Source organism: Pogona vitticeps, chromosome 4 (genome assembly GCF_051106095.1).
Source record: "Pogona vitticeps strain Pit_001003342236 chromosome 4, PviZW2.1, whole genome shotgun sequence".
NCBI classification, from domain to species: domain Eukaryota; kingdom Metazoa; phylum Chordata; class Lepidosauria; order Squamata; family Agamidae; genus Pogona; species Pogona vitticeps.
Window position 1 is genome coordinate 226,104,471 of NC_135786.1, and position 1,079,727 is coordinate 227,184,197.

Here is a 1,079,727-nt window from a genome sequence, read left to right on the forward strand (position 1 = left end):
AACCACTGCAGGAAGGGATAGAAAGGGAGCTGTGAAGAGCTGGTGTACGCGAGATTGATCATAGGAACACCGAGAGCTAATTTATATTGAGTCGGACCATTTGTACATCTTGCCCAATCTTCTCAACACTGACTGGCAACAGCTCTACGGGTTTTTTAGGAAGGAGTTTCTGAATTCCTTGCTAGAGAGTCTGGGAGTTGAAGTTAGGACCTTCTGAAAGCAAAGCATTAATAAGTTTCTTTGTTTGTTTATATACTGCCTTTCTCCCTATGTAAGGGAGTCAGGATGGTTTAAGAAACAGGGTTTAAAACAAGAGTATGACATAATATATAAATAACTTAAAGTGATTAAACAAGCAAGAATTAAATCCTATTAAAATATTGGCTGAAATCCATTAGTAAAGGCTTGTCTGTGTGGGCTAAACTGGGTTACTAAAGGTCAGGTAGAGGTGTGATATGCCATTCCATCCAAATGGCATATGTACCTCAAGCCACTCTGTTTGGTCCAGCTCTTCCTTCTTTCAATTCCTGTACCATGAAGTGGCTTAAGAAGATTGAAATTGAAAACTTCCACTCAGAAGTGAGAGAAAACAAGAAGATTTTATTTATTTATTTATTTATTTATTTATTTATTTATTTATTTATTTACCGCCCATTTAGACCACATCTACTCTGGGCGGCTTACAACAGGAATATCGTAAAACAATTGAAAACAACAATTTAAATCAGTTTTATTAGTATCCTTCAAGTTGATCAGTAATATTAGTATCATTCAAGATGGAAAAAGTATAGACGGAAATTAACACAGAAAAGTAAAAATCAAGTATTGATTTTTCAAGAAAAGAAATCAAGAAAAGAAATCAATGGTCATTGTGGGTTTTTCGGGCTCTTTGGCCGTGTTCTGAAGGTTGTTCTTCCTGATGTTTCACCAGTCTCTGTGGCCGTCATCTTCAGAGGACTGGAGTAGGAACCAGGAGAGATCTCTCTTAATTCTTTGTTATCAAATCTGTTTTTAGGAAAACACTTCATATATGCTGATTGCCAGTAAAACAGTTAGAATATTGTTAAAGGCTACAGAGCAACCCTTTCAATATGTGTGAATGTTCACACTATACAAGGATGTTCACAACAACTGAAACAGAGTGGGACTGTGCATGTGTTACAGAAGCCATATTATTCCATTGCAAACAAAATAATATGGAGCATTCTATGGTTGCTGTTGGATTTTGATGATGCAGAACAATTGATTTCCCATGGCATGATAAATACTAGACATTCCTACATAAACAAACCAGTGCATGTATTTTCAAATTTGAGCTTGACCATATTACCTGGATGATTTTGTAAACACACCAAACATGTTCTTTATGTGCAGTGTGGGTAGAATCTCCTCAGGGCTCCATAGCATAGTTTTGTTCTTTTTCCTTCCTTCGGGTGGTTCTTAACACATTAAAATCATTTAGGGGGAGAATTTTTATGACATTTCACATTTTCTCTGCATTTGAAACAATAAGCAAGTTCAAACATGTTTATAAGTAATCTGGCCGTTCTCACCAGATTACACATAAACATGTCCTAAACTCAAACATGGGTTGGGGGGAAAGGACATGTTGTGGAACTCCTCCCCCTAATTTGTTGTTTAGTCATTAAGTTGTGTCTGAATCTTCATGACTCCATGGACCAGAGCACGCCAGGCCCTCCTGTCTTCCACTGCCTCCCAGAGTTTGGCCAAATTTAGGTTGGTAACTTCAGTGACACTGTCCAACCATCTCGACCTCCCCCAATACTTTACAATAAATACCGGAAAATAGATAAAACCCTGTCCCTAGCTAAAACCAAATTTAAATCTGAACGAGAGGCCTTTTATGATTTATGAAGAGCATGTAACAAAGCTTTTAAATATCTTCTACCAATGTGTACTTTCAAATTACTTTTGTCCAGTAATAAACAGGTCACCACAACATGAAAACCTGGTATTTGAAGCGTTCAAATGCAAGACTGTAAGTAAGGTAATTTTAAAACTCAAACACAAGAAATTGTGAAATAAACCCCACTGAACTATATTCTTATAGGTTAAAGTCCATGGGGTATTTAAGCAATTTCAAAAGATAAGAAACATTGCTGTCAGCCTGCAGCTGAAATATAATGAATGCATTATTAGGTAAGTGGGATATAAAGCTAAACCCAATAATCACAACCATTTTCCAAGAGAAACCCAACTATATGGAATCAGGGATAACATTTTTAGGGTTAATCTATTTGGGTTAGTATTTTCTTACATATCAATTTTAACATCTGTAAAATATTTTGCAAATATTAAAAGTGGAATATAAATTCAACATCAATAAATTCTAGCATGTCCTTAGAATAATCTTTCCAGATAAACCATTTTTTTCCTAATTGATGGATAATTTGAGGCTGGTTGGTTATTTATTTAGACTGGCTGGACTGCTCAGTGGTTTAGGTGTGAGTTCAATTCCCCAGTGTGCCTCTTGCAAGTAGAGCCATCCTGTGTGGCCCTGGGCGAGCTGCACGCAGTCCGAGAAGCGGCCCTAGAAGAAGGGAATGGCAAACGGCTTCCGAGAACCGTCTACCTGGAAAACCCTGAAAAGTTTGCCATCAGTCAAAATTGACTTGACAGCACATGATTTATTGGTTTTTTATTTTTGAACTTTCTGTAGACTGGGAAATAAAAACCAATGCTTTCTTTTTTGAAATTCTGCTGTTTCTCTAGTGGCTTCGATCCACACTCTAGTTGCAAACAAGACCAATGCAATGTTCAACAGTCACAAAGCACATTTTTCAAAAGGGCTAGGACTGTGGTGGCGCTGTGAGGGATGTGGTGGCGCTGTGGGCTAAACCGCAGAAGCCTGTGCTGCAGGGTCAGAAGATCAAGCAGTTGTAAGATCGAATCCACGCGACGGAGTGAGCGCCTGTTGCTTGTCCCAGCTCCCGCCAACCTAGCGGTTCGAAAGCATGCAAATGCGAGTAGATAAATAGGTACCATCTCGGTGGGAAGGTAAACAGCGTTCCGTGTCTAAATCACATTGGCCATGTGACCACGGAAAGATTGTCTTCGGACAAAACGCTGGCTCTATGGCTTGAAGAGCGGGATGAGCGCCGCCCCCTAGAGTCGGACACGACTGGACAAAAATTGTCAAGGGGAACCTTTACCTTTACCTTTTTTAGGACTGTTGTAGAAAGAAAACATTACAAATGTTCCTCCATAGATTTAATGCATGCTGTTCAAATTTAAAGGGGAAATACAACATTAGCCCAGTGTGGTTTGTGACTAGCACAACCCCTTTAAAAGTTTGGGGTAAAATCTATTCCCCCAAAACTCCATCCACAACCTGGCTGTTATTGTTATTATGTGCCATCAATATTTTTCAAAGTTATGACTACCTTAATAGGGTTTCTTACGTGTGTAAGGTGTTTAGGGAGCCCTTGGTGTATTTCCGTGGCCAAGCAGACATTTGAATCCAGATCTTTGACTCCTAGTCCAGCTTTCACGACCCAGCTAATTGCAATAAATGTTGTATCTTCTCTCTTAAAAGCAGACCAAATTCCATTTTAAATAGAAAGTCGTGAGGCCCTGGCTATTTAGGTAATCTACACAAATATAAGTGTAGGTTTTGGCCTTTCTGCCGGGCAAACTGAATTGCACCAGGTGTAGCGCCTCATCGTCAGTTGTTGTTTAGTCATTTAGTCTGTCCGACTCTTCGTGACCCCATGGACCAGAGCACACCAGGCCCTCCTGTCTTCCACTGCGTTGCGTCAAATTCATGTTGGTTGCTTTGATGACCCTGTCCAACCATCTCATCCTCTGTCGTCCCCTTCTCCTCTTGCCTTCACACTTTCCCAACATCAAGGTCTTCTCCAAAGAGTCTTCTCTTCTCATGAGATGGCCAAAGTACTGGAGCCTCAGCTTCAGGATCTGTCCTTCCAGTGAGCCCTCAGGGTTGATTTCCTTCAAAATTGATAGGTTTGTTCTCCTTGCAGTCCAGGGGACTCTCAAGAATCTCCTCCAGCACCACAATTCAAAAGCATCAATTCTTTGGCAGCCAGCCTTCTTTATGGTCCAGCTTTCATAAAGAAGGTTGATCTTCTTGCATCAGACTGCTAAGAAAAGCTCTACCAGTTGATCTCCTGCCACAGAGACGAAGGAGAAGGAGGAAAAGGAAGGAAGAACAGGTCTTAGTGGGCAAGTGGTCAGATCCCCCTTAAGATGGAATCGTATAGGACAATAATGACCATTCCATAGAAGAAATGCCAGCGAATTCTCAGGCAAAGATGTAGCAACATATATTGTATACTCTCCAAATCATGTAGCTGGGAAGCCCACGAGTCATCCGATATGAATGCGAATTCCACATCGTTCCCAAGGCAGCAGACTGGAGATGGGCGTTCTGGGTCTTCCCACCTCCCATTCCTGCCTTTTTTAAACAAATGAGGCAGGCAGACGCGATCTCCACTTCAAGTAAGCCACGCAGGAGAGACTCCGAGCGCCCGGCAGTGTCGCGATCAAGAGCCCCGAGGTGATGCTTGGAAATCCACCGAGCGTTGCAACCTGCGCGCTGCGGCCGTCTCTCTACCCCATGGCGCCAGCCCAAGACAATTTGCCGCCTGAGGCAGAGCAGCAAGCGGTCCCCCTTCCCCCTCCCCCTTTACATTCATCTGAGCAAAGGAGAGCAGTACCCCAAAACCAGCTAAGCTTTTGGGGGACCGAGGAGGAGCCAGAAAATCCTCAACGTCCTTCCATTTCTGGCAGGAAACAATAAAGCGAAGAGCAACACATTAAATCGCTACCGATTTGCTGCTCTTTCGTGACACGCCGAATCTCTACCTAATGGTAGGGCCGGACAGTCGGCCGGCCCTCCCCTTTATCTTTTAGCGTCACGAAACCGGGAGAACGGAGAGCCATAAAATTACTCCCTGCAATTTGGTTCCAAGTTTGGGTATCAAACCGTATGATTAGATCAGAAGCAGCAAGGTAAACATACGCGTATCCAACAATGCAATTCTGGCCACTGCCGCTCAGAAACCGCTCCGCCCGGAGTTTACTCCCAGGTAAGTGGCACTGTAGTCGATTCTACGAGCCCCGATCCTGCTGCGCTTTCCTTATTATGGGTACGCACAGCTTTTCCCTTTCGCCACCAAAGAAACGCGCACTCCCGAAGCCTTTCTCAATTTAGAGCCCATCCCTCCCCGAACAGCTGGACTACAACTCCCATTAGCCTGCTGGGCAAAGTGTGGACGAGGGAATTGTTGTCCAGCCTCTGAGGAGGACTCCCGGTTGGTGAAGGCTTCGAGAGCATCCCACGGCCACAGGAAACACGGCTGGGTTAATTCGATTTCGCTCTTTTTCCTTTGGACTTCTCTGGTTCACTATTGTTCAGCACCTGGTCCCGGATCACAGTGGGTCGAACCCCATCTCTTGTGGGCCCTTCTCCGGCACTGTTTTTGGTCTCAACCCAATACGTGGGGCAGAGTACAGTATTTTTTTTCAGATCTCCTTCTGAACAGAAAGACCATCTTCAGTGGCATTTGGGAAGGCGAGGTCTTCACACTTGCAGCCAACTCCAAAAGACAATCGCCTCTACTCAGAAACAATCCTAGTGACTTCAAGTGGAAAGTGCCATTGAACGATTCGGGCTTCTGGATGAGGATCCAGTTTGTTATTCTAGGGGGCCAGATCCTGGCATCATCCAGTGCCCATAAAGTCCCGAGCTTCATATACTTTTACAGTTCATGCATCTGGGAATTCAGCGCCCAGATTTGGGGACCTCGTGTCTTTTTTCGTCCGTTACATTTAGGAAACAGGACGTAGAGGTTCTAATATAGCCGGGATACATTACGACCCACTAGATCTGATGCCGACCTTTAGAAGCACATAGTGAAGTTTTCCCGAGGGAAACAAATTGCTTAGTTGCATTGAGGTCCTACAAGCGCACACGATCCAAGGGAGAAGGGCTTCACTTTTCAGTATTTCTATGTAAGTAGCGTGATAAAACCTACACCGTGCGCGGGATCAGGCTGAAAAAATCGCTCCCATCCCACACGTTGTGACTCGGGAGTAAGCCCCACTGACCTACTTCCGAATTATACAAGCACACGAAGTCCCACATAACTCAAATGAGTTGTATCGCCAAGCAACGGGGGTGGAGCTCCATCCTATCCAAGCGGGAACGCGACTTGCTCCCGAGTAAAACCCCATCTCAGCCCCAGCATGTTTAAGTACAGTACTATAAAATCCAGGTGCATAGTTCAGAAGCAATCAATCGTAACTGAGCCATTGCCGCTGAATACCTGAGCTCCCTCTTTAACTCCTACCCGGGCAAAACTTAAAAACTCAGCCATTCCACGACGATAAAGTTAAACGCGTAAAAAAATGCAAGAAGGCGTCCAGACACACGAAGGAAAAAAAACACGCGTGGACAGCAGAAAAGCCCACCCGATTGTTTAAATAATAAATACAAGGTGGCTGTACTCTCAGGGAAGCCTCGGCTTCGGGCGTGGGGGGGGTGCGTGGGTGGAGACACTCGCAGCCGGATTTTCACGTCGGGAAAAACTTTCTCCCAAATCCAGGGTCCCTCGCAAAAAAGAGCTGCGGGTTGTATCGTATGCAAATACGCAAGCTGACGTAAGAGATCATGTGGGTTTTGGCGTAGATCGCCGCCACCGATCGGAGAGATTTCCCCCCACCACCACAATATTATTTTTTAAGGGGAAAAAAAACTGTTATTTATTTATTTTTTGGGGAGTGTTTTGGACCGGGGAGGGGGGGTTGTGCGGGGGGGGGAAAGTCCCGAAGCGTTCTAGAACGCGCGCCGAGAGTTCCATTCGGGGAGAAAGTTCTGCTACTCAACGTTCCAAAGCTTTTGATCCCAGGTAAGGAAAAAAAAAAAAAACTTCGCCCTCTCCCTTCCTCCGCTCCCCTTCCCCCCCCCGCCCTTCTTTTCAAAACACACACAATAAAATTTCGAGAAAGGGAAAAATAAATAAATAAATAAAAGGCAAGCCAGCAAGCACCAGCACCTTTGATCGGAAAAAGGAAGTGGGGATTGCTTCCCAAAACAAGCCTCGCTCTTCCGTTTTGCCACATGGACTTTCGGAGCTCTAGTAAGGCTTTTTTTAGGCGACCCGGGCAAGCCACTTCGACCTAAACTTTTAATTTCCCTCCCCAGAAAAAAAAATCTCCTTTAAAAAAAAATAATAATCCCTCGAGCTGAATTTTAGAGGGAGAGGACAGAAGGGAGAGCGGGGTAGGAGGGGCGTTTAAAGAGGGGGGGGGGAATCCCAAAGAAGGTGGTAAGCCAGAGGAATGTAATAAAAGCGGATTTTTTTAAAAAAAAAAACAAGCATTGGAGTAGATTTCTTTGGAGGGGGGGCGGTCAATGCATCCTTGCCGTCTTCAGATCGAACGGATCGAAGAGTTTGTTTGGGGGGGGTTGTGTGTGTGTGTGTGTGTGTGCTTTTTTGGAGGGGGGGAGAAAGAGGGCTGCATGCGGAGGCAAAAAAAGGAAGAGGCGATGGTCTCCTTATTTTTGAAAAAAAAAATGTCTACGTTTCTGTGTGTCGACATCAGCCACACAAAATATGGCGTCCGCTTTCGAGAGGGCGTTACGTAGAGGCGAGGAAGGCGATCGTGGAAAGCCGAGCTTGGAGTTGAAGGGGGGGGTCGAGAAGAACCCTCCCCCCCCCCATTTACGGTATATATATATTTCAAATACTGCAAAGTCGAGAGGGGTTACAGCGAAGAAGCGTGGGTCCCAACACCTCCTGGAACACGAGGCCAGAGTAAAAAAAAATAATAATGGGGGGGGCGCGAAAAAACAACAACAATCCTGTAGGCTTTTAAGTTGGCACGGATTTCGGCTTGGATCCCACCCCCAACCCACCAAGGATTTGTCCTTAATGTGGCATGCAGGCACCATGACGCGTTGGGTTGCAGTCTTACCCCCCCCCCAAACATACACACACGGCTGCAGAGAGCGAGCCACTAACGCCACTGAATAAGAAATAATACTCTAAAATAATCCTTTAGAGGAGCATCGTTTTTTTTAAAACTGCGCTTCATCCATTTCTCCCTTCCAATATCTATTCTGCACCCTCCCCTGAGGGATATTGGGGGGGGGGGGAGAGACTGCTGGAGACACAGTCCTTTCTCTTCTGGTGCATCTCCTTTAAAATTCGCATTTTAAAATATTGCCAAACTCTTGCTACACGCCCACACCCCCATTGGGAAAAAAAATTAAGAGGAGGTTACCCCTAAGCGTTGTTGGTTTCACTTCTGTTTTGATCCTGTTCCAAAGATCTCCATGATTGGAAAATTCTTAAAATATATGTTCTGGTCATTCCATCCTCTTTGGAAAGGACTTCCAGGTTAAGAGGTTTCCTCTCTCTTTTTTTTTGCAATCAGTGACATTTTAGTCGCCTTTCTCAGCTTCTCTTGCACTGGACTAGGGAGAGAGAGAGAGAAAGTAACAAGATTTAGAACACCACCAGCCCCAGTGATAAAGAGAGAGGAAGATTTGATTTTCGAGGAAGTGAAGTTGTGATTTGCTGAGCAGTTCCACCTGATTGATTGACTTCAAAGCCATGTGAGGTTCGGTGCCCTGTGCCGTTTCCTGATTGCCTTTTGTTTGGTTGGTGTGGGAATTCTATCTGCTGTACAGTTGGGTGGTTGGCAATTCTAGTTTTCATATTTTTTTTTAAAGGCACATCACCCTTTTTTCCCCCTTGCTTAAGATTTCCAAGAGATCTTGGTGTGATCTCATGCCTCCATTTGTCAGTGCATAAACTGTGTGTGAACAGCAGAAGGTATGTGGATTCTTGTGTGCAGTTGTGGGCATCCAACCCCTGAGCCCTTTTGCCATCTTAGAGGCATATTTCCTAAGTTTTGGTGGCCTCAGGTCCACTTACTTCATCAGATGCCTGGAATATTACTCTCAGTTCCAGCTTGGAAGTTGCAAGACACCAACCTCTGTTGGGCCACACTTTTTACATCTGTTTTCTAAGCAATGAAATATGCATGTTTTCCATAGCTGAAGGTACAAAACTATGAATGCTTATTGGTTTCTCTCCTTTAGAATGTTTACTGCTCATTAAGATGCTGCCTCTTAAGGACCTGCAATATGTTTAGGAGCAGGCTGAGATATGAGTGTGATAAACCCTCTGTTATTTAATTATTTTGAGAAGCATGAAATATGAACAAAGCATCGCCTGAATGAATAAAAATGAGGTTAGATTTTTTTAAAATTGCTAGTGGGAAAAGTGAAATATCTTTGTTTGGTATAGAAAGGGTAACATAGTAAGTGCTTGGTAAGCCTGCATGGGGAGGACATTCCACAGCCTGGGAGCCACCACTGAAAAGGCTTGATCTCCAGTATCATTTGTCTTGATTTCCAAAGAAGGAAACGTCCAAAGAAACAACTCGGATCTAGATTATAGCAGATGGCTGCTGAATGTCCTCCCTTCCAAAGGAAAATAGATTCTCACCCCACCCTGTTACCTTCTGCTTGCAGCTGAAAGACCTTTCTCTTCAGTCTGTCTTTTTATCAGTTGGCTGGCTGCAGAGAAAAGAGCATTTATTTTGGATTTTTGCATTTTTTTAATGTTGCATTCCCCCCCCCCCCAGTTATGTTATTGAATGGTCTTTAAATCACTGTAACTCCACTGTGGTTTTAATACGATGTTCTGTTTAATTGTGTTTTAGCATTCCAACTTAATTGTGTTTCTGCTGGTGCCTGGGGTATTTTTAAGTGATGCTGTGAGCTGTCTTGAGTCTCAGTATTGGGAGGAAGGCAGGATGAGGAGTAATTAAGAAATTTAAATGTGTACACATAGACACATACAGATATGGAAGAATGGAGATAGAATGACTCATGAAATATGAAAAGTGTTCTGTGTCTGTTTAATTGAAGCCTAGCAGATGTGAAATAAGTGTGGTGACTTTTTGGAAGAGTGGTCATTAAGGGAGGGCCCATCACCCTATGGTAAGAATGTGGTAGAATAGAAGGTGCTAGATTCAAACTCAGTTTTGACGGTATTGAAGTATGTAGATGGATCAAGAGTTTGACTTGGAAACAGGATTTCCTCCTTAGGTTCTTACATCAGGAACTAGTGATCATAAATCCTTATAAATTTGCGATGGTGATCAACACTAGTAGGCAAGTCAGAAGTGACGAAATAAGGGAGATAAAAAATCTATAAAGAAAATGGTGCAAGAGATAATACATGATGGACATACAGATGAGATGTAATAATTACCACCAACATAACTTTTGAGTGATCAAAACTCTGATGTCTGAATAAATAGCAGTTTTGCTGTTATTTTGAAAAACTATTAAATACATATTACATGCCGTCAGGTCAGAAGTGACTTGGGAGCCAGCCCCTCTCAATTTGGCCACAATAGAGCAAGCCACAACAAAAAGGCATTACAGCCTAATGATTTATCTCAATACATTTCCCCCGTTTTGTTCAGATGTGGGGTGGGCAAAGGGCAGCTTTCTCTGGTGATCTGCCTTTCCAGATGTTGTTAGATGGAAAACCCCAACATTCTACAGTATAGACTGTACTCGCCAGTGGCCAGCGTTGATGATAGTTGCACTGAGCAACATCTGGAAGGTTATGCTCTGCCCACCCCTGCTTTAGATATTGGTGCAAAGCAGCCATATTTCCTCCTGTCCATTTGGTGGTCTCACTGGGACAGTTAATTGACCCTCTCCCCAACTGTATCAGTGAAAATTACTGCTCCCTCCCCTGCACCCTGGCTGCACTTTTAAGCCCCATTGGAGAAAACATATGGATGCCGATACATTTTTTTTAATGGAACAAAAAAAAAAAAAAGAAACTTGAGAAGGGATGTGGCAACTAAATTGGGGAAATTTTAAATGCCTTGTTCCGTTCCTCCTGCACTGTAGTCTCAACCAGGAAACGCACGTGGTTTTGGTATTTTACCAATCTAATGCACTCTTGGTGTTAGATTTTGTACAAGACCAGTGGCTTTTCCTGTTTGCTTTTGCGAATTTGCCCTGCAGCCTCAATGACTACATTTGTCCCAAATTTCCTATGATTCAGCTGTTATATACACACCCATAAATTTGTTGTTGTCTAACGGCAACATTGGCAGATTAGGAATAGAGGACTAAAACTCCCGGAAGCCTTTTCACCACTAGCTGTGTTGGCGAAGATTTCTGGGAGTTGTAGTCTAAGAACATTTGAGAATCCAAGGCTGGGAACTTGTGTAACTAGAGGGTTGATCTGGAACCACTGTTCTATTACATACTATATGTCAGTTGGCTTATTTAGTACCTCGATGTTATTATGCAACTGCTTGGGAAACAGTCATTAATAATGTACTCTCATTAATTTTGATAATGCACTTACTAACATTATCAGAAGTATTTACGTCATTGTCAGTAGTTCCCAGGTTTCATTGATCTCAATCTCACGAGTTATAATTCCACCTAACCCTGTGTACTGCATATGTAGCTAAGATGTTAGATTAGACTTCATGGATCCAGTGAAATGGGGTATAGCTCACAACAGTTAATGCTATAATGACTAAAATGATATTGGACAGACTCCCTTGAAAAGGCCCTGATGTTGGGAAAGTGTGAAGGCAAGAGGAGAACGAGATGACTGGACTGTGTCATCAAAACGACCAACACAAATTTGACACAACTCCGGGAGGCAGTGGAAGGCAGGAGGGCCTGGCGTGCTCTGGTCCATGGGGTCACGAAGAGTCGGGTCACGAAGAGTCGGACACGACTTAACGACTAGACAAAAAACAACATATTGGGCATGCACAGCACAATCCCAAAATCACATAACTCATCTTCCAGCATCTTGTTGTTCTCCAGTTCTCTTTCTAACCAGTTGGCTCTTCTTTTTCATGTCAGCTCATATCAGTGTTTGTGTAAGGTATTCCATACCTAATTGTGGTTTATTCAGGTACCTGAGCATGTCTCAGCCAAGTAAACCCATGCTACGTTTATATATACAGTGTATGGATCACCTGAAGCATGAGTGGCTGATGGGCTTGTATATCCTGTTATTTGCAAGGTCCTGGGTTAACTCAATGGTCTCAGAGCATTCTCAGAAGGAAGGAATGGCAAAACCACTTCTGAGTATTCATACCTAATATGGGAGGGTTATCCTAAATTAGAAACAACATGGTAGCACATAGCTATTACCAATAAGTTGTAAATGAAACCTGTTCTATATTGCTAAATGAATAATACATTAAAACAAGTGTGGTTTTTAAAAAAATGTAAACTTCATATATTTCTAAAAATTCCTCTTTTTTCCCTGACAAGAGAACTTGTTTCTCTCTGCGACTTCAACGTTTCTGGAAATTTTACACGTCCAGTCAAATTCCAAGCAGATGTTTGTTTAAAGGGGGCAATTTCCAACAGAGGAATCTGTAATTTCGAGCAGGGATCTGACCACTGAGTTCAGTGGGCTGACTTCCAAATAACAGTGCAGAGGGGACAGATAATTGGGGGGGGGAATACATTTCGTCAAAGTTAGTTGACAGTTCTGAGTTGAATCAGGAAGGGGCCTTACTGTCGTTTTACGACATATGTAAAACTCCGGTTTCTAGAGGCCTAGCTGTCTCCATCTGTTGCAAATAAAAGCAGCAAAAGTCTTATGGACTGTAAATATCATTATGAGTCCACTTTGTCAGATACCTGAGGTGAGGTCCTAAATTTGCAAGCAGAGAGCAGTTCTTATAATAATATCTATGTATTTTAAGGGATGTTGGTGTCCAGTTCTTGCTTGATATGTGAAGATTTAGTAAACCTTGCTCTGGCCTAGTTAAGTTTGTGGGGTTTTTTTAAAAAAAGTTCTGCCAAGTTTGCAATTCGTTGTCTGTGTCTTCTTTGTGTGTGTGTGTGTGTCATTTTATCCAGTTTTGTGTTTTCTGCAAAAATCACAGAGCTCCCAGAAATCAATTAAAAATATAAAGCTGCTGGGTAAGGCAAAAATGCAATTTAGGTCAGCTGTATCCATTTGGGAAAAGCAACAGCTTTGCATGAAGCCCTGGAAGTTACATTTTAGTGAATTGAATCCTGGATCTGCCGGGCAGTATGTCTCCTATGACTGACTTGAGTCTCGCTTCATTCTTTGAAAGGAGATATTTTGCAGTTTGGAAATGTATTTTTAAGAAGAATCAACCTGATGAGATGCTGAAAGCTATGCATAAGTGAATACTGGTAAGAGAAGGCACTAGGTCTCAAAAACATCACCCTTCCATTGCTTTCTCATACTGTATTCACTCATCTTAAGAGTTTCTCTGCTTTGCTGCCTTTAATTGTAGGTTAAAGTGAATGGAACTTGGTGTAATTCTTCATGCAACATGTGTCCTGTATAACTAACTTATTGGGAGTCTAGACTAGCTTTTCCAAACCTGAGAACCTTTCAGATATTTGGACCACAGCTCCTGTCACTCACAACTAGAGATGGGGGTATTCCTATACGAATACCCTCCGCACAGCTAGACGTCCACTCATGTGTCCTCTGCTGCCTCCAGCTCCATTCACCCTTCCAATTGCTCTGGAGCTTACAATCGGCTAGCCACTCCTGGCAGGAGGAGGGAAGACCAGTCTCCATGCCAGGGTGACGAGTGGATAGCCACATCTAGAAATGTATGTGAAAATAATTTTTTCTGTTTTTTTTTACTTTTACCAGGCAATATGTGTGTGTGTGTGTGTGTGTGTGTGTGTGTGTGTGTTGATTTTTATCCATTCAGTTTACACACACACACACACACAAATCATGGATAATAGCAAACATATACAGTGGGGTCTGACTTGAGAACTTAATCCGTATTGGAAGGCGGTTCTCAAGTCAAAAAGTTCTCAAGTCAAATCTGCATTTCCCATAGGAATGCATTGAAAACCATTTGATCCGTATCTGCTCTTTTCCGTCCATAGAAACTAATGGGAAGCTGCTATTCCGCCTTCGACCACTAGAGGGGGATATTTTGTTTCTTTTTTTCTTAGGTCAAGAAAGGTTCAGGGAAGGCAGGGAAAATACAGTCCAGGCAGTACAGTACCAGGCAGCCTGAAGACTGTCTCCCAATCCACTCTCTAAACGCTGGGAGGAGTGAGGAAGCAGACAGGCACCCTTTTCACTGGCCAACAGTTAACTGAAAGTTCAAATTTTGCACTTTCCCTGCCTCCCACGTGGGTTTTTTTCAGTTCTTAACTCAAATCTAAGTACTTAAGTCAAGTCAATATTTTCCTATGAGAGCGGTTCTTAAGTCAAAATGTTCTTAACTCGAGCCGTTCTTAAGTCAAGACCCCACTGTATACATATATGTGTGTGCGTGCGTGCTTGCTTGCTTGTTTGCTTGCTATTATCCATGATTTTCAGTACCTGGCGGGACTTGGAACCAATCCTCAGCACATATGGGGGTCCTACTGTATTCTTTATTATTGATTGCTCCATCTTCCATTAATTTATTCATTTCCATCTCAAAAAACAATTTTTGCTGAAAGTTTTTTCTGTTTTAGACTACAACTCACTAGCATCAGTTATATGTTGTTGTTATTGTGTGTTGTCAAGTTGGAACTGACTTAGAGCAACCCTAATAGGGCTTATTACTCCACACTGGATATCCAAGCCTTTCCTGGCAATGGTGGGATACGAACTCACACACCCCAAAGAGACTGGAGATATAATCCAGTGCCTTTAGACAGTTTGGCCATTAGTTGTGTATGGCCGAATGTAATTACAGTACAAGACTTTGTGGGCTTGAAACCTTGATTTGTAGTCTTGCTGCAAAGTTACTAAAACTGGCATCCAATTGGTGTCTGAACTTGTTTGGTTCCAGGCCAGCAACATGATGATGCTGGGGTAGCTGTTGTTTTACAAGGAAACAGCTTAGATTTGTTTTTAGTGATTCCAGTGTAATGACCTCAGTAGGTACCCAGACCTCTACTATTACGTGTATATTTTTCCTTCTGCAAAAACCAACTTTCCAATCTGGTTTTTAAGGGCAGCACGGTTCGTAATCAGATTATTGGGTGGCATTTACCTTTTCTTGATGCTGTACCCTTGATGAAAATATGCAAACACATGGTCTGAAGTTAAAGAAGCTACGATTTGGAAATGCATTTCAGAGCTGGTTAGTTCTTTGCCAGGGCGAGCTAATTAGGTTGCTTAGTTTGTTTGCTTGTTTTACAACTTCACTCTTTCTTTCTTCCAACCCTAAAGCCACCAGCTTTTTGTTTGTTTCTAAATGGTTATTGCCTTCGACAGTCTTAAGATTACTTCTTGACCACTGGTATTTGTTAGTATCCAAATACAGAGGTTTATTCTGTTTCCCCGCCACTGCAGATTGCATGGTGTGGATCTAATAGAGATCAGCGGCATGCTTGGGAGCTGGAAGCTTAAACTGGGTTTCTCACCTGTGTTTTTAGAATGGTGAGGAATGAACAGGTGAGGCTGCTTGGTTGTATTGTGCTGTTTTGGCTCTTCATTTTCAAAGCTGAGTTAGAAATGCTGACCCAGGTGAAGCTGACTAAAAATTAATTTCATGTGCTAGAAAACTTCTTGTTCTCTTTTTAATACGGTGGAGCTGAGCTTTCAAAAAACTTGATAAAAATATGGCATTTCAGCAGGTTTTTAATACTGATGAGCCTGGAGAAAATATCATAAAAGGGAGAAAGCCACAGACCGTTTTCCCCCAGTGGTGCTCTTCTCCCTGATAGAAAGTTCTTTGATCCAGTGGAAGAAGAACAACGAAAGAGAGGGTTATTTTTTTTGTTCTCGATGGCTTTGTCCTCCCCCACCCTATATTCCTGAGGATTGTAGAATTCTTTGGAGCCCGCCTGTGTGACCTTGGGCAACCTGTACAGTCCCAGGGCACACCGGAATTGACTTGACAGCATGTAGGGTGGATTAAAAAAAATCAATGATTTCTAAAAGTCAAATTGATCTAAAACACAATTTAAATGTTTTTAAAAATGATTTTTAAAATTTAAATCACAAGCATCAAATCCATGCTCAGTTGCATAGAAGAAATAGATGTAACTGGGAGAAAAACATCCCCCTTTCATAAGATGGGAATTAGAAACATCAGACCCTAGAATTGATTCCAGCCCTCTGGGGAGTCTCCATGACGTTATCAGTTGATATTTTCCCATGTTCTACACAGGTGTTTCCACTCTAGAAGGGTAGAGTGTATCTCCTGGGGCCTAGCTGATGGCAGCAAGAGCATTAAGTAAAATATAAAATAAAGTTTTTTTCTTTCCTCCCATTTGTGCTTCACCCTGTCCACCACTAAGGCACATCCCTTAAACTTCTCAAAAATCAAATCCACTCCTATATCTGAAAAAAAGTTTATCCATAAAGAACTGCTGGATAGATCAGTGTTTTAGGTCTCCGGCTGTGGAGCCAGAGGTTGGGGGTTCAATTCCCCTTCGGTGCCTCCTTGACAGGGGCTTGGACCCGGTGGTCCATAAAGTCCCTTCCAACTCTGCAGTTCTGAGATTATTATCTTTGTCATAGACTAAAGGTTAAGGCTCCATGGCAGTGCATACGTACGCACCTGAGAGTCCGCTTCATTGAACATAGAGGGACCCACATTTCGTAAACATCCAGAAGGTTGTGGTGTAAGACCCAATTCATGTTTTAACTCTGCAGGCAAAGACCTTTGTATTTTCCCCATTAGAAAGGCAAGTGCTGAAGTCAGACAGTGACGGGTCTCGGTATAAGCTGAAGTTTCAGGGAATTGCAATGTTTTTTCCAGATCTACAGGCAGGAATGTAGATCGCAAGGTAAGCAATACTGAATGAAGAGAAAGTTTGATTTTTCAGGTGTGAGATGGCTTTAAAGCCTCGGCGCCTGCCTCTGTCCATTCCCAGCTGGTGAAGGGGTGTGTGTGTGTGTGTGTGTGTGTGTGTGTGTGTGTGTGTGTGTGTGTGTGTGTGTGTGTGTGTCATCGCAATGAGACAATAGGCCGAAGCACTTATGACCACCAGCCCTCTCCCACGTCCCCTCTGCTTGCTTCTGGGCCTTTGGTGCACCAGCGTTTGGTCTCCTGTGCCGTTTGGAGCAAGGTAAGAAATGGAGCACCAGCACTGCAGCTCAGGAGCCTTCTTGGTTACACGTGGCCTCTTCCTAACCCTTTCCTGTCTCGTCCTGAGTCATCATTACAAAGGTATTCTTCTGGTCTCCTCTTGAAATCTCGAAGAATGGAAAGCTGGTGGGTTAGTAACCTTAGCTGTGGGTGACTGCCTGTTTTATAGCAAACTCCTGGCGATCTGTTCCGTGCCGACATGAATAGCTCTTTGAGTATTGTGTGTAGTCAAATCATCTGTACCATTTTACAAGCTGCGGTTCTACCTGCATGTACCACGTGTGACCATACATAAACACTTCCTTGCGCATGAAAAAGCTATGTTGATGATGCAGGACAGCAGTATCCCCTTGTGGGTGAAAGAAGCCTGAGCTTGATGACGTGAGGCAACAAAGAGAAGGGATTTATTTTTTTCAAGTCAGTGCTCACAGCATTTGCTTTTCTGCATTCACAGCAAGTGGTGCTGTTTGTTTAGTAAGAAGTGGTTATGCTTATAGTTTAGACAAGCACAAGAATCAAGCAACACTTAAACAGACTTTGGGGACAGACAAGCTGCAGTGGCTTTTGTTTTGCTTTCTTTTCTGGTGGTCTCTTACTATTTATTTAGTGCTTTTATACACTTTATTTTTTTAAAAAAATCGTTATAGCAACCTTGTAAGATAGGTTGGGTTGAAAGATTGTAGGTAACACAAAGACACCTGTTGAGCATCAGGGCCAGGAGAGGGATTTGATCCCAGGTCTCTCCTGAGTCCTATTCCAGCGTTCTAACCATGATGCTAATCTGACTTCTTTAAAAATCCTCATCCAGTTTTCAAGATAGAGAGGCAACTAAGCCAAAAAGGAGTATGAGACAGTTCACAGACCTAATTATAAGAAGCATGTCCATTTTATTGCACTGTCCAGTACCTGTTTTAGACGTACAGTGGTGCCTCGCAAGACAAAAGTAATTCGTCCTGCGAGTAGCGCTGTCTTGTGAAATTTTCGTCTTGCGAAAAGTGGTTTCCCATAGGAATGCATTGCAATGCATTCCTAGAGGAACCTCGCAAAACGAATGAATTATTTTCATCTTGCGAGGCATCAGTCTTGCGAAGCACGGCCATAGAAGAAGCCGTCTTGCGAGGCACCACAGCGATGGCAAAAACCATTCGTCTTGCGGGTTTTCTGTCCTGCAAGGCGTTTGTCTTGCGAGGCACCACTGTAAACCATTTGGTAGCTTTGTACCAGGTCAAGTGTGGATAGCAGTGTGGCCCCAACCTATTTCTTTAGGAGTGTATTGATCAAACATTGCCCATGCTCAGATATTGCCCTATACTTATTGATGACCAACACTGAAAGAGTGCTGATATATGAACCTCACCCCCTACCCCCCCCAAAAAAAACTCCACTTGACAGGAACTTTGCTTTCGTCTTATTTAATTTCCTGAAATGCTATTTTGTGTCTTCCTTTCAGTAATCTTTCTTCAAACCTTACCTATTTATCCAGGTTTTGGGACAGATAATAGAAGAGTATTTAATGTGGGCCTTCACAGCTTAGCTTGTCCCAGTGCGCTGTCATTGTCCCCTTCTGACATCATAAGAAGTGTGTGCTTCTCTTCTCCTGGTTCTTGAACCAAAGAGGAAGGGGGGCATGATCAGGAGGTTCATACATGTGCCCTGGAATTGATTTCGTGGATATGTGCTCAGAATCTGGCCCACAGCTGCCTCAGTACTCCCGACCTCCAACACGCACACACACACACACCCAGAGAGAGAGAGAGAGAGAGAGTTGGGGAATCTTCTGGAAATCACACTGGCTGAAATCCCACTCAGATTAGATCCCAGGAATCACAGGGGAACTTGCTAAAGTAATCCCTTTTCAGAGTTCCCATTCTTCCCCCAAAAATCAATCAACAGCTCTCAAACGACCTTTACCCAGAGCCCTGATTAAGACCTATGGGATGAGTTATTACATCCAAAAGGCCACGCATGGCAATGACTTTATTTCTGCATCAGTTTAGTTAAAAGTGACGAAAACTGTATCGTTTTGCAGCAAGCACTGCAGTTTTTGTTAATGTTTGCAGACAAAATACTGGGTGGACGGGGGTGAATCAGTTATTCTCTGTCTGTTTTTTGTTTTTTGTTCGTCTTCTGTCATCCTACCTCCTCCGCAGTCCTGAGAGCCCATTTTGCTTGCCCTGTTCTGATTATTGCTTTCATTATAACAGCTAGTCAGTTTGGGAGGACTTTGGAAAATAGAAGAACATTTATTTCTACTTCCCTTTGTAAGAGTGCAGTAACAATACCCCTCCCTCAGTTTTATTAAAGCTATTAAAATCCTCAGAGCGAGATGTCATTGTGTTGCATCAGGGCAGGCGTTAACTTACCAGTTGTCATAGCCACATCATTTGAAACACCCAAACAAAGCAGAAAGAAACTTTCTGATAGTGGAACGCTGTCATTTTATCCTTTACTGGTTAGCACACTCACTGGTGTGTATCTTCAGTTTTTTCAGAATGTTTACAACATTTAATTTCTTTGATTTTACGGGCTTGGGGGCATGAAATTGTACTTAATTAAAAATGTGGAACGGTTGTATAAGAAAGCATAGCTGTCATAACAGACTGGGGTACGCATGTTACCTACTGTGGGCTTTGGAGAACCCTCCAATATAGCTGAATAGGCAAATTGTGGCTCCCTGAAGCATATAGAACAGGGTGCAATTTGCTTTTTAAATACAGTATACAGTATTTTCCCATGTATAAGACTATACTTTTGTCTAAAAGCTTTAGACTAAAAATTGAGGGTCATCTTATGCATGGAAGTAAGCTGAGGAGAGAACGAAAACAAGTGGAGGGGAAAGCAGGGATCAAAGCCCCCTCCACTTGCTAAGCCCCACTTAGATTTCTTAATTTTGGGTTAGAAAGTGGGGGGGGTGTCTTATACATGGGGGCCTCTCATACACGGAAAAAATACGGTAATATCTCCGGCCCCTGAGCCTGTTTTAGGATTTAGAAAGCCTTTATTTAGAAACAGGGGCCGGCAGGAATGCACAGTTTTGTATCTCTGCAATAGATGTTTACTGCTTGAGGATATAAGAGAAAACATTCCATTGGTTAAGTCCTAAACTGTACAGTACTGTACTTCATGTTATATTAGCCGCAATCCTAGATGTCTCTCCTAGCATGTTTTAAGGCAAATCTGCATGGTCACTTGATATTTGCTTGGATAAGCACCTAATTAGAGGGTAGTACTGGACTAGGATAGTAATGTGCCGCTTGTATAGGATGTTATTCCTGCTGCCTTGAAAAGAGGCAATATCCTTAGACTGCCAAGGCCTAATTACTAAGCTTCTTTAGTGATTAGAAGTTGGCTTCAAATGTGTGATATTAGAACAGGTGGAAGGTGGATGATCTAGATCAGGAGAAGGGAGCTTGTTGGTACCAGGGGCCTATAGGATCAGCACCCAGCATCAGCCAGCGACAAAGTCTGCGCTGTCTTCAAGGTTTATGACGCTTTAGTTGCCACTGTGGTGGCTCTCTGTGGTGCATTAGTGTGCCAGAGTTACCCTCCTTACCATAGAGCAGATGTTCTTGGACTACAACTCCCAGAAACCCTGGCCAGCACAGCTAGTGGTGAAGGCTTCTGGGAGTTTTAGTCCAAGAATGTCTGGGGACTCAAAATGGGGAACCACTTTGTAGAGCCTCAAGAGACGTTGGAAAAGGTATACTGTATTTTTCTCTGTATAAGACGCCCCCCATGTATAAGACCCCCTCACTTTTCTAACCCAACATTTCTTTCTTTGTAAGAAAATAGAGGTGAAAAGCAATTCCTGCTTTCCCCCTACACTTTCTTTGCGAAAAGCAGCTTTCCCCCTCCATGTTTTGCAAAGAAAATGGAGGGGGAAAGCGATTCCTCCTTTAATTTCTTTCCCCCTCCATTTTGTTTGCAAAACGTGGAGGGGAAAAGCTGCTTTTTACAACAAAAATGTAGGGGGAGAGCAGGAATTGCTTACTTTGCAAAACGTGGTGGGGAAACGCTGGGATCAAAGCCCTTTGATCCCTCCCCCCCTTACATCTGTGTATAAAACGACGCTCAATTTTTCCTTTAATTATTTTAGGAAAAAGTGTTGTTTTACACACGGAAAAAATAGGTATATATTTTTGAACTGCCGCTATTTAATTCTGCAAGTTGGAATTAAAAATAATATTTCTACGTGACGATCCTCAACAGGGAGATAGCGAAAAAGGAAAAAGAAAGATGGTGTGCCATTTTTTCATTATGGAGGCCCTTTTCCACTGGTCTTTCTTGTTCTAGCTAAAGTAAATTTAAGCATAATGATATGCTTTTAATAAATAAGTAAATACCAAGTGTTATCTGTTATTCCTTGCTGTTTGTTTAGCCGTTGGCACCTGCGTAGTATGCCTTTCAGACTGCGCAGAATTTGGCTTGGGGGCAGTTGAATGACGTTTTGTGGCCATTTAGACATGCCATGAGTCAGCAGTCATGGCTGGCACAGCTCCTGGAGTACTGTCACTTTCCCCTGTTGCCACGGCAATGCTACTTTAACAAATAGCCTTTTAATATATAATGGAAACCCTGCATTTGGCAAGGCTGAGTCTTAAGTGCTGCGTTGCTGCTACACAGAATTGAGTGGCCAAGGAAGGGTCGAGAGCCAAGTTTTTTTGGCATTGAACTGTCCGCTCCCTTGACAGATCACAGTCATTCACTCCTCCTGCAGATCTGTGCATGCCTCCCGAGGCAGAAAGCAAAGGCATTGCAAATTCACATTTAGAAAAGAGGAGGAGCAGCAACTCCTCCGCTGAAGGGTTTTGCCTCTTTTACTGCATTTGCATTCTAGGCTGGGTATATGACTGTGATTGCATATTGCTAAAAGCTTACCACTTTCGCTTCGTGTTTTCTGCAGCCTGGCTCCATAGACGTAGGCTGGGTGCTGGTGGCTCCCTTATTCTGTGGATTGAGTTGGATAACTTGCACACGCATTTGGAATTGTACGCATTTAGGAAGAAGGGTAGTGGGAGGCGTGGTCCTGTGTAACTGATCAAGGTGATATTTCATAAAACAGGACTTTTGCAGGAGACATTGAATAATGCAAGGAAGGCTTTGCTCTTGTTTTGTTTTTAATAAATACTAACCACAGAAGCCTCTGTGCTGCAAGGTCAGAAGACCAGCAGTCGTAAGATCAAATCCACGTGACGGAGTGAGCGCCCGTCGCTTGTCCCAGCTCCTGCCAACCTAGCCGTTCGAAAGCATGTAAATGCAAGTAGATAAATAGGTACCACCTCGGTGGGAAGGTAACGGCGTTCCGTGTCTAGTCGTGCTGGCCACGTGACCACGGCAACGGTCTTTGGACAAAACACTCACTCTGTGGCTTGGAAACGGAGATGAGCACCGTGCCCTAGAGTCGGACATGACTGGACTAAATGTCAAGGGCAACCTTTACCTTTACCTTCATTGAATGTCGCTTAAATAGTTGACATAATTTTCAGATTTTAGTAGGGTATGTATTAAAGAACTATGCCCTATATTATATGTTGAACAGTGGTTTTGGAGTGGTGTGTTTATTTTTAGATAGGTTTTTTAATCTACTTCTGGAGTAGATTACATTACAACTATTATGTGTTTCTTTCTCCCTTTATCCTACATAAAACATGTGTGCAAGAGAGAGAAAAATTCCCCAGTACTGGTTTATAGGCTGTTGAGCACTTTCTAGAGGAGACTTAGGATATTGGTGGGACTTTTTGCAGGTGAACAAGTTTTTAAGCATTGTTTGCAATGGCTGGCATGCATCGTTACAAAGCTCCTGTGCATTTTACTTCTATCCATCCACCCATGCTTTGGGCCTCAGTTGCATCTTCGGTGACATTAAATAAACAGTAAATCTCTGAATGTGGTAATGGGTAGTATTCATGTAGAACACACGAGACATAATGAACTCCCACAACAGTTTATGTGAAATGTGAGACATTAGGGCAGAAATGATGTGGAGAAGATGGCGAACACCCAGGTGGGCAACCACAATAAGGTGTTGTTGTTACATGCTGTCAAATCAGAACCAAATTTCAGCCACCCTAATAGGGTGGTTTTCAGACTATGTGAGATATTTAAGGAGTGATTTTACCAGTTCCACCACAACCCTGTGTTTCCATGGCCAAGCAGAAATTCAAACCCAGATTGCCTGAGTTCCGGCCTATCAGTCTATCCACTATGCTGGGTACAGTATATCTTTTGGTATCATCCTCCTTATACTGTAATAGTATTGATAGCTTTACAAAGGCTTCCAGGAAAAGGGACTCTAAAATCTGTCTTGTAAACACTAATAAATGTGGTGTAAGAGGGCAGTGTGGTCGGTGGTCTGCATGGAATACCTTTGTCACAGGGGAGAGAAATGGCTACCCTTAATCACAGTTAGGGGTTGTAGAAGAGCATAACTATTTACCGTTACATCTCTTGAATTTTCACTGCCCAGATGTTCTTTTGGAACCAGTGATTTGCATGCGCGATCGTTTGGGAGAACAGGTTTAGCTGGATGTGCCTCTTGTGTTTTTGGTCATGTGCGGCCAAGTTGCCGCCATTATGAGACTACGAATTAATGATTTCCGGAAGGTCCTGTGGTTGACGAGCCTGGTCATGTCTGTCGGTGTATCTTAAAATAAATAAATAAGTTTAAGATTCTGATGAGGCAGTAGTCCTCTCTTTCCCTAGACACCCGCAGTAGGTACTCGTCCCTTGGTGTCATGTTGTTGATTGAAATAACAGTATAAATATGTGATCAAGTAGGGCTGTTGTCATGGTCTGAGATTTTTCCTAATTGGTGAATCTCCAGTAGAGCAGGTCTGAGATTAAATCACTCTTGATTAATAGACAAATCAGAAAAGGGTCTTTACTCCTCAATTTAGGGTTCAACAGCATTTCCAGGCTTAGAAACTATATTACGACACTTGGGTCACATACAGCCAAAACTAGCAAAGTGACGGCCGTCCTCTTTAGTCTACATTTCATTCTTGACCAGAGAATAGATGATGACATGCATGCTAGTTCTGAATCAGATAAATGCTTTAGGGCAATGCAGGGAGATCTTAGATCCCATGACAGTGTCTTAGGTGCCTTGCAGGAATGACCCCAGCTGTTAATGACACGACCTTTTGGAGGTCATTAATTCAAAGCATTGCCATATGTTGGTATTTACTTGATGACGTATTACAAATTAATAACCACGATTGCTCGAGAAACAGCAGAACCTCCCAGGGAGAATTTGGAGGAGGAGAAAGCAGGTTTGCTGCAGTTTGAGCATCAGTACCTGGAATGTTATGTTAACGAGTTTCTGTCATGAAGCAGCTATGGTTTTAATTGCTTAGGGAAACAGTTGCAAAGGAACTTTGATGAATGACAATATCTAGAATCTACAGATTTGTCCAGGAAGCATGAAGTACAGCTGCTAACCTAGATATTAGTGATGCAATTTTATTCATGAATGACTCTCATATGCTACCCTATAACACAAAGTTTTCTGGGTGGCTTGCAGTAAATGAGTATAATAATTGTAAATGCAAAGGAAGGCAAGAAGAAGGGAGATGGACATCTGAGGACAGCCCTCAAGGTGCCCTGTGGATATCCAAAATGGGCCTTTAACAAGGCAATGTCCCAATCCAGGAGGACAATGGAACAGTCTGAGACCCTGAGCCTATGGAAGAACCTGTCCATTTCTTACATGGCAGGTGTGTCTGAAAAGCTCAAAAGGATGTTTGGGAGACACCACATAAGTGTACACTTCAAACACACTAAGGCAGAGACTTGTCCACGCAAAAGACCGGACACCAAAACACAACAGGAGCAATATAATGTACCTGTTCCAATGCAAAGTGGAGTGTTTGGAGCTCTACGCTGGAGAAACCAAACAGCCACTAAACGGGAGAATGGCCCAGCACAGGAGGGGCAATAGCTCAGGTCCACCATCAGCAGTGTTCCTTCATTTGAAGGACAAAGGACACTCATTTGATGACAAAGATGTATTCATTATGGACCAAGAGGGTAGGTGGTTTGAAAGAGGGGTCAGGGAGGCCATAGTTCCGCATATAGAAAATCCCTTCCTCAACAGGGGTGGGGGTCTTAGATACAATCTCTCTCTTATTTATCATATTGCCCTTTCATCTGTCCCCAAAAAGATCAGGATGGCATACACCAGAAAGACCACAGTTAACTACCGTTAAAGACCCATGACAATGGGTGGAGAAGGACTGCAGAAGTGGAATTATCCCTCACCCTCAGTCTTTTGTCCTTCTAATGATCCTATTCAAATAAATTTTAAAAGCTGTGCCTTTTGGAAGCAAAGGGTGGCCAGAGAGTTCAGATAAAGCAGGGAAGGAGCTACCACCCCTCCTGAGACAACTGACTCACTTTGCCTAGCTGTAGGGCCGGCTGTGTGAACATATAAAGTCGTGCCCCGCTTAATGTTTGCCCCGCATTACAATGAATCTGCTTTACGACGATGTTTTTGCCATTACAAAATGATGGTCTAAATGGGGGGATTTCGCTTAGCGATGATCGGTTCCCTGCTTCAGGAACTGATTTTCGCTTTACTTACGATGATCAAAAACAGCTGATCATTGGGTTTTCAAAATGGCCACCAGGTGCTTAAAATGGCTCCCTGCTGTGCTTAGGGATAGATTCCTCGCTATACAGGCACCGAAAATGTCCACTGTATGGAGGATCTTCGCTGGACGGCGAGTTTTTAGCCCATTGGAACGCATTGAGGGGTTTTCAGTGCGTTTCAATGGGCTTTTTAATTTTGCTTTACGATGTTTTTGCTTAGCGATTTTCCTGGAACGGATTATCGTCGTTAGGCGAGGCACCACTGTACTTAGTGCCTTTATTTGAACACATGGGGCGAACATCTCTGCTCCTAACTTAGACAGGTCTCTTCTTCTGTTTTCTGTTAAGATCATTTTTATGGAGGTTGTCATATAGGACTTAGAAGCAACTGCTGATCTATGGGGAGTGGGAGAGGATGTTTTGTGAAGGCTGTACCCAGAGGCAGAAGGAGACTTACACTCTGTCAGAATCTATCAGCCGCTCTTCAAGTCCACCAGTTCAGACCATGGCCTAGTTTGGTAATTTGATTCTGCTTCATTACCTATGGCTTTTGTAGCCAGCTGAGTTGATCTTGGAATTGCTCTTCTATGCTTGTCGCTCAAAGATTTTATTGTTTTCTGGGTTTGCCACAGTGACTGTCCTTTGCTAAGTTAGACCTTTGGCATGTTGTTACCACTGTATTTCTTTATAATTTCTTTGTCTGGGTCAAACCACCCAGAAAAATAATACAGCAGAGTGTGTATATACAACACATTTGTTCTATAGCTGCGGTTGGTTTCTGGCTGAACTGAAATGCATTCAGGGAGCTAATAGCTGGAATCTGATTTGAGTGCCAAGATTATGGCATGTTGTGAAGCCGATTTTGATTACTCGAGCTTCAGACAATTTTCAAATGAAACCAAATTCAAGGCTGTGATCCAGTATATGTTTGCTTTGCAGTACACCTCCCTGAGTTCAGAGCCCTTTATCTGTGGATAAATATACAGAGGTTTGAGTACATCATTCATGAACTAGTTATGCTTCTAATGGGTGAGGCATATGTTTGGTTGTTGTTTGGTTACTCTTTACCAGAAATGATTAGAAAAATGGAACATCTGGAGATTAAACGTGGTACCTTCTGCATATAAAACATCACTGCTCCCTTCCTTCCACGCCCTCTGGTTTCCTGTACTTAGGATTGCACACCTTTTACCCCAACTTTATACTTTAAGCAGGGAGCTTGCAGCCCTCTGGATGTTACGGAACTGCAACTATCATTCCCCCACCCTTGGCTATACTGGGTAAGCCTGATGGGAGTTGTAATCCAGCAACATCTCAAGGGCTCCAGGCTCATCGTCACTTTTATACCTTAAAAGAAATGAAAGCAGAGTGCGACCTGAATTGCATATCCTGCAAAAAGCCCTGGAAATTCGCCCACCAAGCTTTTGTCATCTGGATCGGTGCCGACAGAATCATTTTCAGGCCTTCTTCTGTGTAGAATATGATTATGACCATCATGCTTAACATTAAAAGGGCAAACGTAGTGCATGCTGTCCAGTGCGGATAACCAGATTGTCCATCGTCGTCATGAAACCCAGTGCCAGGAAAAGTTGTTTTTTGAACTACAGATCCTAGAATCCCCAGTCAGCATCTGGGAAGCATAGTTATTCAGGGGATGGCATTCTGTGGGATTGTCTACACACAGAATGGAAGTTGTAGAAGTGGCTGTGACTTCATGGCACATTATCAGTTGCGTGACCAAACAGCATTCTGGGATTCCTGTTCCATGCACAGACATTCCAGCAGAATATGGACCGCAAAATATAACTTCTCGAAGCTCCAAAAACAACAGCTGCATTGTCCCCCGACTTACTTAACTTATATGCAGAATACATCATGCAGAAGGCTGGACTGGAGGAATCCCAAGACGGACTCAAGATTGCCGGAAGAAATATCAACAGCCTCTGATATGCAGATGATACCACTCTGATGGCAGAAAGTGAGGAGGAATTAAAGAACCTTGTAATGAGGGTGAAAGAGGAGAGTGCAAAAAACAGCCTGAAACTCAACATCAAAAAAACTAAGATCATGGCCTCTGGCCCCATCACCTCCTGGGAAATAGAAGGGGAAGATATGGAGGCAGTGACAGATTTTACTTTCTTGGGCTCCATGATGACTGCAGATGGAGACAGCAGCCATGAAATTAAAAGACGCCTGTTTCTTGGGAGGAAAGCGATGGCAAACCTTCACAGCATCTTAAAGAGCAGAGACATCACCTTGCCAACAAAAGTCCAAATAGTCAAAGCTATGGTTTTTCCTGTCGTGACGTATGGAAGTGAGAGCTGGACCATAAAGAAAGCTGACCGCCAAAGAACTGATGCCTTTGAATTGTGGTGCTGGAAGAGGCCTTTGGGAGTCCCTTGGACTGCAGGGAGATCAAACCTATCCATTGTGAAGGAAATCAACCCTGAGTGCTCACTGGAAGGACAGATCCTGAAGCTGAGGCTTCAGTACTTTGGCCGTCTCATGAGAAGAGAAAACTGCTTGGAAAAGACCTTGATGTTAGGAAAGTGTGACGGCAAGAGGAGAAGGGGACGACAGAGGATGAGATGGCTGGACAGTGTCTGCGAAGCAACCAACATGAAATTGACACAACTATGGGAGGCAGTGGAGGATAGGAGGGCCTGGTGTGCTCTGGTTCATAGGGTCACAAAGAGTCGGACACAACTAAACAACGACGATTCCCCCCCGGTCTTTTTTTTAAATCTCCCTGTAGAGTTAGATCATATGACTGTGGAGCCAGGAGCTGGGAGTTTGAATCCTCAGTGTGGCCTCCTGGGAGGGTAACCAGTTGAATTCACTGATACAGTGAAATGTGTGGCTGTTAGGATTCTGTACCCAGCCACTTGTATGGCCTTGGGCAAGCTGCATGGGAATCCCAGAGTGGGCATTATACCTAGAAAAACTTGGGAGGCTCAATTAAGATGAAAACATCTGGTGGCACTATTATTGTATTTTCCCCACTTAAAACTGCCGAGAACACAGGCGCCAGATAAGATAATCAGATCATCAGTGATCACAAAACAGTAGATGGTAGGGAGTTTAGAGGTCAGAAATCAAGAGTACTATGTATACATCACCTTCAGTGGAAATATGAAATTGGGAAAATAAAGGATGGTATGGAGCTGTTGATACTTTCTTTTTATATATATACCTTAGTCAGATATGCATATTTGTATGTGTGTTTGTGTGTGTGTAGATGGATGGGTGGATAGAAAGATAGATAGAAAATGAGGGATGATCCTTAAAATAAGGATATTTTGATACCCTTGACAGTAGAATGTGGGTTGTGTGCATGCTGCATTTTAAGAACAGTCTTTGCTGGATTAGATCAAGGTCTCTTTGATCCTAGGGTCTGTTCCCAAAAGTACACTGCAAGATATTCCTGGATCTTCTGCGTTTAAAGATATATAAAGGAGTTCTGATTCTTACAATTTGTTGCCAACAACCCACTGGCTAAAGAGCAAATGTCAGGACAAAAGCCATATCCATAGACACATTCTGCAACTCCAGTGTAGAGGAAATTTTAAAACATTTTGCTGAATAATTATTTATTACTTCTCAACCGATTTCCATTCCACTTGTAATCTGTGTCAGCAATGCAGAAAGAATAAAGAGTTGATTTCAGTTATTACGAAGATAGTTGTGCTTCTGTTGGCACATTGACAGCCTATCGGATAGACACTGCCTTGTTGTTTACACTCAGAAATGGAGAACTGATATGGGATCTGTTTTCATTTATCTCAGAGTGCAGGACACATAATAATGGGCCCAAGCTACAGAAAGCCAGATTTCAGGAATCTGAATATCAGGAAAATCATGTTAACTGTTAGAGCAGCATGACAATGGAACCAATGGACCTCGGCAGGTGGCAAACACTTCAATGTTGGAGGTATTCAGGAGAAAAATTGGACAATCATCTGTCAGATGTGCTCAGATTCGGGTTGGACTTTCTGCATTATAGGCCCATTCCAACTCAGCTATTCTGTAATTTTAAGAAAGTATGCCTTGAGCTTATTGGAATAAAAACAGGATAGACATTTTAGCAGTAAAGTCAGCTGGTAAGATTATGATATGTCTGTCTGTTTGTTTGTTTTATTATTATACGGTCATAGACCCGAAAATACTGTACAAAGATAAAAACATTATATAATATATACAGAATAAGTAAGTTGTTAGAACATATCAGCAGCATAAAACTTGAGTCATGCGGGTGTCTTAATATAACATTTTACAAATTCTTGAAACTGAGAATAAAAACTTAGCCACTGACTGTGTTATATCTTTCTGTATGGCCTGTGTTCGAGAATCCATTCCAAACATCTTGGCTGACCTTGATAGCCAGTTTAAATTTGTGCGGGCCACTTTCCTTGCCTTATCATCTCTGTCTTAAGAGTTCGGCACTTAACGGGTCGTCGTCCTCGCCAGACAAGAAACAGAGCTACATAACGGAGTCAGCATGACGTCCCCTTTGGGGACGCATGACAGAAATTTAAAAGAATCACCTGGTCAGCCATGATGAAAGGATAAAGATAAGCCACATGAATGGCATTTTTCTTTTTTTGCTAGAAAGAACTGTGCAAAAGTCGAAAAGAGGAGGATTTCTCTCTCTTAGGTTTAAACACTCTTCTGTTCCTCCTTTAATGTATTAAGATCTTTCCATCAGATCCCAATGCTTTTCATCCGTACCTTTTTTCCGCCTTTCCCTTCCTCTTAGCAAGCCTCAATTACGCACCATTGATTTTCGGCTGGCTTGCTCACTGAGAAGTATTGACCTGCCGCTGTGTATCTTCAGAGAGCAATCCTTTCTGGGTAGCTTTGGGGTCAGAAACAAAAGCAAAAGGCTTCACTGAAATAATTTTTCACTCCACACACACCCCTCCTCACAGGCTATGTTATCCTCAGCTTCTCTGATTTCTGGATATTTTGATCAGATGCGCTATTGTTAGAATCCATCACTAAATGTTCCATTTTAATAGCTAGGGGGGGAAGTGGAGAGCAATATCCTTTTGTTAAAGTTCCTTCTGATTTCTGAGCTTTGCCCTAGAAGACATCCCCTTCCTATTCACTAACCATCACCACCGCAAGAACCCAGTTTTCCTATTTCGCTCAAACAGGTCTCCTCCCTCCACATGCACTTTCATGAGGTAGAATGATGCTGGAGTTTATTTTAATTAGTTTTAATGATTTGTAGCCTACCAACGTTTAGTAGTAGAGATCGTTTGAGAAGAGGTAGTTGTGTTAGTCTGTGCTAGTGTATCAGGACGAAAACAAAAGGGAAATGAAAAATAAAGCAGACAAAAATGTTACGATACCTTAAAGACTAAATGCTTTGTTTTAATGTGAGTTTTCGTGGACATGTTTCATGGTGTCTGAGGAAGTGGACTTGTCCACAAAAAGCTCACAATAAAATATAGCAGTTAGTCTTAAACGTGCCACAACATTTCTGTCTTTTTTGGGGGGGGGGGGGCTGATATAATTTTAAGGAGTCTACTACATGGCGATGTTGTCTTTGAGTTGGGCATTAAGATGGCTGGGATCTTTAGGTGACATAAAATTACAGCAAAAATTAAAGGAAATTTCTTGTATATTGACATTTTGCAAGCCAAACTGCTTTCAGAAGAAAAATGTTGGATCCTCCTATTGCAGTAAAAACTTTTCTTTTCTTTTCTCTTCTTTTTTTGTGATCCTTTAAAACACCACAGTACTCTGAGATCAGACCTTGACTCATTATGGAAGCTAAGCAGGATCAAGCCTGGTTAATATTGCGGTGGGAGACACCTGGGAATACAGGATGCAACATTGGGATATGAACATTGTTCAGTAACAGAACACATGCTTTGTGATACAAGTAAAGGCTAGGAGGAATCCTGCCTGAAATAGTCATAGTTTCCCATGCGAGTCTAGATGGGACGTGGTTTGACTGACTAAGGGCATTGCAAAACAAATAAGGAATACTCTGCACCTTGCATGGCATTGCTGTACATCTTTTCAGAAAGCTTAAGTTGTTGCAGCCTGCAAACTCCTTGGTTTGTGCAGTTAAAACTCTGCTGACGACCTGCATTGGATCCCAATAGATTCAAGTAACCAGCTCAAGGTTCAGCCTTCCCTCCTTCTTAAAGTAAATCGAGCACCCACCTCACTGGAAGGCAGGCGCAATGTCTAGTCTGCATAATTCAGTTGTAAAGCACCCAGAGAGTGCTTTAAGCACTATGGGTCAGTATATAAGCAGCACACTTTGCTTTGCATTATGCTGAGTTTTCAGAGTCAACTTGATTCATTTTTAAAACCATGTTGAAGCTCAGGCTTGCTGTAGTGGTCCATCTCTCTTTTCTCCAGATTACAGTACTGTACTTGAAAATAATTGGTAAACTTAATGGATCAGTTAATATACTACAACTGCTATGCAGTAGTTTTTTTCTCCTTCTTCGTGGATGTACAACTCAAAGTGCATAGATACCTTTTATCAGTGGTTCTTAACCTTTGTTACTCGGATGCTTTTGAACTGCAACTCCCAGAAACCCCAGTCAGGACAGCTGGTGGTGAAGGCTTCTGGGAGTTGCAGTCCAAAACTTCTGAGTAACCCAAGGTTAAGAACCAGTGCCTTATATGATAAATCTCATACACTCTTCTATCCCACAGAATCATGCTTTATTGAAGAATCCACACAGAACTAAACCTGTAATGCAGACACCTGCATTCACAATCGGTCCTAGAAGTACAGATTGAATTATTCTAGCCTCTTAAGGGAAAATATATTCTTATTTTGCCATGGCCGCTGATATATTTTTCATAACAGTTATCAGTATCCAAGCTAATGAGGCCGTATCGAAAATGTAGGCCAGGCTGTGTGTTTATTGGTTTAGAATTTGGGGTGGGTGGAGATGGTACATTATAGTGTGAAAATTTAAACAAAAGTCCTGTCGTTTGGAGATTCCGGCCACAGAGACTGGCGAAACGTTAGGAAGAACAACCTTCAGAATGCGGCCAAAGAGCCCGAAAAACCCAGAACAACCAAAAGTCCTGTCGTTTGGAGATCTCTCTTTCTGCCAACATCTCAGGCCCACCAAGGCTGGAGCAGAGAGGTCAAAACAGGAGGCTGTGTTAGGTGAGCCACAAGGACTGTTTGAGGCGTAATTCCACAGGTGAGGATTTTACATCCCTAAAGGAAACTGAACCAGTGGTTTTTAATTGTTCTGTTTCAGTTCTTTGTTGGTGCGTTTGTATGTAGAGTGCAGTGAAGGCTGATCTTGTATGGAACAGAACAAGAGATTAATGATCTGCTAGAGAGAGCCTTGATGGGAATTGCAGGATTCCAAAGTAGAAGCATCAGAGCTGATGAAGAAAAAGACCGGGAAGCACGCCAGTAGTGCACATGAGGTTCTGACTCAAACTGGCCTGAAGGGTACCAGCATGTTCTGTTCTACAGCTTTTCCACGCCCTATGGACCGAATTCCCTTGGTCCTGGCCTTCATCTGTAAAATGTAGCCTCAAAGTCGGCTGAATAGTGACTTAAAGGGGTAAGACTAGCAACAGGAGAGGATGTCAAAACGGTTATTTCTAACTCTGTTTCCACCCCCAACCTATTAGTCAGAAGAAAGGCAACGAGGTATTTCACAAAAGGACAACTCAACACATTAAGAAATGTGGTCATTCAGAGTGCAGGCTTTCGACAGAACTGTTGGTTTAAAATATTTTTATCCTGCCTTTCTCTTCAAAAGGACCCATGGCAGTTGACATCATTAAAAGGACAATATGTCAAAGCTAAAAGTAATACAAGTGCTTTCAAAAGGGTTAAACAAGTATTACTTTAAAATGGTAAATAAATTCAGTCGTAAAAATACATTTTAAAACAACAGAGCACAAAAATCCAATTTGAAAACCCACTCAGACAGGCACTCACTAAAGAAAAGTCTATCTGAAGAGAAAGGTCTGAGCTGAGAAAAGATGCAGAAAGACTACTATTCCAGACAGGAATTGTCAAAGAGCTCAAACCTTGATAGTTAGATGCTTTAGATTTTCTTGTCACTTCTGGTAAGGGTGTTAAATCTATCTCATTATAAAAAGCCACTTGATGTACCTGCTCCTTTTTCATAGCAAAGTGAACATCTTTGAATGCTAATCTTAATAACACTTTAAAAGTTGGCCCTGTTTTTTTTTTTAAAAAAAAATAAACTTAATTCCAAATGGGTATTAAAGGCTTAACTGTGTTGCAGCTGGAGATGAGTGAGAATTTTGTTTTAGGTGTTTTTTTTTACAGAAATTTACCAAAAATTTGCTAATTTCTTCACATATGGAATCAAGCGCTCCTGAGTGTTTATAATGTTCAGATTTTGGGGAGAGAATCTGAAACCAAGAGATTCCTGTAACTAAGAATAGGGCTTGAATTGCTTGAGTCTTAAATATTTGTTTGATTCCTGTATATTGATCCATGTTAATGCTGAATTTGGGGGCCAGCTGGTTTGGTTTGTTTCTCTAAGGAGCTCCCCAGCTTTCATACTGATGTGGCAAGAAATATGTGGCATGGTCATATTTGTGCCAGGAATAGCTGTTGGATTTGGTTGGTACAATTAAGTGGCATTTCATTTCAGCATGTTTTTGAAAAATTTGACCAAAATTGGATCCCCCCCAAAAAAATATATTGGGAATGGAAAGAAATTGAGACGTTAAAAATGTGAATGTAGACATGAAACTGATAGATTGTTCCCATCCCTAATTGAAGCCATGTGGGTAGCCAGCCTGAAAAAATAAGAATCTGTATACATCTGTCTGCGTATACCTGCCCTTGTGTGTACAAACAAGTTGCAAAGCCATACTGAAATTCTCAGGAATTCTGGGAAATGTTGTGCAAAAAAGTAACTTTTCCAGCCTTTGCTATAAAGGCAAGAAACTGTTTAAATAAGCTTCCTTAGAAGTAGACTAGAAACAACACTTACAGAGAGTGGGGTGTGTGAAACTCAGACAGGGTGCAAAGAGATATTCAGTGGACTCTTTCAGGAATCACAGTATAGCCTCAGTTACAACTCGAAGTTTTCCTAGGTATTCCATTATTTTGATAATAAAAATATTGCAGGCAGTTTTCCCATTAGTAGGGTTGCCGGATACATGGGTACCAAAAGGAGGACATAGAAAGTCAAAAAAGAGGAGAGAGGAGGATCTATTGATTGTTTCATTTAACAAACAGGAAGGGGGCCTACCAAGAAACAGCTTCCGATGGGGAGCAAAGCAAATAAACCCGAACCCACCCTCGCCCAGCTGTGGGATCCCCGACCCTCAGAACTCTGCACAGGTTCAGAGGCAACCTTGCTAATCTGGTTGCCCAAATAAGGCTCCAGCATAGGCAGGGGGAAAGTGGCGACGGGCAGTACCGAACAAGGCAGCCTCCCCTCCCCCAAGCGTCATAAGTTCATGGCTGGGGAGGGTGGGAGTTGGAGTCCCCAAAAGGGACTTTGAACACACACAGTCTGGGCACTAGCTTTCCCATCGATACACTCGGGCACTGCTTGCTCCTGTCTGGCTCGGCGGGCGGTGCGCCGCTCGCACTGCCTTTCTGGGCTCCACGTGGCCATGGTGGATCGCCGAGCAGCCGCGCCCACCGCAGGAGGGGGCGAGACCTGTGCTCTGGTGCCGGTAGCAGGTAACGGGGGGCTGGTGGGTGGGGGCAGGGAAAGACAGGGGGAGGGGGGGTCCTTCCACCTCTCCCCCTCCCATCCAAAATTATAACATAAAATATACAAAAGCTGGACATTTTAAAGCTTTTTATCTTTGCCTGCTGGACAGAGGACATTAGGCTAAAAAGGAGGACATGTCCTCCTTTTGCCTGACGTCTGGCAACCCTATTCGTAAGGAAGTTGGATTCTGTAGAGTGGAACTTGACGGTTATGTTGAAAGCGGGATAAAAAGATGTCAATAAATACCTTGCAGAGTGCGCTATTCTCAGCTCCCGTACACATGCACTGCATAGCATGCTCACTGTTTACTTGCACAGGAAAGGGATTAACGCTGCCTTAGCCTGGATAAACTAAGGAAGCATTTAGCCTGAATAAACAAATATTCCTGTCCTTCTCCATGGGCAGCTCTATGCTTCATTTTCCCCTGTGCCTCTTCAGACTATGTCAGGGTTTATTAATGGGTGTTGGGGGGGCTTTCTTACTCATTTGGTTTTGCTTTGTTTGTAATTTTTATATCTTGAGCACCATCAGTAGTGGAAATGCAAAATATACATGTCATAGTCCAAACAAATCATATCAAGTGAGTCAGAATAGATGTGTTCTGTCTATGACATTTATTTCTTTTCTTTATTCTTTCTTTTCAGCTGGTGTACTCCTCAGGGCCTGGTTCCTCAACAGTTATTGCAAAGCATGAATTATAATTGCTAATATCCGCCCTCTTGCATAGACTGCCCATTGTTGTTATTTTTAAATGCCACTAAGTTATCCCAGACTTAGGTTGGCTCTCTATGAATGAACAATTTCGAAATGTCCTGCCCTCAACAGCCCGGCTGGGCTCTTGCAAACTCAAGCCTGTGGGTTCCTTTAGGGAATCAGTGCATCTTCTTTTTGGTCTTCCTCTTTTCCTTCTGCCTCCGCCACCATGCCAGGTCTCCTACCAATCAGAGGAGTCACCATTGCTCTCCCCAGTAATTCAAAGCCATGGTACAGAGAGATTTGCAGATCACTCTAGTCTCAGTATGGGACGCGGTGGCACTGCGGGTTAAACCGCAGAACTGTGCTGCAGGGTCAGAAGACCAGCGGTCGTAAGATCGAATCCACACAACGGAATGAGCGCCCAACGCTTGTCCCAGCTCCTGCCAACCTAGCAGTTCGAAAACATCTAAAAATGCAAGTAGATAAATAGGTACCACCTTGGTGGGAAGGTAACGGCGTTAAGTGTCTAGTCACGCTGGCCATGTGACCACAGAAACTGTCTTCGGACATACGCTGGCTCTATGGCTTGGATACGGGGATGAGCACTGCGCCGTAGGGTCGGACATGAGGGGGGAACCTTTACCTAGTCTCAAGAGGTCCCTTAGAGCCAGATGCATGGACAGTAGACAAGGGAGTGAGTTGGTGGCATTCAGTGAAGGCTAAGGACACTGATGCTATGGGATACTGAAGCTTCTCCAGGTTTTACTCCAGATTTTATGTGAGCTCCCCATGGTGCTAACCTTAAACCTCAAATAGGTTCAGAACTTCGTCATTTAGTTGTATCTGACTCTTCGTGTCCCCATGGACCAGAGCACACCAGGCCCTCCTGTCTTCCACTGCCTCCCGTAGTTGTCCCTATCAGAACTTCTGATAGCTGCTTTTCCCCACACCACCACCTCCACTGATCATGGTGCTTCCTATTCCAACTCAGGCAGCAAGAAAATGCCAATAAACATATCAATGTTGGGAGTGTGTTTTTAATTTCTACCATGGTGGAATCCAGATTCTTGGACAGAGCAGAGTTTAAAAAGAGCACATTGACATCGAGAGCACATTAACACATCGTCATTATCATCTTAAAAATGCAGAGTCCTAATGATAGAAGTGACCCTTTGGATCATCCAATCCAGCCCTGTCAAGGAGGCACCGTTGGGAATCAAACTCCCAACCTCTGCAGCCAGATAACTAAACCAGAATTAATGCTTTTATTGGGTGCATCTCTTCTATTTAAAATGAAAGTAACAATGCTCATATCAATGTTTTATATCTTAACATGCTATTTCTAAACTCTTGGTCAGAGTGATTGAAGGGTTGTCTGACATGAGACCCAGTGAATTACACCGCTGTACATTTAATCCAGCACAGTGCACTAGTACTATTAATAAATTTCCAGGGTCTCATGTAATATTCTGGCCTCATTCTGCTCCCACCAGCTTTTTAATTCACAATACCAATGGGAATCCCTTGGAACCGAATGTGGCTTTTTTCTGCACATGAAGTTCTGGTGTTGGACTACAACCAGTTTCCATAGATCATTGAAGGCTCGTGTACACCGGCAGTTTTGTAAAGTATTTTTCCATGAATCTCTTGTTTTGAAATTGGTGGAACTCAAAATGTGTTGCTTGGATCATGGCTTACATTTGGAAACAGCTCCCAAATACATCAAACTGTGGCAAAGTGAACCCTTGAATGATCCATCCTCACACATGACTATTTACGTGAGGGTTTGTTTGTCTTACAAGGATATCTGCATGTAGGATCTGAAGGCCTTAGGAATGGACCTCAACAGATGGGAAACCTTGACATCTAAGCGTTCAGCCTGGAGGCAGGCAGTGCATCATGACCTCTCCCAATTTGAAGAGTCCCTTGTCCAGCAGGCCGAGGCAAAGAGGCAGTCCCGAAAGCAGCAAAATCAGGGAGCTGGACAGGGGACAGATTGTATTTGTCTTCAATGTGGAAGGGATGGGTACTCTTGAATTGGCCTTCTCAGCCACACTAGACCCTGTTGCAAGACCTCTACAGCAGTACCTCGACTTAAGAACTTAATCCGTACTGGGACCCAGTTCTTAAGTGGAAATGTTCTTAAGTCGAAGCACTATTTCCCATAGGAATGCATTGAAAACCACTTAATTCGTATCTGCTGTTTTTTGTTCTTAAGTCGAGGCACTGTTCTTAAGTCGGTTAATCCGTATCTACCACTAGGTGTTTTTTTTGGTGTTTTTTGTTTGTTTGTTTTGTTTTGTTCTTAAGTCGAGGCTCCGTTCTCAAGTTGAAGCAACTTTTTGTGACTGGAGCTGTTCTTAACTTGAATCGTTCTTATGTACTGTAGGGACATTCTCAAGTCGAGGTACCACTGTATTCAGAGCACATTACTGTACCATAGTCTCTCGAGACTGAAGGATGCCTACATGTTTGTCCTTTCAATGTTGGGGGAAATCATGTCATTTGCAACAATAAAATAGGAAACCCGTAGATTATTAACAAGCATGGTCTTAAACCCAGAAAAATAATTATTTGTTTAAAATATTTTTATTCCACCTTTCCCCTTAAAAGGACCCAAGGGGACTTACAACAATTAAAATACAATAATTAAAAGCTAAAAACAAAAAGTATACAAAATATTAAATAATTAAGCTAGTATTGTATTTAAAACAGTCAATAAAATCAGTAATAAGAACACATTTGAAAACAGCAGAGCACAATAATATATTCTTTAAAAAAAACATTTCAGGCCACCAGTCAGTAAGGAAAAGCCTTCCTGAAGAGGCTTGTGGAAGGACAGCAAAGATGGGGCCAGCCTGGCCTCCTGTGGGAGGGAGTTCCAAAGTCTGGGAGCTGCGACAGAGAAGGGCTTCTCCTGTGTCCCCACCAAACACATCTGTGAGGGTGGTGGTACCAAGAAAAAGGCCTTCCCTGATCATCTTAATGCCCAGGCGGGCTTAAAGAGGGAGATGTGGACCTTTAGATAGCATTTCGGGCTTTTAAAGTGGTGGTAATTCAGACTTTTGAAAAATTGTGGGGGAGGAGGAACTACAGCAGGAAGAATGGCAAAAAGTACAGCAGTTGGGGGGGAAAAGCCACCAGCCACTTACCCATCTCCTGAGCTATTGCTGAGCACTTATTAAGGCAGAGACATCAAACAAAGCAAATTAGAAGGGCTTGCATTGTTTCAAAAACTGCTTTAGTTGAAAACACAATAGGTGGGAAACTGAAATCAGTCAAGGTTCAGAAATATTCTTTTTTTAAATGTCAAACAGGGGGATACTGGGAGTTGTAGTTCTCAAAAGTAACTTTCTGAGGTTTGCTTCAGATATTCGTTTAAGATAAGAACCTAAGAAGTGTCCTGCTGAATCAGGCCAAGGGCCCATCTAGTCCCGCTTCCTGTATCTCACAGCGGCCCCACCAGATGCCTCTGGGAGCACATGGGACAACTAGATAGCTGTCTCCTGATACCCCTGCCCTGCATCTGGCATTCTGAGGTACCTTCTTTTTAAGCCTGGAGATTTTACGTCCCCATCATGGCTTGTAACCTGCGATGGACTTTTCCTCCAGGAATCTGACCAATCCCTTTTTCAAGATCTCTAGGTCAGATGCCATCACCACATCCTGTGGCAAGGGGTTCCACAGATTAACACGCTGGGTCAAGAAATCTTTTATTTGGTCTGTTCTCACTCTCCCAGCACTCGATTGGAGTGGATGTCCTCTGGTTCTGATATTCATCATTTGAGGGGAAAGAGCTGTTTGGTGTCCATGTTCTCTAAAACCAGTCTCATTCCTTGCAGTGTATGTAGGGGCTGGATGAACCTCTTTGATTCTCCCCTGCCCCAACAAATATCTTTAAAGTTTTGGAGCTGATGCTTAATCCGCTATTGTCCTTGGCTATTGCGCTTGTTCCCTTTGGAATACATGAGAGGAGCCCTTTCCTCCAACAACATGGGTTAGTAGCTTTGTCAGGAGACACCATGAAGCTTCAAAGCTGTCATTCACAGGCTTTGGTGCCTTGTCATAATGCTTCTTTTTCAAAGCTGGAAGAAAGAGAAAGAGGCATGGAGCTGTGGCTTTCCCTGACAGCTCCAGCAAAGAACCGTCTAATTAAACGAGGCAGCATAAGCTGTGACACTTGCAGAGTTTAGCCATCAGCACCAACGGGCAGCTTTTTCGGGGCAGGCTGCAGGGGGGCTCACCTTTCCTCCTCATAAGATTCCTTTGGCCCTGATAAGAGGTGAAAGCTGGCACCTGAGTGCTATCAGCATTGTGATGTTTCCCTGCAGTCAGGGCAGATGTTTACTCTGAGGAGGTCAAGCATGAGGAAAACAATAACCAGAAGAAGGGGCTTTCCTTTCTCCACATGAGGCTGTTGATGACCAACAGCACTCAAGTGGGTTTGAAACATTTCTCCTAAGGTTGTGAAGAACGTCTGCCCAGTTTTCTGTCTTTCTCTTGTTAGCTGAAGGTGAAAGAGAGTTAAATCAAAGTGAGGATACCACCTTTGGATATCTTGGTGACCTTCTACGTTTTGAGCCAATAATAACTGGACCAAGTTAGAGGAAATATTTAGCAATTTTAGTTTCTTTGTATACTCTAGCCATTCTTCTCTAGTCATAATTTTTTTGTCTTCTAAGTGTTCAGCTGTAATCCTGATTTAGTATTTTCTCCTTAATTTTCTGCAGGAACCATTTCAGGTCAATGCCACTTGCTGCCAACAGTATCGTTTCATTGGCATATCTTAAAGGTAACCCTAAAATGTAGGAAGACTGAAGCCACTGAGGTAGGCTACTCAGTCTGAATTGAGCTCCAGCATGGGGTGGGTTGTTAAAATATAATTGTTCTTGTAAACAGGCTGTGGCTCATTTACAAAAAAACCCTGTGTGATCCATTTCAATGGAAGTCTGTTAGAAAGTGTTAGTCTTAACCTATAAAGCTCTAAATGGATTGGGTCCAAGCTATCTTAAGACCGTTTTTCCTTTTACGAGTCTACTAGGGTGTTATGATCATCAGGGAAAACTTTTCTCTCAGCCGCACCACCCTCATGGGGGCATTTGGCGGGGACACAGGAGAAGACCTCTGTCGCTGCTTTCATATTCTGGAACTCCCCTCCCATTGGAAGCTACGCTGTCCTTCTCTCTTCAAACAGACTTTCCCTTAGTGACTGTCTGTTGGAGAGGTTTTTAAATGGATTGTTGTGCCAGGATGCTTTGAATGTGTTTTTGGTGTTGATTTTGTTTACTGTTCTAGTGTGTTAATTATTATTATTTGTTTAATGTTTCTTCATAGAGAAGGGCACAAACCGCCATTTTGTTGTTTAGCACTTCAAAGCCCCCCCCAGTCTCCTCTGGCATGCATTCATTCAGAGGCAGTGCACAGAGGAGGCAGGGCAAGAAAGCCAGGCCGCTGCCTCCAAGTGGATGCCTGCCAGAGGAGGCAGGGCTTTGAAGCACCTGTTCAGCCAATAAACGAACCAGCACAAACCACGGAACCAGCAGTTTGTGCCCATCACTATTTGTATACGTACTGTTTTAGCTCTTAAATGTCATATTTTCCTGATGTAAGCCACTTTGGATCCTTTTCAAGGAGAAAGGCAGGGTAAAAATATTTTAAATAAATAAATGGCTTCATTACACATGATCCAGTGAAAGGGGGTGGGGGGGCCCTTTGGGAATGGATTAGCTCAGTCCTCAGCACACACAAAAAACTGCATAAGAGACACAGTAATTTTGTGCTCTCCAGTCTTCTCTAGGGATTTCGTCATTTCTCTTGGCATTTTAATATGCACAGTTAATTAATGCAAAATAGCCTTCATGTAAAAATGTTTGGCCAATTAGATTTCCTGGTGCAGTTTCTTTCCCGGCAGTGTACTAAATTATCTCCATAAAGAAAATTTTCTTAAGGGAGCTTTTGGCTCTTACACAGCATTTTCTTGATGGCACATTTAATACAAATGACTTCTGACAATCATATTTGCTTTGATTGTCTTAGGAGAGCATTATGTCATGGGTAGGTAGGGCAAGTCACAACATACTTGCTTTTGTTGAAGCAAATGTTAAAACAAATACCTAAAACTAGCTACCATCTGCTTTCATTGACAACAGATTCTCCTTGGAAGCAGAGAACTAACATTTGGGGTTGTGTGTATTGAAACCTTCGTGGTCTATGTGAATGCACACTGTCGGGTTCAATCTGTATCTATTGGTGATCTTCTGGAATGTGGGGCGACAGCAGTACAACAGCGGGGTGTGTGACAAAAAAGTCAGCTCTTTTCTGCATCTGCAGCAAGATCTACCTCTGGATCAGAAGTCTTCAGTCAATCAGCAAAGCTTCCAAAGACAAAAGAGTGAATTTAGATCCTAAGTAGGAATGAGGATCCAACTTGTACTCTCGATGCTTTGTAGACTTGTGTAGTCATGTTCTATTTGGAAATGAAAACAGTGTAACTGAAATCCAGGTTAAGTATCATCATCCCTGCTCTGGAAATATTATTGGTCTTAGCAGTTGCAAGGAAGAAGCTAAATTTGCTGCGTTAAAGGTAGACGGTTTTCCTCTCTCTCTCTCCATCTCTCTGTTTCCCAACAGAGAAAGTGGAACCCAGTGGAGGAAAAAGCACCACTAGAAAGAGGCAGTATATTCACAATTAGAGTATATTGTTAGCAAAATAGGTATGCACTTGAATGAGGATGGGTTTGATAGAAGAAGAAAAAAGAATAACAGGGATATATAGTCACTTGTTAGGTTTCAGTGTTTCCAAATTATATTCCTAGCGAATGTTATAATAAAATAGAAAGAAACATATTTAAGGATTTCATATTAAAATGATCAGGCTAAATCCAGTTTCAATCCCAACTATAGTAAACAGATTAAAATCAGTGGGCCTTATGTCAGTGTTAACTTACAAGTCTCAGTAAATTTCAGTAGATCTACAGTACTCTAGTTTGGACTGAAATTGAATTTAGTGAATTGTATCTCCAGTGTATACTTTGCCTGTGGTAGTTCTGAATATCCAGCTGTATTTCCAGGGGCCAAAATTAGACCAGCTGGAACAATGCAGAGAGAATCCTGAGCTTGAATTAATTATTTTGGTCCATGGATCTGTTCCAACATTGTTGTTGTTGTTTTTCCAGAGATGTAATGCCACCTGGATCATGTGGAGGCCAGAGATCAAGGCCATGCCTGACTCAAGACTTCTTTAGGACATACCCTGGATAACATTACTTTCTGGAAAGCGGAAGCCATCTGGGAGAACATCTTTAAGGATTGTCCCGGGTAAGAAGCTGTTGCTACCTAGGAAAGCTGCACACCTGCCATGGCTAGCAAAAGGAAGTCTACGACTCCATGTATGGTCCGAACATCTGACGCCACGGAGCAGGAAGTTCCGAAAGACTGTCGAGGAATAACAGCTGGCACTCCAGAGCAGGACTTGAGGGAGAGTTTGGCTGCCGGGAAAGAGAACTGCGAAAATGACTGTGAGGTCATTGAAGGGAAATCTTCCCCGGCCAATCCAGCACGGAAGGCCTTTGTTGGTTACGAATGTAAATACTGCCCCTACTCTACACAGATTCTGAATGAATTCACGGAGCACATAGATACGCAACACCCCAATGTGATCCTCAACCCCCTTTACGTATGCGCTGAATGTAACTTTACAACCAAAAAGTATGATTCTTTGTCTGAGCATAATACCAAGCTCCACCCAGGGGAAAACAACTTCAAACTGAAGTTGATTAAGCTCAATAACCAGACTGTCCTAGAGCAGTCCATCGAGGTAACGAACACTTCAGTTGCAGCCGAAACACCTGCGTTCGAGGTGGTTCCTGGTGAGACGAGCAGTACCAGCAAAGTGCCACCGCCTGTTAACATTGGGAAGCCAAACGTTGAGGCCAAGAAGATGGCGGTAGAGAACCATCTTGATGGAATTCCCCATCTTGTTACAGAAAACACTGAGCCAGTCACTTGTCTCAATGGGGCAGATCTCCTCCAGGATGCTCTGCCTCATGTGATGCCGTCCGTGCAGCTCCCACCAAATATCAACCTGGTCCCTAAAGTACCTGTGCCCCTGAATAGTACTAAATACAATTCTGCATTGGATACCAATGCAACCATGATCAATTCTTTCAACAAATTCCCATACCCAACACAGGCAGAATTGTCCTGGCTGACGGCGGCGTCAAAGCACCCGGAAGAACAGATCCGGATCTGGTTTGCTACTCAGCGCTTGAAACATGGCATCAGCTGGTCTCCAGAAGAGGTGGAAGAGGCGAGGAAGAAGATGTTCAACGGCACCATCCAGCCAGCATCTCAGACCATCACTGTTCTGCCAGCCCATGTCGCTGCCACAAAAATGCCGCAGCCGCTTATCCAGACAGCTATGCCGTGTCAGATTCTTAGTCAGACTGGCCTGGTTTTGACGCAAGTATCGAATGGATCAACTATCCCCCCAATAACTCTTGCTGTTGCTTCCAGTCAAGGGCAGAAACGGAGCACGCTGAACCAGCCGCTTGCCCCAGAAGCCAAGAGGCCGCACGTCGTCCCGGCAGACGTCTCGCCCAAACAGAACTCTCCTACCACTCCAACGAGTGTGACAACAACCACGGCATTGCCTCCTGCGCTGGGAGCAATGTCAAACGACCGTAAGAAGACCAAGGAACAGATAGCAGCCCTGAAAGCCAGTTTCGTCACAAGCCAGTTTCCTGACAATGCAGAAATATACAGGCTGATAGATATCACGGGCCTCTCTAGGAGTGAGATCAAGAAATGGTTCAGTGACTACCGGTACCGAAGTCAACGAGGAATTGTCAACATCACGACGGGATCGATAGCGAAGGACCAGATGGTTCTTGCGGCGGCTGCACGGCCGGGGCGGGTTTACAATTCGTACCCAGATCTCCCTGTTCAGAAGTGCAAAGGAAAAAACGAAGAACAGCTCACGATGCTCAAAGACAGTTTCCTTAACAGCCCTTTCCCAACACCAAGTGAGTTGGAAAGGCTCAGGAATGATGCCAAGATGAGCAGAAATGAGGTCGAGTCCTGGTTTACTGAGCAAAGGAAGCTCAGAGATCATTCGGAACAACCGGTTTTGGACTCGGTGGGATCCAAGAATAAGGATCAAGGGTCTTCCAATGGGGCCGTCAATCAAACAGAGCAGTTTCACAGCTCCCAGGCACTGACACCTTTGACCTTCTGCTCTTCGGACGTTGCGAAGACTACCCAAGAGCAAGTCCATTTACTGAAGAGTATGTTCATCAGAACTCAGTGGCCAACCCCAAAGGAGTATGACGAGTTGGCAGCTCAGACCGGACTCACAAGGACTGAAATAGTCCGCTGGTTCAAAGAGAATAGAAGCTCTCTAAGAACGGGGAAATTAAAATGGTTGGACCAGTACCAGCAGCAGTGTGCCATTGACGGACATCAGGAGACAAAGGGTTCCGTGCCCGTTGGGACTCTCAGGCACAGTAACGATGCCATTCAGCAGACTGACAAAACATATCAGACGCCAGGGAAGCAGAATACGGGAGGTACGGAAAAATCAGAATGCAGCAGCCAAGACAGTCAAGGGAACAGCAAGAACCGGGACTCTGGCAACGTGAGTTGGGTGGAAGTCACCATTGAGGACGACGATGCTGCTTCGGACTGTATGGATAACTGGAGTCAACCAGCAGCTGAAAATAAAGCAGATTTTGATTCTGAAAGTATATCTGGGGATAACTCTCACACCTAGACAGGTAATAATGCTGATTGAGTTTTTTTTGAAACCTAATTTCAACCCTCATTCTCCTTTTCTGTTGCCCAACCTATTGTTCTCATTTGAATTTCTTTAGTTAGATGGGTTTGTTGATTGCCCTCCTCCCCCCCCGCCCCAAAGTATTGTTAAGTAAAATTACAATTTAATAAAACAGAACAATGGCAAGACATTATTTTAATACAGACCAAAAAGAGGATTAAAAGCCCAAGGCCTGATGAAATAATAAAGCTTTCACTGCCTGTCAAAAAACTCAATAAAAATGAAGCCTACCTGCCCTTGGGGGGGAGTTCTGGTGTGCTGTCTATTCATTCATTCGTTTGTTCATTCATATTTTTGCTCTTCCTTCCTCCTTAAAAGGGACCCACCGTTTCTAGAGAAATAGTCCTGGGGTTCTTTCACCCCACATGGAACACATTACTAATCTAATCAAGAAGTGCTTTAAGACAGTGGTCCCCAACCTTGGGCCTCCAGATGTTCTTGGACTTAAACTCCCAGAAATCCTAGCCAACAGAGGTGGTGGTGAAGGCTTCTGGGAATTGTAGTCCAAGAACATCTGGAGGCCCAAGATGGGGACTGTGACAAACCCAGACCTACTGGGATATGCCACAGTTTCACTAAGCTGCCACCAACCATTCCCTATAAGAAGTCACACAGACCAGGGATGGATTTTTAACAAATAAAGGAATAAGGTTTATTAAATAACACACAGGGAAAAATAAAAGGATCAAGTGAATAAGATACAGTAACGTGGCTTAGTCTCAATCATACATACACCAGTTTGGTTCACACAGAACACTTAACTTGAAGCACAGACTCTGAACCTATCAGTTCTGGCTAACCATACAGACACCTGAACCTATCAGGTTGGTACTGACTGACACACAGTAGTACCCTGTCTGACACACAGACTCCCACTCAAGCTTCTTCTCTCAGCTCTTCTCCAGCTTCTCCTAACTTCTCCACACACGCTCCACATATATATACAGTACAGCCCCTCCTCCTGATGTCCCGCCTTCCACTCCCCATAGGATGGAACTTTCCCTCCAAACCCATGACAGACAGGTAACATCAGTGCTGTATGTAACACCTCCCCTCTTTATAAGTTGTTTTGTAGGGGGAAAGCTAAGGTGCTTTTCACAAAAAAACAACCTGGACCCAGAACAAACAAAAACAGTCATATAATAACATACAATACCATACTTACTTATACTTACACTCTATTAGGCATTTAAACATTTATCATTAACAATACATCAAGTTACCTTTATTCATACAAACCAACATGTTTAATAAACAGACACATTTGACTTTTTGTCATCAAAATATATACATAGTCCATGTTTCTTTCGCCGTCTTCATTCTTCAGGTCTTCTTGACAAGGCGTCAGCAACACAGTTCACTGACCCTCTGACCACCTTCACTTCAAAGTCATAGTCTTGCAGATTTAAAGCCCACCTCATAAGTTTACTATTGTGGGTTTTCATTGTCTTTAACCATTGCAGTGGTGAATGGTCAGTGCACAGAATAAAATGTCTTCCCCAGATGTAAGGCTTGGCCTTCTGGATCGCGTAGACTATGGCCAGGCACTCCTTCTCCACGGTTGCTAAATGTCTCTCACCTTTCTGGAGTTTCCTACTCAGGTAGGACACTGGATGCTGGTCACCATTCTCATCCTCCTGGCAAAGAACTGCTCCTACCCCGCTGTTAGACGCATCGGTGTAGATGATGAACTCCCGGTCGAAGTCTGGAGCACGCAGCACTGGATAGTTGATGAGCGCCTCCTTCAACCTCCGGAACGCCTCCTCACAGTCGCTGGTCCACGGGATGCGGTCATCAGTCTTCTTCCTCGTCAGATCGGTCAGCGGAGTCGCTATCTCGCTAAACCTCGGGATGAACTTTCTGTAGTAGCCCACCAACCCAAGAAATGATTTGACTTTTCTCTTGGTGTTGGGTCTGGGCCAATCACGAACTGCTTCTATCTTGGCCTCTAGGGGTTTTATCACTCCTCCCCCTACTATGTGACCCAAGTATTTTATTTCTGGGCTACCCAGCTGCAGTTTGTTCTCTTTGCAGGGCCTAGGCCAAAGCACTTCCTCCCCTGGGTTAAAGTGCCTCTCCCTGCCTTCCTGGTCATCCCAAGCTTTCTTTCTGACCTTTTGAGCTTGCAGGGTCTCTGCTGCTAGCTCTAGGTTTCTCTTTAGGTCATTCCTCAAAGAGTCTATATATGTCACACCGTCTTGTGGGTCATCCTGGGTGATCTGCTCCCAATTTTGTTTGATTAAATCAAGGGGCCCTTTCACCCTTCTCCCAAATAAAAGTTCAAACGGACCGAACCCGGTACTGGCTTGTGGCACTGATCGATAAGCAAACAAAAGGGATTGCAGCTTCTGGTCCCAATTGTTTGGATTCTCTGCCGAGTAAGCCCTAATCATGCGCATTAGAGTCCCATTGAACTTCTCCGTTAACCCATTACTTTCAGGGTGATAGGCAGTGGTTTCCTTGTGCTTAATTCCACAGATTTGCCATAACCGTTTCATGAGCTTCGATGTGAACGATGCGCCCAAATCTGTGATTATTTCTGAGGCAAATCCCATCCTGGACATATACCCCACCAAGGCATCTGCCACTGTGTTAGTTTCAATGTTAGTCAAGGGTATGGCTTCAGGGTACCTCGTGGCATGGTCCACAATGGTGAGAATGAATCTGTTCCCCCTCTTTGTGGCCTTGGGCAAAGGTCCCCCAATATCCACCCCTATGCATTTGAACGGAGTGTCAATCACAGGCAAAGGGCACAACTTCGCTTTGGTCCTGTCACGGCTATTCCCCTGCCTTTGACACACATCACATTGTTTACAGAACTCCCTGATCTGCTTCCCTATGTCAGGCCAGTAAAAATTTTGTGTGATTCTCTGCTGTGTTTTGTTCACCCCTAAGTGCGCAGCAAACATGTCAGAGTGCCCCCTTTGTAAGATCATGGGGCGATACTTTTCAGGTACCACTAGCTGACTTCGGATCCCATCTCCCCCTTTTGAGATATTCCTCAGGGTCTCTCTATACAAAATCCCCTTTTTCTCTAGAAATCTCACTGGGGTTTCAGGTGTTAGCTGGGCGTCAGTCACCTGTTCAAAACACTTTTGGAGAGTGGCGTCTGCCTTTTGCTCTTGGCCAAATCGGCTGTCTGTGGTTAAGGTTTCCACCACAGCTTCTGAACTCCCCTCTGCTTCCGTCTCTGGCTCATCAGTACCCCCCTGAACTGTCCCCGTGGTGGCTTGTGAACGTGTAATCACTAGCACCCGTTTCACATGTCCAGCCAGGTCATTTCCCACGAGCACGGCTGCTGGCAGAGTCGATGAAATCGCTAGCCGCCAAACTCCCCTCCAGCCTTGAAAGTTCACAGGTACCTCCGCTACTGGCAGTGAGATCACCTGCCCCTCAATCCCTGCCACCTTCATGCTCTCATTTGGGATTATATATTCCCTAGGAATAATATCTGGATGGCACAGGGTCACCTGGGAACAAGTGTTCCTCAACCCCCGATACTGATGGTCAAGTATTCCTACGTCCACCCCTGCTGTTTCAAACAACTGAGAATCTGTTCTCACGAGCAAGCAGCGCTTGACCTCCACAAGAGGACCATTTTCCTCAGCCTGATCAGCAGATGTAACTGTTCCAGATTGAGTAGCCATGGCAACAGGCTCCCTCAGTGACAAGGAGCTTTGCTCTTTCTGGACACAGAACACAGCTTTTGGCTTGGTTCCACTCGAATCCTGAGGCACAATTCCTTTTAGCTGCTTTAATTTCTCACACTCTGAGATTAGATGGCCCTTTCCCTGACAGAAATAACATTTTCTGCTATATTTTGAGTCTTTCTCATCTTGTTTTGGTTTTCCCTCCAAAATCTGAGGTCTTGGTTTCATGTCTGAGGGCTTCCCTTCACCATGGGCCCCTCCCCGTTGCTGGCTTTTGCCTGGTCCCTGAGAGTACTTGCTGTAGGTTTCTTTAGGTTTCCCCATCGATTTCCCCTCATCCAAGGGCTTTCTTATTTGGGAAATAAAATCTGCGATCTTGGCTGCTTCTGCCACAGATTTCGGTTTCCTTTCCCTCACCTGGAATTTCAGTTCCCCATGCAGGACTGAATAGAACTGTTCCAGCGCTATCAAGTCTTTGAGCTGCTGAAAGGTCTCTGTCCCCTCCTGAGATAGCCATTTCTCTAGCAGCCTCACCAATTGGGCCCCCACTTGGGTAAAAGTCTGCTCTGGTTTCTTGGTGATTGACCTGAATCTTTGCCTCAGCTGTTCCACATTTATCCCATGTCTGGCAAACACCAGTTTTTTAAACTCTGCAAAATCTTTCATCAGTTCCTCTGGCATCTCTGCATAGATTTCTGCAAGGCTGCCACTGATCGCATGATGGTCATCTTCTCAGTTTCCCTTACTGAGAAGTCCACAAACGCTCTTTCCACTAGGGAAAAGAACACTTCAGGACAATCTCCCTTGTGGTACACAGGGAATTTCTTCAGGTCAGTTTTAGACAATTGGCCTCCCTCAGAATCCCTATTGTTATTATTGTTCTGATTCATCAGTTCCAATTTTCTCAACTCAAACGCCATTTTCTCTCTCTCCAATCTTTCTGCTCTTTCCATTCTCTCTCTCTCTAATTCAAATTGTCTCTGTTTCTCTCTTTCCCTTTCCTCCACTTCAAATTGCCTCATCCTCAGTTCATGCTGTTGGGCTATGAGCATTTTCCTGAGTTCTGGGTTCTGTTCTCCCGTGCTGTCACCCTGCACTGAGCCAAATTCATCCTCAGAACCTTGGTCAACCTGGGGGTCTTTCACTTCACCCATTTCTGCCATTTGGCTTCGAGTCAAGGGCATAATCCCCCCCCCCAGAACAGGCTGCTTTCAAAAGTCAAGCCTCAAAATAAAGCGACCACTTTTTTTTTCTTTTGCCTCAGAACCAGCTTTCTATAGATTGCTGCTGTTCTTCAGCACTAACTTGCAACAGTTGCGAGCCAGAGTCTACCCCCCTCTGCTAGGCCTCTCAGCAAGGCAGGCTAGATCACTGCTACTACACAGTTTTGCCTCAGCTTTTTTCCCGCCAAAACAGGTTGCCTCAGAGCTCCCTAATCTAGTCCCCAATCTGAGGTTACACGTTCTTCTACTAGCGCACCTCCCCGTGAGGTACACCTAGAAGATTACCTACGTGCTCTCAGATTGTCCCTGACTAGACCCCCCCTTGCTCTGGGCACACTTGCCAAGGCTTTGCTGTACCACTGGACAACTGGACCAGTCGTATCCCACACGCTGGACACCAATCAATGTGACAAACCCAGACCTACTGGGATATGCCACAGTTTCACTAAGCTGCCACCAACCATTCCCTATAAGAAGTCACACAGACCAGGGATGGATTTTTAACAAATAAAGGAATAAGGTTTATTAAATAACACACACTTTCCCTCCAAACCCATGACAGACAGGTAACATCAGTGCTGTATGTAACAGGGACCACTGCTTTAAGGCATGGGTTGCTATGGCCCAATCTGCCTTCTATAGCAGTGATTCCCAACCTTGGGTCCCCGGATGTTCTTGGACTAAAACCCCCTGAACTCTTCAGCGCTAGCTCTGCTGACCAGGATTTCTAGGAGTTGTAGACCAAGACCATCTGGGGTTCCCAGGGTTGGGAACTACCTATATAAGAACGAACCCAGCTGGTGTACTGGTTGAAGCTAGGCAAAAGCACACCAGTCACCTAGTTTTTCAGGAGGAGAAAGGTTGGATACAAGAGCAGTTGTGAGTAAGCAAGACATTTTGAGCAAGGTGCTCCCTTTTAGAGAAAGTTGCCTATCAAATCACTAGAAGAAATTTAAAAAAAGGAAGATCAGACTTCTGAAGCTACCCTTACACACAATCAAGCTATTTATCCATGTCATCTAGGATTGCCTTCAGTGAGGGGAAGAGATTCCCAGGGCTTCTGAACTATGTTTTTAACACAAAATACTGTGTCCCTCTATTTAGAGGGACACTTTATCTTATGTACATGTTGCATTGTCATTGTTGTAATACAGCCATGGTAATGTATATAATACTTGCATGGGTGAGTGGAAGTATATAGCACTCGGATGGATGAGTGCCACCAGTTCGAGTAGACAGGGGGAAAAGAAGAAGCAACCATCGTATCCAGAGTTCCTCCAGGTTTATTCTAGTAGGGCAGAAAAGAAGGAGAAGGGTATCTTTGCTTTTATACACACAAACCCAACCTCTTTGGACAATTCCTTTACAACTCAATGAAGGGATTGCTGCTTTAGTGAAGAAAACCCTTTATTGTATTTTGTTCTTCCATCAGCCTTGGTTGAAGTAGAAATGTATGAAAAGCAGCTTGCCCAGTGTTTCAGGTGGAATGTGAACTTCAAATTTCAGCTGTGTATTTAACATATTTCTATTACAAAGGGAAAGCCCTAAAACTATTGGTCTGTTTTGTGCAATTAAGAGATCATGGGGTAATGGCCATGGAGATTCTATTTTATTTTATTTGGTGTTTTTTTAATTAAACAGGTCTACTGATTCCTCCATGTGGCTCACATCTTGGCAAAGCTTCGAAACTCCCAGAATCCTGAAGCTAGCAAGCCCCCTGCTCAGTTGATGTTAAATTTGATTTTTGCATTCCTTTATCTGCTGTTTCAAAGAACAGTCTCAAGAGAACTCAAAAATAGCAGTGATGGATGAGGCCAAAGACTTAAACTATCCCAGCATTCTGTTCACACAGTCACCACCCTGACATCTATAGGAACCTTATACAGTGGTGCCTTGCAGAACGAGCGCCCTGTAGAGCGATGAATTCGCTCTACGGTGACGCTTTTGCGATCGCTAATGCGATTGCAGAGCGATGCCCCCAATGGGCGAAAATCACAGAGCGAAGGTCAGTAAGTGGTTCGCTTACCGACCTTTGCTTTGCGACCCGCCGATCAGCTGTTCCGCAGCTTCAAAATGGCCGCCGGAACAACCAAAATGGCCGGGCGCAGCGTTTTTGCGCCCTTGGTGGGTGTGTGTGTGAAAACGCTGCCGGAACAGCCGAAAGGGCTGCGCACGGCGTTTTTGCGCCCTCCCCTCGCTTACCAAGGGCGTGAAAACGCTGCGGGCGGCCATTTCGGCTGTTCTGGCGGCCATTTTGGACCCACCGGATAGCTGATCGCAGCCATTTTCGCGCCCTCGTTCAGCGAGGGGAGGGCGCGAAAATGGCTGCCGGCCATTGGAGAAACATCGCTGAACGGTGAGTACAGCAGCCGATTGGAACGCATTAAACACTGTTTAATACGCTCCAGTGGGCTTTTCTGCCCCGCTCAGCAATGTTTCACACAGCGAGGGTTAATCCGGGACGGATTAACCTCGCTGTGCGAGGCACCACTGTACGTGAGCCAGACACAAATATAGTTCCATTCTGCTCATGTTGAGAAGCGCACTGTCTCTGGTATGTATAGGACATAGTATATAACTGTTGTGCCAAGTAGCCATTCATAGCCTGATCTTCCATATGGAAACTGAGGAGCCCTATTGACTTCCACAGGACTCACAGGTGAGTGTGCACAGGTTTATGTTAGGAGCCAAGAGACTTGCAACTATCCAACGTTTTGGACTTTGGGCTCCCAAAAAGCTCCAGCCAGGATGGAGAATGTTAAGGGTTTATGAGATCTCCAGCATGAAACATCTTGATAGTTTCCCACTAGAGATGGGGGTATTCAATCCCCACACAGGTGGCGATAATGAGGGTCCAGCCCCATGGGGCCAGATGGCCTACTCACCGATCCACCACTGCTGCGGATGCCGTGATTCTTCCAATGGCTCCGCAGATCGCGATCTGCAAGCCGCTCTTTGACCTTGCGGTGAGGCTTGGCCTGCCTCCTGCCAGGAGTGGCTAGTTGATTGCGATCTGCGGAGCCATTGGAAGAATCGCCAGTGGCAGATCGGTGAATGGACTGCCCAGCCCCATGGGGCTGAACCCTCATTATCACCACCTGTGCGGAGATATTTGTATTTGTATACAAATACCCCAGTCTCTATTTCCCACCCCTGGTTTACAGCCTCCTCTTTGGCAGAGAAGGCAGTAGCCCAGTGGAAGAACATGTGATCACTTTAGAGAGGCCAATATCATGCTTTGTTTGAAATGTGGGGATGGAGGAGAGCTTTGTGGACCGCTAGAAAGACAAACAAGTGGGCCCAGATAGATAAAATAAAGGCTGAAATATCCCTGGAGGCCAAAATGATGGAACTGAGCCCTGTCTTACTTTGGGCACATCATAAGGAATTGTCTCTGGAAAAGACCATCATGTTGAAAAAGGTGAAAGGCAGCAGAAGAGGAAGACCAAATACGAGAGGGAAGCCACAGGCTTCAGTTTGCAAGAGCTAAGCAGGGCTACTAAGGACATATTGGAGATCACTCATTCATGAGGTCACCATAATTTGAGGGCCACTTGACAGGACATAACATCATGTGTGTTTTTTCAGAGTGCAGTTGCACATGCTAGTGATGGCACCATTGCATAGAAATGGGCTTTCCCATTACACATGAGGTTAATGGAGTGCAGCTTGTGCAAGCAGTGGAAACCTACGTGGTTCTTCACTCATTGGATACTAGCCAAAGAATTGTGGGTTTCCATCTTAGACAGCTTCTAGATTAAAGGATGAGATGGCCAGTGAATGAAAAAAATCTCTCATGATCTCTGTTGCTGCCAGAGCAGAAGAAAATGGAAGAGTTGGATAAATTGACAGATCAACTGCTAGGATTCTCCCTGGACTTTACTTTTGCTGCAGCTCATGCCAGGTTTTTTTTTGGGGGGGGGGCACAAACTTAGTCAAGAGTTGCCCACCCTTATCTTAAAAATTTAACAGGGTCTCTGTGACGTACATTTTTGTGGGTTGCAGCCCCACCAAACATAACATATAAAATTAATAGTCTTCAGGATGCCATGAAACTCAATCTTGTTTTCATTTGCAAGAAAACAAGGTGTGTGTTTTTTAATCTGAGGAGTTGTTTGCTGTGTTCATTATGTATACAACTTTGGAAATACGTACAACTGTGAAATAATTATATATTTTTTTTCCTATTTCCTAGGCACATCCTTCTGCCTCCTAGAGAGGTCTTTCCAGTCTGGATTCTTGAGGATCTGTTGTCACTGACTCCGGGATCAAGCAAAGATTTTAAAAAGAGAGTATTCAGTTTAACTCCAGAATCAAAATCATGGTCAAGACAATCCTACGGAGCACTGCAAGGAGTTCCATGATGCCAAAGTCTCATTATGGGACTTTTTTAAAGGGCCCTTGTACATAGGTTCTCTCTATAATGTACTACTTGCTTGACTCCGATTGTAGACTAGTATTTACAATGCAGATTTTTTTATTTTTTTTTGCTACATTTTCTGATTGGAACATTCAATACAGGTCATGGCTCACTCAAGGATCATGGTTGACTTGATTATTTTTCTTTAAAATTAGTATCTGTTGTGTCTATTTCCAAGACCATTTGGAAATTTCTCAGCCTGCCTCATGGTTTCTAATGATGAGCATTTAGCCCTGGTGTTCATTATATCTCAACACACTTTATAGAATCCATCCAAAGCTGTGTTGATTGCCGTTTCCTTCATGGCTGTTTTATTTGTAGCAGGCTACATCTTGTTCTGCATACAGGAAAACTTCCGAAACAGTGGGAGAACAGATCTCTTTTAACACACCATTTGCCAAAACATCTGGACTGTGGACCTTTGGAGATGTTGACAGGACAATGCCTTTGCTTGTCCCAAGCACCTTTTTTATATCACCTGCAATCTTAAAAAGATGACTTTTCAATGGAGGGCTTAAGCTTTTTAAAAAATTGGTGAACTTCATTATTGTTTTTTGGTGCAAAGACGGAAACTGTTTAGGCAGCCTTAGATGCTGTAGTGCACAAGACGGTTTCGTAAACCCTCTCCGCTAAATTTTTAGCTTGTTTCTAGGTCCTCTGAGTGCACTTTTATTCTTCAAATGACTGCTGAAGTAAGGGAGGAAAATCGAGGGAGTCAGAGGAATGTTTTTAACAGTGACATTTAGAAGGTTTGAAAAGACTGACCCATTTCCCCTATACAAACCTAATATTAAGGAGTTGGAATTAAAACAAAAAACTTTTCTAACTGTTTGCTTCTTTGTTATAATTCACTAAAACAAAGTGCTGGAGGGAAGCGATTTTTTGCATCTTTTTTTTTTATTGTACCTTGTGCCAAATTGACCTCATTGCTAGATGGTTGCGGAGGGGAAGCAGAACACTTAAGCTTCTGTGTCAGCCAGCATGCATGTATTGGTCATCAGCATCAACAGAACAGGTGCCAAATATGGGGTAGGTCAAAAGACATGCACACGATCAAAACCAATTGTCATTCTCAGGCATTCAAACTTCAGTACAGTGGTGCCCCGCATAGCGCCGATAATCCGTTCCGAAAAAATCTTCGCTATGTGGATTCGTCGCTATGCAGGGCAAAAAAAGCCCATAGGAATGCATTAAAGCACGTTTAATGCATTCCTATGGGCAAAAAACTCACTGTTATGCGGAAATCCTCCATGCGGCCGCTATTTTCGCTGCCTGGTAAGTGAGGAAAGGGCACGAAAACACAGCAGGTAGCCATTTTTGAACAGCTGATCAGCTGTTTAAAAAAACATCGCTATGCGGAAATCGGTAAGCGAAACTCTTACTGATCATCACAAAATGATGTTTTACCATTAGAAACATCGCAATGCAATCGCTTTTGCGATCGTAAAAAACATCGCTATGCAGATTCGTTGTTAAACGAATTGCTCGCTATGCAGGGCACCACTGTATTAATTGTGTCAAAAGATGAGACTGCCAACAAAACAACTTTTAAGGACAGCATCCCAAAAAAACCTGAAAGGCTACTGCTGGTTCATACCATCTTTATTTCAAAACAACTGAAATTGTGCCACGGTTGCCATTTTCTGTGGACTAATATTTCTTTAACATGGGGGTAGGAATCTGTGGCTCACCAAAGGTTTCATACTATAATTACAGAAATTTCCAGCTAGCATGCTCAATATTAATAATCATCATCATGTGCCATCAAATCAATTTTGACTTATGGTGACTCTGCAAGGCTTTCCAAGCAGAGTCAGAAGTAATTGACTATTCCTTTCTTCAGGGGGCGCCCTGGGACTGTGCAGCTTGCCCAAAGCCACACAGGCTGGCTCATCTCCCTGGAGGCACAGTGGGGAATTGAACTCCCAGATACCCAACTCACTGTGATATCCAGAGAATTGGGAAAGTTGCAGTCCATAGCATCTGGAGACCATAAGATTGGGGAAAGCTGATCTAAGACAATTCTTGCCTCAGTACCTACAATTCTTTACTTGCCTCAGTACCTGGGAGGACTGTTGTCGAGATCCTTAGTATAATCTTAAATGTTGTTCTTATGGCTAGCAAATTGTTTCTGAGTTCTGCAATCCTAATAGAGTTTGGAGATAGGAAAGATGTTCAACAAATGGTTTATCACTGCCACCTCCCAATGGGTTTCAGAGGCTGAATAGGAATTTGAACCCATGTCTGCTGCATTCTAATCTAGCACTGCATCCACAACACCATGTCATTCTTAATGTCCAATGAGTCCTGTGAGTATTTATTGATAATCTACAAGCCTACACAAACTTATATTGAGTGTGGTGTACTGCAGAGGTCCGCAACACCCGGTCCATGGCACACTGCTGGGCCTGGCCTGAGCCAGACCAGGCCGTGGAGACATTCCCCCTCGCACAGCCTGTTTGTGCACGTGCACAAGCATGCACACTCCTTTGCGTATGTGCATGGTGCCCCGCCTTCCCCAGCCAGTCCATGGGGCTAAAAAGGTTGGGGACCACTGGTGTACTGGATAGAGTGATGGACCAAGAATCAGGACATGTAGGTTTGAATCCCCGCTCAAGCCATGGAAATTTGGGGGGCAGGAGGGGGTGGAACTAGTACTCTTTATTATCTCATACCTTGAAAGCTCGAGTAGGATTACTTTTAAGTTTATTCCAACTTGATTGTACGGAAACTATTTTCCTGGTACTTAGAAAGCAACCCCAACAACTTGGGAGTTGGTCTGAAGAAGATCCTTTGAAACTGAACACAATAACTCAAGGGTGTGTGAAGCCAAGGCAAACACCAAAGCGGAATACAGTTTTCCAACTTTAATTTAAAGTATCACCAATGAGAAAGAATTGTTACAAAAAGATGTTCTCTATACCAAAGAACAGAAGAGCTCATTTCATAATGAGACCAGCCATTGCCAGTGTGACCTGGAAAACTGGTAAAGCTAGGCAAGTGTTTCAGGTGAACAAATCAAAGTGATGCTAAGAGTTTTGGACATCCAGCAAGGTCACATGATATCATTATTGGACCAATGCAAAGTACTGGGTTAAACACACTTTTGTTGTTTAGTTGAGTTGTGTCCGACTCTTCATGACCCCATGGACCAGAGCAGGCCAGGCCCTCCTGTCTTCCACTGCCTCCCAGAGTTGGGTCAAATTCATGTTGGTTGCTTCAGTGACACTGTCCAACCATCTCGTCTTCTGCCGTCCCCTCCTCTTGCCTTCACACTTTCCCAACATCAGGGTCTTTTCCAGGGAGTCTCCTCTTCTCATGAGATGGCCAAAATACTGGAGCCTCAGCTTCAGGATCTGTCCTTCCAGTGAGCACTCAGGGTTGATTTCCTTCAGAACAGATAGCTTTGTTCTCCTTGCAGTCCAGGGGACTCTCAAGAGTCTCCCTCCAGCATCACAATTCAAAAGCATCAATTCTTCAGCAGTCAGCCTTCTTTACGGTCCAGCTCTCACTGATGGGTTACAGATTGACAAAAAAGTACCTCACACAATGTTGTATTGAATTTCTAGACTATACAACAAGCAGAATCCAGATTCTTGAAGTGGCTCTTTGCTTTCCAACAAGATCCTGCTTTTGTAGCCAATATCCTGACTTTGGACAAAGTTCACATACACAATTCTTGCAGATTCAGAAAATAAAATTAACCATGGGAAAGAATGGCACTGCATACAGATTTTGCTACAGTGGTTCCTGCTGCAAAAAGGCAGGCAAAATCCTGTTGTTTAGTTACACGTGAGGAAGGTAAGCAGTATTAATATGCAGCAGCATCTCACCAACTATCTTGATTTCCGGGCATGTGCCCAAAAGTGCAGGTGGGGATTCATGAACTGTCAGCAAGAAGCTACTACAAATCCTACCACTACATAACTGGGTTTTGGCCACAGAGTTCAAATTTATGAGGTGATCTCTGTCACTACAAAACTTAACCACAATAAGTGAGAAAGAACCCTTCCTGAAACTGGTGCACTCCAGATGTTAGTCGGCAGCAGAGATGGGCAACAGGCAACCATATAAATCATTTTTTTCCAGCCCTTGCAAGATGCATCACAAGTATTCATTTTAAAAATTCCTTAAAATCATTGGTACAAATGTTCCAACACTCAAAATCATCAACTTCGATGTCTCAGGTTACTTTCTCACCTTCATGGCAATGATTTAATGTTTAGTATCTTTTATTTAGTAACTCAGCACTGTTCTAACACTTCGGTGTTTTTTCTAAAATATTGCAGTTCCATGCCTTTATTAATTATATAAGGAAGTCTTCAATTGATGTATTTACTTCCTGGAATAACAGAGAAGGCCATGTCCAGAAAGAACAAAGAGAATTAAGACTTCCTTCCATGTTCATTGGAGACTGTCTTGTTTTTTCCCCCCTCACATTCCAAAGAGAAAATAAACCAATTACAGGCATCCTTATACAATTAGAGTACAATTCAGCCTCAGAAGTGCAATTTTAAACAAAAACTAACTGGCAAGCAACACTTCATTACCAAATGAGATGAGTAAGATCAACTCGGCTCTAAACTGCCAACATGAAACTAGGAAAGGGAGTGGGAAGCAACTGATATAATTCATGTAATGTGCAGCCTTTATTAATTAATGTCTTGCATTAATTATTAATTAGTATCTTGCATTACATTAATTACAGTACATATCAGTCAGAATCCCACTGACTGTTTCCAGATGCAAAAGTGCTATCACATACCTTATGGGGGACTGCCACTAATTAAGACGGCAATGTATCCCTGGTTGTGCACCTTAGAAAAGTAAAAAATGAGAAGAAAAAAATAACTCACCTAATCTGCCATAACTTTGCCTATATCAGCTTTGGAGAGCAGCCCCTGAGCTGTTGGCCTGTCTGAACTCTGGCCCTTGGCAATATCAATATTATCTACCCCTGGTCTAAAACGTACATCACCCCCAGCTGCTGCAGCCATACTGGTTAGAGATGATGGAAATTTCAGTCCAACCTTTAGGAAATGCCAATCTGTGGTAGGCTGTCCAATAAAAATTTGATTTTTATTCCTGCAGTCCACAGGCCAGAACTAATGAAACAATGACTATTCTGAGCTTTCGGGCCATCTGTCATGTTATTAAAAAATATAAATAAAAACTGAGGCAGGAACCATTATAAGATTTATTATCATAAAAACAGTTCTAATGATTTCTCATATGTACACCTTTTTAGAGATACCACTCCAAGATTTCTGCTTTCTTCAACCACCATGGGTTTATGTTTGGACTTCCTGGAACCAGTCAAAAACAGAATAAAATCAGGGGAGTATGCCACTCCCTCTTCCCAGCTCAGACCCACCACCAACTATAAACTCGAAGGACCCTGTGGGGTATCAGTACAAGTTACCTAAGGAGTATGTAAGGAGTACTTCCCATTTATGCAGTGCTATAGAAAGTAACATCTGTACGAGTATAACTGGATGAAGTCATCGGCCCCATTTTCCATATCGAACACTGAAGGAATGCAATCTTGGGGAAGGTGAGAATTAGACCAGAATTGCTGTGATGTTTTTGGGGTTGGTATGATAAACCACACTGCTCAATTGCTGTTAAGCTAAAGAAACAGCCACTTCTGAGGACAGAAGGACCCACCAGCTTAGCAAAATAAGGTATCTTCCCATCACCCAAGTATGCCAACCCAAGAGTATCAACACTGCCCCCATATAACAAGTCATCCACACCTCCATGTGCTGTGATACCACACTTACTTCTTACAATAAAATTGCACATCTGTTTCCAAAAGGAACATAAGTATACATCTATTCTTCTGGTATGAAAGACTGGTCAAGGAGAAAGGAAGACGCTATCTATTTTATTGAAACAAGCAACCCAATTCTAGCTGTGCCTCACTTTTTAGCAAAAGAAGAATTTGTTTTAATCACCCAACAGTTCTGCAGTCATTTTGCACTTTTGCTAGACCTGAACAACTTATCATTCTTTTCAATTTTACATGCGAGCCCCAAAGCTATTTTCTTACAGATTTCATCTGAATCCTGTGCATTCTGCTCAGAAGCAAGCCTTGCAAAGTTCAATAGGACTTGCTCCAATGTGAGCTGACAGATGCATGTAAGTAGCTGGAACAACTTTTCCAAATGAAAGCCAGCCTTCGTTCCCTTCTTCTGTTTCAGTCACTCAAATTAGTACAGGTATCTCTCCTAGCTTAGACAAATCTGAATTGATCAAGTAGTACTTATCTCCCCAAATTAAACAAAAATTGTTCCTGCTAAAGAAAAGATAGCATTATAGATCCTCTAAGGGCCTCTGAACTTGTAATTATCCCTTTTACACTGGAAAGAGAGGTCTTGGAGGTATCTGTGAGCAAAAATGTAGATACTTAAAAGGACTCTAAGCTTCTGACTAAGTGAGGCTTGCAAGGCAGACAGAATGGTGTTAATTCACTTGAGGAGAGAGCCAGAAGAGAAATTACACTGTACTAGAGAATATTAAAAATTAGTTTTCTTTTTAATGGCAGCATTGAGTGGAGCACTATTCAAGAGCCTGGAGTAAAATCTATCTTGTGCCTTCAGTTGTGTCATCTTCCACCAGGAGCAGATGAAATAAAAAAAAAAATGGGTCAGACCCAACAGTGCTAGAGCAAACCTGGTCCTTGAGCACACTCCACAGGAGGAGTCGTTCCCTTGTGGAAGAGGTTTCTTCTCACACACGCAACAAAGAAAAAAAGGAAAAGCAGCAGAACGTTTTTTTTCACTGATCGCCTAGCCGAAAGCCCTGACCCCAGTTGTGTCGTCCCTCGCCCTGGCGATTGTCTGCTGGCCTGCGCATACTCGCAGGCGGCACACCGAATCCTGACACTCCTCCTCTTCTGTTGGGCAGCCAGTTGTACCTAGAGGCAAAAGAGCTATTCAGAAACACACACCTGTGCAGCATCACCCTGATCAAGCAGCTTAGACACTCATTAACCTTTAACCACTGAAGAACAAGCAACTGACCACAAGGTGCAGTGAAATCTGTAACTAGAGATGGAAGCTTCATATTCATATCCCTGGGGTGCAGTACCACAGAAGCCACAGAGGTTCATTCCTTCCCCCCAGAACCATCCTGGTCCACTCACGGGCCTCCACACAGCGCGCACATCCATCAGTCCGACATTGTGCCTCTTGCAGAAGCCGTCCAACCAGCTCTGCCCCACCTTCCTGCACAGCCAACCACTCAGCAGCTGAGCAGGGATACTCATCGTCCCGCCTCCTCACTGGAGAGGTCAGAGACAGTTTGGCTATTTCCACAACTGGTGCAATGTTGCTGTTGATGGACATGCCCACTGCGTAGAGTCCAGTGAGTAAACCGGGTTGCTTCTTGGGAGAGGGAATGGATCTCCATGGCACCTGTGGTGCCACACTTCGTATTCATATTCCCAGGGATATGAATACGAAAGTCCCATCTCCAGCTGTAACATATTCAATGACCAAATTGGGGGGGGGGGGAAACAGCTGTATGAAGAAAGTTGCACAAATTAGTTTTCCCCTTTGGCTTGTCTTCTGTAATACTAGATGTGCCATCATTTTTGCTTATCAATCAATGTGGGGAGTGTGGGGGGACCACCTGCTAACAAGATAGGCCAGCTTGCATGATTGCCTTTACATGATTATGTATGGCAGGAGGATTCTGTGGAATATTCTGCCAGAGTTTCCTAACATTACAATCAAAAGCATCACCCCAAAAAAGCCCCACCACTAAATTTAATCCAGGGAGGCATTTTTTAGCTTCAATGCATTGCTCCTTTTGCCTGTCAAATGAATTTCTGGACAAGCCCAGATCCTGCATCAAGGATGCATTTCCAGTACAGTACTACATTTCCAACATCTGAGAGAGTTTGACAATCCCCTTCTTAAACGACCATTCTGGAGTCCAATGTCCATTAAAATTTTTGTTGGATCAATCTCATTTTTTAAATCTAGGGAAACATCCTGTATAAATCCTAATAAAGTTTTCCATTGTTTGTACTTCACTTTCTAATTCTCCACTGTCTATCTCTTTAAGTTCTTGAGTATCTCTCACATAACTCATATTGTATATTCATTGTTTTCAACTTTAAATAATGTCTTTCAATTATGTAAGCCACTTTGGATCCTTTTTAAGGAGAAAGGTGGGGTAAAAATATTTTGAATAAAATAAATAAAAATAAGTATTAGAGCCCAACAGGAATTGCAGAGGGGTTGTCCTTCCTAGTTTAGCAAAAAGAAAAAAATCCACTGCTTTTTACTAAATTACAGTCATGGCCAAAAATATTGGCACCCTGTACTTAATATTTGATAGCACCCGCTTTGGAAAAAAAAAACTGAAATCAATCGCTTCCTGTAACCACGAATGAGTTTCTTACACCTCTCTACTGGATTTTTGGACCACTCTTCTTTTGCAAACTGCTCCATGGCCTGCAGATTTGAAGGATGCCTTCTCCCAACTGCTGTTTTCTGATCTCTCCACAGGTGTTCTACAGGATTCAGGTCTGGACGTATTGCTGGCCATTTCAGAACTCTCCAGTGCTTTGTTTGTAACCATTTCTGACTGCTTTTTGAAGTGTGTTTCAGGTCATTGTCCTGCTGGAAGACCCATGACATCTGGTGGAGACGCAGCTTTCTGACACGGGCCACTACGTTGCGCCCCAAAACTCTTTGGTAATCATCAGATTTCATGATATCATTCACATGGTCAAGGCATCCAGTGCCAGAAGCAGCAAAGCAACCCCAGAACATCTGTGAACCTCCACTATGTTTGACTGTAGGGGCTGTGTTCTTTTCTTGGAATGCCTCATTTCTTTTTCTGTAAACAGTGCCATGATGTCCTTTTCTACAAGCTCTGCTTCTGTCTCATCTGTCCACAGTATGTTCTCTCAGGATTGTGGTTTTGTCACATAAGTTTTGGCATACTTCAGTCTTGCTTTTTTATGCTTTTGTGTCAGCAGTGGTGTCCTCCTGGGTCTCCCACCACAGTGTCTCTTTTCATTCAGATGGTGACGGACAGTGCGAGTTGACACTGTTGTATCCTGTGTCTGCAGATCAGCTTGAAATTGTTGGGAAGCTAATCTGGGTTCTGTATCCACCATTCGAACAATGTAATTTTTCAGTAGTTTTGTTCTTCCGTCCACGTCCGGGGAGGTTAGCTAAACCTCTTGATGATATTGCACAGTGGACACTGGAACATTAAGATCTCTGGAGATGGGCTTGCAGCCTTGAGATTGTCTATGTTTTTCCACAATTTTTTCTCTCAAATCCATAGACAACTCTTTACACTTCAACCTTTTCTCCATGCTCAGTGTCACACACAACACAAAGGCTGAGTTAACTTTTCTCCATCTTAACTGGTTGGAAGCGTCATTACTATATAGCTCACACCTCTTACAAATTAAAGGAACATCACATGCTTGAAAAGCAATTATTTCTTACAATTTAGACAGGATGCCAATAATTTTGGCCAGTGCATTTTTGGGTTTCTGTATGGGATTGTATCAGATTTGACTTCTTCTGTTTTTTTTTTTGTGTGTGTGTTGTTCCAAAGCAAACCAAAGAACTGAACACGTGAGTTCCAAAACATTTGCAACTGCAACAATTTTCTGAGAAAAGGGTTGCATTCTCTGACAGAATTGCAAGGGTGCCAATATTTTTGGCCATGACTGTAATAGGTGTTAACCTAGGGACCTTCCTATTGGTTACATATAAAACAAGCATCTTGATGGTTCTACGGCTCCTACAGCTCTCAAAGAATATTGCAACTCTCCATAATCAGAAAAACATGTGGATAAATCTTATCATTTGGCTTTGAACTGGGATAAAACAAGGATATAATCACATACTGAAAAATAACAGATGCACTCATTCACAATCCTTTCCGATTATGTTTCTTAGTTGAAATCTATGTGTAAACACCTCTCTCTCGCTGCTCTCACCCTGTCTTCTTCATATTCTTTACCTCTGAGAGTCTAAGTGCTTCATTTTCTTTGTGTAGTGCTCTTGTGCTTTCTAGCTCTTTTTCTGTTCTCTCGGTGTATGGATGAGCAGAGTACACACCATCCACTAATTTTATCTTCCTCCAAGGCCATTTATGGGGCTCCCATGAAGCTGCCCGACACAGTGAAGAAGAAAGTCCCAGCTCGGATAGCAATAGAGCCACAGCAACTCTGACAGGAAAGCATTCAATTGTACCAATGGACTAAGTATGGACTAACTATGAACCTGGGAAACACTGTGTATTCTTTTCAACTGATCAATTCCAGCTCAGTGTTTCCAAGTCAGCAAGATTGATCTTTTTCTTTTTTAATGGAAAAACTTCAGCCAACTTACAGAAACTGAGGTGTTGACAAGAAATGTCTTCCTCCTAAGTCCACTGGATATTTGAACATCAAGAAAAAGTACAGATGGCCAACCAAGTTGCCAACCAACTCATTGATGATACTGCAGGGGACAGGAAAAAAACATTATAGAAAACGGACAGTTACAAAACAAATAAGAGTCCTGCTGCAACTCAGTGGTCATGATAGATTTGGAGCTCCATAGGGCTACAGAAATTCCACCGAAGCAAAGGGGTGATGGACAACCCATGTGCCTTGTTTACAAGGCTATTAGTGTATCCAGGAGATCTCCTGGTGAGCAATTAACCATGCAGGGCAGGCAGCTGCCAACTTCTTATACAGCTCACTTTTTGGTTGAAGAACATGTTTTCAACAGCAGCACAACAGATTTAGTGACAACACTGGAGGAACAGAGACCTTTATTTAAAAAAGCCAACCCACTCACTCCCCCCCACAGTGTCAAGACATTATAGTACCAATTGCTCCCAAGTTGCTAGTAACAGATCAAGTTACATTCCAATCAGAGCCAATAGATGGCCAAACCCCTGTCAGTTAGTGTAGTAAACAGCAATAGAGTAGGCCCACTATGTCAGTAAGGATTTAGTGAGTCAACTCCTCCATGTGTTCAAATGGACCTACTGTGCCTTATTTTAGCATAATAAATTGCAATTAAGAGCAAGCCCATTGGAATCAATGGAACCTATAGAGGAATTGACTCACTAAATCCCCACTGATTCAGTGGGCCTCCTTTTGTGCAATTTACTACATGAATCAACAGGATCTCAGTCAGTGTCCAACAAGTAATACATGACTTTTCAAAAGTTACGTTTCCTAGTTCTGGACAGAATAAATGTTACACTTTGCTTTTAAGACTTGTTAATCATACAGTGTGAATGGTTCCAACTCAGCGATAATCCGGATTCTTTCAGTTGAGTATGTTCAGTACACAAATGTGAGCTCTTTAGCAACATAGTAAAAGTAATGTCAACATTTGTTACTTTTTTAAAAAAGTATCAATGGCCATGATCACTAATTTCAAGACTTCTGGCAAAAACAAACTATGGGGTTTTGTGCACAGCTGAGAACATTTGAAAACATTTTTATTTTTCATATGTTCTGTTTGTTTGTTTTTTAATCAATTGCAAAGTAAACCCCTGCTTGCAAACAATGCTACAGTGTTATTCACAAGTGATAACCTGCTTCTTTTTCCTATAACGTTTCCAAGCTCTGGATAAGATTAGGGAAGGCTGATGAGTGAGGTGCTTGCTTTAGGGATTCTCTTCATTTTTATACCTACCTTCTATTTGAAAATAGAAGGACCGGAACCTCACCCAGAGCAGGGTTTTCCCCAGTATAAAGTGCCCTTTATGAGCTCAGAGGAACCCACTGGTAATGCAACACAAAAATGTTTGTATGTCCATTCTAACCTACAGTACCAGGAAATACTTACGAGCCTCCAATGATATAGTTGAACCCCAGAATAACCCATGGTAGATAGCATGCCTAGGAAGACAAGAATGTGTATGGGTTTGTTATGCACAAGGAAATGAAAGTACGCTATTGGGTCGTAACCTGCTTCAGAATCCTTCAAAGGCAATTCCTTAGTTCACGTCGAAGGACATGGAACTAAATGGGATCCTTTACATTCAAGCTTGAATATTTTTTTTCTAGAATACAGGCAGCAGGGGTATAAAAACACATAACTCCTACCATGCATGGCGCATAAACATATTACATTCAGGGAGGATTGCCAGCAGCTAGCCCCTCCCCTCTCCGACATTACTTTCTATATGTGGAAAGTAGCATGTCTGTAAAGACATTTCTGCTCCTACACAGGCTTTCTGCAGGAAAAAGGATTCCTATTTTCCAGTCCCCTTGCTCATGTACAGGGCCTACATATAAGCAAGACCCTCTTTTCTGCGGAAAATAGCAAATGAAGGCCAAAGGGAAGTTCTAGGTACTCCTTTCTCAAAGTGTAGTACATCGATCCATAAACATAACGTGAACAAGCCTCAATTCCATCCTACTTAAAACTTGGAAAAACTTGCAGCAGGAAGATCACCAATGCCGGCATTCCTTCAGTAGTCTGGAGATTTGGCTGCAGGAGAGAATGTCTCCCTTCCCGTTCTCCTGTCGTGAGACAGGTGAACTCCACTGATTTCGGCAAAAAGCTCTGAAGAAGAAAAGTTCTGCCATTTAGCCTTACCTTAAACCGTGTCCCAAACCAAAATGACACCATCATGTCTCGGTTTAGCTGGGCCCAAACATAAAGCACAGACATAATCAAGGGAATCATCAGCAACTGCAGAAGAAGGAAAGAAAATTATTGAGAGGAGTGCAGAATTTTTCAATTTTCCTCTGAAATATGGCATTTCCATACATCTAGTTTTACCAATATAAACAAATAACCACAGATTTTAAAAAGAAAACAAAAAGGTGATTTTCCAACTCACTTCTGATTTAGCCAGGAGAGGCTAGGACAGTCCACGCAGGATAGAAAATAGGCACCATGCCTTCTAAAACAGCCCACTTCGGTCTCATGATAATTACATGAAACCTGGCTTGAAAGCAATGTCCTAGCACAGCCACAGATTCCCACGGCCATATAAATACAGGACTCATAGACTGCATTTGGATTTAACCATAAATAATAATCTATCATTATGTGAATGAGTCTCTGGCTTAACCATGCCCATTTCTTCAGGTCAACCACAACATCAGAATCTTTTGCTTCTGCTTTCAGTTTTCTAGTGTTACAAAGAGACCTTCAGCTCCTTAAAAACAAACCGGCTTCTTTAGTCAAGGCCTGAACGTTGGCTTGCTTTAGCAAATCACAGTTAACGCTACCCAGATTTTATGTTTCCGTTTGAATACTATACTAAAGAGCAGTGAGTTAAAAACAGAAGCAAACATTTCCAGTCGTCTCACAGTCATGCTGGAGAAAAAAGGGATTGAATTACACACGCCCAAGGCAACACTAAGACATAGTTTTATTGCTTTCAGGCAGTCATATTTTCTTAGGACTCTTTCTCACAGGACTTTCTGCTTCACTGCACATAGAGAAATACAAAATACACACAAATCATATTATAAATTGGAAAGCAGTCAAATTCAAATGACACATTAAATGTTTTCTTTGGCTATCCTTCCAAATATTTATCAACAGATACAGATCTTTTTCTCCTGCCACTATGTTGATTTAGATGGGAAAGTAGTGAACTGTGCACACACTTCCATATGTCATGGTCCATGAAAGTTTGATCCTGCCATTAAAGTACAAGTAGTACTGCAGGAAACCAGTTCCTCGTAAGCCAGGCCACTGTCACAATAGAAATTTACTTACCTGCATATTCATTGCCAAGCCAGTAATCTTTCATTGTTTGTTTAAGGAAAACCAAACATATACACACAATCCTATGCTAGATGAAAGGTCTGAAAGCCTGATGCACTGTGAATACAGTGGTGCCTCGCTTAACGATTACCTCGTTAAACGACGAAACCGCTTTACGATGAAGTTTTTGCGATCACTTAACGATGATCAGTTTCCTTATTCGGGAATCGATTTTTCCCTAGACGACAATTTTAAAACAGCAGATTGGAGGCTCTAAAATGGTTCCCCGCTGTGCTTTAGGACTGATTCCTCACTCTACAAGCACTGGAAAATGGCCACCCTATGGTGGATCTTCGCAAAATGAGCAGGTATTTCGCCCATTGGAACACACTGAACTGATTTTCAATGCATTTCAAGGGGTTTTTTTAATTTTGCTTGACGAGGATTTCGCTTAACAGCGATTTGAATGGAATGAATTATCCTCGTCAAGCGAGGCATCACTGTATAGTGGGAATGTTGACACAGGTATCCATGTAACGGGAAACTACAATTTAAAATGATGACTCAAAGCAATTATCAACTTCAATTGGGAAGTGGAATATGTCAAAATTTAATTTCACCTTAGCAGTTCTATGGGACTGCTTACATGCAACCCAGAAACTGCAGTTTAAAATAAATTCCTCTCAAATTCCAAACAAACCAAGTTCAAACTCAGAATTACCTTGACAGTTTATTTAAACAGCTAGAACTTATTCTAAATTAGTGCATATAATCACGGGCCGGGAATCTGCGACACAAGAAGTAAATTTTGGGTTATATTTCATCACAATATTTTCAGAGGAGAGGAAATCCCTAACCCTTATGCTTCCTGCAAGTTCATTGCGCTTATTGGCATAACCTTAAACAATGGCCTACCGTTACATGTTCCCATGCTCATATTATAAGACTCTGCATTTATAAGGCATTATTTTTATTTCATTTTCTGTCTTCACAGTTACTCCCTCCCACCCCCCCTAAAAGTTAGGCTACTATTATTACAAGGTCAAAAAGGAGGGTGGATTAATAGTAGCTAAGACCACTTAGCGAATTAAAGATTGAGCCAAGATTCAAAGTAAGCAAGCTGTGGCTTATAGGTATGATGCACAACACCTCTGGGGCTCCTCTCCCCACACTCTAATATCACAAAATGCTGGTGGTGGCAAATGAAAAGGATACAAGAATGCAGATCCAGTTAAAAAGCAGCATGAACATATAGTCGGCAGGCCTTCCATCAAAAGCACCTGTGAACAAAGCATGGCAGCAACATGAGCTGAAACCTAGGCAGTTGTTTTGCTATGTTTCCCCAAGGAGAACTGAACGACTATTCAGAGGTATTATTATATCACAGGGCGCAACCAAAACTCGCGTTTAAAGAGAGAAACAAGAGGCATCTTTGTTTCAAAAAACCTGCAAGAAGCAAGGCTTTCTTCAATGCATGTCTGAAAAACTATTTTTTTCCTAAACTATGAGACAAATTAGTACCTACTGCTACAAAAACAATCCAGAAGACAGGTAGATTAAAAATCAAGTTTTTTTAATTGATCTAAATCACAAATTGATTTTTTTTATTTAAGTTTTTAAAAATCCAGTTTTTAAAAATCAAATCTTGATAGAAATTAATTCTTACTTAAACCAAATCCACCTTGCCAGAAAAGCTAGTAAAAATTATTGTTGTTGAGTTTGAATTAATTAACATAGTTGCACCATAATGTTCACAAAATAATAAATATCTGACAGCTAGTTACCTGTTTCCAGTCGTGATGAATACTGATACAAAAAATATAAGTTCACCAGGTAAAGAAACCCTGTTCCTGGTCCAACAGGGAAATAGAACGTCGCAGTCAGTGGCCTCCATATCTGGTCATAAAGAAAAAAAAATCCCAGTGTGAGTTAAATGGTACAAAAGCTTACATAAGGCAATATCACAATGTGGGGCAGCCCCAAAATACCATCTGATACAGTGAAACAAAAGAAGACATGTCTGTTCTGAGCATTTGAAAAATATCACATCTGGGAGAGAGTCTGTGTATCTGGTAATTAAAATGGGTTATGTTTCTAGTTCCAGTGACAAAAGACGATCTGATCTGGGCAGCATGATGGATCATAAACCAGAGAGTGTTAAGGAGAATCTCCAACAGTCAGGAGAAGAAGCCAGTGGGTCAGTTCAGAGATCACAATAAAACCATGACATATTGTGAACATTTATGAAGGTGATGAGAGAAAAAGAGAACTGACTTTTGACCCCATGTTCTCTTTCAGTGCAGCTGCAAAAATGATTAGAAGTGTTTGCTTCCATGCTTTAACTTACAGCAGTGTCACACTTGATCTTGGCAAAATTGTGTTCCCTTTTAACAATGATTTGTTTGAAGTAAGAAAAATTAAACCTTTGTTTTAATAAACCATAATCCGGCATCACTGAATTGCAGACATATAAAAGGCTTTTCAAACAACTTCCAAATATTGAAAAGGCACCTAAACACCCTCAGTGATCGCAAAACACTACCCAACTGATAAGGAAAAAGAGGCACAAAATGGCATTGATGTTGTTGTTGTTGTTTATTCGTTTAGTTGTGTCCGACCCTTCATGACCCCATGGACCAGAGCACGCCAGGCCCTCCTGTCTTCCACTGCCTCCCAGACTCTGGTCAAATTCATGTTGGTCGCTTCGATGACAATGTTCAGCCATCTCGTCCTCTGCCATCCCCTTCTCCTCTTGCCCTCACACTTTCCTAACATCAGGGTCTTTTCCAGGGAGTCTTCTCTTCTCATGAGATGGCCAAAGTATTGGAGCCTCAGCTTCTGGATCTGTCCTTCCAGTAAGCACTCAGGGTTGATTTCCTTTAGAATGGATAGGTTTGCTCTCCTTGCAGTCCAGGGGACTCTCAAGAGTCTCCTCCAGCACCACAACTCAAAAGCATCAATTCTTCGGCGGTCAGCTTTTTTTTTAATGGCATACAGTAGGTAGAATCAAGAGCATGAACAGCAGGCAGAACGAACAGCAGGACTCTACATTACAGTGCTTTGTTGTAAACTCGGCTTGTTTAGATTAGCAGTATACAATTTATTCAAAGCACTGATTAATGTTTTCTTTGCATTGAGTCTGGAATCTGAATGTGTTAATGCCAGTAATCCAATTCTGTACACCACTTCTATCCATCTGGGGGCAAAAAATTGACTCAGATGTTGTAAACAAATTTATTTGCCTATTACGGCTGTTTTTGTAAACAGGTCACTATCTTTACCCACATTTTCCCACAAAAATACAACAAACAAACAGGACATAATGAAAACTCTAAAGCTATTTTTAGTGGCATCAAACCCTTTCCAAATCACACCTAATCATTCAGTCTATACCTGCCTGGGTTATTTTTCAGTGGGCTTCACCAACCCGCTTCAAGTCAGCCTCAGGGAAAAGCAGGCAGGCTATTTAGGTAGTTAACTTACAGAAAACCACTGGCAATTTATTACTTGAGGATTCCTTCTACAAGTGACACAGAAACTACAAACAACATATTGCCATGGGATTAGTTGACTTCCATATGCCATTTTGTATGAGTTGCCCCAACAGCCTGTCTCGTGCATGAACTTTCCTACCTCTCCACCTGCTCCACAGAAGCACCCATCAATCACATTTCAAGAGCAGCACTGCTAACTGAGCAAGCAGCAATAGCCACATAAATAGTCTTGCTTCTGACACACTAGCTATGTAATCAACAGAAAAGAGGACATTCACCCACATTACACCCATCTGTAGTTTACTTTTTAAAAAATGCCTTTGTTTCAGAATTGAGCCAACACATCTGAAGAAACTGTTATGTGTGTGTGAAAATTCTTGGACCGAACAGGCCTTTGCACATATGTTCCACTGTGTCTGATGGTGCTTACTCCAGGTAAGTGTGCACAGCATGAATTTATAACCTTTTCCCTGAAAATAAGAAAGGGTCTTATATTAATTTTTGCTCCAAAAATGCATTGGGGCTTATTTTCAGGGGATGTTTTATTTTTTTCATGTACAGTGGTGCCTCGCTTAACGATTGCCCCACATTACGACGAAATCGTTGTATTACGATCTTTTTGTGATCGTAATTGCGATCGCAAAACAATGGTCTAAATAGGGTTTTTTCGCTTTGCGATGATTGCTTTGGGAACCGATTCTTCGCAAAACGATGTTTTTTAACAGCTGATTGGTGGTTTCAAAATGGCCACCAGTGCTTAAAATGGCTCCCCGCTGTGTTTAGGGAGGGATTCCTAACTATACAGGCAGCGAAAAAGGCCGCCGTATGGAGGTTCTTCGTTGGACGGTGAGCTTTTACCCCACTGGAACGCATTGAACGGGTTTCAATGCGTTTCAATGGGGTTTTTAATTTCGTTTTACGATGTTTTCGCTTAACGGCAATTTTCCTGGAACGGATTATTGTTAAGCGAGGCACCGCTGTACAACAATCTATTTATTCAAATACAGTCATGTCATCTGGTTGCTGCACAGTGGTGGAGGGTGGGCTTTCCCTTAACTGGGACTTATTTTTGGGGTAGGGCTTATATTACTACCATCTTGAAAAATCATACTAGGGCTTATTTTCAGGTTAGGTCTTATTTTCAGGGAAACAGGGTATGGGCTAGGGGTGATTGGTTTACTGCCCCTTCCTGCAGCTTAACTTTTTCTTGCAGTGGAGGGGAAAAATTGCTACAGGAATCCAAACAGCTGTTGTGTGGCAGAGGAGGTCTGCTTAACAGCTAAGCAGAAAAAGTGGTTCTTCTCTTTAAACACTGGCCATCACCCCTTCAGTGTAAATCTCAAACTGTCACAAGCAAAGACACTGTTGTATTTAGGATCACATACCTGTCATGTGACTCAGCATGCAGCAAGAAATTCTCATGCTGATTTCTTAACTTGTAGTAAACCAGTGGTATAATTTTCCAAACAGAATACAGCTACTGATGAGAAACAATGCCTTTAAATCCACAGGGATTTAAATAACAAAATATGTAAACCTTAAATGCAAAAACTGTCATGCGTGTGGAATGCCCAAAACAAGGCAACAGGGCTCACACTGCAGGAGATATGCATAGAGCTAAGCTGCATTCCACATGCCCAAAAGCTGCTGTACATCAGAGCAAATGGGGTACAGAAATGAGCCTAGCTTTGGAGACTGGGCAAAGGAAAACGTCCAAAATGGTAAGAATTATGCATGCATTCATGCTTCCCACCCAGTATGTCTCAGATGTTGCCCTCGGTGGTGAAAAGGATTGTGAAACCTTGGTCCAGAGGATCACAGCCTTTAATTATGCAGAGAGGCGGATGGTAAAAACTGGTAAGCAACTGGTACCATGGTGCACTCAAGTTCACATGTTAGTTCTAATTCCGCCCTTCTATGTCAACCAAGCAGATGGTTCTACAGCTTTATGCACTGAACTTTCCCCGCACAGAAAAACAGTCAGTTCATCACACCTCCCCCTCCCTTATTCACAGTGGCACATATGGCTACACTGTGCAAGTCACCAAGTAACTTTCTAGTCAGAGTAGTAGCACTGGCACAGTACCTTTATCTTTTGTGCTGAGAAAAATACCCTTGTATTTGGCAATCTATGTTTTTATTGTAAGCAACAAGGAATTCCATGCAAGCAAGCAAAAGGGCATTCTGAACCCTCTTCCACTTACCTACTCAGAGGTTAGTAATTCGTGGTTTTATGCTAGCCATAGTCAATGGGGCTTCTCCTTTAACCTATCTAGTATCAAAACAAAGCAACTTTTTTTGCATGCTAGTAACTGTTCTGGATATATTTCCAAAGATGGAGGAAAATATCAGGGAGACCTTGCAACTGCATCTCTCCCAAATAAAAAGCCTGAGGCTTCCACGAAAAATGTTCAGGTGCAAACATATTGGATGGTGTAGTTTCTATCCTGACCTTCAGCCTCTGCTTCTTATACTACCAGTCCAGGTGGCATTTCAATTTGAAACAGAAAGGAACTCTTGCACATATAGGCAAGAAAGGCAGTTTGTCAAACAGGTGTCACGACTCTGCTGTCATGAATTGACAGACTTCCATGAAATAGAATGGTAAGTCATTGAAACACTTATTTAAACTCTTGTTCTACTTCTTGTAGTCACCAAGAAACACGCTTAGGTCAGTGAAAGAAAGAAAAATAATTGATTAGGCATGGTTTTTAAAATTGGTTTATGTGACACTATTCCTATCCCACTGTACTTTAACTGAAGATATATGGTTTCTGTCATTTACTGGTAAGGAAAAGTAATAACAAGACCAGGTAACTGATATAAAACCTACTGTATCATTCACTCCCAACTGCTTGTGTCAATGACCTCACGTTGCTCTGTTTTTGTAAAGATGTTACCAGTACATAATGCCATTTTTATTTCTTAAAAAAAGTAGACAGAGTTGGCATGAGGGGATTGTTACATAACAGCACTGATGTTACCTGTCTGTCATGGGTTTGGAGGGAAAGTTCCATCCTATGGGGAGTGGAAGGCGGGACATCAGGAGGAGGGGCTGTACTGTATAAATATGTGATGCCTGTGTGGTGAAGAGTAGATGCTGAGACAGACTGTGAGACACTGGGTTGGGACGAAGCAGCAGCTGGGGAAGAAGAAGCTGTTGTGGGAGTCTGGGTGTCTGACAGGGTACTACTGTGTGTCAGAGTACCAGCCTGAAAGGTTCAGGGGTCTGTTGGTTAGCCAGAACTGATGGGTTCAGGGTCTGTGCTTTAAGTTAAAGGTTCTAGGTGAACCAAACTGTATGCTTGTGTGTGTGAGAATAAGCCACGTTACTTTATTTTATTCACCTGATTGTTTTATTTACCCTGTTTGTATTTAAAATAAACCTTATTCTTTTATTGTTTAAAAATCCATCCCTGGTCTGTGTGACTTATTATAGGGAATGGTTGGTGGCAGCTTAGTAACTGTGTGATAGATCCCAGTAGGTCTGGGTTTGTCACATTGATTGGTGTCCAGCGTGTGGGATACGTCTGGTCCAGTTGTCCAGCGGTCCAGCAAAGCCTTGGCAAGTGTGCCCAGAGCAAGGGGGGTCTAGTCAGGAACAGTCTGAGGCGCGTAGGTAATCTTCTAGGTGTACCTCACGGGGAGGTGCACTAGTAGAAGAACGTGCCAACTGGGGAGACTTAGATTAAGGTGCTCTGAGGCAGCCTGATTTTGGCGGGAAAACGCTGAGGCAAAACTGCGTAGCAACAGCGAGCTAGCTTGCCAGCTGAGAGGCCCAGCAGAGGGGGGTAGGCTCTGACTCGATACTGTTGCAAATTTAGTGCTGAAGAACAGCAGCAATCTCTAGGAGAGCTGGTTCTGAGGCAAGAAGGAAAAAAGTGGTCGTTTTATTTTGAGGCTTGACTTTTAAAGCAGCCTGTTCTGAGGGGGGGGTTATGCCCTTGACTCGAAGCCAAGTAGCAGACATGAGTGAAGTGAAAGACCCCCAGATTGACCAGGGTTCTGAGGATGAATTTGGCTCAGTGCAAGGTGACAGCACAGGAGAGCAGAACCCAGAACTCAGAAAAATACTCCTAGCCCAACAGCATGAACTGAGGGTGAGGGAAATGGAAATCAGAAGAAAAGAAAGAGCTGAAATCTGTCAGGCAGAGGCAGATGCCAAGAAAAGGGGAATGGCCATGAGGATAAAAGAGATGGAACTGAAACACCAAATTAGACTGGTACAATTGGAATTGAAGTTCCTAAATAAGTTTATTAACAATTTATCAGGGGAAGAAATGTCAAAGAAGGAAAAGTATGAGGCTCAGGTCAGACAAAGTGAGCAAGATCTTGAAAAATATACTCAGCAAAAAGACATTAAATTAAAAGAAATCAGAGATAAGACTGAAGAGAAAGTAAAAGAGATAAAAGCTAGGGCTGAGGAAGAAATTTTACAGATCAGGGCTGAGTTTGAGGCCAAGCAAAAGGAGCTGGATTTGAGAATAAAAGGGAAAAGCCAGCAAGGGGGAGGGGCCCATGGTGAAGGGAAGCCCTCAGATATGAAACTAAGACCTCAGATTTTGGAGGGAAAACCAAAACAAGATGAGAGAGAATCAAAATACGCCAGAAAATGTTATTTCTGTCAGGGAAAGGGTCATCTAATCTCAGAGTGTCAGAAATTAAAGCAGCTAAAAGGAATGGTGCCTCAGAATTCTAGTGGGACCAAGCCAAAAGCTGTGTTCTGTGTCCAGAAAGAGCAAGGCTCAGTGTCACAGAGGGAGCCTGTTGCCATGGCTGCTCAGTCTGGGACAGCTGCCTCTGCTGATCAGGCTGAGGAAAATGGTCCTCTTCTGGAGGTAAAGCGCTGCTTGCTGATAAAAACAGATTCTCAGTTGTTTGAGACAGCAGGGGTGGACGTAGGAATACTTGACCGTCAGTATAGGGGGCTGCGGGACACTTGTTCCCAAGTAACCCTATGCCATCCAGATATCATCCCTAGGGAGTTTATAATCCCAAATGAGAGCATAAAGGTAGCAGGGATTGAGGGGCAGATAATCTCTCTGCCAGTAGCAGAGGTGCCTGTCAACTTTCAAGGCTGGAGGGGAGATTGGCGGCTAGCGATTTCATCGACTCTGCCAGCAGCCGTGCTCGTGGGAAATGACCTGGCTGAACATGTGAAACGGGTGCTAGTGATTACACGCTCACAAGCCACCACAGGGACAGTTCAGGGGGGTAATGATGAGCCAGAGACGGAAGCAGAGGGGAGTTCAGAAGCTGTGGTGGAAACCTTAACCACAGACAGCAGATTTGGACAGGAGCAAAAGGCAGACGCCACTCTCCAAAAGTGTTTTGAACAGGTGACTGACGCCCAGTTAACACCTGAAACCCCAGTGAGATTTCTGGAGGAAAAGGGGATTTTATATAGAGAAACCCTGAGGAATATCTCAAAAGGGGGAGATGGGATCAGAAGTCAGCTGGTGGTACCTGAAAAGTATCGCCCCATGAGCTTACAAAGGGGTCACTCTGACATGTCTGCTGCACACTTAGGGGTGAAAGGGCCCCTTGATTTGATCAAACAAAATTGGGAGCAGATCACCCAGGATGACCCACAAGACGTTGTGACATACATAGACACCTTGATGAATGACCTAAGGAGAAATCTAGAGCTGGCAGCAGAAAACCTGCAAGCTCAGAAGGTCAGACAGAAAACATGGTATGACCACAAAGCTAGAGAAAGGCACTTTGACCCAGGGGAGGAAGTGCTTTGGCTTAGGCCCTGCAGAGAGAATAAACTGCAGCTCAAATGGGCAGGACCATATAGGGTCATTTCCAAGATGTCAGACCTGAACTACCTTATAGAGCAGGAGGAGAACCAAGCAAGGAGGGTGGTTCATGTGAATGCCCTGAAACCCTACTACAGAGGGGAACAGAGGGTTTTATTCGCGATAAAAGCAGCTGAGAGTGAGGAAGCTGAATTACCCTTCTGGGAGGGTAGAGGGGAAGTAAAATACAACCCAGAGGAGGTAAAGATCAGTCCTGCACTCACCCAAGACCAGCAGCAAGAACTAAAAATGCTGCTTAGCAAATATCAACAGGTGTTTTCCAACAAGCCGGGGATAGTGAAGGGAGTGATGCATCGGATCCACACAGGGGATGCACCCCCGCAGGCAGTATCCCCATACCGAGTAACGGGACCCTATAGGGACAAGGTGCGGAAGGAGCTGGACGAAATGCTGAGGGAGAACATAATCGTCCCCTCTTCTAGCCCTTGGTCCTCTCCAATAGTCCTTGTGGACAAGCCTGATGGGAGCATTAGGTTTTGTGTTGATTACAGGAAGTTAAACCGTGTAACCACTCCTGATGCCTACCCAATGCCCAGGCTAGACAACCTGATTGAAACCATAGGGGGTTGTCGGTTCATCTCATCATTGGACCTGGTAAAGGGATATTGGCAATTAAGAATTGATCCCAGGGATCAAGAAAAGACTGCCTTTTGCAGCCCTTTTGGTCTCTATGAGTTTCGAGTCCTGAGCTTTGGTCTCAGAAATGCACCAGCCACATTCCAAAGGCTGATGGACCAGACCTTGGCAGGGCTCAGTGACTTTACAGTGGCCTACATTGATGACATAGGGATCTTCAGTAATACCTGGGAAGATCACCTGATACACCTGGAGTTAGTGCTGCAGAGGTTAAGTGCAGCAGGGCTAACGGTAAAGGCCAGCAAGTGTCAGCTGGGTAGCCCAGAAATAAAATACTTGGGTCACATGGTAGGGGGAGGAGTGATAAAACCCCTGGAGGCCAAAATAGAAGCTGTTCGAGATTGGCCTAGACCCACCACCAAGAGAAAAGTCAAATCATTTCTTGGGTTGGTGGGCTACTACAGAAAGTTCATCCCGAGGTTTAGCGAGATTGCGGCTCCGCTGACCGATCTGACGAGGAAGAAGGCTGATGACCGCATCCCGTGGACCAGCGACTGTGAGGCGGCGTTCCAGAGGTTGAAGGAGGCGCTAATCAACTATCCAGTCCTGCGTGCTCCAGACTTCGACCGGGAGTTCATCATCTACACCGATGCGTCTAACACCGGGGTAGGAGCAGTTCTGTGCCAGGAGGATGAGAATGGTGACCAGCATCCAGTGTCCTACCTGAGTAGGAAGCTTCAAAAAGGTGAGAGACATTTGGCAACCGTGGAGAAGGAGTGTTTGGCCATAGTCTACGCGATCCAGAAGGCCAAGCCTTACATCTGGGGAAGACATTTTATTCTGTGTACTGACCATTCACCATTGCAATGGTTAAAGACAATGAAAACCCACAATAGCAAACTTATGAGGTGGGCTTTGAACTTACAGGACTATGACTTTGAAGTGAAGGTGGTCAGAGGGTCAGTGAACTGTATTGCTGACGCCTTATCAAGAAGACCTGAAGACTGAAGACGGCGAAAGAACATGGACTATATGTATATAATGAGAACAAAAAGTTAAAATGTACCTGGTTTTAAATTGGTTTGTATTAATAAAGGTAAATGGATGTAATGTAAATGATAAATGTTTAAATGTCTATTTGCTATGTTTAACTTGGGGTATAAGTATATGTAAGTATAATATGGTAGGTATAATTGTTGTGGTGTGTTTTATACAGGTTGTTTTTTTTGGTGAAAAGCACCTTAGCTTTCCCCCTACAAAACAACTTATAAAGAGGGGAGGTGTTACATAACAGCACTGATGTTACCTGTCTGTCATGGGTTTGGAGGGAAAGTTCCATCCTATGGGGAGTGGAAGGCGGGACATCAGGAGGAGGGGCTGTACTGTATAAATATGTGATGCCTGTGTGGTGAAGAGTAGATGCTGAGACAGACTGTGAGACACTGGGTTGGGACGAAGCAGCAGCTGGGGAAGAAGAAGCTGTTGTGGGAGTCTGGGTGTCTGACAGGGTACTACTGTGTGTCAGAGTACCAGCCTGAAAGGTTCAGGGGTCTGTTGGTTAGCCAGAACTGATGGGTTCAGGGTCTGTGCTTTAAGTTAAAGGTTCTAGGTGAACCAAACTGTATGCTTGTGTGTGTGAGAATAAGCCACGTTACTTTATTTTATTCACCTGATTGTTTTATTTACCCTGTTTGTATTTAAAATAAACCTTATTCTTTTATTGTTTAAAAATCCATCCCTGGTCTGTGTGACTTATTATAGGGAATGGTTGGTGGCAGCTTAGTAACTGTGTGATAGATCCCAGTAGGTCTGGGTTTGTCACAGGGATATAAGCAGTTCTGAACAAGAAAACAGCTTATGGAGAATAAGGCAAAAAATAAACTGGCCCAGGTTCAGATAACATAAAAAACCTCTTCACTAAACTGGTGCCTATAAAAACATGAGCATCTACCTGACGGTTTAGAAAAATCTATTTACATCTTTTGCATGTAACAAAGAAACATTCTGCATGTCTGTTATTTTGCTAGTGACGAGACAGAAGATGTTATACACAGAAGTCAAATGCCTTTCTTACCAAAGATCTAGTTCAGAAGTACATGAAAAACACCCTCACTGCACACACCATTTCTATCATTACAGCAGACACCACCCACATGTTTTTATATATATCCTTGCACCTGCCACAAACAGAACTTGTTGGGGGCAGGGAAAAGTTGAAACCATACAACTGTAAATGTCCCCATGGAGTTTCAACATATCCCTCTCTCCGCTTGCAAGCTGAACACATCAGAATATGAAGCTTTAGCTAGTTTCCCAGTAAAATGCCTTCTCTTTAGAGTGCCTGTGCATTTTCAGCCCACCCTTTCGACAAGGAGCTCAGGGCAACATGCGTGAAGTACACCCATTTTACACTCACAAACATCCTGTAAAACACACTAGGCTGTTTCTGATCTTTTGGTCTAAAACCATCCAAGTGCTTCGTTCCTTTGATCTGATGATGCAGCCTGCAGCTATCGTGCTGAAGTCAAGCAGGCCAATATCTACTTACGTGGAAGACCACCTAGAAATCCCTCATATACTATTATCTATGGGGTCCCTTCCAGCTCTCATGGATGATGATGAATATATCTTTAAGAGGACACTGAAGATGTCTTTCAAGAGGCGTTCAGTGATATACTCCCCTGGGCCTACATTTCTGTTCCCACCATCTTTAGGGATTATTAATTTAAGACACACGTCTTATTTATTGATCCTTAATGTTGGTGTTCCCTAGATGTCATTGCAGAAGAAAGGCTAGGTATAAATGTCATACATTTAAGGAGCAGATAAACAGGTGCCCTCCCTACTCAGACTCCATCTTCTGCTTCTCCTTATACATTTGAGTCCTAAAATTTCTTATTAGCCTGGCAGGTGCCACACTTCCAGGAGAGGTAATGCAACTCTTGTTCCTAAGAAAAATTACTCCTGGTGGCCTTCCTTGCACAGATTTAGTCCCTTGGTGGCTTCATTTGTTCTCCAACCTTTTTTTATAAAGAATGACAAAAGTAGTAACTCATCCCTTGTAAGAGGGATTTTTTTAAAAAAAATCAAATTAGTGTAGGCATCCTTCAGTCTCGAGAAACTATGGTAACGTGCTCTGTATGGAGGTCTTGGAACAGCGTCTAGTGTGGCTGAGAAGGCCAATTCGAGAGTGACAATCTCTTCCACATTGAAGACAAATACAATCTGTCCCCTGTCCAGCTCCCTGATTTTGCTTGTTTCGGGACTGCCTCTTTGCCTGGGCCTGCTGGACAAGTGTCTCTTCAAATTGGGAGAGGCCATGATGCATCGCCTGCTTCAGACATCAAGGTTTCCCATCTGTTGAGGTCCATTCCTAAGGCCTTCAGATCCCGCTTGCAGATGTCCTTGTATCGCAGTTGTGGTCTCCCTCTGGGGCAGTTTCCCAGCATAATCCTCCATACAGGAGGTCTTTTGGAATTTGACCATGAGCCATTTTCACGACATGCCCGAGCCAGCGTAGACATCGCTGTTTCAGTAATGTATACATGCTAAAAATTCCAGCTCGTTCTAGGACTACTCTATTTGGAACTTTGTCCTGCCGGGTGATAGCAAAAATCCATCGGAGGCAATGCATATGGAAAGTGTTCAGCTTATTCTCCTGCCGGTGCATAAAGGGTCCAGGACTCACTGCAGTACATACAGGAGTGTACTCAGGGCACAGGCTCTCTAAACCTGGATTTTGGTGTAAGCCGTCAGCTTCTTATTCAGCCATACTCTCTTTGTGAGTCTAGAGCAGTGGTTCTTAACATTTGTCACTGAGATGCTTTTGAACTGCAACTCCCAGAAACACCAGTCAGCACAGCAGGTGGTGAAGGCTTCTGGGAGTTGCAGTCCAAAACTCCTGAGTAACCCAAGGTTAAGAACCAGTGGTCTAGAGAACATGGTAGCTGCTTTCCCAATACATTGATCCAGCTCAACATCTAGAGAGAGAGTGTCAGAGATTGCTGAGCCAAGGTACACAAAAGTCATGAACAACCTCCAACAACCTCCAATTCTTGCGTGGAGACAGTAACAGAGATTCGATTTAAAAAAATCTAATTAGGTTTCCTCTAATTCAGGGGACCACGTTGACACTTCCCTCTCCAGAATACTGTAAATAAGATAGCCACCAACGACGACTCCCAACCTGCCACGCGGCTCCAGCGATCTCAAAAAGCTATGTTTCCCCTCAAGACGAAAAGCGGGCGACGACGACCGGGCCTTTGAAACGGCTCTAGCGCGCGCGCTACGCATGCCGGGAGCGGTAGTCCCGGGGACCCCCCCCCCTACCTGGAAGCGATTGAGAAAGGCTTCGGGCCACAGGAAGAGGTAGACGGGGCTGACGAGGCCTAACTTGCCGACGAGGGGAACCGCGATGGAGCCCGCAAACCAGTACCGAGTGATGAGCGGGATACTCCGGAACCACTCCCCGAGGTCCGACATTTCGCTTCCCCTCCCCGAGGACCTGACGCGAGGCCTGGACGCCGGACCTTTCCACCACCACCCCCTCGCCTTCTTGCCGGCGCCGGAGTTGTTTCCACGGTGAAAGCTCCGAGGTTGGATAGCGGGCGAGGCCCGCCTGCCTCCGACGTGTCTGCCCCGAATTCGGCGAAGAGACGGCTACTTCCGGTTTCCGCCCTCTCCAGACATGGCAACGGGGACCAAAGAGTAGAGGGAAGAGGAAGGAGCGTCCCAGGAAGTGCCATTCTTTAAAGGGACAGCACGACTTTTTCCTGCGTGGTTCCTTTCTTAGAGAGGGTCACACGTTATGCGCCGCCCAGAGTGGATGCACGTCAGATGGGCGGTATACAAACTGAATAAATTTTTAAAAAACTGTTCAAATTTTCTTGCCAACACCTTTCCAGCGTTTTAGGTCCTGCTGATTTTTTAAAAAGCCAGTACCAAGTATACCTTTATCCTTATGCTATGTACAGCACTTTATATTTGTATAGGTATATAAGGTAATACCTTAATATTAAAGGACCACAGAGGTGTTAAAAGTGGACATCCACCATTATAGTGAATAGAATGAGGGACTAGGATTCAGGAGACCTGGGTTCAAATCACTAATTAGTCACAGAAGCTCACCAGGAGGTGGGCAGAACACCTTAAATATCTCACCTTGAAAGCCCTGTGAGGGTCACTATACCTCGTTTCCGACGCACGAGATATTAAAAGAGCTTTTCTGGACCCATAAAAAGACTACGGTTTTCAATAATTAGGACTGAGAGATAAGCTTGGGAGTTAAAAGGCGCCGTTTGATGCCATGTTTGTTTAGCAAGACTGGGATTGCTTCTCCCAGTCAACAGCCCCAGGGATGGAATCTGAAACCCACAAGAAAAAGGACCTGATTTGAAAGCTCCCATTTTGAAAGTTGGCGCACACACCTGGCTATGCTGTTTTTGAACAATCCCCCTTTTCAATTGACGCGCCTTATTCAACGTCCTCTAGCGCTGCTAAACCTGGGGGGGGGAAGCTATTTTAGAAACGAAAACCACAATTCCCAGAAGGCATTGCGTCGGATTGTTCCACGCTGAGAGAGGGGATATCCGGTGCCGCTGCGCTGCTGCGGACGCGGAAAGCTTCCCGCCTCGGTCCTTTCCCCCCTCCCCGTTTGGGCCGCTTGGCGTCTCCCGCAATAGTGGGCGGGTCCCAAAGGGAGAAGCGACGGTTGGGGCGGAGCCGGAGGGTTGCAGCTATTCAAGCAAAAAGTGGCGGCTGCGGCAACCAGGAGGATGCAGAGTTCGGACCTGGGCAACAAGGAGGAGGGCAAGATCTGGCATCGCAAGCCCTCCCCGGCTGCGCAACAGGGGTAACTCAGCCAGAGGATGGGGGCGGGAATCGGCTTTGATTTTGTTATTTTTTTTCCCCCTGTATTTGCTGAGCCAGCACGTTAAACAACAGCCATAAACATAGAGTGCATCTATACCCAAAGACAGTCTGTGTTAGAGGTTGCAGGCAGTATGGTGCAATGGTTAGAGAGGCACCGCAGACTTGAGAGATCAGTATTCACATCCACTAGCTAGATGTTAGTCGTACACTGTCAAGTCACCTCTATGAAGGAGTGACTTGAGAGTCACTTTTGGCTAATTTCTGGGTTTCGGACTAACCCACCTTGCAGGGTTGTTGTAAAGATGGAAAGGTGACATTCCAGAATCCATTGCATTCTCTTGAGCTTCCTGAAGGAAGGGAGCATACAACGATCATAAGTACACATGGTCTTGTAACACTTTATAGGCATTAGGTGAATTTGTGGAAGATGATTCTGTCGGTGAGAGCCTAACAAAGTTTCTGTGTAACATAAGAAAAATCATAGAATAGCGGGACTGAAGGGGCCTATAAGGGCATTGAGTCCAACCTTCTGCCCAATGTAGGAATCCAGATCAAAGTACACCTGACAGATGATTGTCTCGTTTTCTCTTGCATGCCTCCAGCACTGGAGCGCTTACCACCTCCCATGATAATCAGTTTCATTGCCATACTGAACTAACAGTTAAGAAGTTTTTTCTGATATTCAAACCTGGCTTCCTGTAACTTGAGCCCTTTGTTACATGTCATGTACTTTGAGATAATCAAGAACAGATCCTGCCCCTCCTCTATACGACAGCCTTTCAAGTATTTGAAAAGTGTTATCGTATCACCCCTTGGTCTCCTTTCTCAAGGCTAAACATGCCTGGTTCTTTCAGTCTTTCCTCATTGGGCTTGGTTTCCAGCTCCCTGATCATCCTTGTTGCCCTCCTTTGAACTTGTTCCTGTTTGCTAGCATCCTTCTTGAAGTGTGGTGTCCAGAACTGGACACAAGACTCAAGGTGAGGCCTAACCAGTGCTGAATAGAGGGTATCTAGTACTTCATGGGATTTGGAGGCTATACCTCTGTTAATGCGCCATGAAATAGCATTTACTTTTTTTGCAGCCGCGTTGCACTGTTGGCTCACATTAAGCTTGTGACCTATAACAATTCCAAGATCTTTCTCACTCATAGTACAGTTGAGCCAAGTATCCCCCATCTTATAACTGTGTGTTTAGGTCCCCCACCCCCAGTGTAGAACTTTGCACTTATCCCTGTTAAATTTCATTCTGTTGTTTTCAGCCAACTGCTCAAGATCTTTTTGAATTTTGTTTCTGTCTTCCAGAATATTAGCTATTCCTGCCAATTTTGTGTCATCTGCAAATTTAATAAGCATTCCTTGCACCTCATCATCCAAATCATTAGTAAAAATGTTGAAGAGCATCAGCCCGAAACTGAGCCTTCTGGTTCCCCTCTTATTACCTCCTCCCAGTTTGGGAAGGAACCATTGATAATCACTAAGTACAATTCTGTTACTATGTACCCACCTAATAGTTGTTCTGTCCAGCCCACACCTTGTTAATTTGCTAATCATAATATCATGGGGCACTTTGGCAAAAGCTTTGCTGAAGTCAACTTACATTGTGTCTACAGCATTCCCACCATCTACTAGGGAGGTTACCTGATCAAAAAATGAGCTTAAGATTAGTCTGGCAGGAGTTGTTCTTGACAAATCTATGTTGGTTTCTATTTATTACTGCATTCGTTTCAAGGTGCTTGCCAAGTGACTGCTTTATAATCCTTACTTTCTCCCCAGAGTCATCGTAAATATTATTCACAGTACCACAGGCTACCATTCCAAAACAATACGCTTCTTGAATGTGGCATTTGATAGCTCTGGAGATTCGTTACTTGCTGGTGATCACCAAGGCAACATCTATGTTTTTGACTTGGTGGGCAACAGGTAAGATCTGTGTATTTATTTTGTTCATGTTTTGGCTTGCTCTTATTTAAAACACATAAATTGTACTATATGGATAGAGGGATGCACAGATTTGCACAGTTCTAACCATGATGTGAAGGAATGAGTTTTCTCAGCACTCTTTGTCTGCTCCTGGTATATTCATGTCTCATTATTTACATACCTAGAACATTCATTTCTTGAGAATTTCTAATATCCTGATTCCTGGATATTTGAGAAATCTTCTAAGCCAGAGGTCCCCAACCCCTGGTCTGCAGCCCGGTGTCAGTCCATGGCCTGAGCCGGACCAGGCCGCGGAGACAGACCTCCCCCCCCGCACTCACCCCCACACAGCTGATTTGCACATGTGCTCCAGCACACCCATGCAAGCGCAACACAGCTGTTTGCACATGAGAGAGAGCGCCCACACAAGCACTGCACTACCATTTGCACATGCACACAAGCATGAGGCGTGCCCCGCCTTCCCCAGCTGGTCTGCGGGGTGAAAAAGGTTGGGGACCCCTGTTCTTAGCCACTGGCATCAACAAGGCTATTTTATATGACTGTCCTTTTTTATCACTTCATGAAGGGCCTGTAAAATGCTCACAGGGGTCAATCCTGGGACATTTACTTATTGGCAGTTGCCTTGTTTGGCTGTGTAGCTGTTATGCTTTCCTTGTACTCTGCCAGAATTATTCTGATTTGTACAAACAGGTTCAGCTTGGTTCAACGAACAGCACAGGCTAGCACCGCACTGGCATTTAATCTTCGCAGAAAAACAGAATTCCTTGTGGCTCTGGCTGATTATTCCATCAAATGCTTTGATACAGGTAATAGGCACTATTTATGCCACTGCTGGTCCGGTCATTAGTGTCTGTAGATCGCTACAGTGCCAAACATGTTTTGGGCTAGAAATCTCACAATCCCAGGGTGGGGATGGGGCTTCTGGGACTTGATGTCCAAAACATCTGGAGTCGCACAAGTTGCCCACCCTAGGCATAAAACATCCTTCCCTTGCCTCATAAGGAAAGCACTCTCCCTCCTGAGCAGACTTTCTAGATTTTATCCATTTTAATCCTGTCATTTAGGTGTTCTTACTCTCCCCTGCAGATACTAAAGAACTTGTTAGCTGGATGAGAGGGCATGACTCTTCAGTGTCCTCAGTCTCAGTTCATGGTTCTGGCCGATACGCCATCACGTCGTCTGCAGATACAGCCCAGCTTTGGGATCTTGACACGTTTCAGCGGAAAAGAAAGCTGAATGTTCGCCAGTCTGTGGGTATCCAGAAGGTCAGTTCCTTTACTCTCTTTGTTGAGTTTGTTCTAAAATCCATAACAGTTTGTATGGTCATCGGGCACTAAAGATGGTGAAGACAAAGCTGGCCCAACTGAAGTAGATTTCCCTTATTCCAACCTCCTCCAGATGTTGGCCTGCTACTGCCAGCATCCCTTACTATTGGCTAGAGAGCTGCTGAGAGTGTAGTCCAGCAACACCAGGAGGCCCAGATGTTCCTCACAGCTGCCTTTGAGCTGATCTCTTTACCTATCATTCTTTTCAAATATGAGTCCATATTTATTCCCAAAATTAGGGGGCATACTTCTTGAACTATAAATGGTCGTAGCACTGCTGGTTGGAGAGAGAGAGAGAGGAAAATAAAAAGATAGATAGTAGTGCTGATTGCAATGCATCTTGGATCAGGTTGGTGTCCAAGAGTGATATGTGATGTATTGATTAGAGATGGGTACAAAGTACTCCCTTCATTATAAGTCATCTGTGCAGCAGCACAGCTGCTGAGCATTCCTTTCCCCTAACCCCCTTGCTGGCATCTCCACTCAACAGGTGGCGTGCATGGCTTTGTCCCTCCCCATTGTGCCACTGTTCAGTACTAGCAGGAGTCCAGACTTCCCTTCTCCATCTCCTCCAGCAGCTGGCCACTCAAATGAGGAGGCGGGGCAAGGATTCCTGCAGCACTGCCTTTGAGAGGCCAGCTGCTGGAGGAGGCAGAGAAGGAAAGTCTGGGCTCTTGCCCGGACTGAAAATTGGATGATGGGGAGGGACAGCAATGCACACTGGCTGGTGAGTGGAGGTGCCAGCGAGGGGGTGGGGAAAGGAACACACGCAGCTGTGCTGCTGTGCAGATGACGTATGATGAAGGGTGTGTGTGAAGTACTTCATGCCCATCCCTAGTATTGAAAACTAAGATTGTATATCAGGGCTGGAGAACCTGCTGGTCACATAGGTTCTCCACCTAGCTTACAGTCTGCCCGCTTAGAGCCCCACAACAGGTAAGCTTGATGGAAAAACCTCTCTTCTGAGTTTTTTTCCAAATCTAATTATACTGCAGAGAGGGTTCAAATTGCAGAGGGAGAGTTTGTAGCAAGAGAGAGTGCACTCTGCCTTCTTGTCATCATACGGTGCCACTCATATGCCCATATCAAACCCTGCACAGTGATTAAACTTGAAAAAAAAGCACTGCAGTGGGAAAGCATTGTCCTATCTTAATTGCCGGGTGGGGGAAGGCATCCATGTGTATGACAGACTATATATCGCTTAGGCACAGTTTTTAAAAGTTACTTCTGAGGCAGCAAGTCCTCAGATGTCCTATACAGGATGATGACTGGGGGATTCGGAGATTTTATAATCCAAAGAACAACCCCTTTTCCCAAACTCTTTGCTTTAGCCCTGCGCACAGCTGTCATCAACCCCTGCAAGTTTTCAAATCTCCCTAATTTCCTGCAGTTCCTTTCTCTTAATGCAGATCTTGTTGTGATGCAGAGACCCAAGCTGTTCCCAGCCACCCTCATTTTTCAGATTCTCAAACTATCGTCTGGAATCCCCGTCTGTGTATCTTGCAGGTCATACAGCCTTATCAAAGGGTAGAAATGTAAGGGACTAGCTGTAGTTGTAATATGCAAGTTCAGCTTTTAAAAGTTCTAACCTCATCTTTGTCGTGATGTTGAAATGTGCCTGTTTTAAATGATCTTTTCTGTGTATTCTTCCTGTGTTTTTAAGGTCTTCTTCCTTCCCCTAAGTAACACCATTCTCAGCTGCTTTAAAGATAACTCTGTCTTTGCTTGGGAGTTTGACACTCTTCGCTGCAAGTATCAGCTGCCATCTCCCATAGAAGGTTCCGCATTGCGCTACAAAGTTTTTGCTGTTACACGGTAGGTGTGACCTTCAAGCATGCAAAGGTCTGGATAGGCGGTGCTGAGCCATGGTTAAATAAAGTGTTGTTTCTATCATCAGGCCTTACTTCTTTGTTTTGTTTTGTAGAGATGGCTGGATGAATGACAGTTCTGTCTTGTTCTTGTTCTTGGTACAGAGATGGCCGGGTCCTTGCAGCTGGCGGCAAATCAAACCACCTTCATTTGTGGTGTCTGGAATCTAAACAGCTACTGAGAATAATCCAGATGCCAACTAAAGTACGAACAATTCGCCATCTGGAATTCCTTCCAGATAGCTTTGATGGTGGCTCTAATCAAGTGAGTAGCAGAACTGACAGAAAAAAAGGCTACCAGGTTATTGGCTAGCTTCCCAAGAACTGGTTCTTGCTTTTGTTTTTATCTTTTTATTTTAATTTAAAGTTGAAGACAAACTTGCCACTTAAAAAGTGGAAAGGGTTACTTCACAAACATGTAAGAGTTGAGAACTGTTCACCCTCAGTGGAGCAAATCCTCTGAAGTAGATTTGGGTTTTTGTTTTGTTTTGTTTTGGGGTTTTTTGGTTTTTTGTTTTGTTTTGTTTTTTTGTCTTTCTGTATCCTCAGCCAATGGGAAAGGATTGTGGGAGTTGTAGTTCCAGTTGGGAAAAGCATAGTGTGCTGGTAATATACCACCCATTGCACTTAAAAGAACTCTTTGAGCAGTTTACAATTTAATTATGTATGCTACACATTCCTCCCCAGTGACCTGGGTACTCAATTTACCCATTTTGAAAGAATGGAAGGTTACCTGAGTCCATCAGGCTCAATCTTAGGTCATGAGCAGAGTCTTGACTGGAATATTGCAGTTTAACCATTGTGCCACAAGGCTCCTCAAAGGTTTTCCACCTTCAAGGCTGTTTTTTGTTTTGTTTTTATGGAAAGACCACCCAATTGCCACTTCGAAGAAAGAAAAAGAAAGAATCTTGTGGCGCTTTATAGACTAACATATTGTATTGGAATGAATTTTCATGGACTCCAGTTCACTTCTTTAGATACCAGAGTGGGCTGAAGAGAATGAAAGTTTGTCCCAATTAAACTTCCTAGTCTTCAAGGTGCCACAAAATTCTTTATGGCTTTTGTCACAAAAGACTAACAGGCCTATTCCCCTTAAAGCCTTTGCTTTCAAGATGGCTGGGACCACCCCTCTCTTAACAAGATATTCTCTTTTTTTCTTTTTTTGCACCTGCCAGTGTTTGGTTACCCTGGTGGGATGCTCTCCTGATGGGCTGCATTAGAACAGGCATAGATAAGATTCATAAAATAAATCAGTAATTTTATACCCTTACAATTGTCCTCCAGGTTCTTGGACTGCTGAGCCAAGATAATATCCTGAGATTTATCAATATCCAGACATGTAAACTTCTCTTTGATGTTGGCAGTCACGAAGAAGGAATCAGTACAGTTGCCTTCAGCCCGAATGGAAGATACATTGCAGCAGTCATGGAGAATGGTAGCCTTACCGTATACAGTGTCCAGGCACTGACACAAGAATTAAATAAGGTAGAACTGTGAAATGGGTTTTAATGGGAATTAAATAAGGTAGAACTGTCCTTCCTTCACTGGAAGGACAGATCCTGAAGCTGAGGCTCCAATACTTTGGCCATCTCATGAGAAGAGAAGACTCCCTGGAAAAGACTCTGAGGAGAAGGGGATGACAGAGATTGTTGGACAGTGTCACCGAAACGATCAAAATTAATTTGACCCAACTCCGGGAGGCAGTGGAAGACAGGAGGGCCTGGTGTGCTTTGGTCCATGGGGTCACAAAGAGTTGGACATGACTTAACGACTAAACAACAACAAAAATTGTGAAATAGTGTGAAAGGTGGAAGCTTACTTCAATCCATTGGGCCTAATATTTTCATGAAGTGGGAGGGTGGGACATACAGCCCTCCATAGACCAGCCCACCTAGAGGGCATCTCACTGGGGAAAGCGAATTCAGACTGTAGCGAAGACTAGTCAGACATTTCACATATAGGCTGGCTGTTTGGGAAACAGGTTATCCTATTAGTCATTTCCCAAATCTTGTCCTTTTCAGCCTCCCCCACCTTTGTTTAAAGCGATAGAAGACACGTCCAGAAGCAAGTTTGACACAGCCAAGCTTCCAATGAGAGTGACATCCAGAGTCCCGGAGAGGCCATGGAAATCAAAAGGGGGCAAAATTCAGACAAAGGTGCTAAGACCACAACCGGATATGTCACATGAGGATAAAGAGGTAAAAAAAGGGGCTAAGGCTAAAATCTGAAAGGGTATCTAGTTGGTTTGTCTGTAGAAACCTACAGAATTGCTGAGGTACTACTTCCCCCCGGTTACTGAAATCAAAATTAAAAAGAAGGCGTATGTAGTGTCTCAGTATCCAACAGTCTGCTGCCCCATCAGCAAACTCCTGTTATACTCAGCAAAGGTTCCCCAGAAATATTAATGAAAAGTTTCATCTTGTTTATCATCCTCCAAGCCTAGCTGGAGGATTAGAAGTTGAAATCATCTTAATTACTTTTCAAAGAATGTATTTCAATAGGTCCTCTGTTCATATCTGTTCACATAGGAGGGAAGGCTTTAATGATTGGTTTTATTTACATGCTTAGGCATGTCATTGTATTATATTGGGTTTTTAAAAATATTGAAACAATATTAGTTGTGTATAAAAACTGAAGAATGAAAAAGAGAGAAAATTCGATTTCTTAGGAACTCAAACGGAAGCAATGTATAGTGTGGCGAGGGCAACCTGTGGCCTATGGATTGCATTCTGCACCTCCCCCAGAGCCCATGCCCGAAATTTTTTAAAAAAAATATTTAAAAGGTGTTTTACTCAGAAAATTCCCTTGTGCAATACAGTGGGTGAGGGTATAATTTTTGCTATCTTCTGAGAAGCCCCACTCACCCCAAAATAAGAAAAAAATATTTTTTTTCCACCACTAGAAGGCACAGCAGAACATTTTCAGTCAAAACTCCAGTTTTTGTAAGGAAAAAAATGGGGCAAAGATCAGAGGAGAAGGTGCCACTCTCCAAAATTAAGGGATATGTATGTGGCTCCTGGACCTCTAGAAATAACTTATCTCTGAGGTACACACCACCATCTTGTCCTCACTTCATTACAAATCTCCCCTCCATATTTATGAAGAAGCAGCTGATCGTGGAAAACAGAAGCTTTCAGTTAAAGACACCAAAAGTTCTTAAAACCCTGTGGTTGGTTGGTTGGTTTTTGCCTGCCTGTACAAGATAGGTTGGTACCAGTGCTGTATTTTGTTAGTGCCAAAATGCACCTGCCCCACAAAAAATTAAAACTGAGCAGAAGAGTGATGTAATCATTGCAGGAAATAAACTTTTTTCTGTTCCAGAATGAGCTGCCTGAGGGACTGAACAAGAAACGGCTCCAGGCCTTGCTGAAAGGATTTGGGGAGTATCCGGCAAAATACAGGTTCGTAGGTGCAGACGTCAAACCTGATTTCCGCCATTTTGGCCAGGCAAGCAAACATGGGCTACCTCTCCCATTTCGTGTCCTAATTTCAGGATGTTCATTTGGCGGTCCCTGCTTCATCTCCCAGAAAATCACTTGGCCTTCAGCAGCTTGTTGGATAAAGGGACTCATTCAGCATTTGTGCACCTTCAGAGCGAATATCCTATTAAGAGCAGGAAACTCTTGAGAGTCTTGCAGAGGTAAATGTGGGAATGTCTCGGGGTGTTAAGGGGTTGGGTGGCGAAGGGGAGCCTTCCGGTATTTCAGTTCAATGACCAGTTGACTGTACATAGGGGGCAGCCTCATTTGGAGCCAGACCAATCCATCTGTCTTGAAAGTGCCACCATGAAGAGTTTTGGGTAGGATTTTCCCCCCTAAACCTACCGAGAAATGCCAGGAGTTGACCCTGAGATCTTCTGTATACAAATCATACACTCACATGACTGAGCTACTCCCCTGCTATTGTTCTGTTTATGTATGCATGATCTTTGCAACTGCTTGACTCATGATGCTATACAAGATTTGAATTCAGCTCCCCCTGAGGAGTCACCCGTTTTGGTATACTGTAGCATACATTTTGGAAAATGTGTGCAATGGAAAACAGTTTGTTGCAAGTTCTTGTTCGTTTCTTAGATTTGTATACCTCCCTTCAATATGAATATTCTTGAGGTTGCTCACCGTAATGAAGATAACACAGTAGAATTAAGCAGTTCAGTAGTAGAAGTTTAAAACAGCAACTTAAAATGGGGCTAGCCGAAGACCTGATCTGTATATGTGGTAAGAGTTATGGGTAAAACAGAATTCACCAGTTCAGATTGCAAGGGAAGAGATTACTGTATATTTTTGAAGGGTCCATTGTGTTAAACATCCCTTCAGACAGGAAAGCTGTTAGGTTTGGGGCCGTCAAACATTTGCTAAGCAACTGCTTCTCTCTGCATATAGGACACTGTCTGCACTAGCTCACTGGTCTACCATCTTTGGTGAGATGCCCTACATCCCTCTGCTGGCCTTTCCATTTGTCAAACTCTTTCAGAACAATCAGCTCATCTGCTTTGAGGTGGTTGCTACAGTAATAGGTAATGAAAATTTCAGAGTAATGGAATGTAATATCATGAAGGAGAAGGATATGGCTGGTTGGAATACTATCAGATCACTATGACAAAGAGCAGGCTGAAAACAAGAGTCAGCAACTAATTCACATGGTTCAAAGGCCACCAGTCCCTCTATCCAATCTTGCCTGAGCCAGAAGACTCTCGGACCTTACAGGATATTTCTGAGGCACTAAGAAATCAAAGCCAGAAACCTTCTGCTTTCTTACAGTCATAGGCAAAGACCAGTGTACGCTCTATAGCATGCATACTCTATAATGTGTGTAGCTAGTAGTCAAAGAGTAGGAGATTGGATTTATTGTCAAGGCAAGACCCCAGTAGTTCAAAAGACTTCACAGAAAGGCCCATATTGGAGGGGGGAGTTCAGTATTCTTTATCCCTATGGTTTGTCCACTAACATCTTGTGCCTGAATTTGCCATTTGTGGGATAAAGCACAAGATGTATAATTCACATGTTGTTGTTGAGTAATCAAATGAGATTTTGCTGGTTTCCTCCTTTCCTTCCTTTCAGTTAATTGGTGTCAACACTGGTTTGAATTTTTCCCCAACCCTCCAATCAATGTCCTCAGTATGGTGGAAAACATTTTGGCACATCATGACAAAGAACTGCTTCAGCATTTCATGAATTACAATATAACATCACAGGTAAAGAGATGGTCAACTTAGCTATGAGGACAGTGAGACCGGTACTCCACAGAGTGGTAGCAGAGAAGTTACCCAGAATAAGACGAGTAGAGCAGTGTCATCAGCTGAAGTTCAGTTTCACCGAAGGGACTTTTAAAATGGCTTTAATGTATTTCTCCCTTACCTTGGTCCAGCTCGTGCTGTAGGACAGAAATTATGCTTCATAGGAATTTGTATGTTGGTCATTTTTGCTCTGCTGCTGTGTTTATACTAATTTTCTCCATATAAATGTATCAAAATGTCCTGTGTCTTGGCTGCTTCTGGGATTTCAGTTTTTCCCCTTCCTCTTAGTGACCTATAATTCAAATGTACACAGTTTCTTAAACTTCCTCATGACATATAAAGGATTTTCGAGCAGATGGCCTGAAAAAAGTTCTCTCGGATGGGAGGTTGAATGTTATTCTACAACCCCAATCCTCAAACAGTTTTCTTCGAATAGTATCTTGGGCATTATCTGGAAGTAACAGAATACAGTGGTGCCTCGCTTAACAAGCGCACTGTTTAACGAAGAATCCGCATAGCAACCCATTTTTTGGGTTCGCTAATGCAATCGCATTGATGTTTAGATAGGCTAAACATCGCATTGCGATCATTTCTGCACCCGGCGGCCATTTTGGGAACAGCTGATTGGCGGTTCCAAAATGGCCGCCGGGTGCAGAAAATGGCCGCCCACCTGCTGCTTACCGAGGGCGCGAAAATGGCGGCACTATGGAGAAACTTCGCAGAACGGTGAGTTTAAGAGCCATAGGAACGCATTAAACTAAGTTTAATGCGTTTCTACGGCGTTTTTCGTTCCGTATAGCGATGTTTCCCTATAGCGACGGTTAATCCGTAACAGATTAACCTCGCTATGCGGGGCACCACTGTATAGCAAAATTTAACTCTGAGTGAACCAGGCTTGGGCTGTTCATTCCTTTGCTCAGACAACGCGTGGGAAAATGAGTCACTGTTTCTTTAAATCAAATGGCATTTGTATCCTACGTTTCTTTTAATGTACAGTATTTCCTGAACCTATTTTGGGAAATAAAGAATGTATTGATTCATGTGTTTAAACTATTTTTATCCTGCCGTTCAGCCAGAAAGACTCCCAGAGTGGCTTACAATACAGGGCAGTCCCTGCCTGCAGGCTTCCAATCCAAAATAAACCACAGGGAGTGAAAATGTTGAGGGAAGAAAAAAAACACAAGCTCGGGCACCAGTGTTAAATGCTGCGTGGTTGACGTTACACAGGAATCCAAATCCTTTTTGATTTCATTCATCAAGCCATTCACCGAATGATAATTTGGTCCTCAAGCCCAGTCATGAGCACAGTAGAAAAACCCAAACCCTAACTGCCGAATTAACAATCCCATAGCGGGTGGCAAAGCTGCTGACAGCACCGTGATCCCGGTTAATGTTAAACCGCTTGGAACAGTGCAGAGATCGGATCGGAGCTGTGCTTCCCACCTCTCTCGGTTGCAGATCTGCCCTGGTTTCTAGAGTTCTAGCTTCCCTTTGGTTATTCCTAATATTCAAACAAGCCTTTAATAAACATGAGCCATCAAGTCAGTCCTAACTTATGGGAACCCTTTTCAGAGCTTTCCAGGCAGAGAGTATTTAGAAGGGGTTTACCATCCCCTTCCTCCGGGAGCGCCCTAGGACTGTGCAGTTGGCCCAAGGCCACACAGGCTGGCTCTACTTGCAGGAAGCACAATGTGGATTTAAACCTCTGGCTCCATAGCCAGATACCTAAACCATTGACTAGTCAGCTAAACAGGGCTTTAGCGGCTGACTTTTCTTCTCATGCATCTTTGAATAAGTGTGCCATATATCTCTTAGACTGCTATATTTTTAAATTTCTCTTTTAATATTTTATGTTTATTATTATTGTTGTTGTTGTTGTTGATGTTGATGTTGTTGTTATTATTGTTGTTATTATTGTTATTATTATTACCTATTAGGTTTATGCTTGGCCACTTCTGGAAACCATGTTCTCTGAGGTTTTGACGAGGGAAGAATGGCTAAAAATGTTTGATAATGTCTTCTCTAACCACCCTGCCTACTTTCTGATGGTGGTTGCTGCGTACGTTATCTGTTCCAGGGCTCCTTTACTTCAGTGTAATCAGAAAGAGGACTTTGAGGTAAGGGCCATGCTGTTTGAGTTTGGCATGAACATTTATATCTGTGGGACCTAGTTCACTCTCAGGAAAGACAGAAATATGTTGCGTTGTAGCAACAGCCTCAAAGTAAAAGCAGTATGTTGTTTGCCACTGCCACAAGAAATCCGGGACTTGGAAGCGTGTGTGCAAAAGTAGTAAGTGGGACACCATATTTCTTATTTTTAGCATAAGGTAGGGTGGGCAGAGTTCAGAACTCCAGCGCCACACATAAAAAGGAAAGGGAAAATTCAACAACTACTGTATTTTATTCGCGAAGGCTTTCACGGCCAGGATCTAATGGTTGTTGTGGGCTTTTCGGGCTCTTTGGCCTGTTCTGAACGTTGTTATTCCTAACGTTTCGGCCACAGAGTGCTGTCCTCTGAAGATGCCGGCCACAGAGACTGGTGAAACGTTAGGAAGAACAACCTTCAGAACACGGCCAAAGAGCCCGAAAAACCCACAACAACCAACTACTGTATTTCTTGTACCCTCTAGTGCGGCAGCTGTGCTGTGTTTCTCCCACACAGGCTCCTGTTTCAGACCAAGAGATTCACAACTAGAAGTGACTTCTGATTATTTCCGGTTCTGTAAAAAGAGTGTTTATGCTGAAAACAGGTTGCAGGGCCAACAGTGTGGCAAAACTGTCCTTCCTGTGTGTCTACTGGAAACACCATGTTGTATGGTGAGAGACATGGGAGGCTTTAGAGCAGCAGTTCCCAACCTTTTTAACCCCATGGGGGGAAGGCAAGGCACTCCCTGCGCTCGTGCACATGCATGATGGAGCGGGCGTGCTCTCACATGGGCAGGCGCTCGCATGCGCAAAGAGCAGCATGGGGCAAAAGGGCACTCGTGTGCGTGAAGGGGTAGGGGAGTGCTTGTGCGGGCACAGGTGCGTGTGCATGCGCAAAGAGGCTGGGGGGGTCTGTCTCTGCAGCCCGGTCTGGCTCAGGCCACGGACCGGCACCAGGCCATTGGCCGGGGGTTGGGGACCTCTGCTTTAGAGGGTGCTAGAAGTGGGACAGCCCTCCAAGGTTCAGACCTTTGGAAATTGTCCAGTTTGATTTAGATGGTAGAAATCTTTGGAAAAAAGCTGTGTTCCTTGATTCAGGAGATTTTGGAGATTTTGAACAACATTCAATCAGATCACTTGTCACACATTTTATTCCTTTTCCTGTTTTCTCCCCCCAACTGTGATCCATCCTTCTTTCATGGCAGTATTTTTTCCATCATCGTAACAACCTGGACGTCAGTGTGGTGATTAAAGAAGCCTACCACCTCATGAACTGTACCCCGGCAGAGATCCACCCACGCCATATGCTGGAGGATTTTGTGCCGCTAACCAAGGGGCAATACCCGATATTTAACAAGTATCCCAAGTTCATTGTGGATTATCAGTCTCAGGAACGGGAACGAATCAGACAGGATGAAATTGAGTACCTGCGAGAAAGGTATTGATGGCAACCGAGCATTGGAGCATGTAGAGGAGAGGGCTGAGGCAGCCTGTTTCCATGGCAAGAGTAAAGAGTAACTCAGGTTATATCCTAAAATGGGATGTGAATTAAGAAACTAGAATTCCAGATAAATTGGATAAAATGATCTGATCCGGTCTTGCAAAGCAGAATCCGACTGCATACATGCCCACATACATTCGTAGGTCAAGATCCAAAATATTATATATTTATGTGTTGTGCATATTTATTGGCTAGTATTTTGTTGTCTAAATGCAGAGTGGAAAGGAAATCCTATAATTGTTCCGCCTGGCTCTGCATCATGGGGCCATTTTCACACTGGTTTACCACATCAGTGACACAGCTGGCCACCAAACTGTGAGCCTGTCAGAGCTGGAGAGGTGCTTAGGCTGTTTGCCCTCTGCTCTGCATTCAGGCAATGAGATACTAGCCACTGTCGTTTAAATGGTGCCGAAACTGTTTCGAGATTGTTTTTTTAACATTGTTTATACATGTATTTTAATGTAACCCAATTAGAGATGTTGTTCTACCAAGTGGAAGACAAACCCTATCAATAAATAGGGCAGCAGCAGAACCAAAGAGGCATATCTTGCTCCACACATCCAGCCTGGTCTGTTCAGGAGGTTCTTTGCAAATCTTATCTATGAACCAGTCCAGAGAGTTCAAGGAAAGCAACTACAAAGCATTCCAGAATTTAAATGCTCTGCCCATTTGGGTCATCCTCTCTCTGAATTACATATACAGCCTGGAAGCAGGTGGAATCATGATTACAGTCCACTGTAGCCAGAATCCTACCGGTTGTTTACAGAAGCACACAAGAGAATGCAGAAGTTGCCATCGTTAATGGCAGCGTACCGACAAGATGCTGCTATGTGTGGCCATGGCAGTGTCTGCATTTCCTCTTCATGTGCCAGAATCCTGTATCCTGCATGCAAATATACATTGCATAAATGGTTTTCACAATTTTCTGGCCATCTGTTGTGCACTCAGGCACACAATCAAGTGCATGAGCGGGGCGTGTCCATGCACAACAACCAGCCAGAACGATTGTTCATATCAGTCATGCCAATTTGATTTACAGTGTGTAAACCTAACATGACCGGAGCACATACTAACCAGTACTAGTAGCCAAAATGGTATTATCTAAAAGTGAAATCAAATGTTATTTCCTGCTTTGAGTGGGGACAGTAATGGGCTCGCTCAAAGATCTTCAAGCTGTATGGAATTTTTCTTTACAGACAGTTGGTTCATGAGATGGAAGCAAAAGCCATTGAACGAAGAGTGGAGGACGATGCTTGGTATCGGAATCAGGAGCTCCTACATGAGGCTGAGGAGCAAAGGCGGAAGATTTTGCTTAAGGAAGAGGAGAAACTAGCGGAACAAAGGCGGAGGTATGCTCTCTTGTGCGTTCTTTAGTCCTGCATGCAGACATCTTCAAGGAAGCTAACCTTTTTTTTCTGCATGGATTGGAATTAGCTTCGTGTTATGCAAAATGTAGATTGCCCATCTGGAATACAATTAGAAAGCATTCTCCCTTATTGGGTCACACAGTCCATGGTTAAGGAGCAGCAGATGCCAAAACCTTTCCATCATGTTTTGTCATGGCTCCGCTGCCAAAGGTTCATTTGTTCTTGCCTTTCTTCATTCAACTTGCGCCTTGGGGTTCGAAGGCTCGCGGCCGTGAAGCGGGAGCTGAAAGTGAAAGAGCTGCAGTTACTGGAAGCGGCAAGGAGGCGTTTCCTGAAATATCAGCAAGACCAGCGGGAAGTGGAGCTCAAGCGGCTTGATGATGAAATTGCAAGAAAGGTAACCTCTTAACTCTGAAGTAGTAAGCGCAGCGCTGCCGAGAGTGCCAGCGTTTCTGCGGGAGTCCGCTTAGTGAATTGTCGTCTTTCCCTGCTTATTATCCAATATGGAAACTTCTCATTTCTCTTCTGGTGGAGGTGTTGAGGCTTTGTCTTGCCAGCTGTGTGGCATTCTGATATCTAAAATTGGCTATACGGCTTCCCCCACTATGAACACTCTCAATATATGCTATACACTGGTGCCTCGCTTGACGACGTTAATTCGTTCCAGCGAAATTGCTGTAGAGTGAAAACGTCAAGCGAAATAAAAAGCCCATTGAAATGCATTGAAAACTGTTCAGTGCTTTCCAATGGGCTGAATACCTGCTTGTCCAGCAAAGCTCCTCCATATGGCGGCCATTTTCGGGTGCCTGTTAAGCGAAAAATGCCTCCTAAAAACAGCGGGGAGCCATTTTGAGCAGCCGGCGGCCATTTTGTAAGCCCGACAATCAGCTGTCTTGATCATCATAATGCGAAGAATTGGTTCCCAAAGCAGGGAACCGATCGTCGCAAAGCGAAAAAACCCCATTAAAACATTGTTTTGCGATTGCAATTGCGCTCACAAAAACATCATCGTGAAGCAGATTCGTCGTTATATGGGATAATCGTTAAGCAGAGCACGACTGTATTGATACAGTCTTTTGGCTACAAAAGTAAAAAATGCCCCTGGCTCTGTTGGCATGACTTTTACTCATCTGCTCTAGGCATTGATGAGAGAGGAGGAAACAGCAGCTACCGTTCAAGATGTGGAAGTGCGACAGATGGAGCTTGAATCCCAAAGGCGGCTTTTCGAACAGGTGCGGCACATGATGGGGTATTATCTAGGAAATGCAGTTTTAGGCTTTTCACCCCGGGTTATACCTTGCCCCTGCGCTGCACAGCTAGTTTAAAGGAGGACACCATGCCTGCCAAGAAGAGGTTTGATTCTGCTTGGGGAGAAAATGATCTTGGTGCCAGCAGGTTGCTTAAAGAAAGGATTTCCAAAGTGTTAGTCCTGCCCCTTGTCGCAAAAATAGGTGACTTTGGCCCGTTATAACCAGGGGTGAGCAACATAATGACTATAGATTACCTGCTGTGCCGCCAACCATTTTACCAGCACAAACACACACACCATTGAATTTGCTGCCACAGTGATGGTAGCAAAGGAAGTACAGTTTTTCCTTGAAATTTCTCACTGTGGCACCAACTTTCAGCAGCACCTTGCTAGCACAAGAGCATTTTAACATACACTGTCAGTTTTGTGAGGAGCACAAATTGATTTGTAAGCCAAACTGTGTTCCCACAAGCTTCCTGGAAATGCTGAGCAGGGCATTTGACTCAATGGTCTTATAGAGATCCCTTCCAACTCAATGATTCTGTGTTTCAGAACAAGACGTGCAGACCCCATGAATGTTCTTTTAAAGCAAAACAGTGTTTGTTTTAAAATTGGTTGGGGTTTTTTTATGACCATGGCGTGTTACGGGGTTTCAGCAAGACAGGATTGGTAACATGATACCCCCACCCTGGCAAGTTACCTGTCCTGCAACATATTTATAAGTTTGTTAAAGAAGGGAGTAGAGGAAAGGGTTTGCAAAGAGATTTAAATAGGAGAATCAGCCCAGCGATGCTGTGATTAACTAACATGCACCAACACCATGTAGATGAATATGTAGTTCCAATGCCCACTCTTTGGGTAACTTCAAACGTGCTATCAAAGAGAACCTATGACCGCATATCACATCAGATGGAAGCAAAGTCTTCCTAACCAGTCGTGTCATGTTGAATGACTACCTCTCCAGTTAGGGGCAGCTCGCCTCCATCTGATCTGATATTTGGGATCAGGAACCAGTAAATATTCCACACCGGTCTCTTCACCAGACTTGGTAAAGGTAAAGGTTCCCCTTGACAATTTTTGTCCAGTCGTGTCCGACTCTAGGGGGCGGTGCTCATCCCCGTTTCCAAGCCATAGAGCCAGCGTTTGTCCAAAGACAATCTTTCCGTGGTCACATGGCCAGTGCGACTTAGACACGGAACGCTGTTACCTTCCCACCGAGGTGGTCCCTATTTATCTACTCGCATTTGCAGGCTTTCGAACCGCTAGGTTGGCAGGAGCTGGGACAAGCAATGGGCGCTTACTCCGTCGCGTGGATTCGATCTTACGACTGCTGGTCTTTTGACCCTGCAGCACAGGCTTCTGCGGTTTAGCCTGCAGCGCCACCATACTTGATACCACAGTTATCTCTGTTTTTTTCCATTTGTCAGAAACTTGTCAAAGAGCAAGAAGCCACAACACGGGAAGTCAAAGAAGAGCTGGATACCAGCCGGAGGAAAGCTGATCTCGAGGAACGCTTGGTCCAGAGGCTCATTGAAGCTGATCAGGATGGGGAACAGAGAGCTCAGCAAGTAAGAACCTGCAACTCACAAGATACCCTTACTTGTTTTTCAGTTTTGTGCTGAGATGCTCTTAAGTTCTTCCTGTTGCTTTTTTTTAAAGTTTGCTGATGGAACATGGGCTTTTCCTTCTAAGATTAGAGAAAATTACTGATAATTGCAATTATACACAAAATAAACAAAAGTATTGGGGTCACTGGATCTACCCCGAATAAGTAGGTATAAGTCTGCAGCCTTAAATTCCAATGCCGTATGCCATAGACCTAGGGTGGGCAACCTGTAAATCATGGACTGTATGCAGCCCTTCTTGACACTCCAGAATAGGTTCTCATTGGTTTCGTTCTCCCTGTTCTGTTGGTTCCCATAGCAACAAGGGTCTTTGGGTTACTCTTTTCTTGTTTCATTAAAAAAGGGTTCTGAAGAGGCCATTCGGGAGGGTAGCTTGATGGCAGGGTAGAAACTTTGCAAACAGAAGATTCTAATTGCAGTCCCTGGCATCTGTCATTTAAAGGATCAGGTAGCACATGACTAAGCAGTTGCAGATCCCTCTCTGATATTCCTGAGGACTTCCTACCAGTCCAAGGTAGACAGTACTGTGAACTACAGGAAAAAACGACATGGTACATATTGATATTATTGATCTTGGAACTTTTCCAGGTTGAGCATTTGTTCTTCTAGAAATGATAGGCTTTCCACTGATCTTACCGATACTTTTCTTACCATCCATATGACGTTAGATTGTGTTGCATAGTACAGTGCTATTTCCTATGACTTTTTGCTCTTTCTAGTATTTGCTGAATATGCTTTATTTATAGTATGACCTTGTTTTAGGGTGAAGTTTGGAGCTATGATGCTACTGTTGAAGGTGATGTCTATAGTGAGAGCTTTCTGGTCAGAAACAATAGCTGCAGCAGAGAAACTCAAGCAAGGCAACCAGGCCACTCTGGGTGGCTAACAAGATAACACAATATCAAAACACAATAAAAATAAACTAAAACATACATTCATTCAAACAAATACAATAACCAACGGGATAAATTAAAACAGATGGCTATGAAAGTGGTAAAAAGGATGATGAAAGGGTGGTAAAAAGGATGGTAAGAGGGAGGCTAAGATCTCAAAAACATCCCTGATTGCTCTCTAGTTGGCAACTAAGGACGTGTTTTTTGATAAGTGGGTATTATTCGGTTTGTTTGTTTTTCTTTTTGTGCATGTAAAGATTTTAAATCTGAAAATTTTAATTATTTCAACTTTGGATTTTTGATGTTAATTTAGTTAACTCTTTTTTGGTTTCATTTATTTTTTAATTCATGCTGTGGGATACTTTGGGTCTTGCTCTAGAGGAAGACCCAATATAAGTGAAATATTATAAATAACTCAGTAGCCTATGAGGAGTTTTTACTGATCCAAAGGGACTGGGCAACTAGCTGTTTATGAGCCTGGGGCCTCCTGAAAAAGGAATGTGTGCAGAGTCCCACAAATCAATCTCTCCCTGACAAGCTCTGTCTGACCATAGATGGTTGAAGAATGTTTGGCCAAAGCCAGTCAAGAGCAGATCGACACAGATTGGCAAACTCAAGCTCTGCGAAAGCAAAGATTGGACGACATGGATCGTGAGGTACATTATCGAGAAATAGCAAAGCTCCTCCATGAGAGCAGAGCCACAGAGGCCGGACTCCTTGATGCAATGAAAGCAGAGGAAGCCAGAAAGGTGAGTGCCGAAAGGTAAATTTGAGCATCCATCTGCTTTAATCCATCCATGGCTGGACAAAAGGACGTGGAGTCTCTACGTGTTGGTTTGTTGCACTGATACCTTCCTACATGCGCATGGTAGTGTATGTTGCTGTTCTCCTCCCAACAATTCTCTAAAGCAGAAGATAGGCCTGGAAGGTGGATTGGTCTCTGACAGAGGGACTCAAGGAGAGGTTCATTGCTGTGTAGGACAGGAAGCTTCAATGTCCAGATGTTGGACTCCAGGTCTCATTATCCCCAGCCTGCCTTGCCAATGGCTTGGGCATTGTGTTTGTTAACAGCTAGAGAGTCAAGTTCCCCAGTCTTGCCTTAGACTAAGGTAATTTGCAGACACTTCTCAGGCTGTTAAATATATTTTGCAGTAGTCCCCCAAATTGTCAGTGTTTGTAAGAATCTAAAAGTTTGTTTAAGACACTTCAAAATACTGTCATGCTATGCTTTGTTATGATTTGTTATGGGATGGGATGAGATGACACTATGCCATTGAATTATTTTTAGTGGGGTTTAACCTGGGTCTCTTTCTTCCTCACCCCACCCACCACACCTTACTGGTCTTGTTAACAGGAGACTCCTGCTTTGTTTTTCTGTTGTCACAGAGGGAGGAAGTTCAGGAGAAGAGAGAGCAGCTGGCAGAAGCGAAGGCAGCTACTGCTGCTATGGATGCCAACCGGAAGCGCTTTCTAGAATGTGAAATGAATGATGCAATAGAACTAGCCTTAAAACTCCAGGACGAAGATGGCTATTTTGGTGAGCGGATAAGCCTTCTGCACGCGGTTAGCCTGTTTATTTAAGACACTAGTAATGTATAGATCTCAGTGTGGTGCGTACACAAAAATTAAAACCTGTAAATTTGACAGGGCAGAAAAATGCAAGCACAAACACACAAACCAACTTGAAAAGAGAAGGCTGCATCCAGCGTAGCACAAGTAGACCTTTCGCTTTCTCTTCCAGAGCAAATAAGGGGGTTGTACAAGTGGCTGCAGGGACATGGGAGACTGTTTGGCTGATGGTACTTATATTTCCTGTAGACAATGGAATGCAACCTAGAATAAGCTATAGAACAGAATTATCAATATGTAAAAGGTCCTGAAAGCATTGAAAAGATAACAGACCAGGCAGATCTTTTACCCTCTTAATCCAAAGGAGAGTTTCCTCCTTGTGGCTGGAACCGTCCCGAGTGTGTGGTGTCTCCAGGCTCAGGACCAGAGGACATCCACTCCAGTGGAGTGTTGGGAGAGTGAGAACAGACAAAAGAAAACATTTATTTACCTAGCGTGTGGTTAGTCTGTGGAACCCCTTGCCACAGGATGGTGTGGTGATGGCATCTGGCATAGAGGCCTTGAAAAGGGGATTGAGTAGATTCCTGGAGGAAAAGTCCATCGCAGCTGATGAGCCATGATGGGGATTATAATCTCCAGGTTTAAAAAGAAGGTACCTTAAAATGCCAGATTCAGGGGAAGAGGGGTATCAGGAGACAGCTATCTAGTGGTCTCGTGTGCTCCCAGAGGCATCTGGTGGGGCCACTGTGAGATACAGGGAGCTGGACTAGATGGGCCCTTGGCCTGATCCAGCAGGGCTCCTTTTATGTTTCAGTGTTCTAAATAACCACTTGCTGTACAGTTAGGAACTACTATGGAATAAAGGCCACAGTATTGATCTTTGGCTGGGCATATCAGAGTTTCAATCCTCAGTCAATCGTAAGGTCATTGAGTGGTTGAATCAGAATTTAGCAGAATTATTCTTAGAATAAAGTCAGATAACCTTCCCTTCACACCACTCTAAGTACGCTGGAGAAAGGGAGAACAAACCGGATAAATAACTAAAGATAATATACTGTGTATTTTGTGTGCCTGTTTATCTGTCTTGCCATCATTCCTTCCTTTGATCTAATGCAGGATTGGGGAACCTTTGGACATCCAGATACCGTTGCTGAATAACGGTAGGATTTTTAGCTCAGCAACATCTGGAGGGTCCCATGTTCCTCATCCCGTTTTGCAAGGTCTGTCAGCTGGATATAATTCTGTGACTGGCAAAGAGTTAGAAGGGAACAGTGTGTAACCTGCTCTAACCTTGTCATTACATTGGTGCCCCGCTTAATGATTACCCCGTATAACAACGAATCTGTTTCACGACGATGTTTTTGCGATTGCATTTGCGATTGCAAAACTATGTTTGAATGGGTTTTTTTCGCTTAGCGACGATTGGTTCCCTGCTTCGGGAAACGATTTTTCACTTTACAACGATTTTCCAACCGCTGATCGTCGGGTTTCAAAATGGCCGCCACTGTGCAAAATGGCCCCCCGTTGTTTTTACGACTGATTTTTTCCTCTACAAGCACTGGAAAATGGTCGTCCTATGGGGGATCTTCGCTGGACGATTAGGTATTTCGCCCATTGGAACGCATTAACCAGTTTTTAATGCGTTTCAATGGGTTTTTTTTAATTTCGTTTGACGACGATTTCGCTCTACAGCGATTTCGCTGGAACGAATTAACGTCGTCAAGCGAGGCACCACTGTATGTGAGTGTCAAGGTTAGGTTGAAGCAAGGCATCATCACTGGAGCTCCTCAGGGAGACATTCAAAAATCTTCACTAATGTAATCAACACGACACTCTGAACATTCCTGACATCATCTGATTTTGGAAGTTAAGCGTGGTCACACCTGAACAATTTTTGAATGAGAGACCACGAGGGAATATTATGCATTGCACTGAGGAGGAGAGCCAGCTCAGTGGAAGAGCAAGTATTTAAATCTAAAATCAATCCATGAGAGCTCTGAGTAGGGCTAAGGAAGAATCCTTCCTGAAACCCTGGAGAGCTGCTGCCAGTCATAGTTGACATCACTGGGCTAGGTAGGCCAATGGTCTGATTCAGTACAAATCAGTTTCTTGTGCTAATGTGGGAACAGATCAAGAAAGGGTGTGCTGAGAGTGTGTGAAACCCCTCCTCAGTGTCCTGCTAATATTCAAAGCATGACTCGGTATGAAGCTATTGTTTACTAACTGCTTTTTTAAAAGGTATGATTTTCGTTTTGACCCACAATAGGCAGTTTCGGTAGCCTTTTGGTTTAAACAGATCAAATTATTTCTTGGCCCTGACCTTGCTTGTGACCTAGGAAGACCCCTGTCTATTTTCTGCAGAAAGACTGCGTGATTTGAGAGCTTCACACCCTCAGCAGCGTTTGGAATCCCGTCAAGCGTCCGTTAAGGCTCCATCACACCCTGGCAACGTCTGCTTGAACGATTCATCAGGACGAGACTCTTCAAGCCGCTGTAAGCAAAGAACAGAGTCTTTGAAAGCAAATCTAGGTGTAATGTATATCACATAATTTGCTTAGGTGTAGCTTTCTTTATTATTAGAACCAATAAAAAGATGGTGTGAGTTTTTGAATTGGGCAGAACTCCTCATCAGGGAACAGAGTACAAAATTGTGGGGGGGGGGCAAGTTACAGGTTCAAAACTGGTCTGAGGCTTTAAGTACTCAAAAGTTTATGGCACCTTTGCAGATCTTTTAATAGTCTTAATAAAAAGTATTAACCAGCTGTGCATTTTGTTGGATCACAAGGTCTAAAGTATGAAGTAGACTTGTCTGTGAAAGCTCACATTAAAATATAGCGATTAGTCTTTAAAGTGCAATGATATGTCTTTATTTTTATTTTTTGTCTGACATGCTAGCACAGACTAACAGGGCTACCTCTTCTAAAACCCGATTTTTTTCCTCTTATTTTGCATACATAGTGGTCCCGTTTGATTTATTTGCTGTAGCCAGATTCGTAATATGAACTTTATCCTATTCTTTCCCACTTCAGTACATTAATACTAGTGGTGAGAGATGGGCCAGTCCAGTTAGTGAACACTGTCTCATGTGGTTCTGTTTTGCACTGACATTTCTCTGTAGGCATGTTGAGCACCATTTTTCAGTTGAAAGGGAGAATTCAAATATCAGAAGTAAAAGAAGCATTTTCTCAGTACAAGAGTATCAGGCTGCCTTAGTAAAGTACTCGTTGAAAATTTCTAAATCTGCGGAAAACCTACAACAACCATCTCTGGCAAAGATTTGCAAAAAGGCTTATTCAAAATTTGTAAATCTCAGAACTTTTCTCCTTTTTGCTTTGCTTCCAAAAATTCTAAAAATGAGTATGATATACTATAGAGATGAGTACAAATCGCTTCATGCCCCCCAAAAATCGTGCTGCTTATATACTGCCCCATAGTGCTTAAAGCACTCTCTGGGCAGTTTACAAGTTAATTACGCAGGCTAAACATTTTCCCCCACCCCCCTGCAAACTGAGTACTCATTTTACCAACCTCAGAAGGATAGACAGCTGAGTCAACCTTGAGCTGGCTACCTGGGATTGAAGCCCAGAGTCGGGAGCACAGTTTTGGCTGCAGTACAGCAGTTTAACCCCTGCACCACGAGGCTGGGTCATTGCGAGTTGTCAGCATGACACCACAGATGCCATACATTCCCTTTCCCCACCCTGGCTGGTTCCCCTTCTCACCAGCCAGCATGTGCTGCTCTTCTCCTCCTCTTTGAGCATTCGACCAGTCCCAGCGGGAGTGCATGCTTCTCTCCTCTGCCACCTCCAGCAGCCGCCCACTCAGATGAGGAGGCGGGGCAAGGATTCCTGCAGCACTGCTTTTGAGTAGCCGGTTGCTAGAGGAGGCAGAGGAGGGAAGCACACTTCTGCTGCAACCGGGTGGTTGCGTGAAAAAGGGAAGACGAGCAACATGCGTTGCCTAGTGAGTGGAGGAGCTGGGCGGGGTAGGGGAAGGGAACAACTCATGACAACCTGGCACGAAGCAATTTGTGCCCATCTCTAGTATGCCTTTTCTTTGCTGAATCCTTGCTGATCTGTGCATTAAAATACCCTGTGTGCAGTTGTGGTTTCCAATTAAACACATTTGCTACTTTGATCTTGAAAAGATGCCAGACCATGCTTTGAGCTTGTACCACCAGAGTTGTAATTAAGTTCTCTTCATTCCAGTTTCTTTAAACCGAGGACGGCAAGATCTGGAAAATCGGGAGCGGGAGCTGATGGCCGAAGTCAGGCAACTTAGGCAAAAGCTCATGTCACAAGCTCGAGCAAAACAGGCTCCACCTGTGGATGCTCAGTGGAGCAGCTGAAGTGACATGATCCAACGGCACATGGACTTTCCCACTGAGATTCTAATTAGGAAGCCACAGAACTGATTTTACACCATTTATTTGTACATGTATTTTTGTATGTAAGAATAAAAGGTTAAATGTTGCAACTTGATTTTTAAAATATATATATTAAATAAATGTACTTTTTTTTAAAAAAAGGACACTGATGTTTGTCTGCGAAAACTCTCACAGTATTGGTCATACTGCTGTATAGACCATCTCTCTACCTCAAAATAGGGGATCTCTCTTTAACAAAGTTTAAATATTCTTTATTCAGCCCCAGCGAAGGGGTAGTATTGTAGGACCTGGATGTTTGCTTTGAAGACAGGCTGGCAGAGCAGATACATTGCATGTACAGTGGTGCCTCACTTAACGATTAACTCGTTAAATGATGAAACCGCTTGACGATGAAGTTTTGCATTCGCAAAATTATGTTTTAATGGTAAAAATTCACTTAACGATCGGTTCCCTGCTTTGGGAACCAATTTTTTCGCTAAATAACAATTTTGAAACAGCTGATGGCAGCTGATGGCCGCTGATGGCTCTAAAATGGCCGCCCGCTGTGCAAAATGGCTCCTCGCTGTGTTTTCAGGACAGATTCCTAACTTTACAGGCACCGAAAATGGCCGCCCTATGGAGGATCTTCGCTGGACGCTGAGGTATTTAGCCCATTGGAACGCATTGAACCAGTTTCAATGCATTTCAATGGGCTTTTTCATTTTGCTTGACGAGGATTTCGCTTAACAGCGATTTCAACTGAACGAATTATCCTCGTCAATCGAGGCACCACTGGTATTTTATTTTATTTTTTTATATATTATTTATATGCTGCCTTTCTCCTCAAAAGGGACCCAGGTTCCCTCTATGACATTCTCAGGTCAGGTCCCAGCCTTGTAGGCGGGTCTTGAAAGAAACCAGCCTGCAATCCTTGAGGGTTGTTTTTGTTATCACTGTCAACAATATCAGACAGGGTGGAGCCAAGCCTCTGACTTGCTGGAGCCCCTATTGGTTATTCTAACCATCTTTAGCATGTTCAGTTTGGCTTATCCAGCTAGAGTATTTATTTGTACCTCTAAAAGTACTTCGTCCTGCACTGATTGTATTAGTATTTTCCCCATAATCTGTGCGATGTCATATTTTATTTGGTTTGGTGACAACAGTGACAATATCCATGCTTTCTTAAACTTTTGTGTCGCTGCCGCCTTTACGATTTATTTTGTTTTGGTACTCTGAGGGATGGAGTTTACTGCTGTGCTATGTTCAACACAGTTCGTGTCCATATCGGAGGTCTCTTCCAACTGGAAGCTTTTAATTGGCAGACCCAAGTTATTATTTTTTTAACCAAGTCCAGAGAAGACGCAGCAGCAGCAGCAGGAGGAGGATGGATTTCCAATAAGGATTACGAAGACCTGAAGAGAAACAGTTCTGGAGATGTGGCTTCCAAATGGGAATCCAGACAACCCTCAATTTCCTTTCAGACAAAATATCAAGTAAACATGACCATTTAGGTGGAAGGGGTGTCACAAAAGGAGAAGGCCTCTATAGGTGGCAACGTAATGGGCAAATGTTGCCCATTTGGTGCACCAATCTGCACCAAAAGGACCAGCGCAGAAATGCCTTGAGTTCCCACCCATGCTTTGAGGCTAAAAATGGGTCCTGGTCTGGAAAGTGTTGAGGACTAGACTTGTCCTAGCTCAAAAGCCTCCTACTGCCTAAGATTTCAGGGCCAATGGCTAAGACCATGGGGGAGCCCCTTGTGAATTCAAATGGGAAGCAGAGACTGGGAATCCAATCCCCCAGTGGTCCTCTTGAACAGGGGTTGGATTTGATGATCCATCAGGTCCCTTCCTGCTCTGCAGTTTTAAGATGATTATGGTGATTCCTGGTGTGGCGCCATGAACTGGAGCCTTCAGCAAGTAGGCTTGTGTGTAATGGACGATGCAGAGGGTGGCCAGAATGCTGTTTACAAGCAGGGAGCATAAGGGCTCTGCAAGGAAGTGATCCACTCCCCGGCTTGCAGTACCTCGAGCCCAAGATGATCCCATTGGCAGCAACAGGGTCTTCCTTTTGCTTCAAGGGTAAACAGCAGGGAAATGTGCCGGCTGTGCAGCGAGCAGTTCCACAGACCCTCAGAACAAACAGCTGATGGGCCCGTAGGATTAAGTGAAGCAGCAAGATCTCAACGCCAACAGCCGCTCTAAAGCAGGCCGGATCATGAAAAAGACAAGAGGCGTTTCTGAGCATGATAAATAGCACGCCTTGAAAACCATGAGAATTTGGGACTTACTAGCTTGGCAGTGCCCTCTTTCCTGAGATTTCAGATCAAATCCTGCAATCTAAGGCATGGATTAATTTTTTTTTCCCAATTGCAATCTCAAGTCCTTGTTGTTTACTGCCAGTCAAATGCTGTTCCCTGCATATCTTTTATGATTGATGATTTCCCACTAATTTTCACTCATCCTCTGGGATCTGATCCATTTTCTTTTCATGATAGGTACCTCTTACTGATCAAATGGATGGGGAGCTTCAAGGCATCTTTGTCTGAACTTTTGCTGATGGGAAACCATCCTGTATCTCCCTATTCTATCCAAACCACAGTTCCCTGTCCGATAGGTTAATCTTTAGGACAATCCAGGGTTTGCATAGGAGAACATCCTCAGGTTGCAATTTTAGGCACACTTAATGTGGGAGCCCGGGAAAACTCCCTGAGTTTTAATCTCCTAAGAAAAGTTCCTAAAATGGGAAGTGCGAATCGAAACCATGGTGGAATTAACTCTTTTCCACCCAAGTTTAACTGATTAAATGCCCATCTGAGAGGGTGGGTATCATTCCCCCTTCAGCAGCTGTTTGTTTTCCTTGCAGTTTGAAAATATCACAATCTCCCGTTTAGCAACAGGAGGGTGGATTCACAAACTCCCCTAACAATTTGGGATTTAGGCAATAGAGGCGCTGTAAATACATGAACTCTTGGCAACCTGAGGTTTGCCGTCCCAAAACCAAAAATATCCTGCTGCCCCGTGTGAGGCTCGAACTCACGACCTTCAGATTATGAGACTGACGCGCTGCCTACTGCGCTAACGAGGCGGCTGAAAAGTTGCCCCTCAAGTGCCCTCATGAAATGGAAAATCAAGGCGCGAGCGGCACTCCTGCCCCGCCCAGAATTCGGGGGAGTGCGTCACATCTGCCTTTGTTCTGCTATACGTTTTCAGTTAAGTGGGCGGAGCGATTGGGAGGCGGGACGGAGAACAGTCGTTGGCCCCTCCCCTCTCCGGCGCTGGCTGTGGATTAAGTGCAGTGACAGTGGTCTGAGGGGGAAAAGCGGATCGAAATCAGATTAATATTTTGCCGCCCCCGGTCCTTATCAAGACCCGCTCCGTTTGGCCCAGAAAGGAGTGCCCTGCAAAAGTTACTTTTTTGGACTACAAAAAAGGTGTCCAAAAAAGAACTTTGTCCAAGTTCTGCTTGAAACCTATGAATCCTGTTGACTTCGGGAGTTGTACTCCAAAGAGTAGCTTTGCCGAGCGCAGCCTGGAACTAATAAATGCCTGAGGGCGTAACTAGTTGTTGCACATATTAATAGAACCCAATTAATGATCAGACGTTTTTGGAGAATAATGCTTGGCTAGCCAGAAGAAAGAAAAGGCTCTGGGGTAGAAGAATATATTATAAACGAAGCTGAAGGGTCGTGCTTCTCTGCCCAGGGTCCTCTTTCCACAGAACATGTCCACAAGTCTAGTGTGGAAACCACCATTCAACTCCTTGCCTACGGCTTGTCCTGTCAGTGTGAATTTACAAAGGTTGTTGTTGTTAAGTCGTGTCCGACTCTTCGTGACCCCATGGACCAGAGCACGCCAGGCCCTCCTGCCTTCCACTGCCTCCCGGAGTTGGGTCAGATTCATGTTGGTGGCTTCAATGACACTGTCCAACCATCTTGTCCTCTGTCGTCCCCTTCTCCTCTTGCCTTCACACTTTCCCAACATGAGGATCTTTTCCTTCTCAAAAGATGGCCAAAGTATTTCTGCCATCAAAGTGGTATCATCTGCATATCGGAGGTTGTTGATATTTCTTCCGGCAATCTTAATTCCGGCTTGGGATTCCTCCAGTCCGACCTTTCGCATGATGTACTCTGCATATAAGTTAGATAAACTGGGGGACAATATACAGCCTAGTCGTACTCCTTTCCTAGTTTTGAACCAATCAGTTCTTCCCTATCTAATTCTAACAAAGTAGACTCTGTCTAAATGGGCGGGATAGAGATCAAATAAATAACTGTTGTTTCCTGTCCCACGTATAGGTTTCTTAGGAGATAGATAAGGTGGTCAGGCACTCCCATTTCTTTAAGGACTTGCCATAGTTTGCTGTGGTTTTGCGTAGTCAATGAAGCAGAAGTAGGTGTTTTTCTGGAACTCTCTGGCTTTCTCCATAATTCAGCGCATATTAGCAATTTGGTCTCTAGCTCCTCTGTCCCTTTGAAATCCAGCTTGTACTTCTGGGATTTCTCGGTCCACATACTGCTGAAGCCTACCTTGGAGGATTTTGAGTATAACCTTGCTAGCGTGTGAAATGAGTGCAATTGTATGGTAGTTGGAGCATTCTTTGGCACTGCCCTTCTTTGGAATTGGGATGTAGACTGATCTTTTCCAATCCTCTGGCCACTGCTGAGTTTTCCAAACTTGCTGAAGCCTGCCTTTACAAAGGCAGACCACCCCTTAAGTAGGAGGGTCCACTGTGCCAATATACATGGCAAGCCCCAACCTGCGAAGGGTTGCCCAGAGCTCCTTTTCAAGCCAACTGAAATAGCCATCAGCATCACCTTTTCATGTGACAGTTCTTGTTTACTCGTTTAGTCATGTCCAACTCTTCGTGACCCCATGGGCTAGAGCATGGCAGACCCTCCTGTCTTCCACTGCCTCACGGAGCTGGGTCAAATTGATTCTGGTAGCTTCAATGACACTGTCCAACCATCTTGTCCTCTGTCATCCCCTTCTCCTCTTGCCCTCAAACTTTCCCAACATCAGGGGCTTTTCCAGGGAGTCTTCTTATGAGATGGCCAAAGTATTGGAACCTCAGCTTCAGGATCTCTCTTTCCAGTGAGCACTCAGGGTTGATTTCCTTTAGAATGGATAGGTTTCTTCTCCTTGCAGGCCAGGGGACTCTCAAGAGCCTCCTCCACCACCACAAATCAATAGCATCAATTCTTCGGCGGTCAGCTTTCTTTATGGTCCAGCTCTCACTTCTATACATCACTACAGGAAAAACCATAGCTTTGACTCTGAGGACTTTTGTTGGCAAGGTGATGTCTCTGCCTTTTAAGATGTTGTCTAAGTTTGTCATTGTTTTCCTCCCAAGAAGCAGGCGTCTTTTAATTTCGTGGCTGCCATCACCATCTGCACCATCAGAGGCCAAAAAAGTAAAATCTGTCACAGCCTCCATCCTTCTATTTCCCAGTATTTCCCAGGAGGTGACCATGATCTTAGTTTTTTTGATGTTGAGCTTCAGACCATTTTTTGTGCTCTCCTCTTTCACCCTCATTAAGAGGTTCTTTAATTCCTCCTCACTTTCTGCCATCATCTGCATATTGGAGGTGACAGAATGCAATAAAAATTGTTTATACGTTGTAAAATGGCTGCTTTTTTGCAAGTCTTTTGTTCCTGAATGTACTACAAATTACCTTAACTGGGGTGTCTCAAGTTGTACTAGAGTATATGAGAAAGAGGCAGAGAAAGGGAGAGGAACATGTTGAACCATAGCAAATTCACTACCACAATCATCATTATCCTTTCATCATCAGCAGCCATAAGTGGCTGGCAATGTGAAAATTATCCATACGACAACTATCAGCAGCTTCCAGATGCACTGAAATGTGTTGGATATGGGTGATGGGACTTGTAGTCCATCAACACCTGGAGGGCTTTCAGTTCCTCATCTCTGCTTTAGAAGATCAAAATAAAACAGGCAGAGTACAGAGTAATTCAACCAGATGTGATCAATGTGTCAGATTTCAATTGGTATGATTGAAGCTGACAAGCCATTATTCACATGTCCACTTCATGAGTCCACCTGCCTCTCTCCTGTGTAACTGCAATGAATAAGTTGCTCCCAACATGCTTTTTTTCACCCTCTGAGCCTGTCGTGCAACTGACGGTTAATGCCAACGACCCGTTAAGGTTACATAACCAATTTGACTGGCTGGTGCATGAAGAGTGCCTGGAAGTGATCTTTTTATACTGTTCATAGGCTTCCATGCCTGGATTCTTTGCTTAGTACTTTGCTCTGGACTATGAAAGCTGCAATCACTGAATCTAAATATCTTTCTCAATTAGTATTGCTTTTACTCCACAGATCAGCAAGAAAAATGCCCAGACCTTAAGAAAATGATATTTCTGGACTACACCTCCCCCATAGTCCCTCAGCTAGCATGGTCCCTGGACTTGGTAGTTGGCAAATCTGGAAGGGTATTAATTAACAAAGATGTCATATTTAGCATAAATGCTCTTTACCAGAGAACATTTTGTTATATTTTGATCTTATTTTAATGCAACACGTGTCTTTCCCTGTGACCTTAAAAACACGATTTTAGATCGATTTTTATGCATTACTGCTTTGAATGGATTTTTCGTACTACTTGTGTTTTCCATTTTTTTTCTTTTCCATTTCTCAGAGTGACATTTTTAAAACTTTTGAATACTTATTGATCTTTGCCTTAATATTGCCTGTCAGTAATGTAAGATGCCCCCTTATTAATTGTTTGTAGTTTTTAAATATTGTCTTTTAATGATGTTAACCACCGTTGTATAGTCATTGTTTTCAACTTTAAGTACTCCTTTTTCATTGTTGTAAGCTGCCTTGGGTCCTTTTCAAGGAGAAGGGCGGAGTAAAATATTTTAAATAAATAAACAATACAAATAAAAGCAATGTAATATACAGTGTTGCTATTTTGTTGTTATGTGCCATCAAGTTGCTCATGGTGACCCACTGACCAAGAGATATCTGAAAGGTCCCGTCCTCAGCAACCCCGCTCAGCTTTTGCAAACTCAAGCTGTGGCTCCCTTTAGGGAGACAGTCCATCTCATATTTGGTCTTCCTCTTTTCCTGCTGCTTCCCACCTTTCCCAGCATTATTGTCTTTTTCTTGTGGGTGTGCCCAAAGTAGGACAGCCTCAGTTTCAGCATTTTTGCCTCCAGAGATAGTTATGGCTTGATTTGATCTAGGACCCACTTGTTCATCTTTCTGGCAGTCCAGGATACCTTCAAAATGCTGTCTTCCAACACCACATTTCGAATAAATCCATTTTTTTTTCAGTTTACTCAGTCTGAACTTTATCTTTGGAGTCATGAGAGACAGAGAGCCTTGAATCTATTTAAAAAGATAAGAACCCCAGGCTGTTGCTTTTTGCAGACAAAACCAAACATTGAGGCCATTTTCACCTGCCACAGCATTGCACAATGCAGACAAATTCTGCATGCAGTGATTATTATGGCTGAAGAAAAGGATGAGTTTTGTAGCAATGCATACAGCTGATTCCCAGCATTGTGTAGTGTATTAGGACTCTGGAGATCAGGGTTCAAATTCCTGTGCTGCCAGGGAAACTCAGTGGGGAAGTGGAACTGGTAAAACCCCTTAAATATCTCATTTATCTTGAAAGCCCTATTAGGGTTTCTATATGTCAGTTTTACACATGCACACACACACACACACACACACACACACACACACACACACAGAGTCCTTACACACACACACACACACACACACACACACACACACACACACACACACACACACACACAGAGTCCTTCAGCCCATTTCTAGTGATATTGATCTCTTATGTATAAATATGAATTTACTTTGCTCCTTGGTAGCTTTTGTAAAAGCATTGAGCTGCCTTAAAAATTGGTCCAACTCTATTCAGGAATGCTTTTGCATGTTCTCCCTGAGTACCACCTTCATTTCTTGCCCCGTCAGATTAAATGACAGAGAAAAGGAAGTCAGATGATGAAATCAAAGGTGGATAATGAGCAGCTGGGTCTCCTTTGTTCAGCCCCAGGGAGAAGGTGTGATTTTCTCAGTTCAGCAAACAAATCACTTTCAGACTTGATTGCCATCTGGAACGTGATTGTTGGAGAAGTGCATCTGCTAAGCTTGTATAATTATTTTTTTTTAAGTTCCAGAATGCACTCATACTATGAAATCTGGAGAGGGAAGGCTGAGACGTTTAGCCTTAGGTATGGAGGACTCTGTCTGCCTTTGAAAATCACAAGAAAAGAGAGTCTGGAAACTAGCATGTACAGGTGCTGAAGGTGTGTGGTTCAACCCACTGCTGCTTAAAATTGGGGTTGTTTGCTGTTTGTTTTGTCTAAATTTCGAGGCAGACCAGATCCAACTCTACATCTCAGGGAAAGAGTCTGGTGGAGAAACATGAACAGATCAAGGCACATGGGTAAGATTCGGCGCCGACTGGAAGAAGTCAAAAATTCCTCCTTCCGACTAGCAAAACTGGATTTTAATCATAATGAAAGTGTGCGTCTGGCCACGGATGCCCTCTTAGATGGCGGGGTTCAGTCCTACTTCAAGGCTTTGGAAGAAGAAGGAGAAGTTGATTTCCTGTCATCCGTGGAAACTCAATATATCGAGAAAAATGCAAGGGAGCCATACTATTCTAATGAGACTCATGCGGATGGAGAAACGGGACCCAGACAGAATAATGACACCAGGTCCCTCCCGTCGGGAACTTACTTCCCACTGGTATCTGAGGCCAGCGAACCAGCCCTTCTCCACACATGGAACGTGGCTAAAAAGCCCTACTTGGAAGAGAAGTCAAGTGCTACTGTGTATTTCCAAACAGAGAAAAACAGTAATATTCGGGACCTGATACGACGCTGCATCAACAAGACCTCCCAGGTATGGAAATGGGCTCTGGAACTTGAAAATTCTCTCTTTCTCTCTCACTCTCATTCTCTCTTGGAAATACAGGTCCCAGAATCTCCCAGTCAACTGGCCAAGAGATTCTAGGAGCGGCAGTCCAAGAAAAAAGAACTTCTTCAAGATCTGGAGATGGGAATTGGGTGAACAAAGCTAGCTCAAAGAAGCAGGCAGGCATGTTGGGTCAACTATGTGGTCATCACAGTCCTTCTACTGTACAAGTTGAGACCGCAGAACAGATCCGTTGTATCTTCCTGTCAGGGACAGCCCTACCGTTAGGCAGAGTGAGACGACGGCCCTCCAAACATTCCCCCTGGGTGGTCGCCTCCTGCTGTCGGAGGATGAAGGGTTGTGTGCCAGGAAGCTTATCCTGCACCCCCTAAAATAGTCTCCTTTTCTCAGGGATAATGATGGGTGTTGTCCTGTTGCTAGTGTTGAAGTACAATTCAGCTACCAAACCCACCGGTGTCTGCCTCAGGAATTACAGGAGGGGGTGCCATCTTGTCATGTGCTTCAGGCAGCAAAGTGTCTCGGGACACTGCGGTTTTCAGCTCGGTTAACCCTGGCAAAACCATCCCCCTCGAGCAGTGAAGGGCAAGGGTGTCCCTCTAGCACCAAGGAGGTTGCAAACTGTTTTTTTTTGGGGGGGGTCACCTTATATGTGTTGTAGCCCTTGTTAAATAATGTCTTCCTTGACCTTTCAGAGCGGGGTATTAAAGTTATTGTGTATGTGCATGGGTGAAAAAAACATGCCCTATGGGGGAGGAAAAAAAAAACCCGCTAACTTTCTGAGAGGGAATAACTTTAACCCATTAAAATGCCTTTTTAGGCCAACATAGCAGGAGGTGATTGCAAGTTACCTCGCTATTGTAAAAGGGGGTCACAACTTTTAAAAGGTTGGGAAACCACTGCTCTAGAGATGATGATGATGATGATGATGATGATGATGATGATGATGATGATGGTGATGGTGATGGTGATGGTGATGATGGTGATGGTGATGGTGATGGTGATGGTGATGATGATTACTGTAACTCCTATCATCCCTCTCCATTTTCTGTGCTGGCTTAGGATGCTGGGATTTATATGCCAACAGATACCTTGGCAGTTAGAATTACTTATCTAGGCTATGGAGACACCTGGAATTATGGTATTAACCCCCCCATAGTGGCCAGAATGAATGAGATAGTGAAGTTTTCAGAGTATTCTACAAGGTTTAGCTAAATGTTCCAGTCCATGGCATTGGTCGCCTGCTGAACAGGGCCAATGTCTTCAGATCCTTGTTATGTCTTTCTGCTTGGTTTACATCCATCTGTTCTCCACTGTAGGTACTGGCCATATTGATGGATGTCTTCACTGATGCTGAGATATTCTGTGATGTTTTAGAAGCAGCCAACAAGCGAAGGGTGTTTGTCTACCTGCTGCTTGACCACTGCCACCTAAAGCTCTTCCTGGAAATGTGTGACAAGCTGAAGGTTGCTGAAGAGCACTTCAAGGTATGGTTGAGTTCTCTTACAAAAATCCCCCTCCGGTGGACATGATTTGTTATCCTTACACAGGATCAGAGTTTGGGAAAAATTACTTTTATGAACTACCCCCCCCCCCCAGAAGGCTTCAGGCAGCAAAAAGTTTTTCTTGTCCAAGATCTAAACAAACTAAGGTTGGTTGTTGTGGGTTTTTCGGGCTCTTTGGCCATGTTCTGAAGGTTGTTCTTCCTAACGTTTCGCCAGTCTCTGTGGCCGGCATCTTCAGAGGACAGCACTCTGTGCTCTGGTGTAGTTGGCTTGGGAGTGCAGTATTTATAGCTGTGAGATAGGCTTTTGTCTTTTTCTGTAGATGGGTGATTAGTGTGTCTTGTTGTGGGTGGGTGTTGGCTTTGTTTCTCTGCATGCTTTTGAAAGAAAATAAAACATCAGAATAAGGGTCAGAATAAGCGGTGTCCAAAGCACGGGTATGACAGAACAAGTGGGGCTTGCTGCAAAACTTTGTAGCATGGAGTGGTCAACTGTTCAGGGTGCCAGTCATATTGTCTTCTTAGGGAACCCTCCGTTTCATCCCTTCTCCCACCTTGTTTTCTATTCCCTTCTTCAACAGTCAGTCAGTGCTCCACACCTACCGAGCATGGACTGTTTCCAGGGTCCTCCCTGGAGGATGCTTTTCCCCTCATACAACTGAAACAACTTCAGGGGATGATGGTGATGAACATGGAGGTTGCAGTGACTGGCAGGCCTAAATGCCTGTATATCCCTGCATGCCTAACTTTGTATATCCATGGGAACCTTCTGCCAGAAGACAGAAGCCTTTACCAAAAATCAAGAGTATATCAGAATTTAAATGGTATTATTTATATTTATATGAAGGCATGTCTACATATCTATATCTATATAATATATACTGTATGTGCACATGAACACACATATCATGGCACTGTTCCTCTGAGTAGGAAGATCAAGGCAACATTTAGTTTTATCCTTGCAACACCCTTGTGAGGTAAGCTAGGATGGGAGACGATGACTGACATATAATGTTCTTTGATAACTTACCAGAACATTTCTGTGCGAACCGTTACGGGGGAAATTTACTGTGCCAAATCAGGTCGGAAGTTCTCTGGTCAAATCCAAGAAAAATTCATCATCTCAGACTGGAGATATGTTCTGTCTGGATCCTACAGGTAAGATTACCCATCGTATTTTGTTTTCTAAGAGGGATGCATTCAACACTGTACCTTGTCTTATTTACTAGCTCCATGATATACATTCCGTTACAGAAAGAGAGCTATTTTGATGAATGTATGAAGTACCTTGGTGGATCAGACCAAAGATTTATGAAGTGCAGGATTCTTTTCGCACCATGGGCATCCATGTGCCTCAATGGCAAGTTTCCAACCAGAACATGAATGGAGTAACACCTTCCTGTTCATGATTCCCAGCAATTGGGAAGCTGATGGTCTCTGATGCTCAAGACCATATTGCATACATAATTAGTGAGCACTGCACATGTTTCTTTAGGCATCCTATTCTGAAAGAGACAGCAAAGATTGCTCTCTGCTGCCTGTCCCAGAATAAGCTATTTCTTTTATATTTATTTATTTGTTTGTTTGTTTGTTTGTTTGTTTGTTTGTTTGTTTGTTTGTTTGTTTGTTTATATCCCGCCTGTCTGGTCGGTTATATACAGTATTTTATTTATAGGCCGCCTTTTCCCCAATAAGGGGACCCAAGGCTATGCAGCTCTTTTCATTCCTGCGAGTTCATTTTTTTATGGCCCAGAAGGAGTAATTGGGAGAGCAGATTAGTCTATTTTCCAGCCAGTGGTGTAGTCAGATAATTTCTAAACCCCGGATTTAACTACCTTACACCTCTTCTGCCTTTATTTTATTTAAAATATTTTTATCCCCCCTTTCTCCTTTAAAAAGACCCAAGATGATTCGGTGTACTACTTGCTTACCTGAGAGGTGAGCAACTTGATATCTGTGGACTATATTACAGCTTCCCAGGAACCTAAATGTGACTCCCAGGTGTCTCAGCCTCCCTGCACACACAACCCTTCCAAATTTTAAATTAATTTTAGATGAAAGAACCTTTCGTCTTAGAAAATCCTGATGTGCTGTCTAGGCAGCAGGAGGCAAATCTGCCCCAGTTTGTGGGAGCAGAGCACACCTAGCCCATCCCCCACCCCAAAATAATTTAATTTTTTTTGAAAACTTGACCATTTTTCCATGTTCAAGGTTTTTCCATCGTTCCTGTTCTTGCTAACATTTTGAAAAAAACTAGTCTGGGTGGGTCGTCACCCCCCGAGGTCCAGGGATGGGCTGTACTGGCTCCTGGATCTCTGGAAGCTGCTTAACCCCTTTTTGTTGTTGTTGTTTAGTCGTTTAGTCGTGTCCGACTCTTCGTGATCCCATGGACCAGAGCACACCAGGCCCTCCTGTCTTCCACTGCCTACCGGATTTGGGTCAAATTCATGTTGGTTGCTTCGATGACACTGTCCAACCACCTTGTCCTCTGTCATTCCCTTCTCCTCTTGCCTTCACACTTTCCCAACATCAGGGTGTTTTCCAGGGAGTCTTCTCTTCTCATGAGATGGCCAAATTCCTGGACCCTCAGCTTCAGGATCTGTCCTTCCAGTGAGCACTCAGGGTTGATTTCCTTCCAAATGGATAGGTTTGTTCTCTTTGCAGTCCAGGGGACTCTCAAGAGTCTCCTCCAGCACCACAATTCAAAAGCATCAATTCTTCAGCGGTCAGCCTTCTTTATGGTCCAGCTCTCACTTCCATACATCACTACTGGAAAAAACCATAGCTTGGACTATGCGGACTTTTGTTGGCAAGGTGATGTCTCTGCTTTTTAAGATGCTGTCTAGGTTTGTCATCGGTTTCCTCCCAAGAAGCAAGCGTCTTTTAATTTCGTGGCTGCTGTCACCATCTGCAGTGATCACGGAGCTCAAGAAAGTAAAATCTGTCACTGTCTCCATATCTTCCCCTTCTATTTCCCAGGAAGTGATGTGACCAGTGGCCATGATCTTAGTTTTTTTGATGTTGAGCTTCAGACCATTTTTTTGAGCTCTCCTCTTTCACCCTCATCACAAAGTTCCTTAATTCCTCCTCACTTTCTGCCATCAGAGTGGTATCATCTGCATATCGGGGGCTGTTGATATTTCTTCCAGCAATCTTAATTCCAGCTTGGGATTCCTCCAGCCTTTCGTATTATGTATTCTGCATATAAGTTAAATAAGCTGGGGGACAATATACTGTACAGCCTTGTCGTACTCCTTTCCCAATTTTGAACCAATCAGTTGTTCCATATACACCCAAATGTGGTAGCCCAGCCGCATTTACACTCCTCCCCGCTGATTCTGTTGAGAGGGGCCTTGGCTTCTGGCCCCAAATCCCCTCCTGATGGACCCACTGTTTCCAGATGGCAGAAGGGCACTGAGTAGGAAGGAACGCATAAAGGAGGAGCAGGAGCAAGAAGGAAGGACTTTAGCACAAACTGCTGGAGAGCTCAGTGGTTAAGGAGAAGTTAGGAGTTCAATTCCGCACTGTGACTCCTTGACATTGGATAGATTCCGTAGGGTCCCTTCCACTTCTACAGTTCTAAGATGATGATGATACTGATGGGGAGGAAAAGGGCAAGTATTGGCACAGACATTCATAGCTTACTTTTAAAAAAATTAAGATTATGAGATTCCTGAGTACTGATCACAATTTGAGTGGGTATAATATTATGCATGGTTGCTTTCTCTGGTGATGTTTCCATTATCCCTGAAGAGTTAAGCTTATTCATGCCCTGTTGCTTTCAATTTGACTCTTATCTCTCCTGATTAGTTCTACAAGGTGAGCTGCAACAGCTTGTTGTAAACAGCCAACTTGCCCTACTCTTTGTAAAGTCAGGCAGATCCCTTTGACAGAGATTCTCAATCTAACTGAGGGCATCAAATCTGCAATTTCTTAAAATTTCCATTAGATTTGATGGCACGGTGGGGGAGGGGAAGAATATGGGATTTTTCAGCTCGGGTGTCAAAAATGGCTGAGGCTAGCTCCGCCAAACAAGATCACCTCAGAACTTGGAAAAATAACTTTCCCTGAAACCTGACTACAACACCCTCAGTCCCAACCCCCATACACACAACATTCATTTCTGGAATGATCTGACACTTTCGTGATTTTAATGTGGAGAATGGGCGAACGTGACTGGATGCGCTGCAGGACGTATTCTTTGAAACAAAATCCTGGATTTATTCCAGGTAAAATTTCCCCCCGAGAAACTGCCTTTGATGAAACGGGGTTGGATTTGGGCTGGAGAAAACATCCCACCTAGATTTTTTGTTTCTTTAAAAACGCCTCATAAATATGTTTCCTCTTGAAAATGTTTGCAGCATTAAGCAATCTTTGACCGCACCTTTGGATGTTTTCAGCAAACAAGGTGAAGTTATGCAGAAATCCTCCCTCAAACCCAGCTCTGTTATATGTTGAAAAAAATGGGCAATGGCCATGAACTTTTTTTAAAAAATAGGCTGAACAGGGATTTTCTTGTAGTTAAAGAAGAGCAGGGCTAGAACTGTTGGAGTAACTCAATGGTTTAGGTATGGTTGGGAGTTCAATTCCCCGCTGTGCTTCCCTGATAGGGATTGGACTCAATAATAGGGTCCCTTCCTGTTTGGCAGTTCTTAAGGTTATTATTCTTACTGCCATGGAGAAAGAACATCAAGGGAGAAAAAACTTCAAGGCCCCTTCAGATCCCTTAAGCTTCTAGTCTTTTTCCTTGCAGAGGTCTAAGGGATGGCGTAGCTATCTTGCATCCAGGGAGGAAGAAATTTCCTTCAAATTGGTTGACATTTAATTAAAGCTACTTTATTAACTAAAAGCTTGCACGCCCATTAACATTGCTTATATTTAGGGTGGGGGTTTTGTCGGTTTGTTTTGCTGTTTCCCATCACTTCATCCAACGTTATTGTTTATGGTGTTTCTACGTCACAGTACACATTTCTAGGTGAGGAAGTTTGTAGAAATTCTCTTCATCTAAAATGTTTACATGAACAAGCCTCTCACCTGACATTCAAAGGTGAAAACAACCTGGATGTTAACCACCCTGAAGAACATTATTCTTATCCCAATTTCAGAAGCAAAGCAGGATAAGTTGTGGTTTGTACTGTACTTTCAAAGACTAGCACAAAACACCAATCCAGGTTGTGCTAGGGAAGAATCTAGCCTGAAACTCTGGAGAGTAGCTGTTGACAGTCAGAGCTGACAATATTGGATTAGATGGGCCAACAGTCTCACTTAGGATAAGCCTGTCTTTGTTTTATAGGTGTGCGTGTGTGTGCATACGTATGTATGCTTAAGTATATATTTGATGTCAGGTGAACAACTGAGAAAGACAGATATTGTAGACTGGCGCCAATACCAGGAAGGCGCTCCTTCGTTTGGAGTACCAAAAGAAGACCCTTTGATCATGTCATTTGAGTACAGGCAGGCTGATAGGGTGGTAGGACCACCAACTAAGTACTCAGAGCAGCATAATGACTTCTCTTTTTTGGACTACAGTTCCCAGAATTCCCTAGCCAGCATGGCTGAATAGGTAACGTTTCCAAGATCTGCAGGTATGCTGCTCCCAAGCTGGTTATGGCCAACCGTCATCCTTTTCAGTTACGCTCAGCAACGTTTGCCCTTAAAACGTTCTAACACAGATACTTAACTCATCTTTTGCCCTTTGCCACTTACCCATCCCCTTCTCCTCCAGTTTCACCTGGTTGTGTGGCCAGGTCCATCGGAACATCCTCTGCAAGTTAACTGGCCAAGTGGTGGAGCTTTTTGATGAAGAATTTCGGCACCTCTATGCCTTGTCCAAGCCTGTGGCAGGGCTGAGACCTCCATCACACACCTCGCCCTTCTGGCTCAACAAAAGCACGGCAGCCACCCAAGGCAGCGTGAGCAACAGCAGTAACCGAGGAAGCATCCGGACCCCATCAGACCCCTTCAGCTCTCTGTCAAACGACAGTGCGTCACCAAACAGGCAGCCTCCGAGGACTCCTCTTTCTAACAGCCACCCCGTGTCACCCTCGCCTCTCCAGAGGGTCCACTCTTTCCATGGGTACACTACCTACATGACCAGTCCACCTCCACCAAATGGTATCCAGGTCAACTACTACCAGCGGCAGTACATCAAGGATTCACCCGCCGTTCTGTACAACAACATTAACATTTACAGGCCTATGAGAAGGAGACAAGAAGACTTCAACAGGGCACAGATGAATCCAGTCTGGAGATGTCTTCAGAAAGCCAACCTGATCGGATGATTGCGTCGAGGCTGCAAGAATTCAAAATCCAAGGATGAGGAGAAATCCTAAACAGAGAGATGTGTGGATAACTGGATTCATGATTTTGAGGTAAAGGTAAAGGTTCCCCTTGACAATTTTTGTCCAGTCGTGTTCGACTCTAGGGGGCGGTGCTCATTGCCATTTCCAAGCCATAGAGCCAGCGTTTGTCCGAAGACAATCTTCCGTGGTCACATGGACAGTGCAACTTAGACATGGAACGCTGTTACCTTCCCACCTAGGTGGTCCCTATTAATCTACTCGCATTTGCATGCTTTCGAACCGCTGGTTGGCGGGAGCTGGGACAAGCAACGGGAGCTCACTCCGTTGCGTGGATTCGATCTTACGACTGCTGGTCTTCTGACCCTGCAGCACAGGCTTCTGCAGTTTAGCCCGCAGCGCCACCACATCCCATGATTTTGAAGAGTCTGCTATTCCAGAGCTTTTTGCTAATCCAGGAGCAGATGTTTCATGACCTTCAACAAGAGTGGCACCCTTCTCTGAGTAGACCTTCCTTCCTTCTACAGCAGTGAGTGCCTCACACATCCTTCGGAATCTGGTACCCTCCAGATGAGTTGCACCTCCAGCTCTCACCACAGGAGAGTACAAAGTTAGGAGAATCTCCTCTAGTTCATCCATATATACATTCACATAAAGAATAGTGTGTGTCTTTGTAAGAAAGAGGGAATGAGAGAGAGTCCCTCGTAAGACTGCATTTGAAAACAGTATACAGTATATGACCATTTCTGGACTGTGCCATTTCAGACTAGAGGAGAATCGAAATAATAAATGTTTTTGGAGAAAAAAATCCCAGGACCTATAAAATCTGATACCAGGTTTTATTTGAATATGGTAATATGGGATATATTGACAAGTGTATACCCCCCTTGAGGGAAGGATTAAACTATGCTTCATCTATCCCAGTTTCCGTAACTCTGATGTGGGACGATGCAGACATATTTTAACCACCTGTTTGTATAAACTAGGGTAGATTACTGCATAGGCATATTAAGTCAGAAGAAGTTTCACAGTGTTTCGGGTGTGACCAAGGAGGAAGACTTTTTAAAAAGATATATATATATAGGAATACATGTAAAAGATCTTATCTAATATATCTATATACTGTATAACTACTCATTTATACTTGTTATTTCAGTACACAATAAATCTTTTCCAGAAACACTTGGCTATTGTGGCTTTCACATCAGCACATACCCTGATGTCTTAATTCATTATGATACCAATGTGACAGCGGTCAAACCACACTCTGCGTTAAAGGGAGACTCTTTAGAGGCCGTGAAGTGTTGTAAACCAGCACACCTCTACGACTGTACTGTACTGAGGTAAAAAATAAACACACGAATACCAAAATCCCTTAAAACTATTTTTAAAGAAGTGAGATGTATATTGGGGGAGACGGTGGAAGCATGGATAGCTCAGTGGGTATTTACTAGCTGGAAAATAATGAAAAATGTCACCCTAAGTCAACACTGACTTGACCGTATGTGATTATTTATGTATTAAGTGAAGGGGCCTTTTCCATCTCTCTTTGATGAAAAATACCTTCAAAATGAAAAGGCCTGCCTACAATTTTGCTGTATAAGTGTCACGGGGCATGGGTACGCTCTCTAAGAGTAACTGAAATATCCTTAAAGAAATGCAGTAGAATTTAATCTTCCAGAGATAAAATGGAACACAAGAGTCAATCGCCTCCGCTCCAGGTTCTTCAAAATTTAATTATACAGACTGGTGCTCACTGTAACATTTAAAGTGACTAAAAATCAATCCATAAATACTACAGGGAGGAACGAAACATTACAACCATACACTTATTTTTCTAGAATGTGTATTGTTCTGAAGTAAAAACAAAAGAAATACCTAAAGCTGCTTTCGCTGAATCTGGAACAGTCCTAAAGCTAATCACCGCCTATTATACTCAAAGCATATCATTCTAAGGAAGAAAATACCAACATGTGGGATACAAAACAGAAGACAGGCTGTCATTCGTCTTTGTCCTTTTAAGAAAACATTTTAAGTAAGTAAATAAATAAAGTCTTGCTTGAAAGATTTCACAGGAGTCTCATGTGCCACCAGAGGATATATTCCCCACTCTATTAAATACGACTCTTCAATCAGTGTTGTAAATGTTTATTTAAGTGTTTATAAGTAAATCATATAAAGTGAATCATGGATGGTCTTATTTTATTCATTCAATCTGTTGTGCTTTGGTAACATTTATATTTGCTTATATATCATCATGTTAATCAAGGTATTTATTCATTTCTTATCTTCTTCTCTATCTCTCTGTTCTTCTCTAACACAAGACTGGTCCTAACTGCCTAAACTGCTTTTCTCCAACTCATATCCCTAACTCATCCCTAACTGACTCCAAACTGAAACTCTAACTGACTTCCATTCTTCTTATACTTCCTTAGCCCCGCCTCTTCTGCACAACTATTGGCTCCCGAATCAGGGCTCCAGGGTGATGGACAGGAGTGGTTACTGACCTGTCCATCACAGCATTTCTCTTAAATGCCTCCCGCATTGGAACACTCACCATCTCTGGAGGTGATTGGTTCCATTGTTCTACTGCTCTAAGTTAGGAAGTTTTTTTCTGATATTCAACCAAAATCTGGCTTCCTATAACTTGAGCCCATTGTCGTGTGTCCTGCACTCTAGGTTGATTGAGAACAGATCTTGCCCGTCCTCTATGACAGCCTTTCAAATATTTGAAAAGTGCTATTATATCATAGAATCACAGAACCGTCCTAGGGTTGGAAGGGACCTTGGAGGTCTTCTAGTCCAACCCCCTACCCAAGGCAGGAGACCTCCTACTATCCCAGACAGATGGTGGTCCAATCTTTTCTTGAAAACCTCCAGCAATGGGGCATCCACAACATTGGGAAGCCAGCTGTTCCACTGCTTAATGGTTCTCACCGTCAGGAAATTCCTCTTTATTTCCAGGTTGGATCTCTGACGAGTTTCCATCCATCGGTTCTTGTCTTACCCTCAGGCACAACGGAGAATAAATTGATGCCCTCTTCCCTGTGACAACCCTTCAGATATTGGAAGACTGCTATCATGTATCCCCTCAGTCTTCTTTTCGTTAAGCTAAACATAACTAGTTATTTTAGCCTCCAGTTCCCTTAACATCTTTGTTGTTCTTCTCTGCACCCCTTCCAGGGCTTCATCATCTTTTTTGTATTGTGGTGACCAGACGTGGACATAGCACCCAAGTGTGGCCTCACTAGCACGGAATAGAGTGGTAATATCACTTCCCGTGATCTTGATGCTATTCCTGTTGATGCAGCCTAGGACTGTGTTGGCTTTCTTGGCAGTTGCATCACACTGCTCACTCATCCTTAGGCGATGGTCTACCAGGACATCTAAAACCCTCTCACAGGTACTACTGTCAAGCCAGGTACCGCTTATCCTGTACCTGTGCATCTGGTTTCTCCTGCCTAAGTGCAGGACCTTACTTTTCCCGCCACTTTTTTTCCTCAAGGCTAAATAAACATGCCCAGTTCTTTCAGTCTTTCCTCACCGGACTTGGTTTCCAGCTCCTGATCGTCCTTGTCATCCTCCTCTGAAGGTGTTCCAGTTTGTCTACATTCTTCTTACAGTGTGGTGTCCAAAACTGGACACCGTGCTGAAGATGAGGCCTAACCAGTGCTGAATAGAGGGGAACTAGCACCATGTGGGACTTGGAGACTATACTTCCGTTAATTTGGATTCTGCTCTGAGCAGGTGGTTGGACTCAATGGCCTTATAGGCCCCTTCCAACTTCATTATTCTATGAACCTAAAATAGCATTTGCCTCTAATAAATAAACTTAATTGAATGTATATCGAATAGAGCAACATATGCTTCCCAAGCTTCTTTTCCTGTCATTTTGGTATCTCCATATTGTGCATTTATCGCCCTTTTACACCGTTGATTGGACCCTAATTCTACCACCAAATCATAAACCTCTTCATTTAGCAATTATTTTTCATATTCCTTTCCCCCCATAATATTCTCTACATTTGGTTTCAGTGCAGTCACATATAAAGTGATCATGCTAACCATAGTTACGCCAAGAACAAAACAAAACCAAAAAAAACCCCAACCTTCTGACTGAGGAAAACTTTAGTGTAAAAAAGGACACATGCTCTTTATTCTACATATAGAATTTCTGATCCTTTCCAGGTGGGCAGTGTGAGTAGATCCAAAACAATAAAGAGCGGAACTATCCGTCACCCCCCTACTCTGGGCACGATGCGCCAATGACAGCAAAAATGAATAGGCCACCAGTCCCAAAGTGTGGGCAAGGGACACAATGTTGGCTAGTCCCTTCGGTCCATGCATTAACGAGCTCATCAACCTACCTAATAGACAAGGCACTTGTATGTAAACAGCACAGCCTGCCTTGGAGAAAGCTAAGTCATTCAGGCTCAGTTAATCAAACTGTGAGAGGGCTTGCTCCAGGTGTGTGATGCAACTTTCAGTCCTTCTCCGGTCAGAGTAAAACACAGGTAGTTTGGCTAAGCACATTCCTTGACCCACATCCATACAAGCCCTGTTAACAACCAGGATAAAATGAAAGACAGAAAAAGGAACTCCATGTTAGCCAAACTGCATTCAAGTCCAGCAGTCCAAGTGAGAAAAGTTCTCTTTGAGCTTGTGGAACCACTTTCTTTCAAACTCCTCAGTGGCTGCACTCAAGAGGGACGTCAAGGCTGAAGCCCCAATGCATTTCACCTCTCCCTGAGCATCTTCTTTCAGCTTTTCCGGGACAAGATCCTCTCCCATCATCTGCAAGGAAGAAGGTGAAAGGCAACCAATGAGCAAAGTCATAGATTTCTCTTTGAGAAAAGACATGGAGGTGTGGGAAGGTAAGGAGAGAAATTGGGACAATGGCTTAACATGCAGAAGGCCCCTGATATGGCCACTTAACAGATCAGGAACAAGTACAGTGGTGCCTCGCTTAACGGGCGCCCCGTTTAACGACGAATCTGCATAGCGACAATTTTTTGCGATCGCATTGCGATGTTTTTAATGGGAAAAAATTGCTTTGCGATGATCGGTACCCTGTTTCGCTTACTGATCATCGCATAGCGATGATTTTCTTACAGCTGATCGGCGATTCCAAAATGGCCGCTGGGTAAACAAGATGGCCGCCCAGTGTGTTTTCGCTAGGATTCCTTGCTTACCAGGCAGCAAAAATGGCCGCCGTATGGAGGATTTTCACTTAAAGGTGAGTGCACGCGCTCGTAATCTCAAGATTAGACCACTGCAACGCGCTCTACGTGGGGCTGCCTTTGAGGTTGATACGGAAACTTCAGATGGTGCAGAACGCAGCGGCCAGACTCCTTACGGGAGGGAGGAAATACCATCATATTACTCCTATACTGGCTAGATTGCATTGGCTGCCCATTCGTTTCCGTATCGAATTCAAAGTTTTAATGCTCACTTATAAGGCCCTAAACGGTTTGGGACCTCGATACTTGGCGGAACGCCTTCTCCCACCAAGATCTACCCGGATCACCCGCGCGAGCCAGGAGGTGAGGCTGAGGAGCCTCACGCCGAGGGAGGCCCGGAGGGAAAAGACTCGAAACCGGGCCTTCTCGGCGGTGGCTCCTCGCCTCTGGAACAATCTTCCTCCTGAGATTCGCGCGGCCCCTACGCTGGGTACATTCAAAATCCAACTAAAAACATGGCTTTATGTCCAGGCCTTCCCTCCTGCCAGCATTTAAGTTAATTTATTTATTTTATTTATTTATTTATTGGACTTATATACCGCCCCATAGCGCTACAAGCACTCTCCGGGCGGTTTACAATTTTTTAATTATACAGGCTACACATTGCCCCCCCCAGCAAGCTGGGTACTCATTTTACCGACCTCGGAAGGATGGAAGGCTGAGTCAACCTTGAGCCGGCTACCTGGGATTTGAACCCCAGGTCGTGAGCACAGTTTTAGCTGCAGTACAGCGTTTTAACCACTGCGCCACGAGGCTCTTTAATTTATTTAATTTAACTTTTTCTTTTTTATCTATCATTTATTATTTTTAGTATGTTTGTTAATAATGGATGTTCATGTTTTAATTGTATTTGTTCTGTTGTTAGCCACTCAGAGTGGTATAATTATACCAGATGAGTGGGATATAAATCAAATAAATAAATAAAATAAATAAATAAATAGGAACACATTGAAGGTGTTTCAATGCATTCCTATGGGCTTTTTAAAACCGTATAGCAACGAAATCGCTTTGCAGCAATTTTTGCTGCAAGGATTATCGTCGCTATGTGGAGCACCACTGTAATGGGAAAGCCCTCTCTCAGCCTAAGGCCCTTCAGAAGCTGCTGCCAGTTAGTGGGCAACACTGCATAGCTTGCTGAATAGCCTGCCATGATAAAAAGCAGTCTCTTATACTGCTGTGTGTGCCAATTCCACATGGTAGGTACAACTGTATATACGTTTGTTTGAGAATGCATGGTGAATGATTGCTAGTGGTAGGTTGCATGTGCATCAGTCCAGTCTAAGAGAGAAAGCTATTAGATAGTTTGCTATTAGAAAATATTAGAAAAAAGCTGAGGCATCTGACTTTGGGAGGAAGCTGTGGAATCTAATGTATGTTCTTGTTGTAACTTGTATGGCAACAAGCATCCACAAGGACAAACATACAGATAGAACAGAATGTGCTGAAACTGTAAAGAGACAAGTGAAAAGTTAATGAGATTATAAGCTATCCGATGAAAACCTTGACAGATTTTAACTCTGAAATATTTATTATGCACACCACTGACAAATGTTGGCATATAGGATGTGTGTGTTTCATCAAAAGTTTTTTTTTCTTTTTAAGGACAATGTAAACACCCCTTAGCTATGGCAGTACTTAAGCCGTAGTGGAAAGGGATCACTAATTGTGCAGGGTTAGAACTGAGGACCATTTAGGGTTAGAACCATTTCAAGGAAGCAGATTTGGCTAACTTTCCTTGACCGGAAATACTTAAGTCACCTGTCAGAAATGCTGTTGCTCTAAAACTCCTACACTGAGCAGAGGAAAGGACCAAATGTCCTCCAACTATACCATGTGACCGTCACATGAGTCCATTACCAATTCTGACCATTCCAGGCAGCAGCCTGCCATGCTTCCAGGTTGCTTCCTGAGTGGCTGATAAGAACAAAATGATAGGATGCAAATTTGCTGGACATGAATAGTTTTTCCAACCCTAACCCGGGGAACATGGGAACTGTAGTTCAATATATCTGAAGGGCTCTGGGTTAGGAAAGGAGGCAGTAATGCATAAAACCTCGACTTGCCTCAGTTACCACGGACAAAGCTTGTTCCTTCAGCTCCATAGATGCCAACCGGTCTTCAATTTCTCGCTGTGCTTGTAAGTTTCTTTCTAAAGCGAAGGAAGATTGGTTCGATTCCGTGAGCTGAAACAAGAGCCTGAGGATAGAAAACAAAAACTGAAACCTATATGGGCAGGTCATAACTGCTCTGACAGTCAAAACCAACGAGAGATAACATCAGTGAGTGAAAGTTTGGCTTGAACCATGGGGGGTTTCCATAGTTTCCACAGGATCATGTGCTAATGAAGCCATTCAAAACCTTTTTCTGGGCCAAATCAAGATCATGTAAGTCGAATAACGAATCTTATAAGGTGGGGTTTGAAGAACTGTTATCCTCTATGGCTGTGTTCAAATGGGCTAGGGTCCCCCAGGGGGCCACATGGCCCCTGTGGAGAATGCCTGTTCTAGTGGGACAGCACCCGTTTTTCCATGTGTCCTTTTATAAATATATGTGCTGATGTCAGCTTTAGGGATGGTTCACACGTAACACAGTTCGTTTTGCTATCCAAACCACCACCAATCAAACCATGGTTTCCAAGAAGCCGCAAGAACAGCCAGCAGCCACACTCATCACGTGACTACACTTAGACGAGAGCAACGTATTTTGGCTAGAATAAGTCCACTGACATGTTCTACCAACGTTAATTAAGAAACGGCAGGGGAGTCATGATCTCTGCCAGGTCTGTTTCGCTCCTAAGATGAGAAATGTAGAAAGGTATTGTACGTGACATATACTGCTTGTCTACTAGTGGGCAAAGTGTGACCCCAGGCCCACGTGTGGCTTCCAAAGCTGTTTTTTGTGAACTCTACTTTTTGTAGCAAAAGATAAAGATGAATTATAGGTCCTAAAAACCTCCGTAAGTGACAATGTACCTTTTAAATAACTGGCAGGCCCTCCCTGCACTGTTTAACACCCCCAAATACCCATTTTTAAAACCTTCTAGCTGCTTCTGGTTCTATTTTCTGTCTTGGGGGTCTTTTTCATCCTACGAGTGGCCCCTGGACAACGGGTAGCATGGAAACCTGGCCCACAGAGGAGCGGAACCTGTCCATCCTAGTACTGTAGTACCATACCTTGCTCTAACAAAAGAAGCACATGCGTATATCCAAATGTCTTGCGGCTGTTCCATGGAATCACAGTCAGCAGTCTTCATTTTGTGGTTTGCTTCTGATTTCCCCAAGGCACTGGGGAGTCCCACTCTTCTTTGGCCTTCCTCGCAAGACCCAAAGCTGCCATTTGTTTTGGGAGAAAACCACGAAGATGCATCATTCCCCAAACTGTGCTTCTTGCGACATTGGAAGTTGGCTGCAGCTGATGAAACGGGGAGAGAGTCCCCTGTAGCTGAGACACCACACTGATGGGGATCAGTTTCTGACCCTGGAAACAGGGCCGGGGGCTTCAAAAGTCTTCTATAAGCCTCAGCAAGCAGCTTCCAGTTCCCTGGGTGGAAAGGGTGTAATGCAATGAGTTGCTGCAGGCCCTCTATGATTTTCCCACTATGTTCCAGAGTGCGGAAAATAACAAGCTGCAAGTCTAGCACAGTGGTCATGTGGTCAGTATTGGTTGCCCCATTTTTCTAGAAATAAAGAAAAAAATCAAAATATAAGAAAAATAAATCAATAATATATAAAAGAATCTGCTGAAAAACAACAAAGTCTCCTCACAACAATAGTTACTATGGCATGAAACCGTGCAATGAAATGAACTGTGTCCATGAAAACTGATGCTGTGGCAACTCTGTTGGAACATAACATGCCACAAGAGACTGCGTTGTTTTTGCTGCAACAGATTTACAGAGACAGATATTTAGAAAATGGGCTGGTGGAATATCTTCCTAAACATGAAAAAAACACTCAACCACCTAAAAAGAAAATAAAGAACATTCATTAGGTGAAGCCAAACTATAAAACTAAAAAATACTGAGGTCAATTTAAATTGCACCCAACGACAGATCCTACCATAAGGTAAACGATATGATTTTATCCACATCTCTGCCCATGGCTATGTATTAGAGTTCCCAAGGTATCCCTAGATACCTCTCCCCCCCACCTCAATTTCCTCAATAATCAAGCACACCCAAGAAGTCTCCTGGAGGTACAGTTGTTGTTTTAAAGGCTATCTTCCACCCTCACCCCTGTTTTACACTCCAACAATGTTTAATCACTTCCAGTTTTAAAACAAGGGCCAAATGCAGTCTGCTGCAGTCCCAGGACGAAAAATAAGGCAGAGTCACCCCTGTAAATCCTCATCCTGCCAATACAGTGGATATAGCAGAAATGGGAGGATATTTTCTTGGAACAGATTAGAGATAAGCATGAACCACAGTCTGGCCCAGTTCAGCACACTTTTTCTGCAAGTGCCATGTGCTTCCCTCCCTGCCTACTCTGCACGATCGCCCATTCACCAGCAGCAATGCACACTTCCCTGCTCTGCCTCCTCTAGCAGCCGCCCACTCAGATGAGGAGGCAGGGCAGGGAAGCTCACAGCACTGCCAGTGAGTGGATGATCACACAGAGGAGACAGAGGAAGAAAGTGTGCTGCTGCCAGTGAATGGGCAATCGCGCAGGGGAGGGAAGCACGTGGCCCCCACAAACACCTGTGCAGGTGTGGCGCCAAACCGCAGTTCATGCTCATCCCTAGAAGTGATCATAAGAAATGTGGTTGGTAACCACATCCTTCAGAAAATGATTTTTTTCTGCATTGACAGTCCTGAAGAATTCTGATCAAGATAGCCTTTCAAGAGAAGGAAATGGGAAAACTACCAACCAGCTTTTCTGCAATCTCCAAAGCTTCCTTAGGCCTCCTCAGCTGAGCTAAGCAGCGAGCCTGGCTCTCCAGCACGTCTCTTCTCATGGCAAGATTGCTAGGAGGCAAGAGGGCAAGGCAGTCCGAATACTCGGCCAGGGCCTTCTGAAAGGAGAGATGAAAACACTAAGCTGAAATGTTGTATAGTTCTAGAAGACTAAGTCAACTACGGTCTGGTAATGTCTTCAAACGTAAAGCAAGATCAAGCTCCAAAATGGGTAACGATATGATTGCTTAAAAAACATGAGCAAGTTTAAGATTTCAGTCCTGTGCACCAGAGGTGGAGACCATTTGGGCATGGGAGGGATTTGATTTGGATCAGATATGATAACCTGCATGAAACCAAACCCCAAATGAAATCCATATTTGTTGTTCTTGTTTAGTCATTAAGTCGTGTCCAACTTTTCGTGACCCCATGGACCAGAACACGCCAGGCCCTCCTGTCTTCCACTGCCTCACGGAGCTGGGTAAAATTAATTCCAGTAGCTTCGATGACACTGTCCAACCATCTTGTCCTCTGTCGTCCCCTTCTCCTCTTGCCCTCACACTTTCCCAACATCAGGGTCTTTTCCAGGGAGTCTTCTCTTCTCATGAGATGGCCAAAGTATTGGAGCCTCAGCTTCAGGATCTGTCCTTCCAGTGAGCACTCGGGGTTGATTTCCTTTAGAGTTGATAGGTTTGTTCTCCTTGCGGTCCAGGGGACTCTCAAGAGTCTCCTCCAGCACCACAATTCAAAAGCATCCATATACAGGCTACCATTCTTGTCCAGACATTATGCTTGGCAGAAAGTAGAAACATACAAGGGTGGGGGAGAGAAAATACCTTAAATTCTTGGCGTTTATATGCCAGATCTCCTCTGAATTTTTTTAGGTTGACAGCTTCAGCATCATCCTCACACTCTGTTTCCTCGCAAAACCACTGGAAGGGAAAAGAAAGGCAAAGGAACAGTATCACAATTTTATTTATAAAGCAGTTGCAAGACCCAGAAGGTGTTAACATAAATCTGGGATAGATCAGCCTACTGATCTAATACCCTGAGGAGATTCTGCATCCTGCCCACAAAGATTCTCACTCCAGGTGCCATGAAAAAGCTTTAGTCCTGAAGCACCTTTTGCCAAAAGGTTGGAGAAAGAATGAGATGTGCAAAAGGATGGCAATTAATCTGGACTGCTTCCCCAAACCCCACAATGAAGCAGGGAAACTGCAGAGTTAAAAGCCTCATCTGGAAATATTGAGAAAATCCAACAAAGAGGAAAAATGAAATCGGCGAACTATTATTACTCAAAAATACCAAACACAGTCAATCAAAATTATTTAAATGTTGACTGGTATTATATAAGAGATAATTTTAACCTAAAACCGAAATACTGTATCTGTTAAATATTGACGCTGTATGCATATATGTATGTACACGTTATTATTATTATTATTATTATTATTATTATTATTATTATTATTATTATTATTATTATTATTATTATTATTATTATTATTATTATTATAGCATCAGGAGCTGTCTGTCTCCAGGCGACCTAACCTCTGAACATGTCAGGACAGGGTTAAAATCTTTTTCTATAAAGTAGACTATAAAGTCACCCATATGGTGCCAAAGTCAATGCATGGAGCTGGGACTCAGGAGAAGTGGGTTCAAATCCTCCCTCCATCACGAACCTCAAGAGTGTGAGAAGTGGAGAAAAGGCCAAGAACCCCGTGTGCTGACTTGAACTCGCTACTTAGAGGAAAAACAGGTTATAACGATCACAGATAATAAGGAGTGCCATACCACCCAAAGAATGCATGCAATTTGCCCTATTTGCGAAGTCTTCCCTTGCCTCCCCCCCCCGCTCCAAAAGGCTACCAAATAAGAGCTTGCCTCTGAGCATGTGCAGAGTTTATTACCCTTTTCTCTAAACCAAACGATGACACTAGAGTTTAAGGGACTGCAGCTCTCGGGACCCCGTTACTCAATTAAATATAAAGGGGGCAGAAGGCGTATCCTTCCACTCACCTCCGGCTCACAGCACCGGGCTCTGTATTCAAGGGAAGAGCGCCCTTCCCGCTGCCGGCCGCCTCCCTCGAAGACGGACTCCTCGAACTCGGAGCCCAGCGGCAGCTCCATCCCGGCAGCGAAGGCAGGGGAGAACGACTGCGCCGGAGGCTCGCTTGCTAGAGCGGCCCCCCTTCATGGGTCATTGAAGACAGCACCGTCTCCTGCCTAGAGCGGCTCTCGAGTACAAGCGTACTCTCATAGAGGTATGCACCCTACTTCCAAGGGTAGACTCACACGTTGCTTCGCACTTCCGGGTTGACTGTGGAAGAGGCTCTGTTGTCTTCCTCGAGGCGCGCCAGAAGTGGCAGAGAAAACGGCTTGGCATCCAGGATTGTAGGGTATCTCTCGTTGGGCAGCAGCCCTCCATGGCCAGTGGTGCCTGTTCTCACCCAGGCCTGATTTTGCACAAATATGTACATTTCCCCCCTCCTGTCTGAGTCAGTGGACTTGATCCACGAAAGCTCATATTAACATATAATGGCAGCCCAATAAATGGGATGAGCCACTGGTGCATTTGTAAAATATAGCTGTTACTTTTTAAGGTATCAATTCGTCCTTCTGTCTTTCTTAATCCTTGCACACACTTAACAGTATCTTGACTTTTCAGCAGGCAATATGCACATCTTCAACTCTCATTTTTAAATTCCTCTCCTAAGGACTAGAAACTTGGGTACTGGTAACAAAATCCAACCCAACTCATTGTTGCACAGCCACAGGGCAGTCTCTGCCTAAAGGTGTTGGTAGTGTGTGTGATTCTTTTTTCACATGTACAGCTTGTCTGATCCAAGCAAAGGTAGCGCATTCTTTGGCCTTTTAAAAGCAGGCACAGCTACATCTGAACATACTTACAAAGTTACTTGGGGGGGTGCCACAAGCAACATATTTTGATAACCGTTTTGTATTTTCAAGGGAATTAGAAAAGGCCAGGAGAGGAAACGAGTATGTTTCCCTGTATTTCTCTGGCTTGCAGAACACACTGATTATGCAAGTCACAAAATCTCTTTAGTGAATAGAGCAATTATAATAATAATAATCGCTGTTGCAATAAATAACTTGCCCCAGGTTCTGCCTGGGATTGGCTTCTTATGCATGTCCGTGGCTCCCTGCCCATCTAAGCCACAGGCAACTATGATCATGTGCCTCAAAGACCTGTAGAAGGAAAACTGGAGGAGGCTTGACTGGCAATGAAGCGAGCACTTTGGATATTTGCTCCAATAAAAATGCCTCCACTCTTAAAAATCAGTTGGCTTCCCGACTTTATACGCTTTGTGTATCTTAAAAGGATACGGAGGAAAAGCAGGGGTTTCTATTCAAATAAACATGTTTTATGACTCCTGCTTTCACAGAGTGGGGGAGAGCAGGACGAAACATGCAGCAAAAGGGCAAACAATGTTATTTCTACTCATTACAGTGGTGCCTCAATAGACGATGATAATCCGTTCTGCTGAAATCGCTGTTTAGCGAAATCATTGTCTAGCAAAAAGCATTTCACCATTGGAATGCATTGAAACCTGTTTAATGCGTTCCAATGGGGAAGAATCGTCGTTGTCTAGCGAATCGGCCATAGGAAAGCCGCTTTGCGAACCGCCGATCAGCTGTTTAAATCGCTGTCTTGCGAAGCTTAGGTCCCGAAAACACCTGTTTGTGAGTGCGGAGGGAGCTGTCAAAATCTTTGTCTAACGAAAATCGGTTCCCCATAGGAATCACTGTTTTGCAAATCGCTATAACGATCGCAAAAAGTCAATGTCTAGCGAAAAAACTGTCATGTGGGGTAACTGTCTAGCGAGGCACCACTGTATATTTTTGGTATCTGCAGGCTACTTTTACCACTTCTTCCATTTTTGGTATCTGCAGGCTACCTTTAGCAACCTCTTCCCTACCACATTTCTTCTTTCTTAAAAAAAATCTGAAATATTACAAAGCTTTCAATACAATAGTACAGTATCTGCTCTGAAAATCATCCACACCTACAGAATCCATAGAGCCATTCTATTCAGGAAGAACACTACACGTATGCATGCTATTCAGGAAGAATACATTTCCCGTGTGTGTTATGAGCAGCTGCAGAAATACGTGTGCAACATCCAATATTTGTACATATCCGGATAAATAAGACTCAGGCATACTGATTATTTTTCCTTGTTTCTAGGATCTTTTACTCTATAAAAGGTTTGGGTGCTCAAAGCTATACATTTAAATTGCATATTAAAGGACACAGGCAGTTAAGCCCATCTTCATACTAAGAACATACAGGACTGATGTAAACCAGACAAAAATCTAGTAGTTCCCATTTTAGATAAAGTTCTGGATACAAATCTGGAAGTCTCCTTTGTGTAACAGAAGCATTCCATTTAAAAATCTGACACACACATTCTGCTTCTTAAGAAACGGTCATTTAACCAGTCTTGTTTACTGTGTAATTCTGCCAATTTGAAGCCGTTTAAAAAAGGGGGGGGGGACTTTGGCACAATATAGACAGCCCAATCCTTGTGGTGCAGTACAATCCCAGGGGTCTGATTTATTTCTTGGTTCCACCAAAAGATCAGGAATTCCCCCACCCCACCTGTTCCCAGTTCACTAAAGCTCTTGAACTCGTATTCTCTCTCCCACTCCATGTTTTCCTTTAAACTGGCTTCTCCTTCAACACTTTTAAGCAGCTAGAGAAGAAGTAAACACTAAGTTGCTAAGTAATCAAAGGGGGAAAATGCTCACTGCCATGGCATCTAATAGCACTTGGCAGCTGAAATTATAATACACTAGGAAAACAGATTTAGTAGCATGCTACATGCTGATCTCAGATCTTGACTTGCACTTATAGCATCACCGTGCTCACGATCCAAAAACATCGCAGTTTTGTTATTGCAACTGCAAACTTGGACAAATAAGGTATTCATACATTAACTGAAAACCCTGTAGGAGCTTAACCAAAGTAAATTTTATTTGTTCTGTTCCTTTGTGGTATACTAATTCTTTTACTCTGCATTACACCTGCATTTTTCATCTCCAGAGCTAGCAATTAGGGCACTGTATTTTCCAGAATTTGAGAAGATAGCCGTGTTGGAAAACAGGCTCTGACAGGACGTCCTGGGGTTCAGCAGAGAATAATGCTAGTCATGGCTTCTCCGTGTTGTGCTTGTAACATTATCTCTTTTTCTACTGTTAGAAAATACGGTATGCAAACAAATACAGGTCAGAACAATATTCCACAGTGTACTGTCAAGCCAACAAAGCTTTGCAAAAACTTTAAAAACCGAAATACCAAATAGAAAGAACATTACTATAATGCAGAGCTAAAATGCTTTCCACTGCCAGAAAGCAAAATAATGTGCATCCTGAAAAGCATCATCTGAAGAAGACACAATGAGATCTCCAATTCAGCCACAGGCTGTGGACCATGAAATGCGGGAAGTCTTCCTAAATAAACCAAATTGATATCCGTGTGAGAAGTCCTCAGTGGCCTGTAAAGCTTCCTCAGGTCTTAACTGGTCTGCATGAACATAGCATGAACCACGCACTATACTTTGCATGTGGCAAGCCATTCAGCTGGTTAAGGGATTTGAATCAATCACTGGCTCCTTAGCTTAATCACAATTAAGATACAATCATCATATTTGCATACTGCTGATCTCTTTTATAAAAATATCTTTATGGAAAATATAATCAAGTGTTGTGGCAAGTTAAAATCCAATAAAAATATGCCATGAGATTTTATGAATTACAGACTATTAAGGCCTTAGAGACTGTATTTATTATAGGCGATACCATAATAAATGTGTTTGCCTTCAAGGTGTCATAGGACTCTTTGGTTAATATCCAGTGTTGGACTACTGCTGGCACTTTCCCGCACCAACGACATCCTCCATATCACCCTGATAACTTATTCTGGAGGGCCAGGAAACCCTCTGGAGTTGGTTTTGAGGCATCTTCAAGGTCTGAAGAGAAGGGGAAAAGGAGGTTCTCTCATACCATGTGGCAGCATCAGTGTAACACAGGATTATGATCTTTGTTGCTTCTGTTAACAAGAGATGAACAAGAGTTCCCTCTTGGGAAATGGTAATCTTTCCAGAAATATTACACGTGGAAAAACATACAATTTAACAAAAACCAAACTTTTAAAAGCAAACCTCATTCTTAAAAGAGAATACAGTATTAATCCCCAGAGCACATTAGAATCAAAACAGCCTCCAGATTAAACACATCTATTTCCAAACTCGGATGCAATTATCAAAACTGGCCACAATCAATGAAAGTATTAATAGGTTGATCAGATATTTAGACTTGTGGTTTCACTTTATTAAAATCCATGATGGGGGAGGGGGACTCTTTTTCACTCAAGTAAATTTTAGACTTCTTTAAAAGAATCTTTTGTACAAGTCATACCTCTGACAAAGAACAATCTTAAATGTGTTTGGGCTTTGGTTTTTTTTTTTTTTTTGGCACTACCTACCATACATATTGGGGACGTGGTGGCGCTGAAGGTTAAACCGCAGAAGCGTCTGTGCTCCAAGGTCAGAAGACCAGCCATTGTAAGATCGAATCCACACAATGGAGTGAGCTCCTGTCGCTTGTCCCAGCTCCTGCCAACCTAGCCATTCGAAACCATGTACAGTGGGGTCTCTACTTAAGAACGTCTCTACTTAAGAACAATCCAACTTAAGAACAGCTCCATTTGCTAAATTTTGCTTCTACTTGAGAACAGAAATCCAAGATAAGAACAGGAAAAAAACCTTTCCTGCTCTTTTTTTAACCTTAGGTCATCTTAGGTTAAAAAAAAATTCTCCCCCTAGTGGTAGAGTACGTATTAACCAGCTTTGCATTAGTTCCTATGGGAACTAATGCTTCAATGTACGAACACACCTCTACATAACAAAAAAACAGCCAGAACGGATTAATTGGTTTTCAGTCCATTCCTATGGGAAATGCAGATTCAACATAAGAACTTTTCAACTTGAGAACCACCTTCCAATACGGATTAAGTTCTTAAGTAGAGACCCCACTGTAAATGCAAGTAGATAAATAGGTATCACCACAGTGGGAAGGTAATGGTGTTCCGTGTCTAGTCGTGCTGGCCATGTGACCACGGAAACTGTCTTCGGACAAACGCTGGCTCTATGGCTTGGAAATGGGGATGAGCACTGCACCCACGAGTCGGACATGACTGGACAATTTGTCAAGGGGAACCTTTACCTTTTACCATACATATTAACTGGCAACTGCAGCTCTTTAAATCTGCAGAACATTCTCAAACTGATAATTCAAAGTTGGAAATGCCAGAAGCAGAGATTTGGAGCTTGGAATCTATACTACTGAACCTTATAGGTAGGCGTGACTTGGAAAATGGAGGAAAATTACCAAGGGGTATTCTGCCAGTAAATTTTCAGTTGTCTCCTACTCACTTCCATTTAAAGGATTGAAGATAAAATCCACACACACCCCTTTTTGTCACCTGGTTGCAAAAAAGCCTTGGGTTTATGATGATCTGTGCCCAAACATTCCTACTTGTCTTCTCTGTAAGGAAAAGAATCTCTTCAAGAAATCTTTAAAACCATTTCAAGAATATTTAAGAAATCTACTTCTCAGGTAGAGCTGATCTTCTGCTACCTGAACAACCGAAAGCTTCTGGGTAAGAGGCTCCAATCATGGGCACAACTGCCTTCACTGGGAAATGCTACCGCACAAAAACTTGGGGGGAAAAAAGCCACAGCAAGACTACCAAAAGGAAGGAGAAGGTATGGAAAGTAATGGGAAATGACACTGAAACCATCAATGGAGAACCCGATATTTTACATAAGTGGTGCTCTGCCTGAATAAGCCTTTGCTCCTGAAATGTGAGAGGATAACATTCTGCCTTGGTAACTCTGCATGTCATAGGCATCCTTCAGTCTCGAGAGACTATGGTAACGTGCTCTATATGGAGGACTTGGAACAGTGTCTAGTGTTTAGACGCTGTATGCAAAGCCGGAATGTCCTCTCCAGGGCACGAAACCTGGGTAAAATAATGTGGAGAATAGGCTGTTACCCAACCAACAAATCCCCCCTCTCCACGTCACTGAAATAGTCCAGTGGAAAGGCAAGAGCCAATCTCCCAATAAAGCAGGACTGGGCAACCTCTGGAGGTCCAGGGGTCATTTCTGCTTTTACCCAGACCTTACAAAAATCTTACAAAATGGCAAAGCACATTCTCTGGGCCTATGATTTGCCCTTTAAGCAAATTTAGCCACCTCCCAGAATTTTTATTTTTAAAGGAATATGAAAAATATTTTTTTTTCAAAAATAAAAATACTGTCTTAGTAACACGTTAGTAACACGCTACTCATAAAATAGTGAAAAACATAAACATGGTAAGCAGTTTTTGAAGTAATAATTAACACTCAAGAGAGTTAAACATTATTCCAAGTTCTGAATTCTACAGTGCTATCTTCATGACGAAAACTTGTTACCGGATGTATCGCGAGATAAGAATTTACCACACTGAGTGAAAAAGGCAACCTCAAAGGAGCTATTTTCAGTCTTCAGTGAGAAGTAACTGGTTCTTATGAAATATTACTAGGAAAGATTAAAGAAACACCATTTGCAATGACTTTGCTATATCAAACATAAAACATAGGAGTCAGTTTCCTTCCCTTAGCATTGTGTAAGTCAGCAAAGTGTGACAGGCTAAGTGAGTATGTTGTGAAGCATGTTGTATTTTTAAACACCTTTAAATCATGGGTAGAATCCTGTCAGGATTGTTTTCTGAAGTAAATGCGATTGCACCTCTGCTACCATGTATTTAATGTGGCCCTCCAAATATTCGAGAAAATGCCTCTCTCTGGACACTCACACTGAAGGAAGAGCATCTTCTCTAACAGGTTAAAGCACATTGGCAAATGAAGGCCAAATAAGAAAATGATCAACAGGGTGCAAAAGTAGTGGCTGGATGTATTATCACAACGCCTGGTTAAACTGCGTGTGTAAATTTATTCACTTTGAAACTACAAGAGCAAAGGAAGACAAATGAGGTAACTGTGAACTGTACAAATTATGTAGCAAGACCCAGAGCTGGAAAGGCAGGAAATGTTACTGCTTTAAATCTTTCTAGAACAAACACTGTTTCATTCCAAAAGTTTTTTTAAAAAGAAAATGTGAAACGTTTTTATGTGAATCTTTAAATGTCTTTCATCTCTAGACATCTTTAGCGTCTCCCACCAGGACAAGACTCTAGCTAGACATCACTTAATAGACTTCGAAGTGAAGTATAGGAAGATCAAAGAGCCATCAGATAAAATGGGGCTACTTGGATAAAGGACAAGTTTTCTGTGACTGCGGAGAAATTCAATCAATGCAGCACTTGTACGTGCTTGCAGTTCACACGCCACTGTGTGTAAAAAATATCTACAAAATGCCTGAGATGATGCTTTTGAAGTACCCACTTCTGGTCAAAAACAGCTTAATTATCTGAACATTAATTACCTTAATTTGTTTTTTAATTTTACTTATGTTTCATATATGTCCATAATTTGAAAAGTATGCAAAGCTCTGATATGAAGAAAGCCTGTAAACTGTTTCAAATCTCAAACTACACAGCTGGGAAGTCAACATCTTACAGAGTGCACCAGAGGGTTCTGTGTTTTCAATTTTCAGAATCTTCCAATGGACCACTGGCCATGTGGCTTTGATGGAGGCAGGGGAGTCGGCAGAATTTGCAATACCATCTTAGGCCACAAGGATGGCCAGTGAGCCAGAACGCCGCCCACTTGGTTACACCCCTTTGGCATTATGCTACTTAAAAAGTACCAGGCAGGGCAATATGCGTGTGAACTGCCCTTTTCCAGCGGGTTGTTTACCATTCACTTCTCTGTTCATCCACGCAAAGCACATACACTTAGATGAACTGTACCTTTTTTTTTGTCTTTAAGTAGGGGAGAGAAAAAGCATGGCCCTTCCTCTGTTCTTAACTGCTGTTCCCATCAGCTGCATTCAGAATAGTTGAAAGAGAAATGTGATGGGAACTGTACTTCAGTAAGATTGGGGGGGGGAAGGTTCACAGTATTTCAGCCCTGCTTTGCACTGCACTTGGGAAACTTCAAGGCATGGATCATTCCTGGGTAGAATTATTATAGAGATTTGACAACATTTCGGGACCACTCATCTTGTAAACTGGGGATGGCCAACCGGCAGGTCAATTTCAACCCCTACTGTCATTCCATGATTCAGCTCCTGCCATGCCTTCTTGAGCTAGGTACATAGCCTCAGGCAGTGGTCCCCAATCTTGGCCCTCCAGATGTTCTTGGACTTCAACTCCCAGAAATCCTGGCCAGCAGAGGTGGTGGTGTAGACTTCTGGGAGTTGTAGTCCAAGAACATCTGGAGGCCCAAGGTCAGGGACCACTGGCCTAAGGCATTCCTTCACTGTAAGCAGGCCCCCTTTCTATTGGGAAATGAGAGGTTGCTCCAGAATGGACAGCATAAAAAGCAATTTAAGTCACAGGCTGCTTTTTGGCTAGGGCGACATCCCTTTTCTGGGTAAGATGCAGAGACAGGAAGGGAAGTCAGTTTATTCATCATACGTGGCTCAACTCTCTGCTGCTGATCTATGTGTTTGGCAGGTGCAAGGAAGGCCAGAGAGAGGTGATGATGACACACCTAGGCCAGAGAGCATCTGACTCCCCAAGGAAGAAAGATTTGGCCATTATTATTTTAAACCAATCAACCTGTATGTGGTCTTTTAGCTTTGCTTCTTTCATTATGGGAACGTACTCCATAGAATTGGGATGTGGGTCAGGATTCAATCCTTTTATCTCAATAGTTTCAAAAGAACTACATAATCAAAGACAAGTTTTGGTATTGGCTGCATTCACTGTATCTAGTATTTAAATACGATACACGCAGATTAAGTTTAATATAAAAACATACTCCAGACCCAAATTCCCTGAACACAGCTAGAGATACACATTCAATAGGACTTCTGTAAACCTAAGCACACAGGCTCCATATGTAACAAAGATATTCTTTTCTTCTATTCCCCTTTTTTAAAAAAAACCCACAAAACCCTTCAAGCAATCCTCACCCTCTACTGGTTCTGTCCTTTGGTATCTTTTATCCCCAACCCATCTTGTTTTCCTCTGAACCTTTTTCCTTATGCTTGGAGCGAGGAAAAGGGGCATGCAGTTTTGCAACAGGTACAGTGTATGCACTTTCTTTTTCCATCTCATTTTGTTCTTATTTTCCTCTTGGAAACAGGAAGGAAACATTTTTTTAAATTTTTTCCCCTAAAAATTCATTTCCATCCTTAAGAGGATTTTTGGAATCAAAACATAAGGCAATTCAGCACAAGAGTCCCCTTGGATCACGCGCTCCGATCAGCACAGGTGTAAAGGACGGCTCATCCGTTTTGCGTGGGCTGGGTGCCTCCCGATTTTGGGAGTGGCTCGTCCGTCTCTGCGAACCGAGGAGCGAGTCCTCCCCCCCCTTTCCAGGCGGGCTGAATTCTAAAATGGCGGTCGCTAGAATCAAGAGGGTCAGCACCAGGCGTTTGGCACAGTGCAGCCAGATGGATGTTCCCACTATCCCTAAAACGGACAATTCAGTCTGATTTTGAGAGTTTACGCCTCACGTGGCGTGGAGGCTCCCAATTGTCGCTGTCATCCGTTTCATCTTCATCTTCATCGTCATCTTCATCACCCTGGTCCTCCAACGGCTCTTCTTCTTCCTCCTGTTCCTCAAACAACTCAAGGCCTAATTCATCTCTTCTCTGCTTATCCGCAAACCACTCTCTCACCTGCTCATACCCCATGTGCGATTTGGCAACGAGCTCATCAAGGTCCTGTTCATTGAGAAATTTGTGTTTTAGGTAATAATCCTTAAGGATGGCTTTTCCAGTTTTAAACTTGATGACGGGCGTTCTGTCCCAGTGTTTAACCCTCTTACTGGCCCTTGGCCGCCCACGAGGCCTCCCCCTCCCCCTCCCCTTTGGTCTTCCTCTTCCTCTTCTTCTAGAATGGCCTTGGCCATTCATGCTACTAGCCTTGGCCCCCTGGTAGTAATAGTACCATTTCAAGCCGCCATTTTTCCAAGCGTATCTAGTATCTCCAAACCAACTAACAATCTCTGACCGAGGAAGTCCAGTTTCTTCTGCCAACTTGTCATATTCCTCTCCTGATGGCCACTGAGTCCGGACGAACGACATTTTCAGCATATGTAACTGTTCAGGTGATTTTTTACCCAGTTTCCCTGGTTTCTGTACTCCAGCTCCTTCTCCCCCCAAGGATTCTGCAACGGATGTTTCCTTCAGGTTCCCCGTATTATTTTCACCGACTTCCTCATTCTCCTCATGTAGAGCACTGGACTTTTTCTGTTCTGCAAACCAGGCATCAATCTCTCGCCTGGTCAACTTTGTTTCCAACCTTATCCTATTGAGTTCATCATCTGTAAGGACGGGATTGTTGCTGAAACTATCTTGGAGGATCTTGAGTTGCTCAGCTGTCTTCTCTTTGAATTTCTGAGGGCTAAAATCAGAGGCACTCCATGAGTGTTTCTGCTGGGCCTGCATCGGGGGGTCGTTTGTTTCATCACTTGAATCAATGATAATAGTGCAAGAATCGTTGTTGAGATGATTATAATGGTTGTGCTTTGAGTTCCTCTGATTATATCGGGTGTCGCTGAACCACTTCTTGATCTCTCCTTTAGTCAGGCCTGTACTTTTCATGAGTCTCACGATCTCCGAATCAAGAGGAAAGTGACTCTTAAGATAGCTGATCTTTAATTCTGTCAGCTGTTCCTTGGTTTTCTTTGTACGGCCCCCAACCGTGTCCACATTGGCAGCGGCCGCCACCACCTCCGATTTGGTGAGCTGAGGAGCCGGGATCGCAGCAATCTGCTTGGTTTCAGTTGCCGGCTGAGTGGCTTGAACTTGTGCTTTCTGCAGCTGGGTTTGATTTGGGACTCCTGCCACGGCCAAAGCGATGGGGGCTGTCACTGGAAGTGCGCTGGCACCTGTGACCTGCGTAAGGACAAGGCCCGGCTGGCCAACTATTTGACAGGTCTGCAAAATGGAAGGCAGGCCGTTGCTAGCTGCCGAAATGTGTGCCGGAATCACAGTAATGGTCTGAGGGACCGTATGCACAGTGCCATTGAATTGCTTCCTCCTGGCTTCTTCTACCTCCTCTGGGGTCCAGCTGACCCCATGTTTCAGGCGCTGGGCAGAGAACCAGATTTTGATCTGTTCCTCAGTATATTTCGCTTGAGTCGCTAGAAGTGCAATTTCTGACACGGTCGGGTAAGGAAACTTGTTGTAGGTGTTCAGCAAAAGAGGGTTGTTATCCAGAGCAGTATTGTAGGTTGGAATGCTATTAATGGGAATCAAGACTTTAGAAATCAAGCTGGAGTTTGGCGGTGATGCGATCGTAGTAATCACTTGGGTCGGCTGAATCACTGTTGTTGGATTCACCACTGTGCCGACTGTTTCCGCAGCTGGTGTTTTATTTGCATTGCATTCAGACACTGCAGATGCTGGTTTTTCTGTTACTTCCTCACACTCTGGGTCCGTTTCAGCGTCGTTTTCTTCCGCAGGACCGTCCTCGGCCGCGTTGTGGAAAACAGCGATTCGCTTTGTTTCGTTCTTATTCTTCATCATTTTCATAATGGGGGTTTTGCTTATGGAGATGCTCGACAGAGGGCCCTCAGGCCCTTCCATTTCTTCCGCTTTCTCCTCCTGTACAAAACTTCCGTCGAAAGTGAGATCGTTCACCGTCTGCTCAAAGATGGTCTGGTTGTTTCGCTTCACCATGGTCAGTTTAAAATTGTCCTCTCCAGGGTGGTACTTGGTGTTGTGCTCCGAGAGAGCATCGTACCTCTTGGTAACAAACTTGCATTCCAGGCAAATGTAGGAGGAGCTTAATACAATATGTGGATGCTCGGAATCCACGTGGAAAGTAAACATGTTGAGATCGGTAGTCTGAAATGTGCAGTATTTGCATTCATAGCCACCTTCAATTTTTTTATCCAGCTGATTGTCCGAGTCCCCATTTTCCCGAGAATCCTCATCACTTGACAGGCTTCCCGCAGGCGTATTGGCAGGTGGCAGGTCTGCAAAATGTTCTTCAATGTCAGAGAGAGCTTCGACCTCTGGCTCCATCTCTCGTGCTAGGACCATGCAGGGTGTCGTGGATTTTCGCTTACTTGCCATTCTGTTGCGGTGAAAACACAAGAAGACACGGATCCTAAACCTTCTACTTTTCTGGAGGCTTGAATTACTTCCAAATCTACATCAATGCAGAGTGTTTAGTCCACCAGCAGCGTTCTCATAGTGCAACTTGGGAAAACAGTCACTTGCAACCCAACGGATAAAAGCAGCAGCAGCAGCAACTTCTTAACATCTGCACCCGCCACCTGTATTTGAAAAGAAAAGGAAAGGGTTTAAAGGATTTGCTTCCATTGCATGAAGTCAAATGCCTTTGTATATCCTGAGTGGCATATATTACACTGGGCCATTTCAATTGCAAAGAGGATTATAGCCTTCCCAAAATGGAGGCACTTCACAAGCGAAATGTAGCTCATCAACCATGCACTTGAAGCTCACTGGGGTCTTAATAAGCATCCTCCCCATTACTTTGACCTAGATGAGGGGTGGGCAACTGTGTTTCTAGCCTGCAACTCTCATAATCCCTCACCACTGAGATGCTAGTTAATGCTGCTAGGAGATATACATCAGAAACACCACAACTGCCCACCCCAAGCTGGAGCAACGGACATGACAAATGCTGTGGTTTCTGGACTGTATCCTCCATGGTGGGACAAAATCTCTATAGGGCTAGAATAAAATCCCGTGCTTCAAAGACATCAATCACATAGACTGGGAAAAAGGGATTCCCATAGAAATGAACCACTGGAAGCTCCCCTCTTTTATCAGATCTGTTGACTGTAATAAAGGAATTGAATTGCCCTCTACCAGGCCAGACTATCAGCAACTGCCTAGTGTCTCCTACAAAGAATATTTTCTTATCACCTGCTACCTGATCTTTTTAAACTGTAGACACTAAAGACTGAAGCTGAGACCTTCTGAATGCAAGATTTGTATGCTACCCATAAGCTATGGTCTTCTCCTTCAAGCAGAGGTGGGCAACCTGTGGATGTCCAGATGCTCTTGAACTGCAACTCACGTCAGTATCACAAAGCAGTTAATATACCAATAACATAAACACACTCCTACTAGTCACAATTTCTTCTTATGTAGCAGGGGCTTCCAATTACTTTTAGTCTGCAGCCATTTGTTATTATTAGGCACCATTTATTGGTGTCATTTTCACCTGCAGATGCTTTTGTACTGCTGTGTGTGAAACTAAGCTTTAACTTTTAAAATTTGGAATAGGAGAATAGTAAGCCATTTCTGAGTACTCTCTACCCAGAAAACCCTTAAAAAGGCCACATGTCAGAATTGCCTTGATGGCATCCGATTATTATTTGAAGAAGGACTAGATAGAAGTGATTTGCTATGTTGCTGGAAAACATAAATAAATCTGTCACCTTCATAGCTATACTGTATTCTTGCTAGTGACAGCAATCTCTGCAGACAAAACTGCTCTCTTCCCATATATAAATGTAGCAACTCAAAAGATCAACAGATTAAAAGGCAAGAATAATCATGCCTAGATCTTAAGGCCTGCACAATGAATCACCAGCATTTTATGAAAATATGATGTAAATCTCATCCATTCAAAAACAGGGAGCTATTTCTGTCCAGTTAACAGACAGCTGATTTCTTTTGACAATGCCATTTATCATTTTTTTCACACAAAAATATGTGTCAAGCAGCCTGTGATTCAGTATAGAACTTAATTAAGAGTCCACACCTGTCTTTGCTCTATGTGGTTTCTTTATTGTATTAATATCATTATATTAAGTGGTATGTATAAACATGTACTCTTTTTTCAGACAATAAGTGCTTGTAGGAAGCCTCATTCCTGGTTCAACTCCATACCTTTTTCAGGGAATTCTAACATTTCAAATTACTTTCTTTAAAATAGAACAATCTTAATTCATTTGAAAGGCATTTAAAAATAAACCGAGTCATGGGTCTTATGTCCTATCTTACACAGCCTGGGTAACTTGAAAGACCTTTTTCTAATGTACTTGTGGATGGCAGAGTTCTGAATAATACCAGAGGCCATGCTGGGTGTGGGAATTACAGCCCAAAAGAGAGACACAGATTTTCCCAAGCTTTTTTTGAAGAGAAAACCTTGAGGTCATTCCTAGGAACCTGCCTTACACCAAGTCAATTTCTAGTCTTGTCTAATCTAACTGGAAGCTTCCCTCCAGAATCTCAAGCAGGGAAAAATGTTAGTCCAACCTTCTTAGTAAGACCAGGGATGAATTTGAGACCTGCAGCATCTTACATTTATAATGTTACTGAGCTATGGTTTTATTCTGGCAGAACGAAAGTTTAAAGTGGTGCCAAAACTGTATTCATCTGGACCTGTAATGTGGAACATAAATTATTCCAACACTTTTTCCTTGTTTAATTTATTTTTCATAGATATTGCCCCCTGCCCCCAAATTACACTGTTCAAAATGTTTCAGACATCCATTAGAAAGGTACTTAATGTAGTTTTGAATAAGATACATTTCAAGTTAACACTAAACTAAGCCATATCCAGGTAATTCTGCCAATGAAAATGAACCTGGAATGAGAGAGTGTTAATTCTACTGGGAGTAAATGAAGGGGCAAGCACAACAGTTTGCTGACCATGCTAGAGGCAATAAATCATCCAGGATTCATACGACACAGGTCCTTTTAGCCTCGGAAGTGCTTAGTCCTTGCCCTATGGACAAGCTCGACCTGAAAAAGAAATCTTGCCTGCCTACAAGACAATAAATCATTGACTGTGGGCTTCCTTAGACAGCACAACAGACAGATCAGGTAGGACATCTCTGTTATAGTAGCAATTAGTGACCTTTCCAATCCATACTGGTGCAATCCTGTTGTTCAAAAGGTAAGTCCTGAGTTAATTATATTTGTTTTATTAAGAAAACAAGATAGTTCTATTAAAGTACAGTTGCAGCTTTAAAAGCATAAAGCATATACATATCCAAACAGTTACTATTATTAAATAAGCTTACTATTCTTAGGTTAAAATAGTAACAACTAAAAAACTATGCTAAGTAATCATCTTGATCAACATTCTACATATCATAATACTAGAAAAGCTGGGCGAATCTCTCTCTCCCTTTCTTTCTCTTTTTAAAAGACAAACCTCTCTCTTCTTCCATCAATCTGTCACATATATGAAACAACCATTTTTCTACTTGTCTCTAGACCACCTTCTTTCTGACACTTTCAAGCTGTTAACCAATTAGGATTGTGAGGCCGTAAGAAAGTTCACCGCCCCTATTTCACATGAGATCCTGCAGGTGGTTATCTCATCCCAATTAAGAGGAATGTGGTGTTTGGTCTTCCTCTGATCTTCTCAAACCTTGTTCCTTATCTTGGTGCAAGGCAGAGCAAACTTGAAATACAATCCCATGAGAACACTCAGTGGCTTAAATCCAAACTACACAGAAAACCTAACAGATGACAGCTTTGTATAACTACAAGTCCCATATGCCTTCTAATTCCTTACAGATAGTGGTGTGATTTCTGAGATCTGCAACTGCTTATAGTACTGCGTGAAATGTATTGATATTGTTCCCAAAGCCCCAATGACTACAGGGCCCACTAAAGTGTGTTTCTTCCAGAGGTGAGATGTTTTGATTGCCAGGTCTCTGTACTTTGTTAGTTTTTCAATTCTTTATTTTCAACTCTGACATCCCCTGGAATTACAATGTCAATGATCCGGACATTTCTTCATTCTTTTACTACTATCTCTGGTGTGTTATGTTCAACGTGTCTGTCTGTTTGAATTATTATTATTATTATTATTATTATTATTATTATTATTATTATTATTATTATTATTATTATTATTATTATTATTATTATTATTATTATTATTATTATTATTATTATTATTATTATTATTATTATTATTATACCCAGCATAGTCAATCAAAATTGTAAAAACATTGACTGGCATTATATAACAAATATTCTTATTCCTATTCCTCTCATCATCATTTTGCTGTTGGGAAACCGAATAGGCTTTCTGGGAATCATAGCAGGGATGAAAGAAGCACTGTGTTTGTGTTAAGGGAGGAATCTGAGGCAGAAGAAAGAGAAAGAGAAGATCCATTATGAGAGACAGATGAAAATTCAAGAGGAACTATTCTAAAGAACGGACTGACAGAGGAAGGAAAGAAGGCATGAGTCAGAAGGGGGAAATTGAGAGGTTTAAGCAAAAGGCAGTAGTGTTGGTCAGAGAAGAGGTCAAGAAAAGCAGAATAAAAGTTAAAGACTGGGGAAGTTACTTGCTTGCAATATAATTTCCAAAATTCTTCATCCTAAGCTTTGAAATTCTGAGAGCTGTTCTTGGAAACAGTCTTAAAAAAGGAAGCCAAACTGTGGGACTGACTCAAATGTTTTGAGGCACAGAGTGCTGAAGGACCAAAGTGAGGCTGGGGGCAGGTGGACAGGGAAGGCTGAGGAGAAGACAACGACAACGGTCAAGGTGAGAAGCAGCAACAGTCTTAGCTAACTGGGCAGTTAAGACTAACGAACATCAAAAGGCAAACCAGGCACAGTACAAAAGTACCTATCACCGTGGGCAGGTGTGTTCCTCCAGAGGTGCTGCATTTATGATCTCATTTTGGGTCCCCTCAGAGACTCCAGATCTTCATAGCCCTCAGTTCTTGGAGGCAGAAGGAGGAACATCATGTATATCACACAGTGACTGCAGGCGTTGCAGAAAACATTCTGGGAAAAAAAAGCAAAACCACAGGCACTCATAATAGAAATATTCCCACAGACTATTTTTGCATCCAGCTTTGAAGCCCAAAAGTGAGGGACCCACTTTCACTCTTGCAAAGGGCTGTGGCCTCCTCAGAAAAGTTATGAGGGAGGAGAGTGAAAAGTGAGGGGTACCAGCTCCGACACCTGGCAGGGGAGAGGCCAAAAGATTCATAGTTTACTGCACTTTGAGGCAGCATCTTTTCTTCTGCATCCCATTCCCTAAAGAAGTCAAGTTGCCAGCTGCCAAGTTCCTCACCTCAGGGGTAGTTTTGTACTCAGTTCCAGAACTGTCAGGCAATTCACAGAACAAGCGTGCCTCAGGGATCCTTAAGGATCTTAATACACTACCTATAATACTTTACAGCTTTCAATACACTTTGTCCCGTGGATTGAGACAAAAGGGGATCATTTGAGACAACATGCGTTGAGACAAAAGGGAATCAATGTTCCAATTGTTTCTCAACCATGATGTCATTAGAGATCTGGGCAAATTACTCAACCCAAATTAAGCTTGTTGTTATTAAAATAACTAAATTAATTGCTGGTGCCTCGCCTTTGGAGGAAAGGTACCACACAATTGTGACAAATTTTAATCCAGGCCACAGTTTCTAGCTCATACCTCCCCACCCCATGCAACATACACCCCCCTTAAAAAACTGCACCCCCTTTCAATCTACTTTGTAGGGTACGTACAAAATGGAGACAATAGCTCATGTATAGCTCAGTGACGGCAGATAGGAACTTTTTAGGGCTGTTATCTGTACCATTTCGGAAAGATAAAATAATTTTGCAGTACCCTTTTGCATAAGACAGAGGGAAACAAAATAACAACCAAAAAGGGTGTGTGTGTATGTTCAGGATCATAACACTTGTTTTTAAGTGAAGATCTTCCTCTATATCAGGGCCTAAATTTTAGCTGCTAACTCTTCTTGTTTTATAGTTTCTAGAATCCTCTCCAATCCTCCCAAGGAGGGAACACAACCTGCATCCATCAAACAATGAAAGCAATGAGCAGGGACGGGAAAGCTGAGACCTAACTGCCTCTTTTCCACCTCCAAAATTAGGTCTAAATTTGCGACTGGAGATCAAGGCTTCAATATGTCTTTTCTGGGGATGGGAGTTCGCCCTCTCGCCGTTTTCCTCGCCAGCTCTCCCCACAAACAGCACAAAGGAGCGGGTGGGGGGGGCACGGATAAGGGGGTTGCCCCCCCTTCCGCACCCCACAAACCCCTTTAAGAGTCGAGGGAGGAGAGGATACAACCAATTTCCCCCCTCCAAAAAAAAAAAAAAAAATCAGATCCATGGCTGCCAGTGCTCAATGGGAGGAGAAATGTTTGCTCCTGCGGGTTCTCACTGACACACATATATATGTAGTTTTCCTCCTTAATCCGGTGGACCACTTCACGCCTCCCGGGAAGCGCTCATTGTCTGCTGATCCCAACACCAAAGTTGCTGTTTCATTTGTTTTTAAATAAATCCCTACCTTGCAAATGCCTCCAGGCTGCTTCCCAGCCCTCTCTCCTTCTTCTGCCTGTTCAGTGCAAGTCCGCCATCTTGCATTAAAAAAAAAAATCCTACTGCACTTTTGGGGTGGGGGGGTGGGAGGAGGGGGGTAGTGATGCTTTGTGAACTTTGAACTAGAAACCACCAGCACTTTGGGGTGGAGTGTGTGTGTGGGGGGGAAACCCCATCTCTCCCACCCACTTCGGGTCGATCCGTGGGACAATCGGGGGGGGGGATGGATTCAATCCATCATCTTCCACTTCCTCCCCCCCCCCTCCGCCTCGAACTCAATGGAGATTATTTTTAAGCGGGCGGGGCGGAGGACGGCGACAACACATTGCCTCCCCCTCCCGACAACACACAAGAGAAAGAAGGCGGAACGGACGAGGGGGCGCGCGGGGGCGGGCGGGGCCAAAAGGCTCGCCTCCCTCCCCTTCCCCAAGAGTGTGAGAAAGCCAGGCGGTGGGTGGGGTCGCCGCCCCAATGGGAGGCGGCGGACCCAACAGAAAGCAAGCGCCTCATTGGCCCCAGGGAGATTTCACGCTGGCCAGAGGGGGCGGATAGTTGGGGGAGGGGGAGGGGATCTGGTGATTGTCACACGGGGGGGGGGGAAATGCCTGTTAGAGCCCTTCGAGCGGTTCTATCTCTTTCTCTCTGCGGAAAGAGGACATAGATAGGAGAGCACTTTTCAAATCTTTGGAAAGGCTGCCCTACAGAGGAGGGGTGGGTGGGCAGGATCTCTTCCCGATCATCCCAAGGGCTCAAGGTTCTTGGAAAGCCAGGTTTTGGGTGGATTTCAGGGGGAAAACTTCCTGTTACGAGCAGTACAGACAGTGGAATCAGCGACCTACCTTGAGAGGTAGTAAGTGCTCCCAAGGGTGGAGGCATTCAAGGGGAATTTAGATAAGGACCTGGCAGATCTTTGCTTTGGATTCCTGCATTGAGGGGGGGGGTTGTGTTTTCCCCCCTTCCTCCAAAAAGGGAGGGGAAGCAGTATAACTGAGTGAACAGCTGGGGTTTTTTAAAAATGGATTGTCCTACCTTACTGCATTGAATATGCGTTGCCTACGTTTTTGGTATTGTATTGCTTGATTCTTCGTCTAGTCAATCGTTACTAACTTAAATCCTGTCTTTTAATTGTTGTAAGATGCCCTGGGTCCTTTTTAAAAACAAGGGGAAAGGTAGGTTATGGTTAAAGTATGGCTAAAGATATTTTAAATGAACTGTTTTCTGAAGAATGCAGCTACAGTAGTAATAAATATTTTTCAAAACACTGCAATGGAAACAAATTATTTTTAAAAGCAATCTTCCAAACTCTGAGCAAGGTTCAGTAGGTAGTTTCAGTTAAGGGCAAGCCTGTCTGGATAGCAAGGGCACCGACTTCTTTAGCCTGTATCCCTAAGCTCACATCCTGATCAGTTTTCTTGGCAATGAGAAAAGCTCACCCCCTGTGCTCATTGGTATACAGGGTCCAATACCTTCTGCAGTGGAGATTATTTTAAGTGTCACAGGCTAGCCTTTTGTGAAATTCTGTCTTTAAGCATTAACTTGCCTTGGTAAGGAGGGAGAGCATTTTCCCAGGTACCCCTTAAGTGCTGTTTCTCCACAGTGGCTTGTGGTCTTGCCTGTGAACCAGGATACCTTCATAGGACCATCATGGCATCAGACATAACCTTTGAGGAATTTTTATCACCTTTTAAATCCATCTACATACACTGTATCCACAATCATGTAGCAGCAAATCCCATTAATATTTTGCCTCAACAATAAAAATAAACCTTCCAAGTCTATCCTGATTCTCCTCCTGGCAGTGAACTCAAACTCTTAACGTTTTAAAAGGGATGAACCAATATCTGCTTTCTTCATATCATTTCTGGGCTGAAACCTTGCCTGGCACAGTCACGCTAGAGTAAGCCCACTAAAACACTGGTGACTTTGTGAGTCAACTGCATAGGTTTCATTGATTCAAATGGGCCTAATCGAACTACAGTACTTTTTTTAGCAAATTGCCACAACTAGAGTAGCCCCTTTTGAATTGATGGAATTTTGGAGTTGACTTTCCAAACCTCTACAGATATAATAGACCTATGACTTGCTACACTAAGTACAGTAAGTAATACTACAAGTGTGGTAACCTTTTCAGAGCTTGGAAAATTAATTAAATATGCCACATATATTATTGCATAGCCCTCCAATGTAACTTGTTATTGTTACATTCCAAGGAATGTGACCTATCACATTATGTGCCAGGCCCTTTTTTGGTGGGATGGGAACCAGTTGGCAAGCCATTGGCACAAAGCCTGAAAAATTCTGCTTCTTAAAAATCACCTTTTTTTTTTTTTAAAAAAGGAGGTAATTAGAAGATTGTTTTATGGCAAAAAAAAAAAAAAAAAAAAACAGGCAAGGTCCTACTTGTTACATTACTTTTGAATGTTGGTTATGCTGCCCTGCTTAAAAAAGGTAACCTATTGCATCCAGTTAAGTTGCTTCCAAGCTCCAAGCCTTTCCACCCAGTGAAGATGTTTCTGCTTGTGGAACACACACATAATAGCTACATGGGTTCCCACTTAATTCCATTGAAACTGCTTTATACGTGGGAGTTGAAAGCAGGATACTTGAGGCAATATAATAATTCCATCTGACGGTTCATTCAAAGAGACAATCATCACAGGATGTTGCAGTCATATTCAGTAATAAACACGCACGAGCAAACCCACAGTACAGGCGGCTAGATTTCTTTAGCCTCTGGTAACCCCGTGGACAGAACATTCCCACATGGGTATGCTTATTAGCCCAGAGGATGCTCTAAGCAGTTAGAGCACACAGACACCCCCCCCCAAACCGGTCTGCGGTTCATTAAAGGCTGGGGACCACTGAATTAGAGGATTAGAAGTTCTAGCTGAGTGGCAGTAATTCTCCAGAATTTAGGCAGAACTATCCCTAAATCTACCTGGATATTCTGCAGGACAGTTTCTATAAACGGTACATTTGCTGGAGGAAAGATGAAATATATACAGTGGTGCCTCAATTTACAAACTTAATCCGTTCCGGAAGATGGTCATAACTTGAAATGGCTGTAAGTTGAAGCACCGGCCGCAAGTTGAAGCAAAATTTGGCGGCTGGAGCTGGTCATAACTCGAAATGGTCATAAGTTGGGACGTTCATAAGTCATACCTGTCTTGTGTCAGAGAAGGCAACTTGTAGTCCTCTGGATGTAGACTACAATTCTCATGACCCCTCACCTTTGGCAATGGTGCTACTTGCTGGTAGAAGTGGCACTTCCAAAAAACATCTAGGGGGCCACAAGTTGGACATCCTTGCCTTATATGCATCAAACTATGACATTTATTGCAAGAATATACTACAGAATTTACTGCAAGATGCTTTGGGCTTCCTTTATAAGGCAAAAGCAGAATACAGTGGTGCCTCACAAGACAAATGCCTTGCAGGATGAAAAACTCGCAAGACGAGTGGTTTTGGCGATGGGGTTGATGACTCGCAAGATGAATGTTCCTATGGCCTTGCTTCCCAAGACAAATGTTTTCCATTTTTTTGTTCCTGCCTCATGTTTGCTGATTTTTAAATGTTTTTCTAAGATGTTTAAAAAGATTTCTGATTAAAATTTTTTGAAATCATCTGCACAATATGTATGGCCTAAAAGAGCACTTAATAAATTCTTTGTAAACCAAATTTGACTTTGTTCTGACTTTTTTTTTTGCCCATAGGAACACATTAATTAGATTTCAATGCATTCCTATGGGAAAACGCATTTCACAAGACAATTTTTTCACAAGACATTAACCGCAGAACGAATTAAATTTGTCTTGCGAGGCACCACTGTACTGAAATTGATTAGAAGTTGCTACACTATGAGATAGTGGATGCCATCTAGACCAGTGGTTCCCAACATTGGGTCCCCAGATGTTCTTGGACAATTCCCAGAAACCCTGGCCAGCACAGCTAGTGGTAAAGGCTTCTGGAAGTTTTAATCCAAGAATATCTAGGGACCCATGGTTGGGAACCACTAATCTAGTCCCTGTGATTCGTTAATTTTTAGTTTTTTTAATGTCCAAAACTTAAGCTTATCAAGACTATTTGTTCTTTCGATTCCTGTCCAGCAAAACAAAACAGTTCAGATAATGGTATCTGCCTTGTTTCTTTACAGTGAAACCAGGTTTGAAGAAATCTTTAATTTCATCCTCATGTAGTATGCCTTTAACATCCTTGTTTTTCTGTCTCCAGGCCTCTTATTTCCTGTTACCTGCACAATGAAATAGTGTTTTGTTGATTTTGTATGTACTTCTAAAAATCCTATTATTTTTGCCAGTTCTTGGTCCTTTTATTCCTGAGTAAGGATTCTGTTTTCTGAATAAATCCCTCATTGGACCACCTTGACTTTCTCCTTTTGAAGAGGGAAATGTGATCATGTCAGATATACAGTTTACTTGGTCATGAGTTCTGTGGATTTTTTATATATATATACTGCAACTCATGCAAACCACATCAGCAGGTAACAAAGGAATACTACACAACCAGTGTTGAATACACACATTTATTTTGTCAATTAAAATTTAACACATTTACATTTTATATAATGCTTAGAGCACTGAAAAAGATGCTGCCAGTAACATGAACACTAGAAGAATTAATGTAGAGATAAAAAGGAGAGAATATTTCACTTAAGAAAGTGGAATAGTTAAATTTGTTCTAGCATTTGTTGAAAACCATGTTGGATGTTAAGATTACCAACTGTATTCTTTAAATACAGGTGCAACATATATACATGATTGGATTGGGATAAATTACCATGTATTTTCATTACATTTACAAAGAAAAAATGGTGCAATTAATATGTATTTTCAAAACTTCAATCCTCCCAGAACTAATTTGGGGGTATTGTATGTTTAAAACATATTTTAAGAAGGAAGTTTTTAAAAAATAGATTATGAATCAAAACGGTACAAAGACTGTCAGACATAATGGCAGAACCGCTTATTCATGTTATGTCTAGCTTCAAATTGCTTACATAGCTATGGCTTTTGTACCCATACTGGACAGAATTAAAAACATTAGCTTAGTTAATTTGGTCTGAAATTACTTCGTAGTAATATTTTAAATTAGGACTCTGCATTAGCGGAATTAATTGAATCCTACAATTTCTCTTGACATTTCCTGAAAAAAGAAAGAAAAACCAGTGACAAAAGTAGAACGTCATAGTATTTAAACATCCCTTCTGATGTGATGATTTTTGCATATTTACATTATAGTTTTCCAGTAAGAACAGCAATCTGACCTTCCCCGCCACCCCCAAGGGAGCTAAAACGGCAGGACAGTTCATTATTATCTCATATAAACACACTGCAGAAATAGTAACTGAAAAACTGAATCAGAGTTCAGCTAGAAAAGAATTGAGACTTTTCCCAATTTTTAATGAAGGACTGCAAAGAAAAGAACAAGCTAAAAAGCATTCTTGGGGGGGCTACAGTCACAGCTCCTTAAATCTTACCAATTTGGAATAGCAAAAAATCACCCACCATGGGTTTAAACACTCCTATCTGGAACTCTCTGTCACTGGCAAAAACTGGACTTTAGTAACTGAGCTCCAAATTTATATCTGAACTAATTCCTAATGGATTGTGGCCTGAATAATTTTGGGCATATTTTTGCCCATACAGACAAAAATAGAAGCTGTGTTTACAGGACTAAAGAAAACACAGATGATGCTTATTTAAAAGCAAGGGCACCTCCAATTGTATGTGTTTTCTTGATGTTTGGTGACAATGGGTGTCAAAATAAAGTTCATGTACCTATAAGGTCAGCTGAAATGTCATGGAGGAGCCCACCGCATGATATACTGATTTGGATCCAGGATTAGAGGTTACTCTGTCAATTCCTCCATAAGTTCTATTGATTCAAGTGTCCTACTTTACTTGTGACTTCCTATGCTAAGCAACAGGATTTCAGCAGGATGTATGGGATTTAAATACTCGCATGAAGTAATTTGTATGAAATATCTTACCTGGATCAATTTTGTTTTGTCATAGTCTTTGCGATGTCGATAAATACATTGGCTGAGCAAAGCATAAAGTTTTTCCAACTGAAGTATAGTATAGTTTCTACTTTTCTCAGTAACAGTTTCCAGTAATTCCTAGAAAAGATTTTTTTTAAAAAAAAAAGAGGTAAGTACAATTCTTTCTCCTTCAGTTCTTAGAAGCAGAGTATGAACAGTTGTACAAAATAAGTGAAACAAGACACAGAAGCTCACAAGGGTAAGTGTCCCCGTATTTTCTTCCCACCCCACTACACCCCAAAGCCTAGAAGTGTGGGTCTTTCAAGATATACTGTGATTTGAATACGTACAGATACATTTCAGTCCAATACAATGCCAACTTTTTCCACCTAAGATTGTAATATCTACCTAAACCTAAATATTCTGCCTATGATAAATAAAGGGAACTGTGAACTCAGTACAACATAATACTATTTAAGGAGATTATTTAAATTAATTGCTCTACGGTTCACTCAAAATAAGCATTTTTACTCTGTTCTTTCAAAATGTCTTGCAGAATGATTTACAGATCAATGTAACACAGTCCCAGCCCTTAGGCATACATTCTTTAATATATTTTAATAAACTTATTAAAGATATAATAGTACAACTGAGTAGCATGCATGCATGAACAGTACTGAAAAAGTCTTATTCTAGTTTTTAGATACATTTCCTTTAAGTAATTTTTTCCTGTTGTTTCTTATTACTTCAGCATTGTACAGGGTAAAAATTTACAAACCTCAAGCTTTTCACAGTCCACAATCAGGGGTGGTATTTGCTCTGAGAGGACCTCCATAGCTTTTTCGACACTGATGAGATGCTGCTGCTCCACCTGTGAGCGCCTAGCACGGGTCATGCGATGCATACATACATCTATAGTTAAAAAGAAAACAGAATTAACAGTAGTGGTAAGCAAAGGACGGAATGTTGCACCTTTTTACAGGTCATATTATGAATAGAAGATGGTTAACACTTCGTCAACTCAACATGGGATCATAAACTTACCTAACGGATGCTCTGTTAGGTCTCCATTAAATCCTTTGTTTTGTTCTGAACATTCAATATTGTCCTTCTCAGATCTGCATCTAGCACTATTATCAACAGCTTGCTCATTCTCAGTCTCTGTATCAGATTTATTTACACAGTCATTTGTCTGCTGGTCAGCAAGCACAACTTCAGATTCTTCTAATGAAGTATGTGTTATTTCTGTTTCAGTTTGTTCCATGCTGGATTCATTATTTTCAATACACTCTCCTCCATCACTCTCTGCTTCATCTTGTTCTTCTCCTGGTGCTTTATTCTCTTTATTGAAATGAGAAGTTTTCTTCCGTTTTGCTAGGTTTCCCAGGCACCATCGGCTCTTTCTTCGGAGTTTTCTCTTAGATAATGCTACATTAAAAAGTATATCAGAATGAAGCTTAGTTTCAGCTTTCCACAAAAAACAAAAAAGGCAGCTTACAGAAAGGGATCTGGCACAAGAAGTGTGAAAGGAGCCACATGAGTCCACTGGCTGGGCACCCGTGCATGCAAGGAAGTAGAACCCAGGCCTAAAGATTCTTTCCCCAAAAGTGGTCTCACAAGCATGAATGAAGGCATGACAGGAGCAGCACATATCCATGTGATGGGCTCTTCCTAAACATAAGAAAGGGCTCATCTGCTAGAGGAGGAGGAGGCAGCTAATTCCTCATAACAGCTACCCCTTTAAAAAAATCCTCCTGGGAAGGTTCCTTGTGACACCAAGCATCAAAAGTACCAAGGAAAGGAAAACCACTATGGAAACCAAACTGCACGAACAAGGATAAACAAAACAATTAGGAAAACAAAATCAGTTTGGTCTTTTTCCTCTGACCAAGAGCATTCCCTACTGTTCTGGACTGTGAAGCAAGGTCTCCTGCCCGCCCCCGAGTATTCAATCAGAGGGTATGCGAAGGGGTAGGATTCAGGGAATCGGGGCACAGAACTTATACAGTAGATTATAAACCACTTTTGGAATTATAAACATACACAAAAACTCACCAAGTGAGAAATACTACTAAAACAATACTTACGGTTAGAAAAAGGAGAACTAGTGTCCAAAGGCACTGGAAGGCTTTTCAGTTTCTCACTACATTCCGAATTCATTTTCTGAACAGCATCTAAGATAGTAGTCTGCTTTGGCATTACATAATAATAAGATGGAGCAAACTTGGAGGAGCTGCAACCTTTACAAGTAACAAACTACTGTTAGTTTTTTAAAAATCATTATTTTATTACACTTGCATATAAACAGATGTGAGATAAAGAGTGTCTAAGATACAAAGAACTGCATGAACAGTATGCATTGAAACTTTTTATCCCATCCTCAGAGAGTCAGTTCTGTCTGCATGTGTGGACACAGCATTGTTCTTAAAGGCTAGGGACCCTGTGAAGCAGCGTCTAACATAGGCCAAGACACTGCAGATAGATATAGATTCTGGAATGCTTGCTGGTGAATATACATCATGTATAACCACATTAACTGTAATATATTGCAGTTGCTTTTAAAGTATTACATTATTGGGACAGTGCATACCTCTTTTCTTGCGAGACTCTTTAATTTCTTCACAAAGTTGTTCAAACTCTTCATCCATTTCGTCTTTAATGATTGCATAAGCTGTGTCTTTAAGTGAACAAGCTCTGTGTCTGATGAGTCGATCTGAAAACGAGCACATGCATAACTTTGAAGCAACTAACCCAGTGGTACAAGTGGGAAGCCTACATTTATACAGAAGTTTTCAAACTCCCTGCTCTAGCATAGTTATTTATCCAAAAAATAATGAGTGAGTTCTATATAAGATAACTTGTCACTGTACATTTACAGCATCTATCTCAGGCCAGTACAGCTGACACTCACCTCCAGGATCTCTATCTGGATTGTATTCCAATGCATTGCTACAGATGAGATCAATATCTTTTAGATAGTCTTTGGCAGATAGATATTGATGAAGGTCAATTTTTGAAATAACTGTTGAAAGATCCATTGGCTGTTTAATAACTGTGTCGTAGTCTGGTACCTACAAGTGGAATACAAGAAGGAAGCCGAAAAATGTCTCATTTAAGATAGATACAAAAATCTTATGTCCTTGACATGTTTTAAGAATGCTTGACTTGCTGACCATTAACCTAAAAGTTACTGAAATTACATTTTTAAAAAGACAATACTTTGCATTAGAATTCAGAGCGGAAAAGCAAGAGGCAAAATCAATTGTCATTCAACTGTACTACACCAGACATAGGGCCATCTAATTTTTTAACAATAGCCAGTCATATAATTCTCTGAAGAAATGTGCACTACTCAGTAGCCCCAGGTTTAATTAGTGGGTATTTGGTACTAGAACAAAAATTCTGCAAGCGATACTATGCAACTGCTGCTAGTCGAAGACAGTAACAGGTTAAGACAGACCTGCAGTCTCACTCATTCAAGGATCATATACTGGTGGACCATCAAGGAGTCTACCACTAGAGCATGATATCAAGACCACAGTCTTTTCACACATGTATTGACATCTGGTATTTACAGTCATACACAAGCTGCCCTATATTTATATGTCAGTTTTATATAATACCGCTTCTTTTCCCTCTCTCTTAAAACCTTATTTGTCTGTCTACAGACTGCCCTACATAGTGGAACACTACTCCAGGCATTTTACATAATTGAGCGTTGCAAATAACAAGTTAAACTAATGAAGTAACAAAATACATAATATCACAAATTAAATGGAAAAGACAACCAAAGATTGACACCTGGTAACTTAAATCAAACCAAATGACATGAAACATAGCATAAATAAAATGTACATTAGTATAATAAAAATAATCAATGCCCATATTTGCAAATATAAAGAGGCTGTAACTTAATATTTGAAGAGGGCCGTACGCCCACAACAGCATTATGTTAACTTCCCATATTTATAGCACTAAATATTGAACCAGATGCCCTTTAATGCAACGAGAGTAAGAGGGGAGGAGTCAGGCATATGCAAGTTAGGCATGAGTGTTCCACAAACTAGGAGCTAGGGGCACCGAGGATGAGCATAGAAAGGAGCGCAAAGGAACAAGAGAGCAAGGATTCTTGTAATAGATGAACAAGAACGGGCCAAGCCTTCCATAAATAATTTATTTTTTGCATGCCCAGTCTATGGATCTACTTTTGCAGCAGGCAGGGATATTTTATGGGTTAGATTTCTAGAAGTCAGAAAAGATATAGTACAATCAATCCCCAATTTTGATCATTTCAAATGATGCTTAATTCCTTGGAAATGAATCACTTTGGATAGCAGTGATGTTGCAGTGTGTGAGGGTTTGTTTTTACTTTCTTCTTTTTCCGTTTAATTCGTTTTTTTTATTACTTCCATATTTCCGGCAATTTTCAAAGTGCAAATTGAAGATTATTATTACCTCATCCAAGTCTACTGGTTTTGTAAAGGCTCTGAAACGTTTATCAATGGCAAGCCTGTGAGTGACATTACGTAAGAAAATTCGAAGTTCACGTAAAGTGTCTTCCTCCTGTTCCTCAAGCTGTTTGACCTCCTCTTTGGTTAATTGCCGTGGTTCAGGTGGTGCTGCTACTGGCAAAACCTCTAACGCCTGCAAAACTAAAAACAAGACAGAATATTTAGAGACATTTTAAGAGTTGGTTTTTCAAAATCTGAGAAGTCCTACATCAAATTTATAGAATTGCTTTGCTGCATATCCTAACCTGCTTTCTTTTTTGATGCGGGAGATTTAATAGCCTGATGAAGAAGTAAATCCTTAAAGAATTCTCTCCTCTCTTCAGTAGTAGGCAAGTGGACATCAAAAACTTCTCCATACCCGTTGGCAAATAATTCTTGTACCTAAACAATGAATAAGTAATTGAGAAGTACAACTTATCAAGAAAAGAAAATATAATTGCAACTTTGTTAACAAAACTGAAGGAGTGATGGTCATGCAACAAGATACATGTCGCAGGATTAGAGAAATACTAATGCTTAGTCCTGAAGAACTGATAAAATGAAAGCATTAACACAGAAGCTGGTACAGTGGACCCTCTACTTAAGGAATTAATCCGTATTGGAATGGTGTCTGCAAGTCGAAAAGTCTGTAAATCGAATCTCCATTGACCTACAATGCATTGAAAACCGATTAATCCCATAACCAATGGTTTTTATTCTATTTTTATTCCATTTTGGGTTTTTTTGGTCTGTAAGTCGATTCTCTGGCTGCAAGTCGAATCTAAATTTTGCAGCCAGAGAAGTCTGTAACTCGAAAAGTCTGTAAGTCGAGCCGTCTGTAAGTCGAGGGTCCACTATAGATATAAATCATTCTAAACTACTGTATATCTTTTATCTGTCACCTTCCATCACATTAGAGTTGTGACAGAATACTTCAGTTATTTAGATGGTGATGGAACTATGGTTCTCTCTAAGCAGGTAACATTTAGGGCTTCATATATGGCAAAAATACAAAAAGCACAATTTGCTGTCCTCTGAAGATGCCGGCCAGAGACTGGTGAAACATTAGGAAGGACAACCTTCAGAACACGGCCAAAGAGCCCGAAAAACCCACAACAACCATACAAAAAAAATTCTAGAGAAGGATATTGCCCGTTAAAAGGAAAAACCAAAGAACTTTTTAGAAAGCTTTCCCTTAGTCATGAATACTGCATATACTCAGAGTATAAGCCTAGTTTTTCAGCATAATTTTTTTGCTGAAAAAACACCCCCCCTCTGCTTATACTCAAGTCAGTGTCAAAATTACATGTTCTCCCCTGCAGTGTGGGTGTTCTCCGGACTCCCCTGCTCATCTACGGGCGCCTGCAGCCTCTATGGGTGGTCCAATGACCTGGGTTAAGTACACTGCATTTCCACTTTCAGGACACCCCATCCTCCTTCTGCATACAGTGGTGCCTCACAAGACAAACGCCTCGCGGGACGAAAAACCCGCAAGACAAATGGTTTTTGCCATCGCTGTGGTGCCTCGCAAGACGGCTTCTTCTATGGCCGTGCTTTGCAAGACGATTCCCCCCCCCCCAAGACCAATGCCTCACAAGACGAAAATAATTCATTCGTCTTGTGAGGTTCCCATAGGAATGCACTGCAATTTTGCAAGACAGCACTGTTCGCGGAACGAATTACTTTCGGCTTGCGAGGCAACACTGTATTCTATGTACCCACCTTCCACCTCCCACTTTCCTCCTCCATCCTCCATCTCCCCCTTTTGTTACGCAGCAATAGAGCAGTAGATAAGTGCAGCATCCGGTATGAGTCCTCCCTCCGCAGGCAGTGAAGTGCCTCTCACAGCTCAGAAGGGCAGTATCTTCAATAACATTTAACCGACTGATGCCTCAATTAATGTACAGTGGTGCCTCGCTTAACGAGTGCACCACATAACGACGAAATCGCATAGCGATCCGTTTTTTCGGATCGCTAATGCGATCGCTTAACGTTTTTCTTATGGGGCACAATTCGCTTTGTGAAGACCGGTAAGCGTTTCGCTTACCGATCTTCGCAAAACGAAGCCCCGACGATCAGCTGTTCGGCGGCCAAAATGGCCGCCGGAAGCCCGGAAATGGCCCAAAATGGCCGCGCGCAGCGTTTTCGCGCCCTCGTTAAGCGAGGCGAGGGTGCGAAAATGGCTGCCGGCCATTACAAAGCTTCGTTGAACGGTGAGTATTTGGCTCATTTGGAACGCATTAAACCATGTTTAATGCGTTCCAATTGAAATCCCTGCCCCGTTCAACGATGCTTCAGCATAGCGAAGGTTAATCCGGAACGGATTAACCTCGCTATGCGAGGCACCACTGTAATTTTATTGGTATCTATTTTTATTTTTGAAATTTACCAGTAGTTGCTGCTTTTTCTACTCTCAGCGTATACTCGAGTCAATAAGTTTTCCCAGTTTTTTGTGGTAAAATTGGGTCCCTCGGCTCATATTCGGTTCTGCTTATACCTGAGTATATACGGTAAAAAGCTAAATAATTCAGCAATACTGAAGACAGCATTATAGACTAAAAAGATATCCTACAAAATCAGAGTGTAAGTACCTCATTTGGCAGAGCTGCATAATGTACATCTGATGTTGCAAGGAGCAAAACTGGAGCAAAAGATGGAATGTTCTGTAACAATGTAATAAATGTTGCTTGCAATGTCTGTCCTACTGTATCCCACCATATATGTATATTTGGAATGTATATTATACTTGGTGCTGTTCTCTTGGCTTCACAGATCAACTGGAAAAGAAGAGAATTTACCCACAGAGAGGAGATATATAACTGGCCCTTCACTTCATTTGCCAATCATTTAATTTTTGTTTGTTTTCTAAAGGTTGCCATGCCTTTAATACTCCTTAGAAATTCTGTGAACTAGACAATCACTTTGGTTTCACTGAGGAACATGCTGTATGTACAAGCAGACATGCATCTAGACACAGAGAACTGGTTGCTAGAGTGTGTATCCAAAGGTTGTTCTATCCTAGTCCTGACATTAACATGAGCACTATTAAGTTTATACATAAATTATTTTAATTTACTGTATTTTTCCATGAAAAAAATGACACATTTTCCTAAAATAATTAAAGGAAAAATTGAGAGGGGAGCATGTGCTTCATGGGAGATGATGCCATAAAATTGTTACTTTTAGCTCCAGAATGTCAGCGCAAGCACAGACAAAACCCATTTGTTTGCATTCACAGAGGCGAAGAAGAAATGGAGGGGGAAGGAGATTCCAACTTTCCCCTTACATTTTCGTTGTAAAAAGCAGCTTTCCCCCTCAACTTTCTTGCAAAGAAAGAAATTTTAGGTTAGAAAAGTGGGGGGGGGGGGAGGTTTCATCTTATACATGGTGGCATCTTACACACAGAAAAATACAGTATATAGCTCCTTTTTACATTAAGCTCTTAAAACAGCTAAAACGTATCTGTATAACACTATATAAAAAGGTAGATTCAGCGCAGTACAGCATGTTAAAAAAGCAAGAAACAATAATTTTCTGCGGAGCACTATCAGAAACTGAGAACTATACAGAAGTTGTGTGTTCACACTTTTTGCCTCTTTTGCTATCTGTACAAGTGATAAGTGGTACTGGAGAACTATCTGTGGGCACATGATAAAACAACATTGGGCTGATATGGAAAACCTCGTGGGAGCCTTATGTATGTTACTTGGAGTTCTATCATGTCAGAAAGGCAAGAGATATACCAAGGCAAAAAATGTACTTAAAAAACCAACACAACAATAACCCACTACTGGAGGAAAACAGAACTCATATAAGCCTCCCCAACAGCCTTCTCCAGATGTTCTGGTTTACATTTCCATCAGCTCCAGCTGGTTGACTCAGAAATGTGTCTTGCAGTCAAACTGTTCTGAAGCTGCTAGCTTGGAGCAGGCTGTTCTAGCATTAATGATAATCATAACTTAATTTTTCAAACCAAACTGCAGTCCAACATCTGGAGAGCCCAAGGTTCCCAACCCATTCTAAAATAAACAATTCCCATCCATGCATGGAAGGTGAAATATGCATATTTGCCTTATATATATATATATATTTGATCTGTAAAGCCTTGCTTTAGTACCTACACAAACAAGCTAAAATACCTGTGCACATGTTTCTTCGGGTGTTCTGGTACTAACACCAAAGAGAATGGAAAGGTCCAATGTATATACTGTAAACTTTTCTAAAGCATGTATAACTGCTGGAGCCAAATGAGAAGCTTGTCCAAATCCAGATTCTCCTGCTATTAAGAGCCTTGGTCGGTAAGATGTCGGCTGATTATAAGCATGTCTATTAAAAAAAGAAGAATCTTTGTGCAAAGATCACTAATGCAAGCCTTAAACATGAGGCTCTTTGTCCTCTTGCTTAGCAACTTCATGCATGCTATCCCATGCCAACCATAATACCCAATATCCCAATGTTCACAGGTGTTGTGTTTCCAAGCAAAGATGCTGAAATCTTGCTTGCCTAATAATTCATCTACCTGAAGGAATGTAAATTTAAACAATTGATAATTTGTATTCTTGAAGGCTTTCACGGCCAGGATCCAATGATTGTTATAGGTTTTTTGGGATGTCTGGCCGTGTTCTTGTTTTTCTTCCTAACGTTTTACCAGTCTCTGTGGCCGGCATCTTCAGAGGACAGGAATCAGAACCTACCAGAGTTCTGACTCCTGTCCTCTGAAGATGCCGGCCACAGAGACTGGTAAAACTTTAGGAAGAAAAACCTCAAGAACATGGCCAGACAGCCCAAAAAACCTACAACAACCAATTGGTAATTTGTAATATTTCCATGTTTTAAGATGCTACAACAGGAGATGCTATCAGCATCTTTGGAAAATGCAAAACAAATGTCATATGAGAGAAGTCTGTTTTCAGCTGGAAACAATGTACAGTGGTGCCCCGCATAGCGACGATAATCCGTTCCGGATAAATCGTCGCTATGCGAAATTAAAAAGCCCATAGGAATGCATTAAAACACGTTTAATGCGTTCCTATGAGGTTAAAAACTCATCTTATGCGAAAATCCTCCATGGGGCGGCCATTTTCGGTACCTCTAAAACGAGGCAACACAGCGGGCGGCCATTTTGGAACCGCTGATCAGCTATGCGAAAATGGGGCCTTTGGGAGAACTGCGGGGGAGCGCTCTCCCCCCATCCTCGTAAAGCCCCCGGCGGCATTTTCCCCCAGCTGAGCAGCGGGAGCTTTGGAAGGACCGCGGCTGTGGTCCTTCCGAAGCTCCCGCCGCTCAGCTAGGGGAAAATGGGGCGTATGGGGAAAAATCGCAAAGCGATTTTTCCCCATAGGCAACATCACAATGCGATCGCAAAATCTTCATCGCTATGGGGATTCGTCGTTAAATGGGGCGCCCGTTAAGCAAGGCACCACTGTACCCTCTAATTTTCAGCCCTGCTGGGCAGGGCTCTGCCTCTTTCTCTCTCGCCTTTGCCCCAACGTGCCCAGCTCCACTCCCCTTCGCATGCAGGATTCGGTTGCAACCAGAATCTAATGCAATTGTTGCGCGAAGGAAGAAGACAGGTGTGTGTAGGGAGGCAGAGACATTTTGCATGCGCACAAGCACCTAGCTTAAAGAAAATCCTGGCTTGAAAGTGGGGACCTATGCCATTCCCAATAGCTAATTTTCACACCTCATTCAACTTTTCCTCTTAGGAATCCAATGTATGTTTAGCCCCATAAGCATACATTTGCAATCAACAGATTAGAAAGCAAGTTTACTGCACTAGGAAAAAGAGAGGTCAGGGAAGGTAGCTTTGTGTACTGATATGCTATTGAAATAGCAGCTCAATATGCTTATTTAATGAGTAGGCCCAAAGACAGGCAAAAAACCCCCACTGTTCTGACCATCAGAATGAAGCAGCAAAATAAATAAAATAGAAATGCATGCAATAGAGCAAAAATATACCAGATGCATAAATAAACTGACACTTTTTCTTTGTCATAACTTTAATTTATCACTTACTTGTTAAAATTAAGGAAACTTTGCTTCTGTTTTTCAGAACTTTTCTGTGAATGCCCAGTTTCAAACAATGATGGTCCCTCTTCATCACTGTACAAGTCAGTGTCTAACATGTGCCTAGAAATATCTTTAGAGAACAAAAACAAAACATTGTTTTCATATGAATACTACATCTTATTTCAAAGGCTTAATAAAAATGCAGCATGTCTCTCATCCACCCTGATAATGGTCCAAATCACCTCTATGAATTGGTATGAAAATATTAACATAAAAATGCTCAAGGATGTTACATGATCAATACAAATTTATTAACTCCTAAAAAGTCAGATAAGAGTAGCAAGTTATAATGCAAGCACTGAAGCAGCAATGCAGTTCTGTAAGTGAAATAGCCTAGTACAAATTCTCAAATCATTTGCAGATGTAATAGCTACTTTTATTTCCAAAGGCAAAGAAAGAAAATTGTCCGCAGGCCACAGAAGTCCTACATCCACCCAAGGTCATCGTTTCTTCAAAAGCCTGCCTTCCCTAGTTGTGGATCCTTCTTTGTTAAGAGTAAGAAGGGCCAAGGGATACAGGGGAAATGGCTAGTATTACAATGGTTAAATACATCCATTCCTTCATCACTACAATTGATGCATCCAATTATTTTGTGGTGGGGTTTGATGGCAAGCAAATTTCCTAATCCTTAATCTGCAGCCAACATCTAGTTCAGTCTTCAGTCTGATTGTGGGAAAGTACTACAACTAAGATATGAAACAGGAACTCAAGGAAGCCGGATAGTTTTGAATGGCAGCAGAACTCTTAACTCCTCACCTGTGCTATCAAGCAACATAGAAGTCACTAACTGATTAGAAAATTTGGGACAACCAAATGAATGCCTATGTGATGACTGCAACAACAAAAATCCATCAAAATATTTAGTGCTGTTTAACTGGCTAAAACTGATCAGATGCCAAGTATCTAGAGCCATCCTAAAGAGGCTGACTATCTATTTGGGCTGTTGTTTGAAGATGTCATCATGGTATGCTCAGCCACCAGTGTTCCTGGAGCATGTCTGAGTTCAGCTTTTTCCAAAGTCCACTAAAAAAAAAATCATTTAATTCGACCTTCCAGAATGCCTGCCTGGCAGCTTTATTCTATCAATAGTCAGCATAGCTGTGTTATGTTGTGCTAATGCTAAACACTTTGGTCCCTAACAAAAATATTTCCATATTAATAAACAGCTACATTTTTTTCTTAACAGCAAGAAATAATCATTTCCAAACAAGCAAGAAGCAAGCTTTGGAAAACTGTGTGTCTCTGATGCCAGGTAACTAATACAAATACGTGTGAAAAGGCAGTATGAACAGCTTAGTGAACCTGTTTGCTGATCTAAACAAGCAATCCAGAAAAAATATAAGCAAACTTCAGATCTGGGTGGAAAAGATATTGGCTGGGTTGAATAACTCTGCCAGCAAAAGTAGCAATGATGTAATTAGCCAGCAATGAGAATCTTTAGTTTAAAATTTCCTGCCCCCATCCCCACCCCCCGATTTAGGTTCTGAGGGTTCCTAGGGATTCCTTCTGTTCTGGGAAGCCTTTTTGGGAACTTTGAGATGGGGAACAGCATTTAAAGCTAAAAATTTTCCTCCTCAAATCAGTAAATTCCAAGTACAATTACCTGACTTTCCTGTCCCTTTTTGTGCCAGTTCTGCATGTGGGAACACATTCTGTAAGACTTCCAAAATTCTTTGAAGTATGTTTTCAAGTAGTGGTTTTGAAATGGTAGAAAGTGCTTGGCCAGGTGCAGTCACTGCCCTTTGAGAAGCAGGTACGGTCTTCTGCATTGCCATCACAAAATCTTTTGCTGTTATATTGATAGAAGAAATATCCAGCTGCAACTTGGCACTGCTGGTATATATCTGAGGATAACGTCGACGCAAGGCACACAATGCTGCTTCAGCACATATAGACTTAATATCAGCACCACAATACCCTATAAAGGGAAATCAAATGGCCTCCAATTAGTTTAAAAGCCACACAACCCCATACATACATTTCCTCTTGACTGAAAGATCATAGCTACCAATAATCTACAAATGAATCTGCAAATAACTTTCTCGTCCAAATTCTATCAGGTAGATGTAGTTTTAGTTTTCAACACTCAATGTTTTAAAAAAAATGATCAATGTCTGCCTAGTGCTACCAAGAATTTTTTTTACATGTATGCGTATCAAAGCATGAATATATTTTATATTCACAGCTCGCACATTCCATCATAAAAACAGAAGCATTGTGGACTTCTAGCTTGACATTGCGACGGGACAGCAGCAGGAGGACAGAGCTCCATCCCCTGGGCTGAATTCCGACCTGTTTGGGACCCCCCAAGGGGTTAAAACCACCCCAAAGAAGTGGTGAATTGGGGGAGAAGCCTGTTGATCATGAGGGGGAGCAGTGGTTACCCCTGTTTTGATCCAGGAAACTCCCCAAACAAACCAGTGGGCAGAAACAAGCAGCTGAATAGCTCACTTGAAAGTTGTCAGCAGCTGGCAATAGAGAAGCGATAAATCAGCTAATTAACATCACCATTACCACTGGGTGAAATATATTTTATAACTATACTGCTTTATGACTACCTCTGGATGAGACAAACCCTACAACAGAAATAAGTGTCTTTTATTCTCCCCCCCCCCCCGCCCCTTATAGAGCAGCAGTGAATCTGGAGAGAGGGAAGGAGACGCAAAGAAAATAAATTGGACACTAATTAGACATTTAACTATAGTTCAAGGAAGGAAGTTTGGTATTACTTTGGCATTAGAATTTTAAGAAAACTTTCTCTTAAAGTCATTATCAGCTAAACAACTCTGGGACTTAAACTTGTTATGGCTATCTACGGTATTGACGGAAGGCCCAGAACAATGACTTTGAACACTCTATGGCAGTTCTAAATTTGGAATTTGTTTTGATTTCCCTTTTTTTCTGAGGACTGACTGAAGCATAGACAAATTAACCCTGGAAAATCTAATCCTGCCAAAGTGGAAAATTTAAATTGTACTTTGAGATCTAGGCTGACAACTGAGCTCTGATCAAAGCCAATTCATCTTGGAATATATATCTGGCTAATGTGGACTATTATGTGGTCCAATAAAAATATTTGGATGTATCCTGGGTCCTGAACCTGACTGTAGCAAAGACCAGGATAAAACTAATACTGGAATGGACTGCTTCTGGGGCTAGATTACAAAAGACTTCAGGCCACAAATACAAACAGCAAGTGAACTGGACTGTGATATTTGGTGAGCAAGTGTCCTGAGCGTGGAAAACCTTTCACGTCTGCGACTGGGCTCAAATGTAACACTAAAGATAATCAAGCTATTAAAGTGGATTTATTGAAGCAAGAATTGAACTTTAAGCAATTGGATTACTTTTACTTGGAATAAAATCACCTGATAATTCGGGACATAATGTTACAACAAGGAAAATTTTAGGATGAAACAAAATCTACTCTTCAAGCAATTTTAGAAATAGTGAGATCCCACAACGAAGAGGTGAAGGTGTTCAATGAACAGCTAAGGAAGGACTATATTCAATAGGAGACAGGGAATAATGAACAAGAAAATGTCAGGGTGGTGGGTGATGTATGCCAATCAAAGGAGGGGCTGGAGGAAATCGGAGGAGAAAATTAAGGAGATCTAATTCTAACCCTGGAGTTGAAGGGAGTCTTAGGTGTGCTAAGAGAAGATAAGGGGAAGAACCAGCAGATTTAGTTAAAAAGAGCCTAGAAGATCTAGTGGAGATAGATCAAGTGCATAGAATGATCTCAGACAGTACAAGGGAAGGCAGAATTTTTAGAAAGATAGGAATAAGAATTGGAAAAAGACAAACTAGAGAAGGACAGAAAGATATAAAGGAAAAATATATTAAGGGGTCCTCAAGGTTGAAAGCATGTACTGTATACACCTAACTTCTGGAATTGTAAGAGGACATATATATTAGAAAAGGGAATCAATCTGAAATAAGGGATCACTAATCAGAGTATGGGCATAACAAAGTGGCACTTAAGGTAAACTGAAGCTAGATATAAGGAAGGGATAAAACAAATAGTATTTAATTAACATATATCAGATATGATATTGTTATAGACATGACAGAAACTGTGGAGATAGAGATGGCTAAACAATTACATAAAGAAAATGTATATAAAATGATTTAGACAACACTGTGCGTTAGAAACCTATTTAGTTATTGGTACAAAATACAAATGTGGCCAGTTAAATTACATCAAATTGTATAGATCTGAAACCAGAATTGCTTTTATTAGGTATATTATTAGAGGATTTTGAGAACATTGTATATTATGAGAGCAATAGTATGATAGTAGTCAACATTATATACTAAAATACACACGACTGGTTCAAATGCTTTAAAAAGTAGATTTTGAAAAGACAACTAAGAAGACACCAAGACGCAAAAATAAATAATTATAAGCAACCCATGTAACACGATGTTTAACAAGCACAAACTGAATCGCTTGACGATTACCTCGTTAGACAAGGAAATGGCTTTACGATATTTTGCAATCACCATAGCGATCGCAAAACAATGTTTTAATAGGGAAAATGCGTTTTATGACAATCGGTTCCCTACTTCGGGTACCGATTTTTCACTTAAAGATGATCAAAACAGGTGATCGTCGGGCCTTCAAAATGGCTGCCCACTGTGCAAAATGGCTCCCGGCTGTGTTTTAGGAAGGATTCCTCGCATTACAGGCACCGGAAAATGGCCGCCCTATGGAGGATCTTCTCTGGATGCTGAGGTATTTCGCCCATTGGAACGCATTAACCGGGTTTTAATGCAATTCAATGGGCTTTTTACTTGCACTTGACAACAATTTCATTCTACAGCGATTTTGCTGGAACAGATTATCTTTGTCAAGCGAGGCACCACTGTATAGTGAAAACTAATAAAATTTTAATGAACAAAAACAGAAGCATTGTGACATCCTGAAGATTAGCACAGTGAGCATCACCAGATTACAATCCAATTCATCACATGCTGTAAAATAAATAGCCACTACTTCATATACAAGTATACATTGTGGAAATGTGGACACAAAAAATCGATACAACCACCAAAAAACAAACAAACAGAATTTCAAAGTCACAATAGTATTATCAACATAAGCCATGAACTTTGTGTTCATTACATAACCTGTCCACTACCAAAGTGACTGTCTACCAGATAAGTGCAAAATGGTGTTTGAAGTGCAAGGATGTTGATTCAGGAGTGGCTTTTCCCCCCGAATTCTGAACATTGTCAGCAACTTTGTTGACATACAAAATTATAAAGAACGCTACTTTTTAGTGAGCTAAGAAGCCCTGGGCTTTACTTAAGCCTTTTTGTATTCCTTGGTCATGGAGCAAGTTCAGTACTTCACTGTTTTCTGGTATTCTCTACCACCATGTTTGGATGGCGGAGTGGAGTACCATGTTCAACTTACGTAAACCTTACAATTTACCCAAGCATACTGATCCATCCCTCTATTATGTGGGCATTACCAATTTGCTATTACTTTATATATAATGCAAATTCCATCTAAAAGCAACATTTACAAACAAAACATAAACATACTGGCTGAAATCCAGTAGCAAGTAGCAACTTATTACTGGATCAGTAGCAATTTGTTAAGTAGTAAGTAGCAACCTTAAGCCCACTGAATCTGTAGTGATTCGTTCAGTCAACTCCTTCATAAGTTCCGCTGACTCAACGGGCCTAGTCTAACTGCAACTTGCTACTGGATTTCAACCACTGTACCAGAAGTCTATTTTTGAACTTTCAAAAATTTATCTTACCCACACATTTTTCAGCTAACTCTTCAAGAAATGGCTCTGATGGCTTTGGGGACCATTCTCGTGTTTGAATCTTAAGGATCTCTTTCCTTGCCTAGAAGTATACAAAAGTAATTTTTTTAAAAATCCCAGTAGCTTCAGTACTAATCTTTTATAGATATTTCCAGTTATATCATCCTTGTTTTTCAATATTATATTATTTATAAATGTGAGTGTTCTACATGCATAGTACTAAATTCTACTTTTTAACATGGTTGTAAGATAATGGTGAAGAGCTCCAGAAACACCTTGTCAAACTGGGGGGGGGGGGGGGGGGGAAGAGAAACCCTGAAATTCTGTTGTTCCACTACACAAAAGACATAATGAGTGGAAGCAAACTGCCTGCAGTTAAGCTTTGGAAGCAAACTGGCTTCAGCTATGAAGAGATTATGTGTTAACTGAATGACTCAGTATGCAACAGATGTCCACTGAGATTTTTTTTAACTTCAGGCAATGTGCTTCCAAAGGTTACACCTTTGGCATAGCAGTGCAACAGGATTTCAGCAAGCAAGTTTTAAAGTAAGTTTAAAATGACATAGATAGAAAATCTGTTTATGAGATATAAAATGGCGGTTACTATTTAGAAAAGGAGATTGTGAGACTACTGTGTCACAGAAATGTTGTCTCAGTAGCCAACAATTGTATGGAAAATGAAAAAGTAAGGAGGCCGAAGCAACTTGCTATATGGAAAGATAACGTGATAGATATTTTTTAAATACTATGCCTACAAGAAGAAATTATGAAGGTTTTATGAAATCATTCATGGAAAAACTGGATAAGAAGATTGTTTATTATGTATTCCACGTGTTAGTAAGATAAAGTAAGAAATATGGAATACAAAGATGATCTGCAAATGGTGAGATCTGACTAGTTTTAAAAGGGAATAGGAAAGTTAACAAAGAATAATCATGTTACCCGGATTTGATCAATAGGTTACATGTCACTTTCCTAACAGAAGCAGTACAACACTGAACACAAGTTCTTGAGGAGCAAAAGAGGAAGGGGGTATTGGTATTCATACTCAGGCATACCATGGCATGGTTGTCACTGTGAGAAGCCAAATATAGAACTAGATGGGACTATTGGGATGGTGCAATGGAGCTCTTATGTTACATTAATGGACTTCTTCAACCTAATCCTAACAATGCTCTTTCAGAAGTAAGATTTAACAGTTACTTGAGATAAAGACCATCCCACTGATTTTAACTGAGAAGAAAAGGAATACCATCCTCTATATAATTTCAATATTTCTTTGTCACAAGAGACTTAAATCTTCATTAGTTTAAACAAATGCTACACATTCCAGCTAAATGAAAAAATTATTTGCATTCAATTTGAGAAACTTGCCAGAAGTTTATTGCCCTAGAGATCATCACAGTCCATGAACAATGGGCAGGTCACAGCAATTATTCATAAGGAAAACCATGTTTCTTACATCTTTATCTGGCAAGGTGAAAAGGAATTCTCTGTCAAAACGCCCAGGTCTCCTCAAAGCAGGATCTATGGCATCCAATCTATTTGTTGCGCCAATCACCACTATCTCACCTCGGTTGTCTAAGCCGTCCATCAGTGCAAGTAACGTGGAAACAATTGAACTTAAAAACAAACAAATGCAAGTTTGTATTCATTATGAGGCTTGGAGCCAAAGATCTTGGTCTGTGCCTTGTGTAGAGTGTGCTGTACAAGTGGGAAAAAGTCACAGAATCATAGAATCGGTGTAGGGTGGAAGGGACCTTGGCCATCTTCTAGTCCAACCCCCTGCCCAAGGCAGGAGACCTCATACTATCCCAGATAGATGGCTGTCCAATCTTTTTTAAAACCTCCAGCAATCAGGCACCCACAACATTGGGAGGCAAGCTGTTCCATTGCTTAATGGCTCTCACCGTCAGGAAATTCTTCCTTATTTCCAGGTTGGATCTCCCTCCCATGAGTTTCCACCCATGTGTTCTTGTCCTACCCTCAGGCGCAATGGAGAATAAATCGATGCCCCCTTCCCTGTGGCAACCCTTCAGATATTGGAAGACTGCTATCATGTCTCCCCCTCAGTCTTCTCTTTGTTAAGCTAAGCATACCGTATTTTTCCGTTTATAAGACGATCCCCTCTTTTCTAACCCCAAATTAGAAAAAGCAGGGATCAAAGGGCTCCCTTTTTGCTAAGCTCTGTGCCTTTTCCAAGCTGCACATTAAAAAAAACACAAATATAGCTTTTAAATATGAAGCTCGTACCTGTGAATTTGATCTTGTCTACTGGACCGCACAGGAGCAAGACCATCTATCTCATCAAAGAATATAATTGAAGGACGCATCTGAAAGGCCTACAAGAGAAGTTCAAATGTATAAGTACTGATGAAGCTACACAGAACAAAACACAGAGAAAAAGAAAGCAAAATTACCTGATCAAATAATAGACGAAGTTGCCGTTCAGACTCTCCCACCCATTTACTAAGGCAATCAGCCCCCTTTCTCATGAAAAATGCTATTCTTCTGTCACCCTGGCTGCACTCATTAGCAAGTGCCCTGGCAACAAGGGTTTTTCCAGTTCCTGGTGGGCCATAGAAAAGACATCCCCTGTAAGAGTTGGGAATTGACAACATTGCAGTTAGCAGAATTTCTTTGATATACAAAAGTACATTGTCTGGATGTCATCATATGTTTTTAAGTGAAGTTCTTTAAACATTTTATGGACTCATTAAATATACTTTTATCCCCAAGTTCTCCACACTCTTCTTTTAGCATCACAGTTAATACTGATTTGCTTTTCCGTTATGAGAACTGTGCATTTATTTGCACTTTCATACTTCCTGTTCTTTAAACTAGATAACTGGTAAGTAGACTGGTCTTCTTATTTGCTGACTCCCAAGTTTACTTAGAAGTCTTTGGCAAATGGCCCCATCAAAACGTATCTGAACATCCAAATGCAAAGCTTCTACTAGCTCATCCCAATCCTTATACTTTCAACAGTCTAAAAGAATTTGAAGCTTAGGATTTGCAGACATCATGTTGCTATTAATATAGTTTATTACTTTGGAGGCTGAATTTTGAATCTCTCGAACACTTCTGGATAAAGCAATGGGAAAACCACCATCTCCTTTAGAGCTGAAATGTGACTAGAAAGTCCACCCACACAATCAAATCGTACCTAAAGTGAGGAAACAGAAATGCAAATCAAAAGTGAACATAATCAGTTAAATGCTCTCAATGATCATTCATTTCTGTAACCAAAAACAAATCAGCCACATTGCTTCCATTCAAATTAACTTTCAGAATTCTGAATGAAGAGATGTACAGTATTTATTTTAAGAAGCGTCAGATCTGTGTGAAGGGAAAGACCAGAAGTATCGAGTCTTTCTGGTAGAGCCGTCTCTCATAAAAACTTCCAAACAAACCCAGACTAGTCCACCGACTACCCTCAGTCGTAAAAGAGATCAAGGCTCAGATAATCGAGATTTAGAAGAGGCAAATCTGCAGGGAAAAGGGGTGTCAAAAGCAGTAGACACCCTAGAGCTGGAAAGGGTTAAAAATAACTAATCCTTTTAAGGAAGATTTGGCGGGAAGGAAAGAGGTTCAGGAGGTACTGGAGGAAGGGGGGCTGGGGGAAGTCAGTGGAGAACGAGACATCATCTCTGGAGGTTAGGAATGGATATGGTTGCAGGACCCGTGGACGGGAAAATGGGAACAAGTCCGGGTGCCTAAGATAGAAGCCAAGAATCGAAGGAAGAAAGGCTTACCCCAAAGACCGTCATATTGGGCTGAGTCTGAGACACGTGAATGGCGAAGAAAGATTAGGGAACAGAAAGAAGCCACTGCCAAGGAAAAGGAGGCTCGTCGGGAATGGCATTTAGAAGAACTGAGGAAGATGGGGTGTTTCCTGGACCTTGGGGTGACTAGACCAGAGAGAGAGACTCGTCCTGGGGATGGATGGGAGATGAAGAGACCCTCCCGCTTCTAAGTCCCCTTGACCCGGGTTTGGGAACTGAGGGTCAGGAAAGAGTTGGTGCCGGTCCATGGGACCAGACTTTGGGAAACGTTCTTCAATAAAGCTTTTTGTTACCCTTGCAAGAGCCGTTGCTCGAACAAGAGACTCAGTTAAAACAAACATGTTATGGTTGAAACCCCGTTGGGTGAAGTAATAAACGACGATAAGTTATTTGACCAAGCATCTGCTGGTGTTTTATTAAAGAAAAGTGAAGCCCAACCAAACGACCCTTCACAATCTGTAACAAGCACAATTTACTCAAGAAAGTGGAATATTGAACACTTACAGTAGAGTCTATTTGCATTGGATCAACATCAGCCAAACTTGCACCAATTTTCATCCGATCTTTGTGGATTCCCTTCAATTCATCTTTCCTGAAGTTCAGTGGAAGGCATCTAATTCAAAAGTAAAGAGTAAAGAGATGCAATACAATACAGTCACAAGATTAAACTCAATTTTGCTCTCAGCTAGCACAAACTCACTAAAAAGAATGAGACTTTTTAAAATCAACACTAATCTAAGTGTTCATTAGAGTTAAAACTGAATTTAGAATTTTCTTTAATTTGGTAGCCACTTAAAGATATAAAGCATCAGGTAATGCAACTTCAGTTTGGGAAGCTAACCTGTTTTGCCTCTAAGATACTGTGGTATCACCATTAGCTAAAACAAATGCATATACTAAATTATGAATATATTACTTCTTAACAAGATAAATTTAAATTAAAAAAAAACACAGAAATAATTCTCACCCACAGTATTTTAGGTACAACGCCAGTCCAATCCCTAGATAAGGAAATATCACATGTACATTACAATTTGAGTACAAAAGTTACAGGATACCTGCTTAATGCTTTGCTCCGACTTTGTTTTCTACGCCTCTCAAAACGCTGTTCATCATCAGATGATGAAGACGATGTGGAATCACTGTTATGCATTGCATGTTTTCGTCTGTTTTAATAGGAAACATTGTAAGCATATTATGTAGAGTACAATGTTACACAATTAACAGACAACCAAATAAGGTATCCAGAACTGATTTCATATAGTAGCAAAAAGAGAGGTTACTTATCCGTAACCATAGTTCTTTGAGTGGTCCTCTGTGAATCCACACATCCCCCCCATCCTCCCCGCTGTCCGTCTTAGTGTCTTGAGCTGTTTTGGTCAGAGCCTTCACAGCGGCGGACATTTTCAGAACTGAGGTATTACGCGCGGACGGAGCATGAGCACCATGGGGCAACATCTTACTAATCACATCTTTTTAAGCTCTAGAATATTCTGAGAAGCCCTGCACAAGCACAATAAAACCCATTTGTGTGCATTCACAGAGGCCACGAAGAAGGAATGTGCCATATATGGATGCATTTTGTAAGGAAAGAGGTGGAAGAAGAGAGAAGTTGTTCCTTACAGATAAGAATTTTGAATTGGTTCCAGACTTGTTCATGCATGAAAGTGCATAAAAATACAACTGAGCAGTACCAATGTTTCAATGAATTATAAATGATGGGGGGCACAAATATATACAGTGGTGCCTCGCACAACAAGTGCCTCACACAACGATAAATTCACACAACGATGGCTTTTTCTGAAAAATTTGCCGCCTCACACAACGATGTTTCCTATGGGGAATTTTCGCACAACGATGTCTCTTTTCACTCATTTAAAACTGCCTTAAACTGTTTGAAACCTGTTTTAAATGCTTGGCATCAATAGTCCAGCTTGTGAAACGTATGCAAACTTAATTTGGTGTTGTTCTGAGGCGTCGTTAATTTTTGGTGAATTTTTTTCTCTCTCATTGAGAAGCATTGGACAGTCTGTCCAATGCTTCTCAATGAGAGAGAAAAAAATTCACCAAAAATTAACGACGCCTCAGAACAACACCAAATTAAGTTTGAATAGGTTTCAGGAGGTGGGCTAACGATTGCAAGCATTTAAAATAGGTTTCAAACAGTATAAGACACTTTTACAGGAGCAAAAAGGGACATCGGAAAGGGCTCTTTGATCTCCGTTTCCCTGCTTTTGAAGCACTTTTTATTCTCCATTGAAAGCCATTGAACGGTCCCTCCAATGGCTTTCAATGGAGAATAAAAAAATTCACCAAAAATTAACGAAGACTCAGAACACCAAATTAAGTTTGCATAGGTTTCAGGAGGTGGGCTAACGATTGCAAGCATTTTAAAGAGGTTTCAAACAGTTTAAGACACTTTTACAGGAGCGAAAAGGGACTTCGCAAACCCATTCAAATGCATTGAGTCGGCTTCAAAGCATTTCAATTGGGGAACCGCGTTTCCCTCAATGATGTTTCCTATGCTGATTTTCACTTAAGGACGGCAATCCGTTCCAATTGGAACAGATTAACCGGTTTTCAATGTATTCTAATGGGAAATGGTGTTTCACAGAACGATGTTTTCACAGAACGGTTTTTTTTTTTGAACCAATTAACATCATTGTGCGAGACACCACTGTACAATAACTTGAACCTATTTAATTATAAATTTACATTTTGATTGTTCAGAAACTAAACATGTAAGCATCACTTCACTCTGAACAGATACAGATAATGCCTAGTGTTTTTTTTTAAGACTGGGAGGTTTTCACAACTTTTAAGCCTCTAACTGATAGATCAGTGGCTCCCCCATTAATATTCAAAGATACAGTACTTTAAGTTTAAAAAGCAAACATGCAGACCCACAAAGTAAGGGAGGTAAAGCTGAAAGAGTAACCAACTGAAACTTACAAGCTGAAACTCACAGAACGGGTATCTATTATCCCCGAGATTTAAAGAGTAGTGATGTAGTATTTGGTGAATCATGGAAGCCTGCCTACAATAGATGTCTTTCTTAACAGCTGGGTGTGAAGTATACAGCTGTGACCCTGTATGAGGCCACGGAGACCAGTGTAGATGACTTCAAAGGAAATTACAATCTTTTAAATACCGTTTTCCCAAAAATAACCTGAAAATAAGCCCTAGTATGATTTTTCAGGATGCGTAATATAAGCCCTACCACTAGTCCCAGTTAAGTGAAACCCCGCCCTCCACCATTGTGCAGCTACCAGACGACATGACTGTATTTGAATAAATGTAGGTTGTTGTACATGAAAAAATAGAACATGCCCTGAAAATAAGCCCTAATGCGTTTTTGGAGCAAAAAATTATAATAAGACCATGTCTTATTTTCGGGGAAACACAGTAAATAGAAGTAAATCAGGTTAAGGGATAGGAAACAAAGATTTTCACGCGCTGTCTCCCCACTTTGGTGATAGTTGGATGGAATGATATACAATCAGAATTCAGCATGTCTTTATTGAAGATTGATTCCAGTGTATTTGGTATATTTACATATTTCATTGAATTACTGCATTTCTATTTTATACTGATTTTCCTAGAAAAAAACCAACCACTAGTCACTTCAAATTTACCATGTGGTAACAATGAGTGACATCTGAACCCAGGTGTGAGACAAGGAGGCGAGTCGGAATTCCCACTCATTGGAGCGCAGTCCCTTCTCATCAAACAGAGGATAAAGAGAATGGAGAATCCCAATCGACTCCTGTGAAAATACCTGAGGAGTCTCTACAGAGTGCAGAAATAGACGAAGTAGAGAAAGAGTTAAGGGGAATGGAAATAAAGAAGGAGCCATTAGAAAAGGTGGGAGAACAAAGTAAAAAGAGGGAGGAGATTGAAGCAGGGATAGAAGTGAGAGGGAGGAGAGAGCAGTTACCTCCAGGTTGGGAATGGATCTGGTTGCAAGTGGAAGAGTTGGAGATTACCTAGAGAAGAGGCAGATTACAGACAACAGTCAGTGATACCCCCTCTACCCTCTTATTGGGGAGAGGCTGAAGCAAGAGAGTGGAGGAGGAAGTTGAGAGAGGAGAAAGAGCGTGTAGAAAGGGAAAGGAGAGAAAGAATTGAATGGACAGCATGGGAGATGAGGAGGCTGGCAGAGCAAGAACAGAGTGGGAGACCTTGGAACCCGAGAAAGGTACCCAGTGGGATGATCCCAATGAAGATGAGGCTGTGCCCTTGTTGCCTATATCGTTGGGGAAGACCCTGAAGGAATGGACATCACCCAAGTTACCAGGACCCTGGAATACTAGCTACAGCAACCCTTTTATACTTGACAGTTGGAAACTCCTTCTTGACCCATTGGAGGAAGGACACAAGAACACTTCATTTCATGGTTCAAAAATAAATGTTCTACAGTTTCCACTGCAAGCTGTGTCATGTGAAATTATTGATGCAAAGGATCTTACAGTTGAACACCAGGTCTCCTCAGTTCTAGTAAAACAGTCAAACCACTGTATCAGTTATTTCAGTTTAAATACTTACAAGCTGTTGGAATAGTTTAAAATTTGATTAGTGTGCATAAGTAAATCAAACGTGTTAAATCCAACTGTGCTCTATTTAGGGCATTGGAATACTTTCTGTAAAATTTTCCAGTTTAAATTTTTCTGGAAAAAAATACACATCATTACTTGGAGTTAGTCATTTAAGGCCTTTAGTAGAAAATAAAAATAATAAAAACCCGAGCACAGCAAATTCTGCTTCATACAAGATAGCATAGAACTGATGATACACTCCTACTATCTTGTTCCAACACGAGGAAGACCACCACATTCCAGATTAGTCTACATAGATTGGTACTCTAATTTCCTAAAAGTGACACTGAAAAATATAATATTTTCATTCTTCAGGGACGGAGGCACTTCTAGTCCAAAATGACAATAGCACCATATATCCCTTATGCTGACCAGTATCAGTCCTTACATTACTAGCAAAGCTTAGTAGGGGAATTTAGTACTGGACTGGCTTTTTCAACGTTTTGACCTATAACAATACCAAAAGATTCAGAAGGCATAGTCAATTATAATGGATTAAGGGAGATGATAGTCCAGAAGATCTGCCAGCCCTCATATTGGTGCTCTGCCATAGCAGAACCAACTGTAGCTGAATAATTCAGGAGTAGAGGACAGTTCAAACACTGGTAACACTAGAGTATTAACACAGACAACAAACCTGTTCATCTTTTTACAGTAAGGACTTCTTGGTCCTGCAGGACTAAAGGAAAACCTTCGTCTTACTGGTGAGGCAACATCAGGATAAAATAATTTGGGCTTCCTTTGATGCCTGGGCTCTATAAATAACAGAGATAAAATTACACATTTTTGTCTACATATCAGTCAACAAAAATACATATGTCAACTTACATATTATTTATTAAAAACCAAAATCTAGAAATATCATGCAGATATACTTAGTATAATGCTAATTTGAAGCAAATCCATTTGTTAATTTTCCACCAATATATTTTCATTCGTTAGTAAAAAGACTTAGAGGGAAAAAATAGATAGGTAGATAGATAGATATTAACTTTTGAAAATCATCTACCAAAAACCTATATAATTAAATGAAAAAATGTAAACTTTTGAAATATCAAGTAATTTGTGATACAGTGCAGTTTTCCAAAGTATTTCAATCAGAAACAAAGATAGCTTATTCCTCCAGAAAAACATGATATCAAGCAAACTTACTTTCTGGTGAAGCTTGATATCGCACGACAGTCTTTCTTTGTCTAAGATCATAACGCTTCTGATTATCTTCTACATCTTCTTGGTCTTCACCTTCTTCTGAAGACTCTAATTAATATAAAATAAGTTTATTTAGCTTGAAAAAATTACCCTTTTTTAAAAAAAATGGTCCACCAGATTCAAGCGCTAGACCATTTTAGTTCTAGATCAAGTAGGGCCTCTCAGCGGTTGCTCCTCAGCTGTGGAATGAACTCCCCCCTGCAATTCATTTGGCCCCTTCGCTTGTGACTTTTAAAAAGTCACTACAGTGGTGCCCCGCATAGCGACGTTAATCCGTTCCGGATTCATCGTCGCTATGCAGAAACATCGCTGAACAGATCAAAAAACCCCATAGGAACACATTAAACTTTGTTTAATGCGTTTCTCTGGGGCCCAAACTCACCGTTCAGCGACGATCCTCCATAGCGCCACCATTTTTGCGCCCTTGGTAAGCGAGGGCAGGGCGCAAAAACAATGCGGGCCGCCACTTTGTGCGTCCGGCCGCCATTTTGGAAACGCCGATCAGCTGTTTTGAAAACATCGTAATGCGAAGATCGGTAAGCGAAACGCTTAACGATCATTGCAATGCGATGTTTTGCCCATTAAAACATCACAATGCGATCGCATTAGCGACCTAAAAAAATAGATCGCTATGCGGATTCATCGTTAAACGGTGCGCTCATTATGCGAGGCACCACTGTACAAACCTGGTTATTTAGACAGGCATTACAATATACTATACCTAGAGATTCAGCTGAGCTTAGCTAGTCTACTTGATTAAGTCCGCCATTTTAAATGTTTTAAATTGTATTTCAATTATGTTTATATATGTTCTAAAAATGAAATAAATAAATAGTGTCTGTTATTGTTTGGCAACAGCATACTCAAACAAATAAGCATTACTATACATAAATGTGTTGGGAAATAACCTCAACCAAATTTAATGGAATATGTTTGAGTATGCAAGTACAAGATTGTGTTCTTACAATCCGTTACAGCATTTTACAGAATTTAATGAGTTACTCCCTGGTATGTGAGTTTCAGACTACAACCTGAACAGGTTAATGAGCAATTAAGAGCAATTATCACCGGCTCTGCATATCATTTTGTAAACATCCAATTTATGTAAACAAGATTCTGATTCCAACAGAACACACAGGTTCCTGTCCTACGGGAACAGGCTGCAGTAGTTTTGACGCTCACCCGGGACCACATGTGGTGTTGGGTTGGGGCTACAAATTTATACCCATACATTTTCCCATCTATATCTTTGGGTCAGTCAAGTGATGGGGAGGATTAAATATCCCTTCAAGGATCAGAGTTATCTAATGATGGGATTATTAAGGTGTGAGGAAATGCATTCATTTGATAGTGAGGAAGATACTTCATTTCCACAGGTAAACAAAATTCTATTGCACTGTACTGACATCATAAAGACTGTTCTAAAAACAAAACAACCTGCACTTCCATCCTGGTTATCAGTAGTTTCTTCATCAGTCCTCTGGATTACTCTTTTTTGTTTTCCTCTTGAGTACACATTAAGGTTTTCCTGCATATAAGAAGAAGCATCAGTTCAACTAATTACGTGCAATAAAGCCATCTGCGTACATTCATGAAAAATTAAAGTTCCAGGACTAACACTGATAAAGCAGCAGTGTAAAATGTAATAAAATGCTACAACCATCTGGCTTACTCATGCAGAGAGCAAAGGCAAAGTTAAACTACGTGTTTTAAAAATTATATTAATAAGTACTGTCCTTTATACAACATGAATATGCTCTTACCCCTTCTCTGTCATTGAATACTCCAAGATCTTCTAAATCCATCATTCGTTGCCGGCGCATCTTTTTCATATCATCCATTTTTTGAAGTACAGCTTCAGCAGTGCTGATAAGCATGCAAGGCAAAATTATGAGTATGAAAATGTTTTAAGTAGAATCTAGTTAAACAAAAATGTTGCAGGAGTGTGCTAAGCAGGCACAGAAATGTTTTTTAACTTGTCTCTCCTCCAAAATGCAAAAGGGTTTGCAATGCACTATACACTATTAATGCTCACCAACTTGAACTTCCTGTTGCATGTATTTAACACACCTCTTTTCTCCATACATAACTAGTAGTTGTAATTACAGAACTGAAACAGGCTGATTCACAAGCTACCCTTTATTATCTTTTATCTAGGGATACAATTGGTGAAGGAAGGGGAATGACTAAGATCTGAACAAAATGAAGTTAAGACTCTTTTGAAAAGAAACAAATCTGAATTCTCCTGAAGATTTGTTAGTTTCATTTAGAGGAAAACAGAGATAAGAGATAGTCTGCAATGGGAGCTGGAAGAGCAAAACTGAGTGTCTCTCTGGAAAATGCTGGCAGTTCTATTTCTTCTGTACCACATCAAATATGCACTCTAATGCTGTTGTATTTTATGTGACTTTGTGACAGAGGAAAACAGGAACTCCTCAAGTTCTGCAATTGTACTTCTGAAATTCTGCAAATTTCTTCCTACCATGGAAAAGATCAACACTCTCCAACTTAAACATTCCTTTTCTACCCAAAATTCATTACCGTGTTTCCCTGAAAATAAGACAGGGTCTTATATTAATTTTTGCTCCAAAAAACGCACTAGGGCTTATTTTCAGGGAATGTTTAATTTTTTTCATGTATAACAATCTACATTTATTCAAATACAGTCATGTCATCTTCTAATGGTTGCTGCACAATGGTGGAGGGCAGGGTTTCACTTAACTGGGGCTTATTTTTGGGGTAAGGCTTATATTAGGAGCATCCTGAAAAATCATACTAGGGCTTATTTGCATTGGTTGCCCATCCGTTTCCGCACTGATTTCAAAGTTTTAATGCTTACTTATAAAGCCCTAAACGGTTTAGGACCTCGATATTTGGCGAAACGCCTACTCCCACCAAGCTCTACCCGGATCACCCGTGCAAGTCAGGAGGTGAGGCTGAGGGGCCTGACGCCCAGAGAGGCCCGGAAGGAAAAAAACAGGAAATCGGGCCTTCTCGGCAGTGGCTCCTTGCCTCTGGAACAAACTTTCTCCGGAGATTCGTGCGGCCCCTATGCTGGGTATCTTTAAAAGCCAAGTAGAAACATGGATGTTTATTCAGGCCTTCCCTCTCTTCTCATTTCTCTTTAATTTACTTTACTGTTTTCTTGGTTTCCACATTTTCATTTGTAGATTTATGTATCTATGTGTTTTTATTAATTGTTTGTATTATATTAGAAGCCGCTCAGAGTGGGTGCATAGACCAGATGGGTGGGATACAAATAAAATCAAATAAATAAATAAATAAATAATTTCAGGTTAGGTCTTATTTTCAGGGAAACAGGGTACACAGAAGTGCATTTTCCAGCATAGACTTTACTTTCATAAAAACTAGTCATAAACTGAAAACAGCTTTATTAAAAAGCAAAATGGAGAGTATCAAGGCACGATTAGTTGGGAAGTAGAATTAGAACAGACCTATAAAGGGGAAATATATTTAGCAACAAGACTGAATTGTATTACTTTGGTAGTAGATTTCTCCTTTGAATTGCATGGACCTGAGCAGCAGTTTTGGTTATACACTTTTCAATATATATTTCAATATGTTTTTTAAAAATCAATAAATATTATGCTATTTGTCTCTGGGAAGTGACTTGAGAAAGGTGGGTCTCAGGCTGACCTGGGGCCTTGCTGTTCGCACTGCAGCAGCTCATCTGGCTGGCCCCCTCTACTGTCATAACCACTTCATGCAGTGTCCAGGGATGGTCCTGGGGCATGCCAGGATGCTGATTGGGGGAATGTGTGTATGTGTTTTTTCAATCAACTATGCCTGTAGCTACATTTTTGAAGGTATAAGAATTATACCCAGATTCTGAACTACACAGGGGTCTGGCTCCTCTAACTCCAATGCTATTGAAAGCAGAAGTGTAATAGGAAAGTACTCTAATAGCTAATATGCAAGCTACAGTGTGTTCCATATTCATTCATTACTAATTTTCAGTCAGCAAAGATTCATAAAACAGTTTCAGATAACTGTCGATACCTTTTAGAATGTGCACCAGTTTCTTCAAGTAAATGCCATTAACTTTTAACCAACATTTTGATGCTGTACTGGAAGAAAACTTACTTTGTAATAAGCTTGTCAAACAAAACTGACTGGTTCATCGTACTATAGCGACTGCGCCTAATTCTGCAGCTACGACGAACTTCAACATCCCTATTTTCTTCTGCAACAAGCTCAGAGGGCTTCACATTTATTCCATTTTTCAGTGATCTGGTGACAGGAACTACAACTCCTTGGGAAAAGAAATCAGAACATTTTAGGCAAAAAGTATCTTTCTCCACAGCAGATTCAGTCAGTCACAGGTTCTAGAAATCAGAACATTTTAGGCAAAAAGTATCTTTCTCCACAGCAGATTCAGTCAGTCACAGGTTCTTTAAGACCTTTTACAATTCTATATTGATATGACTTGTATAATTTTACAATGCTTACCTTCTTCACACTCTTCATTTTTTGTATCAGCCTGCAATCTAGCCAGCTGCCTACACAGAAGCAAATACATGGTAAGAGCTAGCATCTCATTCACCACCTTCGCTTAGATGTTTATTTAAAACACTCAGTAGCCAAGTATGGATTCAATATTCAGTTGACATGAGCAGAATCTGGAACAAACTGCTGGGTAGCTTGCTCCTATTTGGGTTTGCAGCCAACCAGCCCACCTCTATTCAGTCTCCCTTCCCCCTTGCCATTCCATTCTTCTACCCTAGGTAGCATTTATGCTGATGGGATTAGACACACTAAATAGGCTTTTGGTCTGAACCAGGAGGGTTTCCTTGTATTCTTCCATGCATTCTTCCATGCCCAGAGCAGCAGTTGTCAGATATTCAGCCAGAAACAATATTGGTATGTAGAACACTATGCTAGCCTTAGTTTTGGTCAGTGACATCACAGCTGCATTGCAGAATGAAGCTCATCACGGAGACAAATGAGATGAAATTGGTTTTTGGTTCACACATTCAGGGAGATGGTGTTCAGTCAGGCTGCACTGTTACTGAAAGTTGGGCTATCTACACATCTATCATTGCTACTGGAGCCTCAACTGGTGTCAGCAACAAGACAGAGCCTTTTGTCAGCTAGTTGACAGACCAACTATAGCCTCTCCTGGAAGAAGACAGTGTATATTCAGTTATCCCAACTCTAGTAAACTCCAGTTTGAATTATTACTAATCAGGCTACTGGCTTATAAATACAATTATTTGTCATGTCATTCATTCATTTAATGTCACGTAGTTCTGGAAATTCTGGGAACCAAGGTAGCTAACAAGATGACTAAAATACATATAAACAAAACATTTCGAAAGTTATGTTAAAATACAATTATCATATTAATCATGATTAAAGTAATTTACACTGTATTTAATGCCACATCCAGAAAATTGTTCCGCCTAATAAAAGGTCTTTTCTCAGCAGTTAGTCAACCGTCAAAAAACTGACTGAATAAGGACATCTTTTTCTGACAGCATGAAGACAACAGTGGGACAGGGGGCAATCTGGTCTTCTCTGGAAGGGAGCAGATGTGGTATTCAGGAAGTAAATCTAGTTCTCAGGCATTTCTTTGCGTGCCTCCCGTAACTAGAAGTAGAGCAAAGGATGGACAGCATGCCTTTTCAAAGGAGGCTTCCTGATTATGGAAAGCCAACCTCAGGCGGGTTTACTTGACAGCTACTTTGCTATCATTTCTGAATCAGAAAATACTTTTATTTTTTCAGACTTAACACTACCCTTTTGTATTTCTTTTAAGCTTGCTGTTAATCATTAACATTTGATTATTTCACTTGTTTTACAATATTCATACTGTATTCTTTTTAAAACAAATAAAAATCAGGGGATTCATAATGCTCACAGTCCAACTACCTGCTCACAGTACTAGAACTGCCATTAGCCCACACCAGCAAATCTCATAATGAAGCAGATTTAACAAGACAGAAATGAAATCGAAAACCCACTTCAGAAAAACTTCCTTTTATACTAGGATTCATTTCTGTTGAATGAGCTGGGGGTAAAATTGCTAGGCAAACCATTTCTAAAGCATGCAAATAGGATTCAGCACAATTAAGCCCAGAACTCTCAGTAAAAATACAATTTCCTCTGTATCAAGTCACCTCACTCAGATTTTTAACACTCATGTATAACATGTTGACCAGTGTAAAATGAAAACAAAAAACTAGTTAAAATACAGATTCTGTTGCATACACTGGATAACAAAACACTGAGGCAGAACATTAAAGGATCCTATCATCTGATTTTCAAAAACAAGAAAAATCAATTACCTTGTAAAATGTTTCCTGTTAATGCCATTTTCACTGAGCATTACCACGTCTTTGTCAAACCCAGAGTCTGAACATTGTTGATTACTCTTCCTCATAGAGTGTCTTGTGAAATGTTCACATTCCTGAAGAAGCACAAATAACAATTACAGTGGGGTCTTGACTTAAGAACGGCTTGAGTTAAGAACATTTTGACTTAAGAACCACTCTCATATGAAAATATTGACTTGACTTAAGTACTTAGATTTGAGTTAAGAACTGAAAAAAACCCACGTGGGAGGCAGGGAAAGTGCAAAATGTGAACTTTCAGTTAACTCTTGGCCAGTGGAAAGGGTGCCTGTCTGCTTCCTCACTCCTCCCAGCGTTTAGAGAGCGGATTGGGAGACAGTCTTCTGACTGCCTGGTACTGTACTGCCTGGACTGTATTTTCCCTGCCTTCCCTGAACCTTTCTTGACCTAAGAAAAAAAGAAACAAAATATCCCCCTCTAGTGGTCGAAGGCAGAATAGCAGCTTCCCATTAGTTTCTATGGACGGAAAAGAGCAGATACGGATCAAATGGTTTTCAATGCATTCCTATGGGAAATGCAGATTTGACTTGAGAACATTTTGACTTGAGAACCGCCTTCCAATACGGATTAAGTTCTCAAGTCAAGACCCCACTGTAGAAACATGTGCATATATTATTTTAAAAGTTACACTACAGATCTTCTGCATAATACATACATGTATCAAGGAAAAGATGAAGGCACGGATAAATATATTGATATGTATTTTAGCATGCCCAAATAGCTGTGCGTACATGGCCAAATACTAGAACCCAAAATATTTGGTGTTAACTGGCCCTAATAGATGCACAGTATTTGATGCTTGGGAGGAACAGCACTGTTCTTCCTGCTAGTGACAAGAGAATATACAGGGAACAGTTACTCAAGCAGCCATGGCATCACCCCCATTATTAGAGGAGCAAGTATAAGGCACAATTGGATGGTCCTGCTTTATCATTAGCTCTGCCATTAAATAACAAATCATCTAAAGTATTTATATTTTGTCTTTATATTTTTTTAAACGACATTATCAGGCCAGAATTTTTAATAAATATCCTCTGCCATCTCTGTTTTAAAAATAGCATTGAAATTGAAATCATTTTAATTGAAGACTTGAAATGAAGTCTATAATCTTTTTAGTGACTCTAGTCACTAGATACCATGTATGTGCTAAGTGTAAGAAAAAGAGACTCAGGCTAATAGACCAATTGTCGTTTACCCTTATCACTTTGGCCAAATCACAGGTCAAAATGTTCGAGAATCACGCCATTACACTGTAAACCTCCAGCATAACATGTTTTATTTAGTATTGGCACTGTTCCAACTTGTAAACTTGTTTTGGGAAGATAATGGTAATCCCACTCCTCAAAATATCTTATATTGGAACCACCACACCACTGAAGTCACATAAGTAAAAACACATTGAAAATCAACAAGTCTAGAATTCCTGCCTTTTAAATCACCTTCCTTGGTCTCCAGTAAGTCAGCCAACCTGGAGTGCTCAAAAGGACTGTCCCTGCCAGCATAGGAATTAGGGTGGGGGCCAACTTCAACTTCCTTGTAACCTGATGTAAAAGCCCATTGTAGGTTACAAACCATTATGGGGCTGTATAATCTGCAGGCTTAAAAAGAAGGTACCTCAGAATGCCAGATGCAGGGCAGGGGTATCAGGAGACAGCTATCTAGTTGTCCCATGTGTTCCCAGAGGCATCTGGTGGGGCCCCTGTGAAATACAGGAAGCAGGACTAGACAGGCCCTTGACCTGATCCAGCAGGGCTCTTCTTATGTTCCTTGGGAGGCAGTTCTGTATCTCTCACTTTAGCTTAGACCCTCTCATGTCCTCCCCAAGTATTCTTGTGAGGATGTGAAAGGACCAACTCCTTTCCAAAGATCTTATAACCCACATAGATTCATTGTGGATGATATGGCACTATTGATAGCATATCCAAATCGCTGAGGGATTTGCAGCTGTGATGTTGGGAAAGAGTAAAGGCAAGAGGAGAAGAGGACGACAGAGGACGAGATGGTTGGACAGTGTCATCAAAGAAAGCGACCAAGATGAATTTGATCCAACTCCGGGAGGCAGTGGATGACAGGAGGGCCTGTCTGCTCTGGTCCATGGGGTCATGAAGAGTCAGACACAACAATCAGTGAAAGGATTTTTTGCTCTTCCTGCAACACATTGGTCACCCAAACTAAGAAGATTTTCCCCAACCAGGATGTCAGATAAGAAATTGTGGCCAGCTTGAGTGAGCAGAGCTGTTTAAGAAAAGACAGCTATTGTTCCTTAATCATCACCTCAGGGGACAATTCAGTGCCCTGCAGAAGGTGCTTGAGAAACAGGAATTTTGCATAGAGACAATGAAGGAGAGCTTATCGTTGGAACCGGATAAAGCAAGGGGAGGAAGCTGCACAACTGGTTCTGCCAGGAATTTAAGTGGGGTCTGGTTCCTTTTTATCATGCAGAGCATATTTCAAAAGGCAGGGCAAAAACAGATCAGCCCAGCACTTTGCCCAAATACAAGCTCAACACTTGTGTGGACACTGGTGGTCTGGAAGCAACCATTGAAGGAAAGTGTGCATCATTTAATTTACGGGCAGAGAAAACCAGTGTAGCAGTCTTTAGTCAATGGCAATGCGATAATCCATGCAAAAGATCTTCACTCATCCCCCCTCCTCTTTACCGCGGTTAAATTAACTATCACGAGAGGCAGCGATGGCCCAACTCAAAGGGCTGCGAAGGGGATTGCATAAATGAAACGAAATTACCCTGAGCATTAATCATTAGAAACGGCGGTTGGGGAAATTGCTTTCTGGAGTGCCAAAAGCCCCCAGCCAGTATGGCCACGGGACACTGTTGGGGTTTTTTGTACAGAAATTAAACTTTTCCAAGCACGGCTTTCAAAAGTTACCAAAAAAAAGAGGACTTTTCCAAGTCCGGCTTTCCGATTCACCCCCAAGTTCAGGTGAAGCCAAGCCCTGGCTGTCCCTGAAACAGCTTCGGAACCCCTGCGGCCCTTCCTTTCTCGCCCCCCTCCGACTCACCGCCACCGCTCTCCGGTTCCCGGCAGGTCCCTGGCTAGAAGAGCCAGCAGCCTCGGCAGCGGCCGTGCTTGCCGAGCGGGTCCCGACTCTGCGTCTGCTGCTGCTCCGCGTCGACGGCAGCTCCAAGGAGAGGAACTCCGAACTCGACTCGATCGCCTCATAGAGGCACCGCGGCGGGACGACCCGCCGACGGCTCCCGGTGCTGGGCGTCGCGGCGCCGCTCTCTCCGTCGTGAGGGTCCGGGCGGCTAGAACCGCCCGAACTGCTCCGGAGCATCACCATGGCCGCCCTCCCCCGAGCGGTGGAGCGATAACGGCCGGCGCCGTTGAACGAAACTCAAGCCTGACTTTACCTCTCAAAACTCTCTCCTCAGCCCACTCCGAATTCTGGCGCCACGGCCCGCCCGCCGCAGCGTCACCAACCGCCCTCGGGATTCCTCCGCCCCTCTGGCTCCTCCTTTTTCCTCAGGGCGGGGGAGGGGGGAGCTGAAAAGTGCCAGGCCACCCTGGTTAAGGCGCACAAGCCTTGGGCCGCGCTTCCTTCCTTCGCTCCCTTTTTCGTGTGAGGTATCCCAGAGCTTAGTTTCTCTCGCGGGGCTGTTTTGTCTCTCGGCAAATAGTCCCACCTTCGCGAAGGGACACGGCGCGCGGGACTGCCTTTGACAACGTCCGTTTTGGCGCCAGCGGGGTTCGAAAGACGCTGGTTTTTGCCGCACCTTGATTGGCTCCGGGCGAGGCGGCAGGGCGGTGGGCGGGCGCGCTCGGCTTTGCCTGCAGAGCTTCCTAGTCCTTGCCCCGGGAGCGTTCGAAAACGAAAATATTCAGCAACCTGAATGTGTATTTACCCCCTTAAAAAGGAGTGCTTTCCCTCCCGTGCACTTACCTTCATTTTCTCAGGAAAAGCAAGCCCGGCGTGTGGTCGCCTCTTGGTTGGTGTCCCTGAAACTTACTGGCATGTATTAAGTGAAGAACAACAGGCGAAACCGACAGTTCTACGGTTTATTCCTTTGAATTCTTAACATACCACAATATCCCCGAAGGGTACTCTTGCAGCAAATTCCACTCTTCCCCCCCCCACAGTACATTATCAGTCAACATCTTAATAGTTTTACAAAGAGGCAACTATTTTAGATAAGAAATTTGGCATGTTTTTAGGTTAGGCATCCTTCAGTCTTGAGAGACTATAGTACTGTATCTTGCTCTCCACGAAGGACTTGGAACAGCGTCTAGTGTGGCTGAGAAGGCCAATTCGAGTGACAATCCCTTCCACACAGAAGGCAAATACAATCTGTCCCCTGTCCAGCTCCCTGATTTTGCTGGTTTTGGGACTGCCTCTTTGCTTCATCCGGCTGGACAAGGGTCTCTTCAAATTGGGAGAGGCTGTGATGCACCGCCTGCCTCCAGGCTGAACGCTCCAATGTCAGGGTTTCCCATCTGTTGAGGTCCATTTCCAAGGCCTTCATATCCCGCTTGCAAATGTCCTTGTATCGCAGCTATGGTCTCCCTCTGCATGTATCTACTCAAATACAGTATAACGCTCTCTCAGTTCCATGCAACTTCAATGTAAACTGGTTCGGGATTGCAGGCTTGAGGATGTCATAAAACTAGCAGAATTTCATTAATATCCTGCTTCCCCGAATATACGATACGACAGGGTCTTATATTTTTGCTCCAAAAAACACACTAGGGCTTATTTTCAGGGGATTTTTTTTTTCATGTAGAACGATACATTTATTCAAACACAGTCATCTTTTTCTGGTTGCTGCACAGTGGTGGAGGACGGAGTTTATCTTAACTGGGAATTATTTTGGGGGTCTCTTGTTGTTTATTCGTTAAGTCGTGTCTGACTCTTTGTGACCCCATGGACCAGACCACGCCAGGCCCTCCTGTCTTCCACTGCCTCCCAGAGTTGGGTCAAATTCATGTTGGTAACTTCAATGACACTGTCCAACCATCTCGTCCTCTGTCGTCCTCTTCTCCTCTTCACAAATATGTCTGGTAGAGGACAGCAGGAATCAGAAGGGGGAGGAACAAGTTTTGACCATGTAGGAGGAGAGAATAAGTAGTCAAGGCGAGCGGTGGTTTGAAGCAGGACTGCGGGACTATGAGAGAGCGAAAACAGGAGTATTGAGAGATTTCCCAAATCTAAATGAAGTTAGGGGGATTGCTACCAGATCCCCCACTTGAAGAGGGAAAAGAAGTACAGTGGAACCTCGATTTACGAACTTAATCCATACTGGAATGGTGTTTGTACGTCGAAACGTTTGTAAGTCGATTAAACTGAAAATCGTTTAATCCTTTCTGGCTGTTTTTCGTTCTTATCTAGAGGCACTGTTCGCAAGTACTGTAGAGGCATTAGTTCCCATAGGAACTAATGCAAAGCCAGTTAATCCGTACTCTACCATTACAGGGAGGATTTCTTTCTTTTGTCTTCTTTTGACCTAAAATGAACTTAAGTCAAAAAAAGGGCAGGAAAGGATGGAGTGGGGGAGAAAGTACTATTGGAGGGGGAGAAAGGACTGTTATTGAATCCCAATACCCCACCAGAATGGCCAGGACCTTGGAACATTCAAGAAGGGAATCCCTTCATGTTTGAAGAGTGGAAGCCCCCGACAGACCTGTTGTCTGAGCGGGAGAAGAGTTGGAACATGTTTATTGATACGGGACTATTGTTAAATAACGCAGTAAGTGTTACACCTATTTCAAAACCAAGGAAGTCCGCTAATATATTTTTGAGTTACCACAGAGCCCAACATTGAACCCGCACAGTTACCTAAGGTGACATTTAAGATCATTCTGCCTTTTCCCCGGCTTTGATCACAAAAACCACAGCCCAGACTTTCTGCCTGGACTTCCAAATTTTATACCATTTTTGCCAGATAAAGAGTTAATGCAGAACTTGAAATGTTGCCTTCTTTGTAATTTTTTAGTGATCCAATAAGTGTATTGTCTAACTCAGAACTTAGATTCTATTAATGCATCATATGGGTATTTTGTTTAACTGAAGAGTGTTACTGAGAGAGAAAAGGAACTGCAGGTTCCAGTGATATCTAGTACACCCCTAGACAAAACAATGCACTTTTTTGGATCTAAGCAAATCCCCTCAGGTCCTATCTAATAATGGTTCCCGAGTTACCTACTTCTTTCCTTTTTGCTTCATGCTCAACGATAGGTCAAGATCAAAGCAGTAATTAGGGTGGGATAACTCGGAGTTCCAAAATTTGCTGCTGGAAGACAGAAGACCCACCGATTGAGATTTGCTGCTGGAAGAACACAAAACTGCCCATTCTGAGTGTGTACACTCCTCCAGCTGCTCATCTCAAGGCAGAAGGAAAGACAAGAACATGAAGGATCATTTCAAAACTTCACCACTCTTCCATTCTTTCTCTTGATATTCCAATTCCAGGTCACTCACACTTCACTAATACCATTGCAAATCCCCAGGTACCAAGACTGCTTGTCATGGATCTGAGTTCTGGACAGGATCTTTTTGTGTAGGGCCTGGAAATGTGGATCTGCCACAAATTGCCCTGCTCAGCAGCAATATCAGCCCTATAATGCGAAGGCTAAAATCTTGCTGCACACTTACTTGCCAATATGCCCTATTAAACAAAGTGAGACTTGCTTAGGAGTAAATTTGTAGGGTCGGTTAAAATGGTTGCAGCTGCAGAAAGGAAAGACCTTTGGATCTGCTTGGTTAGCCTGCATTTCTCTTACCCTTATTACCCTAAAATGCTTAAGCAGCCCACCCCCGCAAAAGCACAGTACCATGAGGACAAGGGGAGAAGTCCTTTCTTACAGACAAAGCAACCTTGATGAGGGATGCTTCACAGCTGCCACAGAAGTTCAAATAGAGGACACTTCTTCCCTGGAAAAAAAATAAAAATAAAGCTCATTCCCAGGAAGTTCTGGTCACATCCCATCCAGTCCAAGACCACTGAAATTCTTCTTTCAATCTCCCCTTTCTCCTTAAAAGAAAAAGTGTCATTTGTTCAATTTCTGCAACCAACTTGCAGCAACTTCCCTCCGACTTACAGCAACTCTATGAATGATTGACTTTCAAAATGTCTCATTCTTAACCACCCTACTCAGCTCTTGTAAATGAATCATTCAACTGTGAATCCATCTCCCGTTTGGCCTTCCTCTTTTCCTGCTGCCTTCAAGTTTTCTTAGCATTGTCATCTTTTCCAGTAGTCTTATCTTCATAATGTGCCCAAAGTCTGACAAGCTATAATGATAGGAAAAAATAAATTGTCAGACCTTAACCGCAACATCCCAATGTAATTAGAACTGAGATATGCCTAGTTATTGACTTTTTCCAAGGCCGGTCTCACTTGCTTTGCATACAGCCTGGGAAATTCAAGCTCCCTTTTCAGCCTAGACTGCCATCTTAACCATCCTTCTAAACATGTGTCTTTTAATTAGATTTTCCTTTGCATATTGATAAAAACGTGTGCCATGCCTTTGCACAGGGTGGACCTTATGCATTAAAGTGGATTTTGGTGGTGCTTACAGCGAGATATTTGGGCACAGAATTGCAGCTTCAGGTAGGCTCCAACTGTAGCCACAGTTTCAAGAGACCTTAGGAAAACTACTTTTTCAAAAGACGGCTCCCAGAATCTCCCAAAAGCACGCTAGCTAGGCTATTCCTAGAGTTGTAGCCCCCCCCCCAAAAAAGGTAAAAAATTTAATTCCGCATTTATTTTAAAATGCCTTCTTTGCGCAAACCTCTCCTCCCCTTCTAAAAAAAAGCACACGCCCCTGCTTCTAGGTTGCCGCGGAACGCCAACTTTGCAGCCGTGTTTCCAGGGGAAGGAATTCTTCGCAACTCACCCCATGCTTTGTAGCACCAGCACTAGGAAGACATGCGTTCCAGACCTTTATAAATCTTAACGGCGGCGACGAGACCAGAATTATCATCATCATAACCGCCGCCGCCGCCTTTACAGGCTCTCTAGCTCAGGAAATGAGCCCCCTAAACCTGCCGCAGCCCCAGGATTGTGAGCGCCCGAATGGACGAACCGGCGGCACCAGGGCTTTCTGCAGCTGCACAAGCAGAGGCTACCTATCAGCCGGTGGTACGTGCTCGGTCCGATTGCGTTTACACCAGCTGCTACTGGTAAGGAACCCTCCCAGCACTTATGGGAAGGAGGGCTCAGAGCTCTGTTTATTAAAATAGAAGTGGGAGTTGCAGCACACGGTAGTGCTGCACAGGATAGGTGCAGAATACGGTAAGTTCCAGAATATCGTAAAATCTCTTAGTCTTAAAAATAGTAACCAACTAATATTCCCCATGAATCCCTTCCCCCAAACTTCTTCCATTCCTTTATACCAGTTGAATGACTCACTCTTATGCATCCTTTCTCAGAAGTAAGTCTTATTGAGTCCAGTGGGTTTGAGTCTTTGATTCGTGTGCAGTGGTGCAATGGTAAATTTGGATGTGACAGTATTCCTTGTGACAGGCCTCCTAGCCAGTCTTTCCCCAGAACAGCCCCAGTAGGCTAGCAGCTGGATCAGCCCATAACAAATATGGAGCAGGGTGTTTCGCAACGTTAATGGCTCTGAATTGCCCTTTTCAAGACCAAGCTCCCTTCAAATAACTGTGCTGCAATAGAGATAGCTTGCCATGTTGTGCTGTTCATGGGGAAACTGATGTTGTCTCTCAGCTGCTGAGAGATTGCATCTAAGATCAGAGGGAGCAAAGAAGCTCTAGCCTCCAGCATCAGTGGTGCCAAAGGAAATTGAGAAGTTGTGAAGGATAGGAAAAAGAGAGAAGGAACAGAGTGAGCCGTCCCCATGAACATCGGAGACAGGAGAGAGGGAAATAATAGAACGGGAAGAATTGATTGTAGAAGAAAGAGAAGAGAAAGTTGAAACCTGTCTGGTGGAGGAAGGAGAAAAGAAGGAGGAGTTAGTTATACCAGTATGGGAGGTGGATATAAAAGCTGAAAGGGAGAGGAGAGCTTTGAGTATATTAGGGAAAGAGGCAATGAGAAAGGAAGAGGGAGAAGAGAAAAGATTAATGCACATATGAGGAAACACACGGGTTGTGAAAGACTCCTGAAAGTGGATTACTGCCAGATCTGGAATTAAGAAAGGAAAAAGGATCTATAACAGAGGCATTAGAATGGATAGTTGTAGTCTTTCCATGAGGACAAGGTCACTGGAGGATGGTGATCAGACTGGATCAATTGTTCAACCAACCACCAAGTGAGGTAGATTGGGCCAGATACCCATGTTGTGGAATGATATGTGTGGTGTGGAGTGCTCCATTGAGGAAACCTACAGACTGGGAGTGTTTTGGTACAGCCCCCCAATGAGCTTTCCTCATCTACAAATGGAGTTTTTGTCATCCTGTTACGGACAGTTACCCAATCTGAGTTGTTTTGATCCCGTAGAAGTTGTTGTGGAATCGCCAAATGTTAAAGTAAATAAATCTGTTGATGTTCCAAAAGAGGCTCAGTTGTCGTTTCCTGCCAAAAAGGAGGAACTGCTTAAAATTTCAAACAAACCCAATCACAGAAGTATTGTCCAACCTGCCTGGAGAGCATTAATTTAGAGAAGGCTGAGGTATCTGATTGTATTCTTAATCTGTCAACATTCAGACTATGGGAAGTGTTGAGCAAAGCTATAACCTAGTAAGTAAGGTTTCCGATTCAGGCCATGGCTGATAAATGTGCTTCATATACCAGGATGGAAAAGGCTCTGAATTTGGTGTCTCTGTTAGAGTGGATTAAATGGCTTGGTAGACTGATTCATGATGAGACTGTCCAGATATATTCAAGAATATTCTGGAGTGTCATTTAACATAAGGATGCCCCCACAGTCAATATAATTAATTATATACCAGACTGTATATATTCTCAAGAATGTCTATTCTCTACCTGGAAAACCCTGAAAAGGATCGCTATAAATCAGAATTGACTTGATGGCACATGTTTATTATATCAGAGCTGTATGTGGTATGCGTGAATCGTGACAAAATTAAGAGTGCATTTGTACATGTGTGCTGCATGTGGAAAATTTTAAAAGAGATTTGACCAGACTGTTAGGGAAAAACATAACAGTGAGTGGTTACTTTTAAAATTTTTTTTTTTTAATTTGTTCAAATTAATATCAGTAAATGCATTCAATATTAAAATTTCATAACCAAATAAGAAGTGTGTGTATTTATTTTTTTCTTCGTAGTGAGGAGAACGTATGGAAGCTTTGTGAACACATTCGTAGCCAGAATCAGTACCCATTAGAGGAATTCTATGCTGTTTTCATTTCCAACGATAGAAGGATGGTAAGTGAGGGAGTGGAACTGAAGCACTGCATGCTTGTAATCTGAGGATCAGAAAGCTGGGTGCCGATATGTAAATTCTGCAAAAGGCTTGCTGTTTCTGTTCCTTGGTAGCTGGTTGCCATTTACTGTGCTAGGTTTGCTATTGTTGTTTTTCAATGGATCCCAAATCTAGAGATATGCTGGCTGTAGCGAAAGTTTGAAAAATGTTTCTTGATTCCAGTGCTCAGTAAAATAAAATAGAAAAACCCAACATTCACCCCAGTTTGACACAGAGAACCTCTGCATCAACTTTCTCCAACTAGTTGACTTTCGTCATTTTTTGGATGGTAGCTGCCATCAACTCTTGACTATTGGCCATGCTGCCTAAGGCAGATAGGCGTTGCTGTTCAAAACATCTGGAGGGCACTGATCCAAAGGAGAGATTTGCAGGTGGCTTGAAGGTCTTTATGCGAGAGGAACTCTCCATTATGAGAGAGACAGGAAAGTCTCAAAGGAAGAGTAAGAACCCCTGCCTTATTTTCAGCCGATTAAGCAAGTTACTTACTCCAGATGAGTGAACCTATGCTTCAGAACAGTCAGGTGGTAATGTGGATTGAAAGAGAACAATTCATGCAGTTTCCAACAAAATAGCAATGTTAGTCTCTTTCAGCTTGTCTAGCAAAAATGATGACATACATTATGATTAAGGAGGGTACGTGTCGTTCGTTTATTTATTTATTTATTTATTTATTTATTTAATTTATATGCCGCCCACTCTACCCAAAGGTCTCTGGGCGGCTTACAACAATTAAAATTCAATGGAATAAAATAAAATGATTAAAATACAATTAAAATGCAATTAAAATACAATTAAAATACAATTAAAATTGCCATCATTAAGACCCACAGTTAATGTTATTTCAATTAAAAGCCTTCCGGAACAGGAAGGTTTTGACCTGGCGCCGAAATATCATCAGTGTCGGCGCCAGGCGAATTTCAGTTGGGAGGGCGTTCCATAGTCTGGGGGCAGCTGCCGAGAAGGCCCTTTGTCTACAAGCCATCCCTCTTACCTCCTTGAGGGATGGCTCTTTCAAAAGGGCCCCCTGGCTAGATCTTAACAGCCGGGTAGGCTCATATGGAAGGAGGCGGTCCTTCAAGTATCCAGGGCCCAAGCCGTTTAGGGCTTTATATGTCAAAACAAGCACTTTGAATTGGGCCCGGACAGCAACTGGTAACCAGTGTAAATTATACAGAATCGGCTTGATGTGCTCTCTGGCGGCCCCACCACTCACCAGCCGCGCAGCTCGATTCTGAACCAGTTGCAGTCGCCGGACTGTCTTCAAAGGCAGCCCCACGTAGAGCGCATTGCAATAATCAATACGAGATGTTACCAGTGCATGTGTAACTGTCATGAGACTCCACTCGTCCAGGTAGGGCCGTAGCTGGTATAATTTCCGCAGCTGAAGGAAGGCACCCCTGGCCACCGAGTCCACCTGAGCTTCCAAAGTTAGACTGGGGTCCAGGAGCACCCCCAGGCTGCGGACCCTGTCCCTTAGGGGGAGTGTAACCCCATTCAGGACAGGGAAGTGGCCCTCCAACCTGTCCGGCGAAGCACCCACTAACAGCACTTCCGTCTTGTCTGGATTGAGTTTCAATTTATTAACCCTCATCCAGTCCATTATCAGGTCCAGACACGAGTTCAGCACAGAAACCGCCTCACCTGGATTGGTGGAAAACGAGAGGTAGAGCTGAGTGTCGTCAGCATATTGCTGACTCCTCAGCCCAAACCTCCTGATGACCTCTCCCAGCGGTTTCATGTAGATGTTAAACAGCATGGGGGACAGTATCGAGCCCTGAGGAACCCCATGACATAAATGCCATGGGGCAGAGCAACTGTCCCCCAGCACCACCCTCTGGATACGGTCAGCTAGGAAGGAGCGGAACCACCGTAAAACAGTGCCCCCAACTCCTAACCCAGCCAGCCTATCCAGAAGGACACCATGGTCGATGGTGTCGAAAGCCGCTGAGAGGTCCAGGAGTATCAACAGGGTCACACTCCCCCTGTCTCTCTCCCGGCAAAGGTCATCATACAGGGCGACCAAGGCTGTCTCTGTACCAAAACCCGGCCTGAAACCTGATTGAAATGGATCCAGAAAATCCGTTTCATCCAGCAGCGCCTGGTTTAGTCGTTCAGTCGTGTCCAACTCTTCGTGACGCCATGGACCAGAGCATGCCAGGCCCTCCTGTCTTCTGCTGCCTCCCGTAGTTGTGTCAAATTCATTCTGGTAGCTTCGATGACACTGTCCAACCATCTCATCTTCTGTCATCCCCTTCTCTTGCCTTCACACTTTCCCAACATCAGGGTCTTTTCCAGGGAGTCTCCTCTTCTCATGAGATGGCCAAAGTATTGGAGCCTCAGCTTCAAGATCTGTCCTTCCACTGAGCAGTCAGGGTTGATTTCCTTTAGAATTGATAGGTTTGTTCTCTCTGCAGTCCAGGTGACTCTCAAGAGTCTCCTCCAGCACCACAGTTCAGAAGCATCAATTCTTCGGCGGTCAGCTTTCTTTATGGTCCAGATCTCACTTCCATACGTCACTACAGGAAAAACCATAGCTTTGACTATGTGGACCTTTGTCGGCAAGGTGATGTCTCTGTTTTTTAAGATGCTGTCAAGGTTTGTCATTGCTTTCCTCCCAAGAAGCAGGCATCTTTTAATTTCGGGGCTGCTGTCTCCATCTGCAGTGATCATGGAGCCCAAGAAAGTAAAATCTGTCACTGCCTCCATATCTTCCCTTTCTATTTGCCAGGAGGTGATGGGACCAGTGATGGGACCAATAAGGAGGGTACACGTGAACATAAATAGATTAGTCTTTTAATCTGGTATCACACTTCTTTTGTTTTTATTTTTGCTACATTCAGTGCTCTTGCTACATTCAGCAAAAACAAGACCTGGGGCTGACTGCGGCTCTGATCATCAGCTTCTCATAGCAAAATTCAAGCTTAGACTGAAGAGATTAGGAAAAACCACTGGGCCACTCAGGTATAATCTAAACCAAATCCCTTATGAATACACAGTGGAAGTAAAGAACAGATTTAAGGAACTAGATTTGGTGGACAGAGTGCCTGAAGAACTTTGGATAGAGGCTCGTACCATTGTCCAGGAGGCAGCAACGAAAACCATCCCAAAGAAAAGGAAATGCAAGAAAGCAAAGTGGCTGTCCAACGAGGCCTTAGAAATAGCAGAGAGGAGAAGGGAAGCAAAATGCAAGGGAGATAGGGAAAGTTACAGAAACTTGAATGCAGACTTCCAAAGAATAGCAAGGAGAGACAAGAGGGCCTTCTTAAATGAACAATGCAAAGAAATAGAGGAAGATAACAGAAAAGGAAAGACCAGAGATCTGTTCAGGAAAATTGGACATATTAGAGCAGGGGTGTCCAACCTTTCACCTTCCCTGGGCCACATTAGAAGATGAAAATTTGGTTTGGGCCGCACATACATTTGGTTTGGGCCGCATGGGGGGGCAGCCCTAGCCATCCTCCGCAGCTCCGCTCCAAGTGCGCTTACTGGCAGCTGCGATCTCAGACAGCAGAGACTGCTAGCTTCAACTCCAGTGGCTTTATGGGGCTGGGAGGGGGTCCACCTATTGACGGGGACGGCACAATGCAGTCACACAGTCCCCTCTCCCCTCCCCTCCCACTCCTTCCTTCCTTCCCTCTTCCCCCCTACCGTTGTGACGTGCCCCAGCTGCATTCTGGCCGCAAGCGCCAGCAGTGTAACTTGAAACTTTGGAATTTCTTTAAAAATAAAAAATTGCACTGGGCCGCATTATGAGCCAACCTGGGCCGCATGCGGCCCTCAGGCCGCAGGTTGGACAAGCCTGTATTAGAGGAACATTTTGCGCAAAGATGAACATGATAAAAGACAAAAATGGGAAGGACCTAACAGAAGCAGAAGACGTCAAGACGAGGTGGCAAGAATACACAGAGGAATTATATCAGAAAGATTTGGATATCCCGGACAACCCAGACAATGTAGTTGCTGACCTTGAGCCAGACATCCTGGAGAGCGAAGTCAAGTGGGCCTTAGAAAGCCTGGCTAACAACAAGGCCAGTGGAGGTGATGGCATTCCAGTTGAACTATTTAAAATCTTGAAAGATGATGCTGTTAAGGTGCTACATTCAATATGCCAGCAAGTTTGGAAAACTCAACAGTGGCCAGAGGATTGGAAAAGATCAGTCTACATCCCAATCCCAAAGAAAGGCAGTGCCAAAGAATGCTCCAACTACCGTACAATTGCACTCATTTCGCACGCTAGCAAGGTTATGCTCAAAATCCTACAAGGTAGGCTTCAGCAGTATGTGGACCGAGAACTCCCAGAAGTACAAGCTGGATTCTGAAGAGGCAGAGGAACTCGAGACCAAATTGCTAACTTGCGCTGGATTATGGAGAAAGCCAGAGAGTTCCAGAAAAATATCTACTTCTGCTTCATTGACTATGCGAAAGCCTTTGACTGTGTGGACCACAGCAAACTATGGCAAGTTCTTAAAGAAATGGGAGTGCCTGACCACTTTATCTGTCTCCTGAGAAACCTATATGTGGGACAGGAAGCAACAGTTAGAACTGGTCATGGAACAACTGAGTGGTTCAAAATTGGGAAAGGAGTACGGCAAGGCTGTATATTGTCCCCCAGCTTATTTAACTTATATGCAGAATACATCATGCGGAAGGCTGGACTGGAAGAAACCCAAGCCGGAATTAAGATTGCCGGAAGAAATATCAACAACCTCCGATATGCAGATGATACCACTCTGATGGCAGAAAGTGAGGAGGAATTAAAGAACCTTGTAATGAGAGTGAAAGAGGAGAGTGCAAAAAACGGTCTGAAACTCAACATCAAAAAAACTAAGATCATGGCCACTGGTCCCATCACCTCCTGGGAAATAGAAGGGGAAGATATGGAGGCAGTGTCAAATTTTATCTTCCTGGGCTCCATGATCACTGCAGATGGAGACAGCAGCCCTGAAATTAAAAGGCGCCTTCTTCTTGGGAGGAAAGCGATGACAAATCTTGACAGCATCTTGAAAAGCAGAGACATCACCTTGCCAACAAAAGTCCGAATAGTCAAAGCTATGGTTTTTCCTGTCGTGATGTATGGAAGTGAGAGCTGGACCATAAAGAAAGCAGACCGCCGAAGAATTGATGCCTTTGAATTGTGGTGCTGGAGGAGGCTCTTGAGAATCCCCTGGACTGCAAGGAGAACAAACCTATCAGTTCTAAAGGAAATCAACCCTGAATGCTCACTTGAAGGACAGATCCTGAAGCTGAGGCTCCAGTACTTTGGCCATCTCATGAGAAGAAAAGAGTCCTTGGAAAAAACCTTGATGTTAGGAAGGTGTGATGGCAAGAGGAGAAGGGGACGACCGAGGATGAGATGGCTGGACAGTGTCTGCGAAGCAACCAACATGAACCTGACACAACTCCGGGAGGCAGTAGAAGACAGAAGGGCCTGGCGTGCTCTGGTCCATGGGGTCACGAAGAGTCGGACACGACTAAACGACTAAACACACACACACATTCAGTGCTCTTGTTGTAACTTGGTTTTGTGTCACCATTATGCATTATGTTTGTGACCTTTTGACTTGCAGCTTCTGACAGCTGTATTGAGCAGTTATGTGAACCTCAGCCACAAAACATCTGGAGAACCACAAGTTCCCCACTGCTGCTCACTGCCATTGAAACTGGTTTGTTTTCTTACAAAATTATAGAGGTTTGGGAGTGGAAGCTTTCTTATAAAGGTCCAAACTCTGAGATGTTGGTTTATTTTCATTCAATGTGCCCCACACATTCTTTCCAACCCACAGGTACCCCTTTGGAAACAACAGGCTGGATGTGGAGAACAACCTGTGATTTGGGTGAGGAAATCCATAACTGCTTCTCTTTGCTTAATATTCTGCCATTTTTCATTTTTGCTTTTCTTTGAAAACATATGTTTTTGATGTTTAAAGGGAAAAATAAAGTAGCCATGTGATTTATAAATGAAAACAAAATCCAGAACTCGGTAAAACCTTTATTCTTGTTATGTGCTCTCACGTTGGAATGGAGTTATAGCGACCCCAACAGGGCATTCAGAGTAAGTGAAATATTATTAGAGCTACAAAAAATGATAATATAGCGGTACCTCGCATAGCGAAGATAATCAGTGCAGCAAAAATCGCTGCAAAGCGATTTTGTCGCTATGCGATTTTAAAAAGCCCATAGGAATGTATTGAAACCCCTTCAATGCGTTCCTATGGGCTTCGGACTCACCTTTAAGCGAAAATCCTCCATAGGGCAGCCATTTTCACTGCCTGGTAAGCGAGGAATCCATCCCAAAAAACAGCGGGCGACCATTTTTTTTAACCCGGCAGCCATTTTTGAACCGCCGATCAGCTGTTAAAAAATAATCGCTTTGCGATGATCGGTAAGCAAAACAGGGTACCGATCATCGCAAAGCGATTTTTGCCCATTTAAAACATCGCAAAGCGATCGCTTTTGCGATTGCAAAATCTTCATCGCTATGCGATTTCATCGTTAAACGGGGTGCCCGTTAAGCGAGGCACCACTGTATTGGAAACAGCATATGTACTGCGTCAATATTTAACAGATTCGTAGGTTTCAGATTAAAACTTGTATCTGTTATATAATGATAGTAGATGTTTTTATAATATTGACATAAGACATAAGACATAAGAAATTTATTTGTCATTGCACTCACAAGTGGGTGCAACGAAATGAGGTGCTCTTCCCCAAGGTAAAACTGGACAACACCACTACAAAAAAAAGTTAAAAATATACACAACACTCACCATACAAATATAAATACCCCGTTTCTCCCAGCAATTAAAATTCCACCAAAAACTTATGACCCCGCATTTAAACTCAATACTGCACTTGGGTAAAAGCTGTTCTTGAATCTGCTTGTCCTTGCTTTCAATACCCTAAATCTCCTTCCCGATGGTAATTATTTAAAGAGCTGATGTCCCGGCTGAGAGGAGTCTTTCAGTATGTTAGATATCTTCCTCTTACATCTGTTCTTATACAATTCTTCCAAAGAGGGGAGTGAACAGCCAATGATGTTTTGGGCCATCTTAATCACCCTTTGAATTGCCTTTTTCTCTGCCACTGTGCAGCTCGTGAACCATACACAGAGACAGTAGGATAATATGCTCTCAATCGAACTCCGATAGAAGGTAGTTAACAAACTCTCAGTCAATTGCTGCTTTCTAAGAGTCCTTAGGAAATACAACCGTTGTTGCGCCTTCCTGATTAACGCAGCGGTGTTTGCACTCCAAGTCAGGTCATTTGTTATGATGGTCCCAAGAAACTTACATTCAACCACCTGTTCCACACAAACTCCATCTATATACAGTGGCTGAATGTCTGCTCTTTTTTTCCTATAGTCCACTATAAATTCCTTGGTTTTTTGGATGTTAAATAGAAGATTGGTTTTTTTGCACCAGCGGGATAGCTGTAATACCTCATCCCGATATGCAGACTCATCATATTGATTGACTGTGTTTGGTAATTTTTCATAGCAACAATAACAGCAATATCCTGTTTACTCCCCCAAATCTAACCTGAAAATAAGCCCTAGTATGATTTTTCAAGATGCTCGTAATATAAGCCCTGCCCCCAAAATAAGCCACAGTTAAGTGAAACCCTGCCCTCCACATTGTGCAGCAATCAGAAGAAGATCACATCACTGTATTTGACTAGATGTAGATTGTTGCATATTAAAAAAATAAAACATCCCCTGAAAATAAGCCCTAATGCATTTTCTGGAGCAAAAATTAATATAAGACCCTGTCATTTTCGGGGAATCACGGTTATAATCAGTATATCCAATAGTAAAGAATTTCAGAAATTGTTTTGTAGTAAAACATCGAGAAGATCAGACTCGCTCACCTTTGCTGTGTAAGAATAAATAAAGCCTGCTCAACTTGAATCTGAGCTATGAATGTTTAGTTATTATCCACATGTTAGGTAAAAGGATATTTAATTAATTTAATTCTGGCCCATTGTAAAGAACATTGCCCTCACTGTAGGTAGTTGGGTTTGAGTAAATCACTTTAATCTGTTTTCAGCTGGATTTAAACACAGACTAAATTGGCCATTTTGTCTGTTTTAAATGGAATTGCTTCAGCATTTCACTTACAACAGAGGTTGCCAGCTGTAGACTTCAAAAGTTTCTGGACTATAATTCTTATAGTTTCTCATAAGACTAGAAGGTGTACTGACTTGTGCTAATTGCAGTCAGAAACACTAGATTAGAAATACCTGGAAGGCTACACTGTCCCACCCTGATTTAGATGCAGGACTATTGTTTAACGTCTGTTTTAAATGTCTAAAATAAAATGCAAATAAAATTAAACATTTTAAATTATTGCTGATTTTCATAGTGTTGTCACTGATACTCACGTTTAAGAAACTTCTCATTTCTCTTACTTCCAGGATTACCATGTAATTTTGCTTCACGTGTCAAGTGGAGGCCAGAACTTCATTTATGACCTTGATACTGTGCTCTCTTTCCCCTGCCCCTTTGATACTTACATTGAAGAGGCTTTTAAGTCAGACAGCATTATTAATCCTGGATTTCGAAGGTGAGCGTGTAAGGCACACACCCCTTATCTCTCCCCCTTATCACAACAATACACCCACAACAAAAAACATGCTGATCACCATAATCACCCAATCTCTTGAAGAGGACAAAAACCTGATCCCACAACTATAAATACTCAATTATCCCACAAACTCCACCACAGCACAGACAGAGTTCTGACTCCTGTCCTCTGACCACAGAGACTGGCGAAACGTTAGGGAGAAAAACCTCAAGAACACGGCCAGGCAGCCCAAAAAACCTACAACAACTTATTGGATCCCAGCCATGAAATTCTTTGAGAATACAATGTTTGTGTAGCTTAAATAGCAACTAAGATGTGGGCATGTCACCTTACAGTCTAAGAGTTGCCTTCCGGCAGTTCTGCTCTTGAGGGAAATGATTGTATGAATGATCTGGAGCTTGTATTTTACCTTGGAACAACAACAGTTTTGCTGTGGCCTAGTCCTGTCCTTGTGCCGGGTCTAGTATAAAGGGCATCACTAAAACGGATTGCAGATTGCACCAAGAGCTATCAGATGAATAAGCTCCATTTTCCACCACTGTTTTTCAAAGATATCAGCTCAAGGAAGCACTCAGTCCTCTTTCTAGTATTAGGTGTAATATACAGTTCTCTTGTGAAGAGAAGATCAGGAGAGAAATGTGATACTGTTCATATTAGCTGCAGGGCTGGAGTCCACGTGACCTCCAAATGTTAAATCATTTTCAGACCATCTCATTTCATTTTCTTCCATTTTCTACCGTCCCTTGAAAGCGAAGTTTCCCATGAAGCAAGGTTTGCCAGAATGTATCTGTTTAGGTTGTAGAAGTAGAAGCAAAGAACTGTTAGATTTTTCTATTTTTATAAATGAAGTATGGGGAAGGCTGCAGGAAAGAATCAATGCAACTTTCTATAGTTTTAATGATCTTAGTGGTATGGCAACATAAGCACTGCAATCAGTCGGTTTTCTGAAAATATCATTTATAGAATTAAAATGTCAGTCTTATTAAAACATAGGATTGGTGTAGTTTTGCCTTCAGATAGTCATCATAATTCAGTTCAGTAAGCCTAGGTACCAACAGAGCGTTCTGCTTCGTGCAAGCCATGATTAAACCAGGAAGCTTTCTGTTAAACATAGTGACAAATTTCATCTGAATTGATTTGCAGCTTTAGAATGAACTGAGTCCTAAACCAGCTTCAAGCTACATTTTATTCTCTGGGTTCATTCAAAGCTGTTATTACCTGCAATTTCCTGATTCTGGTGGAACAGCAAACGTGGGTTCATTGAAAGCTTCCTCTGATTTATTTCATTACCTTGCGAAGGGAGGAGGGAAATGGGCTGCATAAACAGAAAAAAAGTTGATTTGTACTTTGATTTGTTAGGCTGAGGTATGTTGAACTAAACATGGTCAATCATTTAAAAAGAAAAAGGAAAACAGTAACAAGAACTACACCTGATTTAGGAGCAAAGAAACACACAAAACTCAGCAACTTTCCACCACAGAAAAGACCCAGAAAGAATGCTTGTTATACCTCAGATAGCAAGGAAACCCACAGCAGGGCTTCCAAAGAAGATCTGAATTTTTATATAACTAATTTCATCAGTACCTAAATTCCATAGAGTGTCTGTTATTCTGATGCAGCAGAAGCAATAAAGGGGTCTGGGGTTCTTTAATAAATTGACTGCATGCTTGTTAAAGAGAGCTTTTGACACACACACACACGCACGCGTATACATGTACCCTTGTGTTATGTTTGCCTGGAAGGTGCTGTGAAAATTCTTTATTGCCAAAATATCAAATAAGAGTGCAACTATTTTATTTCATTCATTACTTAGATTTACGTAGTGCCCATCTAACAAGAGGTCACTCTCGGCAGTTCATAACATGAAATAGCAAACAATAAGCAACACATCTAACGCTGCGCAAAACATCATTTGTGTAAAAACAAATAGAGCACAATAAAACAAAACAACAGCATATAAAGATTTAAAATTAATATTTTATTTATTTATTTATTTATTTATTTGATTTATATCCCGCTCATCTGGTAAATCTAATAATTTCCTGGGTTCTGTTGATGGAATGGAGTAAAGTACATGATATTTACTGAGAAGCATGGCTTAATCCCTTTTATTTGGAGTCCTCTTCCCACTTACATAGAATTAAGCTCCATTGAACTCAGTAGGATGTACTTCTGACTAGACGTGTGTCGGATTGCACCATTTATTTCAAACTGTGCCCCCCAAGAGTGACACTTGTAAAATGTGCATGTTGAACGCCTTTTTTGTTTTTTGTTTTTGTTTTTTGTTTTGGCCATTCCCCATGAATTTGACATGGATTTTGATGCTTAATGGAAATTTTATCTTTGGTTTAGCAATAACTGAAACTACTAGGAGCAAGAGTCTGCACGACTGTTTCCTGATGTTTCTGCCAAGGACTGTGCAACTCTCATGACTTAAAGTTTTTGGCTTATTTAGAAAAGTCAGATTGATCCGAGCCGATGTGTATCTGAAGACCTTTGCTTCTGACCGATCCCATATGAAAGACACCCGTGGGAACTGGCTGAAAGAGCCTCCTCGCTACCCATGCATTGAAACAGCTGGTAAGCATGGAAGTTGAATATTTTGCCCAAATTAGATCATATTAATCCCTTTATTTTAGGAGACTGGAAGTTTCAGTGTTTTATTTTTGGTTTGGTGTGCCGAAAGCTCTGTTAAGATAGAAGAACAGTATAGTCTTTCAGCAGAAATGTTCAGGTCAGCTGTCTGATTCCACGTAGAATATCCGAATGTCTTCACAGGGCTCCTGTCTTTCTACCTAGAGATCGACGTTTTACACACAACTGGCAAGAAATTTATTTGTAGTCTCAGATGATCTTGCATCCTTTTAAATTTACGTTTTGACTATGCTGAAAATGCAAGAGTATAAATAAGGATATCTGATTTTTATTACTTAACAGTTCAAAAAAAGAATCTTTTCCCCCCTAAGGGTTATTGAGCAAACAAGCAAGGATATAGAAAAATTCAAAGTACTGTAGCAGGTACACACTGGTATAAGATATATAAAAACGAACAAATATATGTATTTAAAAATCTTTAGTTTTCTAATACAAGATCTCAGTTCATATATGTTGACAGCATTCTTAATTTGTAGAAAATAGTATGATTTACTAAGTTTGTATCTCCTGTACTGCCGATATAAAGCTTACATTTATTGTTTCAGAAAACACAAGGCTAGAACTATTTTCTCAATGCATAAACTCATACAAGTTGCTTTTAAAAGTTATTCAAAATCTATTGAATATATATCTTTAGGTATTTTAAAAGCCAAAAAGGACATAGCATGGCATAATGCATCTAAATAAGTCACATCATATTACATCATTCTTACTCCTTTTGGCAGAGATTCTCTTCCCCTCTCAATGAAGAACAAAATCGGTGTGTCTTTTCTGAGTCTAAATAAGGCAAAATCTATTGCCTTATTTGTACTCTTGGATTTTCAGCATAGTCAAAACAATTTTCGCCAAGCCTCTGAATTCTCAGGAGGTTAGCATCGCAACAGCTTACTTCTCCAGTCCGAATGCATCCGAGGAGCCTGACTTTCAAGGGCCTGGGCATGATATCACCCCTCCCATGAGTTAACATCAGTTAATAGTTCAATGGAAGACAGGAGGGCCTGGCATGCTCTGGTCCATGGGGTCACGAAGTGTCGGACACAACCTAACAACTAAACAACAACAACAACAGCTCAATGAGCACAATGCAAAGTGGCTGTTTCGTATTCATTTCTACTATATTCATTCAATGAAATGTTTCTTCATTTAAATTTATTATTTTCTCATGTCATGTAACTATATAAAATTATAATTGACACAGCCACGTTATTCTGTGGCAGCAGCAGTTCACATACGACCACTTGGGGAACAACAGTTACCCAGAGCACCCCGTCGTTTTGTGGCACATTAAAGTCTAACAAGTTTTATTTGGCATTAGTTTTCATTGGCTGCAGCATCTGAAGAAGTGGTCTACAGTCCATTGAAGCTTCAGGGTGCCGCAATACTTTTTGTTTTCTTTTTCCAGGGGACTTAAAATTCAGTTTAGTAGATCAAGAATGAGAATCCCTCCTGTAAATGGCCTCCGTGGGTGTTCTTGGTATTGAAGGCCTCAGGGCGCAACCCCGTGAGCTACATTTCGTACACACACCCATATTGCTTTTGGCAAACAAAACAGGAGAACCATGCCTTCCGTAGCCTCCAGGCAACACAGTTCTGTGCTTAAGAACAAGACATACTGTTTTAAGCAAAAATTTAGTTACTTTAAAAGTGGAAATGACCTTCTCATCATTTTTTGGTTTCACTGGAATGAGATGGAGTAACCCATGACAAGTTGAGAGATGGTGGGAAATGGCCGTTGGGTCTTCCAGATTTTGCCGATCCATGGAACAGATTGTCCACGATCCAGATGCTTTGTTTCTCTGGCATCCAGGACCGCTACTCTGGAAAGAATATCCACTTGTAGTTTTTCTGTTTTGATCCAGAAGGGCACATAGTGTCGTGATATAAACGAGCCTATGCTGCACAAGATGCATCTCAGTGTAAACCGCCTCCACTGCCTTGGGATTCGTATGTTTCATTCAATCTCTCATAATATGGGTACTTCTGTGCATTTCAACTCACAATTGTTGGTTCCTGGGGGCTAAGACCGGTGCTAGTTTTACCTTGAATAGCTCCACAGAAATGAAGAGGGGCTCTGAATCACAACAAACTTAAATCCTATTGATTTCAGCAGGTCTTCTCTAGGTGGTACTAATGTTAGTTTTAGCCTTAAGTGGGTGTAGTGAAATACCTACCTGTTCCCAGGCCTGCTCCCTATAGAACAGGTTGTCAAGGCCCACGGGGTTAAAAAAGAGGAAGAAGAATCATTTTGGTTCTTCCGATAGGATCACTTCCATCAGGGGAGCAACTCTGTTGAATCCCACCAACTGAGTCTCAACAATTAAACACCCAAGAGATCTCTGGGTTGTTTAGCAGCATCTTCCCCCTTGATTGTTAATACAGTACTTTTTTTCCCTTTCATCTGTTTAGACTTCAAGATGAACTTGGATGACTTCATCAGTATGAACCCAGAAGTTGGATGGGGCTCCGTCTTCCCACTTCCTGAGTTTGTCCAGGCGTTCAGCAATCAGAATTGATTTTAGCTTCCGATGGAGGACAGTGAAGTACCTAAAGCCGAGGGATCTGTTTAATGACGTTTGACGTTCTATTTATTGATTCATATGTTTGAGGCTGGAATAACATTATTGATGTGTTTGGGAAAGTAAAAGGGGTGTCAATAATGAAATAAAACTTGTATATATGTTGCTTTTGGAGACCTCAGGAGAAATGAAATGAGTTTTGAGGGGCTATACTGAAAAATGTATAGATTTCCAAAGCTGTTAGATGTGTGAGAGGAAATTCCTTAGTCAAGATGAGATGCTGTAGTCTGTGGCTGCTTGGTTACATGGGTAACTTGCCAAAACAGAAGAAAAGGAAACCTCAGTTTGCATAGCATTTACCTGTGCCAACTTATGTGTGTTGATGCCCACTGATGAGACATCATTCATTCGATTTCCAGCTTACAATAACCTCTTCCAGAGTTTTTGAGCTATAAAGTAGTCAGAAATGGTTTACTCTTCCTTTCTTCTGGGGGCAGTCTGGGGCTCTGCAGCTTGCCCAAGGCTATGCAGGCTGGTTCTTCTGAGACCCACAGTGAGGAATTGAATTCCTGAATTCAGTAGCCATGTACTCAACTCAGTGAGGTGTCCAGATACCTTGGGACATCATTGCTACGTCTGAAATACAAATATATTATCTCTCACCACCGAAAGGTATAACCAGGTAACCTCTGTGTGTGTGCTCAGTTTGGCAAGTCTGTCCCCTTGTTTGGAGGACTTTCCAGTCCAGGTCCAGTTTAAGGGCAAAACACTGCAAGAAAGAAGGAGCCCAGGGATCTTCCGTTAAATATACTGTATTGAAGTTGGCCATTTGCCGGAGAGCAGACTGAGCAGCATCTTAATTTACCTGGTCCTAGTCATCCCCATTGTGTTAAAATATATTACTTCACTCATACTAATATTGTACATGGACAATATTGGCATCTTTTTGTCCTCTTTCTAGTGAACTAATTCATGTTCTGGGGCTAAGCGTGAGTGTCCTTTGGAACCGTTTTCTAAATCCTATTTAATCCAGTCCAGAGGTAGAAAATCAATGACCCTCCAGATGCTCTTATACTACAGCTCCCATCAGGCTCATCCGTCACAGCCAGTGTGTGGACAGAGGAGAGAGTCACACGACTCTGCCACAGTCTCTTAGGTAATAGACAAGTATGATTTCTAGAAAACAAATATCAGGAAAAACGTCTTAACTGTTAGAGCAGTACAACAGTGGAACTACTTATCTCGGGAGTTGGTGAGCACTCCAGCTCTGGAGACATTCAAGAGAAAATTGGACAACTGCTTTGGTCAGATTCACTTTGATTTGGATTCCTGCTTTGAGCAGGGGGCTGGACTCGTTAACATTATAGGCCCGTTCTGACTCAGCTATTCTTCGATTCCATGGTTCTAGGCCAGGCAGCCTTCCAGATGTTTTGGACTGCCCCATCCATCATCCCCGGCCAGCATGAACAGTGGAAAGGCAGCATTTCCCCATGGTCAAGTCTAAATCTTGTCTGAATGTTGGTGGAACATTACACGCTGATCTCATTGTTCTGCCCAGCCTCCAGCTTGTTACCAAACAAGCAGAGGTTGCCCTGTTAGAAACAGCAGCGCTTCTGGGTTTTTTTGCAAGCAATATGGGCCATTTACATAATGACCTATAAACAGTCTGGTCGTTAGGCAAATGGAAGGGATAAAAGAGGATTCTGCCCATAATTTCACGGCTAACGTGGAAATGATACTATTGGACTTTTTCTGTCTTGAACCTTTTTGTTGAATCTGGATTGAGTATTTTATCTGACTAATGCTTTCATTGCTGTTGTTAATTAGAATTATTAATACAAAACAGCTTATAAAACAGAGAATTTGTCTTCAGGTTCTACTGACACCATCCTCTTTGGATTTCCTGAAGTCTTTGACCTCTCTTCTTTTCCTAGGCTCCGCTGTTGGTTGGGATAAAAGCTCTTGAAAGGTCTTTTGATATAATATTAGAAAACCAGAGCTTGGGATAGTTAGCGTTTTGGACTACAACTCCCCAAATCCTCTGGGAGATTCCTGGGAATTGTAGTTCCGTCCATCAAAAACAAAAAAAAAAAACCCTGTTCCAAACTCCGTTAGAAATAAATTTGATTGAACTCTTAATGAGAGCCAGTGCAGTATAGTAAATAGTGTGTTGAACTAGAACTCGGGTGATTCAAACTCTGCTTGACCATAAAAATTCAGTGGAGGGTGGCACTGGTGGAACCACTCCTTAAATATCTCACATAACTTGAAGATTGTATTAGGATTGCTGTAAATCAGGATGCTACTTGATGGCACAAAGTCTTACTGCAGCGCCCCTTGACATGTAATAACCAGCACCTGGTTGTCCTTAAGTGTTATCAAGTCACCTCTGACATATGATGACCCTATGAATTAGTGCTCTCCAAAATGTCCTTTTCCTCAAGAGCCCTGTTCACCTCTTACCTGTGGCTTCCTTTAGGGAATCAATGCATCTAGTATTTGGTCTTCTTTTCCTGCTGCTTTCCACCTTTCTACAAATTGAGAAGACCAAATAGTACACTCTGAAGGTTCCGAAATGGGTAGCAAAATCATGGAGGCATTCCCATAAGGTAGGAGCAGGCTACAGACGATATATTCAGCTGAACTAGGTGATGAACTTGGTGACTGTGGATAGCAACACATTTTTGTCAGTTGATTGCAATTAATATATTTTGCCCTAAACTCAAGTTCAGCTTTAATTTTGACCAGCAGACGGTGCTATTAGTAGCATTTTAACAATATAGATCATACAACCCGTCTGTTCTGCACAGGATTATCCATACTGATCACCAGCAAACTTGCAAAGTGTTAGAAAGGGCCAAGATTTTTCCCACTACTGCCTTGAGATTCCTGTACTTGGACACAAGTTTTTTTTTCTATGCACAGCATGTGGTCTGTTGCTGAGCTATGTCCCATCATGTGGAAAATAGGGGTCCACTCTCTAATGTTTAATTGTAGGTCAAAGCAGCCGTTCTCAACATTTTTTTGGCCACGGCCGTATGGACAATATGAAAGAAATATAGGCTGAATCAGGATTGTATAAGACGCATAATGAACCTTACAAGATGGTGTCGAAAGAATTGTTTATAGTCTGTGGTGCCCTTCAAAATGTGCCAGGCTCCGCCCCCTGGCTGGATGAGATATGGTAAGTTTTTCAGATAATCCAAGTTAGTTTGGCAGAGGCAGACACTAATTTGCCTTTATTATGCACCCGTACTCTCCGGAGGAAAAAAGCCTGGCAGAGTTTTGAAATGGATTGAGAGCTAGTGAAATTGTGAATTGAAACAATAGCAGGAGTGGTTGGGAGGAGGAGAAAGGTATCTTTACATACCATAGATAAGGTTGGCAGCTTTTGAGTCTTCATTGATGGTTGGAATATGATTCTGAATGGCCCTAGCTAACAGACAGTGGTTAGGGATGATGAAAGTTGTGGTTCCACCCAACAAGCCATCCCTTCTCCCTCTCTTGTTTGCTCTTATTTTGGCCTTACCCTTCCTTCTCTGTCTCTCTCCCTCCCCCCCCTTCCCTGCTCTGGGATTTGGCAATGGAACAAATTGCTTTTGCAAGGGATCTGAACTGTATCATCAGCACAAGGCTTTTGAACTTCAGTCACGAGCTTCATTTAACTCGGCTGAGGCCCATGTGCAACCCTAGGGAAACATGTGGCCCACCTTGGTCTAGAGCCATGGTTCCCAGCCTTGAGTCACCCAGGTGCTGTTGGACTTCAGTTCCCAGAATCCTTCACTATCAGCTGTGCTGGCTGGGATTTCTGGGAGCTGCAGTCCAAGAACACCTGGGTTAGGTGTTTGTAGCCTTCATTAGAAAAGTTTTATTGCCCTCCAAAGAACTGTGTACGTATATTCTCTATTGGAATTCTATAGTTTTAAGCAGGTCTTTTTGTAAGTGTTTTTCCTACTTTTCCTACCATAGAGATGCTAATTTGGGTACATCATTGTGAAGGAGAGAGAACTAGTGTGCCGTCCTCCCAGGAGAAGAGCACAGAGGAAGGACCCGGATGCATAGAAATAGAGTAGAAATAGAGCAGTAGACAAGGGAAGAGAAGGAATCGTTAGAGGTGTGCCTGGCTGATGAAAAGGGGGAGCAGCTGGACTTAATTGTGTGGGAGGGAGATATAAAAGAGGAAAAGGGCACGCAGAGTTAGAATTGTAATGGGCGTGACACCAGAAAGGAGAGACCGCGGAGTACAGACTGAATGGAGTGCTGGGCAGGAAGGATTCGCCACCCTTCTCAAAGAGTTTCCTAACCTTCAAGCTGGAGGGGGATTGCTGCTGGACCCCAAAGACTCACGCGCACGAAGTGAAGACTAAGAACCTTTGGAATGGACGGTAGTGGTATATCTGCACAACCAGCGTGGGGGGAGGAGGGTGAACTATCCCAGTCCCTCTTTACTCCAGCCTCAGCGAGAGGGGGACTGGGCGAGACACCCTTGTTGCGGGACGGTGTGCACGGCAAGTAGCACACCGTTGAGGCCCATGACCAACCAGGAACGGTTTGGTCCGGCCGCTCAATAAGGAGTGATGTCAAGACACCTGAAATTAAAGTGCGGAGCTACCGTTTGTTACCTGAGCTCAGTTTGATGGACCCATTCGAGCCCATGAAGTTAAGTTTGTTTAGCAATAAATCAAGTTATATTAAGAATAAAGATCAGCCTCCGACTCGCCTTTCCGCGCCACCACAGGGGTCGCACATGTCAAACAATGAACCTGATCACAGTGGCGCCCAATGTGGGGCGACCCCTAGCACGGGAAGGGAGGAATTGTCGAGACTTCAGGAGGTCATTGATAGACAAGTGAGAATTCACAATCATGTTTTGCCATTTGGTTATGGAGTGAACCAGAACAGCACATAGTCATTTAAATGACTTTTGACACGTGCACAATAAGGTGGAATTTTGGCACTTAAGGCAAGCAGCATTTTCTGCAAACTGTCTTGAGGCATCATGCCCCAATGAAAAAGGAAGAGGATAATGTTTTTGTCCCCCACAAATGAAAGAGCAAGTTTATACAGTCCAGGAAAGGAACTGGATGGGAGGTACTGCCATGTCCCCCCCCCCCCCAGCATTCATCAATTGATTCACTTCTAAATTTTGATGCCTTCTAAATTTCAGTGCCCTCAATCCTTTAAGAGCCTTGTGGCGCAGTGGTTAAAACACTGTACTGCAGCTAAAACTGTGCTCACGACCTGGGGTTCAAATCCCAGGTAGCTGGCTCAAGGTTGACTCAGCCTTCCATCCTTCCGAGGTCGGTAAAATGAGTACCCAGCTTGCTGGGGGGGGGGCAATGTGTAGCCTGTATAATTAAAAAATTGTAAACCCCTCGAAGAATGCTTGTAGCGCTATGGGGCGGTATATAAGTCCAATAAATAAATAAATAAATAAATAAATAAATAAATAAATAAATAAATAAATAAATAAATAAATAACTATTACAGTCCTGGCTTCCTATGATTTAGAAACTGTGATTCTGTTAATGCAGATTAAAATTGTCTGGAAGTTGAGTCATGGCAACTGGACTTCTTTCTTGTTATATTGAAAAGTTTTGCTACTCGTCCAAGTAGCTTCTTCAGTAGTTTCTTTTTAACAAGAAAGAAGTCCAGTTGCCATAACTCAAATTCCAGATAGCCACACCTGGATGACTGAGAATTTTCACAAGCTTAAAATAATATTAGCCTTTTTTTGCAACCAGATCACACTGCTGATTCACATTCAGCTTATGAGAGCTTTTAACCCAACTTATTTCTTTAATAGAATCTACATGATGCAGACCAACATTGGAACACATTGTTTAAGGCTCATTTGGCCATGTGAAAATACCCCTTAATTCCGTTGGCTGCTTCGGTTACCAAAACATGATTAAAAATAGAACTTTTCAGCTCATCCAAAATAAGGGAATTAGCTCATGAACCTTCTCTCTCTCTCTCTCTCTCTCTCTCTCCCCCCCCCGTCTAAAATCCCTCAGTATTTTGTAGAAATGTAATATATATTGGCCACAAGAACCAACTTATTCCAATGCTACACTGTTCAGTGAGTCTTCTTTTTCGTAAAAACATCACAGCTTGCATTCTTTTGATTTTCTTTTTCATTTTTTCATTTTCTGCCACTTCCAAATAAAACTCAGAAGTAAACTCTGAGGGTTTTTTTTCCCCAGGCGGCTTCGTACTGAGCCACAGGAGGTCAACGACTCCACTCATTCTACAATGTGGATTATTTCCTGTTCTTCCTTACATCGGCCCCATACTTGAAATGTCTAGACGCCTCTCCAAACCAGTATTCACCCTGAATTCCACCATTGGGTTAAAAATAGAGGGTTTATAAATATGAGGCCGCTGGTGGAAGATTGTAGGTTGTGACTCAGCCCCACAAGCCCGCTATTTTGGGTAAAAGAAACATTTAATTTGCAAGGAAAGGGACTTGAGGAAATCCGGACGTTTCTGTAAAAGTTGTGGAGGATGTACAAGCATACATGGCATAGCAGTTGTGTTACTGAGATCTGCAATACTGCTGTGTGTCTGCAGGAGTTTTGTGGTGTTGGCCATTTGGTCATCAAAGTCTGGTTTTCTGTTAGTGCCTTGATTCAGGTCACAGGCTATGAGAAATGAGTTGCCCATCCATAATTCTGTTGTGAAGGCCACTGTACAACCAAGGCCATCAACTCTGGAGAACAGAGGGATTTTATTTATTTATTTATTAAATTTATTAAATTTATACCCCGCCCATCTAGACCGAAGTCTACTCTGGGCGGCTAACAATAATTGATATAATAAAACCACAATATTAATATAGCTCAAGATGGGGGGGGGGATATTTAACCTGACCACAAATGCCAGCAAAGAAGACAAAGGTAACAGAAGGAAACCTTGAGAACACTATGAAGACTGAAAATGTTGGAGCCAACAGAACACAATGAAAACTACTGGCATTCACAAATTTCTGAGCATTTTATTGATAATTCTGTGTCAAAAACAGTTTACAAAAAAATTTAAAATACATCACTGCTTGTACCAAACAGCTGTCAAAAGGTTGAACATGCAAGAATGTGCAAGACTTATATGGAAGAATTTTCAGTCACACATTATTACTCAACGCAGGTTTTCATACATAAAAAGGTATGTTTTCCACCTCAGAATCACCGCTGAGCTACAGAAACATTTTTAAACAATTGGTGCAAACAAGCCTCCTCTTTATACAAATATATAGGCATGTATATATAATTAATGCTGAAGTTCTAAAAAAGAAACACTTGTGGCTTATAAATAAAAAGAAGAAAAAGATTTATTCCAGAGCTGGCTCACTGGCATAATGCATAGCAAAATAATTGTATTTTCCCTCAACATGGTGTATGAAAGGACAAAGGGGCACCCCTTGGCTGTTGGACCAAATGGATGCCTCTCCATTCAACACAATTACTGAACAATGCATTCTTCCCCGTTTAGAATGGTATTAAGTCTTGTTCCTGTAAAGTAGTCAGGGAGAGCCCTATCCACCATTACCTTCACAGAAATATCAGCTATCAAACTGCCAACTAAAAGAAGCTCTGATGAAGCCGAATGCATGACTGCAGTATCTCCAGCATAAAGCCAAACCTGCAGTTTTACAGACATCAACAAAACTATTTTGGAGGAAAGGGTTCTGAAGGCATTTAAAATGTCCCCAGGATAATAATGGCTAATGCACAGCTTTACATCCCAGTTTTCCCAAAAAGGTCCTGGTAAAAATCAAGGAATGGCTTCCTCAGATCTTCAAAAAGTGGCCTTTGTGGTCTATAACTCTTAGAATCTCACAACCAGTACAGTAGCCATGTTGACTCTGAGAGCTATCCAAAAGAGCGAGTCTTTCAAAATCTTAACTGGTGCTATCTGTGGTGTAGCTTTAACAAGTTGCAAATTAAGAATATATTACATAAGGTGACTCTTAAGAAGCTAAGAAATGATGGAGAGCACTGACCAAATACTATGGGACTTCTTGGCTAGACAGGGCAACCAGCGTACATGTGGAGCAAAATGCCAATTCTGTTTGCCTTTGGAGATAGTTTGGTGTGCATTCCACAACAGTGAAGGAATTGGGCCTTTTTTGTACTCATTAAAGAGAACAAGTTATACCTATTGTCTTCAATAGATTCTCCCCACTGTATACTATCTTGTATTACTCCAGAAACTACTCTGTATCCAGAGTTATGGAGCTACTAGTGAAGATTATACAAACGTGGAAAATCCAGCGAAGTATTTGGATGCCTTAGACATCAAGCTTTTGCACAGAGCTAGAGTACCAAAGGCCTTGCTTGTCAATGAGTTCTCCACACTTCTAGTTAGAAAGGGGCTTTAAGACAACAATCTGGTTTGCTCTGAAGAGCCTTGTCAGTGCTTTGCATTGCAGACACCATAACCCAGAATGCCAAATCTCAAAAGAAATAAATCCAGCCTCATACACAGAAAGGAGCATGACTCTAATAGCCATAAAGGCATCGCATTTATAATAAGCCATGGTTGGGGCCAACAAGCCGGCTCGCAAGTGGTCTTGTATTAATCTGGGAGTCTTTTGGCCAGACTTCAAGGCTGTTAAAAGGGCCTGCGTAGCAGGTTGCTAGAAAATCCAAGCCAGGTCTATTCTATATGCTGTGAGCAGACCATGTTTCAAGCCCAGGAACATCCTGTCAGCCTTGCTACTTTACTGCCTTTGGAAAGTTCCTGGTGTTCTTCAGCCAAGACTTTCTGGGGTTAGACATTTAGTTAAGATGGAAAACTGGTTAACACTCCAGGTACCAAAGGAGGAGGCTTGGATGACAAAGCCATACAGAAATAGGTTGTACAGAAATGGATATCCTTTTTCAAGCACACTTACTTTAGCATCTTACCTTAAGAACACATACAGACAACCAGATTATTTTAAGGTAAGCTTTTTGTCACCATGTTTGTTTGGTTATCTGCACTGTCTCACCAACCTGGAAAGGCAGATTGTAACACACTCCCTCCCTCGCACACGCACCAAGAGTAGATGTGTAGCAAATGACATTCTCTCTGAGCCTGCATTCAGGTAGAACTATGTTTTGAAACATGTATTCGTGAGATCTACAGTAGACAAATTCAAAAGCTATGACATGTTTATAAACCTATACATCAGGTGAAGAGAAATCTTTTTTTTATTTTGCATCCAAACAGTATCTGTGGAACAATAAGTGTTTCTATCATTTAAAAAGTCACACATTTTATAAAACCAAGACAATAAAAACATCCCATATTAAACCAGAAGTACCAAACTAGGAAGCTGTCTGTCAAAGGCTGGTCAGGTGTAGGAAATGTTCAGGAGGGCTAGAAAAGAGGTCTGTGATTATTGCTACAGAGCAATTTTTGAAGTTATGTTCATAGATTGTATTAAAAAATTACTTCTATCTGAAACGCATGTGCATGAAAACGGCTTCTGAGTCACGCAGGCAGTTTATTCATAAAATATTTCTTGCTCTTTATACATGGAATCCTCTTCTGCCAAACAATATCGGTTACTAAATACACATCCCAAGAGGCCTTTCTACAGAACGACTCACTTTCATGTCCATAACTTTTCACAGCCTTCTTTTAAACAGAACACAAATAACATCAATTTAAAGTAAGTGCTAAAGATTTTCTTGTAAGGCTGTCTTTCCCCAGTTGAGCTGGACGACAAGGCCAAATACTTTTTCCTAATTTGTTTGTCTTAAACAAACCCAAGCTTCTGCCTCTCACAAAACGACAGTCCTCACGCTTGCTCAGAAAGAGAGAATGACTAATATCCAGAGTGCAGGCATGCTCCATGCTTTGCCAGTCCCAAGGGCTACTTATAAAACACTCCCTTTTATTTGCCAAGCAATTTTCCCGTATTATAGCAAGAATGTATAGTGGTGCCTCGCTTAACGACGATAATCCGTTCCAGGAAAATCGCCGCTAAGTGAAAACATGGTACAGTAATGCGAAAAAAAACCCCATTGAAACCCCTTCAATGCGATCCAATGGGGTCAAAACTCACCGTCCAGTGAAGATCCTCCATAGGGCAGTCATTTTCGCTGCCTGTCTTGCGAGGAATCTGTCCCAGAAAACAGCGGGGAGCCATTTTGTTTACCCGGCAGCCATTTTGAAACCGCCGACCAGCTGTTTAAAAACATCGTTTTGTGAAGAATCAGTTCCCGAAGCAGGGAACCGATCATTGCAAAGCGAAATTCCCCCATTTAGACCATCATTTTGCGATCACAACTGCGATCGCAAAAAGATTGTCATAAAGCGGATTCGTCATAATGCGGGGCAATCGTAAAGCGAGGCACCACTGTACAGCAAACTCCTCTAAGGGAAGGAACAATATTCCTGTGTGTCAAATCTAGGAGACAAACTTGTGTCTCTGAGTGAAATTAAATAATAACGATAACAATTTGTTACAGGAACCCTCTGTGGTAAAATACCTCACTTGTAATCATAATAAGTGCTATCAGCATTTTCCCGTTTCCCCACAAAATATACCCTTTCCGGTTCAGAGCAGCAATCAGAGCCATCCAAGCAAGACTGTATTTTCAGAAAACCTAACCCAAGTCTATGTTTAGTGCAACTATCACCACATGCAGATGGTTAATGGGTGAAGAAGCACCAAACTTCTCGTCTTGGCATCTTGCTGTCGCAAACTTGTTAAAAAGAAAAAAAGAGTGCCATGCCATCCAATGGGGAAAGGACATTCTGAAAAAAATCTATAAGCTCTCATCTTGACATGCCAGTACATTCACAAGTGGAGACCTCTTTTTAAAAAAGTATTGTAGGAGGGAGCACAGAAATATTTAACTTTTACTTGCTGAATTCCAATACATTACAGTCCGTCAAGAGATATCCCCTACATGCTTCATCTAACACAAGAAACCAGTGTTGAATTTCAACTCCCATTACCCTTCACTATTGGATATGCTAGAAATGACTGATGGGAGTTGTAGTCCAACAGCAGCTAGTGGGCTACAAACTGCCAATCCTTGGTCTAATACATCCTACATCAGAAGAACACACAAAATACATTTTCCTTCACTGGCTAATCTGAATCCTTGTGCTACATTCTTCTCTAACATACCTCTCTAGGCATGACTGCCTCCCCCACTCTTGGCTCTTCCTTGTGATATTTTTACTCTATGGAACACACAAGCACTTCCCAAGCTGGACAGTGTTGGCGTTTTGTCTTGGAACACTATCAGAAGGAGCCACATGAGTCGAAGTATTTAAACATACTGGAATCAGCATGGGGGCCACTGCAGACGTAGCATGAAAAAAACCATACTGAAACCTGTAAGGCATGTGTTATGCCTAGAACATGTGGCTTGGTGTTCAAAGCCGAGCTGAGCTGCCAACCAACCAGGCAGCCCTACTTTCTAGAGAAGGAAGCCATCAGATCAAACATCACCTGTGCTCTCGTCGACTTTCATTTTTCATTATTTCAACCCAAGTTCTACTTTCATGAGGGACGTGGTGGCGCTGTGGGCTAAACCGCAGAAGCCTGTGCTGCAGGGTTGGAAGACCAAGCAGTCGTAAGATTGAATCCACGCGACGGAGTGAGCGCCCGTCGCTTGTCCCAGCTCCCGCCAACCTAGCGGTTCGAAAGCATGCAAATGCAAGTAGATAAATAGGGACCACCTTGGTGGGAAGGTAACAGCGTTCCATGTCTAAGTCACACTGGCCATGTGACCACGGAAGATTGTCTTCGGACAAAACGCTGGCTCTATGGCTTGGAAACGGGGATGAGCACCGCCCCCTAGAGTCGAACACGACTGGACAAAAATTGTCAAGGGGAACCTTTACCTTTACCTTCTACTTTCATAACTTGCCTGGCTACCTTGAGATCTTGCAATCCTCAAAAATGACTGTGTGGAGGAGAATTTCTGCCCACTGTCAGATACTGGGGGGGAGACATCCCAAGGAGAAAAACATATTGTGATGAACTTGCTGTTGTGATCCGGCAAACAACATAGCCTTTTCAAGCTCAGATTGCAATTTGGGCAAGACAGCAGTGAAGAGTTTACGTAGTTTGATGTGGCAGGTAGATATTCTCAATAGAGGATGCTAGGAGACTGAAGAGCCTATAGGCTCAACCGGCCAAGAAAATAGCTAGTCAAGATGTCTACAAACATTTCAGAACCAACATCACCAAATTAGCAGACTGTTGCCAGCAAATACTCTTTTGAACAGCTTGCTGCAAACCTATGTTAAGTATCAACGTAATATATATGCTGTTCCTAATATTGCCATTTTCTGTAGCTCTCAATGTTATTTCTGGAATCTGCAAACTGCGTATCGTTTCTCGAAATTTCTTGATATGGTTCCCAAAGCCCCGATGATGATGGCATTTGACCTTTTACCAGTCACCAGAGAAGACCAAAAATTTTGCCAGACTTTTTCTCAGTTTCCTAGAATCCATAAGTTCAAATACCCCAGCAAAGGAAGCAGACTAAATTAGAACTTAAGCAATAACAAAAGGAACACATTTACTACTGCCATCAAAATTTCCTCTTTAAATCTCTGTATATAAAGTAAAAACACTTCACATTGCATATTGGGTTGGTTGGAAAGCTTTTCAGAGGTAGAAAATGGTGTGGTGTGTACATTTTATGCTGATCCTTTTTAAAAAAGGATTAACAGGCATGTCCTTTTAAGAATCGTTTCTCTAAAAAATGTCTTCGGTATAACTACCTTATGTAAACAAAACCCAGAGTGGGGAGTGGTTCAACAGTTTTAGCCTAATCATAGTGTTTAATTCTTCACGTTTTGAAACCAAAGAGACATTTCAAATAGATATAAAACAAATTCCATTTCAATTTCCTAAGCAGAGCTTGGATTTCTCCCTACAGCTTGCACTTCAATTCTTACAAAGCGTCATATTTACAAAGTCCAGCCTTTATGCAACTCAGCCCCATTAGAAGGCCACATTCTTAAACAAATTCAGTGCTGAATAATGTCTCCTTCTGCCTTCTAAAATCCTCTTGTCTTTGTGCCTCGGGAACGCCAAACAGAAATATTTACACACTATTTGCAGGTTGAGCAGGTCTGTAATAAGAGTGTCCAATCAGAATACTGAGAGGTGCAATGAAATTTTCCAGGAGTTCAAAATCTGAACAGGTTGATGAAGTCCTGGGGTGAAAGAGAGGTTGAACAGCTCTCTGGATTGTTGGCTGTACATGGATGATCAGTGCCCTAAAGAAAAGAAAGAACATCTGGATTTACAAAGCCTGCTTTATTGGGGGCGTGCTGTAAACAGGTTAATAATCTCAGATGCACAAGCAGGTACTTGCAGCGATAAAAGTTTAAGGTTTTGCCATTACTGGAAGGAAAACCCACAGGTTCAATCAATTGACCCAAAATATCATCAACATATCCAGAATGTATTCTCGAAGGCTTTCACAGCTGGGGTCCGATGGTTGTTGTAGGTTTTTCGGGCTGTTCGGCCGCGTTCTGAAGGTTTTTATTCCTAATGTTTCGCCAGTCTCTGTGGCCGGCATCTTCAGAGGACAGGAGCAGAAACTCTGTCTGTGTTCTGGCGTAGTGTGTGGGATAGTATCTAACTCCTGTCCTCTGAAGATGCCAGCCACAGAGACTGGCTTCATGCAACTCTGCATCACTCCACTGAAAGACTAAGGGCAGCCAGCATGGTGTGGTGGCTAGTGTGCTTAAGTAGGACTCAGGAGATCTGCGTTCAGATCCTCACCCAGCCATACTGGGCTCACTGGGTGGCCGTGGGCCAGCCACACACTCTCGGTCTAACCTGCCTCTCAAGGTTCTTATGAGGAAAAAGTATGGAGGCATGTGTGCTACCCCTTGAGCTCATTAGAGCAAAAGCAACACACCCCATTGCACAGGTTCATGTGTGAGATCTAAGTGCTGATGTATTAGCTAGTGACAGTTCATCACTACAACTTATACCAGTTTGTTTAATGCCAATGTCACTGATCAACCGGATTCTCATTACAGTGGTGCTTCGCTTAAAGAGCGCACCGTATAACGATGAATCCGCATAGCGATCCCGTTTTCGGGATCGCTAATGCGGAGGCATAGCGTCGGCCCCAATGGGCAAAACCGCATAGCGAAGATCGGTAAGCGTTTCGCTTACCGATCTTCGCTTTGCGACGCCCGCAGATCAGCTGTTCGGCGGTTTCAAAATGGCCGCCGGACGCCCAAAATGGCCACGCGGAGCGTTTTCGCGCCCTCCCCTCGCTTACCGACGGCGCGAAAATGGCTGCCGGACCCTGGAAACTTCGCTAAACGGTGAGTTTTGTGCCCATTTGGAACGCATTAAATGATGTTTAATGCGTTCCAATGGGCTTCCCCGTTCCGTTTAGCGAAGTTTTCACATAGCGAAGGTTAATCCGGAACGGATTAACCTCGCTATGCGGGGCACCACTGTATTCTGTTTCAAGAGGAAACCTCCCACCCTCAGGGATGCCCCTGAGTGGATTCTGGGGCTGAGCACCTACCTTCCAGGACAGGATATGGCAATGCCTGCAGAGCTGCAAGGTATCTCCATACTGCTCCTTCCTTGGGTAACATCTCACAAGCTTGAAATACATCTTTTTCCAATCCAAATTCCCTTTATCTGACAAAATCAGCCGCTTGCGTATCTGAAAAACAAAAAGACACGCCTGAAGATGTAGGTCTCAAAAATACTTTTAAGATTTAACAAGTATGAGGCACAGCACGATGAAAGTAGAAACCACCAAATCCCTGTCCTCTCAGAGGACTCTATAATCAGAGAAGTTCAAACTCAGGATGTGGAACCAATCAAGCAGAAACATGTAAAGCTCTTAATGAGTGTGAATGTTTTCTAGAGGTGTGTGCTAGATTAAAAATTTGGATATTATTTGCTGAAAACCTACTTACAAAATCATAACTTTTTGTCAAACCAAGTCAGAACTTTAAGCCCGTTCCTCCCTGGTAAACAAAGGATCCTTGCCGAAATTCTTGGGTTGGTGTGTGCATCCTCGTTTGGTGCATGAATCATGGCAGGGGTGTTCTGTTTACCAAGGAGGAATGCTTTGAAAGTTATAACTTGGTTTATGTTATGAACAGGATTTCAGCTATTGTTACATTATAAGCTTAGAAGACTGTATTTTATAAAGCTATAAATAAAGTTAGTTAAAGACATGAGTAAAAGTAGAACCCACGCTGGGTTCTAAAAAAAAGGGGTCACATATACTAGAGAAAATAATGCAGGAAGCTGGAACTTTTCATGCCCCCCACCTCCCAGTCTGGGCTTTCTAAAAACTGGATGGACTATGAGGCAAGTCTCCTCTGAAACTGAACAGAGGCGATACATATGTTTCTGCACTGAGTCCCTGAGAGAGGACAAAGAACGGTCCCAACTGTACTTGGTGGACAGCAAGTGTCCTACCTTCTGACCATCACGTAAATTTCACAGAGTCACGGGATAATCTGAATAGTGAAACTGAACAGGATGTAGGCCTGAATCTCAGCGAGTCCTTTGCTTCCCGAGTCCCCTTCCTGTTGCCTATTACCTGTCTGTCTGTGAAGTGATAATGGCAGAGCTTCTTCCACAGCAACCGGTCCTCACTGAGCACCTGAAGGCTGGGAGCCACCTGTCCAAGGCTCACCAGATCTCGCCCGTCTGTCAGGCGTTGCATGATGTTCAGTTGTAAACATAAAGGCAGGTCTGTGAAAGTCATCCCTTTAAAGGCAGGCTGGAAGAAAAGAGAAAACAAAAGTGAGGCTGCACAACAACAACAAACTCATTGGCACCCTGCACCACAAACATCAGAAACCACCTTGAACTCTGAACACACTAACAAATATTCTTGGAACATATCCCTTCTATCAGGAAGCTTACAGACGTCACCCTCAACTCCTCAGGAGAAAGATGGAATAAAAACGTTAGATTAATAATGTAGTTAAGTTCTTTGTTCATTGTGTGTGTGTGTGTGTGTGTGTGTGTGTGTGTGTGTGTGTGTGTGTTGTGTGTGTGTGTGTGTGTGTGTGTGGTGTGTGTGTGGTGTGTGTGTGGTGTGTGTGTGTGTGTGGTCATATCTACAGCTACATATATCCTCTATTAGAGATGGGGATGTTCATATTCATATACAAATACGAGTCTCTCTGCCACAGCTGGACTTAACAAGGGTCTGGCCCCCAGGACCGGATCCTCATGTGGGTGCCGGTCCCACTCATCCTGCCAATGGCACCTGCAGCTCTGCACTCTTCCCACTTGGCTGGCCATTCAGCGGCCATGCACAGAGACTCGTTCTCTGGGCAGCCATGCAGGGAGACTCGTCCACTCCGGAAGAGAGTAGAGCTGCGGGCTCCCACTGGCAGGACGAGCGGGACTGGCATGGCGGCCAGATCGTCCTTAGGTCCAGCTGCATTGGAGATACATATATGAATATCTCCACCTCTAACCTCTATATCAGAGGGCCCCAACCCCTGGTCTGTGGCCTAATGCCAGTTAGTGGCCTGAGCCGGACCGGGCCACAGAGAGACAGCCCACCCCCACACGCACTCCCCCCGCCCAGCCCGTTTGCGCCTGCACGTACCCCTACAAGTACTGTGCTGCCCTTTGCGCATGAGCGTGCGGGGGGGGGGGGTAACCCACCTTCCCCAGCTGGTCTGTGGGGCTAAAAAGGTTGGGGACCGCTGTTCTATATAAAACAGTAATAAAATTATTGTAATCAAAGTTGATACTTGCTTTTAAAAAGTTATTTAAATAATTCTCTTATCTCTTATTGAGCAAATTTCCAAAGCAAGCTTGTTGCTCTATCTGTCTAGAGAAATGGCTAGAGAAACAGACAGAACACCAAGCCTGTCTTGAAAATTTGCTCAAGAAGAGACATGGAAATAATTTAAATAACCAATTTAAAAATAAGTATCAAGCCTTAATAGGAATAATTTTACTACCATTTTGTTATATTTGTGGGGGAGATTTTTCGTTAAATGACAAACTGCCAAGAGTCTATTTCCTACTCAATACTTACACCAGACCCCTTGGCTGTCTAATTTGAAGCCAAGTTAAAATTTGGTTCTTCACAACAGGTTTTGGGCCTCAATGACCAGGACTTGGTTCAGACCTATTGAGACTCTGGATTGCTGTATTAATCGTGCTGAATTGTTTTCAACCTGTTTTTGAACTGTTTTATTGTCGGAGGTAGAGGTAGTTTGCCAAATAAATACTCTTTCTTGCAGATATGTGAATTCTACCTATGGAGGAGTCTATTAATACTAGTGCTAATGCATTTGAAAAAGTATTAAGTCTTCTGAAACCCCATCCACACTCTTAAACGGTGGCGATGATTATGTGCCGTCAAGTCGGAACCGACTTATAGCAACCTAAAACAGCTTTCGAGGTAAGTGAAATATCTAAGAAGTATTTTTACCAGTTCCACATCCCTAATGAGTCTTCATGACTGAGCAGGGATTAAAACCCAGATCTCCAGAGTCCTAGAATGTCACTCTATCCACTACACCACACTCAGTGTGTGTTACACATCATATAATGTTCATGTATGTACACACACATACACACGAGAATACATCAAACATATTATCATTCTCCATTTAACAATCCTTTTATACTGATGCTTTGCCTGTTTTATTTTTTACTGCAATATTTGTGATCTGTGATCATTCTACCAAAGACTCTTGCAGAGTGTGGGCGGCATACAAGTCAAATGGATAAATAAAATAAATAATAAATAAATCAATTTTACAAATCATCCTTGATTTTGTTTTTCTAAACCAGTGGTTCTTAACCTTTGTTACTCGGATGCTTTTGAACTGCAACTCCCAGAAGCTCCAGTCAGGACAGCTGGTGGTGAAGGCTTCTGGGAGTTGCAGTCCAAAACTCCTGAGTAACCCAAGGTTAAGAACCAGTGTTCTAAACCATTTCAAAGGTGCCATTAAGTTCAGACGCAGTTGGGCATTTCAAATAAAATATACCATAAGATTTGTAGAAACAGCAAATGTGTTAGGTTTCAGACCTGGAAGCCAAAAAGCAGGATTATTGCTTACCCTGGTGATTTGGATATTGTTCAGCTGCTGTTGCCAGTGAAGAATCGTCTCCATCCTGTGCACCCACATGTTAATGTTGCCCACCAGGACGGACTTGCCAACACCTTGGACCAGGGTGCAAAGTGACATGTACAGGGTCTGCAGGAGTTCCCGGATTAGCCTGATGTTCTGCTGGTCCTCCAGAACTTTGTATGGGAAAGTGGAAGAACAAAGTAGAAGTAAATAAACGAAATAAGCAGAAACAAAGAAATACACTTTCTAGTGTCAGCATCAATACAGTGCATAGACAATGGAGAGTGCAAAATTGGGCCATTTTTGTCTCCAAGGGTGGCCAAGATGAGCTACAGCTCCTTGGTAAACTGCAGAATCTCCTTCCATCAGATTTCATGATTCAGAAGTGGGGCACACTTGTTGAAGATGCTTTTGATACAGAGATGGGTTCTGATGCAGAACAAAGTTAACAGTTCTTAGGTAACATTGGAGTTAATGGGTCAGAATTTAATTGAAACCAGATGGCTTTATATGGACCAACAGACCACTGATTTCAACAGGAATTTGCCTGCAATAGACCTGCTTGTTTTAGAATTAATGGCTCATTAGACTCCAGAGCAAAATGGTCTGGTGTGCCAACCCTATTTTCACTGAGGTTGCCAATTTGTGTCTCCACTGTATGCCTTCATGACTGAATGTTTCTCTAACAATACATCCTCTAGCACCTTCCTAGCATCTCATCATCAACCAAGGAAGGAAGGAGTTGTCTTGAATAAGGTCATTGGTATATTTCATATCATTTTTCCCAGTTCAACCCCAAGAACATATGGAATTTGCAAATATGCCCCTCCATGGTTTCAACTGGAATTGTACAGGATCTGTGCACTCTGATACTCTATGCCTGCTTGCTGAGACATGTCACATGACTTCAGAGGGTCTTGCCTGAAAGCAAGCACAAATAAAATCTGCAGCCATGAAATCAATGGAATTTATTACACAATAAGCATTCTCAGCAGAATCTACCCCTTGTTAGTGCCTAGAACAGAGCCACTGAATCAACAGTCAAAATTCTGTTGTGCAGTTACACAAAAGGTGCAACTTTTAGCAGCAAATTGTCATAAATTAAGGAACTCCTGTAGGGACTATCTGTTGCATACTCCGTCATATAGTTTAGCATGGAACACAAAATTCCTATGGAGAGTTCTTATTTATGGCAATTCACCACTAAATATTATGCCTTTTGCATAACCACACAACAGGATTTTGATCAATTGGACCTATATACCTATTAACATAACAATGCCCATTTGTTCAAAAGGTCTAACTCGGGGTGGGATTAATTGGACTGAACTCTTGAAATCTACCCCATTTTTTCTTTCTTATTTGTGTATTTTTACCTTTCTGTACTACTTTTTCCAAGATATTCATGAAGTTCTTCTGGGCGATTCCACTCAGTGACGTTAGCTGGGACTTTGCTATCAGCTCCAACAGCTGTGGATAAAAATACGACATTCAGCCTTTAGCAACACAAAGACACTTTTCTAATCTTAGCCTTCTGGTCATATGGCCCCTTCACGGATTGCTGCCTTGTTGTGGTGAAGGGGCTTGAGTAATTAAGAGAAGCTCTGGGCTATGCCATGTAGGGACACCCAAGATGGACAAGTCATAGTGGAGAGTTGTGACTAAACGTGATCCACCTGGAGCAGGAACTGGCATGCCACTCCAGTGTCTTTGCCAAGAAAACTCCATGGACAGAAACAAAAGGCTAAAAGATATGACACTGGAAGATGGGCCCCTCACGTCCAACATGCTACTGAGGAAGAGTGGAGGACAAGTACAAGTAGCTCCAGAGCTAATGAAGTGGTTGGGCCAAAGCCAAAAGACACTCAGCTGCGGATGCGCCTGGAAATGAAATGAAAGTCCGATGCTTCAAAGAAAAATACTCCATTGGTACCTGGAATGTAAGATCTATGAACCTTGGTAAGCTGGGTGCAGTCAAACAGAAGAAGGCAAGAATAAACATTGACATCCTGGATGTCAGTGAACTAAAGTAGACGGGAATGGGTAAATTCAGTTCAGACGATTATCATATCTACTATTGTGGGTCAGAATCCTGTAGAGAAGAAATGGAGTAGCCTTCATAGTCAACAAAAGAATGGGAAAAGCTGTACTGGGATACAATCTCAAAAATGATAGAATGATTTCAATAGGAATCCAAGGCAGACCTTTCAACATCACAATAATCCAAGTTTATACACCAACCACCAATGCTGAAGATGCTAAAATTCACTAATTCTATGAAGAATTACAACACCTTCTAGAACTGACACCAAAGAAAGATGTTCTTGTCATTATGTGTGTGTGTGTTCAGTCGTTTAGTCGTGTCCGACTCTTCGTGACCCCATGGACCAGAGCACGCCAGGCCCTCCTGTCTTCTACTGCCTCCCGGAGTTGTGTCAGGTTCATGTTGGTTGCTTCGCAGACACTGTCCAGCCATCTCATCCTCGGTCGTCCCCTTCTCCTCTTGTCATCACACCTTCCTAACATCAAGGTTTTTTCCAAGGACTCTTTTCTTCTCATGAGATGGCCAAAGTACTGGAGCCTCAGCTTCAGGATCTGTCCTTCCAGTGAGCACTCAGGGTTGATTTCCTTTAGAACTGATAGGTTTGTTCTCCTTGCAGTCCAGGGGATTCTCAAGAGCCTCCTCCAGCACCACAATTCAAAGGCATCAATTCTTCGGCAGTCTGCTTTCTTTATGGTCCAGCTCTCACTTCCATACATCACGACAGGAAAAACCATAGCTTTGACTATTCGGACTTTTGTTGGCAAGGTGATGTCTCTGCTTTTCAAGATGCTGTCAAGATTTGTCATCGCTTTCCTCCCAAGAAGAAGGCATCTTTTAATTTCAGGGCTGCTGTCTCCATCTGCAGTGATCATGGAGCCCAGGAAGATAACATTTGACACTGCCTCCATATCTTCCCCTTCTATTTCCCAGGAGGTGATGGGACCAGTGGCCATGATCTTAGTTTTTTTGATGTTGAGTTTCAGACCGTTTTTTGCACTCTCCTCTTTCACTCTCATTACAAGGTTCTTTAATTCCTCCTCACTTTCTGCCATCAGAGTGGTATCATCTGCATATCGGAGGTTGTTGATATTTCTTCCGGCAATCTTAATTCCGGCTTGGGTTTCTTCCAGTCCAGCCTTCCGCATGATGTATTCTGCATATAAGTTAAATAAGCTGGGGGACAGTATACAGCCTTGCCGTACTCCTTTCCCAATTTTGAACCACTCAGTTGTTCCATGACCAGTTCTAACTGTTGCCTCCTGTCCCACATATAGGTTTCTCAGGAGACAGATAAAGTGGTCAGGCACTCCCATTTCTTTAAGAACTTGCCATAGTTTGCTGTGGTCCACACAGTCAAAGGCTTTCGCATAATCAATGAAGCAGAAGTAGATATTTTTCTGGAACTCTCTGGCTTTTTCCATAATCCAGCGCAAGTTAGCAATTTGGTCTCGAGTTCCTCTGCCTCTTCGGAATCCAGCTTGTACTTCTGGGAGTTCTCGGTCCACATACTGCTGAAGCCTACCTTGCAGGATTTTGAGCATAACCTTGCTAGCGTGTGAAATGAGTGCAATTGTACGGTAGTTGGAGCATTCTTTCGCACTGCCTTTCTTTGGGATTGGGATGTAGACTGATCTTTTCCAATCCTCTGGCCACTGTTGAGTTTTCCAAACTTGCTGGCATATTGAATGTAGCACCTTAACAGCATCATCTTTCAAGATTTTAAATAGTTCAACTGGAATGCCATCACCTCCACTGGCCTTGTTGTTAGCCAGGCTTTCTAAGGCCCACTTGACTTCGCTCTCCAGGATGTCTGGCTCAAGGTCAGCAACTACATTGTCTGGGTTGTCCGGGATATCCAAATCTTTCTGGTATAATTCCTCTGTGTATTCTTGCCACCTCTTCTTGACGTCTTCTGCTTCTGTTAGATCCCTCCCATTTTTGTCTTTTATCATGTTCATCTTTGCGCAAAATGTGCCTTTAATATCTCCAATTTTCCTGAACAGATCTCTGGTCTTTCCCTTTCTGTTATCTTCCTCTATTTCTTTGCATTGTTCATTTAAGAAGGCCCTCTTGTCTCTCCTTGCTATTCTTTGGAAGTCTGCATTCAATTTTCTGTAACTTACCCTATCTCCCTTGCATTTTGCTTCCCTTCTCCTCTCTGCTATTTCTAAGACCTCGTTGAACAGCCACTTTGCTTTCTTGCATTTCCTTTTCTTTGGGATGGTTTTCGTTGCTGTCTCCTGGACAATGTTACGAGCCTCTATCCAAAGTTCTTCAGGCACTCTGTCCACCAAATCTAGTTCCTTAAATCTGTTCTTTACTTCCACTGTGTATTCATAAGGGATTTGGTTTAGATTATACCTGAGTGGCCCAGTGGTTTTTCCTACTCTCTTCAGTCTAAGCTTGAATTTTGCTATGAGAAGCTGATGATCAGAACCGCAGTCAGCTCCAGGTCTTGTTTTTGCTGACTGTATAGAGCTTCTCCATCTTTGGCTGCAGAGAATATAATCAATCTGATTTCGATATTGCCCATCTGGTGATTTCCATGTATAGAGTCGCCTCTTGTGTTGTTGGAAAAGAGTGTTTGTGATGACCAGCTTATTCTCTTGACAAAACTCTATTAGCCTTTGTCCTGCTTCATTCTGAACTCCAAGGCCAAACTTCCCTGTTGTTCCTTTTATCTCTTGGCTCCCTACTTTAGCATTCCAGTCCCCTAGAATGAGAAGAACATCTTTCTTTGGTGTCAGTTCTAGAAGGTGTTGTAAATCTTCATAGAATTGTTCAATTTCAGTCTCCTCAGCAATGCTGGTCGGTGCATAAACTTGGATTATTGTGATGTTGAATGGTCTGCCTTGGATTCTTATTGACATCATTCTATCATTTTTGAGATTGTATCCCATTACAGCTTTTCCTTTTATCTCTTGACTCCCTACTTTAGCATTCCAATCTTGTCATTATAGGGGATTGGAATGCTAAAGTAGGGAGTCAAGAGATACCAACAACACAAGAGGCGACTCTACACATGGACATCACCAGATGGGCAATACAGAAATCAGATTGATTATGTTCTCTGCAGTCAAAGATGGAGAAGCTCTATACAGTCAGCAAAAACAAGACCTGGAGCTGACTGCGGCTCTGATCATCAGCTTCTGATAGCAAAATTCAAGCTTAGACTGAAGAGAGTAGGAAAAACCACTGGGCCACTCAGGTATAATCTAAACCAAATCCCCTATGAGTACACAGTGGAAGTAAAGAACAGATTTAAGGAACTCGATTTGGTGGACAGAGTGCCTGAAGAACTTTGGATAGAGGCTCGTAACATTGTACAGAAGGCAGCAATAAAAACCATTCCAAAGAAAAGGAAACACAAGAAAGCAAAGTAGCTGTCCAACAAGGCCTTACAAATAACAGAGAGGAGAAGGGAAACAAAATGCAAGGGAGACAGGGAAAGTTAGAGAAAATGGAAAGCAGACTTCCAAAGAATAGCAAGGAGGGACAAGAGGGCCTTCTTAAACAAATAGTGCAAATAAAGAGAGGAAAATAACAGAAAGGGAAAAACCAGAGATCTGTTCAAGAAAATTGGAGATATTAAAGGAACATTTCATGCAAAGATTGACACGATAAAGGACAAAAATGGTAGAGACCTAACAGACGCATAAGACATCAAGAAGAGGTGGCAAGAATACACAAAGGAATTATACCAGAAAGATCTGGATGTCCTGGAGAACCCAGATAGTGTGGTTGCTGACCTTGAGCCAGACATACTGGAGAGTGGGCCTTAGAAAGCTTGGCTAACAACAAGGGCAATGGAGGTGATGGCATTCCAGCTGAACTATTTAAAATCTTAAAAGATGATGCTGTTAAGGTGCTACATTCAATATGCCAGCAAGTTTGGAAAACCAAACAGTGGCCAGAGGATTGGAAAAGATCAGTCTACATCCCAATCCCAAAGAAGGGCAGTGCCAAAGAATACTCCAACTACCGTACAACTGAACTCATTGCACATGCTAGCAAGGTTGTGCTCAAAATCCTCAAAGGTAGGCTTCAGCAGTATGTGGACCGAGAAATCCCAGAAGTACAAGCTGGATTCCGAAGGGGCAGAGGAACTAGAGACCAAATTGCTAGCATGCACTGGATTATGGAGCAAGAGAGAGAGTTCCAGAAAAACGTCTACTTCTGCTTCATTGACTACGCAAAAGCCTTTGACTCTGTGGACCACAGCAAACTATGGCAAGTCCTTAAAGAAATGGGAGCATGAAAGAGGAGAGTGCAAAAAATGGTCTGAAGCTCAACGGCAGAAAAACTAAAATCATGGCCACTGGCCCAGTCAGCTCCTTGCAAATAGAAGGGAAAAATATGGAAGTGGTGACAGATTTTACTTTCCGGGGCTCCATGATCAATGCAGATGGAGACAGCAGCCATGAAATTAAAAGATGCCTGATTCTTGGGAGGAAGGCAATGACAAACCTAGACAGCATCTTAAAAAGCAGAGACATCATCTTGCCGACAAAAGTCCGCATAGTCAAAGCTATAGTTTTTCCAGTAGCATGTATGGAAGTGAGAGCTGGACCATAAAGAAGGTTGACTGCCGAAGAATTTATGCTTTCGAATTGTGGTGCTGGAGGAGGCTCTTGAGAGTCCCTTGGACTGCAAGGAGAACAAACCTATCCATTCTGAAGGAAATCAACACTGAGTGCTCACTGGAAGGACAGATCTTGAAGCTGAGGCTCCAGTACTTTGGCCATCTCATGAGAAGAGAAGACTCCCTGGAAAAGACCCTGATGTTGGGAAAATGTGAAGGCAAGAGGACAAGGGGACGACAGAGGGCAAGATGGTAGGACAGTGTCATCGAAGCTACCAACAGGAATTTGACCAAACGCCACTCCGGCAGGCAGTGGAAGACAGGAGGGCCTGGCGTGCTCTGGCCGATGGGGTCACGAAGAGTCGGAAATGACTTAAGGACTAAACAACAACAAAGAGGAAAAGACAGAAGAGTCAGAAAGGAAAGACAGATGCGAGAGCTTTAGTGATAGCCACCTCTCTGCCTCTTTTTCCCAGCTTAATTACTAAGCCAAGTCATCAAAACTGGCAACAGAGTAAAATAAACTGGGGTTATCTAAGAAGCTTTTCCTGACACAGCAAGAAATCTAGACTCCAGAGTGAAGGAGAACAGAGAGCTAACCTGAAAGGTTATCAGCAAGATAACCTACTCTTGTGCATGCATGTGAACTCATATGCTTCTTTAAAAAAAATATTGCGGGCAAAAAAAAAACAGAACAAGTATCACCTATATGTCTAGTTTCTAATTGTGGTCAGAGAGGATTAAATGTAACTATTACATGCATTCTAAATATGTTTTCAAGACCCACTGCTCAGAAGCACCCCAACAACATTTGATTTTACAACCCATCTTCACAAATTTAAAAACAGCTTTCCAAACTCTGAACAAATCTAAGAGTTGGATCCCATAAATTTGCCTACTTCTGCTGGTTGTCCGGCCCCCTTTTAGTACTGGCCACACCCACACTAGAATGGACACTCCCACCTCCTTCAAGGAAAGCAGCTCAGACCACACCAAGAAAATGGTTTCCTACCCTATATTAATAAACATGCAAAACTAAGAAAATTTGCCAAGTCATGGGTTGAACTGTTTTGCCCTGCTGGAATCTATGACAAGACTTAATTTAGAGTTATCAGCACTTTTACATAAATTAGGAGCACATGAAACAAGGAGGAGGAAGAGGAAACATGAGGGAATTTTTTCCCAAGCACTTGTCCATTTAACTCAACACTGTCATCACCGTGTGACTATCAGCTCCAGGCAGCAAAGTGGACCAGGATGACTGATCTACTCTTCTGTTTATCTTTCCGGCCAATCCTGAACACTGACAGATGGCTCTCCTACATTTGGCATTCTATTAATACCTCGCATGGCCACATGACTGGCATAAAGCAAGAGAGATGGAAAAAGGAGTCAATGCTAAGCTGTCCAACACTAGTTAATCAGCTTTATTTCTATGACTCACCATTTCAAGCAACTGAAACATAAAATAAGGTGTACACACACACACACAGAGGTGAGTATTTTTCACATAACCCTTGATGAGCAAGCAACACATGTGCGAAAAAAATTATGGTGCAAGGATGCTACCAAACATAAAACGCCGACCCCCTTCTTGCAAATCAGAAGTGGTGCAATTTGGAAAGGACATGCTGTTCTCTAGATGTGAATCCACCGAAGGCACAGATTTGGTTTTTAAATCAAGTTTCTACTCCTTACAGTTATGGAGAGATTTAACCTTTAAAGGCCTGCATGGTTAGGCTGCAGCGAAGTTGAAGCACAAGCATGCCTGGTTTGCAAGATATGCAAGGTCATTTGACATTCCTTCACCAGATGCTCAGACACCCCATCTTAAGCAGGTGGCCAAGTGCCTCTTTAACTATCCCATCTGGTCTTGGGCTTTTCTTCCAAGATAGATTCATATGGTATGAAATGTGTTGATTTTAGGCATCATGCAAAGGATTTATCTAGAGCAGCGATGGTGAACCTATGGCACGCGTGACACAGCTGGCACACAGAGCCCTCTCTGTGGGCACGCGACCCATAAGTCACGATTGAAAAATACTTACCTGTCCTCTGATCCCAGATTTTGTCACTCCCCTCTGCTGGTGCAGTGGTCCAGTGGAGGGGTGCAAAGCCGACCATTATTGGTCTAGCCCAATGGGGGATTGGAGGACCAGTAAGTATTTATTTGTTAATACCACCCATAGGGGAAAAATAAGCATTTAACCCTTGCAGTGCAGGAGCAGTTGTTTTTTTTCCTCAACTACGAGAAACCTTAGTATTCAGGTTTTAATTGCAGTGTTGGCACTTTGAAATAATAAGTTGATTTTGTGTTGCAGTTTGGGCACTCGGGCTCAAAAAGGTTCACCATCACTGAGCCATGTATTTTTGTTTCCTAGCTATTCTTGATTGACACTTTATTAGCAATTGTATCACTCATTGTTTTTAAGGTTTTGTTCAATCTTCCTTGGAGGTTCATTAAAGTCTAAGGCAAGCTAAAAATCTTGTAAAACAAAATCAGTATTTCTGCCCCAAGCTTATTCCATGTCATCTCAGGGTTCTTTACATTAACTTATGGGGTGGAGGATCATCTCAGCACAACTTCACAACCATCCTGCAAGATGGTTTAACACTGGAGGAAAAAAAAGCAGCTGGCCAAAGGTCACTTAAGGAGCTTCCCAGCTGGATAGTAATTCAAAGCTAGGGCTTCTCACTCCAACTCCAAATGCAATTTTCAGAGGCCACACTTTCAAAGCGGTGAAAAGCATATGAAGGCAGCATGTTTTAAAATAAATTTTGGTTGCTGTGGTCCAAAAGAACCAATTTTTCCAAGCTCAAGTTAAATGCTCCTGGTCCAAGCCTTCAACTCTCCCTGACTAATGATGTGAATTATGTTTATATCGTTTTTTTCCTTTTCCTTTAAAGCCAGGACCATCTAAAGTTGTGCTTCACTAGACTATTGCTTTGCATAACAATGAATTCGCTTTATGATGAGTTTTTCGGAGCGATCTTGCGCTTCGTATAACAATGTTTCCTATGGCCGATTTTCGCTTTACGATGTTAGGGATCTTGCCTCACAAGACGGTTAAATTTTAGGTCCCTGTTTTTCGCTTTACAATGTTTTGACAGCTTGGTCTTGCTTCGCTAGATGGGTCTTTTAATGGTCGCTGTTTCGTTAGAAAGCTGTCTTTGCTTGAGAAACGCATTTCGCTTAACGATGTTTCCTATGGCGATTTCCGCTTTACGATGACAATCCGTTCCCATTGGAACGGATTATCAGGTTTTCAATGCATTTCAATGGGAAAATGTGTTTCGCAAGACAATGTTTTCGCTTAACAGCGATTTTCGTGGAACGAATTAACATCGTCTTGCGAGGCACCACTGTATTTCTTTCTCCCCACCCCTCACCCCAGATCAGTTCTAGTTGGTGAAGAAATTCAGCCCTGCCACAGAAAATGCCCCTATTATATATGTGTAGCTAGTGTCAACTATGATCCAGAAGCCCAGCAAGAAGAACCCACAAGGAAGAATTTTAAAATTCATTCAAAAGAGCACAAGAGCTCTTAAATAGCACCAGGAATGTTTCTCAAATTGTTAGCGATTGACCTGCCTGAAAAATGTCAAGTGCTCATCTTTGAAAATAATCAGCTTTGTCCATGTATGCCAGCCCTATGTGCTGTAACACAATTCCCTTGGAATCAGTCTCTTTGAATTTCGGCATGTAAATTAATACACTCATTCTACCTTATGCCCCCTCCCCCGTGAGACCAAGCAATCTGTTGCAAAACATTGCCTAAAGGCGTATCACGTTGCAAATTCTTCTGGAGCAAGGCAAACATCATGGTCATCTGCCCTAGACAGAACACCTCAGACTATGAGTAAAGCTGACTCAAAAATCAGACAACTGGGCAAAAGGCAGGAAGAGAGAGAAAGAAAGCATATGTTTAAGCTTGTCTTCACCTAGCAGTCACACGCTAGCTAAGCGGCTTTATTCCCATTTTCAGGGAAAACACACACACATGGATTCACCAGACGTGCATTTATCAGATATGGTCAAGCCTTCTCCTTGATGTGCTAGTGATACATGTGCAGGACAAAAAATGTGCAACTGAATAGGTGCATGCCTGAAGTGGTATAGCTCTGAAAGGACCACATCACACAAGATCAGAGAAAGCACTGGCCCAAATGTCCTAGACATTCAGAAGCATTAATAGAAATTGATCAAAAAGCTTTCTGTTAGTGGTCACAGAATCATAAGAGTTGGAAGGGGCCGATAAGGCCATTTAATGAAACCCTCTGCTCAAGGCAGGAATCCGAATCAAAGCAGATCTGACAGAGGGTGGTCAGATCTGCTCTTGAATTTTCTCTTGAATGACTCCAGCACTGGAGTGCTCACCATCTCCTGAGGTAATTGATTCCACTGTCATACTGTTCTAACATTTGGAAAGTTTTTTCCGGATATTCAGCCTAAATCTGGCTTCCTATAGCTTGAGCTCATTATTACATGCCCTGCACTCTGGGATGAACAAGAACAGATCCTGCCCCTCCTCTGTAGAACTGCCATTCAAGTATTCGAAAAGTGCTCTCACATCTTGCCTCAATCTTTTTTCCCCTCAAAGCTAAATTTGCCAAGTTCTTTCAGTCTTTTCTCACAGGGCTTGGTTTCCAGTCCCCTGATCATCCCTGTTACCCTTTTCTTAACTTGCTCCAGTTTACTGGCATCCTTCTTAAAGTGTGTTGTCCAGAACTGGACACAGTACTCTAGATGAGGCCTAAGCAGTGCCGAGTAGAGGAGGACTAGTACCTCCCAGAGTTTGGAAACTATATTTATCTGTGTATTCTTGAAGGCTTTCACGGCCAGGATATAATGGTTGTTGTGGGTTTTTCAGGCTCTTTCGCCGTGTTCTGAAGGTTGTTCTTCCTAACGTTTCCCCAGTCTCTGTGGCTGGCATCTTCAGAGGACAGCACTCAAGAGGACAGATGTTTATCTGTCACTCTGAAGAGGAGGCAACAGGTTCTACTCTGCCAGCTGACAAACGGATGGGTCACTTTACTTATCCATATTCTGAGTATATATGCTTATGGTATTGTAAGAGTAGTCCTCGGTCTTTAGAAGAAATTGCCAGAATGTTTTCCAGGATCTTTTTTTTCCCACTCAACCATGAGAACTAGAAACTTAAAAACCAAACAAAGATGAACATTTTTCAGAGTTCTGCCTCAGCTATTTGATTCTATGTTAGCTGCCATAATCCAAACTGTAGTTGCCTAGTTCTTGTGTTAACGATGTCCTCATTCAGGTTTAAGAGGCCCTTCTCCAACATACACCAGCCATGCTTGCAAAGTGCCAGAACTCTATAATTACAAGTCTTTCCACAATTGCTGAAGCCAGCACAGTAGTGCCACAATTGTGGCACGAGCCAACATGGGGTTTTGGCAACATATGCATTTGTCCCTCTCTCTGGCTCTCCTCAGAAGAGATGACAGCCTTCAGTAAGAAAATTCCATGTATACTGAAGTCTTTCAGGAGCAAAATGCAGCTCAGCTGTTTATGTGGTGTTTTGTGATGTGAGCCATTATCCACCAGGGACTTGGCCGATAAGATCAATTGATTTAAAACAGCATGCTTTTATTTGAGCTCTAGTGGCTGGCTGAAACACGTTTTTCCTCACTGCCAAACCACCAGCCAGTTTGAATTAGGGAGTTCTGAACTTATAGCTAACACGCAATTTCTGAGGCTCCAGGAAATAGAGAAATGGTTGGAGAAAAACACAGTTATTAGTTCCTAAATGCTGCAGCCTTTGTATGTTTTAATGTCAGTGGGAAGAAAATAAAAAGTATGGTAACGGCTTCAACAAAGAAGCAGTCAAAGTAACAAAGTAACAGTCTCCTTCATGGATTGCTGCCTTGTCGTGGCGAAGGGACTTGAGTAACTCAGAGAAGCTATGGGCTATGCCGTGCAGGGACACCCAAGACAGACAGGACATAGTGGAGAGTTCCGACTAAACGCAATCCACCTGGAGTAGGAAATGGCAAGCCACTCCAGTATCTTTGCCAAGAACGCCCCATGATCAGAAACAAAAGGCTAAAAGATATGACGCTGGAAGATGGGCCCCTCAGGTCGGAAGGCGTCCAACATGCTACTGAGGAAGAGTGGAGGACAAGTACAAGTAGCTCCAGAGCTAATGAAGTGGTTGGGCCAAAGCCGAAAGGACGCTCAGCTGTGGACGTGCCTGGAAGTGAAAGGAAAATCCAATGCTGCAAAGAAGAATACTGCATAGGAACCTGGAATGTAAGATCTATGAACGTTGGGAAGCTGGAGGTGGTCAAACAGGAGATGGCAAGAATAAACATCGACATCCTGGGCATCAGTGAACTAAAATGGACAGGAATGGGCGAATTCAGCTCAGATGATTATCATATCTACTATTGTGGGCAAGAATCCCGTAGAAGGAATGGAGTAGCCCTCATAGTCAACAAAAGAGTGGGAAAAGCTGTAATGGGATACAATCTCAAAAATGATAGAATGATGTCAATACGAATCCAAGGCAGACCATTCAACATCACAATAATCCAAGTTTATGCACCAACCAGCATTGCTGAGGAGACTGAAATTGAACAATTCTATGAAGATTTACAACACCTTCTAGAACTGACACCAAAGAAAGATGTTCTTCTCATTCTAGGGGACTGGAATGCTAAAGTAGGGAGCCAAGAGATAAAAGGAACAACAGGGAAGTTTGGCCTTGGAGTTCAGAATGAAGCAGGACAAAGGCTAATAGAGTTTTGTCAAGAGAATAAGCTGGTCATCACAAACACTCTTTTCCAACAACACAAGAGGCGACTCTATACATGGAAATCACCAGATGGGCAATATCGAAATCAGATTGATTATATTCTCTGCAGCCAAAGATGGAGAAGCTCTATACAGTCAGCAAAAACAAGACCTGGAGCTGACTGCGGTCCTGATCATCAGCTTCTCATAGCAAAATTCAAGCTTAGACTGAAGAGATTAGGAAAAACCACTGGGCCACTCAGGTATAATCTAAACCAAATCCCTTATGAATACACAGTGGAAGTAAAGAACAGATTTAAGGAACTAGATTTGGTGGACAGAGTGCCTGAAGAACTTTGGATAGAGGCTTGTAACATTGTCCAGGAGGCAGCAACGAAAACCATCCCAAAGAAAAGGAAATGCAAGAAAGCAAAGTGGCTGTCCAACGAGGCCTTAGAAATAGCAGAGAGGAGAAGGGAAGCAAAATGCAAGGGAGATAGGGAAAGTTACAGAAACTTGAATGCAGACTTCCAAAGAATAGCAAGGAGAGACAAGAGGGCCTTCTTAAATGAACAATGCAAAGAAATAGAGGAAGATAACAGAAAAGGAAAGACCAGAGATCTGTTCAGGAAAATTGGACATATTAGAGGAACATTTTGCGCAAAGATGAACATGATAAAAGACAAAAATGGGAAGGACCTAACAGAAGCAGAAGACGTCAAGACGAGGTGGCAAGAATACACAGAGGAATTATATCAGAAAGATTTGGATATCCCGGACAACCCAGACAATGTAGTTGATGACCTTGAGCCAGACATCCTGGAGAGCGAAGTCAAGTGGGCCTTAGAAAGCCTGGCTAACAACAAGGCCAGTGGAGGTGATGGCATTCCAGTTGAACTATTTAAAATCTTGAAAGATGATGCTGTTAAGGTGCTACATTCAATATGCCAGCAAGTTTGGAAAACTCAACAGTGGCCAGAGGATTGGAAAAGATCAGTCTACATCCCAATCCCAAAGAAAGGCAGTGCCAAAGAATGCTCCAACTACCGTACAATTGCACTCATTTCGCACGCTAGCAAGGTTATGCTCAAAATCCTACAAGGTAGGCTTCAACAGTATGTGGACCGAGAACTCCCAGAAGTACAAGCTGGATTCCGAAGAGGCAGAGGAACTCGAGACCAAATTGCTAACTTGCGCTGGATTATGGAGAAAGCCAGAGAGTTCCAGAAAAATATCTACTTCTGCTTCATTGACTATGCGAAAGCCTTTGACTGTGTGGACCACAGCAAACTATGGCAAGTTCTTAAAGAAATGGGAGTGCCTGACCACTTTATCTGTCTCCTGAGAAACCTATATGTGGGACAGGAAGCAACAGTTAGAACTGGTCATGGAACAACTGAGTGGTTCAAAATTGGGAAAGGAGTACGGCAAGGCTGTATATTGTCCCCCAGCTTATTTAACTTATATGCAGAATACATCATGCGGAAGGCTGGACTGGAAGAAACCCAAGCCGGAATTAAGATTGCCGGAAGAAATATCAACAACCTCCGATATGCAGATGATACCACTCTGATGGCAGAAAGTGAGGAGGAATTAAAGAACCTTGTAATGAGAGTGAAAGAGGAGAGTGCAAAAAACGGTCTGAAACTCAACATCAAAAAAACTAAGATCATGGCCACTGGTCCCATCACCTCCTGGGAAATAGAAGGGGAAGATATGGAGGCACTGTCAAATTTTATCTTCCTGGGCTCCATGATCACTGCAGATGGAGACAGCAGCCCTGAAATTAAAAGGCGCCTTCTTCTTGGGAGGAAAGCGATGACAAATCTTGACAGCATCTTGAAAAGCAGAGACATCACCTTGCCAACAAAAGTCCGAATAGTCAAAGCTATGGTTTTTCCTGTCGTGATGTATGGAAGTGAGAGCTGGACCATAAAGAGGGCAGACCGCCGAAGAATTGATGCCTTTGAATTGTGGTGCTGGAGGAGGCTCTTGAGAATCCCCTGGACTGCAAGGAGAACAAACCTATCAGTTCTAAAGGAAATCAACCCTGAATGCTCACTTGAAGGACAGATCCTGAAGCTGAGGCTCCAGTACTTTGGCCATCTCATGAGAAGAAAAGAGTCCTTGGAAAAAACCTTGATGTTAGGAAGGTGTGATGGCAAGAGGAGAAGGGGACGACCGAGGATGAGATGGCTGGACAGTGTCTGCGAAGCAACCAACATGAACCTGACACAACTCCGGGAGGCAGTAGAAGACAGGAGGGCCTGGCGTGCTCTGGTCCATGGGGTCACGAAGAGCTGGACACGACTAAACGACTAAACACACACACACACACACAAAGTAACATGGACATTTAACTTGTTTTTGTGTTCTATTTCATGGTGCATTATTTTTTTTAAAAAAAAATCCTTTAGTTGTCTTCCTTATTGAATGTGTACTGTTAGTGTTCTGTAAACTGTTTTGAGGATTCTTTTGGGTGGAAAAACTAGTTTGGAGATTTAAATGCAGAGAAAGAAATTAATTCCATGTAATTTGAGGTAGAATAATTCTGGACTTTTAGATAGGAGAATTCAAAATAACTATCCTTCTCCAAATAGCTATAGTCTGAAGTGGTACAGTCCAGAAACTTACCACCTGAGATCACTGGCCACAGGGTAACTCCCCTTTTGCTTGTCTTTTGATAAAATCCTCAAGCCTGAAATTGTGTATGTGTGTTTATATTAAAATAAACCGGCCCTAATCAATAAGGCAAGGGCTAGAAACTTGGCTTGCTTGCGCAAACCATAGTTAATATTAACTATAGTCTAGGACTTTTATGACATGCTAAACTGTGGTTCACTCCAACTGGAAATTAACAAGAGAGGCTTGCTGTGAACTTTCATTATATTAAACAATGGCTTGCTATGACAGCAGAGTGTGACATATTAGCACATATTTAGGATTTGTGGGTGTATGTGTTTACTCTGTTGCTGCCAAGCAGATGGGGGGGGGGAAGAAATATATATTTCCCCTTGCTACTCTAATTACTATAATGTCAGCTGTGTTTTACTGAAGCCAATCATTTATCAAAATTTTGAAGACTATATGCATAAAACCAACCCTCTATAAGGACTTTTAAAAAAATACTGTGATAAAACTCCAAAGGGGGTACCCATATTAACCTGTCATACTAACCAAACATATAAAAAGAGTCATACAGAATGCCACAATAAGGTTGCAATCCTAGATATATAGGATTGGGAGAAGACCCACTGAATTCAACCAGGGTTATTCCCAACTAAGAAGTTTTCACATGGAAGCGTTACTCTTTGAAGGGTCACAAGACTCTCCCAGGTGCCTTTAAAAAAAATCAAGTCATCCAAGATATATTTTGTCCCAGCTAGAATTCTGGAGGCTTTAAGACCCCCAGCCCTCTCAGGAGTTTGATATGACTGGGTGTTGGGAAACAAGCCAACTTGCTATTATGGATTATGAAGCCGGCTTGTTTGAACAAACCATGGTTAACCGGAGTTTAAAGCAGAGATGGGTAGACCTGAGGTTTTGGTTTTCCCCACAGAAATGAGAGGTCTTACACGCAAAACAGGTGCAAGAGGCTTTCTTCAACTTAGAAGAATTCTAAGCCTGGAAATGTGAGCACCAGGATTGGATGGAGCTTAGAGTGCATTCCTCATATTATCAAGAGTTCTTCATTTCAGCAGTAGAATTTGAACTGCACATATCATTTTGTGGCTAGATACTTGAGAGTTAAAAATTCTAGCGGATCTCCTGCAAATCACTAAGAGACACAGCAGTACATACCAATCTTCTTCCCAACCCTGGTTGCAAGAAATATAAGATGGAGACCCGTTTGCATATTTAGCTTTGTTTTCATTAGTCTATGGATTTCCTGAAAGATGTATCTATACTTAATGCTCCACTGGGCTAAACCGTCCTGTTAAACTCACCCGCACAACATAGTTAAACCGTCTGGAGTCCAGAATGGCATTTGAGAAATCCAATCTGTTGAAAGCTTCTCCCAGGGTGCAGTAGCCATGGCGCTGAAATGGGATAAAGGAACAAAACATGGAATTCATCCACATGCAGAACTGAGAAAACTATTATGTTACATAGAGCCCATAATTAAAAGAAGAGATTCCTTAATTGTTTTTTAAAAAGTCATTATTACAGCAGGAACTTATCACACTTTCTATAGTTTGCAATAAAGGAACCAAATACCAGAAGCCATAAAGCTGGTAATAAAGCAACTCAATAAAGGAAAATATACATTTACATTTAATTCTATCTGCTATATGCTTGATATAGGTCCTATTTAATATCTGTAAAAATAAAGTGTCTACCAAACTTGGAAAAAACCCAGACCGACTTTTAACAGGAACAGCTCCAGAGGTGGGGAGCAGATAATCCCCTCTTAAAATGACATATTCTTTAGGCAATACTCTGCCAGACTGTAAGGGGAGAAACTGCACAATGAACAGTTCCTTCACCTTCAAGAAAAATATCCTTCACACAGACGGCTAACGTGTCAGAAAAAATACTAAGTGAAATTGCAACCCTTAGAAAATGTACATAGAGAGTGTCTGACAAAAGAAGAATTTAAGCCCTTTTTTCTTACTAACAGTCTGGAATGGTACACTCCTAAGAGGACCTTGTAATTCTATTACATGCATAATTCAGATGGTAGGCATGGAGAAATCAAGCTAACTTGAAATTTACCTGTGAAAGCCTGCACTTCCAATAGAACACATAGTAATGTTAGTCATTGCATAGCAATAACTTTACAGAGTTAGTTCGATTACCCTGTTTAAAAATAAGGCATACTCACTTCTTTTGTGCTTCCCTTGTGCACGTAAATCCACTTTTCTTGATGAACATCTGTTTAAACAAAAACAATTTTTATTCATTTAGACCATATACATTCTAATCACATCACGATTTGCTTAGTTCTGGTAGCTTTCTTCTGGATGACAGCTGGAATTTAACAGCTGACTTTTGCTTCCAAATTCTCCAAAATTGCTCCTTCTTTATTCGCATCAGAGCATTGCACAATTTAAAATTATGGATGTCTATGAAATGCAAGTAAAATTAAAGCAAATTAAAATGTTGAGATAATTAGACTGTTCTTCAAAACAGCAGCGGTATAATAGGAATTTTTGACCCAACTCCGGGAGGCAGTGGAAGACGAGAGGGCCTGGCGTGCTCTGATCCATGGGGTCACGAAGAGTCGGACCTGACTTAACGACTAAACAACAACAAATAACAGGAATTATAATTTATATTTCAGTGGAGGCTGCTGTAATTGTGTTACTATTGAAACCTAAGAAAACAATACTTGTCAGAGCCTAAGAGATACAGATGAATTTTAAAAATTGATAACTAGATTTGAGGTAACTATCTGATTTGAAGCAGAGAGGAGCTACTACAGTACCAAGCGTCTAGCACCAGTATGTCAAAGACAACATTAAGTGAATGTAGAAAAATAAATGCCATCTGTAGGTAAGGATTTATGGGTTGTTGTTTTCATCACTATAAAACAGCCTGTTAATCTTTAACTTTATCTTCATTGAACACTAGAAATTAGTTCTTCAGAGAAAGATAATGGGGGAAAGTAACAGTGAGGTTGGACTAACTCCTTGTGTACCTTCTAAGTCTATAATTCTACGATTTTATGATTCTCCAATTTAGATCCTCTTGAAAACAATGTGAAACACTGATCGTGACTAAAGCACCACTCACTACTACTGGAACCAAGTTCATCTAACTTAACTAACCAACCAATCTAACTACAGATCCATCATTTTTACTTTAATTTTCTCCCCCCCACACACAATTTTTCCAAACTAATCAAGCTTCTTTTCATGCTATACACTCTTTCTTTGGATTTAAAGGGCCTGGATCAGCCCCTTGAGGGGATTCATTTTAATTACTATACTTTCCCCTCCGTTTTTAGATGCTGGCAATTTTGAGCTTCCAGGGTATATTTTTAAAGAATCAAGTCTGGGCAAGAAAACCAACCAAAAAAACCCAAAAAGGCTGTAGGGATGCAGGCATGCGAGGGAGGGGCAAGGCCGGGAAGAGAAGAAATTGGAACCAGTTTACTTGGATGTACCACTGGGGTGGGGGGGAATATCCTTCCACTGCCAAACACAAACAACAAGAATTTGAACACAGCAAGCACAAGGCAAATGCTGTTATCCCAAACGTAAGGCTTCCCACTGCAGTGGACTCACATTCCCCGCACAAGGTCAAGGCAGTGGCCCAACAGCTCCCCAGAGACTTCTGGAAGAACTACAGAGGTCACTTAATTGTGTGAAAAGTGTGACCTCTCCAATCCAAACACAGTTGTTTATTGTTTTGTTATTTTATGCATTTCTCCTCTTACACTGAATCCTTGTTTTGCTGTTCAGCTGGTCCTTCTTTCTCTTCTTTGCGGCCACGTCACAGTTCATGCTGTTGAACATATTCTCCTTATTGTAGTCCTCTTTTCTGCAGTAACTGGGGATGACACAGAGAGGGGGGGAAATAATCTCTTTTTCAACTTGCATACCTCCCCCTTTAAGAGGGCATTTGAACACAACTGTCAACAGCTACATTTATACATGATGCAAAATTATAATAGGTGTCTGCTACCTTCTGGGCCTGCTTGAAAGGTATGGGTCTACAGGACAGTAAAGAAGGTTCTCTCCTAACAAGGACCACTGACCCACCAGAAAACTCCTTTGGGGGCCAGGACTCCCTGTGTCCACCTCCATGAGACCAGTATGACATTGTACCAAGAGCCACATATAACCTAGAGATTCCACATCCACATCTGAAGTTCAACATTTGAGTACACCTTCTCTCTTATGCACTTCCCACACCTTAAGATCTTCTAGTGGGGCTCTGATTCTGTCTCCATCACCTATGGAGGTGAGACCATCACAGGAAGTCAACAACAGTATTTAATCAGAAACGGCCGTTGCATTCAAGAATTCCCCAGAAGTAGAGTCCAGACTCTCTTCCTTCCTCCTTTTATGCCTGCTTTTCTCTGCCAGTTTCAGTTGCTGGGTTGGAACCGCATGACATTTATAGAACTTCGGTGCCACTGAAATCACTGGAGTAATTAAATATAAGTTAACTCAGTTTAATTTGCTGGGTCTATGTGGGTCTCATTTCTTTTATGAGTTTGTTAAAATGTTTTGATAATGTTTCTTATCTGGCTTGGGTTTATACAGTTCAGCTTTATCCCCGTGGGCATAGTTTACTATGGAAAAATGATTAACACAATTTCATTTATGTTATTTATCTCTTTATGGCATTTGATGTCTTCCTTATCTCTGTTCCTTTGAGTAAGGTGTCCTTGGGGGGGCAAGGGTCTTATTGTTTCCTCAGCTCCTTATTTCTACCACTCCTTCTAGAAACATCTACAGCAGTGGTTCCTTATGTTGGGTAGCCCAGGGTTTCTGGGAGTTGCAGTCCAAGAATGCCTGCACTTTTCCTCTCTTTGCTTCCATCCTCAAAACTCACTCTTTAAGCATGACATACGGATTATTCTCTTGACTTCTACTCCCAACAGTAACCAACTTTAAGTTCAAACAACGTTTAATAATAAAAACCCTTGAACTGCAAGGGAGACCCTATCAAGTCTAGCCTGTATCATGGAGGCCCAGCGGGGAATTGAACTCCCATTCTCTGGCTCCGCAGCCAGAGACCTAAGCCACTGAGCTATCCAGCAGTTCATTTGTTGACATTCCTTTCTCCATACTTGTTGCCTTCCTTCTTCTCACCTCCCACCATTTTTGGTTTTAGATCACAAGCCCTCTGAGGACAGGGACTTATCTATTTTTGCCAATGCAACTTTGTTGGAGTCCACTGGTGGCACTACCTACGTTTTGGAAAAATCCAGTACAAAACAAAAAAAAAAAAATCCAGTTTCCCAACAGCTAACTGAAAGGAAATCAGATTTAATTCTATACTGGAAGAAAAGGTAAAGAATCTTTCATTTACAACAATGGCTTTCATAGACAGGACCCCAGATGTTCTTGAACTGACCGTTGGCTGTGCTAGCTAAGGCTTCTGGGAACAGATGTCCAAGAGCATATGTAGGCCCAAGCTTGGGAAACCCTGCTCTAGCAGATCTGCAGGTGTGGGGCCCCTTCCAGGGGCCCAGCAGGCACTTCTCCCTGGCATTTCCATCTGGAAGATGGAACCTTTATGGCTCAGAGACAGAGCAGACATTTGACACGTTAAAAAGCTCCAGGGCAATTCCCAAGCATCTCCGAGCAGGCCCCGGACTTGTTAAAGGGAGCCCTGGAGTGCTTCTGCCAGTCCGAATGAATAACTCTGAGCTAGGCTTGTATGGGCCACATAGGGTTCAGTTGCACAGCGCTTTCCACAGAGTCCCTGACTGTCTGGGACAGCAGTGGTAAGACAAGGAGGACCCATAGAACAAGCTCCACCCTAATCCCAACCATTACTGCAGTAAGATGTGAAATACGGCAGTGGCACCTATATGTTTGCAGGAGTACTGGACACAGGATATCATCACTCAAACTCAGTTTAATCAGTGACCAAGCAAATACATGCATACAGTGGTGCCTCGCTTTACAATTGCCCTGCATTATGATGAAACCGCATTACGACGATCTTTTTGCGATCACAATTACAATCTCAAAACAATAGTCTGAATAGGGGTTTTTCACTTTGTGATGATCAGTTCCCTGCTTCGGGAACCGATTTTTCGCAAAACAACGATTTTCAGACAGGACTTATTGGACTTGGACTTATATACAACCCCATAGCGCTACAAGCACTCTCCGGGCGGTTTACAATTTTTAATTATACAGGCTACACATTGCCCCCCCAGCAAGCTGAGTACTCATTTTACCGACCTCGGAAGGATGGAAGGCTGAGTCAACCTTGAGCTGGCTACCTGGGATTTGAACCCCAGGTCATGAGCACAGTTTTAGCTGCAGTACAGCGTTTTAACCACTGCGCCACGAGGCTATCAGCGGTTTCAAAATGGCCACCAGGTAAATAAAATGGCTCCCCACTGTTTTCTGGGACGGATTCCTCGCAAGACAGCCACTGAAAATGGTTACCCTATGGAGGATTTTCACTGGAGGGTGCGTTTCCAGCCCATTGGAACGCACTGAAGGGGTTTCAATGCGTTTCAATGGGCTTTTTATTTTCGCATTATGACATTTTCTTTCTTCAGCGATTTCACTGGAACGAATTAACGTCGTAATGCAAGGCACCACTTTATGTCCCAATGTCTGGTTTCTTTTTCTTTTTTTTTAAAAAAATATGTGCTTCAAACATGTTTAGACCTTGGAATTGCACTGACACCTGTGCCAGGATGGAAAAAAGATAATGACCTGATTTTTTTTTAAATGCTAGTTACAAACAGAGAGGGCCATGGGGGGGTTTCCTTTCCTTTCCTGCATCTTGCAGATGCAGGAAACTCTATTATCCAGGGAAGGATAATTCTTGGAAGAAGAGAGGATAGCAATGTTTCCGAGCTGCCCTGGGAAAAATTCAGAGAAGCAGGCAAACCACTTTATTTGCAATCGCACCCATAATTAAACACCAGTTGCACCACGAGGTCTCATGACCTCTGCCTAACACCCTTGCCCTTCCTTTGGCTGCCTCCTCTTATGTCACAGCTTCCTGCTTGTGACGCTCCTCTAGTTTATACAGCACACTTCTTCAGGCATGAACACACTCAGGTTTCATGCATCTGCAAATTGTTACTCACACTCGTTAGGAGGACTATAAATAACCCAATGTTTGGAGCATGGCTTGAACAGCTCAATTTACAAGGCTGAAGACAAGGGTGAGCAATACCGGAATCAGAACTGTTCTCAGCATGCAAATGCATGATGTTCTTGGGACGGTAACATTTCAGGTGGCTGCATAGCTCCTTATTAACCCATACCAAAACCCTCTGAGGTAGAAGGATATTGCTTTCCCTCTGGCATCTGTAACAAAATTCTGTTCAAAGCCATTGTTAGGAAACAGACTTTAGCTCAAGCTCAGCTTCAGAGAAGGTTCCCAGCGAGATTCTAGTTTTATATTAAATCTCATTGATGATTGACTTCAAGTAAGGAAAGAAGCAGAGTGACATGCTCCTCTCCAACGAACAACACAGCAGAGTTAAGACGTGCATTATCTAGCATTAAGAGCAATAATGTAATATAAAATAAGGAATGTTCACTTTCAAGAAAAGCTAACTGGATATCATGTTTTTCAAATCTCAAAACTGGCAGATGGTGCTGCTGTTCCAAAGAGATGGAGCCAGCCCTGGGAAAACTTCCACAGCAGTCCTAGGAAAGCAGGCTATGTTTTAGACTGCTGAAGTCCTGAACCACTTGGACCAAAGATGGAATAGACAACACATCAGGCACAGCATCCAATTTATGGCTTCATCCAGCCGTAAATAATGCGGAGCTGACATTATGTTTCATGAACTGGTGAAATGCATAAGGTTCTCAGCCAAAGGACATATATTCTGTAACAGTACACTGTAAACTTTAAAAAAATGGATATACTGATCATAACATTCGACAACTTGAAAACCTCAACTTTTTTTTAAAGGTTCTAGTTCTTAGGGCTAAAATAAAAGGTCAAGAAATGCAGTGCAGAATGACATCCCAGACAGCAAGCTGGCTGAAGTACCACAACAGAGACTTTATAGGAGTTTAATGCTTCTGTGGTTTCTTTGTCCTACTGACTGATAAGTGGAAGCAAATAAATTATGCAAATTCAGAAACTATACTTAAATATACTTATTTGCATAATTTATACTGGCCACATTGTTCAGCTTTTCTTCTGGCATATATTTAATTCAGGCTATAGCTGAATGTTTCCTGGAAGACAGAATCCTTCACCTGTTTTTCTATAGCTTTCAATGCTGATCTTTTGTATGCATCCAGGTACTCCTACATAAAAGCACCCCCTCTGTTCTAAATTATAATTCACATGCACATCAGCCAAATATATTTGTGAATTCTTACTCTGGACTAAAGCCAGTACTGATCTCCACAAATATAAGAGCATGAGCATACTAATTTTAGGGTATCTTAATACAATCACAGTCAAATACCACTTATAACTGATTAATCTATCTTGTAAGTATTGTTTCAAGGATATCTAAAGTACTGAATTAACAGTACCTAACATGCATGTATATTTATTATGTCTCTTGTCCTAATTTTAACTGTTTTTACTGCCCGTCAGACTAATTGAAACTGTTTTATCTTGCCATGGTCTTTGACTGGTGCAATAAATATTACATATAAAAGAATTCTTACTCCACACAACATTCCATCTTTGTCATTTTTGCGGCAAGAATTCTGGCAATGCTATTTGTGAGTGTCGCATACACACATTCCAGATTAAAGCTTGTTTATTTCTAGCCCTTTGCCTTGGCAGCTGTAAAAGAAGCCAAATTATCTGGTCAAATGAAAAAAAAAACCAGAATACTGTATTGCTCACACTCCTGGTATAGTCTAGATGTTAACCAAAAGGTTCAGTCCAACAGGCCACCCTAACATGCATTATATTCAGCTAATCCTTCCATAAATGCCCAGATGGCACAGGAATGTCTAGAAATACACAGGAATATGCAGACGGATCCATGTTTGTGTTTTTAGCCATGGATCTGGTGTTGCAGCAACTGAGAACTGTGGAACAGAACAGCTGCTATATGAAACCTAAAGAAACTACAGTACTTGAGTGTTATCAAATGAGGAATCTCCTCTCCTCTCCCCCATCCCATCTCCAAGCATTTTCTCAGAGCAAAAGCCATCTAGCTCCTTATCTTCAATAGAAACTGTATCTTTGTTTACCCAGCTAAGTAACTAGGACGCAGAAATGTCACCGGATCAGATGATTCAATCGTGGTTCATTGCCTAATGCCATGTGACATGACTTGGATCTTGCTGGAATGCCATCTTGAGATGCCAACAGTAAACTCAGGCTGCCGAGATGAAGCTTTCGTAAAGACCAGTGTCAGGGGTTAGCATCACCGGCAGCACAGCTGCAGGACAACACTCCAGCAGAGGGCACGCCATGGATTCCCGGCACCACCTCTTTGCCCCTTAAGCTGCTGCTCTTTGCTACCACTGCCTGCTTTTTGCCATTTCTGAGCAAGTAAGCAAGCAATGGGCAAACAAGCAGTGATTTTGTGCAGACTGCTCCTAGAAATCTGTCAAGCTGATGGGAGGATTCTGGGAGTTGCCATCTAGAAAAGTAACTTTTTCCAACTCTCCTCTGCCTCGTCCTTTTAACACCTTTGCATTCTCCTGTCCTTCACTGCACATTTAGTCAGATTTCTTCACTATAAAGGACAGCGCCGCTATCTCCCTACAGAAGAGCTCTCATTCTTATCTATTTCTTCTGGACAGACTGTTGCTATTCCAGGACTTGTAGAACTCTACGAGAAGGACTAAAAACAGAGCATACACTGACACTACAGAGTCACCCCATGAGACATTCCAAGTGGATGACCAAGAAATTACTAACCAAAACCTATCCTATTTGGCTGCTTGAATGCAATGCAAACAAATGTGTTAAATCTTGTTTTTCTTTCATTCTGACCATGACATTGGTAATCCAAGAATCATCCACAATTTTTTTTCCATTCCAAAGTTTGTTTTAATTAAATGAATAGCTTGGGGGGGGGGGGCGGCACCAGCTTATCCAGTGTCAGCTAGCCACTCTTATAATGTATTCTATCTTATGGATAATTTTGCTATGAAAAGCTTTGCAAGACAATCAAGCAACCGAAGGGAAAAAAACATGGAAAGAAACAAGGAGTTGAACAAAAGCTGTTGTTTCTACCTGTCCCCAGCTGCTTCATGAGAGAAACACTGATTCAGACATCTTGATCTGTGACATTCAGTATCAGCCCCACCCAGAGATAGGATACTGGGGCTTGAATTAATCCTTGGTCTTTTATGCATGAAAGCTTTTCATATGCAAACACAGGTCCCTACTTAAGTGGCAAATTCTCTACTTGATGCCAAGCAAAATAAACCACGAGGCCATAGCCAAGACTTTTGTTAAGAAAACATATCAAGAGAACTCTGAGTTTAAAAACAGATTCTGCTCCTTTTTGTTTAATTCTGCATCTCAGCTACTTCATGTTCTGCATGTATCTGAACTGTCAATAATGACTCCTTGTAGTTAGACAAGTATTAGCACAAAATATTTTCCAAGCAAGATTCCTGTTGTCAAAAATGTAAACTTTAGCAAAATAACCACGCACTGATTACTTTGAATAACAAACACTTTGATTATCTAAACTGAAGTCTTCCTGGAAAGCAGCCCCACAAAATAAGCCATTAAAATAATCACACAGATGTTCTGCAGCCCAATAAGCACCAGGATAGTTCTTCCAGACGTAATGTATAATATTAGTCACGTGCCACCAAATAAATTCTCATTACCCTTTTCAGGGTTTTACGGGTAATGAACACTCAGAAGTGGTTTATCATTCCCTTCTTTTGGGGGCGCCCCAGGACTGTGCAGCTTGCCCAAGGCCACATAGGCTGGCTCTTCTCCCGGAAGGCACAGTGGGGAATCAAACTCCCAACTTCTGGCTCAGCAAACAGATACCTAAACCACTGAGCTAACCAGGCAACATGTATAGTCCAATTATAAATATGTTTATTCAGAAACAAGGCCCACTAAATTCAAGAAACCTTACCCTCAATAAATGTGAAGCACTGCAGCCCCGGCAATTCAATTCCATGAGTTTTTACTCCTATGTAAAAGCCATTGTATTCAATAGGCTGTGTTACTGGGCAGGTGTGGAAGGGATTGTAGCCAAATGTAACTTGCATCAACTTAAATCCAAATACTTTTCTCAAACCAAGCTGCAGACTGGGTTATTTCTCTCTCTCTAATCCTTGCATGTTTAGTGAGCTCGTCCAAGAAGCTTCAAAACTCTTAACAACTAGAATGCTGGCTCTCATACAGAAACCATCCATCTTAAACTATGTCCTGGTTTGTTGTGCATTCTAAGCAGACAGTGGAAAAAAATATTTGTATGGCAGGCACAGTTCTTGTTTGATTTTAAGTGCAGAATCCATCAGCAATTTCTTCTATGGAAAGAATCCCCATTCCGATAGCCTATGGATTCCCTTTTCTGTTTCTCTGACTACATAAATCAAACGTCATTCTGCCTGCTTTGTAATTCATGCACTCTCTCCAGTGCCAACCACCCCACTCTTCAGTATCAACACACTCCTTCTCAAAGTTTTCTTGGAAGAGTTAAAAGTATAGTACATTATATCTTTCCTATACACATGCCATGGCCAAGGGGACTTAGAAGGGGGATCAAGAACAGGCTGCATAGTTGTGAAAACAATGCAGATACAGGAACAGGCGATACCTTTAATCAACCATTAAGAATATAAAACAAACAAACAAAGCTTCCGATGATGAAAACGTCTTCTAGGCTGTGCATCAAGTTCTTGTGGGCAGTTCCAGCTTTTATGCTGTTATCAATGTCCCAAATTCACATGGCTGATGAGGTTGAAGCCAGGTTTGCCTTCAAAGTGCTAGCTAGGAAGGAGCTTGAAAACAACTCCCATACTGCACTCACCATCTAAGAAGTGAACTTGCCTACAACCTAGCTGGTTGAACCTGGCTTCAAGTACAAGAACTTGATGAAACATCATCTTCAAGGATGTGCATCATTGGAAGCTCACTGTTTATTTTCTGTTTTTTAAAAAAATATATTCTTAATAGTTGACTGAAGGTATCACCTGTTCCTATATTAGAGGGCTGATGCAGACCTGCAAAAATTGAGGAAGTAATACATCAATAACCTTTGAAGATACAGAGGCCAGAATCCTGCTTCAAAAACTGTGTGTGCAATGCTAACCCTGAAAGCAACGTGCCCTCTGGCAGAATATTCACCATGCAAACATTAGTCATGTGCAAAAGTCATGTGACAGACACCCCACTAAAGATTGCAAAGGGCTTGTGCTATTTACTACCACACCCTTTTGTGGCCAGAAGAGTTAAAGCACAGTCTTATCCAAAGGCTAGGGCAGTGGGGGTAGAGGAAACAGGAACTATGGAGCCTTAAACAACAGCCCTTTTGTATTCAATATTGAAAAAATTTGTTTTCTAGAGCTAGTTATCTTTTCAGAGATCAACAAACAGGACAAGCACAAAAGGAGACAAGTAACACAGCCATCTCCTGCCCACAGTCCCGACAACTGGTATTGACACCAACTCTCATATTAAACTCATTACACAACCTACTAGTAGCCACTGATATAGTTTTATCCTCCATGAATAGTTGTAATTGCCTTTTTAAGCTACACAAGGTGATGGCCATTGCTACATAATAGGGTAATAAATCTCATAGTTTAACTACTCACAGAACACAGCAGTACTTTCATTTATCTGTCCCGAATCTCCTGCTGGGTGACCCTTGCCCCCAAATTCTGCTTCTCTGAGAGAGGGGGAAATAACTCCCTTTTTTACACACCATGCAGAACTGTACACACCTATATCATGTACCCACATTTTTACTAAGCGGACAGCCTGAAATATTATAACATTTACTTTTGTACTACTAAGTGGTCTACTGCAGGGTGGGCTTGCCAGATAGTCTATATGGTTTACTAAAATTGCAAGATCACCAACAGCAGCCTGGAGCAAAATGTAAAGAACTCTAAATCCTGCATTTTATTCTCTGTGCGAGCATTGAACAGCACTTATTGTGCTTCTGCACAAAAATCTACTCCCAGTTAGCCCAAACTTTCACTTCAGTCGTCTAATTTAAAACAAAAGCGGAGTCATTTTGTTGCTCCTATTAGTAGACAGTTAGGAATCGGAAATCTTTGCCCCATTATTATGATCCACTTAGAAATCAAATAATATATCCCTTCTCCACTTCTGGTCTAGAGAACATGACTGCAAAGGGAGTTCGCAGGTTTTAGAGTAGCAGGATTGTCTGCGCAGCAACTGGAACAGCAGCAACACACACAACCTCTTAAATACATGCTGCAAAATGAAACCAACCAACCACATCCATCTTCATGTTATGGAGGGGTGGAGCTCAATCCAGCCAGTGGCACATTCACAGCACATCACAGACACAAACACACCAGTATCATGTCACCTTTGGCATAACATATGGCAGTACATCTATGAACACAAAGGACAAGAATTGTTCTAGCTCTAAGTCTATCTATTCTGGCCCTTCTCCAAGAGAATAAGGGGATTTCCAGATAGATGCTAACAGTATCTATTCCACATTTTTTTCTCCTTAGGGACTTCCCCCATCGATAAAAACAAGGAACGTCATATGTTTAAAGACATGTGCACACACAAATAAACACATTGCAATGTACAAATCCTCCTCTGGTGAGGTTCCCAGAGATTTCTGCAACTGTACACACCAGGCCAAACATCTGGGTTCTTAAAACCTGACATGTAGGGCTTCCTACGAATCGGTTACAAGGGCTGGATGAAGGAGATGCAAATATTTTGGTGGGTTTTTTTTAAAATTTCCGTCCTGGTACTCTGAAAATCATCTTCGTGTGTATATGCTGATTATATGCTGATATCCTTTTTTCTGTGGGGGTTCTCCCCCCCCCCCCCCCCGTTTGCTTTAATCAGATTCTCAAAAGCCTCCTTGCAAAGGTGAAGAACCATTCCTTTCAAGAGGCTGCCAGATGCTAAGAGATCGAGGAAAAGCGAAAGGCGAGGTTTCCACCAGATAAACCTGACCTCTGGAGCTAGCAAGAGCGACTGTTGTTTTTCTGCTCTGCTCGCTGTGGTTCCCCGGAGAGGTTTCGCACGTCCGAACCCGGCTACCCGCAATGACGCCACAACCCCCAAAATATCAACAAAGGCGTCACAGCCTCGTCCAAAGAGATGCGCGCTTGGAACAAAGCACAGCCTATAGATCCTTATGACCATCATCAACAGGGGGGGGGGGAGAATAATTTTTGTAAATATGAGGACTGGGATCGGGGTTGGGGGGGGGAGAAGACGATGATAGCCACCCTTCCTGCCCCCTCCATCGCCTTGACATTTCTCAGCCCCTCTTGCAAAAATTGCGATCAGGCCAGGCCCTCCCCACCCCAAACTTCCGAGGCCAGCCTCACCTGTTCCGTTCGCCGCCGCCGTAGCTGCTGCTGTGGTCCTTCTCGTCCACAAACCTGGCCCAGCCGTCGGCCGTCTTCACCCAGTTCTGCCCGGGGGATCGCCAGTCTTGCCCTAGGAAAGGCATGGTCGCCGGTCGGAAATATGGGCGGAGAATTAAAATAATAATAATAACAACAACAAGCAACCAGAGCGCACGGGGGGGGGCTTGGGGAGCGCTTCTCCTCCAAAGCCAAGGCGCCCAAGGAAGGCTCGCCCTGGAAGAAAGAGCGAGGGTCTGGTTTTCTCAAAGCAAGTCCTTCGTCTTGGCTCCCGAGAGCGACGGCTGGGCGAATAATAAGACTGGCGAGGTTACCCCCCCTTCCCCTCTTCAGCAGAGATAATCGGCTTTGCTTCCCGGCGCCCTCCCCCGCGATCGGTTTCTCCTGCCTCGGTCCAGCTGCCTCTCTATTTATCGGCGGTGGCTGCTGGTGGTGGTGATGATGATGGCTCTTTGTTGCCGGAAGAGCGGCTCTCGGCCCGCCCCCCTCGCCCGGGGAGGGAGGGGGGACACGTGGCTTTGTTTATGGCCCTTCCCCCCCGGTCTCCGAGGGAGGAGGGACAGAGTTCGGCCAAGACCGAGAGGGATCCGGGGTGGATGCGTCGTGCGCTCTTGCGCAATCGCTTGAAATGGAGAACTTTTGCCCTGGGTGGCACCCCCTTTGCCAGGCTCAGCTGCCCGGGCCTCGGTAGATGGAGGGGGCTCTTGAAATCAAAAGTTTCTTTTTTTCCCCTTGGGTAAAGGGAGGAAAAGATAAGGCTGCTGTAAGGGGCCCTCAAATGGGATAGTATTGATTGATTGATTGATTGATTGATTGATTGATTGATTGATTGCACCTGTCTAGTCGAAGGACCACTCTAGGCGGCTTCCAACACACAGAACAACAATCTAACAAAATTACACTGTAACAAGATTTTTAAACATCAGTAAACGAATTATCCAAGAAGAAAAAAGACAAACGGGAGAAAAAAAAAAGAAATCAAGTATTAACTGGAGGGAAGGCCTGCATAAACATCCAAGTTTTCAGGGGTTTTTTTTTAAAGATGCCCAGTGAAGGGGCCGCACATTGGGGTATCCAATGGTCATCAAAAGTAGTCATCCAGAAGAGGGGCAGGATCTGCTCTGGATCATCCCAGAGTACAGGATGCATAATAATAGCCTGAAGTTACAGGAAGCCAGCTTTAGGCTGCATGTCAGGAAAAACATCTTAACTGTTAGAGCAGTACGACAATGGAATTAATTATCTCTGGTGGTGGTGGTGGGCTTGGATGCTGGTGGCGTCCAAGAGACAATTCGACAATCCTCTGTCAGATCTGCTTTGATTTGGACTCCTGCATTGAGCAGAAGGTTGGCATTGATGGTCTTCTAACCCCTTCCAACTCAAGTATTCTATGATTCTAAATGCCTGGCAGGGGTTTGGAAAAGCTTGGTCCTAATCTGCACAGAGCAACGAAGCCCATAGTGTGGCCGATAGTGAGCACACACAGTGATCCCTCTGTTTGGCACCCTTGTTGGGTTGTTGTGAGGTAAAGAGGCTGGCCCGCCTTGATCTGATTGAAATCAAAAGGGGATATAAATGTAAGAAACGAAAAAAGAAATAAATTAGGGATTATGAGAATACAAAGTTCAGAGTTTTCCGATGCCTGTGTTAGAACTATCGAAATGACACAAGGCGAGTGAGCCAGCTTTCAGGAGTTTTCGTCAGGAGACGCAAAGAACAATGAAGAGAGAGTTTTTAAAAGGTTGACTGTTGAAGCCATAGAGTGTATCAAGGCACATGGAACTGAAGTGACAGATAATGAGTTCCTGAGACAGAACTGTTAGGAAGGGAACCGTTTCTTGTGCTCAATGCCTTCACTTTTGTTCTTAACAGAGTTCTGTCTGGAAACCTGTTGTGGGATGCAGTTATTCACAATGTAAACATAAGGTCTGCACATTGAGATCCAGAGTAAAATTCAAGATAGGAATTGCAGACTGAACAAATTTTACTCTGTTAGGTCCTCAGGTACTGTAAATTCTAGGATAAAGAAATAATATAGGAACATTTTGAAATTTAAGGGATTTGAAGCCGGGTCTTCTGAGTCCTTGTTCAACATTTTATCCACCATACTCTAATGGCTGTTTACCGGCCCTGTTCAAGCATAATTTCCTCAGATAATCAACTAGGCAGGATAGGGGCATTCCTTAGTGACCTCACATCCACAGGGGCTAGCCCTCCCTCACACATTAGGACAGAGATGCTCAACCTTGGGGCCCCAAATGTTCTTGGACCGGCCGTAGAAACTCACAGAGGGGTTTCCATTCCTTGAACGTCTGACATACCTGAGAAACACTGCTAGGGTTACCACTGAATAAGAAGCAACTTGAAAGTATTCGAGTTTTATTTCCTACTTCACATGCTGTCTGTAGTTTGAGTGACAGTAAAGGACTTTTCTAGGCTGGAGTAATAATTATCTATCTAGCATTCATTCTTTCCAACTTTTGAAATTCAAAGAGAGTCCTGCCTCTCTGCTAAGTGTTCTATTCTTCTCTTCCGTTGGTTGGTGGCAGTTGGTTGTTGTTGATCTGTTCAGTTGGTTGTTAGTATTTGTGTAGTAAGGAAAGGAGTATACACAAGTCTGTAATTTCAGACAATGATGAGTAAAGAAACATTTTTATATTTCCTCCTACAAATGTCTTGGAGTGAGTTTTTGAGACTTGAAGTGCCTGTTAATAAGAAAGGGGTGGACTCTGAGGAAGTTGCAGCTATTCTCCACTGTGGATTCTGTGTAAAAGGTAAAGGTAAAGATTCTCCTTGACAATTTGTCCAGTCGTGTCCGACTCTAGGCAGTGGTACTCATCTCCATTTCCAACTCATAGAGCTAGCGTTTCGTCCTCAGACAATCCTCTGTGGTCGCGTGGCCAGCGTGACTAGACACGAAACACCGTTTACCTTCCCACCAAGGTGGTACCTATTTATCTACTCGCATTTTTGCATTTTGCAGGCTTTCGAACCGCGAGGTTGGCAGGATCTGGGACAAGCGATGGCGGCTCATTCGGTCACGTGGATTCGATCTTACGACTGCAGGTCTTCTTACCTTGCAGCACAGAGGCTTCAGCGGTTTAACCCGGGCACCACCACGTCCCTGGTTGTGGATTCTGTGAAAAACAAAAACAAAGAGGAATTTTACCAGAAATTCAAAACTCTGCAACAAAAAGAATACAGCGGGGCTACTAGGAAGAGCAGTGATGATGTGAGCTTCCTAGAAAGATAGGTTGTCTTCCATTTGTGATTATTCTTTGCAATGCACAGATACCTAGAGCCCTAGGTATGTTCTAGGTCTTCTTTCAGTTCATGTGAGGTGACAGGCAATGGGCCACTGCCCTGTGTCTGCTTCCTTAAAAACATGCCTGTCTCCTATAGATAGATAATCTGGCGAACACCCAGTAAGCCTTGGCAGGCAAAGCCATATGGAAAGTATTTTCTGGAGAGAGAAAGTTTGAGACCTACTCTTCTAGGGCAGATGATCATGTAACAGACTTTATCCTCTCTCTCACATTAACCCACTTCATAGGACTGTTGGGAAGGTTAGGTAAGGTAAGGCTGATAAATCAGAAAGATGTTTAACAGTAATATCACAGTGACTTTTAAACTCTCCAGCTGCTCAGGAGCTTTTAATGTTCTGCCCCGAAACTTTATCATTTCTATTGCCTGTGTATTAAGCACGCAATAATGAATCCAATTTTTCCTTTTCACTGGTCTCAAAGATTGCACATCTTAGCTCCCAACCTCCCCACCTCTTATATTAATTTCTGAGCAGAAACTGCCGCCTTTTCATTTGATTTAGCTCTTAGAATTAAAATTGGTTTTGTGCATGATGTGGGAACATAATATATTCCCACAGTATGTGCAGGAATCTCTCTAAAGTTAATCTTTTTCAAAGAATAAGAAGCTACATACAGTGGTGCCTCGCTTAGGGAGGTTAATCCGTTCCGGATTAACCCTCGCTCAGCGAATCCATCGTTAAGTGAAATAAAAAAGCCCATAGGAACGTATTAGAACAGATTTAATACGTTCCTATGGACTTAAAACTCACCGTTCTCGTTAACAAGGCAAAACAGCGGTCGCCATTTTGTTTTAGCGGCGGCCATTTTGGAACTGCTGATCAGCTGTTCGCTATGCTTTGATCGCGTCCGCGCGATCATCGCATAGCGAAAAAAGTCCATAGGGGCCATCGCTGAGCGAATGCTCCAGCGATGGCCCGGGACCCCTCGTTGTGCGGTTTCATCGCATAGCGAAGCGTTCGCTATGCGAGGCACCACTGTATTTAACACATATGGGAAACCCTGACATCTGAGCATTCAGCCTGGAGGCAGGCGGTGCATCACAGCCTCTCCCAATTTGAAGAGATCCTTGTCCAGCAGGCCGAGGCAAAGAGGCAGTCCCAGAAGCAGCAAAATCAGGGAGCTGGACAGGGGACAGATTGGATTTGTCTTCAGTGTGGAAGGGATTGTCACTCTCGAATTGGCCTTCTCAGCCACACTAGACGCTGTTCCCAGTCCTCCATACACAGCACGTTACCATAGTCTCTTGAGACTGAAGGATGCATAATGTAAATGTCTAACAGAATCCTAATCAGAGACATGTTCTGTCTCATGGTGAAAGAGCAGCTGGGGGGTACAGTTTTGAGCAAAGAAGTATGTATGTATTTGCCACTTGAGAGAGCTAAGCAACTTTATCTTATCCACATAGCTTCTAGTTCAGTCTTTCTCCCATCCTTTCTAAGTCTGGAAATTTACTCCTTAAAAGTAATTTGTTACATTTGCAGGTTTTACAGTTACTGTTGGAAGTCACTCGTTCATAAGATTGCTATTAGGAAATGACCTGACAGCAAATAATAATGACACACTTACAGCTCCAAGCCCAACTACTCGCGTTACCATTTTAGTTACACTGTAATTATTATATTGCATTTCAATTACACAGAACTTGCACTTGAACTAATTATTTGCTGTTATGCAATAGTAACTAAGTTCATTCCTTTTAGTTACCTTTTATTATCTTAAATATTCTTTGCATGCAAAAGAGTAACAAGAACGAGCAGCAAAGATAAATATAATGGATTAAATGATCCAGCATCCCAGCAATCAAGATAAAGAGAAAACATTTGCTACGTTGACATCATCTGAAGCAAGACAGAAACGGTAAGGGTTTTAATGTGAGTAGTAGGAGGCTTAAAGAAATAACACTTTTCCCTTAAAAAGTGGGTATTGAACTACCACTGGATCTTTGTGACCCATGAAGTGTCATTAGGCCTACAGGTGATGAGGGCGGATGGGAGGTTATTACAAACCTAGTGTGATATGATTTAAAGTTCAGCCTTTGGAGCAGTAGGCAGGAATAGAGAAGAGCAGGAAGTTTGTTGTTGTTTAGTTGTTAAGTCATATCCGACTCTTTGTGACCCCATGGACCAGAGCACGCCAGGCCCTCCTATCTTCCACTGCCTCCCGGAGTTGGGTCAAATTCATGTTGGTAGCTTCAATGACACTGTCCAACCATCCTGTCCCCTGTCGTCCCCTTCTCCTCTTGCTTTCACACTTTCCCAACATCAGGGTCTTTTCCAGGGAGTCTTCTCTTCTCATGAGATGGCCAAAGTATTGGAGCCTGAGCTTCAATCTTTTCAGTGAGCACTCAGGGTTGATTTCCTTTAGAATGGATAGGTTTGTTCTCCTTGCAGTCCAGGGGACTCTCAAGAGTCTCCTCCAGCACCACAAGTAATTCCTGCTTAAAGACAGAAGTGACAAAGAAGTTGCTCTGAAAACATTCTCATAGCATTCAGTCCAAACATATTTTCTTCCTCTGGCTCAAACTACAGCACGCAGACTCACACACCACAGTTACACAGATTTGAATTGGCAACCTGCTGTGTGTGGTGTTGACTGGCTACCCTTCAGTGGTACAGTATTTGAAAACTTCCATGCCCAATGGACAGAGTAACTGTGCCCTTAGAAAAGCTTTTAAAAACAAGGAATAGATGTAGAATTCTGAAAAGCAAACAAGAAGCTCAGACCATCTAGCCAATGCCTGGGTCTTTTATCTTTTAAGATCATGGCTTTTATTTTGGAACTGTATATTCCTATTATTATCTGCTTCGGTTCAGACGGTCACTAGTATGGGGGAAAATGAGACAGTCACCTCGAACAGCCATTTCTTTACTCTTTTACTATAATAAGTTTTAATGCCAGAGATGAGGAGAGAGAGATATATGTATTAGATTTTCTTATATAATTTACCAAAATATAAAAAGACGGGTGGAAAATTGCTGCTTGGCCTCAGGCAGTCAAATTCTCTACTGGCATGGGGCACTTAATTGAGAACGGCAGGACACCAATTAAATACAAGTAGGATTGATGGAAGAGCTAGAATTCATTTTGCTATTATGTGTGTCCCATGTCCTATCCAATGACAGCTTAACCCACAGCTGCAGCAGATACAGAGAGAGGTTTCTTTAACTGCCATAGCACTTCTAGTTGTCCTTTTTTTGTAATCCACATTTCCTTTAAGGCTGCTGTTTGTTAAAGGTGAACGGTTCAAACAGACACGCTCCCCTTTTGCAATTGAGCGGGAAGGGAGGGGAAAGTGGCTTGGGTTTGCTTATATAAAAGTGCCTTGAGAGATAAACACTCTATACAGAAGTCTGTCATAATCCAAGTCACGCTGTCACCCCTTCTCCAGGGAGCGGATTGATCGGCTGACTTGCAGTGTTGCAACAACAGCTGGCACTGGCTGCCCAAGGTGTTATGTGTTCTTCAAAATAAAATCTCCAGGGCAAATTGCTCAAGGCTGTAAACATAAATCCGCAAGTTTGGGGGGGAGGAAGGAGACCTTCTGCAACCCGCAATATTAAATAATATTTCAAACTAAGCAGGCTTCCATCCCAAAGAAACCAAGTCCAGGGGAACTCTGAAACCTCCAACACTTGTAAGCATTTGCAAAACGGGTGCTTGCAATACAGAGACATTCCTGACTCAAATTCCACATGGGATACAATTTTGTATAGGAAATTTGATCAGCACTATGTTAGCGTTGTGCCAGCTTCACTACACCTGTTAACTGTTTAGTAATCATGATCTTGCTTGTCACCTCCTTCCCCATGTGGTTAGTTAATGTATATACCACTGGATGGCTTTCCCCTACATTTGCTGTCTGTGCTTTTCATCAGCGATATAATAATAATCTGCAGAGTGGGAAAGTGTCAGGATATTATGACCCACACTATAGAATGTACTCTTTTGTACATGAACCCAAGTTTGCTAACAGGCCTCCATCTTAAAACAGGTGTGCAGACACAAGAGTCAGCACAAGAAGCTGATGCAATCCATGCAATGTGTATTGGACATGAGGTAATGTCTAGGAGAAGACCTCAGGTGATGTGCCCACTTACTGCTTGTTCAAAATATAAGTGTGGCACACTATAGTGTTGTGTGGAGTGCTGTGTTGGAGAGTTGCTGCACAAAGGGCCATCCGTTTATTTGCTGAAAGTGTATTATTAAATCTGTTGACTTATCTACATGGTTCTATTGTACATGGTCTGCAAATATGTACAATATGCAGGCTCCTTCACCACTATGCTGGTGAAGGAACCTGCTGTCTCTGTGAATCTTTTGCTGTCAACCTGGAAGACTGACTTGTCTCAGAGCCATCTCCCACACCCCAAATCTTGACAGAAGAAACCCTATGGATCAAGTCCCTATGGATCAAGCCCATATCAAGGAGGCACGGTGGGGAATCGAACTCCCAACCTTTGGCTCAGCAGCCAGAGACCTAAACCACTGAGCTATCCAGCATGTCCTCTCCCCTAAGGTCACTGCAGCATCCACAGAATAAGTGTTTTTCTGCAAGTTAAGGAGAGGTGAAAAGAGACAGCACAAAGGTTTCAAATAACTGGGTAGAATTAAAATCCATGGCAGCGGGAAACAGCATCAAAAATAACCTTAAGTGAACTCTTTTGGAAATACTTGTGTGGTCATTTCGTCTGTCACTTGATACTGTAAAATCTGCTAGCACTTGTTGACCTCTATGTCTGAGTCATCGCAGGTGACTGCTTCCTACTCAGGATAACCTTTCCAACAGCCTGTTCAGTGCCCTTATTATCGTTTTCTTCCCATTTGATAGCTACTGTTCTTGGAGATTAGGAAACTCAACAGTGAGTCATTGTGTGATGAGTGGTTTTGGCAATTAGTCTATCATGTGATCACTCCCACCCTGTTGTCTGAACCCACCAACTCCCTCAAGCAACTACCTTTGGTGAGCTTGAAGATTATGAGACGGAGACTGATGGTGACACAGCATACTGTCAGATAGAAGGCAAAGATTTCTCCCTGTCCAGATGGCAGGGGCAGATGTAATAGGTTTAAGCCATGTGTATTTTGGTTAAATACTAAGAGACTGTCAGAGTCATTTCAAAATTATGAGTGTGGGTCCATGGATGTGCTCTCCACGTTCCCCAGAGCTTTTCAAGGGGAGAACGGATAGCTGTAGGCTGTAGTTTTGGATAGCAAGGAGGGAGTTTTCTTACATCAGGAATGACAAAAAGTGGGCTGTGGGCTATAGAAGATGCCTCGTTATAGAAGATGCCTATGTTAGACGTCTTCTAACCTTATTGTTTCTAGCTTTAAATATTGTCTTTTAATGATGTTAACCACCACTGCATAGTTGTTTTCAACTCTAATTGTAAGCTCCCTTGGTTCCTTTTCAAGGAGAAAGGTGGGGGGAATGAATGAATGAATGAATGAATGCCCCCAAGTATTTTCAGGGCCACCTGTGTGTGGCTGTAACACGCACATGCACACGCGCACACATACACGCATGCGTGCACGCGTGCGCGCACACACACACACACACACACACACACACACACACACACACACACACACACGTGAGTAAGAGGTATCTCAAGCTCCCCAAACAAAATAAAACAAAAAATCAAAACCGATGTGTTTCCACTTTTATGATTCCCCTCTCCTATGATCATGATTTTCAGCCATTTTTATGCCTGAAAAGGCCCATGGCAGGCATTGAGGGCGAAACTTTCACCCACTGAAGTTTCCTATCCCTCTCCCAAATGGACTCCAAGGCCCCATTCAGCTCTGGAATTCTCTGTTCCTGTCAAGACATGGCAGACGGGCAAGCAAGGGTGGTAGAGGAGATGGGCCCAAAATGCAGGGGAAATGGGCATGTTGCCCTCCAGGTGCTGACAGATGCCATTCTGCCATGAGCCCTAGCCTAGCTAATGATGAAGGATTAGGGCAGTTGCAGTGGGTGGCCATGTCTTCATCTCCCCTGCTTTCATGCTTACTCCCTGTACTTCATCATCTTAGAACTGCAGAGCTGGAAGAGACCCTATGGATCATTGGGTCCAGCCCCTGTGAAACAGGTATTTATTTATTTATTTATTTATTTATTTATTTATTTATTTATTTATTTATTTATTCAATTTTTACCCCGCCCCTCTAGACAACGTCTACTCAGTACAGAAGGGAATCGAACTCCCAACAGTTACCTAAATTACTGAGCTATATTTGTACTCTAAACTGTTGAGTCACCTATAACGATTGTTCTAGTGACCCAAACTGCAGTTTTAAAGTACAGTGGTGCCTTGCTAGACGATGATAATCCGTTCCACTGAAATTGCTGTTTAGTGAAATCATTGTCTAGCGAAAAGCATTTCCCCATTGGAATGCATTGAAACCTGTTTAGTGCATTCCAATGGGGAAGAATTGTCGAAGATCGGCCATAGGAAAGCCGCTTTGCGAACCGCCGATCAGCTGTTTAAATCGCTGTCTTGTGAAGCTTAGGTCCTGAAAACACCTGTTTTGCGAGCGCGGAGGGAGCTGTCAAAATCGTCGTCTAGCGAAAATCGGTTTGCGAAGCAGGGACCTAATTCCCCCATAGGAATCACTGTTTTGCGAATCGCTATAGCGATCACAAAAAGTCAATGTCTAGCGAAAAAACTCATGCGGGGTAACTGTCTAGTGAGGCACCACTGTAAATGTTTGGTTAAGAAAACGTCATAAAGCAAAAGGATTAATCCTTTTCATAGAGCCTTGTTTTGTCTTACACACACACACACACACACACACACACACACACACACACTTCATCCCTGAGGATTTCTTAGAGAAGCTAATGTTGACTTAAAGGGTTTATCTTACTGTGAGAGAGTTTCATACAGTGATTATGTTAATGAAGAGCATGGGAGTCATCCATTACATCTGTTGTTCCTTTGTTCATGGTCATTTAAATAGTTGTCTGCCCTGGGCTTTAGAGGCAGGACTCTTCTGCAAACATTTTCTTGTCTATGTTGACCTTTCTTGAGAAGGAAAAGGAGAAAACAATTTAGGCACGTCTGTTAAGCTTCTACACAAGCCTTCAGATTTTTTTTTTTTAAATTAAGTTTCTCACCCTTGTAATTGTGGAATCACTGATGTTAAAAATCAGACTACTGTCCTGGATTTAATTTTATCTCCCCCAAACTGGAAGAAAATAGAGGCACAGAAACGAGAGAAGGGTACTGAGAAAATATGGGAAATGCCAGAAATGGATATCTTTCCAGACAGGCTGAATGTATGTCCAAGGCAGAAGGAAAATGAAAGAGGGGATGTATTTTATAAATGGTCTCGATTTCTTGATAGAGTTGGAATAACTTAGACTTAAATTAAAATATGAATAGAAGCTGATATTTAGAGGATAATCAAATAGTATACAGATATATAAAAAAGAATACAAAGTTGTTTTTTGTATTGAAAAATGAATAGATCAGAGGCATGTATACTTAATATGAAGAGAGTGAATGATTGTATGTATTCTGTGTTCTCCTATCCTCAGAACCTTTTTCCCATCCCTTACACTCCCTTTTACCTTTTGTATTCCCTACCCCAGTGGTCCCCAACCTTGGGCCTCCAGATGTTCTTGGACTTCAACTCCCAGAAATCCTGGACAGCAGAGGTGCTGGTGAAGGCTTCTTGGAGTTGTGGTCCAAGAACATCTGGAGGCCCAAGGTTGGGGACCACTGCCCTACCCTATTCCTAGTAGTTTAAAAATAATTTTTTTAAAAAAAGTAATTGTGGAATCACATATGGCATAACATGGGCAATGGTGATACATCTCTAGTTGACATCTATCTGTTTGCCATGTCTCTAAAGGGACATGTATCCACCTCTCATTTGCTGTGCACCCCTGTTGTTCATCTGATCCATTAGTTTTCCCCATTATGCTTTAGTTTGCTAGATAAATTCCAGACTCTGCATACCGTTGTTATGTGTAGCATGCTCTGTGACCATGTTTACTGCAGGGGTGGATGGGTTCATTATTTTTTCTGCTGACCACACTAGGAACAGACCAATTTTGCCTCCAGGGCGCCCCAAACCGCATCTTTTTGAGCCTCTGTCATGAGCTTCCACCTTTTTTGGTGTAGGTTGGTGTGCTCTAGTTTATTTCGTTCCCAGCACATGCAATAGCTGAAGTGGCTTAATAAACAAGTTGCTTCAGGATAGCAGGAAACTAAATACTTATCCTGCCTCTGCAGAGGGGCAGGGAAAATTTATTATTAGTAGTAGTCGTCATGGTTGTGTGTTTGATAGCAACTTTTCAACTATAGGATCTGTGTACATAGGCATACCTTCCAGAAGTATTGAATGTCTCTTGTAAATAGCCACGGTTAAGGAAGCATCAGGTGACTTTTCTTTTCAAAGTGTTTATGGAGCCCTCTCCCTCCCCACCCGCTGTCACCCTTCCAAAACAAGCCCTTTCAGATTTGGAGTTCTGACCTGGGATGAAGCATTTCACGACAGAAACCTCTGGAGTCTCTAAGGGAGGCATCCATTGTCGGATCTCTACCTTCAAGATTTAAAATTCATAAACTCTTCTTGAAGACGACCAAGGAGAAAGTCAACTCTTTCCTAGACCCTTTGGGACACCTTCTGCCCACCACAGGATTTGCAGTCTTATCGGCTTAAATCTACAGCAGGAATGGAAAACATGTGGTTGGACTACAATCCCCATCATCCCTCCTCACTGACTATACTGACTAGGGTTGATGGGTGATGTAATCCAAAATCTGAAGAAACACATGCTTCTCAGTCGTGTTTTAGAGCTATGTGTCTTTAGTATGGTATGAATTACCCGGTTTCCCTGAAAATAAGACTTAACCTGAAATTATGCCCTAGTAGGATTTTTCAGGATGCTCGTAATATAAGCCCTACCCCAAAAATAAGCCTCAGTTAAGTGAAACCCTGACCTCTATCCTTGTGCAGCAACCAGAAGAAGATGACATGACTGTGTTTGAATCAATGTAGATTGTTGTACAAGAAAAAAAAAAAAACATCCCCTGAAAATAAGCCCTAATGCACTTTTTGGAGCAAACATTAATACAGTATCAGATCCTGTCTTATTTTGGGGGAATCATGGTACCTAGGACTGAAAGCTCTTGCTAAGAATAGACAGGGGCTGACACCTGCCTTGCTCAAAATAGCTTTCTTCCTTGGCAGCAGAGAAGATTGTCACCTTTGTGCCAAGTACTTGTAGAATTAAGCAGACAATAAGGATGGCGTTAGCATTCTTATGCCAGGAAATACGCGGGCAAACCTGTCTATACAGGATCTCAGGTATATACCTGGCTGTTCCAATAGCCCATCCCAGAAGGTGGATGAAGTCATCCTATTTCCTCACTGGATAATGTGACAATAATTGTACTGCAGTACATTCATCAACTACATGGCATGGGTAGCTAGCCATGAAGATGAAAGCAATGGTTCAGCCAACTTGGCTTGACTCTTTTTTGGGATGAAAGGGGAAACTGGTAATAAAATATTCTTCAGCCCACCCTAGCAAGGCTATCCCTGTATAATGGATGACTACAGAAAGAGTTCTCAGCATTTGTGGGTGTGTATTTTGGGTTGGCTCGGCGTATCTCCTGCTCCTCTTCATCCCTCCTTTGTTTGTGAACGTTCTCTTTATTTTGTATAGGAGAAAGATTGGTTACTAAAGAAGAAGAAAAACCTTCCAGCATGCCAGGAGATGACTAATTCTATGATAGAGGAAGTTTCGGCAGGTGCTGCCTTTAAGGTAAGCCACACCTGCAAAAATGTCTTGGTCCACACAACTATTAAAATTAAAGGACCCTTGTTGTCCTCTGGTGACACATATGCACACAGCTTACTTACGGGGAATCTCAGAATTCATTCGAGTCTCTGCAAGCTAGGGTTAATGATAGGATTTAAGGACTCAGGAAGAAGAGGGACTGTCCTCCAGGGAAGGCAAGTGAGACTATCAGCTGGCCTTCATATCTTCCCTGCCTTTTTACCATTTAATTTTTTTCCAGCTTTTTTGGAGGGACCAAACTGATCACTTATCTCAGACAGACAAGGCCCAAATTTCTTTTCTTTTGAGTCAGATGCAAGAAACGATCTGCCTTGCAGTGCTTAAAGTTACGCTAGACTTCTTTCACACACATGACAAGCAAATGGGTTTAATTTTAATGTGGCAGAGACAGAACTTTGTGGGAAGAGTTTTCAGGAAGAAAGAAATTTGAGTTCTTAACCAACATGTCCATGACCAGGAACCAAAAATAAATAAATGAGCTGAGAATTCTGTTGGCCACCTCTATCCTGAGATTGTGCTGGGATCTCTCCCTCTTTGTTTGATTTCTCTTTGTGAACTTCAGGGTCAACGCTTGGGTTGGCATGGTAGGGCACCAGCTAAGACCCCCTACCCTTATGTGGGGCATAATTAGCTCCAAGACGCCACTGATCCTAGTTCTCTCCCTTTTCTTTTGTTGCAAACTACCCACTTTCCATCTCTAAGTGTAAAGAGTATGAATGAGCAGGGGTCTCATAAATGGAAGAAAAGGCAAGAGAATAAATACAAGTCTTGGACCCCAGAGAGCTTGCAGATAACCAGATAAACAAGAGAACAGAGTTTCTGTACCTTTAACAGCTGCATGGCAGAGGAAATTTCAGCAGGCACAGCTTGCATTATAAAATTTCCTATACTAAGCAATTATTAAGGGAACACTGTCCTCTTTTTTCATCTGGTCACACTGCTTCCTGGAGCATGGCAGGGATGAATATCCAGAACCCTAAAAAGGAGGATTCCATACTGCAACCTTTTATTGCAGGTTCTCATACATTTCTTAACTCTCTCTCTCTCTCTCTCTCTTCAAGGTAAGCCAACCTGCAAAAACGTCTTGCTCCACACAACTGTTAAAATTAAAGGACCCTTGTATTCCTCTGGTGACCCTGAATACACTGTTTTGTTTTGTTTTTTTAATTGGAATGTCACAAGGAGATTCATCTCTAAAGTCACTTTGAAGAGGGAGAGCTGTTCTCTTTCTTCCGCAAGGTGAGAAAGAATAACAAATCACCTGCCCAGAATTGCTAAGCCATGATTCCATGTCAGAAAAATGACTAGAAGGTAGGAGATCCTAGTATCTTTAACTGCTGAGTGACCACATCGATTCACTATACAGTGGTGCCTCGCTAGACTATGATAATCCGTTCCACTGAAATAGCTGTTTAGCGAAATCATTGTCTAGCGAAAAGCATTTCCCCATTGGAATGCACTGAAACCTGTTTAATGCGTTCCAATGGGGAAAAATCGTCGTTGTCTAGTGAAGATCGGCCATAGGAAAGCCGCTTTGCGAACCATCGATCAGCTGTTTAAATAGCTGTCTTGCGAAGCTTAGGTCCCAAAAACACCCGTTTTGTGAGCATGGAGGGAGCTGTCAAAATCGTTGTCTAGCGAAAATTGGTTTGCAAAGCAGGGAGCAAACATTGTCCAGTGAAATTCCCCCATAGAAATCACTGTTTTGCGTATCGCTATAGCAATCACAAAAAGTCAATGTCTAGCGAAAAAACTGTCATGTGGAGTAACTGTCTAGCGAGGCACCACTGTATGATTTATTTCTTGGTGGTGGGCCAGTCTTACCATTAGGTAGAGTGGGAGAGTCACCTCAGGTGGCAGATGCTAGGGAAGGTGTCAACCAGGTGTTGAGATCACAGGTACAGTCGGCTCTTTACCTTTTACTGCTTTCAGGTACAGCAGAGGATGCTCTCCTGCTGCTAGTAATGCACAAAAGTTCACCTCCCAGGCCAAAGGGTTTTCATGAATGAAAAAGTCTTCAAAGAGCTCTGTAGGGCTTTGCTCAGTGGAATGTGCTTTCAGAAATTCTGTGACTGTAAATGCAAGGTTTATTTTTGATCGTAAGAGCTTTACACATGTGTTCATTGAAAAGGTCTCAGAGAATCCTTAAGAGATATTTGTACAGAATGTGAATGGTTTCTAACACATTCTGCCTGAATTAATAGCTTTCATCAGTAAATACAAAATGAGGAACAAGAAGACAATGGTAAATTGTTTCAAAATCCAGTTAGTGGGTTAGATGCTCAATAAGTGCTGCAGGTGCAGGAATCTTATTTGCACGTCCCACTGTCTCAGGCATGCCAATGTTCCATGTTTGGATAAATCTAAAATCTATTGCCAGTCATGTTTTCTAACCAAGGTACCCTGGGAAACAGTGTTCCATGAAAGGTCAAGAGATCTCAAAGAAAGAAATCTCAGAACTGTCCCCAAACTACAGTTCAAAGAGTTCATTGTGGATTTAGCTGTTTTGCAAGTGGCACATTATGGGCATTTCCACTTTGAGGAGATGGCACCGGCCTTTTGACACCAAACAGAATGTGAAACGTTCCTCAACTGGATGTGAAACATGCCCCAAGCCTTGGCTAATTAGTATTAGTGGTCTCCAGTTTTCAGTGTGGTTAGAATGCTTTGGCTTTTGCAAATATTTTCCAAGCCGTCTGTGTTCCTAAAATATACATTCTTCTGCTTGCATAGCTGACAAAAAGCTAGTCCAGGAATGTGACATCAAAGTGAAGTTTATGAGGCTCTTTCTCTGAACCAACCATCGCCTGCAAAGTTTGCAATTAAGTAAAAGAAAGAGAAACTTCAGTCGGGGTGACATTGCTTGAATTTTTGGGATTTTCTGAAGCTGGCGTTCATTCTTGATCTCTCGGTCTCTTCTCTGTTTCTTTAAATATTACTCAGCTGCTGACAGGTTCATGATTCCTGTGCTTTAAATATCAGCAACACATGTACACACACACACACATACTCAATGCATAAATGAATGAATGAATATGAATAACTGAATACCAAAACAATGTAACGATTCTTACAGCAGAATTTACTAATAAATTCAAATATATATTGTTGTCATGTGGCATTAAGTCAATTCTGACTTATGGCAACCATTTTTAAGGCTTTCCAACTAGAGAATACAGTACTCAGACATTGTTTGCTATTCCCTTCTTCTGGAGGTGCTCTGGGACTCTACAAAGTGGCCCAGGGCCACCCAGGCTGGCTCTACTTATGAAGGTACAGTCAGGAACCTCTGACTCTGTAGCCAGATACCTAAAATGATGAACTATCCAGCTAACTCAAATATATATAGATAGTAAAAATACAAATATGCATAGATATATCACTGTCTCCCACTGATGGAAACACATCCTTCCTAATCTGTAAGAAGGCAAGATCCTTAGTGATCAGGAGAAATTCCTTCTACATTTTCAAGAGCTGTTGCAACATGCAGTCAAATTGCTTTTAAGCTATAGCACAGTGAAATAATGACCTTCAAATAGTCCTTGTTATTGAGATAAGTGATCAAGTCTTGCAAACTAAAGGCTGTAGCTTAATTTATTAATTTATCCCATATTTGGTCTTTTTCTTTTCCTATGTCTTCAACTATTCCCAGCACTGTTGTCTTTTCCAGTAAGCCTAATCTTCTCATGATACACTAATAATATTTTTAAGGAAATGAACCTAATTTGGATTTCCAAGCCTAATATTTAGATTAGAAGACAGTTATCCTTCAGCATGCTCACTGCTCGCTCTCAATGTTCTCAGCTCAGAATCTGAATCTGAAAATAAGTATTTTAGGGACGGTGGTGTACAGATATTCATATATAAAGGGGAGGCCCATAAAAATGTCTGTATGAGAGGTTGTTGTATACAAGAGAGGTAAATTTGGGGAAGCTGCATATGAAAGCAAATTCAAATGTTAAGTTTTATTTTAATTTAATCACAGACTGATGCAGAATTTTACAGAGTGGACCTATAAGAAACCAGCATGGGCTTGAAAAAGACCAATGTCTTTGAGACAAGAGGCTAGGAGTTATAGTCTCCCCCCACCCCCCAAAAAAGGAGTAACATTTAGAAGCATTTTGTGCAACTATGGAAATTAATACGAGTAGGCATATTTTTCCATGTATAAGACTATACTTTTGTCTAGAATCTTTAGACTAAACATTGAGGGTTGTCTTATACATGGAAGTAAGCTGAGGAGAGAACAAAAACAAGTGGAGGGGAAAGCAGGGATCAAAGCGATCCTGCAGCACTTTCATCCCTTTCCCCCTACACTTGCTAAACCCCACTTAGATTTCTTAATTTTGGATTAGAAAAGTGGGTGGCGTCTTATACATGGAAAAATACGGTAAATACATGAAAAGGAAAAGGCTCTCTGGGAGATTAACACCGAAACAACTTTGTAAGAAACAATATTTCAAAGAGATCCATAGGAGGCTTCCTAATTGATATTCAGACAACCTGTCTATCTCAGTTCTGTCTATTCGGGATGGCAGCAGTCCAGCAAGGTCTCCAGCATGAGTCTTTCCCAACCTGCCCCTGTCAGGATTAGGCAGAGGTCTTTCGCATGTGAAGCACAGGTCCACCAAGCATGGGCCTTAAGAAATTTTCATACAAAGCATGGACCATGTCACTGAACTAGGAGCGTTTCTTTAAGGTGCTTAGGACCATGGGTTCTAGGAAGGTGCTCAGCTAGCTTAGGATAAGGATCTAAAATACATCTTTCAGGGCCATATTTTCCAAAACGGTGAACCTATGTATCTGGGAATTGGAGGTCTTGAGTTTCCATGTGCCGGGACTGAAATGTAACAGCAAGCAATAAAATGGGAAGAAGCCACAAAGCTGAATTAAAAGTAAGAGACAAGATACAAGCAATTGCCTGCCATAGGTCAGGACAGCTGTAAGTCACACTGCTGTATTGTGATACCTATTTGCTGTTACCATGAGCTTGGGAGCTTAACAATTCAGCTGTTCGCTCAGCTGTGATCTATTTGTGGTTTCATAATTCTCATGTGTTATGTTGGTCAAGAGTTTATTTTCCACAACCACATGTGCTTTGTTTAGGCCTCCCCTGATGGACAACATCAACCCCAGAGCTTTGAGCTGGCTTTCCTGGAAGAGACATCTCCCTCACCCCTATTTCTTCTTTTAAACTTTGCAGTGTCATACTAGAGGAGCTCCATTAATCTGGAATTAATTATCTTCCAAAGCAATTCACAACCTTTGCAGATGCTCTCAGATAAGAAAAACACCTGGAAATCACAAGTTTTGCAGATGTTCCTGCTTAGGAAAAACACCTGAATTTTAGAGTTGTGGGGTGTTGTGGTTGGTGGCACTTCAGTGGCAGGGAAAAAAGAAGTCTATAATTCTCTGTTGATTTTCAGCAAATTGAAATTCCAAACCCTCCAGTACTTTGCAAGGTGCAATCTGTGTCCGCATAACACCCCAAAATGCCATTTTTGCATCTTTTAGTATTTCCCCCCCAAGTTACTCTGCAGTAGTGTGTCCTGCACTGGCCTCTGAGAGTGGTATATTAATAAACCATTTTTTTAATTTACTGGCCTTAAATGTCACCTTTCCAAACAATTTTTTCCCTTAAGGCAGCCTAATATTATAAAGCTGTAGCATCCAAATTCTAAAACTATGAACCAAAGGCCATGGTATAAAACTGTTTCCATCAGTCTGATAAACACCAAATTCCCATCAAAAGGACCAAAATGCATTAAAAATTCTAAGACATTATTTAATTGTTTGGAGTACAAGTGGAAAATCCATAGTTTGGTGGTAGAGGCCACCAGGGTCATGCTTAAGGCCCGAGGGCCAGCTCTTGGCATCCTTAATTCGAATTCTTGCCACCATTTGGTACAGATAATACAGTGCAAGACTGATGGTCAGTTTCATATCTATGCATGGTAGAGAACACAGCCCTCTCCCAAAATGTCCAGTTAACTTGTCAATTCAGCTGCTTTTGTCTCTACAGCTTCTTTGGAATGTGTTTTGAATCACACTAACCTGTCAGAGCATGACGTGATGGGAATAAATCCCCACATGATAGGAATGCAAAACGCCTTTGTATTATTGCTGTTTTGATGGTTTGATGTTTTCACACATTTTTGTTATCTATCTGTTATTTTACTCGTTGCGAATCACCCAGAATATTGCATCACACTAATGGGGTGGTGTATAAAGCTAATGAAACAAACAAACAAAATATGGTTCTTCGGGAGGGGGGTTTAAAGCATGGGTCCCCACGGGCCATGTTCTCTGAGGCTCCAGGGAGTCAAGTTCAAACAACATTTGGGAACCCAACATTGGGAGCTGACAATTAATAACATTCATCTGGATTGGAGATGTGTGAAACCTGTCCCTTATTTTTTTTCTACAGATATTTCTGGCACAGCATTTCTGGAAGCATTATTCACCCAAAGCTGATGTGGTTTTTGCAGTATGGGTCTGAATCATTGTTGTGCTTTGCCTGCCTGCTACCTCCACACAATAAGTGTAAGAGTGCATCACAGCTTCCCATACATGAACACAGGCTCCAGTAGAATCATTACTGCAAATCACATGTGCAAAGCACAGCAAAATATGCTGCTTATATACTGCCCCATTAGATTAGGCATCCTTCAGTCTCAAAAGACTATGGTAACGTGCTCTGTATGGAGGACTTGGAACAGCATCTAGTGTGGCTGAGAAGGCCAATTCAAGAGCGACAATCCCTTCCACACTGAAGACTAATACAATCTGTCCCCTGTCCAGCTCCATGATTTTGCTGCTTCCGGGACTGCCTCTTTGTCTCAGCCTGCTGGACAAGGGTCTCTTCAAATTGGGAGAGGCCGTGATGCACTGCCTGCCTCCAGGCTGAACGCTCAGATGTCAGGTTTTCCCATTTGTTGGGGTCCATTCCTAAGGCCTTCAGGTCCCGCTTGCAGATATCCTTGTATCGCAGCTGTGGTCTCCCTCTGGGGCGATTTCCCTTCACTAATTCTCCAAAGAGGAGATCTTTTGGAATCCAACCGTCAGCCCCATAGCTGTTTACAATTTAATTATGCAAGCTACACATTGTCACTGAAGCAACCAACATGAATTTGACCCAACTCCGGGAGGCAGTGGAAGACAGGAGGTCCTACTGTGCTCTGGTCCATGGGGTCACGAAGAGTCAGACACGACTAAACGACTAAAGAACAACAACACATTGACCTCCCCACTCCAACTAGATGGGTACTCAATGGGAAGGATGGAACACTTGAGTCAACCTTAAGCTGGCCACCTGAGCACATTGAGACTCAGGTTGTGAACAGAGGCTTCACTGCAGTACCACTGCGCCATGAAGTTCTAGTGCAGTTAACTTAATGGCAGCTCCATTTGGGCTCTTAAATTATCCTCTTTTTTCTTTCCTTCACCGATCTGAGAATAACATCCACAAACGTTCTTCCTGTTCAGAATTATTTCTTTGCAACAGTAAAGCAAATGCATGGGTCTAAATCCAATTCTTTGTCCAACTAGAGTAGACCTGTTGAATCAATGGGATTTACACTGTGTTGCTTTCACCCATTCAGTGGGCCTAGTCTGGTTGGGACTTTCCATTCTGCTTCAGGATTTCCTCAGAAATCAGAGCCTGGCAATCTGCTTTGTAAATTAACTCCAGTCACAAAACAAAGCATACCGGTGTATTGTCTAGTTCAACCCCCTGAGAGGGTATTACCCATGAGTACAAAAAGGCCCACACTGTTAGATGGTGCGGTAATTTTGAGTGAACTGTTACTATAGTTATGGGTGGATTTGTGGGAGGTAAATGATTCTATGGGATATAAATGTAGATGGCTGAGCTTCTGGAATATAGCTCTTTGCTTTTCCATCCAGGCCGTCTGACCAGCTCACACAGAGTTTAAGGTTGTATGGGGCTGTGTCAATGGGGTTGATGATTAAATTTAAAAACATTTTTTGACATTGACACCTAAATAATAACTACAGCTGCTGCTTTCTTTGCCCAGCTCCTCTTGTGGTCCTCAAGAGTTATGCAAGAACAGTGTGTTCCAGACTCACAAAAGGCACCTGGCATGTGTGTCTTCCTTGGAGAAAGATAAGAAGAGTCCATTACAATTAGCAGTACAGCCAGACATCAAAGCTTGCATCTGAGCCGATCTGCCCCCAAATGTCAAGGATATTTGAATCTATGGTTATGATTCAGGACTGATTCTAAATGCTGTGTGCTTCTTTGGCCCAGCATATCCCATACATGATGTTCCAAGCACTGGAAAAGCATCTGAAGGGACATGCTTGATTCAGTGCCTGAATCTAAACAAAATATGGAGAAGAATGGGAATGATCTCTCACCCTCATTGCCGTTCCCTAAACAGCTGGCTCCTTGTTTTTGTTCTAAACCTTGGGACAATAGATAGATACATTTGGAAGAGTTAGAAGCATGGCTCTTCCCGTGCAGTTCACACATGCTCTTTTGGGACAACAGCTTTATCTGTCTGCTGTTCCAGTAAATGAAATTGGAGCATTTCCAATCCTAAAGGCAGTTCCTTGCTCTTTATTTTCCAACAAATGGCATTATGTGCCTATTTCACCTTTTCATCCTTAACAGACTTTCCTGCGGTTAAGATCAAAGAAGCACTGAAAAAACACAGGAGCATCATAAATGCAGAATATAATTACTGTACACCCTTTAAAATTTACCCTTGCAACTGCATAGTTGAATCCTCCTGTAGAAGTGGAGTTGAAGCTCAGAATTTGTTAACAGGAATGTGATATCATCTGCCTTGTAATTTAGCATGTGATTAGTTATTGGAAGGTAAACATGGGCTGAAAGGGTGAAAGAGGAGAGTGCAAAAAATGGTCTGAAGCTCAACATCAAAAAACTAAGATCGTGGCCACTGGTCCCATCACCTCCTGGCAAATAGAAGGGGAAGATATAGAGGCAGTGACAGATTTTACCTTCTTGGGCTCCATGATCACTGCAGATGGAGACAGCAGCCACAAAATGAATAGATGCCTGCTTCTTGGGAGGAAAGCGATGACAAACCTCAACAGTATCTTAAAAAGCAGAGACATCACCTTGCCAACAAAGGTGCGCATAGTCCAGGCTATGGTTTTTCCACCAGCAAATTATGGAAGTGAGAGCTAGACCATAAAGAAGGATGACCGCCAAAGAATTTGATGCTTTTGAATTGTGGTGCTGGAGGAGACTCTTGAGAGTCTCCTGGACTGCAAGGAGATTAAACCTATCAATTCTGAAGGAAACCAACCCTGCTCCCTGGAAGGACAGATCCTGAAGCTCAGGCTTCAATACTTTGGCCATCTCATGAGAAGAGAAGATTCCCTGGAAAAGACCCTGATGTTGGGAAAGTGTGAAGGCAAGAGGAGAAGGGGGAGACAGAGGATGAGATGGTGGGACAGGGTCATCGAAGCTACCAACATGAATGTGACCCAACTCTGGGAGGCAGTGGAAGACAGGATGGCCTGGCATGCTCTGGTCCATGGGGTCACAAAGAGTCGGACATGACTAAACGACTAAACAAAAAACATGGGCTTAATTTTCAATTCTGATTGCTTAGACATTTATCTCTGAGGGAATCACATTGTGGGAGAGCAAATGTATTCCCTGTAATATCTAGTTTTTGACCATGAGTTTAGCTGCCATCTTCACAGTAGTTGGAGAGAGAGGAATTGGAGGTAGCCATGCTCTAATACAAAGCATTTTATGCTGGCTTAGTCTTAAATGAGTAATTAATGCCCATCAGCTTGCAAAAGTCCTGATCCTAGTGGGGATAAAAATGGCAAGATCTGATTCACTGGTAGCATTGGTGCTAGGAGAAGCAATGCAAGAGAAAAATTGGACTTGAGGTCTTATGCTGTTTGAATATATCTTCTCCCCTACCCCCATCAATCACCTCATGGTATTTCAGGTGTTACCAGTTAAAGTCCAACATGTTAACAATTCCTTGGGATCACATATATGGGGACTCTTATGATGAGCAGCTGCCCATCGCTGATCAAAACACTAGACACAGACAACATGCCTTCAGGGTTGAAAAGCAGCCACCCACTCTTAATAATTTAGCCACCATTTATTTGATTTACATACTGCCCCTTTAGTACAAGCAGTACTATGGATAGTTTATAGAATAAAACTTAAAACCCCACAACCCTCACATAACAATGTATTCCACAATATGGTGATTCACCATATTTTGGTGATCTAAAATAAAAGAGAGAAAGAGAAAGAGAGAGAGAGAGAGAGAAAGAAAGAAAGAGAGAGAGAGAGAGAGAGAGAGAGAGAGAGAGAGAAATATTATCAGCATCTGGCAAATAAATTAGTGAAGGCAGCTTTGTATAATACCATTTTCAGTAATTTCCTGAACCTGAGAAGGTAAGGAGCCTGGCATATCTTAGTTGGTAGCTTATTCTGAAGAACAGAAGCCACCACCAAAAAGGTCCGATGTCTTGTTGTCACCTTTTTGGCCTCCCTTGGTGTGGACACTTTTAGCAATATGGATTAAGAAGAGTGGGTAAAATGGGTAGGTGATTTCTGAGAGAGACGATTCGACACATTTTAAGGTGTGAGCAAGGAGGCGAGAAGAAGACGTCTCTCCCGCCATCACTTCCAACAGGAGAAGGGGAAGAGAGAAGGAAATTCAGGACTGCCAGCTCTTCTATGGGTTCGCTCAAGGGGGACAGGGGAGAAAGAGCGCTTAAAGGTCTTGGGAGGATGGGAGAGCTGAGGGACCAGTTAGAAAAGGTCGGAAAGGAGGAGAGGGAGAGAAACCAATCAAAGATAGAAAAGGGGTAGAAAGGGAAAGGAGAGACGGAAACAACAGTGGTGAGGAGGTAGAGAAGGAAGAATACCTACCTCCGGGGGGGGGGGGATGGATCTGGCTGGAGAATCCATGGATCACAGGTGGGAGCGACTGAGAGTCCCAATAGAGGAGGCTGATCACAGGCGGAAAGTGGTGATTTCCCCAAAACCCTTGTATTGGGGAGAGACAGAGAGAGTGGAGATGGAAATTGAGAGTGGAGAAAGACAGAGTAGAGCAAGAAAGGAACGACAGAACAGAATGGCAAGCGTGGGAGATGAGGAGGAGGCAAGGGTCGGGGGAACCTTGGAATTCATGGAATCCAGGAAGAGGACAAAATGGGAAGAATATTTGGGAGATGTGTCCATACCCCTGTTACCAGTATTGACAGGGACAACAATAAAGGATTGGCAACCGGCTGAACAACCAGGCCTTTGGAACTTGAGATTTGGAAACCAGTTTGTTAAGGATGAATGGAAACCCTTTCCAACCCAGTTGGAAGGAAAGGAGAACATTTATGTTGAAATTGATATAAACAGTTTTATTGACAGTTTTAAAATAAATGTTGAAACGTTACAGCTGAGATCTGTGTCTGTGTTTGGAGATGTGGGAATCCCAGAGAAGGGAATACACCCTGAACTTCAAACCAAACCCTCACACAAGGTCATAAATGGTTCAGTCATAACCGTTTCTCACTGTTCTGTGGCAAATATTAACTAGATACAGAAAGGTCTGTAGCAAGAGGCAGCAAGAACGCATTCACACAGTTTGGGGATTTCTTATGTGTGTGCATGTGGGTCTGGTCTCTGGGTGTCTATGTGAATTTTGTTGTATGTGTACACTATGTATAGACTTACAATGACAATAAATTTGTTTGTTTGTTTTATGGGGGAAAGGGTATCTAGACCAGTGGTTCTTAACCTTGGGTTACTCAGGTGTTTTTAAACTACAACTCCCAGAAACCCCAGCCAGCACAGCTGGTGGTGAAGGCTTCTGGGAGTTGCAGTCCAAAAACACCGGAATAACCCAACATTAAGAACCACTGATCTAGACCACGTCACCTTCTTATTGCAGCTCGACATTTCCTCAACATTCCTCCACACATCACCAAAAAAAAAAGCTGTTAGAGGGAAAGATGAAATACTTGCATAATGCCTTTTGACTAGGAGCACCTTGTCTAAAAGTACCCTCAGAAATGGAAAACTCATCATATGACTAATTTTACCAAAGCACAGAAGTTATGACTTATAAGTTATTTTAGTAACTTGAAACTATTTACTTTTGAGGGCAATAATATAACAAAGTTACATTTCAAAAGGAAGGCAACAAGCAGGATCAACACTACTGTTGTAACATGAGCGGCATTTTCTTGTTACTTTCAGAAGTTACCCTTAAAGAACACAAAGTGTGTTGTGTTTTTTTTTTTTGGCTGTTTTCTCATCAATCCTAACAGCTTCCGAAAAGTAACAGGACATAATAAAAAAAGCAACAAGTGCCCAGAGAGTAACATAACAACTTCCATCTTCAACTTTGTGGGATGTGATGACAATGGATGGTTTTTACACATCATAAGGGTAATGAATTACTTTATAAAAATAACTTTCCCAGTTTCCTTTGTCATTTGTCCATCTAGCAGGGATAATTCTGATATGCAACTGAGCTCCAGGGTCTTGGTCAAAGGTCATTGTCAATTTCACTTTCTAAAAACCATGGGCTGAGGAAGAACCTGGGAATTTTGTATGCCAAATATTTCCCTAGCTTGTGCTAGAGAAACGTACAGTGTTTAACTCCAAGTTAAATTGTACATCCAAGGTGTAATGAAAATCTGTAACTAATCAAAGCATCTGAGTTTCACAGCAGGAGTTTCTCTCTCTCTCTCTCTCTCTCTCTCTCTCTCTCTCTCTCACACACACACACACACACACACACACACACACACACACACACATCCAAATTAGCAGGAGTTTCTCTCTCTCTCTCTCTCTCTCTCTCTCTCTCTCTCTCTCTCTCACACACACACACACACACACACACACACACACACACATTTCCAAATTAGCTTGGTATGCTTGGTGATTGATCTTCAGGACTAATGTATGAGATTCCTTTGAAGTCTTGCAAACTCAAGGGACTGATCAGTCACCTTTCTCCACTGCTAACAAGCTTTTGGCTCTGATAATGTCTGTTCCTGGGCTTAGTCATCTAATTATCCAGAGTGATCTGGTTCACCCTTAAAAGGTTCAGTATCGTCTATTTTATCTCTTGCTTGAGAGATCCTTGCATGCACACTGGAGATGTTTATTTTTCTCTGAGAAGGGTCCAGGCATGTCTTTGGATTGCTGGTTTACTTGTGTGTAATTTTACTCAGCTTACAGGTAAGGAGGCAACAGTAGAAGACAACGATGACTGGGCATGCTCATGGCAGCAGTACTGGCATGAGGGGGAAATGTTGGGAAACCCCCTTTTCTGTCCTTTCTCCTCAGCGAGGGCGGATTCTGCTGCCTTGTGGAGGATAGAGCCCATGGAGTCAAAAGAGACCCCTTCCCTGCCTTTTCTCGCAACTATCATTCAGTCGGTCACAGTGGCATCTTGTTGTTAATTAAAGAAGAACTCCAGGAGGCAGTGGAAGACAAGAGGGCCTGGCGTGCTCTGGTCCACGGGGTCACAAAGAGTCGGACACAACTAAACGACAACAAAGAAGTGGCATATTGAAGGAGCAATGCATCCACCTAGCGTGATATTAAAATTGCGCTATGTTGGTTAGGAAATATTTTTTTAAAAATAAAACAAAAATAGAGGCAGGGGTTTAATCCATCCATCCTTTTAATGCCACAATCCACCTATTACATTACAGGGTTGTCACCTCAGATAACAATATCCACAGCTCCATTTGGGTGCAAAATAACAGTCTGTACAGTGGAAGAATTAGAATCACACTGAATTATACCAGAAAGTTGCATGATAGGGGCAGGATGAATTGGTCTAATCAGAAACTCAGGTGGATGCTATCATTTGGTTTGAACCGTACCAGTGATCCATATATCAATCTATATGCCCATCTAGACAGGCCCTAAAACTGTTGTGTATATAAGGGAGGGATCTCACTCACCTCACTATTATGAATTTTACTTCTCAGCCAGAGGAAAAGAAAATTCTTACAGCAGCTAAAGTCAGTTCTCAGCTTTACTGATCTTATAGAAGAGCCTGTCTTTGAGTACAGCAAAGCTTTGTAATTTATGCCAGAGGTGATTTCTTAAAATAGAAAGGAAAAATGAGAAATCAGAGACTTGTTTTGCTTGCTTCTCCTTAAAGCTTTAGCGCGAGGGAAGCATGGGGAAGAGAGGGAAAAAAACCTCCACAACACTCCAAATCTCTCTTTTGGAGAGCTTTTCTTTCTGTTTTTTTTTAATGTGTTAAGTGTACTTCTAACTCCTCAAATCCTGGAATCACAAGGATTCTAAATGCCCGTATTAAAAAGCGACTCTCACATTTTGTTCAATGGAACTTTGCTTCAAGTACACATGGTTTAGATTGTAGCTCTTGCAAACTTGCCTAGGAGTTAACCCTGCAGTTTTTTTAAAAAGGCAATTTATACATTACAGGTGGTATGACTCTCATAGCAGTTTTCCACCCCTCAACAATCTTTAAATTAAGTTTTTTTTTCCTGTCGTTAGTTGTAACCTTTGAGCCAAATTACACTTCCTTCTAAGTAAAATTGCAGAGGACTAGGACGTTAAAGTATAAAAAGTTCAGAGAGCATTAATTTGTAATAGATATATGGCATAGGGCTTATAGCCCTACTGATGACATAGATTACAAGTCATTAAAAAAATTAATACATAGTAATTCCATCTATGTCTACTTAGAGGAACATTCTAGTTCAGCGGGGCTCATTGTTAGGTAAGTGGGTATAGGATTAGAGCTCAGATTTTAGCCCCCACTGAATACAATGGGAGTTTCTTATAAGTAGAAATGTATAGGTCTGCACTGTGAATGAAATATACTTCAATGATTTCCATGTTTCAAAACCTCAAGGAAGACCCATTTCTGAAGGCAGAGAAGAAAGCTATTTTAAACATGAAGTGATATAATCTTATAAATATTTTTTTAATTTGTTTTATTCTGAAAGGTCTCAGAAACTGTTGAAAGATGAAGACACTGCTGCACAGATACTACTGGTTTTCCCACTTAAATAAATGACTTGAAATTGGTTCACCCGGTGATAATTAACTTTTTGTGGTGCCTGATCTTAGGCATTTAGTGGTCTGTTGAAACTGTCATGTAGACAGTAACTATGCGAGAGCTCGTTTCCCTCTTGATATGAACTAAAATAGTTACAGTATATCACAGAAGTGAGTACACCCTCTCGCATTTCATACATATATTAGCATATCTTTTCATGTGACAACACTGAAGAAATGATACTTGGCTACAATGTAAAGCAGCGAGTATACAACATGTATAACAGTGTAAAGGTGCTGTCCCCTCAAAATAATGCAACACAGCCATTAATGTCTAAACCGCTGGCAACAAAAGTGAGTTGAAGAAGAAATCTTACAGACTGTACTGTCTGAAAAGACTGTTCTTTTAACTCTTCAACGATTGGAGATATGTAATTGTGAAATCAATATCCCCAAACTTCTAACTAGGAAACTTCATTTCTACATGAGTACTGTGCTGAGTACTAGACTATAGGTCCTGGGGCAGAAAGAGAAAACCAACCAACCAACTAGTGTGACCCATATAAAATATTGGTTCAGCTCAAGGGGTGGGACTAAGAAAGAGCATGATTGTGAGTAAAAGATTTGAATCAGAAAGAGCAGAGAACCAAAAAAGCCAGAGCTGTTGTTCCTGCTTAAACTGCTAAGGTCTTTACCAGCTTGGTCTAGGTATAACTCCTATATGTTCATGTTGGAGGGGTGAATCTATATAGTGAATTAATGGATCACATATAATTGAATCAATGTTTTGTTTTAAGGGTTTTGAAGATTCCACGTGTGCAGCTGATTCTTCTCTATGCTGGACATCTAACCCAGGTGAGGAAGATGTCTTGGATTTTTACCTGAATTTGAATTTAAAGGTACACTTGAACTTGGCAATTCTACAAGCACCCTCTATATTAATGCTGTTGCCTAGGACATGGGTGCACAAATTGTAGCATTTTGTTGTTGTTATAATTGTTCGTGTTGTGTGTTATATAACTGTGAATAAGAAAGGACTCATTTGGTGAAATTATGTTTGCAGGGCTCATTAACGGATATCCAAGTTAGCACATCGCCCCATAGATCTTAAAAGTGCTACACCAACATGAGGGGGAACTTTGTGAATGGAACAGAGCACTGGGTTGAAGATGGAAAGAAGAGGTTTCTAACCTGCTCAAAGCAAATAAAATTCCACAGTAGTAAATTTAAAAAAAAAAACTGTCACTCATTGCCTGAATTAAAAGCCCTCTCTCATTTTGCATTTGATATTAAATTTGGCAGTATTCCAAAGTACACTAACATATCAGCATTAAAAAGCTTTCATAGACAAACATAGCATTATGAAAGATTCAGGTCTGAGTGACACACTGACATTTATTTTACCTTTTGATGGCTGTGGCTCTTATTATTGGAGGGAATCCCACAGCAGTTTCACATTGCATGGCAATATATCTGCTAGCTTTGGAAACAATTTATCTTTGAATTCCGCCTTTACCAGCAATAGAAGCTGTGTGATTGCATCTGGAGTCAGTGTTTCTACATTAATAACCGATTCATGCCTGTGCAGGAAATAGTTACAGGATTGCAGGTAGTTTTTCCACTATCAGTACATTTTTATAAAATCAAAAATATATGAACTCTTCGCTGCATTTGAAGAATTATGGTCACGATTTTTCTACTGCATACTTTGGTTAAATTTCATCATACACCTGTTGAAATCCATTCAAGGTAAAATGGGACAGGGTCCAGGGCTTTTCCTGATGAAGAATTGCTCTGGTAAAAGTACCTGGTTCAGCAGAGATTGTGGAAGTAATTTCTTCACATTTTCCAGAGGATGCAAGAGTGCCAGGATTCTGCCCCCCCCCCCGAGGATGGCGTTTAGCATTACAGTGCCCGCCCCTCTGAAGAGCTCATTTCAGCATCGGCTGCTCCTAGCCAAAATACTTCAGTTATCTCTTAAAATGAGTTTAAAAATGGAGGGGGAAAGCTATGAACGGAAAATACATCTGTAAAAATTTAAAACAATTTCTTTCTTAAGTACTGTAGCTGATTTTGAAAAACATGGGTCTTTCAGTGCCATAGTATCTCTGGTTCTTTTTTGCAGGAACTATGATCAACCATGCTCATTTGGTAGGGAAACTTTGCCTGCCTGATCACGCTCTTAGACATGAATACCAAATCCCCTAGAACTGGCTTCTGTGTATACAAGTATGCTGAAGCCTGACACAGAAGTACCCTCACAGCTCATCTTCCTCGGCAGATGAGGGACAGCAAAAAAACAATCTACTTCCTTTAAGAAGAGAGGGATTACTAGCAGGAAGTGAGTTTAGGGCAACAATCTGCAAGTGCTCACTTCTCAAAAATCAAGAAATTGCAAATTGTCCAATCCCACCTGGCCATCTGTTTGTCTGTCCAGACCCCAATTATTTTAAATATAACATTGCTGCACTTATTCTAACTATACACACATGAGAGAGAGAGAGAGAGAGAGAGAGAGAGGATACAAAATTCAGCACCACTGAGTATGTTTTATACACATTCAAAGTGCATATTTGGCTGCAGTTCTCACACAAACATCCTGTAAGAATGTTGTGGAAATGTTCATGGAGTGGATTTCTCAGTTGTATTGATAGGCCAAAGCCCTACCATTAGGCAGAATGGAACAACTACCTTTCATGACAGAAATCTCCCATCTATTCCCTCCAATCCTGGGAGACCACTATGTGGCTAGAGCTCTGTGTTTTTGTCTTTTAATCGTGTGCTAACTCTGATCTGATCTGACTATAAGTTAGCCTATTCTGTGCCCCTAGATCTACGTCACTTCCCTCGGTAGAGTGTGCAGCTTTGTGGGCTGAATTCCAATTCAGTGTTTTGATGGGTCATCTTCATTTGATGGGTCAACTTCATGGCACATAACAAATTTTAATACTCTTGAGATATGAGGATCTTCTCTACTGATAGTGGGACAACTATATAATTGTAGATGCTGGATGTAATGGTTTTATAGCTGCTCCACTAATTTGGGTGGTAATGTATAATAATTCTCTTAACAAAAAAGTGATAAGCTTTTGCTGCTGCATTTGAGAGTCCTCCATTTAATTCTGGTGAACAAGAATCTGGATACCCCAAAGTACTGCTTTGATAGCACTGTATCCCACTGCTGGCACTAACAAAGGCAGATTCCTGATAATATAAAATCAGGCAAGTCATTAAGAATGAAGTTAAACACATATGTTGCTAGGGATTGAGGAGGAGGACGTGACTATTTGCAGGTGGAGTGCATGTATATGTGCATACATGCATCAGCACGACACACGAAGACATGTGCATGCATGAATACAACACACGTAGACATGGGCATGCAAATCTATGCTACTCGCCAGCTGATGCCAGATGCACCCCTTGGTGCCGAAAAACAGGGTTGCTGATTTTTTTTATGAGCAAGTTCCGTTGTCTAATAAGAACAGGTTTGATGAAAACATTTTGTTCCAGACTGTCCTGGATTTTGTGTTGTTTGAAATGAAGGCCTGCACCCTTTCCTTACTGTGACTGATGAGAGACTGATGTTTAATTCCATTCCACCTATAAAAGTGACCTCCTCCCCCACCCCTTTTCCGTACTTGTTCTCGTGTGCATTTTTCCGTCTCCAACTGCAGAGCCTGTTGCAGGCAGTTGCTGGATGCGTGCCATCATCTGCACTGCCCTTTGCTTGCTCGAGTCTCCAAAGTCACATGGTCTTTGTAACGTTCTGTACTTGAATGATGTTTGTGTACAAGCTGATTGCTTTCATGGCCTTTTGTTTTCAGATAGAGATGCAGAACAGAGGATCCTGGTATTGTAGCTGTTATGAAAAGACCTTTTTATCCTTGCTGGGTTGATACTAAGTAGACTCCAGATTTACCCTTTGGTATCTGATTCTAATGGCTGGCATTTAATACAGCTAATGCACTAGGCACTATAAAGGACACATGCGTGTTATAGTCCACATTCAAGGAATTCTAAGTTGCGTTTGAAGGCTAATGGATCTGGAGGAGACAAACAGCTGACAAGTATGTGACAAGGTTGATGTACAACAGGGACAGCTGAGTTGTCATGGACAAGGGTATCTGTGATTAGGTCACTGGGTGTAACTACCTCAAATACACAACAAAGCTTGGAGAAGTTAGTTTTCCAACCTGGCAAATTTGTGGTAAGTAAAGCACAATTATACAATTTTTCCTGAATGTCATGAACAGCTTAATGGGAACCACGGATATAGAAAGAAACTGCCCAGTTGAATATCAGACCTATTGTTCTAAGAGTAACTTGTCAAAGTGATAAACATGGTGACCTGGTCAAAGAAAGAGCTGTGCTACTTTTGGACAACACCAGCAATCATTACGTTAGACTGCACAGGGAAGCCATTGAAATCCACAAACATCAGCAGGACTTCAACAAAAAAGAAGAAAGTTTGAAACTCAACACAACTTGGCTCCCAGCACAGCATGCAAAAGTTAAACAAATTCTACCCAGCCACAAGGACCGGTGATCACTACACACAAAAAACCAGCTAACAACACCCATCAATCACAGTGACAGATAAGCTCTCATCATCATAACAATACACCCACAACAAAAACACCCTGATCACCATAATCACCCATCTCCTGAAAAGGACAAAAGCTGATCTCACAGCCAAAAATACTCAACTCCCAAACAAACTGCACCAGAGCAGAATGCTGTCCTCTGAAAATGCCGGCCACAGAGACTGGCAAAATGTTAGGAAGAACCTTCAGAACACAGCCAAAGAGCCCGAAAAACCCACAACAACCATTAGTTGTGCTACTCCTTACATAGCATTATCTCCCTCCCCCAAAAACTATTTTAGAAGAGGAGTGCCTTCAATTGCTCTCTGGCAGTTTCAGCATAAGGGAGATTGGGCTATAAACATCCTTCAGGTTGCCTATGTTAGGGTTGCCCATCTGCCATGGGAAGGAGGGCTGGCCATCCACGTGACACTGGCTTTAAAAGTGTACAACTGGACTTAGGAGAGAGCTGTCTGTTTCCTTTTTCCTGTATTGCTTCATGGTGCATCTCTGCTAGCCATCCATACCATAGTAAATAAATAAAAGATCCTCTTCTCACAGTCCTCCTCCTCCTCCCATTCTCATCTGTTTGCTCATTGTTTCCCTTTGTCCCCCCAAACCCAGTTTTCATTTACAATTACCCTTTTAAAACCACCCTTTCTCTCCTTTCCTCTCCTTCTACCTTGTTGTTTATTGTTCTTTGGCCCTTGTTGCCTTTCCTTCTTGCCAACATTACATTTTTGTCTGACTTGTTACTGACTGTAAATGTGAACTTGGTTTTATCCTGTATTGCATCTCCAACAGTATATGTATAGCTCAACATGTCTTTGGCTTTTGTGAAACGCATATTTTGATGAAAATTTTGGGAGTTCTCCCCATCTCTGGGGTTCCATCTCTGGGGCCTGGGAAAAGTTAGTTATTTGGATTACAATCCACAGAATCCTACAGCCACTGGCCATGCTGGATGGCAAATTATGGGTTTCGTAGTTCAAAATGTAATTTTGCCAAGCTTTGCCCATTCCAGCCCTCTCCATGCATTTGTTTGGGCTCCTAGTCTGTACAGGATATTCACCTGCTTTACGTACAGAGCAGGGACAGTTGATGTACTAGTATTTCTTTTGCACTGCCTTACTAATATTGGAATAGGTTCTAAAAGGACAGTTGTGCAAAATAACAGGACTCCTTTTTTTCTTGAGGCCATAAACATAAGACCTTACTTACTGTTTATCTCTGAGCAGTCAAATGTTTCCTGCCACGTCTACCATGCTGAACACTAGTAATGTTATACAGCATTTTTAAAAGGATTTATGTTTTGCTTACTTAAACATTTAATAGGAGAGGAAATACCCTTAAGATCAAGAACGCCATGGCTACACAGTAAAGGGGAAAAGCAGAACAATCCCACAAGCCAAAAACATCACGTACTCTAAGCAATTGAGGCAAGGCCTTGTCCACTTCCAAGTTGGTGTAAATCAGCAAAAGTGCACCTACCTCATCTGAAGTACATATGCTGATCACTCCACCCCCTCACTTCCTGGGCCTGTTATTTCTTTACAGAAACGCTCTTCTGCATTGGTTAAAATCTTTGAAGTTACTACACACTCTTGGAAGTTCCAGATGATCTCAAGTACATCCAGTGGCCAAAGCTGAGGATGAACATCCATGTTGACATAGCAAACGAAAACATCAATTCAATATATCTGACTTAGTGTTGGGAGATGGATGGTGCTGCATGAATAGTTTCTGCATATAAGTGTGTTAGGTTAGTGTGTTTTACTCCTTGGTTGATACTTCATGAATTAACTCGTTTTGAGCACTAGTATGGTGTGGTCAATAGACAGCTGGTTTAGGATGCAGGGGACTTCGGTCACATCCCTCTTTGGCTATGGAAACTAAACAACTGCAGAACAATGGTGAAGAAATCACTGAACATCCCACATGCCTCCACCGGAAGTCAGGAATTACTGGACAGCAGTTAAACACTGCAGAACCGGACTTGCAGAATCAAGGTGTGTGTTTTATAAGTAGAACATAAGATGTGTGTTTAAATGCTGAAAAATTAGGGTTTTCCTACAGCAGTGTGAGAATATCAGAAGAGCCTTATTGGATTAGATCAAAGACCTATTTATTTATTTATTTATTTATTTATTTATTTATTTATTTATTTATTTATTTATTTATTTATTTATTTATTTATTTGCTTGCTTGCTTGCTTGCTTGCTTGCTTGCTTGCTTGCTTGCTTGCTTGCTTGCTTGCTTGCTTACTGCCCATCTGGCTATTAAGGCCACACTGGGCAGTTCACAACAAAATAAACCACACTAACAGAATAAATAATAGCCACAAAACAGAACCACAGTATAAAAGCAAATAAACATATAAGTCAATTAACTAAAGCAACATGAGAACAATCGATCAATTAATGTAAAACTAAAGTACAGTATCTAGGCCAGGAACCGATTCCCACCATGAGCAGCCAGATGCCAATGGAAACGCAGACCCTGGAGATGGTGGCAACACTACGTCCCACTTTTTCTCCCTTTCCCCTCACCAGCAGATGGGATATAAAAATCAACTGCCTCTGATCCTGGAGGTAGTGCAGAGGAACCCTAAAACATGGCATTAACTGCATACATTCCGTTCATGTGCATATTGTGCCGTGTAAATAGAACCCTTGGGCGAATCTGAGAACCTCCGGATCATAGGACGTTGGAAGAATGTTTCTCTCTTTGACAGAGTAAAAAACATCCCCTCTAGAGAGTGTTATCTCTATTCTGCAGGAAGTCTCCAGTTGATAAGTGCATACTCTAAAATGCCAACATTTACTACTTTACTTTCATTGAACTTATACCCCACCCCTCTAGACAAAGTCTACTCGGGGCAGCTTGCATGAGTAATAAAACACAATAAAATAACAAACATAACAAAACCTACTAACTAACAAACTAACGTCTATATACATTGTCAAGACGGGATAGTTAAGAAACAGAAAATCAGTTAATTGACTGGAGGGGAAGCCTGCCTAAAGAGCCAGGTTTTTAAACGGCTTTTGAAAACGTCCAGCAAGGGAGCCAGACGGATTTCCGTTGGGAGGGTATTCCACAGCCGAGGGACCACCACCGAGAAGGCCAGGTTTCTTGTTCTTTCCTTCCAGGCCTCTCTTGGTGTAAGGCCCCTCAGCCGTCCCTGCTGGCTTTGTCGAGTGATTGGGGTAGACCTGGATGGGAGAATGCGATCTGCCAGGTAGCGAGGTCCCAAACCGTTAAGGGCTTTAATGGAAATACATCAAGTTCAAAAGGTGATAGAACTCTAGCAAAGAGATGAGTTAAGCTGCCTCTCTTCATCTGCCTGGGTTATATTTCACGTGGGGCTTTCAACATTGCCTTTTGGAATTATAATTCCCAGAATGTCCCAGCCAGGATGGTGACTTGCCATGCTGGCTGCAGCATTCTGGGAAATATAACTCCACCAAACTAACTACTCCAAACTATGGCATTAATGTAACAAAACTCCACATATTCACATTAATATTTTGGTCCTGAAAGCTCACTGCTATGAAAAAGTAAAACAAACTTGATTTCTGGCTGGCTGTGTCTTCAGAGCTTGGAATATTATTTTTAAGAAAGAACTCGTGGCTTTAATCATTACTTTGTGGCAGCCAGATAAGTATTTGTGTTCTATTCACAAAAGCAGTTATTGTTATGCTTTACCTCAGTGGTTCTTAACGTGGGCGATAATGCCCCCCAGGGGGCGATTTCATTTTTCAGGGGGGCGGTAGAATGAAAAGGGGCGGTGTGGGGGCGCTGGAGCAGAATGGGGGCGGTAGGGGGCACTGGAGCAAGCCAAACCTGTGAAGATGGCTACAGCCTTTTTACAGTGTGCATGAATATATATATTCCTCCAATTTTAATTTAGTTTCAGAATTTTTGTCTTGAAATTTTATGCCCTTTTAATATTTCTTTTTGCTTCTTAAAATTCATTTGCAACTAAATTATTAAATGTTACTTTTGGGGGGGCATTTCATTTTCTTGGAATTTAATTTTGTTTTCAGGGGTCATTGGATTTAAGTGTCTTAAATAAATAAATAAATAAATAAATAAATAAATAAATAAATAAATAAATAAATAAATAAATAATCACCGCGGGGAGGGGGGCGATGATAACTTCCTCAATGGCTCAAGGGGGCGTTTCTTTCAAAAAGGTTAAGAACCACTGCTTTACCTTGTTATCTGCTAGTGCTGACCTAGGAAAATGCTCTCTGGTTCCTTCTACAGGCCAATTCTGATATCACACAATGGAAATACTTAGCAAAATATTAAAGTAATACTTTTGACACTTAGGGTTGGGAAGAGGATTGCATAAAATGTGAAAATTCATGTAAAATGCCTATACAGTGCCTTCAAAAAGTAACTAGAAAAAGCTTGTTACACAAGACAAACTAATTTGTAAGTAACTGTTCCGTTTCAACACTGTTATACCCTTGTTATCTGAAAAGGCACTTAGTTACAGCAAGCGATGTTACGTGTAACTAGTTACTTCCAAGTTCTGGGAACGCAGAGACCTTTGTGTGCCTTTTTGGGAGTTCTGAGTACTCAGCTCCCTTGAGGTCTGCCAGAGCAAAGAGCTGGCAGTATGATTTATAACTGAGCAGATCATTTTCCATGCTGTTTACATTCCCCACTGCAACTTGTCTGCTTCCCCTGATGAACTACCATGATAATCATCCAACTCAAAACTCAGATCTTTCTTGCGGGTGTGACTGGGGACATGGACCACCAAGCCACCTGTTGCTGTAAGTCTGCTTGTGCTTCATAATATTTTCCATTTCTTTCCACACACTCTCTTCCTGTAGCTCTGTAACTACCTTCTGTCACTTTCCTCCCTTCCCACTTCCCTGCCAAATCTTGTGCTGTAACAGTTTCAACCATCACATGAGCGGCATAAAGTGTTGCCTGCGCTGCTTTGACCCTAAAAATATAAACAGATCAGTTTACTTCCAGAAAGTATGGATTACATATGGAAGAGTTACTATTAATTGCTAGAGACAAAAAAAATAATCCTTCACCCAGACATATGCCGTTCAGTGGAGAATAAAAACAGCTACAGCCTAAAGCTAGTTAATAAAATAATAATAATTCAATTAATGGAATAATGAATGTCAGGCAAAAACAAAATGAAAATGAAAATATAAAGAAGACCTTTGCATTGAGCAGGGCTTAAACTCAGTGGCCTTATAGGCCCCTTCCAACTCAGTTATTCTGATTCTATGAAAAACTTTGTTCATTATAAGAAATGGATTTCAACTGAAAATCAGGAATAACTTTCCAATAGGACATGATCTTCCGCAGAGAAACAGAGAGTTTCAAAAGTGGGAAGATGAATTTAAGCAGAGCTTGTTGGAGTTTTTGCAACCCTGCATGCTGCTTTTAGCAGGTTTGATTGGGAGGGACCTTTCTGGGCTGGCATGACTGTCAATTTATCAAGTCCTAACTAATTGTTCCTTCCTTGCCTGTGAATTCAAAGAGAGCTCCCCTTCTGCACTGTGTCTCTTTTCCTCTTGTCAGTCTGTTGAAGTATGTTGCCGAAAGCAGCCATGTTTGTCAGTTTGCTGTTTGAACTACTCAATTGTAGGTAATGAAATGTCTTACTCTTTCTCCATAGTAATATGTCACAGTGAGTTATTGAGACTGTAAATGCAGTGGAAGAGAAAAATGGGTGGATTGCTCTACGAAATTGGAAGCTACTCTCCCTATGAATCTCTGTACTTCTGCTGTGCATCTAGAGGAATTTAACCAAAAAAATTCAAAATTCTGCATAAAAATGTCCTTTTTGCTTTGAAAGAATAGGACATCAAAAGATTGTCTCCTAAAGTAGTAACAGCCTCACACATCAGATGAAGTGAACTCTAGCCCTTAGAAGCTTCTAATGATTTCTTTAAAAACAAAAAACATTTGCGGTTCAACGAAATTTTTCGGAGGCCTTCCCTCACGCTTTTGAAAAGGTTTTGGATTTTGTGATATCTCACAAGAGGAAATTTTGCTGTAATAAAACTGGTTCCTCTGCATACTTGATGCAAATTATGTCCACCATTTGGGTTTGCTTGTTGTTCTGTTTATATAGGCTTTATAGCAATATAATCTTCCTGTTCCCTCTTAAAATGGATGATTCATACACAGGACAGAAAAAAAACAGGCAGTAGACGCTAGTGGCATTAAAACTACATTCTTTTAATAAACCCATGTTTTAGGTCTCATCCTCCCTCAAAGATCAGATTTTCATTTATAATTAAACAGATTGCATTTACAGCCTTATGTTAAGAGTGAGTCAGATGAACTACCTTCTGCCACTATAATCAGAAATTTGCGCTTCTTGAGCTCAAAAAGTAACAAATTGATCTAAAACATAGCATTGTGAGACATGTCTGTTTAAAAATAGTCTGTAGAAAATGTATGCTGAAAATATATGAATTTGGGGTGTGCGGGTGGTGACAGGGGTTCAGAATTTCATGAATGATTTCAGCAGTCTTACAAATTCTCATATATGGCTTATGAGTAGGTACCCATCAGAATTGTGAGGGAGGCTCTCCGACTCAGATTATAAGCCACAGGTATTACCTTTTTTCTGCACTGTGTGTGCAGAAAACTTCTTTAGTCTCTCAGGTCTCCCAGATTGTTAGCTTACGTCAGGGAGAAGAAATGCTGGCCTTTCAGATACTTTCCCTATACTGTACCTCCTTATCATCGGTCCTTACCACTGGCTAGAAGACGAAACATCCATCGTGATCTTGTGACTTGCCCTAATCATATGTACAGTTTTGTGTTAAAAGATACAATTTTCCAGCCCACTGTAGGTTATGGGAAAACTCAGTCCCCCCCCCCCCAATTCAACTTTATGAGGAAATGCCAGAGGAAGGTGGTCCAGTGGGGGAGAATGGGGCTAACTATGGCTGTTACCAAGGAAACAGGAAGCAATGTGTAAAATAGGGCCTATTTTACTGTACCTTAGAAAGAGAAGAAATCTATGCCATCCTCAAAGGGCAGGAGAAAGCTCTTGAAAATAAAGCAGAAATGTTTCACTTGTGTAGTTCAAGTCATTGATGCTGCTTTTATACTGGGTGGTCTATGCGGTCTACATATTTCGATTAACTCTAAATATTTTGGTGCAGCTATCAGTAAAATAAACTCTGTTCCTGTGCTTGGGATAAGTCCAGAAGTGCATTTTTTAAAATGCGTATGTGTTTACTGAACTCTCAATAGCGGAGTCTGACCCCATCTCAAGATATAAAGTTATGATATATCTAAGTTTGTACTACTTCACTTGAGGAAACTGAATTGTAGAATTCTCTGCTATAGCACTCCTAAAGAGAAGTAACTTGATACCCTGACTACATTTTTTTTGTTGCTCCAGAGGGTAGGACCTGAATCAATAAGTTCATGGAAGGGGTTCAGACAAAGTATTGTAAAATACATTCTCTGTGGCATGTGGAGCACACTAGCTTGGCAAAAGGTTGAATGGAAGCAGTATGATACAGTGCTTGGCATGCTGGAGTGGGACTTGAGGGAACAACGCTGAGGTCCTGACAAAGCTGTGACAGCCATGGATCGGTCAGTCTCTCTCAGGCTTGACCTATTGGCCCTGTTATGGTGAAGATAAAATGGGTACAGTAAGAACTCCATGTGTATTACTTAGAGCTCACTGCAGGAAAAGCAGTAACAAAATAAGTAAACAAATTATTTTCAAGGCCTTTTCCAACAAAGAAAGGACATTAATTGCATCTTCAGTTTTGCATTTTTTGGATTATGACTCTCAGAATTCCCTAGGCTGCCTAAGGAATCTGGGAGTTGTAGCCAGGAAGCGCCACCCCCCAAGTCTGCACATCTCTACCAGGTGCAATCTTTTTACTTGTCACTTTGACTGCAACTTCAATTGTCCAAACTCTTTTCATCTATTTCAGTGAACAGACAAATCCATGAACATTAATCACTTAATCACTAATGAGAGCAGACTGGTAAACCTAGGTAATAATATGACCTAGTTAGTGTGTTGGCTAAGAGTATATTTAATTTTACTTATTTATTTAAAATATTTTTACCCCACCTTTCTCAAAAAGAATCCAAGGTGGTTTGCATCATTAAAAGGCAATATTTAAATCTAAAATAGTAAGTATACACATACTAAAAAGGATCAAACAAATGTCACACTAAAAATGGTAAACAAAAGCAACACCAAAACCACGTTAAAATCTGTAACATACAGCCATCCATTAAAAAACCCTACTCAGGCAGCCAGTCTATCAGGGAAAGCTTGCTTGAGGAGAAATGTATTTTCCTGCTTGCAGAAGGACAGCAAAGATGGGCCCAGCTTAGCTTCTTGTGGGAGGGAGTTCCAAAGTCTGGGACCAGCAACAGAGAAGGCCCTCTCATGTGTCCCCACCAAGCGCACCTTGTGAGGGTGGTGGGACTGAGAGGAAGGACTCTCCTGATGATCTTAACACCTAAGCAGGCTCATAACGAGAGACACAGTCCTCGAGATAGTTTTTACTCCTTAACAACCATATTTGCCTGCCATTTTGGAGGGGTTTTTGTATGTGTGTGCAAATAGAAAGCCTTTAGCATAATAGGGTAAACTGTGCAGTTGCTTTTATTAATGTAATATAGAAAATATATGGAATCCATATGGAATGTGGAGATATGCTTATATCTCATGTGGTTTCTGTCAGCTGAACATGGCACATCCACCATGAGTAATACCTTGAGAACATTTTTTAAAAATTGCCCAGAAGAATTTACAGTAGCTGTCATCTTAGGGGTACCACCGGGATGAGATGAGATGGGAACATGGTCAACTAAAAACATTTTGTTGCCTGAGCCAAAATTGGCAGGAGTTTAACATCTTCTGCCTTACTTGATGGCACACAGAAAAGAACAGGTGGGCCGGATACGTCTTCCACACTATCCATTATCTCCCTCCTTTGGCAACTTCCCCTCCACTCTTCCAAATGTTAAGGCTGACTGTGGATTAAGAATAAATCTGATTTTAAATTCTCCACTTTTGAAACAAGGCAAAATCTATTCATTTTTTGTGGACCTAAAACATAAGATGTTTACTGGATCAAGTAGACTTGCTTGACTAGGGAGTTTAATGTATAACACATAATCAGCCAATTGGAGTCTTTTGTTCCAACCAATACAGTACATACGTACTTGACACTGTCTTTCGCCCTTACTTGGATGTACCTCTTGTTCCACACAGGAATTTAAAACCCTATGGGTGTCCGTCGACACTGCCTCTAAGAGTGTGTTCAGTTTCCTTTGTCCTACACAACTAAATGGAAGCCCCTGAAGATTGAATCCATCTGTATTTGCACAATTCAGACATTAATTTCCATAAGCTATAGCCTATGGTCTTTTTCTTGGTGATTTCAGAATCCATCAGAAATTGAAATTCAGGAATGTGTATGTGTGCACACATGAATGAGTATTTGCATAAATGAAACTATTTCATCAGGAATATTATTCTTAAATTGTCTATACTTGGAGTGGCTTCTTGGACAGTGGGGAATTTTTCTTTTTCTGAGGAGAGAAGGAACAATATGGTCTTTCCCGATATGCGGTTTCCAATAGTCCTGGCCTACGATGTTTACTTTGTCTGTAGATATATGAATCACAGCTGAGAAACATCCATAGACTCAGTGGCACAGTACCCTCTGTGCTTTTACATGTTCTCAGGGGGCTGTATATATCTGTCATAACAACACAAAGCAGACACACACATTCTTGCCTCTTACAGTTTTTTGCCACCCAGTGAAGGTGGGTAAGAAAGAACTTTATCTAACTCAGCATTTGAGGAATATTCCATATGAGAGGGAAAGTTCCCATCTTCTCCCAGATTGTCCTTCTTTGTCGTGGCTGAGCAAGGGGCTTACAAGTTTTGTGTCTGCATTGACTTGGGCTTATGTGTAATGCACATACATGCTTCCCAAGCAAGCAGCCACTGCTGTTCCTGATTCACCTCCAGTAATCAGTAAGTACAAAATCTCATGCTTAGCACTGGCAGCTCCAGGATGAGCATGAGACTTTGTGGACATCACTACTCCAGGTTGTAGTGATGTCCGGAGCAGCGTCTTCAGCTGACCTCCACTGTAACCAGTGTGCTCTCAAGGGGGAATAAAAGAAGGAAGATTGGTTGAGGGAGCAAAGAGAAGAAGGATGGATTCTGCCATAGTGGTAAAGCAAACCAGCCGACCAACCACTTTCAGGAGGGAAAAAATAACGGATTTTGTCATTGAACTGTGACAAGTTTTACACCACATGTATGGTGGGGGGAAAAATACAAAATATAATCAGTGACTGATCAGGTACATTTTGGAGAACAGATGCTCTGTGAGACCCCAGCTTGACTTGATTGAGTTTGTTGCTTCCCCTGCAACAGCCACCTTTATCCAGGAGTTTTCTTCACCTACCAGTATAGTAGCCACTTATTCAGGCAATCATATTCCCATCTTTCATTCATGTGTATAGTCCCAGTACAACTGGCAGAGTAGATTATGAGACAATACAACTCTAATAAAGGTCTTCCATCCAAGATCAGGCATGTCACAAATATACCACCATTTTAATCTGTAAAATGTTGGACGATAGTCAAACATAAGAAATGTTATTTCAAAAAGCAGTACTGTTACTTTCGCAAAAAGTAATTCATTGACATTACAGGTTAGGTAAAGGTAAAGGTTCCCCTTGACATTTAGTCCAGTCGTGTCTGACTCTAGGGCGCGGTGCTCATCCCTGTCTCCAAGCTGTAGAGGCAGCATTTGTCCAAAGACAGTTTCCTTGGTCACGTGGCCAGCACGACTAGACATGGAATGCTGTTACCTTCCCACCAAGGTGATACCTATTTATCTACTTGCATTTATATGCTTTCAAACTGCCAGGTTGGCAGGAGCTGGGACAAGCGACGGGAGCTCACTCCATCATGTGGATTCGATCTTACGACGGCTAATCTTCTGACCTTGCAGCACAGAGGCTTCTGTGGTTTAAGGTCCTCCATCTATTGAAAAATAGAAGGCTGGCAATCTTCCAATGATGCATGGCTAACACTCAAAATAACAACACTGGCACTAAGAGAGATGTAGCAACTAATGTTTAGCATATTATGATATTTTTAATGCATTACTTCTATGTTCTGGCCTAGAAACTATAGTAGGACCCACACAGCTGTAGGGGAGCAGTTCCATGATCTACTGTGGATGCCTGAAACTGCAGATACAAGGGAACCCCACATACAATATACACATGGACAGGACAAAGGCTACAAGGAAATGCCCTTATGTTGTATATATAGGCCTGTGGCAAACAGTGGATGAGTAAAGTCGTGGATACCGATCCCGTGGTTACAGGGGTCCTACTGTATATTTTCACTGGGATTGGGACCCAAAGTCTTACCATAGGAAAGTAGCATTCTGAAAAGACTTTGGCAGAAGGATAGGCTAGACCTGACCAATCAAGAAGCATCATATTCCTGGTCAATAACAGAATTGCACTCCCCAGCTGATTGATTGCACTTTTACCCCACCTTTAATCTGCAAAAAGTCTCGCAGAACAGCTTAGAGTATAGCAGTAAAGTAGTCCCTGTCCTCAGACTTCCTACCTAAAATGCAAGACACCCCATAAGAGGAACCAGGGATGAAGAAGGAGGAAGGAAAGATAAGTTTGGTGCTTAGATGCCTGAGGGAAGGGAATGATTGATATGTACCTGGGTACTCTTCTTCTCCCCCTATGCTCAGAAAAATGACAATTTATCCCATGAGGGGTTGAAGACTGAGCACATACCATTTGTGGTTACTTCACCTACATCTGATTAGACTTGAAGCTCTGGAGTTGCTCCTTGATGTAAGGAAGTTGGTCATAGTTCAGCCCCTCACATCCAGACATTTATAATAAGAATTCCGTGAATTGAGCAAATGACTTTAAGCAGTCTTGTTCCTCAAATCCCTGTAGGAATTAAACGCTAAGCAAAAGAGGGAAATAACTCTTCTTTTCATACTTTCCTTCAGAAATGGTCATATGCAAGAATCCTGTTCCGCTCAAGCCACTGCGAATGCGGAGACGAGGGAACGAGAGAAAATAAGGCAGATGACAAAACTGGCATACTTGTTTATCTTTGCATCAATTTATTTCATAATTTTTGTCAGGTCTGTTTAGTCAAAAGGAAATGAGAAGTGCATTAAAATGATAAACACATTATGGCACTAAGGAAAACACTGCCCTTGGAACCATTCTAACATCTGAGGGAAGGCTTGAAGTTAAGAAAGACAGGCACCAAACTGCAACCCTCCCCCATGTCCTGGTGAGCATCAAAGTAAAAGTCTTTCACCTCACAAAGGGAGAGAAAGAGGTTGAGCAATGAGGAAAGAGATCTGAAGGAAGACTAACATGTTTTCTGTGAATCTAACTGGCCTTGATGGGAGAGCAGGGCAAGACCCTGCTAGCTTCTGACCTATACTACTCCCCTATTATCCTCTCTCTGCTCAGCTGATTTCCTTCCCTCCACTCCAAGCTACTTTTAAGCCGTTGCACATACACACACTACACACACTCATTCCTTCCAGGTCTTCCTTCCATAACAATGTTGGCCCATATAGTTCAAATGGCTGATTCGCTTTCAGTTGAGGGCCTGATATTCTGCCTGTCTCCTACTACTACCACTCTCTATGCCAGGCTCCACCATCATCTCTGTCTGCTTCAGAGCTGGGTCAGTGTCCACAGATGACTAAGTATAGTATGATTTCTGGGTAGTATGATCCATGATGAAGAAAACTGTGGAGCTGGGGTATAGGACGGTCTGTCTGTATCTTCCTCGGTGTTACTGATTCTCAAAATGGTCCTTCAGATTGTGAGGAAAGTTCACAGAAGGTTGGGTGGAGGGCACCATACATTTGGTTTTTGAGGCAGAAAGAACCATTGATATCCTTCATGTTAAAAATAAACATGATAAAATGAAATGATAGACCCTATGTTGTCCTTTAATCATATCCTGAATCTGCAACTTGAGGCAAAATACCTCACTTTCCCTCATGTTACTATGGGGCATGGAAATCAGAACAAGAAACCAACCAAAATCTCAGTTTCCACACTCCAGTCCTTTTTGCCTCCTTCCTTGGCAATAATTTACCGGTATTTTCCACACAATTTTCAATCTGGGTCTTTCCCTTTGGGAAAACATGACACATTTTCTCCTTAATTCTTCCTTCACAATAGGTTGGAACAAGGAACACCCTGGAGAGCAAGGCACCCATGATCAAACAGTTTGTATGGTAGATGCCCCTTTGAAACCCATGCGTCCATTTTAGGGTCATAGCATTCAAGTGAATCGGAATCTTCGATGGCATTATCAAAAGTAAGGCAACGACCTCCTGTCAAATATAGCTTTTCATTGATTACTGCAGCTCCGTGATGCATCCTCCTATCCTTCATGTCTGCACACTTCACAAATTTATTGGCCGTGGTGTCATAAGCAATCACTCGTCGGGTGTACCCTAGGGAAAAATAAAGTTACATAATTCTGAGTGAAATAAAAAATCCTTTACATTCAATGGCATAAGGAGAAGCACCAGTGATTAATATCTTTGAAATGAAGGCTGATTGCAACTATAATATATTGGTTGGAGTCCTGTTGCCAATTGACTCTCTCATTGAGGGAAATCACATTAAATCTTGGCAGCAAATTACTCCTCATTAACAGGCATTCAGTGCGTGCCCAGCAATGTATCCAGCACCCCATTAGTGAGTGTCAATTTGTCACCAAGACTTAAATGATTTCCCTTACGCAAACATACATTAGTAATAGAATTATGGCTGATAGTAATTTGGGCTTAGATCATAGCTGCAGGCTGTGGCATATCGATGTAACACTATGAAAACAGGCCCATGTGGCAAATAAGTCATGCGAATTGCACTGCTCATTTTTACCACATTATCATGCCTTCCTTTTTCACAGCTTGCGACTTTGTGAAGAAAACTGCCGGGCCAGATTGCAATGTGTCACATAAAGGCTTCCACATAGAACAACAGGCAGTGTATGACAGAAGTAAACAAAGTGTGACCCTCCAGATTTCATCACATGACAAATTCCACCAATCCTAACCAGCATGCCCATTAACGGGGGATTCTGAAAATTGCACTACAACAATAGCTTGAGGGTCATATGTTTCCCCTCCTGGTTTCGTATGGTTGGGGTTTTTGTGTGCAGTGAGCATCTTTCAACAGTCCAATCCAGTCTTCATAATTTTGTCACCTCAATGAGTATTCATTAGTTTCTGGACTACAACTAGAGCAGTCACAAGCCTAGTTCGGGAGCAGACCTCAGACAAGGCCAGCCCAAGATATTTTGCTGCCTGAAGTGGAATAAAAATCATGTCCCTAAATACTTAAGTTAAAATGCATAGTATCCACGCAAGCAAAAAAAATTTTTTTCCAGGAGACTAGCAATAAATATACAACAGTAATACTGTACTAAATTAAATAACCAATTGCCTGTTTGCTATATTCTTATTAGCAAGTATATTCTGTTTTGCAGTGGTTCAACTCAGAACTCATGTAGATTCATATAGACATAAGTGCAAAAGGTGATAGCTACAAAAAATGCCTATGTCTAATAGTACAAGGCATTCTAATTAACAGAAAGAATTCCATCACTGGGACCACTGAACTCTGGTTTCTTTTGATGCAAACTACCCAAGGAAGCCTGGAAATACATTGCATGATTTTTTTAAAAAAGCAGTGAAAAATTGTTTGTTATTATTGTGATTCTTCAGCTTTTGTCTCTGATAAGCCCGGAACAACTGAATAATGTTATGGCATACTAAACTTGGCAGATGAACACTTGCAGGCTGTAAATCTCATAACTTGAAAAGAGACTGAATTATGTTTGAAATTAGATGAAATGTTTGTGTGTTTTGTTAAGGAGACCAAAAGGCTTATGTCTTAAGCTTGTCAGCTAAACTGTTGGCACAAAAACTCAGACGGAGCACATCGAAAGATGGTTTGGAAGTCCTCCTTTGTCATATCTGCTGCCTTCTTAGTTTGAACTCTCTTTTTTTTTGTCCCTCATATCCATTTCATCCATTTTTATTTTCCAGCACAAAACTCACGCACAAGAAAGAATGTGAATCAGATAGATAGCCATAATGCATGTCAACCACACAGACAGACTTCTCAATATCTGCCTCTTGTAGCGAAGAGGTGGTCGTAGTTCTAGCTCAAGAAGACAAGGAGGTTAAAAATGTTAACTATTTCCAAAGATAGTTTCAGCGACCTCACTTGGCACAATGTTTTAGAACATTTTCATTGCAAAAACATTCTAAAATCCTTTATGAATATTACCTCCAACAATATAAATTCGGTCGCCAATCACAACTGCTGGTGCACAGACATTCTTCACCATCCTTGTCTCCATTCGGAACCACATGTTCCTAGACACATGGTATACCTGAAAAATAAATATAGATTGAGAATGAACCCTCAGATTGGATGATACATTTCCAACTGTATAACAGACATGACCATGACAATATAGGAAGGTGTACCATATTTTTCCGTGTATAAGACGCCCCATGTATAAGACGCCCCCCACTTTTCTAACCGAAAATAAAGAAATCTAAGTGGGGCTTAGCAAGTATAGGGGGAAAGGGATCAAAGCCCTGCAGGATCACTTTGATCTCTGCTTTCCCCTCCACTTGTTTTTTCCTCTCCTCAGCTTACTTCCGTGTATAAGATGACCCTCAATGTTTAGTCTAAAGATTTTAGACAAAAGTATAGTCTTATACATAGAAAAATACAATTTAGTTGCTCTGATCCACTTTTGGAGACCTATGTACATATGTAGGCTTAAGTATTTACATCACTTGATAGATTGGGAACAATGGGCGCATGAATGAGATCTATATTAAAATGGTTATTTGAAGATGCAGCCTTTCACATAGCAATGTTTTCATTGTTATGCACATTCTGGTTACATTTACAATTCACAGTGAGCTATGGTTTGTGTTTGCTATTGTTTACTATTTAAGCTGTGAGTTGCAAAGCAGGCCATACAAAACTGGACTGTCCTTCCTATTTTTGGTTTGCATGTATCATTCCTGTTTCAGCTGGGGAAACAAACCATCCTTTAAACATCATGATAAGGTGCTGTGATAAACAACTCAAGTTTAAGAAGCCAACAACTAGCCATGGGTTGAGATTGTGTTTTGTAGTTGGCTGTAGCAGAGGTGGATTGTCACGTTACAACAAACCAGATTTCAACCAATTGCACCACGGCTTGTCATTTGTAATGCAGTTGTTTTATATGTGCCTCCTCATCCACATTTTTGAACAACTTATGACATTTTAGCATTTTACTGATGCATTCTTAAAACTGGATTGATACTTGATTTAATAATCCCGGTATTTAGCAGCTGGAAAACAGGAAAGAGGCCAGTTGTGCTTACTAGCTCTTCTGAAACCATCGGCAGCTGCCCTATGAAGTATAATGTGAAAATGACAGGACGACATGGTTGGGAATGTTGCTTCTGTTCTCAGCAGGAACTTAATAATAGCTGTCAAGTTTGATAACGGTCTTAAAACACCTAATTTTTCAAGTTTTCTCTTAACTATATATATAGTTAAGAGAAAACTTTATTCTGGAGAGTACTATATATACAGTTAAGAGAAAACTTTATTCTGGAGAGTACTATATATATATAGTACTCTCCACAATAAAGGTATCTAGGACATGGTGGTGCTGCGGGTTAAACTGCTGAAGCCTCTGAGCTGCAAGGTCAAAAGACCTGCAGTCGTAAGATTGAATCCACGCGATGGAGTGAGCCCTCGTCACTTGTCCCAGCTCCTGCCAACCTAGCAGTTCGAAAGCCTGCAAAATGCAAAAATGCAGAAATTAGATAAATAGGTACCACCTCAGTGGGAAGGTAAACAGCGTTCCGTGTCTAGTCACACTGGCTATGTGACCACGGAGGATTGTCTGCGGACAAACGCTAGCTCTATGGGTTGGAAACGGAGATGAGCACTGCGCCCTAGAGTCGGACACGACTGGACAAATTGTCAAGGGGAACCTTTACCTTTTTAGCCTCACAATACTTTGCAAAATAGCTTGGTTCCATGAAACAGAATTTCTCCATGAATATTGTGCTGCTTAAGAGCAAAACATTCTGGGCTCTAAGGGCAAATCTCTGTTGCACTATGTGAGTACGGTTCTGTTGCTGCTCCCAGACTTTGGAATTCCTTCCTACAAGAGGCCAGGCTGGCTCCATCGTTGCAGTCCTTCTGCAAATGGGCAAAGATCATTTTCTTTATGCAAGCATTCTCTGAGTCACTGGCTGCCCGAGTACGGGTTTTAATTGGACTGTTGTGCCTTACTGCTTTGAATGTGTTTTGTTGACACGTATGTTTTTTATATGTTATTTGTTTGATCCTTTTTAGTATTGTTGTATTCACTATTTTTAGCTTTTGTATTATCTTTTAATCATGTAAGCTGCCTTGGTTTCGTTTAAGGAAAATGGTGGAGTAAAAATATCTTAAATAAATAAATAAACTCTAAAGTTGTGCACCCGCAGTAGTTATGATAGCACTGAGGTAGAAATGCTAGCCATGAAGCACCTCTGCAAGTGCTTTGCATAACTGGTCATGCTGGGAATGTGTGGCCAGTTGCACAACTGGCTCACACAATTTCTTGTTGCTAGGTGTAATGTCAGGCACATTTACATAGGCATAACTTTACACCATGCCTGTATGATCTGGATTTTCCTTAATCCTGCTATTTTTTTCTCAGACTTTGTCATTCTGTCTCAGAAAACTCCCTTTCCTGAAATTTAACCAGTCAGGAGGGTGGTTTCCTATTTTCATACCCAACACTGTGTTTTCTGAGATAAAAGTCATGGCCTTCTCTTGGAACTCTACAATGTATTGTCTAATTGCCTGATTTTGTGACCTTTGCTGAACTTTTTACATGCCTGTATCCTTGGTGAAGTTTTGAGTTGTCATTAAGAGTATTGCTGAAACTGTCTACCATAAACCAAGATTATGACAACAATCACAATTATTCAATAATTACAAAAATAATTTTGCACCTTCTTACTATGCCTTCAAACCAAACTAAAAGTCAAAACGGAACACTGTTCTTTCCCTTCACAGTCTTTTAAAAGCCTAGACTTATATTGTTGGTGCAATGCAGAGAGGACAGTGAGGATTAGAAATTACCTGAATTAATCGGACAGGGTTTTGCATCATGTCTTCCCCTCCAAAGAGGTAGATTCTTTGATCTTTGGCAGATACTGCAGGATGAAGAACAGCAACTGGCATATTTGCCACATGCTCCCAGACACTGTAGATGCTGTCATATCTTTCCATAGAATTTAAGATTTCCTGATTCTGTCCAATCCCTCCAATGGCAAAGATATAGTTTTTATAGGCAACACTCCTGTGGGAATGGCGTGCAACTAACATGGGCTCTTCCCGTCTCCACTGATTAAGTTTTAGTGAGAAGATATACACATTGTTACTGACTTGGTTCTTTCCATTGCCAATGGGAATGCCCCCAAGGAGATAAATGTTACTGTGCAAATTCACTGCCGAGGCCTTGTAGAGACGTGTTGGATATTTGGCAAGGTTCAACCATTGGTTTGTCTTCTCATCAAACAGCAAGACTTCCCTTGTTGTCTCTCGGTTGTCTTTGCGGCCACCAATCAGGAGGAGGAATTCCCGGTATGAGTATCGTCGAGGAACATGCCACATTGGTTTGACATCAGGAGCACTGACGCTATATAGAGAAAACATCTGCCTATTTGCCAGTTCGAGAATATTCCTGCAGGCTGGAGATGACTGGAGTAGAGAGTCATTGGCAATGAAGTGGAAGAAAAATGTTGGGTGGACATACTGAAGTCTTACCTTCTTAAATAAGTCTTGGATATAGTTTCGCCTGGCCTGGAGGTCATGCCGCACCCAGATCATGAGAGCCTCAAAAACCTGTTCCTCCTCTCCACAGAGCTCATCATCTCCAAGATAATCAATCAATTCCAAGGCGCAAAGATCTTTCAGATCTTCAGAAATGGCTACTTGAGGGAAACACTTTAGAGCTATTTCTTTAGCTTTCTTGTTCAGAGTCTCACAGTGCAAGATTTCTGAGAGCCTAAGCAGGCTGAGGCAGTTGTCTGGAGTAAGTTGGTCCTGGAGGTAGGCCGAACAGGCCTCAAATAGTTTTACGTACTGGAGCATGGATGCCGTCTCCATTAGATGCAAAATATTCTCCGCTGTCATGACAATTTCCCCCGTGTAGACATAAATGATAATACAATGGAGAATACCTGGGTCAATACCTTGGAGGCTGACTTTTTCCTGGTGGCTTTCTCTAAAGTTATTACAAAACATTGCCTTGAAGTACGGACTACTTGAAGCGAGAACATTCCTGTGGCAAGGAATTTCAACGTCACTTGTACATAGAACAACGTCAGTTAAGATTCTATCTTGCCGCAAAATATTTAGCTGCTTTAGCAGCTCAGAGCAGAAATCTTGGTCTCTGAAGGTCAGTTCTTGTGATGATTTCTCTTCCATTGCAGAACTAAGGAAATGTTCATAAAGAGTTCAAGTGGGAATTCTCAATGGACAGTTCCTCAGAATACTTGACGGGAAAGATGACAGAGCAATGTCTTTTTAATACATTGTCTCTTTTTATTACGGAAATGGGAAAACTAGCTACATATAATACTAAAAGGACAAGGGATGAAGGGGAAAAAAGGCACATAGCACCTTTTATAAAATAAAACAGATATTAGACTGGAATTCTGGAGTTACCCATTTAAGACATCAATTAAAGATAGAATTTTTAAAGAAAATTAATAACAAATTCAGCAAAATGATCATAGGGATTTCTGGCTTAAGCCTGAAGTACACACACCGGCTAACAACCAGTATGTGTATGCTAGCCTTTTATTCTGTTGAGGCACTTATAGTTTTATCTCAGTTCCCTCCTCCTCTCTGTTTAGTCATTCCCGAAGAATGTAATTCTGGCAGAGCAGCATGACAAACTTAAACTCCATGGGTCTAGCAATCTGGAGGGAAAATGATATATTTATTTACTCAGAATTGCTTTTGCTTTCACATCAACAAAGAGCAAAAGCTGTAGATTTGTTTTCTTTACTCAGTATAAAAGTCTGTCAGAACAGCGCTCCAAACTCCATGGCCCTTCAGATTCATTCCCCGCCAACACATGCATGATAAAATGGATTCTCCGCTTGTCATCTTTAAAAAGAGTGACTGTTTTAACGTCCGCTGATGTAAAATGAAGGGGAAAGTTTAAAATATCCGAAATCTTAATGAGATAGAAAGAGACAGCTGCTAGCTGGCTTTGTGTCCCTTCTTCCTTCAATTAAATACCAAATATATAAACGGTATACTTTTTTTTAGTTAGTTGCACTTTTTTATGGCTATTTACATACTTAAATAAAAAAAGCTTTTTTAAACAAAGAATCCCCACATAACCAGCAAAACTGTTTCCCATATCTAACTGCTCACATTTGTAGTGCAAATAGTGGGAGATAATGTTTACCTTATTCTTTCCCTGCCTTCGGTCCCTTTGGCTTGTTTATTCTCAGATGAAACTTTCCATGGCTAAGTCATAAATAAGGAGACTATGTTTTTTAAAGAAAAAAAAGCTATTAAATCTCCTGAGATTGTTCTTTCGCTGGTGAAAGATTCATTAGGGGCGATATTCTGGATTTGTTTAGCGTCAAGGTACTTGTCACGGATCTCTGAAGGTTGGTTAAGGAGGTAACACAACAAGGAACTGTATACATTCCTGGACTAAGAATAGTTATCCCTGTACTTTTCATGGTGTTGTCACATGTGACTTTCCACCGGCCGGCTGTAATGAACATTATGCTACTGAGCATGCCCAAAGGGTGTTTTCTGCTAAGGGTTTGCTTACAAAAATAGATGTGAAGATGAATGATGGGGCACTTACAAAAGCTTTGGCTCGGAATAGCTATGGGGCCCTGGAGTGTACTGGTAATTCTAGAAGCTTGTAAACAGCCTAAAACTTCTAGAAGTTTCTCTTCTTGTTCACTCAACCCAATGAAGTTATTAACTTTACTTTTATTCTTCCTTATAGAGGATATGAGTGTAAACATCCATACTTCTGAATTTGCTGGTGCTTCCACTCAGACGGGAATAAGGACCTAATAATGTTAGAATCTGCTGCAATGCTCATGAAAAGGAAACTGGAGGGCCATTATTTTCTCATTCCAGTGTACGTATCATTTATATAACAAGGAGTCGCATGGCCAATGTGGCTTATAAGTGAGACAAATAGGGACAGGGCTAAGAGAAGGTCCAACAATCCTTAGTCTGGTTTACACATGCCTGTGTATTTCTTGAATTCTCCATATGGCAACAAACAAACAACTGAACAGGTAAACAGCAGAGTGAGGTTACATTAGTAATAAGCCATGCAATATGGATCAGTGTTATGGAATTTGATTCTTAATCATGTGACGGTCATGTGACATTTGAACAGCTGTTTATGTATCATTGTGTTGTCAGCTACCCAGCTGATGGGCGGTGAAGCAGGCTGCTGCTCTGATAACACAAGAAATGCAAACAGAGACGGAAGAGCGATGGCCCAGGGAATGTTAAAACTAACAGCAACATTACTCAAAGTAAGAGCCCAGCTTCACTGCTCCTGATGAGCCGACCACTGGGGTGCCTGCTCAGCCACATCACCTCTGTTTCAGGACACAGCAGCCAAGTGACTGTGGCACCGCTTCTGGAGCCAGGTCTCTGCAGCTAAGCATTATGTTGTCCAGCAGATGAGCGGTGAAGCTGGGCTCTCACTGTGAGTAGCATTGCTGTTTAACATTTCCTGGGCAGTCTCTCTTCCTTTTCTGTTTGAGTTTCCTTCTGTTATCGCTAGGCAGCAGCCTGGCTTCCTCCCCCATCAACAGGGCGGGCAGCTGATAACACAAGGGATGGATTTTTTTTTTTAAAAAAAAATCCTGCTATCTGGCATAGCGCTATATCAGATAGCAGGAATTACCAAAAAATAAAAATAATGCAGACTGGGATGTTCACATGTGTGGAACTTGTTTCAATGAATCAATTCCACATTCATGGGAAAATAAACAGATTTCCGGCAGAGGAGTGAAAATACTTGCTGGTGCACAAAAGACTCTTTCAAATTAATCCATGCTTGCACATACCTCGTATAAACACCCTAATTTAAATTGCTCTAAAACATGCTAAACCCGGTTTAAATAGGGATGTGGGGTTTTTTGTTGTTTTTGTTTGCTTTTGTATAAGCAATGGGATTGGACTCTAAATTCATTGGGAAGTATTTCATATCCTGGAGACAACCAAGTCGGTACATCTGCAAGGTGCAACCTATCTTTGTATGACTTCTGTGCATTATTAAACATAGGATGATAAATAGTTGCTTTATGACTAACTTGCAGTGCCTGAGTATTCCCCAAGACAAGCAAGTAGGTCTATACTTGGAAAAGAAAGTGCATACTGCACTTGTACATCAAATAATTTCTACATCGAATAATAATACCATGTTTATCTGAAAATAAGACAGGGTCTTATACAGTATTAATTTTTGCTCCAAAAATGCATTAGGGCTTGTTTTCAGGGGATGTTTTATTTTACAGTCATGTCATATTCTTCTGGTTGCTGCACAATGGTGGAGGGCAGGGTTTCACTTAACTGGGGCTTATTTTTGGGATAGGGCTTATATTACGAGAATCCTGAAAAATTCTACTAGGGCTTATTTTCAGGTTAGGTCTTACTTTTGGGGAAACAGGGTAATAATGGCTCAAGAAGGTAAACACAGGTATCCAGAAGAGAAAGCTCTGAGCACATGGTTTTCAAAATTAGACCCTCGGTGTGTGTCTCACAGAAATGGGCTCTCCCCCTGCCCTACATTTTGGCTTCATAGCTGAATTTGGCATGACCATTTTGCTGTTGTTGTTATCACCATTATTAAACATTTTGTGAATCCGGTTATTCATGCTGATCTATTGCAGGTCACTCGGAAATCTACCAGTCCATCTACATCGACTGTCTGCCTATCTTTAGTGCATCATTTAAAGTATTTATATCATTATTGCACCAGATTTATTCAGGTGATGAAATACTACGGCATTTACTATCTCTTTTATTCAGTTAGTCTGCACAAACATTCAGGTCTGACATCTTGACTCAGGTTCGACCCCCGTGACCCCACCCGAACTCTGACCCATATACTTCAGTTTACTAGTACGTCTTGAGTAGCGCTGACTGCCTGCAACAGAATAGTCTTCCTAATTTTCCCTCTGACTCTAATGGAATGAACATACGGATGGACTCAGAGGATCCCAGCCCTGCCTTGGGAGAAGCTAGACTTTCTCCTGTGGATAGAGCATTCCACCAAATGATACTTTGCTATGGCACTAATTTTTTAAATAATGGATTTGCCAAAGATTAACAATACAGGCAGCAAAATGTGATCAACAATTGCTACACTCACTGGCACGTCTTCTAGTTTACTTCTGTTGAACACATGATATGTAAGGGATCTTTTTGAGCCCTACTCTGCTGCTGAGGATTGTGGAAGGCTCACCAACAGCCCACGGGTATCATTTCCCCCAGGTAACACAGTTACCAGGTTTTGGGCTACAAGAAAGCTCCTGAGTCATGATGTTGATGCTTCACGCCCTCCAAATGCCATGATAGGTTCAAGTATACAAACCCACATGGTTCTCCCCCCAGCCACTTCCGCTCACCTCTGCTTTTTTTTTTGGTTGCTGATATTGCACAGGCCTGACACAGATCGTACCCTTATGTGGTCGTAAGTCTTGCCACTAGGATAGGACTTTCAAGGGCTTTCACCTCCCACATCTTGTTAGTCTGGGGAACTCCTTGCCACAGGATGTGGTGATGGCATCTGGCCTAGATACCTTGAAAAGGAGATTGGGCGGATTCCTGGAAGAAAAGTCCATCGCAAGTGACAAGCCATGATGGGGATGTATAATCTCCAAGCTTAGAAGGAAGGTACTTCAAAATGTCAGATGCAGGGGAAAGGTCTCTAGTTGTCTCATGTGCTCCCAGAGGCATTTGGTGGGGCCATCATGAGATAGAGGAAGCTGAACTCGTTGGGCCCTTGGCCTGATCCAGCAGGGCTCTTCTGATGTTCTCCATAAATTGGTGAAAACTTCTCAGACCAAATTATGGGTGTGGAATCCCACAAACCAGCAAAAGGTAGAGCATCCCTCTCACCTCCCTGATGTTCCCATGCCATTTTTGAGGAGTAGGAAAAACAATCACCACTCTGCTGCAATGTGTAAGCCATGAGTATTCCCTGTGATATGCAAAGGTTCATGGGAAGATGCATTCAAAAGGAAGCTGCTTACATATGCTTTATAGGGAGGCTGCCTCTATCAGAACTTGCTGTCCCATTAATCTTTGTCTATAGCAGGGAATCCTCACAACTCACATGCTCCAGCAGGTTGCTTTTCTTTCCTTTCAACAGAGAAATGGCATGGGAATGGCAGGGAGGTGATGGTGTGACCCCACCTCCTGCCAGATTGAGGGCTTTCACTGCCATAATTCAGCCTGGGGAGATCTCACCAATTTATGAGGATGGAAGACCTTGAAACACAAAAGCCCCATCGCTACATACCACCAGTTTGCAGTGAGTAGAAATGGCTGTCCTGGCTTTAAAGCCAGTTCCCCTACACGAATCACACCTTGTCTTTCCAAGTTCCCACTTTTCCCGACATTTGCTTTTTCTTCCGAGTTAGTTTCTGGCAACTGTAAACATCCTCACTGATGGTATGAACCGGTGAGGAAGAACCAGGCGGCAGACATCAATATGCTGCTTGTAAATGACTGACACAACCCTGGACACGGTGATATTGCTTATTTTTGCCAATATTTATTTCATGTACAGATAGTCTTATGGAAGATTTAATGTCTGCTGGTCTTTCCACAGCATTTTGGATACAATCTTCGCTCGGCCATGAAACTCTTTGGGTGGCCGGGGAGAAAAAAAGGAAAAGAAAAAAGCCATTCTCAGCTGAGACCTTCTTTCAGGAATGTTGATAAATTAGGCAGAGCCTTTGGAACTTAATCAAGGAAGGAAATCTAAATAAATGACTAAAATAAATAAACCCACCTGGATATATTCATCTCCCATTTATCTTTTCGCAAATTAGGGTATTTCCAGATGACTTTTTTAAAACCCGTGGCCTAATCCAGTAAACATTGTACAGTTGAGGCACAAAGGTTTATCTTTTTTCAATTATTTCAATACGAAAGCATCAGAGAGTGATTTTGTGTCCAGGCCAGACCATGGACTGCAATCAAAGGTGCCCAAACAGCAACGCAATGGAGTCATGAGACAAGTTGGCAAGGCTGGCACCTTCGTTAGGCAGAGTAAGGCAGCCTTATGTAGCAGATGCTACATAAAAGGACAGTAACTTCTTGGTTATTGAACGTTGTCGTTTTACTGTCAGGGATTTTCTGTTCTATGTGACAAAATACCATATTTTTCCATGTATAAGACACCCCCATGTATAACACCCCCCCTTTCTAAGCCAAAATTAAGAAATCTGAGTGGAGCTTTGATGATTCCTTCTTTTCCCCTCTACTTTTTTATGAAGAAAGTGGAGGGGGAAGGCGAGGATCAAAGTACTTTGATCCCTTCACCCCTCCTTATTTCCATGTAGAAGAAGGCCCTTAATTTTTTATCTAAAGATTTTAGACAAAAGTATTGTCTTATAAACAGAAAAATACGGCAACTTGTCTGGCTTTGTGTACTAGATGCTGTAACTCTGGGCAGGGGGAATTTGCTGCTCTGTCTCAGGCAGGAAACAGTGTCAGGATGGCTCCGTTAATCAGGAATCAAGGCTGAAGAACCAGTCTGAACCAAAGGGTAAATTATTAGATGACAATACCGAGAAGGTAATTAGAAGAATATGCACTCCAAAGTTCAGGAAGACTACTCTGCTCTAGTAAATGACTTCGCTGGGATAGAAAACACTTGTTCCTTGCTGCTCTGAAGGATACAACTTGAGTGAAATGGAGTCACTCCAGGTCTGGAAAATTATTCATTCAGAACCTGGGAACTGCAGATCAATGTTTGACCACTTGGGGCAATATTTCACCACTAGGTCACATAGGCTGCCCAAGGTCACATAAGCTGGCTCTACTTGGAGGAGGCACTCTGAACTTCTGGATCTGCAGCCATCTATATCTAAACCACTCAGCTCTAAAGATCACCTTAAAAACAAAACAAACGCACAAGTCTGAAGGATATCAGAGGCCCAAAGTCAAGATATTGGTGAGAGGTCCCGACATAACAACATTCTGGAACTGTTTTCCCAGGAAGAACTGGCATTGCCATCATCCCAGAACACCAAATCCTATTCTGGCATGATGATCCAAAATAATACTATGGGCAATGATACCAAAGCCCCACTAGAACCATCAGGAATATGCTGTTCTATCCAATTATCACAACATAGATCATTTATACCTAGGCAAGATGTCCATCTCAAGCCAGACCTGAAGTCAGTGTTTCAAGCTTTGCATAGTTGTTAATAATTTAGCCGTTTATTAATAGGGCCTGTTCAGTTCCCTGGCTAAGTTCTTAACCTGAGCCTGACCATATTTTCATCAAGGCCAAGGAAAAACGGGAAGAAGACTAGGAACTGAGAGACAATGCATAATTAATTCACTATGTCTGAACAAAGCTCAGGAATCAAAGCCCTGCTGAACAGAGGGCACTTCAGACATGCCAGTGACATCCTTCTGAAAGGGATCCAGAGTATCGTTGGACTTCTTGAAAGTTCATAGAATCATAGAAAAGTTAAATTGGAAGGGGCCTACAAGGCCATCAAGTCCAACCCACTGCTCAAGGCAGGAATACAATTCAAAGCACATTTGCCAGGTGATTAAGGTTTTCTTGAATGTCTCCAGTGTTGGAGCACTCACCAACTCCTGAGGTAACTGTTTCCACTGTCGTACTGCTCTAACAGTTAGGAAGTTTTTCCTGATATTCCAAAGGTTTCCTTTAACTTGAGCCCATTGTTGTATGTCCTGCGCTCTGGAATGATCAAGAACAGATCTTGCCCCTCCTTTGTATGACAGCCTTTCAAATATTTGAAAAGTGCTATCATATTACCCCTCTACAGTGGTGCCTTGCTTAATGATTGCCTGGCTTAATGAGGAAATCGCTGTACGATTAGGTTTTTAAATGGGGTTTTTTCAATGTACGATGATCGGTTCCCTGTTTTGGGAACCGATTTTCGCTTTACAACTATCAGCAAACAGCTGATCATCGGGTTTCAAAATGGCCACCAGCTGAAGAAAATGGTCCCTCGCTATTTTCTAGGATGGATTCCTCACTTTACAGGCACCGAAAATGGCCACCGTATGGAGGATCTTCGCTGGATGAGCAAGTATTCTGCCCAATGGAACGCACTGAACGGTTTTCGATGTGTTTCAGTGGTTTTTTTATTTCGTTAGACGATGTTTTCACTCTACAGCGATTTCACTGGAATGAATTAACATCGTCAAGCGAGGCACCGCTGTATCTTCTTTTCTCGAGGCTAAACATGCCCAGTTTTTTCAGCCTTTCTTCATAAGGCTTGGTTTCCAGCCTCCTGATCATCCTTGTCGCCCTCCTCTGAACTTGTTCCAGTTTGTTAGCATGTTTCTTGAAGTGTGGTGTCCAGAACTGGACACAAGACTCAAGGTGAGGCCTAGTCCCACTAGCACCTAGTGGAATTTGGAAACTATACTTCTATTAATGCAGCCTAAAATAGCATTTGCCCTTTTTGTAGCCACATCACACTGTTGGCTCATATTTAGGTTGTGATCTACGACAGTTCCAAGTTCCTTCTCACTCGTTTTGCTGAGTCAGGTATCCCCCATCTTGTAACTGTGCAATTGGTTTCTTTTTCCGAGATGCAGGACTTTGCACTTATCCCAGTTGAATTTCCTCCTGTTGCTTTCGGCCCAGTTCTCCATCCTACGTGGCTCATTTTGAATTTTGTTTCTGTCTCCTCTAGGGTATTCATCTTGGGATTGCTACTCTGTATGGGTGAGAAAGCCCCCATTGGCACTCTGAACCTGAACTGCAAGTTTGCCAGTAAACCGGCTTGAATTACACTCTGCCACAGCAGGGTGTGAGAGGGCATGGAGTCAAATCATGTTGCTAATGAGCTACCAGTAAAAAAAAAAAAAAAAAAGAGCTTGTGTTTCTTTCTTCCGTGCACATTTAGGCCACGTCTGAGAACTTGAGTAAATGCGAAATATGGATCCGTTTCTCGTATCATGTGCCTGGATTCCATGTGCAGGCCAAAGAGGCTCTTAGGAGCTCTGGGATAAACGTTTCCTAGAACATTTCTTAAGTAAAGGATTTAATTTTTTTTTAAATTCCAGGTCCAGGCTGACTGCTGTAAATGTGATGCACATTGGCTTTTGTTCCTCCACTGAAAAACAAAACAAAATAAAATAAAAACAGTGAAAGGGTACCAGGCAGGCTGAGGGAGATTTTGATCTTTCTGGGTCAGTACTGTTTCAGAGATCTCATTTCCAAACGGATATTTTCAGGACAGTTTATTCTACTTTAAATTCCTGAGTTGCATTAGATGAACTTCGCTTTACGTGCTGGCTATACTGTTCTATGACTCCAAGCAGTTACTTGGCAGGGAATACAGAAGGAAGGATCATACAATCCCTGCCATAAGTTCACCGACTGTGGGACTGTGGGCTAACTCGAATGTTAGTAGGCCCACTGAAATCAATGGAATGTATGTTAGCATGCCATTGACTTCAGTGTGTCCACTGCTGAATAGATGTGGATTCAATCCTTCCCACACCAGTAATACTACTTAGTAGGAGAGTTTGGGAGAGTTACCTTTCTGGGCTACTTTGTTATGTGCCGTCAAGTCAGAAGGGACTTACAGCAACCCTAATAGGGCTTTCAGGGTAAGTGAGATATTTAAAGAGTGGTTTTTCCAGTTCCACTCCCCCAGTCAGTTTCCATGGCCAAGTGAGGATTCAGACCCAAGCCTCCTGACTCCTAGTCCATCACTCTGCCCACTACACCACACTGGATACGCCTTTTGGGTCTATAGCTTTCAAAATCCTTTAACTGGCCCTTGCTTAATATACATCTGGATTGCTATTCTCTTTCTAGAGCAACCGATTCTTAGCGTGCTTGCCTCTCTTGTGCATTCCCTGAGGACCTGTGCTGTTCTGTTTATTTTTAGGATGTAAATCCGATTTCAGCTTTCATGCTCGGTTTTTGCTTGTATAGTATTGCAGTCTAATCTGCGACAACTCCCTTCTCGGCAGTGGCCCCTCGCCTCTTGAACAATCTCTCCCCAGAAATTTGTCTGGCTCCCTCGCTGGGTGTTTTTAACAGCAAATTCAAGACCTGGCTCTTTAGGCAGGCCTTTCCTCCTGTCAATACCTAATCTATTTTGCCATCTTCAATTGTACTAATGTTGTTGTTTTATTTTATTTTATTATTACTTGGAGTGTTGTTAGCTGCCCAGAGTAGATTTTGATCTAGATGGGTGGGGTATAAACAAACAAACAAACAAACAAACAAACAAACAAACAAACAAACAAACAAACAAACAAACAAACAACTTTACTAGTATCTATACTTATTTTTCGAAGACCTGGCTGGTTAGCTTCAGACGGACAGTAGGTCCCAGTATGGATGTCTGGACACTTGCGTAATTTTATACATCTTTAGTATCATGCTCCTGTTACAGAAAAGCTGACGCAATAGGAGGCATTAAGGCATCTGAAGACTGTGTGTAAATGCATTTATACTGGACTGCTATATTTATGAATACCAAAAGCCCCCTCGAGAAATATTCCCTCACATGTTAAAACAACTGGAAAACATATGACTTTCTAGATGCTGTTGAACATCAATCTTCAGCCCTAGCCAGTCTGGTTGGAACTAAGGTATGATGGGCATAGCTGCTCATCAACATCTGGACGGCCGAAGCTTCCCCAATGCTGTGGTAAAATAGGTGCACATAAAAGGGGAAGTGGAGCCACACTTATTATTCCTTTCTCAACAACCCGCCCCCACTGCTTCCACCCACAGACTTTGGGTCATGGGTGGCTTGTAGACCGGGCTGTGGGGGCACCTCCCTGGGCCAGTTACAAGCTGTCACTGATATGGATGTTCTTTCCTTGCTTCAGTTCCTTATGCCAAAGCTGACCATGTCTAGGAACCTTGATTCAATTGTTGTCCCCACATAGAATTCTTCAGGAGTCTTAAGCCTCTTTGGCTACAGGATGTGAGCTTGCTCTTCAGATCTTCTGCTCAACATACATAAGCTAGAGCTGGAATTGGTTGGGCAGCTAGTGCCGTTGGAGACAGAACCAGAATGGGGATTCTCCTTGTCTGCCCATTCCTAAATATGTAGAAGAACAGCTCTTGATATGTGTGGGGGCGATTAGAGGTCAGATTCAGTAATATACAGCAGTGGTCCCCAACCTTGGGCCTCCAGATGTTCTTGGACTTCAATTCCCAGAAATCCTGGCCATCAGAAGTGGTGAAGATTTCTGGGAGTTGTAGTTCAAGAACACCTGGAGGCCCAAGGTTGGAGACCACTGATATACAGTATCTGTATTCTCATACATTCATAGCAGCTGTGAGGGAATCTAGTTTGGAACCATAGCACTGAAGTTCCCCTACTAGTGGGGAGGAAACCAGTCCAGCACAGATATCACTTGTAGCTTTCAGAAATGGTTCGGAGGGTCACGGGCCCACGGCTCATTCTTCTTGTCTCCAGCTTTGCTTGTAGAAGGTGTAGGAAGGAAGCCATCTTAGGATTCAGCTGGTGCATTTTCTCTTCCAGACACTGGTTGTTAAAACAAGTGCAGCAACCTTGTATTGGGGGTAGCAGACTGACAGGTGGGCTTGTCTGTCTTGAGTTCTATAGTTAATTACTAATTGATTTAGTTCTCCTTAGTTCTCTCCTCACTTTTTACCAAGGAAATAATTTTACTCTTTTTCCTCCATTGTCAGTGGTTGATGTCCATGAGGGAGCCACCTTGCTGACAATTGGTACACTGCCACCCTGGAAAGCCATACAGGAGTCTATATTCTTATCTTCGTTTTATCATGTTCATTCAAAATGGATTTGTTGAAAAAAAAGTTTTTCCTTTTGATTTATCACGAGAATTCTCAGTGATTGCTCCCAGTCTGTACCCCTAAATTCATCTTTGCTTCTGTTATGTGAAGCATAGTCTCTGATATATGTTGGTGCCATGAATTCGTAACCTCCAAAAGGTCATAACATTAACAACCTTGCTCAGCTCTTGCAGATTTAAGACCATGACTTAATTTCAATCCTCCTCTTCTTTGACCTTTCTCTTTTCCTGTTGACTTCAATTTTTCTCAGTCTTTTCCAGTGAGTCCTGCCTTCTCAATACTGTAGCTTCCATTTAGTCATATTTCCTTCTAGGGAGAATTCAGGCTTGATCTGATCTAGAACCCACTTATTTGTCTTTCTGGAGCCCCATAAAATCTGTAAAACTTTCTTCCAACACCACATTTCAAATGGATCTGTTTAATTACCAATAATTCTGACAGATTATGCTTGGAAGAAGAATGCAACTCAACAAACTAAATCCCTTTACCGAATGATACCGTTATTGTAGTGTTAGAAGTGGATATGATAAGCCATCCTGGCCAGTATTAGCTCATATTACAATCTCCAGAGCAGACTGTTTTCCAGCTGCTTTTTCTGAAGGCATCTCCTATGGTGGCATCTTGAACCTAGAACAACCTCCCCAATCAAACTCTTCGAATCTATTGCCAGAATGGAATTTTGTCATTTATCCATGCAATTTAAGTTGTTATGCTGCTTTATTTAGTTGATTTTCTGTTTTTCTGCTTTTAATTTGTTATGGGTTCCTTTTTTTTAAACTGTGATATCGTTGTGTAATTAAATTGTGTCATACTGTGGCATATTTTTAAACTGTGATCTCTTTTGTATAACTGTTTTGATATCCTAGAATAAAGGGTGGGATACATTCATTAATAAAATAAACTTTTCTAGACATTGGTAAGAGGACATAGGTTTAGTTATTCAAGACTGTATGATAGGGAAAGAGGGAACCTGAGACTAATTAAGTAAATAATATGGTGGACTGTTTCTGGCAGCAATCCCTTCGTTGTTGCTGTGGGATGTATGTGTGTTAGTGTGAGAAGTTGACTTCTGCTGAGTGACAGGTTTCAGCTTACAATATTTACTTGTGCTCTATGTTACATCTGCCCTTATCCTACTTTACGGTGCCAGAATAGAATGGAAAATGAGATGTTTTCCTCTGATGACCTCTGCTACAGCTGATCCCTTATGAAATCTGGCCACATGCATGTTTACATGGAAGTAAGCTCTACTGTAGTAAAGAGGTCTTCCTCCCCAGTCATTGCATAAACAGAGGTGAGCAACATGGATCTCATAAATGTGCCATCCCGGAACCTCCCTCCCAAATTAGTTCATTTCAGAAAAAAATATTAGGGAATTAAAAAGTCCCTTTTTGCTCCCAGGGACACTTGGGTATAACTTCCAATTTTTTTTAAATGGGTTCCCAGCACCTCTGAGACCCATACCCCAATTTTGTTGCAATATTTAAAATGGGCAATTAAAGGATGCAAGTGGGCTTTTTCATTAAAAAAAAAAGAATGCAAGTTTTTGGTATATTAAAAAATCCCTAACAAACCAAAACACCATTTTATGGTGGTGGTAGGGATTCAGGAGTGGTGTTGCTGTTTGAGATGACCTTATGAAACTCTTCACCCTCTGAAGATTATCCCAAGAGACCATGCTATGAATACTTCTTAGTGAAGGATACATAGCATGGTCTCCAGTGGCCATTTCTTGTAATGCACATGAATTATTTTCTGTCCCTCCCCTTTTACCATGCTGTGTATATAGCATTTGCTATTATCCACAGTTTACAGTATCCACAGAGGGGCTTGGAACCAATCCTCAGTGGATGTGGGGGCCCTTCTGTACGTAGCATGGTTTAGGACTCCCTCTAGTGGCCAGTTCTGCTAACTTCAGCTTTAGAAATGCGTATTTCTTGGATTTTTCTTTTAATATGTTCAATATTTTCAGATTGTGGATAAGTGAATCAGCCGATACTCATCCTGTGGATATGAGGGTCCTATTGTACTACTTTTCTTGAGTGTAAACAGCCAGAATATCCCAGCCAGCATGACCAAATCAGTCTGTGTATGAAAGAGGCCCAAAGGAAACCTGGGCACCACAGTGGTGAGATATACCATGTTATTATTGAAATGATAAATAATGCAGAAAGTGAACACCAATTAAGCATATGGAAACAGCGGCCATCTTGTTTGAAGGCTCAGTGTACTGGAAAAGGGGAATGGTGAAATTAAATATTTTGCTCACTTCATTCCTTGCTTTGGGTATCTTTTATAAGGTACACAATTTTCTGAAATAATAAGGAAGGAACCAAAAATGAGTGTCTGTGCACTCAGATTACTTTTTACAGAGCAAATTGCTGACTGTGAATTTCTTTTCAGGGTTTAAATCGTATCCTATCCAGGTTACACATAAAGAAATATGACAGCTTAAAAAAAAGGTAAAGAAAATGATGGAAGGACATGCAAGGTGATACCCTGTCATAAATCTGACACTCACAAAGTCCCCAAATTTGCTCATTAAATGATCCATGCCTGCAAAGAACAAGAAACCAGGGTCCTTTGAAAAGAAAAAAAAATGGAGAGAACACTTTTTATACAGGAATCAAGCAGGGTTGAGATTTAATGCAGCAATGCAACCAGCAGCTTCTTAAAATCTCCTGATGTGTCAGATTTGATGGCCTCAGCCAGGGACTTCTTATACATTTGCTGGAACTTTTCTTTAATTGACAGAAGGTCAACCTTGAAAGAAATAGAAATTAACAACCATGGAATTTTGCAGAATTCTCTTTGGCCTGATGGCGAAAAGATAGCATGAGGAGATAAGTAAGCTCCTTCCTATGACTGTCGCTGAATCTTTACTAGTAAGCTTTTGAAGCAAGCTGGGAAAACAATTGAAATGCAAGGTTCTTACAGAGGGTAAGATATGAAAGAATCCTGCTTTGATCTGATCTGATCAGGAGTAAGCTTCCCGACCCCTGGGGGACTCGGCAACTTCCAGATGACATTTGGCCCATGAGCATGATCTTGGAAATGGTTTCAGACTCATTTTGGAATCTATAGCTTTCATGCCGACATCTCTGTGAAAGAGATCTGGCCACCAACCAAGGGCATCAGCTACAGACGATACAAGATAATGAAAAAGACAAAAGTTCTTTTGAGCATATTTAAATAGGTTCTCATGTTCTGATGTCAGCTGCTAAACACAGGGCTGGCAGGTTGGCTGCATCACATCCTCAGAGATTTCAGGGCCAAAGCTAAACTCCTGGAGAGCAGATCTCTGGGCCAAAATGTGGCACCCCCACTTCTAGATGTTTTGGACTTCAACTCCTATGACTGTCCCTCCCCCCCACCCAATTGTCTGTGTTATCTGGGACTGATGGGAATTGCAGCCCACAAGTGAGAGACAAGAGTGAGAGACATGCTAAAAGGGTGATCTTTTTCCACCATTCTATCAATTTTTAAAGGGGCAATATACACCTCTTATAGATTAGATTAGGCATCCTTCAGTCTCGAGAGACTATGGTAACGTGCTCTGTATGGAGGACTTGGAATAGTGTCTAGTGTGGCTGAGAAGGCCAATTTGAGAGTGACAATCCCTTTCACACTGAAAACAAATACAATCTGTCCCCTGTCCAGCTCCCTGATTTTGCTGGTTTCAGGACTGCCTCTTTGCCTCGGCCTGCTGGACAAGGGTCCAGATGTCAACATTTCCGATCTGTTGAGGTCCATTCCAAAGGCCTTCATATCCCACTTGCAGATATCCTTGTATGGCAGCTGTGGTCTTGCTCTGGGGCGATTTTCCTCCACTAATTTTCCATACAGGAGATCTTTTGGAGGCTAACGACACTCTACACCTCACAGATATAAAAATATATAAAAATAGCAGACATCATTGTTGGTCAATTGTAAAGCATTTTTGGATAGATCTTTAAGACTATGATCTTAAATGACTCAACTCAGCCCTTGTCACCAGGATCTGAATTAAAGTCTCCTTGTCAGTTCCTGTTCCCTTCATGGATTTATGTATACAAGCAGCAAAATAAGCTTGGCAGTCCTTGACGCATCTCACTATAGAAGAACACATTGTGAAGACCCATATTTGTGCCAACAAAGTGGGAACCCAGGGTCGAATAGGAACATGGAGTCAACAAATCAGGGACACAATTGGAATTAGGGATTTACAGCTTTGAGGTTTTGGACTACAACTCCCAGAATTCTCCAAGGAGAAACGGAGAAGCACAAAGCTTCACAACAATATCATGAATTCTTACCTAAAGAAATAGGTTTAGACCAGCACTGTTGCAACAAGTCACATTGGAGAATGAGCAATACCAGATGTGGTTACATATTTCAGTTTTCATAAGAATTGAACACACACACATCTAGTGAGTATAACAGGGAATGGGACAGGGACAAAATGTTACACAGGAGTGGCTAAAGCAAAAGCGTGCTACTTATATACCACCCCATAGCGCTTCAAGCACTTTCCGGGGGGTTTACAAATTAATTATGCAGGCTACCCATTGCCGCCGCCCCCAGAAAGCAGCGTACTCGTTTTATCAACCTCAGAAGCATAGAAGGCTGAGTCAACCTTGAGCTGGCTACCTGGGATTGAACCCTGGGTCATCATGAGCACTTAACCACTGCAACACAAGGCTCTAAGGATAGAACTTACCCAAGGAGTTGCACTTATGCTACTTGGGAGTCCTAGGTCTTCCTGAGAGATGTAGTTCTGTGGAAGGTGCCTTCTATTGAGCCTCATGGGCAGCAAGACTAGACCTCCCAGAAAGATGTAGGACTCCCACATAGCATTTGACCAGCTTCCTTGTTTCTCAAAATAGAAATAGGCTGAAGAAAGGGGCTAATGGAGGTAAATACAGCTAGTTTGTAGACTTGTGTTTGTGGGCTTCACCTACCAGAATTCTGGGAAGGAGGGAGATCTGAGCAAGAGTGCCCTGTGATCTGAGCAGCCCCACCCCTTCCTCAGATCACAAGCTGTGTGTAGATGTACCTTGCTGGTGCATGTGGAAAGCTGCTTCGGTATCCAGCTCTCTCTTACTGGATGTAGCAGATGGTGACTGTCTTTGCAGATACAACTAAATTATGATGTACCACAGCCCACATGCCAACCTGCAGCATGGCCATGAGAATTTAGGAAGTTTTGACTTTGGTTTCAAACTAACAACAACTTGTTCAGATGTCCAAACTTAGATAAACTGCAATTAGTCTGTTTGAAGCCAAATCTGAATCATGGTTTATAAAGATGATTTACTTTAGTAAACTGTAGTTAAGATTAAGGACAGATTAGGGTGCACATATAATGCTATTCCAGTTACCTTTTAAGAAAGCAGCTATGCAGACAGAAAAGAACGAGGATTCTGCAAGTCTGAGGCCTGAACTGACATGTTCTTGTAATGCTACACCATACTATAGGGTTACGTGGTGTAATGCTACACCATACTATAGGGTTACTAATCCCAGGTAGCCAGCTCAAGGTTGACTCAGCCTTCTATGCTTCTGAGGTTGGTAAAATGAGTATGCAGCACACTTTGCTTTACATGAACACACACAACTGGTAATTCTATTGTATATGAATCTACTTCCATAACCCAATTTAAAGAGCAGGGAGTTAGACTTATGGCCTTCTAGCCCCCTTCCAACTACATTACTCTATGGTTCTATGAAAATGTTCGTACAAAGCAAAGGAACCACTTGAAATCAAGTGGGAAGATGCAGAGGGACTGAGAGTGGACAGGAGATAACCATGGGAATAACATAGATAAAGGCTGAGAAAGACGGGTGAGCTTTTCTCTTTTAGAAAATTTTCTCTCTCTCTGTGTGTTAATAAAATGCTTAGAGCTCAGTAATGGTTCTGATTTTGTATATTTTTACTTTTAAAAATTAAATACTTTTTCATGCCTGTCACTGAAAACTTATCCAGTTTCTTTGCTTTTTATGATTTTATTCTTAAGATCTTTGAAATGTTCTAAAGATGTGCAGTATTCTTTGCCTTATTAGGGTAGAAGTGCTTATTGTTCATGTTTATTCTTGAGAGAGTCTGTACTCTTAAAGAAGATGCTCCTGTATTTCAACAGCCCTGTGTTTTATATTCAAGTACAATTTAAGTTCTCCTTTTAAGCATGTCTTTTGCCTACAGCTTTGTTCATAGTTGTACGCATGATTTTGCAAGCTAAAGTAACATGCCTCTGAATTCTCAAATGTTACATATTTGTAATATTTTTGGACTTTATGTTTTTCATATGGAACCTAGAAATTAAGTAAACAAATAGAATTAACAAGTTCTGGATTTGCCTGGAATTATTGCAATGATGAAGAGATTTATAATGAGTGTGACGTTTGCCCCGTGTGGCCCCTGTTTGTCTTTCCCTCACAAAGGCTTGCGTCGTGTTTTCTTCTCGCTGCCACCAGTGGATTACCTCAATCCACAATATAAATGACGTTTGTCAGAACACTTGTCTTGTGAACAGAAACAGAACTTATTTATTGAAGTGAAGCAGATTGAATAATAACAGAACTTTCTCAGATACACATTATACATAAGCAAATCACCAACAGTTCTCTCAGTATATACTTCTTTTCTCTTGCTATATCATTACCAGCTTCTCTACCTATTTTTCTAACTAGCTCTCTATCTCTCAGTATCTGTTCCCTCTCTCTCTGACTAACCAGCCCTATCTGACGACTCCTTCTCCTGCCAAGCCTCATGTAGCTGCTGACTCTGCCTCTCCAGTCTTCTCATAGGTTCATGCAAATCAGCTCATGAATATGAATAGCATGAGTGACGTGGGCAATCGTCACAATGAGATACCCAGATGAGTTTACAAACAGCTTGTGACTGATTATTTGGTTTTGTTCTGCTATTAACCCTTTACTGGGGTGTCAGCTATGGCGAATCATAGAATCTGTTCTCTTTGCCCTGGAGGTCTGTAAATCTTTATAGGATTCCTGGGGGAGTCTGTTATCCAAATCAGGATCTGACATTCAGTCATCATATCTGGCTGGGTGATTCTTGGAACTGTAGTCCCAACAGATCTGGAAGGCACTAGGCTGGAAGGAATTGTGTTAGATGAAGCCTAAGTGAAAATATCAAGGCCAATTCTTATAATACAGTAGGGCCCTATTATCCTCGGGATCAGCATCCACTGATTCACTTATCCATGGTCTGGAAATATTAAAAATATTAAAAGAAAAATCCTCCAAAATATACAATGAAGTTACCATTGCTGGCTACTAGACGGAGTCAGAGACCATACTATGTGCAGCATTCACTATTAAATAGTATTCTGTGTTTTTCAACATCTGTGGGTTTTGGGTTTTTTAAAAGTAATGAATATTTGTTTCTTACCAAGAGTTAGATATACCATCTCGAGGTCCTCCGATGTTTTGCTCTTAATGACACCTATGTCTTTACCTGTCAGCTACAACATAAATACATACACACACCAACACATTTTGACATTGTTTGTACACTAGTTCAGTACGAAGATACTAGAGATGATTGCTTCTGTCCCCTGCCCTGCCCTTCGCTCTCACTCCTATGCCTTTAGTGGCAGTCTGAGGGTGGATCTACACAGTTACGGCAGTTTGATCCCACCTACCTGCCATGGCTGCATCCCTAGATCTGACACTTGGTGAGGTGCTTAGGATTCTCCTCTAGAGTGCTGTAGCACTCTCTCCTGAACGATGGGGCCAGAGAGCTCCAGCAGAGATTCTAAGCACCTCACCAAACAACAATTCCAAGGATTCCATAGGATAGCGCCATGGAGGTTAAAGTGAAATCAAACTGGTGTTGACCCTTTAATGTAGATGCACTCCTGGTTCCAAAAACATAAGAAAACAAAACAAAAACAAACACCCCCACACCTTCCTAAGAGGAAAATAAGTGGTAGAAAAAGCTGTAAATTTTCCACTCTATGTTGTTTTTAAAGGCACAAGAACAAGGGCAGAGAGACTGCTACCATATCATTGTTCTAATTACCTATAGAGATTAGTGCATCCAAATGACTTTTCTCTTTCCAGGTCAAAGCCAACGAATGAATGAATGACTCTCTGAATTTACTGGACCAACCATTCCGAGACAGATTGTGGATTAAGTGGCCAGCAAGGGTTGGTAGTTGATTTTTTTTTAGGGCAACCGGTTGTTAGGAAAGAGATGGAGGTGAGAGACCGTCTGGAAATCAAAATGATGTTGCTGGCTTTCATCTGAAAAAAATCCAAACTGACTAAAAATAATAACAACTCTTGGCAACTGGTTCCAAATTCTTGCTTTTATGCAGAACATGTTTTGTGTAAAAGCCAGACCATCTATTACTGGTCAGTTGGCAAACCTCCTGAATAATAATTAAAAAAAAAAACAAATAGCTTGTGAACTTGCTGCAATACTTATTTTTAAAGTGTAACATACTCAGTTCGGCACAACCTAGAACACCTTTTTGTTAATATCATTTTCTGAGCCTAAATTACACAAAGGTGGAACTGAGTTGAAACAATACCTATTAACATTATATTTTATTCCTTGTTTCTATAATGGCCTTGGGCATTTTGCTGCCTCAGGAGAAAAACTAGATGGTAACACTGCTCCTTCCACATACAACCCAGGTTAACAAGGTTATCTTTTCATAATCGGTGGTCAAAAGTACATTATCATAGTCTTAAACATTGCCACTTTAATAAATTGGCTCAAACGAGCAATTGGATGTACTAATTTCCTAGTTTCCCCCTTGATCTTCATTGCAGTTTTAATAACTTCAAGATAAAAAGTGGACCAACAGTTGTTGACCCTGCTGTCGAGCATCACAATCTGAAAGAGCAGTTGCCACAACAGAACAAGGGGACAGACCTGGTTGTAGGATTCAAAGATAGCCCTGAGCTACATGTAGTTCCTCTTTGCCAAGACATCATTGAAAGCTAGCTCATCTGTTCCCCAGTGGCCTTCACCTGCCTCAGAGATTGAGTCCTGTGCAATTCAAAGGTAAAGAGTACAGTGGTGCCTCGCATAACGAGCGCACCGTTTAACGACGAATTTGCATAGCAATCTGTTTTTTGGGATCGCTAATGTGATTGCATACCGATGGTTCCAATGGGCAAAATTTGCTTTGCGACGATCGGTAAGCGTTTCACTTACCGATCTTCACATTGCGATGTCGGGGGGAACAGCTGATCGGTGGTTCCAAAATGGCCACCAGAAGACCCAAAATGGCCACGCGCAGCGTTTTCGCATCCTGCCCTCGCTTACCGAGGGTGCGAAAATGCCTGCGCTATGGAGGAACATCGCTGAAAGGTGAGTTTGGGGCCCATTGGGTTTTTCTATTCCAATGGGTTTTTCTATTCCGTTTAGCGATGTTTCCAAATAGCAATGGTTAATCCGGAACGGATTAACCTCACTATGCAGGGCACCACTGTATAAGGTTTGTGCTACAAACTTGTTTGAATTGAAAAGGAATTGCTCAAGTTAAGACCCTAAACCAAAACTGGAGATAAGCAAAAAGGCATGGGAATGTAATGGTTAAAGAACAGTGTAGTCTAGATTAGGAATGGGTATATCTGGCCTGTCCAGATGTCACAGGACCACAACTCCCATGATTCCTCGCTTTTAACTACAGTGGACCCTTGACTTACAGACGGCTTGACTTACAGACTTTTTGAGTTACAGACTTCTCTGGCCACAAAATTTAGGTTTGACTTGCAGACTGAGATTTGACTTACAGACCAGAAGAAAACCAAAATGGAACAAAAACGGCCTGTTACGGGATTAATCGGTTTTCAATGCACTACTGTAGGTCAATGGAGACTTGACTTACAGACTTTTTGACTTGAGAACCACCTTCCAATACGGATTAAGTTCTCAAGTCAAGCCCCCACTGTATGCTGTCTAGGGATAAAGAAAGTTACAGTAACAGCAACATTGGAGGTCTGCAATTTACTAAACTAAATAAGCTTATGATGTCACCTCAGTAGCTAATAGGGAAACATATCCTGTTTTCTGCAAAATAAAGTTTGTAGCACAAAGTTGTGTGTTACCGCTGTGAACTACTGGTTCAGCCTAAAGAAAGAGCAGGGCTATGATTAAAAGGTTTGAATCTGAGAGAGAGCAGGAGAGCTGCAGTGGCCAGAGCTGTTGTTGCCAGTTGAACTATTAAGGCCCTTACCAACTTGGTTTAGGGTTTTGAAGATTCTTTGTGTTATGGACACGCAACCCATTTGAGGAAGATGTCTTGGATTTTTGCCAATCAAAAGATTATTTGAACTTTGCAAATGCTACAAGCAACTTTTGCATTGGTGCTGTTGCTAAGGACTTGAGCGCACAAATTGAAGCATTTTGTTGTCATAATTGCTCCTGCTTTCTGTTATATAAGTACAAATAAGAGATTCCTTTTGTGAAATTGTCTTTGCAAGATTCGTCAACAATAAGCAAATAGCTCCATAGAACTTAAAAGTGTTACAAAATTGGTGTCCACCATGAGATCAGCTGGAATTGCAACACAAAACTTCTGTAATGAATTTGTGCAGAAAGTTAGGTTTACATGTGCATTGCTTCGTGTGCTTCCCTCTAGTGTATTATATTAAACACTGCTTGAAAACAACCACATCATTCCAACACTGAAAGGTCTGAACTGCCTACTAGTTGTTTTTTCAGTTTCCCAAAATGTCACTGAAAGCTTCTAGTGTCCTAGAGGAAGGAGGGGGTTCAATGAAACCCTTAAATCCCAAAGCTTTTCTCCCCCATGCAGGAATCCTTTATGGGAGAAACGTGTGAGGAAGCGAGGAATAAGGATAAACTGCAACATTTTGTTGCAGGGTTCACTGGTACAGCCATCATAAAAAATTAGTCCAATGCTTCAGCAGACAAAGAACTACCTTCCTCAGTGATCCATTTGTATCCCTTTTGACATCAGATTCCAGATCCCTATCAAAGACTTTGTAGTTCTTGAAAGTTCTCACTTACTCCTTTGGTAGGTGTTCTTTATGGATACAATTTGCTGGAGCAGAGAAAACAAAAACAAACAAACAAACAAAAAAGAAGCAAAAGGTAATGTTATTTATTTTTTTTAAAAAAATACAAAAATGATTTATTTCCTACAACATGACAAACCATCACTTGCATCAGTCATAGTCTGAAGATTAATACATATGTGGTGAGCCAAGAAACCAAGTTTAGACTTCTTACTGGCTGTCTATCCAAAACCTCAATATGGATAATTCCCTACTGCTTGTCAAGTACAGGGTCAATATTATCTCCCATTGTTCTTTTCTGTGACTATTTATTTATTTATGTATTTAATTTATTTTCTATCCACCCATCTAGACCAAGCACACACAGTCTGAGGTAGTTCACTGGTATAATTCTTAAGTCATGAAACTTCTGCTTCAATCACTGGAATCCTTGACAGGGAGCTACTTAGCTTGCTATTAATTAGTCAGTTAATTACTTAATTAATACTTCACTTTTCCTCCACTAAGCTCAAGGTCGTGTATGTGACCCTCCTCATCCACATTTTGTCCTCAGAAAGAGTTGGAAAAGTAGGCTGGCCTGAGAGAGAAAATCACCTCAGCAGTGGTTATTTTCAGTAATTAAAAACTTCTTTCTCTTGTCCTACAGCTTCTTGACAATAAAAAGGATTACACAGGAGCCATGTAAGCAGAAGGAAGAAACGTTTAACTTCCAAAAAATTATCATAGAAGAACATAAGAAGAGCCCTGCTGGATCAGGCCAAGGGCCTGTCTAGTCCCGCTTCCTGTATCTCACAGCGGCCCCACCAGATGCCTCTGGGAGCACACGAGACAACTAGAGACCTGCCTCCTAATACCCCTCGCCTGCATCTGGCATTTGGAGTTAGCTTCCTTTTAAATCTGGAGATTATACATCCCCATCATGGCTTGTAACCTGTGACGAACTTTTCCTCTAGAAATCTGTCCTTTTAAAGGTCTCTAGGCCAGGTCTCTATGGCAAGGAGTTTCACAGACTAACAACACACTGGGTCAGGAAATCTTTTCTTTTGGCTGTTCTCACTCCCCCAACACTCAATTGGAGTGGATGTCCCCTGGGTCCGGTATTGCGGGCGCGAGAAAAGAGCTTCCCTCTATCCACTTTATCTGTTGATAACGTCATCAGCCTTACATAGGTATAAATTACAGAACAGGATTTTAGCTGGTGTGACTGACCCATGGTCACCCAATGAATATTAGGGCTCAAAGTGGACTAGAAACTAGATCCCACAAATTCTAGTCCAGCACTTGGATCTGACAACTACATACTGTTAGTTCTTTGTGAAAGGAAAAGATCATAAGTGGCCCGATACCTCATTGGCCCATGTGCAGAGGATCTTGATCATTACTGTTTCATTAGTCCCTGCCCCCTTCATTGCGTTCCGAAGCTCGCGGGCATCATATTCCCATGGCTGGTCCAGGAGGGCCAGTGCTGTCTTCTCAAAATTCCCACTCAGTTCTCCTTTTAGCACTTCTTCCAGATCCTAAGGAAGTCGTATTTCAAAAAGAAAGCTTGACTATCAGAGAGTCTTTCAAGTCACAGCTGGGATGATTTTTGAAACCAGTCAAGTGAGCGAGTAGAAGCCAACTATGCAGCTTATAGAGGACTGAATCCCTATTAGCTAGAAGCGATGAATGGTCAAATTAGGAAATTTCAAGGCTTAATGATCTTAATGCAGTTTGAACTTTGCAGATGGCTCACCTCCTCCCACCTTTATCCTCTTAACAACGCCATGAAGTATATTCAGCTGAGACAGAATGACTGCTCTTCATGGATTTCACAGCCTGTGGGCTTTTAAAACTTTGTGTGTAGTTTTTAAACAAGCTGCCTTGGGTTGCCACAAGGAGAGAAAGGCAGGATAGAAAGTAGTTAATCAAACAAACCCGAATCTCCTAAGCCAGAGTCCAGTGTTTCCACCACCATATCACCCCGACATTAGAACAACCTGGCCAGATTTGATGCACTCTGTACATGTTGGCTATGAACCATGTGGGCTGGAGATGACGAGAATTACAGTCCAGAACATGCGGCCAACAGCATCTTGGGGAACGCTGCTTTAGATAGTAATGTTATTTTTTCACTTAGTTTCAAAACACAATCATTCCTATAGCATTAGGGTGCCATCAATCTACGTATTCTGCTGAGGGGTGATTTCTTTCCCCAAGTCCTGCACTGATGGTAGTACCACGAACCTTCCCTTCTCTGCAGCTAACATCTGGATCAACCACTGTATTGTGATGTCCATCTGGGTCCCCACGAATCATCTGGATTCATGTCCTCCTCTGGTTATGAGGTACATGTCACTGTGGCTAGAGGGGGACTGAGAATTATTGGCATTGAGCATGGGCAGACAGCGTGCAACCCTTCAGGTGATACTGGATCAACCTGGACTCATACATCCCAATATAAAAAGGCTTGCAGTTCAGTTTTCAGTGGGGGCAAGTAGCTACTCCAAATGAGGGATTGCATTTTGCTTCTCTCCCAAGCTTTCTGTGAATGTTACAGGGTGCAAGAGAGGCTGTCGGTTGCAATCACAAGCCTCTGTGCTGCAAGGTCAGAAGACCTGCAGTTGTAAGATCGAATCCATGGGACCGAGTGAGCCCCCATCGCTTGTCCCAGCTTCCGCCAACCTAGCGGTTCGAAAGCCTGCAAAATGCAAAAATGCGAGTAAATAGGTACCACCCCAGTGGGAAGCTAAATGGCGTTCCATGTCTAGTCACGCTGGCCATGTGACCACAGAAGATTGTCTTCGGACAAATACTAGTTCTATGGGTTGGAAACACAGATGAGCACCACCCTCTAGAGTCGGACACGGCTGGACAAATTATCAAGGGGAACCTTTACCTTTACCTAGTAAACCAAGTAGACCTAGTGAACATCTTGACTAAAGAACCTTAGAGACAGGCTGGGTCAACAACACAATCCTGTTATTTAGAGCAGACTCATCCAGTGTCAGAACAGGCCTAATGATGTTCAACTTTCAGTAGGAGAGGAACAAGATGTACAGTAATAGTAAGTAAAGCCAAAAGTTGGGACTCTTGGATCTAATATTTATTTAAAGGCCTCCTCCTTCTCAGAGGTGACACTTTCCCTTTTCATTGGATTTCAGAAGCACCTTCAAAAGTGAGACAATCCGGTTCGTAGACTGGTTTATCCCAAGCGATATACCTTGCCATACACGGCCTTATACTTCTCCTTTTTTGTTGCCTCTGATCTGACGAATGACTGGACAGGATCTCAATAATTACCTTTTCATCTGTACTTGTGAAATAGTAATGGAAATAAAACATTTTGCTTTTCACTGAAGATTAATAAGAATATGGCATAAAATCTAAAAAACTCCAGACGAGACTACTTTAACAATATCCTTTTATAGTCACTTTGGAAAGTAACCAGGTGTTACTTGTTACATCCAACTAATTTAGATGTTATTCATTAGCCTTTTAAAAAGCAACTATGCAATTATAGGGTGGGGAGAGTGGGAATTGAATGCTTTCCCCTGAAGGGCCCCTGATGAAAACTGCTCTTGGAAGAGCTACTGGCATAGGATAGAAGACCATATGATTTAGCATCTAAAGCAATGGTTCTCAACCTTTGCACTCCAGATGTTTTTTAGACTTCAGCTCACATTAGCCCATGACAGCATGACTAATGGCTGGGGAGTCTGGGAGCTGAAGTCCAAAACCTATGGGGAGGAAAGTTGGAGAAACCCTGATTTAAGCAAACTTCATGCTCTCCAATTATTCCTGGACTGCAGGTCCTATCAGTCCTAGCTGGCACAATCAACAGTGAGAGATGTAGTTCTGGGAGGTGTAGTTCCCCCAAAAGCAAAAAATGTTGGAGCCAGGCAGATCTCTATAGGGTGTTCCAAAGTTGGGGGGTAACAGCCGAGAAAGCCCTGTTTCACCATGCAAGTCCCCCCTCACCTCTTTCAGGGAAGGCACCTTCAGAAGGGCCTCCTGGCCTGATCTTAGAGGACTGGCAGGATCGTATGGAAGAAAGCAGTCCTCTCTACTGCCTTCCCACTATCAGGTAGTGCTCAAGGTGAGTTAAAATCATAATAAAACATAATAAAACAACTATAAACCTATTTCTACCCCCCCCCCAATTGTTGAGATCAAATAAAAGCAAGCATGACCATAAAAACCTTTACGATCAGTTAAGTCTAAAAACAATTATGTTCATCAAAGTAAGGTAAACAGTATTCACAAAGTTAATTTAAAAGATGATCTGTCTGTCTAATTTCTACAGTGGCGTTTGTAGAAGCCTTCCCTTCTTATGAAAGCAGTGAGAGTGGAAACGGATTGCAACTCTGAGGGGGTGAACTTCTGTGTGCTTCGCCAGCAGGTCTGCGCAGGTAAGTGCATGAATGATGGCATGTGCTGCTAGGGCCCCCCAATTCCTATTGATGAGTTCAGTTTGTGTAAGGGAACGGCATAAATTTTGGAAGCAAATTTCCATGAATTCATGAGGCGCAGATTGTGTTCATGGATGCAGATACAGAATGCATCCCGGTCAGGAATGCAACCAGCACCTTATTAATGAGCAGCAGTTTGCTACCAAGAGTTATGTCATTTGTCTTACATAAATGCAAATCAGAAATAGCATTCTGGTCACTGTATCGAAATGTACAAGGTTTTGATGAACATACAATAATAATTGCAGACAATTAGCTTGGGTGAGTCAGAATTCATTGATTTGGGTTTAATTATTCATTGTAGCATGTGAGGTCAAGAGGAGAAGGGGATGACAGAGGATGAGATGGTTGGGCAGTGTCATTGAAGCAACCAACATGAATTTGACACAACTCTGGGAGGCAGTGGAAGATAGGAGAGCCTGGCGTGCTCTAGTCCATGGGGTCACGAAGAGTCGGACACGACTAAACGACTAAACACACACACACATTCATTGTAGCAGGACAGAGCCTTCTGGTGAGCAAAGATAACCTTGCCCTATATGCTCCTAAAAGCCAGATCAGATATGACAGTGATAAATGTGTTGGTTTTAACTTATACCATTAGCGTATACACTGCTTATAATGGGTGACTTATGGAACCTCCATCCTTTGGACAGCTAGTGTTGTGTAGCAGTGAGAATGTTGGATTGAGGCTCAAGAGATCCTGCTGAACCATGAATCTCATTAGATAACGCTAGGCTAGTCCGTGTCACGTTCCCGGGGGTTACAACAGCAGAGTCTGATAAGCCAGTCCTATGTCAGGAATTCAGGGAATGCAAAGCCAATATCCAAATACAGTGGTGCCTTGCTTTACGACATTAATTTGTTCCAGCGAAATCGCGGGAAACCCATTCAATGCATTTCAATGGGCTTTTTAATTTCGCTGGTTAATTTCCAATGGGCTGAAAACTCACTGTCCAGCTCTGCATTAAAGGTCTGTATGCTAATATAGAAATACAGTATTTGTTACATGTTAAATACATCATGCCAGAGTGTAAAAGACTGTAACCAAATGACTTGGGTTCCTGCTTTGTCTGCTCCCCAGATGCTAAATTGTACGTCCTTATTCAAGGACCATACTTTCCATTTTGGGCATTCTTTATACTTAAATTGTAAACTGGGTTTAATTGAAAAAACCCGTCAAACAGTTGATGCTTATTTCCTATAAAATAGAATACGTGATCACTAAAACGTCTACAGCTGATCCTTTGGCCTTTACAGGAATTTATCTTCACTTATTTTATTCTCACAAGTTGGAATGAAACATTTCAAGAACAACTCCCATTAGTATGAGCTTGCAAGAGGTTGCGTGTGTGGAATTGTTCCCTCCCCGCTTTTTTTTTTTGGTCTGTTTAAATGCAAATTATAGTTAGAAGAAAATATTCCCATTATCATCATCACTAATGTTGATGAGGATGGGAAAAAGTCATGCTCTTTTTGTTCACATGTGAATATGCTTGACTGCTTCTTCAATGGGCCGTCTGATATGACAAGGCACAATTTTTTAATTGAGGAGAAGACCATTTTTGAGTGTTCACTATGTCCTTATTATAGTTGTAGGCTTTGCAGGAACTGCCCAAAGTAGCAGACTATGAAACATCCCTGCTTCTTTTTTCTTATTTCTGTATGAAAGACTCTTTTGGCTGCACTGTAAATGTACACATCTTAATCAAAAGCCCTGCCCAGCCACTAAGGATCCCTTCCTTCAAGTTAAAGGAGGTGCTTGGAGTTTTACAGAGACACACCATCACCAAATGCAAGGAGAAGCTAAGTGTTAAGAAGTGCACTAGCTGTGAAAAAAGGATTAACTGACACAGAGAGAGGCTCTCCAAGGGGGAAAAAATCTGACACATTTTCCAGAAAGAGCTAAAGTTCTGGCCAAAACAATATAATAGCAGGGAGGGAAAAAAACTTTGAAGTAAAGGCCAAGAGGCAGATTTACTATGCTTTGTCCTAAATCACTAATCACCACTAATTCTGATGAAACACCAAGAGTGTGGACATCCAGTTTGGGTTGGAGGATAAAAGAAGAGAGATGCATTTCATGTGGAGAACCAGATTTAAATACCGTATTTTTCCATGTACAAGACGCCCCCATGTATAAGATGCTCCCCTCTTTTCTAATCCAAACTTAAGAAATCTAAATGGGGCTTAACAAGAGTGGGGGGAAAGGGATCAAAGCACTCCAGGATAGCATTGATCCCTGCTTTCCCCTCCACTTGTTTTTCTCTCCTCAGCTTACTTCCATGTATAAGACAACCCTCAATTTTTAGTTTAAAGATTTTAGACAAAAATATAGTCTTATACATGGAAAAATACAGTACTTGCATGCTGGAGCTGAAGAAATCCCAAGATTCTCCCATTTCCAGGATTTGGGAATGATAACCTTTATTGAAAGATGCTTAAGGCACACATTGGTAGCTGAAATTTCTGTCAGGATCAACTTGGACCCAGATTTATTCAGGAAACAGGCTCTTAAGTGGGCTCTGATAATTTATGTGAAGAATGCTAAGTTTCCGTTCAAAGGGTGAGCAACCTTAAACCCCCTTGGCCACCTGGATGAACCGCTGGCTGCTTGCATTGTGGCAAAACCTTGGCGAGAGTCAAGTTCCACAGTCCTGATTTAACTTCAACTTCTGAAAGCTGCCTTGATAAAAGGACTAAGGCCAATGGTGACAGACCCTTAGTCAATGATTTTGAACCTGATGCTTTTAAATTATAAACAGACTTGGTGTAAATGGTGGGTGGTAGTGTAAGAAAAGAGAGTAGGGACAGAGAATTCGGATGAGGCTGTTGCACTGGGAAGGGAAACTCCACAATTTCTATCTGTTCTCTTTCAATTTAAATGCCCGCCATCCCAAAAACTATTTGCACGGTGTGTTCTCTGCCCTCCCCACTTGCTCATGTACAAAAGCAGGGGTCACAATAGTTTTGTACAAGAAAGGCCATGTATAGGCTGCTATATTTATTGGACTTCATGCCCCCACCAAGGAATTCCCCTAGCTAGAATTTTGCAAGCGTTGACCAAAAAAGCAAAGTCCTTACAGCACTTTACAGTTTACCGGAGTTAAAGAATGAAGGGTCCAGCAGCAATTATGACTGGGGGGGGAGGAGGAAATAAATAAGAGGGACTAAACTCTATATGAGCAGCAAAGGATTAAGGGAGTGGTAGTTCTCTGAGAAACAGAGTCTAATGAGCAGAAGGACTACCAGTCCCTTAATCCTTGCAATTCTCATGGAGTTTAGTCTGTCCCACCCATTTCTTCCTCCTTCCTCACAGGCTTCATTCCTCATCCATAACTGAAAACTCCAGTGAGAGCTTTAATTTCTTGGCTGAAACACCCTGAATTCTGGCTGGGGTAATTCCTGGTGAATTTTGGGGACTGAAATTCAAGAAATATGAAAGTCCCAGATCTAGCAATTTGATTGTGGAAGAGACTCAAGAGGAAGGTTTCTTTCTTCTTTTCCAACATCACTGCCTTAAATCCAGTTCAGCCTTTTGCTGTTTTAACACAAATGACCTGTGTTTATCTCATAATGACTAGGCCAGGATAGATGGAGGTATTTCAGTCCTAGCTACAGTATCTCAACATCTCAAAAGTGAAGAAAAAGATAGTAAGTATATATTATCTCTAAAAGGAAAGAAACAAAAATATATAGATCCCTACTACTTGTATTTATCTATGTAGCCAATGGGGAACCAGTCGTTACAAGAGAGCTATCAGCAGAACTGGGGTTATCCTGAGACTTGCAAACATTATTTAGAATAAAGGACTCTGAGAAGAAAAACCTCAAATCCAGCCTGTAAAAACTGAGGAAAAAAGGGGGGGAATAGGAGGGGATGCTGGACAGGTTGGGATCCTTACATTGCAATATTTTGTTGTAGAGTGCCACCGCCAGGTCTTGATGGATCAGTAGCCTGATCTAGTACAAGATAAAATACAGCCATTACAGATCTTATGTCACTTACCTTTCCAGGTGGCTCCAAAACTGTAATTGGTCAAAAAATATATTTACAGCTTTTGACACTGGACATTATCACATTATACATGTGATCTGTATATATAGTGTGCAAAAATAATTAAGAGGAGTGTAAAAATGCAACCCATCGGTACCTCACCGAATTCATTCACCAGCAATTTATGCTCTGGGCAGCTTGCTGAAGTCACAGAACAACAATGCTGTGCTGTGACTGAAGTTTGCCATCATCATGATTTGCTAAGACAATGGGTTGCTAGGCTGGTAAAAGCAATGTAAATTCCCACAGAAATTTTAAGAGATGTGTTTCATAGGTTAACAATTTGCTATAACAAGCCGCAACTATGATTTTGTAAGCTGCCCCGAGTAGACGCTGTCTAGGGGGGCGGGGTATAAATCGAATGAATGAATGAATAAACTATTGACAGCTGAAGGGAAAAGTAAACGTATGGTAAAGGTAAACATTTAGTCCAGTCATGTCCGACTCTAGAGGGCAGTAAAAGGTAAAGGTTCCCCCTGACAATTTGTCCAGTCGTGTCTGACTCTAGGCGGCAGTGCTCATCCCCATTTCCAACCCATAGAGCTAGCGTTTGTCCACAGACAATCCTCAGTGGTCACGTGGCCAGAGTGACTAGACACGGAACACTGTTTACCTTCCCACCAAGGTGGTACCTATTTATATACAGTGGTGCCTCGCTTAACAAGTGCCTCGTTTAGCGATGAATTCGCATAACGATGTGTTTTTTTAGAAAATAATATGCACCGTATAACGATGTTTCTTATGGGCGATTTTCGCTTAGCGAAGTTTGGGACCATGCTTCGCATAACGAATGCGATTTTAGGTCCCCTGCTTCACTTAACGATGTTTCTTTTTTCAATTTAAAAAGTGTCTTAGAAGGGTCAAAAACGGTTCTAAATGCTTGTATTCGTTAGAGGACCCCCTAAGTCATGTGCAAACCTGATTTGGCTTTGATCTGACTTTTCGTTAATTTATGGTGAATTTTTTTTTGGCCCATAGGAACCAATGGACCTGTCAAAATCTGACAGCTCCATGCTTTCCTATGGGGGACAAAACAACTCACCATAAATTAACGAAAGTTCAGATCAAAGCCAAATCAGGTTTGCACATGACTTAGGGGGTCCTCTAACGAATCCAAGCATTTAGAACAGTTGCTGAGGCTTCGTTAATATTTTGTGAATTTTTTCTTCCCCCATAGGAAACAATGGAGCTGTCAGATTTTGACAGCTGTCACATGTTGGGGGGAAAAATTCACCATAAATTAACGAAAAGTCAGATCAAAGCCAAATTAACTTTTGCATCCATTTTAGAGGGTGCAGAAGCTAATCCAAGCATTTAAAACCATTTTTGACTCTTTTATGACACACTTAAATTTGCAAAAATTGACTTCGCAAAGCCATTGAAATGTATTGAGTCGGCTTCAATACATTCCAATGGAGGAAACATTGTATTGTTTAACGATATTTCCTATGGGTTTTTTTTTCGCTTAAGGACAGCAATCCGTGCCTATTGGAACGGATTAACCGGTTTCCAATGCATTCCTATGGGAAATGGTGTTTCACATAACGATGTTTCACATAATGTTTTTTTTTTGAACCAATTAAAATCGTTATGCGAGGCACCACTGTACTTCCATTTTTACATGCTTTCGAACCACTAGGAGCTGGGACAAGTGATGGGGGCTCACTCCATCGCGTGGATTCGATCTTACGACTGCAAGTTTTCTGACCTGCAGCACCACCACGTCCCTTGTATGAGACAAGTATAAATATAGGGAAGTAAGAGAAACACACAAGATACTACCACCGCTAGATACCAGACACCATCGGGCAACATAAGCAGTAGCTGCATAGAGACAGAACAGAGCAAATCATGGATTTACCTCCATAGAGTCACAATGGTTTTGCCGGGTGATCACTGAAAGTAATTTTCATGGGTCTAGATACACTACATGCTAAAGATGGTTCAAATTCATAATGTTTTTTTACTTTTTATGACACATTTTAGAGATGTATTCTTTGGTTTTGTATTGTACTTTTTGAGGCTATAAACACCTGCATTTTTACAATAGAATTAAAACATTATTTTCTCCGGTATTTCTATTATGTTTTTACAGTCCTATATTTCGGACTGAATTCCCACTTAAGTACTTACCTGCAACTTAAGTTCTTTTTTCTTTTCTTTTTGTATTTTAAGCATTTGTACATAGTTTTTAATAGATGCAAGTTTAATTTCTGTGTCATTGAAATGTGTCCATAAGTCTTCAAAAAGTTACATGTGTTTAGTAACTCTTGGATTTTTATGTATAGAAGCAATATAGATGAACAAAGCTTGTGGAAACAGTCCAGCATAGACATCGGAACTTTGTATTAGTCTCCCAGAGGAGATGAATATGAAGCCTTGCCAGCACAGGTGTCCGGGCAAGTCCTTCCCCACCTCCACCAGAACGAGCCCGGTCCACTGACTGGGCTTCTCAGCATGCACGAACATGCCTGGCAGCAGTAACATTGTGCCAATGGTAGACGTAGTCCCGCTGGCGCTTCCTTGCCTCTCCCTGCAGCCAACCACTCCACAGCTGCACATTCAGCTGAGGGAAAACAGGGAAGCATCAGTGAGACTACAGTATGTGCACAATTAGCATATCACACACACACACACAGAGGAGCTGGTTCTGGGGAGCAGGGAAGGACAACTGGAACACCTGCACTGGTGGGCTTTGTATTTGTTTCCCCCAGAAGATGAATACAAAGCTTCTATGTCTAGCCTGGAATAATTCCAACCTGGAATAATTCAACAACTTTTGCCTTCATATCCATATGAACTGATAGGATTGAAAGGATGATCTGATTTCACACTGGAAATTACCCTTTCAGGGATGTCAGCTGTCATGGGCCACCATAGATGCAAACTACCAAAGGGTGTTATAAAGATTTATAGTGTTCTGAGGCTATCGTTCCAGAGTCATACCTTTGAACTTGGTATGTGCTTTGGAAACGGCACTGGCTTTCATTTAGATTTTGAAACGGCTGGCTGCAACTTTCAGAGCCTTTCAAAGTTTTGGACTGGAATGCCTGAAGGACTCCTCCAACATCTGGAGGGAGGCTATGTTATTCATGTGTGTGAGATGCAGTGGTTGGCTGTGGGGGAAAGGCCTACTTTGGAGTGGCCCCATCTGTAAACTGCTTTCTACAAATCGCTTCACTTTCAAAGTGAAGTGATTTTTCCCCCTTTTCTGCTTAGTACAGAGATGTGTCCCAACCTTCTAAATCCTTAGTGTTTCTTTTCATTCCTTTGTTTTTATACTGCTTTTATATATATCAATATTCTAAAATTTTGTTTTGTCTTGTGAGCTGCTCTGTGACGCTGGCTTGCACCTTTACTTTCTGCAAATCACACTATGTTATTGTGATTAGTGCTCTTCAGTCGAGTGGGTTTCCATATTCCGGTTTTGGTGTCAAACTAGGTAATATATATGTGTGAACTCACTCACAGCAAGGATTCCCCGTTTATAGAATAAGCAAGCTGTTCTGCAAAAGGTCATGACCAGCAACACAGCTTTATTTTGTAAACATTTGTTATATGTTCCAATAATTTAATTGAATACCAGATTTTTGTACATTTCACCGTATACTATTAAAGTCAAACTAGAAACAAAGCAACTGGGTTGCTTTACAGTTGTCAAGACTCCTGCACTTTAAAACCTTCAAAATATACAACTGGTGTCAGAAACACTGGAGAAAGAAATACAGAGGAAAATAAGAGCACTATTGAAAAACTTCAAGTTGAGAGGAAGCTGGAAGAGAGAAAGTCAGTACGTACAAAGAAAGATACATATAAAGATATCCCAGTGAAACCAGTCTTGAAAAACTCAAGTCTTTCAAGGCGAGTCCAGTTAAAAATACTATTTCTGAGTGCCTCCTTTATTCCCAAATTCAAGCAGCAGAATAAATCTTATTCATGAAGCACATAGACAAAACTGTGAAATGATGAGGCCTAAAACATCACAAACTTGATTCTTAGAAAGTTAAAAGTTGTTGGGAAATAAAAAGAAAGGATTAAGAACCAACAAATTAAAAAATTTTTTTGGTTGAACACGGGTTGTGCCTTGATTCACAGTTGAATAATACATTTTTTCACATCTAAAATGTAACAAAAGTGTTGAGATGGATAAATGATGGAAAGATTAAGCAACTGTTTTGTATCTTAGGTTTCCACAATGAAGGGGTTTTCTCCCAAGAGTGAGACACAGTCATAGCTTGGAATGATTCTTACTCCTCTTCCACTCTCAAATCACCCATGGAATATAGCCACTACTGACCTTTAAGCACCCTGTGCCATACCCCATCTGGCCAAAATCCCTTTGCATAACTAGGCAAATAGTGTAACTTTTTGGAAGCAAACTGCTCCAAGAAATCATCAGAGACATTGTAAGTTGCATGCTAAGCCATACAGTTTGGTATACAACAGATAATGTCTATTCTGATTTCTTAACTTGAGGCAAATTGCCTCCAAACATCGCTCCATTTGTGTCATGCATAATGAAGCAAGGGGATTTGGGCCAATGTAAGGTTTGCAGCACTCTTTTAGTGGACTGTGGTAAGATCAGCAATAAAGGCAGGGCCACCTTGATTAAGCCACCTTGATTACACATTTACAACTGCTTCCAAATGACAGCATACTTGAAACTAGCTTTACTTGTGAACAGGTGTAACAATTAGAAAGCAGGGTAAGATGGCATCTTAGGGTTGAGGAGTAAAACAGCACATTGGACTCAAGCCGAGTTTTGTGGGAGTTTCCACCTCTCTACAGTCACTGTGGCAGGAGTACTAAAGTTGGGGGGGATTTCAAAATGAAACTTGACAGAGAAAGCCATTTTACCTTTTCCTTGATGTGACAAGGTTGTGCAGCTGAAAACACTTTCAGTAAGGCTCCTCTCCCCCTGCACTGAAAATTCTCCATAAAGGGTCCAGATATAGGAGATGAAATACAGCTGAGTAGTAACATTGTGGGTTAAACTTCCACCTGTCACTATATGTCCTGGTCTAATAAACTATCATGTTGCTGTTAGATATAAAGGGGCAGACAAAGGCAGGGCTTTATAATTCTTCTTATCAGCCCTAAAGTATTTCAGACTGCTGGTTGTGAACTGCACTCAGTTTCAATTCACATCACAACCTTACCTGATTAGGCCCTTGGCTTTCTTTCAACAGAAGAAACAAGCCGGCTAGTGATCTTACCATGCTCAGATTGCCCTGCTGGTCTACAGCTTTATTCCCTGGTGGAGGACATATAGCCTATTTAATAATGTATACACAAGTATCAAACCTCACCTGCTTCAATTAAATATGACAGCCACCTTCAATATACTCATGTCACAGCAATGCAAGGCTTCTCACTATTGGCCTGCTTACATTCTTATCTCCCACAAGAAAAAAAGACCTGAAATATTAATGTGCATATTGACTCCACCAGGTGAAGCGCTACGTCACATGCAGCATCAGAGTCCTGCTCATATTATAGGGGAAACAGAATGAAACAGAGAAGGGGGAGAGACAGACAGACAAATAACCATTCAGGTAAACCGTTGTTCATTCCTGCTTTTCAGTTGAAACTGAATCCTTCATTTGCAGAACTGGTACATATAAATAGGAAGGGGGAAAAAAGAGCGCACATATAAGAAGGAATAAGTTCAAATAGAATGAAAAACAATTGTACAATTTTCCAGACTTTTCAAAATATGCATAACAAATCTGTTATAAACACACAAGATCACACACACACTCACACACAGAGGATCCTGGAGCTGCTGCATCCTATTATCATATCTTTCAAAATGTTCTCTGGGTTCTTGGTCCCCAAAATATCCATCGAAGTCTGCTAATACACATTTTTAAAAAACCCTATACCGTCCACCCTCAAAGCCCGGTTACCTAACATTTCAGACCACACTGATTTGACATCAAAGGTTCTAATTTTTAACTTTTTTTCATCTGCATATCTACATATCACAGCTGCTGAGAAGACCCCCAAATTAGCAAAACTTGCAGTACAGAGTCTGTATAAACTATGTAAAGTTAACTGTTACCATAACAATGCGTACATTTCTCCTACCCTTCTAGGAAGGGAACATTAATAAAAATCTAGAAACAATCGAAACACAATTAACATTTTTGTGATAAACAAAGCTCCCAAGGTGGCGATGGGTTCAAACAACTGGCAGACTGTGGACAGACTTCTTTTTAAACAGTTCTCCCATAATGAGGTGGCCGTGTGAGCAGGCTCTAAATTTAACTTTGGACAAAAGATAATAATAATAATAATGGTACGAGCAAAAGACTGGAAGTTGCTTTTTTTTTTGTTTCTGGTATATTGCAGATTTGCAAATACGACAAAGCTCAAGAAAAACAGCCCATAAAAAAGGACTCCTATGCTCAGGCAGCACCACATTTAACTCTGGTGTAATTCTACCAGTGAGGTTTCACAAAGTTTTTTTTTTGGGGGGGGAATTGGCCCACTCACTACATATTTGCCCATGAAGTGGTTTTAAGGTTGAGATTAAAACTGTTTACAAAACATCAACACTACGATACCAATCTTTCCAAATTCTTAATATGTAGGGAAGCTCATCAGCCCTCGTTCTCTCCCCCAATAGCATCGCCAGAGTCACAGATATTTTTTGCTACACTATTTGAATACCATTTGTGCCTCTCTAATGCCTAAAATTGTTGCGTGTTATACAATTTTAAAATTTAAGGTCTGTATCACTTTGTGTATAAAAATTTCTCTTCTCTATCGTAATGGCATAGAAATGCATAGCATAGAAATTCAACAATCAGAAGGCCTAACGAAGGGTGCATTTACTTGCAAAAGAAAGGATTGATTGTCTTGAGATACAAAGAGAGACGGGCTGACAACTAAGAAGCTTTCGGTTGCAGCAGGACATGCAGTAAATGAACAGGTAAGGTAAGATAAGACATATCTCTCCCGAGTCGAGTGCAACACTACACACTTTAATAACACTATCATTGCAGAGGTCATGCTGCTGTAGATTTACACTTCGGAGAAGATTGGCACTGTTAAGTTGAATGCAACTTATTACCAAGGAATAAAAAGGCAAAATGTGAACAAGACATGGTGAGCCCTCAAACTATTTGGGGGTGTTCAGGTGGGATGGTTGCAATAAGAACAGAAGAGGGAGACCGTCCGTTCCATTCTGACAGCACCCCATCCTTGAACATGAGATTCTTTGCAGGAAGTGGGACGCCTGTGTCCGCAGCAGCTGGATGTGAAAGTAAACTTGAAGTAGAAGAGCAAGAGAAACTGACTTCTGAAAGTAATTCCACTGTTGAAATGCTTTCCTGAGGTGGGAAGAGAGAGCATACTTCAGTACATTTATAGATGGTTTTCATTTATGCTCAAAAAGTGACAGTCCAACGTTTGGGCCAGGTTAATTGTGTGTCTCAGCTACTGTTGCAAATGTGCAATCAAAAGGAACTGAACTACCCTGGATTTCCTAGCAATTTCGATTTGGGTGCACTAGGCACTTTGGTTGACCCAAATTCTCCCCTGCAGAGCCCAAAAGATACAACACAGCCACTGTTCTTTGTACCTCTCACAGTCCACCCTCTTGCCAGGTCCACAGCAGGCAACACAGCTGTGGCCATCTGGATTTACATCATGCCTTCTGCTGTGACAGAGGGCCTTTCGAAACCCTAGGACTCAGCAGCTGAGTCTTTGGTTAGCTAATTTACATGATGTTAGTATAGATGAATCAACAGCACGGGAGACGAATCAGGCAAGCCATCAAGACAGAAATAAAGGGAAACTAAAATTGTAGGAGCTGGTGAGTACAAAGGAATCAGAAAAGAGGTTCAAACACTACAGTACTGATGGGCCTTTGCTAAGGGGTCAAGTTAGGGAAAATATGCAGTCAGCTAAAAAGTAATGAACCCTACAGAATGTAGTGCAGAGAATAGAACTATAGGACCCAAAAGATGTTTCCACATTAAATCAGCATTATGATATTTTTAAAAAAACTCTGAGAAATAACTTTACGTTCCTATGTCTTAATTGCCTTAGAAAAATAAGGATCTTCTACGTAAATATTAACCCAAATAATGCATCTATGGTTTTTATATTTGTAAGCCACTTTAAATCCTAATTCTGCGAGAAAGGCTGGGTATTAAAATAAATAAATTACCTGGAATGAATGAACAAAGCTAAGAACCTGTAGAGAAAGTTTTCTACTGGAATGTAACAGTTTTTGAAGGCTGTCAAAAGAGGAGAGGGAAGAAATGACAATTTCATATAAATGGCTTTTGTGTGATCAAGATACAAACTAATCAACTATGTTTCTATATTGTTATCTCTGTCAGTCTGTGAGCCTGTATTATACCAAAACAAAATCTCACCTCTCTCTGCTACACAGTCCATGGCTTGCAATTTTTCGGCAGACTTTCCTGTTTAATTCAGAGCTGAAGAGCGGAATTCCAAAGCACAATTCCAAGGGAACCCATTCCAGTTCGGTTGTGGGAACTGTACAGATACAGGCAAAAGACAAGGTGGAACTGAATTGCAAAGAACGTCCAACTGTTTACCCAGAACTGAAGTCACCTCTAGCAGCTGGAGGGCTAACACAGGTCCTCCAGCAGCTTTGGATCACAGCTCCTACCATTCCTGGCCCATATGGATGATGGTCATCCCTGGTGGTTGTGGATTATATAGGATGTTTAAACTGAAACCTCTGGAGGGATCTGGGCTGGAGAATGTCTGAACTAAAGATATATTCCAGTCCTCAAATACATAGGTTACTTTTATTCTTCCTCTGTGAAAGACAAATAATACTGAGGAAGCTCAGCCCTCTGTCTCCTTGGGTTGGTTAACTTGGGGGAACCTGAAGGATGACATATACATGCATCCTACTGGAGTAATCTGTGGGAGAAAACGGAAAACTAGAAAGGTCCCACCACTGTTTGTGATTTCAACTAAAGAAGGGTTGTCATGTACCAAGTATGTCAGGGAACCAGCTGAGCCACACATTTCTCTCCTGAACTCACTGATTCCTACTCTAGCTTTCATTGTGTGTTGCCCTGTATCCTTCTGCAGGCTATTCTATGCCTAAATTATGCACCACTCAGTGGTTTAGGTCACTGGCTGCAGACCAGAGGTTGGGAATTTGATTCTCCCCCTGTGCCTCCTTGACAAGAGCTGGATTCAATAATCCACAGGGTCCCTTCCAGTTCTGCAGTTCTAAAATTTATGATGATTATGATGCAAAGGATGCTTACCTACTTGCCACACTGTCACTAGCCCACACTTCAATCATTCTGCACAACACAAAGCATACTCCTGAGGTGATATAAATGCCACACAGTAGCAACAGACAGAAATTTACCATATTTTCCATATATAAGACAAAACGTTTATCTAAAATCTTTAGACTAAAAATTGAGGGTCATCTTATGCACAGAAGTAAGCTGAGTAGAGATAAAAACAAATGGAGGGGAAAGGAGGAATCAAAGTGATCCTGCAGGGCTCTGTCCCATTTTCCCCCTCCACTTGCTAAGCCCCACTTAGATTTCTTAATTTTGGGTTAAAAAATTGGGGGGCGTCTTATACATGGGGGCATCTTATACACGGAAAAATGCAGGTAATCTCCTGACAGAGCAGACAATTTCATTTTCCCAGAAAGTAAAATCCATTCCCATTTTAAAAACATTACCTTCAGGGTTTTGCTTTGCCACAGGATCTATGGATGGCTCTTCAATGACCATTTCAAACGACTCTGTGCTTCCATTTACATCTGAGCCCAGGGCCAGCTCAGGCTCACCTAAGAGGAAAAAACAATAGCACAGACTGAAGAAGCTACTTGGATGAGTAGCGAAACGTTTCAACCTAACAGGAAAGAAGTCCAGTTGCCACGACCCAACTTCCAAATAGCACAGATATTTCTGTTTACGTGCCAAGTTTTCTCCTGTGTCTCAGTACAGAAGTGCTTCTCTAACAGGAACATTCTTGTATTTCAGATAGGCTCTGCCAGGATGCTTTCCACTCACAGAGATGATGTTGCACACAAGGGGCTCTGAGCTACATTCTAGAGCAGGGGTCCCCAACCTTTTTCACCCCATGGACTGGCTGGGAAAGGCGGCCATTCACGCCCCGTGAATGGCCACGCACATGAGCAAATGGCGGCGCAGCACTCCCATGGGCACGCTGGAGTGCGTGCACATGCACAAATCAGCTGTACAGGGGTGACTGCATGCAGGGGTGAGAGGTCTGTCTCTGCTGCCTGGTCTGGCTCAGGCCACAGACCAGCACCGGGCTGCGGACCAGAGGTTGGGAACCTCTGTTCAACAGGATGCTCAGGGCTGCTCACTGCCATTCAACTACTTTTCACAGCATGGAACAAACACAAATACTACCAGCAGCCAAATCAAATAAGGAAGATTAATTGTTGACCAACCTTTTCCATCCGAAGCATCACTCAGCTTTCTGTTCGCACTGTGACTAAAAGGGTTCAACATGGTTACGTAGCCACAGAAGTGCTGCAAATCCATCTTCTCCCTCAGTATCTTCAGCGCTTCATGAACACCCATGTTGAGACGAGAAAATTCTAGGCAAAACCCAAACAGCAGCACATCAAATCACAAGGCTACTGTAATAAACCACTTAACAGGAAGGCTAGACAGCTTTGTGAACCAGGTCAACCACTAGGACAGGGGTGGCAGACTTTTGGCACTCCTGATGTTTCGGACTACAGTGTCCACAGCCTTTTCTCTTGGTCAGTACAGGCTGGGGATTCTGGGAGGTGTCATTCAAAAAAATCTAGAGGGCCAAAGATATGTCAAACCTGTACTAGGGTCATCAGTCAGAATGTTCAGATTCTGTAGTAACAGAGATATCCAGAAACAGCTGGAGGTCCTTCCTTCCTCCCTAACAAAAAAAAAATAAGAGATGCAGAACAATGCAAAGTTCTGGAAAAAAGGACTTCAAGAACTACTGGTATCTGATAAAAATGTTCAGTTTTGGTATTCATGTGTACACAGTGCTTTCCAGAGTTCTATGGCATCAATTTCTTTAGGTTTTATTATTTGTCTGAATCATGTTATTTCAGAAAATAAATATTTTAAGTATTTAATTGCTTTATTCTCACAATTTATTGTGTTATCGTTTAGTTTTTTTAAAAAATAACTTGGGATCCAGCCTAACTGGGAGAAAGGCAGAACGTAAATGAAAATAATTAACAGATAGACCAACAAACAGGTTATGGATACTATTCGGATGTTCATAGCTGAAGTGTAACTCAAAAATGGAGCCAGAAGCCAAGGGACAGCCACAGTCGGTAGCACAGCACATGCAGAAGGCCCCAAATTCAATCCCTGCAATCTCCAGTCAGAAAAGATTCAGGCAGTGGGGTATAGGAAAGAACTCTGCCTTATTTAAGGAGCCCATAGGCAAGAAAGTCTTCTAACAATAGGGTTTTAATTGGATGTGCTAGCCTTATTTTTTGTAATGTATTACTATTATTTTAGTAACAATACATACATTGTTTTAATTGTATTGCAGTATAATAATAATTCTATTTTAATATCTGAAATTTACTGTATTTTATTATGTATATTTAAAACTATATTGGAAGTCTTCTCAGGTCCCAGGCAACAGATAAATAAACCAACAAAATGAATAAATGAGTAAAATATATATACTTCTGAGGACAAACTGGCTAGTTATTTATCTTTAAATAACACCCTGTTACTCTAAGTGGTAAGATTTATGTTTTGAGGATGCAATGGTGCACACACTGTCCAAACCAAGCAGTCTACATAATACAGTGCAGTTTACCTCCTTGCTGTTCTGTTTCATCAAATGGGAATGGCATATGGATGGTCTCTCCTATACCATGCACCCCATGTCCCTGAACACCAAGAGAAAAGTTAATCCATGAAATTAACATCGTAACCACCTTCATCTTTTCATTTTCAAAGGTGCCTAGACTTGTGTCACAGAAATGTTTGGTGATGTAGGCCTACTACGATATATATGTCCCTAATCTGACTTATAAAATAATTTCAAGATCCCTAAGAATCTGTGTGTTTTAAGAGGAGATGGAAAATTATTGCCAGAAGAACCAAGTATTCTGGGTGTTTCCTGAGATACCATGGTCTTTCATCCACATAAAAATCACGTTCTATGAAAGGAATTGCATAGACATCTCAGGTGCTGATGGTTGCACCATTTAGGCCAACCTTGGGCCTCCAGTTGTTCTTCACCACCACCTCTGCTGGCCAGGATTTCTGGGAGCTGAAGTCTGAGAACATCTGGAGGCCCAAGGTTGGGGACCACTGATTTAGAGGACCATAGAAAAAGTTAAGGGAACAAATGTCAGCATTCTTTCAACCATAAAGACCATCAAATTACAGCATGTTTCAATGGGAGATTCTTTACCCCAAGAAGTATGGTAAGGGCGGGGGGGGGGATGTTCATCAGTATTCAGATTTCTAATGGCAGTCTTGGGCCTCATCACATTTTTTCAAACTATATTTGTCTTTGAATCGATTTTTAACATAGCTCTCCCTATGCCCAGTTTAGCTGAATCAGAATATTTTTGATTAAGTTTGACTTCTTTTGCGCTGGGTGGATTCTCACTTCACAGCTGAACTTTATAAGTATCCCTTACCTGAATCAGAACAGCAGAATGAGTCAAAGCATCATTCAACATGGTCAGCACATTTGAAGTAGGGACCACTCCTGGGTCATGCCCCCAAGACGTAATTAATAAGCGGTCATAACCCTACAAAGCAGAATTGAAAACACAGTAATCATATTAAGATTCAGATGACTAAAGATTTCTATTAAGAATAACATCCTCTGGCATCTATAGTCTTTTGCAAATTGTGCAAGCAAGATTTTCCTAAACTCATTTTTTTTTTCAGCCTTGACGGGTGAATTAAAAAGCCTTGGCCTTTCTGTTTGGTGGAAAAATATTTAAATTTCCCTAGATTTGAGTTTGTTACTGCTATCCCTATAACTCTGTTACTGAGTATTCGTCTAATTGATTCTAATTCAGTACATTCTGAAGAAATAGTTGGACTATAATGACATCCTGACCAAATACAAACGTTTTTCTTAAACCCCCTATCTTGAACTCTTGTTTTGAAATTATCTGAATTTACTGCATTCTAGTTTCTTCTGCTGCATATAAAGTTTGTTAAGATGTTTTTTGAATGGCATCTGTTTCCTTATTTTCAAAAGGCCAGGTGAATTAGAAAATTAAACTGCTTAGGGCTTTTAGCCTAGATTAAATATCACCTCTCTGTACTACAACACAAGGAATAAAGCACTCTAGAAACAATTCCATTACAGAAAACATTTGTTTTCCCCAAACATGTTATACCTACCTGAAAGATTTCTGGCAGTTTCCGAAGCCTTGTACCTTTAGATAACAACAAAGATGGAGGCCCTTGTCCAGTAATGTGATAAATGTAGAGTTTGAACCATACTGAGCTAACTTCTGGAATAGCTGGCCCAATATGCTATGGAAAGATTTAAAAAGCAGTAATAAGTGTCACTGAAGCAAGAATGGAAAACATGATATTCTTACAATCTTTGGAAGATACTATTTTGTCAGCACATGCGTTTACCCTCCTGGTCTTACAAAGAAGCACCAGTGTTTTTAAAAGGCGATGATAGCAATACAGAAAACATGTCGCACTACAGGAATTTATAGCTAAGTTTCATATTCTCAGTGTATCAATGTGTATCAATGAATAATTTTGGGAACCTGTATTACAGCTGTTTTCCAACCAAGATTCCCGCTAAGTTGGGTGCGTGCACGCATGCGTGCATGTCTCTGCCTCCCTGCGCACAGCTGCCTTCATCCTCTGCACAGTGATCACGTTACGTTCCAGTCTCGATGGAACACAGCATGGGGGGGGGGGCAAATTTGTGGATGCTCACAGGGGTGAAGTCGCACACACGCAAGAAAAGTAGACAGTATATTGCTTCCAACTATCATGAGAAGGTAAAACTCAGCCAAATCATTTGAGAAGTCAGTCTGTTAAGTTATTAAGAAACTTATTCACTTGATTCACACTTTGCCTTTGGATCTAGGCCATATCTACTAAGTGGCTTGCAAGAAAGAATACAACAGGTGCCACACACATGCCACAACTCTACACAAGGAGCTGGCACATAAAAAGGAGCATTACACCAGGTCTGACCATTAGTCCTTCTAGCTTGTCCGTCTACTTTTTCAAATAAGGCTCCTCCAGTTTCAGGCAGAGGCCTGCCTCCATGATCTGCTACCTGACCTTTCTAATTAAGACACCAGAGACTGATAACCTATATTAAAGATATAGAAAACATCTTCTTTCAAAAAGCCTTTTATAAACCCACTGCAGATTAATTATGTTTGTCTGGTTTTAACTATGGCATCGTTGCACTGACTAGTTCTTGCTTACGTTAAGAAAAGTGTGGTCAGTGCCAGGATCCTGCTGGAAAGAAACTGCATGGAGAAGGTTAATTGTGAATGTGGCTTCCCCTTTGGTGCGAGGCCCACTGCATGATAGTTGCAAACTTTTGACAGTTGCAAATTTGCATGACTCGTTGTCTGACTGATTCTACCAAAAGGCAAACTGCTTGTATGATTACCACCTTCATGCACATTTTGTTTCCTAATGAGATTCTGGCCAATGTACTTTAAATAGTTAAATGTCCATGTTGGTTTTAATTGCTGTGAGTACTTTTTGCTGCTGTGTTGTTGGGAGGCAAGTAGAAAGCACTTCAAATAGATGCTATTTTTGTGAGTGGCAAACGCAAGCAAAGGGCGTCAATACCCTGCTAAGCGGAAGTGCTACATAAATGCGAAGACCAAGGAGTTACACAGGAAGTGATCTCTTCCCATTTCAGTCAGTATTCGTTCGAGTTGTTTCTTACCTGGGGCGTACAACTGCTGATGGGTCGGATTTCGTTGGTGAGAGGTGCCATGGAGACGAGCAGTGTGTAGTTCTTGTTCAGAACTCTGCTGCATGTTGCAGGATCCAAGCCAAGCAAGCTTTCGCAGCGCAGTAAATCCAGAGGAAAGCCTACATTAACAATGTCAAAGACACTTGGAATACAGATAGAGAACGAACATATACAACTGAAAGGGGTACAGGAAAGGGGGAGGGAGAAATACAAATTTAGATGGTCTCTTCCTCTGTATTTAAATGCAACTTAAAACTTACCCATTTATAAAGGAGCCCAACAAGAGGGGGAAATACCTTGGCTGATAAATGTCTAATTCATGAGCCCTGCCAGCCCACAACAAAGTGGAAAAGGCTTTTTTTTCCCCCTGTAGCAGATGCTATTTCTAATTTCCTGCCCATTAACTTCACTGGGAAGGGGGAAATTAAGGCATAGGTATTTTATTTTTTGCAGTTTTGAGTGGCTGATGGGGCTAACTGCTCTGACATCTCGGCAGCCTTAGGCAAACCGTTTCATAGAGCTGCCAGAAAGAGGTGATTGGCAAACCACTTCCAAGTACTCTTGTACCCAGAAACCACTAAGATTCTGTCATGCATTAAACAGCATGATTAAAATGAAAGACCACCCACACAACAGCCTTCTTATGAAGAAAGGGAAGGCAAGGGAGCCTCAAGACCTTTGGGGGTAGAGGGAGTTGGAAGTTTTTAATTTTCAAAAATCTGCCCCAGTTGATGATGTTATCAGCCTTATGCTGCTTAAGGTACGCTACTAGATTTCAGCCAGTGAGATTCCACCAGAATCATAAAATAATGGAGTTGGAAGGGACCATAAGGCCATCAAGTCCAAACCCCTCCCTGCTCAATGCAGGAATCCAAATCAAAGTATATCTGACAGATGGTTGTCTAATGATTCCATGTTGGAGCACTCACCACCTCCTGAGGCAGTTAGTTCCATTGTCATACTGCTCTAAAAGTCAGGACGTTTTTCCTAAGACTCATCTGAAATCTGGCTTCCTTGCAACTTGAGCCAATTATTACATATCCTGCACTCTGGGATGACTGAGAACAGATCCTGTCCCTCCTCTGTATGACAATTGTTTCAAATATTTGAAGAGTGTAATTGTATCTTCCCTCAACCTTCTTTTCTCAAGGCTAAACATGGCCATTTTTTTCAGTCTTTCTTCATAGGGTTTGGCTTCCAGTCTCCTGATCATCCTTGTGGCCCTTCTCTGAACTTGTTTCAGTTTGTTGGCATCCTTTTTAAAGTGTGATGTCCAAAACTGGACACAGTACTCATGATGAGGCCTAACCAGTGCTGAATAAAGGGTAGCTAATACTTCATGGAGACTATATTTCTGTTAATGCAGCCTAAAGTAATGCTGGTCTTTTTTTGCAGCCACATTGAGCTCTTTAAGTTTTCTGATTTACAATTCCAAGATCCTTCTTGCTCATAATATTACTGAGACAGGTATGCCTCCATCTTGTACGTAACTGTGCATTTGGGGTTTTTTTCTCTCCTAGGTGTAGAACTTATCCCTTATCCCTGTTCAATTTCATTCTGTTGTTTTCAGCCCAGTGCTCAAGCCTATCAAGATCTTTTTGACTTTTGTTCCTGTCTTCCGGTATTCACCATTCCACCCACTTCTGTGTCATCTGCAAATCCAGTAAGCATTCTCTGCACCCCCTCGTCCAAATCATCAATAAAAATGTTAAAGAGCACTGGTCCAGAACTGAGCCTTGCAGTACCCTACTTGCTACTTCCTCCCAGCCTGAAAAGGAGCCATGGACAAGCACTCTCCAAGAACACATTTGGAACAGTTTTTCAAAATCAGCCAAAGTCTTTCATTAAAGTAGGAACCACCAAGCACATACAATGGGTAAAGAGTTTCTTCGAAAACAGAGAGGTTTTTACTGTACCATTATTGGGCTGCTCAGGCTGTGTAACTTGAGCCACTAGATCCTTATTGTGTCTCAGAAACAGTATGGTGTTTCGCAGAGTAAGTGCATGATCAAAGTATCTTTGAGCTTCACCCTCTCCCGTGCTCTGAACCTAAATAAGAAAACATGAACATGTGCTTTTCATGAGCTGTTTATATCAATCCTATTGACATAAAAAGTTGAATCTAGATATTCCAAGCATTCCAAATTCAGTAATTATGAATGCAGGACTGCTTTAATACCTATAAAATATTAATAAACACGACTACATGTCTAGTACTTTAGCTATCATATATTTGCTGAAGACAATATTGTAATGCATTTCATATAAGTGAACGGCATTTAGACAGTATTCTCCAACCTAGCACTGTCCAGATATGTTGGATTAAAATGTTTATTATTCCCAATTTCAGTAGGGCAATATCTATGCTGTTTGGGGATATGCCACAGTTCACCTCTTCTGGAGGGTATCGGGCCAGAGAAAGTAGACGTTGTTCCATTTCTGTAGGTTAGGTTTCTGTATATTTATTTATTAGATTTATATACTGCCCATCTAGAATGTGTCTACTCTGGGTGGCTTACAATATATAAATAAACTAAGATAAAATCCAGATTAATCCAAGATGGGAAAGGAAAAAAGAAAGGGGGGGAGAAGAAGAAGGAGAGAAAAGAAAAAGAAGAAAAGGGGTGCCCTATCAATTCTCTCAACATCTACAGAATGCCAGTTTAGGTTTCATTACATGTTGTGGGAGGAAGTTAAATACAAATGGATAGGATGTGATTTCTTCAAAGGTAATGGAGGAAAGTGTCCTATTTGCACTATTGTTCTTTCTTTTATTTGAGTAATTAGATGGAACAGAAATTCTTTAAGAGGGCAGTAATTTAAAAAACACTCTATCACAATTACTAGAAGAGGAAAAATAAAAAAAAAGAGAGGGGAAGATGTTCCTTAACAGGAAATGGGCAAATAATGGTACTTTTGCTCATCAGGAAAAGAAAAGTATTCCCATTTTATGAGAAGATATTCTGAAAGTTAATGTCACATTGCTTTCTGGATTTTATGAATGTAAGCATACAGTAACTGTGCCGCCTTTCATCCATGAAAGTGCTACTTTTAGAATTTAACTGCTCATATGGAATATATGTGATGCGTGAAAATTCTGCAGAACTAAACCTGACCACCGTCATCACCCTTTAACCCCATGAACTTACATTTACCTTTTCAAGTTCTACAAGAAAACTGTCCAGAGACTCATCTGACAATTTTCCCACTTCAAACATGGTGACTGCATGACTTTTCAAATTCTGTAAGAAAGGCAAAATTCAGGTCCTCATGACTTTACAGATTGGTGCCTTTATCCAATATTCAACAGAGTTCAAAACAATGTATCAGGAGTACAGACATGGTTATCCCTTGTATTCAATCTTTTTTTGCTTGTCTTTGAAAATTATTTTCAGCAATTTCAGAATGCTCTGTTTGAGCAAAGAATATATTGAGTTTCTTTTAGAAATTTCATTTCTACCTGAAGCCAAGGAACATTTTGAAGGGTTTTAAAAACATTTTTCTACCAAGATGGTAAGCAATCTGACTTACTGGAGAGAGATTCCCCATCATTAAAAAGGCAGTAAGAGTTGAATCAAACAGGAAGGCGATGCGCTTCGTGTGCCCACTAGACATACTCAAGCTGCTCACACTGGCAGTGTCACCTAAGAAGCAACAACAAAATACAAAAGCAAGACTGGCAACGTCAATCATTCTGACAGCTAGTAAATAGTCTATGGTATGAGAGGTTCAGCTTCCCATTCCTAAAAACAATTCCCTGAGCTTCCCCTCTCATAAACCCATGATGTCTTGTCTTGCCCTGACTTACTAGGTAACATCAGCTAGACCGCTTTATCATCACAATGTGCTTATCTTACTGCTGCAAATAAGCTCAGAAGCAGTCAGGCGCTTCTTTGCTGCTAGGCATCCCTGAAGTCCGTTGCAACTGGGATTCCAACCACTTGTTCATAGGCTGTCAACTCATTTCCAACTACAAGTAGGTTAACCACTTAAAAGTCATCTAGACTACCTTGCCTGTACAGACAAGCCACTGGAGACAGAGACTCAGAGGATTTCAAATAGGCAGAGGAATCCTTCCAGAATTGTGGCAAGATAGTTCAGCCACAATCCACGGAACCCAAACCAAAAAGTGCTATGGCAAGAAACAATAGCGATGCAGAGCATGAAGGGGAATGCATTCTAGTTGCTCACCTTGGTCATCTTGACTATTTGTATCTGTGTCTGTAGCAGATGATCCAGCCTCCTGTACTGGACTCCTGCTCTCCGCATTTTCCCAGGATAAGAGCATCTTCTGTGGGTCCAAAGTAGTTCTGGCAACGGGGGTAAGGGCCAGAGGAACATAAAAAGAGCACTGCTGGATCAGACCAGAGAGCCATCTAATTCAACATTATGTTTCCCACACTAAGCAAATGCCTCTCTGGAAGCCCACAAACAGGCTGTGAGGGCAGTAACATTTAAGTAGATAAAAAACAATGTCTGAACTCCTGTTACACATAGGAAGTCAAAACTAGAATAGGCCCACTAGAATAAGTGCTTACTTCTCTCTCTGAAAGACAACATTTTGGCAGGGAAAAGAGAGGTTTAAGATTGAGTCATGTTATCCCTCAAAAGGGCACCCTCCTTAGTATATACTTAGTAATTTTTTTCACAATATTTTTTTCCAAAATCTCCTTGCCTAGTGCACACTGGGTGTCAGTGACTACAGGATCGCTGAAGGTGAAGGCAACTTGAACAAAGATACTGTGAAAAATATAAACTGTGAACAATAAAATTATAGTAAACAAAAATGCAACTTTTGGGGATGGGGAGGAACCACATGACTAAATCAAGACTTTGTGAGTAGTGGCTTAAATCAATTAGATTTTAATAGTATTCACCATGAATAGCACCCTTCCACTGCTGCTCTTCAGCAGCTGATTTGAACAGTCACTAGAACACCATATAGGAATTTTCTGTCTCCAAACACTTTAATGATGGATGCCTCTTGAATTTTGACAAAACGAGATTGCTTTGTATCACAGATTTCAAGCATCAAACCCAACCTCCTCGTCAACACTACCTTTTCTCCTAATATTCTTAGACAGACAAAATTCCTTTTTCCTTCCAAGAATGAATAGCAGTTGTAGGTTTTTCAGTCTGTTGGGCCATGTTCCGGAGGTTTTTCTTTCTAATGTTTAACCAGTATCTGTGGCTGGCATCTTCAGAGGACAGGAGTTCTAACTCTAATAGGATCCTGGCTGTGAAAGCCTTTGAGAATACAACGAATGGCAGTTTTTTAGCCCAATCTTAATAGATTTGCAGAAGAATAGGTACCACCAGATTCAATGGTATTTAGACACAGGTAAGTATGCAAGGGACATGGTGGCGCTGCGGGTTTAAACCGCAGAAGCCTCTGTGCTGCAATGTTGGAAGACCAGCCATTGTAAAATCCACGTGATGGAGTGAGCTCCCATTGCTTGTCCCAGCTCCTGCCAACCTAGCAGTTCGAAAGCAACCTAGCAATCTGAGTAGATAAATAGGTACCACTATGGTGGAAAGGAAACGTATCTAATCGTGCTGTCCATGTGACCACGGAAACAGTCTACGGACAAATGCTGGCTCTATGGCTTAGAGACAGGGATAAGCACCATGCCCTAGAGTCGGACACGACTGGACTAAATGTCAAGGGGAACCTTTACCTAAGTATGCAAAAGATCACACTCTGAATCTGTAATCTGGAAAAGCTATTTAAATCAGGATGATGCAGTCACAGTGGCTCAGTGGGGCAAGAAGACTGATCACCTTTGTTTTCAGTAAAGGAACATAACTATGTACTTACTTCAGCCTGTTTATAGATGGAACATTTCGCCATGAGGAATGAAGATTATCTAGATTTATTACTTGGCCCTTCTTATGAGCGAAACCTAACCGGCAGTACATGGAAACAGCATTCTGAAGAGAAGACAACATTCACAAATCAGTACCTTGCATTTTTGTTTAACAATTCTAAAAAAGAGTGCATCATGAGGTCCCCCAACCCTTATACAACTGGACTGAGCAGTGGCCTACCTTTACTAGTGACAGGTCTATCTCTAGGACATTCGCAAGCTGGAAGTTTAAAAACATTTTTAAAAAAAGAATTAGTGATAACTTTTGTGCTAAATGAAATCTATTAGTGTATTTTCACTCAGTAGGATCTGATCATTCAACCAGTCAAAATACACTGCCTTAACTAAAGAGGTATTTAAAATATTCAACAGTAACCAAATTATTCATTTTTTAATATTCTCATGATCAAGAAAATATGCAATCATCAGTCTGGCCAATTTGATCAGCAGGCCCCTCTTATTCTGAATTAATTTCTTAAACTAGTGCAGAGTCAAAACTTTAAGAAAAGTTTAAAACACAAACTCTGATGTGGCATCTAAAGCCATCACCTACATAGACTAGCCATTTATATTTTTCAGAACCACTAGTTTTCTTTAACAAGCCATTTAGAAGGTTTTTTTGGGGTGGGAGGTGGGGGCTCAAGCCCTTGACTTCTATCTGGCTATTCCTGGGTCTCAGTCTAGTCCTTTGATCTTCCTCAGATAGCCACATCTCATTCCTCATGATACCCATATCTGGTCGTTTACTGCACTCTCTCCCCCCCCCCCCCCCGGCCCCCTAGTTTTAAAAGGTTCAATCTCCTCTTCAAATGTTTAGCTACTGACAGGAAAAGCATTAAGCTAAACTTGGCTAGCACTGTCAGTTGCACCTTTTACTTAGAAAAAAAGATCTGTGAAACGCATTGCTTCTCCCTCCCCACCAAAGAAGTTAGCTATCAATTAATTCCAGACATGACAGTCTGGCACTATTTTTTCAGGGTTAACAGCAACAAAATTACACAAGGAAACACTGCACACACAAAAAAGAGACACTGCGTTATCTACGCAGGTGCTCACACTCACTGTGTGATGATGGACTGGGAAAGCATCAAGCCTTCCTTGCTCAATCTATACTCCACTTGGGAGTTCCCACATGCATGTTCACTTACTGTAGGGAACTGTGGGCATAGAGCTCAATGCGTGAATGTCTGGTTGACACAGTTTGTACAGACAGAAAAATGAAGTACGGGTCACTTTGGCTTTTCATGCAAACAATAACTTCAGTGCAGAAGCTACCAGGAGCATGGGGTCATTACGTGAAGACAGTGTAGGCTGACAGAGTCTCAATTCTCCATTACGTGGGTCGTTTGAGTATCTCTGCATATATCTGAGCCTATCATTCAGTCTCCCAACAGATTCCTGTTTGCCAGATGCAGGGAAGTGTTGAAAAAACAACTACTTACCTCTGCCACATTTGTATGTTCATCTATTGAAACAAATATCTTGTACAGCAGGGTTTCAAAATAATCACCCTGAACTCTGTTCATAACAAAACCTTCAAGCGGGGGCACTGAAAAGAGAGGCTGCATAAGAATGTGGTTGGAGGATAATACTGAATATATATCAGGCCCCAACATAAAATCGTAGAAATACATATCCCTACCTCTCTGTCTAAAAGGCGAATCCAATTTAAAGAAGACCACCTCAAGCTAAGCTAATGAGATGCCCTCATTTTTCAAATTGTATGTTAGAAAGTAAGAATGTGAAAGTACTACATCTACAGGATCATCTATATGGTATTTGCTGCAAACCCTTTTGTTACAGTTTGTAGCAAATTACACTTGTTTCATTGTTTTTACCCACAAGGACATACACTGCCAAATCTACTGTCCCAATTACATACAGTGGGGTCTCGACTTACGAACCGCTCTCATAGGAATATATGGACTCGACTTACGAACTTAGATTCAAGTTACGAACTCTTTTTTTCCTTTTTTTTTTAAAGCTAAGTCATCTTAGGTTAAAAGGAAAAAAGAAAAAATATCCCCCTCTAGTGTCAGAAGGCGGAATAGCAGCTTCCCATTAGTTTCTATGGACGAAAAGAGCAGATACGGATTAAATGGTTTTCAATGCATTCCTATGGGAAATGCAGATTCGACTTAAGAACTTTTCGACCTGAGAACTGCCTTCCAATACGGATTAAGTTCGTAAGTCGAGACCCCACTGTATCTGTTAGAACTCTGCTACCCAACCCTCTCTGGAGTATGAGTGCAGGAAGGTTTCTGCTCTGAAAGGACTCTTATGTTAAGAGATCCGCAGCTGTGGATGACAAAATTCTCTTATTCGGTCACCTACTGTTTCATTTCATTTCAAATATTCTGAAATACAGTGGTGCCTCGCTTAACGAGCACTTCGTTTAACGATGAATTCGCTTAGCGATGACTTTTTCGGAGCGTTTTTGTGCTCCGTTTAACGATGGTCCTTATGGGCGATTTTCGCTTAGCGATCTTGGGACCATGCTTTGCATAACAATAAAATTTTTGGGTCCTCTGTTTCGCTTAAGGATGGTTTAAACAGCCTCATGTTTGATGTTTTTTAAATGTTATAAAGTTAAAGTTTACTGTTTAAAATGTTTGAAATCATAAAGTGCACTTAATAAACCCGTTGTTAACCAAATTTGACTTTGTTCTGACTCTTTTTTAATTTATTGTTGAATTCTTTCCCCCCATGTACTGAATAGGTTTCAATGCATTTCAATTGGGGAACTGCGTTTCGCTTAGCAATGTTTCCTATGGCGATTTTTGCTTAAGGACGGCAATTCGTTCCTATTGGAACGGATTATCCGGTTTTCAATGCATTTCAATGGAAAACCACATTTCGCTTAGTGATGTTTTCACTTAGCGACAAATTTTTTGGAACCAATTAAAATGGTTAAGCGAGGCACCACTGTATTTTAAACAGTTTTTAATGCACCAGAAAACACAAAGAGATAGGCATGAATGCTCAAATGGAAACAGAAGAGAAAGGGAGGTTAAACAGAAGACTGTGTGCTAGTTATTTTATGCTGAAATATCTTTTATGTTGTCAGTAAACAGGAGGAGTCATTTTATGAAATATTCATACTCACCTGCTATGCAACTATCATCTGAGATTGGTACATCAAGGTAAATAAACCCTTTATTATATAGACCTACAGAAAGATAAAAATGTTATTTTATCCTCCCAAAAATAACCCTCTTCACCCCATCATCCTTTCATTCAGTGGTAAAATAATGAAACTAGGTTTGTCAGAAAACTGATAGAGAGCACAATAGGTACTGTATTATGTATAGAAGCTCAAAGTAGTTTGACTTGGAATTTCATTTTAAGTCCCTCCATTCATGAGCAACAAGGTTTTTGAATGGAACAAGAGTGCCAAATGCAGCAGCTGATAAGATAGCATACATTTAACATTCCAGACTTAAGATTCCAGACTTGAGATTTACAGAACTGTACAGTCCTTTCTGTTCCCCACTCTTTTTCAACAAGTGACCTCCATAAAATATGAAATTCTTTTCATCTTATCTTTATAACCCAATGCTATCCAGATAATCTCTTCCCTAAGGATAACAGGAATTGTACCCAAACACAGCTAGGATATTCCATGTTGGGGAAGCTTGTAAAAGCAAAAAGTGTGCTGGTTATATACCGCTCTATAGTGCTTAAAGCACTCTCTGGGTGGTTTACAAATGAATTATGCGGATTACATATACAATGCTATACAATGAACCCAGGTCAGGTGGAGAGCTTGGATTGACTGCAGTTTAACCACTGTGCCAGAAGGCTCCTTTAAAGATCCTGTGTTGTGATACTGTATTTTAAAAAAAAATGCAGATCTCAAGATAAAATGAACAAGTTGGAATCCAAAGAACAGTTTAAACAACTTCCAACAGTCCAAGAAGTCTATTATCGTCCACCCATAACATGCCGAACGACAAGTTTCCCGCTTTGAAAATAAAAAGGGTTTTAAAAAAAAAACATTTTCTGACCAAGCATTAGGATCAGTAGTGTCAGCAAGAGAAAACAGAAAAATGCACTGTTATAGTGGTGAGTTTTAAGCAAAAGCCTAAGTAATTCTTTGGAGGAGAGCCACTGTCTGGAGTAACAGCTTGGTGACTTATCATCTTCAATCTACTAAATAAACACAAACACACAAGATACTGCTATTCTGTTCAAAAAAGGTAAACCCAACTTACTGTGAACTACATTGTAGTCCAGAGATCCAGCAAGCTGAGGACCTGAATCAATGATTTTATCAATAGCAGATTTTTCAGAGGTAGTGCAAATCTGGTGAGAAATGTTTACAAGAAAACACACTTAAATTTACATAACTTTTTAAAAATTATTCCAAGTAGAACTTTGACAGACGCTGCTGCCACACAGCTCAGCCTCATCCCAAGATCTACTAATGGGCTAATGAAGCAGGAAGATTCCCCAATCTCAATTACACAACTCTGTGTTACCCAATGAAACCGAGTAGCAGGAGGACAAGGATTGATAATAAGGAGACACTTCCTCTGACAGCATGCATTTAGCTTATAGAATTCACTTCCACACAATAAAGCTAAGACTGCTTTTTTAAAAAGAGATTTTAAACAAGTTTAGCGGATAACAGTCCACCAATGGATCTACTAGCTGTGACATCTAAATGGAAACTCTACATCCAGAAGCCATTTACTTCTGAAAATTATATGCTGGAGACATCACAGCCATATGGTTATATTTTTTTATTTCTTCGATAACGAGGCATTACTGCGAGATATGCAATTCACCACAATAACAGCTTTGGAGCCGTAATGAATATCTTTTGTGTTCCTGTTATCATGGGTAGATTCATATTCAGGCATGCAGACTGTCTATACAAAGTTGGGGAGTATGTCAATGCTGCCACTTCCACAGTCAAATCCATCATCTTCCAATGGATGGAGCCTGATGAGTCTGAATTGGGGAACATCTGCTGTTCGTGAGACTTCTCCATGTGAGCCATAATCCTGATTATTTAGGGCCCTAACTCACAGGGAGAGTCCCCAGAGAGAGCAGAGACTCCTGAGATCAGATCGGCATTATTTCTTGTCCTTGCAAGGTTTACCCCGACATATTAAAGAATGCTTTAAGAGGAAACGCAAAGCTTAACCTTTGGCTAAACTAAAAAAAAAAAAATTATGAAAATACCTTTATATCATCCTCTGTGATGTAACCGGCCTGAACAACCCACCAGGCATCTATGGCAATCTCAACTGGCTTCATGGGTAGCAGATCACGGGCAGTTTTCCTTCTGAAAAATTTCTGAAGTGATACAGTTCATTTCAGATGGCACAGATCACAGAGAACAAGGAAGCATCCAAGTAACAATCTAATAACTCAGAAGCAACTAATATATACAACAGTTCCTGGATACAACATATTTAAACCTGAAACAACTGCATAATAAATTACAGACCACTTCGGTGGGTTTTAAAAATGTGCAAGTTTAAACCGAACCAAATGGGATCCCAGGACAGAAAATTCTACAATTGTTTTATGATCAGTTTCTGACAGATGAAACCAATGCTGCTTTTGTTCTTTTTAGACTGAACCTTGGTTGTTTAGATTTATGTAATCTCAAAGCTGGGCTTGTATAAACATATTCTGAGAACAAAGATGTAGTGACTAACTGCATAATTCAAAATGTGGCAGGGACACTGGGCATTCAGTCATTGTTATATACAACACCAACTTTCAACAACTCTACTAGCACCCTATAAATCTCTGAACACAATTCAAGGAATTGATTTCAGTCTATGACGTCCTCAGTATGTTTAATGTTTTTTTTCCATTACGCCCCACTGTAACTTGCAAGTTTAGTTGAGGGTAATCACTGGCTTGGACCTTCCATGTACCAAACACACAGAATAAACACTGAATGAGAGGACAGGATCAATGACAAATCATCAGCTAGCTGTAACATTTACTAGATTATGTTGTCCACTGGGTTACTGTCAGACATTGCATGAAAACTGCAGTTAGCTCAGAACACAGCAGCTAGGGTACGTTAGGGAACAATTTATGTCAATGTTGACATAAATTCATTGGTTGCCAGACCATTTCAGAGCACAACCCAAGGTGTTTATGTTTAACTTTCAAACTCTAAATGGTTCGAGATAAGAGTACTGAAACTCTGCCTTCTCGGTCAAAGAAAGACAAATGCGGTTTCAGAACATTTTACAGTTAAGTTGATTATTTTAATCTTTTTGTGTTAAAGGCATATCTCTTGACAAGGCTATCAGTATTACATTAGATGAAAAACAGCAGGAAGATGGGCAAAAGGCGAAAACTAACCACGTACTTTGGATGATCTACACTGATTCATTAGATCAATGTACTGGTTTCTTCCTATGCCAAGAAGCCTTAAGCCTGAAAAAAAAAAAACATTTAGAAAGTCACTTTAAAAAGCATTGCACTTCTAAAATTATTCAGAGACAAAAGAATATCACTCTCTATCATTGTTTCCACCCTTGTAACTATAGTTTCTTGCCTGTTTTTTTAACAGCTATTAAGTGCATCATCAGGTAAAGGGGGGAACTTCCAGGGATCTGCTATATTTCCTGACCCATTCCTACTCCAGAACTTCAAAAGGCTTTGAAAAACAGAAATGAACAGAAGATAATTTGTAGTTTTTTAAAAAGCTCCCTTTCTCCCTGCTAAAAAATGGACCAAGATAACTAATATACTCAGGTAGACTTTTGCACCATGATAGTGCAATACAGTATTTTGGTTAAATATTTTGGTTAAATATTTTGGCTAAATATTTTGGGGGACCATTTTTCTCAATTTTGCCCATCCTTATTGAGGAAAAAAAAGAGGGCAAATAGTTTTACAAAGCCTTGTGACTGGTGACACCAGTGACCTTTGTTATGAAAGGACCCAATGTCATTTGCCATTACAAGACATTTAACTGGAGGAAATAAATGTTCCTGTTTTGTTTAAAAACATGACCTGCTGTGCATTTTCATCATGTCATTTTGGCACCAAATACTTCCCCCTTGATTCAAAAACATGTCTGCAAGTTAAATCTGAGGCACACTTATGTCTTTGACTTGTCTGAAGTTATAAAAGGCTTTTTAAGTTTCAGACAATGCAGGCCTAACACTTTTATCAAAGAGACCTTCTATTAGAGGTTTCCAACTGTAGGCCGCATCACATTCAGGATCTGCACTGGAGAATGGAGAAGAAAGGGCAATAGAGAAGACGACCTATAGCTGCTTCTGTAAGAAGAGCATCAGGATGGAGTTGCTATTCTGCTGTTCTAGTTAGAATGATCAGCAATTCAGACAACCAAATTCATTGCAGATGGGAAATGTTTAGTTGGTATGCTGACAACTCTCTGTTTGAGCCAATACACTGGACTATGAAATGAGCAGAGTACCCTGGCAATACGTAAACTGGGGTGGAGAACTGCTGGCCTTTCCAATGTTTCAGTTTAAAATTTCTCTGACTTCCATCCAGCATGGTCAATGGTATGGGATTATGGGAACTATAGTCCAAAAACATCTGGCGAGCCAAAAGTTCTCATTAAAATAGAATTACAGCATGATACTCTTCTGCCAAACAGGAATATTACTCTTCACTTTCATCCTTTACTTTGTAGCCAAGCAGTGATTTTTAAATAGTTACACATGTTTTGCTAAAACATTATAAATGCAATTATTATGGCTTGCAACAGCTAAGTTAATAAAAAACTATTTCCAAGACAATCAGCTGGTGAAATGTCAATTTTGTTCTCTTCTTCATCAGCACTGAATTCTATTAAACTACTCCTAACAAGTACTACTGTGTTAAAAAACTGTCATGCAGTTATGGTTTTGAAACCCACAAAAATATATTTTCAACATACTTTTTGAAATAACATTTATTTTACACATATCAACAGAACAATTTCAAACTTACAATCTGCAGCAGTAAAATTGGGCAATGAATCATAGCTTTTTTCACTGTTCATTATATCCTTAAAAATAAAAAATCACGTTAGATTAATTGTATTTATTTTGTTAAAGTGTACAAATGTTACATCATTATATATGCTAAACACACTTTGCATTCAAACTTTAGCTTACCAGGGTTTTATTCCTTTCCCCCACATTTAATCTCACAAGATTTAGAACAGAACTAAATTCCAACCCTATTTTCCATTATTAGAAAATAAGTGGGTACTATATTTCATTTATTTCGTATATTTCTCTCAAGGTGGCACACATAATTCTCCTTCTCCACTTTATTCTCACAGCAAGTCTGTGAATCAATCAGGCTTAGCGGGCATGACTGGCCCAAGGTCACCCAATGAGGAACACGATTCAGTAAGAATTAAATCCTGAATCTCTGAAGTGTCAGGCCAACACTATATTGCTACAGGACAGTGGGTCTCAACTAATGAACTGAATAGTTATCAGAAGCTGCCTATTAATTCTAAGCTTTGACATATATATTTATTCCTCCCATTTGATGAGACACCTATGTTTTGCTGCTTTTACTAATTACAAGTCTGGAAGCTCTTCTGTCAAAACAAAATAACTGAGCTGTGAGCCCAAATTGCAGTTACCAAGGCAGTTTGATGGAGAGTACATTGCCTGATGTTTCCTATCAAAAGCAGCCTGGCAAAAAGCTAACATTAATAGATGTGTGATTCCATTTGGTAGGCATTGCACTACAGCAACAGAAATTGCTAAGAAGACACATTAGGCGTCACTTAAATGTTTTTCTTAGCTTACCTCCATTATTCCTGTGTAATATGAAAATGGTGTTATCCGCAAACCTTTGACCATGATGTCTGACAAGTGGTATGGGTATAACATGAGATGATCTCTACTGTATTTTAACAGTTCCTCATAGTATTTACGTTCATCTTTCTTAACATGTTTAACTACAAGAGAAAATAAACTTTAGCACATTTAGCAACACAAATTAGTTTAAATGTTAGCTTTCTATGGAGTGTGAACAAAAGTTTGCGGAACTTCCAATGCTGACTTGTTGTTTCACTTGCACTGAGATTTAGAGTATGCTTTGTTTACCTACACATACAAAGACAAACCATAAAAAGGAGGCAAGCAGAATACATTCAAGCATATGGCAGAGTAGCAGAAAGACTATACTGCATCACAAACTCATCTTCTTTCAAGTGAAGGAAAATTATTCATGAACCTGAACAATCTGAAAAGGAGGACAGCTATCTAGAAGAGTACCGAAACTGAACCACCCTGTAGATTAACACCAACACCTAGAACTGAAGCTGAATAAGGAACTGGGTATGCAGAAAGATGTGCTGTGAACTTGAGAACCATAAACACAACAGCAAATTGTGTTTAGCAGCAAAAAAACAAAATAATACAGAGCAACTGTATGGTAATAAGACATGCCACAGTCGAGCAGGACCGCTGAGGACAGGACATTTTGGAGGTCGCTCATTCGTAGGGTCAGCATGAGTCAAATGTGACTTGGTAACACTTAAAAACAACCTTTGGGTACATTTACAAAACACATTCTAATGAAGAGTAACAATTCCCTACATTCTTTCCTTACTCTGTGCCATTTTCTTTGTGCATTGCCTTCTTCCCTCATCCAGACTCCCTACTCATTAGTCACTTCAGTACTGTGCACAAAGCAAGCAGAAATGTATTTCTCAAAACGCTGTGGCCAGTGACACACATTTTCAAAAGTGTTATCCAACTCCCGATATAGAATTTCTCTACTCACCTAGGTTATTGCGGTATCGTAGTTGATTGCGGATACTATACAGTACAACCTGCTTTTCATATTCCCGTTGTGAATTTCCAAGACCCTACGAAACAAAACATTCCCTTATAGTCAAACTGCTAAGAGCTTTCCATAACATACTACACAGGAATGTTTACAAGCTAACGCTGGGCACACAATGATTGAAGTCAGTGTCACTCATCTTGATAGGGTTTGTTTCTGAGTAAATACATATGTTTAGGGCTTCATCTTTCCAGAGTTTAATGTACTGCTTGCCCTAAAGAAACTGTCATAATATGAATCATGTAGAAGCTCCAAAGCATTTTGAGATTTTCTTTCTGAACTTTTAAAAACTAATTCATGCATGGTAATTCCTTATACAAGTGGCAAATATAATGCATGATAGCAACTTGCTTGTGCTTAGTGGTGCCATACACACACTGCTCTAATTTAGTATTATGAAGACAAGCTACTGCTTACACACTCTTCCACTGTGTGTGTTCACAAGGCGATTGCAAGCTTATTTCAGACTAACCACAGTTTAGCATTACACTGGTACACTATACTGCAATTAATTCCAACTCTTGCTTTCTTGAATGGGCTTCTTTAAACAAACCATAATTAAGATTAGTCAGTTTATGGTATTTAGATGACACAGCAAGATACAGCTGATCTACAACAGAAATACTTCTGAATTTTTCCTCATGGTCATCCTGAAGGTCCAGAGAGGGTGTGAACCCATTATTTGTAAGGCTTAACCAATTTAGCTTTCTGCATTATGTCCAAGCTAGCCCACTGTCAGGCACTGTATCATGCTACTAGCAATATACTGCAAATTGTTTTCAGTCCATGGTGCTTAACAACTGCTATTGCTGTTGGCAGATATATTCTGCCTGTAACAGTTTGGGTCTGTGCAACTGGCTGGCCCTAAGCAGGGAGCCAGAATACACATTTGCCAGATACTGAAGTTGACATTTGCAAGCTACGGGTCAAACTACCTTTAGGCGCAACCCACATACTAAACTACTGAAAGCCACAAGTCAAAATATTTGAAAGAAATGCTGATTATTGCAGTGATACAACTGGACAAGCAGGGTTAAAAGTTTCACAGGGATCATATACCTCAGGAATTAGGCAAAAAGATCATGCAGATAGGCACCTCAGGCTTACAGGGTCTTTAGCAGCAAGATGAGGAAGATGTGGGGAATCACAGCTGGCCAGAGTCAAAAATACAGGGCTAGAAAATCCAATTTTATTTAAAATGACAACTTTGTTGCCTAAATAAATTGGGGGCGTAGATGCACTCTGAGGTCCTTCTTGGAGTGGTGAGATTAAAAACAATGAATAAATGAAACTCCACAACGACCTTGGACTACACCAATAATAACACATAAAAGAAGCTGTGGTGGTTCAAACTAAAGGTCCACCTAGTACAGCATCCTGTTCTCACAGTGGTCAAACATATCACAGTGGGAAACCCACAACAGGTCAGAAGTGTGCCACAACACTCTCCCTGCTGAGATACACCCCCTGCAACAGGTGATCATTTTAAAGCCATCATTATTAACAGTCACTGACAATCTTATCTTCCATGGGATGCTGGCTAGAGTCAGTGAACGCTTGCAGCAAGCAAAACTTTTAAGACACCCCAAGACTGACATTTTTGGAAATAACGTGCAGCCATGGATAGATAACCTCACCCCTTCACAAGGCAGCAGCAATGCCCACAAGAAAGAAGAGTGGCTCCTCGGAAATCCCGTAAATTTAAATTAGAGGGAAAAGAATTAGCATCAACGTCAAGACTGGAGAGAGAGAGAGAGACAAGGCAGAGGAACACGAGTCCCGGGGAACTACCTGACACTAGGTGGGTGGGGAAAGAGCAGCGGATCTCCTGGGGCTCCTAACTGCTCTGGGGTCGTAAGAGGTCATTCCAAACCGGGGGGAGGGGCAAGGCGGGGTGGTCGGGAGGGGGAGGGAAAAGAGGGGCGTGGTCGACTACGGGGGCCGGGAGGGGGTCAGTCAGTACCTGCTTGATGCTGGCGGGAAGGCGGGCCCAGGGGTAGTTGTGGCGAATGTGGAACTCCACGTCCACATTCATGGCAGGGAGCCGGGGGGGGGGGAGAGGAGAGGGCGGTTGGGAGAGGACCGCCTTCCGCAGGCCGCCCCCCGCCTTCACCCCGGGGTCGGCGCCAGGCCAGGCGCGCACCGGCCACGACCCGAACGGAGCCGCCCGAAGACACCCGGGCCGTCGAGCGAAAACTCCCACCTCCTCCTTCTTCCCCTCACCGCGCGCTTCCGCGTTACGGACCGCGGCGGCGGCCACGCCCCCTCCTGTGCGTCACTTCCGGTTGGTGGCCGGTGGAAAGACCCAAAGGTGGACCGGGGGGGGGCGTTTTGCGAGCGAGGGTTATTTCGAGAGAACGGGAGCGTTTGCTCCTCATAGACAGAGACTGGTAATATTTTTTTAAAGGTTTAAACAAAGTTTAAATTTTTGAATATCAGCGAAAATCTCGGTCTCTCTGAAGGAGCGGCAATAAGGTGCCCTTGTGGCGTCACTTTGTCCTGCCCAAAGGGAAACTACAACTCCCGTCATGCCTTGACAACTGCTCCCTTTCGTTTCTGTGGGAGCGAATGGGAAGGCAGCTAAATTGGGGGGACGGGGAGGCGTTTCTCCTTTAGGAACATCATCATCCTAGAATTGCAGAGTTGGAAGGGGCGGGGGGGGGATTATCAGGTCCAATCTCTGTCGAGGAGGATCAGTGGGGAATCGAACCTCCAAAACTCTGGCTCCTCGGCCAGAAACCTTAACCACTGAGCTATCCAGTACTTCCATGATGTTGTTATAGTACAGTACCTGCTCTCAAATTGCCTCTCATTCACAGCAACCCTCTCATGTCTTGTCAACAGTCCTGCTCACCGTTTGGGAACACAACCCTGTGGATTCTTTTTCGGAGTCAATCCACCTCGCATTTGTTCTTCCTATTTTCTTGCTGCCTTCCACTTTTCCCAGTATGATTGGTTTTTTTCATAATTTATACAATGGAACAAATCAGAAGGAGCAAGTACAAAATCTGTATACTTGTGAGACATTGGAAATATGGGAAAAATACATGAGATTATTTGCTCCACCTATATCCCCTCTATGCTGGATTATCTGAAATTTAAATGTACAATTCAAAAATAGGAAAAGAATTGGAATTTATAGAATAAGAGACCTATCTGATGCATAGAAACCAATAACAATTAGACAGTTGGGGGACAAAACAAAGGAAATAAAAACTAATTGGTTACATGGTTGTTGTGGGTTTTTCGGGCTCTTTGGCCGTGTTCTGAAGGTTGTTCTTCCTAACGTTTTGTTAGTCTCTGTGGCTGGCATCTTCAGAGGTGCTGTCCTCTGAAGATGCCGGCCACAGAGACTGGTGAAACGTTAAGAAGAACAACCTGCAGAACACTACCAAAGAGCCCGAAAAACCCACAACAATCATTAGATCCCGGCCATGAAAGCCTTTGCGAATACATTAATTGGTTACAATTGATACAGTACAGGTATTATACCTGATTTTTTTTGGTATTTGTTTTTTCCCTTTTTCCTTTTGGATAATTCGTTTATACTGATGTCTATAAACTTTGTTATATTGTAATTTTCTTAGATTGTTGTTTTATGTGTTGGAAGCTGCCTAGAGTGGTCATTGACTAGATAGGCAGGATATAAATGCAATAAATGCAATAAATAAATAAATAAATACAGGTAAGAAATTTGGCAACTGAATTATACCAAAGTTCCGGGCCTATGAGAAGCTCACAGAACTAGAACAATATAGTACTATATAGAAAAAGATCAAAATAAAAGGAGGGGAATAACTTCAGTAATGTATGAACATTTGGTTGAGAAAGCATTTCCCAGGGGTATGGGATCTAAACATGGGAAACTAATTTGAATATCAGTATATCAGAGAAAGAATGGATGGAAATATGGACTACATATCCATATAAATTAATATCAGTCAAAGCGAAATAAATGGTTTTGAAGGTAGTCCACGGATGGTATTGGTACCCCACAAAATTACACAAAATTAATGGAGAAATCTCAGATAGGTGCTGGAGAAACTGTGGAAGTAAAGGCACACTAGAACACATGTGGATCTCTTGCCCCAAAGTGGAAGCATATTGGCAGGAAATAATTAAATGGATCGAAACATTGTTGAAACAAAAAAAAAAGAAGCTTTATTATTATTTTCAATATTTAAGGATGGAAATGAAAAATTATTCAATAAAGACCTAATTGTACATCTTATTGGTGCAATAAGAGTTGAAATTGCACAAAACTGGAGAAATGCTTTGTATACAAAGCAAAGAAATGCTTTGTATCTGTCAGTACAAAAATTTGAGAACAGAATCTGCCAAATGGTCCTGATGGAAAAGCTGACCAATGAAATTAAAATATATAGAGGGGAAATAAAACAGGATAATAGTGGAGTATTTATGGCTGTGAAATAGACTTTTGTCCTATTCAGGGGATGGGTGATTAGTGTGTCTTGTTATGGGTGTATTGTTGTGATAAAGAGATTATCTGTCACTGTGATTGATAGGTGTCATTAGCTGGTCTTTTGTGTGTAGTGATCCCCGGTCCTTGTGGCTGGGTAGAGGATGTTGACCTTTTGCACGCTGTATTTTTCCAGAGCTGGAAGCCAAGTTTTGTTGAGTTTCAAACTTTCCTCTTTTTTGTTGAAGTTCTGCTGGTGCTTGTATACACCCACAACAAGACATACTAATCACCCATCCCCTGAATAGGACAAAAGCCTATCTCACAGCCATAAATACTCCACTCCCAAGCAAACTACACCAGAGCAGAGTGCTGTCCTCTGAAGATGCCAGCCACAGAGACTGGCGAAACGTTAGGAAGAACAACCTTCAGAACACGGCCAAAGAGCCTGAAAAACCCACAACAACATAAAACAGGATAAATTTATGAAAACCTGGAAACCATTATTAACATATGGAATTAGCTCAAGAAAAGAAGAATGTGATTTGGATTGCTGGCATGTAATATTTTAAAAAGAATTAATTATGTTAAAATTATGAGCTAGTGGATGCATTGAAAGAATGTGTAAATAATGTGATCGTATTGTACTACAATTCTAACTTGCATTGTCATACTACGGATGTTAATAAAATTTAAATTTAAAAAATGATGTGCCTAAAGCAGGACAGCCTCAGCTTCAACATTTTTGCCTCCAGATATCATTTAGGCTTGATTTGATATAGGAACCACTTGTTCATCTTTTTGGTAGTATAAGAATAGTGGTTTCTTAGAGGACCCCAGGGTTATGGCTCTTCTCTTCTATTCACATTTTTTTCTATTCTGCATATGTGTAAATGTGAAATATTCTAGAAAAATTACAGTCTATTCATGTATCTGAGGAGGTTGGCTCTTGCCCAAGAAAGATACTGTATTGGGAGGAAACTGACGAGGACCTTCTCTGTAGCTGCTTCCAGACTTTTGAACTCCCTTCCACAGGAGGCCAACCTGGCCCCATCTTTGCAGTTCTTCCTCCATGCTATTTTGTTATATTCTGTGTGCTGAGGGCCCAGTTCCATTGCAAATAAGAATTGCCGTGGAATCGCGTTAAATTAAGGTGTCTCCGTGAAGAGAACGGAAACATGGATTTGTTTGCCCAGAAATCGTGCTTTTTTGATCGGAAGTGTGGTATTTTACAATGACAGCAGAGGGGTCATTTATTTTAGCATGGTTGGCAGCCACTCCCAGTCCTGCTGTAGGTCATTTTTGAAGGGGGAAGTGAATGAAAATTTATGAGCCAGGAGGGTGCCAAAGGCTTTAAAAAGTCATCAAAGAGCTGCTCACAAGTTGCTTCCTGCTTATGGTGGGGAAAATTGTTTTCACCTCCTCCTTTATAATCATAACAACGAGACATATCCAGACTCAGTATACAGCATATAACCAAATAGCATGGAGGATAATTACATTCTATTACTTCAGCATTTACATTCAAGTAACACATAACCCACATTAAAGATTAGAAGTGTCTAATATTTTGAAGAAGGAGGAAGGAACAATTTTCCTCCACACAAGTGGGAAGCGACTTACGAGCAGCTGCTCTGTGTCTTTTTTAAAGCCTTCGGCACCCTCCTGGCTCATAAATTTTCACTCACTTCCCCCTTCAAAAATGACCTACAGCAGGATAAAATAAAAATAAAAAAATATAAAAAATAAAATAAAAAACCTTCTGCACCGCCCACCACCACGTCCTTTCCCAGAAAGAAGTAAGGAGTCATCAGCCACCACTACTACCTCCAATGCCGCCATGAGTGTTGATGACATATAAACATCTCATGGCTGGAAAGAGAAACAAGCAATGGAGGCGGGTAAAGAGAGGACGGTTTGACAGAGATGTTGTTGTTTAGTCGTTAAGTTGTGTCCGACTCTTCGTGACCCCATGGACCAGATTCGATCTTACGACTGCTGGTCTTCTGACCCTGCAGCACGGAGGCTTCTGTGGTTTAACCCACTTTGTTTTAAAAACAAACTCTTAGGGTGGTGCTAATGAACTGTGCCTTTTAGTGAAAAAAAATGAAAGCCTCGCCCCAGAAGGAGGACAGGATATGAGCGGGATTTTTGTTTTGATTTCTTTGTTTTCTTAAAGGAGAGGAACCAAATAGGATCACTTGAGGAGCATATGCTATGTGAATGCAAGGATAGCACTAGATGGGATACCTCTACCCATCATTAAGTGATCCTGTTTTGCCTGATTCAGGCAGTTCTAATTAAGCTACTCCGTTTCCCAGAAAACAAGACCTAACCTGAAAATAAGCCTTAGTGTGATTTTCTGGATGCTCGTAATATAAACCCTACCCAAAAAATAAGGCCCAGTTAATTGGAACCCCACCCTCCACCCTTGTGCGGCAACCAGAAGAAGATGACATGACTGTCTTTGTATAAATATAGATGGTTGTACATGGAAGAAGGAAAAAACATCCCCTGAAAATAAGCGCAAATGTGTTTTTTGGAGCAAAAATGAATACTGTATATAAGACCCTGTCTTATTTTCAGGGAAACACGGTATTTAGCCAAGTCCTTCCTATGCTAAACTAAGTTTCATGAATAGGCCCATGTAAATCAATAGAACTTACAGAGCAGTTGACTTACCAAATCCTCATTGATTTAATTGCCTTTTTGTTGTTAAGTCATTACGGTAAGTTCGTCCAACTCTTCGTGACCCCATGGACCAGAGCACGCCAGGCCCTCCTGCCTTCCACTGCCTCCCAGAGTTGGGTCAAATTCATGTTTGTAGCTTCGATGACACTATCCATCCATCTCATCCTCTGTCGTCCCCTTCTCCTCTTGCCCGCATACTTTCCCAACATCAGAGTCTTTTCCAGGGAGTCTTCTCATCAGATGGCCAAAGTATTGAAGCCTCGGCTTCAGGATCTGTCCTTCCAGTGAGCACTCAGGGTTGATTTCCTTCGCAATGGATAGGTTTGTTCTCCTTGCAGTCCAGGGGACTCTCAAGAGCCTCCTCCAGCACCACAATTCAAAGGCATCAATTCTTCAGCGGTCAGCTTTCTTTATGGTCCAGCTCTCACTTCCATACATCTCTACTGGAAAAACCATACCTTTGACTATGCGGACTTTTGTCAGCAAGGTGATGTCTCTGCTTTTTAAGTACTGTCTAGGTTTGTCATTGCTTAATGGCCTTACTCTAGTGCTATTTATTACAGCGAGGAACAGTATTTTGGCCAGTGGAGCAAACAAGAAGCATGTACTTCAAGGCAGTGGTACTTTCCAAAATACTTCATAGATGTTTGAATAATTCTTCTGGAAACTAAACTGTAGAGTTAATCTTTCTGTCTTGTGTCTCTCCTCACCCTGCACCCATACTGTACAATGAGACATTGCTATTCAGCACCAGATGCACACTTTGTAGATAGACCTTTAAGAAAAGGAAATAGCCCGAGGTTCCTTAGTCGTTTTAGTGGTTTTGTCAAACGGTAATTGTTTATTGCATTTATAATTTCTAGCACTTCTACATTCCAGCCCAGATAAAGTATGAGTGCTAATGGCCAGAGGGAATAAAAATAATACAGAATTAAAAATCCATTTTTCAGAGGAATAGAACTTCAAAAGATATATTAACTGGCTGTAATATTCATACTAGCGGAAGCTTTCCTTCTAATGCAAATAGCAGATGTGTGGAGGGGATGGGAAGCGGTCCCTGGGGAAGAATGATTTCAGGGGACAAACCAGTAGAGGTTTCTCTACACCCAGCATCTGGGCCCTGACTTGACTTCATCCCCCCCCTGCACCTGCTCCTTCCTTTAAAACCCCTCTCATTTATATAATTGCTAATTGTGTGATTGGCATCTCAGCCATGTTGGCCTTCAGATGGCCGCCATTGATCTTTGGCGGATAGCCCAACTGCGCCCCTATCTAGATGTTGGGTCGCTCACCACTTTGGTCCATACGCTTGTAATCTCGAGATTAGACCACTGCAATGCTCTCTACGTGGGGCTGCCTTTGAGATCTATGCAGAAACTCCAGATGGTGCAGAATGTGGTGGCCAGACTTCTTACTGGGGTAAGGAAACATCAACATATTACTCCCACTCTGGCCGCCTTGCATTGGCTGCCTGTTCGGTTCCGCATAGATTTCAAAGTCTTAATGCTTACGTATAAAACCCTAAATGGTTTAGGGCCTTGTTACTTGACGGAACACCTTCCTCCCATCTAGATCTACCTGTATCACCCGATCTAGCCAGGAGGTGAGACTGAGGAGCCTAACACCAAGGGCGGCCTGGAAGGAAAAAACAAGAAACCGGGCCTTCTCGGCAGTGGCTCCTTGTCTCTGGAACAATCTCCCTCCTGTGATTTGCATGGCCCCTTCCCCGGGCATTTTCAAATGCCAATTGAAAACCTGGTTGTTCAAGCAAGCCTTCCCTCCATCCACTGTCTGAATTTTTATTTTGTGTTTCTTCGATCTTTAATCACTGTGTTTCTTAGTAATATATTGTCCTTTTAATCTGTAAATTGTTATATATTATGTTGTTACCTGCCCAGGGTAGTCTATATGACTACATGGGCGGGCAATCAATCAATCAATCAATCAATCAATCAATCAATCAATCAATCAATCAATCAATCAATCAATCAATCAATCAATCAATCAATCAATCAATCAATCAATCAATCAATCAATCCGCTGTTCTCAATTGTGGTCCTGTTTGGTAATTCAAATCCTACTTCGCTTGTCCATGGGACTGAACTGTGCCACCCTATCCCTGATATTACATACATGATGTGCTCATGTTTTTCAGGATATAACTTTATAGATCCAAGCATTTTGAAGGGCTTCCATGAGACATGTAACATCAGCAGAAATGCAGCCTTCTTCCTGACTCAAATATTAGGCTTAATGGGAACCTGAATGTGTAAAAAAGGTCTGTGTCTTAGGCAGCTCCTGGTGTTAATAGCATTGTGCAGTTCATCTGCCTTTTTCTCCTTAGTGGCTTTATTTTCTGAAGAAAAAAGATGGAAGAAATGGTGGGAATCTTACATGCAGAGGACCACGTCATCTATCCTTCTAACGCAGATAAAACATTCAGTGAAAGGGGTAAATCAATTTCAAAATGAAAGAACAACTATCAGACAAGCCGCAATAAAAAGGTTTTTCTATTATTATTATTTTTAAGAACAGGATGAGTTTGGAATTTCTTTTCAGCCTGCAGGTGTCAGTCCTTCACTGTTTTTAACATCTGACTGTAATTTAAGCAAGTCCAGCTGAGAGATACGGCATGTAATTCCTTAAGGCAAGTGATGGTACCAAAACAAAGAAGTTGTTGAGGCTGAGCTTGGTCATTATGGATACTTTTTTAATTCCCTCCCTCGTGAGGGTCTAGGCAAGATTAAGACAATATTTTTAATGTCACACACATGCATTTGAGTGACAGTTTTCATAACTTGAACCAAGCAACCAGTTCAAATTAAATTTGTTTCACATCAGCCTTGGTGGTCTATCATAATTATTATAGAATCACAGAATCATCTTATGGTTGGAAGGGACTTTGGAGGTCTTCTAGTCCAACCTTCTGCCCAATCCCAGACCATTCATACCATCCCAGACCATTCATACCATCCAGGAGAGATCGTGAGCTGTCGAGTCAATTTTGACTTACGGTGACCCTTTTTCAGGATTTTCCAGATAGACAATATTCAGAATTGCTTTACTGTTTTCCTTCAGGGGTGTGCCCTGGGATTGCACAGTTTGCCCAAGGTCACACAGGCTGGCACTACTCACAGGAGGCCAGGTGGGGAATTGAACTCCCCACCTCTGGCTCTGCAATCAGTAACCTAAACTGCTAAGCAGTTGGTCCAGCTTTGGTGGTCTTATAGCTGGGAAGAAAAGACACAGTCTTCTCATTAGAGATTAACTTGGCCCATTCTTGTTTATCTTTCCACCTTGCGGCCAAAATCATCTGCTTAGAAAGGTGTTGGGATGAAATTTGCCAACTTTGTCATAACCTCTTCTGCCAGCAATTTGTTAAAGCTAGCAGGGATAAAGATAAGGGCTTACCGTGGATCCAGAAATTGGTTCGGCAAGTTTACAAGAATAAAAGATATTTGACCCTTGGAAGCTAATCCCACATAATTATTTTCATTACCTGCTTTTATTTTAAACATGAACAGTACAGTACAGTCAAGAGCAGAGCTTGAAAAAATTGTGGTTTGGACCACAACTGGAATCCTGCTGGCTGGGGATTATGGAAGTTGTGGTCCACAAAAGGATCTTTTTCAATCTCTGTTTAAGAGAGCAGTTTGGTTTGGGAAAATATGGTATTCTTGCAGCTTTACTGTCATATTTCTGTGAGCAGGGCTACCATAGTTAGATACTGATTTTGTGGGCTGGTGGTGAATCTCCTTTGGATTTTGATCTGAACTTTACAGGAATTATTGAAAGTACTGAATTCTAGGCCCAAAATAAGTTCAGCAGTGGACAACCTCTATAAGTGTTCAGATTAAAATCTGGAGTGGTTTGCCACCCTGTGAAATTTGAATCACCAGGATCCACTGGATACATCTAGAGAAGACATACTTGGTCATAGTTGGGAGGATCCAAAGTGGAGGGTTCTCCCCAAGAAAATCATGTACACATAGCCCACAGCCTTTTTGATGGAAACATACAAATGCACCAACATTCCTGTTTGAAAATTATATATTTTTTTAAATTAAGGGAATCGAACAACATCTGGTGGTGGTGGTGGGACCACACATATGATGTAAAAGAAATTAATTGGTTTTAGAGTACACACTCTATGGAATGTCAGTTGTATTGTACGATGAAATGCAGAACAAATATAGTAATAGCCGCAGAACAAATACTGTATAGTAATAGCCTCCCCGCGGGCTCGATTTGATTCAAAGATAAAACAGAGGGGGAACAAAAGAATCAGCAATGGCTATGCATTGCCTGAACAAGCAAACAAAAGAGGGGAGGAGGTTGAAACTTATGAGGAATAACATTTTGCTGGTGTGACTGTAGCCTAAGATGATAGAAGACTAGGTTTTGATTGTGAGTGGCTGATGCCATTCTGGTAACTGAAGTGCTTCCCCATTCGTTGCCCATCCCTGGTCCATGTCTTTCTAAATCTAGGATGAAAAGTATGTAGTCTTTCAAGCAGGAGAACCACACATTTGTTAGGGCACTTCTTTCTCAACACCACCCTAAACTTTACAGTGGTGCCTCGCTAGACAGTTACCCTGCATGACAGTTTTTTCGCTAGACATTGACTTTTTGCAATCGCTATAGCGATTCACAAAACAGTGATTCCTATGGGGGAATTTCGCTGGGCAATGTTTGGTCCCTGCTTCGCAAACCAATTTTCGCTAGACAACAATTTTGACAGCTCCCTCCGCACTTGCAAAATGGGTGGTTTCGGGACCTAAGCTTTGCAAGACAGCGATTTAAACAACTGATAGGCAGTTCGCAAAGTGGCTTTCCTATGGCCGATCTTCGCTAGACAACGACGATTCTTCCTCATTGGAACACATTAAACAGGTTTCAATGCATTCCAATGGGGAAATGCTTTTCACTAGACAATGATTTAGCTAAACAACGATTTCAGTGGAACAGATTATGATCGTCTAGCGAGGCACCACTGTAGTTAAGATAAAGAATGACCCTCATCTCTTAAAAGATGAACAACCTTCCCTCTGGGAATCCACTGAGAAGTGCATTTATTTTAATTAAAAAGAACTGAGTGGGCCTGTTTGGACCTTCTGTTTGTCGAATCCCTCCTATGGCACCAAGACAAGTTCTTAAACCCTCAGTTATCCCAAAGTAATTAATCTGTGTATAAATAGCTTATTTTCTCCGCAAGTACAAAACACAGTTCAATAGAATGATGGATCAGACTGGAAGTGCTTCAGTCACCAGGGTTCTGTCAATGCCCTCCGCGCAACACAGGTGATACAACCCGCACAGGAGACTAGCCGGTATTATGCAAACAGTAGGCGGACGAAAATACGATGATGCCAGAGGCATAGTTTTAATTGCTTTTCTTCCCCTAGGTCTCCTTGGAACAAAAAAGGCAAATGTTAAGCTGGCGAACCAACTCAAAGGGCTTTGCTATATGACGCAGAAACACAAACACAGGTTTGTACCAGCAGAAGATATTTTCATTTGCCTCCTGAATGGGATTGATTCCGGGGCTTGGGTTGTGAATCTACAGGTTGAAGTGACCTCGTGGAGTCACATCTTATAGAAGCCTCTCTTCTAAAGACATGAAAGGGACAGTGGTAAAGGTAAAGGTTCCCCTTGACAATTTTTGTCCAGTCGTGTTCGACTCTAGGGGGCGGTGCTCATCCCCGTTTCCAAGCCAGAGAGCCAGTGTTTGTCTGAAGACAATCTTCCGTGGTCACATGGCCAGTGCAACTTAGACACGGAACGCTGTTACCTTCCCACCGAGGTGGTCCCTATTTATCTACTCACATTTGCATGCTTTCGAACCGCTAGGTTGGCGGGAGCTGGGACAAGCAACGGGCGCTCACTCCGTCGCGTGGATTCGATCTTATGACTGCTTGGTCTTCTGACCCTGCAGCACAGGCTTCTGCGGTTTAGCCCGCAGCGCCACCACATCACCAGGGACAGAGAGCAGGATGCAAAAAGTTCACCCCTTAAACTGGCAGTAAATCCATAACTAAACCACTCCTGACTGTTTTCTGCTGATGAACCTCCAATGAACAAGAGTCAACCACCTTTCAATGTACAGTAGCCCATTTCACTGTTGAATAGCTTTTACTCTCAGGAGGTTCTTCTTCATGTTTAGTCAAACTTTCCTTTCTTCTGATTTGAAAGGCCTGCCTTCTGGAGTCATGCTCCATCTTCTACATGACGGCTCTCTTCAAATATTTGAAGACGGCGGGCGTATCACCTCTCAGTCTTCTTCTGAGTAAACATCCCAGGTTCCTCCAACCATTCTTGACCAAGATTGGTTTACAGACTCCTTGCTACCTTTGCTGTTCTTCTCTGAACACATTTCCAGAGGAGCAGCATGAAGTCTCTGGATGGGTCAGGCCCAGAGGTGGCCCAACCTCCTCCACTGCCTGAAGCCGAAAGTGAAATGTTGCTCATGGTATAGTAGTAATAACCCATTCAACAGAGCAGATCTCACTGCCCAAGACCAGCGGGGAGCTGTTTGAACTGGCCAGTGTGGTGAGTGTAAAGGGGCTGTAGCTCTATATGTAGCTAGAAAAGAAAGAAGCAATGCCACCGTACATTGGGGAAGCACCTCCATCCAAAGGTCCTTCTCCCCATTGCTAGAGGCCTAGCTGAGAAGGATATACAGAGCTGCAGGAGGAATTCCCCCCCTCTTTATGGTGTCAGTTACAACAATTTCTGATCACAAATGCACACAAACACCATTGCTAAGAGGCAGAAAGGAGCCGTGCTGATGCTATTGCGGCCAGCACATCGGGTATGAGCTTGAGCTTCCAGAGGAGTTGGAAAACATTAGGGACAGCCACCCCCTTCTTTTAGTTTCAGTTTTGGAGGAGGGGGAGCACCCAATTAAAGGGACCTGAGTGAACACACACAAACACGCACTCTCTCTCTCTCTCTCTCTCTCTCTCTCTCTCACACACACACACACACACACACACACACACACACACACACACACACACACACACACACACACACACACACACACACACACACACACACACACACACACACACACAAACCAAGGAAGCAATTCAGCATCACAGCACCATCTTCCAACTCCATCTCTCATTGAGCGAAATTGGGAGGAGGCTGCCCCAGAGCCAGATGGTCCTCAATGACTAGTGTTGAGGAAGTTCTTGGGTCCAAAAAGTTGCAATTAAAAATTTTCAGAACTGTCAAGGGATGCATTTGTTTCTCTTGAAGATCTGCTGTCTAAGTTGGCTGTCTTGTTCTGTCTACTGATGAGACTGACCTTTATCAGGGCTGATATCAAGACCTCAAATTTTCCCTTCCGGTCTTGTCTTATTGACAGAATAGTCTCACCATAAAATCAATGGAGGCTGGTGACTCCAGTTTCAGAGGTGCTGTGAATCCATTCCGGGTTTTGGCATGGCCTTTGCAGGAGCTTTCCAAGATGCTGAATCCAGTCCCAAAAATGAATCCAGCAGTTTAGATAACTCCTGTGAGCTGCAAACTAAAACATGGAGTGGATTCCCAGCACCTCTGAAATGGAAGAAACCAGCCTCCAGTGTCTTCAGTTACTTCATATTTGTAACTGGGGAAAATAGATCCTCTCCAGACACAGTGGATTAATTGTGCGGCGCCCCATTGCTCTTTGCAAGGACAAGATCTGCTGTAGTATTCCATAAAAAGCTGTCTTAGGCAGCTGTATAAACCTCTGCTAACAAATCTAGTAAATTATAGGTAAATACAGAACCTGAAATAGTAGTCGAGTTTCAATATAGGTCATGTCTTTGGAAGCCTCTGGAAATCCTTGGAATCCTTCGATCAAAACTTTACAAATCTACTTCCTCACTGAAACTTTGTTTCTGCATCATTAAAAAAACCCTTCATATTTGTGAGCTGACTGAAAGCTTCCTCTTGATTCCAAAATTAACTTTCCACTGGAAGTGCCAGAGCATCAAACTTTGCCCCTTGAAATAAACTCAGTGTGTGTATGTCAGGACTTTGGCTATAGTACAGCCCAATGGAACAGAAAGGAAAAGCAGGGCCAATGGTTCTCTTCTTATCTGATCAAGCCTTGAACATCTGGATAGCCTAGTGGTTTAGAGGAGGTTGAGAGTTCGATCCCCCACTCTGCCTCCTTGACAGGGGGCTCCGTTCAATGGTCCATAGGGGCCCTTCCAGCATTGTAGTTCTAATATTACAGTGGCGCCTCGCTTAATGATTGCCTTGTAAAACGATGAAACCGTTTGACGATGAAGTTTTTGCGATCTCTTTTGCAATCGCAAAACAATGTTCTAATAGGGAAAATTGCTTAACTATGATCGGTTCCCTGCTTCAGGGACCGATTTTTTGCTAAACGACGATTTAGAAGTAGCTGATTGATGGCTCTAAATGGCCGCCCGGTGTGCAAAATGGCTTCCCACTGTGTTTTCAGGATGGATTCCTCACTTTACAGGCACTGAAAATGGCCACCCTATGGAGGATCTGCGCTGGACGCTGAGGTATTTAGCCCATTGGAATGCATTGAACTGGTTTAAGTGCATTTCAATAGGCTTTTTCGTTTCGCTTGACAAGGATTTCGCTTAACAACGATTTCAATGGAACGAATTATCCTCGTCAAGCGAGGCACCACTGTATTGCGATCACCATATGGACAGCAACATTGGTTCTGAAACCAACTGTCCGCAACCTGGTACTTTTGCAGGAATGTTTGCAGTGTATAGAAGAGCCCCTGCATAATTTCCCAGGGCATCTGGAGAAGGGCCCCAGATAAAGAGCATAGGGACAATCTAATGTCCCCTGAACCTGGACGTCCACATGTGTCAAAGTATGGACTCAACCATCTCCAGGCAGTGCAGCCCCAGGATGTATCAGCCAATGGATCTGAAGTGTGCCATGATGGGGAAGGATGTCTTTGTTGATATTTACAACATTCCCGTGCCTGTGATGCCATATTTCACAGCTGGACTGAGTGGAGTCTCCTGGGAAGCAGGCCTAGAGGAAAAGGTTACCATTTTCCACATCTGCCCTGTTTTATGGCTCCCCCCCCAAGAGACCCTTTGAGCAGATGGCATATGAGGTTAACCTGGGACTTCACAGAAGATAACATTTTCCCACAATATTTTCTTTGCAAAAGCTATAACCATCCTGAAAAAATATGTGCCGTGTTGTTCTTTATGGCATGAAGCTTTTCTCTCCAAAACAGCATTACAGTAATCTTGTTTCTAAACTGCAGGTTTCTCTCCTGACCTGAAATTCAAGAAATATATTCTAACACCTCTTTTGACTATAGATACTTAAGAGCTTATCTGTCCAAACAGCTTTCTAACCTTTAAATAAGGTTTCGCCTTTTGAATACACTGTTGCAGCTTGCTTATTGCTAGCAATGGCAGATAAGTTTTCTAATTGTAGGCATCTGTTTGCCCTCTGCTTATTGTTGCCCTGTTTTATTTTCCTGTGGCTTAGCTCTTTCGATATAATGAGATGGGGGAAACAAACAAAAAAAGTAGTTTGATTTTGTAGCAACTTTTTTTAAAAAACAATGAAATACAAATTTAGCGAAAAGGACATATAACTCAAACAAACTCCAAGTACCATTGATTTTACTCACATTTGTCGCTTATCACCTATGGCTACAAGAAATATATTCTAAAACATCCTTTGACTATAGATACTTAAGGGCTTATCTGTCCAAACAGCTTTCTAACCTTTAAATAAGGTTTCGCCTTTTGAATACACTGTTGCAGCTTGCTTATTGCTAGCAATGACAGATAAGTTTTCTAATTATTGTTGCCTCTGCTTATTGTTGCCATGTTTTATTTTCCTGTGGCTTTTAGGTTTTAAATTACTCAGTTCAGAAATGTTGGCTTTTTTTGCTGAAATGTCTGTACAGATGGATTGTAATCCACTGAAATGTAAGTCCATTTGTTTAAATGGTGCAACTTTTTTGTTTTCTGTTTTGTTTTAAGATGATATGATACTGTACTCTTTATATTGCTCTGTAAAGCATAGTTTATAGGGACGTGGTGGCGCTGTGGGCTAAACCGCAGAAGCCTGTGCTGCAGGGTCAGAAGACCAAGCAGTCGTAAGATTGAATCCACGCGACGGAGTGAGCGCCCGTCGCTTGTCCCAGCTCCCGCCAACCTAGCGGTTCGAAAGCATGCAAATGCAAGTAGATAAATAGGGACCACCTCGGTGGGAAAGTAACAGCGTTCTGTGTCTAAGTCGCACTGGCCATGTGACCACGGAAGATTGTCTTCGGACAAAACACTGGCTCTATGGCTTGGAAACGGGGATGAGCACCACCCCCTAGAGTCGGACACGACTGCACAAAAATTGTGAAGGGGAACCTTTACCTTTAAAGCATAGTTTATTGTGATAAATCAGGATGTAATACGACTGTTGGTTTGAGTCTGAGAATATTTACTCCAAAGGAAGTCCTGTAGAAAGCCAATAGGTTTTACCCAATAAGGTTGGCAAGGGACGGGATTATCTCATAGGAGGAGTGCAGAAAATAAACAAGTGAATACAATAAATGTTTCTAGTCTTAACCTGAGCTAATGGTGTAGCAGATTGCCTTTGAGAAATGAGCCGAGGAGGAAGTTAGGTAGAATAAGAAAGGCCAATATTATATCAAGTGCATTCCTTTGGAAATTGCTGGGATATGCAAATACCTTAAGGATGAAAAAGTTAATCAGCAGTGCTGCTGCATATTGAAACTGGTTAATCTGTTAATTAATGTGGGGTATAATCTGCGACTGCCATATTACTGTCAAATTTTCAAGTACAGCTGCAGCTGTAATATTATTTTCTAATGTTCCTCTGTGGCTCAAAGAAAGGGAAGGTTCCTTACAAGGTTTCACAAGACACTTTGGTATGCAAATAAAGGTAAATGGTTTAAAAAAGCATGCTGCTTATATATTGCCGCATAGCACTTAAATCGCTCTGTAGGAGAGTTAGAATTTAGTTATGCAGGCTACACATTGTCCTCCCCCCCAGCGAATTGGGTACTCAATTTACCAAACTTGAGAGGCTGGAAGACTGGGATTGAACCAGCTACCTGGGATTGAACCTGGGTTGTGAGCAGAGTTTTGTCTGCAGTGCTGCAATTTAACCACTGTGCCACAAGGCTCCTGGCAGTGAAGACTGCTCAAGTCAGGAAGCAGAAAACTCAATAAGCACCTCTTTCCATCTTTGGCGGTAAAAACAAAATCAAATAACTCACAATGTCATACCCTTCCTTTCATGGAAATCACTTCTTGTGCAACAGGAATGTCTTGCACAAATGGGATTACAACACTGGAAGGACTTCACACTTAGTAGAAGCCTAATAGGATATTGACCATAGTCTCTTTAAGTTTTACAGTGGTGCCTCGCTAGACGATGATAATCCGTTCTGCTGAAATCGCTGTTTAGTGAAATCATTGTCTAGCGAAAAGCATTTTCCCACTGGAATGCATTGAAACCTGTTTAATGCGTTCCAATGGGGAAGAATCATCGTTGTCTAGCGAAGATCGGCCATAGGAAAACCGCTTTGTGAACCGCCGATCAGCTGTTTAAATTGCTGTCTTGCGAAGTTTAGGTCGCCAAAACACCTGTTTTGCAAGCGCGGAGGGAGCTGTCAAAATCGTCTAGTGAAAATCGGTTTGTGAAGCAGGGACCAAACATTGTCCAGCAAAATTCCCCCATAGGAATCACTGTTTTGTGAATCGCTATAGCGATTGCAAAAAGTCAATGTCTAGCAAAAAAAACTGTCATGCGGGGTAACTGTCTAGTGAGGCACCACTGTACTCATATGTAAATGCCTGTAGGGGTCCTGATCCACATTTGGACCTCTAGACCTAGTTGGGGAGAATTAAACATTTCCTCTATCTCAGCTTTTTGCTTTTCAAGATCTCTCCCGCTAAGCAGAAGTAAAAAAAATTAGAAAGGGGGAGAAAATCCTCTGTTGTTTTTATTTGCATGAAGGAGGAGGAGAATTTCCAAAACCAAGATACTGGGTGAGGTCGGCTTCAACCTCCCCTAACCCTCTCCCACCCATTGGCAATGCTCTCCGTCTGAATCAGGATCTGATAGGATTTTTTTTCCACCTATGGGTGAAAAACAAAGAGAGTGACAGAAGTATGCAAATATGAAACTTGGCTATTAGAATCAGGAAATACTGTAAAGTGTGGTTAGAATTAGCTTCTTTAGTGCCTCAAAGAGCTCTGAAGGAAAAGACATATCATGTTACCTGAAGGTCAAATTATACATTACAGAACATTACATTGGAAGGCAGACTCACAATGGTGTTTTGACAGGCATGATCCTGACAGATGTTCATGACTGAATAGTTGTACTTGCTAACAAAGTCCATGTTTACTTCCGGGGGGGGGCACACAAAAATTATCCTTGGCTTCCACATGTGACCAATAGGACAGTGAGACCCAATACTGTACATTCATAAGTCACATGAACCACTCTTGCCACGTGATCCACAAGCCACATCTTCATCCCCACATATCTTTGGTGGACCATTCTACTTGCTTCCATATCACTGATACTAACTCCCACTAGCTTTACAGCTATACTAGAAGTCAGTAACCTTGACCTTTGAGTGTAATGAACCACTCTTGCTGTGTTCTGGTCAAGCAGCCATTCTCCTCATGGCTGCCCGTTCTATTCATCGGCTCTTTATAAAAGATTGGCACAGAAGAGCTAGGATGTGTTTTCTTCTTCCTGTTTTTGATTCTTGTTAGCCCTATTGTAGCTGAGCATGTATTTAGTGTGGGAGGATGTGTACTAATTTCTGTCATGCACAGATGCAAATCTTTTGAGAAGCTGCTCAGCAAAACATTTGTAGGTTTTGCAAAAGAGCAAAGAAGGAAGAGGGGGCCGTGGGACTCAGCTCCGTTATGCCTTCTTCAACCTATGTTCTTAGCTTTTTGGCCATTTCTTCCAAATGACATAGCAGAAATGATTCAGGAAAAATCCAAAGCCAGAGATGAGCAGTACAAGGCCTTCCCCCTCCACTCAGCTCAATGGATCTCTTTGCCACCACTAAATTTGCAGCCAGGCTGTCGAATTTTGGGAGTAGAAAGTAGCAGAAAGGGATCATGTTCCTCCTTTACAACATCGACACCTTAATGATGCTTTAAATTGTGTTCCTCAAAAAGACTCCCAGATCTACCGTTGGGCTTGAAAACAAGCCACGTACTTCCTATGCACTTTGCTCTCAAATGAAATCACAGACCTTTTATGTGGGTGTGCAGCAGCAAATTGTTTCAAACATGTATAACAGAACAACAAGGAAGTCAAACTGCCAGAAAGAGCTGTAACTTTTACATAAGACATCATTTTAAAGAGGCAAGAGGAGAACAGAATAATGGGAAGAAAAAATTGGAGAAGAGATAGCAAAAGAAGAATGAGTGACAGCTGTCATAAAGCCTCTCACAGTAGATTAGCTGGGGGGTATTGTTCCAAGGAATCCAGTACATAGTTCTATACACAAATATTTGCACATACACCTGTAGCTATAGAATACAAAGCTACAAGTTCCCTAATCCTGCTACAGTGGACCCTCTACTTATGGAATTAATCCGTAGTGGAATGGTGGCTGCAGGTCGAAAAGTCTGTAGGTCTCCATTGACCTACAATGCATTGAAAACCGATTAATGCCATAACTGGCCATTTTTGTTCCATTTTTGTTCTATTTTGGGTTTTTCTGGTCTGTAGGTTGATTCTCCGTCTGCAAGTCGAATCTAAATTTTGTGGCCAGAGAAGTCTGTAACTCGAAAAGTTTGTAAGTCGAGCCGTCTGTAAGTCAAGGGTCCACTGTATAAGCTTTTCCCTGATGCCTTGGCTGTAGCTGATTCCTAGGAAGGCATTACTCAGCTGTAGATTTTGAAATACTTCCAGTGTAACAACTGATTTACTAATACTCCTTTGTGATATCAGAGACTTACTCTACCTTTAGTAAACATTTACTTTAACCTGTGATGCCAGAGTTACTAAAAACATTGATGCAGATAAGTACGAACACCCTCTGGTCTCTTGTAATCAAAGGAAAACATAACCTAGCTCAATACAGCGGAAGTAATTTTTTTCAGAGAAATGCTATTGTTATTGATAAAGCTGGAGTCATATGGATTAAGCAGATTATTTTTCCCATTGATTTTCAGACCCTGAAAATCTCCTTTTTAGAATTTAGTGGCTATGTAGCATACCTTCATTCCCGAGAGATCCTAAGTAGTACAGTTTGGTGAGAATTCCCCATATTGACTCCTTTGTACCATCATCCTCGGCTGGTAGCTGAGTGATGGAATATCATTTTTCCAGATATTTTTCTTTGACATCAATAAGATACTTACTGAGAGACAGAAGTCTATAATTTTCTAGATGAAGACAAACAGCTAGAGTAGACTTGGTTTATTGATTTAAAAAAAAATAGAGAATCCATAGCTGCTGTTCTTAGATGGTAGAAAGGAAAATTCCAACCTTGTGATATGGTGATTGAAAAAGGAAAGTTGTTAAAGTGGCTCAAAAAAAGGCAAAAATTGAGATTACCCTGTTGAGATAATCAAAGTTTGGAGTATACTACACAACAAGCATGGGAAAGAATGGACTAACTGGCAGCAGAAGCCACAACTGTCTTGTGGCTTTCTCTTTGGATACTCTGGCTTTGAAACTCACAAATGTAGCAAGATACATGGCAAAGAAAATTAAGTTTATTTGTAAGAAAATAGAGAGAGAAAAGGGGGGAGGGGGCTTTCAATTTTAATTCCATGATTAAGACTGGAGAAGAGGTATGGAAGTGAAAATCAAGCCTGTGGGTCCAGCTTGCAAGCTGTAGGGAATGGCCATCCCACAACAAGACTTCCTGATAGATTCAAGTATCAGCATTCAGATTTATTTATTTATTTATTTATTTATTTATTTATTTATTTATTTATTTATTTATTTATTTATTTATTTATTTATTTATTTGATTTATACCCCGCCCATCTGGCCTAAAAGGCCACTCTAGGCGGCTTGCCATTGGAGGCAATGTTTACTTTGCCGTGACCAATCAAAGCCAAAACACACAAACTGCAAGATATGTTGTTGTTGTTGTTTAGTTGTTAAGTTGTGTCCGACTCTTTGTGACCCCATGAACCAGAGCACGCCAGGCCCTGCCTCCCGGAGTTGGGTCAAATTCATGTTGGTAGCTATAACCATCTCGTCCTCTGTCGTCCCCTTCTCCTCCTGCCTTCACTCTTTCCCAACATCAGGGTCTTTTCCAGGGAGTCTTCTCTTCTCATGAGATGGCCAAAGTACTGGAGCCTCAGCTTCAGGATCTGTCCTTCCAGCAAGATATGTAGATGAGGAAAATCATGTGCAAAGACTAATATTTCCACTTGAGGGAGCAGCTCTGCCAAAAAGGGGGCAGGATTAATATGTCGTCTGTCTGAGAATATTAATCTTGGAATCAAAGAAGCGATAGAACAGAAGGGTGAATGTACAGGAATCCCTCTCTACTTTATCGCCCCCAGTAACACATAGACATGTCTGTAAGTGTGGCTGCTCTTTTCTTGACTTCTAACAGGAAGAATAAATGTATCTTTGAAGAATCTGTGTTCCAGGGAAGCTTGTTAGCTGTATTTTGTATCTTCACCTGCATGAGCATCTAGACAAACCTTCCATCACCTGGTGTCCTGCAGATGTGTTTCACAGGCTCATATTTGGATGATCTATCTCCAGACAACATCCTTTGGCTGCATCTTTGGTGTCCTACATATCTAATTAAATCTTTTCCCCAGTGCCTTGTTCCTTAGCCACACAATAAACTGATTTGGTATCTATAAAACCTGTGTGCCCTTTTGCTTTAAATCATTTGGTTTGTTGGTCTTTTGGCTCAATGTTATGTAGTCTGTCTGGTTCTCCTTCCATAAGTGTTTGTCCTGCTTGACCAACCACAGCTAAAATGTTGAATTAGTTCCTGTTATATTCCTTACCTGGAGCTTGTGTGTACTGCTAAGGAATTCTTCAAATGACCTTCTAGATCAGCTGTAGAATTGATATGGTTGAGCACTTGCGTGACCAGGATGTTCCTCAGCTGACTTAAATAGAGCTTCAATGGTCACTACTGAAAGGGGATGGGGCAGTCTAAATTTGAACATAAAATAACATTCAAATCAAATTCAGATAGGGACCAAAGTTGGCAAACTGTTACTAGACCATCTGGCTTTGCTTGAAGCTAAATTTAGGAAAGTTTGGCAAGTCCTTAAAGGTTGTGTTCACCTTTCTGTTAGTATTGTCTTTGTGGTGGATATAAGAGTCTTGGTGTGAGGAGGAGATTGGAAGATGGTGGATTTAGATTTTTGGGGGGAGAAAGTTAGATTGCTAAGCAAGGGCTGATGTGTAGTGAACCGATAAAGACCATTAAGGACTGTTTAGTTCAGAACAAACAATGTTGGCTTAACCTTTAATCTTTGTTACAATAAACTATTTCTGCTTTGTATAAAATGACATGTTGTCTGGACCTCTGTCATTAACACTGAAAGTTGTTGTGAACAACTGGTGGCAGCTGAACAGCTCGTGGCATGAGCCTTGATTTGGTGAAACAATCAAGGGGTGTGCGGGGAACACAACAATCTTGCTCATCCCTTTATGCAGCAGAGAGAGAGAGAGAGAGAGAACCTGTTATTAGAGATGGGCACGAATCACCAAACCTTCAGACAAACAGGTGTCCAGTGGTTCCGAGCCCCACCTTCTATAGCGGCTGTGCACTCAGAAGCCGCATCCCAGTTTCCCTGCCCCGCCTCCTCTGGGTGTTGCCTCTGAGCAGGTGCCTGCCAGAGCAGGCGGGGCAGTGAAGGACCAATTGGCATGAACTGCTGAATCAGCAGTTAGTATTAATCTCTACCTGTTGTTTAACATAGTACCTTGCAAATAATGCAGGCTCATTGGGGATTTGGTGAGTCTGTTCTAGTTGTGATTTAGTTTAATGTAAGGTAAAAAGGTTCCCCTTGACATTTAGTCAGTCTTGTCTGACTCTAGGGTGCGGTGCACATCCCCGTTTCCAAGCCATAGAGCCAGCGTTTGTCCGAAGACAGTTTCCATGGTCACGTAGCCAGCGTGACTAGACAAGGAACGCCCTTACCTTCCCACCGAGGTGGTACCTATTTCTCTACTCGCATTTACATGCTTTCGAACTGCTAGGTTGAAAAGAGCTGGGACAAGCAACGGGAGCTCACTCCATCGCGTGGATTCGATCTTAAGATGGCTGGTCTTCTGACCCTGCAGCACAGAGGCTTCTGCGGTTTAGCCCGCAGCGCCACCACGTCCCTAAGTCACAAAAAGAGTAGGCCCACTGAGTCTATGGAATGTATAAAGGACTTGACTCACCAAATCCCTGCTGATTAAATGATCTATTCTAATTGTGACTGCCTTTCTTTCTTTTAACTGTACTTTCTAGCTGCCTGTGGCATTCGGCTCTAAGTGAAGTGTATTGGGTAGGTCTAATCCTGAAGTTCTCTTTTTGTTAGTAACTGCCCTGTGTGCCTTTATCCACTGTTTGCGATGCATGGTAGAGCTGGGTTGATTCCAAATGATTTTATGGCACAATAAAAAGCAAGTTTCGCTATCTTCACAGGAGGTGCTCCACACCTGTCTTCTGCCATGTTTGATCAGCAACTGATGTCAAGTGGCATGGGCTGAATAAACATGGCTGATTTCTTTTCTCAAAATAGACGAGAGCTTCAATATAGAATATTTTTGGAAGGTTCAAAGATATTTGTAAAGTACAACTAACTTTCCCCCTGGTTAGGATATATCACTTTGTGTATCCTTAAAAGATGGAAGAATCGTATGTATTCAGCACATATTTTGCTTTTTCTACAATCGGCCAGTGATATTTCATGGCTTTGGGGAGATTTGAACCCAGGTCTCCTGAGTTCTAGTCCAGCAATCTCTGTCCACTTGACATTCGCTTTGTAGCCAGATAGGACAAGGCTGTATGTTTTTATTCAATTAATGCCATCGTGTTTTTAGGTTTTTATGTTCAAGGTAAGAGTGCATATGGGATTAGAGAGTTAGAGTATAGTCTTCTAATGTCTCCTGAGGGAAAAGGACCCCACCGAGACCAATGGACGTTGCTTCCAGTTAAATGAAAATGGGATTGTAACAGAATTTTTTTTTTAAACAATGCATTTGCACCTTCAGACAACTTCCATCCTGTTTTGGAAAAGGAGATGAGTAGTCAAATAAAACCTATATTTTTGTTTTGTGCAACTAAGATGTGTGCATTAACATTTGTTTTGGAACAAAAGAGGTTTGAAATGTCACATGAGGATTCTCAATGCTGGTTAAAACCAAACCTGCTAAGGATGACCCTCTGTCTCAAGAGCGTAAGATGATGATATTTCAAGAAACTGGTATTAGTCTGTAGTCTGTTGTAACTACAGCTGATTTCTTTGGATGGTACACCTGAAAAGTGGGCTGCGACCCATGGCTGCTTCTACCAAATACACCTTTATCGTCTTGAAGGTGCCATGCTTTTGTTTTAAAATAATGAGCAAGTTTTGCTTACGGAATGATCCTACTGGAAGAAAGAGCCCAAACTCTCTGGCTATGCACTGCCTCATTTAACTGCATGGTCTATAGTATTCTTGGGCCAAATGACAAAGGCATGAACGCAGCTCTGTGTTTAAACAGCCCCACCCTGCCCGTAGTGGCTGATATGTGGATAAGTTAACAAGAGGAAAACCCTGTAGCTGGTGGCAATAGAAGGGTGACATGCCTCTGGATTAGTTACAGAAGACACGGGCTTTCACAGGCCATTGGCAAGTAGGTGTAGAGAACAGCACAATGGAGAAGTCACCAAAGTAAGTTTATAGTTTTGGATTGTGGTAGTGAGATGGAGTTTGTTTTTATGGATTGTGCTAGGAGCTGTGATTGAGGGCAAGGGATTTGTGGAGGTGAGAGAGGGAAACTACATCTAGGGAGACAGTGCCTACAAATTGCTCCTGAAAGATGCTGGTGGCAAACTAGGAGTCCATGATTGCTTTAAGGTGCTTTAAAATTCACTTGAACTCAGTTGTGTTTAATGCTATAATTTGTCTATTTGTGCTTTAATATTATAGCTTATTGATTTTGTTTTTTAAAAATAGCACCTGCTTTTAATCATGTTGGGACCTCCTTGAGTCCCAGTTCTGTGGGGAAAGTGCAGTATAAATCAAATTAATAAATATAGTCTAGTCCAAAGATGGAAGAAGTTATATTTTTGAATGACATCTCCCACAATATCCTGGGATTCTGAGAGTTACCGTATTTTTCCGTGTATAAGACTATACTTTTGTCTAAAAACTTTAGACAAAAAATTGAGGGTCGTCTTATACACGGAACTAAGCTGAGGAGAGAACAAAAATAAGTGGAGGGGAAAGCAGGGATCAAAGTGATCTTGCAGGACTTTGATTCCTGCTTTCCCCTCCACTTGCTAAGCCCCAATTACATTTCTTAATTTTGGGTTAGAAAAGTCTTATACATGGGGGTGCCTTATACACGGAAAAATATCGTATGTTCTTACAAAGTAACATTGCATATATCTAGCTTAATATGTTTTAATTTGCATGCTTGACAACTCAGGCACATAGCACTGAAAGGTTTGTATGTCTGGAGGGATAATGTTTTAAGGGAGAACATCCGACCTATGATCTGACCCTCAGTACAGAGCCACTTCGTGTATCCTTAAAAGATGGAAGAATCAGTGAAACAAACTTGGGGAGGAACGGCAAATTGAATCTGACATTGCCTGCACACCCACCTCCACCATAAAAACCTGCAAATTAAGCAGTGAAATAGCACAATAAAAGCCTTTTCTGCATGCCATCCAGCCTTCTTTCAGAAAGATACAAGGTTTGAACAGCTGCAGCTGGGTCAGAGCCAAGTTTGGGATCAATCTTTACCAGGCTGAATATTCCCCTAGAAGATCTCTAAAGATGCTGCTCAGTTCCAAGTCCCTTAGAACATTTTCTGCTTGGAAGATTGTGCTGCAGAACGCATAGTAATAGAAGCGTACTGTTAAGCTTGGGTGTGCAACCATTTTAAATCCTAATTCTGTGCAAAATAAGGAATGTCTAAAATTGATGGGATTTGATGTGCCTGATTTTGTATATGGTAGGCGGTTAACTATGGCAAACTAGAGGGTTATTATATCTAGGGCTGCTTTCATCCATCATGGAGACAAGAAGATTTTCAAGGCTCACTTCTGTCTCCAGAGTTCAATTCAAGGTTTTCTGAGAAGGAGAAAGACTATTAAATTAGTTTTACACTGCAATCCTTTGTATACTTATTGGGGAACCAGCCCTAGGAATTCACTGAATATGAACTTTCTCTGAGTAAACATAGCTGCAATGACACTGACAAGCCAAATCAGAGTGATACAGCTTTGCTGTAGTTTGATTTGGAGTCTATCTTTGGTTTGATTTACAGCCTATCTTTCACTTCTGTTCACTTTGGGTCATCACACAGGGACCCTGGATAATTCTAGCTGCATTTCAGCCCATAGCCCCCCTGCCTTCTTTTATTCCTCTGTTCCCACCTCTGCCAACCCTTTTATAGTTTGCTTTTTTGAAAACAAAATGCTTAGTGCTAGAAGTGATCTAGCGCTAAACTAATATATTAATGCAATGACTCAGCACTGAACTTGCTTATTGAAAAAAGTAAACAAAATGTGGGGGGCATTCAGGGGACAAATCATAGGGGCAGGTGTTCCCACAGTCCCTAAACATCATGTGTCAACTGTCTATATCACCACAACACGAACCACAGAACACCCCCCATCCTTTTGCAGAATGAAAGGATTTATCACATGGGGATCAATTCCCATTTAGTAGTTAGGATTATGCAGCAAGTCTGAGAAGTAGATGAGTTGTAATCTTCACATAAATGGAGTCAAATTTGAAACAAATCTTTTGCTTATTTAAAAATTAAATTCTCAAACACTCCTGTTACTTAACTGGTTGCATGAGCTCTCCTTAAGTGAAGCAGCAGTAGCAGATGAACAGTTAAACAAGATTCTGACCCCTTTACCCATAGAAGTACTTCTACAGAGTGAGTGTATAATATCTTTAGAAGGAAGGGTTACTTTGTACAGTGGTAGAGTATACAGTTTGCATGTAGAAAAGCACCAGTTTAGTATTGGTATCTCCAGTTAAAAAATGTAGAAGGTCAAGGGGAAAAAGGAAAATTCCCACGAGAAATCTTCTAAAGCTACTGCTATTTTTAGCAGGTAATAGTGGACAAGAGCAGTGTGGTGTGAAGCACATATATATTCTTCCTGGTGAAGTGCAAATTTTTACTTAGGAAATGGTACCATTGCCATTTTGCATGGTGTCTGAGATAAGCTTGTGCGAGTCTCACAGTAGTCTACTGGATCTGATGATAAAAGTTACCGTTTTTTCAATGCCATGCCCAGATCTCAACCAGCCTACCAACACATGGGGGTTGAAGCTGACTTGTTTCAAATCAAACTACAGTAGGACCCTTGTATCCACAGGATCAGTATTTGCTGATTCACTTATCCACAATCTGAAAATATTACAAATATTAAAAGAAAAATACTAGAAATAGATATTTCTAAAGATGAAATTACCAGAACTGGCCACTAGAGGGGGACAGATATGCTATGTATACTATTTGCTATTAAAATAGCATTCAAAATAATCCTCATTTTTCAGTATCTGCAGGGGATACTGATCTGGAACTGTTCTGCGGATATGGAGGTCCTACTGTATTCAAAACAAAGCCTTTCTTGCGTCCCAGGAAAAGAGTCTCCTGACCTTTGGCCTTTTAAGACTAGTTTATGATTAGTTAGTTTACCATCATTCTTTTTTTTTTTTTGTAGGCTGAACAGTCCTACATCAAAATTCACATGATCATTAAAATTCTATCATAAACACACATCGCAACAACCTTCAGAACACGGCAAAAGAGCCCGAAAAATCCACAACAACCAACACATCAGAATTGCTCGTTGGATTTGTTTTAAGCAGATGTTTATTTTCTGAAGCCAGAAAGATGTAACAAAATTCAAAAGTTAACTTTAAAGGATATTTGAAATGAATTTTTGTGACATTTTGAGAGGACGTTTTCAGGTTTTATGTCCTTAATTCGCATTGGCTTTTTTAGGTAGGAAAACAACACTAAAAACTAGCAACAAAAATAACTAGCCACAGAAGAAGTAATTTAACAATCTAGTCATTTCTCTAAGCAACAGATTACTTTTTTTCAGAAACATGAATATATTAATGGAAGAAGGAACGATTGTTGTTATTTATAGACTGTTTCCAGAAGCAACATTTTTTTTCTATTTAAGGACTGGGTTCTTCACTGATTCTATTGAATTTGTCCTTGAAGACCAAATGACATTCCATTCATTTAGATTTGTTCTGTTTTCCTTCTCCTTGAATCCCTGTGCCCTTTTCGCCCCTCCAAAAAAAAATACTGGGTTTATATTTTGTGCTACTTGGAACTGGAGAGCCCTAATCATATTGCCCTCGAACGCTTAGTTCTACAGCACTTCACAGGCACTTTAGCGCTAATGCACCATATGGAAAACAGGAAGCCACAATCAAGGAGGCACAGGGAATATATTTATGGATGTTAGGAAATGTATGTCTGATACTCACCCCTTTGCAACCCCCTGGGATAGAGACACACCCAGTGTAGATGGAGAGTGAAGCCCACAATAGCCAAGGTGGTAGCCTTGCTGGTAGTAACCTTAGTGCTAGATCAGGGATCAGGGAACTTTTTTACCTTTTACCCCCCCAAAAAATTTATATACGCCAATATTACCCCCTTGATTCGAAAGGAAGGAAATCATACATTATTTGAATTCGAAATCTTATTGAATCTATTCAAAATTACTTTGAAAGCTTCAACTTGCTTGAAAACTTCAGGTTTTGGAGAAATGATATTGCTTCATCTTGGATATGAGAGCATCAATATTGGGGCTCTGCTCATCCTCATTACCCCCAGGATTTTCATTTTTACCCCATTTGGGGTAATTTACCCCTGTTCCCTGACCACTGCGCTAGATAGTTAACTCTTAGGATGAGTAAGAACAGGCAAAAGAAAATATTTCTTGGCCCAGCAGGTTGTTAGTCTGTGGAACTCCTTGCCACAGGATGTGGTGATGGCATCTGGCCTAGGGGTTACCATAATGCAGCCTGTGTGCCCATTGTTTGCTATGTCCATTCAGTCCTGCTGTTATTGTTTTTGAGCCGGAGTTTTTCAGAATGAGCTCACGAGGGCTAACCAGGTTCACTTTGAACTGATGATCTAGATATATGTTAAGCTTGTCTCCCTGTATTAGAGTGGCAAAGAAATCTTAAGACTATAGATTTGTTTTTTTTCCTCTTCCTCCAAGGCTGTAACTAAAAGTGGAGATATTAAACTGGGTGAACAGAATCCAAAGCACCTAAAATGAATCTGTACTGCCAGTAACTTTATTTCTCCCTTGTCAGCTGAATCTAGAATTTCAGAGACAGCTAGATAGCCGTTTTCTGCAAGCATGATGGCAAACCGGCATCACCTATTGCGTGTTAAGAAAAAGGCCTTGTCTAGGAATCATGTGAAGCGGTCCTTCAATTTCACTTTCACTGTGAAGCTTTAATTTCACTTTCCAAAAAATCACAGATTCTTCATGAAAGAATTCTTCTCTGAAGAACCTTTGCATTTCTTCTGTAAAGTTCTTTAGTATATGTATTGCAGTTCTTTCCCCGTGACTGGCAGTCCGAGAGAATTCCAGTGTAGCAACGTTGTGTGACACGCACAGGGTTGTAAAATACAGCAGTATAATCTACCATGTGTCTCCAGCTTTATCTTGAGCAATATCTATAAAAAGGGCAAGCTGAGCAAGCTGTGTATTATTTGCCGCCCTGCTTTCATTGCACTCCTGCCCAAGTTCCAGGATTTCCATGAAGTCTCAGCAGATGATACATCAAAAAACGAAACAAAACCTAGCCATAACTTCCCAGTTTGTCTCTGGTCAGCTCCGCCTCAGACAACTCTCCAAATAGAGGCCCTCTTCAGTAAATTAGGGCGCACAGCCACCCTGAAAGCTCCTTGTTAACTGTATTTACTGTGGAAAAGCCAAATTTGCTTGTGGGCAGCTTGTGAACTGACCTTCAGTGAGTTAATCGGAAGTACTCTGTTTTTGCCTCAGGTGAGCGACTGAGAGCCATTTCCTCATCCAAGAAGAACTGGAATTACCAGATTAATCTGCTGAGGACCAATTGCCTCTGTTAAGGAACCAATGCTGGTTGCACATGCTGATACTATATGGATTACTGAGCATTTATAGAGATGCGGGTATTCGTTATTTGTATATGAATACAAATACCCCGTACAGCTGGAGTTAACAAGGGTCCCTCCTGGCAGAAGGAGGGAAGACAAGTCTCCTTGCAAGGCTGATGAGTGGCTAGCTGACCAGGTGCTTTGGAGCGATTGGAAGGGGCTGGACACTTGTTAACTCCAGCTGTGTGGGGGTATTTGTATTCGTATACGAATACCCCCATCTCTACTGAGCAACCAATAACAAGGCACCTTTTCCAGCGCTTTCCATAAATAGATAAGCGAGCAAACACAAGTACCACTGTTGCTGTTGTAAAGTGCCACAAAGGCACCTCTGACTTATGGCAAATCTATGAATGAGCAATGTCCAACATGTCCTGTCCTCAACTGCCCTGCTCTTGTAAACTCAAGGCTGTGGCTTCCTTTAGGGATTCAGTCCATTTCGTATTGGGTCTTCTTCATTTCCTGCTGCCTTCCACTTTTCCCAGCATTATTGTCTTCTCCAGGGAATCCTGCCTTCTCATGATGTGCCGAAAGTGGGATAGCCTCAGTTTCAACATTTTTGCCTCCAAACATAGTTCAGGCTTGATTTGCCCTAGGACCCACTTGTCCTTCTTTCTGGCAGTCCAGGGTATCAACAAAGCTCTCCTCCAGCACCATGTTGCAAATGAATAATTTTGTCTCCTGTCCAGATTTCACACCTATGCGTGGTGACTGGAATAGAAGCCTGTGGATGATCTTGGTCTTGGTCTCCAGTGACACATCCTCACACTTTATAATCTTTTCTAATTCCTTTGTTGCTGCCCTGCTGGGTCTCAGTCTTCTTCAGATTTCTTGGCTGCAGTCTTTATTAAGATCGATGAACTGGATAGCTCAGTGGTTTAGGTTTCTGGCTGTGGAGCCAAAGGTTGGGAGTTCGATTCCCCACTGTGCCTCCCTGTGAGGCTTGATGGTCCATGCGGTCCCTTCCAGCTCTACAATTCTAAGATGATGGTGTTAACTGAACCAAGGTCTACGAAATCTTCCACTATTTCAATGTCTTCATTGTTAACCATAAACTTGTGTACTTCTTCCGTAGTCCTGATTTTGGTCTGAATGTCTTCTTAACCAGCACCACTGTCTGATGTTTATGTTGATGCTCCTTTCCTGGATTGGCTGGTATCTTCCATGCACACCAGTGCATAGATGAGAAGCTGCAATAAATCTCTTCAGTATTCTCATGGGCAGACTGACTTTTGTCACACTCTAGCTTTTTCCTAACAGTGTCCTTGATGTTTCCGTACTTCTGGGTACTTTTTAATCTTTCTTTACCACCTATCAGACAAATTTGGCCAATGCATTTAATGGAAAAGGGATCTCTATCACAGCTGCATGCTCATGTGGTATACAAAATAACATCTACTTTTGCTGTTACTGCGAAATATACTTTTCTGGAGATGGGAAAGCAAAAGGAATTTGCAGGGGGAGCAGAATTCCACCTGGCATTTAAGCTCCCCAAAGCCACTAGGTGGCGCTGCAGAGCAATGAAAAGTGTTCTTTTGATAACATAATAAATACCTTTGATTTAATGGTATTTGACAACAATGGTAATAATAATATAGCTCGTCATCTGCAGAACACCTCTGCTTACTATAAGACAGTGCAACATAATAATATATGGCTAATGTATTGAGTTCAAATTCTTGGTGCTGGATGCACTGCATCCAAGGATATTGAAGGAACGGGCTGATGACATTGCAGAACCACTGTCTATTATTTTCTTGAAATAATGGAGGATGAAATGCTAGATGATGGGAGGATGGCTAATATTGTCACTGTCTTCAAAAAGGTAAAAAAGAGGATCCTGGGGACTACAGACCAGTCAAACTGACATCAATCTCAGGGAAAATTCTGGAGCAGACTATAAAGTAGTATGCAAGCATCTCGAAAATGGTGCAGTAATAACTAGAAGCCAGCATGGATTTGCCAAGAACAAATCTTGCCAGAATAACCTGAACTAATTTTTTATTGGGTAACATCCATGGTAGACGGTGGGAATACTATAGATGTAATATATCTTGACAAAGCTTTTGACAAAGCGCCTCTTGATCCTCTGATTGGGAAACTAACTAGGTGTGGGCTGGATAGAACAAATGTCATGTGGATAAATGGTTGGTTACAGAATCATAGAAAGTGCTTATCAATGGCTCCTTCTCCTTCTTTGGAGGATTCAGGTTAATGGTGGTGACGGAGGAGGAGGACAGGAGAATGAGGCTTATTTTTAATCAAGCAGAAATTGTTATAGAGTATTCTTCTTTCTCTTTTACAAACTGCATCAGAATTATTCTGTGTGCACAAAGTGGCATTCTTACATTCACACCCAGTCTTATTAAAAAAAAAAAGCAGAGTCCATACTGAAAGCTGGAGGCTTTTATAAGCCAGAAAACACACAGACATCATTATCCAGGCCATTAAAGAGAAACTGAAATGCCAAGAAATGAGATGAGGAACATGGAGGAAGCTGTAAGCTATTCTTTCTTTCTTTCTTTCTTTCTTTCTTTCTTTCTTTCTTTCTTTCTTTCTTTCTTTCTTTCTTTCTTTCTTTCTTTCTTTCTTTCTTTCTTTCTTTCTTTCTTTCTTTCTCTCTTTCTCTCTTTCTCTCCACTAAAGACTCATTTTAAAAACTTGTTCTGGAAAATAGAACTGTCGTAAATGTCACATCTTGAAGCCAAATGCACTTTCTGTGTTCAGTTATGATTTGGTACTGTAGAGTTGTCATAGGTTGTGTTTCCCTGTTGGTTTGTTGGGCCCTTTTCCTTTGTTCTTCTGACATTCTGAACAAGAACACTGGCTTTTTGCTGGAGGAGCATGTCTTGGGAACCGAAAAAGGCCACAAAGCTGATTGTATCTGTCAGTCATTTGCAATGAGAGGTAGGTTAGAAACTGTGTAATCTACCAACGTAATGCTGGATTTTAACATGGTGTGAGCTTCCTTAAAACCACAGGTTCCCCATTTTGTTTCCACAAGCATCATCGGACTACAACGCCAGCATTCCTGACCATGCCTGCAGGGGATTATGAGGGTTGTAGTCTAGCAACATCCGAGTACTGAAGAGCGGGAAACACTGATTTAAAACTTACTTTCCTTTGTAGTTACAATGCCCACAGCCATATTTGATGCAGCTGTTTTTCTCCCTCAAAGGAAACCTCTAATTGCCTAATTCCACACTCTAAGTACAGAGAATACCTTCACACAGGGTAGTTTTGAATTATTTTTAAAATTATTTTTATATTTTACTTTAAGATTTATTATTATTCAGAATTATATTGGGTGTAAAATAATGGCTTCCTTGCTTCCTTGCTCTTCTTTCTTTCTGTCATAATTCATGCCTGTTCCCTGTCTGGATTTTTTATTCTTGAGAATGGCATTCCCAATCATTTGGGAATTATACGATGAGTACAGTGAGAACTCCATATAACAAATCAGAGTGAGCAGTTTTACACAGTGAAGCTTATCAAGGTTGGAAGCAATGCTTTCTGGCTTTTCACTGCCCTCTATTTAAATACACCTCAAGCTGGAGGGGGTAGAATGGCCATTGCTGCTAGACATTGCTGCTAGACATTCCCATCTGTTCTGCTAGGAGAGTAAATGATGAAAAAAGAGATTTTTTTTTAATAGATGAGAACATATGTGACAAACACCCCATGTTCAGTGTGATCCCCATAGGCCTACTTCTGGAGCAAGCTTTTGGAGAAGCTGCATAGTTTTCCTATCCAACAAGATTGGAGATAACAAGATCAGATGCGAACATATTGATGAAGTGACGCAGCGATAAAATTTTCAGGAAAGAACATGGGAAAAAATGAAAGGAAAAATGGCAGTACCCCTACCGCCCAAAACCCACACAGGCACAAATTAAAATGAAAACAATTTTCACATCCACAAAACTACACCAAACTGAATCGATTTAAAAGCACATTATTTAAAAAAGCCCCTGCCAGCTAGTTGGAAAAAAGCTTCTTGTGCAGCTCATATAAATCAATTTAACTTGTGTGTCTCGTGCCCGGAAATTGGTACATTGATTTAAATAATGCTTAAATCAATGTAACTGTAGTTCTTGTTGGCACTAGGACTGCACCCTCTTTTAAAAAAGAAATTGATCAAAACTGTATTATTCAAAGCCACATTGCAGGGTCAAAGGAAAGTGTGCTGCTCATATACTGCCACATAAAGCTTAAAGCACTCTCTGAGCAGTTTGCAGTTTGATTATGCAGACTGCACATTGCCCTCCTTCCCTCTGGTGAGCTGGGTACTCAATTTACTGACCTCAAAAGGATGGAAGACTGAATGAACCTCAAGATGGTTACTTGGGATTAAACCCAGGTTGTGAGTAGAGATGGGGACGACTCACCACTTTGGCGAGTCGTCCCGCTTAGTGAGTCATCAAAAGTTGACACGTCATGAAGCATGAAGTTGCCCCCAATAAGTGATGAATAATGAAGTTATTTGTTGATTTGTGTAGTTGTTGTTGTTTAGTCATTTAGTCGTGTCCGACTCTTCATGGCCCCATGGACCAGAGAACGCCAGGCCCTCCTGCCTTCCACTGCCTCCCAGAGTTGTCTCAAATTCATGTTGGTTGCTTCGATGACACTGTCCAACAATCTCATCCTCTGTCGTCCCCTTCTCCTCTTGCCTTCACACTTTCCCAGCATCAGGGTCTTTTCCAGGGAGTCTTCTCTTCTCATGAGATGGCCAAATTATTGGAGCCTCAGCTTCAGGATCTGTCCTTCCAGTGAGCACTCAGGGTTGATTTCCTTTAGAATTGATAGGTTTGTTCTCCTTGCAGTCCAGGGGACTCTCAAGAGCCTCCTCCAGCACCACAATTCAAAGGCATCAATTCTTCAGCAGTCAGCTTTCTTTATGGTCCAGCTCTCACTTCTATGCATCGTTACAGGAAAAACCATAGCTTTAACTACGTGGACCGTTGTCAGCAAGGTGATGTCTCTGCTTTTTAAGATGCTGTCTAGGTTTGTCATCACTTTCCTTCCAAGAAGCAGGCGTCTTTTAATTTTGTGGCTGCTGTCACCATCTGCAGTGATCATGGAGCCCAAGAAAGTAAAATCTGTCACTGCCTCCATATCTTCCCATTCTATTTCCCAGGAGGTGATGGGACCAGTGGCCATGATCTTGGTTTTTTTGAAGTTGACCTTCAGACCTTTTTTGCGCTCTCATCTTTCACCCTCATTAAGAGGTTCTTTAAATAATCTTCACTTTCTGCCATCAGAGTGGTATCATCTGCATACCTGAGGTTATTGATATTTCTTCCGGCAATCTTAATTCCAGTTTGGGATTCTTCCAGTCCTGCCTTTCGCATGATGTATTCTGCATATAAGTTAAATAAGCCAGGGGACAATATACAGTACAGACTTGTCATACTCCTTTCCCAATTTTGAACCAATCAGTTGTTCCATATCCAGCTCTAACTGTTGCTTCTTGTCCCACATATAGGTTTCTCAGGAGATAGACAAGGTGGTGAGGCACTCCCATTTCTTTAAGGACTTGCCATAGTTTGCTGTGGTCCACACAACAAAGGCTTTTGTGTAGCCAATGAAGCAGAAGTAGATGTTTTTCTGGAACTCTCTGGCTTTCTCCATATTCCAGCACAAGTTAGGGTTACTAAAAAACAACAACACCCCGGCCCCTGCTGCCAGCATCACCCCCCACACTGCCAGGCCTCCACGACCGTCTCTACCCTAAATGAAGCCGCAGCCGCCATCTTTGCAAAGGGCAGCCAGTCTCCATTAAAAAAAATTTTTTTTTACAAAGGACGAATAAAAACAGGAAAATATTCATCAATCCGTATTCATCAGGACTTAAAATTTGACAAATACAGATTGACAAATATTAAACAAATCTGCTATTTTCATAGAAATAGCTGATCCGTTTTTATATTCGTCCCCATCTCTAGTTGTGAGCATAGATTTGGCCGCAGTAGTGCAGTTTAACCACTGCATCACGAGGCTCCTTACTCCCTTGATTCAAAATATCTGTTAATGACAAATGTCCTATGTCACTTGTTCAGAAGTGGTGACAAATGCTAGATAAGTGAAGATATTTGTTTAGTTAAACCTTTATTTACTGAAGGGATCAGCCAAGACATTTCAGTAATTCTCACCTCTGTTCTAGCAGTAGCCTCCTCAATAATCTCACAGTCCGAAACATTCCAAAAGTTTTTTTTCCTGCTAACTGGGCAAGAGTTTATGAGTTCGTGTGTGTGTGTGTGTGTGTGTGTGTGTGTGTGTGTGTGTGTGTGTGTGTGTGTGTGTGTGTGTGTGTGTGTGTGTGTGCACTCCAGGACCTTTCTTGTGAAAAATTCACAGACACTGGTGAATATTGGTGCAAAAATGCATATTTTTGGCTTGCCACTAGATGGGCAGTATATAAATGTAATGAATGCATGCATGCATGAATATTTTGCACAAAATTCAAGGTGGGTTTTTTTTCCACCAAAAATTCCTCTTTTCCCCCCTAATGCAGTAATGGTTGGAAAAAAGCCGTGGTATTTTTGCTTTTGTGCAGGAGCAAAAAATAAAATAAAATAAAACTTGCTGTGTTTTTATAAAGGGTTGTCTTACCATGTCAAAACATTCTTTTTCACTGAGGTCGTTAACATTTAGGAGCATTAGCTACCTCCCTACTCTCTACTCTGCATGAAGCAGTGTCTTTATAGTAACCAAGCAACCCATGAACTGAAAATCAAGGATGATGCTCATATGGAACCTCACACACATGCATCCCAGCTGGGCACTATGATGGTTCATTATGGACAACCACTATGATGGTTCATTATGGACAACTGGAAAGCCATCATCTGTGTACAATCAATGCCAGAATGTTAAAGAGTGCTGCTGCTTGTAGATTTCCTGACATGTCCGGTTAGTCAATGTGGAAATACAGTGCTGGACTAGATGGAGCTTTAATAAAGCCCAGCATGGCTATCCTTAGATCCTCATACATGGATGAAGTAAGCTAAAGGTAGCCCTCTAGAACTTGTTGGACTGCAATTCCCAGCATCCTTCATCATCAGCTGTTCTGATCATGGCAGATGGGAGCTGGAGTCCGACAAGATGCAGATAATCACAGTTGCCCATCTTTGTTTGCTAGGTTTTTTGGGGGGAGGGTGTTTTGTGATTTTGTTTTTTGTTTATTTGTTTGTTTTGGGTTATGTATATAGATGAGCAGAAACTGAAAAATGAACTAGTTATGTGCCGTCAAGTCAGCTCTAGCTTACTGTGACACTAAATTGGTTTTCAAACAATGTGAGGTGTTCAAGGAGTGGAAATGTTCTCTGATATGTTGGAATGGGAAAAAATATTTCTGCACATGGGTGACTGACTAAATCAAGTATGTCTCTGGGGCCAAACTGAATATTTACCAGAGCAAAGCTGCTGGGACATGCTGTTGACACTACAAGACACCCAAATGAACTGCCTAAGTGATTTTTAAACAATCAGCAACCACCAGAGGAAACCTCAAACAGTATACTAAGTGCTGAGAGACATGATGGGAAAGGGAGAGAACAGTCTTCTGTTGCAACACACTGCTTTATTTTCTACCCAGATCCACTACAATCCTTTTGGACTGCTAGGTCTCAAAGTACTGAGTAACATCTCAGGGAATTGCAATGTTTTTCCTGTGTTTCCAGATGGGGGGGGCACAAATCTCAAGTTGAGTGGCACTCAACAGTGTAGGAAGTTTGAATTTAAGGGGTGAGCTCTCAGCTGGCACCATGACCCACTGGTTCAGAGTGAAAATGTCTGCATGTGTGTTAAATTTGCACAGTGTCAGTGCAGAAGAAGGGGGTGTTGAAGAAAGATGCTGGGGGCTGGTGACTCCTATTTCAGAGGGGTGGTAACACAAAAGCTGTCTGAGGTGCTGAGCGCTATCACCAGAATCAGTTCAATAATTTGGATATCTTCTTTAAAGTTTGAACTAGAAACTGAAATAGATTCCTTGCCTCTATGAATTTGGAGCCACTAGCCAGTACTGGATCACATGCACTTGGGCTCATTGTGCCACATCCAGCAAGGCAGGCAGAGAAGAAGCACATTGGTTATGGCTTATGAGTGTTCTCATCATAAGAGCCCTACTAGTAGCCATTTTGTGTATGGGGTACTCCTGGTGGCGTTCCACACATCCCAGAAACACGGTGGGTCTGTTACATGCCAACTCATGGCAACCGTAATAAAGCTTTCAAGGTGACATACAGTATTAAAGGAGTAGTTTTGCCAGTTCTGTGTTCCCTACCAGTGAGTTTCCATGGCTGAGTGGAACCCAGGCCCCCTGAGTCCTTGTCTATTACTCTATCCACTATTTCTCACTAGGTGTAGTGCCTAGCAATGCTGTTGGAGTTCTATTTGCAACCTTGCATGCTGTCTGTAGTTTGTGTGACCAGGAGGAACTTTTTCTGGGCTGAGGCAACTGTTTGTCTATCCAGCACTAACCAATTGCTCTTTCTAGCCTTTGAATTTAAGAGAGCCCTCCCTCTTTGCTGAGTGCCCTTTCCCTCACTTTTGTCTGTTGGAGTCAGTTATTTGTTTGCTGCTGGTCTGTTCAGTTGGTTGCCAAGTATGTGTGAAGTAAAGAAAGCAGTATATACAAACCTGTAATTTCAAGCAACTGTATGCAAAGAAACATCATTTATGTATTTGCGAAGGCTTTCACGTCCGGGATCTGATGATTGTTGTGGGTTTTTCGGGCTCTTTGGCCGTGTTCTGAAGGTTGTTCTTCCTAATGTTTCACCAGTCTCTGTGGCCAGCATCTTCAGAGGACAGGAGTAGTGCTACTCCAAAGAGCCTGAAAAACCCACAACAACCAAAACATCATTTATGCTTTCTCCTACAGACATCTCAGATTGAGCTACTGAGACCTTAAGTGCCAGTTAATAAGAAAGGGATGGACTCTGAGGAACTTGTAGCTGTTCTCCTCTGTGGATCTCTGTACTTCTGCTGAGTAGCAAAAAGAATTTTACAGAAATTCAAAACTCTGCAACAAAAATTCCTAATGCAACAAAAATTCCTAATGCATCATACAATAGATAATTTCATCTCTACTGGAAACACTGCAAGACTTTGCAGTTGCTGGACTGATTATACAATGTGCCCAGCTGTCAAAAAAAAAAAAACAACCTGAAAAAAACACACAAACGAACAAACAAAAAAGAAAAGTTTTCCCCATGGCTTTGAGTTTGAAAGATATGACTTCCATTTCCCCACAACCAGCTGGACCAGAGGCCCTCTTCCCAAACCTTGCCTGCCCCACTGCTTCCATCACAGAAACCCACCCTGTAACATTTCAAGGCCCCACTCATTGATTCAAAATGTTGTCCCTGAAAGCTCAGGGAATGATATGTTCTTGACCTGCAAATTCTTAAATCTTTTGCAGTGAATGAGCTCATAAAAATCCAGGCATTGTTATTAATGTCCAGAGGACTAGGTCTTTTGCTTTCACATATATTCTGCTTCAGTTTTTTTTTTAATGGAAACAACTGAGAAACAGATTGGAGGCTTATTCACCCATAAAGAGAAGACCATGCGGAGAACGGAGATCACAAGAAAGGAAGCAGACCTAAAGTTGATACATATCAGACAGAGAAATGTATTCTTGTAGGGAGAGAGGGATAAATCAAAGGGCACTCAACGTGTTTCAATAAAATCTTCATCAGAGGATTTTGCTTGCTCCCTGGCAGAATGTCCTTTTTTCCAGAGCTAAAACTAATTTGTTCCCCAAAGTCCTCTTCAGAGTTCTCCACAGCTTTTCCACTTCCACTGCTGCTTCTAAAAAGCTATTTTTGTAGTTTCAAGAATATTAATAAAATAATGAGAATCGGTGTGATGTAATAGATAGAGTGTCAGACTAAGACTTGGGAGGCCTGAGTCCCATCACTGCTTAGCTGTGGAAACTCACTGGGATGTAGCAATGGTAAAACCACACCTTAAATATCTCACATACCTCAAAAACACTATTAAGATTACCAAAAGTCAAATGCAACTGGACAATACAGACTGCAATAAAATAATACCACTGGCAGTCCATGGTCTGGGCTAGGTGGCTCATCTTGCAGTGGTCATGCTGTCTAGGGCTGATGTGAGCAGACATCCAACCACATCTGGAAGACATCAGGTTGCTCACCCCTAAGCACATCATTTGCCAATTACATTGACAAGTAATGTGGAAACAGTCACATTCCCATTATTTTCCATTGACTACATTTCCATTGACAATACAAATCAGCCCGGAGTTTTTTCCCTCCCAATCCATAGTTTTTCCTTCTGTTGCCAGGGCTTCTACTTTTTTGGAGCTGAATGCATTCACCTCTGTTCAGGAGGCAGGATTGCTTAAGCTGATGTAGAAGGGTTTGTAGCCGTTGGATCTAAAGCCATTTACAGGAGCAATGACTGAGGCAAAGCAGCAGAGAGAGTAGCTGCCATTTGAATCCTCTCCTCTCCCCACCTCATGCCTGGGTCTGCTTTCATCTTCCCTTCTCATTCCATTCCTTTCTTTTTCTTTTCTTTTAAAGGTTTGCTAATCTAGTGCTAAGACAGCTAGGCAACCAAAAGGGGGATAAAGAGTGAGGAATCAGTAGAGAGAGAAAAGGAAGCTTTAAGGAAATTCTGCTCTAATTGCGCCTCCTGCAAATATAGACAGTCCAAGGAGAGCTTCCTTAAGAAACTGGAAACAAGGCTAACTGAAAACTTCATAGAATCATACAGCAGGGAAGTCAAAAGGGGCCTATAAGGCCTTCAAGTCCAACCCCCTGCTCGATGCAGGAATACATATCAAAGTATATCTACCAGGTGGTTGTCTACGTTTAAAAGAAAAAAAGACAGACCAACAGGAATGGAATGGGAAGCAAAGAGGGAAATAAGCAGACCCAGGTTTAATTGTGGGAAGAAGAGGATTCAAACAAGCTGCAAATAAGGCTGATTTCCTCCCTTTCCTCTGTTGACTCCCATGTGTTAGGCTGTAGTGAATTAACCTGGAGAAATCAGACATCTTGAGTGCAACTTCACAGTGGATCCATTTACATGTTTTGGCATCCAGAACTGCTTTCTGCATCAATAAATGGAATCAAATCAAATTAATTTTTTGTCATTGTAAGTACAGTATATACATAGTATACCCATACAATGAAATTCACACAGACACCCAGAGACCAGACCCACATGCACACACACAAAAAAATCCCCAAACATTCCCCACCCACTGAAAATCACCCACTAAGAATACAAACATCTACTCTGCAGGCCAAGTAACACTGTCCAACTGTTCACTTCTGGTGGTCCTTAAGATCATTGTTAAGTGCAATTATAGCTCTGGAATAAAAACTATTCAGAAAACGTCTGCTCCGAGTCTTAATTGTTCTATATCGCCTGCCAGGCGGCAACAGTTCAAAAAAGTTGTAAGCAGGATGGGAAGAGTCTCTCAGGATGTTGTGTGACTTCCTCAGACAGCGGGATGTGAAGATGTCATCCAGAGTTGATAGTGGGAGTCCGATGATATTTTGGGCAATTTTAATGGTTTTCTGTAGAGCTTTTTTGTCTGCTGCACACACAGAATGCCGTAAGTTAGGACACTCTCAATGGTGCTACGATAGTAGGACAGAAGTAAATGCTGAGATAAATTTAACTTCCCGAGCATTCTCAGGAAATACAGCCTCTTCTGTGCTTCTTCATTAGCATGTTGCCATTTATGGAAACAAGCATGGCAACAAGGACATTGGAATTGTTTGTTTGCTGAAGGTCCTTCCTTGCTCTATTATTAGGAGGTTCAGTAGGCATCATTTTTCTCTTTTCTGGGAACACCTCTTCATGCTTAAGCCTGTTAATTTTCCAGCCCTGATATATATCTTATGACTGGAGGCTTAGTGTCTTTCCCACCTGCATTTATCACGATGTGCAGAGGTACACCTCCTTTGTCAATAGAACACTGTTTTTCTTCCATCTTGTATATGCAGACTGGGTGTTCTAAAAGAAAGGGGTGGGAAGGGAAAATAAAGCAATGAGTTTCATGCACTTCTTTGCTAGTTAATGGGAGAAGCTAAGGACACTTTGACCTGTTTTTTAAAGGTGCATAAGCTACCTAGGAAGGAAAGGCCACGAATATGCCTTAATAATCCAAGTAATTCAACCATCTAAGAACAGGAAATGTTTGCTCATTGTTCATAAACTTGCTAATCTATAGGCTACAAAAAGGAAAAAGCCTGTCACAAAAACCATGACAAATGGATATGTAGCTTTGCAGAGAATTACAGTGTTCAGCTGCTCATATGTCAGATTTAAATTGTTCTGAATTGTCATGAGGTTAAAGATTACAAGTGCAGATGGGCACGAAATGACAGTTCGTCAGTTCGTGCTGGTTTGTTTAGTGGCTAAATGGGTGTTTGGCACTTCTGAGCCCTGCCTCCTCTGGTGGGTGCCCACTCAAGAGCCTGGAGGAGGCAGGGCAGGGAAGGCAGGCTGCTGCCTCCAAGTGGGTGCCCACTGCAGAGGTGGGGTTTTGAAACACCAAACACCTGTCCGGCCAATAAACGAACTGGCACAGACCATCGAACTGGCGGTTCATGCCCATCTCTAATTACAAGATGTTGCCCTTATCTTCCAAAAAGCAGGGGTGGGATGGGGAGAGATGTAGACAACTAACCGTTAGTAGGCTTGGCGAGTTCAACACTGATTATAGGAAAGGTTTTAGAACAGCAGTACAATGGTTGGTCTGCCTGCGTTTGAAAAAGAATGAGGTGATAACTAAGACCCCAGAAAGGCTTCTCAAAAAGAAGTCTTGTTGGGCTAATCTCCCTCTCTTTCTCCCTCCCTGTCTCTGATAGGATCACAAACACGGCAGATGAGGAAAGTGACCTAAGTGTAGAATATCTAGATTTCTGCACGTTTTTGCCAAGATCCCTCACAATATTCCTATGACCAAGTTAATAACATGTGGGATAGGTGGTGCTACTGAATGGATTTGCAGCTAGTTGACAGATCATACCCAAAGAGGTATCAAAGGTCCTTGTCATCCTTGAGAGAAATGATGAATGGGTTGCTGTAGAATTCTGTCTTGGGTCCAATGCTGCTCAACATCTTTATAAACAGCTTGGAGGAAGGTATGATAGAGGTGCACTTCAAATTCTCAGGTGACCCCAGAGTAAGATATTTGTGTTCAACTCGCAGGGAAGATGAATATACATATTGACACCCCGGGTGCCTGGCAAAACTGGACCCTCCCCCCAGAACCGGCTGGTCTGCTCACCATTTGCTGCATGGTGCACACAGCCAGCAATCCTCTCGCACCAATCATGGAAGCAGCCCAACCAGCACTTCCCCACCTCCCTGAGCAGCTGACCACTCAGCAGCTGACTCATCATCCTGCCCCCTCAGGGGAGTGATCAGCAGCACAGGGAGGCTGGGAAGCACCAGCTGGACTCTGATTGGCCTGGGAGACAAATATGACTTCCACATGTCTAGTACCAATGTTTTGGAATACAGAATCAGGAGCCAAGATGAGGTTGGAGACATCAGTCAAAATAAGCAAAATGAGCTTTAACTGGGGAAAATGTGAAGGTCTACACTTAGGCAGGAAGAATCGGATGCACAGATACATGAGATGTGTCAGCTGGTTTGGCAATAATATGTGTGAAGAGGAGCCTAAGGGTCTCGACAGGCCACAAGCGAAACACCACAGTGCAAAAGAAAAAGAATAAAAATGTATTACTGTACTTGGTTGCATCAACAGACGTTAAGTGTCTAAATCAAGGGAAGTGAAATACTGCAACTCTATTTTGCTTGGGCCAAACCTTACCTGAAACATTTTGTCCATTTCTGAGCGACACAGTTTGAAGAAAGACATTGGGAAACTGAAAGGTAGCCAGGGGAAGGGAGGCAACATGAGAAAAACTCTGGAAACTGAGCCTGTGAAGAGTAGTTGAGGAAGCTGCATATGATTAACCTGGAAAAAGAGAAATCTGAGAGGGGATAAAACCACTATTTTTAAAATAGTGGGAGAATGCGGGATAATATATTACACGAAGTAGTGTACAAACGCAATCTCTTGTTTCTCTTCTGTGCTGACTGCCAATGAGGCCTTCTAGCCTAAGGACCACTTTGTGTGGAAGTTGCACCTTTAATTTTACGAAGCATCCCAACATAAATAGGTGAAACACTTTTGCGCCTTTTCATTTTTCACCTTGTGTTTGAAAAGGTGAAACCTTCCCCGGAGCCATGTCAAGGAAACCTAGTGTTTGCACAAGCACCAAGTTCTCTGTTTAAGGACTGTATTTACAGATCTGACTAACCCCATCACTCATAAATAAATCTCATATACAGATATGAGGTGGGGAATCTGTCCAATATGTGAAAGGAAAGGCAAGCGCTAGGAGGAAATCTTCCCAGGGGAAATGGAAGCCTTAGAGAGCAGCCCTCAGGTATCCAGGTAAAGTAAATGATATTTATTGCTTGTGGTTCAGAATTGCACTGTTCCTTACGTATCTATGTACTGGGGAGTAAGCGTCATCTAAGCAGTTCTTCTTTCAAGGAAGATTATAAATAGTTAGACTAATGCACAGTATATCTTATTCACTTGAATGGATTCTTAAGCTAGAGCTCAGTCACAAGTCAAATTCCTCCTGGTTTTGTGTTGTCTTAAGCCCGCTTGAAACCAATTTGAAAATGTCAATCCACATGACGTACAGCTAAGCATGATTTTTGGGGAGGTGGGTAGCGGGTTTTTTGGTTGGTTGTTTTGGTCATTGGAAAGTTTTTCTTTCTTTAAAAAATAACTGTGAGGGCCTTTTTTATTTTAACTCAATTATGAATGCAATTTATTTTGAATAATTTTTGCATGTGTGCTCACCTGTGACAGAGTAAATTGTGTCTTTGGGGTTTGTCACAGCATTGGATGCCAGGATCACAGGTTTCTGGGCTGTAGGGTAATCTTGAAGTCAGGTCTGGTTTAACCCCTCCCCCCCATCTGTAACACTGTTCTAGCACTATTCCACTTTGAAAAAAATATGGAATAAATAAAACAAACATTAAAATATAATGAGATATCCAGAAAAAATCATTGAATCCCTTCTGGCCTGCCGGCTCTTTCTATCTTCCTCCAGAGAAATGGAGTGGCTGGGGGAGCTGACTTCCGGCCGCAGAAGAGGGGAGTTTGTTGCTGTGCCTTGCTGGAGGCAAAACCTACATTTCCAAAGTGAGAAAGAGAAAGAAGGAGGAGGGGGAGGCAGTGGCAGTAGTGCCTCAGCTACTTTCTCACCCTCCACCATTCATCCTCCATCACGGGCACCATGAAGCTTACTACCAGATTTAAAGTTTCCCCAAGAATATGTGCACACTGACCACATGGTTTTAAACCAACTTCAGAACCCCCGATCCAGATCCTAATTCATTTCAATAGCGTAATTGATCTCTTAGAAAATGTGGTTTTCTAATCTGGTTGTGATTCAGAAGTTTATGCATATGTGCCTGCAGCCAGGCCCTGAAATTGTTTGGTTCAGGACTTACAAAAGGAGTTACAGGGGTACTTCTTGGTCAGCACTGTAGAATTTGCTGTTACAAGATGGCTGACAATCCGGACAGCTTTAAGATTGGATTGGAAAATCCATGGAGGATGGAGCTATCAGTGGTTAGGGATCATGGTGGATAGAACTCTCCCAGTATCAGATAATATGCACCTGTTTATCGCTTGCAGGGAAATGTAAGAGGGAGGGGGCAGTTGCTGTCCGGTTGGGATGGTGGGAGTCCAACATATGTCTCATCACTATGTGAACAGACGGACTAGATATGACTGCAGTCTGATAACAGCATTTTCTTATGAGAGTTCACTATGTGGTGCAGCAGCTTTTGGCATGCATAATGTGTGGAGTGATTAGTCCTGCTTATAGTTTGATTCTATACTGGAACAAGATTGGATCTCATTCAATGGGTTGAGTCAGCCTTAGAGAAACTAGTAGGAGTGTCAACATAGCTGAACATCAAGATTTCTCAGTAATCCTATATTTTGCTTAATTTTGGTCTACTTTGTTTTTATTCCATTTGGACTGGAAGTTGTGATGCGATTCACCTCATCACAAGGAAAAGAATCACATCACATTCTCCTGCATCAACCCCTTGCCCCAGACTTTGCTGTCTGGTACTCATAGCAAACATATTGTCTAGAATCTTTCTCAGAAGCATATTTATTGATTTAATTTCCATTTTTGTACTCCCCTATTAATGTTAACATACTCTGGGCAGTTCACAATATTGTGTACGCTGCAAAATTTCAGTCACCCAGGTCCGCCCTGCTCTTAGGCCGAGTGAGGTGGCTGTCTCAAAGTCGTAGATATTGAGTATGAATATTATGACCTTCATTTGTTGTTATTATTTGTAGTTTGTCTTATTTACTGCTAAAGGTGTGGAGTGTTGCTTGTAGGATTTTCTCTCTAATAGGCCAAAATAAATGATCTAGCTTTTGGCATTCTTCTTCTTGTTTTTCTACTGGAGATTGGATACCATCACGGTTATTCTGATGCTGAATGTGGTTGTACTAAACATGTGTTGCATCCCAACCGGTCTCCTAAGCTATTTATTCATGATTCCATGCCATACAGTGCAGTGGAGAATAGCTAGGCTAGGATCTTAGAAGATGCTCAAGGAATTTTAAGGTCCACAGTCAGGGCACAATATATGCTGAAGGTGCTGTAAAGAACATGATCGCGCCCGCTTCCACTCCATGAATAAAAACTGGGCTGGCAAGGGAAGCTTTCTTTCAGTTTTAGCGATGAGGGAGCCATTCTTCTCTTTCACTCTCTTCAGAGTCTGAGGGCAATTTCTCGGCACACAGTTCTCAGTTCCAACATCTTGCTGCTGCCTTAAAGCATCTCCTATCTCAGGCAGATGCCTCAGTTTGTCTCATGGCAGGGCCTGTCCCCAACCACTGGGTCTACATCTGTGCAAGTCACAAGCAGAAGGGTCCTGTGAATGGATGAACTCACTTGATACAGACCTGTAAGAGGGTTCCTTTGTTCTTCTTGCAAGAATATTCCTGCTTATCCTTTGTGGCTGAAATAATTCATTCTATGTCTCTTCCTATATATATATATATTTTAACATCTTAGCGGCAAATTAGTCCTAAACTGTTGCAATGCCTGTCAAAGGAGAAGCGGGGTTAAGAAGCCTATGTGTGCAGCATCCTGCATAAATATGCCATTTTGTTCTGCAAACAAAGCTTTCTGTTCCTCAGAAATGAAAATGTTTGGGTGTATTCCACTCAGCAAACTGAAAATCAGCTGCTCTGATTAACAATTTGTCTCTTTGCACCCTGCTGTCTCTACTGTGGGCGGAACATATTTTGGAAATCAGCTCCTTATGGATGCTGCCAGCCTATTAAGTGTTCCTATATTTTAAAAACGGTTTGGGCCCAAACGAGGAGATGATGCTGTCATGTCTTGCTATTAACAATGCATCCATGGTAGGAGTGAGAGAAGCCTCAGCCAAGGTGCCCAGGTGCACAGAAGGCAGTCTTATGTTTGAAAGGCTATTAAATAATAGTTCTTTGAAGCCCTTCTATATTTTGAAAGGCTGTTCAGATGAAATCTCATTTAAAGATAAATACAGTAATAAGGGGCAGTAGGAGCGCTTTGATGTGGCCCATCAAAGCCACCACTTAGATAAAGCAGGCTGAGCAGATACAGGTAAAGGTTCCCCTTGACATTTAGTCCATTCATGTCCGACTCTAGGGCGGGGTGCTCATCCCCATCTTCAAGCCATAGAGCCAGCGTTTTGTCCAAAGACAGTTTCCGTGGTCACGTGGCCAGCACGACTAGACACGGAATGCCGTTACCTTTCCACAGTGGTGGTACCTATTTATCGACTCGTATTTTTGCATGCTTTCGAATGGCTAGGTTGGCAGGAGCTGGGACAAGCAACGGGAGCTCACTCCGCCGTGTGGATTCAATCTTACAACGGCTGGTCTTCTGACCTTGCAGCACAGAGGTTTCTGTGGTTTAATCCTTACATGACCAAATCACAGTCTTCCCAGTGAGATGTGTTCTGTTTCTGTTTCTGTTTAAATTATAGCCATTATTTGAACATTTCTGTCCGCACATTTCAGTTAGCATGTGCAAATATTATGGAATGAGATGCATTATGTTTATATTTAACTTATAGCAATAATTCAACGTTTGTCCCTGCACATTTCAATTATTCTTATGTGCTGTTCTGACACATGGTGACGCTATGAATGAGCAATCTCCAAGATCTCCTGTCCTTACTAATCCTGCTGAACTCTTCTAAACTCAAGCCTGTGGTTCCTTTTAGGCAGTCTATCTCATATTTGGTCTTCCTCTTTTCCTGCTGCTTTCAAGCTTTTCCAGAAATATTGTTTTTCCCCCATAGAATCCTGTCTTCTCATGATGTGCCACAAGTATGATAGTCTCAGTTTCAACAGTTTTGCCTCCAGAGATAGTACAGTTTGTTGATTTGATCAAGGACCCATTTGTTCATCTTTCTGGCACTCCAGCAAATTTCTCCTTCAGCTTCACATTTCAAACAAATCTATTTTTGTCCTGTCAGTTTTCTTATCGGTCCAGGTTTCACATTACATTAGGCATCCTTCAGTCTCGAGAGACTATGGTAACGTGCTCTGTATGGAGGACTTGGAACAGCGTCTAGTGTGGCGGAGAAGGCCAATTCGAGAGTGACAATCCCTTCCACACTGAAGACAAATACAGTCTGTCCCCTGTCCAGCTCCCTGATTGTGCAGGTTTCGGGACTGCCTCTTTGCCTCGGCCTGCTGGACAAGGGTCTCTTTAAATTGGGAGAGGCCATGATGCACTGCCTGCCTCCAGGCTTCCATACATGGTGACTGGTAATACCATGGTGTGGATGATCTTGGTTTTGATCTCCTGTGACACGTCCTTACATTTAATTATCATTTCTAAGTCATTAATTTGTACAGATTTTGTGTCTATTTTTAATTGACACACAACCACAAACTCTAAGAATGACAACCTTGGCCCTATGCACTCTATAGGCAAATATACCAGCCTGGCATGGTATATTTCAGCCCATGCAAAACAGGTGGATGTAGTACTCACTGAAAGCTGTAGAATCATTACTGAATGCCTGAAACCAACCTTCTTGATGAAATCAATTACCTATCAAGCATTACATCCAATAACCTATGGAGAGTGGTAGCAGCTTATACTGAAAGCCTCAAAGCATCTACACCATCAAGGTGCATCCACTATTTGGCCACCATTTGTCCTTCCCACATTAAATTAAAGCACATTTTATTCTGTGAATCTCAAAGAAACAACTTAAAATGCCAGGATTATAATGTGGAAAGAAAGAACAACCTGCCCCTTAAAATGGATGGAACCCCAGGAAATTTGAGCCTCCAGTCATGTGGAGAACTGAGGTATGTAGAAGTCACTTAAGTGGGTTTTTCACACTGACAGAGTCTTTGCAAGCCCAAAGAAAATAAATCTGCTACATTTATTAAATGTACTGTGGTGCTTTTAACACGAACAAGGAAAAAGGTATTTCATCCAAATCTTTTTTTTTCCTGTTTCTAGATATTCAATGAAGTGGATATGTCCATGAAAGCTTACATTAAAATATAATAGCTAGCTTTTTGAGGTGCCAAGTGTTTTCACCTTTTCTGTTTTGTTTTATTTGGATTTTGCTTGATAAGGAAATGAAAAAAAATTGACTCTATGGTCTCTTTTGCCTGTTTTGTGCTTCCTCTCTCTCTCTCTCTCTCTCTCGCTCGCTCGCTCGCTCTCTGCTTTGACTGTCCTAACCTACTACTGTGGTGAACCTAAGCAGCACAGTTGTTGAATAAAAGTCCTGGTAAAAATAGATTAAAAGTCCTACCAGAAGCCTTTGAGATGCTCCTGAGTAGAGCTGCATACCACTACCCTTCTTTTTTTTCATGATTGCCCTCCAACAACTTGTATTCAATGATATACTTCCTCTTCTGAACTCGAGAATCAAAAAGGTACTACTTTGGACTATAGGTTCCAGAATCCCCCATCAAAACAATGCCCCAAAAGTACACTTTCCAAGCTGAGCGTGAAAACTCCACATGTGGATGTCATGTAAAGTAACTAACTGGCCAGCATTGTTCAGGAATGGAAAGAATATTTCTCCTCTCCTGGAAGGATGCTAAGGAAGAGGGATCAGAGAAAGGCAAGGGGGACGGGATGCTCCATCCATGCAGGAACACAGATCCCCACGTAATATCTAGACAAACTCTGGACAGAAGCGAAGAAGCACTCTGTAGGTGCTCATGATGCCAATCTTGCTTCACAATGGATCCATTATCTTTTTGTACATCGGAGCTGAGTGAGGGAAGGAACCGCACGCACACTCAGATGATTTCAGCATCTTCACAAAACTCAGAACTTCAGGGGTCCTTGAATGAACCAGTTACACTTGAGCAGTTTTACATCTAGTTTATGTTTATATGGTTCAGAGACTTGAAACATTTCCCTTAATACTGAAAAGATGGTTTTTGAAGACTTAGTGAAGAGAAACAGGTGGCTCAGTAGAAGTTGAGGGAGGAGGAGAGGAGATTGGAGCACATAGAACAATAAGGGAGAATTTAAGTAATTTAAGGGCACAGAAAACTTTAAGGAGGGATTTTTTTTAGGTTAGGTTAAACCTGCATCATTTTAGGGGGAAAAACCCCAATTCTATGTTGAAATAGAGGAGGAATGTATTAATGATGCCGTTCTGATTACTTAAGAATCAGGACGTGGAAAATAAATGTATGTAAGATACAATGAGCGATAGCAATACACACATATGCCCTGTTTTGATTGATGATGATGCTAATGGCAGGTAGCAAAAGTTTAGGTCTTCTTTCTCCTAAATTGCTTCTAGCCAACCAAGGGTCACAGAATCACAGGGATGATGATGATGTCACTTAAGTTAATCAAGTTTATCAAGAGTGAGAGCAATGACTGCTATGAAGACGAGGTGTGGTTGGGTTGCGATGGAGGTGAGGGAGGGAGTTACTGTGGTGGCGCTGCAGGTGAAACCACAGAAGCCTCTGTGCTGCAAGGTCAGAAGACAAGCAGTTCGAATCCACGCAATGGAGTGAGCTCCCGTCACTTGTCCCAGCTTCTGCCAACCTAGCCATTTGAAAGCATGTAAACTCAAGTAGATAAATAGGTACCACCCCAGTGTGAAAGTAACAGCGTTCTGTGTCTAGTCACGCTGGCCACGTGACCACAGAAACTCTCTACGGACAAATGCTGGCTCTATGGTTTGGAGACGGGGATGAGCACCGAGCCCTAGAGTCGGACACAACTGGACTAAATGTCAAGGGGAACCTTTACCTTTACCTTACCTGCTTCTCAAGGGAGGTAAGCTCAGTACAAGAATGTCATGATTTGATGATCTACCTACACTCAGTCACCTTCATTTTTGTGGATTACTACTCCCAAAAGGGAGGGACAGATCTGCCCACTTTCAGGCATTACAAAGGACTCAAGGAATTTACCTTTTGCCATGACTTTGATGGCTCATGAGTCACAATTTGCCTGTCGTGTGCTTGTCGTAACCCTCTGAGGCAGCTGACCAAGAATGTCAATGTGGCATAAGATAAACCACAATATGGTTTTACACTACAAGGGGGAATTTAATTCAGTTTTTAGGAAGACTGACACATCTCCCAGCTTTTTTGTGCAATCGAGTTCCCCCCCCCCCCCCTGTCCTCCGGCTTGCTTTTAAACTGAATCTCCAGCAGCAGCAGTTATCGAATGGCTGGGAAAAGTGCCAGATTCAATCAAGCAGCAATCTGCGGCTATTGGGCTTAAGTGAGATGACTCAGGAGATGGCTAATATATATCTTGCAAGCAGTTAAATAAAAATCTGTAAAGCTCCACCAGTGAAAGGTAAAAGTAAAATACAACATGGTGAGCAATCGGAGGCTAGCAGAGTTTGAAAGAGCTCGTTCCTTTATTTAACCACATTCCTTCATTTCTGCATTGCTACAGAGATTAGAGCACTGGAGATATAAAAACTATATAAAGCACAATATACTAGAGCAACAATCTGCATCGTAATGGCATTTTCTCATTTGGAACAGCTAGGCCCCTGCCCAAACAAAGAGGGCCACGTATGTGAGCCCCAAATCAGGTATTAATGCTACCTACAATATTTCTGGAAACCCAAGAGAAGGGAAGGAAACCAAATCGCTAAATCAGGATGGAAGGTGCTTAGTGATCACACAACACTGAGGCTTAAAACTAGCTGTAAGTCTCAACTAGGGTAGACCCGCAAAATCACTGGGAACCACATAATTGTTTTTTGGGGGGGTCTGTTCTAGCTGAGAGTGAAAATCGGATTTGTACGAGTGTACAGTTAGAGATAGAAGCCCTGGCTTATTTCTTTCTCAAATGGCAAACAAAATAATGTGAGATTTTTTCTCCTCACTTTGAGATGATCAGAATGTTCAAAAATCAATTTTGGAGATATATTGCATGTTTGCCAAATCAGTTTTTTCTATTTCTGAAAAATGTGCATTCTCTGAAAACGTATTGACTATTGCCTTCTTGTATGAACTTGCAGACATAGTAGCACTGGATGGGTTACTTGTGTCTTTTGATTAATCAGCCTATGCATATTTAGAGGAAAGGCATTGGTTTCATGCCGCCACATTTTATAAATGGTGTGCAAGATACTATCCCCCAGTATGGCTTCTCTTCTGATTCTCACAGTGAATGCAACAATGCTCACAAGGATTGGAGAACTAGTGACAGGCTGTGTTGCTGTGTGAGATGGACTACCTTGATAAGAAATAAGACATTGTTGAGCTTTCTGTGTTGCGTGTTGCTTGCAAACTCATTGGGTGCTCATGGCGCAGTCAACATGATGGTCTCTTCAAACGTTAATGTGGAATTTAAAAAACTACAATGTGGGATGTGCCAGGCATGTTTTGATTATCAGAGCCCCTTCCAACATCATAGCTTTGGTGAATACTCTCATTCCTTTAAATCCAGATACAGCTGGGCAGGCTTCCTGTGTAATTAATTCATGCATTCTGTTAGTACAGGAAATTAGATACAGCTCCTTTGGTAACAAAGCTCTGTCTTATCAGAGTCACTGTAACCTGAGCATATGCACTTGATGCTAATACAGTGTAGTCACATACAAGCTGCCCAAATTGCTAACTTGACAGTACTGAATTAGGAAGCCTAGTCTTCTATTTTCCTGTGTTCAACCATTTCACAAATTGGTGGAAACAAATTTAATTCAAGATTTTCTGGCAAAAAAATACAGTTTTTTTGCAATTCTACAAATTACATTCATCTCCCCAATTCCTCTTGATTTGTTCTGCTTTTGTTGCCCACGAGGAGCAAGGCCTATGCAGTTATCTATTCAGCCACTCATCTGGCTTCAGATATCTTTTGAATCCTAAGTACTAGAAATTATTTGAAAGAGGGATAGCTAAGGGTCTTAGGAAGTGGAATCCTACAGCCAGGACATCATTCAGTGGTGGTTTTTCCTACACTTGTGCAGAATCATAACTTACACACCATCCTGCTTAAGGGCATCTATAAAGACAATTCAGTTCCGGTTGTAAACTAAACAACGCATGTTGGTGACAAATTGTCTAAACTATCTATGAACTCATTCTTCAAGTGTGGAACCATATATAGCCAAGACAGCACTGTTGACTGGAGAGGATGGTGTCTTTAGTCTCAGAGGGACTACAAGGAAGGAAGGAAGGAAGGAAGGAAGGAAGGAAGGAAGGAAGGAAGGAAGGAAGGAAGGAAGGAAGGAAGGAAGGAAGGAAGGAAGGAAGGAAGGAAGGAAGGAAGGAAGGAAGGGTGTCTTCACTGAGCCTGAATATTCAAAATATTGTCTGATTGTTTGATGGTGGCTAGGGGAGTGGTGGGGAATAAAATATCCCAAAAGTGCCAACCTAATTGGAGAGTCATTTTTACTGCGACTCCCAGAATCCCCAGCCACAGGGTAATTGTGATGGTCATCATCTTAAAAAGTCATATTCAAAAATTCTGGGAACATTAAACAGAAACAGGCAACATTACAACATTTTCCTACAGGGCCTCCTTATGCCCTTAGTTGGTAATTCACTTTCACTCTCATTTCATTTCATTTCATTTCAGAAAAGGGTTGTTTGCTGGAATGAAGCTGAAGAAGAAGAAGAAAGCAGATAAAGGGTTAACCATTGCAAACAAAGGCGCAGCGGGTAAGTCGTGCTATTTCAATATTATCGCTGGTGAGAATGAGAGGTAATTTTGAGATTAATGGCATCTGTAATGTCACAGGGCAGTGATAAAGTGAGTGAGATAGCATGTTATGTTTGACGTCATGAAACATGAAACCTAACTAGCGGCTTCCAAATTTTTCTTCAGGAGTTATGAAGCCGTGAGGAGGGGAAATGTGCTCATGCACGATTCCTCCGCTCTCTGACACTACTGCTGACTTATAAAAACATGGAAAGCATCTTTTTATGGAGCACATTTTTTCCTATCTGTGGAGGCTTTTTGTTCAGTTTTGGGAGACACACAGAGATTAAACAGTGAAAAATGGTCACAAAGGAGGTTAACCATTAATAACCTAAAAAAATACTTGAGGATGCTCAGCTTTGCCCTTGATTTTACATGATGAAAACTTTAGGAGGAGGAAGGTTAAAAATCCTATCCATGATTTTACTCCTCCTCTCTCCTTTGCTTCTGTTTTGAACTTTGGGGAGAAGGAAATATTTGCAAGAAATTTTTGAAAATCCAATTTCTTTTCCACCCAATCAAAACCCATTTTCTTTCTTTTTTTTTTTTTCATTTTTAAGTATTTTTCATATTTAAGTACAGAAAATAAGGGGGAAATAGGGAAAAGGGCAAAAGGTTTTGGGGGATAGGAGAACATAAAATATACCATCATCCAATTAATTCATATTACAGATACAAATCAACTTTTTGCTTTTCCACTGTTTGATTACCCTCCTGCTTTTATCTTATCATTTAATTTTAGTTTTTTCTATGTTACTCCAACACTGTCTGGTAGCTGCTGCCATTTATACCATAGATCCCATCGTTCAGGTTCCTTTTGAATTAAACAGTCTTTCAGCCCATCTGACAAAAAAAAAACATTTTCTTACTTTCTCTTTTCCCCTCCATTATAATCTCAGTTGCTTACCCTTATCCTTTCTTTACTTTAAAACTCTTCATCAAGATGGGCAGTGTTGATCATGGAGTGGGAGGAGAAATAGGGTTTCTGTTATGTAGCCCATTAATGATCCTGTCACCAGGCAACAGCTTCCTTTCCCTGCAGCTTCACATACAATTGCTGGAGAACCATTGATGCAAAACCCCCAAGTTAAGTTAAATGCTTATTAGACTGCATTACCTGGCTGCAAGGGTCAGGAGTTCGATTCTCTTGTCTGCTTCATGGAAGAGGGACCAGTCTGTGGGCAAGCCACAGAGTCCCAAAATGCTCCCATAAATGCCTTGTAACAATTCTGAGTACTTTATCTTTAGAAAATTTGACCTATAAGTCAGATCTGAGTTGAAGGTGCACAGTTAGAAGAAGAAGAAGAAGAAGAAGAAGAAGAAGAAGAAGAAGAAGAAGAAGAAGAAGAAGAAGAAGAAGAAGAAGAAATGTCCAACTCAATTGACAACTTGTTTGATTTGAATATGTTAGTGGCGGTTTCTGCCTTCACAGACATGGCAGTATGAGGAGAATGCTCTTGTTATCCCTGGTGGGCCATCCATCCTGTCTTCACATCTCCAGGAATAGCATGCTCTGGCCCTTAGAATAGATTTGGTAGGAGACGGGGGGGGGGGGGAAGCCAGACACTCCCCCTCACATGTTTACAGAAAACAATTCGATAAGTACACCAGAAAGAGAAGTCAAACTAAATATATCTGTGAAGATTCTCAGTCATTCAGGTGAGGTTATGTGGCAGTTGAGTCACGGCAACTGGAATTCTTTCTTATTAGGTTGAAACTTTTTGCTGCTCATCCAAATAGCTTCTTCAGTCTGAGGAGAGTTAGTAGGAGACCCCTGATATATCCTCCATGTTGGATTCACTCCCCCCTAGTCTGAATATGAACATTAGATGGACAAAAGATGGGGGGGGGGTTGAGTGAAAATCCCACTTCTGTAGTCCTTCTCCACTGATTGTCATTACACAGTTGTTAACAGTAGTTTTTCTAGTGGGTGTGGTTCTGATCTTTCTGGGAACAGATGAAAGGGCAACATGATAAATAGGAGACGGATTGTATCTAAGGCCTCCACCCCCATTGAGTGAGGTATTTTCTATACACACATGTATGGCCTCTGCGACCATGAAGAAGGACTTCAGAGGTGGGATTTTCGCTCACCCCCCCCATCCTTTGTCCATCTAACAAGCCTCAGACTGAAGAAGTTACTTGGATGAGTAGCGAAACGTTTCAACCTAATATTAAAGAAGTCCAGTTGCCATGGCTTAGCTTCCAGAAAGTCAAACTGAATTTTTAACAACTGGCACTATGTGTGTGCTTGTGCCATTTCCTATACTGCCTCCTATATACTGCCTTAGATTTAAGCAAAGCCCTCCATTGGTTCTAATGGAAGCCTGCCTTCAAGCTGATTAGTAGCAGAGTTGGGGCAATTTGGAAGATTCATAGATGAGAAGGAGAGTTGAACCTCCTCTTTTTGCATATGCTGATCTCCCACACTGATGTCCCACAGTCCAATTAGTCTTGGGGAAAAAAGGCTTCCATTGACTTCTGTGGAAGTTTTTTCTTCTTCTTCTGTGGTTTTGTGTGAGTTTGCTCATGTATGCATAAGAGCGACAGAGAGACAGAATGGGAATGTGTGTGTGTGTGTGTGTATGTGGACAAATGTGTAGACATAATTCTGCAAACACTGCAGTATAAATGTACATAAGCGTAAAGTTATGTGAGTGGGACTATGTGTGTAGGCCCACTCACTTATTCTTGCAGTGTCCACGTTCCACTTTGGACCTTTTTATTTTTAATGGGCAGGTGTCTTCCAGAGGGCTGTAAGCCGCCTAGAGTGGTCTATCGACTAGATAGGCGGGATATAAAACAAACAAACAAACAAACAAATAAATAAATAAACAAGCAAGCAAACAAACAAACATGGCCTAGGACCAAAAAAGGGTCCCTCATATCTGCTGCGGAAGTTATGTTTACAGTATTCTTTCTATCTCTCTGTCTGTCCACCTGTTTTTCATCTCTGCATAAGATGACCATGAAGAAACCGACAGCTTGCACCAAGAGATGTTTACTGGCCAAGATGGAGAAGAAGGAGAAACCATGTATGATGCCGCTGCTTCCACCAGTAGCTTTGGTGCTTCTGGGCCTCTGAAGAAGAGGTATTGTGCTGCTGGATCACAGAATGACCGCTTAGCCTGTCTCCTTGCTGAAGAGGCACTGCCGTGGCTGATACATGCCATGTCAGACAGCCAATGTACTCGAGGGAGTTTATCGCTAGGTTGCTGTACTTATCCATAATCCGTAATATTTGTCAGGAAAATACTGTCACCAAAATATGAACAGACACCAGATGGAAGTCTAGGGTGGGAGACAGTGATGAAATGAGCCATGCGAGTACAGGCCCTGCCAAGAAACCTGGCATGGAAGATGCATAATAATTGCCAAAGATTGTTGTAGGTGTTTTTAGGGGGAAAAGAGATCAACCCTCTTGATTTAGCTTTCCCTGGTATCAATAGAAAGGCAACTGCTGATTTCAGTGGAAATCCAGTCTACATTCTAGATCTACTTCATAACTGAAGCAACAGGTGTGGCTAGCCCAATTACTCCTGGGTTTCAGGAGGCAACTTAAGACCTAGATGTTCTCCCAAACCTTTCTTTAGTTTGCTCCAAAGTAATCTCACATTCTCTTCTTGGTCCACTTCCTGACTAGAAATTAGAAATAACACATTACAATGTTTCCTGTATGCTAACCATGTCACTACTTTTCTGAAAAGTAACACAATGACAGGTGAAATAATTATTTTTCTGAGCATTTCCTCACCATTTCTAAGTACAGATTGCCAACCATAATTCTATGGTTGGCATTCTGAATTCTATGAATTTTAGACCTCTCCTTGCTATCTAGAAGCATTTCTAACTTTACGGTCTACTCCTGTCTGTTTCAGGCATATGCATGTACTCCCTTTGCAGCTTCAGCTATGAAATAGATCTAGATTTTTTCCCTTAATCCTAAAACATTATTTTTAAGGCGGGCAGTTTTGAGGATTTTGTCCATGCTATATTTCTAAGTGTATTAAAAAATTTAACTGAACTAAAAAGTAACTTTTTAGTAACAACCTGCTTTTAAAAACTAAAGTCGGAGTAGAAGAGTAAACATCACATACGTACATACATACATACATACATACATACATACATACATACAGACATACAGACAGACAGACAGACAGACAGACAGACAGACAGACAGACAGACAGACAGACAGACAGACAGACAGAACCTAGAAACATATTGCAGTCCTTTATCCTCCTAAAAAACTTCTGAGAGAACTCACTCTTTCCCTTTGAGATATGATAGAAACTGGGGCCAAATTACTTGCTATTTCGTTACTGGGATTTCAGCCTCCTTAACTTTGTTTGATCCTTTTTTATGAACATGAAATATATCAAATACTTTTGGGCCATGTCAAAATGCTTGTCATTTCTGGTCATGCGTTGTCACTGATTAACATCCCTGGACAGCCTTCAACTGTAAGAGATTTTGGTATCTGTAATGGCTTGATCACAGTATAGCTGTTGAAGGTGAAAATATGTAACACTGGAAAGGCTGATATATCTTGTCCTTGTGTTCTGAAATGGAAACAGAGCAAAGCTGGAGTCCAAGATCCATGAAGGGGAGGTGAAATCACAGAGTTATCAGGTAAAGTACAAAATGGTAGCCAATTTTTCTAAGGAATGACCCAAACTTCTTTCTCTAATTCTCTCGGCTCTAACAGGAAGTTACATCCCAACCACTGTGTTTTGTCCTCACAGATTGCCATAACAATCATCGAAGCGCGGCAGCTTGTGGGAGAAAACATAGATCCTGTGGTGGTTATAGAGATTGGAGATGAAAAGAAGCAGACAACGGTCAAAGAAGGAACCAATGCACCATTTTACAATGAAGTAAGCCAAGCATGCTAATGTACGTTGTTAGTGCAAAAGTTTGGTGAGCCAACCAAATCTGAAGCCTCATTTTGTTTACTGTTGTTTTCCTGAAATAAGTAAATACTTATTATTTACTTATTTCAGGCCATACAAAAAAATTTATACTGTACTGCTTTTAGCACTATATGGCGCTGTGGGTTAAACCACAGAAGCCTCTGTGCTGCAGGGTCAGAAGACCAGCAGTCATAAGATCGAATCCACGCAACAGAGCGAGCTCCCGTCGCTTCTCTCAGCTCCTGCCAACCTAGCAGTTTGAAAGCATGTAAATGCGAGTAGATAAATAGGTAACACCTCAGTGGGAAGGTAACAGCGTTCCAAGTCTAGTCGCACTGGCTACATGACCGCGGAAACTATCTACAGACAAACGCTGGCTCTATGGCTTGGAAACGGGGATGAGCACCGCACCCTAGAGTCGGACACGGCTGGACTAAATGCCATGGGGAATCTTTACCTTACCTTAACTTCCATGTTGTTTTGCAAAGGTTTCTGGGGTCTGTAGTTTTGCTTGAGTGCAATGGGAACTCTATTTGAGATCCATAATGTTCTCACAAAACTACAGTTCCCAGGATTGCTTGGAGAGAAGAAACTCCTGTTAAACAAAGGAAAGAGTGAGGTGCAAGAAGTTTATTATGTAAAATAATACAAAACATTTGGAGACAAGCTTTTTAAAAAATTAGAGAAATATTGGAAGTCAACACAGAAGCATCACCAAGAACAGCATTATTATTGTTAATAGGTAATCATAATGTAAATAACTCTAAGAAAGAGATGATTATAAATTTGATTGCTCAAGTACTTATAGCAAAAAACTGGAAGAAGAAATGGATTTTTCAACCACATGAATGGTATAATGAAATCTAGAATATTGTGATTAATGATAAACTGACATTGGAAATGAAGTTTAAAAAAAGGAGTGGTAAAGATTAATAAATTTAATGAGCTATAGGGTGACTTTATAAATGCAATATTGGATAAAGGAAAAGGGCAAACACCCGGTTAAGAATATATGTATTTCTGGAAGGGATGAAGGGTCTTTTAAAAGATGAAAGAAAAGTTGTAAAATATATATATGTATTTTATTAATGGATGGTCCCTGGGGTGAGGGGTGAACTATTGTGTGTGTGGGGTTTTTGTTTGTAAACAAATTTATGAAAATATATTTTTAAAGCATTTTTTTTTAATCAAGAGGATTGCTCTTTTTAAAAAATGGAAGCCAGAATTGAATAAGAACAGTGTTGGAAGAGTTAATGTTTTCCTTTATGTTAGTTTCTCAGTCCCAACTCCACAATTGCTGTTTGCCCTGTGGTGGAAAGTATTTTGGGTTGAGATTAACATCTATAGCTGCTCTGCTTCTTGTTATTATTTTTGTTTTCGGTATTTTGAATACACTAATGTAGTTTCCTTTTGTTGTTTTCTTTCCTCAGTATTTTGTGTTCGACTTCATTGGGCCTCAAGTGCATCTGTTTGACAAAATTATCAAAATCTCTGTGAGTACATTTACCTCCTTGGGGCCCCGAAATTAAATTGTCATTCTAAAGCAGCAGGCATGGAAAACAATGATCCATAATGAAAGGAGACAAGGAAATCTTTTGTTTCTTATTTAGGAGAGAGAAGCCTTGTGTGTAGGCAGAAAAAAAAACCCAGATGAGATCATTTTACACTAGTAACTTACACACTTTTAAACAATGCTGTTTCATTGCTGAGAAGGAGACGATTGACAGTTATCCTTTTGGAAGAACCAAATCTGCTGTAGAGCTTGGAAAAGTTACTCTTTTTTTGGTACTAAAGTTTCTAGGCCCAAATGGCAAGCAATGAGATTCTAGAATTTGCAGTCCAAAAATAGCTTTTCTAACTTCTAGTCTATTTTACATTATTTAACACCTACCTTTTGCATTGCTCCTTTTTTAAATCAGCATTTGAGGTCACACTGTAAATCCCAGATGTCGAGCTAGTGGAGGTAGGACACAAATTCTCAGCCATCATTTAGAAACCACATCTTCCCGGGAAATCTCTGCTATTCTTAGGTTTGCTTTAATTGAGGATCTAAACTCTGGATTGCTTTGCTGGAGCTGCAAGGTGTTGCAAGTGAAGCTTTAGAGGGACATATTAACCGACTGCATCCATAATTTTCATTGCAGCCGTAATAATCAGATTTATTTTAGTTTGCCTTCCAGCATTGCTTTTGGAATAAAATATGTCTGCAGAATAAAAAACGGAAAGAATGTGACCACTAGATGCTCGCTGGGAACAAATTGCATTGTTTGGGGCAGAAATCTGTATCTGTCTTGTTCAGTATGAAATATAAATCAAATATGAGCACGAAGGAATAATGAAAGGTTGTTATGTTGTTCGTCCCTTGGTGCCCTAGTGGAGCCCCCGACAACTTTGTCATTGTTGCTGGAAGGTGCAAGCCTTATCCTAGTTTTAATTTCTTAGACTAGTAGACTGTGACAAAGAATTGGCACTGGTATGTGTACATGCGCTTTGGTACATGCGCTTTGGTACATGTCCTTGTAATCTCGAGATTAGACCACTGTAATGCGCTCTACGTGGGGCTACCTTTGAGGCTGATGCAGAAGCTTCGAATGGTGCAGAATGCGGCGGCCAGACTCCTTAGTGGGGTGAGAAAATACCAACATATCTCTCCCACTCTGGCCGCTCTGCACTGGCTGCCCGTTCGGTTCCACATTTATTTCAAAGTTTTAATGCTTACGTACAAGACCCTAAACGGTTTAGGACCTCAATATTTGGCGGAACGCCTACTCCCACCAAAATTTACCCATATCACTCGATCTAGCCAGGAGGTGAGGTTGAGGAACCTAATGCCAAGGGAGGCCCGGAAGGAAAAAACAAGAAACCGGGCCTTCTCAGCAGTGGCTCCTCGCCTTTGGAATAAACTCCCTCCTGAGATCCATATGGCCCCTTTGCTGGGCATTTTCAAAAGCCAGTTGAAAACCTGGCTGTTTAAGCAGGCCTTCCCTCCAGCCACTATTTGATTTCTTTTCTCTTTTTTCTTTCCATTTTGAACAATTTATTACTGATGTTGCCTATGTTTGTTATATTTAAATTGTTTTATTTTTAAGTGTTGTTAGCCGCCCAGAGTGGTCAATTGACCAGATGGGCGGGATATAAATACAATAAATAAATAAATAAATTTTGAGTTTCTGCCGAGGTTGAAAAAGTTGACTTTGCGGATTCCATTTCTCAGAATCCCCCAGCTAGTGTGGCCGTGGCAAATGGTAGTTTTGAAAAATAGCTTCAGGATAGCTCCGTGGCTTAGGTAGAGGTTGGGAGTTCTACTCCCCACTGTGTCTCCTTGAAAGGAACTGAACTTGATGATTCCTAGGGTCCTTTCCAGTTCTGCAGTTCAAAGATTCTTTAATTTTTTTTTTAAAAAAAATCTAGCATTTTATATTGATTTAGTACATAACATGCAGCCCCAGCATCCTTGCTTTTTTGGTGGAAAAAAGAGGGGCTCAGAAAGTTCTCTTGTGCCCTCTGTGAGGTGTAGTGGGCAATTTTGCCATGTATTGAGGAGGGTCAACATTCCTGAGACTAGGGTGTCCCTATTTTTAAAAAATATAACATTGTCTTCTAGAGTACAGAAAGTTTCCTGTTAAAACAAACAACTCTATTTTTATATGGGAAATCGGGGGGGGGGGCAGTTTGGTGGGAGTAGGTGCCACCCTTTGATGTCCAGGGATGGGCACAACATCCCCCAAGACATCTAGGGATCTCCTACGTAATCTATACATGTGGTGCTTAATCTTTGAGAAAGAAAATGAAACCTTTAATAAATCTTTCTTTTGCAGGTCATGCATAACAAGCTGATAGGTAGCGTGTTGATTGGTTCCTTCAAAGTAGATTTGGGGACAGTATACAATGAACCAGGTAAGATATGGTGTATTTTTAAAAAATCTGGTCTCTCTTTTATTAAGCAAGGAGTTTTTGCCCCAGTTGCCTGACAAGGCTGAGCCACAGAATTACCGGGCAAATGTTTTCACGTTTGGGGGTGGGGGGACCTATCTCAGCCATTGCCTATGCTGAATAGTCTTTCTATAAGGACTTCATTGCAGGTCTGGATCACAACCTTTCACATGTTAGATAATCCAGTAAATTAAATACTTCAGTTCTCTTATGATTCTTGCCTGGTCAGTGAGTTAGGCCCATGGGTATTTCTTTCTCTTGCTTTTCTTTTTGGAAAAGTTACTTTTTGCGCCTACAGTTCCCAGAATCCCTTAGCCAGCATGGGCAGTTGCTGTGTTTGTTGGGGATCCCGGAGACTGTAGTCCCAAGCCATAACTTTTTCCAAACTCAAGACACAGTTGAATGTATCCCCCATTCTGGCCAGTGCCAAAGCTGGAGAGAAAGCTTTAATCTAGAATCCATCTTTGCTTTATTTTAGTGAAGTTTATTTCAGAAAAGTGAGCCACTAAAAAATAAAAGCAGTCACTGCTAAATAATATCAAAATTACACTTTTGTAATATGCATGTGGCTGTCACAGAAAATGACAGCGATATGTCTAGTGTTCCTCATTCTCCATGAGAATGTATAGTGTGAATTATCCACAACAAAGTTATAATGAAGTTTTGCATCAGTGGCTGCTGTGGGGGGGGGGGGGTTAGAAATATTTAATGCCACATTCTGGCATATGAGCAAATTATTTCCAACATGACAGAGGTAGATAGGGAAATAGACAACGTGGAGGTGAAAGAAGTGCCACCAAAAACAGCTGCATGTATCTTGTAAATAATACAGAGGCTGGAATGAAAATATATCTCAAAAAAAAGTTTCTGAAGTGTTCAAAATGTAAATATCCATTTAATGGAAATGTGGTATTTCAATTTCTTAAGCTCAGTGCTGTCTGTTTCCTCTAACCCTTGAAAAATATGAGAAAGGGAGCCACCTTCTGAACTCAATTTCTAGTGTATTCACGCTTTTAGCAAGAATAGTTATTGCTAGTAACTTGCTGACAGGCTTCACCTGTAGGGTAGAGGTTTCTAAAACTTCCCCAGTGTACTGCTCATGCTTGTATGTTTTTCCAGGTCATCAGTTTTGTGACAAGTGGGCCCTTCTTACTGACCCTGCTGACATCAGGACAGGAGCTAAGGGATATCTGAAGTGTGATATCACCGTTGCTGGGAAAGGAGACACCATACAGGCCGTTCAGAAAACAAGCGATGCGGAAGAGCAGATAGAGAAGTACCCTCATGACTTAATTAGTTTCTGCCTGGCATTCCGAGTCCATGTATAGACAGTGCAGCTGTGGTGCGAACAACCACAGAGTGATCGCTTTGCAAGGAGAACAAACTTATCCGTTCTAAAGGAAATTAACCCTGAGTGGTCACTGGAAGGACAGATCCTATATTGGAAGCCACCTAGAGTGGTCGTTTAGACCAGATGGGCGGGGTTTAAATCAAATAAAGAAAATAAAAATAAAAAATAATCCTGAAGCTGAGGCTCCAATACTTTGGCCATCTTATGAGAAGAGAAGAGTCCTGGAAAAGACCCTAATGTTAGGAAAGTGTGAAGGCAAGAGGAGAAGGGGGTGAGATGGTTGGATAGTGTCATCGAAGCGACCAACATGAATTTGACACAACTCTGGGAGGCAGTGGAAGACAGGAGGGCCTAGCGTGCTCTGGTCCATAGGGTCACAAAGAGTCAGACACGACTAAACAATTAAACAACGACAACAACAAGAGTGGCATTTTAATTGTACACTTCACAAAATGGGCTTCTACCATTCTGTGTCATACTGGGCCAATCTATAGGGCAAATATAAACTGGCCACAACCAAGGCAGCAGCTGATGGGGTTGTAACTAGGGTAGACCAACTGGAACTTTGCCCCACAGCACCTAAATCCCGAGGGCGCTTTGCCCCACAGCACCAAATTTAGAGGGTGAATCTGCTGATGTGTGTTGAGAAAATACAGTGGACCCTCGACTTACAGACGGCTCGACTTACAGACGGCTCGACTTACAGACTTCTCTGGCTGCAAAATTTAGATTCGACTTGCAGCCAGAGAATCGACTTACAGACCAGAAAAAAACCAAAATGGAACAAAAATAGAATAAAAACTGCCAGTTATGGGATTAATCGGTTTTCAATGCATTGTAGGTCAATGGAGATTCGACTTACAGACTTTTCGACTTGCAGCCACCATTCCAATACAGATTACTTCCTTAAGTAGAGGGTCCACTGTAAACAGCATCCTGAACAGATTTGCTCTCCCTTTTTTTGAAGGCAAAAATGTTATCTTTCTTTTGGGGTGACACCACATTCTCCTCCTCTTTTTCTCCCCATGGATGTTTATCACCCATGCCTCATAGCGCAGTGGCCATAAGTTGGTGCCGCTTGCCCACTGTGCCAAAATGGCAGCTTTTACAGCTCTTCTGGCTGAAGGAAAAGCTGTGTTTCTTTGGATCTTTAGGCAGTGAGACCATTTCTGGATGAGAAACTCTGGAGGAGGAGAACGTTCGAAGCGTGAGGTGGTGCTTTTAAAGCATGGCCACCCCATTAACACCCACTCTTAGCTAGTGTTGTTGGTATGTTTTCCACAGTTCCCAGCCGCATCAAAGGGACCTTGAACACTGATGTGTAGGCTGCTTCTTATAAGTGGAAAGACTTTAATATGGGCAAAAAGGAGAAAGAGTGGGAGAAAACACAATTTTATATTCCCTGGTCTAGACTACATAGGGATATATTGGACCAGATGCTACTATCTATGCAATCAACATTTTCAGAAATTATTTTACTAAGTAAATAACAGGTCGGAGTGCTTTCCTTCAGGATCACAGTCAAAAGGTTAAAACTAACAAGGGGCACAATCCTGAAAAACTGTGGTTTGTCATTTGTAGTGGGCCAAAATCCACGAACCACCATGAGCCAACCAGAAAATCAAACCGTGAATCAGTTCAGATTTTGGTTCATGCCTGGTCAGGGGGTCGAACCTTTTCCAGTTGTACCACTGCACTGCGCCACCTCTGCGCCTGTGCTGATAGGCTGGTGCCTACCCAGAGACAGCAGGCCCAGCCCCCAGAAGGGAATCTGGATTGCTATTTCTGAAGATAGCAGTGAAGAAGGAAGAGGAGGAGACCAGGTAGAGAGGTGACAGAGCAGCAGGAAGGGGGCAGGGCCTTCTGTTTTGCCGAAACTAAGTGCTGGATGGAAGAGGTTTGGTGCTTCATTTTGTTTCAGCAAAAAAGAATGCACAAACCGAACCACGAACCATCCCAGTTTTGGGGCTTTTTTGGTTTGTAGTTCAGTTTATGCCCATCTGTAGTTAAAACCCCTCTTTCACAACCCCCATGGTGCCAGTCTGAGGCTCTTATAAATTTGTTATTGACTGTTTTAAAACATCAAAGCACGCAATTGCTAAATGAGTGAAAGGCATCTTCTGTACTTGGTTCCGTGGCCTGAGTAAACACTGGCTTGAAATCACTTCTCTAAGTTTTCTTCAAACTACAGCTTTTGGTTTGTTTTGTTTCCCTCCCCCCCCCCCCACAGGAACCTGTTGATTCCCAAAGGATTCCCCTCAGAAAGGCCTTGGGCCAGATTCTACGTGAGGATCTACAAAGCTGAGGGGCTTCCCAAAATGAACTCAAGCATCATGGCCAATGTCACAAAAGCATTCATGGGTGACAGCAAGGACCTTGTGGATCCATATGTGGTGGTCACCTTTGCAGGTCAAATGGTAAATAGACACCTCAATAAATATTCTTTCCTGTCCATTGGCTCTCAATTTGTTCAGACTATTGATGCTGAAAGAGATTCAGGTTTACTGTGTTGAGTGAGACAACAATGAACAAATATTCTTCATCAAACCATCACCACTGTACTTTTCTAGAACACAGGTCTCTCTGTAACCTGTACTCAGCATTTTCTAGCTCTCTCTATACATTTCTGGATCCTTCTCTGTTTGTTAAGAGTCAGTACTATTTTTAAAATTAGGACAGCTATTAATAAATTGATTCAGGTTTTTTTTTAATGACAAAACATTACTGAAAATCTGTGTATGACTACACACATCTTTCACAACATGTACTCATTACTTAAATAGCTAAAATATTAACAACCAGACAGAGACAACTCGAGCCAGATTTAATTTTAATTAAGCTGTTTTGCTCTTTAGAAGACCAGCTCATAGAAATGTTCAGATATTAGAGGAACTGCTAATTAGATAACTTAAATAACTGTGCTTCAAATAGGCTTTTGCCCAGATGATCTACTCACTGGGAGGGCAAGGCAATTCAGCTACAATGGGCTTGATCCCAACTTTTTATTAAAAATGTGTACAAAGTACTTTGAGTTACTTTACCACTGCAAAGTCCCAAGTCCTTAAAAGAAGTTCCTCCACCTCAGTTCTGTTTACCTCTCTTGTCAGCTATCCCATTCTTCTCTCCTAAGGGAGGTGGGAATAACTTGGGAGAGGTAACTCAATGGAGTAGGCAAAAGGAGGGGTGCACTTAAGATTTGGGCTTCTTACCATCCACAGTGAAGTTGGTAGTGGTGTAGCTGGATGAATATTCTGAATTTACGCTAGTAGAGTTTGGCAGTTTAGCGTTGACCTGGTGGCTTTGGAGAAAGCAGTTATTCCAGAAACATGTAACTGAATGAAAATACAAATTCAGGTTGATTCCTTCCATGGAGATATTGCACAGGAAAGGGCCCCAAGCATGGTTACAGATCCATCTGAAGTTAGGTCCTGTGATCGCATGTCTGCTCAATAAATATGGAGAGTCTGTGTGAGTCTGCCTCTTTCTAGCCAAGAAGAGGAAAGAACAAAATGTAACCACTAGAGAAGGAGAACGAAATGAATGCAAGAGATAGAAAAGAGAAGAAGGGGGAACATAGGCTATTCAGCTACCTGGTACCCTCTCTCGCACTAGTTCAGATTCCTTGCTACATATCGACATTTGCTTCATTTCCAGACATAGGGGTTGTCTCTATGTGGCATTCGGAGCAGGCTAAATAGGGTCACTAAATAAGAAGCCCAGTATGCCCTTTGGATCCATCCAAAAAGGGTCCAAATGGCATATGGACCTCAAGTGATTCTATTTGGTCTGTGGTACCCTACTGTCAATTTGCTTAAGAGGAGAGTCACTTCACCATACAGGCACATTGATCACTTCCTCAGGTCTGCTGAAGGGTGGAGGAAGTGAATGTGTCTTTTAAGTCTTTATGAGGGCAGAGATTATTAGGGAACTGAATGTGTACTAGAACAGTGCAACACAGTGTGCTGTCAATTTGCCTGCTGTCATTTTCACTCAGTGGCTTCAGTTTGGTCACATAGCTTTACAATTTGGTGAGATCGCTGTGTGGCATCACTTTAAAGATATAAACAATTCACGGAAAGCAAATGTATATTAGGAAAGTGAATGTGTATTAGAACAGTGCAGCGCAGTGTGCTGTCAATTCGCCTGCTGTCAAAACACACAGTTCTTTTCCATTAGTCTTTTAGGTCTAAAATGATGCAGTGAATATTCACTGCCCTATGACGCGTTTTAAAACAATTAACTTCCTTGTGTAAGTATCGATTTAACAAGTCCCATTACTTCCCTGGAGCTAGTCTAGCTGGAACTAACAATTAGATTTAGCTGAGAGTGTTGGGCTAAGACTTCAGAGATATAGGTTCAAGTTCCCGCAGAAAAAGGAAACCAACTACCGTGTTTCCTTGAATATAAGACAGGGTCTTATACTAATTTTTGCTCCAAAAAAACGCATTAGGTCTTATTTTCAGGGGATGTTTTTTTTCCATGTACAACCATCTACACTTACTCAAATACACTCATGTCAACTTATTCTGGTTACTGCACAATAGTGGGAGGCGTGGTCTCACTTAACTGGGACTTAATTTTGGGGGTAGGGCTTATATTACGAGCATCCTGAAAAATCCTACTAGGGCTTATTTTCAGGCTAGGTCTTGTTTTTGGGGAAACAGGGTAACTTTGGGCCAGTCAGAGACACACACCTCCCTCACACCCTGTTCTATATCAAAGTAGAACTGCTGGATAGCTCAGTGGCTTAGGTCTCTGACTGCAGAGGTTGGAGTTCAATTCCCCACTGTGCCTCCTTGAGAGGGGCTGGACTTGATGATCTGTAGTTCTAAGATTATTATTGTATTATAAAGACTCCAGCAGAGAGTTATAAGAAATGAGAAACTATTCTAGGAGGAGGGTTGGTGAATACGTAGACAAGTCTCAGCCTGGCCTTTGGTTTTCCCTTTAAGGGCCGAACAACAGTGCAGAAGAACTGTGCCGATCCTGTGTGGCACGAACAGGTTATTTTTAAAGAAATGTTTCCTCCCTTGTGCCGAAGAGTGAAAATCCAGGTGTGGGATGAAGGCAGCATGAATGATGTGGCCTTAGGCACTCACTTCATAGACATGAAGAAGATATCAAATGAGCAGGATGGAGATAAAGGTAGATATATATTTATGTGTTGGCTGATTTTTTTTAAAAGAAATGTGTATGCTGACAAAGGCATATTTCAAGTGCCCATCTTCTCTTCCAGAGGTTGGCAAAGTTAATTAGTGTAGTGGTGGTGGTAGTTGTAAGTTGTTTTGTTTTGGACTATGATTCACAGAATTGTTACAATGGGGCTTGGAGAGTCATAATCCCAAACAAGTAACGTTGGCAAGCTCTGTTTTCTTCCCACCCTCATCCAACTACAGTTTCTCTAACTCCTCTTTGGTGTCATCCGTGTTCCAGCTGAACTTGCATGTAATCCTCCTAAACTTAAAGATATGATCAGTTCTGGAGTTGGTAGTTTCAGCATCTCTTATCTGTATGAGAAAAAAGAATGAGAATGGTTACCGCAAGGACTGTTTAAAAAGGGGGGAGAGAGGAGAGGGACGTATCTGTATGGTTCAGGACACGGGAAGCAGACTTCAATAGTCCGCAGGTCTAGAAGGAGTGCTGCGTAGTTTGGTCTTTGATGTCCCACAGAAAGCGATTATTTTCTTGCCACATGACAGGAAAGTTTTCCCTTTTCATGTGACTGGTTGGGGCATCCACTGCACAAACTTCTATCCGCTATTCACAGATCATTTTCTCTTTCTTTTTTTTGTCTGGATGAAGTTTCTCTGAATGCATTCAGCATTAAGAATCAGTCCTAAGGAGTCAAACACTGCCATGTAGTTCTGAATGCAAGAAGTGTAAGGCATAAATGTTCTGTCCACACCAAACATGCTCCATTTAGATTTTTAATGCAAAAGCCAGGGCCATTAGAGATGGATCATTTGTTCTTCTTGGTGTATCTGGTTTAATGGTACAGTTCACACCACCCATATGACATTTGTCTTGTCTCAATACTCTGATATTTTCCATGACTTACTGTATCTTTTCATCCCTCCCAAAACCATGATTTATTTTCAGCATCACTTTGTTCCAGAAGGCAGAGTTTATATTGCTGCTATAATAATTCCTGAGCTGACATTCGGTGAGAGCTTTCTGGTTGGAAGCTATCAACCAACAGTCATATAAGCAAGCAAACAAACAAAAAACAAACTTCAAGTTTGGTAGTGAAGTAGAGTTCTTAAATGTTTGTTTTTATTCTTAAAGATTTCCTAAAGAGATGTGATTTTCTTGAAAAAAGAGAACTGACATTTTAAAGGAAAGTTTGGACACAAAGCCCATTAAGCTCCAATAATGCCCTGTAGCCACATCTGAGACTGAAAAAAGTATTATTTTTTATTTTTATTTTGTTTTCACCTATAATGCTTGCACAGACTAACATGGCTACCCCTTCTACAACTACATCTGAGACCGAGTGGCAAGAGTGATCCATTTAAAAGAGTCGTCATTACGTCATTAAAGAACTGCATTTCCCAGGGAGTCCCTTGTTGTCAGCAGACATGGTGAAGACCACTGTCCCTTAAACATTTCCTTGTGCAAATTTACTAGTGAATCGGTGTGTGGATATGCCTTATCAAGTGGCACTCTGGTGTGCCTACTACAAGTAAATTGTTTACAGAGGCATGAAATCAAGCACATTTTTCTCTTTTTACTCCTCGCTCCATCTGATGTTTCTTGAATATCTGCCTTCCTCAGGTTTTTTGCCCACCTTCGGACCTGCTTGGATCAATCTTTATGGCTCGCCTAGGAACCATTCCTTGATGGATGACCACCAAGAGCTCAATGAAGGCTATGGGGAAGGTGTTTCTTTCAGGGGCCGCCTCTTGATTGAACTAGCAGTGGAGATCCTCTCGGGAGGAGCCCATGAGTCAAAGTTTTCCAAAATCATCAAGGACATAAAGCTGCCTTCCAAGGATAAGGACTCTAAAGGCTCCAAAGGGTCTGGGAAAGAGAAAGAAAAGGGAGCAGAAGATGGAAAGTCCTCTTCAGAGTCAGATAAAACAAATTCAACTGATGTGGAAGTAGAGCCATTTGATGTTCCACCTGAGGTAAATGGTTAAAATATCCATCTGTTTTACTCTGTAGTCCCTCATGGGATGACGTTGTAGATACATACCTGCTGTAGATGCTTCAACTTCTCCCTTGAGCTCTGACAAGTATATTTCTATAGTGAGACTCTAAACCTCTCTCTCAGAAGGGTTCTTAGTCTTCAAACCAAACTACATTTCCCATATTTCTTTGAGAAAGTACATGAGCTGAAAATCTCTTTTAGTGTGTGGTACAGCTGCAGGTTAAACAAACAAACAAACAAAAAGGTTATGTTCAACTTATTTATAGAAGAGGTGCTGCTCAAATGCCGGGTAGGTGGGGCGCATCAGCTTTGGAAGGCAGCCCATCTAGGAGAAGGAAAACTACCATCTCAAATCTCCACTGCCTTGTGGCAATATCCACTGATGGAAAAGGCTTCAGGGGTTAACCTCGAGGCAAAATCCGGAGCCGGAGTCCTGGAGGCAGTTTGTTTCATTCTGTCAACTCCTGCGACGTCGCTGGAACCAGTTGTATTGGCCCTTGCCTTTCCATTGGATCATTTTGGTGATGTGGAGAGGAGGGATTTGCTGCTTGGGTAACAGCCTATCCTCCATATTATTCTACCCAGGCTTTGTGCTCTGAAGAGGACAATCCAGCTTCTCATAGAGCATTGAAGCAAAATCGGGGAGCTGGACAGAGGACAGATTGTATTTGTCTTCAGTGTGGAAGGGATTGTCACTCTCGAATTGGCCTTCTCATCCACACTAGACACTGTTCCACATCCTTCATACAAAGCATGTTACCATAGTCTCCCAAGACTGAAGGATGCCTACGCACTGCTCAAATGGAGGTGCTATCCCCTCCCAACTGAACTTGAACCACAAAATGGGTTTAACATCTCCTTTAAAGTTTAGGCAACACTAAGACCAGATTGTCTCCCGTTCCCTCCCTTCCTCCCTCCCTCCCTCCCTCCCACACACACACATGCCATGTAAAATCGGAGTCACCAGCCTTTCCTGACTTCACTCCTACATAACATTTTCTGAATGTATCAGATTTAGGAACTCCTTAGATGAGAGCATAACCAAAGGCTTTCCTCTTATCTCCCTCATTCATTTCTGTATGTACATTTGTTTTTCATCAAAACAAACTGGGATGCATCCACTTCATTTCTCCAGCCATTCTAGAAACATACATACACTTTACCTGCTCGTATATGAATCTAAACATGCAGGTTGTTTCTCTGGTCCTTAGTTCTCCCCTGTCATGTTTTGCTTTTTTGACAAATGTATGTTTTGAAAACTGCAATGGCCAGAGGTGTGCGGTAATGGATGTGCAGCACAAACTTGTGTGAAGTAGTGAACACACACAAGGTGATGATACGGTTTGGAGAAGTCAGGAGTTAACATGGATAGCAGTTTGTGTCTATCACAGATTTCATCAGCAGACAACTAAACTTCAGAACTGCTCCTTTAGTTTTCTCTTCATAAGGTAATCTGAGCCAATGCTACACTGGAAAATAGTAAATACAATAAATAAAGTTTGCTTTTTAAATCATTTTATCAGATCCATGAAGAACAATTGGAAGAATTCCTCCTCTTTGGAGCATTTTTTGAAGCATCAATGATTGATCGGAAAGTTGGAGATAAACCAATCAGCTTTGAGGTGTCTGTTGGTGAGTATGCAGTACCTCTTCTTCAAACATCTAAACACTGGTTTTGCGGTAAGTCCAATTTATCTGGGCACTTTTTTCCAGTAAAACAGAGAAGGATCTAATGTAAGGCTTATACAGGTGCTTATCCTCCCTGTTTAACTCTTCTTCCAGAACTAGATAAATGTTATCCTAGATGCAGGGAGATAGATGCTGGATTTTTATAGCATTGTTGGCGGTTGCAATGTATATACTGCTAGCAGATGGAGTTGAAAACCTTTTGAAGAAATTTAGCCCTCTGAAATATGAAAACCTCTCAGAGGGTCACATTTGTGCTGTGGAATCTTGATGCGCTTAAACTCTTTCACCTTGGAAAAGCAAAAAACCTGGTGTTTATCAGAAGAAATACATTGAGATAGGTAAGATGATAGAAATCGTGTTTCTGAGAAACTAAAGTGGAGAGGCTGGGTGACATTTTTTTAGTTCCTGACCTAGAAGCTTTAGTTCCCCCCCTGCCAAAAAAAAAAGTATGAGAAGAAGGAGGAAGTGAGGTCTGGAATTAGAGAAGAGGTTAGCATAGGTCAAGTAAAGGAAAGTCTAAAAAAACCCAAGGAGGATCCCCACTTCTCACTGCCATGCATGGACCTGTATCTTCAGTGCAAATCTAGGGCTTGATCAGGGCTTGCCAAAAGAACCCAGTTATACCATTTTAGCCGTTATTTGGCTACCTTAAAATTTTTCTATTCATATGATGCACAGTTAATATAGTTTGCCCTGGCAATCAGTTTATTTCTTCCTCACCAGGAGGGTGGTTTTAAATTGCACTGAGATGTACTGCATCATTCCTTATCATTTCAGCATATCTGAACATTGCTGTCAATTTATTTCCTTTGTGAAGGGGTCAATTTTTGGGGCACTGTGACCATTTCATGGTAACTATGCTTATAGCTTTTCTTTTTTAAACTTTTTAAAAGGGATATTGGTAAATCAGTAAAGAGTAGCAGCCACCACCACAAAAACTACATGAATACATTGCTCAGAAGGATACAGGCTTCCCCCTGTCCTTTGAGGTTGAAAGAGGATGTGAGAAAGGGACATTTCCTGCTTTGAATGGTAAAGAAAGGGGTGTTGTATGAATGTCTCCTCTGTTTTTTAAAAAACACTGCTCTTCATAATATTTTGCAAGTCTTTTAAAACTCACTTCATCCTCCCGACATTGTGCAAAAAAGAAAAAAAATTATAGTCAAGAACTGAGAGGGAGAAATATGCAGGGAAATAAGGAAAAGGGGATGAGAGAGTAAAGGAAGGAAGGGAAAAGGGGAGGAGGAGAGAAGGCTCATACCACTCTATTAATATATCACTTTTGCAATTTTAAAAAAAGGACAAGGTAGGCCCTTATTGCCCCAAGAAACAGTAGAGAAAATGAATCAATACAAAACTAAAGAGCAGTGTAACCTGCTATAGCAGTTCAAATAAAAAGAAATGTAGCAATGCCATTCAAAGCAATGTAAACACTCCCACTGTGACTGCTGAAAAAATATATTGATACAACAGAGATATGAAAATAATTGGTATAACTTGTGTTCTTTTGGCAAGTGTGATTGAGCCCTTTGGTCTCTGTCACCTCACACATCAACAACATGCAAGTGTGTGCCTGTGTTTACCAGTTTGCAAACACAGAGGTATTCTGAGAAGCAATTTGGGTGGGCAAATCTGGAAAGAACATAAATCTATAGATAAATGGGCATAGGTCTAATATGAAGTGCTGAATATGGCTGCCGGGATGTTGAATGAGACACTTAGTCACATATCTTTTGCAATCATGCTGACTCAACTCCACTGGCCACTTATAGGCGATCAGTTCTATGTATGGTGAGTACAGTTGCATAAACTGCTGGAAAAGAATCTTGGTTTTCCTCTCTATTGCCCATGATGGAGAACTCTGGAAAGAAATGGGGTGTCCTTTGTAGGCACTGTAAGCTTTACATTTTCATTACCGACACTGTCTCTTTTCAGTACAGCAGCACTAAATGTACTTTGTCAAACTGTTCTGGAAGGGAAGAGTTATGGGCGAACACAAGTGTAAGACGAATGTTAGGCAAAATGTTGTATTTCTTTCTGTATGCCAGGACATTGTTGCAAACTATGATGCAGCATCAAATCAACTTAAATCTGATTTCTCAGGAAAACATACACAATTCTAGCCAAGGATCAGAATGCAAACTCTATGGGACATCCAGCATTTTTAATGGACTGTGTGGAAGCTTTTCATTCACCCAGAGTATTTTCACTTCCTCTGGCTTGCCCTGCCCTACCCTTCCATGGATTCCCCCATCCCGCTTATATACCTGTATAAAGTATCAGCCCTACCTTATCACTGTGTTTTTTCGAGAACTTGTTTTTTCCTCCACCAGGAATTGGGTGGGTAGGGAAAAGCCTCATAGTTAAACACAGCAATGCCTCATATTTGCTTAAACAAGGGACATGGGAGAGGCAGAATGTGTAACAACTTCATTTAGGTACAGTATTTACTCAATAGGGACGTGATGGCACTGTGGGCTAAACTGCAGAAGCCTGTGCTGCAGGGTCAGAAGACCAAGCAGTCATAAGATCGAATCCACGCGACGGAGTGAGCGCCCATCGCTTGTCCCAGCTCCCGCCAACCTAGCGGTTCGAAAGCATGCAAATGCAAGTAGATAAATAGGGACCACCTCGGTGGGAAGGTAACAGCGTTCTGTGTCTAAGTCGCACTGGCCATGTGACCATGGAAGATTGTCTTCGGACAAAACGCTGGCTCTATGGCTTGGAAACAGGGATGAGCACCGCCCCCTAGAGTCGAACACGACTGGACAAAAAAAATTGGGGAAACTTTACCTTTACCTTTACCTTATTTACTTAGTAAGGAGCAAGCTCTTGTTCATGGTAGATGCTTTTTCTGGGCCTTGTTCTGGATCCAGTTCTTTCCTTTAAAGAAAAAGAAAGTTAAGGGATCATGGCATCCCATTTTGTGGGTGTGTTAGATCAGTGGTTCTCAATGATGGTTTTCCCGCAGACATTTTGGACTTCAGCATCCCAGAACTCCTAGCCAGTATGGCCAGTGATGAGTGATGCTGGGAGATAAAGTCAAATACAGTAGACCCTGATATCCACAAGGGATTGGTTCCAAGTTTCCCTGCAGATGCTGAAAAACGTGGATTATAGCAAGAGCTATTTTAATAGTAAATGCTATACATAGCCTAGTCTCTTGCTCCCACTAGTGGCCAGTTCTGGTAATGATATAATATATATATTTCGCTAACAAAAATAGCATGGTCTCTGGCTTACTCTAATGGCCAGTTCTGGTAACTTCATCTTTAGAAGTATATATTTGTAGGATTTTTCTTTTAATATTTTAAATATTTTCAGACCATGGATAAGTGAATCAATAAATACTGATCCCATGGAATTGGGGGTCCTGCTGCATATTTGGAGGATCAAAGGCTGAGAATCAGTGTGATAGGCCAAAGATGGGGAGCCATGGTTGTTAGACTACAAACACTATAATCCCCAGCCAGCACGGTCCGTGGTCTCAGATGATGGGAGCTATTTTTCAGCAACACCTAGAGGACCAAATGTTCCCCAATCCTGCAGTGATACCGAGAGGGGAAAAGAGAAAGGATGTGGTCAGAGGGCAAGAAAAGTGCAACATCTGCACCAGAAATGATAACTTTAATGGGAATGATCTATGGGTAGAACATGGCTGCCAAAACAAGAGAAAATTGTTTATGGGCTGGGCCTTAAAAATTCAAAACTGAAAAGACTATCTGTAAACTTTAAGAAAAAAAATTAAGGGGCATGGAGAAAAAGCTTTGCAGTAATTGCATTCAATGCTTTAATAATCTAATATTGTTGAATTTCTCCTTTTGCTTATCTTAGCTTGGTTTTCTGTCTCTAGGGAATTATGGTAATGTTATTGATGGAGTGTCACCAGGAGCTGGAGGGAAAAAGAAATCCCATGAAGGAGAAGAGGAAGAAGGTGTCCCCTTGTTGCATGAAGGAACAGGAGATGCTGCACATGATGTTTCAATACCATTGGTATCTACTACACATCCTGAAAAACCAGTAATCACTGAAGGAAACAGGTAGAACCCTGAAGCTCAGTTTCCTGACCTTCTTCTGTATCCCTCTCTTTATGAATCTTCTTGAAGATTCTGGGAGATCAATTACATTAGGACTGCTGTATCTGTGGGATTAGTACTTGTGGTTTCACTTATCTGCCGTCCGAAAATATTAAATCAAACCCACCAAAATGTGTGTTTCCAAGCTGTATTACCAGAGCTGGCCACTAGAAGGAGCAAGAGCTCATGCTACACTTTCTGACATCTGTGGAGGTTGCTTGAAACTGTCCCCCCCCCCCCCCCCCGGATACTGGGGTCCTACTGTGCTGAATTGGGAAATGAGCCTTACTAAATCAGTATACTTATCGGGTAAGGAAGATGTTGGCACGTTTCTGCTACCTATTCTAGAGCAGCAACTTACAGCATAGACCACCATGCTGTTAATGAACCAATTTCTTAAGCAACAGCATTAAGGCAATTAGGCTGTTCCTGACGGGTCAAAGCAGATGCCATCCTTATCTTTTCCAGAGCTGCTCCCTTGTGGTGAAAGGCATCTCTTTGCCATAGCAAGTGATTTTCATCGCCTATGTATTCTGCATTTAGCATGTTTTGTTTTGTGATTAGTCAGTGGAAGGTAAATACAGGCTTAATTTGCAAATTGGATTGCTGAGGCACATCTCTCAAAGGAAATCCTGCTCTGGAAGGGAAAGTGGGCTAATAACTGGGAATACACATTACCGTCAAAATCTAGTATGATCCTGAATCAGTGAGATTTAAGCCTTTTATAAGTATATTCCTATTGGAGGGTACAGAGGCAAAAGCAACGTGAATTTGTGGACTTCAACCCTTTGAGACTTAGAATGATTACCTGAGGACACTCCTTTCCTTTGTAAAGCAATCACCTCTATGCTTTTTTCTAAGAAAATAAGCAAGCTTGTCTTTATTAGAGAAGTAGATTTGGGTCAGGAAAGATTTTAGAAATCCTAATTCTGACTATGTTGGAGGTATCAGGGGTCAAGGCTGACCCTTTTCAAAGGCAAGTTATCTCCACCTTGGATAAGGTGACATTAGCAACTCTAAGACTATCAATCAAAAACTGGCAGGAAGTCAGCACAATGTAGAGTGGGTAAAGGACAGTCTGAAAAACCTGAGGAGGTCCTCTCTCTCTTTACTCTCCCCCATGCAAAAGCATGCATCTACTTGAGTGTTGCACCTGGACATTTCCAACAGAGCCTCCATCCATTCAAGATGATGCTCAAGAAGGATTTTAGTGTTCTAATGGTACCTGAATGTTGTTATAAGGCAGTGCCTTGTAGTGAGATTTCCCCATACCTCTGCTTTGAAACGAGGGTGTTCACAACCTGAGCTCTTTTCATATATTCAGAAAAAGAGTTCATCTGGATGTGTGAAGAGTGGACAGTGCTAGTTCCACCCTGCTCTGTTGCTCTCCACATGTGGAGAATAACAGTGTGAAGCAGAGACAGTCTGCTACATATTGAGGTGCTCTGCATCTTTAGGGACTCTTGGAAAAAAAATCCAGGGTTTCTGAGGCTCCACATGTCCCCTCTCTTTGCATTTTCATAACCTTCAGTCCTCACACACTGAGAGTAACCCTTTTCTGAATACCCGTATGAGGTTGTAGTTATAGGGTGATTCTAACGAGTTCTGTTGTACCACCCTCTTGGTTCTGTCAGGCTGTCTTTCTAAACAAGTATAGAAAACATAATTACCTTTTACAAGATTTGGAATTTTAAATCAGGCAGCAAAACCAGCAAAAATAACAGAAAACATAGGCCAAACTGGATAGATTAGATTAGGCATTCTTCATTCTCGAGAGACTATGGTAACATGCTCTGTATGGAGGACCTGGAACAGCATCTAGTGTGGCTGAGAAGGCCAATTCGAGAGTGACAATCCCTTCCACACTGAAGACAAATACAATCTGTCCCCTGTCCAGCTCCCTAATTTTGCTGCTTTCGTAACTGCCTCTTTGCCTCAGCCTGCTGGACAAGGGTCTCTTCAAAATGGGAGAGGCCGTGATGCACCGCCTGCCTCCAGGCTGAACACTCAGATGTCAAAGTTTCTCATCTGTTGAGGTTCATTCCTAACTGGATACAACGTAAATAAATACCCTTTGAGTTCCATGCACCAACAGAGTGCCAGAATATGATCTGTTTGCAGGAAACTCCTTCAGAGACTGTGTCATCCAAAGAGTCAGGAATAATTCTTAAAACATCCCTGTTTCTCAGGTTTTATAAAACCATCCAAGCCCAAAGACAAGTTATAAAACCCTACATCAAGATGCTAAGAGCCTAAATCCCACCCTTACCCCAGGTAAACAGAAATCTCTCTCCTCATTTTTCTCTCCTCCTAAAAATTGTTTAGGAGCAAATCAAAAGAACAGAAAGTCTGCTGCTGACCATGACTTTATTTATATTCATAGACAGAGGAAATATTTTGGACTCTGCTCCTTCTTCATGCACTTGAATTTTAAAGACACACACAACATGAACGAAACATGAAGATCTCTCTTGTTATCTGGACTATGGGACAGCAAGAAGGAGATGTGTGTCGTTAGTACTGAGAGTCTTCAAATAGGATTATACTGAATGATATTAAACCAATCTTATTCCCATAGTGGATGTTCTGTCCGTTATTCGACTGATTTGGGACTGATTTCTCTTCCCCTCCCCCTGCACTCTCTCTGTTGCTGGTTTGACGTCTGAAGAAAAAGAAACAATCAAGTGCAATCAGTGTTAGCGAAACCAGAATGGAAGGAAAATTGCCTCTGAGGATAGTCGTCCAAAAAAGAGATGAGAAGTGAAGGCTGCCAACAATGCAGCTGCTTTCCATCCTGACAGTGACAGAGAATGTTGATGCTGGGCTATTATCCTGGAGACACAGCTGGAAGCTTTTTATGTTTTCTCCAGATAGAAGCAGAGATATGATGAGTTGAGGTTGAAAAAAAAATAGAAAGCATTTTCAAATCTACTATTGCTCTCTATGGGTGGCCACAGGATGTATCCCATTTCTTCTTTTTCTTAAAGGCTCATATTGCTCTACTACAGAAGCAAAACTGTTTTCTACTTTGCATCTGCTCCGTTCTTCCGTGGTGCTTCCGGCCAGCTATGAGAACAGTTACAGTGCTGAAATAAATCAAATTAGATGTCAGGGTTTTGAATGCGGTTTAAAGTCACGTGGTTTGGGGGTCAGTGTGGGCATCCTCTTGGGAAAACTTTTAATCCGTTTTTAACTGTGTTGTGTATCAATTGAGGGGGCTACATGGACTTTTAGAATGGCTGCATTTGAGGCTTTGTTCTGTACCCTCTCACCCTGCCCACCTCTCACAGCAACTGCTGCTGTGGTGTTATTATTATTTATTTCTTGCAATCTGAAATAGTACTAGAATAGAATGACAGATAGAAAAAAAATTAAAACAGAGCTTTCCCTGCAGCCCAGCACACCTCCACAGAGACAAACAGACACAAAGACAGACAGACAAAAATTTGGGGCTGGAACTGAGTAGGGTTGCAAAGGAGAGGAGAAACTAAACAGGGGTTGGAACTGACTAAGCTTAAACACACACACACACACACACACACACACACACACACACACACACACACACACACACACACACACACACACACACACACACACACACACAGAAGGAGAAGGAGCATGGAAGGCATGCCAATGAGTGGCAACCCCCACAGACACGGAACTGTTAGAGGTGTTCATGCATGCCAAAATGATTCAAAATAAATTGATTTGACATCAGAGATAAAATTAATGACCCACTGGCAGAAGAGTAAAATACCTTGCTTCCAATCTAAATAACACAATTCCCCATCAGAACAATCTTCACTTCTATGTGTGTCATGTAGTCACCTTTGCTTTGTAAAGTCCACATGTGTCATAATCCAGTCTGAAAGATCTTCTTGGGTATGATTTTCTTCTAATAAAAGTAAAGGTCCTTTTTTCTTTGTCTTCCTCTACAAACCCTCTGTCCAGTATATTTTTTAAAATGGGCTGATAATGTCCCTAAGAATGCAATTTAATTAGCCGAGGGAAAGAGTGAGAATCAGCAGCATATAAGTGCATCTCTAAAGGGAAAACATTGGAAGAAAATTCAGTTTAACAGGTGGAGAATATTTTGACTAGAAGCAGAGCTTCTTTGAAAATGGCCTTCTGAAACACATTGGGACAGATAAATCTTTGCATGAACACATTGGGCTCTGTGCCTGAAAGATGATACATTTTGCACAGCCTCTAGCCTAGCTGGCCTCTGCCTCATTTCTTTCTTGAGAGCAGTTTATTTTATAAGCAGAAGGAAAAAATGTGGAGAGAAAGCAATTGCTGAGTTTGGATTCAGGAGAAAATGTCAAAGGAGACAGTTTAGATCCGCCATTGACCGCTGAATTACTACTGTCATCTGATTCACTGGACAAGTTCATCACGTTTGTGTGTGTGTGTGTGTGGGGGGGAAGAAGCAGGTATTGAGTGCTAAGAGTTTTTCCAGTGGCTTTCTACAAATCTAATGTATGCTGAAGAACATAGCCACACTGTCCCACAAATCGGTTTGCCCTATAAATATATGGAAGGAATTGGTTGGGTGCTTGCATGTTTGCAAATTGTTTCCCTTCTGTCTTGGCAAATGTTATTCTTGTTACAATATTTATTCTCAACAGCTTGGTTACCATTATTGTTGTTGTTGTGCCAATTGCCAAAGTAATTTGTTATGTTGTTGTTACTAAAGTGCTGTGTGTGACAAAAAAACACACAAACCCAAACAAAACCACAGGAAATGCTCTCTAGTTCCCTTAAGTGGCCAGTTCTGATACTGCGGTTCAGAGATGTTTATAAAAATATGGGAGATACTAAAAAATGTTTCCTTTGCCACTTAGGAATAATAACAGTATAGCATAAAACCTGAAAAGTTTATAATTCCTTTTCAAAGTAACATATGAAAGTAACTAGAGACTATCTCTACTAACAATTTAGTTATCTCTGCTTGGATATACTAATCTACTGTACTAGTTTTATTTTCTCCCACATTAACATTCTGAAGTTTGTGTAGAAAATTTATGAATCTTAGTAAATTTGCTTTTTTAGTGAAGGAAAATCTCACCCACCCTCACTCATAACTAATACTTGGTTTAATTGGAACAATGTACCTCAGCTTGTGTCTGCTAACCAATATTTCATTTGCACTGGCTTGCATATCACTTCAGAAGCTCATTTCAAAATATTACTGGATTTTTATCTCTTTCAACAGAAATTATTATTACTTGCCGTACGATGAGAAAAAGCCCTGTATTTATATAAAAAGTTTCTGGGGTGACCAGACCTTTAGACTGTATTTCTCCAACATTCTTGAGAAAATGGCAGCTCTCTTGGTAAGTCAACTGGACTATCAAAGCATAAGTGGCACACAGAGAATGTGTTTTTTTGAAATGTCCTCATTCAAACCAATTACTAAGTTTTTGTGGGCATTTATTCTACACATGAGAAGTGGGTCTTGTTGAATTGACTTGTTTGAATACAGTTGTATACAATGACTTGAATGCTAATTTATGTGGTCAATACCTTCTTCCTCACACTTTATGTTCTGCAAGAGCCTGAGAGAAGCTCAGCCTTGACTGGAGGGGGGGGAGCCCTTTAACTTTGTAAATGTATCATGTATACCACACGATTATTTCAGGTTTTCCAGTTTTTGTTCTGTGCATGCCCTCTTCTTTAAAATTGAGCTATAGACTAATTCTGTTGCAATCTGTGAAGTTGTGAGGTAGGTGGGTCTCTCTCTCTCTCTCTCTCTCTCTCTCTCATACTTTAGGATAAACCTTCACTAATCTTTGTTAGGGGTTTTGTTAAGCAATCAATGATACCCATGGAACCGTTATACAAGTTTCCATATTTAAGCTTTTTGAAATAAAGAAATGTAGGTTTGGTCAGGTGAAGTTCATTCCTATTATCCCTGCCATCTTCCTCAAACAATCAACGAGGCCAAGGACCTTTCCAGCAGGGCACGGAGGAAGACGCTTTGAACAGAAGGAGAGCTATTCTGTAGGAAATCACAAGGAACACTCCCGATAAGACCTCGTTTCAGCAGCCGGCCCTGTCTGGGCGCTTGCTAAGCAGCTCTACTTTCTGGTTGATCTTCAAGGCTCTACTTTGGATTGGATAAGGAGTCATTTCCCTGCTCCTGAGCAAGCCTCAAGGACAGACAGCCTCCTAATCTTTAGACAAGTCCAGGCTCCTTAGGTCCAAGAAGTCATTTTTGTGGATATAGAGTGAGCTGTTTTTCATCTTTCACTTTGGGGGGGAGGGTATCAGTATTGGCTGATACCCTCTGCACCCTGTAAATACTAGAACAGAAATATAATCCACCTCTTTGTCTAAAGTAAACAAATAAAATCCCATAATATTTTTGAATTAAGCCTGCCAATGGTAGATAGGGGGATGTGCAGGGACCTGGTGATTAATGCTTTTCCTATTGGTTTCTCTCCCCTCCCCCTTTCCAGTATTAAAATAGAAACCTAGGAATAAAGTACAGATTCCTGCACCACTTCTCATTATCCAGGCAGAAAAGTGCAGGAGGGAAGTTTTGATTACAAGCCTGCCCCATGGGAGAAGGGTTAGACAACTCCATCCTAACATTTCTCCTTCTATCCAGTTATGAACCCCTCCCATTGTCAGTGTTACACCTCCCCCTCCAAGAAATCGCAAAATGGATCATTTGTCTCTTATCATCCCATGCATTTTCATTTTTCTATAAAAATGGGAGAATTCTGCCAAGCCTGTGCCTATCTTGTTGAAAACAAAGGAACCAAATATTGTATATATTTTTCTTAAAAATTTACTGTTATTTTATTTTACAGAGTGAATGGGTAGGTGGGTGAAAGTATTCAGCCCTGATTACATTTAAAATAGAGCTGGTGTCAGAAATCAGGTCCCCTCAAAAGATGTCAAACTTTTTTGTATTAAGATCTTGGCAATGAACACCCACTTGCTGAGACCTCTCCATTAATTAAAATAAACTATTTTGAATCGACAATGAACTTAAGAACTAATACATTCATTTCTCGGTTGAAAACATGCTCTGCGTGCCAATTACTAGGCACCAATTATCCTTGATCACTCATGCTAATTACTCGGTGAAGGCTTTCTCCCATTAATTGCATTAATTCAAAGCACTTTTTGCCCCGTTGGTTGACATTGGTTGACATTTAGATGTCCTTTGCATAAACTGTCCTTTTTCCACCTGGGTTAGGAAGAAGGTTTACAACACGTCAAAGATTTAATCAAAGTTTCGGAGATGGAATCAGAAGAAAAAATGAGGTCCACTCTCACTGATTTTATCACCCAAAGTAGGTAAGGATATCTACAGAAGGAACGCACAATATATTTTATAAATGGGAAGCAGTTCCCATGGAGCAGGTAAGGAATTACAGTGGTGTCCCACATAGCGACAATAATCCGTTCTGAAAAAATCATTGCTATACGGATTCGTCACTATACGGGGCAAAAAAGCCCATAGGAACGCATTAAAACACGTTTAATGCGTTCCTGTGGGCAAAAAACTCACCGTTATGTGGAAATCCTCCATGCGGCCGCCATTTTTGCTGCCCAGTAAGCGAGGAAAGGGCGCGAAAACACAGCGGGTGGCTATTTTCTTTACCCAGTGGCCATTCTGGAACCGCTGATCAGCTGTTTTTTAAAACATTGTTATGCGATAATCGGTAAGCAAAACGCTTACCGATCATCGCAAAGTGATATTTTCCCATTTAAAACATTGTTATGCGATTGCTTTTGTGATGGCAAAAACTCAATCGCTATGTGGATTCATCGTTAAACGAATCGCTCGTTATGCGGGGCACCACTGTAATGCTAGGCATGAAAGTGGCTATGTTTAGAGATGGACAGGTCAGGTTGTCTGTGAATGTCCAAGTCTTCCTTCCCAAATCCATGCTTCCATGTCTTCACTCATGAGTTTGTTCTGTTTCAGTTCAGAAACAATCTTCGTTATGTAAGCCGCCCCGAGTAGACTTTGTCTAGAGGGACGGGGTATAAGTCCAAAAAAAGTAAAAAGTAAAAGTAAAGTTAAAAAGCAAAACAAAATCCCAACAGAGGGCCTTCTCTGTTGCTGCTCCCAGACTCTGGAACTCCCTCCCACAGGAAGCCAGGCTGGCCTCACCTTGGCAAAGACCTTTCTCTTCAGGCAGGCTTTTCCATAGTAACTAGCTGTTTTAAAACATTGGGATGGTTTGTATTTTTGTTGCTTTTAACTCTAGTTTAGTAATGCTGTTACCTAACATTTTTAATATAATGTTTATTTATTTCTTTTAAAATATTAGAATAATCTACTGTTTTCAGCTTTGAATACAGTTTACTTTTAAATGATGTAGGCTGCATTGGGTCCTTTTTAAGGAGAAAGCTGAGATAAAATGTTTTAAATAAAATAAAGAAATAAATTATTCTGCCTGTGAATATTTTAATGTATTTTAATGTAAAACTATGAATATTGGTACACATATCCCCCTAAATGTGCATTTCTGTGCACATATTTTACATTAGAAGGCATTAAACCTTCCATGGGGACGTATCTTCAAAGTGTAATGTAGACTGATTGGGAAGTCAGTATAAAATGTAGATTTATTTGGAAATTGAAGCTGAAATATACATTTTAAAAATATTTATTTATTTATTTATTTATTTCATTTCATTTCATTTCATTTCATTTCATTTGTATACCCCCCCATGCACTATTCTGGGTGGTTTATAGCATGTTGAAAAAGAACACCACAATAACAATGAAGCTATAAATAAAACAGATAAATAAAATAAATAACAGCAGGAGGCATATTAACAGGAAGGACAAGAGACATGAGATCATGAGGGCTGCTATGAAAGGCCTCTGAAGCCTCGTGATGCAGTGGTTAAAGTGCAGTACTACAGCCCAAGCTCTGCTTACAACCTGGGTTCAATCCCAGGTAGACAACTCAAGGTTCAATCAGCCTTCCATCTTTCTGAGCTCATTAAATTGAGTAAATAGCTTGCTGGAGGGGAACAATGTGTAGTCTCCATGATTAAATTGTAAACTGCCCAGAGAGTGCTTTGCATGCTATAGGGTGGTATATAAGTAGCACACTTTGGTTTGGTTTGCTCTCTAACAAGCAAACTTTTGAGACACCTTTTACAAGGAGGGAGGGAGCCTTTCTTTAACTGAGAACCATATTGCAGAATTTGGGAAAGTGTGAAAACTGAACAAATACTGTTAGTCCAGGAACTACAAATCCAGCCTGTTTGCTTAAAAACACAAAAACCTTTGAGGTTCTGTAGTTATATCACAGTAACTTGCCTGAACAGCATATCCTGTAATAAATGCAGAAGTAATTGCCTTTGGCTGCAGCATTATACAATGAAACTATATTCGATTCTGTTTCCTTAGCTCATTTTTCAGTGATTCATTATTATATTACTTACCAAGCTTTGGGGATTGTCAGAAGAACACACTGTACACTGGAAATGATCAGTGACATCCTATGCAAATATATTATGCAAAAATCTGGATGGTCAATGTGCATACAAAAGACTTTACTCATTCAAACCTTTATTGTGTGCAGGGGATATGATGTAAAATAGCCACGTATTACTCCCAAGCTAATTAATTTGATATCTACATATTACCATACAAATTGTAATTCTGCTTTTTTGTATTTCTCACAACTATAAATGATGCCTCCATTTTAATATAATATTATGGACCTGAAGTCTTAATATCTTCTGGTTAATCTGGTATATAAATGAATGTGCTGTGAGAGAATCATTATCCATCATTATGAAGTTATCATCTTTTACAGACTTAAAAAAACTTGCTTTGTCTCTTCATTCAAGGGCCTTCATTGCAAATGCTGAAAAGAAATCTAAGCAGATGAATAGGACAGCTTTGGACAAAAAGAGGATGACGTTGTGTAAGCAAGAACTGGTAAGTGAAATATGCCTGGGTTCTTCCTGCAATGTGCAGTTTACTGTGTCTGTGCTTTACATCTTTCTCATAAATCAGTGGTTCCCAATCTTAAATTCCCAGATGTTCTTAGACTAAAACTCCTAGAAGCCTTCACCGCTAGCTGTGCTGGCCAGGATTTCTGGAGTTATAGTCCAAGAACATCTGGGGACCCAAAATCAGGAAGCACTGTTGTAAATGACAGCCATGCTATGGCATACAGAGGTGCCTCGCCGTATGACCATAATCTGTTCCAGAAGATGGATGTAACTCAAAATGGTCGTAAGTCGAAGCACTATTTCCCATAGGAATGCATTGAAATGCAATTAATCTGTTCTGGCCAAAGGACAAAAATCACACACACAAAAAAATCACTGCATGACTCATTGGAAACATGATTAATCCCTTTCGGCCGAAGGGGGGGGGGGGAGAAAGAAAAGCAATCAACCGTGCAAGGCCCATCGGAAATGCACAGAAAACAAACAGATCAGATCAGAAATGCACAGAGAACAAAGGGGGCAGGTCGGAAATGCAAAGAAAACAAAGGAAAAAGCAAGGGAATCATGCAGGACACATCGGAAATGGGGGAAAACTCCAAAAAAGCAACCAACCCCCCCAAGACCCATTGGAAATGGGGAAGGGAAGAAGCCAAGAAAGAAACAAACCCCCAAGACCCATCACAGCAGAGAAACATAACCCCCCCAGCTCAAAACCACACTGCAAAAACACCCATTAACAGTTTTTTAAAAAGCAGAAAACAGCACCTTACCTTACAAGGCAGTCCGAAGCCTCCCTGCAAACACACACACACAAACATTCCCAGAAGCAGAAGGAGGCAGTCTGAAGCCTCCTCTGACACACGCTCTCTAACTGCTGGGACGAAAGAGCTACAAAGAAGCAGCCTTGGCGCCACCTACAGTTAGAAATTTGAATTTCCCGCCTTTCCCCCCTGCCTCTTTCTGTTCATGAAAGCTCCAGTCACAAATAGAAGCAAAATTTTGCGGCTGGAGCTGGGCGTAACTTGAAATAGTGGTAAGTGGTGACGTTCATAAGTCGAGGCACCACTGTACATGCCCTGCAAGTATGACATGCCTTCTCCTGCCAGTTCTACCTGGCATGGATTAGTCATCAGCCACCTTTTGGAATGGCAGTAGCAACTCTGGCAACTGAGTGCCTTTTCTAATCACTTGTTCCTGCTGCTCACCAGCTTGCTCAGCAGAGTGCCTGTAAATATAAAAATGCCCTTTTAAGGGAAAATGGTCTTTTGATTCGTGGTGGCTTTCTGGTTCCTCAATAGAATGATCTGGTGCGACACAAAATACAAGAGGTGGAGCATTTGGGTTCTAGAGTTTTCAACCTTTGGAATTCCAGATGTTTTCTACTGCAGTTCAAAGAATTGTTGATAGCTAGCCATGCTGAGCAGAGCTTCTGGGCATTGGTCCAACAGCATCCAAGGTTGCAAGTCAAGGCTGAAAAGCATGGTTCTAGATCACGTTGTAGCACTTTCCTGCTATTCAAATAAGGAGCAATGTAAATGTCTGAGTCAGGGAATTCACATGGTGTGTGTGATGAGACAGTAGTGGACTTCCACCCACCACATGCATATAGAACAGAGACCCCCTTGGTTTGGAGGCTAACATCTTGTGGTGGCTTTCCAGCTTTCGTATGTGCCCCTCATTCTAAAAGGTTAAAACTCTCCACTGAAGGCTCGTTGCTAATCCTAAGAATTTTAAACTAGCATGTTTTTGCTAATTTGGTCCCATCATTTTGCATTTGATCCTGTCCACCAGGACTTCTTCGGTGTTAAATTTGACCTTTGCTTTAAAGGGCATGGGGAGAGAAGCCAGGTGGCAAACTCTACTTCATAAAGATAGCTTTGGTTCCTACTAAGTCTTGGAAGCATCACATTAAAAATGCATTGGGAAAATATACAGATCTTGTTCATCCAGATCTCTTTCCCTTTCCAGATATTGGACTCTGGATGGAAAAATCTGTCATCTTCGTTTTCTCTTTCCTTCAGTTTTTTTCAACCCTCATGTGCTTTCTGTGCTGCAGGTGAAGAAATTTGCGGGTTTGGCTAAATTAATCAAATTTGGTTTGGGACATCATTTCATGGCCGAACTTCCAACAGGGGCTGCCTGTTCTACCTGTACAATCTAGGCTGTATGGTGAAGGACATTAACCCTGAGGGAGGCTCGAAAGGAGAAAACAAGGAACCGGGCCTTCTTGGTGGTTGCTCCTTGGCTTTGGAATGAGTTGCCATCTGAAATTCACCTGGCCCCTTCTCTGGCAATCTTTAGGAAGTCCCTCAAATTTTTTTTTTATTCTGGACGGCTTTCCAAAATTTGCCATCTGACTAGCCCACTGAGACGATTAGCCTATCATATTTAACTGCTGCTTGTTTTTAAATGTGATGTTCATTTAAATTTAAATTTTCTATTTTAAATACGTTTATGGTATTAGATGATGTTGTCATTACTGTATACCGCCCAGAGTGACCATTGGTTAGATGGGCAGTGAATGAATGAATGAATGAATGAATGAATGAATGAATGAATGAATGAATGAATGAATGAATGAATGAATGAACGAACTGAAATTCTGTCCCCTTTCCTCGGGCAAAATCCAGCCGTTCGTAGCATGGAAAGAGCCATGTTGTATCTGCCTGATCAAACTGAAAAGCTAAGGTTTCCTGTCTACAGTAGCTCATCCTGCTAGACAAACCAGCTGCCTTAGATGGGATGGGCATAACTGAAAAAACTCTGACTGATCACAAAACAGCTTGTGTATCACCATTTTGGGGTACGCTTTTGGCATCCCAGAGAAATTAAGCATGTACACAAAGCTCTTTTTGATATCAGCATGATCTATCTTGCCTTCAAAGACCAAAAGAAAGAAGCTGCCATGAGCACACCCAGTTCGTATTATTTAATTACAATGGTTTCCAGTGCTGGCTGCTCAAACATTCAGGCGTGTGTCACTGAATGCTAAGCAGTTCAATGATAAGAAATCAAATGGTGCACATAGTACATAACGTATTTTTACTATGGTTTTGTATCATTTATTTATTTCCATGCATTTCCATTTCTACTTAACTGTGCCCAAGTGGCTTACAACATATTAAATGAAAAGCATTAAATGCCAATAATAATATGAAAACTGCAGTCGTAACCAGAGTATCAGTAAGTACATGAATAAAAACCCAAATCCAGTATAACATTGGCTTCATTCTTCATGTGTATACAGAATTAAGTGAATGATAAAAAGAAAGTAATGTTCTTGAAAGTGGTGGAACCTTTTTTTTCAATGGTTTTACAAAGTGGCAGGTAGGAATAGATGTAAATAAGATCTTGTGGTATCTGATCTGTCCTGTTGTGATTGTGGTGGTGGAACTCTCTAGTTCTAGTACTTACCAGTGATGGAAAGTTGTGCTTGAAGCATCTGAAATATAGCAATATTTTCTTTTACATTCTAGTACATAGTGAGAATTACTATTGGTGTACATCAGGCTTGGGCAGCTTATTTCTACATCTGGAAGACCACAAATTATCTACCCTGGTGTACATAAAATGATACTTTGAGCCCTAAGCTTGCTCCTAATCAAGTGCAATTATAGAGCAAGGAAATGTTGTTTTGTGATCCTACACACCCCATCTCCTGGTCTATATGTGTCTAAGAGCCTTGTGTTTAAAACTGCAGTACTGCAGTCAAGATGACTGAGTTCAGTCCCAAGGAGTTCAGATAGCCAGCTCAGGGCTGATTCAGCTTTCCATCCTTCCAAAGTTGGTAAATTGAGTTCCCAGCTTGCTGTGGGAAATGTGTAGTCTGTATAATTGAACTGTAAATCACCCAGAGAGTGCTTTAAGCACTATCAGGCAGTATATAACTAACACACTTTATACACAATTGTTTAATCAAGCTGAAACCAGATCTGTAACTCAGATAATAATATGCAGAGCCTCCTTTCTGCAACTGATAGTGGTTGGCGGCTTTAAAAACATGTTATCCATTTTGGTTTGGTAGGAAGCAATGTCCAAAGATGCCAAAGGAATTATCCAGCAACAGAAGAAGAAGATTCCAGTAGACGAGATGATGCGAGAGACCCAGAACTATATTGAGAAGATTCGCTTCTTGGTAGATGAGGTAACTCATCTAGTTTTCTGGAAAAGCTGTTAGAAACCATTTTCCAAACATGCCCTTGTGTCTCACGTGTTTCATAGAATCACAGAATAATTGAGCTGGAAGGGACTTATAAGGCCATCGCGTCCAACCCCCTGCTCAATGCAGGAATCCAAATCAAAGCAGATCTGAGAGACGGTTGCTCAATTTTCTCTTGAATGCCTCCAGCATTTCTTAGTTTTTCACAATAGCAATACCAAAGACTTACTTGTAGAATATCTTCGATTGGACGTGCCACTATGGATGATCTATCACTATGGATGACTATGGGCATAATCATAAAATTCCTCATTCTTGGTCATTTTCCAAATCTGGGAAGGCTGAGTCTCTCTCATGAGACTTTGACCTGAGCCTGCAAAATCTCTTACCTTCTTGTAAAAATTAGATGCTGTTAATTTCCTCCTTCCCCCTTTTTTTGTCCATACTTCTGCACAGGAAACTGCTAAATTCTGTTCAGTTTGTTGCCCTTTCTGTGAATCCTTTTTTTTTGCCCATGGTTCTGCAAGGAAAAGATGCCATTCTGTGCAGGAACTGTAAGAACCCCAGACTGGTATTTCACAAGGAAGTATTCCATTCCATGTGAATCCTGTATAAGAAAGATACTATTCTACACAGGAGTTATAATAATCCTGCACAGTGTAGCATTTTGTCTGCCCTTTCCAGGCAAATCCTGTACAGGAAATGTGCCATTCTACAGCAGGAATCATAATCATCCTATGTACCTTAGCATTTCCATGAAAAGCTTATGCGGATATCTGCCTGTCAAGGGAAAAGAACGGGTTTCCCCCTCAGTTTCTCTCAGAGAGCAAGGGGCTACGACAGTTACATCCTTAGCTGTTACTGAGCCACAGAATAGAGTGAAACAAGGCTGTTTACACATGGTATCTTCAACACATTGTTGCTGTATGGACTGCTTTTATTCAAAATACCAGTTACTACAGAACTTGTTGAAACTTCACTTCAACATCCCTGGTAAAAGGTTCTTCCCAATCCTTGTGAGTAAGTGGTACTACTCTGATTACAATAAGCAAGGGTCCATCTTGGATTCACTGAAGGAAACAGATCCATAAATCTGTAAATAAATTGTTTGGGCAGAGCTCACATATCATGCTGTTAAGAACTTGTTTTGATGGGGAAAGTCTTTGTTTTGCTGGAAGAAACCCTTGGCATACACAGTGGTACCAGTTGTTTTTTTTAAAGACCTTTCAACAAACATATTCAGGTTGAATAATCACAACATCGCTTCTCCTTGCCAGTGCATTAGTATGACTTTGATTCCACTCTGCAGTATGAGTCCTTTAGATTAGATCTGAGACAAGTGTGCCCAAAATGCAATCTCTCTCTCTCTCTCTTCTGTTACTTTAAAACTAGTATATTCCATTTCTCTGATAAAACTCTGACTGTTCTTCCTCCAATGCTTCTAAATTTTTGTCCTTTATCCACTCATAATCCAAAATTTCTGATTTCCCAATGAAAACATGTGTTTCTAGGGTTTAATGCTGCCCTTGATGCTCAAAGCACATATCTGTCTTTTTTTTTCAAGCCTCAGCATACGGTGCCTGATGTGTTCATCTGGATGCTCAGCAACAACAAAAGAGTTGCATACGCAAGGATCCCAGCTAAAGATTTGCTCTATTCCCCTGTGCATGAGCAGCGAGGCAAACATTGTGGGAAGATTAAAACACACTTCTTGAAAGTAAGTCTGAGAACCTTATAATTATTTTTAGCAGCACACCACTGTTAGCTGTTGCCATGTAGGCTGCCAGAAGAAGTCATGCTACTTCTTAACCTGCCTCAAACAAAAACTCTCTTTTTAAGAAGCTGCCAAAGACAATGCATAGACCATGGGCTGATTCCATGTTGCCTGGAAGAAATAGAGAGGTTGGGTCAAACTGGATGATTGGCTTAACACCTAACTAGAAGTGGTGTTCCCTCTAGTAGAGAAGGATGATTGTCATAACATTTGCTTGTCCTCAATGGTGCATCTTGCATCTGTCCTTTGCTTTGTGATCTCTGTGGAAGTAAACACAGGCTTAATGTGCAAATGTCAGGTCTGCATTCTAAAGATGTAGGAGCTTATAGCCTAAAACCCATTTTTAAAACACATAAAATATCAAAGTTCTTAAAAGTAAGAATGTATTAAAGAAAATTACTTAGATTCTAAGCATATTAATAACAAAGTAATTCCAAATGCTCACCCAGTCAAACCAGCTTTGTGCCAGTTTATATCTATGGAAGGAAATCATTATTGATTATTGTTGTTGGTATCTGGTTTATGCAGTGTGGTGTTTTGCTGTGATGCTCCTTCTCTGGCTCTTTTCTGGCCATTGTTTATACCCTGATCTTGCAGAGTCTGGAAGAATAAAGGCTTGTAACTGTAGATGAGGAGGAAGCACCGAAATGGCACATTGTCTTGATTCATGGATTGTCAAGTTTGATGAGCCATTGCCTCCCATTGGCCCAACAAACCACGAATAAATTTGTCCATTTGTTGGGTCACTTTTGTTTTTAGACAGCCCATGGGGTTACCAAAAAGAGCCCCCCAGAGCCTTCCTATGCCACACGGGCATAGGAAGAGGAGGGAAGGGGGACCCAGGCAATCCCCTAGCCCCAGTGTCTTTGCAAAGGGCATAGGAAGTGGAGGGAAAGGATCAAAGTAGGATCAAAGTGATCCCCCAGCCCCACTGTCTTTGCAAAGACAGTGGGGGTGGGAGATCGTTTGGTTCCCCCTTCCCTTCTCTTCCTGTCCCCATTTGGGCATAGGAAGGGGGGGAAGCCTGATAGACAAAGGGACGAACATAAAAGGATTATATTCATTGCTTCATGTTTGTCGGGGTCTCTGGACCTCAAGAATATGAAGCAATGAATATCTGACGAATCAGTGATATTTGTTGAACATAGCAATTCATTTTTATATTCGTTCCCATGTCTACTTGTAACATAAAATATCTGATGCACCAGAATCCTGGAAAACCAGAATTTTGTAGGTACAGAGAGTGCAAGTTATAAGAGCTGCATCCCTTGTTTATGCTTTGTTATCATTTATAAAACATGTTCAACTGTCAGTAATGCTATAGTACAGTGACCTTGCTCAGTTGGAGAGCCTGACCTTGCTCAGCTGGAGATATGGCTAATGGTTTTGCAATAGCTTCAGTAAACTACTGTTCAAATCTCATTTTAAAAAAACTTTTCATTATCAAGGCTACATTTTCTACATGCCTCATAATTATTTCAGCACTCTATACTCACAAATTTTCACATTTTGACACAAGTCTGATTTGCTGGCGCATGCATTGCAGGTTAAATCCTATTGTGAGAGACAGGAAGTTCCTTTCCCTTTAATGGCTAATATGATCCGAAGAGAAAAAAATGAAATTGGATGGCATGCAGAAAGACCACTATACAGGGTTGCAAAGTCTACCCACCTTTCACTCTGGCTTTGTCTTTGCCTGTCAGCCATACTATTTATAAGGGAAGGATCACCCACCTCTCTTTTAAATAATTCAGCTGTGACTCAGTGTGGGGCTGCATTCTTCCTATATATAAATGCCTGTTTTCATGATCACTGGCAAAACAAAGAACAGAGGTGGCTTAGAATTGAGGGCATGCTCCAGTTTTCTTGTTTTAACTGTAATGATAAAAGGAGTCAAAGGAGCGGATTCAGTCTCCATATATATTTGTGTGCCTTTGGGCATAATTCCTATTTTCTTAAGAATGAGAGAAGCTAGAAGTTGCAAAACATTGTTAAAACTGCTGACAAATCTCAGAAAGAATAAAGTTCTCATCCCGTCAATCAGAGGAATGGATGTAAGAGGCAGCAGCCAGATCAGTGAGCCCCTGTAGAGTGGAAGGGAGAGTGCCATCTTTCCCCTAAATTCAAGCAGCAGTATCTTAAGCTGCCCCAGAAATACTGGCATTTCTTTACTCGGCCTTATTACAATAGTCTATGTCTTCTTAAGGGATGTGGTGGTGCTATGGGTTAAACCACAGAAGCCTCTGTGCTGCAGGGTCAGAAGACCAGCAGTCGTAAGATCGAATCCACGTGACGGAGTGAGCTCCCATCACTTGTCCAAGCTCCTGCCAACCTAGCAATTCGAAAGCATGTAAATGCGAGTAGATAAATAGGTACTACCTCAGTGGGAAGGTAACAGCATTCCGTGTCTAGTCGCGCTGGCCACATGACCATGGAAACTGTCTCCGGACAAACGCTGGCTCTATGGCTTGGAAACGGGGAAGAGCACCGTGCCCTACACTTAGACACAACTAGACTAAATGTCAAGGGGAACCTTTACCTATGTCTTCTTACAATGATAATCTGTGATTCGGGGAGAATTTAGAAAACACGAGGGAGGAGAATTCTTCCTAGTTCCAGTTGATTACTTGGTTAAATGTTTATAACATATTCATTGTAAGGATGGGAACATATGGACTTTTGAAAATAATTGCCCATAAGCTGTCTCTTCCAGGTTTTGTCAAATGGCAGTCATAATTAAGCTGAGCGTTTTAATCAGTAGCTGATGAAAAACCGAAATGAAAGTGTTATTTCCTCTCCAAAATATCTATTTACTCATCAGAATAAATCTCTGAGGCATTTTCTTCACACACCTGTCAAGAGTCCTTTCTGGATGCTGGGTATACTGTTTATTCTTTGTTTAAAATACAAAGTTTAAGAGACCCTGTCTTCCCAGACACATTTATCCACTCTGGCAGACCTAAAAATAAGCCCAGTAAAGCAAACATTTATTGTTACAGTACATAACAACAGGAAGGTTTCATTTCCTTATTACCAAAACAACGGTGAGAGCTGGAGTTATTTTATACACAGTTTGAGAGGAAAAGTATTCTGAGGCTCTTAAAATGTTTGTTGTTTCTTGCTGGATGTATCTGGATATTTAGTAAATATTTTATTGACCTGTCACAGAGAAATGTATATATTTTTTTGAACTAAGACTTCCAGAATATTCCAGCCAGCATGTCAAAGGGTATTCTCTGCAGGTAACCCATTTTTCTTCCCACACAGATTTCCTCAGTGATAACATGTCTAAGCAATAATAATTGCAAATGGAGCCCAGGTTGAGCCTCTTATTGACTCCTGACAATAAAAAAGTATACTGAATGCAAGATACAAAGATAAGGAAAATCACATGCTATGACAAACAGACATTTTTCACAACTGGAGGGAGCACCTCTTCTAAAAATATGCTACACATATTGTCTGTTTTGACTTTAAATTAGTAACTGCATCTATTTACACCTAGTAAAGAGAAGGCAAGGAAACCCCAGTTAGGATCAGTAATTTGCATTCAATGGGAATGAAATAAGGCTGGTTGCACCCTTTGCCCTTCATTGCAATCCAGGTCCACATCCATCACTGCCTCCTCCTACCCAAGTGCTTACTATGTCCATTGGCATATAAATAAGCAAACCTAGAAGGTCAAATCCAGATTGGAACCCTACCAGGTACCAACAGGTTAATTCTTCTTCCAAAGCAACCTAACAACTGGATTATCTTTCTTGCTCTTGTTTACTTCCAAAATACATACAACTACTAATTATGTGAATACTATCCTGTCTTCTTTGGCCCCTGATATTAGACAGACTTAGCAGTAAATCTACTGTATCTTATCCTCTGGCTTGCACATGACCTTTGCTGGTCCTCCTTTCCTTCCTTCAGCTACCGGGGAAACGGCCTTCTGGTTGGAACGTCCATGGAAAAGTCGACACATATTTATGGCTTGGTTCTGCCAAATACTCCCACACCATTTTGGACAACTTGCCTGTTGGTTATGAGACAGAAGTACCTTCCTCAGCAAGTGCAGGATCGCATGCTACTGCTCCTCCTGTCAGCCTGGTCTACAAAAGTAAGACCCTGAACTTAGAAGAGGATGTGAAATAGAGGAAGGCCAAAGCTAGAATAGTGTAGTAGTTATGATGATGAACTGGGAATTTAGGAGATCTGGGTCTTCACCCATGCTGAGCCATAAAACTCATGGATTGATTTCTCCCATCATTGCCTACCTCATAAGGTGTTTGTGAGGCCATGAGACCCTTTGCACTTATGAGCTTAAGGGAGGAAGGTCGAATATAAACATAATTAATCAATAAAAATAAATATCTGTACGGCCTAGTTGAGTTTTCTTCACAGTAATGTGCTACTACAGTCGGACTGTGATATCCGCAGGAGATTGGTTTCAAGCCCCCTCCCCACAGACGCCAAAAAATGAGGAAGCAGCAAACACCATACATAGCCTTGTCAGTGACCTCCTCTAGTGGCTCGTTCTGGTAAATACACCATGGAAATACCTATAAATAGGTATTTCTGTGGGTTTTTATTTAAGATTTTCAACAAATAAGTGAATCCATGGGTGCTGATCCAGAAGATGGGGTGTTCCCCCCCCCCTACTGTACTGGAAGTATGGAGATAATCTTTATAAACAGCAAAAGACATTGCTTTGGAAGTTTGCATTTTTCTCTCTCTTGCGCATACAAGGCATTGGACATCCCATCCATTCCCTTGTTGGTTACATCTATACCTCACCCTTCTTCCATTAAGCTCTAGGTGGCAACTATCTTTCTCTTCCTCCCTACCTCACCATCAAATCCAGAGCTTGGGAATGAGGTAGGGCCAGGATGTTGACATTAAACAGTTAAGGGGATTTAATTTGCTATCTTAAAATGCTGAGAAGTATGTCATTTGTTGGTTTGTTAGTTAATTCAGTCAATTGTCAAACTTCAAAACAAAGAGTTTCTGGAAAGGACTTTAATGACTGAATGTGAGGTAGGGCAGCTTAAGAGAGAATGGCTGGTTTAAAGACATCCAGTAAGTTTAATGGCACAGCATGGACAAATATTCTGATATTGTGTGTCCTGGTTGAACATCCTAACTGCTATATCACACTGGGTTCATCTTTTCTTTAACAACACCATGAGGACCTGCTGACAACCAGTTTGGCATGGTGGGTGGGTGGGGTGGGAGAGCCCAAATCTGGTGCTATTGTTTATTTCCAGTGTACACCTGAAAATCCTATGGATCATGTGCTGAATTTGGTTTCTGGCACATCACTGTTAATCCACGTTTTACAATACAGTTGTGTGTATCAAGGCATCTAGGGCTGCAGGAAGTTGGCTGGGATTAGCAGTTGTTCAGCATCATGTGGGGCTTTCTTGCAGAAGAGTCTTGCAGAATCTCCCGCAGAAGAATCCCACTAAAATAAGCAGAGCAAACTGTTGAATTGCATGCGGAAGATCAAACTGGACGTGTGCCATATTTTATGGGAACTATTTGTATCAACATGGTCTAGGATTAGAATTGCTGGCTCTTGCTTTGAGTTTTGACAGTAATTCAGATCATCAAAGAGGCTTGGATTTAAAAAAAATACTTTAGAGTCCAAAAACTAACTTCACAGACTCTGGCTAAAATATTTTTCCCCCTCTTGTGCCACTTGAACTGATAGATTGACACTGAAAGAGGATTTTAAATTAAATGTCCTGATACGGCAAGATGTTCAGCAATAGAACTGACTGCCTTGAAGGACGGTAGATTCCCATTTTTAGGTGTTTGTAGGGAGCGCCTTGATGTCCACCTGAGGATTTCCTTGACTGGCAGAGGGTTGGTGGAGATTTCAGGTTTCTTCCAGATCGATGATCCATCTCTGCTAAACGCTTTACGCCCTCAATTCAGTCCTGGTTTATGGCAATGCTAATAGGAATTTGGAGATAGAAGAGATGTCTAAGAAAGTGGTTTACCATTGCAGCAAGGTTGGTAAATGGCTGTGAAGTGATTTGAATCCAGGTCTCCTGAGTCCTAGTCTAACACTCAATCCACTGTACTATCTTGGCTCTCCTGTGTTTCTCCTTCTTGTGTTTATGTAGCCAAGAATGTCTTCCAGCTGAGAGCACACATGTACCAGGCCAGGGGGCTGATCGCGGCCGACAGCACTGGACTTTCAGACCCCTTTGCTAAAGTGACTTTTGTTTCGCATTGCCAGACCACAAAGGTAAAGGCGGGCGTGAGGGAAGATAGTCACTGTTTTGAGAGAAGGGGCCATATCAGAAACAAGGCAAAAAACAACAACGTATTGCAGTGTCTTTAGGACAAAGAGATTTATTGCAATGTGAGCCTTGGTGGATAAAATCCACATTTTCAGACATGAGAAACCCCTTTTGAACACAGAGACAATCTTCTGGTGCATGCAGGTGTTAGAAGATGTTGGATAAATAGCTGTTTATAGGGCAATTTGTAGTGGTTGGGAATATAATAGACTAGTCCTGTGAGATTTGGGGTGGGGCAAGAGAAGGTTGTTGCATCAAGGGTGCTGACTTAATAGACTCCTGGCTGTAAAAAAAACAACTGAGGTAATTTTTGCTGTCAGAGTGCAAAAGAGTAGTCCTGAGAGCTTCTGGCTATGAAATAGGAGTAGCTGCTCCAGAAACTCATGTTCAGGAAACTTGTGTTTATTACTTCAGGAAATTTATTGAAAGATAATGCAGAAAGGGGTAAACTCCCCTATAAAGTTACAGATTACAGATGCCCTCCTTTCTGTGCATTTCGTAATTATGAAGCAAAAAAAAACATGTATGTGGCTCTCCCTCTAAAGAAAGGGAAATACAGTAGCTGCTAATTAATTTCCTTGAAGAAACAGAGCAATTTGCAAAACAAAGGGTGATTTAGAAAAGGCAAGATGGATAGGATGACCAAGGCCTCTTTACTTCCAATATTGCTAAAGCTGCCTGAAATTATCTCCTCTCTCAAATGAGAATGGACAAGGTTAAAGACAGAAAGGTATCTTCAACAACAAAGCTGTGTATTATTGGCTGAAAATGGCTATTCTACCTCAGTAGAAAACAGTATTTTATTCTTTTTTGGTATTCCTTTAAAAAGTGTAGCCCTTTTGCTGTTCATATCAACACTGTAATCAACACTCCACTTTTCTTTTCATTAGATCATTCAGCAAACTTTATCTCCCACCTGGAATCAGATGCTGCTTTTTAATAACATTCTGCTTCATGGAGATGGGAAAGAAATTGCAGCATTCCCCCCAGTGGTTGTTATAGAGCTATATGATGATGATGCTGTGGTAAGAAGCTTTCCTTGCTTTTTATCTGAGTGAGGAAAAGTTCCTCTTTTTTAACTGCAACCTACAGAATATCCCAGCACCATTTTGGGAGCTGTGGTCCAAATGAATAACTTTTCTGTTTGTTTGTTTATTAAGCTAATACCTTGAGAAGTCACCACACTATGGGGAAAATCCAGCAGTAATTTGCAACTAGAGCAGATTCACTGAATCATTTGAAGACTGGAGGAGATGGCTCACCAAATCCCCTTGGATTAAATGGCCTGTTCTAGTTGCAACCTGCTATGGATTTCAGCCTATGTCTGCCTTACGGTAGATATTACTGGACAGGGCAATGATTTTAAAGGTATCTTGTAACTGTGTATGCCCATTTCTGACCCCTTTGCCATGGAAAATGAACAAACCATGTACAATTAGATATGTTTCATACAATGGCTTCAGTTTCTGTCCAAGATAAGAAAAACAAGACAGGATTGACCTTTCTATCCACTGCAATGGCCAAATTTGGATTTTTAGAAACACTAACCTCCCAACTAGGCTGATGGAAGCTGAGCTAGTGCGGATGGAAATAAAATAGTCTGACAGGTTAGGAGCAGAGCCTTGAGAGGCCTGATGGTTTGGAGCACAGCCCGGAATTTGGTGTATAGGTTATGGAACAAGAACAGAACCAGTTGGCTATTGGTTGAGGCTAAAGTCCATCAAAACTAGTTGAAGCTAAAGTTACAGGTAAAAGATGGTGAAATCTAAATTCTAATATGTCATTTGACATACATTATGCTATTTTTCTGGAAAGAATGAGAACATATTAACGAAATGGGAATTTTCCCCTTCAGTATTGAAAGTCTTCCTCACTCTAGTTTCGGAAATATTTCCAGATTCTGTCACATATGCGTTTTTATCTCCATGACCCCAGGAGGAGGGAACTTGCTTGTCATTGAAAAATACACCTGCTGAAATTCTTTCTTCCACACAACAGTTAGAGGTGTGGGTGCCTCGTCCCCTTTTGCCTTTGGCCACCCAAAAATTCCTTGGCATTGCAATAAATGCTGACGTGTAACCACTCATGATGGCAACCATATCTGCAAGGACCATTCCAAAATGCAGGTAGTTGAGTGACTGATGGATCAATCCCAGGAATTTTCATGCTCACCAAGAATAGGTCTTCTGTAAAGCTAGAGAGTTCCAATTGCCTCTTTAAGATCAGGTAACCCTATAATAGTTTCCAATGCAAAAGGAACTATGTCAAAATACAAGTTTCCTACCCAGAGGGTTGCAGCTGACTCAGAAGAAACTGGAAGGCATAAAATGTGGGGAAGGAGATGAGGTGATTGTCTCTACTCGTTGAAAAGGTCCTGACACTCTGAACATGTGAGTCATCCTAGCTCCAGCCCCTCACTGGTAATAACACTGTGTCACTAAAGAGCCCGTCTGTATATTGCTAAGTTTAATTATCAGGATCATTAGAATATGCAGTAAATAACATGAAGTTATTCTTTTTATCTAGGGAAAATCAGAATATATTGGTTCCACTGTAGCTGCCCCTGTAACTACACTGGTTGGTGAGAAATATGAACCACCTAAACTCAGTTACCACCCTATATACTGTGGAAATATTTCTGGAGGCGATCTCCTTTCTGCATTTGAGCTGCTGCAGGTAAACTCAGAATAACTACTTAAGCATGATTTTTACTGGTGATTACATGAAAAAAAGCAAGACAGGAAGAAGCACCTTATATTATATGCACAACATGGATTTTAAAATGCATATGCATTAAAAAAGGAATTACACACTATTTTAATACTTGCCTCTTAAACATGGTGGTATAGGTTCAATGCCCACATAAAGAACAGGTTTTATTCAAGAACTGTGTGATAAACCACCAGCAGAGTCCTCCGAGTCAGAATCTCCCCCACGACAAATCAACAAGATTTGCACAAAACCAGCCAAGCCCTAAGAGTATGGAACACAACCACAGCTAGTCACTTTAAAACAACAACAATAAAATGGCCAAAAAAATATTTTAGGGATATGCTGGGATGCTTGAAGAAGGTTAGACATGGCAAAACCTGCCCACTCCCAGTGTCGTAGAGAACACAAAGGAGCAAAAATATGTGTGTGTGCTTTTAAAAATATTTTTAAAATTTGGTTGTACTCAGGGCAGTTGAGGAGTACAAAATGGACTGTGGACTGGGTACCCCCACACCTAGTGATTGAGAATATTGCTCCTAATAATCACTGTACTGCCCCACCATGTGCCTCTTATTCCGTAGACATTCTGCTGGTGCTGTTTGTGTGTTGTGTGTGTGTGTGTGTGTGTGTGTGTGTGTGTGTGTGTGTGTGTGTGTGTGTGTGTGCACGCGTGTGCGTGCGTGCGTACACTCAGTTTGTTGTGAATAAGCATTCATTTGCTTCTTGGAATAGCAGGTGGGGTTGCTAACATGTGAAGATTTACTGGTTGGTTGGCCCCTCTATTCTATCAGTCCTGATAGGTACCAGTTGCCATTGATCTGGAACAGTGGTTCCCAAACTGTGGATCCTCAGAGGTTCTTGGACTAAAACTCCCAGAAGCCTTCAACACTAGCTGACCTGACCAAAGATTTCTGGGAGTTGTAGTCCAAGAACCTCTGGGGACCCATAGTTTGGGAACCACTGTTCTAGAATTTCCCAAGTGTTTCAAGTTCTGTTTTTTTTTTTAAATGTGTACATTTTTTAATGTGTACATACTTTGAGAGAAAATAGCCTCTTGCTCATGTCAAGTATGGAAAAGATATGGTAGAGAACATGTTATGTCTGAATTCAAGACAGCAATGATCTTTTCATCACATCAGCCCTAGAGTTGACGTAGGTATCTCCCTTAACTTGGAGAATGTTCTCAGAGAAGGAGCATGTGGCCCATTCTCCCCCCCCCCCATTCTAATACCACTAGCAGAAGGGCCAGAATGATGGGATGACGTCCACCAGAACGAGGAGGCTTCTTGGAGAGCATCTTCTTATTGTGCTACAGTCATCCTTGCTGACTTGCAGAGAAAAGGCTCTGCAGGATTTTTATACATGCTGGGATGTTCTCCTGTGGACTATAGGATGGAACTTTAAAGTTTTGTTTTGTTTGTGTGGAGAGCAAACAATTTAGAAATTCCTATTGAAATATGTATTAAATGTAAAATTTTGTTCAGATTGTTTTTAGAAAACTCAGATTAATGTGGGATGGGATAGAATGGATTTGTAGACAAACGACTGCAAAATGTTATCTTGGACAGGAGATAATTTGTTTATCTGTCCTTGCAAATTAACTAGAAGGTGCTTTGTGGCTGAGCAAAAAGTCCGGAAAATTTTTTCTCTGTTTTACTTACAGCAACTTTGGGAATTCTTCTCAATTTAGGTTGTCCTATACAGCAGCGTTCCACACACTTGCTCTTGCATGGGCACACTCATGCCCGCACAGGCGCCGTGCCGCCATTTGCGCTTGCACGCAGGGCCGCACAAGCACATGCTGCCATTTTTGCACATGTGTGCAAGTGCCCGTGCACATGCACAAACGGCAGCGTGCTCGTGCAGGCCCGGTGGTTGGGGAATGCTGCTGTACAGTACGTGAGACGATTCACTGCCCTTTCTGTAATGTTCTCACTATTCCCCATTGCTGTAGTTCACCAGTATATTTAGGCGTCTTCTCTGTGTTCCATGAAGGTGTAAAAGACAGCTATAAAAGTTCCCATTGGCTTATCTCAGTCATTAAAGAAGAAAAGAAAGAAAGAAAAAACAGATGGAACTCATTTGATAGGAGCAGAAAATGAAAAGTTTATGTGTCCCTCAAGAACGCCCCTTAACCTTTGGAGAAGTAATAATTCAGCTTTATAACTTTGAAGCACTTTGAATACCCTTTCATTTGTGTGCAGTAACAATTAGATTATTTCGCCTCCAGTGGGAAGTCTTTGTGTAATTAGATGTTTATTATGTATTGACTCAGTCGCTGTCTTCATTCTCTAGCCTTGTGTCTCATAACCTGTACGAGGTTATGTAAGTGGTGCTACAGTCTGAAAAAGTGGAATTTACACAAAACGTACTGGAAAATCACATCATTACCAGTTCAGATATGATATTCTCTAACTCAGATAAAATTTTCTCAGTCCCTTAAGCCTGTTGGTGTCTCACACACACTCTCCATGTGAGTGTTAACCAGAAGTATAAATAGTTCCAAATCACAAATTTGTAGTGAGGCTCCTTCGCAAAACCTCGTTAAACAAGATTAGTTTAAACACTAATGTGCTAGGATAGAAAAAATGTTCATTATGTGCATTTTGGGGTAATTTCTGCCCCTTCCCAAGAATTAGGGTGCCAAGTTCAAAAAACTGTGTGTAAAGAACTGCACGTGCAAACACTTGGAGCCAAGAAACACAAAGTAGAAAACGAATGAAATAAAATCAGATAAAATATAATGATGTTTGATTTCTTGTGTGGCAGACTGTTTTCTGACTCCAGTGATCACCAGTATCACTCACCCCTTCAATGGAGGCATTTTTTAATCTCCTCCTCATGGCGCCAACCTCCTAACAATCAGACCAAAGCAAAGCAACATTTGCTGCTTATATACCGACACATAATGCTTACATCTCTCTCTGGGTAGTTTACAATTTAATTATTCAGGCTACACATTGCCCCCACCCCCAGCGAGCTGGGGACTCAGTTTACCAACCTGAGAAGGATGAGTCAACCTTAAGCCGGCATTTATGCATTATATTGGCTAGGATAGAATAAGATCCAATAGTCTATAGGTATTTTAAGATTATTTTGTTTACAGAAAAAAAACCTTTGTGGCAGATGGCTGAAATTTGAGGACCCCGTTTACAGCTGTGAAAGTGACAGTGGGTATACTACCTCGATTGTGGGTCTAGTTCTGTATGGATTCAGCAGCAAAATGTAATTCTATGATCCTAAAGTGACTCATCTTGGCACATAGGAGTTAGCCAGGAGTTACAAACAAGGTTCTAATCCAGCTTGCAGACAAGAAATGCTAAGCTAACCATGGTCAAATTGGCATGACTACCAGCCTAATGAGGCAGTCTGCTTAGTTCTGGGAAGAGAAGTGAGAATAAATTTGCATGCATGAGTGCAGAAAGTGTGCATGCGAGTACACCACATGCTCCGGAGCTCATAAATGTTACATATTAATTGCACCTGTAAGATACTGAGGCATCTGCTTTATTTCCGAAATATCTGTTGTTTGTCTCATCCATTTCAGGAGTTTCCAAGATTTATCAATGATGAAACTTCCTAAATCATGAAGTTTGATGCCCTAAGTCCTTTCTATATTCTCTGTGTTGTTTTTGTTTTTGTTTTTAATTTGCACCATAAACGTGTCTGTGTCACACTTAGCACTACTATTTTGATGGTACAGTATTGCATTTTTCTTGTATTCAAACCACAACAGTTTTTCACCTTGATGGTATGTCACACACACAATTTGCCTGCTGGTCAGAAAGCTCTGACAGTTCATTGTGACCAGGAGAGCAAGGGCTTTTTGGCATTTTTGTTTTAAACTGGTTGAATTGAGCACCTTAATTTGGAGGACTTTCAGTGAAGCAATAGGACTGTTGATTCAGCAGAACTCAGGCCACCCCTGGACTGTCTCATCTTGGTGCCTATGAGCTGAAGTTGAGGTGCCATTCTGCTGATGGAGCAGTATAGCCTTTTCCTTGGGTCAGAACGCCTCTGCTAGTCTTCTGTCGGTGACTAAAAATGGCCATGAACAGCTGGTTCAGCAGTTTGGACTATGGCCCAACAGATGTTCTGCTGTTCAGAGCCCCACCCTTTCTGGTGGGGGTCTACTCAGAGGCAACTCCCTGGCTTCCTTTTACCGCCTCTTCTGGGCGTTGCTTCTGAGTGGGTGTCCACTGGAAGGGGCGGCACGTGGAACCTCAGAACATATGTTGGGCTGTCATCCCAACCGATTTGTGACTGTTTCTATTGGTGACTGTTTTTCATTCTACTGTTCTTCTCCTGTTTTTTTTTACCTCCCATCCTGCTGTAAGGATTGCTTCAGCTAATGTGATTTACAGTTTTGTTTGTAAAATGCCTAGAGTTTGATTTTTTTTTAATCATAGAATGATGGGGGTGTAAGTGTTGAAACAAAGGAGCCTATAAATAAAATGGTGGCCACCCTCTCCCAAACTGTCAAGAACTACCGGTAGTAAGATTTGAGGTGGGCTGGAGAACACTGGATGTTTTCCAGTAACAAGCCAGTGAAACCATAACAGCCATGATCAAATGAATGGCCTTTTCCAGGTTGATTTAGTCATTATTTAGACCAGTGGTTCTTTACCTTTGTTACTCAGGTGTTTTTGAACTGCAACTCCCAGAAACCTCAGCCAGCAGAGCTGATGGTGAAGGCTTCTGGGAGTTGCAGTCCAAAAACATCTGAGTAACAAAGGTTAAGAAGCAGTGATTTAGACAATTAGGTAAGCAGAGCTTGGAAAAGTTACTATGGGACTACAACTCCAAGAATTCGCCTGTTGGCATGGTTAGTTGTTGTGTTGAGTATGGCATTCTGGGAGTTGTGGTTCAAAAAGATGACATAACGAAACCGCTTCCAGAGATTTTGCACTCTTTTTTTTTTTTTTGCTCTGTACAGCAGTCTAGCTCCCTAAAGCTTTTTAACCAAATTAAACTTCCAAAGTTTCTGGCTAATTTAAGCTGCAGTAAATAGAAACAGAGCAAAAGCCCAAGGGACTCCAGAATATTTATTGTTGCAACAGATGGAAGGGACTGTGTGAAGCAGACCCTTATTAGTCATTGATTCTAAAGTGTTATTTGAATTGCAGATGTGATTTCAGCAGGAATTGTTGTGACTGCAAGGCAGAATGTATTAAAGTGTAAAGGTGTGTGACTATGTAAGTTAGCAAGAACAAATAATGATCTTTCAGTAAACACGTCTTCCAAGCTGAGTGACATCAGACCACCTTATGCCTGTTCCTGTTATGATATGAGTGGAAATATTTATACATCTGATTCCTGTAAACTAAAGTTGTACCTGCTCTATTGTTACAAAGAATGTGCAGCAGTGAGAATTGCAAGACAAACTCCATTCTCTTTTAAAGACACAATTAAATAGTGAAAGACTGAGATAATGTCATTTTACAGATCCCTGATTCTGGTCCTGAAGACCTCCCACCCATGGATCCTCCAGATGCCAGCCTAATCTATCCCGTACCAGTCAACATCAGACCTGTTCTAAGTAAATACAGAATAGAGGTAAGTTAACAAAGAATAATGCATCCAAGTCTGTACCTGCAACATTCACTGAAGAGTCTGTGTTGCATTAGGCTACATACATTCATTGAGGGGGACTTTTATTTTCTTAATTGTTCCATGATTTCCATTTTCCTCACCTTTACACCTAAAATAATGAAACAACTCCATTTCCAAATCTATAAGTGTCATTGACTCCCAGGTCAAGGTGGACATTCCACTTACATTTTTCAAGTCAGATATTTAGCACATTAAAAAAAAGTTAGACACACGTAGAGAGAATGTCTTGAATTTTATGAATCACTTCAAGAAGAGAGACAGGGCAGAAATTCTACTTTAAGGTAACCAGAAGCATACACAGGCTGGCCTTCAAGAGTGGGGGAAAGATGTGGCTTCGTGACTGACATAAAGATGAGTAAATAAGTTCCGTGAAAACCTGGCTTCGACCGCAAATTGGGACAACACATTCTCTCTGACATTTCTGAGTCAGAGAGAAATTCAATACATGTACTAAAAATGCAGTATGTCGAGTTTTCTACACCGTGTTCAGCAGAAACTGTATCAATCTGTTATATCTTTGGCAAAAACACATGTGTTCTTTGGTGTAAATCTTATTCTTCTTCCAAGAATGCTGTTGTAAATATTATTCAGATAACATGTACCAAACTTTTGGAACATGAGAAATGAATTATATATGCGTGCAAATTTATTTATTAATATTAATGTTTTAATGATTGTTTTAAAATATAGGATATTATTATAATATTGCCCATTTTTAATGGTTTTAATGTTTTTAAAGTTTTAATATTGTTGTACGCCGCGCAGAGACAACTGGTAATGGTGCGGCTAAAAATCTTGTAACTAACTAAATAAATATTATCACTGTTCTTTGCTCCAGGTTTTGTTTTGGGGCCTTCGTGAACTGAAGAAGGTGCAGCTTCTTTCTGTAGATCGCCCACAAGTTCTCATAGAGTGTGCTAGCAAAGGGGTGAAATCATGTGTCATCCAGAGCTACAAAAATAATCCAAATTTTAATGTCCTGGCAGATTGGTTTGAAGTGGTACGTATATATGACATGGTAGTTAACTTTTTTTTTAAAGAAAAAAAAGTGAAACCATTTTTATTAGAAAGCCTGCAGCGCTGCATAATAAATAATCACATGCTGCTTCTGATCTATGTCAAACCTTTTTCTAAGCAGAGAAATTTCTGAAAATTGTGTAGCAAGATTTGCCAAATATAAAAAGTAGTACAGTACTTGTCTGGTATGCCTCTGTTTCTCTAATTCACCCCTTGTAAGGACTTACACACCAAAAATATATCACGTGATCATGAAATTATAAAAAGTCTTTTTTTAAAAGTTATAACAAGGTGAGATTTGGGGCCCTGTTAATTGTTCAGGGGGATCTGTGGTTCAAGCATTGCTGTGGCTAAGAGGTTCTGATCAGTGTTCAGAGGGAGCTGTGTGGAGGACAGACGTATAATATATTTTTAAAAATACAGCAGGTATTTTGAGGGCAGATTAATAAGAATGCTGAAATTTATTAAAGGAGAGAGCCTGCCCATTTTATTCTATAATCATATTTCAAAGACTTCTTGTACATCTGTAGATGTTAGATAGAAAACACATCAGAAGTGAAAATAAAATCCTCAGCAGGCCTCTTGACTAAGCTCTGGTAAGTACCTCATAAAAAAGAAGAAAAAAGAGATTGTAAATGGTTGGACTTTTTCTTTGTCTACTAGGAACTGCCTGAAAATGAATTACTGCACCCTCCCCTCAGCATCTGTGTGGTTGACTGGAGGGCCTTTGGCCGCAGCACTCTGGTGGGGACACACACCATCAATTGCCTCAAGCAGTTTTTATATAAGCCAAAAGAACTGCCTGCTTCGGCAGCAAAACCAGCCAAGATTATAGAAATTGATGAAGGTGAGATGTTGCAAGCAAGTGCTCCCGAGAGTTTCCTTTCTTTTCTGCAGACGTGAGCTACAATTTTCTGCATGGTTTTCGTATAGCTTGCTTTATTTCAGAATTGCAGGGATGTTGGCAAGTCTTTGCCTCCAAGTCTCAAATCCGAGTCTTTTGTCCCAAGTCTGAGTCCATGTCTTTGGTACCAAGTCCAAGTCCTAAGCTCCAAACCCAAGTGCCTACAAAAAAAAAAAACAAGCATTTTTCCCTAGAAAAAAAGGAGGGGTGGATAGGTTCTGAGTCACGGGTCAAGTCTGAGTAATTAAAAAAACAAACAGACCCAAGTTGAATGACCAGTGGGACTTAAGTCTGACTTGATAGCGAATCTCACAGCTCAAGTCCTCAGGTTGTATTATGAGATGGGCAGAGAACATGTGTTCCTCGAGAAGTTGTTGAACTGCAGTCCTCATGAGTCCTAGGCTAGCCTAGCCAATGAGGAGGGATAATCGGAATTCCAGTTCAGTACAGTGGTGCCCCGCACAGCGAGGTTAATCTGTTCCGGATTAACCTTCACTGTGGGAAACATCACACTACGGAACACCAAAAGGCATTGGAATGCATTAAACAGCGTTTAATGCGTTCCAATGCCATAGAATACTCAATGCCATAGAATACTCACCGTAGTGCGATGTTTCCCAGGGGCCGGCAGCCATTTTCGCGCCCTCCCCTCGCACAACGAGGGCGCCAAAATGGCTGCCATCAGCTGTCCGGCGGGTCCAAAATGGCCACCGGAACAGCCGAAAGGGGCCGGGGCACAGCGTTTTCGCGCCCTTGGTAAGCAAGGGGAGCACGCGAAAACGCTGCCGGAAGCCCCGAAATGGTTGCGCGCATGGTATTGTAAAGATGGGGGCTTGCCCATAGGTGGTATTTCGATGATATTGGTAGCTGGGACATGATATTCAAGAGCAAGGAAATATCCTCCCCCATTCTTTCCAACCATACACTGAATTTTTAAAATGTTTTTAAAAATCTTACGTGTATGAGGTAAGCGCTAAATCACCCTATCACCTTATTGCTGAGTCACTGTTATGATTATTTCCTGTATTACATCCCAGTTAGTTCCCCAAACTAGGATTGGCAGGGACAGGACAGGACAGGACAGGACAGGACAGGACAGGACAGGAAGGAAGGAAGGAAGGAAGGAAGGAAGGAAGGAAGGAAGGAAGGAAGGAAGGAAGGAAGGAAGGAAGGAAGGAAGGAAGGAAGGAAGGAAGGAAGGAGGGAGGGAGGGAGGGAGGGAGGGAGGCGAGGCGAGGCGAGGCGAGGCAAGGCAAGGCAAGGCAAGGCTGTGGGCTGAAATGTAAATCACATCCAGTGTGAAAAGTGAATTCCTGGATCAATATACAACCTCTGTGTAGACTTAAAGCACTGACTGTGATCTGAAACATAATGCAGGTTGTGAATCAAGTATTCCCAGTGTACAATAGTCACATCCTTAGATAACCAACAAAACTCAGAACTTGTTTGACTAAAGCACAGGAAGATGTACATCAACTTGCTAGGGCTATTGATTTCACATAAAGTACAGGCACCAAGGGAATAAGAGATGTAAATCTATTGTTCATTCTGTCTTTTTCCTCCTTTAAAAAAAAATAAAATCCAAACTGGTTGTCAGTGAAATGATTATTTATGGCAGCTTCATACAATAAATATAAACAACCTATGGAATCCTAGGACTAATAATTTTATGAATTATCTTACAAAAATGCAAAAAAGAAAGTGATGTTTCCATTATCTCAGTATTCTCCTATCCGTATGCCATAAATTTCTTTTCCTAGGTTTTCTTTTCTCACTTGTTCATCTAATTCTCTGTCTGATTTGGCTTCCAGGTCCATCTGCTCCAGGACCAGTTCAACCTCCATCACCTCAAGAGGCCCCAACAGACCATGTCTATATTGACGTAGAACATGGTACACCTGTCTCAGCAGTCCCTGAGCCGACAGTAGTTGGTGTTCCATCATCACCGCCTGTCCCAACACCAGCACCTTCACTGAAACCTACAACTCCTACCACAGAGCCTACAAAAGATGGGAAACTGAAAGTAAGAAGTATTGCATTCTCTGGCTTCTTCATCTTAGAAGTCTGTGCATGTTGCAGAGCCTTCAATATTATGGTGCACAATCTTTGTTATGATTTAGGATTTGTTCAGGATAAGGTGTTGATCTCCAAAAGGATGGGTGTCTATCCCCTTCAGTTAATTAGACTGTGGAGAGGAATCCAGTTCACAAACTGGAAGCAATATATCTCAGTTTTGTTAAACAATGCAACAACTGCAGGTACGTCACACATAAGGTAAAATAGATCTGTCCATACAAGGTTCTAGCCTCAACATGGCATATCAGACATCATCAGCAGAGTCTGGGAGAATTCAAGATCCTCCTAATGAGGATCTCTTAAATAATTTCATGGGCCAAATATTCAAACAAAATTTGTGAAGAACCACCTCTTTCCATATAAAATTGCCACAATTTCCAGTCATTGTTGGAAGATCGTCTGCATGGTCTTAGAGTTTGCAAAAAGCTACTTTTTAGACTGTGACTTTCAGAATTCCCTCCAGCCAGCCTGGCCAGTGGGAATTACTATCCAACAAATGAGTCTCTTTAGAGGCTCGGTTGGTAGGAACCCCCAAAGAAAGGGCCTCCTTGAGAGTAACTCCCTGATGGTGGAATTGCTTTTCAAGAGAGCTTCTTTATTCTCTTCTGCCAGTTCTCTTCTTCAGTTTTAATATCACCGTCAAAATGTATTTATTTACCCTCCTTACATTTTTGTTGTTCTAATAGAAGTTTTAATTATTATTCTTAATTGTGGAGCACCTTGGAAGCCTGCCAGATGAAAGATGTCATTTATACATGCAAGAAATACAGGAATAAATAAAAGTGGAAGGATGTCAAATCCTCAAATGCTGGGGTGGGACCAAGGCTTAGACCATTTTAGACCCAAAACAAGACTGGAGTACTACTTTAATGAACTTTTCATTACTGCTCAGTTCATTTGAACAGAAGCATTGCTTCTGTAGTTTTGCACAGGTTATTTTGCTGCAGGTGTGCATTCACATTCATATTGGCCAAAATTCTGTTGCTTAATGTAGTAAACTTTGACATTTGAGCATTCAGTCTGGAGGGAAGCGGTGCAGCATGGCCTCTCCCAATCTGAAGAGACCCTTGTCCAGCAGGCCAAGGCAAAGAGGCAGTCCTGAAACCAACAAAATCAGGGAGCTGGACAGGGGACATATTGTATTTGTCTTCAGTGTGGAAGGGATTATCACTCTCGTATTGGCCTTCTCAGCCACACTAGATGCTCTATTCAGAGCACATTACCATAGTCTCTCATGACGGAAGGATGCCTACACAAAAATGCAGTAAATTGCACTAGGGTAGGCCCACTGAATCAATGGGAATTTAGTGAGTCAACGCCTCCTTAAGTGCCATTGATTCAAATAGCTTACTCTAACTGTGACTTACTATGCTAAAGCAAGTCACAGCTAGAAAAGGCCCATTTGAATCAAGGAGATGACTCATCAAATCCTAATGTACCTATTCTCCTTCAATTTACTACACTAAGCTACGGGATTTTGGCCATTCAAATGCAGAAGGGTGTTCTTTCCTCACAGCCACCTGTCCACCTACAGAAACAGATCTGCAGCTCCATTCTCTCCCTCTGCATGGGATTCCCATATTGTCTGTATCCTATGCATGAAGGGCAGAGTGGTGAATTTACTCACCGGCACAGCAGGGTCTCCAAAGTGACATGGATGCAGAAGAGGTCTCTAAATTGTAAAGCATGGAATTACAGCCATTTGCACCTTCACTATCCCTAGCTTTTTGCTTTCTAGGATTCAAGAAAATCAATTCGGAGGTCCACCAAGAGGAAGAAGAGGACAATTGCTGATGAATCTGCTGAAAATGTAATTGACTGGTGGTCCAAGTATTACGCTTCTGTGCAAAAAGTACAAAAGGTAAGGATCCTTAAGCCGTATCACATAATAAATACCTGTTCCCATGTCTGTGATAGGGTCAAGGAGGACCTGTTGTGAAATGTTACATTGGTCAGATTACTTTTGGTATTCACTAAAGGCTCGCATCATTTGAGGAGGCTAATCGTGGCTTATTAACAAGGTGCTTGGGTGCATCTTAGTTATGTGCCTAGTCAGGCATCTGATTGCGCAACCAAGGCACACTTCTGGTAACTCATCAATTAGCCACAATTGGCTATGGCAAATTAGGCAAACTTTAAGTGAACACCAATAGGATTCTGGCCATTGAGGACACACAATCACTCCTCTTTAGGCTGTTTGCTTCATTTATGTAGGAACATAAAAATATGTCACTTACACTAGAATATAGGCATAGCCCCCTCCATGATGGTTTCTAAAGAGCTGGTTGTGCAGGCTACTTTTCATTGAGTGCCAGCTTATATTTTATTACTGCAGTTTTTATTGTTGTGGCTGTTTAGAATGTTTTGTTACATTAATCTGCATTTTATTGTGTCTTTAATGTCTGCATGTTCTTTATTTTGTTTGTGTGTGTTCCATTTTAAAAATTATTATTAATATAACAAAATATAACAAAAAACATAAATGTTCTTTATTTTGAAAGGCAAAAATACTTGACTTCAGTGATGGAAAACCAGGAAACAGTGAGTAAATATTTGCATGTTTTATTATTTTTCGTAATTAACTATGGAAATGCCTTAACTGAAGAAAATGTTTGTGTAAATAAACCTGAATCCTAATGGTTCTTTCTGTTTGCTGAAAGGCTTTCTGATCAAGTGGAAGCTCCCACCCACCAAAGTACAGATACAAATTTTCACTGATCTCGCGGTCTGTTTCCCCATTCTAGTGTTCTGTCCCTCACACAGATTTCTTAACCCAGTGGGCACAAGGGAAAGGAAGTATGTAGAAAAAGCAGTAGGATTCTGCTCTGTAGTGGTTAAGACTATGTAACCTATGTGCCTGTTCAGTCTGTTCCCTGTGGGCTAGCTGTGGGTGGGTATTTTCAAGGCCACTCCTCTTCCTCATTCTTGTTGTGTGCCATCAACTCACCTCTGACTTATGGCAACCCTATGAATAAGCAGTTTCTAGAATGTTCTGTCCTCAACTACTCTGGTCAGCTCTCATAAACTCAAGCCTGTGGTTTCTTATAGGGAGTCAGCCCCTCTTGTACTTGGTCTTCCTATTTTCCTGCTGCTCTCCATCTTTCCCTGCATTATTGTCTTTTCCAGAGAAGCCTGCCTTCTCATGATGTGACCAAAGTGGGACAGCCTCAAATTCAACATTTTGCCTCCAAAGATAGTTCAGGCTTGCTTTGACTTGGGACCCACTTGTTCATCTTTCCGACAGGCCACAATATCCACAAAACTCTTCTCCAGTACCACATTTCAAAGGAATTAAATTTTCTTCTCTTAGCTTCTGAACTATCCGGCTTTCATACCCATCTACAAATCTGACATTGCCTAGCTTCCTTTCAAATAGCTTGAAGAGGTGTCACTGACATCAGGCCCATACTGTTTTTTCCCCTTATTATTCTCTTTCCTTGTTTTTTAGATAATATCACGGCCAGTGTGACTTTGTATACAGAGAAGGCCTGATTCATGTGCTCTTAAACAACAATGTTGTTTTGCATCTAACCAATCTATGATATTTCAGTTCTTCTTCTTAAATTTCTTTTCCCCTTTATTTTACGTTGAGTGCTGATCTTTTCATTTTTTTCATCAACTGACTGAAATATTCTGGCTTTCTGCAATTTATGTGTTGTTTCTTGGTTTCCCATGTCAGGGTTCTTTCTTCCTGACCCACCATATTTATTTTTACTCACTTATTTACAATATTTTATCCCATCTTTCTCCTTAAAAGGGACCCAAGGCAGTTGACATCCTTGAAATACAATACTGTATTTAAAGCAAAGAACAATGAGTTTAAAGGGGCAGCTTACATCACTAAAAGTCAATACAGTATTAAAGTTAACACAATAAGAATACAAATATTTAATAGGAACAAACAAATGCCACTCGGAGATGTTAAACACAAGCAGTGTTACCCTACAAAACATGCAGCACCTTAGTGGCCTTCATGTAATGGACATCACATCTTGTTCAGCCCCGACTCATGCATTTGATACTTCAGGGTTGTGGAATGGATTCTCTGAAAGAGTCCAATGGCTGGAGAGGAGTAGACCCAATGAAGTGAAAGCATTGGGTCTACTCCTCCCCAGCCATTGGGGAGGAGTAGACCCAATTGAAGTTGACCGTTGTCCCATAACTTTGTCTCATAACTATGGTTATACCCTGTCTTCTATACTAGCATTTAATAAAAAGAAGTGTAACACACTGCAACAGAATTCCATGAATGCAAGATCAATTTGTCTATCTCATCTATCTTGTCTATCTGTCTATGTCATTAAATCTTAATCATTAGATAACCAGTGCAGTTGAGCTCCCTGGGAATGTCATTATTCAGGCAATTAGCATCTCTGTATAACCGAAATGTCTCTGTAGGTTAGGTGAGTTATGTGGAGCCTTATTTCTGATGCTATACATATGCATGTCGGAATAACGCTGCCTCCCGCCTGCAAAAGAACTCTAGTGTTGAGCTGCTGGATTTCTACAGGCACCCTTTCTCTCTGATTAAACTGATCTATGAGTCTAGGGTTTTGCCTTATTAATTTTTTTAAATTAGTGCAGAATATGTAGATAAGCTGATCGACACATAAACCATCCTCTTGATCATGAGCACATGAATCAGACCTTTCAATAATGGTGTATCCTGTATGTATGTATGTATGTATGTATGTATGTATGTATGTATGTATGTATGTATGTATGTATGTATGTATGTATGTATGTATGTATGTATGTATGTATTTATTTATTTATTTATTTATTTATTTATTTATTTATTTATTTATTTATTTATTTATTTAATTTATACCCCACCTATCTAGTCAATTGTGACCACTCTAGGCGGCTTACAACATGCACTTAAAAAATAAACATATAACAAACCTCATCACAAATAATAATTTACATAAATTAAAAGATAGAATAATTTTTTTCCCCAAAGATGGCGAGAAACAGGATATAATTATAACAGAAAAAGAATAATTAGGTATTAGGTGGAAAGGGGGAAGGCCTGCCTGAACATCCATGTTTTCAGTTGTTTCTTGAAATGTAATGTATTTTTTTAAGTAATGTAATGATTTACAATTATTTCCTCCTCCTCCTCCTTTTGCATAACTAATATTTCTTTATTACTCCTAAATTATAGAGCGTTTCTTTGGGGAGGGGTTGTATGCTTTTTTCTATTTTAAGTGTATTTGTTTAAGATTAAGAAACTAACATTTACTAATTCACAATAAAACTACTGCCCCTTTTATTCATGAGTGATTTAACAAATCACTTGTGGAAAATAAATAATAAGTAACTACTGGCTTTTTAAAAGTAATGTACCAACCAACTGCTGGTGTGAAATATTATTTCAGCTCCATGGAGGTCTGGCGCGAACTAGTTTAATGTTGGAACTCAGCATCTTCATGCTGGTGCCAACAAATACGAAATATATTATTGAACCTGGCATTACGCACCATGTCACTAGCATACTGATTTATTAATAGTTATTTACATAAAGAAGATAGAATGCAAATATGGGGAACCTGGGAGTAAAGGCTGTCACTATTGTGTCTAGAAGAACCTCCTGCTGTAGCAATATTAAAATTCATGAAGCGGTGATCAGAATTAGAGTGAAATCATTTTTTCAAGGGGGGACAATGCCAACTTTTATTCTGACTCTGCTTCCACTCATGATTCCATATATCTTGTGAGTAGTGAACGGAACATTTTTATTTTACAATGATTTTTTACACATTTCTGAAATTATACCAAAGTTTTCACTTTTTAAAAATCTATATAGCTGCTTGCTCACTGTGTGTAAATAAATAAATAGCACATCCGGGGTTTTTGAATCTAGCTTCCATTTTTCCACTGCCTCCCATTGTCCCCTTGGAACCGGCAAGAATGCCTGCCTGCAAATTGCTGAAATGAATGGAAGAGCAGATAGTCAGCATCCCATTACCTGAGATTTCAGGGCCGAAACCTGAGACCAGGGGACAGACTTTTTTTTTTTTTACATCACAAAGTCAGGAGAGTTTTCCAGCTTCATGTGACTGATGCCTAGGCTTAGGTGTTGCAAGAAGGCTCATGAGTCACGATGCTTGTCCAGCGCTTCCTGCCTTGTTACAGTGATGCATTGGTGTTTCAAATAGCCAGGATCAAGGGGGGAAAGCTGGGGAAAGGACTGGCACGTGCAAGAGTTTGGGACCATTGCACCATTCAGTGTAACACACACACACTCTCATGCTGAGCCAGTGAGCTCTGGAGCCAATGAAGAATAAGCGGAGATGGGGGCCATGTTTTGAAGCCATCTCACAAACAAAAGTGAAATTGTTTCCTCCTGTAGTGCTCCATACCCTCGTATTTATTTGCCTGAGATTTCTAGCTTGAAGATCCGGAGAAGCATGATAATTTCGTAAGACTTCAGAGGGTGCCTTGAGATCTAGCAGGTCTAATGGAACCAGACTTAGATGAACAGAGTACAAATCCATTACTCTTGTAGTATTTCTACAACCTGGGGTAACTACTAGTGCATCTGCAGGAGGCTCAAATCAACAACATTTTTCAGGTGTTAGTTCCTTCCTTCCTTCCTTCCTTCCTTCCTTCCTTCCTTCCTTCCTTTCGCTTCAACAGACTTAATGCTACCCATCTATAACTTTATTATCACCATCTTTTCTGCCTATATACCAATAATTGTGGGGTGGTTAGTTCTTAAGAGGGCATGTCACACAAGGAAAATATAGATCTCTCTGTCTCCCAAACTAGAGTCAGTAAGACGTCTTCCAGTGTTGGGTGTCTTTCACTAAAGTTAGGTGACTGAAGACTGATCCTAGTCAAGAAAACCTCCTTGTATTTGTCACTTTACAGATGTATTGGACTACAATTCCTATTACCCTCAGCCAAAAAGAACAAGTCCCATTGTTCTCAGCCAGCATTGCAGTTGTAGTCCAACAGCTGGAAGAGGCTAGGCTGATTTATATGATTTTTGCCGCCATCTCCCTGACCATTTTTGACCAGGAAAGTCTTAGCCTCTTATTATGGTTCTTCAAGTTCATAATTGTGGGCTCCAATCTTCAAATCTATTCTACTCTAGAAATGATGGTGGCCTTGAGATTCAACTTGGGTGTCGCCATCCTGTACCTTTAAAAACCATCCCTTTCTCTTTACAGCGAAGGCAGCTACAGGCGAAGTAGCGTTGAGCATTGACGATGAGCCAGACAAAAAGAAGAGAGACAAACTGCTCAAACCAAAAGTGAAAGAGGCAACTCCAAATCTTGCAACTATGGAGGTAGAGTTTATTGACAGGGATTTCAAGTTTGGCAGCTCAGACCTTCCTGCTCCTTTGGCAGTCTGGTCTGGCAAACCAGCACAAATATTTGTATGACTCAAGATGATTGCTCGTTGAAGATAAGATTGTTCACAGTCTCCTGTCTTTCTAACTGAATTTAATATTTCAACTCTAAGAACAACTGGATAAGACAAAATGTCTATCAGTCCATTCTGAATTCAGTGGCCTCCTCTTGTTTTTCTTGCAAGCACCTGGTTTGTAAAGATATGTCTTTTTTTAAAGCACTCACAAGGAAGAGATCCAACAGGTTTTTCTTGTACCTAACCATTGAGGGCAATATGTGTATGCTTTCCTTGCACTATAAGTTAGGCAATGCCTAAATCCACAGCAACTGCATGACCAGAGCTGCATTACGTCCTGCTATCAGTGCTAAAAATACTGTAAAAATACTTCAGAAATGGACTGAAGTATATTTCCTCCATTTCAAGTATAAGGAGGGAAAAAAATTGTCTCTCACCTTTCCCACATAGCGTAGAATGCTTTGCCACTTACTCTGACATAGAGTGGCTTTTATGCTTGTGTTAATGAGGTTAACACAAAATACTTTCTCACTTATTTTACCTAATGAATCGAAACTCTGTTCTGCAAATGTTTTCTCTGGAGCAAATCTGCCTTTTTTAAAATTATGAGATGCCAAATTTTGCCCAATCTTTCCCAAAGATCTATGAAGGGGACCTGGAAAGTGAATTTAACAACTTTGAAGACTGGGTGAAAACATTTGAACTCTTCAGGGGGAAATCTACTGATGAAGATAACAGCGTTTATGAGGAGAGGATAATAGGGAAATTCAAGGTATTGTTGGAAACATATTACATACCGTGTAATGTATAAGAGCCCACATTGTACAGAATTTTCTTTTACTCAGTGATTTTTAAGGTGTGTGTGCCTAGGTACATGGGGAGGCGCATAGGTGTGCATATGCAGTAAAGCAACCAAACTGTTTGAAAGTTTTGCAGTCAAATGAGGTCAGATATTCAAAGATTCTTCATTGAAGAACCATAAAATAACAAGCTACAGACTGAGCATATGCCTTTCGTAACTTTGTTGTAAGCTAAGTCAAAGTAGTTATTCCAGATTTCATAACTAAGCTAATGTCCTCTGATGCTGTGGTTTACCAAACATTTAATCAGATTATTAAAAATCAAGAGCTTTGCGTCTTGATTATTTATTATTATTATTATTATTATTATTATTATTATTATTATTATTATTATTATTATTATTATTATTATTATTTGCACTTATATGCCACCCATCTAGACATTGTCTACTATGGGCAGCTCACAACAGACAAGATAAAAACAGTTAATATATAATAACAGTTTTACAGCAATATACAATGATAACAATAGTTCAAGATGGGAAGAAAAATAAATTAAGTAGTGCCTGGAGGGAATAACCAGGTCTTAAGTTGGTTTTTAAAATGCCCAGGATCTGGCCTTTATCTCTTGATGGGCCTGACAAAACAAGTACCGATAACCAAGAAGCAATACTGTGTTTAGCATGGTAAAGATTCTTGTGTGTTGAGCCAGTATGCAATGCAATAGAAGAGAGGCTGATGCTCTTCTGTTGTGCTAATGCACAGGATGTAACAAAGGTTATGTCCAGACTGGTGCTTTTGATGTGAACTGGTGAAGCCTAACTAAGGTCATTTGAGGTTAGGTGGTTGGGAGAAACAAAATGCCATTTGTTGTGATCCTCACATCCAAATAGCATATCAGCCTCAAGGGACCCTATTTCCAGTATCCTGCAGTGGAAAGTTTATGCAAGGCTAGAGTTTGGGAGAAATGAAAGGGAAGTGGGTTCAAATATGGCTGAGAAGTGAGAAAAGAGAGAGAGGCAAACTATGAGAAACACAGAGAAAGGGGCACGTAATCTACACACACACACACACACACCAATCTCGATAGTGGAGACAAAAGAAAGGGATCCCTCCTTTTGCACCTTATATTGCATACACACACACACATGCACGCACACACACACATGCACGCACACACACACAAGGAAAGGGTTTGTGTGCATCCGAACAAGAGACCCTCCCCAACAGGATCTCTGTCTGTGTAAAAATAAAAGTGATTCGGCTGTGGGTCTTTGCCTACCTTTCTGTTTGCTCTTTGCCTTCCAGACACGCTCACCTCTTTTGCCCCTCTTTCTCATCCAACAGATACGAGAACCCCCAATGAAAAACAAAAAGGAAGAAAATTTTTAAAAATAAAACCCCAATGTGTCTTTCTTTGCTTTCTTAAGTGTTCAGAGTGCCGATATCCTGAAGCAGTTCATTTATTAAGCACTTCACATTTTTGGAAAGGCAAACTAGAAGGAGCCTTGGCAGCTTTGACAGCTGCAAGGCTGAGGTTCAGTCTGATCCCAGCAACTGCCTGTGCTGGGAATAAACTAAACTAGAGTATCCCAACCTGCATTTAAAAAGTAGAAACCTGACGGGGGATCAAGAAGGTGCAGGCGCCTTGGAAGCAAATTGGGTTACTCATGGTATGGATGCTGGAGAAAGAAAAAGAGCAGACCAATCCACCCCAGCAACACACCAACCAGCGGGGAAAATGCCTGTCTGGATAGGCTCAAAGATAAGGAACTTCAGCACCAAGGATAGTTCCATCAACAAGATTAGATTGGAGACTTTTGTACCTAGAGGTTTAGTTCCACCTTCAAGCTCCATCCCTTTCTTGAGATGTGAAAGGCCTTAAAGATACAGGCTTCCAGTCTAAGTCTAGCACCACTCTGGTGTATTGAGTCCTTCTTTACTGATAACCAGCCTTGATAGGATATTTATAGGGGTAGAGGTCCTTGCAAGAAAGGTTCAGTTTCTTATGAAGTACAGGGCCTGAGAATGTGGAGACTAGAAGCTATGCTTTGGTGGCCCTTGGAGATCCATCTCCCAGTCCATTAGATTCCTGTTCTTTGCTCTTGCGCTGAATTGCCCCCAACTCCTTTGGACATGAGGGTTTTATAAGGCCATTGGCACACCTCTTGGCTTGTGGGGTCAGCTGGCAGGATTCAGGCTGGGGGTCAGCTGCCTTGTGTTAGAACTATATCCCGGGTGGTGTTCTTAAAGTATGGAGTCCAATTTGTCTGGTCTGTTGAGGGAGCAGAGAGCTGTTCCACAGAAGACAAGGTGGTGAAAACCAGCTGGTGGAGACTCTAGTCTGTCTGTCTCTCTGACTCTCTGGATTCTCCCTCTCTCCCTGCTCTGTGCCCTTAGACTAATATTACTGCATCATAGGTGATGATATGCTGATGAAGCTGCCCACACACTCTCTCTATTTAAAATAGTTAAAATCCATACATCAAATAAGAAGAGCACAGGTTTTAGTGCCATAAACTATTCTATAGGTTAGTGGATGGCTATCTAGGACCAGAAATTTAATTCCAAATTGTTGTAACGAAGTAAACTGCAGAATTGTCAGTTTGATTATTTGGATATGAATTGTAGCCTTAATGTAGTAGACTATGCAGTGTTTTGTAAGATGTGAAACAGAAAATTAAAATAATAACAGAATTCCTTTTTTGGAATAAAAATTGAATGCCTTTTGAAAATGCTGACAGACTGCATACATGTATGCTCTTCCCCTTCTGCATTTGTGTTTGATAATAGTCATATGTATGCTGTGTACTGACAGGGCTGTTTCTGCATATATAAAAGTCCAGAAGATTGCTCCTCCGGAGATGGGGGCCAGCCAAAGATCCTGCAGGGTATACCTCCGAATCACTCTGTGAACGTTCTAATCAGAGTATATATTGTGGCAGTAAGTATAACTTCTATGGTCATCTTAAATTAGTATTCAGGGGCCCTTTAAAAAAATTGGTCAGAGTTTTTGCTTCCTATGCAAGACTTATCGGACTACTAGGAGGTGAAGCAAAAGAAAAGATGGTCCAAAAGGCCACTTTAAACTTTCGTATCTTATCCCGTTGTGAAACGGTAAAGTATATCTCCTCTTTGTATAAAAAAGGGAGAGAAAGCACAGCTTTCTTATATGAAAGCTTCCTGTATCTCTTGTATCCAAAGCCAGCCACAGCACTGACATCATCCATTCTGCAGTTTAGCACTTATTAAGTAACTCTATCCTCTGCTTCTCCAGGCATTTAATCTCAGCCCAGCTGATCCAGATGGCAAATCCGATCCTTATATTGTACTCAGACTGGGGAAAACAGAAATTAAAGACCGAGACAATTACATTCCCAAGCAGCTAAACCCAATTTTTGGAAGGTCAGTTCATTTAGATATTTGTGATGTTATGAACTTAATCAATTTGCTACAGACACTTCTTTCCTCTCCATTGTTTGGGATAAATTACATTTGCTAAAACATTGGTGCATGTCTCTGTAGATGCTATAAAATTTACTGCATCAGTTCTTGACAATGTGTCATACTGCTTCACTCCAGTTTATTCAATTTTCATGCTCAACCAGCATCTCTCCAAATTAGCCTCTGTTGCTTCATCTCTTCTTATGTAATAATACAGATAACCTTGTCTGTCTACTTTAACAAGGACATAAATCAAACCCACCACAACTATTTTGGAACAAAAATATTTGCTACAGCGTTGTATTCATGTAACAAGCTTACGTCAGATGTAAATGAGGTTTAATAGTCTTAAAATAATAATAGAACTGCAGAGCTGGAAAGGGCTATGAATCCTCAAATCAAGCTCTGATCAAGGAGGTACAGTCAGGAATTGAACTCACAACCTCTAGGTCTGTAGCTAGATACCTAAACCACTGAGCTAGCTACACAGCAGTTAATTATAGATGTTATAATTGCCTGACATTTCATCACTACTAAGGCAGAATTCTTAACTTAGTCTAGAGATTACTTTGGCCATTTAATATTATATGGGAATAGCTGATATTTGGAGAGTAACAGGATGCCTCCTCCCCCCTTTATATTAATGAATTCAGTCCAAATGCTTATGGCTGAGACTGGAAATTGTCAGTCTACAGATTAACATGTTCTTGTGGCATTTGGTGCATAATTTTTCTCAACAAATAAATATAGATTGAACTTTCTAAACAAAGATGCCTCAAAATATTGGTATTTAAAATCAGATTTATTTAAAACAACAACAAGAGATGAAATAGAGAATTGTTATCTGGATAAAGTAGACAGGAAATATATCTTTGTGGTATTTTCAGCTCTAAAGGCGAATAATGTCCCATGTTTTTAAATTAATCTGCTCAGACTGGAGAAGATTAATGCATGCCTACCTTTGCAATCACCTTTAAAGGTGAAAATCTTAATTCAGAGACTCCAGCAGAATAAAGCCCAAACGAGGGCATCCGTCATGCAGAATTTGTCCTCCACTGTCATAACTGGCAGGTGCCAATCTTTTTCAGAAACTGTTCTCATAAGTACGCAGATCCCTAAAGCATGGCAAATCACGACTGTGTGACTGATATTTAGGAGAAACAGGGAAACTGGTCCAAATTTTCACCAGCCAGTAATGACAGGCATTAAAATCTTATTTATTTATTTAAAGTATTTTTATCCTGCCTTTCTCCTTAAAAGAACCCAAGACGGCTTACATAATTAAAATACAATATTTAAAAGATTAAAAATTGCAAGTGAAAAAAGAACCTAAACTTCCACTGTCTTTATCTCTTCTAATGTTTAGCACAGGCTAGCTCAGTGGCTTAGGCATCTGGCTGCAAAGCCAGAATTTGGGAGTTCGATTCCCCACTGTGCCTCCTTGACAGGGGCTGGACTCCCTGATCCATAGGGTCCCATCCAGCACTGCCGCTCTAAGATTATTAATATATTGGCAGATCTTAACCATAGTGAAATTGGGCAGCCCCAGATGAATGCTCTGGAGCTCACAGATCTTGCCACAACAGAGATCCTGGGTGTCACTTTGAATAGTACCATAGATGTGAGGAGTGACATAGGACTAGCTGTTTATGCATTTCTCCTTCTTCTTTTGACTGTTTGACAGGTTTTCCCAAGATTATTATTACCTTGTCTAATCAAGAAATGGTTGCTTTAAGCCGCATCGCTATATTTAGTGAGATGCTGCAGAATTGAAGAAGAATGTGTGTTGAAACAAATTTGGCTAGCTGTAGAGATATCCACACCAGCTGAACATCTTACTTTTTGCTTCCGTCTTCCATAAAAGCAGCTCTGCCTCTTAACCAGTAGGACACGTATCTCTGTTGAGACACATAAGTCGTCTTGGTGGACACACAGGCACCAAATAACTTTCAGTTACTATTGTTCCAGGATCTTAAAAAAAAAACTACCACAAATGAGAAGCAAGTTTTGACACAAAGTCTTCTGTGGTCTACATCAAATCTATCTCCATCCCAAGCAGGAATACTGTTCCCACCATACACTTTTTCTGTTATGGCCTCCTTGGATTTTAAGATTCCCTTCAGTTAACTGTATCTACCACAATTACACTGTTAGCTAGCACAAATAGAGAGAAAAATCCCTTGCTCTCCCCTTCACAAATCATTAAGTGGGTACCAGAATATGCCTGAGGGATGCTGCGGGCGAGTGGAGGCATTCCAATGGATGAGCTCAATTGATTTCCCCGTTTTCTTTTGTTTATCCGGCAACTTCAAAGAAAGCTTTTGAGAATTTGTCAGCATTTTGTGATGATTTCTTTGTTCAAACATTGATATCTGAACTAGCACATGATACTAACTAACAGTCCAATCAATCTTTATTGAAAACTAAGCTTCAGTGCAGACTTTCTTTATATGCAAGGATGGTTAAGATTGCAGACTAACGATGATTCTATTGACATGGTTTGATCAATTGTAGGTCATTTGAAATTCAGGCCACTTTCCCGAAGGAATCCCTGCTTTCAGTCCTGATCTATGACCATGATTTGATCGGTTCAGATGACCTCATTGGAGAAACAAAAATTGATTTGGAAAACCGTTTCTACAGCAGGCATCGAGCTACCTGCGGACTGCAGAGTCAGTATGAAATGTAAGGTTCTCTCTGGACATATATTTCATCAACTAGCACTTAATGAGACAGTATGTGTTGATTCACAAGCATCTTGCAAAAGCTTGATCCTACTATGTCTGTTTGATCTTCTGAGCAATTACAATCTGAGCCACCTCCATCAGAAACATTCATCCATTCCAAACCATCTCCTCTAATTTGCAGTGAAGGATATAATGCCTGGAGAGATGCCACCAAGCCAACTGAGATCCTTACTAAGCTTTGCAGAGATAACAGGCTGAGCGGACCTTACATGCAACCTGGAAAGATACAAATTGGAGACAAGATCTTTACAGGAAAGACAGTCTTCCAGGAAGATGAGAATGGTAACCAGGCTACATAGTGATTCCATGTTTTTCCAACGTTGTCATTGTTGTCTGAAAGAAAACTCTTCCTCTCTAATTGCTCAGAGCAAAGTGGGCATTTAGAGTTAGTCTAAATAGCATAGCCTATTTAGTTATCCTGAAAGACAAGTGATCCAGCAGTTATACCCAGGACAGTTCCCCCCCCCCACCTTTCCCCTCAAGCTTTCTCTGATACTCCCAATCGGCATCCATTCTGCTTGAGCCTAAAACTGATGAGAAATAGAGAAACATGGCAAAACTGTGCCATCTCTGTGTTGCCCTATAAGGTGTGAGAGGGCATTATAACTCACACTGTTTGGTAAACCAGAGAAAGCCAAGGGTAAGGCGTGCCAGGGGTGCTGGAGATCACACCGGGGAGCATGGGAAAATACACATTGTGGCTTGCGGCTTGCACTTTGTCCATCTCTGTTTTACAGGGCAAATCCTGTTAACTCTTTAGTCTTTTGCTTTTGTTAAGATAAATAATTTGTAATTACATTTTATTTAATTTTTGAAATTTTTAGTTTTAGAAGTTCTAAAGTCTCAACATGTCAATTTTTTTTTACAGTGGGGTCTTGACTTGAGAACTTAATCCGTATTGGAAGGCGGTTCTCAAGTCAAAAAATCTGTAAGTCAAGTCTCCATTGACCTACAGTGCATTGAAAACCGATTAATCCCGTAACAGGCCGTTTTTGTTCCATTTTGGTTTTTTTCTGGTCTGTAAGTCAAATCTCAGTCTGCGAGTCAAACCTAAATTTTGCGGCCAGAGAAGTCTGTAACTCAAAAAGTCTGTAAGTCAAGCCGTTTGTAAGTCAAGGGTCCACTGTAATTTTAATCAGAACACAAACATACACTTGTGCATTAAATGGACTCTAGCAGGCTCCAGGACATCTCAGGCGTTTTGTTATGTGTCTGGCTCATATCTCGACCTGGTTCTTTAACACTGGATCATGCTCCCCCTTCCAACAGACAACATAGTAGATTGACTTCCTCTTTGGGCAGTCAGTTCATGTTGGTGACGAGAAAGCAAGCAAGTGGTAAAATTCTATACCAAAGGCTCCATGGGAGTGGCAGTGGTGGCTAAGTTCTTCCGATGTAAGAATTTTGCCCCGGCTCATAGAGATATGTCTGAAGTTGATAAAGGTTCCTTGGAACAAGATAGCCTATTGTGTGGGTGACGTTATGGATTTCTTTTACTTTACAACCTATAGCATAGGTTCTTGGGACCTGGAGGGCTAGGTCTTAGTCTAGTGATGAAACTTTCTTTACTCTTAAAATTCCCTAACAAAGAAAACCAACAATTATATAGCTGAGGTTTTAAACCACAAGATGGCAGCTGCTGAATTCTTAATTAAGGCAGTAAATAGCATTAGGGAATCTTTGAGTAAATTAATTATAGGGGGGTTGGGGATGGAAAATAGGAACTCCCTCACAATTTTTCATGGGTTAGCTCTAACTGCACAGAAGCAAGGTAACTACTGTATGTTACTATAATTTCTGGATAGCTCAGTGGCTTAGGTATCTGGTCAGAAGTTCAATTCCCATTCGGTGCCTCCTTGACAGGGCCTGGACTTGATGATCTATAGATTCCCTTCCAGCTCCGCAGTACTAAGATTATTATTATTAAGACATTTGCTTCTGCATATTAATATGGGTAGAAATACAACTTTAAATGCATACAGTATCAGAATATGCATCTCAATGCACTGCAATGTGGGTAGACTGTCTTCTCAACCAGGTTTGTGTATATTCAATTTATGCAAATTATATTCATGCATATCCTGGTCATAACCACACATTCTCTTTCACCTGATCATATTGCATATTGCTTCCATCTATTCATAGCTTACTAGAGATTAGCTTTCTTTTCTGCATGCAAAGCCTTATTGTCCCTTGAGGCGTTTTCAGAGACAAGTGCAGAATCAGTGTTGTGACATTTTTTCCTTTAGTGTCATTCAATGCAACTTTGTACTTAAGCAGATTTTTAATAAAACCTTTTTTTATTAACTGAGGCAACCACAGCAATCCTGCTTTATGTGCAGCCTCAACTCTGCCTGTTCATTTTGCATTTCCCTTTTTCCTGCAGAGGAACCAGTAGAATCGTACGAACACCTTGCCCTGAAAGTGTTGCGTTCTTGGAATGACATTCCAGATGTTGGATGTAAGCTGGTGCCTGAACACATTGAGACACGGCCGATCTACCACAAAGATAAGCCTGGCATGGAGCAGGTAAACACTTCAGCTTGGTGAAATGGTGAAAGAGAAACCTTCCAGCTCTTTTTTCTATCTTGCTAGTTACATCCCAGGTTTTTTCCCCATGGCACTCATAAAAAGTAAAGGTTCACCTTGACATTTAGTCCAGTCTTATCTGACTCTAGGGTGTGGTGCTCATCCCCATTTCCAAGCCATAGAGCCAGCATTTGTCGGAAGACTGTTTCTGTGGTCACGTGGTCAGCATCACTAGACACGGAACGCCATTACCTTCTCACCGAGGTGGTACCTATTTATCTACTTGAATTATTACATGCTTTTAAACTGCTAGGCTGGCAGGAGCTGGGACAAGCGATGGGAGCTCACTCCGTCACGTGGATTCGATCTTTCGACTGCTGGTCTTCTGATCTTGCAGCACAGAGGCTTCTGTGGTTTAACCTGTAGCGCCACCACGTCACCTGAAAGCAGCATACATTTAAGGAAACAGTTTATTTGACAAGGGAACCTTGGGCTTATCTACACTGCTCCGTGGGGGAGGGGCAGGGAAAGTGAAGTTATTGTTTTTTGAATGTGCTAGATCATCGCTGATGTGCTGCATCACTTAGATTATTTTTTTAAAACTTTATTTTCCTTGTCTGAAGTGCTGATTGAGAAACTGCCTGCAACTGAAACCACAGTTTCAACAACAGATTCAACAAGAGGACTTTCTTCTGTTTGAAATGTTGACCAGTCCAAGTTCAGTTTAAAAATACAGTCTCATGAGAAGAGACATCAAGGGCCTTGAAGTTGCCATATACCATTAGCACCTAGAAATTGAATGGGCATTCAAGTTACTTGGTCACCCTGTTCTCAAAATAAGCAAACATTTCACACTTCTATTTGAAATAATTAGTTCTTTCTAAATTTGCATCAAAGTTATGAATTAATATATATTATTTTATTCTCCTGTTTGTGTGTGTGTATGTGTGTGTGTGTGTGTATGCACATATATGTGTGCATGTGAACGTACATGTGTGTGTGTGTGTGTGTGTGTGTGTGTGTGTGTGTGTGTGTTGGCAAAATATAAAGTGATATCCTATTTTCTTGGAACAGAGGGCTGTTTCTTTCCATGGAAAGAAATTTGAGCTAATAGAAGCCCCTCCTATTGGAAGGGTGTGTGTGAGGACTTTCCTGAGTTTTTCTTTGGTGGGGGAATCTTAACCAACCTGAAACCTCATTCTTTATGTTTTGTGTTTCCTTTCCTAAAGGGTCGTGTGCAGATGTGGGTGGATATGTTTCCTAAGGACATGCCTCTCCCGGGACCACCCGTTGATATTTCACCCAGAAAACCCAAAGGGTAATTCATTACACCCACTCTTTCCCTAGAACTGCAAAAACACACTTGCTGTCAGCTAGTAAAACTGCATCTTTCCCAGGCTGTTTTCACAACATTTTACATTTTCCATATAAGCAACTCCAAATTTAAAAGCATATCACCTCCTACATTCTGTCCCTCAACAGCAATGTGCAAAAATAAGTGCATCTCAGTCTAAAATGTGCCTTTTAAAATGCTTTTATAGAAATCTGCTGAGAAAAAAGGTTGAAGTTGCAAAGTATTTTTTGGTAGCCAAGAAAAGTTCAAGATGTAGCTGCAATGCTATGTTAAGTTAGGCGAGAAATAAAAATGCTCCTTTTAAAAAGAATTCGAAATGAACTGAAAGTAGCTTTGCTTCCCATGCAGTAAATATACACAGTCATGGCCAAAAATATTGGCACCCTTGGGTTGCATTTTCTGACAGAATTGCAAGAGTCAGAATTGCAAATGGCCATGACTGTATATTATTTTCTTCCCCTCCCCAGTATTCTTTTAGGCCCTGATACATTAAGCCTGGAATATGGAACCTTTGCTGCTCCTGATGTTTTGGACTACAACGTCCACAATTCATTACCTTAGGCCATGTTGCCTAGGGCTGCTGGGAGTTGAAGTCCAAAATAGCAAAGGACTAAATGTTTCCCAATGCTACATTAAGTGGCCTGCTTTACTGAGGTCAGGAGGAGTGTGGTGCACACAGTATACTAAGACATCTAGGTCCAGGATTAACAGAAAGTGCGCTGATGTAGTCTCTGTAGTGGCAGAAAGGAGATTAAGACAGTTTGTCCTCTTTGCCTTAAAAAAAAGTAAATCAAAAGCATGCTGCTTATATACTGCCTCATCGTGCTTAAAGCACTCTCTGCATGCTTTTAAATTTAATTATGCAGGCTACGCATTCCCCACCCCCACCCCCACAAACTGGATACTCAGTTTGCTGACCTGAGACTGGACCAGGTCATGAGCAGAGTTTTGCCTGCAATACTGCAGATCAACCACTGCGCTACGAGGCTCTTTCCTTCTTTCTTCGCTGTACTTCAACTTCCTTCCACTTCCAAATACCTAAGAGGACCCTTTAACGAGCTGGAATTGACTCTCTTTTGTTCGAGTGCCTGATCTGGTCATATAGGTATTGCAAGTTTTAAAACCGTATAAAAACCTTCACAAGTTCACTTTATGAGACGTGAGGGAAATATTCACATTACAAATGGCGATTTCTGTTTCAAATGCATATTGGCCCTCGTCTGTTATAAATAACACAAAAATATCTGCCTGGGCCCAGTTATTTCAAGTAATTTGGCCCAGGTTTGCCTGTATGACTTATGATAACAAGACTGCTAATTTCATTGTACTGGGTAGTAGGTCAGAAAGAGTGAGATAAATGTAGAGCAGATATAAAAATCAGGAGAAAGTCAAGGCTTATTAAATATGCATTTAATGAGAACAGTGGGCAATGATCTTTTGGTCCGGGCTGGTTCTGGAGAAACAATTAGCACATCAATTTTATTCCCTCTGAAGCTGACTCTGACAAAGACCCCATAAAACTTTTGTCTCCATCCACTGAAGAATTAATGATGTGCCAAAATAAGTCAGCTTCAGAGCAGCTAATTTGTTTTCAATCTAAGCTATAACTTAAGCTTTTTTTTACCTAGCAAGAAGAACCTCTATTTAATAAATACCACTTATGTACATGAAGAACTTCAATTTGTAGTGTTAGAAGCTGAATTCAATCCTTTTATTCACATCATTGTACCCAGATATGGGTAAAGTTGCAAGCAGATAAAGAAATCCCACAGCAAATGTCATGGTAGCTATGGATTTGGGGAATTGTGGTCCAAAACAAAGCAGCTTTCATATCTGTGTGAATAAATGTTCGTCTGTTTCTTCCTGACCCACTTGCTGCTTCTGTTTTGATAGAACTCTTTTTGGGAAGGAGGTCTGGTGGTATCTTTTTATGAGAGTGATCCCTGGCAATAATGGAATCGCACTGCAGACATGATGACATCTTGACTCTGTGTAGCCTAGCAAATTTGGCTACATGCTGACATCACTCGAGAGCACACAAATCCTTTAGTTTTTATTCTGTATAGATTGATTGAAGCCTCCTTGAATAATGGCAGAAGAGATCTTTATTAGCCGCTCAGAGTGGTCGCATAGACCAGATGGGCAGGATACAAATCAAATAAATAAAATAAAATAAAAATATTAATCAAGGACCAAAGATGATGTCCACGAAGGGGGATACACTTCCTGTATTGACCGCAATGTTTGTTCCATTTCATGGTACCACACAGGAAAGGCTCTAACTAGTGTGCATGAAATTTCCCCAGAATGACTTACCTCAAATGCACATTTTGGATTTTCTTGGTATTTTTTACCCCCCCCCAAAAAAAAAAGCATATGGAGAACATGGCCATATGAGGAAAGGCTGGCTAAATTTTGAGCTGGTTTTGCTTTCCTTCAAGTGGTTCATAGGGCTTGGGAAAAATGAACTACATTTTCCAGAGTCTCCCAGTCAATACAGTTGGATAGCCAATGGTTCTTCATTGCTCCCTTTTATTGCTGCAGTTACTGTCCGTGTAAAGTCTTTAATGGATACAATTGTCATCCCATGTCCCAACGGAATGCTGTAAACTATAGTTTAGTGAAAGAGGCAGGACAAGGATCTCTCATTGCATATGAGAAACCTGTGGCCTTCCAGATGTTGTAGTTCAATTGTCCACTCTCATCTACTTCTGACAGCATGTTCAGTAGTCAAGGATAATGGGAGTCGGAGGCCAGCAGCACCTGGAAGAGCACAAGTCCCCCCAGCTGATCTAAGCATTCTACAAACTGTTGTTCCCATGATTGAGAGGTGATAGGAGAACCAATGACAGTTGTATTAGTACAAAAGTAATATACACTTGCAACGTATAGAGAAGCATTTCATTGCATCAGTTGACCATGAAGGAAGCATTCATTTGTTCCATTTTAACATCAAAAGGAAGTCCTCAATTTCATTAAACCCGGTTTCTTTTATTAAGTTTCGGTAATGTCATCATAGCATCTGGCCCTGTAAATGCAACCAGAATGATTTGAGCTACAAATCAAGAAGCAATGTCTGCTAATGTAACTTCATCTTCCCTCTTGGTTCATTTTTTTTTTACTCACCCCAGTTATGAACTGAGAGTAATCATCTGGAATACTGAAGACGTCATTTTAGAGGATGAGAATATATTTACAGGACAAAAATCAAGTGATATCTATGTGAAAGGGTAAGTTCACCCAGGCACGGCCTGTGAATCTCCTCATTTATTCATTGACAAGTGAATTAATTTGTGACCTAAGATATCCATCAAAAATGAGTCACAGTGGTATGAGCAAGCTCTATGTGACAAGTTGGTGGCTCTGGCATTTTGCGGCAGTGGCTCGTCAGAAACTCAACCCCTGACTGGAATTAAGCAGGCGGTGACTGGTCTGACAGGCATAGAAAATGAGGTGCCATGCTTCCAGGAGTGAAAATCAGAATTCTGAAGTTGCAGAGGACCAGTTTACACCTGGCCTCAGTGTCTGCAATGTCCATGGGATGCTGTTGTGCTAATTAATTAATCAGAGTGCTGTCCAAAGTGGGACCAATGGAGGAGGGGAGAAAAACATCAGATATGTTGCCCCCTCGGCTTGCCGGCTTGCTTTACTCAATATGGAAGAGAACCACAGTCCTTAAGAGTTTATTCCCTTAATTGTGCATTTAAATCAAAACATGTCCTGTTGCTTTATAAGGTTGCAGGCAAGCAATCTGACTTTTGAGAAAGTATTCTGAATATGGTGCCACAGCCCACAAAAAAAACCCTCTCTTTTGTTAAAACAAATCTCAACTTTGAGAAAGGTGATAATTGAAATAGGGCATTGACTGAGAATCTTAACATGTGGACAGGCTGGTTACGGGAAGATATGATCCCACAGTTACTTGGATTTGAAGTTCTCTGGGTCTTTAAGGATAAACCCCATTAGTTTTGAAGTGGACCTGAAATCAAAGATGCAGCTGGTACCGTTCTATCAAAACTGGAGAGATGTCAGCTTGGTGAGCAGTGCCAGTCAAAACCTTTTATCAGCTGAAGGCAGACCCAAGTGTAATGCATTGCAGCAGTCCAGACATGAATTTGCCAGAATGTGGGTAACAGACCAGACTACCTCTATCCAGGACAGAGTGCAGAAGGCTCTCTGGCTGGAACTAGTGACAGATAATTCATGCAACTATTTTACGACTAAATCTGGGTCCAGGAGCATGCTGGAACTGTGAATCTGTCCCTTCAAAGGGAAGACATTCCATCCAGAGCAGGCTGTCTCTTTATCAGGATAAAGATGGGGCCAATGTTTGTATGGAGACCTATCTGTAGAATAGCCACTTAACAGATCACCAAGCTTGAAAAGAAAAGAGGACACATATCTGCATGGAATTTATGCATACTGATTTAGATATTTAGAAAGGAGAAATACGGTGCATCTCATGGTAGTGAGGAAGATTGTGATCTAGCATCCATCCAATCTTCTGATTAGGAACTCCTTGTCAGTGGACAGCTTCAAGGCCCTGCACCCTTCTCAATAATAATACTTAAGCGCTGTCAGATCCATTCTGAGGTATAGCAGCCCTTTCAGTTTTTCTTCTAGGTACAGAATACTCAGAAGTGGTTTATCATTCACTTCTTCTGGACATGCTTTGGGATTGTATAACTTGCCCAAGGCCCCACAGACTGGCTGTTTTCCTGAGATGCAATTTAGGATCAGGCATCCTTCAGTCTTGAGAGACTATGGTATCGTGCTCTGAATGGAGGACTTGGAGCAGCATCTAGTGTGGCTGAGAAGGGCAATTCGAGAGTGACAATCCCTTCCACACTGAAGACAAATCCAATCTGTACCCTGTCCAGCTCCCTGGTTTTGCTGCTTTCATGACTGCCTCTTTGCCTTGGCCTGACGGACAAGGGTCTCTTCAAATTGGGAGAGGCCGTGATGCACCACCTGCCTCCAGGCTGAACGGTCAGATGTCAAGGTTTCCCAACTGTTCAAGTCCATTCCTAAGGCTTTCAGATCCCGCTTGCAGATATCCTTGTATCGCAGCTGTGGTCTCTCTCTGGGGTGATTTCCCTGCACTAATTCTCCATACCGGAGACATTTTGGAATCTGACCATCAGCCATTCTTACAACAAGCCAACGTAGATGTCGTTGTTTCAGGATGAACAAACTCTCAATCTCTGGCTCCACAACCAGACACCTAACTCATGGAGCGATTCTTTACACTTAAACCACGTATGGACCAGGAACCCCTTTGAACAGAGAAGGACTTATTACATAAATAATTGATTCCCCGAAATGTTCACCTTGGATAGTGATTGTATGCTGTTTTCCTTTGTTAATTTTCCTAAAATGGTTGGCTGTTGTTTCACTCCATTAAGAAACAATGGCTTCTGTCTTGTCCTCTATTTAAAACTGAATAAGCTCTCTCACACAGGTAAGAGTGGCCATATGCCTCATTTTTTAGAGGATGATTTTCTGTCTGGAGGGCTTCACTCTGCTGCCATTCAATACACACACACACTCTTAATCTTTCTGCTGATTATATATCCTGCAGTTGCACTAAAAGCTAAGGCATGCCAGGAATGTAAACAAAACTGTTCAGTGATTAAATCCTAAGAAGAAGCTATTAAATAAATATTCCTTCTGCCACCGTGCCTTTACGGATCAACTCGTACAGCATCTTTGCTTTCATTTTTAAACATATTTTATAGGCCATGGCTGGCTAGACACACATATGTTTTCAGATGCTCATTTTCCTTTTTAAAAAAATGACTGTCCCTTCAACCAGCAAAACTGGTGCTTATTACCAAAAAGATGTGTTTATCTTAGCATCAAGCGTGCCAGAGCAAATGCCGTATTATTCCTGTAGTCATGATAGTATTTTAGAATGTTAAGCAATGTTTTGAGAATATTAGTTTTTTCAGATTTGGCAAATAGTTTGTTGTTTTGCTGCATTTTACTGAAAGTGTAGAAATTTCTGTAAAGTGTGGCACGGCAGGTGGGAGAAGGAGGGATATTTTAGTTGGTTGCTTTGTCTGACAGCGGACTAAAAAGGTCCACCATAAGATCATTAGTTGAGTTTCAAGCTAGATGATCTAGCTATCACAAAATGAAGCTCCCTTATGTGGTGAAAGACACCTGTTTATTCTAGCACATGTTTTCTTCACCTCTCTGTGTTGCAGATTAGCATGCTTCTGTTTTGTGATTGGTCATGGGAGGTAAACATGGGTTTTGTTTTCAAATCTAATTGCTCGCACATGAAGAACTGAGGGACCAACTGACTTCTAATTGGAAAGCTATTGCCTCCTCTTGTTTGACCTAAGGTTCGGGATCTAGGTTCTGCTGGGTTCTAGGTTTGTAGGCTGACTCAATAGATTGCAGATAAATTGAGTGCTAGCCAAGCAATGTCATCCATGACTGCCTTTTGTTGCAGGATGTGTTTGTACAGATAAAACTTTCATTCTACAATCAGGAAGACTTATTCATGTAATTCCGTGGAAACATCTTTGTTGCAAATGGATGTCTTCCATGGAAGTGTTTGGAAAAACCCGATTTGGGTAGATACTTGTCCAGAATACTTCAGGGCACTTCTTCACAAAGAAACTTGGGCTAATTTTCATTTAGACTCTTTCCAATCCAATGTTGATTCTTGCTTGCTTCTTGACAGGTGGTTGAAAGGCCTTGAAGATGACAGGCAGGAGACAGATGTGCATTACAACTCTTTGACTGGAGAAGGGAATTTCAACTGGCGGTTTGTGTTCCCTTTCCATTATCTTCCAGCCGAGAAACAGGTGGTGGTTTCCAAAAGAGAGAACATCTTTTCTCTGGAAAAGACAGAGCGCAAAATCCCGGCAGAACTGGTGCTCCAGGTGTGGGATTTTGAGAGGCTTTCTTCTGATGACTTCTTGGGTAAGCCCAGATCTAAGCAGAGCAGCGCCTTAGGCTGGAAATATAGGATGACAATGTTGCTGCCCAGGTCTGTAGGATTGAGGTCCTAATGGCAGATTATGGATTCTGCTTGCAATGGAAGGCTAGCAGTGGAAGACCAGAAGGGAGAAGGGAGGAATATGGTATCTGATTATGCTGACACTTGCTGTGTACCATCTAATGACAGGAAGATGGCTCAGGCTGTTCCCCAGGTTGCTTCCTCCACATGGTCATGGATCCAAAATAGTGTAAACATGCCACACATTTATAGCAAAGTGTGACATAGGGAATGTTGGTAGTTCTAGGCCACACTTTCCCCACCACTGCTTTATAGCAAGGGTAAGAAGCACCTTTGAGCTCAAGGTCATAGAACCCTAATATTGGAAGGGGCCTAAAAGGCCTTCAAGTTTAACCCCGGGCTCAATGCAGGAATATAAACAAAGGATATCTACCAGGTGGTTATCCAGATTTCTTTTGAATGCCTCCAGTGTTGAAGTGCTCACCACCTCCTGAGGTAACTGGTTCCACTGTCAAAATGCTCTAACAGTTAGGACGTTTTTCTTGATATTCAACAAAAATCTGGCTTCCTATAACTTGAGCCCATTGTTGCGTGTCCTGCACTCTGGGATGATCGAGAACTGATCCTGCCCCTCCTCTGTATGACAGCCTTTCCAATATTTGAAAAGTGCTATCATACAGCCCCTCAGTATTCTTTTCTCAAAGTTAAACATGCCCGGTTCTTTCAGTCTTTCCTCATAAGGCTTGGTTTCCAGCCCCCCCCCTCTAAAAATAGGTGAAAATAACACAATAGCTGGCTGCCTCTCACAGCCACTATCTGCTGCTGTTCTGGAGAAGGAAAGGGAGACTTACAGCTGGGGCTGAAACTGAGGGCACACACACACACACACAGACACACACACACAGAGAGAGAGAGAGAGAGAGAGAAGGAGAGGGAGCACTGAAGGCACACTAGTGAGTAGCAAACCCCACAGATGTAATTTACACGGACAGAAGTGTTCACATATTCAAAATAAATCAATTTGACATCTGAGTAAAAATAAATGACCCTCTGTTGGAAAAGTAAAATACCTCACTTCCAATCAAAATAACACGGTTCCCTGTCAAAGCAATCCATGTTTCCACATATGTCGTAGAAACACCTTTTAAAAATTAATTTAGAACATGCTAAACCCCAATTCAAATGCAATGTTTTCTTCCCTAGCAAAACAGCTCTGTGAGGCAGTTCTGTGTTAATATGACATTGTCCTCCAAATCACTGGGGAAAACCAGGAAGTTGCGGGAAGTTATAAACAGATTATATTCTTTGTAAGCATTCAGAGTTTGTCTGAGTTTATCAGAGTCGGAAACCATTCCTTAAAAATTGCATTGCCTGTTAGATCCCTGAATGATGTGGAATTTTATTTCTTCCTCATCCCAGGCTCCCTTGAGATGAACCTGAATGGGTTTCCTCCAGCAGCAAAGTCATCCAAGCGGTGTGACATCAGCATGGTAACTGCAACCAGCGAGGAGAATAAGATTTCCATATTTCAGCAGAAACGGGTCAGAGGCTGGTGGCCTTTTATCAAAGCAGGAGAACTCACGGTAAACAATCAGCACTTTAAAAAAAAACTGAATTTTTCATGCCGATACCAGTGATGGATGTTTTTTAAACAATAAATAGATAATAGATAAATAGGCCTCCAGAGTCCTAGTCTGTCTGATACACCATTCCGGGTATCTCTACCAAGCTTATAAGCCTCCAAATTCTCTTCTGGCTGTGATTTGAATGGAGGCAGACCTGCGTCCATGGAATATTGCGACTTCCCCACTGCTACTTACTGTCATCAGCACCACTGGGAAAATTTCTTTCCCCTGCGTTTCTTGTGTCAAGGGTGCATCTACAGCAGTATGCCAAGCATCAAACATACGATGCCATAAACGTGGGGTGGGAAGGCTGGAAGAAAGGAAACTGACTGAAAAGGAGTGGAGCTTAATCATGCTCCTTCTGACATCCATGGATGCACAACAGGATGGAATGTAGACTCAGAATTAGAGATGGGTACAAACCTCAGTTTGGCGTTCAGCCCAGTTTGGCGCAGCACCCACACAGATGCGGACACTGCACACTCTCCTTTCCCACCACCTCTTCATGCTTGCCCATTCCCCGAGTGAAGCACACTTCTTCCCCCACTTTCTTAGTGTGACTTGCCCACTCACCAATCCCAATGTGTGCTTCCCTCCTCTGCCTCCTCCAACAGCTGCCCACTCGGATAAGGAGGCAGGGCCGGGAAGCTTGCGGCGTTCCCTTTGACTGGCCAGGCACACTGAGGAGGCAGGGAGGGAAGCATCTTTGCCCAGAGAATGAGCAAGACCATGCAGAGGCAGAAGTGGAGAGTGTGGGTACTGAACTGGGCCAAACTGCTGGACTACTTCTCCTGCCCATCTCTACTCAGAATAAATGAAATTGTTCTCTATATGTGCCAAGTGGTTTTGTTATTGAGCCACCTCCGCATAGGACTTCAAAGTGCCGATATTTTATGAACTGATAGTTGTTGTGGGTTTTTCGAGTTCTTTGGCCGTGTTCTGAAGGTTGTTTTTCCTGACGTTTTGCCAGTCTATGTGGCTGGCATTTTCAGAGGATTGGAGCAGGGTTAGGGTTAGGCGAAACGTCAGGAAGAACAACCTTCAGAACACGGCCAAAGAACCTGAAAAACCCACAACAGCCCATCAGATCCCGGCTGTGAAAGCCTTCGAGAATACATTTTATGGACTACTGAAAAATGCTAGTGGATGGAGAACTCATTGTGAGATGTTTAAATACTCTGAACCACAAAGAATTTTTCTTTCTCACTCCAGGGCAAAGTGGAAGCTGAATTTCATTTAGTCACAGCTGAGGAAGCTGAGAAAAATCCTGTAGGTAAAGCTCGGAAAGAACCAGAGCCACTGGAAAAGCCCAAGTAAGTATAAAGTTATCAGCCATGTAATAGTTTCTATTATACTCTGGTGGATCAGAAACTGAAGATCTGTTACCAATATTTGGGTGATCTGGATGTCCCAAATGGAGGAATGGCTTGGGAAATGGAGCAGACTAGTGAGGAACACAGTGTTTTCCCTCTGGACCATTTCTTCATTGACACAGTTGCTGAAAGGTATTGCTCTGTGTGCCAGGTGGCCAGCCTTGCACCTGAGAAACCAACCTACGGCCATCCACCACAGTGTTGAGCACCATCCCTGTGTTAGTCTGTTTGGCATCTGAATGTAGAATGGATTCGGGTGCTAGTCTGGGCTTTGCCTCAGGCAGAAAAATATCCTGAACTACACAGTACTAAGCCAGTGAAAGATCCCAGCCCGGTGTTTGTCTTACTGTGCTGTGGAGGGGCGTTACTAGAGAAAACTTGGCAAGTGGACACAGTAATGCTGAACTCTTCCCACCATGATTAATTCTCTACAGTGGAATACTCTCACTTGCCCATTGTAAAGTCTGTTTGTTTCCCAGTCAGGCTGTGCAAGCAGACAATGAGCCTGACTGTTGGAAGAATTACTCTGTGTCTGCTTGCATTTGATGTTGACTTGAAATTCCATATTCAAACGGTTCCCGTGCTCAGGTCAGCCCAAGACATTTTGCTGCCTGAGGCAGATGGAGCCCCCTCTCCCTGGTCAGTGTATGTAATCCTTACCATCCTTATTCTGGCTTATGAAGCAGAAGATCCCACATGGACCGCTTCCTACTGCCAACTGTAAGAGTGCAATCATAACAAAGAAATAACTTATCAGTTTGCTGCCTGTTTATAATACCTTAAATCTGCTGCTGCAGGTGGATACCTCCCTCTCCCTAATGACAGGGCCACACACACCTTCCTTAGTTTACTCCTGGGCATCACATGCAGATGACAAACAACTGGATACGTCCACTGCCCTGATGCTCTGTGAGCTACCTGGAAGTGTTTATAGGTGGATGTTGTCAGAAATAGGATGGTGAATCAGATGGCTTGTATGCCTTTGTGTTGATTCAGCCAGGTTCTTCTTATGTTCTTTGGTCCAAGATAAATAGCCCAGAAGTTGGGAAGCTGATGAGCTTCCAAGCTGGTAAGATAGTACCTGTGGCAATCCCAAAAAAGGCTGAGCCTGCTCACCATGTAACTCAGTGAGATCAAATAGGTTGGGTTGTTGGTTTTTTTAATGAGAAGCTTCTTCCAGTTGGGGCCCTTCTGATGTTGATGGAGTGTAACATCCCCCACCTCTGACCACTGGATAGACCAGCTAAAGTTGATGAGAATTATAGCCTCTATCAGCCATTCTCAACCTTTTTTTGGCCATAGCTATAAGGACAATTAGGGACGTGGTGGTGCTGCAGGTTAAACTGCAGAAGCGACTGAGCTGCAAGGTCGGAAGACCAGCAGTCGTAAGATTGAATCCACGTGATGGAGTGAGCTCCCATCGCTTGTCCCAGCTCCTGCCAACCTATCCGTTCAAAAGCATGTAAATGCACATACTGTAGATAAATAGGTATCATCACAGTGGGAAGGTAATGGCGTTCCGTGTCTAGTTGCGCTGGCCATGTGACCATGGAAACTGTTTTTGGACAAATGCTGGCTCTACGGCTTGGAAACGGGGATGAGCACCATACCCTAGAGTCAGACACGACTGGACTAAATGTCAAGGGGAACCTTTACCTTTACCTATAAAGACAATGTAAAAGATCAGGATAGTATAAGTCACAAAATAAACCTTACAAGGTAGTGTGTGAAGAATTATTTTCAGTCTGTGACCCCCTTCAAATGTGCCAGGAGCCACCAGGGGACCATATGGCCTCCCCACTGAGAATGGCTGGTCTATATAGCAACATCTGGAGGGCCACAAGTTGTGCACCTCTAGTTCTCATGACCACATGGGATGGGGGCAGTATCATACTGACTTCTCATATCAGTAAACATGGTGCCATATGATATCCAGTGACATGTAACTACCTCCACACTAAACATGTCAAGTAATCTTATGCTGTAAATAGACTCAAGTCTAAAGTACCTTCCGTTGACATTTACCATTGTATGGGATAGCACTGGCTTTTCAAATAAATCTTATTTTTCTCCCTGTCTGCTCAGACATATTTAATTCTAGAAAGACTCTGGGAAATTTTTTTCTAAAAATGAACTGTTTCAGGGTGATTTTTTTAAAAAAAGGCATGTAAATTCAAGATCTGTATCATGTTTTACATTTTATCAAAATGAAATAGATATAGTGGTTTTGGAAGGTTAAAATAATGATGCTACTAATTTTTTATTTCTGTGCATGTGACGATGCTAATGTGTTTTCCTCCTTTTTTCTTCAATTCCTTTTTCAGCCGGCCTGACACCTCTTTCTCCTGGTTTGTGAATCCTTTCAAGTGTTTCTTTTACCTCATCTGGAGAAATTACAAGAAATACATCATCATTGGGTTCATTCTCCTTATCTTGGTTGTGTTCTTAGTGCTTTTCATCTACACTTTGCCTGGTGCCATAAGTCGTCGGATCGTTGTGGGTTCTTAAAAGACCTGTTTCTCTATCATGGCATTAGCAAGTCAGTGAAAACTAAACAGCTTTTGTTTTCCAAATTCAGCATAAAATGTAACTGGATGGTTTAGGAAATTTCAAATGTATTCTTAATGATAGCACTTTATCACACAGCTCTGTTGACTGTGTTGCTGGGGCCAAACCAGGTATGAGAATGGGAACACTTTTGTATTTTTACACCAAAATCTTCTCCAATTATATAGAAAAGGAGGAATCAATACACAATGGGTGGGTTGCACATATCTTGTACCCGTTTCCTCAGTCGCTGTCAGTGCTGCCCCAGCAATGAGATGCATGATGGATATTCTGTTTTAATATAAATAATTAGCTCATGTATATTAAATATAAAATGATGTTCAGTGTAAAAGATTATTTGCAATTAAATTCTTGTATTCTGTTTGGGAGTTTTTTCTCTCTCTCTCTCTCTTCAAAATGTTGCTACTTCTGATTATTGTTCCATTTGCAATGCAATTTTTTAAAAGATGAAAATGAAAAGAAGCAGATCTTTTACAAATTGGTGGCCTAAATCAGTTCATAAGAGAGAATTTCACTGTGCCTAAAGCAACTTAGAAACAATGCAGTCACAATTACGAAGGGAGAGCAAATGAAAGCATATACAAATCTGAAAATGGGGTCGATGGAGAATTAATGAAGAGAGAAGAATATTTGCTTCCCAAGAGCCCCTCCTGCAAATGCAAAAACGGTTGCAGAACCAAGGATGATGATGTGCAAAAGGTGTGGAAAATGTACCGGAAAGAAGAAGGTAAGCAGTGCAGGAGGAAATGGACACAGAGCCGAAACATCTTGGTGAACAGAAGCGTAGTTTTTATTAGCAAGGCTTCTTAACAGCAGGACGATCACCGACTGAGCACTCCCAATCAAAAATACAGTACATTGTACAACCATTCTCTCTTGCCTTCCTTAATTGCCTTCCTCTGTGGGGATTCAAAAGATGGAATAAGTAGCGGGGAAAATACAGGAGAGGTTGCCAGGGGAAGATGGCAGAGTCTCTAGGGCAAAAACCCAGAGCACCGCCAGCAAATATAGATAAAAATGAATTTTGAAACCCAGAGAAAACAGGGACGAAAGATTTCAATGCAATACATCAGCCCGTAGTGGCTGGTGGCTGCTAGGACTGGAAGGGCAGGGTGACTAATGATAAGCCTCCCAAGTCAGCAGGAGATACGATCGAATTGGATTGTGTTCCCTTCTTTTTCTATTGCAGTGATGCTGCAGAAAAGCTTCGTAAAATTTAACATCTAACTAAACGAATTCTTTCTTATGTTGGTACAGTAAGCTTCTAGCATATTGTATATTATGCTCAATTCTCTGCTTGGGGAAAATGAGGGGCAGCCTCTACTACTCTTTCTAGCTCCCAGGCAAGGGGGCCGTGGTCCACTTAGCTTCATTTCATGCACCAGCCTCCTTTGACATCGGCTTCATTCGCACACCGGCCAAAATCTTGTTGCCCTACCTCAGTGGTCCCCAAGCCTGGGTAAACTAGTGTTCTTGGACTGCAGTCCCCAGAAACCTTCACCCCCGGCTGTGTTGGCTTGTGTTTCTGAGATTGGCAGTCAAAGAATGCCTACTTTACCCACATTAGGGAGCCACTGTCCTACATGATCTTGCAAGGGCAGTCATTATGTAGCCATGCATGCCATGGGACTAGCCTGAGACACACACATAAGCTTCCGTGGATGCCCTTAGATGTGGAAAACGTCAAAAGGATTTGGGCCTCCCTGCTTGCATTGGGAGGGATGAGAGGCTTATTTTGATACCCGTCATTTAGATGGCAGTGGTGGACAACATTGTTTTTAAAAAAACCCTCTTTTAATCTGATGTCTGGTAGCGTCAAGTTCCACAAGACCTGCCTAATTTTAATTATGTGGAAATTTGGCCCAAAGGCCAGCACAAAAATCGTTGTGGTGGCTGCTCTGCCCAAATGCTTGTGTCTACGGTCTGCATAGCTGGTACCCTTGGCCATATTTAATTGTCCTGCACATCTGCAAACCAGTCATTGTAGCTTAGGAGCAAGGATAATCTTCCCCTATATATCATAAATGGTATTCAGTATAAACAACTCCCTTCAGCTCATACCCCCCCTCCTTTCTCCTTCTGGGACAGATCATATGGTCTTGTTTTTAAATTTTGTTTTCATACAGACATTATTTGACTGTTTTCTAAAGGTTGGCTGGACAGTGCAAATATCAGCCTTGATTTTATGGTGATCTTTTGAGCCTCCCATACAATTCAGTCAGTTATGAAAGCGGTTCTCAGGACAGGCAGCCCTGGAATTGGTGGTCTATAACCTTTGAACCCCATGCTTACTGGCAGGGATTAAGACCAGTGGTGAGTGAAGGATCCAACTCCTGGGATATTCTAAGTAGGAGAAACAGTGGCATCACCTGCAATCACCCTTAGGCCTACCTGTTTCCTCTAAGCTCAGTTGCAGTCCTTATACTAGCTAGGAAAGAAATGGATTTTCCCAGGAACAATGTACTGTTCCAACTTATCTCTACCATAATGCAATGTATCTGAGGATGCCTTTGTCTCAAATATGCAATTAAGAGCCATTAATTTCACAAAAGACTTGTTCTTCATTCATTGATACAGGCTGACTAAAATGTCTGCATTTTTAACCCTCTGGATGGGTTGGTGGTTCTGGCTATGGCAACTGTAACTATGAGTGGTTGCATTTCCAAGTTTATAGCTACATCACTAGAAAAGGCAGACTGAAAAAGGTATAATAATAATAATATGGCGGCCGATGAATCTCACAAGGGTCTCAATGAGTCCAGCTTCAGACTCATTGAAGTGCACTCTTGAAGTGCAAAGATTTGAAGAAAGATATGTGAGTGAAGATATGAATTATCAGACCATTCCTCTTATTGTCAGTGCCAGCCACAATGCAGAAGATCTCATAAATAAGGTGTCCTTCCTTCTCATGTCTTGAACTGATTTGCTGCCTGCACCACCAATGCTTGAATCGTTCTGTCCCCACGCTGCTGTTCAAACTTTGTCACAGTTCAGAGTGTTGTGTTCCCCCCCCCCCACATTATGTGTTTCTGCTATAAAATAGCCTGCCTTCTCAGGGCATTTGGTGGTTAAGTAGTCTATCCATCTCCTTTCAGCCTGAGCCTTTCCATGTTCTCCACACTCCTGCCAACAGAGTCTTCAAATGTATGACAAAAATCGAAAGATGTGACTGCCTGATTTAGCTGAATCGCTTGTGAAGGGAAAAGCTGGCTTTAATTGACGCTGTTGATGGAAGACTTGGGAAAAGCTTCTTTCTAGACCACGTTTTCTGTTAAATACAGAAATTTAACAGGAAAAAAAAATACCTTTCTAGGGGTAGCAAGCAGCAAGCATACCTAATAAACAGGGACTGTCAAAATGGGTGAACTTTAAAGCAGCCCATTATGAAAATTTAAATTTGCTATAAAGCGCTTCTAACTTTCTAGCTTGTTTTCCCTATACTTCCAATATCACTGGTCCTGCAGGCTGAGGTTTCTGAGAGCGTAAAGTGAAAAATACCTGAAGATTTTCTATTCCTCATTTTAAGTGACTATGTGCTATCTTTCCAAGGCAGAGCCCTCCTGAAGCGAATGATAATTGTCAATTAAGTTCATACATCTTATGCGTCTGCTTGATTAATGTGTGAAACACTGCATTCAGTCCAATGTGATGCTTCTGGAAGCAAGAGCATTGTCATGATGGCTGCCGACGTCAGGATGATGGTTGTGGAAGTGTGATGCTTTCACGGTGTTTGAAGCAGGGTGGTGGTCATGGAAGTATTGGGATTTTCATAATGCTTGCGGACATGTGATGCTTTCATGATGCTTGGGGACATGTGGCGGCAGCAAAATGCTTCTGGACATTTGAGGTTTGTGTGATGCTGTCAAGAGCATGACACATGCAGAATCACAGTGCTTATAAAGGTGTCAGGATGGTTGGCTTCCCCCCCCCCAAAAAAAGATGGTCAGGGAAGGTTTTTCTAGCCCAATGAGACATATTTTTGTAGGTCTAGTGTGTTCCACATCTGTACATGAGGGGATCCAGCACTGTGCATACATCCACCTCCAACTTCCATCCATCCCTCTCAAATATATATTTGCCATCCATTAAATGAGTCTCTGGACATTGATGTCTTCACTTCACCCTGGCTGCAGACCACTTCTTGAATGGGCCATTACCCATGGTGCTACATTGTGATCGTGACAATATTTAAGACTGCAGCAGTATTTTTTTTACAACACAGCGCGGTTTAGAATGCTTTGACCTTGTTCTCTAAAGCCATATCCTGATCCTTGCCAGTAATTCCTCATCATGAAACTCAATCTAAATAGGACGGAAAACTATACAAACAATTGCTGTTATCATTTCTTAATAAGATCTTTTTATTTATCATTTATGTAACTTTTATTTATTTATTTGTTTGTTTGTTTTTTTATATATTATTATTTTATTTTATTTAAGACTTAGTTAGGTTTCTTCCCTAGAGTTACCATTAAAAACACATCGGTGGTATTACAATTATATGCTTCAGAATACAGAATGCTGAAAAGAACATTAGGGCCAAATGACACATCCCAGCAATTGTGCGTAGCAATCGTACATAAACTTTTAAATATAAACATTAATTTTGCCATTTCAATTGTAGCTTGACAAAGAGAGTAACCGGATCAGGCCCTTCCCGGTGGTGGGTGGTGGGTGGTGGGTGGTGGGTGGGGAAGTACCATTACATCCAACAGGGAAACCTCCTTTTCGTTGGCTAGCATCAGCTCTAGCAGGTGGTGTTGGTTGATTTTGGGTCAGATCACCATGTGTGGTGAAAGGATAGCCCTCTCTTCACAGCAAAGTCTCAATCTGTTTTTTAAGTCACTGTCTACTTTCTGAATAGCTAGTCTCTCTCACACACACAAATTGTCTGTCAAATACACATATTTTAAAATCAGACTGAACCTGCACAGATTTCTGTCGCTCCATACAACGTGAGCCCTACTGTGGTTTACAAGTGGGCCCAATCTGCCCTCTTTAAAATCCCATTAGGGCTTCCACTGCCAAGGTCAGAGCAGCAGGGTCCTCACTGAGGAAGGTATCTCAAAATGCCAGATGCAGGGGAGGGGTATTTATTTATTTATTTATTTATTTATTTATTTATTTATTTATTTATTTATTTATTTATTTATTTATTTATTTATGTATTTATGTATTTATGTATGTATGTATGTATGTATTTATTTATTTATTTATTTATGTATTTATTTATTTATTTATTTATTTATTTATTTATTTATTTATTTGATTTATATCCCGCCTATCTGGACTATAAGACCACTCTAGGCGGTATCAGGAGACAGCTATCTAGTGGTCTCGTCTGCTCCCAGAGGCATCTGGTGGGGCCACTGTGAGATACAGGGAACTGGACTAGACAGACCCTCAGCCTGATCCAGCAGGGCTCTTCTTATGTTCTTATACCGTGGTGCCTTGCAAGACGAGCGCTTCGTTTTACGATGAAATGATGTTTCCTATGGGTTTTTTCACTTTGCGATGATTGGTTCCCTGCTTGACTAACTGATTATCACAAAAGGATGATTTTTGCACAGCTGGTTGGCGGTTTCAAAATGGCCGCCGGGTAAAAATGGCCACCCGCTGTTTTCTGGGATGGATTCCTCGCTGCACAGGCAGCGAAAATGGCCGCGCTATGGAGGATCTTCGCAGGACGGTGCGTTTCAAGCCCATAGGGATGCATTAATCGGGTTTTAATGCATTTCTATGGGCTTTTAAAATTGCTTTACAATGTTTTCGTTCTACAGCGATTTCGCTGGAACGAATTAACATCGTAATGTGAGGCACCACTGTATTCTTATCCTCTCAACATACAGTGGAGTGCCCCCGAAAGGCAAGAACAGCACCTCTGCCCAGCCAGTGGTGGGAGGCTTCCTGGCTCCCCTGCCACTGGCCAGCCAGCCAGCATTTACAGCTGTTTTTGCCACATATCAAGCAGTTGAGCTGCTACCCTGATCTCAGTGCTGTCAGTAGCCAGAAAGCTCCCCCTGCCTCATAGCACTGGCTGGGCAGCTGGTTCTACATATCCTGCTCTATTGTGAGGAATCACATTAACACAGGACATGTATTGCAAACGAGTTTGTTCCTAATTACAGATAACTTGCAGTAAAAAAGATTTGCTGTGGGTTATTGAAAATGTGCAATTCATGCCCATCTCTGGTTTTCTCTTCAACGTTTGGCCAGAATAGCAAGAAGGTGGGAGGGGTAGCGAGAGTCTAGGACAGAGGTATGTGCGGCCTTTCCCAAGAATCTGTCAAAGTTACCTTTGGGGTGACGTAACTACCAGAATTCGCCAGCAGCACAGCCAAGTAGCACCTTTTCCAAGTTCTGCTTGCAAATATCGTTGGAACACATCTCCCACTAGCTCTCAGCATTGGCCCCACTGGTTGTGGCTGATGAGATTTGGAGTCTGCAACATCTGGAGGGCTGCGTGTGGCTTACTGCCATTCTAGAGAATAAGGAGCCACTGTGGGATGCTTGCTTTTGGGCAAGGGACCACCAGCATGGTGGGCATGTCTTTGAGTTTAGAAAAGACTATCTCAGTCTTTTCTGTGACTCCACAGACTGTCACAGCTTCCTAGAAATCCATCTTTCTGTACCCACATTCATTATTCTGTGAATCATATCTGCCATTGCCTACTGGGTGTTATTAATTATCTTCAAAGGAACAGCAGCTGGCTGATTGGTGTGTGGCAGAGGAAATGTTGCTTAATATTACTAGTGGGATTCCTTTCAGAAATGGAACTGAGGATTTGAACTGCAACACTGGCTGTGTCAGTGCAGGCATACCAGGTTTATATTGACCAATTGGGCTGGTAACAGCAGATGAGTGCCTTTGGCAGAGGTCTTTCATATTAATTCGTAGCTGATGCTTTCACTAGCGATGCCAAGGATTCAAGATGGAATCTGTTGTGTGCAGAGCAATGATTCTACCACTAGACCACAGGCTCCCTCATGTCATTTGAAATCCATTGAGGGCTCCAGACACATAGCACTAGACTTTACATTCCAAGATGTCCCCATATGTCATAGAAGTCAGAAATATATGTGAGCTGAGAAAATAACATTGCACTTCAAGAAGGACTCAACTGATACAGCAAAAATTAACCTGCTGAGGTCCAGATCAGAGTTTGTGAACATTACTTGTGCTTTCCTGAATGGTTGTGCAGGAGAAATCAAGGACATGGATAGTGAAGATGGTCATCATGAGGGAAAAAAGGGCTGACTCAGAGAAGGCACACGCACATGTGTGCGCGTGCACACACACACACACACACACCCTGCTCGGGTAATCTTATTCAAGGGCTAAATTTGAACACAAAAAGGACAGCTCATAATACCTACTTCCTTGTTCGAGCTGGTCTGCTGGTTGTAACGAGCATTGTAGATAGCACCTCCATCAGTAGGTGGCGATCTCTCTTTAGTTTTTAAGAGAAAATGGCTGGTGAGCATAGGAAAGGGTAGGAATTGGATTGACACCATGCCCAGTAAACCCTTGTTTTTTGTTTTCTTTAAGCAGCATCTGTGTCAGATGGAGTAGAAAGGGAATAAGCTACATGGACTCTAGCATGATTATTTGTGTTGTGCCAGTTCCGTATTTCTAAGAGTTAAAACAGATACCCCTTTACCTAGGATGAACCTCCACTGAGTTCTGGGACATCAAGGGATGTTGTTGCCCTCACAATTGTGAATATATAATTTTAATAAGCCAAGGACTGGAAAAGACAATAATGCTAGGAAGGGCTGAAGGCAACAGGAAAAGAGCAAGACCAAATAGGGATGAATTGACTCCCTAAATGAAGCTACAGGCTTGAGTTTGCAAGAAAGAGCTGAGCAAGGCTGTTGAGGACACAATGTTTTGGAGATCGCTCATTTGTAGGGATGCCATAAGTCGGAAGTGACTGGACAGCCCACAACAACAAAAACAAGAAGAAGATGGATGGGTGGATGGATCAATAACAGATTCTCTCTCTCTCTCTCTCTCTCACACACACACACACACACACACACACACACACACACACACACACAGAGAGAGAGAGAGAGAGAGAGAGAGAGAGAGAGAGAGAGAGAGAGAGAGAGAGAGAGAAAGGAAAGATACTGATTTCAATGTCAGTATGGTACCCTGGTATCACCTGGCAGGACAAAGTTCCAAACAGAGTAGTCCTAGAATGAGCTGGAATTTTCAGCATGAACACATTACTGAAACAGCGACGTCTACGTTGGCTTGGGCACGTCGTGAGAATGGCTGATGGTCGGATTCCAAAGGATCTCCTGTATGGAGAATTAGTGCAGGGAAACCGCCCCAGAGGGAGACCACAGCTGCGATACAAAGATATCTGCAAGCGAGATCTGAAGGCCTTAGGAATGGACCTCAACAGATGGGAAACCCTGACATCTGAGTGTTCAGCCTGGAGGCAGGCATTGCATCATGGCCTCTCCCAATTTGAAGAGACCCTTGCCCAGCAGGCTGAGGCAAAGAGGAAGTCACAAAAGCAGCAAAACCAGGGAGCTGGACAGGGGACAAATTGAATTTGTCATCAATGTGGAAGAGACTGTCACTCTCGAATCGGCCTCCTCAGCCACACTAGATGCTGCTCCAAGTCCTCCATACAGAGCACGATACCATAGTCTTTCGAGACTGAAGGATGCCTAACGTAATGGTACCCTGAGGCACCATATCTAAAGAACTGACAGCAGGCAGTTCATAGCTGGTAATATTCTGTTGGCCCATTTTAACAGGCATTGGGTTTGCCCAAGAAGGTAAAGGATGGGCAGAGGTGACTCACCTTTATAAACTAGCAGAAATACCACAAGTGTACAGGGACCTCCATTCGACCTCCCTTTATTGCCACCGCAAATGGAATGGCAAGACCGATTGAGGTTTTGGCATCTGCTGCGGAAATGCCTTTGAGTTGTCTGCACATCACCCTGTTTTCCTCTTTGAGAGATTCACTGTGGCCTATGTGCACTGGTTGACCTTCCAGGGCTGCACCTGAAAACATTAAGAGAAATATCCTTGATGGTAGAAAGTAATTTTGTTTTTCTTTCACCCCAGGGTCAAGCCATAAATACATTTGGTTCACTCAGTTAGAAGGTCTGAATAAGAGGTGGCACAGGCTACAGCTATTTTAATTAAATGTGCCTTTTACTGTTGCCTTCCAAACTTTTCTCTGCCCACAAAGTTTTAAACTTCTAATTGAGAGAAACACCTCTTGAACATCCCACCGAGTCCCTTTGATTAAATAGCAGCTGAGGGGAGGCCACAACACAACATCTCATTTAGCAGAGCAATTTACACTTCTTGTTTTCAGGGTGACTAGCTTGCTGTCATGTAAAACTTTTGCATCTGAAAATAAAATGTCCTTTTGCTCTGGCTCCCAAAGAATTATAGCTGCATGAGAGTGTATCTATGATGTTGTGCAGCACAGAAAATCAACATTCTACAAGGGAATTCTAAAAATGGGACACCCCGCCCCCCAGTTATAACTTTGAAATTGAGCTTCAGATGAGCACCAAATTTGGCACAATTGGCACTTTTGCTCTTGCTCTGTACCAAATTTGGGGATGTTAGGACAAAGTTATAATTTTTTAAAAGTAAAAATATCCTGCATTCAGAAATAAGTGGTCCCAAATGACCCCAGATTTAAAATAGATCACATAAATTGAAAAGACCAATCCTGCTTATCTTGAAAGAAAATTGTAGGCCCTGATTACTTTTTTACTTTACTTTTTTTATCCTGATTTTACTGGAGCCTGTGTTCATTTTCCTTAAGGGTTTTGGCTGGGAAGGAAGAGAAAGGTAGGCATTTTGTGGAGAAGTCTGTTTTTTCCTGTCTCTTTGTTCTGGCTCATCACATGGCCTAGTGGGAGGGCCTAGTAGTTTGAATCCTGATTTTACTGGAGCCTGTGTTCATTTTCCTTAAGGGTTTTGGCTGGGAAGGAAGAGAAAGGTAGGCATTTTGTGGAAAAGTCTGTTTTTTCCTGTCTCTTTGTTCTGGCTCATCACATGGCCTAGTGGGAGGGCCTAGTAGTTTGAATCCTGATTTTACTGGAGCCTGTGTTCATTTTCCTTAAGGGTTTTGGCTGGGAAGGAAGAGAAAGGTAGGCATTTTGTGGAGAAGTCTGTTTTTTCCTGTCTCTTTGTTCTGGCTCATCACATGGCCTAGTGGGAGGGCCTAGTAGTTTGAATCCTGATTTTACTGGAGCCTGTGTTCATTTTCCTTAAGGGTTTTGGCTGGGAAAAAACTCTTATCTCCAACCGCAATATGCTGAATATGGATGTCCTGAAGGAGGGCAGAATTTCAGCTTTAAAAAGAGAATGAGGAGGAGAGTGTGTCACATGAAATTCCCTAATCCTATCTCTTACTTAATTTGGTAAAAGAGAGCAGGCCGGGTTGGTGGGACTCGTCAGCCCTGGAAGGCAGCCCATCTAGGAGAAGGAAAACTCCAAATTTAAACCTCCACTGCCTTGTGGCTATATCCACTTATGGAAAGGGCTTCAGGAGATAACCTTGAGGCAAAATCCGGAGCCAGAGTCCCGGAGGCATTTTCTTTCATTCTGCCAACTCCTGCGACGTTGCTGGAACCAGTTGTATTGGCTCTTGCCTTTCCACTGGACCATTTCAGCGATGTGGAGAGGGGGGATTTGCTGCTTGGGTAACAGCCTATCCTCCATACTATTTTACCCAGGCTTCGTGCTCTGGAGAGGACACTCCAGCTTCGCATACAGCATCGAAACAACACGGGAAGTAGCAGTTACCGGTTATAAGTCTCTGCTCAATTGGCGTAGAGCAGGACGCCAGGGGCTACTTATGACGGTGGGAGAGGTCATTGCACCTCACTAGGTAGATACCGCCCGCCTTAAGCTGGGCAGCCCCCAGCCAGTAAGGTGCTACCTCGCCACGGTCTGTTAACCTCACGGGGTGCGTGGGGTTTAGGGTGAAACCCGACAAGCAGATTGACAACCGTGCACCATGCAACAATCATAAGAAAACTTCTGCCCTAAAGCTGGGCACCTGGAATGTACGGACAATGACCCCTGGCTTTCCTGACTACGGCTTTCCTAACGACCTGCAAGAAATAGACGATGTGCGCAAGACAGCTGTCATTGACATGGAACTGAGTAGACTGCAGATGGACATTGTTGCCCTGCAAGAGACAAGACTGCCAGACTCGGGATCTGTCAAAGAAAAAAACTTCTCATTCTTCTGGCAGGGAAAACCATCGAATGAGACCAGGGAATATGGTGTTGGCTTTGCAGTCAGAAACACTCTCCTGAGATGCATTGTTCCACCCACTGTGGGGAGTGAAAGAATCCTGTCTCTGCAGCTCCATTCATCAGCAGGACCAGTAACCCTCATTAGTGCATATGCACCAACACTGTCATCCATTACAGAAGTGAAAGACAAATTCTACGACGATCTGGCAGCTACTATCAAAAAAGTCCCTGAAAGAGAGTCACTGTTCATTCTTGGAGACTTTAATGCTAGAGTTGGTGCTGATCACAATTCTTGGCCCACTTGTCTAGGCCGTTTTGGCATTGGAAAGATGAACGAAAATTGCCAACGCTTACTGGAGTTTTGCTGTTACTATGGTCTCTGTGTCAGCAACACATTCTTTAATACGAAGCTGCAACACAGAGTTTCCTGGAGACATCCAAGATCCAAGCATTGGCATCAGCTCGATTTGATCCTCACTAGACGTTCTAGCCTTCCTAGTGTTACGATCACACGCAGCTACCAGAGTGCTGATTGCGATACTGATCACTCCCTGGTGTGTAGTAGAGTAAAACTGCGAACAAAGAAATTGTATCACATGAAAAAGGAAGGAAGACCACGTATTGACATCAACAAGACTCACGATCAAAGAAAAGTGAAGGAATTTGCCCAAGCACTCGAGGAAACCCTTCCAGGTCCAGCTAATGTAAATGCACCTGAACGATGGGAACACTTCAAGAACACTGTCTACAACACCGCCTTGTCCACCTTCGGCAAGAAGACCAGAAAGATGGCTGACTGGTTCGAAGCCCATTCGGAGGAGTTAATGCCAGCCATTGAGGATAAGAGAAGAGCTCTAGCAGCATACAAAGCCTGTCCTAGCGAGTACAACCTGCAAGCTCTTCGAGCCGCTCGTAGCCATGTCCAACAGGCTGCCAGGAGATGCTCCAATGACTATTGGCTTCAGCTTTGCTCTCAGATACAGATAGCAGCGGACACAGGTAACATCAAAGGAATGTATGATGGTATCAAGCAGGCCTTAGGTCCATTACAGAAGAAATCTGCTCCCTTGAAGTCTACTACAGGTGTGATCATCCAGGACCGAGCACAGCAGATGGAACGCTGGGTGCAGCACTACTCCGAGCTATATTCCAGAAAGAATGTAGTAACCGAAGAAGCATTAAATAACATTGAGTGCCTGCCTGTCTTGGAAGAGCTGGACAGCGAACCAACCCTAGCAGAAATAAATGCGGCCTTGGATTCCCTCACCTCTGGCAAGGTACCTGGAAGGGACAACATCCCTGTTGAAGTGCTGAAATGCGGTAAGGAGATCATCATCACCGAACTGTATGAAATCTTTTGTCTCTGCTGGAGGGAAGGTGGAGTACCACAGGACATGAAGGATGCAAACATTGTCACGTTGTACAAGAACAAAGGTGACAGGGGTGACTGCAATAACTACCGTGGTATCTCTCTTCTTAGCGTTGTAGGGAAGCTGCTTGCCCGTGTTGTGCTGAAGAGGCTCGAGGTGCTTGCAGACAGAGTCTATCCGGAATCACAGTGTGGATTTCGAGCAAATAGATCCACCACTGACATGGTATTCTCCCTCCGACAGTTGCAGGAGAAATGCAGGGAACAACAACAGCCACTCTTAGTGGCCTTCATAGACCTTACAAAAGCATTTGACTTGGTTAGCAGGGATGGCCTTTTCAAAATACTTCCCAAGATTGGATGTCCACCTCGTCTCCTTAACATCATCAGGTCCTTCCACGATGGAATGAAAGGCACTGTAGTTTTTGACGGCTCAACATCAGATCCCTTTGACATCCGAAGCAGAGTGAAACAGGGCTGTGTCCTCGCACCAACACTTTTTGGGATCTTTTTTGCTGTCATGCTGAAGCATGCCTTTGGAACTGCAACAGAAGGTGTCTATCTCCGGACTAGATCAGATGGAAAGCTCTTTAATCTCTCTAGATTGAGAGCGAAGACCAAAGTCCAACTGAAATGCATGCGGGACTTCCTCTTTGCAGACGATGCAGCCATTGTTGCCCACTCTGCTGAAGACCTCCAACAACTCATGAATCGTTTCAGCAAGGCCTGCCAAGACTTTGGACTAACAATCAGCCTGAAGAAAACACAAGTCATGGGCCAGGGTGTGGACTCACCTCCCTCTATTACCATCTCCACACAAGAATTGGAGGTTGTTCATGACTTTGTGTACCTTGGCTCAACCATCTCTGACACGCTCTCTCTAGATGTCGAGCTGGATAAACGCATTGGGAAAGCAGCCACCATGTTCTCTAGACTCACAAACAGAGTATGGCTCAATAAGAAACTGACAACACATACCAAGATCCAGGTCTATAGAGCCTGTGTCCTGAGCACACTCCTGTACTGTAGCGAGTCCTGGACCCTTTGTGCCCGGCAGGAGAGGAAGCTGAACACCTTCCATATGCGTTGCCTACGACGGATTTTTGGTATCACCTGGCAGGACAGAGTTCCAAATAGAGTAGTCCTAGAACGATCTGGAATTTTCAGCATGCATACATTACTGAAACAGCGACGTCTATGCTGGCTTGGGCACGTTGTGAGAATGGCTGATGGTCGGATTCCAAAGGATCTCCTATATGGAGAATTAGTGCAGGGAAATCGCCCCAGAGGGAGACCACAGCTGCGATACAAGGATATCTGCAAGCGGGATCTGAAGGCCTTAGGAATAGACCTCAACAGATGGGAAACTCTGACATCTGATCGTTCAGCCTGGAGGCAGGCAGTACATCACGGCCTCTCCCAATTTGAAGAGACCCTTGTCCAGCAGGCTGAGGCAAAGAGGAAGTCACAAAGGAAGCAAAACCAGGGAGCTGGACAGGGGACAGATTGGATTTGTCTCCAGTGTGGAAGGGATTGTCACTCTCGAATTGGCCTCCTCAGCCACACTAGACGCTGTTCCAAGTCCTCCATACAGAGCACGCTACCATAGTCTTTCGAGACTGAAGGATGCCTACTAGGGTAAATCACCATAACGTTGAATGCATTGTTTTGTGGGGTCTTGTAAGATTTTAAGTTTAAATGTGTAAACTGGCCAAAGTAGTGTTTGCACTAAAGGGGCAGTGTATCAGTCAATCAAACAAATAAACAAAATGTTGCCTGGTCAGTTCTGCATGCTCATTATATGTACAGTGAAGAATTCAGATATGCCTTGAGCACCCACTTATTTGCCTTTCTGCAGTCTGTGGTACCTTTAAGGTTCATTTCCAACAGCACATTTCAAATGAGTCGCTGAAGTGTCATTTTGTGAATGGTAGTGAGCACAAGAGGATATTCTTGATTGCAGACATTGGTATTGTCAACATATAGGCTGCCCTTTGCTATGTAAAGTTTGGCATCCTTTTTCCTGCTGGCAACACAGGCACAATATTTTGCAATATCAGGTCATTTTCTGCCATTTTGAATTGTGGATGCAGAAACACAGTATCTCACATTCATAAATGGAGATTTTTTTTAAAGAATCAAATCAACACTTGCTTAGTGAAATGGCTTCTGGTGTGTGTGTGTGTGTGTGTGTGTGTGTGTGTGTGTGTGTGTGTGTGTGTGTGTGTGTGTGTGTGTGTGTGTGTGTGTGTGTGTGTGTGTGTGTGTGTAACTTCCTGCTGAAGGCTGAAGTAAAAAGTAATATATACTTCTTATTATCTCCAACAACTCCTGGCATGAAATCTGGGGATTTAAAGTATTACTCTGTCTAATAACTAGATTAGCTGCTATAGTGTAGTTTGGGAAAAGCAAACCCAACAAGACAGGATTCTACAATCCTAAAATCTCTGGATGGGGATCCCAATTTTGCACACAGGATTTAGCTAATCTCCCTTGTCACCTCCAGGGAGAGGAGAGGTCAAGGGGAAAAGATATTTGCCCTTACAGGCCCTCCACATTGCAGGCACAGAAACCTCTAGAACTGCTCTGACATTCCCTTGGTGGCATCACTAAAAAAAAGAGAGGAAAACTGGAGGTCTATCAGGAATAACTTAGAGTCTACTGTGTCCAAAGCTTCCCACTCTCTGGAACAGAAGGGAAGGTATGGCAACTCTTGATCTGGTATACTTTTTCTCCCTCTAGCTCTTTCCCCACCACAACCACCACACCAGAGTGAGCGAGCCTTTGGCTGTGGGTGAAGCTTAGGCTACAACCAGGAGAGGACATAAAGATCACATCGGATCATGCTTGAAAGGGTTGCTTCCATGGGGCGGTGGCCTTTGACCTTCTCCGTATTTTGGCCTGCAAATCCCCAAATCCTTAACCAATAGCTACGCTGACTATTGGGAAGCTGGAAGTCCTAAACTCCCAATTGGAGAACTATTGGTACAAAAAGTCCTCAGTTGTCCAACCTAGATATTTCTACTTCAGACATATGATTCCAGCACAGTTGGCCAAGGGCTACTATTAATACAGCTTATTCTCCTCCTGATGAGCAGAAGAATCACCTAGAAAATCCCATTAGCGATAACAAGATTGATAAGCTTATTAAATAGCACAAGAAGAACACAGAGGGCACTAAAGTGAAAATCTTGGAGATCATCAAGACTGCTGCTGAATCAATTTGGGGGAAGGAATAGGGCAGCCCTAAGATTTCTGTTGTCCCTTCCATCTACTCGGACCTTTTTCCTAATCCAATGAAGACAACACATTCTCTTTGCTCTTATCCGACAGCCCCATTCACCTTCATATTCAAGTTGACTAGAGAGTTGTTGTGATCAAACTGGCTGGAATTTCCAAAATATTTACCATTCTATCATTGCGGCCTTTAATGACTTGTTGCTTTTAAACAGAAGATAAACTCAGCATTTAAGCCCTTTAGGTCCGTGTCACCAGTACGGGGCGGTGGGAAGCTGCACACCATATATTGTTGTTGTTTTAAGACCTTTGTGGTTGATGATACACAAAGCAATTTCATAGTCACTAGGAAGTGCTGCAGTTGGGGTATCTTTAGGGAACGGAAACGGTTCCTATGAATCATAATATTCTTAGCCTATAATCCCCAAACTATTCACTTGGTAATTCGGTACAACCTGATTAATTTTTGTGGGGAATATAGTCTCCACGTCTCCAGGTACACCAGCATTCCCTCCTTTTCTGCAAATAATCACAGTTTTGTATAAGAAAGATTCTGTCCAGAGGAGTCAGGGGGAAAATTCGTACCATAATATCCCAATCTCCCCAGGACCCTAACTAGACACCTATCACTGCTGAAATGCTCTCAAATCCTAGGATCAAACTATGTGATACAAATAGCATGTCATTAGAAGAAGGAATTGTTTAAGTTCTGAAAATTGTCTGATTGTCCCAAGAACTTTTATACCTTCCATCTGATGTTTGCAAATTAGTTTGCTTTCATTTATAACTACTCATAAGGAGGTAAATACAGCCTTCCTTTCTAACTATATTTCTTTTATATGAGCACTATGTCGACCACCAGAGATGCTTTCAGTGAGTCCATGGATAATCCAGAGTCTTCTGGAGGCCGCCCAGGTTGCCAAAGATATAAATAAGCAAGCAAACAAGGAAAAACAGTAGTGAAAGGAAATCTATGTACTTCCAGTTTTGGGAAAAATGGATATATGTTGGTGTAAACAAAGCAAGGAAGAGGGGCTACAGCCTGTTCGAAAGTTGAATTGTTACTCATAAAATTTCCTGAAGTGGCAATCCATTTGCCTTTTTTTCCCTAGGGAAAATAAAATGACAGTCTGATTTGCTTGCAGGCCAGAAAAACAGCTTGGAGACTGTACTTTGCCCATCCCTGGTGTACTGGAATCACACAACAATGTCTCTGGAGTGCTAACATGATGTCATCTTCAAATGACATGTTGTTTGTAACACAGAGTTTGACTCTCAGCCTGATGGTTCCAGATTCTTCCTTTAACATCCTTTCGTTTTTGCCTTTGCTTGGGTGTTTTTAATCTTGCAAACGTTCAGCCCAATTTTACAATGCCTTCTGCAACGTCATTAAATCTAAGACATTCTAACAAAAATCACAGCAGCGACAACGGCGCTTCTTAAAGAGTAAAAGAGATATTTAAGTGGATGTTTTCGTGAAAGATATGAAATAAACTTGTTAGCATTTAAGGTGCTAGAATTCCTTTGTTGTAATTTATGTTATACATGTTGAAACAGACTAATGGGGCTACCTTGATGAAAATCTAGGATGGGTTACACACAACATAAGCCTCTGACTGCCTTTGTATCAGCTAAATGTGAGTTCCCAGAGGGAGCCTCGCAGTCTTTAAGCTAATGAGATTTGCCAGTTGGAACCAAGAGGAAAATCTTAGTTTTCTGTGAGCCCTCTTGCCAGGATGGGGGCAGTGGGGAGACACTCCTCGATCGAGGCTTCTGTAAAGCCCGGCCTCCCCAAACCACTGGAACTAGAATTTGTTCATGTCAGGGAGTGGGACACAAGGAAGGGTCAGATAACAATCTCACCCTATCCTGCTAGTTTGTTGTGGGGCTGAGTTAACGTCACTAAGTCCCCTGCCAAATCCAATCTTTACTTAAACTCTATTTCCAGTCACTGGGATAAGGCTGTCTGCGGTTCATGAAAAGTTACAGTATAACTGAGCCTTCCATACAGCCCTGAGCAACTTTACTCCAGTGGTCCCCAACCTTGGGCCTCCAGATGTTCCTGGACTACAACTCCCAGAAGCCTTCACCATCAACTGTGCTGGCCAGGATTTCTGGGAGTTGAAGTCCAAGAACATCTGGAGGCCCAAGGTTGGGGACCATTGCTTTACTCCCTTCAGGGAGGGCTTATATGTCTGAATGCTCATTGGCATCTGAGTCCCCTACGTTCCTCTGGTGCTACCTGAGATGCTTTTTCTGGTTCTTCTTTTTCCAGGGATTCTAGACCAGGATCCCATCCTCCTTCTCCTCCAGGGTGGAGAACACCAGATTCAGTTCTTCTTCACCCTCTCCCCATTCCTTCCCCTCAGAGCTGGTTAAGGGAGACTATCCCCCTGGTCTATTCTTCCTCCACCACCTCCTCCTCCATGATAGAGGCCCCTGCCAGCTAGGTCCACCACCCACCTCCTTGCCCAGGTGTGGCTGGTCTTCCCCCAATTCCTCTCTCCCACCTGTGGCCTTCATCTCCCTCTCTGCAACCTCCTGGTGCCAAGTCGTTTGAGTTTTTGTTGGGCCCGCAAGAGGACACAAACAAAACAGAGAGATTTTGAGATTTTGAAAAGCAATAGTTCTTAATCTGTTTCCTATACATTTAATAGAGTATGTAGTTTAGCCTTGAGCCATCCCTACATAATCACTGGATATTACCAGAAAAGAAAGAAGTTTCTTCACAAATGTCTGGAGAAACTATAGGCATTTTTAATGAGGAAAAACATGCCTATGATGTTTTCATATTTTTATTAGTTATTTTGTTTTGAATTGACAAAGGAATAGATAGGGTTGAATGTTCCAGCCATAGTTTGAGTTCAGATTGAGAAGGATTTATGTTTGTCCCCTGATGTCCATGAGGCTGTGGGTCAGGGGGCAGTAAAAGACAAAGATCAAAATATCTTATTCCAGGTACTTCAGCTGAACGGTATCTTCTGCAGAAGCACAAAAGGAGGCAATGTAGCATTCTCACATGCAACGGCTTTCATTCAAAGGAAAACAGGGTAAAAACGCTGGGGTGGTTTGTGGAACAAATATCCCACTATCCCACACACTGCACCAGAACACAGAAAGAGTTTTGACTCCTGTCCTCTGGAGAAACGTGAGGAAGAAAAACCTCCAGAACACGGCCAAACAGCCCAAAAAACCTAAAACAACCAACAGTATGGAAAAAGGTAGTGGGCAAACAGGGCTGCAATAGTGTGCAGAAATAAATAGGAAGGCCAAGAAGCAAAAGATAAAAAGACACAAAAGGGCTCAGAAATGAATGTTACTGGGTTTGCATGGTGTAAACCCAACATCGTATAACTGGTGTGCATGATCATTCTGGCTGGATGTCACAGTGCCAGACATGTGCAAGTCATGCGCTCAGTTGCACTGAACAGGTGTGCAATGGATGGCCAGAAATTTGCAAAAAAAGGGGGGGGCTGATGCAGTTTCCCTTGCACACACAGTATTTGACAGTAAAATTCTGGGCAATGCTTGCAAGTTAACAAGGTTGGCCCATGGCATTTTTCCTGCCTGAAGAACAGGGAGTTCATGATCCCACACCTCAAAGTACTGAAAACAGAATTATACAAATCTGCCTTCAATAACTGACCCCCTTGGATGCTGTTAATATTAACTTATGATCTTTGCTTGTTCTTTCTTTTTCATTTTGTCTAGATCTAGACCTGTGAATGTTTTGTCATGGGGAGAATCTTGTGGGGTTTTAAGTTTTAATCTGTATGCCGCCCAGAGTGGACCATTCATCTAGATAGGTGGGGTATAAATATAAATAAATAAATAAATAAATAAATAAATAAATAAATAAATAAATAAATAAATAAATAAATAAATAAATAAATAAATAAATAAATAAATAAATACCACCCAAAGTCATGCTTGCACTAAAGGGGTGCCATACACTATAAATCAACTATTAAAATAATTAGATAAGTAAATAAAGTGCACACAGGAACCAAAGTCTCACAAGTTATTTTGACACAAGAGGCAGAAAAATTATCTTAAATTATCTCAAATGGCCTGGCTAGTTTGAACAGCTGTGTGTTGCTGTATCACCGTGAGATCCTGGTCTTCCATTAATGCCACAATTACCTTAATAGGTTGCAAGGGAACTTTTAAACAAGAAATTTCCATTTACAGAAGCAGACAACTGCTGGGAGAGCAATTCATGCTGCAGCTATAAAGCTGTGATCCATAAACAAATATTTGAGGGAATTTCTGAAGATTTATAGGTAATGAAAAAATATGTTCTGTCATTTATTTGAATTAAAGAGCCATTTTTAGATGATATTGTTCTTGTAGTCTACTTCCATTATATGAGCATGAAAACAGAGAGATTAAAAAAAATATCTGTGAGTTGTATAATAGGTTTGCAGAATTATGCAGTACATTCATTAGAACTTGTTAAATGTAGCCAAAATGGCAAATTTCCAGAAATCCTCATCAAGCTAAATGGTATACAATTTAAAGAATGGGGAAGAAACTAAACATCCAAAAATCTGTCCAGATGTAGCAGACATTATGTTTCAGAGAAACTCATTCCAAGAGGGAAATTAGAAGCTTTGGGCCAAATTATATGTTAAAGAACTTGGATTTTTGGTTGTTGTTGTTATTGTTTTTTTAAAAATCACAGTATTTTCCCTGCTGGCACACACTTCTGTCAAAGCTCCACCTCTGAATATTCAGACTTGCAAATGAAACTCATGTTTACTTCCTAATGACCAAACACAAAACAATAACAAGGATGTGAAAAACCACCTCTGTTACTCTTAAAGAAGTTCCACTTCTAATGAGGGGCTAACTATATTGTATTACTTGACTGCCAGTAGAAAATATGGTGTCAGCTTACAGCCATTGCTGGGCTGCATGGTTGCGCTCACTGTGGAGAGAAAGGTTATCTGTAATCCAGAGAAGTGTAGCATTACAGTGTAATATTACAACACTTTTCCTAAATAAGACTATTTTGATCTTCAGTGTCTTGTATTACGACTTTAGGAAGCTCATGTAGTGTTATAAACAGTGCTTAAGTAAACAGATGCAACGATGGATTTATTTTAAACATGCAATGATGGAGTTATGGTGTGCTTAAAATTGTGTTGTGAATGATAGGTAAAACCATCTACATTAAATAACATTTATTTTCAAGGGACATTATAGATAGCGATGATTCAGTTCCATTGGAGCAAATATATGTCACACTGTAGATGGCAGAAGCAAGAAAAGCTTCTGAACAGTTGAGATTTCAGCAGTTGCAGTTCAACGTGTGGAGATCGTGGCTGGGGAATGACTGCCATAGAAGATACTGAATTAATGACAGGCAGCTTGTATGGCTGTTTCTTAAAATGGAAGAAGGGGGGAATCAATTCTCTTTTGACTGATCAGCAAAATCAATTGAGAGATATACCAAGGGGTGGAAAAAAAAAGAACAGTTTGTATATTTAAAATGGAGCCTCTCTGAGCACTAACAAATGCATGAGTCCTATTGTCCAGGGGACACCTGGGAGTATGATGTATACTTTTAAGCAGGTTTCCCCCCCAGCCCAGCAGTGGTGTTGTGGAGGATGATCCAGGAAAACCTGGAGGGTAGATCTAGAGATCCTGGGAGACCACATAGAGTCTGCAAACAATACGCCCCTATCTCTAGTGCCAATCTGTATTAGACATGGGAGATTCCTCTTCATCTCCTGGTACAGGTGGCCAGCCCAACTGATGCCTGCCCCCAGAACCCGCCAGTCCATCTACTACTTGCCACACAGTGCACACAGCTGATGTCATCAACAGTGTGCCAATTGTGCCTGCTTGGCCGACCACTTGGGCGAGGGAGCAGGATGACAAGTCTCCCGGCTCAGCCACTGAGTGACTGGCTGAGCAGGGAGACGGGCTGCACCAGTGGAGCTACTGCCATGATTGGCGTGCCGTCAACAATGCCGGTCAATGCATGCTGCGAAAATCATATCCCCTAATACAGTCATCAAGCAAGTAAGCAAGCAACTCAGTTCAATCACATCAATCCTGCTGGAGACTGCAGCCTAGAAAGAAAATTGGAAGAGTATCTATGAAGGAAAATAATGAACTATAAGGTGTCACCACAGACCAAAGAGAAGTTCTACTGTCCTATTCTAATTACTATGTATGGACATGAAAGCTAGACAGTGAAAAACATTGATGGGGGGGGCAGCTGTGTTGGAGGAGAACGTTGCAGGTATCATGGACCACTAGAAAGACAAATAAGTAGGTACCAGATCAAATCAAATCTGAACTCTTCATAGAAGCTACAATGGCTAAACTAACACTATAGTATGTAGGACATGTCATGAGAAGACGAGACTCACTGGAAAAGGAAATAATTCTGGGGAAAGTTGAAGGCAGCAGAGGAGGGGAAAGAACTAAGAAGGGGGTAGATTGTCTCAGTAGAGGAAGCCATTGCCTTGAAATGATGACCTGGCCATACTTTCGCTTTGCACATCCACATCTCCTTCAAAGAAAAAAAAGAAAGTGTGAGATTATTAGAGAGGTACACTTGGGACATGAAAGGTGATAGAAATCCTAGTTCTAATTAACAAATGAATAAATAAATAATTTTGGAAATGCAGGGAGACATGGCTGGCCCTGGAGAACAAAGGCAAGCTACCTCATCTTCGAGAGATGGGCAGAAAGGTGTGAGAAGGAAGAAAGTAACTTCAGCAGCCCTAAGAATAGCGATCAAAAGGGAAGAAGGGTCAGCACTGGTCAGAACAAGCAAAGGACAGTCTGGGAAACCTGAGGAGGCCCCTCTCTATCTGCACTCTTGCCCATACAAGGAAGTGCATCTTCTGGAGTGAGTGCCAAGTTGTACTCTGTTATCTCCAACACGATGGTGACAGCAGCCATGAAATTAAGATGTCTGATACTTGGGAGGAAAGTAATGACAAACCTTGACAGCATCTTAAAAAGCAGAGACATTGCCTTGCCAACAAAGATCCACATAATCAAAGCTATGTTTTTTCCAGTAGCTATGTATGGAAGTGAGAGCTGGACCATAAAGAAAGCTAACTGCTGAAGAATTGATGCTTTTGAATTGTGGTGCTGGAGGAGACTCTTGAGAGTCACCTGGACTGCAGAGAGAACAAATCTATCTCCATTCTAAAGGAAATCAACCCTGAGTGCTCACTGGAAGGACTGATCCTGAAGCTAAGGCTCCAATAATTTGGCCATCTCATGAGAAGAGAAGACTCCCTGGAAAAGACCCTGATGTTGGGAAAGTGTGAAGGCAAGAGGAAAAGGGGATGACAGAGCATGAGATGGTTGGACAGGGACATCGAAGCTACCAACATGAATTTGACCCAACTCCGGGAGACAGTGGAAGACAGGAGGAACTGGTGTGCTCTGGTTCATGGGATCACGAAGAGGTGGACACAACTAAATGACTAAACAGTAACAATCTCCAACACACTTAACATACAGAGTTATCCTGAGGTGTTCTCTGTTCCTAGGCAATATCCACATTGTATATTAATATTGTGCCTAAAACTGGCACCATTATTAGCAGCTGCTTTCTGTTATTGTGTTAGAACAAGCAATGAAGTGGAGTTCTTACTTATTTCCATTGGTGGTGCCACAGTTATAGCAGGTATACATTTACCTATTATTCCATTTCATCCTATTCTTCACATCTACTCTCACTCAGCGGTCACTGGAGCATAAGAACTGCAAAAATTGCGGCTTTTATCAGATGGGAGATAAAGAAAAAGCAAGAAATGGGTTGTTATCTCCATAACCATGTGGAACTGAGCCTTCCTTGTTCACAGAAATGGGCATCAGTTTTTTCTTCCTTGCTTGATAAGAGTGAACTTTCTTCAGAAGGTACCTATTATGTATGCCATTTTCTTTTATTGAGGGAAACTGACATTTTAACGCTTTAATAATTATGCTTTTTAAAAAACTTTAAAATATAACTTTCATTTGGTGTTAAGGCTGTATGGCAGGACCTCACTGTATCCTTTTGGAAATAAGGAAAGGTAGAAAAATCAGGTCATATATTTCCAAAGTATGTCTCAATGAATGCTAATCAAAGATGGGTTCTCTCTTATATTTAACTTATGGCCTTTTTAAAATGCTATTGTTGTTCGTTTGCTAATGATGATGACAATGACGATGATGACAATGATGTTGTGTATTTGGTATTTCATTTACTAATTCGTCATCTTTTTAATTTAGCTGTGCCCTTCCCTGATACCTTTAAAGAGTAAGATCAGTTTTTAAGTGTTTTAATAAATATATAAAATAATTTTTAAAAAAAATAATATGGAAACCTTAGTCTAACAAAACCTAGAGTTGTGGTATGCCCTCTGATTCTGAAGGAGTTCAATGCTCCCAAAGCTAATGTTGCTTTGATTGGTCAGGCAGAGTTTCTCAGGCAGAAAAGGTATAGTTAGTGCATTCCCATTCAATCATAGGATAGAAAGAGACAGATCATTTATATTCTGGTTTCTTTGAAAAAATATTAAACAAAGATTTTTTTTCAGTCATAATCAGCATATATGACTGCAGGGATAGCATATATCCCTGCAGCTGTTCTGTGTCCCTTCACACAGTTCATTTCTCCCTGCTAGTAAATCAAGGCATCAAGAGATCAACTGATGATTGAGCTGCATAACCAGATGGGCTGATGGGTCATCCACATTTAGAGTAGCGGTCACTCTCATTCTAAAGGGCAACCGGACAACACATTATGTCAGGCTCAGGAAATGGCGTAGACTACAAGTCCCAGAGGTCCAAGCTGTTGTGGCCAAAAATCAAGGATTCTGGGACTTGAAGTCTGAACCATTTTATATGTGTTCCAGATTGCCTCTTCTGGATTTACATGATATAATTGCATTGCAAGCAATGTCAACATCAGCTGTGTGTTCAGAATCGGTACGGATGCAGCCCTGTGCATATTCTTTGGGAGTAAAGACTAGTGTATAAACAGATCTTGGCTGTGAGACTGTATTAATAATAATAATAATAATAATAATAATAATAACAACAACAACAACAACAACAACAACAACAACAACAATAATAATAATAATAATTTATTGTCATTGTAAGTATATTGTATATTGTAAGTATATAATATGTAAGTATTACATATGATCACTATTTTTGCACCCAAGATTGTACAGCAAGATGTGACAATCTGCTTCAACTTAAAGTACTTATTATTTCCCCCCCCAAAAGCTATGAAATTTCTATTTCCTGAGAAGTTTTGACCTTCTGTTCCTTTCTATTAAAAAAAGATTACCCTTCCAGTATTAAAAAGTGTTACATGAAAATGCCCAGTTCCCCACCCCATTTAAAGTTAACTAGAAGGAAATCAATACAACCATGGGAGAAATCAACGGAATGGCATACAGCACAGAAAGCAAAAAAGGAAGAGAAGGAATGAGCAAGCTTCTGCAATCTTGGACGTTTCCATCTATTAATACGTTCTCCCATCACTGCCAATGTCAGCCAGTCTGGCATTCACTAGAGATGAGTGAAATCCTGTGTGATTCAGGAACATTGTACCCGAGAACAGCCATGCTGGATCAGACCAAAGACCCATCTAATTCTGCACTAGTTCTTCCTATAGTGACCAAACTGATGCACGCAGGAGACTCAGAAGTGGAACATGAGGATACTCTGGTGGGGTGCAAGACACAATCCAGCAGGTGGGGCAGAGCTGATAGGCAAACCCAGATCTAAAGTAAGTATTTGTGCACATGCACACACACACAGGTAACCAAGCTTTCACTCATAGAAAGAACATGAGGGACTATGATCTTCCACCTCTGGTCAGATGGCAGGCAGGAATGGACTGGCTAGGAACAACTTTAGCCTTATGTGGGACAATTTTACATTGTACATTATGCCCCACTAGCCATAATGAACCGATCACTATGACTCTCCCATGTGCTTTCCCCAGCAACACAGTATTGAGAAGCATATTGCCTTTGACACTGGAGTTCATGCACCCAGCGGATACTCTAGTGTAGTAGATAGACTACTGATCAGGATTCAAGAGACCTGGGTTTGAATCCCCACTCACTGGTGGGGGCTAACACTGGTAAAAAGTAAAGATAAAGGTTCCCCTTGACAATTTTTGTCCAGTCGTGTTCGACTCTAGGGGGCGGTGCTCATCCCCGTTTTGTCCGAAGACAATCTTTCGTGGTCACATGGCCAGTGTGACTTAGACACGGAACGCTGTTACTTTCCCACCGAGGTGGTCCCTATTGATCTACTTGCATTTGCATGCTTTCGAACCGCTAGGTTGGCGGGAGATGGGACAAAGCAACGGGAGCTCACTCCGTTGCGTGGATTCGATCTTATGACTGCTTGGTCTTCTGACCCTGCAGCACAGGCTTCTGCGGTTTAGCCCGCAGCGCCACCACACTCCCTAAATATCACGTTTACCTTGAAAGCCCTATTAGGGTTGCTATAAGTCAGTTCTGGCTTGACAGCACATAATAGACAAACTTGAAAATGACAGTCTTGTTCTAGAAAGGGCTGTCCCTACCTCTTGTTAACTTATTGTACCTGCTATTAGTTTGCTACAGAAACAGCAATTCACAACATTCCTGATTCTTGGATGGCCTCGTGTATAGCTTGATCCTCACAGATTTTAAAGGAAATAATAAATCTATGGACCAGTCTTATATTGAGTCACCTCACTGATTCATCTAAATTCCAGCAATATCAGACCATGAAAAAATTAACTTCTGGGGGGGACTGCTGTTCACAAAATAGTCATTCTGGTTGGGGTATTCTGGGGTGCAGTCCCAAAAAGTTGCCTTTTCATGCTCTGCAGCTAACATGTATCTAATCCAGTAGTTGTCAAAGTCGGGTCACTACGTGTTGTGGGACTACAACTCTCCGAAAACCGAGTCAGCACAGCCTATGCTCAGAGCTTCTGGGAGCAATAATCCGATAACATCTGAGGTCCTATGCTTGGAAACTACTGATATTTTCCAACCTCTTGCCAGTGCTGAAACTTTACAGCTGGAGCATCCTTTCCAGATGGCCATCAAACCTCTATTCAAAAACTTACAGTGGAAGGAAAATCTGTTGTCCTCTCTGGTAGGCTGTTCCACTGTTGAATAACTCTTTCTGCCAGGCAGTTGTCCCTAATGTTAGATTGCAATCTGTCTTCTTGTAATATGAGCCCATCAGTTTGGGTTCTATCCTCTAGAGTAGCTATGCTCAACCTTTTTTTTTTTTTTTTTTTTGGCCATAGCCATGAAAATAACATGAAATATTGGCTGATTCAGGACTGTAGAAGTCACATAAAAAACCCTTATAACACGGTATGTGAAGAATTGTTTCCAGTCCGTGGTCCCCTTCAAATGAGTCAGAACGCCCCAGCCCCCATTGAGAATGGCTGCTGTCAAGCGGTGGTTCCTACCTTTGGGTCCCCAAATATTCCTGGACTAAAACTCCCAGATGCCTTCACCGCTAGCTGTGTTGGCTAAGATTTCTGAGAGAGGTAGTCCAAGAACATCTGGGGACCTAAGGGTGGGAATCACTGCTGTAGAGGAACAGAAAAAAAGCTTACTCCATCCCCCTTTTCATTGCTCTTCTGATATCTGGAGATAGCTATCATATCATCTGTTCTGATGCTGTAGGGAAGCTGCTTGCCTGTGTTGGTGCTTGCAGACAGAGTCTATCCAGAATCACAGTGTGGATTTTGAGCTAATAGATCCACCATTGAGATGGTATGTTTCCCTCAGACAGTTGCAGAAGAAATGTAGGGAACAATGACAGCCACTCTTTGTGGCCTTCATTGTTCTTACAAAGGCCTTTGATTTGGTTAGCAGGGACAAGCTCTTTAAAATACTTCCCAAGATTGGATGTCCACCTTGACTCCTTAACATCATCAAGTCCTTTCATGAGGAAATGAAAGGCACTGTAGTTTCTGATGGCTCACCATCAGATCCCTTTGACATCCGAAGCGGAGTGAAACAGGGCCGTGTCCTCACTCCGACTGTTTGGGATCTTTTTTGCTGTAATGCTGAAGCACACTTTTGGAACTGAAACAGAAGGTGTCTATCTCTGGACCAGATCAGATGGAAAGCTCTTTAATCTCTATAAATTGAGAGTGAAGACCAAAGTCCAGCTGAAATGCTTGTGGGACTTCCTCTTCGCTGATGATGCAGCGGTTGTCTTCTGCTGAACAACTTATGAATCATTTTAGCAAGGCCTGTCAAGATTTTGGACTAACAATACGTCTGAAGAAAACACAAGCCATGGGCCAGAGTGTGGACTCACCTCCCTCTATTATAATCTCAACACAAGAATTGGAGGTTGTTCATGATTTCGTGTACCTTGGCTCAACGATCTCTGACACTCTCTCTCTAGATGTCAAGCTGGGCAAACACACTGGCAAAGCAGCTACTGTGTTCTCGAGACTCACAAAGAGAGTATGGCGTAATAAAAGCTGACGGCATATACTAAGATTCAGGTCTATAGAGCCTGTGTCATGACCACACTTCTATACTTCAGTAAGACCTGGACCCTTCATGCATGGCAAGAGAGGAAATTGAACACGTTCCATATGTATTGTGTCCAACGCATTTTTGGTATCACCTGGCAGGACAAAGTTCCAAACATACATGAGCTGGAATTTTTAGCATGTATACATTACTGAAACAGCAACGTCTTGGGCATGTCGTGGGAATGGCTGATGGTCAGATTCCAAAAGATGGAGGCATGGCCTCCATCATGGCCTCTCCCAATTTGAAGAGACCCTTGTCCAACAGGCTGGGGCAAAGAGGCAGACCTAAACCCAGCAAAATCAGGGAGCTGGACAGGGGACAGATTGTATTTGTCTTCAGTGTGGAAGAGATTGTCACTCTCTAATTGGCCTTCTCAGCCACACTAGATGCTGTTCCAAGACCTCTATTCAGAGCATGTTACCACAGTCTCTCAAGACTGAAGGATGGCTATACACAGCACACAAAAGGGCCCCTTCAACCAAATCATTACAGAGCCTAATTGGATCATTTCCTTTTCCGTTCATTTAAAAGCAAATGCATATTAGGTACAATCAATGTTCTCTCTAAGCTGTGCAGCCACACTGCCACACAGCACTGAATTGGGGCCGCATATTTGCTTCCAGCTACAGCCAGAACACACGCATGAGGTGAGGCTCCTGCCCAGCGCTCCAGAAAATAAGAGGGAACATTGGGGTACAAACGTTTGGTGCTAGGATTGTCTCCTTGTTTAAAGAAAGAGAGAACTCCAGATGCAAACTTTTAAAACTGGAAATGAGATGATACCAGAAGCAACAAAAGAGGACACTCCCATACACATACCTTGAAGTAATGATGATGCTGAAGCATAAAAGCTAATCTTCCTTTGAAAACATAAGAAAGGAAAATTAAGCTTGTATCCCACTGTTTAGCCTAAGTACCTAAGAGCTCTCTAGACAGAAGATGAGCCGTCCATCTTCCATTAGCAAATGGTACAGCACAGGAGGCCAGGGAATCCTCCACAGCTGATGCCAAAAAGCTCCCTATAATAAAGCAGTAGTGCACAAAAGTTGATGTGTTAAAACACTTTAGAAACAAGAAAGGAAGCATGACTCTCTTACATACAACTAGAAGTCACAAAGTGGCCAGGATTATTTCCACACACCCCTTGATTTAGAATCCACCAGAGATCTCTCCTGGTCATGGGTGATGCTGGCTGAGGCATTCTGGTAATTAAAAACAACAACAACAACTTTGCCAAGTGCTCCTTCTGCTCCATTCAGCTTCCCTTAGTTGTGTTCTGCCTCCATCTCCTGATCCTACACTGCAACCCCATTGTTTGGAAATTAAAAAAACCAATAATGTCGGCAATTTTAACCCTACGCCAACCTGTGAAGCAGAGTTGACAGGAAGGTTTCAGTCATAGAAAGACGGAAATACAGTAGTGTCGAGCAACACAAGATTGCATGGTTACCGTAGTCAGGATCAGGCAGCAGTAAAGGAATCTTCTGTAAGTGAACCCAATTAACCGCACATTGACTTTTCATTCCACTGAAGCTCATTACAATGCAATCCTTTAGCAGAGCATAACATCCAACTTTGCTAAGCATCCCAGATTCCCATAAATCTTTCCGACAACATGTTTTCAGAGAGGCCAAAGCAAACATTTTTTAATTACACTTAAAAAATTTAATTACACACACTTACTTCATTGGAGGTTGATCAGTCAAAGCTTTGATTTGTTAGTTCTGGCTGATGTTCCTGTCTGTCTTTCGGAGGAAAAATGGGGAATTGATAGATCGGGAAGAATTTGTGGTGGCTAGTCCATTGGGGCAAACAGAGTGCAGCTCAGGCTCAGGCTATCATCCATCATTATCATCATCTTAGAACTGCCCAGCCAGCCCACTCCTGCCTGCTTCCTCACCAAAACCCGGCCTGTGTTCCTCTCTGAATTCCCACAGTAGGAGCATGTGTGAATGGGCAGGGGAAAGGAGAAGCAGTAGCAGATAACAGCAGATTGTTATTCCTGGCTCCACCCACCAAATATTGTTAGCCTTCCACCCCACAATGGGCACTAGCCACTACTGGACAGAATGGTAATGATAATGATAACCAGGAGCCTGCAGTTATAAGGTATAAGAAGCAGAACTTCTAAGATGAAGTCTTCATGGTCATTTTCCCTTCCAGAAGCAATGCTGATCTGGTTGTGTCTCTAGACTGGTGATCAGTGCAGAGACAGGAAACACTCGTAAGTTGGAGAGGTGAGATTTTGATCATATTGAAGGTGCTTGCTTGTACTAGCATTACAACCACAGAGAACACAGCACACATTCCAGCACTCGCTCTATGCAGAAGGCAATATTTGTGAAGCTCTTCAAAAAAGAAAATAGCCCAAGGAAGGATTTGCAGAACTGCCAGAAGATGCTTGATATTTTAGAGATCTCCAGGGAGAGAGGGAGGATTTAGTAAGTGAGATTCAGTATCTTGAAATCAATGTCTGTGTGCAGCATAGCTTCCACATAGGACTGTTGGGGTGCAATAAAGGTAAAAAGCTAGGTCTTCTACTCTTGACACTCTGAGAAAGAGACCATTTGGTATAGCAACTGGATTCGAAAAACTGCTGTCAAAATTTGAGTGGGTAACCTATGGCCTTCCAGATGTCTTTGTACTGCAGTCCCATCAGCCCTAGCCAACATAGCAAATGTTGTAAGGCAGAATGGGAACTGTAGTCCAACATATAGAAGGGCTATGAGTAACCAAGCCCTGGTCTTGAGGATGAGAGTACAGCCTCATTGTTATCATCACTATCCTCATAGTTATCATCACTATCATTGTGATAGTCATCATAATAATCATCTAGCAGTCTATGAAATCAAGCTATCCCAGATGTATACCAGATTCCACAGGAATTCATGCCATAGTTTCAACATAACAGAGGCAAAATATTTCTGCCATACATCAAAGGGGTTACGGACCGCATGGGGAAACTTTTGAAAAAACACAACTTACAAACAGTATCCAAGCCCACCACAAAAATACAACAAATGTTATGGTCAGCAAAGGACAGAAGGGACCCCCTCACCACCGCAGGAGTATACCGAATACCTTACAGTTGTGGCCAAGTATATATTGGAACCACAAAACGAAGCATCCAGACCAGAATCAAAGAACATGAGAGACACTGCAGACTAAAAAAACCAGAAAAATCTGCAGTAGCTGAACATGCCCTGAAACAAACTGGACATGAAATTCTATTTCAAAATACTGAAATACTGGACAACACCAGCAATCATTACGTCAGACTACACAGGGAAGCCATTGAAATCCACAAGCACAAGCACAGTTTCAACAAAAAAGAGGAAAGTATGAAGCTCAACAAAACTCGGCTCCCAGCTATCAAACATACTACGTGCAAAAGGTCAACGAACTCTACCCACCCACAAGGACAGGGGATCACTACACACAAAAGACCAGCTAATGACACCCATCAACCACAGGAACAGATAATCTCTTCCCCTTAGCACAACAATACACCCACAACAATACACACTAATCACCCATCTACAGGAAAAAGACAAAAGCCTGTCTCACAGCCATAAATACTGCACTCCCAAGCCAACTATACCAGAACACAGGTTGCTGTCCTCTGAAGATGCCGGCCACAGAGACTGGCAACACATCAGGAATAAAAACCTTCAGAACACGGCTAAAGAGCCAGAACATCCCGACAGTGAAAGCCTTCACGAATATAACAGAGGCACATGGCCCAATAATCTAAGGAAAGGAAGTTGGGGGTGGGAGTGATTATGGTTTTAGGTATGGGTAACAGTGACCCTCCATATATTTTTGGCTTATAGATTCCATCCACCTGAGTGTCAAACTAGACAAAGTTAACCCATGTCAAGAAAAGCGATGGTCCATTCAGAAGTAAGAGTCTTTTTCTCCAAGTACAACCTTCCTTACTTCCATATGTAGGAAATTTGCTTCATTTTCTTTGTGATCAAGGGAAGTAAACACAGGCTTCATTTGCAAGGAACTGCATTGCCAAAGCACGTGATCAGCCTCCACATTCAAAGCTCATCTCTCATCCAATTGTCCAAAACCATCTGAAAGTCCCAACCTTGCTTTTAAGACTCATATCATAACATAGGGAGCATGTTCTGAAAGGTTCAGGCAGAAAGCAGACCAAGGAATTGATTTTAGAAGTCTGATGAGCTTTGGAGGTCATTCACTGCTGTCCACACAAGTTCAGAGATCTTGAATTACTTCTGAACAGTACAAAACCTTGAATACCTGTATTGTTCTGGTATTATCTTCTTCCTCCTTGTTCCTCTTTCCCAAGTTTGTGTAAGTCAAGCATTTCACTCCTGACAAAATCTATTTAAAGAGCTGTACAGGGTGGATATTTGAAGCTGTTCACCATCACATATCCTGTCTTATCTCTAAACTGCCTAATTTTAGCATGCACACACACACACACACACTAAATACACACATACATACACTGTTACAAGTACTGCTAATGGCTATAAAAGCATTCTCTGGAAATTAAAGAAAAGGCATTTGACTTTAATTTCATACACAGTATCAAATGTTAAACTTTAGGAGAGGGCTCAGATGCCCTCTTGACTCACACGTATATCAAAATGCTGTCCAAGGACAACTTCATGTCTTGAGTGTTTGTTACAAAGATGTGGTTCTTATCCATTGGACCTCCAGATGTTCTGGACTTCAGCTAGCCAAATCCAAACCATTGGTAGGAGGAGCTTCTGGGAGCTGATGTCCATGACATTCATAGGGCCAGATGTTGTACAGCATGGGCCACTGGGAAGTTCTCCGATACAGTGTAAGAACATTCATGCTGAATTAGGCACAAGGTGTATTTTAGTCAAGTATCCTGTGCCCACAGTAGCCAAACAGATGCCCAATGGGAAGTCTGCACACAGGACATGAAAATAACAGCACACTCCTAAACAGAGTGCTCAAGTTTGCTGGCCCATGTATGAAGAAACAGTCTGCTGTTCCCCATGTGTTTGAATGACTGGCCATGAATGGATGCATGGATGTGTGTAAATGAGCATCACTGAATAGATATGTGCTTGTAAGAGAGAATACATGGATGAGGGCCCTGTCCACTTGTGACATGTGGCCTCCAGAAAGTTAGCCAGAAGGAATGTGACCTGCTAATTAATTGACATCCCCCACCTTTGCAGTAAATTATTCATTTTGAAAGGGTTTTAGCATCATCTGCATTCAACATGTTCCATCCTAGACACCATTAGTCCATTATATCCAAGAGATGCATTAAAGTTGTAGCACATCATTTAACAAACCAGTTTTGAGCTGTTCAGGAATAAAATTTAGTCTAAAATGATTGGTGCTGAGTGGAATCTTTCTGAGTGGAATCTTTCTCCAATGCGAACAGACGAGCCTGGTTACTTTCAATGTGACTACAGATCATCTATGAATTGCCTCCCCTACTACAGGCATAATTTTTCAAATTCATCAAAATTAACCATTTTCCATCTCAATGCAAGCTGCAAATCAAATCTGTGGGTTTGATTGCATGGTTACAGAAATTGGACAAATTAATTTTTTTGGATTTGCTCTCTAAGAAGCTCTCAGCTAGCTGGAGACTCTAGACATTGTTGGCCAAAAATGTAACTTTTCCAAGCTCTGCATGTTTCCTGACACATTGCTTTTTTTAAAATCAGGAAATTTTGGAAGCAGATCTGTATTGAACGACTGATTCCTTTGGTAACAATGAATTCCTTGTAGGTAAGTGAGTGGGCTGACAGAGCACAGATAGATCTTTCCAGCTCTCCACTGCCGAACTGTTGAGCCTTTATTGTGACGTGGCTGGCCAAGACACTTTGCTGCCTGAGGCAAGAAGAAGATGGTTTCTCCCTCCACTTTTCATGTTTAGAAATGAACAAGACTGGCAACTGCACCTTGTGTCAACAGTGGTGACTGGATAATGTCCCCCATTGTTGTTATGTGCCATCAAGTCAAATCCAACTTATAGTTTTATCAGTGGTTCCACAAGTGAATTTCCATGGCTGAGCAGAAATTGGTGCCCAGGTCTCCTAAGTCCTTGTCCCTCACTTTATCCACTACACCAGTGGTCCCCAACCTTGGGCCTCCAGATGTTCTTGGACTGCAACTCGCAGAAATCCTGGCCAGCAGAGGTGGTGGTGAGGGCTTCTGGGAGTTGTATTCCAAGAACATCTGGAGGCCCAAGGTTGGGGACCACTGCACTACACCACACTGACTTTGTTGATATGCTCTATATCCCTTGAGGAAAGCAGGTTAGTTTACAGGAACAACCAGGAGCAGTTCATGGACTTGGATAGGGGGATACCTCACTCCGAAATTTCAGAGGAAGGTGTCACCTTGCCCTAGTCATGAACCACTTCACTGCTGACTCTCAGCAACTACCCCTTGAGGCAGTTGCCTCACTCTGCTTAATGGTAGGGCTTCCCGCCCCACTTTATTTTGCTTGTTTGCTCAGTACATACTAAGAACTTCCCCTTCTGCTTTGAGTCCAGCAGAGCAGTGGTTCCCAACCTTGGGCCTCCAGATGTGCTTGGACTTCAACTCCCAGAAATCCCGGCCAGCAGAGGTGGTGGTGAAGGCTTCTGGGAGCTGTAGTCCAAGAACATCTGGAGGCTCAAGGTTGGAGACCACTGCAGCAGAGCATCTCGTGATGCAAGGTTTTCAGCATGCTTATTTTTTAAAAAAATGGTAATCTAATAACTTTTTTAGTATACGTATACTGAAGCCTGGCTGAATGTAAATCTCTATAAGCAGTTATTGAATAGTGAATATTTGTCAGCATTTCCATAGATATTTGGATTCCGATCAGTTAAGCAGAGCTTTGAAATTATAACAGAGTGGCATAAATCCAAGATGCATCCTGCAGAAAGCAAAGTGATTTAGTCTTCTACTTTCTTTGTGTGTTTTATGCAAAGCTTAGAAGTGCTACCTTTTTTGACTCTTGGATGGGGTGTTTCTCATCTGTAGTCTAAAGAAAGTGATTTTTCAAGCTCTGATTTTATGTTAAATCTGTTTTGGACTTTTAAGTTCTTCATACTGGTACAAACCTAATGAAGTGGTGTTTTAATCTACGAAAGCTCATTCATTGTATGATTATTTTTTAGTGGTTTATGAAGGTATTGTCTATACAGTATTTTGCATTTGGATTTAATTTTGATTGGACCACACGGCTACCCTTTCCTTCAGTGATTTTATGTAGTGTTCTTCACATTCAATATTAGAAAGGTTTTTAAAAGTCTCATTTATGAGCCTTTAATAAGTAAACGAAGGTATGTAGCTAGCAAATGATTCTGGGCACAATAAAAGAAGAAAAGAGTGTTTAAAAAATGTTACAACTCTATTCAAAAGAAAGAACATATTGATCAAACCTCACACCTATACCAGACACAGATGGATAAATGAATGGCACACCTAAGGACAGAGCCTAGGGAGCTTCTGGCTTTCCCCACAGAATGACACTTAATGCTGATAAGTAAAATAAAATACTTCAGCAAGAGTTGAGCATATAGACCTGTGGTAATCATCTCTGCATGAAAGTTTAGGAATCCAGGACCAATATGAACTTTTATCTGGCAGCCACTAACAGAGGTGGCTCTACCACTGAAGTGTCGTGGGACCATGGCAATCCCAACACCCAGTTCTTGATGTATCAGGAAAGTTAGAGGAGTCATTCAAGAGAAGCCTAAGACAACCACCTGGCAGATATCCTTTGATTTGTATTCTTGCATCGAGCAGGGGGTTATAGGTCCCTTCCAACTTCACTTATCTATGATTCCATGAGGGCAAACATATATATCCCACACAGGCTTTTCTGGGCTCTCTAAATTAGCCTGTTCCCTCAGGCATAGTGGAAGCCACTGCATGATCATAAATGCTAAGGTAAGATTCAAGGATCAGTTGAGTGGTCTTCTGTCCCTGTAGTGCAAGGAGGATCCATCTTGTCATTCAGCGCATACAGCCTTTTGCCTTGGGCTGACCCTGTTCACTACACCGCCATAGTGTCAGTCAGTTGGACTTGGATGAGAGAGTGTGTAATCCAGATAGGCATGCCACTGAGAACTTTGTGGGGTGATCCCTGACCTACTTTACAAGGCTGTTGTCAACACGAAGTCTACCATATGTACATCCATGAGCTCTGTGGGAAAAGAAAGGGAGATAAATGGGAATAATAGCAATCTCTGCAACAAAGATGCTAGCCTGCCTATCTATCTATCTATCTATCTATCTATCTATCTATCTATCTATCTATCTATCTATCTATCTATCTATCTATCTATCTATCTATCTATCTATCTATCTATCTATCTATCTATCTATCTATCTATCTATCCATCCATCCATCCATCCATCCATGCATCCATCCATCCATCCATCCATCCATCCATCCATCCATCCATCCATCCATCCATCCATCCATCCATCCATCCATCCATCCATCCATCCATCCATCCATCCACCCACCCACCCACTTTGCTGACCTCTGGGGGTCTTTCATGTCAATGGAACTTGTACAGAGGAACTTCTTTGTGAGATTCTTCCCCAAATTTTCTGGTTTTACATGCATTTTATTAGTTATAAAAACTGGGAGATGTATTTCTGAAAAATAGCAGAGCAAGGCTGCCTGCAGTGTTAAAAATGAATAAATATAAAATCAGTGTTTCCTAGCTTACTTGTGACTGAACAAACAAGTGTCTTTAGACCAGGGGTTTTAAACTCAATTTACCTGGGGGCCGCTAGAGACAGAGTCTGGGTGAGGCTGGGCCGCATCAGATTTTCCGCCAAGCGGAGCAAGAGCCCGAGGAAGCCGCCCAGGAGTTTCCTTAGCCGACAGACAGGTGGGCTGGCTGGCAGGCTGCAGTTCCGGATGGAGGGTGCAAGAGGCGTTGTCTTGGGAGAGAGCCGGCGAGCGAGGCAACGCTTTTTTTTTACTCTTGACAGCAGAGGATGTGTGGGCGCTTTGGGGGGGACAGGCAAAGCGAGGGCCACAAACTATCATCTGGGGGGCCGCAAATGGCCCCCGGGCCGCATGTTTGAGACCCCTGCTTTAGACCAACAATTAATGACAATCTAGACTAGAGTCAATTGCATCTTAGGTGATGCTGTCAATTTGGCCAGACCTCTGGTATTTATCACTAGGATGTATGCATACATGGCTGTCCATCCAGAATAACATATGTTTGCTTTGTTCATTAAACTTATGCAATACTGTTAGTAATTTATTGAGTTATAGCACCCCAGATTTATGAGAACAACCATTGGGCTAATGAGTTCATTCCCAGTGGCAGTCCAAACTTTACAAGGACCATCTAACAAGCTGAATTTCTTCAGGAGATCAGATTACGTATCTGAGAATGCTCCTGCAATTTTGGAGTAAAAGCCGAAGCAGATTGTCCACTGACCAGCCCATACTAGGTCTAATTAAAGCTTCTCTGCAGGATATAAAGCAAAGCAAAATGTGCAGCTTATATACCACCCCATAGTGCTTGAAGCTCTCTCTAGGTAGCTTACAATTTAATTATGCAGGCTATACATTGCTCCCCATGAGCTTGGTATTCAATTTATCGTTTTTGGAAAGATGGAAGGTTGAGTCCACCTTGAGCGAGCTATCTGAGCCTGGGATCGAACTCAGGTTAAGAGTAGAGTCTTCACTTCAATACTGCAGTTTAACCACTGTAGCATAAGGCTCCTATGTCTCAATATAAGCAAATGGCTTCAATACAAGCCATCTGCAAGACTGATACTCAACACAAGCACCTCATTTGTTGTTCTTCAGTAATCAGCAAGCCGCTTCTGTGACACTTTTTCATTTTCACATCCTGGTGTCTCTCCTAACATCCTCCAGTGGGGGGAAATTTTGTTTTTATATCTCAATGTCTCTCCTAACATTCTACAGTGGAGAAATATCATTCAGCAGAAGTGATGGGTGGAGAGTTCCATCCATGCTTGCATCCTGATTGATGCCTCCTGCTTCACTTGGAGCCCTGAGGGAGGGAATGACAAATGGAAGGGCTGATTTTTTGACCTTGTGGGTGAGTGAGGCAACAAGGAGAAACCTGGAGAGAAAAATCAGCACGTTTACAAGAATTATGATTCCTTTACTGAAAACGAGTCCCCAGATCTACGCCTCTGCACGCAGAGCATAACAAGAGAGGGTAAGACCAGATACTGTTCTTTGTTATCAGCAAACCACAGACCATCAGCTGCAGTTAAGGTACATTTCTCAGTCTATCCTGTGTTTCTTCCTCAATCTATAAACTTAAGTGAAGCTGAAATCCCTCTTGGTCCTTGATCCACAGAGTGAGGGGTGATTCAAGTGGTAATTATGAGGTGGTAAACTAATGACCCAGGTTGTTGTTGTTGAGTCGTTAAGTATGTCCAACTTTTTGTGACCCCATGGACCAGAGCAAACCAGGCCCTCCTATCTTCCGCTGCCTCCCAGAGTTTGGTCAAGTTCATGTTGGTCAATGACCCAGGTAAGGTAAAGGTAAAGGTTCCCCTTGACATTTAGTCCAGTTGTGTCCAACTCCAGGGGGCGGTGCTCATTCTCATCTTCAAGCCATAGAGCCAGCATTTGTCCGTAGACAGTTTCCGTGGTCACGTGGCCAGTGCAACTAGACCCGGAAAGCCATAAACTTCCCACCGTGGTGGTACCTATTTATGTACTCCCAATTATTGCATGCTTTCGAACTGCTAGGTTGGCAGGAGCTGGGACAAGCGACGGGAGCTCTCTCCGTCGCATGGATTCAATCCTATGACGGCTGGTCTTCTGACCTTGCAGCACAAAGGCTTCTGCAGTTTAACCTGCAGCGCCACCACATCCCTGATCCAATTGCACTGGCCACATGACCACGGAAACTGTCTACGGACAAATGCTGCCTCTATGGCTTGAAGACGGGAATGAGCACCGCCCCCTGGAGTTGGACACAACTGGACTAAATGTCAAGGGGAACCTTTACCTTTACAAATAGACTCCACCTTCAAGTATAAGGGAAAACTTTATAAATTAAAGATCTTTCAAAGAAGGACAGACATTTCTGCACATCTGCATACTAGTAGTACTCTACCTATGTAGAATGGCAAATCATTTAATTATTTATTTCACCACATTAAACAAATCTGGCAAAATCACTTTTCTGTATGAGAGCTCCCCAAATTTCCCAGTCAGCATGGCCAGAGTTGCAACAAAATCAAAGCAAAGCATAGTGTGTTGCTTCTATACTGCCCCATAGCGCTTAAGTACTCTCTGGATGGTTTACAAGTTAGTTATTCAGGCCACATATTGCCTACCCCTCCAGGTGAGCTGGGTATTCAGTTTATTGACCTTGGAAGGTTGGAGTTGACCTCAAGCCAGCTACCTGAGCCTAGGATCAAACTCAGATCGTGAGCAGAGTCTTGACTGCAGTACAGCAGTTTAACCATTACGCCAGTGCAGGAAGAGAGGTTTTTGTCACACCGAAAAGACAAGCAAATTTAATTTGCTACAAACTTCGGTGGACCAAAGTCCATTGTAGCATCAGTCACAACCCACAAAACCTATTACAAATTTTATTTGCTAGTCTTTTATGTGCCACCAAAAGCTTTGTTGTTTCTGAAACTTGTTGAACTATTAAACATGAAGAATAATACTAAAAGCACAGCTTGTTAAACTTACTTCTTTGGACTTCAGTTCCCATTAGCCTCTAACCAACGTCCATAAACCTGTGTTGTAAAATAAAATAAAATAAAATAAAATAAAATAAAATTAAATAAAATAAAATAAAATTAAATAAATAAATAAATAAATAAATAAATAAATAAATAAATAAATAAATAAATAAATAAATAAATAAATAAATAAATAAAGTTTAAAAGCAAACTTCTTTAGCTAAAAACTGGCATCCAGATACAGTACTCAGTTATGGTTATATATTTATACTGAAATTTTTAGCATCTCAATTCAAACAATTTGAAATATTGCTAAATACAGTAGACAAAATAGAAAGAAAAACATACAACAGGTTTAAGGATTGTGATGGGCTGGAGTACTTCTGCACCATCTGAATTATTCAGGGACTGTATATTTCTCATGTTACCTCAGAATATCTTGCCATAAATCACCATATGTGTATGAGAGCTGTATATAAATCAAAGTTGGATCATTTTATTAAAAAGATCATGTTTGGATTCTAGCCTGTTGGCCTTAATCTGGTTGGTACATGAATGTTAATGATCACATCCCATTTTATTATTTATAAGTTACATTTTTTTTAAAAAAAATTCCATGCTGTTGTCACCTCAAAATGGGTAGCAATGGAAGAAAGGTGCTGATCTTATTTTTCATCTCCTCCTGTAGATATGAATAGTAATTAAAGCACTGGGGTAATATCTATTTCATTCTTGCTTTTTTTATGAGAACCCAGGTGTTTCTGATTCCTTTCCAGGGGCTCCAGAGATTATTATGCACACTAGATAGACTCTTGATAAAGGCCACGAAAGAAAGTGATATGTAAAGAGAGAGAGAGAGAGAGAGAGAGAGAATCTCTGAGCTCTTTTGAGTCTGCCAGTATTACCAACATGATCAAGAACAAAATATGGACTTTGAGAGATTACACACCAAAGATATTTCATTGTCAACCTTAGATTCCTAATGTGTAATATATGTATTCATTGATATGTGTACTGTACTTTACAATTATTCTCTACTATTTACTATATACTGCGAGGTGGCGGAGTTATAAACCATTACATTATTTTTGTTAGACACATTTAATACGTTTATTGTATGGCTATTACATTATTGTGTATTCTGTTATACAGAGTCTTTTCAACAGTTGTTGTTGTTGTTTAGTCGTTTAGTCGTGTCTGACTCTTCTTGACCCCATGGACCAGAGCACACCAGGCCTTCCTGCCTTCCAATGCCTCCCGGAGTTGGGTCAAATTCATGTTGGTAGCTTCGATGACACTGTCCAACCATCTCGTCCTCTGTCGTCCCCTTCTCCTCTTGCCTTCACACTTTCCCAACATCAGGGTCTTTTCCAGGGAGTCTTCTCTTCTCATGAGAACAGTAGTGAGAAATTAACGTTAAATTTTCAACAGTAGTGAGAAATTAAAGAAAGAAGCTCATTTTGGTTCAATACCAGCAACCACACACACTGGAAACAAACCAAAATGGATCAATTCTACCTACACACACATAAAAAAGCTGGGACCCAGGAAAGTGCAGAATGCTCTGGGGATAGGCTGGTTTGCTCCAGCAATTATGTCATTTGATTGCTGGAAAAAAGAGCAAACCAACTGGTCCCTGCAGTGAACCAAATAGTGGGACAGTGCCTCTCTAATTGCACACTAACATGGCTATCTCATACTTGTCTCCTGGAACAGATCAATATGTTTCTATCTCCATTTCTTGATCACATTGTCACCCTTAGCACCCATCTATTCCCCAAACTGTGTGGATTTCATTGGCCTGCTTAGCAGATGCAAGCCACTTGCAGGGCTAACATTCAACACAAACACTTCCTTTTCTATTCTTTAGTAAAAACCAAGCACTTTGATCGCAATGAGCCATGCTGGCAAATAGAAACTTCATTAACTAGCACTGTTTCGGCCATAAACAATACTCCCGCACAGAAATGTCAGCACAATGTTCTCTTATTCATTGTAAAGATTTGATTAATGTTGACTGCAAGCAAGAGAATACAACGCATTATTTGCCACAAAACTGGATGTTTTGAAAATGCTACAATTACAGGCAATCAATTCCTCTGTAACACTAGGCTTCATTTAGTTTGACTCCAGTGGGAAGGGAGTGTTAATCTTGTACATTAATTTAGTGGCTTTCTTTCCCACTTGCTCTTAGTGATCTTTTTATTTTCCTTAAGCCATAGCCTTCTGATTGCATTACTAAATAAAATAAGCATCTAAAGCCCACATCACCAAGTGTACAAGACTTCAGACTTTGAAGCTCTGTGAAGGAATCTCAAGGACTTTGGGGCCCAGGTAGTCTTCTCGTCCATCCTGCCAGCACTCAGAAAAGTCATAGAAAGGAAAAGGGAAATACTTTGGGTGAATGACTGGCTACGAACATGGTGACAACGTGAGGGATTTGGATTTTGGGACCACTGTTTAAGCTTTCTGGAAGATGGACTGCTAGCAAGTGATGGTTTGCACCTCACAAGAGTTGGAAATAATGTTTTTGGTGACAGCATGAAGAACTTCATCATGAGGACTTTAAACTGAATTGTAAAGAGGAGGGAGATGCAAGCGCAGAGGAAAAGATAGATGAAAGAATACGTACCAAAAAAAAAAATAGACTGAACACCTCAAATAATAATCACCAATAATAATCTTCAAAAAACGGTGGGAAATAAAGCATACAATCTCAGGTGTCTACATAAGAATGCCAGGAGTATGGGAAACAAACAAGAAGAACTGGAAATCCTAGTTCAGGAAAGTAAACATGACTTGACAGAGGCAAAGAGCCTCGTGGCGCAGTGGTTAAAACGCTGTACTGCAGCTAAAACTGTGCTCACGACCTGGGGTTCAAATCCCAGGTAGCCGGCTCAAGGTTGACTCAGCCTTCCATCCTTCCAAGGTCGGTAAAATGAGTACCCAGCTTGCTGGGGGGGCAATGTGTAGCCTGTATAATTAAAATTGTAAACCGCCCGGAGAGTGCTTGTAGCGCTATGGGGCGGTATATAAGTCCAATAAATAATAATAATAATAATAATAATAATAATAATAATAATAATAATAATAATAATAATAATAATAATAATAATAATAATAATAATAATAATAATAATAATAATAATAATAATAATAACTGAAACTTGGTGAGGAGGATTCCCATAACTGGAATCCTGCATTGAGCAAGGCTTTGGACTCAGTGGCCTTACAGACCACTTCCAACTCAATTATTCTATGATTCTACAACTTTCCTAGAAAGGATTGATTTTTTACCTATGCTGAATATAAGGAGCTGCTTTTGGAATGAGCAAGAGTCCACACTGCACCCCAACATTTGTGAGGTGGGATACTGTCTGGGAGATTCTGGCAGCAGTGGTCCAAAGTTGTAACATGTAGGGGTTGTTATTAGGTTCCCTTGCCTTGTATTTTGTGACTGTGTTTCATTGTTTGTATTTAGATTTGTGATACGATTTTGTTTGTTTGCATTTCTCCAAGTCACTGGAAACGTCAATAAGGCTAGGAATAGGGAAGGCAGGAGGAAAAGAAGATCTAACATGAGATGGGTTCATTCAATAAAAGAAGACATGGCCTTCAGTTTTCAAGACCTCAGCAGGGCTGTTAATCACAGGATATTTTGGAGTTTATTCATTCATAGGCTTACCATGAGTTGGAAGTGACCTGCCAGCATGTAATAACAATTTCCACAAATTTATTTGATGGTAAAAAACAAATGATTAAACTAGAAGTTTCCAAATGTTGGCTGGCATTGCTTTTTATCTGCTGTTGATAAAATAAGTTTCACACTGTCTTCGATGGGGCAACCCTGAAGATACTTTGAGAGTACTAAAACAATTGAAGAGTCCAGTGCAATCAAACAAAAACTAAGAAATTAGTATTTTCCCTTCCCTGTTTGCCAGCCATGGAGCAAGATTGGAAGCTACACTCCTGGTGAACCAGGCAAGAGCAAATAAATGACTTATACCTTGATACCAAGATTAACTTTAATATAGTTAACTGGTTCACACTGAAATTAATACTTTCAAAGATAAATGTTCAACAGACCACCACAAAGTACCAAAGGATGTTATAAAAATGTATTGTGCTTTGAGGGCCTTGTTCAAATGTTATACTTTTGGCCTTGACATTTTAGAAGCAAACTGCTTGTTAATGCGTTGCTACTTGCCAACATACTTGACTAGCATAGGAAGAGGGATGTAAGAAATGGCTTGTTAGCAATTCACTATTGCAGCTTGTATCATTGCACTTAACTAAACAGTAGGATTCTGGATAAAACATTCAATGATGTTTTGTTCACAGGTCAAAAAGAAAAGTAAAAGTAAAATAGTGTCTGAAATCCTGTTGCTTAGCATAATAAGAGTAGGACCAGTGACTCAGTGGGGATTTGGTAAGTCGCCTCCTCCATTGATTAAAATAGGCTGATGTTAGGAAAGTGTGACGGCAAGAGGAGAAGGGGATGACAGAGGATGAGATGGTTGGATAGTGTCATCAAAGCTACCAACATGAATTTGACCCAACTCTGGGAGGCAGTGGAAGACAGGAGGGCCTGGTGTGCTCTGGTTCATGGGATCACGAAGAGTTGAACATGACTAAACAACTAAACAACAACAACTCTAACTGTGACTTGGGTGAAGTAATTTGCTATTAAAGTAGGCCCATTTCAATCAATGCAACCTCTGGAGGAGTTGACTCACCAAATTCTCACTAACATAATGGGCCTACTCTAGTGCCACATACTACACTAAACAACATTGTGAAATAATACAGCAATTTGGAGAGCAATTAGTCTAAAATATGGCAGAAATCCCTCCCTTTTCTTTGATATGTTGAAATAGACCAACATTTCTCTTTGAAAACTGCATTCAGAGAGAGAGAGAGAAGGAGGGAGTAAGGGAGGGTTTTTGTTTTGTTTGATAAAGAATAAGGGATGGAGTTTCCCCTGGAATCCTTAGATATCCAGAACCAACTCTGCAGAGTCAAAAACAGTGCATTGAAATCATATTGTGGCTGTAGCAGCTATTGATTAAACACCAACAATGCAATGCTTCCTTCCAGCAAATCTTTTAGTTTTGTCAGGTTTGTCAGCAAATGGCACACTAATGGAGTTTACGATAATACTCTCTCCTGGCAAGAACTACTCCGCCTGAAGTCTGTAGTCAAAGGAACAAAATTAATTTTACTTGATCTGCCTTTGGAACTCATTAAAAAGAGCCAGACAAAATGCTGTTCTTCTCCATTTCCAATGCAATTCGGCAGATTATGGTTTTCTTTTAACAACAAACGTAGGAAAGTTTCATGTCTTAATGTTACAGAGGAGCAGAAGTGAAAAACAAAATGATTATATGTGGCCTTTGCTCAACTTCACAAGCTCAAACCACAGCACCTACCATTTTCCAAGGATGGAGTATGGTAAGGGCTTTATTTTATGTATTCTGTATTAGAGTAGGCACCGTATGACTCCACCAATCTGCTTTCTTTTTGGTTGCTTGTCCCAAGGGTGTTACTGGAGCACAATGCTACGGTGACTCATCATGAAGCTCCTTAATCTGGTAGATTTTTTTAAAAATGGAAACACAGATATGGAACAGTGCTGTGTTCCTGGTCAATAATCTACATGACAAGATAGACATCAATTGGCATTTTCAATGAACATTGAGTAATCTGGTACATTTCGTGGCAAAATGTAAGGTAATGAGGGTGTGACTGGACTGCCAAATTATCCCAGCCCAGATCAGGCTAGGTTATGTTAAACAGGGTCACTTTAAGATACTGTATGCAATTTAGGGCAACCTTTGTATCCACATGCAAGGATCAACCGTACTACACCTTAAGCAATCCTATTTGGCAAGAAAATAACAACAAATTCTCTCTGCTTGTCCACTCCTCTTTCCACCTCTGTGCTTTGCTCAAACTGCTTCAAAATCTTTGGAAATTGAAACCTTCCTCCCATTCCACTATTGGGGGGGGTGAGAGAGGAAGCTTTCTTTTTTTCCCCTAAGCACCATATCATATCAGCACTGCCTTTTCCTTCCTCTCCTTCTCCATGGGGAGCAAGCAGAAGCTTTTGATTTCCCAACAGTGTGAAGCAGCTTAAGTAAAGGGACAGCTTAAGTCATCAACTCTGGTTCAGTCCCAGCAATCACACATGTTAGAACTGAACAAAATGAAGTGATCCTATCAGAACCGAAGAACCAGCAGCCCCTGACAAGGGCTCAAAAAGATGTGGGTAGGCATGTATCAGGGACACGCTATTTATTTATTTCATTTTATTGACTTTCTACCCCACCCATCTAGATCAAAGGTCTACTCTGGGCGGCTAGTTCATGATGGCCTGTACATCATGGGGTCACCAGGAAAAGGAGAAACCCAGACCATCCCCAGAGCAGACCCAGCCAAAGGACAAATCCCTATCTAGTCACACCCTGAGTTATCACATCAAAAAAAAACCCAAAGTAATGTTGAGCTATGACAATCTTAACATATTTTAAACCATTCAAATTACCAGTTCTACTCCCCAGAGCTCTCCCTATCATGAGATAGAGTGAGGCAGTCACCTAACAGCAGGCTTAGGGAATCATGAAAAGATAAAGACTTTTCAGTTATTTTATTATTAGATTTCCTATTGGCATTGGTGGTGTGGGCTGATTAAACTTTTCTCTTCAACAAAGTTGAGGTTGGGGCACTGGACCTTCATATAATTCAAAATCTGTGTATAATTCTTATGCACACACCCCAAACATAGCTACAAAGCATAAACAGTTGATTCACACATACACCCTGATGCATGTCAGCCTCCCAGCGTACCCCATCACCCTCCCCAGATGCCACATAGAGCCACCGTGACAGGCAAGGGGTTCATCAGGGCCACCATCTTCAGACCAGGAGTCACCACACTGCCAACAACAGGACTCTAGGCAATCCTGAAACCCACTTTTCTCATGTCACTTCCTGGAGATGAGATGATCCGCTGTTCTAAGCACATGAAATACCGCTCATACAGACTTGTCAATATCTTGACACTTCTGATTTTCAGCTCCCCATTGTGAGGGTTCAACTTTAGCTCCAAATTCAATTTAAAGAAATCAGCAGATCCGTGCTGTTTCAAAACAGGTGTGGGATTTATTGGAGGATTAAACAATAAACAAGTATCTGGAACATGATTATGAGCCCTTTCTCCTTCTGCCATCTGGTCCGGAAGGGGCTTCCATTCGTTGAACAAGAACAGATTTCTATAACTACTGTCCAATGGTCCCTGGAGATCAGTTGAGACCCAGTTCTTTACTGACTGCCTCATCGCACCTTCCAGCAAGGGGACGGTCTCCTTGTCCAGGTCGTCATCCCACAAGATCCATCCATCGGGGTCTCGATTCTCCCAGAGTCTTCCCTGTAGCTCCTTCTCTCTCACTATCCACTTCAACCTTTCTCGCCTTTCTCTCTCCACTCGCTCCTTTCCCTCTCTCAATCTCCTTCTCCACTCCCTCGCCTCTGTTTCCCCCCAATAAAAGGATTTAGGGGGAATCCCTACTCTTTTCCTATAATCTGCCTCCTCCTTTGGCACTCTCAATCTCTCCCATAGTCCAGTCCACAGATCCTTCATCCACACTCATTCCCAACCAGGTGGTAACTGCTCTTCCCTTCTCGCTACTTCCCTTGCTCCTGCTTCAAACTCCACCCTCCATTTTCTTTCCCTTCCCACCTTTTCTTCGTGAACCTCCCCTATTGTCACTTTCTGTATATCTTCCACCAGCTCCTCTATCACTGTCTCCTGTGGAGGTTCTACTGAAGGTTCTGATACAGGTTTGGGGTCCACATCCTTATCTCTGTTGTAGAGGAGGGGCAGGTCTCCAGCAAGCGGGGTATCCCTCTTGCCCTCTGTCTCACACCAACACACATTGTCTATAGGACAAAATGTCAGGATAATGATTTTGACAAACTAAACTTTCAATCAGACCCTACCAATGGAATTTCATCTGGACTGGCTGTAATTCCTGCTCAGTCTGAATATTTATAAACAAAGAAACACTATTATTTGGATTTCCTCTACTATTATTATATTAATCTTTTTCATGTTTACTTTTGACATGTGACTTTCACAAATACTTTAAAAACATTCTATGGTGATATATTTGTTTTTTCAAATTTTGTCCAAAGTTCAAAAGGTTCCTTCTGTCATTAAGACTTTGTAAATTCAAAAGCATCTGAACCTGAAAAAGTCGTGGGATAATGAATTTTGAGGGAACCGTATTTTTACAGTCAAAATAAATCAGCTTGCAATGCTGGAATGCTTCCCTTCCAGCTATATTTCAGTACCGTCAGAAAAAGGAGAAAGCTGGGAACCTTTTCTAAAAGCCAGCTACAGAAATTTATTTACAACAGGAGTCGGTGACTGTGGCCCGAACTATGTACATGAACTGTGTTTCCCATAATGCTTTTTCCATTGGCTGCCTGATGGTTATTGTAATCCAACAGAATCCAGAGGCCTGCCTCTAATATAGAAAATTGCTGCTATATGTTTCACGCCTTTGTGGAAAAGGAGTCTCATAAACCCTTCTGAAGTTTATATATAGAGGGTGATAATAAGTTCTCATCAGGCTGCTACAAATAGATGGAATTTGCTCGTGCTAAATATAGAACAGAAGGAGGGGGAAGGGGGTACAGTCATGGTTACCAGAGCACTTGCTGAGATAAGTCAAGCCAGAGTGTGGTGATGAAGCAGAATTACAAAACAGGGGATCATCAGAATGCTGAAGAGCAGTGCTGGCATCGCAGCACCCAAACGGATCCAATGGCTTTGCTCAGTTATGTAATAATTAAAAATCATCTTTTTTATTTTGATATGCCTAACAGCATCTATCATTTTGGTGTTCACGAAGGACTAATTTCTGTGCTTTAGCTAAAACGCATGTCTATTCTTGAAGCCTCTACAGTTTTCCTAATGAGGTTGCAGTGGCAATTAACAAGGGTAGAAGTTATGGATGAACCTTTCAGATTCTTTGGACTTCCACTCCCAGAATATGCAAAGTAGAACTACAGGAGACAAAACAGAAAGCAGCAGGCCAGCTTTCTATACTTCTACAATAGCTCCTATCTGTGTGCTTCACTGCCCTAGTGATTCCTCGGAGTTTTGAGTCTGCCTGGGAGCTGCGAAGCATTATGAGAGAGGGAGTTCTTTCTGAGACATCCTATAGAACAGTGGTCCCCAACCTTGGGCCTCCAGATGTTCTTGCACTACAATTCCCAGAAGCCTTCACCACCACCTCCGCTGGCCAGGATTTCTGGGAGTTGAAGTCCAAGAACATCTGGAGGCCCAAGGTTGGGGACCACTGCTCTATAGAGCTTAACGGAGAGTAAGAATGGCCTTCCCATGAAACCTTGCATCTCCCAGAAAGCTGGGCATTCCATGTTTCAACACCAAATACCTCTGGAATTCAATGGATAGCAAAGTCATGTGCTGTCTACAGAGCCATATGACTTATCCCTGAGTTATAACAAAAACAAAACAAAAATAAACATAAAACTATTGTGGCACTTTATGGACTAATGGGTTAACTTCGGAGTGAATTTTCACAGGTGACAATCTAGTTCCTTACGTACATGGCGTGAAATATTTAATTATGGGTTTATGCACAAGTATTCCTTGTGAAGGTGAGAATCCAGTGATTATGGATGCAAGTGACCTTTCAAGGTGACAGTGGCATTATTAAAACTTGTAATAAGCTTCGAGAGTACTAGTTACATAAACACCCTGGCTATAGCTAGAGTAATTAACTGTCTGCTCAGTAAGCACATCGTTGTTTTTGAAGTCCAAAAATGTTCACCCTCCCTAAATCACTTCTGATTCTGAAGCCAGAGTTTTGTAGTAGGAAATAAGATTGCAAATAAAACTGCTTTACAAAGCCCTCTTCCCGGGATCACCAACCCTGGAATGCGTACTTATAAGCCTATTGCTAAATACTTCACTCTTTGTGAGTGTGGAATGTGGTCTCAAAAGCACATGTGAAATAGACCCATTAGTCTTCAGGATGCCCCCGAACTTTTGTTTTTATTTTTACTTTCTTGCTGTTAAGGTAAAGGTAAAGGTTCCCCTTGACATTTTTAGTCCCATCGTGTCCAACTCTAGGGGGCGGTGCTCACCCCGTTTTTCAAGCCGTAGAGCCTGCGCTTGTACGAAGACAGTTTTCCGTTGTCACGTGGCCAGCGTGACTAGAGAGCGCCGTTTTACCTTCCCACCAAGATGGTACCTATTTATCTACTCGCATTTACATGCTTTCGAACTGCTAGGTTGGCGAGGAGCTGGGACAAATCGACGGGAGCTCACTCCATTGCGTGGATTCAATCTTATGACTGCTGGTCTTCTGACCCTGCAGCACAGAGGCTTCTGCGGTTTAGCCTGCAGCGCCACCACGTCCCACTTGCTGTTACACGTGCTGAAAGAGAGTAAGACATCTATCACTTTGATCCCTGTTGTACAGTCCTATTAAGAATTAGCCAAAATGAGTGGTGCCACTTTCTAGTGATAGTGGGATATTCAGTTTCCATTCTGGGAAATCACATGTCTTAAGTAAGAATACTGTTGTCCTCCAGCGATGCTATACGATATATATTCTTTCAATGACAAATTGCTAGGATATCTTAAACATCTGGTGCCGTCTCATTCAACGGGAATGCAACACGATAGCGACATCCATAGAAATTCTCAGTACTCTGAGGAGTGTAAAGTACTTACGATGATCAGCGTTACCAACCTCTACTGTAGGATGAAGCCAGATGAACCTGGCATTCTGAAAAAAAGATAAATAATTTGATTTCCGTTCTCCAGCATTTGCCTTTAAGTCCAACAGCGTATTCTTCCCCAGCTAATCCCATCTCTGAATCTTTGCAGTGGCTGCTCATATTTCATAGTTTGCCCCTCTACAGCCCATAAGACTTCCTCAGAAACACCCAGAATATCCAGCCTTCGGTGACCTGCTTCCTTGTTTCTGCATGTTATGACCTTGGCATTTGGCTGTATTATTTAAAACACACTGTCTCTGGAAGGGTTCCAGCTAAGCAAGTGATACATAGCCTTGTGATTGGTGTTCTCTCCTATCTGCGGGGTTGTAGTGTCATATACACTGACTAGGATTACCATCTCTCTTTCTTTTCCATGGCAGAAATCCTCATCCTTTAACAGCTGCAAAACCATTTGAAAATCAACAGATGGCGATTTCACCACTGGAGCATCGACTTACTGAGAAAAGTTTAACCTGTTCAAGCTCTGTCTGTCACATATGTAGATATTTAAGCCCCAAAATCCCTTCCAGAAAAGTTGTCGTTATTCTGGTTCTGGGGGAAGAGATGATAGATACAGATCTGAATGGTGATAAATTGAAGGTCGATTGATGGATGACAACCATATCTTCTCGTTCCTTTTTTTACCTAAGGCTGGACATCACTATTACTGTTTTGATTCCTCTAAATCAGTGGCTCCCAAACTTAGGTCGCCAGATGCTCTTGGACTGCAACTCCCAGTTGTGAAGGCTTCTGGGCGCCTTGTCTCAAGGTTGGGAACCAGTAATTTAGTCCAATAGGTTGTACTGCACCTAAAACATTAGACAAGATCTTCTCTGTACTTTTTTCTCCATCTATTTTATCTAGCATGATCAGCTCCAGCTGATTATATAACTGAATTGTTCTAGTTTTTTGTATTTTAGTATTTTATAACCTTCATCCTTCCTTATCTTTTTACCATACTGCTATAAATCCACTTTTCAAATGCTTCTTTCTCATTCATAGTTGCCTGTGTGAAAGTCTATGATGCCTTGCTATACAATAGCAATTGAGAACACAGTGCACTATACAAAGTGCATTCTCATGGTCAATTTTAATTTTTTGGTTGTTGCATTTGCTACCTTCTGCATCTTAAGGAAGCTGCTCCAAGCAACTTCTTCTCTGACTTCTATTGTGTGGCTGTGATCCAATGTCAAAGCAGCAAACAGTGGCAGCTGTTAGTATAGGTGGATCTTCTCAAATATTTTGTAAATCACAGAGTGCAAGAGCTCTCTCACCAAATGACTATCAAAGATGGTAGTGTTGTCCACAGAACTTCTCAACACTCTGAATAGTGCAATGTATGTAGGATATTATCTGCTTTGGGTCCTTGAAGAGAAAAGGGTGGGTTGTAAAATAAACTACTGCTTTAACTGTAGGATTGGCCCAACTGCAATTCTGAATAAATATGAAACAGTGACAGTGTGTCTGTGGCTCTCCAGATGTTCTTAGGCTACACCTCCCATCCTCCTGAACATTAGCCATGCTGGCTGGAGACTATAAACTCTCGAGTAGAATTTATCTGGAAGGCTATAGGCTGTTATTCATGTTTTAAACTAAAATTTGGCAAATTTACAGAGAATGGATTTTTTTCAAGAGCTGTCAACCTTTACAGCAAAATGGGGCCTTCCTGTTCTTAGTATTCAATATAGTAAACCAAGATGGATGCATTTAGAGATCTGAAAACTGATTTTTAAAAAAAAAAAAACACACAACACTAATACATAAATTGTCCATTACCTCCATTTCTTGTGTCTGGCTTTCCTCAAGGTACATACACGGATGATCATTGTTAGAAGCAGGGCACTAAGCAAGTACATTTACTCTATAAACCACTTTCACACTTGTGAAGAGAAGGACAGGAAGGAAGAAGAATCCTGTTACAAAGGTTGGTGGCAGCAAATATAAAGCTCGCCTGTGTACAGAAATATCACTCCTTCTAACTTGGTGCTGTTAGCAGAATTCAAAGTTTTGGAACAAAGCCAACATATCTCACTATCTAAATCAATGTTACAAATTTGATGTTGGAATTGGACCAATATATGTGGCCTGATTCCATATAAAGTCTGGTATAACAAACTCTTTAACTGCGAAGGATTTTCCTTCACTGGGAGGCATTTGGGCCTGGAAACCTCTGGTGAGCTTTGATTTCTAGATCAGCAGAACATGGTCCCTCTAGGTGGAAATAGCCACCTTGGTGTGCTTTACAACTGAAGTGGACAACTTTGAGGTGGACAGTATTTTTAACCCAGTAGAAACAGGTGTGGCAGACATAGAAATAAACAACAACACAATTTTTGGGACCATTTTGTCCCATTAAGTTGATTTTCTGCATTGAGCAGATCTGCAATAGGTGACTGAAATGGCTGCAAAAAAATACAGGACGTAAACCACCCAGAGTAGAAACGTTCTAGATGGGCAGTATAAAAATAATTAAATAAACAAACGAATGAAAAATGCCCATCCCTACAATGGACTTTATTTTATCCAGATTGTTAACTCAGTTGAATATTAAATACCAGGAAAAGGACTCTGTGTGTGTGAGAGAGAGAGGGGGGGAGCGAGGGAGAGAGAGAGAGAGAGAGAGAGAGCATGGCTATAAGGCAGGTTTTCCTTAAGGATGTACCTGTAAATGTCAAGTTGGAACTCCTGCATTTCTAAATGTATTATTGTGCGGTGGATAATAGGTAAAGGTAAAGGTTCCCCTTGACATTTAGTCCAGTCGTGTCCAACTCTAGGTCACAGTGCTTATCCCCGTTTCCAAGCCGTAGAGCCAGCGTTTGTCTGAAGACAGTTTCCATGGTCACGTGGCCAGCGCGACCAGACACAGAATGCCATTACCTTCCCACCGGGGTGATGCCTATTTATCTACTTGAATTTGCATGCTTTTGAACTGCTGGGTTAGCAGGAGCTGGGACAAGCAACAGGAGCTCGCTCCATCGCGTGGATTCGATCTTACGACAGCTGGCCATCTGATGTTGCAGCCCAGAGGCTTCTGCAGTTTAACCTGCAGTGTCACCATGTTCCACCATGGATAATAGCTGAAAATTAAAACTCAGGCAAACTTTCCTTTCAATAGGCATAAAGGTTTTCATACTAAAGTAACTCCTAAATGCTTTCTGTCCTCCATAAGAATTTGCTAAAATGCACTTTTGACAGCTTCTGCTACCAGTTATGATTTAAACAACAAATGGTAGCCCTTTCTAGTGACCCACAACTAAAGGCCTTGGGAATGCCATGGAGTCTTCCAGAAAAAACATAACACAAGGCCTCAGTAAACATGGTGGCATGTAAATCACAGTCCACTGTAAAAACAAAACATTTCCTCTGCAACTAGTTATAGGAATACCATTTTAGGTTGTACATGTGTTAAAAGATCCACAATGACTGCATTTTCTGTTTTTGAGCTAGCTAGCCTGTGTCCCAGTCTAGATGCTTTGGACTGCAATTCCCACAATCCCTTGCCATGGGCCATGCTGGCTGGGGCTTCCCAAATCTCCGTATGATGTCTCCCAATGACTTCATGTAGACTATCACCCACATGATGTGGGAGATAGGCGACCCCTGTGGGACCCCATAATGAAAGCCCAAGGGATAGAGATGGCATCCCCAAGCTATACCATCTGGGTTCAGCCATCAAGTAAGGAGCAGAACCACCAAAGAATGGAAATCTCAATCCCTAAACTCTATAGCCATCCCAGAAGGATACTGTGGTCAATGGTATCAAAGGCCGCAGAAAGATCAAGGAGGACCAACGGGGTTACGCTCCCCCTGTCCGCCTTTAGGAGAATGTCTTGCACAGTGACCAGTGCTGTTTCATTACCATGCCATGGTTTAAATCTTGATTGAAATTGATCCAAACTATCAATTCCTACCAAGAACACCTACAACTGGTCCACTCTCTAGATTAATTTACCAAAAAAACAATATTTGAGACAGGCCTGTAGTTGTTCACATTATCCATCACCAAATTAGTTTTCTTAAGAATGGGACTTTTTATAATTTCTTTTAAATAGGAAGGTATGTGGCCTTCCTGAAGAGAAATACTGATGACATGGGTGTCCCATTCCACCTTTATATCCTTGGTGAACTTTAATACTGTAGTCAGGATGGGAAAAGATCTTTAAAAAGTGGTAGTAGCTTTACAACATGTAAGTGTCTTGTCAACATCCTCAAGCCTTACTAACTGAAAAAGATCTGCTTCACACATTACTTTTTAGAGAAAGGGGGTCAAGATCCAAAGATTGGCACTAGCAAGGAACAATTTGTAGCCATGCTTTTGAAGAGCTTTCCAAGACTCTAGCTAAAGCACTTTCTTTAGATGTATAGTTAATTAAGTTCTTAGATTAATTGCTTAAGAAATAATTTAAACATTTGGAGACTTTTGCACATAACTGGCAGCCATCAGGTTTTTAAGAATTACTGCTATACTCACATTTTCTGTGCACTTGCTGATTACCACAGGAAAATGTCTTTTACCATGCTGAGTGATTGCCTCTACAATGAAGCTGTCTCAATTCTTAAGGACTGTGCTTGCCTGGACAGAATTGCATACATTTTGTAATGGGAAAAATATTAATTCGGCCCGGGAACACAGAATTGAACACTCACGGGCTCATTAACTGACATCCTTTCCCAGATGGCATGTTATGCCAACAGATGTCGGTCTTGGCCAAGGGCACATGCCTCCTTGTTGGTGGTCTATCATCAATTATGTTACAAGTCTCCTCTAAGGATAGTAAATGATCACCACTAGCCTTCTGTGAAGAACACAAAAATTACTTTGCTGAATAAGAACAAAAATCTAGTCCATCCTTCTCCAAACTGGTGTCCTCCAGATTGGTCAGACTGCCACTTCCATCATCTCCAACCAGCATAGACATTGGTGTCAAGGTGGGAGAGCTCCAGGGACGGGTGGATTAGATGATATCATCCGTTATTCTAACTCTGGCAGCAGTCAGCCTAGAGCCCTGAGAAGGCAGGGCTTGAACATAACTAGTTACAAACAACTAGTTACTTGCAATTATTTTTTCAATATTTAAATTATATTGCAACAGTAAATTAGCAAGAGATAATTTTAGTTCTTTTGCAGTGTAGTTGTAATTTTTGCAATTACTTTTATACTTACAGGGCTTTTATATTTACATTTACATTTATATTTACAATTATATTTAAATGGCAAAGAAGGAACCTCCTATGGTTCAAAAGCTGGCTAGTCTTGTGCTCTGCACTCTGCTGGAGTTGCTGAAGGGAGAATGAAGAAAGCAGGAGACAAAACTTCAAAATGTTATTCTTAATTAGACAATTCTTGAGAAACATGGGAACATCCTTTTTTTAATGGTGCAACTTTAACAAAATCCAATTATACTTTTTGAGCCTTATAACTATACCCTTTGACTAATGGCTTGGTAAATTTCCAAATTCTAAACTAGGTTTGGCCATGGAGCATATCAACCTTCTTAATAACCCTAATTGGTCATGGCTCATGGCCATCTCCTTTCAGCACTAGCTCCAAAGTGGAACATTTATCCAGTAAATAAATTTGCCATTAATGCAAAACTAAAAGTTAGGCTCATCCAGACGGCATTTCTTTTGTCTCCTTTTATTCTGCTTTGTAATGAAAGAACGTGAAATTTAACAGGATGCAAGTTCACAAGCTGATTCCCATCCCATCCAATCCAGGACATGGAAACAGGTGATAATATAAACAAAAGGCAATAACATACAGACAATAAGAAGAAGGAGCAAAGCAATCTTACAGTGCAGAGAGGGGAGATTTGCTGCTTCCTGAACACCCTAGTCCAAGCTTGGGTCATAATATGTTCCTGGGCTAAAACTCCCAGAAGCCATTGCCACTAGCTGTGTTGGCCAGGAATTCCGGGAGTCGTAGTCCAAGAACTTCCTGGGACTCAAGATTGGGAGTCACCGCCCTAGTATCTTTATAGATGATTACAAAGGTAGTAACAAGTACCAGTAGTATTGCTTCATCCCTTTCACCTTCTTCACTTTCTCCAATCTGTTTCGCCAATCCTCCCCATTTTTGTAGTGGATGAGGAAGCACCATAGTGCAAATCTCTCCCCTGTACTCCCTCCTCTTGGAAGTAGGCAGGGAACTGCTAAGTGGCCTTCTTTCTTTTAAGCTTGGTGTAAAATCCCAAAACTCAGGCTATGAAAATGCTCTCTCATTGGAACAAAGGAATACAAATAAAATCAGATAAACTAGAGATTTGGGAAGGTATAAAAATTTGAGGAAACAAAAAGAGAGAAACACGATCAGGGAACCATTGCCTGAACATTGATGAAAATTGCATTAGGATCTGTGCTCAATGTCCTGTCTGAAAGAGCCCTTAATCTCCTATCAGTGCCAATCACTCTAACTAGGACCAGTAGATTTTGATGAATCTGCCATTATCATTCGTTGAATAATTAACTGCATTGGAATCTGGAATGCTGCATGGCTTATGTGGTGTATTTTTTCATGGTACTACTAATTGGAGTCCAGCTTTGGATAAGCCCATTTCCTGTCATTATGGTTTCTGCAAATCCATTAAGGAAGGGTGAGCAGTCTGATCAGGATGTGTACCCTAAATATTGTGCTATTTCTTTGTGCCCATCAGTTATGACTGGCAGATAGGTACCTGCTTGATGTTCCATCAGGTTTCGAGATCAGGGTAATGAAAGATTAAAGCAAAACATCACACGTTCCTGTGGAATGAGTTCCTGCAGTAGGTGAATCAATCCATTTCCTTGTTTTTGTTCAGAAAAAAATAGGAAAAACATTTCTTTTTCCCCGGCAAGGTTTTGGAATCTGCATCACAGTTTCAGATTACATATACAGTATATAGCAGAAGTGAGTACACCCCCTCACATTTCATAAATATTTTAGTACAGTGGTGCCTCGCACAGCGAGGTTAATCCATTCCGGATTAACCCTCACTGTGTGGAAGCATCGTTGAACGGAACGTAAAAACCCAACATGGTTTAATGCGTTCCAACTGGGCCGAATACTCACCGTTCAGCGATGCTTCAGGATGGCCGGTAGCCATTTTCGCGTCCTCCCCTCGCTTTACGAGGGCGCGAAAACGCTGCGCGTGGCCATTTTGGGGCTTCCGGCGGCCATTTTGTAGCCGCCGAACAGCTGATTGGCAGGTCGCAGAGCGAAGGTCGGTAAGCGAACCGCTTACCGACTTTCGCTCTGCGATTTTCGCCCTATGCAGGCACCGTTTTGCGATCGCATTTGCGATCGCAAAACCAGCCTCATAGAGCGAATTCATCGCTCTACGAGGCGCCCATTGTGCGAGGCACCACTGTATATCTTTTCATGTGACAACACTGAAGAAATGACACTTGGCTACAATGTAAAGTAGTGAGTATACAGCTTATATAACATGTAAATGTGCTGTCCCTTCAAAATAACTCAACATACAGCCATTAATGTCTAAACCGCTGCCAACAAAAGTGAGTACACCCCTAAGTGACAATGTCCAAACTGGGCTCAAGTAGCCATTTTCCCTCCCTGTGCCCTTGAGACCCATTAGTATCACAAGTCTCAGGTGTGAAGGGGGAGTAGGTGTTATTGCTCTCACTCTCTCTGACTGGTCACTGGAAGTTCCACATGGCACCTCATAGTAATGAACTATATGAGGATCTGAAAAAACGAATTGTTGCTCTACATAAAGATGGCCTAAGCTATAAGAAGATTGCCAAAACCCTGAAACTGAGCTGCATCACAGTGGCCAAGACTAGACAACGTTTTAACAGGATAGGCTCCACTCAGAACAGGCCTTGCCATGGTCAGCCAAAGAAGTTGAGTGCCATTGCTCAGTGTCATATCCAGAGGTTGGCTTTGGGAAATAGATGTATGAGTGCTGCCAGCATTGCTGCAAAGGTTGAAAGGGTGGGGGGTGGGGGTGGGGATCAGCCTGTCGGTGCTCAGACCACACACCGTACACTCCATCAAATTGGTCTCCAGGCTATCGTCCCAGAAGGAAGCCTCTTCTAAAGATGATGCGCAAGAAAGCCCGCATATGGTTTGCTGCAGACAAGCAGACTAAGAACATGGATTTCTGGAACCATGTCCTGTGGTTCAGTGAGACCAGGATAAACTTATTTGGTTCAGATGGTGTCAAGCGTGTGTGGCGGCAACCAGGTGAGGAGTACAAAGACAAGTGTGTCATGCCTCCAGTCAAGCATGGCGGTGGGAGTGTCATGGTCTGGGGCTGCTTCAGTGGCAGCAGCATGAACTGGCATCAAGAGTATGCCACCAAGATTTTTCTCAAATGTGTTACCGCAGCAGGCATAACTAAAATGATTTGGGCCATTAATAATAAAAAAAAAACTGAAGAAAACGCTTTTAAAAACCTTTCTAGTGTAGGTGCCTTGCCCGTTGTAAGCTGCTTACAAACTCTATACTGTCTAACCTTGTAGGACTGTATCAATGTTTGTTTAAATTGGCTATAGAAAAAAAAAAACTACATTCAACATAACATTTAAAGTTTATTGAGGATAATAATTCACTGTGTTGAGTGACTCTCATCATTATTGACAGATGATTGAATTACTGTGCAGTTTGTTCAGTATCAGAAACATATGTATTAATTTCTTGACATATGTAGGAAGCCAAGTGAAAAATTCAATATTCCACGCAATAATTAAAGATAGGAGTGCAGTGAGTTTTTAAAAATTCTCTCTCCCTCCTTCTTCTAATACATCCTGCCGAGCAAGAAAACATTTCTCTTGTGTGTTTTAGAGAAAAGCTCATACACCGAAGTGTCTTCTGTTACCGATAAAGGCTGTAGATTGAAAGTGTTCTGTGAAGCAGAAAATAACTCAGGTCAGTGATACGAAAAAGGGAGAATTCTGTGTTTTAAGTAGTTGTGCAATACCAAAGAGAGCAGGGAAAGAGCCCATGGGAGGAAACTGGCATTTCTTGAAGAACAAGCATGTAGCCAACTTAAAGGACATTTGGGCTTCCCAGTGCGATGTTCTTAGGAATGAAAGTCTCTACCATTAGTTAGGGTTGTTCTTTGGAGATATCAAGGAATTGTAACAACATCTCCCTTCCATTGGAGTGATAATGCTGTGATCCGTGTGATTCAGCAATGGATGAAAGGGAAATAACTCTTATTTATAGCTGGCTGGATAGTTCATTAAGCTACAATAGGGTTAGGGTTTTATTCTTCACTACGCCCCCCAGGAAAAGAGCCTGCCTATGTTCCCCTGGGCAAGCTGCACAGCCCCAGGGTGCTTTATATCCAGGAATCCCTGGAAAGGATAAGTCACAATTGGCTTAATGGCATATAATCCTTAACGGTGAAATAGCTCACTAAGTTAGATGTCTGGTTGCAGAGCCAAAGACTGAAAGTTTGATTCTTCACTGTGTTTCCAAATAGAAAAGCCAGCCTGTATCACCTTGGGCAAGCTGCATAGTCCCAGGGCACCCCCAGTGGAAAGAAATGGTAAACCACTTCTGGGAAGTTGATACTGGGAAACCTTGGAAAGGATTGCCAGAAGTAAGACATGACTTGACAGCATGCATTATTATTGTTATCACAGTAGACAGCTATGAGTTACAGCTACTTTTAGTACGTAATTTCATCTGACTTGCAAGCCACATCTTGGAATAGTCTGGTCTAAACTTAGGGGTAGAGCATGTGTGGTGTAATGCACAAAAGTGTCAGACTAAGATTCAAGAAGGAACCTGGACTGAAATCTCTGCTTGGCTGTGAGGCAAGATGTTCAACCAATCCTTGAACATCTTACTCTCTCAAAAACCATATTAGGGCCACCATAAATTGGTAGCAATTTGATGGAACATAAAAGTAACCAGGTTGGGGAGGGGACATGTTTTCTTACTCATGGTGGACAGTCTTGCATTTGAAGAGCAGTCAGAAAACAGCTCTCTTTGACTCTGTCTTCCCTTTTAAAGTGTTGTTCAGCCCAAGCCCAAATGTAAATTATAAAGGTAACTATATAAAAGCAACTATAGTACTGTATTTTTGTGATTGTGGAGTTATTCCTTACCATTTTTACAAGCATTTTCTAAGCTCTGTTCCAAAATTTTAAACCTCTGAATTCGGTGAAGACTCAACAAGTAGGTCAGTGGTTGCTGTAGTAACCAGTCCTTGACCCAGCTGTAAGTTAACGTGAACCAGTATGGAGAAGCGACAGTCAGATACTTCTGATGGCTCTCTAGCCAGAGTTCATCTTGCCAAGAAGGTAGATCAAGTCAGTTGCTCTAAGATGAAGGGAAGCTATTTCTGGGCAGCAAAGAGAAATGATGCAATGACACACACACACACACACACACACACACACACACAAACAAACACACAAACACAATTCTAATGAAACAAACAAATTGAAAACATTTTGTCAATATAAATTGCAGGAATGGGGAGACCCTGATCAAAATCAGGGCCAGAGCAGGGAGCAAAGGTTAAAAGTGGTGTGAAGAAATTGAAAACCAGCTGGCAAACTGAAGCAGGAAGGTTCAATTTGCTGGCTTGCTCCAGTTTGTTTCCATCAGTTGCACATGCTGGAAATGAACCAAACCAGAGCAATCGTACCTGCACCAAAACAAGCAGAAACCTGTCACAGGGGCCAGAAAGGTGCAAGTAAAGAAACTCCAGGGGTAAGAAGTGGCCTGGTTCACTCCAGCAAAAATATCATCGGATTGCTGGCTTTAGAATGCAAAATAAAATTTGCTCATCTCAATGATGCCACCCAATTCTTCGTTGTTTTTGCTGCAACAGAAACACGGCTACTTCCTCAAAAAAATGTATATTACAGACTATAGTTCTCCGTTCCCAGGCCACAGAATAACTGGATATGCTAGCTAAGAGCTTTAAGTTACTCTCCAGAAAAGTTTTTCTAAACTGTGGTTTTTTCCTACATGAAAGACAGCTGGGTTTTCTCCCCACTAACATCACTTGTACAGATTCTGCTTTTGTTGCTGAAATGCACTCGATTACTTCATACTGTACTTTCCCTCCTGAAGTATACCCTACATATCACAGAGTCAAAGAAGCTAATTAATTTGCTCCTGCTGAGTCGATCAATACACCTTACCATGAATTCACTTTTCCTGCGCAATTCACAGCTGGGCACTATTTGTTCCACTTAATTAACAGGCTGCAAAAATAGGCTCGTGTGGAGCTCAGTTGTGCAGTGGTGTTGTGGTTGCAGAACTTCTGCATAATTATGTGTGCAGATGTACAAATTCTTCAGTGTTTCATCCTTCCATCTATTAACTTAACACCTTTACAACAACTTCGTTAAGAAGTTAACTCCAGTTAAGAAGTTACACAATTTATGGATGACAGTGGAAGCAACCTTTCCTTGTTTGTTTTATTTTTTTTTAAATCTAGATTTATTGTTTATTTGCTAATAGGTTTATTATTTCATCTATTCATTCAGTGTATATACCATTAGATAGTGTGATACAGATGTAAATAAAGAGAAACGAGCAGTAAATTTGTATTTATAAATAGATCACGTTATGGGGAGTTAACTCTTGTAGCAAAACAGCAAAGATATGTCTGGAAAAATGCACTAGAATCTGTAAACGTTCGTGCCAAGTAAAGCTTGTTAGACTTTAGGATTGCAGAAGATTCTTTGTTACCATTCCAATTGTCATCATTTCCAGATATCACCAGAAGCAATATGATAGGTCTCTCCATTACTTCAAATGGTCTACAGAGGGGCCATATGGAATTGGATTTCCACTGCTGAACTCAGTCACAGGGTACTAGACATTATGACAGAATTATGGAAAAATGGAAAGGGCCTATAGGGCCATGAAGTCCAACCTCTGCTCAATTGAGGAATCCATATCAAAGTTTGCCTGACAGACGCTTGTCTAATTTTCTCTTGAATGCCTCCACCATTGGAGCGCATATCACCTCCTGAGGTCATTGGTTCCATTGTTGTACTACTCTAACAGTTAACATTTTTTCCCCTGATATGCAACTTAAATCTGGCTTCCTGTAACTTTAGTCCATTATTACATATCCTGTATTCTGGGATGATCCAGAACACATTTTGCCTCTCCTTCTATATGACTATCTTTCAAGTATTTGAAAAGTGTTATCACATCTCCCCCTTAGCCTTCTTTTCTCATGCCCAGTTCTTTCAGTCTTCTCTCATAAGGCTTGATTTCCAGTCTCCTGATCATCCTTGTTAACCAACTTATCCTAATTTTCCAGGGCTCTCGTCTTGTATTTTAGGGTGGTGGTGGTTTTGTGTGCTATTTTTTCGGAATGCACAAATTTCAAAGGGTGCCTGCACTGATAAACTATGTTGCTAGTGCTGATATTCAAATGGTACGTCTATGACAATGTGGCCAGTTGTGCGATTTGGCATGTTGCAGCCTCAAGACTGCATCCATCTCTTGAATACAGAGCTGTAAATAGATATTCAAGCATACGTTCATCCATCATGCTTACCCTTCCAGATACTTTTTTGGGTTCTGTTATAACAGGCTTATACAACTACTCCTCTGTAATGTATTGGTTTGTTCTAATTTTACATACAGTATATAAAAGCTTGATGACTTTTTGTTTTTGCTTCCATTTCACTTGAAATTTGGATTTTTTTTAACCACCAAACAAACTTGAAATTACTGTATCCAGTAACTCAGTCTAAAATTGTTTTAAATATATATTTCCTGCATCTTGGTATTTATACCTAGAAGTCTGTGAGACCCAGTCTGCAAATAATGAACTTAGCAAAGTATAGCAACGAAATGTACGTAGTGTGGGTGGAAGAGAGAGTAACAGACCAATAGGTCTGCATTGATACTTTAGGAGACACATTTATGTGAAAGAAATTGTGATAACAACATCTTAGGGTGCCTGAGGTAGGAAAGATGTTTAGCAAACACAAACACATGCTGTGCTGACTTTACATCTCACGACTCAAGGTGTTCTTCTCCATCTGCTGCATAGTTTCTTGTTTACCAATCACTTAACTGTGTGGACATCTGCACTGACATAGAGTTTGATGATGCTACAGCCTGTTTCTGTAGAAGAAATGATTTATGACATTGTGCTAATGGAAAGAGACATGTACAGTTCAAGTTCTTTTTTTTTCCTAAGAGGCAATTCTGTTCTAAATGATGTTATGGCCATTTTGCTCACATTAAACGTTCTTGCATCAAATGGACATAAGCAAAGTGCTTTTAAGAACTGAGACCATGGGAGAACCTGGGACGTCAAGATGAATCATGGGGAATTGCATCAAATTCTGAACCAGACAATATCACACTGCATCCTAATCCATATGAGATGACACATAGCTTTTGCACAGGCTTAGACAAATGCTGATGGAGTTTGCTCCGTATCTGCTTTTGAGGTCTAGGCGGGTGTGATAGGCATAAGAAGGTGTTTCTCTGGTGGCTGTACGAAAACGCCGATTTCAAACGTCCTTTGCCTTGTGGTTATATCCACTGATGGAAAAGGCTTCAGGAGTTAACCTCGAGGCAAAATCCGGAGCCGGAGTTCTGGAGGCAGTTCATATCGTACTGGCAACTCCTGCGACATCACTGGAACCAACTGTATTGGCTCTTGCCTTTCCATTGGACTATTTCAGTGACGTGGAGAAGGGGGGATTTACTGCTTGGGTAACAGCTTATCCTCCATATTATTTTACCCAGGCTTTGTGCTCTTGAGAGGACACTCCAGCTCCTCCATACAGAGCACGTTACCATAGTCTCTCGAGACTGAAGGATGCCTAATCTAAATCTATAGTATGGGGCAAGCAGATCCAAAAACAAATAAACAACTGTGTTCTTATTCAGGTATTTCCCTCTAGAATCTGTCCTTGCCTTTCCCCCCCTGAGGAAAAGCCATCTTCAGATCCAGAGCCAGTCACTGACTGCATTCTTTATCCAATCAGAGACACAGCTGGGGGGGGGGGTATTCACTTTAACCTACACAACTTTCCCATTCCCCCTCTATTAGAAGGGGTCTTATGCCAATGAATGTACCATTGTTCCATGCAATATTCTGGAGAATGGGGCTGCTAGCTTGCCTGCTGCTGTGCTGAGGCATCATTAATGCTGGTCAGAGGATGAGATCACACCCATATATTTAGCAGACCCATGTGACAGAAGAGCCTGGTTGGACACCAGCTCTTACCCCACAGAGCTGTTGTTGACTTTGGTTTGGGCTAAGTTTTGACTTAAGCATTTCTTGGGCTGTACATCAGCACCTTGTTCAATATCAACTGTTCTGAGGTCCATCAAGGAATCTGTGACTAGTTCTGTAACTTCCTGGCCTATTCTTTAATCAGCTGGCTTCTTTCAGAAAATGTAAAAGCAAGGAAAAAACAACTTTAATTTGAATCCTGCAGTGTTATTCCTGTCTTCATTTGTCAACAATAAACACATTTTTAAAGCCCTTAGACGTGTCCTTTGGAAAACAAATCAAGAAGTCATTGATTTACGGTCTGTTCAATCAATCCGTCCTACAGCTTATATTGGCAGGTTATATCATGTAACAAGTTAAGTGAATCCAAACTCTGTTTTACATGACTAGAGTGCAAGAAAATCTGTGATTCTAGAGTTGAACTTGGAGAAAAAAAACCGCTGCCACCTTCTTTTACTACAACTTCCAAAATACCCTCACAGCACAGATACTGGGCCAAGCTGTGCAGGGAAGTCTGGGTAACGTGGTACCAAAGAAGGTAATATTTCCAAGCTCTGTCACACATTCAGGTTGCATGTACAGGGTTGCCCAGAATGTCCTTGAAAATCATTTGAAGTTTTCTACCATACTTTCCCTCTCATTCTAATTTTCCTCTGCTTCAAAATGCAGCTGTAAGGATATTTACTGGAAGTATACAGATGAGTCCACGCAACGGAGTGAGCTCCCGTCACTTTGTCCCAGCTCCTCGGCAACCTAGCAGTTCGAAAGCATGTAAATGCGAGTAGATAAATAGGTAACATCTCGGTGGGAAGGTAAAACGGCGTTCCCTAGTCACACTGGCCATGTGACAATGGAAACTGTCTTCAGACAGGCACTGGCTCTATAGCTTGACAAGCGGGATGAGCGCCGCTCCCTAGAGTCGGACACAATTGGACTAAAAATGTCAAGGGGAACCTTTACCTTTATATAAACAGCATCTTCCATTTTATAACAGTTTGTATCTTTTGGCATAAATTCTGGGCACAGCGACCCATCCATGCAGTTCGGGATCCAATAATAAACTCTCTGCAAGAGAATTCTGGATCAAATGATAGACCTGTGACCCCATCATGTAACTTCACTCAGCAAAATTTGTTAAGGCATGTAAGCCAGTAAGGATAAGCATCAACTTCTGCGTCACAGATCGGAAAAGTTACTTTTAAGGACTACATCAGATTCCAGATACACGGCTGCATAACCTACTCAAGCTGGGAACACCCAAAATGCGATGCAGAAAGGTGACTTGGACTTCCTCTGTAGCCATATTGTATGCACTGATCCAGACGGGAATACCATGAAGTAGCTGGGCTTCAAAGGCTTAGCTTTAAATACACAAATGGCAGAAGAGACATGATGTCTACCGTTGATGTAAAAAAAGTGAGTAACAGCTGATATACCACAGTTAGCTAGGTTTAGTGCATATTAATGGCAGTCAGCCCAGCTAAAATTGTACTCGACATGTAGCCCCAGATATCTAAAATCTTTAACTTGTTCTAGATCATTATTTTGTAGTGTCCAGGGAAATACTTCCAATTCTTGAGAAAAAACATAATTTTAGATCTTGCAAAATAGATGAACAACAAATTGGCATCGCAATAGGCTGCAAGAGCCATCAGTGGGCTCTTTGAACCCAGCTGGGTTAAGGATAAAACCATAGCATCATCTGCATATAGTAATAGTGGAATGTAGAGCCTGTGTGGCCTTGGGCAAGCAGCACAGTCTCAGCATGCCCCCAGAAGAAGGGAACAGTAAGCCATGTCTGAGCATTCTCTGCCTGGAAAACTCTGAAAAGGGTCACCATAACTCTGAATTGACTTGACCTTACATAAAAAAAATGTTTTGGAAAATAATCCTCCATCATCCTGGGTGGCCAAATCATTCATAAACAAGTTTAAAAGATAAGGAGCCAAAATGCATCTCTGTTTTAATCCCCTTGTTACTCATGATCTCGTCAGACAATTTGCCCCATGTTGTTGTTGTTTAGTTGTTAAGTCATGTCCGACTCTTCATGACCCCATGAACCAAAGTATGCTAGGCCCTCCTGTTTTCCACTGCCTCCCGGAGTTTGGTCAAATTCATGTTGGTAGCTTTGATGACACTGTCCAACCATCCCATCCTCTGTCATTCCCTTCTCCTCTTGCCTTCACATTTTCCGAACATCAGGGTCTTTTCTAGGGAGTCTTCTCTTCTCATGAGATGGCCAAAGTATTGGAGCCTCAGCTTTAGGATTTGCGGGCCATACCAAACAGCTGGTATGAGCTTATAACCTTTGCATAAGGAAAAGCAATATCCTATCCAAAGTTTTCTTATCAAATTTATCCCACAGAAGTTTCCTAGGCATGGAACAAAAAGTACCACTCAAATTTTAAAAAGCTGCAGACAGTTTCCTCCCATCTGAATTATTCCATTTCTGTGCCAAATGAGTTTGAATCTCACAGTGATCTCATGTGGATCTATTAGGACAGTAACCACTCTGTTCCATTTCTCTTTGGGTTTCCATCCAAACTTGCTTAACTTATCAGCTAAATGCTTTGCATCAAGCTTGCCAACAATGGATAAGAGGCTAAATGAGCAGCAATTCCCTGGTGAGTTCAGGTCCCCTTTTTAAAAGACAGGTACTGTTGTTGTCTTAGTCCATGACAAAGGTACCGTCCCAGTTTTATCTATTAAAGTAAAGAAGGTGGCTAAAGGAGAATACCACTATTACAAATTTAAAAAATAATAATTCAGGAGCGAGCTCATTAGGGCCAGGGGCATTCCCAAACTTCATTCCCAAAATCAATCAGATTTTTAATTTCCTTTTGCTTCACTGGAGACCATTCTGGCAAGTTAGATGGTCTTTGGATACACAGTTAATCACAATGAACACCAATCTGTTAGAAATCAGGGATTTGTGTGGTTTGTACCTGATGTTGGCCAACATCTCCAGCTGTCAACGTACACCTGGTGCCTGATTAGTGAACCTTGCAAAAAATATTAGCATAACTTAATATATTTTCATTTTAACCTCAATTAGACACTTGTATAACTCATCTAGTCTCTGCTAGGGACTTCTCAAACAGATGGCAGAGGATGTTTCTCCCTATCTTCAAACTTGGCTTAGAGCAACTGCATCTTAGTTAACTTCATTGCATCTCTATTCACAAAAATAGGTCAACATATACTGCAAGGTACCATCTTCAAGTAACATTGGGATGATGCGACAAATCTATTTAGAGTATGGGCTCTGGATGACACCTTTTATTTATAATTCAATGCGTAATTTTTAATACAGAAAAATAGATTAATGAAAAGAGAGGGTATCCTAGCTATTTTGAGTAGCTGGCAAAATATTAACATAACTCTACATTCTAAAATTTCTTCCTTATTGTAACAACATTAGATATTTTGGAGAAATATGTAGTATTGGAAATATTAATTTCACCTGTGGTTATCCGAGTGGACTCAAGCAAACAGCAAAGACCAAATGGAAGAGGCAGCATCTCAAAGGAATTCCTCTGCCTTTCTCATTTACACATTTCAAAGGAGAAACAGGAAGAAGGGTTTAATGAGGCATTGCTAACTTTTACTGGGAGACTATTCCAGAGAATATTTTCACCTATAATATTCCAGAGAAGGAGCTGGTGTTATTTTCTATTAGAAATACTTCAATCAAAGTGAACCGGGTTTATGCCTTTATGTTCCCCATATTTCAAAGCATTATATCTAATTATGTTGAGTATTGTTAATTAGTTCTCTTCTATGCCTCAGGGGATGCATTTTAGGATCTAGGAAGGAGGGTCATTGGGCCAATTTATTGAGAAAGGTGCCCCTTGTCTTGATAATACTGTAAATGAAAGGGGTTGCCAGAGATCAAAGGTAAGTAAGTGTTTCTGGCTGCATGCCACCAAAATAGGGCATTATCCTGCATAAAGCAAAGACCCATAGGAACAATTTCTTTTAGACTGAGTACCCTTCAGGGAGAGACCCTCTGCCTCTGCATGACTCATGAGTAGACCTTGTCCTTCATAGCCTGCTCTCTGCTTAGAATAGGTAAATACACTTTTCTCATTTTCAAAGTGTGAACTTTCTTTAGGAATCATCTTGAATCTTCACTGAATTGTGGCTCCATTCTACTGAGAAACCCATTTTGAGTGGGATTTTTGCCTTTTTACTTTTTGTTCTTTCTTTTACTAAAATACATAAAATCCTTTCCAGCTGATGATTGGATTTTGGAGTGTAAAAGAGATCTGGATACTGAACAAAGTGCTTGCTGTGCTACCCATTATCTTGAAAATGGTAAATGGGGCTGGTGGCAGTGCTACTTTTGAATTAGATGTCTTGGAAGCATGCACAACCTAGAGAAAAATGGTTGCTAATGCTGACAAAGTGGGTTTTGGTTAAGCTCTATAGAATCTCACCCTTACCACTCTCTTGCCCCCCCATCTCAAGACACAGGAAGGTAGAGTGGCTGAGAAGCTATCAGAAGGGGCTGAATCTTGGTACCATGACACCTATGCAGTATTCTTCAAGAACCTCCTTAAGCTCCATCCCTGATCTCAACATCTATAACTCAGAGCACAGAATGTGTGCCTTGGTGGATACTAGGGCTTGTAGTCTTAAGAACAACTTTTCCATCCTCTTGCTTAACCTGAATAAACTGCAAGAACCAGTTACACATTACCTGCCAAACTATTTAACAAAAAAGCAAAGCAAAGCGTGCTGCTTATATACCGCCCTATAGCGCTTCAAGCATTCTCTGGGCGGTTTGTAAGTTAATTACGCAGGCTACACATTGCTCCCCCCACAGCGAGCTGGGTACTCATTTTACCAACCTCACAAGGATAGAAGGCTGAGTCAACCTTGAGATTGAACCCCAGGCTGTGAGCACAGTTTTGGCTGCAGTACAGCATTTTAACCACAGCGCCATGAGGCTCTTTAAACGTGAATGGATACTGTGTGTGTGTGTTTAGTCGTTTAGTCGTGTCCGACTCTTCGTGACCCCATGGACCAGAGCACGCCAGGCCCTCCTGTCTTCTACTGTCTCCCGGAGTTGTGTCAGGTTCATGTTGGTTGCTTCGCAGACACTGTCCAGCCATCTCATCCTCGGTCGTCCCCTTCTCCTCTTGCCGTCACACCTTCCTAACATCAAGGTTTTTTCCAAGGACTCTTTTCTTCTCATGAGATACTAGGTCACTGCAAAGTAGCAACAAGAGCAGGTGAAACCTAGTCATGGTCCTGATTATCTTTTGTCTCATATATTCCTTGTGATTCTTGATATTCAGTGTGGCGGATCTGCTCATGCAAAACTTCACCCATTAAGAATTCTTCTGAATAAAACACCATCAAGAGAATTTCGAAGGAAATTAAAAAAGATATGCTGGAAAGGTCTTGGGAGGGGGACAAGATTGCAAGACCACCGTTTGCCACTGTACTTCATCAAGAGCAAAATTCAAGGCAAATTTTGACATTACAGCTTAGCTCAGATACTAGAAAAATTTGGAAGACGTCCAAAAGGATTTTGAGAACAAGAAAACCTCTCAGGGAGAGAAAGCTTTGCATGTCTTTACCCTTGCATCTCTTCTCTCTCTGTCGTCCCATCCTCATCATAGTTTAAGATGCAAGCTCCTTAAGGCCAACTTTTTTTCTTTCTGCTTATTATCTGTAAAATGCAAAGCCTTGAAAGGAGGAGGAGGAGGAGGAGGAAGAGGAGGATGTGACAGAACCACAGAATCGTCAAGTTGGAAGGAAAATGTAAGATTTACAACAGAGAATCCATGAAAAGACAGGTATTTGGCTTTTGCTTATAGATCCTCCCATCAGATAATGTGCTTCAATGCTGAACTTCTACTATGAGGAGATTCTACTGAAAGTTTACCTGTAATCTGTACTTCCTTGCTCTTTCCACCCACATGCTCTGTCCTCTGGAATTACCTTTCAAAAGGATGTTCCATCTTGCAGGGACAACATGGAACCTTCTGTCAATCAGGGGCTGATGGACTCCAACTTGCATTAACTCCAATCCAGCATGGCTAATGGCATAGGAGCATGGCAACCAGAGGGCATAGGGTTGCCTATGTTATATGACGCAGATTTTCACACATTTGACAACTGCTGCTCCATCTTATCTTCTCCAGCCTGAACTTCCCTGGATCTTTCAACAGCATTATCATACCCTTACACCATGTTGGATTATTCAGCTATCTCTCAGTGTTGTCTATTTTGATTGACATCTCTTCTTAGGATGGGATCTTTATCCATCATTCCTTCAAAATCCAGGGTAAGAACCACTGTCACATTCAGGAATCAATTTTCTGTTGGCGTGGGGCTGAAACTCCAGAGTCTTAATGAGGCTCTGGCCTCAAGAAAACTCCTTAGAGTCTGGTTGAATGTGAAGCTTGGCAAAAGCACTCTGTTTAAAAGACAAGCCTTGAAACTAAAGGACACTAGTTATACTGAGCCTCTTATAAGACTGCTACCATTCTTCCCACTTAACTTTAGCAAAGAGACTTAGACGTGGGGAGAAAACAACATGAGACAGTTCTTAGTGATTATAATATAGTATATTGGTTATTGCTACACATATATACAAGGCAAAATACATTTGGCATAGCAACATTCAGAGCAATAACACAGAAGTAAATGACCACCAGACTTACTGCTGAGTGGTAAGGTCTGTTGTGTCTCTGTTACATTTATACACAGAACAACCAATCACATTTCACCATTACATCTGGTCTTGCTTAACAATCAAGCATTACATTATCTTGTTACACCTGTATGCTGTAAGTCATTACATTGGCTTTTACCTTACATTTGTGACTCTGCACTTCATTGCAATATTAAAATTTAACTCTCTGTTCACCAAAAGAACAAAATCCTGACATTTTCTTCCCCAGGGGCTGCACAGCCCTTTAAAGAAGTAACAAGAATGAAGCTAGAAATGGTTGGAAGTCCACTTTCATTTTTGGAAAATGGTTGTTTTTTGGGGTTTTTTTGTTTTTTTGTTTTTGTTTCTTGTTACAGAGTGTTTGTGTGACATATTTATAAGGTGACATGTATCTCCCTGAGTCTTCCAGGAAGTCCAATGTGGGTCAATTGAGTCTGGGGAACCAAAGGTTACAAAAACAGCTTTGGGGAGGACACACACACACACCAAAAAAAACCCTGATTTTGATCTAATGGTTTCAGGATCCTTTAGCCAGCCTGGCTAACATTCATTCATTCATTCATTCATTCATTCATTCATTCATTCATTCATTCATTCATTCATTCTATTTCTATCCCGCTCCCCTTAGCCACGAAGCACTACTCTGGGTGGTTGCAACACATATAATAGAAAACAAAAATAAAGATGAAAACATTAAAAGCAACAACAATAACCCCATGTTGGACGAGGCATTCTGGGAGTATCCGTCCAAAAATATATAACTTTTTCATGCCTTGTCTCTGAAGTTCAGTGTGCATAACACAACTGCTTTCAGCACCTCTATTTCCTGCAATTATAATATTCCAGTCTTTGTTTTTCCAATTTTAGGACATTTAAGATGAACAGGATCAAGCAGCAGTTGTTTGAGACTGAGTTAGTGCCAGCTCAGATTTAAGTTTCAGAGGAAGCATTGACTCAAGTACATAACAAATAATACATGACCTGTGATTTGATTTTGTTGGTGGCTATGCTCACTCAGCTGTGCAGAGAAAACCTTTTATTTCCTTGTACTACTCCTTAATGGAAAATAGAACTGTCAGGATCACATACGAGCTAAAATGTTAGCATTTAGTGTGGATACAAGAGGTTTGTATAATTTTAAAATCATATTAAAATCTGAAACCCTTTCCCCTTCTTACAGAGCATGTTGTAGGAGAATTTAACTGCCTTGTGTCAGTTCCAGGAGCAGAATCAGGTTGGTCTGTTGTAAAACTCCCCTTAAGTAGAATAGGATACTAGACTAGAATGGTCTAATCCGATAGGTATCGTCTTCAATTCTGTAATTGTTTCTTACTACAAAGAGGCACAGGACAAATCTTGAACTGAACCAGAAAGATTTGGTGGGAGCATTGTAATCTCTAGCAAGAGATCTAGTCCTACAGAGGTTAAGAGTTAGGAGTGGATTTCTAGTGAAACAAGGAGCATCTCCAGTAAAACAAGGACTGCAAACAGGTTAACTAGTTATATTTATACTCCATGTTTCCTCCTCCAAGGCGGTAAATAAATAGCATTTTCCTTCCTGCTTTATCCCCCAGCCCTATGCAGTAGGTTAGGCTAAGAGGGAGTGATTGGCCAAAGTCATTTAGTGAAGATTAGTGGAACAGAACTAGAACCTTGTTCTCCCATATCCCAGTCCAACATCTTCACACCTATATAACTCTCTCTTTCTCTAGCCATGAAAGTAAACACAGACTGTCAACCTAAGTCAGATTCGCAATATAAATGTTTGACAGAATTTGGAAATGCTTTGAAGCTCACAAAACCTCTTGGTAGTCCTCAGCTCTTGCTCTTGAAAAACAAGAAGGGTTCAAAAAGTTCCATTTTTTTGAACTACAGCTCCCATAGTTTCCTAGCTGGTATAAACACCAGGGATGTTGACAAATCTTTGGATCTGAGTCACAAGTCTGAGTCCAGGTCTTTGGAACCAAGTCTCGAGTCCCTAATAAAAACAAGCTTATTTCTCGGGGGGGTGGGGGGCAAGGAAGAGGAAGTTTCTCTGGGGTGTGTGTATGTGTTAGTCTAAGGCTTGTGAATGATCCACTTTTGGCCCTATCTGTCCTGCCTGCTTTGCCTTCCTTCACTCCTGACCCTCTCAAAAACCCTCCCTCCCCATCGTTACCTCCTCCTCCGCTGTTTGCTGCCATTTGCCTGCCTCTCCTGCGTCTTTTGGTGAATATTGCACAACTTCTTCTGGGTTTATGATGTACTTCATTAAAAGAATAGGGACTCCAAAGCGCGACTTGGAAAAATGGGTCTGAGTCGTCAGTGGAGTGCAAGTCACTGAAAGAAAACCCGAGGCAAGTCATCAATGAGATTTAAGCCCAACTCAACAGCAAATCACACAACTTGAGTCCCCTGAAAAACACTGGCCGTGCTGGCTAGAGAACTGTGGTTGCTGAACCTTTTTTATTAAAAAAAACATATTTTCCAAAGTCTGAAAATTGATCATGACACATCCTTCAAGCCAGACTGTGAAGTCTGCCAATGGGTTAGGCATATCAGAACCCATGCATGATTCGGGGTGGGAGTTATGGATCAAAGTCCCTCTTCAGAAAATCTGAGCTTCAATAAGTTTTCCCTTCCATGGTCAATATGAGTGACATTCCTTCAAAGAATCAATCTTCTTTAATATTATTAATGTGAATTGATCAAGCATCTCCTTATTTCCACTGCCACTTCCTCTGTTGCACGGATCAAGGCAAACCACACACAGAGAGACAGACAGTGAGAACATTAAACAGTGCTAAAGCTATTTTCCTTCAAGCTTCACCATCTCCTCTAGGGATAAAAGCAAAGGCCACAGATCTCATTTAAACTGTCATCTTAATATGATCCATTGGGACTTTCTTTTTAAAAAAAAAAACAGTGAGAGAGATTTTAAGTAACTTAATTTTTTTAAAAAAAGCCTTTGGTAGAAAATTCATTCATTGCCCTGCCAATCTGTAGTTGCAACTGAGATATATCATTTTGTTTAAAAAGAAATGTCTGAGAAGCCAGAGGACATTCATGCCTGGGCCAACCCTCCCACTGTCCAGTGTGAGGAAATGGTGAGGCTACTGGAGACAATAGTAGTGGTCTCCTGGCTATTCCTCCCAAATTCCCCTCTGTTGAAAGACAGAGTGCTGTTGCTAATTCCACTTTTCCTCAAATGAACTTAGGGTACATTAGGCTGAAAGCATGCAACTGGTTCAGAATCACCCAGTAGCTCAGTGGCCAAAAGGGATTCAAACCCAGATCTCCTGAATCTTAATCAGATTCTCTGATCACTACACCACACTAGCTTACCACACATCCTGTCTGGGATACAAGGTAAATAAGTCTTAGTTATGGTGAAAGACATTATTGCATTACTAGTGGTGAAGTAAGACTCATCTGCCAGTCTAGTTTAATATGGTACAGTTGGTGATATTATTTTAAAAATTATTTTCAATCATGCTTATGCCTAGTCATGCTTAGTATAATACCATTTTGTATTAGCTCACCATATTAGATATTGTTTTAGAAGAGGTAGCTGTCTAAGTCTGTGCAAGCATATCAGGCAAAATCCAAAGAAACAAAACAAAGACAAAAACATGTGGCACCTTAAAGACTAAGATATTGTAATGTACGTTTTTGTGGACACATCCACTTCAATAAATAAACAGAAAGAAATGGAATGAAATGTAGATGAAAAATCAGTTTCACATACTAAATGTTCATTGGTTACATGCAGAAATTAGGCCTATGTTTGTTTTAAAAGTCCTAGCATAAATATTCTTCAAGAAGACAGAAAACAGACACTAAGCAGAGATGCAGAGGAGAGAGAGAGAGAGAAGGAGAATGGGGTGGGTTGAAGATGCAATTAAACCTCAAAAGGGGAAAGAAAGAATGATTCTCACTGTACACATTCCTGCTGTAAATCTGAGAAATATACTTTTTGGAACAGCAATTCCAAGAATTCAATGGTGGTTATGGAAGTCATTCCCTAAGTTCTGTTGAGCTGACCTTTGATTTCATACATGGTTTCTGTTGCTTTCGTCCGATCCTCACTATAAAGGAAAGAGTTGTTGGTGTTCGTTTTCCCGCTGCCTGGTATACAGCAGCGGTTCCTTTTTTCTGAAGTATAAAAGATCGATAGTGTACCCAAATCTTCAGTAAAAATTCAGAAAGCATTGCTTTGCTTTCCAGCATTCCAGGCGCCAACTCTTCGCTTCCAATTCCTTAAAGCATTGAGGAGTCTGACGGTGTACTACTTGTCCACCATTTACATCAAACGTGGGAAACTCTGGCAGACCTTGGGACTAACTCTGCCAACTAGGAATCTGTTGCTGGCCACATTCCTTTTCCCTAAACTATGGGGAAAAGCTACCACCATCACTACCCCATACACACAAGCTAAGCCAAACCTTGTGTTTTACTCTAGGGGAGGGCTGATGCTTTTGAAAGCTTTTAGAACCAGGAACAAATATTTTCTATGTACATTTTTTAAATGAGGGCACAAGGCAGAAAAACAGCCTGAAGGCTGCATGATTTAGTCCTGACCTGCTCTGTGTTGGTTTGGGGCAAGTGAGGGAACAGATATGTCACATTAACATCTCGCTGGGACAAAGAACAAATAAGCTGGTACAAATGATCAGTTACCTGCACTTTTCCCAATTAACAAAGACACTGAGAAAATAATATTAGAATTCAATTGTATTATAATTCCAGTTTAGCAAGGAACAATATTATACCTCTGAGTCAAACATCTACTGCTATTGCAGTCTTTAATTGATTATTGGTTGGGTTTTACTGGTTAGATTTTTAATCATTTTAAATTGTTCCTTATTGGCTCCTCTCACATCCCAATTATGACAAAAACATATAATATTTTGGGGGACTAGCTGTGTTAGTCTGCTACAGCAAAAACGAAGAGTAACATGTCTTCTTTGGCAGAGCTGGTAATGGTTATGATTTTGGAGCACTATTTGCACAATCCCCGAGCCCATGTCATTATGGCCATGCTGCTGGGGGATTCAGGAAATTAGTCAAAAACATAACTTTTTCCAGTGTTGGGCATAACCTGTCACAAACTGCAGCCTCCTTCATCAATGAGATGCAAGGTATGATAACTAAGTAGGCAAATATCTGGACACATGATAAATTTATGGGGATCAAAATCTTATTTGTTAGGAACTAACTGTGGCTCTTCATTGCCATTAATTTCAATGGACTTGCACTGTCCTGAATATTAATCAAGGAACAACCAAGATAACAACAAAAACAAGCACAAACCTACACAGTTCTTTCAATTACAATGGAGAATGTGGGAGACAATAGCTTATTTCATGTTCCTTGTTACTGTAAGATCAAAGCTTACAAAATTCTAAAACAAAAGAAACAGAGGAAATAAAGGGTTGGTTAAACAGATGATTCATGGATTATAATTGCCAGGATTGAAGTAGTTATTTTTTTGCCACAGCTGTTGTCTTGTCTTCTAAGTTGTAATTAGCTTTCTACAGACATACTGCTGTCTTGTTGTTGTTGTTTAGTCATTCAGTCATGTCCAACTCTTCGTGGCCCCATGGATCAGAGCATGCTAGGCCCTCCTGTCTTCCACTGCCTCCCCGGAGTTGAGTCAAATTCATGTTGGTAGCTTCGATGACACAGTCCAGCCATCTCGTCCTCTGTCATTCCCTTCTCCTCTTGCCTTCACATTTTCCCAACATCAGAGTCTTTTCCAGGGAATCTTCTCATGCGATGGCCAAAGTACTGGAGCCTCAGCATTAGGATTTGTCCTTCTACTGAGCAGTCAGGGTTGATTTCCTTCAAAATGGATAGGTTTGTTCTCTTTGCAGTCCAGGGAACTCTCAAGAGTCTCCTCCAGCACCACAATTCAAGAGCATCATTGCAGTCAGCCTTCTTTATGGCTGTCTTTTAATCAATCGTAAATCAGAAAATAGCAAAGACCTTGCAGAAGGAGGTGGTAGAGATATATTTATTACCTAGGTTAAGATGACTAAATCCATGGGAATTTTCTCTACAATCCAGTAAAAACTTACTCATCCTTTTTCTATTACAGGTGACACTCTTGTGGCACTACAGGAAATGTAGCATCCAACAAATAACTTGTGGGAATTATGTTTGGAGAGCAGGAAAATGAACTTTACTTCTTGAGAACTTTGGCAGGGATCATTTCTATTTCTTCCAGAATAATGTACACACATACAGTTTCTCAACCAAAACTAGCATAATCATTTATTTTAAGACTGCTGGATTAAGACAGAAATGAGGAACATGTGGCGCTCTGGGCCTTATTTAACTGCAACTCCTATGATCCCTTACCATGGGCTATACTGAATAGCAAAGATGACGCATGAGTAAGGCAGGAGGATGCCTCTATCCCATTCCGGTCGATGGGTAGTCTGCTGTTCTAGGCAGAGAATAATGGTACCCTAAAATAATCATGAATTTGGAAGGGGCCTATAAGGCCATTGAGTCCAAGCCCGTGCTCAGTGCAAGAATACAAATCAAAGGATATCTGCCAGGTGGTTGTCTAAATTTCTCTTGAATGCATCCAGTGCTGGAGCATTCACCATCTCTCGAGGTACCACATTTTTCCATGTATAAGATGCCCCCGCGTATAAGACTCCCCCACTTATCTAACCCAAAATTAAGAAATCTAAGTGGGGCTTAGCAAGTGTAGGGGGAAAGGGATCAAAGTGCTGCACAATCATTTTGATCCCTTCCCCCCTTATGCAGCCACGGGTTTGCTTTGATTCTTTCCCCCCTCCTTTTGTTAAGCCCCATGGAATTTAGCAAGCAGAGGGGAAAGCAGGGATCAAATTGTTCCTGCAGGGCTTTGATCCCTGCTTTACTTTTACTAAGGATTAGCAAGTGGAGGGGAAAGCAGGGATCAAAGCCCTGCAGGAACAATTTGATTCCTGCTTTCCCTTCCACTTGTTTTTGTACTCTCCTCAGCTTACTTCTGTGTATAAGACGACCCTCAATTTTTAGTCTAAAATTTTAAAACAAAAGTATAGTCTTATACATGGAAAAATATGGTAATTGACTCCATCGCCATACTGCTCTAACAGTTAGGAAGATTTTCCTGATATTCAGCTGAAATCCAACTTCTTGCAACTTGAGCCCATTGTTAAGTGTCCTCCACTCTGGAATGATCGGGAACAGACTCTGCCCCTCCTCTGTATGACAGACTTTCGAGTACAGTGGTGCCTCGCACAAGGGGCGCCTCGTAGAGCGATGAATTCGCTCTAGGAGGCCGGTTTTGCGATCGCAAATGTGATCGCAAAACAGTGCCTGCATAGGGCGAAAATCGCAGAGCGAAGGTCAGTAAGCGGTTCGCTTACCGACCTTCGCTTTGCGACCCGCCGATCAGCTGTTCAGCGGCTACAAAATGGCCGCTGGAAGCCCCAAAATGGCCGCGCGCAGCATTTTCGTACCCTCGTAAAGCGAGGGGAGGACGCAAAAATGGCTGCTGGCCATCCTGAAGCATCACTGAACGGTGAGTATTCGGCCCAATGGGTTTTTATGTTCCGTTCAACGATGCTTTCACACAGCGATGGTTAATCCGGAACGGATTAACCTCGCTGTGCGAGGCACCACTGTATTTGAAAATTGCTATCATATTGCCAATATTAATATAACTGAACTGCCAGTGCAGTTTTGTTTTTTTTTGTTTGTTTGTTTGGAATTGAGTAGATAAGAGTTATCAACTTACTAGCAGGCGGTAAGAAAATATCTTGTTCTGGCTCCTTTTTTCAGACTATGGCAATACTGTAATCTTGATCCCTTACTAAATAGAGGAGATCAAATAGCTGTTAAAACTACAGCTAGAAGGGCCAGTTCAAAAGCTGGCTATTCTAGTTGCACAACTGGCTCTGTACTGCTCATTGCCTTTGAAGCATTTAGCATGTTGAATCAGATTTTGAACTGCTTTTGTGCATCGACAGGGATTAGAATGTTTTTATCATTAAAGAAGACCAGGGATATTCAATATTCCAAAAGAATTCTTGCACCCAAATATGACTGCTCCCCAAATAAAGATTAGAGAAATACCCCATAAGGCTTCAGGTATCTTTTATATAATAATAATTGAAATAAGCAGTTGTCCAAGTCTGTGAAAGATATGCCTCAGCCTTACTTTTTTTCCTAAAACTTACTAACCAATAATGTTTGATTCTTGAGGCTTCACAGACATTCACATCACTTCAGAATTAATACTTTGACTGAATCACTTTTGTAAAGGAAAATGCCTAGTCATGCTGCAATCCATCCATAATAATTATCTAACAGGGAAAAATGACATTTGTTTTTCATGTCTCCTTAGCAGTGTCCTTACATGAAAGAACCTTTGTTCTGAGATCTTGTGCTCATCTTCTAGAAATTGTGCCTTAATCTTCTTTCACTGCAAGTGTCTATCACCTTCCAGAGAGACAGCTTACTTATAAAAAGGGAAGCACCTACGATTCCTGAAGTTATTAATAGAGGAGGAAAACACATCTCATGTGCATTTTGCTCACCTGCTGCTCTGCTCCGCTTTTAAATTGGTCTGCCAACCATCCTAGGTGCTGACTATTGCTTTGAGAGCAGTTATTTCTGAACTCCACATGAAAAGACAAAAATTCAGTGCAAGAATCCTTAGAAACGTAGAATTATAAGCTGGAAGGCACCCTAAGGAGCATGAAAGCCATTTTGTTGCCAATGCAGAAAAGAATACCTGAAAATCTTGTATCTTTAGATGTGAATCACCATGTTGTGCATTATCTACTTTGTTCTCTTGGAACAGCGAAGAGCCACAAAGCGTTGGTGTTCTTCCATTGCCCTGGCGTGAGCAGTGAGGTCATCTCTAGCATGCACTAAATTCTAGATTCCCTAGAGCTGTGGTTCTCCAAGCATGGGTCTTTATCTTTAGACTTCAACCCCAAAGTCCCAGCTGGCACATCTGTGGTAACGGATTCTGAATGTTATAGTTCAACAACATCTGGGGACCAAAGGATATATATTATTACTATAAAATACTCAGTGCCACAAACAAAAAGTGGGGAAGCCACATCATTGAATGATCTATCAACAAGCATAATCCTATCCTTTAGCACTAATGTAGCAGAAATTCTGCAGCTACAAACAGCTCCCAGGGTCATTTTTGCAACACCCTACTATGAGCAACCTAACATCCCTAATTGTTGAGTGTTTTGTGTGTGAGTGTGCACACACACACGCGCACGCAAAAGCTCAGAAGAACTGTGCTCTAAGGTAAAGTGTACATATGGGCCCTAGTGGGGAACCTGAAGAACTCCATAACGTTATAAAGAAAATGCCTACTCTTTGTTCTGGCAGTGAGTATGAAAGAGTATGTGAGCATCTTTTTGCATCTAAGACCATTGATTTAGAGTTTGCGTTCAAGGTTGTATATACCCTGTTCTTTTATAACACCCTAAATGTCTGCAACAAAGTCTACCTAATTCTTCTCAAACATCATCATCATCGTCTTAGAACTGCAGAGCTGAAAGGGACCCTATGGATCATCAAGTTCAGCCCTTTGTGAAGGAAGCACAGTGGGGAATTGAACTCCCAACCTCTGGCTCCACAGTCAGATGCCTAAGCCAGTGAGCTATCCTGCATCTGGTTACATTTATGTATGATGCCAATTAGCTCTCAGAGGAGGACAAAATAATTCCTCAACAAATAGAGAACCCCAAATTTGTGTCTGTATCCAGACTCTGGATTTATGCAAGGCTCAGTAAAGTTACATTTTGGGGTTACAATTTTCAGATGCTGTGTTTGGTGTACCACAAAGTAAAGTTTCCAAGCTTTGGTCCTTAGCCAGTTCTAGCAGAACATAGGAAACAGCCCTTCATTCAAGACAGACTGTGTGTCCATGAGGTCCAAGGTTGACTATTCTGACTGGAAACTGCTGTGCAAGATCTCAAGTAAGGAAGTTTTCCAACAATGAAGCAGCTGATATACAGTATATATATCTGGAGACATCAGAGCACCTTCAGCATGCAAAGCAAGTATCAGATGGCTAAGCACCTCCTGTGTCTCCATAACCCCAAGGTTTTTGCAATGTTGCCCTTTCTGAGTCAGTGTCTCAGATGCTGCTTGAGGATGGAATCATGACACAAGTCTTTATTTTGAATGATTCATTCTACATCTGCTAATACATTGGAGGAACCAAAAGTTGAAACTATTCCTTGGCTATTATGAATTTGACCCCAAGTGATTGCATACCTCATCTGCTCTGTATCTGAAGCTTCATGAGATATTGCCCACCTAGTTACAAGAAGGAGGGCTAATGAAAAGAGTATTGATAAAAGAATGATCACACAAGTTAATTTTTTTCAGTTATAAAATTGCTTTGCTTCATCTGGGTTATCCCCAATAAAAGTTAGCAATAAGAGAATTACAGACTTCTCAAGCATATTTCTAAAATAGCTCTTCTATGACATCTGCACAATCAAAATTCAAAGCGAGGTTGGGACTCTTTTAAGATGGCCTAAATAACTGAAGTGGAGAGGAGCAGAATTAATGTCTCCATGGATAAGGCAGGCACTATAATTAAAACAGCTAGGCTGTTAAGGTGACCACAGAGCGACAGACAAGGCACAAACTTCCATCCTAAAAGATGGGGCCAAAGTCAAAATCAAGCTAGATGTCCTAACTCAGTTGACAAAAAGCTCACTCTTGAGACACGTCATGTGAACATCCGGAGAGATATCATTAAAAATTATTAAAAGGACTGTTTAGAGCTTCAAAACGTTTTTTAAAAAAGCACAGCTACCAGAATCCTTTGCCCATTTCTTCTTGCTAGCTGGGAGATTCTGTGAGCTGTAGTTGAAAACGGGCTTTCCCAAACTCTGGGCCAACTCATTAGATATTACTGTCAAGGTCTTTGCTATTTTCTGATTTACAATTGATTAAAAGCCAGCCATAAAGAAGGCTGACAACCGAAGAATTGATGCTTTTGAATTGTGCTGCTGGAAGAAACTCTTGAGAGTCCCCTGGACTGCAAAGAGAACAAACCTATCCATTTTGAAGGAAATCAACCCTGATTGCTCACGGGAAGGACAGATCCTGAACCTGAGGCTTCAGTACTTTGGCCATCTCATGAGAAGAGAAGATCCCCTGGAAAAGACCATCATGTTGGGAAAATGTGAAGGCAAGAGGAGAAGGGGAGGAAAGAGTACGAGATGGATGGACAGTGTCATCCAAGCGACCAACATGAATTTGACCCAACTCCGGGAGGCAGTGGAAGACAGGAGGGCCTGGCATGCTCTGGTCCATGGGGTCACAAAGAGTCAGACACGACTTAATCACTAAACAAACAATTTCTTCTTTTCCACATACAGGTCTGTCAAGAAGTAAAAGATAAAATAGTTGCACAATGTTCTTTGACTGAAGTCTGTTTTTCTAAAAGATTCCAGTGTATCTATCAGTCTTTTATCACAGTTTAATATTAGGCACTCTGTTTTCTTGGCGCAAAGTTCACATTTTTGTTCAATTAAGACAATCTCCTCTGGAATGTGCTGTCACAATATTGATGTATATCTGACATTACTATATAGTGGGTTGTCAATACTGTGCTATAAATAAATCACATCTAGTCAATTTCGCCTCCTTCTCCTCCTCCGCTCTGCTCAGCCAGAAAAGTAGTTTATTTATCCACACAACAAGTAGCAATACTGCTTCAGTCCAACTTATCACTGCAGCTTGCCATATCAGACAGCGCTGATTTGGGAGAGGTTTTCTTTAGGTGTAATTGTCCCGATTGATTCTAACTAGCCTATTATTGGAGCTAAAGTTAGATTTTTCAGAGCAGTGATTGAGCCAAGCTTTTCCTGTTTGTGAAATCAAATTCCAAAGGAATCCAGGGTTAAATCCTGAACACATATCGTCTTGAAATGTGACAGTGATGGCAAGATGCAGAGAATAGAATGGAGCTCATCCGGTGATGCAGTGATGTTCCATGGTGCTGGGTTTCACCCAGGTAGCTTACGGAGAAGTATAACATTAAGAACTCTTAGTTCTGCATTTTAGATAATAAAAGCTGCCACAAGAAGCCAACTGTTATAAATTCTATCCAAGCACAAAGTCTCATTAGTCACTGAAAATAAAGTCAGTGAGCTCTCTTTATATTATCAATGCTGGAGAAAAGCAGATGCCATTTAGGTAAAGAATGTCAGCATCAGTCCTATTGCTAAATGCCAAAGCAGGTTATCTCCAACATCATAAATGCAAGGGTAGATATACTGGCACAATATAAATTCCAAAATCCATCCTGGGTGAGATCTTTGGCTGGCAGTCCAGAAAAGCCCTAACAGTACCTATTTGCCTTAATTTATGCTCTCCTGGGAATTCACAAATAAGGCAAATATCGCAAAATCAATGTAAGTCTATCCTGGTTTCCTGACAATCACCCTATGATCTCTTACTGTGCAGGGAAGAAAAGTGCAAACATTTAACAGCATAAAAATATATTATATTCCTGCAGAAGTGAGTAAGCATGGGAATAGAGGCTTGTGGAAGGCAGTCCTGCTAAGGAATAATGTAAATACAGTAGCTGAAATGTGAACACTCACATTTCCATGTGAGGGTGCAAGAGCCAGACTGAGAAAATGTGACAGACGCAGATGTTTCATTCATAATTTCAAATGTAATACCACCAAGCTGATTTCATTTATACAGGTGGTGAAAGTGAAGTTGGAACAAACCTGGTTTGTTTGTGTGTTTAATTGCTGACAATTCTGTACATGTTAACAGTAGAGGAGCAACATAATTACTTATGAGAGAGCCTTGGGAAAGCCTTATTGCCATTTGGCTTTGTTCAATTGATTTGCAGCTTAGCTCATAAATCATTAGCCAGGATAACTTGAAATGGACTAATTGCTGCAGAGTCAACAAAGGAAATTTTTTTTATTTCTTTCTTTTACAGCCTCCACACATTGAATTTTAAAATAAAAAACAGCAGAGGTAAGTCTTAAACTTCATCCACGTGTGCATGCAGGTCCCAATCCATAGTAGGGTCACACATGTACTTGAAGGTAAAAAGAAAAAGATTTTAAAACTGCACACAACATAGCACATCTTGAGACTGAAATATTTTCTAGGATGTGAAGCCTACTGGACTGACTTGCAAACACGCACAGAATCATTTTGTATAATTCATGCAAACATTCCTATCCCAATCTAAACAACTAAGTACTCAAGAGCAGTATGTTGAATACTGATATATTACACATTACTATAACGTACTTGCACATCTTCCTTGTATGTGAAAGCATAAATGCTTTCAAAGGAAGATCTGACAAATTCATGGTGGAGCATTGCGTTCAGCAACATTTAAAAGCCAATGCACAATGGGAGATCCCCAGAGGATGGAATTGCAGAAACCCACCACCCACCCACCCACCAAGCATAGATGATTTTGTGCCCAGGCGATCAGATCTACCAACAATGGCAGACCAGTCTCTGACACTGTGAGAACTTCTTTTTCATACACAAAATCTAAATTTAAAAAATTAAGAACTATATTAAAAATTATGATAACTGATGCAAAAAGTGGCTAAAAACCAATGGCTAGAATGTTCTCATAAGATTTGCAAAACTCGTTGCTGCTACTTGGCAAGGATATATCTCGGTCAGGGCATATCTTGGTCATATGCCATAATCAAGATGCACCCTGACCTCTGGTCAATTTGTCATAGCAAACTATGCTGCTGCAAACACCAATAGGATTCTAGCCACTAGAAAATAACAATGAATAGTACAGGCTAGAATTTCTAACCCTGATCAAACAGCCATTTCTCCTTCCCTTACTATAGATACTTCCTGTGGATTCCACCATTAATCTCTACATGTGCTCACCAATGCCTTCCAGATGAAAGATGTCACTCTTGAATAAAGGCTATCAGAATGTGGCCCACAAAGAGGCTGTTGGAGTACAACACCCAGTATCCTCTTCGCCATTAGCTATCCTTGCTAGGCGGTTGGGAGCTGCAGTCTAACATCTGTAGGGCCATGCCTTGCCCCTACCCTTTGGAACACCAGAAACGTTTCCCTAACAAGTCATGCTATGCTGTCAACATCATTGCAAGGACTATAGATGTCAGAAAAAACTTATAAACTTTAAGTGCTGTTGGTTTGCAGTGCTGCTTGCTAACCTGGAAGGTTTTCCTCCAGAAAAATGCACTGCATCCCAATCTGGCAGTGGGACTCTCAAAAGCAATGTCCTCGGAGATCATTCTAAACTTTTTATTGACTACAGTATCTGGATACAACTGCACTTGGGCACGTTAAAATAAATATGTATGATTCCAGGTGGAGCTGGTGCACCTGCTTACCAACATCCATGCACAGGATCTTATTGACCAACAATTCAGTTTGGGTGCTACAGCTACAGGTCATCTTGAGATGGTCCTTTAAAAGTAACAATAAATGCTCAGGCAATGCTGGCTCAGGAAGCACAACTGTGGCTTAGTGTAACTAGAATGCAACTGGAGTAGGTCCGTTGACAGCAAAATTTGTAGAGGAGTTGACTCCCCAAATCCTGATTCAATGGGCCTACTCTCATTGTAACTTTAGTACAATAAGCAATGGGTTTCAGACAGTAAATGGTAAAGCAACTGCTCTAAAAGCAGATCTTTTACTGGACTCACCTTTTGCTGTCTAAATGCAGCCCCACAGCATCCCACAGGCCCATCCACCTCAAATCTTCCTCTGGCAATTCTTTCCAGAGCCCAGATAGACAGGCGCGGATCTCATCTCGCTGTGCCTGACCGGTTCGCATGTAGCAGGTAGAGCATGTGGAGCACAGCGGAGTACATATGTGGAGGCAATTATGTCAACTGGATTTACATTATTTTCATTGCTGATAACAATGGGCCTGATTAGAGGGTAACTGAGGCTTCTCTCACAGCCTAAAGATGATGTGAAACTTCAGCCATCAATTCTGCATTTATACATTGATGTGTCATGTTGATAAAAAGGCTGAAATTTCCAGAATCCACACCATTTTAAGACAAATAGAAAACACAACAGAAGAAAAAACACAAATAAAAAATAAAGAAGACAACATTGTTGTGGCACATTAAAGACTACTGTGTAATAATGTGAGTTTTTGTGGACACAGTCTGAGGTGGACAGTATCCATGAAAGCTCATGTTAAAATACAGAAATCTTTAATGAGCCATATTTTCTTTTTCTTTCTTTCTTTCTTTCTTTCTTTCTTTCTTTCGGTTTTGCTTTTCTTTCAGTTCTGCTTTTCTTTTGTTCTGTTTCTTGTATAATATGCCTGCACACACTAACATGGCTACCCCGTCAAATCATCATCTTTATAATATAATACACCTATAGAAAACCATTTGCACTGATGCAAGAGAAAACAGATAAAACTTATCCAAGCCTTTATGGCACCTGATGAAAGCAGGAAGCGCTTTTATTGGGTTATGCAACCAGCTGTAGAAGAGAAACGGCCAGCTGTAAAACTGAGAAGTGAAAAAGCCTGGATATTTTTCAATCTCAAACTGAAACCAACATTTTCGATTAGCATTGTATATACCCAAAAATTTAGAATGTATCTTATTCTAGTACTATCTCTGCCTGGAACCCACAGCAAATCATACTAACCAGTCAATGCTTGTATGCTCCGCAGATAAAAAGTCTCTTAACCAAATTACTACCTCCCAGCTGTTTTTAATAACCAGCAACCTGGAACTCTGTTATGCAATAAAATTAGCTTGGGTTAACAGGTGGCAATCCTATACATTCATCTGAAAACAACCCCATTTAACATAGTCTTGAAAATGGCCAGTAGGTTCCAGTTCAAGAATGCAGTTGGGAAAAATGTTAATATATAAAACATTAATATATAAATCATAAAAACAATAGGTATAAGATGCATACATCAGAACAGAAATGACAAGTTTGTGTTTTGAACATGCTATTAACTGATTCTTCTGCTGTCAGGACAATGTGGCCTTTGAGAACCTCCTTGCGTTGGTGATTTAGGGACCATTGGGATTTAGATTTCTTCTCCATTTAGGGCAAGTAATACAGGTCCTACTATAGCCATCTGCTGGGTGAGCAAAATCCTACAGAGTTTTTACTGGAACAGAGGATAGCAAGAGGATTATTAGATGTTAAAATTGAAGCTTGCAGTTGTGCAAAGTTGGTCAGAAGGCTAACAGATGAGAGACAAATCCTAGCACCGTAATTTTATGGGGAGTATTCAGAGGACAGGTCTAACAACAGTAAAAAGCTATGTTCAATTAATCCCATTCAGGGGCAATATGCTTTAGAACAGCTGCTGGGGCAAAAGACACTGTTTTCTCTTTATGTCTTATTGGTAGGGAAGTAGGAGAATTCTACAGAGAGGATTAGAGAGAACTATGATCTTCTTGGAGGGCAAGCATGCAGTGGCACAGGAGTGATGCTAACCTGTCCAAATCAGCCCTTTGAAACTTGAAACAATTACTTGTGCTTACTTCCCCCTTTGTAAATGAATCATGTCCACACTTCTTTCCAAGAAAATAAGCAAGCTTGTGTGTATTATCAAAATACACTTGTGGTAGGAAAAGTGATAGGAGTCCTAGGTCCTGCCAATTACATTGGAGATATCAGGGCCCTGGCTGCCTGCTTTTATGTCAAAGAACAAAGGAAAGCTTGTCTTCGACTTGGAGGGATGAAATAAATGTGTGAGGGGGAAGTGACATCAGCACACCCAAGACTTGCAATGCAAGGCTAAAAGTAGATGGTCAGAGCAGGGAAAGGGCATTATATAAAATGTGAGGGAGTCCCCTCTCTACTGTGCAAAGGCTTCTGAAGTGCAAGCTGAATTGCACCCAGTCACTCCCAACAGATCTGACTCGGTATGTTCTTCATTTGTTTTTTTCCCCTTAAGAGTAAAAATAGTCTTCTTCTTCTTGTTGTTTAGTTGTTAAGTCATGTCCAACTCTTCATGACCCCATGGGCTAGAGCGTGCCAGGCCCTCCTGTCTTCCACTGCCTCCCAGAGTTGGGTCAAATTCATGTTGGTAGCTTCGAAGACACTGTCGAACCATCTCGTCCTCTGTCGTCCCCTTCTCCTCTTGCCGTCACACTTTCCCAACATGATGGTCTTTTCCAGGGAGTCTTCTCTTCTCATGAGATGGCCAAAGTACTGGAGCTTCAGCTTCAGGATCAAAAATGGACTTAGGACTTGCTTTTTTAGCAACTGCAATGAGAAAACAATTCTAGCCCAGCCCATTTATTCACTGTTAACTGGTAACCCCACATTATCATTTTAGGTGTTTCTGCCAGAGATTTAATATTGTTCTAGCACTGTTTAATCACAGAAACTAAAAGCTAGAACATACTAACACTGGAGATAGGAGAAACACACAAGTAAAGCTGCATAGATCCACAGCAGTGCAGCAACAGATATCCCAGCAGGTTTGTTGCTAGGCATCAGGCCAGTAGGGTACCTCCAGATGGACTGCAACAATCTGCAGCAAATCCCAAAAGCAGTAACGATTCCAAGTTGCTAGGAGGATCATAGCTTCCTTTCTAATAAATACACTATAAAACTTTGAAGCTGATCTAGATGCAACCAGAGAAGACTCATTAGTACCAAGAGGACATCAATCATGACTACATTTCCTGGATGTCAGCAGATCTACACAGATTAAACTGATGCAAGACCTGTGTTAAGAACTAAACAATATTTCGCACTCTATAGGCTTTAGATCACTGGTTCTTAACCTTGGGTTACTCAGGAGTTTTGGACTGCAACTCCCAGAAGCCTTCACCACCAACTGTGCTGGCTGGGGTTTCTGGGAGTTGCAGTACAAAAACATCCGAGTAACAAAGGTTAAGAACCACTGCTTTAGATTACAGTTCCCATAATCTTTGTTTTAGGCCATGAGAGTTGTGGTTTACAGGACAAAACGGCCAGAGCTTCATATCTTCTCCATTTTCATTCCCCTATCTGCAGAACCTTTTCAGTGTGAGTAATAATGTAATCACACTGATTCAGTATTTGCAACACTTCAAGAGGATGTCAGTCATTCAGTGGCTTGGAGGATTCAAGATTAGATTTCAATGATGTGTTTTTAAGAGAGATAACACTGGATATCTGAGAACCAATTCTTACACAGAACTAAGAAAGTGGGAAAGGTTAAAGGAAAAAAATGCATCTTGTCCTGTTTAGACTTTGAGGGGGCCTTAATGTGGCTCAGGAGATCCAAAGTGGAATAGCCCAAGGCTACAAACTGAAATACCATACAGCTTCCTGGTCATGGCCACATTGAGCTTCTAGTACAGAATGCAGTGCTGCAGGCATAGATATCAAATTAACAGATCAAAAGTATAAAACATCCTGGAGTATCACTGCAAGCCCGCTAACTAGCTTTTCATTACCTTTGTGTCTGAATTGTTTTGCAATACCAAAAGGGAAAGAGCAGACATGACCCAGCAAAACAAAAAACACTGCCTTCTTCCCTCCACTACTGCAGGACCTGCCCAATAGGATGATTGTTATGCATCCACAAAGGCAAAAGCATATGGCCCCGTGCTAGCAAAATACATAGAAGTCTGCAATATGCTATACAAAATGGCAACATACTCTTTCTGCCACCCATTCCTGTAAAAATTTTATAATCATGACCGAAAGTTGAAACTGTGTATTCAGCAAAGAATAATTTAAACCACATCACTTTTATTGTAACATTGTTAATATCAATGCAACACTGTCTAGGAATGCATTCCAACTGATCAATCATTCAGTTAGTCAATACAAACACAACAAACCCCCTTGGTGATCCTGGGCCAGTAACTCTCTCAGCTTGACCTACTTCACACTCATGTTGTGAAGCTCACTGTGAGGAGGAGAACAATCTCAAATGTTTTGAACTTACCAGAGGAACAGAGAAAATTTTAATTTTTCTGTTTTTCTCTAGTTTAATTAGGGAATGAACAACTTTTAAAGTAACAACTTAATGGTCTATTTTACTATGGAACATGTTGGAAACTACACTCTGTAGAAATCTATATACTTCTTAGCTTCAGTCTCTTTCTAAAATCTTGAGATATTTTATACTCAGGCAAAATCTGTGTAAGTCATATTATTGCTCACATTATTCCTCTCTTATAAACGGAGGTATTGTATGCCTTTAGGTTTCAAAAAGAAAATGAACTAAAATCCACGTGCTTGTAACTATAGATTTCATCCGAACACATTCCAAAGAGTTCACTTTTCTGGCAGGCGACATCTGCAGCTGTTGTAGCCAAATCCCCCATGGAGAATTCAGTACTGCCAAGGTAAACCACAGCAATGAAAGAACAAATAGACTTTTAATATACTGTTCTGTGGTGTCTAACATAAAGTGTCTTCTAAAGACAATAAGGATGACACATAATTTGGAATAGCCATTCTCCTGAAAATACACACAGTACAGTCCATTGACTCCCATCTGGAGAAATGTACATGTTTTAAAACATCCTTAATTTTACCAGTATGGATGTGCATAACTCCAAGCTAAAATCCAGCCCAAGCAGTCATTGTATTGAAAAGTTTAATAGACAGAGGATAACAGGAACTACAGCAGGCCAGTTGTAAAATACAATGAGCGCTGCATTCAGAAGCCCCCTAGTTTAATACTTAGTGTCTCCAGTTTAAAGCTGTGGTTGGATGCCTGGTCAGCTTCCACATGATTTGAATACAATTTCCAAACCTGTTGATGATCAGTCACAATACTTTGGCTTAGTTACATCACGAAACATTTGTAACCCAACAGGCTGTCTACCATGTTGATGTTTCCATTACACTATCCAAGATTAGAGATGGGCACAAATTGCTGGTTTGGTGATTCACACCAATTCATTTATCTATCTACAAATTCAGACGGCATCAGTATCTAAGAAGCTTGTGTCCATAGTGTAAAGGTTTAGGGGAAAGCACTAAATAAAGTTTTGACATTCAACAAGCAGTGTGAGACCGATCTACTTTATTTTTTTGACCTTTTTTGCAGAACTAATTCAACTAATTTCTAAAAAAAACTTTTCAATATAATTACATTTGAAAATCCTAATTACATGCTGGCTCTTTGGTTTGTATCATAGGCCATGTCCAATCATTTAATCTGTAGTATGTCAATAATAATCTAGCCAGAAGGAATAAAAATGATTTATGCAATTGGGCATAGCTATGCAAGTAAGAACACATCAAATCACTTTCATCCTTCCCTAAGCACTAATATAGGAAGCAGGCATGAAGGGGAGGAAATAACCAAAGGAGATACCTCAACCAGACAGATGTTGTCCCAATCATTACACTACCAAGAACTGGGTGGTTTTCTCTGGAAAATAAAATAAACTACTGTCATTGCTGTTTATGCATTATGCCAGTAAGTTACTTCCACACTATGAGATAAACCACTTCCGCCAAAATTATATTCATGTTATAGGTGATGTCACTGATCTCTTAAAAGAAGCTTCATTTTCCAAACTTGGCTGAGTCAAATCCTATTTCCTCAAGCTTTTTGGCCACAAGTTAGGGCAACCAGAGGCGAAATGTAATGGAGCACCTTAAAGGTAAAAGAGGAATTTCAGAATGTGCAGGTTACTCTTGCTTATGGCAAGGTACAGATGCCATAATTTCACAGACTATAGGATTTCCTGCTTCATTTAACAACTTGTCGCTCTTTGCCCTGAAATCACTAATACTACATACATACTACAGATTACTTTTCTAAGCAGAAAATAGTTATTTTATGTTTTTCCCACACTGGAGTTAGCTCATATTTCTTACCTAAACAGAGAGGACAAAAGAAAAGATACACACAGTTTTAGACATATTCTGCACTCTCACCTCACCATTCCAGTGAGTTGGATAACTAGATGTGGAGCCAGAGATTGGGAATTTGATTCTCCCGCCTTGTGCCTTGGCTGTGTAGCTTCGGACAAGCTATATGGTCCCAGAGTACTCCCATGAGAAGGGAAGATAAATCACTTGAGTCCTCTATGACCAATGTTACTTAACATAGCAAATTCCACTAGAGTAGGCCCACTGAATCATAGAGATTTAGCAAGTAAAATCCTCCATAAATTTCATTTATTTAAATAAGGCTATTCTAACTGTAACTTACTTTAGCACAGTAAGTCACAATTAGAGAAGGCTCATTTGAATCATGGAACTTATGGAGGAGTTGACTCACTAAATTCCCATTGATTCAGTGAACCTACTGCAGTGAGATTTACTATGCTGTGCAACAGGGTTTTGGTCAATATCTAGAAAAGCTGGAAAGGGGTAGCATAAGTCAGAATCAATTTGTTGGCATGTAATTGTTATAAATCCTTACTACCAGCCTTCTAATTATGCAGCACCTTCTCCATAAAGAGCTAATGTCTTTGATTCTCTAACTTCAAAGTATCTGCTGCTTTACTGGATTCACTTATTGAACTAATGGCCAGTGACATTAAGAACACTTGATGAAGTACTGTTTCATCTAGTACTCCAGTGGTTCCTAATCCACAAAATTAGTGCTCTAATCCTATATCACCACTTGAAAGATCTTCCCCATCACTGATTTTTAAATAGCTATTTTTTAACAGTGCAGTTTGAGACTGAGGAATACTCAACACAGAAATACAAAATTTACAAGATTTAGTTCATGTTTTCTTATTAAAAACACCAGGATGTGTACAGTAACTTGATATAACAGTATCAACAAAATGAATTTAATTTACATGCACAAAATAATGAACAATACTGATAGTATATTTGAAAAATGCAGCCTAACAGAACATTGACATTTGGCTAAGCTTTTGTTCTGATGTTCATTCAACAAAAAGCATGGGATAAGGTTTCATATTCCAATTAATGCATCATATCAAGTGAAAGTGCTGAGCATTGCCTGAATGTTTACCACCACACAAATTCCATATATACCATCAAGATATGGTACATTGGGGGATAGTTTAAGCAACTTTGTATTTGAAAACAGTCAGCAAATCCAAAAGAAACTGCAGTCATTCTATATCATTCGAGCTTTGAAACCAGGATGAAGTAAAACATACATATATTTACTGTTTTGTGTTTAATGAGGGTTCATTTGGTTTTCAGCTCCTGCTATTCCCATCTGTCATGAACATGCATCTCGGAACACATGCTAGGAAAATACAGTTATATATGAAGAGAAGTGGGGCTGAGGGATTCCAACTTCTTCCTTCAGTCATGTTCTCTCCTTCACTACTTGTAAGATGCTGGGGATTCAACCCATGTCCACTGCCAAATTTGTAGATTTCCCTGAAATGCAAACTATAACCAGGTTATCTGTAGATATTCACTTCGCTAGAAGGCATCTATAGCCAAGCAGTCATTCTAGAAAACAGGAATATTGTAGTGATTTTCTTACTGCAAACATTGCTTAAGCAGATGTTTTTATTAATACTGTTGGGAACAGCAGAAACTACAGCACATTATTCTGTGATCAAGTAATGTGTGTGAGTCCCTTAAGCCCTGCATTTAGTTTAGAATGGCAGGATAAAAGCCTTTATTATGAATGTACATCTTTATTATATTTATCAAACACCTCATAATTACCAAAGTACATATAAAAATATTGATTTTGATAAACTTCTAGATGTGGTTTCTGACAGCCATCTGTCCTTGACAGCTGTACCCTTAACGTAAGCAGGATGCCTAGAATACTTCTGAATTTAATTCTTACTGGTGAGTACAAATGGCCTCTGGATAGCTAATGGGCCCAAGAGAGGTAGAAAATGAACATTAAAAACAGTAAGACATAAACAGTAGCTCATAAAAAACATGATTAACAAATGTATATGGGCTACTAAAACATTACCGTCTTTAACCAGTAATAAAAAGGGGGAACACTACAGAGTTTCCATCCCACATGTCAGATGAAGGAGACTGAGCATCCAGAAAAGGGTCCTATAAGGATGTACAACTAGATTTTTGTGGAAGATGGCAGTTCTTCAGATACTCAGGTTTCAAGTGTAGCAAGTGATAACGTTCTCTATGCTATGAGAAGCATTAGATACTGATTCCTGTACATCAAGCTTTTGTTAAAGACATAGGAACAAGCCAGCTAAAACATTCCTAAGCTGACATGCCCTAGTGCTATTGGTGTGAGAAGAAACAGCCCAAATTACAAACCCAACTATTCTAGAACAGTCTTGCTGAACTATCTGCTCAATTACAAACCTGATTTCAATGTAACCCGCTTTTCTGGTTTGTTCACCAGGTATTGCAGATTAAATATGTCAGCTCCCATGGATAAAGATGCTCCTAAATCCATGCTCATAGTACCTTCTCTTCCACTTTACAGCAAAAAAATAAGCCATGGCTCTGCAATGTAATTCCTTTTCAAGGATTAAAAAAAAAAAACAACTACAACACTAAACGAAAATGAGAACTCAATCTATTTTCTTTCCCATGCTAAGTATTCACTCTTAAGTGATTTTTTATATATTCAGGTGTTCATTATTCAGTGCTACAGTTCAAGGTATAATTTATCATTCACAATATGGCAAAGGTCAGCAGTATCTACTAAAGTTTCAACAGCTAACAGCTACTTTGGATAATGCACATTGGGTATGCCTACAAAACCAGTGTGAGAAAATGGAAAGAAATCCCTTATGTTCATAAAATAAATGAAAAGTAAACAAGTTTATTTCTGTAAGTTACATTCCGCACATAAAATGCACTCATCCATGTAGTCAAAATTATCTGAGACACACTGAGTCTAGCACTCCTCCCAGGTAGTATTTAAAGAGACAAGTCTATTAAAATTAGAATTCTTTTTAATTCCTAATGCAGGAGACATACAGAAGTGGCACACTGGAATCTGTTTCACACAGAAGGCAACATGTTTTTTTTAAAACAACAGCTACATTTTTTTCAAACCTTAATTTTATTTTATTTTCCCTCTAAACTTTCCAACATTCCATTCAAGCCCTACTCCCTCTCTGTCACACTGCAATGTACTACATACTACTATCTCTTTGCAAATATTCACCAAGTGCATACATAGTACTATATAAACCCACACCAGCAATTTCAAAAATTTGTTCAGGGTTCCTCAAATGCCTTGCATTCAGGAATAAGGTTAGCTTAAAGTTATATTTGTTTCTCTTGTTTGCAATGGCAGGCAAAGATGACAGCACTTATAATCAAATGAGGCTAAATTTGATTTTTAAAAATATCATGGGAATATACCCACACAAGTGGTGACATTGCCCAGTGCTAGAGAGGCAAATAAATACTGAGACTGTCATGAGCTGCCATAGAGGAAGAATATTTTGTACAATTTTCCAAATTCCAACTGTGGGGCTAAGCCCCATTTCTTAACTGTAGTACATGCAAACTATTAGTTGAGATCCCATCTGCTAGGATTTTGCAGATCTGCACTGCTGCTTCAATATTGACGATATATTCTGAGCTGGAATTTTGAGATTGAAGCAGCACCTAAAACTGATCAACCTATTACAGTGGCTTTTTGTATTCATTGTTAATTGCCATAACCAATGTTTGGCAAACATTTAAATATCATTAAGTATTAAATACTTTGTTCAAACCGGTCTTGTCTTGGGCCTACACTGTGGAACTAGTGGCTCTGGACAAAAAAAGCAGCAAAAGAGCCAAGGCAGTATTTCCTAAAGCCATCTGTCACTTAGCAAAACAAGGAGTCTGGAATGGAGAGTCTCATGAATGGTAAGGGCAACTTGTGTCATGCACTTTCAAATGCTAGATAAATATGCAAACCCCAAATCCATACAGTACATTGATGGCAGGCAATTAAAGTAATAAAATAATAATCCTAGAAAAGGACAGAATTTGGGGTGAGGGTATTAAAGTCAACTGCCAGTGTAAGTGAAACACACGCATCAACAATTTACATTTTAAAAAGGAAAAAGACCCTTATAAAAAGATGTACTAAGACAAAGCCACAATAAGTTAGTGTTTCCATAAAATGGCATGCTGTTTTGTTCCCCATTCTATACATTGTTACTGTCTGCTAAATTCTAAATATATTGACAGCATAGTTGTATAACTGAGGTACGTTAGTTTATATATATATTTTTAAGCATTGTAAAAAGTTTATTTTTTTCCTTCCAGTTTTTTCTCTTCTTCATCTCCAAAGAAGAACAATGGAAACATTCCTAAAAGGCAGCCAATGGTCACTCCGATAGCCTTACCCTGGAAAGAGAGAGAGAGAGAGAACGAAAAAGAGATATGGAAAATGGATTCACAATGAATCTTATATGGTGGCATGTGAAGAAATGTTTCTATTCTGTGCTCACCTTCAAATGTGTCAGAGCCTCCCAGGGGGCATATGACTCCCACTGAGAATGGCTGCTCTATACCATGCATCAGAACTAATGTGCAATAAATCCAGTTTGCAACATTTAAATTTCACCAAATTTTTGAGAGCTTTGTTTCTAATTTTAGGAGAGCTTTTTTCGTAATGAAGAATATTTGAAGACTAGAATGTAGGATCTGCACAAGTCCTAGCCCTCAGAAATGCATGCGGATAATGGTCCACAATGCACATGACAGAAGCTACTGGGGCCATAACTCCTCCCTTGTTGTCTAACTTGCTGCTATGGTAAAGGCATCATTTCTTTAAATGGTACACCTTTTAGAAGTATGGTCAAGCTGTGGTAATGCATGAACACTTTACAAACAGGGTTTATATTGGGCAGGGAAATTCTTTATAATGAAGTAAGTGGAGATTTTGCAGCTGCCAAAATCACTAGCACTGTGTCACTAGCAAAAACAAACAAACAACTATTTATTTAAATGTAGAGAAGGCAGGTAGGACCCAACTGTGCAGGACTATGTTCCTATAACCCAACTCTCTTTACACCTGAAGAAATGGCCATTTGACACCCCCATGAAAAATTCAGTAGGAAAGATGCTGGAAACCAAGAGCATGTGGCCCACAGGCTGTCAGTAGCTCTTATCTGATATAGACCATACTATGACTATCTGTGGAAGAAGCCAGAGGTTAAATATATGCCTATATGCTCACAGAGTTCTAAAAAGACTCCCCACCACCACCTAAAGGTTCTGACATCTGTTCTCAGGTGCTTCCACAGCACTCTGTATTTGATGTCAGTTCAATTTTTAATACTGTAATTGAGTTACATTTCATTACATATACGCACCAGGTGTGCACTAAGACGTGTTTGCCACATGTCAGCTTGTTTGGGTGTTAGGTCAGGAATGGAGAGGCCCAATCTGGAGGCCATAGCTTCAATGTAACCTGCAAGACTGAGAAAACAGTATTTGTTGACCATAAGAATATAAAATATACTATGTAAAATATAGTTGTAGCATGCTGAAATGTTGCTGGTTGTAAGGAAACTGTGAGATGTTAAACATTATACCAGGAATCTTTTGCTAAAACAGTAGTTTGATAAGCCTACAGAACTGGGGGGGGGGGGGTAGCATTTCACTACTGTTCTATAAAGCTTTTATATATTTAAATATCACAGGACCTCTTCTATATTGCTTTTCTCACAAAATAACACAGTTTAGGAACTTCATTATGGTGACATAAAGGAGTCTGCTCTTCTCACCAAAAGAAAAAAGCTCAACTAAATATACTTGCCATAAATTCTAGACTGGGGTGGGCAGTGACTTTGCAGAACCCACCATGGGCCCAGAAATAGCCAGAAAAAGCAATTTCGAAGCAAACAAATGAAACCGAGGAAGTTGTACAGACACTTTCAGTTTCTATTTTTCATTTTTGTGTGGTAGGGTGGTCTTTAAGGAAAAAAATTACTCAAATATAACCTGAAAGTCATTCTTCCTAGAGGCCTGTAGAGCAGAAATAGACCTTTTTTTCACTGGGGGCAGCTCTAGGGTGGTCTAGGGGGGCACTCAAAAGGCCACGTTAGAACAGACAAGAATAGATTATTTGAAAATTTTAAAAACTGAATTTGCCAGATTTTTTTAAAAACTGCATTATTATGTCATGGCAGTTTTAATATAAAACATGCTACGGCCCGAAGATTTCATTGTAGAATAAGGATTATAATTTCTAATTCTGTATTATGAGATAGCATGCTCATCCTTTTTTTAAAAAAGAGTTTGCAAATTGGGTCCATCATTTCTTTGATTAGCACCCCCAAGTTTATGAGGCTCCACAGATTTCTGTATATATTTCTATTAATCTTCTAGTCTCCTCTGTACATAACTCACTGTACATAAAAGTCTGCCAGTTTTGGCTGGGAGTAAGAGCACTCAGAAACCCAATCCCACCTAAATCCAAGCCAATTCTTCACATTTGCTGTCTCCAAATTGGAACTTTAGTTTAACTTTAGCTCCTACAGCTTCAAAATCTAGCTCAGATGATTTCTGGATTTTTCTCTCTCCCCTTCATAAACTCTTAATGTCTGGTCCAAAGAAAAGTCCTAAAAGAGTTGAATGTTCTCTTTTCAATGGTCTAGTAAAGATATTACTTTACCATAATGATACTGCTTATATACCACATAACTGTGTATTTTTTGTTGCTGTTCTTAAACCTGATGTGATTGACAGGAGCAGATGGAAATCCCAGCAACCAGGAGGAACAATTTGCATCTGCTGTGAACAAAAATGTAGGTGGACTTATTCTGCACAGCACCACAAGCAGTGTTGGCACCTGATGTGCTGCATATACAAATGTTATTCTGATCTATACATTTTATTGACTGACACTTCACTGAGGATTACTTTACGCAATACTGACTTTCTACAAATACATAACTAAAACTTACCCCAATCCAGCTAAGTCTGAGACAAGATTGCCCAAGGCAGCAGCTAAATGTTGAAGAACACAAATGTTATAATATAGCAATAAAGTAATAAAGCATAAATCCTAAAAATTCTAGTTTTTAAAAAAATCAAAGAAAACCATATAAACATTAAATAAACAATTAACAAACATCTACTAAACATAGTGCTTCATTCTCTCATGGGACCAATTGTAGCAACCATTTACAGTGGGGTCTTGACTTAAGAACGGCCCGAGTTAAGAACATTTTGACTTAAGAACCACTCTCACAGGAAAATATTGACTTGACTTACATACTTAGATTTGAGTTACGAACTGAAAAAAACCACGTGGGGGGCAGGGAAAGTGCAAAATTTGAACTTTCAGTTAACTGTTGGCCAGTGAAAAGGGTGCCTGTCTGCTTCCTCACTTCTCCCAGTGTTTAGAGAGTGGATTGGGAGACAATCTTCAGACTGCCTGGTACTGTACTGCCTGGACTGTATTTTCCCTGCCTTCCCTGAACCTTTCTTGACCTAAGAAAAAAAGAAACAAAATATCCCCCTCCAGTGGTCGAAGGCAGAATAGCAGCTTCCCATTAGTTTCTATGGACGGAAAAGAGCAGATACGGATCGAATGGTTTTCAATGCATTCCTATGGGAAATGCAGATTTGACCTGCGAACTTTTTGACTTGAGAACCGCCTTCCAATAAGGATTAAGTTCTCAAGTCAAGATCCCACTGTACCTCCATGAAGCCCTGTTCCCTTTCTAAAATTGTAAAGACACTTGTGAAGAGCTTATACCTTCCCCTTTATTAACACAAAATCAATCAATACTTCCCATATATCTGCAAATTCATATTTATTACCCCCTTTCTTAAATATTACATGTTACCCATGTTTCCCTGAAAATAAGACTGGGTCTTATAATAATTTTTGCTCCAAAAAACACAGTAGGGCTTATTTTCAGGGGATGTTTTATTTTTTTCATGTGAAACAATCTACATTTATTCAAATACAGTCATGTCATCTTCTGGTTGCTGCCCAATAGTGGAGGGCGGGGTTTCACTTAACTGGGGCTTATTTTTGGTGTAAGGCTTATATTACAAGTATCCAGAAAAATCATACCAGGCCTTATTTTCAGGTTAGGTCTTATTTTCGGGAAAACAGGGCAGCATATCATTAACATTTATTTCTCACAATGCTCTATACCAATAATTTAATTGGAAAACAGACCTTATTTTTTCAGTTTCTAGCTCTAATCTATCTCACAGTTCGTAACCAGTTAGAAATCAATTTTTTAGTTGTCTGACTACATTCCTCCTTTTCAAATACAGTGGTGCCCCGCTGGACGATTACCCTGCTTGATGACGAATCCGCTTAATGTTGAAGTTTTTGCAATCGCTTTTGTGATCGTAAAACGATGTTTAGATGGGGAAATTTCGCTTAATGTTGACCAGTTCCCTGTTTCGGTAACCGATTTTTCGCTTTACGATGATCAGCAAAACAGCTGATCATCAGGCTTCAAAATGGCCACCGGCTGTGGAAAATGGCTCCCCGCTGTGTTAGGGACGGATTCCTCGCCTTACAGGCACCAGAAAATGGCCGCCACATGGAGGATCTTCGCTGGATGAGCAGGTATTTCACCCATTGGAACGCACTGAACAGTTTTCAATGCGTTTCAATGGGTTTTTTATTTTGCTTGACAACGATTTCACTCTCCAGCGATTTTGCTGGAATGAATTAACGTCGTCAAGCGAGGCACCACTGTATTTATAAAAGCACTTTTTAAGGATATACAGCTAAGTTTAATTTACTTATTTCATTTATTCCTTTAAAAGCCAAAATGTTGATATAATCTCACATTCCTACTACATATAAAAATAAGTACCTGCTTGTTGGCACTCTATCCAGCACATTAATTAGAATAATTTATTTGATTTCACTGGAGTTCAGTAGTATCTACAAATTAACTTACAGAAGTTCTGTTTCATCATTCGTAACACAGATTCCAATGTTCTAATATTCCATATATTATTCTAAATACTGTTACTTCTTTCTTCCCCCAGATGATATTCCCACGTTATAAGTAAATCTTCCTGATCTTCTACTTCCAATAATATTTTATAAATTTTATTTACTGTCCCTTTCGTTACCTTATTTTGCCTGTACTTTTGTAATATAATCTTTTTAGGTTTTGTAACTTCTCTACATTTACCATTTCTTTTTTATCCAGTCCTTTGTTCACTGCTGCAAATGAATAAGATTATACTAATATATTTTATCTATTCCTATCATTTATTTTATTTGCTTTCTTCCTCATTTTTTTCTACATAATCTTTTATTCTAATAACTTGTCTCTTTCTTAACTTTCCAATCCATTATTTCAAACATTTTAAAAAGCCACAGTAAAATATTGAGCAACGGGAATGAGTTAAAATAAATAGGGAATTTTTGTTCTCTACTTCAAAACTTAGGTATGTGAGGAGGGCAACCCTTTAGCTTCCACCTGTACTGAGAAATTATTTTCACTCTAAAGCCTACACCACCACTTTTGCTGCCCAGGATTTCTGGGATTTGAAGTCCAAGAACATCTGGATGCTCAAGGTTGGGGACCACCGCTCTAAAGGATAGCAACCGTTCAAGAGACTACCCTTAAACAAAAGAACGGAATGTAAGAAACACCTTCCCCCAGATTTTTCCTGCTCAAAATTACCACCTGCAAAAGGGATTTTTAGCCATTGGGACCTAACCTCATGGGTGAAAAAGAAGCTCATATAAGGCAATCTGAACTTGAAGTAGAGTTGGCTGATAAGAGATATGAATAGATTTCTTTGGGTTAAAAAGAAGGCAGAGGAAAAAAGAAAAAACTGAGTTTTCATAAGCTAATCTAGTGACAAAATTTATTTTATGATACTACTAAGAACAAGTACAGTGGTGCCCCGCACAGCGAGGTTAATCCGTTCCGGATTAACCTTCGCTGTGGGAAACATCGCACTACGGAACAGAAAAAGGCATTGGAACGCATTAAACAGCGTTTAATACGTTCCAATGCCATAGAATACTCACTGTAGTGCGATGCTTCCCAGGGGCCGGCAGCCATTTTCGCGCACAACGAGGGTGCCAAAATAGCTGCCATCAGCTGTCCGGCGGGTCCAAAATGGCCGCCGGAACAGCCGAAAGGGGCCGGGGCGCAGCGTTTTCGCGCCCTTGGTAAGCAAGGGGAGCGCGCGAAAACGCTGCCGGAAGCCCTGAAATGGTTGCGCGCAGCCATTTCGGGGCTTCCGCAGCGTTTTCGCGCGCTCCCCTTGCTTACCAAGGGTGCGAAAACGCTGCGCCCCGGCCCCTTTCGGCTGTTCCGGTGGCCATTTCGGACCCGCCGGACAGCTGATCGGCGGGTCGCAAAGCGAAGGTCGGTAAGCGAGCAGCTTACCGACCTTCGCTCTGTGAATTAACGCCTATACGGGCATCGTTTTGCGATCGCAAAAACGGCCTCGAAGAGCGAATTCATCGCTCTACGAGGCGCCCGTTGTGCGAGGCACCACTGTATTTACTTCCCCAAAAGACAAGCAGCATTCACTTGTACACAGACACAGTAGGGCTTAATGAAGAACTACAACACAATACATATGGACAACCAAAGTACATAGTTTACTTGCCTGCCATAGTAGAAATTCCAAGCACAATCCCTATTGACAATTCTATTTGTGTGCCCTGAAAGGAATTAAGAGTGCTTTAATAGAATGTTTCATTACTACCAATATATCAATATAATACCAATTTCATTACTACCAATATATTATATAACAACAACAGTTTATATATAAACTAACATCTGTTTTATATATATTTATTTATATAAAAATAATATGTATTTATATATAAAATAAATAAAAACAGGTGCTATTAAGGAAACATTCCCTAGAGTTCTTCGAGAAGCCTCAAAATATATCCTATATGTTATTACTTCTTATAGAGTAATAGATTAACACAGATTTGATACAGTAAAATCCTTCCTGAAATCAGCGTCACAAATTATTTTATTAAGGTAAATTAATTATAATTTTAGATAACCGCGGTTTTACCAAAGAGAAACGTGACTTACCGCAGCAATCATAATTGCATTATCAAAAAATCCAAATCCTACAAAAGGTATTGCATTGTGGAAGAACACTAGAAAAAAAAAGAGATGTGTTTGAGGAGTGCTTTTAAATGTTTGAAGTTTGCACAACAAGTCATGGCTTAATTTATCAATCTCCCTATTCTTTGAAATAATTCAAAGAACCCTTCAGAAGAACTAGGATATATTAATTATATTGTGTTATGTTAAAACTGTTGTTTTAAAGGTGTTTTAGAACTGATTTTATTTTCCGTTTTTAATATACTTGTTTAATTCTTTCTTAAACTTTTTAATATTTATATACTTGCCATTTTAGCTTTTAAATATTGTATTTTTAATTACATAAGCTGCCTTGGATCCTTTTTAAGGAGAAAGGTGGAATAGAAATATTTTAAATAAATAATAAAATAAATAAATAATGATTACAGAAATTAATTATGTTATATAACTCAGGGCAGAGTTCCACATGTTATCCTGTACACACAACAATTTGTAGCCTTTGCATGTGGTATATTCTGAAGCAGCCATTGCAGGCCCAGTTTACCTTACTTCTCCAAATAACTCCAGACATGGAAGAAATCAGTCAGAGAGAGAATGAATTACTTCCGTACCAAAGGTGTGGATGGAGCAGCTTAATTCTCTCAAGTTCCTATTTCATTACTGCCCTTCCAACCCATGGTCACATTTTAACTAAAAGCAAACAATTACTTTAGTACAGTTGCTTTACTAAATTAAGCAAGCTTCCTGGGTAAAGGTAAAGGTTCCCCTTGACATTTAGTCCAGTCGTGTCCAACTCTAGGGTGCAGTACTCATCCTCGTTTCCAAGCTGTAGAGCCCGGCGTTTGTCCGTAGACAGTTTCCGTGGCCACGTCGCCAGAGCGACTAGACACGGAATGCCATTACCTTCTCATCATGGTGGTACCTATTTATCTACTCGCATTTACATGCTTTCGAACTGCTAGGTTGGCAGGAGATGGGCGAAGTGACAGGAACTCACTCCGTCGCGTGAATTCGATCTTACGACGGCTGGTTTTCTGACCTTGCAGCACAGAGGCTTCTGCAGTTTAACCCACAGCGCCACCACATCCCATTAGCTTCCCGATTCATTCATAATTTGGAGGAGAGAAAAAGAGGTCTGAGAAGCCCTGATTTAAAAAGCCAAATGTATCCTTTCTATTTCAAAGGTCCATTTATTTACCCTTCCACTATACAGTATTCAAGTGGGTGCCCTGCATGAGACTTCGGGGGGGGGGGGGGGACTTCATTAGCAGGAGAGGTATTCTACACAGTTAAAACAGTCCTACTGTCCCTGAAAGTGCACACAAAGGCTCTTAGAATACTATCAAACCCCCTGTCTTGGCAGAAGCTCTGTAACCAGCCAAACTATTTTCCTTCCAATAAGTGTCAATAGGAAGGGGGAAAATAATAAGAGGCAGAAAGCTGGAAGGAAGTAATGTTTGAAAATCCAGCGCCCCCCCCCTCAAACATACTACACTCCAGCAAGTGTGATTTGACAGTGGTTAAGAAATTTATGTTTCTGGGTCACAGATTAACACACACGCCCCAGATTACAGGACTGCTTTGATGTAATTTTTAAAACTTTAGATACTTAAAATTTACCATGCTTCAGCTGTCCAGTGGATGGTGGTGCAACCTCCAACTTCTCTATACAAGTTAAAAAAAAAAGATAAGAAAATATAAACATGCAGACATGAGGATATTCATTCCCTAATAATACAATTATTTCCCATACAGCTGAGATACTTCCATATGTTTTCATAAACTGCAGCTCAATAACTGACTGCAGTTTTCTACGACTGGCTTTAAACCCATGTTTTGCTTTGATAATTTAGTTAAATTATGTTAAGAGCCCTATACATCTTTTAAGCAAATGACTACACAAAATATTGACAGAAAATTCTTGTATTTGTTCATTTGGGCTGAAACACTACAACACTACCTCTCATGCAAGGATGCACAACACATGGTGGATCAGATTCACCCCACTCACACTTAGTTGACCTCAGAAATTTTAAACTGGCAACTGAATATAAAATCTTAAAACTGCACTTTTGTTCCTTTCTTTAAATATCATAGTATAAGCTATTGTTTAGGATTTAATTTACATAAATTATCTCCTTACTCAGAGGTATCTAGAAGGTGAAATTATAAGATTTTTAAAAACTAGTGATAAAAGTATTAATAGAGGAAAAATCTTCAACATATAACAATATATTTTCCATTTATCTAAAAGCAAGAAGTGGGTAATCCACAAGTTCTAACATTAGAATTCTTTTATTATAATTTAACAGTTCTTGAAGTCATAACAGTGGAAATTTTCGGCAAAACTTTAAAGCAAAATTAATGTATCTTTTATATATTGTCAGCAGTACAAACAAATCTGAAGTTATATCGTATGCAATGTATACTCAATAGATTGCCGAAGCATACCAAGTTCCTCAAGGTCAGTAATTAAGACTAACCTACTTCACAGCTAGAGACATTTTGTCAGGATTCCCTGTTTGTCCACCTGAGCTCTGTGGAGTAAGAGTAGGATAGAGATGTGATGCCAAATGGCAACTGCAAACCATGCTGGAAGGATTCATATCAGACGCAGTAATGGAGGAATAAAAACTTGCCTTGAACAAAGTAGCCTATACAGTATATTCAGACTGAAGGATTGTCTTACCTGAATTAATTTCTGTGCCTCAGATCCATCAATTGAGAACTCAGTATATACAGTACGTAGTTTCTCTCCAACCTGCCTGTCAAGGCAAAGCCAGTAAGTCACTTGCCAAGATACTATCAAGACAGTGAGAGCTTTAAATATACCACACAGAACAAATCACATTCCTGTCTGCATGGAACAGGGAACTTTTATTGAACCATCAGTTAAAGCAAATAGCAGTATGTGGCAGAAACATCTAGACTGGTGGATAAGATGCACAGAAACTAAATCAAGCTCGTTTTGATCTTACTTCAGCAACTGGAAAGTAAAATTACAAATACAGTACATAGAGTTGTTTATGTTTTACCAACCGAATGTTTCAAGGACATCTATACTGGTTATTTACTCTACAGTATGCACTGGATTTGGAACAAATGAAATCAAATTAAAAACTGGTGACTACACAATGAAAAGCTAAAAACAGAGAAACCTGGTGGAGGGAAATCATCTCTTTTTAGAAGAGAAAACTTTTTTGTTGTTGTTCAGCTGGCAGGGGTGGCTTGATTTTGCTCCAATTCACTGGTATTGCTTTTCTCTGCTTTCTGCCTTATGTGACTGATACAAAGAGCACCTGTGAGAATGTCACTTCCCCTCAACTGAGTGCCTGTTCTCTTCAGGTTGTTTGAAAAAGGCTTTCCAAAGTCAGTGCTGAAACAAATGATCACTAAGCCAGTTTGGAAACACAACTTTTTAAAAAGGGGGTGAAAATTGCCAGTTAGCACCTCGTTACATTAAAGACATTTGAGGTTTATGTGTGTTAATTACAGGAAGTCATCTTCCTTCAAAGGCAATGCTATTACATTCTGCGGTGCACTACTGTGTAGAAGTCACTATTCCTGTTCCCAGTATCAGAGCTGGGAAGTGTTCTTCCTTTGCTTCACTCCTAAAGTAAAATGTGAGGGCGGTTCATCCACAACTAGAGTGAAAACTAAATATGTGCACTCTGATTCAAAAATATTCAAAATTCACCAAATATTGCCATATTTGAATAATTCCAAAATAGAGCCGATTTCAAATTTAATAGTTTTGACTCTCTGCTGTAATAATTTCTAAATATGTGGAGTTCTATGTACTCCAATAGCTTAGAAAGCAAAGGGTAGGCTTCTATTTGGTAGAAGAAGAAATTACAGTGAAACCTATTTCTTAGGCATCCTGGAGCAATTTCTTAAGAAAGGAAACTTAAAGATACAGTATTCTGGAACCAAGGGTAGTGGGGCAGAGAACTCTGGTCTCTTGATGGGGTTGCCATGGATTTTCCAAGGGAAGGGAGCTGGGGTGAGAACAAAACCTATAAATGATGTCTGTCTACACCAGTAGTTCTTAACCTTTGTTACTCGGATGCTTTTGAACTGCAACTCCCAGAAACCCCAGTCAGGACAGGTGGTGGTGAAGGCTTCTGGGAGTTTGTGAAGGAGTGAGTCTAAGTGTGCCGTCCTCCGAGAGAAAGGAACAGTCAGAGGAGAGTGGCTGCGTGGAGGGCGTCCTGGTTGAGATAGAGCAGGACGAGGGAGTGAAGAGGAGGCCCACGGAAGTCTGCCTGGCAGATGAAGAAGGGGTGGAGTTTGATTTAATCATGTGGGAGGACATAAAAGAGGGGGAAAAGGCGCGGGAATTCAGTTGGCTGGGGGAAGGAGCGCTAGGAGGATACGTAACCCGAGGGGTTCAGACGGAGCCCATGCTTGGGGCTGAGGGTTTTGGAGACTTCGCGCGCGACCTTCCTAATTGGGGACAAGGACGAGGCATATCGCCCGAGCCATTACCACCTGGTCGTAGCGGCCGCGTATACGACCCACTGGAATGGATAGTTTCGGTCTACCCACGGAATTTCCTTGGTGGCCGGAAGGTGATCAGGCCGGGGCCCGAGTTCCAGCAGAGGCCATTGGAGGGAGATTGGGCCCGCCACCCCTGTTGCGGGACGGTGTGCGCGGTAAGAAGTGCCCCGTTACGACAGATGACGGATCGGGAGCGTTTTGGCCCGGCCCCCTGGTAGACTTCAGCGAGAGTGGGGATCCGCGGCCCCCTAAGCGTTATCACTTGTTGTCTGATGATGTTCTAAAGGACCCATTTGATCCTGTTGAGTTGCATGTTCGTTCTAATAAACTTGTTAATTTTGAAGAAGACTCGCCTCCGCGCCTGTTTCCCGCCTTTACCACTCAGCCCCCCCCGGCTACCGTACCCACTTGTCACAGTGGCGCCCAACGTGGGGCCGGGGGTGCGCTCCTGGCGGGACAGGAGGAGATGACCAGGATTCGGGAAGCCATGGAGAAACAGGCTAAGCTTATTGAGAGTTTAACGGAGCAACAGATATTGATGGCGAGACAGTTACGTGGGCAAGGAGGTGAAGAGGAAAAGGGCGCGAAAAACGTGGCGAGTGTGCGAGGAAGCTTGGTGGCGGGACCGGCCCCAATCCGGATGCAAAAGATGACAAACACGGACGATCCCGAAGCTTACTTGCACACTTTCGAGAGGGTCGCACTGGCGGCAGGGTGGCCGAGAGACCAGTGGACTTTGGTCCTCATCCCTTGCCTTACAGGGCTATTACAGGAGGTGGTGGATACATTGAGCGTACAGGAGGCAACCCAATATGAGACGGTTAAAAACGCCATTTTGAGCACGCTCAATCTCACGGAGGAGACCTATAGGAAGCGGCTGCGGGAGCTCAAATGGAAGCCGGGGACCCACCCTCGTACAGTGGCGCAACGGATGCGCGCCAACGCCATGCGATGGTTAAAACCAATGGAGAACAGCGGGGAGAAGATAGTCGACGCGGTAGTCCTAGAACAACTAGTACAGTCACTGGGGGCCAGCGCCAAGGATTGGATACAGAAAAACAACCCGAAGACACTAGAGCGGGCGATAACCCTATTGGAGGATTATAGCAACACGGAAGGAGTCAACAAGGAAGCGCCCGCCCCCTGGGCGGAGAAGCCGAGACCGCGTGGAGGAGAGGTTTCACTTTCAGCACCCAATTTTAGTGCGAAACAGGGAGCGGAGATGAGCGGACCAGCCAAGGCGCGCGGAAAAATGTTTGAGCCTTTCAATTACAAACCGGTCCGGCCGATCACGGTAGATCAGCGGATTTACGCCCCGGGGACGGGATGGAGGGAAGGCAAAGACGGACGCCCCATCTATAATCCCGGAGCGGTATGGCGCGATGGCAAAGAGGGGCGGCCCATTTGCTTTTCCTGTGGGGTCCCTGGCCATGTAAAGAAAAATTGCCCGGGGGCTGATTGCTCGTGGGTGGGTCAAATGGTGGCTTTAAAGGAACCAGCGGCACCCTCTTCGGAACGATGGGAGATAGACGCGTGGGTGAATGGGGAAAAGAAGAGAGCTCTCATTGATACAGGGTGTGGGAAAACGCTGGTGCGAGACTTGCCGGGAGACAAAAAAGATGAGGGGTTTTCAGTCCGATGTATTCATGGGGATCTCAAGAGGTATCAGACTATGTGGGCCAATGTTAAGGTGGGACAAGAGGAGAGACGTATGAACATTGGCGTTGTTCCGGGACTCTCCAGAGAAATGTTGCTTGGACGGGATTGGGTTGGTTCGCGCGCGGTTGGGACTATTAAAGAGGGGTTGCAAGGGGAAGATTTACAAGGTGAAGATCAGTCCGATTTTTTGCAGAAGACCTCGCGGGAGCAAGTGAGGGCCATGCAACAGGACGATGCCTCGTTGCAAGAGCCGCTGTTAGCAGCGCAACCGTCGGGAACGATAGTAAGAGGACAAACCGGATGGGAAATGGATAAGAATTTATTGTATTATGTGCATGAAGGGGGGGAACGGAGGCTAGTGGTACCCCTTAAGTGGAGAACTAAGCTGATGGAGTTGGCCCACGATGTCCCGCTGGCAGGACACCTAGCTGAAGAGAAAATGAGGGCACGGGTGGAACAGAGGTTTTGGTGGCCCACGCTAGGGAGGGATATTAAGGAATATTGTACCACCTGTCCACAGTGCCAGAAGACGCAGAGGAAACCCCAAAAGGGGGCCGAGCTCATACCTTTGCCCCTTATGGGCCATCCATTTCAAAGAATAGGACTGGACATCGTGGGTCCCCTGATCAAGTCCCAAGGAGGACACACTCACATATTAGTGATAATAGACTATGCCACCCGGTACCCAGAAGCGGTTCCCCTTAGGACAACCACCGCAAAGGTGCTTGCTCGTGAGTTAATGCAGGTTTTTTCTCGATTGGGTTTTCCCAAGGAAATTCTCACAGACCAGGGCTCCAATTTTATGAGTCATACATTAAAGGAGCTATGGCGCCTCCTAGAGGTAAAACCCCTCCACACCGCCGTGTATCACCCGCAAAGTAATGGCTTGGTGGAACGATTCAACAAGACGCTGAAGGGAATGATAAGAAAACTGGTCATGGAAAAACCTAGGAGGTGGCACCTCTTGTTGGCTCCCCTCATGTTCGCCATCAGGGAGGTACCACAAGCCTCCACAGGGTTCTCTCCCTTTGAGTTGATGTATGGGTGGAACCCTAGGGGGATTTTGGATTTGGTGAAGGAACAATGGGAGGAGGGACCAGATGAGGCCCGCATCACGGTACAACATGTTATAGAAATGCGAGAACATCTAAGGACGGTGGCAGGTATAGCCAAGGACAATTTGGGCAAGGCACAGGTTGGCCAAAAGGCGAGATACGACAAGAACGTTAAATTGAGGGAATTCAAGCCGGGGCAGAAAGTCTTGTTATTGATGCCTTCTGATCAGGCTAAGTTGTTTGCCACTTGGCAGGGCCCCTACGAGGTTATCCAAAAGATAGGCCAAGTGGATTACGAGATATATATGCACGACAAAACCAAAAAGAAGGGCATCTTCCATGTAAACTTATTAAAGGAGTGGAAAGAGAGGGAAGCCTTGTGGGGGGAGGTGGAAGAGAATGAATTTGGACCTGAAACAGGGATTTGGCTTAAGGCTGATGGAAGCTTGCCCATAGATGAGACCTTAGATGTTCTGCAACAGAGAGACCTGCATGACATAGAGAATGACTTCAGACACTTATTCTCGGGAACCCCAGGGCAAACTCAGTTGATTTGCCACGAGATTCATACTCCTGTGGGAGTAGTCACCCGGGCTGGTAACAGGACATGGCCTTACCACCTCAAAGAAGCTATTGATAAGGAGGTGGAGGACATGCTGGGTCTAGGAGTTATTGAACCTTCGCGTAGCCCCTGGAGGAGTTACCCAGTAATGGTCCCAAAACCGGATGGACAAATGCGCTTATGCATTGATTTCCGCCAGTTAAATGAAATCTCTAAATTTGATGCCTACCCCATGCCTAGGGTGGATGACCTTTTGGAAAGGTTGGGAGGGTCAGTCTACCTGACCTCTTTGGATCTCACTAAAGGATATTGGCAAATTCCTTTAAGGGAGGAGGACAAAGAGAAGACCGCCTTTGTGACCCCTAGGGGCTTGTTCCATTTCAAAAAAATGCCTTTCGGTTTGCACGGAGCGGCCGCGACGTTCCAAAGACTTATGGATCAAGTGTTGGCCCCAGTGAAAGAGTTCGCGGGTGCTTACATTGATGACATCCTGATTTATAGCAAGACGTGGGAAGAGCATGTGGAACACATACGGGCAGTCTTAAAAGAGATAGAACAGGCTGGGCTGAAGGTGAACCCCAAAAAATGTAAGATCGCGCGGAAAGGGGTCCAGTTTCTGGGGTTCCAGGTAGAAGGGGGAAAGATCCAGCCTGTATCGGACAAGGTCGAGAGGGTGGTCTCCTGGGAGGTGCCCAGGAGTAAAAAGGAAGTACAACAGTTTTTAGGCCTAGCTGGGTACTATCGGCAATTCGTGCCCAACTTTGCGGAGATTGCCGCCCCCCTGACTGACCTAACTAAAAAAAGGAAAAGAAAAGGATTACCTTGGGGAAAAGCGGAACAGGCTGCTTTTAACATGCTCAAGGAGGTGTTATCCGCCTTGCCAAGCCGTTATGCACCCGATTTTGAGTTACCATTCTTGGTGCAGACCGACGCGTCCGACAGAGGTATCGGGGCGGTACTATCTCAAAAGCGAGGGGAAATCGAGTACCCCATAATGTATTTGAGTAAAAAATTGAGTGTGCGGGAACAGAAATATGCCACCATAGAGAAGGAAGCTTTGGCGGTCAAGTGGGCAATCCAGGCATTGAGGTATTATCTGTTGGGAGCCCCTTTTACTCTCATCACTGATCACGCCCCTCTTCAGTGGCTTAACCGGATGAAAGATACCAACCCACGGTTGACCCGGTGGTATTTAAGCTTACAGCCATTCTCCTTTCAGGTGCAATATAGAAAGGGGAGCGCCCACTCTAACGCAGATTATTTTTCTCGACAGGGCGAGGAAGAGGGAGAACGCCAGGAAAGGACGGCCCACTCGGAGAGGGGGGCGTGTGAAGGAGTGAGTCTAAGTGTGCCGTCCTCCGAGAGAAAGGAACAGTCAGAGGAGAGTGGCTGCGTGGAGGGCGTCCTGGTTGAGATAGAGCAGGACGAGGGAGTGAAGAGGAGGCCCACGGAAGTCTGCCTGGCAGATGAAGAAGGGGTGGAGTTTGATTTAATCATGTGGGAGGACATAAAAGAGGGGGAAAAGGCGCGGGAATTCAGTTGGCTGGGGGAAGGAGCGCTAGGAGGATACGTAACCCGAGGGGTTCAGACGGAGCCCATGCTTGGGGCTGAGGGTTTTGGAGACTTCGCGCGCGACCTTCCTAATTGGGGACAAGGACGAGGCATATCGCCCGAGCCATTACCACCTGGTCGTAGCGGCCGCGTATACGACCCACTGGAATGGATAGTTTCGGTCTACCCACGGAATTTCCTTGGTGGCCGGAAGGTGATCAGGCCGGGGCCCGAGTTCCAGCAGAGGCCATTGGAGGGAGATTGGGCCCGCCACCCCTGTTGCGGGACGGTGTGCGCGGTAAGAAGTGCCCCGTTACGACAGATGACGGATCGGGAGCGTTTTGGCCCGGCCCCCTGGTAGACTTCAGCGAGAGTGGGGATCCGCGGCCCCCTAAGCGTTATCACTTGTTGTCTGATGATGTTCTAAAGGACCCATTTGATCCTGTTGAGTTGCATGTTCGTTCTAATAAACTTGTTAATTTTGAAGAAGACTCGCCTCCGCGCCTGTTTCCCGCCTTTACCACTCAGCCCCCCCCGGCTACCGTACCCACTTGTCACAGAGTTGCAGTCCAAAACTCCTGAGTAACCCAAGGTTAAGAACCAGTGGTCTACACCAATGAAATTCAGAAACAAGTAAAGAGACCAGAAGGTTTTTTTTTTACACTGTTCCCCCCCCCCCCGTCCCCGTTGAAAAGTAGGCACAGCTGCTTATGAATTCCCAGAGCATCTCCTGTTAGGAGATGTTCTGATGCAAGCTTGCACTGTAGCAGTTCTCTGTATCCTTTTCTGAGCCCTCAAGTTTACATTCTCTACATCTCATTATATATTGCTTACTTAATATAATTTAAAATGATATATAGGATTAGTAGATTCATAGATTGAAAATTGACCCCCCCCCCGTTACCACGCACATACTGTATTAAGTTTATTCCTCTTTGAGGTATATTGGACAGAGAAATAAGATTTTGCTATACAGATTTTGAACAAGATTTTGCGAACAAGATAAGGGGACAAAGGATGTTGAAGGCATTTTTGTCCCAAAGAGCCGATAGGCCAGAGAGGACAAGGATGTCATCAACATTTAGACTGACACTGCCAGCTTAGGCAGCAGCAGTGCTACTGCTTTTGCGGTTGGGAAAGAGATTTATGAACACCGGACATTGCCTTCTATATCCATACCACGTAGCTACATCATATTCTATGAAGGGTTTGCCTCCAGTAACCACTCCCAGCAAATCTCTTCTGTGCAAAGCAGTATTGTGATTTGTGGGAATCCCCTTCAAGTACATATGCATCTGATGTGGGTGGGGGAAGGAATCATGTGGGCCCTATTTCAGAAACATGTGACACTGAAATCACCCTGTGCCCTCCAGCTACACATGCCACTCACACTGCTGGAACTAGTAGTGATGACAAGTTAGCAATCCCTGTTAAGAACATGCAGTCAAAAACTGGAGCTCCCGAGAAGTCAATAATCTGGAAGCATTTTCAACAGTGTGCAACAGATGCTCACATGACTGAACACAGTGCTAAAGAATGCCCAGGGTCTGAACCATCTCTCCAATAGTAGCATTTTCAGCCACTTGAAGAATCAGCACAGAGCACTGCTGCCGGCAAATGAAATGGGTATTGTGGGCGCAAATGGCTTCCTTATTGTGAAGGCTAAGAGTCATCAGAGGGTAGAGGTTGAGCCACCAGCCCAGGGAAGCAAGGAGGCAAATGGGCACATAGAAATAGATAATAAGCAGGAGGGGAATCAATGTCAGCCAACTTTCCATCACATGCAGCAGCAGCTAATGAAGAAGGTCTGGCTAGCACTGAGGGGTCACACAGAGCAGGAAGAAACTAGCAATATCACCCCAAACAGCAGTACCAGCAGAAGTATTCTAGAATCCATGCCCCTCACCCCTGCAACAACAGTGCAAGCTTTCTGGGACACTGCCTTGACAAGCATGGCAGGGGCCTGTCCTTCAGAGACACCACACCAGAGGAAGGACATGGGAGAGATAGAGGTAAAGGTCTACATACAGGAGCTCTGCACACCAAAAGAGACTCATCCCTTGTCTTGCTGGGCTGAGGAGGAATCTGTTTTGGTAGGTCTAGCCAAGGTAGCAGTGGAGCTGCTGTCTTGTCCACCAACCAATGTACCTAGTGAGAGAGTGTTCTCTCAGGCAGGGGACACTTTCAGTCCACACTGTTCAGATGTGTACAAAATGTTTTTTTTTTATTGTCAACCTACCTGCTGGGCCTTTCTGAAATCTCCCTGAAGTAAGAGAAAATGGCACACATTACCCACAATACCAGGTGTGCCATACTTCATTCCGCTGCCCCCTCTTATTCTTCCAACTGCTACTCCAAGATTATGCTCACTCACTCAACTGTGCTGTGCCTCATACTGCTGGTGCAGTTCCCATCCATCACAGGTTGTCTGCTGCTCCAATCTGCCCTATCAGGGTTGCCGTGGGAATTTGCCCATTCCCCGGTGCAACTTGTTCTCTGCTTCACCAATGTACTTTCTCTGCTGCGTTTCCAAATTTCACCCACAGACTTCTCAATATGATGCAGATGGAGATCTTCTGATTCTCATATGCTTGAATCCCCCTTTTTCTACTGAAAATTTTAGAAATAAAAAGGATTTTCTGTTTGCTTTGTGTAGAACTTCACACAAATGTATTAATTTAACCCTTCCACTATATTCTGCAAGAAATTTTCCCCAGCTACTGCCTGCACTTAACTTCTTATGGGGCATAACAATACTTGGTGATCATTCATACATAGAAACACATGGTGGGCATTCAAGTGTTGTTGTTGTTGTTGTTGTTGTTGTTGTTGTTGTTGTTGTTGTTGTTGTTGTTGTTGTTGTTGTTGCTACTACCACTACAACTACCACTACCACTATAGTGGTGCCTCGCATTATGACATTAATTCGTTCCAGCGAAATTGCTGTAGAACAAAAACATCGTAACGCGAAAAGAAAAAACCTATTGAAATGCATTAAAACTCGTTTAATGCGTTCCAAAGGGCTGTAAACTCACCGTCCAGCGAAGATCCTCCATAGGGCGGCCATTTTCGCTGCCTGTGCAGCGAGGAATCCGTCCCAGAAAACAGCGGGGGGGATTTTGTTTACCCGGCTGCCATTTTGAAACCGCTGATCAGCTGTTGGAAAATCATCGTTTTGTGAAGAATCGGTTCCTGAAGCAGGGAACCGATCATCACAAAGCGAAATTCCCCCATAGGAAACATTGTTTTGCGATCACAAAAGCAATCGCAAAAAGTTCATTGTAATGTGGTTTCGTCGTTAAACGGGGCAATCGTAAAGCGAGGCACCACTTTATTATTATTATTATTATTATTATTATTATTATTATTATTATTATTATTATTATTATTATTATTATTATTATTATTATTATTATTGATGCTTTTAATTGCTTTTTGGTCTGTAAACCACCCAGAGTAGATTTATCTAAATGGGCGGTAGAAAAGCCAAATAAATAAATAAAAATAAGTGTTTTCCTTATTGTGATGGAAATACCTAAAGAGATAAAAACATCAAAATATGAAAGTATAATTTTACACAACATGCTAGTGTATTTACAAAGGTGCAGTTTCCCCAGGAAATTCAGTGTTAGATACTTTTTTTTCTATGTCTAAATCAGCTAAATTCATGAATTATTAACTGGCCTTGAAGTATCACATAAATAATTGGAATGGATTGTATCCAAAGTCATGTCATGAAGATTTCCAGTTGACATGCCAAAAGTACAATCCATCTAATGGCACAGCCTGTGTTTAAGATTCGTTGTTAATATTTAAGAAACAAATTCAACTGACCTGCCCTTATTCACACAGAAGACAGATGGTATGGTTAGATCTAAAAGTGCCTCCCGCCTCCAAATAAATAAACTACTGTACTAGATTTCTAGGCCTATCATGTACATGATAGGATGGATGTCTGGCTCAAGGTCAGCAACCACACTATCTGGGACATCCAGATCTTTCTGGTATAATTCCTCTGTGTATTCTTGCCACCTCTTCTTGATGTCTTCTGCTTCTGTTAGGTCCCTACCATTTTTTGTTCTTTATCATGTCCATCTTTGCACAACATGTTCCTTTAATATCTCTAGATATTAAACAGATCTCTGATTTTTCCCTTTCTATTATTTTCCTCTATTTCTTTTCAATGTTGGTTTAAGAAGGCCCTCTTGTCTCTCCTTGCTATTCTTTGGAAGTCTGCATTCCATTTTCTGTAAGTTTCCTTATCTCCCTTGCATTTTGTTTCCCTTCTCTGCTATTTGCAAGGCCTCGCTGGACAGCCACTTTGCTTTCTTGCCTTTCCTTTTCTTTCGGATGGTTTTTGTTGCTGCCTCCTGTACAATGTTACAAGCCTCCATCCATAGTTCTTCAGGTACTCTGTCCACCAAATCAAGTTCCTTAAATCTGTTCTTCACTTCCACTGTGTATTCTTGGCCTGCGGTGTAGATGTTTGTATTTTTAGTGGGGGACTTTTAGTGGGTGGGGAGTGTTTGGGAATTTTATGTGTGTGCATGTGTCTGGTCTCTGGGTGTCTGTGAATTTCGTTGTATGTGTATATACTTACAATGACAATAAATTATTATTATTATTATAAGGGATTTGGTTTAGAATATACTTGACTAGCCCAGTGGTTTTTCCTGCTTTCTTCAGTTTGAGTTTTGCTATAAGAAGCTGATAATCAGAGCCACAGTCAGCTCCAGGTCTTGTTTTTGCTGACTGTATAGAGCTTCTCCATCTTTGGCTGTACTATTTTCTATAGTACAGTCACATATGGAATACAGTGCACGGAATACATTTGCTCTTTTCACCAAGAATACTGTCTGACAAAGTATCTGTGAAGATTCTCAGTCATCCAGGTGAGGTTATCTGAAACTTGAGTCATGTCAATTGGACTTCTTTCTTATTAGGTTGAAACGTTTCACTACTTGGATAAGTAGCAAAATCTTTCAATCTAATGCGAAGTCCAGTTGACATGGCTCAACTTCCAGATGACTGTCTCACAAAAAAAGGGACATCTGTAACAAATGAAAAATGCTGCTGGACAAGTCAGAGCTCCCTCCCTGCCTCCTTCCCCTCAGCCTCTCTCTTTCTCTCTCTATCATCCTGCAGTCCTCCCCTCCCCATCCAATTGCAAAAGGAAAACTACCCTCTTCTCGTGAGCAGTAGATAGAGATATAGCTCTGCAGGAGAATGTAGAGTAGTCCCATGCTGGAGAATATGAAGATTCTCTGCCCAATTTCAACCAAACGAGGACGCATCCTAGGGTGGGAGGGAACCATGGCTCCTTAAGAGGCCAGGGATTTTTGCTTTCAGTTTTATTTTTGCTGGAGACATTCAAAAGAAAGGCATTCAAAATACAAGCTTCATGACCCTGCAGGCACATAGGTAATAAAGCAACCCAAGTCTGAGGGTACGTAATACAATTTATTTTGGGTTTGTACACATCGCTACGTAGAAATAAAACTGAACAAGTGCCTAGTTTAAATTTGTTAACATAAATTGCAAGGCTATAGTCTGGTCATGCTGACTGGTGAAATTTTTGACTGACTGGTGAGACATTCTAAAATTTTTCAAGCCCTGTGCACTTGAATCAAAGGAATTTAGAGAATAGCTGATGGACTAAATCGCCTTCATTCAATTACCTACTCTAGGTAAGCAACAAGATTTCTGCCAACATGTGATAACTAACTTTCTGTCAACTACTAATTTAGATGACATTAAAAGGGCAGAAGATAAATTCATGGAGGATACATTCTACCAGTGAAGAATTAGCTATCATAAGTGATAATTAATTCAGAAATAGTATGAATGAGCTCCTTCATGGATTGCTGCCTTGTCGTGGCGAAGGGGCTTGAGTAACTCAGAGAAGCTATGGGCTATGCCGTGCAGGGACACCCAAGACGGACAGGACATAGTGGAGAGTTCCGACTAAACGCAATCCACCTGGAGTAGGAAATGGCAAGCCACTCCAGTATCTTTGCCAAGAACGCCCCATGATCAGAAACAAAAGGCTAAAAGATATGACGCTGGAAGATGGGCCCCTCAGGTCGGAAGGCGTCCAACATGCTACTGAGGAAGAGTGGAGGACAAGTACAAGTAGCTCCAGAGCTAATGAAGTGGTTGGGCCAAAGCCGAAAGGACGCTCAGCTGTGGACGTGCCTGGAAGTGAAAGGAAAATCCAATGCTGCAAAGAAAAATACTGCATAGGAACCTGGAATGTAAGATCTATGAACGTTGGGAAGCTGGAGGTGGTCAAACAGGAGATGGCAAGAATAAACATCGACATCCTGGGCATCAGTGAACTAAAATGGACAGGAATGGGCGAATTCAGCTCAGATGATTATCATATCTACTATTGTGGGCAAGAATCCCGTAGAAGGAATGGAGTAGCCCTCATAGTCAACAAAAGAGTGGGAAAAGCTGTGTGTGTGTGTTTAGTCGTTTAGTCGTGTCCGACTCTTCGTGACCCCATGGACCAGAGCACGCCAGGCCCTCCTGTCTTCTACTGCCTCCCGGAGTTGTGTCAGGTTCATGTTGGTTGCTTCGCAGACACTGTCCAGCCATCTCATCCTCGGTCGTCCCCTTCTCCTCTTGCCATCACACCTTCCTAACATCAAGGTTTTTTCCAAGGACTCTTTTCTTCTCATGAGATGGCCAAAGTACTGGAGCCTCAGCTTCAGGATCTGTCCTTCCAGTGAGCACTCAGGGTTGATTTCCTTTAGAATTGATAGGTTTGTTCTCTTTGCAGTCCAGGGGATTCTCAAGAGCCTCCTCCAGCACCACAATTCAAAGGCATCAATTCTTCGGCGGTCTGCTTTCTTTATGGTCCAGCTCTCACTTCCATACATCACGACAGGAAAAACCATAGCTTTGACTATTCGGACTTTTGTTGGCAAGGTGATGTCTCTGCTTTTCAAGATGCTGTCAAGATTTGTCATCGCTTTCCTCCCAAGAAGAAGGCGCCTTTTAATTTCAGGGCTGCTGTCTCCATCTGCAGTGATCATGGAGCCCAGGAAGATAAAATTTGACACTGCCTCCATATCTTCCCCTTCTATTTCCCAGGAGGTGATGGGACCAGTGGCCATGATCTTAGTTTTTTTGATGTTGAGTTTCAGACCGTTTTTTGCACTCTCCTCTTTCACTCTCATTACAAGGTTCTTTAATTCCTCCTCACTTTCTGCCATCAGAGTGGTATCATCTGCATATCGGAGGTTGTTGATATTTCTTCCGGCAATCTTAATTCCGGCTTGGGTTTCTTCCAGTCCAGCCTTCCGCATGATGTATTCTGCATATAAGTTAAATAAGCTGGGGGACAATATACAGCCTTGCCGTACTCCTTTCCCAATTTTGAACCACTCAGTTGTTCCATGACCAGTTCTAACTGTTGCTTCCTGTCCCACATATAGGTTTCTCAGGAGACAGATAAAGTGGTCAGGCACTCCCATTTCTTTAAGAACTTGCCATAGTTTGTTGTGGTCCACACAGTCAAAGGCTTTCGCATAGTCAATGAAGCAGAAGTAGATATTTTTCTGGAACTCTCTGGCTTTCTCCATAATCCAGCGCAAGTTAGCAATTTGGTCTCGAGTTCCTCTGCCTCTTCGGAATCCAGCTTGTACTTCTGGGAGTTCTCGGTCCACATACTGCTGAAGCCTACCTTGCAGGATTTTGAGCATAACCTTGCTAGCGTGCGAAATGAGTGCAATTGTTCGGTAGTTGGAGCATTCTTTGGCACTGCCTTTCTTTGGGATTGGGATGTAGACTGATCTTTTCCAATCCTCTGGCCACTGTTGGGTTTTCCAAACTTGCTGGCATATTGAATGTAGCACCTTAACAGCATCATCTTTCAAGATTTTAAATAGTTCAACTGGGATGCCATCACCTCCACTGGCCTTGTTGTTAGCCAGGCTTTCTAAGGCCCACTTGACTTCGCTCTCCAGGATGTCTGGCTCAAGGTCAGCAACTACATTGTCTGGGTTGTCCGGGATATCCAAATCTTTCTGATATAATTCCTCTGTGTATTCTTGCCACCTCTTCTTGACGTCTTCTGCTTCTGTTAGGTCCCTCCCATTTTTGTCTTTTATCATGTTCATCTTTGCGCAAAATGTTCCTCTAATATCTCCAATTTTCCTGAACAGCTCTCTGGTCTTTCCTTTTCTGTTATCTTCCTCTATTTCTTTGCATTGTTCATTTAAGAAGGCCCTCTTGTCTCTCCTTGCTATTCTTTGGAAGTCTGCATTCAATTTTCTGTAACTTTCCCTATCTCCCTTGCATTTTGTTTCCCTTCTCCTCTCTGCTATTTCTAAGGCCTCGTTGGACAGCCACTTTGCTTTCTTGCATTTCCTTTTCTTTGGGATGGTTTTCGTTGCTGCCTCCTGGACAATGTTACGAGCCTCTATCCAAAGTTCTTCAGGCACTCTGTCCACCAAATCTAGTTCCTTAAATCTGTTCTTTACTTCCACTGTGTATTCATAAGGGATTTGGTTTAGATTATACCTGAGTGGCCCAGTGGTTTTTCCTACTCTCTTCAGTCTAAGCTTGAATTTTGCTATGAGAAGCTGATGATCAGAACCGCAGTCAGCTCCAGGTCTTGTTTTTGCTGACTGTATAGAGCTTCTCCATCTTTGGCTGCAGAGAATATAATCAATCTGATTTCGATATTGCCCATCTGGTGATTTCCATGTATAGAGTCGCCTCTTGTGTTGTTGGAAAAGAGTGTTTGTGATGACCAGCTTATTCTCTTGACAAAACTCTATTAGCCTTTGTCCTGCTTCGTTCTGAACTCCATGTGACAAACCCAGACCTACTGGGATCTGCCACAGTTTCACTAAGCTGCCACCAACCATTCCCTATAAGAAGTCACAAAGACCAGGGATGGATTTTTAACAAATAACAGAACAAGGTTTATTTAAATAACACACAGGGAAAAATAAAATGATCAGGTGAATAAGATATAGTAACGTGGCTTAGTCTCATTCATACAGGCACACAGTTTGGTTCACACAGAACCCTTAACTTGAAGCACAGACCCTGAACCTATCAGTTCTGGCTAACCAACAGACACCTGAACCTATCAGGTTGGTACTGACACACAGTAGTACCCTGTCTGACACACAGACTCCCACACCAGCTTCTTCTTCCCAGCTGCTGCTTCTTCACATCCCAGCGTCTAAACTTCTCCACACACGCATCACATATATATACAGTACAGCCCCTCCTCCTGATGTCCCGCCTTCCACTCCCCATAGGATGGAACTTTCCCTCCAAACCCATGACAGACAGGTAACATCAGTGCTGTATGTAACACCTCCCCTCTTTATAAGTTGTTTTGTAGGGGGAAAGCTAAGGTGCTTTTCCCCAAAAAACAACCTGGATAAAACACACAACAACAGTTATACATACCATATCATACTTACTTATACTTACATTCTAAGTTAACCATAGCAATTAGGCATTTAAACATTTACCATATACATTACATCAATTTACCTTTATTCATACAAACCAAATTCAAAAAACAGGTACATTTAACTTTTTTGTCATCAATATATATACATAGTCCATGTTTCTTTCGCCGTCTTCATTCTTCAGGTCTTCTTGACAAGGCGTCAGCAACACAGTTCACTGACCCTCTGACCACCTTCACTTCAAAGTCATAGTCCTGTAGGTTTAAAGCCCACCTCATAAGTTTGCTATTGTGGGTTTTCATTGTCTTTAACCATTGCAGTGGTGAATGGTCAGTGCACAGAACAAAATGTCTTCCCCAGATGTAAGGCTTGGCCTTCTGGATCGCGTAGACTATGGCCAAACACTCCTTCTCCACGGTTGCCAAATGTCTCTCACCTTTTTGAAGTTTCCTACTCAGGTAGGACACTGGATGCTGGTCACCATTCTCATCCTCCTGGCACAGAACTGCTCCTACCCCGCTGTTAGACGCATCGGTGTAGATGATGAACTCCCTGTCGAAGTCTGGAGCACGCAGCACTGGATAGTTGATGAGCGCCTGCTTCAACCTCTGGAACGCCTCCTCACAGTCGCTGGTCCACGGGATGCGGTCATCAGCCTTCTTCCTCGTCAGATCGGTCAGCGGAGCCGCAATCTCGCTAAACCTCGGGATGAACTTTCTGTAGTAGCCCACCAACCCAAGAAATGATTTGACTTTTTTCTTGGTGTTGGGTCTGGGCCAATCACGAACAGCTTCTATTTTGGCCTCCAGGGGTTTTATCACTCCTCCCCCTACCATGTGACCCAAGTATTTTATTTCTGGGCTACCCAGCTGCAGTTTGTTCTCTTTGCAGAGCCTAGGCCAAAGCACTCCCTCCCCTGGGTTAAAGTGCCTCTCCCTGGCTTTCTGGTAATCCCAAGCTTTCTTTCTGACCTTTTGAGCTTGCAGGGTCTCTGCTGCTAGCTCTAGGTTTCTCTTTAGGTCATTCCTTAAGGTGTCTATATATGTCACACCGTCCTGTGGGTCATCCTGGGTGATCTGCTCCCAATTTTGTTTGATCAAATCAAGGGGCCCTTTCACCCTTCTCCCGAATAAAAGTTCAAATGGACTGAACCCGGTACTGGCTTGTGGCACTGATCGATAAGCAAACAAAAGGGATTGCAGCTTCTGGTCCCAATTGTTTGGATTCTCTGCCAAGTAAGCCCTAATCATGCGCATTAGAGTCCCATTGAACTTCTCAGTTAACCCATTACTTTCAGGATGATAGGCAGTAGTTTCCTTGTGCTTAATTCCACAGATTTGCCATAAGTGTTTCCTGAGCTTCGATGTGAATGATGCTCCCAAATCTGTGATTATTTCTGAGGCAAATCCCATCCTGGACATATACCCCACCAAGGCATCTGCCACTGTGTTAGTTTCAATGTTAGTCAAGGGTATGGCTTCAGGGTACCTTGTGGCATGGTCCACAATTGTGAGAATGAACCTGTTCCCCCTCTTTGTGGCCTTGGGCAAAGGTCCCACAATATCCACCCCTATGCATTTGAACGGAGTGTCAATCACAGGCAAAGGGCACAACTTTGCTTTGGTCCTGTCGCGGCTATTCCCCTGCCTTTGACACACATCACATTGCTTACAGAACTCCCTGATCTGCTTCCCTATGTCAGGCCAGTAAAAATTCTGTGTGATTCTCTGCTGTGTTTTGTTCACCCCTAAGTGCGCAGCAAACATGTCAGAGTGCCCCCTTTGTAAGATCACGGGGCGATACTTTTCAGGCACCACTAGCTGACTTCTGATCCCATCTCCCCCTTTTGAGATATTCCTCAGGGTCTCTCTATACAAAATCCCCTTTTTCTCTAGAAATCTCACTGGGGTTTCAGGTGTTAGCTGGGCGTCAGTCACCTGTTCAAAACACTTCTGGAGAGTGGCGTCTGCCTTTTGCTCTTGTCCAAATCTGCTGTCTGTGGTTAAGGTTTCCACCACAGCTTCTGAACTCCCCCCACCTGCTTCCGTCTCTGGCTCATCATTACCCCCTTGAACTGTCCCCGTGGTGGCTTGTGAACGTGTAATCACTAGCACCCGTTTCACATGTTCAGCCAGGTCATTTCCCACGAGCACGGCTGCTGGCAGAGTCGATGAAATCGCTAGCCGCCAAACTCCCCTCCAGCCTTGAAAGTTGACAGGTACCTCCGCGACTGGCAGTGAGATTACCTGCCCCTCAATCCCTGCCACCTTCATGCTCTCATTTGGGATTACATATTCCCTAGGAATAATATCTGGATGGCACAGGGTCACCTGAGAACAAGTGTCCCGCAGCCCCCGATACTGATGGCCAAGTATTCCTACGTCCACCCCTGCTGTCTCAAACAACTGAGAATCTGTTCTCACCAGTAGGCAGCGCCTGACCTCTACAAGAGGACCATTTTCCTCAGCCTGATCAGCAGATGTAGCTGTTCCAGATTGAGTAGCCATGGCAACAGGCTCCCTCAGTGACAATGAGCCTTGCTCTTTCTGGACACAGAACACAGCTTTTGGCTTGGTCCCACTCAAATCCTGAGGCACAATTCCTTTTAGCTGCTTTAATTTCTCACACTCTGAGATTAGATGGCCCTTTCCCTGACAGAAATAACATTTTCTGGTGTATTTTGATTCTCTCTCATCTTGTTTTGGTTTTCCCTCCAAAATCTGAGGTCTTGGTTTCATTTCTGAGGGCTTCCCTGCACCATGGGCCCCTCCCCCTTGCTGGTTTTTCCCTGGTCCCTGAGAGTACTTGCTGTAGGTTTCTTTAGGTTTCCCCATCGCTTTCCCCTCACCCAAGGGCTTTCTTATTTGGGAAATAAAATCTGCGATCTCGGCTGCTTCTGCCACAGATTTTGGTTTCCTTTCCCTCACCTGGAATTTCAGTTCGCCATGCAGGACTGAATAGAACTGTTCCAGCGCTATCAAGTCTTTGAGCTGCTGAAAGGTCTCTGTCCCCTCCTGAGATAGCCATTTCTCTAGCAGCCTCACCAACTGAGCCCCCACTTGGGTAAAAGTCTGCTCTGGTTTCTTTGTGAGGGACCTGAATCTTTGCCTCAGCTGTTCCGCATTTATCCCATGTCTTGCAAACACCAGTTTTTTAAACTCTGCAAAATCTCTCATCAGTTCCTGTGGCATCTCTGAATAAACCTCAGCCAGGCTACCACTGATTAAAGATCGCATGATGGTCATCTTCTCAGTTTCCCTCACTGAGAAGTCCACAAACGCTCTTTCCACTAAGGAAAAGAACACCTCAGGACAATCTCCCTTGTGGTACACAGGGAATTTCTTCAGGTCAGCCTTAGACAATTGGCCTCCCTCAGAATCCCTATTGTTATTATTGTTCTGATTCATCAGTTCCAGTTTTCTTAATTCAAACGCCATTTTCTCTCTCTGCAATTCCAATTCAAATTGTCTTTGCCTTTCCCTTTCCCTTTCCTCCACTTCAAATTGCCTCATCCTCAGTTCATGCTGTTGGGCTAGGAGTATCTTTCTGAGTTCTGGGTTCTGCTCTCCTGTGCTGTCACCCTGCACTGAGCCAAATTCATCCTCAGAACCTTGGTCTACCTGGGGGTCTTTCACTTCACCCATTTCTGCCATCTGGCTTCGAGTCAAGGGCATAATCCCCCCCACCAGAACAGGCTGCTTTCAAAAGTCAAGCCTCAAAATAAAACGACCACTTTTTTTTCTTTTCTTTTGCCTCAGAACCAGCTTTCTCTATAGATTGCTGCTGTCCTTCAGCACTACTTGCAACAGTTGCGAGCTAGAGTCTACCCCCCTCTGCTGGGCCTCTCAGCAGGCAGGCTAAATCACTGTTACTATACAGTTTTGCCTCAGCTTTTTTCCCGCCAAAAACAGGCTGCCTCAGAGCTCCCTAATCTAGCCCCCAATCTGAGGGTACACGTTCTTCTACTAGTGCACCCCCCCGTGAGGCACACCTAGAAGATTACCTACGCGCTCTCAGATTGTCCCTGACTAGACCCCCCTTGCTCTGGGCACACTTGCCAAGGCTTTGCTGGACCACTGGACAACTGGACCAGTCGTATCCCACACGCTGGACACCAATCAATGTGACAAACCCAGACCTACTGGGATCTGCCACAGTTTCACTAAGCTGCCACCAACCATTCCCTATAAGAAGTCACAAAGACCAGGGATGGATTTTTAACAAATAACAGAACAAGGTTTATTTAAATAACACACAGGGAAAAATAAAATGATCAGGTGAATAAGATATAGTAACGTGGCTTAGTCTCATTCATACAGGCACACAGTTTGGTTCACACAGAACCCTTAACTTGAAGCACAGACCCTGAACCTATCAGTTCTGGCTAACCAACAGACACCTGAACCTATCAGGTTGGTACTGACACACAGTAGTACCCTGTCTGACACACAGACTCCCACACCAGCTTCTTCTTCCCAGCTGCTGCTTCTTCACATCCCAGCGTCTAAACTTCTCCACACACGCATCACATATATATACAGTACAGCCCCTCCTCCTGATGTCCCGCCTTCCACTCCCCATAGGATGGAACTTTCCCTCCAAACCCATACAGACAGGTAACATCAGTGCTGTATGTAACACTCCAAGGCCAAACTTCCCTGTTGTTCCTTTTATCTCTTGGCTCCCTACTTTAGCATTCCAGTCCCCTAGAATGAGAAGAACATCTTTCTTTGGTGTCAGTTCTAGAAGGTGTTGTAAATCTTCATAGAATTGTTCAATTTCAGTCTCCTCAGCAATGCTGGTTGGTGCATAAACTTGGATTATTGTGATGTTGAATGGTCTGCCTTGGATTCGTATTGACATCATTCTATCATTTTTGAGATTGTATCCCATTACAGCTTTTCCCACTCTTTTGTTGACTATGAGGGCTACTCCATTCCTTCTACGGGATTCTTGCCCACAGTAGTAGATATGATAATCATCTGAGCTGAATTCGCCCATTCCTGTCCATTTTAGTTCACTGATGCCCAGGATGTCGATGTTTATTCTTGCCATCTCCTGTTTGACCACCTCCAGCTTCCCAACGTTCATAGATCTTACATTCCAGGTTCCTATGCAGTATTTTTCTTTACAGCATTGGACTTTCCTTTCACTTCCAGGCACGTCCACAGCTGAGCGTCCTTTCGGCTTTGGCCCAACCACTTCATTAGCTCTGGAGCTACTTGTACTTGTCCTCCACTCTTCCTCAGTAGCATGTTGGACGCCTTCCGACCTGAGGGGCCCATCTTCCAGCGTCATATCTTTTAGCCTTTTGTTTCTGATCATGGGGTGTTCTTGGCAAAGATACTGGAGTGGCTTGCCATTTCCTACTCCAGGTGGATTGCGTTTAGTCGGAACTCTCCACTATGTCCTGTCCGTCTTGGGTGTCCCTGCACGGCATAGCCCATAGCTTCTCTGAGTTACTCAAGCCCCTTCGCCACGACAAGGCAGCAATCCATGAAGGGGAAGTATTTGGATTACCTATCTAATTAAGCAGGGTTTTTCTCATCTCCTTGGTGAAACTATTGTATCAAGTCAGAAAAATAATGGCAATATCAGCTACAAAAAGTCAACCTTCTTTAAAATCAACATTAGAGACAGAGTATATGGGTTTTGTCTAGCATGTTCCCAAGTTATCATCCAAAACCTTGTGAAAAGACACACTTATGTAGAATGCACTGAATATTACTTGAGACTCATGTTAAGTCTTTCATGGTATTTTGTATACTTAAGACCTTAGCCAATTATGGTAATTTACAACATTTCTGTACATTCGCAAGCATCTCACCTCTTTACAGTTAAAAAAAATCAGAAAACAAGTCTAAAATGTATTATGGACATACTGATACAAATGGAAATAATAATTGTCATTTCTGTTAGAATACCATACCATGTTACTCAAAAGGAAGAGATTATTATGTTCCTGTAGTTCTTTAAATGGAGAAGCAGTACAGGCATACTGCACCATACACCAAATCATGGCTTGAGTTAATGCATATTTATGCAGCAAGTGAAGAATTTTACTGTACCCCATGCACTGGCAGGCTCTGGTGGCACTATCTGCTTCATTGACATATCACGTGGTACCAATGGTTAGGAAATCTGGATGCTAATTTTTCAAACATAAAAAGTAAGTCATATTCTTTTGCCTTCCATCATTTAGAATACTTAAGATTCATGTAGCAAAGATTACTTCACTCATTCAGACTTGCATATACACTCCTATTTATGTACACTCTGGAGCAAAAGACATCATATTTCATAGATCTTATTTCACAGATTTTATTCTCTTGTAAGTATCCTCTGCATTACATTCTTAGCTTATTTTTCTGTTGTGGCAATGATAGATTTAATGTGTGTAATGAAACATTAAGCTGAAGGCAGAAAAATATGTTGCAAACCAATACTGTATTTATCAGAGTTTTGTTTGCAACCTCCTTTTTCTGGAATGGGGTGTCTGTTCTTGCCAGCCTTTGAATTAAAAAAGAGTGTTCTTTCCTGGGTTGGTGTCAGTTTTGTTTGCTATTTGGTTGCTGAGCATGTGTGCAGTAAAGAAAGCAGCATACAGTTGTAAGATTTTTAAATTCTTTCTCCTACGAAGTATCTCAGAGTAAGTTATTGATACTTTAAGTGCCAGTTAATGAGAAAAGGGTGAGCTCTGGGGAACTTGTAGCTCTTTTCCTCTGCGAGCCTCTGTACTTCTATTACATAGCAAAAGGAATTTTACCAGAAATTTAGATCTCTGCAACAGTACTTAAAACCTGTTAACTAATTACAAAATAAAGCAAGTGAGGGGAGAGAAGCTCGTGTTTGACAGACCCATATTTAGCTCTTAAAGATTTTTCATTTCTAATCGCTGGCTACCTACCTATAATATCTGTTTCTGTGCCAGTATTCCACCCTGCTCTTTGTGCTTCTCTCTTTTCTTTCATGTAGCTTAAACACACACCTGATTTTGGTTCAACCTGATTCAGTTTGATGTGGTGTGATTTATACTACTTACAGATCATTTCCAGGCATATCTATTATGTTGCAAAACCATGTTTATTTGATGTTTAATTTTGATTTGATGGTTATTGTGTTTGTTGTTTCATATCATTCTTTATCTATTTTTCAGTTGTAAATTGCACAGACAGCATCTTAAGAAGCAGAGAAATCATCTTACCAACAAAGGTCTGCATAGTCAAAGCTATGGTTTTTCCAGTAGCGATGTCTGGAAGTGAGAGACGGACCATAAAGAAGGCTGACCGCTGAAGAATTGATGCTTTTGAATTGTGGTGCTAGAGAAGACTCCTGAGAATCCCCTGGACTGCAAAGAGAACAAGCCTATCCATTTTGAAGGAAATTCAACCCTGAGTGCTCACTGGAAGGACAGATCCTGAAGCTGAGGCTCCAGTACTTTGACCATCTCATGAGAAGAGAAGACTCCCTGGAAAAGACCCTGATGTTGGGAAAGTGTGAAGGCAAGAGGAGAAGGGGACGACAGAGGATGAGATGGTTGGACAGTGTCACCGAAACTACCAACATGAATTTGACCAACCTCCGGGAGGCAGTGGAAGATAGGAGGGCCTGGTGTGCTCTGGTCCATGGGGTCACGAAGAATCCGACACGACTTAACAACTAAACATCAACAAAATTGCCCAGAGTGGCCTTGGCAGCCAAATGGGTAGTATAAAAGGTAAGTAAGTAAGTAAGTAAGTAAGTAAGTAAGTAAGTAAGTAAGTAAGTAAGTAAGTAAGTAAGTAAGTAAGTAATCTGGAACAGAGTGGGACAGAAAGCAGCTAGGTGTGTGAGCTTTTTTTTTTAAAGGAAGAGATTAAATACAGCCAACCCATCATTTTTCCAGGGCTGAAAGCATGCTCTATTGCATGTTCTGTTATGCATCCTTTTGTTAGCCTATTCCTAAACAAATTATGAAGATTATCTTGTTTTCATATACAGACGTCTTGTAATTCTGAAAAAGTGTCAGTTCCAATCATGTACAGTGGACCCTTGACTTACAGACGGCTCCACTTACAGACTTTTTGAGTTACAGACCTCTCTGGCCGCAAAATTTAGGCTCGACTTGCAGCCAGAGAATTGACCTACAGACTGGAAAAACCCCCAAAATGGAACAAAAATGGCCGGTTACAGATTAATCAGTTTTCAATGCATTTCAATGCATTCAATGGAGCCTCGACCTACAGACTTTTCGACCTGCAGCCACTGTTCCAATACGGATTAATCCCATAAGTTGAGGGTTCACTGTACGCTTGAGAATAAGAACGCTCGTGTTTTTCTTATCAAATATATGGAACTTTTGAGACAGGTATGCATTTGGTCAATTCGGGCAACAATCTGGGTCAGAATATCTGGATGAGAGACAGGGAGCACTTGAAAGCAGAAATAAATTCTGCTTTGGAGCATCTCTGAAGCCCATTATCAAATAAAAGATCAGGTCTTCCTAACCAAAATATGTAGTATGACTGTACAGCTCAGTAAATTGCAGGGTGGATTTGATTTAAATTTCAAAAAATAAAGTTTTGACTATTAAAATCAACTTGGTTTAAAAAAAAATCATTTATCTTTATCTACCCTGCTAAGTTGGGTATCTGGGCATGTCTCCTAGTAAAAAAGCCAGCCTGTGTAGCTTTGGGTGCAATCTCAGAGTGCCCCCAGAAGAAGGGAATGCTAAACAAATACTCATTACTCTATACCTAGGAAACCCTACAAAGCGTTGCCATAATTCAGAATTTACTTCTCAGCATGTAAATAATAGTAAGTATACACTACAGAGGCCCTGTACAAAATAACAAATAATGGCTGGTTACCAAGCCCTTCCTAACTTTCATGTCTGTTCATGTACAATACAGACATTGATTCTGCAAAAGAACATGCTGACTTTCACAAGTTACAATATAAAGTCAAATTATGCAACTTTCATGCACATTCTAAAATTAACAATGCATGACAAAAATTCTCTTAAATATTATTAAAAAGAGTGTAGTTATATACAGTATTTCAGATATAGGCTGAAATCCTTTTGCTTAGTGCAAGCAACTTTTGGTTTGTTCCTCTCCAGCAAACAGTGTCCCTGCTGCAATGCTTGGTTATGCGCAGGTACACAACAAGACAGCATGTACCCTTCAAAGAATCACAGGAGTGATTGTTTACCAGAGAGGAACTGGTTGAAAATTACAAATTGGCTTATGTGGAGCGTTATTTAACCTAGTAATATGGCTTTAATTTAACCAAACTCCGGGAGGCGGTGGAAAACAGGAGGGCCTGGAGTGCTCTGGTCCATGTGGTCACCAAGAGTCGAACACGACTTAGCAACTAAACAACAAGAATTAATATGGCATATTTTGTTTGCTGCAAGAAGCTAAGGTCTATAATATTTTTTAAATATAAAGAATTATTTATTTCCTGTCATGTTTTCAGTAAGTCACTATCGCAAGGGAAGAGGTAAGGGGAGCAAGAGAATATCTTACTGCATAAATAACAGGAATCTCAGCAGTGTAATCCAAACTGTACTCCTGATTCAATGTCACAACTTTTTCTTGAAAAGCACATTTCATGAAATCTGTGTAATTGTTTAATGTTTAGAAAAAGTGTTTACTTATGTTACTATAACTTAGAATTCTTTAATTCAAGCAGTCTTTCAAACAAATTCTTTTCCACTATTTCTCAATGATTTTGATTCCATAAAATAATTACACAAAAGCTGATGATTTAATAGAATCAGTTCTCCAGATACTGGCTAGCAATACCGTATTGTTCCGTGTATAAGATGCTACTTTTTCATAAAGTTATTACACTAAAAATTTAGGGGCATCTTATACAGGGAAGTAAGCTGAGAACACGGAATAAACAAAAGAGTCCATACCCTGCCTCTGTAAACAGTCTTCCTCCAATCACAAGCCTTATGGAACTGATGTCAGCTGAGGCTGAACAAACCAACTGGAACACAACTCGTTGGAGATGGAGCCTGCAGGCTCAGATGCAACAGGGATTCCTAATGTCCGATCATTCTGAGCCCAGAGGCTGAATCCTCAAAGCTAAGTTTTCTTAATTTTTAGGTTAGAAAAGTGTGTGTTTGGGGGTGTCTTAAACAGAAAAATACAGTATGGTAATTCTATCCTTTTATTCCTCCATGGAAATGTTGTGAGAGATATTAATGCACCACACAATTAAAGTGCAGTATGGTTAGCTAGGAAGATAGTCACAGATTTTTTAAAAAGTAAAAACAAACCCTGCAACAAACACATGCCTATACATGCCAGTCTCAGAAATGAGTTTAGCTACTTACTATGATGTCAGAGAAGACTAAAGGAGCAGCTTCTAGTGCTTTCACTTTATTCAGATAAAGAGGGATTGTCAGTCTGTTAATTTACGATGGGTGACTGCAATCATCCCTCTTGTGTAGAACATTGGTATCACACAGAGCTCTACTTCAGAACTCTTACCACCATAGTTCAAACAGTTACCAAAATTAAAGAGCAGAGCACAATCCTTGTGAGTGGTCAGAGATACATTGTTTCTTACTTTCTCTATACTGTACATCAGGGGTCTCAAACATGCGGCCCCCCCAGATGATAGTTTGTGGCCCTTGCTTTGCCTGCCCCCCCAAAGCGCCCACACATCCTCTGCTATCAAGAGTTAAAAAAAAACCCTTGCCTCACTCGCCGACTCTCTCCCAAGACAGCACCTCTTGCACCATCCATCCAGAACTGCAGCCTGCCAGCCAGCCCACCTGTCTGTCGGCTAAGGAAACTCCTGGGCGGCTTCCTCGGGCTCTTGCTCCGCTTGGCGGAAAATCTGATGCGGCCAGCCTCACCCAGACTCTGTCTCTAGCGGCCCCCAGGTAAACTGAGTTTAAAACCCCTGCTGTACATGCATAGCTAAGAGGAGGAAATGACTCTCTCCCATGTCCTGCAACATACCAGAGGGTGAACAGGAGAGAGGACTGGTAGTGACTACAAACAATAGCTAGGTAGTAATACAAGCCAACACTGGGGACTTCTAAAGACCCACTACTGGGAGAAAGGTGGCACAGAAACACAATCAATAACATGTGAACAATGAAAGTTATAAGAATATCTGCACGAAACAAAGCTAGATATTCTAAGAAATTGTAAAGTGAAAGAGGTAGAATCTGATACAGAAACTTCTGAGTAGGCAACAAACCAGGATCCAGCAAGAAAAGCATGCATAAGGCAATACCAATAACAAAACTACTTATAATAGGAGAAAAGCTCTCAATGCAATCCATCACCAAGTTCCAGCTTTATAGTACAAGCAGCACAAAAGCCTGGCTTGTAAATGCAAGTCAGGAAACTTCCTTTTGTAAAAGATTCAAGAAAGAACAATAATTTTTAATTAGGATGTAGAATGGGGAGAATCTGAATAATTCAAATACTGTTCCAAATAATATAGTTAAAGCATGGTTTTAAAAGATATTAAGGATAGTAATTATAAATGCAGCTTCCATTTCTTTTTTTAATGCACACCTACAAACATGAAAAGGGAATATGCTTCTTCCATTAAATATATCTCAGAAACTAAACAGTGCTAATATTTGCTCCTTACTAAAATGCTTTCTTATACAGTGGTGCCTCGCTTAACGAGCGCACCGTATAACGATTAAATCGCATAGCGATCCGTTTTTTCGGATCGCTAATGCGATCGCACAACGTTTTTCCCATAGGGAAAAATTCGCTTTGCGAAGACCGGTAAGCGTTTTGCTTACCGATCTTCGCAAAACGACCCCCGCCGATCAGCTGTTCGGCGGCCAAAATGGCCGCCGGAAGCCGGGAAATGGCCTAAAATGGCCGCCCGCAGCGTTTTCGCACCCTCGTTAAGCGAGGCGAGGGCGCGAAAATGGCTGCCGGCCATTACGAAGCTTCGTTAAACGGTGAGTATTTGGCCCATTTGGAACGCATTAAACCATGTTTAATGCGTTCTAATGGGCTTTTCTGTACCGTTTAACGATGCTTCGGCATAGCGAAGGTTAATCCGGAACGGATTAACCTCGCTATGCGAGGCACCACTGTATATGTGAACCACATGGCAGCTGGCCATCCAACTGCTTCTTCCAAGGACATTTAGATGGGCCAAAGTCAAATACAAGCTACTTTCTGTATGGTTAGAGTACTGTAACTTTAAAGGTTGTTGCTAATAATATACAACAGGTTAAGACATCAAAACTTCAAATTTAGCATTTGCTTATTGTTTCACCTGAATGCTTGAAGCAGCTAGGGAACTGCAACCTTTAATCTTTGAAGCTATTCTGGATATATCAGCTGACAGAGCACTATTTAACTATAAATTTTAAAAGGTGAAAAATCAATGTGAAAGATAGCATTAAGTGAGCTTTAGAGTCATTTTGATCCCTGATACAATCAAATACAGATACTGGAACTCATTAAAGCTGCTTTTACACTATGGAAAAAGCTGAATGGACATTGTTTTATATATAAAGCTTGCATCATAGTATGAACAATGTTCCAGACAAGTCAGAGGACATGCTGAATCAGTGAATTTGTCATGTGCAAGAGTTAAAATGAATCTAAGTACCAACTGCCTGGTCCTATTCTAGATGCAGCAATTGAGTCCTACAAGCATAAAGTAAACTATGAAATTTAACTAGTTGGAACTATTCCTGATCAATGCAGTGTTAGAAATGGAGAAAAGACTAGATGAATACATACCTTTCACATCTGTAGCCAAGCACAATTGTAAGGAGAAAAGATAGAAAGAGGAGTTTCTTCCCCTATAGGCCTTCACAGTTTTGCTTGATTTACCATTGCTGATGGTAGTACACAGACTGTCATCAATTAATTTTTCATTATAAATAAAAAATTAACATAATCCTATTCTGTTTCTTATATATAAGAGCAGACTACCAGTAAATATTATCCTTGCAACTATTTAAATTAATGAACTACATATGTAAATAAATTTAAGCCCTGCATTGCAGCTTCAAGCTGGACTCAGCACACATGCAAACACAGAGTGAGAGAGCACAGGACAGCAGAATTCTGGATCACATGCATGTCCATGGAACAAGCACCCATTTCAATACTACATACACAATATCTTATTGCCAACTAAACTAATCTGCATCCCAAAAGACAATTCCTCAAGATGTTTGAAGTTAATTTTGAGACACTGTATCCCCCAGAAATCTTCCTGTTATGAATGAATGAAAAATTAAAATGAGAGAGTATCAGATCAAAGAATTGAGAATTTTCTTGTCAAGTGATTTACTGAAACTGCATAACTTGCAGGACCAGTGGTACAAAAGGCTATATATTTAATAAAAAAATGAATAAAGACTCAGTCCTCTACAAAACCTTTGCAAGGATTCAATTTTTAGTACATATTGGCAAGTGCTTGAAAAGCAATGTTTGCAATGGCAATCTAGATGACAGGTCTACACCTAATAGATGATACTCAACCAAGCTGCCACCATGAACTGGGAACCAACTCTAGCAGCACAGACATATTCCACCAGCAAGTAAGCTCACACCCATTTTCCATGATTACATGCCTAGGCTGGAAAACTGAATCCTGTTCAGGACACTATACTCTGTGACACAGAAATTTTGCCTTCTAAATCCAAATACATTAGCTCAGTGGTCTAGGTCTCTGAATGCAGAGCCAGAGGTTGGGGGTTCAATTCCTCCACTGTGCATCCTTGACAGGGGCTGGACTCAATGATCCATAGGGTCTCTTCCAGCCCTGCAGTTCTAAGATGATGAAACAAAAGAAAGGCACCCTCTCACTCACCGAGAGAGGGTTTGTTACTCCCAGCATCCTTCCTAGAAAGTCGTTCCCCTACGCATTTGTTTTGATTATAGAACAGCTTCTAGAAAAAGTGCCAGACCCAGACCTGAAATCTGTCAGAAAGTCACACCCGCTTACCTAGATGCCTCCCTAGCTCAGAGGTGGGGGCAGCCTCTGGCAAGGAAGCTACTGGCATACACTCAGCTCAGAGGCACATTCATTTCGTTTTGTGCATGGCGGGGCCAAGTTCTTGCACTCAAGAAAGAGAAGCAGGCATACAGAAAAGGCACTACCGACTCGCTCGACTCCACTCCCAAGTCCTCCTGGGCTTGCAATCCTTGAAGCGCACCCGGCTCGGGAGTCGCCTCGCGCTGAACTCCGGAGCAGCGTGCACCGGATCCGGTGACTCGTGAGAGATGCGACGAGGCGCGGTGCGAGGGAGAGACCGGCCGGCCGGCTGCCCCCATCCCGCCAAGAGGCCCCTGACAAATACCTACCGGCGACCTAAACCCACTCGCCTTACCTTGGGCGATGGCGATGGACTCGAAGCGGTGCAACTCCCGCAGCAGGCAACTCCGCTCGGTAGAGTGCAGGCTGTAGATGAAGTCGCGGGCTCCCTGCGCCGTGTTGAGCGCCTCGATGGGCTCCTTCTTGGGGTGCGTGCCCAGCGACCTCGGGGAGCCCGTGGAGGACGCAAAGGAGGGCAACGGGGAAGGCGGGAGCCAGAGTCCTTTGTCCGGGCTGGCGCCGCGTCGGAGAAGGCTCAGCCACCGCCGGCGGCGGAGGCAACAACAGCTGGTGTTGCTGCTGCTGAGAGGCCGCCGCTGCTGCGGCTGAGGCGGGAAGCCGAGGCGGGCAGCCAGCGCGGCCGAGGAGCCTCCGGGCCACCCGGAGCCCAAGCGCAGCGCCAAGCGGCAGCTGAGCCACGTCGACGACGCCGACGACATGCCGCCCCTCTCGGCTCAGGGCCCGGCGGCGGCGGCCGCGCTACCGGCGCTGGGAAGACGGAGGGCGGCGCTGCCCGGACGGGAGGAAGGCGCTGCTCATGGAGCCTCTCCCTGCTCGCCTTCCCGCGGCAAGACCTCCTCAGCGGCCGCTCCCTGTTCGCTCGCCTTTCTTTCCCGTCCCCTCGTCCCTCCCGCGGCGCTCTCGGAGTAAGGAGGGAAGTGGGTGAGTCACTCGCAGCCGTTCCAAGAGGCTCGGGGCAGCCGTGGCATCCTCCTCTTTTCACACGGTCCTCCGCCTCCCGAAACGGGGCGGGTTTCTCCTCAGGCAGGCGGCGCTGAGGTGAGGGAGCCTCCCCGCCAAACCACCTCACGGCTCGAAACCTAACTCGTGTCTGAGGCAAAGGGAGGCGGCACGGCATTGGGGGGGGGAGAGGGGCGGGGTCTGCGCAGGCGCAGTAAGGCCGGCCGGCCTGACAGGAGAGTCTACCAATCCCCTTCGACTCAGAGGAATGAAGGCGTGCTCTTTTTTTAACCTCGCCCATCGGGCACAAAAGTGCCACGCCCAGCCTTCTTGTCAAAGCGGCTCGCGCCCCTACCTCTCCAACCAATGGACGCGACCGATAACGGACTCCGCCCCCACGGTCCTTCTGACAGCTCCTGAGGCAACGGTAGCGAAGGCGAATGGAACGTTGTGATTGGTGGGGTGGAAGGCGAAGCAGCCAATGCGGGAAGGAGTCAGGCGGGGCAGGGGATAAAATGTGCCAGAGAAAGGCACACACAAGATAAACACACTGACAGAGGCAAAAGCTGATTCATGAATATACAATATAAGGTCACCCAGATAATGCCCTATTGTGCCCCGCCCTATTTCATTCACTCTGTAGTTCACCTAAACAAGTGTTCATTCATACACAATACACAATAGGTATTGTCTCACTCTACCCACCCACCTCATTTCATTCACTCTATAGTTCCCCTGCGAATCCTAAAAATACACCTTATCCCTAAATTAGAAACGCTCTGACAGGAGTTGCTGCCACAGTCTCCCTCTTAACCCTCTAGATTTCCTTTGAAATGTATGTGATACTGTAAAAGACCTTTGCTGTTTAGCTCAAGCCTGAACTCTCTGTAGAAACAAAACTGAAGTTACCTTACCTTGAGCACATCATGAGAAGACATGGAAAAGACAGTAATGCTGGGGAAAGTGTAAGACTGTAGGAAAAGAGGAGGGCCAAACATGAGATGGACTTATTCAATAAAAGAAGCCATAGCCTTGAGTTTGGAAGAGGTGAACAGAAGGGATAATCATAACTAATAAATCAGAAGTGATTTGATTTCATGTCATGATGGTGACAACAAGCTCTCCTCCCTCCACAAGCTATGATGAGGCTGGGAATTTGCCTGATCCTGTGATGTAGTAAGAAGGCTGGAGTCATTTGGCAGGGATGGGGGGGTCTCGAAACATTTATTTTAATCTTTATCACGAGTGGGTTGTTTCAGCTCTTGCATTAAGCCCTTGTAACTGTTCATTTAGATTTCACTTTATTGTGCTGGATTTCCCTTTCCCTTTTATTTTGGTAGCATTGTATTTTTCTGCTAGTTTTCTGCTTGTTTGTCTCTTTTACTTATTTAATTCCCCCTCCCTGCACCCTGTATTCTCAAAAAGGATTGTACACCACTCATGGAGCTTATTATATTTGATAGCTTTTTAAAATCAATATAATCTACATCAACAAATGTAATAGCAATGTGGGAGCTGCAAGAAGAGGAGAGCATCATCTGGCACAGCTTTCCGTAGGGTCTCCTGTCTCTCCAGAAAGCCTGAAAAAACACGCAGTTGGGCCACAGGAAGCCCACAGAGGCATCCAGAAATGCCCACTGCCATCCGCACCCCACCCTGCTGAAGGGCTGCTTGGCCTTCATCTGCATCAATCAATTGGGCAGGGGAGAGTATTATTTAAATGTGCAAGATAGTGGGGGGGAAGGCCCTCCCCCATTCCATCTTTCTCATTTTCTGTATATTGTAGTCCCTCAGCCTATCAAGATGCTGCTTGGTGGCATGTTGAGGGTATGACTTACATAGGGAGAAAAATGCACAGGAGGAATTGTCCCTGAGCCAATCTCTCCATAAAAATTACACACACACACTCCACTGTTCAGTGCACTAGGAAACTGCAGTTGTGATGGGGAAAGATAGTTCTCCTGGATTATTCTCCATGCACACAATCAGAATGGGGCTGTGCAGATTGACAACCAGTTGTTTAGTAGGCTGTGAGGGCATGATTTTAATGGGGAGGAGAGTGAAAGAGGAAAGCCGGCCTTTGCACTACCCTCTCCCCTGAAATCCACATGAGCCCAAATAATTGGTTTTGGAAAGAGCTGAGGGCTGCTCTTCAACTGTTTCCAGCACCAGTCAGCTTGGCAGTGGGGAGGAAGGGCAGTGAGATTTGATTTCAACACATGAAATCCTTCCATTGCAACATCATGAAATATGTGGGTGGGGTGTATCTGCCTTTTTCTGGCAGGGTGTAACTGAGAAAAAGAAGAGGAATGGAGGGAGGAAAGCTGTCTTTGTGCCTGTGAGTTAGGTGGGTAAGGGAGAAGACAACATGTAAGTGTGTCTGTGTGTAAGAGAATGCACTGGAGGAAGGCTTTGTTGGAAATGGAAATAGAGACAAAATGGGGTGGAGTCTAATTTAATATGTAGTTACTCTTGTGTCAGAATAAATTTCTGTATGCGTTGTGGGAACGATATTTGCCTTGTCCATATTCTATGATGGTCCAGGAATTGCCCCCCATGTCATGTGACCTTCAGCCTATCAACCATTGCTGCCATATGTGGCCCCTGAGTATGAAAATGTTGCCCACCTCACAATTCTTTAAAATGTATTTATTTTTGTTAGTATATATGTCCCAAAGATTTGTATCATACTGGCAGATGAAGGCTAATACCAAAGGCTAAGCGCAAAACAAGCTAATTTGCAAACAATAGCAGGTATGAAAAGCTCCTGCTGTGATAATCAGATGTTCTAGGCAATTAAAGAATACTTTCATACACAGAGGCTATCTGTAGCATGTAATCAGAGCATTTAGATATTGTATAATGGACCAGAGTTTTTAGACTTTAAGGAAAGAGCAATCCTAGTGCTGGATGACACAAAGAACATTTAATTTTTGCTTTCTTTATGTTGGATGAAAGCTGCGGCCAAAATCTTGTTGTTCAGTATGATAAATCACACTAGAGTAGGCCCGTTGAGTCAATGTGGTTTTAGTAAGTCAATTCTCCCATAGGTTCACTGATTCAAGTGGGCCTACTCAAAGTGGAACTTGCTATGCCAAAGTAAGTATCAGCTAGAGCAGGCCCATTTGAATTATTGGAATTTATAGAACAGCTGACTCACCAGATCTCCATTGATTCAATGGGCCTACTCCAGTGTGATTTACTGTGCTAAGGAACAGGATTTTGGCCACTGTGTTATTTTGAAATAAATAACATTATTAATGTTTTTATTTAAAAAATACAATCTAAGACAGCTATGAGGAACGGTGGGGAGGGGAGATATTCTCCCCCCAAAAATACAAAACCCAAGGCATAGCAGCAAAAGCTTGAATATTATGGATTGCAAATCAGAGCTTAAAAATTGATTATTATGCCATAGAAGAAAAAAGCTATTCCAAACTAGCACTCACTTCAGCGGTTGACAGAAATTTGATTCAATCTGAAGTGCCATAAGCCAACATTTCCCCTGTTTCTCCCAGACAGACAACTGAAAAAAAATAGAAGCAGAGTTGCTAAAAATTAAAGAATGCTTGCAACATCCTTGCATTAGAGTAAAAGCTCAATAATAATTTTCTAACAGTAGCAGTCAGTAGCTGAAAGAAATACCATTGGAAGCCAACACTTCTAATTTTTCCAATGACTTGGTGTAGGTATGCAAGTCTTTGCTTGTGCTTGAGAGGCAAAGATATAGTACACATTAATGCCCAAAGTTCAACAGAAATACTTGCTGAAGAATATATTATCTGGATGGCCAATAACCCTATCAAACATTCTAAGAAGAGAACTTCAAATAATAAGAAATATTGCAGTCACTGTGTATAAGGAAATGTTGCCGAGAGAGAGAATTGGGTAGATACTTGTGCAACATGTTACTTAATTACCAGATGTTCTCCAGATAGGCACTTTGACAGAAATACAGAGGTATGGTCTTCACTGTCACTGGCAAGATAGAAAGGCTCTATAATAGAAAAGCTGCATGTGTTGAATTTATAGACACAAACCCAATGATAATAAGGATGATCAGTGCCTTACATCAGTGATCCCCAACCTTGGGCCTCCAGATGTTCTTGGACTTCAACTCCCAGAAATCCTGGCGAACAAAGGTGATGGTGAAGGCTTCTGGGAGTTGTAGTCCAAGAACACCTGGAGGCCCAAGGTTGAGGACCACTGCCTTACATGACAGGTGCTGTATGCCAGTGTTTGCATGCTACATAGATCTCCTAAGAGAAATAAATGACCATTATTCATAGAAAGTGAAGCCAAGTTGCTCCAAGGATTCTGCCACAAATTTAACTCTGAACTAAAGTAATAATATTGAGACCAGAACATGGAAATGCTACTGTTTGTGACTACACCTTCCAGAATCCTCCAGCCAATGTGGCCACCAGCTGGGAGATCCAGGGACTTAAACATCTTTAAAAGTAACTCACTGTTCCACGTCTTGCCAAATAGTTGGGAATTACAATTGAATAGTTTAAAAAGACTCACTGAAATTATATGTATCTTTGAAGAAATGTTTCACCAAAAGTAACATCCTCCTTTTGTTGTTGTTGTTCAGTCATTAAGTTGTGTCCAACACTTCGTGACCCCATGGACCAGAGCACGCCAGGCCCTCCTGCCTTCCACTGCCTCCTGGAGTTTGGTCAAGATCCTCCTAGTTAATGAAATAAACAGGATATCCTTGTTAAGTGAAAGTACTTATGTGTTTACATGACTATAACACAAAGCAGAAACATCGTTATAAGTTACAGGCAATTCGTTTTAAAGAATTTAAAAAGCGTTAGTAAATTATATTAAATTTAAAAGGAATAAAAAATTTGAAGAATTTAAAGAAGCTTTGGAACAAAGTAGTTCTTGATTACTTACCCTTATTTGCTATGCACTATTAGTCTGTGAAGAGTACATGTTTAGACCTCTTTCCCCACTAATTTTTCCAGAACATACTGGTCTCTTCAATACAACTCTCATGGAGCAGAATGTTATAGTTCTTTCAAAAGAGCAACTTCTTTTCTTTTGAGTACATTGTCCAATAAATTCCCCAAATTTCAATGAGAAACCTGTTTCTACTCTCTGTGCAAAACATTTTAGGCTGTCTGGACTCAGGCTTAAAGAGGAGGGAATGGAGTGGAGTAGAAGACATCGCTGGGTGGAACGCTGAACTGAAGTACTCTACCTTGTAACTGATGGTTGCAGATCCCACATACAGTGTTAGAAATGTGTTACGTTTTGGTATCTTTAGGTTTAAGATTTTCATTGACCTTTGATATAGCAATTAACAAGATAGTAGCTAAACCAGTAGCTAAATTTTATCTTCCTGGGCTCCATGATTACTTCAGATGGAGACAGCAGCCCTGAAATTAAAAGGCGCCTTCTTCTTGGGAGGAAAGCGATGACTAATCTTGACAGCATCTTGAAAAGCAGAGACATCACCTTGCCAACAAAAGTCCGAATAGTCAAAGCTATGGTTTTTCCTGTCGTGATGTATGGAAGTGAGAGCTGGACCATAAAGAAAGCAGACCGCCGAAGAATTGATGCCTTTGAATTGTGGTGCTGGAGGAGGCTCTTGAGAATCCCCTGGACTGCAAGGAGAACAAACCTATCAGTTCTAAAGGAAATCAACCCTGAATGCTCACTTGAAGGACAGATCCTGAAGCTGAGGCTCCAGTACTTTGGCCATCTCATGAGAAGAAAAGAGTCCTTGGAAAAAAACTTGATGTTAGGAAGGTGTGATGGCAAGAGGGGAAGGGGACGACCAAGGATGAGATGGCTGGACAGTGTCTGCGAAGCAACCAACATGAACCTGACACAACTCCGGGAGGCAGTAGAAGACAGGAGGGCCTGGCGTGCTCTGGTCCATGGGGTCACGAAGAGTCGGACACGACTAAACGACTAAACACACAACACACACACAGCTAAACCAGAGGCTAATAAACAGTGGGCAAAACAACACCTAGATTTTATTTGCACTGATTGATTCTATTAGTGAGGCCCTGAAATCTGCTTACTCAGATAATCTTTGCGGAACATCAGGTGATATGATAAATCAGAGGATATTATTTCTCAAAAGGTTGTTCAGTTCAGCGTTTTATGGGGAACACTAATCTCCCAGGCTTTCCAGATATATAGTACATTTCAGTCACAAAATGGCAGATTGGATTGGGTGGAACAGGAGCGTTATAAGGCTTGAGGAAACTGCTGTCTTGCAAAAAGCCGTTTAATTTGCCCATCCTTCTATGAGCTCAGATTCTGAACTTATAATAGCAACAGCAATGGCACATGGAACACAGCAATAAAGTTATGGAAGTGTCTCTGTGCGTCTTCAAACTACATTTCTTTTAATTTGCTGCTGAATAAGAGCACCACCTAGCCCAGTATTTGCTGCTGAATAAGAGCACCACTGTGTGTGGGGGGGGTGCCATTCCCAAAGTTGCTAAGATGTTGGCTTAATCTACAGTAGAGGGCAAACCCTCCTGGATGATGTCACATCTGCTTCTGAGGGGCATTCCATTCTTCTGCCCATCATTCTTCTTTCTCATAGGTGCTAGAGAGCTTGCATAGAGCCCTTCCCTAGGCCAATTATAATGGCATGATGTAACCATTCTCCTATCTGAACTCTGCAACCTATCTGTATACTGTCCACTGTCTGTGAGCTTGTATTGTTAATAAAAGCACAGTCCTCCTGGGGGCAGGGCAGAATTTACTGGGAACCCATTTGGTGTTATTCTGCCTCTTCTACTAGTCGCCTACCAGGAGCATTGCTGGCAGACATCCCTGTGTGTGTGGCTTACTCCTTTAACTCTAAGAGATGATTTGCTGTCCTAATTATCTGGTGATCATCACAAAGCCCATCAGCCTTCTCATTTTGTGACTCTAACACACCACCTAGCACAGCTTTCAGACAAGCTTAAGGCCTCCATTTCATACAGCCACCATAACATCAGCCCCAAATCAGCTGAATTCACAAACTCCTAGAAAGACTCTAGAAAAGGCTGCATGCCGTCACTTTTGAATACTATATAAAGCAGCAGTATCTGCACATCACTCTGGGGATTAATTTCATCATAAGGTGATATCAGTGTTCTTGTTTACTGAGAGGGCATCCACAAAAACAAGCTCTTGTATAACTATGTTGCAAGCGTAGGTTGGGAAGACCAGATGGATGTAACCTGATTGTTCTTTAACACCTCAAGAAATTCAACAGTGTTGATAAATTATCACTCTCCTCTCCTCCTCTCTCTTCTAAAAATATGCAGCCTTTAAAATAAGCAATGTTGCAGACAAATAATAGACATTGCTCAGATCAAGAAATGGGAGAAGTTACTTTTTAAAAACAACTTCCAGAGTATTCGAGTCGGCAAGATCTGTCCATGCTGGCTAGAATATTCTAGGAACTGTAGTACAGAAAAGTAATGTTTCCATATGTCATCCAAATTTATGGGATAGAATTAGTCCAGACCTACCTTCTTGTATAAAGAAGGGTGGTGCTGATTTTCTCTAGGACACTTCTTTCTTTGTTATGTATTACAATGTCTAGTCAAAAGGCCATATCAGCTTGGTATAATATCCACCTGTGTCCTGGGCAAAATAAAACTTTTTATTCAGTTGCCATAAAGAAGCACCTTGGGTGGAATTGGGCCAAGCCTGTGCTATTTGTTTAATTTTTATAATTATTATTTTTGGGGACTTTTATCCCATCCTTCAATAAAACTACGGGACGTGGTGGCACTGTGGGTTAAACCGCAGAAGCCTCTGCGCTGCAAGGTCAGAAGACCAGCAGTCGTAAGATCGAATCCATGAGACGGAGTGAGCTCCCGTCGTTTGTCCCAGCTCCTGCCAACCTAAGCAGTTCAAAAGCATGTAAATGTGAGTAGATGAATAGGTACCACCATGGTGGGAAGGTAACGGCATTCTGTGTTTAGTCACGCTGGACACAGAAACTGTCTACGGACAAACACTGGCTCTGTGGCTTGGAGATGGGGATGAGCACTGTGCCCTAGAGTCAGGCACGACTGGACTAAATGTCAAGGGGAACCTTTACCTTTACCTTCAATAAAACTAACAGGGCAGCTTATGAAACTTGTAACTCATTCAGGTGTATTGCGTTTCTCCCTGCGTCTGAGAAATAAACTGTCTGATTTACCTTGGCCCATAAAAAAAGAACATTGTTAAGACCATAAAAGATTAAAATGGTTAGTAGAGTTTTATGGATGGGGGGCGGGCGAGCACATGTCATCCTGGCTTGACTTATATCTTCCAGGGCAGGACCAGCCCCTCATTAAGGATAGATGAATACTTCAGACAATACATACAGGGGAAGAGCAACAGCGAGGTGTTGTAAGGTGGAACTGTGTTCAGTATAATTTCCTTCATCGCCTTAAGTTAGCCTGTTGCTTTCAGGTACAATTGGAAGATGCTCTCCTGGAAGCCGTGTTGAAATAAGAATCAGCTGCCAGAGCAGTTGGGGTACACTGTGGAGCATCTTGTCTTTTGCATTAAGCACCAAAATATCTTGGATCAGCCCCATTTCAATTACCAAAGACACAAAGACAGCCTCATCTCACTTTAACACTCCTCATCTCTGTTGTTTTCACTGCCATCTATGTCCTGGAATGACAGTTACTTGCATTAAAACGATTTAAAATAACTTGATTAAGAACCACTAACCATGACACATAGAAAGTAATGTCAGTTTCCAGAGACATTATGCCATTCTGATAATTAGAGACTTGAACCATCATGAGGGGATGGATGTATTTACATTGTCTGACTCCTAGGAATTTTGCCTGCAGTAACCAACTGGCTATCTCGAACTCAGTAGTTTATTTCCTTGTTTTTGACATTAAGGCTGTGCATGCCTTACTTATATAGCCGAAATGGCAAAACTTGCAAACAGGGCAGAGGTATGCCAGTAGGCTTGAGAGAATCCCAAGATTTAAAAAAGGTGTATGGCCACAGAATCAGCACATGAAACTGATGCAATCCATGACATGTGTATTGGACATGAAATAATGTATGGGAGAAGACATCATATCACTGATTGTTCAAATTACATAAGTGGTACAAACTCTTGACATAATAGGATTTCAACCATTGATTTATATTTCAGATAGATGATTAAGCTACTGTTTCTCTTGTGCCATTCCTTCTTTGATCCTCTTTCCCGGCCCACTTTCCCCATCTATGTTATTTCCAGTAACCACTGAGAACTCCTTAGAGTCTTAAGCCAAGCTGGAGTTTGGGATCCTTTTCACTGCAAATACCAGGGACTGAATTTTCTGCATGTAGAATATGTACAGTACTCTTTCACAGAGCTACAGCATCTCCCTGTGTTTTTTTTAATTATGGAAAATCACATTCATCTGTTCTTTAGGGAAGCATGTATGATGCAGTGAAATATTTTATTTAATTTTTAATTATTTCTGTATCATCATGTGCTTATCACTTGTCATCCTGGCAATCTGACATTAATTTCTTCCACTGATGGTAATTCTACACTTCTCAATAGTAATTATGTACCTAGATACTGCAAACAGCGCCTGGGAATGCACTCCTGACTTAAATAGCTCAACATGTACTATATATTTGCAATGCAAATGTGTTACCACTAATCCTTAAAGCCATCCACCTTGAAAGTGGAAATTGTTTCCTAAGGAATAGCTGGGATATTCTGTTGGAGAAAAAACTACAAAGAATTTTAGAGCACCTTAAAGTTGACTAAGTTTTAACTGGCATATGCTTTTGCAGACTGCAATGCAGACTTTTCACTTTTGAAGAAAGGGGCCAAAGTCCATGGAAGTCTATATCAAATAAAACCTTTTAGTCTTCAAACTCTCGCAATACCTCTTGCCTTTTTGTTAAAATCATGTAAATCCATAGCAAGAAGATTGAGGCTAATAAGCAAATAAGGAAGCTGTTTTGCTTGTTTGTGTTAATCATATAATAAAATTGGACAAGGGCTCAAGTTGACTCCAGTTCTGGAATTAACCTAATCATGTGAGGCAAGAAAACATTGGATGTATATGTGGATAAGAACCAAGCACTCTAGAGGTTCCATCTGGGGTGGCAAAATCATCAGAATAAATCTTTCTCAAAGGCACATGGATCACAGTGGAGAAGAGTCTGGGGAACAGGTATTTCTAATATTTTTAGCTTCCATAAGACTTTTTTGAAGCCCGTGTCTCAAAGCTGACTCAAAATGTAGTGCTGTTTGAAAGGGAGAACAAAAGCCCACCTCCCCAAAGTCAGGGTACTGAAATACAGCCAAATTAATTGCGCGCATAAGAAGACCCCACAACCCCGTTTCCCTGTTCCTCTTAGAAAAAAAATACAATAATTGCAAAGGAAATAACTATCAGTTTCATACCCTTCCATGGTACACACAATCTGCTAGTTCAGGGAGCAAGCTCACTCTGCCCAGTGCTATACAGTCTGCAGCAACACCAATTCAAAAGGTCAAATCATGTGGCAATAGAGAGATTTTGATATTTCAAATCATGATCTTTCCATATGATAATTTGCAAATATCCCAGCCATGTGAACCCATTATTAATGTTGTTTCATTGTTGGGTTGTCCATCTCTGGATGCCTGCTCCCTCTCCTGTTTCCGAAATATAGTGTAGCCTTGTAATTAAAAAGTAACACTTATAATCAAGAATTTAATTCACCAATTCAAAGGGTCACCATAAGTAAACTGTGACTTGAAAAGAGCACATGTAGACTGAAGGTAGTTCCAAAGGTTCTCTGTTTCCCAGAATGCTGGTCTTGGAAGGTGCTGATGGACTCTCCAGACAAGGAAGAGACAATACACTGAATGTACTCTCAATCTGTACCCCCTCTGGTTATCATTCTGCTCTTATATCTCAATAATTCCTCCCTTGCCCATGGCCTTTGCTCTCCCAGCTTCAACATCCCCAGTCTACCTATGCAGCCATCAAAGTTCTAATCTGAACGGTTGTTGGGGGTTTTTTTCGGGTTCTTTGGCCGTGTTCTGAACACAGCCAAAGAACCTGAAAAACCCACAACAACCATCAGATCCCGGCCGTGAAAGCCTTCGAGAATACGTTCTAATCTGAACCTTGAGATGATAATGGTTTTGGTACCACTTCAGCCTGTAGGCGAGGGATACGATTTTGAATGTTCTCCGTTTAAGAGAAATATATCATATTTTTGTAAAAAAAAATGTGTTTGCAACACTCATAAATAGATATGAGGGTGGTTTTCCCCATACTCCCCTCCCTTCCCTTGGTTAGATCCATCATTGACCACTTTGTTTCTCCTCATTTTGCTGCATGTTTAAACCAGCTTTTGGCATCTTGGAAGAAGGGGAGATGAAGAACAGCTGTTTGTGACGTAGGAGATGAATCATAGCCTTGTGAAGAAAATGAGAAGCATGCTTCCATCAGCATCAGAGTATACTGAGGAAACTGGGCTTGGCTATAAAGTGAAATGATATTCAGAAAGCACATGTTCAATTATAGACTACCAGAAAAAGAAAATACTGTGTATGCAGTTTGTGCCTGTTCCCGTGTTCCCTCATTTGCAATTGTAAAACAGTTTTGCAGTACCAGGTAGAGTTTCTTGGATTTTGCTAGTAACGTTTGCAGCATTTATTCACATCTGTCTGTATTATACAGTAAGAGTCCATTAAGAATATGAAGCACCACAAGGAGACCATCTTTGTAGCAGTAATAGAAAGAATGTGTTATTGCAAATGGTTTGTAGATAACAATAGCCAAGAACGTTACCAGTCCACTAGTAGGAAGATACAGACCTAGCTATCTGTGCCAGTGTAATCCTTTGTTAGCTAAAACAGTGAGAGGCCAAAACTGACCTGGCCCTCTCAATGTAGAATTAGATCTTGGCCGTGGCCAAGTCTGCCTTTTTTCAGTTTAGCCAGATTGCCCACCTTTCACCCTACCTAGCCTGGAAGTCCTTGATAACACTAGTTCACATGCAGGCAACAGACTGACCATGGCAATGTCCTCTGTGTGGGACTACCCCTAAAGGTGGTTCAGAAGTGGCAGCAGGTGCAAAATGCAGCAGTTAGGCTAGTGTTGGGGAGATCATGATATGATCATGTCTCTCCTGGCCTGGCCTGTTTGCATTGCCTGCTAGTATGCTTCCAGGCCAAGTTCAAGTTCATGTTGACATACAAAGCCCTGAATGGTTTTGCTACCTGTTAGAGCATCTCTTCTTCAGATCTACCACCTGTTCCACCTGTACCTCTCAAATGTTGATGTTGCAGGTGGCCACCCTAAGGGAGGCCCGGAAGTCCACAACAAGGAACCAGGCCTTCTCAATGGTGGCCACTGCCTCCACTTCAGGCCCCCACCCTCCCAATGTTTAGAAGGCAAATAAAAACATTCCTTTTCAACCAGGTTTTTGAGAATCTTCTCCTTATTTAATTGTCTAATTGTTTAATTTATGTCATTGTTGTTGCCATCTTGGGTTTTTGCATGTTTGTTTGTCTATATGGGTGAGTTATAGAGGTGAGGATTTTCTTTTCACTTCTGCTTCCATGTTATGTCTATATTCTGTTGTAAGCTGCTTAAAATAGTGGCTCACAACTTGATGGGCATGATAGAAATGTAACAAACAAACAAATAAAACTGATAGTACTGTTCAGCAGTAGAATGGATGGTCCAGGGAGATGGAAGGAGTTCTCCATTACTGAAAAGTTTTTAGTACAGATTGGACAGCTTTTTGTTGAAATGTAGATGTCTTTCATGGATTGTATTAGGTAACAGTATTGTAAAATCTGCTGGTTTTATAGGATCCTGAACCATTCATCTTTGAACCTGCAAACAACAGAGAACCTTGACTCTGAATAATTTTAACAGTTAATTTTGGCATTGTTTTCCTTTATGACATCTTTAAGTCATATCCAGAAAAGGGAAACAGTCATGTGTAATTCGCATACAGATTTTTCTAAATGACAGAAATAGTGCAAACACTGGAATTTAAATAGTTTAAACTCTCAGAGCTTAAATAGATTTTTTACAGAGTATCTAAATTAATCTCATTTCTATTTCCAGAACCATCTGTTCATAAACAAAAGAACACAAATCTAAGCATACAGCCCATCAAGCTTTGATGAATCTTTAAGATGAACAAATTTATTTTTAGAGTGACTCCAAGGTTTACAATTTACTACTTTGTCAGACTTGTAGGGCATAACATTTAGGTCACAGTGTATAATGTTGTAGGGGAAGGAGAAGAATGAAATGGGATGCAAATAGGTTGACAAATGCATTATTCACAGGGGTAATGTTGAATATATAAACATCCAGACGATAAGTAGCATAATTAACCAATAACAGACAAGCTTTTGTCTTTGAAGTAAAAAGGCAGTAAATTCAATAAATATATTGGAGCTTGCTGGGTTGCAGGGTTGAAGCCCCAGGACTTTCTGAGTAGCAGGAACTATGACATCATCTGCCAGCCCTTTAGCAGATGTTCTGTGTTTCTTCTGTTGCTGCAGTCCTCATAATAGCTGGGTCAAAAATGAAAAGTTGCCAGGAAAAATATATGGTTGTAAGCTGTCCCTGCTGAAATGCAAAGCATTTTAGAGCAGTTTGGTCTTGAAGAGACAATTGAAAGTCATTAACTTTTCAACAGACTCACTCCTCATTAATTGCTAGGGACCAATCCAGCTGTTTGCATTTTGGACTCTGTAGAGAAGGGATGGAAATAATGACTATCCTAATAATAAGTGACTGCACTCCCAAATTTACTACTACACTACTTGTGAGTGCTACTGTTAACAAAGAGGTGGTTGTGCTGAAGCAAAGTTTAGTGAAAAAGAAAGTAATTCTTTGAAATTAATATGTAAAGAGCCAAAAAGCTACTTTCCTTTTCTTTAAAACTGATCCAGCATAACCAAGTCTTTATGGACAGTAGAAAGCATTGCTGCTATAGGTCAAAGACACTTAGATCTCCATAATAATCAGAATTATTAGTAACATAAAAGACAAAACCTTCATAGTTCTGTATTAACTACAGATGTAGAGTTGTTACCTGATTTTACATGTTCATATAACCAACTTTACCAGTATTAATAAAGTAATTCTCATCTTTATTTTGTTTCATTCTGGTCAAGCACGGTGGTGGGAGTGTCATGGCCTGGGGGCTGCATGAGTGCTGCCGGCACTGGGAAGCTACAGTTCATTGAGGGAATCATGAATGCCAACATGTGCTGTGACATACTGAAGCGGAGCAGGATCCCCTCCCTTCAGAGACTGGGCTGCAGGGCAGTATTCCAATGTGACAGAGACGCCAAACACACCTCCAAAATGACCACTGCCTTGCTAAAGAAGCTGAGGGTAAAGGTGATGGACTTGCCAGCATGTCTCCTGACCAAAACCCCATTGAGCATCTGTGGGGCATCCTGAAATGGAAGGTGGAGTTGCACAAGGTCTCTAACATTCATCAGGTCTGTGATGTAATCCTGGAGGAGTGGAAGAGGACTCCAGTGGCAACCTGTGAAGCTCTGGGGAACTCTATGCCTAAGAGGGTTAAGGCAGTGCTGGAAAATAATGGCGGCCACACAAAAATATTGACACTTTGTGTCCAATTTGGACATTGTTACTTAGGGGTGTATTCACTTTTGTTGCAAGTGGTTTAGACATTAATGGCTGTGTGTTGCATTATTTTAAGGGGACAGCCCATTTAAACTGTTATACAAGCTGTATACTCACTGCTTTACATTGTAGCCAAGTGTCATTTCTTCAGTGTTGTCACATGAAAAGATATACTAAAATATTTACGAAATATGAGGGGGTGTACTCACTTCTGTGATATACTGTATATATATTCTTTGCTTTAGTTTGGAGTGCTTATTGAAACCACGGCTGCAATCAGTTTCTCAATCAACACTCACACAAGGTAAAGAAAATATTTAAAAAATAATAATATAAGTTGTTCAGTGAATCAGTGGTGGTCTAGTAGGGGCAAAAAAAAAAATCACTTCTCTTTCCCCTCCACAGAAAGGGCCAGTGTAGTCACAACCTGAGTTGAATAGGTATAGCGAAATCTCTGCTTACTTCTCTGCTGTGCTGACTCTCTTTCAGCAAAGTCTGCTTCTGGCAATCTCACTCTGCAGTGTTCTCAGTTTTCTGTTTCTTGCAGCAGCTCCATTGACTCCAGGTAGATATGATGAGAGGGAGAAAATGCCGAGTAGAAACAGACTGTGGCTGTGGTAATGACTAGCCAGGGAGCATGAAGGCTTGGCCAGAAGAAGAAAGAGGCAGACAGACAGAGAGAACCAGGAAGTCAAGCATGTCTACTGTGTATATAAACCTGAGGTGTAAATATTGTACTCTGTGTGTCTGGGGAAGTGGACCTAATTTACAATATCTCACACAAAATAAATCTGTTAGTCTAAAATGTGCCACAAGACTTCTCTTCTTGCGATTGTCTTGGTTTGTTTGTGTGACATACTGTACTCTAGTCTAGAACAGAGCAAGTTGTGTGAAAACATTAAACACATCTGCCACCTGGTGGCAAAACAAAGGAGGAAGACACACAGAGGAATGAAGGTACTCTGCCTGCATGTTTCCAGTACTGTTTTTTTTTTTTAAATTCCTGGGGGACAGCAATTTCATCTGAATATGTAAGAATCACACCTCTCTTATTGTGTTTATAGGAGGAGGAGATCCATCTGTACTATTTAATGTTTGTTTAAGGTTAGTCTCAGACTGTCCTAAGGATGCAACCATTACAGGTGACATACAAGACCAAAGAAACAATACAAAGAACTAACTTTGGAAAACAAAGAACTGCAAACAAGATGCTTTTAAAGATGCTAAAGGTAAATTACACCAAACACTGTTTCGAATGAGGAATTCCTTCAGTGCATTTCTCTAGCAATTTTTTTAAACTATTGACTACTTTCTCTGTTAAAAAGTGCTAGGAAATTTTGCAATTTTGATGCATGTTGTATCACTGCCATATAAGACAAAACATTTGCACATATGGGTGTGATTTGTTTTCAGGTTGGTAACAGATCACAGTCCCACATGTGCACACCATTTGTTGAATAGACAGTGATGTTGTATGTTATCCTCTAAATGGCAATAATAATAGCATGGCCATTAATGATCATATAGGTTACTGAGTGTATCTGGATGTCTAGTATTTCTCCAAAATCCTGGGTGACCCTGGCTGTTAAATAACTCCTGCTTGGAATAGAAGCAAATAAAAAAGCAGTTGAACTTTACTCCATAGCTGGTTTATCGTGTAATCAGAAGCTCCCATTCTCTGATTTATTTCTTCCAGACAAACCAGTTAAACAAGCCTAAAACAGAGCTTTCTAAAGTCTCTGATTGTCTGGATGAAACAAATGAGAAAATGAGAGCCACCAACTCCAAGACAGTATGATAAGCCAGCGACATATAGAGTGAAACTCTATGGCTATAGTATATCCAGTATTTCCAGCTGTTTTTGGATCTGCTGTTGAGCAGACAATATGTGACAGCTATCCCTTAAATGCTGGTCAAGTGACCACGGAAACTGTCTATGAACAATCGCTGGCTCTATGGCTTGGAAATGGGGATGAGCACCGCCCCCTAGAGTTGTACACGACTAGATTAAATGTCAAGGGGAACCTTTACCTTTTACCTTATCCCTTAAACCAGGCCTGTGTCAACCACTCTTAAATCCAGTGCTGATAATAGTTGCATTGCCTAAGCATAGTTTGGTAGGATTTCCATGTGGATCTCACATTTTAAAAATGGCTGATAATGAGATGTTCCATATTGCATGGAAAATACGTAAGTAGATGCAGATGGAATCTAACATCTTGCTCACGTATCTTTCTTGAAACAAATGTGATTTTCTTTCTTTCTGATAGAGTGCAAATTCAGCCTTTTGGTTGGTAAGATTCTTGCAGCCTCCAAAGTTGTTAGTGTCACTGTGAGTCAACAGCTTTGCTCTAACAACAGACATAATACAGATGATTATGGTTAAAAATAAAGCCAAGCTTAAGTGGTTCCTCAACTCATGGGGATATCAAATTGGGTAGAGGATTGCAGTGAGATAAATGTTCTAAACTCAAACAGGGTGTTTATAGATTTCTCTTAAATTTAGAATCCAGTAGCTACTATTAAACTGTTTAAATACCATCCGGGCTACTCTAAAAATTTATATTTTGAGTACACATACATTGAACCAAGATAAGTCCGAAAGATAGGAATGGAAAAAATGTTGCTGGATTTGATCATGTTTTCATACTGTTTAGGACACTGCAAGAAGAAACACAGCTCACCCTAATACTGTACACATTTTTTTAGACTTGGTGAGTGTCTTGGAGAAATAAAGTGCACACAAAACTACAATATTTTAAAATCCAAATGGCTAAAATACATACAATTGGGGGAAAAATACAGAAACATGGTTTAGAATTTAAACTTTAGACAATGGGGGAATAAATAAGGCCCATTCATAAATAAATGCATACATTAAGTAAAATGCCTATATAAATGTGCACATTAGAGCAAAAACATGCACAAATTTCAAGGGAAGGGAGGAAAAACCTGAGATCTCACAACCCAATACAAAAATGAATACCCAATACAAATAGCACACTGCACCTATACAGATCCAATTTGGCCATCTAGTTGTAACTTGTATTTTGCAGTGTATATGGGTTTGTTTGTTTTTGTCTACTCCCGAACAAATCCCCTTTATTTAATCAGAGTTATGTCTGATTAGTTATCAGGTTTGTGTCCACATTTTATAGAAGAGCCTGTCTGAGACTGGTACTTAGGAAAGCTGAACAGAGAATACTGGCTGCAGCTAACGGGGTGGTCCCATTTTTCAAAGCAGTTGTTCCCTTTCACTTGTATAATATCTGTTTTTTGCCTTCTGTGGGAATGGAGGAGGATACATGCTGTTTGAGATAGGCTGTAACTAGTCTGCCCTAAGGCCAGTGATAAGCAACAAGCAGGTTTGCCTCTTAATATTCTGTAATGTACAGTGAAATACTTATAGAAGAGAAACCTCACACCTAGAACATACTATAGAAGCAGACTTCTTGCAACTAGTTTTTAACCACGTCTGCTAAGAGAACCTGATGGAGGCAAGGAAGTTGTTTATTGGTTTATTTATATCCCACCTTTCTCCTTTAAAAAAAAAAAACACAAGGCAGCGTACATCATTAAAAAGACCATGTCCAAAAGCTAAAAACAGTAAGTATACATATATTAAAAAGAAATTAAACAAGAAAGCAGTAAAAACAGTAAGTAGAACCAATACTAAACTCGGAACTTCAGCTTGTCTCCTGTGGAGTTCTTGTATATTCCAATGTGTATACCTTTTGGGTTCTCCAAATGGCCCTAATTTTCAACACACTTGTGTTACTCCACTGCAATTGTGTCAAAATGTTTATACCCTGACACAATTGTATGCGTAGATGGTTAATGGAAACCTTCCCCATCCTATTGCGGTTTACAACTACTTCCTGCCCATTGTCACACAGACTGGGAATGATGAGAACTGAAGTCCGTAATCTGTGGAAGACACAATATGAGGGAAGACTGCTGTAATGTTCTTCAAAGCCACACAGAAAACTTAAATTTGGAAGGCACATAGCCCATGGCACACAGATTATTAATAAAGCTGAAACATTTGGCTTTTTCTTCCTTAGAGTAAAAGGTGTAACTTACACTTTCCATAAAGGGAAAGCATCTCAGTACAAAGTGAAAAATTATATCTGTGACATAATGATAGGATGAGAATTCAGTTGTTTTTACAAGTATGCATCTGGAACTGTGAGCACTTCTGACAACAACACCTGAAACATGCACCTAAGAACCAAAGTAACTATATTGTTAACATGTCATTTCATGAAAAGCTTCCCTAAGAGGAAACAATTGTTCACTCTAGCTGAACTCACATTTAGCAAATTAGCCTGCTTTTATTTTTGAAACTAGATACTTGGAGATGAATATGGCTTTATTCTCATTTCTCAGGCATATAGTTCTGAAAGATTTGTGTTCTTGGAGGGATAATGCTATCAGAGGAGAAAATATGCCTTTCTCTTAACGTATGATCTGATGCCATAGTGGAAGATGGTAACTCATTACCAGTAATGAGGAAAGACTACAGTCAATCTGGGTTGCTTTTGTGTGTGGAACTGGGTTGGGGGCTGCTTGCCTTTCCTGAGGCAGCAACACATCATGAGTCTACTAGCAAGTTATATAATTTTGCACCTTATGTAATATCATTCACAGCTGTTCACAGACTTGTTTTAGTAGATGAAATGGGTGTTTAACAAAGAGACTGCATGGCTCTTTGTGGATGGATATACAGTATTTGACAGGACAGTTACACAGATTTTTTTAACTCCTGCAAATTACTCTCTTGTCTGTGGGGAAGTTATATCTGCTTCATGCTGTTAGCTAGGAATCAGGTTTGCTCTTTAAAGTCTTTATCTAATTATTTACATCATACAAATCATGACAGGACAGCTTAAAAACAACTAATATATGCCATATGTGAAATAATAAAAAGGTAAACACAAATTATAAAGAGTCCTGCTAAAAGTCCTGGGGGCTAACAGTACATCAAGGTTAAATCAGGCATAGAGGCAGCTGTCAGTAGAAGTAGATTTGGGTGACATGAAAGGACTACAGTATTTAAATTTGAAATTACTATATTTTTACTGCCTGGGGAGGGGAGGTGTGCCTGTGGGGCTTGCTAACTCTTGTGCCAAAATAATGTGAGTGCCTTTGAGCATTATCTACTTCGACCCAAGTGGAAGTGACACTATGTTGTTTCACTTCAGAGAAATGGCTTGGGCTAGCCTCGCCCTTCTTGTGGAATTTCTAGAATTTCGGGTTAGGCCACACACACAAAAAAAGCTCTTTCATGTTCACGTTGCATGGGCCTCACAGGATTTGCTGAAATTTCATGAGAGGATGTTATCGTAAGATCGCTGGACAAAACATCCACCGGGAGCAGACCTGAGTGATTACAGTATTAAGAATTTCCACTGAGTTCAGCGAGGTTCATTTCCTAGTGAAAAGCTGCCATTTTAAACGCTTTACAGTAAGCCCGGCTGATCACAGTGGAGATTTAACGACTTCCGAGGGGGAAAAAACATACCCAGGAACACTATCGCATGGCAGTCTACTTTTATTAATTATAAAGTGTTAAGCTTATTCTTTCTCTGGGCAAAATGTAGAGCAACGGCTGAGGGAACGGCTTAGCCCATGTTCTTGGACTACATCTCCCATCACGTCTCGCCATGGACGATGGCAGTCCGCACTGATGGGAATTGCAGTACAACAACTAATAACTGGCCCCACCGAGAAAGAGTTGTTTGTGTAGAGGTTTCCAGAGGCGGACTCAGCCCTCAAGATTAATTTGAGACAGTTCGCCAAGGCGAGCAACGACAGCGGGCTGGACGGGGACGGGAGCACGACAGGAGGCCCGCGCCCACGGCACGCCACCTGAGGGACGGATTTAATACGACCCCCGCGGCCAATTTGGCGGGCGCTCGGATGGGGCGGTATGCGGTTACCTTTCACCCAGTCTCGCCCCGCCCTACCCACCCCCTTAAGGGGCGGGGGCACATGATTGTGACGCTTAAGCCCTGGCCCCGCCCCCTTGAGCGGCTAGCGGAGGGACGCGCTGCAACCGGCGACGTCCTCGTTGCCGCTGAGGGAGGAAAGGAGGGGACGGGGAGGGGAGTCGAGCGCGCGCTTCCGTCCCCCCCCCCTCCGCCCGTTCTCTCGCGCTCGCGAGCATGATGGCGGCGTCGTCGAGAGTAACAGCGGCGGCGGCGGCGGCCTTGCGGCTGGGACCCCGGGTGGCTGGTCAGGAAGCCGGACGATAAGCGCCACCGGCGTCGTCGTCATCATCATCCCCTTTCTCGACCTTTTCCCCGCCACCCGCCCAGAGACGGACACGAGGCGGCGGGGTCTCGGGGATGGCGGCCCCGGGCCCCCCTCAGCCGCCGCCTCAGCGGCTGGGCCCGCAGCTCCGGGCCGGCGTGGAGGTGGTGCTGCGGGTGCCCAGCCTCTTCCTCATCGACGCCATCTTCAACTCGTCCCCGGTGTTTCCCGGTGACTCCCTGTGGGCCGGCCTGCTGGGGGTACTCCTGCGGCTGATGGGTGAGAGGCTCCCCCAACCCCCCTTCAGGCTATGGCTTCCCTGGAAGGCCCTCCGGTCCTTCCCTTGGTGAAAACGAGAGGTCCCCCCCTCGCTTTCCCATAGTTACCCCAAACGGGGAGGTGGAGGGACAGGAAGAGATGGCTGTCTCCAATCCCACCTCCGTTTCCTCCTCTTTGGAAGAGACAGATCCACATAAAACCCACTGACGCTTTCCCCCCCCCCCCGGTAGCTGTTAACTTCGCCCGTTAGCTCCTTCCTTCCTGAATAAGAACAGTTCCTCTCACTTTTTTCTGCCAGATGGATTTAGGGGAGTTCAGAGAGAAGCGAGTGCAGTTTTCTTGCATATCTGTTTCGAGTTTGGTCTTCCGTGAAATTTGTTAAAATGACAGTTGATCCTCTGTAGGCTATTGACACCTCCCCCCCCCGCCAATTTTTCTCAAGCCCTAATTGCTAAGATGTGTTGCAACAGCAAGGGGAAGGGAACAGATCTAAACTCGTGCCAAGGTTACAGTGGGTTACGTGTGAGAGTTGATTGCAGAGGGCTCATAAAGATAAGATACGCATAGCCTGGGCACGAGTATTTCTGTAATTGCCTATTTAAAAATCTATTATATAACAAGTCTTTTGCTTCAGAGATTTCCACTTTTGGTTCCATTTATTCACTTGTTTTGCTAAAACTCAAAAAAGATCCTACTTAGTTAATGCTGAACCCCAAATCAGTTTTTCTGGATTAGAAATTATGTTGTCCTTCAAACCATTCTTGAATGGACTCTGAAGAGAGGTGCTTCCAAATTGAGGATTAAAAATCAGAATGCTGACAGCTGGGCAGTTAGAGTTATGGAAACGTAGGTAAATTAGTAATTTTTAAAGACAGGTAGGTGAAGCATTTCTGAGGCACTGCATGCCATAATGATTTCATTGAAGCTTAAGGTGACCTTTTAAGGTCTTGTCTTGAATGACGTCTGCCCTTCAGCATTTCTCTGTGTTTCAGAATCTTTTTTTTACTATAATCGTACATCTGTTGCAGTTCTTGGTTCAAACACAATGTTTCTTTATAGATAGCACTTGTGTTTGTAGAATATAGCAGCTAAACCACATTCAGATAATGTCAGGACGTTGCACAGGTGTTTCTTCTTCTGTGTGCATACTGGAAAGCCACAGGCAGATGGCAGAATATAAATGTGACTCTTGTCATTATATGGTTTGTGTATTATTTCTGCACAGAATGTTTAACTGTGCAAGACATGTCATGCTTCAAATGACCTGTAAATTAATTAGGTTGCTATTGACCTCACTAAAAATCTTACATGACAAGATTTAAAAAAAAAAAAAACCTTTTGTAAATAAGACAATTTTGAATTCTTTCTTCCCAGGTAGTTTAGTGATTAACATGATGGCCAGAATTCTATAGGTCTTTGCATTATGACCAAAAGACATTTCATAGATTAGTGCCCACAAGTTATGCACACCTAATTTATGCACTAATAGGATTTATATATTTGTAGACAGTACAGTATCTGGGCAAAAAAAATTGACTGCTAATAATTTTTGTCACTTTTTTGTATCACAATTGTGAACAGTATCTAATTTAAAAAAAGGCTTAATAGTATTTGCATAATTAATTCAAACATTGTTAACCTGAGAAGATACATTGTATGCACTGAAAAGTAAATCACAGACTGCATTTCTATCAAATCATCCCCAAGTTTTTTCAGAGTATAAATGAGATCTAATTCTTGTCCCTGTTTATAAGCTTATTAAAGCTCAGAAGTAATGGATTATATGTGTAGGGAAAAAATAAATGGAAGACATTGAAAAGATTTGAGCTTTATTTACCTACAAAACTACTACGTATTGGGTGCTGGCGTCTTGTGTTTTGGGCTGTAGTTATTTTTATTCATAATTTCAAAATTAGATGTCAGGGTGATCTCATGGCTAGCTACCACAGAAAGGATTATAAAAGGAACTCTATAGTGCATGTTTCTGTGACTTTACCTATGGATTGATTTTTATCATTTCCCTGTTTCCAGAATATTCTGAAAACAGGAAAGTGTCTAAATAGTGATATAATTATATACACTACATCATTGCTGTAGCCAGTGGAATTAGATATGTTGAAGGAAAACAAATTGAAGGGATATTTGGGCAGTAGTGCTTAGAGAAGTTTCTACCTAGGTGATTTGATCTTTCAGAATATAGTGTATCAATTGTGAGTTGAGCAAACTTAGAACAAACCCATTGAAATAAATAAAGACAAAAAAGCTGTGACAGAGTTAAATCCCATTAATTTCATGTCTTGTGTAAGATCACTAACTTTAGATTGTCCCAATAATATATCTTAAAAGAGATGAGATAATAAGCAGCATGAATCTTTGAAGTGCTATCTGTTGCTGCTCCCAGACTCTGGAACTCCCTCCCACAGGAGGCTAAGCTGGCCCAATTTTTGCTGTCCTCCTCCAAGCAGACAAATACCTTTCTCTTCAGGCAGGCTTTCCCTTAATAACTGGCTGAGAGGGGTCTTTTAATGGATTGCTGTGCCTTGTTACTTTCAATGTGTTTTGGTGCTGATTTTGTTTACCTTTTTTGTATGTGGTATTTGATCTTGCATACTTACTTGCATATTTACTGTTTTTAGCTTTTAAATATCACAGTTTAATTATGTAAGCTGGCTTGGGCTCTCTTTAAGGAGAAAGGTGGGATAAAATATTTTAAATTAAAAAATATATATTCTGACAATTGCTTGTAAATGAGGCAGCGGTGATAGTGATAGCATTTTGAACCTCATCAAATGTATCCTGTTCATCCTGGTTTGAGGATACACTGAATCCAATTCCTTACATGTAATCCTTTGTAAATGAGATTTGGCAGGTCTATTACTAGATGATCTCTGTTAAGAGTACAATGATGAGATTAAGTAATTAGGGCTGTTTGAGAACTATGTTTCAGTGGTTACTTTCTTAAAAGGATTAGAGGATGAGGGGAGTCTATATTTCAAACTGTTTTTTGTTTAGCATGATATTCATATGGATCAGAACAGTAAGGATCTAAGTTATTTTACAAGATCTTTTTGTCCCTTCAGTTTTATAGATGTCCGTTAAAAAACAGGTAAATCATGGAAATCTTTGGCTAGAGGATTAAAGTGATTCATATTTCTTTTGAAATAATTACTATTAATAAGTCAAATTTCTTTTTGGTAATTGACATCTATTTATAGTATTGCCTCTGTTACGTATCAAGACAATACTTTTAACAGTCCACATCAAACCTACCTTCTGGAGAGGTATAGCCATATTTACAATTGCAGTATTGTTCAGTATCCAGATATGGGCCATGGACCTTGAGTGCCTTGGCAGTTCTTGCTACTTTGAAGGCATTTATAGCATCTTCAGAGAAATTGAAACCAATAGCCATAGTATATGAATGCTTATTAGAAAACACTACATTTTATATTAATAAATGAGAATGGAGAGGAACAAACAACTGGAAAAGCAGCCCAAATCCCCCAGTGGAAATTTGTCCTAATGTCCTTTAGATTTAAAGCTATGCTTGGTTCAGCAAAAACTGATATTTCAGGCATTTAGAAATGAACTTCAGCTAAATGCTGAAGCTGCAACATACTGTATTTTTCAGTGTATAAGACACTACTTTTCCCTAAAATCATTACACTAAAAATTGACGGGCATCTTTTACATGGAAGTAAGCTTAGATAGCTGAGAACAAAATGACACATACCTTGCCTCTGTAAACAGGCTTCCTTCAGTCACGAGGCTTAGCTTCCTATAGTCAGGTGGCAGACAGCTTCCTCCAATCACGAGCCTTATGGAACTGATGCTGAACAAACCAATTGGAACACACCTCGTTGGAGGTGGAGCCTATAAGCTCAGATTCAACAGGGACTCATAATGTCCAACATTCTGAGCCCACAGGCTGAATCCTGAAAGCTAGGTTTTCTTAATTTGGGGGTTAGAAAAGGGGGGTGTCTTACAAACGGGCGTATTATAAACTAAAAAATATGGTAAATATTTGTGAGTTTTTTTGAGGCATATGATTTGAGCATGTCCTGTTGTGACTCCTTTTTTTGTTTGATGTATTAATGTGAATAAATTCAGAATCAGGAAAATCCTATGTATTTGTACATATATATGTACAGCACTTTTTAAGCTACATTCCTAAAGTTTGGAAATTAACTGGTGCTCTTTGTAGATCTTACAAGTTCTTCCCATTGCCAAGAGATTTTCAATACCGAAACACACACCTTTCATCATTAGGTACTCAGATTTTACTGTTGTTGTTGTTCAGTCGTTAAGTTGTGTCTGACTCTTGGTGACCCATGGATCAGAGCATGCAAGACCCTCCTGTCTTCCACTGCCTCCCAGAGTTGGGTCAAATTCACGTTGGTCGCTTCAATGACACTGTCCAACCATCCCGTCCCCTGTCGTCCCCTTCTCCTCTTGCCTTCACACTTTCCCAACATCAGGGTCTTTTCCAGGGAGTCTTCTCTTCTCGTGAGATGACCAAAGTATTGGAGCCTCAGTTTCAGGATCTGTCCTTCCAGTGAGCACCCAGGGTTGATTTCATTCCATATGGATAGATTTGTTCTCCTTGCAGTCCAGGGGATTCTCAAGAGTCTCCTCCAGCACCACAATTCAAAAGCATCAATTCTTCGGCAGTCAGCCTTCTTTACGGTCCAGCTCTCACTTCTATACATCGCTACTGGAAAAACCATAGCTTTGACTATGCGGACCTTTGTCGGCAAGGTGATGTCTCTGCTTTTGAAGATGCTGTCGAAATTTGTCATTACTTTCCTCCCAAGAAGCAGCCATCTTTGAATTTCGTAGCTCCTGTCACCATCTGCAGTGATCATGGAGCCCAAGAAAGTGAAATCTGTCACTGCCTCCATATCGTCCCCTTCTATTTGCCAGGAGATGATGGGACCAGTGGCCGTGATCTTATTTTTTTGGGTGTTGAGCTTCAGACCATTTTTGCGCTCTCCTCTTTCACCCTCATTAAAAGGTTCTTTAATTCCTCCTCACTTTCTGGCATCACTTTTACTGTTGTAGGTACATGGTACACATAAACCACTATTCTACAGACACCAGCTCCAAATGAAATCCTTTATGGACATGCAATCAGCTTAAACTAATATATAGGATTAGCCTTTGATGATACTATATTTTGCAAACCCTTTTTCCTTTATTTTTCTTTTTCCTTTTTTCTGCCCCCTTTCATTTTGGTTTGCAATAACATAAAATAAAAATTCTTTTAAGCGAAGAATACTTAAGACAGTTACAGAGAAACACAGGAAGTATAATGGGCATTAAAGAGCTGATGTTACTAATTGATAACACATCTTTGTTTTGGGTCCTTCTCTTTTAGTAATGAACTCTTAGGGTTTAGAAATGAAAATGAGTAGTCTTCGCGACTAGATAGGCGGGATATAAATAAAATAAATAATAAATAATAATAATAATAAAATGTCCTTTAGTGTGTCTCCTTTTGTAGCACATGAATTTTTTAAAATAAAATCAAAACATTATTTTTCTTTTAAATTTTGATATTTTAGTTTTACAGTATACATTTTTATCTAAAAGTCCTATTCAGTTCGATGTGACTCAAATATGTGTTGTAGGCTAAAAAATAGAAAAACAAGGCTGTCCTTAGACCTCACCTTTGCCTTATTTTATTGCCTCAGTCCAGGCTGTGTTTGTCATACTTAAGTTCCACTGGAATCAGTGGTATATAAATTAGCTATGATAAGAGTGTCATGTAGGTCTTAGGCGTGGCTGCTTTTCTTTGGGCTGGGACTGTGGTCTGTTAAGCTAAACATGGAAACATTGCTACTGAAATGGTGTTGTGAGGTAAGAGGTAGATTACGTCTTATATTGTACTCAGAACAGCCTGACTTTTGGACATTTCTTTGGTGCATTGAGAAAGAAAGCTATACAGTGGTGCCTCGCATGACGACGTTAATTTGTTCCAGCGAAATCGCTGTAGAACGAAAACGTAATGCAAAATTAAAAAGCCCATAGAAATGCATAAAACCCGATTAATGCATTCCTATGGGCTTGAAACTCACCGTCCAGCAAAGATCCTCGACAGCGTGGCCATTTTCGCTGCCTGTGCAGCGAGGAATCCGTCCCAGAAAAGAGCGGGGAGCCATGTTTTTTACCCGGTGGCCATTTTGAAACCGCCGATCAGCTGGCCGAAAATCATCGCTTTGCGAGAATCTGAAGCAGGGAACCGATCATCGCAAAGCGAAATTCCCCCATAGTAAACATCGTTTTGCGATCGCTTAACCTTCAATGTCAAGCGATTTCGTCATAAAACGGAGCGCTCGTAATGCGAGGCACCACTGTATTATCCAGCAATCATACCGAGCTGCTATTTATCACAACCATCATATATATAATACACAGAACTTATAACAGAGAAAAAAGAGTTTGCTTATGTATTACAGTGATTGTGGTGCTTCCTTGATACTGCTGTATTGACCACTTTGAACTGAGCAGAAGCTTGTTTGAGCCTGCACATTAAAAGAGGTTGGAAAGGCCTACAACTTAAACTAGCTTCTGCACAAACAAAGGTTCTGCACAAACAAAGATCTGTATGCATAACGCACAGATATTGCGAAGAATATGTATAAATTTGACCTGTTGTACTGAATTGTAACAGATGCTCTTGCACTAAAGTGGAACATTTGGATGTACTAAGATCCTCTCATAAGAAATAGGATGTTTTACAACTATGACTCATAAGTCAAGTCTGGATAAGCCTCAGGTGATGGGTTGCTCAAGGCTCAGAAATGTTTTTCTGGTGTCTCATTGCAAATTCTGGTTTGGGGCTATGATGTAACTCTAAACAAATGACAGTGGGATGCACGTGAATTACTTGATACTACTGAGGCAGAGATTTTAAGGAACAGGCATATCAAGATGGCCTGTAGCATCAGTGCAATTCAGATATTTTATATGGAACTTATTTCTAGCACAATTTAAAAAATTATGTTAAGGACAAAAATAATTTATTCAGCATCACATCCTCAGTGATATGCAAGACAAGAGTTACAAAGTAACCAAGAAACCAAAACCTGACTACTAAGGCTGTGGGCTGTTGTAATTATGTAAATTACTGTGTGAGATCACAAGAAGCCCGAATTGCTGTACTGTACCTTGTTTTGTGGGAATGGTTGTGTTCTGTAAGTTTTTGGAAACTATGGTGAAGAACTTGTTCTTCAGAATTTTTATACAGTCGGGTCTTGACTTAAGAACGGCTTGAGTTAAGAACTTTTTGACTTAAGAACCGCTCTCACAGGAAAATACTGACTTGACTTAAGTACTTAGATTTGAGTTAAGAACTGAAAAAAAACCACGTGGGAGGCAGGGAAAGTGCAAAATGTGAACTTTCAGTTAACTGTTGGCCAGTGAAAAGGGTGCCTGTCTGCTTCCTCACTCCTCCCAGCGTTTAGAGAGTGGATTGGGAGACAGTCTTCGGACTGCCTGGTACTGGACTGCCTGGACTGTATTTTCCCTGCCTTCCCTGAACCTTTCTTGACCTAAGAAAAAAAGAAACAAAATATCCCCCTCTAGTGGTCGAAGGCAGAATAGCAGCTTCCCATTAGTTTCTATGGACGGAAAAGAGCAGATACGGATCAAATGGTTTTCAATGCATTCCTATGGGAAATGCAGATTTGACCTGAGAACTTTTTGACTTGAGAACCGCCTTCCAATACGGATTAAGTTCTCAAGTCAAGACCCCACTGTAGTTCTTTTTACTGTGGTGAGTTTATCAACAATTTATAGAATCGTAAAGAACGATTATAATGTGTGTGTGTGTGTGTGTTTGAGAGAGAGAGAGAGAGAGAAACACTAAACATTTTAAATGACCAAATCTAATCCAGTTTTCTATATTTACCTGGATGGTTACACTGATCCCCCCACCCCTTGCACAGATATGTAACTAAAGAAGTTCCTTGTTTATTATATTGGCCACACTAATGAGTTTGTTAGAAAAGGGCCTTACTGAAAGGCAAAAAATCTTTCCAAGAGCTAGCAATAATCAGGCAGGTGATAGAAATCTTAAAATCTAATTCTTTTAATTACTAGGTTGTTAGCTTATGCTTATTCATGAGTTATTTGTTTAATAACTCATTGTTAAATTTTCACTTCTTTAATCAAGAAGGCAGATTTGCATGACCTCTTACACTATTACTGAGAGTCTCTTCAGTGATTTAAAGTTCCAATACAAATGTACAGCAGGTTGGCTACAGACCTAGTTGCACTTACAGCAGATGCTGGGTTCTGGGAATTAGGGATTGTTATGAGGGTGTGTGCGTGTTTTTGGTCTGGTCTCTGAGTATTCTTTGTGAATTTTGTTGTATGTGTATATGGTGTATATACATTCAATGACAATAAATTGATTCAGATTGTAGGTTTACTCTAAATATAACTAAGATTGGATCCAACAAGAAATGCCTCAGTTACTTTAGCTTAGATTCCAGTAGTATTTTCTGGCTACTTTCACCTCAGTAGAACAATTTAAGACACGCCATCAAGTTTTCCTAATTCCTTTATTGCCTCCAAGGACTAGATTTTGAGCCATTCCCTTTTTAAATATCGTTTTTCCTAGGTTTATGGAAAGTCACATGTGTTTTCTATGTTTCTGTCTTCAGATCTGTTCCTTCTCTTGAGCCAAGTTTTGTATATTGCAAAAACTATAGTAGCAATACTTTCTCAATACTTTTCTCTCTGAGCCAATCTAAGTTTGTCTCTATTTACAGTAACCAGTGTAACTGAAAGGTCAATGGTATAAACAAGTTATTTTAAGCTTGAAGAGGAGGTGCAATCCTCTAGCCAATCTGAGCACATACCCCCTGGCCTTAAATGCACCAGTGGGTCTTTAAGGTAGGTCAGGTGGCCAGTAGTTGAGACACAACAAATATCCTTCCTGAAAGAAAAGTTTTTTTGAAGAAAGATTATTTACTCTCTTGACCATCTTGTGTCCATACAACCTTTTTCTCCAGACCAAATGTATTAACAGAAAATATATAAGCCTTAGTACAGTACTTATAACAAATAACTTCCTTTCCCTGCCACCACCAATATATTCTAAACTGCCATCATACTGCTTTTCAGGTAAAGATGTGCTTTTAGATTATTTTTAGATTGTGAGGCAGATTTATTTTCCTGATGAGTTTGTTGTCAACACAGTACCTCAGTGATTGACAACATGCTTCATAAATATTAGTTGTTGCAAGCCATATAGGCCACACTCTTAATTTTAGATTGATACTTGTTTCCAGTTTGATTTAATGTTTCTTTTAGGAGAAGCCTGTGTACTCCAGCAGGGATCTAGAACCTGTTCTGGCTACCTACCACAGGCAGTAAAAACAGGATTGCTGTGGAACATCTGATAAATTAACAGTAGTTAGCTAGTTAGCTGAGCCACCTTGTTGGTTCACAAGTAGCACAGACTTACTTTAATATAAATAACGATCCCAGTGGGTTAAATGATAGTGAGAATGCCTTTTTTACTGTAAAAAAATACAACTGTATACACATAAAATACATTTTTATCCACTGGCATGTTTTCCTTGCAACTCTTGTTTCCTTTAAAATTTGAATACTGTATACTGTATAGCCGATTACTTCTAGTCATTTTTTAAAGCTTTTTCCTTCATTGGGTAAACAATCTAAGAAGTAAAGCAGGAGTGGGAAACTCATGGCCCTACAGATATTTGTTAGATCTTTGTTCCCATCACCCTAGTCTGACTAGCCAGGAATGAGATGTTTTGGGAGAGCTAGTTCATTAATATCAGGAGCCCTGTTGCATAGCCTCAGGTCCTGTATTAGGGAAGCACAAAATTCCAGTGGGAACTGGTACTTTCACCTGACCAAAAATACTAGGAAATCAATAGGACCAACCCAGTCCAAAATTGTTCTTTATAAAACTTGAAGTGGATTTGCCACAGGCTGCACTACTAAACAAAACAGAAACGGCTTGTAAAACCCCTTTTAAGGTAGGATAGGGCCATACTTTGTTTTGAAAGACAACTCCTCTGGGAAGCTTCTGGAAGTGGCAGATTTAAAAATTTGTTTGGGAGCCCCAAAAACAGGAGGAAAAAAATTAAGATGTTGCCAGTATTCACTAAAATTGATCGTAAGTTCTAAATCCTTCTTTGCTAGTACATCATAGGCATAGGCATCCTTCAGTCTCGAGAGACTATGGTGTAACATGCTCTGAATCGAGGAGTGTCCTCTCCAGAGCATGAAGCCCGGGTAAGGTAATATGGAGGATAGGCTGTTACCCAAGCAGCAGATCCCCCCTCTCCACATTGCTGAAATGGTCCAATGGAAAGGCAAGAGCCAATACAACTGGTTCCAGCAATGTCGCAGGAGTTGGCAGAACGACACATGCTGCCTTCGGGACTCCAGCTCCGGATTTTGCCTCGAGGTTAACTCCTGAAGCCTTTTCCATGAGTGGATATAGCCACAAGGCAGTGGAGGTTTGAAATTGGAGTTTTCCTTCTCCTAGATGGGCTGCCTTCCATGGCTGACGAGCCCCACCTACCCGGTAGTACATCATACTTACTGAAATATTTGAGAGGAAAATCTGTGGATGTGGAACTAGAAAACTAGAATAGCATAAAAGAAATCATCCACTCTTTTGTCCCCAGTATTTTGGAGGTGCATAATATCCATAAGAGCTGATATTCTGGAAGTTGGGATTTACTTGAATACAGTGTAGCATCAGTGAAGTGAACTTTGGTGTTCTTGCAAAGGATCTTTTTTTAAAAGACACATTCATTCAGAGTGATAATGCTAATTGTAAAGTATATGCACAATGTAATCTTTTCCTCCTTTTTTTCTCCCCAGGTGTCATCGTATCCAGTGTTGTCCTGGTTCTGTCCCAGCGAGCACTATTCAAATTTTACATGATCAGCTCTGCTTTCCTGTTAGGTGCAACATCAGCATTGGTGAACTACTACGCTTTTTTGCACATAAACTTCCACAGTGCCTATTACACAACTCCTTTTGGAGTTCAGCTCCTTCCCCATAAAGGACCGTCCCTCTGGATGGCACTCTGCATCCTTCAGCTTGCCTTTGGAATTGGCTACGTTGCCCTGTTAAATATTGAGTCTGTGTACTCTCAGCTAATCATCCTGGACTTGCTGATTCCAGTTATAGGTCTAATCATTGAATTACCTTTACACATCAGGCAGACATTAGTCTTTACCTCAGGCTTCATTTTGACATTATATACCCTAGTAATTTTAGCTTCCAAAATGAAACGGTTCTACTACTCTACAAGATATGTCTACCTTCTTGTAAGGCACATGTATCGCATTTATGGATTACAGTTGTTGCTAGAAGATACATGGAAAAGGATTCGTTTTCCAGCTGTATTGCGCATCTTTTGGCTAATGAGACTTGCAGTTCAAGCTGTTGTGCTAACTTACGTTGTCAAAATGGCAGAAACAGGCATGACATTCTACATGATTCCTTGGGACAATTTTTGGGAATTACTTTGCAGCCTTATTATCAGTGGCTGTGATTCGACTTTAACTGTATTAGGTATGAGTGCTGTAATTTCATCTATAGCACATTATCTGGGAATTGGTATTTTGGCCTTTATTGGATCTACTGACGAAGATGACAAGAGGCTTGGTTTTGTGGCACCAGTTTTATTTTTTATTTTGGCCCTGCAGACTGGTTTAAGTGGACTGAAGCCAGAAGAAAGACTAGTCCGCCTAAGTCGAAACATGTGCCTTTTGCTAACTGCAGTCCTGCATTTTATTCATGGAATGACAGACCCTGTCCTAATGTCTCTGAGCGCCTCTCATGTGTCCTCCTTTCGCAGACATTTCCCTGTTCTCTTAGTCTCAGCTTGCCTCTTTGTTCTTCCTATTTTCCTTAGTTACCTCCTTTGGAACCACTATGCACTAAATACTTGGCTGTTTGCTGTTACAGCATTCTGTGTGGAACTCTGCCTAAAGGTTATTGTTTCTATCACTGTGTATGTACTATTCATGATTGACGGCTACTATAATGTCCTATGGGAAAAGCTGGATGATTATGTCTATTACGTTCGATCAACAGGCAATATAATTGAATTTATATTTGGAGTAATAATGTTTGGGAATGGTGCCTACACCATGGTATTTGAATCAGGAAGCAAAATCCGAGCTTGTATGATGTGTCTACACGCCTATTTCAACATCTACCTACAAGCAAAGAATGGTTGGAAAACCTTTATAAATCGCAGGACAGCCGTTAAAAAAATCAACTCACTTCCTGAAGTTAAAGGAGAGCAACTGCGTGAAATAGATGATGTGTGTGCAATCTGTTACCACGAGTTTACTACATCTGCTCGCATAACTCCATGTAATCATTACTTCCATGCACTTTGCCTTCGGAAATGGCTCTATATTCAAGACTCATGTCCAATGTGCCATCAAAAAGTTTATATTGAGGAGAAGGAGAACACAAATATCTCAAATAACAATGGGTTTGTTGCATTTGATGAAAATGAAGCTGATGAAAATCCTATCCCAGGAGAAGCAGCTGTTGCTGAAAATGAACTAAATGAAGAGAATGACAGTACAGAGAGTGAGGAAGAGGAAGAAACTGAGAGTTCAACTCATTCTGGTATCACAGTGTCCGAACAACACTCTGACCACTGATCTGGGCTTGGACCAGTTTGAAATATCATGTACTGAACACTGTGGGTGTCTGTTAATAGTGGAGTTCAACAATGGAATAAAAGCTTCACTTCATCAGTGTATATCTAAGCACATGAACAGTATCTCAGAATGTTGAATCTGTGAATGGGTTGTTAGTTTACTGTGATATGCTACTGTAAATATACCTCTAATTACTGCTGGTCTCTTTTGTGACCACTTAAAACTTTTATGTACATTATTGTACATGGAATAAAGTGTTTTTGCATATTTTTAAAGAGTTGAGCAAAACACTCCTTAATAAAATTATAATCTCTATGTTGTGTCAAAAAGCTACCATGTTTTGGTAAAGTGAAGCCAGTGGTTTATAGGAAATTGTGAAAATAAGTCAATGTCTCGAAGAATCACCAGTTAAATCAATGCAAATGATAATCAAAATTTAACACATCCTGTTATATAAAAACCTTGGTAAGATTTCATGCCCAACTGGACAGCTAAAAACAATATTTCAGGTTTGCACAACTCACCCTTTCTGCAACTGTTTATTTACAAAGAAGAACAGAAGTGTGGGAATGAAGGGGACTGCTTTGCTCAGAATTTTTTTTTAAATGCAAGTTCTGCAATGGTGAGACAACATTGTATCCAGTTGAGTGGATCTAGATTTAGGTGCTCACAGCTAGGCTCCTGGAAGCAAAATTCCTCTTCTCTATAGTACTCCTGGAAGTGCTAGTCAGATGTCATGACCCTACTGAAGGTAAACTATCAACTAGGGAGGAGAGGCTTGTCCCCAAAATCACAAAAACACCTTCAGTGTGCAGAGCTTCTCTGTCCCTTAGGACCTTCATCCAATCTAGTACACTTAAATTAATGACATTTTAAGATAAACTTAAAAATAAAAAAGTAATGTTATTGTAGTGTAATATGGTAGAATATGGCTTTTTAAGATGTCTAGGTTTTTAATCTCTTTCTTGGGAGGAAAGCAATGGCAAACCTAGAAAGCATCTTAAAAAGCAGAGACATCACCTTGCCGACAAAGGTCCGCATAGTCAAAGCTATAGTTTTTCCAATAGCGATGTCTGGAAGTGAGAGCTGGACCATAAGGAAAGCTGACCGCCGAAGAATTGATGCTTTTGAATTGTGGTGCTGGAGGAGACTCTTGAGAGTCCCCTGGACTGCAGGGAGAACAAACCTATCTCCATTTTGAAGGAAATCAACCCTAAGTGTTCACTGGAAGGACAGATCCTGAAGCTGAGGCTCCAATACTTTGGCCATCTCATGAGAAGAGAAGACTCCCTGGAAAAGATCCTGATGTTGGAAAAGTGTGAGGGCAAGAGGAGAAGGAGACGACAGAGGATGAGATGGTTGGGCAGTGTCATCAAAGCTACAAACATGAATCTGACCCAACTCCGGGAGGCCGTGGAAGACAGGAGGGCCTGGCGTGCTCCAGTCCATGGGGTCACGAAGAGTTGGACACGACTGAACGACTAAACAACAACAATATGGAAAAATTACCCTTGAAACATTTCCTGAAAAAAGTTACAACTCAAATAGTTTTCTACCTATGAATGTTATGTGGTTGCGTAAGACCAACTGCAGGAGCAGTGTTACCTGTTCCCCAGGGTGTCTGTCATGTGCCTGGTTTTCAACTGGTCACACAAACGATGTGACTGGTAAAACACTCATAATTGTCCACACACACAGAATTCTGCTCTGTGGTTTTGATCATGCCACCTAATCCAGCAAGCATATTTCTAATGACTGCAGAATCAATACACAGAACTTTAATTCTTATATTTTATGAACAAAATTAATAGGTCATATTATAATACATCAACTGCTTTACATATCTGGAAAGAATACTTTAATAGTGTTGTTATACATCGTGTTGGCCAGTTCTAGTGGATCTTCTTCCCGTACGGCTGCTAGTATTTCCAGTATTTGGCTAAAATGAAACAACGATTTTAGGAAAGAGTGTGGCTTATGGAAGGCACCAGTATCACTTCATTGGTTATGTTCACAACTAATCTGAGAACCTTTGATCCTGATGATAATTAAAAACTGATTAAACAGTATTTGACTGGAACCTTACCTTCTTCATAAGAGCTGATGGTAGCTATTACATATCTACAAAACTATTGCAATAAATCTTGTAATCTGAGACACATGAAAGAAGTTACATTTGTGGCAGTAGAGACCACCAAGCCTGATCTCTACATGGAATCATTTGCAAACATTTACTGACTGTTTTCAGTTATGGTGAGGGAGCAGAAGGTGTTCACATGCCTAACCAAAATTGGGGTTTCCTATTGTGAAATTCTGAGCATGTTTACAAGAGTTCAACCTTTTTCTTAATAAGGTAATCTGACTACCACAGAATATCTAATACCACTGCATTCTAGTGTAATGATAATATTACAGACACTAAGCTTCCACATTACATAGTACAGACAGAGCCTAGTGTTGTGTCAGTTTAACCCAGTGTTGTATACTGCCATCTGAAAGTATTTTAAATGACAGTCTACTTCTAAGCTGTGGTCTTAAGTCAGCTCAGGTTTTGCCAGGAAATACTGAACCCAAGATACTAGTGAAGTACTGTAGTCCCCTTGTGTCTGCGGATGATCTGTTCCAGGATCAACTGTGGATATGATGGAAACCATGAAAGTGAATGGGGTGAGAGTGAGAGGGGCAAAGGATCAGAGGAGGAAGGAGGTGTGTATGCATGTGCACTGTACGCTGGATTGTAGCACTGGTGACTGGATACAGGAGGATCACTATATTGGTAAAATGTTTTACCCTGAGCCATGTTAGGCAGCATGGAGCCCATGGGCCATAAGCTACCACCCAGCACCCCAAAACAAAAGCGCTTTTTTTTCAGTTAAAAAACTTTTTAAAGCCAGTTTGAATTAGTTCTTTGGCCATGCCTCTTTTTTAGCCCTGCAAAGGTTGCCTATGCCTGCTGCAAGCTATGTTCCTTACCAATTCATTTTTGGTCAGGAAATTGTGAGTGTATACTGGATCGAAGAGGACAAGAGACCCACCCCAACAACCCTGAGGTTGAAATCTATTTTTGTTAATAGCGATTTGTCTCAATTTGCCATTTATCTTTAATAGTGACTACTGTAATTTCTAATCTCTAATGTTTTTATTTTCTGTCAAGACTACTAGGCTAAAGTACTCTTCCTTATGTCAGCGTAACACCACTCTTCTACAGCAGTAAATGCTTTGGCTGCTGAGAGGGTTAGGTTAAACAAAACTAAGCTCCATTTTTAAAGAAGTGGAACATGAGTAATCCATGACCAACACAATACATTAGTAATGGACTGGAACATTTAGATATATTTAACAGCATACTCACATTATATGGCAAGGTTCATTCCTGTCTTTCAGGCAGTGTCCAAATTCCCACTTTTTTTTCGTGGGGAATGTAGTTTTTACATATTTTGAGCCGGCATGTGTATTTTTCACTCCGCACCAAGGAGCATCTAATTCAAGGAACAAATGAGAATAAATACCACTTTGGTAGTTTTGTACTTGAGCTTTCTGGAGGTTGCAATCACCATAGGTTTCAACCATCTTATTAACTAATATTAATCAAAGTACCAACTTACCTGTCTCTATCATTAATCTTTCACTGGGAATTGATTTCACTGTTTCTAAATTGGCTTCTGTTTTCAGTGAACTGGAAAAAAAATGTTAAAGTGTTGCTTTAAAATATGAAAAGTGCTATGATGCATTAACTAAATACTCCATATAGGAGAAGTGAGTAACTGTGACTCTCCAGATATTCTGGGCCTACAATTTCCCCAGTGGGGAATTATGGAAGTCACAATCCAAAAATAACTGCCGGCCACTCTTATATAAGAAAGTGCAGAACTTGAAATATCAGATTTATGGATGTTGTTTCAGCAACATTTTACTTTTTAAATTAATGTTGTTTGTATGTTAAATAACTCATTTTGTGCATTCATGTCACCCCTTAGATTTTTGACAGAGGCAGGAGTGAAGGCTACCAGGTGAATGGGCAGGATGGCTCTCTTAAGTCTTTTCCCCCTAATTATTTTCCATTTAAAATGTCCCTAAAAGGAGAGATGCACAGGATTAGACCAAAGCCCTATCTGGTTAAGTATTCTGATCCTGCAGTGGCCACCCAGTTGTCTAAAACCCAGAGGCTTAACATGAATGTAGATGCACTGTTTTTGCTCCCCAGCAAGTGGTACATAGGTATACTGCCTCTTACAGTAGAGATAAAATGGCTAGTAGTGACTGATAGCCTCATTCTGCAATGACAGCAAAAAGGTAAGGAATAGCCTTATTCACACAACTATACATAGTGGTAGTTGTGCAGCTGTAGCTATGCACCTTGTTCCCACTTTTTTGTATATACATGGCTAGAGATGGGCACGAACTGCCCGTTGGGTAGTTCATCCTGGTTTGTTTACCAGCCAAACAGATGTTCAGTGCTTCCAAGCCCCCGCCTCTTCCAGTCACTGCCTCTGAGTGGGTGCCCACTAGAAGAGGTGGGGCTTGTTCAGCCGGTAAATGAACTGGAACGAACTACCAAACTGGCAGATTATGCCCATCTCTATACATGGTATCTCTAAGCCTGTGCCAGTACCTTTAGGTGTTAAATCCCAAGCCTGCAAAAACAATGTGTCTGTAATATTCCCACACTTGTCAGACTCTAGTACATGTGGGTAGGTTACACTTAACCCAGGTGAGTCCTATGTTGTGCTGGTTTTGTTTAAAGCACCCTGCCAAATTAAAATAAGGTCTTAGCCTTCGAGAATACAAAGTCTTAGCTATTATATTTTTAAATTATACTTTTAAAATAACTTACCAACCATTTATTCCTATATAAAGATCTAACTCAATTATAGCTGCTGCCTCTTCTTTGGTCCCATCAAAAGAGTGAACCTGTGAAAAGAAATGCATCTGTTATATGACTGAGGACTTGAAATGCAAATCATCTCAGTGCTCACTGTTCATTTTTAACGTTTTACTTTCACCCAGCATTTTTTCCCGAATGCCAGCAATGTGTATACTGAAAAGTCGCAAGAAATTTTTAATGACCTATATGGGAAAATCAGAGAAAATGGAATTGGAAGGAGCCTATAAAGCCTTTGAGTCCAACCTCCCTGCTCAATGCAGGAATCCAAAGTATATCTGATAGACCATTATCTAATTTTCTGTTGAATGCCAAAATATATTGCTAAAAGCCAACAACTGTGTATGTAACAGGGCATAGCACTCTTTTGCAGCCTGATACACACTTCAGTTAAGTCAAAATACTTTCTTTAATAATAAAAGGTAACTGGGCTAGCAGCCCAACTCAAGTTACTTAAGTAAAAAAGCATGCTTCTTATATACTGTCCTATAGTGCTTAAATCTCTCCCAGGACAGTTTACAATTATTCAGGCTAGACACTGCCCCTCCCTCACAAACTGGGTAGTCGATTTACCAACCTCAGAATGACAGAAGGCTGAGTCAACCTTGAGCCAGCTACCGGAGCCTGGGATCAAATTCAGGTTGTGAACAGAGTCTTCAATGCGCTACTGCAGTTTAACCACTGCACCATGAGGCTCCTCCACTATGCTACTCCGGTACCACACTAATCTGTTCAGGATGGCTTGTGGACCGGGACATTTAATGGGGAAGGTGCTCTCCCAACCCGTTATGAGCTTCCCTCAAATCTAGATTTACCAACTAACACTGGTGCCACTGACCACCCTGTATTTTACAGCAGTATCATGTCAGAATGATTATTCTACCTTAGGTAAAGATAAAGGTTCCCCTTGACAATTTTGTCCAGTCGTGTCTGACTCTAGGCGGCGGTGCTCATCTCCGTTTCCAACCCATAGAGCTAGCATTTGTCTACAGACAATCCTCAGTGGTCATGTGGCCAGCGTGACTAGACACAGAATGCCGTTTACCTTCCCACCGAGGTGGTACCTATTTATCTACTCGCATTTTTGCATGCTTTCGAACCGCTAGGTTGGCGGGAGCTGGGACAAGTGACGGGGGCTCACTCCGTCGCGTGGATTCGATCTTACAACTGCAGGTCTTCTGACCTTGCAGCACAGGGGCTTCAGCGGTTTAACCCACAGCGCCACCACGTCCCTTTATTTATTTATTTATTTATTTATTTATTTATTTATTGATTGATTTGATTTGATTTGATTTGATTTGATTTGATTTGTACCCCGCCCCTCTAGACCATGTCTACTTGGGGCGGCTATAATTCTAGCTTGGCAGGTGCAAATATTCCAGCTATCCTTAAAGTTGAAATGCTATCTGTATATTTAGGAGTAAACTCCACTAAACATAACACTGTGTTATACTCCTAATGTTGCACAGAAGAAGGTCTGAGTATCTCCTCAACAGGCAGCAAAAAGCATGCAGCAATGCCATGATGAATGCATGCCTGTAGGAAATACGCACCAATCACATTCCCACCAAGAGAAAGTCTTGCACTGAAATAAGTGCTTGATTGTTTCATGTAGTCCATTTCAAGACAGGATGTCAACTTCTAGGCAAGAGCAACAACAATTCATCTTTACATTAACATGCACGGAGGCTTAAGGAATGTGAATGGAAGGCCAGGCTTCAGAGCATGTAGGTTGCACTTTGAAAAAAGCTGAGAGGAAAAAAAACTGCCATCTAGGACAGACGGTAGATAGTCTCCCTTAGTGCTTTTGCAAAGAATTTACATATGAAAAATGAGAAGCAAAAAGAGGAACCTACACCGTATTTGTTTGCAATGATTCGGTAACAGCAGGACTTTGTGACACAAAAGATGATGCTAAAAAGGAACATAGCTGGTATTTCTTTTGGACTTACCACACCTCCCACACACCTCTCTCTGTTTCGCCTCATTATATCTGCCAAAGGAGAATATTTTGACCTTAAAATTATGAAGACTTTTATTTTCCTATTTCTAGCATGCTTTTGATTTTCTAAAGAACCACTCACCTATAAATTGAGGATGTGAATTCCTACAGTGCAGGAACATCGGTAATTTTGTTTGTTCGGATAAGTCAAACTGTTTCTCAAAATACCTGAAAATAAATCGAAAGGATTTCCATGTTTAATGGAATTGCAGCTTCTGAGCACCAAAACGGAACAGGGCGTTGGGAAGGAGTGGTTATTTGAAAAATAAAATAAAAAGAGTGTGCAGATATATTATCACTAAAATGATGCACTTTTTAAGTCCCATCATACTCTCTGGGAAGGCAAGGTGTGTACTTAACCTTTTGAAATCAACAGGACTCAAAAGTGATTCATATTGAGCAGATCATGCCCTGATTTTTTCCCCCAACCACAAACAGCTGTAGATTATATCACACTGAGACAGACAATACTGATGGGTCTGCACTCTCACCAAAAATGGTTTCTGGAAATGTTTTCCCCCTGCAAAGCAGAAAGTGATGGGAAAGTTAAAAGTGAAACCATGACTATGTGTGGTGTGCCACCTTCTATAAAACTTGCTGCTCCTATGCCACAATTCAAATGTATCGTTACTGCTTCTGTATTATAAAGAACCTGAGATACTGCTGTATTTGGAAGGCTTATTTCAGATATTATAGGTACTGTACTACTTTGGAAACTTCTGGAAGGACCTGAATCTACAGCTATGCGGACAGCCTGGATAACATGGAGAGCTTCCATGTTAGAATGGCACATTTATAAGTCGCTCTTCATGCAATAGAGTATGATTTTTTTTTATAAGAAAGCTGTTTTCAAGTACAACAGGAATTATGTGGAAGCATTTTGAGTGACCTACATGTGCTGCTGCTTAACAGTTAAAAGTTAGATAGAACTGCTCCATATCATTACCTCCCATCGTTTGAAACCTTTAAACTGGCATACCCACTAAATAGTAAATTATTAAAAAAAATCTAGGGAATTTGATGACTGGTATACTAAATATTCTGATGTTGCCAAAAATGCACTGTTGTTTCCACATTATCTTTCTACAGAAAGTTGTGTTTGCACATTGTGCTGTCTAAATGCTGAGGGTGAACATTACACAACTGTAGTTTATCTTTCAGGTTTGAAAGGTTCCTAATTAACCAACTGTGCCCCTATGACTGGTGCTGAAGAGCATAAATATGCACATGGTTATCAATTTGAACTCTTTTCTGATGTGATGTCAAATATAAATACTTGGACAGTTAAATATATTTTTGAATGATTTTAGATGCAACCACTAAATGGAGTGTTCTAGTTCAAAGGCATTATGCACCTTGGCAAACAGGTGCTGGGAGCAAGTAAGAGGTGGCTATATTATACTTGGGCTACTGCAAACTGGACATCCTAACCAAGCAAGTTGGTCCTCATGTTCTTAATGTTATGACAACACTGTATACATAACTGAAAACAACCTTGTGTGGCAGAAGTATTTCATTTTATATTTCTTGACTTTAGTTCTTGTATCATCCTTCCAGTGTATCTAGGATTTTCCTTAGCTGACCTGTTCTCAAGTAAAGATACTCATGACAGTAACCAGTGCTTTGCATATTCTGTAAAAGTAACATTAAGAAAAATCTTTAAAACAGTGGAATAATTTCTTAAATGGTAGACCAAAATGGTTCCATCAATGGTAGGTTGAGAATTTTGTTTTAATTTTTGTAAAGAATCATATAAACATAACTGTCCAAAAAAAGTATCTCAAGAATTCAAAATCTTGACAGCAAGGAAAAATGAGGAGTAGATGATGGGCAAAGTGACAGACTTAGACAATCTGGCGGAGACAGTGGGTCTCTTGTGACTTACACCTTTTCAAATTTCCTTGTAATCCATTTTGTCCATGTGAGCCATGGGACAGAAGGAAGAAGTCTCTATATACTGAAAATCTCCCACGGCTGGTCATCTGGCAGTGGCAATTTTCAGTAATCAGGTATTTCCTTCTACGTGACCCCCACAAGAGATTACAGAGGATTAGGAAAATCCATGGGACACAAGTAGGAAATTTTTAATTACCAAAAACTGTCCCTTCCTGGTTATGTCATTCACTCTTCTGCATGCGTAAGTGAATGCGGCAAGTTTTCAGGCAATGGGACTAATTCCTGTTAGGACAAAAAAGTTGGATTTAGGCCTTTAAATGCTAAAATGCAGGGATGTTGGTATGACTTTGGACTCGAGTCTGAGTCTTTGGTACCAAGTCCCAGGCCTTGAGTCAGAGTTACAAGTCTCGGGCAGAGGCTGGGAGGTGACATGTGCATGTGCCTGGCTTCCCTTGCCCAGAGCAGGCTCTTGCCTCTGTGCATGTTTAGAAATAGTGGGCCTGGTTCCTGCCCTCCTGCTGCTGCCACGCCCCCCCAACTGCCACCCCCCCAATGCCTACCTGCCACCGCCCCCCACTACTTCCCTAACACACGCCTACCTGCTGCTGCCATACACCACTGTCCTCGGAGGCAAGCTGCAGGATCGACTTCCCTTCCAAGAGCAAGACCTGCTGCTTCTGGTAATGCTTAGAAGTCTGAGCATGCCCAGAAGTGGCAGGCTTGATCCTGGAAGGGAAATAAGGCCTGCAGCTTGCCCTGTGCCCTGTAGCAGCGGCAGGAGCAGGAAGGTGTGGGAGGAGCGGTGGTGGGACTTGACAAGCAATTTGGAAAAATGGTGCCGAGTCACAAGTCAAGTGCGAGTTGTCGGGGGGGGGGGAACCCAAGTCGAGTCCAAGTCAAGTTGGTGATGAAACATTAGTGCAACTTCTCTGATATGGTCATTAAACATCTCTTACTTGAGTTGGGTGTCTTTAGGGCAGAATTCTAATCTGTCAAAATCTGAAAGAAGAAATGTACAGTTAATTGGTGTTCAAAACAGTGCCATGAAAAGACAGCTTTAGTAACCTGGTTGTTTAATACTTACCCAGGCCACACTCCCCAATTGCTATGGCTTTCCCTTTATTCTTCTCCACTAGATCTTGTAACTCTGATAAGTACTGCTCTGGGTTCTCCTGCTCAAACTCACCACATCGTGTGGGATGGCAGCCAACAGTACTGAAAAACATGTCTAAAAACAAGGGACACAAACATTTAATTATTATGGCTGAAATCCATAAGTATGAACTTAACAGGTTCCCGTTCATTCAAGTTTGGATAAAAAAACTAGATCAAGCCTAATGCTATAGCACTCTCAACATGCATGGCGCACTAAAGTATAACCAAAAGACAGTCCCCTGAAAATGGGGACTAAAACCCAAAACTCTGATGTTGGGGGAAAACAACAGTGACACTAATCTCTGGTTTACCCCTGAATTTTTAGTTCATTGTTTGCATTACTCATTCCTGTGTAGTGCTTTCTGTCCTCCCCTCGGAAACAAGTTGGTATTCTCACTGTACAAATGGAGAAGTGAGGCTGAGAGTGCATGACAGATCCATCCCAATGTCACTCTTTATCAGTGTGCACTCAAATTCAGATCCAATTTCTTTGCTCTTCACTAGAGACCACAGCAACTTTATATTACCAACCAGGTGGGCAAGCAGCAAAATAATGATGCATGAAGATTTATGATCAAAGAGGACTGGGAAAATGTATCCAACTGAGACTAATACATAGTCTTTATCAATGGAGCAATCATACTCTATCTAACCTTACATTACAACAACGATTTTACACATTATACTGCTAGGCATACATTTTAGATTTTTGTGTATACTTTAAAATATCAAGTGTGAATCCAAAACATGCACATGCACATATATAGGAAGGAACATATTGATATCTTTGCCAGGTTTTGGATTGGCTGTGGTCCCTGTTGGGTATAACAGCTGTCACAAACTCAGGTTGCTGTTGTGTAATGTATGAAGTAGCCTAGTTCCAGATGAAATCTAGCATGTTTAATTTAATGGAAGCTTCTGCTTCCAATTATGTTAACAGTTAAGCCCAGCAAAAAAAGTGTCAATTCAGGTTCAGTGATCGCTTCAGTATCACCAGATGCATGACATGGAAGAGTGACTTCTGCTCATGGAAGGGCTGCTTAGCACTTTATACTCAGACTTTTTACTCCTGCAAGAATCTGTGCACAAGAACACAAGACATACAGTCTTCCCCTACCACTTGCAGTTTGTAGAAGAGTTCTTTTGATTATTTTCTTTCTGTTCATGATTCTTTGGATTGAACCTATGGATTCAATTGACACGTATACTAATTCTTGTTACTCAGAAAAACAGAATAGAGAACACATTCCATTAAAATCTCTATGTCACAAGACAAATACCATTTGTTTTTGCCAGTTGTAGTGCATCTTTACTATCTTGCAAACTTCCACCTGTGATCATGAACTGAAATAAAGAAAAAAAATTACCATAAACACGAGTTTCTATATGTCAGAACTGATCTATATCCCTAGTAAATCTTGTATTAAAGAAACAACAGAAACAATTAAAATGTAAGATAGCAAAATGGAGATCACTTTTCTCTCTTTGTCAAAAGAAAATTGTTTCTGATCATGGGGCGTTCTTGGCAAAGATACTGGAGTGGCTTGCCATTTCCTACTCCAGGTGGATTGCGTTTAGTCGGAACTCTCCACTATGTCCTGTCCGTCTTGGGTGTCCCTGCACGGCATAGCCCATAGCTTCCCTGAGTTACTCAAGCCCCTTCGCCACGACAAGGCAGCAATCCATGAAGCTCTATACAGTCAGCAAAACAAGACCTGGAGCTGACTGCGGTTCTGATCATCAGCTTCTCATAGCAAAATTCAAGCTTAGACTGAAGAGAGTAGGAAAAACCACTGGGCCACTCAGGTATAATCTAAACCAAATCCCTTATGAATACACAGTGGAAGTAAAGAACAGATTTAAGGAACTAGATTTGGTGGACAGAGTGCCTGAAGAACTTTGGATAGAGGCTCGTAACATTGTCCAGGAGGCAGCAACGAAAACCATCCCAAAGAAAAGGAAATGCAAGAAAGCAAAGTGGCTGTCCAACGAGGCCTTAGAAATAGCAGAGAGGAGAAGGGAAGCAAAATGCAAGGGAGATAGGGAAAGTTACAGAAACTTGAATGCAGACTTCCAAAGAATAGCAAGGAGAGACAAGAGGGCCTTCTTAAATGAACAATGCAAAGAAATAGAGGAAGATAACAGAAAAGGAAAGACCAGAGATCTGTTCAGGAAAATTGGACATATTAGAGGAACATTTTGCGCAAAGATGAACATGATAAAAGACAAAAATGGGAGGGACCTAACAGAAGCAGAAGACGTCAAGAAGAGGTGGCAAGAATACACAGAGGAATTATATCAGAAAGATTTGGATATCCCGGACAACCCAGACAATGTAGTTGCTGACCTTGAGCCAGACATCCTGGAGAGCGAAGTCAAGTGGGCCTTAGAAAGCCTGGCTAACAACAAGGCCAGTGGAGGTGATGGCATTCCAGTTGAACTATTTAAAATCTTAAAAGATGATGCTGTTAAGGTGCTACATTCAATATGCCAGCAAGTTTGGAAAACTCAACAGTGGCCAGAGGATTGGAAAAGATCAGTCTACATCCCAATCCCAAAGAAAGGCAGTGCCAAAGAATGCTCCAACTACCGTACAATTGCACTCATTTCACACGCTAGCAAGGTTATACTCAAAATCCTCCAAGGTAGGCTTCAGCAGTATGTGGACCGAGAACTCCCAGAAGTACAAGCTGGATTCCGAAGAGGCAGAGGAACTCGAGACCAAATTGCTAACTTGCGCTGGATTATGGAGAAAGCCAGAGAGTTCCAGAAAAATATCTACTTCTGCTTCATTGACTATGCGAAAGCCTTTGACTGTGTGGACCACAGCAAACTATGGCAAGTTCTTAAAGAAATGGGAGTGCCTGACCACTTTATCTGTCTCCTGAGAAACCTATATGTGGGACAGGAAGCAACAGTTAGAACTGGTCATGGAACAACTGAGTGGTTCAAAATTGGGAAAGGAGTACGGCAAGGCTGTATATTGTCCCCCAGCTTATTTAACTTATATGCAGAATACATCATGCGGAAGGCTGGACTGGAAGAAACCCAAGCCGGAATTAAGATTGCCGGAAGAAATATCAACAACCTCCGATATGCAGATGATACCACTCTGATGGCAGAAAGTGAGGAGGAATTAAAGAGCCTTGTAATGAGAGTGAAAGAGGAGAGTGCAAAAAACGGTCTAAAACTCAACATCAAAAAAACTAAGATCATGGCCACTGGTCCCATCACCTCCTGGGAAATAGAAGGGGAAGATATGGAGGCAGTGTCAAATTTTATCTTCCTGGGCTCCATGATCACTGCAGATGGAGACAGCAGCCCTGAAATTAAAAGGCGCCTTCTTCTTGGGAGGAAAGCGATGACAAATCTTGACAGCGTCTTGAAAAGCAGAGACATCACCTTGCCAACAAAAGTCCGAATAGTCAAAGCTATGGTTTTTCCTGTCATGATGTATGGAAGTGAGAGCTGGACCATAAAGAAAGCAGACCGCCGAAGAATTGATGCCTTTGAATTGTGGTGCTGGAGGAGGCTCTTGAGAATCCCCTGGACTGCAAGGAGAACAAACCTATCAGTTCTAAAGGAAATCAACCCTGAATGCTCACTTGAAGGACAGATCCTGAAGCTGAGGCTCCAGTACTTTGGTCATCTCATGAGAAGAAAAGAGTCCTTGGAAAAAACCTTGATGTTAGGAAGGTGCGATGGCAAGAGGAGAAGGGGACGACCGAGGATGAGATGGCTGGACAGTGTCTGCGAAGCAACCAACATGAACCTGACACAACTCCGGGAGGCAGTAGAAGACAGGAGGGCCTGGCATGCTCTGGTCCATGGGGTCACGAAGAGTCGGACACGACTAAACGACTAAACACAAACACACACAAAAGAAAATTTTACCTTTTTAACACCAATTTTGATTGCCCTGTCCATTACATCCAAGAAGTCATCTGTAAGAAACAGACAGACATATTTTTAAACCATTATAGCCTCATTTAATTCTGGCCCCTTATCAATTTCAGAAATACAGCACTTCCTACAGTTCTTCCCATTTTTTTGCCCATAACTTTACAGCAACAGTAGTGGCAACTATCGTGTGTCAATTCTATAATACAGCATGGATCTCCAGGAAGAAATATAGCTCCAGTTCTCACAGGACCGTGTCTACCAGTGGTCTCTCATTCAAGTGAACTAAGATTGTAATTCTTTTCCTTGATGAATGCATGCACAGCAAGAACATTTAACATGTACAGTGGGGTCTCGACTTACGAACGGCTCGACATACGAACGTTTTGACTTACGAACTGCTCTCATAGGAATATATGGACTCGACTTACGAACTTAGATTCGAGTTACGAACTCTTTTTTTCCCTTTTTTAAAAAGCTAAGTCATCTTAGGTTAAAAGGAAAAAAGAAAAAATATCCCCCTCTAGTGGCAGAAGGCGGAATAGCAGCTTCCCATTAGTTTCTATGGACGAAAAGAGCAGATAAGGATTAAATGGTTTTCAATGCATTCCTATGGGAAATGCAGATTCGACTTAAGAACTTTTCGACCTGAGAACTGCCTTCCAATACGGATTAAGTTCGTAAGTCGAGACCCCACTGTATACGGAACTATGTCTGCATACACATTTCAACTCCTCGAGGCAATCATTACTGCACCATTAGACTTTGCATTTATTTCACATACTGAAATATTTTCTGCTAGCAGATCTGACAAAGCTTAAATCTTACTATGAAATAACAAACATGTTTACTCAGAAATTGGTTTCACTGGCCAAAATCCTGTTATTTACTATAGTGAAGCACATTAAAGTAAAGGTAAAGGTAAAGGTTCCCCTTGACAATTTTTGTCCAGTCGTGTTCCACTCTAGGGGGCGGTGCTCATCCCCGTTTCCAAGCCATAGAGCCAGCGTTTGTCCGAAGACAATCTTCCGTGGTCACATGGCCAGTGCGACTTAGACATGGAACGCTGTTACCTTCCCACTGAAGTGGTCCCTATTTATCTAGTCACATATTTGCATGCTTTCGAACCGCTAGGTTGGTGGGAGCTGGGACAAGCGACGGGCGCTCACTCCGTCGTGTGGATTCGATCTTACGACTGCTTCGTCTTCTGACCCTGCAGCACAGGCTTCTGCAGTTTAGCCCGCAGCGCCACCACTTCCCTTTTACATTAAAGTAGCCCCATTAAATCAACAGGGATTTTATGAGTCTCCCGCAAGTTCCACTGATTCAAACAGGGCTATTCTAACTGCAACTTACCTTAGCATAGTAAGTTGTAGCTATTAGGCCAGTTTGAATCAATGGAACATATGAAGGAACTGACTTACTAAATCCCCATTGATTCAATTCTAGTGCACTTTAGGGGACGTGGTGGCACTGCAGGTTAAACCGCAAAACCTCTGAGCTGTAAGGTCGAAAGACCAGCAGTGAGAATCCACACGGCGGAGTGAGCTCCTGTTGCTTGTCCCAGCTCCTGCCAACCTAGCAGTTTGAAAGTACGTAAACACGAGTAGATAAATAGGTAGCACCACGATGGGAAGGTAACAGTGTTCTGTGTCTAGTTGCGCTGGCCATGTGACCATGATAACTGTCTACGGACAAACACTGGCTCTATGGCTTGGAAATGGGGATGAGCACTGCCCCCTAGAGCTGGACACGACTGGACTAAATGTCAAGGGGAACCTTTACCTAGTGCACTTCAGTGCACTTCACTATGCTAAGCAACAAGAATTTGGTCATTGACTCTAATGAAACTTATTCCAGAGTATGTGTCCACATAATTACAGACTACCAAAACAACTGTATGTATATTTATTTGTTTAATTTGCATCCTGCTTATCCTCCAGTGCAATTTATCATATTAAAACAAAATCAGATAGATTATCATATTAAAAATAAGCACTAAATTAAAATAATTTAAAGATAATTTAAAAGCAAAAACAAAACAGTGTAAAACACTCCCCATTAAAACACCTCTCTCCAGTCCATGGCCACCTGCCCCAGTTTAAATCAAAGGTCATTGCTTGCCAATTGAAGGACAACAGAGAGGAGAGCACCCTAGCCTCCCTCCTTAAAAGGGACTTCCAAAGTATGGGAGCAACCACTGAGAAGACATTTTCTAGTGTCCTCTGTGTACATGCCTCTAAGGATGGTATAGCCAAGAGTAGAGCTTCTTCCTGAAAATCTCAAGACCTGGCCAACCTCATATGATAGTAAGGCTTTATGGGTCATAACCAACGTTTTATGAACTCTGCCCAGAAATGGAATGACAGACAATGAAATTGTTGTATCAAGATATTTTGATTCTGGCTCAGCTCAGCAATCTATCCATTCCATTTTGGACTTGTTTTAAGTTTTCAAAGGGCAGCCCTCCACAAAATGACATGTGACTGTGGTATGTGTCACTGTGGCCAGATTAGAAATCTCTAGGAATGGATGTAGCTCTTATGTTAGTTTTAACTATGCAGAAGCACTGCTGACAACAGAGGACTTCTGGGCATCCAATCCAGGACCAATCCAGGAATACACCAAAGATGCACATCTGAATTTTCACATTAAGAGTTCATCCATCCAGCAAAAGCTGAATCTCTAGTCTCTGATCTGCCTTACAGCTAACTGGGAGCGCCTTTGTCTGGTCTTGATTAATCTTCAAATCAATAATAATACTAGATAGATAAAGGTAAAGGTTCCCCTTGACAATTAAGTCCAGCCGTGTCTGACTCGGGGCCTGGTGCTCATTTCCATTTATTTATTTATTTATTTATTTATTTATTTATTTATTTATTTATTTATTCATTCATTCATTCATTCATTCATTCATTCATTCATTCATTCATTCATTCATTCAATTTATACCCCGCCTATCTAGTCATTGCGACCACTCTTGTAAGCTGAAGAGCTGGTGTTTGTCCGTAGTCACTGTCTGTGGTTATGTGGCCAGCATGACTAGACATGGAATACCGTTACTTTCCCACCAAGGTGGTACCTGTTCATCCACCTGCATTTGCATGCTTTTGAACTGTTAGGTTGGCAGGAGCTGGGACAAGCAACAGGAGCTCATCTAGTTGTCCGGATTCAAAATGCTAACCTTCCGATTGACAAGCACAGTGATCCAGTGGTTTAACCCACAGCACCACCTGCATCACTTTAATACAGCATATAGCATACAGCATACTTACTCAGAAATAGGTCCCATATACTTCGTGAGACTTACTCCCTAGTATAGGATTGTAGCCCAAGAATGAGATCCTACTAAGTTCAGTGGTAAGTACTCCCAAGTGAACTATATATAGAATTGAGTTCTTTGCTTTTGCTTCTTAAGATGCATTGAAAAGACAACACGTCTTTTAAATGCATTTTTAAAAGAAAATATTGGGAGCCCGAGAATAGGTAGTAGAATACATTTTATAAATATTTATAGCTATTTGTTGTGATATACTCTATATATAGGTGAACAGGATAACAGAAGAGGCCCCAAAAGAAGGAAAGGAAGTTTACCTTGATGCTTTTGAGTACCTCTGTATATGCCTCTGAACACCGGATCAGTTAGGTTAATACCAATATCTAGAGAGAGAAAGACAGCAATCAGTAACCTCAGCTTGTGGTGTATGGATGTGTGTATACAGTTTCAATTAAGTTGGACTGAATATCGTCTATAGCACTGATTTCAGCGCCCTTCCAAATTCAAGTGCTCACTGTAAGATACATACAGCATGTTATCTATGTAAAATTGGTTTGTCTAATAAAGGACTGCTTAAGAACATAAAAAGAGCCCTGCTGGATCTGACCAAGTATCACTATAGAAAGGGGATAGGTAGATGGAGGCACATTAGCCAAATCTGACCCCCAAAGACTTGACCCAAGAATTAGCCGCCAATCCACATTACGATGTTGCTCAGCTTCCAAGTACTGTAGAAGTCTTTGCTCTTCCCTAATGCATCAAAGTAATTAATGTCATATGCAAGCCAAAACATAGTTGAATACAGGGAGGGGTAAAGTTTCAGGGCATGGGATGGCAAAGTAGTCCACATAATGTTTGTTTACAATTGTAATACAAAAACTTGTAAAATTTAAATTAAATTGAAAGACACAAGTGAACAGTAACAAGCAGTTGTGGTGACCAAGGCTGAAATCCTGAACACATTTACTAAATAATAAATCCTACTGAACATAGTCTTATTTATTTTTCAGCAAAACTATATAGGATAGTTCTTTCGAACTCTCACTTGCTGCTCACACAGGGAGGGCAGTCAAAGACCTTTCACCTATCTATAAATCTGTATTAATGGAGATCGTGGCCAAGATCATCCTTACTACAGTACTTCCAATTGTGTTGTTACATGCTGTCAAGTCAGAACTGGCTTATGGTGACCATAATAGGGTTTTCAAGGTAATAAGGTATTTAAAGAATGGTTTTACCAGTTCCAATCTGCCCCCTCCCAAGTGATTTTCCACGGGAGAGCTAGGTAATTGAACCCAGGTCTTCTGAATCCTAGTCCATTAATCTATCCACTACACAACACTGGGTACTCACTTCCAATTACTACGTAGGAATATGAAAGCTCAAGCTGGGAGTTAGCAGGGAACAGATTCATTTGAAGTCTGATGTTGGAGAGGAAAGACCGAACATGAGATATACTGGTTCAATAAAGAAAACCACAGGCAAGAATTAAGAAGGACTGTTACTGATAGGACCTTTTGCTGATCAGGGATTCATAGGGTCACCAAAAGTCAGAAATGATGGCACATAATAATGGAACAGTATGGGACTAAATGGGGGTGGATTATCTTCTAGCCCTCATTCAGCTCAAAATACAGAATCTATTTTTTTTTTTGAAAAAACAGTTACTGACCACAGATCTAGATCAAATTCATTATTAATGGCATCTACCACCTTGCTGATTTTTTAACATGGAAAGGGGAGGAACCCCTACAGAATACAGTAGATAGATACCTTGCATTGCCCAGAGAGAATCTGCCATGAATTTTGTCTACCATTTTTCTACATCATCCATGCAGTCTAACCTACTTAACAAAAGAAAGACTGGAAACATGTAATGGAACCTAACATGAATGGAGAGATGGGAGTCTTGAGATGCAAAAGAAAAAAGTTTTATGTGTTAGAAAAACCCCAACTAGCAAATTACAGAAAGCAAGATGACTACAGTTAGGCTATGATATATTTTATATGTATTAACTGGACCCCTTCAGTTTGTAATTGTATATTGTCTCTTTCTGCCTTTATAGCCCCTGAATAAGGCTGCAAAATGAGTATTTGAAAAAATATATCATAGCCTAACTGTAGTCATCTTGCTTTCTGTAATTTGCTTTGCTATATGAATGTGTAAACCTATTACATCAGGGTTTCTGCTTAGCAGACAAGAATAGACAAAGGAGGGAGGCTGCCTGAATTACTTTTACTTGCAACTGAACTAGTCTAATTGGGAATGTGTCCTTGGTTAGTGATAAGAGACCTGGGAATCTCAGAACCAGGAGGGATGGGCTCAAAAACATCTGCAAAAACCTCCTTTCCTCCTCCTTCTCCCCACCCCTTGCCTCCCTCCTTCTCGTTTAAACTTATAAAAGTATATTCTGTAAGAAGCCTGTGTGCTTCTTCTCTGCATGTTTTCTGCGTGTGAAGTTTGCATCTATTTGCTTGCTTTCAGCTGAAAATAAACAAATATCTATGGGATCTCTCTCTCTCTAGCTGATTGATTAACACACTGGAGACAGCAAACAAACTAACAAACAAAAACCAGAAGATAGAGTTCTGGCTCCCTTCAAAACAATACTTATAAAATATCAAAATTAAAACATTTCAACAGCAACGATTCTCAGCTTGATTAATACAGTATACAGTATTAGTAAAACAGCAGCACCTATGCTGATATTTGGTGACCTATTTCCATATTTAAGAAATATAATTGTATGCGTCAAACAGATTTTCGTTTATGGCAGGCCTTTCCAGTGACTTCACGGTAGACAATACTCAGAAAATTGTTTCCCATGCCCTTCTTCCGGGCCAGTACTGGGACTGCCCGGCTTGCCCAAAGCCACACAGGCTGGCTTTTCTGAGATGCACTCTGTGTGTGTGTGGGGGGGTCAGACTCCCAATTTATGGGCTCCTCAACTTACAGAGCCAACGAGGCAACTTGTAATATAAGAGAAAGATACAGGATTCTCGAGTGACAGGAGTGCAATGGCTGTGTTATTGCAACCTCCTAGCAACGACCAGCCACTGCAGCCTCCTATTCGTTGGCCTTACTTCCGAGGAAGCAGACTCAGGCATCAGGCTAGCAGGGTTTGCTAAGCACAAATGTGCCCAGAATTTAACCCTAATAAAGCCAACATGTCTTTCTTCCAAGTAAACCCATTCAGGAGAACGCCTTGCGGTGCAACGGGTTATGGTACATCAAACCAGGCAGCTCCCCCATCAGCTACAGCGTCCGAAGCCAAGGCCCAAACTTTGCCCGGATTGGGCCCAGGGGCCCATCTCCCCAGGCGCCTAAACCCACCCGCATCCCTCGGTTGCCCGGCAACCGTCCTCACCAATAAACTTGAAGCGGCTCATGACGACGGCGGCCCAGGCCCTCGCGCGTACGTTCCCCTCTCCACTTCCTCCCTCGACTTAGAGACGGGGAGCCAAAGGAAAGGGTGCGTGCAGCTAATACTTCCGGTTTCTGCGGCGTTGCAGGAGAAGGGGCCGCTCTGTCCTGCGTTTTGAACATCTATCGTCTTAAAGCAAAAGGCGGGGCTCCAGTTTTATCCTCACGACCACTCTACGGGGGGGGGGGGGTTGGAATTATCTAGATACTTGAATCTAGTTCAACTAAATCTAAATCTGACGCTCTAACTAAAAATGTTATAGTTTCTACAGAATGTAGTTCTGGTTTTCCCTATGATATGTGCTGCCTACAGATTGAACAGATAAGGGGGGGGCGTCCCTAATTACGATGCGACGCAGAGAGAATTGGAGTTTTCAAAGAAAAACAATCACATTGGGTGGGAACTGGTGGGAAAAACATCAAGATTTTTTTTATTCAACTGTTAGCTCAAATGAAGATTGCAGAGAACAGAAGAAGACTGAGTCTTGAAAAGCCCACTATGGAGGAACAAGAAGATATCCTTAAGAGCAAGGATGTATCACTGGAAACATAAGGCCAAGATAATCCATACAACTGTTATACTGTATATAGATATGAAAGCTGGATAGTGAAGAAAGCTGACGGGAAAAACAAGGATGAGCTACATCGGGAACTAGACAGGTGGAGGGTGTCCCTGTTGGTTCTGCTGGACCTCTCAGTGGCTTTCAATACCATCGACCATGGTATCCTTCTGGGCCGTCTCTCTGGGATGGGACTAGGAGGCACCGTTATAGAAAGCATGAAAGCATGCAAATGCGAGTAGATAAATAGGGACCACCTTGGTGGGAAGGTAACAGCGTTCCGTGTCTTAAGTCGCACTGGCCTTGTGACACAGGCTCTATAGACCTGGATCTTGGTTTATGCCATCAGCTTTTTATTGAGCCAACCCTCTTTGTGAGTCTTGAGCACATAGTAGCTGCTTTGCCAATGCGTTTATCCAGCTTGACATCTAGGGAGAGAGTGTCAGAGATCACTAAAACAATTCATGAGTTGTTGGAGTTCTTCAGCAGAGTGGGCAACAATGGCTGCATCATCGGCGAAGAGGAAGTCCCTCATGTATTTCAGTTGGACTTTGGTCCTTATTCTCAATCTAGAGAGATTAAAGAGCTTTCCATCTGATCTAGTCTGGAGATAGACACCTTCAGTTGCAGTTCCAAAGGTGTGCTTCAGCATGACATCAAAAAAGATCCCAAACAGGGTCGGCGTGGGGAGACAGCCCTCTGCTTTGGATGTCAAAGGGATCTAATGTTGAGCCATCAAAAACTACAGTGCCCTTCCTTCTTCTAGATGGGCTGCCTTACAAGGCTGATGAGCCCCACCTACCCAGCCTGCTCCCTAATAGTGCAGAGGTAGAGACCAGCTGTCAGTATCATACCAAAGTCTTGGTTACTGGGGTGGATCCTTCTCCAGCACTGAACTGCTGTTGAGTTTCCTATAGTGTTGCTCACAATGCGAAAAGAAGGGTAAACAGACAGGCCATTTCTGGTGATGGTTCTATACATCTTGGAGTGCTCCATTAACAAATCCCAAAACACTGATGTTTCAACCAGAAAGCTTATGGGCTGAGGATCACAATCAAAATACTGAAGGTTTAAAGAGAACCAAACTTCATTCCCCACCCTAATCCCTTCCATTCCCAGAGTCTCCTGCAAAAGCATCAGAGAAGTTGCTGGACAACCATCATGTGGCCTGGAGAACCTCCCACCGTTGCCCGGGTATATCCAACTGGCATATGTTGGTCACTAGTCTGCTAGACTGGCTTTCTAAGTACAAGCCGCTGACAAAGTGCTGGATGAAGCTGCCTTTCATCTTCGATTTCTGATGATGGTGTCATGCCTCCAATTTCATATCTTCTTCAGAGTCGTTGTAACTTGTGGTCACTGGCGATTTCCGTGGAGCAGTACAAAAAGCAACTGCAACATAAGGCTGGTCCTAACTGCCTAAACTATTTCTCTCTAACTGACATCCCTAACTCATCCCTAACTGATACTTAACTCTAACTGATCTTTAACTGTCTTCCATTCTTCTTATAGTTCCTTAGTCCCACCTCTTCTGTTCACCCATTGGTTGATATATCAGGGTTCTATTGTGATGGACAGGAGTGGTTACTGACCTGTCCGTCACAAGGACTAAAAATAAAATGCTGGAGATGCTTTGGATGTCAACGTGCAGAATGTCAGAGGTGGTTCTCTAACACTTCAATAGCTCTATGAGCAGAAGAACCAGGAGGAGGAGAGTGGAAAAAGGAAGAGTGACACCACGCCGTCCTTTTTAATAGGCTCTTCCCGGTCTGTGAACGCAATGTTTTTGCCACCCAGCGATCACAGATAGGCAGAAAACAAAACAGAAATAAAAGAGGGGGAAAACGGAGTGGCACGTTGAAAGCGAACGGTTCGACGGTGCGTTGATATCAGGAACGATGGCAACCAGCAAGCTAAGCGGCGGGCGGGGGGGCTACTCTACTCCTTTCTAGCTCTACATCGGGGCGAGCCACCTCCCGCCCTGGACTCCCGTCATGCCTTGCGGCAAAGGGGCGGCTGCCGCCGCCGCTGCCGCCGCGTCGCCCTTCCTTCCTGTGAAGGGGAAAGGGAGGCCCAGCCAAGATGTCCGCCTTCTTGACTCACCAGCAGAAAGTGCTGCGGCTCTACAAGCGAGCCGTGCGGCACCTCGAGGCCTGGTGCATCCATCGGTGAGAGACAGGCAGCCCCAACGCTTAAGCTGAGGTCTCTCTCTCTTCCCCCCCTCCCGGCCCTATTTTATTGTCACAACAACCTTGGGAGGTAGTCTTGTTGGGAGGGGGCGGGGGAAGAGCCTTCCTAGCTCTGAGGGAGTTTGATCTTCGGGACTTTTATCGGACACTTAAAAAGAGAATGAGTTTTCTTCTCAATGATTTTCTTTTAAAAAAACGATTTAATTTTTTTAAAAATCCTTTTTTTAAAATCATCAATTCAGTCGTCAAAAATCCGATTTTTTTTAACCATTTAAACCCTCATTTAAATTGATTTGGTTTAAATCACACACACCCCAGCTTATGTTAAAGGTGGACTTTCTGCACTGCGGAATCACATCATTCTCTATTATATAGTCGCTTGTTTTTGACCTTGCAGTGTTTTACCTTCTTGTGTTTCTGGTAGTAAGAACTGCTTGCTGTTGCTTTCTCCTGAAAGTTGTCCTTGCGCTCATATTTGTTGGTGACATAAAGTGGTATTTATTGGGTGTCCTGAGGTTATTTAAGTCGGGTTCAGTTTTTTCTTTCTCCAAGGCTGGGCTCAGGATTTAACAAAGGCTCATGGCTCTGAAGATGCCGGCCACAGAGACTGGAGAAACGTTAGGAAGAACAACCTTCAGAACACGGCTAAAGAGCCCGAAAAACCCACAACCACCAGCTCATGGCTTGGTTTGACCTTTGTCTCACCTTTGTTTCTATATTAATTACTGCTTAGCCTCTTGATTGCTCAGGCATGCCCATGGACACCGCATATGATATAGTTGATAGAGTGACAGACCGAGACCCGAGTCTCAGTCTGTCATTCTATCAACTATATCATACTGACTTGCATTCAAGTCTTGGCTCAGTCATGGAAACTTGAAGGGCAGAACTAATAAAATCCTTCCTGAAATAGTTGTTTCCAGCTTACAGCACATAACATGCCCCCCATGTAGTTTAGAAATAAATAAGTAAGCAGTAAAACAGCCAAGTGTGTGGATGATGATCTGCTCAGTGTGTTGAAGGCCCATGTGAGCTGCAGATAGTTTCCAAAGGATCTCTCCAAACTGGACAACAGTCTTATTTGCATGAATTTGCCACATGGGAGAATAAGCAGATATAAAGCCTGATTCCACACAAACACACCTGCTTATATTTGATATGCTTAATGTTGCATACACATTTAAGTACTAGCCATGTTAGCTCCACCTTGAGTTTTCCTGTGTACTTCGAACCATCATCGTGTACTCTAATTTTTAACTGGTGGTGGTTACTATGGAGTTTAAAATATATATAAACATGAATTGTGATTAGCTTTGAAGGAAAGAGACTTTATGCATGAGAAAGGAGGAAGAGGGGGGGAAAGTATAAGTTTTATGGGTGCTCCCTGTCTTCCCTCTGTGACTGGGAATTCACCAAAGAATGATTTCTTCATGAGGCATATATGGAATCTGTAATTTCACTGATTACTTAATACCGATTTATTCTCAGGGACAAATTTCGGTACCATGCCTGCCTGCTGAGAGCACGGTTTGACGAACATAAAAATGAGAAAGATATGGTGAAAGCAACTCAGTTGCTGATGGCAGGTGAAGTAGAATTTTGGGACTCCCAGCATCCTGAGCCTTTAACCTTTCCTACTGCTCCCGGAGGTGTAGCTTTTGAGAGAAGTGATACCTACAAGGTTAGTACATCACTACTGGGAAAACCATAGCTTTGACTATGCGGACCTTTGTTGGCAAGGTGAGGTCTCTGCTTTTTAAGATGCTGTCTAGGTTTGTCATCGCTTTCCTCCCAAGAAGCAGGAGTCTTTTAATTTTGTGGCTGCTGTCACCATCTACAGTGATCATGGAGCCCAGGAAAGTAAAATCTGTCACTGCCTCCATATCTTCCCCTTCTATTTGCCAGGAAGTGATGGAACCAATGGTCATGATCTTAGTTTTTTTGATGCAGAGCTTCAGACCATTTTTTGCGCTCTCCTCTTTCACCCTCCTTAAGAGGTTCTTTAATTCCTCCTCACTTTCTGCGATCAGAGTGGTATCATCTGCATATCTGAGGTTGTTGATATTTCTTCCGGCAATCTTAATTCCGGCTTGGGATTCATCCAGTCTGGACTTTCGCATGATGTATTCTGCATATAAGTTAAATAAGCACGGAGACAATATACAGCCTTGTCGTACTCCTTTCCCAATTTTGAACTAATCAGTTGTTCCATATCCAGTTCTAGCTGTTGCTTCCTGTCCCACGTATAGATTTCTCAGGAGATAGATAAGGTGGTCAGGCACTCCCATTTCTTTAAGGATTTTCCATAGTTGTGGTCCACATAGTCAAAGGCTTTTGTGTAATTAATGAAGCAGAAGTAGATCTTTTAGAAGTAGTAGTCAAAGATTAGTGGCAAATTGGGGTTAGAGATGTAGTACTTCTGAAAAGCAGAAAGGTGATGCCTTAACCAACCTTGCTTTATGGTAGGGAAGGGGAAATTTCTGTCTGTTGCATCCGGCCCATGGAAGTGTATACGCAAAATTGCTCCCTCTTTTTACCCTGTCCTCACCCTCAAGCCCTACCCCTTGGAAGGGAAAAGATTTCCTATTAGCAAATAAAGCTGATTTCAGATTGTGGTAAGCAGTGGCATCTCAATCACTCTCTGTTCCTTCGGGAATGTGATTATGGGGAATCTTATTTCTAATAAGTGATAGAAGATCATAGCTGGATGCCCTTCTCATGCCCAGTGGGACAGCAGGGACATGAGAAGAGACGGTGTAAAAAGTCATGGAGCTGCCTACCTTTTTGCAAGGAGAATGGGAAAACCACACTCCAAGGCAGGGTCAGATGAGAAGGCTTGCCAGGCTTTGGCAGAAGAGAAGCAGGCTGGCCCACAGGACCAAAACACTTTCCTGCTGTAGTATAGGGATACCTGTCTTCCTCCTGTAAATCAGGACAGGTGAAGCTTTGTTCACTTCATGCCGGCTGGAGTCTAGAAACATCTCAAGTATTAAATGATCTGATCCAAAATCAGTAAACAAAGAAACAGAGACAAATCCTTGTTAAGAAACACATTGTGTTAACAAAAGAGGAGATAAGCAACTCCTTTATCCATACTGTATTACGATACTTCACTGGGAGAAAGGTGGCCTCAAAGCATAATAAATACTTTAATTCTAGCCTGGTTTGTAACCTGACAGATACCTGACTGGATCTTAGATCAGTGGCATCCTTCCGAAAAGGCAAGGTTTCCTGACTACTTTGCGAAAAGAGAAAAATGGAAGAAGCTGCGGATGGAAAGCTGGGAAAGAGAGGTTTGTACCATTTCATCTATGATAGACTAACCATGCTGAACTGCAGCAGTTTCCCATGGGGGAATGTGCTTACTGTGTTAGCAGGTGGCCAACTGTGGCAGACTTAAGGCTCAGCAGGTCTGTTACAGCACAAGTCTTCACGGGTGCAAAGCCTAGTTCCTCAGATGCATGGAATGCAATTTTAGGATTTCGGGAGTGTAATGCAGTTCATATAGTTGAAGGTGTGATCTAGACAATGGCGTGAGAGTGAAATGTAGAATAAAATGAACTGCAGAATTCTTCTGTGTATAAAACTGAAAGAAAATAAGAGACAAGAATCTCAAGTATTGAGGCATTCTTTAACTGAGCTTGTTTTTTGTGTGGCTTCCATGGCCATGAGGCATAGAAATGTTATGATTAGATCTGAATCTCAGTTAGAAACTGCAGAAATTTCTTGGAGGCAGGAGATTATCCTTTCAAATTCTGTCACAAATACCCAAGATAGTTTCTGTCCTCTTTGCTCAATCTGACCCATGCAGATTTGGTACATGGTTTTCCTAGCTGGGTTGACTCAACAGTTATCCTTTAGTTTATTGAATTGGGCACTTTTTTCCTGTCTCTGTTTTATGTTTGAGTTTTTAAGCCTGAATGGGAACTTGCTCAGGACTGGAATCCACTTGGTATAGACTGAGTACCGTTATCATCTCCATATTATCTTGACATGTCTCTAGGCTCAAAACATATGCTGTATTATTTTTTCTGCTAATCCATGAGCAGTCTCTAGCCTTGCTCAACTATCAGTGCAGTAGTCTTAGTTCTTAAGCGAGTTAGGTGCCCGGCTTTTGCTAAGAGCAGGGGGTTAGGCCCCTTCCAATTCTATTATTTTGTGACTGTTGGACATAAAGGAAAGATGCCCACCTGAGCTTGACATGTGCCCCAGCAATGAGGAACATGGAATTAGATGGGTAGGGACATGATCCACCCAGGCAGCTGTCCTCCCAATGTGGATGGCCTCTCTGTATGGTCAAGCTCTCATGGTTCTATGACAGACACAATACACAAAAGAGGTCAGCTGTGGCGTGGAAGTGATCACAACGGGAGAACGATTAACAGAATCATCTTCTATTTCAAGCTTAGTGTGTTTCTGGTTTAAAAACATACAGATGGACTTTTGTGACCTGTGAGTGGATTTTGTTTTGCTTTTCTAGGTTCAGCAACTCATGGAGGAGACTCCAGAAGGTGGTCCCACGACTGAAGCTCTGCCTCCAGCTCGCAGGGAGGGAGATCTTCCTCCTCTCTGGTGGGACTATGTCACCCGATCTCGTGAGAACCCAATTTAAACAGGTCCTTTCCTTATACAGAAACATTTATGTAAAGGACATTATGAGAGGCAAGTACAGTTTCTTTTATGTGTTACTGTTCCAGATGTGCACAATAAAGTCTGTTAAATCTGAATCAGTCATGTTGGGGGATATGGTTTCTGTATGGGTCATTACACAATAGTGTACTTTAGCACCTAACTCTGCAATTGTTTTTAAAACAGTATTTCTCTGAGGCTCTTGTCCTAATGATTATTGCTTGTTTTGGGGAATTCCTTGTGTGAGGAGATACCCTAAGAGAGCAGTCACTTATTTAATACCGCCACCTAGCATTCCAAAATTGCCGTGTTTTCACATTAATTCTAAATATTCATACGACTGATCTAAAAAAACAACCTTAAAATGAATCCTTTTCAGTTAGAGACGGTGAAAATTTTCCACACCATATATATCTATGCTTACCCACAATTGCTTGGACTGTTGTACAGCAATCAGTCACGTTACGTGGGCTAAATATAGAGTGTGAACTTCTGTAAGTTACGCTCCTAGGGAGAGAAGCATTGGCCAACCCTAGAGCTCAATTGCCCTGGGGGAACTGAAGAATAACGTGCAACAGACTCTTGCTGTGCTGAGTGGTTTCTGCCTGGGTCTGCGCTACACTTACATGTGGTGTCTTAGTTCTCTATTGCTAACATTCTTCCAGATCAAACTGAATAAAAAGTGAAACTGAGACTCCACTGATCAGCCACAACATTGAAACCACTGACTTGGTGAAGTGTGAATAGCACTGATTATATCATTAAAATGGCACCCGTCCAGGGGTGGGAGAAATTTAGCAGCAATGAACAGTCAGTTCTTGACCTCCACGTGCTGGAAGCAGGAAATAGGGGCAAGCAAAAGATCTGTGGCTTTGACAAGGGCCAGATAGTGATGGCTAGACAACTGAGTCAGAGCATGTCCAAAACAGCAAGTCTTGTGGAACATTCCTGGTATGCAATGGTTAGTACCTACCAAAAGTGGTGCAAGGACAAGGGGTGAACCCGTGTCAGGGTTGCCGGTGCCCAAGGCTCATTGACGCACATGAGAGTGAAGGCTGGCCTGTTTGGTCTGATCGCACAGAAGACCTACTGTAGCTCGAATTGCTGAAAAACTGAATGCTTGGCCATGATGGAAAAGTGCTAAGACTACACAGTGCATTGCAGTTTGTGCTGTATGGAGCTACATAGCTGCAGACCAGTCAGAGTGCCCATTATCATTTCTGTCCACCACCGAAAGTGCCTACCCTGGGGATATGAGTCATAACTGGACCATGGAGCAATGGAAGAAGGTTGCCTGGTCTGATGAATCACTTTTTTTAATATTGGATGGCCAGATGTTTGTGCATCATTTACCTGAGGAAGAGAGAGAGCAGCAGGATGCACTGTGGGAAGAAGGGAGGCTGATGGAGACAGTGTAATGCTCTGGGCAATGTTCTGCTGGGAAACCTTGGGTCCTGGCATTCATGTGGATGTTACTTTGACACATATCACATACCTAGAGATTGTTGCAGACCATGTCCACTCTGTTGTGGCAATAGTGTTCCCCGATGACAATGGCCCTTCAGCAGGATAATGCACCCTGCCATACTGCAAGATTTGTTCAGGAATGGTTTGAGGACCATGACAGAGTTCAAGGTGTTGCCTTGGCCTCCAAATTCCCCAGATCTCAACCCAACTGAGCATCTATGGATGTGCTGGAACACCAAATCTGATCTATGGAGGCCCCGCCTCACAAGGTGCAGGATTTAAAGGGTCTAATGCTAATATCTTGGTGCCAGATACCACAGAACACATTCAGAGGTCTTGTGGAGTTCATTCCTTGATGCATCAGAAGTGTTTTGGTAGCACAAGGGGGACCTACACAATATTAGGCAGGTGGTTTTAATCTTGTGACTTGATCACTGTACGATAACTGCTTCGCAATTCTCAGAGAAGCTCATTTCTTCTCTGTTCAGGAAGTTGTGTTTGCAGATTTTAGTCATTTAATTTTTGTGATTACTCTTGAGCTAAGCCATAATGCCAAAATATGAGTAGACCAGATTGTAGGTAACTGTAGTAAAAACAATGTAGGAACTTAAAGAGCTGGTAAATGCAAATATTGTAGGTAGGAATATATTAATGCAAGCAGAATACTTATGAAGGAGCCATCCTTAAAAAAAAGACATGTACAGGAAGTTACTACAGAGAAGTGAGAGAACATTGGAAAATACAGTACGTGCTTCAGGAATGTACTGAATTAGATTATTCTCAAGTTGAAATGGAACTGATAGTGCAGTAAGAGAAGCTGATGGTTATACCTTCTGTTACACACTTATGCCTCAGCAAAAGAAATTTAAACTGTTGATCCAATACATATCAGGCGCTGTTCTCTTCAAATAGGCGTCATAAAAAGTGTTCTTTCAGGTATAGTAATTTTTTGTTAAATACAGGAAATATATTATATTCACTTTACATTATGGCAAATGTTCCAATAAGTAATTTCACATGAAGTCTTGAATTGTTTGAATATTCGGAAATTTAAACCAAACATACTTGATCATAACATTATTTAGAACTTTGGAAAACTTTCTGGTTCTACTTTTTCCCCAGAAAACCCTTATCACTGGGTGTCGGTGCCACCACAGATCTACTTCTTTGCCTTGCACATTATGAACAGCTAGTTCACTTTAAAGTAGGAGAATCTTGTGAAGTAGTTGCCACATGCACAGGTTGTGTGTGTCTTATTCCAGAGCAGAGACATCTATCAAGGAGTCTTGATTCATTTTCCGTTACATACTGGTATGGGGCTGAAGGAATGTTTCCGCCACACTGGCCTTGACAATATGGTTCTCTAGAAGCTTGTGTGGCCTTGGTACAGTTTTGCAGATATGGGAATAAGCAACTTTTTTGAGGACACCATTAGTCATAATTTGCCTTTCCAAAATGCACATCTGATCAAAGTTGTGAAGGGAACCAAGCTCTGAAAGTTGCTATGGAGCTAGACCGCTGGTGGAGGCCTTTCCTGCTTCCTAATTCTAAGTGGGAGACTGTATACAACATGTCAGTTCCAAAACATCACAGTAAACTAAAGCTTAGCATTCAGTTGCCCATGTGAGGTTTGCAAAATAATGTGCTTCTGTCCCTCTAGCGCAGTAGCTGATTTGGAAAGGGAGAGGATAGTGAGTGGAAAGTAAAATATGATGAAGGAGGATAAAAATCTGCCCTGCTGCTGCTAGAAATTTGAATAGTTTCCAGGCAACTATGTAATAGCAGTTTCAAACCAGAAATGAAACTATCAATCACAAGAACCAAGAACTCAGAAGGCACTTGCAGCTCTTGTACATTAAGACTAGGTGCTATATCTTCACTAATAAGACTTAAGGCTGGGATATTCCATTTCCTTTTTTCTTGCATTTACATTTTAAAAACCAAGTTATTGATAAAAACAGACTTCAAAAATGGAGTGAAAAAAATTAAAATTCTTCCCCACCGATTCAAGCAAATTAAGTAAGTTTTAGACAACTAAAGAGGTTCACCTTGTACTTGAAGGCTAGAGGTGTTAAAAATGAATCTTTTCAGAAACCCTAATGCAGCACATGCACATTTGATTAAAACCCATATTTTTAAAGCATTAAGCCCCGAGAGCTCCAAATGCAAATGAAATTGTTATTTTTGGTTTTGTCCCACATTTGAATTTTTAATAGTTCTCCCCTAAAATGATTTGACAATACCCATCCATAGAAGATAATGTAAGCTTTGTTGTAGTGACCACTGTGTACTATTTCCAGGAAATAGGGGGATATTGGAGGAGACAGAAAAATATGGCACAGCCCTCCTGGGGAAAATTTCCTTGCTCCTTTATTTCAAGCATGCTGGCTGTGGAAAATTGGTAATTAGGGAAAAGAGAGAATAGACTGCAGAGTAAATGCCATTCTGTTCCAAAAAGAAATACACTTTTTTCCTGAAAGTCAGCTCTTGAGATTGGTATCCAACTTTACATACTAATACCTAAAAAAGGATGGTGCCAAAAAAACAATGAATCCCAAAACAAAATCAGCCCCCCAATAAAGAGGTTTATCAGCAGGTCTTTATTTATAATACAGGTTGAAGCAATCATTACACTGTAGAAGGGCAACACAGTTAACAGCCATTTTTATTTATAGCAGTTCAAGAACAAAAACGCTGCATGGGAGAGAGGTCAACTCTCAGTACAAACTAGCAACTAAACCACAATAACTTACCATTAGAAACATTTTTTAAAGAACGGTGACACTGCTTTTACAATAGGCAAGGAACACAAAGAGAAAGGGAAAAAAAGAAACCCAAAACAGAACTATTCAAAGTGGCTCGTCACATTTTAACATTGAAATTTTGGCAACAGTGTAGTAAAATTCTTAATTTGAGAGCATTTCTAGTGCTTAAATTAGAAATAAAAGAAGCTGCATTTCTGACCACAGCTGCATCCAAAAGATTTCCTGAACCTACGTTTAAAGATGCGGTCCATTAGAACGGCTCCTCCTGCATGTGCTCTGCCGAAGGGGAGTTGTACAAGAACACAGCCGAATCCTTATAAAAACCCCTATTTATTTCAAAATGAAGCTTGCTGGGAAATGATGTTGACAGCCTGCATCCATTCCTTACTCCCTCCCCCTAAGAGTTTGTTCACTGATTGGGAAAAAATAATAATAATCTTGAAGCATCATTTGCCGAATGCATCCGCTATTTCATCAAGATTGGTGGGCTTCTTTTCAAAGAAAGGAGAGCTTATCATTTAAGGATCATGCTTTTTTTTTCCTTCTGAAGCCATAACATAAAAAAGTGTTAAGCAACCACAGCAGTGTAAATGTATATAGAACACAGTGACGATAACAGTTTTACAATACAACTCACATCCAATGCAGTTAATGTATTTAAAGCATAAGAGGTTATGTAGGCAAGATGGCACCCCCAGAGTGTCCATATGGAGGAGCAGATTGTGCGCATACACGTGACCTTGCTCCTTCCATTTTAGGCTGCATCTTTGCAACCGTGAAAACACAGGTCTGTTACCTATCATTCTGCTTGCAGTGCCCATGGAGAGATAAGGCAGACGGTATCCATTTAGACTGCAGAATATATATGCGTATATATATATTTTTAAGTGGTGCCTGACATTATGCACGCTTCTACTTACCCCATGAAATGGTTATAGCACAGCAATTTTCATTTTAAGAAAACAAAATCCAATCTATAAATTTATTAACAGCTTCCCTAAAATACAATGCTGAGAAGAATTTAAAAAAGAAACTAGTGGTCAATCCCCCTCCCCACTAATAAATAAAACGAGACGTTAACGTTTCCCAGACCACCCACGTCCCCAGATCTTGTAGTATTTAGGAAAAGCCAATCAAAAAAAAATTCCACTTAAGAAAAACAGGCCCCTTCAAAGAAATGTCTCATCGTTTTACTGGAATTCCCAGCTGGTTGCCCATCAGATTTATTAGTTGTTTCCTCAAACTTATCAGGGGCTTTTCCTGTTTGTTTAGCTGCCCAGCCTGCTGGGCATAGCCAGTAAAAGGTATAAACTTATAGCTAAGAACTCCCTAGTATTTTCTCTCTTGTTCACTTTTTAAAAACAGTGTTAACACGTCTCTGCCTTCACTTCTTAACTTTATGGTACTGTGAAATCGCTTGCTTTGAAAGCAACAGAAAAATGAAGGGAGAAAATGTTTTTTTTTAAAAAGTCTACCTGGTTTTAAGGTGATGCAAGTTGACGAAAGATGTTGCATGTGAAGTCTTGGAACAAGAAAAAAGTTTTAAAACAAAAAAACAGTCCACGGAAGCTTTTCCTCAGCAAGAACCCTTATACACCCCCCAACAGATTTTCATCGTGCAGAGAAGTTCCCCGTGGACAGCACTCAGAAGCGATTTAAACACTCGATTTAAACAAACACTGTAATCCAATATGGCTTATTCAGATGCATTTACCATGAAGCTACGCTAGGCTACTTTTGTGCAACAGTTAAACCCCCTCCCCTTCTCCTAACCCCCCCTAAAGACTCTTTAACCAATTACAAGGCTCTCCCTCTCTTTTCCACTATATATTGCTTTAATCGATCAGCTGTTGTTTCCTACCTTTCAAAAGTAAAAAATAAATCACTGTACTTCAGCTTGTTTCTTGCCACGTCCTCCGTACGATAAAATTAAAAGCTGCTTGTTGCATCTTCAAATATCACAAGATGCTGTAGAGAAGCTGACGGGAGAATGCATTGCCACCCCTCCCCTCACTGAAATTTGTTCTACGTGACGCTTATCGCAATTTCTCCTCTAGAAGTAAAATGTTTACAAGTTATAAAAGATGTTAAATGGGTTTTGGCACCTTTAGGGGAAAAAATTAAAAGGGGAACTCAAGATTTTTTTTTAAAAAGTGTGCAGAAAAAAATAGATAGCAGTATTTACAAAAAAAGAGAGATGTTGTTCCTTAAGCATTTTAGTTTGCAAATCCCATTTGTCCCGCCCTCCCTCCACTTCACAGAACTTCCCCAGCTGTCTGTTAACTGAGCATACTATAAAACCTTGATTGTACAGTGGAATGGACAGAGAGACTAAAGATTTAGTCATCAGGTAGTTCCGTCTCTGTTAAGTGTGTTGGTAATCCTGGCAGTGGTTCTAGGAAATGCGGGGCGCCGACCGATCATTGGTGGTGGTCTTCTTCAGCTTAACACCCCGGCGGATCGCATTCAGCATATCTTCCCCTTGGGGGGCCTTGCCAGGGTTCTGCACCCCCAACTGAGGCACTGGCTGACATGGGGGAGCAGTGAGGTTTGGGGTTTCTCGTTCACTCTCTTCTCCCTCGCTTTCGGCAGCAGCTGGCCTTGACTCCTCAATGGTGCCCGGTTTCTGGCTCGTGGCTGGGGGGTTGGAGGACGCTTGATTGCTCCATGAGGAGGGCAGACCTCCCACGGCTTGACCGCCGCTGCCAGCCTCATGACTCGGCTCCGGGCTTTCTTCTGCCCCACCGGCTAGCATGCTGGGCAGGCCTCCCGGGATGTCTGGGACAGTCGGCGTTTTAACAGGGATCACAGGGGTCTTTATTGGGATGGGCCCTGCACCTATGGTCCCACGTCTGACCGCTGGTTTGGTCGAAGGGGTCCGTCGGATGGTTGCCACGCCCGGGGTGACAATCACAGGACCAAGTGTGGTGGGGAGGCCGGCAGTGGAAGCAGGACGCTTGGCGTGAAACATGCGGCGGTAAGACTGGCTGATGTCGCTGTTCCTCGGGATTGTCGAAGACTTGTCGAATTCTTGCTGCTCTGGCTCTTGGTCACCAGTGACCGAGAAGTAGTCGTAGTCTGAAACTGGAGGAAAGAGAGACAGGTCAGGAACCCGCTAGAAAGCAAGCAGGCCTGCAGAGACTTCTGCTGTCCTTTAAACGTTAACATCTTTCCCCTTCCTCAGCTGAAGATCGGTGCCCTTGAATCTACTGAACACATTCTGGCTGCCTGGATCTCAACATTCACAGTCTTTCATTTGCTTGCATTATTCACCAATAAATGGGATGGCGGACTTTTTAAAATGAAGATGACTGTTCTCCTTAAATGTATTTATGTATAGGTCATCTACTGACACACAAAAATAAATGACTGGTGCTGTAATTTTTTTAAAAGGCTTATACAATGTACCAGTTTGTAAGCACATTTTTGTATCTTCCCAAATGAGGCCTTAAGACAGCAACAGGCCAAAATAAATCCAGCATTTTTAGCAGCCAGTTATCATTTTATGGCATCTTGTCTCTCCTAGACAAGAGTTCTATTTCAATGCAGTTCAGTTACTGCCCTTCATGGAAAGAACTCCACAGCTTGGGCATTTACGTGCTGTGTTGTGATTCCCCAACTTGTAGGTCCAAAGAGTAACTTTTTAAAGCTCTATGTTCCTGTTAGAGATGAAAGGCTCAAATATTTATATAAATAAATTGACTAAAAACCTGCAAGCAGCAAGTACTTTGTTCCATATTCAAGAGTGGAACAAAAATATGTAAAATAATTACAGTGGTGCCTCGCTAGACGATGATAATCCGTTCCACTGAAATTGCTGTTTACCTGTTTAGCGAAATCATTGTCTAGCGAAAAGCATTTCCCCATTGAATGCATTGAAACCGCTTTAATGCGTTCCAATGGGGAAGAATCATCGCTGTCTAGCGAAGATCGGCCACAGAAAAGCCGCTTTGAGAACCGCCGATCAGCTGTTTAAATCGCTGTCTTGCGAACTTAGGTCCCGAAAAATCGTCAGAATCAATTTTTCGGGACCTAAGCTGTCAAAATCGTCGCCTAGTAAAAACCGGTTTGCGAAGCAGCGACCAAACGTTGTCCAGTGAAATTCCCCCATAGGAATCACTGTTTTGCAAATCGCTATAGCGATCACAAAAACCCAATGTCTAGCGAAAAAACTGTCATGCGGGGTAACTGTCTAGCGAGGCACCACTGTATATGCAAGCAGTTATTTTTGTAAATTGAATTCTGTGTACACAACCCTGTACACAACTATTCACAGTTATAACACTTTGAGTCCAGCAAAGCATGTGAACCACAAATTCACGAGCATGGTGATCTTATACCTTTTTCAAGTAGTCCTACTGTGACATACTGCAGCTGTTTTCTTTCACATTCTCTCTTACTGACTCAGCAACTCTAAAGTGCCTTTTGTTTTTGTTTTAACTCATAGGAAACAGGTGGGTACTTTGCAAATTTCACACAGAAGTCTTCAGAGGCACAGCTGTAAGCTCCGCCATACCCAAAAAATGATGCCGTCCAGATGTGTACCTAAAATGCATCTGTTCCTTACCTTGGGAGGGAATGGTATCCTCTGAACAGCACGGGGTGGTTGTTTGAGTGCTGTAGCCGCTGGAACACTGCAAGGAATCCCGGCTGCTCCTCTGGGTATCAAGCTGTAGCCCTCGGCTTAGAGCAAGAGCCAGTTCCTCGCATGCCTCCATCTCTTCTCCTTGCTAGCAACAGAATGAACATTGCTTGTGAGGTTATGGAATAACATTGTTTGAGTTAATTTTTCTGATTTCTTAGACAGCTTGGATCTATTTCTGCAAAAGTCTTTTCCAACTCCAATGAGCCTGAACAGACTACCTCTGGACACCCTCCTACCTTCAAACCTACTGATTCAAATGCAGAAATCTTCAGGGACAGAGTTATGTGAATGTGTTCCATCTAAAAGGAGGACTCCCATGGTGCAGTCCACAAAAACTTATGCAAAATAAAACTTCTTTGTCTTTCAGGTGCCACAAGATTTCTTTTTGTTATCAAGTCTATTGGTCACTTTGTTCTTGTTTACTCGTTAAGTCGTGTCCGACTCTTCGTGACCCCATGGACCAGAGCACGCCAGGCCCTCCTGTCTTCCACTGCCTCTCCGAGTTTGGTCAAAGTCATGTTGGTTGTTTCGATGACCCTGTCCAACATTTCATCCTCTGTCGCCCCCTTCTCCTCTTGCCCTCACACTTTCCCAGCATCAGGGACGCTGGTCACTTAAGGCTCATTAATTTCAGCAGCTCTAAATTGGGACTGAACTGAAAATTTTCAATAAACATGGACTTGGATTTCCTCATTCCACCACCAAAGCAAAAATGGCAGTCAGAGGAGGCCACAGTGCCTGGTGTATGAGGAAAAGGAGGACAACGGATGGTGCTGTCAGGAAAACTTTTAATAATACCGAAGGAGAACCTTTGCCCCAAATGCATCAACTGATAGCACCAGTCCATGGTCCTCCTTCTCCTCCTCAATGTTCTACCCCTCCTCCTGACAGCTATTTCACTAAAAGAAAGAAGGGTTGCAAAGAAGAATCCTTCAAGCTGTGGAGGTCTGTGTAACTCAGAAGCCCACCAGTGCTAAAGAGAGACAGCTTGGTACCCAACGTGTCATCCAGACAGATAAAACACAGGCAAGCGACTCACCCGTGGGGCAGTGGACACGGTCATGCTCCGGGGTCTTTGAGCTTCCTCCACAGGAATGGGGGTCCCACTCTGAGCCCCCGCAGCAGAATCTCCCTCTCGTTTTTCCTTGCGGCGTTGCAAAGTATTTACCATAGGCTGGTCATAAGGGCCTGGTTTAGCCCAGTCCTGGAGAGACGGCATCTATCAGTCAAAGTTTATTTAGACTACATTGATCACACAAGTTGCGAGAAAAGTATGAATATACATACTGGGGTCCCTTCTTATGAGAAACCCACCCACCCATATATTTCCCCCGCCCAAGTCTCTTAGGTGTGAAATGTTAAAATTATATTGACTCCCTGTTTTATTTCCAGTGGGCCACTTTCCTCATTTTAAAAAAAAAATCATCTGCTGTTTCTGGAAAAAAAGTTCTCCCAACGGTCTACCTTGAATCATTAAAATGCCCTCTGCGCTTGTTACTGTGATGTGCCGTCAAGTTAGAACCAACTTACAGTGACCCTAACGGGGCTTTCAAAATTAAGTGAGATAGTTAAGGAGTAATTCTGCCAGTGCCATCCAGCCCCCACTGAGCTTCCATGGCCGGGGGGGGGGGGATTTCAAACCTAGGCCTCTCGAAGTCTGAGCTTGTCACTTTACACGCTACTAAACTACACCATGTATGCTTCTAGGAAGGCTGGGATTCCTTCACTGGAGCCAACGAAGTTGTCCGCTCTGGTCAATGAAGCTGTCCGCTCTGCAGGTGAAATCATTTTATAATAATCACAGGCAGTTTAAAAATGCTATGCATCTCCTGACTTTGTCTACAGGCACCGCAGCACAGAAAAAAACAGGACCAGCTCAACTGCCTAAAAAACCATGTTTTGAGGAGCCTGGAATACTGGTCAAGACTGGAGGCTCCTCTTTCCTCTGCATGTATCTCAGACCTAGTTAGGTGACACCCGAGATGTCCACTACATCTGAAAGGGGAACATTGGCTTAAGGCTTGTTTACTAATCAGGATTCTAAAGCTATTTTGGATGCAATGGGAACTGCAGTCTCAGAGAAGTCAAAGTCGAAGGTGGTACTAAAACAAAGATGTGACAGGGGATCATACACAGGTCCCACATTTGTCTCCATCTTGTTAAACTCTTGCTTAGAACAGAGGTTGACAGGATCAATGACCTAGCCTAGGACCTACTTACAGCTGCACCAAACTGAAACACAAATGCTCTGGGGGTGGGTGGGTGGGTTGGACAATCCTGAAAGGGGACAAGGCCCACTCTGAGGTCTGCAAAAAACACAATTTTAAACTTTGAGGGGACTATAAAACTTATTTAAAAGGATAACCATTGCTTCTTGATGACTCAAGAAAGCAGTAATGGGTGATTCTTCACTCTTTCCCTGTGCAATATATATATCTCCACAATGAGAGAAGCCAAGAACATAAGAAGCATTCAGGAGCAATGTTGGCAAAGAACGGCCAAGTGCATTTGGCCAACACAAGCATCCTAAGCTAGGAGTGTGCTATGGTGCAAGTCCCCTCCGTCCAGTTTTGCAGTGCTTGGAATTATCTCTGGGGGCAAGAAATGACAAAACTGAGGCTGTTGTATTTTGGGCACATACTTTGCTCTTATGAAAAGCATCTGGGGGTGGTCTGGTCTTAAATGGGCCCTTAAGAGCCATTAACGTTACAAGAGCCGCTCCAGGTTATGGAGAAGGCAGGATTTTCTGGGAAAAGACAGTAAATGCTGGGAAAAATTGAAAGCAGCAGGGAAAGAGGAAGTCTAAATATGATTGACTCCCTAAAGGAAACCACAACCTTGAGTTTTTTTCAGGGAGCTCAGCAGGACATTTTGGAGGTCACTCATTCATAGATAGGGTCACCATAATTCAGAGGCAACTTGAAGGCACATAACAAAGGGAACTGTCCCTGGTATTCGTACAGGTCTGTCGCAAAACATAACTGATAAGGTGGATGAAAACTGGCAAGTTACTATTTATCCTGGTTACATCTATGCCGTTTCTAAAGACCTACTCAGACCTTCTGCAAAGAGGTTCATTTGAACGTGTGACAAAGGCAGCCTTCCAGCGTCACTCTCTTGCCTGCTGCTGTCTCCACTGGGAGAGGGGCTGCTTGTGGGCGGAACCTCTGGTGCATGAGGAGTCTACCCAGATTGGTGGGAATCCTGAAAAATCCAGGCTCCTGATCACAGGAAGAGGCTCAATTCGGCAGCTGACTGGTTTCTTCCCAGCCTGTCCTTCGTGAGATGACAAGAACTTGGGAGGGTGGCGTCTCAAACTCTCCTTGTTTCACATGGAAGCATTCAGGAGTCACTTGAACTAGCCTATGAATATTCGGAGATTATTTTATGAGGATAAAAGCTGTCGTGTTTTTTTTTTTAAAAAGAAGGGATTTAAGTATTTAAACCCTAAACTGGAAGTAGTAAAATATATTACAAACTTAGTCCAGCCTACATACGTTGTATCATTAAGTACTCTCAAGGCAGCCTTCCGTACACAGATATGAATGCCCTAATATAATGTAATAATTTTGAAGGATGCACCTGGAAGGGGGGTATATCATCATTTTCCCTTTTAAAATTAAGAGACAAGGGAGGCCTAACCTGCTTTTTGGGTCACTGACCGTTGATGTTTTACAAAAAGGCGCACACCTGTACAACCTTCACAAGACAGGATACCAGCATTTTATATTCTTGGAATGCCACATGCCAGAGCTGACTTAGTAAGGCTAAGTAGACAGTGCAGGTGCATTTTATCTCTTCCTTCTCCTGTCCCCTGACCCCAGCTAACAAAGTCCACTTCAACGACCAGTTCCTTTCCCCCCTCCCTTTTTCTGCTGTCTGCACGAAGACCTTACGGATATAATCCCACGCAAAATGCCCGTTGGGCTAAGCCAAGCTGCCTGCCTAACTTTTCCAAAGAGGAAGCCCTTAGCACAGCTCCACAGGAAACAGGAACGCGCCTTAAACTGTATCAGATGACTGGACCATCTAAGCCCCAGTTTCAAAAAGCAGTGCTCCAGGAGAACCTAGAGATGCCAGGGACTGAATAGGGGACCTTCCTCATACAAAGCAAGCATTCTTGCTACAAGCCTGCCAGCAAAACCGGATCATCCCTTGTTTGCAAACATGGGATTGTCCCTGGAGAAAACACACGATGCAGGAAAAGAAATTAATGTTCAGTTTAACACATGCATGCATTCCACAGGAACCCCCTCGGTCAGTTGTGAAACCCAATATTACTGCACAGACTGTAAAGCTGCTGACCTCAGAGGTGCAGTCGAGCTAAGGCCAACCCTGTCAAAACCCAAGCACTCTCTGACTGAGTAGCAGGGATTGTAACCTCATCCTTAAATCCTAGCTTTCACTTTCCCCTGAGCTCACCTGTGCTCTCACACAGCTGGGAGAGAAATGGATTTTCCTAGGAACAATGTACTGTCACAAGCTACCTTGTGTTTATGCAAAGTGTGGGCAGTCTGGTCTTGAATGGGCAATTAAGAGCTGTTTACTTCATAAAAGACCTGCTCCAGGTCAGTTGGGAGTAACAGGACTGTCTTCGCTTTTGGACTGTTGGGTGGGCCGGCTTTAGAGGCTACCACGATGTCTACCTGCACTTCAACATTTATCACTACACCACTCCCTGATGTGTTTACTGAGATAACACACTCTTATTCATTGATTTATGGAGGAGGAAAAGAGAAACTCCTTCTCTGAAGCAAGAATTCACGATAGTATTAAGAGTTAAAAGAGACTGGGGGGGGGGGGGAGAGGCAATCAACCCAGAACGCAATGAGATTTGAAAAGCAACATCTTCCGGGAGAGTTGAGGTGAAAATGGAAAGGACTGAGAAAGAAAGAGAGAGAGAGCGCGAGAAAGAGAGAGAGTGTGACAGAAAACAAAAGAAACACAAACCTTCCAGCTAGGGATCTTAGATGATGGTAACATGCCTGGCCCAATGGTGTAATAATGAGCGTAGTCTGGAAGGAGGGTGGAGGAGGAAGCCCGGGTCCATGCGTGGGAAACAGACGGGATATGAGGGGAAGGACCCGCACCAACTGAGGCTAAGGAAGGGCCACTTGACAAGCTACAGTGATAATACCCATTAGACAACTGGAAACAAAAAACAAAACAAAACAAAAAAAAAGGATAAATGGGGGAAACGGAGGGAAAAAAGGAGAGAAATTAATATAAATAGGACAAATGTAGAAAAAATACAAGGTGAATCAAGCATGCATTGCTGGAAAGAAAGTGTGGGAGACATTTCCCTCCACATGAGGTTTTGATAACTTTCGTATCTCAGCACCTGTATAGAGCTTGCTCATGCTTTGTTAATGTCATTCAAATACACAAACATATATATTTTTTAAAAGGGGGAGATCATTTTGGGGGGCTGAACAGCTTCATGCAGCTGGGCCACAGTCACAACCTTCTCCCCACACTGGTCTGTGGAGGGATCCTAGAAAAACAATAACGGTGGGCTAAATCCAGCCACGGGACCCAACTACAGTAGAGTCACTGGCTCAATAGGACTTGGTAAACCAAAACTGGTGTGAGTCCCATTGATTTAGGGAGGCTATTCTAGTTCCCAATCTAATTGCTTGCTCTGAGTGGAAGGAATAATCTATGAAGCGTTTTTGTTCCTCCACAAACAAGTGCATCAATCAGAAGCTTTAATTCAAACTCCATATGCAAAGCTGTTAATATGCCTTCTGGGTTAGTATTTTCACATTCCATTCAAGTGACAGCAGAAGGAGAAGCAGCCCAGCCTCAGAAAATGATATAGTCCATGAATAACATAATGACAGGGGATGAAGGAGAGGAAATGATGGTTTTGTCAGATGAGAATAGATCCAATCAGCCATTCGTTCTGAATGAGGTCGGAATTTATCTGAAGCTTTACTCTACACACTTGAGGGATTTAAGGAAGCCAGAAAGCCTTTGTTTTTTAAAGAGAATTTGGGGAAAGTGCCCAAGGAAATTTAGGAAAATACATTGATTAGAAATCCACAGACACACGATATCTCCACGTTTTGGTTTCATTTGCTAAAATAGCCACCTGGCCAATTCTGATTATTATGGAGATCTAAGTGTCTCTGTAGTAAGCAACCAGTTATTAATGTAGCACACTGCAGATCACAAAAGGCTTTTCTGGATGCCTACTACATGGTCTTGCCAATGCTCAGCACATTCACAAAACCAGTCACTACACCCAAATTCCTGAACAGAAAGGATAGATAGATAGATAGATAGATAGATAGATAGATAGATAGATAGATAGATAGATAGATAGATAGATAGATAGATAGATAGATAGATAGATAGATAGATAGATAGATAGATAGATAGATAGATAGATAGAGACAGACAGACAGACAGACAGACAGACAGACAGACAGACAGACAGACAGACAGACAGACAGACAGACAATAGACTGACAGATAGACATAGACAGATAGACAGATAGATAATATATAGACACAGACAGACAAATAGACATAGATAGATAGATAGATAGATAGATAGATAGATAGATAGATAGATAGATAGATAGATAGATAGATAGATAGATAGATAGATAGATAGATAGATAGATAGATAGATAGATAGATAGATAGATAGATAGACACACTAAATCGGAAACTGGCTCCATCCAGGCCGTTTCTAATATTGCTTTATTCCTCCATTCAGATTATTTAAGGGAGAGTAAAGAAGGTTTTCCATTCTCATCTGTATATTCTCCTCCTCCACATGTTGTTGTGAAATGATCACACTCTAAATGACAGACACAGTGCCTTAGAAGACCAAAGAAATGTGTGGCTGTGTGTTTTTAGAGATGAAGCCTTTGTCACCTTCTCGGTGGAGGCCCAAGCCCCCATGGTGGAGCCTGAGCTGACTGAGGTGGGGGAACTGCATTCGCTCACTGACTGGCAGGTTTCAGAGGCTTCTGAGGAGGCCGAGCTGGACGAATTCTGCTGGGTTTACAAAACAAAACAAAACACACAACACGACAACAAAGTAGCACCATGAACACAGCAAGGAAAGAAAGGAAAAACAAAAAAAAAGACAAGCCAACAAAACAAAACCCAACAAAGCACAAAGGGACAAATACATATAGAAGGGAAGGTGGAAAGAAGCAGAGTGTTAGGATGGGTTAAAGGGAGAAAAAAATTCAATCATTAAACATAGCCAAAAGCTTATGATGCTGATCAGTAATTGTGCAGGAGAGAGGAAAGCCATGGGGTCTAAATGGCAGAGCCTTACTGTCTCACAGGGAACAAATATCTATGATACCACAACTAGAGATGGGCAGAACTGCAGTTTGGTGCTTTGGAGGCACAGCTGTTTGGAAGGAACCTCTGAGTGGGCGCTCTCGGGAGGAGCCAAGCCAAGGGAAGCCAGGGCGCCCGTTGAACAGCTGTGCGTCCGAAGAGCCAAGCCACGACTTGCGCTCCTCTCTAACCACAACCTAATTAACTCCCTGTTGACATTTTCCTTTCAACAGCGAGAGCAGCCACGCTGATGGGTTCCATATCCTCAGAACAGTCACCAAAGTGGAGTGCCAGATGGGCAGGAGTTACAAGTTGTGGTGCCAAAATGCCACAACACTGGGTACTCGTAAGTGGTTATTCTCAATTTAGGGTAACAAAATACAGTGATGCCCTGCTAGACGATTACCTCGCAAAACGGTTAATTCGCTAGACGATGAGTTTTTGCGATCACTATAGCGCTTCGCAAAACGGTGTTTCCTATGGGTGGTTTTCGCTGGACGATGTTTCGGACCGTGCTTCGCAAGACGGGGTTTTTTTTCGGGACCAATTTTCGCAAGACAACGATTTTGACAGCTGAGTCCACGACTCACAAAATGAGTGTTTTCAGGACCGTTTTTCGCAAGACAGCGATTTTTACAGCTGATCCGCGCTTCGCCAAACGGTTTCTCTATGGGCGATTTTCGCAAAACGACGACTATTTTTCTCCATTGGAACACATTAAATGGATTTCAATGCATTCCAATGAGGGACCGCATTTCACAAGACAGCGATTTTCGCAGAACAAATTAACATCATCTTGTGGGGCACCACTGTATAATAGTCTGTGCTGGGCTTGGAAAAACCACGTGGATGTGTCAAGGAAGAACCAGAAACAGAATACGAGACTCCTGAAAGCTACTGCATAAAGATATTTCTGAGGAAATAAATCAGTAATCTGGATTCTGACACAACTCTTTCCCATGAATTCCCTCATAAGAAGAGATAACCTCATGAGATATTACTTGCAGACAACCAATATTCCAACTGTTCCTGTGTTATGCTGACAGAGGTCCTTCATGGAGCCTTGACAACTGATGCCTCTGAGTCAGCAGGACTCCCACGGATTCTACATTTTGTTGTACCTCCTACACTTCCTCTCATGCTGTACAGTTTCTCCAAATCAGTGTCAAAACATTTTGGGAGCTAGGAAAACATTAATAGTGCAGTGATACCAAAGCTCTATGCAGGCACTGCAAAGATCTCTGCAAGATCTCTATACAAAGAGAAGGAGTGGGTTGAATGTTCTCTCTCCACTCTTCTCCCCTTCTCAGCACCAACTACAGTGGTGCCTCGCATAGCGAGGTTAATCCGTTCCGGATTAACCTTCGCTATGCTGAAGCATCGCTGAACGGGGCAGCGATTTCCACTGGAACGCATTAAACATCGTTTAATGCATTCCAAATAGGCCAAATACTCACCGTTCAGCGAAGCTTCAGGATGGCCGGCAGCCATTTTCACGCCCTCGCCTCGCTTAACGAGGGCGCGAAAACGCTGCGCGCGGCCATTTTAGGCCATTTCCCGGCTTCCGGCGGCCATTTTGGCCGCCGAACAGCTGATCGGCGGGGGTCGTTTTGCGAAGATCGGTAAGCGAAACGCTTACTGGTCTTCGCAAAGCGAATTTTTCCCTATTGGAACAACGTTGTGCGATCGCATTAGCGATCCGAAAAAACGGATCGCTATGCGATTTAATCGTTATACGGTGCGCTCGTTAAGCGAGGCACCACTGTATATGTGGAGTGTGGCCAAATGTGCAGGGGAAATTCACCTATTATCTGGAAGCTCACCCCAAAAGTCAGAACCTTGATTTCTCCACGTGTGTCCCTGAATCCTAATGCTTCTATAACCTGACTCACGAAGCTGACTTTTTAAAAAAAGATATACTAGCAAGTAAGGCTGCATACAACTCTTTTTGTAATGAGACTGCATTTTCCACCCAAACTCCAAACTTATCAATGATACGGAATAGTTTTGAAATACAAGATCCTAAAGACCCATCTCTTCCTTTTATGGCCTTCTTCTCTCCCTCTGAGCAGCAAAGAACAAAACTCACATAAATGAAAATATATAGAAAGCAGTGTCAACAGAAGTGGGATGTCGGCTTCATCCACTACAGTGTTACTGTTAGAAACAGCATTCTGCTTTCAAACATGGCAACATGGCACCCTAAGGCAATTTTTTTTTCCACACAGCCCTTGGAGCGCCAATTTCATGAAAAGCATCCATCAGTTGGTTACAGACACGTGACATATTATTACATGTTAGAACAACTTTTCAATAAATTTGACAATTCAGCAACCGGTGTTGCCTGTGAGTAGAAAAACACTAGCAAAACTGAAAATAATCCCTTCCACTCCCATGCAGAAATTAGTTAAGGAGGAGGGAAGCGGGAAGAATTGCAGCTCTCTTTTCTTTTCTTTTTAAAAAATTAGCTAAACATTTGAGACAAAAACATCGCATGAAATTCCCTACAACAATTTCAGAGAACCAGAGCTTGGAAAACTTTTCTGATTGCAGCTCCCGCCATACCCCCAAAGCTAGCATGACATGCTGCTCACTGGGAGGATTTGGAAACCTTAACCCAAAAAGTAACTTTTCCAACTCTGCAGTCAACCAATACTGTTCAATAGTTTCAAATTCTTTACACGAGTAAGCAGAGTTCCACATGGAACTAGGTTAGGATAACAGAGGTCCAAATTGTGACCAACTTCAAAAAGGTACCATATTTTTCATTTTTTCCGTATTATTCTATTTTTAATCAGTTTCACGAATCTGGATCATCATCATTATCAATGGTGATGCACCCTGCATTTACAGAAGTGCTGGGCCTCTTTGTACAAGTACGTTAGTTCTAGGTGGAACCCACCTTGCAAAATAAAAGGGGGGGGGGAATTCACAGCAGTATTACTGGCAGCCTAAGCCATTTTGAGCATTGCGGAGACAAATCCAGGTTGGCCCGTAAGAACACACTCAAGGCAGCTGCATCCAATCAAAGGTCTATGGGAAGTTTGCTTCCCTAACAAGTATTTACAATATGAACTAAGTTTTTGTTTTAAGCAAAACAGTGCAGCTTTTTAATGGGAGTGGAATGTAGCCCTGTGAGTTCTGTAATTTAAGAATCCTTAGTCAGAATAAAATGCATTTATCAAAAATTATGTGACATAGTAGTCCTTACTGGATTATATTAACACAATATCTATGTGGGGAAAATTGCATAACTGAATACACTAGCCACACTGGATTACTATCCCACGACCACTTGAGAAGATAGAAATTCATGGAATAGATTTCCAGCTTATCCTTCTCCTTTCCTTGCTATTTTTTGCCTGATTGTAATACAAGGAGAAGGGGTGAATTTGACCAAGCAATTGCTACCACATACAGTACATACTGAAAAGTTCCGTTATGGGTTTGCTTAATCCACATTCTGCAAGTACAGTGGTGCCTCGCTTAGCGATCGCTCCACTGAGCAACAAAATCGCTTAGCGATGGGGTTTTGGCCATTGCAAGAGCGATCGCTTAGCGATGGTCCCTATGGGGAAAATTCGCTTTGCGATGATCGCGGGGAAGCGATCATCGCAAAGCCCCCATTTTCGGCCAGCTGATCGGTGGTTCCAAAATGGCTGCCGGGTAAACAAAATGGCCACCCGCTGTGTTGCCTCGCTTTAGAGGCACCAAAAATGGCCGCCCCATGGAGGATCTTCACATAAGGTTAGTTTTGAAGCCATAGGAACGCATTAAACGTGTTTTAATGTGTTTCTATGGGCTTTTAAAAATCGCTTAGTGATTAAATCACTTAGCAATGTTTTTCCTGGAACGGATTAACGTCGCTAAGCGAGGCACCACTGTATAGACTTACTGCCAATACAGACTTGAGAAACAATTCATTAGAAAGTAATTTGCTATTCACAATGAACCAAGATATCCATGGATTAAGCAATGACTAACATATCATCTTTGACGGAGTCTTCGGGAATCAGCCATGTGCCACTTGATCTTTGGTATCATCAACCACAACTGGAATACATTCTGCTTCCCTCCATCAGGAGCTAATAACAGCTGTAGTCATGCTCCTCACTACCTTCTCAGAAGGTCTCTATTATTATTATTATTATTATTATTATTATTATTATTATTATTATTATTATTATTATTATTATTATTATTATTATTATTATTATTATTATTATTATTATTATTATTATTGGCATTTTGAATAGGTGATGTGTACATACACTCAGAGCTTGGAGACGTTACTTTTGGGCTGCTCCAAATCCCAGAATCCTCCCATCCAGCGTGACTTTGGGGGATTCTGAGGGTTGCAATCTAGAAAACAACTTTCTTGAGATCTAAACAATTTTAGCTCAGCCACCCCAGGGAAGCCTCTGCTAGTGGCAACTCCGAGGTTTGTATTTTCCAACCAATTCCAAATACGTGATTACCAGGCTGTTTTGAAACACAATTACTCTGTGTCTTCAAAACATTACAGAAAAGGTGTGATCAACTCACTGTGAAACACAAAGATGGGAAGAGGGAAAGCTTCTTTTCTGCAACGTGCAAAAGAGCCCCCCACATTTCAACTTCTGGCTGCTGTGGCAAGAGGTAACGGTTGTGTTTACCGCTTGCTGGCCACAAGCCAAACTCTCATCCTAGGCTCAGATCCAGTTTTGTTACCAATAAATGAGAGTTGGCTGGCAAACAACCATATGACCTGGAAGAGGCCATTAAAATGAGATAAACACACACACACCCAAAGCCTCAAAAGCATTTTTTTCCTAGCTGTGTTTCTTTGGGGAATATTAACTGAAACAGTGAACTCACACCATGTTCATTTTGACTTTCTTTGGACATACCTGGTTGGGGGCTTCTGGTGGCATCGGGGATGGCGACTTGGACTGAAACGCGTCCTGGGACATGAATCCGGAGTCGTGCGAAGAAACGCTGGAAAGCCTCATCGGCGCCTGCTGAGGCAGATTGGAGCTGCGGTAGCGATAGTGTGAACTGGGTGAGTGAGAGTGCGAGCCGCTTGACCGGGAGTCACTACTGTTAACACTGTTCAGACTGCTGTGAGACACAAGGAGTGGGGGGTGGGTGGGGGAGAAAGAGAGAGAGAGAAATGGGGGCAAAGAAAAGGGAGAAACAAACAAACAAAAAAAGGGTTGGGGAGGGGAGAGACCAGCACAACACAATTAACATTCCCTGGTTCTCCTGCAAAAGGCATGCAGCCCAAATCATAAAATGGCATAACCAGCAAAAAAAAAAATTTACTGGTAAGAGTTGTAAGGAAGTGCAGTATCCTTACTAACCAGACGGAAAATGGCAAAATACGTTTGAGGGGAACCAGTGCTGCGATTCTGCGCTAGGTGGGATTTGCCCGTGGCAAAGCCTTACCTCCAACACGGCAGGGATACACACCTGCACCATCACACTTCCTCGCCTCCCCCCTCCCTTCCACACTTCCGCAGCCCTTAACGCTGCCTGAAAATCAGAGCTTTGGAAAAGAACCCCCTTGTTGGGTTCTAAATCCCAGCACTTGTAGAGGTGTAGCCACATGGGGAATGCTGTAGGCCAAAATGACAGATATGAACACCTCTAATGGCTAAGCATGGGAACTGCTGTCTTTAAAAAGGAACTTTTCCAAGCTTGACTGATCATGATCCTTTTGGATCCAGTTTTGAGAGTGCACAGGGCAGGAGGGGGTTGGAGAAGTTTGGGTAGCTGGAGGGAGTTCCAGTCAAGAAACGCCACCACTGGATCCTGGCCTAGAATAGTACTGTATCTTCCAGTAGACCAGGATGGTCGGGGGGAATTTGAAGGTTGCTTCCCTCAGCCCACACTCCCACCCCCAGCTTGCCTACCAACAGAACAACCCATTCTTTTGAGGGAGTGAAGTGACTGCTTTCAAGTCCATACAATCTTAGGTTATTTATTAGGGTTGGCTGGAAATGGACAAGTGGTTAGGGTGGAAAAATTCAAAAGACAGCTCAGCAGAAAGCCCATCGACGGGCAAAATCCAGAGGGAGAAAGAAGCAGAGTCTTGTGGCACCTTCAAGAAAAGAAGCTTTATGTGGTAAAAGCTTTCTAGGACCTTCAACCCACTTCTTCGTCAGATGTGTGAAAAACGTACACGAAACGGGTTAAAATTCTCCTCACGCCAAACATACGGAGGGCACGGGTTTGGAACAAAGCCGTTTCAGAGCCTACTGTATAATGGGTTCAACCAAACTTTGTGGCTGCTACTGAAAGAAAGGCTGGGCAAAGGGGTGCTGATGAGTAGGGACAGGGTAAGATCACTCACTTTATATTTCAAGGTCTTGCCACTTCTATACTGGATTGATTCAAACATAGGGACTAAGGGCAGAACTGAATGAAAAAAAAAACCCTGGAAAGCTGTGATGGAATTCCCTATGGATTTATTTTAAAGGGCAAGTGCCGTTTGCTGTTAACACCACCTGGAGTTCGGAGGAATTCATTTTTGGACGACAGCTCCCAGAATCCTCCAGCCAGCAAAGGCACATATTAGCTGAGGGGTTATGGGAGTTGTAGTTTCAACAGTTACCAGGACTGTACAGCCAGCCATTTTCCTTTTACTTTTCAGGATATTGCATTTTTAAAAAAAAGCCTGTGCTTACTGCTGTCAGTATAAATATCTATAGATCTTCTGTCTATAGATGCTATACATGTGCATGCACAGAACACTAGCCACAGAAGGAAAAGCAAGGAGGGCATCCTGGTCTAATCATGCCATAGGGTGCTTGCAGCGCTCCCATCCATGTGATTTGGAAGGCAAGCATTAACATTAAAAATAAAAATAAAACTAAGAGCATCCGAGGCTAGAAAGAAATACAAGAACAGGACACGCAGCAACATTTCTTCCTTTTTTTTTCTTTAAAAAAAAAGATTTTTATAAAAGGAGAGAATTGTACACCAGTGATAGGGAGAGTGGACAGTGGGAAGGGTTGCATGCTGCTGAACTGTTTTGGCAAAGAGAAAACAGTTTCATGGAAAAGGGAGAAGAGGTATTTACGTTGTTGTTGTTGTTGTTTTGCAGGGGAGGGGGACTGAATTAAAACAGTGCTGAACAGTTAAGAGCTAGTGCAATATACATTACGAGTTTTATTCCAACAAGTTGAAAGAGAAATAAATACATTCAAATATTTTAAAGCACTGAAAAGTTAGAAGAAACTGTAACTATCACTCAGCTTCACAAACCAGAGAGAACAGCATTCCCTAAATGGGTAACTGGAAAAGTCACAAGTTCAGCTGCAAATTACCCCTGCTTCTATCAACCATCATGAATGGTTGCCTATCCACAATAAACCTCAACAATTAGCATTTTCACATCTCAGCATATATTTAGAAGGAGAAGATCGGTATTATTTGTATCAGTGCAGTACTTCTAAAATGTTCTGCCTTTACGTTCTCTCTGTGAAACCCTATTATCCTTCATCATCCTCCAAACTATAAAACAGAATGAAGAATCACGTTGCAATTTAAAATTAAAGTTAAATATGAAAGTGTAATAATAGTCATTTTTAAAAGTCAAAATAAGCACAAATAGTTTCTGATAAACCCTAAACTCAAATACAGTGGTGCCTCGCATTACAATGTTATTTCGTTCCGGCGAAATCGCTGTAGAACGAAAACATTGTAAAGCGAAATTAAAAAGCCCATAGAAATGCATTAAAACCTGTTTAATGCATTCCGATGGGCTGGAAACTCACAGTCCAGCGAAAATCCTCCACAGGGCGGCCATTTTCGGTGGCTGTCTTGTGAGTAATCCATCCCAGAAAACAGCAGGGATCCATTTTATTTACCCGGCGGCCATTTTGAAACCGCCAATCAGCTGTTGGAAAATCGTCGTTTTGCAAAGAATCGGTTCCTGAAGCAGGGAACCGATCATCGCAAAGCGAAATTCCCCCATAGGAAACATCGTTTTGCGATCGCAAAAAGTTCATTGTAATGCGATTTCATCGTTAAACGAAGCGATCGTAATGTGAGGCACCACTGTAAAGGCAATTATCACAGAAATCTATTTAAGTTGATACAAATATTTTTAATGAAAATCTTGCAGTCTTGCTTTGTCCCTTAGCATTTCATCCTGCCTGGCCCTCTAGGGCAGGGGTGTCCAACCTTTCACCTTCCCTGGGCCATATTAGAAGATGAAAATTTGATTTGGGCCGCACATACATTTGGTTTGGGCCGCATGGGGGGGGGCAGCCCTAGCCGTCCTCTGCAGCCCCGCTCCAAGCGCACTTACCGGCAGCTGCGATCTCAGACAGCAGAGGCTGCCAGCTTCGACTCTGGTGGCTTTATGGGGCCGGGAGGGGATCCACCTACTGATGGGAATGACGCAATGCAGTCATGCAGCCCCCCTGTCCCCTCACCTCCCACTCCTTCTTTCCTTCCCTCTCCCCCCCTCTACTGTTGTGACATGCCACGGCCACATTCCGGTTGCAAGCACCGGCAGTGTAACTTGAAACTTTGGAATTTCTTTAAAAATAAAAAATTGCACTGGGCCGCATTACGAGCTGACCTGGGCCGCATGCGGCCCTCGGGCAGCAGGTTGGACAAGCCTGCTCTAGGGCCATGTTCTGGCTAAAGTGGACCTGTGAGGTATTAGTCCCTCTTTATTCATCACTGGTTAGGTATTGTCTAGAGAGCAACCATTCTCAACAGGAACCCCCTGCAAGAAAGACCCTGCCACATTTGAAGGAGGCCACTGACTGGAAAGAATTCTTCACACACACCTTTATAAGGTTCATTATGCAACTTGTGCAATCGTGATTCAGCCTATATTTATTTCATTTATGGCCATGGCCGAAAAAGGTTGAGAATGGATGGTCTAGAGTACTGTGTCCAGTTCTGGACGCCATACTTCAAGAGGAAAGCCAACAAACTGGAGCACGTTCAGAGGAGGGCAACAAGGATGATCGGGGAACTGGAGACCAAGCCCTATGCAGAAAGACTGAAAGAAGTGGGCATGTTTAGCATTGAGAAAAGAAGACTGAGGAGGGAGATAGATTAGCACTTTTAAAATACTTGAAAAATTGTCATTGAGAGGAGGGGCAGAATCTGTTTTCAATCATCCCAGAGTGCAGGACATGTAATAATGAGCTCAAGTTATAGGAAACCAGATTTAGGCTGAATATCAGGAAAAACTTCTTAACTGTTAGAGCAGTACAAAAATGGAACCAATTAACTGGGGCCTTGGTGAGTGCTCCAATACTGGAGGCATTGTCAGATCTACTTTGATTTGGATTCCTGATTTGGGCGGGTGATTGGACTCAATGGCCTTACACACCTTCCAATTCTAGGATTCTATGACACTAGGTAAAGGTAAAGGTTCCCCTTGACAATTTTTGTCCAGTCGTGTTTGACTCTAGGGGGCAGTGCTCATCCCCGTTTCCAAGCCATAGAGCCAGCGTTTTGTCCGAAGACAATCTTCCGTGGTCACATGGCCAGTGCGACTTAGACATGGAACGCTGTTACTTTCCCACCGAGGTGGTCCCTATTTATCTACTTGCATTTGCACGCTTTCGAACCGCTAGGCAGGCGGTTCTATGACACACTGGGCCTTAAATGGGACTTAGAAAGTCAATTCTGATGTTAAGTCCCAGAGACTGAATGCATCTACTTGGTTAGGGGTATAAATGAATTTAGGCCCACATATCCCCTCTTTCTATCCATTTTCCACACTTATTCCACACTTGCTCTGAACTTTCCAAAGGAAGGTTAGGATTCAAGTAGAACCAATGATGAAGCATAAAGCTTACAGAAGTATGTTTTAAAGGGAATTGTGTAACATACCCAACCACCCCTGGAAACCGTTGCCATTACCCTTCTTGCTTACCTGCACACACTGGATTTTCTGGACATGGTGGTACTGGGAGAAGATGGAGGAGTCTGATAAGACCAGCCATAATCAGAACCTTTCAAATCTAGAATTACCTAGAGCAGCGGAGATAGCCATGCAAGAAGTGAGAAAAAGGGAACTGTGAGTGGACATTATTTCTCAAGAGATTACACCCTAAGTAGTTTTTCTTAAATCTATGCTTATTTTAGAGTTTAGTAGCCACTGTTACACAGTTTGATAGCCACAGTGGAAAGCAATGATAAGACTCTTCTCAGTCCAACCAACCTGTTCACTTGATGGTGGAAGCTTGTGAGGATCCATAGTGAGGCTTTTCAAATCTTCTGATATAGTCTGTAAATGAGTTATTTCTCCCAGCATTGATATCTCTTCTTCCTGGAAGAGTACGCATGTTTCTGAATCCATAACATTAAATTTGGTCATATTTGTGTTGTTGTAATGTGCCCTCAAGTCAGAACTGATTTACAGCGACCCTAAAGGGATTTTCAAGGTAAGTGAGGTAATTTAAGGAGTGGCTTTATCCGTTCCAAACACACCCCAAGTGAACTGAGTGGGAATTTGAACTTGGGCCTCATGAGTCCTAGTCTGGCACTCCATCCACTATACCGCATTGGGTATTTGTGTATGTGCACAAAACCTGCACCCACCCCATTCTACAAATGTCATTTTTATTAAGAACAGGTACACACACCAGTGGATTTTTTGAGAAGGCCCCATCTGGGAAGATTAAAGTAAATTTGATCTTGATGGCTTCAGCTTAAGAGAAAAGGTATGGATGACAAAACACTGATATTTCTTCAATTTCAACAGTCTGGCAATACCCCAAACTGAAAGGCTCCCACGTCTATTAATTACATTTTTGTAATGGTGAAAACCTGGAGGAAATTAAGTGTGAATCTATGTGTCTCCCAGGAACGGTCAGCCATTTGCTAAAACAAAGTCATCTTTAGTGGGTGTCCTGGCAATTTTGCCGTCTGTTTCAGTCAATTCAAATATTTACAGTATAATTCTACATCTGTTTGCTTAGACCTAAGTCCTTATGTGTTCAGTGGAACTTGCACTCTGATTTTTTTTAAATATTTAGAATAAGAGCCCCAAGTTCAATATAAATTTCTACCTATGTGACCTTTGTCCTCTTTTCACGAGCATTTTTATGTAAGGGATGATCACTTGGGTCTGTAACCATCAAGTAGAACAAACATACCTTGGAGTTTACCCTTATTTTGGACCTTATCTATCTGAACAGTTCAGTAAGTTAGGTAGCCAGCTGCTGGGTCTAAGGGACAGGAGTTTGATCCCCCAGTGTGTATCCCAGGGGAAGAGGCAGACGGTCTACCCTTCAGCAAGCCTCACAGCCCCAAAAGAAAGGACATGGTACAGTGGTGCCTTGCATAACGAGCGCCCCGTTTAACGACGAATCCACATAGCGATGTGGATTTTGCGATTGCAAAAGCAATCGCATTGCGATGTTTCCTATGGGGGGAAATCGCTTTGCGATTTTTTTCCCATAGGCCCCATTTCCCCCTAGCTGGGCGGCGCTGGCTTTGGAGGGATCGCGAGGGAAACCCTCCCCCGTGGTCCCTCCAAAGCCAGTGCCGCCCAGCTGGGGGAAAATGGCCACCTGAAGCGTTTTCGCGCCTCGCTTACCGAGGTGGCGAAAATGGCGGCAAGATGGGGGATTCTTCACTTACTGGTGAGTTTTCCCCCAACTCCGTTTAATGCGTTCCTATGCCCCCCCCCGCATAGCGAAGAATCCGGATAGCGACGTTAATCCTGGAACCGATTTACGTCGCTATGCGGGACACCACTGTAAACCATTTCTGGGTACTCCATACCTATAAAATCCTGGAAAAGGTTGCCATTAGTAAGAACCAACTTGATGACATGCAATTATCTATTAGCTGGAGGTTGCGGGGATTTGAGAAGGGCTAAGATACAATAACGAGTGTCTTTATCAGTTCCAAACACACCCCAGGTGAACTTCCATGCCTGAGTGGGAATTTGAAGCTACCAACATGAATTTGACCCAACTCCAGGAGGCAATGGAGGGGCTGGCATGCTCTGGTCCATGGGTCATGAAGAGTCGGACACAACTTAATGACTAAACAACAAAGGATACAATAGTGTGGTGCAGCGGGTACAGTGGCTGACTAGGACTCAGGAGTCCTGGGTTCAAGTTTCCCCTTAGCCATGGGAAATCAGGCGTAGAGGAGTGGAATTGGTAAAACTACTTCTTAAATCTTTTATTTACCTTGAAAGCCCACTATAAATTGGTTCTGACTTGATGGCACAAGATACAACCAAGGTGAGAACTAGTACAGAAACACTTCTGAGCAGTGGCAGCACGCCTTATGAGGTAGCAAGGGGTTGATCCCATGACAAAGTCTATTGTTAGTGTATATGCAGCCAATTGGGAAGAGCCTGACATGGAAAACGTCATGTCTGAAATCGTGCTGAAACAGTCCACATTCCAGACTCTGCATATAGGTATCTAACTGAAATACTCCCTTCATGTTCTCCTTATCATCCTCTCTACTCCCTACTCAAGAAATCCCCACCTACAAGGACCCTGACATGTTTACAGTAAAGTGCCTTCTTAGTGACAGTACCCATGGCAACCAGGGCCAATAAAAGGAAGCTGGGATTCCCCCTCCCCACGCCCGAAAGACTCATCTGGAATTTATTTGTTATCATCTAGAAGCTACATAAAAACATTTAAAAAAATATTTCCCTTGCCTTTAACATCTGTTATTATTTTATCTCTGCCTGTTCTAAGTATGTTTATTTATCATTTTTTAATGATGCATTTATTTCATTTTTACTTCTGAAGCCAGTCTGAAAATATTTATACTGCAGAACTGTACAGAAAATTTTCAGATAAATCAACTCTGCTTTCCATTCCTGTTCGCCTTGTCTTTGACTGATTGAAAGCCTCGTGTTCACTGACTGCATCCCAATCAGGCAACCCCACCCACACTTTAGAATGGGATGCAGTCAGTGCATAGAATAGCTGAATTGGAAAATTCGATGCTGATCCTGCAACCATCAAGAAGGAATATATATATTCCTTCTTGATGGTTGCAGGATCAGCATCGAATTTTCCAGTTCAGCTATTCTTTCCCCCTTCAGATAAGCCTTCAAGACTCTCCCCTTAAATGTCTCTATTTGAGAAGGCTGGCAACTTCTTATCTGAAAACAGTTTCTCAAATACTGTGTATATTTCTTAGATACATATTATTTCTACCGGACCCTATCTCACTCCTTTTCCCGTAGGCACTCAGAGAAGACATGACCCCCTAAAAAGTAGCTGCAAATATTTAAAAACATAAAGTATGCCCTTCAAGGGCTCATTAACGTTTTTACACAACAAAAAAGACAGAAGACAACGAAACTCACGATCACAGGCCGCAGCATAGAAATGAATGTGCAGAATCTGCCACGTTCTTCAATCAGGGCTTTTCTAACTGCTTGCTTCTCTGTTTCTTCTAGAAGCAGGTACTTGTCGTTCACATCCTGTAAGGCGCTGTCTAGCTGAGGCTGGATATCTCCTCTACCTATTCACAGGGGAGAAAGACAGAACTGATTTAATCCTCGAACTACTCCCTAGAAAGCTGGTGAAGGTCTTGACCACTTTTTCTACAGACAAACTCAAAAGGATGACAATCCATGAATGTCTCAACAGCTACCGTTACACACAGACACAATCAAACTGTCCCCGTTTCAATCCAGCCAATTTCAACTGCGAGCCTCCGAGTTGAATAAGTTTTTTTTCTTCTTTTATCAGAAATATTCTGACACACAATATCCCTTTTTCTTACATGACAGGACAATTCACAACAGACCAAAAAGGTGAAGAGAAGGAAAGAAGGTTCATATTTTTCATACAAGTAGGAAACCAACAACTCCTTTGCATCAAATATGTAAATCAAGATGGAGCAAAATTAAGCTGTGCCTACTCAATCTAAAGAACCCTGAGGGACTGTGGCAAAATAATGGAGGTCTCTTAATGGAGAAGACCAGTAATGGTGGAGAAATGTCACAGGATATGATGACGGTTTCATAAAATTAGACACAGAATACTGAGGAAGTTTTTCAGCTCTCATAAGCACTAGAACCTGGGATCAACTAATTGTCAAAACTGCAGGGGATTCAAGACAATCAAAAGAAAGCTATCTTCATAAACTGTGGAATTTACTACCACAAGGTGGCCACCAACTAAAATGGCTTGAAAAAAGACAATCGGATGAATTTATGGAGGATAGCACCAATGAGATCTGTAAATGTGATGGTGGAATGCTATCTCCAGAAATCAAAACCTCTCTGTCTGGAAAACCATGGGCCATTCACCACAGTGTTTCGGAAAGCTTACAAACAGAGAGAGTATGGAAGCAACAAGGTACTAAACTAAATAGAAATATCTGGTTTGAATCGTTAAGGTTCTTCTTCTGCTGTTATGAAAAATCCCTCATCTAACTTCTACAAGTGTTTCCCTACAATGGGCAGCTGAAGGAGAGCATCCAATTCCATAGCACAATGTTAGCTTATTTAGGAGAATATAGTGTTACTGTGGAAGACTTCTGTCATGGCAAGGAGGTTTAGTGGCATGTATTAACGATCCCTCTATGACCAATGCTTAGACCCCTGATAGGAAACTAGTTTATTATCTTTCCCATGACTGCAATATCTATGGGCCAGAAGGTTTTCTGGGAAATAAAAACCTGTTTGCCTCAGATGTTCTGGGCAGCAGTTCAAAGCTGACCATCTAGTAATTACAGCAAAGAAGCTGGATAGCTCTGAAACATGTTTATGCTTAGATATACGGTTTTATTATCATTTTGCTCATTAGCGAGGCCTGCTATCATTTTGCCAACTAGTGAAATGTAAATATAAGAAAAGTTGACTGTGCACAGAAATGTTTAATGAAAAGATACATTTCCCTGCTGTGGTGTCTAAAAATGGCATGGGTACTTTGCTTAGAAAGCTCAGAATAGGTCCAGATCCTGGGAAAATGATGCATCTCTAGTGGTTTCAGGGATTACCTGCTTATCAATCTCCAGGAGGTCCCAGTTAGCAGAAGGGGTGTGTGGTTGATCTTTCCATATACCTCGTTACTTTACTGTTCATGTTTTCTGTTCTACTGTCTCTTTAGCATAGCTTTTACTTTTCATTTACTAGTATGTTCACTGTTTAGGAATTTAAAAAAAGACCTCTTGGCAGCCTTCGTGAAACAAAGTAGTAGAGAAGCTAGTGAGCAAATCTTGCCCCAGAGCTTCTTCCAAATGGACCTGTATCCCTACCTGCCCTTTGGAAAGGATTATGGAAAAACTTACACACTTTGGACTTTAGCTCCCAAAATTCCCCAAAATCCTCCAGGTCATGTGGCCAGCTTCTGGCAGCAATCTTTCCCATCACCTGCTCCCTGATCCTTTCAAAATGAGATGCCAGGGACTGAACCTAGAACTTTCTGCACTGCAGAAAAGGTGCTATAAATCTAAGCTATTCCATACATTATCTTAGAATGTGCCCCTGAATTTCCTGCTAAGGTTCTGGGGCAGATATATAGGGTGTTTGTTTTTTTTTAAACAAACGAAACTGTGAAGTGGGAAGTTTGAAAACTGATTTATATCATGTTTGGTCAACAATAACTCCTCAATGGACTTCAAGGACTCATCAGTTCTGAAAGTGGGAAGCTAGAAAGCTGATTTATAGTACATTTTTGCAACAATAGCTCTTGCCAATGGACTTCTGAGGACTCAACGTCTCACTAAAAATGTGGTTATGCCCCATCAGAGTATGGTTAGAGGCTCTCAGCTTTTGGAAGTAGAATGTATTGCCCATCTCCAGTTTAATTGAACCCAGTATCCTAAAGAAAAGTTGGACAACGTATTAAGAATTGACATATACAAAAACAAGCTTTTCAGAGAGAAGCAAGAGGGACAGAAATCAATTGTACAAGGAACAGGCAATCAACTCAATTCAACTCAAGCCATAGGATTATTACCGTTCAAATGTATGCACAGCTCTTATTTCCTGCCAATTTCATTTCAGCAACAGACCCACCACCATATTAGAAAACATCTTTTGAATTCCCAGGCAGAAGTCCTATATCTTTAAAGGTGTCATTTACCACTGAAGCCAAGGTACTTCCCTAGAGAAGTTACCATCAAGGGGCATCGATAAAATTGAAGCTGGCACGAGACAGCAGCTGATTAAAGCAGTACATTTTCTCTTTTTGGGATGTTTGAAGTTGATAGGATACCACAATAAAATAGTTGCAGGAAAATGACATGCAAGGTAGTTTATTAAAGGGAAAATTTTTGCTGACACAAACATTCACTTTTGGCTTTGAAAGTGGCTGAAGCTCGCCACTTTATTTTATATAAAGTGTATTTTATATAAAGGGTATTTTATATAAAGGGTATATATATATATATATATATATATATATATATATATATATATATATATATATATATATATATATATATATATATATATATATATATATATATATATATATATATATATATATATATATATATATATACACACACATATATATACACAAAAACTTCTAATGCATCCACAGAATCCTATGGCTGTGGGACGATGTATGCATATAAAATTTGACCAAAAAGAAGTGATCCTAACAGGCATAGCTGGTATCCCACAGCCCAGCTTCATAACCAACAATCATCCTATATATGGCTAAAAATCCAAAAATACAAACTGATGTCTACAACTCCACTCTTCATTTCCACCCTAACAGTTCTTGTGTTTTATTCTCTCTTCTTCGCCTATAAGCCAGCAGAAGAGGTTTATGGCTCCATACAATCATGGCTCTACTTTGTAAAAGGCTAAACAGAAAAACGGTAGCCAGAATCCTCTCTTATTGGTTCATGGTTCCTGTGTCAGCAACTGAGCCTCCATCCTCCAACATTGTGAAAGACAAGCTGTCCTAATTCATAGTGCCCAACACTTTCCCCCTTCCAGCAAAGCTGGAACCAGCCCGGTTAATGCTAGTAATGTGCCCCTCTCCACCATTTATTTAGTTTCTGACCCACTACAGTTACAAAGACCTGAAATGAAAGCTCAGGAAGTACTGATCCGTTATTAGAAATGCAAGGGAAAATTAAAGGCTCAGATTTTGAGCACTGCCTTGAAGCACCTGGCTACTCGAGTGCAACTGTGCATGGCAGAAGCTTTTACTTTAAGACAATAAATCTGAATTAAACTCTTCAGGCTACTTCTGTAAGGAACTCACTGAAGCAAGAGGCAGAAACTTCTGTTCTAAATCAGTCTCCGCTATTTCAAATGCATACTAGCCTTTGGGTTATATTTAACATCCATACTACTACACCAGCAGTACCGTCAGGGGCTCTCAAAAGAATCTCTGCTCTGTAAAATCCTCTCGTAGGACAGAAATTACCTTACTACAAGCAAGGGGAAATATGGCAGATATGCAAAAAACTACAGATGTAGTGGAGAAAACGGGTAGGGAAATGCTTTGTGGAAGATTCATACAGTGGTGCCTCGCATTACGACGTTAATTCGTTCCAGCGAAATCGCTGTAGAACGAAAACGTCGTAATGCGAAAATAAAAAGCCCATTGAAACGCACTGAAACCCCTTCGATGCGTTCCAATGGGCTGGAAACTCACCGTCCAGCGAAGATCCTCCATAGGGCGGCCATTTTCGGTGCCTGTGCAGCGAGGAATCCGTCCCAGAAAACAGTGGGGAGCCATTTTATTTACCCGGTGGACATTTTGAAACTGCCGATCAGCTGTCTGAAAATCATCGTTTTGTGAAGAATCGGTTCCCAAAGCACGGAACCAATAATCGCAAAGCGAAATTCCCCTATTCAAACCATCGTTTTGCGATTGCAATTGCGATCGCAAAAAGATTGTTGTAATGTGGTTTCGTCGTAATGCGGAGCAATCATAAAGCGGGGCAGGACTGTACTGGATAACAGAAAGAACTTCACACAAAGCACAGTTAAACTGTGGAATTCACTTCCACAGAAAGTAATGAGTCCTACAAACCTAGAGTGCTTTGAAAATGTATTAAATGAATTTACGGAAGATGAGGCTTATCAAGAGCCAAACAGCTGAATGTTAATCTGATAGTCAGTGAGGATAGCTCTGTGGCACCTACGATAGGAATATGACGTCAACCAATGGCCAACAAGTTGGTGGGCTAGACAGGCCTTTGGTATTTTGTCTGATCCATAAGGGCTCTTGTTAAGCCTTTATTTTTGTTAAGCAGAGAAGTGCAGAAGCCCAAATGGGCGGTGTTTACACTAGACTTGTCCTGTCCGGGACCTTGCACTTGGCACAAAGGCTCCAGCCAGAGGGCACTCAAAGGCTTACAAGCTGCTGCTGGACCCTAAGGTCTGACCATACCCTGCCCTTCTGCACGTGAATAAGGATCCAAAACATCAACACACACATGTACCCCAAGTACCCAACTGAGCTTGCTTTTGTAAATGGCCCCACACAAGCTTTCTCCCTGCACATAGCATGTGCTATTTTTCCTCTTCCTCGAGATCCCTTCTCAAAGTTCACCCTTTCCATGAAGTCATGGATGCAAGATCTCAGTCCCCCAGACTGATTATAACCACTGTTGTTTCCAAGGTACACTGATCAGTAGTACTGATCCTGACCCGCTTCCACGCCACCTCTGCTTACATGTATCTCTTCCTTGCCTCCCAATATCAAACTTTAGCCTGGTACTGCAACACAGACATGATTTCTGTTTTTGTTCTTGTTTTGCTTATAAAATACAACATGCTAGGACAATGATTTCAGCCCCTGACCCATAGAGACCTGGTCAAAGTCCGTTATTCCTCATACCTAGCTGAACATCAGACTGACGTATTTCCCTGTGTGGTTCTTCTGAGAGGACCAATCACTGGCTCAATGTTACCTCATGACTGTACACATTCATAAGAGACAGGTGCTTTTATGACAAAAGCAAGGAAGGCTTTCAGGATAATCCTGTCATGTTTTGGGGGATTACCCGTTCAAATGATGAACCTGGATACTTAATGACCGACAGGGGTCAGCAGTGTCCCAGAAAAACAAGACAGCAAGAAATAGGTGAAATTTCAAAATTATTACCATTATGTTCAACTATTTGGTGTCCCTCTGACCTCCAACAAAATTATGACTTAACGACTAAACAACAACAACAAATGATCTTGTAAGAACTTTTTTGGCTTATTGTGAGACGCAGATGTCAAGGCCAAGAAATCTGATTAGGATTCCTAATTTACTTCACCAACCCAAGCACACCCTTCTTCCCTTGCTCCACACTTTCTGAGGATCTTAATATCCTAAGATACACAATCATCATTTTCTCCTCTTGACTCCTTGACTCTAAGTCATCCACCCTGAAGTCAGAACATCACTGCAGAATCAGTTCTCAAGAGTGAATTACTTCAATCAACTGGCAAGACAGCGCTCATTTATGTGTTACCAATCAAGGCATAACATGCATGTGATTGTATATTTTTAAAGGAAAAAAAACAAGAGGCTGTAGGGGCAACGGATTACACACATAAACAATGTTAGGCTCTAGACTTTAAAAAACAGCAATTTAAAAGCATCTTTGGAATCAGTCTGAGATTTGTCTTGAAATCTACAATGAGAGATTGTAGAGGAGGTTTTCAATGCTTCATTCAGTTTCCTCATTCCAAAGGGAGGTCATGTGGACACCTGGCCCAGTCTTATATGAATGGAAAGCTGCTGCTCAAATGCTTTACAGCCACTTTGTTAAGATGAGGTTGGGTTGCAATTTTTTAACAAATATTTCTTTCTATGTTAGGCAGATGTACAGCCATTTTCCACAGTACACACTACAAAAAAGCAATGGTGGAAAATTGGTACTGTATATCTAAATGTTCTTAATGAGGACTAGACAACATGCCAGTCCTACATAATATTATTGCACAGATATTTGAAAGTATTATGGACTGTGTGTATATGTGGATGTAAGTTTAAAAACTGAAGCAAGTGCTATGGCACCCAAAATATTTTCCAACTCTGGTGGAGCATCTTCTGCATTCATACAGGAGTTGAATGAGGAGAACATGGACTTTAACACTTGCTCTTGGATTTGAAGGCCAAACGGTGTGTGTTCTTAAAGTTTAGAATTAAAGTCTAGGCAGCTAGACAACCATAGAGATCACAGCAAGAAATTACATTGACGATCCATCAGGGATACAGTGCAGCTCAAACTTACCCAGTGCCTCAGCTGTCGAAAAGGTGAGCATGGTGAGAAATAGCAGGATACAAAAAATTGACACAGGAAAAGGAAAACAAAAGAAGTCAAAACCAGTGTTCTAGCACTCCTGGGGTTCACTCATCATTATTAGCTTGAAGAGATGCAGAATGATTCTGTTCCTGTCGTGACTTCTTTGGTTTTTTTTTTTAAATACATCAACCCTAGTAATCCTGAAATGTGAATTTTCCCAACAGAATCCGTTGTATTGAAAAACTGGTTAAAACCACTTCAGCTTTACAGCTTAATGTTCTTTATGCAGTTTTGACAGCCGGTACTTAAAAAAATGGACACGCTAGATCTACATGATACAAACCAATGAATTAGATTGGGAACCACAACAAAGTTGATGTTTACGAGTCTAGTTCAACAAAGGTGTGTTCTGATCTTTCATTCTGTAGCTTGCAAAACTGGGAACACGCTCTATTCCCCCCACTTCCATGTTATCTCCCTCCCCAAGTTTAGAGGAGTAACCCTGACTCAAACATTGCACACTGATTACATAAAAATGCACAGCACAACATAGTTGTTGATTGTGATGGAAATGACACAGGCTTTCCATACAGTTCTCTTGTGGTTTTATGCAATTAGATTACATTATGAAAATCTGCACATGTTTGCAAAGCTCAAAAGAGTGCTGTTTTTACGTAATTTTCTTTGTACGACACTTGAGGGGAAAAAAGAAAATCAGAGCAACAGAAGTAACAGATTTTACCACTGGGCCACTTGAATCCTCACATATTTTAAACTGGTAAATTACCTATAGATTCCTCCCTACTACCGTGGAAATTCGGCATGCTCAGGTCTTGAGTAGAACTGAAGGTAGATAAAATTTTTGCTGTATCTATACAGTAATTATATATGGACATCATTATGTAAACTTGTAGGCTGGGACTTTAAAAATACATGAGCATTAACAAATACATCCCTACAGTACGAAATAGCAGAATGAAATAACCTAAAGGTTCCTCTTCACGGATTGCTGCCTTGTCGTAGCGAAGGCACTTGAGTAATTCAGAGAAGCTATGGGCTATGCTGTGCAGGGACACCCAAGACGGACAGGACATAGTGGAGAGTTCTGACTAAGCGCAATCCACCTGGAGCAGAAACTGGCAAGCCACTCCAGTATCTTTGCCAAGAAAATCCCATTAACATAAACAAAAGGCTAAAATATATGATGCTGGAAGATGAGCCCCTCAGATCGGAAGGCGTCCAACATGTTACTGAGGAAGAGCGGAGGACAAGTACAAGTAGTTCCAGAGCTAATGAAGGGGTTGGGCCAAAGCCGAAAGGACACTCAGTTGCGGACGTGCCTGGAAGTGAAAGGAAAATCCGAAGTGCAAAGAAAAAATACCGCAGAGGAACCTGGAATGTAAGATCAATGAACCTTGGTAAGCTGGATGTGGTCAAACAGGAGATGGCAAGAATAAACATTGACAGCCTGGGCGTCAGTGAACTAAAATGGATGGGAATGGGCGAATTCAATTTAGACGATTATCATATCTACTATTGTGGGTAAGAATCCCATAGAAGAAATTGAGTAGCCCTCAAAGTCAACAAAAGAGTGGGAAAAGCTATACTGGGATGCAATCTCAAAAATGATAGAATGATTTCAATACGAATCCAAGGCAGACCTTTCAACATCACAATAATCCAAGTTTATGTACCAACCACCAATGCTGAAGAGGCTGAAACTGACCAATTCTATGAAGACTTACAACACCTTCCAGAACTGACACCAATGAAAGATGTTCTTCTCATTATAGGGGATTGCTTTATGCTAAAGTAGGGAGTCAAGAGATAAAAGGAACAACAGGGAAGTTTGGCCTTGGAGTTCAAATTGAAGCAGGGCAAAGGCTAATAGAGTTTTCTCAAGAGAACAAGCATCACAAAGACTCTTTTCCAACAACACAAGAGGTGACTCTACACATGGACATCACCAGATGGGCAATATCGAAATCAGATTGATTATGTTCTCTGCAGCCAAAGATGGAGAAGCTCTATACAGTCATCAAAAACAAGACCTGGAGCTGATTGTGGCTCTGATCATCAGCTTCTTAGAGCAAAACTCAAGCTTAAAGTGAAGAAAGCAGGAAAAACCACTGGGCTAGTCAAATATAATCTAAACTAAATCCCATAGAGGCTATGACAGATTTTACTTTCCTGGGCTCCATGATCACTGCAGATGGTGACAGCAGCCACAAAATTAAAATATGTCTGCTTCTTGGGAGGAAAGTGATGACAAACCTAGACAGCATCTTAAAAAGCGGAGACATCACCTTGCGGATAAAGGTCTGCATAGTCAAAGCTACGGTTTTTCTAGTAGCGATGTATGGAAGTGAGAGCTGGACCATAAAGAAGGCTGACTGCCGAAGAATTGATGCTTTTGAATTGTGGTGCTTGAGGAGACTCTTGAGAGTCCCCTGGACTGCAAGGAGATAAAATCTATCCGTTCTGAAGGAGATCAACCCTGAGTGCTCACTGGAAGGACAGATCCTGAAACTGAGGCTCCAATACTTTGGCCATCTCATGAGAAGAAAGGACTCCCTGGAAAAGACCCTGATATTGGGAAAAGCGTGCAGGAGGAGAAGGGGATGACAGAGGACAAGATGGCTGGACAGTGTCATCGAAGCTACCAACATGAATCTGACCCAATTCTGGGAGGCAGTGGAAGACAGGAGGGCCTGGCCTGCTCTTGTTCATGGGGTCACGAAGAGTCGGACACGACCTAATGACTAAACAACAAAGTTTTCACCATCAATATATGGTCAGCACATTGGCCTGAAGAGTACATTTCCAATGGAACAGGTTAACTTCTGAAAGGTTCCAAGAGCCCCTTTTAACTAACAAGTGCAACAAGAAACCAACACAATCACACATTAGATTTGCTCTTGACCCATTTCTTTCTGTTAACGCTTATTAAAAATGGATACTACCAATTCCCAAACAAAGATTTTCCAAAACATGAACGCACATAAGCAGAACAATCAGAGAGTGAAAGCATCTTCCGTGAGAACAGCCCAAATTCTTATAAGACAGAAATGTCTAGAGATTAACTGTCCAAAATCATAAAGCTTAACAAGACCCAGACTTACTCAATGATCCAAAGAGAGTCAAAATATCAAAGTGAAATGTAATTCCAGCATTCTTTTGTGTTCTTCAGAGTGGTTCACCACGTTCTATACTCCAATAGGATTTCATGTACTATTTGAAAGATAGCTTATCAACATACAATACTAAAACATCAGTCACAGTTAAATAAATTCAGGAGGTCCCTGATTTATTTATATTTGCTTGTTCCTTGTTTTACAGTAGGAAAGCACTCCAAGGATTATCTAGTCTAACCAGAGTGGATTTGATTTAAATCATGATTTAAATCAGATTTTGTTACAATTTAAAATATTGCATTTTTATTTAAATCATGATTTAAATCAATTTGATTTAAAAATAATTGGTTTTTATCCACCCTGTGTCTAACCCCTGCCAAAGCAGGAAACCACAGCTAAAGCATTGCTATCAGACTGCTATCCAACCTCTGTTTTAAAACTTCAAACAAAGAAGAAACCACCACTTTCTGGGGTAGCCTGTTCCACTGCTGAACAGATCTTTCTGTCAAGAAGTTCTTCCTCATGTTTAGTTAAAATCCTCTTTCTTGTAATATAAGGGCGTACCCACTATATCTGGGTCAGGGGAGTTTTCTTCACCTTTTGCACAGCAGCTTTCAAGTATCTGAAGATGACTATCATAGCCTACATGTCTGTTTTATAATTATTCTAATAACTACTATTTCCTGTGAGAAAATAAAGGGGGGGGACTAGCCACAATCTGCTTAAGAGCACTCCTTTGACAGAATTTGAGGGGCAATGTGTCACAACTCAGAAATCAAAACAATATGGTTCAATTGACAAAAGCCACATTTTCCACTTAAAAATGAGAGAAAGCCAAATACAACGGTGCCTCGCACAGCGATCACTCCATATAGCGAAGAAATCGCTTTGTGACACTGTTTTTGCGATCACAAAAGTGATCGCTTTGCGATGGCCCCTATGGGGAAAATTCGCTTTGCGATGATCGCAGGGAAGCGATCATCGCAAAGCCCCCATTTTCAGCCAGCTGATCGGCAGGGCTTTGCGATGATCGTGGGGAAGCAATCATCGCAAAGTCCCCATTTTCGGCCAGCTGATCGGATTCAAATCTTTGCTTGACCAAAGAAACTTACTAGAGATGGCCATGATAATCCACTCCTTCACACTCTCACACCAACTAAAAACTTCTATTAGGGTTGCCACAAGTTAGAAGAGACTTAATGGCGCCTACGTAAGAGCAACAAGTCAAAATCAGCCACTTGAAGCTCAAGTTCTAAGGTTAAGAGTGAGAGCCAGCCTGGTGTAGTGCGTAGAGTTGTAGACCAGGACTGAGAGCACTTAGGTTTAAATGCCCTCTCAGCCAAAGAAACTGACTAGGGGTGGTAATGGTAAATCACTCCTTAAACATCTCATATGCCTCAAAAACATGGAGTCAGTATAAGTCAGGAGCAACCTGACAGCATGAAACATTAAATAAGGACTAGCATCAAGGACAGTTAGCTTAGGTCCAGTTTTAAGCTATTTCTCATCCCTAGTGTTGAGGGACATTTTCTCAACTGTGCCCCAACAAAATCCTGTGCTTTCTGAAAATCTACTCCAGCGGGTTTCCTAGATCTCCAAAACATATTTTAAGGGCACATCAGGCACTGTGGAGGGAGTGGCTGCTATTTCCTTCCCAATCCTACTGATGGAAGCAGTTCTTTTGACAAAACTACCATTTTGGATCCCTGCTCATGTACCCAACCTCAATGGTCAACTAACAAATCAACCTCCTCCTAATGTCACAGTCAAATCTTTAGTCATCATGACAAAGATTTGGGCCTGTGCATTTTCCCTAATGCCACACACAAACACTGCAGTTGCTTTGTAGTTTTCAGAGAGGTGGCTATGTCAGCAACAATAAAAAGAAAACAGAAGTACAGTGGTGCTTCGCTTGACGAGGATAATCCGTTCCAGCAAAATCGCTGTAGAACGAAATTATCGTCAAGCGAAAGTAAAAATCCCATTGAAATGCATTGAAAACCAGTTCAATGCGTTCCAATGAGCGAAATATCTCAGCGTCCAGTGAAAATCCTCCATAGGGCGGCCATTTTCCGGTGCCTGTAATGCAAGGAATCCATCCTAAAACAGAGCGGGGAGCCATTTTGCACAGTGGGTGGCCATTCTGAAGACCCGACGATCAGCTGTAAAGATCGTCGTTAAGCGTCAGTTCCCGCAGCAGGGAACCGATCGTCGTAAAGCAGTTTTTCCCTATTAAAACATTGTTTTGCAATCGCAAAAACTTCATCGTAAAGTGATTTCCTCGTCTAACGAGGTAATCATCAAGTGGGGCACCACTGTACTGTACTGTGTCCCCTTTTTAAATGACCACATTTACTTCAGTGTGAGTTTTCATTGGTTACAATCTGCTTCTTCAGGGTCAGAAGCAGTAGACTGCAGCCCACAAAAACATGGAAATTAATCTGTTATATCTTAATGATGACACAGACATTTTTGTTTCTGCAATCTTTGTGTCTGCAGAAAATGGAACCTCCGTATTGCCTTTCTTCCCAACAGGCTTTGCCAGAGGTCATGTGATACCTGCAGAACTCTCTCATTCATAAACCCTGTGCAGAAATCCACAGGTTAAACAAAACTTGCCAAGTCTGGATGCCTATGCCTTCTCCACTTCCCATACTGTTTTTAACCATTTAGCTTTATGAAGAGTTTTGTAGACCCCCCAAAGATGGTGCATTCCATGAATCTACAGTCGATCCCAATAACGTTATTGCCCACTTGTGTTTTATGGATTGATATCTGTTCAAGATGGACACAGCACTTGTAGGAACAGCTTCCGGGTTCCATACAACTGCTCCTCCGCAACTCTATGTTCCCAGAATTGGCAAAACAGTTACCTAGAAGCACAGAATTGAGCAGGTGACCAACGATACAATATGGATGGGACAGGGGTACAGCTCAGCACAGAACAGAGACCAACTCTAGAGCCTTGAACAACCTTGACTATGGTTTCACTGGAAAGGCTGTCTCTGAAACCTGCTGTAAAACCCACTGGTAAAATGCACCAGTGGAATGCATCATATGGAAATATTTCAGTACATAAGATTGAACGAATTCCACTGACTTATCTAAGCTTTCTTTTACTCAATACATATAAATACATGATACAATCAGCGAACAAAAGGCAATGACTGTAGGAGGCACAGTGTTTACAGATGGAACACACAAAGGGTGGGAACACAGCGTAACTTCCTAATTTAATTGTTATATGATACTCAAAACAAGCAGCTTGCTTTCCAGTAGTGTTTGTTGTGTTAAAAAACACAGCAAAATGTGGCGTCTTGTCAAATGAAATGAAAGGACAGTGTTTTGAGAACACTTTAGCAGCAATAAACCTCATAGCCAGACATCCTAATAGCTAGAACAAAAAGTACGTTAGAGCACGGTCATGATATGCATGCCAATTCAGTAAGATAGTGTTTCCTAAATTATGTGCTGGATTCCAACTTTGTGTGGGAAGGGAATCATAACTTAAGTGCTGGCTCCGGGTTCTGTGTAAAAAGGTCCACGGCATGATGTCCTCAGTGGGCTCCTCTATGAATGACTTTACCTCTTCCTCACGTCTGTCCCCATTTCCTCTTTATTCGCCTTTTCTCTCTCTTTTTCTCTAGGCCATAAATGGGCAAAGACTAGCCTCCATGCCACATTTATTTATTGATTATTAATGTATTTAAGATATTTTTATCCATTCCTTTTCCTTAAAAGTACCCAAGGCCTTTTCACTGAAGCCCTGGCTTCCCTGGGGTCCCAGATGAAATAAAAAAGGCGAGAGGCTGGAGAAATGTCACTTTTACTCCTGGAAGCCTCCTGGACCAGCATTTTTGCCACTAAATTGGTCTTTAGGTCCCCTCCACCATCCAAAAATAGAACTGAGAAACAAGAAATAACTTGGATGGATGTTTGTGCAAAATGCTGTTAGTTACACCCACCAGTATAATGAATTGGGGTAAATATCACTAGCAAACTATGGGAAGTTAGGGAAGTTAGCACAGGCATTTGTGGCCATGTGACTTGACACAACAGCAAATGCCTATGCTAACTTCCTAACTTGCAGCAATTCACCAATGAGCTAGATGTCAATTGTGTTTCACTAGTTTAAAACCTCAACAGGATTTTGGCCTTGAATTATTGAGCTAGGCATCGTCCATCAGGGCTCCTGGGAGTGAAAAACAGGTCCCTAGGCCCTCCTGAATAGTGTACCCCCTGCTCTAGATCCCATCTACACCACTGCGCAATAGGTAAAGCTTACATTCCTGCAGAATGCAGGCGAATGGACAGAGCCAGAAAGGAGAAACAACAACAGCAGAGCCGAGAGGATCTTGGCACAACCAATGCATCCCCTGCAGACGTCAGGGCCTCAACAAGTAACTTAACAATGCCTGCCCATGACACACCACAATACAGGGAAATCATGAGCCGTGTAGCTCAAACTTTTTCAAATTTTGGTTCATGGTCTCACTGGAGTACCTGAAAGAATAGGCTTGAAAAGGCCTAGTCACTTCATGCTGAAAGATGCACCTAAAAAGACACAATGTGATGAGCATGGAAGTTTCTTCTTGTGTTCTCGGCTGCATGCGATTATTGCCCAGTAGCACCTGTATCTCTCTGCTTATTCTCAGGAATAACGAGCATGTGCACCCTTTTCTCCAGCTCCCTCGCTCTTTCAGTCTGCATAGATCCAAGGGCGGGCCTCTGGTGATTGCCTAAAAACCTTGAACTACCCCCCCCCCATCCCTGATGTAAGGTCCAAGAAGATGCGTGCAAGGAGCTATCATTTGTTGCTGGTCCAGCAAGTTAAGAAAGGGGTGGAAATATATGGGAGATTATTCCAGGGTAGAGACATTAGATATGGCATGAAAAAAAAATCAAGCATTTATAACTTTAAATAGCTATTTAGGTATATTATCATATGATCATGACCTATCACTATAAATCAAACATGGAATTCTTCATGAAGCAAGTAAAGAAAAACTATGGGGGCATTTACCTTTCTTTGCTTTCTTCTGCAGCTTCAATGTGTCTGAAGATTTCTTTTTTATCTCCTGGCGGGCTTTTTTATATTCTAAAAAGAGAGACAAACACAGTCTGCACTCTTGACACACATGATGTCTATTTCACAGTAGACTTTTAGAAGAAGCTCAAGCTATGCCTCATGTTATTAGAAGTGGAAACAAGGCAAGCAATCGGCAGCATATTGAGCAGTCCAATTACATATGTGCTTACTCACAAGTAAGCCCCACTGAGTTCAATGAGCTTTGTTCCCATGTATGTTTGTAAAGGATTGCAAATCAAAGCACTCTTGAAAAAAGTCTGAGTAACTGTTATACTACAGTATTTTGAAACTTAAAATGTAAGGATATGCAGAGGATCAGGGAGGAAACACAGAAAACACAGTGCTCTGTGATCAGGGATGTTTAAAGTAATTCCAAAGGGTCTCATTTTTTTTCAAAAAAAACTCCCCACTGAATTACTCACAGGGAGCAGAGGGGTTGAGGAGTGGCTATGAGCAGGATCCATGCCTGAGCAGCACTTCTAGTGCCCACTACCACACCTGCAGCTTACAAGAAAAAAGGACAATAAAGTAAATGAGTCTTCTGGCACCTTAAAGACCAGCAAGTTTGTTTACAGCTATTGTGGACTTAAGAGAAAACTAGTGCTATGTCTTGCATCAACTCCCAATGGCCAGCTTGTGGCATGACTAGTTAGTTAATGGTAGCTTCCTGAGTAAACCATAGAAAAAGAGAAGGTGCTTGCAACAAATCTGTTTTATTTTCTGTTTCCAACCTTAGAGTTCAGGCGCATCTGTCCATCAGCCCCCCTTTCACATAAGTACCTTTTGCGTGGTCTTTGTCCAGTTGGTTAACCACTTTCTTCCACTCTTCCATCTGCTCTTGAAGTGGGTTTATCAGACAGTCAATTAAAGCACTAATTTTATTGAGAAAACACAAAGAGGAATCAAATCCTGCAAGGGGAAAAAATCCATTCTGAACCTACCTCCTAAGCTTAATTATGGAATGCTCTGCAATACTTTCACAGAATCATAGAGGCAGAAGGGGGATATAAGGTCATTGAGTCTAGCCCTCTGCTCAATTCAGGAATCCAAATCAAAGCAGATTTGAAAGAAGTTCGCCCAATTTTCTCTTGAATGCCTCCAGTGCTGGAATGCTCACCACCTTCCAAGGTAACTGGTTCTACTGTCATATTCCTCTAATAGTTGAGGAGTTTTTACTAATATTCAGCCTAAATATGGCTTCTGTAGATTGAGCCCATTATTAATTGTCCTGCACTCAGGGATGATTGAGAACAGATCCTGCCCCTCTTCTGTACGACTACAGAATCACAGAATGGACGGTTCATATCTATCAATAACTGCTGAGCATTCGTAAGAATGCTTCAGGCTGGATTGAAGCACTTCACAAACCTTATCTCTGCAACCCATACTCCATTCCTGCACACTAGTGTGTGTGAAACTGTCTCCATATTACAGATGGTATAAGAAAGGCGGGGCTGACACTAAGAGACCATGGCTAATCAAGAGTATGACTGCTTGGCACAGTATAGATTTACTCTGGGGATTCCCTTATTTGTAACTCATACGAACCCAGATATTTTGTAGTGGATTGCTGCCCTGTCAGCATGGTCAGTGGTAAGGGATTATGGGAGCTGGAGTCCTAAAGATCAAGAGGGCCCAGGTGGCCTACCCACTTTTAACTTATTCACACAGTCAATCTCTGGAACTTATTTCAGAATATTGGAGCAGGCCCAGTAAAATATTTGCCTGCTTCTCAATCCTGGAAGTTCTGCCCTTTGGCATCTGCCGCTCGCCGCTGAGCTACAGTGGCAACAAGGATGTGGATCCCTAGTGCGTAAAAAGACTTGAGTTGGAGATCTTAGTTTCTCACGATGGGCAGTTCAATCTCCTCTTTCCACAAAGCCCAGATTGTTTGGCGAGAGAAAAGGAAAGGGTGTTCCCACTGACAAAACATCAGAGGTTAGCTGGAAGCCAGCCCCAGCAAACAACTCCGTGCAGTCCTGAATGAAAGAGGTTGTGTACCAATTACATCTTGACAGCCATCCAGGAGCTAATGAAGAACGACTTCCAAACCCCCGTCAGCTCACTGGCACACAGGACTCACCTTGAAAACTGTCGGAGCTTGGACTCTATACTTCTGTGCCTCATGCACATTCTGGTCAAAGCAGAGCCAATTTCTCTGGTAGCACCTGCAAAAAAGAGAACCAAAAGAGAAAAAAAAATGGGCTTCCTCATAACTGATCCAAAAATGTTCAGAATTTTAAAACAGTACAAGAAAGAACGTCAAAGAGCCTTTAAAATACAGATTTGACCAGTGGTTCCCGACCTTGGGTTTCTAAATGCTGAGTGTCTGCTAGTGTAAATTCGTCTTGAGATGTTCAAATGGGTTTTAATTTGTGTATTTTTATTTCAAAGAGTTTCAGCTAGTGACAGGGTTTAATTGTACTTATTATATACCCATTGGAATGTTTTTATTGCATATTTCAAACTACCCAGAGGGTGGCAACACTAGCTGGACAATACAGAAATGGAGAGAGAGAAAAAAAATAAACTTCTCCCAGAGCGACTTTCATCTCCTAGATTGAAATTTGCCAGATCCACGTTTTAGAGCCAAGTTCTAATCCTCACTGAGCTATTAACACTCATTTCAGGTTGGTCACACATGCCAACCCTACCCACACTGCATGGTTGTTGTGAGGGTGAAGTTGTGAGGAAAGAGCCCTGTCAAGTAAAGTCATTAATTTCATAAAATGGGTTTTTTTTCCACAGGACTCACTTACGCAACAAAGAGTTTATCTATTAGGATAAATACCACACAATAGCATAAATAAACATAGAACTGAAAAGCAGATCAATATTTGGAGGTCAGGTTTGAAATAAGTGAACCAAATCACAAACAAAAGTTACTTTAAAACACAAAACCAACATCTCAGTCACCAGTCCATATTAGCTGATTTCCAAACAACAGCCTCAAAGAACGGAATAAAGAACTAGATATTTTAAATCAACTGGTAAGTTATATACCACAGACAATAAGCAGATGACTTTGTTAGTCGTAGCAAATAATGAAAAAGAAAGAGGGGGAAAGACAACATTACCTGAACATTGTGAGACAAGGAGAAACACTAGATTTTTTGAAGAATAAAAGATAAAAAGCACATCCCCAAATTTCTTTTAATCTAATTATCAGTTATTCTCCTAATGTTAGGTACCTTTTTTTTTTCTTTTTTGGCCTTTCAGTGCAAGCTGATGCACTGCCTCAGGTTCTGCAGTTTGGAAATTTACTTTCTAGAAGTAATTCACTCTCAATATTCATTCCAGTGTTTAATCAATAATTCATCACAATCACTTTTGTAATGTTTGAAAAGAAACCCTCTGACTCTTCTTTTCCTTTTTTCACAAGGAAACCTCTAAAGACTGGTTCTTAAAGATGGCATAAGGCTTGAAAACCTTCTGTCCAGATCCCTCTAAAAATACACCAACATTCCCATGGAAATTAATGTAAGTCATTATTTTTATTGACAGTGTCTCTAATCGATTAATCTTTAATCTGTGAGGATCTGCATCTTTTCTCATTACTTGAGAAAGAAAAGCAAACAAATACTGAAAGATCACAGCCATTACAAGCCTTTTACGCCTATTCAAAAGATAGGAGACCCCATACAAATCTCCACTGCAACAAGATAGGAAAACAAGATTGCAGGAACCCCATTTCCAGACGCTCAAAGTTGGCAGCTCCCCCCCCCATGATGTCTACCAGAAACACCCCCCTCCCGAAAAGGGGTCTTGATTTATATCACACTGAACTCAAGGCCTAGTGCAAGGGGGGAGGGCCTTTCCTTCCTCCCTTGCTCTGAGAAAACACTGTGTTGTTGTTGTTTAGTCATTATGTCGTGTCCGACTCTTCATGACCTCATGGACCAGAGCATGCCAGGCCCTCCTGTCTTCCACTGCCTTCTGGAGTTGGGTCAAATTCATGTCATTCACTTCAGTGTCACTGTTCAACCATCTCGTCCTCTGTCGTCTCCTTCTCCTCTTGCCTTCACACTTTCCCAACATCAAAGTCTTTTCCAGAGAGTCCTCTCTTCTCATGAGATGGCCAAAGCTTTGGAGCCTCAGCTTCAGGATCTGTCCTTCCAGGGAGCACTCAGGGTTGATCTCCTTCAAAATGGATAGGTTTGTTCTCTTTGCGGTCCAGGGGACTCTCAAGAGTCTCCTCCAGCACCACCATTCAAAAGCAAGAAAACACTGAAGACGAAGGTTTATGCTTGTGTAGAGGTTCAGAGACACTCAGAAAAGAAAGAGAAAAGTCTTGCTGCTTTCCACAGATTTCCAAAGTGCTTTACACTCATCACAAAAAATCAGCACCCTATCGAAATCTATTGTAGATCTGTAAGCTAGACTTCTCTAAACTCTTAATACCAGTAGATGGCGGCATTTACAAGAAACATAAAAGATCTGCACAAATTATAGGAGAGGAAGAGGAGGTGCCTTGGGGAACACCCACAGGCGGAAGGATGACAATACTCACTTGTAGTCTGGCCACTGCATCTGATAATCAGAGATACACAGCTATGATGGCTCATGGCCACGGCAAGACCTTTCCTCCCTCAGTCCACTAACTAGTGTCCATCACCTTCATCCCTTGCCAATTGGTGTCTTTCCACCCTCTCCCCATTCTGAGTCTGGGCAAGTGAAGAAATGGACATTTAGCCCATATAAATGCATGAACTCCTCAGTTCCTATAATTACTACACGATGGGGTTTTGTATAACGTTATTTTAATTTCCATTTCATTTAACCTAAATCTACTCACAGTTTCACAACATAAATGACCTGAAACTCACATAACTGGAATGTCAAATCAATCTATATTACTTTCTTTAGATAAAATATTTTAGATACAGGTATACACGCCACAATCTTTCAGAAAATACCCACACCTTCTGAAAAGCTAGCCATTTCCCAAAGAGATCCGCTAATTTAAAGCAGTCTGGGAAAGATACTAAAGACTTTTCCAAGGGAAAAATGGCACCAAATTTGTGCGTCATAGTTTTTTCATACTGTAGAATCTTTTATTTGTTAAGGTTGAGGAAGCTTCATTGGTCCGAAGAGGTGGGCTACAGTTCACAACAGTCTATGCCAAATAAAACTTCCTCATCTTTAAAGTGTCACAAGCCATTGTACTTTTTTGATGCAACGGAGGATGAACAAACGCAGCTATCCCTGTGAAAAGGATCAGAAAGAGTTTATTTTCAAAGGCTAAGGGCGTTTTAGATTACATCTGGTTTGATTCAGCCCAATGCACACAAGAATGTTATGTCTGAAGCTATCTTGTATATGTAGGCCTCAATGGGCAAGATTGCTCCCCCAAAATATCTTCTGGATAATTACCGGTACAAATGGGGAACTAACATGCCATTCCCAAATAAGAATGGCTAAACACACAGCTGCCCTACTCCATGGGATGGGACAGATTTTGTTTTACTACACCCTAAGCTGACTGCAAGAGACCATAAATGGCATACAAAAAATTTCAGATACACTTAGGATCAGCACGTCAGAAACTCTGTAGGACCACCTCCATCTCTCATGCTACAGAAAGCCTCTATGCCATATCCTGCCATTAAACAGCAACCACCCCCTGTGATGCAAGGAACCCTGTGCTTTCTTCAGTCTCTCAAAGCCTCCCTGTATCTGGAAGGTGGAAGCCATCTTAACACATAGCAGTGCAGCCAGCAATGGACAGGCATGTAGGGAGCTCAAAGAAATCAACCAAGTGGGGTTCCCTTGTACGTGCACACACTGGATAGGCTGTTCTAAATGAGCAGGCATCTGCCCCAGCTTGTGGGGTGACAGGAGCGTGGGGGGGAACCTTAATTCTTTCATCAAAGCATATTGGCAACAAAAGTGGCTGGCTGTGCATCCAAAACTCCTATTTGAAAACTAATGCGGTTAAGGGCCTAATTAGAAGCAAGAGAGGGAGAGAAACAAAGAGGGAGGGAGTCTCTACATGAATTCACGCACAAGAACTGGAGGATTTAATATCCAAAGAGACTGTACAGGACAGAGCTCACAAACCGGCCCGCCATGCTCACCTGGTTCAGGTAGCAAGTGAGGGGAAAGACATCTGTCTGAAACTCTGAAGAAATGGTACCAGACAGAGAAGGTGGTGCTGAGGTAAAAGGGTTGATAGTAAACTCTGCAGACAGCCACTCTGTGAGAATTTTTGAAGCTTTTTTTGGACTTCGGTCTCAGAGACCGGCAACTTCGGACAAACGCTAGCTCTATGGGTTGGAAACGGAGATGAGCACCGCCCCCTAGAGTCGGACACGAACATAGTACCTGATGAGACTGAGGACTGCAACAATAATAATGGCAACTAGAGAATGGGCATAACCCTCCGTTCAGAGGTTTGTGCCAGGTTGCAAGCTCTGGTGCCGCGTGTTCCCTTCCTCCGCCTCCCTGGCCAATGACCCACCCACGCTCTCCTCCTCCTCTTCTTCGATGGTTCAGCCAGTCCCCAGCAGGAGCACAGGCTTGCCTGTCCTGCCTTCTTGTCTGAGTGGGCGATCAACCAAGGGCGATCAACCAAGGAACATTTTTAGTTCAAGAATTGGTATCACGATTATGCAACTCTGTTATTAACAGGTCATTAGGAAGATGATTAAAACTGTAGCCCTATGCATATTTGGTCAGAAATTATGTCCTGTAATGGTCAATGGAGTTCCCAAGTCAGTATATCTGCAGAGAAATGATTATTCTTTCCTTCAAGACATGCTGTAGATTCTCCAGGCATATTGTTTACAAATACAGTTGTGCCCCGCTGGATGATTACCCTGCTCTACGACGAATCCGCATTACGTTGACGTTTTTGCAATCGCTTTTGCGATCGCAAAATGATGGTTTACATGGGGGAATTTCGCTTAGCGATGATCAGCAAACAGCTGATCATCGGGTTTCAAAATGGCCGCCAGATGAAGAAAACGGCCCACCACTGTTTTCTAGGACAGATTCCTCGCTTTACAGGCACCGAAAATGGCCGCCGTATGGAGGATCTTTGCTGGACGAGCAGGTATTCAGCCTATTGGTTTCAATGCGTTTCAGTTAGTTTTTCGTTTCGTTTGACGATGTTTTCGCTCTACAGTGATTTCGCTGGAACGAATTAGCATAGTTAAGCAAGGCACCACTGTATAATTTTAAGAGTGCAGTATTGCTTGTAAAACAGAATGGGCATGGAGTATACACTTTATTTAAAAGAAAAGATCTGGGGAAGGTTACTGCAGTTGCAACAGATTTCAATGGTTTGGGTGACCCTGGCGGATTCAGGAAGTACCAATGCACCTCACCCAGCTCTGTACGTTTTTGAGCTCCGCTGAAGACATTTCCTGGGGAGTAAGCCCCATTGGATTCCCTGTGGCTTTTTCAATGTATTTTTCTTGTTAGGGTAAACATAATTCACAGTCCTGAAGAACCGTTAGTTGGTTCGGGTTCCAGGGCTCATACACTGCTGCCGCAAGCAGCAACAAATTTGAGGGCGACACGTACCCTTGAGTTTTCCATCTCGGTTCTGTAGCATTGTGGCCTTGTTTACACAGTCCAACTACAGTACACAAGTTTCTCCACACTTTGCTACTCTGATTAATCACAGAACCATACAAGTAGCTCTTAAGTAGCTGTCTAAGCTCTTTATCTGCTAGGCCAACGATAAAAGGACATAGCTAAGGAGAACGTATCTGTTTCAGGAGCCCACCTCTCAACTGCATTTACCAACGTCCGCCCCTGCTAATCTCCAGAGCCAGCAGAAGGGGAAAAATAGGAGCAACAGATGGAAAGAATAAAGACAGGCGGACAATGCAGGACACAAACACAAAATAAATATAATCTGAAGACATGCAGACAGGATAGAAAAAGGATTGCACTGGACAACAGCTGTTCTTCCCTCCCACTTACAGTATTACTTGACTCCCTACAAATATTCAGAAATCCTGACATTTCTGTTTGTGGGTGTGTAACACTCAAGCATTTTCTTTACCTGCTTCCTTCCAGTGAGTCCTTTCGTCCCAGCATTTATTTTATCAGGAAGATGGAAATCTCACCTGCCAAATATACTTTGCCCAGATTACTGCTATATAGCTTTTATCCTATCTGCATCAATAGCCAAATCGCCTATTACTTTTTAAACAACCACCACGTTATGTTAACCATGCAATTCTATTCCTATTCACTCAGAAACAAGTTGCAATTTGCAGGGTTTACTGCCGTGTACGTAAGTACAGAACTGCGACTCAAGTTTGTTACCTTCTTAATACTCTATAATTTTCAAATAACAAGAGTATTTGGGTTATATACATTTTCATCAGATTAAGCTTTGGTGGGATTTTTTTGAAAAAAAAAACAAATTTTTCACCTTTTGCATTTTGACAGATTGGTTATTCCTTTAATAAACTGCAACAGAGCATTACGTATAATACATATAATAATGTACGATAACAACATTAAGTGTCATGGATAAAATGCTATCTTTATACATTCACATCAGAGTTGCAACCTTATCAAGAGTGACCTGTCGTGCTAAAGCATGATGCCCAACTGCTCCTGTAGCAGGCAAGATCTGCTAAAAAAAACTCCACAGTTTGAGCATTGTGATATATTATATACTATTGACAACTAGGAACTGAGCCTTCTTAGTGGTAGCTGTTACATTATGGAATGCACTGCCAGCAGAGATGTGTCACACCCCTTCCCTCTTAGTATTTAGAAAATCAGTCAAAATGCTTCTCTTCAGGGAAGCTTTTCAAGATACCCTCCCTGCGTGACAGCTTATTGTGTTGTTATATTTTAAGTTGTTTTCAGACTGTTGCTGCTAGGGGATTTGGGGGGATTTTTTTTCTTTCTTTGATGTGAGATCAGTTTGTTGGGGGTTGGCTGCTTTTTTGTTTATGTTTGTATACCACCCAGAGTAGTGCCTCACTGATAGATGGGCAGGATAGAGGTAAAATCAATCAATCAATCAATCAATATCAATCAATCAATCTTGCTTGTCTTTCCACAGAGATAGTACATCTCTGTAGAAAGAGAAGCAAGATTGATTAACTGATTGATTGATTGATTGATTGATTGATTTTACCTCTATCCTGCCCATCTATCAGTGACCTCTATCCTGCCCATCTATCTTGCCTGCCTCTCCCCAACCATCACTTACAATTCTGGCTTTTCTAGGGAGAATTCCTGTAGGATTAGACCCACTAAAGAGAGCTTCTGCAGCTGCTGGAGAGGCAGGATCTTGATGAGAGATAGATGCAGGAAGCAGGGTCAAGGGGAATGAAAAAGCTGAACTGGGAAACCATCTCTCTTGGAAGCAGAGGTTATGTGGGAGGATGCCAGAAGTTGTCTACCCTTGTGCCAGGTTTATTGGCTTGTGATGGGAGCCAGGCATCGGAACCTCCAGCCACGTGCTTGGAACAATGTTATGTTAGCCTGGATGCTGCTGCATCCTTGGAGAGGCAAGTGAGGGAAGAGAGAATTGAATGGTTGAGACTCAGGTCTTGTGTTCATACAAGCCTTCTCTAAAAGGGGTATGTCTTAGACCTCTGCTCTCTCCTTCTTCCTGCATTCCCGGAAACTGGACTCTGGGGGAATTCCAGTGAAATGAACTGGGCCGCCAAGCTACGGAAAAGTAGAAGTTCCAGAGGGGAGGGAAAAGTATGACTTTATGTCATCTAGTCAAAGGGAAATAATGCCAATTTGACTTTCTCATATTATTGACCAACACAGTCACTTCCTTAGATCAAGGAAGCAGAGATTCCTGTTTCTTCAGCCATGCTGGAATGCTCTAAATCAGCCTTTCTCAACAGGGGTGCTATGACATTTGAAGGGTGGGGGCACAGACTAGAAACAATTCCTCACACTCCACTTTGTAAGGTTCACTACGTGGCTCACACAATCCCGATTTGGCCTATATTTCTTTCATGTTGGGTTTATGGCTGTGGACAATCAAAAGCTGAAAATGGCTGCTCTCTAGATGACAAACACGCACACCCGGTTGTAGATCACAGAGAGGTAACCTTGCAATTTCAACATCCTCAGAGCCCACCGAGTAAGGCTTAAGACCTTTTTCTACAGAAAGGTCTAGCTAAATCCAACCAGAGCCCAAGAGCACGCTGAAGGTATCATGAAAGTTCTTGCTGCTTTTTTTTATAAAGCAAAAGATACTTTTACTTAGCAAACTGCTGAAATATCAAAGCACGGTTTAAAGGCAAAATTATCTTATACAGTGATTCCTCGCTTAGCGATCGCTCCATTGAGCGATGAAATCACTTTGCGATGGACTTTTGGCCATCGCTGGAGCGATCGCTTAGTGATGTCCCCTTTGGCTAAAATTCACTTTGCGATGATCACGGGGAAGAATATAGTAATTAAATACGCTCAGTACAATCATCTTTATAACTCTGCTCCCTGCAGGAGACACTGTAGCCGCATGATGGTACTGTGTACAGTGGTGCCTCGCTAGACAGTTACCCCACATGACAGTTTTTTTGCTGGACATTGGCTTTTTGCTATCGCTATAGCGATTCGCAAAACAGTGATTCCTATGGGGGAATTTCGCTGGACAATGTTTGGTCCCTGCTTCGCAAACCAATTTTCGCTAGACAACGATTTTGACCGCTCCCTCCGTGCTCACAAAACGGGTGTTTTGGGGACCTAAGCTTTAAACAGCTGATCGGCGGTTCGCAAAGCGGCTTTCCTATGGCCGACCTTCACTAGACAACGATGATTCTTCCCCATTGGAACGCATTAAACAGGTTTCAATGCATTCCAATAGGGAAATGCTTTTCACTAGACAATTTCGCTAAACAGCGATTTCAGTGGAACAGATTATCATCGTCTAGCGAGGCACCACCGTATAGGGTTGATGCAGTCACTCCCAGTATCAGCTTTACCTAATTTGTCGCAGCACCGTCTATCCCACCCCTTGTCTTTGCCATCCCATACCAACACCAAGAGAAGCAGCTGGCCCCTTAAGCTTCCTGAGACCAAGAATTTGGAAGACAAGTCCAGGAACAATGAGAAACCAGAAACAGGCCACCCAAAAAAGAAGAGCAACCAAGAAATACTTTTAAAAAGCCAAATTTTTATTTGCAAAAAAGGCAGAAGTATGTTCATGTCTTAGCTCCACAAAGATAACTAAAGCCTCTAAAAAATATCCCAGCATAGATACATAGCCATTTTCGCTCATTTTAAAATAACAGCCAGCCTCTGCTATGCAACTGCTATATTCTACTGTACAGAGTCAGCTCCTCCTGGCTTATAGGATGTCACTATACACTTGCGATGGGGAATGCGTGACCCTCCAGATGTTGCTGAGTTACAATATCCATCACTCCCCACCACTGGCTTTGCAGATTGAGACAGAAGAATATCAACCATGGTTCCCAATCCTTGGCACTGTTAGCAGTAACGCTAATGTGTTGTTTCTGAATTGTTAATGAAATTTAATTTGTTAGTTGACTGGTTGAATGAGTTGTTGGAACTGTATCACCTAGAATTGTTGAAAACAACTGGAAGTGCTATGAGAAAAACTGAAGAAGCATTGTCTGGCATCTCAATGATTTTTTTTAAATGCCAAAAGAATTAACAAATTGATTTTAAAAGGTATTTTCAAGCTGTTTCTGGGAAACAGTTTCAACAGGAGGTTCCTCTCTTTGCTAATTAAAGCGTTATTATGTGGTGGGTAGCCTCTGTCTATCTGGTACCCTCCAGGTACACTGGACTAGAGTTGCTATCATTCCTGCCAGCAGGTTTGGCTGGAATCATGGGAACTGTAGAATTACATCTAGATGGTAACATCTATGCATGAAGAGGCAAATTCTACATATAGCAAAACAGTAATTGTTACAATCACTGCTCTTTACACACACACGCGCGTGCGTGTGTGTGTGTTCATGCTGAAGCCAGCAGATCCATCTTGCTCTGTCTACTTTTCGTTGGGCTAGGTAAAGTGATTAATAGACAAGGAGAGTCAACTCTGCCCTGACTGCCCAATGATTCAGGAAACAAATGAGCTAAATTTGTCACTGGAAAGCGTTAAACAACCTCCTCTCCAGTCACTTGCTATTCCTGCTCAGCGGACCACTTCCACCTTTTTTTGCTTTGGGAACGCACAGCTGGTTTATTGCCGATTGCCACTAAACTGTCTATTAATAAGACAAACAGGAAATCATCAGGTGAGGACTCGTGGGCTTTTGACCTTGGCACTAAGGGGCCGACTGCACAGACTCAGAATATAGACAGCCGTTACAGAAGAAACTGCTTTGAAAGATGCACCTGCTGTTTAGAATTAATTAGCCATTCCCAGAGGGAATGAGTTGATTTAGCACTATAATGCCAGGTTCCCACACTGATAGAATTGTTGTATCAACTGCCTGGCTCCTTCAGCTTTCTTCTCTTCTCTGCATGAAGGACTCCATTAACCTCACCTACTCTCTCTTTTAAGAACTGCATTCTCTCTGAAAATTATCTTAATGAAGGCAGCATAAGAAACCCACCACTTCCCATTGAGATCTTTTAAAAACAGATACACACCAAAGAATACGGCAATCTAATCTGAGCTTCAGTTGCCTCTCAAGGGAGGAAGGATATCTTCAGGCTCTCATATGCATGGTTTAGCTATTCCCCCATGCAGTTCATGATGCTCACGTCTGAAAATTTAGGCTAGTCAAAGAAGATAAGGAACTCTGTTGTTCTTCAGTGCACTGTAGAAGTTGTTTTCCAATGATATATCCCATCACATCTGTAAAGGTTCCCCTTGACCTTTTGTCGAGTCGTGCCAACTCTAGGGGGCAGTACTCATCCCTGTTTCCAAGCCGTACAGCCAGCGTTTGTCTGTAGTTTCCGTGGTCACATGGCCAGCTATTCCCCCATGCAGTTCATGATGCTCACGTCTGAAAATTTAGGCTAGTCAAAGAAGATAAGGAACTCTGTTGTTCTTCAGTGCACTGTAGAAGTTGTTTTCCAATGATATATCCCATCACATCTGTAAAGGTTCCCCTTGACCTTTTGTCCAGTCGTGCCAACTCTAGGGGGCAGTACTCATCCCTGTTTCCAAGCCGTACAGCCAGCGTTTGTCTGTAGTTTCCGTGGTCACATGGCCAGCAAAACTAGACACAAAATGCCATTACCTTCCCACCGTGGTGGTACCTATTTGTCTACTCTCATTTTTACATGCTTTCGAACCGTTAGGTTGGCAGGAGCTGGGACAAGTGACGGGAGCTCACTCCGTCACGTGGATTCGATCGTATGAATGCTGGTCTTCCAACCTTGCAGCACAGAGGCTCCTGCGGTTTAACCTGCAGCGCCACCACATTCCCATCACATTTGTACATCAAACAATACTACACATGTGCAACAATCAACCATGTAGCAAAAAACACAAAAAAGTTGTAGCTACTGTATAGATGCAAAGGAATCTTGCCACTTCCAAGGCTGCTTTGGAATCTAACCATCTCGGAATAACAAAACTGTACTGCAAGCATTTGTCAACCCCCTTGAAAGCTCTCAGCTTCAGAGTGAGACCAAGAGGATAAGATGGGTGTTTTATAGTCATCTTCTTTATACTGTAGTTAAAATAATGACGAAAGCAAAAATGCATTCTTTTTTTTAATATTGAGAATTTTATGTAGGGTAACTCCAAGACATATTATATGCACACAGTAAATTCTTAGTATATTTAGTAAAATATTTTAATACATTTTGTTAAATATTCAATAAAATACTTAAATGAGAGAAAAAACACAAAACACACATTTTCTTGAGGAGATGGGGCAAACCTTATTATCTTACAACTGATGATTTTGTTTTGTTTTTTGCATCAACCACACAAACACATCTCTAATCATGATTTCTATTTCTAGTTGCTCTTGTGAACGTATCATACATTTGGAATTCTTCCCACTTGGCAAAACCTACTTGTCCTTAAGCATCATTCAGAGGTGGCGTCATATCTTTCCACCCAAACTGTTCTAGACCTGCAGTCCCCAACCTTTTTTGGGCCGCAGACCGCTGGGGGCAACGAGCTTCATTCACGTGCATGCAGGGGGAGGGATGGAGATCTATATCCACGGCCCAGTTCCGGCAAGCCCACGGACTGACACCAGGCCATGGACCGGGGGTTGATTACTCCTGATCTAGACCAAGTCCAAATAGTTTACATTGGTGATGGGATTGCTCCTTTTTTTAAAAAAAGCCATTTTAATCGAACAACTAAATCTGAATGCAGTATCTGTTTCTATAGCATCTATGAGATAAATTAATTTTATTATTGGGCTACATCTCCCATCAGTCTAGCTGTTGATTATGGCAACTGGAAGTAGATGAGAGCAACAGAAGGGCAAAATCTGAGGAAGTGGACGTCTCTGAGAAAGTTCCCATTAAAATACAGCAGTTAGTCTTTAAGGTGCCACAATGCTTGTATCTCCCCCCCCCCCCCCAATTTTGGTTTTGCTTGATATGCTAGCACAAACTAGCATGGCTATCTCTTCTAAAACATCTGGAGGGTGACAGGATCTTCACCCTTGATCCAGACAGGCGACATACCAAATGAAAGTGGGGGAAACAAAACCGAGATCCATGAATATGGTGAGCCAACATGGTTAAGTGGTTCAAGTGTTGACTTAGCATGTGGGAATTCCAGGCTTAAGTCCAAATCATTCTTGAGTTCTGAACCTAACCTAAGTTGCCTCTCAGAGTGACTGTGAGGATCAAGTGGGAAGGAGAAAAGATATGTGTGTCATCTTTAGCTCACTGGAGTTAACACAAATGTTAACTACTAATAAATAATAATTAACAAATCTATTTTACAAATCAGCTGCTCATTCAGCAAAACAGCCTCTCAAACTACCACCATTTTTTCAAATAAAGCAATAACTTTTTTTGCATTTCAGTTAAACACGACATTTCCACCACAATCCTATCCACAATCTGTCTGCAATAGTTCTCAAGTAAGTGTACATAGGCCAGCCATGTGATAACAAGTGCTCTGTGGCAACAGAGAAAGCTTTCCAATGTTCTGATGCTGCCTTTCGGAGAGTTAATATGTCACTCCTTTTGAACATAAGGCACATTCTTATCTAAATAACTGGTGCACTCAATAAGTCCATCTGCTGTTTAATACAGCTCTAGAACTGTAGAAAAAAACACATGTAAAACAAACGATCCAATTAACAAGGAAAGAAAACCCCTTAAAACCACTAAAAAAATTAAACTGACAGAGGCATCTGTTTTCGGAGTTTCAGAAGGCTTATTTGATGAAGTATTTTAATCTTATTTAATTACCCTTCCAAGAACTATCTGTGGAAATGGCACTAAGCATAGCAGTAAAAGCAAGGTGACATGATGACAGCAAAATCTTCCTAATACCTAGCAAGAAGCCTCAAGTAATTCAGAGACTGGAAAACAGGACGTTTGGAATTTTCCATCTCTGAATCACCCAGCAGTCCTTTGCTCATATGGACTCCACTTCTTCTTCCTTTACATTTTTCCAGCTGCCACAATTGCAGGAAAACTTAGAAACATCTGTTGTCACTCAAATGTAAATGAAAAATATAAACTGTATGTGGACATAGGAACTAGTGGTTTACAAAACTGTGGGCACCTGGGTTTAAGTCCTTACTCAGCCATGAAGCTTTCTTGGGACAGTTGTTGTTGTTGTTGCTTAGTCGTTAATTCGAGTCCGACTCTTCGTGACCCCATGGACCAGAGCACGCCAGGCCCTCCTGTCTTCCACTGCCTCCCAGAGTTGGGTCAAATTCATGTTGGTAGCTCCGATGACACTGTCCAACCATCTCGTCCTCTGTCATCCCCGTCTCCTCTTGCCTTCACTCTTTCCCAACATCAGGGTCTTTTCCAGGGAGTCTTCTCTTCTCATGAGATGGCCAAAGTATTGGAGCCTCAGCATCCGGTTCTCACTTCTTAGCTGCATAAATTAGAAGCTACTTGATAGCTTGTTATTGTGAATTTATGGAGGGAAATCCGTGGTTTGGTCTGTTGTGTCTCTGTGCAGCTGCTGCTATATGTTGCCTGATGTTCCTTGGTGTCTGGTGATAGTACCTTGTGTGTTTCTCTTTTTGTTGTTTAATCGGCCAAAGTATTGAAGCCTCAGCTTGAGGATCTGTCCTTCTAGGGAGCACTCAGGGTTGATTTTATTCAGAATGGATAGGTATGTTCTCCTTGCAGTCCATAGGGTAAAATCTCAAGTTGAAGCTCTTCAAATGGGTCGTTGTACTGTAGTTCTCTTTTGGAGGTATGTGATGCAATGAAGTCCATACGGTGTGGGCAGGATTGTGAGTGTATATTGATAGAAAGGAGAGGTAAACCTTTGTAGAGAAATTTATGGCTTACTTGGGTAAAACTTTCCACTGCTAGTGAGTGATGCCCAGCAGATGCCACCGTGGGGAGCTTATCATTATGACTGCAGATTTATGCAGCTGCCATGATACTAGTATCTTACCAGCATGGTCAAAGCTCAGGGATATGCATATGATTTGTCTGCAAAATATCCCAAGCACAAAATGGCCCACTGCTTGTATATCTAAATAAGCATGGAAAATTATTTTCTCTTGATACCGTATAGATGAAAAATGACTTTTGATGGAAGACCCTGGAGAACATCATCAAGTCTATACAGTGGTGCCTCGCTTAACGAGCGCACCGTACAACGACGAAATCGCATAGCGATCCCTTTTTTGGGATCGCTAATGCGATCGCTCAACGACTTTTAGATAGGGCGAAACTCGCTTTGCGAGCCCTGACGACCAGCTGTTCGGCGGCCAAAATGGCCGGCGGAAGCCCCAAAATGGCTCAAAATGGCCTCCAGAAGCCCCGAAATGGTCCGAAATGGCCGCGCGCAGTGTTTTCGCGCCCTCGTTAAGCGAGGGGAGGGCGCGAAAATGGTTGCCGGCCATCCCGGAACATCACTGAACGGTGAGTAAAGGAGCCGATTGGAACGCATTAAACACTGTTTAATGTGTTCCAATGGCTTTTCCTGCCCCGTTCAGCGATGTTTCGCTATAGCGAAGGTTAATCCGGAACGGATTAACCTCGCTATGCGAGGCACCACTGTATACCATATTTTTCGTTCCGCAAGACGCACCTGAGGATAAGACACAGCTAATCATGGATCAAAAAAGACGGTACATCAAAGACAAAAAGGCAGGGGGAAAGGATGGGAGATTCAAATCGCCCGTCCTTTCCCACTGCCTTTTTGCCTTCGCAGCGGCGGGGGACCCCCAGGATGTCTCCAAGGGCTTTCCCCCGAGATCGAAGGGAGCCCTTTGAGACCTCCAAAGGCAAAAGGGCAGGGGGAAAGAGCGCGAAATTCAAATTTCCAGGCCATATCTCCTACCTTTTTGCCTTCGGAGGTTTCAAAGGGCTTCCTCCAATGTCCGGGAGAAAGCCTTTAGAGACCTCCTGGGGGGTACACCGCTGCTGTGATCTGACCCCGAGGAGGTCCCCAAGGGCTTTCCCCTGACATTGGAGGGAGCCCTTGCAGAAGTATATTCGCTCCATAAGACGCACACACTTTTCACCCCACTGGGGGGGGGGAGTGCATCTTACGAAGCGAAAAATACGGTAAACAGAACTAAACTGGGTAGTTTATCCTCACCTAAGGCAGGTGTGTGTGTGTGTGTGTGTGTGTGTGTGTGTGTGTGTGTGTGTGTGTGTGTGTAAATCGTTTGATATTTTTATAGCTCATCTTTTTCCAAGGAGTTGAAGGCAATTTGCATGGTCCTTCTCTGAATCTTTATCCTCACAACAAGCCAATGAGGTAGGTTAAATTGAGGAATAGTAACTGTCCCATGTGTGCACTCATTTCACATGCTAGCAAGGTTATGCTCAAAATCCTCCAAGGTAGGCTTCAGCAGTATGTGGACCAAGAACTCCCAGAAGTACAAGCTGGATTTCGAAGGGGCAGAGGAACTAGAGATCAAATTGCTAACATATCAACAATCTCAGATATGCAGATGATACCACTCTGATGACAGAAAGTGAGGAGGAATTAAAGAACCACTTAATGAGGGTGAAAGAGAAGAGAGCAAAAAATGGTCTGAAGCTGAACATCAAAAAAAAAAACCCAAGATCATGGCCACTGGTCCCATCACCTCCTGGCAAATAGAAGGGGAAGATATGGAGGCAGTGACAGATTTTACCTTCTTGGGCTCCATGATCAATGCAAATGGTGACAGCAGCCACAAAATTAAAAGATACCTGCTTCTTGGGAGGAAAGCGATGACAAACCTAGACTGCATCTTCCAAAGCAGAGACATCACCTTGCCGACAAAGGTCCGCATAGTCAAAGCTATGGTTTTTCCAGTAGTGATGTATGGAAGTGAGAGCTGGACCATAAAGAAGGCTAACCGCTGAAAAATTTATGCTTTTGAATTGTGGTGCTGGAGGAGACTCTTGAGGCGTCAAAGGGGCCACAGACCGCATGGGGAAACTTTTGAAAAAACAACAACCTACAAACAGTATTCAGGCCCACTACAAAAATACAACAAATGTTACGGTCAGCAGAGGAGAAAAGGGATTCCCCCATCCCTGCAGGAATATACTAGATACCTTGTAGTTGTGGACAGGTATATATTGGAACCACAAAACGCAGCATTCACACCAGAATCAAAGAACATGAGAGACACTGCAGACTAAAACAACTGGAAAAAATCAGCAGTAGCTGAACATTCCCTAAAAAAGACTGGACATGAAATTCTATTTCAAAATACAGAAGTACTGGACAACACCAGCAATCATTATGTTAGACTGCACAGGGAAGCCACTGAAATCCACAAACACCAGCAGAGCTTCAACAAAAAAGTTTAAAACTCCACAAAACTTGGCTCCCAGCACTGAAAAATACACCCTGCAAAAGGTCGACAAACTATCCAGCCACAAGGACAGGTGATCACTGCACACAAAAGACCAGCTAACGACACCCATCAATCACAGTGACAGATCATCTCTCCCTGTTATCACAACAATACACCCACAAGTAAAACACACTGATCACCATAATCACCCAATCTCCTGAGGAAAAAGCTGTTCCCACAGCTATAAATACTCAACTATCCAACAAATTGCAACAGCACAGACAGAGTTCTGACCCCTGTCCTCTGAAGATGCCAGCCAGAGACTGGCGAAACATTAGGAAGAAAAACCTTAAGAACATGGCCAAACAGCCTGGATCACTCCAATTTGTTGGCATCCTTCTTAAAGTGTGGTGTCCAGAACTGGACACAGTTCTCTAGGATGAGGCTTAGACAGTGCTGAATAGAGGGGAACTAGTACCTTGTGGGATTTGGACACTATACTTAACACATCCTAAAATAGCATTTGCCTCTCTTGCAGCCACATCACACTGTTGGCTCACACCCAGCTTTTAAATCTATAAAAATTCAGCTTTTGATCTAAGCCAGAAAGCATCTCAAAGTGAGTTGTTTTGACTCCTGCTCTTCTTGGGACCCATCATAAAGTGAAAAGAGGCTGCTTCTCCCAACTCAGCAGGCCTCTCATCTCAGCAGCTTCCAGATTTTGGAAAATGTTCCATCGGGCTGACTACCAGCAAAGGTTATGCAAGTCAATCCAAAGCGGTCATTAACTGGATGAGACAACGTATGTTATTATGGCTGGGCTTTCAGCTGGGGCCTGGGAGATCCAAGTTCAAGCCTCCCTCCTTAAGCCATGAATTTCACCTTGTATACCGTTACTTTCTCTCAACCTGAACTACCTTACAGGGTTCCTGTGTGAATAAAATCTGAGAGAAGGAGGGGATGCATACTTTTTTGCTTAGGTTATGAGCAGGAGGATATAAATATAAAATAATGAACAAATGCAGACATTTTTATAAGAATTAAAATTGTATTGCAACTGTGACACAAAAGCCCTTCAAAGTGGATCATTAAAGTTGGCGTAAGAACTCAGTTTGAACATTCCTTCACCCAGCACTATCCCTTCAATTTCCAGATTCCCCTGCTTTGAGGGAGGCCTTTAAGAAACCAGTGAGAGAAAACAATGATGTTCCAGCCCCTTACATAACAATGGCCTTTAAAAATGTTTTAAAGCCTATTATTTGTAGCAGAAGACTGAGCAGTAGGTGATGAGCTCCACTCTGAGTCACTGTGTCAGCTGCAGCACAATAATTCAATTAGATGCTTTTAATATCCTCGCATTTTGTTTACTGCAACCACACTCCTGCTGGCTGCAAACTCAGGTTGGCCTCCAAGAGCTTAGCAAGGTCAGGCTGGGTCGGGATGGGACGGGAGACCTCAGTCAGAGAAGAACGAGGAGATGGTGGACGGTTCCAAAAGTGATAAACCAGTGCTGAATGAGGCCAACTGCGCTCAGTTCCACCGCACAGTGTGGAACAAAAAATATGAGGAATATTTTGCCATGACTCAGTCTCTCAGGCCCCAAAAGCCATACAACTTGACTCCCTCCCCCGAAAAAATAAAATCATAATCACAGGCATTGAGTTTTAATAATCCACTGGAATTTACGCAAAGCAGAAAAATGAACTGCAAAGTTTTGGCTTCAGGCCCAACACCAAATATATACACACAGGAAAGCTTGACTGTAGCCAAGTTCATCCAGCAGTTCCAAATCAGAAGCATGAGTCATTTCCTGCCCCGGGAACTCCTGGAACACCACCTTGTCAAACAGCTGCTTCCCAACCTGCAGAAAGCCAGGATGATACATATATGCCTCCAGACACTTCCTCTTCTAGATCGTTTCCCCAGGCTGCCCCCAAGGCCATCGGGAAGGAAGCAACTCATCCGGCACTCCCACTCCAAAATGACATCAGACCGTAGCAGAAAACCCTGTGTGTGTGCCAACATAAAGGATCCCGCCCAATGATTGGACCTGAATGAATCCGTAGAATGAACAGGGACGGAAGAAGAAATAACGTCCCTTTTAGCTTTCTAACAAATATGTGAAAATGTCTATTTGGATGAAAACTGGACTTCACTCGAAGGGTCTCCTCTGCTCAAATTATCACATAAAACCACCCCCCTTTTTTAAACCTAGTGCATCCTACTCATATGGAAATGCCTATGTTTTGCTTTACTTTTGAACTCTGTGAGGCTGACCTTACCAGGAAGCAGGCCCGGTGAAGCTGCCACCTCAGTAGAACCAGCTGTGGCAAATGTACTGCTTTCCTGCCACGGCCCGAAGGCTCACGATCCCTCCACTGAATGCCTTTTTAAAAAACTCTCATCCTAGTTCTGCAGAAGAGAAACAAGTGAAGGTCGTTTACGCCCCCTGTTCCTGAATGTTGTATTATGGAAGATCAGTTGCTTTAAAGCAGCACAGAGCTGGAAGAATATGGGCGCAATGTCCCACAGGGTCCCTTCCAGTTCTGAAGTTCTAAGATGACGATGATGATAATTTCAAGGACCATCTAATCCTCCCTCATGCCAAAGCAGGAAATTTCACAGCTAAAGCATGACAAATGGGCATCCCGCCTTTGCTTGAAAACCTTCAACGAAGGACAGTCCATCACCACAAAAGTCACCAGGTGAACCTGAGGCTAGCCATTCTCCTCAGCCTAAGATACTTCACACCATTGATGTGAAGATATTATGGGGAAGAAGACAGTCAAGTGGACTGTCTTCCTTCACTAAAGGCAGGATAAAGCTAATAATTTGAAAAATGACAAAACATCATCATCATCTTCAAACTACGCCCTACCCAGTTCTCTCAGGTCATGCTCACTGGATGGTTCTAGGAGTTGTAGCCTAAAAAGACACTTTTCCTGAGTTCTGGCAGAGTTTCTCTCGGCATCAAGTATCTTGAGCTCTCCTTCAGTTTTTTTAAAGCACCATTCAAACAGCCTTCAAACAGGAGATGTTCACTCCTTGCTCTATCATTCCACTTCAGATGGAGGGTGACACTCTGACAAACGGAAAAAAACAAGCTTTCCTGAAAGTGCTCCTGTTTCTTCTGAGACAATATGCATACAGGAAAATAAGGAATCTCCAACCAACTGAGCATCCTTGAAATATGTTCCTGAATCTCAAAACAAAAGGTTCCTCTGACAGATCAATGCAGAAGTCATTTTCTGAAGATAATGGGCAGTATCTTTTTGCCGTGTTCTGCACATAAAGATATTTTCTTCTTTCTGTAAGAAGAATACTTTGCAAATGATTTTTTTCTCTCCTGCCCGTAAAAAGTTACATGGACTATCACAGCTGGTCACTTGGAACTTGACAATAACTGGTATGTATTTCCCCCATATGCAAACAAAGACTGGAATCACAGGAAGGCAGAGGTGTGGACTGCATCATGAAAGAGAAACCATAGCAACACTTCAGAAGCATCTACCAGGCAGACAATAAAGCAAGGAAAGCTTTTCAACGTCTTCCCTTCCTGCCTCTTTGGGAGTGAAGAAAAGAGAAGCTCACAATGCTTTATCGGAGTGGAGTGTTCAGAGAATCACAGAATACTTGAGTTGGAAGGGGCCTATAAGGCCATCAGGTCCAACCCCTTGATCAAGGCAGGATTCCAAATCAAAGAAGATCGGATAGATGGTTGTCTCTTGAATGGCTCCACCATTGCAGCAATCACCACCTCCCAAGATAATTGGTTCCATCGCCGCACTGCTCTAACAGTGAAGAAGTTTTATCTGATATTCTGTCTAAATCTGGCTTTCTGTCATTTGAACCCATTACAGTGGTGCCTCGCATAGCGACGATAATCGGTGCAGCAAAAATCGCTGCAAAGTGATTTCGTCGCTATGCGATTTTAAAAAGCCCATAGGAATGCATTGAAAACCCTTCAATACATTCCTATGGGCTTCAGACTCACCTTTAAACGAAAATCCTCCATAGGGCGGCTATTTTCGCTGCCCAGTAAGCGAGGAATCCGTCCCAAGAAACAGCGGGTGGCCATTTTTTTACCCGGCGGCCATTTTGGAACCACCAATCAGCTGTTAAAAAATCATTGCTTTGCGATGATCAGTAAGCGAAACAGGGTACCAATCATTGCAAAGCGATTTTTGCCCATTTAAAACATTGCAATGCAATCGCTTTTGCGATCGCAAAATCTTCATCGCAATGCGATTTCGTGAAACAGTTAAGTGAGGCACCACTGTATTATGTGTCCTGTATTCTGGGAGTACAGATTCTGCTTCTCCTCCTTCCAAAGCCCCCCCCCCCCTAAATCATCCAGGTCTTCAGAAAGTATCCTCCCCCATAATTATGCCATACATGTGTGTGAAACCATCTAAGGGGCATAAAAACCAATCTTTTCTTCATTTATTAGTCTGGGGAAACAGAACGGATTCGAACAGAGCTATAAACAGCAGCAACTCCATCATGCTAGATCCTCCATTAAGAAAAATTACATTGTTGTGTAAGCCGAGAAGCTTCTTTGACAGCCTATTAGAATCGACTGGTGGGAAAAGTAAGTAATAAATAACAGCAGAAAAAGGGTCCCAGCAGAGCCATTACATTTGCCTTGGCACTGATGGGTTTACATACACAGTTTTAAACAGGAGCGATACACAGGTTCTCAGGGGAAATTAAGCTTCAGAGCAGGTTAGATGGGAAAATTAAAACTAGAGGCATTTATCCTGAAAGTAAAGGGCTTTTTGGAAAGGTTCAGTTCGATTAACTGGTGAAATGGATCGACTAAAGGTTTGATCTAAGATTAAAATCGACTCCCTGTTAATCAAGGAGCTGATCAGGAAAAGATCTCTGTAATTTGAGCTTCACACCATTGCATGTGGTTCATTTTACAAATACAATCAGTAAACCTCAAGACAAGTATCCTACTGAGCTTTCACAGAGTGAAATATCGTGCCAGTGTATTAACAGATAATTGTGCCTCTTATGTAAGCAATGATCTCCCAGTGAAAACTCACCGTCACTTGTGCAATGGTAACATCTGCACATTCACTGTACAATGTGGGCCAAGACTTTCTACTCCGTGAAAGATCAAACAGACACTGGCTCATACGAGTATATTTAAGAATGTCCTTTCCTTCTTCTGTTACCCGATGCTGATATACTTCTTTAAAAAAAAATCTGTTGCAAAGTCTCAAAGGAAGTTTCTTGATGCAGTTTTTACAACAAGTCATTTAGATATCGCCATTGGGTTAAAAAGTAGAGAGTTAAAAGACGAAAATAATATTTGAAGCAGATCTCACTCATCAATGTTCACTCTGTGGTGCCAAGGGAAACTGTGGTCATTCCTAGCTGAAAAGGCAACAGGCAAGCAAGAGAACATTTGCTCAGAAACATCCAATGGAACTGCAAGCTTTGCCTCTCATAGCCCTTAGGGAAGAGCGAAGAGAACAAAGTGCACTTTGGACAATATATGGTCCCTAGCACACTTCTGCAGTGCATTTATTGCTCCCTCTAGACTGTCCTATCAGAATTGTGCTAGGAGAGACCTAACACTGCTGGAAGTCTCCAGGTGAGGGTGATTCTTCTCTATCCCACTGGTTCCCAACCTTGGGTCCCAGATGTCCTTGGACTAAAACTCCCAGAAATCTGGCTAGCACAGGTAGTGGTCAAAGCTTCTGGGAGTTTTAGTCAAAGAATATCTGGGGACCCAGGATTGGGAACTATTGCTCTAAATCAGTGGTTTTCAAACTTAAAGGTAAAGGTAAAGGTTCCCCTTGACAATTTTTGTCCAGTCGTGTTCGACTCTAGGAGGCGGTGCTCATCCCCATTAGAAAGCCACAGAACCAGCGTTTTGTCCGAAGACAATCTTCCATGGTCACATGGCCAGTGCGACTTAGACACGGAACGCTGTTACCTTCCCACCGAGGTGGTCCCTGTTGATCTACTTGCATTTGCATGCTTTCGAACCGCTAGGTTGGCAGGAGCTGGGACAAGCGACGGGAGCTCACTCCGTCAAGTGGATTCGATCTTACGACGGCTGGTCTTCTGACCCTGCAGCACAGGCTTCTGCGGTTTAGCCCACAGCGCCACCACGTCAAACTTGGGTCCCCAGATATCTGGAAGTTCATTCATGGCAACTGGACTTCTTTCTTATTAGGTTGAAATGTTTCACTACTCATCCAAGTAGCTTCTTCAGTCTAAGGAGAGTTGGAAGAGGCTCCATGTTGGTTTCACTTCCCCCTGGTCTGAACAGGCTCGGTAGATGGACAAGGCAGGGCTGGGGAGTGAAAAATCCCACTTCTGCATTCCTTCTCCATCCATTGTCATAGGTCATTAACAGTTGTTAACAGTAGTCTTTCTGGTGGGTGTGGTATGGACTGATTCAACTGCCCATATTTTTGGACTCTGCTTAAGGGGCTGTAGCTGGCAACCGGGACTTGCCATGGCCCAATTTTGCGACTTCGCCACTACAGACAGTAGATCAGGCTACTGGGAATTTTATACATTATCCACCAGAACCCAGTTGGGTTTGTGTGAAAGGAATAAGGAAGGGGAGCCATCTTGTCCACTGCCTCAAGCAGCAAAACATCTTCAGCTGGCTCCGCCAACATAAATAACTCTGCCGATTCTGAGACAACACAGGGAGCTTCTTTAAAAGTCTCTGAACACAAAATATTCCCAGCTTGACATTATTACATGGCTGAGCTTTCCCAAACCTGATTATGCTCCATCTGATTCCTTCAGAAAGCCAGTGCCCCATAATTGTGCATATGCAAATACACACATTTGCAAAAATGAGAAAGGATGAAACAAGACACATGGGTGGAGGAAACTAAGCATAGCCAATACACAGGATTCCCCACAGTCACTTTATTAATAAACATTCAGCAAAGCCTCATTGCTCTTGGTTATGTCTGCCTGCAAAGGCAATGAGGGACAGAAGTGTTGCATTAACAGCTCCCTCTTCTTGGGCTTAATTTCCTTCTCCAACCGCTCTGCAGATTTTATAACTAATGAACTACTAATGAACTTTGGGCTGTTTTTTAATTTTGGAAAAGTGGGAAGAAGAAAATATCAGCACTGCTTTCTTTCGTGCATTATATAGTAGTATTTGCACTTCACTGTACTACACTGGAGTCGTAATACATTTACATGTAATGATACTGAAGTAAGTGGGAATAAATTCCACAGATCATAGAATAATGGAGTTGGAAGGGGACTATAAGGCCATCAAGTCCAACCCCCTGCTCAAGGCAGGAATCCAAATCAAAGAAGATCTGACCAATTTGTTGTCCAATTTCCTCTTGAATGGCTCCAGCAATGGAGCGCTGTTTTATAAAACAAATGAGGTTAATCTCTACCTCTCCAGATGTTTTGAACTTCAGTTCCCAGACGCCCTGGCCACCATGGGCAATGTTAAGGAAGTAGGGGAGTAATGCCCCCCAGGGGGCATTTGTGGAAGACAGCAGCGGCTGCCCTCTGCCATGTGCTTTCTTAGAGGACAAAATCATGTTTACTACACAGCCTGTCCTGTACCTCCCAAACTGGTTTGGTGTCCCCCATGGTGCAGCAGAAAAAACTTGGGGAGCATCTGCACTAGGCAGTTACATCTGTTTGATATCGCTTTAAGTGTTGTAATATCATCCTAAGGAATCCTCAAATAAGCAGTTTGGTGAAGTACTTAGAATTCTACCTGTGATGATGATGATACATAAACCACTAAGCAATCCAGCCAGCCATTGTGTTAATATTAAAAAAATCCTAAAACATTCACAATTGGTCTTAACCCAATGTGTTTTTTTTTTTAAGCAGATGGTGTCCTATTTAAGTGGTAGAACTATTTCCTTGGCCTAAACACATGTTCATTAACACCATCCCTACCTCCCTTTGGGCAGCACCAGATAAGCATTATCTCTTGTATTTACTCATCCTGGTACTGACTAGAATCAGGTATCTCTGTTGCTTTTAATTGAAAATAGTGTCTTGCAGATAAGATTACCTATCAGTGTAATCACTGCCAACATGACTAACATCCACTGCAACTTAATGGAGAAGCACACTGAAGAGTTGTTCCAGTTTCCTAATAGATCTAATAATTAAATGTGGGTTATTGCTATTATTAATTTTTCTGTTCTTCTGAACTAGGAAGAACCCATTTTAAGATCCGAAGCAATTTGGAACACGGACGGACACACACACACACACACACACACAGAGAGAGAGAGAGAGAGAGAGAGAGAGAGAGAGAGAGAGAGAGAGAGAGAGAGAGAGAGAATCTAGTGCAGTCCAGCAAATGAAAAACACAGATGAATCCTTTGCTCCATGAATAAAAATAAAATCTAATCCATCACAGTTGGGTAATATCTTTACTAAGACCAATCAATTTGCCACAAAAGTGTACAGCATTTCAAGATTCTTGTAACTTTTTATCAGGCTAAATAGCTCAAAGTTAGAAACTGTGGGAAGAAACAAGAAAGTGGCCATAAGATCTGCAGCTCAACTGCATCCCACCATGAAAACTGCGGACTGAAAGTGCCACTGGTATGACATCATACATGGATGAACAGGAATCCAATAAGCAAATACAGTGGTGCCCCGCATGACAACGATAATACGTCCCATGAAAATCGCTGTTTAGCTAAATCGTCGTCGTGCGAAAACCCTTTCCCCATTGGAATGCATTGAAACCCGGTTTAATGCATTCCAATGGGGAAAATACCTCGTCATCCAGCGAAGATCGCCCATAGGGAAGCCATTTTGCGAGTGCTGATCAGCTGTAAAAATAGCTGCCCTGCGAACACTGGGTCTGGAAAACACAGGGCAGCCATTTTGCGGAGCCAAAAAAAATCGTCGTCTTGTGAACAAACGGTTCGCGAAGCACGGACCTAATCGATGTCCAGCTAAAAAACCCCATAGGAATGACTGTTTGCAAATCGCTATAGCGATCGCAAAAAGTCATCGTTATGTGGATTCGTCGTTTAGCGGGGTCATTGTTTAGTGATGTACCACTGTATAAAATGCAAAATGGGATGGAGAATCCATAGCTGTTCTCCATTTCTGAAGACAAAAGTCTCACCACAAATCAGAGATGTATTGCAGCACATATATGGCCCCTTCAAATCTGGAAACAATTCATACTAATCAACAGATTTCACACAGCTGGGGCCATCAAGCTTGCATTTAGAGGCTGAGCGAAGAATGTACTGCTTGCGTGAACCAGCACCTCCTCAATAAGGAAAATAAAGGGTTGAAATCCAGTTGCACAGCTATTCAAACATTGTTAAGTTTAGAGGCAAAGTGCTGAAAAATAGGAAATTTCAGTCAACCTTACTTATTGCATGATGAGTCATGTGATTCGGTATGCAACAGATGATGTCAACAGAGATTTCTTAACTAAAGACAATTTGCTTCCCAATTCTGTGATATCTGCAGAACTGCGCAACAGGATTTCAGCCACTGAATCTCAATGCATTAAAAAAGGACAGTTCTCAAAACACAGAAATTGTGGGTACAAATGTGGCAAGCAAAGGTCAGTCTGCTTACCTATGAGCGTGTTTTTTGGGGGGAAGGTCACCTGTATCACAGCGACCCCAAAAAGAATCATAGTTTGTATATCTACAGATGACGGGAGGGAAAAGAGGACAGAGTTTCTATCCCTTTAACAGTGGTGTGGAGGAAGAAATATCAACAGGTGCAGCTTGCGTTACAAGTTGCACCTGTGGAGATTTCCTCTCCTAAGAAACTAGGTTGGATAAAAAAATCAATGATTTTTTTAAAATCACAATTTTAATTGTCAAAAAAAATGATTTTTAGAAAATTTAAATCAAATCCACCCTGTATGAAACTACTGAAAGCAGAGGAATACTGCCTTATTTTTTTATCAAGCTCAACTTATACAAGCAGCACCCAGACTGTTTTCTTGGCAAAGATATTGGAGTGGCTTGCCAGTTCCTGCTCCAGTGGGATCGCGTTTAGTCAGAACTCTCCACTATAAGCTGTCCGTCTTGGGTGTCCCTGCACGGCACAGCCCATAGCTTCTGTGAATTACTCAAGCCCCTTCACCACAACAAGGCAGCAATCCATGAAGGGGTCTCAAATATAGGCTCCCGATATCCTTAAATTACAATTCTGCAAAGCCCTGGTCAGGACTTTAAGGACTTGTAGTCCAAAAATATGTGGGGCTCCAAGTTTGGGAATCACTGCTTTTCAGGACTTCTTTACTGGACAGCAGAGCAAATGAAAATATATTTTCAAAATGCCCAGATTTCCCCACCCAACTAGTAAAATAGGAACAAATCAAGACAGCTGACTGAACAACACAGCATAAGCCTCTGGGCTCAGACAAGATGGATATAGCTCTCAGTTTATTGTGATGACTTAATATTTCTAAGACAAAAGAACAAATGTTTCTACCCGTCTAGCCCCCAGAAAGTCTACTCCAGGTGAATTTTAACACAACTTCATAATCCTTATCTGAATGGTGGCTGTGCCTTCCTCCATTATCTCTCAAGACATCCTAAGGCTGTGTACTTTGCATATTTTCTTGTTATTTAGTTGTTAAGTCCTGTCCGATTCTTCATGACCCCATGGACTAGAGCACGCCAGGCCCTCCTGTCTTCCACTGCCTCCCAGAGTTTGGTCAAATTCATGTTGGTAGATTCAATGACACTGCCATCAATGCATATTACTTAGCCTTAAACTTATCCCCCCTCCCCAATTTCTGTAACATCTTGCTTAAGAGACTTGCAATGTCACAAGCTCACTTATTTGTATTTGCGTGTGTTGTGTATGTATGCTATTTGGTTGGCCTAATAAAATTATTTCCCCAGTGTGGATTTTAAAATTCTACTTTCCAAAGGTATTGTACTACAAACCCCATAGTGCCCATTGCTCTCTGTGTTGGCTTGGGATGATGGTGATTGTAGTCTCAAAAAATCCAGGGCAGCTCTTGGTTTGGGGAAGACTGGTCCAAAAAAGCCCCCAAAACTAGATTCTTGGCAATGAAAGTGTCTTTCTTCCAACTACATCAGCAGCTGTCTCCACCTGTCAAGCTCTGACCCTAAGCAACTACCATTCATTAAATTAGCTGCCAACTAGATCAATGGGGCAGGTGATTAAGGGAGCAGGGGAAAAGGAGGGGAATAGTATAGAAATCCTGGGGTCAGCAAATATTCCATATTACTTCTCAGTTTGTCTCAATAAATGTTAACAGTGTTTCTCGTCTACAACTCTCCCGAAGGCATTTGGTCTGACATGATCATTCTGACAGCTATGACAAATTAGGTTCAGTCTGCCACAGAACCAACCAGCCCTGTTCATTTAGTTACAATTACCGGTAGATCATGATCTCCCACTTTGGCGAGGACACACCCATCCAGGAAACATGAAAAAAAACCCAGCTCATGGGTATCAACACATTCACAATATTTCTCCATTATCAAATTTAGAAGAGAAGAAAGAACTAAGCAAACAGATTCATTTACGTCCCATTACCACTCCTTTGGGTGTTTTGAAGATGCTTCTTACCCTTTTCATAAACGTGGAAACAAAAATTGTCTTTTTAATGCTTTGAATTCTCCGACTTTTCACCAGAACACAAAAGACTGCTGCAAAATACCACTGGTAGTGTTTGGGTGGAACGTCAGCTGTAGATAAACTAAGATGGGTTTCCGTCCATATACAGTGGTGCCCCGCAAGACAATGTTAATTCATTCAGCGAAAATCGCTGTCTTCCAAAAATACTGTCTTGCGAAATGCAGTTGGAATGCACTGAAATCCAATGGGGACAAATTGTCGTCATTTTGTGAAAATCGCCCATAGAGAAACCATTTTGTGAGTCGCAGACCAGCTGTCAAAATCGTCTTGCGAAAATTGGTCCAGAAAAAAAAGTCTTGCGAAGCACGGACCGAAACATCGTATAGCGAAAATCGCCCATAGGAAACACTGTTTTGTGAAGCACTATAGCAATCACAAAGACTCATCGTCATGCAGATTCGTCATTTTGCTAGGTAATCGTCTAGCGGGGCACCACTGTAATTTGAACCTCAAGGTAGCATACTGCAGAGGAAAAAAAATACCAGAGAGTCTTATAACACCTCAGGAAAAATTGAGAATACGGTTGCATGGTCACAGAAACCATACAAATGCAGAACTAGGTGATACTTTTAATTGACCATTAAAAATCATTGAAAGTTTGCGATTTGTTTCGATGATCAACCTTCTTCAAGGCGGTGCATCAAGTTCTTGTGGGCCGTTCCACATTTATGCGCCATTTTTAATGACCCAAATTCACCTGGCTGATGGTGTAGAGGCCAGACAAGCTTCTTAGACGGAAACAGCTGCAGCATACATGTTGGTATGGGACCTCTAACAGGTTCTATTTGATTTAAGCTTCTGTGGATTTGCATGTGGTGAAGCAGGGCACAGTCTTCAGCAGCTTACACCAAAAACAAAACGGGTCTCCCTTGTCACAGTCCATCCCTCTATCTATGTTTTGCAGCCTAGAAATATTAAAACACAGGTGAGGGCCAGGAAATCTGTGGCCTTCAAGATATGGTCAAGACCCAGTTCCCATCAACAGAAACTATCCTGGCCAATGGAGGGAACATGATGGGGATAGTGGTTCCCCAAACATCAGGAATCTCCACCTTTGTGATCCTATTGACTTGCAAAGCCTCTCCACCTGGTTCCTTCTACCCACATTTATTTCAGGGTTGTTGCTGGGTTTTTGTAGATTACATTCTTCCAGTTCCAAATTACAGGGTTGTTGTTTTTGAAAAGGTTATTCATCTTCTCATCCAAAGGTCTCACAAAAGGTTAAGCTCTCAAACCTCTGTATCTGCACATCTAACACAAATCTGCAAGGGGGGGGAGGGGCAGAAGAGCTGCAGGGTGATTATCAGCACGCTGCGTGTAGGTCAGCATCTCGCAGTGAAGGCCACGTCCCAGATAAATATGAACAAGTCTACAAACACATAGAATGCAGGCGAAGCCGACTGAATACATCACCCAAAATTACTGGCTGAAGTTCTCCAAAACTCTACCCTAAAATGTGGTTTTGTAAGCAAACCTTTGAACTGCCATCGTAGCATCGGCTCACCAGTATTTAGCATAAAAACAGATAGCAGACAGAAACCTACCGTATCATCCAGCTAAAGATAGAGTTCCTTCTCATAAGTGCCTCAAAATGGCTGCGAAATAACCGCTCTGCAAAGCCAAAGCCCTAATGAGAAGCACCCATATGATTTTAACAGCACATAAATCTGTACTCACTATGTTTAGTACAGAGTCATCAGCCATTGTCATTAACATCCTCATGACATTAACCTAACATGTGGCCGTTTAGTTTTTTTTAAAAAAAGGTAATTTTAAAAATGTATTAGTATTTTGGAAGGCAAAATACTACATCTAGAAGATTCCTTAGGGTTGCTAATGCTGATTTCCAAAAAAACCACACCATTCTGTGCCCCCCTCCCCCCATGAGCTGGATGCTCAATTTACTGACCTCAGAAGCCTAAGTCAAGCTTGAGCTGGCTGCTTGAACCCATTGGGATTGGACTGAGAGAAATGAGCAGAAACCTGACTGCAATACTGCAATACTGCCACAGAATGTGTGCAAGTTCTATTTTGCATATTACAATAACACAGTGGACACCATCACTTACTTCCTATTCTACCCTGGAGACGATCACTTACTCTGCTTCCTGTTCGACTGTTACGTTTGGAGTCACTCCAAAAGTACGAATATTGCTTTTCATCTCCAAATGTTTCATTCTGTATCATCTACCTTAGTTTATTTTTCTGAATATATTTTACACATTATGTATAAAAAGAGAGCAATGCACTGAATCTAAACTATAAATCTTAAAATACCATGTGGGTCGTAACCCACTTGGCACTTTTCCAACCTATAAACAGATAGAAATTGAAGCATATATATCATGAGTGCATAGACATATATTCTGCAGCGTGCTATGACATTATTGCACTATTCCCACCCCCCACCCCCTGGATGCACGAATGAGACGAATTACAAAAGAAATCCAGACATGGTAGAATTCAAGCAAATTCTATGCAGCCAGCTTCTTTTCCTCCTACACATTAAGGGCTTTGACATGCCTTTTAACAGATCTTTTTCCAAAAGAGCTCTTTTTGTAGCAGCTACTTAGAAATCTAATGACACAGTAAGGGCAAGACAGACAGCTCTTCAGAGCATCTTCTAAAGGAACACCTAGAAGTGGAAAATCTAAACTCTTTCCTCCCCTAATCTCTGGATTTGTAATGAGGCTGCATAATCCCTGTGAGGTAGCAGAACAGAAGTGGGTCACGTATATAATTATCGCTGCTGGAGTGTGAAGTCAAAACATCCATGGAATTCTTTCACAGGATTTTTTTAAAAAAATCCCCTTTAAAGTCTGCTCTAGCTCCTTAGATGATTTCGATCAGGTGGAGACAGTCAAAACGTTTAGGAGAGACATACATGAGATGGCTATAATATCAGACAACACCATGCTGTAACAAAAATAAATAGCATGATTTAAAATTCCAAATTCCATACATTTGAATGTGGAACCAGTAAGGCCTCAAATTCTATTTTGGTGACAAAGCTTCGTCCTAGGAATCTGAAACATGGAAGTCCTCTTCACAGAATATAGCAATTAAATACGCTCAGTACAATCATCTTTATAACTCTGCTTCCTGCAGGAGACACTGTAGCTGCATGATGGTACTGTGTACAGTGGTGCCTCGCTAGACAGTTACCCTGCATGACAGTTTTTTCGCTAGACATTTGCTTTTTGCGATCGCTATAGTGATTCGCAAAACAGTGATTCCTATGGGGGAATTTCGCTGGACAAAGTTTGGTCCCTGCTTCGCAAACCGATTTTCGCTAGACAATGATTTTGACAGCTCCCTCTGCGCTCGCAAAACGGGTGTTTTCGGGACCTAAGCTTTGCAAGACAGCTATTTAAACAGCTGATTGGTGGTTCGCAAAGCGGCTTTCCTATGGCCGATCTTCACTAGATGAGAATTCTTCCCCATTGGAACGCATTAAACAGGTTTCAATGCATTCCAATGGGGAAATGCTTTTCGCTAGACAATGATTTTGCTAAACAGCAATTTCAGTGGAATGGATTATCATCGTCTAGCGGGCCACCACTGTATGCTTTTTTTAATATTAAAGTTTCAGGTTTGATCAAAAATGCTACTATTACGAATGTGACCCATACATTTTCTTTTCTACACAAATATACACAAACATGATAGAGTCAGCAGTGAGAAACACTAGCTTAGGCAAAATGCAAAAACAAATGTGTCCATTAGATGAAACATATTAAATAAGTACACAAATTGGGGAAGTGTGAAAAATGTGAAATGTTTTAGAAAGTACAGACATTCAGTCTAGGAAGAGAAATGAAAGCTTCATATCCTGGCACAGATTAAAGACAGGAAGAAAAGATGTGGAATCTGGATAAATACAAAAAACAAACAAACAAACAAACAACCCCCCCCCCCGAGACTACACTATTAGCACATCTCCAGCAGGGGACGAGGATTAAGTATCTGGAGCAAATAATACCATTTGTGCACATCAGATCCAACATGCAATAGCACTAACAGAGGGAGTGGAGGGCACTGGGTAAGCAAAGAAATGTCCTTGTTAATATCTATAGCCGGCGTCTCGTTAACTCACATAAAAACGAGTAGGGAACCCAGACAAGTACATGCTGTTCCTTCATGAGAAAGAAAGCTCCTTGCGCAAAAACACAGAGACATATCCAAGGACTGAACCAAATTGTTCCAAAGAATGCCCTTTCTAAGAAAACAGCTGGACGGAGTTTGTAAGGAAGCCAAATCTGATTTTTGTGAATGCAAAGAAAACAAAAGAGGGGAGAAAGAGAGACTGCTGTTCATTTTTTGCACATTTTTTTTTTATTCGGAGCAAAACAATTCCCTGCCCAAGCTTTACAGCAATGCACATTTACAGTTTTGTTCAAGGGCATTTGATGCATCCACACTTTCTCCACTCTCGTAGGCTCACCAAGCATTTTAAGAGGAAACCCCAGCCACCAGCACCAACATGGAAAATGGCAGACTCTAGCAAAAAAACTGACAGGTTGCCTCCAGCTTCAATGCAGCAATCGGATGTGTTTCTGTGCTGCTTGGAAAGGAAAACTGCCCCTCCTCTTTTGCTACTATGGAAGGCAAATTGGGAGTATTTGCAATTAGAGGAAAAATCAGAGTGCCATAAGCTACTGGCCTAAATTACAACACTCTCCTTACAATCCATCTCGCCTCCTTGACACCCATAATAAACATAAGACACCGCATGAGTCAAAGGTTGAAACATGCAACACTCTTTCTTCCACTGTTTTATAAGGCCACAGCCCTGTAAATATAACTGTAACTGAAAGTGCAAAAGGAATGAAATTATCCCTTGTTAAGTTGCAATCAAAGTGTAGTTTAGTTATCCCCTTGTTACCAGGAAGATAACTGTAATTGCAAGTGACACACTACTTGTTAATAGTTGCTTCCAAGATCTTGGCAACCAGCTCAGAGGGGCAATCAGAAGAGCTGCCCGGGGACAGGAGCATGCTTTAGAGTGCTTTAGAAACCCTCACTACCAGATTTGTCAGGATTTCTAGGAGTTTTAGTCCAAGAATATCTGGGTGACCCAAAGTTGGGAACCACTGCTTTAGAATGTTCTTGGAGGTGACTCTCATGCACAGAACCTCACTAATCATCAGCTTGGGGTGATGCACACAATCAACTGTATTACAGTTGTGCTTGGCCACTACCTATTTGAAAAAGTTCACTGTGAGCTAAGAAGTAACTAGGACATCAAGCCATATGGACAATGAGGCACAAACTTCAGGCCTATCTACCTGGGATACAAAATGGCATTCTTCTATGTTGGTGGTTCCCCACTTTGGGTTCTCAGATGTTCTTGGACTAGAACTCCCAGAAGCTTTCACCACTAGCTATGCTGGCAAGAAATGGCATCCTCTCAAGCTGAACTAAAGGTAGATTTTCCACTGCCTCTTTCTGCCAAGCATGAAATCCATAGATCAAGCTGGGGATGACAGCTGGGGAGAGAACGGAAAACCACTCACAGCAAAGCAACACAGCTAATGTGAAGAGATACCAAAGCGACAAAGTAACTTCCCACCACTCATCAGTAGCATGCCTGATGCTGTGCTTTTTAAAAAAAATCCAATGTAGGTACCCTTTTAAAATTAGTTTCCAAGGAATCCTGGAAGGAATGCATAACTGGGTTGCTAATCAGTGGGACCCGATTTAATGTTAAGGGATACAAATGCCCCTTTTGAAAAGAAAAACAAAACAAGCAAGAATATTGGCACCAAATTAGCCAGGAAGAAATACTAAGCAGACTTTTACTTATTCAACTGTGAGATAGAAGGTGAGAGGGATGCCCCATTCGTTGGAGAGCCATCCTCACAACAAGAATAAGGAAGAGAGTCCCCAGCCGCCAGCACGAGAACCTGCGGCAGAAAGTCAGCAAGGGACAGAAATAGGGGAGTTGACGGAGAACATGCAGGGTGTGACAATGAGAGAGGTCCAAATGCACCCTAGGACCCTTTGGAGACTCACCCTGCCTCCCCCGGGGGCCAGAGGGGGCAAAATCGCCACCTTCTGGGGCTCTTTTGAGGCTTGGGAAGCTTCAGAAGAGCCCCAAAAGGTGGCGATTTTGCCTCCTCTGGCCCCCGGGGGAGGCAGGGTGAGTCTCCAAAGGGTCCTGGAACACACCCTAGGACCCTTTGGAGACTGACCCTGCCTCCCCTGGGGGCCAGAGGGGGCGAAATCGCCACCTTTGGGGGCTCTTCTGAGGCTTGGGAAGCTTCAGAAGAGTCCCAGAAGGTGGCGATTTCACCCCCTCTGGCCCCCGGGGGGGCAGGGGGAGTCTCCAAAGCGTCCTGGAACACACCCTAGGACACTAGAACCCTAGGGTGTGTTCCATAAGATGGACCTCTCCATAAGGCTCACCAAATTCTAGGAGAAGAAAGCAGATTATTTTTTTCCTGTTTTCTTCTCCTAAAAATTTGGTGAGTCTTATGGAAAGGTGCATCTTATGGAGCGAAAAATACGGTACTCTTAAGACAAAGCAGAACGGGAAGGTTGGAAGTCAAACTTTGCAGAAGGACAGGTTACTTACCTGTAAACATGGTTCTTCAAGTGGATTCTCCATGAATACACACTAGTGGGTTTAGACAGCGCCTGCGCTGGCCTCTCGGAATTTTCTAGAGCTGTAAGAGAAAAGTAACAATGTTTTAGGCTACCCCTTACCGCGCATGTCTAGCCCGCCAACGGCTCAGTTCCATATGCCCGCCACAAAGAAGAGTTGGGACTCGATTCCAATGACGGACATGTGGGGAGGCCGGGCGGGACGTGTGTATTCATGGAGAATCCACTTGAAGAACCATGTTTACAGGTAAGTAACCTGTCCTTCTTCAACGTGGTTCTCCATGAATCCACACTAGTGGGTGATTAGCAAGCAAACTTACTGGATGGTGGGCCGTCATTGTAGCAATGACATAAGGACAGCCCTTCCAAACTTGGTCTCATTTTTGGCCCGAAGGTCCAACTTGTAATGGGTGACAAACGTGGACACATTGGACCAGGTAGCCGATCTGCAAATTTCTTGAATATCGACTCCTCGCAGCAAAGCTGTAGACGTGGCCACAGCCCTAGTTGAATGTGCTTTAAGACCCTCAGGAATAGGTCTGTGTTGCAGTTCATAGGCCAATGAAATAGTGGAGACCAACCATCTAGAAAGAGAGGACGACGAAGCAGCTGAACCCTTTTGCTGACCATAGAAGCAAAGAAACAGCCTAGGAGACTTCCTAAAGTCTTTAGTCCTTGAGACATAATAGGCAAGTGCCCTTCGAACGTCCAAAGAATGAAGCATGCGCTCAACATCTGTCACTGCTTCAGGAAACAACGTTGGTAAAACCAAAGGTTGGTTAACGTGGAACTCAGAAACCACCTTAGGGAGAAAGGAAACATCAGGATGCAAAACAACTTTATCCTTGTAAAACTGAAGATAGGGAGAATCCGCACGCAAGGCTGCAAGTTCACTAGCCCTCCTAGCCGAAGTGATGGCTACTAGGAATAAAGTCTTGAAAGACAGGAACTTAAGGTCACAAGAGGCCATAGGCTCAAATGGAGGTCTGGTGAGGCTATGTAAAACAGTCTGCAAAGACCATTGTGGCACTGGTTTCTTCAACGGAGGCCTCATGTTGCTCAAACCCTTGAGGAAGGCCTTAAGCGTTGGGTGTGAAAACCAGCGAGACGACTCAGAACCCTGAGGTTGAAAGGCCACAATAGCCGCAGTGTAAACCTTCAGAGTAGATTTGGACAGTCCAAAGTCAAAAAGATGTCTGAGGTAGAGCAGGAGGGTAGACAAGGATACTGGGGATGACTGTAAGTTACGTTCCCTGGCAAACTTCAGGAAATTCCTCCATTTATATTGATAAAGCAACTTTGTTGCTGGTTTACGAGCCTTATCAATGACTTCAATTAGTGATGGGAAATCCTCCACGCTGTCAAATGGAGGGTTTCCAGGTCGGGATGTAGAATCTTCCCGTCGTCCAGAGTGAGAAGATGTGGATGTAATGGTAGTGTCATGTAGTCCACTGCATTCTGAAACAGTGTGGAGAACCACGGTCGACGTGGCCACCAAGGGGCGATCAGAATTGCCTCCGCTTTCATTCGCAAGGCTCTGATGATAGTTCTCTGCAGAAGAGGTAACGGAGGAAACAGGTAGATCAGTCTCACGTCCCAAGGGATCATAAAAGCATCCCCGAGGGAGTCCTTTCCTTTCCCGGCTCGAGAAGCGTAATGCAGACACTTCTTGTTGCTGGGAGTTGCAAACATATCTACTTGAGGTTGACCCCACATCCGACAGAGTTTGAGGAACACCTGCTGATCTAATTCCCACTCGTGGGTCTGAGCAGAGCGTCGACTCAAGTCGTCCGCGAGCTGGTTGTCCGTTGTAGCAATGTGGATGGCTACCGGGAAGATGTGTTGCTGGTAGCACCACTCCCACAGTTGGATAGTGAGGAACAGAAGAGACTTTGATTTTGTGCCTCCCTGTTTGTTTACGTAGAACATCGTGGTGGTGTTGTCCGTGACTAGTTGTATGGCTCTGCCCCTCACTAGGGGAAGAAAGGCCCTGAGGGCTTTTATGACCGCTAACATCTCCAATAGGTTGATGTGTAGCGTGGATTCCTCCGGAGTCCAGAGGGCATTGATCTGATGACCCTCGCAGTGGGCTCCCCAACCCGTCGGACTGGCATCTGTGGTGACCTGTCTGGTAAGTAGAATGGGTCTGAACGGCCTGCCGACCAAAAGATGGGGAAGGAACGTCCACCACTGTAGTTGACTTGCCAGCTCTGGTGTGACCCTGAGGCGCTTTCTTTGGCTGTCTGTCTCTGGGTCGAACAAGGTGAGGAGCCAAATCTGTAGGGAGCGCATCTTTAACCGTGCATGAGACAAGGTGGCTGTTGTCGATGCCATGAGGCCAAGCAGATGTTGAGCCAGCCTGGCCGACACCGTGCGTCGTGGTTTGAACTTGCGAACCGCTCTTCTGATCTTGTGAACGCGTTCTAGAGGAAGGAACATGCGGCCTTGCACTGCATCGAGATGTGCCCCTATGTAGTCCATCGTTTGAGAGGGCTCTAGATGAGACTTCTCGAGATTGATGGATAGTCCCAGGGCTTGAAGAGTGCTGAGGACAAATTGCGTGTCCCGATACGCCCTTGGTTTGGATTTGGAGACGATGAGCCAATCGTCGATGTAGGGGTAAATCTGGACGCCCTGCAATCTCAGGTAAGCCGCTACCGGGGCCATACATTTGGTGAAGGTCCTCGGTGCCGAGGCTAGACCGAAGGGAAGAGCCACGAACTGGTATACCGTGTCCTTGAACATGAGCCGGAGATATTTTCTGAATCTTCGGTGTATCGTTACGTGAAAGTAGGCATCCTTGAGGTCCACCACCACAAACCAGTCTCCTTTCCTCAGCAGGTGAAGGATCCCTTCCAAAGTGACCATCCTGAAGCGACGAGGCCTGAGGTAAGAGTTGAGGTCCCGCAGATCTAGTATGGGACGCAGACCGCCGTCCTTCTTCGGAACCGTGAAGTACCGGGAGTAAAACCCGTTCAGGATGTCCCGCTGAGGTACTACCTGGATGGCCTGTTTCTCCAGAAGGGTGAGAATCTCGTCCTCTAGGATGGGATCGAACGAGGTAGGCTTGATCCAGCCTAGAGGAGGTAACTCTATAAACTCCAGGCGGTAGCCGGAGCTTATAATGTTCAAGACCCAGGTGTCTTGGGTAATCTTGTTCCAGTTCAGAAGGTAAGGAGAAAGTCTTGTGCGTGACCTGATGGACCGGATGGGATGATGAGAGTCAAAGATATTGTTTTGACCTTTTCCCCCCAGGTTTGAAGGACTGCCTTTTGTACGCCTGAGGCTTGAAGCTGGAAGCCGATGAAGAAGCCTGTGAAGAGCGTGGAGCAGCTTGAGATCGGAACGAATGGTAAGTGGAAGGACCGGATTGTTGATAGGTCTGCTGTTGATAGGGTTGTTGCTGGGGTCTAGGCCTCCACTGAGATTTGGAGGGTCTAGGCTGCTGTTGCACTGCATAGGATTTTGCCGTCTTTTTGCTCTTGTGTAAGTTCTCAAGATTCTCATCCGTGGAGCCATTAAACAGGCCCGTAGCATCAAAAGGCAGATTTTTAATCCTAGCTTTGATGTCTTCCATAATGTTGGCAGAACGAAGCCAGGCGTGCCTTCTTAAGGTAATGATGGATGCCAAATTCCTTGCGTTGGCATCAGCGACGTGACGGGAGGCTAAGCGTTGGTGCTTGGAGACGGTCAAGGCCTCCGCATGGGCATTGAGACAAGTCTGCCTGATGTCCTCCGGAGCTACTTGTAGGGCTGGCAAGACTCGTTCCCATAGTTGTTTCTGGTATGCACCCATAGCTACCAAGTAATTGAGAGCTCTGAGTGCAAAAGTAGTCATAGAATAAAGCCGTCTGCCCAAAACTTCCAAGTCCTTGCCCTCCTTAGTGGTTGGAGTTGGGTGACCTTTAGCTGGTAACCGTGAAACACTGGACTCCACTACCAAGGAATTGGGAGCTGGATGCTTCAACAAGAACGAGGTATCATCTCCATGTACACGATACATGTTCTCAGTACGCCTGGACATATTGGGAGGGTCAGCAGGGTGCTGCCAATACTCCTTGAGAAGGTCCATAAGTTCAGGCACGTAAGAGAGACTGACAGGGCGAGACCTTGCAAGGTGGATATCCCCAAAAATGAGGTCGTCTGCGCGCGAGGGGGATTTTTCTATGTCCAGTTTAAGCGCTGCAGCCATCCTAGAAATCATCTGAGGGTAAGAGGAGAAGTCCTCAGACGGGGAGGAGGGGTGAATGTCAGCTGCGTCTGAGCCTAGGGGTTCTCCTGGGGGTGGTAGCTCCAGAGAAGCCTCAGAAGTATTCCCGTCCTCTTGTTCAGAAGAGGAGTGAGGGTCCTGGCTTTCCTCATCAGAAGACTGGAGGATGCTAGGACGAGAGTCCGTATCCTTAGCCTTAGAAGTCTTACGAGGCCGGGGTGCCTGAGGTACAGGTTCGGGCACCGGGCGCACCGGAGGAGGAGGTGGTGTTGGCCGACTTGGAGGGTCAGTCGGCTTGATCGGTGCCGAGGGGGCAGGTTTGTCCACGATCGGGCGCTTGCCATGTCGACCCTTCCTAGGGGGTGAGATCGACGACGAGGAGGAAGAGGTGTATCGGGACCTCTTTCGACGTCGACGTCGGTCGCGGGAAGTCGATGACGAGGACTCAGTGGAATCGTCGCGACGACGACGACGACGCCGGGACCGTTTCCTATCCCTGCTATCCTCAGAGTCAGAGGAGGAGTAGTCTCGGCGTCGATGTCTCTTATGCCTATCGGCGCCAGAACCGCGTTTATGTTTGCGGTGGCGCCGGGGCTTCTTAGGTAAAGGCTCCTCCTCTAACTCGGATGCTGGAAGCCGAGGAGAGGGGGCCGGAACAGGCTTAGCAGGTCTCACTGGTGTAGATGGAGACTTGGAGCCTGGGGATCCCGGTGTCGAGGATCGCGATCCCGTCCCTAGCCCGGTTAGAATGGGGCTGCGAGGGACGCCCGGTAGATCCGCTACTATCTTTTCTAAGTGGCTCGTCGTCGGTGACTTCTCGACAACGGACGGTGGCTCTTGATGAGGAGGTAAAGAAGGAGCCAAGTCCGACACCGATTCCCGGTCTCTAGATGAATCCTCGAGCAAAGGAGAGGGCACCGAAGTCGAGATAGATGGGACAACGAGGGTAAGCTCCTTAGCCCTCGCTGATGACTTTGTCGACACCTTTTTCTTTTTCAGATGTTCCGACACCGGTGGAACCGAGGACTCGGTCGATGAAAAAAGGGAGACCGATGCGGAGGTAAGTGCTGACGGAGTCTTTCTTTTCTTAGACTTGTCTTTAGAAGACTGCTTAGGTCCCTTTCCCTTAGATGGTTCCGGCGCCGAGACTACTTTGACTTCGGAGCGCACGGAGGAGGTAGAAGGTACAGCCTCCATTTGAGAAGGTTGGGAAGCGGACAAAGTCTGTTTCCACAAAAAATACTTCAGGCGTTGCTGGCGCGCCTTGAGTGTGACTTTTGTGAATTGCTTGCAATGCCTGCAATGGGACACCGCGTGCGATTCCCCCAGGCAGTACAAACAGAGGGAATGTCCGTCCTGGAAGGGAAGTTTTCTGGAGCACGCGGTGCAGAGGCGAAAGGGTCCTCTCCTGGGGGATGGCTTCTCTTTAGGAGGCATAGACCAAGAGAAAAGGGGGAAAAAACCAACCGTAGCGGAGGGTCCGATTAACTGAGAGCAGAGCCGCGTCGACCGGAGCACGAAAGGAGGTCCAATGAGGGAAAATTGAAAGATTCCTGTAGGCGCGTGGCGCCTCCGCAGGGGGCCCGTAAAGGCCTATTAGGCCTCAGCGGGAAGCCTTCTGAGGTAATTAACGCCGGATGAAGGCACAATTCACCGAAACAAAATCACCAGAGGCAGAAGCGTTGCCAAAGAAACGGTCCGAAGTCAGGGTAGCCAGAAAATAGAAGCAAAATAGTTCGCTAGAACGAACCAAGAAGCAAAGCTCTAACGAGAGGTCCCAACTCACTGGCGGAAAAAAGGAACTGAGCCGTTGGCGGGCTAGACATGCGCGGTAAGGCGTAGCCTAAAACATTGTTACTTTTCTCTTACAGCTCTAGAAAATTCCGAGAGGCCAGCGCAGGCGCTGTCTAAACCCACTAGTGTGGATTCATGGAGAACCACGTTGAAGAACAAAATTCATCCACCCCGGCCCTCTCCCTACCACCAAACCATCTTTTCTGCAACATGATGATACGGATGGGCTCTCACCCAGGAAAAAAAAATTCAAGGATGCCAACGATCAGCAACATAAAAGCAAAATGCAGATATTAATGTTGACGGATACTTCGCTAGCTGCAGAATTGCCTTGCAGGCGTGTGCGCTTTTTGTAGAGCACATCACGCAAGCCAGATCAATCCACCAAGAGAATGCTGAGTTCTTGCTTTAAAATTCCCTTTTCCACCCTGCAAAAGAGGTGTGCAAAGAGTAGACCCAGATGTATTGATAGGTATCTTGGGATTTGGCAGTAGAACAATAAAGGCCTTGGCTCCCCTTTATTTAACAATAGCTGAAATCCTGTTGCTTAGCGTAGTAAGTTGCAACAAGACTAAATCGCTGGGATGTACGGAGAAGTTGCCTCACCAAATCCCCACTGATTCAGTGGCCTAATCCTGTTGTGACTTACTACATCAAGCAACAGGATTTCACCTGATGCCAGCAATTTAAGGATGCTCTCTTCCTTCCCATTCGCAACAGAACTGCTCAAAAGATCTGAGAGTTTGTGGATTTGTCGGTGCAAAGTAAGAACACAGTTTTGATACTGGAAACAAATTGCTGAGCTGAGCTGGTATTCAAACGTATCTCTGACCGTTCTTTAAAGTGCACATCTATTCCACTGAATCACAATGCAAACACGTAACTCGTTTGGTCTCAGGGACATAACCGTGTGTGTGTAGATATACAGATGGAGATATGTATGAACATGTCAAAGAAAGCAGATCCTATGAGTCTGTGGCTTTCCCCGGCATTCTGGAACACTGCTTATGAAAACATAAATTATGTTCTAATGTTCATGAGCTGTTATCAGTATGTCCCAGACAAAGGAATGATATTTTTCTTTGGAATATTGAGCAACTTTTGAATAAATATGCACAAGCACTCTGAAAACTGCATTTCTCCCTTTGATAGCTTCTGCTGAGACAAGCAACTGGTAATAATTTTATTAATATTGTAAATATACAGGAAATGTCTCTTTCCATAAATTGTGAGGCGCTATTCTCTAGGCAAGATGACATACATTTCCTGCGTCAGGAATTTCAAACTTCCTGGTCCCAAAGAATTTCCCTCCTCATCCATCTGTGTGCTAAGAAACCCCTGCATACCTCTTACAATGGAATCCAGACAGCTGCATATTGCTGGTGAAGTTTAAGACAAATTGTTTTGCAAGAAAGTATGTCTCTGTGCACCGAGTACTTGGGACTGTGTAATGTCCTGCTGTGGGTTTCCCATGGGCATCGATTTTGCTCTGATACAACTGGGCTCTTCTTAAGTCCTTAGTTTCAAGAAATGCCAGTCTTCTGAAAATTGTGGTCTAAGAGCCACTGCTCAAGCAATCTTACTTTATCTTTCTTCTCAGGATTTTAAGCAACATGGCAAAAATCAGATTCAGAAAAACTAGCAGAACTTTATAGAATGTGCCTCTGGAGCATGCAAGGAGTTCACTGCTCGTTTATAGTTCAAGGAAGAGACCTGAGATCTGCTAGAGAACCCTACTACACTCCCACAACCTACATCTGGGAAGTCCAAGCATCACACTAAAAGTACAGTGGTGCCTGGCTTTACGATTGCCTCGCATTACTATGAAACTGCATTACAACGATTTTTTGCAATCGCAAAACAATGGTCTGAATGGGGTTTTATCGCTTTGCGATGATTGGTTCCCCGCTTCGGGAACCGATTCTTCACAAAACGGCGATTTTCCTCCAGCTGATCGGCGGTTTCAAAATGGCCACCGGGTAAATAAAATGGCTCCCCACTGTTTTCTGGGATGGATTCCTTGCAAGACAGCCACCGAAAATGGCCGCCCTATGGAGGATCTTCGCTGGACGGTGAGTTTCCAACCCACTGGAACGCATTGAAGGGGTTTCAATTCATTTCAATTGGCTTTTTATTTTCGCATTACGACGTTTTCATTCTACAGCGATTTCACTGGAACGAATTAATGTCGTAATGCGAGGCACCACTGTACCCGCTTCAGGATGTCATAGGATAAAGCCATGGAAGTACAAGTATTATCAAACTATTGTAATGGTGCGGTGTAGATACACTTAAGACACAAAAGTTCACAATGTGTGTCCTCCCCCCTTCAACACACCCACCCACCTCAGTGTAAAAAAAAAATCTTCCCTAAACTTTTCTTACTTCAAACTTAGAGAGAAGATAATGTTACAGAAGAACAAAGCTTTCATTACTCTTTGGCAGACAAAAGTCCATTTCAGTAGCAAATCAGAGCTCACATGGATTCAGAAAACCACCTTTATAAGTACTGTGGAACGGTTTGTAAGTCACTTCCTTGTTTATAGATGACAAATAAGGATCACCTCCAGGATATTAAATAAGAGAAAAGTGTGTTGCTTATATATACCGCCCACAGCGCTTAAAGCTCTTTCCGGGCAATTGACAATTTAGTTATGGAGGCTACACATCCCCCTCCCCTGCAAACTGGGTATTCAGTTTACTGACCATGGAAGGCTGGAAAGCTGAGTGAACGTCAAGTTGGCTACCTGGGACTGAACCCAGGGTTTTTGTTGCAGATCTGCAGTTTAACCACTGCACCACAAAACTTTTCTATACAGTGGTGTCTCGCTTAACGAGGATAATCCGTTCCAGCGAAATCGCTGTAGAGCAAAATCCTCGTTAAGCGAAATAAAAAAGCCCATTGAAACGCATTGAAAACCCTTCAATGCGTTCCAATGGGCTGAAAACTCACAGTCCAGCAAAGATCCTCCATAGGGGCGGCCATTCTCAGTGCCTGTAAAGCAAGGAATCTGTCCTAGAAAACAGTGTTTTGAAAAGAAAACACCCGACAGCCATTTTGAAACCCAAAGATCAGCTGGTTTTAGATTGTCGTAATGCGAAAATCGGTTCCCGAGGCAGGGAATCGATCATCATGAAGTGGATTTTCCCCATTTAAACTAGTTTTGCAATCACTTTTGTGATTGCAAAAAACTAAGCGTCAAGCGATTTCCTCATTAAGCGAGGCAATCGTTAAGTGGGGCACCACTGTATTCTTTATGTGTATGCATGTGGCTGTACATGCATGTGTGCGTATGTGTCAGGTGGGTATATTCAAACAGAGCACCACAAACAACAACACTTTTGGCTTTTTGGCCCCAGGCAAAGACCTTTCTGTTTAGCTAGCATTTTAATTAAATAGTATTCTTTAGCTGGTCATATGAGCAGCAGGATTTATTAATATTAATGTTTTAATGATTGTTTTTAATATAGGGTATTATTATAATATTGCCTGTTTTAATGGTTTTAATGTTTTTAAAGTTTTAATATTGTTGTATGCTGCTCGGAGACCACTGGTAATTGCGGGGCTAAAAAATCTTGTAAATAAACAAACAAATCAGGGATGCACAGGATATCAAGCAATGTTTGGGTAGGTTATATTATTTCCCCGACACTGCAAAAACCTGATACAAGAATGCTAGTAGAACTTTGTAGAGTGTGCCTCTGGACCTTGTGAGGAGTACGTCGGCGCTTCATAGTCCAAGGAAGAGACCTGGAATATTTCTACAGTATGCAGCTGAAGTGGTTTGATACCATTTTAATTGCTATGATTTCATCGGTACGCATGGCACTTTGCAGATTACACGGAAAGAGGTCTCTGTCCAGAAGAGCTTACCATCCACAATTTGGTCCAAATGTAAAAGAACAACAAAAGAGGAACTGAAGAGAATTTTGCAGAATTCTTGTTTTAACAAGGCCAGTTTTCCAAGGACCAGGCCCTTTCACCAACACGTTCGTTACCCCCTTCTGCTTTTTAGCTGAGACATCCAAGGGCGAAAAGCTTTAATGAGCAAAGTAGGTATTAGGCATCTGAGGGAGGACACCACATTTCACAGATTATGGGGTGAGTATCCAAATCCCCATTAACGAAAAGAAAGAAAGAAAGAAATCTCATCTATTCCAGCAGGCTTTGTACTGTTGCCCTAATTAACACTGGTCCAAGGTGACAAAAGAACCTTGTGGCCTGGCCAAAAATAGAGCCCCCCCCAAAAAAATTCTTGTCCTCTCAAACCTCTGCCTTTCACCAGAGGAACCCGCTTTTTACTTTGGTGGGGGGGGGGAACAGATTAGAGGAAGCCTTCCCAGCGAGAAAATGCACCGCAAACAGAAATGGAGAGAGCAGGGCCTGTGTCAGCACATTTCAGGGACAGTTCCTTTTTTAATGAGGTAAACAGAGGACACTTTCAATGTGTCTATCTATGGACTGGGGCTGGAGTGCGGGCAAAGGGGAGGGACGCCTATCTAAACAAAATGGAACTCAAGACGTGGAGAACCAAGGCAGGACATTATTTTTAAGGATAAAGCCGACATTTTGTGAAAGGGAAGAGCATAAGCCTTATTTCGCCTTCCACCACCATTGTTACCTGTGCCAGAGAGGGGGAGTCTTCCATAAAAGATTGAGTGTGACAGAAGCCGCTCCATCCCCACAAAACTGTGTCAGGATCTTTAAAGAGCGTGTGAAAAACCAAAAAACACACGCATGGCTAGCATTTTTACAAAATATCACGTAAGAGGCTTCGCCTTTTATTCTCCTTTTCCATTTTTTAAAAAAAATCCCTATATTTCTTAATAGAGAATACATCCCAAAGGATCTATATTAACAAAGCTACAAGGCAAATATTTGCATTCTGGAATATATACAGCTTGGGGGGTGAGGGAATCTGACAAGCATTAAATGGGAGCATGTCACACACTCCAGACTGATGCAAAGAGGGCCCCACAGCGATTCCTAATGAAGTCACTGATTGGAATGGAACGGTGCTGATGCACATTCACAAGATCATCACCCACACACATTTACATTTTTAAATATTTTAGAACACCCACGCATTACCTTAGAGCTCACATCAGGTTGGATCACAGAACGGCATGACTATATGCATACTCTGTTTAAATTTCCTGCTCTCCTCTACCTGGTTAAGAGCTACTTTTACATACAGTATTTAAAAAGAGCAGTATTTCTGCTTCTAGCTGCACTAAAAGAATCCGCATCTGAAGATTCAATTGTACTGTATCACTGCAGTACAAAAGCCCAGCACTCCCAGGATCAACTCATAAGTTGAAACAATTGCCCACTTCTTGCTCTTACAACATTATCCCTCCAGATATGCATATTTTTCAGGGTTACGTGACTGGGACAACGGATGTGCAAAGCAATCCAAGCCATTTCCCAAGTTACCAATGACAAAACAAAAGCAAGCTGGTGATTTGTCAAATCTGGACTCACAACCTTATATCAGAAGACACAGGCAGTTTCTTCCTCTTAAGGAGGCACTGCTTTAAGACATGAAATAAGTACAATGGTGCCTTGCTAGACAGTTACCGCGCATGACAGTTTTTTTGCTAGACATTGACTTTTTGCGATCGCTATAGCGATTCGCAAAACAGTGATTCCTATGGGGGAATTTCGCTGGACAAAGTTTGGTCCCTGCTTCGCAAACTAATTTTCGCTAGACAACGATTTTGACAGCTCCCTCCATGCTCGCAAAACGGGTGTTTTCGGGACCTAAGCTTTGCAAGACAGCGATTTAAACAGCTGATTGGCGGTTCGCAAAGCGGCTTTCCTATGGCCGATCTTTGCTAGACAACGACGATTCTTCCCCACTGGAACGCATTAAACAGGTTTCAATGCATTCCAATGGGGAAATGCTTTTCACTAGACGATGATTTCGCTAAACAGATATTTCAGTGGAACGGATTATCATCGTCTAGCGAGGCACCACTGTATCTTATTTACTGAGGCCCTTTGTCTACAGGAGAATCATTGTTACAGCTCAAAGCCAAGAGTTGTTCAAGAACGGAGATAAGAGGACGTTGGTGGGTGACCGTGGGCATACAAAGATTGGAACATTACTTTTTTGGATAATTCCAAGCATATCCCAACCAGGATAATCCAGGATAAAAATTATTTTTCTGTATTTTCAGACATATAAAATAGCAAATATATTACAACCAACTTGTATTATTTACACTGAACAGATTTAGTACAATCTTGTCTTTAGGGCAATTCCACGTGCCAAAAGATGCATGGATGTGTCAGCCATGTCATGTCACATCAGTTCAGATTAACTGTTCCATCAAGGCCCATACCACAGTTTCTCCAGAGTCTTAAGTAATCATTTTCGCTAGAGGTGAGAAAATCTGCATTTCTACACTACAGCTACCGGAGTTCCCCAGGCAGTTCCCACTCTCTGAAAATGAATGTATGCTCCTCAAGCTACAACAGCTTATTCATTAAGGCAAACCAAGAAAGACAAAAGAATGCCACCATCATGTTGGAAAAGATGTACATGCAACATTAACTGTACAAGTAGCTTTTCTCTTTGCCAAAGTGTCCACTGCACAACTGATTTTACAATGAACGCATGAGCATTATGTGAAGCATCACCTAGCAGGAAGGAAGTGCTTGTACAGTACTGTTGTACTGCGTGTACAGCAACTGCTGGGCACAGACTTCTGTCTGAAATAAAATCTTCTATATAGAGCTTATTCTAAAGCACAGGCAAGCAAGGTGGAGTCCTCCAGATGTTTGTGGGCTGCAATTTCCAGTATTGTTCACCATTGTCTGTGTTGGCTAGTGAGTTACAAGAAGACAGGTAGCTAGGTTGCTTTATTGGTCAGTTGGCTGATTTTAGAATTTTGTTTATGCATGATAGATTTGCCCTATCCAAGGGCTAACATCTAGGAGACTAGTGTGGCAAAGAAAAGGAATAAACAAGATTACACAAGAAATCTGCCAAGTTCCACATAACATGGTGCTTCCACCATTTTGTAGCATTACTTTTATTTTTTACAAGGTAAACTAATCTCTTATGGGTAATTAAGAGCCATGTATTGCTACTATGAAATTTCATGTCTGGAGTTCTTGTTTTTCACTTTTTGATACATACGCCACTAGAGAATCCTCTATGAGCCATGAAGGCAAAATGTACCATACAGTAATTATATTCTAGATTCCATCCGCAGGCAACTGCTCAAGGGAGAAAAGATATGGCAGCATGCAACTTGACTGATAGGGAATAGCAATATGATCATCAGTAGGATGACCCATGGGATTAATCATAAGCCTAGAAGGACTAAACATGTTACTCTAGTCTACCATGAAAGAGAATTTGAGGATCACGTTTCCTCCTATTTCTGGGGGAAAGGATTTGGAAGCAGAAGAGAAAAATTCAGTCCTTGAAGATGAAACATACCTAAACACCGAACCTCAATATGTCTGCAACTGCCCCATGAGGCTGATTAATGCCTCCACAAACGTGATAACTTGCACCCAAAACAAAGTCAATGTCAAGTAGCAGGCTGAAGCAACATCAGTACGCCTGACTCACTTTTTTTAAAAAAAAAAAATGTGTTGGGATAAACTAAAACCAGAAAATTTGGGCATCCAGTAGCTGTCTTCGCATAGCCATAACAGGGAATATTATACACAGGGTCTCAAGCCCTTCAGGAGTCTATGTGCTCTTTAAAGAGTTGCCGAAAACTAAAAAAGGAGGGATTAAGCATATCTAAGTGAAGGACAGAAAAGAGCACAAAAGCTCATCTCACTGTCATAATTATTATACTGGGCTCTGTTACACCTCCACTGAGTCTAGAAATGTTGCCCTCATTATTTTTTATTGATATTATTTTCTTAGCTGGCCGGATCACTCAGTGGTCTAGATATCAGGCTGAGGGGCCAGAGGTGTGGAGTTCAAATCCGCACTGTGCCTCCTCTGAGTACAGCCGGCCTGTATTGACTTGGGCAAGCTGCACAGTCCCAGGGCATCCCGTGAATGAGGGAATGCTAAATCACTTCTGAGTATTCTCTACCTGGAAAACACTAAAAAGGGTCACCATAAGTCAGAATTGACTGACAGCACATCATCACCATCATCATTTTCTTGAAGACACTTAATAAATCAAAGGAAACATCTGTTTTGCACTAAATTCTTCTGTAACATGTGTAGCTAAATAAAGCAATTGAGTAAAGACTGAATGACCCAACAATGTTCAGGGTTGAACAAAAGAGTCAGGCAAAAGATATTCGATACCTGTTCAATTACGAGGATAAATGAGTTTCCAATATCCACAGTGGGCAATTTAGCATGAAAAAGGCAGGGCTGTCCCATTGATCCAATATTCCCAAAGCAGCTCCATTTAAAGCGATGTCAGTCAATCAAATCAACAACTGATATGGCCTATTAAACTATAATTTTAAGACTCTGCCGACAGATAGTACAGCACTTGTAAGAGAACACAATTTGGGGCAATGAATGACAGGATGCCCTTGTGCAAACTATGTATAAATTAAAGAATACAGTGGGGTCTCGACTTATGAACGGCTCGACATACGAACGTTTCGACTTACGAACTGCTCTCATAGGAATATATGGACTCGACTTACGAACTTAGATTCGAGTTACAAACTCTTTTTTTCCTTTTTTTTAAAGCTAAGTCCTCTTAGGTTAAAAGGAAAAAAGAAAAAATATCCCCCTCTAGTGGCAGAAGGCGGAATAGCAGCTTCCCATTAGTTTCTATGGACGAAAAGAGCAGATACGGATTAAATGGTTTTCAATGCATTCCTATGGGAAATGCAGATTCGACTTAAGAACTTTTCGACCTGAGAACTGCCTTCCAATATGGATTAAGTTCGTAAGTCAAAACCCCACTGTAGTATGGATGCCCTCCTAAGAAAGAAATTTTAGAATAATGCACAAAATCTGGGTGCATGACTGGGAGATTAACCCAGGAAGGTGATTGACCCCTAGTGAGTGGCTGATTGGCTGAGGAAATGGGTGTGCTGCTGCCTTCACAGACTGGGGTGAACTGGTTCATGCCCATTTCTAATACCATAGTTGGTAAGTCAGAAAAAAATAACCTAAATAATCTATATGGAAGCTTATCAAACCCCATGAGGTACCAATCCAAAACCAGACAGACTCTATTTATAAAACTTTTAAAGTATGGTTATATGAATTACAATGGTTAAAATCTGGTAGCACTAAGTTTCATCATGTAAGATTAATGATGTCACCAGCAACAGTGATTTTTCAGAAATAAAATGTTTCCAATTTCTATCCCAAAAGTCTGTCCGAGAATCCACTGTCCCCAACAGCTTTCTGTTGGGGACAGTGAGATAGTAATATGAATTTTAATTACTAAAAATCACTGCTGTGAGTAAAGACACCATTCAAATGACAGATCAGTACTAGGCATATATTTACTTGTACGGAATTTATACTGATATCCAAGACAAATCAGCTGATACTCAAGACACAGCATCCATAAGGAGGGATACTCTACCACAAATGTCAGGCCAATTCCACCAGTATATTCAGGGAAACCCATAAATATCGAGAGGGATGGACATAATCAGGACCTTATTCCTTTCTTAATAACAAGTCTCTTGCGGCACATGAAAAAGCTTAGCATAAGCTTTCATGAACTGCAGCCATTTCATACAATCCACAAAAACATATCCCAAGTAAAGCCTGTCAGACTTAAAGAAATCACCATATGCTTTGTTCTTTTTGCTTTAACAGACTAATACAGCACACCACATCCCAGACGTTCATTCTGCCTTCATCATGAAGTACTAGGTATACACAGTAAAACCAGACTAGCTTGAACAATGAATGTTCTCCCATCTTGCCCCTTGAGCTGCATGTACAAAGCACCCAAGCTAGAAACCACTAGAAAGCACTCCGCTTTTGTTGTTGTTTAGTCGTTATGTCTAACTCTTTGTGACCCCATGGACCAAAGCACACCAGACCCTCTTGTCTTCCACTGCCTCCTGGAGGTTGATCGAATTCATGTTGGTAGCTTTGATGTCACTGTCCAACCATCACATCCTCTGTCGTCCCCTTCTCCTCTTGCCTTCACACTTTCCTAACATCAGGGTCTTATCCAGGGTGTCTTCTTTTCTCATGAGATGGCCAAAGTATTGGAGCCTCCAGGGGACTCTCAAGAGTCTCCTCTAGCACCACAATTCAAAAGCATCAATTCTTCGGCAGTCAGCTTTCTTTATGGTCCAGCTCTCACTTCCATACATCACTACTAGAAAAACCATAGCTTTGACTATTCGGACTTTTGTTGGCAAGGTGATGTCTCTGCTTTTTAAGGTTTGTCATCACTTTCCTCCCAAGAAGCAGGCATCTTTTAATTTCGTGGCTGCTGTCACTATCTGCAGTAATCATGGAGCCCAAGAAAGTAAAATGTGTCACTGCCTCCATATCCCCCTTCTATTTGCCAGGAGGTGATGGGATCTTGTGGCCATGATCTTGGTTTTTTTGATGTTGAGCTTAAGACCATTTTGGCGCTCTCCTCTTTCAACCTTATTAAGAGGTTCTTTAATTCCTCCTCACTTTCTGTCATCAGAGTGGTATCATCTGCATATCAGAGGTTGTTGATATTTCTTCCGGCAATCTTAATTCCGGCTAGGGATTCATCCAGTCTAGCCTTCCGCATGATGTATTCTGCATATAAGTTAAAGAAGTAGGGAGACAATATACAGCCTTGTTGTACTCCTTTCCCAGTTTTGAACCAATCAGTTGTTCCATATCCAGTTCTAACTGTGGCTTCCTATCCCACATATAGATTTCTCAGGAGGTAGATAAGGTGGTCAGACACTCCCATTTCTTTAAGAACTTGCCATAGTTTGTTGTGGTCCACACAGTCAAAGGCTTTTGCGTAGTCAATGAAGCAGAAGTAGATATTTTTCTGGAACTCTCTGGCTTTCTCCATAATCCAGCGCATGTTATCAATTTGGTCTCTGGTTCCTCTGCCCCTTCGAAATCCAGCTTGTACTTCTGGGAGTTCCTGGTCCACATACTGCTGAAGCCTGCCTTGGAGGATTTTGAGCATAACCTTGTTAGCGTGTGAAATGAGTGCACAAACCAAATACTCCACTACCAATGGCAATTCAATCCTTCTGATGATCCACCAAGATGTCTGCAATATGGGCCTTTTTCATTTCTAGGTTTATGATCAATGAGTTGTTTCAGACCAGTCAGGTTTAAAAAGAAACAAAGGAAAGGGTCAAAATCTCAATATCGAGACTTCCTTCCCCCTCCCCTTACCATTTTCACAAGCATGTATGATGAGAACATAAGTCAGGGCCTTCATGGTGATTGCTCCCAGGCCTTAGAACTTCCTCCTGAGGAAGACGGTGCCAGCCTCCTACCTAATGCTTTCTACAGGCAGGCAAAGACAGATAACACAAGTCTCTGATCACAGACTGGCTTTAAAAAAGGACCTTTCAACGTGACTGTTCTCCTCTGTTTTCTAAAATGGCTTCTAAGTCCAGTGATGGTTTAATGTGATAATTTATTAATGCTGTAATTTATTGAAGTTTTTAAACTGTATCTGTGGGTGTTTTAAGGCACCATGAGTCTTACAAGGGAGAAAGAGGGAATATAAATTAAATAAAAATAAATCAATCAGTCAAAGGAAGAAGGAGGAGAACATTGATTAGGCTACCTGGATCAAATCAATGAACAAAAAGGCAGAAGGACAAATCTTAATTATCTGACCTAATCCTTCTACTTTCTAAAAACGGGATGAATACCTTTCCCCTCTCTCTCAAGAACACAATCAGTTATATTCTGCTCAACACTGCATGCCAAGCTACTTGTAGATGAGATGATCCTTTCTCTATTTTATGCTGACATCCCCTTTTCTCCTTTTTCTAGCTGCTGCAGGAGGAACAGATCTTTCTTGCCAGCGATGTAAATTACCGTAACTGCTTGCCATGGACCATACAAAACCAAGCTGAGAAACTTAGGTTGGCCACCTCCATTTCAGACTGCCTGTATGTCATTATTTCTCACTCTTCATCATACAACTAATGGCCCTCTACTCTTTTAAAAACGGAGAATGAAACCAGACCAACCTCTCAAAGTGGGACGGTTCAAACACACAATCTTTCCCTCCCAAGGAAGTTGTTCTCCAGGAGAGGAAACGTGCAAAATATCCCAAATAAGCCACCAAAACAACTCGCCAGAATTTTATAAACTGTTGAGGAGGCTCTGAAACATTAATTAAAAGAGAAATTTGTGGCAGATTTCGATACTAAGCTATATAAAATAAATAACAAACTAATAACAGCCACCACATAAGAAAAGGGATGTTAAACACTCTGGCAAAATCAGAGTTTATTTAGGAACTCAGCTCAACAGGATTAACGTCTAGATAGCTAGGATAACGATATGCATTATTTCACGAAAACTCCTTTCATGAAATTCTCTTATGGAACTATACAGTATTCCCAAATCATCTTCGTTTTTATACTTAGCAGGAGTTGTAAAGAAACCTGTAAGAAAGACATCCATATGCAAATCCAATGAAAAGGTATATCCTGGCCAAAGCATTTTACCTCTGAAAATTCAATCTCTTTTGAGAAAGGGGAGTCTGCTGGAGAAATATTTAAGATTTATTTAATCTACATAAGATAATGTCTGGCTGATACTGTTTCAATTTAAACTTTCCCAAAAGAAAGAAATTCAAAGTCTCTGTTTCTGCAAATACTTAGCATTACAATGAGACCTTTCTGAGATCCCACAGGCCAAAAAAAAAAAAACCCAAAGAGGATAAATTATCTTGTTTTCACAGAAACAAAAACCACCACCACCAACAGCATATTTAAGATACAACCTAAAACCTAGCAGCAGTTACTCTTCCATTTTATATTCCAACCCCATCAATATATATACAAAGATCATAATCCTTGACTTTTTCTCATCCTCAACTGCTTTTAAACCCAACTATATGCAGCAGTACGGGAAATGGTTAATGTTCGAATCCCATTCACTCTTGAAGCTTGAGGATGATCCTGTGCTTCTTTCACTCTCCCTTACTAACCTCAGCTGGCTGGAAAGCTCAGAGATGGGCATCTGGCTACAGAGCTAGAGGGCAGGAGTAGAGATGGGGTATTTGTATTCATATACACATTGTTGTAGTTGTTTAGTTGTTCAGTCGTGTCTGACTCTTTCTGACTCCATGGACCAGAGCACGCCAGGCCCTCCTGTCTTCCACTGCCTGTCTTCCACTGTTGGGTCAAATTCATGTTGGTCGCTTTGATGACACTGTCCAGCCATCTCATCCTCTGTCATCCCCTTCTCCTCTTGCTTTCACACTTTCCCAACATGAGGGTCTTTTCCAGGGAGTCTTCTTTTCTCACGAGATGGCCAAAGTATTGGAGCCTCAGCTTCAGGATCTGTCCTTCCAGTGAGCTCACAGCGGAAAGTGAGCAGATGGTCCACCACCAGGGAGCTGGACCCTCTTTATGTCCACCTGTGCAGGGTTTATTCGTATACGAATACCCCTATCTCTAGTCAGGAATTCAATTCCCCATTGTGTATCTCAAAAGAAGAGCTGGCTTGTGTAGCCTTGGGCAAGCCCTACCCGTCCCAGAGTACTCACAAAAGAAATCTTTTCTAAATATTCTCTACCTGAAAAGATTGCCGTAAGTCAGAATCAACTTGGTGGTAAGTGATGGTAGTGATTATGATGACAGCTTCATGTATCTCACAGGGTTGCTGTGAAGATAATGGAGAGGCATCGGAGCAGAGAATTATAAGCATCTTGTGTAGGTCAGACTGAACATGTACTTAAAGAATCAACATATAGTCATGGATTCTCTTTCCTCCCTTTTCCATACTCTGCTCTGTTTTTCTGTTGCTTAGGAAGACAACCTATTAAACACTGGAGATCATAAAACATTAACTGTGCCAGCCAGTGGAAGCTGTCTTAGGTTGGAGTGACCTAACATGTCTTGATCCACCTGTTCAAGGCCCACACACTAGGGCAAGAGTGTAAAGGAGCTTGAGGCTCAACCACGGGCAGCTGCTTCTGGCTTCTCAATGCACGATCAGCTCACCCTGTTCGGGCAGCTGGAATATATCTCTTTCCAGACTATGCAGATAAAACAGTTGTCCAAGCTCCAAAACAAGAGCCATTTCCAGTATAGCGAAAAGAGGCTGTTTACAACTGCTCAAACAGCTGTTAAAAAAAATTCTTTGCTAGGAACAGAACTTGGCTAAATCATTCATTCAGCAAACTACATTTTCAACCTTGGTATCTACTGAAATCCTAATGATTCTGCACTCTCTAACTTCATGTGAAGCAAGTACGGTCTAGTTGATGCTGCATACAATACTCAGTATAAATGAATGAGGAAGAATAAAAACTTTGTTTCAGTTTGTTTCTAACAACAATTGACCAATATTTGAAAATTCTTCATATCTGGGATGGAAAAAACTTGGGATGGAAAAAAAAGTGAGATTTTAAAAAACTGAATGCAAGGGAAGAAAAACTGTTAAATTCATTCACTGAAACTAAGGGATTTACCACTGATACTCAATCAGTGTTGCCACCTTTTCCTTCCCGAAAGGCTCCCTATGCTTAACACCTACTGTGTAATCAGGTACAACAAAACCATCTCTGTGATCAGAACAGTTATGCTTCTTGAAATTGATCTGTGCAAGTGGAGAATTTAGCTTCAATTGGTTTTTAAGAATTTACAGAAATTTCCAGATTTCTTCATATTTGGGAAAGAAATTATTTGACCTTTTAAAAAGTCCAATGAAGAAGTAAACCCAACAGATTTTCCCACTTCAGGTCAAATATTCTTTGTCTTTGATTCAATGAGGATATAGGAACATAGAAAACTGCCTTACACTGAGTTAGACTGTTGCTCCACACATGCATGCGTTGTGTGCCAACAAGTCAGAACCAACGTACCATGAACCTAATAGGGTTTTCCAGGCAAGCGAGAGTGGGGATTTGAACCCAGGTTCTCCTGAGTCCTAGTCCATCCACTATACCAAACTTGGTATCCACACAACCCAGTACTGTTGACTCTGACGAATGGCAATGGCTGTCCAAGGTTCTGGGCAAGATTCTCTTCTAGTCCTATCTGGAGCTTCTTGATATTCCACACACACCCCCGCCTGAACCTGCCTATATCTTAAACAAGCCTGCTGCCCAACACTACTTAACTTCTGCAATCTGCTAAGATCAAGTGTATTCAGCTTGGTATGGTGGCAATAGGGCCGTCTGAGAAAGGAACACAGAGGAAAACAATTGGACTAGACACACATGACCTATCACAACATCTTAAGAATATGGATGTCTAAGGTGGAACTTGGCAGCTTTTAGGCACACTCAAATGACCCAAATTGAGTCTACTATCTAATGGCTTTTCACTGTGCAATGGAATCCTTTTAATCCCCAATTAGCCCAATTCCCTGATGGCTCCGGGATGAAGAAAATCTAAAATGATCTGCTCACAATCTTCAAGGATATGGTCAGCCACCCTTAGCACAAGGCCAACATACTAGTTCTTTAAGCCCTGCAAAGATGACTGAAACCAGAAATGTTGAAACAAGGTACACCGGGGGGGGGGGTTGGAGCAATTTCTGTAACCAAAGTGACAGAAACGTCTAATCCTCAGGTTTTCTATGTGAACGTCGTTCAGCTGATAAATTACCGCAATTTTTTTAAGGAGAAGAAAACAGGAAAATATAATCTGTTTTCTTCGCTCCATAAGACGCACAGACTTTCTACTCCCCTGTTTTGTGGGGGGAAAGTGCGTCTTATGGTGCGAAAAATATGGTACTTTGAGAAGACAATCTAAGGGTTAGCGGGCTTAAGTTCTTATTATTCTAAAGAGTCTAAAGAATCGATGGGCAAAATGTGTCTTCTGGTCATTTTAGGATTTTTTAAAAAAGAACCCTGCTGAAGAAGGAGGCCTTCTTCATGGATTGCTGCCTTGTCGTGGCGAAGGGGCTTGAGTAACTCAGAGAAACTATGGGCTATGCCGTGCAGGGACACCCAAGACGGACAGGACATAGTGGAGAGTTCCGACTAAACGCAATCCACCTGGAGTAGGAAATGGCAAGCCACTCCAGTATCTTTGCCAAGAACGCCCCATGATCAGAAACAAAAGGCTAAAAGATATGACGCTGGAAGATGGGCCCCTCAGGTCGGAAGGCGTCCAACATGCTACTGAGGAAGAGCGGAGGACAAGTACAAGTAGCTCCAGAGCTAATGAAGTGGTTGGGCCAAAGCCGAAAGGACGCTCAGCTGTGGACGTGCCTGGAAGTGAAAGGAAAATCCAATGCTGCAAAGAAAAATACTGCATAGGAACCTGGAATGTAAGATCTATGAACATTGGGAAGCTGGAGGTGGTCAAACAGGAGATGGCAAGAATAAACATCGACATCCTGGGCATCAGTGAACTAAAATGGACAGGAATGGGCGAATTCAGCTCAGATGATTATCATATCTACTATTGTGGACAAGAATCCCGTAGAAGGAATGGAGTAGCCCTCATAGTCAACAAAAGAGTGGAAAAAGCTGTAATGGGATACAATCTCAAAAATGATAGAATGATGTCAATACGAATCCAAGGCAGACCATTCAACATCACAATAATCCAAGTTTATGCACCAACCAGCATTGCTGAGGAGACTGAAATTGAACAATTCTATGAAGATTTACAACATCTTCTAGAACTGACACCAAAGAAAGATGTTCTTCTCATTCTAGGGGACTGGAATGCTAAAGTAGGGAGCCAAGAGATAAAAGGAACAACAGGGAAGTTTGGCCTTGGAGTTCAGAACGAAGCAGGACAAAGGCTAATAGAGTTTTGTCAAGAGAATAAGCTGGTCATCACAAACACTCTTTTCCAACAACACAAGAGGCGACTCTATACATGGAAATCACCAGATGGGCAATATCAAAATCAGATTGATTATATTCTCTGCAGCCAAAGATGGAGAAGCTCTATACAGTCAGCAAAAACAAGACCTGGAGCTGACTGCGGTTCTGATCATCAGCTTCTCATAGCAAAATTCAAGCTTAGACTGAAGAGATTAGGAAAAACCACTGGACCACTCAGGTATAATCTAAACCAAATCCCTTATGAATACACAGTGGAAGTAAAGAACAGATTTAAGGAACTCGATTTGGTGGACAGAGTGCCTGAAGAACTTTGGATAGAGGCTCGTAACATTGTCCAGGAGGCAGCAACGAAAACCATCCCAAAGAAAAGGAAATGCAAGAAAGCAAAGTGGCTGTCCAACGAGGCCTTAGAAATAGCAGAGAGGAGAAGGGAAGCAAAATGCAAGGGAGATAGGGAAAGTTACAGAAACCTGAATTCAGACTTCCAAAGAATAGCAAGGAGAGACAAGAGGGCCTTCTTAAATGAACAATGCAAAGAAATAGAGGAAGATAACAGAAAAGGAAAGACCAGAGATCTGTTCAGGAAAATTGGAGATATTAGAGGAACATTTTGCGCAAAGATGAACATGATAAAAGACAAAAATGGGAGGGACCTAACAGAAGCAGAAGACGTCAAGAAGAGGTGGCAAGAATACACAGAGGAATTATATCAGAAAGATGTGGATATCCCGGACAACCCAGACAATGTAGTTGCTGACCTTGAGCCAGACATCCTGGAGAGCGAAGTCAAGTGGGCCTTAGAAAGCCTGGCTAACAACAAGGCCAGTGGAGGTGATGGCATTCCAGTTGAACTATTTAAAATCTTGAAAGATGATGCTGTTAAGGTGCTACATTCAATATGCCAGCAAGTTTGGAAAACTCAACAGTGGCCAGAGGATTGGAAAAGATCAGTCTACATCCCAATCCCAAAGAAAGGCAGTGCCAAAGAATGCTCCAACTACCGTACAATTGCACTCATTTCGCACGCTAGCAAGGTTATGCTCAAAATCCTACAAGGTAGGCTTCAGCAGTATGTGGACCGAGAACTCCCAGAAGTACAAGCTGGATTCCGAAGAGGCAGAGGAACTCGAGACCAAATTGCTAACTTGCGCTGGATTATGGAGAAAGCCAGAGAGTTCCAGAAAAATATCTACTTCTGCTTCATTGACTATGCGAAAGCCTTTGACTGTGTGGACCACAGCAAACTATGGCAAGTTCTTAAAGAAATGGGAGTGCCTGACCACTTTATCTGTCTCCTGAGAAACCTATATGTGGGACAGGAAGCAACAGTTAGAACTGGTCATGGAACAACTGAGTGGTTCAAAATTGGGAAAGGAGTACGGCAAGGCTGTATATTGTCCCCCAGCTTATTTAACTTATATGCAGAATACATCATGCGGAAGGCTGGACTGGAAGAAACCCAAGCCGGAATTAAGATTGCCGGAAGAAATATCAACAACCTCCGATATGCAGATGATACCACTCTGATGGCAGAAAGTGAGGAGGAATTAAAGAACCTTGTAATGAGAGTGAAAGAGGAGAGTGCAAAAAACGGTCTGAAACTCAACATCAAAAAAACTAAGATCATGGCCACTGGTCCCATCACCTCCTGGGAAATAGAAGGGGAAGATATGGAGGCAGTGTCAAATTTTATCTTCCTGGGCTCCATGATCACTGCAGATGGAGACAGCAGCCCTGAAATTAAAAGGCGCCTTCTTCTTGGGAGGAAAGCGATGACAAATCTGGACAGCATCTTGAAAAGCAGAGACATCACCTTGCCAACAAAAGTCCGAATAGTCAAAGCTATGGTTTTTCCTGTCGTGATGTATGGAAGTGAGAGCTGGACCATAAAGAAAGCAGACCGCCGAAGAATTGATGCCTTTGAATTGTGGTGCTGGAGGAGGCTCTTGAGAATCCCCTGGACTGCAAGGAGAACAAACCTATCAGTTCTAAAGGAAATCAACCCTGAGTGCTCACTGGAAGGACAGATCCTGAAGCTGAGGCTCCAGTACTTTGGCCATCTAATGAGAAGAGAAGACTCCCTGGAAAAGACCCTGATGTTGGGAAAGTGTGATGGCAAGAGGAGAAGGGGACGACCGAGGATGAGATGGCTGGACAGTGTCTGCGAAGCAACCAACATGAACCTGACACAACTCCGGGAGGCAGTAGAAGACAGGAGGGCCTGGCGTGCTCTGGTCCATGGGGTCACGAAGAGTCGGACACGACTAAACGACTAAACACACGAAGAAGGAGGCTGTTCATTTTCACCTCTCTCTTTGCGGCAGCTAACTGGAACGTCAGGTACTAGAATACAAGCACTGGATTCATACAGCTGTGGGAAGGGGAGATGGAAAGAACTGTATGAAGCATCTAAGAGTTTGTGCAACCATACAGAAGCATGTAATAAACACTAGAAATTAAGAATGTTTTACTTCTGCAATTGGGAAAGAGATATAGATGGGGCAGGTGAAGTGTGCCCCTGCAGGTACAGGTAGCTGTTCAAGTCTGTTTTTGAGGGTCCAGGTTTACCTATTCCTGAACTGTATTTATTTTTATTCATTGACAAAAGGTGAATTGCTACTTGTGCAATCCTCCCTAAGTGGCGATTTATTCTTCAAACGGCTTGCATCCGCCTTTCTCCCTCCTTCATAACCTCCTCAAAACTTAAATTTTAAAAACTGGAAAGGGGGTTGTAGTTCTTGCCTCCATATTTGTACAAACAGGTTCAACCGCCAGAAGGGTCTGGAGAAGTAGAAATCTGCCCACCCCACCCACCCCCGGACTCACCAAAGTTGCCCACCACTGAGGAAACAGGCCCTCTCTACTGCTTGCAATCTATTCCTTTCACTTATGCAACTCTCTGTGATAGTCCAACATCATCTCCCCTCTGAAAGATAGTGCTTTCTGGACTACATTTCTGTGTTTTGTTGTAGATTTATTTTAGAAGGGAGAAGCAATGAAAATATAACAAACATGGGAGTCTAGGAGTAACCTAAGTGGGAACAACATCAATCTATGGTTATCACTAACAATGGTTTAAAGCTATTCAAAGGTATTTTGAGAGGTATTTCGACCACAAACTCCTAACATGCAAGCACAGTCTTGTCTAACATGCCTTCCACCCCTATCCCCACTTTCTTAGACCACCCATAATACCAATAATAAGTAAAATCTCTGTGTGGGCAAAGAGACAAGCGCTGGCTTGCCTGCAGCCACCCACAAAGAAGCTTAAACCAGCCTAGCAGTGAAAGGGACACTTGAGAAGAGTGGAAGGAAAAAGTACCAAAGAAAACAGAGATGGGACTTTGTGGAAGTTCAGGCATATTTTTTATCTGAACGCCCACCTTCTTACTGGTGTCGCACAGACCGCTCATGTCTAACAGGAGAAACTAAAAAACCAATGGACTTCAAGCTCTTTCCAGCTGCTACTTGTTCAACTATGCACCAGCTGTTTGCCCTTGCCCAGAAAAGACACAGCAAACTTGCTCCAACAGATAAATATAGATTACATTTGAGTCATCCCCAGAATATTCCATGCATTAAAAAGAATGGGGTGGGGATTCTTTTAAAACTGAATCACCTACTAGAAGCCTTATTAAATTCCTCTATTTTAAAATAGTACTCCAGTTCCTTCTAGGAACAGCAGAAGTAACAGGGAATCATAGCACATCTCGAAATAGATATGGAAATGACAAACAGGACTGGATGCCTACCACAGCAGGCCCCACTGAATGGACAGAGAGGATGATGTTGCAGGACTGAATCAAGGGGGTGCAGAACCAATCAGTGCTTTGAAGGTCACAATCCGCCACTGCAGTTTGTGTTCTTGTATTTTCCAGAGTGGTAGACGTGTACGTCTGTCACGCAAAATCAAGAAATCTTGCAGTGCTGTAAAGACTAATGTAATATTTTTTTCATGACACAAGCTATTTTGCAGCCCACAATAATATTGTTTGTCTTTAAGGTGTCACGGAACCCTTGCATTTGTATTCATCCACGGCTTCAGTGCTACAGAACACAGATGGCACAAGTAAAGCACAGAGATTTCAAAATTACATTCAAACTACGCGTGGGCCCGTCCTCCCGACCTAATCAATCTTTCATTCAGATCAAGGCTGATTGTGCGAGAAAACAAAAGGGAAGGCTGATCAGAATTCGGTAGAGACAATCTCACCGCGCACATGAAACTCTTGATTAAAGCTCAGCTGATGTTTAAGAACCAGAGCATGGCTGAAATGATTTGTGATGTGGGCTCAACGGAGACATCAGAGGGAAATTTAGTTCTCGATTTCCTCGGTCTGTTTGCCACTCTTTAAAAACACGATCATTCCCTCTGCTCCAGCAACAACCATCTTCATTTTTCCTCCATTACTGCCACTTCCCTAAAGTAAGGTGGAGACACTTCAAGGAGTATGAGATTCGCTTCAGAGTACTAATTATAGTTTCGTCTTGGTACGGGTACTTATTCATCCGAACAATGGAGTATGAATTTTAAAAAAGGACTACCTCTTTCCCCACCCTTACATTTTCAAAATCATCTACGACCTACAATTTAGCATGACTGTTGAATTATTAGTTAAGTGCTGTCTTCAGAGCTGCCTGTTGGCACAGTGATGCAATACATGAGCATTTCATCTGAAAGACATTTTCTGACAACTTATTCATTACTGCTACCAAAAAAAAAAAAAAACCCAGGAATACTCAAAACCTTGCTGTGACAGGTTGCACTTTATCAGTCCTGCAATGAGGTGACAGTATCTCATACCACGTTGCTTGCTGAAAGACACTGAAACAGCACACAGAGTTTAAAGTGAAAATTGTTGTGAAATCAGGTTTCCATAGGTTTTTACTTTCCAGGCCTTACATGATTGAAATTATATACAGTGGACCCTCTACTTACAGAATTAATCCGTATTGGAACGGTGGCTGCAGGTTGGGGCTCCATTAACCTACAATGCATTGAAAACCGATTAATCCATAACCGGCCGTTTTTGGTCCGTTTTGTTCCATTTTGGTTTTTTTCTGGTCTGTAGGTCGATTCTCTGGCTGCAAGTCGAACCTAAATTTTGTGGCCAGAGAAGTCTATAACTCGAAAAGTCTGTAAGTCGAGCCGTCTGTAAGTCAAGGGTCCACTGTATTAGTCCCAATGAGAGTAGGCCCCCTAAATAACTAACTGGTGCATGGCAAACCAACTCTTTTACAAATGCATTCGTTCAATTTGCCTTCTCCAGCTAGAGCTAGCAGATGGATACAGATTAATATAATCTTAACAATCAAATATATTTATGCCTGAAAGTGCACTCACAAGGCATGTTTGCCCCAAAACTAGAACGTAGTATAAAAAAGAGATACAATTGCTATAGTTTCCTCAAAAGGGTCCTAGGAATTAGCACATTGCTTATTTCACGAATTTATTATTATAAATCTGCTGTTCTCACAATGACAATTCTCAGGGTTCCTTGGAAAGCTTATGGCCATTATGCAAGTTTTATCCTATTTTATTTATTTATTTATTTATTTGATTTTTACCCCGCCCCTCTAGAGCATGTCTACTCGGGGCGGCTTACAAAATAAAACAGTATAAAAATATATAAAATCATAAAATTACAAATTTCAATTTAAAACAATTAATTTAAAGAGAGCATTACCAAGATGGAAGAGCCAAAAAGAGAGAGAGAGAGAGAGAGCTACTCTTGTTACCAGCTGTAGTGACCCATGGGAACCAAGGGCTAAAGTCAGCATTAGTCTTGTGTGAAGCAGAGTCAATGAAATGAATGGGACTACTTAGTCACAACTTAAGTTCCATCGGTTTCAGTGGATCCCCTCTAGGTACAGCTAGCACTAGATGTAGCTCAAGAAGAAGAAAGAAGAAGAATCTCAAACTAAACTGCACACTGCTTGTGGATATGATGGTGAATTTTGGCCCTAAGAAGTCCTAGACCACTTGAAAACGTGGTACTCAGTAATGTTAAAGACCAATCGTTGCTGAAGGCCAGCAAGATTCAAGGGAATGGTTTTAGAAGAAGAGGACAGCATTTTCAGATTGGAGCAGTTTGACATATAGTCTAGAGTCCAGACTAATTGCCTTGGAAACATGACTGAATAGGATGCCAGGAAAATGATATGGCTACTGGATAAAGATTACAAGAAGAGTAAAGAAGATGCAAGACCATAATACTTGAAATAACACAGAGGTTGGCAGCAGAAATGAATTTTCTGAAACTAAACACAGTAAAGATTTCAGTAGGATCTGCCAGGTTGGTTCCATTATAATGCCCATGAGAATCCATCTGCCCTCATGAAATAGTATTGTAAAGTATAATTTCTTTTGTTAAAACATGCAGAATTAAACATACACACATGCAAGATCTAAAGCAGATATGCTTTATACCACTGAGATCAAAATGTTAAACGCATTCATGTACAGTTTCCACATCAGCCCCCTTCTCCAGAAATGACTAAGTTTTTCCAGACATTCCAAGCAACCTGTGGCCAATGTATGGCATTCCATGCTTTTCCTTATTGTCCTTCCTGACTGTGGTTTGTAGCAGTTTTCCTGGCTGCAACAACACAACAGCATCCACCTTTCACAAGTCAGACTGGCAAAGAGATGTTGATTTATCTGAAGGAGGAATGAGCTAAGATGCAGCCAGCAACTTGTCTGAATAAATACTAGTTTCTTTCACTTTATTCCTCCTTTGTCACACCCTAATCTTGATGTGCCATTGCTTCTCTCTATACCTGAAACATCCCACCAACAGCATGTTTAATGTGTGCTTTTCTCACCCAGTCACCCACCCTGGCCAGGTGCACATGAATTCACAAGATGAAAAATAAAAGCAGGAAGTGTGGCAAGAGGGGTAGAGAACCAGGAAATGAGAGCTTAGAAGGCTACGGTCAATAAGTGGACAGGAAAAGCAAGAATCAATTCAAGGGTTTAAAAAGAAGAAGAAGCAAGTCCCACTGAACCAAAGGGTTATCATTTTAAGAGCACTTAGGGTTTCACTGTAAGGCTGCCTCAATCAATACAATACTGTATTCACTTTTGCCTCTGCTATGGGAAAAGGGACACTGCAGGATTGAAAGGGGGAATCTATTATCATTTCCCAGTTTCTAGAAGACTACAGAACAGGAATGGTTCAGCAGTACTAAAGGACTAAAGTACGTTAAGGGCTCTTCACTGCAAAATGATCCACAGCATTCCTATCTCCATTACAATTTTAAGGGCTTTCATGCTTGGTTGATTTCATAGAACTGAAAAATGCCGAAATATTTAACCGTTTCTATCTGGAACATGTCAATAACTAGACAATGGGCAGGTAACAGTAGCAATAGCTAGAAGAAACCAGTGGGCAATCTATGGCCCACAGACTTCATGCAGGGAAAAGACCATTACTAGGAGTGCTGAGATTGAAATCTCTATTATTGTCGCGAGGGAGTGTCGTTAGATTCTCCTTCCTGCAACAATCCCACGCAGCCAGGATAGCTGCTTCCAGGCAGCTACTGGTCATGCTGAAGCAGAGGGTCTGGCTTTTTTCTCTTATTTTGCTCCCAGACCACAAAATGTGCTCATTTGCAATCAGCTCCCATTCCCACTGCTTTTGGTGAAGGTTGTGAAAATAAATTCCTAGTACCCTTTAAACTGCTCTGATGCTTACTGACTATTGGAAGGATTTTAATTGTTTTCTTTTTTAACTTATTTTTAGAGGGTAGATACTTTGTGACCAATTAAAAAAAACATTAAAACCGTAACAAAGAATTAAAACAAAACACTAGATGAAACTTGAAGCTATTCCTTCACCCATGCACTTGGTCATATGAATTTTTACATTTTGCTGAGGGTACATATAAAAGTCTGATGGATTTCCTGCAAAGGCATTGAAGTCTGGAGCTGAAACACCTTAAATCATCCTAGAAAGCAAAACAATGCTCTTGTTTTTTCTTTTCAGAAAAGCATGCACAAGTTAAGTACACCTGATTAGCAGCAATATACCACACAGCTTGTCTGTGCAGGGTACATCTATCCTACAGACTCCCAACGTCTTCCCTGGGGAGCCCTCTGATATGGGAGGCTACACTCTCTAACAGCTAAACCAAAAAACAAACTTCAAGTCCCAGGTTTCCTGGAGAAAAGCCACAAGGATTTCACTCCAATAAAAGCAACCTCTCTTTGAAGAGGAACCCTACTGCAAAACAGCCCAAATCCCCACTAACCAATGCCAGGAATAACTAGACAATGGTCATCGCTCAAGCCAATGTCATTCCTCTTGCCGTGGGTTACTGTGGTAAGTAATTAGTGGTTTGATGATGATGCAGCAGTACCAATCACCAGAAAAACAGTTCTATTTAGAGCATGTCTTTTCATTCAACAACGCTGTTCTAACGAGACGAGAGAAATGTTACGTGGTTCAACTGCAGTTTCTCAAACTTTTGGCCAGTTATACATGGCAGCACCTTAACCGATCTATAAATTAAAACAAGCCAACACTGCAATAACATGCCCCTAACACTTTCTAATAGTCTTCTCTTCTAGCAAAATGATTATTCTTTATATAGATGTGATATTTCACTAAATACAGTTGTGCCCCGCTGGACGATTGCCCCGCTCTACGACGAATCTGCTTAACGTTGAGGTTTTTGAGATCGCTTTTGCGATCGCAAAACAATGTTTAAATGGGGGAATTTCGCTTAACGTTGATCGGCTCCCTGCTTTGGGAACCGATTTTTCGCTTTACGGCGATCAGCAAACAGCTGATCATCGGGTTTCAAAATGACCGCCGGCTGTAGAAAATGGCCCCCCGCTGTTTTCAGGACTGTTTTTTCATTAGACAGGCACCAAAAATGGCCGCCGTATGGAGGATCTTCACTGGACGAGCAGGTATTTAGCCCATTGGAACGCACTGAACGGTTTTCAATGCATTTCAATGGGTTTTTTATTTTGTTTGACGACGATTTCGCTCTACAGCAATTTCGCTGGAACGAATTAATGTCGTCAAGCAAGGCACCACTGTAATGTGAATATTTCACTAATATTTCACAATTCTAATGTGATATTTCACTAAATATTTTTAATGCTTGTGATTTCATGCCCATACATTGTGAGAGAAAGCAAACATTATACATGCACAGTAACTCATGACTAGCATTCAACCAAGCAAGCAGCTATTTTAAGAACAGAGGTCTCCACTACAAACAGATAAGAATATTAAAAGCAGCTATCTTTATTCCAGAATTCTGTTACACAAACTTTTGTCTGGAATTACTTGTACTCTATCTTTCTTAAACATCATGTTCTTTCCTATGCACCATGACTGCAACGTGCATTTTCTTCCTCCCTATGTTAGTTATTCCACACTGACGGGATGTTTCTCTAGTTGTGCCATGTTGCTGGTGGTAGGATATGCTCGTCTGCCAATTATTTAAATCATTTGGAGAAACGTGGCTTTCCTGGGAACACGAAACACTGCCAACTAAGAAGCTGTGGACAGTGTTTTCTAAAGCAATTACACTAATTGCCTGACAAGTCAAAATAATAGTTTCAAAATAAGCACTGGTCCTTCCTTGTTCATTTAATTTTTTTTTCAAGAAACATCTATAACAGAGCTTGGAAATACTCCTTTTCGGAGAACTACAACTCTAAACAAAGGATTCTGGGAATTGTAGTCCAAATGAGAAACGCTTCTCGGTCTGTACACTGACCGCAGGAAGCCTAGGGAGCAATGATGATGGGAACTGAATGTGACACAATGGAAGTGCTGCACCCTTATCCGACTATTGTTTCTATTCACAGAGTGGCAGACTACAGGAAACAATGGCTCCATTACACTACTTGTCAACTTGCAACTTCTATTGTCTGTCCCCAGCCTTGTAAACAGATGCATCTTCTATAACTTTTCCTTACCCTTCATTCTGCATTCCAGAAACTGACAGATTATTTCAGCCATATGGTGGACACAGCATTCTGTGCTGACATTTCAAATCACATATTATGAGTTGCCGAGTGCACGTTGCCAAATGATCTGTTAATCCTTCTGGGACTTCCTAAGCAGAGTTGGGTAAGGGGGGGGGAGGACAACACAGAGGAAGTAATTTCTCATCTAGGGTAGCCACTTAATCATATGCATTTTATAAGCCTCCCCGGGGGAGTTAAAATTCTGAATCATGTGCAGGACATAAATATGCTGAGGGGTTGTTTTTTTTCTGTATTATGTGAAAACAGCATTCCTAGAACAGCTTATAAATTTACCTTCTATGTATACTGAATCCATTCAATCACATCATGTTGGATTATGGAAAATAATTCAAGGCACCCTGGATACTGGCACATGAATGTCTGTTATTTTTTTTCTTATTTTACACAATAGGTGATCTATTAATTAATTTAAATGATGCAAGAAATATCCTGCTTTTTCTTCTTTTTTTTGAAAAAAGAGGAATCAAAAAGCCCCAGAGACTACAGATCAATGACGAATTTGCTCTATCTGAATTCCAGTGTGAACTGACTAAAATCCATACTCCTCAAAGTACTGTGAAGTTTAGTTTTCCACCCATTTTCACATTTAATCTTATGCAAAGAAGATTAGTTTAGATAACTGTAAATAAGTGTGATTTTTTAAAAATCACAGTTAATATAGAAATGAGATGGTGTGTAGTCATGCATGACAGCACACAAGAGTGATATACTGTATAGCAGAAGCAGGCTGGTTTGTCTGTCCTTATGGAATATCATGTTGTCCAGGAATTTGCCATGAAACTGATTTAACTTCTCTGTCCTTGCTTTTTCTTACAAAGCCCACTAGAGAGGATCGCAAATACCAGGCATTAGATGATCGATACCCATAGACTTAACTTCTAGAAAACACAAACAGAAAGGAAAAACCATTGGGAGAGAAGCAAGGATGGGATGAAGCAAGTTCAAGCACTACATACATGTAAAGGTCGCAAAGGTCAGCAGGTCACCGAGCTGGATTAAAGCATTATGGGAAGGCTGCTCCTTCTCCTCCCTCTGCTGCCCACAGCAGCAGCAACTGGTGGGTGAAAAGACAGGGGTTCTCCACTAGACCCCCATCCAAGCACAGTAGAAAATGCCAAAGAGGAACTTCCTCTCCATCCAAAGGCATTATCTGTGATTCATGGAGAGGGGCTGCCTACAAACACAATTCACAAGACATACCGTATCACAACTCAAAGCTGACAATGCTGCAGAATAATGAGAAGAAACAGGTAAGGGTGTGTGTGGAACCAGCAATGACGTTGCCCATCATGACAGTTACCGTATTTTTCCGTGTATACTTTTGTCTAAAACCTTTAGAATAAAAATTGAGGGTCGTCTTATACACGGAAGTAAGCTGAGGAAAGAACAAAAACAAGTGGAAGGGAAAGCGGGGATCAAAGCGATCCTGCAGGGCTTTGATCCCTTTCCCCCTACACTTGCTAAGTCCCACTTAGATTTCTTACTTTCGGGTTAGAAAAGTGGGGTGGCGTCTTATACATGGGGGTGTCTTATACACGGAAAAATACGGTACTTGCAAACATGCTTTTTGGGTCTACATTAGGAACTGGGAAGCTGACAGCAGCTCCCACACCATGGATCATCATCACCTGCCCACTCACGTCCAGTTACCTGCCTAGTGGCTACTAAAACGTGCAGGGTGAAGGGGACTCTCACAGTGGGACTTCATGGTACTCCAGTTAGGGAAAGAGCAGGCATGACTTCCACCATTCACCCTCCCACTCAAGACAGCCTTGCCATGAAAGCAAATCTAGCTATCTGTGCTCCCTACTCAAAGCAGTTCCCCAGGTCCTCTAAATTCAAATCCATATAAAAAGCAAATCGCATTTTCCCATTCTCAAAGTCATTATGAAACCACTTCCCAGTCTATAAATTGCTGAAGAAACAAAAAAAAAAAAACAGAAGCTGAACAAAACCAAAATCAGCACACTTGGCCATGCTCAATCAGAACTACATTATGATTTCATCCACAAGACTATGAATGGCTCACATGAAAGATACAGAAGACTTCCTCCAACCTCACCTTTATGAAGCAAGGGACCTCAAACCAAGATACTTGTCCCCCATTATTTAGAAATGAATTAGTAGTCACTGATTAGTCACTGATATTCAGGTAATCAAACTGGCTAGCCTCCTGCTCACCCACCCCTGAAAGTACAGGGTTAATTAATCAAAGGGCCATATCTATGCAAAGCATTTTGGTTGAAGCTGCTCTTTCATCTTCAGCTGTTGCCAAAAATTGCCAACATGATGAAGCTCAAGAGTCGTAAACAAAAAGCACATTCAAAACTGTTTAATGCTAAACGCAATGGGAGTATTTCACAAAGCAATCCCTTATGAAACAAAGCTACATGCTGATCTTGTAAAGGGGCCGGGGTTTCCATTTTTGGTTTTAAAAGATCTTCCATAAAGGATAATATTGTTGGCTTATATTTTCAGGTTTTATTTCAGCAACTGGAGCACTAAAAGGCTATTATCAGAAAGAGACTGCATAAAAAACAGAAATCATATGCATTGCCAAAGCCAATTAATAATACAATGTACAAAAACACCAGTTATAAACGGCCAATTTAAGTATTTTTGTAAAAACATTTAGAGAACATCTATCTTCTCATATGACCAAGTTATTTACTCAGAAGAATTTGTGCCTGCAGATCAGAACAGAAAGTTTCACTGGAGGGCCAAGCTCAAGGGATCTTATTAGAAGTATAGTTCTTCCTATTAAGCCTCTACTTAAACTGTTCAGGATCCACACAATGGCCTTGCCTATCAGGTCATTTTTTTCTGGAAGAGTTTGCATCTCTTTTGAAGAAATAAATGCATGATAGTGCATGTGACAGTGCATGGTAACTTCAAAACACACACAGAGAGAAACACACAATGAATCACCAATGAATATATAAAAACAACAGAAATAGCAGTCCTATATCGCATGTTGTGTTCCTGCAATTCTGTGCCACCAAGTCAGAAGCAACTTACAGTGACCCTAATAGGGCTTTCAAGGTAAGTGAGAAGTTTAAGAAGTGATTTTACCACTTCCAAACCCCCAGTGAGTTCCCCATGACTGAGTGGGGCTTTGAATCCAGGCCTCCTGACTCCTGGTCCAAGGAGTCTACCCACTACACTGCACTGATTATGAGCATATGCCATATCAATAAATAAAACATGTTTACAGTATATCAAAACAACCTACATTCTGCCAGATGCTGAAGTTACGCCATATTATAAAGTTCAGCTTTCACTCCAAAAAAATCTCTTTTTTAACCTTCATTTAATACATTTTTGCTAATTCTTTGAAAGAGAAGGAGCCGTGTACTGCCATTGCTTCTGGGATCTACACTGGCTGTTGCCTCCTACCAAGCTCAGTTTAATGTGCTGGTACAGTGGTGCCTCGCACAACGAGCGCACCGTAGAGCGATGAATTCGCTCTACGGTGACGCTTTTGCAATCGCTAAAGCGATCGAACAACGATGGCCCCAATGGGCGAAAATCGCAGAGCGAAGGTCGGTAAGCTGCTCGCTTACCGACCTTCGCTTTGCGACCCGCCGATCAGCTGTTCGGCGGGTCAAAAATGGCCGCCGGAACAGCCGAAAGGGGCCGGGGCGCAGCGTTTTTGCGCCCTTGGTAAGCAAGGGGAGCGCGCGAAAACGCTGCGGAAGCCCCAAAATGGCTGCGCGCAACCATTTCGGGGCTTCCGGCAGCGTTTTCGCGCGCTCCCCTTGCTTACCAAGGGCGCAAAAACGCTGCGCCCCGGCCCCTTTCGGCTGTTCCGGCGGCCATTTTTGACCCGCCGAACAGCTGATGGCAGCCATTTTGGCGCCCTCGTTCTGCGAGGGGAGGGCGCGAAAATGGCTGCCGCCTATGGAGGAACTTCGCTGAACGGTGAGTTTGAAAGCCATAGGAACGCATTGAACAAAGTTCAATGCGTTTCTATGGCTTTTTCCCTCCCGCATAGCGTTTTTTCCCGCAGCGAAGGTTAATCCGGAACGGATTAACCTCGCTGTGCGGGACACCACTGTATTTGTAGGTGCTATGGGTTAAACTGTAAAGCCCCTGGGCTGCAAGATTGAAAGACCAGCAGTTCAAATCCACGCGACGGATTCAGCTCCCGTCACTTGTCCCAGCTCCTGCCAACCTAGCAGTTCGAAAGCATGTAAAAATGCGAGTAGATAAATAGCTACCACCTTGGTGGGAATGTAACAGCATTCCATGTCTAAGTCACGCTGGCCACGTGACCACGGAAACTGTCTACGGACAAACACTGGCTCTACAGCTTGGAGTCGGGGATGAGCACCCTGCCCTAGAGTCAGATACAACTGCACAATTTGTCAAGGGGAAACTACCTATTAGTAGTCAAACAAGACTGTGTATCTCAGTGAGCTGGAGGTTCTAGCCTACGCAGCCAGTCTGGGAATTCAGATTTCTGCCAGGTCTCCCATAGTTATGCTCAAAATCCTCTCAGGAGAGAGGCCATTTGAAACCATGCAGAGTGTCTATGGCTTATAGGATCACAAATCCTGCCCCTATGTACCCAAGGGCAGACTGCCCAGCCAAAGAGCAGCATCAGAAGGAGTGACGACTGAACCACTTCTGTATACATTATACCTAGAATCGCCTCCAATTTTGCAAAAAACTAGCATATAATTAATTCATTCATTGAGTAATTCATCAATTCGCAGTAAGAACTCTTATAACCCACTACCAATGCTTGATAAGATTGTGTACTCACTGATTGACTGGCAGGGTCAATCAATCATCACACAATTCTTGGTAGTATCCAGGCCTCTCTATACAACTTAGGACCAAACTCCCATTGCCACTAAAATCTTCAGGACTGGGCTGGTACTACGAGACTTCTGTTTCAGAGGCAAAATCAAGAGGTTTTCTCAACAATGGAACCTACTCTTTGGAATGATATTCTTTTATACAGCATGTTTTAGATATTGACTGAACATGCGATGCTGTAGCCTTGACCCTTCTCCATCATTTCCTTCATGCTTTGTGCTGCCGCCTTTCTGCTGCCTTGTTATGGCGTTGTCAACATCCTAAGGATCTGTGTCTAAATACGAAAGGGTGTAGAAATGTTTCTAAGAAAATCTAAGAAATAAGTGCAGCTGGCTAAAGTCTTTACCTGCTCACTACAAGAAATCTTATTCATGCTCTTCTTTCTGCATTCCATCAGTCAACACCTGACATTTTTCAAGTTCAGCTTCACAGTCACCAACATGGAACATTTCAAGGCGTCCAGCTTTTCACCCCTTGTGAAACTCTGAGCATGTCATACCTTCAGGAACACATCCTCTCCTCTTCCTATTCCAAAAGCAACTTTGAGCTGATGTGCAAAAGATGCTTCATTGACGGTGTGAAAAAAGAGCTACCCATAATGTCAAATGCATTTGTGCATCTCCATAGGGAAAAGAGACGGCTAACACCCCAAAGAGAACGGTAACTCCAATTCTGTAGGAACAGAACTATTCTATATGTCAGTCTGAATTTTATCCTCTAAACCAGTGGTTCCCAACCTTGGGTAATCCAGCTGTTCTTGAACTGCAACTCTCAGAAACCACAGCCAGCACAGCTAATGGTGAAGGCTTCTGAGAGTTGCAGCCCAAGAATAGCCAAGGTTGGGAACCACTCCTCTAAGCTGAAACCAAGAGCAGATTCATTACCCCGGTGAAACTGGAATTACCCAATTTGACTGGCTCTTCTCTATTTTCTCTGTGATAATGTTGACCAAGCACTAGACTTTTCCACCAAGAAAAAACACAACAACAACTTGAGGAAGCTATGTGCTTCATTATTTTGAATGCAAAGCTGAACAATCACACACACAGTTATGTAACCATTCGTTATGTTCCAAGTATATTGAATTGCAGGGGTCGGCAATTAATTTCTATAGAGGGGGGGCCACATGAAAAATCTGAACTGTGTTCAGGGGCCGAACCAACTTTACTTAAAATAAAATGAAACAGTGATGTTATGATTGTTTTTATTTTAAACTTGTTAATCTTCCCAAATACTAAAGAGGTTTCTTGCGGTATGTTAAAGATAAGCAACTGATCAACTTTAGACAAAAAGCTATATATGGTTTTGATGTTCAACACTGTCCGCGGGTCGGACAGGAGCGGCTTGCGGGCCATGTGTGGCCCTCGGGCCGCACTTTGCCAAGGTCTGCTGTATTGGTACCGAAAAGTCCTGTTTGTAAACTGTATCGGGTTAGCAAGGCAAATGTCTAGAACATCAGATATGACTGCAAAACACATACAGGGCAGAGAAACAGTTTGTATTCGCTTCTTGTCCTTTCAACCTTTCCTTTTTTCAGTTCTCTGATGCAGTGAATCAAAGGTAAGCTGAACTGACTTGCTCTTATTTCATTCCATCTGACTTTGGAACACAACGTTAATGTTTAATGTTTCTTCCCAGTTGCTAAGGGAAAGCTTTTAACATAGGTGGGGGGGTGAGGGTAAAGAGAAACATTCCACCTGATAAAGGTAATTTGTCATTAACATTCATTTCTAATGGTATCCCCAATGATGAAGAAGCTGTAATATTACACAAGAAAGACGCCAGTGTTGTAACGTATACCCCTCAGGTGAGATTTCTTAAACCAGAGGGATCGGAGACAAGAAAGAAGAACTAGTAAAAGCTCTTGCCCTGCTTAATCAGGTGTTACAAGCATGCACATAAGAGTTTTGGAATTATGAAACGGAAAACAAGAAATTAACTGAGATCAAAGTGGGTAAAATCAAATGTGACTTAAGAAGTGGCCCCATGGAAGTTGTCTCTTCCAACAGCTGCATTTAGGCATCAAAATTAACCATAATACGTGAGGAGAGAGAACAATCTAACTCTGTGCTCCTATAACCACTGTTATCTCTATGTGGAGAACGTTAATCTGAAAAACGAAGCCTCAGCCATGTAAGGCTCTCCATGTGATCTTGAATGCTGACAAAGGATGGGTGTTACATACAGCACTGATGTTACCTGTCTGTCATGGGTTTGGAGGGAAAGTTCCATCCTATGGGGAGTGGAAGGCGGGACATCAGGAGGAGGGGCTGTACTGTATATATATGTGGAGCGTGTGTGGAGAAGTTAGAAGAAGAAGCTGGAGGAAAAGCTGAGAGAAGAAGCTTGAGTGGGAGTCTGTGTGTCAGACAGGGTACTACTGTGTGTCAGTCAGTACCAACCTGATAGGTTCAGGTGTCTGTATGGTTAGCCAGAACTGATAGGTTCAGGGTCTGTGCTTCAAGTTAAGTGTTCTGTGTGAACCAAACTGTATGTATGTATGATTGAGACTAAGCCACGTTACTGTATCTTATTCACCTGATCATTTTATTTTCCCTGTGTGTTGTTTTAAATAAACCTTATTCTTTTATTTGTTGAAAATCCATCCCTGGTCTGTGTGACTTCTTATAGGGAATGGTTGGTGGCAGCTTAGTGAAACTGTGGCATATCCCAGTAGGTCTGGGTTTGTCACATTGATTGGTGTCCAGCGTGTGGGATACGACTGGTCCAGTTGTCCAGTGGTCCAGCAAAGCCTTGGCAAGTGTGCCCAGAGCAAGGGGGGTCTAGTCAGGGACAATCTGAGAGCGCGTAGGTAATCTTCTAGGTGTACCTCACGGGGAGGTGCGCTAGTAGAAGAACGTGTAACCTCAGATTGGGGACTAGATTAGGGAGCTCTGAGGCAGCCTGTTTTGGCGGGAAAAAGGCTGAGGCAAAACTGTGTAGTAGCAGTGATCTAGCCTGCCTGCTGAGAGGCCTAGCAGAGGGGGGTAGACTCTGGCTCGCAACTGTTGCAAGTTAGTGCTGAAGAACAGCAGCAGTCTATAGAAAGCTGGGTCTGAGGCAAAAGAAAAAAAGTGGTCGCTTTATTTTGAGGCTTGACTTTTGAAAGCAGCCTGTTCTGGGGGGGGGGATTATGCCCTTGACTCGAAGCCAAATGGCAGAAATGGGTGAAGTGAAAGACCCCCAGGTAGACCAAGGTTCTGAGGATGAATTTGGCTCAGTGCAGGGTGACAGCACGGGAGAACAGAACCCAGAACTCAGAAAATTGCTCATAGCCCAACAGCATGAACTGAGGGTGAGGGAAATGGAGGAAAGATTAGAGAGAGAAAAAATGCAGGAAAGGGAAAGGCAAAGACAATTTGAAATAGAGAGAATGGAGAAAGAAGAAAGATTGGAAAGAGAGAAAATGGCGTTTGAGTTGAGAAAATTGGAACTGATGAATCAGAACAATAATAACAATAGGGATTCTGAGGGAGGCCAATTGTCTAAAGCTGACCTGAAGAAATTCCCTGTGTACCACAAGGGAGATTGTCCTGAAGTGTTCTTTTCCCTAGTGGAAAGAGCGTTTGTGGACTTCTCAGTAAGGGAAACTGAGAAGATGACCATCATGCGATCTTTAATCAGTGGCAGCCTTGCAGAAGTCTATGCAGAGATGCCAGAGGAACTGATGAAAGATTTTGCAGAGTTTAAAAAACTGGTGTTTGCCAGACATGGGATAAATGCGGAACAGCTGAGGCAAAGATTCAGGTCAATCACCAAGAAACCAGAGCAGACTTTTACCCAAGTGGGGGCCCAATTGGTGAGGCTGCTAGAGAAATGGCTATCTCAGGAGGGGACAGAGACCTTTCAGCAGCTCAAAGACTTGATAGCGCTGGAACAGTTCTATGCAGTCCTGCATGGGGAACTGAAATTCCAGGTGAGGGAAAGGAAACCGAAATCTGTGGCAGAAGCAGCCGAGATCGCAGATTTTATTTCCCAAATAAGAAAGCCCTTGGGTGAGGGGAAATCGATGGGGAAACCTAAAGAAACCTACAGCAAGTACTCTCAGGGACCAGGGAAAAGCCAGCAAGGGGGAGGGGCCCATGGTGAAGGGAAGCCCTCAGACATGAAACCAAGACCTCAGATTTTGGAGGGAAAACCAAAACAAGATGAGAAAGACTCAAAATATAGCAGAAAATGTTATTTCTGTCAGGGAAAGGGCCATCTAATCTCAGAGTGTGAGAAATTAAAGCAGCTAAAAGGAATTGTGCCTCAGGATTCGAGTGGAACCAAGCCAAAAGCGGTGTTCTGTGTCCAGAAAGAGCAAAGCTCCTTGTCACTGAGGGAGCCTGTTGCCATGGCTACTCAGTCTGGAACAGTGACATCCGCTGATCAGGCTGAGGAAAATGGTCCTCTTGTGGAGGTCAGGCGCTGCTTACTGGTGAGAACAGATTCTCAGTTGTTTGAAACAGCAGGGGTGGACGTAGGAATACTTGACCATCAGTATCGGGGGCTGAGGGACACTTGTTCCCAGGTGACCCTGTGCCATCCAGATATTATTCCTAGGGAGTCTATAATCCCAAATGAGAGCATGAAGGTGGCAGGGATTGAGGGGCAGGTGATCTCACTGCCAGTAGCGGAGGTACCTGTGAACTTTCAAGGCTGGAGGGGAGTTTGGCGGCTAGCGATTTCATCGACTCTGCCAGCAGCCGTGCTCGTGGGAAATGACCTGGCTGAACATGTGAAACGGGTGCTAGTGATTACACGTTCACAAGCCACCACGGGGACAGTTCAGGGGGGTAATGATGAGCCAGAGACGGAAGCAGAGGGGAGTTCAGAAGCTGTGGTGGAAACCTTGACCACAGACAGCCGATTTGGCCAAGAGCAAAAGGCAGACGCCACTCTCCAAAAATGTTTTGAACAGGTGACAGACGCTCAGCTAACACCTGAGACCCCAGTGAGATTTTGTGAGAGAAAGGGAATTTTATATAGAGAGACCCTGAGGAATATCTCAAAAGGGGGAGATGGGATCAGAAGTCAGCTAGTGGTACCTGAAAAGTATCGCCCCATGATCTTACAAAGGGGGCACTCTGACATGTTTGCTGCGCACTTAGGGGTGAACAAAACACAGCAGAGAATCACACAGAATTTTTACTGGCCTGAAATAGGGAAGCAGATCAAAGAATTCTGTAAACAATGTGATGTGTGTCAAAGGCAGGGGAATAACCGCGACAGGACCAAAGCAAAGTTGTGCCCTTTGCCTGTGATTGACACTCCGTTCAAATGCATAGGGGTGGATATTGTGGGACCTTTGCCCAAGGCCACAAAGAGGGGGAACAGGTTCATTCTCACCATTGTGGACCATGCCACGAGGTACCCTGAAGCCATACCCTTGACTAACATTGAAACTAACACAGTGGCAGATGCCTTGGTGGGGTATATGTCCAGGATGGGATTTGCCTCAGAAATAATCACAGATTTGGGAGCATCATTTACATCGAAGCTCATGAAACGCTTATGGCAAATCTGTGGAATTAAGCACAAGGAAACCACTGCCTATCACCCTGAAAGTAATGGGTTAACTGAGAAGTTCAATGGGACTCTAATGCGCATGATTAGGGCTTACTTGGCAGAGAATCCAAACAATTGGGACCAGAAGCTGCAATCCCTTTTGTTTGCTTATCGATCAGTGCCACAAGCCAGTACCGGGTTCAGTCCGTTTGAACTTTTATTTGGGAGAAGGGTGAAAGGGCCCCTTGATTTGATCAAACAAAATTGGGAGCAGATCACCCAGGATGACCCACAAGATGTTGTGACATACATAGACACCTTGATGAATGACCTAAAGAGAAACCTAGAGCTGGCAGCAGAAAACCTGCAAGCTCAGAAGGTCAGACAGAAAACATGGTATGACCACAAAGCTAGAGAGAGGCACTTTGACCCAGGGGAGGAAGTGCTTTGGCCTAGGCTCTGCAAAGAGAACAAACTGCAGCTGGGGAGCCCAGAAATTAAATACTTGGGTCACATAGTAGGGGGAGGAGTGATAAAACCCCTAGAGGCCAAGATAGAAGCAGTTCGTGATTGGCCCAGACCCAACACCAAGAAAAAAGTCAAATCATTTCTTGGGTTGGTGGGCTACTACAGAAAGTTCATCCCGAGGTTTAGCGAGATTGCGGCTCCGCTGACCGATCTGACGAGGAAGAAGACTGATGACCGCATCCCGTGGACCAGCGACTGTGAGGAGGCGTTCCAGAGGTTGAAGCAGGCGCTCATCAACTATCCAGTGCTGCGTGCTCCAGACTTCGACCGGGAGTTCATCATCTGCACCGATGCGTCTAACAACGGGGTAGGAGCAGTTCTTTGCCAGGAGGATGAGAATGGTGACCAGCATCCAGTGTCCTACCTGAGTAGGAAACTCCAGAAAGGTGAGAGACATCTGGCAACCGTGGAGAAGGAGTGCCTGGCCATAGTCTACGCGATCCAGAAGGCCAAGCCTTACATCTGGGGAAGACATTTTATTCTGTGCACTGACCATTCACCACTGCAATGGTTAAAGACAATGAAAACCCACAATAGTAAACTTATGAGGTGGGCTTTAAACCTGCAAGACTATGACTTTGAAGTGAAGGTGGTCAGAGGGTCAGTGAACTGGGTTGCTGACGCCTTGTCAAGAAGACCTGAAGAATGAAGACGGCGAAGGAACATGGACTATATATTTTGATGACAAAAAGTCAAATGTGTCTGTTTATTAAACATGTTGGTTTGTATGAATAAAGGTAACTTGATGTATTGTTAATGGTAAATGTTTAAATGCCTAATAGAGTGTAAGTATAAGTAAGTATGGTATTGTATGTTATTATATGACTGTTTTTGTTTGTTTTGGGTCCAGGTTGTTTTTTTGTGAAAAGCACCTTAGCTTTCCCCCTACAAAACAACTTATAAAGAGGGGAGGTGTTACATACAGCACTGATGTTACCTGTCTGTCATGGGTTTGGAGGGAAAGTTCCATCCTATGGGGAGTGGAAGGCGGGACATCAGGAGGAGGGGCTGTACTGTATATATATGTGGAGCGTGTGTGGAGAAGTTAGAAGAAGAAGCTGGAGGAAAAGCTGAGAGAAGAAGCTTGAGTGGGAGTCTGTGTGTCAGACAGGGTACTACTGTGTGTCAGTCAGTACCAACCTGATAGGTTCAGGTGTCTGTATGGTTAGCCAGAACTGATAGGTTCAGGGTCTGTGCTTCAGTTAAGTGTTCTGTGTGAACCAAACTGTATGTATGTATGATTGAGACTAAGCCACGTTACTGTATCTTATTCACCTGATCATTTTATTTTCCCTGTGTGTTGTTTTAAATAAACCTTATTCTTTTATTTGTTGAAAATCCATCCCTGGTCTGTGTGACTTCTTATAGGGAATGGTTGGTGGCAGCTTAGTGAAACTGTGGCATATCCCAGTAGGTCTGGGTTTGTCACATTGATTGGTGTCCAGCGTGTGGGATACGACTGGTCCAGTTGTCCAGTGGTCCAGCAAAGCCTTGGCAAGTGTGCCCAGAGCAAGGGGGGTCTAGTCAGGGACAATCTGAGAGCGCGTAGGTAATCTTCTAGGTGTACCTCACGGGGAGGTGCGCTAGTAGAAGAACGTGTAACCTCAGATTGGGGACTAGATTAGGGAGCTCTGAGGCAGCCTGTTTTGGCGGGAAAAAGGCTGAGGCAAAACTGTGTAGTAGCAGTGATCTAGCCTGCCTGCTGAGAGGCCTAGCAGAGGGGGGTAGACTCTGGCTCGCAACTGTTGCAAGTTAGTGCTGAAGAACAGCAGCAGTCTATAGAAAGCTGGGTCTGAGGCAAAAGAAAAAAAGTGGTCGCTTTATTTTGAGGCTTGACTTTTGAAAGCAGCCTGTTCTGGGGGGGGGGGGATTATGCCCTTGACTCGAAGCCAAATGGCAGAAATGGGTGAAGTGAAAGACCCCCAGGTAGACCAAGGTTCTGAGGATGAATTTGGCTCAGTGCAGGGTGACAGCACGGGAGAACAGAACCCAGAACTCAGAAAATTGCTCATAGCCCAACAGCATGAACTGAGGGTGAGGGAAATGGAGGAAAGATTAGAGAGAGAAAAAATGCAGGAAAGGGAAAGGCAAAGACAATTTGAAATAGAGAGAATGGAGAAAGAAGAAAGATTGGAAAGAGAGAAAATGGCGTTTGAGTTGAGAAAATTGGAACTGATGAATCAGAACAATAATAACAATAGGGATTCTGAGGGAGGCCAATTGTCTAAAGCTGACCTGAAGAAATTCCCTGTGTACCACAAGGGAGATTGTCCTGAAGTGTTCTTTTCCCTAGTGGAAAGAGCGTTTGTGGACTTCTCAGTAAGGGAAACTGAGAAGATGACCATCATGCGATCTTTAATCAGTGGCAGCCTTGCAGAAGTCTATGCAGAGATGCCAGAGGAACTGATGAAAGATTTTGCAGAGTTTAAAAAACTGGTGTTTGCCAGACATGGGATAAATGCGGAACAGCTGAGGCAAAGATTCAGGTCAATCACCAAGAAACCAGAGCAGACTTTTACCCAAGTGGGGGCCCAATTGGTGAGGCTGCTAGAGAAATGGCTATCTCAGGAGGGGACAGAGACCTTTCAGCAGCTCAAAGACTTGATAGCGCTGGAACAGTTCTATGCAGTCCTGCATGGGGAACTGAAATTCCAGGTGAGGGAAAGGAAACCGAAATCTGTGGCAGAAGCAGCCGAGATCGCAGATTTTATTTCCCAAATAAGAAAGCCCTTGGGTGAGGGGAAATCGATGGGGAAACCTAAAGAAACCTACAGCAAGTACTCTCAGGGACCAGGGAAAAGCCAGCAAGGGGGAGGGGCCCATGGTGAAGGGAAGCCCTCAGACATGAAACCAAGACCTCAGATTTTGGAGGGAAAACCAAAACAAGATGAGAAAGACTCAAAATATAGCAGAAAATGTTATTTCTGTCAGGGAAAGGGCCATCTAATCTCAGAGTGTGAGAAATTAAAGCAGCTAAAAGGAATTGTGCCTCAGGATTCGAGTGGAACCAAGCCAAAAGCGGTGTTCTGTGTCCAGAAAGAGCAAAGCTCCTTGTCACTGAGGGAGCCTGTTGCCATGGCTACTCAGTCTGGAACAGTGACATCCGCTGATCAGGCTGAGGAAAATGGTCCTCTTGTGGAGGTCAGGCGCTGCTTACTGGTGAGAACAGATTCTCAGTTGTTTGAAACAGCAGGGGTGGACGTAGGAATACTTGACCATCAGTATCGGGGGCTGAGGGACACTTGTTCCCAGGTGACCCTGTGCCATCCAGATATTATTCCTAGGGAGTCTATAATCCCAAATGAGAGCATGAAGGTGGCAGGGATTGAGGGGCAGGTGATCTCACTGCCAGTAGCGGAGGTACCTGTGAACTTTCAAGGCTGGAGGGGAGTTTGGCGGCTAGCGATTTCATCGACTCTGCCAGCAGCCGTGCTCGTGGGAAATGACCTGGCTGAACATGTGAAACGGGTGCTAGTGATTACACGTTCACAAGCCACCACGGGGACAGTTCAGGGGGGTAATGATGAGCCAGAGACGGAAGCAGAGGGGAGTTCAGAAGCTGTGGTGGAAACCTTGACCACAGACAGCCGATTTGGCCAAGAGCAAAAGGCAGACGCCACTCTCCAAAAATGTTTTGAACAGGTGACAGACGCTCAGCTAACACCTGAGACCCCAGTGAGATTTTGTGAGAGAAAGGGAATTTTATATAGAGAGACCCTGAGGAATATCTCAAAAGGGGGAGATGGGATCAGAAGTCAGCTAGTGGTACCTGAAAAGTATCGCCCCATGATCTTACAAAGGGGGCACTCTGACATGTTTGCTGCGCACTTAGGGGTGAACAAAACACAGCAGAGAATCACACAGAATTTTTACTGGCCTGAAATAGGGAAGCAGATCAAAGAATTCTGTAAACAATGTGATGTGTGTCAAAGGCAGGGGAATAACCGCGACAGGACCAAAGCAAAGTTGTGCCCTTTGCCTGTGATTGACACTCCGTTCAAATGCATAGGGGTGGATATTGTGGGACCTTTGCCCAAGGCCACAAAGAGGGGGAACAGGTTCATTCTCACCATTGTGGACCATGCCACGAGGTACCCTGAAGCCATACCCTTGACTAACATTGAAACTAACACAGTGGCAGATGCCTTGGTGGGGTATATGTCCAGGATGGGATTTGCCTCAGAAATAATCACAGATTTGGGAGCATCATTTACATCGAAGCTCATGAAACGCTTATGGCAAATCTGTGGAATTAAGCACAAGGAAACCACTGCCTATCACCCTGAAAGTAATGGGTTAACTGAGAAGTTCAATGGGACTCTAATGCGCATGATTAGGGCTTACTTGGCAGAGAATCCAAACAATTGGGACCAGAAGCTGCAATCCCTTTTGTTTGCTTATCGATCAGTGCCACAAGCCAGTACCGGGTTCAGTCCGTTTGAACTTTTATTTGGGAGAAGGGTGAAAGGGCCCCTTGATTTGATCAAACAAAATTGGGAGCAGATCACCCAGGATGACCCACAAGATGTTGTGACATACATAGACACCTTGATGAATGACCTAAAGAGAAACCTAGAGCTGGCAGCAGAAAACCTGCAAGCTCAGAAGGTCAGACAGAAAACATGGTATGACCACAAAGCTAGAGAGAGGCACTTTGACCCAGGGGAGGAAGTGCTTTGGCCTAGGCTCTGCAAAGAGAACAAACTGCAGCTGGGGAGCCCAGAAATTAAATACTTGGGTCACATAGTAGGGGGAGGAGTGATAAAACCCCTAGAGGCCAAGATAGAAGCAGTTCGTGATTGGCCCAGACCCAACACCAAGAAAAAAGTCAAATCATTTCTTGGGTTGGTGGGCTACTACAGAAAGTTCATCCCGAGGTTTAGCGAGATTGCGGCTCCGCTGACCGATCTGACGAGGAAGAAGACTGATGACCGCATCCCGTGGACCAGCGACTGTGAGGAGGCGTTCCAGAGGTTGAAGCAGGCGCTCATCAACTATCCAGTGCTGCGTGCTCCAGACTTCGACCGGGAGTTCATCATCTGCACCGATGCGTCTAACAACGGGGTAGGAGCAGTTCTTTGCCAGGAGGATGAGAATGGTGACCAGCATCCAGTGTCCTACCTGAGTAGGAAACTCCAGAAAGGTGAGAGACATCTGGCAACCGTGGAGAAGGAGTGCCTGGCCATAGTCTACGCGATCCAGAAGGCCAAGCCTTACATCTGGGGAAGACATTTTATTCTGTGCACTGACCATTCACCACTGCAATGGTTAAAGACAATGAAAACCCACAATAGTAAACTTATGAGGTGGGCTTTAAACCTGCAAGACTATGACTTTGAAGTGAAGGTGGTCAGAGGGTCAGTGAACTGGGTTGCTGACGCCTTGTCAAGAAGACCTGAAGAATGAAGACGGCGAAGGAACATGGACTATATATTTTGATGACAAAAAGTCAAATGTGTCTGTTTATTAAACATGTTGGTTTGTATGAATAAAGGTAACTTGATGTATTGTTAATGGTAAATGTTTAAATGCCTAATAGAGTGTAAGTATAAGTAAGTATGGTATTGTATGTTATTATATGACTGTTTTTGTTTGTTTTGGGTCCAGGTTGTTTTTTTGTGAAAAGCACCTTAGCTTTCCCCCTACAAAACAACTTATAAAGAGGGGAGGTGTTACATACAGCACTGATGTTACCTGTCTGTCATGGGTTTGGAGGGAAAGTTCCATCCTATGGGGAGTGGAAGGCGGGACATCAGGAGGAGGGGCTGTACTGTATATATATGTGGAGCGTGTGTGGAGAAGTTAGAAGAAGAAGCTGGAGGAAAAGCTGAGAGAAGAAGCTTGAGTGGGAGTCTGTGTGTCAGACAGGGTACTACTGTGTGTCAGTCAGTACCAACCTGATAGGTTCAGGTGTCTGTATGGTTAGCCAGAACTGATAGGTTCAGGGTCTGTGCTTCAAGTTAAGTGTTCTGTGTGAACCAAACTGTATGTATGTATGATTGAGACTAAGCCACGTTACTGTATCTTATTCACCTGATCATTTTATTTTCCCTGTGTGTTGTTTTAAATAAACCTTATTCTTTTATTTGTTGAAAATCCATCCCTGGTCTGTGTGACTTCTTATAGGGAATGGTTGGTGGCAGCTTAGTGAAACTGTGGCATATCCCAGTAGGTCTGCATTTAGGCATCAAAATTAACCATAACACGTGAGGAGAGAGAACAATCTAACTCTGTGCTCCTATAACCACTGTTATCTCTATGTGGAGAACGTTAATCTGAAAAACGAAGCCTCAGCCATGTAAGGCTCTCCATGTGATCTTGAATGCTGACAAAGGATGGGTTCTGAACATATGGAGAGGCTGACATACAGACCATTGTTCTCCAAGTGAACAGTTTCCTATGAAAACTGTCTCTGTCCTTATGCTGGATGGGGCTCTGTTTATTTTATTTTTCCTGTGGCCTAGTGAGGCCCAAGAACCAATATGGAGCAGAGGATAAAGTGTTGGACTAGAACTCAAGAAGCCTGGGTTCAAAATCCCTGTTCTGCCATGGAAACTCACTGAGGAAGCAGCAATGGCAAACCACTCCTTGAATCTCTCACATAGCTGGAAAAAGATCCTATTAGGGTCTCCAGAAAATGAAACACCTTGATAGGACATAAACAGTAAGCCTCACCGGGTTGCAATTCAAAAGCGCTACATCTCTGAGAGAATGGCCTCATCACTGAGATTAACCAACCTCCCAGTGTTGGATACATCCAACATCAACTAAAGTCATCTCTATGTATTTTCCAAACACCTAACACTCTCACTGACCTGCTTTTTCGTTGTTTTTACTAGGTTTTCGTGTTTTATCATCAAGGCCAGGAGTTGTGTAAATCAGGGCACACAATGATTTCTTAACTCAAGGCAATTCATCTCCCAAAGTTGCACTGTTTTCTGTTATTCTGGCGCAGCTACGCAAGAGGATTTTGGCCTCAGAAAGGTCAGAATGATACCAAAAAAAAAAAAAAAAAAGCCAGTAGCTCATTCAGCTCACTTCTACTATCACGTCTTACCCTTTCAACTTTTGGTGTCTCTCTCTGGAGATGTCACATTTGACAGCTGGCTGCAATACCTAGTGTGGCTGGTAACAAAAGCAGCCAACTCCCACCACTACAGCCTGCCATTCTCCACACTAAAACAGAGTGGATAGCTACTGGGAAGGAGAGATGGATGGTACCAACCTCTGGCCAGTCAAATATAGAAGCCACTTTTTTTCAGACCAGCAAGGAGAAAAAACATTTGGCAAGCCCAATGAAGGCATCACAGAACTGGCTGATCCTACACTTCTAAAAACAAAGAAGCTAAGTTCTTATTGACTTGTAATTTAAACACAAAAAAAAGGAAGCTTTCTTTCAATATTGCTGGCACTGCCTGATTCAAGCACAACATTCACAACTCTGCAGTATTAAAGAATACTTTTAGCTTCCTCTTAAACCCGCACAGCTATACCAGTTCAATTTAACTACCATGGCTTCATCTTAGAGAATCTTGTAATTTGTAAAGTGGTGAAGTATTTAGCTCTAGTGCAGAGGTCCCCAATCTCTGGGCCTCCAGAAATGATGGAGAAACTTCCGCTTCCAGAATTTCATTTGCCATGTTTAAGCCTTCTGGGAACTAAAATCCAAAGGATCTGGTGGAAGACCAAAGATTAGGAAACACTGTTCCAGTGCACTCCTCTGAACTACAGAGAACCCAAATTTTATATGACCAAACTACATATCCCAGAATCCCATAAAATGAGAGTTAAAGGGGTATCAGACTACCGGAACGCTGCAACACACATTCCTAAGACAAATCCCAAAGAAAAGGCTCTGAAGGATGCATCTCCAGCCTACATAGCTCCATGAGATGCATGGATTTCTCAACCTTTCCCACCTCATGCTCTTTTTTATTCATTTTACCTACCTTCATTCCTGCCGAAATAACCACATGTCCAAGTGTTTTGGCTATTCCCCAATGTGAGTTGTGTGTTACCTTCTGATTTTATTGCTGTTGTTGATAAATAGCTGGGAGTCAAAACATCTGTACCAATATACTCCCAATCACCCAGAAATCTACTGGTAGATCCAGACTTACCTTCCACCATCATCCTGCTTCAAATAACCACAAGAGGGCCACTAAATGAGTTTGAACTGGGGGCAATGAAGACCAAACCTACAGCCCCAACAGCTATTTCATATTTGCCCCTTTTGAAGTTCTGGAATCTTGCAAATCATACCCTTCAGCAATTCCATAATGTTACCACAACCACTAAAGAGAATATATGATTTTCCCCTTGACTTAACCAGGAGGCTCATCACCAGAGTAAAAATAGTAATAGGCAGAAATTCTAACTCCTAAGCAGGCTGCTGCTTTACAAAGCAATTTTGCCTTCAACACCGCTTTCTTTTCCTTTAAAAGCAAGTCATCCTTTATTTACAGGGCATTTGGCAAATAATGTCTGCTGACAGTCGACATCAATACCACTCTTCCATTTCTGCTTCGCTTAAGCCATAGTTATTGGGTAGAAAGTAGGACAGATCACAATTCCGTACCTTAATAGCTTTGCAAAGGAATTATGTTACAAGGTATATATTGACCAGAAGATGGATGAACACAGTATCGGGCACAACTGGCAAACATTTAAGAACATTCCCCTGCCACCTGTTAAAAAAACAGATTAAAGAGCGTGTTTCTGCACTGCAGCTCTTCCCATTATCAGCACGAAGGTAAAAGTCAAAACAAGGTGGAAGAAAATGAGAGTACCATGTGACAAAGATAACACCAAGAGCTGTGTCACACATCCATTGGTTCAAACAGGAGACCCACCGTAGCCTTTGATGTTGTCTCCATTTGCCGACAGTAGAAGCTGAGGACTTCTGTCTTCATATTCTACTTATGACCTTCCCAGAGGCATCTGGGAGGCTACCATGTGGAAAAGGATGCTGGACACACTTTTAGTTTTATCCAACAGGTCTTTTCTTATTTTATGAAGCATGATCTACTATTCCAATTTAGACCCAAGCTTAACATGGCTCATGGGAAATGAATGAGAATATCTGATCTTGTGGATGTTCCTTATCCTGCAATGCTAAGGTAATTATTCTGCACTATTTGTTCAGCATCCTCCCCACTGAATCATGGCGAAGGCCCAGCAGGTTGCTACACATCAGAGTATACATTTGTATGACTATCTGTAAGCCAGTCAAATAAGAAGTGAAGAATCCAATCACACATACTGTACATATTTTCACAACTCACAACTGTCTATAGCCCATTGCCAATGATGGTTCTTACAACCAGGACCCATAAAACTACATATTAACTACAACAAAACCGAATGCTAACCTTTTGTGTTGTCTGTTGAAGTAAAGCTCCATAGAAGCATGGCACACATGAACAGAACTTGAAGATGCACTGTGAAGTCATTTGCAAAGGACACAGAAAACACAGCACCCTGAATGTACCACAGTGTAAAAACAGAAGTAGAACAGAATTCTTTTCAAACCAGCCCAGTTTTGCAAAAGAATGACAGCATTAATAGCAGAAATGACATTAACAATAGTTAATAACTGGGTGCCATCAAGTTGATTCTGACTTACAGCAACCCTTCCCAGGGTTTTCTAAGTAGAGAATACATAGTAGAGTGGTGCCTCGCAAGACACGCGTGCGTGTGTGTGTGTGTGTGTGTGTGTGTGTGTGTGTGTGTGTGTGTGTGTGTGTGTGTGTGTATGTGTGTGTGTGTGTGTGTGTGTGTGTGTGTGTGTGTTGATGACTCGCAAGACAAATGTTCCTATGGCCGTGCTTCACAAGATGAATGTTTTCCGTTTTTTGTTCTTGCTTCATGTTTGCTGATTTTTAAATGTTTTTCTATGATGTTTAAAAAGTTTTTTGATTGAAATTTTTTAAATCATCTGCACAATATGTATGGCTTTAAAGAGCACTTAATAAACCCTTTGTAAACCAAATGTGACTTTGTTCTGATTTTTTTTTTTGCCCATAGGAACGCATTAATTAGATTTCAATGCATTCCTATGGGAAAATGCGTTTCGCAAGACAAATTTTTCGCAAGACAACATTAACCGCAGAACGAATTACATTCGTCTTGCGAGGCACCACTGTAGTAGCTTATTGGGCAGCTTACCCATAACTGCACAGGTTGGTTCTTCTCACAAGAGGCACAGAAGGGGAATCGAAATCCCGACCTAAATTGCTGAGCTATCTAGCCAGTTTTGGACATTAGCCTTGCCTAAAGAGGACTCAGGCTGGAGAATGCCTCCTGTCACAGCAATGCAGCCAGGTGCTGTCACCTCACCCAAGTTTCAACCTCCAGCGTTAGCTGACTATCTCTGTGTACCGTTTTAGAGGGGATTTGAACTGAATCAGTAAATGAACTAGCTTTGCACTTCAGAACTAAAGATGTGAAAGCTTGGAAAGAAGCGTGGAGGGGAATGGTGAGCCTTTCTTCTTCTATTCCTCCTTTCTCACAATCGAAGAAGTACCGTATTTTTCTGTGTATAAGATGCCCCCATGTATAAGACCCCCCCAATTTTCTAACCCCAAATTAAGAAATCAAAGTGGGGCTTAGCAAGTGTAGGGGGGAAGGGATCAAAGCACTGCAGGATCACTTTGATACCTGCTGTCCCCTCCGCTTGTGTTTGTTCTCTCCTCAGCTTACTTCCATGTATAAGATTTTAGACAAAAGTATAGTCCTATACATGGAAAAATACGGTATGTGTCACCCATTTTCCTTTCCTGCATGCCTAGCCAGAAAATGCCTCAAAATCTTCTGCAATGGGAAGAGTTCAAGAATATCTAGTCGCGTAAGTCAAAACAAACCACGTTCAGTAGGTCTGTAACACCAGGCAGAATTCACTCCACTAAGATGCCACCTTCCCTATTTCCTTTTAGGTTACAGTCATAGTAATCATCCATCTGAAAAATAAAGACAGACTCCTATGCCACACACTGATTCTCATAAGTAGGTTACTAACCAGCTGAACAGGAGCAACCAGGGATGGTGAATGCATGAACTTTTTACCTCTAGAAATCAGTGCGGGGGGGTTTCACCTGCCACTCACGAACAAGGCCCGCCCACATCAAAATGCAAATCCGTGAACAGAAATAGGATTTCTCACTCTCGTAACCAATTTGGGCAAATCAATTGAGCCTCCACTTAAAAGAATTAAATGTTCAAAAAGGGCAGCTTCAACTAAATGAAAGCTTCATTCATTTGCACAGCAACCGCACCTTTATGAATGAATTATAAATAATTTAGAGCATAATCCACCACGGCTTGAAGCGAGTCGAGTTATGCAAAAATAACCTTTGGAATACAAGAGACCGAGCTGCAGTAGTACTCATTTCAGTACCTCTATGCTAAGCAGAGACTAGACACTGCCTTTGTATGCTATTCTGAGACACACAAGATAAGTGAGATAGCTAATACAGATATCAATGACAACACTGTCTGGGTCAAATATTACTTCCTTTTTTAGAAGGGAAGCTGACACTTTATTCCAATCTCTCTCACACACATTCCCTGCACTGTTTATTGAGACTACAGACTGGGAAGAATTTGGGGGGGGGGGGTGTTTGTGTGTCTCTGACTGGAACTCAAGCAGCAACGCTATGGAGAGTGTGAAACAAGAGGGAACCTGAGCCTCTTCGCCAACTGGGAATACTGCCTTTGCAATCCATCTGTTGTCCTTTTGTGCTGTCGTAAGGGAAGGGAAGGGGACCGACATTCCCCCCCCCAAATCACTTGACTTGAATTTCAATTCAAGATCAGCCAAAGAGATTTCAAAAGGCATGCTTTCATCCATTTGCATCAACCTGCTTCATCCTGAAAATGTGCACCTGGAAGATCACATGCCACTTCATTGCTGCCCGAGCAGAGATCTGTCTCTGCACAGCCGCTCTGCAGCAAAAAATCACGTTGTGTTTGCTTCTTGGAGGCAACAGAAGGGGAGGGACTGCTTGCATTTTGGTTTGAGCCATACTGTGAAATAAGCTAAGACAGCTCCAATACCAAACTCCCAGTCTACTTCTCAATATTCGTTTCTATAGTAACCAGTCCCTAAGCCCTGGCACTCACAGCAGGCAATAATGCAAATTTTTCAATTTTGCATGGAAGTAAATGCTGTGAGATGAGCAAAGTGAAACCATTCCAAACACCAGCACTGCAAAAAGATGCTGTCTGCCCTTCACGTTGCCAGATACCCAAGGAGATGCCAACTGGCTGAAGATTAATGCCCTTTTCTTTTCCTTTCCGTTTTTTTTTAAAGGGTGTGGCCAGTCAGCTGAAAGCATGCACTGATCAATCAGCATTAACAGAAGATAGCATTTCTTTTAAAAATGGTTTTTTTTAAATTAAATCATGCATTCCAACTTGGATCCAATCTGCATAAAAGGGGAACTCAGCAACGATGACCTTGCTGTTAACCTAAATAAAAGATTAGCAGATTTGTAGGATGCATCTGTTGCTTCAATGCACCAATTTCGATTTCAGAAGGAAAAAGATCTTCGTACATATAAACTACCATATAAGAGAGGAGGCTAGTCTAGAACCCCTCTACCTGACATCCTTATTTTGTTAGCAGTTAAAAAACAACAACACTGTGATTTAAGGCAAATATTCAACTTACCGTTGGCACCCATTCTCAAGTGCTAGTGCTGTAAACAACAGATAAGCCATGCATGTAGTGATAATACTGCTCAGATCTCAACCACTGCAGGTGTTATTAGTACACTAAACAAACTTATACAGACCAATGCTTTCCCATCAACAAGTACAAATCACAAACCATAAATTCAGTAGAAGCCAATTAATGCTATTTTCCAAGAGAATGCCTCAAAACACACTGCTAGGTACTCTGTGCAGAAGGGTGCATTATTTGTATTGGTCTTAACACATGTCATCTCAATTGCATAAAGTCTTCAATATGGGTATCTCGTAGTTCTGGTGGAGGACGGCTAGTGCTAAATGTTTCTCCAAACCAAAGCAGAAATTTAAGGCATTAAGCACAAGATGGTATGTCAAAGCATTAGTTTAATACAGAGCTCTTACAAAAATACCTGGGTTCTGCACCATCACCCTCTAATCCTTTTCTTGCAACACTCAAACAATAATCACCCACCTTACCAAATCGCTGTACAAAATAATTTTAAAAAGTAATCAGCCTTAATGTTTAAGAACACAATCACCTATAAATTCGAAGCATCACCAACCAACACGGACATCAGTAAGTCCCTAGCAACCCTCCATTTCAAAGATAATCAAATAATGAGGCCAAAATTCTTTGGAAATACCACCATTGTTTTTATTAAGGCCTGTCTTCTGACACAGGGGAAGATAAGGCAGGGGGAAATGCATGAACAAAAAGCTACTTGTCTTACACACAGTCAATGCAGAATGTCTAGAGCTATCTGACATTCAACAGATTTTTCCCTTTTGAAAGAGTGCATGTTATGACAGTACAGGTATTACAGGAACATAGAGCATAAAACCCACAAAACATAAAAAGCTTAAGTGCTTGAGAAAAACTTTGTTATGACAGTTTGAATGGAGTGCAACAATGGGACATACAACTGAGCTGGCTGTACCCAAAAATCTGGTGAAGAGAAAAGAATTCAGTTTCTTTTAAAGAAGACTGTATGATACAGTCAGACCATGGGTATCAAAAAAGGGGCAGACACAATCATGGAAAAACAACTCTCAAAGTTCGCTTGCTTGCATGCAGCTTACACAACAGGGAGCAAAACTCTCTTAATGAGACGGAGAATGTAACAATAATGGAAGCACGTGGAAGAGCTTCATCCTCCAGGGATAACTGAAATAAAGCTCAGGAATTGCTCAGGGAGGAAGACACTGTCACAAGACGAGGGAAATGCCTACACAAGAACGCAACTGCCACCGGCCATTGTGTTTAAGGATTAAACAGAGCTGTTTTAATGTGCAAAGCGCAAAATGAGGCTCTCCAAACCTACACTAATCTCACAGTTCCATGTGTCCTTGACCTTGCTTTTCAGAGAGGGAGAGAGAGAGAGAGAGAGGAATACACAGTGCTTACTGGTCAAACCAAACTCTAGTAGACAAATTTGCATCCTGAACCAAAGGTTATATTATGAAATCATCTCACATGAGCTTGCATTACTGCAAAATGATTTTTCAAAAATGGAAATTGGTCCAGCATTCTCTGCACTTCCATTTTATGGCATCCTTTGCTGTCCAATATTAGCCTTTGCTTTTCTTCCTTACATTCATACTGTTTCCTCATAAATTGGGGCTCAGAGCTCATCTGTTTCTAAAGTTAATACTAAATGTCCAATACTGTATCCTTGTTGGGATCAATAAAAGTGGTACAGTGTGCCAAAAAGAAATGGAGATGTGAGGAGATCACAGAGATCAGACTGTGAATTAGGTGGGCTTCTTTCGATTAAAGTCTCTTCAAGATACCAACTGAAAAAACTAGGACACTGCCTACGCTGAGCAGGAAAATGAATACCACAAAGGCACATGTTCAATATATTATCATATTTTTAAAAGATGATAAATGAAAACAGCCAACAATGGGAACAGGACATAAATTTATCTGAGATGAAATCGAGGATAGTTTTAACCAAGAGTTCTCCTCAGTGGCGGAGAAGATGCAGAAGTTATGTTTCAGACAATAGAGAGAGGCGTGAGTAACAGGAAGCGCATAGCACTTACACTTCCTGTTCCATCCATAAAGCTGAAAAACATTCTTAAGAGACCAATGGAAATTAAAAGTTAGCCAACAACACAGATACTTCACATGTAACCGAAGTCTCCGCGTCTAAAAGGCTATATAGGCTTTCCCTGCTGATTCTCAAAATTAATTGTCTTTTTGACTTGCTTCTTCCTTCCATTTATCTCTATCATCCAACTAGTGCCTTGATTACAATCCTATGTAAATATTGTTCCCAAATATTGTTTCTTGCACCATTTCATGCTTCTATCTCAGAATGAATTGATTCTTTCTTCAACAACCTGAATGTTGTCCTCTGAGCCACATGAATGTCTCACAAGGTCTCCTGCCCACCTTAACAAGCTGATAGAGCGACCAACTTGAACAAGTCTGAAAGCCCGTTTCTGACCCCACAAACCTTTGCCCGAATTGTGACAGGGTGCTTGGTTTCCAAAATAAGAAGTGACCTCTAGAGGAGAACTGCCATACCTGGAGGCTTCTGGCAGCTCAAGTCTCCTTGATATAACGCAGCAGCAGCAATGGAAGCAGGAGAGGCATAATAATGCATCAGGATGGCACCTTACCTATATCATGCTGACTGCCAACTACTGTCTCTTTCAAGTTAATACTCATCTTGAAATATATTGTAAATTGCCTTAGGTTCCTTTATGGGGGGGAGGCAAGATATAAATGAAATGGCTGAGTTTAGGCATCCTTCAGTCTCAAGAGACTACGGTAACATGCTCTGTATGGAGGACTTGGAACAGCATCCAGTGTGGCTGAGGAGGATAATTCGAGAGTGACAGTTCATTCCACACTGAAGATAAGTACAATCTGTCCCCTGTCTAGTTCCCTGATTTTGCTGGTTTCAGGTCTGCCTCTTTGCCTCAGCCTGCTGGACAAAGGTCTCTTCAAATTGGGAGAGGTCATGATGCACTGCCTGCCTCCAGGCTGAATGCTCAGATGTCAAGGTTTCCCATCTGTCAAGGTCCATTCCGAAGGCCTTCAGATCCCACTTGCAGATATCCTTGTATCGCAGCTGTGGTGTCCCTCTGGGGCGATTTCCCTGCACTAATTCTCCATACAGGAGATCCATTGGAATCCGACCGTCAGCCATTCTCACGACATGCCCGAGCCAACGTAGATGTCGCTGTTTCAGTAATGTATACATGGTAAAATTCCAGCTCATTCTAGAACTACTCTATTTGGAACTTTATCCTGCCAGGTGATACCAAAAATGTGTCAGAGACAACGCATATGGAACGTGTTCAGCTTCCTCTCCTGCCATGCACAAAGGGTCCAGGACTCGCTGCAGTACAGAAGTGTGCTCAGGACACAGGCTCCATAGACCTGGATCTCGGTATATGCCGTCAGCTTCTTATTGAGCCATACTCTCTTTGTGAGTCTAGAGAACATGGTAGCTGCTTTGCCAATGCGTTTATCCAGCTCGACATCTAGAGAGAGTGTGTCAGAGATCGTTGAGCCAAGGTACACAAAGTCATGAACAACCTCCAATTTTTGCGTGGAGATGGCTGAATGAATACAAAAAGATCTATATTCTATGGTAATAAGCTTGGGAGTTCTTTCAACCCTTCAGCATTTTTGCTGGTACCTTGATGCAAATAAAGAAAATTAGAACAAATATTGATTAGCAGCTATCAGTAAACAGCGAACAAAGCACATCTTTCACAATTGTTGCCACCTGGTGAGTCAAATTCATGAAAAGAAAAACCTCTCATGTTTGGTTTCCCCACTACGGTCACCATGACACAGACTATGTGGCTCCTCACATCAAAAACGGACACCGAAGTAGGCGTGAAACTAAAGATGATCTGCTTTCTGCTGAAGAAAATATTATGGACTTTAAAGATTAGGAATTTATCCTCTCATCTTTTACACTAAAGTGAAGAACACAGACATGTGAAATAACTAAGAATTGTTACAGTTTCTAAAATGTAGATTTTAATCCTGCTTAAACTTCCATTTTCATTCTTTTAAGATCCATTTTATGAAAGCAAGCAGTTGGTTTTGGAGAAAAACTCGTATAAAACGGACAATGAGGATGATTTGAAAATGTTTGCCCATGGAAGGTCCCAGGAGCTTAAAGGCCTCCGCTCAAAAAGGCACATCTAATTCAAACACAAATTGATAGGAAAGCAGAAAGCTACAGCTATTTTTGACTGTACTAGGCATTCTTCTCACATGATGTTATGCTCTAAATGCAAGTCATCCCCATCATAAAGGAGTGCATGTCCAATTTCGGAAAATGGACTACATTAACAGTGCACTTTTCTGAACCACTGCAATCATGGGAACTAGTAGCAACTCTGGGTTCATACATACACGATCTATACAAATGTACATTTAGGGAAGGTTAGGATGGAAGAAACCTGTATGAGCAAGCTTTTCTTTCCCAAGCAGAGCCTGGGGTTCTGTTCCATAAATAATAAGGTTTTTGATGGTTGTTGTAGGTTTTTTGGGCTCTTTGGCTGTGTTCTGAAGGTTGTTCTTCCTAACATTTCACCAGTCTCTGTGGCTGACATCTTCAGAGGAAAGGAGTCAGAACTCTGTCTGTGCTTTTTCCCCATTTATATGCTAGCCTAAGCGTGAGGAGATATTATGGACCCCTGATTACCATTAGTTACATGCCAGAATTCTGAGAATCAACGTCCAATACATGCAAGGAGGTGAATGTTTCTCCACCCTCGCCAATGGTCTATTCTTTCAATGCTGACAACTGTCATGTCTTATAATCTCCATTACTAAAAACACCATGTAATGCAAATGAAATAATTCCATACAACCTGAGAAAATAGCAAAAATAACTGCTTCAAAAGCCTGCATGAAAGAGTGTACACCTAATGCAGGATTTACAGTGGTGAGAGAAAACAGAGAAAATCTGGGTGGATTGAATTGGGGTAGGGATTTTTATTCAGTGAAATAGTCCACATTTTGCCTATAAAGGAGCCCAGGTTCAGCTCCAGACAAATGCAAATTTAAAAAGGAGATCAGGTAGCAGATGAGGCAAAAGATCTGTCAGCAGTGTATCACCAGGGTGACACTGTCCGAGGATGGAAGCTATACTTTTCAGCCGATTACTCCCAGAATCCCTCAGCCAGCATGGAATTCTGGGACCTGCAGTCCAAAACATTAAAGGCTTCAAACCTCCCCCACATAACAGACAGCACAAACTAACAGATCGACAGTTCTTCTTGCTATTTATTAGGTGGCTCTGTAACAATAATAGTTTCAAACTTGCACATCCCATAATACATAAGAGAAATGATTTGAGCCTATGCTTTATCCCTGTCGCCTTAATATAAAGGGTAGTCTATTTTTAAAACATACATTTCGGTCCCTTTCCATAATAAAATATATCTGCTGTCACACAAAACTGCATTTCGAAGAATGCTAGAACATTAAAAAAAGGGGGTGGGGGGAGAAAGCTCAGGTGCAGTTTATATCTTGTATTTTAAAAGGCCCGCAGATAAAAGGAGCAATGTTGGTTACCATAGTGATTATTTTATCTATCAAGCTGGAAATATCCCCAAAGCAAAAGAAGACCAGTGCAGCTCTAATTGGGACTATATTAACTCCCAGCTAGCTCTTGTCCCAATCTAAACACACACACACACACACACACACACACACACACACAGAGGGAGAGAATGCTGTGCCAGTTTGACTGCTTCCTCCCACACTAATTAACCTTAATATACATATCTTTTAGGCAAGAACAAAAAAGGTAAGTTACAAAATTCAGTTTCTCAATTTGTCTTTGTGAACGGAGGATTAAAACGGAGTGTCTTGATTTTACTTCATTCTTGAACTCCATACACCCTCAACTCAGACTAAAATTTTAAAAGCCCCTTAAAGAAGGGGGGGAAGAAGTGGACATTTTATAGACAAAGGAAGTATGTAGTCGCTTTCTTAACCTTCAACAAGAGCATCTAGTCGCTTGCAAGCAGATGACCTCTGAATGATACAATTCTTCCAGTTGAGTAGTACTTGCAATGTGCAACAAACTGAACTTCGAGTAGTATTTAGTTCAACTGGTAGATAAAATTCAAGGTCAACCTTTCAGGTTCACAACTGAGGCATGATTTTCATCTTCTCTGATAAGCAACGCTTGGTAGACAGGGCTCAGCTGGGACTAGAATCTTGATTTCCCAGATTGCCATCCAAGATTCCCAAGATTAAATCACAACAGCCACCTCAGCTGAACTAGAAATAAAGATCTCTTGATTTCCTGAGTCAGTTCATCAACTTTAATAAAAATGAGGAGGAGGAGAAGGGCACAGAAGTACTCTCACTTCTTTTTAATCTTCCTCATTGTTTTCATTTTCCTGCTGCATGGATTTCACTTCATTTGCATAACCCCTTTACGAGGCCGATTCCTTTTTATGTGGTATAAACGTCATAACTGCCACCGTTTTAAGTCTCTCTGCCCGTATCCGTTTGGCTCCCTCGTGCCCCAGATGCAAAATATGGATTCACACCTTCCAGTTATACTTGTAAGCTTATTTAATGCAATCATTTGCAACACCCCAAACCTGAAAAATCAATCTTGCAGCAGTATCATCTGAGAACTCTCAAGTTGGCATCTGCTTTTACAGAGAGGTGACACAGAGGATGCTATGCAGAAATGGACCAGATCCTCCATCACCATGGACCAATGTGGGTCACTGGCAAATCCAAGGTCCACAACCCCCCCCCCCATATACTGTTTCTGTGGTATGGGGAGGTGCAAAGGATATAGGAGCAGCACCTCCCCTATTTACCACCCCCCACTAGCCCAAATTTCTACAGGCAACATCCGTCCCTTTTCCCCCAAAATATAAGTAACCGGTCATTTCTGTTTCAACATATATATATATATCCATTTCTGTTTCAACATACTGTATACAGTATATATGTTGAAACAGAAATGACCGGTTACTTATATATATATATATAAATATTGGGCTATTCATTAAATATATATATCGGGCTATTCATTAAATTGAAGAATTCTGCCTCCTTGAGGCATCTGGGGCACAATGTTTCAACTGAAGCCATTACAACATTTTGGATGCTCAGGACTCTCTTCGAACACCTTAGTGGGCCACCCCATGTAATCCTAATTCTAAAACTGGCATTGCTTGTCAGGGATCTATTCAACAAAGCAAGCTATGAATCCGATTCCTTGTTTGATATTACAACATAGCCACGCAATTATCATTCACAGTGTAGCTCTGATCTATTATACAGGCCTCGACAGAACAGCCACTGCAACTCAAATTTCAGCAGGGTCATGCTGAGACTGGAAGGCTACACCCACCCTCTGCCAGTATTTACAAACAAAGGTGCTGACGTTTCTAGATGCAAGCTCCAGAAACGGAACAGCTTGGATAATATGAAAAAAAAGTAAGATTCATGTAATAAATTCTGTGAATAAAACTGCTTATTCTTAGCCTAGGAAACTGGAGTTTCTACAACACAGATTCCTGCTTTTATTATCAATCTGAAGGGGACGTGGGAGGAAAAGAGAAGTGAGGAAAGAGATCCAAGAAATATTGGAGAAAACCCCAGCTTTCCCTTTAGAAGTGTTACTTTTTAAATAATGGAGTATGTGTACACGGAAGTATTATACACAAAGCAGTTTTTTCTCGCAAAGTGGAGTGCTGATAAAAGGAAGGTTCACGAGTAGCTCACGAGGGCTACTGCTGACTGACAAGGATAAAAACGCTTCTCTCAGCTAGAACAGCGAGGCACTTAAAACAAAATGCAACTTCCAGTAAAACACGAGACCGCCCTGATTTAGTTTACCCATGAGCTTTCTACAGTACAGTATTAGGTTCAAAAATAAAATCTGCTAGTATTAAAGAGGTCTTCTTTTATGTACAGTATTTTTATTTATTTATTTTTTGCATTAGATACCCAAATCAGCATTTTGGTTTAAAGCTAGACAATACAAGAAGAATAAACACAAACTCCGGAGTTACATGGATCTTTCGGCAGGGTTCCTTTGCTACCTATTGTGATGGAAAGGGCCAGGCCATGATAACAGAAAGAACAGGTGGTAAGCTACACCTGGCGACATTTCCTGTTCCACAGAACTACTAAAGGTAGAAGAGGCCTGTCTTTCGTTTCATGTCCCCATCAGAGGCGCAGCCTGATGCTGATCAGATCTAAGAGTCAGAGAGCCTTCTGGGCAAACAGTCAGTTTAACTGAAGGCTTAGAACAGTGGTTCCCAACCTTGGGTCCCCAGATGTTCCTTGACTAAAACTCCCAGAAGCTTTCACTACAGCCATGCAGGCTCAGAATTTCTGGAAGTTGCGGACCGATAACATATGTGGATGCAAGGTTGGTACCACTGGGTTAGAACATCATGGCACAACTGTTCGCAATCAATAAGGGAGTCCCAGTGGTGGACGAGGAGGACTTAACTGCTGGTGCGGAAGTGTCAAAAGCCAAAGAATGGAAGATGGAACAAGACACAAAACAACCCCTCTCCCCGATGATACTCGAAAAATGGAATAAGCCAAATTTCTAAACGTGGACCAAAAGAGGCCCATATCAATGCAAATACCTTTGCATTCAGACTGTGATCAGTTCAATCTCTGACCTTTGTAGATTAAAAGCAAATCTCAGGTAGAAATACCAATAAAGACCTTTCTTTCCCTCTTTTCAATTAAAGAAGAAACACAGGCAGCAAAGCTTCACATTGCTGAGCTAAAACTTCTGTGATTCCCTGTTTTGGCCCACAGATTGGTTATTTCCCCCGCCGTGGCTAATGCAGAGGAAATACACAAGTTCTTGCACAATATGCCTCAATCAGAGCTGGGAGAAGTTTGTTATGAGCTTATAGCTCTCACAAATCCCTCAACCAGCTTGGTCAGTAGCAAGGGGAGCCTGAGAGCTACGCCCCCCCCAAAGTATCTGCTTCTAAGGTTGAGACTTAATGCACACCCACACCCTAAATCTTTGAGGGACTCCGTAGAAGGCAGCAAGCAAAATTGACCACTACATCCTGCTCTTCTGCAGTCACACCCAGAAGGGCATAGAGAAAGGTCACTCAGCAGAATCATAGCAGAAGGAAAACTAAAATAGCAAGAAGTAACCTTCCTTCTAATTATGTGTGGCATATGCACACAGGTCCCGAATGTGTCCAAAATATAAAAGCAAACACTACATATTATGGTTTTTCTCAAATGACTATTTGTGGCCTTTCCCTGGTGTCCCCCAAAAAGGAACACACCCACCTCTCACACAAAAGGAAACCAGTTTAGCCATAATAAAAAACATATGGAAAAGCCACATAGGATTCAGCAAAAAAACCAAACCCTCCACAGCAAATGGTGAATACAGTGGAACCTTCAGTTTACATATGGAGAGACAAGCTCTAAAATGTTGTCAGCATCACCTTAGTGAAGGTCAGGAGAGAATTTAATTATCTGTTGGCCAGCCTGCCAAAAAAAGAAACACAGGCTGGTAAATAGGTGCTCACCTGTGGTGAGTAAATAATTACCTCCAGGCAACCAAGGAAGAAGCATTTGTAAACTAGAAATGAGTTTTCTGCCTTCCTCCAGGCTGTCAACATGGCACTAGATGTGACAAGGACAGGCAAGTGAATAAACTGTGGGCTTATTTGTGAAGCAGGAAAACATATTTGTATTCTACACTCATAACATTCGCCAGTGTATTTCAATAAATCCTCCACTAAATAAATGTTTTAAAAAACCTTTTTTTGTTGTTTTGTTTTAAACCGCGATGTCCTTCAGATGGTAAATGAAGCAGCATGCCTGTTATTTACACCAATCAAGCTCCAATGACAGGTTTCTGGCTTTTTGAATTTTTCTAAGCCACCATGTATTATTTTTGTTTTTGGTTAATGTAGCACACATTCACACTTTCGGGTGGGGGGGGGATATTCCGCAGATGTCTAACAGATCTGCCTGTTGGCAGTAGTGCCAAGATTTCCAAAGACGGGAAGAGAGACAAGCTCTCACAAATGTCACAAACCACATACACACACGGCACCTTCTGTTGAATTAAAAACTGACACATCTGCTTACCACGCGTGTTGGTCGCCATGTCAGCCACTTTCTGAAAGGCGTCCAGGAAAGCAGCTGCTGCTACTACCGTTGTCCTAAAATACAAGCAGATAACGTAATGTTAAAACCAGCTTGTTGCAGCCTATTGGAAACAGGACACAAAAGTAGCATGAGGGGGGAAACGTATTAAGGTTGTAAAAGTACTACAATTGTGCCATCATACCCCACCTCTAGCCATGCCGACTGGAGGTAATGGCAGTTATAGTCCAACAATATCCTGGGAGCTAACATTAAGAAAGGCTCCTCTAACAAATAATAATAACCACATGCCAGCAAGTCAATTCTGACTTATGACCACCCTTTTCAAGGTTTTTCACGTACAGAATACCCAGACGTGGTTTACCATTCCTTTCTTCTGGGACTGTACAGGTTGCCCAAGGCCACACAGGCTGGCTCTACTCCCAGGAGGCACAGTGAAGAATTGAACTCTCACCCTGTGGCTCCACAGTCAAATATCCAAACCACTGAGCTATCTGGCCAGCTATCTTCTAAAGCAGTGGTTCTTAACCTTTGTTACTTGGATGCTTTTGAACTACAACTCTCAGAAACCCCAGTCAGGACAGCTGGTGGTGAAGGCTTCTGGGAGTTGCAGTCCAAAACTCCTGATTAACCCAAGGTTAAGAACCAGTGTTCTAAAGCAGTGGTCCCCAACCTTGGGTCTCCAGATGTTCTTGGACTACAACTCCCAGAAGCCTTCACTACCACCTCTGCTGGCCAGGATTTCTAAGAGTTGAAGTCCAAGAACATCTGGAGGCCCAAGATTGGGGACCACTGCTCTAAAGAACAAAAACAGCTAATTTTTTTTTTTAAAAAAACTTTTGTTTATCTGCAGCAAGCAACATCAAGCACTATTAGACCAACTTCATACAATACATTTTAAAAAATTCTTTAAGATACTACTGGAACATTGCCTGACATTTTGAAGCAGATATGTAAATACTATGTGACTCATGCAGGTAATTTAGTCCAAAATTCAGAACTGACAATGGCTTCCAGCCAATTATACATTTGGTGTCAAACCCAAACTCACTACTGTCTAATATCCGAAGAAGCCCTTGAGAGTACAGGAGAAAAAAAGAAATAGAATATTAAAACTAAGTGACAAATGAAATAAATTATTGAGTTTGAAAGGCATGCTTTAGAACTAAATTATGTTTTACAATGTTCAAATGTCTATTTTACAAATACACAGAGAGAGAGAGAGGCTGAAATCCTGTTGTGCAGGTATGCAAATCTCTGTGAGTTAAGAAATCTTCACAGATGTCATCTGTTGCACACAAAGTTGCACAACCCAACAAGAAAGAGATCATAGTTACTTAAAGCATCATTTGTCCATGTCATCCAGAAAACAAACATGCAAAACAGCTACATGTTAAGAAACCATGGAGGCTGGCAACGGTTCTGTTAGCCCAAAAATTATGACTTACCCAAGGAAGCCATAGCAAAAAGAATTGAAATATACCTCAAAGGATCAACCTGAACTTTCTCTCTGGCATAACAACTACAGGTTTTATGTATGTTGTTATGTTTTATTATGCTAGCATTTCTTTTTACATTAATACTGATGTTTGGTTTATTCTGTAGGTTTGAAGTTGGCCCAACAAAGGTACAGGGAGCAGATTAGCTGTACAAACAATATATTATGGGTGTACTTCCCATTGGGTTATGCTCAAAATCGTACAAGGTAGGCTTCAGCAGTATGTAGACCGGGAACTTCCAGAAGTACAAGCTGGATTTTGAAGGGGCAGAGGAACTAGAGGCCAAATTGATAACATGCACTGGATTATGGAGAAAGCCAGAGAGTTCCAGAAAAATATCTAATTTTTTGCTTCACTGACTACGCAGAAGCCTTTGACTGTGTGGACCACAGCAAACTATGGCAAGTTCTTAAAGAAATGGGAGTGCCTGACCACCTTATCTGTCTCCTGAGAAATCTATATGTGGGACAGGAAGCAACGGTTAGAACTGGATATGGAACAACTGATTGGTTCAAAACTGATGGCAGAAAGTGAGGAGGAATTAAGGAACCTTGTAATGAGGATGAAAGAAGAGAGCGCAAAAACAGTCTGAAGCTCAACATCAAAAAAACTAAGATCATGGCCACTGGTCCCATCACCTCCTGGCAAATAGAAGGGGAAGATATGGAGGCAGTGACAGATTTTACTTTCTTGGGTTCCATGATCATTGCAGATGGTGACAGCAGCCATGAAATCAAAAGACACCTGCCTCTTAGAAGGAAAGTGATGACAAACCTAGACAGCATCTTAAAAAGCAGACACATCACCTTACCAACAAAGATCCACATAGTCAAAGCTATGGTTTTTCCTGTAGTGATGTATGGAAGTGAGAGCTGGACCATAAAGAAGGCTGACTGCCAAAGAATTGATGCTTCTGAATTGTGGTGCTGGAGTGCGAAGAGAACAAACCTATCAATTCTAAAGGAAATCAACCCTGAGCGCTCACTGGAAGGACAGATCCTGAAGCTGAGGCTTCAATACTTTGGCCATCTCACGAGAAGAGAAGACTCCCTGGAAAAACCCCTGATGTTGGGAAAGTGTGAAGGCAAGAGGAGAAGGGGACGACAGAGGACGAGATGGTTGGACAGTGTCATCGAAGTGACCAACATGAATTTGACCAAACTCCGGGAGGCAATGGAAGACACGAGGGCCTATTTAACACTAGACGAGGCGTTTCATGCAGTAGGTGCCATGTGCGATCAAGGGCATCCAACAGAAAACTCGCCTGATGCATGGAACACAACCCACCAGGACACTGTACTGTGAAAATCCTGTTGAAAACAAATAAAGAGGCTGCACAAAGTAACAGCATATGCACAAAGGACCTCACAATCCTGTGCATTATTTCAATGGGGTTTCCCATAGTTGGTTCCTGATGCATTTACATGCCTCTTCATAAACACAAAGGAAGGAAGGTACCAGAATATCTCACACCATTCAACTAACATTTAACCCTGAGTTTGCATGTTGCCCTCCATGATGTAACAGGAATTTAAATTTGCACCTGGAGTCCATGCACACTCCCAAAAGAAAAGATGCAAATACTGCCCTGAACATATTAACAAAAGGGACAACACAACTCAATCGCACATCTACTCTTCCTGGTTATTCAGAATCTCTCTTATCAGTGGTTCCAACAAGATACAATGCATCTGCTTGCAGACAATGTCACTTCCAAATAAAAGCTAGGGAACCTGCTTAAGGATGCACCATTATGTCAATTAAATAAATAAAAATAAAAATGTTTTGCACACTCAGATTAGCATCAGTGGCAGATTTGCATGTGCACAAGGGAGCCATGTGTTTTTTTAATGAATATTGAGAAACACTAAAATTAAATGTTTCTCAACATTCATTTGGTGACTAAGTGGATGTTGAGAAATGCTTCAGCAATTGAGTCCTTCCTTGCCATCTCAAGGGTTACAGACTAGCAACAGACATATCATAGAGATTTGCTGGTCATGTAGCTTGGCTCCCAGCTGAAATGTCTGGCAAGGGAATTAAAGTCAACCATGATTCCAGCAGCACAGAGATGCAAAGGAAACATCTTTGTTCATAACCTGTAGCCTTTCCTCCTTCTTTCTACCCTCACTCCGTAGTAGCAGCCAGTCTCCAAATTCTAACTCTCCAAAGACAGAAGATCCAGACTTCCTAAATATAGCTAATACTTCACAATTAAGTAGGTCTTAAGGACCTTGTTCACCTTAAAAACTTGTGTTGAAGTGCTTCCTCCTCTGTTTTAATTAATTGCATATTCAGATTTAAAATTTAAGGAATCTGGGACATGACTTTGGGGATAAACTAAAAACAAGGGCAGACAGCAGGAAGGAGGAGATAAGCCAACATAGCCCCGAAGTCAAGAATTTTTCACTGGCTCTTTTAAGCTTTACTGGATGCTTCCAAGTAGTCCAGCCTTAGATCCATTTGAATTATCTCATTAGCACCATGCCACCATTTTCCTGGAATCATAGCAGGATAAGCAGTACATACCCCACTTTACAGTATATATTAGTTAGTTATGAGCTGTCAAATTGGAACAGATTTGCAGAGACCCTAATAGATATTATTTCAAGGTAAGTGGGATAACTTGAGTGGTTTTCCCAATTCCACTCTTCCAATGAGTTTCCATGGCTGAGCAAGGATTCAAACCCTGGTCTGCAGCGTTCTAATCTGTCACTTTGTCTGCTATATCGGTGGTCCCCAACCTTGGGCCTCCAGATGCTCTTGGACTTCAGCTCTCAGAAATCCTGGACAGCAGAGGTGGTGGTGAAGCCTTCTGGGAGTTGCAGTCCAAGAACATCTGGAGGCACAAGGTTGGGGACCACTGCACTACACCACTCTGGGTACTGGGTACATTTTACAGTGTACATTAGCAGTAGCCTATCTATGTTTTATAAAGACTCATAAGATCTCTGGATAAACCTTACTGAGCTATATCCAACTTCTACTTTAGGGCTTTGCAACTGGGTTAAGCCCTGGGCGCCAGTTCCACACTTTAAAAAACAAAACATGTAAATATGGCCTCAGAGGCCACATTCTACTTGTGCGGGGATTTTTGGAACCCCTTAAGGCCACACCATAACCTTTGAAGTTCAAAAAAGGGAAGATAAAGGAGAGAGACTGTTTTCTTTTTACCTCCAAAATGCCCTTTTCCTACTGGAAGCTTCCAGAAGCAGCAGTTCTCACGGCTTAGAAACTGAATTTCTGGGCCCAATTAGAGCCTATGATGGAAGACACGAGTCTAATATTTGGCTCCCAAGTCCCCTGAGGTTGCCTTGCTCTAATCCCTAAAAGATCTGAGTAACAAATGGAACAAAGCAGCAACCACTGTTACTTTTGAGTTATTCATGCTAAAGCATTATTTATGCAATTTTATTTATTTTGCAAGAAAACCCACATATTTGCATTCTTGTTCTTCAGAATACCACAAAAAATAACTTAAATAAAGCAAAAAGAATAATATTGTGACAAGCAAGGATTCACATCCCTGGTCTAGAGTAATAACTTGCCAATTCTAACCAGAATTATCATGGAAGTTTTGGTTTTTGTATTCAGTTTTTTAAATCCTGAGAAATAGCTCTACATGGATTACTGGGACCTATCGCCCAGAATGTACTAAATCCAAGGTTCAAAAATCCCCCTAGATGCAAATGTTCACACCATGTGTCTGAATTCGTGCTTACGTTCTTTTAAAAAAACATATTTTTCTGTGTATAAGACTATACTTTTGTATAAAACCTTTTAGACTAAAAATTGGGGGTTGTTTTATACATGGAAGTAAGCTGAGGAGAGAACAGGCACAAGTGGAGGGGAAAGCAGGGATCAAAGCGATCTTGCAGTGCTTTGATCCCTTCCCCCCTACACTTGCTAAGCCCCACTTAGATTTCTTAATTTGGGGTTAGAAAAACGGCGGGCGTCTTATACGTGGGGGCATCTAATATACAGAAAAATACGGTACCTGGAAACAAGATGGGAAGGGCAGCTAGCAAAGGTAAGTCTAATACCCTACAAACCTGCCTATTGTTTCTCCTCTGAAAACAAAGCCCTGCTCCTAAACTTGGCACAGCAGCACACACGGTTGAAAATTATGTATTTACCAACCAATACAAAATCATTCCCACTGACTACCTATTCTGTTCACTTGGGCTGCAAACAGTCGCACAGGAAAGGTTGAGCGATAGCAGTCCTTGACGGGTCAGCTGAGGAATTCAAAGCGCACATAAACTATCCCCTTTCGGCAGCACTCCTGAGAATCAGCAAACACTTAAGCAAAAACCCACTGCAAAGAAAAATGGCTCAAAGGGTTCAGAATGCCAAAGAAAGGCATGGTTTTCTGCTGGTGTTCCCAGCACACAGGTACACCAAGAAAGCAAAAATAAAAAGGGACATTAAGGTAACAGCAGGCAAATATACTGCACTTACATGTAATCCCTGCCACCTGTAGATCAATAGCACAGGTAAAAGCAGGAGGGCATTAAAAGTCCATTAGAAGAAAGATGGATGTCGGTATATCCAACTATTGAAAGGGAAAGTGTGTGGGATGGAGCCTGATACTGCAGCCTGTTTAAACACAGAAAATTTCTCTAGCTGCCTTGTTTTTCATTATTAGGGCATTTTAAATAATCACAGTATCAATTGTAAAAGTAGAACTTGAAACAGATCCTTCTGTTATCCATTAGCTGCCCAGTCAACTGACTTTTAGGCAGACATAAGTAATGTTACTGTCAACTGAGGTAAACTGCTAGGCCCTGTGTCAAACAAGGAGGAGGGAACACAAATATGCTTTGCTACTGGAAGATTCAGAACAAAACTGTAGGTTTGTGAGCACAGCTTTATTAAAGCTCTAGAGTCTAAGGTTCTGCAAACCAATATCCATTCATTTTCCACAAAAAATCCTTTCACCTCTAAAAAGCTCTCTTGACTGCTGTTTACCACATTATTTTATAAATGGGTGATATCCAAATTGCAGAAAGTATTTGCTGTGACAAGGTGAGGCATGTATATAACAAATCTAGATAGAACACTGGGGGGAGGGGGAAACAGAGTTATCTAATGGTAGTGAATAACCCAGTGCAGAGCTAACCATGTTTTGCAGATCCAGATCTATGGATAAGACTGCATATTCCTTCCCCAGCACCTGTCAGATGATATTTCTTTCCCTTCTATTGTCACCATTACCCATGGTTTGCAATTGCCTATGCACAGCAGCAACCAGGGTTCCAAATGACCATGGTGAGCACATGTGAACCAAACCACATGGGTAGCACAAGCAAAGGAAGGAAAAATGCCACTGTGTCCGTACAGAACCCCCTAGTGGGCACAGAAAAGGCACGAGACACGGAGATTCATGAACAGCTTACCTAAGCTGAGATTGCAGTTTCCCGGCTTTGTTTATGAAATCTTCCCACACGGGATAGCTTCCCTGGAAGAGAAAGAAAACAACGATAAAGAGAAACCAAATAACTTTATTCAACCAGCCTTTCTAAATTTACATCTTACAGGTCACTGGACTGAGTAGATGCCACTAAATGTGCTCAGAGGCCCTCTTAACCATTTACAGTGGTGCCTCGCTTAACGAGCGCACCGTTTAACGATGAATCCGCATAGCGACCCATTTTTTGGGGTCGCTAATGCGATCGCATTGTGATGTTTAGATAGGCTAAACATCGCATTGCGATCATTTCTGCACCCGGCGGCCATGTTGGAAACAGCTGATCGGCGGTTCCAAAATGGCCACCGGGTGCAGAAAATGGCCGCCCACACCATTTTCGCGCCCTGCCCTTGCTTACCGAGGGTGCGAAAATGGAGGCGCTATGGAGAAACTTTGCAGAGCTGTGAGTTTAGGAGCCACAGGAACACATTAAACTCATTTTAATGCGTTTCTATGACGTTTTCCATTCCATATAGCGATGTTTCCCCATAGCGACGGTTAATCCGGAACAGATTAACCTTGCTATGCGGGGCACCACTGTATTTAAAACATTTATACCCTGCCTTTTTTCCCTAAGAAGTTCAAGGCAGCTAAAATCTGAAATGTAAGAGACACAGTAAAGGCAAAGAAATTCTTCAAACAGTTCAAACAGCCGTTTTCACATTCTCACATGGCGTCAGAAAATGCCACAGTGAGATCTTCCAGGCAAAAGATTTGGTTCTGTTTCCCAGGAAAACTTTGGGAATGGAGGGAAGCAAAGAACAGATTGAACATCTGGATGTTTTTTCACTTCGCACTATGACTCTGGTTCACATCTGAAGCTGGATCAGGGTCAAAACGAAACAGCATTTCCCCCCTCTATTTCTGAAAATCATGCAATTATGACCATTCCCATTATTTGTTACTACTACGACTGTTATTTTTATTACTATAATTACTACCGTAACCATGATTATTATCATTATTACTTCCACTTTGTGGACAACTGTTTCTTACAAGGTAAGATTTCAAGTGCCTTATAGATGGATATGCAAGAACAATATACAGTGGGGTCTTGACTTACGAACGGCTCGACATACGAACGTTTCGACGTACGAACCGCTCTCATAGGAATATATGGACTCGACTTACGAACTTAGATTCGAGTTACGAACTCTTTTTTTTCCTTTTTTTTAAAGCTAAGTCATCTTAGGTTAAAAGGAAAAAAGAAAAAATATCCCCCTCTAGTGGCAGAAGGCGGAATAGCAGCTTCCCATTAGTTTCTATGGACGAAAAGAGCAGATACGGATTAAATGGTTTTCAATGCATTCCTATGGGAAATGCAGATTCGACTTAAGAACTTTTCGACCTGAGAACTGCCTTCCAATACGGATTAAGTTCGTAAGTCGAGACCCCACTGTATAACAGAGCATGCTGCTAATATACCACCCCATAGTGCTTAAAGCTCTCTCTGGGTATAATTACAACTTAAACATGCAGGCTATACATTGTTCCCCCACTCCAGCAAGCTGGGTACTCAATTTACCAACCTCGGAAGGATGGAAGTCTGAGTGAACCTCAAGCCAAGCTTCTTGAGCCCGGGATCGAACTCAGGCCATGAGCAGAGTACTGCAGTTTTACCTCTGTGCTTTGAGCAATGTCTACCATTCCAAAAGGTAAAGCCACAACTGGAAAAAGCCCTTTCCTTTCTCACCATCTTTGGAGACATGTGAAAAAAGGCCCTGGATGATGGCCAGAGTAAAAGCAGATCCACAGTAGGAGGAATATTCTGTTATGGGTTGGTGTCCCAAACAATTTAAGCTTTTACGGCTTCAAAAATACTACTCAATTCAACAACCTTCAATTGGACTCAGAATTGCATGGCCAACCAGGGAAGGCTACAGGGCCAAAAGAGATGATAGATCATAAGCCTTGCTGCTACATTTTCTGCTAGCTGTAAACTAATCAAGTACACTTAATTCCTTTCAAAGTTGAATAACTTTCCCTACAAGTGAAGTACTTACTACCTGGAGCACTGAGAGTCAGTAAAATGAAATTAATTTAGATCACACCAACTTCCAGAAAATTCTTTATTAGGCAGAAGGGAAAAGCAGAGAATTCTCAGCCATAAAAAAGCCACTTACTAACTTTTTTGTTTGAGTTATTGAATTTTTAAGAGTGTCCAAGTAGATCCCAAAAAACGAATACACGAATCATTCCTGTTTTTGCCCAGAGATGTACATTTTCAGAAATGTTCAAGCCACAGTTGGGGGAGGGGTTTCTCTCATTTTTAGGACGGCAAGGTTGAAATGGATTCAAACAAACTTTGGGTAAATTTCAGGTAGGGTATGTGATTGGAAGGGTGAACAAATATACAAGTATTTTCACTATACAAAATGGTTTCTTGGTGAATCTAAATTTCTTTTCCACTTCAACATGAAATGCATTCAAATAATACTATTTGGCATATTTATGAGCTATAGAGGACTCCTATATGTGTCAGAAATTAAGACTCATTGCCCCAAATCCTATTAGCTCATGCAAGACAAGTGGGCACTCACACAAGGAAGCCTACCCATGCTGCTAGCCAGCCAGCATCTTCTTCAGCTTCCCTCAAGCCAAGGAAACAATCATGCACCCACTTGCGAAACAGTGAGCCAGCAATAAGGGAAAAACCCCAGTACTGTATAGCATTTGGACTGTGTAATGATCATCAGCAGATTTGGATACTAAACTTCATAACAACAACAACAACAACAACAACAACAACAACAACAACAACAACAACAACAACAACAACAACGGTGTGCCATCAAGAGAATTCCAATTAATGGCAACACTTTCCATGATTTCCTAGGTACTGGATACTCAGAAGCGGTTTTACTATTCCCTTCTTCTGGGGGCACCCCAGGACTGTGCAGCTTGCCCAAGGCAACACAATTCCTACATAGTGTATCTTTATCACACACATATTATGGCATATTAATAGTGGCAAAGTTAGTCACATTTAAACTAACATACAGTGGTTCCTCGCTTAGCGACATTAATTCGTGCAGGGAAAAAGTCGCTAAACGATTTAATCGCTAAGCGATTTTTAAAAGCCCATAGGAACACATTAAAACGTGTTTAATGCGTTCCTATGGGCTAAAAACTTACCCGTAAGTGAAAACCCTCCATAGCGGTGGCCATTTTGGGTGCCTCTAAAGCGAGGCAAAATTGCAGTCGCCATTTTATTTTTCCGGCGGCCATTTTGGAACTGCAATCCACGCAAAGCGATTTTTACCCATGGGGCCATCGCTAAGCAATTGCTATGGCGATGGCAAAAAGTCCATCGCAAAGCGATTTCGCCGTAAAACGGAGCAATCACTAGGCGAGGCACCACTGTATTCTTGAATCTATTACCATCAACAGCTCAACATTTTAATATGAGCTACCTATTTTGATTAAGACATCATCTTGAAAAGCACTTCATTCAATACAGAATAGAAAATATTTCATATTAATTTTTTCCAGCCCAGCATTTGGTTTTTCCATTGGAAAAAGTGAACGAATGCACTAGAACTCATGGTCTCCTCAACTTATTCTTCCCTTGCCATTCCTGACTATTGCATTCCATTTTCGTTCCCGTGTCAATTGATGATTCTCACTCCATAGGATAGATAACAATCAATGGTATTTCAAAAATTAAACTTTTAATTTATATCATCAAAAATCAGATTTAAAAAAATTAAATTGTGATTTAAATCAAATTCTACCTGGAAGCTGTCACCTGCTGCTCTCTTCACCCTGCTCACCTGACTCTTACTCCTCATTCCACACTGCAAACCATCTCTTTCCTGGTTTCCTCAGATGGAAACGCAAAATATGACCAAATAAGTACACTGAATCAGCAATATTTTTCCTGTGCTGAATGTTAATGTCTCACACAGCTTTCTCTCCACATTTAAATCTCACCTTTTTTTCTTTTTTGGTATAATATGGAACTGCTCAAGGGGAGTTTAATACTGTTTTGATCACTTCTCTAGTTCTTCCATCTTTTCCAGGAGACCTCATGGACCTATTAAACTCAATTTAGAGACTTGGGATTTTCTTCCCAAAGACCCAGTTAGGGCAATAAATGGGCCCAGGCCTCCCTCGCTTATAATCATGAAATGGATCTAAAGAGCTCTGTGCTTTGTAAGATATCTGTCAACTCTTGACGATTTTGGAATTCCAACCAGCTTCGCAACCTTGACCTCATCTGTTTCAGCATAATAACTAAACAAAACAGCAATTCATTCAGTCATCCTCAGATTTCTTCTCTATCGGGTTGTCTTTCATGACAACTATCTGCAATTCCCTCTTCTTTCTGCTTCTTGTGAGCCACCTTACGTCTCAATTTTGGGAGATGGGACATGAACCAAATTAATAAATAAAACAGAATTTTAATTATCCACTGCAAAAGCTAGACTATATAGGCTGCCAGCCCAGTTCAACAAGGTCTTTTGGGTCTGCTTAACAAAATAGAACTATGATGGCACCTTCAAGTCTTGATTATTTCTTCTTGCTTGAATATCCAAGGATTCAACTCACTTCTTCAGGCACAGGTTATTTGGGATTGATCTAATAATCAAGTAGTTTATTCTAAAACTACTTGACTATTATTTGAGCAATCGTTCCCAACTAGCTAAGCACTTAGCCCTGTTTAAGATACTCTGGACTTGGAAATAATGCACTATACTTAATGCATTAAAACAGTTATTTTTGCAATGAACAGGAGGAAAGTATTTAGTCTTATGGAAAACAGTGCTCTTAAGGACGCTTTCAAAACCTTCAATGCATCAGTGTGCTTGTCCTTCTGTTTAATGCAAAAGTAACTATTTCAGGTCTAACTATACCTTACCCTCTGTAGCAGCAAGCCAGGTTTTGATGGAAAAGGTTGCAGATTCTGGGCACACAGGCCTGTTTTACACTTTTGGTTTTACTGTTTCCTCCTTGCCTGCCAGCTGAGAATGAGTGAACCAAAGAGCATCTTCACATGTTATGTATTAACCATCGTTCCATACAGAATTAATTACAACGATGTTTTATCATTAAATACTGGTCTGGTCAGTAAGATTGTTATGCAGCAATGCTCAAATTCCTTGCTGGGTTACTGACACTACAAAACCATTTGCCAACATCTGTAGTGTTCTGCTTGGCTGGAATGGGAGGGGGACTTTAAAGCTGCAATTCTTCAGCTCTCTTCATTAGTATGGTCCAAAGCCAAAATTGAGTCTCCAACACAAGAAAAATACAGTGGTCCCTCGCATAGCGATTGCTCCGTTTAGCGACGAAATCACTTTGCAACGAAGATTTTATTATTGCTTTTGCGATCGCTTTGCGATGTTCCCTATGGGGTATTTTCGCTTTGCGATGACCAATCATCGCAAAGCGACCATTTTCACACAGCTGATCGGTGGTTTCAAAATGGCCACCGGGGAAAAAACATGGCCACCCGCTGTTTTCTGGGACGGATTTCTCGCTTAAGAGGCACCAGAAATGGCCGCGCTATGGAGAATCTTCGCTGAACGGTGAGTTTTAAGCCCATAGGAACGCATTAGTCGCGTTTTAATGCGTTTCTACGGGCTTTTTTTTTTTCACATTGCGACGTTTTTGTTCAGCAGCGATTTCGCTGGAATGAATTAACGTCGCAATGCGAGGTACCACTGTATTTATTTGTCCTATGTGGCTTTGGACCTTGCTGAGAGGAGTACTGCTTAGACTGCTGAACAGCCCTTCAGCTGCCACCTCGGGTACTGTCAGTGGCAAAACCCTTGCAGTGGCTCCCGGAACACTGATGCTCTCTTACTTATGACACTGAACATGAGCATATTCAAAGATATTACACAGCAGAACATTCTGAGGTCAGAATCAGAATGCCAGTTTAGCCTGCAGAAGGTTCGTGGAATGGACCCTTCCATAAGACAGCATGAAGCCCTTGCCATTGGCAGCAGAGTTGGAGACAAATGCACACATATTACAACAGAGAGCTCCCTCTTGCCTGAGATGGCCTGAGAGACCATCACAGCACCTCTGGAGCATCTCGCTGTTGCTGCTTTCCAGATGTTGCAAACACTGCAGCTAGAGGGCAGATGGTGCAACAGGTTCAGCCCAGCAGTTAACAGACAAAGCTCATGTTCTTGTCCTCAGGTAACATAGCCTTCCTTGAGATCAGGGCTGGATTAAGACATGGCAATACCCAGGGCTTGAAAAATGCACTCATCCACTCATCTGTGACGAGTGAAAAATGCTGCTCAGTGAGTCACAGCTCCCTGCCTGCCTGCCTCCTTCCCCTTCATCTGCCTCTCTAATCCTGCAGTCCTCCTCTCCCCCTTCCCATTGCAAAAGGAAAACTGCCCTCTTCTTGTAAGAAAAGCATTTGAGCGGTACATAGAGATACAGCTCTGCAGGAGAATGTAGAGTAGTCCCATGCTGGAGAATAGGGAGATTCCCTGCTCCCAATTTCAACCGAATGAGGACACATCCCGGGGTGGGAGGGAACTGTGGCTCCTTAAAAGGCGGGGCACTTTTGCGATCAGTTTTATTTTTGCTGGAGACATTCAAAAGAAAGGCATTCAAAATACAAGCTTCATGACCTCACAGGCACACAGGTAATAAAGCAACCCAAGTCTGAAGGTATAAATCAGTGATTCCTAATACCAATAAATTGCAAGGCTATAGTCCGGTCATGCTGACTGGTGAGACATTCTAAAATTTTCCAGGCCCTGGCAATACCCAAAGCTATGTCATGTTTTAGGCATCCAGTAGCATTACCAAAATATAAATTCAAAACCAGTGGCCAAAACCCTATTGCTTAGTGTAGCAAGTCAAACTAAAGTAGGCCCACTGAATTAGTGGAGATTTTAGTCATCTCCTCGGTAACTTCCATTAATTCTGGCCTACTCTGGTTGCGACTTACTACATTAAGCAACAGGATTGCAGTCAATGTTTGTTTTAGAGTGCTTCCCCTTTTCATTTTTAAAAGATGACTGATGCAACATATCAGTACTGCTTTTCAGAATCTACATAGTTTTCCCAAACTTGTAGCTTAATCAGCTTGTCGCATAAAGCCAGCCTTGCAGACACTAGAAACCACCTGCCACTACAGAGCTGATGCTACTTGACTAGCTGCCTGGTTCGGTTTAAGATTACCAAGTTACCCATGTTCATTACGAAGCTTTGTGTGCAATCCTGGCTCTAGGAACAGGAGCAGAATTATACATCCAAACGCTCAGGGGACAGTGAACAGGACTGTCCACAGATTCTTCTATCTTCACAGCACTGCCTCCACGACGTTGGATGTGAGAGCAAGCCAGCCAGTCCTGCAGTTTTCAAATCATTGCTGCTTCTCCTGTCTAGCTCAGTAGGAAGATACCAGATGAGAGAAACACCAAGGACCCTACAACCATTATAGTGCAGCCTTGTGCACTCACTCTGTCTGGGGCAGTCCTTTGCCGGCTTGACTCCTGTTTGAGGTTGGGAAAGGGGAAGGACGCATCTCTCAATAAATACCACGCAGCATGATGATGGCTGTGCCACTGAAACACAAGATCCCCTGGAGAGTTTTTCAAGCACAAGCAGGCACATGAGGGCTAATCTCCAAAAATGCATCATCACACAAATTGATGGTGGATGCCAGTAAGTGCAACTTGTTGTAGAGCAAGTTGTGGAAGCAATAGTGATAGAGACAAAAGACCTGTCGCTCAGTGACTGTTCTGCATGCTAGAAACCCCAGGCAAAATTTCCAATAACTAAGACAGGAATAGGAAAGATTCTTGCCTGAAACTCTTCACAGTTGATACCCGTCAGTCAACAAAACTAGGATATATGGATCAACGATTTGACTCCATTAAAGGCGGCTTCTTATGTTTCTAATAAAACACAGACACTTGATGGATGAGTTGGAGATTGCCAAACAATAGATTAAGGGCAGGCCTACACAAAGATGATGAAGACAAAGATGATTAACCACTTTCCAAGTCACCTGGGGCAATTCAGATTCACCTCCAAGCAACCTGGAAGGAGGAAATATTCTTGAGAGTTTCAGCTCTCTGACAAGTCACAGCATATTTACCTGTTGAGTAAAAATAGTAAAGAATTGTTTGAACTTGCTTCAAAGGCAGGAGTCACAATAAGCTTTTAAGACTTAGCTTTTAAGGTGTCAGAGGAAATGCTTAAAGGGGGGGGGAAGGCTCCAACACCTATCCCACTGATCTGTACCACTAATGATCAATGCAAGATCACACCCTCAGCTCCACAAAAAGGACAATGGGATGGGGTAAGGAGGCAACAGAGCCTCCCTTAGAAGCTGTCTGCACTGCCTCAGGGAGTAAGCTTCCTAGGATCCAAGCAACTGCTTTAAAGCTAAAAATAGCCACCCATTTACACTGCACTGCCATAGTTTTAAAGAAACCCCAATGAGCTGACAGCTGCTGAGTTGATTGTTTCCAAGATCAACACTCAACATCAGAAGATAAAAATCAGAAGGGTTTTTTTCCCCTCCCTTTCCATCGTCCAAGTCCAAAAAGAAACACAGTGCAGCTGTTTATAATGGCAAAGAACTGCAGAGCAAGGGGGGACCAGTTGGCTGAACTTAATTACAAACAAACAAGTGAGCGATCAGCTGGTTTTTGCCACTAAATGTGCTAGCAAAAAAACAAAAAAAAATCTTTTAAAAAAAAACAGGAAAGGACTACAAAGAGAATAAAGACATATGCAGAAAACACAATTCCAATCAGTATTTGTAATAACCTCTGGACATTAGCCTGTGTGCAAAGTACATATCTGACTGCACGACGTTATGAAATGTTCAACCAGAGAGGCATCCCACAACCCTACAAACCCAGGACATGCTATGGCCAGCTGTACAAGCAAAACAAAGGTCAACTCCGGTAATCACAACTCCTGCGGCAATACAGCAGGTTAAGTGAATAAATGTTCAACATTCCTGCAGAACTCTTTTAAGATTTGGCACAAACCATTAAGTAATTATTTATTTATTTATTACATTTGCAGCACAAATTTTCCCCAAGGGTCAAGGTTCTCGTGCTCCTCATTTTAATGATCACCAGGGTGAATTAAAAAACCAACGTGTTTTTTTTTCCTAAATCCAATTGATTTAAAACACATTTTAAATTTAAAAATCAATTTTGGGGGGATTTAAATAGTCAATAATCTTAGTTTTAAAAAAAATAAATAAATGTTGATTTAAATCAAATGCACCCTGATTGTCACAGCAATCCTTTGTGTTAGGTTAAAATGTGAGATTGAGCGAGTGAGAGAGACACTTAATGAGTTTCATTACTCTTAAACCATGTTCTTTCCAGTCCAACATGCTAACTACTACACCACAATGATTTGCATACCTTAATGTGACATTAGCAGTGGTCCCCAACCTTGGGCCTCCAGATGTTCTTGGACTTCAACTCCCAGAAATCCTGGCTAGCAGAGGTGGTGGTGAAAGGTCCTGGGAGTTGCAGTCCAAAAACATCTGGAGGCCCAAGGTTGGACACCACTGCTTTACAGGACACATTTACAGCAACATCTAACTGCAATCAAGGGGCCAAAAACTGACGGGGGGAACTCACTCAAGGTCACCCAGTGACTCCATTCAGTGGCCAAGGTGAGATCTGAACAGAAGGCTTTTGAGGATACAGTGGGGTCTCTACTTAAGAACTTAATCTGTATTGGAAGGTGGTTCTCAAGTTGAAAAGTTCTTATGTTGAATCTGCATTTCCCATAGGAATGCATTGAAAACCATTTAATCCGTATCTGCTCTTTTCCGTCCATAGAAACTACAGTGGAACCTCTACTTAAAAACTTAATCCGTTTTGGAATGGTGTTCTTAAGTTGAAACGTTCTTAAGTTGAAGCAAAATTTCCCATTGGAATGGACTGAAAACCAATTAATCCGTTCTGGCTGTTTTTTTGTTATGTAGAGGTGCGTTCGTACATTGAAGCATTAGTTCCCATAGGAACTAATGCAAAGCTGGTTAATACGTACTCTACTACTAGGGGGAGAATTTTTTTTTAACCTAAGATGACCTTAAAAAAAGAGCAGGAAAGTTTTTTTTTCCTGTTCTTATCTTGGATTTCTGTTCTCAAGTAGAAGCAAAATTTAGCAAATGGAGCTGTTCTTAAGTTGGATTGTTCTTAAGTAGGGACGTTTTTAAGTAGAGACCCCACTGTAGCTCACTGTCCTGGTGGCGCTGCAGGAAGAAATTTCTGACAATGAAGACTGTTCAACAACAGAACAGACTGCTTCGGAAGTTCAGACACTTTTCTTCATTGGGGAATTTAAGCACCAGTTGGATCCCCATCTATGAGGAATGTTTAGGGACTGACTTCTTGATTCAGCAAAGGATTGGACTCACTGGACTTGGAATCCCCTCCAGTTCTACAATTTTGTGATTATTTGATTCCAATAAAACATATACAAGACTCTTCGTTGTCGTTTCACAATAAAAGCCAGGGTGGGTAACAATCGATGTGGTTTTTTTTTAAAATCAAATTAATTTAAAACACAAATTAATTGTAATGGTTTTTATTTAAATAATCAAAAATATCCATTTTTTAAAAAAACATTAAATCAGTTTGATTCAAATCAAATTCACCCTGATAAAGCAAACAGGAATCTTGTTTTTTTATTTAAAAAAAACTACTGACAACAGGCATGGTGTCTCCTTCACTCCTCATCTGTACAGCAGCCAAGGCACCTGGCTATGCATCCTTTCAAAGTGTGGGACCTGGAACCTCGGCTCTTGCAACTCTTATCCAGAACAGGAGTGGGAAACTATCAGCTCACTATATGTTTGGGACTTCAAACGCCCAGAGGCTCTATGGATAAGAGTATGAGATTACTGGGGGGGGGGGGGGAGGTTGTCTCTTCTCAAAAATGTCTGGAAGGCCCAACGTTCCCCACCCTGGTCTACAGACTTTCTGGATCCCCTTCTTCTCAAAAGCCACACATAATAGCCACATGGAACAAACTCCCACTTTGCTTGATGATCCTTCCACCTCAACAGTTACTCAATTCTATTGTTCTGTTGTTTGTATGCTGTAGCTGCCAACATCTTTAGACAATAATTAAAGAGGAAGTATAAAGCTACAGACACCTTGGAAACAGAGGCATCACTAAGTTCAATTCATTTACTGAATTCAGCAGGACATCCCGTTACTTACGTACCTGGATGTAGCATTTAATAACACCTATGGTAGAGTAATTGACATAAGGCTAGCTTTTGACAGGATATCTGACCCTCTTTTCTAGACTGGACAGATGCCAACTCTCACCGTAGGAACTAGCATAAAATGAATGAAATTCTAATAAAGATCTCAAGACAAGTAATTGTTCCCGAGAGAGTTTCATAATACTGAGGTGCATTCTCAAAATCATTTTAAGATCAATACATGCTCTCCCAACCACACGGTGGCTAGAGTGCCTTCTCCTCACTCATTCAACACTTACCCCTATGAAGCCATGCATAACCCTACATTTGTCAATATGATGTCCAGGATGATCTGCCACCATCCCCATCCCCATCAAGATCCTTTCTTCCCACTTCAATACATTCTCTGAAAGAACAAGTATTCTAACCAAGAAGATGGTTCAAGTATCTCAAGTGATAATTTCCCTTAACTAGTGATTTGGCAAAGGTTGTTTCCTGACACTGCTCCAACATCAAAAGAGGAACTATTCCATTGCAGAAAGAAAGGCACTTATGTACAAAGGAACTATATATGGATCCAACTGGGAATGTACCAGATACCAGTCGTCACAACCCATGGCCTACGTAGGCCATTGACAAATACTACCCAAATTTGACAGAACATCAGCCAGATTTTCTCAACTATCTTGCTGGAACTCAGCCAATCATTTCATTAAAACAGAAACAAAAACAGAAAAACTGAAGAATCCTGAGGGTCAGACCAAAGGCCTATCTCGTCCAGCATCCTGTTTCCTACCACAGCCAATGTAAATGGCCTCTAGGAAGTCTATGAATGGGATGTGAGACAATATCCTTATCTCGCAGCCAGCTGCCAGCAAGCGGTATTCAGAAACATGTTGCTTCTGCTCCTGGAAGTAGCAAGAGACATCATATCTCTACAGATCTTGAAAATGTTGGCATTTCGAATTAGAGTGCCCAGAATCCTCTAGCCAGGTTGGCTGAATCAAATTCGGAATTCTAGTCCAAAAAAGTTACTTTTTCCAAGCACTATGACTTTTTAATGGGGGAATAGCTAAAAATTAAATGCAAACAACATAACAGAAGCATCACAGCATTTTTCATGATTAAATCTGAGATTCAATTTAAGTCATACAAAATATACACATATACACACAAAGACTGAATCTCAGATTTAAAAATGAAAAATGCTACAACAATTTGGATACTAAACATAGATACACATCCGGAGGGAAGCCCAAAAGTCATCTACAAGAGGTAGGGCCTTATTTGTGGTGGCTCTAACTTTATGGAACCAACTCTTGGTAGAACTACGCCCAGCCCCCTCCCTGTTAATGTTTAGGACGCAACTTAAAACACTGCTTTTCACTGAGGTCTTCCACACTGACCCTGTCTGATTTTACACCTCTTATCCTGTTGTTTATACAGAGAATTACTTGTGGTGCCATCTGTTTTATTTGATCAAATGTTTTAATTTTTATAGTTTATTTGTAGTTTATTACTACAGTGGTAACCTGCAAGACCCCTCTAAACAACAAATCTGGTGGGCTCTGGCATCTGGGAAAACACAAAAGCTTCTTTGGGATAAGCAAATCCATGTTTCAACTCAAGAGTGACATGTTAACAACGTCAGCCTTTAGGGAGAACCTCCAGATCTTTAACACCCCAAGTTAACAGGCTCTTTCGACAAATGGGCTTTCCAAGCTGTTCAGAAATCTCTGACACATGAGGCTGCTTAAGACCCAGAAGCTTCATCGGCACAAAGGAAAAGCACCCATTATTTCACCACAAACAGGTGGCAGCTGAACCGGAGCAGTTAAAACCATGTCCAACAAGCGTGGACAAGGACAAAGTATTCAAAAAAAAATCTGTTGTTGTCTCAGCTTGCAGCTGAACCTTCCCTGTGAGCGGCAACAGCTCCCCACACCCATGGCGATGGGTAATCCAATCCTAGACGATCTTTGGTTTTTAATCTGTCAGCTGGAAATTCTCTCTGCAAAATCAAAGTCTGAAACATTTTAAGCTACGCCCAAAAGGAATCCACGTTTGCATAACATGAGGCTGGCCCAGCGTAGGAGTGCCCCTGCATTATACCTGGTAGGTTCATTTCTAAGTAGGGAAAGACCCATGAATCTTTGATACACAAGCCACTTAAGACGGAACAAAGGCCGTCTATCCCATAAACAGGATTACTAAATTTCTCTTTCCACAAAAATCTAAGAAAACCAACACTAAGTAGCTGTTCCTCTTCCTGGATGCTTACTAACAAGGCAGAATTTTACGCCATTATTGCTATCAACAACAATACAAATGAACCCTTATAACAGTCCTCTCAAACATTCTTCTCAGAATATTTCTAATTTTTTTTATTTGCCTGCTGATAAGAACTACCACCAGACAAAGAATGTTCAAAAAATTTAATTGCTTAGTTTTTAGGAAAGATTAATAAACTCTTGTCTCTTAATTCTTTTCTCCCACATTCTTTTAGTCTGCATTTTGCTTGGATGAAGACTTTTTTTAAATCCAAAAATCCAGTTTCAATTCTTTACAACTCAGTCCTAAGTCAGAGCCAACATTAAGTCCAACATTACTGTAACCTCTTCCCAGTACATTCTTATTGACCAGGATTGCAATATCAGCTGTATCACTAGAAAAGAAACTGCTAACTGAAAAAGAGAGTGTGTAGTGTACTGATTAGGTTACTGAAGTGTTCTCTGAAAAAAAAAAAAAACAAGTTCTAGCAATACTGAACCCTAACCCTAGCTGACCATAGGCCAATCTCTTTTCGGTCTGTGACCTATCTCACATGACTCCTGTGCAGAGGGAAGCCTTCTACACTGTCTTGAGTTCAGTAGAGGAAAAGTAAGATGTATATTCAAGAAATCAACAAATAAAAATGAACTCAAGCGCACAAGGCATTCCTGTGTCAGATTTACTTACACTTCAGCTGAATTCAATATGACTCGCTTTCAAATATCTCTGTATATTACATTTGCACGTTATCTGAAAAATATTTACAGAAGCAGCTAAAACACATCTCCAGTCTCTTTCATTTAAGGGTTGGGTCCAGATTATGGAACTACCATGTTCTACGAAACACCCCCTGTACTGTAAAAATTGGTTCCAGGCCACTGAAACTTTTGCAATGGTGAATCTGTGAGCTTTAAGGGTGCCACAGCACCCCTCTTTGCATTGGCAGTCTAATATAGTTCCCCCTTCTGAAATTAATCAGCAGTGTTTTAGCTGACTAGACAACACTGCAAAATTAAATATGGAGTATACAGACTCTCTTTTTTAATTTCCAGAGTTGCTTTATCATGATTAACTGCAAAATAATTATTATTCCCACTTTTACATCAAAGGGTTTGTTTTATTTAAAGCACACCCTCAGCTACGCTAAAGCCCACAAAATGGGCGTGTTTAAAAGGGTGTGTGTATCCAGGTGAATACTCTTTCAACTGTAGGTTGCAGCTTAGCACAGTTCTCAAATATATCTGCTTCTTTCTGGAAAGAATAAAAGGACAATGTATTCTCGAAGGCTGGAAGGACACCTACTTCCCAAGCCCCTACTCCACCTGACAGAACATTTTATTTAATGAAAGACAACATCTGCCAAAATGTTCCAACCCCGTTGAAATGGATTAAATAAAAACGATGGCAGATTTCATTTGGGATCCCATCCCACCCGTTTCCTCTCAAGAGAACCTCACATGCTGCTTGACAAAGGATGAACCCAAACTCAAAAGGGTTCATTATGACAGGTTCCCATTGTACAAAGCTCCTCACATTCAGATCAAAACAAGCTGCACTTTTGACCACTCCAGAGATCTGCTCAGACGGAAACACAAAAGGATCTGATTTTCTCTAGAGAAAAACAAAAGAACAAACCCAACTTCTTCCCACAAAGGCTGATGAAGAACTTGGAAATATTACTGTTCTTTGGAAGAAGACTACCAGAATTCCCCCAGACAGGAGACTTCTGGGAGATGTAGTTCAAAAAGGAACTCTCCCAAGCTTTTTGGCTGAAACATCCACTCACTGACACTTTCATTTTGTTTCTCTTGGTTCAAGATCAGAGTAAACACCCAGTGCCCACCTAACTCTATTGCTATCTCCCCGGCAAAAATCCATCTTTCACCTTCAAATAACGCTTGCCTTTCTCCTTGTCCCCCCCCCCTTTCTCTCTCTCTCTCTCTCTCTCTCTCTCTCTCTCTCTCTCTCTCTCTGTGTGTGTGTGTGTGTGTGTGTGTGTGTGTGTGTGTGTGTGTGTGTGTGTGTGTGTGTGTGTGTGTGTGTGTGTGTGTGTGAGAGAGAGAGAGAGAGAGAGAGAGAGAGAGAGAGAGAGAGAGAGAGATCTTATCTACTATTAAAAACTACAATGCAGTATTTTAAGGATATATTTCTGAGTGTACAGGACGCCAGTGCCAACTGGACTTTGATTATCCTTGTTTTCCCACATTAAGTCTGCATCTTCTTTTCTAGCTAAGCAGCTGTTAGATTTCTCTTTCCATAAAAAAAAAAAATCCCAAAGACATCTCGTCCTTGTCAGGAATGAGTACTACAGCGATTTCTGACAGCTACCTCCTGGGGTCATACAGCTAAACTGAAATGGCAGGAGATCACACATTTCCCTGTAATTCAAAACACTGTTAACAGGCAATATAATGACCCCACCACCTCTAATTCTCAAACATGTATCATGCATTAATGCCCTTTCTCAGATAACAGTAAGCAAGGACTGCTTGGTGCCCAACCACTAAACTGATGATGTACATATCTTACAGTGGTCACTTTCCATGGAATGGTTGACACACAGGAACTATCACATACGAAGCTGCCTGATGGACATCACTGGTCTATTATAATGCTTCTCCAGATTCTTGTCCACTGACCATGTTGGTTTGAGCTTCTGGAAGCAAGCCCAAAACAGCTGGAGGGTCAAAGGTTAAGATCTGGCATAACCAACGAATATCCAATCTGAGTGGCAGCAGTCCCAGGACGCAGAAAGCAGGGTGGTTATGCTATCCATAACTCCTTTTAAATGGAGATGGAAAGAACCAAACCTGGGACTTGCAAAGTCCATGCTCCTCTCCTCTCGGAGCACTATACCTTTTCCCATTTGTATCTAAAGATACAATGCACATCGGTCTGACCACCAACTTTATGGCAAACCCATCCCAACACCACAAACACGACACAGAGAGCACCAGCTTTGAAAGACAGGGTACTATATAAACTCAATACAGTATATATGTATGTATCAAGAAATTCCACCCAGCCAGTTCAGCGAGCTGACCACACAGGAAGACAAGACTTTGTGAAAAGCAAGGTTCTCCAAACTCCCATAAGAACAAATCAGCAGAAGCAAATGCTCAGGGATGATGGGGATGGCAGTCCGACATCTGGCAGGCCACACGTTGCCCACCATACTCTACAGTGGACTTGGGAACAGGTCAACCCACTGGATAGTATTGAACTTTCACTCCCAGCAGCTCTAAACAGCATCCTCATAATAAAGAATACATGGCATCACAATCCATCAACATTTAAGGGTCCATACTTTGCCTTCCCCACTTTATAACCGGCCAGCAAATAAATACTGCATGCAACTTGGAGAGGAGGAACTCAACGGACAGCCACTAAATCCCTCCCCCAGCAACTCCGGTCACTTTGTGAGAAGTTATTTTTCTCTAGTCTACTAAAGGCAAATATATCTTATTTCTAGCAAACTGTCAGCAATTTAGTTGAAAAATAATTTTTCCAAAAGTTGGCAACCCTCCATGGCTTCATATTAAACACTATGCTATATTTAAGGCAGACAACTCACATTTAAGTCCAGATCAACGTTTAAGGATATAACTGACTAAATGAATCACACCAAGGCCCACCCAGTTGTGTTTTCACTCATGGCTCCGTGAGGGAGCTTAAAAGAGGGGCCTGAGTGTTTGTGATCCCCGTCCACCCCCAACCTCCGACATTCAAAGGTATCCTGCCTCTGTGAATAGAAGCTCCATTTATGGAAAACTGTGGACATTTCAAATACCATATTTTCCAATGAGAAGAGCAGTAACTGCACATCTAACAAAAATGGGTATACATTTGAATTTATAATCAGAGCTTAGCAAAGTTTCTCTGTGGACCACAACACCCAGAATCCCCCAGGCCAGCGGTCTTGGAAAACTCCGTTTCCTTGGCTTTGGTTTGCATAAACCGCAAAAGAGAAGAATGAAAAATGGCATTTAGGAAAGGAACAGGTTTCTACCATCTTTCTTGGGCCCTGGGACCAGCAGGCAGAAAAAAACCTGAACCCTACAGTATCATTTCATCATCTTCCCAATATAATCTGAAGATTTCACTGATGTTCAAGCCCTACTTCATTGTGTGTATGTGTGTGTGTGTGTTTTTTCCGGGGTTGTTTTACGCCAGAGGGAGCAGCCCTCTTTTTAATATATATATATTTTTCTGTTGTGGTTCCATTTAGCTTAAGAATAAGAACAACCCCAAGGGACGCCGGGAAAGGCTGGGCCCGTGAGGGAAGAAGAAGAAAAAAAGGAGAAAGATGCCAACGCACGACGAAGAGGAAACAGAACGCCTTGCAAGCAAGCGTCGTCCTGCTGGCCTCCCGACGTGCAAGGGAACCCGGGATTACCCACGCAAAGAGGCAATCCCTCGGGGGGAATGGAGTTTGCCGCCGGTGCCAAGCCAGGGCAGGCTGCCTCCATCTGTGGGGCTCGGGTGGAGGCCCGGCCAAGCTAGCCCTCTTTCTTCCCCCCCCCCAAAAAACCCACCCACTCCGCAGCCCGTTCGTTGCAGGTACCGCCGAGAGGCAGCAGCAGGAGGAGGGGTCTACCTCGGCGGGGATTTGCCAAACCGAGCATCGGGGGCCTTGCATCTGTGTGTGTGTGTAGACACGCATACACATTTACACACGGCGGAACCACCACCACCCTTTTTCCCAAGCCTCTTACCTTCATGTCACTGATGGTGGTCTGGAAGAGTCCTCCGAGGGCGCTACATTCCTTCTCAATCACAGCCTCCATTTTCCCCCAGCTCAAAAAAAAAGAGAGATAAAAGACCGCGGAGGAAAACGGTTGCAGCTTCACAGCACCCGATCTGGGGGGTGAGGTGGGGGTTTGGAAGGAACCCAAGCCTCTAATGCCTACCACTCCCGATGGGGAGAAAAATTTAAAAAATCGTAGGTTTCCTTATCTCTCCCCCCGCCAAGGAGAAAAATTGGGATTCCGTCTCAAAAGCAGCAGAGCCGAGAATTAAATTCCTCCCTTCCTTCTTTTTTTTCCTAGAGCACCCCCCCTCCCCCGCGAGCAGGACCGAGATGGGATCCTTACAAGACACCTGACACCGTCCTACCCGGAGAAAAGTCTCCCCGAGAGAAAGATCAAGACGTTTCTAACCCCCACACGCCTGGATGACAACCGAAGCCTTGGCTCTCCATGCTGGCTCATGCCCAAAGGACACAACAAGTAGGTACGGCCCGACTGGAGGCTGGTCTCGGTCGCCACCGGAGAGCCAGGGGCGAGCTGCTTAAAAATGCATCGGATGCACCAGAAAGACGAGCACCTCACACGGCAGCCTTCTCTCCCCCGCAGCCAACTATGCCTTTAAACAGCTGCAGATCCGATTTTGCCCGCACACACCCGCTCACGCACACACACACACACATTAAAAATAGACAAGCGCCAGCACTCCTCCTTGGACCGAAAATAAAAAGAATAGTAGCAAGCGTCTCACTTAAAACCCAACCCTGCTTGCTAAAATTAAATTGAAGCAACCTCCTCGCCCACCCGAAAAAGTAAATTAAAATAGATCTTTTGCATCGAATGCATCAGATCCAGAAGAGGGAGAGAGGACGGGAGGAAAGGCTCATACTGCTGCTCTTCAATGGCATACACCCGATCTGCTGCTTTTTAGACAAAATCCTAGCAAAAAAAAAAAAAGGCAGCAAACCAAAACACAAAGAAACCCCCTGTCCTCCCCCACTCCCTTTGCTCCTCAAATGCCTTCCGGCGTGCTGATTCCTCAACTTGGCGATCCCCCTCCCCGCTCAGTAACGCGCTGCTTAAGGCTGCCTGGACTACAAGTCTTTTTTTTTCTTCTCTCCCCTCCTCGGCTGTAGCTAGCACACCGAAGCAGCAAAAGCTGCACGCAAGCGCGCGCTGAAGCAGCTGCTTGAGCTTTGGAACCTTGTTTCCCCGGGAAAGGCGAGTCACGAGCGCAGAATGCCCGGGCCGAGGTTGCTGATTGGTTGGAACTGGGCAAGAGGCAAGGGAAACGGGGAAAAGCCGGCGGGGCTCTCGAGCGCCCTCTACAGGAGATGAGTGCGCTTGGCTGTCGGAGGAGAGCCGGGAAAGAAGGCCGGAGCGGGAAGGTCGCCCATTCGAAACGCCCCCTTTAGCTGTTAGCCTCTTTCCCAATACGTACTGTAGCTGCTCTGAGGGAAAATGTAGCATAAATCGTGAACACGATATCTCTTGAAATATAATTAATCAAATGCAATATTAGAAAAGGGATAGTTACCGCTATGTGATCTGCGATCCTAGAAAATAGGGACTATGTCTATGTGCATATGCATTTTGTTGTTGTTTAGTCGTGAAGTCGTGTCCGACTCTTCATGACCCCATGGACCAGAGCACACTTCCTGCCTTCCACTGCCTCCCAGAGTTGGGTCAAATTCACGTTGGTCGTTTCGGTGACACTGTCCATCCATCTCATCCTCTGTCGTCCCCTTCTTCTCTTGCCTTCACACTTTCCCAACCTCGGTTTTTTCCAGGGAGTCTTCTCTTCTCATGAGATGGCCAAAGTATTGAAGCCTCAGCTTCAGGATTTGTCCTTCCAGTAAGCACTCAGGGTTGATTTCCTTCAGAACTGATAGGTTTGTTCTCCTTGCAGTTCAAGGGACTCTCAAGAGCCTCCTGCAGCACCACAATTCAAAGGCATCAATTCTTCGGCGGTCAGCCTTCTTTATGATCCAACTCTCACTTCCATACATCACAACAGGAAAAACCATAGCTTTGACTATGCGGACCTTTGTTGGCAAGGTCATGTCTCTGCTTTTTAAGATGCTGTCTAGCTTTGCCATCCCTTTCCTCCCAAGAAGCAGGCGTCTTTTAATTTCGTGGCTGCTGTCTCCATCTGCAGTGATCATGGAGCCCAAGAAAGTAAAATCTGTCACTGCCTCCATATCTTCCCCTTCTGTTTGCCAGGATTTGATGGGACCAGTGGCCATGATCTTAGTTTTTTTGATGTTGAGCTTCAGACTGTTTTTTGCACTGTCCTCTTACACCTTTATTACTTTATTACTTTATTACTTTATTACTTTATTTATTTATTTAATTTGTACCCCACCCATTTGCTCTATAAGACCACTCTAGGCGGCTAGACCACCCTTACGAGGTTCTTTAATTCCTCCTCACTTTCTGCCATCAGAGTGGTATCATCTGCATATCGGAGGTTGTTGATTTGTCTTCCGGCAATTTTAATTCCGGCTTGGGATTCCTCCAATCCAGCCTTTCGCCTGATGTATTCTGCATATAAGCAGGGGGACAATATACAGCCTTGTCATACTCCTTTCCCAATTTTGAACCCATCAGTTGTTCCATATCCAGTTCTAACTGTTGCTTCCTGTCCCACGTATAGGTTTCTCAGGAGACAGATAAGGTGGTCAGGCACTCCCATTTCTTTAAGAACTTGCCATAGTTTGCTGTGGTCCACACAGTCAAAGGCTTTTGGGTAGTCAATGAAGCAGAAGTATATGTTTTTCTGGAACTCTCTCTTCTGGAACTCCACCCCTGCAGCAATTTGGACTTTTAATCCTGTAAGTAGGACCGAAAAGCTGACTTTTTAACTCCTTCCTGGCCAAACAGGCATTGGTGTCAACAAAGGGATTCTGTGCTTGGTTGTAAAAACATTTAAAAGTATATTTTTAAAAGCAGAGAACAAATATTGAGAAGCTTACTTGTTTAAGATGTGAAATTACTGTTTTAGGGGTTTTTTGTTATTGTTGTTTTGTGGCTGAGGATGGATTTACTCAGTGTTAGCAGAGCTTTGGTGCCTATATCCTGTCATAATTTTGAGCATTTCACCTATATTGGCACTATATACAGTGGTGCCTCACATAACGATGTTAATTGGTTCCAAACAAAACATCGTTATGTGAAAACATCGTTATGTGAAGCACCATTTCCCATAGGCATGCATTGGAAACCGGTTAATCCGTTCCAATACGAATGGATTATCCGGTTTTCTCCCTCCCCCCGTGGCTTGGATCTGACCCACGGCGGCTAACTCAGCCATGGCTTGACTCCCTAGAGTCCGGCCATGGCTGGGGTAGCCGCCGTGGCTCGGATCCAAGCCGCGGGGGGAGGGTGGTGGGATTGGAATGCCTTTCAGGCATCCCGGGCTTGGATCCCACCCGCCGCCGGTTAGGGTAACCGGCGGCGGGTGGGATCCAAGCCCGGGATGCCTGAAAGGCATCCCAATCCCACCACCCTCTCAGCCTGCCCCCACAGCTTGGATCCAAGCCGTGGGGGGTCGCTGGGAGCGGACACCCCCCTCCCTGCAGCCGCGGCTTGAAGCCTCCCCGCGCTGCTTTCCCCAGCCATTCTCGGACGTCCAGGCGTCCGAGAACGGCTCGGGTAGGCGGCCTGGGCAGGCTTCAAGTGGCGGCTGCAGGGTGGGGGGGTGTCCGGAAGGTTTCCAGGCTTTCACCTGGAAACCTTCCGGATACCCCCCCCCCTCTGTCCCCGCTGCTGGTAGCCTGCCCGGGCCGCCTACCCGAGCCGTTCTCGGACGTCCAGGCGTCCGAGAACGGCTCGGGTAGGCGGCCCGGGCAGGCTACCAGCTGGGGCTGGCTGACGCTTCGGAGGGGCCGCGGGGAGAGGTCTCCCCGCGGCCGCTCCGAAGCTCCCGCCCAGAGAATGCCTGCAGGCTGGCCGGCGCTTCGGAGCGGCCGCGGGGAGACCTCTCCCACGGCTGCTCCGAAGCGCCGGCCAGCCGGCCGGCATTCTCGGGGCAGGCGCTTCGGAGCGGCCGCAGGAGAGGTCTCCCCGCGGCCGCTCCGAAGCTCCCGCCCAGAGAATGCCTGCAGGCTGGCCGGCGCTTCGGAGCGGCCGCGGGGAGACCTCTCCCACGGCTGCTCCGAAGCGCCGGCCAGCCGGCCGGCATTCTCGGGGCAGGCGCTTCGGAGCGGCCGCGGGAGAGGTCTGCTCCGAAGCGCCCGCCGGGGGCCTATGGGGGAAACATCGCTATGCGAGTTTCCTCCATAGACAGCCTCGCTATACGAGGCTGTAATTTCCCCCCGAAACCCCCTCGCTATGCGAATTCATCGTTAAACGAGGCATTCGCTAAGCGAGGCACCACTGTAATTGTCTGATACGGTAATTAAGGAAAAGGCTCCAACTATGTTATGTGCTATCAAGTTCCCTTCTGATGTGTGGTGATTACAGATGGGGGTATTTGTATTCGTATACGAATGCAAATATCCCTGCACAAGTGGCGACAACAAGGGTCCACTCACCGATCCGCCGCTGCCGCGGATGCTGCAGTTCTTCCAATGGCTTCACAGATCGCAGTTGGCTAGCCACTCCTGGCAGGAGGCAGGAGGACAAACCTCGCTGCGAGGTTGAAGAGTGGCTCGCAAATCGCCATTGGAAGAATCGCGGCATCTGCAGCGGGTTGGTGTGTGGACCGTCCAGCCCTATGGAGCTGGACACTCATCTCCACCTGTGCAGGGATATTTGAATACCCCCATCTCTAGTTATGACTAAATGAGTTAATGACCTCCAAAATGTCATATCATTAACAGCTCTGCTACGTACAAATCAAGGTTGTCCTCTCATCCTACTGCCCCACCTTCCGAATATATTCTTTTCCAATAAGTTCTGCTCAGGTCTTGCAAATAAATAGCTGTGGCTTTCTTTATTGAGACAGTGTTCTCACATTAGGTCTTACTGTTGCTCCCCTTTCAATGTTTCCAAACAGTATTGAATTTTGGAGTCAGTTCTGTAGTTTCATTATATGTGCATGGTAGGATAGGCTCAGTTTTACTCATTTTGCTCTTGTGCAAGTACAGGCTTCGCTTCATTGAGCACCCACTTTTCTGCCTTTCTGGCTGAATGTGTGGTACAGTCATGCCCGTTTAACGACGAATCCGCTTAACGTTGAAGTTTTTGCGATCGCAAAAGCAATCACAAAACGATGTTTAGATTGTTTTTTTTTTTTTTTGCTTCATGTTGATCGGTTCCCTGTTTAGGAACCGATTTTTTGCTTTACGACGATCAGCAAACAACTGATTGTCGGGTTTCAAAATGGCACCCCGCTGTTTTCTAGGATTGATTCCTTGATATACAGGCACCGAAAATGGCTGCCATATGGAGGATCTTCACTGGACGAGCAGGTATTCAGCCCATTGGAATGCATTGAACTGGTTTTCAATGCGTTTCAATGTTTTTTTTAATTTCACTTGACGATGTTTTTGCTCTACAGAGATTTCGCTGGAACAAATTAACATCGTCAAGCGAGGCACCACTGTATGTGTAAGGCTTTCCTCCCAATCCCAACACCACAATTCAAATTAGTTGATTTTTGTCTTTGCCTCTTTTTTTTTTTTTACTTTCTTTCATTCCCATTGCCTTCAGTGACAATATTTGCTAATTCTGAAACTCTCTTTTTGGTTTAACTTCAAAAGGCAATGTGACCTTTTTTGAAAATATTCACGCAGCATATCCATAGAGCTTCTCTCTGTAGTGTGTGTGTGTGTGTGTGTGTGTGTGTGTGTGTGTGTGTGTGTGTGTGTGTGTGTGTGTGTGTGTGTGTGTGTGTGTGTGTGTGTGTGTGTGTGTGTGTGTGTGTGTGTGTGTGTGTGTGTGTGTGTGTGTGTGTGTGTCTAAGAGAGAGAGAGAGAGAGAGAGAGAGAGAGAGAGAGAGAGAGAGAGAGAGAGAGAGAGACCCCAGACAGGCTACTTCCATTATTGGCATGGTGCAGATTACGATAGTTGTGCACGCCGTGAGCAGTAAGTAGATGGCCCAGTTCCAGGAGGAGCACCCACTTGGCCCAGCCACCTGTGGTGGCAATACTCATCTCTACCAGATATACCATCATATAAGTCAGCCCAGGTTTTTAGGATCAACACCTACATTTCTTGACTTATATACAAGCATACAGTATATGGTATTTGATCCTTATTTCTTTTTTTAATTTTTCCTAATTTTTGTTATTAATTTCAGAAATAATTCTACACATGAGTTCCTTGGCGGGGGGAAAAAGTCACCAGTATTCTGTTGAATATTTATAATATAGTTTCACGGCATCTCCACAAAACCCATATTTGCTTATGTGTTTGAACTGCATGGCTACATTTTCAAATGAAAGCATGAGGCCAAGCAAATTGGAAAAACAGTTTGATACCTTGCATCCAGATAAGAAAGATAAACCCTTGGATTTCTTCAAAGCCTTTGAGATAATTTTGAGAGAAGGCCAACACCGACACAAATTCTTACTCAAACATCACAGAAATTAGACAAGAGTCTTGTTGCATCATATACAATTAGCAAACTGATCACTAAAACTGGAAATGCTCACAGCATTGGTGAGTGACTTACCTTGCCTTTAGTGTTCATAATAATATCTGATGTCATGAATTTGAGTGCCAAAGAAACAATTCTTTTGAGTAACTCCACACTTGCCAGAAGAATCAATGAGACGGCACATGACATGGAAGAGGGATTGGTCAGTTCAGTCCAATTCAAGAAATTATCTTTACAATTAGATGAAACAACTTTACAAGATAACAATGCTCTTCTCATGGCTAATATAAGATTCTGGAACAGTAATGAACTGTTGGAAAAGATTTGTTTGCCAGGAGGATTGATACGGATACTAAGGGACTGTCTATTTTTGAAGAAGTCAAAAATTACTTAAGGTGAGAATACTATTCCAATTGAGAATATAATTGCTTTTGCAATATACAGTGCTGCTTCTGTGGTTGGTCGATACAGAGCATTCATCGCCCATTTAAAGAGTTATACCTTCTGTCTTTACTATTCATTGCATCATTCACAGGGAGCATCTAATGTCTAAGAATTTGGGAGGATACCTCAATATTTTGCTTCCAGTTGTCATAAAGGCTATACATTTCATCAAATCCCATGTCCTTCAGGATCATCTTTTCTGACAGCTATGTGAAGAAAATAACCAAGACTTCCAGACGCTGGCGATGCACACTGAAGTTAGGTGGCTTTCCAAGGAAAACTGCCGTCAAATTTTTGTTACATTCTGGAACACCATAGCTCTATGTCTGATAAAGAGCATGGAGGAAAAAAATGTTGATGTTAAGGTAGATATATTTTATCTGACAGATTTTCTCAGAAACATAATTTATTAAACAAGACCTTGCAAAGCAAAAACAGTAGTCTTGTTGATACTAAGGAAGCCATTGTTACTTTCCATAAGAAACTCAAAGTCTATTGGCATAATATAGGATGTCAGGAATTTTTACGATTTCTAAACCTGAAGGCAATTGTAGAGACACTAAAGGATGATGACTTTACTGTTTATGTGAAACATCTCGAGTTGATACACAAAGATAGGCAAGAAAGATTTAATGACCTGCTTAACCTGAGTATCCTGGATTAGATTTTGAATCCATTTGAAGTACAACCCATTCAAGTTGAGGCAGAAATTCTAGAAAGTTTGATTGCTCTTCAGAATGATTTAACTGCACATCATCAGTTCAATCAGTTTCAACACAATTGTTGGATCCAGAGTGATCTGCCAAATAAATTTCCAGCATTGTGAGTGAAAGCCCAACTGTTTGTTTTTTATTGCCTTTCCCTCTACATATTTTGCTGATTGTGGATTCAGCAAGGTAGTTTCCTTGACAAAATCCAAGAACAGAATTGATATTGCTACAAAAAGTGACCTCCGACTGTCATTGTCTAATTTGGAGCCTAATATTGTGAAACTTGCAGGAAATAACCAAGCTCAAGGATTGTATTCGGTCTAGGGCAGTGATGGCGAACCTACGGCCCACATGAAACAGCTGGCATATAAGAGCCCTCTCTGTGGGCACACGAGCCATAAGTCGCCTGGATTTCGGCACTCCCCTCTGCTGGTGCAGTGGTCCAGCAGAGGGGTGCAATGGCGGCTGCAGCAAAATGCCAACAGGTGACATCATTCCTGCCTGTCCATCATAGGAGCTCAAGAGGGAGGAGCCAAGGATAGGGCAGGAGGGGTGGAGTTAGAAAGACAGTTGGAGATGTGAAATGGCAGTTAGGGTTTAGGAGAGAGATGGAGAGGGTTAGTGAATTGAGCTGAGGGTGTTAGGAGAGGGAATTGAAAAGGTTAAACAGTATTGAACAAGCAGGAAGGAAATTATAAGCACTATAAGAGAGATATTGATTATGAGTACATACTAGTTTGTAATAAAAGTGACTGAATACCTAATCCAACCCATGTTAATACCTTATACATACGTGAATTACCTTTATGATTTACTTGACAATAAAAGAATGTTTGTTAATTAAACCTCTGATTCCTAAGTTCAATAACCCTCAGTGTTGGCAGCACACGTGTATAACATAATTGGTATTAGGAGAATACCTGGTGACAGCATGAAGGAAAAAGGGCGTGAGCCTTTGTGAGAACCAAATAAAACAGGGCCCACAAGGCATTGGGCTCCAGATATAATGAGGGGATGGAGTAGATAATCCCCTGACAGCCCCTGACAAACAAGACAGCACTTCAAAACCATTCCGGAAAATTCTTTTATTGGCTTTGGAAAAGAGGCTAAATGGGTATCCTCAGCGGAGACAACAACCTGGTTCAGCCCCAGCAGGACGCCTGCCTTCTGGTCCCTCGCATCCCCCTGGGGAAGAGGACACTTCAGGCCCTACGAGAGAGAGAGAAAAAAAAAACAACAACTAAGGGGAGAGCTCATCCACTGCCGTCAACCGGCTTCAACCCAAGCGTATCCACCGACCAATGTTCTGGCAACTTCATCCCGAAGTTCCGCCTGCCAACTTGCATTGGCTTCCACCAGGAATATCCACCCGTTCATATCTTCCACTCCACTTCTGAAGCCAGCCTCCGCCAGATCCCAAATGCTTGGGTCACACACATGCCCCGGCGACATCCCCATGGAACGCCAGCCAGCCCATTCACACACACATACACACACCAGCCACCCCCCGACACACACACACCTTCACTCCACCAGCCATTCACACACACACCTGGGCTTCCATCCACCGATATCTACCAAGCTTCCACCAGCTGGTTTTAGGAGGCTAACGTCCCCCGGCTTCGTCCGCCAACCTCTGCCAGCCTCCGCCTTGCGGCCTCCGCCATTTCGCAGGGAGATTTCACCAGCTTCTGTCTTCCAACGTCCACCGACTTCCCCCCTGGTCCATCGCCAACATCAGCCAGCTTCAAGCCACGGATCTCCACCAGCCTCAAGCTGTTAACTCGCAAGCCCTCTCAGCAAGTTCAGAAGTGGCCTTGGGCAGAAAGGCTGGGTCCCCTGCAGCAGCTGCCCTGGCTCTCTCTGCAGGACTGCCCTCTGGCCTCCCTTCTGGCCTCCTGCCCTGCCCAGCAAGCCCCTTTTATCTGCCAGCAGAGAGGTGGGTGGTCTGTGAGGTCACCAAGGCCCAGGAGAAAAGGGATTGGGTTCCCAAGGCAGCAGCACCAGCACCGTCAGGATTGGCTGAGTCCTGATGATGTCAATAATCCCTCTGATCATGTGATTCACCCACAAAAGCTTGCCTTTTGCATGATTTTTTTTTTAAATTTGTGGCCTATTAATATATCCCCTGGCTGTGACCAATACCTCTGATAGTTAAATCTCCCCACATTGGCCTTCTGACAGGATTTTAGGCTGGTGCTCCAAAAAGTTATCTTCCAGCATTTGAACCAAGAGGAACTTTCCTAAGCCGAGATATGGGGGAAATGAAAGTAATAAATCAATAAGTATGAGCACAGTCACACAATGAAGCCTTTGATGCTTTTTTGTCTCTTTTTCTTGCCCTTGCCATGAAAAAGACATTATAAGGAGTCCGTTAAGAAAACAACCTAAGTGTTTGAAACACATACGAGTATTTTAACACCATCCCTGCACCATCAAAGATGCAGCTGTGTTTCAAACACTCTCCCAGCCTTTGGAACTCCCTCCCACTGGAAGGCAGATTTGCCCCACCAGTAAGTATTTATTTGTTAATCCTGCCCATGGGAGGGGAAACAAGCATTTAACCCTTGCAGTGCAGGAGCAGTTGTTTTTTCTAAACTAAAACCTCAGCATTCAGGTTTTAATTGCAGTATTGGCACTTTGAAATAAATAAGTTGATTTTGTGTTGCAGTTTGGGCACTCAGGCTTAAAAAATGTTCACCATCACTGGTCTAGGGTATTCTTGTTTAACCGGCGGAGTCTGGAACCTAGGAGGGCTGTAGCCAAAAAAGGTTGAGAATGGCTGGTTGACAGGATACCATCTTGTGGTCACTACCATTCACAAAGTGACACCACATAGGGGAGAAACCCTTTGTTAATAATTTAACCGCTTCTCACGCAAACACAAAGCAACTTTTATGGCTGTTTTTCGACAAGTGTGAAACTGTTATTTTTAACTTTCAATATAATATTCCCACTTTTCATTGAGTTCAGAGGCGTAATTCTGTGTAGTAATTTCAGAGTAAAAAGATCAATTCAACTCAGTAGGGCTTCCCTCCAAAGAAAGATGCATAAGTTCAGGGGCCACATAGGAAAATTCAAAAGCTATATTAATTCCTCCAATACAAATGTTGCACAAAGTTAAACATACGGATTTCATTATTATGAATTAATGGAAATTAATGCATAATAAAGGTGTGGTGGAGACAAGCCCAAGCTATTCCCTCATTCTCTTTATCAAAATAAAATATGTGCCTTATATACATACATATATATATATATATATACACACACACACACAGTAACCATCACATGCATTCATGTTATAGGATTGCACATTGTCTATTTGTGTTTGGACGGAAGACCTGAGGCTAAAGAGACAGTGTGGAAACTTGACCCTCAATCAAATTCCTCTCTCACTTTTTGTGCCTGTAAAATGGGACTAGATTTATGCTGCTGCTACCCAGACAATATGCACATACGTATGTGTTCTGTGCCGTCAAGTCAGAACTGACTTATAGTGATCCTTTCAAGGTAAGTGAAATATTTAAGGAGCGGTTTTACTAGTTTCACTCCCACAGTAATTTCTCCATAGTTCATCACTACAATATCCTCAGATGTGACAAGAAACAAGAAACAACTGCATCCACCTGCTTTTCCTAACAACCCCTTCCTCCTCTTGCCACTCCACCTGCTGAAAATGAGGCAGTACTATATGGTCCTACGGATCTCTGTTACGGATGATGCTCTAGGTTCCAGAGTATCATCCTACTGTGACTCAGTGAGGAAGAGTTTCAGTATGCCATTGTGCCCATTCTTTTTAACCCTTGTTTTTACTAGGATGAACCAGAGAGGGACTCTACTATATCTTGTGCATTAAAAGTATTGATATCTCATATAAAGAGATTCTCTTCTTTTTAGAAAGCAAAGAGAGCCGCTGTCCAGGCCAACTGGCAGCCAGATGTTACACCTGTTTATTCTGAAGGAAGTTCAACGAATGTACAGTGGGGTCTCGACTTGAGAACTTAATCCATATTGGAAGGCGGTTCTCAAGTCAAAAAGTCTGTAAGTCAAGTCTCCATTGACCTACAGTGCATTGAAAACCGATTAATCCCGTAACAGTCTGTTTTTGTTCCATTTTGGTTTTTTTCTGGTCTGTAAGTCAAATCTCAGTCTGCAAGTCAAACCTAAATTTTGCGGCCAGAGAAGTCTGTAACTCAAAAAGTCTGTAAGTCAAGCCGTCTGTAAGTCAAGGGTCCACTGTAATTGGAATTTACTCAGGTAAGCATGCCTAGGACAGCATTCTCCAATGGAAAGGGAGTTGAAAGGATTTCCCAATGCGGACAGAGTATTAATCCTTTCTCCAAAGCAATGACTGAAATATCTGCCTCAGCTCTTCCTCAATCCTACCAGCTGACATTGGGCAACTTTTCATTAATTGCAAACTTACCATAGGAAGAACTCTGACTCAGGAAATCTGCTTATATAAACTGTTTCTTCAGGTTAAAACAAGACTGGAGACATGGGATGACGTTTGAAGCCAGGCTGCAATCCTAGGAATGCTGCTATTTTAATTCAGGGTATCTTCTTTTCAGAGTGAATGTGAATGCGATTTGGATGCCCAGCAGTCATCCTCTCTGCACTTCATAGTATTTTTCTACCCTACAATTTCTAAAGGTATGGGACCCTTTCCTGGGGTCTTTATTTAACAACGTGATTTGAACAAAAATGCTGAGGGATTTCGCAACAACTTCCTGCTTCCTTAACAAATGGGAAACTCATAATAATACAATGCACACAAAGTACCATTTCCTACCATCTGGATCCCTTTAGATGTTTTGGATTGTAAACCCCTTCACTTCAGTTATTGCAACCAGAAGCAAGGCTGGCTGGAGATGATGGGAATTGTTGTCCAACATATCTAAAGGATGCCAGTTTGGGGAAGGCAGCACTGGGTCACACAGGGCAGACAGCCTGTTGCGCCTCAGACCCTTAGTGGGGAGAAGTCACCGCTCAATGGCGGAATTTATTGTTCCCTTTATTTACACAATGATTTACAAGTTACATTTCTGCCATTCCTTTCCTCCAGAGAACTTGAGACAGCCTACATGGTTCTGTTACTCTGCATTTTGTCTTTGCAACAACTGGAACTCTCTTTTTAAATTCCTGTGAAATGCTATGTCCTCACAAGGATTCAGGAGGTAACATTAAGCAGAACTCTTTTGGTGTGCCTTTGAATATTGTTTATTTTATTTTATCTGTGTTTTTACCATTTAAGTGAAGTATTTTTGCTCCTCTAGATTGGTATGTTTTAATTTGTGTGTGCAAGACGTCATTTCCCATATTCTCAGACAGAAGAGAGAAAAAACACAACAATAATCATAATCTTGGAACTGCAGAGCTGTAAGAGAACCTATGGATCATCAAAGAGGTACAGTGGAGGATTTGAACTCCCAGCCTCTATCTCTGCAGCCAGGTATCTAAACCACTGAGCTTATCCTGCAGCTCTATAAGTAAGAATAAGAAATAAATAATAACAACCATGGTTAAGGAGAGAGAATGGGCTCACAATCACCCAGTAAGTTTCATAGCCAGGTGGGGACAAACTTTGATCTCCCCAATCCCAATTCTGCAATTGACTTCCTATGTCACATTGGCTTCCTTTATTCAAATTTTATTTTAATCTGCTTGTAGAAGGCCCCCATTTAACAGTCCCTGTTATCTCTTAGGGAAAATAGGCAGCGAATGATAGGACTTCAAATTTTACATTTTTTTGGATTAAAATTCTCAGAACTCCCCAGCCAGTATGGAGCCACTTTACCCTGACAGATGGGAGTTGTAGTTTTTAAAAGGTAGCATTTAAGAGCTTTAACAAATCATTGGGAAATGATTATGAGCTTTAGCCAGTCAAAGTACTCAGTAGTTGCCTCCAGTAGTGATTCCCAACCTTGGGTTCCCAGATGTTCTTGGACTAAAACTCCCAGATGCCTTCACTATTAGCTGTACTGGACAGAACCACTGGGGAAACCTAAGGTTGACAACCACTGGCCTAGATAGACAACAGGTCTCTTCTGAAAGAAGGCATGTCTTCCTGTCTGTGTAGTTCTCTAGCCTTGGCAATGCAAGCATTTCGTGAAAACACGACTTTCCCCTAGAAGTTCCTGATTTGTTTTAACTCCCCTGGCAGTAGAACAACATTTCATGTAAAGACAGCAACAACAACAAAATCCCAAACCCAAGTATGCTATATTTCTATATTTTTTTCCATCAGTTCCTTGCTTTAGGCCACTCAGATTGCCCTGATAACATGCCTCATTTCCACACCTGGGCTTCATGAAGCTGAGTAATGAAGACTGATTTCCGTCTGGTGCTGCTAATATAGGAGTAACTGTGGCTTGCAAAATACCTGTAAACCCAGGCTCCTTCGGGCTTATTTATACATGTGTTTAATTCTCTATGCTGCGCCTGATCCACAAAATACCAACCACCTTATTTAAATTAACAGTCTGTAGTAATTTTCTAGACAGCTACCTGCCTGCTGTAAACATAGAATGGCGTGAGCTCTTGGCAAGAATTGGGAAGACCTAGGATGACCTTGACTCAAGCATTTTGTAAAGCTGCTGTTAGCCTTAGAGCACAAACAAATATTTCAGAGCTGAGGACCTGTATTAAGCATGGGAGAAGACATAATTGAGAGGGTAGCCTTGTGGTGCTGGAGGAGACTCTTGAGAGTCCCCTGGACTGCAAAGAGAACAAACCTATCCATTTTGGAGGACATCAACCCTGAGTGCTCAATGGAAGGACAGATCCTGAAGCTGAGGCTCCAATATTTTGGCCATCTCATGAGAACAGAAGACTCCCCAGAAAAGACCCTGATGTTGGGAAAGTGTGAAAGCAAGAGGAGAAGGGGACGACAGAGGACGAGATGGTTGGAGAGTGTCATTGAAGTGACCAGCATGAATTTGACCCAACTCCGGGAGGCAGTGGAAGACAGGAGGGCTTGGCGTGCTCTGGTCCATGGGGTCACAAAGAGTCGGACATGACTTAACGACTAAACAACAAAAAAGCCTTGGAATTAGAAGGACTGCTGTGTTAAGTAGTAAAAGATGTTTGATTCTCCTCCAATGAGATTCCATAGCTCCACAATTTGAAAACTACCTTGCTTTTGCTTAGCAACTAGTCTTCAGGAAGTATACAATAAGTTTAATTTGCATGCTGATTGTGCCAAGGTGGAAACTATGAAGAAAGCAGTCTCTGGATATATCATGTTTTATCACCTGCCAGTCTTGAAAATGCCATCTCATGTCTATATATGTCCTCAATCACATTCCAATGTTACAATGAGAAATTGAAGAGGGGGTTAGCAGGTTCATTGGCTTATACTCAGAAAAAAAGCTTAATGGATCAATCTGAAACTTAGTAATATCTGACAATTCAGTTTGAGGATAGTCCTTCCTGGATATGAAACAAAAAGCCAAAGAAATTGCTTATTCACAGGGGATTACATTTCATAATTAACGTCCAGTGTTATGATGGATGTTGTGTATTTTTCCTCAAACACTTTCCCGGAATTAGATTTGCTGGAGAATATATTTTGAGAACCTCTGTGTTAAGTAAAGAAGGTCAGATAAGTACAGTATTGTGTCTTAGGAAGTAGAATTTGCCATTTATAGTTTTACTTAAAAATGCAGGCATTTCCAGAGAGTCAACTGTGCTACTCAATATTCTACTGGAACAAAAACAGGAAAGAAGACATGCAATAGCTTAAAGACTTACAGATTTTATTTAGTATAAGCTTTTCTGGACTAAGGGCCGCTTCTTCAGAAGCTCATGGCAGATAAATGTTATTAGTCATTAAACTACCACAAGATTTTGCATAGTTTTATTTAAAATTGAATGTTTTCAGCCCATTTGATTTTACAGAAGTTCATAAAGTTTTACCTGAAGACTTTTTCATAAACTCTCTATGAAAACTCTTACAGTTTTCCTCAGCTTTCAGTAACAGAATGGTGGACTCAGATTTCTTTGTTAGCTGGATCAAAGCCAGTAGCATGGGGTCTTTGGAACTGAAGCTGTTGCAAGGCGCCAGTTGCCAATAGGTTGCCATTGCTATCCAGATGAAAGGAGAGAATAGAGAGGAAAGGGCCTTCCCTCCATTTTGCAATTTAGCAAAGTGACATATTGTACTACAACTCCCAGCCAGCATGGCCACTGGCCGCATGGAGAACTGTAATCTGAAAAGCTTTTTTTCCCTGAGTACTGCTCGCCACTGACAGCCACGATGCCACCAAGGTAGCGATGAAACTGGAACTTAGCAGGACTATGTCAGAGGAGCGTTTTACTGCTACTATGGCTGCCAGAGAGACAAAACAAGTGGGTCCTAGATCAACCTGAACTATCGTGGGAGGCAAAAATGATGAAACTGAGGATATCTTACTTTGAGCACATTATGAGAAAGCAAGATTTTCTGGAAAAGACAATAATGCTGGGAAACATTGAAGGCAGCAGGAAAAGTGAAAGGCCAGATATAAGATGGATTGACAGCCTTGAATTTGCAAGAGCTGAGCACAGGACATTCTGAAGATCTCTCATTCTCATGGTTGTTGTAGGTCAGTGGCAACTTGATGGCATGTAACAACTATAACTCTAACTTTAATCTAAACAGAGAACCCTTCTGTGTTTAAATGAAAATGGGAAATGTTTTATGGTGTTGCCTGGAAGGAAGTAATTCGGCTTTAAGGTAGGTGTAGGAACCTCTGACCTATGGGCTAGATGTGGCCTGCAACCTATGCCATTGCCCACTGTGGAGAGAACCATGACTAGAAATACTGGTACCAAGGAAATCGGCATCATCTCCCACCCACTTTGCCCTGACAGATGGGTGCAAGTCCCTCCTTGAAAAGTTGGAAGAGACTAGAAAAGGGCATCCAGGCTTTTGCTAGTCTCCCTATGACCTCCAGGAAACCCAGAGACTGGAAGGTCAAAATGGGACAGTAGTCTGGCTCAGCTCAAGTTTGATTCTTGGGAGGTTGTTTTGATGACCAAAAAGTCAAAAGCAAAGGGAGATCACTGGGAAGAAAGAAACATACATGTACTATTCAGAGCAGCAGAAAATGTGAGACAAACAAATGATAGTCTACAGTTTCTACCTGAAGCAAGGAAGATGCCTGAACTATCAGGGTCAGCTAATGCTGTACAGTTATGGAGCTGTTCTGCATCCTGTTCCATTTTTGTTAGCTCTGGTTCTAGTTCACTGCGGAAGTAGTACAGTGGTGCCTCGCAAGACGAATTTAATTCATTCCGCGGTTAATGTTTTCTTGCGAAAAATTTATCTTGCGAAACGTGTTTTCCCATAGGAATGCATTGAAATCTAATTAATGCATTCCTATGGGCAAAAAAAGTCAGAACAAAGTCAAATTTGGTTTACAAAGAGTTTATTAAGTGCTCTTTAAAGCCATACATATTGTGCAGATGATTTAAAAAATTTCAGTCAAAAGATTTTAACTTTTTAAACATCATAGAAAAACATTTAAAAATCAGCAAACTTGAGGCAGGAGCAAAAAACAGAAAATATTTGTCTTGCGAAGCACGGCATAGGAACTTTTATGTTGCGAGTCATCAACCCCCCATTGCCAAAACCATTTGTCTTGCGAGTTTTTTTGTCCTGCAAGGCATTTGTCTTCTGAGGCACGACTCTACTTTAAAAAAAAAGTTTTCAGGGGTGTTGCCAATGACATGTGCTTAATATATGGTTGAACTAAGCATGTCTTAGTCTTTTCCAGACCTTGCAAACCTTAGTGAGGGCTAATGCATCAATGCCCAGTTGTTGAAGACATTCAGTTTGTTAAACCATTTGTGAAGTATTATTGCACTAATTCATTAATAGCTTCATTAAAGTAAGAACTTTACTAGATAAAGTAATTTTATAATATAGGTGAACAGAAGATGAGCAGAAACAAGGTAAAGCAGTCACAAGCATTGGTATTCAAAGGTAGCATGGCTGACATTAAATTATTAAATTAATGAATTTTCAAATTACTGATGAAAATGTGAACTAAAAAAGTGAATTTCTAAGTACTGTAATTAGTTCCAAGTTCTGATCTTGTAGACTTAGGATTACTTCACAGACACGAGCAAAGCCTTAATCATGCAATCGAGCACATGTTTTTAAGTCACACTGGTGGACTATGGAGATCCTAAATTGTTTATTTAAATTACATAACACTCAGTTCAGCCCATCCTCAGAGTAGGATGGTTACCCCGCCTTCTGTTTGCTGGAATCATCCTTGTCTTAGTCTGTGATCTTCAGTACACATCATCACTTGGAATTCTCATTCGATTCTGTGGGTTACAGTCCTCTGAAGAGCGAGTTGCTATGGCAAACCACATCCTGCAAACATTACTTTGCAAAACATTCAGAAGCCCTCAGGACAGTTTCAGAAGTTCTGAATCATCACCTAATCCCCACATATGGTTGCACAGCTTTGCAAAAACGGTGACATTCCAATAAAACATCAGGTTGCATGGCAACGTGCCAAAACAACTTCACTGTCTATTCACAGGAACTGCCTATCTCCAAATGTTTAATAATGAGATCTAATGAAACAACAACAACCAGGATTTCCAGGGAGGACAGGGTTTGGAGTTCATTTGGTCTACAGATAGGTTAAGATATATGAGAAGGAAAAATACTATGAATGGCACTAATCCATAAAATATATATATATTATTTGAGCCTTGGTGTTTTAATGTCTACCCTTGAAGAAAACATATATGAAGAATAATGGTATGAAGTAGTTAGAGCAATCCATACATTGTCTTTTTTGTTTATTTGATTTCTTTCCGTACTTATTGTGCAGTCTGCTCAAAACTCAGTTGAAAAACTAGCCATGCTGGCTGGGAGTAATTTTTCCAAGCTCTGTAGCAGAAGGCTACTTCCAACCTTGTCATCCTACCAAGATAGTATTGGTGAGCGGCTGAGGACTTTTAGCATGAATATTAGCTTTGACCTCAATATAGCATAAGCTGCACAGGCTTCATGCAGCTATTCCAGTGAGAACACAAAGATGAGAGTAGGGTTTATCCCGTTCCTACTGACAGCCACCCAACCGTATTGGCCATGCTGGCTATGGGAGTTCTGGGGGAGGTAGTTTCCACAGTTTTTTTCCCTGCCCAATCTGTTCCTTCTTTCAGCAAGAGCCATTGTGTGGAAATTGACTCTCTGACTAAGAAGTACCATCTGTTATTTTACGATTTCCCCCTGCAACCTCCCCTAAACAAGGCACCGTGGAGTTGCCAGCACTAAAGACAGCACCTGGTATAACTAAATAAACATTTTTAGAATGTTTTAGTTAATGCCATGTAACTCTATGTCACCACACATACACCTTACAGCATTCCTGAGAAAGAAAACAGAGGGTTAATGTTAAGAGCTCAGGATAATGCATCTCCGACCCATTTTTGGTATCACCTGGCAGGACAAAGTTCCAAATACAGTAGCCCTAGAACGAGCTGGAATTTTTAGCATGTATACATTACTGAAACAGCGACGTCTACGTTGGCTTGGGCATGTTATGAGAATGGCTGATGGTCGGATTCCAAAAGATCTCTTGTATGGAGAATTAGTGCAGGCAAATCGCCCCAGAGAAAGACCACAGCTGCAATACAAGGATATCTGCAAGCGGGATCTGGAAGGCTTCGGAATGGACCTCAACAAATGGGAAACCCTGACATCCGAGCGTTCAGCCTGGAGGCAGGCAGTGCATCACGGCCTCTCCCATTTTGAAGAGACCCTTGTCCAGCAGGCCGAGGCAAAGAGGCGGACCCAAACCCAGCAAAATCAGGGAGCTGGACAGGGGACATATTGTATTTGTCTTCAGGGTGGAAGGGATTGTTACTCTCGAATTGGCCTCCTCAGACACAGTAGATACTGTTCCAAGACCTTTATTCAGAGCACGTTGCCATAGTCTCTCGAGACTGACAGATGCCTAAAATAACAAAGAAAAAATCGTTCTGTCCTACAGCAACCTCTGAGGATTCTGGCCCAAGAAATTCCAGCTAGGTCAGCAGAGAAAGAAACTTCTGGAAAGTTCTGGGCTGCATACAAGCCCGGCCCCACATCTAAAAACACCCACATGTGGGTAAAACCACTAACAGTAGCAAAGTTATTAGTGTTAAAAGAGCGGTGGTACCAGAGCTTTAATTATATTTTGAAACCTTGGCTCCCAAAAACGTAATGGGGTGGGGGTCAAACATGGAACTCTCAGAAAATAACGATACCATTCTGTGCAAAGAACAGCAGCCAAAGGAATGTATTGCAGTCTCAGTAGAAGCAATGGGGCTTCTCTGAACCCCTGGGTGGGATGTGACCAACATGCTGAGTATGACTTTACAGAAGAACTGTGAAGGACGCTGAAATCTAAGAAAATGCCGTGTCTCTACTCATCTCGTCTTTTGTAGAACAAGGATGTACTTATGAGAGGGCATAATGATTCCAAGTTTCTTGGAATTGGCCCAGCTTAAGATGTTATTGCAGGAGTAGCTGAAAGACAGAGAGAAAGAAAGGCTTTATTTATGTTGATCCAACGCTATTTGAAGAAACAAACAGAGGGGAGCAAACAGAAGTGGTATTTACTGAGGGTTTATTTGGAAAGAGGCCTCCTTTCACATTTCTTTTCCTAGCAGCTGGCATGGACCAGTCAGGGATAGCATTCTGATGATGTAGAATTTCGTGCCTTCTTTATTCTCTTCCTATAAAGAAGGCATGAAAAAGAACCTAATTTATATTTATGTAAGAACATAATAACGCTAATGGAAAAGACAGAGGAGGGGGGGGTCTGCCAGGTGTTGCTGGAAAGCTGAATAATAGGACATGAGCGTTCGTGTGTCCCAGAAACTCAAGACAGATGGGAGCAATACTGCCTCCCATATTCAAGATGATACATGGATACCTGTGACTGGTAGGTACTGGTAGCTTCTTCTCTACAAATTAGACAGTAAGCACTAAATCATGAAGAGTACTGTGCAGTTTAGTCATGTGCTACATGAATAACTGTTTTTTTTTTCTGATTTGTCCTGAACAGGGGCAGCCCAAACCATACGGCTGCCTGCAGAGGAAAGAAAAGCACCAACCAGCCTTAAATGACTTGGGCCCAAGCTATCTGAAAGACTGCAGCTTCCTCTATGAGACTGAAGGTGTCTTAAAATCATCAGAGGAAGTCTTTCTCTCACTCCAGCCATCCTCACCGATGTGTTTGGTACATGGGAAACGGCTTTCTCTGTCACTGCCCACAGACTGTGGAACTCCTTCCCACAGGAGCCCACTGTATTTCCATTTTTGCTGTCCTTCCTCTTCAGGTTAGCCGGCGTCCTAAAAGGGAGTTCTTAAAAGCAGGGCTGCTCCTTGTTTATTTTTAAATTCACCTTTCTGCCAAGCGAATGAATCCTGGGCTTGTAAGTTTTCCATGCAGGAGAGCTTGAACATTCTCCTGCACCTTTCTCAAGCCCTAAAATCTCCCTTTTGAGGTGCAGTGGCCAAAATTTGCCAAAGTACAGTATTCTAATTACATTTTGTACAAAGACATTACAATAGTGGCAGTTTTTTTAAAAAATTCTGATTGCTTTCCTAATGATCACCAATAAGAAATCGGACTTTTTCATAGTACAGAATCCTCCCCGTATCCTGGTGCAGGACCTAGCAAATCTTGAAATATTACGTTTTTTTTAAAATTCTCTTTCATTTTTTTGTGCAAAGGACAAGGGAGAAGCTGAGGTGAGCTGACTAATTTCTCAACCTGGAAATAAACAGGCTCCCAAATGCTTTCTTTGTTTCGGTCTGCAAGACATGCAGGCGACTGTTGTAATCAATTGTTTTGTGAGAAATGAGCTTACCTTATAGTACCTTAAAATACCTTATAGTATTCTGGCTAATGACTGAATATGCTGCTTTCATGACATTTACAGAAGCCTTACTATATAGAAAAAACTGCACAAGGACCTTTTGTCTGAAGAAGGGATTTCTCAGTTCCTCCTGAAGGTTTTGTTTATTTGTTGTTAAGTCGTGTCCGACTCTTCGTGACCCCATGGACCAGAGCATGCCAAGCCCTCCTGTCTTCCACTGCCTCCAGGAGTTTGGTCAAATTCATGTTGGTAGCTTCGATGACACTGTCCAGCCATCTTGTCCTCTGTCGTCCCTTTCTCCTCTTGCCCTCACACTTTCCCAACATCAGGGTCTTTTCCAGGGAGTCTTCTTTTCTCATGAGATGACCAAAGTACTGAAGGCTCAGCTTCAAGACCTGTCCTTCCAGTGAGCACTCAGGGTTGATTTCCTTCAGAATGGATAGGTTTGACCTCCTTCATCTAGTTGTAAGTATAACACAAGGCAACAGAGACAGGAGTTAAAGTAAACATCATTTTTTCCTCTTTGTAAGCATTGAAAACTCTACTCTTCTAATACAGATGCAGGTAAGGTCCATCATTAGTATACTCATAGAGGGTAGGAGTTCAATTCAAAGTGTGTGGATTATATCATTGTTCTACCTAATTTACTTGGGAGGAACTACAATACAATCCTGCAGTGTAGACCATTGTTGTTTTCCAACTTCTTGAAAAGAAGTAGGGGAGAATCAGGGAGACTTTTGTGACTAAGTTTTCTAAACATAAATATATTGTGTTGCTCTTGATACATCTGGCCTATAATGAAGTGAGGAGCAGTTACTTCCTCTGCTATTTCTAAACCGCGTTCCAGGCATGTAATATATTGCCTAGTTACTGAAAGATTTAAAATTAGAATGCTTTGTTGGATTTGAATTGGAGGTGCCTTCCAACAAGATGTTAACTGCTGATCAACTGCTTAAAATCTGTGCTTATTGCTTATTCAGCACATTTTATGATACAGCTTAAGCTATTCACACTGGCATATCTCCCTTCAAACATCTGTGTATTACTCAAGTAATGTCATGGTTTCTGACATATTGATGGAAATTCATCAGTTTAATTCATTGATTCAGTATACAGCATTTGTTTTTCAATGCAAGTGTTGTCATCGAGCTACTCAGTTTTCTAGAAATTTCTCCATGTAATTAAGATATAATAATGTACTCTTTATCAATCCAACAATATCAGCTGATTCCAGTCATATGGTATGTTTTTAATCAGGCAATCAATTTGTCATTTCAAGTAACATATTGAATCAATCCCAAAACAAAATTCTTAAGTGGTAAAGGGATTTTGTTGTTTCACTAGGCTTTATTAGGCAGAAATCATGGTGACAGAAATGACTGGAAAGCAATGAGATATGGAGATTTTTCTTTTTAATTGACAGGTGTTGGTACCATGGGCTATCCTGTGAACAACTTTTGAGATTCTTGGAGGAGGGGAGGAGGAAATAGTATAAATTCTGCTGAAAAAGTAAATATCCCAGACCTGACATGGTAACAGTTCAGGAATATATTGATTCATTGCTTATCAACAGCCACACAGGACCTTTGATCTTTTCTGCAAACAAAATGGCTGACTTGGCCAAACAGGATCTGAGATCATCACAGCAGTGTTATGATGAGGCTGCCATCAGATATCTTTTGGAACTAAACCCAACACTTTTTTAGATGGCTGGGGGGGATTCTGGGAACTGTAAAGTCAAAAAGTAACTTATTCCAAGCTCTGTTCAGAAACATAAACAGTTTCTCATTAATCTCACCAATGAGGCAATGAAAAAGAAAACGAACACAATGTAAAGAAATATTTTGTGCCAAAGCCTTGAGTCTTCTCATAAAATAGTTCAGTTTTGGTAAAATAAATACTGTTAGAATTAGAATGGTCACAATGTCTCGCATAATGCAGGAGGCTGACAAGGAGAAAAAGACCCCCCCCTTTTGTCAAATCAGCAGTAACAGAGGCAGCCCTGCACGTAGTGGAATCTGGGCCCAAAAAGTGAACCGACGTGAGGACAGTGTGAGGCAAGTTTAGCAGTGAATGGGTGCCATTATGTGACTCCTTTAATTAGTTTTTGTAAAGAAGCCAATGTACCAATTCACTACATCCCACAAATAAAGGGAAGGAAAGAAAGGCCGCTCTTTTAATTTTAGATGTGAAGAAGGAGTTAATTGGCAGTCAGCTAGCTAGGAAGGTCATTGCATGCCGCAATTGGGCAGATTACTCCAGGCTGGTGACTCCAAAATAGACGAATGGGCATAATTTAAAGAGAAGCAATGGGACACCCGTAAGCCTTATGTACCATCCCAAAGGACATCCTTAAAGGCATAAAACTACATATAAAGACAGAAACAGCAAGCTGAACAAAGGACAGGAAGTGCTGGTTCAATAGGTCAGCAGACAGCTTTTAGTTTGAAGGCTGCTAGTTAAAACTATTTTGGTGAATGATAAAAGCATTCTCATGTCCGATCCTCTGCTTCCCTGAGTTAGAGCCATGAATGAACTTGAACCATTGGAGAATAAAAAAATCCTGCTCCATAATCCATTGTTTTTATGTTGGAATCCATAGGCCTCCAATGGCATTTTGTTGCATGAGTCAGAGTAGCAAGGGTGTCCCCAACCACTGAAGTCAAGTTTTAATTTAGGCATCCTTCAGTCTTGAGAGACTATGATAACGTGCTCTAAAGAGAGGACTTGGAACAGCGTCTAGTGTGGCTGAGAAGGCCGGCCCTTCCACACTGAAGACAAATACAACCTGTCCCCTGCTGCTTTCATGACTACCTCTTTGCCTCGGCCTGCTGGACAAGGGTCTCTTCAAATTGGGAGAGGTCGTGATGCACCGCTTGCCTTTTTTTTTTTTGAGTCATTTCCTATTTTTCATATCTCCTACATCACCAATCCAGTGTGTTCTTGCTCCTGGGTTTGTGCTGGCCCTACCCCAAGGCTAAATAAACAGATTCTGGGTGCCACCACAAAAGGGGAACACATATTTAGTTATTTAATGTATCACAGTTGTATTTGTACCCTTAGGTGTTCCGGGATATTCTGGCTCAGATGGCAAAAGGGCTTGGGGCAGCCAGGCTCAATAACCGTAGCCATGCTCCTAAATTGATTGATTGATTGATTGATTGCATTGCATTGCATTGCATTGCATTGCATTTATATGCCGCCCATCTAGACATAGTCTACTCTGGGCGGCTCACAGCATATACAGTACAATAAAAACAATTTAAAATAATCACAGTTTTACATAGTTAAAAACAAGGCAATATAAGAGGGGGTGATGATTGTGAAATGGAATGGAAATGTGGGGGTGATGGAAGTGAATGGAAAATACAAACAGCTGTGTTGTCGTTCTGTCTATCAACCTATTCCATGCTACAAAAAAACACAGTAGATAGCATAATCCTCAATTTCTTTAGGATCAGGTGCAAAAAGGCTAGAGTTTTTGCTTTCCTGCATTTTTGGCCTACTATCCCACCACTGCTTTGAAGCGATTGAGATTTTTTTTTTCATCCTGATCTCCTGAAATAAGGAAGACAGGGCTTACCAGAATCTTTAAAGTTGTGTATGCATACTTTTGTACATACAAATGAAAACATACAGTACATTCATCATCACATCTTGGAGTGAGCAAATGACTATTATCAATATTTATTTATTTATTTTAAAAATCAGGCTTCAGATCAACCCAACCACATACTTAAAATAGAAGTTTTCTTCTGTGTCACAGCCTTTCCCCTGGATTCTCAGAAATCTCTTGAAATTCTTTAAGTATAATATAGCACGAGAAAGTAAAAGCATACATATATATTACTTGTCACCACCCACCCAAATCAATTACTCACTGTTTACTGTGGGCGTTGATTGAGTGAATGCCTAATGCAGAAGAAGCCAGCAACTGGAGGGAAGTAATTTTTCAATATGAAATGCATCCAGTATATATTTTAGCTGTTTTCTGATATTTATAGCCGCTTGAGCACAACAATTTAGCTTGAATCTAGATTTAGTTGTGTTTAGAGCACATCCCTTGACATCAACGGTACTTGAGTTAATTGTGATTAAATAAAGTCCAGCCAAGTTCAATGAGTCTACTTTGAACAAATTTGGATCCAACCCTTTTAATACATACAGGATCAGCAACTGGGATCCACTGGGCTAAAATACCTGAGACATCCCCTCTTCCATGCAACTACCAAAATGGAGACTAATAGTATTCCCAAGCTAGCAGCATCTTGTTCCCTGAAATCCCAGGACAAGAGGATTCTTCTTGTGTTCTGTGGGGATGCACTTGTGATGTCACAGAGACTAGGCAGGTAGGAGTGAGGGTTCTAGGTTTTGTGCCAGTGCTGCCAGGTCTTGTACAACAAGAAACTTTATGGATCACAAGGCTGGTGCTCTACTCCCTGTTGTTGTTGCATGCTATCAGGTCACCTCCAGCTTATGGCAACCCTATGAATGAGAGATCACCAAAATGTCCTCTCCTCAACTGTCCTACTCGGGTCTTTTAAACTCAAGCCTACGGCTTCTGTTAGGGAGTCAATCCATCTCTTCTTCGGTTTTCCTCTTTTCCAGCTGCTTTCCATCTTTCCCAGTATCATTGTCTTTTCCAGAGAATCTTGCCTTCTGATAATGTGTTGAAAGTAGGAGACCCTCAGCTTCAACATTTTTGCCTTCTGATTTAGTTCAGGCTTGATTTGATCTATTTCCCACTTGCTTGTCTTTCTGGCAGTCCAGGTTATCTGCAAAGCTCTCCTCCAGCATCATATTTCAAACATTTAGCATTTCAGCTCCCTGCTTCTGTTCGAATGGCAGAACGGGGTAGGAACAGGAGGAAGGGACTGGGCAGAGAGTCACTGTTTTAATATACAATTCATAATGTATTTTGGAACAACGCATGGCCAAATATGTTCACACTAAGCCAGAAAATCTGGGGCTAGGGAAAGAAGGACTGCTAACTCTCTACAGCTATGCCACACATAAAATAAAACTATCCAGAGCTATCTGTACTGAGATTTACAGAGCAGCACCACAGTTCCACAAGACTTGAGCTAGTGCCCTGAATCCTAGAAAACCTTGACGTGAACTAGGTTGCTGAAATAGTGGTGGTTTTACTCTGTTATACTTTTGAACTAAAACTCCCAGAATTCCCCAGCCAGAAGGGATACTGGTCATGCTGGATGTGTGGGAAGGGTGCAACGAGGTGCGATTCAAAAACATAACTTTTTCAAGCTATGACTCTCCTTTGGAAAGCGAGGGTTGCAGCCTTGTGTTCAGTTTTTGAGTTTGGAATTCTACTGAAAAAGCCACTCATATAATGATAATTGTATGAGCGGCTTTCCATCTTTGGCCGAGTGTCTGTCACATGACCAGTTTTGTATCCAGTGTGGAACTAGTTGTGCAGTGGACACGCTGCTAGAGGGTGAAACCGATTTGCACTCTTACTGTAGCACGCACATTTTTTTCAACAGGATGCTAGTTTTTAAAAGTTACAAATTTGTATTCAATATTAGTGAATTGTCCAAGCCCTCCAATACCTGCTACATACGTGTGCATCCACATGCCAAAATGAATCAGTTGCTTTTATCGTTTGGTTTCTACTGAAAGCTTCACTTTAATAGGATATTCCCCTGTGAGGAGTTTAGAAAAAAAATAGTGTTCTGAACTGTGGCAGGACATGACGCTATTTGCCCTTCTCTATATTTAAGCTAATTGGGTTTTCCTCTGTCACATTGCTCTTTGAAAAAAGAATGACTGATTTTATCCCTCTGGAACACTGTTATCAGACTGTAGTTATACATCATCATCATGATGTATAAATAAAAAGCAGATGTCCATGTTCTTATTTCATACTATCCATGAGAAGGAGGTTGCTATTATTATTTTATATGTTTTTTCATACACAAAATCTATGGGAGAAATCTTGTAATATTTTTACATTTCCTTCCTACTCCTATCGTTGTGATGGTGATGATGGTTGTAAGTAAGAAAGTGCCTGTTAAAATAATATCCTGCTATTTGGAGTATTTCAACTCCTCATTCACCAAAGCCAATTGTTCTAACATGGGGGGAGAGAAGCAATAGATTTTGGAGAGAAATTAGCCCTAAGTGAGCTTTCTAAAAGGATTAATGAAACATGCCAATCCTGCTCTCACTGCCACTGATTTGTTCATATGAAATGCAACATGTTGGCAAAGGAGAGCTTTATCTCCATACAAGTGAGAGACCTAGGAAATCTAGAGGTGTTTTCCCCATCCAAAATGATTAAAATAGGATGTGTCCAAATGAGGCATTTGTTCTGTGAAAGGTACTTGATAGGTCTCTGGAATTCCCAGGTTTTTCTTCCTCAACAGCCATATGATGTCGTCCTTTGTCCCAGTATGAACAGGAACTAACTGGTATGTTTGGCTGATTTCCGAGGCTATTTTGTCATTCCTTAACCCTTGATTGAGGGTTGAGGGATGAGATGGTTGGACAGTGTCATCGAAGCTACCAACATGAATTTGACCCAACTCCAGGAGGCAGTAGAAGACAGGCGGGCCTGGCGTGCTCTGGCCATGGGGTCATGAAGAGTCGGACACGGGTAAACAACAACAACAACAACAACCCTTGACTGAGGGTGAGGGATGTCTGGTTTTTGTTCCTCTTTGCCACACTTCCCTTTCCACTCTCTTCTCTTCTAACCCCACCCCTATTTTCCCCCATAATGACCTACATCCTATAGCTGGGGATGATTTTAAGCTAAGGCACTTTCACAGTTTTAAACAGGAAATAAAATAAAAAAGACAGCTGAGTGTACAAAGTGTCAGATGCAGGAGGTGCATCACTTTACACTCTATGGCCTGCATTTTTCTTCTTCTTCTTTTTGAAAAAAATACTTTTTTAGAATTCTAGCAGTAACCTGCCTCCTTGCCTTCAAAATGGGCGATAGGCTATGTCAGCAAAAGAGACATTGAGAAGCATCTGGGAGAAATGTGATCCTACTATAGAGCCACATAAAGAGGGTGTAATCCTGCCTTCCAGCCTGTAAAGGGGAAGAGGTAAGCACTAGGTGCTTCTAGATCAAATGATTTTTTTAAAAGAAAGAAGATCAGAGAATAGGATCATAGAAGTAGAAGAGAACCTAGAAATTAGGATGTTGGAAGTGCTCAATGTTTGATTCCTCTCAAATCTCTTCATTCATCACCACAGTTAAAAGCAGACCTTGGTGGACATGGATCCTGCAACAGTCCATGCTCTCCTGAAGCAAGAGAAAAGAATCATAGAATCATTGGGTTGGAAGGTGCCTATGAGGCCATCAAGTCCAACCCCCTGCTCATTGCAGGAATCCAAATCAAAGCAGATTTGACAGTTTTTTCTTAAATGCCTCCAACGTTGGAGAACACACCACCTCTCGAGGTCATTAATTCCATTGTCATATTGCTCTAACAGTTAAGAGGTTTTTCCTGATGTTCAGCCTAAATCTGGCTTCCTGTAGTTTGTGCTCATTATTATGTGTCCTGGACTCTGGGATGATAGAGAACAGATCCTTTCCCTCCTCTGTACCTTTTAAGTATTTATAAAGTGCTATCATATCCTCGCAGTCTTCTTTTCTCAAGGTGGAATGAAAAGGGAGGGTACAAACACCCCATCCGGATGAACTCTTAATGATTGGCAGTAAAAGATGTAAGCAAAAATATGCTGATATTTTTGGTCTACCCATTTATCAATGCATCAGTATTATACAAACAGTTGAGCAATTGTGATAATGAACAATACAGTGGTGCCCCGCTAGACACATTGCGATGGAAAAACAATGGTTCCAATGGGGTTTTTTTGCTTGACGTCGATTAGGAGCCTGCTTCGCGAACCGTTTGTTCGCTAAACAACAATTTTTACGGCTCCGCAAAATGGCTTCCCTTCATAAAATGGCTTCCCTCCCTTCGCAAAATGGCTGTTTTCCGGACCCCTGCTTCAGAAGACAGCGATTTTAAACAGCTGATCAGCGGTTCTCTATGGGCAATCTTCGCTGGACGATGAGGTATTTCCCCATTGGAATGCATTGACTGGTTTTCAATGCATTCCAATGGGTTTTTCCCCCCACATGATTATGATTTCGCTAAAGAGCAATTTTACTGGAATGGATCATCGTCGTCAAGCGGGGCACCACTGTATATGATAATGGCAGAGGAACCAATTATCTTGAGAGATGATGACCGAACCAACACTGGAAGCATTCAAGAGAATCTACAAAGCTCCTTTTCATCAGGAGGCTTCAACCTTTGGCGTTCAAGATGTTTTGTGTTTGGACTCTTAGAAGCTGAGAGGTTTGGAGAACTGAGTTTCAAAACACAGGTTTGCTAGATTTCAGGTTTTGGCCTCCATTATCTGGGTCTCAGACTTTGGAACTGAAATCCCAAGAAATGGGATTTGCTTCTACCAAACTGGCAAGCCTATGTTTTGGTGTTAATTCTCACGGTTTGAAGATGTGCCATTTGCTCAAGTTCACTCTTTTTTTTCCTCAAAAAATCTGCAGCAGCTGCTGCTATTAAACATGTGGCTCTTTAAATTCATGTCAGAATGTCTGCATTGCCATTTTTCTAAATGCGTAACAGTTTGTGACATCATTAGAAGCTGCCCTTGTGACATCACAAGAGTTTAAAACCTGGTTTGATGAGCTAAAGGTTAAGAATCCTTGATCAGAAAAAGAGCATTACTTTTTTCTCAACTAGAAGCAAAGGAAGCCCTCTAAGGGCACTCTACACAGGGGACAAATTGATTAGTTTAAATTTGATTAGCAATACCTATAGCAAATTGAGGGATGGACAGATTTCAAAGTCTTCTTAAACTCAGTGTCCTGTTCAAAGAAAGCCGCCTATTTTTGAAGCATACACGTGGCACTCTTAGCATAGTGTGTCCATTAACAAAAAAATAAAATGGCTTTCTGTTGTTGCTGCTGTCTGGGAGTACCCCACGGCGGTATCATGATGTTGGGTTTCACTCCTTTTACATAGCCACATGTTTCAAAGAGAAGGGAGTTTTAAAAAGCAGTTACAGTAGTGCAGGGATTTTGTAATACATGACATAATTATACGCTGCAAGAGTCCTGCACCCTTTTGCCTCTACTAGGGTTATTAATGGAATACAAAATTTCCTTGATAAACCCAGCGGGATAATATAAAAGTGCCTTTTTTAGCCTTTGATTTCTACAAGACAGGCAATTAAAAGAAAGAAAGAAAGATCAATTGCCTTTATGTTTTATTACAGTAAATTAGCAAAAAGCCAGGATTTTTTTTTTGCTCTCAAATAAGATCTAACCACTTAAAAGAGGCATCCATTACTATCAACAAAAGAGCACATTTATTCATGTAGTGTTCATAGACAGCTTGAGGAAGTGACAACTGGAAGCTGATTTTAGATTAGCCCAGCCTCCTGATTACACACACACACACATACAGTCTCTCTCCTACACATTAAAAAAATTATGCATGCCATATGTCTTTATGGCTTTATGGATGATCTCTCATTTAATTCCTTTTATAACTTTAACTTCATCCTGATGCCAAGGGTTTGCCCATCTTCTGCCCTTCCAAACTGTATACAAAATAAAAGGGAAAACGTTGATTACAACACCAGACCTATCATTATGCAGAATGAGGCAACCACATTAGATTGCAGATGATCGTGAGAGGCAGCAAAAACCCATCCAGCCATTTCTCCTGAGCCACTCCTCTTAGCTGGAGGTGTCCTGCACTCTCTAAGCTAGTGTGCTGTTCTCTAGTGTAATGGAGGGCACTGTGCTATTGCCAGTGTTGAAGTCAATGGCAGTACTTCCATACAATTAAGCTTGAAGACCGTTACATGGGTAAAGAATTCTTCAGATGTGGGGCCACCAATAAGAAAGCCCTATCTCTAGTACCCACAAGTCTTTATTAGCAACAGCCATGGGAGTAAAGCCTCTGGTGCTTGCTCAGTTTCATATTTGGCAATTTTAAATTTCCATTTTTCTACATTGCTTCTAAGACAGATCCTTGCTCTCAGTTTTTGGGTAGCTCTTGGTTGTTCTGTTCTTAACCTGTAATTACCCCATGAAATATATGACCAAAGGAAGGCGACAGAGATGATGAAAAGTTCAAAAACTTTTTAAAAAGTGGTTGGAAGAGCTAAGCATGAGTTTAGTCTGGAGAAGAGGATTGGAGATGATGTGATAACTATCTGGAGAGCCATCACGTAGAGCAGTGGTGTCCAACCTTGGCCTTCCAGATGTTCTTGGACTTCAACTCCCAGATAGCCTGGCCAGCAGAGGTAGTGGTGAAGGCTTCTGGGAGCTGTAGTCCAAGAACATCTGGAGGCCTAAGGTTGGGGACCACTGACGTATAGGATGGAACAAACTCGACTTGAATCTATCCTGAAACAAATTACAAGAAATGGATTCAAATTACAAGAAAATAGATTGTGACTAAGTTTGAGGAAGAAATTTCTGCTGACAAGAGCTGCCTTGGAAGTTGGTGGACTTTGTTCCACAGATGATGGATGGCCATCTGTCAGGGATGCTCTAGCTATAGATTTCCGGCATCAGCATGCGAGTGGAGTAGATGACACTTGGGCTCCTTTCCAACACAGTCCTATGATGGAACCATTCTGTTGCAAAACAGATCAAACCACCCACTTCCTTGGCACACCTCTTGTTTCCTACAGCAAAGAAATATTCTTGCACTGTAAAGGAAATATTCTTGTTGGTTTTCAAGAATATGAGCTGGTCTATAATATGCATCCATGTATTTATTTTTAGTCAGTCTTTCCCTGAAGGGAAGCTGGCAGCTGGTTTGGTAATGTGCCACTTTTCGAGGTTTTTTTGCTCCATCCACTCTTGATAAAACAATGCTCTCTTCTTAGTAGCCAGAATAGCAAAGCCACAGCCCAGGCATCTAAAAGACACCCTTGTCTTCTCCTTCTATTTCACAAAAAATGATCTTGTTTCACTCCCCCCCACTCATTTCTATTTTTGTTCATTTTATTATTGGCACGAAATACTTAACAGTGACTTTCAAGGGAAGTATCATAACAGCATCCTATCTATTCATAGTGTGCTCTGATTGTTGATCCTTGTCTAGTCATAATGGCACCATCCACATACAACAGGGAGTTTATCAACCGGCTTGGGTGAATTCCAAGGTCTGCAGAAGTATATAAACAGTGACGGGGACATATTGGTTCTACAGATGTTGTGGGCATACAATTCCCATCAGCCCCAGCCAGCTTAGCCAATGGTCAGAAATGATGGGAGTTGTGCTCTAACAACATCTAAAGGGTCATGTATTCCCCAACCCCTGATATAAATGGATATCATGATTTTGTCAGTGCATCATGCTGGAATCTTTCCCCTCTTTCACTCTGGCCTCCTCTTTTTGGATAAGATTTGATTAAATAAATTAAATATTTTGAAACTTATGGCTTCTCTCTGGATTTAGCTAAAAAGGCTTGAGAACATTTGCTCCTGCTAAATAGTTGATAAAGGTAAAGGTTCCCCTTGACAATTTTTGTCCAGTCGTGTTTGATTCTAGGGGGCGGTGCTCATCCCCGTTTCCAAGCCATAGAGCCAGCGTTTGTCCGAAGACAATCTTCCGTGGTCACATGGCCAGTGCGACTTAGACACGGAACGCTGTTACCTTTCCACCGAGGTGGTCCCTATTTATCTACTCGCAATTGCATGCTTTCGAACCGCTAGGTTGGCGGGAGCTGGGACAAAGCGACGGGAGCTCACTCCGTTGCGTGGATTCGATCTTACGACTGCTAGTCTTCTGACCCTGCAGCACAGAGGCTTCTGTGGTTTAGCCCGCAGCGCCACCATGTCCCTAAAATAGTTGATACTGTATCTTTTTTTTGGTGGGGGGGGGAACTACAGTAATTTATTTTTATATTATTTAGATTTAATATCCTTTTACAACTTTATCTTTGCTTTTATTGCTTTATATTGAAAGTCAGCTTGGGAAGACCGTGCTCTCCAAAGGCAGCCAGAAATATGGGATGGGAAATAAGAAGTAAAAATAAAGTGTCATCTTACACCCTGTCTTAACAGTTTAACTGTGATGCATCCCCATGCGGGGGTGGGAAAATTCTCTCACCCATGTCAGCAGAAAAGTCAATCCATTGATACGAGAGGAGTCGCATTAAGTGAGACATGCTTCTTCACCCGATTCAGTCTGACAGGTGCTTCAAGCATAGCTACACAAGACATGCTGCATATATGTGATTGTTATACATGCACATGGAATGTATGCGTGTGTATAAAACCCCTCGTGTTCTCATTTCTCTACTCTGCATATTTTTGCAGGCATGAAGGCAACACTGTGCCATCAAGCATTTTAGTGAAGTTTACTGTTGAAAACGTTTAATTCCTTTGGTCGGTTCATTGGTTGATTGATTCCTATCACATCTTATCACCAGAAAAGAAGGGTGTTGGAATCTAGATGGCACTTTTGTCCTGATCCCAGAATGCCTGATGCATTGACGTCTCCCTGCAATCTAAACATTATCATCTTCAGTCTGAAGCCCTCTCTCGTTTCCTCTTTGTTTCTTCTACCATTTTCCTCACCAAAGCCATTAAGGAAAAAAAGAGGATGTAAAGCGCACAGTGCCTTCCGACTCTGACCTTTAACTGAAGAGCGTCCTATATCCATGGAGGTCTCACAAGGAGAATGAACACGGGGAGAAAATGCTCGAAGGGAAGTTGAATAATAATGGTTTCTCAGATTACCCCCAATGCAAAGGATAAAAGCAATAAAAATTATATATATGCCTGAATACAATAGACATTTTACAATGCTTTAACAAGATTGACAGGTAGGACTCCAATGGAGAGAGAATCAGAACCATCAGCTTCTGAATTAGCCTCTTTGTGCTTTTAACATTGATTTCTTCTAGCTCAGAATCCCCCTGCTTGGCGCCCTCCCATTCTGCAGGTTGTCATGCCTCCTTTTAGGGGAGGAAGGAGTCATATAGCTCATAATTTGCTTTTAGAAGGACCCACGCTCAACTCTTCAGTTTTAAATAAAGATCTCTTGCATTTAAAATCTCATTGCAAATGCTAGGGCCATGGAGACGTGAGCCATGATTCTGTGGGGATGATGAATGCACTCTTGTTTTCAGTCTGATCTTTACCGGAGCTATCCAAAGTGCTGAACTCTATCCCCAGATAGGTTTAGCACCTTGCAAAGCTCTTATAAAGTTCCAGCCAAAACATGGAGGGGATTCAACACTCCCACAAAACCAGAGCCACCGGCCAAAACTGTATCTATCCCCATTCATTGGAGGACTTAAGTGTGTTTGCAGCAAAGATAATCTCTCTAGGCACAGAATGCTCCTTTCGCCTGAGCAAATACAGACCTAGCCAGTAGTAGCTGGTGGGTACATTTTTGGATTATTGATAGAGAACAGTAGGTTAGACCTGGAATGGGCAGTATGAGGTCCTTCAGATGTTGTTAGACTCCAACTCCCATCAGTTTAAAAACATCTGGAAGAGTATGGACTGCCCAATGCAGGGCTAGACAGACCAGTGATTTCTAATTCTGCTTAGGACAGCTTTCTGCATTCCCCTGCAAGTTGTAAAGCTCTTGGCCTGCTCATTTCTACAAACAGTTGATGCTACATATACAAAAGCAGGCCATGCTTTTTGTGTGTGACTAGTTAGCAACAGCTAAAATATACAGGGAGAGCGAGTGAGAGAGAAGGCAGTTAATAAGCTGTGATGTCAAGCATGCTCATCATTCAAGAGGTATAATTTCCCATTGTACTTCTTTTGCATATATAAGTCTTTTTCCTCCAAAATGCAGACATTAGGTCAGTGAACCCACCGGAAACATTAGGATCCCCCCACCTCCACTTCCTTCCTTTGATTTTTCAGAGAAATATGGATGAGTTCCTAAAGTTCTCAAAAACTGCACGCATGTCTTGAAGCAGCCCTTTTTCAGGGCTAAGTTGCAAAACCCGATTGTTAGGAACCTGCAGGGAGTAAAGACTTCAACCATGTTCTGTAGAATTAAAAGTGTGCATTCTCTAGCACTGAGTTTTCATGGCCTTTTTAAAAAAGGGTGTGCGTGTGCGTGCTGAAGGCCTTGTTGTAGGAACCAGGCTTTCTGGGTTCAAGGCTCCTCAGAATGGTTCAGGTTAACAGCTGCAATGCCATATTTTACAAATTTGCCTATTGTTTAACCACAACTTGGGCTTTCAGCGGCAGGTTCATCTATGGGCCTTGGCAAGCTACAATGATTATCTCCATGGTAACACCTTAAGGAGAGGCCTACCAACAAGTCACATCTGGGGAACTGTGGACCTTCAGAAGTTGCTGGATTGAAATACCCCCTGCCCCACCATTCCTCACAATTGGCTGTGCTGGCCAGGTCTGATGAAAATTGCGCTCTAAGAATGTCTGGAGGGCCACAGATGTTCATGTCTGAATTAGGCAGAAGAAGGCAACCCCTTTGGATGGTAGCTGCTGGGAGACCACAGTGGAAAGGCTCTGCCCTAAGGTGTTCTTCTCAAGCTGCCATGCCATCTACATCTGTTGAATTCTGCCTCTCCGGCACCTTCTAAATTGGCCTCTTATCTGTTTTATGTGTGGTGGAGGATGTTGTCTCCTCACCATATCAAAGTAAAATTCAAATGCCAGCCCATTAGGAGGGAGGGCATTGACATTTTCCTTGCCTAAAGCAGTGAAATGTCAGGTTACCTCTGTATTATCAGCAGAGCAATCTGCTGGTAAGAAACAAGAGGGACCACATTTTGTTGTTGTTGTTAATATAATATCCTGGCTGTCAGTGGAGGGTATTTCCTAATGGCTGGCCTTTGTTGGGTGGGTGGGGAAACAATCCTGCTGACATTGGCACAGCTTGGTAAACGGAATAGTGATAGAGTCATAAAGAATTTTACAATGCTAACCATACTGAGGAAACCCTGCATGTGTGAGTTCCACCAGCTGCCCTTTGAAGAAGAATAAATATAGGAACTCATACTCAACAAGTTGTAAAAGGCATTCTCAATTTTTTACATCATCATCATCATCATCATCATCATCATCATCATCATCATCATCATCATCATCTCCTCCTCCTCCTCCTCCTCCTCATTATTATTATTATTATTATTATTATTATTATTATTATTATTATTATTATTAGTAGTAGTAGTAGTAGTAGTAGTAGTAGTAGTAGTAGTAGTAGTAGTAGTAGTAGTATTGCCATTTACTACTACTTCTACTACTGCTACTTATGATGATGAGGAGGAGGATGTGAAATGCACGTTCCTCAAATTATCCAGTGAATCATCCAGGAAGCATACTTGTCTCTTCTCATTTCTACTGTATAATTTATAACAATACCGTGAGGTAGGTCTGTCTGAGAATTTGGCCCCTTTACTTTTTTTGAACTACCACTCCCAGGCTGTGGGGCTGTGGGAGTTATAGTCCCAAGGGCTCGACCCCTCTTTATTCTGACCTCTTATGCACAAGCAGTTGTGCTTTTTCTATGACTTACACGGGGGAATATTCACTAATCACGTGTGCACATGGAAGCCGCTATAGAGGGAGTAATCTCCAGGTTGCACAGCTGCAAAATAGAGATCACGCAGAACACAACACCCATGGGATGATGATACACTCAATATTTCCGAACAAGATTCTGGTCTAAAAGAAGTGCTAAAAATGTAGCTTCTCAGGCTGAGGGAACAGGAGTCAAAGGCACCTGACTCATCAAGGACTAGCAGATGGCTCTCTCAGGTCCCAGCGCAACCACTACATCACACATGGACAAAATATGAGATTTACCAAAGGCATCCTAGAAAATTGGAGCTGTTCCTGGTAACTGGGAGGGTAAGATGATTCTTTTCTTAGAAAGAAAGGACAGTTGAACCATTATCTTTACCCTCCCTTGTCTGCTACTTCTGGAAGTGGGGGAGGTGGAGGGGAAGAGGGAGGAAAGAGAGCAATTGGTTCACTTCTTCTGAGTCATGGTGGAGAAAACTGTTTCAGGCTCATCATATCCTGCAGCGTCTGTAGTCTTCCTGGAATTTGTCAGCCGGTTAATTTCAAGAATCAGCAAAGAGATCAGAGATAGCCGAATCTTGAGAAAGCCTAGGTGTGTCCCAGTAATAGCAAAGGATCTTGAGAAATAGAAAAGGGGTGGGATATTGAAGTGCAAAATATATCCAAATTTGAGTAGGAAAGTTTGTTGTTGTTTTTTCAAAATGTTGATGAGATACAGCAGCCTTCAACCCTGTGGTTAGGTTAGGATCGCAGCCAATGTGTCAAAAGCTGCAGAGCTGTAAATCTCCTACTGCATAGTTTCATATCCTGGAACCTTTGCTTCGTGGCTGGCTCTGGTTCGGTACCAATGAGAGGAAACAATGGAACAAGGGCAAAAAAATCACAGTTCTGTGCTCTGCAGCTGTGCAGATCCACTACTGGAATGCACATCTTGTCGAAAATGGTTTGGAAGTGACAAAAAAACATCCTGGTTGAAGGACCTTCCTCTTCTGTCCCAAGTTTGGAAATGTTCTTTTTATGGAGTACTTCTTAGGCATCCTTCAGTCTCGAGAGACTATGGTAACGTGCTCTGTATCGAGGACTTGGAACAGCGTCTAGTGTGGCTGAGAAGGCCAATTTGAGAGTGACAATCCCTTCCACACTGAAGACAAATACACTGTACCCTGTCCAGCTCCCTGATAATACCCAGAAAATTCCAGCCAGCCTGGTTTTTAGCTGTGCTAGGGGATTCTTGGAGTTGTAATCAGTGGCTTAAACCCAACTAGGTGTCCCAGCTAGAATAGCCCTGTTGAACTGACTGCTTGAATGGAGAATCAAGATTTATTCCATTAATTCAACAGGTGTATTCTGCTTGAGGCTACCTGTTGGACTCAGGCCTCTGGAAGTAACATGGCTAGGCTGTACCTGTGCCTCGCCATTTTGCAAACCTGTTTCGCTGCTGATGGGAGTTGTGGTACAGCAGCGTCTGGAAGGCTTCCATTGCCCACCTCTGTGTGATCTACTGCAGGGGAAGAGGCAAGCACAGGAAAGACCAATGAAAACAAAGAGAAAAGGGAAGCTTCACCAACTAGTAAAACAGAAGGAGGTGCCTGTATTCTCAATATCTATTGCCGTTTCTGAAACCTTTGGGCTGGCTGTGTTATCTGATGATGCCCAAACACAGCCAGGTCAGTGCAATTTCTTGCTCATAGGGAACAGATCATAGATTAAAATAAGGTTTCGTTGGACTAAAATGATTAATATAAACATGGGCTGACAGCTTCCAATATCAAGTGTGGTGGGGAATCTGTTCCGGGTTTCAATACAAACTTTAAACTGAACCTATTCAGGGATGGGGGAGTGGGAAATAGGATCAGCATGTTGGATAGCTCTGTAGAATTCAGATTACAACCCAGAGTAGATTCAATGCCTCCCTGATAAAATAGTGATTCCACAACAAGCCCTGAGCCGCAGTCTGCGTAAGACTATATAACTTTGGTGTTCTGGATGGTTGTTCTGGGATTGTTCTGTACTTATTTATTTTATTTTATTTATATCCTGCCCATCTAGACTGAAATCATCCTCTGGGCGGCTAACAACAAATTCATACAACAACAACAGTACAAAATAAAACAATACAGTGGGGTCTTGACTTGAGAACTTAATCCGTATTGGAAGGCGGTTCTCAAGTCAAAAAGTCTGTAAGTCAAGTCTCCATTGACCTACAGTGCATTGAAAACCGATTAATCCCGTAACAGGCCATTTTTGTTCCATTTTGGTTTTTTTCTGGTCTGTAAGTCAAATCTCAGTCTGCAAGTCAAACCTAAATTTTGCGGCCAGAGAAGTCTGTAACTCAAAAAGTCTGTAAGTCAAGCCGTCTGTAAGTCAAGGGTCCACTGTAACATGAATATGATTCAAGATGGCAAAAATAAATTAATTGTTCTGTTTTTGGTTTGTTTGTTTTAGATTTGAATAGATTAACCTGGTATCGACATTCACAGAGAGAGAGCATTTGTTGTTGGGTATATGAAACCAAAGCTGGCTGGATAGCTCAGTGATTTAGAGCTTGCTGTTCCTCCAGGGAGAAGAGCCAGCCTATGTGGCCTTGGGTGAGCTGCAGATTCTCAGGATGCACCCCAGAAGAAGGGAATGGTAAACCACTTCTGAGTATTCTCTACCTGGGAAATATTAACCATGTATTCAGAAGTGACTTGATCGCACATGATTATTATTATACTGGGAAGCACTGGGTCATGCTGGTACTGCCTGTCCACGTATACCTGGAATAGCTCCCTGAGGTCTCAGTCCCAACACAAATTGTTGGCTCCTTTTGCCTACATCCTCTTCCACTCTGTATTTCCTTCTCATACTGCCTGCCATTCTCCAATCTACATATTTTTACCGCAGTGCTTTATAATTTTCATTGTTCTATATTTCGAGTTTTCGCTTTTGTGTTGTAGGGCAAAAGCAATTAACACTGAGAAATAAAAATGTAGAACAGAGGATATCTCAAGAAGACTAAATAGCATAGAGGTGTGGAGTCGGACAAGCAGAAGCATGCTCATAAGGAAATGTCATCAAATGACACATCTCCACAAAGTGCATGGATCGGCACGTATCCATGTTATATTCCAAGCAAAGTATTTATAGTGGTCATGCGCTGTAACAAATTGGGGCAAAGCAGAACAAAAATATATCATCACTTCACAGTACTGTAGAGAAGGCAAGGATTTTCCTCCTGCTTTGACTCTTCTGGCATTTGTTTCATCCTTGCATTGCATGAAAGCAACGAAGCTCTGTCAAAAGCACAACCTATACAGCTCCTGGTTTCTACACAGGCTTCTGAAGGGCTAGTAGGTCGAATTCTGATTTTCCTTCCTCGAGGTCTTCAGTATATGTGGAGTGTTGTTATCTTAATGTGTATGTGAAAACATGCATTTGCAGGCATCTGTACATCCTGGTTTGTTCACTCTGTCGCAGTCATGCTCCCGTTCTAAATAAATTCAGATGCATACTTGGTGGTGGTGGGGAATGTAATGTATGAATCAGTGCACAGTTCGCCCTACCCGAGGAATTCCAAGATCATATCAGACCACTTAAATCTGTCACTCTGTGTTGATGTTCAATAGAACCAACAGTATGAGGGAAGAATATATCAAAGAATATCAAGAGCCGTTACCAAAGAAAAAAACACAAAATAAAACCCTCCTGTAAAAGTCTTGATAAAATTACTGTGACACCAGTTTTCACTTCTCTATATTATCAGTCCTCTAGGCAAAGTCATCTATGAGGACAAAGGAAATTCATATGGTGGATCAGCACAGAACACTGTTTCTTGTTAACACAAGAAAAAGACAAAAGGGCTAAAAGGATCTATATTCTTCAACAGCACACAGAAGGGGCTAATTTGTATAGATTATTTTACATAATCAAACCAGAACTGCTTAATAATCTTGGTATTTTAATTTAAAATTAAAAACATTAAAAGCATGTACGTACTTGCCTTAGGCAATTGGCACTCTGAATCCTGCAAATTGTAAGAAGTAGCGGTAGGTAGGTAGGTAGGTAGGTAGGTAGGTAGGTAGGTAGGTAGGTAGGTAGGTAGGTAGGTAGGTAGGTAGGTAGGTAGGTAGGTAGGAAGGAAGGAAGGAAGGAAGGAAGGAAGGAAGGAAGGAAGGAAGGAAGGAAGGAAGGAAGGAAAATTTTCATAAAGAATGGCAGATTGCAAAGTATTTTGAAATAATATTTTATTTACTGTATGTAATTTATGTGTTTAAAATATTTTTTATCCTGCCTTACTCCTTGAAAAGGAGCCATATTTCTGGAAGTCTTGGGTGAGCAACCTCCAGAGGCTGATGTATGTGTGTGTGTACATGTCTATCCTAGACCTTAGGAGTCCCCACCTGCTCCCTTGCCCCAAACCTATTGTTTTCTTACTCCTTTTTCCCCCCTGAAAAAGCTCCTTTGAACCTTAGAATGGCGAAAAAACCCACATGTTTTTGGTGGTATGGGGGATAGCAATAATGAAGGGCTCTCAAAACATGGGTGACTTCCCATCCAACTCCTTAGAAAGGAGGAAGATAATTTTTTTTTTCAAGCAAAAACATTTACAGGGGTCAATGTAGTGGTGGTCCACCGGTGCGGGGAAAACACATTTGGGCTCCTGGGATGCTGTATGGAGCCCACATGTCGCCAACTCCTTCTTGCCAGGTTTTACACTGGCTTTTCCTCGCTAGGTGCAATTTAAAGGTTGCACAAAAAGCAAAGTCCTTAAGCTTTCTGGCTGTTAAAGGCAAACTCAAGAAGTGAGACATAGATACAGCCGCAGATATGGACTGAGACATAAATGTGGTGATGAGTAATGAACCCAACATGGCTCTGCTGTAATCGTGAATGCTCAGCTGCCTTTGGGAAAATCTGTTCTTTCCCCCAAAGATCAGATAAAGGGAGGATGAGTAACCTGAACATAAGAGTGAAGAAGAAACCATACATGCCGTTTTCTTGTTGATTTCCCCCAAAGGTGACCTGAGTTAGAGTTTTCACAATAGGGAAACCATTTCAGTAAAAGAAAGAAAGGGGAAGGAATCTCTTATCTGTGTAAACATGACCCTGTAAAGGCATTTTGTCAGGTGAAGAGGGTCCAGTTTGTGACCCTAGTGGTGTGTGATTGATTGCAAAGGGAAGAGAGGGGGCAAAGAGCAGCTGCCTCGTGCTACCCCTAGAGTCTGTAGTTTCGGTCCATGGGAAGGAGCCATGTGATTGTTTCCTCAAAGAGGGGAAACTGTAAGATATAAGTCTCTCTCTCTCTCTCTCTCTCTCTCTCTCTCTCTCTCTCTGTTTGTGTGTGTGTGTGTGTGACTCAAACCTATATCAAAGGGGCTCAGAGCTGCTTACAGATCATTCTCATGCAAAGCTGGCTCTTCCATGAGGCAGAGTGAGAAAATTGCCCCTGTTGCTTGTCCGAGCTCCCGCCAACCTAGCGGTTCGAAAGCATGCAAAATGCAAAAATGTGAGTAGATAAATAGGTACCACCACGGTGGGAAGGTAACAGCGTTCCGTGCCCAGTCGCGCTGGCCATGTGACCATGGAAGATTGTCTTCGGACAAACGCTAGCTCTATGGGTTGGAAATGGAGATGAGCACCGCCCCCTAGAGTTGGACACGACTGGACAAATTACCTAGAAGATACTATATGGTGGGAGGACGGAGCTACATATGCTGTGTGGCCTAATATGTACCCCATGTGCTCCACCAGCCTTTCCTGCTTGGGAATTCAGAATACAAAGGAATCACTGCTTAAGTCCTGAACATCAGTCCCGAAACAAAGCAACCTAATTTGTAACTCTGGGAAGTGAGAGAAGCTGTTGTGACAGTCGAACACATGTGCTCATAAGGATTTCCCTCCTCTAAGGTAAAGGTAAAGGTAAAGGTTCCCCTTGACAATTTTTGTCCAGTTGTGTGCGACTCTAGGGGGCGGTGCTCATCCCCGTTTCCAAGCCATAGAGCCAGCGTTTTGTCCGAAGACAATCTTCCGTGGTCACATGGCTAGTGCGACTTAGATACGGAACACTGTTACCTTCCCACTGAAGTGGTCCCTATTTATCTACTTGCATTTGCATGCTTTCGAACCGCTAGGTTGGCGGGAGCTGGGACAAGCGACGGGAGCTCACTCCATCACGTGGATTCGATCTTACGACTGCTTGGTCTTCTGACCCTGCAGCACAGGCTTCTGCGGTTTAGCCCACAGTGCCACCACGTCCCTAAGGCTTCCCTCCTCTAACCACATCTTAAATAGAATGTCTGTTTCTGCACTCAGTCTTTGGAAACAGGCTAGTCGCTAGGAAGCTTAGACTGTCATAAGAATAAATGTTTGCTCAAGGGCCTGTATTTGTTCAAGGGCTATCCTGTTGCTTTTGTTATGTGCAGTCAAATCGTCTCTGACTTGATAACCTTATGAATGAGGGATCTCCAAAATGTCCTCTGTCCTCAACAGTCCTGCTCAACTCTTGCAGACTCAAAGGTTGTGACCTCATTTAGGGGATCATCAGTCCATCTCGAATTGGGTCTTCCTCTTTTCCTGCTGCCTTCGGTCTTTCCCAGCATTTTTGTCTTTTTCTGGAGAATCATGTCTTCACATGATGATTACACAAATCAACCCTCACTCTTGGACAGCAAAATTGTAAAGGGCAGTTCTACACATTGGCCAGTCTAATGCCTCCCTAGTCCCTTCAAAGAGGCAGTCCTCTTTGCAAAGAACTCTTCATATGAGTTTTGGAATTTGACCCTCTGCTCAAATAAATAATATGTGAATAATTGTGTTAGGTTAACTTTATTGATTTTATTTGGAATGCTGTATATATGGTTATTGCCTTTCCTTGTTTTCTCTCATCCACCTTTGTTTTCCCAAGTAAACGTCAGCTGCATTATTTGAAAAGGGAAAGTTTTCCTGAAACATTCGTCACAATTGAGACTACATGGTTGTAAAATTAATACTGTACACATGTTTCTTAGAATATTTGCAAACTGTTTGCATCAGATGGAGTAGACTGCAGGCCATAAAAGCTGATGCTAAATAAAACTTGGTGGTTTTGAAGACTCCACCCATCTCTTTGTTGTTAAGTCCTGAGTTTCTGGTCTTTGAGTAAAAAGATCCAATATATCAGGAAGCTCCTTCTGACAAGTGAATGCTACCACTCAGTGTTTTAAGAGAACTCTTGTAAAAAGTCCATAAGGAAGAAAAGCCATCTCCTTATCTGTATCCATAACAGATACGGTAGTCATATCATGAAAGCATCTTTCTGCCTTTCCCCATTGCTGCATCAATCTGATTGCAAGCAATGTCACACATAAGAAGGATAGGTGCTGCCCTACCCAGAACATACCGTATTTTTCGCACCATAAGACGCACTTTTTCCCCACAAAAGAGGGGGGTGGAAAGTCTGTGTGTCTTATGGAGCGAAGAAAACAGATTATATTTTCCTGTTTTCTTCTCCTAAAAAATTGGTGCATCTTATGGAAAGGTGCGTCTTATGGAGCGAAAAATACGGTAGTTTCTGGTTCTGTTTTTAGAGAAACTATAATGCTTGTATCCTTAAGTCTGTGTCAAACTACCCCTCCCTTGTAGAAAGGGCAAGAGGTGGAGAGAGAAGGAAGCAAAGCAATAAGTCATTTTTAAAAGAAAGGGGGGAAAAAGGGGGGGGAAGCTCTAAAAATGTATTCTTAAATGTCCCTGCAGTTTGTGTACTGTTCTCCTGCAACAACATTCCAGACATTTCAGGGCTTAGCTGGAGTCCTTGGTTGGTCTTGCCCTCTTGCAAAATTTGTTTTCAATAACTTTGTGAAGCTTCTTTAGAGCCCCAAAGCAATTTCCTTCATTGCTTTGCATGCGTAGCCGTTTACTACGGCAAAACAGAATGTACTCTGCAGATGCCACCTCACTGATGTACAAAGGGGTCCCTGGAAATCAGAAGCGTGAAAACAACCAGTTTGTGTATAACCACCTTGGGCACCTTTCAGTTCATTTTTTCCCTCCCTCCCTATTCAAACAATGTGCTGCAGTCATTATTATTATTATGGTTTTCCTTTTCTTTCAAGTGCAGGAAGACAGGCAGGCTGGTAGGTAGGTAGGTACTATCAGCTACATAATCACTAATTAGAATAACAATATATCTGTCTGAATTTGGCTCACCCAACTTAGAGAGCCCCATGAAAGGTGGGGAAAAGCAAGGAGTCAGGTGGAAAGTGAGGGATATGAAAGATACGCTAGAGAGGGTGAGAGCAAAGACAGAAGCAGGAGAGGCTCACTCTGAGGAGGAAGAAAGAACCCTGGGAGATCCCCGGGAGGAGATCTGGGAGGCATTTCTGGTGGGGAGGAAAGGCTCGAATCACCCAGAGAACAGGGCTATGTGGTGACAGAGGTCTTGATAGAGTTAAGGGTGCCTAAAGGAGAGAATGTGAAACACCCATAATTTTTGGCTTCCACCTCACTCACACTACTGGGGCGAAAGAGATCAGAGGCAGGGCCTTCAATCACAGGCAAAGGGTCTTCTGGGCAAATCAGAAGGAAGAATTGGAAAATAGTCCTGGAGAGGGATAGCAGGAGATACTGCATGTGTCTACTGGTGTATGTGAAAACAGTGAGGCAACAATGAAGAAGCAATAAGCGACTACCATGTAGGCAGCGGGAAGCAGGACTGGCCTCATTCTCTCATTGGCACCTTCAGCATAGATGCTGCCAAATGCTGTTTGCGCATGGACTGACTGATTTTGTCCTGTCAAGCTGAGTCCCGTTTATGGCAATCCTTCCCAGGGTTTTCTAAATACAGTACTGAGTTCTGAGAAGCAGTAGATCATTGAACTTTTCTAGGGTGTCCTGGGACTGTGCAGCTTGCTGAATGCTACATGGCTTGGTAGGCAGTGTGTGTGTGTGTGTGTGTGTGTGTGTGTGTGTGTGTGTGTGTGTGTGTGTGTGTGTGTGTGTGTGTGTGTGTGTGTGTGTGTGAGTGAGTGAGTGAGTGAAATGTGGTTTACGCAAAACCCCATATTTTGCACAAAATACAGTTTTAAATATACAAAAAGGACAGTTTTTTTTGTAAATACTATGGGTGACCAAAACCAACCAAACCCAATAAATAAGTAAGTAAGTAAGTAAGTAAGTAAGTAAGTAAGTAAGTAAGTAAGTAAGTAAGTAAATAAATAAATAAATAAATAAAAAAATAAATAAAAAACACCCTGGATTTCCCCCCCTCATGTAGAGAGCAGGAAATTATGTACACAAGGGAGTCTCTCAGTGGGTCAAGACACCCTTTATCTGTCAGATGAGAAAATTTGTAAGTGTTCATGACATCCTCAACAGTATGTCACAGGTTCTGGATCTTGGCAGACCCAGCTTTGCTGTACCTCCTTGTTGTGCTAAGCCCTTCCCAGTCTCAAGGCAGAGGAGAGGCCCCTGACTCACCCAGCCTCAGACTGTCAATTTGCATTTTTTACCATATAAACCGCTGACGGGCAAGTACAATTGCCTTCTGTTGTTAGTCTGTCTGCTTTTTCCTCCATAATAAGAAGTGGATGTGAAAGGGAATGCTAATTACAGAGGGACACCATTCTTAAACTACAAGTTGCAGGTAACTGAGGTTTGAGTTCTCCCTTTGAAGAATCATCTCTCTGCAAAACACAACTGTCTCCAGCGTTTTGGTATGCCTATGAGACTGTGGGTTTCTTGGAGCAGACAAGAGGAATGTATTTTTCTCCTGAAGAAGCAGAGGGAGGGCCCTGCAGTAGGACAGGGTTTCAGCCAGCGGGGAAGTTCTATGGTTTCCCTGTTTTGTCTAGACAGAGCTAAAAATCCTTGACTAAAGGCCATTGTCTTGGAGCTGACAACACATATTTGTGTTCCTTCAAGCATGCTTTTGGTACCTGTGCAGCCATGCCGATTTAGGAAACCCACGTCTTTCCTAAAATCTTGTCTTTTTTTGTATAAACGCTCCAGATATCTGTACACAGACAACAGAGTCATATAAGCTGAAGGTACCTGCCCACACAGTTTTCAGCAGAACTGAAAGTTTTGCTACGAGTAATGGCTCACAACATCTTTATGAACACGAGTACTGCTCTGAGTGATGTTTCCTGTTCCCTTCCCTTTAATCCAAGCTTTTGTTGGTTTTAGGCTTATGTGATCGCCTCACTCTGCGTAGGTCAAGCTGAGTGCAATGACGCCGTTGGCTGCTCTTGTTGCTCAACCAATGGATACTTCACTTGGAGGGTAACCCCAGTTCCCAGGCCAAAAAGATCAGTATTTACTTAAACGATTCTGGGAATGTCCACGAGATAAGGATTTCATCCATGCGATGTTCAGAACGGAAGCTTTACCACAAACTGCTTTCTCAACAATGAATTCTTTAGGGCTATTTATCTCAAAGAAGGAGTGGCTGGAGAGAAAGCATGTGCTCAGGACAGAAAACATGTTTAGTTGTTTATTCAAGTCCTGAGTGCAGTATGTGTCATATATGCTGAGACACTACCTAAGACACACAACTGACATTGTGTGTCTCAGCTCACGGAGCTGCTGCTGTGGGATAGTACATGTTTCTAGTACAGTATTTTTGAACCAGAGTGTTGTGCTCTATGGCTTAAAAAGTGCATAAAGTAATCATGCAGAAGACTTCAAATGTTACCTGAATGGCTGTTGCAGCTTTAAAGCAAGGGTGGGCAACACAAAGCCTGTGGACCACTTGTGCTTCCTGGAACTGTGGCTTATAAGGTTGTTCTAGCACTCTACTGCAGGGGACTCAAACATGTGGCCCGGGGGCCATTTGAGGCCCCCCAGATGATAGTTTGTGGCCCTCGCCTTCCTGCCCCCCAAAAGCGCCCACACATCCTCTGCTGTCAAGAGTAAAAAAAAAGCCTTGCCTCGCTCGCCAGCTCTCTCCCAAGACAGCACCTCTTGCACCCTCCATCCAGAACTGCAGCCTGCCAGCCAGCGCACCTGTCTGTCAGCTAAGGAAACTCCTGGGTAGCTTCCTCGGGCTCTTGCTCCGCTTGGCAGAAAATCTGATGCGGCCCAGCCTCACCTAGACTCTGTCTCTAGCGGCCCCCAGGTAAATTGAGTTTAAAACCCCTGCTCTACTGCAATGCAGAAAGCTGCTACAGTTGCTACTGCCATTGTGGTGATGCTGCATACGGCACTCACAGCAACAGGGTATTAGATGGCTGTACTGAGCCAGGCATCCTCCCCATAGATTCTGGCAGAACCAGCGCAGGCTCTTGATCTTGGGGAATTGTTCCGTTAGAACTTTAAAAATGACCTTAGCACCAAAGTTGGATGAACTAAGTAGCAATGGTGTTCCAGGTTCACAGCCAGCTGCAGGGGAACTGTCTAGACTGAGGAGGTTTTCCCCAGCTGGGTGTAAAGATGAGAAAGTTCAGGGGTGATGGTGGCTACAAGTACCAGAATCCTCTAGAGTAGGGGTCCCCAACCCTTTTCACTCCACGGACTGGCTGGGGAAGACGGGACACCCCCCAAGGTCGTGGGCATGTGCGAACAAGTGAGTGTGAATGAGCCCGCATACATGCACCAACGGTGGCACGGCGCTTATGCATGCTGACTCACTCACTTGTGCACATGCACAAACAATGGTGCAGCGCTCATGTGGAGTGCACGTGCACATGACACATGTGCAAACAGCGGCGTGGTGATCATACGGGCATGCACACCGTGCGCAAGTCAGCTGTGCAGGGGTGAGTGTGTGCACAGGAGGGAGTGGGAAGTTTGTCCCCATGGCCCAGTTTGGCTCAGGCCACGGACCAGTACTGGGATGCGGACCGAGGGTCGGGGACCTCTGCTCTAGGAGTATGACTAGTAGCCATGCTTGCTTCAGTTTTCTGGGAGATGTAGTCCCTGCCAAAACAAATATTTCCTGTCTCTGGCTGGGTTCCATCTCTGAGCAAGCATGCTGAACTCTTTGTCTATACAGTATCAGCCTCACCTGCAGGAAGAGCAGATCCTTTCAACAAACCTCTTCTGCTGATCTATGAGAAGGGGCCTAGGTATCCAGGTGTTTTTTTTTTATACAAAGGGCCCAGATCACTTAGCATTTTAAAGGTCAAAAGTGTCACTTTGAGTTGCATCAAGCAGTGAAGAGGCAGCTGGTGAAATAATAGTATATTCAATATTGTAGACCAAGTATGAACCAGTTTCTCATGCTTGGCTTGAGATAACAACACTGTGTTGGCAAAATATATGTAAAACGAAGAACTAAACAAATATAGAAGTCATTGTGCTCTTGTGTCACCTATAAATGAAAAACAGCAGTACATTTAGGATTACAGATAGGGTAGAAATACTCCTTATATCCTTAAACCCGTTGGGAATTCCAAAATATCCTCATAGGGCGAATCCACTATCAGCCTGAATTCATCATTTTCGATTCTTGATATCATGTTCTCTGAAGAATGGGATGGGACAAAAAAAGTAGAACCGACAGATCTGTTGGGATAATTTTTGTTCCAATTTCCCTCCTGCCCCACCCCCATAGAAACAGACAAACAAACAATTACATGTGGCAAGAGGTTGAAATTTGGGGACAAGATCTGCTTTTCTTCTTCTTCTTCAGGTGGCAATGTCATATAATGACTATACTGTATATATGATTCTGTACGGATTCTGTAGCAGAATGTGACTGCACAGTGAAATAAAATGTCTGTTTTTGGTTCACCAGGGTTAAAACCACATAGTGGCTACCTTACTAATAGATGACTCAAAGTTATTGCTTCAGGAATGACTAGTTCTTTATGTACAAGGAAGTTTTCCAGATGAGAGTGTTCAAAGATGTCATTCCCCACCCACTCCTGTTTTGAAGTGTTAGTTCCCTAGAGGAATGCACTCCCCATACGATGACGCTGAATATCCTATGGTTAGGGTTTGAGAAAAGCTCAGGCCTTTCTTTCTATTCATACCAAGAGAACATTCGAGAAGTTTAATTGAGATGTTAAGGTACAGGTGGAGGGCTGACCTGATGTATTCCTAACAGCCAGGAGGTTTTTAACTATGATTTCCAGTTTTCAGCATGCTTGTCTGAAGTCCCCAGGAATGGCTGTGCTTTTCTGGGTCTTCAGGTTGAGGGGTGGATCTTAGGCCAAGTGGAGGTGGAAGAGAGTAGGAAAACAGATGAAAGAGCTCTAATGGGGAGAAAGTCAGTATTTATGACATGAGCAAAGATGGCTGAGGGACAACAGCCATGGCAACCTCAAAGAAGGAGAGCAGGAGACACTGTGTGTAGAGTGTGTGGCTATGTATAAGTGTGAGTTTGTGGGTGTGTAAATAAATGTAGTGGAACTAGGGTTGCCACTGGATTTCATAATACTGACTGAAGGGTGTGAGTTAGCTACAAACATTGGAAAATATGTTATCTGTCCTGAAAATGGTATCTTATTCCAAGAGTGAACAGCACATGAAGAAGCACTTCTCAAAATGTCACACGATACAATCATTGTCAGTTCAGAATGTTCTGGCGCTCCTGGTGAGAGGTTGGAAAAGTTACTTTCTTAGACTTCGAAGTCCCAGATTCACCAGCTCTTGTTGCCATGGCCCACATTGAGTGTGGGACCCTGGGGCATCTAATTCAAAACAGTAATTTTCTCAAGATGTCTCTCAGGTAAAGTCATGGATTGCCTGTTTCCCCTTTCCAAGCAGAAATTTGGAGGAGCAGGACCTTGAAATGGCTTTGAAAATGGATACTTCATGCTGGAAACAAATATGTATTGGCATGACTCTTGACAGAAAAGCAGGAGTGAAAGCCTGTAAGAAATTCTTCTACTAATTTTTCAATTTATCACTTTATTAGTTAAAGCAATTGAATTAATAATCAATAGCTTTGAACTGCAGAGCTGGACAGGACCCTACAGATCTCAAGGAGGCACAGTGGGGGGCTGAACTCCCGAGACCTAAGCCACTGAGCTATCTATGCAATACAACAGAAGCGATTCCTTCCAACATGTATATGAAAAAATAAAGATATTAACTGAACATGTAATTTTACATTGTGGTGCTGGAGGAGGCTCTTGAGAGTCCCCTGGATTGCAAGAAGAATAAACTCATCCGTTCTGAAGGATATCAAGCCTGAGTGTTCACTGGAAGGACAGATCATGAAGCTGAGTCTCCAATACTTTGGCCATCTCATGAGAAGAGAAGACTCCCTGGAAAAGACCCTGATGTTGGGAAAGTGTGAAGGCAAGAGGAGAAGGGGATGACAGAGGAGGAGATGGATGGACAGGGTCATCGAAGCTACCAAAGGAATTTGACCAAACTCTGGGAGGCAGTGGAAGACAGGGGGGCCTGGCGTGCTCTGGTCCATGGGGTCACAAAGACTTGGACACGACTTAACGACTAAACAACAACAATAAAATATTTTTACAGTACAGTCCTCTGTATGTCTACTCAGAAATAAATCCTAGCATGTTCTGTCAGGGTTGTGTATACAATTGCAATCTGAACGAACAAAGCATGCATAATGCTAATATAGCTAGTTTCCCAGTTTCCAGGGGAAAGACCCCCTCCCCTAACTCTTATAACGATATAAATCAATAGTCTTGAGCTATTGTATTGCATCACTTTTATGGTTTGACTGGCTTTCTGCTATTCTAAAGGAAGACCCTGTCTTGCACAAATGCCTCATGTTGGTAACTTCATCATTTCAGTTTTGTTCTGGAAAAAAAAATTAATCCTTACGCTGTTGCTCTCTGTCAGTGGGTTGGTTCCATAGCCAGGGGACCAGAATTCAAATCCCCCTGTGAATTCTGGGAGCAGGACCAGCCAAGAACTTGTAGAGCACATGTGCCTGATAATACTATCTGCCACGCAACCCGTGCAGGGTTCAGAAAGCTGCAGCATCCCACAGCACAGCTGGAAAGAGTGATTGAGATGATACATCTGAGTACCTTATGTTTAGAAAAAAACAAGAGAATGGTTATGAGTTGGAATCAACCCTGATGGCTTGTGGTCAATTAATAGACAGCTCTGCAAGTCCTAAGAATTGTCTTGAAAACCAAAAGGAGACTGGATAATATATTGCAGGGTGGGTTTTTTTTTCTTTTCTTTTTTCATTAAAAGCAGAATGATGGTAACGAGATCCAGGAAGCTGGCATCTCTTTCCAGATATTAAAATAAATAGTACAAATAATGCAATATTTCTAATTAATTCTTAGGACCCAAGGCAGCTTACATCCTTGAAAGACAATATTTCAGGCTGAAAACTATGAATATACACATTGTTACATTATTCTACTAACATATTGAATGGATAACCTTTGCTGTATAACTGTAACTCTTTTCAGTTATTTGCATAATTGTAGGGAATGTGGCCTTAGGATTGTTCTCCACCACAGTCCCAATAGCTTGTAATATGCTAAAGGTTTAATCAAAAATTTACCGTTTCATTTTGAAAATCAAGAAGGAAAAGAATTAGTTTTTTTAAAAAAATTCTGTAGTAAAGGTAATTACTTGGGGCCCTTCAAGTGGCAACTGTACCTAATTATATTTTAAAGTAATGACCTAAACGGTAATTCCCCAAAGAATATCATTCCAAACTCATGGTTAATCTTTCTGTTATCTTTCTATTGTCGTCTGAGGAGAAAACAAGAAGCAAAACTTTTGGGGTGGGGGGAGCAAAGTGTAGTGTTAGTTCTAGTACATTCTGTGTTCGTTTCCAATTGCCACTGTACAGTACATATTCTGACACATCCCACACAGTTTACACCAGGGAAATCACACTCAGAAGGTAACTGTGAACAACACAATTCCTAAACAAAAAGATGCAAACAATAGTCTAGACATCAGATTAGGTACTTAGCAGAATATGTAATTTATCATATTGAATGTGTGCCTTTGCAGCCTGACATGAATTACCTAGCACGAAAGACACTGAACAGTCACCTGTAGAAACACGTAGAAGAATCAAGGCAGAGACATACAAGATAATAAAGAACACCCACATAGTTTCACAGGTTGGAAACACAAAACGGGCTGATTATTTGGATATCGAGGTGCAGTAAACACTTGGTTAGGAACAATATTTTTTGTAAGCTCGTCCTGAAAAGGGAGTCAGGGGTGTCCGGAGTCTGGCAAGGGCTCAAACACCCAACACACAAACTGGATCAGCCTCATCTATGGGAAGTCCCACTGGTGGAGATAAAATTCCATCTCTCTCTCTCTCTCTCTCTCTCTCTCTCTCTCTCTCTCTCTCTGTCCTAATGTAGAAGGCCAATAGGGAGCAGAACTAAAGGCAGGAGATAGAGACAGAGCAAAGCAAATGTAGTCAGATGTAATAACTTTTATTTTGGACATTTTCTCATTAACCACACAGTTCACAGCACAATTGTAGTCATGCCTGCTTTGGAATACGCTACAGTGCAAAAACTTCCTGGGCTATAATCCAAAGTTCAATTCCATGCAACAGCTTCCCAGGCTTTAAATAGCTTCTTATCCCTGATAAATGATTGGGCATAATAGCAGTAGACATTTGTGGGCCAGATGCTCCCCACATGGCCCACATTTGAATGTGGGCCAGACTTTCTCAATCCCAGTCTTAGATCCTTACATGTACAGAAAGGAAACCCTCTAAATGGTTGTAAGAGGTTTTAAGGATTCCATGTGTTCTGAGAGACATACGAGCTACTTGAAGATATCTATGAGCTATCTGAAGAAGCTACCTGGATGAGTAGTGAAACGTTTCAACCTAATAAGAAAGAAGTCAAGTTAACATGACTCAACTTCCAGATAACTTCACCTGGATGACTGAGAATCTTCACAGATATATGATTTAACATGCTCATGTAGTAGAACCATTCACAAGTTTGGGCAGCCAAAGGAGGACTGAGTAACTGTTAGATATCAAGGAGGTTGGGGAGATAATCTTGGAAAAAAGGCAACCACTGGTCAATCTCCAGCAAATAGGGATGCATGAGGAATTTTTGATACCTCTCTGCCTGAAAATCTGCTTCCCCCCCCCACCAAAATTTTTGTTTGAATAAAGATTTATTCCCCATTCAAACATTTCTATATATCAATGTGGATAACAGCTGTAATTCTCAAAAGCTAAAATTCAGTTGCACTACGATGTGTGCTGCACCGTGGAGACTGGACACCTATTCTTCTCCAAATTGTTCATTTATTTCAGTCCTTGTTGCTGGCAGAGGAGGGGGATAGGGATTGATGATGTGTTTAATAGCTTTCATGATCGACTGCTATTATCTTGAACAAAAGCTAGCAAAGGTGAAATAGCAATAGATTGCAAGCTCTTTCTAAAGATTCTGTCCTATTGTAATTTACAGTACATTAGGAATAGGCATAGTAGAGCTCTGGGGTCTGATTTAGCCCTAACGATTCTTCTTGCAGCTTCCACCCTTTTTCTGCACACTCTCCAAATACAAAAATGTGAACTAATGCTCTTGGAAGCCTTCAGGAGTGGCATTTTCCATTTTGAATAAGTGGTAAGGGCCTCATGCACGGTTTAACACTCCGAATACCCACTTTTCAAATCAGGAAATGGATTTCTAACCACTTCTGGTTTCATTTTATGTGTGTACATTTTGTGATCTCAGAATGTCTTAGGGGCAGGAATCTAGTTTGCTTAGCTTTCATTTTCAGTCAGCTGTAAATTTTGACATTTCTATTAGTTATTTAGCTCAATAAATACATACATGCAAGTATGAAAATTGGCATAATAAAACCATGGATCTAAGTCATTTGAGTGGGATGGGAACAGCCTTGCCTAATCCTCCTATTTTCTAAAAGTACTGTACACCCTCCTCCATAACTTGGATCAGTTTTGGAACTGTTCCACCATTTTGAAAATTATTCCACTATTTTGAATATAATTGGTAGTCCTAATCAGACAGTCTATCCACTGTACCACACTGGTTGTCATGTTTCCTTAATTAGGGCAGCAATTTCAAGATGTTAAGATCAGGAAAAAAGTACTGCCTTCCTATTCTAGTATAGTACTGTAGTTATAAAGAATGATGCAAAATGAGTGCCATCTAGTGCTATTGAGTAGTCATTACATCATTCACAGATGAGAAGTTGTCAGATGTTAAGAAGCTTTGTCTGAAGGTGCGGGAAAGGGGAGGAATTGATCCCACTTTTAACTATGATGAACTGAGAAAACTTCAGGTGCATTGGTTGCTGCAAGTGAACCAAGCATTTTCTCAGATCTTTACATCCATACCAACACCACATCTTCTGCTCAGCTGAAGTGGACCAGGCAGATCAGGCTGTGTGGAATGTGATGGCTCAGGTGTCAGAAAATATCCCTTATGATAACTGGTGGACCTTCTTTTTTTTAAGGCCATCCCAAAACAGAATTTTGCATAGGTTGCACCCATAGGTTCATTCCTACCCGGCTATTAGCTACTCAGGAAGTTGTGGCTGTTCCAACCACCCTCTGGGCCAAGTCCCAGAGAATTAGAAGAAAATTCCTTCTAATGTGAGAACAGAGTGGAGAATGTGTTGCTGTTCAACTCCTATAAAGCTTGCTGGGTGTTGGTGGGAATTGGAATCAACACTGTCTGAAGCTCTCCTGCCACCTGAGGTGGGAAGAGATAAGCCACCTGTGCTACCACATGGAATATTCACAGGGAGAAAAAAGGATGATGATGAGGAGGACAGGCAGCAGCTTTCTTTCTTCCAGGCACTACCACCTGCCCGCCTCCGTAATATGGCTGCTTCTTGGTCAGCTACACAGACTGGGATTCAAATAGCTGGCTGAGAAGTGGCTGCACGGTAGAGGTGAGCAAACAGTGGTAGTAGAAGAAAGATGATGGTGATAGCTGGTGCATGGGGGTGGCCCCTCTGCTGCCCAAGTCAACCAGGCTAACGGGCCAGTCTCCATCCTTCAGACACATTCAGATATTGTACTCTCATGGCACAGAGGCTACATAAATTGGAAAACCACATTTCATAATATTGTGAAAGCATCTATTGATCTCAGACAAGGGTGAGTAACCACAGAGGGTCAGGACTTGCCATCACACCCTTTTAAAAGCCCATCCACCCATTTTCCAAATATCAGAACTTCAGTTTCAGATTTGCTTATTTTTTGAATTGTGATTTTTGGCTGTTTTTGAGGTGCAGGGCTGGGGAGCACCATTAAATTAAGAATTGCACCCCCCTGGAGGTGGAGTTCTCTGTCTTTAGTCAGAAGAACATCAACAACAGGGAGCTCCAGAAGCCACCTGAAAACCATCCCCTTCCAGACCACTTCATGCCCATCCCTGATCTAAGGCAACCCAGACTCCATAGTCGTCCTACGAAGAATTAGAAATTCACAATATTCTATTGCCATGGCATGCTTTAACTGTTCATAGTACAGGGGGACCTTCCTCCTTAGCAATTGTTAAAATAACATTTAAAGTCATATCCTGGGGTTGGGGAGGTGTCAACTTCTAGGCAGTTTTTGAGTGAAGCTCCCACCGGTCCTATCCAGAGAAACCAACGGTGAGGAATGATAGGAACAGAAGTCCAGCAAAATCTAGAGGGCTACATGTTTCTCATCTGTGTGTGTGTGTGTATGAGAGAGAGAGAGAGAGAGAGAGAGAGAGAGAGAGAGAGAGAGAGAGAGAGAGACCACTGCCACTGCAGTCCAGGAATGGTGTGGCTGGCTCGGCATCCTTAACTATAGACTTCATGGACCCCAGACATCAACAATGGCTGGAAACAGGGCATAGAATCAGGTTGACTGCTTTGAGTCCCCTGTCCCCCAAGTCCATGGGATGGATTCTTTCTTCCACTAACCCCTTGTGGCCTACTGTCCATATTTGGGGGGCCCTTCTTGTCACCGGACCATTGTTTGGAGTTGGGGTTGGACTCACAACGTTGACATGGCAGGCATCCCTCTGGGGCTGACAAAGGTGTCCTCACACAGTATGTATGTGTAAGAGATGTTATGCTGTTTCTTGCTGTTTCTTCTGCAGAGATGGGGAAACATTTGGAGTTTCTGGGAGTACAACCTCCAGATTCTCACACCCAACATAGTGGCCACGATGGCTGTGGCCATTTTTTGCATTGGAGCTGCCATTCAAAAAGACCTAACATTTCCCATCTGAAGGCTTGGTCTGATCTTTAGTGTATCATCATGACCACCATTTTCTTTGTTTTGCTACTGTTTTCAATGTGCCTGTTAGCATATGGGCAGACATTTGACATCCTTCTCTTGTTAATTATTTCATAACAAAGGAATAAGTGTGGAGATTCATTGTAAAGAAGAGGATATTAGCATTTGTTTGAAAATAAGTTTTCGGTGACTCTGAATGCCCTTTTCCCCTGCCGCATTGATTCCCTCAGGGCTATGACATTTTTTCTTTGTATAAGGGTCTGCATCAAGTTTCTTTTCCTCCTTCTCCTCTCTCTCTCTCTCTCTCTCTCTCTCTCTCCATACAGCTTTTAAATGTATTTTTAGCTATGGTATTTGAGCAGCTCAAACAGATGGCCACAGAGTTTGATTCTTGAAATGAAATTTGGGGAGCTGTTTCTGAAGATGTGTGCACGAGAAATCCATCATGCTTTGGGTAACACCCTTTAAAAAACAACAACACCTATTATTTTTGTCGTTGTTGTTTAGTTATTAAGTTGTGTCTGACTCTTCGCGACCCCATGGACCAGAGCCCACCAGGCCCTCCTGTCTTCCACTGCCTCCCAGAGTTGGGTCAAAACCTATTATTTTAAGAGTGTTCAAACAATAAAATAAAAGAAGGAGGAGGTGGTGGTGGAAATGTCTGCTGAGATGACATGAGCAGCATAATGATATCCCCAAATCCTTTCCTTCCAGTCATGAAGCAGTGTTTTCAGTTTACACTAACCTGGTGTTTAGCAGGCCAGAATTGGAGATTTGGGGATGTCAGGCTGATCACATTACACTGGATGAGGAAGGGCTCCAAAGTACAATAGCCCTCAAATATCTAAATGTCTAAATATTAGATTTGTCTTTTTTTAAAAAAGTCTAAATGGAAACCTCTAAGCACAAAAGTGATATCACCGTATATATATAGATTTAAAACAGCGTGAGTCATGAGTAAAATCTGAAATTGATGTTGGATAATACATTTACTGGATCAATTAAACATGAGCTTTTAAACTCTTCAGAATGGTTCATCGGAACTGGCATTACAAAATTTGTGATAAGATTAGAGAAGGGAGAAGCAAAAATCATCCTGACCAGATGTTATAGCCATGGGATCTGGGCTTTACAAAGTCCCAAAATCAAGATGACAGGCTTATAAAGTCTGCTCAGGTGACCAATAAATATCCTACCTCAAACTGATCCTTCAAACCTACTGACTCCATTATGGGACTCAAGATTAAGGTAGTGAGGATTGAAGGACAACCCAGGAGGCAATACTGAGGCTGAAATCCTGATCCTTGGGCTAGTCAGGAGGTAGGACCAAAGAGCAAAACAGAACCCAAGACTGAAGAACCATAACAATACATAGGAATACATCCAAGATCAAAGAGATCAAGCTGTTCAGCAAGGCTGCATTGAAACAGGAAACTTTATATTCCTGAGGCAAAGCTGGTATACCTTCTGAAATGTCCCAGCAGGTATGGCCATTGGTCTTGGTAGCTGGAGCATTGTGGGAGTTGTAATACAAAAGAGTAACTTTTCCAAGTTCTGCTTTGAGGCTATACTGTATTGTTTGTATCTTAGTTAGCTTTGGAGACCTGCAGTTGGGTGACTCTGTGTGTACAGGGAAGATCTAAAAACTAACACTTTGAGCGTTGACAACTCATGATGAGTGGTGACCCTATTGGCTATCCCCAGTGTCTGGTACTCAGAATCATATACTACCTCCCTACAATGGGATATCCATTTGCCTTACTGGCTTTTAAGTGCTCATAGAACCCCCCATCAGAGGAGCACCTTATGCTCCCTGAATTCATTCCCACATAAGGAATGAACACCCTACCCATTGAAGCATATCCTCTCCTATACAACCAAGTTTTGGTGGACTTAATCCTACTGCCTGGATCAAAACCAATTCCTGTGCACAAACAACAATTCAGCATAGGCAGCCATGAAATAAAATCCATTTTTAATGTTGTGACAGAAACACTAATTGATTAATGGTTCGTAAGATTAATGCCTTTAGCCTCACATCTTTGAGAAATATAAACATCCCTTGGAAAAGATCCAGAGGGAGCTGATGCCAAGAAACCCTACAACCCCAGGGCATGCTGGCTAAACATATAAGCCTGTTAGCAAAACCACATTTTTAGCAAAGGTGTCCGTTACATATGATTTCAAAATGATATTTTGGGGAGCTGGGGGAGCATCAGTCTAATTAAAAGTGGAGACCCTTAAAAGACAGGCCTATGGCAGCTAGTTTATATCAAGCCTTGAACTCCCTCTGGAAGAAAAATCAATAGTTGTACTGTTCAAGCATTTTTCAGAAGAATTCTTGGTTATACCCTAATCAATAGCCCCAGTAGAACAAAATGATAATTAATAAATTCAAAAAAGTAAGGGTGTTTATATAAACATGTTGAATAAAAGGTCATACGGTACAAAGTCAAGCACATGGCCTCTCACAATACATTGCGTTTGGCTTGGTGGGTGACAATATGAGTGTTTGTATTTATGGCTAGTATACCATTCGGCAGAGGGCGGGAGCCACCTTAGAATATTGAGTCTGTTCTGGATTTGATTCCTACTGCCAGGGATGGGAAAAGTGCTCCTGGCATTTGTTCTTTCTTGTTACTTTTTGCCTCATGTAAACAAAATATAAGGGAAGCCTAACTATTCTCACTGTCTGAGGGAAGCAGAGAATTCTCCCCATCGTGTGACAGTGGTATCCAGAGATTTCTTCCTGTTACCAGGATGAGGCTCCTGCCAAAGGGCCCACTTTGCCTGCTAGAGGTCAGTTCTTCAATAATCATCAATAATCATGTGCCATCAAGTCAATTATGATGACCCTTTTTCAGGATTTTTTCCAGGCAAAGCATACTCAGAAGTGGTTTACCGTTCCCTTCTTTTGGGGGAATCCTGGGACTGTGAAATTCTCCAAAGTTTTCTAAGTGCTTGGTCTGAAAGTCGCTATGAAAGCAGTGGCCTGTAGCCAGGAATTTAGGAAGTAGAGGATTCTGGACAGCTTTGTGCAGAAGTAACAACAACATTCCAGAGGAGCAGCAGGCCACTCAAGGTGGAAACACTGGTGTCCCTCTGCCAGTCCTGCATCGCTGCCAGCTTAGTGCTCCTCAGTCGGGCTCATAATAAGGCCAGCCTTGCAAAATAACATGTCAGAAAACAATCCTGTGATCCAACGAGATTGTCTGGTGCCTAGGACCATCCGTAATTATGGTCTGTAGAACTTTGTTTTTAACTCTTCATATTTTTTTTTTCCAGGGAAAGCAGAAATGGAATTCTGGATATAAACCCAGAATCTATTATTTTAAGAATCCTATTATTCCATTAATAGAATGGAATCCTTTTGAGCACACACAGCTGATTTCCTCCCACAAAAAGCCCTGTAGATTTCTGTCATACTGACTCTCTTAGTTTATCAGTGGTTGAGGTCATCTTTCTTTTTAATGTCAGTCTTCAAGGCATTCTCTGTTCATCCAGGATGAAGGAATCCTGTACAAATGTAAGATGAGAGTTGACATAACAGCCGCAATTCCACAAAGAGAGAATTGGGACACAGACGAGCCCTATAGAAACCCTGGAGCACAATACGAGGTTGTATTCTTCAGTGCCAATGGCCGTATAATAATTTAAAAGTGACTCTGGTGTGATTTCTATGATTTTCATGAGGTGCATCTCTTTTGCAAATGACAGCTGTAACAGAATCAACCAACTTGGTCAAGGCAAGGAAGGAAGGAAGGGAAAGGAAGGGAAAGGCAGGCAGGCAGGCAGGCAGGCAGGCAGGCAGGCAGGCAGGAAAGAAAGAAAGAAAGAAAGAAAGAAAGAAAGAAAGAAAGAAAGAAAGAAAGAAAGAAAGAAAGAAAGAAAGAAAGAAAGAAAGAAAGAAAGAAAGAAAGAAAGAAAGAAAGAAAGAAAGAAAGAAAGAAAGAGTAAGTAAGTAAGTAAGTAAGTAAGTAAGTAAGTAAGTAAGTAAGTAAGTAAGTAAGTAAGTAAGTAAGTAAGTAAGTAAGTAAGTAAGTGGATTGCTCCACAAGCGGTCCAGGTTGCAATCTATTTCCCCATGTGATCACACCAAGAGAACGAAGAATTTACAATTAAATTGTGGGGTGGTGTGTAGATAGGCAACCAGACAGAATTAGTAAATATTCATAATATCCTGTAACATTATGCTCCAAATATGCCTTGAACTGAGTCCTCAAATAGTATGGGCACCAGAAAGAAAGAAAGAAAGACGAGTCTGGCTTTCTCTAATCAGAAGGCTCCACTTCAATCACCACAAAAAAACATCCTGAGGCCAGGCAACCTATATGGGTTGAAATTTCTGGACACTTTCTGTCGGCAACTCCATGTAGAGATTGTAGATTCAGCAGTCTGAGATCATGCATATGCATTCACATATACTATAAAAATTACTTTCAACACAGATGGGGGAGGCTTTATTTTCCCCTTTGAAGAATGACATGTTTGGAATGGCCCACAGGGCCATTCCATACAATATAACGTGTGGTTTTTTTTGGTGGTTTTTTTAAAGAAAGCAATTAAATTCTGGCCCAAGGGACATGGGGCTTTTCTTTTTTAAAATGGGATGTACTTTAAGTGGTTATAGCCAATAGCCCCTTTTGCTTCAGTGCATACTTATGTAACGGTTCCCCCTTCTGCCTTGGAAAGAGAATTTGGGTCAAAGAGAGAGAGAGAGAGAGAGAGAGAGCGCATTTATTTTATAGAAGTAAATTTAACTGTGCAGTTTCTGTCTCAAACTATATTGTTCCACATTTTTACAATTCCTACCCCCCCCCCCCAATTTCATCTGGAAGTCAAGATGGAATATAATTGGCATGCATACTTGCTTAAAACACGAATACATACAATGAATGCTCCCATTTCCATTAACATCCACTGCTGAAGCTCATCTTTTCAAACAGAAATGGCAGGTGCTAGTTTGTCCTGAGGAAAAAGCAGAGATCTTTTGGTGGTGGGACCTGATCTTGGAAACACCTTTGTTTTGAAAGTGCAATGGACAGCACCTTCTCTCTCTCTCTCTCTCTCTCTCTCTCTCTCTTTTAATAGAATAAGAATGTATTTCCCCACTATGCCCTCCATGTTTAGTAAGGCAATGTTAAAACACATTAACTAGGCAGGCAGCCTCATTGAATCCAGTTTAATTTACTTCTAAATAAACAGGTTTGTTTATAAATTGAGGAAGTGGAGTGTTTTTTTTTTAAGGGCGTGGGTGTTATTCTGCTTACTCTGAAGTCTTTTTCAGTATTCTGCTCATGCTACTATTTAAACGGACTTCTTACCACTTATTTATCTTTAGATTTGAATTCTTCTGTTCTATTTTATTTCATTATTACCGAGAACTATCCTAGGGTACACTAAGAGGCAAAGAACAGGTGCCCACTTTTTGCAGGTAGCCTTTGGAACCCACGGCTGCTCCCTGGTCAGGATCATAGGCAGTGAAAAGGAGGGCGGCTTAAGGCACTACCTAGCAAAACATCTCATGGCCATCATTCAGCTGGTCAGGCTTGAAATGGGAGCATTTAGCATAGCGTTGGTTGCTCTAGCTCTCACTCAGGTTTCCCCATATTTGATCTGGTAAGACTTATGAAAAGAGGTCTGTACAAACCTCTCCTCATAGGTTTGGGCTTTAGCCTGGAGGTGGTTGTTACCAGAACTGTTCCGGGTGATAGAGTGGCTTGCTGGCTAGCTGCCACTGGTGCCTCCCTCTATTGTGTGAGGAGCAGGAGGCTCAAGAGCTTACAGCCATCATCAGAATCATAACTGTAATCATGATAATCCAGTCCACTCATTCTGACTCAGTGCTCTGTGTGTCACTGTTTACATAACCAAAACAACAACAGCTAGGCACACAAGGGAGGCACCAACAAGCCTGGGCTTAACCTAAGGCTTCCAGAAATTAACAAGAAACAGTTTGGTTTGTTTGTGGGGTGTGTGTGTGGACTGGGATAGTTCCATATAGCGCAATGAGGGCTGAGCATGCCCAGTGAACACAGAATGATAATAGGCTTGCAGGACTGCAGGTAGCAATGAGAACCAAGTGATGGCAGATAGAGATGATGAATGAATGAATGAATGAATGAATGAATGAATAAATGAATGAATGAATGAATGAATGAATGAATGAATGAATGAAGTCTCCATCCCACTTGTTTCATCATCTCCAGCTTTTTAGTAGATCAAGATGCTACTTGGGTGGAATGCTTAAGAGTGATCTTGTCAATAACCCTGGTCATTTCCCCGATTCCAGAGATTGGTGGAGGCCTTGATAGAATCACTTGCCAAGACAGCAGGAAACTTCACAAGAGCCGTAAGGAAACCATTTGGATCCATCAGTCTCCTACGACACACCATCTTAATTGGACCTTCACTCCTGCAGAGATTCAGCTTTCCAATAAGCCAGAAACCCTACTAGGTAGTGATCTGCCCATGACAATGGAACTGCTGAGAGTTCTTCCACACCCGGATCATGACCATCCTGCCCAGTGCAGAAAATCAGGCCAACAGTGTGCCCTGAAACATGAGTGGGGCCATATACAGTACCACATGGGACAGCCCTATGGTCATCATAGTTGACATGACGTCCTGAGCTGCTCCTGATAAATTGATCGGCCCATGGCAACTGCTGCCCAGCACAACAAGCCAAGGCCAGTGTAACACCACACCTGAGGCCAGCTCAGTCAAGGAGAGTGTTGTGCAGTGGGGTGGGCGGTACACCAACAGAATTCCTATTTTGTCCCAGACGCCCACTCTTAGGTACATGCGCTCAAGCAGGCTGTGGGGCAGGGCAACTGGTAAGGGCAACCAGATTTTGATAGACCATTGCAACTCCTTCGCTCTGCCTCCCCACCAGGTCTGGCCTGTTGCAGCATAAAGAACCTAGGTGGACAAAGCTGAGAAAGACAAACTCCCCCAGCTTCATCCAGCTAAGTCTCCGTAATGCATGCCAGGTCAGCCTGTTCATCCAGGATCAAACCCTGGATGTTCTCTGTCTTACCTTTCACTGACCTGATAAATTGCCATTGAAATTGACCTAATGAGACAGAGAATTCGAAGGCAAATAAAACACTGTTCAGAACTGACAGAGAAAATTAATTTCACTGCGCAGGTGGTAGGATTGCAGCTCATTAATCCAGTCCATGAACCAATTAGGATCATGTTATTTTAATGTTTTGTCATGAGCCAACGTGTGTGAGAAATAGGCTGGAAAAGATCCACACACAACATGTAATTGGTCTGTGGAATTCCTTGCCACAGGCTATTATGAGACCCACAAATCATAAAAAGCTATTTAAAAACTCTGTATAAATATATTGAGAATGGCATGCCATTTTGACCGGCTTCTGAACTTCCCATAAGATCTGGCTAATTGCAATTGGAAGGCAGCTCATTAATTCAGAAAAGCCATTGTTTTCACTGAGCATGACCACTCCCAAATTCTTGGGTAGATTGAACATACTATGCTTTCTGTTCTCAGATAGGCAACTGTTATGCCCAATAGTATTTGTTAAAGCTTTTAAGTTAAATTCAGTCAAAAGGAATCATATCTGATAATCTTTTTCTTTTTCTGTGATGAAACCTGTTTTGCATTGTGCTTTTTGTATAGCAGTTTGCTTTGCAGTTCAGGTCCTTTCTGCGCAATTGAACAAAATACCTATGTGCTACTTGGATGTCACAACCCAATTCTCCGATGATTTTTAGGTGGACAGCTCGGGTTTTTTTTCTTTTAATGACTTGGACTTGCAACTCATACTCATTTTTCTGAGTCATGTTTTCAAGTCCCTATTCGTTTAATGGACACCGTAAACCTGAAAGAAGCTTTGCAATGTCCACCAGAAGATGCAGGAGAGGAGGGCAAATGGGGGAGGAAAAGATAGCAACAGGGAGGGAGGGTTTTCAAAAGGGTGGGGAATGGAGGGGTGAGAGATGGTGAGGCAGGCTCAGAATTTTCTTCGTATTGGCCAAATTTGTGGTGACAATCAGGGTCAGGGGAAGGGCAGATGGGACCACAAATGGGTGGTTCACAAGTCTCAGATTTCCCCAACCCATAGAACCCACCCCTCCTTTTTTCTGGAGAAAACATAGATGTTTCTAATACAGTGGGGTCTTGACTTAAGAACGGCTTGAGTTAAGAACATGTTGACTTAAGAACCACTCTCATAGGAAAATATTGACTTGACTTACATACTTAGATTTGAGTTAAGAACTGAAAAAAACCCACGTGGGAGGCAGGGAAAGTGCAAAATTTGAACTTTCAGTTAACTGTTGGCCAGCGAAAAGGGTGCCTGTCTGCTTCCTCACTCCTCCCAGCGTTTAGAGAGTGGATTGGGAGACAGTCTTCAGACTGCCTGGTACTGCCTGGACTGTATTTTCCCTGCCTTCCCTGAACCTTTCTTGACCTAAGAAAAAAAAAGAAACAAAATATCCCCCTCTAGTGGTCGAAGGCGGAATGGCAGCTTCCCATTTGTTTCTATGGACGGAAAAGAGCAGATACAGATCAAATGGTTTTCAATGCATTCCTATGGGAAATGCAGATTTGACCTGAGAACTTTTTGACTTGAGAACCGCCTTCCAATACGGATTAAGTTCTCAAGTCAAGACCCCACTGTAGGGATTTGGACTTGGGGCTTGGGACTCAGATCCAAAGACCTGCCAGCATCTCAGCTTCACCATGGTGTGGAGACATTTCTTTTTTTTTGAGAGAGAGAAATGTTTGGTCTGTCAAGCTGATGGTTTTAATTGACCCACAACAGAGGAGTTGGGACAGAAGGATGTCAGTAAATTGATAAACGACACTCACATAATCAGCTAGGCCACTGGTTCTTAACCTTGGGTTACTCAGGAGTTTTGGACTGCAACTTCCAGAAGCCTTCACCACCAGCTGTCCTGACTGGGGTTTCTGGGAGTTGCAGTTCAAAAGCATCCGAGTAACAAAGGTTAAGAACCACTGAGCTAGGCCACAGTCTGTAGCTCTCCTGATACATTGAGCCACAACACCTATCACTGCTGATTGAGTCCAATAGCATCTAGAACAGTGTTTCCCAGTCTGGGGATGAAGACCTGCAAGGAGGTAACAAAGTGTTTTCTCAGGGGAAGTGTGGGTCACCTTCTATGTGTTGTTGTTTAGTCGTTAAGTCATGTCCGACTCTTCATGACCCCATGGACCAGAGAACGCCAGGCCCTCCTGTCTTCCATTGCCTCCCAGAGTTGGGTCAAATTCATGTTGGTCGCTTCGGTGACACTGTCAGGGAGTCTTCTCTTCTCACGAGATGGCCAAAGAATTGGAGCCTCAGCTTCAGGATCTGTCCTTCCAGGGAGCGCTCAGGGTTGATTTCCTTCAGAACGGATAGGTTTGTTCTCCTTGCAGTCCAGGGGACTCTCAAGAGCCTTCTCCAGCAACACAATTCAAAAGCATCAATTCTTCGGCAATCAGCCTTCTTTATGGTCCAGCTCCCACTTCCATACATGGCTACTGGAAAAACCATAGCTTTGACTATGCGGACTTTTGTCAGCAAGGTGATGTCTCTACTTTCCTTGTTAAATACTTTCTTCCTTGACTTTTCAGAGTGAGATATTAAAATTAGTATATATGTGTATGGATGAGAAACAGGCCATTTGGGAGAGAAAGAAGCCTCTGCATTTGAGTAGGGATGGCTTTAACCCATTAAAATGCTTTTTTATGCAAGGGGTCACAACTCAAAAAAAAGCTGGGAACCACTGATCTAGATGGTTAAAAAAATTCCCATATTGGATCTAGGCACATGGTAGCTGTTGCAAATGTCCACGGTGTCTGGTTTTCAACCTGTACAAAGCTGGTCAGGTGTACATCTGCTGCCATTTGTCTCTCGGCACATTAATGAAAAAATGTCTGTATGAAGTTCTGTAGCAGCTTCTCATGTGGTCCAGATCAGTGCATGTATTCCTGCTTGTGGCAGATGGGTTAATGTCTTCCCAACAGCAAATACTAGTGGGTGGATTTACATCCTTCCAAACAGCAAATTTGTGTGCCCTGTAAATTTTGGCACCCTGGGCAAAAACAACAACAACAACAACAAAAAAACACCATCTCTGACGTGGGAGCAGATGCACACATATTTTCCATGGCTTTTTCTGAGGTTTCAACTATACACCCATTGCTTCTCTAAAGAGGCTTTGAATTGGCCCTCATCCTGCTCTCTTCCTTTCGTGGCATTCAATACCGTGAGGCTACGACAGAAAAAGTCCTCAAATTCCTATGGCCAACCCAGAGCCAGTAATAATATTGCGTGCTGTTGCTATCGTAACTGAGTATTCCCCGGCAAAAAGTAGGTTACATAGAATTAGCATGGTCTTTTGTGGGCTAGCATGGGGTTTTCTGCTCTGTTCTTCACCGCGGTTGTCAGAATCTTTGCTCAGAGCATAATGCAGAGCAGTTCAGAGAGATCTTTGGAAAATGTGCTTGCTGAAAAGACAGCACAGAGGTTCCCCCACCCTGCTGTCGTGACAGCGGACTAGATCCTAAGGGAACCTGGGAAAGATAAAAGAAAAAGATTATTTTAAAATTCAGAAAGTGGTTACGTGTTTCATATCTTCTCATTAAAAGAGAAATATACAGCAAGATTCTTTTACGCTTCTCTACTTCCGGTGCCACATCCCACACACTGAAATGTATCATGTATAAATGATGATGATGTGCTGTCAAGTCCATTCTGACTTACGGCGACTCTGTTCATGGTTTTCTAGGTAGAAAGTACTCAGAAGTGGTTTATTAGGTCCTGCTTCTCAGGGCACCCTGGGCTGTGCAGCTTGCCCAAGGCCACACAGGCTGGCTCTTCTCTCTGGAGGCCCAGTGTGGAATTGAACCCAAACCTCTAGCTCTGGAGCCAGATACCTAACACACAGAGCAGTCCAGACAGCTAGGGTGTATAAATACGACACATGCAAAAATCTACCTTTCCCCTGGTGTACTTGAGTTGACCCTAATGACATGATGAAGACAGTTACTATACAGACTGATCAAAGGCAACATTCCTCAAAATGATCCTTAACATTTTACACTGAAGGCAAGCTTAGCCGCCTCTTGATTTGGTGTAGAGGCATGACTCAACAGGGGGTCATGCCCCCCCTCTGGTGATAGAACACTGGAGGGGGGAGGCTGCTCCCACCAATGTGCTTCACTGTCAGTGTGGGCACCTCTAGTGGACATGCCTCCTTGTTGGTCTGTAGATCCAGCCACAGTGGAGAGAAAAGCCATTATGTCTGCTCTGATGTATGAATGTAATGCTCTGTACAAGAGGGAACTAGCCTTAAACTTGTGCCACAAAAGGCTTCCCCTGCTTGACTGAGCTCAGTATCACTCTCAGTTTGAGAAATGGTGGAGATGAAGATGATGGTCCGCTGGAGATGTAGCTGGCTGTTGTTTAGTCGTTAAGTTGTGTCCAGTTCTTCGTGACCCCCATGGACCAGAGCACGCCAGGCCCTCCTGTCTTCCACTGCCTCCCGGAGTTGGGTCAAATTCATGTTGGTAGCTCCGATGACACTGTCCAACCATCTCGTCCTCTGTCATCCCCGTCTCCTCTTGCTGTCACACTTTCCTAGCATCAAGGTCTTTTCCAGGGAGTCTTCTCTTCTCATGAGATGGCCAAAGTATTGGAGCCTGAGCTTCAGGATCTGTCCTTCCAGTGAGCACTCAGGGTTGATTTCCTTCAAAATGGATAGGTTTGTTCTCTTTGCAGTCCAGGGGACTCTCAAGAGTCTCCTCCAGTACCACTGGAGCACAACCTCCAGCACCACTGGAGATGTAGCTAGAGCTTTGCTATTCACTTTGTTTTTCTGGACACCATGACCTGCCACCAAAACCTCCACTAGCTTATTTTCACTGGCTAAGGTCACTTGAGCTAGGGATGTAGCAAGGACTTTAAAAAAAAAGTATTGTTCAATATGACTTTCTGAGTCATTGATTTATTTAATATATTTTTACCCCACCTTTCTCCTTTAAAAGGACCTAAGGTGGCTTACATCATTCAAAAGATAACATTTAAAGGCTAAAAACAGTAAGTCAGCAAATATTAGAAAGAATTAAACCAATATTGTGTTAAAAACAATAAAATCAATACTAAAAACACATTTAAAAGCAACAAGGTGGGTTAAACCGCAGATGCCTCTGTGGTGCAAGGTCAGAAGACCAGCAGTCGAAAGATCAAATCCACGTGACGGAGTGATCCTCCGTCGCTTGTCCCAGCTCCTGCCAACCTAGCAGTTCGAAAGCATGTAAAAAAATGTGAGTAGATAAAGGGATACCACCACGGTGGGAAGGCAACAGCGTTCCCAGCAGTGCACCCATAGGCTTCAAGGGATTTTTAAAAGCCTTCTGTGGTCACCCACAGAGCCTTTTTAAAAACACCTAATTGCCACACTGGAGGGAGGAGAGGACTTTCCTTATCTCTGATCACTGATCAGTGAAAATGTCAGAAGGAAGTTGGTGGGCTGGAGCAGAGCTTTGCTAGGTCACCATCAAGCCCAGGGAGGAGAGGTTCCTCATTACCAAAGTATAGGGTTACACTCTAACCTACACTGCTAACCTGTAGCCATCATTATTCTCCTAACTAGTGCTACACGTGCCTGGAGGTCTCTAGCTTCAGCTGTTGTTAGCATTTCTCAGGGTTGAGCTGAATTATTTGCATGGATTAATGCATTAAAAAAAACCCTCATGCAATGTGTAGCTCATTTAGACGCCTTCACAGAATAGCCCATTTCCCCTGCTCCTTAGCTGCTGTGCTGCCATGAGCAGCTGCTTTAAATAAACCGCTGTGAGATAAGCATGGGAAAAAAGTTCATGCAAGGGTCACACATCAGCATCGGGCTCATCTCCGCTTCAGAGACCTGGTTATTTATTAATCATATTTAAAATTTTATAAGGGCTTAACGAAAACCTCAGTCACAGGCAGTTTTTTAAAAACTCCTGCTTCCCTCTTGGGCAATTCTTGTTGCTAGTCAAGCCTTGATTTGAATGCAGCTAAACTCAAGAATGCTTCATTCAGCTTTTTAGCCTAAGATTTTCCAAAGAACTTCCACTGTAATTGCAGGAGTGAGATAATTCTGAAATGTCTTCCATGTACACTTTTTGCAGTTCGCATTAAAGCACATCTTCCTTTATTCATATCAGAGTGTTGCACAATTTTAAATTGAAATATAGGTACAGTAATAATAAAAAAATTTAAAATGTTGAAATAATTAGACTATTTTTGACTGGAAGTAGGCTACTTCAAAAGCCTTATCTTGGCCATTTGCTAGATCTTCATTTCTACATGTGGTGGGACATGAACTGCATGCACGTAAATGCTGTGTGGATTGAATTCCTCCACAGTCACAGATCATTTGTCCTGTATTCAAGTAACTATATATATCCAAGTAGCCATATATAAAAACTATAACTATATATATAAATGCTGGTGAAAATTTTGTGGGTAATAAGAAGGCATACAGGAGTGTTTTTTTTTTAAATCAATATATCGTATAAGAACATGGCATGGGTGGTAGCAGGAACCTAAGAAGAAAATTAACTTTTATTTTAAGTATCTCACAAAACTATAAACCTTTGGATACTAGAGGATGGAGTTATGCTAATTAAAATGGAATCAAGATGCTATAACAGTGCACTGTAGACACACATACCCTGTTGCAGATAGAGTCAAGACTCTAAGGACTTTAAACATAATCAGCTCCTTGCCTTCTTAACTTTGCTCAATGGCCTGCCCTAAAGAAGAATCTTATATAGTGCCTTATACAACAGCTGCTTACATAAAAGACTATCCTTATTTACTCCCCACTACAGGCAGGGCAGTATTGTTTTTGTTCCTGTTTGGAAAAGCCCTCTAAGGGACCAATGTTCTCCCCCCCCCCTATACTGGGTAGATCCGCCACCCTCCATATGGTACCCCACCATGTATTGAATTATCTGTCCCAGAATTGCAGGGTCTTATCTGTAGCAGGATCTGAATTCAGGAACTCCTTTTCAAGGAAACTCATAGCACAACTACATTGCAATATACCCCTCCAATTACTCTGGGTTTAACACAATGTAAATCGATTCAAAATTTCCTGACATTATTAGAAGCCCAAGGGACTTTCCTTTGTAGGAATCATTTTTAAAAAAATACCCATTGGGAGGTTGTTTATTTTAAATCAGTTTACATTGCACTGTTTAGACCTGCTTTTGGTTGTGTGGATGGGCATGTCGTCATATTCTGTGTGAGGAGGAGAGGGGTTCTCTATGCTGACATCTTGGTGATGTGTTGAGGTGGTAAGGGATTCTGTCTGATAAGGAAATCAGCAATTATGCCTGCTCTCCGAATTGTTTCCTTTTTTTAAAATGTTAAACCATTCAACTTTAGCACTGCATTACACAGGGACTGGAGTCTTACTGACATGTTACTGGCACGTGGATTGCCTCTCATCTGGTGACTTTAGCTTCTACATAAAAAGATTATGCCAGTTCCTTTTTTCCACTTCTTTTTCTTACATCTGCTTTTTTTTTAGCTGTCTGTTTTGTTTTGTTTTATTTTTTAGCTGTCTGTTTTAGCTGCCAAACAGCTGTTTTAGCTGCATAGGAAGGTCTACAGTTAATAGTAGACTGTCAAAGGAAATGAGAGGGAAGTTTCAATTGTAGAAAAAAATACTATCTGTAACATTAATGTGGCGCTATGCCACTTAAAATTGTTTTAAAAACTTAATGGAACCAAAAAAGAGAAACTCCTACTGCAAAAGTTCAAAAACAAACCCAACCACAAAACAACTACCAAACAAGACAGTTATAGACAAGGAAAGAATAAAGGCATAGTCAGGACAGACCTGTGGGTGGATTGAAGTACCAACCTGGGTCTATTTAAGGTGATTTAAAAAGCAGCGTGATTCCCTGCACCAAATCAATCTGGTTCAATTGAGGTTCTCCCATGAGCTTAGGAACAGCAATACAATGAGCCTGTGACATGAATCGATACAATAAGAACCCGGAACAACTCCATTTTTTAAGCTTCTGGCAGTCAGGCAAAAATAACATTATTTCAAAGGGCCTTTGATCTTAGATCTTGTGAAAGGGTGGGTGGCACCCTAATGTCTTGCATTTCAGGGCTGTTGAGGCATTTGAAGCAGATACACATAGCTCCAGTAAATAGCTATGTTTTAAGCTATACTTTCAATTTTTTAAAGGGATGTGGTGGCGTTGCAGGTTAAACCGCAGAAGCCTCTGTGCTGCAAGGTCAGAAGACCATCATTTGTAAGAGCGAATCCACGTGAGGGAGTGAGCTCCTGTCGCTTGTCCCAGCTCCTGCCAACTTAGCAGTTCGAAAGCATGCAAATGCAAGTAGATAAATGGATACCACCACGGTGGGAAGGTAACAGCGTTGCATGTCTAGCTGCGCTGGCCACGTGACCACGGAAACTGTCTATGGATAAACGCTGGCTCTACGGCTTGGAGATGGGGATGAGCACCACACCCTAGAGTCAGATACGACTGGACTAAATGTCAAGGAGAATCTTTACCTTTACCGTCAATTTTTTAAAATTCAATTAATCTCTCTGATTCATTTCTGTATGATTCCAGATGGGTTTGACTGTAACATCATTTCAGTTGCATGGCTTGCCGTCAACTCATTGCCAGGGAACACTGCCTTCAATAAACTTATCCTTCATGGGGATGTGGAACCATGGACTACAATGGAACTTCACAGATGTACATGGATCGCCATCTGCTGGATTGTTGCACACACTGAAGATGCTGTTGGCATTCCAAGGAAGAATTTACTTCACTAGCTTGATGAGCAACAAAATAAGAGTAACTTTAATTTATTACATGTTTACATTTCTCTAATAATAGAGCTTTCCAGCAAGATTCTTGGAAACAAGTGGGATGTGCATTCTTGTAATGGAAAGTTGCTGGATGCTTTATTATTTCACATTGGAAATAATAAGGTCCTGGAAACACACCACGGCAGATGTTTTATTTTCTCTTTCCTATTTGTAACTAGTACAAAATGCCTCATGTTGTAAAGTTGTCTTTTTTCCCTCAGCTCTCCAAGCAGGATCTTGAAAGCATACGCAGACTAGGATGCTGTACAATATTTACACACTCAGAACTACAATTGGAGATCCTGCGTAGGGATTTGATAAGATGCCAGTTATCCACCTGGGTATACATGATTAGCTTCAGTAAAATGCTGTGTTTTAAGCTATACTTTCAATGTTTCTAAGGGATGTGGTGGCACTGCGGGTTAAACCACTGAAGCCTCTGTGCTGCAAGGTCAGAAGAGCTGCAATCGTAAGATTGAATCCACGTGACAGAGTGAGCCCTTGTTGCTTGTCCCAGCTCCCGCCAACCTAGCGGTTCGAAATCATGCAAAAATGCAAAAATGCGAGTAGATAAATAGGTACCACCTTGGTGGGAAGGTAAACGGCATTCCGTGTCTAGTCACGCTGGCCACGTGACTATGGCAGATCATCTGTGGACAAACACTAGGTCTATGGGTTGGAAACTGAGATGAGCACCGCTGCCTGCAGTCGGACACAACTGGACAAAATCATCAAGGGGAACCTTTACCTTTTTTTACCATACATGACTAGCACCTTGCTCCATAGCTACAGAAGCTTCTGCATGTGTAGCTTGATGTTCATGTTGATACTGACTAGGATACTGGTCATAATAACACAATGACTGCAATCCTGTTGCTAAGTTCACACATCTAGAGTTAGGCCCATTGGATCAATGGAACTCATGGAGGAACTTACTCCACAAATCCCAGTTGATTCAATGGGCTTACTCTAGTTGCAATTTACTAAGCAAAGTAACAGAATTTCAGCCAATAAGTAACAGAGATGGGAGACATATGGCTCTCTAGGGGTTGATTAATTGTAACTTATATTATTCTTCAGTACCAGCCACACAGGTTAAGCAGCTGTTGGAAGCTCCAATATACCAACATTGTGAGAACTAAAGTAACATCTTTTTAAGACAAATGAAGATGTCACTGTGGTTGTTTTACAATATTTATTTATTTATTTATTTATTTATTTATTTATTTATTTATTTATTTATTTATTAAATTTATATGCCGCCCACTCTACCCAGAGGTCTCTTGACGGCTTACAATTATTACTGTAAAATTCAATACAATAAAAATAAAATAATTAAAATACAATTAAAATACAATTAAAATTGCCATCATCAGGACCCACAGTTGATGTTATTTCAATTAAAAGCCTTCTGGAACAGGAAGGTTTTGACCTGGTGCCGAAATGTCATCAACGTCGGCGCCAGACGAATTTCAGTTGGGAGGGCGTTCCATAGTCTGGGGGCAGCTGCTGAGAAGGCCCTTTGTCTACAAGCCATCCCTCTTATCTCCTTGAGGGATGGCTCTTTCAAAAGGGCCCCCTGGCTAGATCTTAACTGCCGGGTAGGCTCATATGGAAGGAGGCAGTCCTTCAAGTATCCAGGGCCCATGCCGTTTAGGGCTTTATATGTCAAAACAAGCACAAATGTGTATTTGTCTTACATGTAGGTTCATTGAGACCACAGCTGTGATACAAGGATATCTGCAAGTGGGATCTGAAGGCCTTAGGAATGGACCTCAACAGATGGGAAACCTTGACATCTGACCGTTCAGCCTGGAGGCAGGCGTTGCATCATGGCCTCTCCCAATTTGAAGAGACCCTTGTCCAGCAGGCCGAGGCCAAGAGGCAGCCCCGAAAGCAGCAAAATCAGGGAGCTGGACAGGGGACAGATTGTATTTGTCTTCAGTGTGGAAGGGATTGTCACTCTCAAATTGGCCTTCTCAGCCACACTAGATGCTGTTCCAAGTCTTCCATTCAGAGCATATGACCATAGTCTCTCAAGACTGAAGGATGGCTAATCTAAGGTTCATATGGTCAATTGATAGTTCCATGGGAGGTGTGTGTCAGTAGTGGCAGTTATGACCGTTTATAGAGGTTTAAAAGCATGTGTATGAATGAAGCCACTAGCTGATTGGTCTGTACAGTTCCTGGCTGGAGATGTTATATTTCATATGTAAGGGTGTGTGGGTGTAGATGTGAGTGTGAGTATGCGTGAGAGAGAGAGTCAGTCAGAGCTAGAGCTGACTGTTCAAGTTTGAGAGGTAGTTAAGGTGGGAGTGCCTTTTCTGATCAATTCCATATTATCATTATATGTGCATGGTAGGATAGCCTCAGCTGACTCATTTTTGCTCTTGTGAGAGTTCAGGCTTGGCTCAATTGAGCACCCATTTTTCTGCATTTCTGGCTGTTTGAAGTATCTGTAAGGTTTTCCTCCAACACCACATTCCAAATGAGTTGATTTTTCTCCCTGTCTCTCTTCATGGTCTTTCTTTCACATGTTATGGATGATTTTGAACTTGGTTTCCAGTGACATTATCTGCTAACTCCAACCTCATCCTTTTTTATGGGACATCTTTGGATGACATGCACATAACATATCCATGGAAATGTTGGTGCAATATAGCTTTTCTTCCTCAGCTTGCCTGGGTTTGGAAAACTGAACATAGCTTCTACTCTGTATTCTGTCTAGCAGGCATGGCAACATTAGTTTATCCAAGAAGTTAAAGGGTATATATGTTTCTCCATTGTACATGTTGTACCTATTCACATCTTTGCTACACCATTTCATTAAATCAAAATATTTTGGCAGAGATGGGACTATAGTCACATTCCAGTTGTTTTTGCTTCTGCCATTTCCCAACAACTAGAGTACAGATCATGTGCTCTTCTTTGCTCTTCTAGCACTGGGTAATTCTACATGAAGTACGTTTTTGTTGGAATGTATGTGTAGGGCATGTATACTTGTAGAATATGGTAGCCCTGTTTTTAGGTTCAGAACAATATAGGTTCTGACTCAGGAAAGTGGTATGGATCTCAATAGGATTTACATCCATGTAAGCACGCAGGGCGTAAGCTCCCGTCGCTTGTCCCAGCTCCTTTACCTTTTAAGCATACAGGATCCAGCTGCAAGCAATTTAATCACTAAGTATTTTCTGACCACTTTACCTTGATACTAGAAAAATTGTATCTGATTAATGTCTGAATTTTGGGCTGTGTGAAAAACACAATGCCAGAACCAGCCAAAAAAGAGGGTGTGTGTGCACGCGCAAAGGATTTGCTACAGATAAAGCTAAGGTTGCTCCTTTTCTGTACTGCATTTGAACCTTGATAATAGGCTGACATAAACTGAGTGGTCAGAGATTTTCCTGTTATCCTATTTCCCCAAAACTGTTCATTAATAAGTACATTCTTAATGAATTTGAACCCTGGAAAGTTTCTAGAGAAAATGTATCTGCCAGCTGGCTTCAACCTCTGCAAAAATAGTACAAAGCATAACAGACAACTAATAGTCTGATTCTATGCTTCTTGGTTCAGGATAATTGAGTGACCAGCACGGACTTTCAGGCTTTGGCATCACTGCATTTTCTAGCCCTGTTGGGAGATCACAGGTATTGAAAAAATCAACTTGTACACATAAGCATGTGTCCTGTAACTATGCTACTATTTTTCTTCTTGGCAGGTTAACCTGACCTTTCTATTCTTGCAGATCTGTACAAATGCAGCTGGCTGTGGAATCAGATTTTCGTCTCCTTTTCTTTTGAGCAAAGGAAAAAGTGTCAACACCACCTGTATCTCAGTGTACGTACATTAGAGGGCACCACAAATCCATAAGCATTTAAAGAAGTTTGCAACAGTGATGGGAGGAGGTACACATTTATCAATGAAAATGTTCTGCATTTCAAAATCGGCTTCACTTGATAATGTAATGCATGAGCCATAAAGATAGAAGCTAGCATACAGTGGACCCTCAACTTACAGACGGCTCCACTTACAGACTTTTTGAGTTACAGACTTCTCTGGCCGCAAAATTTAGGTTCGACTTGCAGCCGGAGAATTGACGTACATACCGAGAAAAAAAAAATGGCATAAAAACGGCTGGTTACGGATTAATTGGTTTTCAATGCATTGTAGGTCAATGGAGTCTCGACCTACAGACTTTTCAACCTGCAGCCACCAATATGGATTAATTCCATAAGTAAGGGTCCACTGTAGTTGTATTTAAGCTAGGTTATTCTAAGCAAAAAAGACTCTAGGTTTATAGTTCTCTGCACTTGGAGATGGTTTTAGAGGAAGAGGTCAACATGTTCATTATCTCTCCATCCATAATACTTTTTCTATATTAAATTTCACTGGGGTTAAACATCTTGTCCATATATCCAGGAACCATTTAAAACAGGTTATTTGGATGTATGTCAATGAGGAGTCAAGCAAGACCATCAGCATCCTTTTCAGATGTATATGTTGTTGAATGACACAATGTCAAATGATGGGACCTCATGTCTGTAGGCTTAAGACAACATCTTCTTCCTTGTCATTGGTTCCCAACATTGGGCCACTAGATATCTTGGACTGCAACTCCCAGAAATTGTGGCCAGCACAGCTAGTGGCGAAGGCTCCTGGGAGTTGCAGTCCAAAAAACTTTGTGGACTCAAGATTGGGAACTAGATCCAAGGATAGGCATGAACTGGAAAACTAGTGGTTTGTAATTGTTTGTAGCTACCCACAAACTACAAACTGTCATGAACACTCAAAAAGTGAACCAATTTGTTTGTATGTATGTATGTATGTATGTATGTATGTATGTATGTATGTATGTATGTATGGATGGATGGATGGATGGATGGATGGATGGATGGATGGATGGATGGATGGATGGATGGATGGATGGATGGATGGATGGATGGATGGATTTATTTATTTATTTATTTATTTATTTATTTACTTACTTACTTACTTACTTACTTACTTATTTATTTATGGGTTCCAGAGGTGTGTCCCCTTTCCGGGCAGTCCATCAGGCTTTAGGTTGAATGTGGGATTTGAAGAAAATAAACAAATAAATAAAATGAGAGTCTGTGTAACATACAGCCCTGCTCTCACCTGTCCGTCACAGCTGGGCAGTGGAACATCAGCCAATGAGGGGACGGAGGGTGGTGCAGAAGGGGGAGGAGCTGATATATAAAAGGGTGTGTGTGAGGTGTGAGAAGGGAGCTGGAGATATTGATAGATTGAGAGATTAAGAGTTAGTGATTAGCATGTTAGTAGGCCTGTGAGCCAAATAGTCAGGGAGGGAAAAGTCTGTGTGATTTAATGAATGAGAAACAGTGATTTACAACTTGATTACCTATCTGTGATTTACTCATTTTGTTTTATTATATCAATAAACAAGTTTTGTTTTGGAAGAAACACTTGTCCTTTTTAAATATTGATTATAATTGGTGGCAGCAGTTGAAGAGGAAAAGTAGTGAGCACTCCTGGAGGCCTGAGTTAGCAGAGGCTTCAGAGTGGCCCGCTACAGTCTGTATTCAGTACTGTATTTTAATTTTTATTTGGAAAAAGGTTGGCAGGAAATTATTCTGTTTTCTTACTATACACTTTTCTGCATCAACCTATGAAGTACAGAAGACTTACACATGCTTTCTTAGATAATAATAAACTTAGAACTGCAGAGCTGGAAGGGACCTTATGGATCACCAGGTCCAGCCTGCCAGGGAGGTGCAGTTGGGAATCGAACTCCCAACGTTTAGCTCCATAGCCAGAGACCTCAACCACAGGGCCCTCTAACAGTTGTAGTGATCTTTGTTTTTAGGAGCTATTTAGTGACTATTTTAAACTTTCAATCAAATTATTTGGGAGAGGCAAGTTTGAAGGGGGCATGGGATTTTTGTTAATCAATAGGGGTATATCTTAAAGTAAGAGTAAGAAACATTGCCTGAAATCCTTTAGCTTAGTGTAATAAATCACAACTAGAGTAAGCTAATTAAATCAGAGTTGATTTGATGACTCAAAACCTCCATAAGTTCCATTGATTTAATGGCCATACTTCTAGTTTCAACTTACACTAATTTCTGCCACTATTTTAGATAGAAAAATCAAGTGCTTTTTAATTTTTCAGCTGTGAGGGCAGATTTAAACCTGAGGAACATAATACAGTAAGACTCCTTATATTCACTAGGGATTGGTTCCAAGGCCCAACCCATGGATACTGAAAACTGTGGATAATGGAAAAACCAGGGAGGAGGAAAAAATTGTTTCAGATGCATTACTAGAAATAGCCACTAGAGACCATGCTGTGTATTTTTCACTAACAAGTATTCATAGCATGGTCTGTCTCCCTCTAGTGGCCGTTTCCAGTAACACATGATAAGCTAGGCTTTTTACTAGTTTTTTTCCCATAGAATCATAGAATAACGAAGTTGGAAGGTGCCTATAAGGCCATCAAGTCCAACCCCCAGCGCTATGCGCCAATACAAATCAAAGGATATCTGCCAGGTGGCTGCCTAAATTTCTCTTTAATGCCTCCGGTGTAGGAGCACTCACCACCTCTTGGGGTAATTGGTTCCACTCTCATATTGCTCTAATGGGAGGTTTTCTGATAATTCATCTGAAATCTGGCTTCCTGCAATTTGAGCCCATTGTTGCGTGTCCTGCACTGTGGGATGGCCAAGAATTGATCATGCCCCTCCTCTGTGCGACAGCCTTTCAAGTAGTTGAAAAGTGTTATCATATCACCTCTCTCTCTTCTTTTCTCAAGGCTAAACATGCCCAACTCTCCCTAATCATCCTTGTTGCCCTCCTTTGAACTTGTACCAGTTTGTCAGCATCCTTCTTGAACTGTGGTGTCCAGAACTGGGCAGAACACTCAAGGTGAGGCCTAACCAGTGCTGAATAGAGGCGAAATGGCACCTCGTGGGATTTGGAAACTATGATTCTGTTAATGCAGCCTAAAATAGCATTTGCCTTTTTTGTAGCCACATCACAGTGTTGGTTCATAGTCAGCTTTAATCTATGACAATTCCAGGATCCTTCTTGCTTGTAGTATTGCTGAGCCAGGTATCCTCTGTCTTGTAACTGTGTGTGTGGTCTCTTTTTCCATGGTGCAGTAATTTGCACTTATCCCTGTTGAATTTCATTTTGTTGTTTCAGCCCAGTGCTCAAGCCTATCAAGATCATTTTGAATTTTGTTTCTGTCTTCCAGGGTATTAGCTATTCAACCCAATTTTGTGCCATCCACAAATTTGACAAGCATTCTCTGCACTCCTTCATCCAAGTCATTAATAAAAATGTTGAAGAGCACCTGACCCAGGACTGAGCCTTGGGGTACCCCTCTTGTTACCTCCTCCCAGTTGGAGGAGTCATTAATCACCACCCTCTGAGTACGATTCTTTAGTCAATTGTGTATCCACCTGACACTTTATCTATCCAGCCCACATCTAGTTAGCTTGCTAATCAGGGTATCATGGGGCACTTTGTCAAAAGCTTTGCTAAAGTCAAGATATACTATGTCTACAGCATTCCCTCTGTCTATCAGGGAGGTTACCCAATCAAAAAATGAGATCATCTTAGGATTTGTTCTTGACAAATCCATGTTGGCTTCTAGTTATTACTGCATTGCTTTCTAGGTAATGCATAATGACCAGTTTAAAATTTATTCCAGAATTTTCTCTGGGATTGACATCAAGCTTGACTGGCCTGTACTTCCCAGATTCCTCTTTTTCGCCATTTTTGAAAATAGGGACATTAGTCCTCCTCCAATCACCTGGCAACTCAGTTGTTTCCCATGATTTCAAGAAAATAATGGACAGTGGTTCTGAGAGTTCTTCAGCCAATTCCTTCAGTACTCTCAGCTGCAGTTCATCGCGCCCTGGAGATTTGAACTCATTCAAGGTGGTAAGATATTCCTTGACTATTTGTTTATTGATCTCCAGGTGCAATCCTGTTCCCTCTGCTTGCACTTCACATTTGTCTGGAGGTTCATAGTCTGTCCAATGGAAAAAGACTGAGCCGAAATAGGAATTGAGCACCTCTGCTTTTTGTCATGTTAACATTTTTTTCATTTCCATTGTGTAGCTGTGCCACTATTTCTTTTCTTTGTCTTTTGCTTTGCATATACCTGAATAATTTTTTTATTATTTTTGGTATCTCTAGTTAATCTCACCTCAATCTCTGCTTTTCCTCTCCTTGCTACTGGTCTGTACTTTTCGGTGACCTGGCCTTCTTTCCACTTCCTATACATGCCTTTTTCTTTATTTTCAGGTCCTCCCAAAATTCTTTTAATATTTTCAGACCGTGGATAAGTGAAATAGCGGATATTGATCCCATGGATAAGGAAGTCCTACTGAAGTCTGAAGTCTGCAATCACTGGTATGGAAGTGAAACCTCTAGTCAAATATTTGTGTTCATATGTGCAAAGAACATGGCTGAAAGAACAATTCATAATTATGGGTTGTAAATCAGGACCATAAAGAAGGCTGACTGCTGAAGAATTGATGCTTTTGAATTGTGCTGGAGGAGACTCTTGAGAGTCCCCTGGACTGCAAAGAGAACAAACCTATCCATTTTGAAGGAAATCAACCCTGAGTGCTCACTGGAAGGACAGATCCTGCAGCTGAGGCTCCAATACTTTGGCCATCTCATGAGAAGAGAAGACTCCCTGGAAAGGGCCCTGATGCTGGGAAAGTGTGAAGGCAACAGGAGAAGGGGACGACAGAGGACGAGATGGTTGGACAGTGTCATCGAAGCGACCAACATGAATTTGACCCAACTCCTGGAGGCAGTGGAAGACAGGAGGGCCTGGCATGCTCTGGGCTATGGGGTCATGAAGAGTCGGACGTGACTTAATGACTAAACAACAACAAAAATCAGTTTACAAATGGTGTTACAAACAACCCATTTAACAAAAATAACTGCCAGTCAATATCTATTGGTTTCTGACACATTACATCTTGGGATAAAAAAGTTCCAATCTTGGGTGGAGCTGTACAAGTGGTAACCAAAGGTATTGTCTGAAACAAAGCCAAATCAGCTAAATACGGTGCGAGAGGTGAGGTCTTTTGTCTTCTGAGAAGTATAAAAAGAAATAGGGTAGGCAGTATCTTTTCCTGGAAAAACAAATATTAATCCAGTCCTCAAACTGAGGTAATGTAAATAATAAAATAGTAATAATGCGCTGTCGTGTCAATTATAACTTCTTAGGGGTTTTCCAGGTAGTGAATACTCAGAAGTGATTTACCGTTCTCTTCTTCTGAGGGCATCCTGGAACTGTGCAATTTGCCCAAGGCCACACAGGCTGGTTCTACTCAAAGGAGGCAAAAACAAGTCATATTTCACAATAATGGAAAGACTCTTCAGAAATCCTGAGGAAAAAAACCCTCTTGCTTTTCTTGTTTGACTAAAGATTTTGTCAGGAAATATACATTTGCTTGGGGTTACATCATTTCGGAACAAGGAAAATTGAACATTTGCCTTTATTCAGCAAAGAGTGCATACTGCTACTGAAGGTCAGGTTCAGGTGGTAATCCTATACACTATTTATACATTTTTTGATGTATATAAGGTAAAGGTTTCCCTTGACATTTAGTCCAGTTGTGTCCGACTCTAGGGCTCAGTGATCATCCCCGTCTCCAAGCTGTAGAGCCAGCGTTTGTCCAAAGACAGATTCCGTGGTCACGTGGCCAGCGCAACTAGACACAGAATGCCGTTACCTTTCCACCAAGGTGGTTCCTATTTATCTACTCGCATTTTTACATGCAATCAATTTTTACATTTATTTATATACTGCCCCATTAATGCACACACTCCTTTGGGCAGTTTACAAGCTTAAATTTTAAAATTCCATACAACCCACATAATAATACTTAAGGCATTAAAAAACATACAAGAAAACAACAGAGAACAATAAAATAAAATAGCAATATTAACAGTATGTGAAAGACTCAGTTGTGGAAGGCAGTTTTGAACAGTTCTGTTTTCAACAAATTCCTGAACATAAGTAGGGATGCAGCAAATAGGTAACCTATTCTTGAGACTGGGGGCTACCAACAAGAAAGTCTCCCTTAGTATGGCCACCATGGATTAAGAAGGAGTGGATGAAAGAGGCACCTGATTTCTGGGGGAGATATTTCGTCAAGTATTGAGTTTGGAATGGTTAAGGCTGTATAACCAGTGCCTTGAGCTGAGCATGGAAACAATGAAGGCATGCCAAGACTGGAGATATATTATCAAATTTACTAACCCATAAATCAGTCTGGCTGTTGCATTTTGGACTTCCTGAAGTTTCCATACTATTTTCAAGGGCAGCCCTATGTAGAGAGCATTACAATACAGTGGGGTCTTGACTTGAGAACTTAATCCGTATTGGAAGGTGGTTCTCAAGTCAAAAAGTTTTCAGGTCAAATCTGCATTTCCCATAGGAATGCATTGAAAACCATTTGATCCGTATCTGCTCTTTTCCGTCCATAGAAACTAATGGGAAGCTGCTATTCCGCCTTCGACCACTAGAGGGGGATATCTTGTTTCTTTTTTTCTTAGGTCAAGAAAGGTTCAGGGAAGGCAGGGAAAATACAGTCCAGGCAGTACCAGGCAGTCTGAAGACTGTCTCCCAATCCACTCTCTAAACGCTGGGAGGAGTGAGGAAGCAGACAGGCACCCTTTTCACTGGCCAAGAGTTAACTGAAAGTTCAAGTTTTGCACTTTCCCTGCCTCCCACGTGGGTTTTTTTCAGTTCTTAACTCAAATCTAAGTATGTAAGTCCAGTCAATATTTTCCTATGAGAGTGGTTCTTAAGTCAAAATGTTCTTAACTCAAGCTGTTCTTAAGTCAAGACCCCACTGTAGTCTATTTTTGAGGTTACCAATGTATGAACCACTGTTACTAGGCATTTCTTATCCAGATAAGGGCACGACTGGACAATCAACTAGGCCTTAAGCTTTTCTGAGTCTTATCAGAATCTTGTCCTCATATGATAAGTCCAAGTTATGATGGCCTCAGTTTAGTTATTTTAGCTTCTAATGAGAGCTCAGGCTTGATTTGAACTAGAACCCACTGTTTGTTTTTCTAGTGGTCCATGATTTCAATAAAGCTCTCTTCCAACACCACATTTTGAAGGAACTGATTTTTGTTCCTCTCCGCTTTCTTCACTGTTCAAGCTTTCACATGATCAAAAATGTAGTATAAGTGATCTTGGCCTTCATCTCCAGTGACACATCCTTACACTTGATGATCTTTTCTGATTCCTCCATCACTGCCTTTCTGAGTTTCAGTCTTCTGATTTTTTTTTTTTGGCTGCAGTCTCCATTTGGATTGATAGTTGAGCCAAGATAATTGAACCAAGAATATCTTCTAAAAACGAAGTATAGAAAAGCTTTAGTAATTTCAAGTCTTTCACTGCCACCACTAAAGTTAGTTTTTTCCTGTAGACTTTATTTAAGTCTTCTTCATGTTCATCTTGAATTATGATTTTTGTATTTTTTCGTCTTTCTCAATAGTTGTTTTCTGCCAGAAATATGGTGTTATTAGCATTTCTTAAGTTATTCATATTTCTTCACTAATGTTTAGTTCCACACTATTTCCACTTGCATTCCAATCACTTACGATTATCAGTATATCCTTTCTGATGCAAATATAATTGTTAAATAATTTTAAATATTTGTATACTTACCATTTTTAGCTTTTAAATATAGTCTTTTAATGATGGAAGCTGTCTTGGATCCTGTTTATAACTAAGTAACTAGCTAACTAAATAAATTTTGATTTCTCTTTCTTAGTATCTATTATCGGAGCACAGACTGGAAGGAAGGCTATATTGATAGGCTTTCCAAAAGGTCTGCGAGGTATTATTTAGTTAGCCCTTGACTTTAGAGCATGTAACTCCTTCTGCCACTATTAGTGACACTTCATATCTGACCAAAAATGTCCTGTTCCAGTCTACTTGACCTTTTTCATACCAAGTATTGCAACATTTAAATGTTCTATTTCTTGTTTTACTAGTTTCAAATTTAACTTGATTCATATTTCTCACGTATTTCTCCCCATTATATGCATTGTGCCGCAGGAATCTTTCCTCTTGCCTATGTGCCTATTGGCCTTTAAACCTGTTGCATCATTAAGGACTAACCTTCTGACCCATAACTCTTTACCAATAGTTGATTGCTTTCTGATCCCAGAACCTCATTAGCACTATTACAGTGGTGTCTCGCTTAACGGGCGCTCCGTTTAGCGACAAAATCACTTAGCGATGACTTTTTTGGAGCGTTTTTGCGCTTCATTTAGCGATGGTCCCTATGGCCGATTTTCGCTTAGCGATGGTTGGGACCATGCTTTGCATAGTGATTACATTTTCACTTAATGATGGTTTAAACAGCCTCATGTTTACTGTTTTTTAAATGTTTTTCTGTTATTTATAAAGTTAAAGTTTACTGTTTAAAATGTTTGTAATCATAAAGTGCACTTAATAAACCCTTTGTTAACCAAATTTGACTTTGTTCTGACTCTTTTTTAATTTGTTGTTGTATTTTTCCCCCCATTGAGATGCACTGAATAGGTTTCAATGCATTTCAATTGGGGAACCGCGTTTCGCTTAGCAATGTTTCCTATGGCGATTTTTGCTTAAGGATGGCAATTCATTCCTATTGGAACAGATTATCTGGTTTTAAATGCATTTCAATGGGAAACACATTTCGCTTAGCGATGAAATCGCTTAGCAGCGATTTTTTCGGAACGAATTAACATCGCTAAGTGAGGCACCACTGTACTTGTTTTGTTTAGGATTGTCTCATCACAGGGTTTTTGAGGTACAAATATTCAATAGTAGTTTGCCATTGCCTTCCTCTGCACATTGCCAACAAGACCGAGTTTGTCACTGCCATTGTCTGTGAAAGATTCTCCATCAATGGCACCACCCAGTATTTCTGCTTCCCAGTAACTGCAAAGATTTCCAAGAATGGATTGTACCCAATGAAAAGGGGACTGATGTGCTCTCCTGGTGCACTGTGTAAGTGGCAGGAGAACATCTCCTAATAGTAAACCTCACAGAACTGAGCAGGGCTTATTTCTATACATGCAAAATATTCTATTGTTAAGGGATTCCCATAAAGCAACTAAATTATCCGCCCAAAAAATCTGGCTTTAAATACTTTCCTCTCCATTTCAATCATGTATGAGCACATTCTGTATGAGGGACTTTGGTTGCTACGTGAAGGTTACTTTGACATCTATCATGATAGCCACACTATAACAGTGTGCTTAAATCCATTGTTGAACAGTTTGTGTGGAGCAAGTGTTTTGTTCAGTCTTCATCCTAACACAACAAATACAAGAGACTGGAAAGAATCTGCCTAAAACAAAATGTGTCTCAGGAAGAAATGGATGTGCCTCAGCACTTGATTACCCTGATGCATAACCTGTATTGTGGATAAGAAGCTATTGTTTGAACAGAATATGGAGAAAAGTGTCAAACTATTGGCAAAGGTGTCAAACAAGGGTATACTTTATCTCTCTATATGTTCAACCTGTACAAAGAACATACACAGAATCTTGGAGTAGAAGGAGGGGTGAAAACCGGTGGAAGAAATGTCAATAATATAAAACACACAGATGACACTACCTTACTTTCAGAAAGTAGCAATGACCTGAAACAAACTTCCATGAAATTTAAAGAAGAAAGTACCAAAGCAGGACTTCAGTTAAGAAGACAAAAATTATAACCACAGAATTGCACAACTTTTATTAATTTTTATTACCCCATTAGTGCACAGCATTATCCTGCATAGTGCACATATAAAAACAGCAAAGTGGCTCAATCCAACAAAATAAAAAACAATCAGCCAAAATAGCAAAAAAACCCTCCAACATTAAAACCTAGTGGTATCACAAATCAGAGTGGCCATGAAGGGCTGAGTAACTTCAAAGGAGGCTACATTCAATGACCTTTCAAAAGAGATGTGTTTTCAGCAGCCCCTTGAAATTGGGGAGGGAGGGAGACACTCCACCTAGGAGACAACTCCAGAGAGATTGCGTGACTTGCTAAGAAGGCCCAACCACTTGCTGAGGATTTTCTGTCCTCCTTCAGGATGGCCACCTTGAGGAACATAGTCTAGGAAGATCTGGTGCCATGGTAAGATGGCCTTGGAGAGAGATGCTCTGACAGTAAATGTAGTCCCAAACTGTGGGGGGCTTTATAAGTAAGTCTGAAAACCTCCAACATTACCTTGGATACAACCTGTGACTAGTATAGGTAAGCCAGGACGGGAGAGATGTGATCAAATCTGTTCACAACTGCCACCAGGTGGCAGCCTCATTTGATGATGAAGACCATGAAATATTTAAAGATTTTGTATACTTTGGTTTCCCCTTCACGGATTGCTGCCTTGTTGTTGGGAAGGGGTTTGAGTAATTCAGAAAAGCTATGGGCTATGCCGTGCAGGGATACCCAAGATGGACAGGTCATAGTGGAGAGTTCTGACTAAATGTGATCCACCTGGAGCAGGAACTGGCAAGCCACTCCAGTATCTTTGCCAAGAAAACTCCATGGACAGAAACAAAAGGCTAAAAGACATGACACTGGAAAATGAACCCCTCAGGTCGGAATGTGTCCAACATGCTACTGAGGAAGAGCGGGGGACAAGTACAAGTAGCTCCAGAGCTAATGAAGTGGTTGGGCCAAAGCCGAAAGGACGCTCAGCTGTGGACGTGCCTGGAAGTGGGGAAAAAAAGTACAATGCAGGAAAGAAAAATACTGCATTGGAACCTGGAATGTAAGATCTGTGAACCTTGGTAAGCTGGATGTGGTCAAACAGGAGATGGCAAGAATAAACATTGACATCCTGGGCAACAGTGAACCAAAATGGACAGGAATGGGCGAATTCAGTTCAGATGACTATCATCTGTACAGTACTATTGTGGGCAAGAATCCCATAGAAAAAATGGAGTAGCCCTCATAGTCAACAAAAGAGTGGGAAAAGCTGTCCTGGGATACACTCACAAAAATTATAGAATGATTTCAATACAAATCCAAGGCAGACCTTTCAACATCACAGTAATCCAAGTATAGGAAACTGGAATGCTAAAGTAGGGAGTCAAGAGATAAAAGGAACAATGGGTAAGTTTGGCCTTGGAATTCAAAGTGATGCAGGGCAAAGGCTAATAGAGTTTTGTCAAGAGAACAAGCAGGTCATCACATTCTTTTCCAATGATACAAGAGGCAACTCTACACATGGACATCACCAGATGGGCAACACCAAAATCAGATTGATTATATTCTCTGCAGCCAAAGATGGAGAAGCTCTATACCAGTGGTTCTTAACGTGGGCAATAATGCCCCCCAGGGGGCGATTTCATTTTTCAGGGGGGCGGTGGAACGAAAAAGGGCGGTGGGGGGGCGCTGGAGCAGAAGGGGGCGGTAGGGGGGTGCTGGAGCAAGCCAAACCTGTGAAGATAGCTGCAGCCTTTTTACAGTGTGCATGAATATGTTTTCCTCCAATCTTAATTTAGCTTCAGACTTTTTGTCTTGAAATTTTTAGTTCCTGCATTTGTTTTTATGCCCTTTTTATATTTCTTTTTGCGTCCTAAAATTCACTTGCAACTAAATCATTAAATGTTACTTTTTGGGGGGCATTTCATTTTCTTGGAATTTAATTTTGTTTTCAGGGGTCATTGGATTTAAGTGTCTTAAATGAATAAATGAATAAATGAATAAATGAATGAATAAATAAATAAATAAATCATCACTGCGGGGAGGGGGGCAATGATAACTTCCTCAGTGGCTCAAGGGGGCGTTTCTTTCAAAAAGGTTAAGAACCACTGCTCTATACCGTCAGCAAAAAGAATACTTAGAGCTGATTGTGGCTCTGATCATCAGCTTCTTATAACAAAACTCAAGCTTAAACTGAAGAAAGTAGGAAAAACCACTGGGCTAGTCAGGTATAATCTAAACCAAATCCCATATGAATACAGAGTGGAAGTGAAGAACAGATTTAAGGAACTAGGTTTGGTGGACAGAATACCTGAATAACTATGAATGGAGGCTCATAACATTGTACAGGGGGCAGCAATGAAAACCATCCCAAAGAAAAGGAAAGGCAAGAAAGCAAAGTAGCTTTCCAACGAGGCCTTACAAATAGGAGAGAAAAGAAGGGAAACAAAATGCAAGGGAGATAGGGAAATTTACAGAAAATGGAATGCAGACTTCCAAAGAATTGGAAGGAGAGACAAGAGGGTCTTCTTAAACCAACAGTGCAAAAAAAAGAGGAAAATAATAGAAAGGGTAAAACCAGAGATCTGTTCAAGAAAATTGGAGATATTAAAGGAATATTTTGTGCAAAGGTGGACATGATAAAGGACACATCTGGGAATTCCCTCTCCAAAGCCCGGATTTGATCTAGCTGTCCTGGGCTTATCTGATCGTCCACCACCACCAAGGGATTTGGAGTCAATTCATTAGAAGGGGCCTCTGGTCCCAGCTCCATCGCTTCACAGTCACTGAATAAGGCCCCTCTATCCACCCACTTTAACAGATTTACATGGAGTACCTGCAGTATTTGTCAACCATGTTGACAAGTCACCCATGTTTACCTCATAATCCACTTCACTGACCCAGCAGGTTATCTCATACAGCCCTGGCATTTGACAAAGAGCTTGGCTGACTCAGTGGGGAGCAATACCAACACCTTTTGACCCAGCTGGAATTCTCTGGGTCTCACTTTTTGGTCATATTGTTTCTTTTGACCCACTTGTGCCCTACTCAGGGCTTCCTTTGCCGGATTCCACGCTGTACTCAAGCTTTCCATCAGATCCATGATTTGGTGTAGCACAGGTTTAGAGAGATCTGACCCTTCTTCCCATTTCTCTCTTAGCAGGTCCAAGATAATTCAAAAGGGGAAAACCCAGTAGATGCCTGGGGAACCTCTCTCACTGCAAACATCAAAGGGACCAGGTACGTATGCCACTGTTCTGGTTTCTCTTGGACTAGTTTCCTGAGCATCCCTTTCAAGGTACAGTACGGTTGAATTGTTCCACCAGGCCATTTGCCTGTGGGTGGTAAACCAACATCTTCATAGGCCTGACCCCCAACAGTTCCGACATGTACTTAAAGGTTAAACTCATAAAGTTTGGTCCTTGGTTGGTCAGTATCTCCCAGGGAAATCCCACCCTGGAGAACACCTCAATTAATTCTTTGGCCAATATCTTAGCTGTAGTTGTGCATAAAGGTATGGCCTCGGGGTACCTGGTTGCGTAATCAATGATCACCAGTACATATAAGTGCCCCCCTGCCAATTTAACCAGTGGTCCTACAATGCCCAGGGCAATCCAGTCAAAGGGGTGGTCCACCAGAGGCATAGGCATCAGCTCTCCCCCAGGTCGAGGTTTTGGCTGGGTCACTTGGCAATCTGGGCATGAGCGGCAATAATCTTCAACATCCTTGCTCATGCGCGGCCAGAAGAACCTCTGCTGAATCCGTCTTTTGTACTGCCAAGTGTCCCACCATTGGCACGTCGTGGGCCAGCTTCAAAACCATTTGTCTTAGTCTCTCCAGGATTAGGAGCTGAGTTTCTTCCCTTCACTCAGCCCTCCTGACCCAATACAGTATCCCATCCCTTTGTTCAAAATTGATTTCCTCTTCCTGAATGGTCCCTTTTGGGCCTGCTTTGAGCAACAACTCATTGAGGCTCTCATCATTCTATTGCCAATTTCTTAATTGATCTCAGGAAACGTTCAGCGTCTCTTCTTCCATTTCCCCATTGAGGGCCTCAGCATCTGCTTGTGCTAATTGTTCAATGCCTGGCCAGTCTCTGCCTAGTAACATCTCTCAGCCCAACACGGGAACTAGGCCTACCTCCAGGCTTCTCGTCTGACCCCTGATGTCTATCTGTGCCAGCACTACTCCATAAGGTTTAACATCCCCATCCATGCACCCAATGTATATTGGCTTGGGTAGTTCTTCTTGTATTTGCCTAATGAGGGTTCTGACACAGCCCGTGTCGACGAGTGCTTCTTTCCACATCCTGCTGACCCTAGCTCTAACTGTCCAACCCGGGTGGTCTTCCGTACCAACCTTGGCTGACAGGGCATAGACATCCATCCAGGCATACTCCTCTGCTAGGCAGTACTTCTTGATGTGGCCATACTGACCACACCCGTAGCAGGCCATCATCCACTCCTTCGGGGTGTTCCATGTGGCTGGCTGCTTCAATTGCCCCAGGTCTGTAGTGATCGTTGGCCAGGGTAGGCGGTTTCTAGTTGGGTTCATGAACTCCACTCTATCCAGTCTGGGTTTGTGTTCATGGTCGTCGGGCCACGTGTGTTTGCTGCTATCACCTCCACCACCTTCTCCCTGTTTCTGGGCCTTTCCACTTGCGTCACCGTTTTGTTTGTCCACGACTCTTCTGCTCCCAGGTAGTCCTCCAACAGCGTTACAGTGCCCTCTAGGTTGGCAGGCTTGTTCTTCATGATCCAGTTTCTGGGTCCTGCTCCTAGAATGATATTAAGTGCTCCATGATCATGATTTCCAAGACCTGTTCTGCCATTTTTCCTTTGGGTTTCATCCATCTGCTAGCACTGATTCTCATCTTCTGTGCTAGGGTGTGGGTGCATCCCTGGGTGCAATTGCAGGTCTTGGAATTTTCTCTGGTATGCCTCTTCATTCAAGTTTAGCATGTTTAGGATTACTGTTTTCACCTTGGAGTAATCTGTTGCTTCCGTCAGGTCTAGAGTGTATACTATTTCTTGTGGTAGACCCTTTAGATATGGCATGAGTATCAGCGCCGTGTTCTGCTGGTCACTGGGCCATAGTGGATACCCGCTCAAATGTATTCAGGAACGCTGCCGGGTCATCGAGTGGTCCCATTTTCTGTATTTTTATAGGTTGGTGTGTCGCTATTAATGTTTTCTGTCATCAGGGTGGGGGCGTTCAGTTCAGTTTTTGATAGTTGAGCTATTAACAGGTTCTGTTGATCAGCCAACTGTTTTATCAATGCTTCTTGTCCTTCTGTGATTCTGCAGAGCCATGTGTCTGTTAAGTCTTCCGTTGTTGAAGGCCCCACGTTGGGTGCTAATATCCTGTTGGATTCCAGGATGCCATGAGAGGTGTTACGGCTGACCTGGCTAGCGCTCCTGTCGAGGCTCTGGTTGACAGCTGGTCCACCACTGTCACCAGGGCCATAGACACGATTGCACCTAAACGCCCTCTCCGTCGTAGAGCTCGGCCAGCGCCCTGGTTTAACCAGGAGCTTCAAGCGATGAAGCGACACAGGAGAAGTCTAGAGTGTAGATGGAGGAAGAACCCGACAGATTATAACTGGATAGCTGTTAAGGTCGCAACTAACCTTTACCTGAATAAGGTAAAGGCTGCATGTCGATCTTTCTTCACTAACCGGGTAAGCGAAGCGTCAAATCAGCAGGCGGAATTATTCCGTATAGTGCACGACCTATCCGGAACTGGCCTGGGTGATAGGCCTCCCCCAAGTTTCTCACCTGACCAGTTTGCAGCCTTTTAAAAATCTAAAGTGGAGGCCATCCGCCGGGAGCTCTCTCCTTATTTGAATACCGTGAATCGAGCAGAGATGTCCAGCGCTCCGTCTTGCCCGGTAACTTTCGACACCTTTCAGCCTGTCACGCCTGATTCTGTGGCCAAGGTGCTTGACCGCTGTCAAGCCACCTCCTCCTCCTCGGACCCTTGCAACAACAGAATGGGCCACTGCAATAATAAATGGGTCTTTCCTTGAGGGCAGGTTTCCTTCTACCCTCAAGGAGACACTCATTAGGCCCATAAGAAAGAAACCTAGTTTGGCGGCGGACGTAATTGGTAATTATAGGCCCGTCGCCAATGTTTCTTTCATGAGCAAAGTGGTCAAGTGGGTGGTGCCTGACCAGCTTCAGGCACATTTGGATGAAACAGATGCCCTGGATACATTTCAGTCAGGCTTCAGGCCGCGCCACAGTACAGAGACGGCATTAGTTGGTCTGTACGATGACCTGTTGAGGGAGGCCGACAGGGGTAAAATATCTCTGTTGGTCCTCCTCGACATATCGGTGGCCTTCGATACTGTTGACCACGGTATCCTCCTGGGGAGGCCGTCTGAGTTGGGTATTGGTGGCTTGGCTCTTGCCTGGTTCCGTTCCTTCTTGGGGAACCACCCCCAGAGAGTGCAGCTTGGGGAGAGTATTTCGGCCCTGTGGAGTCTCAAATGTGGGGTTCCACAGGGGTCGACTATCACCCCAATGCTGTTTAACATCTATATGAGGCCGCTGGGTGGGGTCATCAGAGGGTGTGGAGCATCGAATCATCAATATGCTGATGACACCCAACTCTACATCTCCTTTTCACCAACTGCAGGTGATGCCTGTCCCTCCAGCGCTGCCTGGAGGCCGTACTGCGATGGATGCGGGAAAATGGGCTGAGGCTGAACCCGAACAAGACGGAAGTTCTGAGGGTGGGTGGCCCTGTGGATGGTGGCTTCGGCAGCTCCCTCATGTTTGGGGGGGGCAGCACTGGCCGTGAAGAGTGGGGTCCGTAGCCTGGGGGTACACCTGGACCCGACACTCACCATGGAAACGCAGGTGGCGTTGGTAGTCCGCACCGCCTTTTTCCACCTTTGGCGGATTGCCCAGCTGCGACCTTACCTAGACACGGGGGCGCTCACCACCTTAGTACATGCGCTCATAATCTCTAGATTAGACCACTGTAACGCGCTCTACGTGGGGCTTCCTTTGAAGCTGGTGCGGAAACTTCAGGTGCAGAATGCAGCGGCCAGACTCCTTACTGGAATGAGAAAATACCAACATATTTCTCCTACTCTGGCCATGCTGCACTGGCTGCCCATCCATTTCCGCATTGACTTCAAAGTGTTAATGCTTGCATATAAGGCCCTAAACGTTTTAGGACCTCGATACTTGGTGGAACGCCTACTCCCACCTAGATCTACTCGGATCACCCGCACGAACCAGGAGGTGAGGCTGAGGAGCCTAACGCCGAGGGAGGCCTGGAAGGAAAGGACACGAAATCGGGCCTTCTCAGCGGTGGCTCCTTGCCTCTGGAATAACCTTCCTCTGGCGATTTTTGCGGCCCTTACACTGGGCACTTTTAAGAGCCAGCTAAAAACATGGTTGTAGGTTCAGGCCTTCCCTCCTGTCAATACTTAATTTCTTTTTTTCCTTTCATTTACTATTTGTTTTATTACTGCACATGTTACAGACTGTTTGTACTGTAAAATCCTTATGTTTTATTGTATACTCCTTTATTGGAAGCCGCCCAGAGTGGTCGACCAGACCAGATGGGCGGGATATAAATCAAATAAATAAAAAATAAATAAATAAATATGTGAGGGTTCAGATTCAGGCTCTGGTTTTTCTTCAAATAAATTGACAGACTCCCTCGGTTTAGAAATTGGTGTAACGTTTATTGGATTGTTTAACAAATAACCTGTGTCAACAATGGTATTCCAACTGCTTCGTCCCTCTAAGAACTGGTTAGATGGGGGCTTCCACTCTTTAACTTTAAAGGGGTTGCACCCCTGGGTGTTCCAGGGTCCTGGCCAATCCAGTGTAAAGTCAGAGTTCAGTAATTGTCCTGTCTCACCTTCCAGTAAGGGGACTGTGTCCTTGTCCCAGTCATCTGTCCAGGCCTGGTATCGCGAAGGGGAATCCTCCGGTCATAGTCTTCTGAGGGACCCCTCTGCTGTAGTTCCATCATTCGCCATTCTAATCTTTCTCTCCTCTCCCTCTCCACCTTTTCCTTCTCTTCCCTTAACTACCTCTTCCACTCTTTTGTCTCTCACTTCCCAATAAGAGGATTTATGAGTACTCTCACTTCTCCTTGCATCCGCCTCCTCCTTTGGGACTTTTAGTTTTTCTACCTTCCCCGTCTATGGGTCTTCCAACCAAATCCACTCCCAACCATGAGGCAGGTTTCTGCCCTCCCTTTTTATATCTACAAGCCCCGCCTCTACCTGGGGCTGATGTTCTGCTCCCGCCAAAACATTCCCGCTTTCTTTAACAGTCATTCCTTTCAACTTCTTCTATGATCCCCGGGTCTGTTCCCGGTGGTCTTATCTTCCCGGGAGGGATGATAGGTGGTGTCTGTACTTCCTTGTCGGCAGAGAGTGGGAGGGATGGCACTCCCGTGAGAGGAATCTTGCTCTCACCGTCAGTCTTACATAGTGTTGCATTTTTAACATAAATGGCTACATGTCTTAGTGATATATTTATGCTCTGCAAAAAAGCAAGAGGAGAAAGGGAAGAAGAAACAGAAGAGGAAGGAAAGAAGAAAAAAGAAAAGATCTGAAGGCAGGAACAGCTGACATCCAAAACAAACTAAACAAATAGCTGAAAGTGGTGCTAAAGAAACACACGCAGAAGGAAACATCATCCAGTGACGGATACCCACCAAGTACACAGATCACAATGGAACAATGTGGTACTAAGATCTACAGGAGTCGTACAGTGTAGCAAATCAGAACAAAAATATACTTGGGGGCTGTGTTAAAAAAAAGGAAAATAATTTTTGTCACTGCTTTGACTCTGTTGACACCTATTTCAGCCCTGTATCATGAGGACAGAAGAAAAAGTACCAATATCATGTGTGGAAGGAAAGTTGAATAAACGGTCAGTATGAATGAGCTCTTTCTCTCTCAGAATAAGAAAGTACAGCATTGCAAACTCAATATGTTCTTTTTCATTTTCTAAACACACAGTCTTTTAAGAAGAAATATGTTTGGAAAAAGGTATGCAAGCGTCACTGTCTCTTCATCCCTCACTCTTATGGCATTGCTATGATTTCAAAGAAATAAGGTGAAATAATTTGAGACCAAGCTTGTTACCAAACCTGGCTCTAGCAACCAGCAACTAAAGCGACATGACTAGTATACAAGAGCTCTGCCTTCACAAATCAATGTCCGAGTTATCTTCTGCCTTTTGAGGTAATCTCTTAATGCCAATGATCAGGTCTATTCCAAGGAGCATGGATGCACAGTGAAGAACAGAAACTATTAATTGGTATTTACAAGATACAGATTCTAGATGTTTTTGATTTTGTGGAAGGTGATTATTCCTGAGGGCAGTGGTAACTTCAAGATACAATTGAGGAAAAGCATTCCTTTTCTCTTCTCTACAAAGGGTTTTTGGAATAGTGAGCAGAACATCAGCAATTAGAACACACAGAACAGATACATTTGGTGACTGACACTGCCTTGCATAGTCAGACAGGTAATAATGTAACAAGATTTCAAAGATCCCACCCACTGGTACAACTGATCCTGCCTTTATGTAAGACCTGGATTTCCTTTGATTACCATTTTCTTTATTCTCCTTATATGTAAGTGAAGCTATATAATCTGGTCTGGTATAATTATCTTTACCAGGGTATAGCTGCCCAGGTACATTTCTTGAATTGCTGCTTTGCTGTACTGTGGTAAAAACAAATGGATTGTTTTCAAGCAGTTCACTCTCAGCCCCTTTCAACACTTTTTTCAGATCTTTGTATGTTGGGGAAAAGTTTTCTAAACTAACGACATCATCTTCACTTTTATGTGGTACAGAGCACAGAGCATCATGTTGCAAATCAAAATAGGGCACAGCAGTACCAAGGGGCTTCTGTAGGTGCACTGATGAACATGCGAACTCTCTGTCTGCTGTTGAAGCAGAAGCCAAAGAAAGCTTTTCCATTTTATACCCACAAGGTTTCAGCTGCATGGCGCTTGCTTGGCTATTACTACAACTAATGCACTTTCCTACAAAATATTGACATGCAGCTGGACACTGCTGATGATTATCCAAATCTTTTGAGAAGTTTTCAGTTTCAGATTTTGAACCATAACATTCAGTCAGAGGAAGAGCTGTAAACATTTGCTGCAACATTTTGAAAGCTCCATGACAAGCAATAGCATGTTGCTTCGTAACCCCATGTACAGGTCCACAGAGTATTAGACTATGCTGGAGGGCACAGGTCCTGGCAAAGTGAATGTGAGTGAATCTTTTGGCACCAAGTTGTAATGGCTGGCAAAATGTTGCCACAACTGTTTCTGTGATTTGACTGCAAATATTGTCCAGTGATGGTACAAAAGGTGAAATATTGGTAATCCTGCATATAAAAGAGATGACCTCTGGTGACAAGCATTCTACAATGGAAATGCCACAATTTTTTGCATAGTAATGAACAGTTTCCTGTTGTTTTACACTTGACAGTAACACCTTGATGTTATTGTCCTGCATGTGTTTTATTAGAGCTTCTGTTCTTTTTCTAATCCAGATTTCAGATGCGTCGTACTGTCTTGTAGTGGTTATCATTACTTCTACACCCAACTCGGAAAAAGAAGAATGAATAGATTCTGTTATAATTAGAACTCTTTTTTCACCATCTGTAGGACAGTAGATAGCAAAGTCTCTTGGAAGAACAAGCCCCTCCAAGATCTGTGAACGTGAAACAGGAAGGCCTGTCACAGTAACATGCAACTCAGCAAAAAATTCATCCACCAAACACAGTATGTCCCTCCTATTTTTATCACCTGTAACTTTGAAGTAGAAGTCAGAAGTCAATTCGGAAAGAAACTTTTGCCTATTATATCCTACTTTCCCGCAGAAATATGCTTCCAGTACCAACCTCATGGAGTTGCTGCTCATTTCTGTGTGAGAAACAGAAAAAACAGAGAGAAAATGCTGCACCAGTTTCTGTGTCATTAGATTGTCCAGGATCTCTGTTTGGATCATCATAAGAACTCGAGAGATTTGCCTCAATTTAAAAGGTTTTTCTTTATATTTTTCTCTACATTGAAAATTGTCACAGAAGGAGGTACTATCTCCTTTAGCAAGTTTTTCAAGTGCTTGAAGTAAAGTGGAGAGTAGAATAATAAATGTTTTAGCACCATCTCCAGTCAAACTGCAGTGTGTGGAAATGCATGCTATCATCATTCTGTTAAAAAACAAAAAAGAGTGGAAACAAAGAGAGGAAACAAAATATTAAATAACAGGATAGTTTACTGCCACAAACACAGAGCAGACACTTCCCTTAGAATTTCTATGAAAAATCCCAATATATTTGCACAATATACTAAATTTTATGCCATTGTTCACATGCAGTGAGAACCTATAATAGGCTCTAATAGAGAAAACAAACTCATGTGCAAAACACAAAAACAATGATTGGTGGCCATTTTAGATCACTAACATCTCACAAGCAGATTAGCCCTTGAGTCCTGCAGCCCTGTTTATCAGGCTGGGTCCTGCATGAGATTGTGGGAAGAGAAACGGAAAAATTCCCAAATTATTTTGTCAAGAGAAAAAATGTTGAGTGATTGGCATCACTTTGTCTAATGGGAAAAAAACAATGCAATCTATACCATTTGATGTCGAATCTGGTACCTCATGATGACTGTGATATGTTGTGAGAGGTTGCAGACTCCATTCTAGAATGACAAAAAAAGTCTAGCCTCAACATCTGGAAGGCACTTTTCTGCTTCTATCTGACTGCAACTCTGCAATGCCCAGCCTGATGATGAGTCCCGCAGAACTCAAAAGCTAGCCTTTTTGTGAGATTTTAGTAGTCCAGTGAAGTTGTGACTCATGAGTAAGAAGATGCACATTCCCTGCTCTCCTTCCACAAAATACATGTCTTAGTTGTTTGGGCCACATTTAAAACGGTGTGTTTTAGACCCACAACACCTGTCAGCTCTGCTCAGCACAGCCAATGGCAACGGATTGTGGGCCTCTTAGTCCAAAAACATCTGGAGGGCGAAGAGCGCCTTGCCAGGGCCAGAAAGCATTTCAGACATTTCCTATTTTTTTTATTTAAACCTATGCATACAAAACATGTATCATTCGAACAAACTACAACAAAATAAGGAGAAACCCCCCCCCCAAATAAGCCCACCCCTCCACCCTTCAGAGGACAAAGATTCCAACTGCTTTTGGATCCCAGATTCCGCAGGTTTCCGGCGAGCCTTGAAAAAAGTAATAGACATAAAACATTTTGCCCCCTTTCCTATTTTTGACCCCTACCCCTCCCTCCGCCGCTGCAGGATGTAGGTCTGTTGCTGTCTTCGGGCCTCTGTTCTTCCCACCAATTCGCTCCCGGACCTCAAGCCTGATTCCAACTCCTGCCCCAACGGCTCCGGTTCCTCACAAGCGGCTAAGAGAACGAAAACGGTTCCAGAAGAGGCGGAAGTTGGCGGTTACCTGGCTGTTGGCGAGGCCACGTTCAAGGCCTCAAGCACTTGCCGGCCGTCCCGGGACAGCAGCACCTCCCCGGTGGGGCGGGTGAGCAGGACTTGCCCTCCTTGGGGTCCCAGGGAGCCGCGGACGACGCCGGCCAGCGCCGAGGCCTCCTGGACCAGCCGCCTCAGCTCTAGCGGTACCGCGGTCGCCATAGCAACGGCGGCGGACCGGCTTCGAGCGGGCCTCCACGACGCTATCCCGGGGGACGCTACGACGTTGCTTCGCCCCGCCCTCTAAGCCTTCGCAGCTCTGTGATTGGTGCATTGGACCTCCTTCACAGTGCTGATTGGGTGGAGCCGCCGGGCCTCGCCTCTCCGTTTTCTTTTCGGGAATCTCCACTGACGGTCTCTTCTTATTTACCACAGGTCGCAGGGGGGGGGGAGAGGACGGGAGCAGGAAAGTCCCTTTGTTTCAACACCTTCCTTTTAAAAGTGAAAATATTATCCAGGATAGGACCCTATGATATATCTATCAGGGCATTTTCTCTCTTCTCTTCCAAATGGGGCTACAACAGGTTATTTATCGCGGTGAGGAAAATACAATTCTGCGTAAGTTTCGTGGGTGACAACCGGCTCACACTAAAATCCGCCTTATTCCGCCCAAGGGCCTTTCTCACGCCGATTCATCCAGAACTTTTCCCACACTCTCGGCCTCGCTTCGCCGTGCCATTCTAGGCCGGGACTCCTTCCTTTTGCACAGGCTCCCCACAAAAAAAAACCTCAGTTCGCCCTCCCTATTCCAGGGAATGCGTCCCTTCGTCACTATGGCAACCACAACCTCCCCCCTCGGCCTCCTCCACTCTGAGCGTAAAGCTCGCGCTCACCGGCGTGTCAAAAAAAAATCCAAAACCCAGCGACACGCCCCCTTCCCCCCTCACTCTCCCGCGTCTTACGTCACATCGCACTACGCTCCCGCGGGCCCTGAAACCCCGCCCCTCCGCCCTTCTCATTGGCTCAAGCGCCATAAGACCATCTCGGCTTAGCCGGGCCGATGAGCCAGGAGGGGCTGGGCTCCGAGGCGCGCGGCTCCTCCAGAGTGAGGAGTGGAGGGAGCTGGTGATTAGCATAAGCCCCGCCCACTTCTCGAATGGCAACGCTCACTGCCTCTGCTCCCGCCTCCTCCTCCCTTCCTCCCTCCCCTCCCCTCCCCTCCCGCCTCATCCTCCGCTTGGAATAAGAGCATCCCTCCTTCATCCCGGAGCGCACCTTTTTCCCCGACGGTGGTGGAGGCGTTGGGCTCCTGCTTAGCGGAGGGTGGTGTGTGTGTGTGTGTCTCAAGAGAAGGAAGAAATCATGTCCATCAGGCGAAGAAGAATGAGGTGCAATCGCGCCTGAGGACTGAGCTCTCTTCCTCTCAGGGAGGAGGGGATCCAGGGGGCTCGCCTCCTTCATCCCGCGGACCAAAAGGAAGCCCCAAAGAGCTTGATCTATTAGGTAACACGGAAGCCAAAAAGAAGCAGGGCAACGGCCCCCACCCACCTCATCTCGTCTCCTTGTATGTAAAACTGTCATTATCTCTCTGTTCTACGGGTATTTCTTGTTTTCCTTTTCCCTCCCCTTTTCCTTTCTCTGGGATGTCTTTTTTTTAAAAAGACTGTTAACAGGAAGACAGAGATTGCCTATCCAGTTAAAAAAAAGGGAGGGGTGTTAAATAATAAATTAATAAAGGGTGGCTATCAAGCGCCCTGGTGGATCATCAGGCAGAGCTCTACTGCTTTCAGAGAAGCCAGCCAGATGCTTCTCTGAAAAAAATAATAATAATCTACAAACAGTGGCTGCTTTCTCTTAGAACTGTTTTGTTTCTTTGTTGTTTGTTTCCAGGTAAAAAAGGAATGTAGCTTTTGATGGGACTGGAATGAAACAGCAAGTTTGGGAAGTTAACACTGCCGATGTGCTGGATGGATTCTGATATTTCTCTGTTTTAAACGTGTCCACGCGAACACACCTAGGCATACGGTCTTTTTTGGGGGTGATCCTCCTAGTGAAGTATTGAGAATCTTAAAAATATGTGGATGGGGACAAACTGGCAGAGTGCTGGACAAATTGATATAAATGTTATAATTTCCATGGATATGTGCTTACCTAGATATACACATCCATGATTTTTTCTCTCTCCTGGTGCCTAAACTGAGAAACTGCATTATATTGACCAAAGGATATTTTGTACTGAATGTCTTGCAGTTTAGGGAGTGATTTTGTTTTATAGTGCTCTATCATTTCTCCCTCTTGTTTGAAACGGGAGTCTTTGTAGTTTTTTAAAATTTGTTCAAGTTGTGTGTGTGCGCAGGAGAACAGCTGTTTGGAAGACTAAACAGTGATAAAGCTTGTTAAAATAAACCCCACCTGGAACAGAGAAAACTCAACCATTTTTCATCATGTGGACATTTCTGGGTATTGCGTCGTTCATCTACATCTATAAGAAGTGTGGAGATCTGCTGAACTATGCCAACAAGGAGGTTTTGATCTCCATGCTGGTGTTCTTCTCACTTGGTTTGCTGCTCTCTTACCTTTATCGATCCCAAAGGAAGCATAGACAACATTCTGGAATGCTGTCCAATTTCCTGGCAACTGTGCCACTCATTAGCATTTTCTGGAATAAGTCACATACTGGATCTCCAGGAACTTTACAGCCTAAGTCCAGAAAGGTATGTTGGATCTTGCTATGACAAAGCAGAGGTATTTTCTCCTCTGATATGCAGAAGTAGTAATGCTTCTTCTTTTAAAAAGATTTCCTTTTAACATTCAAGATTTTTGTATGTGGAAAAAGTATTCATTTATGAAATATAGTGTTTTAGAAAGACTGTCAGCAATTCTGGTGGCAGTTTATTTCAAATAGTGTTTCCTAAATTGAACAAAACAAATCTGAACTAAAAATCTTTAGAGAATTTCAAGTCTTTCTCTCAGACATATATTCACTACAGGTGAAAATTTTAACCGTGTGTAGTTAATTAAATGTGCTCTTCCAAAATCAGTTTATTTCACCAGTATACACACTTGAGATTTCTGATTTTCCTCCCCTCCATTGTCATCCTATACTGCCAGCAAAAAGGTTAGTGTACCTCTTTTCTATCTGACATATGTAGATTAAAATGTATCCACTTAGAGACATATGTGTCATCAAGTCACATTCAAGTTAGAATTTTCAAAGTATTTCAGGTTGCTGTCACCATCATGTGAGTTTCCATGGCTGAGTGGAGATTCAAACCTGTTTCTTCTGAGTCCAAGTCCATTACCCTATCGGCTGCATCACACTGGCTCTTTTTTTTAAAAATAAAATAGATAATAAGTATAATTCTCTCTTTGCCATGCATTGCCATTCCTGGAAACCTACATGAAGTGCAGCCCACATTTTAAATAGCTTGCTGTAGGGCCCATCTCAAAATACCTATCTGATAAAGCTAGAAATAGTTATCCAGCAGCTTTGTTGCAATAATTGTAAGCCATTTTAGCTTCTCCTGGGGAGAAAGATGGGATATAAATATTTTAAATAAGTAAACTTTCTGGGTTTTCGGGGTTTTTTTGCCAGTTATTATATTCTGGGGTATTCTATGGTTGAAAATATGGCCTTTGGGACTCCAATTTTGCCATCTTTGCAATAAATATTTACTTGAAAATAGTTCAGTTATGTTCAGTGGGACGTACCTTTTAGTTTGTCCAGGACTGCAGTTTTGTTAAGTATTGTTGATATGTGCCATCAAGCTATCTACCCTATGGTGATACTAAGAGTTTTCCATATATGTCAAGTATGCAAGGAACAGTTTTACCAGGGCCAGCCCCAGTGAATTTCCAGGGCTGAATAAGGGTTTGAACTCAGTTCTCCTGATTCCTTGATCAACACTCTATCCACTATACCACACTGACTCTCATATTAAATTGCCAAACAGTGACTTCTATGTCTTAGTACACATGTACATTTTATGCTATTTAGTTGTATTTACCTTATCCTTCAGCCAAAGTGCTTTCAAAACAGTAAACAAAGCTAATGTAATTGCTCTTCTGTAGCAATATAATTTCACACTATAGAAGAGATAGAAAGAAAATGAATTTGAAAGGGATAAGGATAAAAAAACTCCTGGCTTTCTTAATTCTTTTTATTATTGTAATAACAAAACAAGTAACTCAGTGTACTGATACTTAATTATATGCTTATAAAATGCCTACCAAAGGCAAAATTAAGAGGTTGCCAATGATCCACATTCTTTTTTGGCATATAATGTCCTGGACAGGTGGATCCACAGGTGGCTACAGAATGTGAGAAGGATCTTGGAATTGTTGTAGATCACAAGCAGAAAATGAGCCAGTTGTGTGATATAGCTGCAAAAAAGGCAAATGCTATTTTAGGTTGCATTAGAAAAAGTACATTTTCCAAATCATGTGAAGTACTAGTTCCCTTTTATTCAGTACTTGTTAGACTGTGTCTAAATATGAATATGAACCTGTAGATAGAAAGCACAAATTTGTATTGATACAAATTGAGTGTTTGCAGTTTGTGAACAAATGAATACTTTTTTTCTTAACTGAATTCTGATGCTCTTGTTACACCTCCACCACTCAAATGGTCACTTAGACCAGTGGTTCTTAACCTTTGTTACTCGGATGCTTTTGAACTGCAACTCCCAGAAACCCCAGTCAGGACAGCTGGTGTTGAAGGCTTCTGGGAGTTGCAGTCCAAAACTCCTGAGTAATCCAAGGTTAAGAACCAGTGACTTAGACTCTCTCGTACAATTCTTACTGATTGATGAGAATATAATAAATGGCTTGAAGAGTTTGAGTTTCTGATCGAGCCTGAAGCTCTTGAAAAATGAGTAGAACATTCGCCTGATTTATGTATGAAGTACAGGGATATAAATTATATGTATACAGTACTGGTGTCATTTTGTGACTGTTGTTGCTGTCATGCATTATAACTAACTTCTCACTTATGGTGACCATATAAATAAATAAATTCTGTAGAGTCCTGTGATTAGTAGCTCTGCTGATATCTCTTAAACTAAAGGATGTGAATTCCTTTATTGAGTCAATCTCTCTTATGCTAGGTTTTTCTCTTTTCCTACTACTTTCCAATTTTTCTAACATGATTGCTTTCCCCACTGAGCCTTGTATTTGCATTGTATGGGAAACCTTACATCTGAGCCATTTTTTATTCTAGAGAACATTCAGGTTTGATTTGAATCTAAAACCCACTTATTTGCTTTTGACTTTGTGGTCTGTCGTACAGTGGTGCCTCGCAAGAGGAGCGCTCCGTTTTATGACAAAATTGCATAATGACGAAGTTTTTGCGATCGCAAAACAATGTTTCCTATGGGTTTTTTTTGCTTTGCGATGATTGGTTCCCTGCTTCGCTAACCGATTCTCGCAAAATGATGATTTTCGCACAGCTGATCGGCGGTTTCAAAATGGCCGCCGGGTAAAAAAAATGGCTGCCCGCTGTTTTCTGGGACGGATTCCTTGCTGCACGGGCAGCTAAAATGGCTGCGCTATGGAGGATCTTCGCTGGACGGTGAGTTTCAAGCCCATAGGAACGCATTAATTGGGTTTTAATGCGTTTCTATGGGCTTTTAAAAATCACTTTACGATGTTTTCGTTCTACAGCGATTTTGCTGGAACGAATTAACATAACGCAAGGCACCACTGTATCTGTCAAGCTCTTTTCCAACACCACAATTTATGGTAAATGAATCAATTTTTCACCTGTCAGTTTCCTTCACTATCCAACTTTCACATCCATATCCAGTTATATGTAATGTAGTATGGATAACCTTGGGCTTGGTTTCCAGCAGAATGTTCTGCTTAAGGAACTTTTCTAGGTGCTGTATACCTGCCCTTCAAAGTTTCAGTCTTCTTTTGATTTCTTGGCTGCAGTCTTCATCTTGGTTGGAAATGGTATAGGAAATCTGTTACACGTTAAAATCCTTTAATACCAGCATTAAAGTTACGCAGTTCTTCAGCAGTTATGATTTTCATTTTAAAGCTCATGTGTAATCCTACTTATTTAAGTTATATCAGCAACTGTTTCAAGTAATTGCTGTTTCCTTCCACTAAGTAGTATGATACCATCTGCATGGCTTAAATTACTGATGTTACTTCCATCAGCATTCACTCCTCCTTCGTTCAAATCATATCCAGTTCTCTGCATGATACGTTCTGCATATTGATTGAATAGACAAGGAAATAAACACTATAGTGTAGTAGAAAAAGCTGGCTAAACCATTTGCTGGTTTGCTTGCTGGTTGTTGCTTCAAATTTATATCTTGGTCACGAACCCATTGTTCATTTCTGTTACAAGGCACTGGTCATTGATTAGAAGTGATAGGTGTGGAGCGATAATGAACACTAGCTAGTACCCATACCTTTGATTTTGCCATTGCTGTTGCTGGTAGTGTAGCTGTTTCAACTGTTGCTCTTCTGGTTCTGTGGAGACCATAGAGGTGAGAAGCTCCCATATGTGCTACCTGGCAATCGTGGCCAGATAGTATCATCTGTTTTAGCTTCTGGTGGGAAGGAGATCTCAAAACAAAAACATCTGGGTAATGTAGAATTCTTGTTTTTTACATTTTTTCCTGGGAGGGACAGTGATGGCAAATAATTGTTTAATTTTTTATTTAAAGTATTTTTACCCCACCCGAGGTGGCTTACATCATTAAAAGACAATGTTGAAAAGCTAAAAACAGTAATTATATAAATATTTTAAAAGAATCAAATGGATATCACACTAAAAACGGTAAACAAAACCAGTACCAAAAACACATACAATGCACAGCACTCCATTTAAAATCCTCTCTGAGAGACAATCACTAAAGGAAAGCCTGCTTGATGAGGGTGGTTTTTTCCTGCTTGTTGGAACGACAGTAAAGATGGGGCCAGCCAGGTTTCTTCTGGAAGGGAGTTTCAAAGTCTGAAAGCAACAACAGAGAAGGCCCTCTGTATCCTCATGGAACACACCTATGAAAGTGGTGGGAGCAAGAGAAAGAGATTATGCACTGATAATCTTAACACCTCTTTCCTCATAAAAGGAAACAGGATCCTTGAGATACAGTAGCTTGGACTTAAGCCATTCAGGGCTTTTTAGGTTAAAACCAGTGCTTTGAATTGTGCATGGAAATGGATCAGCAACCAGTAGAGCTGCAATAAGAGGAGTTATGTGAATCCTCTAATCAGTCCCAGTTAGCAATCTGGCTGCAGCATTTTAGACCCACTGAAGTTTCTGAACACTTTTTGCAAAAGCAGCTCAACACAGAGTGTGTTACATAATCCAACATGGGAATGTGACTAAGGCACATAGCCAGATCAGACTTCTTCAGGAATGAGTGCAGCTGGCACCCTAGTTTTAATTGTGCACACGCTGCCGAAACCTGGAGATCCAGAGTCGGAGACGAATCCAACCACGCCGGTGTTTTCAGAAAGAGTGTAACTCCATCCAGTACAGGCTGCATCCCTATTCCTTGCTCTGTCTTTTAACTAACCAGGAGCATGTCTGTCTTGTTTGGATTAAGTTTCAGTTTATTCACCCTCATCCAGTTTATTACTGACACCAGACCCTTATTTTGAGTGAAACAGTTTCCTTGGATTTTGCTGGAAAGGATAGAGAGAGAGAGAGAGAGAGAGAGTTTGCTAGGGTTTCAGATAGAAAACTTTCCCAGTCGCCTATGATTTTCTTTTTACAGGGATAGAAATTGTGAGCTCCTGTGTGTAAAGCATGCATTTAAACATTACCTATTTCCCCATAGTTATTTTGAAGGTACAGTGGTGCCTTGCTTTGCGATTGCCCCGTTTAACGACAAAACCGCATTACGATGAACTTTTTGCGATCGCTTTTGCAATCACAAAACGATGTTTCCTATGGGAGAATTTCACTTTGTGATGATCGGTTCCCTGCTTCAGGAACCGATTCTTCGCAAAACGACAATTTTCCAACAGCTGATCGGTGGTTTCAAAATGGCCACCGGGTAAACAAAATGGCCCCCCACTGTTTTCTGGGACGGATTCCTCGCTGCACAGGCAGCAAAAATGGCTGCCCTATGGAGGATCTTCTCTGGACGGTGAGTTTATAGCCCTTTGGAATGCATTAAACGGGTTTTAATGCATTTCAATTGTTTTTTTTCTTTTCACATTACAACATTTTCATTCTACAGCGATTTTGCTGGAACGAATTAACGTCGTAATGCGAGGCATCACTGTATAGGTTGAAAACTCGTAGGCCATGCCTGCAAAACAGTAACTGATGCTCAATTGTATGTTTGAACTGTTAAGCAACTGGCTAAACCAATGTATAATTACAGTAGCAGTGTGGGATAACTGTCAACGGTGGCATTTCTCTGTAATTACCTTTCAAATCCCCACAAAAATCTCAGAAAAGAAATTACCCGATTAAGAAGGCAAAGAAAAGGTCACTAAACCTATTTCATTTTGCCCACAGGGATTGTTTCTCTTTCTCCCTGCTTCCCCATCTGAAGCGCTTGGTTTACATCAACCTGTGAGATTATTGATTTTCTTCGGAGGGAGCTGAAAACTGTCAATGTTGTGCAACAACAATAAGATGTTTTATTATTTTAGTGCTAAACATGTAGTATTCGGAAGCATTTGCGTATTCATTCTAAAATTTTCTGGCAAGTTGGCTGCAATAGCTTCCTATAGCCACCCCCCTTCCTATATTAAAAGATTCTTGTGGAACTTCTAAAACATAATTAGATTGGATATTTAATTCAACAATCTGACTGCACATCACTTTTACCCATCCAGAAGTCCTGCAATTTATCAGAAAGTATAAATAGGAAGATCAGAGGGAAGTGAAATGCAGAAAGTATGGGTGGTGATAAGTACATTATTAACAGTTGCTTATACATAAAACACGTGTTGCGTGAATTCACACAGAGCCTCCTTGCATTGGGGAACTGAGTGATACTGTTGTGTCATAAACATGTTTATTCCTGTCCAGGGCACTGAAGATAGAGCTAATGATTTTTATGGATAGGACGTTCACTGTAATAGATTCTGGCAAGAGTTTTAAATAATTGTTACACTTTGGCTCTGAATGTAGCTAGCAAAAGAGTCCGAAGCTTGAGTTTTTGCTGGACTATGTGTATGTGGGGGTTAGATTCAGATGGAGAGGTGAAAATTGGTGGAAGAAACACCAGAAATTTTAGATACACAGATGGCGCCATGTAACAGCAGAAATCAAGCCTATCGAGGACTGAAAACGTCAAAATTGAGGTTATTGTGTTTTGGCCGTATGAGAGAAGACAGGGCTCACTGGAGAAGACCATAATGCTAGGAAAGGTGAAAGGTGATAGAAAAACAGAAAGAGCTATCAGGGGAACTGACAAATAAAGGAATGTATGCACTTTGGTATGGAAGACATTAGCTGGGACCAGGTATGGAAAAAGGCCATCCTTTTTCCATACCTTCTAATAGAACTTTTGGAAGTCACTAATGTATAAGGTTACAATAAGTTGCAAGTAATGTGATAGTACATAACATCACGTACATGTCATTTGCTTAGAATCTTTTTATATGATATTGTGTGACTTGAGTTATTAAGCTGCTTGAAGTGAATGAAGCCAAATGTGTGGTAAATACATATATCTTGAGTGTGTGCTCCTCACAATTTCCTGAATGCACCTGTTTTATCTTGTGTTTGGTATTCTGTTTGCACAGGGGAAAAGGGGAGTCAATATATCACCTGAGACCACAACGGAGACTGCTACCACTTCAGCTGCTGCTACTCAATATGATCCAGACGTTATCATTGTTGGCGCTGGTGTACTTGGCTCTACATTGGCAGCAGTACTAGCAAGAGATGGAAGAAAAGTAATAGTAATTGAGAGGGATTTGAAGGAACCTGACAGGATAGTTGGAGAGCTGTTACAACCTGGAGGATACCGGGCTCTGAAAGAGCTGGGCTTGGCAGGTGTGTTATTGTTGACATAAGCAAACGTCTTTGATTTGTAAATATTGTTCAGATGTGTTCCTTGACTCATGTTTTTGATTCGGTGAATAGGCTGGTCCACCACTTTTAGCTACACCTTTCATAATAAGTGTTTTCTTTAATTGTTGCCTTATAAATTGAAATGGCTATATGGGTGTCGTCACAGCCCAAAGTAGAATCATAACATCTGTGTCTACTAAGTAATGCATTTGCCTTTCAGTCTGCAAGAGTAGAGTAATGCAATACAAGTCTGAAGAATCTGAATTAGCTTTTAAAAAGAGAGATGATATGTGAACATCCTTTTTAATGGAGCTGCTGGTTGTCCCATTCAGACTGTTCAGCAGCCTACCTAGCTTCAGTAAACCTGCACTAGATGTTTTTAGATTATTCACTGGGTGTCAGACCTTTCTTTAGAGAAATTCTATATTACATAGGTGTTGCCCAAAAGTAGTTTGGGAGTGCCCACTTGCAAAGGAGTCATCACATGATTCAGCCATGAGAAGCTGGCCTTTAAAGTTGAATGAAGCCCAGCAGGCATACAAGGCTGTAATATTGTGCTTGGCAGGCTCAGTAAAGTTTCTGTTGTAGCTGATTGTCTGAAGTTGCAGAAAGCAGGGCGATTGTTAAGTGCCCGGAAGGCTCCAGTGCTTCTCTTATGAGGTGTATTCAGCTTAGCAGGTTTCACGAGTTTGTTTTGCTGGGAGCAGTTTTCAAATATGTAGCTTAAAATTGTTGGGCAGCCTGATTCCTGTCTTCAAGCTGCATTAGCATGTAGTGGCCACAGGAAGGGGCTGTGCTTTATTAGCATTGTACGTTGATGCAGTACATAAAGAGTGGTGAAGCGTGCACCAAAACCCTTGTGTGATCTTCAAAGACTGCCCCTGTCAAAGCTGGCATACCAGTTTGACAATGCAGGCAATAGGAAAGAGCAGATGAGACAAAGAGAATACAGTGGGGTCTTGACTTAAGAACGGCTTGAGTTAAGAACATTTTGACTTAAGAACCACTCTCATAAGAAAATATTGACTTGACTTACATACTTAGTTTTGAGTTAAGAACTGAAAAAAACCACGTGGGAGGCAGGGAAAGTGCAAAATTTGAACTTTCAGTTAACTGTTGGCCAGTGAAAAGGGTGCCTGTCTGCTTCCTCACTCCTCCCAGCGTTTAGAGACTGGATTGGGAGACAGTCTTCAGACTGCCTGGTACTGTACTGCCTGGACTGTATTTTCCCTGCCTTCCCTGAACCTTTCTTGACCTAAGAAAAAAAGAAACAAAATATCCCCCTCTAGTGGTTGAAGGCGGAATAGCAGCTTCCCATTAGTTTCTATGGACGGAAAAGAGCAGATACGGATCAAATGGTTTTCAATGCATTCCTATGGGAAATGCAGATTTGACCTGAGAACTTTTTGACTTGAGAACCGCCTTCCAATACGGATTAAGTTCTCAAGTCAAGACCCCACTGTATAGGTGTTAACATGTGAGTCACAAATGATTTGAAGGAATGTGAAGTTGTGAGGTGCTGAATGGATTGTCGTTATCGTCAAACTGTAAGAATAATCCCCATAAATCCCATATGCTGATATGATGCACATCTAAAAGTAGGCAGAAAACCTACTTCCTGTTTTTGCTGGTTTGATTGGCTTAGGAGAAAACTACTTTAGCAGAAATAGAGAATAGAGATGGGCACGAACCAATTCATCTCAGCTTGCCCTAGTTCATAAAGGTGGCAGCATAGGTGCTGCTGCTGCCCTTCCCCGCCTCCCCAGCCGATTCAGCCACTCACCAGACCCAGCTTACTTGCTTTTCCCACCTTCTCGGCTGATCTCCCAGTCATGAGCAAGAGCCCAGACTTCTCTGCCCCATCCTTTTGTCTGAGTAGGAGATCAGTCAGGGGGGCAGGGCAGAGAAACCTGAGCTGTTGCCAGGACTGGAAGATGAAGTGCACAAAGCTACCAGGCTGGGCCTAGGGAGTGGCTGATGGAGCCAGAGGAGACAGGGGAGGGGAGCAGCAGCACCTGTGATGCCGTCTTTATGAACTGGGATGAACCGGTTCATGCCCATCTCTAGTAGAGAATCATGTTGTTGGGCTTCTGAGTCATAGATGCTGATAGGATGTCTGAATGCTACCTTACAAACTAAATGTTTTTTAAATGGTTTGTGGATTTGAAATGAAGCATGATTCACCTAATGAAGTGTGATCCACTGGAAGCTAAAAGCTTTTAAATATTCCAGTCTAATGCCAGTTTGTTGACAATAAATCAATTGATTTCAAATCAATGGAACTTTAAAAAGCTTAACTTCAGCAAGATAGTGTGCCCAGCTGAGTTTGGGATTTTCTACGGGGAGTCTTGCTTCCTTTTTTTAAACCCCTGTGTTCCAGTGCAAAACCACGCTTACCTACAAACCTGAACAGTGATGTGAAATCTTTGCATAGGAAGGACCATCCTCTGGTTGTTTAATATTATACCACCCTCATAGTTCTTCTCCCCCCCCCCAGCTTCTAATATTTTGACACTAACTTTGCAGAGGCAGTGGAAGGGATTGATGGCCATGTAATAAATGGCTACATCATTCACGACCTGGAAAGCAAATCGGAGGTTGAAATTCCGTACCCTTCTGGGGCAGATGGCCAAATACAAAGTGGAAAAGCTTTCCATCACGGGCGTTTCATCATGGGCCTCCGAAGAGCAGCTATGGCAGAATCCAAGTAAGAATGCGTATTATTAATAACATCTAAGAAATGTACATTGTAGAGCAGCTTATCTGGTACTTTATGGAAGTGCATCTTTCTGTTTTGTTTGTGCTTCATTTTGTTTTGGTTCCTCTCTTCGCTTGGGTAGCACTTGTATCACTTTTATTCTTTAGTATCAATGAGAAATATCTCAGCTTTCATCCATGGGTTGGCCTTTATCTAGCCTTGTCAGTAACTTTGCAGATGTTGCTAGTCTATAGATGTTTTATAGTGAATTGTGCAAGTATACTGTTGCTGAAGGCAAACTCAGTGAGTCATTGGGATTGAGGCCATCTCATAGGCACATGGGAAATTTTGATTCCTTGCCCTGTACTGATTCCATGGTGCAAATGCCTCTCTCACAAACCAAGCATTGACTTTAGCACATACAGACATGTCTGCTGTATTGCTGTGTTTTTGCACCTATGGCTAATAGTCCTTTGGGTATTTGAGCTAATGCCGTAGTATTGCATGAACAAGTTAAACGTCCTTTCTATGGACAGTTGCAAAGGAGGATTCAGAAGAAATGTGAGATCCCAAGAGAGCTTTTGGTAGGTCCATAGCTCTTTCTCTAGTCTTGTTTCCTGTCTTCGCCCAGGTAGGACATCAAAGATGTTTTATGAAAAAGAAATCGGAGACAGATTTTTGTGTTGTGGATACCAAATCCAGTTTGGCACAGTGACCCCCTTGTACTGTCCTAAAAATCCCCTCCTGCTTAATAAATAGCGGCCAGTATCCTTTTATGAAACGGCACCAGCACAACACTAATGGCATCACTAACAGCTACAGATTGCTACTAATTAAGAGTTCTTTTTAAATTTTGTTATGCAAACGACTTTATCTCTATGTGCAACTTGCACACACCCTGAAATTGCGAAAGGAACTCTTTAATTAGCAGCAGTCTGCTATTTCTGGTGATGTTATTCCTGCTCTGCTGGTGGATGTCTGTAAGATGACGTATTGTGAGATGTTTCTTTGGCCAAGTGGAGGTGTCAACCCAGGTATCCTGAAACCTAGTCCTAATCCACTTTTACACGGTGCTCGCTCTCCAGTGGATAATATATAGACAATATATTTGGCCAGAGATCATCCTTAGAATTGGTTTTCTTTGTCTGTAGTTTTAAACAGCGCTTAGCTATACCTTGCTATTGTGCAAGCAACTAGAACAGATCTTGCCAGCATTATTCAGTTTGCATGGAGTACTGTACTAGATCCAATTGTGAGTTTGACTCTTCCCTTTATAACTTTAAATGACTGGAAGTTTGGCTGTAGAAAGGATTTGCCCCAAACGTCTTTTTCCAAGTTTTTCAATCAGCATTTGAGGTTTGCTTTCAATTTTCTCTGTGGCTAAACTGCAGTGAGATTGCCTTGGTTGTGATGCTGGCCCTGTGGCTTCCATAGGGAGGGCTGCCTAGCTCCAGCCCTAAGCAGTTTTAAACATGAGATTAAAGCTCATTCAGCTTATTTGGCATGATTTGGTGGCTTTTTTGATGTTTTCATTTTTCCCCTTCTGCTCCTGTATTGGGATTCTCCCTCCCCCCATGTTTTTTGCTTAAATTTGATGGTATGATGGCTTATTTTGCTGGCTTTTTGTGTGTGCTTTTGAAAATACAGTTTCTGTAGCTTTTTATTAAGCAGTTTCGTGAAAGTGACATATGATTTCTTTTTAAGGAAAGTGGAGCATTTTTTTAAAACTATAAGCAATAAACAGGAAGAATAGATTTTGTAAATTTGATGGCTATTTTTTCTAAATACTCCCACTTCCTTCTGCAGTCTGTGAACTGTAATGAATATATGTATTGACTTTATGGGCAGGACTGTGCACTTAAATTAGTATTTTGTGGTATCCATATTCTGATTTGAAGTGGGGAGTATGATGCTTTAACAGCAGAAATGATTGTACACCTCTCCTTCAGCAGTGGCTGACCAGAGTAAGTGGAACAATTTTAAATTTCATTCTGGTGCCTTATAGTCAGATTTTTGCATGCCTTGTGTGTTTTATATTATCATTCTGCTGATAATTAAATGTGTTGCCAGAAACATCACACAAGACAATATAGTATGCAATAATCTGTCCTTGTGTTCGTCAATTACATATGCAAGTTAAAGCTAATTATATTTATTTATTTATTATTTATTTTATTGGACGTGCATACCGCCTATTTAGAACATGTCTACTCTGGGTGGTTTAAGCAATTAAAAAAAACATCCTGACAGAGTTCCTGATCCAGATTTACAAGATGGGAGTGATCCACACAGCAAAGGATTTTTACTGGTGCAGTAGATTTCCAGGGAGTAGGAAAGGATGCACTGTGATAGGGATCTGTGATAAATAATGACATGTGCATTAACGTACATTAAACTAGGGATTATATGCTCTTAGTTCTGGTTTCTCTTTTAGGATTCTGCAGGGGTGGGATTTAGGGTTGATCCTAAATACAGATCTCTTTTCATTGCCTGGGCAGCGGGAACAGTCTGAAGTTACTATTGTTTTAGTTAATATTTTCACTGATTACAATTAATGATATTCCTTTTAGAAGGGGTGTCTGTTTGAGTGACAGCACTGTGTGGGAACGTGCATATTTTTTTAAACAAAAATTGCTTTCTTTCAGTACAAAATTCATTGAAGGAACAGTGATGCAGCTGCTTGAAGAAGATGATTGTGTATTCGGGATTGTGTACAAAGATAAGGAAACCGGAGAAACAAAGGTGAGACTCTAGATATACATGGAAAAATATGGTATTTGTTTCTGGTAGAGTGCCAAATTACACTTATAACCCAAATAAGCACAATGAGATCAGTAAAAATCTAGTATCTAATTAGGTGACACTATTACTATTGTTCCCCTTCAATGATTGCTGCCTCGTCATGGCGAAGGGGCTCAAGTAACTCAGAGAAGATATGGGCTATGCCGTGCAGGGACACCCAAGAGAGACAGGTCATAGTGAAGAGTTCTGACTAAACACGATCCACCTGGAGCAGGAACTGGCAATCCACTCCAGTATCTTTGCTAAGAACGCCCCATGATCAGAAACAAAGGGCTAAAAGATATGACGCTGGAAGATGAGCCCTTCAGGTCAGAAGGCATCTAACATGCTATTGAGGAACAGTGGAGGACAAGTACAAGTAGCTCCAGAGCTAATGAAGTGGTTGGGCCAAAGCCGAAAGGACGCTCAGCTGCGGACGCACCTGGAAGTGAAAGGAAAGTCCGATGCTGCAAAGAAAAATACTGCATTGGAACCTGGAATGTAAGATCTGTGAATCTTGGTAAGCTGGGTGTGGTCAAACAGGAGATGGCAAGAATAAACATCGACATCCTGGGCATCAGTGAACTAAAATGGACAGGAATGGGCGAATTCAGCTCAGATGATTATCATATCTACTATTGTGGGCAAGAATCCCGTAGAAGGAATGGAGTGGCCCTCATAGTCAACAAAAGAGTGGGAAAAGCTGTAATGGGGTATAATCTCAAAAATGATAGAATGATTTCAAGACGAATCCAAGGCAGACCTTTCAACATCACAGTCATCCAAGTTTACGCACCAACCACCAATACTGACGAGGCTGAAATTGACCAATTCTACGAAGACTTACAACACCTTCTAGAACTGATACCAAAGAAAGATTATAGGGGACTGGCATGCTAAAGTCGGAAATGAAGAGATAAAAGGAACAACAGGTAGGTTTGGCTTTGGAGTTCAAAACGAAGTGGAGCAAAGGCTAATAGAGTTTGTCAAGAGAACAAGCTGGTCATCACACACACTCTTTTCCAACAACACAAGAGGCGATTCTACACATGGACATCACCAGATGGGCAAAACCAAAATCAGATTGATTATGTTCTCTGCAGCCAAAGATGGAGAAGCTCTACACAGTCAGCAAAAACAAGACTTGGAGCTGATTGTGGCTCTGATCATTAGCTTCTTATAGCAAAACGCAAGCTTAAACTGAAGAAAGTAGGAAAAACCACTGGGCCAGTCAGATATAATCTAAACCAAATTTCTTATGAATACAGAGTGGAAGTGAAGAACAGATTTAAGGAACTAGATTTGGTGGACAGTGTGCCTGAAGAACTATGGCTGTAGGCCTTTAACACTGTACAAGAGGCAGCAACGAAAACCATCCCAATGAAAAGGAAATGCAAGAAAACAAAGTGGCTTTCCAGCGAGGCCTTACAAATAGCAGGGAAAAGAAGGGAAACAAAATGCAAGGGAGATAGGGAAAGTTACAGAAAATGGAATGCAGACTTCCAAAGAATAGCAAGGAGAGACAAGAGGGCCTTCTTAAATGAACAGTGTAAAGAAATAGAGGAAAATAATAGAAAGGGAAAAACCAGAGATCTATTCACGAAAATCGGAGCTATTAAAGGAACGTTTTGTGGAAAGATGGACATGATAAAGGACAAAAAAGGTGGCGACCTCACAGAAGCAGAAGACAACAAGAAGAGGTGACAAGAATACACAGAGGAATTATACCATAAATATCTGGATGTTCTGGACAACCCAGATAGTGTGGTTGCTGACCTTGAGCCAGACATCTTGGAGAGTGAAGTCAAGTGGGTCTTAGAAAGCACGGCTAACAACAAGGCCAGTGGAGGTGATGGCATTCCAGTTGAACTATTTAAAATCTTAAAAGATGACACTGTTAAGGTGCTGCACTCTATGCCAGCAAGTTTGGAAAACTCAGCAGTGGCCAGAGGATTAGAAAAGAGCAGTCTACATCCCAATCCCAAAGAAGGGCAGTGCCAAAGAATGCTCCAACTACCATAGAATTGCACTCATTTCCCACACTAGCAAGGTTATGCTCAAAATCCTCCAAGGTAGGCTTCAGCAGTATATGGACCGAGTATATGGATTTCGAAGGGGCAGAGGAACTAGAGACCAAATTGCTAACATGTGCTGGATTATGGAGAAAACCAGAGAGTTCCAGAAAAACATCTACTTCTGCTTCATTGACTACGCAAAAGCCTTTGACTGTGTGGACCACAACAAACTATGGCAAGTTCTTAAAGAAATGGGGGTGCCTGACCACCTTGTCTATCTCCTGAGGAATCTATATGTGGGACAGGAATATGGATGGTTCAAAATTGGGAAAGGAGTACGACAAGGCTGTATATTGTACCCCTGCTTATTCAACTTATATTCAGGATACATCATGTGAAAGGCCGGACAGGAGGAATCCCAAGCCAGAATTAAAATTGCCAGAAGAAATATCAACAACCTCAGATATGCAGATGATACCACTCTGATGGCAGAAAGTGAGGAGGAATTAAGGAACCTTGTAATGAGGGTTAAAGAGGAGAGTGCCAGAAATGGTCTGAAGCTCAACAAGTGTGAGGGCAAGAGGAGAAGGGGACAACAGAGGACAAGATGGTTGGACAGTGTCATCGAAGCGACCAACATGAATTTGACCCAACTCCGGGAGGCAGTGGAAGACAGGAGGGCCTGGCGTGCTCTAGCCCATGGGGTCACGAAGAGTCGGACACGACTTCTCCACTAAACAACAACAAATTACTATTGCTAATTTGCATTTTGTTATCTCCCACAATATGACTGTTGATTCTCGTCACTTTGTATGGGTACATTAATTATAATACCTAGATTGCATAATATCCAGATTTACAAAGAAAGTGGAGCTTTAAACTTTTTGCTCCGTCAAAGCCTTTTGTGTTTGCTTTCTTAGACAAACCTGCAAGGGAAGCACAGGTTGAATGTTGACTCAAGTTCTTCATAGCAGTGCATGAAGGTCTTATGATATCATGTAATATTCACAAAGATTTTAGCTGTTCTGTAGTAAACTATGTAATGTAGAGGGACTAATGGCCTCGGCTGAGTGGTTTGTGGGAAGAAATGGCACAAAGCAAGGAGGGCTAAATTTGCCAGTGTATTTTCAGTCTTAAAGTTTGTTTCTGAAAAATAATTGGGAAAAATGCAACAGTGTTCTCTTGAGTATGGCCCCTCAACAGTTGCTTTTGGTGAGAGAGGATGCCGAGAAAATTAATAATTTTGTTAGGCCATGCAAAGAAATAAAATTAAAAATTATAAAATTTTGAGCAAGCTTTCAAGACAAACTTACCTTGCTATCAGGGATGATGTTGCAAAAAGTTGGGATGAATGCCAGGAGAAAAGGTTTTATGATGAAGGCATATGCTCTGCATTCTGTCATAAGAGTTAATGGCAGAAAAGTTGGAGATGCTTAGATAGGATTCATAGGGTATTAGATTCTACCCTGAATGTCCCTTAACTCTGCTGCATGCAAGAAAGACCATAAACAGCAATAAACTTTGATGCACTTTTTAAAAATACAAGTATTCCCCTTCAACATTATTTTGAAAACCTCAGTGGGACTTGAATGGCTTCAAGAGGTGATGTATGCTACCTTGTTTATTTTATGTTGTAGGAGCTCCATGCGCCTCTGACAGTTGTTGCTGATGGCCTGTTTTCCAAGTTCAGGAAAAATTTTATTTCTAGCAAAGTTGAAGTCCCATCTCACTTTGTAGGATGCATTTTGAAGGTGAGTGTTCTCTAAAAAGCCACAATTACAGACAGGTAAAAATGTTGTTATCCAATCTGAATGAATAAAACAGAATGCATATTTTAGAGCACCCCTATTTCACATTGCTGTTGTTTTTTGGCATCTTTGACACATTTAAATATCCCTGCAGTCCTTATCTCATCAGTTCTCCCAGCAGGAGCCTCTGATGTAGGTCACTGTTGCTGTCATTTTACAAACTGAGGAATGAGCTTGTGAGTTTTCAGCTTTGCTGAAACTGTTCACTGAATTTGCAGCAGGGAAACAGAGAAACTGATGCACTGAGAAACAGCAGACAGAAACCCTCTTTAATGATTTTCCTTTTCCCTTCTGTCTAAAGAATTCACCTCAGTTTAAAACCAACCACGCAGAACTTGTTTTGGGAAATCCTAGCCCTGTGCTTGTCTACCAGATTTCTTCCAATGAAACGCGAGTTCTTGTTGACATTCGAGGTGAAATGCCAAAGAACCTGAAAGAATATATGATTGAAAAGATTTACCCACAGTTACCTGGTAAGAATATTTGCACAAGATGGTGGTAACATGTTTCAGAGATGCTTGTTTGAGTCTCTCTCTCTCTGTGTTATAAATTGTGAGTCTGGCTTTGTGAAGTAGGATAGGCTGGCAGCCACTCTTGATCAAGATTGCTCAGAAGTAGGCCACTGCCATTCACATTTTTAATAACTGGTGTATTGGTTGTTGTAAAGTGCTCTCCTCTGAAGATGCCAGCCACAGAGACTGGCAAAATGTTAGGAAGAACAACCTTCAGAACACGGCCAAAGAGCCCGAAAAACCCACAACAGCCATTAGATCCTGGCCGTGAAAGCCTTCGCTAATAAACTGGTGTATTCTTGATGAAAGGGAAACCGGGCTTAAATGCTTACGGAGAAGCATAGGTGTTTTGTTTAGAATTCCTTTTTGATCTTCAACAGCTCTTGGAAAAGTTGCTTTCTGGAATACGGCTCCCAGACTCCCTAGCTTGCATAGCCAACAGCCGTGCTAGCTGGGACATTTTGGAGTGGTAGTTAAACAAAGAAAACCTTCCCAAATTTTGCACTTTGGTTTGATTGAAGCAGTAGTTCCTGGCCTTTTTTGAGTTGTGACCCCCTTTTATAATAGTCAACTAACCTGTGACTTCTTCTGCTACTTTTGCCTGAATGGCTCCTCATTGTTCCCTGACATGGTGGCAATATTGATGCTGCTGCTCACCCTCCTCCTGCTTCTGCAACCACCTCCACCACTTCAGAACTTGGGAGGGAATAGACTGGGAGAGGTTAAACTAATGACCCCCTAGAGAGCATTCTGTGACCTCTGTGAGGGTCCGTGAGGGTCACAACCCCCAGGTTGGAAAACACTGGGTTTAGAGTGTTCGTGCTAAGTATTCTGGCATGGAGAAAAAGTCACATTTCAGCTAAGTACGGAAAAATGAAAACAGTTTGTCAAATGTATGTGCATGAATGTGTGTGTATGTGTGTGTATGTGTGTGTATGTCTCTGTCTCTCTCTTTAACAGAACCAAACAGAAATGATAAACCAAAATCAAAGGGTTGTGCTTTGCCAGCTCAGCAATTAAGACAGTTAATTTTAGTGTGAGCTTTTGCTAATTAAGATCAATTTCCTCAGACATGAAGTACAAAGTTTTGGCCACCGTTTTATCTACAAAGTGTGCATGGATATATATGCTTGTTGGTGGGGAGACTGTGAATTGAGATCCCGATACTGATACTTTCAGACTTTCAAAGCAAGAATAGCATTCTTGTGGACACAGACCCCATTAGACCTTGGACAGCTCCCTGGGTCTGCAGACTATCGCTCTGATAAACTGATGATGAAAAATGTAGTTATATCTGGCCAAACGTAATGAGTTGCTGAGAGACCCATTGTTGGCTTTTGCTTGGATCTTGCTTGGATGTTAAGATCATCAGAAGAGGTCTTGCTCTTGCTCCCACCACCCTCCCAGGTGAGTTTGGTGGGGACACGGGAGAGGGCCATCTCTGTTGCTGCTCCCAGACTCTGGAACTCCCTCCCTTGGGCTAACCCCATCTTTACTGTCCTCCTACAAGCAGGCAAAGACCACCTTCTTCAGGCAAGCCTTATCGGAGGGACTGATTGCCTAAGTGGAGTTTTTAAATGGGTTATTGTAACTAGAGTGGTCTTAATTGACCAGATAGGCGGGATATGAATAGAATAAATAAATAAAATAAATAAATAAACTTACAGTTTTGTATGTGTTTTTATGATGCTTGTTTTAAAAAAATGTTATGGTATTTGATCCTTTCATTTTTGTATAATCAGTTTTATGAGCTTTATATACTGTCTTTTAATAATGTAGGCTGCCTTGGGTCCTTTTCAGGAAAAAGCACTGGTAAAATATTTTAAATAAATAAATACATTTTGTTTCATTTTAATTCTGTGCTGCTATAGAACAGCCTCTAAACTGAGAGACAGTGCTGAGGAAGATGAGTTTAACTTCTTTTTTTTCCTCTCTTGGTCATGTTTAAGATCTGCCCACTTTCCCCCCTTTTCATGGCCATATAAAAATACTTTTGTATCTAAACATTTGAAATGGCACTATCCATGTTAACATTTATCAGGGTGGTGAGATCAATAGAAATGGATGAGTGTGATTTTTGAAAAGCTTGTCCAATGCTGCTCATCTTTTCATGGAGGAGCCTCTGCATTACCCAAGAATATAGATACCTGTAAAAAACAAACCAAGGCAGACTGAGAGAATAATATATTTCCAAATTCCACAGTCTGATGTGATCTATCAGAGTTACAGATCTTAGATTTTATGATAAAAGTGTCTTTGAATATGGCATGGCCCTCAACTTCTTAAACTACAAGAAGGCTTAAGGAAAAATCTTGTATAATAGTTTTCCCCAGATGATAGATCAAGAGGCTGGCTTCTTTTTCCCCTTAGCAAAAAAATTAGTGCTGATAGCTGGTTCTCCCCTACAGTTTCAAAATCCAGGAGGTACTTTTGTGTGGCTGTGACAGGTGGCCACCTGGGAAGTTGGATTGTCATTGAACAGATTGCGGGCTATACCTGATGGTGAGGGGTAGGGGTGGGCAGAGGAAATCACTTGAGAGCCAAACATAAAAAAAACCCTCCACTTTCTGTTGAAAATAATCTCTGAGGTGTGAAGAAAGCTTGAAAGGCTGATTCTATCTTTAGAAACTTGGGTCTTGTTTAGAACTAGGTAGAACTTTTCTGTCATATTAGAGACTGAGAGGGCTTACCCTAGTTTTTGCTCCGTAAGATGCATTTTCCCCAAAAAAAAGTGTGTGGGGGAAGTCCATGTGTCTTATGGAAAGAAGCTGGTGATTTTGCCCCCACTGGCCCCGTGGGGGGAGCCTCACAAGGGTCCGAGGCAGCCTTCCAGGACCCTTGCGAGGCTCCCCCGACCCCCTATGGGGCCAGCGGGGGTGAAATTGCCAGCTTCTAGGACCTTTTCTGGGCCTTTTAAGCCTCGGAAAAGGTCCTAGAAGCTGGCGATTTCGCCCCTGCTGGCCCCGTGGGGGGGTGGGGGGAGCCTTGCAAGGGTCCAAGGGAGCCTTCCAGGGCCCTTGCGAGGCTCCCCCCACCTCCCATGGGGCCAGCGGGGGCGAAATCGCCAGCTTCTAGGACCTTTTCTGAGCCTTTTAAGCCTCAGAAAAGGTCCTAGAAGCTGGCGATTTCGCCCCTGCTGGCCCTGTGGGGGTTGGGGAGAGCCTCACAAGGGTCCTGGAACAGACCCTAGAACCCTTTGGAGGCTCACCCTGCCTCCCCGCTGGGCCAGAGGGGGCGAAATCGCCACCTTCTGGGACTCTTTTGAGACTTGGGAAGCTTCAGAAGAGTCGCTGAAGGTGGTGATTTCGCCCCCTCTGGACTCCTGGGGGGCAGGGTGAGCCTCCAAAGAGTCCTTGGGTGTGTTCAATAAGACGGACTTCTCCATAAGGCTCACCAAATCTTTAGGAGAAGAAAATAGATTTTTATTTTCCCGTTTTCTTCTCCTAAAAATTTGGTGTGTCTTATGGGGAGGTGCGTCTTATGGAGCAAAAATACGGTATTAAAATTCTTCTGTGGAATATGGCTTGAGTAATGAGCCTTATAGATACATTTTGTTCAGTAGCTAAATATATCCACTCACCTATGATTTGTGACTCACTACGATCTTCTTGACCTGAATTTTGCACATAATGTTTGAACTTCAGTTGGGGCCCACATAACATATTAGAGCCTTTTATCTTGTTCTCCTGAGGTTCCAATGAGTAGCTGGCTGTGTAATATCAGAGTTTTGGCTTCAAACATTTCCTGGTCAATTATATGTAGGATATAATTTTGGTATACTGTTACAACCCTGTGGTCTTGCCCCATACCCTTTATAATTTTAGACAATCCTGTTTTGAGTTGTTCTCTTAACAAAATTGTCATAGTTTGGGGTCACTATAATTTCCATAAAGGTTTGTCATCTCTGTACCAAAAACTTGTAAAAAAACCCCAAATGACTAACTCAAATCATTTTCTCTGGGGTTCATCTCTGGTTTGGTAGAGATTTGGAGATGGTCACCAAGTTATCTTTAAGAATGTTGGAAGGCATTTGAAAATCTCGAATGGAGTTTGAGGGAAGCCTTTTGATCCTTGGTCAAATGTGGATATAACTGAAATACTGTATTTTTATTTGTTCTTCAGAACACCTCCAGGAATCTTTCCTCACAGCTGTGCAGAATGATCGTTTGAGGTCTATGCCAGCAAGCTTCTTGCCACCTTCCTCTGTTAACAAAGCAGGTACGTGACCAGAAGAGTCTTTAAAAGTATGGGTGTGTGTTTATATATAGAAACATATGTATACACACACAAATGTGTATGTACAGGTACATGTATATGTATCTCTCTCTCTCTCCATTGGGAGAGTATTTCAATGGAGATGTATCTACCTACACTGTTGAGCCATTTCTCAAGAAGGAAAATAAAAGCACAAAAGCCATGGATGGATTGCTGAATCTATCTATTGATCTATTTTTATTATTGAGAACTGGCTGGATAGCTCGGTGGTGTGGGTAGCTAGTTGTGGAGCCAGGGGTTGTGAGTTCAATTCCCCACTGTGCTTCCTGTGAGTAGAGCCAGATCTTGTGGCCTTGGGCAAGTTGCACAGTCCCAGGATGTCCCAAGAAGAAGGGAATGGTAAACCGCTTCTGAGCATTCTCTACCTGGAAAACTGTGAAAAGGCCGCTATAAGTCAGAATTGACTTGACAGCACATGATTATTATCAATATTATCATTACTGCTTTATTTTTGAAGAGCATCCAACCAGCTGAACTCTCAGTTGTATCGCTGCTGCCAGTAAGTAGGCTGTAAGGCTTGCCCCCATCTCCATAATGCCACTCCCAGTTTCTCAACAGCTTAGTCCTGTTAAAGTTATTGGGACTCAATGAGGGGTCTGTGCATGACATCAAATATGCCGTAGTTTTGGAAAAGGTAGCTCTGTTACTCTGTACTGTATACAACAGATAGATATTGTACATATTAAGTTACTGGTTCTTACCAAGCCTTGGAATAAATCTCAAAAGACAACGTTTGGGCAGCAGTGGTTGACCTTTGGAGTCTTTCTTTTTTAGGAGTTCTTCTTCTGGGAGATGCGTATAACATGAGGCACCCTCTCACTGGTGGAGGAATGAGTGTTATTTTGAATGACATCAGGATATGGAGACACTTGTTACAGGCCATTCCAGATCTGTATGAGGACTCTGCTCTCTTGCAGGTAGGCCATGATGGCACCTTTTCCTTTCAGCCTGCCTTTTGGATTTTGGCTCCTTTTCAGGTAATCTTCCTTGTGCCACAGTGGTTAAACTGCTGCATTGCAGCCAAAACTGTGCTCATGACCCGGGGTTCAATCCCAGGTAGCTGGCTCAAGGCTGACTCAGCCTTCTATCCTTCTGAGGTGGGTAAAATGAGTACCCAGATTGCTGGGAGTGGGGGGAGAATGTGTAGCCTGCATAATTAACTTGTAAACTGCCCAGAGAGTGCTTGAAATGCTATGGGGCGGTACATAAGCAGAACACTTTGCTTTGGTATACTTTAGGCACTGACTGATTATTTTATTTATTCAGAATGTCCTAAAAGCAAATCAGCATCTGGTGGGATGCTACCTGGAAAACTTGCGAATGCCTCCTCGAGGTCCATGCTAAACAAAGGCTGGATATAGCTGTTTGCAGCACAGCTATAATAACCTCTCTTTGGTAGGAAGCAACTCTGCGTGGGGTAAAGGTAAAGGTTCCCCTTGACAATTTTTGTCCAGTCGTGTTCGACTCTAGGGGGCGGTGCTCACCCCTGTTTCCAAGCCATAGAGCCAGCGTTTGTCCGAAGACAATCTTTCCGTGGTCACATGGCCAGTGTGACTTAGACACCGAACACTGTTACCTTTCCACCGAGGTGGTCCCTGTTAATCTACTCGCATTTGCATGCTTTCGAACCACTAGGTTGGCGGGAGCTGGGATAAGCGACGGGAGCTCACTCCATCACGTGGATTTGATCTTATGACTGCTGGTCTTCTGACCCTGCAGCACAGGCTTCTGTGGTTTATCCCATAGCGCCACCACGTCCCTTGCATGGGGACAGCAAGCTAAATATGCTTGATTATTGCATGCCCCCCACAGCAGTTAGAAATTTAAAATCTCTCTTTGAATTAGGTATTTGTAAACCAAACTGGTGGGACATGATGGCGCTGCAAGCCTCTGTGCTGCAAGGTCAGAAGACTAGCCGTCGTAAGATCGAATCCATGTGACGGAGTGAGCTCCCGTCGCTTGTCCCAGCTCCTGCCAACTTAGCCGTTTGAAAGCATGTAAATGCGAGTAGATAAATAGGTACCACCACAGTGGGAAGATAACGGCGTTCCGTGTCTAGTCGTGCTGGCCACGTGACCATGGAAACTGTCTTTGGACAAACGCTGCCTCTATGGCTTGGAAACGGGTATGAGCACCGCCCCCTAGAGTCGGACACAACTGGACTAAATGTCACAGGGAACCTTTACTTTTATTCGTCTGTTTAGCCTGTACGCCAGGGTTTCGGCTCATCACACGCAACATTTTTTAGGCTTTACGGCTTCCACCACATCTGCTCTTCCTCATGCTCAATTGAAGATGTGCCCCCTACAGGTGTGGTACCTGTCTCAATTCAATCCGTTATTAGACAGCCCTGCCAAACATCTACGTGTGACTCCAGAGTTATCACGTCAACTGACATGGTGGACTTTCGTGCTGCATCTTCAAATTGGTCGACTCTTCAAGCCCTTCAACTGACTGTACAGGTCACAACAGACGCCAGCACGACAGGTTGGGGCGTGCATTGTGGCGTTCACAAGATCCACGCCCTGTGGTCCAGCTCAGAGAAGCTGCTTCATATCAATCTTCTAGAAATGTTGGCAGTAAACAAGGGTATTTGCGCTTTCTATCCTCTAGTGGTCGTTTACGGAGTGCAAGTGGCTATGGACAACATGATCACTCTGTATTATATAAACAAGCAAGGAGGCACTCACTCTTTGTCCCTTCTGTACTTAGCAGTCCACCTGTGGGAGTGGTGCTACGATCATCACATATTTCCAATTGCCATCCATGTGTTGACAGAGGACAGCGATGTAGCCGATCGCTTGAGCCGCCTAACCACTCAAACACACAAATGGGTTCTCGATGACTCTGTGTTTGCCCATATCTGCAGCAGATGGGTCACTCTGGCCATCGACATCTTTGCGACTCAGATCAACGCAAAGCGCAAAAAGTTTTGCTCTCGAGCAGGGAGAGGCAACGGTTCTTTGGGTGATGCCTTCATGGTGACACAGGATGCTATCCTTCTCTGTCTTTTTCCTCCCATCCCGCTTATTCAATGGACAAACTGTCAGGATCCGCCAGTTGCAAGCCGATGCCATCCTGGTAGCTCCATGGTGGCCTCGTTAACCGTGGTTTACCACCCTCAAGACCATTGCGTCCGATTTCCTGAGACTGCCCCCCCCAACCATTCCTCCTGACTCAGTATGAAGGCAAGCTCTGGTCATCCTGACATTGACTTGCTCCATCTCACAGTGTGGAGGATTCTCCCAGCATAAAGGAGGTGCTGGGCAGGGCTAGGAAGCCTTCAGCCAAATTACTGTATTCTTATAAGTGGCCTGTTTTTACTGAGTTTGCTGAGTCCAGAGGTTTGTGACTGTTCCGGCTTCCTTACGTACCCTTCTTGCTTTCCTACGTTATTTGTTTGATCTAGCACTGGCGCATTCTACACTTAAAGTTTATATTTCAGCCGTTGTTTCTTATCAGCCTGTGGGTCCAGACGCTTCCCGCTTATTCTCACACCCAACTGTGAAGAGATTCCTTCAAGGTTTGAATAACATTTGTCCACCTGTACGGCCTCCAATCCCTCAATGGTCTCTTCATACTGTCCCGAGGGCTCTTACACGCCCACCATTCAAACCTATGGCTTCTACTCCTCTAAAACTTCTTTCTCTAAAGACTTTGTTTTTGTGGCTATTACATCTGCACAGAGGGCGAGTGAGTTGGCTGCACTGTGGGCTGATGCATCATATATACAATTTCACTCCGATAAGGTTGTCTTATATCCTGATGTCTCATTCCTCCCTAAAGTGATTTCGAATTTCCATGTTGATCAGCCTTTGATCCTCCCAATGTTGTTTCCTAACCCTTCTTCTGATGTTGAGCACATGCTCCATTCCCTTGATGTTCATCTATAAAAAGGCTTTGGCCTTTTATATTTCTCAACTAAGGACTTACGGAAATCTCCCAGACTGTTTGTTTGCTTCCACGGTCCTCGGAAAGGTCATTCGGTTTCTTCGCAGTTTCCAGATGGATAGTTTTTGCCATCACTTTAGCCTATGAGCTGGTTGGCAAGACCCCACCAGATGTATTGAAGGCGCATTCCACTAGAGCCGTGGCTACCTCTACTGCCTGGCTACATGGCATTGAAGTTTCTGACATTTGTTGATCAGCTGCTTGGTCGCCACCATTGACCTTTGTGACACATTACAGGCTGGAAGTCAGAGCCAAAAAGGAAGCAAGTTTTGAAAGGGCTGTGCTGTCTTCGGTTTTACCGTGATGGCCCTCCTTGCTAGTCACCCATTTGTGTGCATTCACAGACACCACGAAGAGGAAAGACAGGTTACTTACTTGTAACTATGGTTCTTTGAGTGGTGCTCTGTGAATCCACATGTCCTGCCCCCACTGTCCATCACGGGTTGTCTACAGCAGTGGTTCTTAACCTTTGTTACTCAGATGTTTTTGAACTGCAACTCCTAGAAACCCCAGCCAGCACAGCTGGTGGTGAAGGCTTCTGGGAGTTGCAGTCCAAAAACACCTGAGTAACCCAAGGTTAAGAACCAGTGGTCTACAGCTTTTTAATTATCAGAGCTATGACAGTGGCGGATGTTTGGAACTGAGGTACCACGGGTGGGCGGGGCATGCGTGCCACGGGGAAACGTTCTATTGGTCAGTTATTTAAGCTCTAGAATATTCCGAATAGTCCTGCCCAGGTGCAGTTTAACCCATTTGTGTGGATTCACAGAGTGCTACGCGAAGAACCATGGTTATGGGTAAGTAAGCTGTCTATTTAAAAACAAAACAAACTGGATGGACTTTTAGGAATGGTCTGCCTGCAGGAAGAAAGAATACCTAGAAAAATGTGCACTTTAAGGGATGTTTCTGAATTGAAAAGGTGGTCTCAAATTTGTTTATTCCATTCTTTCTCACAACTGTAGGAAGCCCAACTGTGTTTTGTACAAAATATCTGTGATTCTTGCCAATCGGGTTTCTGAGATTATTCTTGTGTTTAGCACTGTAATATAGAAGTTGAATCCTGTTAAGATAAGTTATTTGTTTCATGCTTAGTATGTGTTTGTAAGCTGTAATTTATGGGATGTTTGTTTGCTTTTTTTTTTTAGCAGTTCGTCTGTAACATTTTTAAATTCTCTGTTGCAATTACTTATGCAGTTTGATTTTTTTGGATTTTCACATTTTTTTACCATGGAGATAATAATAACTTTAGAGTAGGAAGGGACCCTATGGACCATCAAGTCCCGCCCCTGTCAGGGAACCACAGTGAGGAATGAAACCTTCAACCTCTGGCTCCACAACCAGATGCCTAAACCACCGAGCTATCCAGTAGTTCTTTGTAAGTGTGACTTAGTGGATTTCAGATGTCTAGTTGAGCTACTGCCAGTTTCCAAAAATCGTTATACATGTCTGCTCTTGCATCGTGTCTGGAAACCCAGTGCATGGTGAAAGAATGATGCAAAACTAGATAAGCTTATTACTTATAGAGTCTTTGAACCTGTGCATTAACATATCAGCTAATCATGTTAGTATTGTGTCTCCACCCGTGTGGGCAGTAAGTAAATAGAAGGCTTAAGCCACTGTTTGTTATTAATCAGTTACTCTCCTTTTGCTTTTGCATATGTTTTGAAAGCATGACTAGCTGAAGCTTATAGGCAGTTGATAGTCAGTGGTTGACAATGGGTGACAAAACAATAGCCATCTCAAGCACCTTCATATTGATGTTTCTGTAGTAACAAAGGGTTTTCAGGAATCTGTTCAGAAGTCTTTAGTATTGTTCCATAATAGCATGTATTCAGCATGAATCAGTCTAAAGAGCAGTTTGCAAAGTGAGGAGTGTAAGTTACAATTTTAAATGGACTAATGTTCTCAACCAACTCTGTACATCCATGGAAGTATTGATATAATTACTTTTCATGTCTCATGCCATGTGGTGAATCCTCATGTCTACAGATAGTGCCCCATAGTACTATACTTTGCAGCTGGAAAACACTTGCAATATATTCCATCTTCCTAACACAGGAATGGATAGAGAGCTTACGGTATTGATGTTATATTGCACTCTGATGGTACATCGGATTGCTTGTCTTTGGCAGGCCAAGAAGACATTTTATTGGACGAGAAAGAAGTCCCACTCCTTTGTGGTCAATATTCTTGCTCAGGCTCTTTACGAATTATTTGCTGCGACAGATGGTAAGTTCCTTTCCAATGGTTTTGCTTGGCAGGTTTTGTGGACTGTAGCTCACTTCTTCATAAATATAGCTTGTCTTCAATACACAGGAATCTCGTTTAAGGGGTGCAAGGCTTAGTTGTGATGTGATTTCTACATTCAAAAAGTCACATTTAGAATAAATTGTTCTATAATTTGGTCCATTCCATGGACAACCCTTATCGTCATGGTCTTTTCTGGCGATTTCTAGAAATGCATATTTCCCCCCTCCTTGCTGTCAACTAGGTGTACCTTGCTAAATATATTACAGGCACTGGGGTGGCATTATCATGTATATTTCAGATTTGTCTCTCATTTATTTCATTTGCTTGCTTTGCTTTTTTTTGTAATGTAATTTTGCTTTCTCTTTGTTTGGCAGATTCCCTGCATCAGTTAAGGAGAGCCTGCTTCCTTTACTTCAGGCTGGGTGGTGAGTGTGTATCTGGTCCCGTTGGATTACTTTCTGTGTAAGTTGTGGAAATATTTATGACTTTCACTGAAATTGATGCTGGAGGGGACGGTTGTAGTGGTTAGCATGCAATCCAGGATTCAGTTTGCATGTCTGAGATATTGGTTCCCGAGCTAGGGAGCATAGATAAACCAGAAGGGCAGGGCTGAGAGTGAGAATTGCATAAACCAAAACGAACAAACAAAAATGTAAAGTAAATCTGCTTAAAAAATTCTAAAGTAGATGTCGCTTGATTAACTTTTTGTGACAAGAAAAACTTGTTCTTAGTTTTAACTTAATGTAAAAGTGATGTACACTTGTATAAATAAAATCATCTAAATCAGTGATGGTGAACCTTTTTGAGACCAGGTATCCAAACTGCAACACAAAATCAACTTATTTCTTTCAAGGTGCAAATGCTGCAATTAAAACCTGAATGCTGAGGTTGTTATGCTGGGGTCCCCCCCCCCCCCATAGGCAGTATTAACAAATAAATACTTACCGGTCCTCCAATCCCCCATTGGGCTAGACTGGTAATGGTTGCCATTGGACTCCTCCACTGGACTACTTCACCAGCAGAGGGGAGTGCCAATATCCGGTGACCTATGGCTCATGTGCCCACCAAGAGGGCTCTGTGTGCCAGCTGTGGCACGTGTGCCATAGGTTCGCCATCACTGATCTAAATCATGGCCTAACTATTGAAGAATGAAAGGCCCTGGAGAAGAAGTGTCCCGGAATCATCTGCCTAGATTACTGCACACCATTGATTATTACCGTATTTTTCGCACCATAAGACACACTTTTTTCTCACAAAACGGGGGTGGAAAGTCTGTGCGTCTTATGGAGCGAAGAAAACAGATTATATTTTCCTGTTTTCTTCTCCTAAAAAATTGGTGCGTCTTATGGAAAGGTGCATCTTATGGAGCGAAAAATACGGTATTTGGGAACGTAGGAAGTTGCCTTACACAAAACAGGAATAATTATCCATCTAGTCCAAATACTACCTGTTAGACACAGTGGGTCTCCAGGGCTTTGGGCCGAGAGGGTTTTTTCCATATCATGTCCTACCTTTCACCTGGAGCTGTCAGCAACTGAACCTGTGGCCTTTTGACTGTAAGCCACTGGCTTTTAGCCAGCGAGAGGGATGGTCTCCACGTTTAAGCACTAAATGAAAATAATAGATGTGGAAAGCAGGGAAGCTTCAGGAATAATAAAACATTTTATTCGTCCAGGAACGCATAGAGATTAGCAAATCTCAAGCTGCCTTTCAAGAGACGTTATAATCTAGCAATGTCAATGGATTATTGTTTCTTAAACTCTAGCATTTTTCTAATGTGGGCTACTTTTTCATTCTCTTTCTCCCCCGCCAGCTTATCACCCAAGCCTCTCGTTCTGATTGGCCACTTCTTTGCGGTCGCTCTCTATGCTGTTTATATCTGTTTCAAGTCAGAATCTTGGATCACCATGCCTCGGGCAATTTTCAGCAGCCTTGCAGTGTTGTACCGGGCTTGCTCTGTCTTATTTCCTCTTGTATACTCTGAACTAAGGTACCTCATCTATTGAAGTCAGAGAGACAAAGCTTCAAGAAGAGGAACAACTTGTATCCCTTGCCTCATCCGTCTTGTGGATATGGAACGGGTCGGTCCTGTCTCTTCTGTTTTTGTTAAATCTTCTTTTTTGTAAAGGATTTGGCCTTATGTGATTATTTTAGTTGAATAGATTTCTATATGGAAAGAGAGAGAGAGAGAGACAGCCTGACACACTTGTATTTATAAGTTCTAGGGGCACAGACTTGGAATCCTCAAGTGATTTATATCTGTGATAATGTGTGGAAGGGAGAAGGGAGTTAATTGTGGCTCTCTTTGTGAGAATGGATCTCTATAACACGGAAATGGAAATGAACTGTCTCTGATTTGGTGGCTGCCATGCCATGCTCGTCCCTTCCCTTTGTGACCCTGGGGCTAAGAGCTGGATGTACAATAAAACCTGTATTATAAGGGCTCTTTCCTGTACACGAGAGAAGATAATCCATGAATTGTTAGCTTAGCTTACAGTTAGATGGTAAACAGACTTCAGGGCTGCATTCCTTGTGACTGTAAGGTGGGAATTTGCATGGTTGAGAACTGTTCCATATAAAACCCTAACCCATATAAAACCCTAACCCTCACCCTGCATATAGCAAGCTAGCACATCAGGGATAAAGCTACAATAAAATCTTTCCCCCTATATATTTTTGTTATGCCCAGAGAATAATTTTAGTAGGGGAACATTCTGTCTTATTGAGCCGTATTTGCAGTTTGAATTCCACGTAGGTTTTGCCACCTATGAACTAAGAGAGAACTAAATTTGTTTGGTTTCTGCTATACAGTGCTGGCTCAGGTATGCTCTCTGTACTACAGTTTGTTTTAAGGCAGGAACGGGGAACCTGTGTCCTCTCAGATACTCTTGGAGGGCGAGAGCTCTCATCCTCTCTAACTGTTGTCCACGCTGGGAGATGATGTCCAGTAACATTTGGTGCTCCGTATCTTCCTCATTCCTTTTTAAAGGGGCCTTGTGGTAGTGTTCTATAAAAAGGAACAATTTGGCTCTTAGATGTAAAGAGATGAATATGCTTGTGTGACTACAATACACACAGAAGAAATATGCAAGTATAGAAATGAAGTTTCCAAAAGAGGTAGATGTTTAGAAGGAGCACTACTAAGTTGATACCTGAACTGCTGACCTGAGCATGCCCAGTTTTGTTTTCATGAAGGTTAACAAAACAAAGAAGGGGCATATTGAAATCTTAAAAGGGTGCTACTGCTATCTGTATATTCTTTGGTTGATAATATTAATGTGAAACTTCCCTTTACTGTCAGATAAGATAGACACGTCGTACTCAATTTGCCCATCTGTATCACCACTCCATCACTCATAATAATCCAGAGGAAATATATTTACTGGAGGGTAATGGTAAACATGCACAATCACTTGTAACAGCCCCCCCATGTGTGTGCACACACGACCGATAGGAATGTTCCCACCCCTTTTTAGTTTTTGAAAAAGGGCTTTATGTGCATCTTTAGATGTGCAATGTCATTACTGGTTTTAAAAAGGAATTGCACATCCACACACATGAATGGAAGCAACGTGAAGAAAAAATAATGAAGTTGAGGGAGAGTGATGGGGTGGGGAAGCAGAGGTGGTCCTGAGCTCCCTGGAGGCGCTGCCGGGTGCCTCCCGAATCGCAAGGGGGCTCTTTCTGTTTCAAGCAACCGTCCTCATTAAGTTAGTCGTAGTCTTGAAAACAGGCATGAGCGAGGAAGTGGCAAACAGGGGAGGTGGGGAAGGGGCAGGCAGACAGATGGCTAGCAGGAATCAAAGAAGTGGAATATATGGAGCAGAAAAGAACCAGATGAGGTGCCATTTTGAACCACAGTAGAGCTTGACGTCATGCGATATGGCAGGACTTGCGGATTCAGTCCGATTTTTGCCAACATTGTAGATGTCACATCTGTGACAAAAAGCCAGAGGAGGAAGCTGCAAGGCAAAGATGAGGGTCAGTGGCCCTCTTGGCATTACTGGGCTGCAGTGCCCATTACCCATCAGTCGCGATCAGTCTGGTTGTGGTTGATGGGCGTATCAGTAGAAGAACACGCGTTATGCGTTCCCTATCTTCTAAGAACAGTAATAGGGTATTGTTACATCATATGCTGCACAGTCGTTCTTCCAACTCTCGATGGAGCTATAACACTGCCTTTTTAGGGCCTATAGAATCTGACATGGGGTGGCAATCATCTGTGTCCCCTGCACGAAAGCAACATCAGTGCTGCGAATGATTACAGTGCTTTCTAGTTTCAGCAATGCTTTTTTTAAAAAAAACACAACAACAACTTAATGTTGTCCTCAGGAATTCCCTATGGCTTTATTTGCAGACCACACCATCCACACCAGCCATGTGCAGATGGGACAGCTGAGGAAGGTGGTATGCGGGCTAGCCCTTGCTCAGATCTGGTCTACTTAAAACAACAGATATTTCAGTAAAACTCTTGCTGGGCTGTACCGCTTAATGCTGCAAAACTGTTTTCTAACTCTTTCCCAGTTGGAAGAAAGCCTCTGTACCTAGAAATCTAGCAGAGGTTAGAAGATAATCCTCTTGCTGAACAGTTTTTAAATTATGGAGACTTTTCTATTTGGGGAGCATTCAGGCATGATTTCCCCCGCCTGCAATCCAAGTGGGAACAATGGTCTCATGGCTGCTGCTTGAGTAAATTAGTGATACAAGTGTGCCCTGTACTTTTTCCTTTAATCCTAAACTTGTACAAATAACACCATAATGTGCTGCTGCTGCCATTTGTAGCTAGAGTCCTTAACTTTTTTTTCATGATAGATCGTTGTGTTTCTGCTATCCTGTGGTTAAGGTATTGTTTTGCATTTTTAAACTGATTTACATGGTTGGTAACACAGTAACTGTAGCACTCTGGGTCTATCCCAGTGGGGATCGGGCAAAAGGACATGGCATGGTTTGTATACACAGAGTTGTGTCCAGACAGGAGTCAGAAGATCATTACTGCCCACAAAAGACACATTTGTGTGTTTTTTTTCCTGCTGTGCTGTTTTTGTCTTTTATTTCTTCCTGCCTCATAGTAGAATGTAATAAGTAAATAAAGAAAGAACAGTTTCTGGAAGCTAATGGAAGTGTTGTTGATTGAATGGAATTCATTAAATAAAGTTACACCTCCACTCTAGTTTTTAAAACTTCTCATTTCCAAGGAGCATGCTAGTTATAAAATGGGGCTACAAACCAAATTTCCATTATAGGTATCAGTATTTTTAATTTAAAATAAGTTTATCTACTTATTTTTGTTAAACTGTGTTTGGAAAGGTGGTGGAGAGGATTTCTCAAAAAAAGGGTGATGGCGGAACGTTTGGGGATGGCTGCTCTGGTCACTCACCTGGTGCCCTCCTTTTCGACTTCAATGTCCAGTGGTTTCTGGGGTCCCTCTTGTGGCCTACCCGTTTTGCGTCCCTGCCCCCCCCCCCAAAAAAAACTTCACATTGTGAGTTTTCCTTTGGAGGCTTAAATCGGTACTCTATGCCTCTCTGTTGTGCCAAACTGTTGTTTCTTGGAAGATTAAGACTGAAAGTAACCAAGCAACAGAAGGGCCTGGATTACTATTTCCGGTTTTGTCCCACTGTATTTCAGGCTTTCTCAGCAGTTACGTTCTTCGGAAGAAATGCCAGCCATTTGGCTAGAGTGGCAACTGACACTGAGCTTTTGTTTTCCAAATTTTGTCCCCTTGACAATCCTAATGAGAAGTCATGGAACACAGGAGGCTGGAATAGACTTCTGTTCCAATGATGAGGACCAGAAAGCTGTTTCTCTCCAACAACCTCATTAAAGGTTGGAGTAAGACGCCCGAGGGGATTTACCACCTTGCAAAATTGGGAGTCCTCAGCCTCCCCTGGACAGAGGCCAGAGGCTTCAGCTGTGCTTAGTGCTGTAAATAGGAACCTGCCTATTGCCAAATGCAGCTGTCGGTAGCCAAAAGACTGGACATATGACCACATATGCATTGCGATGAACACCTCATATACAGTGAGGCTGAACAGGATTTCCAGAAGAATTATTTTCTTCCATCAACATGACTTTAAACGTGTGGAGCAAAAATAAAGAGAGAAACAAGCTTCTTGAAGCAGTGATGGAAGCCTTGTTACTGTCACTGCACCTGTACAAGCCAGTTAAAAGTTTGGGCTGTAGACCTTAAGGTTAATGGTTTGTAACTAATGTTGCTCTGCTCACAATTCACAGCTCTTGGGCTTGCAGATGTGATCTGGATTGTGTTTTTGACTGCTATTCCCCTGTGCTGACTGCTTCTCATCCCGCATCTGACATGATCGTGGCCTTCCTTCCATATCTGTAGCAACATAAAATGTAGAATATTGTGTGGTGGTGTAAGTTGTCCGGGCTTGATCCTGCCTCGCCTTGCACAGCTGAACACAGAAACTGAATACTTCAATTATTGATAGGAAAGTTGCACCCCACTATTTGGTCCAAACCAGAGTTGGAAGTTTTTATAATATTCTTAGAAATTTGCCACATGCCCTGGAATAAAAAGATTTATTCATGAAGGCTTTCACGGCTGGGATCTAATGGTTGTTGTGGGTTTTTTGGGCTCTTTGGCCGTGTTCTGAACACAGCCAAAGAGCCTGAAAAACCCACAACAACCAATAAAAAGATTGATAATGACATAGTCCACTACCCTGACCACAGCCCTGACCTCAAATTTCTCCTGAATTCATGACCTAATTTGCTGATCTAAGCTGGTCCCAGTATGCATGCACAGGGACAGCTGAAGGATCCTTCCCTCTTTCACTATGGTTTGCTACAGATGCAACAGTCAACCACGATTAGTATCACCCAGTTTGAAAACCCTCTCCACGTTTTGGAGCCAATCCTTAACCACAGTTTAGGATTTCAACTGTTACACTTTGCCACATTAAATGTCCTGTGCCCACACATTACACTGACCTGTTTCAAATATTCAGGATTAGGAATCCACACTAGATTACAGATACAGTGAATATCACCAAACAATTGTGCAGAGTAAATTAACACATTAACAACTTAGGAAAACCTGGCAAAAAAAGCAAAAAACAACACATACCACCCTTTCTTTACAGTATTTTAATTTCTATACAAAATGTCATTCTGTGTCCACAAATTCTCTTCTAAGAACATAAACTGCACAATTTTTGTCCATAAGTAATAGTGTACAACATTACAAGGTAAGTACAAACTGCTAGTATCAAGCAATTATTTGAGCACAATGGCATGATTTCGAAACAAAGTTAATTATAAGAGGTTACTGTCAATGGTTACATTCATGCACTCAGATTAGTTCTGCAAGTTGAAAAGACAGTTCTGAAGTGCTATTTTAACACTTGATCCATACGTTCTCTTTGAGTCCGTTTACATCTTCGGATCCTGGGGCATCATTTGCTTGGGTTCACAGAACGGTTCGAAATTCATCAAAAATGAAACTAGGCACATGAGCCTCTACAACCTGAAAGAAAGAAGGACTCCAGGTATTACTCTGAACCTTAGTTAAAGTAGCATATATAATGCTTACACACCTTGTCACCCAGGATAATATTAAGCAGCAGGGAAAGGCAAGTGACTATGAATACAGCCACTTCTGGGTTTTTTAGTTAATAATTATAAGTCAATTCTGACTTACAGTGATCCTTTCCAGGTTTTTCCCCCCAGATAGACAGTACCCAGAAGTGGTTTCCCCTTCCCTTCTTCTGGGGGCATCCTGGGGATGTGCAGCTTGCCCAAGTCCACATAGGATGGGTCTACTCACAGGAGGCACCGTGAGGAATCAAATTCCCAACCTCTAGCTCCATAGCCAGATACCTTAATGAGCTATGCAGCCAGCTACACTGCTTAAGATCACACACAAAATGACCACCAGGATGTAAGAAGGCCCTTGACTTCATTTAATGTGGAGAAGTTGAGAACCGACATATGCAGTGGGAGGTGCAACATGGCTATTTAGAGCTAGGCTGAATGTGTGATGTTGCTGCTTATTTTGTATTGGGCCCTCCCAAGTTCTCGCCCTGCTCTCAAAGATCTTTTTAAGCTAGAGATGTCAGGGATTACGTTTCTGGGGTTTCTCAGAAACGGTGTTATAAACTATGTTTTCTTTCAAAAGTGGACTAAGGACTGATACAAGACACATGTGGAAGAAACCTTGATATAGAGCAAAAAGCAAAGCATGTTGCTTATGTACACTGCCCCATAGCACTTAAAGCACTCTCTGGTCAGTTTACAAGATAATTATGCAGGATACACATTGCTCGCCCTCCAGCAAGCTAGATACTCAATTTACAGACCTTGGAAGGAGGGAAGACAGAGTAAACCTTGAACCACATACCTGGGATTGAACTCATAAGCAGAATTTTGGTTGCAGCACTGCAGTTTAAACATTGCATTATGAGGCTCAGTGCAAAAGATATTCTAATGTTTTCTATCTGCTTTGTGTGAACTTGGTCTGTTATTTTTCATTCTCTTCTTTTCTGAATGAGAGCCTTTACTCACCCTTCTCGGTAGCTTCGTGTAATGAACGTAGTCCTCTAGGAAAAGCAGGGCACCCACAACATCTGCCGGCATTTCTGGCACCTTCTGGCTATAAATAAACACAAAAGCACAAATTGAGAAAATCTTCAAGAGACAATGTGTTTATGTCAAGACGAAATGCGTTTGTGTCTATAAATAGTACACGTCTCTAAATGTACTCTATGATAAGCCATCTAGTGCCCTCTAGATGAATTAAGACTACAGTTGCCATTAGCTCCAGCCAGCGCAATAATAAGAGTTCTGGTTGAAAACATCTGGAGTTCATTATATTCAGTAGTATCAATATACAGTTTATGAAAAATTAAAAATGAAGCCAGTGGGGTGGGGTTAGAGGGCTCTGAAGCTATGAGAAATATAGATTCAGCCTGATATCTACTAGTTATTACTCAGCTTCATGAACTTCATGTCAGTAATTATCCAGTTATCAAAGCACCACAGCCACCACTATATACAGTATTAAAATAATAAGGATTTGTGTCCCAGGGCGTGGGTGGAGGGGGAAAGGTTCACTGTCCATCTAGATCGGTGGTTCCCAACCTTGGGTAACTCAGATGATGTTCTTGGACTGCAACTCCCAGAAACCCTAGCCAGCCCAGCTGAGGGTGAAGGCTTCTAGGCATGGCAACCCAAAAACACCTGAGATATCCAACGCTGGAAGCCACTCATCTAGAGCAGGAATTTCCCTCTTCTGCCTTCTCTGTGTGATCATCCAATCAGACAAGGTGAGGCAGGAGAGCCCACGGTGCTGCCAATAAGTGGACAATCGCACTTAAAAAAAACAGAGGAGGTAAGCGTGCTGTACCTGGTAAGTGGGCAGGTGTACAGAGGAGGCAGGGAAGCAAAGTGCGCAGCACCCACAGAACACCCACAGTTCATGCCCATCTTGAGCAGACATGCAAGGAAGGGCTTAGCAACGCCTTGTGAAATGCAAGGCACTGACGTTACCATTACTACTTTTGCATTCATGGGACAAGCACAAGGATAACATTTTGTAAACAGCATTTCCAATGTTTTATTGTGAATTTCAGAATATTATTTTTAAAAGATCAAATTCATTCCTTCTGTTTATTGTAAAAATATACGTCAACTCCAGTGTGTGACTTCACAAACGTTCGGGCTCTTGAGAAAAAGAAACAGGTACCTAGTGCACTGCTCCATTGTTGAACGAATAAACTGGCCAATGAGCATCAGGAACTGCTCGGTGTATCGGGAGTGAAACTGCTTCAGCAGAGTGAGGAGTCCAAGCACTAGAGGGGGCCAGTCTATTGGATCGGCTGCCTTTTTGCACACCATTCCTGGAGAAAAAACGAAAAGAAACCTTTCTCATTTGGTCAGGGTTGGTGTACAAGCTACAGTCTCCTTGAGGAGGCCCCTTGGATCTGACCTCTGTGATGGGCCATCTGTCCATGGGCAACGGCTTGTTTTTATAGAGCAGATGTGGAACGGGAGGAAGGATACTCCCCATGCCACCAAAACCAGCATGGAAAACACCCCACTCAACCCACAGAGGACTGCTCTAACTGACACGTGAATTTGTTGTGTTGAGGAGAGCAACCCGAGAAATCCATTTAAAAGGGAGAAAGCGCTTACATCTCTCTTAGGGCTCAAAATTGGCGTTTACTGCAACTTGTGGTACAATTGCCGTAGCTTCATCCAGTGGAATCCTGGAGTTTGTAGCTCTCTCTAAGGTAGTTAGAGCTCTCTAGCAAAGAATTCTAAATACTTCAGCAGACTACAGATTCCAGGATTCTAGAGATGGAGCCATGCTTCTTAAAAGTGGTATCCAGCTGCTATTACTTTATGATGCAGGAGGAACACTCCTAGAAAGACATGGAAATTAGAAAGGCAGATAATGATGAGCCAATGACGGGGCTTGCATCAGTTTTAAATGCCTCCCATGGAAAGCATCTTTTGTTGGTCCCTTCTAAGAGCAATAGTTGCCCTGTTAGGTTTTATTGATGGCAATGGGAGAGATCCATAAACCTGTGGCTGGTAATACTCATTAGCTAGCTATTTGTAATTAAATGGCATGGATAAAGCAACAGAGATTTAAATTCAATTTAGTCCCATTACCCACTGTCTTGTCTAGTCAAGGCTACCACCAATTTGATTTGGTACTGTTATTCCTGGGCGCTATGTACAGTTGAAAATAACAACTCACTCCTCTACCTCCTGATATGCTATCAAGTACTGTCATTTATTCATGACAAAAGCATGTGTACTCCATACATGAAGCCTCTGTCTCCTGTGTCCACACTCTGATTGCACAAAAAATGATGGTCTGAAGAGCAAAAGGCTGTCTCGTGCTCTAGACGCTCCATGAGAGCCAGAATGAGAAAAAACTGTAGTGCTTGCTCATGTGGAGAGTATACACAGATAAGAGGTAGAGAATTTAATTGTGCATGTAAAACATACACTTCCATAAGAAGTAAAGAGTCAGTGTCAGGACTGTTTGGTTTTGCCAGGCTCCAAGGCAAGCCACCTTAGCATCTTTTAAAACTGGCCTTCCTTAAATTGATCCCTCTAGATATCTGGGCTTACAATTCATATCATCTGCCTTATTTGGTCATGCTGTTCAAGGCTGATGGAAAATTGCAGGCCAAGAGGTCTGGAGCGATCCAGATTGGGAAAGGCTGGAAAGCAAACAGGTTAACTTGCAAGCCTTTCCCCTTCTTTCTCCACGGAACTAGCTGGAGATTATTAAAACGATTCACCATCTCCACCATGTTTGCCGAATGGAATGGGGAGAAACCAAACCTCATGTCTCTTTGCTAGAACCATCCATGTCTGAAATCACAGGTTACAGAAATAATTTTACCGTACCTAGGTTTTTACTGTATTGAAGTTTTGGCAACTGTGAAACCAGAAACAGAAAATTCACAACCGGGAAATAGGGCAATCGCTTTGTTGTTATGTAGATCTAGAAAGAAAGAAAAGAGGAAGAAGAAGAAAAATTTAGATGTTTTATTGCTGTCTATACATCTAGTAGGCTGATACGTATTTGAAATTCTCGAGGTAACCTGCAGCATTAATAAAAACAAAACAGAATGGAATAATATAACCCATTAAATATAGTATCATGATACAATCAATAAGGCACCAATAACTCCCAACCTCTGGCTCCACAGCCAGATTGCTAAACCACTAATCTATCCAACCAACTACGTATACATTAATGCATGCAGTCTCATAAATCAGGGTGAAGACGTGATCTTTCAGATCATTTTTATATTTTTAAATATTTCATATATTTTTTACATTTATATTTAGTCGAACCCCGATCACCCTGCACCAGAAAATCAAATGACAAGATATGCTGGGAATTGCAATGCAGCAAAATCTGGAATACTATATATTCCCCATCCTAGTCATAAAGGGAAAAAGAGAATCACCTTATTTAATGGATTGTGGATTCCGGCTGCCTCCAGGTATGCTGTGAGCTCATACAGGAGGGTGTTATCTTCTTTAGGGCATGGAAGTGACGGATCCTGATAATGGGCTTCTATGTCAGCCAGGATTGCTCTGGAAGGCAGGTGGGGTGGGGGGAGAGAGAGATCAATTTTCTGCCATCCCAATTCATCAGGTGGAAATTGCGTGATGACTCAGGGCATTGGCCAACCTCAGAAAAATTCAACTTTCAGATTCAATTGCTTCTCTCACATTCTCTGATCAGCTGGCCTGCCCTTGTCCATCCCCAAATTAGGTGCGATTCTTTCTCCATCCATTGCAGAGATTTCTGTTTACCTGTTCAAGTTAATGAACTGTAGCTCTTACGAAACTGTGTCAAACCTATGAACCACTAAATAATTTTAAAAAATGATTTTTCTTTGCCATTGAACCCATTTCAAAATATTAAAAGCCATTCTAAAAGACTTCAGCCTGTAGCTTTGTCTGCAGGCAATAACGGGAGCATCCTCCAGCTTCTTCTTGAAGAATTTTCTATTTTAAAGGGTTTCCTCTGACTCCACCGCCTTCCAAGACTTCAATTTGGACCTGGTTTCTTCTTCGGCAGACTTTAACTAAATGTAATATGTGAAAATAGTGGCTGGCCCAAGATCTTTTGCTACCCCCATTTTAATAGGGCAAGAAATTACAGTGGTGCCTCTCTAGACAGCTACCCCGCATGACAGTTTTTTCGGTAGACATCGAATTTTTGTGATTGCTATAGTGATTCGCAAAACAGTGATTCCTATGGGGGAATTTCGCTGGACAATGTTTGGTCCCTGCTTCGCAAACCGATTTTCACTAGACGACAATTTGCTTTTCGCTAGACAATGATTTCGCTAAACAGCGATTTCAGTGGAACGGATTATCATCGTCTAGCGAGGCACCACTGTAATTTATATTTGGGAGCACAGGTAGGAAAGACCCTCAACTGTAGGTAGCATAAATCTGGGGGAAGACTTTGAGGAATTCTAAAACCTCACCAGTATCTCCCTCCACAATAAATCTTGTGCTGTCGGTAAGAAAGTCACTTCTCAATCTGCTTTGAGATCATTAAGGAGCAACTATCTCTTTGTTCCACCCAAAGCTTGTGGTTTCTGAACCAATCAGCAATAGAGAGGTCAAATTTTGGATGCAATTTAGAACACAGAAGATCATCATGGAAACACAACTGACAAATGTTGATTCTTACGTATTGAGGTTCTCTAAGGCAGCTGCTAAGTGCTTGGAGTCAAACCTGCAGGAATAATTCAGTTCATTGGCTATCTGGCGTCTTAAAATCTGCATCTGTCCGACCTAGGAATCAAGTAAGAAAAGAATAAAGTAAAAGTGGGACTAGGAAGGGCAGCCATGATGGAACTAGAAAAGATCATCAAGTGTAAAAATGCGTCATCGGAGAGCAAGACAAAGAACACGAACACACTTGTATTTCTGATCCCTATGTATGGGTCTGTAAGTTGGACTGTTAAGGAAGCTGACAAGAAACAAATGGATTCATTTGAACTGTGATGCTGGAGGAGTTTTGCAGGTACCCTGGATGGCCAGAGAGATGATCAAGTGGGTCCTAGTTCAAATCAAGCCCGAACTATCTCTAGAGGCAAAAATGTTGAAACTGAGGCTGTCTTACATTGGGCACCACCATGAGAAGGCAAGATTTTCTGGAAAAAAGATAATAATGCTGGGAAAGGTGGAAGGCAGCAGGAAAATACCAAAAGCGAGATTTTTGGTCTAAAGGAAGCCACAGAGTCTACAGGAGCTGAGCAGAGCTGCTGAGGGCAGGATATTTGAGGCTGCTCATTCATAGGGTTGCCCTAAGTTGGAGGCAACTTGACAGCACATAACAAAAGGTGAGCCATGAATAACAGCTGTCTTCATTAAATGACCTGCCCCATCTTTTTAAAACTGGCTTTGCTAAACACCAGTTAAAAAGTTGGAATTATAGCTAGCCCTGGTCTTAAAAGGGTCAACTTATAGCTTGGGAATGGTTCAAATGAACTCAGCGAGACTGAGTCTTAAGCAAATGTGTACAGGACTGGAGCGGTGGGCATTCTCATTAGATCCCCTAACTTCATCTAACTAAAATTAAAATGGCATTGAAATCAAAATGACAATTTTCTGTATGCATCAAGTGGGGTTGACAAGCAACCCATTTTGAATCAAGTTCATCACTGACACCTAGTGGTGACTGAAGAACACTGCTGGTCCAGTATCCAAACTCATGGGACCTCTGCCTTCACAACCGTGGCTCACATCCTGTTGTGTAGCACTTGGAGTAACTCAACTTTACATCAATGGTAGCTGCAATCATGGCAAAGTAGAAGTGATACGTATGAAACACTTCTGCCAACACATTGTATAATTAGCTGAAACAGGAACTAGGGTGGAAAGCCACAAAGTTAGACTGTGCCTTGATGAACATAATTCAGTTATTCCAATTATTTATTTAAAATATTTTACCCTGCCTTTCTCCTAAAAAAAGGACCCAAGGCAGCTTGCATCATGAAAAACACAATATTAAAAGCTAAAAACAGTGAATTATTCAAATACTAAAGAAGAATTAATAACATTATTAATTAATGAGCCTCGTGGCGCAGTGGTTAAACCGCTGTACTGCAGCTAAAACTGTGCTCACGACCTGGGGTTCAATCCCAGGTAGCCGGCTCAAAGTTAACTCAGCCTTCCATCCTTCCGAGGTCGGTAAAATGAGTACCCAGCTCGCTGGGGGGGCAATGTGTAGCCTGTATAATTAAAAATTGTAAACCGCCCGGAGAGTGCTTGTAGCGCTATGGGGCGGTATATAAGTCCAATAAATAAATAAATAAATAAATAAATAAATAAATAAATAAATAAATAAATAAATAAATAAATAAATAAATAAATAAATAATAAACATTATAAAAATGTTAGGTAAAAATATTAATAAAAACTGATTTAGAAGCAACAAAATATAAACCATCCTAGGCGGTCAGTCACTAAGGAAAAGCCTGCCTGAAGAAAAAAATCTTGGCCTGCTTGCAAAAGAACAGCAAAGATGAGGTCAGCCTGGCCTCCTGTGGGAGGGAGTTCCACAGTCTGGGAGCAGTGGCAGAGAAGGCCCTGCTCTCCTATGTTCCCACCAAGTATGTCTGTGAAGGTGGAGGGACCAAGAGAAAGGCTTCTCCAGATGGTCTTAACATCCAGGCAGGCTCATTAAGGGAGACGTGGTTCTTGAGATAGCTTGGACTTTATAGGCTAAAACCAGCACTTTGAATTGTGCCCAGAAACTGATACCAAAGGGAGTCAATAAATCACAATTCATAAGATCCCTTGATCTTTGGGTCTCTTGTAAGCCATGTATAAATGTAGTTTCCATTCAGTTTTTGTATCAGATACAATTCAAAAAAGACATCACAGTTGTTTAGGGGAAATTTTGTTCAAAGAGTAACTTAGAATCAACATACCTTCATAATCACATCAAGGTAGCCACCCCATATCTTCTGAGTTTTGGCTACTGCTGTAGAATACACTTTGACCGAATTGGCTGCAGGGAAGAAAATCATCGAAAAGTAATGAAGTTCTTGAACGGGAGCCTTGAAAGCTATGATGTAAGGTGACCCTCTATCAGTTTCATGCTGCTCAGAATGAATCTTAGGGACTAATGTCAAAAAATGATGCCTTTTCTACGCAGAAATAATTTCTGTTTGGAAAACATAAGCACCCCATTGTGGTTAAAGATGGGAAGCACTGCATGCCTGGGTGTTAAAATCTATAAAAAATTAGTGGGCAGCCTGCAGCCTTATTTCAAAATCACTGTTACAGGTGATCAATAGGGACCTTTTGAAAAAAGAGATCTTGTCTCTCCCCAGAACCTTGTGAAGAGCAGAAGGAGAGACAGAGAGAAAGAAGGGGAGCAGACAAAGAAAGAGAGAGAAAAGGGGTTAGGTGTTATTGCTGAGATTTAATCCATTGTTGGCTTCAGCTCTACACATTGCCCACCAAGCAGCCCTGGGCAATTTACTCCTGAGGAAATTTGACCCTTGGCTGGAAACAGGTTTTTTACCCATATCTATAAGAACTAAGACTTCCCTCTTTGAACTCTTGTTATTGCTTTTCCAGCAGTAGCTTGCACAAACACAAGAGCTTAGAAGGTGGTTGACTCCTGACCTGAGTATCTCACTTTCAGCCTGGTCATCTACTTGAAGGATCTTACCCACAATTCCTTTCAGAGGGCTGACAGATTTCATGAGAGATTTCAGGGCCTCGTGTACTCCTTTATCACGCAGGACTGTTTTCTGAAGCATGCTGAGGAAATTCTAAAAAAAAGAACAAAAAAACCCAACAGCAACGTGTGAGCTGAACACACTTTTGGCACAACGGACTGATCTTGTACTGGATGCTCCCTTGCATAGCAGTGAACAGGGCAGAGCACAGCAAAATATATTAACAGTAAAAGCAGGGTGCAAGCAGAAATTCCTTCTCCTGTTTCTCCTGGAGAGACCTTAGTTCTGCAGTCTGTAAAATGGGTATAATGGTGTCCTGACGCAACAGGTTTGTGGCACAGATAAATGAAAATCGTGTTCTAGAAAGAGCCTCTATAGGTGTAGTTTCCAACCTTTTTTTGAGTCACAGCTCCGTTTTATAATAGCCAAGTAACATGTGACGACCCCACCACTGTTATTTTTATTGGGGTAAAGTAATCCATTCTCAGAAAGTAGAAGCTTCTTTCTCCCCCAAAGGCTCTCTTTCTCTTACATAGAAAATAACTTTAGTATCTTGCTGTGAAAGAAATTATTTAACAAGGGCTACAACACATATAAGGCAACCCACAATCCCCCCCAGAAAATATTTTATTTATTTATTATTTTATTTTATTTATATCCCAACTATCTGGTCAGTTACGACCACTCTAGGCGGCTTACAACATAAAATACACCAGTGGTCAGGGAACAGGGGTAGATTACCCCAAATGGGGTAAAAATGAAAATCCTGGGGGTAATGAGAATGAGCAGAGCCCCAAGATTGATGCATATCCAAGATGAAGCAATATCATTTCTCGAAAACCTGAAGTTTTCAAGCCAGTTGAAGCTTTCAAAGTAATTTTGAATAGATTCAATAAGATTTCAGTAAGATTTTAAAAAGGTAAAAAAGTTCCCTGACCCCTGAAATACACAGATAAATATAAAAAGAATTACAGTGGTGCCTCGCATAACGAGCGCCTCGTATAGTGACGAATCCGCATAGCGATCCCTTTTCCGGGATCGCTAATGCGGAGGCATCGTGTCGGCCCCAATGGGCGAAACTCACATAGCGAGGATCGGTAAGCGAAACGCTTACCGATCTTCGCTTTGCGACGCCCGAAAATCAGCTGTTCGGCGGCTCCAAAATGGCCGCCGGACGCCCGAAATGGCCACGTGCAGCGTTTTCGCGCCCTCCCCTCGCTTACCGAGGGCGCGAAAATGGCTGCCGGACCCAGGAAACTTCGCTAAACGGTGAATTTTCAGCTGATTTGGAACACATTAAACGTTCCAATGGCTTTTTACTTTCCATTTAACGAAGTTTTCACATAGCGAAGGTTAATCCGGAACGGATTAACCTCGCTATGTGAGGCACCACTGTATTACGTAATAAACAAGTACAAGATGGAAGGCGAACAATAGAAGAAGAGAGGGAAGGAAAACATCAGCAAGAAAACACTTTGCGACACACACAGCCAGTTGGGAAACACAGCTCTACAGCTTGATAACTTAGACCAGTACCTCCTGAATACTTCTGAATCCCATGTGATAATCTTTCCTACCTTCCCATCCCCTCTTCACCATCCTTCAGTCTAGCTTATTCAAAATCCACTTCATAATTTAAATTTAAAAATAAACACAAACACTGAATATTATTACAAATAAGCCCAAATTGATTTTTTTGAGAAACTCTAATTCTGCTAACAGAATCAATCGATCACAGAAATTTGTTTAAGCTAGCTACTAAAGCTAAAGGTAGATGTTATTTCTTAGGATAGCAATTTTATCAAAAACTTGACAGAGAGCAATGGGATTGGACAGCAAAATCACTAATAACAAATTTATTAACTGTGGCAAGATTAATGATAGTAAGACTTGAGAAGTAAAGCATGCTTTTCAGTTAAGTGATTGGTACAAAGAAGAATGGGATATAACTATTAATGATAAGTTAACTTTTGATATTAAGTTTTAAAGGATCTGATAAATAAAGAGTATTTTTAGTGGTATTTGGGGAATCATTTATTGAGTATGTATTAATAAAAGGGATGGGTTGTGTACCTTTTCAAGACTCCGCAGAGTTTTGGAAGGGGCATGGGGACTTTGTAATGGGGAAAAATGATTTAATGTATCTCCAAATGGTCCTGGGGAGGGGTGTACTGTTTGTCTAATTGAAGCTGTTTTTGATTTATGTTTGTTAAGTGCTCCCCCCCCCGCAAGTTTGCATTCTTTGGATTGTTATATATTTTCTTTTGTTTTGTATTTTTTAATTATTTAAATAAAATAACCCCCCCATGTCTTCACATTTTATAGTGTGTGTGTGTGTGTGTTGTTGTTGTTGTCTTCGACTGAGAACCGATGATTTAAAGCCTAAATGGGCAACACACGGCATGTTGGCTGTAGGCTATTCCCCTGCCCAGGTATGCAGCCCCGACGGCTAAATTTCCAGGAAAATATGGTATCCGGTATCTTTAAAGGAGGAGTGTGGTAAGGATGTGCCAAGTTTTGAAACTGAATGTGATTTACCTTCAGAACAAGGTTCAATTGCCTTGTAGGGATATCTGTAATACCCACCTTTCCACATAAACATCTACTCCTGGGTTTTCCCCCTAGGTCTTCTTCAGAAATTGAGATGAGGGAAGTAATTTCCTAGTTCCTGTAACTTTAGATGCTTGGGAATCAAAAACCATCCTTGGTGGCCTCTTGCCAAATCATACAGTGACCTACCGGTCAATCTCATTTGCCCATTCCTGCGTTACAAACACTACTTACCTGTAGCTCTTTCACAATCATGAAGCAAAGCAGCCTGTCCAAACCATTCAGGCCGAAAGTGCCTAAAGCACCCTGAATCTCAGAAAACAGGCGGCTGTTGGTGACCTCTTGGCGAGTCTTCATATCGTACCAGGTATTGAGCTGGTCAATGTAACATGCAATCCTAGCAGTCAATAACGTAGAAAGAAAACAGACACCAGTGAGAGCGTAGCAGGGCCACAGGCAGACTTACTAAGGAAAGGGTGAACAAGCATACTTTGATAACAGAACAAAGTAGGGTTGAAAAGCCCAGGCCCAAATCAAGTTGGAACAAAAATCAAGTAGCCAAGCTGAGCCGTCATATCTATAGTTAACAAATGCACCTTCTCCTATGAAACTTAATTGGCCGAAATCCCGTTTCTTAGCATAGTGAGTTGAAACTAGAGAAGGGCTATTTGAATCAATGGAGGTGACACACTGGTTACTCTAGTGTGACTGACATTTTAAAAAACCCTCAGTATTTCAGCCATTCTATCTCCAGGAGATGGAGTGGCCATAAAATGTGAAAAGATTCTCCCATTTAGAGAGAAAATGAAGAGGAGCACATTTACTGTACTTTAATTTGGTTTTTTGATGACACGATGCAATTTGATTTGCTATGTTAAGGAGAAAATGTAATAATAATGGTTACTGGGTTCCAAAATTCCCTCTAAGTTGCACACGGGCAGAGCTCTGTCAGGGCAGCGCATCAGCAGCCAGTGTTGACATGCATTTATTTCCAGTTCTGGATGACCCCCCCAATGCATGCACGGGGTGAGGATCCTGCACAGCAGGGCTGAAAATTAGAGGAAATGTTGCAAGGTTCCTAACTGGTTGGAATCAATTCAGGAAAACAATGAACTAAAAACCCAAAAAGGTTCAGTTGTGGAAAAGGCAGACATGAAGATCTAGAAAACAATCTGTGGGACAGGCTTATTTAAAAAAAGTTTATGAGTTTCACCACTTGCCAATGTGTGTGTTGTGCCTTTTTTGTTACAAACTTAGTAATGACCCATTAATGCTAGTGTTAAGCTTCTAGAAATGCCCCAATGTATGTGAGAATTGGCAGGTCAGATACAACACTCACTTGGGATCTGTAATCCTCAGAATTTCTCGACAGAGACGCCCAATAAATGTTACCGATTCATCCACGGGTGCAAATTTTGGTATTGGGATGCGGGTGGACTGGTATATGCTTTGCCAGTCCTGAATCTGAAAGAGAAGGGATGAAATACTTTTGTGAGCTATTTTCCCCTAAAACATTGATTTGCTTTCAAGTTTAAATCCTGGCTGTCGAAGGACACTATGGCACCTGATAGTTGCGGATGTTAAAAACTGGGTCCAGGATTTGTGAGCATATTTGAGAAAAGTACCATCTGTGGATCTCCTTTACTAAGGAAACCATGAGGCATGCAGGCTAGCTATCACACTTTCATTGTGCATTTCCTCAAAAAGATGCTCAGTTACGTGCCATGGCACATCCATTTAATTTCCTGCTGAGTTCGGCAACATGCAATCCTTAGGGACCAAAACGCAACCCCAGAATTTAAAAAAAAAGAAGATCAGAAATAAAGGCTCAAATTCCCATTGTGTCATATTGGGGACATAGGGCCAAAATCTTGTTGCTTAGCATCGTAAATTGCACTAGAGTAGGCCCAATGACTCAAAGGGGGTTTAGTCAGTCAACTCCTCTGTAAGCTCCCTTGATCCAAATGGGCCTACTCTGATTGTGACTCACTATGTTAAAGTAAGTCACAGCTAGAATAGGACAATCTGAATCCACTGGGCCTTTGAATGGTTCAGTACAAATTACTATGTAAGCAACAGGATTTTAGTCTTTGTCATATTTCATGGTGCTGTTACATCCCTGGTCACACAGCCAGGCACCTTGCCAAACAGCTAGGAGAGCTTCAGCAACATTACTTCCATGCACGATAATCCTTAACAGGATACGGACCCTAATATATTAGAACACCGTCCCCACTCTTTAAAAAAAAATCCTGTTTACTAGCCTAAGCTGGTTTGTAATCCTGGTGAGGTATAAGAAACAGCTGTGATCAAGAAGCACTATCAAGAATCTATCACTGCCCTCTACCCAGTGAAGGCCGATGACTTAGATTTTCTGATGACATTGAATCGGCTCTGGGTTTCGGCCTGAACTTTAAAGGAGCTACTCAAGGTGCTGGATTTATTTTTAGTTGATTCGGCTGCACACCATGTCCCAGAATTATGCACTCAAAACAGAAGTCAGAGACCAGCCAGGTAGAAGATCTTATACCTTTGTCCTCAAGAAGTTATTGCACTCTTGTTCCACGTTGTAATTGATAATCCGCGAGACTTCTTCCTGCCAGATCTTTAAGCCATAAATGTTGACGTAATCCTGGATATACTCAAAGGAACGATGGAAGCCATCCATGGTCGCCGCCATGTCTTTCAGCTTGGGCATGAGTTCACTGGGCTGTAGCGAGAGCAAAAAAGGCAAAAAGGTGGTGGCACTTGAAAGATGAACGGATTTAATGCTGTGTGACGTTTCGCACATCAAAATCCACTTCTTGAGACACAAGAAGTGCACCTATATGCTGTCTATATTTACAAATATCCCTAGGATGGCAAGAGTCATGACAAGGTAAGAATACAGATGGCAGACAAAAAGACAATGGTTCATTTACACAAGAATGGGACTATCAAGCTGTTAATAACTAAAGGCTGCAGGCACAAACCATGATCATAAACTGTAGGCCAGTTAGATCTGGCTATCACGGAAATGCTGTGAGCTGTTTCTGGGGTCAGAGCTCAGTGTCTCTCAAAAGAAACACTGCTTTGTATCCATAACAATACCGATCTTACACTCAAAATAAGTGTTATTCTTCAGAAAGTTTTTCTAAATACAGTAATGCCTCGCTTAACAATTACCTTGTTAAACAGCGAATCCGCTTGACAATTAGGTTTTTGTGATCGCAAAACGATGTTCTAATGGGAAAAAACTGCTTTACGATGATCGGTTCCCTGCTTCGGGAACCGATTTTTCGATTTACAACGATCAAAACAACTGATCGCCGGGTTTCCAAAATGGCCACCCGCTGTGCAAAATGGCTGTTTTTAGGACGGATTTTTCGCTATACAGGGAGCAGAAAATGGCCACCCTATGGAGGATCTTCGCTGGACGAGCAGGTATTTTGCTCACTGGAATGCACTGAACAGTTTTCAATGCATTTCAATGGGCTTTTTAAATTTCGCTTGACAACGATTTTGCTCTACAGCGGTTTCGCTGGAACGGATTAACGTCGTCAAGCGAGGCACCACTGTATATTAATCTGGATGCCTAGAAATAACTAGAAGTCAGTCCTAATCAAAGCAGGCTTGTAGTCTCTCCTGTGTAGAGAGGCAAGGTGATTTCAGAGCAAACTCAACATTTAAAAAGATGGTTTCATGAAATGAAGGAAGCAAATTCCAGCCATAATCCTCACGGGAGATGCTCCTCTGTTTGGTGGGACTTTTTTTCTGGAGCTTCTTCAGAGAAGTCTCTGATACCTTCTACAGGGGGCTGAGCCCAGTGCTTCCTTACCAGTATCCTGGGCAGCCATTAGGAAAAACCATGACCGAAAAGCAAGTTGACTTGGAAGTAAACGGCCGCAGTGATGTGGAAAAAGGGGACGTGGAGGGGGAGGCAGGTATGCCTTTTTGCATTTACTTATTCCTGCCAGCAAAGTCACACACCAGGCCCTCCCTGTTTCCCAACAATGCTGTCGTATCTGTGTACATCCAGGTTCCAGGCTCACTTGTTTTCTTGCTGTGTGCCCCCCCCCCCCTGCTGCATGTTCAAAGCAGTGAGAATGCAAACACTACCCATGCTGGAAGGGGTTGCGGGAGCTCTCCGGGGGGGGGAGAGCTCAGTGCTCAGCCTGGAGTGCCTGAGAGACAATGGCCTTCTCTGTTTTAACCGAACAGCCCCTACAGGTAATGCATTCCATCACAGCCAGCTGAGGCCAAGCAAAGATCAAAAGGGGCAAAATTGGGGAGGGTTTTTTGTTTGGCACCTTGGCTTTGGGGTTGAAAGTGAGTCCTCGGTGCAGAGCGAGGGCCACCCGTTTTACCAGCTCTTTCCTTATCCCGTCTTCCAGAAGCTGCTTTGGGTCTACCTAAGTGGGAAAGAGACATGCCAGAGAGAAGTCAGGTCTACAAATGAAAATAAAATCAAACCTAAGGACCTCTCCCCCCTCTACAATTGCAAATACAACGGCTGCCTAACTCCGTGGAAAGTCAAATACAAGGGACCTTGCACAGAATTGTTTTAAGAGATGATGATACCTGTATATGTTGGATTTACGCCAGCTTTCTTCCTGCTTTTAATCTTAATTTTTACTTGTATAGTAATAGCTTTCCTACCCAACAGGACTCTCCAAACCAATATACAAACAAAACACATAATCAAAAGCAGTGATAGCTGTGTGGCCAATAATAATAATAATAATAAAATAATTTTTTTTTAAAAAAAAAAAATCTGAAATCCATGTCAATAGCTTTACAGGCTGATCAAATAGTTACAAAAAAAGTTGAAAGAGGCACACAAATACGCAGTTGTTTTTTTAAAAAAAACATACATTTGCACAACTTGTTTCCTAGTTCTTTAGCCTGCTACAAGAAACAAAATGCAGGCAATAAAGACTCTGCTTTTGAGTCATCGTAGGAATGTGGTATCCATGGGGGAATTGGTCCGAAATGCGGAAGTATTGAACGCTATACATTGCGTGGTCTTTGTCCCCCCCTAGTGTCCAGTTCTGGTAAATAAACAGTAGAAATACATATAAATACATATTTTGGGGTTATTTTTATTTAGTACTTTTAAGAAAGCAGATAAGCAAATCAGCAGATACTGATCCCATGGATAGGGGTGGTCATATTGTATCCTCCTCCACTTTCACTTCTCTCCCTTCTTCCCTTTTAACATCTCACCTGATGAAGAGAGTCTCCTCACAAAAGCCTGTGCATTTCTTTGTGCCTCTACACACTTCTGTGTACCTTTCTGGTTGACTCAGAAAGATGTCACCTCAATACAGATTTTGGAAAGTTATATAAAATACATTTCTTAAAAGCCAAAAGCTAGACATAATACAGTTTGGGTGGCCTGTCAGAAGTTCAACGAAGATGGAACCACTGTGACACCTCTTAGGAACCAGTTCCACCATCAAGGTATCTGGCAGTAAAGATCATAACTGTGTGTTGGCCAAATCAAATTCAACTTATGGTGACCCTTTCCAAAGTTGTCCAGATAGAAAGTACTCAGAAGTGGTTTTCCAGACTCTTTCTTCTGGGGCCACTCTGGGACCAAGGCTAAACAGACAAGCCCTTCTTCCAGAAGGCACGATGGGGAATCAAACGTCTGACCTTTGGCTCTGTAGTCAAATACAGTGGTGCCTCGCTTTACGATTGCCCTGCATTATGACGAAACCGCATTATGACGATCTTTTTGCGATTGCAAAACAATGGTCTGAATGTTTTTTTTTTGCTTTGCGATGATCGGTTCCCTGCTTCGGGAACCGATTCTTCGCAAAATGACGATTTTCCTCCAGCTGATCGGTGGTTTCAAAATGGCCACCAGGTAAATAAAATGGCTCCCCGCTGCTTTCTGGGACGGATTCCTCGCAAGACAGCCACGAAAAATGGCTGCCCTATGGAGGATCTTCGCTGGACGGTGAGTTTCCAGCCCACTGGAACACATTCCAGCCCACTGGAACACACTTTTTATTTTCGCATTATGGCGTTTTCGTTCTACAGCGATTTCGTTGGAACGGATTAACGTCATAATGCAAGGCACCACTGTACCTAAACCTGCTGAACTATTTTAGCAACATTTCTAAGTGATCCATTCTGGATAAAAGCATCAGTTCTAGGAACAGGACAGTGCACACCTCCACACATAGAAAAATTTCAGATTATAAGTGCCTTCCCTAACCTAGCACTTTCCAGATGTGTTACAGATTACAATTCCCAGGATACTCAGACAGCAAAGCCAACTCAGGGTAGTTTGGAATGATGGAAGCTAGCGTCAGGTATACCTAGACAACACCAGGTGTGAGGGGTGATGTGTTAGGCAAAGATTCTAGCCTACAAGCAACATGTCTTGCGTGCTAATATCCCAGTTTTAATCCCAGGAACAGTGATACAGAAAGGATTCTGGATACCTGGGTGGCAAATACACCTGCTTTCGAGACATCCATAAATCTACAATAAGTCTGAGTATATGGGTGTGTGTGTGTCTCGGGGTTATAGTGCTGCTATTCCTTTACACATGAAGCCTGGGAGATAAGAGTTGGCTTGCTTCTTTGTGGTTCAGCTTGCTGAAACAAGGGACCTTACCTTGATGATGCCAACCAAGGTCGTTTTCATCATCAGGATGCCTTCCGTGAAAATCGAGATGGCATGTGTTAGTTTAGCAACCTTTGAGAAGAGGAAGAGAAGAAGTTGGGTTGTCCGATAAATGAGGCAGCAATTACAGTGATGTGGGCTAGGAAATCAAGTCATGGCTAAGGAACTCTCCTCTCCATCTACATATCAATTACAGTCTGGAACATCTCCATGTTTGCTACTTGCTAGGCTAGGGTGACGTGGTGGTGCTGCGGGCTAAACTGCAGAAGCCTCTGTGCTGCAGGGTCAGAAGACCAGCCATCGTAAAATCGAATCCATGCAATGGAGTGAGCTCCCGTCGCTTGTCCCAGCTCCTCGCCAACCTAGCAGTTTGAAAGCATGTAAATGCAAGTAGATAAATAGGTACCACCATGGTGAGAAGGTAAAACGACGTTCCTTAGTCACACTGGTCATGTGGCAACGAAAACTGTCTTCGGACAAGCGCTGGCTCTACAGCTTAAAAATGGGATGGGCACTGCCCCCTAGAGGACCTCTGGGTAGTGTGGGCGGCATATAAATTGAATAAATAAATTGAATAAATAAATAGAGTCGGACATGACTGGACTAAAAATGTCAAGGGGAACCTTTACCTTACTCTGTAGAACACCCAAATTTGTAAGCCACCCCTGGAGGTATGATCAACCTCTCATCCAGTAGTCACTGTTTGGGAATTCAGCTCCCAGGGTCCAACAGCAAAAAGGACCCATCTTAATCTGTATGAATGTTTAGAAGGTCCCCCTTGAAGCTCTTAAATCAAGAAGTACCTCATATCGTGGCCCGAGCTGAGCATAATCCCGCAATTTGTCTTTGTCCAAACGGGTAGGCACTTCAACGATGTCATGGGTCTGTAGCTTTATAATCTTCAGGAGGGAGGTAAACATGCTTTCGGGAATGATCTGCAAAACCTTTTCTCCAAAAGAAAAGGAAAAAAATATATATTTTTGCAAGGTCGATAAATAAATTCCCTTTCCTTGAAGGGAAATAAGTAACAAACGAGTAAACAAATTCGCAGAAGGATTTCGAGGAAGGTCTTACTTTTCTCACATAGGACACCAGTTCACCAGAATAATATTGCGACACACTAAGAAGATCAGGGCTGTTGGCTTGATTGATACGAAGCAGTGGCATATCAAGGGCTGAAGCCAACTAAAATCAGAAAGGAGAAGGATTTGTGTTGTTACGCAGCGAGACATGCTGATCGAAAGGGGCTACGAAAATGTAAACAGCTCTGAGAAGCCAGAACATTGAAAAATTATCTTTGGGATTACAGTTCCCAGAAATCTGCAATCAACACAGCAATGCTGGCTAGGGGATTCTGGGAGCTGTAGTTGAAAACATACATTTTCCAAGTCCCACTCACAACTTTTTTCTGGGAAAATTAAAAAAAAGAGGGATCAATGCTTTCATCTAGAACAGATCTGGAATGGGGTCAGAGTATGTGACAACCCCAGACCTACTGGGATATGCCACAGTTTCACTAAGCTGCCACCAACCATTCCCTATAAGAAGTCACACAGACCAGGGATGGATTTTTAACAAATAAAAGAACAAGGTTTATTAAATAACACACAGGGAAAAATAAAAGGATCAAGTGAATAAGATATAGTAACGTGGCTTAGTCTCATTCATACATGCACCCAGTTTGGTTCACACAGAACACTTAACTTGAAGCACAGACCCTGAACCTATCAGTTCTGGCTAACCATACAGACACCTGAACCTATCAGGTTGGTACTGACTGACACACAGTAGTACCCTGACTGACACACAGACTCCCACTCAAGCTTCTTCTCTCAGCTCTCCTCCAGCTTCTCCTCCTTCTCCACACACGCTCCACATATATATACAGTACAGCCCCTCCTCCTGATGTCCCGCCTTCCACTCCCCATAGGATGGAACTTTCCCTCCAAACCCATGACAGACAGGTAACATCAGTGCTGTATGTAACAGAGTACAATTGAAAAATTTTGAGAATCTAGTGCTTGAAACATACCCTTCATTTCTGGACTTTTCTCTCATTTCAATGGGAAACACACACACCCCACACTCTCGTTTAGACACCAAAATGTAAATATCGTTAAGGGAAACTTTTGACTTCAAAGTGAGGTGATGGTGCTATGCAGAAATAAATGGACTGGGTTATGTAAAATGTCTACCTGGTATCAGTTTTATTGACCTACTAACCTTTAAAAACGTGGCTCTGAGTTTGGTTACCATAGATGGGGTGGCTCTTATGCTTTCCTGCATGATTGAAGTGAAACTGGAAGAAAAAAAGAAAAGAAAGAAAAGAAAACAGAGAAATTACAAGCAGGACTATAGTCTCTGAAGTCATTGTTCCAGGATCAAGTTCCCATGAAGGAGGTAAATATGGCTGCATCATCCTCTCACTGTGGAAGGCGAGAACCAGCTTCTCCATGCAGATAAACAAATGCCTGTGTATAAAAATCCAATCCATCAATGAGAAAGTTAGGGCGGAACCTTTCTTTCTCAAAGTTAGGAAACTGTTCATGTGTTCCACATGTTTCAAGGAAGGGAAAGACAGAAGAGATGTTTAGCAAGGAAATGCAGTTCTGTGGCAGAGCACCTGCTTTGTGTGGAAAAGGTCCCACGTTCATCTCAGAGCAACTCCAGTTCAATAGATTAGGTGGCAGGCGCTGTGAGAGAGGTCTTCCAGAGACGTTGGGAGTGCCTCTGCCAGCCAAAGCGGACCATACTGGACTAGATGCAGAAAATGCCCAACACAGTTTAAGGCAGCCTTCTATGTTTCTACATTTCTAATGGTACACGTCCTTGTTATCTGATGCACAGAGAGGAGCATACAGGATTCAGGGCTCTCTTCGGTATGGAACAGGGATGTGAATTGCTGGATGGTTCAGTGGTGTAGGCATCTGGCTGCAGGGCCAGTTTGACTGGGCCTCCTTGACAGGGGCTAAAGTTGATGATCCACAGGGTCTCTTCCAGCCTCCAGATGACATTAAGGACCTGCAAAGCTTGGTAGCTGAAGACTGGCTTTTGTTTCCTTCCTTGCTTAACGGGACCAAATAACCTAGTGCTGCTCTCCAGGATCCTGTTTGGTCTGAAGAGGAGAACTGTATGTAGATCTCCCCAAGGGTCTCTGCCTCCTTCCATTGAAACCTACGGTGGTGACGTGCAAAACAGCTCTGGCTAGGACCCACGGGAGTTGCCATCCAACAACATGTTGAGGGTCCCAACCAAAAGAACACCAGAAATATGCTATATGCTATCTGGACGAAGGATCAGAGCATTATAAAGATCCCCTTTTGATCCCTTTGTGCTCCATAAATCTAGCCAGGACAGACATACCTGTCGATGAGTTGCCAAGCGTACGAAAGATCACCGACTATCTGCATGGTGATCAAAACCTCTTCCTTGATGTTGATGGTGCGGATCATCTGATGGAGAAACTTACGAGAGTCGGCCAGGAACTGGCAAACTTGCAGGTTGGTTTCCAGCTGGTGAAACTCTTGAACCTGCATGTAAGAGTTAAGGGAACCCACTCAATCCCACAGAGGATTTAAACTTTGCATATTTCGTAAAGAAATCCAACCTTGGCATGACATTAAATGTTAAGCTGTTCAAAAACTTTGGAACCTGGTGGTCGATTATTCATTTATTTATTGAACCTTATATACGTTTATAGTTCACATTTCCTCCAGTGAGTTCAAGGTGGTATACATGTCCCTCTCTCCTCCACAGCCATCACAACAATCTTGTGAGTTAGCCCGGGCTGAGAGGAAGTGATAAGGTCACCCAGTGAAGTTACATGGGGAGCTGATCCTCGATTCCCCAAAGATCAGTTTAGTAGCCCCTTCATTGCTACACTATACTATGCTAGCTCTATATAAATGTACTTTCCATGGTGTACTTACTATATCAATTACATGATTGGGCTGAATAGGAAACTTTAGTATAATCAGATAACCAATTTGTTGCATATTATATTCTTGATGATTGATGCTTTTGAATTGTGGTGCTGGAGGAGACTCTTGAGGGTCCCCTGGACTGCAAAGAGAACAAACCTATCCGTTCTAAAGGAAATCAACCCTGAGTGCTCACTGGAAGGATAGATCCTGAAGCTGAGGCTCCAGTACTTTGGCCATCTCATGAGAAGAGAAGACTCCCTGGAAAAGATCCTGATGTTGGGAAAGTGTGAAGGCAAGAGGAGAAGGGGACGACAGAGGATGAGATGGTTGGACAGTGTCACCGAAGCAACCAACATGAATTTGACCCAACTCCGGGAGGCAGTGGAAGGCAGGAGGGGAATAGACTCAATGGCCTTACAGACCCCTTCCATTATTCCATGATAATGCTATGACTCCTGCCCTGTTGTTGGGGACACTGGACTAAGTCGGCTCAGCTGAGGCCAAGTTCAGGCTACTGCTCAGCAAAGCAGCTCACTGGGGTGAATCACAGAATCGTCCTAGGGTTAGAAGGGACCTTGGAGTCCCTTTTTTTAGTTCCACCCCCTGCCCAAGGCAGGAGACCTCCTACCTCATGTGGTCATGGCCAAATCTTGTGCTACTAAGTAAATGATGGGGTGGACGGTGGGAGAAGAGCATATACAGATCCTTGGCAACAGGATACACTACTGCTTTCAACCCAGGAAGCAAACTCAACTTCAGAAAAATTCTTACAGACAACATCCCAGGGGTAGTGTGGACGTAACAGCAAAAAGCTAGCACCCAAGACAGTATCCACTACTAGACGATCTAAAGTAGGGGTCCCCAACCTTGGGCCTCCAGATGTTCTTGGACTGCAACTCCCAGAAGCCTTCACCCCCACCTCTGCTGGACAGGATTTCTGGGAGCTGAAGTCCAAGAACATCTGGAGGCCCAAGGTTTGGAATCCCTGATCTAAAGGGTTCCCTGTGACTCTTTAAGAAGCAACAGAGGACACAAGGAGAGGCTCGATTTGGACACAGGACCTGCACTCTTGCTCTGGAGGAAAAATAGGACAGATCATGAAATAAAAATATATCAACAAGTCTCCAGAATATCAGAGGATGTGCTGATGGATAGCTCCTTGATGATGTAGGTTTTGTAGTATGGTCTCATGAACACAGTTGCTCAGGTCTACAAAAGAACTTATGTGCTAAATAGTATGAATAGGAGCCTTGTGGTGCAGGGATTAAACTGCAGTTGTGTAGCCCAAACTCTGTGCACAATCCAGGTTTAATCCCAGATCGTCGTCTTGAGGTTAATTTAAACTTTCATTCTTTCAAGGTTGGTAAATTGAAAACCCAGCTTCCCAGGGGTGGGTGGGGTGCAATGTGTAGTCTGGATAATAAAATTGTAAACCACCCAGAGAGTGCTTTAAGTGCTATGAGGTGGTATATAAGCAGCACACATTTTCTAGCTTTATGAATATTCCAAAGCTGACCGTCTTACCTCCTCCAAAGCCTGTATTAACTGCACAGTCTTCCTGCCCGCTGCGGTAGAGTCATCATAATTTAGAGACATTATTTGTTTGGAGATTTCCCTGAACCAGGCTTGTAGGTTTTCTGTAAGAAAAGGAGAAATGTTTTTTAGCTTTCTGTGTTCTTCAGGAGTCAAAACCATGTCAACTCACGGGAGGCTTGGTCCCCCAATCAACAAGTCTCACAATAATATATAAAAATATGAAACTGTATTTGATCAGCATTTGGTGTAGTGGTTACAACGCTGAACTGCCAGATACAGCAAACCAATGTGGGCCTAGAAACTGCTATCTGGCTCCATATGCAGTAGGTCACCATCACCTTACCTCTACAATGTATGAGGGATGAGAAATAAACAATAGACCGAACCTATTATAAATATATGTCAACCTACCATTTTTCTCCACTCTTGTTAGAGGTTTAACACCAGAAAAGACATCAGCCAATTCAGCCATCCTTTCCGAACCTTCTTTTCTGTAGCTTTCCCATTTTGCTTGTTTTTCGGAAAGCATTTGCTTGAACATCTAACACAGAAAGGTAAGATCTTCTTAGTTTAGAACAGAAAGCCCTATCCTAACTACAAAATTTCCATCTTAGGAACTGGCATAGTTTCAAAGATTTCCCAGGTCTATGCTAAAAACAGGAGGAAAAGGCTAAAGAGTCAGAGGTTTCTTTGACGCTGCCACCATGTGCCGAAGTGGCAACCCTCTTTAAATGAAAAAGTGGTTTTCCTTCTTTGGCAAGGCAAAGAGGTGCAGTGGGGAAACTTCAACAAAGACCATTTGTTGTAGCTCTGTTTCATTTAGGGAGATATTCCAGAGGGCATAAAATGTCTGTTGATATTTTTACCTCTTTCAAGATGAATTCAAACTGAGCTGTATCCAGGAGAAGCTGGAAAAGGGTCTTAGGGTTATACTTGGAATCTGTCAGAACTTGGTCCTTTATTTGACGCAGGCGCTTGTTATTTGGATCACCGCCTTGACAACAAACAGGAAGAATGGAAGAACATGGCACAAGGTTTCTAATTATGTTGAGATGAGTTGTTGTGTTCAGCTGAATTTAACCACCATCTTGTTCCAGAGCTTTCAATTCATTATGAGAAGCCTGGGTTGTGTGGTTATACATTCAGCCCTCTTCACATTTGAGGTTCTAAATAATAAGGGTTATCTGTACAGATATAATATGTGTTTCACCTACTTCGGCTGGCGCAATTTCATTTCCTTCTCAGTCATTCATGTAACACAACATAGAATTTGGAACACCCATCTTGGGGAGGTTTGTCTTAACCCCTCCCTGCAGCACATGTTGTCTATTTTGAAAAGCCTTTTACAGCCTGTTTTTTAATAATAATAATAATAATAATAATAATAATAATAATAATAATAATAATAATAACAACAACAACAACAACAACAACAACGACAACGACAACGACAACGACAACTTATTATTATTATTATTATTATTATTATTATTATTATTATTATTATTATTATTATTATTATTATTATTATTATTATTATTATTATTACTATTACTATTGCTGTTCAATGAAATTTTACATGACTCCCCTGTTTCCATCTTGTTTTTAAATGTCTGGCATTATTATGTTTTATGACACCTCTGACTTCAGATGCTTTAACTATTTTACTGCTGGCTTTGCTTGCAATTTCTCTCATCTGTTGCTCTTTTCAGTGTGTTGGTTCCACACTGGTTCATATTTAATAACGGAAATCTATACATAATGAATAATTGAAACCTTTTTTATTTCATTGGGTTTACTGGAAGAATGACCAAGTCTGAAACAACCCAGGACATTTCTCCCTACTATTTTTGTGAGTTGCTTCTAAACTGAGAGGAAATGCAGAGTCCCCATCGAAGACAAAGGATTACCCAAGTCTGCTGTATGAAGCATCAGCCACCGGATCGCCACATTGCAGTCCCTTAAGCAGTTCAGCAGCTTGGGGATGTGGTCAAGAACCAGTTCCTCTCTCAGGTAGCCTTCCTTCAGAAACTGCTGCACCTGGGTGTGAACACGTGCCATGACGGCAGCATACCTGCTCGCCTTTGAAGACAGAAATCAAAAAGATCACAAATAGGCTATGCAGAGACACCCGAGGGCAAGACTTTCAGTGATGTGAACAGTTTATAAAAACTTATTTATATAACTTGAATTTAAAAATGGTATGGCTTTTTTTTGACAGTGCTCATTCTTAAACCCCAACCACCTCCAAGGCAGTATACTCTAGTTGTGTCTTCTTACAGTTCTCATCATCTGGCCATCCTGGATGGCAGGAAGCTTTGTAGACATACTATTCCGAACAAAATCCCACTTTGACTTTTCATGCAAATCTTTACAGGCTGTTTGTCTACCTGTTCCTTAACATTTGAAAGATCCAACGTGTAGTTCAGTGCAGTCTTTGCAGCTCTGTAAGGCTCCCAAGCTTCTGCTAGATTGACAGTGATTCCCATGTAAATGCTAACAACCTGTGAACAGAAAGCAAAGCACTGGTTTGGAATCAAGACATTCTGAAATGTTTGCGGTGAATGTAGCCCAGAGCTCAGAAATTGTACTTTTTGAGACTACAGGGTCTTCGAAGTGCCAACTAGAATGGCTAAAAAGTTGTAGAGTACATCATACAACTTCTTCCAAAAATTTTTTTAATAAGAGAGAGGTAGGGGTTGTTTGCGATTGTTGAGCAGCTGGGACGACAGGTGCCTAACTCAACATTTCAGGACAAGTGACCCAAAACTGCTTGGATTGCAGGCTGCCTGTGGACAAAAAGGTCAACTTATTCCTCTCAACTAAGAAAGAGGGTGGGTGATAAGTAACCGAGATAGCGGTATGGAGAAAGCAGACTAGAGGATTGCTTAGTAGGGCATGGGTATGGGGAGAATGGCAGAGGGCAACCTTTCCAACTTGGCAGGGCCACTACTTAAAACTTTTTAATGCTTCCATGACCATTAATTTGCCTTCTTTTGTTTTCAACAGTGTGGTAATTAAATGCACAAAAGCGTCTGAGAAAAAGACGGGCAAGAAAGGTGCTCCCCACTTTTTTTGCGTGTGCACCTTCTTATTTATTTTAATATTATCTTCTCACTTCAAGCCACAACAATAACAATGGTCATAAACACTCACCCAGTTGTCTGGAAAATATTTATCCACGATTTCTCTCATTTTTGCTTGTTGCGTGTGAAGAATGGACGCCTCGAAATAAAGTGTCACATACAACATGGCAGCCTGAGTAGCGAGGGCGGTGCTGCGGTGCTCTGGTAATGGATATGCGGACACCTACAAAAGGCAGGATGCAGTAGAAGCAGGATGAGGAGGAAAGAGGTCCAGCTGGACCATGGTATCTGCAGGGGTGGTAGTTCCAAGCATCCCTCCCCCATAGATGATGGAAATCATGGATACGGTCACTCCTAGTATAGGCATCCTTCAGTCTCGAGAGACTATAGTAACATGCTCTGTATGGAGGACCTGGAACAGCTTCTAGTGTGGTTGAGAAGACCAATTCGAGAATGACAATCCCTTCCACACTGAAGACAAATACAATCCATCCCGTCCAGCTCCGATTTTTCTGGTTTCAGGACTGCCTCTTTGCCTCGGCCTGCTGGACAAGGGTCTCTTCAAATTGGAAGAGGTTGTGATGCAACGCCTGCCTCCAGGCTTAACCCCTGTTGAGGTTCATTCCTAAGGCCTTAAGATCCCGCCTGCAGATATCCTTGTATCGCAGCTGTGGTCTCCCTCTGGGTGCTTTCCCTGCACTAATTCTCCATACAGGAGATCTTTTGGAATCTGACTGTCAGCCATTCTCATGACGTGCCCAAACCAACGTTGACGTCGCTGTTCCAGTAATGTATACACACTAAAAATTCCAGCTCGTTCTAGGACTACTCTATTGAGAACTTTGTCCTGCCAGGTGATACCAAAAATGTGTCGGAGACAATGCATATGGAACGTGTTCAGCTTCGTCTCCTGCCATGCACAAAGGGTCCAGGACTCACTGCAGTACAGGAGTGTGCTCAGGACACAGGCTCTATAGACCTGGATCTTGGTGTATGCCATCAACTTCTTATTGAGCCATACTCTCTTTGTGAGTCCAGGTCACTCCTAGATGCAGTATATATCATAGTCCTGGGTTTCCTTTAGCAGCCAGTTCTGGTAATACATCTTGGAAACATATATTGCTGGGTTTTAAAGGTTAATATTTTCAGGCAGTGGATAAGTGAACCCATGGTTACTGAACCTGTGGATACAGCAGTCCTACTGTACTGCAAAATATTGTAATGGAGGAGCACAGCAAAATGAAGGAATGGACATCCATGCTCCCTATGGCGATTGGCCCTGTCATTCCTGCCACTCATATTCAAGAGTTTATTTGCACGAGCCTAGGAGAGAGCTGGAGAGGTTTGGCTGAAGGAGGAGCAGTCAGACAGGGATCAGAGAGGAATCAGATAGAAATAGGAGTGAGATAGGGATGAGATAGGAACTGGTTATGGAATTGATGAGGAGACAAAAGGAACTGGCTAGGAAAAGATAGGTTGGGGATGTGTTTATGAAACTGTAAACAAAAAGAAACAAAGTAATGAGGGAACTAATAAGCTAAGACCAATGAACTTTGATTACCTGAAAGATTTCTAATACTAATCACTTCAATAAATACATTTTGTTTGTTGACAAGTCAAGTGTGCAGTCATACGTTAATGATATCGTGGATTCAGATAATCCAATGGTGGCAGCATAAAGGGAACACACCTGTGGGCCTTCGTGAGGGGCTCATAAACAAGGGATATGGGGTTCGTGGCACTCCCTCTCCTCCCCATCAACCTATGGCCTGCGGTGACTCACCTGGTTATAGATATCATCTGATCTCAGGCGGCCGATGACCATGCTGATGTAGGTTTCATTAATGGGGACCCTGCTGAAGTAACTCTCAGGATAATTTGGGGGCCTCTTTGCTCCAGGCTGGCTTGAATAGCCGGTGCTCCGAAACAGCTTGCATATATCATCTATGTTGGAGTCCGCAGAGCGGGCAGCGCTAGACCACAAATGGGGAAAGAAAACTTCAGAAGGAGGAACTGGGCAAAGAACAATGCAAACTCAGAAGCGAATGCAGGAAACTCTTTGAAAAGATGCACGCTAAAATACATTCAATATGCCATAGTGATAGGGCTTGGAAAAGTTACTTTTCAGGAGCACAACTGCCACAGTCTCTGAGGACCATTACCAGCTGTACATATTCTGCAAATTGCAAATCAAAAACAGAAGTTTCCCACCATTTTGCCACACAAGTCAAAATGTAAGCCCAGCACTTTCTAGTTCAAGTCCTTTCTCTGAGGTCTTTCTAGGGCTCTCTGTTGGATGCTCCGCCATTAACAAAAATCAGATTAGGGGAGTTTACAGGTCAGGGGCTTCTTAGTCCTAGCACATGGCAGGTGGAGCTTCCTATCTGAGGAAATACCGTATTTTTCCATGTATAAGACTATACTTTTGTCTAAAATCTTTAGACTAAAAATTGATGGTAGTCTTATACACGGAAATAAGCTGAGGAGAATAAAAACAAGTGGAGGGGAAAGCAGGGATCAAAGTGATCCTGCAGGGCTTTGATCCCTGTTTTCCCCTCCACTTGCTAAGCCCCACTTAGATTTCTTAATTTTGGGTTAGAAAAGTGGGGATGGAGGCGTCTTATACACGGAAAAATATGGTACATCTGACTTTTACACCCTCCTTTTCTAGAAAATGGACATTTAAGGTCACTCTTCTCCATCAGGCTTTTAATAACTTAGTTTTCTGCATCAATGCTGCTGATAAACTAACTCTCTAATCACAAATCTTAAGTACCTTAATTTTGAGAATTAGTGTTAACACATGTTATTGCAATCATTCAATCGATTCTTACTACAAATTTTAATACAGTCACACACAACTTTGAGCGTCTTTGGCCAAAGAGTGACATAACACTAGATGGTCTTAGGCACGACAATATTCTTAGCAGAACAGATGTTCTCCAGGGGTGTTAACACTCAACGTCAAGAATGGTTACAAGAGCCATAGGTACCTGTATCTATAGTAGGAAACAAGCATCCTTTCCCGGACCTCCCCTTCAATTTTCTGGTCGATCACCAACAACATGACACCGTATAAGTAAAGGGCCTCGCACTATCCAAACAAAATAAAGAGAAGTTCATTGATAATAATGGTTACAAGGGTCAAAGTATATATATGGACACTGTACGATACTGAAATGGGACTTGAGAAATCCAGTTTTAATAGTTTTAATGTATATTAGCTGGTGTCACCCTTCCCACTTAGCTACAGTGAGGTCTCGACCTACGGAATTAATCCGTATTGGAACGTCGTAGATTGAAAAGTCCTCAAGTTGAAAACGCATTCCCCATAGAAATGCATTGAAAACACATTAATCCGTAACCCGCCCAAGAAACACCCCCACACACACACTATCGGCGGCAGGGGGGACATCCAAGAGGCCTCCCATGGTGGCGGGGAAGGCCTCCGGAGGTTCCCGCGCCGCTGCCACTGCTGGGAGCCAAGCCGCGCCGGGAGTCCTGGGAGTCCGAGCATGGCTGGGTTTGCCCGGCGTGGCGCAGCTCCCAGTAGCGGCGGTGGGGGACCTCCTGATGCCTTCTAGGTGGTGAAGCAATGGAAGGCATCCGGAGCCCCCCCCGCTGCCGCCACCGCCGCTGCTGGGAGCCTTTGGAGGTCTCAAAGGGTTTCCTCCAATGTTGGGGGGAAAGCCTTTTGAGACCTCGGAAGGCATCCGGAGGCCCCCCACCCTGCTGCTGCCGCCGCTGGGAGCAAAGCCGGGCGATCCCGGCCATGCTTGGACTCCGAGCATGGCTGGGACTGCCCGGCACCATGCTCGGACTTCCAGGAGCATGGCTGGGATTGCCCTGCGCAGCTCGGCTTCCAGCAGTGGCAGCAGCGCAGGGGAACTCTGGATGCTTTGCAGGGCTTCTCCGCCGCCATGAAAGGCATCTCTGAGGTCCCCCCCCTGCCACCGATAGTGGCTCCAAAGCACTATCGGCGGCGGCGGGGACCTCCGAGATGCCTCCCATGGTGGCGGAGAAGCCCTGCAAGGCATCCAGAGGCACGGCCTACGGACTGGAAGGGGGAGGCGGGGAAAGTGCCAAATTCCCCCTTCTGGTCCGTAGATCGATTCTCCGGCTGCAAGTCGAAGTTAAATTTTGCGACCGGAGAAGTCAGTAGGTCGAAAAGTACGTAAGTGGAGCCGACTGTAAGTTGAGACTCCACGGTAATTGTGTGAGGGATCCCGAAGACTCTCGGGGGGGGGGGGGGAATCCAAAGTGAATCCTAAAGTGATCAGTCCTCTCTTGTCCTCCACTTAGAAGGGGCCATTTATTTATTTATTTATTGGACTTATATACCGCCCCATAGTGCTACAAACACTCTCCGGGCGGTTTACAATTTTTAATTATACAGGCTACACATTGGCCCCCCAGCAAGCTGGGCACTCATTTTACCGACCTCGGAAGGATGGAAGGCTGAGTCAACCTTGAGCCGGCTACCTTGGGAGAACCTATACATTATTCTCCGGTAAACCCAGCTGTGTATTTTAAAACTAATAAATGAATAAAGTTAATTCAGCAAATTAAATGCTTTCATTTTAAAACTTTAAGGAAACCATTACCCCACATGTAATACTTAAAAACACAGAATTAGCATTCACACCCAATGTTCCAAGCTTTGCCACACCACTGAAGTTCGGCTGCAGCACCCGAGCCGTGTTTACACCTCTCTTCTAGAATGGAAGCAAACTCTACGTCTTCATAAAAAACTTGCAGTGCTTAACACAAAATTTCGGCAGGAACTCTGGGGCAGCTGCCGAACATCCATGGTGGCGACAAAACTAGGGTACATAGATGGGGGAGGGGGCCCTCATGTATCTTCGTGACGGCCCCCTCATTTGCCACGCAGCAAATCATGCATTAATGCAACAAAAAATGAATGCTCCAATATTAAAAACACACACACACAGCCTCTAGCTGTAAACCAGGGTGGACGACGGTGACCCTTCAGATGCTGTTGGACTGCAATTCCCACAATCCTCCACTAGAGCTTATGGGACGGCTGCATGTTCTTTATCCCCACCAAAAGCATGTCCATGAAACCAACTTCGAAAGATGTCAAAGATAAGAAGTGCTCACTTGGCACCAAAAGACTAGCAAAAATACCACAAGAAGAATCCCTCTGGGAGAGGATTTTACAAAGAAGGTCTGCTCCCAAGAAAAGATTCATCTCCTGGAAGTGACCTGTCACCCCTCTGGACGCAGAGACATTTTTAGCAGGTGAACCTCCAGTGCTCATGATTCTCAGGCAGAGACGGAACAGAGACACATGACTCTCCCAACAATCTGGGTCCCTTAAGGCATTTCAAGGGGTTTCTAAAATTAAATTTTTTTTAAAAAAGAAGAGGGGATGAGCAGGGGGAAAAAACACTCTCCTGCAAGAATCTTAAATTATTTACATATATAGAGCCATCTGGTGCACATTTATAGGGAAATAAATTCCCTCCAGTCAATACTTGATTCTTTCTTCTCATTTTTCCTTTATTTATCTCTTATTCTGTTCTTCTATTTGCATCTGTTATTGTATAATTTATGTCATATCTTCTGTTATTTCACTATTTTGCGTTATGTTGGAAGCCGCCTAGAGTGGTCTTGTGGACCAGATGGGCGGGGTACAAATCAAATCAAATCAAATCAAATCAAATCAATCAATCAATCAATATTCCTATTGAGTTCAACGGAGCTCCTACCCAACTAAGCATCCGTGGGACTGTGGTCCAAAATTCAGCAGAGACACAGAATGCCAAGTGCTTACCAACAGCTGTTTCCCATCCTCATTAAGCAGCACCGTTTCCAAGGTTTGCTGAATATAAACTCCTTCATTGAGGTCATCCAGATACCTACATATGATGAAAAAAATAATATCTGAAGCAGTAATAATAAAGAAAGTGCACTTGTCGTGGATACAGAATAGTTTTTTCTTAAGTGTATCTTGATTTGGAAAATTCAGTGGACCGGAGAGACTGTTGTTCATGCAAAGAGCTGGTTCTTTCTATACATGAGTAGCTTCTGGTAATAAGCCCTATTTTATTCTATAGGGCAGGCCTTCACATATTCTCCAACCTAAACATGCAAGCTTCCTCAGCTGCTCCTCACAGGCCTGGTTTCCAAGCCCTTTATTGCCCGGACTGCCCTTCTCTGGATACATTCCAACTAGGCAATGCACTCTTTAAATTCTAGAGAAATAAGACATAAGACTCTAGGTGAAGTCTGGCAAGGAGAACAGATTGATACTAACAGTTTCCTTGACCAGGACACTGACCCCTGCTGATGTATACTAGAATTGCAGTGGCTTTTTCTGCCAGCATATCATACTGTTGACTTATACAGTGTCTAGCTTCTGGTCTACTAGGGCCCCAGATTCTTTGCATATGTATTGCCATCAAGGCAGGTGTCATCCAGCTCATAAAATACTGTTGTTATCCTCAGCATCTGAAATTTAATGCTGCTCATGCTTTTTTAAAAAAAACTAGGTCACTGTTTGTAACTCTTGCAATTCTTTCGCTGACTCACACTTAAGCATGATTTGACAGAGTGTGGATGCCATTGTACAATACTGGTATAAACACAAACGATGTCTTAGAAGAAAGACTGAGACAGGAATACAGAGACCAAAATTATTAAAAGCGACTGTAATCAATTACCGGTTTAAATCAACTATATATTTATGGACACTTTGGAAGGCTTGATAAAATCTTGTCAAGATTTCAATGTTGTTTTCACGAAATTCGTCATCTAGATCCTGGAGTTCTGGTTTAGCTTCCAACCTTCCTTCGCAAGCCTCAGGTCCCTGGGCAGAGGAAATAATAATAGTAATTTTAAGATAACCTAATGAAAAAAGGAGAAAAAGAGGAATATTGCATTCTGAACATCCAAGTTTTGAATTCTGTGATTTTGTAATAGCATGGCAGACAGGCAGAAAAAGTACTGGCAACAGCCTTAAAAATATTTCTGGAATAAATGATTTTAATCATATGCAGTGGGGTTGTGAATGGGCTAAAGCAGTGTTTAAAATCCTGGAGCCATGATGAAAAAGATATTAATAGCAAAATCCCATACACACTTTCTCAAAAGGGATTCAATGTGGTCTATATTTGCTTACGTTTATATACTCACATTAGCGTGGAGCAAGTTCCATTTAAGGCAAAAGGGCTTACCTCTGTGTAGAATTATTTGGGAATTCATGATAAGGTAGCTGAAATAAACCAATTATTCCAGTTTCTTGGTTATATATACTGTATCTTTCTCTCTCTCCCTCTCACACACAGATTGTAGGAACAACCAAAGGTTCCTCATATTTAGAAAAAATATGGGTGTATAATTTAAACTGTCAGCTATAACCAATAAATTACAAGTCACTTTTTTAATGTGAGAGATCTATTCCTTGGGTTTGCCATTCTAAGATTCTGAATGTTGTTATCACCATCATTTTGAAAGCATTAAGTATGGCATAACCACTGAGATTGTGACTTTAACCTCCAAGTTACAGCCCAAAAGATGAACGAGGAAAAACCACAATCCTCTAAAGCAGTGGTCCCCAACCTTGGGCCTCCAGATGTTCTTGGACTTCAACTCCAAGAAATCCTGGCCAGCAGAGGTGGTGGTGAAGCCTTCTGGGAGTTGTAGTCCAAGAACATCTGGAGGCCCAAAGTTGGGGACCAGTGTTCTAAACACCGTCCCCAATAGCCATGTTGACTAGGACTGATGGAAGATCTGGTCCACCAACATCTGGACAATGGTACTTTGTCCACTTCTGGACTAAATGCTGAAGTGGAGCAGTGTAGAATGCAAATATGCAGAAGCTGATACACTTGATAAAACCAGAAAACATCCATTTCCTCTCAAAGTCTGTCTGAAATAGTAATCTTAGCTATAATCTGGCCTAAGATGAGTATATGATTAGAAATGAACTGCCCATAAAACTAATATTAATATGCAATAAATGAAAGTGTTGGACTGGAATTTGTAAACCTTTCAGTTTCCTTTAGCTTGCCAAAAACTCCTTCTTAGGTAGGGATGCTGATGCTTTGATTACAGAGGACTCACTCTTCTGAACGTTAGAAACAGAGGGAATAATTAACTTTAGCTGGTTAGGAACAAATCATTTAACTTGATATTCTTTCAAAAATTGCTTTTTCGAATCATATGGAAAAACAACCTAGTATGGAACAAGATGCTTAAAGAGCACTTGGAGAAAGTTAATTTCTTACCTTGAAATAGCTGAAATCAAATATGATATCACCATACTTCTGTTGATCAGCCTTGTCTTTGAGCCGGAACACACCTGGAATGAACTCGGAGAGTCTGAGGAATTCCGCAATTATCGCATTTCCACAAGAAACAATCCTAAGAATTGCCTGCCCACAGTTATTATTCTCAGCTAAGAAGTCAAGCATGGTGAAGCAGAGGGTGGCTGTCCAACAGTGTCTCTTTAATCAAAGCCTGTATTTTCTACCTCTGATGAAGGCTATCTGATGAAGGATGCTTTGCCAGGTCCTCCATTCATGTATCTGAAAATGATCAACCAGAAAGGATTTATTAAACTGTGTATTTTTGTGTTCACATTCTATAATGGGTTCCATTTCTCCCTTCCAACAATCATTTCTAACGTGACAACTGCTCTTTTAAAGACACTTTCAAAAATACATTGTCATGGGACTCCACATCATAAATTAAGGCTGAGAAACATCTGGAGGCAAAACATTCAACATTTTTTTAGATGTAAAAAACATGCACTTCTTAACAGATCTTGGAAAAGTCTAATTGAGACCACAATTCCCTAACCTGCATGTCCACTGGCTGGAGGTTCTGTGAATTTCAAGCCCCCCCAAAAGTGCTACATTTTCAGACTCTGCTTCTTAAGCTGCCAGTAGAATTGATGCACGTTCTTCTCGGTGAAATAAACTTGGGAAACTATGATCATCACTGCCCTCTCTATCATTAGGGGAGGAGGGCAACCGTTCCTCCATTCAGATATCCCTGGGCTATAACTCTGCCTTCATTGGAAAGAAATCGGAGGCTACAGCCAGGTTTTCCCCAACACCAACCCCTCACTATCCTGTCTTTGAGCGACCAAATTTCAGTCCCCTCATTGGCTCAGTTTTTTCTGGACCTCCAGTTACCTTTACTGGGGTCAGGTGGAACAGGCACCAGGGAGCAGCCAACAGCTCCCAGAAACAGCTTTGACCCCTTGCCCCTTTCAGGGAGGGCTTGTAGTTCTTTGCTGACTCTAGATCTGTGTTCAGACTGACCCCTCCTAGAGGGACTGGAGGTGTTGGTGATGGCATTGGCGCTGGCATCTCCAGTGCCTCTACTGTGTTTGGAGGGGTGGAAGAAGAGCTAGCTGGTGGCAGGCCAAGCATGTTGGTGGCTGTTGTTGGGGTCACGGGGTAGAAAGGGCCCTTTGAGATTTGCAGCTCCACTAGGACTCCAGTCTGTGGGTCTCTTCAGAAGACACATTGAAAGTGGTCCTTGGCCAAGTAAGAGGGTGCAAGCTCCTCTTCGGTGTCACCCCTGTATTCCTCCTTCTCCGAGTCCCTGGTGTCAACCTTCTTGGCTGACACCCACCTCAGGCTTGGGCCTCTCCTTTCAACCTTTACAGCCCCTAAATGGCTACAAAGCCCAGCTCTCACTTGTCCTCCTGGTGCATCTTATTCCCTGCAGCTGTCTCCTGCTCTTGGGTGGGCTGAATGACCCAAGTTCCAGCTTGAGGTCTGGCGGTTGCCACATCCATAGGCCTTCCAGAAGGTTCCAGGAGAGATCAGCCAGCCAGCCAGTCGGCATGCTTGGGATGCCAGAGGCAGCCCTCTCATAGAGAACCACTTCAACATAAATGTGCTCCAGTGGATAAAGTAACTGACGGCCCACACATTGTTATTTAATGCACCAGTTCCTGCATGGAGCTTGATTACCCATTAAAGCAGAGGTCAAAATATAAAGCTCCAACTCCAGAGCACCAGATGAAGAATAAAATGAACTGCCCATTAGACAAAATTTTCTTCTCTCCGGGACAAGGACACAAAACATTTAGTTTTAACTTCCGATCAACTCATATCACTATATGACTTGGTTGACATTTCGTTCTCAAGCTCAGAAGTATAAAACAGGAAGAACAGTGACTTACCTCACAGAGCTGCTATGAATCAATGGTTGTCAATAGACTTATAAAACGGGTGAGACCTAGAAACAGTCTACGGACAAGGTGGAGGTGACAAAGGTCTTTCAGGACAATGACCAAGAATGGACCTGCAATTCCCATGCCATCTCACAAGAGACCATCTTCTAGCAGCCCTACCTCCAGGGATTATCGAATCATGGTCTTTTAGCATGCTAGTAGCTAATGTTGCTACTAGCTGCATAGCCAACAACCTCAGATATGCAGATGAAACCACTCTGATGGCAGAAAGTGAGGAGGAATTAAAGAACCGCTTAATGAGGGTGAAAGAGGAGAGTGCCAAAAATGGTCTGAAGCCCAACATAAAAAACAAACAAACTAGGATCATGGCCACTGGTCCCATCACCTCCTGGCAAATAGGAGACAGTGACAGATTTTACCTTCTCGGGCTCCATGATCACTGCAGATGGTGACAGCAGCTACAAAATTAAAAGATGCCTGCTTCTTGGGAGGAAAGCGATGACAAACCTAGACAGAATCTTAAAAAGCAGAGACCTCACCTTGCCGACAAAGGTCCGCATAGTCAAAGCTATGGTTTTTCCAGTAGTGATGTATGTAAGTGACAGCTGGACCATAAAGAAGGCTGACCGCCGAAGAATTGATGCTTTTGAGTTGTGGTGCTGGAGGAGACTCTTGAGAGTCCCCTGGACTGCAAGGAGAAGAAACCTATCCATTTTGAAGGAAATGAACCCTGAGTGCTCACTGGAAGGACAGATCCTGAAGCTGAGGCTCCAATACTTTGGTCATCTCATGAGAAGAGAAGATTCCCTGGAAAAGACCCTGATGTTGGGAAAGTGTGAAGGCAAGAGGAGAAGGGGACGACAGAGGACGAGAGGGTTGGACAGTGTCACTGAAGCTACCAACAAGAATTTGACCCAACTCTGGGAGGCAGTGGAAGACAAGGGGGGCTGGCGTGCTCTGGTCCATGGGGTCATGAAGAATTGGACGAGACTTAACGACTAAACAACAAAAGCTAATGTAGACACTTGCCTTGCCCCTAATCCCTGCCTCCTCCTGCCTAACAATGTACTGAGTGATAAACAGAATAACAATACTCTACATCCATAAGCATACAAATGTCCTTCTTAGAAAAAGTGCTTTTCTGTCCTTTTCTGGTAGGACCCAAGTTCATTGATGGAATGATTGCTGGGAAAGAAGATACTAAAGACAGAGAACCATAGTTCTAAACACATGAACCTTGAAGATTTTGTCCATAAGGTTAGTATTTTTTAAAATGTAAAACATTTACAGCCCACCCTCTATCAAAGGATCTCAGGACGGATTGCAAAGCTGTATAAAATAATTTTAAAACATAAGTTATTTAAGACAACTAGTAATTTCCCAAATTAGACTCTGCAGGCTCAGCACCCTTCGATCTTCCTGGCTCAGTTTTCACAAATACTTCCCTTTTTGTCATAAAGTTAAGCAACTTCCTCTCCTCTCATCCGGCACTGACATGGCTTCTCCGGTACTTGGATCTATCACATCAAGCTGTAATGGTCTGCACTGGATTCAACGAGACTCTTTCACGCTCACCATGTAGCCACTACACAGCTCATTTCCTTCCTCCATAGCCTGGTCTTCTCTCTCCAAATTCAGGCAGTCCCTAAGACAAATCTTCAAGGGACTCTTCTATCTATCATCTGACAATATTTCCTGTTTTAAAAGGACATCAAGTGGCAAGGTAGGTAAAGACCTCTGCCTTACTATGATTCCTGCTCGGTGCCTTTGAAAATTAATGTGTTGGAGAGAAACTATAGGAAGATTATTACTTTCAAGCCTGAATTTTGAACCTTCACAAAAACATCTGCTTAGCACCTGTAGGAAACAAAGTGCAAAGCTAGAAAGACCTTTTGGTCTGGGCCAGAAAGAAACAGTCTTATACTTAACTGTAAAGAAAAGTTATACCAGGTGGCATGCTTTCATCCACACCCCTCTATATTCATTTCATCTAGTGGCTGTCTTGCAGATGGAACAAAGGCTGTTGCCATTTGTCCGTGAGGAAAGAAAAACAACACTCTGCACATGCACAAGTGCATCCTTTTCCTTACAACTATCACCTGTAGCACGCTGCTACTGCGAACAAATTAAAGGCTTCAGTGGCTGCATGATAAAAATGCAAATGTTGTCACTTCCATATCACCACTGCAAAAACTCATTTGGGTTGTGCATGTTGACATTGCACCATGTTTTCTTAAATGACCATGGAACTTTTGCCAAGAAAGTAGGCGAAGAAATGGTAGCCTTACTCTCAGCTCAGATTAAATCCTTTTTAAAATTCACCTATCCTACATTCATTTCCCACCTACAAGGGTAGCTGCGGGGAACCCATTAAAAAAAAGCAGAGCAAATTATCCAAATCCATACTGGAGCATTCTCTTTTCGAGTCTTCTCTAAAACTCTTTTTTAAGGCTAGATGCTTAAACACACACACACACACACACACAAACACACAAAGAGTACCGGACTCCACAGTCGGCTTCATTACTGGAGTAAGATGATGCCACCAGATATTCTGGGGTGAGGACCCTTGTAGGTTTATCCTACATCCACCACTGCCCCTTTTTGCAAAGCGTTTTGCAAAAGACAACATGCACACTCTTGTTATATTTTTGTCACCCGCTTCCCCAGCGCCCCATCCTTACCCTGTTTTTTTATTTTTTATTTTTTTGGACGGCCCTTCCTCACTGCAAAGGCTGGGCACCCGCAGGGAGCAGGAAAAACAAAGAGGACTCCTTCTTTTATTGCTCGTTCCCGACGCCGAAGGAGGAGGACCCGCAAAGCAAGCCGCTGGTCAGGACAGGGAGGCCGGCGCGGAGCCGGCGGATTTGGCACGCCGGGTGGGGGACGCGCCCGCCCCAAAAAGAGGGGACGACGCGAGCGCGGAGGGCACGGGAGAGACTCGCCAAGCCAACCCCGCCAGCAGCCATCGAGGCCCAAAAGGGGGACCCGGGGTTTCCTCTTGCCTTGCGTCACATGAGAGCTTCGGAGGTCATGTGAACGGGCGCGGGCTGATGATGAGGCCCGCCTCCTCCTCCTTTCTCCTCGGCGGTCCCGTTCCGAGGGTCAATGGGCGCGTAGCTGCGCCGCCGCGGAAGCGCCTGGCGCGGGAGAGAAGGAAGCCCTCCCTCCGTCCCCTTTGCCCGCCGTCGGGGCGGCTGGTTTCCCGGGCAGCAGAGGACGGCTCTGGGACTACGGCCAAGTGGGTAAGGGAGGAGGAGGAGGAGAGCTGTATATACATATTTTTGATATATATTTTGTTGGGGGAACAGGGGGGATATACAGTGTTCCAACTAATATTGCAAGACGCAAGGCACGGTAAAATTACATTGCTCTTTCCAACTTGGTTTATAAATATATACACCCTGTTTCCCCGAAAATAAGATATATATATATACCCTATTTTCCCGAAAATGATATATATATACCCTGTTTCCCCGAAAATAAGATATATACACCCTGTTTCCCCGAAAATAAGATATATACACCCTGTTTATCTGAAAATAAGATATAAATGTACCCTGTTTCCCCAAAAATAATATATATATACCCTGTTTCCCGAAAATAATATATATACACCCTGTTTCCCCGAAAATAAGATATATACACCCTGTTTCCCCGAAAATAAGATATATACACCCTGTTTCCCCGAAAATAAGACAGGGTCTTATATTAATTTTTGCTCCAAAAATGCATTAGGGCTTATTTTCAGGTGTTTTTTTTTCATGTACAAGAATCTATATTTATTCAAAGACAGTCATGTCACCTTCTTCTGGTTGCTACCCAATGCTGCACAAGGGGTTTCACTTAACTGGGGCTTATTTTGGGGGGGGGGTAGAGCTTATATTAGGAGCATCCTGAAAAATCCTACTAGGGCTTATTTTATTTATTTATTTATTTATTTATTTATTTATTTATTTATTTATTTAATTTATACCCCGCCTATCTGGCCCACCGGACCACTCTAGGCGGCTTCCAAATATAAAATCAAATAATAAAACATAGACAAATACATAATAATCAAACAAGAACAGCAGTAAAGATAAAAAGGAAAAGTAAGAAAAAAATCAAGAGTTGGCTGGAGGGAAGGCCTGAATAAACAGCCATGTTTTTAATTGGGTTTTAAAGGTGCCCAGCGTGGGGGCCGCACAAATCGCCGGAGGGAGATTGTTCCAGAGGCGAGGAGCCACCGCCGAGAAGGCCTGGTTTCGTGTCTTCTCCTTCCGGGCCTCTCTCGGCGTCAGGCTCCTCAGCCTCACCTCCTGACTCGCGCGGGTGATCCAGGTAGACCTTGGTGGGAGGAGGCGTTCCGCCAAATTTTCAGGTTAGGTCTTATTTTCGGGGAGACAGGGTCTTTATATCTATAAACCGAGTTGGAAAGAGTAATGTAGTTTTACCATGCTTTGCGTCGTTCAATGTTAGTTGGAACACTGTTTATGACAATGTATTACGATCAGCCCTGTAGTAGCAAGGTACTAATAGGATTAGTTAAGCAATCCGTGGGAACGGAGGAGACGTCTCCTGCCTACAGAAGCTTACTGTGCGGACTTTCTCTTGGTTCCAGAAAAAAAAAGGAAAGGTAACATAGATGTTTCGTTCACACCTCACCCTTCCAACAGGTTCTGAAAACCCGTAGCTGTGCGAAGAGACCGTGAGTCGTTGGAGATTTAGAACTCAGCCCCAATCTTAAAAGTGTAGTTGCAAGTTCTCAGATCCTGAAACTAGGTTGGAAAGGAAGTGGCTTTTGCCTCCTCTGGGGGATGCGGTGCCTGTTCTGTTATTCCTCCACAAAGCTGCCAGTCTCCTGTCATGTGGAAATATCATCTTCCTTTTCTTTTGAAACAGTGGTTCGGAGCTAGTGGGACACACCACCACCAATGAGGTGCAGAGTTTTCATGACAAGTTCTTACATACGCCCATGTCCTTCAACTCCCATGCCCCTCTGCAAGTCCTGTGCCACAGATTATTGACCTTTTTGTCACATTAGTGGGAACTTGGGATCCTCAGTGTTTCTTCTCATTTTGCTCTTGACCACTAGCAATGGAGTGTTGATTCTTTGACAGAGTGACCTAGGGGATCTAACATCTGAAAGGTGGTGGGAACCATTGTTTCATAAGATTTCTAACAATATTGACAAAATCAATTGGATTTTTTGATGATTTAAATTTTTTTTAAATTCAGTTTTTAAAATTTATTTAAATTGATTTTTTTTTAAAAAAATCCTTGATTTTTATCCACCTTGCTAGTACGTAGCACAATTGCTAATGACACAGCTAGATTAAAGCTGAAAGGTAGGCAAAGTGGCACCATAGCAACCTGTCGCAGCTGTGTGTTGTCATCATAGTGCCAAGTGGGTAGAACTTCCATCAAGGTGCCACCATGAAGCCTTGACTCCATTCATGCCCCGTCAGAGAGAGTAGGAGGTAACATGAATTTGAAGTGTGGAAAGAGAATGGAAAAACTCATAAATTTCAGTAGTTACTAAGCTAAATACTTTCTGCATGTTCAGATGTGATAATAATGTAATGATGTGCCATCAAGTCAATTCTGACTTATGGCAAACATTTTCAGGGTTTTCCAGGCAGAGAATACTCAGAAATGGTTTACCCTTCTTCTGGAGTCGTCCTGGGACTGTGGAGCGTGCCCAAGGACACACAGGCTAGGAGGTGCAGTAGGGAATTGAACTCCCAACTTCTGGCTAGATACCTAAACCACTGAGCTATCCAGACAGCTTTTAATGAGGAAGGTGTCCCAATATATGCACCGCACATGAAGCACAGTAGAACATGCCCACTGGGATTTGTTTCTTCCAACCAGTTCTTAAAGCAAAAGCAAAACGTGCTGCTTATATACCGCCCCATAGCGCTTCAAGCACTCTCTGGGCGGTTTAAAAGTTAGTTATGCAGACTGCACATTGCCCCCCCCCCCAGCGAGCTGGGTACTCATTTTACCAACCTCGGAAGGATAGAAGGCTGAGTCAACCTTGAGCCGGCTACCTGGGATTGAACCCTAGGTCGTGAGCACAGTTTTAGCTGCAGTACAGCAGTTTAACCACTGCGCCACGAGGCTTAGCCAGATGTGTATGTTTGATTTGCCTTTGTGATGCTTGAAAATCCATGAATATATGTTGTTCTTGTGTGCTGTCAAGTTGCTTCCAAATTATGATGACCCTAATAGAGTTTTTGTAATATGTTAGCTGTTCAAGGAGTGCTTTATTATGGGCTAATCCCCAATGGATGTGGTGGCGCTGCAGGTTATACTGCAGAAGCCTCTGTGCTGCAAGGTCAGAAGACCAGCAGTCGTAAGATCGAATCCACGTGACGGAGTGAGCTCCCATCGATTGTCCCAGCTCCTGCCAACCTAGCAGTTGAGGCCACGCTACCTAAAAGACTGCATCTTTTCCTTCTATGAGCCTGTTCGGGCATTAAGATCATCAAACCAGCCCTTTTTCTCATCCCACCACTCTCACAGGTGTGCTTGGTGGAGACACAGGAGAGGGCCTTCTCTGTTGCTGCTCTCAGACTTTGGAACACCCTCCCACAGGAGGCCAGGCTGGCCCCATCTTTGCTGTCCTCCTGAAGGCAGGCGAAGACCTTTCTTTTCAAACAGACCTTTCCTTAGTGCTTGGAAGTCTGAGAGGGTGTTTTCAAATTAGAATGGTGTGCTCTATTGCTTTCAAATGTGCATTTAGTATTCTTAATACAATGCTTGTTTAATTCTTTTTAAATTTTTGCATACTTACTGTTTTAGCTTTTGCATATAGTTCTTTTAAGCCACTTTGGGTCCTTTTCTGGAGAAAGCCAGGGTAAAAATATTATAAACAAATAAAGTGCCCAAGTTTTTTATATGCTTAACATCTGCGTACCCAAGGTCCATTTTTAGTATCCAACCCGATAAAGTGTGTGTGTGTGTGTGTGTGTGTGTGTTGAGAATGAGACACTTCCATTCCTTAAAGGAATTTTTTGTGTGTCTGTTCATGTTGTAGTCTGCATAAGGTAGGCCAGCTCCCTTCTCTTGTCTTGGTGAACAGGACAGTGTATGCTGTTCTGACCTTAGTTAGCCTTCTGGACTGTTTTCCTTCCTTAGGTGCAACAAAATCAAACGAAACATATAGTTGATATAATATCTCAGTTTAATAATTTAATGAAGCTAGATATGGAATTACAGAAAGTTAGTGAGCAC

The 1,079,727-nt window shown here is 42.1% G+C and overlaps 22 protein-coding genes, 5 long non-coding RNA genes, 1 other non-coding gene and 1 pseudogene across 70 annotated transcripts; 11 read left to right on the forward strand and 18 right to left on the reverse strand.

The window, feature by feature from the left end:
* Positions 1-599: 599 nt before the first annotated feature.
* LOC110080547 (uncharacterized) lies at positions 600-8,510 on the reverse strand. The gene is made up of 3 exons (XR_012086992.2): positions 8,269-8,510; positions 1,331-1,494; positions 600-1,005 (listed from the first exon to the last, which is right to left on the reverse strand). It is a non-coding gene; the product is annotated as an uncharacterized LOC110080547 (long non-coding RNA).
* Positions 6,586-56,043, forward strand: ZHX2 (zinc fingers and homeoboxes 2). Of its 2 annotated transcripts, none has more exons than XM_072999292.2 (3): positions 6,586-6,890; positions 43,268-45,865; positions 54,993-56,043. In XM_072999292.2, the coding sequence occupies exon 2, from the start codon at positions 43,450-43,452 to the stop codon at positions 45,859-45,861; it is 2,412 nt and encodes an 803-aa protein (XP_072855393.2). In that variant the 5' UTR covers positions 6,586-6,890; positions 43,268-43,449; the 3' UTR covers positions 45,862-45,865; positions 54,993-56,043. The 2 variants fall into 2 exon arrangements, with proteins under 2 accessions (XP_072855393.2, XP_020652200.3); XM_020796541.3 differs by lacking the exon at positions 6,586-6,890 and adding an exon at positions 13,077-13,225.
* Positions 56,044-60,400: 4,357 nt separating this feature from the next.
* Positions 60,401-83,465, reverse strand: DERL1 (derlin 1). Of its 2 annotated transcripts, none has more exons than XM_020796531.3 (8): positions 83,151-83,465; positions 70,711-70,822; positions 70,142-70,206; positions 68,939-68,965; positions 67,802-67,897; positions 67,046-67,098; positions 65,588-65,698; positions 60,401-62,136 (listed from the first exon to the last, which is right to left on the reverse strand). In XM_020796531.3, the coding sequence occupies exons 1-8, from the start codon at positions 83,301-83,303 to the stop codon at positions 61,998-62,000; spliced, it is 756 nt and encodes a 251-aa protein (XP_020652190.2). In that variant the 5' UTR covers positions 83,304-83,465; the 3' UTR covers positions 60,401-61,997. The 2 variants fall into 2 exon arrangements, with proteins under 2 accessions (XP_020652190.2, XP_072855394.1); XM_072999293.2 differs by lacking the exon at positions 83,151-83,465 and adding an exon at positions 83,008-83,111.
* Positions 83,466-84,492: 1,027 nt separating this feature from the next.
* On the forward strand, positions 84,493-109,937 carry TBC1D31 (TBC1 domain family member 31). Its single transcript, XM_020796570.3, has 22 exons — positions 84,493-84,672; positions 86,465-86,611; positions 87,323-87,438; positions 87,719-87,897; positions 89,621-89,772; positions 89,931-90,090; positions 91,110-91,310; positions 91,847-92,023; positions 93,147-93,226; positions 93,319-93,465; positions 94,208-94,341; positions 94,886-95,019; positions 96,999-97,178; positions 98,412-98,644; positions 99,904-100,056; positions 100,336-100,471; positions 101,214-101,306; positions 102,751-102,891; positions 104,396-104,590; positions 105,228-105,378; positions 107,772-107,903; positions 109,619-109,937. The coding sequence occupies exons 1-22, from the start codon at positions 84,596-84,598 to the stop codon at positions 109,756-109,758; spliced, it is 3,258 nt and encodes a 1,085-aa protein (XP_020652229.3). The 5' UTR covers positions 84,493-84,595; the 3' UTR covers positions 109,759-109,937.
* Positions 109,938-112,790: 2,853 nt separating this feature from the next.
* TRNAM-CAU (transfer RNA methionine (anticodon CAU)) lies at positions 112,791-112,863 on the reverse strand. Its single transcript has one exon. It is a non-coding gene; the product is annotated as a tRNA-Met (tRNA).
* A 3,559-nt stretch (positions 112,864-116,422) lies between these two features.
* On the forward strand, positions 116,423-121,376 carry FAM83A (family with sequence similarity 83 member A). The gene is made up of 3 exons (XM_020796513.3): positions 116,423-118,680; positions 120,030-120,197; positions 121,248-121,376. The coding sequence occupies exons 1-3, from the start codon at positions 118,198-118,200 to the stop codon at positions 121,374-121,376; spliced, it is 780 nt and encodes a 259-aa protein (XP_020652172.3). The 5' UTR covers positions 116,423-118,197.
* Positions 121,377-125,871: 4,495 nt separating this feature from the next.
* LOC140707043 (protein FAM83A pseudogene) lies at positions 125,872-126,923 on the forward strand (annotated as a pseudogene). Its single transcript, XR_013545016.1, has one exon. The product of XR_013545016.1 is annotated as a protein FAM83A pseudogene (transcript).
* Positions 126,924-128,645: 1,722 nt separating this feature from the next.
* Positions 128,646-138,869, reverse strand: C4H8orf76 (chromosome 4 C8orf76 homolog). The gene is made up of 6 exons (XM_072999295.2): positions 138,667-138,869; positions 137,481-137,576; positions 136,620-136,763; positions 134,927-135,429; positions 133,817-133,949; positions 128,646-131,307 (listed from the first exon to the last, which is right to left on the reverse strand). The coding sequence occupies exons 1-6, from the start codon at positions 138,775-138,777 to the stop codon at positions 131,134-131,136; spliced, it is 1,161 nt and encodes a 386-aa protein (XP_072855396.2). The 5' UTR covers positions 138,778-138,869; the 3' UTR covers positions 128,646-131,133.
* Positions 138,870-147,564: 8,695 nt separating this feature from the next.
* Positions 147,565-157,346, reverse strand: ZHX1 (zinc fingers and homeoboxes 1). 2 transcript variants are annotated; one of them, XM_020796554.3, is made up of 3 exons: positions 157,052-157,346; positions 155,372-155,532; positions 147,565-151,076 (listed from the first exon to the last, which is right to left on the reverse strand). In XM_020796554.3, exon 3 carries the CDS (start codon positions 150,871-150,873, stop codon positions 148,273-148,275), a length of 2,601 nt encoding a protein of 866 aa, XP_020652213.3. In that variant the 5' UTR covers positions 150,874-151,076; positions 155,372-155,532; positions 157,052-157,346; the 3' UTR covers positions 147,565-148,272. The 2 variants fall into 2 exon arrangements, with proteins under 2 accessions (XP_020652213.3, XP_078247750.1); XM_078391624.1 differs by having other exon boundaries at positions 155,379-155,532; positions 157,052-157,285.
* Positions 157,347-161,609: 4,263 nt separating this feature from the next.
* On the reverse strand, positions 161,610-198,787 carry ATAD2 (ATPase family AAA domain containing 2). Its single transcript, XM_020796525.3, has 28 exons — positions 198,408-198,787; positions 195,321-195,442; positions 193,483-193,532; positions 193,117-193,285; positions 190,776-190,878; positions 190,450-190,540; positions 188,956-189,060; positions 188,441-188,558; positions 184,267-184,374; positions 183,713-183,821; positions 182,474-182,589; positions 181,844-182,018; positions 181,677-181,765; positions 180,886-181,045; positions 179,415-179,505; positions 175,244-175,558; positions 173,587-173,710; positions 171,711-171,897; positions 170,163-170,348; positions 167,838-167,973; positions 167,537-167,733; positions 165,993-166,152; positions 165,672-165,794; positions 165,169-165,321; positions 164,126-164,509; positions 163,860-163,993; positions 163,091-163,219; positions 161,610-162,243 (listed from the first exon to the last, which is right to left on the reverse strand). Exons 1-28 carry the CDS (start codon positions 198,687-198,689, stop codon positions 162,211-162,213), a joined length of 4,149 nt encoding a protein of 1,382 aa, XP_020652184.3. The 5' UTR covers positions 198,690-198,787; the 3' UTR covers positions 161,610-162,210.
* Positions 198,788-200,110: 1,323 nt separating this feature from the next.
* LOC140706995 (uncharacterized) lies at positions 200,111-203,362 on the reverse strand. Its single transcript, XR_012086995.2, has 3 exons — positions 203,240-203,362; positions 202,206-202,274; positions 200,111-200,401 (listed from the first exon to the last, which is right to left on the reverse strand). It is a non-coding gene; the product is annotated as an uncharacterized LOC140706995 (long non-coding RNA).
* Positions 203,268-219,679, forward strand: NTAQ1 (N-terminal glutamine amidase 1). 2 transcript variants are annotated; one of them, XM_020796528.3, is made up of 6 exons: positions 203,268-203,525; positions 205,595-205,694; positions 211,536-211,586; positions 214,165-214,313; positions 216,790-216,914; positions 219,396-219,679. In XM_020796528.3, exons 1-6 carry the CDS (start codon positions 203,419-203,421, stop codon positions 219,500-219,502), a joined length of 639 nt encoding a protein of 212 aa, XP_020652187.3. In that variant the 5' UTR covers positions 203,268-203,418; the 3' UTR covers positions 219,503-219,679. The 2 variants fall into 2 exon arrangements, with proteins under 2 accessions (XP_020652187.3, XP_020652188.3); XM_020796529.3 differs by having other exon boundaries at positions 203,461-203,637.
* Positions 219,680-226,482: 6,803 nt separating this feature from the next.
* Positions 226,483-270,411, reverse strand: FBXO32 (F-box protein 32). 2 transcript variants are annotated; one of them, XM_020796567.3, is made up of 9 exons: positions 268,063-270,411; positions 257,331-257,443; positions 255,774-255,823; positions 254,896-254,988; positions 238,945-239,038; positions 237,557-237,741; positions 235,060-235,242; positions 234,022-234,165; positions 226,483-232,744 (listed from the first exon to the last, which is right to left on the reverse strand). In XM_020796567.3, the coding sequence occupies exons 1-9, from the start codon at positions 268,185-268,187 to the stop codon at positions 232,655-232,657; spliced, it is 1,077 nt and encodes a 358-aa protein (XP_020652226.3). In that variant the 5' UTR covers positions 268,188-270,411; the 3' UTR covers positions 226,483-232,654. The 2 variants fall into 2 exon arrangements, with proteins under 2 accessions (XP_020652226.3, XP_020652227.2); XM_020796568.3 differs by lacking the exon at positions 268,063-270,411 and adding an exon at positions 266,326-267,813.
* On the forward strand, positions 237,356-641,750 carry LOC144588586 (uncharacterized). The gene is made up of 2 exons (XR_013544202.1): positions 237,356-237,406; positions 639,903-641,750. It is a non-coding gene; the product is annotated as an uncharacterized LOC144588586 (long non-coding RNA).
* KLHL38 (kelch like family member 38) lies at positions 312,999-340,821 on the reverse strand. Its single transcript, XM_020796510.3, has 4 exons — positions 321,443-340,821; positions 319,099-320,455; positions 316,231-316,336; positions 312,999-314,384 (listed from the first exon to the last, which is right to left on the reverse strand). The coding sequence occupies exons 2-4, from the start codon at positions 320,446-320,448 to the stop codon at positions 314,098-314,100; spliced, it is 1,743 nt and encodes a 580-aa protein (XP_020652169.3). The 5' UTR covers positions 320,449-320,455; positions 321,443-340,821; the 3' UTR covers positions 312,999-314,097.
* On the reverse strand, positions 329,354-348,348 carry ANXA13 (annexin A13). The gene is given in 10 exon segments (XM_078391625.1): positions 329,354-334,825; position 335,934; positions 336,043-336,154; positions 339,453-339,525; positions 340,947-341,063; positions 342,887-343,027; positions 343,030-343,086; positions 344,407-344,577; positions 346,263-346,294; positions 346,297-348,348. Coding segments are annotated over 10 exon segments (912 nt in total). The 5' UTR covers positions 346,385-348,348; the 3' UTR covers positions 329,354-334,705.
* On the reverse strand, positions 355,085-384,448 carry FAM91A1 (family with sequence similarity 91 member A1). Of its 2 annotated transcripts, none has more exons than XM_072999297.2 (24): positions 384,149-384,448; positions 382,123-382,207; positions 381,141-381,292; positions 380,323-380,380; positions 378,722-378,789; positions 377,569-377,682; positions 376,593-376,683; positions 375,485-375,547; positions 373,821-373,927; positions 372,560-372,598; positions 372,330-372,442; positions 370,703-370,821; positions 370,043-370,155; positions 369,667-369,753; positions 368,428-368,560; positions 366,482-366,630; positions 364,945-365,079; positions 364,224-364,337; positions 363,389-363,461; positions 362,010-362,159; positions 361,269-361,376; positions 359,959-360,082; positions 359,748-359,817; positions 355,085-358,905 (listed from the first exon to the last, which is right to left on the reverse strand). In XM_072999297.2, exons 1-24 carry the CDS (start codon positions 384,218-384,220, stop codon positions 358,690-358,692), a joined length of 2,553 nt encoding a protein of 850 aa, XP_072855398.1. In that variant the 5' UTR covers positions 384,221-384,448; the 3' UTR covers positions 355,085-358,689. The 2 variants fall into 2 exon arrangements, with proteins under 2 accessions (XP_072855398.1, XP_072855399.1); XM_072999298.2 differs by having other exon boundaries at positions 384,389-384,407.
* Positions 408,030-526,682, forward strand: FER1L6 (fer-1 like family member 6). The gene is made up of 41 exons (XM_072999299.2): positions 408,030-408,165; positions 437,797-437,879; positions 440,882-441,011; positions 442,498-442,552; positions 442,666-442,797; positions 444,264-444,326; positions 446,652-446,730; positions 447,886-448,042; positions 450,348-450,534; positions 453,070-453,262; positions 454,892-455,244; positions 456,791-456,899; positions 460,810-460,996; positions 466,251-466,371; positions 468,246-468,346; positions 470,870-470,960; positions 475,002-475,121; positions 476,701-476,853; positions 480,832-481,018; positions 483,030-483,154; positions 484,100-484,234; positions 485,736-485,885; positions 491,367-491,477; positions 492,373-492,534; positions 493,215-493,398; positions 495,267-495,478; positions 497,270-497,392; positions 498,033-498,072; positions 502,710-502,828; positions 503,549-503,680; positions 506,527-506,652; positions 506,986-507,113; positions 509,667-509,837; positions 510,021-510,181; positions 512,286-512,428; positions 513,658-513,746; positions 516,914-517,012; positions 520,477-520,718; positions 522,175-522,338; positions 523,593-523,693; positions 526,078-526,682. The coding sequence occupies exons 1-41, from the start codon at positions 408,149-408,151 to the stop codon at positions 526,259-526,261; spliced, it is 5,619 nt and encodes a 1,872-aa protein (XP_072855400.2). The 5' UTR covers positions 408,030-408,148; the 3' UTR covers positions 526,262-526,682.
* Positions 561,985-583,858, reverse strand: LOC144588585 (uncharacterized). Its single transcript, XR_013544201.1, has 3 exons — positions 577,171-583,858; positions 566,410-566,456; positions 561,985-562,893 (listed from the first exon to the last, which is right to left on the reverse strand). It is a non-coding gene; the product is annotated as an uncharacterized LOC144588585 (long non-coding RNA).
* Positions 621,755-663,922, reverse strand: TMEM65 (transmembrane protein 65). The gene is made up of 7 exons (XM_072999300.2): positions 663,080-663,922; positions 631,604-631,648; positions 629,969-630,036; positions 629,523-629,577; positions 625,871-625,913; positions 624,275-624,380; positions 621,755-623,303 (listed from the first exon to the last, which is right to left on the reverse strand). Exons 1-7 carry the CDS (start codon positions 663,501-663,503, stop codon positions 623,205-623,207), a joined length of 840 nt encoding a protein of 279 aa, XP_072855401.1. The 5' UTR covers positions 663,504-663,922; the 3' UTR covers positions 621,755-623,204.
* LOC140705988 (uncharacterized) lies at positions 634,112-639,877 on the forward strand. The gene is made up of 2 exons (XM_072995699.2): positions 634,112-636,425; positions 639,033-639,877. Exons 1-2 carry the CDS (start codon positions 634,509-634,511, stop codon positions 639,669-639,671), a joined length of 2,556 nt encoding a protein of 851 aa, XP_072851800.2. The 5' UTR covers positions 634,112-634,508; the 3' UTR covers positions 639,672-639,877.
* A 20,644-nt stretch (positions 663,923-684,566) lies between the features above and the next one.
* RNF139 (ring finger protein 139) lies at positions 684,567-697,891 on the forward strand. The gene is made up of 2 exons (XM_072999301.2): positions 684,567-684,896; positions 695,769-697,891. Exons 1-2 carry the CDS (start codon positions 684,713-684,715, stop codon positions 697,574-697,576), a joined length of 1,992 nt encoding a protein of 663 aa, XP_072855402.1. The 5' UTR covers positions 684,567-684,712; the 3' UTR covers positions 697,577-697,891.
* A 1,448-nt stretch (positions 697,892-699,339) lies between these two features.
* On the reverse strand, positions 699,340-718,191 carry TATDN1 (TatD DNase domain containing 1). 3 transcript variants are annotated; one of them, XM_020796556.3, is made up of 12 exons: positions 718,057-718,191; positions 715,006-715,071; positions 711,406-711,455; positions 708,792-708,855; positions 707,441-707,584; positions 707,313-707,355; positions 704,543-704,628; positions 704,411-704,451; positions 702,411-702,487; positions 701,182-701,252; positions 700,929-701,055; positions 699,340-699,515 (listed from the first exon to the last, which is right to left on the reverse strand). In XM_020796556.3, exons 1-12 carry the CDS (start codon positions 718,076-718,078, stop codon positions 699,413-699,415), a joined length of 894 nt encoding a protein of 297 aa, XP_020652215.2. In that variant the 5' UTR covers positions 718,079-718,191; the 3' UTR covers positions 699,340-699,412. The 3 variants fall into 3 exon arrangements, with proteins under 3 accessions (XP_020652215.2, XP_078247771.1, XP_020652219.2); XM_078391645.1 differs by lacking the exons at positions 708,792-708,855; positions 711,406-711,455; positions 715,006-715,071; positions 718,057-718,191 and adding an exon at positions 708,629-708,692; XM_020796560.3 differs by lacking the exons at positions 707,313-707,355; positions 707,441-707,584; positions 708,792-708,855; ... (1 more) ...; positions 715,006-715,071; positions 718,057-718,191 and adding an exon at positions 706,553-706,607.
* A 2,490-nt stretch (positions 718,192-720,681) lies between these two features.
* NDUFB9 (NADH:ubiquinone oxidoreductase subunit B9) lies at positions 720,682-734,733 on the forward strand. Of its 3 annotated transcripts, XR_012086998.2 has the most exons (5): positions 720,682-720,840; positions 722,350-722,542; positions 724,041-724,154; positions 725,342-725,527; positions 734,530-734,733. XR_012086998.2 is itself a non-coding variant. In XM_020796539.3 (4 exons), the coding sequence occupies exons 1-4, from the start codon at positions 720,755-720,757 to the stop codon at positions 725,471-725,473; spliced, it is 525 nt and encodes a 174-aa protein (XP_020652198.1). In that variant the 5' UTR covers positions 720,682-720,754; the 3' UTR covers positions 725,474-725,588. The 3 variants fall into 3 exon arrangements, 2 of the variants coding, with proteins under 2 accessions (XP_020652198.1, XP_072855418.1); XM_020796539.3 differs by lacking the exon at positions 734,530-734,733 and having other exon boundaries at positions 725,342-725,588; XM_072999317.2 differs by lacking the exon at positions 734,530-734,733 and having other exon boundaries at positions 720,711-720,874; positions 725,342-725,588.
* On the reverse strand, positions 729,539-900,184 carry MTSS1 (MTSS I-BAR domain containing 1). 31 transcript variants are annotated; one of them, XM_078391632.1, is made up of 16 exons: positions 898,851-900,143; positions 880,627-880,688; positions 873,711-873,784; positions 772,145-772,229; positions 770,842-770,933; positions 769,996-770,070; positions 761,827-761,838; positions 754,982-755,139; positions 751,853-751,960; positions 751,565-751,662; positions 746,565-746,691; positions 741,256-741,375; positions 739,318-739,515; positions 735,407-735,586; positions 734,290-734,452; positions 729,539-732,806 (listed from the first exon to the last, which is right to left on the reverse strand). In XM_078391632.1, exons 1-16 carry the CDS (start codon positions 898,920-898,922, stop codon positions 732,118-732,120), a joined length of 2,313 nt encoding a protein of 770 aa, XP_078247758.1. In that variant the 5' UTR covers positions 898,923-900,143; the 3' UTR covers positions 729,539-732,117. The 31 variants fall into 31 exon arrangements, with proteins under 31 accessions (XP_078247758.1, XP_078247757.1, XP_078247755.1 ...); XM_078391631.1 differs by having other exon boundaries at positions 741,256-741,378; XM_078391629.1 differs by having other exon boundaries at positions 746,565-746,772.
* Positions 900,185-907,648: 7,464 nt separating this feature from the next.
* LOC140706999 (uncharacterized) lies at positions 907,649-908,516 on the reverse strand. Its single transcript, XR_012086999.2, has 2 exons — positions 908,131-908,516; positions 907,649-907,787 (listed from the first exon to the last, which is right to left on the reverse strand). It is a non-coding gene; the product is annotated as an uncharacterized LOC140706999 (long non-coding RNA).
* An 84,850-nt stretch (positions 908,517-993,366) lies between these two features.
* On the reverse strand, positions 993,367-998,423 carry BBS10 (Bardet-Biedl syndrome 10). The gene is made up of 2 exons (XM_020796518.3): positions 998,156-998,423; positions 993,367-996,893 (listed from the first exon to the last, which is right to left on the reverse strand). The coding sequence occupies exons 1-2, from the start codon at positions 998,344-998,346 to the stop codon at positions 994,868-994,870; spliced, it is 2,217 nt and encodes a 738-aa protein (XP_020652177.3). The 5' UTR covers positions 998,347-998,423; the 3' UTR covers positions 993,367-994,867.
* An 841-nt stretch (positions 998,424-999,264) lies between these two features.
* Positions 999,265-1,033,523, forward strand: SQLE (squalene epoxidase). Of its 2 annotated transcripts, none has more exons than XM_020796519.3 (12): positions 999,265-999,688; positions 1,000,015-1,000,838; positions 1,007,848-1,008,100; positions 1,010,645-1,010,825; positions 1,013,462-1,013,558; positions 1,017,250-1,017,363; positions 1,017,722-1,017,893; positions 1,022,055-1,022,150; positions 1,022,982-1,023,124; positions 1,028,291-1,028,387; positions 1,028,783-1,028,870; positions 1,030,222-1,033,523. In XM_020796519.3, the coding sequence occupies exons 2-12, from the start codon at positions 1,000,569-1,000,571 to the stop codon at positions 1,030,412-1,030,414; spliced, it is 1,704 nt and encodes a 567-aa protein (XP_020652178.3). In that variant the 5' UTR covers positions 999,265-999,688; positions 1,000,015-1,000,568; the 3' UTR covers positions 1,030,415-1,033,523. The 2 variants fall into 2 exon arrangements, with proteins under 2 accessions (XP_020652178.3, XP_020652179.3); XM_020796520.3 differs by having other exon boundaries at positions 999,316-999,627.
* A 1,980-nt stretch (positions 1,033,524-1,035,503) lies between these two features.
* Positions 1,035,504-1,075,353, reverse strand: WASHC5 (WASH complex subunit 5). The gene is made up of 29 exons (XM_072999324.2): positions 1,075,191-1,075,353; positions 1,070,582-1,070,881; positions 1,069,016-1,069,161; positions 1,068,127-1,068,211; positions 1,065,323-1,065,423; positions 1,064,113-1,064,302; positions 1,062,400-1,062,552; positions 1,061,634-1,061,747; positions 1,061,154-1,061,325; positions 1,060,110-1,060,237; positions 1,059,655-1,059,784; positions 1,059,232-1,059,344; positions 1,057,148-1,057,314; positions 1,056,008-1,056,083; positions 1,054,859-1,054,969; positions 1,054,588-1,054,728; positions 1,053,776-1,053,856; positions 1,051,456-1,051,557; positions 1,049,697-1,049,876; positions 1,048,506-1,048,630; positions 1,047,401-1,047,563; positions 1,044,607-1,044,709; positions 1,043,858-1,043,937; positions 1,041,610-1,041,713; positions 1,040,366-1,040,495; positions 1,039,797-1,039,893; positions 1,038,115-1,038,268; positions 1,036,935-1,037,022; positions 1,035,504-1,035,897 (listed from the first exon to the last, which is right to left on the reverse strand). Exons 2-29 carry the CDS (start codon positions 1,070,765-1,070,767, stop codon positions 1,035,841-1,035,843), a joined length of 3,477 nt encoding a protein of 1,158 aa, XP_072855425.2. The 5' UTR covers positions 1,070,768-1,070,881; positions 1,075,191-1,075,353; the 3' UTR covers positions 1,035,504-1,035,840.
* Positions 1,075,354-1,079,727: the final 4,374 nt, after the last annotated feature.

Coding starts and splice junctions, on each gene's coding strand:
- ZHX2 (XM_072999292.2), top strand. CDS start 43,450: ATGGCTAGCAAAAGGAAGTCTACGACTCCATGTATGGTCCGAACATCT.
- DERL1 (XM_020796531.3), bottom strand. CDS start 83,303: ATGTCGGACCTCGGGGAGTGGTTCCGGAGTATCCCGCTCATCACTCGG. Junction 70,823..83,150: donor CCTTTCTCAATCGCTTCCAG/GTAGGGGGGGGG, acceptor CTTTATGACCAG/ATATGGAGGCCACTGACTGC. Junction 67,898..68,938: donor GCTTGGCAATGAATATGCAG/GTAAGTAAATTT, acceptor CTTCTTCTGCAG/TTGCTGATGATTCCCTTGAT.
- TBC1D31 (XM_020796570.3), top strand. CDS start 84,596: ATGCAGAGTTCGGACCTGGGCAACAAGGAGGAGGGCAAGATCTGGCAT. Junction 95,020..96,998: donor ATTACAATATAACATCACAG/GTAAAGAGATGG, acceptor ATTACCTATTAG/GTTTATGCTTGGCCACTTCT. Junction 100,472..101,213: donor ATGATGAAATTGCAAGAAAG/GTAACCTCTTAA, acceptor CATCTGCTCTAG/GCATTGATGAGAGAGGAGGA.
- FAM83A (XM_020796513.3), top strand. CDS start 118,198: ATGAACAGATCAAGGCACATGGGTAAGATTCGGCGCCGACTGGAAGAA. Junction 118,681..120,029: donor GCATCAACAAGACCTCCCAG/GTATGGAAATGG, acceptor TCTCCACTGTAG/GTACTGGCCATATTGATGGA. Junction 120,198..121,247: donor TTGCTGAAGAGCACTTCAAG/GTATGGTTGAGT, acceptor ATAACTTACCAG/AACATTTCTGTGCGAACCGT.
- C4H8orf76 (XM_072999295.2), bottom strand. CDS start 138,777: ATGGAGCTGCCGCTGGGCTCCGAGTTCGAGGAGTCCGTCTTCGAGGGA. Junction 135,430..136,619: donor TGGAGATTGCAGAAAAGCTG/GTTGGTAGTTTT, acceptor CTTTATTTCTAG/AAAAATGGGGCAACCAATAC. Junction 133,950..134,926: donor GCTTCTTTTGTTAGAGCAAG/GTATGGTACTAC, acceptor TTCTATCCTCAG/GCTCTTGTTTCAGCTCACGG.
- ZHX1 (XM_020796554.3), bottom strand. CDS start 150,873: ATGGCAAGTAAGCGAAAATCCACGACACCCTGCATGGTCCTAGCACGA.
- ATAD2 (XM_020796525.3), bottom strand. CDS start 198,689: ATGGTGATGCTCCGGAGCAGTTCGGGCGGTTCTAGCCGCCCGGACCCT. Junction 182,019..182,473: donor TTCAAAATTCAGCCTCCAAA/GTAATAAACTAT, acceptor CAACTCTTACAG/GGGATGTCTTTTCTATGGCC. Junction 163,220..163,859: donor TGGACTGTGAAAAGCTTGAG/GTTTGTAAATTT, acceptor AATCTTTTCTAG/GAATTACTGGAAACTGTTAC.
- NTAQ1 (XM_020796528.3), top strand. CDS start 203,419: ATGGACGAACCGGCGGCACCAGGGCTTTCTGCAGCTGCACAAGCAGAG. Junction 205,695..211,535: donor TTTCCAACGATAGAAGGATG/GTAAGTGAGGGA, acceptor TCCAACCCACAG/GTACCCCTTTGGAAACAACA. Junction 211,587..214,164: donor GAGAACAACCTGTGATTTGG/GTGAGGAAATCC, acceptor TCTTACTTCCAG/GATTACCATGTAATTTTGCT.
- FBXO32 (XM_020796567.3), bottom strand. CDS start 268,187: ATGCCTTTCCTAGGGCAAGACTGGCGATCCCCCGGGCAGAACTGGGTG. Junction 255,824..257,330: donor CAGCAAAACAAGGATTCAGT/GTAAGAGGAGAA, acceptor TTGTTTAAACAG/ATGTTCATCAAGAAAAGTGG. Junction 234,166..235,059: donor ATCACTTCACAGACAGACAG/GTAATAGGCAAC, acceptor TTTGTTTTTCAG/ATACGCAAGCGGCTGATTTT.
- KLHL38 (XM_020796510.3), bottom strand. CDS start 320,448: ATGGAAGAGAAATCATCACAAGAACTGACCTTCAGAGACCAAGATTTC. Junction 316,337..319,098: donor ACCCTGTCCGATTAATTCAG/GTAATTTCTAAT, acceptor TTTATTTTTCAG/GTATACCATGTGTCTAGGAA. Junction 314,385..316,230: donor CCGAATTTATATTGTTGGAG/GTAATATTCATA, acceptor ATTTTTCCCTAG/GGTACACCCGACGAGTGATT.
- FAM91A1 (XM_072999297.2), bottom strand. CDS start 384,220: ATGAATGTGGACGTGGAGTTCCACATTCGCCACAACTACCCCTGGGCC. Junction 372,443..372,559: donor TAGACCTGTCACTAGTAAAG/GTAGGCCACTGC, acceptor TCTTCTCTTCAG/AATGCTGTTTCCATGTACTG. Junction 370,156..370,702: donor AAATAGTCAAGATGACCAAG/GTGAGCAACTAG, acceptor GTTGCTTCTTAG/GTGACACTGCCAGTGTGAGC.
- FER1L6 (XM_072999299.2), top strand. Junction 476,854..480,831: donor TTAAAACACACTTCTTGAAA/GTAAGTCTGAGA, acceptor TCCTTCCTTCAG/CTACCGGGGAAACGGCCTTC. Junction 492,535..493,214: donor TGGCAGATTGGTTTGAAGTG/GTACGTATATAT, acceptor TTTGTCTACTAG/GAACTGCCTGAAAATGAATT.
- LOC140705988 (XM_072995699.2), top strand. CDS start 634,509: ATGGATAGTTTCGGTCTACCCACGGAATTTCCTTGGTGGCCGGAAGGT. Junction 636,426..639,032: donor CGCAACCGTCGGGAACGATA/GTAAGAGGACAA, acceptor TTTTCTCGACAG/GGCGAGGAAGAGGGAGAACG.
- TMEM65 (XM_072999300.2), bottom strand. CDS start 663,503: ATGTCGTCGGCGTCGTCGACGTGGCTCAGCTGCCGCTTGGCGCTGCGC. Junction 631,649..663,079: donor GTCCATCGCCATCGCCCAAG/GTAAGGCGAGTG, acceptor TAACTTGTATAG/AGAAGTTGGAGGTTGCACCA. Junction 623,304..624,274: donor CACGTCTTAGTGCACACCTG/GTGCGTATATGT, acceptor CTCTCTTTCCAG/GGTAAGGCTATCGGAGTGAC.
- RNF139 (XM_072999301.2), top strand. CDS start 684,713: ATGGCGGCCCCGGGCCCCCCTCAGCCGCCGCCTCAGCGGCTGGGCCCG. Junction 684,897..695,768: donor GGTACTCCTGCGGCTGATGG/GTGAGAGGCTCC, acceptor TTTTCTCCCCAG/GTGTCATCGTATCCAGTGTT.
- TATDN1 (XM_020796556.3), bottom strand. CDS start 718,078: ATGAGCCGCTTCAAGTTTATTG. Junction 715,072..718,056: donor GAGCCGCTTCAAGTTTATTG/GTGAGGACGGTT, acceptor TTCTCTCTCTAG/ATATTGGTATTAACCTAACT. Junction 699,516..700,928: donor AATGAACCTTGCCATATAAT/GTGAGTATGCTG, acceptor GTTTCATTTTAG/CCAAATACTGGAAATACTAG.
- NDUFB9 (XM_020796539.3), top strand. CDS start 720,755: ATGTCCGCCTTCTTGACTCACCAGCAGAAAGTGCTGCGGCTCTACAAG. Junction 722,543..724,040: donor AGAGAAGTGATACCTACAAG/GTTAGTACATCA, acceptor GTAACCTGACAG/ATACCTGACTGGATCTTAGA. Junction 724,155..725,341: donor TGGAAAGCTGGGAAAGAGAG/GTTTGTACCATT, acceptor TTGCTTTTCTAG/GTTCAGCAACTCATGGAGGA.
- MTSS1 (XM_078391626.1), bottom strand. CDS start 898,922: ATGGAGGCTGTGATTGAGAAGGAATGTAGCGCCCTCGGAGGACTCTTC. Junction 772,230..873,710: donor CATGGCGACCAACACGCGTG/GTAAGCAGATGT, acceptor TCTTTTTTGCAG/GTGCTACCAGAGAAATTGGC. Junction 746,776..751,564: donor AGAAAATCCAGTGTGTGCAG/GTAAGCAAGAAG, acceptor TGTGTCTCACAG/CAGTCTGAACAGTGTTAACA.
- BBS10 (XM_020796518.3), bottom strand. CDS start 998,346: ATGGCGACCGCGGTACCGCTAGAGCTGAGGCGGCTGGTCCAGGAGGCC. Junction 996,894..998,155: donor GTGGCCTCGCCAACAGCCAG/GTAACCGCCAAC, acceptor GTTTTTTAACAG/AATGATGATAGCATGCATTT.
- SQLE (XM_020796519.3), top strand. CDS start 1,000,569: ATGTGGACATTTCTGGGTATTGCGTCGTTCATCTACATCTATAAGAAG. Junction 1,022,151..1,022,981: donor TTCCTCTGTTAACAAAGCAG/GTACGTGACCAG, acceptor TTTCTTTTTTAG/GAGTTCTTCTTCTGGGAGAT. Junction 1,028,388..1,028,782: donor ATTATTTGCTGCGACAGATG/GTAAGTTCCTTT, acceptor TTTGTTTGGCAG/ATTCCCTGCATCAGTTAAGG.
- WASHC5 (XM_072999324.2), bottom strand. CDS start 1,070,767: ATGCTTGACTTCTTAGCTGAGAATAATAACTGTGGGCAGGCAATTCTT. Junction 1,061,748..1,062,399: donor AATATTTTCCAGACAACTGG/GTGAGTGTTTAT, acceptor TTCTGTTCACAG/GTTGTTAGCATTTACATGGG. Junction 1,048,631..1,049,696: donor ATAACTTCTTGAGGACAAAG/GTATAAGATCTT, acceptor CTTCTCTTTCAG/ATTCAGGACTGGCAAAGCAT.